This window comes from Bradysia coprophila, unplaced genomic scaffold, assembly GCF_014529535.1.
Source record: "Bradysia coprophila strain Holo2 unplaced genomic scaffold, BU_Bcop_v1 contig_476, whole genome shotgun sequence".
NCBI classification, from domain to species: domain Eukaryota; kingdom Metazoa; phylum Arthropoda; class Insecta; order Diptera; family Sciaridae; genus Bradysia; species Bradysia coprophila.
In genome coordinates this window covers 2,784,655-3,818,907 of record NW_023503727.1, presented here as the reverse complement: position 1 = coordinate 3,818,907, position 1,034,253 = coordinate 2,784,655, and the positions used below count along the sequence as shown (strand labels likewise).

Genomic DNA, 1,034,253 nt, shown 5'->3' with positions numbered 1-1,034,253 from the left:
ACGGAGTGGTCTTTTTAAGTGGAAACTATACTTTACAAACCCAAATATTGTCAGTTCGTACATAAGACTCTAATAAAAATTGGAGTTAACCAGAAATGGCATTAATTTACCAATTTGCAATTTCTCATTGAATAACCTTTTATTTCCTTCGACTCTTTATAAGAAAATTTCAAACTCATTACCATCGCGTGACTAGCGAATTGAAACTCTTCACGTTAGCGCGGTCCATATGAGATCGTGTGACTTTTTCATATAATTTATAATATCAGAAATTAGAATCAATTATATCAACCTTTTGGAGGAAGTAATAAATCCCATTTACAGCAATTTTTTTATCGACCTTTGTACATCCTATTCAACCTTTGGCTTCAGAACATCGACCGTCAACTACCTTGGTTTGCGTAAATGTCCATTACTTGACAAAGTAGTTGTTTAAGAGTTCGAGGATGAAGAAAGTGAAAGTAACTTGCTCCAATCCTCATAAATATCGATGAAGTTTGATCCTAAGAATTTATGGCTTGATCCTCAGAAAATTTTGGAATAAATTTTGATCTGAAACTTACGCGGTATTTGAAAATTTCGATGGTCAAGACCATTGTCTCTAAAGTTAAAATTGAAGATGCAGAGTTCCCACTCCTCCTAAAATTCATAAAATTCATAAAATGGACCAAATCCTCCTAAAATCTTCTAAAACTCCTAAAATTCCTAAAATGAGCTCACACTCTCGAAGAAATTTTTTAATAATACTGAAAAACTAAACACGGTAAAAACAGCAAAATTATGCGGCAATGAATTTGAACTTCTATATGAACCTGACTCAACTTGCGAAAACACTCCTTTCTTTGAGTCATGCAAATAGCGGTCCTGAACGTGGATTTAGCAAAAATAAATACATTATCGAGGATCGCAGTTTGTTAGAAGATGCGACTATCGTGTCACTTCGAACGTTTAAGGACACATTGAATAATATAAACGTCACTGACTTCCTAATGAATCGACGTATTTTCCAGATGTGCTCCAATGTACTTTACTTTTCTCGAACAACAAAAAGTCGAGAAGGTACTACTTCTTAAGAATAAAGAATCGGAAGAAAATCTCAATAAAAAACTTTCCGATATCGAGAAATCTCTCCAGATCCAATAGAAAAAAACTTTTTAGTGCACAAGAGCTGATAAATGATGGAAACAAAATTATGGTGAATCTTGTTAATTCGAAAGGCGCAGTCGACAAGAAAAACGTGATAAAGGATCAGTTGCTGGCTAGTCGAGACTGGCGTCAGAAAAGAGGAAATCATAAAAGTTTCAATTATTAAACTACATAAGGAAAAATATGTTTTGACAAAAAAAAAACTTTTTGTCAATTTTCTTAAACATTTTTAGTATTTTACGAAGTGTATGAGAAACAGAGAAACAGAGCAAAAATTCCTCCGGAAATTACTTATACCACCTTTCTCACATTTTAAAAAATTCCTCCTAAAATTACCTTCCAAATCTCCTAAAATACTCCTAAAATTGCATTTAAAATTTCCTAAAATTCCTAATTTTAGGAGCCTTCCTAAGCCGTGGGAACTCTGAATGGTTACCGAAATGACACTATATTCAATGTGGATCGTTAGAAATAGGTTATGTGATAACTCACTTTTTCCCTACTTTTTCGTTAAAATTCCAACTATTTTTAGCAACTATTTTCCCTAACATTACACACTTTTCGACTGTTTTACTTTAAATTTATCGTGGAATGTCTGTAAATGGTTAATCATGGTGTCGATTGGGTAAAATATTCTCTGTCGAAACGAATAAACGACGAATTCCGACGAATTTTGCTACGACCTACGTACGTTTGTATGTTGAAAGACAAACTTCTTACGCACATCAACCCCAAATCATTTCATAAACACTAATTTGACGTATCGCACGTACATTTTAAGCCGAAATTTCAAGTTATCGACAGATATGGGTGAAATATTGGTGAAAAATAAAACAAATCATAGCAAGACACTGTATTTAAAAATTGGCACCCGTGGTACAGTTGCACCCTAAAAATTTCTCACAAATATCACTTGAAGCAATAATTGTTGTAAATATATATCGAGGTTATAGTATTTGTGGTTGTCACCAATCTAGTGTTTCAACATATTTGATACTTTTACTGTTTTCCCGCACCTCCCCTGGCAGAAATAAATGGAAGAGCCCACACTAATATGGTCTTGTATAACAGAAAAACATTTTAAAAGTTCTTGGAAGAAGAGAGAACTAACAGACTCTATTATTATACTTTTAAACACGTGTGAATGGTATTATTGGTACATTTCGGCTTATGATCAAAGCTTTTTTTGCGAGTACATTCAGTATCTTATCTTGGCGAACATCTTACTTAAAACGCGGAACAGTTTTTGTATCTTTGTTTGTTTCAATTTTATTATCGAATGGAAGTCATTATTGCTCAGCTCATTATTTATCGAAACTTAGTTACACATAAATAAATACAATAGCTTCTGCTGTTGTATACACACACAGACTTAATGTAAATATTGAATTGTAGACGGACTATTTCATCTGTTAGCGACGGTGACAACAACAATAAGCAATGAACTCTGGCTATAGCGCTTGCTTATATTAGGAAAATGAGTATTAAATCTAGGGAATGTATCTTGGCAAGGGATTTGATATTGGCAAGATGCTTGTCGCCTGTCAAAGGTTAAAACACAGCACTGCTCCTTTACCTTGTATGAGTTACAATGTAAACAAGCCGGTAGCTTTCAAAGCCCCCAAATTTGACACGTGTCAATTTAGTGTTCATGCTAGAGCAGTGATGTGGTTAAAGTCATGCCTGGCTGTGTGATCTGGTTGTAGTTCGAGCTGAAGACTCACGGGGATAATAAATTGAATTTATTTTGAAATTTCTGTTATTACAGTTGACGTCATCAAAATTTCGACATGAATTTGCTTCACCTGTTTTTCACTGCAACTGGTCCACTGATGAGTAGTTTTGTAAGAATGAGTGTACCAGCAGAGAAACAGCTGCAGCAAATTCGTGTTTAAATTTCTCTGACGTCAACTGTAACCGAAATTTATTTGTTAATCGCGGCCCTTCTTTCCCTTAGGTATCATAATTAAAATACAACTCTCGTTGATTAATTTCGAAACTTCCACTTACATATTCCGATGACTAATCGGTATTTTTATCGTTAATTGATCAGATCAACTGAAAACACCTTTTTGTTGCAAGAATTTTCATTTAAAAAAAAGCAGAAAAAACTGAGTGAAAATAACAAAATCAATCGATTAATTATGGATACGTTAAGTCACGTTTTCTGCGATGGAATAAATTTGCCGCAAACAAATAAAGAAAATTGCTAAACTCATCTACGAAACTACGCAAGTGTATCGAATGAGAAAAACCGAAATCGATTGATATTGCGTATATGATTGAGATCGAGTGCGATAGAAAATCATCCCGCACAAAAAATTATATCATTTATATTCGTTGAGACAGTCTATTAAAATTTATATTGTTATCGTCAACCGGATCAAACAGCTGTTAATATTTGCGATTAAACTGACGCGCCTTAATCTACATAAAAAGTTACATTTCCAGTTTGTGGGGCAACAGTTTTTTTTTCTTTACCGAGACGACGAATCGTGTATTGATTGCATTGATTGTTTTGCTTCTGTTCAACAACATCTCTTCTATTATCGACATCAACGACACAAATAAAGCGACAATTTAAAACAGCGACGACACTAATCACACGAGAAGCCTTTTCAACCATTTGATCGGTTGAAATGAGAAATTTACCACTTTTTCACGTTGTTGAGTAATAGTAGATTACATTGGTTGCTGCGAAAGTAATTCATTACATGATGCAACAATTTTGTGGTAAAAGTAACGTCCCGAGTGTGCTTTTTGTGCAACAAGCTTTAGCTTAGATTCATAAACTTCACACTTGTCTTGTCGAAAAACCGTTGCTGAAAAACGGAATAGTGAATTCGTGAGTACTACAAGATTGTTTCCGAATTAATAGAGAGAAGCACATAGCTTGTATGAAGTTTGTAAAACAACATTTACGAAGTATGTTGCCAAGCGCAGCGGTCCCAAAGTGTCCTACTTTCCTACTTTGTCCTACTTTTTGGAAATTCGTCCTACCTGTCCTACTGTTCTGCGTAGGACGAGTTTGTTAAGCAAATTTATACTTTTTGGTGAATTCCATTGTCCATTCACATTTCTGTGGTAGATATGAAACAGTTTACTATTCACTGACAAAAGAGTTTCGAGAAACTCAGCTGTTGCAGGTAACTTTCTCCCCAGGTAATCTAAAATATATATAATAGCTGTCACAGCTGTAGCGCCCCATACAAAAAATACAGTTGCGGCAGATAATGTAGATTACCTGGAGACAGGAGAGTTTTTCGAAACTTTTTTTTCAGTGTAGAAAGAATAGACCTCGCGAGGAGAAGTCACATCATATCTTTTACAACTCATTGCAAAGCTCTTCCTCATCTCCTCCTCGAAATCTGGTAAATTGGGACAAGAGTTAGAATTTCTGGTCCACAAAATATTGCTCCCTCTCAAATACAGCTATGGGCTCAGATCAACAAGTTTTCGAAATGTGTCTAGCTTACTGTTCGAAATATAATGAAAAAATCGCCTTGGTGTGGTTAGACTCGATCGGTACAGTATAAAATTATCTACAAATTGTAGACTACAATATACAGCACGGTGTCACAACTCTTTCTTCAAAAACATCATAAATAAACTTATAAAATACTAGATTTTGCAGTGAACTTCGAACAGAAATTAGAGCGTGTCTCTGCCATTTGTGTCGGATTTTTAAAGTTGTTACTGGATGTAAAGTTTCAAATTTGCGATACTTTGTCGGTCTTTGGCTTCGCTGCTAGAGAGAGCATTAGCGTAACCGTTTCTGATACCAATATCTTCCAAAACCATGGCAAATCTCAAATATTTGAAGTTTTTAATCGAACTTTGGGTCTGTGAAAAATAAATGAATCTTCGGTTTTGACTATTTTGCTAACTATTTGACAAGAGTAACACTGCCTGAGTATTAGAATTTGATTTTCCAAACACCAATCAGCATAGAGAAGGCTTTCTTTAAAAACTTTATTTGTGGGCTGTTTTACAGAACGTAGTCGCTTTCATTTGTTTTGCTTTTGCAATAAGATAAGTGTAGTTGACTCAAATATAGCCGAAAAGTGAATGAGAAAACATTTTTCCTACGTGTCCTACCATAGGACACAAAATTTTGAGTGGGACCGCTTACTCAAATGTATATGCGTCCCTGTTCACGATATCGGATGACCACTTCTATTAACGTTGCAAGTATTTTAATTCAGTACCTACCCCATGCGAAAGTTGATTCTTCTTCTTCTTCTTTTTCAGCCTGTTTCTGTCCACTGCTGGACGTAGGCCTCCCCAATTCTCTTCAATTCCGAACGATTAGTTGCCACTTGTTGCCAATTTGCGCTTGTAATTCTCTTTATACAACGCACTTCAAGCAAAAGTGGTACTCTAAATAGGGTACTGAAACTTGACAGTGCTCCATACAAAATTTTACACTGTAAAAAGAGTGGGGATAAAATTTCATACAAAAAGTACTCTATTTGACAGCTGTCATTAATAGCACTTTTGCTTGAAGTGCGTTGCTTTATACCATTATTCCATCTCTCTGTTGGTCTACCGTGTTTTAGGTGGTCTCCAGTTCATGATCTTTTTGCTCCAACGTTCGTCCGTCCTTCTTGCTATATATCCCGCCCAGCCCCACTTTAAAGATGCTATTCTTTCCATGACATCAACGACTTTTGTTTGTTGTCGAATCCATCGATTTGTCATTCTATCTCTGAGCGTAATTCCAAACATACTCCGTTCCATGGCTCTTTGTGCCACTCTTAATTTATTTTCGGAAGCTTTTGTTAACGTTAACGTTTCCGCTCCATATGTAAGCACAGGAAGGACACACGTATCGAACACTTTACGTTTCAGACTATTGTTCATTTTGCTTTTGAAAATTAGCCTTAGTTTTCCGAGCGCTGCCCACGCAAGACCAATTCTACGTTTTATTTCTGCAGTTTGGTTGTCTAGACCAACTTCAATTTATGACCTAGGTACACATAGCTGTCGACTCGTTCAATGACAGTATCACCAATTTCACGGCAGAGTAAAATAAACCAGGCAGGAGCGGTTCATTTTCGAAACGTCAAATAAGGGACCTAATACACTGTACGAAAATGAACTCAAATGAACACTGACATAAGTTGAAAAAATTTATTCTAAAAAAATATAGGGCTACTAGATTATTCAGGTCCCTTGTCAAACGTCCACTCCTGCCTTGTTAACTTTACTCTGCCGTGCCAATTTTAATGTCGTCATCAATGTTTGTCATGATTTTCGTTTTCGACAAATTCATCTTGAGGCCGACTTTGTTTGCCTCCTCATTCAACTGTTGCAACTGTTTGCAACATAATTTGCGCCTGGTCTAAATCAGCTGCCATCAGTTGATTATCACAAATAAAATATTCTTCGTAGAATGGATCATTTTCGCAGTGGACAAACTACCATGTAGTGCAGTTGATAAGGACCATTTATACGAGAACGTTTACACTCGTACAAAAGCTGGGCTACCTCTCTAAAAGTTTATTTTTCTCATTGCAAAGCAGGTAAAATTATCATTAAGGAACCTACCGATAATTTTACCTACTTTACAATGAGAAAAGTTAACTTTTAGAGAGGTAGCCCAGCTTTTATACGAGTGTAAACGTTCTCGTATAAATGGTCCTTATCAACTACACTAATGTAATTCTCAACTGTCGCATGACTTTCTAGCTGGATATCTGGCTAATAACCAGACGTTATAGAGTTAAAGTTTAGTCATAGTCTTGAGTTTAACAAGTAAATAAACATTTCCTTTGTTCCATTTTTTTTTAAATTGACGTCAAAGTTTTCCGAAACTTTCGGTATCTTAACAATCGGTAATTGTTAAACATGATTAAAAGAGCAAAAAGGATATATACCCACGATCACACACTGCAAACAGTTTACCTTTTACATATTTGCCGTGTGATTAAGCTTAATATTTCACTCTTGAATTTTCACCGAAATTTATTTTACTAAAACAAACAAATTGAGATAATAAAAACCGTGTAAATTATTTCATATTCTTTACTGTGAAAATATTATTCTTCCATTTCAAACAGTATAATACCGTCATTCGGCACTTAACAATTTGTTATCTTTTATTTATAGACCTGAAAGATGACGGCCTTTGTGCTATTATTAGCACACTAAGTGTTAGTGGGTTTTTAAACTAAAGCTACAAACGAAGCCTTCAACCTACAATTCTGCTGCTGTTCTCCGTTCGGTTCAAAGCATAAAAGGTAAATGGTTTTTTAGATTCATTTTCTCCTTCTAATTTAAATGTGTGACAACTGTCGTAGATACAATCATTGATAAGTCGTAAGTTTAAATTAAAAATTACGATACCGAACATGACAAAAAACAAAAGAACAAATCTGTATTTATACCAAAAAACGAACAACATTTTCGTCTCGTCGATCGCCATTTCTATACTAAATTACAAATGATTTACCAATTGATTTCCACACTGTAGTACAAAAAGCTTTTTAAATTTTTATTAATAAAAGCAAAATGTTTATTTTCCATCGAAAAATCTTTATCTTCAGACATAATTTACAAATATAGATTCGAACAGGAACACGACACCATGAGTGTGCTTTTTCCTATTCTAAAAATCAAAACCATGTTAAACGTAAAGATCTCTGCACTTGTTTATCAAGCGAAAATTATCTTTCACTTTTGTTACAACAAAAAAAAAAAAACAAATTAATTAAAAAAAAATTTAACGAAAACACCTTTAGCAACATACACTACAGAAATGAATCACCTTGTTGATTTATCCAGTACTAGAACAATTGCAACATGCGAATTTTTCTCAGTTTCACTTAGCGGTTTACGGTGGCAAGACAAGATCCAAGCGGAATAATAAGACGAATTTTTTTTGTTTTTATTTAATTTAAAATTTAACTTCGTGAAGAAAGAGAAAAAAAAGCTCGCTACTCGCTACCGAATATATTGAATATTATTAACATCTGTGTGTACACAATACCTTAATTTTTGTATTCAACAACACGGTTAATCATTCGTTAAAAAACACTTTTGGTATAAACATTTAACAGGTAGTCAAAATACAAATTTTCTTTTCTTTTTTTTTCTTTGATTAAATGCGAGAAGTGACTTAAATGAAATAATCTGTTCGCTTAAAGCTATTACTAAACATAGTTTTGCGGTTTATTCGAGCAAATATTTATAATGAATGCGGTTCAACAGTTTAAAGATTATTTTTTTCTTCATTGAATTTAAACTTACGTGCTTGTGAGAAAAAAATAGTTTAAACTTTTAATTGTTTGTTTGTTTCCTCGGTTGATTGTGTGCAGTTTTTCTGAACCGAATTTATTGTTAAAAAGAGTGTAATTGGAATTGTGTTGCAAAGTTCTATATTTCATTCCAATGACAAATTAGTGAATCTGCAAATAGAAATATTCCACCTGTCGTAATCGGAATGGCTTTTTTTCGTCAATGATTTGTGCATATAATATCTGAGTAAGGCTATCGTCATCCATAAAATTATTCGAGAGCAAGAGACTTCATTTCCTGGCTGTCTATAAATTCAAATTAATTCATTTTGTTCCGTTTTATCTTTACGACAGTCTGGTGAATAATTCAAAGTTCAAAATCATGTTGCAAATGTTTCCAGTGGCCAGTTTATTCAATTAGGGTAAGCGTACCAATCCTCGGACAAGAAAAAGTCCTCGGACACCTATTGTTTCTTCATTCAACAACGTTTTTATGAATGAGATAATAATGAGGGTGGCCGACGACTTATTCTTGCCCGACGACTCATTCTTGTCCGAGGATTGGTACGCTTACCCTAATTGCAATTAAATCATAGACCGAGTTGAAAATCCGCTTCATACTACTTAAGAGTGATATCGCCAAATCTTCAGGTGATTGGGGAACAAACGGTCTCCGATTTTAATGAGTGATAGCTCGTTGGATTCGTCTTTCAATTCTAAGAAACACGTGTCTTTCACTTTTTCTAAAAAAAAATTGTTTTCTGTGAAAAAGGAAAAAATATGCATTTTGGCACCAACTTTTTTTCCAAGTCATCTGTGGGCTTGCAGCACAAAAGTACAGGGTTCATTTATATGTGGAACGATAGTGGGTGAGGCCAGCTACAACACTCCATACTCAGTTTCGTGGAACATCGAAGCTGCAGAGAAGGGGGACTCTCCGAACATTCACTATATTTCTAGTCATAACTCTCGTGGATCAACTAGCACCAAGTGGTGCGTATACTTTACCTGCAGGTCTTTCCAAGGCCGACAATCGTACAACATTACAACAATTTAAAATCATTTTTTCTTGAGTTATTGTCGAAAAACTGTTTTCGGTACCCTCTGACATGTCTTCACTTTTGAACGCTTTTCACAGAAAACCATTTTTTTTTAGAAAAAGTGAAAGATATGTGTTTATTAGACGAATCCAACGAGCTATCAACGCAGACCGCTTTGCTTATTCCCAAAGTTAAAAAAATCACCTGAAGATTTGGCGATATCGTTCTTAAAGAAGCATTTAATAGAAGGACAATAAACACAAAATTGAAATTTTATATTTTCCAAAAACAAAAAAAAATTCGAAACGATAAGCAAACTTACAGTCATACCTTAAGTAATGTAAATTTTCGTCGGCATTTCATATTAATACACCTCATTAATATGGTTTGATATACGACATACTGTCTCATTTAACTTGGTTTTATTAATGGCAGTGCTAAATACTCCGAAAAAAGCTGAAATTTATTCCATTAAAAAAAACCTGATCAAATAATCATAAACGGAAACGCTAATTGTTATACCAGCACTTAGTTTCAACAGTCAGTCACTAGAGGGAAAGTCAAAACCGAATTTTACTTTTATCTGTAGAGGATATCTTAAGAAATCACTCCTGGCTATGACCGAAATCACACGTTCCAGAGATGAACTCTTCATAAAATTAATCGATTTCGAAGAAAAATGAGAGGAAAATCAGTCGTCTCAATACTAACACGTGCTGTCACTTTACAATAATTGCCATAAGTTAGGAAATTCCGAAGAACGGGTTTTGTCTTAGTTTACGTCAAACATGATTTTATTTCCAGTAATCCGATACACATTATGATGTGTAACACAGACGTCGCAGTGAGAAAACGGTTAATAAAGACTGAATTGCATCAAATGTTAACAGAACAATTGAAATTTTATCTGCACAAATTTCTAACCGACACTTTGTCGTGTTTATAAAGGAAATCTACTGAATCGAAACTGAGATCACATATCAAAGTTACACGACCAGCACCCTTCGTACGAGCCTAAATGCTACCTAAAATCTAATTTTGCGCAAAATTATTCTTCATGTTTTTAAGTATTTTACATTTTTGAATGTCGCCGAACCCATATTTTGATACAAATGGTGTGTTAACGACGATATTAAAAATTAATGACTCATGTGTAACATCGCTACAGAGAATTGTCTAAAAATATCTATTTTTGTCAATTCGTGTTATATTTAACGTTTTCAAACTCAATAAAACAATTTTCACGAAGATTTTCATGAAATTTCAACTTGATTGACCATTGCTCAAAAATTAAAACGAGCCGTCAGAACAGTCGGAGCGTTTGCTGCGACTGAGCCCCGTACAACCCCGTACATCTATTGCGTACGTGACCCTAGTTCGTCCGTCGCCCTACTCTTACCGTAAGCCTACTGCGCCCGTAAACGTCGGTAAAGTAAAATTCTTATGAAATGTGTACGTCTTAAAAATTGCGCATAGCGCAATTACGAAGCCCCGTACGACGTACCTTTCAAATGTGACACAAATTTCGAATTGACCTAAAATTAAGTAAGTATCATTTTCACCGATTTATATTGATTTTACAAAAATCCAAAATGGCGGCCGACGGCCATTTTGTTAGGAGGTGGAAAGTAGTACGGCTGCTTTACATTCGTTAGTACCTTTCAAACAAAAAAAAAATTGAAATTCGGTCAAAGTTTACTCGAGATATTAACAGAAAACACCACCTTCACTGTACGGCCGAGTAGCCACATAAAAGCTCACTCCAAGAGACCTAGCTCGCGCTCCGGTGAATCGAATTTCATAAACTTTTTTTCCCTGATTGGTACGGTCAATACCTATCTAATAAAGCAAAATCCATCTAAATACGTTCAAATTTGGCCAACCTACAAGCAAAAACGGCTTGCCGCCCTGTACCTAGTTCACACCAAGGGGTCTAACTCACGAGTCGGTCATCCAATTTTCATAAACTTTTTTTTTGTCGATCGGTATTGTAAATACCTTTCATTTGACGTATCACTTACAAGTGTAGGGTAGATATCGTCGAAAAACAGTTAGGCACTTATTGGGCCCCAGCTCCGGAAGGGTCGACCCAAAATCGCCCATCTTCGAACTTAGCCTCACTATTTTGACTATCTTTCAGGGAAAAATTTTTTTTTGAAATCGGATTTGATTTACTCAAGATATCGACGTGACAGACGGACGGACGGACGGACGGACAAAATTTTTATTGCGGATTCGTTATCTATGAACATAGGCAAACACTTTGCCCTTACCGTCTGCTTCGAATTCCATCAATTACACACGGCATCGTAATCCTATAAGCCCCTTCGTACTTCGTACGGGGCTAAAAATCTATGAAACGCGCTACGGTTCGACGCAATCTTTAAGTGGACACAGTTTGTTTAATTTTGATTAATTTTTATGTGGCGATTCGAACACCATACTGACTTCTGTGTACATGCATACATTTACTGTAATGCAGTAAAGATTTATCGCAAATTAGTTGCACCTACAAATAACAATAAAATCGCTCAGAATGTCCGTCAGTGTTTTGAAAAATCGTGTGAGAGACTAAACAAATGAAACAGTAAATTGCCGGATGGGAGGGCGTCAGAAAAGCTAAATGGATTTGGTCAATAGTGGCGTTTATAGCGATTATAGTTGATAAAAGACATAGTAGACTTGTAGATGTAGACAAAGAGCTTTGATAATGAAGGGGATTGTAGAACTTACCTCTGTCTCTCATTCTGGAAACTTAACATTGGCTAAGAGAAAGGTCTTTCGAGTGCGTAGGAATATAGCTTTTCGAACAGCCCACCATTCATTGCCGAGTTGTACCAAGGTTAGACTAGTAGTCTAATAGACTACCCAAAACCTTATACTTAAGTGATCTGTCATAACCCAACGTTTTTTTCAGTGCTGCCATCTATATTAAACCCTCGAGAAATTCGAGAACATAATTTTAACCTGGCAGAGCGCGTCTTTCTTAGTTGTTAAGATTTGGTGGCAGCACTGAAAAAGCGTTACGTATTTTATGAATGATCCCTAAGCTAAAATCTACACACAGCAAGCGTAACTGTTGGGTAACAATTTTGCATTTATCCAGGGCTTATTCGGAACTTCAATTCTTTAGTCATTAAAAACTCTAAAAAATTCTAAAAATTCTTGAAAATTTCTAAAAATTCTTGGAAATTTCTAAAATTTCTAAAAAAATTCGTAAAGTTTGTTTGGCTGGTTGCTAGGAATCTCGCGCCGCTTCATTCACAATAATTAACATTTTGACACATTTTGTATAAGGAAGATGTCACTTTGTGAATTATTGTGAATGACGCGGCGCGAGATTCCTTAACACCGTTTGGCTTGAAATTTCTCTCCAGAACGTCCATTATAATCTGTTTAAAAAAAATCTAATTCAGAGACTCAATGTTACAATTCCAGTGTTCCCGAGAAACCATTATGAACAGCAACTGAAAAGCCATGGCTAAACTACACACCATGTATGCAGCAATTGTTATGCTCTTAGTCGGCGTAAAAATTCAATGTGCCAATTCCACAAATGCAACCCTCTTCTCACCACTAATCAATAACTCAACATCGCCCAATGCAAACCTAATTCTGCAAAATGACACCCAAAGTGGGACGGATGCGAATCTGGTAAAAGATGGGTCTCCGACCGTCGTCACATTAATACCCATTTCGAGTACAGTCCAACCAAATGTTGTGAATGAAACGACAACAATAGCCGACAATACTACTACAACGGAAAAAACGACGACTACAACGAAAAATCCACAAATGTTATTGATACCGCCAGCGGAAGTCAATGCTTCGATTGCACAGATGCACAATGCTCCAAGGAAAAAGGGACAGATAATTATTAGGTGAGTTTGTATAAAATTTCTGTCATTCTTACTGTAGCAGAGCTCGTACCGAAATCGGTACATTCTGATCGTATTTCAATTCACCTCGCTATAAATGCACAAAGTCAGCATCTGTTAAACAATCGCAAACCATAAAACACTTAATTGATGGAACGGTGCATTGTTATCAAACAAAATTGTATTTTATTGAAACGCATTGTTGCACATCATTTATTGTCATTAACACGATCATTCGTTTCAGACAATGAAATTTGTAGTTTTGGTTTGGTTTAACAATGTTTTATCAATCAAATAAAAAGAATTTGCTATTGATGTGAGGACTGAGATGCGGTGTGTTTGTTTAATTGAAATAACATTTTCTCAATTAAATTTTACTGAAACGGTGCCTTATCAATCGATTCGAATAGAAATCAGAAGTCTTTATGGAAACATTAATTTGATTTGACCACAGAAGAGACTCAATCGTGTACAGGTAGAAAAAAGCACCGGAAGAATGTTCTATCAATAAACGACAAGACCACAACACTAAAATTCAGAATAGTCTATTCTAACATTGCGAATATCTCTTTCCTTTTAACACTTACGATATAACACGAAAATGTGGACGTAACGCATTGTACTTAGACCTCGACTTAGACCTACTCACATTAGCCCAGGCGAAGTCGTATTGTCCATAATTCTCTTAATGGAACCTATACATAAAATGAAATGGTTAACGTTCGTTCGCTGTCTTGTGATCAATATTTTGATAATTATCTCGGTCATAACCTACATAAGACTTTATCACAATTACGGCGTAATTTGCAAACATATGTGCAGGTGGTATAAACGAATGAATTAATTCTTTGAACAAGGATGATAGGTTGAATAAATTTTTATGTTTTTTTTTCTTCATCGAAACATAAAGTTTAAAAATTGTTTAACTGGAAAAAACACAGGTTGAGTTAGACCACAGCACTGTTCCTAGCAAGAGCACTGAATTGACCAGTGTTAAATTTGGAGGCTTTAGTGATAAGAGCTAGCACTTAGGATTGCTTCATTGCTTGCATTGTATGTTTTCAGTCATACAACGAAATCAAAACAAAAGAAACGCAGTTCTCACTTCCTACATCAGCCTCCGAATATATTCTATGTTCATGCTAGTAGAGTGATTTGGTTAGAGTGTAAACCAAAAGTGAACCTCATCTTTCGCAAAAAATATTTCACAAAATTACCGGTTACAGGTAATTTTTCTCAACGCAATCCTTTGACAAAAATTCGTATGCATCATTTCAGTTATGGCAAAATTTCGAAACAAGATTTTTTACTCATATGACAATCTGATCCTCACCTTTTTTCCAAACGTCACTTTATGGCTTTAAGTCCTGTCAAAATACATTTGTGAAACTCAGCTTCTTCTTCTTTTTCTACTTCTTCTTCTTCTTGTTCTTCTACTTCTTCTACTTCTTCTTCTTCTACTTCTACTTCTACTTCTTCTTCTTCTTCTTCTTCTTCTTCTTCTTCTTCTTCTTCTTCTTCTTCTTCTTCTTCTTCTTCTTCTTCTTCATCTTCTTCTTCTTCTTCTTCTTCTTCTTAAGCCTGTTTGCATCCACTGCTGGATGTAGGCCTCCCCTAAATTTTTCCATGTTGTACGATCCATTGCCACTTGTTGCCAGTTTGTATGTCCATATGTACCTTTGAACTTTGATGTATTTCTTTATTCCGTTTGTCCGTCTCTCTGGTGGTCTTCGCACAGGTCTTGTTGTGGGGGGTCTCCAGTCCATGATGGCTTTGGTCCAACGGTCATCTGTCCTTCTTGCCATATGTCCTGCCCAACTACACTTTAGAGACGCAATTCTTTCCATGACATCAACTCAGCTTCATAATGTGCAAAATTTGCAAAGTTTAAATGTCTCCCTTACACAAATCGTTATATAAAACTCGGTGCAAAGAACTTTATTAGACAGACGACCTGCGGTCTCGAGTCACAATTTCATGTCTAGCGGCTAATAAAGTACTTTGCACTTTATGCCACCGAATGTGACAATACATATCTAGTTTGTCTTAAAAAAGCATTTATCGCCCAGTTACGTACAACGTTTTTCTCAATGAAAGCAACGGAAGTTTTACTTTTCGTCACTGATTTGAGATATAGTTATTTGTATACCGAGGAAACAAAATAGAAAATTCCATCAATGCAATAGTTGGAATTTTCTATTTCTTCCAGGGCACACCAATTTTCAAATGTTCGAGGTTTGATTTATCGCTTTTCTACACGAAACATAGAACATCAATTCACCATACCATTTTTGAAAACGTAGTGACAGTTCAAGTGAGAAAACTTCTATTATCAAGTGCTGCACTTTTCCAATTAGAAATGTCATTCGACGAATCGTCAACATAACGAAATTTTTTGATGGTATAAAATACGGTAAATCACACCACCGATATGATCTGTAACTGCCTTTAAACCATTTAAGTATTCTTCTTATCATCAACATCATTCATTAAATTTAATTGATTGTAGCCTTGTTGGAAAACAATTTCTACCTTCGATCTGCGACACCTTTTCGACGAACTAAATATTATTTTGATAAAAGTGAAATATTTTACGAATTTTATCGATCCGATTCTGTTATACATCCAAACCATTCATATGCATTTTCCAATACTTAGGACTATTCTCAGAATAGCAGAAACGATATTGATTCCGCATAAATTTAAGTGAGATAAAATCAACCCGGCATGAGCAATTCCTTCGGCAATTTAAACTAATTACGATTACTTTGCCAGATACATTATTTTAGAATCATTCGACGTAGAGATTAGAGACACCATCTAACATTAATGGTTCATATTCGTCGGCTCGGTTTTTTTCTTCTTGAAGATAAATAATGAAAATTCTCATGTAAGCCATGCGGAGATACATTATTGTGATTGTAAATCGATGTTAAACATAACGTACACTAATTTGTAAAATTAAATTGGAACTAACAATCGGTAACCAAATCTAGATTCTAAAAATACACCGCAGTTTTCGATTTCTACTTTTAACACTCCACCAGTCGTAAGCACACCTTTATTTTCTAATCAAGAACTGTGGTCTTTCCAATTACATGACTCAACAATTCTGAAGAGATTTTCATTCTGATAAAAATCCAGGGCCATAGTTAGTGAGGGTGGCGCAAACACACAAGGCAAAATGCAAAGTTGCAAACAAAGACTCATTTCCCGGGAGGGAAAAGGAGTAAACTATTGTATTAATGAAAGAACAATATGTGGCCAACTACTGGTACTTGTCCGGCCACATATCCCTTTTACTTTGTTTTTATATTTCTATTTTGATATGTAACATGCAACCTATCCTTCTTTTGGTTAAAAACATGCCGAGCACACTATCGCTTCGCTGGTCAGGGCGTCAGTCCTTCTTGCTACGACCCCGAAAGAAACGCATATCGTTTGAAAGTTTTCACAATGGAAACCCACATTTCATTGAACTTGATCATTTATGTCACAGAAATTGGCATGTTTCAACACTGAAAATTAAAATGCAATGTGCTACGACCCATACTGTGTAATATTGCACATTGCAAACCAGTTTATAATAATTGCTGAATTTATAGACATTGTGTCAATAGATATTTTGTTATTAATTGTGGATTAAAATTAATAGCCAATTGTTGTGGAACAGGGCGAAACCTGTGCAGATGTAGAACGTCGTGTAGTAGTGGCTTCAAGAAGATAAGCTAAAAAAAACCAACAGTCTGAAGACTGGTGGTGAATATTCATAGGATATTCTAACACAACATAATCGATTCTTTAAGTACTACATTTGTGATTGAAATAATAACGGCTGGGATATGATGAACAAATTTGAAAGTGATCAGCTCACAACATTTACAGCTTTTTTCATAAGACTGTACCCTGTGTGTTATACATTAAAAATCGATTAGAGACATTTACGCTGTTATAAAGATGGATGTTAGTAAATCTGTATCGACAACACCTAATTATTGTCAATAACAGAATAAATATTGCAAAAATTACCATACGTTTAATGTGCGATACCAATCTAAATTGACCTTAGAGAGTATCTAGAGTAAAATCACTTTTCAAGGTCAAGTTCAAAATTGAAAAATGCGAATTACCCTTTTAGAAACGGCTAGTCATCCGATTCTAGGTGAGATTCTAAGTGAGAACTTTGTGATAAAAGCAAGAGTTATTTACAAACCAATGAAGAACAAATGCCAAACACTTTACTGCCATTTTTGAAACAATTCGATCATCTGTTATTGACAATGACGCCAAAATCAGAGACGTGAGCTCTGGTTTAATGTTCTCTTATACATCAAAACGTATTGTAAGATTTAAGAAGTAAAAAATCTTTCATGAAACTTTAAACGGTACTTTAAACAAACGAAGTAACAGATTTGATCGTATGAAAGGCTAAATTAACTGATCAATAACCTGATGAGGTATGAGGGCAACGTTGTCCAGTCGGTTCTACAGTCGTAGGAGTATAATGAGGAGCAGGAGGAGTTTTTTGAGGAGCAGGAGGAGTTTTTTGAGGAGCAGGAGGAGTTTTTTGAGGAGCAGGAGGAGTTTTTTGAGGAGCAGGAGGAGTTTTTGAAGGAGCAGGAGGAGTATAATGAGGAGCAGGAGTAGTATTTGGAGGAGAAGGAGGAGTATAATGAGGAGCAGGAGTAGTATTTGGAGGAGCAGGAGGATTGAATGAGGAGCAGGAGGATTGAATGAGGAGCAAGGAGAGTGTATGAGGATCAGGAGGAGTGAAGGAAGAGCAGGAGGAGTGAATGAGAAGCAGGAGAAGCAGGAGGAGCAGGCGGAGTGAATGAGGAGTAGGAGGAGTGAATGATCAGCAGGAGAAGTTAAAGGGGAGCTGGAGTGAATGACGAGCGCAATCGGGTAGAGTATGATGAGAAACAGAAGAAATTTTATTAAATAAAGTTGAAGATTCCCAGGAAACTGAAGACACTGCAGTCGGTTCTACATAGATAATTACAAAAGTGAATTGTGATTTCCTTTCGGAGTTTAGCATCTCGTTCTTATTTTCAATTTCTGGATGCTGGATTAACCAGCAAAAATTGAGAACAAAGTAATTCACTTAACCTTACAAAAACATCTTGCGGCATGATACCGAAGGTACTTCACATATTTAAAACTAATATCGTCTGATCGAACTGCCATGAATCGGTATATTGATTGGCGTAATAACAGTGATCAATATCAAGAAATTAACCTTCTGCCGCACATAAAATTTTCTGTCTGCAATTCATTCATAAATATGTTTTCGAATTTACAAAAAAAAACATTTTTTTCTCACATTCTTATGTCCATTTAGAGTGACTGATTAATGAATGAATTTCAAAAACCCACTAAACATTTAGCTTTACATTCCTAAAACCTATACCTGAATTTCTTTCTATTTTTTCTAACATTTTGCTAATTATTAATCACGTGCACCGATGACTAGTCGTTTTTTTTGCATTATCCTCGACATTATATAATCTGATGACTTCCAATTAGAAACATATCTCCGATAATCTTTTGTTTATTCAACATGGCATTGTCGAAATGAATAAATTGAGACATTACACTCTCTAACAGCATTGCTCCATACGATTCCCGGAACATAAGTCACGTGGTTCGATAGTTTTTTTCTTCAGCATTAGCTGATTTGAAGTGATCGTACTTGATTTCGTCGACATTGGTCATTTACCTTTCAATTGCTATGGTCACTGTTGTTTATATTCACTAAAACTTTTCGGAAACGATGGTACAATGATCGTTGAAGATGGCTATAGTCATCATCGTTTGTTATTGAGAAAGACAACAAAACGATACCACGACCAAGATCACGACTTTTATTTGTTTCTTGTATGTTAACGGTGTTAACGGTGTTAACGGAGAGAAGTTTGGAAAATATTTCTTACGTTCGGTTTTTAGGTCAACCTGAGCGAATTTGCTTTTGTTTAATGTTTGACATTGTTCTTGAACCTCGCCTAATCATTATCTCCGTTAAAACTTTAAATCATACGGTTAGCATTTATCACCTCTGTAATTATCGAACTCCTCACTTTTTTAGAAGAATTTTGGGCATATTGAACCGATACAAAATCTATTACTTCACTACATTTAACAAAAATTTAATCAGCCATACTTCGTCGCTTCAGACGTTGTTTGTTGACATTGAGTAGATTCACTTCACATAATACGATAGAATTAACGATTTTCTATTATTTTAAGCTCTGAACCAGATTGTCCTTCCCTGCATGACGCAGACAGTTTATCACAAACGCAGCTTATTAAGCGACTGACTCATGGTATTAAACAATTATTGTAACTTTACATGCACATTTTACTAATGCTTTATCCTTCTCAGGATGCAGATACGATAGATTGGAAAGACCCATAAGTAAGTAGTTCTTTCAATGACACAATGTTTGAACATGAAATGTTGTAGTCCCGTACGAAGTTCCCGCGACTAATATTTCAACAAGTCCTTGGTAGACTAGACTATTATTCCAGTGCATTTAGTGAAATCGTTTACTCGAGGGCTTCGTACGCAGGGACTTGATCATATCAATTATGAATAACATTGTCCAGTATAAAAATTTGTATTTTTTTTATCGCTAGCATTCGGAGTAAATGGAACAAGACAAGTAAGTGATATGAATATGTAAAACGATAGACAACTTTCACATTGTATAGTTTATCGAATGTCACAGTAAACAAGCTATCTATCATTAATAAGTACCGGTTCAACCTTTTGCGGACGGTTATGTCATCTGTTATCAAGAAATCTTACAAAGGGGCTAAAAGCTCGAACTTATGGTCAACATAATGAAGTAAAAGATTTTGTCTTAAATCTGTTGACAATATTCAATCGGAAGATCAGTTCATTCTGGTAATATGATAGCCGTCTGTGAAGGGTTTACGATTTTATAAATTGTAAATTATTATAAATTCACTATAACTCCACCAGCCGATAAACATATGGACCCGAGCATACGTTTACTTCATGCAAAATTTAGAAGCTCACGATCTGGTAAGACATGCAACATGTTTACAACGAAACCACGTTACAGCGATGAACTAAAAATCTTTCTCTGTAGCAATTCAAACTGCATACACTGCTTCAGTTTCGTTATGTCGATCCTAGACTGGTGTTCAAGGAAGTAGCACCAAAGCGTAAAGAACCCATTATGGGCGAACAATCGTTAAGAGATGCTCTATGGGTGCCGCACATATTTTTGGCTAACGAACGTTCGTCAAGTATATTGGGTACAGCTGAGAAGGATGTTCTCACATCTATATCACCAGATGGAACGGTCATTATTTCGACCAGAATTCAAGCATCGTTGCATTGTTGGATGAACTTGCAAAAGTTTCCGTTCGACGAACAAACTTGCCATACCATTTTTGAAAGCTGTTAGTATATCTGGCTGGGCTAAATTACCCATTGTGTCACGATAACATTTCTTTATTTACAACAGGGATGTACAACACATCAGAACTGGTTTTACATTGGGAAACCAAGTCCCCTGTTACATTTGCCCCAGAACTCCATTTAACTGAATACGCTTTGCTCAATACGTGGACGAACGAGACAACAGTCAATGCTGATTTAAGTGATCTCCGACACGGAGCTTTTGGTACATTACACCGACGAAATGTTTCGTAGAGAAGCGACTCACTAATCAATTTCCAAATTGCAGCTGGTAACTACAGCTCCCTAAGCTTCTCGCTGCATTTGAGTCGTCAAATGGGATTTTATTTAATGGACTACTTCCTGCCGTCTATGATGATAGTCGCCATATCCTGGGTCTCATTCTGGTTGCAGGCTGATCAGTCAGCTCCCCGGATCATGTTAGGAACGAGCACTATGTTAACGTTTATCACTCTAGCCTCAGCCCAGGGAAAAACTTTACCGAAAGTCAGTTACATCAAAGTGTCGGAAGTTTGGTTCCTTGGGTGTACAGGATTCATTTTCGGAAGTTTAGTCGAGTTTGCCTTTGTCAATACGATCTGGCGGCGCAAGAAGAACGTCGAATTGAAGAAGGTATAGTGTGAAACTGACAGTGATAAATAAATGTTGACTCGTTGTCTGTGTGGTAAAATAGGTGAACAGCAAATACATTTTGAAGTCAACGCTGACTCCGAGACCGTCAAGAAAAGATATGTCTCCTGGTCTACAGAAATCTCGATCTTGTTCCAGTTTGGACGGATCCCAAAATGGACAGAACAGCTTCAATAACTACTTGACCGTTCACGTGAGTCTTTTCATTTTCAATTGGTCTGTTCCAATAAATTTCGAGAAAAAAATTTGGTTCGCAGAGCTTCCCGTCAAAAACCAACATTCCCACAATTACAACCACCAAAAGTTTAGACGATTTAATAACGGAAAATGGTAGTGTGGCAGTGAATATGGAACCGTCGTCCAGTTCGGCCACCCTTCATGTGCACGGACAGGAAGAATGTTATACACCGGAACCGAATGGAAAATCCGGTTGGACTACAATGACACCGCAAGAGATAGCTTACTGGATTGATCGCCGTTCTCGTTTCCTATTCCCCGGTGCATTTGTCGCGTTCAATGCCCTATTTTGGACGTTCGTCTACTGCATGTAGGGATAGCATTTTTTCCCTTCACGTCTTCTTGCCCCTTCGAAACTTTTAATTATTTATTTTTGAGTGATTTTAAGGACGTTTTTTTTAGTGATGTTACGTACTTTTCGCATTTTTCAATTAAAAATGTAGAACAAATTTAAGTTTTAAAAATGGCAGAACGAGAGAGAGAGATAGAGAACCCAATTTACGCAATCGATTTGGAGAATGTAAATCAGTTTGATTAAAAATTGTGATTTTTATGTTTGCATTCTCTGTAATTTCATTGGCAACGATACACATTCTACATTATTCCTTATAGTCAAGTGCGAGTTGTCCAAAAAAGCCGTTTCGCTCATATTGAATGTAAAAAGCGATTTTATGGTTGATTATCGTAGATGGATCGGCCAGTAACTCAAATCGCGATGTTGCCAAGCTGGGATCGGCCTGGTTTGGTCTAGGGGGCCGACGTTGCCTAACACTTCTTTTCGCTCTACGAAATTTTGATTTTTGAAAATTTATTTAAAAATATAAAATAAAATATTTTTGACATGGTTCCATGGGCGAAATTGTTTCTAAGGCTCGGAACGGGTCGGGTTCGGTCAGACCGGAACCCGAACCTGATCTTGACCCGAACCGGAACTAAGACTTCGGGTTCAACCCGAACTTGACCCGAACCTAAATTTTCGATTTCGGGTTCCAACCGAACCCGACCCGAACCCGCAGTTATTCAACCCGTACTTGACTCGAACCCGAATTTCCATTTCGGGTTTGACCCGAAGCTGACCTGAACCCGAGATCTTCAAATAAATCAGGTCCGGTTCGGGTTAACCCGAAATTTTTGGCATTTTTTAGTGTAAAATTTTCGGGTCACCCGAACCGGACCTGATCTATTTGAAAATTTCGGGTTCAGATCAGGTTCGGGTCAAACCCGAAATGGAAATTCGGGTTCGGGTCAAGTACGGGTTGAATAACTTCGGGTTCGGGTCGGGTTCGGTTTGAACCCGAAATCGAAAATTCTGGTTCGGGTCAAGTTCGGGTTGAACCCGAAGTCTTAGTTCCGGTTCGGGTCTAAGACCGGTTCGGGTCATAACCTGAACTGATCAGGTCAACCCAAACCCGTTCCGAGCCTTAATTGTTCCGAACGGTGTCTATTTTATGTTAAAAATAAAAAAACATTAATTCCTTTCAAAAAAGCATTTACCGGATTTTCCAGATTTGCACATTTTTTGTATTGATGGGCGCCATCTTGAATTACAGCGCCACCTGCACATTTTTTCAATCACTTATATTTTTCTCGTATGCAGAAAGGTTCAAGGAACACAAGATTTTTTCCCACTCAAGTCGGATCAAAATTCAATTTTATAGAGCCAAAAGAAGTTTTAGCTGACGGCGGCTCCCTGGCCCAAACCAGGTCGATCCCAGCTTGGCAACATTGCGATTCGGGTTCGTGGCCGACCCACCTACGATAATCAACCATAAAATCGCTTTTTACATTCAATATGAGCGAAAGGACAACTCGCACCAGACTATTAACAAACTTATCTTCATGGAGACAATAATCTCGTCTAAATGTAAAATTTCAGGATTCCCGTCATTTCAGATCAACCTAATAAAAGGCAAGAACGATAAGTTCTCGCTAGCAAAAACATTTGGTATTCAGACACTTTTTAAACAAGAGATGCAATAGTTTGGAACAATACCCTCTCTAGCAACCAAACTGCTTTTATTAAGGTGGTGAAAAAATCAAGTAGTCTTTGGAATTTACATGTACATTACAACGTTGTCAGTCAAAATGTAGAACAGTGTTTGTAGAATACAAAGAAATAAGGTGAGAATTTGACACAGAGAGCTGAGAGTTTGTTTGCTAGAGAGAGTATTGTTTGCAATGATCCTGCAAACCTCTTGCCGTTTGTCATATGTTAAATATATAGCATAGCCTAGCCAGCCATACACATTTACTCTGTTTACTTAAACTTTAAATCATTTTAGATTACCAGGATATAAACGATTTTAATTGTAAGGAACGTTTTACGCGTTACATTATATAATATATGAACTTTCTATTAAACTTTTTTTTTACGAATATAATCAGCCATTCGAATTTATTAAGTTGTAAACTATTCTGCTCAATAAAATATTATTTAATAATTATCTTACTAAGTAAAAACGAAAACAGATTTCAATTAATCATTTATTCTCTTGGACGTGTTCACGCAGTGGTGTAATGGATTTTCATATAATTATAATTGACATGCTACATGCGTCAAAAACCGTAGTTTTCATGTTTCAGACACTACTTTGGACGCCCTCATCATCTTTAATTCATTACATAACTCCTTGATGAAAATGAAAGGTCTAGTTTTTTGTATTTATTGACCTCGGCTTCGCCTCGCATCAACAAAATTCACACGAAAACTTTTCGTCTTCCTCGGGAGTTGCGGGAATCGTTAATAATTTTTACGTGTTACGGCATGTTTCATTTTCATTTACATTGCCTAATCACGTAAAGCATTGTACTTACGAGGTTCCAAGTTGTTATTTGACAAGTGGGGAATACAGCCCACAAAAAGTTTGCGTCAAAAAGTGGCAGATGATTCGGCTTTCTTCCGTTTGAATTCCATTTTTAGGAATAATTTTTAAAATTTTCCTTCCTCAACGCTTGTGACGCAAACTTTTTTATTATAATTTTCTTCCTAAAATTTTTCTGGTAAATTTTTGTTGATAAAACTTTCGCGTACTTTCCTCATCAGCTGCCATTTGTGACGCATACCTTTTTGCGTGTCGAACCTGTAAGCGTCACCTACACCGATATCAGTTCTTTTGTAAGTGGATAACAGGACTTGCGTCACACCTCCACTGTAAGTGGTTTTGGGCGATATCAGCTCTTTTGTAAGTTATGCTTTTTTAGAATTTGGTCGCAGATAATAGACAATCATATTGTGCAGTTTGAACGAAAATATTCTTCTTACATAGTTGTATAACTTTCTCTTTGATCTCTTTGATAAAAATAGAAAATTTGACGAAAATCGAAAATTTGACGCACTTAAAACGCTCATAGCTCCCAAATAGTCGACTTTTTAGGAAAACCATGAAACACGTGTCAAATGAAATCTGAAACTCTATAAATTTGTCTTTTAAACGAACTTTCTATCTGCCATATTTTCCGAGTTATAGGTCCCATAGCTCAATAGGTTAACACGCTCATAGCTCCGAAATTATAAGCTTTTATAAAAATTCCTTCAAATTAGTTTCTTAGAATTACGTCCTTAACATACCCTGAAAATTTCAGCCAAATTCACCGGTAAATTCAAAAGTTTCGTTGTAACAAAGTAACAAAGTAACAAAGGTTGGTAAAATTCATCAATTTCAAAATGTATGAAAATTAATTTCTTCATACAAATTTCTGCAAATTTCCAAGTTTTGAAATGTAATATCTCGGCCAAATCTTAACCTTATGAGGCGTGTGATAGCTCGTTGAACTCGTATGGACGCCCAGATTGCGAATAAAATACTTTGGGGGTAGTAGGAGCAAAGGGGGAAAAGTCAAAAAGTTCGTGTATATATGTTCCTCAGTCCTGCGGAAAAATTTTTGTCAAATTTTTCAGTGTGAACGGACTTGCGTCACGGCACTTCACTAACGTAGGGCCATGATGCCTGAAACACCCCACACACATAACAAATTATTTCCAAGTTAACAGAAACACTCTAAGTACCATTTTTCCCAATATATATCACTTTTATTAAAATCCAATATGGCCACCGGCAGCCATTTTGTTAGGAGACCGGAAATTCTACCGACGCTTTACATTCGTTAATACCTTTCAAACAAAAAAAAATCATGAAATTCGGTCAAAATTTACTCGAGATATTGACAAAATACTCCACGTTCACTGTTCGGCCGAGTAGCCAGATAAGAGCTCACTCCAAGAGACCTAGCTCACGCTCCGGAGAACATAATTTCAAAAAATTTCAAAAACTTTTTTTTCCCTGATTGGTACGGTCAATACCTATCTAATAAAGCTAAAACAGACGAAATATGTTGAAATGTGGCCGACCTACAAGCAAAAACTGCTTGCCTGTGCCTGTTTCACACCAAGGGGTCTAACTCACGAGTCGGTCATCCGATTTCCATAAACTTTTTTTTTGTCGATCGGTATTGTAAATACCTTCTATTTGACGTATCAGTTACAAGTGTAACGTTTGAATGTCCGGAGATATCTTCGAAAAACCGTAAAGCACTTATTACAGACGGACAGACGGACAGACGGACATTTTTTTTCACTGATTTGGCATCTCTAGACAACCACAATAGGTTTCCCCTTACTCAGGGAGTCCAATTCGACGTGTTACGGACGTATGCGTAAACGCATAAGACCCCAGTACTTCGTACGGGTCTAAAAAACACTTTTCGGTCATTTTTTGACCACTTTTGACTGTCACCGGCCCAGATATGGCACATTTGTCACATTTCTTAACATTTCAAAATTAACAATCAAATATGAAAGTTTGGACTGCACATTCTCCGTTAGATTAGCAACTACGTCAAAACCAAGGCTGTAAACCCAAAGTTTACAGCCTTGGTCAAAACGGACTTCACATTTGGAAAGTACATACCAAATATGCCCAGATGTGACCTAGATGTGACTTTCGGAGCTATATCGGAGGAAAATGTGCCAATCACATCAAGCGAAAAACGCAAATTTGACAAACATATGACCAGTATTATTATTGGGTCTATTACTTCTAACGATCAAAGTATTTTTAATCTGTTGATTTCAAATCTTGCACTTCAAGTTTTTTAACATACATTTTACTATATAAAGGACCATATTATCCAGAGCTTGTCATTATTTTTGTCGTCGATATCGATAACAGATGAATATGCGAAAGGTTAATAGAAGTTGAATCAGGAATTTTTGAGTGATTGTAATATCTCTTGCTCGCTAAGCTCGTGCGTAATGTACGTATACGTGTCTGGTGTATAACTTCCTTACCACACTTTATACGTGTCAGCCGTAATCTTTTTTATCAGTGTGGGCCATCTGTTTCATTAGCATCGAACTATTGTGCTAGGCAGCGCGTCTGAATGGTATTACGTCCACCCATATATTTACCTGTGCTAAACTTCTTGGGAAATATGTCTCAACTGTCATGCCAATGAAGTAATGTCTCATTTTTCGGAAGGGACGAGTATAATTATGACTGTTTATTTCACTCACGGACCAAATTTAATCGTTTTGCACCTCTGATTTATCTTCGTATTTCACTTTTTTTGGTTCCCGTACTGCGCAGAAATGTATAGGTTTGTTCCAAGTGACTGTAAACACGAAATTTGACTGGCCGAAAGAACACGATTTCATCCACAGAGCTCGGTTTTCATACAAATATTGATGAGGTTATGTCTCTATGGATGAAATTTGACAGTAGTTTGACAATTCGTATGCCCTTGAAACAGACCTATGGAAATCGATGAAAAGTTTTTTTGTTATGACCCAAAAAAGTGAAATACGAAGATAAATCAGAGGACCCGCCTGAAGTAGTTGCAAAAGAAGTTGCAAAATTCGTAAAAGGAAAATGTTTTTTGCGACAACTTTTGCAACTACTTCAAAAGGCTAAATCAGAGAGGTGCGAAACATTTTTGATTAAATTTGGTTCAGGCACACCGTGCACTGTTTAGCTTTTCACAATCATAATTACCACAGCACATGACCAAATTACTTCTTTTGTTGATATTCATTTACCGGTTTCTCGTCGCCGTCGAAACTGAGCCGCCTAAATGTATTTCACCTGTTCAAATCGTTTGATATTCGAGCTGTTACCATCTGGCAACTCGTTTGTAACGCAAACGCAAACACAAACACAAACGTAATTTTGTTGTGACATTTAATTCATTTGAAATTCGATTTTTTAAAAGTTGCAAAGCTCTTATGGATTCAATTTAGTATCGGTTTATTTCCATAAAAAACGGTCTTAGCAGTCGATTTGAAATTTCAACGTAATTTCGGTGCGACGAGCAATTATTGTAATATTACAATGAGTACGCCGAAAATTGTAAAAGGTGGAAAACATCATTCAAGAAAGGTGAGTACTTAACACATAAATGATCATTTTGTTGAAAACTTTCTCTGTTTTGGTGCTAACCAGCTGTAATAAAATCTGCCTCGTAATACTGTGCATAAGTGTGCAGTGCATGAATAATAAAGTATTGAGGTAAATAATTCAGCAAATATTGATGACTGTGGCAGATTTATTCCTTTCATAAAATACTTGTTCATCATTTGCATAAAATGTCACCGATTTTATATCATTTCAATCCACTCAGCACGGCTTGTCCGATGACCTTTTACGGAGGACAATAATCAGCGGTAAATTATAAGCGCTTGCCAGTGACTGAAGCTTTAGTTTCGATTATATCGATTGTTTCACGGCTGCCTAGAATTCTTCTCACTGAAGAACAGCAAATGTTTTGTTTGGTGCCTCAGCGGTTCAAACGATTTTATCTTCTTCCGTTATACGTTCAAAAGTATTCGATCATTGAGTGTTTTCAATGTAAATTGACAAACTTTGAGAGGGCGCCAAAAATCGAAATGGTACCGGATTTTCACGAAAGATGGCGCATTGGATAACTGTATCCTTAATCTTTAAAGGAAAAATATAAAAAATGTTTTCACCAAATATGAAATTTTTGAGAAATCCCAATTTTTGCAAAGGTCTGCATAGTCGGGGAACAAAGTTGTTCCCAGGCCATGCAGACCTTCGGGAAAATTCAAAATTCTCCAAATTTTCATATTTGGTGAAAATATTTTTTATATTTTTCCTTTAAAGATTAAGGATCAAGCTATCCAATGCGCCATCTTTCGTGAAAATCCGGTACCATTTCGATTTTTGGCGCCCTCTCAAAGTTTGTCAATTTACATTGAAAACACTCAATGATCGAATACTTTTGAATGGTAGAGTAAATGCGAAATGATAAACTTTCTCAACAATTTTTAGGAAAAGCGTAAGCACCATGAAAAGAGTCATCGAAAAGCTAAAGCAAGTGGCTCTGTATTCGTCACGTACTTGCTATACTTCTTTCATCTCGTGAAAGACTTTCTGCTCAATTTGTTCTGTAAATGGTACTGGACCAATCAGCCACTGTGTCCGCCTCTGACAAGGGAAGAGAATTTCTTAACTTTCAGCGCCATTGATTTGGCAAGGATGATCAGAACGAAAGAGCTATCTTCCTACAAATTGGTCGAAAGTTACATCAATCGCATGAACAAGGTAAACCAAACGAGAATCCCTTCCCAGTGTGATGATATTCCATTTGCTCATTTCTATGGCATTCGCAGATTAATCCAATTTTGAATGCGGTGGTTGATGGACCGTTTATGGAAGCCTTAAATGAGGCTAAGTCGATTGATACGAGAATCGAGAATGGATTAGTTACCGACGACGAGTTTAGGCAGAAACCATTCCTTGGCGTTCCTTTCACAACGAAAGACAGCACGGCCGTTAACGGTAAACTGCATACGCTGGGCTTACTATCAAGGAAAACTGTTCGTTCGAAAGAGGACGCGGAATGTATACGATTGGTCAAAGAGGCTGGTGGAATAATTCTCGCTACGAGTAACGTACCTGAAGTCAATAAATGGTAAGAGAGAAAGAGAAAGATTCGACTACAGGAGAACGTTTCAATAGATGTTTGTAACGCAGGCAAGAAACGAGAAATCTGTTGATTGGCCAAACAAACAATCCCTACGATGTTCGAAGAACGGTTGGCGGATCGTCCGGTGGTGAGGCTGCTTTAATCGCTTCCTGTGCGATACCATTCGGAATAGGTATTTCACCTTCTAAAACATTTCCGTCGGATGTGACTTACAACAAAATTGTATTCAAGGAACCGACATCGGTGGCTCGATTCGTATGCCTGCATTCTATTGTGGAATATTCGGTCACAAGCCAACAGTGGGCATAGTCAATACGAGAGGATGTACTTTCCGTACGGGAAAAGAACAGTCTACAATGGTTGTAGCCGGTCCTATGACCAGAAAGGCGTGTGATTTGTTGCCGTTGATGCAAGTACGACCCAGGCACAGAGAATTCGAGATCGACATATAGACATTGACCGAACCCTTATTTACAGATTTTAGTTGGACCGGAGACGTCCAAATCGTTGAAATTAAGCGAAAGAGTTGATCTCAAAAAATTGAGATACTTTTACATAAGGGAAAGCGGCGAGCTGCGATGCAGTTCCGTGGTGTCGGATCTGCAACGGGCAATGACAAAGTGAGTCCCATTCGATCGATAAAATTAGTTATTTTACGGCAACTAATTCCGCACTTCGTTTCTCTGCTCACAGGGTCGTTGACCACTTTAGCGAAGTGTCTGACGTGGAGCCAACGGTAGCAACTTTATCAAACATTGAATACACATCAAAGATGTGGCGATATTGGATGACCCAAGAGCCAGCCGACTTTAATCGGCTCCTTGGCAACGGAGTCAAACTCAACGGTTTCATGGAATTGATGAAAAAACTCATTGGCAAAGGTGAATTCACCATGGCCTCGATATACTCATTGATCGACGAGCATCTACCCAAGGAAAACGCCGACAAAATTAAAGAACTCACCAGAAAATGTGATGAAGAACTAACGGTAATTGAACGGGAACATTTTCACTTTGATTCACACTTTGATCACTGAAATACGTTTTCGTTTACAGAATCTACTGGGCGATGACGGCATTTTGTTCTATCATAGCGCGCCCATACCAGCGCCATTCCATTTCACACCGTTGATCAACGTATACAACTTCAGTTACTGGAGTCTGTTTAACGTTCTTCACGTACCTTGCACCCAGGTTCCGCTGGGACTGAACTCGGAAGGAGTTCCTTTGGGTATTCAAGTGGTTGCATCACGTAATCGGGATAAGGATTGCCTGGCTGTTGCTATGGAATTGGAGAGAGTCTTTGATGGATGGGTACCTCCATTTACAGTTGTGTAGAGGGAATAGCAAATTCTCTCATGTTTTTCTACTAATTTTGTTAATTTGGTATTATGACGATGGGTTCCCTTGGTGGTAGTATTGCAATTATATTAATTTCTAGATATAATTCTGACAATTGGCTGTTTAAAACATTTGAATAAAACCTATTTTTTGTACGTTGAGCCGATTTTTCAATTCGAGAATCATCATCAAATTCGTCCCTCAGTCCAATATTTTTTTGGCTTACAATTTTAGAACTAACACTCCTCCTGACACTCCTTCAACTCATAAAATTTCAAAAATCATCCTAGCATCCTAAAGGTCCTAACCTGAGGCTCTAGACTTAAAAAATAATTGCTCTATCCGACGCACCAGAACGCTTTTTTTTTCAAAAAAGAGCCAAGATTCTGCAAGAACAGGTAAGACACTTCTTAATTAATCACGAATGCGGTTGCATCAAAATTTCTCTGTGGCGCCAACTAGGTTTGAGAAAGTAATATGACGATTTTAACGTAACAAAAAAAATGTTTTTTTTTTCAAGTTGAATTTTCACACAATATTGTAATCCCAACAAAAATCTCTTCGAGAAAAGTGTGACGCAGTCTTTGAAGTACAATTTCTAAAATGAATGATATCGCTAGAGTTAACGCTTTCAGCTTCGTTACGCAAAAATTAAATTTTACACCCAATTTTAGTTCAAACAAGCTGGCTTAGTTTTTCTCATCATCTGCCAAATAATTTTTACCAAAAAAAATCTAGACTGTAAACAACCAAAATTTTACCAAAAAAATCTGCGTCGCATGTGGCAGATAAATTTTCTTGCTGGTCTGTTCCTGAACATTTGCCACTTTGCGACGCAGATTTTTTTGGTAAAACTTTGGTTGTTTCCAGTCAAAGTTTTTTTGGTAAAAATTATTTGGCAGATGATGAGAAAAACTAAGCCAGCTTGTTTGAACTAAAATTGGGTGTAAAATTTAATTTTTGCGTAACGAAGCTGAAAGCGTCAACTCTAGCGATATCATTCATTTTAGAAATTGTACTTCAAAGACTGCGTCACACTTTTCTCGAAGAGATTTTTGTTGGGATATCAGTCGTTTTAGAAGTTTTACAACACTGCTTTTTATAACACTTTATAACAGAAATTCGGAAATTTGGCGAAATTCGAAAATTTGACGAAAATCGAAAATTTGGCGAAATTCGAAAATTTGACGAAAATCGAAAATTTGACGAAATTCGAAAATTTGACGAAATTCGAAAATTTGACGAAATTCGAAAATTTGACGAAAATCAAAAATTTGACGAAATTCGAAAATTTGACGAAAATCGAAAATTTGACGAAATTCGAAAATTTGACGAAAATCAAAAATTTGGCGAAATTCGAAAATTTGACGAAAATCGAAAATTTGACGAAATTCGAAAATTTGACGAAATTCGAAAATTTGACGAAAATCGAAAATTTGACGAAGAAAGTAATTCTCTATCTGCCACCATTCAAGAAATATCTCTAAAACCCCAATTGACCCACCCATTTCCAACTTTCGACATTTTTCACAAATGCCCTTCTTTTGTACTCGTAAAACTCTGAGACTTTGCCGAAGAAAGTAACTCTCTATCTGCCACCATTCAAGAAATACCTCTAAAAACATAATTGACCCACCCATTTCCAACTTTCGACATTTTTCACATATGCCCCTCTGTTCTACTCGTAAAACTCTGAGACTTTGCCGAAGAGAGTAATTCTCTATCTCTCATAACCCAAAAAAATATTAGTCCTTTCATCCTACGCTCGAGTAGCTCAAAATTTGGTCACTCTAATCACTCTAGCTCAAACGAATCTGCCCCGATTTTTTTAATTATTTTTTTGTTCGAATCGTGTTACGAATATCTTTCATTTGATGGGTCGCACGCCTCTGTAGGTTTCAATACAGCTAAGCTACTGCCGAAAACGCGTTCCCGACCCTCGAAAACCACACTCAGAAACCACTTCGAGGCCAATAAAACAAAATTCTGGTTTTTCCTGGGGTAATGGCGTATCACAATTTCATTTTTATGCCCACCCTGAGGCTCCTGCAAAATTTCATGGAGATTGGCTGACTAGTTTCCGAGATCGACCGTCGATAGATAGACAGATAGACAGATAGATAGAAACATACAGAGTAAGTTGAAAGATTTTGATTGTTGGAAAAACGTTAATTTGGTGTATTTTCTATCAAAATGACCAACTTCAAAACGATGTATCTCCGGCAATTTTAAACCTACATAGTCGAGTGATAGCTCGTTTTGCTCGTATTTGAAGCGAAAATATGATAGAATAGGATTTGTGGTGATACAGGCCAAAGGAAAGAAACTTAAATTCTCGCCTATATATAGTTGCCGCGACTCAAAAAATTTTCTTCGTTCTTTTTTTGGAAGTTAGACTGCGTCAAGTCCTCCGCTAACGCTCCGGACATGATGAGTGCGTTTAACAAATTTGTGCTTTCGTGGGTGTCTTAACCTCCGCCTTCGTGAGTGTCTTAACCTGTTCTTTCAGAATCTATCTAAAATCAGTCTTAAATCACCAACCAAAAAACTCAAAAAATCCTCCTAAAATCCTAAATTCCTGAGATAGAAGGCATTTTAAACCAAGGTTCTGAAAGAACAGGTTAAGGCACTTACGAATGTGGTGGAAACAAAAAATTTCGACAATTCACGCCGGAAGTGCGGTCGACATTCAAGATGGCAAGTACGGAGCAAGGTTCTGAAAGAACAGGTTAAGACACATCTGAGTTGATCACGAAGGCGATGACACACAAATTTTGACAAATAGCCACTATTTATTGAACATACTCATAACAGAATGTTTGAAGTGTCAACTTGAAGAAAAAAAAATGGTTTTTATCAAGTTGACATTTCAAACAATATGTGATGAGTATGTTCAATAAATAGTATCTATTTGTCAAAATTCGTGTGTCAGCCGCCTTCGTGGGTGTCTTAACCTGTTCGTTCAGAACCTTGGTGAGGAGGTCTTGCTAATGTATCATCATTATCATACAATGAAGCGTTGAAATGTATTTTTCGGTTCACTTTTTCATCAAATCGTTCACTTAAAATTCAAATTTTAGGCACACTCACGGCGTGAATTTAGACATGTTTTGTACAACACACTTGTTGAGAGCAACCCGACTACTTACATTCACCCCCTAATGTAACACATAGATACATTGTAATTAGGATGAGAACTCTTTGAATAAAGTTCAGTTCTGATTGTAAACTCAATACGACAAATCGCTAATACTCCGCCATCAGGTTATGGGCCTAGCACGCTTCCACTGCGCCACTCTGCTGGCATATTTGTATCAAGTTGATATTTCAAACAATCTGTAATGAGGGTTAAAACATGTCTAAATGTCACAATTTGTTGAACCTTGTATTAAACCGTGGCAGCCCTGTAATTTCCAAGGTTCTGAAAGAACCAGGTTAAGACAGTTGATCACGATGGCGGTGAAACACAAATATTGATAATTTAGACGGGTTTTGTTAAACACACTCATTGCAGATTGTTTTAAATGTCAACTTTCTTCAAGTTTTCTCCAAGGTTCTGAAAGAATAGGTTAAGACAATCCTGAGTAGATCACGAAGGCGGTGACACACAATAGCGTCAACGGCTGCGAAGTTTATATGTAAAATGAAACTTAACAAAAACAAAATTCTGAATTTTCAACAAAAATATTTTCTTCAAATTGATTTCTCCCACTTCTTTATAAAATTTGGTGTCAACCGCCTTCGTGGTTGTCTTAACCTCCTGTTCTTTCAGAACTTTGGTTTTCTCTTCATACAATCTATAATGATTGTGTTTAACAAAAAATGTCTAAATTGTCAAAATTTGTGTTTCACCCACCTTCGTAAGTGTCTTAACTTGTTTTTTCAGAACCTTGGTAATTTCATCCTAATGAACTTTCAGTCAATGAAAGTCTAGAACAGGTATGGTCGATCGGCGAATTCGCCTTAAACGCACTCTCATTTTATGTCAAAATAATATGAAAATGAATGCGTTTAAGTACGAAAATCAAATTTTTATGTCCTCCGGGCGGACAATAGACCATACCTGTTTTACACTTTCATTGCTTTCAATGGGCTTCTGACAGGAAGAAACATTCTCATAATGAAAGTGTTACATTTTACAATCACTAAAGAGAAATAAAAAGTTCCAAGTGACAATTTCACAATTTGCGCAATTTTTTCAAAATCATCAATCGCATACATCGGACAATCCATTTTCGAAACATCCAATGCGCATGCACTCGTCCGAACAACATGAAGAAGAAAAAAAGTTCACACACAAATCGCACACACTCTCTCTCGATTCTCATTCAGTTTTTGCAGAAACGTCAAGTAGTTCGGTTTAAAAAGCACGTTGTTTCCTCCCGCGGCCAATAGATTTTTTTTGCACTGAAAAAAAAAACTTACCTAATAACCGAGAATCGATTCTGCTGAAAAATTGTTCGTCATAAATCCGGAATATCAATCAAAAAATAGTGAATTACAAAGACAGAAGCTATGGCAGAAAATGAGAATATAAGTTCAAGTGATATGCACTTCTTTGAAGGTGTTGAAAAATTATTGGAAATTTGGTTTGCTCCAACGAACCAGAAATCTGCTGATTTAAGGAAAATTCCAAGGTTAGTTCAAGTTTGACGTTTTTTGTTTCTTATTTCAAAAAGTGGTCCGTCCTGACAAATATCAATTTTTATCGGTAAAATGTTATGTTTTTTCAATTGAAAATTGTTACTAGGCAGAAACAGTTTCAATATTCTGTTGCATCATTTTTGTTCAACACGAAACCGGAAAAGCTCCGGAAAATGATCACTTTTGTAATTGTCGTAAAACGAAAGTGGGATAGACAACATTTCGATTTTGATTGGATTTTGTTATGAATCTTTTTATCATTTTTGTTTATCTAATTCAATTCAGAACGTTGTTTGACAACGGAAAGTTTTTTCCGAAAAAAAATTTATTTTCTTTTTCACCACTATACGACATAGCTCCATTAAAGTGAATTTCACTTTAATTGCTATTATTTATTACCTCCGATATGACACGTCATGTCTTAGGCCAACGCACTTCAAGCATGAGTGGTAAATAGGGTACTGAAAATTGACTTTAAAAAAACTATGAAAAACCATTTAATATTCCTCTATTTGGCAGCTGTCGACTATGACCAGTTTTGCTTGAAGTGCGTTGCTGAAACACACGAGCAATTTTGCGTTGATGGGATCGACACTAATTATTCTGCGTTTTCCATTGTACAGCCTGTGGTGAATATCGAATTACAATCGAAAACGCAGCATAATTGTCGATCCCATCAACGCAAAATTACTCGTGCGTTTTTCGCCTTAAGCTTTGATAAAATGAGCCCCCAATGAACTGAACTCCCATGGTGTGGTTAAATAGAGTTCAATTAAACATGTGGTCGTAAATTTGATATTTTTCGATATTTTTAGTCTGAGCAACGTTCCACAAATTTTTTTCATTTTCAACCGTGCAGTCAGTAGCTGATTTCAATCGATAGGGTTTTGATATGTACGATGATACAAATCAATTCTTCGTACATACCAATTTTGCTTAACCTGAGAAGAAAAGCTCAGGGGCGCAAATTGCAAGAACCGAATTTCCGTAATCAGAAAATCAAAAACAAGATTCCTTTTCACATTTATTGAATTTCAAGGAAACGTCCTTCGTAGAAACATCCTTTGGAACGACAAACAGAGCTACAGCTCTTCCCTTTCCCGCACATCACGTAAAGTGACGAAAAAGAACAAAGAAAAGCTGTCTCGACCTCGAGAACTAGCGGCGGTCACAGGTCAGAGCGGACTGACCATCTTCAGTTGCTTCCGCTAGCCTCTTACACAAGACAGCACCAAAACTTTCCATGAACAACTGCAGGATAGTTTGCATTGAGACATTGCCATCTGCTGATGGAAAATTTGGAAATGTGGAAAGCTGCTAAGAAATCAATTAAAGTCTGCTTTTTGACCATAGTTGTGAAACTCAGCGACACCTAAGTCTCACTCATAGTGATTGCTAGGGCGTACCGAATTTTTAGAATTTTAAGGGCCGCGATAGCCTGTGTGCGGAAAACGTAGATCATTGAAAACTAAGTCCAGGCATATGGTTGATGGATCCGAAGGTGCCCGGGAAGAAGTCCCACCGGACGACTTTAACTTTCAAATGGTCATAACTCGGAAAGTTGAGAGTATTTCTGAAAACAATGTTCTAGCAGGATGTAGAGCGTTAAAAACTCTACAAAACTGCCAAAGAAACCGATGGTCCAAAAGGTGTGTCTGTCGAGGTTTTCTAACATCGAAAGTTCGACATTTTCGTTTTTGACTTTTATTTCCTGAGAGACAAATTATTAAGTTTAGCTTTTGGCATGAGGTTGTAGAGGAGGTCGAGTACTACCAGTACACTAGGCATTGTCCCGGTCGGCGATCCATCCGAAACCACTTTTTCAACATTTATGAATGAACTTTTTAAGTGTACCCACGTCGCCCACGAAGCCAGTGCAGACAATGTAACCGGTGTTGCTTTTTTTGAAAGTTCAAGTCGTCCGGGGGGACTTCTTCCCGGGCACCTTCGGATCCATCAACCATATGCCTGGACTTAGTTTTCAATGATCTACGTTTTCCGCACACAGGCTATCGCGACCCTTTAAATTCTCAAAATGCGATACGCCCTAGTGATTGCTCCCAACCAAACTGCTTAATTTAGTTTTGCTGCTAGTCTCAGCTTTCCAACAATACCCCATTTGCTATTTTTATCGTCAACACTGCTGTTCTAGTGAGGTAGGTCCATCTACGACGAAATTTGAAGAATGACTTCATTCTCCATTCAACCACACGGCGAACGAAAGTGCAGACAGTAACAACAACAACTCATTATGAATTTGTTTAAATGTTCAAAAGAAACAAATGTGTTGCACCACAAAATGGTGACTCACTCGGAAAACAACAAAAATAGTAAAATATTTGGACTAAATTACATTAATGGTGTTGGACGATAGCCAATATTAAAGTTAGGGTGAGTCAGGCGATTACAGTAAAACCCAATTGCCTTTGCATTTTTAATGTTACCAAACATTCATTTGCATTTTTAATCACTATCTTTAAGTGATAAATCTTTTAAACAAAGGTTGACCAACAAACGGCAATAAAAGACCATAAAAGCAGTCATTGTGTACCTGGTCAAAGTTCGTTAATGTTTGATTGGTTTGGTCTGTTCGGTAATCGAAAAGTTACAGTCGGTTCCTTAACCTACACTTTTGGTCTTGACTAAACATTTATTGACGATTTGAATAGTTTGTGACACTGTCTAATGATACTGGTAAAATGTTGCCTCTCAGCATATATCGTCTCCAAATCGTTCTATTTAAATTCAAACTTACTACAAGGCATGATAATTTGCATAAACTTTAATTTTAATTTTTAATTAACCGCGTTTCTTATCTGCCAAAAGAAGCCGAATCTATAAATATTCTCAATCGTCGTCAGACCATTCAGATCTAATTATGTAATTTCTGGTATTCTCTTATCTACCACATTCATAGCGTTGACGAGATAAAGAGGCGAAACATTTCCATTTCATATTTAAACAAAATGTTTTCATCTTCAATGTCCAACAAATCAATTGATAAATCAGGGTTTTGGTCAGCGTTTTCAACATTTTTTTTTCTCTCTCACAAACTGTCCAATCGATCGCCCACAGAGTTTCAATTCGTCTAACGTTAGGTTTCTCTTATCAGCAATATTTGTACAAAAAATTTCCAACGTTTGCAACATTTCATTTCAACCGTATCAGCAAATTTATATATGTATGTCTCCAAGTCGGTTGTTTTCAACAACTGGATTTGTTTAGCTGATACAAATGAGAACACGAAAAATTTCTACAAAACGTGATTACAAATCGTTCTCGTTAACACATGTTTCGTATTATACTAATTTGCTATTATAACATTTTGTGTTGGGACAGCGGCAATGAACTGTTCATTAAAACGTGTATGTTATAAAAATGGTCGGTTTTCGGAAAATGTTCTTAGTTCAATATTTATATATATATATTTATCATGTCCGGAGCGATAGCGGAGGACTTGACGCAGTCTAACTTCCAAAAAAAGAACGAAGAATTTTTTTTGAGACGCGGCAACTATATATAGGCGAGAATTTAAGTTTCTTTCCTTTGGCCTGTATCACCACAAATACTATTCTATCTTATTCGCGCTTCAAATACGAGCAAAACGAGCTATCACTCGACTATGTAACTTTAAAATTGCCGGAGATACATCGTTTTGAAGTTGGTCATTTTGATAGAAAATGCACCAAATTAACGTTTTCCAAACAATCAAAATCTTTCAACTTACTCTGTATGTTTCTATCTATCTGTCTATCTATCGACGGTCGATCTCGGAAACTAGTCAGCCAATCTCCATGAAATTTTGCAGGAACCTCAGGGTGGGCATAAAAATGAAAATGTGATACGCCATTACCCCAGGAAAAAACCAGAATTTTGTTTTATTGGCCTCGAAGTGGTTTCTGAGTGTGGTTTTCGAGGGTCGGGAACGCGTTTTCGGCTGTAGCTTAGCTGTATTGAAACCTACAGAGGCGTGCGAGCCATCAAATGAAAGGTATTCGTAACACGATTCGAACAAAAAAATAATTAAAAAAATCGGGGCAGATTCGTTTGAGCTAGAGTGATTAGAGTGACCAAATTTTGAGCTACTCGAGCGTAGGATGAAAGGACTAATATTTTTTTGGGTTATGAGAGATAGAGAATTACTTTCTTCGACAAAGTCTCAGAGTTTTACGAGTAGAACAGAGGGGCATATGTGAAAAATGTCGAAAGTTGGAAATGGGTGGGTCAATTGGGGTTTTGGAGATATTTCTTGAATGGTGGCAGATAGAGAATTACTTTCTTCGTCAAATTTTCGATTTTCGTCAAATTTCGATTTTCGTCAAATTTTTGATTTTCGTCAAATTTTTGATTTTCGTCAAATTTTCGAATTTCGTCAAATTTTCGAATTTCGTCCAATTTCGTCAAATTTCGTCAAATTTTCGAATTTCGTCAAATTTCGTCAAATTTTTGAATTTCATCAAATTTTTGAATTTCATCAAATTTTCGAATTTCGTCAAATTTCGTCAAATTTCGTCAAATTTTCGAATTTCGTCAAATTTTCAAATTTCGTCAAATTTCGTCAAATTTTCGAATTTCGTCAAATTTTCGAATTTCGTCAAATTTTCCAATTTCGTCAAATTTTCAAATTTCGTCAAATTTTCAAATTTCGTCAAATTTTCAAATTTCGTCAAATTTTCGAATTTCGTCAAATTTTCGAATTTCGTCAAATTTTCAAATTTCGCCAAATTTTCGAATTTCGTCAAATTTTCGAATTTCGTCAAATTTTCAAATTTCGCCAAATTTCCGAATTTCTGTTATAAACTGTTATAAAAAGCAGTGCTCTAAAACTTCTAAAACGACTGATATCCCAACAAAAATCTCTTCGAGAAAAGTGTGACGCAGTCTTTGAAGTACAATTTCTAAAATGAATGATATCGCTAGAGTTGACGCTTTCAGCTTCGTTACGCAAAAATTAAATTTTACACCCAATTTTAGTTCAAACAAGCTGGCTTAGTTTTTCTCATCATCTGCCAAATAATTTTTACCAAAAAAAATTTGACTGGAATTTGACTTTGCGACGCAGATTTTTTTGGTAAAATTTTGGTTGATTCCAGTCAAATTTTTTTTGGTAAAAATTATTTGGCAGATGATGAGAAAAACTAAGCCAGCTTGTTTGAACTAAAATTGGGTGTAAAATTTAATTTAAAAAAAGTTTGTGTGGCTGGTGAAAGGTGATCAAAAACCGAAAACTTGCACTTTTCTTACAAAAATTTCTCCAGTTACACGAGCCGTACAGGGTCGTGTGGAGTGTCATTAGAAAGGTAATCACACGAGGTACACAAAACGTACATGGTCGTGTGGGGTATCATTTGAAAGGTAATTTAATGTGCTTTTGGGTCCAAATAGGGTCTTATGAAGTTTGGATGCATCTATGATGAAATATGTACACCTAAACATTTCAACTTGTATTTCATCGTAGATGCATCCAAACCACATAAGACCCTATTTGGCCCAAAAGCACATTAAATTACCTGTCAAATGATACCCCACACGACCATGTACGTTTTGTGTACCTCGAGAAATTTCAGTAAGAACAGTGTTGAAAACTTCAACTGCACATATTTCAGTGTCGATGAATTTTAAACCCAATAAGTCCCTATTCGGCTCAATAGTACTTGTGATTACCTTTCTAATGACACTCCACACGACCCTGTACGGCTTGTGTAACTGTAGAAATTTTTGTAAGAAAAGTGAAATTTTTAGGTTTTTGATCACCTTTCACCAGCCACACAAACTTCGAACAATTTTTGTGAAAGTTTTTGCGGCCGATTTCGGTAGGCTGTTTGTCAAAAGAATCCCTCGGAATAAATCCCAGGGATCATATCCCAGTCACAAAAAACCATAGAGTACTCGGACTCTCCATAAATCAGTTTCTAAAATGTTTCAGATCCTACTTTAGACATCTAATAACACCCAAACCTATCGTTAGTACTCTACTCTAACCTGTTCTAATCTTAAAACCGATCTTAATCTTCTGTCTAGATATTGTTCATCAATTCTTAGCCATTCTGTTAAGGTATTCTCTGGAATTGCAATGATTCTTCAGTAGGTCCATATCTTTCGAATCGAACTCATTAGGTCAATGAGCAGTTTGAGGACGGATACGAGTGACAATTGAGTACTTGTGTACATTTTGGCTGAATGTGGCGCTGTTGCAGTTTTCAGTATAACACTTCACGAAACGACCGTATTCAGCTGTGAAAATAAAGGTGTCGCTCTTGTAGTTTTCAGTAAGGACTAAGTATTGCTTGACATGGTCTATTGCAAATTTGCTATCTTCACTGAGTTCAGCTAGCTCAATACATGGACCCTTTGATCCGGGCGGTCACGATGGCTGTTTATAGGTGGATGCTCGCTTAACAAGTACAGAATTCTTCTTAGCCATAGTGTTCAAGAGTCCCTGTCTTAAGATAAGAAGCTTTCTTCATAATTCCCCAAAACCGGGTCTGTTGCTGGTTTGGTGATTGTTGCATATGGCAAAATTTTGGCATTTTGGAATTAGTATAAGATCTGTTCGAACATCTGTGTTTGCACATCGTACAATAAGTTAAGCTTTTCCATATAAAATTCAATTGAATTCCACAAATTGATTCAAAATGTCTGTTCGTCCGACAGTGTCGCAAATTATATAACAATTTCAATCGCATTCCAATTATCGATTTTAATTTTCTTCTCCGAAATGAGATCTGACGATTAATTTGTCGGAGCATAATAAGCGAAAATGTTCATTTTACTTTCACATCCTTCTACACGTTTTGAGTTATCCCAATTTTGTTGATGCCTGGAGCAATATATGTTTTATGATCATACGGCTGTGTGTAAATCGTGTAACATGCCAAAATATTTTATAAAACTTGATGTCTTTCCGACTTGTGTATACTTTATGTGTTGCAGAGTTGTTTCGTTTAAAATTTATTTTTAGCGAACAAAAATGTCAATTGAATTTTAGTAAGTTTGTCGTCGTATGCAACGTATATCGATAGCTACTGCTACAGCTATAACATTATTACAAGTACATTTATAGGACTTGGTGTCGGTAAATTGCAATTGGTATTGACAAAACGATCTTGACCTAGACTTTCGGTAATACATAGTTCATTAATGCAAATAGTTCGAAGAAGAACAAAAAAAAATTGTTTCTCGTCGCGCCAGATAGTAACTGACCTTCGTGTCGGAGTACCTAAAATGTTGGTACCACTCGATCTAGCATTGAATAACACGTTTATGGAAGAGTTTTATATTATCATCGAATTGGCAACTAAAGTTAAGGAAATGAGTTGGATATAGTGTTGGTCGTCATTTTGCCAATTAAAGCAGACAATATTCGGCCGAAAGAAGGAATGGAAAAGTTTGAAAATTTGAACATTTGTTATGACGTCACAGAGTCTACATGACATGTCTTTTTATCAAATGGGTCGACCACGTTGAAGTTAATTGCGGCTTGCCAACTTTCTGAACCCTGGACTTTACTTAAATAGTCGAGGAATGCCTCCAAATAAATTTATAAAAATCCAAAACTGAATTCTAGATTTTTAGAAATTTATTTGGAGGTATTCCACGACTATTTAAGTAAAGTAGACAATGTTCAAGACAACAATAGTTATTTCTTTATCGTTGGAAGAAAATAGAAAATTCCAAACAGAGCGATTTCTCCCAAACTTCGTACGATATGTCATTTTTCTCCACGAACCAAAAAAATATCAATTTGCCATACCACACAGTGACAGTTGAATGTAGAAAAGCTACATTTTCTCCACACGGGAGTGCTTCACTCGCTCACTAGAAATGTCATTCGACCATTCGTCAACACAACGACATTTTCTTAGGGACAATAAGGTAAATCATACCGCACATGTGAAAAACGAATAGTGATTTTCTCCCCTCAGCTGAAACTTCGGAAGCGTTTGTTGTGAAAAACGTTGTGTTCATCTCGGGGAAAAAATTAGAAATTACATTTTCTCTGTTGACTTGTGGCCCTCGCTACGCTCTCGACACTCTCAAAACGCAATTTCCAACTTTTTTCTCCTCGTTGAACAAATACCTGTTTCATACGTGCGGTGTGATTTACCCTCAATATTCCATGAGAAAATTGTGTTTTCTTGACGATTGGTCGAATGACATTTCTATTAAGAAAAGTGCAGCACTTTCTCCCCCGTGTAGGGAAAATAGAACTTTTCTCACTTATTGAAGTTTTCAAAAATGGTATGGCGAAGCAATGTTTTAGGTTCGTGGAGAAAAACGGTAAATCAAACCATGTAGATATGATAAATGTTGTGTTCACATGAAATACATTGTGTGGTATCGTTAGAAAGGTAGTCAGACCGTAATATCTATAAGATAAATTTTATAAGGTTTCAGAAGGGTGTATGAAGAAACTTCATGAATTTTTTTTTATGGACAAGGTGTTGGAAGTAACTCAGCAATCTCATAAATTTGTATATAATCAAGTAACCAAGTTCTATTTTGTTGTGTTAGAACTTTTCATTCGTTGAGAATCAGCAGCTCAATAAAGATTGGAGATATTTGGACGTTCCAACAGGTTATGGGCCCAGACAGGGAATAAGACAGTACAAAATAGAAGAACTAGAAAAATGGCTACAGAAACGAAGATAGCATTGACGAAATTGAATGGCAGCAACTATTTTAACTGGAGGTCTAAGATGGAGATGATGTTGATAGGAAAGGGTTTGTGGAAAGTGATCAAAGACGATAAACCGGACCCAGTTACTGTCGATTGGACTGAGAAAGACGAGAAGGCTCATTCACATATTGCATTGACCATAGAAGATGATCAAATTCAATACATAAGAACTTGTACAAGTGCAAAAGAAGCCTGGAATAAACTCAAGGAGTTTCATGAGAAAGATACACCTAACAGTCGGGTCGGGATGTGACCATGTGTAGCACATGTGGACGAGATGAACGAACTCTTCCAGAAATTATTAGCACTTGGGGACGAGTTCAAACCCGAATTCACCCTAAGTGCAACACTGATTGGTTCGTTGCCAGAGAGGTACAATTCCTTGGCGGCGATTCTGGAGTATTGTAATGAAGAACTCACTTCGAGCTTGGTTTGTTCAAAAATAATCGATGAGTATGAACGACGAAAGGAGCGGAACGTGATAAAGGAAGCTTCAGCATTAAAAAATTAAGTTCTTCAAGACATTCGAAAGATGGTGTTGCCTGTTTCTTTTGTGACAAGAAGGGACACTACAAACAAAATTGCGAGGAATATAAAGAGTGGATCGATAAGACGCAGTCTCGAAGCGACAGAGTGAAACTAGTCTACGAAGATGATTCCGATGTGGATTACGCTTTTTGAGAATAGTATAATTGAAGGACATACGGTAACAACAATGGCTATGATTTATGGAGTGATATTTGTGTAAATGAGGAAGGAATGATGAAAAAGAAGAAGAAGAAGAATATGTGAAGATGTGAGGCAACAGAATTTGAGCAAGTTAAGATGAAGAATTCGAGACGCAAAAGAATTTGAACCGAACAGTGGTACCAGAATTTGAGCGACATAAGAGTGATTTTGTGATGAATTTTATGTAGTGAGATCTGGACTTTAGTTAGGGTCATTGAGGAGGAGGTCATTTTTCAAACTTATGAACTTGTGGAGGAGTGTTGGAAGTAACTCAGCAATCTCATAAATTTGTATATAATCGAGTAACCAAGTTCTATTTTGTTGTGTTAGAACTTTTTATTCGTTGAGACTCAGCTCAATAAAGATCATTATTTTGTAATTGTCTCTTATTTCCTGGAAATATTTGGACGTTCCAACACAAGGAACACTTGCCATTCTATGCAATGTTGTTCTGAGTCCCCATTGGATTCCTGAAATCCAGGGCCTGAATCGATGTGCACTCTTCGTTTTTGGGTGCATTTCGGAAAAAACTTTCATTTCATTTCATTTCATTTATTTTTCATAATAATAAAACATAACAAGTGACCTGCGTAGCTCCAGTTTGTAAACAATTCTAAGGAGCTACTTTTTTGGTGGTGAGAAGTGTGAACTCTTCTACTCTATCACATCACAGTACCCTCGAAGATACTATTTTGACCCGATTTGAGTCGGTCAATATTGTCAAAAGATTCTGTATGTTGAGCTATTGAGCTGATTAATTTCGTAATAAATTTTCTGTCGGCTGAGGTTTCACGAAGTAACGAAGCCAGTCAGTTTATAATCGATTCTGAGTGTACCTTCACCGTACTTTGGGGCCGTTCATAAATTACGTAACGCAAATACCCGGGGGGGGGGTGTTGACCTGGCGTTACGGTCCATACATTTTTTTTTAAAGTTCCATACATGTTAGCGTTACAGACCCGGGGGGGGGGTCTGAAGATTATCAATTTTTGCGTTACGTAATTTATGAACGGCCCCTTTTCTCACTGTTCAATTAACATGATTGCCACCTCTGCTTGGCCTAACAGCGTAATGTTACTATATCTCGTTGAAATTGAAATTTCTGCCGCTAATGTCGAGGCTGTCACATCAATTTTTAAAATAAAACTTTGCGATAACACGTTCTAAAAATAGGAAAATATTTTTGTTGTTGTCGTACATCGGACATTCATTTCGACAGTTACACATATTTGCTTTGTCGTAAACATTTCAAAGTGCAATTGAAATGGATATACTTTCTACTCTGACACGAGATAAGAAATGTTTAATTTATAATTTTTTGAAGGAAAATTCTTTAGTTAATTCCAATGAACCTACTCCTTTTCAGATCAATGTGGGATGCACTGTTGAAATCAGTTCGATGTGAAATCATCAGCTTCACTAGGAATGAACAAATCGATGCATATGTTCTAAGGTAAGCATTTTTCTTCTGTTTATTTAATGTTAACCAGTAATCGGGACAAATGTTGGTCAACGGTCGTGTGTATAATTCTATGGAGCGCTTCCGGTAGCATGATACTGTAGTCATTTATTAAAAAAAAGAATCAATTTGTCAACTATCGCGGTTAAACAAGAAGATCGTATACTATTCCGACGTTTATCTCACGAGCGCCAAAGGTTAAACAGATTAATTTTTTTAATTTTCAATGTTTTTTTCTCTCTGAAAATGTATTCGTATAGCAACCACGTTTTTAGCTTAAGTTACTGACCTGTTCGTATAGCGCGAATTTTTGTCGGCAATTTGATTCAGTTGATTTGATAAGAATTGACTGTACTGACTGTGTGACCATGAACGAAAATTATTGTCTAGCACTTAAACGTTTGATAATTTGATTTATTGGCTACGATTAATTTGGAACTATTTCGACTGATTTTTATTATGGAAATCAGGCTAAATTAACGGTTCAGTGAAGCTACAACAAATTGGTTGATTTTTGGAAGCCACATAAAACTAAGTCACATTTTGAATAGTTCGACTTTAAATCCTCTAAGTAGTGCGATGAACGCGATTAACGTGTCATTGGCTCGTAGACTTTTGTAATAGGGCGTATCGAATTTTTAGAATTTTAAGGGCCGCGATAGCCTGTGTGCGGAAAACGTAGATCATTGAAAACTAATTCCAGGCATATGGTTGATGGATCCGAAGGTGCCCGGGAAGAAGTCCCCCCGGACGACTTTAACTTTCAAATGGTCATAACTCGGAAAGTTGAGAGTATTTCTGAAAACAATGTTCTAGCAGGATGTAGGGCGTTAAAAACTCTACAAAACTGCCAAAGAAACCGATGGTCCAAAAGGTGTGTCTGTCGAGGTTTTCTAACATCGAAAGTTCGACATTTTGGTTTTTGATTTTTATTTCCTGAGAGACAAATTATTAACTTTAGCTTTTGGCATGAGGTTGTAGAGGAGGTCGAGTACTACCAGTACACTAGGCATTGTCCCGGTCGGCGATCCATCCGAAACCACTTTTTCAACATTAATGAATGAACTTTTTAAGTGTACCCACGTCGCCCACGAAGCCAGTGCAGACACTGTAACCGGTGTTGCTGAGTCGAGGTAACCTTGGCCAGTAAGTGCGCATAATATTCCATAACAGTAGCTGAACTCTTTTACAAAATATTTGGGATCTCGATGTAGCACATTATATTGACACGGTGGTATACCACGAAGTTCAACCTTTTGTAAAAATATCGAAAAATGTGTATTTGCAACGAAATCGACTTCTTACTACTGTTCGTGGGTCAAATAACAAATTAAAACGATTATTTGTTGTTTTTCTCACAAATTTCACTTTCTCAGATTTTGTAGTACAAAATGTGCTACACCGACTCAGCAACACCGGTTACATTGTCTGCAATGGCTTCGTGGGCGACGTGGGTACACTTAAAAAGTTCATTCATTAATGTTGAAAAAGTGGTTTCGGATGGATCGCCGACCGGGACAATGCCTAGTGTACTGGTAGTACTCGACCTCCTCTACAACCTCATGCCAAAAGCTAAAGTTAATAATTTGTCTCTCAGGAAATAAAAGTCAAAAACCAAAATGTCAAACTTTCGATGTTAGAAAACCTCGACAGACACACCTTTTGGACCATCGGTTTCTTTGGCAGTTTTGTAGAGTTTTTAACGCTCTACATCCTGCTAGAACATTGTTTTCAAAAATACTCTTAACTTTCCGAGTTATGACCATTTGAAAGTTAAAGTCGTCCGGTGGGACTTCTTCCCGGGCACCTTCGGATCCATCAACCATATGCCTGGACTTAGTTTTCAATGATCTACGTTTTCCGCACACAGGCTATCGCGACCCTTAAAATTCTCAAAATTCGATACGCCCAATTTTGTAATCTTCTAATTTACCTGCGAATGTCATGATCCATTTTGATCTGGGATGGAAAAAATGACCTAAAAGAGGTTTTGCAGGTACCATGAAAATAGCAGGTTTTGCTGCTCTAAAAGACGAGAAAGAATATTTTGGTTTGAAAGCTTAATATGCAAGTCAGATTTAAAATATTTCTTGACCCATGTTATTGCAGCCCTTGCCTTCAGATCGGATTGTAATTACTCAATACCAAATAATGTATGCGATCTACTTAGTAGCATAAATAACTATTGGGACCTGTAGAAACCGATGTGAACTTGTTTCACCTGTTTTCATTCAGCTGGCATGTATACGAAAATACCTACGTGGATAAGTTACACGTGCTCAGACTAGCATAATCTTACTATATTTGTGTACCAGCTAAATCAAGTTGAAATTAGTTTGATGAGTAACAAATTATCGCTTGGATTATCTACGTGTCGATTTTTAAATAATTTTCGTGTTGATTGTATTGGGAAAATCATTTTGTCACAACTCTAAAGTGGCTCCCCAAGTCGCCTGCATCTTATATAAAGAACCTAGAGGGTTTATACACTACCGAAATGGTTGTAATAAAATGGATTTAAAAAAAAATTAATCGAATAAATAGCAGTCGAGAGAAATTTTTGGTATTGAGCGGAATCGTTAGATATTTTTGGAATGTTTGAATTTTCTGTGGAATATTTATGAAAAATGGAAGATTTAGAGGAATTTTCTGAAACAAATGGAATTTTTGTTAATGAGTGGAATTTTTGAAAATATTGGAAATTTTGTGGAATTGTTAGAATTTATGGAATTGGTACTTCTGGTACACAATTTTAGACAGCGTTTAATCCCTCGACTCGATGCTTTTTACTTTTTTTCATTTTTCAACTTTAGGTTTTTTAAGAGAATTGATAATTCCTTTGAAAAACTCCACGGGGGGTTATTAATTTCGTCAGTAAAATAAACCCCACACCAAATAATAATCGAAAATCAGATTTAAAAGGCACCGGTACTTAGCTTAAATTGTACCCTACATTTGTGTGCCTCATATTACATTTTTGATGATATTTTTCCATCAGAATACTTTTAGAAAAATGTACGACCGCAATTCCGACCACAAATGTGTTAGCTTTCAACAGAAGATACATTTGGTTGTAGTCGTTTGTCGTTTGACCAGCTCTGAGAAAAGTGAGCAATTTAATGAAAACTGTTACAACCAAATGTATTTTCTGTTGAAAGCTACCACAATCGTGGTCGGAATTGCGGTCGTACATTACATTTTTCAAAACGAAGTGGCTATTGGCACTTGGGTGCGAATAGTCTGTATGAAGGCTATTGTCACTTGGGTGCAAATAGTCTATGTGAAGGCTATTGGCACTTCGTTGAAGGTTATTAACATAAACTACATCAACATGCAGACTTTGATCCCTTTTACAAACTGTGACATTACAAACTGTAGAGCCCTTTTACAAACTGTCATAAAACAGACTGTGTATCCCTTTTACAAACTGTGACATTTTAGACTGTTGATCCCTTTTACAAACTGTGACATTTTAGACTGTTGATACCTTTTACTAGTATTTTACATTACTAGGGATAAAAAGATGAAAAGTAGAGTTTTCGTGTGAATTTTGTTGATCCGAGGCGAAGCCGAGGTCAATAAACACACGAAAACGAGACTTTTCATTTTTATCTCGAGTTATGTAATGGATTTTACATGCTGAGGGCGTCGAAAGTAGTGCTTGAAACATGAAAAGTACGGTTTTCGACGCATGTAGCATGTAAAAACTTTGACATTACAGACTGTTGATCCCTTTTACAAACTGTAGCATTACAAACTGTTGATACCTTTTACAAACTGTCATATACCTTCTACAAACTGTCATATAACAGACTGTGTATCCCGTTTACAAACTCTGACATTTTAGACTGTTGATCCCTTTTACAAACTTTGACATTACATACTGCTGATCCCTTTTACAAGCTGTCATATTACAGACTGTTGATCCCTTTTACAAACTGTCATACAACTGTCATATTTAAAAATGGATACTAATAAACGACCGATAAATTAATTCAAAACTACCGATAAAAAATAATAAATGACCGATAAATACGGTACCGATAGAAAATAATAAATTATCGATAGACAAATTCACAAGTACAGATAAAAATATTCAAACCTACCGATAACTTTTTACCGATAAAAAATGATAAAATACCGATAAATTAATAATTTTACGACTATTCATCGGTCAAATTCCATTTTCTATCGGTAGTTTATTACTTTCTATCGGTAGTTTATTAATTTCTATCGGTAGTTCATTATTTTCTATCGGTAGTTCATTGTTTTCTATCGGTAGTTCATTGTTTTCTATGGGTAGTTCATTATTTTCTATCGGTAGTTCATCACTGGGGCCTTTCTGTTGACTTTTCTTCGATTTCAAATGGAATTTATTTTACTGAGGGCCTTTCTGTTAGTTTTTTTCGATTTCCAATCAAAATTTTCCAACTGAGGCCTTTCTGTTATTTTTTTTTCGATTTCCAATCAGTAGGATTTCCAATATGTTCGCTAAAATGGGCTGCATTTGTTTGAACACTAAATGGTTGAATTTAAAAAAAGCCCTGCCGGGACTTCGCCGGCTGAGGCAAAAGGCCCTTCGGGAATCGCCCAAACGCCCAGTATGGCCAGTTCGGGCCTGGAAAAAATCTTGAGCACTAAAAATTTATGTTTGACCAATTGATAACAACAATTGACCATTAACATTAAGTATTATAAACTGCCGATAGAAAAAATTAAAGTACCGATAGAAAATGATGAATTACCGATGGAAAGTAATAAACTACCGATAGAAAATGATAAATGATCGATAAAACGACCAGTTTATCGGTACTTTAGTACTTTTTATCGGTAAAAAGTTATCGGTAGTTTTGAATATTTTTATCGGTACTTGGGAATTTCGCTATCGGTACTTTATTATTTTTTATCGGTACCGTGTTTATTATTTTTTATCGGTAGTTTTGAATTAATTTATCGGTAGAATATAATATTCCTTTAAAAATCGCCCTAATTTATGCTTCACAATTACCAAAAATTCATAACAATTTCCGAAGAAAATTCTAAATAATAAGCACTGAGGGTCCAGCAATAACATTGTCTAGATAGTTGATTGGTAGATTTGAAAGATAGACGTTGTATCAACCTATGCTTTACACAATTGAAGTACTAGATTTTATTGATTTTGTTGCAATCCGCTTGCCGTTTTCCAATAAGGTTAATACATTTATAAAAAGAATTATCCAAAAATAAACCCAATTTGTTTTGGTCACGGTCAGCCAACACCTGCATCGGTTCACATTTTCAGTAAATTGTTATACTTTGACATTGTCATTACATCCAACAAATTGTTTTAATTAAGCCGAGACATTGAACGAAAAATCAATATTCCAAATTTACCATGATTCTTGTTTCTTCTCGTCTGAATTTCTTTGGAGACTGTGATGGTGTTCGAACAAAGTAGCAGAAAATGCTTGGGAAAAAGGTAGTCGTTTCACTGAATACATTGTACGTTTTATCCGTTCATGTATTATGTTCGTTAAAATGTTACGTATCAACTTACATTCAAACAGATTTTGTATTTCGCATAATTTGCACAAAAAAATCAGGATTTTTCCACTCCTCCCACTCGGATGTGTATCATTCATTATACATACCATAATGTTATGTAATACTTCGTGTATACACGTATCATATATGCTTGCATATTATCTTCATTATGAACATGTTAATGTTAAGTTTCCACATTAACTGTATGCTCGCCAATGGAAAAGAAACCTCTTCGCACACAAAATTATGTTTTCATCGAGCCCAAAACGAAAAACTTGCAATATTTTAGCCCCATTTTGTTTACCAAGCATATAAATATATTGTGGTGGCCGTATGGTGTACTAAAGCTTTGCGAAGCGAAAAGCATAATGATTCGTGTGGTTTTTTTTGTGTGTGTTCTGTTCAGGCATAAACTATGTGAAGCAAGATATTTATATTGACTTTACTATTTTTGACCTTCAACTTGAATGTAGAAAAGTGCTTATGATCAATCGATAACAAAATGTATGTGAACTAAATGGGGGCTGTGAGAGCGATGACGACGCGACGTGGTGAAATTGTATATTTTTCTCGCTTTCACATAACACTATTGTGTTTAGGGTTAGCGAAAAAAAGATTAATTTAATGTAAGGCTGCTGAAAGACCACGAATTATTTGAAATAGTTAGGGGCAAAAATGTCGGTTTGCTGTTGATGTTCAGGAACACTTTGGGCTGAATTTTATTGAATATCTTAAATTATTACTGATATTGTATACGGAGTAGTATCATGGGAGCGATGGCATCATGTTGTTAAATACATGAATAATGAACACATCAACATACCGAGCGAATTGCAAGGTTATTGTAAAGGTCAGTTTTCGTTCCATTTCACATTCGTATACACCCAAAAATATTCCACTAAATCCTATCGTCGTCGATTAATCCTGGTAAACGGAACTGATGTTCACACGTATGACCAAAATAAATCAAACTTAAAATTGGATATGATTGAGTTTTGAAGTGCAAAATCGTTATGAGAAATCTATTTTTAAAAGTGTAAATATTTTGCATGCGCATACCGACTTTTGTTGACGCCATTAAAAACAAATGCGACATAGTCAGACACATGCTGGTGAAAAGTGAAGAACTCGCGAAATCTGACGATTTATGCGAATGCCAATTTTTGTTATTGAAAATAATTTTTTTTTTGTTTTGGTAACAACACCCCAGACACATGATATATTATTCGAGTCAGTGTACAACGATCCAAATGTTGATGTCATCCACGTCATCGACATTGCAATATAATTATATGTTGCTGGGTGCCTTTTCCATTTCATAATGAACGTTGGACATTAGTTGGGTATAGAAAATGATTGGGTCGAAGCGATTACATGCATTATTTAACCCTTCTGGGGATGTTCGACGTCTATAATTTTGTAGATTTAATTTTATAGTGGGGGTGGACACGAGGGTGTGACTGCTATTTTTATTTTATGGACTTTCTCTGATATTTTTCGTGAGTAAACAGATATAAACGGTGGGAAACTCATATTACAGATCAAAACTTCAAACTTCAACTCCTAAAAAATGAAAAATCAGTCAAAAACACTCAAAAGAGTAAAAGTGACGCAAGTCCCTGTGCATACTTCCAAAACAACTGATATCGCAGGATGTGACGCATTTTGCGCTTGTACGCAAAAACTGCAACAGGAAAAATTTGACCAGAGAAATTCTAGAAACAAAATTTTACCAAACAAAATTTTGCGTCACAAAGTGGCAGATGATTCGGATGTATTTGGACGTATTCTTGCCTATTTTAAAAAATTGCTTAAAAGTACTTTCCTCAACACTTGTGACGGTAAAATTTGTTTCTAGAATTTCTTTGGTCAAATTTTTCCTGTTACAGTTTTTGCGTACAAGCGCAGAATGCGTCACATCCAGCGATATCAGTTGTTTTGGAAGTATGCACAGGGACTTGCATCACTTTTACTCTTTTGAGTCTTTTTGACTTCTTTTGGAAGAATTAGTAGATTGAAAAATTTAAAAATTTGAAAAATTTGAAAAATTTAAAAAATTTGAAAAAAAATTGAAAAAATTTGAAAAATTTAAAAAAATTTGAAAAATTTGAAAAATTTGAAAAAATTTGAAAATTTTTAAAAATTTTAAAATTTTTTGAAAAATTTAAAAAATTTTGAAAAATTTAAAAAATTTTGAAAAATTTAAAAAAAAAATGAAAAATTTAAAAATTTTTGAAAAATTTAAAAAAATCTAAATTTGGGGAAAAAAAATTGAGGCGAGCAGAGCTTACCAAAAGCGAACAAATTTGTTCTACCATACCCATCCACACACACACACTTAAAGGTGTTCTTATATGGGAACTTCGAGGAGCCCTAGCTCCGAAACGAGGCCGGTTCCCCCCAAATTTTTTTTTCTGGAATGTCTTAGAATGACGACTAGAATCTACTCCCAAAATTTCAACAAAATCTAAAGAAGACTTTAGAAGATAGGAAACACGGACGGACGGACTAACAAAGTAACGTAGGATTTTTTCATTTCGTTTAAAGTACTGAAATTGACCAAAATGTATTGAAATGGGGCTTCTTGGAAGATTTTTTGCGTGGCCAAATTTTAAGCTGCAAGAACGTGTGATAGCTCATTGAACTCGTACGGACGCCTAGTTTTTTTTAATGGTAATTTGGAGTCATTTGTATTTGTGGAACTTCAATATTTGCTGTATATATGGTTCTACGACAAAAAAATTTTTTTGAAATTTTTTCTAGTAATAGGACTTGCGTCACGGGCGCTATGCTAACGCGCGCCCATGATTGTTTTCCCATCGGGCGTCGTGTTCGGAATTCCAACTTTTTAATTCATCACACTGAACATTCTCATTCGTAGAGACCTATGTACATACACCTATGTTTGCTGTCGTAGTTAGATTGGTCATTGTTAGATCAAATGGAAATGATTGTAATTAAAGCGCAGGCTGTAATTAGAAACGTAGAATTATTTGAAAACATTTTCACATTTTTCAAATATCTGACATGTGACATGTGCAACAGTAATGAATGTAGACCTCAATGTTTGCACATTGAACATATTTTGACGATTCTTTTTGATTATTTAGTTAATTACATCCTGTGATATATTGATTGTCGATAAATAAATGAATCAAACGATAATTTTGCTGATTCGCATTTTAGACAGTATTTTTGAATTGGGAGGAACAAGTTCTGAGAAGAGAATGGAAGATCCAAGGGTGGACTTTTCAAGTCGCATCGAGCGATTGTCTCTGTTTGATTCGATCTCAAAACAAATTAAGTGAAAGATTTCGTTTAAATCTGCTTGGATATACGCCAATGAAAGGATATAACAGAGTCAATAAAATTCATCCCGTTAGTTCATAATTCAAATTGAACAGTTAGAGAGTACCAGAGTACAGGAACAAACCGTTGAAATGCTCGCATTCGCCAAATTTTCACAAATATTTCTTCGTTTACTCATTCATTAAAATTCCGTGAGGCACTGTATGACCTGATGTACAGTGTCAATATGCCTTTGATTTCGCTAGGGTCGAAAATGGCTTATTTAATAAACACAACAAGTAACGACATAATAGTTGTGTCCGTTAGAATCAAAAGTCGGTCTTATCCATCTGTCAAAGTGACGTTTTAAACGTCAAACGAAAATAAATATGCAAAACGTTCGACTAGTCTTTTATTTTTCTTTAATTCTATTTCTTTATTAGAACTTTTGCATATTTTCTACGTTTGACGTTTAAAACGTCACTTTGACAGATAGATAAGGCCAACTTTGTTTCCAACAGACACAGTTATTTTACATGCTATATGCGTCGAAAACCGTACTTTTCATGTTTCAAGCACTTCTTTCGATGCCCTCAGCTCAGAATGTAATAGTAGATTACATACTTGTGCGGAAAATCAGTGTTTTGAAGAGTGTTGAGTTTGTATGCTGAGCCGAGGGCGAAATATAAAACCACACGACCACATAACTCGGACTAAATGAAAAGTCTCGTTTTCGTGTGTTTATTGACCTCAACTTCGCGTTGAATCAACAAAATTCACACGAAAACTCTATTTTTCATCTTTTTATCTTTTCATGTAAAATACTAAACCTAACGCATGCTGAAAGGATTTTTTTAGCGAACGAGAGGTTTCCAGCACGAGCTCAGCAATCGAATTCGCTAAAAAGCCTTTCAGCAAAAATTAGGAAAAACGTTTTTCCTAAACAACGTCGTAAATACGCAACGAAGACGCGATATTTTAACACTAGTTAGGAAACATTCATTACAAAACTCGGTATAAACATGAAAAGTCATGTTTTGTGTGATTGTTGATCCGTGGCGAAGCCGACTTCGAACGAAAATTCGACTTTTTACTCTTCAATTGTTAAATACAAATCATGTTCGAACGAGTAAAGTCAGTCGGTTGGGTTGTTAAAAGTTAAAAAGGTGCAGAATAGTCTGACAATTTTGATGTACATTTTTTCTTACACTTCGTATTTCGAAGAATGTAGACTTCTCTATTGCTATACCTCGGTGCAACAACCGTCGTATTTTACTTCATATGTAATATCCGTTATTTGTACTTGCATCTCACTCACAAAATTGTTACCTGCACACAGGCACTACCTGTTACACTAAATAATTTAAAGATCTTCTTCAGTACATTTGTCAAGATTTATTGTTATTTAAGTCTTTGGTTCTCAAAAGTCCAAGAAAACATTTTGTCGAAATGAGAACACTTTTCCGTTCTCAAAAGTCCAAGAAAATATTTTGTCGAAATGAGAACACTTTTCCGTTCTCAAAAGTCCAAGAAAATATTTTGTCGAAATGAGAACACTTTTCCGTTCTCAAAAGTCTAAGAAAATATTTTTGCCAAATGAGAACACATGCAAGTGAACGAAAAAATTTGTTGACCTCACCTAAGAAAGAAAGCTATTTCTCAAAAGAATCCAAAGAAGGCGTGTCCTGTTTGTTTGTGTTCAAAACTTTTAAAATGAAATTTATGCAAAAGAAGGAAAACAAATATGAATGTGCGATTTGTTGAATCAGCTACCCATACTGTACCGGGGTCTATTTTTAGGAATTTACCTCTTAAAAATTCCTCAAAATTAAACTCCTAGAAATAGACATACTAATTGACTTTAGTTTTGACGGCAGTGTTATTAATCTCCGTTTTGTTTCCTGTTTCTTTAAATTACAGCGAGAGCAGCATGTTTGTTTCTAAACGTCGATGGATTTTGAAAACATGCGGAACTACAACACCGTTACAATGCCTCGAGCCATTATTGGCTATGGCTGAGCAGATCGCTGGTTTTAGTGATGTTGAGGCTCTGTTTTACTCCCGTAAAAACTTCAAACGTCCTGATCTACAGGTGAGTGCGGAGAGTGTGGTCAATAATTTCATTCCAATATAATTTTCCGTCGTTGAACAGGTCTCTCCTCACCGTGGCTTCGAAGAAGAGGTAGCATTGTTGGACTCGTTTTTTGATGACGGTCGCGCCTATTGCTTAGGATCGGTAAGTATCGGAACGCTATGTGTGCACTGAATTACTTTTATTTAATGCAAAATCATCATTTTAAAAAGTTTCTTTATTGTAAAGGTTCTTAGGACCGAAAAAGCAATCGCCAATGCAAAGCCGCTCTTTCACTCCCCTCCTATCCAAAAAAAAAGTCCAAAACTCAATTACTGATACAATCCAAATATAACGAAATTTTTAGGTGAACCGTGACTGTTGGTATATGTATTCGTTGTGCCGCGGGGGAGGAGAAATGCAGCGACGTATTGAGGATATGAATGTTCAGTCAACCGAACCGGATCAAACAATTGAAATTTTGATGACTGAATTGGATCCGCAGATTATGAGCATTTTTACGAAAGAGGAGAGTGCTAATGCTAAAGATGCCACTGAGGTAAAAAAAAAAGACTTTTGACAATACCCGAAGCGGAGTCCGCTGTACATAAATTTTCCGTTTTTTTTTTTTGACAGAGATCTGGCATTCACAAGATTTTACCAGGAATGGTGATTGACGATTACTTGTTCGAACCGTGTGGATATTCGATGAATGGCGTTTCGAAGACAAATGTAAGTTAATTTTGATTAATTTCTGTTAATTGAATTGAAATAAATTTGAAATCAATTCTTCATGCTGCTCAGTTTGCTGGAGAATATTCCGAAGTAAGTGAACGAAAGTAGCGGAGCAATATGTTTGTGGTTTTTGCATGGACATTTTGTTTCAATGTTGTCACTTTCGTATGTGGAATTAGTTCTTCCATCGTTGCATGCGATCTTTGAATTAAATTCATTTCACATGAGATCATGGCATGTGGAATGAGTGTTGAAATCGCTTTACAACAGTGGGACCGATATAAGGCACGGAACAGGTCAGGTTTACCTGAACCTGACCTGAAAATACCTGAAACCTGATCTGACCTGAACCTAATTTGATAAATTTTGACCCGACCTGAAATGACCTGAAATCTGAAAAACCTGAATCTCGAAAACCTGAACTGACCTGACTTGACCTGATATCTTAGTTCTCTGGTACAGGTGTGTCAAATATAGTGTACAGCCCCAAAAGATTTCAACAGAAGATGGGAAAAGACCTGACGGTATGACTTTGATACCATGGAGTCATGGGAGATCACTCTTGTCCCGTGACTAACAAAGTTTAAAGCAAAATATCCCGAAATCGATTGATCGTTTCTTAGAGCATGTTTGGTTCATTCGAAAGTATATTATATAAAGCTCCATGTATGTCGCTCTAAGAAAAGCCGTACCGATTCCGAGCTATCTCAAGACCGTTCATCACGAGATAGATCATGGAATTAGCCATATGTGTCTTGAGTCATGGATAATTTTGTGAAAATTATAAGTCGTTAAAGAAACAATCGTCCGATCGTCCGGGGCTGACACAAGAAAGAAACAATTGCGAATGAGTGACCCTTAACATGATCAGTGGGAATGCATCTCGTCAGTAATGGTTTAAATTAAACATTGAACGCTGGCCCTGAAAGTCAAAATGACACAATGGTCGAATGCAAAAAGTAAAGTGAAGAAGAAGTCGTTACCAAAATTATTCCATGAAACCCAGTTTTAGAGTTATTAGGTTGGGACGATCCGTGAGGATCTCAAAACACAGATCTGTTGATCCTTTGTTACCTTTACCGGTCATCACGTAAATCATTGTAACTTTCCTGTTGCCGCAAGGAAGGAGCCCGTCTAGAACGTCAGGTCCTATTGCGGCAATTTCTGAAGGAGCTACCTCATAGTCTCCCAGCATCCTGCGACTTAGTTGAACAAATTTGGGGCAACCGGATATTATATGTGCACCAGTTTCGTTCTCTAGATCGCAGAAACATCTCGGAGTGCTCAATTTTTTCATGTGCCGAATCACCTTGCAATCACCTTGCTTCAGTGTCGTAGAAACAGATCAAACAGGTCAGGTCAGGTAAAATCAGGTTTGATAAAATCAGGTTCAGGTCAGGTCAGGTTTGTTTTTTTTACTTGACCTGACCTGACCTGATATTTCAGGTCAACCTTGTTTTTGACCGCGGTTGACCGAGGTCGACCTATTCCGAGCCTTAGACCGATACTTAAATAACTGTAAACTGTCTGGAAGATTGCCTTCTTCAGCTTGTCCAAAGACTAACGCTCTTCGATCGATTTAGCGCTAAGATTCCATCTACAAAATTCCCTCCACACCCTACAGTTCATGTTGCAAGAATTTGTGGGCTTTAGGGTTTCGATTTCCTATTTCACTTTCAATTTATCATGTCTGGACGCATTGAATCAATTTTTAGTCACTTACTGGCTACCTAACAGCCGGGAGATCTCTGAAGCGACAATCGCAATATTTTTTCCGTCCCGAGCTGCATGTAGAGTAAACGGCCCATGGAAAAAATTCTGAAAAAATTATTAAATTAACAAAATCTGGCTGACTTAAAGGAGTTTCCGAAGATTTTGTTCAATGTTTGAGTGAGAGACTTTTAAGTAAATTTTAGTCAATGACCAAGTCACTACCAACTCGATGTTCCTTCTCATAAATGCGATAAAATTAACATCTGCTTCTGCTTGCTATTAAGAGTGATATCGCCAAATCTTCAGATGATTTTTTTTAACTTTGGGAACAAGCGGTCTCCGATTTTAATGAGTGATAGCTCGTTGGATTCGTCTTTCAATTCTAGGAAACACGTATCGTTCACTTTTTCTTAAAAAAAAATTGTTTTCTGTGAAAAGCGTGGAAAACCGTTCGCTCCACCTTGATCATATCGTTTTTCCAAACTCCTATCACGTAGCAAATATTGGTCCGATTGAAAAACTAAATACTGTTCCGGAGTCCTGAGGAAAGAAGGAAAAAATCTGCATTTTGGCACCAACTTTTTTTCCAACACTTCTGTGGGCTTGCAGCACAAAAGTACTGGGTTCATTTATATGTGCAACGATAGTGGATGAGACCGGCTACAACATCCCATACTCAGTTTCGTGGAACATCGAAGCTGCAGAGAAGGCGGACTCTCCGAACATTCACTACATTTTTAGTCGTAACTCTCGTGGATCTACTCGCACCAAGCGGTGCGTATACTCTACCTTTAGGTCTTTGCAAGGCCGACATTCATACAACATTACAACAATTCAAAATCATTCTTTCTTGAGTTATTGTCGAAAAACTGTTTTCGGTACCCTCTGACATGTCTTCACTTTTGAGCGCTTTTCAAAGAAAACAAAATTTTTTAAGAAAAAGTTAAAAGATACGTGTTTCTTAGAATTGAAAGACGAATCCAACGAGCTATCACTCATTAAAATCGGAGAGCGCTTGTTCCCCAATCACCTGAAGATTTGGCGATATCACTCTTAATATGTCGAACCTCTCGTTACTTCAAGTGTTAAATCCCCGAATTTTTTGCTTTGATTGTATGTATGCCAATCGGACGATAATTGTAACTATTTCACTTTTAGGGATGCTACATGACAATCCATATCACACCGGAACCGGAATTCTCCTACGTCAGCTTTGAAAGCAACGTCGCCTCATCCAACTACAGCGACTTGATAGCTCGTGTAATCGAGACTTTCCAGCCGGGAAAGTTTGTCGTGACCATTTTTGCGAACAAGGTTTGTTTACTATCGACGACATAGCAAAGTTCATCCGACTATAACGACTATGGATGAACCTTGCCGTAGCTTACGTTTTTTTGTTATTGACCACACAACTAAATGTTCTTCAATTTCAGGCATCGCCATCGTTCAATGCTTCGCGCAATTTGGATTATGCATCGTCGATTCGCGATTGGAAACGTCGTGACATCCAGTACTGTCGCCTGGAATCGTACGATTTGACTTATGCGCACTACTGCAAATTCCCGAGCTGAGAATTACAGGTTATGCCCTCATCAGGGGCTAACAACGCCATCATCCCGTCTCATCTTCCGCCGCATAACTCCCATTCCAAATTTCATTCCACTTACTTCCGCTCCTATCCGTTACTGAACGTTTTATTCGCTCAATTAGCCAACATTTTACCGAATTTCCAGCCGACATTGTCCAATTTTCCATTTCCCACTATCACCACCAACGGCACCAATTATGCCACCCATCCAGCTGCTGCCAACAATAAAATCAATTCGAATTTCGTTGTTGCCCATTTGATAATGATGTTGATTTTACTGCAATTAATTCCATTCGTTCTCGTTTATTACATTGAAGAGTGCTCTCCACTCGTCCTGTTTTCGTGGTGGAGAAACAAAATTTCTTGAAACGCGATACCGTTTAGCGTTTGTTAACATAGTCTTAACAACATTCACAACCAATTTTCAAAAAAATTAATTTTTTGTTTGTTTTACCCAAAGAGAAACAAAGTTTTTTCCGCGAAATGCTGACCTCTTGAGTTTTTTATATGTTCGTTGTGTTGAACATATAAATTAGCAGTTACATAGTGAATACACACACACAGAGTTAGTATTTAAATTTAAAAAAAAAATAATTTTCTTTTTTTTTGTAATGTTTAAGTTGACGAAGAAAAAGTGCACATTTGAACTTTCAATGTACCGTAGCGGTTAGGAGACGATGACATTTTTCGTTTCATTTTTTTTAATTTTAATTTTTAAATTGATTATTGAATAACAATGCTAAAACAAGTGATGGTGGCCGAATGAGCCCTCCATAAATGACTACTTTCTACAATTCAACTATGATAAATCTATTATTCCGAATATATACCACCCAATCACCCATTTCCGTTTGTTTATTGGACCAATGTTAATAGCTATTGTAGCCAAGCCATTGTATACGTTGTCATTTATGGAAAGCTCATTCATTTTTTCAATCAAAAACATGACCTGAATTACAATACAGCACAACTTAATCGTTTACAGGCATGAGCGCCGACGGAGAAACCTCGGCGGCGGCTAGCCGAAAAAAATTTCTCGGCGGCGGCGAAAAAGTCGGCTTGAGCCGGCTTAAAACGGCTCGGCTGGAGGTTACTTTTAACTTTTTTTTCAAAATAAAAACGTTTCGATAAATTCATGGAAAATGAACTAGTAAGCATGAAGTGCAAGTGGAACTGGTCTTGTTACAAGCAAGTCTCTAAGTCTAAGGTTCACTAACGCGTCAAGTTTTATTGCCTCAAAACTTGAACTAAATGGAAAATCATGCTCCGGTACACTCATTTAACTCATTAAGAAAATGGTTTTCGAGAAGAAATCGAAAGCTCACGAAAATCAAGTAAAAATTGAAAAGAAAAAAAATCGAGAAAATTCGCAAAGATCGATAAAGTTTTCCCAAATTGGTGAATTAACTGATTGTGCGCCTTCGGCTCGTTCCGCAAAGGCCATACTTGCCAAAACAACAAACTTAGAAGCGAGGACGTAATATACCATTCTGGAGAATTCATGAAAATTCAAGAAAATTTTCAAAATTTTCTTAATTTTGAAAAAAAAATATTCAAAAAGTACTTGAGCTGCTTAGGATCAACAGGAATCTCGGTTTTCAAAATTATTTCACCCATTCACCTTTCGAAATCTTTATTTCATTTTCCAGCCGTTTCAAGCCGGCTTGAGCCGTGTTTTTGGCACCGGCTCGGCTGCGGCGCGGCTTGCTCAAAAATGGCTTGATCGGCGGCTTATTTTCGGCGGCGCTCATGCCTGATCGTTTAATCGTGTGTCTGTTATGAAATCCAAATATTGAATCAATGTGAGCAATAAAATGCAGACAGTGTCGATTGTGCAACAGACTTTTTTTGAATGTTTACTCAATATGCACGTCTTCACACCGTTGATTGAATGAGTGAACCGGTCAATTATCAATTTCTTTAATGTCTTGACAGTAGACTTTGCTTCAAATATTTGAAAAACCTCAATCAGAGCTGGACTGGATCGAAAGAGCCCTCGGGTGTTGTATGAATAAAATGTGTAAAAAGCACTTCATTGCCCTTTGTATACAAAAACCAATAAGCTCTTCGAGTATCGTCCGGATTCCCCTGGAGCCAGCCCAATTGTGGCCCCAATAACACACTCATAACTTATGGACACTTGCGGTCAATCAGTATCGTAAAGTTCGGATGCTTTCGAACCACAGTTTTTCAAATCTACCACTATTGCCCGTGAAGCACGTCTGTGTTTTTTTTTCTTCTAATAAAATTTGTTGTGTTATATTCTAACAGGGCCGGACTGGCTACCAAAAGAACCATCGGGCGAATTGGGTGAAAAAGGTTCGAAAGCACTTAAATAAACTTTTTTGGTCTGAGGAGCGTCAAAAAGCAAAAGGCGCATCGGGCATCGCCCGATCGCCCAGCACAGCCAGTCCGGGCCTGTATTCTAAACGTTCTACTGTTGAATGGTTATTCTGCTGAAGACTGTTATTTTGCGTCAAGCTTTCTCAACCGATTGAGAATGAATATTTCAATTATTAGGATTCGATCGAACAATTCGATCCGGAATTTATGTACCGAACGTTTGCGTCTACTTTAGGAAATAAGAACCAACCTTAAAAGCATTTTTTTTAAATTCGCTTCAGTACCGTTGATTGATTTGGTTGACATTTTTTGATGAATTAAGTTAGATTCCATTTTTAGTTGATTCGGATTGCGGAATTGTTGTCTGTGGAAACGAAAATGCTTCAATGACCAAGACTCAAAAATTCGTTCGTTGATCTTACAGCAATGATTTGATAAACTTATCTCTCGTCTTTTACAGTGTTACAGAATTATGGGAAGTGACTTTTTTAACGATTAAATTCCAATTGATGCATTCCATGCGATATCCTTGTTGTAATGTAAATATCGTCAAGATGGTAGTGCATGTGGAAATAATTATATTTTGATTGGATTGTAATGTAGATTCCTTATAATTCTGACACTTTGCACCATAAAACCACTGGACGAGACGAGCTACCGCAACTTTGTCTAAGAAACCGATTTTTTTTTGTATGAAGAGAGAAGATTTTCTCTGAACACAGTCGATTTCTAATCGGACATATTTTTGAGACATGGCTGTTGGACATTTTGTTTTTAAATTCTCAGAATCAATTTTTGCTATCGAGTCCATAGCTGGAGTCTCTTTAGCTGGAATTTATGGCAATATTATTTCCGCTAAAAGTTTTTCATTTTCCTTTTTTTTGTCAGTTGAGTTTGTGTTTTATCTAAATTTTACCCGAACAATTTCAAAGAAAAGAAACGGTGAAATTTATAAAAATAATCAAAGTGATAAAAAGATGAAGTGAAACTTAAAAATGTGGATATGAAAATGATTAATTAGTAATAAAACGAAGAAGCAAACAAACTATAAGAAGAAAATCTATTAAAAATATTATAATTATTCTAATACCAGCATTTATATATTAAAAACAAACAAACATAACAATTATCGTAGCGTTTTAACTGAATACAAAGGAAAAATAAAATTAAATTTTGATTATAGACGTTGAAACATACAGTCAACGAAATTAGCTTAGACACTCTGCTTTCCTTTACCTCGGATACCACAAGTTGCCAACCCACAAAATCCACTGCCGCATAATTTAAGTATTTTTAAAGACTTCGTACCATGACATGAACCCATGAACATTATATGGATTGTATAGGAACTCTGACCAACGAGCGCCATCTGGTTTTACGCGAACATCACAAGTTTGTAACGAAATCGAAAAATTTGATTGAATAAGGAAGAAACGAATTTTTGCTTGATATTTCATCAAATACAGTGTTTGACATTTCAAATGTCTCACTGTCAAATTTTTCTGAGAATTTCATTGTGTCATTCACAATGGCATTCTTTGAAAAAAATGACAGTGAGACATTTGAAATGTAAAAGCCTGAAAGCACACCAAATAAGAAACTCGTATATCGCGATCAGGCATTCTTAAAATATTAGAAATTTAAAAAAAATTTACGAAAAGAAAATAAAACTTTCCACCTTGCTTCCCACACAATTCCATGCTAAAATCACATCCACTCTGAACTTAGTCACATATGGTTTAACGAAGAAAATCGTCGTTAAAGTCGTCAAATCTTAACATGGATATTGTTTTTGAAACGTCAAATCACCAACCCGATATTTCGAAATTCAGACTTTATCCGGAAATGTGCTTCTTGGAATTTAACAATCAGCGGTTGCCTTAAAACTGAGGCTCGGAATCAGGTCAGGTCGACCTGAAACCTGAGTCAGGTCACATGAACCTGATTTGACCTGAAACCTGATCTTTTAAATTTTGACCTGACCTGAAAACCTGAAAACCTGATTGTGAAAAAACCTGAATTGACCTGGTCAATCTGAATGACCTGAAGAATAAATATGCAGAACGTGCAGTTCAGCTTTTTCACTATATTAAAAAAGCTGCATGTAAGACATCTGGTTTCAATTTTTGCCGCAAAAGTGATCTACTAAACGTATACTATATTGCAAGTAAAAGAATGTTGCTATGTAAGCTAGTTTCAATTGTAGATGTTGTCTCTTTTCAATAAATCTCATTGTGATAGGTTATAACACCTTGAACAATAAATTCTATCCCTCGATGTTACATCGAGGGATTATGAAACGTCTCATTTACGTTTGTAGCTTAATGAACTATTTCATCAAAAACTACGAGACGTCAGCTGAAGCAGTTTCAGCTCCTGACCCGCCACGAAAGAGAAAACACCACTGCAGAGAATATGGATGGCGAGGACGATGACCTCCGAAAGCACTCATGCTCAAACGATCGAAAACCACCAAAGCATCAACTGAATTCAACAAATACATCAATCGGCCATTATTTCACGAAGAAGTCGATCAGATTGAATTTTGGAAAGGAAATCAAAGAGACTTTCTGGATTAATGCCGATTGCAAGAGATTTCGTCCCAATTCAATTTGGGGTCTGGAACAAGATTTCACTAAAGGAGTGCACATCGTGACGCTCACTTGTGCATCGTTGCAGGAAAAAACAATCTCAGCGTTGATGAGCGTCAAGTTCTGCTACGAAGATTCAAAAGCTTAGTTCTTTAACATCTGACTAATCTTTACACATTAGCAAACTCACGCTTCAATTTTCTTGAATACATAGCTGAATTATAACTGAGGCTTCTTTTCCTGTTTTGATTTCGGTTGTTCTTTCACAATTTCATTCAACAATTTTGGCCATCCCAAAGATTGATTGCTCAAATTTTACATAACATTTAGAACTCACATAACAAATCTAGAGAAATCTTTTTTGTGGGTCAGTAAAGAGTAAAGAGGGAATGTCGATAAATTACTGTTTTATAGAGAAGATTTCGAATTTACGATCAGGTCATTCAGGTTGACCAGGTCATTTCAGTTTTTAAAAAAATCAGGTCAGGTCAGGTCAGGTCATTTTTTTCGGAGCAACCTGACCTGACCTGACCTGATTAGGTAAGCCAATTTCAGGTCACAGGTCAGGTTCGGTCGACCTGTTCCGAGCCTTACTTAAAACATACGTCAACGACACCGAAATGATGAAAAATGTATGATGGCAAATCAGGTTAACAGACAAAAATATTGTCGTTTGGTGTGATGCAAAAGAGATAACACAAAAATACCGACGGGGTAATCGTAAAAAACTATCGTGTGGAAACGCTTTTATTTATATGCGTCTTCGTTCCGTGTGAAAGAAAGTAACCACTTTAGTTAAGAGGTGTGTCACATTCCTTATTCAAGCATGATAACATTTCGTTACTAAAGATCATTTTCTCGGACGGTTGAAATTTCATACAAATGAACGAAACATTTCACGAAACTTAAGTGAAGTTACGTCTGAAATAACCGTAAGTTGAAGATGATCCATGGAAGTTTTTGATGCAGACAGGGTAAGAGATGGCATCGCGATACTGTATAGTCAGATTTCAGGTGGATTCTAGGTGTGGGTTGGATGAAAATTGAAAAGGAAAACCGGAGTTTCTAAGTTATTTTTGTCTGATGTAATTGAAAAATTTGATAAAATTAACAAAAATTAAAGAAATTAACAAAAATTAAAGAAATTAAAATTTGTGCTATACTAAGACTAAGACTTTAAAAGAAAAATTAAAAAGCAAAAAACTTTGAACTAAAAAAAATATTTTAAAGAAAAGAAAAATTTTATGATTGGGATTTTCCATTTAAAAAACGAATCGAATTGCAAAATTTAAAATTTGTAGAAAAAAAAAACTATTTTTATGAAAATACGAACTGTAAGTCTTATTGAACATTTGAATTTAGAAACTATTTCGGTTGTTACATAAAAAAAGATCTTTATTGCCAAGTTCAGATTTATTTACAAAAATTCTTCTTTTTTTAAATTTGATCTTTGATTTTACGTGCACAAAAAACAAGATATTTATAAAACTGAACCATTTTTCCATTGGTAAGAGTTAAAAGTGAATTTTTAGTGAAAATGATGAAAGTAAAAGAAAAACGTTAGACTCTAAATAAAGCAGTTTCCATATTTAGATTATATTTGATGTATGTACCTTTGAAAAACAAAACATAAAAAACACAACAAAAATTAACAAAATCGTATGAATTAATTGAATTAAGTAATCTCCAACGCATTACATTAAAACATGTAATTAATACAACTGAATATATAACGAGAAGATGTGTTACACGAAAGGGAAAGTAATTTTTGTAAGATGAAAACTAAACAGAACAAAAAACATAGAGAAAAAGCGGAACAGATTCTTTCAACTTAAAAAACAATGTTAAAAGTAAACTAAATAAAATAAACAAAAATTGGAAATAAAAATCGAGTTTTCTGTTCGAAATACCCTGTAGGAGCTAGCTCCTAGGCTAGCCTAGCCTTAACAACCACTTCTGCCGATACGAAAGGTGATTTAATGAAAAATCAACATTAAATTTAACCTGTCACAGACGTCAAGCGTATAAAAAGTTTTACTACTTATTTAAACTATTACTTCATTTGATCGAAGATTTTCAAAAATTGATTTCCGAAATCTTTTACAATACTTGTTTTGAACATCCTTTTTGCTATATTACGCCTCATAGAGCTTGTCGTTTATTATTGATTTCGTTGTCGATAACAGATGACAGCCGTATGTAACAAGTTAAAAGTAGGCATGGGCGATAATGATGATGATTATCGATAATTATCGACTTTTTTTATCGAAAATTATCAAAAAATATCGATAATCGATAATTATTGATAGATAATTATCAAGATATCGATAGTTCGATATATCGATATTTCGGTCCGAAAATTGGATATTTATCGATATATTCCGATATATCGATATATTATCACGAATTTTCAGATAAATATCAAAATATCGATATTTTGATAATTATCGAATTTCGATATTTTGATAATTATCGAATTTCGATATTTTGATAATTATCGATAATTTCTTTCGATTGATATTATCGATAATTTTGAACGTCTCCCATCCCAAGTTAAAAGACACTCAATGGTAGGGACGAACTATCGATAAATTTATTTACCGAATTTACTGGAATTTGCCGAACATTTGCCGAATTTATATTTAAATAAATTTTTGCCCTCTACCGAGATCGAGCGAAACTTAAATCTAGAGCGCTGTCATCCAACTATAATCCACTTTGACGTACTTTTTCGAATAAAGAGTCGGGCTACGTGACAAATTTAATTTCCCAACAAATGATTTTGATTTTTAAATTTCGTATCTCAAAAGACCGACTCGCTGATTTTTGCAGTTGTGACGATAACAATTTCCACAATCTATTATGGACTTTTTGAGTAGACGGATGGAAGTACTTGCATTGTGCAACAATTTCAATCGAAATAATTCTATTCGTTTCACATACCGAATCAAGTGAGTATTACCATAGTGTGACAGTTGGAATCAAAAGTAGATCTTTTCCATCTGTCAAAGTGACGTTTGAAAATAAATGGATGAAGTAGTCAAAAAATCGTTTATTTCTCACAAAGAATTAAAGGAAAAGTATTCGATTTTGAGACTACTTCGTTTATTCATTATCGTTTGACCTTCTTTTGATCACAACTGTCACAATAAATACCGAGGTGACTTGTACAAGAATAAAAATTAAGTTTATGGTTCCTCACCTGTTCGTCTCTAGTCGTACCAGGGCCTATTTTGAGGAATTTAATTTCCAAAAATTTCCAAAATTTCACTCAAATTCTTAAAATTTCCAAATTTTGTTTTCTGTTAGATCTCATTCCGAAGTAATCAGTTAAGCTCAAAAACATGAAAAACAGCTAAAAAAAGCAGTAGAAACAACATTTACAATGCATCCTGATGTGTTTTTAGATAAAATGACAAAAATGATGGAAAAATTTATTGATGTATTGATGTATTGTTATAGTAACAGTCATTTTGAGCCTAAATAAACTTCTGTATCAGTCACTTTCATGGGTTTTAGTGAAACAAAATGGGGTTTGAAACAGCCAGATACTGGAACTTCTCTTATTGGTGCAGCTCATTTATATCGAGAAGGGACCAAAATCCACGTACTCAATCCAAGAACACTTATTGAACATGGAAAAGCAGACCGTCTGATCACTAAAGTGCTCTTAGTGAAATGGTTTCGTCTTGTCACTCGTTTCATTTTTTGCGTGAATTGTTTTTCCTGTGGTCGTCGATTTTCAAAATCACTTCAATGCGGGAGTGAGAGTTTCGCGCGGTGCGAAATGTTACAATACTTCCCAACCTGTGTGGTCAACGATTAAAATTCTTTTTCAAAATTCGGCGCCAATTTTCATTGAACGTACTCAGAATCTAGTCTATCTACACGTCATTGGTCCCCTCCGTCAAATCAGAAGTTGTATTTGTGTGTGTGTGTGTGTGTGTGTGTGTGTGTTCATATGACCCAACGTCAGCTTATGCGTCACACTACCATCAGTTCATCAAAAAAATTCAGATAGTGTGGATGTAAAACGGATTTTGTGTTCTCGTTTTCTTCAATTTTATTTTTTACTTTTTGAATAATTTCTACTGAAAATTGATAGAGAAAAAATTCAACCATCTCGAGATAAGGAGGAGTTTTAGGACTCGTTTAATGTGAACGCAGCAACATTGTGTCCTTTTTTTATTATTCTTTATAAGTTTAAGTCAATTCGATTTGTGATAACCCAAGTTGTGAAAGTAAATATTAAGCGAAGAAAAAAAGGAAGAAAAAAAAAACGGGAAGTGATCCCATTGAATAGTCATTGTTTTTACTTAGTAAATTAATTATTTAAAATTGTGTTAGTCGTTGGTTGTAACAATTTTTTATTTTGGAGACTGAATCGTCAACACTTGGATTTTGATGAGTGCAATGGACATAAGCAAGGTAACATTTTCAATTCACATTTACAGTCCATTGAATTTCCTTTATTGTGTTACTATCCAACTGATTTTAATTCAATTATTTCACAATCAATAAGATCGATTTTCTGTTGAAACAAAAGAAAAGGAACAAAGTGCTACTTGCGTAGCACATACCTATACATTCGCTATAATATAAGCTACCTACATGCAATTTGCTATCACCCCTCTTCCGTAAAAATTATCAGTCGGTGTGTCAGTTGAATAATTGGAATCTTTGCATCAGTTTTTATCGCACTTATTTTTAATGAATTCCGATTCCTATAAAGTCTTTATCGCTTCGACATTAATCACTCACCTTCTCACACTGCCAATGTTTACACAATTATTTTCATTCCGTTGCAACAAAGTGTTACATTACTGTTGTAGAAGTGTTGGTAAAACGAATCGGACAGAAAAATTGGCACGAAAATCCCAACTTGCAGGTAGACCAGCCACAATATCAGCTGTCATCAAAAAATCAAACATTCAACGACCTTACATAACTTTGATGAATTATAATCGATTCGTAAATCGAAAAGAAGTTTGCCGTTTCGACGAAACCAAGACACTTTTACCAGCATATCAACAACAACTTTGACCGTATAACTCTAAGGTCACATAGCATCGGTTATGGTGAAACCATCTCTATAATCGATAGTAACGTCATTAAGCGATAAACTCTTGTTGAATCTTTGGTTGAATCTGTTGAAAATACTTAGATTAAAGGAAGTAACAGACACTCGGTATAATTGTCCAAGTCAAATCCTATCCGTCTGTGAAAGGTTAATTACGTGATCATTAACCTCTAACAATAGGCAAATGTCGTTGATATCAAGACCCAAGTTCACCACAGCCTTGGCGAATTATTTACCTAAAGAGATTGTACGTCTAAGAGTGACTTACGTACTGATACGATCCAGTAGTATATGTTTGATACCATATTAATCGCTCGTATACATACAAGCTTTGCAGACTGGTACGACCAGTAGAATTACAGTCTCATTACGATTTACCGATTCAGGTAAAATTGTAATTGTTACCTGCAGGTTGTAATAAAGTTGTAATTTGAGTACTGGTCGCAACACGCTTCTATACGTGTGTGTATGTGCTGTGCAAATTGATTATCATTCATAATTCATACTGCTGAAGCAATACTACTGTTTTGCTTCGTATCAGTAAATAAGTACATAAGTTCACTGTTATGTACTTTAGTCTGTACGGTCATGCAATTAAAAATGTTAATCGTGTTCACGTAGGTCATCAACATGTTCGTTAAACTTTTTAGGTCTTTTTTCCATAGGAAAAAAAGACCTATTGTGGGCACTTCATCTGTCCGTCCGTCCGTCCGTCCGTCCGTCTGTCTGTCCGTCTGTCCGTCCGTCTGTGTCACAAATAAAATGTGATTGATAAAAGTTAAAATTGCAATGCTACTATGAACAAACCAACACCAGGCAAATCAATTATTATTTGTTATCTGGTAACCGATCGCTCATAGCAGACATTGCAATTTGGTAGTTGTTGGTAGTTAGACCCCCAAACTATATAGCAGCAAAGATGTTTCTTACTCGAGAGACGCACACCGACTGACAAAATTATTCGGCCTGCTGGTCTATTTATAAATCAAGTATTTGGTAGTTGACTACCAAAGTGGTAGTTGACTACCAAAGGGGTAGTTGACTACCAAAGTGGTAGTTGACTACCAAAGTGGTAGTTGACTACCAAAGTGGTAGTTGAATGACTACCAAAGTGGTAGTTTACTGACTACCAAAGTGGTAGTTTACTGACTACCAAAGTGGTAGTTTACTGACTACCAAAGTGGTAGTTTACTGACTACCAAAGTGGTAGTTTACTGACTACCAAAGTGGTAGTTTACTGACTACCAAAGTGGTAGTTTACTGACTACCAAAGTGGTAGTTTACTGACTACCAAAGTGGTAGTTTACTGACTACCAAAGTGGTAGTTTACTGACTACCAAAGTGGTAGTTGACTACCAAAGTGGTAGTTGACTACCAAAGTGGTAGTTGACTACCAAAGTGGTAGTTGACTACCAAAGTGGTAGTTGACTACCAAAGTGGTAGTTGACTAATACGGATGTTGTAGATATGTTTACTGTTTGATAGCTGCACACCGACTGATGAAATTAATCGGCTTGCTTGCCTATTTATAATTCCAAAATTTGGTAGTTGAATACCAAAGTGGTACTTGAATGAGTACCAAGCTAGTAGTAAACAAAAATTGAAAAAAAAATGAAAAAAGACCTCACCAGGCTTCAGCCGGTCTATTCTTGTTTTTTTCGCATGGAATCGGCAAATTCAACACAGAAATCGTTTTTATTAAAAAAAACATTCCTGGTCATCGAAATGGTTTTTCCGTTTCAATTTATCGATAGAAGCGGTAATTAGAGCCGAAAATAATTGCAGAGAGCTCAAAAACTTAATGAATCGTGTTTCTCGATGGCAGCCCTTTTTTATCAATCATTTTCATTGAAAATACTCCGATTGCAATAACATTCCTCGGTGATCATGTGTTCATGAGGTGTTCATCTGAACGTCGTATTTTGTTTAACAATTTTGCATTTCCTTGCATTTTGAACAAACATTGCAAAAATTCCATATAAATACAAAACTGAATGCATGCATGACGAGCCACATTATTGAAATGTGATATTGAGTTTGGAATTTGAAGATATTCAATTCACATAACTACTACGACAGGTTAATGGCTGGTTAAACATGATATTTTCCATTTTTGCATTATTATTGAGTCGACGATATTGTTTCCATGACATTCGAAACGTTCGATTATAGTGGAAGAAGATGAAGAAGTTACACTGCGATTACAATCCAATTGAAGTTATCCATTCAACATTGTGGATTGTGGAATCCACATGCGATATATACGTAGATGACCTAACATTGGTGTGGAATGAATAAAAGCGAATTGGATCGTAACTGTGTCCTCCTATTTTTCTCCGACTGTATTTTATTTAAATCATCAGGGAAGTAATTTTGTGCACACAACTGTCATTATGTACATGCAAAGTCATTTCCGCAATGCTGATTCAACTTTAAATATTTTAATGAACGAAAGAATTAATTAAATTTTTTTTTTTATCGTATTCCCTTAGCTAAAACGCATCGGAAGTATTTCTGGAAAAGATTTGCTTCAAATTGCAATGGTATGGTGGGTGTGTGTTGTGGTTTCTTGTTGTAATTTTGTTTATAACCTTGACTGTTTCACGAAAACATCTTTCTATCACCTACACAACTCAGGCTTTTAGTGTTTTTTGTTTTACATAATTATGCGCAAGCAGTTTCATCCAGACATCAGTTAAAGTATTGTGCATTGTAAAGTTGCTATTAGAATTTTTCGGTATTTTTATCGTTGCGCTGTAGCAACGGACAATTACAGTACATACGAGGAAAGTCTGCAGGTGTGAGAAATTCCGAGTGTTATGATATAAATTTGGAATGTAGAGTGATTGCGCTGCCCTAAAGTCTTGTTTTGTACGGTCTCCAGTCCATTATGGTTCAACGTTCGTCTGTCATTCTTGCGTTATATCCTGCCCCATTCCACTTTAGAGACGCTATCATTTCCATGACATGCTAAATGCTAAAAGGGTCAAAGATTTGCTCAATATTGACCGGAATTGCATATTAGGGTAGTAGGTACTAATACAGGACATTGTGAGCTGTAATCGGCAGCTGAGAAAGCTAAGGCTCTCGGTGACTCCTAGATGATCCTGTGGATTAATAGAAGAAACTTGCATACACGTCAAGTGAATGCCCACAATTCTCTCAAACAAAGACGCAGGTTTCTGGGAAACTTCATGATGCAGCCTTGATAGGTTGACAGTTATTAACAAAAGTAGGCCTTTTCCATCTGTCAAAGTGACGTTTTAAACGTCAAACGATAATAAATATATGAAGTGGTCACAAAGTCGATTACTTTCCCCTTAATTCTATTAGAAAAATTGAATTGTGACTAATTCATATAATTACTTTTGTTTGACGTTTTAAAAGTCACTTTGACAGATTGAAAAGACCTACTTTCGATCCCAGATGTCATAATTACAATCCAATGTTCCCATGTAATCACTTTGTTCCATCTGTCAAAGTGACTTTTTAAACGTCAAACGATAATAAATATATAAAGTGGTCACAAAGTCGATTACTTTCCCCTTAATTCTATTAGAAAAATTGAATTGTGACTAATTCATATAATTACTTTTGTTTGACGTTTTAAAAGTCACTTTGACCGATTGAAAAGACCTACTTTCGATACCAAATGTCATAATTACAATCCAATGTTTCCATGTAATCACTTTGCTCCATCTGTCAAAGTGACTTTTTAAACGTCAAACGATAATAAATATACGAAGTGGTTACAAAGTTGACTACTTTTCTCTTAATTCTATTAGAAAAATAGAATTGTGACAAATTCATATAATTACTTTTGTTTGACGTTTTAAACGTCACTTTGACAGATTGAAAAGACCTACTTTCGATCCCAAATGTCATAATTACAATCCAACGTTCGCATGTAATCACTTTGTTCCATCTGTCAAAGTGACTTTTTAAACGTCAAACGATAATAAATATACGAAGTGGTTACAGAGTTGACTACTTTTCTCTTAATTCTATTAGAAAAATAGAATTGTGACTAATTCATATAATTACTTTTGTTTGACGTTTTAAACGTCACTTTGACAGAATGAAAAGACCTACTTTCGATCCCAAATGTCATAATTACAATCCAATGTTCCCATGTAATCACTTTGTTCTGGACGTAAATTTGAGCCGTACGTTACATGGAAGATATTTTACCTACTATTAATGCCAAAGCCTAACCTAAATTAACCAGCGAAATTAGTCTTCCTTTTATTTTGCATCCGCTTTCAAACTAGGTCACCACGGCACACTATCGGTATACCGATACGTTTGCATTTTATCGGTGCAGTCACAAGTTTAGCAAAGTTTTATTACACCCACACATCCGTGACCGCTAGCCGCTCGATAAGAAATGAAGAGCAACGGTATATCAGTTTATTGGTCGCTGATTACACATTGTTCGAATGCCGTAGACTTTGTAAAGTCAGATAATCTATCAACATGATAACACGGAGATAGCACAATGGATATGGCACCACGTTCCACTTATTGTTGTGCATATATACAAAGTAACAAAGTATATGAGTCGGAAAATTGATTAACTCTTTACATTTGAGTTCCAGAAATCAGATTATTGTTCTAATACTCTTTGCTTGGGTTAGGCATGTGATAAATTTAAGGCAGACAACAACACTACAGTTGATACAACCTTGAATTATTATTTTATTATTTTTTTATTGTGGATTTTGGAATGTGATTCAGATTGTTGTTGACATGCGAATACCGCTTTCAACATCCATAAAATATACCTGCGATGTGTTGCGTGTCAGAGAATGTCGAATTTAAAATATGAAAATATTGCGACGTTTACAATCGATCCGAATATTTGTTCCGCAACTACTGTTCCACAGAAATCTAATTCTCTAAAAAAACTTTTAAGTTCAAGATAAAACGCAATTGAAGTTTGAATGAATGAAAGTTCATATAAACAAGACATAGCAAAGTAGTACGGAAAATAATCTGAAATATGATTACAAACCAAACACATATCTAATGTACAAAAATAGATTTTTTTTTTCTGTAGCGTTCAAAGTACGTCAGTTGTGTAGGATACTGAAATAAGAAATTATTTACACTCTATGTACCGAAAACATTGTTTTTCATTGCGCTGAATGCTGTGGAAAAAACAGTAGTTTCGCTAAATGTAAATTTGATTAAAATGTAAACTTTTTCAATCAATTGCATCACTACCTACCAAAATAGAAAGTGGGATTAAAAGAGACGTGAGGGATTCTTTTGAAAAACAGCCTACCGAAATCGGACGCATTTTCTATTGGAATTTTTTATATGTGCCTAGAAAGGACTTCGACCCTAGAAGCCAAAACCACTTTCAAAAAAATTCTTCAAAGTTTGTGTGGCTGGTCAAAGGTGAGCAAAAACCGAAAAATTGCAATTTTCTTACAAAAATTGCTCCAGTTACACGAGCCGTACAGGGTCGTGTGGGGTGTCATTAGAAAGGTAATCACATGTACTATTGAGCCGAATAGGGTCTTATTGGGTTTAAAATTCATTCACACTGAAATATGTGCAGATAAAGTTTTTAACCGAAGACGTACACTGTTCTTACTGAAATTTCTCGAGGTACACAAAATGTACATGGTCGTGTGGGGTATCATTTGAAAGGTAATTTTATGTGCTTTTGAGCCAAATAGAGACTAATGTGGTTTGGATGCATCTATGATGAAATATGGACACTTAAACATTTCAACTTCTTTTTCATCGCATATGTATCCAAACCACATAAAACTCTATTTGGCTCAAAAGCTCATAAAATTACCTTTCAAATGATACCCCACACCACCATGTACATTTTGTGTACCTCGAGAAATTTCAGTAAGAACAGTGTACGTCTTCGGTTAAAAACTTTATCTGCACATATTTCAGTGTGAATGAATTTTAAACCCAATAAGACCCTATTCGGCTCAATAGTACATGTGATTACCTTTCTAATGACACCCCACACGACCCTGTACGGCTCGTGTAACTGGAGCAATTTTTGTAAGAAAAGTGCAAGTTTTCGGTTTTTGATCACCTTTCACCAGTCACAAAAGCTTCGAAGAATTTTTTTGAAAGTGGTTTTGGCTTCTAGGGTCGAAGTCCTTTCTAGGCACATATAAAAAATTCCAATAGAAAATGCGTCCGATTTCGGTAGGCTGTTTTTCAAAAGAATCCCTCCGTAGCTACGTGCGGTTGAATTAATTTCAACTGAGCATTTCGATGCACTTTTGATATTTTTCGATATTATTTGTCAGCTCGCAGCCCTGAACAAGGTTCCACAAAAATTTTTGATTTTCATCCGTATTTTCGGTGACAGTGGTGCATCGTCCATCCTGTCTACAGAGAGAGTGGAGGAAAACTGGTTGTAGTTGCAATCAATAGTGCCTGAAATTGTAATAACAGTTGTACAAAAATTCGGTACCATAAGTGCAAGGGAAGCCGGCAGAGACACGCTAAGTTTTGAAAAACATGATTTTCAAAGAGTCATAAAGACGGGGATACTTGAGGGATGAAGCTAATAAATAGTTCTAGCAGTAGAGCAACATTTCCTCTACCAATGACCAAAATATTATTTTTGGAGACCGTCTACGTAGAGCCCGACAGTAACTCAAAGGTTTTCCCTCATATTTGGCAAATATTGCGTGTTTCAAAGGCACCTGAAACACACTTATTAAAATTTTTTGTAATAAAAATGGTTAATTCTAAAATGCGGGAAGTCTCAGCTGTCTATTGACACCACACTTGCAATGACTCATGTCAACAGTGACGATATGTTGCGTTAAGTGAATTGTGTCCTTCTACGACGAAATGTGCTTGATTTCACTTGCTTCACTTGCACTAAGGGTACCAAATTTTAGAATTTCAGGCACTATCGATTGAAACCACAACCAGTTTTCCTCCACTCTCTCTGTAGACAGGATGGACGATGCACCACTGTCACCGAAAATACGGATGAAAATCAAAAAATTTTGTTCTGGGCTCCGAGCTGACTAATAATTTCGAAAAATATCAAAAGTGCATCGAAATGCTCAGTTAAAATTAATTCAACCGCACCGTGGTAGCCTCTACCGAAGACCTAAATTGTCAGAGAAAGGTCAAAATTCGCGATCCGACTAGAGGAGAATGTAACCCTATTATCTCTATTAAGTTACGTAAAATATAAGTCAAGTGAGCTTGATCGTGTCAGTCTTTTAATACAGAAAATGTTGCCTTGTTACTCATTTTGTTACGGTGGCAGACAAGAATGCTATTTCGCCACCGCTGATTTACAGAACAAATATTTTCTGAACCAATAGCGCTTTAGCTTCTGGTCGGGTATTACCCATTGAGTAATGATTTTTTAATAGATTGTTGGCACACAAGTTGAATAATTTCAATAAAATGGTGAGAATCTTAAAGCGTTGCATCTGACCGGTTTATTAAATACAATGATATGCAACCACAATTCAAATGAGCTGTAAACGATGGCATTTTACATTTTTAAAGTCGATCAGATTATCAGTGCTGCTTGGTGTTTATTTTTCACTCGTGGGTTGTCACACATGAAGTTGCGAAACTTTTCCTTCCTTACTCTACTCTTCCAAAACTTTCCGCAGAACTTCGTTCGATGACTAATGTGTAATTCTGTTTACTCTTAACTATTATCTTCTCATATTTCACTGAAACTGTTGGAACAAGAAGATAATACATTTGACGTTCCATTTTTGTTTTGCTAATTTACTTTTTTTTTAAACGTTGCTCGTAATGTCTAACTCGTGAACATATTTTGGTTCTGCATCAAGGTCTACACACTTTTAATTTGCATGTTTTAGATATACTACAATGGTGCTTTGAGTATGGAACGTTCGCATGATATTTGTTTAAAAATAAACTCCAAATATTAAGACTGTTATCAGGCATGAGCGTCGACGGAGTAACCTCGGCGGCGGCTAGCCGAAAAAAATTTCTCGGCGGCGGCGAAAAAATCGGCTTGAGCCGGCTTAAAACGGCTCGGCTGGAGGTTCCTTTTAACTTTTTTTCAAAAATAAAAACGTTTAGATAAATTCATGGAAAATGAACTAGTAAGCATGAAGTGCAAGTGGAACTGGTCTTGTTACAAGCAAGTCTCTAAGTCTAAGGTTCACTAACGCGTCAAGTTTTATTGCCTCAAAACTTGAACTAAATGGAAAATCATGCTCCGGTACACTCATTTAACTCATTAAGAAAATGGTTTTCGATAAGAAATCGAAAGCTCACGAAAATCAAGTAAAAATTGAAAAGAAAAAAAAATCGAGAAAATTCGCAAAGATCGATAAAGTTTTCTCAAATTTGTGAATTAACTGATTGTGCGCCTTCGGCTCGTTCCGCAAAGGTCATACCTGCCAAAACAACAAACTTAGAAGCGAGGACGTAATATACCATTCTGGAAAATTCTGGAAAATTCAAGAAAATTTTCAAAATTTTCTTAATTTTGTAAAAAAAATTCAAAAAGTACTTGAGCTGCTTAGGATCAACAGGAATCTCGGTTTTCAAAATTATTTCACCCATTCACCTTTCGAAATCTTTATTTCATTTTCCAGCCGTTTCAAGCCGGCTTGAGCCGTGTTTTTGGCACCGGCTCGGCTGCGGCGGCTGATTTTCGGCGGCGCTCATGCCTGACTGTTATGTCGATCGAAACAATGTCTCGTTTATTGATCTTTTTTAACAACACGCTCATCACGCTATCAATAGTCTGCAATACTATATATATCACGGAATGGAATCGAATTGATAAAAGGAATGCCATAAACTTGAATATTTCGTTTTTTGTTCTGAATTTTTCTTTTATATTCGAAAACTCACACATTTTGCCCTTTGTTAAAGCATTTCGGCTTTTCTTTGTAGCTAGGGCTGGGCTGCCCTAGTAGTGCTCTACTTTTTGCTTTGTAATATTTCGATATTTACAGTCAGAATTTATTACTAGGAAAGCAAAGTTGTTCTTTTTAACTCCACTAACATTTTTTGCTAAGACGTCGATATTTAAAAATTCCTCTATGAAGCAGAAATTTTGGTTGAACCAGTGCCGGTTATCATAAACTTACCGTTAGCGCCGGTTAAGAGGCACCGGCACTTTGGTGAAAAGCCTACTTTAGGGCGATTTTTAAATACTGGATTTTAGTTTACTTTTGATGATATCTTTCCACCAGAATCCTTTTTCAAAAATGTACGACCGCAATTCCGACCACGAATGTGTTAGCTTTCAACAGAAAATAGATTTGGTTGTAGCAGTTTGACCAGCTCTGAGAACAATGAGCAGTTTATGAAAATTTCGTTAAACTGCTCACTTTTCTCAGAGCTGGTCAAACGACTACAACCAAAACTAATTTTGATTTACAACAGATTCGTGGTCGGAATTGCGGTCGTATATTTTTGAAAAAGGATTCTGGTGGAAAGATATCATCAAAAATGAAATACGAGGCACACAAATGTAGGCTACAATTTTAGCTAAGTACCGGTGCCTCTTAAATCGAAGCTCCTAGGTAATAGGTTCCGAGCGTACGCTGAAATTGTAGCCTACATTTGTGCGTTTCGAAATTTTTGATCGCTGATATCTTTTTACGAGAGCCCTTTTTGAAAAATGTACGACCACATTTTCGAGTAAAATAATGTCAGCTTTGAATAAAAAATAAAATTTTCTGTGAAAGTTCCATGTGCTTTGAGAAAAGAGTACCTTTGATGCAAATTTGGGGCATCGGTACAGTTTTCTCAAAGCACATGGAACTTTCACAGAAAATTTTATTTTTTATTCAAAGCTGACATATTTTTACTCGAAAATGTGGTCGTACATTTTTCAAAAAGGGCTCTCGTAAAAAGATATCAGCGATCAAAAATTTCGAAACGCACAAATGTAGGCTACAATTTCAGCTCGGAACCTCTTAACAGAAGACTCTTTAGATGTCGACGACTCATGAAAAAAATAGTTCAACTTTGTCTTTGAACGTCATCTTGGGTTAAAATATCGAAATTTTACAAAATAAAAAATTGGATCTCGACCAGCCCAACCAAATTAGAAAATTGATTTGCTAAAATTTCTCCGATTTTTTTTGCGAATCAATTTTTAAAAAATAGGATGTGCTAGAACTTGCAATAGTAAGAATTGAAAGTGTAAGACCTTTTCGCACCACTTACAATAAACATTAAAATCTAGGAAATTTAGTCAAAATCCGTTTTTTCTTCTTTAATTTTGAAGTGCTTACCACTTTCTGTAATTGGCTATCGATTACTAAATATTTCTCACGCAAAAGATAGACTAGGTTATATTACTCGAGCTCTAAAATCGTTGCTGTTTTCATATCAATCGATATTCGTCTTGGAACAGGGGAAACAGTCATGCGTTGATTTGTCTATCGACTTTTCACCATCGATTACTGACCGATTCACCTCAAAACAATAAAATGATTGGAAAACGTGCCCTTCTTTGGCTAATGTTTTATTCATCGATTCAATTTTCTTTTTTATTATTTATAAACGCGAAAGTAGTGTCTGTTATTCCGACAGCAACGACAAAAATAAGTGGTGAACTCTTGTTAGTTTGGTTCTTAACATCAATTAAGTACGACTATTTCAACCTGTTTGACCCAGAACGTTATTCTAATGCTTTATTTCCTCTTACGCCGTTTAGGCTCCGTTTAGCTAAGCCACGACTCTTTTTTATTGTTTAAAGAGTAAAGGGAGTGCAAACGAAGCGAAAACGGCGTAAGAGGAAATCAAGCATTAGCAAAAGGTATGTCTCTAAAATGCGTAGAACTTTTTACATTTTCGTCAAATTTGCAAATTTTGTACGTACTAAACGAAAGACAAAACAAAAACAGCAAAGAGAGAGAGAGAGAGAGAAAATTAATTACGCCTTCGTATGCAACAATTCAAAACAAGTCGATTATGAACATCGTTTGTTTGCTCTCCTAAAAGCGAGATTTCTGTTGTCGCGTTATTTCAAGTGTTTTCGTATCATAAAGCGAAGAAAACTAATTTTTTCAATTTATGACACTCGCACTGCACCGCATCTTTTCAGCCAGCCAAAATTTGACTAAGGCCGTTCGTAGCTGCGGGTAAAAAGAAATTTGTTTGAGCTAGAGCTCTACGTTTGGTTATAACTTTTGATCAATAATGTCTCCAAACAGTGTGAAATGGAAGATGTGTGGGTCCGTCCAACGCACTTTGGGCATCAGTGGTACTTTAAATAGGGCACTGAAACTGGACATCGACAGTGTGTTACCCAAAAAAAGCCAGTTCATACAAAAAAGTACTCTATTTGGCGGCTGTCGACTATGATCACTTTTGCTTGAAGTGCGTTGGTCCGTCATTTCGTAATTGTTTTATGGGCGGCTGTATGTTTTGAAGTTAACACTGTCTTCTAAAAAAAACTGTGTTCATTTTGAGGCAAACCGTTGATAGTCTGATACAAGGGTCAGAAAACAATGGCTTCGTTCGCCAAAAATGTACTGAAAAAGAAAATTTGCTTTTCATTCCCAATCATGTATAATAACTGAAAATCTCGAAGAACGTATATCGATTGCATTGACAAAAATGACCCGAGTATTAAAAATAACTTGTATGGATGCTCTCACCTAATATTGAAACAAATGAAGTAACAGATTTTAAATCAAGTCAACACATTGAATGAAAGAAGTAACAGATTTAACGATTATAATCGAAATAAAATCACCTCCAGCGATATCAGTTGTTTTGGAAGTATGCACAGGGACTTGCGTCACCTTTACTCTTTCGAGTGTTTTTGACTGATATCAGTTCTTTTGGAAGAATTAGTAGATTGAAAAAATTTAAAAAATTTAAAAAATTTAAAAAATTTAAAAAATTTGAAAAATTTTGAAAATTTTGAAAAAATTTTGAAAAATTTTGAAAAATTTTGAAAAATGTTGAAAAATGTTGAAAAATTTTGAAAAATTTAAAAAAATTTAAAAAAAATTTTGAAAAATTTGAAAAGTTTTAAAAATTTTGAAAAATTTAAAAAATTTTAAAAAATGTAAAAAATTTAAAAAAAATTAAAAATTTAAAAATTTAAAAAAATACTAAATTTAGGAAAAAAAAATTGAGGCGAGCAGAGCTTACAAAATACCAAAAGCGAACAAATTTGTTCTACCATACCCATCCACACACACTTAAAGGTGTTCTTATATGGGGCCTATAAGGGAACTTCGAGGAGCCCTAGCTCCGAAACGAGGCCGGTTCCCCCCAAATTTTTTTTTCTGGAATGTCTTAGAATGACGACTAGAATCTACTCCCAAAATTTCAACAAAATCTAAAGAAGACTTTAGAAGATAGTAAACACGGACGGACTAACAAAGTAACGTAGGATTTTTAGACCCGTACGAAGTACTGGGGTCTTATAGGTTTACGCATACGTTTGTAACACGTCGAATTGGACTACCTGAGTAAGGGGAAACCGATTGTGGTTGTCTAGAGATGCCAAATCCGCGAAAAAAAAATGTCCGTCTGTCTGTCCGTCTGTCTGTCTGCACGATAACTTGAGTAAAACGCATCCGATTTTGAAAATTCTTTTTTTCCCCGTTTGGTAATGTCAAAAGACAGGCTAAGTTCGAAGATGAGTGATTTTGGATCGACCCCTCCCGAGCTGTGGCCCAATAAGTGCTTTACGGTTTTTCGAAGATATCTCCGGACATTTAAACGTTAAACTTGTAAGTGATACGTCAAATAAAAGGTATTTACAATACCGATCGACAAAAAAAAAGTTTATGGAAATCGGATGTCCGACTCGTTAGTTAGACCCCTTGGTGTGAAACAGGCACAGGGCGGGAAGCAGTAGCTTGTAGGTCGGTCAAATTTGAACATATTTCGTCTGTTTTCACTTTATTAGATAGGTATTGACCGTACCAATCAGGGAAAAAAAAGTTCATGAAATTATGTTCTCCGGAGCGTGAGCTAGGTCTCTTGGAGTGAGCTCTTATCTGGCTACTCGGCCGTACAGTGAACGTGGAGTATTTTGTCAATAACTCGAGTATATTTTGACCGAATTTCATGAATTTTTTTTTTGTTTGAAAGGTATTAACGAATGTAAAGCGTCGGTACTATTTCCGGTCTCCTAACAAAATGGCTGCCGGCGGCCATATTGGATTTTAGTAAAATTGAAATATCTTGGGAAAAATGGTACTTAGAGAGTTTCTGTTAACATGGAAATAATGTGTTAAGTGTGAGGGGTTTCAGGGATTCCATATATGGACATCTATATATACCTATATACAGCTATATTGAGCTATATACAGGCATATAGAGCTATATAATAGCATATTCCTCTGTGAAATGTTTATTTACAGTGAAATATAGGTAAATATAGCGGTATATAGCTGTTTAAATAGGAATTTATGAAATTTGACTTCGTACGGGGCTGTCTATATTGCCTCCGGCAATTTAGTTGTATATGATAACAAGGCAAAGAGTGGATAATGTAAGTGATTTTAAAGGGAGAATAGTTTTTCAGAAAATGAAGTAAGAGAAATGAAGAGTTTCACATTAAAGGCTTTTGATACGAATAGGTGTTTCGTACGGGTCGGCGTTAGTTATGTTTTCATTTCGTTTAAAGTACTGAAATTGACCAAAATGTATGAAAATGGGGCTTCTTAGAAGATTTTTTGCGTGGCCAAATTTTAAGCTGCAAGAACGTGTGATAGCTCGTTGAACTCGTACGGACGCCTATTTTTTTAATGGTAATTTGGAGTCATTTGTATTTGAATTGTAGAACTTCAATATTTGCTGTATATATGGTTCTGCAGTCTACGACAAAAAAAAAAATTTTGAAATTTTTTCTAGTAAAAGGACTTGCGTCACGGGCGCTATGCTAACGCGCGCCCATGATTGTCGTTCTTGAAAGAATTTGATAGTATCCACAACCTGTTGCGTTAGGGATAAGTTAACTTGTTACCACGACAGAGTGAAACCTAAAATTTAAAAAAAAATTACTCCGAAGATTTGTTGACAAATCAAATCCGATACCCCAATTAAATTCACGTCATTTACCACCTGAATTTGATCACGTACACATAGCAGCTATCATATTAATAAGTTCCGTGTTTGTATTGGACATGCGCCGTTCAAAATCGATTCGTTTTTTTCCTATATTTTTTTGACGTTTATAGAACATTTGCTTTAGTTCTGCAAAATCAATTGTCTGCTAGAACATCTGGTCGATCAACAATTGTTGTATTTGCATGAAAATTAGAAATATTTTTTGCTAACAAAATTCCAAAACAAACCAAATTCATTCTTTCCGGTAAAATTGGAACGAATTCAATGGTCAACATTCCCAAGTCTTAACGAACATTTTTCCTTTGTTGATAGGCATCCTCTAATTTGGAAGAGATGCGTGACATAGCCGCCAGACTCTGTCGTGATTTTTTGAACGGGGCGTGGAAAACCATTTCGGCTGAAGACATTCAACTCAAACGCATTAGGTAATTCGTTAGAATCGACGTGACTGCTCTGTGTGGTTCAACATTCAAAATGCTCGTCTGTTTCAGTGGAGGCTTATCGAATTTCCTGTATCATGTGAGTCTGCCCGACAATTTTGATAAAAATGAGAATCATCAGTCCAGCAGACCCAGCAATAAACGTCCACGAACAGATAGTTTCAATAATAACCATTTGCCTGAACCGAAAGAGGTAATGTGAACCAAGTCTCATTTTACGATCCAATTTTATTGAACGTTTGCTCATTGAAGGTACTTTTACGAATTTATGGTCAAATACACGGTGAGCAAGCCTTTGAAAGTATAATGACTGAGTCTGTTGTCTTTACCGTGCTCAGTGAACGTAATCTTGGACCAAAATTATATGGAATTTTTCCTGGCGGACGAATTGAACAGTACATACCGGTAGGTGGTACACTTTCTCATCCATTTACTAACCACAACGAATGACACAACGACAAAATTGTTACACACAGGCAAGACCATTATCAACCGGTGAGCTAAGCGACCCGAAAATCTCATGCAAAATCGCTGAGAAAATGGCGAAAATCCATAGCCTTAACGTACCCGTATCGAAGGAGCCCGAATGGCTCTGGAAGACCATGGAACGATGGCTGGTCAATGCCGAAACGATATTGGCCAATTTTACATCGTCGAATCCCATCGAAATGGAACATGCCGCAGCTATGAAACACATCGATTTTCGTAAGGAACTCGATTGGATCAAGGAAACCGTTGACAAGGAATCATTTCCGGTTGTATTTTCGCATAACGATCTACAGGAAGGGAATATTCTGTTTAAAGAAGGTATTACAAATTCAAGGGACAGCTCGCTGGAACAATTGAGGTAATTTCTCTGACATACGCCAGTTCAATTCATAACTTTGTCATTTTCAGTTGCTAAATACAAAATGTGTAAGAATATTGAGTCTGAGGAGCGATTTAGAGCTTCGAAGTTATTGTAAAAGTTGTTCGTTCAAGCGGAAAATTCGAAAACTCTTCATTTTGTCATACCATACCAATCGCAAGCAAAAAGTATTTTCGAAATTTTCGTAAATTTTTTTGTTTTTTTTTATTATTTTAACTGCACGTACAGCTTCACTTTAGGGACATTGAAAAGTAGTTCGTTACGTTTTAGTGTAACAAATCTACAAACACAGACACACACAGAAAGGCATTTATTACACCGTAGCATGCGGTTAAGTGTTCGATACGTTTGTAGTAGTCTTGTAGTAATGGTCGATATTAATTTTCAACTTTCAGCTCATACTTTGATGACTCAGCTGCTCTTGATTCGCATTTCGATGATGTTCTACTATCGCCAAACAGTTCGAACAGTTGCGATCATATCAACAACAATTCGTTGTCATCAACTTCTTCCAGGTTAGTCAATGGCGACTCAGGGCTTACTTTAGAGAATTAAAATTCTGAAAATTCCGAAAATTCTGAAAAAGTTCCGAAAAATTCTGAAAAAATTCCTAACAATTCCGAAATATTTTTTAGGAATTTTTTCAGAATTTTTCGGAACTTTTTCAGAATTTTCGGAATTTTCAGAATTTTAATTCTCTAAAGTAAGCCCTGTGGCGACTTCACCGAAAGAACGGCGTAGCTAAATTTCCGTGTCTCCCACTCTTATAGGAAACGATCTTATAGCGGCAACAACGACGACTGTGATCTAGAAAGTACTCGTGATTCAGTACTTAGCGGAAATTCCCAGACTTATTCAGATATCTGTGATCCCGACCTTATGATCATCGACTTTGAATATTGTGCGTACAATTTTCGTGGATTTGATTTGGCTAATCATTTCTTGGAATGGACCATTGACTATCGATGCAATGAGTATCCGTTTTTTTATCACAAGAAGAACCAGTATCCAACGGTTGAACAACAAGTAAGTATTCGATTCAGCTAACATAGTCAGTGAGATTCCCATCTCGTCGGGTTATAATTTACCTGAAGAGTTGTCGCACCGCTTACTGATTTATACTCCGATACTTCGATTGATGTAACTCCTTGACAGTTGCAACTCCTCGACAGTTTTAACTCCTTTGACAATTACAAATCCTCGGCAGTTGTTACTCTTCGATTGTTGTAACTCCTCGACAGTTAAAACTACTTGAAAGTTGTAACTCCTCGATTGTTGTAACTCCTCGAAAATTGCAACTTCTCAAAAGTTATAACTTCTCGACAGTTGTAACTCCTCGAAAGTTGTAACTCCTCGAAAATTGTAACTCCTTATCTATAGTTGTAACGCCTTGATTGTTATAACTATTCGAAGGATGTAACTCCTCGATTGTTATAACTCCTCGATTGTTATAACTCCTCGATTGTTATAACTCCTCGAAAATTGTAACTTCTCAAAAGTTATAACTCCTCGACAGTTGTGATTAGTCGACAGTTGTAACTCCTCGATTGTTGCAACTACTCGAAAGTTGTAACTCTTCGAAAGTTGTAACTCCTTGACAGTTATAATTCCTCTACTGTTGAACTTCATCGATATTTTTAAGAGTGATATCGCCAAAGCTTCAGGTGATTTTTTTAACTTTGGGAACAAGCGCTCTCCGATAGCTCGTTGGATTCGTCTTTCGATTCTAGAAAACTCGTATCTTTCACTTTTTCTAAAAAACAAGGCATCAGAACAGTCGGAGCGTTTGCTGCGACTTAGCCCCGTACAACCCGTAATCCTATTTCGTCCGCAACCATAATACGTCCGTAGCCCTAATAAGCCCGGAACCCTAATACGTCTACAGCCCTCTAATGCGTCTGTTACCAAAATGCAAGTCAAGTTGGACATGGTCAAATTTACTGAAAGTGTTCATTTTTAAAATTGCGCGTAGCGCAATTACGAAAGCCCGTACGAAGTACCTTTCTAATAAAACCAACAATTTACGACATTATTTTAGAAACCCAAAATTTTTTGCCAACTTTCCATTGGGTATTCAATTACCTCTCAAATAAAACAAAAATTAGCAAAATCGGATGATATTTACTCGATTTATGTGCAAAAAACACTTAGGGCCGAGTAGAGGCCTTAGTCCAAGGACCCAAATTTGAAACTTTTTTTGCCATCATTCTATTCGTCATTCAATTATCTCTCAAATAAAACAAAAACTAGCAAAATCGGATGAGATTTACTCGATTTATGTGCAAAAAACACTTAGGGCCGAGTAACGACCTTTGAGCCCTCCCAACAAGCCCTCGTTGCATCTTACCCAAAAACAATGTTGAGCAACTTTGTTCTACTCGTCAATACCTTTCATTTGATATATCACAAGCAGCTATTGCGTGCGTATTTCGGTAGATATCGTCAAAAGACTGAAAAACACCTATAGGGCCCTAGCTCTGGAGGGGCCGACCCTACCATGCCCATTTTCGAACTTGACCTTACTTTTGTCGATACCAATCGGGGAAAAAAAGAATTTTGAAAAAAGGTTGTGATTTGCTCAAGCTAGAGGGGTCACAGACGGACGGACGGACGGACGGACATTTTTTTTATTGCGGATTCGTCATCTATTAACATAACCAAATGCTTTGCCCTTAGTGTCTGCTTCCAATTCGACGTGTTACAAACGGCATATTAATCTTATAAGCCCCCAGTACTTCGTACGGGGCTAAAAATTGGTTTTCTGTGAAAAGCGTTCAAAAGTGAAGACATGTCAGAGGGTACCGAAAACAGTTTTTCGACTCAAGAAAAAATGATTTTAATTTGTTGTAATGTTGTACGAATGTCGGCCTTGGAAAGACCTACAGGTAGAATATACGCACCGCTTGGTTCGAGTAGATCCACGAGAGTTATGACTAAAAATGTAGTGAATGTTCGGAGAGTCCGCCTTCTCTGCAGCTTCGATGTTCCACGAAACTGAGTATGGGGTGTTGTAGCTGGCCTCACTATCGTTCCACATATAAATGAACCCAGTACTTTTGTGCTGCAAGCCCACAGAAGTGTTGGAAATAAAATTGGTGCCAAAATGCAGATTTTTTCCTTCTTTCCTCAGGACTCCGGAACAGTAATTAGTTTTTCAATCGGACCAATATCTGCTACGTGATAGGAGTCTGGAAAAACGATATGATCAAGTGGGAGCGAACGGTTTTCCAAACTCCTATCACGTAGCAAATGTTGGTCCGATTGAAAAACTAATTACTGTTCCGGACTCCTGAGGTCATGCGCTATACGCTAACACTTTCTTCTTCTTCTTCTTTAGCCTGTTTGTATCCACTGCTGGATGTAGGCCTCCCCTAAATTTTTCCATGTTGTACGATCCATTGCCACTTGTTGCCAGTTCGTGTGTCCATATGTACCTTTGATGTATTTCTTTATTCCGTTTGTCCATCTCTCTGGTGGTCTTCCGACAGGTCTTGTTGTGGGGGGTCTCCAGTCCATGATGGCTTTGGTCCAACGGTCATCTGTCCTTCTTGCAATATGTCCTGCCCAACTCCACTTTAGAGACGCAATTCTTTCCATGACATCAACGACTTTTGTTTGTTGGCGAATCCATTGGTTTGTCATTTTGTCTCTGAGTGTAATTCCAAGCATACTTCGTTCCATGGCTCTTTGTGCCACTCTCAACTTATTTTCAGATGCTTTGGTTAATGTTAACGTTTCTGCTCCATATGTCAACACTGGAAGGACACACCTATCGAAAACTTTCCGTTTTAGACTATTATTCATTTTGCTTTTGAAAATCAGGCTGAGTTTCCCGAAAGCTGCCCATCCAAGACCGATTCTACGCTTGATTTCTGCTGTTTGGTTGTCTAGACCTAATTTCAGTTTGTGGCCAAGGTATACATAGCTGTCGACTCTTTCAATAACTGTATCTCCAATTTTTATTTGTCAGTCGTCGTCAATGTTTGTCATGATTTTCGTTTTAGATAAGTTCATCTTGAGACCAACTTTGTTAGCCTCTTCATTTAACTCTTCTAACATGACTTGTGCTTGGTATAGATTTAGTGCGACTAGGACAATGTCATCTGCGAAACGGAGATGACTAAGGAATTCTCCTTTTATGTCAATTCCCTTTTTGCTCCAGTCTAATTTCTTGAAAACACTCTCCAGGACTGATGTGAACAGTTTCGGTGAGATGGTGTCACCCTGTCTTACACCCCGACCTAGCCTGAATTTCGTCGTGTTCTCATGAAGTTTAATACATGACGTAGCATTTTCGTACACATATTGGAGCACCTTGGAGTACCTTGAGTCCACTCTACATTCGTCCAATGAGTCCCATATCGACCATGTTTCAACTGAATCAAAAGCTTTTTCGAAGTCAATGAATATCAAGACTATGCTAATCTTGTATTCGTTGCATTTTTCAATCAACGTTCTCATCACTTGTAAATGATCGTTCGTGCTGAAACCTGATCTAAATCCACCTTGTTCGACTGGTTGGTAGAAGTCGAACTTTTTCGTGTTCCTTTTTGTGATGATTTTCATGAATAGCTTGTACAGTGTTGATAAAAGACTTATGGGCCGGTAATTTTCTAGCTTTGTTATGTCCCCTTTTTTGTGCAGTAATGTGATCTCTGCATTTTCCCATGCTTCCGGGATTTTTTCCCATTGGAGGCACTGATTGAACAAAGCCGTTATTGCACTTAATAGGGAGTCTCCACCTAGTTTAATGGCTTCGATGGGAACACCATCTTCACCAGGTGACTTTTTGTTTTTCATTTCGTTGACTGCAGCCTTTACTTCTTCAACAAGTATGTCAGGCAGATCTTCTGATCCTACGTTCCTAACGACTGGTCTGTCTTCTTCTGTCGTAGAATTCGGGTTGGGACGCTAACACTTTATTTGACTGAAATCCGCCAAGAAAAAATTGATAATTTTTCTCTTGATATCACTAACACTGGATCTGATATATTCGTGGCATAGCGACGCGTTTTTGTATTGATACCGTAAAAGAATAGTTGACGATAAAAAATGACTGCGATAGTACCGTTCCAGATGTTGTTCCAGCTGTAGATCCCCCGGAAATAAGGAAAAAATCTGCATTTTGGCACCAACTTTTTTTCCAACACTTCTGTGGGCTTGCAGCACAAAAGTACTGGGTTCCTTTATATGTGCAACGATAGTGGGTGAGGCCAGCTACAACACCCCATACTCAGCTCCGTGGTACATCGAAGCTGCAGAAAAGGCGGACTCTCCGAACATTCACTATATTTCTAGTCATAACTCTAGTGGATCAACTAGCACCAAGCGGTGCGTATACTCCACCTGTAGGTCTTTTCAAGGCCGACAATCGTACAACATTACAACAAATTAAAATAATTTTTTCTTGAGTTATTGTCGAAAAACTGTTTTCTGTACCCTCTGACATGTCTTCACTTTTGAACGTTTTTCACAGAAAACAAATTTTTTTTAGAAAAAGTAAAAGACACGTGTTTCCTAGAATTGAAAGACGAATCCAACGAGCTATCACTCATTAAAATCGGAGACCGCTTGTTCCCCAATCACCTGAAGATTTGGCGATATCACTCTTAAATCGAGTGCGGAATGTCGATAGTTTTATCCAAGCAGAAACTCAAACTTCTCAACTTCTCAAGCACCCAAATGATTTGTTGATTCCTTTCAGGAACGCTTCATAGCCAGTTACCTTATAGAATTAGCCTCAACAGTAACAGACTATCGTCCTTCGGCCGCTGAAATCGATGAACTGAAAGAAGAAGTGAGATGCTTCACGTTAGTGTCCCACTTTCTTTGGAGTCTATGGTCGATAGTGAACGTTCACCAGGAAATCGAATTCGGCTACTGGGTAATGATCCGACCGATACAAGTTATAATTCAAATTTTCAGCATTTGTTAATCCCCAAAAAAAATCCGACAATTGCAGGCGTACGGAGAATGCCGAATCAAGGAGTACTTCGCTGCGAAAGAGTTGTACAAACAGGCGAAAGGACTGGAACTGAAGCGCAAACATACTTTGGATGAAAGGCGGTAAATTGATCGGTCGGTGCTGAATGGGCTAAGCTGACTGTAAACTGATAAATTCAAAATCGTGACATTATAAAACCTAAAATAATAATGGAAATCGTTCCAACATGATTATATCGCAATAAAATGCCGCAAGACGATAGCCTTATTCGTATAGTAGTTTAACTAAAGAAATTTGTCGTCCAATGTGGATGATTAGTTAAATTGTTTTTCACCCCAATAATGTCATTAACATGCTGAGTAAATTAACAATGATCGGTCATTCAACTTAAAAAACAAAAACGAAAAAAAAATCGGAAACATTTTCTGTGTACTTAGTTCATCCGAATTTTTAATTAATTTTTTCTTAGTAAAACACCACTGCAGTCAAAACAATTTTATTTTATTTTATCTTTTAACTGGTTGTGTTAAGTTTTTACACAAGTGGCTTGTCATCAGTTATCGACAGGCGAGAGCAAACAAATCGTATAAAGTAAAATGAAAGATAACAAACACTACAGGAATGGTTGAATCACTTGCGGTTTTGGAAAAGGTTAAGAAATCGTCGCTTGTTTTCATCGTTGTCGATAACCGGTGACTGACCGTTTGGAAAGGGTTCTGTTAACCACTATTGACTTATAAATGAAGCTCAATAAAGTCTTTTGGAGACAAAACAAAATATTTTTGATTTTTCTATGATACAACACCAATTGATTACACGGTGCGGTAGAATGGAATTTAATTAACCAAAAAGTAAGCTTTGCATACGTATTATGGATATTATTGATCAGATTGGAACCCCGAACAAGAATCCACAAAAAAAATCAATCGTATAATTTGGTGCTGCGGGACCCGTGGCACCCAAGGAAGCAGAGAGCGGTGTTGGAAAAGTGATTGGGATGCTTGACAATAAAGACTGGACTTCTGCATACAATGGTACGAAGAACAATTAGTTCTCTGGATGCAAAAGAAGCGTGCGGACACTCGTTGAAGTTTAAAAATTTCGATTTTTGAAAAGAACGTGTCTGCCAGAAGTTAAGCGAAAAACATTTTCTAATTGGTACTACAGGCAGAGGTATATGCCATCTACTAACCATCAAATTTAGAAGAAAAGTATTCACGAATACCGCATTTTCTGTATACGTCCCATTAGTCACTTTGTTCCGCGATAGTTGAAATAATGATAATGAACGCCTAACTCGTCTGGATACGTCCGATTGATCACTTAGTTCCGCGAAAGTTGAAATAAGGATAAATGAACGCCTCACTCGTCTGGAAATTGTTTCCGCTACCAGTTCTTACGCAACACATTGTACAAGTATGAAGCGAAACGTTGACTATGCTGTATTCGGCGCAGAAGGTAAGTTCAAGAAACAGGACTTATACCAAAGTCAGCAAGTTTCTGTGATTCGTCCTGACTCCACATTTAAAAGTAAGCTGACTTAGGACTACAATCTGTTGCTGTCTGGTCTTTTTGATTTAACCTGTTACAGACGCAAGCTTATATGACCAGTATTATTGTCGGGTCTATTACTTCCATCGATCACAGTATTTTCAGTCGGCTGATTTCTAATCTTGTGCTTCAATTTTGATGAGGCGACATAACTACACGGTCAATATCGTCAGTAACGATATTATCGTTTTTTAGACGATAGTATCGTCTAAAAAACGATAGTATCGTTTTTTAGACGATACTATCGTCTAAAAAACGATATTATCGTCCAAAAAAATTTCATCCAGTACGATAATATCGTCTAAAATTATAAATTTTAAAATATTTTCAGGACGATATTATCGTTTTCTTGACGATATTATCGTTTAAAAAAACGATAATATCGTTTTTTTGGACGATACTATCGTTTTTTTGATGATACTATCGTCTAAAAAACGATATTATCGTTCAAAAAACGATAATATCGTTTTTTTGACGATAATATCGTCCTGGATGAAAATATCCGCTGGACGATATTATCGTTATTTTCTTTTTCTGAACAAATTTATCGTTATTTTGGACGATATTAGGTAACGTCAGATTTTTCGTCCATAAATGCCGAACCATAACGCTAACCCTAAATCCTGACCATAAAGGCAAATGTCAAACAATAAAGGCAAATGCAAAAATAATTAAATTTCGACTCGATGGATTCTGATCAAACAAAATGCCACTGTGTAGTGCATGATCTCAGGATTCCGACAAAGCCATTAGTTTTCCAATCGGACCAACATCTCCTGAGAGATAAGACTTTGAAAAAGTTAAAATTTTACACATTGATCACGTCATGATTTTAAAGGGTTATCGCTCGGCATATAGAAATCCGATTCAAAAACTAATTAGTTTTCCGGAGTCCTGAGATCACGCGCTACACACTGGCATTTTGTTTGATCAGAATCCGTCTAGTCGAAATTTAATTATTTTTGCATTTGCCTTTATCGTTTGACATTTGCCTTTATTGTCAGGATTTAGGGTTAGCGTTATGGTTCGGCATTTATGGACAAAAAATCTGACGTTACCTATTATCGTCCTGTGCGATAATATTTGGGACGATAATATCGTTTTTAATTAATTTATTTTTTTAAATTTGAGATGATAATATCGTCCTGGGCGATATTATCGTTCTGGATGGTTGTTGAAGACGAAACACAAAATCTTGTAGATAAACACGTTTTTATAGACGGCAAATATATATTAAAAATTGGTTCATTTGGTTCCGTAAATTTAAATTTTATAATAGAAAAATTACACAGACTAATTATGAGACGATGCGAGAAAAAAAATTAACTCCTAAGTTCCGACACCGTTCCGGCGCCCGGCTCGCATTGCGGCCCTCCGCTTCGCTCCGGGGCAATGGGCCGGCTCGCTCGGCGTGTTAAAACGCTTTTTATGTACAATCAAAGTTGGTATTCATTTCGTAAAAAGATGAATTATTTAGGGACGAACTGAACGCCTTTTTTAAACACTGATGTGTAGGTGATTTCCTCTGACAATTGTTTTTCGATATTTTGGAAGAGAATTCGGTTCTTGCTGCACCTCTGAGTAAAATTGAGTCCTGGACAATATTACCACCCAAAACTAAACGATAATATCGGCCTGGGCGATATTATCGTTTAAGAAAACGATAATATCGCCCAGGACGATATTATCGTTTTGAACGATATTATCGTACAGAAAACGAAAATATCCATTAGATTTTCTAGAACGGTAATATCGTCCAGAAAACGATAATATCGTTTTTTGAACGATAATATCGACAAGAAAACGATACTATCGTCCAGACAATATTTTAGAATTTTTCAATTTAGACGATATTATCGTCCTGGATGAAACTTTTTTGGGCGATAATATCGTTTTTTTGGACGATAGTATCGTCCAAACAAACGATAATATCGTTCCTGACGATATTGACGGTGTGGAAATGTCCCGCCACCTTCAATTTTTTACCATGCATTTTACTATGTAAATGACCATATTACCCAGAGCTTGTCATTATTTGAGTGGGTCGGTTCTTGAGCTAGCTTTTCGTAAATTTTAGATTCTGTATGCCTTCGACAGTATTTTTTTATTTTTACAGTCACTTTAAGCTCGTTGGAACGCGTTTGGCCTTATACGTTTCAGGTAAATCAATTGACATCAGCAGACACAATGTGGAAACTTACCGTTTCACAGATCGGTTAAAAATACCGATTATTGTGGTTTGTTCATCCATTTTCCTTAATATTATCTCCTAATCTATGCCTTCAATTGTAAAATTTCGCTTGCAGCCGTTTTTAAATCGTTGCAGCTCGTTGAGGCCTATGCATTTTATGCCACACAATTTACATTAGTCGACACAATATGGAAAATATTTCTGAAATTATTCGTAATACTACAACTCGGGTGAACTTTTCAATTTCTCTTTCCTACCTAAGGAGAGCCAAAATTATTTTGGCGATATATTTGCCGTCGGCGAGAGGTTAAAACGGAAGAAATTATGAAAAGCTGGAGTTTCGAAAGTTCTTGTACCAGTAGTCAATGTCGATTACAGATGTGGTGGGTTATAAATGCATCAACTGAGTCGTCACCTTGTCCGACAAACTTTCGATATATCCCTAGAAAACAACCCTTCCCTCAAATTTGTTTTATAAGATAAAAAACTGAAAATTTGAAGCAAAAAACATTAAAATTTATTGTTGTTACACTCTATAATTACGACAGAGAACATTTAACGATAATTAAGGGCATTGACAAACCTCAACGATTTGTTTCTTATTAGCAATCTTCACAGTCGTCGTCGTCTGCGGTATCAAAGCTCAGTTTATTCACTTTCTTAATCATTATAATTACTGGTCCACCGTCATGGTTCGGGCAGGAAGTCATTAAACCTTTAGGCTGCTCTACGAATTTACCTGAAGGTGACTCAATTGATGCTGCTTCGATCAAATATCGGTCCTCTATACGTGGCTGACCTGCTATTTTTGTGTCGATTGGCGAGGCAGATCTACGTTTTCGACCAGTTGACTCGGCAGCTTCAGAATTCGGTTCGACAGCTTCAGGTTGTTTTGGCACATCATCTTCCGGTTGTTTTGGCACATCTTCTTCCGGTTGTTTTGGCACATCATCTTCAGGTTGTTTTGCCACATCGCCTACAACATCACTTGGCTTTGGTATTAAATCTTCTGGATTGGTCTGTGAATCTCCGTTCAACGGTTTAGAGGCGAATTCATCGGCAGCGTCTTGCACTTGCTTGGTGTATGTGGCCACTTCTTTCTGAATTACATCCGATCTAATGGGCAATGAATCTGGTCGGATGGGCATTGAATCGACTGGAATCTTATCTGCAATTTCTTTCACTTCCTTGGTATAAGCAATCACATCTTTGTCATTTCCTTTGAACACGTCCGTTAGAGCGCCAGAAAAAGCGGACGCAAATTTTAACATAATATCAACACCGGGTATACTCGATTGCGGTTCTTGTTTCTTCGATAAAACAGTTTCAGAAATATGGTCCATCGGTGAGATCGGGGTACAATCGATCAGTCCTCCAACCAGAGCAACACAGGCCAATGTTACGCAAAACCACTTCATAGTGTTGCAAAATTATTGTTACCAACGATGAGACGACGAATCAGACGAATTTACCGTTTTTATTGAAATGCTCTATTCAACTGCAATCAACATCTCGATTGCGGGAAGCTTTTATAACGACATTGTTTTAATTAAAAGACACGATCGACCTGATAATATATGTGTCGAATTCTAAGTACGAGATTTAGATACTTTGGCGATAAAACGATTTGAATATCTAACAACAAAACAGTTAAAAATATACTCGGAAAAGATGTGATCAATCATATCATTAGCATTCTTTTCTAAATATTTCGAGCTGAATTGTTTATTTGTTAAAAAAAAACTGTTGATCTTTGCGTGCTTAACAGGCAATGGCTTGAACATTTTGTTATTGCTTAAGGCTCATTTCGACAATCATAACACTTAACAAATCGTACTCTTACTTCCACATTTAAAAAAAAAAATCTGTAAACAATGGCCGTGTATGCATAAAAATAAAATAAAAACTTTTGCGATTGATACTGATACACACAATTAGCGTATATCTCTTATCGATCCAAAATAGTGTAAATTTTTAACATTTGATGGTGTTTGAGTCAGCAAAATAACTGCAGAGCTGTTTGCAAAAATTGTTTTTTGCGCCTGACGATCATAATTCGACGCTTTTCGTCACTCACTCTAATGATGAAATGTGCGTTTTTTCGGTACTGCTCACACCAAGATGACTGCGTCCGAAAAAGTAACTTTTACGGCCGTTGATTGCGTCCGTAATGCTCAAAACAAACGAGGCATTGAAAACGTGTTTTGGTCCTAGTTAGACCCGTACGAAGTACTGGGGTCTTATAGGTTTACGCATACGTTTGTAACACGTCGAATTGGACTCCCTGAGTAAGGGGAAACCTATTGTGGTTGTATAGAGATGCCAAATCCGCGAAAAAAAATGTCCGTCCGTCTGTCCGTCTGTCTGTGGGTTCTCTAACTTGAGTAAAACGCATCCGATTTTAAAAATTCTTTTTTTCCTCGTTTGGTAATGTCAAAAGACACGCTAAGTTCGAAGATGGGTGATTTCGGATCGACCTCTCCGGAGCTGGGGCCCAATAAGTGCTTTACGGTTTTTCGAAGATATCTCCGGACATTTAAACGTTAAACTTGTAAGTGATACGTCAAATAGAAGGTATTTACAATACCGATCGACAAAAAAAAAGTGTATGAAAATCGGATGACCGACTCGTGAGTTAGACCCCTTGGTGTGGAACAGGCACAGGGCGGCAAGCAGTTTTTGCTTGTAGGTCGGCCACATTTCAACATATTTCGTCTGTTTTAGCTTTATTAGATAGGTATTGACCGTACCAATCAGGGAAATTTTTTTTTTTGAAATTATGTTCTCCGGAGCGTGAGCTAGGTCTCTTGGAGTGAGCTCTTATCTGGCTACTCGGCCGTACAGTGAACGTGGAGTATTTTGTCAATATCTCGAGTAAATTTTGACCGAATTTCATGAATTTTTTTTTGTTTGAAAGGTATTAACGAATGTAAAGCGTCGGTACTATTTCCGGTCTCCTAACAAAATGGCTGCCGGCGGCCATATTGGATTTTATTAAAAGTGATATAAAGTGGGAAAAATGATGCTTAGAGAGTTTCTGTTAACATGGAAATAATTTGTTATGTGTGTGGGGTTTCAGGGATTCCATATATGGACATCTATATATACCTATATACAGCTATATTGAGCTATATACAGGCATATAGAGCTATATAATAGCATATTTATCTGTGAAATGTTTATTTATAGTGAAATATAGGTAAATATAGCGGTATATAGCTGTTTAAATAGGAATTTATGAAATTTGACTTCGTACGGGGCTGTCTATATTGCCTCCGGCAATTTAATTGTATATGATAACAAGGCAAAGAGTGGATAATGTAAGTGATTTTAAAGGCTTTTGACACGAATAGGTGTTTCGTACGGGTCGGCGTTAGCTATGTTTTTCATTGACAGATGCAGCAGTCGCGATTTTGAATAGAAAAAGTTCTAATTTCATTTGACAGTTTCGAAAATTTCGTCATGAAAAATAGGACTAAAACACGTTTTCAATGTCTCGTTTGTTTTGAGCATAAAGGTAACTTTTTCGGACGCAAAAGATGTTTCTTAGAATTTCAAAGTAATTTCAACGTTTATTCTCGCAAATTTTGTTTACTTTTGGTAAATATTTATCGTGCAGTTGCTCAGTACTTTGATTTCCAGGTTATCATGGGCGCGCGTTAGCATAGCGCCCGTGACGCAAGTCCTATTACTAGAAAAAATTTCAAAAAAAAATTTGTCGTAGACTGCAGAACCATATATACAGCAAATATTGAAGTTCTACAATTCAAATCCAAATGACTCCAAATTAGCTTCAAAAAAAACTAGGCGTCCGTACGAGTTCAACGAGCTATCACACGTTCTTGTTGCTTAAAATTTGGCTACGCAATAAATCTTCCAAGAAGCCACTATCGCATACATTTTGGTCTATTACAGTACTTTAAACGAAATGAAAAAATCCTACGTTACTTTGTGGTTTGTCCGTCCGTCCGTCCGTCCGTGTTTCCAGTTAGAGCCTATCTCCTAAAGTCTTCTTTAGAATTTCTTGAAATTTTGGGAGTAGATTCTAGTCGTCATTCTAAGACATTCCAGAAAAAAAAATTTGGGGGAACGGGCCTCGTTTGGGAGCTAGCGCTCCTCGAAGTTTCCATATAAGTCCCACATAAGAACACCTTTAAGTGTGTGTGTGTGGATTTTTTGAGTGTGAAAATTTGAAAAAAAATTTTTAATGTTGGGCAGTAGGAAAAATTAAATTTGGTGTATGGTTGGGCAGCAGGAAAAATTTGGTCACTTTCGGTGAATGTTGGGCAGCGGGAAAAATTTGGTCACTTTCGGTGAATGTTGGGCAGCGGGAAAAATTTGGTCACTTTCGGTGAATGTTGGGCAGCGGGAAAAATTTGGTCACTTTTGGTGAATGTTGGGCAGCGGGAAAAATTTGATCACTTTTGGTGTATGTTGGGCAACGGGACGTATATACCGTTATATTGACGTATATATAGCTATATTCACCTATATATAGCTATATTGACCTATATATGGTTAGTATATGACTATATTGACCTATATATAGATATGTTGACCTATATAGGTAGTATATAGCTACATTCACATATATATAGTTAGTATGTAGCTATATTGACATATATAGTTACATTGACCTATATATAGTTATTATATAGCTATATTGACCTATATATAGTTAGTATATAGCTATATATATTGACCTATATAGTTAGTATATAGCTAAAAAAATTTTTTTTTAATTTTGAAAATTTTTCAAAATTTGAAAAAATTTTCAAAATTTTAAAAAATTTTCAAAAATTTCAAAAATTTTCAAAATTTTCAAATTTAACAAATTATTTAAATTTATCAAAATTTTCAAATTTTTCAATCTACTAATTCTTCCAAAAGAACTGATATCAGTCAAAAACACTCAAAAGAGTAAAAGTGACGCAAGTCCCTGTGCATACTTCCAAAACAACTGATATCGCTGGAGGTGACGCATTCTCCGCTTGTACGCAAAAACTGTAACAGCAAAAATTTGACCAAAGAAATTCTAGAAACAAAATTTTACCAAAAAAAATTTTGCGTCACAAGTGGCAGATGTTGAGGAAAGTACTTTTAAGAATTTTGTTAAAATAGGCAAGAATACGTCCTAATACGTCCGAATCATCTGCCACTTTGTGACGCAAAATTTTTTTTGGTAAAATTTTGTTTCTAGAATTTCTTTGGTCAAATTTTTGCTGTTACAGTTTTTGCGTACAAGCGGAGAATGCGTCACATCCAGCGATATCAGTTGTTTTGGAAGTTACTGTTCCGTTTCGATGACACAGGAATGTTCAAGCACGATGCAACCGTTTGCGACTGCGACTGAATAACTGTTACTGTATGATTCACTGAATCCAATTGGCCAGAAACCGAATTCCCAGCAGCAACGTCGACCGAATCCATTTGTCGAATCACCGAATTGAATGGACAATGGAGCAATTGCATGTACCGAACTGACCGTAGGAACTGTAATATCCGAATTGACTGGTGGAATTGCAATCGCCGAATTCACTCGTACACCGTCGACGTAATTGACTGGCTCAACTTCATCCATTTGTCCAACCACCGAATCGACTACAGCAGTGCCGACAGAAATTATGTTGCTCGCAGAAGATGTGGACGCATCACTTACATCAACTGAACTGACTGTTGATGTGGGTCGGATACCCAGGATAGGTCTTTTTTTTTCTTCTTTCATATGCATTTTTATTTCTTACAATTTCTAACAATTAAAATATAAATTTTAAGATTCATTGTTTACTACGGACGTGCCAATAGATGGTAGCAAAAAATTCTTCTTCATCATTGTTTTCGATGGTTTGCCTGAAGGTACTTAGATCTTTGCATGTTAATAGATGGTCTGATGTTTGTTCCGCTTGATTACACAATCCACATATTGGTGATTCTTTGTGTCCAGTTTTTCTTCTAAAATTTGCCACATAAATTTTGCGATTTACTGATTTGATGTTTTTTGGATTTATATTCTCCCATGTTTTATCGGTAGAATCATGTTGTTGTTTCGTTATCATTTCGTGTACAATCGTTCTTTGAATGTTTTGTTTCGCCTGGCTCCACTTCAGCAGCTCGACAGTTTGTGTGGCCTAGGGAACTTTTCTAATTGTTTTTTGTGCTACTTCGGTCTCACTTCTTCAGAAAGTCACAGTTTCTTTAAAATGTCACCGCTTCTTCGAAATCGTTCACTTCCTGACGAAACGACGAGAAGAAACGGCGACTTCCTGAAGAAACGATGAGAAGAAACGGTGAGTTCCTGAAAAAACGACAAGAAACTTCCGTCTCCGTTTCTTCAGGAACTTGTCATTTCTTATTAATTCACCGTTTCTTGTAGTCGTTTCTACAGAAAGTCGCCACTTTTTACAAAAAAACGGCGACATCCTGAAGAAACTGTGACTTCCTGAAGAAAAGACGAGAAGAAACGACGACATCCTGAAGAAACGGTGACTTCCTGAAGAAACAGTGACTTCCTGAAGAAACGTCGACTACTCGCCGTTTCTTCAGGAAGTCGCCGATACTCATGTCGTCGAAATTTCAGGACAATCAAAATATATGCATTGTATGTCAGTTTTAGTGTATCCATCGACGCTCCCCAAGTTGTACCAGGGAGTCGTTTTAATATCTTTAGACGATTTTCTGCTTTTTCACACACTTCATTAATATGTGAGTGGAACGTGAGTCTTTGATCCAGGATTAGAAACCCAAATTAAATCAATGTAAACATTACAAAGATAGTATAGATATGGAGAAATTCTAGATCGAAATTGGCAGGAAGGCCAATTTTAGCCGCGAACTATCCCCATTACCACGGGAAACCAGACATTTTTGAATTTAAATGGTTAAATACTATTAAAACTTCAGAAGAATATAAAAATGAAAATCATGAAAAAATATTGAAGTTTGAAGTGACGATCTTGTCATCTGGCAATTTGAATTTTAATTCCAATTTTAATCCCACGAGGAATTGGTTTCTTTGAAACAACGGTTCACAATAAGACACGTTGGGATTAAGAACAAATTGCAGCAGTGGTAAGATCGTAGACTGAAGTGCAGGAGGTCCCGGGTTCAAATTTCGTCAGGTAAATAAAAAAAATAATTTCTGATAAAAACATTTCTCATTCCAGATTCACAAAAAAGCTTCTTCTCATATCAGACGTTTAGATAAAAACTATAATATCACAATATCCGTAAAAATCGTTTTTTTTATTTATTTTTTCTGAAGTAAAAGTGGGAAGGGTTAGAATATTTTATTTTATTGCAATACAAATAACATTTAGATCAGATTACAATGAGTAAACTAGTAAACAAGCGTCAAACGTCAGGGCCTAAAAGATTAAATTTTAATTCCTCTAGGGATTACTCATTTGGGGATAAGTTCAAGTAATCCCTGAGGGGATTAAATTTAAATTCTAAAAAAGATTCGGTCGCGTACTGTTAATCCCAACAAGATTTAGATCTAGGTCCATATTTTTAGACCCGTACGAAGTACTGGGGTCTTATAGGTTTACGCATACGTTTGTAACACGTCGAATTGGACTCCCTGAGTAAGGGGAAACCTATTGTGGTTGTCTAGAGATGCCAAATCCGCGAAAAAAAAAATGTCCGTCTGTCCGTCTGTCCGTCTGTCTGTCTGCACGATAACTTGAGTAAAACGCATCCGATTTTGAAAATTCTTTTTTTTCCCGTTTGGTAATGTCAAAAGACAGGCTAAGTTCGAAGATGAGTGATTTTGGATCGACCCCTCCCGAGCTGTGGCCCAATAAGTGCTTTACGGTTTTTCGAAGATATCTCCAGGCGTTAAACGTTAACGTTAACGTTAACTTTAAACGTTAAACTTGTAAGTGATACGTCAAATAAAAGGTATTTACAATACCGATCGACAAAAGTTTGTGGAAATCGGATGACCGACTCGTGAGTTAGACCCCTTGGTGTGGAACAGGCACAGGACGGCAAGCAGTTTTTGCTTGTAGGTCGGCCACATTTGAACATATTTCGTCTGTTTTAGCTTTATTAGATAGGTATTGACCGTACCAATTTTATGAAATTATGTTCTCCGGAGCGTGAGCTAGGTCTCTTGGAGTGAGCTCTTATCTGGCTACTCGGAAGTACAGTGAACGTGGTGTATTTTGACAATATCTCGAGTAAATTTTGACGAATTTCGATGAATTTTTTTTTGTTTGAAAGGTATTAACGAATGTAAAGCGTCGGTACTATTTCCGGTCTCCTAACAAAATGGCTGCCGGCGGCCATATTGGATTTTAGTAAAATAGAAATATCTTGGGAAAAATGGTACTTAGAGTGTTTCTGTTAACATGGAAGTAATTTGTTATGTGTGTGGGGTGTTTCAGGCATTCCATATATGGACATCTATATATATCTATATTCACCTATATTGAGCTATATACAGGCAAAGGCAAAGAGTGGATAATGTAAGTGATTTTAAAGGGAGAATAGTTTTTCAGCAGAGAAGAAAATGAAGTAAGAGAAATGAAGAGTTTCACATTAAAGGCTTTTGATACGAATAGGTGTTTCGTACGGGTCGGCGTTAGCTATGTTTATCTGTGTGATAGAGCGTGGATTTGAGCATTACATCTCAATACTGTCAATGGTTGTCTCTGTCGTCAAGTCGGTCTTCTCTCAATTTATGTGAACAATATTTTGATGGACGAGTAAGGAGAACGATTCCCACAATCTGCTGTGGCTATCTAAGTCACCTGCATCTGTAAAAAACGGGTAAAATTTATGTTCTGAAATTTGCAAAATGTAGGCAATCTAGAGAGCTAAGACAGGTTTCGTATACCGATTTAAATCGCCCAATGTCGAAATACTCTCGAGGTGTTGATCTCGCATATTTTGTTCGATATCCTCATTCTATCAGTTATTTAAGTTCTTTGAGTTAAATTCAAAAAACGTCCGTAACGCTTCACCCCACGATAACTCGAGTAATTCCTAACAGATTTTCGAGATTCTTGTTTTGAATGATGTAGAATGAAACTCTTGAGGTCGAGCTCGGAGATGGATGGAGATGAAGTTTTGAGATGGACTAAACAAAACTTTATTTCTCTTCGATGTTCAGTGATACAGTAGGGAAATGTATATTACCTCCTATATGCTGCGAAAATTCATTTTTCATGCTTCGGGGCCGAAAATGAGGGCAATTTTTCGAATTTTCTCGGGTTTCCGGCCCTCTGCATGAAAACTCACATATGCACCTGTTTTGGACGATTGATTTAAGGCACTTTCGCTTGTAGACCTCACTTCATTCGGCCTACAATCCGCGAAATTGCCTAAAATCAATCGTCCAAAACAGGTACACAAATGGGGGCCGCAAAAGAAAAAATCACTTTCGCCGCACTTAAGAGGTGACATAAACTATATAATTGTGCGGAAATCATTGTTTTGAAGAGTGTGTAGTTTGTATGCTGAGCCGAAGGCGAGTATGTAAGACACTATTAGTACTACTAGTAATCTACGGAGCGTGAGCCGGTGCGGTGTTTCTGTTTGATTGTTTTTAGCCCCGTACGAAGTACTGGGGGCTTATAAGATTAATATGCCGTTTGTAACACGTCGAATTGGAAGCAGGCAGTAAGGGCAAAGCATTTGGTTATGTTCATAGATGACGAATCCGCAATAAAAAAAATGTCCGTCCGTCCGTCTGTGACCCCTCTAGCTAGAGTAAATCACAACCTTTTTTCAAAATTCTTTTTTTCCCCGATTGGTATCGACAAAAGTAAGGTCAAGTTCGAAAATGGGCATGGTAGGGTCGGCCCTTCCAGAGCTAGGGCCCTATAGGTGTTTTTCAGTCTTTCGACGATATCTACCGAAATACGCACGCAATAGCTGCTTGTGATATATCAAATGAAAGGTATTGACGAGTAGAACAAAGTTGCTGAACATTGTTTTTGGGTAAGATGCAACGTGGGCTTGTTGGGAGGGCTCAAAGGTCGTTACTCGGCCCTAAGTGTTTTTTGCACATAAATCGAGTAAATCTCATCCGATTTTGCTAGTTTTTGTTTCATTTGAGAGATAATTGGACACCATTTTGCAATAACCAAGTTTCTACCATTTAAAAAATGTCTTTTAAACATGGTTATTGCAAAATGCTGCCGAATTGAATGACGAATAGAATGATGGCAAAAAAAGTTTCAAATTTGGGCCCTTGCACTAAGGCCGCTACTCGGCCCTAAGTGCTTTTTGCACATAAATCGAGTAAATCTCAACCGATTTTGCTTGTTTTTGTTTCATTTGAGAGGTAATTGAATACCCAATGGAAAGTTGGCAAAAAATTTTGGGTTTCTAAAATAATGTCGTAAATTGATGGTTTTATTTGAAAGGTACTTCGTACGGGCTTTCGTAATTGCGCTATGCGCAATTTTAAAAATGAACACTCAGTAAATTTGATCATGCCCAACTTGACTTGCATTTTGGTAACATACGCATTAGAGGGTTGTAGACGTATTAGGGTTCCGGGCTTATTAGGGCTACGGACGTATAATGGTTGCGGACGAAATTGGATTACGGGTTGTACGGGGCTAAGTCGCAGCAAACGCTCCGACTGTTCTGATGCCTTGTTTAATATCATTCCATACAGTTGAATAACGATTCAGAAATTGGTTTTTCATAAAATTTTATACATATTTTTTATGCCATGGCGTGAAATCTGCTACTTTTGCCCGTGATAGCTGACTACAACGGCTCTCTACCAAAGAGAGCCTCTGATTTGAATGATTAACAATTGACTTTCCTTATTTTATTAAGAAAAATCCGTGACATTGTTTAATTCAACTAGCGTCCGAGCATTGCAAAAGAGATGTACGTGCATCGGAGAAAAGTGTCCGACTATTGGATTTTCATGTTCGGCCGGATGAAAGTGTTAATTAAAAATAATTCGGAAATTAATAGTTTAATTAGTGTAAATTCAACGGATCTTAATTAAAATTTGTGTCTTGAGGAAAATATAAACTATCCAAAATAACAGTTTGTATTTGTGTAATATAAGCAAAGTCGGAAAAAGAGTTGATCGTCCGAGGAATAGTACGCCTTAGTGAGAGAAACAGGTTTGCTAACAATTTAAATAAATTTTAGAATTGGTTGTTTTCTGATCAAACATATACAGATTTATCAGTCGAATAGCAGATTACCTTACGATGAGGTGTGAAGTAATTTTTGTTCGTTTTTTCATCTTTTTCATTATTTTTTTTTCTTGTTAGGACACTGAAGATAGTTTCGTTTCATTTGCTACTTACGTTAGTGTGTTCGTTCGACATGCATTGTGAATGGCAATATGAAGAACAAACATTTTGTTATCCTACAAATTTAAACATTACAAGTCCCGAGCAATTCGTTAGCAGTGTTAGCGGTAACACTACCGTACCACTGAAAGATGTTCCGGTTTTGTGGATTGAAGATCAAATATGCCACTACGTGCCTCATAATGTTTCGTCATTCATGCCTAATTTGGAGTGGTTGGCAATTGTAAAATCAGGTCTGAGAACGATAACGAAATTTGATCTTGGACAATTTAGAAAATTGACAGCACTTACTTCCTGGGGAAACCGGCTGGAATACATTGATGGTGATGTATTCTCACTAAATGACGAACTTACAGTCATAAATTTTAAGGACACTAATTTATTGATCATCAACGGACCCATACTGAAACCAGTGAAAAAGTTGTTCCGCGTTGCTCTTGATTTACCGTGTTTGAAACAACGATGTGACGTAACTAAACATTGCATGCCGGGATATATTTTGGAATTCAGCGAAAGGTGCGTATTTGATTCGCTTTATCCAGGATTCACGAAATACTTAACAAGGATGAAACATATAGCAGAAAGTTGTCGTCGACGAGGAAATTGTGAGAACACTACCAATTAAGAGTACGACAGTTAACTTATAAGATATTAGGTAACGTCAGATTTATCGCCGATAAATGCTGAACAAAATGCCAGAGAATAGTGCATGATCTCAGAACTCCGACAAAGCAATTAGTTTTTCAATTTTAAAATTTTACACTTTGATTACGTCATGTTTCATTAGTTAGTTCCATTGAAATAGTCATTTGTGTACCAGTGTACCTGTTTTGGACGATTGATTTTAGGCAATTTCGCGGACCGAACGAAGTGTGGTCTACAAGCGAAAGTGTCTTAAATCAACCGTCCCAAACAGGTACACATGTGAATTTTCATGCAAAGGGCAGAAAACCCGAGAAAATTTGAAAAATTGCCCTCATTTTCGGCCCCGAAGCATGAAAAACTTATTAGTTTTCCTGAGTCCTGAGATTACGCGCTACACACTGACATTTTGTTTGATCAGAATCCGGCCAGTCAAAATTTAATTATTTTTGCACTGGCCTTTATCGGCCTTTACTGGCCTTTACATTGTAGGCTTGAAAAAAAATAAATAAATAAAAAAGTTCTTGAATATTCAGTTTGACTGCCCGGGTAAAAATTTCAGTCTCAGTGAGACCGAAAAATACGTAGTCTCAAGGGTCTCATTTCGGTCTCATTGACTTTTTCAGTTTGCGAGAAGTCTCAATTTTAATTTATTTTATGTAAATGAATAAGAATGAACGAGAGAAGCTGAGTGGTCTCGTTTCGACTACTTTTCGAGAATGTTTGAGAATGAATGAGTAGTCTTTTTTGTTATTTATTTGTTAGGCGTGATGAGACTGTCCGAGTGGTCTCGGATTTAATACTTTCCGAGACTGGACAAGTGGTCTCTTTTCGAATAATTTTTCCTTACACTTTCCGAGACTGACCGAGTGGTCTCGTTTCGACTACTTTTCGAGAATGTTTGAGGATGAATGAGTAGTCTTTTTAGACTTTCATTTGTTAGACGTGATGAGGCTGTCCGAGTGGTCTCGGATTTAATACTACTAGTATTAAATCCGAGACTGACCGAGTAGTCTCATTTAAAAAAAAAAATATTCAAATTTTGAGAACGGAAAAGTGTTCTCATTTCGAGAAAATATTTTATTCGAATTTTGAGAACGGAAAAGTGTTCTCATTTCGAGAAAATATTTTCTTCCAATTTTGAGAACGGAAAAGTGTTCTCATTTCGAGAAAATATTTTATTCGAATTTTGAGAACGGAAAAGTGTTCTCATTTCGAGAAAATATTTTCTTCCAATTTTGAGAACGGAAAAGTGTTCTCATTTCGAGAAAGTATTTTATTCGAATTTTGAGAACGGAAAAGTGTTCTCATTTCGAGAAAATATTTTCTTCCAATTTTGAGAACGGAAAAGAGTTCTCAATTCGAGAAAATATTTTCTTCCAATTTTGAGAACGGAAAAGTGTTCTCATTTCGAGAAAGTATTTTATTCGAATTTTGAGAACGGAAAAGTGTTCTCATTTCGAGAAAATATTTTATTCGAATTTTGAGAACGGAAAAGTGTTCTCATTTCGAGAAAATATTTTCTTCCAATTTTGAGAACGGAAAAGTGTTCTCATTTCGAGAAAATATTTTCTTCCAATTTTGAGAACGGAAAAGAGTTCTCAATTCGAGAAAATATTTTCTTCCAATTTTGAGAACGGAAAAGTGTTCTCATTTCGAGAAAGTATTTTATTCGAATTTTGAGAACGGAAAAGTGTTCTCATTTCGAGAAAATATTTTCTTCCAATTTTGAGAACGGAAAAGAGTTCTCAATTCGAGAAAATATTTTCTTCCAATTTTGAGAACGGAAAAGAGTTCTCAATTCGAGAAAATATTTTCTTCCAATTTTGAGAACGGAAAAGTGTTCTCATTTCGAGAAAGTATTTTATTCGAATTTTGAGAACGGAAAAGTGTTCTCATTTCGAGAAAATATTTTATTCGAATTTTGAGAACGGAAAAGTGTTCTCATTTCGAGAAAATATTTTCTTCCAATTTTGAGAACGGAAAAGTGTTCTCATTTCGAGAAAATATTTTCTTCCAATTTTGAGAACGGAAAAGAGTTCTCAATTCGAGAAAATATTTTCTTCCAATTTTGAGAACGGAAAAGTGTTCTCATTTCGAGAAAGTATTTTATTCGAATTTTGAGAACGGAAAAGTGTTCTCATTTCGAGAAAATATTTTCTTCCAATTTTGAGAACGGAAAAGAGTTCTCAATTCGAGAAAATATTTTCTTTCAATTTTGAGAACGGAAAAGTGTTCTCATTTCGAGAAAGTATTTTATTCGAATTTTGAGAACGGAAAAGTGTTCTCATTTCGAGAAAATATTTTCTTCCAATTTTGAGAACGGAAAAGTGGTCTCATTTCGAGAAAATATTTTATTCGAATTTTGAGAACGGAAAAGTGTTCTCATTTTGAGAAAATATTTTCTTCCAATTTTGAGAACGGAAAAGTGTTCTCATTTCGAGAAAATATTTTCTTCCAATTTTGAGAACGGAAAAGTGTTCTCATTTCGAGAAAGTATTTTATTCGAATTTTGAGAACGGAAAAGTGTTCTCATTTCGAGAAAATATTTTCTTCCAATTTTGAGAACGGAAAAGTGTTCTCATTTCGAGAAAATATTTTCTTTCAATTTTGAGAACGGAAAAGTGTTCTCATTTCGACAAAATGTTTTCTTGGACTTTTGAGAACGGAAAAGTGTTATCATTTGGCAAAAATATTTTCTTAGACTTTTGAGAACGGAAAAGTGTTCTCATTTCGACAAAAAATTTTCTTGGACTTTTGAGAACGGAAAAGTGTTCTCATTTGGAAAAAATATTTTCTTGTACTTTTGAGAACGGAAAAGTGTTCTCATTTCGACAAAATGTTTTCTTGGATTTTTGAGAACCAAAAAGTGGTCTCATTTGGCAAAAATATTTTCTTAGACTTTTGAGAACGGAAAAGTGTTCTCATTTCGACAAAAAAATTTCTTGGACTTTTGAGAACGGAAAAGTGTTCTTATTTCGACAAAATATTTTCTTATTATTGATAGGTAGTTGGCACGACTGTATGATAAAGATGATATTATCAGTATTACCAGATAACATGTTAAAATCACCCGCCTAAACAAAATAAATTTAAAATGAATCTTTCGTTCGTAATTGTTCAAATTTTATGCCGCACATTCAAAATCTAATGTTATAAAATCGAGTTAAAGAGTTCAGGTTCTCGAAATGAGACCACTTTTCCGTTCTCAAAAGTCCAAGAAAATATTTTTGCCAAATGAGACCACTTTTTGGTTCTCAAAAGTCCAAGAAAACATTTTTTCCAAATGAGAACACTTTTCCGTTCTCAAAAGTCTAAGAAAATATTTTTGCCAAATGAGACCACTTTTTGGTTCTCAAAAGTCCAAGAAAACATTTTGTCGAAATGAGAACACTTTTCCGTTCTCAAAAGTCTAAGAAAATATTTTTGCCAAATGAGACCACTTTTTGGTTCTCAAAAGTCCAAGAAAACATTTTGTCGAAATGAGAACACTTTTCCGTTCTCAAAAGTCTAAGAAAATATTTTTGCCAAATGAGACCACTTTTTGGTTCTCAAAAGTCTAAGAAAATATTTTTGCCAAATGAGAACACTTTTCCGTTCTCAAAAGTCCAAGAAAACATTTTTTCCAAATGAGAACACTTTTCCGTTCTCAAAAGTCTAAGAATATATTTTTGCCAAATGAGACCACTTTTTGGTTCTCAAAAGTCCAAGAAAACATTTTGTCGAAATGAGAACACTTTTCCGTTCTCAAAAGTCTAAGAAAATATTTTTGCCAAATGAGACCACTTTTTGGTTCTCAAAAGTCTAAGAAAATATTTTTGCCAAATGAGAACACTTTTCCGTTCTCAAAAGTCCAAGAAAACATTTTTTCCAAATGAGAACACTTTTCCGTTCTCAAAAGTCTAAGAATATATTTTTGCCAAATGAGACCACTTTTTGGTTCTCAAAAGTCCAAGAAAACATTTTGTCGAAATGAGAACACTTTTCCGTTCTCAAAAGTCTAAGAAAATATTTTTGCCAAATGAGACCACTTTTTGGTTCTCAAAAGTCCAAGAAAACATTTTGTCGAAATGAGAACACTTTTTCGTTCTCAAAAGTCCAAGAAAATATTTTGTCGAAATGAGAACACTTTTCCGTTCTCAAAAGTCTAAGAAAATATTTTTGCCAAATAAGACCACTCTTCCAGTCTCGCACACCCGTAAATGTTAGCAAAGAGACCACTCGTTCAGTCTCGTTCATCCTCAAACATTCTCGGAAAATATTTGAAACGAGACTACTCGATCAGTCTCGGAAGGTGCAAAGAAAAATTATTCGAAAAGAGACCACTCGTTCAGTCTCGAAAAGTATTAAATCGGAGACCACTCGGTCAGCCTCATCACGTCTAACAAAAAAAAATCCGAAAAGACTTCTCGTTCATCGTCAAACATTCTCGGAAAATATTCGAAACGAGACTACTCGGTCAGTCTCGGAAGGTGCAAAGAAAAATTATTCGAAAAGAGACCACTCGTTTAGTCTCGGAAATTGTAACAACGGTTCAAAAATAAAACTGCCAATAGATATATCAGATTTAGCAGCAAGCGTAACGTCGTTGGTGGTCCGATCCGAAAGTTAAGCATCATTGGTCGCGGTTAGTACTTGGATGGGTGACCGCAAAATACATCACAAAATAAAAAAAAAGGTAAAAAAAATCAAAATATTACTAAACATTGTTACAATCATTTCAGTCAACTTCTTCTGTACAAATTGGATCTAGTGAATTGTAAGAGAAATGAAAAGTTGTGGCCATCTATGAACTCAACAGAGAAGTAACAAATGACAAAAAACGGGACAGAGAATATGAGACTCAAAAACAGTCTAACATACTCAAAATGTGAGACGTCTCAAAAAGAATAAAAAAAAACTCAAAATGTGAGACCTCTCAAAAAGAATAAAAAAACTCAAAATGTGAGACGTCTCAAAGAGAATAAAAAAAACTCAAAATGTGAGACGTCTCAAAGAGAATTAAAAAAAACTCAAAACGTGAGACGTCTCAGAGAGAATAAAAAAACTCAAAATGTGAGACGTCTCAGAGAGAATAAAAAAAACTCAAAATGTGAGACGTCTCAAAGAGAATAAAAAAAACTCAAAACGTGAGACGTCTCAAAGAGAATAAAAAAAACTCAAAATGTGAGACGTCTCAGAGAGAATAAAAAAACTCAAAATGTGAGACGTCTCAAAGAGAATAAAAAAAACTCAAAATGTGAGACCTCTCAAAAAGAATAAAAAAACTCAAAAAGTTAAAAAAAAACTCGAAATGTGAGACGTCTCAAACAGTCTTTTTTTAAAAATTATCATCAGACCACCGTCTCAAAAAGTCGAAATGAGACTGCTCATCTAGTCTCATACCGTCTCAGAAAGTGGAAATGAGACTACTCATCCAGTCTCATACCATCTCAGAAAGTGGAAATGAGACAACTCATCTAGTCTCATACCGTCTCAGAAAGTGGAAATGAGACTACTCATCCAGTCTCATACCATCTCAGAAAGTGGAAATGAGACAACTCATCCAGTCTCATACCGTCTCAAAAAGTCGAAATGAGACTACTCGTTCAGTCTCATACCATCTCAAAAAGACGAAATGAGACTACTCATCCAGTCTCATACCGTCTCAAAAAGTCGAAATAAGACTACTCGTTCAGTCTCATACCATCTCAAAAAGTCGAAATGAGACTACTCGTTCAGTCTCATACCGTCTCAAAAAGTCGAAATGAGACTACTCGTTCAGTCTCACACCGTCTCAAAAAGTCGAAATGAGACTACTCATCCGGTCTCATACCGTCTCCGAAAGTTGAAATGAGACTACTCTTTCAGTCTCATACCGTCTCCAAAAGTTGAAATGAGACTACTTATTCAGTCTCATACCGTCTCCGAAAGTTAAAATGAGACTACTCATTCAGTCTCATACCGTCTCGAAAAGTCGAAATGAGACTACTCATTCAGTCTCATACCGTCTCGAAAGGTCGAAACGAGACTACTCATTCAGTCTCACACCGTCTCGAAAAGCAGACTACTCTGTCAAACAAGTCTGAATGAGACTACTCGTCAGTCTCTCGAAGTTCAAAAAAATTATTCCAAATGAGACTTCTCTGTCAGTCTTCCAGATTCTCGAAAAATATTGAAAACGAGACTACTCTGACAATCTCATAAAGTCTCAAACATCTTTGAAAAATATTTAAAACGAGACTTCTCCACAGTTTCGGATGAATTATGATGAATTTCGGATGAATTATGAGAACTAAACCAGTCTCAAAGGTCAAAAAAGAGACGTCTCACCTCCATACAAAAAAGCTGTATCGAAAAGACGTCTCACGACCACTTTTTTTTTTACCCGGGTGCTCCACACTTTGGTTAGACCCGTACGAAGTACTGGGGTCTTATAGGTTTACGCATACGTTTGTAACACGTCGAATTGGGGAAACCTATTGTGGTTGTCTAGAGATGCCAAATCCGCGAAAAAAAAATGTCCGTCTGTCTGTCTGCACGATAACTTGAGTAAAACGCATCCGATTTTGAAAATTCTTTTTTTCCCCGTTTGGTAATGTCAAAAGACAGGCTAAGTTCGAAGATGAGTGATTTTGGATCGAACCCTCCCGAGCTGTGGCCCAATAAGTGCTTTACGGTTTTTCGAAGATATCTCCGGACATTTAAACGTTAAACTTGTAAGTGATACGTCAAATAAAAGGTATTTACAATACCGATCGACAAAAAAAAAGTTTATGGAAATCGGATGACCGACTTGTGAGTTAGACCCCTTGGTGTGGAACAGGCACAGGGCGGCAAGCAGTTTTTGCTTGTAGGTCGGCCACATTTGAACATATTTCGTCTGTTTTAGCTTTATTAGATAGGTATTGACCGTACCAATCAGGGAATTTTTTTTTTGAAATTATGTTCTCCGGAGCGTGAGCTAGGTCTCTTGGAGTGAGCTCTTATCTGGCTACTCGGAAGTACAGTGAACGTGGTGTATTTTGACAATATCTCGAGTAAATTTTGACCGAATTTCATGAATTTTTTGTTGCTTGAAAGGTATTAACGAATGTAAAGCGTCGGTACTATTTCCGGTCTCCTAACAAAATGGCTGCCGGCGGCCATATTGGATTTTAGTAAAATAGAAATATCTTGGGAAAAATGATACTTAGAGAGTTTCTGTTAACATGGAAATAATTTGTTATGTGGGTGGGGTTTCAGGGATTCCATATACGGACATCTATATATACCTATATACAGGCATATAGAGCTATATAATAGCATATTCATCTGTGAAATGTTTATTTATAGGAAAATATAGGTAAATATAGCGGTAAATAGCTGTTTAAATAGGAATTTATGAAATTTGTCTTCGTACGGGGCTGTCTATATTGCCTCCGGCAATTTAATTGTATATGATAACAAGGCAAAGAGTGGATAATGTAAGTGATTTTAAAGCGCAAATAACTTTTCAGTAGAGAATGAAGTAAAAGAAATGAAGAGTTTCACAGTAAAGGCTTTTGATACGAATAGGTGTTTCGTACGGGTCGGCGTTAGCTATGTTTTTATTGCATTATAAGAGGTCCATACCGCCAACTTAGTCTTCACTTTTGACACAATTCGGTAATTCGCATCAACTTTTAAATATAAGACCAAAGTGTTTTGTCGCATAGCGTAGAACAATTTTTATCCCCGTACGAAGTACTGTGACATTCGAAGCAGACGGAAACGGAAAGGGCAAATCATCTGCCTATGGTTATAGATGACGAATCCCCGTCCAATGGCTACTCGTATGACCTCTAGGACGAGGGTTTAGCTACTTCCTGCAACGGCCATTCGATTCTGGAACGAAGGGTTGGCTACCCCCGCTGAGAGTATGATCTACTCACCTCTAACACGAGGGGTTAGCTAAACACAGTTCAATGCTAACTTTCGACCGACAGCGTTTAAGGGTCACTGTGTTAACTCCTTGGACGAGCGTTTTACTATCCACAAACATATTTCATGAGAAGTTATAATTCGCAGTTGTAAATCTTGATTAAGACTTAATATGCGAGAAAAACACATATTCAATGTCTCTCACCTCAAAAGCTCCATCTATATTCAAGATCAACCTGAGAAAATTGTGTAACCACGTTTTTATCTTGCTTGGAAAGGTTACCCTAAAAGACTGAGATGAGGCAGTTGGCTAATGAGTTTTCTAATGACAAGATCAAGTTAATTACTTTCTAGTCTGTTTTGTATTGGGTGTGTCTAGTCAACTGAATCTATTTTTTTTTAAATCACCATAGAAACATTTAATTGAAAATCGTTTACTCATGAAATTGAAAACTTAATTAATCGCCGAATAAATTCCTCATCCGATTAAGCTTTAAGTAAAAACACCAGCCTCCAAAAAATAGACATCCATTCCATTCTTCACCAATCGGTTGCGAATTACTTTAGTTATCGTGTTAAACAAGCCGTCAGAACAGTCAGAGCGCTTGCTGATGCGTCCGTAACCCTAATTCGTCAGTGATCCTAATCCTTACGTAGCCCTAATACGTCCGTAATCCTAATACAGCTATAACACTTATGCGTCCGTTAGCATAATGCTTTAGTAACTCTATTGCTTAGTTGTCATTTTATTGCCCACGTAGCCCAAGGGCGGCATATGCAGTTTTACTGAAAGTATTCATCTTCAAAATTGCACATAGCGCAATTACGAAAGCCCGTACCTGTCAAATAAAACAACAATTTACGAAGTAATTTTAGGAACCCAAATTTGAAACTTTTTTATCACCACGTCCATATGCGTGATATATGGAATGCCTGAAACACCCCTCACACATAATCAATTACTTCTCTTTATTAGCAAAACTACTTCTCTGTAAATAGAAACTCTCTAAGTACCATTTTCCCCAAGAAATATCACTTTTGCTAAAATCCAATATGGTCACCGGCAGCCATTTTGTTGAAGACTGGAAGTAGTTCTGACGATTTACATTCGTTAATACCTTTCAAACCAAAAAAAAAAAAAATTAATGAAATTCGGTCAAAATTTACTCGAGACATTGACAAAAAACACCACGTTCACTGTACTGCTGAGTAGCCGGATATGAGCTCACTCCAAGAGACCTAGCTCACGCTCCGGTGAACCAAATTTCCAAAACTTTTTTTCCCTGATTGGTACGGTTGCATATCTAATAAAGCAAAACAGTAGGTCGGATACAAGCAAAAACTGCTTCGTGCCTGTACCTGGTTCACATCAAGGGCTCTAACTCACGAGTCGGTCATCCATTTTCTATAAACTTTTTTTTTTGTCGATTGGTATTGTAAATAGACAGACAGACAGACATTTTTAGCCCCGTACGAAGTACTGGGGGCTTATAAGATTAATATGCCGTTTGTAACACGTCGAATTGGAAGCAGACAGTAAGGGCAACGCATTTGGTTATGTTCATAGATGACGAATCCGCAATAAAAAAAATGTCCGTCCGTCCGTCCGTCTGTGACCCCTCTAGCTTGAGCAAATCACAACCTTTTTTCAAAATTCTTTTTTCCCCCGATTGGTATCGACAAAAGTATAGTCACGTTCGAAAATGGGCATGGTGGGGTCGGCCCTTCCAGAGCTAGGGCCCTATAGGTGTTTTTCAATCTTTCGACGATATCTACCGAATCACGCACGCAATAGCTGCTTGTGATATATCAAATGAAAGGTATTGACGAGTAGAACAAAGTTGCTGAACATTGTTTTTGTGTAGGATGCAACGCGAGCTTGTTGGGAGGGCTCAAAGGTCGTTACTCGGCCCTAAGTGTTTTTTGCACATAAATCGAGTAAATCTCATCCGATTTTGCTACATTTTGTTTTATTTGAGAGATAATTGAATGCCGAATAGAAAGTTGGCAAAAAATTTTGGGTTTCTAAAATAATATCGTGAATTGTTGGTTTTATTTGAGAGGTACTTCGTACGGGCTTTCGTAATTGCGCTATGCGCAATTTTAAAAATGAACACTTTCAGTAAATTTGATCATGCCCAACTTGACTTGCATTTTGGTAACAGACGCATTAGAGGGTTGTTGACGTATTAGGGTTCCGGGCGTATTACCGCTACGGACGTATTATGGTTACGGACGAAATAGGATTACGGGTCGTACGGGGCTAAGTCGCAGCAAACGCTCCGACTGTTCTGATGCCTTGTTTTATTGTGGTTTCGTCATTTATAATCATAGGCAAATGCTTTGCCCTTACCGTCTGCTTCGAATTCCACATGTTACAAACGGCATGGTGTTCTTATCTGCTCGCAGATGGTTGAACTTGACCGGAGGATTTCAATGCTTCATCGAATAAAAACAAGTTTTTGAAAATCGGTTGACATTTACTCAAGTTCATTTCCTCACATTTTTAATCGTAGTGAACGTGTTACGTACGGTGTATTTTCTGTTGTAAAACCCATGACCTACAGTCAAGGGAATTACTTTGACCGCTGGCCATGGCTAATGACGTAAGGTCTACTTAGCTATTAGCCTTATAGATACAGAATATAGATTGCCGAAATCTCTAACATTTTTGTTCCTCGGTTGCCCTCGAGTAGAGTTAGTAACAACTACAAAAAATTCATAAAAAATCAAGAAAAACCAGAAAAAATCAAATTTATTTAAATTTGTTAGTTAGCGAACTTGTTTTGCTACCTGAAACATTTTCGAACCATTATCAAGGCAAATTCTCAAGAGACTTTGTTGATTGTCTTCCTTACATTTTTCGTGGCATTAGAAATATCTCTGTTAATGTCATGTCCAATAAAACAACGAAACTTGCGCTAAAATAATAATATAAGCCTGTTCCAGTTCCTGTTACCATGGTTTTTATTTGAATTCTTCATTTGTTAACAATCATTTGCTTATTTTACTCAAAACGCCTGTTTTTAATTTAAATCATTTAAAAGCATTTATCATAAAAATTTAGAGGTTTTATGGATGGTCAAATTTATGAGTTTTTGTTTTGTCATCCTATTCAATATGCAAATGTGCGCTTTTAAAGTTAAAACAGTCTGACATTTTTCCTATGTCAGTCTGACAGAATTAAAAAAAAAACAAGATCTTTTTGATGGACGAACACGAAAGGTTGTTTAGCTAGCGGATCATAAATATTAATCAGTCTATTCATGACGCTCGTCCAGCTGACATCTCCACTAAAACATTCTCCCTCAACTATTGATAGTTAACTATTAATAGAGAGAATGTTTTAGCGGAGATGTTAACTAGTTGACCGTCACGACTTGACTGATTAAAATGTATGATCCGCTAGCCCCTACATTGTTCGACATTTGACAGTTGATTATTATGTGATTTCACAATTTTACCATAAATTTCGTAATTGAATTTATATAATAAGGACTACTGCGATTGTGGCGATTGTAATAGCAATTATACTCAGCTACGAAATGTGTGGAAATATTGCGAAAAATGTACTTTAGGAACGAGCGAGTCTATTGCCGCGTCAATCTCCTCTTGTTTTCATTTTAATACGATTTTCTCTTCAAGGAATAAGAGCTTACAGGTGAAGGATCACGGATAAATTTGTGATAATCCTAAGACTTTTGTTAATTTTTAGCCCCGTACGAAGTACAAAGGGGCTTATAGGATTACGATGCCGTGTGTAATTGATGGAATTCGAAGCAGACGGTAAGGGCAAAGTGTTTGCCTATGTTCATAGATGACGAATCTGCAATAAAAATTTTGTCTGTCCGTCTGTGCGTCTGTCACGTCGATATCTTGAGTAAATCAAATCCGATTTCAAATTTTTTTTTCCCTGAAAGATAGTCGAAATAGTGAGGCTAAGTTCGAAGATGGGCATATTCGGGTCGGCCCTTCGTGAGTTAGGGCCACCTAAGTGATTTAAGGTCTTTTGGTGATATTTATGGCAAAATAAACGATGGAAATGTAAATGACACGGCAAATGATAGGTATTGTCAATAGCAATCCAGGAAAAAAAAAGTTTTTTTTAAATCGGGTGAGTGGACCGTGAGTTAGGGCCTTAGAAGTGAAATGCTACTAGGCCCTATGTGTATTTTACATAGAACTCGAGTAAATTTCATTCGTTTTTCGTAATTTTTGTTTGATTTGGAAGGTAATCAAAGGCCGAATAGAATGTAGTTGAAAAAAAATTTAAATTTGGGTCCTCGGACTGAAGCCGATACTAGGCCCTTCAAAAAAATAAAATTTTAGGGCGATTTGAAATTTTTGTTTCATTTGAAAGGAACGTCGTACGGGGCTTCGTAATTGCGCTATGCGCAATTTGTAAGATGTACATATTCCATAATAATTTTACTTTAACTACATTAACCGGCGCAATAGGCTTACGGTCAAAGTAGGGTGACAGACGCACTAGGGTCACGTACGCAATAGATATACGGGTTTGTACGGGGCTCAGTCGCAGCAAACGCTCCCACTGTTCTGATGGCTCGTTTTTTTATAAACAGAGCCCTGAAGATGGTTTGATTCCAAACGACGGCTAGTTAAAAGGAAAGTTTGTATGAGGGCTCTGCGCCTGCGGCGAGATTTTCAAAACCAAAAACGTTAACAGCAAATAGTATTTTTATGCTATATAGAATAGCTTACGACGTGTCCTGAAAAATTCTGCTTTCATCACGAGTTACGAACTACGTTTTTTGTACCGTAACAACGCAATGACTTTGACGTCACTCAAATAGAGAACTGAACCGATCAAAGTTGGCTATTATTTTTAATACAATGGCTATCAAAAAATTTAAAAAAATAGTCAACAGGTGTGTGCTTGGCCTTCCAATTGAGTGATGTCAAAGTCAGCTTCGGTGCTTGACAGTGAGACGAAACACACAAACAGTAACAAATAAATCGCTCTAAAACAATTTCACTTTTACTTGGCACACTCGATTGCGGCTGAAAAAATATCTATGAAATTCCATTGTTGGCTTTGTTTAGCGGCCGACAAAGTTACCTTTAAGGATGCTGCATAAGCAGTAATTTGATCGAACTTTTGGATCGTAGGTGTATGCACTGCAGTGGCAAAAAACGTCGAATTATAATCGTAAGGCACAAAAACGAATTTTTTATTTACAAAATCATCATTTTTGTATACAAAATCATGGTACACAATGGACTTTTTATGTACGGATTCCGTACTACGGAATAGACTTATTTTGTACAAAAAGAATTAAATCGTTCCGAAGTTGCGCTTATCAATTAAAAAAGTTGTTGCAATGTCAGTCGAGATATGATTTCACCAAAACATTAAAGATGGGAGACTTCCTCAATTGTCTTCGACGGCTCGCATTGACTTGAAATTCTCAGTAATTCTTTGTAAATGTCTTCCTGAGCTTTGCACATGTCTACCTGGGCGGCGCGGAGCTCATACAGCTCTTGGTTGATTTTATCCATGTCATTCTGTTTTCGATCTTTCACAAAATCAAGAATTTTGTTGATGAATTTCTCGTCGAATGTTACAGGTTTCAATTCATTTTTCAAAAACCACCAATCGTCATAAAGACACTCAAAGTTAGAGACTTTTCCGGTTTTTTGCATTGGAATGGTAACGTTGTCTACAATCTGCATCCTTCGTTTAACTTTTACGAAGCTGTTTTTATTCGGTGTTATCATAATTGTGGTCAGTTTGGGGAACACATTGGCGTATGACACCTTGAGGAACGAGTGCAGGTTATCATAGCTGCGTATAGTAGAAATTCGTTTCTTTGTTTCGACAAATTCAGCCACTTCCATTATTCGATTGGTATCACTGATTGCCAGAGCGTTTAATAGATTCAACAAAACAATTGAAATCAACATCATGAATGCTACAAATAGAATTCCTTGAAAATGGTCGGTGCTCGTAATATGAACGACACTAAAATCCGCTAACATCATCCTAATAGTGGAAACTGTCGATGTGAAAGTATCTGAAAATCCATCAATATTGTCATCTATATTGATTTCGTTGGCGCTGAAGTGCGCTGAAGTTTCCGCTGAATTCAAGGCAAAAAAGCTCATGCCGAATGCCGAAATAAAAATTAGATACGGGGCAAAGGTTTTCAGGAATGTTCGACACACTTTGTTCAGTATTGCCATATGCAAAGACAATGAAAAAGCGGACACTTTGGAAAAGAGCTGAATGCTCTGAGCGGCCATTAATAGAATCATGATAACACACAATTGCTTGAAATCGTCATGTGAGTATTCTAATTTCCAATTTCCGATGAGAACGAAGAAAGAGGTAAGGATCAGCAAAATATCCAGCCAATTAATCGGCTTAAGAAAGTATTTCTTGTACGACATAGCGCACTGAACAACCTCGTAGCCTGCCATCAACGTGAGTCCAAAAATTCCGAACCAATAAGAAAACGCATGGGCGGCGAAATATTGTCGAAATCGCGTTTTCCATTCTTTAATTTCCAGATTTGAGTCCCATTGGCTAAGGATATTGGTAATTTTTTCGAAATGGTTGTCGTTGTAGGTGTCGTTGTATAAGCTACGTATTGCGTACCGGTTCTCGAATAGCAATTGAGTGATTGTAATGTTCGGGTCACTCACGTTCTCCGATCGAATATTGAAAACATACTGCAGATTTACCTTCATCCATATGTCATGAAATTCAATTGTGGTGTCGCAATATTCTTCGTCGTACCTAAATCTATTGGGCACATAGTGAAAATCCACGATGATGTAGCCCAAGAAAATCATGAAACCGAAATAGACCAGAAGGTTGAAATAAACGATGAAGTCGATCTTCCGCCACTTGAGCAGCACAAATGAAGCCATGACTGGATGTAAGATAACTTCTTTCAGCTTCGAATTTGCACAAATCAAATAAGCTGGTGTGATTTCCGGCTCATTTCTCTGCGGAGGCATCAAGAATTTGTAGTCAATGTAAATTTCACGGTCTCTGTCGTTGATGTCGCCGGAGCACTTCACGCATTCATCCAGGAACTCTTCAAGGGTGTCCTTTTTGATGTAAGTCAATACCGAGTCATAGCCAATATAGGCTCCACGTATCAGCAGCTCCTTCACAATGTCATCGCATTCGTGCTGGCAGGCGAGAAGCAGAGGCACTCGATTTTCAGAATCGGGCTGATTAATCACGTCCAACGTGCATCGTCGATCAGCGATAATTAGGTCGAAGGTTTTCTGGCGATCGACAGGATCAATGGCTTCGGAAGAAAATATTTGATGTAACAGATTCCTTTGCAGACTCGTCGACTGAAATGACACATTCATGTTGCTAAGTAGGACCTTCATGACTTCATAATGTCCGAACGTACAGGCCAAAAATGGCGGCGTCATTTTGAATTTGCCATTTTTTGAAATTCCATTGATGTCCGGACCAAGATCCATCAAAATGGCAACAGCTTCGGGTAAATTCTTAACGATTGCAGCTTCTAACAATTCCATGATCCCATCGTCAAGGTCTTTCGTGTCCCGTTTCCAGCGTTTAAGATTATCGACCAATTGTGTCTCATGCCAGTCGTCAAGATGCTGGACCATGTAGTTCGTGTCAACGGTAAAATCCATTTTCTTACTCATTCGGGCTGCCAATCCTCGTTCCTCCATCAACGTATGGATGTTTTTGCTATTGTGCGCATAATAGTCGATTTGTACGTTGTCGACGATGAAGGTTAACAAATTATTTTCAACGATCGGATTCTTCAACAGCAAATAAAAGGGCGTTTCTTGTTGTCCGTTCGGCAGATTCACGTTGCAACCGTTCACCAGCATGGCCATAATCATTTCCGAAAGTTCTGCGTAATTGTCTTCAGTTATGTTGTTACCCAACAGATGGAGGTAGTTGTTTCCTCCATCCGATTTTTCATTTATGATCGCTGAATATTGAGTGGCTACAAAATGATCGTCGCATAATGGTGTGAAGGACTCTTTATTCGGCTTCAATATTGCGATTAGGTTGTCAGCGCAGAGTGAACCAACGGCATGGCGTAGTGGATATATTCCATCAGGATTTTTCTTTTGGGATGATTGGAAAAAGAAATCGAATTTCAGTAGAATTTCATGTAACCCCAAAAGAGGAGGTTCAAATCCTCGGCAATGAAAAAAAATTTAATTTCAAATAAGTGTCCTAGCAGATGTACTCACTCAGGGAAAGCAATTTCCCACATTATCCTTAGTTTTAACAAAAAATGTTCTTAGGAAAATTCAAGAAAATCTAGGTAAATGTTTCCTAAAAATAGTCCCTGGATGTTCTAGACTCACCTTGTAAAAATCGCATCCATTGCAAACACATAGCTCGATGAGTTTCCTCGAATTCGGTATCGTTAGAACTTTCTCGAACGTTGACAGTCCATTGAAACATTTCAGCCTTGTATTCGGATTCAATATCAGCTCGTCCAGAATGTACTGAAACTGGTGCTCATTTCTCGACTCAATACACTCAATCAGAATGGTCTAAAGTGTAAATTTTAAGAATTTTTTCGTTTTGAAATTTTGATTTTATTTTCAAATTCGACAGAAAACATCACCTCAAAACGTTCGGTTTCAAAAACCATCTTCTCGCTTGGTTATCAAAACTATAACTAAAACTGCGAGATGAAATGTGGACGTCGCGTCGTTTTTCAATTTAGCATAACCGGATCGAATACCTGCCTGCAACATATTCTATATTTACATCACCAATATACAGAAACAGGAACACAATGAGAATGTGTATCTATAAATTAGATTTTATTAACCAAATAGTGGACCTGCTTAGACTCGTACATCTTACGAAATCGTTCTAACGATAATTGTAGTTTGTTTCTGATTCTAAATTGATTTAGGGCAATGAAAGTGTAAAATTACTTTCATTGATTTAGGGCACAATTTTTTCTTTGATTTTTCATTCGTAAACGAAAAGATAAGTTATAGAAAAAAGTTCAAATTTTTGGGTGACATTTGAATCCAAAATGGCGGAAAAAATTGGTGAAAGTCGAAAAATATTTTTAGCCCCGTACGAAGTACAAAGTGTAAAGTGGAAGTCGAACCCGGCGCGTATTTCAATGAACTTGTTTTATGAAGTTTAGATTTATCCACGCATTACCATGCTTACATTAATGCGGATGGCAAAGCCATGTCGTTGTTATTGGAGTGCCTTATGCATTAATATTTGATTTACAATCAGTTACACTTTTGCTCTTCAATAAACAACTTGTTATAACGAATAGATCGTTGCGTTTCTATTGCCGAAGGGAAACCTCAGCTTAATAGGCTATGGGCCCAGTAAAGTGAAATAACGCCCAAATAGTGTCGATAAGTAATTTTTCGGGATACGTGGAAGACTATTTAGGAAAAATAGTGCGTAAAAAAGAAAAAGAATCGAATTTTGTGGCGATTATTTCAAGGTCGGTGCTATAACAATTGTGCATTGTGTGTGAACTCATTGATTGATATGGAAGGACACGATTACGTAAAGGTCGAAAAATTAAATAAAAATGATGAGTGGCCGGCATGGAAGTTTGAAATTTGTGTTTTGTTGAAAGCAGCAGAGGTTATGGATGTAGTTTCTGGGAAATATGCGATACCATTGCGTACCTCAGCAACAACAGATGTTGAACACGAGGTGGCATTGTCTAAATGGCACAAAAGCGATAACAAAACACAACTAATAATAGTAACGGCACTTGGGAAGCAAGTGAAAATTCATGTATTGAACAGTGAGACTGCTGGTGCCATGTGGAAAAAGTTGGAATCGGTTTTTGAAAAGAAATCGCAATCAACCATTCATTACACAACACAAAAATTCTTCAATTTCACGAAAGATCACGAAAATTTTGAGCGTATTACCAGAGGAATTGCAGGGGCGCCGACTTCTAAGGACAAGCGAGGCTCGGGCACCACTACTCGAATGATGAGCACCACTACATCTTTCCAGTTTTACTTAAAAGAGCACCACTACTCCCAGATTCGCTTGTTGTATGAGCACCACTACTCCCAAACACAAGTCGGCGTCTCTGAGGAATTGAATCATTTTCCGAGTGCTTGGTAGTCGACGGCAGAGAATCTTAAAACGATTGATAATTTGACCGCGAGACTCATTACGGAAGAGGCTAGGTTGGCAATGCATCGTCAGAGTGCAGCCAATGATCACAGTGAAGCATTGGTGGCGAGGAATTTTCGGAAGAAAAATTTCAAAAATTCGAGTTCCAAACCGGGAAAGTGTCACGTGTGCAATAAATTAGGTCACTGGAAAAATGAATGTCCAACGAAGAAGCAAAAACCGGCTGAAAATCCGAAGAAAAATCAAAACGAAAAACCAAGAAATTCAGCCGATGCATGCGTAGCGATTCAACATGTGAAAACGATTGGAAAACCTGTTGCTCATTTAAGCCTTAGTGAGGCCATGGTGGCAACGAATGGAACAAAACCCGACGAATGGTATTTGGACTCGGGTGCGAGTGATCACATGAGTTACCGGAAGGATTGGTTTGCCGAATATGTCGAGTTCGATGAAGATTTACCGGTTCGAATTGGAAATGGTTCGTGCATCGTTGCGAAAGGTTTCGGAACGATCGACATTATGGCATACAACAACGAGCAGTGGTGTACAAGGCACTTGGTGGATGTGCTGTACGTTCCAGAAATACATTTGAATTTGTTCTCACAAGGAAAAGCTTTGGACAAAGATATGACGTTGACGTCCAACAAAGAGAAATGTCAATTTCTGCGTGATGGAAAAACAATTTTGGTCGGCGTTCGAGAATCGAATTTATTCAAATTGTTGTTCAACGTGGTTACCGAGGCGAAAAATTTTTCCGTGTCAAAAGAAACTACAGTTGAAGGTAACAGCGAGGACAGGCGCTGGGTTGCTCAGACTCAGACTCAGACTTTACATCTTGAGCTGGGGACCAGGCCCTGGTCCCAGTCAGGCTCTCTTAGAACAGTAAGGGAAAAGCATATCGCGTTTTCCTGTTACTCTTCGGCCATTCAAGCTGTCCAGATACTGTACTGGTTGTCTCTCGAGAATTCCCCAGGCCAGTCTAAGGTCTGCAGCGCTGGGCCGCCACTCAAGTTGCTAGATCTTATATACCTATGTATGTTACAGAGGTAACTAACAACAACTGCCGCCGCTCGGTCTAACAGTCGGACTAGCTACAAACGTCATCTTTCATCTAGTCAATATAGTCAGTCGAATTACCTCTATGGCCAGTGCACTTACTACACACTTAGCTACCCGCCATCCTCACGTTGCTTCCTTATCGCTGTCTGTTTCAATCTGCGCGGTCTGGTGACGTTCTTCCTGCATTTCCAATCAACCTCTGCACATTTCAACAAGCACTCATTTCCGTGTCAACAAGCACTCATAAAATTGATGAAAAACCGGTTCTTTGCTCTCGTCAGGGTGGGCAATGCCTACCTTTGCCCGTTAGTAGCTGCGGGCATGTCTTTCCCACAAATCTCTCCAACTTTCGCGCACGCAAAAGAAAACATCCTTCGCACACACATACGCACATCAGCCCGAACAGGCACTTTTCTTTTCCATCGTTCGTGACGTATTTTCGTGTCGTTGAGGTTTTCATCTGTACCGCTGGCGCATGACGTTCAGTGACCATAAAATCCACAGCCAAATTTTATTTTTGGTGACAAATCAAACGGATCGACGCTTTTTGGTAATGCCACATTGCTACATCCAAAGTCATCGAAAAATTCAGCCGCTGTCTCGTTTGTCTTGTATGCGTCATTCGCGTTCTCGATCGACATTCCATTCCACATAACGCCGGCACTCTTCCCGAATTGCATCCAACTACTATCCTGGGTAGGCATAGTATCCAATTGCAACAGAGTGACAAAATGCGAACACTGACAATGAACGTAGATTTACACAACACACCGATCTAACAACTTTTGCGTCTCCTAAAAGCAGAAATCTTCACTCCGGAACACTTCAAGACACTTTTCAGTCGAACATTATCAAACTACAGCAACAAAACGAAACAAACATCCGAAAAAATTAAACACAAACGGAGCACAGAAAAAAACACGTCCGTCCATCTTTCTCACAGCCTACTCGTATCGCGAGGACAGGCGCTGGGTTGCGAGTCAAAACTCAAAACACAAATCCTACGTCGTGACTGGAGGAAATGCCAATCACAAAGTTTCTCTGGCAATATGGCACGAGCGTCTTGGGCATCAGAACGTTGGATATGTCAAGCAATTTTTGAAGAAATTCAACATTGGTTACGATGGCAAAGACGAATTTTTTTGTGAATCCTGTGTGTATGGTAGGCATCACCGTTTACCGTTCTCCCGAAGTAACAACAGAGCTGGAAAAGTGGGTGAGCTTGTACATACGGACGTTTGTGGACCTATGCAAGAGAAATCAATTGTGTTGTTTAAAGATGATTTTTCGAATTTCCGCAAAGTCTATTTTCTGAAGGAAAAATCTGAAGTTTGTCGCCAAATTGAAAAGTATTTCAGTTTGGTAAAATCAGTTAATAGTACCGTTACAGTTATGCGATCAGACAATGGTCTTGAGTTCATCAATTTGAACGTTGGAAAATTGCTCGATGAACATGGAACAAGACATCAAAGAAGTGTGACGTACACTCCTCACCAAAATGGTCGTGCAGAGCGACATGCGAACGTTTGTGGAGTCAGCACGTTCAATGCTACACGCTAAGCAATTACCGATCAAGTTTTGGGCCGAGGCTGTCAATACGGCTGCATACGTTTTGAATTATTCTGGTCCAAGTCCGGTGGCAAACAAAACTCCATTCGAATTGTTCTTCAACAAGAAACCGTCCATTGAACATCTTCGTGTATTTGGCTCTGAAGTGTTTGTTCATGTACCAAAGGAGAAACGACGCAAATGGGACATAAAGGCAAAGAAAGGTATTTTTATTGGTTATTGTGACCAGAGATGGGCCCGTAATATTACCGTGTAATATTACCCGGTAATATTACGTAAAATTACGTAATATTACCCGAAGCTCGGTAATATTGGTAATTTAAAGCCTCGGTAATATTACGTAAGTTACGTAATATTACCAAAAATCAGTTAACATATTGTAAATTTTAATCATTTTCAACAAAAATTACTCGTTTTTAGCAAATTCAAGTGTATTTTATCGTATAATTTTGTTTTAGTTAGGCTTAGTTCAGCCTAGTTAAACAACTTGTTCAAAAACAGTCGAGTAGTATACACATTTGAATGAGCTTCAACCGAAATTGATAATTAAAAGAGCGTGGATTTTTACGATTTCTCTCAGAGTTGTCATTGAATGACGCCGTCGGCAACTCGGTCTTCTGTCACTTCATAAGAACACGGGCTTAGATCGAAAACTGAAATTTGTGAGCAAATGAAATTTCATTTCAAATTTCGTATCATAAAGGACCGAGTTTCCGGCACTGCCATCGTTGAATATTGTGGTAGCGACATACAATCTAGCGTGATAACGTAACACAAGTGCTTCCAAATCTTTCGACTCGTGTACCCCTTCTTCAACTAGCCGAATACGAGTTTGGTTATCTGAATAGTCGAAACAAACATTTGGAAACATCTACGCAAGAAGTAAGATTCCACATTCTTGTTCAGTCAAACTATACTTTACTCAACAAAGCTCAAAGTGAAGCATGTAATAGTAGTCTCCATGCTGCTAATGTAATTCATTCATTTACCTGTTGTCTTGTTCAGTAAAACTATACTATACTGAGGAAAGCTCAAAGTGACGCATGTAATAGTAGTTTACATTCCATGCTGAGAAAGTAATTCTTTTATGTGATAAAGGTGTTTTCCAGCAACAAGCTCCGGTTACTGTCTTTTTGACAAATGTAGAGTCAATCAAACAAGTTGCTCAAAAACACACGAGTGAGTTTCCGAGTATCACAAAGTTGTTTCATAAGCAATCAATTATGTAGCAGTATCGAAGGTACTGGTTTACCGTGTGACACATGCGAAAGTTGAGTTTCACGTAAAATTCACGAAAAATTAACAGAAAATAGTCCACCGTATAAAGGATAATTTTCGCAAAGGACATATTGCTGAATAATATTCAACTTTCGCATGATGTTACGCAATGTTACGTAATATTACCGACAATAAATAAATTACCGGTAATTTCCCATCTCTGATTGTGACGATACAAAAGGGTATCGCGTGTGGATTACTGAGGAGAGAAAGATTGAGGTGTCACGAGACATCATTTTTCGTGAAAATATGCAAAGCAATAATCCCATTATTTCAGTAACCAAAGAAAGTGGTGCGGAAAATTTTTCTGTTTTTGGTCCTGGACTTTTCGAGAACGAAAATTCAGTTGCCCAACAAAACGAGCAACCAGTGCCTATGCCAAATTCAGGTGGAGATCAAAACGAAAGTCATACCGAGCAGCCAATTGTGGTCGAGCCAGTTCAGAACGATGATTTTGAAGATGACGACATTTTCTTTGAAACTAGGTCGGATTCCGATGATGATTCAGGCAGCGATATCGGCAAAAATCGTCGAAATTTTATCTCACAACGTACAAGAGGACAAAGTCATTGGATCGAATCAATGGAAATTGGATATTGTTTCGTTTCGGAACAAGAACCGAAAAATTTCGAAATGGCTTTGGCGTCGGATGACAGCATCAAGTGGAAGGAGGCGATGGATGACGAATACAATTCGTTAATCGAGAACGAAACTTGGCAGTTTGTCGATTTGCCGAGAGGATGTAATCTTGTGGACAATAAATGGGTCTACAAAATCAAGGAGACTCCAACCGGTGACATTTAACGGTATAAAGCACAATTGGTCGTTCGTGGCTTCTCACAAGAGTACGGTGTGGACTATTTTCAAACGTACAGTCCAGTGGTACGTTATACATCAATTCGTACAATCGTTGCAATAGCTGCAGCAGAGAATTTGAAATTGGCTCAATTTGATGTGAAAACAGCGTTCCTTTATGGCGACCCATCTGAGGATATCTACATGAAGCAACCTGTTGGCTACGAGGATGGCACGTCAAAAGTGTGTAAACGTCGCAAGAGTTTATACGGATTGAAACAGGCGTCAAGAAATTGGAATGAAAAATTCACAAAATTCCTGCAATCGTATAATCTCAAGGCCAGCTCAGCAGATCCGTTGTGTGTTTACTGGGGGTGCGGAGAGGCGAATAATTCTGGGAATTTTCATCGACGATGGCATCATAGCGGCAACGTATGAGGAAGACATTACGAACCTCATAGATTACCTCACAAAGGAATTCAAAATTCGAGTCATGGAAGCGAAGAGCTTCGTTGGATTGAAAATCGATCGAAGTCAGTATGGTTCCATTCATTTGAAGCAGACATTGTACACAAAGAAAATATTGGAAAAGTGCAGAATGTCAGATGCCAAAAGTCTGTCAACACCAGCTGAAAACGTCGTTTCCACGTCAAATGAATTGGCTAAAAAATATCCATTCAGAGAGGCTATTGGTAGCCTAATGTTTTTGGCCGTTGGAACACGACCAGACATATCATTTGCCGTTGGTAAAGCTAGTCGTTCGTTAAGTCAACCGAGCGAAGCAGATGTGACAGCTGTCAAACGAATCTCGTACGAAGTACAAAGGGGCTTATAGGATTACGATGCCGTGTGTAATTGATGAAATTCGAAGCAGACGGTAAGGGCAAAGTGTTTGCCTATGTTCATAGATGACGAATCTGCAATAAAAATTTTGTCTGTCCGTCTGTCCGTCTGTCACGTCGATATCTTGAGTAAATCAAATCCGATTTCAAAAATTGAAAAAGTGAGGCTAAGTTCGAAGATGGGCATATTCGGGTCGGCCCTTCGTGAGTTAGGGCCACCTAAGTGATTTAAGGTCTTTTGGTGATATTTATGGCAAAATAAACGATGGACACGGCAAATGATAGGTATTGTCAATACCAATCCAGGAAAAAAAAGTTTTTTTAAATCGGGTGAGTGGACCGTGAGTTAGGGCCTTAGAAGTGAAATGCTACTAGGGCCCTATGTGTATTTTACATAGAACTCGAGTAAATTTCATTCGTTTTTCGTAATTTTTGTTTGATTTGGAAGGTAATCGAATGCCGAATAGAATGTTGTTGAAAAAAAATTAAATTTGGGTCCTCGGACTGAGGCCACTACTAGGGCCCTATGTGTATTTCACATATAACTATTGTGAAATTACTGTTGACAACCATCCTCCATTTGTTTTAATGGCTGCAAATTTACAACAGCTAAGGGGGTTGTTGACTAAATACAGTAGTTTCAAAGACGATGAAAACCTGCCATGGATTTTCGACTCGCAAAGAAGACTAGTCTACGACAATGCAACATTCATAAGTTTAGAGAACAGGAAATTTTTTGCGATGTCTTCTAAGTCACCTGCTGACTGGATATTACTCGATCACGAAATTATTGAACTCAACTATCAACAACTCGAAACACCGACAACTGAGAATTCCGATGAGACTTCTTTGATAAAGCTTGCATCGAAAACACTCCGTAAGTTTTCTAAACTTTTCTAATTCACGCCATAAGTGCGCCTTCCATTTCAAAACATAACGCATATCAGGACTTTTTAACTCATAGTTTTTGACATTAGTTACATGAAGTCAGCGGTATTTTGTTCAACTGCCAGTTAGAAAAATTTAAATTTTTGGTGGACTTATGGCGTGAATAGTTTTATTATTCACTATTTTAGTTTTTTTTTGTTGGATTTCCATTCTCATTTAGCTTCTTGTCTCCCACAAGATTTGGGAAGCTTTTTTGCAATTGTGTATACGTTAAACGATCTACTCAAAGCTATAATCCCTGACTATGCAAGGATTGTAACATTTTTTATTAGTCTTTTTTACTATATCTATTATTCGGCAAAGGTTGTCAAACAAATTTTCAAAAAAAGTAGATTTTATGGTTTTTTGAGTTTTTTGTTCTGCGTTACTTTTATTTCAGTTTTTACACTTATCGCACTTTTATTAAACGCTAAAATTGAATCGTATAAATTTATGTTGAAGGCATGCAACGCGACAATAAATTTAAACAACACAATGAATAACGATTAAATCAACAATTAGACGACGACGATAAAGTCGAAATAAAAATGAGTGGCCACAGTCAAACAATTCACTGAAAATAGTGAGAAAAATTTAGCGAAGAAGGAAAAACAAATGTGTGATAACTTGGGTTATATGCGACTGAAACGGATAAAAAAGGTGAAAATGTAAGAGGAACTTTACGATGGTCCGCCTGCCAATCGTTGTCTGTCCTTTTCGTTTGGACAAAACCATCATAAATTCACTCCTTCACACCGTCAAACAGAGGCAATCATTCAAACGGCAACGCTACTCCTCCGCTTGACAGTGGAAAAATGAATTGGACCGCTGAACGATTGTTCACTATCTACATCTCCACATCGATTCTACTACAAGCATTGACCGATCAGGAAGACAGTAACATGATGCGCACGGAAAAAGATGAGGATCGTTGGATTTAAAATTTTCACAAGCGTCAAAAACGAACTCGATTATTGAAACGAACGTGGAAGTCACAGAGCAGTTGCATAACTTGTGGCCGGCTTATAGTCATAGAAATTGTAAATCGATCATTAAATCGCCAGCATCGGCTAGAGTAACTGGCATCAAGGTGGTGAATCAATGGTCCTAGATTCCGAAACTGAAACCGTTGATTGTTCAAAGGTGAGTGACGATATTTTTGTGATTTCAATTCGACACTGGGGCGTATTAGTACCTCGTAAAACCACGGTTTCGAAGTCGGACGTATGCAGTAGCAGTATTGCTTCTGCTCAAGACGAAAAACGTTCGAGCGTTCAACAAAAAAATGAAACTGATATCAAATCGAGGTTGGACGGATGTGAAGTGCAAATGCACTCAAATCAATTTGATGGTCATTGTGTAGACCGTTGAGTAAGAATTGGAAAAGAAGTTCGTCTAGTGAAATATATCATTTCAGTAGTTTTAATATCGGGAAAAGCATGGTGAATAATTGAACATTTTTTATTTAAATCTTTTAAAAAAATTTCTATTTAAAATCGCTTGATAAGATTTTAGTGTAGAGAATTGAGTCGTACAACTTTACTATTGCATAGAAAAATAGGTCAGCATCCTCTTAAATTTTTTGTGTAACAGTAACTTATTAACCGTACGAAGAAACACCTTTGGATTTTTGGCTAAAACATGAAGAATCGATTTTTTTAATATCTTATACGAAGAGAAACGTAAAGGCGTTTGGTCGATCCTAGGGAATTCATCCTTTTACGAAATGTAACATAGAGGCGTTTTGCGCCATCCTAGGGAATTCCTCCTTTTACGAAGAGAAACGCAAAGGCGTTTGGTCGATCCTAGGAAATGAAACGTGAAGGCGTTTTGCTCGAAGTAAAAAAATCATATTAGATCGCCCCACATTTAGCGTTGCACTTTATAAAAGGAAAAAATCCTATGAGAGCGTTACATCAGCGATTACATTACATTTTGTAAAAGAGAAGAATCTTGTGTAGGGTTCCCATTCGTCCTCTTTTTAGAGGACATGTCCTCTTTTTTCGTCTCGTTCTTCTTTTTTACAAAAATTCTAAGAACATCACTTTTTTGATGAAAACGTCCTCTTTGTCCTCTCTTTTCAGGTCTTCTTCTTTTTTAAGTAAATTTAATACCTAAATCACGAAAAATTTTCGCTGCGCGGCATTACAGTCAAAGGCAGTCAATTTTCAGCATAAATTTGCTCTGTAACTAATAATCTTCTCTGTCAGAGAATCTCTAAAAGGTAATACAACAAACTCTTCACATCAAAAAAAAAAAAAAAATCGCTCGCTCCGTTCGCATTCTTTACATAATTCTTTCCTTACATTAAAACAAAAGTTAGTAATTTTACCAGAAAGAAAATAGTGTAGCGTTGTGTGAAATGCCAAAGATCACGCAATGATAAGGTAAAACGAATTCTGTATTCAGATAATATGGAGTGTGTGGTACCCCTCATGCCGAATGGCTGAAAATACGTTCCGCAAGTTGCTAGATCAGCAACATTCCGCGACGTTGAAATATTCGGAATCGTATGTCGTGGGAAATGTATGAAACGTCCACGAAATCGGAATCGAGGTTGGACGGATGTGAAGTGCTATTGCACTCGCATCAAAGTGCTGATCACACAAAAGTGTGCGGACTGTGGAATGTCGATCGTACCGAACGGTACGAACGATTGCTTTTGAGAAATGAAAAGAGTAGAGTTCTAGTCTGACTGTCAAAGAGGGATTCTTTTGAAAAACAGCCTACCGAAATCGGACGCATTTTCCAGTGGACTTTTTTTTATGTGCCTAGAAAGTACTTCGACCCTAGAAGCCAAGACCACTTTCAAAAAAATTCTTCGAAGCTTTTGTGACTGGTGAAAGGTGATCAAAAACCGAAAACTTGCACTTTTCTTACCAAAATTTCTCCGGATACACGAGCCGTACAGGGTCGTGTGGGGTGTCATTATAAAGGTAATCACATGTACTATTGAGCCGAATAGAGACTTATTCGGTTTAAAATTCATCGACACTGAAATATGTGCAGTTGAAGTTTTCAACCGAATACTTACACTGTTCTTACCAATATTTTCCCAGTTACACGAGCCGTACATGGTGGTGTGGGGTATCATTTGAAAGGTAATTCTATGTGCTTTTGGGCCAAATATGGTCTTATGGGGGTTTGAAAGCATCTACGATGAAATATGAGAAGTTGAAATGTTCAAGTGTCCATATTTCATCGCATATGCATCCAAACCCCATAAGACCCTATTTGGCCCAAAAGCACATAAAATTACCTTTGAAATGATACCCCATACCACCATGTACGGCTCGTGTAATTAGAGAAATATTGGTAAGAAAAGTGCAAGTTTTCTGTTAAAAACTTCAACTGCACATATTTCAGTGTGGATTAATTTTATAACCAATTAGTCTCTATTCGGCTCAATAGTACATGTGATTACCTTTCTAATGACACCCCACACGACCCTGTACGGCTCGTGTACCTGGAGAAATTTTGGTAAGAAAAGTGCAAATTTACGGCTTTCGATCACCTTTCACCAGCCATAAAAGCTTCGAAAAATTTTTTTGAGAGTGGTTTTGGCTTCTAGGGTCGAAGTCCTTTCTAGGTACCTATAAAAAGTTCCACTAGAAAACACGCCCGATTTCGGTAGGCTGTTTTTCAAAAGAATCCCTCAAAGCGAAAAGATCTAAAATCGGAAAAGAGTTTTCCTTGAGTGGCTCGGTCAAGTCTGTGAAATATAATCGTTTGAATATCAGTCAATAATATTAGTGATTTCACGTTCGAACCTTTTTGTAAATTACATAAACAAGTTGTTCAATAAATATAACATTTGCTGTGAGCAAAATATCGTGTTTCATCTCAAAGCTGGGATACGGGACACGACAATGGTGCCCCACGTTGGGCGTTTCATACATTTCCCACGACATACGATTCCGAATATTTCAACGTCGCGGAATGTCGCTGATCTAGCAACTTGCGGAACGTATTTTCAGCCATTCGGCATGAGGGGTACCACAAGTGGATGTTATCACTGAGAAAGAATCCAAAAGAATATCAGAACTATTTCAGTGCATATTGCTTAGAGCATTTTTGAATTTTTTGTTTTCAGCATGAACTGTGGTGTAAATTACACAATAGTTACACAAAGTGAATGTACAGTCGTTGTAATTCCGCGTCAGAAATTCACTTTTCGTCCTCTTTTTTGAATGTGAAGGCGTCCTCTTTTTGTCCTCTTTTTTGATGCCGAAATATCCTCTTTTTCAAAATTGAAAAATGGGAACCCTAATCTTGTGGGATCGTTCCATTAATTTACATTTCGCACGAATAAATTTAAAATTTTGCAAACAGCTGTGAAACCCGCAATAGATACACGGGTTTGTACGGGGCTCAGTCGCAGCAAACGCTCCGACTGTTCTGATGGCTCGTTTATGCGAAAACGTCTAAATTTACCTTAGAATGTTTCAGTGATTCTGATTATGCTGGTTGTCCAGTCACAAGACGATCAACCAGTGGCCATGTGTTCAATTTGGGTTCTGGAGCAATTTCTTGGTGCTCTCAACTCCAAAAATGTGTCGTTACATCAAGCACAGAAGCCGAATATGTGGCGGGTTCCCAATCCGTTAAAGAAATGCTCTGGCTCGAACGTCTCACTTCCGATTTGCACATTAAATGCGATTCAATTTGCTTGAACATGGACAATCAAAGTGCAATTCGCCCGGTGGAAAATTCCGAACCGCACGAGAGAACCAAACACGTCGATATCAAATATCACTTTATACGCGAAAAATTCAGGGAAGGGCTGTTCGAATTGAATTATGTTCCAACCGATGCCATGGTAGCGGACATCCTACCTAAGCGTCCTAACATCCTAACTTACCTAATAAATGTAACTAGCGTCGGTCATGTAGATCAAGATATTTTTACGAAGAACCGATAGCAAGCAGCGACTCAGCTTTGATATAAATATATTCAAACAACGAAAGCTCACTTAAATAATGCCGGCGAATTTATTTCGTCCCCAATTCCAATACAAATTCAACATCCGCCGCCAAAATCCCATCGGGTTTCCGTTGACATCTAATCGATTATGGTGCACTCTGGCGACTCTCTAAACTGAGCATTTTCGAGTCTTAAACGTTCGCATTCAGCTTCGGCTAACGACAATTGATTCTGGACCAACGATAGCTGTCTTTGATATTTCGCAACGACCGGTCCAATGGAATTCAACTCTTGTTTAATGGACACTTTTTCGCGAATAGTAGTCTCCACCGTCGATTCTAAGCCATTGATTCGATCCTGCAGCTGCTTTAAGCGACTTTCAAAATCAGCTTCGCGCCGTTCATCTAACAGACGGTCTGAAATAAAAGAATTTACAATTAATTTAAAAAGGTAAGAATCTGGGACACCGCCCTTACAAATTATTGTCATTTTGGTTTGTTGTTTGTTTTTAATATTGATATTGTTTGTTATTGTGATTATTGATTTTTGACAACTACTGTCAAAAGAAAGATGATGAAATAGGTTTGTTCCAAGTAACTGTAAACACGAACTTTGACAACCCGAACAACGACAATTTCATCCATAGCAACGTCGCTTACGTGATATTTCATACAAATCGACCAACGTCGCCTACGCGATTTACACAGAGGTATTATTGAGGTTATGGTTATATGGATGAAATTTGACAATTCATATGGCCTTGGAACAAACCTATATGTACACCTAAACATTTGAACTTCTATTTCATCGTACATGCATCCAAACCACATAAGACCCTATTTGGCCCAAAAGCACATTAAATTACCTGTCAAATGACACCCTACACGACCATGTACGTTTTGTGTACCTCGAGAAATTTCAGTAAGAAAAGTGTAAGTCTTCGGTTGAAAACTTCAACTGCACATATTTCAGTGTCGATGAATTTTAAACCCAATAAGTCCCTATTCGGCTCAATAGTACACGTGATTACCTTTCTAATGACACCCCACACGACCCTGTACGGCTCGTGTAACTGGAGAAATTTTTGTAAGAAAAGTGCAAGTTTTCGGTTTTTGATCACCTTTCACCAGCCACACAAACTTCGAAGAATTTTTTTGAAAGTTGTTTTGGCTTCTAGGGTCGAATACCTTTCTAGGCACATATAAAAAAGTCGACTGGAAAATGCGTCCGATTTCGGTAGGCTGTTTTTCAAAAGAATCCCTCACATATTCGACTGAAGATGGCATGTGTAGGGTGTGTAGCTAATAACCAGAACATTCAAAAATTCATTAATTTTTATCACGAATCACGACCCGTTTACTTTTATTAGTTTATTTATGTTAAGACGTCAAAAAATAGTCTCCTAACCATAGAAATGATAAGTTGGTACACCTATGCCGAGATAGAAGAGGACGTTGGTTGTTGGTTCCTATGGGAGAGAATTTCATACAAAATTGGTTCCATTCTCTCCCATTGAGAATGTACATACCAATTTATCATAATAATAATACGTAGTGACTATTCTTATAATACTAACACTATTCGTCCGTACGGGCGAATAGTATTCTTATAATACTAAGACTATTCGCCCGTACGGGCGAGTAATATTCCTATAATACTGACACTATTCGCCCGTTCGGACGAATAGTACTCTTATAATACTACGACTATTCGCCCGTACGAATTCTGTTTAAATTGCACCAGTTTGAGTTTCTGGGCCTTAGAATCATAATTCGACGTATTTCGTCACTGCACCTACGATCGAAAAGTGATTGCTAAGAAAAGCTGAAATTGTTGTAATGTTTTTGTTTTGTTTTTCGTCTCGTTATGATCCTTACGGCACAGAAAACGTAGTTCGAGACTTGTGACGAAAGCAAAATTTTTTCAGGACACGTCTTAAGCTTGTCCTAACGAAGCGAAGACGAAAAATACTATTTGCATACCAGAGTCTTCCCATGTCACTTTCCATGAATCTTTGGTGTCGAAGATGTGTCCGTGCACTTGCGTTGCTGTGGCGATAGACGGTTTCCGGAATTACAGCCGAGAGGTATGTTGGGAATCGACAGGACTTTTTGGTATTCTCTAGAAAAGCGTGTTGCCTTCTTACTTCTGGTGGTGCTTTATCACAGAGAGCGTAGAGCCATGGCAGAGGTTTGGATCCGACCGTACCAGTTACGATTCAATGGCTTCGTTGAGTTGTGTGTCTACTTTTTGTGTGTGTGCGCTGTTTATCCACGAGGAGCAGCAGTATTCATCGTATTCATTGTTTGTTGGCACGATGCGGATACACCCCAAGTGGTGCCGGTTAATTTGTTCAGCAAGTTTTTTCTTGTGCTGATTTTCTTCTTGTTTCAAAGTTAGCGAACGGTCGAGCGTGACTCCCAAATAGGCTGGATTGAATTCATGTTTTAGACACGAGACGTTGAACCAGATTCTTAGCTCTAAGGAGTCTGCGCGGTTGTTCAGGTGAAAGGCCGATGCGACGGTTTTCGATGCGTTTGGAATTAATCTCCACTTCCGGCAGTATTAAACGTAATTTACCATGTCTTCGTTCAATGTTTTGTTCAATTCTTGGAATTTTTTTGTGGTGGAACGCATATGCTTTGTCATCGTCGTACAAAAACTTGCGAAATTTGCGTGTGCAGTTTCGATGTAATTGGTGAGTGAAAGGACCTGGTCATCGCATCTATGTCCGGTACGGAAACCACCTTGGTCATCTAGCAGGATTTTTTCAATTTCCATTCGGCTGTACAGGACACGTTCCATTAATTTTAGCGTTTCAGGTTTTTCTTCGTTCTTGTTCGGTTTTAGAAGTGCCATTACTTTTGTTATTTTGAACGCTCGTGGTGGGATGTTCGTCTTGATTATGGTCGTGAAGAAGCCTGCAAGCTATGTTCTGCATCTAGGTCCAGAATTCTTCAGAAATTCTGGGTGGATCGAATCGGATCCACTAGCTCGTCCGTTTTTCATGATATTTAGAGCCTCGTCGTGGAGAAACATCTGGAGATTTCGCTACTCTTTGGTGTCTTTTTTCGGAAATCACGATTTTTTTGGTTATCCGGCTCAGGAAATCTCTGTCGTGCGGAGCTTTTAACGTTTGTACCAATTTTTGTGCGATTCTGTTCGGTTTCACTTTCGTTTTTTTTTTTCCGAGTCAAAGCTCATGCTATTCCGCTCGATCTGCATGTCCATGCTTTCAACTGTTTGAGTCAACTTTTTCTTCCTCGTTTCATCCAATTATTTTAGAAGCTCCTTAGCTGCTCCGGGACTTTAATTTTCCTTAACCTCATTGTGCATCAGTACAGACGGTTGCTCTCTTCGCACCAGCACCAGCACGGAATGTATTCCTTCCTATTAAAATTTCTTTTAAGCTATGTGTGCCTGTTACTTCTCTTTGATCGAAAAATATAGTAAAATCCAACTCATTCATTTGAATTCCTTCCTATATCTTCTGGGCACGTACTTTTTGGCTGTGGTGACGATCATGTTTGTAAACGGTGGCGATACATATATCATTTCGCTTAATTCAACTTTTTTTAAGTATAATTTTTTTCAAAGAAATTTGCCCGTACGGTCGATTAGCATTCTTATAATACTGAGACTATTCGTCCGTACGGTCGATTAGTATGCCTATAATACTAAAACTATTCGCACGTACGGACGAATAGTCTATTTATACTACTGACGCTATTCGCCCGTACGGGCGACTAGCATCTACCATAATAATAATTCGTTTATTTAGCCGTGGCTATTTTCATCTCATTTCGATACAATCATCTTTCCCTTCCATTTACAATTTCTTATCACTACATTTACTTATTTATCCATTCTTTTTATCATCACATTTTAACAGCTTTAACTTCTTTATTTATTTTCATTTAATTTAATTATCATCCTTCCCTCATTAGGCTCAAATACATTGGTTAGAGGAGTAAAGAAGATATGCACTATACAAACACTATATATCTTCTCTCCTCTAACCAATGTATTTGTGTATATGAACAAATGCCTCGCTCCCCATGCCTAAATTAATTTTTATAATTCTAAAAAAAAATACGGGTCCAATATTTTAGCCTTCCGGACCAGGAAAACCCATCTCCAGCTGAACTTTGGACCCCCCTGTGAAACAGAGCAGGCCTATTCCCTCATTTAATTTCGTTGGTCACAAATTCACTTAATTTTATTTCAAACCTTTTCGTTATTTTTTCACTTTTTATTTCAATTGGCATCTCGTTAAATTATTTCAGTCCAACGTACAACATCAAATTTCTTGTCTCTCTTTTGTTTACTGTTGGTAGTCTGAAATCGTTTCTGCCGCGTAGGTTTCTTCCATGTATCTCACCATTTTTCCTTGTCTGTTCCACCAGATATTCCGGTACCATTCCATTCTTGATTTTATGCACCAACTTCAACGTCTCGAACCATATTCTTTGCTTTACACTCATTATGGCCAATTTTTCAAGCATACTCTTTATACTGGTGTCTCTTCTGCATCGGAGGATTATTCGCAAAGCTTTGTTTTGTAGCTTTTGCATTTTGTCCATCTCCGCTTTGTTGGCTGTTAGTAGAAGTGACACACAGTAGTCAAAGTGTGGTGATATGATTGATTTATATACGCAAACTCTGGCTTTAAGTGTTAGATTCTTAGATATTCTGCTAAACACACCAACTTTCCTTGCCACTTTCTTACATAGATTCAGATTTCAGATTCACTTTATTGTCGATCATGATGCCAAGATATTTTATGCTGTTCACTGTTTCCAATCCGACACCATTTATCATCAAATTCACATGGTTGATTCCTCTTCCACCTTGAAGTTGCATCACTTTCGTCTTTTCCTCGTTTATTTTCAATTTGTTCGCCTTTAGCCAGTTTTCAATTCTTTTCAAATCGCTGCTAATCCTCCCTGTCATTTCCGCCATATCATTTCCATACACGTATAGCAATGTGTCGTCTGCAAACAGGTTCACCGTTGTCGCCACCAGAGCATCTGGCATGTCATTGATATACAATATGAAGAGGTAAGCTCCAATTACTGATCCTTGCGGTACACCAAGCTCATTCACCATTTCGCTGGAAGATTTTTCATTCACCACCGTGCGTTGTCTTCTGTTTTCCAGGTAGCTTCTGAACCATTTGACTGAGTTGGAATCGAATCCGAAAGCTGATAGTTTCTTCAAAAGCCTCTTCCTGTCAATTGTCTCAAACGCCCTTTTCATGTCATGTCATTGCTCTGCTCCTAAAGAAAGAAAAAACCTTCCCTCAAAATACAATCCTAATTCTTGGATTTGAAATATTTCTTTGTGTACATCAAAACAACGTACTCTATACTAAGAACTGACACATGAACCAATTTTATAAACTGTCATTTGGCCTCTTATTTTGCATGGAATGTTCGATCAAAATCCGTCGAGTGAAAATTTAATTATTTTCGGTCCTGTTATAAATTTGCCTTTATCATTGACATTTGCCATTACCGTACGGATTTAGCGTTAGTGTTTGTGTGTGGGATTTAGCGTTCAAAAATCTGACGCTCTCTAATATGACGGTCGATGCGCTCTCCGATTTTAATGAGTGATAGCTCGTTGGATTCGTCTTTCAATTCTAGGAAACACGTAACTTTCACTTTTTCAAAAAAAATGGTTTTCTGTGAAAAGCGTTCAAAAGTGAAGACATGTCAGAGGGTACCGAAAACCGTTTTTCGACAATAACTCAAGAAAAAATGATTTTAATTTGTTGTAATGTTGTACGAATGTCGGCCTTGGAAAGACCTACAGGTAGAATGTATGCACCGCTTGGTGCGAGCAGATCCACGAGAGTTATGACTAAAAATGTAGTGAATGTTCGGAGAGTCCGCCTTCTCTGCAGCTTCGATGTTCCACGAAACTGAGTATGGGGTGTTGTAGCTGGCCTCACTCACTATCGTTCGACATATAAATGAACCCAGTACTTTTGTGCAGCAAGCCCACAGAAGTGTTGGAAAAAAAGTTGGTGTCGTCGGCAAACATTACTAATTCAACTCCCGCTGTTGATTTTAATAAAATGCACAAGTCGTTCACGAAGCAATTGAATAACGTTGTGCTGGATATACCGCTCCTTGTGGGAGTCCTTTTCGAATTTGTTTATAAGACGGATATGTCCTGCAATTTTTCGTTTGTTGTTGATCGATGTATCGATATATTTCTCGGCCATGCTTTCGTTCATCCAACCGCTCCCAATTTCTTCGAAAAATACACTAAAAGCGACCACAGACGGTGTGTTATTCGACAGACACCAGTCTTTAAAATTTTTGTACGCTTTTTCGTAAATTGATGCTGATTTTTTAGGTAAAAGGTTCCGAATTACTATCTCAGCCTCCATCTCAATATCGAAAAAGTCGTCTTCGGTCTCGTATCCGCTCATTTTGCTTTTTTTGCAACACTAAATTATTTTGTGCCACCGAGAATTGAAATACGACTCTTTTCAGTACTCATTTTAGTGTTGTAAAGTGACTTATTTCAGCACCCGTTTGATGTGATATTACAACACTCAAAGCAGTGTTGATATGGAATTTGTATGAGTTGTTACAGCATTCGTTTTAGAAAATGCAAAGCAATGTGATCGATCAAATTTGAAGAGTGATTGTTTACCATGAAAATTATGATTTTTTGGGCATTTGTCTATTTCAATTCTCGGTTGGCACAAAGCATGATGTGTTACACGTATTGTAATGAGGTTTTTTCAGCACACGACCCAATTTTCCTTACTCGCTCCGCTCGTAAGGAAAACTTGGGTCTAGTGCTGAAAAAATCAACATTACAATACTTGTAACACAACATACTATTACGTAGCCTTGAGTCGACACTCAAAATTGAACTAGAATGTTCATGCGTCGTTTACGATTAATTGGTTTCTGTGCAACATTGATTTTTACATGACGGCCATTTTTATTTCCGTAGAGTGATTTTCATTTTTATTTATTTTTATTTAAATTTGTGTTTCGTCTCGTCTCATTATGATCGTCAGGCGCAAAAAACCTAGTTCGTAACTCGTGATGAAAGCAAAATTTTTCAGGACACGTCGTAAGCTTGTCCTAACGAGGCGAAGCTCGTAACTCGTATCACTCGTAACGAAAAACACTATTATTTCAACAGCGATTGCAAAACTAAAATAAAAGCAAAATAAAATGATCGAGTCTGGTTTTTGACAATTGAATTTCTGTAATTTGCTGTAATACAATTAGTCCAGTAGCCATAGAAGTGCCCGTGTCCATGAAAAGTGCACGGGATGTCTTGGGTGATTTGGACAGCTCTTGGTATCCTGAAAAAGAAAAGTTCGGGTGCCAAGCTGAAATCCTGTCCGTTTTCGGAGAAAAGGAGGGGGAGAAGTCTGGAGTGCACTTTTTCAGTTCAGTTCAGTTCAGTTTTCGTCGAACAGCGCGTTGAAAGATGAACAGATTTTTTCCAGCTTAATGTCGTTAGCTTCCTGCAAATTAGATCTACGGATTGCAGTAATAAAATATAGATCCGGACGCACTTTTAGAATAAAAATCAAAAATAAATAGAAAATTTACTTGTCCATGTGTATGCATTCACAATGGTCGCCATTTTTGACGGGGCATTTTTGTTGGGAATTATCGTTTTTGTCCAAAAAAGCTGGCGTCCTCTGAAGCCCCAAAACCGCGGAAACGCGAAAACCGCGAAATATCATGAACACACTTTTTCACAAAAAGTGTTTTCTCGACGTTTCAGAATATCCTCTATCCGAATCTGCAATAAAAAAAATTGACACAAAAACCGCGGAAACGCGAAAACGGCGAAAAATTTCGCGAATTTTGTGACCCCCAACACAACTTACATTTGAGAAAGAGATTTCCAAAACTTTCTCTATCAAAAGTTAATTTTTTGACCCGTTCCCACGCTACTTCGTTCTACCGAAGGTATTCTTATATATGGGGCTTACATGGGAACTTCGAGGAGCCCTAGCTCCCAAACGAGGCTCGTTCCCCTCAAATTTTTTTTGTGGAATGTCTTAGAATAACGACTAGAATCTACTCCCAAAATTTCAAGAAGTTCTAAAGAATACTTTAGGAGATAGGAAACACGGACGGATGGAACCACAAAGTAACGTAGGATTTTTAGACCCGTACGAAGTACTGGGGTCTTATAGGTTTACGCATACGTTTGTAACACGTCGAATTGGACTCCCTGAGTAAGGGGAAACCTATTGTGGTTGTCTAGAGATGCCAAATCCGCGAAAAAAAAATGTCCGTCTGTCCGTCTGTCCGTCTGTCTGTCTGCACGATAACTTGAGTAAAACGCATCCGATTTTGAAAATTCTTGTTTTTTCCGTTTGGTAATGTCAAAAGACAGGCTAAGTTCGAAGATGAGTGATTTTGGATCGACCCCTCCCGAGCTGTGGCTTAATAAGTGCTTTACGGTTTTTCGAAGATATCTCCGGACATTTAAACGTTAAACTTGTAAGTGATACGTCAAATAAAAGGTATTTACAATACCGATCGACAAAAAAAAAGTTTATGGAAATTGGATGACCGACTCGTGAGTTATACCCCTTTGTGTGAACTAGGTACAGGGCGGCAGCCGTTTTTGCTTGTAGGTCGGCCACATTTGAACATATTTCGTCTGTTTTAGCTTTATTAGATAGGTATTGACCGTACCAATCAGGGAAAAAAAATTTATGAAATTATGTTCTCCGGAGCGTGAGCTAGGTCTCTTGGAGTGAGCTCTTATCTGGCTACTCGGCCGTACAGTGAACGTGGTGTATTTTGACAATATCTCGAGTAAATTTTGACCGAATTTCATGAATTTTTTTTGTTTGAAAGGTATTGACGAATGTAAAGCGTCGGTACTATTTCCGGTCTCCTAACAAAATGGCTGCCGGCGGCCATATTGGATTTTAGTAAAATAGAAATATCTTGGGAAAAATGATACTTAGAGAGTTTCTGTTAACATGGAAATAATTGGTTATGTGTGTGGGGTGTTTCAGGCATTCCATATATGGACATCTATATATACCTATATACAGCTATATTGAGCTATATACAGGCATATAGAGCTATATAATAGCATATATTTATCTGTGAAATGTTTATTTATAGTGAAATATAGTTAAATATAGCGGTATATAGCTGTTTAAATAGGAATTTATGAAATTTGTCTTCGTACGGGGCTGTCTATATTGCCTCCGGCAATTTAGTTGTATATGATAACAAGGCAAAGAGTGGATAATGTAAGTGATTTTAAAGGGAGAATAGTTTTTCAGCAGAGAAGAAAATGAAGTAAGAGAAATGAAGAGTTTCACATTAAAGGCTTTTGATACGAATAGGTGTTTCGTACGGGTCGGCGTTAGCTATGTTTTCATTTCGTTTAAAGTACTAGATATAAGAGACCGAAATGTGTGGAAATAAGGCTTCTTGGAAGATTTATTGCGTGGCCAAATTTTAAGCTACAAGAAAGTGTGATAGCTCGTTGAACTCGTACGGACGTCTAGTCTGGCTAATTTGGAGTCATTTGGATTTGAACTGTAGAACTCCAATATTTTCTGTATGGTTCCGCAGTCTACAAAAAAAAATGAAATTTTTTCTAGTAATAGGACTTGCGTCACGGGCGCTATGCTAACGCGCGCCCATGGTTTATGGAACAGGAGCCACTTCGATACACAGATCCCAAATTATTCTTTCTCGAACTTATTGCGAGTGTTTGATGGGAATTGTGTCGGAAGAGAATGTTGGGCTGATACACATCATTGTCATATACAAAGAAATGCATTTTGGCATTCTGGCGTGCATATCAGGGGCTATTTAGTCGAATTAATTTGCCGAAATTCGCCAAAATTCGCCGAAATTCGTCGAAATTCGCCAAAATTCGCCAAAATTCTCCCAAATTAAAAAATTCAAATTTTGAAAATTTTCTTCCAAATTTATGTTTTTTGGAATATTTTGCTAGTTTTGTGATATAGCATAACAAAAATATGCAAGAATCTACCAAATTCACAAATATATGTAAAATTCACAAAATTAGGACATTTTTCATCGTTTGGCCAAAAAAAACCTTCATGGCTTCCCGGTTAAAAATAGATTTTTAGAATGTCTTGGCCAAAAATATGTAACTAAGTTCTACGATTCTTTGAAATTTCTTAAAATCATGTATAAATTCACAAAAATTCGCAAAAATTCGTCAAAGTTCGCCAAAATTCGTCAAAATTCGCCAAAATTCGTCAAATTCACCAAATTCGCCAAAATTCGCTAATAATTCAACTAAATAGCCCCTGGTGCATATTGATGACAACAAGCCGTCAGTTTACAGCGACGGTAACATACCAACGATGAAACATTAAATAAAACCAGCAGAAAATGTTCAATAAGTTTAATGCATTGAAAATATTGATTTACATGAATTGCTATAATGGATTGCAGCGGGAGAAGAATAGAATAGAATTAGATTGTATACATTTTTGTGACTTGGTACTTTTCTCCACTCGTATTAAGAAATTATATCAACTTTCCATAAAAAGCTATTACGACAATTCGTTGACGCCGACAACTGCACACATTCCTTATACCTCCGAAATATTCTGTTCAACGCGTTTTTCTCTACAGCAGAACAATAGTAATTGATGCCAGATTAGAATACCAAAGCCAAGCAACGTTGTGAAAATCCAATCACGTGATTGAAAGCGGGCGCAATAGTAATCAGAACATGTAGGCAAAATGTACACACATTGAGGGTGTAAAAGTACTACAAATAAAACACCAACCAAAATGACACACAGAGGAATAGTTGCACGCATTCCATCAAAGATGTTACGTTCCCCAAAAAGTTTTCTTGAATTGAATGCATTAAAGAACGTCATCAAAATGAAAACATTCGGAAAGTACCAGTATTCATCAAAAACTAGCTTAAAAACAAATGGAAGTGAAATCAATACAAGAAGTTGATAAATTGACTGAATGCAAACGTTTTTCCACATTGTCTTCGAAATTATCGATTCACTTCGTCCGTAAGATCGTTTCAGTGACAAATCGTTCGTAATTTTGTGTGTAAAAAATGCCGACACCAGTGCCATAATAGCCAGAAACCAATCAATCCCAAAAAACGTTATGGCTTCGCAGGGAAGCAAGAATGTACTAAGAATTTCAACCACAACAATTACCACTTTGGCACTCAAAGCAAATTGCACAAATTTAGCAATTGAATCATAGCAATTGCGACCCCACAGCACGGCCCGTACAATTCCATCTAATTTATCGTCGCTTAACACGACAGTGGATGCATCCTTTGCCACGCCGCCACCCAACTGGTTGAGCGTAATTCCAATGTCTGCCTTTTTCAATGCCAAAGCATCTCCATCACTGTTACCCACCATGGCCACAATTTCACCATTCCGTTTAAGGCCATCGATCAGGTTGTACTTATCGACAGGTGAAGCTCTGGCAATCACACGCAAATTAGGGCAGAGAGTGTTAAACAAATCTTGCTGAATGACACCATCCTTGTCACGAATGCAACGATTAAACTCTGTTGCATCCAAGGCTCCGTTATCTCCATCTGTTTCCGATATTCCACACTTTATCGCGACCGCGTTTGCAGTTTCGATGTCATCACCACTAATCATCCGAACCGTGATTCCCATTGATTTAAGACTCTTGATTGTGTCAGCAGCTTCGGGTCTTATCGGATCATCAATACCAAGTACGCCCAGAAATGTTAAATTTTGCACAACATTCACTTCGTCGTCCCAATTTGGTTCACAGTCTACATAAGGTTCGTGGACACCATCAGTTTTATCTGTAACAAAGTCACGGTATGCTAAGGTGATTGTTCTTAAACGTTTACGGGCTATTTGTTTTACAGCTTCATTTTGGAGATGGTCGCGCAAGTTATCCGTCATTTGTTCCATTTCGCCGTTTTGACCGACCAAAAAATTACATTTGCCAAGCACAACGTCAGACGCTCCCTTGATAAAGAGTCGATAACCGTTTCCACTGCTTATTGCAGTGCCCATGAATTTTCGATTTGAACTAAAGGGATAGACATGGAAGACTCGCTGGGTAGATACCGCATCTCGGATCGTTTGGACGTTTAGACCGACTTTGGGAACAAACTCCAATAGAGCACGTTCAGTGGAATTTCCAAATAGTGCCACGTTACCATCGGTATTGATGCGCGTGATTGATGGAGTGGATGAGTTTATGGAAATGTTTTCTGCTATCAACTTTAAGATGTCACTCGGAAGAGGTTGTTGGCTATTTTCAGTGGTCCATGTTTGCTGATGATCGCATATGTGAGAGAGTACAACTTCCATTTTATTCGCGGTCAACGTTCCCGTTTTATCGAAGCAAATCGACGAAACACTTCCCATCGTTTCACATTTGTCTAGACGACGTAAATGAATGTTCTCCTGGTAAAGCTTTACAAACGTTAGGAACAACGTAGTCGGAACTACTAAAAGGATACTCTCTGGTATTCCAGATAAAGAGAAACTGATGGAAACGACCAGTCCCCATATTGTGAATTGCAAATAATAGTTTGACCAAGATCTCGATTCAATAACAAATCTTGCTACTGAATGCCATACCATGAAAATAACGAAAACAATTCCACTAATGGCCAAGCAAACGTAAATAATTTTCCAAATTAATTTTCGAATCTTCTGTCGTAGAATACTTGATTCGTCGCTGAACGTGATTCGCTCACTTTCTCTTCTATCAATTTCTTTTCTTTTCCCATTCGTTGCTCGTTTTTCCATCATCCTAGTAATCTGTCCCTTACGCGTGTTCGCTCCCACAGCCGTCACCACCATAATTCCACTGCCGGCAATTACTTCACTGCCACAGAGTATCATTGCGTCGAGATGTTTACCTTTATTCGTATAACACGACATGCCATTTATAAACGATTCGTTCAACTTGAGACCGTCACTTTCAATTAGAATACCATCAGCTGGCACGACATTATTCTCATTTAGAATGCACACATCGCCCACAACAACATCATCAATGACTATGCTCGTTACAGTCGCATTCCGAATTACAGTCACTGTCTGCTTCGTCTGACTTCTAACATCGAAATAGCGTCGGTACTTACACACCATGAAATAATCAAACGCTACAGTCACGAAAAGTACCACCACTACATATAGCAATTTGTGAATTTCAAATAGAATCAAGGGCAGAATCAAAAACAGCGTCAGCAACGTCATGAGAAGTTTATCGCGGAAGACATCACCCAGTATTGTCCAAAGCGTTTCTCTAGCTTTCGTCGATGTAGAATTACTACCGAATGTGGCTCGTTGATTTTTTATTGAGTTTGTTATTCCTTGACTCGGAGATGTACCCAATTGTTCACAGATTCCTTCCACGCCACCTAGCTTGTTTATTTCGGCGACGCCTTCTTGACCACTGCATTCCATTAACTTGCATAAGTTGCTCAACGTTAGTCTGTAACATTCTCCCATGGTCACTAAAAACGTTCATTCGAATTTATAGATTTGTCGAAATTTTGATGAGAAGAAAAACTCACATTCGTTGTCTGTAAAGTGTGTGGAACTGCTTTGACCGGTAAAATTGATACTAACCGAAACCGTGTTTGTGTGGCATACTCTGACGAGTGATTCAATTCGAAACAACCCACAATGACGAACAATTAATTAGTCAGGATGGACAGGAATTCACAACTGTATCAATAGTAACAATCATACAAACAAAGGATTATGGAATATCTCAAATCGGTGTACTCTTACGAGCACTGCCGCCTTTTCCCTATGAACAGTTTGGGCAAGTGGCGCCCGGAAAAGGAAGACTGACCCCTAAATTGACAAGTACTGCTAGTGACACCAAAACAGTAAAAGGATTATGTGCTATAATTTAGGACAATTTAGAACTCAAAATGGTTCATGGTTAAAGGAACTTTCGCTAAGAACTGAATAGAAATGTCACAAAAACACTCTTGACTATCACACGGTTCTGTTTTCCTTTATTCATGTTCGAATGTTCTAATTATAGATTTTCGAGTTATATGAAAAAAAACAAGGCATCAGAACAGTCGGAGCGTTTGCTGCGACTTAGCCCCGTACGACCCGTAATCCTATTTCGTCCGTAACCATAATACGTCCGTAGCCGTAATACGCCCGGAACCCTAATACGTCTACAACCCTCTAATGCGTCTGTTACCAAAATGCAAGTCAAGTTGGGCATGATCAAATTTACTGAAAGTGTTCATTTTTAAAATTGCGCGTAGCGCAATTACGAAAGCCCGTACGAAGTACCTCTCAAATAAAACCAACAATTTACGACATTATTTTAGAAACCCAAAATTTTTTGCCAACTTTCCATTGGGTATTCAATTACCTCTCAAATAAAACAAAAATTAGCAAAATCGGTTGAGATTTACTCGATTTATGTGCAAAAAGCACTTAGGGCCGAGTAGCGGCCTTAGTCCAAGGGCGCAAATTTGAAACTTTTTTTGCCATCATTCTATTCGGCATTCAATTATCTCTCAAACGAAACAAAAACTAGCAAAATCGGATGAGATTTACTCGATTTATGTGCAAAAAAACACTTAGGGCCGAGTAGCGGCGTTAGTCCAAGGGCCCAAATTTGAAACTTTTTTTGCCACCATTCTATTCGGCATTCAATTATCTCTCAAATGAAAAAAAAAACTAGCAAAATCGGATGAGATTTACTCGATTTATGTGCAAAAAACACTTAGGGCCGAGTAGCGGCCTTAGTCCAAGGGACCAAATTTGAAACTTTTTTCGCCACGTTCTTTTCGGTATTCAATTATCTCTCAAACGAAACAAAAACTAGCAAAATCGGATGAGATTTACTCGATTTATGTGCAAAAAACACTTAGGGCCGAGTAGCGGCCTTAGTCCAAGGGACCAAATTTGAAACTTTTTTCGCCACGTTCTTTTCGGTATTCAATTATCTCTCAAACGAAACAAAAACTAGCAAAATCGGATGAGATTTACTCGATTTATGTGCAAAAAACACTTAGGGCCGAGTAGCGGCCTTAGTCCAAGGGACCAAATTTGAAACTTTTTTCGCCACGTTCTTTTCGGTATTCAAATACCTTCCATAAAAAACTAAATCTAGCAAAATCGGATGATATTTACTCGATTTATGTGCAAAAAACACTTAGGGCCGAGTAACGACCTTTGAGCCCTCCCAACGAGCCCGCGTTGCATCTTACGCAAAAACAATGTTCAGCAACTTTGTTCTACTCGATACCTTTAATTTGATATATCACAAGCAGCTATTGCGTGCGTATTTCGGTAGATATCGTCGAAAAAAACACCTATAGGGCTCTAGCTCTGGAAGGGCCGACCCTAACATGCCCATTTTCGAACTTGACCTTTCTTTTGTCGATACCAATCGGGGAAAAAAAGAATTTTGAAAAAAGGTTGTGATTTACTCAAGCTAGAGGGGTCCCTGACAGACGGACATTTTTTTTTATTGCGGATTCGTTATCTATGAACATAGACAAATGCTTTGCCCTTACCGTCTGCTTCCAATTCAACATGTTACAAACGGCATATTAATCTTATAAGCCCCCAGTACTTCGTACGGGGCTAAAAACATTTTTCTGTAATTCGTCTCAGCTTCTCTTATTCTTAAATCACTTAAAATACACGTAGTGCACAGACAAAAATATGGGATTAGAATTTTTAGGTCCGAGAGGATTACTTTAAAAAAGTAATATTTTCGGGATTAGATTTTTAATCTTCGCCAGAAATTGAAAAAATGTAATTCCATCAGGGATTAAAAGTAGGTCTAAACAATAATATTGGGGATTGAATGATGATACTAATGATGATGTTTGTAAAGATACTACCAGATTCAATAAATCATAAAATCAATGTAAACATTACAAAGATAGTATAGATATGGAGAAATTCTAGATCGAAATTGGCAGGAAGGCCAATTTTAGCCGTTAACTATCCCCATTACCACGGGAAACCAGACATTTTTGAATTTAAATGGTTAAATACTATTAAAACTTCAGAAGAATATAAAAATGAAAATCATGAAAAAATATTGAAGTTTGAAGTGACGATCTTGTCATCTGGCAATTTGAATTTTAATTCCAATTTTAATCCCACGAGGAATTAGTTTCTTTGAAACAACGGTTCACAATAAGACACGTTGGGATTAAGAACAAATTGCAGCAGTGGTAAGATCGTAGACTGAAGTGCAGGAGGTCCCGGGTTCAAATTTCGTCAGGTAAATAAAAAAAATAATTTCTGATAAAAACATTTCTCATTCCAGATTCACAAAAAAGCTTCTTCTCATATCAGACGTTTAGATAAAAACTATAATATCACAATATCCGTAAAAATCGTTTTTTTTATTTATTTTTTCTGAAGTAAAAGTGGGAAGGGTTAGAATATTTTATTTTATTGCATTACAAATAACATTTAGATCAGATGAAAATGAGTAAACTAGTAAACAAGCGTCAAACGTCAGGGCCTAAAAGATTAAAATTTAATTCCTCTAGGGATTACTCATTTGGGGATAAGTTCAAGTAATCCCTGAGGGGATTAAATTTAAATTCTAAAAAAGATTCGGTCGCGTACTGTTAATCCCAAAAAGATTTAGATCTAGGTCCATATTTTTATCTGTGTGATAGAGCGTGGATTTGAGCATTACATCTCAATACTGTCAATGGTTGTCTCTGTCGTCAAGTCGGTCTTCTCTCACTTTATGTGAACAATATTTTGATGGACGACGAGTTAGGAGAACGATTCCCACAATCTGTTGTGGCTATCTAAGTCACCTGCATCTGTAAAAAACGGGTAAAATTTATGTTCTGAAATTTGCAAAATGTAGGCAATCTAGAGAGCTAAGACAGGTTTCGTATACCGATTTAAATCGCCCAATGTCGAAATACTCTCGAGGTGTTGATCTCGCATATTTTGTTCGATATCCTCATTTTACCAGTTATTTAAGTTCTTTGAGTTAAATACAAAAAACGTCCGTTACGCTTGTCCCCACGATAACTCGAGTAATTCTTAACAGATTTTCGAGATTCTTGTTTTGAATGATGTAGAATGAAATTCTTGAGGTCGAGCTCGGAGATGGATGGAGATGAAGTTTTGAGATGGACTAAACAAAACTTTATTTCTCTTCGATATTCAGTGATACAGTAGGGAAATGTATATTACCTCCTATATGCTGCGAAAATTCTTTTTTCGCGCGGGCCGCAAAAGAAAAATTCGAGTTTGTATGCTGAGCCGAAGGCGAGTATGTAATCTACTATTAGTACTACTAGTAATCTACGGGGCGTGAGTCGGTGCGGTGTCAGTACTATTTCGGTTGCTAGGAATCTCGCGCCGCGTCATACACAATAATTCACATTTTGACACATTTTGTATAAGGAAAATGTCACTTTGTGAGTAATTGTGAATGACGCGGTCCGAGATTCCTTAACACCAAATGGTTCTTAGAGAGTTTCTGTTCACAAAGAAGCAATTGGTTATGTGTGGGAGGTTTCAGGCATCCCATATGTTGACATCTATATATATATATCTATATACAGCTATATTTAGTCTTGAGGAAAATATAAACTATCCAAAATAACAGTTTGTATTTGTGTAATATAAGCAAAGTCGGAAAAAGAGTTAATCGTCCGAGGAATAGTACGCCTTAGTGAGAGAAACAGGTTTGCTAACAATTTAAATAAATTTTAGAATTGGTTTTTCTCTGATCATATTCAGATTTATCAGTCGAATAGCAGATTACCTTACGATGAGGTGTGAAGTAATTTTTGTTCGGTTTTTCATCTTTTTCATTATTTTTTTTTTCTTGTTAGGACACTGAAGATAGTTTCGTTTCATTTGCTACTTACGTTAGTGTGTTCGTTCGACATGCATTGTGAATGGAAATATGGAGCTCAAACATTTTGTAAGCCTACAAATTTAAACATTACAAGTCCCAACCAATTCGTGAGCAGTGTTAGCGGTAACACTACCGTACCACTGAAAGATGTTCCGGTTTTGTGGATTAAACATCAAATATGCCACTACCTGCCTCATAATGTTTCGTCATTCATGCCTAATTTGGATTGGGTGGCAATTGTAGAATCAGGTCTGAGAACGATAACGAAATTTGATCTTGGACAATTTAGCAAATTGACAACACTTACTTCCTGGGGAAACCGGCTGGAATACATTGATGGTGATGTATTCTCACTAAATACCAATATTAAAGTCATAGATTGGCATGAAACTAATTTATTAATCATCAACGGACCCATACTGCAAAAACTGAATAATTTGTACCGCCTTAATCTTAATTTACCGTGTTTGAAACAACAATGTATTGTAACTAACCTTTGCATGCCGAAATATATTTCGGAATTCAGCAAAAAGTGCGAATTTGATTCGCTTTATCCAGGATTCACGAAATACTTAACAAAGATGAAACATATAGCAGAAAGTTGTCGTCGACGAGGAAATTGTGAGAACACTACCAATTAAGAGTACGACAGTTAACTTATAAGATATTATTTATTTATTTATTAAATAGGGCGTATGACTAGTTACTCAGTCATACTGCACTTAGGCCGCCTGTGGGCCCATTGTGCTCACCCTTTTGGAAAAATAAATTTATAAAAAGTTGGTGCCGACGTGCACTGCATATGTATTTAGAGCGGAAACTTTCCATACTACACGTATGTAGTTAAGAATATCCCTTCAGTGCACTATTTTGATGTTACCGTATGTTAATGGTGATGTTACCCAAGCAATTATACCTACAAATGTACAAATGCTCGGCATTGGCACCTGTAGTGGGTGTGTAGTAGTAATTACACAAACAAACGATTACGTGGAACGCTTACAAGCGAATATTCCTTCTGGAACTCCAATTGCCATTAACAAAGCTCGACTTGTTCTCTTTTACATAGCTCGACTAGAAATTCGTCGTGTAACAAATCCCGACAAGGCCTGATATGTTCAATTTCTACTTAGCTCGACTAGAGCCGTGAATTTTGTCGTGAGACAGGGCCCGACCAGGGCTTACGTTTTTTTTTTTTATTATTATTATTACATAGACCGACTAGGGACGTTTGTTACACAAAGCCCGACTAGGGTTTCGTTGCATAGCTCGACTAGAACTATTTTTTGTCGTGAGACAAAGCCCGACTTGGGCACGATGTAATTAATCGCTACAGCTCGATTAGAACTATTTCGCCGTGAGACGAAGCCCGACTGGGGCATCGTTTAATTCATTTCATAGCTCGATTAGAACTATTTATTGTCGTGAGACAGCTCACAGTGAATCTAGGTTATAAACCCGAGAGAACAAAAGTCGAAATGAAAACCGCATGACCACAAACAAAAGAACAATGAACTTCTTTGTACGCACCACTTTTATACAAAAGCAAACGAACATGATACATGAATACTTGTATAAAATCACAGCAAAAAAATAGACAAGCACAGGAAAACAAATCTAAATGGACTAATTATATTGTTGAATTACAATTATTGAATTACAAATTCACAAAATTAAAATTTTGTAGCGCAATGCAAGACGAAAACGCATTTTAGAGAGCGACGTAAAAACACGTCCGTTCTCCATGCCGTCTCTACTCTACAATAAATAAATAAATAATATTAGGTAACGTCAGATTTATCGCTGATAAATGCTGAACAAAATGCCAGAGAATAGTGCATGATCTCAGAACTCCAACAAAGCAATTAGTTTTTCAATTTTAAAATTTTACACTTTGATTACGTCATGTTTCATTAGTTAGTTCCATTGAAATAGTCATTTGTGTACCAGTGTACCTGTTTTGGACGATTGATTTTAGGCACTTTCGCTTGTAGACCACACTTGGTTCGGTCCGCGAAATTGCCTAAAATCAAACAGGTCCCAAACAGGTACACATGTGAATTTTCATGCAAAGGGCAGAAAACCCGAGAAAATTTGAAAAATTGCCCTCATTTTCGGCCCCGAAGCATGAAAAACTTATTAGTTTTCCTGAGTCCTGAGATTACGCGCTACACACTGACATGTTGTTTGATCAGAATCCGGCCAGTCAAAATTTAATTATTTTTGCACTGGCCTTTATCGTTTGATATTTGGCTTTACATTGTAAGCTTGAAAAAAAAAAGTTAAATAAAAAAAAGTTCTTGAATATTCAGTTTGACTGCTTCGGTTTTATTGCATTATAAGAGGTACCATACCGCCAACTTAGTCTTCACTTTTGACACAATTCGGTAATTCGCTAACTTACTTTTACTTTACCGGCGCTACAGCCACTTGTGGGCCTTGGCCTGGTCGAGAATCCGGTTCCAGCGTGCCCGGTCATTCGCTGCACTTTACCAACCTCTTATTCCCAGCGCCCGAAGATCTGATTCGACGCCATCTATCCATCGCATTTTAGGGCGTCCTACTCCTCTTCGCCCTTCTGGATCATTTCGGAATAACATTGAGGGGGCTCTGTTCCTGTCCATGCGTGTTACATGTCCTGCCCACCTCAACCGTTGGACTTTCACCACTGCCACAATATCCGGCTCGCCAAAATCACGTTTCAATTCAAAGTTGTATCGTCGCCGCCACCTTTCGCCTTCACGCATCGCTCCGAAAATAGTACGAAGGACCTTACGCTCGAACGTTAGGAGCAACTGTTCATCACTTCTCTTCACGGTCCAAGATTCGCATCCATAGATCAGAACTGGACGAATGAGCGTTTTGTAAACTTGGCACTTCGTTTTCTTCGATATCAACTTTGAGCGTAAATGTTTGATTATACCGTAATAGCATCTGCTTGCCGCCATGATTCGTCTTTGGATTTCAGGTGTATTATCGCCATCCGAACGAATCAGCGCTCCAAGGTAGATGAATTCTTCGACTACCTCGAGGTTGTACTCTCCAATGCTTATCACGTCCCCTTGTTGATTGGCAACCGTATTGGGCTCGGCCTTCATGTACTTGGTTTTCGATTCGTTGATCATCAAACCCATTCTCTCCGCTTGGATTTTCAGATTTGTGAAAGTGTCTACCGCTGCTGCATGTGTACGACTGGCAAGATCCAAGTTATCTGCAAAGCCCAGAACTTGAACTGATCCATTCACCAGTGTTTTGTTGGTTTGGATACCAGCACGTCTCATTGCGATTTCCAAAGCCAAATTGAAGAGCAGGCAAGACAGTGCGTCGCCCTGTTTCAGCCCTTCCCTTACAGCAAAAATGTCAGACAAGTCATTTTGCACCTTGACACGACATCTGGTGCCCTCCAATGTCGCTTTCACAAGACGAATCAGTTTTGTTTCGAAGCTCAGCTCCTTCATCGCAACATACAATTCCCTACGCTTGGTCCTATCGTAGGCTTGCTTGAAGTCGATGAAAAGATGGTAAGTCCGGACTTGAAATTCCCTGCCTTTTTGCAGAATCAGACGAAGCTTGAATATTTGGTCAGTTGTTGAGCGATCTCGTCTGAAGCCGCCTTGATAATCTCCAATGACTGCCTCAGCCCGTGGATTTAGTCTAACGAATAGCACTCGATCAAAAACCTTGTACGCCGTGTTAAGCAAAGCAATACCACGGTAGTTTTCGCAAATCATCCTGTCACCTTTCTTGTGCAGAGGTAAAATGGCACCCTCTAACCACTGATCCGGTAACGATTCGTTGTTCCATATTCGCTCGGCTAATTCATAAATCACCTTAGCCAATTCCTCACCACCCATTTTCAGCAGTTCCGCTGGTACATTATCCGGACCTGAAGCTTTGTTGTTTTTGAGTAAGGAGATTGCTGCTGAGACTTCCTCCAATGTTGGTGCTGACACGATACGACCGTCGTCGTTGAGAAAAGAATCATCGGTAGCATTGCCGTCTTCAACATCCCCGTTTAACAGAGCACTGAAATGTTCCTTGAATCGTTCCAGGACATCATGTTTTGCTGTAAGCAAAGTGCCGTCGACTGCTCTGCAGATAGTCATTCGAGTATTGAAGCCTCTTCTTTGGTTGTTTATTCGTTTGTAGAACTTCCGTGATTCGTTTGCACTACATAATCTTTCCAACTGAAGAAGCGTCCTTTCTTCAAGTTCCTTTTTCTTGCGCCGGTGCAAGCGCTTTTCCTCCCTCCTCAGATCTTTTTAGCGCTGATCCGCTTCCGTTTTCCGTTCTCTAGTTCTCGCCGATTCCTTCTCAATTCGTGCAGCATTTTTACGATCTGTAACATCAGCACATTCTGCGTCAAACCAGGTCTTAAAATCATTAGGCCTCTGATATCCTAAGGTGTCGATTGCTTCCTGCTTAATCACATCACTCACCGATAGCCATTCGGGAGGAGTGTCGCCTGGCTGAGCTTGTCGTAATTGTTGAAGCTTTGTACTAATGTTATCAGCAAACGTCTCCGCTATCCGTGTATCCTTTAATTTCTCCACCGCAAAACGCCTCACAGTTTCACTACGTCCATTATGAAACCGGGCTAGATGTGCTCTCAACGTTGACACAACCAGATAATGATCAGAGTCGACATTTGCTTTCCAACATGACTTGACGTCAATGACGTCGGTGAGGTGCCGCCCGCTAATCAGTAGATGGTCAATCTGATTTGCTGGCAAATTGTCATTGGGATGCTTCCAGGTAGCCAGGTGTCTGCTTTTATGTTTATGGAAAGTACTTTTCACAACCAGGTTCCTTTCGGCAGCGAAGAAAATCATACGCTGACCGTTCTCATTCGTATTTTCATGCAGACTGTACCTTCCTATTGTTGGTCTGTACACTTCCTCCTTGCCTACTTTGGCGTTGAAATCTCCTATAACGATTTTAATATCGTGTGCCGGTAATTCATCGTAGGCTCTTGCAAGCGCTTCATAATAATCGTCCTTATCACCCTCCACCGATTCATTATGAGGTGCGTGTACGTTTATCACGGAGTAGTTTTTGAAACGGCCTTTCAGACGTAACACGCATAGGCGCTCGTTGACCTTTCGAAAGTCCAGTACCAGATGTTCCTTTTTTGTGGCTACCATGAAGGCAGTACCAAGTACATGGTCTCGACTGTTGCTGCTATGAAATGTGGTATAGCCATTGAAGCGGGAAGTTTGTGCATTTTGATTGTAACCGCTCTCTTGAATAGCAGCAATGTCGACTTTGGCTTTCTTCAGTTCATTTGTCAGTTTCATCAATCCTCCTGGCCTGTAAGTCTGACATCTTACATTCCAGGATCCAATTCTCATGTCCTTTAGGCGTTTCCGGGTCGTTACCGAAAGCCTCGAGCAATCCGAATGAGGCTGTGTTGCTCCGCTTTCGCTTTTTTCTCTTCCTTTCGTTGCAATCGTTTTTCCACAATCGCTCGCAGTCATGTGTCTCAGAGCCAGGTCGCAAGCCTCGGCTCAAACCCCCTCTTCATCGGAGGACCAATTTGTTTTTGATGGTAATCCAACTGACTAGGATTGTGTATGCTGCCGTTGTCTCTTGCTGTTGAGATCTTCCGCCACCATACTAGGCCGCTATCCCATCTTGATAGTGCCCAGCTGTCTCCGGCCCTCTCTATACGTAGCGTTAAGATACTACCCGAAGACAGCCCCCCTCATCCTTATGCTAAGTGACCCACACTACTACATCAGGGTTGGTTACGTGATCGTTCATGGGGTTGCTCACTATAACAGGTGTCACCACGGGTAGGATAGGATGTAGGAGTTGGTGAACAGAGGCTATGGTACATAAGGAGTACTACGATGCGCGTGAAACACCCTTTGACACCCAACTTCGCATCAACTTTTAAATATAAGACCAAAGTTTTTCGACGCATAGCGCGCATAGCGTAAAACAGTTTTTATCCCCGTACGAAGTACAGTGACATTTGAAGCAGACGGAAACGGAATCCCCGTCCAATGGCTACTCGTCTGACCTCTAGGACGACGGTTTAGCTACTTCCTACATTCGATTCTGGAACGAAGGTTTGGCTACCCCCGCTGAGAGTATGATCTGCTCACCTCTAACACGAGGGGTTAGTTAAACACAGTTCAATGCTAACTTTCGATCGAGGAGTTTGACACACAGCGTTTAACGGTCACTGTGTTAACTCCTTGGACGAGCGTTTCACCCACAAACATATTTCATGATAAGTTGTAATTCGCAGTTGTAAATCTTAGAGGGATTCTTTTGAAAAACAGCCTACCGAAATCGGACGCATTTTCCAGTGGACTTTTTTCTATGTGCCTAGAAAGGTATTCGACACTAGAAGCCAAAACCACTTTCAAAAAAATTCTTCGAAGCTTTTGTGACTGGTGAAAGTAGATCAAAAACCGAAAACTTGCACTTTTCTTACCAAAATTTCTCGAGGTACACGAGCCGTACAGGGTCGTGTGGGGTGTCATTAGAAAGGTAATCACATGTACTATTGAGCCAAATAGAGATTCATTGGTTTTAAAATAAATCCACATTGAAATATGTGCAGTTGAAGTTTTCAACCGAAAACTTGCACTTTTCTTACCAATATTTCTCCAGTTACACGAGCCGTACATGGTGGTGTAGGGTATCATTTGAAAGGTAATTTTATGTGCTTTTGGGCCAAATAGGGTCTTATGGGGGTTTGAAAGCATCTACGATGAAATATGAGAAGTTTAAATGTTTAAGTGCCCATATTTCATCGCATATGCATCCAAACCCCATAAGACCTTATTTGGCCCAAAAGCACATACAATTACCTTTCTAGGTCCTTTGTAGGTACCTATAAAAAGTTACTGCTGAGAAGCCGGATATGAGCTCACTCCAAGGGACCTAGCTCACGCTCCGCTGAACCAAATTTCATAAACTTTTTTTCCCTTGATTGGTACGGTCAATGCCTATCTAATAAAGCGCAAACCAGTCGAGATCCGATCTACAAGCAAAAACTGCTTCGCGCCTGGACCTGGTTCACATCAAGGGCTCTAACTCACGAGTCAGTGATCCATTTTCTATAAACTTCTTTTTTGTCGATTGGTATTGTAAATACCGTTTATTTGACGTATCATTTACAAGTGTAGCGTGTTAATAAATGATGGAATTTGTTTATGTACTGTCCGTTTGACAAGAGGATCGCCACGGTTCAGCAGGGGGTTTTGAACATTTGTTTTTTACACGTTGGCACACGTGCTCTTGTCAGATTCAAGATTCTTTTTACGAAGGTTACGCTGATTATACTTTGTGAAAAAGGCCAATACCTTGCAAATATGTCACATCTTGGACAGAATTTGACACTGCAATATCTGCAACATGAAAAAACTAAATGTTCGAAACCCCCTGAAACCCCGTGCTTCCACCTACGTAATATACACAAACTAGGTGAGCCAATCTTAATTTATTGCCGTAGATATCTTTGAAAAACCCTGAAACACATATTGGGCCCCAGCTCAAGATGGGTCGAGCCAAATATGCAGATTTTCATATGGGGTCTCACCATTGTCATCATGTACGGAGCGATAGCGGAGGACTTGACGCAGTCTAATTTCCAAAAAAAGAACGAAGAAATTTTTTTGAGATGCGGCAAAGAGAGAATTCTATTTTCGCCAAAATGTATAATATCGTAACCAAATTATTTTTAAAATATTCTCACTTGAAATACAAAGAAAATGAGCTATCACACGCCTACCAAAGTGCTCGGGAACCGGAGCTATAGCGTTTTCCAAGTCGTCATTTTCAGTACAAACACATGAAAAATGACATTTCCAAACAATCAAATTCTTTCAACTTACTCTGTATGTTTCTGTCTATTTATCTATCTATCTCCATGAAACTTTACAGGAACCCTAGGCCATTAGAACTTAAGTTTCATTCATCATTATCCCAGGAAAAATCAGAATTTCGTGTAATTAATTAATTAATTTTCAGAACATTTTCTCTCATATAAAAAAGTACAGCCATTTTGTGATGATGTGTTGTGATTATTGTTGTGAAGTTGGTTGTAATTTGGTAGCAAAATTTAAAGTTTTTGAATATTACGGTTTACATGGTGGGAAATTAGAAAAATTTGGCTACTTTCGGGGTATGTTGGGCAGCTGGAAAAATTTGGTCACTTTCGGTGTATGTTGGGCAGCTGGAAAAATTTGATCACTTTTAGGTTATAAGTTGGGCAGCCGTCAAAATTTGTTCACTTTCAGGGTATAGGTTGGGCAGCCGTCAAAATTTGTTCGCTTTTGGGGTTTATATAACGGCCATTTGTATAGTTAGTACATATACCTATATATAGTTAGTATATAACTATAATGACGTATATTAAAATTATGGGTGAGAGTACCTAATGTAATCTCGATTTTTTCTTGATCGTGAGCAATTCAAATTCACATTCTTCAATTGACTTATTTATATGTAGGATATACAGTGAACGACATCTCAAATGTCTCACTGTCAAATTTTTCTGAGAATTTTATTGTGTCATTGCAAATTCACAATGACATTCTCTGAAAAAAAATGACAGTGAGACATTTGAGATGTCGTTCACTGCAGCTATATTTAGTTAGTTTATAGCTATATGGACCTATATACGTTACTATATAGCTATATGAACTTGTATATAGTTATTATATAGCTGTATGTACCTATATATAGTTCTTATGTAGCTAAATGGACATATATATATTTCGTATATAGCTATATGAACCTAAATATAGGTCCATATAGCTATATGGACCTACATATAGTTCCTTAATAGCTATAGTTAGTAAATTGCTGCATGGACCTATTTATAGTCAGTATGTAGCTATGTTGACAATTTTTTTCATCAACAATTTTTTAACCAAAATCTTTTTTAACCGCAAAGAGGGTCAAAACCCACTTTCAGACTTAGCTTCTAAAACGACTGATATCAAAAATTTACCAAAAAAAATTCGGCGTCGCATGTGGCAGATTAAAGTTCTCGTAGGTTTGTCCGTGAGCATCTGACACTTTGCGACGCAGAATTTTTTTTTGGTAAATTTTTTGTTGAAAATTTTTCAGTCAAAATTCTGTTCGTTCAAATTTTATCTGAAAAAATTGATTGTCGAATGGTTTGGAAAACTATGCCAGCTAATTTCAATTAATTGGCTGTGAAATTCAATTTTGCGTAACGACGCTGACAGCGTCACCTCTAGCGATATCACTTGTTTTAGAAGTTATCACACATATAGACTGTAGACTGCGTCCAACTTTGCTCTGAAAGAGTTTTCGTCGGGATTACCATTGTCAGGGAAAAAAATAATTTTTAAAATCGGTTGTGTTTTACTCAAGTTATCGTGAACACGGACAGACAGACAGACAGACAGACAGACAGACAGACTTTTTTTTATTGTGGATTCATTTATAATCATATGCAAATGCTTTGCCCTTACCGTCTGCTTCGAATTCCACGTGTTACAAACGGCATGGTGTTTTTATCTGCTCCCAGATGGTTGAACTTGACCTGAGGATTTCAATGCTTCATCGAATAAAAACAACTTTTTGAAAATCGGTTGGCATTTACTCAAGTTCATTTCCTCACATTTTTAATCGTAGTGAACGTGTTACGTACGGTGTATTTTCTGTTGTAAAACCTAAAACCCATGACCTACAGTCAAGGGAATTACTTTGACCGCTGGCCATGGCTAATGACGAAAGGTCTACTTAAGTATAGTTTCCACTTAAAAAGTGCACTCCGTTTAGCCTCCGTTTACACGACAGTTGTAAAATAGAACAAAGGAACTGTCACGTAAACGGAGTAAAAAATTTAAATAAATTCAATTTCCACTCCGTTTGCGTGAGTTCTTTTGTTCTATTTTACAACTGTCATGTAAACGGAGGCTAAACGGAGTGCTCTTTTTAAGTGGAAACTATACTTTGGCTATTAGCTTTATAGATACAGAATACAGAATGTAGATTTCCGAAATTTCTAACATTTTTGTTCCTCGGTTGCCCTCGAGTAGAGTTAGTAACAACTACCAAAAATTCATAAAAAATCAAAAAAAAAACAGAAAAAAACAAATTTATTTCAATTTGTTAGTTAGCGAACTTGTTTTGCTGCCTGATGCATTTTCGAACCATTATCAAGGCAAATTCTCAAGAGACTTTGTTGATTGTCTTCCTTCCATTTTTCGTGGCATTGGAAATATCTTTGTTAATGTCATGTCCAATAAATTTAGAGACAACGAAACTTGCGCTAAAATAATAATAATGCTAAAATCCTGTTCCTGTCACCATGATTTATATTTGAATTCTTCTTTTGTTAACAATCATTTGCTTATTTTACTCAAAACGCCTGTTTTTTTTTTAATTTAAATTATTTATCATAAAATATTAAGAGGTTTTAAGGATGGTCAAATTTATGAGTTTTTTTGTCATCCTATTCAATATGCAAATGTGTGCTTTTAAAGTTAAAACAGTCTGACATTTTTCCTTTGTCAGTCTGACAGAATTAAAAAAAAAACAAGATCTTTTTGATGGACGAACACGAAAGGTTAAGATGTTTTCGGTCTCGATAGTCGATACGATTTATTTCACAGACATTTAAAAAAAATTGTGTCAAAGCTGAAGTCAGAGTGAATTTAAGATTAGTTAAATGATGAGTATGGCTGAGAAGGATTCATTTCATTTTGCACACAAAAAGTCCGTTCTGTACTCACACAAAAAAAGATTTTTTACACACAATTGATGATTTTGTACAAGAATGGGATGGAAGAACAGGTTAAGACAACCACGGAGGCGGGTGCCACCAAAGATATTTCTTTGAAAATTCAGAATTTTGTTTTTGTTAAGCTGCATTTTTCATATAAACTTAGCAACTGTTGACGCAATTTATGTGTCGCCGCTTTCGTGATCAACTCAGAGTTGTCTTAACCTGTTCTTTCAGAATCTTGATCTTGTTTACAAAACATAAGCTAGAGCCTTTAATGTGAAACTCATCATATCTATCACTTGATTCTCTTCTCTGCTTGTTATCATGCATAAAGAAATTGCCGCAGGCAATATCGACAGCCCCGCACGAAGTCAAATTCCATAAATTCCTATTTAAACAGCTATACACCGCTATATTTACCAATATTTGACTATAAATAAACATTTTTCAGACAAATATAGCTAAAATTAGTTGTATATTAAACGTACTTCGTACGGGTCTAAAAATAAGATTTTTTGCGCCTGACGATCATAATTCGACGCTTTCCGTCACTCACTCTAATGATGAAATGTGCGTTTTTTCGGTACTGCTCACACCAAGATGGCCGCGTCCGAAAAAGTAACTTTTACGGCCGTTGATTGCGTCCGTAAAAGTAACTTTTTCGGACGCAAAAGATGATTCTTGGAATTTCAAAGTAATTTCAACGTTTATTCTCGCAAATTTTGTTTACTTTTGGTAAATATTTATCGTGCAGTTGCTCAGTACTTTGATTTCCAGGTTACTGTTCCGTTTCGGTGACACATGAATGTTCAAGCACGATGCAACCGTATGCGACTGCGACTGAATAACTGTTACTGTATGATTCACTGAATCCAATTGGCCAGTAACTGAATTCCCAGCAGCAACGTCGACCGAATCCATTCATCAACTGAACTGACTGCTGATGTGGGTCGGATACCCACACAGCAAAAAACTTAGGAAGAATTAGTTCCAAAATTTTCTTCGAAACAAATAGTTTCTAAAGTCTTCATACAAATTTGAGAATTTAGGAACTAAAAGTAGCCGAAATATGAGGCGGTTCAATATGCACATTCCATTCTACAAACAACGATACACTTCGATGATAACGATAAGATTTGCACAAAAATGAACTCAATCACTGATTTGCACAAAAAAATTGAACTCAATCACTGAACTCAATCAAACTTTAACAGAGTATTAGCTCTTCCCTCAAAGAGATTCAAATATCCAAGAATTACTACAAGAAATCAAAAAGAAGAAATCCATGTCGATCAAAATTGAACTGAAGCTACTTAAGAGAGGGATGGAAGGGTTAACTAAAACCATGGAAAATGTGAAAAAAGAAGTTAAATCAATAGCGGACAGTGCATCTTTCAAGAAATGGACTAAACATACCGATGACATTGCGATGAAATTCAAGATATTCTATTCCGAAGAAGCCAACAACTTGTACGATCGTTTTTATAAAATGGATGGAAAATTCGAACAACTGATTAGCGGCATCGAAAGGGACACAAATCTCATTAAGCACAACGTATCCACTCCACTCTCGAAGAAGAAACGAGAAAATTTATTAATGGAAGACTCATGGGTAGAAGAAAATTCATGGATAGAAGATGGAAAAAAATGAAGAAGAAAAAGACCAGTGATTCAGGATTCATCTCCAATGACTCAGGATTCATCTCAAATGACTCAGGACTAATTTCCAATAATTCTGAGCTTATCGATCCTGGACCAAATGATGATGGTAATGACAATACCAAAAACCGAACGTACGTCATAGTAGATGCAGTCGGGGAATTAGACGTATCTGGATTTAGCGAGATGTTAGAAAAAATGACAGGTGGAGATGAGTTGAACGAGAATTGGATGAGTTGAACGGAAATTGAGTGAGCCATGAACAGAGAAGTCGAACGAAAATTGAGTGAGCCATGAACAGAGAAGTCGATTTTTTCTACGTAAAAGTCAGGGATTTATAATTTCTAAAATTTGTTAACTACCGAAAAGAATTTGTGAACCACCGAATAAGTGAATAAATGTTGGACTGTTAAATCGGAGCGTTTGAAAGAGAAAACAATCGGAGCGTTTGAAAGAGAGAACATCAAGGACTCTGATAAGATGGATCAGGACGCTGATAGGATGGATCAGGTAGCAATTTTATTGATTACGAATTTTGAGTTCCTGTATATTGTCAATAAGAGAGTTCGTATCGTCGTGAGGAGAGTTCGGATTTCATTTGTGTGAATTTATCTCAAATTTCGTTTATTTTGAGTTTATTTGAGTTTGTTCAAAGTTAGCGTTTACTCCGTGCTGTATTGGGGATTTTTCTAAGCACTCTCAATTTCTATCACCTTCATCATCTGATGAAAAAGTTCCAAATTTATAAAATAGTCAACAACCTGTTCAACGTTGTAAATTTATGCTGTCTTGTAAAGGAGCCGGTGGAACAACTGATGATGGACAGTCCTATACTGTCCTAGGGCCAACACCGGACTCTGAGGCCGAAACAGTACTTCCGTTTCGATAGAAGTCTCTATCAAATTCACTGTACGTGATGGTCGGTTGAGGAGGGAAGAGCTAATACTCTGTTAAGGTTTGATTGAGTTCAGTGATTGAGTTAAATTTTTTTGTGCAAATCAGTGATTGAGTTCATTTTTGTGCAAATCTTATCGTTATCATCGAAGTGTATCGTTGTTTGTAGAATGGAACGTGCACGATATGTCCTGCAATTTTTCGTTTGTTGTTGATCGATGTCTCGATATATTTTTGGGCCACACTCCCAATTTCTTCGAAAAATACACTAAAAGCGTCTTTTCATCGACCACAGACGGTGTGTTATTCGACAGACACCAGTCTTTAAAATTTTTGTACGCTTTTTCGTAAATTGGTGCTGATTTTTTAGGTAAAAGGTTCCGAATTACTGTCTCAGCCTCCATCTCAATATCGAAAAAGTCGTCTTCGTTCTCGGATCCGCTCATTTTGCTTTTTTTTGCAACACTAAATTATTCCCTTGACTGTAAGTCATGGGTTTTACAAAAGAAAAGACACCGTACATACGTAACACGTTAACTATGATTAAAAATGTATGGAAATGTGATGAAAAAACGTTAAATGTTAAAATTTTGTGCCCTTTGTTAACACGACAACTCGAGTAAATCTAAACCGATTTTCAAAAATAGAGGACTAAACCGATCAAATGTCAAATGTCGAACAATGTAGGATCATACATTTTAATGAGTCAAGTCGTGACGCTCGTCCAGTTAACATCTACACTAAAACATTCTCCCTCAACTATTGATGGTTAACTATCAATAGTCGATAGTTGAGAGAGAATGTTTTCTCCCTCAACTATTAATAGTTAACTATCAATAGTCGATAGTTGAGAGAGAATGTTTTAGCGGAGATGTTAAGTAGACGACCGTCACGACTTGAATCATTAAAATGTATGATCCGCTAGCCCCTACATTGTTCGACATTTGACAGTTGATTATTATGTGATTTCACAATTTTACCATAAATTTCGTAATTGAATTTATATAATAAGGACTACTGCGATTGTGGCGATTGTAATAGCAATTACACTCAGCTAGGAAATCTGTGGAAATATTGCGAAAAATGTAGTTTAGGGACAAGCGAATCTATTGCTAACGCGCCTGCTGCGTCAATCTCCTCTTGTTTTTATTTTAATATGATTTCCTCTTCAAGAAATAAGAGCTAACAGGTGAAGGATCACGCGTAAAAAACAGAGCCCTGAAGATGGTTTGATTCCAAACGACGGCTAGTTAAAAGGAAAGTTTGTATGAGGGCTCTGCGCAGGCGTCCCACTTGTCCGAAATGTCCTAAATGTCCGAAATTTTACACACTTGTCCGAAATTGTCCGAAATGTCCGAAATGTCCGAAATTTTCTTTAAGATTTGATCAGAATTAAATATTGAAACTTATAAAAGCCTCTATATAAAAAAATCGCCTGCGGCGCTCTTCATAGTATTTTTAATTGTAGTTTGATTCTACCAATACTTTGTCCATATTAGGGACTCCCTAAGCTTTTATCTAATCGAATATTTCAATAAGAAGCTTTAACTCCCCTGCATCACATATTGGCTGACTCCAATATCTTTTTAAAGCATTTATTCAGTATGGGCAACACTGAACAATTTCAATTACATCAATAGAAGCGAGGATGCTTTCTAATTTTTGATGCAAAAGTAGGAAAGTATACATAAATTCCAACAGATTTTCTGGAAAATTCAAACCAATTACAAAGTCTGCGGCGCATCGAACATCTGGAATCAAACCTTCATCGTGATCATTAGGTAGATTGCGATTTTCACTTATCGTTTTAAGTTGACGTAGAAATCAGAAATTATAAGTAATATCTCCATACAAAGTATATGGAGAGTCAACTTTTAATTTTCAAGTTTTACGTTTTAACTTATAACGATAGCAATCTCCCCTATTATTGCTTCCATAAAATACATACGACTGATGTTTGAGAGGTCAGCGTATCAAGTGTAATGTTCGTATAAAATTTGAGGAGTGGAAACTATACCTAAGGGAATAAGAAATAAACCCGTCCCGTTTTAAACCTGGTTCTATTTATTCGTGAATATTTCAGGATCTCTATTCAGTTTTCTGATCAGTACGCTCTAGTTTTAAGAACTTCAACTTACGTATAACCTGCACGGTGAGCTTGAACAAACTTTTATTCGACCTCTCGTGCACATGAAATGTTTCAACGGAAATACTCTCAGGGGCATCCCCTGATGTCGGAAATGACTATCCGGAAAAACATTTAATGGGAAAATTTTGAGTTAGAGGGGTATAGATGGGTTTTCAGGTACCCTCGAACAGAAATCGCTACATGACTAATACTAAATGGACTTTAAATCATGTAACATCAATGAAATTGGAATCGACAATATATTAGCTTTCAATAGATACCATATACGCCATGTTCCGTACCACCTGAGTACGATCAATGATGTACTTAACTCGTTGAAGTACTTTTCTACCGCTTTTTTTTTAAATTATTCATGAAATAATACCTGGGTCGGTTTTAACTCCTTTTTTTTAGCCAGATCGAATTCCTAGTTTTTTTTTTGGCAGACTCCGTTCTGGAGGCAAGTACGGAAACTCGAACATTTTCACAAAAATCGCCGGTGCAAGCTTATATTGACGTTTGAAAAAAAAATTGTTTGTGCAATCGTAAATGTTTTCAAATGGTGAATTGCTGTAGGTAGGAATTCGGTCTGGTTAAAAAAAAGTTAAAATCGACCCAGCCTAGAGTATTATTTCATGAATATGAGTATTTACGTTGAAACATTTCATGTGCACGAGAGCTCGAATAAAAGTTTTTTCAAGCTCACCGTGCCTGATCATCTCATATAAAACCTTATTGTTTGTTGGTGGAATGGACTTACAGACTTTTTCTTTTACGATTTGTTTAAAATTGTCCGAAATATTTGCAGGAAATGTCCGAAATTTTTATAAAATTGTCCGAAATGTCCGAATTTCGGACAAGGCAAAATTTAGTGGGACGCCTGGCTCTGCGCCTGCGGCGAGATTTTCAAAACCAAAAACGTTAACAGCAAATATTATTTTTATGCTATATATAATAGCTTACGACGTATCCTAAAAAATTCTGCTTTCATCACGAGTTACGAACTACGTTTTTTTGTGCCGTAACAACGCACTACTGACTTTGACGTCACTCAAATAGTGGACTGAACCGATCAAAGTTGGCTATTATTTTTATCAAAAAAATTGAAAAAAATAGTCAACAGGTGTGTGTTTGGCCTTCCAATTGAGTGATGTCAAAGTCAGCTTCGGTGCTTGACAGTGAAGACAGTGAGACGGAACACACAAACAATAAGAGCTCGTTCAGAAACGATTTTTTCTTCACTGAGTTTCGTTCAGTTAACGATGACAGGTGTAACTGTGAGGTTAGATTTCTCACGATGTATTTTGGTCGTGAAATGTTACCCAAATGTCATGAAACTTCGGTGAAGTGAATTTACAATGGATGTGTTGTGGTCTGCGGATATAAATCATTTCGATTTCTGTGGACCATTTGATGATACGATATGCCAGCGACGACAGTTCACGAACAGAGATTTTCCGATGTCAAATCGATCTGACACCGACCTAACAGAACTTTTTCATAGAACGGATTTACATATAAACGGATGTTGTGCTAAAAGTAATCCTGTACGAGCTGGGGGCTGCAAGTAACCACAGTACAGACAGTATTTGCTGTATTTGCTATATTGCTGTCGAGTACATCAGAACCACCAAGTTCATGTTGCCGGCGAATGTGTTCGAAACGGAAGGGGAGCGTATTTGGGAAATCTTGGATACGCGCAATTATATACGAACAAGATATCTTCTCGTCGACTATTTGGATCATGCACTGGAAATGTTGCTCGGCTTTTTTCAGACGGGGAATAAGTACAGTTGGCCCGGTCTCATCGATCCGAAAGATTATTAGGACGCAATGACAGCGTGTCGGTACAGTGAAGGAAGTGAAGATCATGCCCAGGAAACCATTCAATACTATTACGAGGCATATGAGGAGACGCCTGATGCAATTCAGATGATCAAAGAAATGGTCGAACTGGATGGTCGATCTTAGAAAAGCGCACTGTAGACTGTGCGAAAATATTTTTTTCTGACTTTTCATTGCGTCGAATGAATTCTGAATGAGTGATGTACGTCATGGTCAAATAAATTTCTAAGAAACAAAATAGTTCTGTTGTCAGTTGTTTTTGGCACCTCCTTCCTCTTCATTTTGTATATAAGTTCCGTTCCCCTCCACTTTCGGTCTAGTAAGTTGGTCCGTTAAGGCAAGTTAAGGATGCAAGTGAGTATCACTGTAAAGTTGAGGTCCTCCACATTCATAATAAATAATAATTTAATCAAATAATTGCATTAGTGAGGTGGAGGTCACAGCCCTCGTCAAAGTTCACCTACGTTCCATCGATTCTGAGAAATTTTTCGGAAGTCATTCGGCCGTTTGTCATACAATTTTTTGAAATTAATATAGTCCCCGAGAATACTCGACCTCAGCTTTCCAACGAACCCATACACGCTCGTATCCTCGCCACCTTACGGAAATGAAATCCGGACTACGAAACCCCATTTTTCGACTTTTTCGGAAGATCAAAAAATCTTAGACTTGTTTTGGGGCCTAGGCACCAAGGCCTAACTAGGCATATATAAAGAAGTCCCAGAAAAAATAGCGCCGATTTCGGTCAGTCGAAATTCAAAAGAATCCCTCTGTGGGAATGTAAACATAAACAGAAAATTAACTCGTAACTTTCACTAACGTATCTGAACGGCAAACGTCAGACAACTGTTAGTGTAACATTAAACGAATCGTCAAATCTTCACTGAGTGAAGAAAAAATCGTTCCTGAACGAGCTCTAACAAATAAATCGCTCTAAAACAATTTCACTTTTACTTGGCACACTCGATTGCGGCTGAAATAGTTATTTATCTACCACGGTAGGTATGAAGGTATTTTTTCGCACTCGGGTCGACAATCGACATCTAGTGCGAAAAAATACCTTCATACCTACCGTGGTAGATACAACGTTTTTCGCAATTTCGGGCCATAATCACCTTTCCAATGCAAAACATGTCCTACATTTTGTTCCAAAATTCTTGTGTATACAGAAATTCGTTTGAACGATCAAGAAGGCTGTATTATGATACACATTGCTATGTGATGTAAAGAGACGCGTTGAATGAAATCGAGTAGTCAATGCTTAGTATATACGCTTCAACAATACGTTCGGTATAATTGTGTGACTCTATAGCCGAATGGCTATAGTCGCTGCTTTGTGTTCAAAAACCTTTTGGTGTCGGGGGTTCGATTTCTGGTCAATGCAAGATTTTTATTTATAAAAATTTAGCCTTCGTTGAAGGTAATAGGTTTGATATCGCACTGTTTCCAGAAATACAGTGAAATTAAATACCTTCAAAACGACATTAAATGGATGCATGGAAAGGTGATGATTATGGACCGGAATTGCGAAAAATATATATATGAAATTCCATTGTTGGCTTTGTTTAGCGGCCGACAAAGTTACTTTTAAGGATGCTGTATAAGCAGTAATTTGATCGAACTTTTGGATCGTAGGTGTACGCACTGCAGTGGCAAAAAACGTCGAATTATGATCGTAAGGCACAAAAACGAATTTTTTATTTACAAAATCATCATTTTTGTATACAAAATCGTGGTACACAACGGACTTTTTATGTTCCGAAGTTGCGCTTATCAATTAAAAAAGTTGTTGCAATGTAAGTCGAGATATGATTTCACCAAAACATTAAAGATGGGAGACTTCCTCAATTGTCTTCGACGGCTCGCATTGACTTGCAATTCTCAGTAATTCTTTGTAAATGTCTTCCTGAGCTTTGCACATGTCTACCTGGGCGGCTCGGACCTCATACAGCTCTTGGTTGATTTTATCCATGTCTTTTCGATCTTTCACAAAATCAAGAATTTTGTTGATGAATTTCTCGTCGAATGTTACAGGTTTCAATTCATTTTTCAAAAACCACCAATCGTCATAAAGACACTCAAAGTTAGAGACTTTTCCGGTTTTTTGCATTGGAATGGTAACGTTGTCTACAATCTGCATCCTTCGTTTAACTTTTACGAAGCTGTTTTTATTCGGGGTTATCATAATTGTGGTCAGTTTGGGGAACACATTGGCGTATGACACCTTGAGGAACGAGTGCAGGTTATCATAGCTGCGTATAGTAGAAATTCGTTTCTTTGTTTCGACAAATTCAGCCACTTCCATTATTCGATTGGTATCACTGATTGCCAGAGCGTTTAATAGATTCAACAAAACAATTGAAATCAACATCATGAATGCTACAAATAGAATTCCTTGAAAATGGTCGGCGCTCGTAATATGAACGACACTAAAATCCGCTAACATCATCCTAATAGTGGAAATTGTCGATGTGAAAGTATCTGAAAATCCTTCTTTATTGTCTTCTTTATTGTCTTCTTTATTGTCATCTATATTGTCATCTATATTGTCATCTATATTGAGTTTGTTGGCGCTGAAGTGCGCTGAAGTTTCCGCTGAATTCAAGGCAAAAAAGCTCATGCCGAATGCCGAAATAAAAATTAGATACGGGGCAAAGGTTTTCAGGAATGTTCGACACACTTTGTTCAGTATTGCCATATGCAAAGACAATGAAAAAGCGGACACTTTGGAAAAGAGCTGAATGCTCTGAGCGGCCATTAATAGAATCATGATAACACACAATTGCTTGAAATCGTCATGTGAGTATTCTAATTTCCAATTTCCGATGAGAACGAAGAAAGAGGTAAGGATCAGCAAAATATCCAGCCAATTAATCGGCTTAAGAAAGTATTTCTTGTACGACATAGCGCACTGAACAACCTCGTAGCCTGCCATCAACGTGAGTCCAAAAATTCCGAACCAATAAGAAAACGCATGGTCGGCGAAATATTGTCGCAATCCCGTTTTCAATTCATTAATTTCCAGATTTGAGTCCCATTGGCTAAGGATATTGGTAATTTTTTCGAAATTGTTGTCGTTGTAGGTGTCGTTGTATAAGCTACGTATTGCGTACCGGTTCTCGAATAGCAATTGAGTGATTGTAATGTTCGGGTCACTCACGTTCTCCGATCGAATATTGAAAACATACTTCAGATTTACCTTCATCCATATGTCATGAAATTCAATTGTGGTGTCGCAATATTCTTCGTCGTACTTAAATCTATTGGGCACATAGTGAAAGTTCACGATGATGTAGCCCAAGAAAATCATGAAACCGAAATAGACCAGAAGGTTGAAATAAACGATGAAGTCGATCTTCCGCCACTTGAGCAGCACAAATGAAGCCATGACTGGATGTAAGATAACTTCTTTCAGCTTCGAATTTGCACAAATCAAATAAGCTGATGTGATTTCCGGCTCATTTCTCTGCGGAGGCATCAAGAATTTGTAGTCAATGTAAATTTCACGGTCTCTGTCGTTGATGTCGCCGGAGCACTTCACGCATTCATCCAGGAACTCTTCAAGGGTGTCCTTTTTGATGTAAGTCAATACCGAGTCATAACCAATGTAGGCTCCACGTATCAGCAGCTCCTTCACAATGTCATCGCATTCATGCTGGCAGGCGAGAAGCAGAGGCACTCGATTTTCAGAATCGGGCTGATTAATCACGTCCAACGTGCATCGTCGATCAGCGATAATTAGGTCGAAGGTTTTCTGGCGATCGACAGGATCAATGGCTTCGGAAGAAATTATTTGATGTAACAGATTCCTTTGCAGACTCGTCGACTGAAATGACAACTTCTGGTTGCTAAGTAGGACCTTCAGGACTTGATAGTGTCCGAACATACAGGCCAAAAATGCCGGCGTCATTTTGAATTTGCCATTTTTTGAAATTCCATTGATGTCCGGACAAAGATCCATTACAATGGCAACAGCTTCGGGTAAATTCTTAACGATTGCAGCTTCTAACAATTCCATGATCCCATCGTCAAGGTCCTTCGTGTCCCGTTTCCAGCGTTTAAGATTATCGACCAATTGTGTCTCATGCCAGTCGTCAAGATGCTGGACCATGTAGTTCGTGTCAACGGTAAAATCCATTTTCTTACTCATTCGGGTTGCCAATCCTCGTTCCTCCATCAACATATGGATGTTTTTGCTATTGTGCGTATAATAGTCGATTCGTACGTTGTCGACGATGAAGGTTAACAAATTATTTTCAACGATCGGATTCTTCAACAGCAAATAAAAGGGCGTTTCTTGTTGTCCGTTCGGCAGATTCACGTTGCAACCGTTCACCAGCATGGCCATAATCATTTTCGAAAGTTCTGCGTAATTGCATTCAGTTATGTTGTTACCCAACAGATGGAGGTAGTTGTTTCCTCCATCCGATTTTTCATTTATGATCGCTGAATATTGAGTGGCTACAAAATGATCGTCGCATAATGGTGTGAAGGACTCTTTATTCGGCTTCAATATTGCGATTAGGTTGTCAGCGCAGAGTGAACCAACGGCATGGCGTAGTGGATATATTCCATCAGGATTTTTCTTTTGGGATGATTGGAAAAAGAAATCGAATTTCAGTAGAATTTCATGTAACCCCAAAAGATGAGGTTCAAATCCTCAGCAATGAAAAAAGATTTAATTTCAAATAAGTGTCCTAGCATATGTACTCACTCAGGGACATTTTTAGGGAAAGCAATTTCCCACATTATCCTTAGTTTTAACAAAAAATGTTCTTAGGAAAATTCAAGAAAATCTAGGAAAATGTGGGAAAATTCAAGAAAATATCGGAAAATGTTTCCCAAAAATAGTCCCTGGATGTTCTAGACTGTAGTAACTTGAATATATCACCTTGTAAAAATCGCATCCATTGCAAACGCATAGCTCGATGAGTTTCCTCGAATTCGGTATCGTTAGAACTTTCTCGAACGTTGACAGTCCGTTGAAACATTTCAGCCTTTTATTCGGATTCAATATCAGCTCGTCCAGAATGTACTGAAACTGGTGATCATTTCTCGACTCAATACACTCAATCAGAATGGTCTAAAGTGTAAATTTTAAGAATTTTTTCGTTTTGAAATTTTGATTTTATTTTGGATTTTATTCGACAGAAAACATCACCTCAAAACGTTCGGTTTCAAAAACCATCTTCTCGCTTGGTTATCAAAACTATAACTAAAACTGCGAGATGAAATGTGGACGTCGCGTCATTTTTAGACCCGTACGAAGTACTGGGGTCTTATAGGTTTACGCATACGTTTGTAACACGTCGAATTGGACTCCCTGAGTAAGGGGAAACCTATTGTGGTTGTCCAGAGATGCCAAATCAGCAAGAAAAAAAATGTCCGTCTGTCCGTCCGTCCGTCCGTCTGTCTGTCTGCACGATAACTTGAGTAAAACGCATCCGATTTTGAAAATTCTTTTTTTTCCCGTTTGGTAATGTCAAAAGACAGGCTAAGTTCGAAGATGAGTGATTTTGGATCGACCCCTCCTGAGCTGGGGCCCAATAAGTGCTTTACGGTTTTTCGAAGATATCTCCGGACATTTAAACGCTATACTCGTAAATGATACATCAAATAAAAGGTATTTACAATACCGATCGACAAAAAAAAAGTGTATGGAAATCGGATGACCGACTTGTGAGTTAGACCCCTTGGTGTGAAACAGGCACAGGGCGGCAAGCAGTTTTTGCTTGTAGGTCGGCCAAATTTGAACATATTTCGTTCGTTTTAGCTTTATTAGATAGGTATTGACCGTACCAATCAGAGAAAAAAAAAGTTCATGAAATTATGTTCTCCGGAGCGTGAGCTAGGTCTCTTGGAGTGAGCTCTTATCTGGCTACTCGGCCGTACAGTGAACGTGGAGTATTTTGTCAATATCTCGAGTAAATTTTGACCGAATTTCATGATTTTTTTTTTGTTTGAAAGGTATTAACGAATGTAAAGCGTCGGTACTATTTTCGGTTTCCTAACAAAATGGCTGCCGGCGGCCATATTGGATTTTATTAAAAGTGATATATCTTGGGAAAAATGGTATTTAGAGTGTTTCTGTTAACATGGAAATAAAGTGTTATGTGTGTGGGGTTTCAGGGATTCCATATACGGACATCTATATATACCTATATACAGCTATATTGAGCTATATACAGGCATATAGAGCTATATAATAGCATATATTCCTCTGTGAAATGTTTATTTACAGTGAAATATAGGTAAATGTAGCGGTATATAGCTGTTTAAATAGGAATTTATGAAATTTGACTTCGTACGGGGCTGTCTATATTGCCTCCGGAAATTTATTTGTATATGATAACAAGGCAAAGAGTGGATAATGTAAGTGATTTTAACGGCTTTTGACACGAATAGGTGTTTCGTACGGGTCGGCGTTAGCTATGTTTCAATTAAGCATCAAGCTTTTGCATGCATAACCGGATCGAATACCTGCAACATATTCTATATTTGCATCACCGATATACAGAAACAGGATCACAGTGAGAATTTGTATAAATTAGATTTTATTAACCAAATAGTGGACCTGCTTAGAATCGTAAATCTTACGGAATCGTTCTAACGATAATTGTAGATTGTTTGTGATTCTAAATTGATTTAGGGCAATGAAAGTGTAAAACTACTTTCATTGATTTAGGGCACATTTTTTTCTATGATTTTTCATTCGTAAACGAAAAGATAAGTTATAGAAAAAAGTTCAAATTTTTGGGTGACGTTTTTTACATTTGAATCCAAAATGGCGGAAAAAATTGGTGAAAGTCGAAAAATATTTTTAGCCCCGTACGAAGTGGAAGTCGAACAATGAACTTGTTTAACTTACCTAATAAATGTAACTAGCGTCGGTCATGTAGATCAAGATATTTTTACGAAAAACCGATAGCAAGCAGCGACTCAGCTTTGATATAAATAAATATATTCAAACAACGAAGGCTCACTTAAATAATGCGGCGAATTTATTTCATTCCCAATTCTAATACAAATTCAACATCCGCCGCCAAAATCCTGTGGTACCCCTCATGCCGAATGGCTGAAAATACGTTCCGCAAGTTGCTAGATCAGCGACATTCCGCGACGCTGAAATATTCGGAGTCGTATGTCGTGGGAAATGTATGAAACGTCCACGAAATCGGAATCGAGGTTGGACGGATGTGAAGTGCAATTGCACTCGCATCAAAGTGCTGATCACACAAAAGTGTGCAAAATTGTGGAATGTCGATCGTACCGAACGGTACGAACGATTGCTTCTGAAAAATGGAAAGAGTTTAGTTCTAGTTTGATTGTCAAAGCGAAAAGATCTAGGAATCGGAAAAGAGTTTACCTTGAGTGGATCGGTCAGGTCTGTGAAATATAATTGTTTGAATACAAGTCAATGATATTAGTGATTTCACGTTCGAACCTTTTGTTAATTACATAAACAAATTATTCAATAAATATAATATTTGCTGTGAGCAAGATATCGTGTTTCATCTCAAAACTGGGATACGGGATACGACAATCCCATCGGGTTTCCGTTGACATCTAATCGATTTTCGTGCACTCTGAGCGACTCACTAAACTGAGCATTTTCGAGTCTTAAACGTTCGCATTCAGCTTCGGCTAACGACAATTGATTCTGGACCAACGATAGCTGTCTTTGATATTTCGCAACGACCGGTCGAATGGAATTCAACCCTCGTTAAGTTGTCACTTTTTCGCGAATAGTAGCTTCCACCGTCGATTCTAAGCCATTGATTCGATCCTGCAGCTGCTTTAAGCGACTTTCAAAATCAGCTTCGCGCCGTTCATCTAACAGGCGGTCTGAAATAAAAGAATTTACAATTAATTTAAAAAGGTAAGAATCTGGGACACCGCCTTTACAAATTATTGTCATTTTGGTTTGTGGTTTGTTTTTAATATTGATATTGTTTGTTATTGTGATTTTTGACAACTTCTGTCAAAAGAAATATATTCGACTGAAGATGGCGACCCGTTTACTTTTATTAGTTTATTAGGTCTTTTTTCTTCTAGAAAAAATACCCTATTATGGCCGGTTTGTCTGTCTGTCTCTCCGTCTGTCTGTCTGTCCGTCTGTCTGTTCCACAAATTTGGTAGTTTTGGTAGCTCTCAGTCGGTAGTTAGTATTTTTGGTAGTTGGTAGTTGCGAGATGGATTGACATTCAAAATTGCAAAGCCACCATGAGCGTATCGACACCAGGCAAAGTTAAGTTAATAAGTATTTGTTATCTGATCACCGATAGCTCACAGTTAACATTGCAATTCGAAAATTTGGTAGTTGGTAGTTGGACTACCAAGGCTATAATTGACTTCCAAACGTAATTTTTGGGGAAGAGATGTTTACTATTCGAGAACTGCGCACCGACTGACGAAATTATTCTACACGCTCGACTATTTATAAATCGGAAATTTGGTAGTCGGTAGCTTTGGTAGTTGGTAGTTGGGAGATGGATTGACATTCAAAATTGCAAAGCCACCATGAGCATATCGACACCAGGCAAATAATAATTATTTGTTATCTGATCACCGATAGCTCACAGTTAACATTGCAATTCGAAAATGTGGTAGTTTTGGTAGGTCAAATAGTTGGTAGTTGGTAGTTCCAAACAGAAATTAGAAAAAAGACCTCACCAGGCTTTAGCCGGTCTATTCTTGTTTATGTTAGACGTCGAAAAATAGTCTCCTAACCATAAAAAATTATAAGTTGGTACACCTGTGCCGAGGTAGAAGAGGAACATGTGAATGACTTTTGGTTCCTATGGGAGAGAATGTGAGAATGTATACAAAATTGGTCCCATTGAGAATGTACATACCAACTTATCATTGCTCTGCTTCTAACGAAAGAAAAAACCTTCCCTCAAAATACAATCTTAATTCTTGGCATGATTCTTGGTATGGTCGTAGCACATATCCATTTTCTTGTCTGTTGATGCAATTTAACCTGTTACAGACGGCTGTCATCTGTTATCGACAACGACAGCAATAATAAACGACAAACTCTGCCAAATGAGGTCTTATATAGCAAAAATCGTGCTCAAAACAAAGCGTTAAAACAAATGAAGTAAAAGATTTCTGAAATCAATCTCTGAAAATCTTCGATCAAATAAAGTAATAGATCAGATAGTAAGACTGTTAATATGCTTGCCGTCTGTGACAGGTTAAGGTAACTGTACTTTTTTGTGTGCAAAAATTCTAATCTCAAGATTTGAAATATTTCTTTGTGTACATCAAAACAACGTACTCTAAGAACTGACACATGAACCAATTTTATAAACTGTCATTTGGCCTCTCATTTTGTATGGAATGTTCGATCAAAATCAGTCGAGTGAAAATTTAATTATTTTCGGTCCTGTTATAAATTTGCCTTTCTCATTGACATTTGCCATTACCGTACGGATTTAGCGTTAGCGTTTGTGTGTGGTATTTAGCGTTCAAAAATCTGACGCTCTCTAATATGTCGGTTGAAGCGCCCTAGCTCACAAATACATAGAGTTGGCAAACATGATTCCTATCTTTATCAGTAAAACAACACGAGGATTTTCCCATTTGAACAAACTTTCTCCTCGAGCGAACCTAAATCGAATTTGAGTGAGTCTGATCATATTGATTGATCTCCCTTTAATATTTTGACAGTCAAGCAAGGTAACTGACGCACTGCCACGGGAGCAAATAAGTTGGACGGTTTAATTAGTTGGAATGGTTAGTTACAACGCACTTCAAGCAACAAAATTTTACACTGCAAAAAGAGTGGGGATAAAATTTCATGCAAAATAGTACTCTATTTGGCAGCTGTCATTAATAGCACCTTTGCTTGAAGTGCATTGTATATTATCAATATTTGAAGGACGTTCTACGGATGGTTTCATTATTTGGAGGGATAATGTATGAGATAGGTTAAATAGCGTGATGGGTCACTCTTTATAAACAACAGCTTTAGCTGTACCTCGACTTCTTACGTTTACATTCATACACAATTAAAGGTCACAAACGCTGAAAACTTATACATTCGTTTCTGGCCAGATGGCCTGTAAAAACAAGCAAAAAATCAAATGATCAAATGTTCGGCTAATCTCCAGTCTCCTCTATTTCAAATACCTGCCAATAATTCGAACTGATAACCAAATATTATCAGACAATAAACGGATAATTTCTTTAAATTAGTACATTTTCTAACATTCATCTTGTAAAACGTAAATTAAAATGGACAGTGCCAAACATTCACTACCATTTGTGCGGCCGCAACATTTCAAAGACGTTCTACGGAAACAAAATTCCAATAAATCACCGGAGTGTTACAGAAGTGCTTTAGAAATATGGAAACAATTTGGAATCCAAGAGGAGGAGACCAGCGACAAAGACAGCACAGGTATTCCAAGCTGTAGCCGATATGGAAATAATTTCGAAGATGCGTGTTCTGGTGGTGATTTGATTCCTTTGGGGAATTTCACTTCCGTCGATAAGAACGATGCGAAAAGCTTATCTAAAGAAAATGTTGAGATAATGAGTGTGGTGAACGAGATAATAGACAACGAAAGAAAGTACATCGACAAGTTAAATTATGTGTACGAAAACTACTTGATGCAGTCGTATGGACTGGGTGAGGAAGTTCATGGTATGATTTTCGGAAATTTTCTAGAAATAAAGCGTTTCCATGAACAATCCCTTTACCCGGACTTACAAGCGTGCAACAAAGATTATGTCGAAATAATGAATTGTTTTTCGAGGCACATAGAGGTGAATTATCTCTATATTGTTTGAAGTGCTGTAAAAATTAGTGAAACTGAGTTCCATTTCAGGCTGGACATTTGTACATTTACATCGACTTTTTAGTGAATCAAAGCACATCGGAAACTCAAGTCCGTATTCCAGTTCACAAGCAACTTTTTGAGGTAACATTTCGGAATGAGGTTCACCAATACCCTCTCTAGCAAACAAACTTTGTTTTGACGCTGTCAAAATGCCACAGTATTCCTTTGTAGAAGCGTACACTGTTGACTAATTTCTAATTTTACACGTAAAACGCAAGGGCTACGTTGCTTTTTTACCATCATAATAAAGGTAGTTTTAGGTTGCTAGAGAGGGTATTATTAGTTTCACTATCATCGAGAATATACATATACGTGAACGATGGGCTTATTCTTGCAGAAAATACAGCTTCATATTGATGACAAACTGGGGTTATTAGCACATCTAACAGAACTCGTCCAACGTCTATTTAAATACAAGAATCTTATTGAAAGTGTTCTGCAAAAAGTATTCCGTTATCAACACGATTCGACAGCAATAGCAGAAGTTTTCAAAGCCGGAGGTGATTTACACAAGCTTATAAACACTTGCAATAAGACATTACATGTTGATATTGTTGACTTTAAGGTGCGAATTTTAATTATTAGCAACGCACTTCAAGCAAAAGTGCTTCGACTGACAGCTGCCAAATAGAGTATTCCAACAAAAATCTCTTCGAGAAAAGTGTGACGCAGTCTTTGAAGTACAATTTCTAAAATGAATGATATCGCTAGAGTTGACGCTTTCAGCTTCGTTACGCAAAAATTAAATTTTACAAACAATTAGTTCAAACAAGCTGGCTTAGTTTTTCTCATCATCTGCCAGCTTGTTTGAACTAAAATTGGGTGTAAAATTTAATTTTTGCGTAACGAAGCTGAAAGCGTCAACTCTAGCGATATCATTCATTTTAGAAATTGTACTTCAAAGACTGCGTCACACTTTTCTCGAAGAGATTTTTGTTGGGATGTCAGTCGTTTTAGAAGTTTTAGAACACTGCTTTTTATAACGGTTTATAACAGAAATTTGAAAATTTGTCGAAAATCGAAAATTTGACGAAATTGGAAAATTTGACGAAATTCGAAAATTTGACGAAATTTGAAAATGTAACGAAAATTGAAAATTTGACGAAAATAGAAAATTTGACGAAATCCGAAAATTCGACGAAAATCGAAAATTCGACGAAAATCGAAAATTCGACGAAAATCGAAAATTTGACGAAATTCGAAAATTTTGACGAAATTCGAAAATTTGACGAAATTTAACGAAAATCGAAAATTTGACGAAATTCGAAATTTTGCCGAAAATCGAAAATTTGACGAAATTTGACGAAAATCGAAAATTTGACGAAATTTAACGAAAATCGAAAATTTGACGAAATTTGAAAATTTGACGAAATTCGAAAATTTGACGAAGAAAGTAATTCTCTATCTGCCACCATTCAAGAAATATCTCCAAAACCCCAATTGACCCACCCATTTCCAACTTTCGACATTTTTCGCAAATGCCCTTCTTTTCTACTCGTAAAACTCTGAGACTTTGCCGAAGAAAGTAATTCTCTATCTCTCATAACCCAAAAAAATATTAGTCATTTCATCCTACGCTCGAGTAGCTCAAAATTTGGTCACTCTAATCACTCTAGCTCAAACGAATCTGACCCGATTAATTATTTTTTCGTTTGAATTGTGTTACGAATACCTTTCATTTGATGGGTCGCACGCCTCTGTAGGTTTCAATACAGCTAAGCTACAGCCGAAAACGCGTTCCCGACCCTCGAAAACCACACTCAGAAACCACTTCGAGGCCAATAAAACAAAATTCTGGTTTGTCCTGGGGTAATGGCGTATCACAATTTCATTTTTATGCCCACCCTGAGGTTCCTGCAAAATTTCATGGAGATTGGCTGACTAGTTTCCGAGATCGTCCGTCGATAGATAGACAGATAGACAGATAGAAACACACAGAGTGAGTTGAAAGATTTTGATTTTTTGGAAAACGTTAATTTGGTGCATTTTCTATCAAAATGACCAACTTCAAAACGATGTATCTCCGGTAATTTTAAAGCTACATAGTCGAGTGATAGCTCGTTTTGCTCGTATTTGAAGCGCGAATAAGATAGAATAGGATTTGTGGTGATACAGGCCAAAGGAAAGAATCTTAAATTCTCGCCTATATATAGTTGCCGCGGCTCAAAAAAATTTCTTCGTTATTTTTTTGGAAGTTAGACTGCGTCAAGTCCTCCGCTAACGCTCCGGACATGATTATTGATGAAAAAATGTTTTCAGATTTTTTTACAGTCTCAAAATTTGTTTGATACACTATCCAGTTTCAGTACTCTATTTATAGTAGCAGTCATGCTTGAAGTGTGTTGTTATTAGCATTCGTTCATTTTAAGTGGAAGTAAACTGATTTTCAGATCGACAGAACGAAGCAGGGAATTTTCTTAGCCCAACATGAACTAACCATCTTCGATTCTGACGTAGGCAGACGATACCAGGGAAAAATTTTTTTATTTCAAAATTGCGTGATTTGTACGGAATGTGTAGGCGGAAAATCGAATTATAAAGCCTGTTTCGAAAGAAAAACCGGTGAAGTCGAATGGATCGATAGCGGGAGGATCATTTTGAGTCAACAAAAAAATCATAAAATTGAAATTGGAGGCGATATACCACCTAAATTCAGCGACATTATAACAACCATCCTACGCGACAAAAACGATTCAAAGAAAACTCTGAGCATGGTTAACTTAGGACATGTTAGAGAAAGCGTTGCTGACATTATCGACGAAATGTTGGTCTACGAATCGGTGTTTATTAAACGATTGAAAAATGGCAACCGGACGTATTCGGAAGACTTCACCAGATTTGACGTTGGTGCGGATTCGATTGAGATGATTGGTGAATTATTTCGTAGTCTTCTAGAGATAAAAGACTTCCATGAGAACACATTTAGTTTGGAGAAATTCGCAAGCGATATAACGACAGTTGCTAACAATATTTCCGATTCCATTCAGGTAATCTGTGTTGAATTTTCCTTTCATTTTAAAGACTTATAAAAGAAGTTATTTCTCGCGTAGGGTGGCCACTTTAACATTTACATTTCGTATGCAGTAAGCCACACAAAAATCTGTTACGAACTTCGTAACGATAACAAATTGAAAGACTTATTCGAGGTTAAATTGGTTCTGGAGACATGAAAATCGTGTTGACATTGTTCCTTTCCCAACAGGCTAGGCAAACATACTATCAATACCATCAAACTATAGAAGAGTATCTATCATTGCCATTGAAATGTTTGAACCTCTACTTATCGTATATGGAACGTGCTGTAGCTGCACTGGAATCGGATGCTGCTAGCAAAGTCACAGATGAACTAGTCTCAGTTTCAACGGCAATAGAGACATTGAAAAACTTCTTAAACGTTATTCAAATGTGGATAGCAGACACCACCAAAAAGGTATTTTATATACACATGCACGAACTACTCTATAATAGCAGAAAACTAACGAAACCTGTACATATTCTCAGCTTGGCTCGATTCGAAAAATGCAAACAATAAAATGTGTCTTAGTCGGAAGTTCTGTTGGTAAAACTAGTCTCATTGTTTCTTATAAAAACAAAGACTTCGAGGCGGCTGAGGAATGGCCTATTCCGTTCGAGAAAATTGAAAAAACGGTTGTGATTGACGATGAACCATACACTTTACATTTAGTTGATACTGGTAGCCAAGAGGCCTATGATTGCTACAGACCATTTTCATATATAGATGCGGATGTATTCTTGGTATGTTATTCTGTGGTCCTACCTTACTCAGTGGATTACGTGATGGAAAAGGTAAAATGTGAACTGAATTGATGTGCAGCGATCATGATCGAATAATTTTTTTAGTGGCTGCCGGAGATACGGCATTTTTGTCCAAATAAACCGTTTTTGTTAGTCGGAACACAAATTGACCTGAGATTTGACAAGAAGATATTGAAGCTTTCACAAACGCCGAAATCAATAGAGGAAGGGGTAAAATTGGCTAAAAGATTAAAAGCAGTTAAATATGTTGAATGCTCCGCAAAGTTTAAGGTTTTACTCTGATCTGAACTAAAATACTAAATTTAAATCTAAAAATATTTCTCTTTACATTGCAGGACACAGTAAAATATGTATTTGACGAAGCAGTTCGTGCTACAGTTAAACCTTCTGAAAAGCCCAAATCGACTAGAAGATTTAAACTGTTTTGATTGGAAACAAAACAACAACAACAAGTTGCGAATTGGGATTAGGGGGTCGGAGTGTAGATTGCTCTTAAACTATTTTTAAAAAATTGAATATTTTTTGACAAACATTTTTATGAATTAAAGTACCTGAAAATGATCAATGCCTATTGATTACACTCTATTTTGTCTCAAAACAATTTACTTTAACTGGTACTTTTACTTACTTTCTTAGCAGCCTTTGTCAACCCAAGCAAGTTTTGGCTGACTACTAACTTCCTCCACTCGTTTCTGCCCTCGGCCAGATTTCTCCAAACCGCAACCCCCAATGATCTAGTATCATCGACTACACACTTTATCCATCTCTTCCGCGCCCTCTCGATCCTTCAAATTACCTGTCGAGGGATTTCTTGGCAGTTCGGTCATCATTCATCCTGCAACATTCCCGCCCATCGGAGCCTCGCTGATCTTACTGCAGCTGTGATAAAGTTCTTCCCAAAAATGTCGGACAATTCCATATTCGTTCGTCTGCTTCATGTACTGGTCCGACTGGTCCACATGGCGTGGGGTAATTTGGCACACGGTTCTAAAACAACGTATTTTTTAACTACGTAAAAAGTGGACTCGCACACGATTTTTCGATACCAAAATTTTGTAAAAGGAGTCATGAAGTCGATGACATGGCTAAAAAGCATTTGTAGCAATAAACTTGCGTGTGCGAGTTCACCTTTTACTTAATTTAAAAGTGCGTTCTTTTGCCAATGTGTGCCAGATTACCCGATATCATATCGATCTTACGATTCTTCTTTCGAAGCAGTTCAGTTCGGAGTTTTGTTGCACGGGATACAAGTGAGCTTTTGAACAGATGTTTCAATTTTGAACAGGCTCTACTTTTGCGATTGTATATATAACCGAATCAGATGTGCACGAAAGTCCGACACAAACGCCATCTCCTTCCTTCGTTAAAAACAAAAAACGGAATAGAAGTTCGGGCCATCTGTTGTGACTGAATAGTATGTTACATACCAAGGATCAAAAAGGTGTGCTTTAGACCACGGTGGTGAAAACGTCCTTGGTCTCCGCTTCGCGTCGCTCCATCCCTGGATGTTTTCACCACCTGGGTCTAAAACACACCTTTTTGATCCGTGGTATGTATACTATTTTTCTTCCTGGAGTATCAAAATCACATTCCGAACAAAACATAACAAAAAAATTCATCTGAACACACACTGTTTTGCGTCAGACGTTTTTGCTGTCATATTTTAAAAGTACATTAAAAGGGGACATTATAGAGGACATCATAAGCGACATTAAAGGTACATACGTCAAAATGTTGTTGATTAAATGTAAATAATTGCCAAAAAGCATATAAACATGTAAAATAGCAAATTAAATTGTGTTACGCAACATATTGTAGCAGTGCGGAAACAATCTGTACGAATTGAACAGTCACAAAAGTCTCAAAAAAATATGTATGCGTGCATACAACAACTTGACAACTTGACACATTTTCAGGAAGAAAAATATTTTATGATTCACGAGAAAATCATTATCAACCATTTAAAAAGAGATGTCATTGGCATCGAACTTATGAACTCATGAACTTAAGGCCGAGCGTCTGAATGGCATTACCTCCACACGATATTTACATTGGCTGTGACCTAGCAATTCTAATTCGAACTGAAAAATGAGTTCGTCTGAGAACCTGAAAAGGAAATAAGCGAAATCACTATTTCCTACGCTCCATACAAATTCTGACTTTAGACCATTCATGTATATTCACTGCAAATCCCCATTTAAAACTTAGCAACAATAACGGCTAATTCAGAATGACATCACAAAGGGACCTGACTAATTCACAATATTTCCCAGTAAAAAAAACTGAACTGTCATCGAATAGGCAAATGCCATTATTGAATATGAAGACGATAATTGATGCAGTACTGTGCCTATTAAATTGTATTTTCGTAAACAATCAATTCGGATCACGTAAATAAAGATTTGGATTTCGATGTTATCTTCTTAAATAGATTTACATGTTTCAATACACTGATTCCACTAACCCATTGTATTTACCGACCGCAATCTATTGATTCGCAGCACATTCTAAAGTTATCATTGTAATGGCATCGCTACCGGAGGTAATTTCTAATTTATTTTGAACAATCGGCCGACCCGGTGGAATGAGAAATTGGAACAGATGTCAATTTGTCGCGACATTGTTTTTGTGCGAATTAACCGGAGAATAATTAGAAGAACTTTTCTGTGTGCTTAGCTTCCTGTCAGTGTTTTGTGACTTATTAACTTACCACATTTCTAGATCAACCAGCAGCAACACATCACTGCTGTTAAGGCAGAGCAATGTTTATCCGATAAGACATTGTCAGTTTCGCCTGGTGTTGTCGTAAATGATGAAAGTCTTCCTCAAACCGGAGACTCGTCGTTTAACCTTGAACGTGATAATGACAACAGTGACGATAAACATGATGACACGAACACCCGGTTGGGGATCGAAGATGCGTCACCGAACGAAGAAAAAGAGGTCCGTCGATAAATTTGCAATTAATTTGGTACAAAGTGCAGCGACTTGTTCAACTCAATTTTAGATTTGCGTAAAGGTGGAGCCATCTGGATACGATATTTACCGAGACATAACCGATGAACAAAGAGACGCAGCTCGCAAAAACAATGAATGTTTCATTTGCAAAAAGCGATTCTCTCGGTTCTCAACGTTCAAAAGACACATGAAGCGACACACGGTATGTGCACCTTTAAGGTCACCACGCAATCAAAAACAAGAATAGACCGGCTATAAGCCTGGTGAGGTCTTTTTTCTTTCTCTCAATTTTCTCACTTCTCGAGATACCAACTACCAAATACGTGAGTTACAAATAGGCAAGCAGGAAGAATAGTTTCTTCAGTCGATATCCAGCTGTTGAACAGTAAACATCGCCACCATCGTTCTATCAGTTTCGTAGTCAACTACCAATTTTGTATTCAACTACCAAACTCAACTATTCAACAACCATTTTGGTATTCAACTACCAGTTTGGTAGTCAACTACCAGTTTGGTAGTCAACTACCAAATTATCGAATTATAAATAGACAAGCAGCCTAAATAATCTCATCAGTTGGTGTGCAGCTCTCAAACAGTTAACATCTCTACCACCTCTCTATCAGTATGGTAGTCAACTACCAAAAATTCAAGCTTTAAATAGTCAAGCAGGCAGAATAATTTTGTCAGTCGGTGCGCAGCTCTCGAATAGTAAATATCTCTGCCGAAAATTACGTTTGGTAGTCAATTATAGCCTTGGTAGTCCAACTACCAACTACCAAATTTTAGAATTGCAATGTTAACTGTGAGCAATCGGTGATCAGATAACAAATAATTATTATTTGCCTGGTGTTGATATGCTCATGGTGGATTTGCAGTTTTGAATGTCAATCCAGCTCGCAACTACCAGCTACCAACTACCAAATTTTCGATTTATAAATAGGCGAGCATGTAGAATAATTTCGTCAGTCGGTGCGTAGTTCTCGAATAGTAAACATCTCTTCCCCAAAAATTACGTTTGGTAGTCAATTATAGCCTTGGTAGTCCAACTACCAACTACCAAATTTTCGAATTGCAATGTTAACTGTGAGCTATCGGTGATCACATAACAAATAATTATTATTTGCCTGGTGTTGATATGCTCATGGTGGATTTGCAGTTTTGAATGTCAATCCAGCTCGCAACTACCAGCTACCAACTACCAAATTTTCGATTTATAAATAGGCGAGCATGTAGAATAATTTCGTCAGTCGGTGCGTAGTTCTCGAATAGTAAACATCTCTTCCCCAAAAATTACGTTTGGTAGTCAATTATAGCCTTGGTAGCCCAACTACCAACTACCAAATTTTCGAATTGCAATGTTAACTGTGAGCTATCGGTGATCACATAACAAATAATTATTATTTGCCTGGTGTTGATATGCTCATGGTGGATTTGCAGTTTTGAATGTCAATCCAGCTCGCAACTACCAGCTACCAACTACCAAATTTTCGATTTATAAATAGGCGAGCATGTAGAATAATTTCGTCAGTCGGTGCGTAGTTCTCGAATAGTAAACATCTCTTCCCCAAAAATTACGTTTGGTAGTCAATTATAGCCTTGGTAGTCCAACTACCAACTACCAAATTTTCGAATTGCAATGTTAACTGTGAGCTATCGGTGATCACATAACAAATAATTATTATTTGCCTGGTGTTGATATGCTCATGGTGAATTTGCAGTTTTGAATGTCAATCCAGCTCGCAACTACCAGCTACCAACTACCAAATTTTCGATTTATAAATAGGCGAGCATGTAGAATAATTTCGTCAGTCGGTGCGTAGTTCTCGAATAGTAAACATCTCTTCCCCAAAAATTACGTTTGGTAGTCAATTATAGCCTTGGTAGTCCAACTACCAACTACCAAATTTTAGAATTGCAATGTTAACTGTGAGCAATAGGTGATCAGATAACAAATAATTATTATTTGCCTGGTGTTGATATGCTCATGGTGGCTTTGCAGTTTTGAATGTCAATCCAGCTCGCAACTACCAGCTACCAACTACCAAATTTTCGATTTATAAATAGGCGAGCATGTAGAATAATTTCGTCAGTCGGTGCGTAGTTCTCGAATAGTAAACATCTCTTCCCCAAAAATTACGTTTGGTAGTCAATTATAGCCTTGGTAGTCCAACTACCAACTACCAAATTTTCGAATTGCAATGTTAACTGTGAGCTATCGGTGATCACATAACAAATAATTATTATTTGCCTGGTGTTGATATGCTCATGGTGGATTTGCAGTTTTGAATGTCAATCCAGCTCGCAACTACCAGCTACCAACTACCAAATTTTCGATTTATAAATAGGCGAGCATGTAGAATAATTTCGTCAGTCGGTGCGTAGTTCTCGAATAGTAAACATCTCTTCCCCAAAAATTACGTTTGGTAGTCAATTATAGCCTTGGTAGTCCAACTACCAACTACCAAATTTTAGAATTGCAATGTTAACTGTGAGCAATAGGTGATCAGATAACAAATAATTATTATTTGCCTGGTGTTGATATGCTCATGGTGGCTTTGCAGTTTTGAATGTCAATCCAGCTCGCAACTACCAGCTACCAACTACCAAATTTTCGATTTATAAATAGGCGAGCATGTAGAATAATTTCGTCAGTCGGTGCGTAGTTCTCGAATAGTAAACATCTCTTCCCCAAAAATTACGTTTGGTAGTCAATTATAGCCTTGGTAGTCCAACTACCAACTACCAAATTTTCGAATTGCAATGTTAACTGTGAGCTATCGGTGATCACATAACAAATAATTATTATTTGCCTGGTGTTGATATGCTCATGGTGGATTTGCAGTTTTGAATGTCAATCCAGCTCGCAACTACCAGCTACCAACTACCAAATTTTCGATTTATAAATAGGCGAGCATGTAGAATAATTTCGTCAGTCGGTGCGTAGTTCTCGAATAGTAAACATCTCTTCCCCAAAAATTACGTTTGGTAGTCAATTATAGCCTTGGTAGTCCAACTACCAACTACCAAATTTTAGAATTGCAATGTTAACTGTGAGCAATAGGTGATCAGATAACAAATAATTATTATTTGCCTGGTGTTGATATGCTCATGGTGGCTTTGCAATTTTGAATCAAGGCTGTTATCGTCTCATTTTTTATTTGTGACACAGACACATGGACGGACAGACAGACAAACAGACAGACAGACAAACAGACAGACAGACGGACAGATGAAGTGTCCACAATAGGGTTTTTTTCTAAAAGAAAAAAGACCTAAAAAGCATAACGGAGACAAAACGGAATGCTTTTTTTTTGACTGCGTGGGGACCTTTATTCTGAAAATGCAAATGCCAGCGATAATCAGTGCTTTCGCTGCTTTTCAGGGTGTGAAAAACTACAAGTGCCACATTTGTCATAAAGCTTTCGCCGAAGGAAGTTATTTGAAGGCCCACTTAATCACTCACAGCGGTGCTACACCATACGGTTGTAAAATATGTCTGAAACGGTTCACACAGTCTTCGAGCTTGCACAGCCATATGAAAATTCACACAGGTAAGGCGATTGTTTGCGGTGAGTCTCATCCACTTACACTTCCACTTTCGACTTCCACAAAGGTGAAAAACGGTACAAATGCGAGGTGTGTGCTAAGGCCTTTACGGAATCATCAACCCTGCGGAAGCATATGCTCGTACACAATCCCAATCCTCCGCAATTCCAGTGCGATGAATGTAGTCGCACATTCAATCGTAAAATTAACTTGAACGAACACATGAAGACCCATTATCGCAACAAGGGTGAACCGCTGGACGGAGACGACCTTCACGAGTGTATGGTTTGCTTGAAAGTCATCCGCAATGCGTCGAATTTCAAGAAGCACATGAAGATTCATACAGGTTTGTGGGTTCCGTTACGACCCCTACACGCAAAAAAAGGAAATTTCGGATGTACGTTCAAGACGTACAAAATCTACATTTTAGACGTACATTCTACGTACTAGACGTAGTGATGTACGCATAAAACGAAAAATGTACAGATAATACGTTAAATGTACTGATAACTCAACCATTGGTCTCATCGTCGAAATGTACGTTTTAGCCGTAGCATGATTTACGTTTAAGACGTAGGATGGTGTACATGTAAGACGTACAATAATATTATGTTTGGTGTTGATGTCAAAAGTTGTATCTGAATTGTTTCACAAATTATTTAAAAGAACAATTCGATTTAAATATTCATTTCAATTAATTGTTGTATTGTCGTATTGCTCGTTTGGTTTCTAAGCTGTTGGATTGCTTTGAAACGACCAATGTTTTAAAAAAATTCGACGTAAAGATGTAACGCGATTTTAACGTTCATTTTAATATTACCGCGGAAAATCAATTTCTTGCCAATAGAACCATGAGAGTTCATCCAAGAAAAAGAGGTTCTTATAATGCGTAGGAAATGGAATTCTATTATTTAATTTTATCACGCGTATTTAATTTTGAACTCTGGCCTTTGATGAGACCATTATACTTTCACAAGTTTCTGATCGGATTCGGAGTTGCCATTGCCAATCAACAAGCCCAAATCCGACATCTAAAAAAAGTGATGATTGAATTCCGACTTGACAAATGGATGCGTTGCGGCTAAAAAATCGGATCTATTTTTGATTAAAACCTTCAATCTCTTGGAGCCTCAAAAAATATAATTACTGCAACAACATCCGACCTTAACAACTCTAACTTACTCGAAAATTTCAGAACAAGAATAAATATTTGGATTCGGTCTCACCAGTCATTATATTGGCTTAAAAGTACTCAGATTTTCTAGCTCAATAGGTTTGTTCCAAATAACTGTAAACGCGAACTTTGACAACCCGAACCACGACGATTTCATCCATAGACGACATAACCTTGGCTTTTCGCTAAAATTTTAAGGCCCCGTATATATAGTGACAGCTCATTTTTCATGAGCAATTGTTTAGGTTCTGTTGTCTATGGATGAAATTTGACAATTCGTATGGCCTTGGAACAGATCTATAGCTACAATTGCATAATAAAATGTACAAATCTACCGAGAATCCTATGATCATGTGTTCTAGATGAACTGTACATTATATTTTTAAAGGAACATGTGGCGAAAATTTCATAAATTATCAATAATAATTATTTTTTAAAGTTTGAAAACTCGACTTCTTTTGGGAGCCTGAAATTTAATGTTTAATCATCAGAAAATATTTGCCTGAATGTTGCTAAACTCAACTCAATTTAAGTTTGCAATTAGTTAGCATTCTACAATTTTAATTGTTCCACAGCGTTCCACATGTTGTCAACAAAAGAAGCGTAAAGAGTGTCGTTTCACTCACAAACGTGTGGAATTGAAGAAGCGTAAAGGCAAACGCTACTTCTATGTGGTGGAACACGCGTGGAACAAATAAAACGAAAGAAACAAACGAAACCCACCAAAATTGCATTCTTATGATGAGATCAGTTTACTGCGTCTAAACTACATCCTTTTTCTACTATGTTTAAAAGGAAATGACAAACAAAAGAACTCTTCAAAGTAAACTGTTCGTAACTCAACAACTAGTTAGCTCAGTGCGAAAGTCACTGACTCAAGATCGAGAGGTCCCCAGTTCAATTCACGCCAGTGACAATGTTTTTTTTTTTTTCATTCGCGTTTGAGAAACCCAGCACTTTGTTTTATATAAAGTAATCGATCTCACATCTGTAAAGTGGGCAAAGGACGAAATATAGTAACATTATTTCTAGAAAAATTAAAAAAAAGCGAAATTTCCAATATACGTTTTATTCGTACATTGTACTGATAACTCAACCATTGGTCTCATCGTCGAAATGTACGTTTTATCCGTACGACTTTTTTTTTGCGTGTACATCAGTGTCAGCTGTATTCATTTATCGAGGTTTTTGCAGGCGAAAAAATGTACTCCTGTACCCTGTGCGATGCTAGATTCAATCAGTCCAATAGTCTGCGAGCACACATGTCGAATCACACGGGCCAGAAGGACTTTCAATGTCCCGTTTGTCAGAAGGAATTCAGTCTGTCCTATAACATGAAGAAACACATGCGGATACACAGTGGCGAGAAAAGGTGTGTACTAACTGCGTAATCGTCGGGCAGGGCTTACTTTGAAGAATTAAAACCAGGAAAAATTCCGAAAAAATTCAGATTTTTTTCGCGGAATTTTCTCCGAATTTTTCGAAATTAAAATTCTCTAAAATACGTCCTGTCGTCAACCCATCCATTGACTCAATATTTATCTCTCTTCTTAGATTTGTCTGTGAGGTATGCGAACGTGCCTTCACCGACTCTTCGACTCTGCGGAAGCATCGTTACACACATACAACGGAAAAGAATTTTCTGTGCGACATTTGCTCCAAGGCATTTTCCCAACAGACCAGCCTTCAATTACATCTTCGAATTCATTCAGGTAAAAGTGGTGACTGTCGCGGTCTCTGACACTTTGAGCTTCTCAATTAATTCGATTCATTCCAGGCGATAAACCGCACGTCTGCAAAGTGTGTTCGAAGAGTTTTCACGAAAGTTCGTCGTTGTCCAAACACATGAATCTTCATCTACCGGAGAAGCCTTTTCAATGCGAAATTTGTTCGAAGAAATTCTCGCAAAAGTACAGCCTTAAGAAGCACATGCGCACCCACGAAGATAATCGGTAGACGATTTTCGCTCCAGATTTTAGACGTAATTTTCATCGCAATCTCAATCTCTTTACAGTTCCGTGCAATGCGAATTCTGTCCGAAGACATTTATGGATGCGGCCACACTGAAAAAACATCAGCTGACGCATTTGGTCGGCAAAGAGTATTCCTGCGACATTTGTCCGAAAAAGTTTACCACCCAGAGCGGTCTGAAGACGCACTTAACGATCCACAATGGTGAAAAGAAGTACCAGTGCCAGGACTGTTTGAAGAAATTCACATTAGCCGGCAACTTAAAGACTCATATCGCCAAAATGCATTCGACCGATCGACCGCGATACGAATGCGAAAATTGTCCGAAATATTTCGTCAGCCAGGAGAAACTGGATGTCCATCAACAGTCAATGCATTGCGGCGAAAAGAAATTATTTCCCTGCGAGATTTGCCACAAAACGTTCACGCTGATGGGCAATTTGAAGAAGCACATGAAATTGCATGATATTGAAATATTGGAGACGTTGGAGATCAAGCCGGAAATACAGGACGATGGAGCTGAGGAATTGGCAGCGAATTTGTCGGCGAATATAATGAACATTACGCAAGTGATTAACATCATACCTTCGACGCTGTATCAACAATTGGATTTGAATAATGTCCAATTTTTACGATGAGAGGAAGAAAAACGTTTTCCCCATTTTCCACCAATAATACTTAGGTTAATACGATGCGGAAATAAATATATCAAAATGTTGATTGAGTAACCAATTGGCTTTCTCTCTATTTGTATACTCTAAACGAAAGCAGCAAGCTCCAACATTGGGCTGCTACTCGATTATCCGTTACTTACCTGTTACGGCAACATGTCTCGTAACTGTCTAACAACGACCACTGTCGCTCGATCGTATGGTCGGACTAACTACTAAATTGTCATTATAATTCAATCGACAAATACCACTTATAGTGGAGGTGTGACGCAAGTCCTTTTATCAACTTACAAAAGAGGTGATATCGGTGGGGGCATACAACTTCGACTCACAAAAAGAAAAGTAAAAACTTTAACGAAAAAATTCTAGAAAAAAATTAACACAAAAATGTTGCGTCACAGAATGACAGTCTTAGGATCCTAGGGAATTTTTTTTTTTTACATTTTTTTAGTTTGAACGGACTTGCGTCACGGCCCTTCACTAACGTAGGGCCATGATGTTCCTCAGTCCTACGGAACTTTTTTTTAGTGTGACCGGACTTGCGTCACGGCCTTTCACTAACGTAGGGCCATGATTTAATCACTTTCGGTGGTTCACTTCATTTTGAATCTTTCGTCAAGCTTTCGTCTGTCTACAATGTAACCGTTACATACCACTAGGTCAATGCAATAAAATCAGTTCGTACAGATTGAACATACCGTACATACGTCGATATGCCTTTCAGGCAGAGGCGCCGACTACGGTCTTGCCGCGAGGCTCGGGCAACACTATGACCAAATTAGTCGAGGCTGAGCAACACTATGACTCGACGACACAATAAATATCATTTTTACATCAAGAATGATTTAAACTGTAGAAGAAAACGCAATTCTCGTTGCGTGGCATTTCACTTTAAGAACAATTCCAACGTTAGCTTCACTACTTTCTCGGAATTCTACATAATTTAAAAGAAATCCTTCGGTTCCACACGATACCTCGACTAACATCTTTTTATCGCTGTTCTAGTTTTGTAAGAGTATGTTACAACATTAGGAAAGTAAGTGAGTCATTACATGACAAATTTGAATGTGTGTGTGAGTATATGTATTCAAGTGTGAATGTTTATGAAACAAGAGCGTTAGCAAAGTTTTTGAAGGACCGTATTGAAACGAACTTTATCTTCATCCGAATTTACACTGGCAGCACAATTAAGAAAAAAATCGCTCGCTACGCTCGCAATTATCTTTTATTCTTTACAAAGCTTATGGTTCTTATAAAGAAGTTTCGCCCAATGTTCAAAAGTGCCCAGGACACGGCTGTTTATCGATAATTAAATTTTACAAAAGCATCAATTAATAAAACATCAATTTTCGATCATACAAAAAAGCGACTTTTTTTGGGCAACACTATACGAAAAAAGAAGTCGGCGCCTCTGCTTTCAGCCTTTCACTGCACACGTAACCGCATCATGCTCATGCTTTAATGAACGACACCTAATTAGTTGATGTAGGTAAAAACATCTGTGAGAGAAGAACGCCTGTTATACTGATTATCTTAATCCGCATTCTGATTATCTTCAAGCGTTTCCAGCGAAGTTAATTATCTAATGAATATTTCCTTTTCAGCCGGATAACTGTAACATTGACACATTTATTATGAATTTTACCAAGTTTAATTTTACGTTTAGTGACCATTTCAAGTTCAAATTGAAGTTTTTTGTCGACTAAATTCATGAATGAAATTCAAGAACGTCGTTTTATTTAGCATCCCAAACATTTTCTTCATATTCTAAGCTATTGAAGTCGTTTTAGGATTTACTGCGATCTGCACGAAATCGTTGAGAGGCATTATGAACGCACTTCAAGCATGAGAGGTACTCTAAATAGGGTATTAAAACTTGACAGTGTGTCACACAACTGTAAAACACTGTAAAAAAACCAGGTGACGACCGAAAATCACGTGGAAACGAACAGTCATCAACGAAGCGAGGAAAGCCGAGAAACAATGGATCGGAGTCGAGGCACTCGCGCCGAACTATACTCCCTAGAGGAATAAGATGACAGATGATGACCAGTGATTGCGGGGACTTGCATCATGGACAACTTGAGCAGGCGTCCCACTAAATTTTGCTGTGTCCGAATTTCGGACATTTCGGACAAATGTTCAAAATTTCGGACATTTCGGACAAGTGGGACGCCTGAACTAGAGTAATCTTACCAATAAAATTTTATCTTTGCATTTTTTATAGATTGTACCAAAGGCTCTATACCAGGCAAAAGTTGACCGATTTTTAAACGTCGGATTCGTTCCTTACATCCGCCGTTTATACAATGACAACAAATGAATGAGGGTGATATGGATTTTTATTGTGCGCGAAATTTTTGAAAACGCAAATGATTTTTGTGGAATTTTTTTTATTTCTATTTTATTTAAGGTATTTCAGGTTTTAGGTATTTAGGGTGATAAAATATATATCTCTAAATACCTAAATCTGACTAAATTATTCTTTGATGCAAGAATTGGGAAGACAGACATACCTTTCATTTATGTACCGTAAGAATCAAATGAGCGATTATTATGTTTCATTCATGGTTCTGAAAGAACCAGGTTAAGAGGCACCGACACTTTGGTGAAAAGCCTACATTAGGGTGATTTTTAAATAGTGGATCTTAGTTTACTTTTGATGATATCTTTCCATCAGAATCCTTTTTCAAAAATGTACGACCGCAATTCCGACCACGAATGTGTTAGCTTTCAACAGAAAATAGATTTGGTTGTAGCAGTTTGACCAGCTGTGAGAACAATGAGCAGTTTATGAAAACTTTTCTTAGAGCTGGTCAAACGACTACAACCAAAACTAATTTCGATTTAAAGCTAGCACATTCGTGGTCGGAATTGCGGTCGTACATTTTTGAAAAATGATTCTGATGAAAAGATATCATCAAAAATGAAATACGAGGCACACAAATGTAGGCTACAGTTGTAGCTAAGTGCTGGTGCCTCTTAAGACAACTCTGAGTTGATCACGAAGGCGATGACACACAAATTGAGTTCAGTGGCTACGAAGTTTATATGAAAAAGGCAACGTAACAAAAACGAAATTCCGAATTTTCCTAAAAAAAACCTTCGTGGGTGTATTAAACCTGTTCTTTCAGAACCTTGGTTTCATTGACCTCTTCGCAGTTTCAGCTAATATATAATTTTGCTCATATATTCAGGTCTCTATTTCCCCTACGTTGCCTGTGAAGACAACACTAAATATTGCACCACAAGTCCACTAATGATGATTGTGCGTCAGTCGGTTTTTGTTATTTTATTCGTGCAAATGTATTAAATGTTCAAGGAAACCTTTCCCGCAACCCGCAACCCGCAACCCACTCAACTCAAGTAAAATTCCCGCTAAATTTTTAAACCAAGCAATCGAATGCTAGTACATTTCGTCTGTCAAATCGTTCCTTTTCTCACAAAAAAAATTCATGTGAGTGATGGATGTGCGCTAAGAGAGTGATAATTTCGTCTCTCTTGTCAACCTTTAATAAAAAAGGAAAAGAAATAGAAGAATTTTCTTTCTAGAATCTTTAATTTCCCTGTTAGACGCAATAGATTTAAATTAGAATCAAACACAAAATGAGCGCCGATTACTTGAGTCAACCTTTATCGTTTGCTGATGCTGGTGAGTAGAAACGACATTCTTATGCAATACCTTAACAAATTGTTTTCTGTTAACCTCAAAACACTTCCAGCTCCATCAACACCACGAAATACGCAGACTGTATCCCCATTGTCACCATACCTGAATTACGATCCCAGATACTTACAGGCGGCACAACCCGAATTCATTTTCCCCGAAGGGGCTGCAAAACAACGAGGCCGCTTTGAGCTGGCCTTCTCACAAATCGGTTCATCTGTGATGATTGGTGCAGCTATTGGTGGAACTGCTGGTAAGGCGAACATTAATTTTTATCGAATTTGAGCATTCCGTTTCACGTCGATGCTTCGTTAGGTTTTTACAATGGTGTCCGGGCGACCGCATTAGCACAGCAAACGGGGAAACTGAGGCGAACACAGTGAGTTTTGTCCGAATGAAGGTCCTTATGACTGTGTAAGCTAACTGATCGTTTTCTCCGTCGTCAGGTTGTTAAATCACATTATGAAACAGGGATCGTCCACAGCGAACACACTAGGTACATTGGCGGTCATGTACTCCGGTTTCGGCGTTTTGTTACAATGGGCTCGAGGGGAAGACGATGAAGTGAACACTTTGTTAGCTGGAACTGCCACAGGACTACTGTACAAATCGACAGGTAGGTCTGCAGTGAATTGAAAAAAAAAAGGTTTTTCGCGTCCTTGAAGTCACTTTGTGGTGTTACGTCGTCAGATTTTAATTTTCAATCTTAAGACCTATTTGATGGACAATTTTAGTTGGAAATTCTCCAGAGATCTATGTTGTTCATGTGGTGGACTAAATACTTATTGTGTGTTCGGGGGAACAATTAGCTTCAATGTCCCAAGTACAAAAAGTTTTCTTTTTCTTTCTATCGTGTTTATTATGACAAAAACTATTCGAAGGAGTTACACTGACAGTATACAGAGACACTGATGACGTCACTCATACCAACTGACGATTTTAATCCGAGCCAATCTTTATCTAAATTGCCAAATGGATCAACAAAATAATCGACGTATGTCGTCTAGCAATAGTCAGTGTTGACTATCATCCATTATCGATTTTTCGTCGTCAGCTTTTACGACTCGAGTTGACCTTGATGCTTGATATAACCGAAGAGGATCGCGATAACAAAATATTTTTTGTGTCGGTTTTTGTGAATAAATTCGACTGAAAATTGAATCTTCATGTTTCAGCTGGACTTCATCGATGTGCCATGGGCGGTGGCTTTGGATTAGGTATCGCAGCCCTGTACTGTCTGTACACAGTGACATCGGGTGGTGGGAAAATTAATTTTAATAAACCGTACATGTAGATGAAGTGATCATGTCGTCCGTTGTGATCGTGTATAAAAGATCGATAAAAACGAATCCAAAAATATTAAAAATTAATGAAAACAAAATGATGGGGAGAAACAAACACAAATTGTAGCCATTATACAAATCAGCTAGAGAAAAATAAAAAATTTCGAAAAAAATCGCAAATTTAAAAGAAAAATCGTTTTGTATTGATGCAGTGGAGACCAATCATGTGATGTGGTGTAACTATTCGTGAGGACTTTAAATGTACGACATTGTTATTAGCAATCGCCCACTCGTTACTTCCGTTTCTACGTGAACACAGTCTTCCAATTTCATTGATACAGAAAATATATGAAAGCACCATAGCACCAGTGGCAACGTATGGGTTAAAGGCATCAGCAATGACGCGCCGCAACAGGATTTCATTAACCAATATGGAACGGCAAATCCTACGAATCCTCTCCGATACAGCTAGTGACAAGCCCTCGATTGTACAACCAAGAGCGATAATGCGAAATAAAACGATAGTCAAGCGAGTCATGGTGCATCGCCTTCGTTATCACCGACATATTGAACGAAGACCAAACAACCACATTTTACGAGTGGCACGACGGTTCAAAATCAATCGGAAATTCAAAGTCGGCCGTCCATGCTTCATATGGGAAGATACACTGCGCCAAGAATCAATGAAAACAGGAACGAATCACTTACTTGATGCTATGGCCAACGATGAATTCAACATGAATGAAATAGAACAGGCCATATATGATGGAACAATCTCGGAAGAAGACGAGGAGAATCGATTCAGTTTGTATATATTATCGCATTGCTAATTAAACATTTACAATTCAGCAACAATCGTTGAAAATACTGTTGGTGAATCTATCAGAGGATCGGATAACTTATAATGTATTGGTGAATCTCTCAGGAGATCTTTTGAATGTGTACTCTGAACCTAAATGTTGTAGTTAGTCGGTCTGTACGCCAATTGAGGGTCAGCTCCTTGTGTGATTGTCCTTTTCCACTTACCTGGTTGGCCTAGCGTAATCTAGGATGCATAGTGATTGAAATACATCGCTCGCTGGGTATAGTGAAGTCGGAGTCGGAGTCGGAGTCGACATTGTTATTAGCAATTGAAGATGTAGGTAGTCTTTACAGTAGTGCGTGTGGATCTAAAAAAATTCTTTTTTCTAAATTAAAATTTTTTACGAAAACCGAGATGGCAACGACTGACTCTTATCCACCCCAAACCAAATTATTGCGAAAAAACTTGAACAAACGTCTCATTTGTTTCAACATACCAACCAAAACGAGTTTCAACCATTCGTCAAGGTGAACGAATGGTTGTTTGGGCAGGAATTTTCAACTCGAAAACATACGTAGAGTAGTTAGAAGATGATGAAGAAAACTAGGTGGATGCTTGCGAACTCGATGTTCCACAATCAGACATTTTGCGACAGCCAACGTAAATCGTTGACACAGGGAGCCCACTCCTCCTTGATTCCTTAAATCTCCTTGATTTTCAAAAGTCCTCCTGAAACCTCCTTAATCTCCTCAAACTCCTTATTTTTAGTTTTTTCACTTTAGATAAAACAAACCTTTTAATTCTGCCTGTGGAACAATCCATATGCAAAATCGTTCCTCGCTTACTTCACCAAAAGAAACTCATGAAACCTAAATAATTCAACAAATGAGATCGAGAGTGCTAAATATGTTGGAATTACGGTTCTATTCCATACCGGAATCTAACAATGAAACGACGAAATTCAATTTATCCAGTCATCTAAGTATGCATAGTTGATTTAACTCTGTGTCTTTGCACTCAAATTACATCGTCTTTGTATAAAGGACGTGTTTCATTTATTCTCATATTCGCCCCAGAACACAGAATTCTTACAAAATATCCCTTTATCCAGTAAAAGGTACTTGCAAAACCCTATTGTTTCAATTGTTCTTTTCATCTATTGTGTTGATGCCCTTAAGGGTATTTTCTGACAATAACGATCTGTTGAGGAACAAGATTTGAGACTCAAAACTTTAGATTCAAGAAAGAATCGCCGTTTTAGTTATTAGATTGATCCTTCCTTTATTCTTTCAAACTGTTGAAAATTTGATCTCAGTTAACTGGTCGTGCAACACTATTGCAAGAGAGAGGTTCACGCTCAATATTCTTCAGCAAGTTTTATTCTAAATAACCTCCATGCAAACTGCACACACACTCTACGGTGAATAATGATCGAGATATCCGTCAGCGTTTTTTGTATTTCATGCGTCAGGGACCACTGTCGTTTTTTAACGCTCAAAAAATTTGAATGTGTTGAGCTACATTTAATTTGCGTTTCGTTAAATGGTTCATTTATTTAGTTTCTAATTGAAATAGGGTAAACTACGTGAAGTGAATTCTGCGTTTCACTTTCACAATCATTTCTGAAAATGAGTTTTCATAGTTCAAACGCTGTAACATGTATTTACTTTTTGAGGGCAAAGTTCTGGTTAGTGAAAACGGGGCACAGACAAATATGTTGATGAAGATACCTTCAACAATCGAAATTTCGTTTGCTATTAATTGACATTCGTAGTCCTGTAAATTGAATGATTCTTAAAAAAAAACTTCATTCAGTGCACCGGGATGAAATTCAAGATCAAATTTGCTCTTTCCTACGCGCGATCTTGGTCGCGCGAGGTACAAAGCCCTTCTGAAATGGTTTCATCCTACCATTCTGCTGGTCGCTGGAAATTTTCTTTCATACGAGAAGCTACACCAGCCGAGAGGTTTCATTCCAATTTTTATAAATTGAAAATTTTCGATACACCAAAGGAGGTCAAAGGCCAAAAGAAGTAAATCCGAAGACATATCCACTCGCCGATCCAACACTGTCCCCGTAGAGTGTGTGTACAGTTTGTATGGAGGTTAGAACGCGTTAAAAAAATGTTGATAGCGGAGGTCGTTTGGTTTGGTCATCTAGTTGACTTATCCAATGCGTATTTATCCCTCAGCCATGGGAATGCTGATCCTGGGCGAGGATTTCGCGTAAATAAATTTGTGTTAAGCAATCGGGAACAACTCTTGTCTTTCTACGATAAATTGGAAGATTTTCCAATTACTCGAAAATTTTCAGACCTCTGCTCGTCGGCCCGTAAAAGATACATATAGATGTAGAAAAAGAGCGAAAGACGTTATTAGCAGAATCGAAACATAACGAGTCAGACAATCAAAGCTGGAATAGCAGAGGAGACTTTAAAGTTAAAAGTCGCCGAAAATTTAACTGATGATGGTAATAACACTTTGTCAGCTGTAGTTCGTACGTAAATTAGATAATCATCAAAGGCCAAGGCACATATGATTTTGAATGCAGGCAAGTAGCTAGGAGATAAAATCAAAAATATAAAACTTAAAAAAAGACAAAAAAGTTAAGTTACTAGGCTAAGTTTTGTATCTTTTTTTTTTAAATCTAACTACATGAACTCTGAAATCCTTACTGAAGGACCATACATATTTGTTTGAGAACCCGATGTTATGGGAATGTTAAATTAATCTCAAGGCCACAAATAAGAAATGTTTTCAATGTCGAAAGCCTTGCCATATTTAATGGCTACTAAAAACTTTGAATTGAAAGCAAGAGTAGAAAATAAGCAGAAAAAACTTTATCAAAAAACACGAAAAATTGAATAAATTTGCCCCACAATTTACACTTTGCTCTATTTCACGCACTTCAATATTTTAAATAATAACAATACAGCTGATTTCGTTGTTATACAACTCATCAGTGCACCTTTATCATCGATAATCATGTGCATATCAGCTGCCGTACTGTTTAAGACTGAACACAGATCTAAACATATTTTCTACTCTTGCGATAAATTCGCTTTCAATTCAAAGTTTTTAGTAAAACATTTCTTATTTGTGGCCTTGAGATTAATTTAACATTCCCATAACATCGGGTTCTCAAATTTTGTAAATTTAGGTCAATTTAACATCGAACTATTCCATCTTAGTTCAATTGATAGATACATATTTGTCTTTTATCATCTAGAGTAAAAAAAATTCTGGAAAATCTTTGAAAAATTCGGATAATATTTTCCAAAGAATATTTTTTGAGAAACACCAAAAAATCTACTTCATATATCCTTAACATGACTTTGGAAAGTCAACAAAATTTCGAATTCATCAAATTTAATCCAAAATCTCATATTTTAAAACTCCTGAAATGCTCCTTAAATTATCGAAATATCCTCCTTTATTCCTTAAAAAGGAGGCCGAATTATGAGTGGGCTCCCTGTTGACATCAAAATAATGATGAGCAGTGTGTTTGGGAAGAAGAATAAACCAATTTTTCTATCAAATCTTCTTTTTCCTGTTAGTTCCGTAGTTCGATAAAATTACTAATCTTTGACCATGACGACCACAATGAAATCGAGCTATAGTGTTAGAAGAAAGCATAGTAAAAATAAAACATTTTGAATCGAACATCACACACTCCATTCAACTTAGACGAACTGAGATTGGTAGGTTTATAATGTAATACGTCTGGAATCAACGCACTTCAAGCAAAAGTGATATTAATGACAGCTGCCAAATAGAGTACTATTTTGAATGAAATTTTATCACCACTCTTTTTACAGTGTAAAATTTTGTATGGAGCACTGTCAAGTTTCAGTACCCTATTAAGAGTACCACTTTTGCTTGAAGTGCGTTGCTGTCATTTTATTTGATTTTGCACAAAATTTAAATTTCTAACATCAACATCCCACACGACCCTGTACGGCTCGCGTAACTGGAGAAATTTTTGTAAGAAATGTGCAAGTTTTCGGTTTTTGATCACCTTTCACCAGCCACACAAACTTCGAAGAATTTTTTTGAAAGTGGTTTTGGCTTCTAGGGTCGAATACCTTTCTAGGCACATATAAAAAAGTCCACTGGAAAATGCGTCCGATTTCGTTAGGCTGTTTTTATAAAGAATCCCTCACTGAAACTTGACAGTATGTCACACACCTGTAAAAAGCGATGTCATTGAAAATATTACTCCCTTTAGCAGCTATTGCCTATGATCACTTTTGCTTACAGTGAAAAACTTATTCCACAATTAACTTAGTACAGTCAGAGACAGTGCAATTTTAGCATGAATTTACTTCAGATGTTTTTAAGCTGATCCATACATCCAATCAAAACTGTTCATACGGTTGAAACTTCTGCAAGCACTCGCGTGGTAGTCAGGGCCTATTATTTGTGAAATTTTTGCGAAATTTGTGAAACTTTGCGAAATTTGTGAAATTTTTGTGAAATTCGCGAAATTTTTGTGAAATTTGTGACATTTTATGAAATTTTGATAGAATCATACCAAAATCGGCGAATCTATTAAACGAGAAAAAATACAGTAAATGCAAAATGATCAATAGTAATTTAGAAAATAGTATTTAAATCTGAAAAATACCTATTTTGAGACACGTATGACGTGACGTATACTGAGCTTATTTGTGTTGTTGAAGGTTGACTAAGAAAGATAGATATTGATAATGCTTATGAAGCCAAATGAGCTTCCCATATAATCTAGCCCTGATATGGTCTGACTCACGAAACTTTGTTTCAATCGTTCCTGCTCTATGCGGAAGGCTTAAGACCAAACAAAAAAATTTATTATTGTAACAATTTTCCACAAATATTATCAACATTGCATACTGAAAAATATCTTCAAAATCTGCCCAAATATGCAATATTGTGGTGACATTGTTGTGACATATCCATTGTTCTCAAGACATATTGACAAGTACTTTTATCTAAGAAGCCGATCATTTCCAGGCACTTTTATTGGGTCACACCGATTTTTTCAACTTTACCGTTAGTTGTATTTTTCTTTGATATTAAATATTAATTGAGAGTTGACCGGTAGCCTCCGTTGCGGGAAAATTTGCATGTCCGAAAGCTGAAACTGTAGAACCGCGAGTTTCGCTCCAGAGAAAATATTGTTAAACTAATGAACAAGTCATGAAAACGGAAAAAATTCAGAATGTAAAGTGTCTTTACTCTCAAAGGCCTCGGAAAACGAGTTTTAACGCTAGTGTCCGTGAAGGAAAACGAGTTTACCAATGGGAAGTGAGGGCTACATGCGAAAATACCTAAAATCAATCGTCCAAAACAGCTGGGAAATTTTTATTTTGACTTGTGACATTACTCCCAACTAGTATGTAACCGACATTTTCGTGTGTCAAGCACATCCTTCGATTCCATTACATAACTCGAGATCAAAATGTAAAGTCTAGTTTTCGTGTGTCTCGGCTTCGCCTCGAATCAACCAAATCAGACAAAAAATCTACTTTTCATCGTTTCACGCAAAATCTTTTTTATTCAAAAAATAAGTTTGGCAGTTCATAAAATACTATTTCATCTGACTTCAACTTTGCTTATTCTGTTGGAATATGCACTTGATATAATTCTATCTAGTGATAGACAAGTAGTCTAAATGGATCACAAGGTCTAAGTGGCCTTAGTTAAGAGCAAAATGTTGTTAGTTACTTTTCAATAAACAGCCGAAAGGCAAAGTCGTGATTTATTGGAGGTCCGGATACAAGCTCTTATCCGAAATATCCTGAAGCCAGTCCATACCTTCCGACATATTCACCGTCGTATACACATAATACGAGTCTTATTTTATGTCTTCTGCTGTTCCCGAGGTTCATTGCGAAAGATTTGATTTTTTAATTCGTTTCGTGAAATTTTTGAAATTTTCACGAAATTTGTGAAATTTTTGTGAAATTTGATTTCACAAATTTCACAAATAATAGGCCCTGGGTAGTGGTAAAACCGTATCAAGAGCGAGGGGTGACTCACTTCCATTTAATCCATTAAATCCATTAAATCCATTTAATACCATTTAATCCATTTAATCTAGAAGTGAGTCTCCCCTCGATCAAGAGTTATAAATAGTTAATGTTTGTCTGGATCATCTGAAAAACAGCTGAAGCAAATTCATGCTGAAATTTCACTGTCTCTATTGTTTCTTTCCCTTTTACAAAGGGCAAGTGTATCATTGGATCTATTACTTCATTTTGTTATAAAATCTATTATTTCAATATTTTGCTGTATAAGATAGAATTAATTAGCGAGACCTCAACGGTAACTCTTGTCATCATTCTGGATAACAGACCAGCCTCTTGTTTAAGATTCGTAAATGTTCGTTGCAGCCAGTGGAATATTTCAAATTGTTGTATTGCGGTCAATGCAAACTGAACTTCTATGCTTTTTCAATAATGGGTTAATTGAAGGATTATAATTCCCGCCACCACATTCTTTAGAGTAATCCCAAAATAAGAATGGAAAACCCAAATTCATAATTCACAAAAACGTTTTATTGTCTCATTTAGAATGTGATATGTACCAGTGCCACTAGAAGCGATTGCGATTCGTTACTAATTAATGAATTAATTGGACGATTTTACTTTAGTTTTAATAGAACAGAAACAAAAAGTTGCGTTTTTTGTCGTTACTACAATTGAATGGTACTCGAATTTGGAATGATATGTGCTAAATATATTTTACTGGTTGAACACTTTCGTTATACGTTGGAAAGGCACAACAACATTTTGTCATATGTTACAATTAAAAATCTTAAAAAAAAATTAATTAATTTATAAAATTACGTTTCGTGCTTAATATGACGATCTGACTCACTTATTTAAGGCGGTGGAAACACGATTTTCGTTTTAAAAATCATCAACTTAGTGGGGCTCCCTAAACGCGTAGATTGCGACTCCTTCTGGCTTGAATAACATTTATAATGAAAATTCCCAGCCACAAGAAAACACCAACCCATGCTGTTATCAGCCCCAAAATCAAACACACCGCAGTGTTGATACGATCAATTCTTCTACGGTCAAATGACACGTCCGGATGTAAATAGTCCATAAAATCGAACACTGACGAGCAGGTTAATCGTCCGTGGATGGCCGCCACTAACGGACCACTCGCATGCACATACTTTACGATCTCGTTTCTGTACTGTCGACAGGACTGAAGAAATCCATCCAAATACATCGATGCATGGACTACGGCATAGATGAACATAATTATGGCAGCAACACTGGCTGGAATCCACCAGTATGGTGATATTTCGTTGTCTGTCATTTCCGTTTTTGCGGTCATGACGATAATGTCTGCGGATCTAAGAAGTTTATGGGAGTTAGTTGCTGGCTTTTCAGGTGCATTCATTCAGTGCAGCATATCGTACCTTTGTCTTACTGTATGCTGAGCGTATCGTCTTCTGCGCACTCCGAAACAAACTCTCCAAACATGATAGCACCCGAATATGATCGCTACGAAAATCGGCAGTAACAAACCGAATGTTGCCCAATGGCAGTAGCCAACATGACCACCGATAAAGTACGTTATCGTTGATAAGCCCTTCAGAATGCATCCACAATTCACTTCGTAGATGCTTGAGTAGCTCGATGACACACATGTATCCAAAACATATTTCCAATGGTTCCAAGCAACTGCTGTTGTGACGCTACAAATAAAGCCACAAGCCACAACCAGCGGATAGAATATTGCCAATAGTTTTTCGTGATTCATGTTCGATAATTGATCCGGAGAGGACTGATTTGATACTTTCGGGACCGTTTTAGCACAATGTTTTCTATTTTGTAAACATGATATTCGACACGAGCGATTTAAATTTCGTTACGATTCAATGGATGTAGGTGTGTTCCGAACGTCTACGATGCTATAAGTAAAGTCATTGCTTGACTTAAATTTTTACACAATGGCTGATCCATACACTCACAATAAGATAGCGTTCTATCACAACACCTTCATAAAGCATTCACAACTACCTGCAACGTATATACCTGCCAACCACTAATAACTACACATCGCATACACGCAACGTCGAACAATACAAGGTAAAGTTGCAGTGTATGTTGAGTGAAACGTCTTATGGTGAATCAAAAGAACGATTAAGTTAATGTGCGACTATAGTTGCTTTAAATGCATTTGTAGGAGAGAAAGGAACGCGTTACTTCGTCTATACATAGGAATTCTCTTAATACAAACCTTAGAATTGTTTCATCACATACGGTAAAGCGTTGCATAGGGATTTACACAAAATCTATTACTTCATCAGTTTCATCATATTTTCAGTTTGTTATAGAAAACTACATTACAGTCGGAACTCAACGGATATTTTCATCGTTGTTATGTTGTCTTTGACAGTGACTGGCCGCATCCAAAAAGGTACTCAAGCAACAGTTACTAAATCATCGGCAATGCTTCTCGTTGAAACTTATTTGTAATGAGAATTATATACATGTTTAGTCATCGGGCGTTGTTTGTATAGTTATTTCTTGCCTTATAGTCTGATGGAAACCTATACACTCATTCATATTAATAATGTTTTTAATTTCTAAGCAATTACTACGACTGCATGCTGTATGATGTGTACACTCTTATGCGCGAGAAATATTTCTTTACGGACGGTTATAATCATCTGTTAACAGCAACGACGACAAAAACTAATGAACCTTAGTTAATGCCTCTTAATTTTGCAAATTTGATGTTAAAACAAGATTTTATTGCAATCCTTAGGAATTAGTTAGTTGTAATGAAGTAGTAGATTCGATAACTACATATCCCAACAAAAATCTCTTCGAGAAAAGTGTGACGCAGTCTTTGAAGTACAATTTCTAAAATGAATGATATCGCTAGAGTTGACGCTTTCAGCTTCGTTACGCAAAAATTAAATTTTACACCCAATTTTAGTTCAAACAAGCTGGCTTAGATTTTCTCATCATCTGCCAAATAATTTTTACCAAAAAAAATTTAGACTGGAAACAACCAAAATTTTACCAAAAAAATCTGCGTCGCAAAGTGGCAAATGTTCAGGAACAGATCAGCAAGAAAATTTATCTGCCGCATGCGACGCAGATTTTTTTGGTAAAATTTTGGTCGTTTCCAGTCAAATTTTTTTTTGTAAAAATTATTTGGCAGATGATGAGAAAAACTAAGCCACCTTGTTTGAACTAAAATTGGGTGTAAAATTTAATTTTTGCGTAACGAAGCTGAAAGCGTCAACTCTAGCGATATCATTCATTTTAGAAATTGTATTTCAAAGACTGCGTCACACTTTTCTCGAAGAGATTTTTGTTGGAATATCAGTCGTTTTAGAAGTGTAGTCAACACTGCTTTTTATAACAGTTTACAGTTTTAATTCCAAAATTTTACGAAAATCGAAAATTTGACGAAATTTGAAAATTTGACGAAATTCGAAAATTTGTCGAAATTTGACGAAATTCGAAAATTTGACGAAATTCGAAAATTTGACGAAATTCGAAAATTTGACGAAATTCGAAAATTTGACGAAATTCGAAAATTTGACAAAATTTGAAAATTTGACGAAATTCGAAAATTTGACGAAATTCGAAAATTTGACGAAAAAAGTAATTCTCTATCTGCCACCATTCAAGAAATATCTCCAAAACCCCAATTGACCCACCCATTTCCAACTTTCGACATTTTTCGCAAATGCCCTTCTTTTCTACTCGTAAAACTCTGAGACTTTGCCGAAGAAAGTAACTCTCTATCTGCCACCATTCAAGAAATACCTCTAAAAACATAATTGACCCACCCATTTCCAACTTTCGACATTTTTCACATATGCCCCTCTGTTCTACTCGTAAAACTCTGAGACTTTGCCGAAGAAAGTAATTCTCTATCTTTCATAACCCAAAAAAATATTAGTCCTTTCATCCTACGCTCGAGTAGCTCAAAATTTGGTCACTCTAATCACTCTAGCTCAAACGAATCTGCCCCGATTTTTTAAATTATTTTTTTGTTCGAATCGTGTTACGAATACCTTTCATTTGATGGGTCGCACGCCTCTGTAGGTTTCAATACAGCTAAGCTACAGCCGAAAACGCGTTCCCGACCCTCGAAAACCACACTCAGAAACCACTTCGAGGCCAATAAAACAAAATTCTGGTTTTTCCTGGGGTAATGGTGTATCACATTTTCATTTTTATGCCCACCCTGAGGTTCCTGCAAAATTTCATGGAGATTGGCTGACTGGTTTCCGAGATCGTCCGTCGATAGATAGATAGACAGATAGATAGAAACATACAGAGTAAGTTGAAAGATTTTGATTGTTTGGAAAACGTTAATTTGGAGCATTTTCTATCAAAATGACCAACTTCAAAACGATTTATCTCCGGCAATTTTAAAGTTACATAGTCGAGTGATAGCTCGTTTTGCTCGTATTTGAAGCGCGAATAAGATAGAATAGGATTTGTGGTGATACAGGCCAGAGGAAAGAAACTTAAATTCTCACCTATATATAGTTGCCGCGTCTCAAAAAAATTTCTTCGTTCTTTTTTTGGAAGTTAGACTGCGTCAAGTCCTCCGCTAACGCTCCGGACATGATCTTCATGAATTGCTTGGCGTTTGTCACAGATATCAGAACGTTTTCATTTTTCATTTATGTTTACTCAGTTGTCGCTTGTAGCCTCGCTCTGGTCAGAATTGATAACCTACAGACAGCACGCATGTCAGCAGTATAACAGTTAGGTCTATTGCTTCTTTCACCATTCTTTCAAGACATTGATGATAAATCTTTTACTTCATTTAAAAATGACGGCAAGGCGAACATTTTTAAGAAACTTTATTTTACAATTTATGTTCGTCAACTCAGAATCAACACAAATTTATTAACTGAATGCAACTAAGGTATTGAATTTTTTGATTTAAAATTAAATTTCGGTGATTCTGAACTTTAAATCACTAACGGGAGCACTGATGAAACCAAATCTATATTTCAATGGTCCATAGTCGTATTCAATACGGTATTTCCTCAATAGTCTGGTGAGTAGCACATTCATTTCCATTTCGGCGAATCTCTTGCCAACGCAACTCCGACTACCGAACCCAAAAGGCAGATAAACGAACGGCGCTTTTTTATCAACTGGACAAGTGTTTGATGTCTCTTTTCGTAGCCACCGTTCCGGCAAAAATTCGTTCGGATTTTGGAAGTATTGACTGTCGTAATGCAGCAAAATGTTTGCCATAACTATGTCAGTCTGAATGAAAAAAGAGGAAAAAAAAGAATATTTTCTGGTCGAGTCTCCAATTCTATTCACTCACTCCCTTGGGTATTTTGTATCCTTTGATGACAATGTCTTTAACAGGCGCTCGTGTTGTACCTGGAATACAACAAGCGATCGTTATAGAAGAACGAGTTAAGAGCGCTCACCCCTTGGCAAATTTGTAGCCTACATTTAGGCGGAAAAATATTTGTTTTTTGATGATTTTTCTGAACTAAAATCTTTTTTTGAAAAAGTAAAACCATTAAAGCACGCAAAAATGTGTTACTTTTGAAAGAAAAATTGGCTTGTGAGTCATAATTTAACCCACTTGGAGAAACCTTTGCAAAACACATAAATTTACACATTTGCAAAGGTTCCTCCAAGTGGGATAATTTATCACCAACAAACCAATTTTTGCTTTAAAAGTAACACATTTCCGCTTGCTTTAATGGTTTTAATTTTTCAAAAAAAGATTTTGATTCAGAGAAATCATCAAAAAAACAAATATTTTTCCGCCTAAATGTAGGCTACAAATTTTCCAAGTGGTGAGCGCTCTTAACATTCTGTCGCCTTTCTGCAAAAATTTGTACCTGGAGCGATCGGTGCCATTCGCATTGCTTCTTTGATACAGGCGCGCAGATAAGGAACTGATTGAAAACTGGAAGGCATCAGTTTACCGTTTGCATCAACTGGTATTGCTTGTACTTCCTTTCGTAGTTTCTCCTGCTTCTCCGGATTCTTTGCTAAATAATACAAACAGTTTGTCGATGACGCCGATGTCTAAAATGCACAATTCTGTTTGACCTTAGAATATTTACATTTTACTGATACTCACTGTATCCACACCAGCTAAGAGCATATCCAAAGCCATTACGAGCGCAACATGTCGGTCAACTTTAAGTAGCTTTTCCAACACACTGGGCTCCCGATCTTCGTCACGTCGATTCGGATTTTTCTCTAGATTATCTATAGCTTTATCAACAAAGTGCACCAACGATCTGCGAAAGAAACTCTTCATTCACACGGGTTCCTAAAGTGGCATCTACCATCTTCACATACTCAGTCATATTGTCGAATACTTTGATGATCTGTTTATATTTCGGTGTCGCAATATATCGCCACAGGGAAGGTTGAACTTCCAATTGGTATGACAATACGAAGAAATCGTCAACGGATTTGATCAACTGAACTCCAAGATTGTTCACATCAGATTTGCTCGTCTCGAGCACATGCAAACGCTGATCCAGTGCAATCGATGAAATTGATTCCAATGCCCATTTGCTCAGTTCATACAGGAAATTCGACGGCATCTCATTTTTGTCATCACGCAACGTTTTCATCCGATCGCAAAATTCTATAGCAATCTCGTCAACATTCGGTATGTATGCGTTTACAGTGGCCGGCTTCAGCATAATTGGACTGACAATCGAGCGCATTTTATGCCATGCTTCACCTTGCTCGCTCAGCAGACCTCCCATATCCTTGAAAATGTCCGGACGAACTTCTTTGCGATAATGATCGAATGTTTGCATACCCCGTCGGTATGGCCAAATTCCTTCGTTGCGAAACAACAGTTCAAAATCGTTTGTATCGGCAACAATTACATTTTCCTTGTTGCCCAGAAATGTTGGAAACTTTGCGATTGGACCATACTCGTCCAGCACCCTTTTAAATAGGGTTTGTAAGTCGATGTTGTAGTACTTTCCTGAATGAAGGCAATTATAAATCGTCGGTGATAGTTAACAAGCAATTAAGGTGAAAACTATTGAAGTAATAGATTTTCTATCAATCGGGGGATAACGGAAGTTATGAACCAACAAGATTTCTGACTGTTAAAGGTCGCATGTTTGCATATAGTTAACACTTTTCAATGTTCAAACTAACCTGTTGCTTGAACAATTATCTCTTGTTAAAACGCTACTGGAGATATTTAAACAAACAACAAGGCATCAGAACAGTCGGAGCGTTTGCTGCGACTTAGCCCCGTACGACCCGTAATCCTATTTCGTCCGTAACCATAATACGTCCGTAGCCGTAATACGCCCGGAACCCTAATACGTCTACAACCCTCTAATGCGTCTGTTACCAAAATGCAAGTCAAGTTGGGCATGGTCAAATTTACTGAAAGTGTTCATTTTTAAAATTGCGCATAGCGCAATTACGAAAGCCCGTACGAAGTACCTCTCAAATAAAACCAACAATTCACGATAATATTTTATAAACCCAAATTTTTTTGCCAACTTTCCATTGGGTATTCAATTACCTCTCAAATAAAACAAAAACTAGCAAAATCGGTTGAGATTTACTCGATTTATGTGCAAAAAGCACTTAGGGCCGAGTAGCGGCCTTAGTCCAAGGGCCCAAATTTGAAACTTTTTTTGCCATCATTCTATTCGGCATTCAATTATCTCTCAAATGAAACAAGAACTAGCAAAATCGGATGAGATTTACTCGATTTATGTGCAAAAAACACTTAGGGCCGAGTAGCGGCCTTAGTGCAATGGCCCAAATTTGAAACTTTTTTGCCATCATTCTATTCGGCATTCAATTATCTCTCAAATGAAACAAAATCTAGCAAAATCGGATGAGATTTACTCGATTTATGTGCAAAAAACACTTAGGGCCGAGTAGCGGCCTTAGTCCAAGGGCCCAAATTTGAAACTTTTTTTGCCATCATTCTATTCGGTATTCAATTATCTCTCAAATGAAACAAAATCTAGCAAAATCGGATGAGATTTGCTCGATTTATGTGCAAAAAACACTTAGGGCCGAGTAGCGGCCTTAGTCCAAGGGCCCAAATTTGAAACTTTTTTTGCTATAATTCTATTCGGCATTCCATTATCTCTCAAATGAAACAAAAACTAGCAAAATCGGATGAGATTTTCTCAATTTATGTGCAAAAAACACTTAGGGCCGAGTAGCGGCCTTAGTCCAAGGGCCCAAATTTGAAACTTTTTTTGCTATAATTCTATTCGGTATTCAATTATCTCTCAAATGAAACAAAATCTAGCAAAATCGGATGAGATTTACTCGATTTATGTGCAAAAAACACTTAGGGCCGAGTAACGACCTTTAAGCCCTCCCAACAAGCCCGCGTTGCATCTTACCCAAAAACAATGTTCAGCAACTTTGTTCTACTCGTCAATACCTTTCATTTGATATATTACAAGCAGCTATTGCGTGCGTAGTTCGGTAGATATCGTCGAAAGACTGAAAAACACCTATAGGGCCCTAGCTCTGGAAGGGCCGACCCCACCATGCCCATTTTCGAACTTGACCTTACTTTTGTCGATACCAATCGGGGAAAAAAAGAATTTTGAAAAAAGGTTGTGATTTGCTCAAGCTAGAGGGGTCACGGACGGACGGACGGACGGACATTTTTTTTAATGCGGATTCGTCATCTATGAACATAACCAAATGCTTTGCCCTTACTGTCTGCTTCCAATTCGACGTGTTACAAACGGCATATTAATCTTATAAGCCCCCAGTACTTCGTACGGGGCTAAAAACACCTTGGATGAAAAGAGACTTGTTTAGACATTGATTTTAATTGCTAACAAATCCATCCCAATAACTATTCCGGATTCGAAATTGTATAAATACAAAAGCATTAAAACACTCACCTCCGGGAAATGAGTTTCGAATTAATTGCAAAATACCTGGACCGGGAACTGATTCGTATGGTTTTGCATTTTCCCATTCCGAGCATTTTTCATTTTCATTCTGAAAATCAATTTAGACTGAATTTTCAGTATCCGAAATATAATTTACAATGAAAAAAATACCTCCGATTGTGATGCGTTAGTAAATTTTCGAAGACAGTGTAAATAAACGAAGTTCTTACTTCTTATCGGGTTTTTGAATGAATTGTTTGACACTTTCCACATTATTCACAACAGACTATAACTTAACAACAACCGATGACCCAGACGAAAGAAGTTGAACTTGAATGTGTTGCACATCGTGAGAAAAAACACACCGGCAACGTATTAGTATTTTGTGAATGATTTGCACATGCGCATTCGCTTGAATCAATTTGATGAATGATAAAACTTTTAAAGAATATCATGAATCGTCTGTTATAGATAGCGTCTGTTATAGAATAAACGACGAGTCTTGTGATGAGGTTTAGTTATACAGTCGAAATGTATGATAAAAACTAATGAAGTTATAGATTTTGAATCAATCTTCTGATCAAAATATTCAAAGGCCAAGAGAGAAATGAACAACAAAAAAATGTAGAAACAGTGGGTTTCAGTTAAGAGGTTTTAGGTATGAAAGCGAAGGGAAATATAGAGACTTAGTTATCAGAATATGTCTCGAAGCGGTCAAAGTCCCATATATTTGCGGAAATTAGGAACACCGTCTAGAATTTTCTCTTAGGTGGTTACAAGGACAACGCCAACTATTTCTATCAGCTCATTCATCCATGCCATATCTGATCTTAAAATCTTAAAGTTCGATCTTGTGTCCTATGTGTATCGAAAATAAACACTAAATGAACGGGGCCTCAACATTGCTTACTTTAATTATAAAAAATATCCCGGCAAAAACTCTTTCAGAGCAAAGTTGGACGCAGTCTACAGTCTATATGCGTGAGAACTTCTAAAACAAGTGATATCACTAGGGGTGACGTTGTCAACGTCGTTACGCAAAATTAAATTTCACAACCTAGTTTTCCAAACCATTCGACAATCAGTTTTTTCAGAAAAATTTTCAACAAAAAAATTACCAAAAAAAATTCCATCTTCAAATTTCAAATCACATAGCTATATAGTTACTGTATATAGGTCCATATAGGTATATACTAACAATATATAGAACCAATATAGCTATATACTAACTAAATATAGGTCCATATAGCTATATACTAACTAAATATAGTTGTATCCTACATATATATACGTCAATTGAAGAATGTGAATTTGAATTGCTCACGATCAAGAAAAAATCGAGATTACATTAGGTACTTCCACCCATAATTTTAATATACGTCAATATAGCTATATACTAACTATATATAGGTATATGTATTAACTATACAAATGGCCGTTATATAAACCCCAAAAGTGGAAAAAATTTGATGGCTGCTCAATCTATACCCTGAAAGTGACCAAATTTTGACGGCTGTCCAACCTATACCCTAAAAGTGACCAAAATTTTCCAGCTGCCCAACATACACCGAAAGTGACCAAATTTTTCCAGCTGCCCAACATACACCGAAAGTCGCCAAATTTTTCTAATTTCCCACCATGTAAACCGTAATATTCAAAAACTTTAGATTTTGCTACCAAATTACAACCAACTTCACAGCAATAATCACAACACATCATCACAACCGAGATCACAACATTACCATCACAAAATGGCTGTACATTTTTATATGAAAGAAATTGTTTTGAAAATTAATTAATTAATTCCACAAAATTCTCATTTTTCCTGGGATAATGATGAATGAAACTTAAGTTCTAATGGCCTGACTAAGGTCTCTGCAAAGTTTCATAGAGATTGGCTGACTACTTTCCGAGATAGCCCGTCGATAGATAGATAGATCCCAACAAAAATCTCTTCGAGAAAAGTGTGACGCAGTCTTTGAAGTACAATTTCTAAAATGAATGATATCGCTAGAGTTGACGCTTTCAGCTTCGTTAGGCAAAAATTAAATTTTACACCCAATTTTAGTTCAAACAAGGTGGCTTAGTTTTTCTCATCATCTGCCAAATAATTTTTACCAAAAAAAAATTTGACTGGAAACAACCAAAATTTTACCAAAAAAATCTGCGTCGCATGTGGCAGATAAATTTTCTTGCTGGTCTGTTCCTGAACATTTGCCACTTTGCGACGCAGATTTTTTTGGTAAAATTTTGGTTGTTTCCAGTCAATTTTTTTTTTGGTAAAAATTATTTGGCAGATGATGAGAAAAACTAAGCCAGCTTGTTTGAACTAAAATTGGGTGTAAAATTTAATTTTTGCGTAACGAAGCTGAAAGCGTCAACTCTAGCGATATCATTCATTTTAGAAATTGTATTTCAAAGACTGCGTCACACTTTTCTCGAAGAGATTTTTGTTGGGATATCAGTCGTTTTAGAAGTTTTAGAACACTGCTTTTTATAACAATTTATAACAGAAACTCGGAAATCTGGCAAAATTTGAAAATTTGGCGAAAATCGAAAATTTGACGAAATTTAACGAAAATTTGACGAAATTTAACAAAAATCGAAAATTTGACGAAAATCGAAAATTTGACGAAATTCCAAAATCTGACGAAATTCAGAAAATTTGACGAAATTCGAAAATTTGACGAAGAAAGTAATTCTCTATCTGCCACCATTCAAGAAATATCTCCAAAACCCCAATTGACCCACCCATTTCCAACTTTCGACATTTTTCGCAAATGCCCTTCTTTTCTACTCGTAAAACTCTGAGACTTTGCCGAAGAAAGTAATTCTCTATCTCTCATAACCCAAAAAAATATTAGTCCTTTCATCCTACGCTCGAGTAGCTCAAAATTTGGTCACTCTAATCACTCTAGCTCAAACGAATCTAATTTTTCTTTTGTTCGAATTGTGTTACGAATACCTTTCATTTGATGGGTCGCACGCCTCTGTAGGTTTCAATACAGCTAAGCTACAGCCGAAAACGCGTTCCCGACCCTCGAAAACCACACTCAGAAACCACTTCGAGGCCAATAAAACAAAATTCTGGTTTTTCCTGGGGTAATGGCGTATCACATTTTCATTTTTATGCCCACCCTGAGGTTCCTGCAAAATTTCATGGAGATTGGCTGACTAGTTTCCGAGATCGACCGTCGATAGATAGATAGAAACATACAGAGTAAGTTGAAAGATTTTGATTGTTTGGGAAAAGTCAATTTGGTGTATTTTGTATGAAAAGTGACCAATTTCAAAACGATGTATCTCCGGCAATTTTGAACCTACATAGTCTAGTGATAGCTCGTTTTGTTCGTATTTAAAGCGAGAATTTTATGATTTAGTGATGATATAGAAACTGAAATGTTCGGCTATACATAGTTGACGCGTCTCAAAAAATTTTCTTCGTTCTTTTTTTGGGAGTTAGACTGCGTCAAAACCTCCGCTATCTCGCTCCGGACATGATTTTCTGAATTTTTCGGAATTTTCAGAAATAAGATTCCCAAAAATAAGCTCTAGGCTCACCCTGGCAAAGTTAGATGTTGCCATAGGCGTATGTGTAATAAAAGATTTTGTATTGAATAGGCAGACGTATCACACGTTGAATCTACTACATATTTTGTTTGAATTATTTCATTGATCCGTTTGACACGACATCTTCTACTTCATTTGTTTCACCGTTCAAAAAATCTCTTTAACTGGTGTACGGCTCTCAAAATGATTATTTTCGTCAGCCTCAAAATGACGTGTCTTTTCGTCGGAGGGAATCAGCTCTGCAAAATCAAAGTCCAATGTTTTCCATGCAATAATAATAATAATAATTTAATTTAGCTAAATCAATTATCTAATTAGTATAATTATAATTCTCGTGTGAGTAGGACCAAAATGATCAATAGATTTGAACTTAAAGTCTAAAGAGGAGAGAAATAACAATTACAAAATCACCATAATCTTACTAAATAATATTCTAATGTTAGTATAAATCCTTTTCAATTTATCCCGCGCCAATTAACTAATTAACTTCCAAATTATTCTAAACGTTATTCATACAAAAGAGAAGTGTTCCAGCTTAATAATAGAGTTAAATCCTTGAAGAATTTTTTTTTTTGTATAAATAAATCGTTTTTCACAATGATTTTCCCTAAATTAATAAATGTTAGTCAAATGGTTGTCGGGCTTCGTATTACCGACGATTCGATTTTCTTTTCTTATTTTTTTTTCCTTTTTTGCTTTATGCATTTTGTGTTAGTTTTATGCTTTAAAATACAATTTCAATGATTACAAATTTCAATTTCTTCTTAAATTAGTAGATAATTTCCTAAAATTATTTTTTTTGTTTTCTTTTATCACAATAAATTACTCCCATCTACCCAGCAATGCTTAATTTAAATTTTTTTTTTTTTTTTCACTTTTCATCTTTGGTTAATGTGTTGGTGTGATCGGTGTGCACTTTTTAAATCAATTGATCGTTTCCCTTCTATGCGTTAAATTTGAATCTTCCCTCTCGTGACAAACGTGCCATCATCGTAGGCGTATCAAGCTTTGGTAGAAACGGAAACGTTTTCAATTCGGGAATCGGAATGTTCAGCTGTTGAATGATTTGGAAATGTTTTAGGGCTGATAGTCATATCTCATTATACGAAAAAACCGAGGCAAAAACGACAGGGAATGTTCTACAGGAATTTTGAGAATTTTCAGTTGTTTTATGGAATTTTTAAGAATTTCATGAACTTGCGGCGGTTCATTATTCATTCAGCACATTGCATGTTCACCACCCGCACTCTTCTCAGTGATTGCATTATATCGAGTCATCATTCCATCCGTAGCGGTCAAACGGTGTGATTCATTTTATCAATAAATTTCTTGAAAATTTCTACAGTCAGAGGCAGTGAAATTTCAGCATAACTCAAAACCATTTATATGGTTGCAGCTGCTACACACTACACGCGTGGTAGTGATAGTGGTTTTGATTCTTTGTGTGGATCGGCTGAAAAAAGTGAAAATGTCGCTGCCTCTAACTGTATACAAACAGATAAATTTTTACATTGTTCACCCGTGTAAGCAAGTATTCGCACATTCACATTTGTTTGTACGAGTGGATCAGCTGAAAAACAGCTGAGACAAAATACATCAGAGGGATTCTTTTGAAAAACATCCTACCGAAATCGGACGCATTTTCTATTGGAATTTTTTAAATGTGCCCATGTGCTCGATCCAAAACCGAAAACATGCACTTTTCTTACAAACATTTCTCCAGTTTCGAGAAATTTCCGTTCCTTTCAAATAAAACAAAAATTTCAAATAGCCCTAAAATTTTAATTTATTGAGTATAAATGCACATAGGGCCTAGTATCGGCGTCAGTCCGAGGATCCAAATTTAATTTTTTTTTCAACTACATTCTATTCGGTGTTCGATTATCTTCCAAATGAAACAAAAATTACGAAAAACGGATGAAATTTGCTCGAGTTCTATGTAAAATACACATAGGGCCCTAGTAGCGGCCTTAGTCCAAGGACCCAAATTTAAAATTTTTTTCAACTACATTCTATTCGGCCTTTGATTACCTTTCAAATGAAACAAAAATTACGAAAAACGGATGAAATTTGCTCGAGTTATATATAAAATACACATAGGGCCCTAGTAGTGGCCTTAGTCCGAGGACCCAAATTTAAAATTTTTTTCAACTACATTCTATTCGGCCTTTGATTACCTTCCAAATGAAACAAAAATTACGAAAAACGGATGAAATTTGCTCGAGTTATATGTAAAATACACATAGGGCCCTAGTAGCGGCCTTAGGCCAAGGACCCAAATTTAATTTTTTTTCAACTACATTCTATTCGGCCTTTGATTACCTTCCAAATGAAACAAAAATTACGAAAAACGGATGAAATTTGCTCGAGTTATATGTAAAATGCACATAGGGCCCTAGTAGTGGCCTTAGTCCAAGGACCCAAATTTTTTTTTTTCAACTACATTCTATTCGGCCTTTGATTACCTTCCAAATCAAACAAAAATTACGAAAAACGGATGAAATTTACTTGAGTTCTATGTAAAATACACATAGGGCCCTAGTAGCATTTCACTTCTAAGGCCCTAACTCACGGTCCACTCACCCGATTTTAAAAAACTTTTTTTTTCCTGGATTGGTATTGACATACCTATCATTTGCCGGGTCATTTACATTTCCATCGTTTATTTTGCCATAAATATCACCAAAAGACCTTAAATCACTTAGGTGGCCCTAAATCACGAAGGGCCGACCCGAATATGCCCATCTTCGAACTTAGCCTCACTATTTTGACTATCTTTCAAGGAAAAAAAAAATTTTGAAATCGGATTTGATTTACTCAAGATATCGACGTGACAGACAGACGGACAGACGGCCCAAATTTTTATTGCGGATTCGTCATCTATGAACATAGGCAAACACTTTGCCCTTACCGTTTGCTTCGAATTCCATCAATTACACACGGCATCGTAATCCTATAAGCCCCTTCGTACTTCGTACGGGGCTAAAAATTCCAATAGAAAATGCGGCCGATTTCGGTTTGCTGTTTTTCAGAAGAAGTCCTCTCACTTATTTCAAAGTTCCCGGCGGTAATCCTTCAAAATTCCAAATTTAATACTTCAAATTCTCAAAATTTCTAAATTTCGAAATTTTAAATTATTTTCAGGAATTTCCAATCAGTTAGTTTCAGTTCGTCGAAGTTAGATCTTGTTACAGGCGGAACAAAATAAAAGATTTCGTATTGAAACGGCAAACATATCGCGACCAATTCGTTAAATTTACTACGTCGTTTGTTTGAAATATTTCGTTGATGTGTTTGACATGACATCTTTTACTTCACTTGTTTCATCGTTTATTTGACTATTTATAAGAGAATGCTACGTCGATAGCAGGCAACGTAGGATAACAGATACCATCTACCGAGAAAAAAATTACTTTTCAACTTACCGGTTCATTCGATCCTTGAGGACTGCTGCGCCAAATCGGGTCCAACCAGAACGGAATAGACTGTCAATGGAAGGAAATTGAAGGTTAATTTTTGCTTTGACATTTGGTAGATAGGTTGAAGATGGCCGTACGCTTTGAACCGGAGTATCCGGTTTCGGTGGTGCCAGATAATGGGACAGTAGGTTCTGAGTGGATATTTTATTGTTAATTATTTCTTCGATGTCATCCAAATGACTGGCTGGAAGCTGATCGTGTGTGCGCTTCAACGAGTATTTCTTCCTCATTTTTAAATTCTGTGGCGATGCGTTCGACTGGACTTCGTTGCCTGCGAACGAAATAAAACGACGGTTCAGGTTTATCACCGGTCGAAGATGCATGCTAACCAACCGTAGTAGTTGACGTTCTCTTTCTCTAAGCCCATGGTCGAATTGTTCGGAATCATTTCGTTATTGTTGGTGCGCATGAACTTTAATGGCATTTCGGAATAGCTTCCACGAACACAAGGTTGAAAATTTGAGGTTCGTCCAATCTCTCCGAGTGGGACGCGCGGATTGCTTCCGAACGAACTGTTTGCACTTTTACCATTCTGGCTATCGCTGCGGTTGGCTGATAAGGGAATGGTTGTGTTTAGTGTCGACTGGAAAGATCTCTTGATCGGCACCTTGAAACTTCGGTTGTGATCGATGTTGGGGTGTTTTTCACTGGCGACTGTAAAACAGAAACCAAATTTGAGGGGAATGACCATCAAGAGTGAGTCGACAAGGTGAAACTTACAAACACTCGATTTGTTCAAAGTAATTTCACTTCTGTCACCCCATTCACTGGTACCATCAGGTGAATGAATGACGAACATGTCTCCGAACGATTCGATAATTGCCTTCAAATCGGGATACCCTGGACAAAACGACAAACAAGTTTTTGATTAAGTCTGTCGATTGGTCAATCGTTCACCTCAAAATGTTAAAATTAATGAAGTAAAAGATTTCTCGTAACAAAAGCGAAATTTCGATTACCGATTTCAAAGCACGCATTGGTCAGGTTGATCTTCGTGTTAATTTTCGTCTTCAGTTCGCCGACCGTCATCGAAGGTCCCAATTTCAGTGTGTTAATGATTGACATCAGGAAAACCGCTAACTTCGACAGACTCACAACGTGCGCGTTGTTTTCAATCTGGATGTCGATCAAATGATTCATTGACTCGATGAAACTGTCGTTCATCTCTTCGCCGAATTTCTCGAAATACGTGTTAATGAGGTGGCTCAGGGTGACATACTTCTTGCCCAACAAATCCGTGGTCATACTCTCCAGCAACAAAACGATTACGTGGCTTTTAAACTTGTAATTATTGTCATCATGGTGGCATATGATGTAGTTCTCCTCGTTCTGGACGATCAGCTGAACGAAGAAAAGTTTTTTTCCAATCAACTTCTGGTAGAAGGTCGATAAAATCGTACGTCAGTCAGTAACGTCTGCTTACCTCGACGAACGGCAGTGCCTTAATTCCATTCCAGATGTCCAGCGAACCAAGCGTTTCCGGTTTTATCTGATAGCCAAACTTCTTCTTATGCAGCGCCAACACTTTGGAAACGTTTATGAATGTGAAGCTATTGCCGGTGATCTGTTCAGTTATATCGCGCAATTGCTCAGAGAAAATACGTTGTGCCACTTTCGGACACAGGTAGATCTTACGGTCTTCATCATTGAAGATTTCGATCTAAATGCAGAGGAATAAGGAAATTCGAAAATTCGGTTAGCTGGACCTTTTCAGCGAAACTTTACCCGTCAGAGACTTACCTTCACTATTCCCTGTAGGCATTCCATCATGTCAGCCAGCTTGGTGTGCCCGTAATCGTTCAAGCGAAGTTGATAGGTGAAATGGTAGTGATAGTTGCAGGAGAACTTTTCGTAAGCGATCGTGTACTGCGGCGATCTCTTCAACAGTTCAATAGTTTCAGCAGCAAACTGGGATGTTTTTCGACCTTCGGCATTGGGTGTCCGCTTCTTCGGAAGTGAGATCAACATATCGTCAGAATTGGACAATGGTTCGACGGATATGATGGCAACATTTTTCGACAGTTCTTCCACCGCATCTTTCAGGTAACAGATGCCGAAATCGGTGATCTCGAAATGCTTCTGGCTGGACGACAGGATTTTCGGTATGTTCAACAAACGAATCGATTTGCTGTTGGTGGTCCGGAGGACTTTGATCAGCTCAGCTGCCAGCCGACGCATTTGACGCTTATGGGTTAGTGTAATCAAACGGTTTTCTCCTTCGCCAAGCACCTGCACGGTCAACGGTATTGCGTCGAACAAATCAATCAATTTCACAAAACCATAATCGGCTACGCGACACTGCCGGTTGAATGTATTGTGATACGTGGGAATGAACCGTGCAAATTTCATTGTCGACTTGGGACACGTTTGCAACAGTTCGTAGACATCGTTGGAAAACTGGCCGTATGCGTCGGACAGGCTGGAATTTTTTGCATACTGTCCCTTCGCGTTGAATGTGTCGTCCGACAATTTCTTGTTCTCGCTATGATCCGTGACCCAATTCAAAACTTTGATGCCGAACTTGTTGGTGGTGATCTGAATTTCGTTGACACAGCTCAACAAATGTTCAAAATTGACGCCTTTGTCGTTCGGAACGATGTTACAAGCCAACTCACTTTGGATGCAGTGGATCAAACTGGCGACGGGAATATTTTTCGAGTGTTTTTGCGTGAGCGCAAATATAACCGACCGAACGTCGGCCACACTCATCCATACGTTCGGCAACGGTTCGATTTCTTGTTCGGCCCATCCACGGTGTCCCTTCTTGAAGTGAATGCTGCAATACGGAACACTTTGCAGCAGACAATCGTTCAATTCACCGCGTTCGATCAATTGACTCAATTCCGGGCGAAGGCAAACGAATTTCTCATTGGCACTATCGGATATCGTGCAGATATCGCTCATAGCACACAGATTGCCGACGCTGATCGATGTCTTAAACCGGGACTGAAACAATTCACGAAACTTGTACATGGACAGACGATAGTTCGGAATGTCCTTCAATAAGCCAGCTACTTGACATTTCAATGTTGACGGGTCCAGCGACGAACAATCCTTCGTATATGAGACGCAGATCCTCTTATGACCGACCTTCTTACGGTGTAAATACGATACCACCTGTTTGGCGTCTTCCATTGATGGCAAACAAATTTTAGCGACAACTCCCTCGAATGTAAACGACAAAATTGGTGCAATCGATTGCAGCTTGCCGATTAAAAATTTCTTCAAAGATGTCTGTTCGTACGTTGTATCCAAATTGCTCAGTTGCAGTGTAACGGTCCCGTTGCCGCTCAATTTTTCCCGATGCATATTCGATAATGTGCTGCTGTTAAACGACCAGCTCATATTGGTTGTATCGTTTTCTGGCAACGTACACGATATTCCACTGTCATTAAAATTGGCCGTGGAATTTAGCATGGTTGATTCATGCCTTCCACTGAATGGTGTCGATCGCTCAACGAAAGTAGCATTTGGATTGTATGGAGCGGGTATTTGTCCAGTATTAAAATACGTCGTGCCAGCGTGCTGAATTCCAGTCCCGTATATCGGATCGCTTTGCTGTAAGGATGACTGTCTCGGAGTAGAACGGTACACGTAATGAGATGACGGCATTTCGGGTCTGATTGAACGCTGATAGTTCATATTTGGTGTAAACATGTGATCACTGCAATAGGAAAAGAAAGGTTTGTGTGAGTTGAGTTAGGTTGCGTATGAAACAGGTCCGAATAACGTTACTTCAATCCAGAGAAATGGTAACAGATGGCGCTGCACCGACCTTGTCGACTGGGCGGATGCAACACCATCTGTTATCATTTCTTGAAATTAAAGTAAGTCGAAATTAACAGTGATATCGCCAAATCTTCAGGTGATTTTTTTAACTTTGGAAAGAAGCGGTCTCCGATTTTAATGAGTAATAGCTCGTTGGATTCGTCTTTCAATTCTGGGAAACACATATCTTTCACTTTTTCTTAAAAAAAATTGTTTTCTTTGAAAAGCGCTCAAAAGTGAAGACATGTCAGAGGGTACCGAAAACAGTTTTTCGGCAATAACTCAAGAAAAAATTATTTTAAATGGTTGTAATGTTGTACGATTGTCGGCCTTGAAAAGACCTACAGGTGGAGTATACGCACCGCTTGGTGCTAGTTGATCCACTAGAGTTATGACTAGAAATATAGTGAATGTTCGGAGAGTCCGCCTTCTCTGCAGCTTCGATGTACCATGGAACTGAGTATGGGGTGTTGTAGGTGGCCTCACCCACTATCGTTGCACATATAAATGAATCCAGTACTTTTGGGCTGTAAGCCTACAGAAGTCTTGAAAAAAAAGTTGGTGCCAAAATGTAGATTGTTTCCTTCTTTCTCAGGGCCCAACTGCCAGAACGCCCAGAACAGCGTCTGGAACGGTTCTACGTGAGTAATTTTGTATCGTCTGCTATTCCCTTACCGTATACGCTTCACTTTGACTCGAATATAGGTCGTTACAACATATCCAGTGTTAGTAATTCAATATTTGGACCAATATTTGCTACGCGACAGGAGTTTGGAAAAACGATACGATCAAGTGGGAGCAAACGGTTTTCCAAACTCCTGTCACGTAGCAAATATTGGTCCAATTGAAAAACTAATTACTGTTCCGTAGTTCTGAAGTCATTTGCTATACGCTAACACTTTATTTGACTAAAATCCTCGGAGAAAACTTTAATGATTTTTCTCTTGATATTACTAATAGTGGATCTGATATATTCGCGACATAGCGAAGCGTTTTTCTATTGATAAGGTGAAAGAATAGTAGACAATAAAAAATTATTGAAGAAGTACCGTTCCAGATGCTCTTCTGGCAGTTGGGCCCTCAGAAAGAAGGAAACAATCTACATTTTGGCACCAACTTTTTTTTCAAGACTTCTGTAGGCTTGCAGCCCAAAAGAACTGGGTTCATTTATATGTGCAACGATAGTGGGTGAGGCCAGCTACAACACCCCATACTCAGTTCCGTGGTACATCGAAGCTGCAGAGAAGGCGGACTCTCCGAACATTCACTATATTTCTAGTCATAACTCCAGTGCCGGAATGGCCCTATGGGCGTTCGGGCGATTCCCGAAGGGCCTTTTGATTTTTGTATGAAGAAATGGCAACGAATGGTCTTTTGAAAAATTTCTTCATACAACGCCCGAAGGGCTTTTTTGAGCCAGTCCGGCACTGCATAACTCTACTGGATCAACTAGCACCAAGCGATGCGTATACTCTACCTGTAGGTCTTTTCAAGGCCGACAATCGTACAACATTATAACAATTAAAAATCATTTTTTCTTCAGTTATTGCCGAAAAACTGTTTTCGGTACCCTCTGGCATGTCTTCACTTTTGAGCACTTTTCACAGAAAACAAATATTTTTAAGAAAAAGTGAAAGACACGTGTTTCCTAGAATTGAAAGACGAATCCAACGAGCTATCACTCATTAAAATCGGAGACCGCTTGTTTCCCAATCACCTGAAGATTTGGCGATATCACTCTTAATTGGACTTTTCTTAGAACATCTCAGAATCTTCTGCCTTCGGTCCTCTAATAGATGAGATAACGTTACACGAACGTTGCTCTAAGAAACGTTTTATGGATTTCGAGCCTATTCAAAACGAATTTCGTTAATCACGGGACAGATCATGGTATTTTCCATATGTGGTATAAGCAGAGAGTAAAGGAATTGCGGATGGGGTAAGATTCGGAAGATTTAAAAAAAATGAATTTTAGTCAGATACATGTAGCACTGCACGAGGGTGAAACAGTTTTGTAATCGACAATAATTGAGTAAGGGCTAAGGTAATCGTTCAAAAAAAATGTTTTTATGACCCGGTAACGGTACACATCGCGCCTAAAATCCTATACCGATAAGGCTAATCCGTTAGGTGTTGAATTCAATTTTTCTTTCACTAAATCATTTGTTATCGACGTGAACGACAAAAATAAGTGTTAACCACCGGATAAGCCCACATTAAATAACAAAATTTGTGATAAAACAAAGGGTAGCAGTATGTTCCAAAGCACCTGGCGTTGCATTAAACAATAGAAGTAACAGATTTAATCGTTTCGTTTGGATACGCTTGCCTTCCAGAAGGGTCAACGACCTTCCTCTGCCACAAAAGAAGAAGTTTTGAAGATTCTTATTGTCAGGAGTCACGAATAAGGACGATACCAATTTAGATGCGGAAGGTATATTGATCAGGAAAATTCAAAAAGGTCTAAAATTAGGAAAAGCGAATAATTCAACATCTCTCCGAAATCGTTCAATTTGTCCGTAAAATAGCGAAACGTAAATGTTGAACTGAGAACACGTCTTATCAGAACCACTGGACAATCGATTTTCTTAAAGTTTTATTTCGAAGAATATTACCGAAAAGTATCCTGAAGAGTGGCGCCAAATTAATAAAAACTTTTAATTAAATGAAATCCCGTCCACCATTCACTATCAAGTTATCTTACTGATCTCTGCGCAACTTTTAGCGCCAACTTTTCTTTTTGTGTTGATAACGTAACAAAAGAAACAACGGATTTTCAATCATCTGCTAGAACGGTTAATGGTATAGATATGGTCAAAGACCTGCTGGTCATGAAATCGAAATAGTTTTTTCGATGACGAAATCAATTTTTCCGAAACAATCTAACGAAACTCGGCTCTGGAATTCAACAAATTGTGGATTCAACGTTATTGTTTCAAGTTTTTGTAAAATCGAGGCGATAAACGAACATCAAATTCCAACAAATTTATTGAAATCATTTGAATCGGAGCACAACGGAAAATAGATTTCATTTCGGTCATAACAGGATAAAACGGCTAAAAACTCACTCAAAATATTGCGAAGGCATTCGATCAGCCATTTTTCTCGGATTCGATACAACAATAACTCACAGTTATTAAAAATGCGGATTAAATTAATGGCAGCACACACTTTGGGAAGCAAAAAATAATATATTTATAAGAAAGACACAATTAACACAAACTTTCCGTATTATAGTTAAATTGAATTAAAATAATATTTCCAACATAGAACAGCAAAAAAATGTAAGTTAAACTTGAGAAATCCGGAACGATAGAATGCACTAAATGTCTCAAGCCTCTCGCTGTTGGAGACGGTATGAATCGAAGCTCTCTGTAATATTGTCCTAAATGTGATAAAATGAAACGAGCCGGGAACGGCACATACACACGTGATGTCATCTGTTATCGACTGGACACAACGAAAATTAAGCGATCGTTTTCGGCTTATATGTGGAATTATAGCAAAATTTAATGTTAAAGCTTCGCAAGCAAGATTTTAGAAGATTCATAAGTATGTCATTGATGCACATTTTTTTATGGGCTCAAGGCATGAGTTAGAGACATAGCACTGCTCCTAGCACGAACTCTCGGTAAGTAGCACGACAGAGTAAAGTAAACCAGGCAGGAGCAGACGACGAAAATACATTCAAAGAAGGGACCTAAATCCCGGTGAGGCGACATAACTACACGGTCAATATCGTCAGGAACGATATTATCGTTTTTTAGACGATAGTATCGTCTAAAAAACGATAGTATCGTCCAAAAAATTTCATCCAGGACGATAATATAGTCTAAAATTATAAATTTTAAAATATTTTCAGGACGATATTATCGTTTTCTTGACGATATTATCGTTTAAAAAAACGATAATATCGTTTTTAAACGATAATATGGTTTTTTTGAACGATACTATCGTTTTTTTGATGATACTATCGTCTAAAAAACGATATTATCGTTCAAAAAACGATGATATCGTCCTGGATGAAAATATCCGCTGGACGATATTATCGTTCTGGATGGTTGTTGAAGACGAAACACAAAATCTTGTAGATAAACACCTTTTTATAGACGGCAAATATATATTAAAAATTGGTTCATTTGGTTCCGTAAATTTAAATTTTATATAGAAAAATTACACAGACTAATTATGAGACGATGCGAGAAAAAAAAATTAACTCCTAAGTTCCGACACCGTTCCGGCGCCCGGCTCGCATTGTGGCCCTCCGCTTCGCTCCGGGGCAATGGGCCGGATCGCTCGGCGTGTTAAAACGCTTTTTATGTACAATCTAAGTTGGTATTCATTTCGTAAAAAGATGAATTATTTAGGGACGAACTAAACGCCTTTTTTAAACACTGATGTGTAGGTGATTTCCTCTGACAATTGTTTTTTGATATTTTGGAAGAGAATTCGGTTCTTGCTGCACCTCTGAGTAAAATTGAGTCCTGGACAATATTACCACCCAAAACTAAACGATAATATCGTCCTGGGCGATATTATCGTTTTTTTAAACGATAGTATCGTCCTGGACGATATTATCGTTTAAAAAAACGATAATATCGCCCAGGACGATATTATCGTTTTGGACGATATTATCGTACAGAAAACGAAAATATCCATTAGATTTTCTAGAACGGTAATATCGTCCAGAAAAGGATAATATCGTTTTTTGAACGATAATATCGACAAGAAAACGATACTATCGTCCAGACAATATTTTAGAATTTTTCAATTTAGACGATATTATCGTCCTAGATGAAAATTTTTTGGGCGATAATATCGTTTTTTTGGACGATAGTATCGTCTAAAAAACGATAATATCGTTTTTGAGACGATACTATCGTCTAAAAACGATATTATCGTTTTTTAGACGATAGTATCGTTTTTTAGACGATAGTATCGTTTTTTAGACGATAGTATCGTTTTTTAGACGATAGTATCGTTTTTTAGACGATAGTATCGTCCAAAAAAACGATAATATCGTTCCTGACGATATTGACGGTGTGGAAATGTCCCGCCACCTAAATCCCGTTTCATCGTTTACGTATTCGTTTCATTCATTTGTATTAGTAAGCGTCCGTGTAAGTAGCAATGATGTAAATTGAAAACGAAAACATTTTTTGTAAACTAAATTTGAACATGAGATTGATGCCAATCAAGTGAGGCGTTTCTGGACTTTCACATAGTTTCATTACTAAAAGGGATTCAAAATAGTTATTTACGTGTCTGGGACAATTTCGCTTGTTGTAGAGCGTGCCGAGGGCAATGTGAAATTGTCAGAAATCAGAGCACTGCTTCTAGCATGAATGTAGAAAATATTTGAAGGCTGATGAAATCAAAGTAGGCACTGCATTTCTTTTGTAAAAATAGAGTACCTGTTTTCGATGTATGATTTAAAACATACAATACAAACAATCCGAAGCTGCAGCTCTTATCATTAAAGCCTCCAAATTTGAGACTTGTCAATTCAGTGTTCATGCTAGGAGCAGTGCTGTACAGAAATGAATTGTTTAAGACAGATTTAAACGCAACAAAGCATAGCACTGAACCTCTGATACATCTCCAAATGAGAATGGACTTTTTTACCTTTTCGTCTTAAGAAAGACGTACAGGGGCTTAGAGGGTCTACGGATTATCTGCGCAAGGAATGAAATTTTGTCCATCAATCCACCGTTCATTCAAATGGTATATCTAAATATTCAGACGAAATATTCAAATTCTCATTGCGAGATGTATCAGAGGTTTAGATGCTATGAACGAAGCAAAGGGACGAAAACTAAAGTAAATTTTGAAAAATCTTCCGTTTTCGTAGCACGAAAATTGCAGATTTTACGGACCAGTGCTTATTTTTGGTAATTTTATTTCCGAAAAATTTGGGAAACCGTTCCGGAAAGTCATGGTACAGAGCTCAGAAAGTCATTGGCTCAGTTTGACTCTCGGCTCCTTATAAAATCACAAAGTCATTGTACAGCATTTTTCAAAGTAATTTTTCCTCGGTTTCCAATAACAAGCCCACCTCTGGTCTATTTCGTAAGGAGCTGCAATAAAGCTTAATTACAGGAATACGATTATAGGGAGAAAGGAGAGAGTTCATTGTGAGTTCATTGAGAGAGTGAATTCATCATGAATTTGCTTCAGCTATTTTTCAGTTGATCTGCACATTGAATCAAAACGGTTTGTCTTTGTTTATACGGCTGATGCGTCTACACGCACGCGCGTGGTAGTGGTAAAACCGTATAAAAAGGCGTATAAACAGTTTTGATTGTTTGTGAGGAACAGCTGAAGCAAATGCATGCTGAAATGTCACTGCCTCTAACTGTAACGATGGATTTATGGATAGATTTTTGTTTGTATTTTTCAATTTTTTTGAAGATTGTTTGCTTCTCGTATGGGTTGAGGTTTCAGATTTTATTAATTTTCAGAAAAGATGTCTTTGATGTTTGGCTTTGACATATTAACTATCTAGTCTTGAAATTGAAGTCGGTGTACCTGTAATTTTATACATACTGTTCTAACATAATGAAATTTGCAACTGTCCGATTTTTCACCAATAGCTTTGTAATTGCTATTTTCATAAGCCGAGGCGAAGCGGAGGTTGACAGCACATCGTATGAGCAAAATTCCAGTTCAGACACTAGTTACGAACAAGTTTTTATGTATTGGGATCCAAATTTTTACGAACGTCAATTCTACTTGATCTTTATCGACTACTGCACCAGTCCCGTCTGTAACAAGATAACTACCTACCTTTCAAAGACAGTAAGTGTTTCATGTGGTAATCTGTTTCAGACGGCAAGCATTTCACCAATCAGAGCTTATTCAAAAATAATATCAATTCTTAAGTTGAAATTCGTCCAGTCCGGTGGTTCAGATCGTCGAACGCTTGCTTCATACCTTTCATACGCTACGGTCTCGGGTTCAAATCTCATTTGGGCGCGTATAACAAAAATTTTATTTCCAAATTTTAATCAGATTTCTCATACCTTGCATTCTTCATTTTCTAAAATTAGTCTAACAAGTAAGCGGGCGTGACGCAAGTCCACTACCAAAAATGTTTTAATTTTTTTTTTGAGGACGGCGGAGCATATTTACAGAAATTTTTTGACTTCTCCCCCTTAACTCCAACGACCCCCAAACTAGGATATCTGGATTCTAGGAATCCATACGAGTTCAACGAGATATCACACGTTACTGCAGCTTCAAAATTGGCTGAGATATTCAACATCGAAATATTGATGTTTGTGTGAAAATAAGCAAAATGCCGTTTTTTCAGATAACTGAAATCGCCCACGTTAGAGTTAGTTCCTATGGAAAAGTGGATCCAGCAACTCCTAAACGTTTCTATAGATTTTCCTGAAATTTTGGTTATAGGCATGTCTTGGGTGTGTGTGAGTTGTATATTTTGTTGCATGATATGGATGATATAATGTGGTGAATGGTGTGTGTTGTTGTGGGATGTGTTTCTTGTTGGGAATTGTTGGGATCATTAAGTATTAACTTCCACTAGGTCGGGTCCTAAATTTTGGGATGACAGATGATTTCTCTAACACTTCCTAACTTCCATCGGATTTTTCGATGGATTTGGGTTATTTTCGACATGAGGGAGATGTTCCAATGTTGGTTCCTAAATTTTGGGATGAAAGGTGATTCCTCTGGCACTACCTAACTTCCATCGGAATTTTTGATGGATTTGGGTTATTTTCGACATGAGTGAGATGTTCCAATGTTGGTTCCTAAATTTTGGGATGACAGGTGATTCCTCTGGCACTACCTAACTTCCATCGGATTTTTTGATGGATTTGGGTTATTTTCGACATGAGTGAGATGTTCCAATGTTGGTTCCTAAATTTTGGGATGACAGGTGATTCCTCTGGCACTACCTAACTTCCATCGGAATTCTTGATGAATTTGGGTTATTTTCGACATGAGTGAGATGTTCCAATGTTGATTCCTAAATTTTGGGATGAAAGGTAATTCCTCTGGCACTACCTAACTTCCATCGGAATTCTTGATGAATTTGGGTTATTTTCGACATGAGTGAGATGTTCCAATGTTGGTTCCTAAGTTTTGGGATGACAGGTGATTCCTCTGGCACTACCTAACTTCCATCGGAATTTTTGATGAATTTGGGTTATTTTCGACATGAGTGAGATGTTCCAATGTTGGTTCCTAAATTTTGGGATGACTGATGATTCCTCTGGCACTACCTAACTTCCATCGGAATTTTTGATGAATTTGGGTTATTTTCGACATGAGTGAGATGTTCCAATGTTGGTTCCTAAATTTTGGGATGACTGATGATTCCTCTGGCACTTCCTAACTTCCATCGGATTTTTCGATGGATTTGTGTTATTTTCAATATAAGTGAGGTGTACCAAGATTGGTTTCTAGATTTTGGGATTCAGACTGATTTCTCCGGAATTTGCAATTTCCATATAGTTTTTTGATGTTGTCGAAATGACATACTTACAGAAGTAGTAATATCAGTCAAGAAGCCCTTAAAGGGTAAATGTGACGCAAGTCCTTTATTTTTTGACTGATTTTAGAATTTTAGAAGTTTTCAAGAATTAATGCTCAAAATTTCTTTAAATATAAATTTAATTAAAAACTCTTAAAATTCATAGGGCTTCTAAAGAATTCTTAAATTTATGAATTTTTAGAAAAAATCTTTAAAACTTGAAAATTCCTTAGAATTCTCCAGAAATATTCGTCACCAAAACAACCGACTCTAGTTACTTTCCGCTACTTCCTTGGCTGCAATCAATGTAATTATTTTCAGCAATAAAGACATTAAAATACACAAAAAATTTTGCTTCGCAAGATTGAATTTATCAGACTTCATCACTTTTATATTTTCGTTGATAACAGAGAGATAACGTTTGTAGAAGGTAAATAGCAGTAAGGCCATAAAACTGAATACAACGGGCCAATTTATTTTCTTTTAACATTTCAACCTAAACTTGTTTCGAGTTTGGTTTTCACCTGGCGTTTCATTCAAAATATTTTTCATTTTTTTCTTAAATACTAATTTACTTGCCATATGAATGGGCATTAGACTACGATCCATCGCTTGACTTGCCACGTTCATCATGGTAACAACTTTTGACTATGTGCCACATCCGCCGATACACTGTTTCGAAGTCGGCACCGTGGTTAATGAGAAAAAACAGACGTGTGCCGAAAAGTCTACGAAACTCAACAAAATCTATGGTTTCATTATGCGGTTGTTCAATCACTTTCCAAAGTTCCGTGAAATTAGGATTATTCTCTATAACGTACATAACCCATTGGACCATTCTATCAATCAGTTCGATGGGCTCCTTTTTGCCAAACTGAATTTTCTCTGTGACGATTCCCGTCATAAAAATATCTTCCTGCTGGCAGACCGGACCGCGATAGGATCTCGAAATTTCGTCGGCTATTTTCCGCACAACAGTCATTGGGGTAATGTAGCCGACACCAGCACAATGCTTTGGAGCTATGTCGTTTGGATATTCTTCTGGCGAAACATAATACGGGCTCGTTTCGGTTCGATTTAGCATCTCATTGAAGTGGACCGCACACCAGATATTCAGCGGTATTTTCTGCGGCCACAAGCCCAATTCTTCTGTGAGTTTGAAAATGTTCACCATAACATCGTCATCCGTTTTCACCACAATATCAGCCTCATGACAATATGATACCAACCAATCATACGCCATTATTGACTTACGACTCAGATTTCTGTAAGTGTCAACAAAATCACCAATGATAAGGTCACCAAACTGAGCCCTTTCTGTCTCCAATTCGGTGATATCAGTCTCTGACGCGTCTGGTGCGTCCTGACTGCCCAACATAAAAACTACGGCTACGATTCGTACATCGTTGAGAATTTTAACTGAGCCGTACGTCTCACGGATCAGTTTTCTTTGCAAGAAATTGCGACGACTTGAAATCACCACAATTACTACCGTATGGCTGTAGCCGCTATTAGCCATCGATGATGATAGCTTGGTGGAACATAAATTCTCGTTGTTGTGAATTAGTATTGTTTTTGGACGGCGCTGTTGAATCAGTAGTGGATACACCAACATTAACACGAGTGTCTGAGGGAGAAATTTCATGAAATGCAATTAAAATTGCTGAGCGACAAAAAGTGATATTACTACAATCAAAATAGCAGGAATGTTCCATCGTTTCCGTGATATTTTAACCAAACGTCGATACATTTTCCTAGATTCAGGTTCTCGTTCGCCAAACGTTATCTAACTGAAACACCGATGATCAAATGATAATAAATTGATTCCATCAGAGATCATCAATGCGCACTGCTGTATCGTTTGTCTGAGCAACGTTTTACACTTAAACGATATCCATCAACATAACATTAGAACACATCAAACGCGTACAAAATAAACAACACACAACAACTGATATCCGCTCAAGCTTGTATACAAATGAAATCTAAACGCCCCGAACTTAAAATTAAATTTCCAATGAACGTTGATTGCAGCTTTTTTCCGAATTCAAGGAAAGACCCGACGAGTACTGTCGTTTTCGGTTTCCGTTTACTTAATGTACATACATGAAATAGCTATTTTCATAACAAGGTAGTAAATGGGGATGTTTTGCGCACTAGATGTGAGTTTGCCGATACGAGCGAAGCGAGTTCGGCAAAACATCGTGTGCGCAAAACCCCCATTTACTACCGTGTTATGAACAAGGTTTTATCTACTGTAATGTCAAAATACACATAAAATGTTTGTTTTTTAAACATTTTACATCCACCATAGAATGACTTATTTCGAGTGGGTATTATGTTACGCTAAAATTACACATAAATGTCTGATTAGTCAAGGAGGCGACCAACTTTGAATTTTATTATTGAGCCGTCATTTCTTATACGACTGCTGCTGAACACGCTGAAAATTTAAAGAATGAGCGATTTAGAGGATTCCGAAATTGAAAATCTGGCGAATGCAGCTCTATCAACAGTTGTGCCTGCAAAATCAAAACGTGCTTACGAGGCCGCATACAAAACATTTAAAGATTGGTGTGGAGAAAAAAAATGCCAAACTACAAGCGAAAAGGTCATGCTGGCATATTTCCAGATCAAATCGGAGCATTACAAACCGAATACTTTGTGGTGCGAATACTCGAAGCTAAGAACGATGATCCACTTGAATGAACGTATTGATATTTCAACGTTTCTGCCATTAATTGGTTTTCTGAAATGACTCAGCAAAGGATACAAGCCGAAGAAATCAAAGCCGTTCGAGGGAGACGTCATCGATCGATTCTTTCGCGATGCAGATGATGAAAATTTCCTGTTGATGAAGGTAATGCGACACTCATTGTGATGACATATTTCCTCTGTTCTGATGCATTTCATTGATTTTCAGACTGCGTTAATCGTTGGAGTCGCTGGTGCATGCAGACGTTGTGAGTTAACCAATCTGACGGTTAACGACGTAAAGGATTTGGGTGACATTATGGTCGTTGATGTGAATGCCACGAAGACATACGTTGATCGACAATTCGTGATAAATGAAGGAGTTGTGGAAAATGTCAATTTGATTGAGATCATACGTAAATACTTAGAACTGCGGAGCCGTATAACGACCACAGATCGATTTTTCCTTGGGTACCGTAAGGGAAAATGCGTCGCCCAACCGGTAGGCATCAACACCATTGGTGCGATACCGTCAAAAATTGCAAAATTTTTGGGTTACCAGGACCATGAATTGTATACGGGACATTGTTTTCGAAGGACGTCAGCTTCACGATTAGTTGAAGCGGGTGCATGCACAATCGCATTAAAACAGCATGGTGGATGGGAGTCGTCGAACGTCGCCGAATCATATATGGTGTCTTCACTTAATAATAAACGGAAAATTGATGATGGAATTTTTGGTAAAAGATTTTGTCCATCTACCGGAATTACGCCACGCGAACCTACTGAACCAAACGTGGTTGCATCCACAAATGTCGTGCCAGTATCGACAGCTCCATCATCGAATACAACAGGAACATTAAATACGAATGACATCCCTGTACAGTCAAGCAGCAGTTCAACTATTTCCATCGCCTCAGCAAATGTCGTGCCAGTATCGACAGCTCCATCATCGAATACAACAGGAACATTAAATACGAATGACATCCCTGTACAGTCAAGCAGCAGTTCAACTATTTCCATCGCCTCAGCAAATGTCGTGCCGGTATCGACACTTCCAACATTAGATGCAACAGGAGCATTAAATACTGCTGTAAATGCTGCTGCACAGTCAAGCAGCAGTTCAACTGCTTCCATGGCCGATGCATATGTGCGAACAGTCGTTCATTCCCAAGAAATAAGAGTTGCTAGCGCTCAGAGTGCCGAAGGTCATCAAGCGGTTGCAAATCGTCCATCTGAAGAGGGCAATGAGTTTTGGCAGATGTTCATTCGCAGTGCATCCGGTTTTAATATGAACAATTGTAATGTCAATTTTAACATTGGTGGCAACAACGGTGGCAACAAATAAAGTACCCAATCATGTTCATGTGGGAATTTTTTCAATATATGTAACCGACTGAACTGAGCATTTTCTTTACATTTCATTTGACATTAGATTGACCGCAAGAAATCACTGACAAAAAGCGTGCTTAAATCGAAAAATATCGAAATTTTCGGCGCGTAAATTTAAATTAGTAATTTCCGTGTGCAAATACGACCCATTAAGCTACTGAAACAGGGGTACCAATTATGAATATTTTGACATTACAGTAGATAAAATCGAACTCAAACCTCGTCTCGCCTGAATAGTCCGGGAGCTTTGGTGACTCCATTCTTTCAAAAGTTTTGAATATTTTATTATTCTCTCTTGTCGACTCGAATGAACCTTTTGGAAACGGCAAGCGTATCACATTATCATCAATGAAATCTTTTGGTCAAATTTGTGTCCAGTGCTTGATACAAAATCTTTTACTTCATTTGTTCTGCCATTGATTTGCATTAAAACAGTAGACAATTACTTACCTTTGTCGTTGACAGATGAGCCTGAAAGTATGAGCCTGAAAGTATAATAACTTATGCTCTATCGCACTAAAGCCCTTCATATTGGTTATTGAAAAGTTGTTACCATTCAATTCAACGATGCGATAAGGAAATTCAATTGATTGTTGATAAATGTGTGTGGATCTAATTCACTAATTAATGGAAGTAATTAACGAGAGAGCATTTACCGATAGTTGCTACATCTATAACACTTTTTATCAATCGCTTGCGATACACGTTTATAGACGCATGTCCAGATCTCCCACTGGACTGGACAGATTTCAAGTTTGGGAATTTTTTGACAAATGATTGAGAGAATTAAACGGTTTTACGGAAAAATGTCGACAATAAATTGTAACGAAAAACTGTCACTTTCGTTTTCGCGGACAAGATCGAGAAGATCGATTTGAACGCAGTTTCAGTTGCGTTTTGACGTTAACCCTTCCATGAACCTCATAATATGTTCAATTTTGATTTGACCTTAATTTACCTGAAGGTCAAATTCACCCGATAATCGCCAATTTTTGTTGTCGCTGTTGCTAGCACATGAAACATAAAATAGAAGATATGGGATGCCTGCAACCAACACAACAGGAAACCTATATACAACACATTGTTTTATGTTATTTTTTAATTTGTTTTCTATTTTTATCACCGAACTGGATTACGGTGGTTCCATTCTAATATTGTGCGAATTTGAGTTATCACTTTGATGATTTCATATTTGCGATCGTTTACGGATGGCGCTGCTTTCTACTAGTGACGAGCAATGTGAGCTTTGGTTCTTTTTGAGTCTTACATATAAATGTAAATTTGATGGGTTTTTTTACTATGTTAGATACTTATTCTTCGTGTAGAAGTGCTGTGTGTCACATTGCCGTTGAACTTCTCTGTCTGTAACATCTAAGTGACAACTTTTTTCTTTCGTTACTGTCCAAAAGATTTTGAAGTCTGAACACTACACGAATAAAAAAATATTCTGGAAATTTCACCTGTAGCAACTGTAGTTTTTGTATCAGGCGCAACAGTTGTGACAGGTATTGCAGATTACCGGCTACAAGGGAAATTTTCAAATCTTGCTGAATTTATTTGTTTGTCATATGTACATTAGGGTCATTAGGGTGTGTCAAATTTTCGAAAACGTCAAGCTGGGTTTCAAGACAAAGGCCCACCTAGTCCGACTCAACAATTGAACTCTAGGAAAAAAATATTTATTTCTGCCACTCATCATCATAATGTGCAAAATTTGTAAACTTTAGATGTCTCTGTGGCATGAATCTTGGTGCAAAGTACTTAACTATGCTCACGATGTGTATTATGACACACAGTCTGCGGTCTCGTGTCATAATTACACATCTAGAGCCTAATAAAGTACTTCGCACTCGATGTCATCATGGCCCTACGTTAGTGAAGAACCGTAACGCAAGTCCGTTCACACTAAAAAATTAGAAAAAAAATCCTTAGGACTGAGGAACACAACTTTTTGGACATTTTCCCCCTCCGCTCATACTGCTCCTCACTTATTTTATTCGTAAACTGGGCGTCCATTCGAGTTCAACCATTCAACGAGCTGTAACACGCCACATGAGGTTAATAAGATTTGGCCTAGATAGTAAATTTGTAGAAATTTGTATGAAGAAATGGATTTTCATACATTTTGAAATTGATGAATTTTACCAACCTTTGTTACTTTCATCATTCTTGGTTTTATTGTCTACTAAAAATGTCGACACTTATAGTTCCGTTCAGTTATCACATAGTCTCGTCAATTCAAAATCAAAAAATTCAAAATTTCCAAAGAGTCAAAAATTTAAATCAGGCAATCCATCACAAGGCTTCCGGCTCGGTCGTTCAATGTCACATTACTTCTCAACCTGTCTTCCTTATCATCTAATATCACAGCGTTTCCAGGTCAGTCCAGTTCCTTTTTATTTTTCTAGTCTTCTATTATCACAGTGCATCGAGTTCTCTAAACGCTTCATCTGGCAACTTCACAACTTCTCGTCACTTTGTCACTTTGTTACAAAGAAACTTTTAAATTTACCAGTGGATTTTGGCTGAAATTTTCAGGATATGTCAAGTCAAGGACGTCATTCTAAGAAACTAATTTGAAGGAATTTTCATAAAAGCCGAGATAAAAGCTTATAATTTCGAAGCCATTAGCGTTTGAAGCTATTGAGCTATGAGACCTATAACTCAGATAATGTGGCAGATAGAGTTTCACGTTCTAGTCGACATGTGTTTCATGGTTTTTCAAAAAAAAAGTCGCTACTTTTATTGCATTATACCAAATTCTAAAAAAAACCTTCTTACAAAACAACTGATATCGCCCAAAACCACTTACAGTGGAGGTGTGACGCAAGTCCTTTTATCTACTTAAAAAATACTGGTATCGGTGAAGGTGACGCTTACAGCTTCGACCGAGGCTTCGACTCGCAAAAAGAAAAGCTACTGAAAAAATTCTAAAAAAAAAATAACCAAAAAATGTTTGCGTCACAAGTTGCAGATGTTGAGGTGTTGAGATGTTAAAAAATTTTTTAAAATACGTCTTGAAACAAAGGAAAAACCGAATCACTTGCCACTTGCGACGCAATTTTTTTTTATTTTTTTTTTTATTTTTTTTGCGATCCGAAGCTGTAAGCGTCACTCCCACCGATATCAGTACTTTTGTAAGTGGATAAAGGGACTTGCGTCACACCTCCACTGTAATTGGTGTTGGGCGATAAATAACTGTTTCCTATTTGCTATTCTGTACGAAAAATACAAAAGTAATTGAGATGTCGAAGTAACCGGAAGTGATTTCTTTTCGTATTTGTTGGAATTCCGAGTTTCATGATGACTTGAAACGGTTTGTTGCGTTGAAGGTGGATAATGTTTTGGTGGGAGATATCAAATGGCTGTATGAAGACCATGTGAAGCTATGGTCTGCCAAAATCTACTAAGCCCCGGTATTTGTTGGTTTGTTTGGCATGGTTCTATATATAGGCAAGACTAACCGTTGTTTAAAATAAAAAGTTTTTTCTTTACATTTAAGAGTGATATCGCCAAATCTTCAGGTGATTGGGGAACAAGCGCTCTCCGATTTTAATGAGTGATAGCTCGTTGGATTCGTCTTTCAATTCTAGGAAACACTTGTCTTTCACTTTTTCTTAAAAAAAATTGTTTTCGGTGAAAAGCGTTCAAAAGTGAAGACATGTCAGAGGGTACCGAAAACAGTTTTTCGACAATAACTCAATAAAAAATGATTTTAAATTGTTGTAATGTTGTACGAATGACGGCCTTGGAAAGACCTACAGGTAGAGTATACGCACCGCTTGGTGGGAGTAGATCCACGAGAGTTACGATTAAAAATGTAGTGAATGTTCGGAGAGTCCGCCTTCTCTGCAGCTTCGATGTTCCACGGAACTGAGTATGGGAAGTTGTGGCTGGCCTCACCCACTATCGTTCCACATATAAATGAACCCAGTACTTTTGGGCTTCAAGCCCACAGAAGTGTTGGAAAAAAAGTTGGTGCCAAATGCAGATTTTTTCCTTCTTTCCTCAGGACTCCGGAACAGTAATTAGTTTTTCAATCGGACCAATATCTGCTACGTGATAGGAGTCTGGAAAAACGATACGATCAAGTGGGAGCGAACGGTTTTCCAAACTCCTATCACGTAGCAAATATTGGTCCGATTGAAAAACTAATTACTGTTCCGGAGTCCTGAGGTCATTTGCTATACGCTAACACTTTATTTGACTAAAATCCTGCGAGAAAAATTTGATAATTTTTCTCTTGATATTACTAACACTGCATCTGATATATTCGTGGCATAGCGACGCGTTTTTGTATTGATAACGTAAAAGAATAGTTGGCGATAAAAAATGGATTATATTAAACCGGGAGATAAAAAAATCAAAAAGGGAAATATTTTTGGAGATAAAAAATTCACAGTTGGAGATATGAAATTCATAAAAGGAGTTAAAAACAATTAATATAGGAGATATAAAAATCAAATTTCGAGATAGAAAATACAATCTTGGAGATAATAATTTCGTTTTGGAGATAAATATTTAAATTTTGGAAATAATTAAAATAGTAAAAGAGATAAATTAATTGAAAATGAAGTTAAAAAACATAAAAGAGGAGATAATATATATTAAAATGGAAATATTTAATTTAAAAAGGGAGATACCGAAATTAATAAAATGGAGATAAAATAAATTCAAAGTGGAGATATAAAATTCAAAAAATGGAGATAAAAAAATTAGAAATGGAAGTAAAAATCGAAGATAAAAAATTCGAAATTGCAGATAAATATTTAACGCGTTTACAATTGTGGAGCGGTTTGACAGATGGAAAGTTGGTTTCTTCGGCAAAGTTGTTGTCTGAAAGTGACCACACCACAGTGTACGCTTCTATGTAATAGTGACCACCCCCTCGATTTTTTTTAACTTTTTGTGTGAAGCAGATGGAAAGTTGGTCTCTTCGGCAAAGTTGTTCGGTATTGAAACAGTGGTTGTGGTATGGGGTGTAGAAGGGTACGGGTTTCACTAAATTGATGGTTTTCAACAAAGAGAAATGGAAAAATGTGTACGTGAATCGGAAAAATGTCTACGGGGAACGAGGTGTTTTTCGATAATAGGTGTTTAACACGCCGAGCGAACCGGCCCATTGCCCCGGAGCGAAGCGAAGGGCGGCAATGCGAGCCGGGCGCCGGAACGGTGTCGGTAACTTAGGTGTTAATTTTTTTTCTCTCGCTTCGTCTAATAATTAGTCTGTGTAACTCATTGCAAATAAAAAGCGTTTTAACACGCCGAGCGATCCGGCCCATTGCCCCGGAGCGCAGCGGAGAGCCGCAATGCGAGCCGGGCGCCGGAACGGTGTCGGTAACGGATGCAGACTAGTTATTGAAGAGTTGTAAGGTTGCAACTTCATTTCAGCTGCGGTCTGTTTTCTAGTTTTCGAACTCAAGGAAGATAAAATAGTTACAAATGTGAGTCGTTGTTCAAAATCCAGATACAAACCCTTGTGAATGGGTTAACACAATTCACCTTAATATCCATCTTAAGATATATAGTTCCACTGTTCTAACTCAAGTAAACAACTTGAAGCGCTGCAGGCTAATTTTTTAAGATTTTTCGATTTACCACTCATGTGTGCTAGATTCGTCTCTAATGATAACGATCTTCAACTTTTTTTTTACAAAAACGAAAAAAGAAAAAAAAGTAAGATTTTGCGGTGAGGGTCAAACTTTAAAAGTTTAGGTTTTTTATAAAGTCGAACAACTATTACTAAAACCAATACTTTAAGGTATAGATTCTTAGAAATTTTATATTGTATCAATACAGTTAGAGACAATGCAATTTCAGGATGAATTTGCTTCAGCTGTTTTTAAGCTAATCCAATATAAAAACAAAACTGTTTATAGGTTTCTTTCATCGTACAGTAAAAACCCAATGAAAGTATACTCAATAGGTGGGTAAATCCACGTATTTTGTGACAGTGATTCACAACACTTTCACTTTCACAACATCACCACTGTATTGTAGCGATAGCGCTCTACAATATCCATTTTCACATTTGGTAACATGACTTACGGTGTGTTTTTTCGCATCTTCTTTGGTGCATATTCGTACATTGAAAAGAGACAAAATTCTGTTTTGGTAACATGACTTACGCTGGAATTTCCCAGGTATGGTCTAATGTCAAAATTTCTATGGAGTGTAGGAAATAGCAATTTCATATAAACAAACTCACCTTTCAATGATTTTAATTGAGAGGTGAATTTTTTAGATAAAATCGCTATTTCCACCGGATTGTATGGACATTGGAAAGACTGACTCGAAGGAGTGACGAGAGCAATTTCCTCAATCTATTTTACATCATGAAAACTAAAAAGGTGTTTCATAAAAAGAGGCCCTAGAAACCAAAATGGTCCAGGGCGCTGAATATGCTGGATGCGGCACTGTGCCTGCCACTACAATTTTGCACAATTAGAGCGCTTGCTATGAAAACTGACTCAAGTTTCAAAAATTTGTATGCACATTACATGACGTAATAAAATTGAAAAATTGAGATAATTTTCACTAAATTTTGGAATTAAAAAAATTAATTTTGGAAATAAATAAAATAAAAAAGATGATAAAAAACTAAATTCTGAAAATGAAAAATTTAGTTTTGGAGATAAATGAATATATTTTACAGATAAAAAATTTAATTTTGAAGATAAATATATATTAAAATGAAAATTTTAAATTAAAAATTGGAGATAACGATATTACAAAAATGGAGATAAAAAATAATTAAAATGAAGATATTAAATTCAAAAAAGGAGACGGTATGACTCCAAATTTAATTTTATTATCTCCTGTTTTTAATTATTTATCTGCAATTTCAAATATTTTATCTTCGACTTTTAATTTTATACCTCCATTTCTGTTTTTTATATCTCCTTTTTTGATTTTTATATCTCCCGTTTATTACTATCCATAAAAAATGACTGCCATAGTACCGTTCCAGATGCTGTTCCAGCTGTAGAGCCACCGGAAAGAAGGAAAAAATCTGCATTTGGACACCAACTTTTTTTTCCAACACTTCTGTAGGTGCTGGGTTCACTTATATGTGGAACGATAGTGGGTGAGGCCAGCTACAACACCCCATACTCAGTTTCGTGGAACATCGAAGCTGCAGAGAAGGCGAACATTCACTACATTTTTAGTCGTAACTCTCGTGGATCTACTCGCACCAAGCGGTGCGTATACTCTTCCTGTTGGTCTTTCCAAGGGCGACATTCATACAACATTACAACAATTTAAAATCATTTTTTCTTGAGTTATTGCCGAAAAACTGTTTTCGGTACCCTCTGACATGTCTTCACTTTTGAGCGCTTTTCAAAGAAAACAATTTTTTTTAAGAAAAAGTAAAAGACAAGTGTTTCCTAGAATTGAAAGACGAATCCAACGAGCTATCACTCATTAAAATCGGAGACCGCTTGTTCCCAAAGTTAAAAAAATCACCTGAAGATTTGGCGATATCACTCTTAAATTTTCTAGAGGCGGTTTAGGTGGGTCCTGAAACTCAGCTTGACGTGTTCGAAAATCTGACAAGCTCTAAAGGACATGGATCGACTCATTCGGACCAGAGTTGCATTGAATTTATGTTAATATGAAAATGGATTAAGTTCTCCCAAATACGCTCTCAAATGTTGTTTAGTGCACGGGCTGCCATCGAGTATGTCCGCTGCATTAGCCATCATAATTTTGCCAGATTTGATGAAAAAGGCGGACGAGACGTTCACTATTTTGACTTAATTTGTGTTTTATTCTTTGTATATATTATGTACATGAAACAACTCTTATAAAAAGCTTCAGTATTTAAAATCTAATTTTTCTTTCTTTCTCGATTTGAGGTAAAAAAAAAACAAACAAACAATTTGTAGTTGAAACACGTTTCCTTATCAATGGCTGTGCTAAATGCTGTGTTGGGCAGAAATTAGTTAACGGTATAATTATTCGTAAAAAAAAAGAAATTCGGAAAACACTTTGTTTGATGTCCGGAAAGCGCGACTGTTGTCAGCATAAGTTAAGATTAATTTTCAGGTATTTATACAAAAACGAAACAATTCACTTCATCATCGATCTTCATCTATCTTTTGTCTTAAAAATGTTCCTGTCTCTCCCCATCCCAATCAACATATTAGAAAACAAATGTCCAACCACTCCCTCTTTCCTCCTTACCAAAACGGGCACCATCCTATATAACATTGACATAAATTTTCATTATTTGTTGCCTGCTGTATCAGTAAATCGACCTGCCGTTGAACGGTTATCTCATCTTTCGTATTGAAATCGTTGCCAGTCAGTTTCTGCTTCACTCGATCAACAATCATGCGCGCCTTCTTGTTCGTCACCTCAGTGGGATTGTTCACCGTATCGCTGCCATTTTCCCCAGTTTCATCGATTTTCGGCGGCACAACATTCACCATTTGATTGGCGTTGTTCATAATTAGCGAATAGATAGCCTCGTCGTTCAAACTATTTTCCAAGCTTCCAATGCCATCGTTCGTCTTCGATCGGTGCAGTTTGTCGGTGGTGTCGAGCAGACGCCAATTCAGCAACGGATCATAGACGAACGCTTCCAGTACAGCCATTAAGCTGTCCTTGTTTCGTCGCAGCACTGACATTACACTCTCGCAAGTTCGGCGGTACGTTCCATCGATGCCGGTCACTTCCATGGCTTTGATCAGCATTCGCGTCAAACGGAACGGAATTTTCTCGGGGAATTTCTCCCGAGTCATAGCCACTTCAAAGCAGTCGCCGAAATCAATGTGTAAAATTTTCCCGCTCAGCCGATCCAACATCAAATTGGATGGATGACGATCGCCCAGTCCGAGTATGTAACCGACCATGGACATTACTGCCAACGAACGGGTATAATTGGTTCGTCGATCGAACCAAACTTCGGACGACGGACTCTTAAGCCACAGTAATTTCGCCAGATCATCGCCGGTCGACTTTTCCAGTGCGTATTCAAACACCTCGACCTTTTGCATCAGGGTCAGATGGTCGTAGTCGGGTGCCATTCGGATCATAATGCGATGCTCGACATTCAGCACCGTCTTGCGTTTTTCGCGATAGTCACGAATCAGTGTATGAAGTGTGTCACAGTGCGGCACCCAACCGATTAGCCCGGAATTCGTGCTCAGTGGAATGACCGCATAACGTTGAATGGTTAAATTTCGACGGAACGTGTCCGGATCGTTGAGCAGCAGTGTGTTCACCAAACCAAACAGTTGCATGACACGTTCGTCTTGACGGAGATCCTCATGGCCTTTCAGCAGGAACATGTAGTCTTTACCATTGTTTCCATAAATGCAGAGCTTGCGCGGCCGTTGCTTCGATGTGATGACCTGGAATGAAAAAAGAACCCGGGGAGTGTGAAGTTCCAGTCGAAACGCCGCTGTTGATGTTGAAAAACGTTACCTGCAAATTGGCATGAATGCTTTTGATGCTGATCAATTCTTGGCCTGGTGTGTAGCTGCCTGGTACGGCTAATTCTAAATCCTTACAAGCTAGCAATTTTGGACTGACATATTGCAGTTCCAGTGAAGTTAACTGTGGTAGTTGACGTGAAATTCGTCTGAACACATGGTAGTACAAGTCCCAGGCTTGGTTTAGGTCGCGAATATTTTCGGACGCCTGCAGAATTTACGGAAAATGTTAAAATACTGAAACGGTCCAGCGATCAACGATCAACCGTTTTGCCTGGACGGCTGTTAAGAATTTCCTTACCTTATAATGTTGACACCACTCCAACGCTTCGGTCAAATCTCTTCCGTACGCCTGATAAAATGATGTTTCTTTCAATGTTTGCGGACCACGTTCCAACATCGCGTGCAACGGTTCCAGAGTGGCAAACATTCCCTTAATATTCCGTTCACCGAAATACAATCTCGACGCCTCCTCGAGTCCCTCGTGCCATTGTTCATGCCAAAGGATAGCTACACGAATCAGCTCATCGCTGCACATTACTGCCTGTTCGACCAGTGTGGGTGAGTGGTCGCTCATCGAACCGAGAATCCGGTGAGCGGCTTTTTTGCGTGAAATCGAAGCTGACTTAGAGGCAACCGTTAGCGGGTAAACTAATGCCTGCGGATGACTCTTTCCAATATCAATCAACAGCTGATGGATCAACTGGCCGACCAAACTACGATGTGTGTCGATGCGAGCAATCAGCTGTGGAATTACTTGTAGCCAGGTGTTGATCGGTATGATCTTCATTCCTTCGACTAATGCATCAAACACTTCCGGATATTGCCCGTAGTCAAACCAGAGAGTCAAAAGACGTAGTGTGTCTTGCAACGAATTGCCTTGCAACAGATTGATTGATCGGAAAAAACCTTCGACTGCCGGTACGGCATACTGAGCGATTACGAATTTCTCTTTTTGTGCGTCCCACGTTTCTTCGTTGCCCGGCTGCTGATTGATCTTGTCTTGCGTAAGGTGTTTTTTCGCTTGAACAACCTTAAAGTTCATAAAAGCCCATGAGTGCCACGCTTTGTACCAATTCGGATCGTGTTTCGTTGCTTTCTCATAACAACCTAAAATGCCTTTGATCGACTGATCGGTGATTCCTTGAACTTTGTTCTGCCACAGACCCAGTCTCATGTAGCATCTCGACAACAGACGTCGATTTTCGTCCTTCATTTCCTCCGACAAGCAAATGTTTTGCATCGTCAACGTGTTGAGAAATTCGTCCAGTTGCTTGTAGGCTAATTCGTGCTCGCCTGCTACCCACAAATGTTTCGTGTACGCAAATGTCACTTGAGGCTTGTTGACCGGCAGCGGAAGTTCCGGATGCAACGAGGGATCGGTTCCCAAGAGCATCACCAACGTTTTTTCGGAAATGTTCAGAGAGCCACTCTTGCGACAAAGCGAAGCGTATTTTAGCCAGGTGTGCACGTCTTCGTGAGGACTCACTACCAATGAATGCACTTGAATGATTCGTCTCCAGTCTTCAACTAACCGCTGGCCCCCTTGCAGCCGTTTCCACCACATGCTACGGATGGTTTCTCGTCGTTCGGGAATGAGTTTGTATTGTATCACCTCTTCCAATTCTGCCAACATTTGTACGCACACCATGGCTCCATATGCGCGCTCATACGATTCACCAGCCATTGACGTCAATTCGGTGTCCAATAAATCTCTTGTCTCGTCGATAAGCCGTTGTGCATTTTCAAAATCACCGTTGTGCACACAAAGAACAGCACGATAGAAGGAACCGTCTTGCGTTTCTTCTGGGATAAATGACACGTATTCCTGCATCTGTTGCCAATCCTGCTGGCCCCACGCAGACACAGCAGCTAATCGTCCAGCACATTCTTTGTTGGTGATTCTATCCCACGAATCCTTTGACACCTGACTCAATTCCGACCATTCACCCAACGCCTCCAAGCATCGCATATATCCGAGTCTTGAGTCGATGTCATCCTGATTGGCATCCAATTTCTCTTTGTACAGACACAATGCCTTCTCGTAGCGATGCAGTTTCTCGTACCATCGAATTTGGACCTGCAATTAAATGAACGAAAATTGTCAGAACAGAGCCGAACCGAACAGTTCCGGTAAGTCAGGTACTTGGGTTGCATCCGTTTCGTATAATTGAGCCATTGCAAGTAGTGCCTCGGCTGCTTCTTTTTGCTGCAATTTATTGTTGACTAAAATGAGTGAGTCGAAGATGTTGGCGCGGATATTGACGTCGTGGTAATTGTGGAATTCTTCTTCCTTGTAATGAAGAGCTTTGGCATAACTGAAAGGACAATGGTTCCATTAGCGAAACAATAATTTTATTGGCACAGCGTTGTTGTACTTACGCACGACATTCCATGGCTCTTCCTCCCAACAATTTAAAGTCAATTGGTAGTGGATCCTTGTCGCAATGTTCCATAAATTCTGCCAAATTCAATATAGCCTGAGTGATCTCCGGCATATCTTGCACTTGCAGGGCTTGCTCTAAACTGTTGGCCAACTCTTTTTTCATATTAGCAGAGAGTTCTGTCCAGCAAGACACAAACGCTGCGTTGAATAAATCTCTCAGCAGCTTCGGATAGTTTTGAGCCAGTGTACGACAGGATCGCAACGCAGGACTTTGACTCTCCTTCAACAGTCCAATGCTCAGCCGTCTTAGCCACTCCAACCAATCGTCTTTGGAAACTCGTCTAGCTGCTTGCCATGCCAACTGTAAATCCGATGCGGACACATTCAGCTTTTTGATCGTGTTCATATCGCTGCAGCTTAAGGCACCGTCACGATTCTTAAACTTGGCTTGACGCATACGAAACTCATCTTCAATGCACTGTGTCGTGTTGCTCTTGATTTTCGGCAGCAGTTTGTCGTATTCCGCACACGATATTCGATGTTTGGTAATGACGCGTTGCACTAGCGGAATGAAAACGACGTACTTTTTACCCAACTGTACGACCAGCGAGCACAGCGTTTGCATGGCACATATCCGTAGGTCGGCGTTCAAGTCAAGGCATCGCACCAGCGGATGAATGATACGGGACGAATAGTCGGTAAAGTCCAAAATTGTTGCCAACGTGCCGACGGTTTCTAGAGCAGCCACTGACACGGCGTGTGTTAATTCGGATGGATCGAACAGCTTGACAATCGGCGGCAGAATCAAGTGCAGATACTCGTCCAAATTGTTGCCGAACCGTTGCAGTGCTTGCAACAGTTTTATGGTCACGGTTCGGTCCCTCGATGTGTCGTGCGTCAGAACGCGCAGCATTTGGGGCATCAGTTGCGACAAATAAATTTTGAATTCGCATCCCAATGCGATGGCAATTTTTTCCATCAAATTGATCAGCGTCCCTTGCAGCGGAGTGTTGACCGTCCAAAATTCTTTGATCAATTTGAATATGTCGTCCATGTAAGCGATGATGTGTTGCCGCACGATCTCGATCAGAATGGACAAGTGTTGGAAGAGGAATTCACGAAGGGTCATGTCGGCCGTGCGAACGTTTGATAAGAAGTTCGGCAGTACCTGCGACAGATATGGTACACACTTGATGCCAAGACTTTTGAATATGAATGTAACCGCCTGCACAACGCTGGTATGATGCTGGGACAGCGTCTGATCGCGAAGAATTCGCATCAGTGTCGAAATGGCTATGGCTGGATAGTATTCCTCCAGGTTGTTGTTCATGTTCACAAGCATTTCCGCTGTCGATAAGTCCAAATGTTCGTCGTTCCGTAAATCGGACACCGATATCAGCACCGTATCCTTTTGACTGTCAATCAGGCCCTTGTTGATTTTGTGCTTGTATGGATCTGAAAGGTGGAGATATCGCAATTAAAATGACCTAATCCGCCAGCGTGGCACCGACAAATATTTACCTAAGGCTCCAAGTAGTCCCAGAACCCGAATGGTTTCTCTACGGATCGATCGCTGTTGTTCCGTTTTCAAAAAGTTGATCAGAATGTCGATCAAAAACGGATATTTGTGGTATGGTGACACAGCCTTGCCAGTTGCACTGACCAGTTGTCCGAGCGTCCACAATGCAACACCTCGTTTGTCCGGTGAGCCAGCGTCGGCTAACATTTCCAACAAAATCTCCAATAATTCGTCCGCCCAACGTTCCATTTCGTTGCTACCGCCATTCACTTCAGCCAAGTCACCGATCGCTCGCAACACATTCAATATCACACCGGGATTGGATTCGGGCTCTTTCAGTTTGGGCACAAGAATTGTCAATATTGGTCGCATGTACGACGAAATCAACCGCGGCGTATTCACTATCAAATGGTCAAGCATTCGTGCACTTTGCTCTTTGTTGCGGCTCATGCCGGAGTGTTCTAGTTCGGTAAGTAGATTCACCAATGTTTTTCGCATGCTCGGCATTACATACGCCGGATTTATCGATGTCAAACGTCCGATGGTTATGATTGCCAGCTCACGAATTTCAAACACTTCGTCGTTCAATGTTACCAGCAGTGCACACAACGACTCCGGTTGGGCCAAATGATCGTCAAAGGATGAATCGTCTAGTGAACGGAGCACACGTAATCGGACATTGGGATCTACATCTGTGATACCAACCACTAGCAGTCGTTCGAGTACATGAGCAATGGTATCTTTCAATGTTGGAGAAACAGCACTTTCCTCGGTCACATCGGTTTGCAATGCAATTTTCAACAGTCTACTACAAGTCTGCACCGCCTCCAATCGTATCTCCTGTTGCTCGCTCGCCACAAAATAATCGGAACAGCGCTGCACAAACTCCAACAAACTTTGACCGTCGAAATTAAAGGAGCCGAGGGTTTTCAACGCTAGCACAATGGTCTGAACATCTTGATTCGGTCCCGAATTGATGAGCACCTGCGACAACATTTTCAACAATCCGTCCGATATCTGACGTCTAACGACGGGCACATTTTCAGCCAATTCTCTGAAACATATCGTCAGAGCTGGACTCAGTCCGGTCGATATCATCGATTCCAGTGTGTCGGTAATCTCTTGTGATATTCCACTCTTTACTGCATGTCCCAACAATGTGATGCACATGAAAACCGATGGATCGACGGTTGTTTTCCGCTTTACAGCATCTTTGGGAGGCAGAGCGGACTTAATGATTTCCACAATGCTCGGTAGGTATTTCTTGATGTCATTCTCAACGGCCACAGCTAGGAATCCGAGTGTAACAAACGCTAGGTTCCGATCCTTCTCCTTTCCCTTCAGGGTCGTTAGCAGAAAGTTGACCGTAATCTTCAGATAGTTCTTCACGAAAATGTCTTTACTTAGGGCGGCTAGTCTCGGCAAAATGGAGTACAATGTTTGTTGGACATGCGTCGACTTAGAAACGCGTTGGTCCAACACTTTGGCGCAAATGTCTTCGTAATTGTCCAGCAGAATCTGACGACACACGGTCGACTCGGTCAAACTGCTCAACGATTTACTGCTTTCGATGTCGTACAGAGAGGTGGTCTGAACATTTTGATGCGAATGCAATTTCTCGATGAACGGCGCCTTGAATCTCGGTAAAATGGTCGTGAAGTCCTCGTACATCGGCCTCTTCGGTTCGGGTTCGAGGAATCGCAACGACGAATATCGACGCTCCCACACGACATTGGCACAGCGAAACAGTTCATCCAGTACGATCAATGCGCCGTGAATGCGATCATCTTTGGTAACACCTTTCTCTTTGATTGGCACCTCACCGAAGCACACGATTGCCTCTTCGTAGCATTGTTTGTACCACAGAATTTGCGGTTTATTCAGCTGCTTGGCACTTTCTCTTTGCGAGGTCACCACAAGAGCAGCACGCAGGGCCTGACCGGCCCCATCTCGAATAATTGGCTTCGGATCACGAATTGCGTTGAAGATGTGCTCGAAGAATCCGGAAACTTGCTGATAAAAATACGTCGGCATCGCAACAGCCAACTCACGTAGTACCAATACGGCAGCGTGTCGTCGGCCCTGTAATTATGCAAATTGTGTCAGAACACCATGGTTCCAGTTGAGAAACAGTAATCAGCACCCACCTCGTTTCGCTCTTCCGATAACCATTCAAATGCACGTTTGGTCTCGAATTCAAAAGTTTCAGCACCTTTGGAACCGGGTAGGAGCAATAGCTTGACCAACGTTTTTGCAGCCAGTTCCATCACCGACACATCATTTGACGGAAGTAAATTCCTCAAATTATTCAAATATCTCGAAATTCGGGTCGTCGTGTTTACGACGTCACCGCTGATTAGGCATTCTGAACAGGACACAATCAGAGTTCAATCAAAACAAATCGAAAATTTAGAAGAAATTGCTTACTTATGGCAAGAACTCCTCCCTTCTTTTCGTATGCATCCGGACTGGAGACCATGTCAAAGATGTGATGGTTGAAGGCATCAAAGAACTGAACAAGCTCTTCGTCAGGCATTTCCCGCAGTTCGGTTTTCACGTACAAAAACAACTTTTGAGCTGCTTTGTTTTGCTCATCCCTGTAGCGAGATTTCAGCCCACTTACAAATGGTGCAACCGCCGACGACATGTTGACTGGCGGTTGAGTGCTTCTCTGGCGTTACAGTTTAATCCAAATCAAGCAGTTCGAATGAGAATAACAAAACCTCCCGATTGGGTTTTCACTTTTGAGGTTAAACACCAAATTGTAAAGTCACCATGGAGTTCATCGTTTATGTATTAACACTTTGCTGATTGTTTTCTTAGCATCTTTGTTTGTCAATTTTAGATAATTCGCGGTAGATTGAACAAGAATCAAATTTTTAAAAAAACTGGTTAGCTCGAGAAGTCCGCTTCAAAATTTTCTTTCACAAAAAAAAATGGCGGAGGATGTCATAAGCGTCAAATGTTTTGACATTTGATGGTGACATTTGATATGAGCGATATGAGCGACTCTTTCGGTGCAAAAAATATTTATTTTAGAAACTTGAACGCAATTTTATTTGAACTACAGATTAAGAGGCCTGGATGCTGAAACTTAAGTCTATACATTTGGGCGTTTCTTATCGTATTTCCTCTGATATCTTTAAAAGCAATGTACCCTTTGCAAAATTGTGGCCTACATTTAGGCGGGAAAATATTAGTTTTCTGATGATTTCTCTGAACAAAAATCTATTTTTGAAAAAGTAAAACCATTAAAGTAAGCAAAAATGTGTTACTTTAAAAGGAAAAATTGGTTTGGTGATAACTTATCCAACTCGGAGAAACCTTTGCAGATTGTGTAAGTGTATGTATGTAAGTAACTTTTTTCAAAAAACGATTTCGGTTCATAGAAATCATAAAAAATAAAAGGTAAATGATGGAGAGTTGACCTAAATTGACAAGACCAAACTTTCAACTTGAATTTCTCATCGATTTTGGAACTATGTTACATGGAACCACTTTCATTTTAAAGATTTATCTTTTGTTTACTTAATTAACATAAATTTTATTAATTATTGAAGATTTCGTTTAACAAAGTTAATTAATTTATAAAAATACAGAGTTAACCTACGTGAACCGTGAGTTGTCGATTTCATATAAATTCAATAAATCGTGAATTGTCCTATATACAAACGTCAGAAGACAACTCGCTGTTTATTGGATGGTAAGTTGACCGATCATTTTTTCTTCATACAAATTTACACGGACAACTTAAGATCACTTTTCCACTAGGTCAACTCTCCATCATTTACCTAACATTTTTCCGTCAAAATGTAGGTACAAATTACAAAATCTTTCTTTCCAAAAACATCTCGTACCTGCACACAGTTGCCTTTACTCACATTCATAAAACTCGTCAGTGCTCGTATCAGGCGTGTCTACGGTTAAATCAATGATATATGTCGTCCGTTTTCCTTTATGCTTAGTTTCCTCTTACCAGTACTCCGTGTGAGAGACAAAATTGCATTTTTTCAATTTTTCCTTTGTTTATTTGACAGAGAGCCGTGAGAGAGCTCTCTCACCGAATACTTTTTGTTGAGTGGAATGGACACTTTATACTGTGAATAGATGTAATAGTGCTGATAGAGTGTTATGATGAAAGAGAAAGCAATATTTTGACAAGTACCCCAAGACAACTTATCATAGACTGGTCTTCGGTCCTCTCGCTCTCAACGTCTCAACTCTCAACGTAACATGTTGAAAGAGAAAGCAATATTTTGACAAGTACCCCAAGGCAAGTTATAATTAACTAGTCTTCGGTTCTCTCGCTCTGATCATAACAGTCTATGAGGTAGAGGTAAAAGTGGGCGACATCTTCCGACAAAAAAAAGCAAAGATCATTTTACTGTCAAAATGTATAAACAAATCAGACAAAAACCTCTTAAAAGAGGATGGGTGACGCAGGTCCTTTACTAACAAAAGTATTGATATCAGAAAGGCTGACGCTCAAGGCTCCGATACGCAAAAATTCAACTTTAACACCAATTCTTTATATTAAAAAAATTGCGTCACAATCCGGAAGTGTAAGTGCAGTGCAACACTTTCACCGACCATCAAAACAAGTCCTGGTCCATTTACTGAGGTTAGCACTTCTAGAACCAATGAACCAACTTTAGTTATTTTTCCGCCCTAATCGATATGTGGTACTCGTTAAAATTCCGTCCGAATAGCTGAGTAAACAGTTTAGTATCTGGATGAGTTAAGTATATTCAGGGCATTATCTTCCCACACTGCCAGCGGATATAAACAACCAATTTTCTAGTGGGATTCCTATATTATGTTCATTACTCATATTTCCAGCCTCAAATCAAATCAAACTGGCTTAAACGATCATAAAGAAATATTTTTATTCGCTTTTTGTATGATGATGTGCGGAAAAATAGGTAAATTTGTGAAATCGACTTACATTTGAGACTTCTTTTCCACAAAACAGGGCTTATTATTGGAAATTTTTTAAGAATTTTTTAAAAAATTTTAAGAATTTTTGAGAATTTTAGGAATTTTTAGGAATTTTTTAAGAATTTGGTTGATTTTAGCTGTAAAATCGAACAATTCAAAATTCAATTTTATCGCATGAAGTTGTGTCTGATACGATTTCGACTGATGAAGTCGCCTCTGATTGTCAAAGCGACAAAAAACCATTAATTAATGTGAAGAAAGTTATTTTGAGTTCGAAACTAGGCCCCACCTCGCTTGTCTGACTAAGTTTTCCAATAATTGCAGTCCCAGTTTTCTTACCATTTTTGAATAAGCTTGTGTTTTTAAGAACACAAAACTATATTCAGATGAAAAAGCGATACAATAATGGTCTATTTGCCACATCATTGATTGTGTATCTCTTTTACTTTCACTGGCCGTTTAGAAAACTCAAAATTAATTTAATTTTCTGAATAAACAAAGAGAGCTCTGAGTTGAAGGTTCAGCAAGCGATGTTTTACACCCAATAAATATGAGTCTACTAAAAAGCACTGGAAAGGTGGCATATTTCTTACCTACCTCGTGAATTACTGCCCTCGCTTCGCTCTGGTCGCAATATTTACATTCGTTCAAATGTTCCCTTTCATAAGTTTATAAGCATGTGAAAAATTCTTTTAAGAATATAATTTCATGCAAAAATTGTCTTAGATTCCAGATTACTAGTCCAATAAAAATCCAATCTTCGAACTTCACTACCCACTAGTCGGAACCACCAGAAAATATTTAATGTCATGTAAATCCATGCCTAAACTTACTTTCAAAACTCACTTTTCTGAACTACGACCGAATGAAGTTTTATAAGACCCATGTACCTCCAAACCACAGACTACCTAAACCTTTATCTCTATAAACAATATGGACAGCAATTCGTATCATATAATTAAATTTCGTCTTTTAGTGATTTCATGTGTATTTTATGTAATCTCAATTTCTAGAGCATAATAACTACAGTGAACGACATCTCAAATGTCTCACTGTCAAATTTTTCTGAGAATTTTATTGTGTCATTGCAAATTCACAATGACATTCTCTGAAAAAAATGACAGTGAGACATTTGAGATGTCGTTCACTGTACTAAACCAACCAAAAAAAAATTTCGTGGCAATAAAACGAAAAAAGTTGTGTATAGAATTACTCCCATCTCACTACTTCAATATTGCCCATCTACGAACTTAACGTCATGATTTTCATTCTCCATCGATTAAAACCAAAATTTTGAAAATCGGTAAAGAATTACTTGAGTTATCGCGGAAGCAAGCGTACGGACGTTTTCTGTATTTAACGTTTTATGCCAATGTAGAACATTTTCAAAATATCATATTGAACTTAGCGTTACGTACATTAAGGTTATTTTCTGTCATAAAACCCTGACTTTCATATTAAATGCAAAATATTTTTGAATTTTTTTAAAGAATTTTTTAAGAATTTTTTAAGAATTTTTTAAGAATTTTTTAAGAATTTTAAGAATTTTTAAGAATTTTTAAGAATTTTAAGAATTTTTTAAGAATTTTTAAGAATTTTGAGAAATTTTAGAATTTTTTAAGAATTTTTAGAATTTTGAGAACTGAAATTCCCAATAATAAGCCCTGCCACAAAAACCAATTAAAATATATAATTCTTGGGTATAAATCAATAAAATCTCATTTATAGCCAATTTCAGTTCATTTTCAGCAATATTGTAGAACAAAACATCCGAAAAATTTGTATGAAATTTTCTTCTAGTCGGCCATTTTTCGGTGTGCAAACAAATTTTCGGCATGTGACAAAAATTTTTGTTTGTGAAAAAAAGTTATGACATGCTGCTTATAAAATGTTCAGAATAGTCCAAAGATGTTTTTAAGCCACTTTCCGCAAATATTTGGTCATACGGACTTTCGATATGACGGTTTAAAGTCAAAAACTTTTTTCACGGAGGTCGATTTTTTCATGAAATTTTGACTTTGAAGAGTCTTTTCTGGCGGGCATAATTTTTTTTTCTTGTGTTTAAGTGGTTTTAGATACTTTGGAGTATCTAGAATGAGGTAAAAATAAATTTGAAACAAAAAATTTCGAAACTCGGATTTTGGTAGAACAACCAAAAAATGCTTGCACTTAACCTCAATTTTTTCGGTTTTTATCACTTTTCTCAAAATGCTCAAGTGAGATCGAGTGGGACTTTTGGGATGTTGTAGAGGTCCCTAAGGACAACCGAATCCCGAAAAGATTAGCTTGTTACTAATTTTTGCAAGCTCAAAATCTAATGTGCCCATACTGCGCACTATACTATAATATCATACGACATTGAGCTGTAGTTTTACAACGTCACGGATATTTTCCATGGAAAGTAAAAACACCTGGGGTATTAAAAGATACAAAATTTAAATTTAAAATAAAAGAATAATTTTCGCTAATTTTTCCTGTGGTATATAAATACATAGTTGTCAACAATACTAAATATTCATTGAGACTTGTATACTTAGCATAAAGATAAAAATAAATAAAATTTGCAATAAATGATCTACAGTATAAAAGCACCATGCAAGCTATATTTGAAGCATAAGCACAAGTTTTATTTCGTTGATCGCAGTGTTACAGAGAAGAAGACGAAAATGACGAAAATAACTTCACTCCTTTTTTTGCTGGTCCTTGTTATTGCAACCGCTGTAACTGTATTTGCTGACGGTATGTAATTTCAATTTGAAATTTATAAAACGAAATTGAAAAAAAAAACTTATTTCCAATCAATAAATAGATGGAGCAGAACATCATCGCGAAAAACGTCGTTCACCACGTAAATACTGATTTGATTGAAGAAGTCCAGCTCAAAGAAACTTGCCTCGTTAATTTATCTTTTTTTAATCCTTATTTACAGCTGGTTTATTTTGTTGGACCCCTATGATGGACTATTGCTGTGGTAATAGCAGTAAGTGAACTCATTTTTGTCATCTATACATGTAGAACCGGATTTGTTTCGTGAACGATATGCAATGTGCATCCCGGTTGAGTCTGATCTGATTCTAATTTATTCTCCTTTCCAATTCTTTTTATTCAGGGGGATATCCATGTCTTGATAATATGAGAGATATGTGTTGCTAACATTCCGCTGGCACCAGCTCGACACCAGTACTACATTATTTGAGCTACTGCAGACATAAATAAAGTTTCAATAAAAAACAATATTTAAAAAATATTTTTTTGGTTTATTCTTTATCCTTTAGTGGACTGAATGTAAAATTATGCATTTTTATCACTGCACCAAAAGTTCCATTTCAATAGCACTTAACCTGTCACATTCATCTGTTATCGATAACGACCACAATAATAATGACAAGCTCTGGGTAGTATGACCTATTATGTAGTAAAATGGATGTTAAAAAAATTGAAGTACAAGATTGAAAATACTTTGATCATTGTTTTGTGACTGATAACTTCCCTGTTCACTGGCATCTGTTGCTGATGATGCATTGAAGCTAATAACCATTTAAAAAGACAAATGAGAATTGGCGAAATCATGGAAAAGAAACGGAAGAATCTTATACGTTTCACTAGTGTCTTCTTGCGAGATGTCATACAATTTCTCGAAAATTCAAGTCATGTTTTCATTCACCACTTCTACCATTTCCCTTGCCCTTGCTTTTCAATTTTTTTTTCTTTTTGTTTGCCGCATTTATCAGACTCAGTTTCCTAAGTTTATTTTATTTTTATAAGTTTTGATGCATTTGACTGGGGGGAAGCCGCATCCAAGTCGGTGCTTCTTGAACGTTTGCGCGTTGCAGTCAAATTCTCTTCAAATGAGACATATCGGAATTCAAGCAGATAATTGGAACAGTCAATTATCAATGAAAGTAAATAGATAGGTATGGCCAAACGTTCAAATTTGTTCTAGCCGGAGCACATACGGATTTGCATGGCGCCACCTCAAACGAACTCATTTCTAGTGGAAATTTGCACTAGAAATGTGTTCGTTTGAGGGGGCGCCATGCAAATTCGTATGTGCTCCGACTTGTATGGACTGGCCATACCTACTTATCTTCTTTCATTGTCAATTATTCCAGCAAGAATTGCTGAACAATCCGTCGTTTTGCGACGTAAAATAGCAGATACGGCCTTCATTTCAGATGCGGTACGAAAAACTGGCTTCAAGTAGGTGAAACAGTCTAGGAGTGCATTAAAAGGTGCTAAACGTATCGAGGAATTAGTTGTGCCTGAATCCAATACGGACACGATTATATTACAAATCTGCATTGCTACGTCTTTCAACAGCGGAGCACTGTTTTGGCATGTGTAGGCTAAAATACACACGAATCAATTAGTGAAGATTTGTCCGCTGTTTTTCTTACGAATAGCATTCAACACAGCTTCTGAACACGTTTCAGCATTTCCAGATATCGAAAGATTCTTCATCATCAGATCGATGGCAACCTTCTGTATAGGTCTCTTCCAAGGCCGTTCAAAATGTCAATCGTCATCCACAGAGAAGCCAACACAACCTCACTTTGAAGTTTTACCGAACAAATTTGTCAACGTAACACCACTTAATTTTTCGTCAAGTAGTCCTTAACCTCAATCTGCGTTCAATTTACTGATTTTTATATGAAAATCGTTCGTTCAATTCATTCGATATTTTTCGACATGTCTGACAGTTGGGATCGTGTCTGACGTTTACAAGGTCATGAAAATGATTTTTCCTGTTGCTCTGTTTTTAAATTAGAATTGTGAAAGCTTTTGATTTAAAAAAAATTAAAACAAGGCATCAGAACAGTCGGAGCGTTTGCTGCGACTTAGCCCCGTACAACCCGTAATCCTATTTCGTCCGCAACCATAATACGTCCGTAGCCCTAATAAGCCCGGAACCCTAATACGTCTACAACCCTCTAATAATGAGTCTGTTACCAAAATGCAAGTCAAGTTGGGCATTATTGTCAAATTTACTGAAACTGTTCATTTTTTAAATTGCGCATAGCGCAATTACGAAAGCCCGTACGAAGTACCTCTCAAATAAAACCAACAATTTACGACATTATTTTAGAAACCCAAAATTTTTTGCCAACTTTCTATTGGGTATTCAATTACCTCTCAAATAAAACAAAAATTAGCAAACTCGGATGATATTTATTCGATTTATGTGCAAAAAACACTTAGGGCCGAGTAGCGGCCTTAGACCAAGAGCCCAAATTTAAAACTTTTTTTGCTATAATTCTATTCGGCATTCCATTATCTCTCAAATGAAACAAAAACTAGCAAAATCGGATGAGATTTACTCGATTTATGTGCAAAAAACACTTAGGGCCGAGTAGCGGCCTTAGTCCAAGGGCCCAAATTTTAAACTTTTTTCGCCACGTTTTTTGCGGTATTCAATTACCTTCCATAAAAAACTAAATCTAGCAAAATCGGATGAGATTTACTCGATTTATGTGCAAAACACACTTAGGGCCGAGGAACCACCTTTGAGCCCTCCCAACAAGCCCACGTTGCATCTTACCCAAAAACAATGTTCAGCAACTTTGTTCTACTCGTCAAAACCTTTCATTTGGTATGTCACACGCAGCTATTGCGTGCGTATTTCGGTAGATATTGTCGAAAGACTGAAAAACACCTATAGGGCCCTAGCTCTGGAGGGGCCGACCCTACCATGCCCATTTTCGAACTTGACCTTACTTTTGTCGATACCAATCGGGGAAAAAAAAGAATTTTGAAAAAAGGTTGTGATTTACTCAAGCTAGAGGGGTCACGGACGGACGGACGGACGGACATTTTTTTTATTGCGGATTCGTCATCTATGAACATAACCAAATGCTTTGACCTTACTGTCTGCTTCCAATTCGACGTGTTACAAACGGCATATTAATCTTATAAGCCCCCAGTACTTCGTACGGGGCTAAAAATGTCTTCACCTCATGTGCAAAGTGTGTTTGCCAAAATACAGTGGATAAGTCGGTCCATTTGTGTACTTTAACCATTTAATTCTTGCGACGAAAATTATGTGTGTTTGTTTACATTAGATGAAACCATCTGATTGATGTTGACATTTGACATTTGACTGTTTCGCGCGTGCACAAAATATTTTTTGTTTGACAAACTTCAACGCAATTTTATATGAACTAGGTGGCATGGATGCTGAAACTAAAGTCTACATTTGGACGTTTCTCATCGTTTTTCCTCTGATATCTTTTAGGAAAAATCATTTTTGAAAAGTGTAATATACCAATAACCACCACAAATGTGCTAGCTTTCAATACAAAATAGATTTTGTTGTAGTATAGCTCAAAGTCCATAAATACGGAAGATAATGGATCAGAGAAAATATGGATCCCGACTTTCAGTTGATTCATTTTTGTTGCCATTGTCATATTTTCTTGTCATGAATGTTGCGCCTGTTTAGTTTGTAAGAAATCTTTGGAATCGAATTCACCTCACCACTAGGCACTAGCTGCAACTTCATACAAACATATTCAATATGATGCAACGTAACACCTGAAAGGGGGTAGGGTAATCTCGCACACCACACAAATTCATGGTGTGCGAGATTCACCTCTAAGTGATGAATCTCGCACAGTCATGACTTTTCGTTACATGTCGTAAAAGGACGCATACTATGATCGCGTGTGCGAGATTCCCCGACACCCCTGAAAGTACGGATCCGTGCATAACTGCAGAGCCTTTTATAAGCATTTTTGACTGGGGTGGAAATTATTTTAGGGGCCCTATTTCTTTTAGCAAAGGGGCCCGTTTTAGACGCGTCGATTTTTAACCTGGTTGCTACGTGAAATATTTAGATTTTGAAAAACATGAAAATTGTGCTTTTAAGCGCCGAAGGCGAAATTTTTCCGTCATATGCGTGGTCATACTAAATTGATATAAAAAATTGACATTTCTCTACCTAGGTGAAATAATAGCAGTGAAAAAGTGCTATTATTTCGCCGTAGATAAAATAGCGTATTCACCTCTGTCCACATGTTTGTTTAAACACTTGGGGTTATAACATTCGCCTTCGGCTCATGCAATAACTCCTCAAGTGTCTAAACAAACATGAGGACAAAGGTGAATAATCTACTATTAAGAATGATATAGATTTCTTCCAAGCAACGGTTAAGCCGAACAAAATGAACAGAACACGAACTGATGTCACCCATAGAACCCTCGATAGAACCATAACCACAACTTATTTTTCTTTGTTATTTTGACAATTACATTGTTAATAGTGTTGAGGTTATGGCTCTATGGATGACGGTTTGACATTTCATTTCACCTTGGAAAAAACCTATCGCCAAAACTTCAACCAATTTCGGTGAAAATCGGGTACAATGGTTCGGCGATCCGGGCTCGTTTGAATCGTCTTTCAATTCTAAGAAATAGGTATTTTTTACTTTTCGTGTTAGTTTCCCATTTTCAGAGTGAACACGTGAAAAGTAGTAACATGTCAAGGGGTCGCGAAAACAGTTTCTTTGCGATAGCTCGAGATAGAAATGTTTCTAAAAGTTGAAATGTTGTAGGAAAATAGGTCTCTGGTAAACCTTTATTAAAAGTATAATCATCGGTAAGCGCCGCAGCCCGTTCTAGACTTTTGACTCAAAATATGGTAAACGTTTGGACATTCCTGCTGGCTTATCCATGGAAGTGTAGCTCGACTTGGCCTCTGTCGTTCCTAATATAATACACTCCAAATAAATTGTGGTGCAAGTCAAAAATGTAGTCGAAGTAAAATTTCTGACCAGTAAACCCATATTTTTCAGTGCTTTCAACTTATTTTTGGTCGTGAAACAGGAGTAAAGCGATGAAAATGTAAGGCCCAAAACGGTCCGATCCCATCATTGGCCTTGAAAATGTAGCTTTCGTCCTACTTCGTAGAAGGTGGAAAACCCACGGCAGAGTAAAAGTAAACCTGGCAGGAGCGGTTCATTATTGAAACGTCAAATGATGGACTTAATACACTGTATGAAAATGAACTCAAATGAACACTGACATAAATTGAAAAATTTAATTCGCAAAAAACATACGGCTACTAGATTATTCAGGTCCCTAGTCAAACAAGCGCTCCTGCGCGCTCCTGCCTGGGTTACTTTTACTCTGCCGTGGGAAAACCTCATTAAATTGACTTTATAAAATGAACAGAACCGTTCGCCATTCATTTGCAGTCAATAAATGATCACTCAAGTTGTACTTTGTACTTCCCAAGAGGTCACAACCGTTCCCAACTATGAAAAATGCACGTAAAATCGAATTTTTTCAAAAAAAATATTTTTTTTTCTGTGGAGATTAGTGAAGATCTTAGACCATATTTTTCCAAACACACAGATCTGTATCAGAAAAGCGTTCTACATCAATAAAAAATAGATGTTAAAAACTTACTAAGTTAATTGCGATTATTTTCCGGTTCTGAATCAGATTATCTATCGATGAACACATCATAACAGCTCTCAAAAGCACAGAAGTACCTAATACTGAAATAAAATTCTAGAATTTATGCCGCGCAGCGAGACTTTTTTTCACAAAATATGGTCCTTGAGCAAATTTTATGATAGATGCTATACAGCACTCTCATTACAATTTTTGTATGGAGGATTTGTAAAAAGTGGGGTGCACTGGGGTGGATTTATAAAAAGTGGGGTGGAACGATGTGGGACTGGGGTGGATTTTTCCTCCGAGCTTGTATGTTATAAAAGGCCCTGCATAACTGTGCATTTGCGATACCTTCAGTGTTTCTATACTTTGGTAACAGTTGGTAAAGTATTTAAATTCTGAAGGTAATGCAGATGCGCATCCCTACTTTAAGGTGATGTAGCATCATCTTGAATTTGTTTGCATCATGTTGCAGCAAAACTCTCTCCAAAACATTACGGTGGTAAAGAATTCTGTGAATATTTGCAGACCCACCTCCTCAAATGTCCTAAAACCCCTAAAATTTCAAAAAATACTCCTAAAATCTCTTAAACATAAGTTTTCTGTAGAAAAATGCTTTTTGCTAACTTTGGGCGAGACTTTGGGTGACTACAATTTTTCTGGACAGATCAATTTCCGAACCTGAAAAATCCCTTGCCTGAACCTCACTTCGGCGCACCTTTTGACTCTCGTAAAAAGTCAACGAATCCACTGTTTTTATAGCAAAAAAGACCAAACCGACTGAGCGACATTATTTCAAGAAGAATATTTTCTCGTCGAACTGTCATCGGCGGTGCTTTGTTTATTTACATTTTTTACACACTGAGAATTGTTCCACACATTTTGTAACATCCTGATAATGTTTGTGAGATAACGTCCGAAAAATGGATGACGAGGACAGTGATGATATTTACATGGAGATGGAGACTGACGATGTGGTCATTGAAGAAGTTGAAACGGAAGACTTACTGGAAAACGAGATATCGCAATTTCGGGTCGTTACACCCGACGAAGGTACCTGCGATCCAAACCTAACACGATCATCGGTTATTGCGTCTACATCATCGTACACCGCACAGCCAATTCTTCCCGAACACGAAGAGATTCTCATCAAAAAGCTCATCAACGGCGAAATCGATTTCTCCGATTACAATGCACAGATGGGCGTTCTGGACGATATGATCATTGACGAAACGGATGAAATAGTCGAAGAGGAAATCGAAGTGCCAGAAGAACCGGTGACCGCAACAGCATCCTCAAATTCGAGCAATGATTTCACCAACGAACTGTTTCAATCGCGCCGTGATGCGTTCCGTGGCAATTTGACGGGTCGCTCAGTGAACAAAGAGGGTAAAGTGACACGACGTCGGTGTATGTTACCACCGGCATTGCAGGTAAACTTTCGAATTCGCCTTTTGATTCAGAGTTTCGATTGAAGTTCACATTTGCGTTGACAGGGACTGATGGGTGAAGCGAATCTCTGTTATGCCCGCGGTCAGACTGCGTTGGCCGAAAAACTTTGCTTTGAAATCATTCGACAGGTTCCGCTGAACCATGAACCGTTCTTAACGTTGGCTCAGATACACGAAAACAATGTCGAGAAGTACATGCAATTCTCGTTGATTGCGGCCCATTTAAATCCCAGCGACATGGACCAATGGATTCGCATAGCCCAATTGGCTATCGAACAGGGTAACGATTACTGATTCTCGCAGAACGGTTTGACCAGAATTTCATTTCCCATTTTTTGTAGGAAATGTGAAGCAAGCAATCAACTGCTATGCCAAGGCCAGTAAATTCCATCCGCGGAATTTAGAGCTACGACTTCGTCGCATTGAACTGCTAGAATCAATCGGCGAAGATAAATTAGCGTTCCGATGTACGTTCAGTATGCTGTCGGTGATACCGCCCGAATCGGGAGACTTTCTGATGGAACGTGCCAAGTATGTTGCGAAAAAGTTTGTCGAGGAGAATAAAATGCAGAAGGCGCTGTCTGCACTGAACTGTGCGTACGACAAAATACCGAATCAGTTCAAATTGGAGGACCTTCACATGTACCTGGAACTGCTGATATCGACTGGATCGTACAAGACAGTGCTAGACGTTCTATGCGTTCACGCCGGTCTCAATATTGTGATCAACGAAGATGCTGCCGCTACGGATATGTACATCACCATGTGCGACATTCCCGATTCGATCAACTTGGACTTTCGGTCGAAGCTGATTGTCAGTATGGTGCATTTGCGTGCCTTCCATTTGTTCGACTACCTCTTCGATAACATCACCAAATTCATCGATGTGGAAGAGGCGGGCGACTGTTATTTGGACATCGCTGAAGCGTTAATGAAAGAGGAAAAATATCGCGAGGCGTTGAGGTTGCTGATTCCGTTGGTCAAAAGTCAAAATTATAGTTTGGCAGCGGTGTGGCTACGGCACGCAGAATGTTACCGCGTAATCAATCAAATTGACGAAGCAATCGAATCGTATCAGCAAGTGGTGAAATTGGCTCCGCAACACTTCGATGCTCGGTTGACGTTGTCGGCCCTGTTGAAGAAGCAGGGGAAATATGCAGCCGCTATGACCGTTCTGGAACAGGATCTGGAAAATGAAATCATCGATCCGTGCGTGCTGTACGAACGGTGTTTTATGCTCAAAGAAACGGGTAACATGGACCAGTACGTTGACGTCAGTTTTTTCCTGCTCTCACGGAATGCGATTAAATTACGGAACAGCGACGAGATGACCATCGCGGCATCAATTGTCAAAATGTCCAACAAAGTGGCGATGATCAAGGAGCATCGAGTGAACAACTCGGAACCGGTTGACGATACAGACGTACCGGAATTCATTAAGTCGGACAACGAACCAGCATTGGAAAACGAATGGAACTTGTTCAACGACATCATTAGCATCTGCTACGAGCAGAAGCGGTTTCTACTGATGCAGAGGATCGTTTTGACGATGCACACATCGAGGCGATTCTATGCGGCCTATTCACGGGAATTGGATTTCCTAGCTGTCCTATCGTCGATCTACACACGTGACAGTAATTTGTCGTACGTGCTTGGTAAGGAGATGTTGAACAAGCACATGGACATACCCCGTGCATGGAACCTATTCAATGTCGTGCTACAATTTTCAATTGACATCCGGTACAGTCGATATTTGCTACGACTGTTTCGGCGCGTCGAATTGCTTCATATAACACCGGCAATGATTCGAGCCAATTACTTCCTGTTGTCCGGCTCGTACAAATACGCCATCAACGATTACATGTGCATTTTCGAGAAGACCAAATCTCCACTGCTCGCACTACTCATTGCCATCACCTACTCACACTTGGGCCAACAGAAATTCATCGAGAAGAAGCATGCAATCATCGCCCATTCACTGTCTTATTCGTCGAAATATCAGGAACTGCGCGAAGATGTCGCACCGCATGAGGTCCATTACAATTTGGGACGATTGCATCATCATTTGGGCATCAATCACATCGCCGTTCATCATTACAACAAAGTGCTCGGCTACTCGTCGGAGTTGATCGACAAGAACCGGGAATATCTCGATCTGAAGAAGGAGGCCGCCTTCAATTTGCACTTAATTTATAAGAAAAGTGGAAATTTGTATTTGGCCAGGAAGTGTTTGTACGATTACATTGTTGTGTGAGCGGATGGGCTTTTGCGTTTCGTTGACCTGATGATCACATTTCACTCGTTACGGACAGACCCTTGGACTCTTCATAATTATACGGGCAATATACGCTTGCCATCTGCAAAAAGTCCAGTCGTCTTTTGGGTAAAATTTTATTCGAGTTTCTATCAAGGAACGCTCAGTAAAAGCCATGCTAAAATTTACATCCTATTTACAACAATGATCTCGACTAGTTCCAACACAGGGGTTTGCGATCAAATAAATTCCAATGCTCCAATGTCCGTTTCATCTATATTTGCAGTCATTTCTGCTGTTGAACTCTGCCAAAGCCGTAATATATCTGTCATCTTTCAGCTTATCGTCGATTCGTGACTTCGACCTGTATATGACGAATTTGTACAGCGAAAGCACCCCTTTCAATGTGATGGTTCTAGCCCTTCTGATTCCATGCATTGCTGGCAAAACGATTCCGGGAAGGTTTTTCGAGCGTTCACTGAATTTAATCCAAGCGAATTCGCCTAGTCGCCAGTCCTCATCGTCCTGAAAACGTACACAAAAAACCGAAGTCAACAATTTGCGTCTAACCGTACAGGCATGAGCGCCGCCGAAAATAAGCCGCCGATCAAGCCGCCGCCGGCCATTTTTGAGCAAGCCGCGCCGCAGCCGAGCCGGTGCCAAAAACACGGCTCAAGCCGGCTTGAAACGGCTGGAAAATGAAATAAAGATTTCGAAAGGTGAATGGGTGAAATAATTTTGAAAACCGAGATTCCTGTTGATCCTAAGCAGCTCAAGTACTTTTTGAATTTTTAGCCCCGTACGAAGTACAAAGGGGCTTATAGGATTACGATGCCGTATGTAATTGATGGAATTCGAAGCAGACGGTAAGGGCAAAGTGTTTGCCTATGTTCATAGATGACGAATCTGCAATAAAAATTTTGTCTGTCCGTCTGTCCGTCTGTCACGTCGATATCTTGAGTAAATCAAATCCGATTTCAAAATTTTTTTTTCCCTGAAAGATAGTCGAAATAGTGAGGCTAAGTTCGAAGATGGGCATATTCGGGTCGGCCCTTCGTGAGTTAGGGCCACCTAAGTGATTTAAGGTCTTTTGGTGATATTTATGGCAAAATAAACGATGGAAATGTAAATGACACGGCAAATGATAGGTATTGTCAATACCAATCCAGGAAAAAAAGTTTTTTAAAATCGGGTGAGTGGACCGTGAGTTGGGGCCTTAGAAGGGAAATGCTACTAGGGCCCTATGTGTACTTCACATATAACTCGAGTAAATTTCATCCGTTTTTCGTAATTTTTGTTTCATTTGGAAGGTAATCAAAGGTCGAATAGAATGTTGTTGAAAAAAAATAAATTTGGGTCCTTGGACTAAGGCCACTACTAGGGCCCTATGTGTATTTTACATATAACTCGAGCAAATTTCATCCGTTTTTCGTATTTTTTGTTTCATTTGGGAGGTAATCAAAGACCGAATAGAATGTAGTTGAAAAAAAATTTAAATTTGGGTCCTCGGACTGAGGCCGATACTAGGGCCCTATGTGTATTTTACATATAACTCGAGCAAATTTCATCCGTTTTTCGTAATTTTTGTTTCATTTGGGAGGTAATCAAAGGCCGAATAGAATGTAGTTGAAAAAAAAATTAAATTTGGGTCCTCGGACTGAGGCCGATACTAGGGCCCTATGTGTATTTTACATATAACTCAAGCAAATTTCATCCGTTTTTCGTAATTTTTGTTTGATTTGGAAGGTAATCGAATGCCGAATAGAATGTTGTTGAAAAAAAAAATAAATTTGGGTCCTTGGCCTAAGGCCGCTACTAGGGCCCTATGTGTATTTCACATATAACTCGAGCAAATTTCATCCGTTTTTCGTAATTTTTGTTTCATTTGGGAGGTAATCAAAGGCCGAATAGAATGTAGTTGAAAAAAAATTTAAATTTGGGTTCTCGGACTGAGGCTTTTTTTTTCGGCTAGCCGCCGCCGAGGTTTCTCCGTCGGCGCTCATGCCTGTAACCGTAGCTCTCTTTACCTCCAAGAACGATCACTCAAATGTGAGACATCCAATTGGGAGTCTATTTTACATGTTATAGTGCTACTAATGCTCGGAACGAGTTGGACTCGATCTGACCGGAATCTATTTTCGACTAGATCCTGAACTAAGTTTTTAGGTTAAACCCGAACCCGATCTGATCAAACCTACAAATTTCAGGTTCGGGTCAGGTTCGAGTCAAAATTGAAGGTAAAAGTCCGGGTTCGGGTCAAAACTGACAGTAAAGTTCGAGCCGAACCAAAAATGTTAGTTCAGACTCATGTCGAAATCACGTTCAGATCAACTTGAATTGAAAACAGTCAACCCGAAACCGATCCGAGTCTTAGGGGTCTATTGCTCCCACACTCCCTGCTAAATGTCTTACCTCGGTAGACTCTGTCTTCAAATTTCTCGTTCTTTGCAATATATTCTCGAACAATTTTCGAATTGCTTCTGTCGCCCTCTTCGACGCCGCGCGTTCTGATCTTCGTATCGTGCTTTCCAACGAAGGTTTCTTTGCCGGAGAACGACGTGAAACTGTAGCTTTATTGCTGCTTGTAACTGGCGCCTTATAGTCTGCTATTGCTGTCTTAGGGATAAACTTAGGTCCTTCACTCATTTCTTCCAGTGTATCGTCTTGTTCGTAGCCGGCCATTGATGACTGATAAGTTTCCTGTTCACTGGCATCTGTTGCTGATGATGCATTGAAGCCGTTGCAGCTAATAAACCATTTAAAAAGACAAATGAGAATTGGCGAAATCATGGAAAAGAAACGGAAGAATCTTATACATTTCACTAGTGTCTTCTTGAGAGATGTTGTCATACGATGCGTTCGACATATTATCATCATCATCATCATCATCATCAGTGATCTCTTTCTTGATACGTTTTGCTATTTGAATCAACAGTTTGTTGGTTTTTTTTAATTTCTTCGTGAGATCTTCTCTCATGAGTGTTAAATTCACAGCATATATGACTCTGGAACCAATTTCTTCATTATTCAGCCAACGGTCGATCGTTTTAATTCCTTTCTCAAGTATTTTCTTAATCTCTCTTAATTCTTCAAATTTAGACATTTTAGCACTGGGCATTTTTTTGCTTCTTTACTAGACACGACCGACACGACACAAAACCAAGAGAAGTGGACGAATAAAATTGACAAAATTGTTTTGAAACTCGAAATAATTTTCTGGAATCTTATTTCGCCTTCGGTGTTTCCCTCTTAAATAATCATTTTCGTATTTGAATTGCGTGGATATACCAAATAGTAGTTGGTAATAATGTTAGTTATTAAACAAAAATGTGAGGAGAGCACACAGCAACGGTAAAATGGCTACTAATTTCATTAGCTTGACAATCGACAAACATGTCAACCGGTTGAATGGGACCAGAGACCATAGCACTGCTACTAGCATCAGCAAAAAAATATCTGTTGGCTGACATAGGCTCTGCATTTCTTTCATACAGGCAGGAGTTTCGCTTCCTTTGTGTATGAGTCAGAGAGATGATTATTATGTCGACTGGGACGTTGTTTCGATGGATAGACGAAACATGTCTAATGATAATTGGGTTATAGTGGACCTGCTTAGGCAAAAAATCGTGCAACTTAGAAAATCGTTATAACGATGATTGTAGGTTGTTCCGTATCGATTCCTGATTCTAAATTGATGTGCGGCCATGACGGCAGCTCAATGTTTCTCTGGTGAGCGGCCGTTATGTCCCTTTTTTTCTATGATTTTTCATTCGTAAGCGAGAAGAGATATCAATCCACTCCCAAAGGATAAGTTATAGAGAAAAGTCTAAAAAAAAATTTTATGAAATTTATTTTTTGACATTTGAATCCAAAATGGCGGAAAAAAATGGTCAAAGTCGAAAAATATTTTTTTCTCAAAGGAAAATCTCTGAATTGTGGACTTTTTGGATTATAAAACTGGTCAGATCCTAAAATTTAACCATTATCATCTGGATATTCAGGATTATTGAAAGTCATCTTAACAATCCCGTAAGTTCAATCGATATCCTAAGAAACCTCAAAATTCTAGAACTGGGAAGACGGTAGACCATGTTGTATGGATGAATTTTGAGAACCAAAATACTACCATCTCATTAACAACAGAAGACCAGAAGGAAACCCAGAAAAACTTGACAAATCCTTCAAATTACTCAAATTCTGGAACTGATAGCATGGTATACCATGTAAGGTAGTGGAACTTTAGGAACTAACATAATATAACCTCAACAATCCTAAAAGTCCAGAAGGGAACCCAATAAAACCTCAGATATCCTTCATAATACTTACGTTCTAGAGCTGGGAACATATTGTGCATATGCAGTGACATAATTTTTGGAACTGACCCACTACCACCTCAACAGTTCAATAAATCCTGAAGAGAATCCAAAAAAAACTCAGAGATCCTTCCAAATCCTTAAATTCTAGAACAGGGAGCATGTTTCCGTGAAAATATGAAACTCGGTTACGTCTTGAGTTACTAAAATTTATAGAAAATACAACTTTAGGTCGATTGTCATGGAAATACGTGTGATTATTTACTCTAAATAAATAATAATTTCGATGTATTTTTACATGAAGAACAGGTGGTGACTTCACTGTAACGGACATATCTCCGGAACGAGCTGCCCGATTTCAATAAATAAAAAACGGTTTCAGCGATTTTCATTTGAGAAAAAAATATTTTTCGACTTTGACACGGCAGAGTAAAAGTAAACCTGGCAGGAGCGGTTCATTATTGAAACGTCAAATGAGGGACCTAATACACTGTATGAAAATGAACTCAAATGAACACTGACATAAGTTGAAAAATTTAATTCGCAAAAAACATAGGGCTACTAGATTATTCAGGTCCCTAGTCAAACAAACGCTCCTGCCTGGGTTACTTTTACTCTGCCGTGACTTTGACCAAGTTTTTACGCCATTTTGTATTCAAATGTAAAAAAATAAATTTCGCCAAAAAAAAATTTAGAGTTTTCTCTTTAACTTATCCGGTGGAAGTGGAATGATATCTCTTCTCGCATACGAATGAAAAATCATAGAAAAAAAGGGACCAGAGAACCATTGAGCTGCCGTCTCGGCTCCACATCAATTTAGAATCAGGAATCGATCCGAAACAACCTACAATCATCGTTATAACGATTTTCTAAGATGCACGATGTCTGCCATACGAACAGTGCTATGATGAGACTAATGAGACCAGTGAACATTGGACGATTCGTTTTAGTTATTTTCGTAACTGTTGCGTACAGCAGATATTAGGCAAGTGCGAAGTGCCTCAAAACAACCGTCCACAACAGATGCGTCTACAACTTTTCATGTAAGTAGCCGAAACCCAGAAGAAAATTTCTGCAAAATCCCCGTTTTCGGCCCCGACACATGAAACATTCTCTCAGAAACCTAAAATCTTTCTTGAAATACCTTCCTCAGCCACTTCACTAGTAGATTATTGAACAAGCTATTCCCGGTGTGTTTGGGACTATTTTGTTCTCTCAACGAATCGAACACAGAAGAATGACATGAATGCAACAGTGATTTCTATGTGTAAATATCTGAGCCTAACTTTAGGCGGAGATATAATTAGCTCCAGAAGAAACCCTAAAGGCTTGCTAACCTATAGGCATGGTTCGGAATTAACTATGGTTACGCACACAAATGTCCTACTCCTACTAGTGTATATTAAAGTTGTGACTAATAGTGTACCTAGAGCTAGACTTGTTGAGATGGTGTATGGCTGTATCGGGAGATAGAAAATGTATAGTGTTTGCTGTCGAAGAGGGTCCACTAAGTATACCTCAACCTCATACATGAAAAGTTCTTAAGAGTCAATTCGCCAAAACTTCGAACAGCTTATAAGGAATTGGGATTCAAGCCGACGGCGATCCAAACGAGCTATGGCTCAAATGAATCGTCGTTCAATTCTGATAATATCGTGGAACAACTTTTTTTCCATAAAAAATTTTGTTGGGCTATTCTCACTTCAGCTCGATTTACTATTTTCAAAAAATTGATAAGGTAACATTTTGGAATTTTGATTCAATTTGGCAGTTTGGCCTCTACAAAAAAGATCTATGGCTCATCTTCTGACTGTATCACGATAGTTTTACTGACTATTATCTCGTAAAACTATAATTAATAAAATTCGCTCGTAAAAACATTATTTGGGGAACTTTAAAGTTCGAAGATTTTCCAAAATGTGATCGGTTGAGATACATTGTGAAAAATCAACTCCATTTCTATCTGGGACGGTGAGTATGGTCGAGTGGGGTGTCAATGGATAGGGTGAGAAGTAAGCTACAAAACTCCGGGTTAGAGCTTCCTGCTACTAGCTTTCCCAACCGCTCAGAGCCCTTTAAAAATTTCGGTTTTTTCGAGGCTTTTCACTTGTTGTGGCGGCTGGGTGGGTCGAACATCGGCATTTGTTGGTCAATAATATTCAGCTCATCGACCTTCATAAACGTACACAATTTGACATTATAGATCAGTGTCAAATAGCGGTTTCTTCTCTCAAAAAGTGTCAAATGAGTTGTCAATTTCACAAAGCTAACCTCAAAAGATGTTTCGTTCACAGAGCCGCCCCTTGAAATGTATGAAAATTTGTGTGGCATCTCACCATCCAATACGTTTTTTGTTCGATTTGAGGTTAGCTTTGTGAAAATGACAACTTATTTGACAGCTCAAACGACATTGACAATGATCTATTCACATCTCGCATGTTCGAGTAATTGATAAAAAACGATTTTCGCGACCACTTCAGAGAAAATTTTTCTAAGGGCCATGACAGCCCAACAAAAAATTTTCGGGAAAAAAGTTTTTCCACGATATTATCAGAATTGAACGACGATTCATTTGAGTCATAGCTCATTTCGATCGCTGTCGGCTTGAATCCCGACTGTTCGAAGTTTTGGCGAATGGACTCTTAACAGATGCTAATTTGTCTCAGTTATAGCATTTGGCATTGTGGGAATAGACATGTATTGCCGGGAACAAGTGAATTTATCGTTGACAGCATAGATGACTGATAAAATCACGGCAGAGTAAAATAAACCAGGCAGGAGCGGTGGGAGCGGTTCATTTTCGAAACGTCAAATAAGGGACCTAATACACTGTACGAAAATGAACTCAAATGAACACTGACATAAATTGAAAAAATTTATTCGCAAAAAATATAGGGCTACTAGATTATTCAGGTCCCTAGTCAAATCAGCGCTCCTGCCTGGTTAACTTTACTCTGTCGTGATAAAATCAATTTTTTTCTTTCCACTAATCCATTTATTAAAATCTTTTCAGAAACGGCAAGCGTAGCCGCAACAAAGTCATTAAATCTGTTACTTCATTTCTTTTATCCAAGGGCTTGATACCACTTCAACCAAAGCACCTAGCAGGGTAATAGAGGTTTTTACACGTCAAATAGATTAGTATTTTGATACCAATAATACCATTAGTAGCTTTAATGGTGGCTGCTAATGGTATTATTGGTATCAAAATACTAATCTATTTGACGTGTAAAAACCTCTATTACCCTGCTAGGTGCTTTGCTTCAACATACAATCTGTTTTCTGTTGTCAACACAAAGTTCGTACAAAGTTAGGTTTCATCATTCCGTTTCGGATTGAAACCCGGAAGGATGTTAACAATTTCCTCGTCAGCCAAACCCAAACGAACGACCTGGTTTTTCGAACACCATTCGTACTCGTGCGGCCAAATATTCTCCTCGATGAGTCGCATCATAGTGCTGTCGAAATAAACGTGTATCGAAGTGGCATTAGTCATGTTCGAGCGAATTTTATAGAGCTGCACAAAGTCAATCGTGAACTGATTGTATCCGTCATTTTCATTCCAATTCACGTAGTCATTTTCGTACAAATAGAGAATCTTCAATCTGTACAAATGTTCAACGAACGCCATCAAATCGCCGAAATAAATGTCCTCACATTGCACCAGATAAATCTCTTCCAGGCGTGTGAGTTGATTCGAAAGAATTTTGAAAAAATCCTCAAATAATCGAAGCGGCGCAATTAGCTTCAGTATCTTCAAATTTGTCAACCGCATCATCGAATTGCACAGAGTCACATTCAGACAAATGTCGGACGCACCAAAGCATTCGAGACTATTCTTATTCGCCAGATCATTTACAAACGATTCAATTGAAATTTCGTCCGTATTGAATTCCAATCGTTTCAGATGTTTCAGTCGCAATAACGATTCCAGGTCAGATGAGAATGTCTGCGAAAATGTGTCCAATTCAATGCACAATTCTTCAATGGTGCTGATCGATTCAACGAATATTGGCAAAAGGAATGTCGGAGCTGGTGACACACGATTCAGATATTTGAATCGTTTGATGTTTCGTTTGTTTTGAAAGAAATTGATCAACACTTCCGGTTCGAGGTCGCTCTGGTAGTCGTTCTGAATGAATAGACTTTCGAGGGGAGCGTTCTCATTGACCAGAAGATAGTGTTGGTCGGATCTGTTGAGAAAGCCACAATTTCGTTGAACCAAGGTAGTGACGTTCTGGCAATGGCTGAGTAATTCGTCGACATTCCCGCAACATCGAACCATTTCGATTTTGTTCAGATTTTTGAGTACTCTGAAAAGAGAGAGAGAAAGTTGCAAATGACCCAATAGGATAGACACCTCAGGATGACTGTCCGAGTTAAAGGTCTATCATTTCACTAATTTTGCATTCGTACCCATACTGTGTGGAACGGAATCCAGACAAGTACACGCTATGCAAACGTAATATTTTCAATTTATCACTACAAAGGCGTCCGATTAATTCACCAATGTACGTACTGTCGTCCACCCTATCACACTGCTCATTTAAATCATTCATATCACTGTAACGGCGCGGTGAATCGATGACCAAATTTCGAACGAAACGTCCGACGTTCTCTAATATGTCGCGTAATTTACAACCATCAGTGCCTTCAATTACAACCTCTCGCTCTTTCACTTCATAAACAGTGTGAAAGTAATAATTCGTCAACTGGTGCAATCTTTGATTCGTCCGTTTCAATGCACACAGATCTTCGGCCGATAAATATTTGAATATTTCCAACAGACAATCGTCATTTAAGTCGTTGAATGCAGTGAGAGTTTTCATCGTTTCTTATTAAAAATGAAAATGAAAATTCCTTTTCTTCACAATGCGCAGCGTATAAATAGGAAAATTATGTTGCCAGAAAGTCACGATCGGAACTGAATATAACAACAGTGATTGGAACGTTATGAGATCGTACGGTTTCGTCGACATGCGCACATATTATTTTACGATCTTGTTATACTGGACCGTTCTACAACGTTTATGGGAGTTAATATTCACGGCTGTGTGCGTGTAAGAAAATCGTGGAAAACTTTCATCAACTGAAATCGGTATTAAAGGCACAAGTACCTTGAATATAATATCGCTTTCAAATTTCACATTTTCTTCATTTACTCACTGCATCCCAGGGAGAGGGAAATGAGTTTTAACGCTCATCTCGGGAGCTTAGTATGAAAAATACCTGAAGTAATTGTATTTTGCCTTGTGTGGCTCGGGCTGCATGTCATCGTATGTCTTTCACATCCACAATATCAACGAGAATGCGAAAAAAATTCGTAGAAAATGTAAATATATATAAAAAACAGTCAAAATACCCTTAAAGGGTAAATGTAACGCAAGTCCTTTATCTTACTTACAAAATAACTGATATCGCTGAGGGTCGTACGCAAAATTTTTATCCACAAAAAATTTACCCAAATAATTTGTGAAAGAAAATTGGAACATCTCACTTATATCGAAAATAACCCAAATCCATCAAAAAATCCGATGGAAGTTAGGTAGTGCCAGAGGAATGACCTGTCATCCCAAAATTTAGGAACCAACCTTGGAACACCTCACTCATGTCGAAAATAACCCAAATCCATCAAAAAATCCGATGGAAGTTAGGTAGTGCCAGAGGAATCATCTGTCATCCCAAAATTGGGAACCAACCTTGGAACACCTCACTCATGTCCAAAATAACCCAAATCCATCAAAAAATCCGATGGAAGTTAGGAAGTGCCAGAGGAATCATCTGTCATCCCAAAATTTAGGAACCAACCTTGAAACACCTCACTCATGTCGAAAATAACCCAAATCCATCAAAAAGTCCGATGGAAGTTAGGAAGTGCCAGAGGAATCATCTGTCATCTCAAAATTTAAGAACCAACCTTGGAACACATCACTCATGTCGAAAATAACCCAAATCTGTCGAAAAATCCGATGAAAGTTAGGAAGTGCCAGAGGAATCATCTGTCATCCCAAAATTTGGGAACCAACCTTGGAACACCTCACTCATGTGCAAAATAACCCAAATCCATCAAAAAATCCGATGGAAGTTAGGAAGTGCCAGAGGAAACATCTGTCATCTCAAAATTTAGGAACCAACCTTGGAACACCTCACTCATGTCGAAAATAACCTAAATCCATCAAAAAGTCCGATGGAAGTTAGGAAGTGCCAGAGGAATCATCTGTCATCTCAAAATTTAAGAACCAACCTTGGAACACCTCACTCATGTCGAAAATAACCCAAATCTGTCGAAAAATCCGATGAAAGTTAGGAAGTGCCAGAGGAATCATCTGTCATCCCAAAGTTTGGGAACCAACCTTGGAACACCTCACTAATGTCGAAAATAACCCAAATCAATCAAAAAATCCGATGGAAGTTAGGAAGTGCCAGAGGAAACATCTGTCATCTCAAAATTTAGGAACAAACCTTGGAACACCTAACTCATGTCGAAAATAACCCAAATCTGTCGAAAAATCCGATGGAAGTTAGGAAGTGCCAGAGGAATCATCTGTCATCCCAAAATTTGGGAACCAACCTTGGAACACCTCACTCATGTGCAAAATAACCCAAATCCATCAAAAAATCCGATGGAAGTTAGGAAGTGCCAGAGGAATCATCTGTCATCCCAAAATTTAGGAACCAACCTTGAAACACCTCACTCATGTCGAAAATAACCTAAATCCATCAAAAAGTCCGATGGAAGTTAGGAAGTGCCAGAGGAATCATCTGTCATCTCAAAATTTAAGAACCAACCTTGGAACACCTCACTCATGTCGAAAATAACCCAAATCTGTCGAAAAATCCGATGAAAGTTAGGAAGTGCCAGAGGAATCATCTGTCATCCCAAAGTTTGGGAACCAACCTTGGAACACCTCACTCATGTCGAAAATAACCCAAATCTGTCGAAAAATCCGATAAAAGTTTGTAAGTGCCAGAGGAATCATCTGTCATCCCAAAAATTGGGAACCAACCTTGAAACACCTCACTCATGTCGAAAATAACCCAAATCCATCAAAAAGTCCGATGGAAGTTAGGAAGTGCCAGAGGAATGACCTGTCATCCCAAAATTTAGGAAACAACCTTGGAACACCTCACTCATGTCGAAAATAACCCAAATCTGTCGAAAAATCCGATGGAAGTTAGGAAGTGCCAGAGGAATCATCTGTCACTCCAAAATTTGGGAACCAACCTTGGAACACCTCACTCATGTCGAAAATAACCCAAATCTGTCGAAAAATCCGATGGAAGTTAGGAAGTGCCAGAGGAATCATCTGTCATCCCAAAATTTGGGAACCAACCTTGGAACACCTCACTCATGTGCAAAATAACCCAAATCCATCAAAAAATCCGATGGAAGTTAGGAAGTGCCAGAGGAATCATCTGTCATCCCAAAATTTAGGAACCAACCTTGAAACACCTCACTCATGTCGAAAATAACCTAAATCCATCAAAAAGTCCGATGGAAGTTAGGAAGTGCCAGAGGAATCATCTGTCATCTCAAAATTTAGGAACCAACCTTGGAACACCTCACTCATGTCGAAAATAACCCAAATCTGTCGAAAAATCCGATGGAAGTTAGGAAGTGCCAGAGGAATCATCTGTCATCCCAAAATTTGGGAACCAACCTTGGAACACCTCACTCATTTCGAAAATAATTAAAATCCATCAAAGAAACCGATGGAGTTGCTGGATCCACTTTTCCATAGGAACTAACTAATTAACGTAGGCGATTTCAGTTATCTGAAAAAATGAAATTTTGCTTATTATCATAAAAACATCAATATTTCGAAGTTCAATATCTCGGCCAATTTTGAAGCAGCAGTAACGTGTGATAGCTCGTTGAAATTTTTTGTTAAACTATTTTTGGTAGTGGACTCAGAGATGAGCCGGTTATCCGAAAAGCCGGAATATTCCGGTTTGGTTTGAACCGAACCAAAAACTCCAGTTCGGTTTAAACCAAACCGAATATTCCGGTTCGGTTCAAACCGAACCGAAAACTCCGGTTTTCCCGTAAAACAATATGAAATTAACCCAGGCTCGTCAAAATTGATTGATTTGAATATAAACTCACTGAAAATAAGTAAACGGAGCAATTGTATGCGAATTGTCTTGAAATCAGAAAATATCTCTAAATGATTTCTCAGCTTTTACATGAAGTACTTTTTGTTGAGTGTAAACCATACTTAAGTGTACCCTTAAACTCTCTCATCTCTGGCCCTTTTCATTTACTTATCACTAGCCCTACACTGAATCAACAAGTCGACATCCGAATATATATATTAATAACTTGACATTGGATGCATGTTTTGCTATAATGGTGTTCGGAATAACATATTAATCTCTATTATGCCACTAAGTGGTCGTCAGTAACGTATGCTTCAAGGTAACGCGTCTAAAACATCGCACAAAGATAAACAAAAAAGATAAATTTAACTTTTTGAAATTTTAAAATATTTTTTTTTTCTTTTCCTTTTCACATATGGCATCAGACATAATCGTCCCACCAGTGAAATAACTGTTTATGAAATTGAAAATCCAACGAAAATTCAGTATTTCAGTTCCACGCGAACCGTTCGACTGTGTAGTGACGGCGTTTAGTTTCCAGTGATAGTTTTAGTGATTTTAGTGCGAGCAATCGTCGAAAGGATAAAAATCTAACGAGGAAGTAAATCGACCGCCACAATGGTTTACGATTTTGAAGTCTATCGTCCATCAAATTATTCACGATTGTATTCGTATTATTACCCGGTATGCTAATCAATTCCATCGACGAGACCATTTTGAATGAATGAATTTTCTAACTTTTTTTCTGTTACGTAAAAGAAAACAATCGAAATTCTTTAGATGCTTGGTCAATTGTGTCTCGAATTTAATTTTGTTTTTCTTAAATTCCGTGACATTTTATGTGACTCGTTGTGTAAGTTTTCTTTTATTGCCTTCATATCCGTCGCCAATATTCTTGGAATTTTTTTCGACCTTCGCTTTTCAAACATAACGCTAATGAATGAAAAAGGATGTAGACACTTCGCCAATGATAAAATACTTCAGTTTCAGATGAATTCGTCTTTGGTGACGTAATATGGAGGTTCAATGAAACTATAACTGAGAAGTAAATAGTGTTACACAACATAAAGCCACAGTCCAGTTTTAGCTTTCTGGATTGAGGACCGAACTCTTTTGTTTGAAATTTAAACTAATGAAGTAAAAGATTTTGCATAAAATCTTGGTCAGAATGCTTTGTTCAGAAAAGGAATGAGTTTATCGTGGTGGAAAAATGAATTGAGTGAGACCTCGTTCTGTCTTCCAGTAATAAAGGTTCTGACTATCCTCCAAAGTACAAAGATGGGTGCGAGCGATGAACGACGAAAATTTGTAAGAACTACTTCGTTCATAGAAAAAAAGTCAAGCCCTTCAGTCACCGCTCGAATACCCACAGGGTATTTTCGTTGTTCGCCTATGTTCTACAAACATCTGACTTAACCAAATTTATCTGGACCGAATAAGGCTCGGAACGGGTCGGGTTCGGTCAGACCGGAACCCGAACTTGATTTAACCCGAACCTGAAAAATTATTTCCAGTTCAACCCGAACTTGACCCGAACTTGAATTTTCGATTTCGGGTTTAACCCGAACCCGACCTGAACCCGAAATTGTTCAACCCGAATTTGACCTGAACCTGAATTTTCAATTTCGAGTTCGACCCGAACCTGAACTGAACCCGAAATTTTAAATTTAATCAGGTCGGGTTCGGGTAACCCGAAATTTGTGACTTTTTTTAGTGTAATAAACGCTCAAAATTTCGGGTTACCCGAACCCGACCTGATTAAATTTAAAATTTCGGGTTCAGTTCAGGTTCGGGTCGAACTCGAAATTGAAAATTCAGGTTCAGGTCAAATTCGGGTTGAACAATTTCGGGTTCAGGTCAGGTTCGGGTTAAACCCGAAATCGAAAATTCAAGTTCGGGTCAAGTTCGGGTTGAACCCGAAATAATTTTTCAGGTTCGGGTCATAAATCCGGTTCAGGTCAGACCTGAACTAAAACAGGTCAACCCGAACCCGTTCCGAGCCTTAGGACCGAATGCAATCGCTAACTTAACATTTTCCTCATTTTCCTCACACAGACAACTACCAGCTACTATAGTTCGTACGAAAGACCGTCGAACGTCTCAAGATACTATGTAAGTGCTACAAAAAAATGATTTCCGAGTTTCCAGTCAAAAATAACCTGATTATCCAATAGAAACCATACTGGTCCTACAATCCATACAGTTCTTATTCTTATCGCACCGCGTCGAGTTATGGATATCGTCCATCATACAGATATGAATATTCGTACGGTCTTCCCTACCACTACACTTACAGAGACGTGAGTTTAAAAAATTCCATTTTTTTAAGAAAAAAAAATATTTTTATTTGCCATTCTGGTAGGTAAATCCAAAATTGCCATCACTTGCGGCAATCATGGCTAACGATGATATCGAACGTGCCAAGCGGTCAATTCGTGCCAAATCGCTCGAACTGGATACTTACAATTTCGGTCGTTCTAGCAGTGTATCGCGCTTCGTGCGTGAAACAAGTTTGGAACCGAGCTACAGATATTAGGTTTGTAGTTCGCCGGGAAAGCCACCTTTGCTACATCTGGTGCATATTTGTTTTTTGGTGAGTTTAATCACGTGAATATCGGCTATTTGTTGATTCAAACTGTTTTACGTAGATCGCCAAATCACCGAACCTTTGATCGATGCCTACAGGATTTCTCTTTCGAAAATGGAACTATTTTGTAAACTCAATTTTATTTCGACGCCAGTGCAACTCAAATATAGAAATTTCATGCTACAAACAGTGTCAGTAGTTTTATTAGACATCAGCGGAAATTAATGGGAAGATTTTTTTGATTAATTACCATGTCGAGAATCCAAAAGTTAGTAAGACTTGAGCAGAAAAAAAAAGTTGGCACCGAAAATCTCCTCCAAACCGAACTATAATTTAACATTTTTACGATTCGGCTAATAAGTTGATCTGCCTGATTTTATAATTCAAACGGACTTCAATTTAATGACGCACTCGCCACCTCCGTAAAGCAATATTGAAGAATATTGTAAACTGCGAGAAAAATAAATTTGTAATTCGGTCGTTTGCACATAATTTATCGTCCGTTCCACACTCCACCGGCAGAACGAAACTATTCTTTCCGAACGCGTTTTTCACACATTCGATAACGATCGTTGCTGTGACTGGTTTTTGCGAAAATTTCAACAAATGAAATGGAAAATTTGAAAAAAAAAATATTTTCTGTTTTCTGTTTATGTCTATGATCAATTTTAAAAATAAACTTTTGTTGCGAGATTTATCTTTCGGACGATTATACAACATTGTATGGTACTGTTAGAGCGAAAACGGTTCAATTGTCTTTGCATTTTTATATCTAGATATCAACATTCCGATACCGATACAGCATTTATAAAAGCGACGATGACGATAGTTGCTTGATACTGTGGGAGAAAACAAACACGTCCCATTTTCAACGATTAATGTTATTCGTTCAATATGCGAATTTTCTTACTTTGTCCTTAAGTTGATATTCAGGATTGGTAAGGTCTTAAATATCGGTACCCAAATCCGATAGTGCAGGTTGAATACCCGGAGCAGAATTATGTTCGTTTGTGACAGTTTGATTGTGGCTTTTGCTCCCTTGAGAAGTACGAACAGAAGATGATTTGATTTATTTCTTCTGGTTCTTCGTACATCATCGAGTTTGGATAGTGTGAACTATCTAAAATAAAGGCTGTTTCGTCGTCAGACATTATTCGGGTGAAGTATATTCATTTTACAAGAATTATTACAAGAAGTGGCATTGCGTGGTCAAGTTCATATATTTAGACCCGTACGAAGTACTGGGGTCTTATAGGTTTACGCATACGTTTGTAACACGTCGAATTGGACTCCCTGAGTAAAGGGAAACCTATTGTGGTTGTCTAGGGATGCCAAATCAGTGAAAAAAAAATGTCCGTCTGTCCGTCTGTCCGTCTGTCTGCACGATAACTTGAGTAAAACGCAACCGATTTTGAAAATTCTTTTTTTTCCGTTTGGTAATGTCAAAAGACAGGCTAAGTTCGAAGATGAGTGATTTTGGATCGACCCTTCCCGAGCTGTGGCCCAATAAGTGCTTTACGGTTTTTCGAAGATATCTCCGGACATTCAAACGTTTCACTTGTTAGTGATACGTCAAATAAAAGGTATTTACAATACCGATCGACAAAAAAAAAGTTTATGGAAATCGGATGACAGACTCGTGAGTTAGACCCCTTGGTGTGAAACAGGCACAGGGCGGCAAGCAGTTTTTGCTTGTAGGTCGGCCACATTTCAACATATTTCGTCTGTTTTAGCTTTATTAGATAGGTATTGACCGTACTAATCAGGGAAAAAAAGTTTATGAAATTTGGTTCACCGGAGCGTGAGTTAGGTCTCTTGGAGTGAGCTCTTATCTGGCTACTCGGCCGTACAGTGAACGTGGAGTATTTTGTCAATATCTCGAGTAAATTTTGACCGAATTTCATGATTTTTTTTTGTTTGAAAGGTATTAACGAATGTAAAGCGTCGGTAAAATTTCCGGTCTCCTAACAAAATGGCTGCCGGTGGCCATATTGGATTTTAATAAAAGTGATATATATTGGGAAAAATGGTACTTAGAGTGTTTCTGTTAACATGGAAATAATTTGTTATGTGTGTGGGGTGTTTCAGGCATTCCATATATGGACATCTATATATATCTATATTCACCTATATTGAGCTATATACAGGCATATAGAGCTATATAATAGCATATTCATCTGTGAAATGTTTTTTTTATAGTGAAATATAGGTAAATATAGCGGTATATAGCTGTTTAAATAGGAATTTATGAAAGTTGACTTCGTACGGGGCTGTCTATATTGCCTCCGGCAATTTATTTGTATATGCTAACAAGGCAAAGAAAGATAATGTAAGGGATTTTAAAGGGCGAATAGCTTTTCAGTAGAGAATGAAGTAAAAGAAATGAAGAGTTTCACAGTAAAGGCTTTTGATACGAATAGGTGTTTCGTACGGGTCGGCGTTAGCTATGTTTTTATATCGTTTTTAATAATAAACTTTGTGAGAAAATGAACAGTTAAATGCAGAAAGCGGGCATGTCGCATTAGCAAATTGTATGAAATTAAATATTTTTGCACCTTTTTTACAAGCTACACTTTGAAAGTTTGGAATTACAGTGAACCCCAACAAAATTCGTGACGCAGTTTTGCTCAGTTGTTTTTCAGCTGGTCCACTCATACAACTTTACGACCTTATACGTTTGAAAGTACAATAGTCATACCAGCCCGTGGTTGTTGTCAAACCGTATAAACACGAAGAAGATAGTGAGGCTGTTTGAGTGGACCAGCTGAAAAAACAGTTGAAGCAAATTGCGTTACAAAAGAAACAAATATGTCCTTGTGCTGCCAATGGTTTGATTATGATGCTTATAATTCGCTAACGTGATACAGGGAGAGCAAAGTGATATATCGACACGTTTTCTAGTTTGGGTGTTGTTATGGTTTGCAATTGATTCCACAAGAATTTTGTTCGCTTGTTTGCTCGTTCACTTGTTAAAAAATCTAGATTTGCATTTGTTAAACAAATTTTGTGTGGAGTCATTTAATTATTTGAATACTTTTTCTGGACCTGGGCCATTCGCAGATTGCGCTAACGTTTAAGGGATAGGGACTGTCTGTCAAAATTATCCATTTTTTACATTTTCTCCAAATGCAGGGCACGCAATTCATTATGATGTGTCTTTAGTTTTGTGAGTGGCCAACACCCTCTACATGCAGCAACCTAACTACATTCATTGAGGTGGTAAAAGTGCAACGTAGCCTTTGCATTTTACAAGTAAAATTATAAATTAGTCAACAGTGTATACACTGCCAAAAAAGTTTCGAAAAACTCACCTGTAGCAGGTAACTTTGTCTCCAGATAATTTACATTATCTGCCGCAGCTGTATTTTTTGTATGGGGCGCTACAGCTGTGGCAGCTGTTGTAGATTACCTGGAGACAAAATTCCCTGCAACAGCTGAGTTTTTCAAAACTTTTTTGTCAGTGTAATTCTACAAACAAAGTGGTAATTTGACAGCGTCAAAACGAAATTTGTTTGCTAGAGAGGGTATTAAAGTGGCCTCTTATTTAACAAGGATCGTAGTCAAAGTTAAGTTTAAACAAGCCGGAAGTATTTTTTTTTTATTAATTTATTCATAAGTAATACATTACTTACACATTTTATGTATTTCATCTTCTCCTTCATCATTTTTGTTTTTAATAATTTCCCCAATTATAGAAAATGTAAAACATAGTTTTCTTTAGGTCAACATTATACATCAGACATAGAATCATAATTACAAATAAATTAATTTTGATGTTTGGGGAGTGTACTACAAAATTCATTTTTTTCCGCTCTCTATCACTTAACTATAGGTTTTCTTTACAATTTTTTTTCTTCTTCTTTTTATTATTAAACTCGTTTTTTGTTTAATGTTTTCTAATGTTTAGTAGGATTCTAAAAATTGAAGAAAATGAATCTTCGATTTTTCTTGTCACCGATATTTTGTATCGTGGAAGGTTTTTCTTTTTGTTTTGTTTAATATTGTAACTATACTTCCCCCATTTTGTAAACAAAATGAAATGCAACAAAAATCAAAAGGAACAGTTTGAAACAAAAAATTGTTTTTTTTTTAATTTTTAATTTTTTTTTGTCTTTAATTTTTCATTACAAATATTTTCTGCTTTTTCTTGTTTATTTTTTCATAATTTATTGTGAACTAAACTAAGTTTTTTTTTTCATTCTTAACTTTTATAACGACATATAATCATTAGATTTTTCATTTTTCTTTCATTATTTACAAAGTGATTTGGTTATTTTCTGTTTCATTTTACATTTTTATATTTTTTTTAAAAATGTATCTTCCCGCTATTATTACTGTCAATAATAACCAAGTTATTCTCTTCCTCTTCATCTTTTCATTCTTTCCTTTATTTCTATATTTACAAAATTTATTTCTTTTCCATTTTCTTTATTTCTTTTTCTTTAAATTAGTAAAAATCTATGTGCTATCTCTCATTCGAATGATGATTCATTCAATTCATTTTTCTTAGTCATTGTAATTTAAATGTTTCTGGGAGTATTATGTAAACTGTCATGAGTTAAGCAAATTAAATTAAACTTCAAATAACGGGAAGAGTAAATCAATCTAGTCTTAGAAATGTGGCTCTTTTCAATGTTTTTTTGTTGCACAAACAAAACGACGGTAAAAGATTTGAATAGTTTAAGTCTTTTTTGTCTCAGTGGAAAAATAGGATTTGTCACGGCATGACCCTAGGGTCTTTCTTTTCGTGAATGTTTCCAACATTATGTATAAATGGAAGCTCGTCCAGATGTCAAAGATCAGAGTTCTGAGTTCGAAGATTCTCAGTTTTTTTTACTGTTGACAGAAAGAAGTAAAGGATTAAAAGGATTTAGATACACTGATAGTAATTTACGGTCCTGAGGATGAGCCGAGAGAGAAAATACTCTTGAAGTTGTAAGTATGTACGAAAATGGAAACCAAAGATTTTTTGCTTGGAAAACTGATTGGTAAATTCGATTGGTAAAATTGAGATTATTGTGGAGGATGTGAGTGAGATAGTAGATTTTTTAGATTTCGTTAAAAAAATGTTCTTCCATCAACAAAAAATGAAAACATTTTTTCCATTTTAGCCTAAAGGTAAATTTAAAAAAGAATATTGCTTCAAGTAGAGTTTGCATTTTTTATTATTTTCATTTTTGAATTGTGTTCATCTTTGCTGGTTTTCTGGTAGAAGATGTTGTTCACTTTTTGTTTGCTTTTACAATGCGTTTGTTTCTTGTTTTGTTTAATCAAAGGTGTGGTTTAAAAAATGCAAAAATATCACTTTTATTATGCACAACAGCTCATATATAAATATTTTATTTTTATGTTTTTAATCTTAATTTTAAAACTTTTTTTCATTTTTCATTTACAATTTTTTTTTTGTTTTTATTTTTCATTTTTTTTAATTTAATTTTTTTATTTATGGATTTTATGTACACAACAACACAAGAGATGTATGTTCTGTAGAAATGTGTGATTTTTAATCGATTTTCGGTTGATTTTTTTCTTTGTTATAAATTGATAGACAGCATTGTAAAAATGATAAAGATTGCCATTGTAAAAGCTGCCACAGTTTTGGAGAACAGAAAAAAAAACTAGGATTTCGATGAAGCAAATAGATTTCAAATTAATTTAAATGCAGAAAGGGGACACGCCCAATTAGTGAATTATAATGAAAAATGAAATTTCATTGATTCATCTTTGTTTCATATAGTTTGTTGATACATCTGAAGAAAAAACATCGTCAGCTGACAAGGAATGACGATAAATAAATTAAATTTCATTTTTCTTATAATTCCCTAAGTGTTCACGTCTCCTTTCCGCATTTATATCATAGTTCCTAGACTTGAAGTGAATCTGTGGCATATCGATTGCAGAATGACGTTCAAATCATAGTCCGTTATTAGTATAATTCTACAATAATTTTTGTTGTTTTTCTCTAATTGTCTGCTCTTATCTACTCATGATATTTTATCGGATAAAGTTTCTTTCCTCTGTTTTATTTCATAAAATATTTTCTTTTCTGTAAATTTATTTTCTGTTCGTTATTGTGACTGGTTTCGGTTTATCCTTTTCTATCATTACACAATATTTTTTAATATATTTATAATGTCGGTAGTTATAATATCATAATCACTCTCTCTGTGTGTTTGTTTTTTTTTACATTACACTTACGTTTTCATCGTTAGATTTTCCCTTTTTTTCTAGTAGTTTTTCTTTCCATTTTGTTGTTGTTGTTATTAGATTAGAATTATACAAATATACCCTGTTGAAGCCAAGGAGTGTGATAAAATGTTGTGAACGAATAGAAAATGAAAATGAAGTGAAATGGAGCGTTATAATATGTTCCATGTTTAAATTGATTAGAAAATGAGAAACATTTGGTTTTTTTCCATTAAAATGCAATTATCGTTTTGTTGAGTCAGAAGGTTTTTTGATCCGTTTCGGATAGTCAGTCCATCGGTTGTTATTTAACTTTTAAGTCTCATTTCGCGAAAAAACCTTTTTTTTCGCCCGGACCAATGAAAAACCTTCTTTCTGCCCGAAACAAACTATTGTAGCGTAAATTGGTGATTATGTTGCTTAGTACGATATTTTATGGGTTTATTTTGTATGGCAAATTAACAAAACGAAATCTTTTAATTAGTTGAAGCAGTCATTGGGTGGAATACCAGCGATTTTGAGCATAAAATCAGAAACAAAAAAAATGTAAAATCTGATATTCGATTGAACGAGTATTTTATCGATTGCAGCATGAGCATTATATGAACTTTAAAATACGAACGATTAAATGAGACGGCATCTTTGTGATAAGCGGGGCCAATTTTTAGGAATTTGTACTTCCATTAAAGTCTTAAAAAAATTCTTAAAATTCCTAAATTTGAAATAATGGATTTTTTAAGGATTTAATTGCGAAAAATATGGCCCTGGTGGTATGATAAGTAGGCCGATTCGATTCTGTGACTTTGGGATTCGAAGATGTGTGAATTGTTAATTCACAAAAATTGTTGGAGAAGACACTCAAGTGGAACATCGTTAAAATACGAAAGCTTTCCTACAAGAGTCATTTGAAATTTTGTAATCGATTTTGCGGGTTTTGTGACTTCACTGAGACAAGTACATTAAATTAGTCTAATAGTACGAATAAGCGAGATGAAATGAAGATACAAATTCCGGCATAAATTAGGATTAAACTTTGTTCGTTGTCACTAGGGATCAGGGTCTCTTTTTAGGAATTTAACTCTTACAGTGAACGACATCTCAAATGTCTCACTGTCAAATTTTTCTGAGAATTTTATTGTGTCATTGCAAATTCACAATGACATTCTCTGAAAAAAATGACAGTGAGACATTTGAGATGTCGTTCACTGTAAATTCCCTTAATTTGTAAATCCAGAAACGGAATTTTTTAAAGGATTTTTTAAGAAATCAATTCCTAAAAATAGGTTGTGATCACGATCCATAAAGGAGCATCACGCAACACCAGGAAAATTCATGAAAATCTTCGGAATTTTTAATAATTTTACGGAATTTTTAAGAATTAAATTCCAAAAAATATGCCCTGCGTGACACACGTCCACCATTTTTCAAGTGTCACATTATTCATCGTTCGTTTGGTTACTTATGGCAGTAAAATTGATGAAATAAATGCAATTTTCCCTAAAAAAAATTAGTTGTTAAATGAAAAAGGGTACCAAGAAGGACGCACCAAATAAATGAAATGAAATTTTCTCGAAGCAAAAATCAGCTGTGCAAAATTATGATTTTTTTTTGTTTTGTTATTTTGGCTATGTTAATAAACTCTTCTATAGGCCTATCATGATTGCATAACAAACTACATCTCCATTTCTATTTTATTTAATTTTTTTTATGAGTTTTTCTTTCTCCGCCTTAATTTGTAAAATGAATAACTTTTTTGTTTAATTTGTTTTTAAATTTTACTTTTGTTTTACCATTCCTGTTCTTAAGATTTAAATCTATTTTTCTTTTACTTTATGTACAAGTTTATTAGGTGAAATTGTTTTTATTTTATTTTGTTGTTGTCATTTTCCCACTTTTTTATTTTTAACTTTTGTGTGATGATGATGTCACAACAGTCATCGGTCATTTTCCATTTTTATTTCTGTTTGAATTCACATTTCGATATTTTTTTTTATCTTTTCTTTCGATTTTCTTTATTATTTTTTTTTTCTCTATAACTTTAGTCGACTAGTTCAATGGCACTGTTGCACAACACAACATTATTATAGTTTCGTGATTAAAATTTTTTGTTTTTCTTTCTCTCTTTAAAATTTTTTTATTTTATTTTTCGAGTGAAATACAAACGTTTCATGTATTCTTAAGAAATACCTGTATTCGGTGTGACATAATGGCGTGTAGATATTTATGGCGGAAATGATGAAATGTGTCCAGCCAATTGAAAAATAAGAAGTTTTTAGACTTTCCATTGCCTTCATTTGTTGATTTGATGGGAAAAAGAAAACACTTAGAGAGATTCGCACAAAGTTTTTGTTTGTTGTTTTGTCAGTTTGTTCACAAGAAACCACAAAATGGAATTATTTTTTATAAAAATATTTTTTTTCAAATTTTTTTCAATTTTTAAATGTCTTGTGGTTGTAATGTCTGAGATTGTTTAATGTACACTATTGATTTTGATGCTCATTTTTTACTGTTAAACTTTAATTTCCAATGAAACATTATTCGTTTATCGTCCACATACTTTTCACATAATTCTAGGTGAGACTCTTGCTCTCTCATTTTGCATGATTTCAATTTTTTTTTGTTTTTAATTTAATTTTTTTTAATTTAATTTATTTATAATAATTTCTATTAAAATATACAATATAGTCCGATTACTTTATCACAATTCCATTTATTAACTTAATTTCTCTTTAATTTTAATTTTCTTCTGTTTAGTTTATAATATCCCTTCCTCCTCCTCCTCCTCCTCCTCCTCCTCCTCCTCCTCCTCCTCCTCCTCCATCATGTGCAATTAAATTTTTGTTCACAAAAACGTTTTTACCTTCAATAAAACTCTAATTTTCACGACTGATGCCGATGCGTTCGATGAACACCACCGCTCTTCCGTCGCTTACGTTTCGAATCCCTCTGAAATGCCACATTGCCCGGATCGTCGGCCAACTGTGGATATTTGTGTATGCTATGGATATCGATGCCGATCCAACCGTCCACATCGCCGTGCGATATCAGCTCCTCTTTCTCCTCTTCCGACCAATCGCCACGACCCTGAAAACCGGCACCGACCAATTGCTTCTCCAATTCCCATGCCCGTTCGACGGCGCGCTTATGCGCATGCTTCAGTATGCGATGCCGTTCCTGATCCGGATCGACACCATATTTCACTATGACCACAGCGTCTGGACCGTGTAATCGTAATTCTTTGCCGCCGCTGGCACCATGGTCGGCAATTTCGTGGGTGGAGATGTTAAACATTCCGCCCAAACGTTTCAGTTCCTCTGTGTCGTCGCGCAGTTTCAGTACGTTGTCTTTGACAAAGTAGAAGACGTCCTGGTCATGGATGCTGAAATGCAAGTCTAGGAAGAATGAATTGTTGAACACCGACGATACTACGTCTTGCACAACGCTGTTCGATCCGTCCACAACACTGACCAGTGCTCGGCCACTGATGCGAGATATTAGCACACCCTCTCCGAAAACACCTCGACGATATGCAACTCGGGGCAGTAAGTTTCGGGTTTTCGGTTCCATTTTCAACAGCGGTTTCGGTACGAATCCGAAGTCCGAGAATTTCTCGTCAATCTTTTCAACGATACATTGCAGTCCGGACATTACACCGAAATCTGGTGCTAACAATGACGAAATGATTGTTGCTTGCGGAACGTAAACTCGGTCTTTGGTGTACTTGGAGCCTTGCATTTTCTTCAAATCATAGCCGAACAGTTTCAACCAGGAATCCAGATCGGTCATGTATCTCATGGCACCCTTGTTGTTGATTGGATCATTATTGTGGAATCGATAAATGAATACGTCGGTAGGGAAGTTCATTGCCATCAATGGTTCCCACAACGGCGTCATCCACTGTCCAACAGTTGCGTCATACAGGCGTTTCTCAGTGTAAATCAATTGAGTGTGAGGATCCAAAATACCGCCATGGAAGTCAATCGGAATGAAGAAATCGGGATTCGTGTCCTTTATGATCCGGCCGAACGGTGTACGTCTCACTTCTTTCACGATATTTCCGCTGACATCGAAGAACGCCAACGGTGAACCATTCTGATCGGTAGCAACATAGAACCGTTGATCGGCCGTTTCGATTGCCACCAGCAAATCTCTTTCGTCGTACAGGAAGCGATAAGTTCGACCGATTTTCGGGAAGTGAACGTGTGACACTAAATCCGGTGTCATTGGATTGGCATAGTAGTACTGTGTTACGTTGCCTTTCTCATCATACCATGCCACCAAACGGGCTCGATCGTCATAGAAATACCACGTTTGGAATTTGTCCCGTTCGAAGGCGTGAATCAGTTGTCTGCGATTGTTGTAACGGTACTTCTGTTCACCTCGTCGTACCACATAACCGCGAGCATCATAACTGTTGAACTCAACATCACCAATGTGAATGACCCGGTCACCGGTGTCGTATCCCAAATTGGTCTTGTCGCCGTGAGCAAGGATTCCCACAATGTTGCCATTCTCATCGGGAACGTATTTCCAATTGTTCGTTCCGACCACTTCCATTACATGTCCATCCGCATTGTAATTGACTTTATCAACGGACGTTTGCCGTCCAATGGTCGTTTTGTAGGTTTTGATGCGATTCCTCAAATCGTAATCCAATTCCAACCGGAACACGTCCATCGTCTTGATGTTGATCAGAACACTTTTGACGCGACCGTGCTCATCAAAATCGGAAATGGCGAAAAATTGCTTCGATGCGTCCTGAACAACGGTTCGATTGGCAGCGTTTCGCATTATTTTCAAATCGCTGACTCCTTCCAGTACGCCCAAGTTCTGGCTGTACTTGTACCGCAATATGGGCAAATCCTTTTCGTCAATGTCCATTTCGATGCCATTCAAACGAGCGTTGCCATCGTACTGGTATTTGAATTGTGCCGATGCCAGAGAGCTCTTCGATCCGAACTTGAGCTTTTCATCCTTCAATATTCCCGCATGATACTTGAATTCACGTCGTAGCTCGAAACCGGGTTCCATAACTTCGACTGCCTTTATCAAACTGGTGCTTTCCTGGTACGTGTAATGCGTTGATGATAGTCCAGCCAAAATGGTTTCCAGGCGACCAGCTGCATCATACACATAGGCCACCTTACCGGATTGATGTGGATGGATCTTAGCGAGAATTTGTCCTTCATCGTTGTACAGTATTTCGAATGGATGGCGATTGATCGGTGAGAAGTATTGGTACTTGAAGAAACCGAGCGACGTTTGCAACGAGAACGAGTGAATGTGTCCTCGTGGCGTGGTTAGCGACTGCAAAGCACCAGCATCATCATACTGCAGCAAGTAATCGCTTCGTCGTGGTGTGGTCACCTTCAATGGCAAACTGGTCACACTGTCCTTGAACGAATAAACGATGGACGAGCCATCACCATATTTGATCTCGTTCAAACGACCACTGCGATCGAAGGTGTAGTCTTCTTTGAGTGTTCCCCATTTCCACGATGTCAGTCGACCGAAACGATCGTATTCCAAATCGACCTCAGCATATTCACCGGATTGAGGCTTAAACGATACCGGCCGGGCAGTTCGGTCGTATGTGACATTGAGAAGTTCAACTTTCTCTTCCACAAATATGACCACCGATTGAGTCTCACGTTCATATTCCAATGTCAGCACATTTTCACCGTTGATACGCAATTTACGGCCGACCGATGTGACCGGTCGTTGACCTTTACCTTTTCCTTGTTGCTGTCGTCGCAAGAAGTATCTCCATTCGAAACGATTGGCCAGGTCACCGCCAATTTCAACGCGTTGCTTAGCAGGAACCGGATAACTTTCTCCGAGTAATGGATCGATTTCCGACAGCAAACTGTAGGGGATCGCTTCCATACCGACAGAATGACCCCATGGCGTAACACTAGTAGTGCCACCGTCGGCTTGTACGGTAGTTCTGGTTTCAGCTTGACCATTGCGAACCACGACACTCGATCCTTGGATCAACATCGAAATTTCCTTCTGCGAATTCTCAGTCACTTTGATCATTGCACCCTTTACGCTCAGATCGAAGGATAAATCGATGACGCGACCGGTTGGAGTCACTGCCGATGTAAGACGACCAAATTCGTCGTAATTGTACACATAAGATCTACCGGTTGAGTCCAATTTGGTTTTCAACAATCCGGTTGGTCCGTGATATTCGAACGTAACATTGTAATTGTCCGGTGTGCTGAGCTCGTGGAGCATTTTCATCCGGGTCATACGCAGTTTACACTTTTGTCCTTTCGTATTTTCAATCGAATTCACCTGCGATGTGTAGTCTCTCAACAGGAATACTTTGTTGCCGGCAGCATCGGTTACGGTACTCAATTTACCATTCGATGTGTTCACATTGTAGGTGAACAAGTAGCTCGTTTCGCCAGTCATGATGTTCTTGGTGGCAATATGCTGACCGAATCGGTTGAACACGTAGATCTCTTGACTATCTGGAGCGAAGATTTCGTATTCACGAGACAAAGACGCTTCTGGTATGCTTGACATTACACTACGGATGCGGTAGTTGGCTTGATCAGCAATGTGTACATGTCCATCTGGTGTTACAGCCAATGCTGATATCGTGTTAAACTTGGCGCTGATTGCCAGATAATGATCTGCTTCGTAGCAGTCACAACCTCTTTCCAGGCAATTACATTTCGATTCGGCACCAGCAAACGACGTCACTTTTCCATCGGTTCCAATAACTCGAATGCGATTGATTCGCTGCGAATCACTTTCAGCAACGTATAAGTCACCCATCGGACCGAAACTAATGCTCTGAGGTCGAACAAGTGTGGCATGAGCTGCTAAGTCACTATCATAACTTGTACTAGCTGTGGCACAATGCAACGGACGGCCAGCGATAACACGAACTCTGCCATCGGGTGCCATTCGCAATATCATATGATCGTCAATGATGTGCAGGGTATCGTCCAGTGGATTAACAGCCAATTCGGTTGGCCAACGTAGGTGCATTTCTTCGAGCTTCAACGTTCCCTCACATGGAACTGGTTTCCAATGTGATTTGTGCATGTGATTGCCAATCAATGTCGTAACAATGCCGTCACGATCGACCATTCGAATGTTTGTACCGTCAGCGAAGTATAATGTGTTATCGGATGAGACAGCAATGCCTTTTGGATATGCTAGTTTGGCATCCCTAGCCAACGCTCCGTCACCACAATGAGCTTCATCACCTGGCAAGCAACGTTCACCGGAGCCAACTAAAAAGGAATTAAGAAAATTGTTCAAGCAAGCGCGGCCAATGTGACAGAGTTAAAACTGAATCTGAAATCGAACTTACCAATTGGTTCCCAGTTCCGTTCCGGATCAGAGAAGTCGTTATGATTCTTCACCTTGATAATTTGATGGGATTCCGGATCGGAGATGTAGATAGTTCCATCCAGTGGACTTAGTGCCATGTGATAACGGTAAGATACTCGTGTCGCATTCAACATAACAACAGTCTTAACGGTGCCGTCAGTCATAATACGACGGATGTAATTGAAGTCTCCAACATATAAACTACCATCGGGACCAGCAGCGAGTGCAACTGGAGCAAGCAGTCTTTGTTTAGCCGCGATTCCATCGCAATCGGTACATTCAAGTGGACGTTGATGACCATCACCCATTGTTGTTAAAATAACTCGTGGCTTGTGCTTCAGATAGATGTTGGATCCATCGCCTTTCTGAAGAATTCCTTCGTGGAAATTGTAGCGATGATGAACATCCAGATTCCAACCGCCCACTTCAGATATAGTCATGTCGTGTCCACTTAGTTTCGTGGTTTGTACATCCCAAATAATGTCCTTGCAGTCGCTGTATTGGTAACCAACTTTTACAACAGCCGTGGTTACTCCGTATACCCTTTGACGGTAGATGTTCAAGCGATTCCAAGCATAAGTGAACTTAATACCCGGATCTGCTTCAAATGTTCGCTCGAAAAGAATGCCTTCAATCGTAATTCGCAAGTGAATCAATGCCAGAGATAGAGGAACCACTTCCGGTGTTAATTGTAACTTAATTGTGGACAAATAACCAGCTGCCCGCGAACTATGATATACCAAGTTGAGACCAGTGCCAGGTATCTGAAGTGATTCTTGAACGACTTGTGATTCCGCCAAAATGGCACTACGATCTGGACAGGCACCTTGGAAGCCATGTTTCCACGAAGCCAACACAACCGGTTTCATCAAATCGTAATCGTGCGAGAAACATGTATGCGGTGCCAATGCCAACGATTTATCTTCCGACGAGGACATAATTACAGTGTCGATGATAACAACCTCGTTCCACGGTACTTGAACGATGATCGACTGTGGTCGAAATGGTGAACGACCGAATTGTAATGTGACCGCGCCACCACCGTTGACCATAAGATCGAACCATCCGTCGTCACGTGTTATTGTAAAGCCTTCCAATGGTGTCGTTGTGGAAACGCGAACTCCGACCAGGCCCATGTTGAGTGTGGTAACGACACGACCGCGGATCACTGCCGACCGGCTATTTGAGCGGGGAAAGAAGTAAAACGGTTAGCTGAACACAAAAATGATTTTTTGGATTTTTTGTTTTTCAATTTTACAAAGAATGTCCAGCACATGTTGAAACTGATTGAGTTGTCCATCGCGATTGATTGATTGATTTTAGTGGAAATTTTGAAACAAATTTGGCGTCCGACAAAATTAATCAATTTCAAGATGTGGGACTGTCTACGAGTAAATTTTGCGATAATAAATTGAATTATAGTGTAAAAGGCTTTCTATAAAAATAAAACGATTCGAAGAAAAATTGATTTGCCGGTCACATTACAAACAGGTTGAAGTAAATTGTACCGATGAACCTTGTCGCTGATTAAATAGCCACAACTCGCACTGATGGAAAATCCCGCTGGATAATTAATTTTTTTGTTTGAAGCTTTAATTGGCAGGTATTTACATGTCAAGGAATAAAAGTCCTAAAATCCATTTTTCGTGTGAAACTAGTTGACCCGAGGCGAAGCCGAGCTCTGTAATAGATTTTACTTTACTAGTGAGGGAATGTGGCACACTGAGAAAAAAGATTACGTCGGAAACGTATAAAGTGTGGTAAGGAAGTTATACGCCAGACACGTATGCGTGCTAACGTACGACACGTATTGTTATACATACGTCTTGTATAAAATACGAGTGGCATGTTTCTTACCGTAGTCATCGTATATTATACAGTGGCTATGTATGGAAATACGTGTCGTGTGTAAGTACGCATACGTGACCGGTGTATAACTACCTTACCACACTTTATACGTGTCTGACGTAATCTTTCTTCTCAGTGCAGTTTTCCTCGCTCGTAAAGTAAAACGCCATACTGTACACGTGAAGGAATTTGATCTCTCGTATAGAGAGTAAAAGTATCCGAGGGCGTCAGTAATCTCCTATTACAGATGTCATTTTCCAATCCAATTTTTTCCCTAGTGCTGCAATAATGAATACAACTTCTTCGTATCCGATCTCGAAAAATTGCTGGTGCAAGAACTATGTATTCATTTGAAGCCTTTGGATCTGTTGTGCGAATTCTTGATTCAATTGTGGGATTTACCTAGTCGCCTAGGGATCCCGGTTGAGCCCCCATGTGGGATTTACCTAGTCGCCTAGTTCCTAATAAAATGTCGAGTAATACCGACACTCTACCAAAAAAAAGGCATTTTATTATACTCAAAGGGATCCCTAGGCGACTAGGTAAATCCCACACAATTAAGGCCAACACACACTAGCATCTAGTGGTAGTTGGGAATATGACATTTCTATTGTTTAAATCAGCTAAAATCGGATAAAACCGGTTTTAACAATAGAAATATCATATTCCCAACTACCACTAGATGCTAGTGTGTGTTGACCTTTAAAGCCCGTAGAATCTATGTCAAGTGGGACAATTTACTAGTTCCATTGAGAGAATGGAAGAAATTTCGCAATTTGGAACCAAGTAGAGCTGCTATCCATCATAATAAATAGAAAGAAATTCTGTTCGTGGTTCATCTAATGAAAAGTCGTTTCTGACCTCGATTATTCTGTATGATTTCTGAATACGGTGGATCGAACGCAGGGGCTATTATTAGGCAAGGGCGATAATGAAAATGATTATCGATAATTATCAATTATCGATAATCGATAATTATCGACTTTTTTTATCGAAAATTATCAAAAAAATATCGATAATCGATAATTATTGATATTTTGATAATTATCAAGATATCGTTAATTCGATATTTCGGTCCGATATATTCCGATATATCGGTATATTATCATGAATTTTCAGATAAATATCAAAATATCGATATTTTGATAATTATCGAATTTCGATATTTTGATAATTATCGATAATTATTAAATTATCGATAACGATATGATTAATCGATTATCGATAATTTCTTTCGATTGATATTATCGATAATTTTGAACGCCTCCCATCCCTAGCTATTATTGGTCCTTTTATTATTTATCAAATTTACTGAAATTTATCGAATATTTACTGAATTTATCGAAATAGGCCCTGATCGATCCTATTAATTTGATAAATATGATAGACTAATCGTTCAATCATATCAGTACGTTAACGTTAAGAACTGTCCTCAGAAACAGGTCATGTAATACCTACTTCACCGATTGAACTTTAAGGATAATACCAACGTCCGCATCTTCGTTCTGAATATAAAAATTTGCACGAAAATATTTTTGAAATTAATTAGCCATTTTCCATTCATGAAAAACGACAATATTGTCGGTATACAATTTAAAAATATTTGTACGTTCTGTGCCGGCAAACAATTTAACGTTCCTCTTAGCATTTTCATTAAAATCTAAAAAAAAATAAAATAAAAACAAAATAAGAAGAAGATAAAACTGCATAAATATCACTGGTCCGTTTTTTTGCAATGATATTTGCTTTTTGCAGGAACTTCATTAAAATTGTGAAGATTTTTTTATTTGTTTAAAAAATGAAATCCAAAAAATAAAGGAGAAAACAATAAACGAAAAATGTAAAAATAAAATGGACAGAAAAATCGTAAACTTATAAAACAACAGACGTAACAGACAAAAACTCCGGTTTCACAATAGACAAAACGAATACAATTTCAGGATGGTGGTATACATCTAAGGATCATGCGCAATGTATATATTTAACACAAAAAAAAAATGGAAAACTTTTCTATAAATATTATACGAAATATAGAAAACACACGGAATAATAAAAAATTTGTTTAAAAATAAAACATAAAAAACGAAAGATAAAAAAAAACGGTAAAATAAAACAGGAAATTAAAATTACAGAAAAATTAAATTAAAAAATAGTTTTGCACACAGACACACAAAATGAAAAGCTAATTCTACGAAAGCTCTGAGATATACAGAAAAAAATATACTTTTGTTGTTACATGGAAAAGCTATAATTTTCTTATGTGTCAATATGGGGGGACTGTACATTGAAATGTTCTTTTTTTTCTGCTTGTTTTTTTGTTAACATTTTTTCCTTTTTTTAATTGTAATTTCGAACAGATAAACTGCACAAATAACAGAATTCCTCCAGTTAAATATATATTTTTTTTACCATATTCTCGTGCGCACTAAACTGTACCGCCATATGGACGGACAGGGTACAACAAATTGTCATGAAGAATTTTAATTTTATTTTTTGTATTTTTTAAATTACGTCCATGACAATATACAAAACGGCTCTAATGCACTTTCGATAAATAAGAGAGAGAGAGTGTGTGAATGAAACAAAAATGTGTATGGAAACTCTCACGTTGTTGCATTCAACAATACTTTATCAACAGATCGTGTGCAGAGGTTTTTCTATTAAACTGGTGGAAATTTGTTTAAACTTTTTTTTTTTGTTCTTTTGCTTCGTCTTCTTTCTCCGTCCTAAATATATAAAAAAAAATCTTTCCCTTCTTTTAATTTTATGTGTGATAATTTATTTTTACTTGCAAATTATTAAAAGTTCTGCAATTCTTTTATGGTTTTATATAATTTGCTCGTAAATTAAATTTGTTTTAACAAGTTTATGGAAGGATAATTTTTTCTTCTTCTTCTTCTTCTGTGCGCTTTACTGCTTCTTTTTCTTCTAACGTCTTGTATTTTATACATAGGAAATAAACTTTGGTTAAGTTTGAGTGCAGATAGGGTTCGCGGATATTTTCTTCTTCTCTTTTTATTTATATTTTGGTTAAGTAGTTTTATTTTTCCCGAAGAAAAATTTACTTAAGAGAAAAACAACTTTTCCTTTCGAGTGATCGTCTATACTCGGTATATGGCTGTGTAAAGTGCACTTTAACTTCCATCGAAGAAAAACAATTCGGCGAAATAAATGCGTTCAGTTAATGAAAATGTTCAAAAATTTTCCACAGAAAATTGATTCAATTAACAGAAAGGGGTGATGGATGTGGGGAGGATGGCAGTACATTTGCAGAAAATTTTCGATTGCAATTTTGTCAATAAACGTGTTTACCGTACTATGCTGAAATTTAGTTTGCGTTTGAGCGGTAAAATTATCCATTTTCGTTCTTGGTATCAATTGTCAATCAAGAGAAACATCAGATTTCTTCCAAGATCGTTTAGTTTTCGGTAAAGAAAAATGTGACTGTTTGGGGTCAGCTTACACTAAGAGCAGTCTGAAGTGCGTATTTTTGTGAATTTTAATTCTGAAAATTTCCGATAAAATTCTGAAAATATTTTTTTGGAATTTTTCAAAACTTTTCCGGATTTTTCACAATTAAAATCCCCAACAATAAGCCCTGCCAGTCTGTGCTAATTTGAATGAACACTGTTCATCATAGAATAACTTACCAGGGCCGTATCTAGATGGGGCGCAGGGGGCGGCGCCCCTCCTAGAGAAGTCATTTTTTCATTTTTTTTTAAATTTTTCCCATACAAAATAATTTTTTTGGACCTTGCGCCCCCCTAGCGCACTCGGATTTTGAAGTCTGGCTACGGCCTTGTAACTTACATAAAGTTAAATTATTAATACAAAATTAAGAGCAATTTTTTGTAAATTTGTAGTCTACATTTAGGCGGAAAATATTCGTTTTTTGATGATTTCTCTGAACCAATTTTTTTTTTTAATTAAAACCATTAAAGCACGCAAGAATGTGATACTTTTAAAGGAAACATTGGTTTGTGAATCAGAACTTAATCCACTTGGAGAAATCTGTGCAGATTACATAAATTTACACAATCTGCAAAGGTTTCTCCAAGTGTTCTAAGTTATATGACAACCCGATTTTTCATTTAAAAGTAACACATTCTTCCGTGCTTCAATGGTTTTACTTTTCCAAAAAAATATTTTGATTCAGAGAAATCATCAAAAAACGAATATTTTCCGCCTAAATGTAGACTACAAATTTGCAAAGGGTCCGTTGCTCTTAAAGGGAGTTCGTTGCACAGGCAACTTGAAATCATATTGAAAATATTTAATTTTAACGCCTAAATACAGGCAAGATTTCAGCATATTACTGATAGACCATCAGTGATAGTTTTTGATGTTTCTTCGACTGGAACATTTAAGCGAATTGTACCAAAGTTGCAATGTCAACGAAAATAGATTGCGAATGGACCAAAATTAAAAATATCTAAAGTATGCACACTACTATGTTTCGCCCTCATAAAATGACTATGAACAAAAGCTGTTATTTAGTTGTTAGTATGAGTTGTTAGTAGAGTTATATTTTTCGTCTGTGTCTTGTCCAAAAAAGCGCGTGTTTCAATATTGATACCTAACGGGTGTTCTACGTAAAATAAAAGGTCTCTCCCTAATTACATCCCCAGTTTTATCCAATGGCTCAACTACTGACAAATACGCGGCTGCAGTGTTTCAGTATTTTGAACATCCATTATTCAGTAGCCTTGAAATTGATAATTTTCTAACTACAGTAAACCGTAGCAGTGAATTTTCATTTTCGCCAACCTCGATTCCCCGCAACATCGGTCGCAATGTACCAAAAAAAAACTATTTATTTATCGGACAGCGAGGGTAAATTAAACTGCAGTGCTTTACATTGCAAATAAAGTATTTTGCAATTCCATCGTTTACATAAGCTTGAATTATTCGATAAAGCAAAACACTCTACACGAGCGCGCACATAATTCTTTAATCATAAGTAGTTTCGCCACTGAATAAAACACCTCTATTATGGCCCGGTTAATGGAGAATCCCCTCGCGGATATAAAATTTGCACTTTAACTACGGAAAATCTTTTTTTTTTAGCTACATTACATTTCAAATTTTAATACCGTACTGTGTCATGGCTTTCGGTGTGTTTTTTTTATTAAGCTTACCTTGCATTGAAATAATTCCAAAATACGCTGCTCGACCAAGTCAGAGGAAAAGAGAGTATTTTTTTAAAAAAAGAAAAGCAAGAAAAAGGATCGTGTTAGAATTAATTTGCATTTGGTTGTTGTTTTTATAGTTATTGTTATGGCTATGATTTAAGATTTTACTCGGATTTAGCACAAAATATGTATACGGAACACGAAAAAAAAAATTTGAGAAAAACAATAAGAAGAAGAAACTAACGAAAAATGAGAGAGAGAGAGAGATTGTGCAGAATCAATTACCAATTTTTTTTTACTTGTTTTCTAAGAAATTATGTTAAGAAGTTGTAATGAATGTTGGAAATTATGTTACAAGAAAAAAGAAAATCAAAATAAAATGTGAGAGAAGAGAAATAAAAACTAAACTTTTTTCTGTGTAGGAAAAGTACGAAAAAAAATGAATTTTCTTGGCAAAGTGTTTTTTCTTTCGTTGTTACTGATATTAAGTGCTAAAATTTCGCGCACCTTGAAAATGCGAACAGAGAAGAAAAATAATAAATTTATTGTCAAATATTACATATTATGAGATGCAATGCAGCAGCAGCAAACAGCAATCTAACTTTTATTCTCTAGCATTTTCGTTTCGAAAAATTTGTAAATTCTTTTTTTCGCGTTTTATCAAAAGTTTTTTTTTTTCATTTTGTAAAGGTAAATTGAATTCGGAAATTGAAGGAAATGTTTCACATTTTTCGTCACGATTTTTTTCGTTGTTGTTTTGTTATTATTATTAGTAATTTTAGTTGTGTGTATTATTGTTGCATAAATTAATTTAAATATTTTACATGACGTTGAACAATGAAACAGAAATACATTTTTGATTTATTTTCGCATGGTTGTGCTTTTTGGTGCATAATGAATTGATTGATTTTTCATTTTGGAAATTGGAAAATGAGCGAACGCCAATGATTTTCATGATTACAAAATGGTTTTCGACAGATACTACAGTCACATTGTCAGAGATGTTACCCTCTCGCAGCCGACTATTTTCATCTTTTTACAACGAAATGAGCAAATTTCGACCATCTGATATGAATGTTAAAACTAAAATGAAGTGAAAGGTTTTGTCACAATGGACACTGGATAATATGTTCAACAAAAGAAGTAACAGATTCATTGATTAAGAGCGCTCACCACTCGGCAATTTTCTAGCCTACATTTGTGCCCAAAAATATTCGTTTTTTGATGATTTCTCTGAATCAAAATCTTTTTCTGAAAAAGTAAAATCATTAAGGCATTCAAAAATGTGTTACTTTTAAGGGAAAAATTGGTTTGTGGTCTTGGAGAAACCTTTTCAAAACACATAAATTTACACATTTGCAAAGGATTCTCCAAGTGGAATAAGTTATCATCCACAAACCAATTTTTCTCTTAAAAGTATCACATTTTTGCATGCTTTAATGGTCTTACTTTTTCAAAAAAAAAGATTTTGGTTCAGATAAATCATCAATAAAACGAATATTTTTGCGCACAAATGTAGGCTAGAAAATTGCCAAGGGGTGAGTGCTCTTAAGAAGTGATACGCTTTCTGTTTTTTTGCAAAAAGTTAATTCAAAACAACTTTCAATGACGTTATTTTCAGTTTGAACACATATTTACTTGAACACCTAATAGTGTCGCCCTCTTTGCAATCTCTTTGTTCCCCACATTAACATCTGTGTAATAGTCCGAAGATACGAATATATGCAAGAAAGTAGACTAATAACAGATCAATGTAAGATGGCACCACTTTTAGCTGTTCATAGCTGTAAGAAATGCAAAGGTTCCAATGACTTCCAAAACAACTGGTGCAATGCTTGCACTGCAAACTCCGCAGGTATATATTAAATGCGAGGACATTAAGGGTGTGTTCAATGCAGAAGATACTGTAACAGTAATCCGAAAGGTAATTTTTAAAATGCAAAGAAGTACAGTGAACGACATCTCAAATGTCTCACTGTCATTTTTTTCAGAGAATGTCATTGTGAATTTGCAATGACACAATAAAATTCTCAGAAAAATTTGACATTGATACATTTGAGATGTCGTTCACTGTAAGACGATGCATTTTTAGAACAATCAGAATTTACTGACTTTTAAACAAAGAATCTTTGTCAATAAAGAAGAGCTCACTTTGAAACGCTGAACTCAGTATCTTATGACATTCGACGTCAATAGCAGAATGACCAAATGAAGTAATAGTTATTTATCTACCAAGGTAGGTATGAAGGTATTTTTTCGCACTAGATGTCGATTGTCGATCTGAGGCGAAGCCGAGGTCGACAAGACGTCGTGTGCGAAAAAATACCGGCATACCTACCGTGGTAGATACAACGTTTTTCGCAATTTCGGGCCATAATCACCTTTCCAATGCAAAACATGTCTTACATTTTGTTCCAAAATTCTTGTGTATACAGAAATTCATTTGAACGATCAAGAAGGCTGCATTATGATACACAATGCTATGTGATGTAAAGAGACGCGTTGAATGAAATCGAGTAGTCAATGCTTAGTATATACGCTTCAACAATACGTTCGGTATAATTGTGTGACTCTATAGCCGAATGGCTATAGTCGCTGCTTTGTGTTCAAAAACCTTTTGGTGTCGGGGGTTCGATTTCTGGTCAATGCAAGATTTTTATTTATAAAAATTTAGCCTTCGTTGAAGGTAATAGGTTCTTGAGCGTGCGAAAAAAATTTGATATCGCACTGCGTGCGAAAAAAAGTTAATATCGCACTGTGTCCAGAAATACAGTGAAATAAATACCTTCAAAACGACATTAAATGGATGCATGGAAAGGTGATGATTATGGACCGGAATTGCGAAAAATATTTTGTATCAACCAGTAGGACTTCCTATTTCTTAAATTTGAATTACGAGTGTGGTCGGTTGGTAATTGAAAAAAATGATTCAGCTCATTTTGAACGGAAATTTAATTGGTTTTTATTTTGAGCACACAAAATAAATTATTAAATGAAAATGATTACTGCTACCATGTGTGTGCTTGTTGACAAAATGAATTTTCCGAACGGCAACATTATTTTATTTAATTAGTTCAATCAATTCAAAAACCCTACATTTCTCTTTCACTATTCAACATTATTTTTTTGACGATTAATTGAATTATTTTATTTTTGTTAAAATTGATGCGAATTCATTTAAATTCTTTCGTTGTGTTTTTTTTTGTTCTGTTTTTGTTTCGTCCATCGGCAGATAATCAGTTTAAACCATGTAAATCGAATTAATATTACGCTAATTAGTTTCAAAAAAAGAAATTATTTTGTCGGATTTTTTTTTGTCTCTCTGCGATAATTTTAACAAAAATAAAATAATTTTTCGACTTTCCACCATTTTATGTATAAATTTCGTGTGTTTTTCGTTCTCCTCAACATTATAATACCCTTTTCAGCTCGAATATTTTGACTGTGTGTACAAACTTGATATTTCATTTAATATGGAAAAATATTATGCAGAACATTTAAAACAGATGGAAATCAGCATATGTATAGGAATATGAAATAACACGGGGGCACAACAAATTTCCTCGGGAAGGAAATAAATTAAAACACAAAATGTCGGTTTGGCATTGTATATAAATATAGAATGATGATGACACAATTTTTTTTTTTAAATATTTTTGGTTTTTGGGTGTTTGATCTTTATGTATACGAAGAGAATTATTTACAGATAAAAGATTTTCGATTTCTTTCTTTTTTCTTTCTTTTTTTTTCGTTTAAGGTAAACACACAAACGAACCAAAAAAATGCATTTTTAAAATGGATTTTCTTCCTTTCCAATTCAGTATTTTGATTCAAAATCGATATTTTCTTGGTCAATAAATTTTGTTGTTGCTGCACATTTGAATCAATGCGTTGGATATCGTGTTGAAGATTAGCTTTGACTAATTGTGTTAGAATCATTGTTGTAAAAGATTTTGGACTTTGAATATTTTTAAATTTAGATTGAAGTTTCCAATTTGCTCTGACAGCCGACCACCGGAAACTTGGGTCACCTACGAAGGTCAAGTATTTTTTCCAAACTTTTTTCATTTTATTATGATATCTACACAGTCCACAAATAGTAGAAAAAACGGGACGAAAATATCTTAAGGTTTGTGTAAGTGTAGGTGGGAGAGACTGGACTACTACAAAATTTTCGTTTTTTGATTTGTTGTTCCTGAAGTTGTCCCAGATCATAGTCTGAAAAATATTTTTTTTGTGGGTCTATGGCTCAGTATAATCGGCCACCCCTAATATATAAGAGTCATATCGCCAAGACTTCAGGTGATTGGGGAACAAGCGGTCTCCGATTTTAATGAGTGATAGCTCGTTGGATTCGTCTTTCAATTCTAGGAAACACGTATCTTTCACTTTTTCTTAAAAAAAATTGTTTTCTGTGAAAAGCGCTCAAAAGTGAAGACATGTCAGAGGGTACCGAAAACAGTTTTTCGACAATAACTCAAGAAAAAATTATTTTAAATTGTTGTAATGTTGTACGAATGTCGGCCTTGGAAAGACCTACAGATAGAGTATACGCACTGCTTGGTGCGTGCTTATCCACGAGAGTTATGACTAGAAATATAGTGAATGTTCAAAGAGTCCGCCTTCTCTGCAGCTTCGATGTTCCGCGGAACTGAGTATGGGGTGTTGTAGCTGGCCTCACCCACTATCGTTGCACATATAAGTGAACCCAGTACTTTAGGGCTGCAAGCCTACAGAAGTGTTGGAAAAAAAGTTGGTGCCAAAATGCAGATTTTTTCCTTCTTTCTGAGTGCTCTTCAGCTGGAACAGCATCTGGAACGGTACTACGGCAGTCATTTTTTATCGTCTACTATTCTTTCACCTTATCAATAGAAAAACGCTTCGCTATGCCACGAATATATCAGATCAGATCCAGTGTTAGTAATATCAAGAGAAAAATTATCAAATTTTTCTCGGAGGATTTTAGTCAAATAAAGTGTTAGCGTATAGCAAATGACCTCAGGAGTCCGGAACAGTAATTACTTTTTCAATTGGACCAATATTTGCTACGAGACAGGAGTTTGGAAAAACGATACGATCAAGTGGGAGCAAACGGTTTTCCAAACTCCTGTCACGTAGCAAATATTGGTCAAATTGAAAAACTAATTACTGTTCCGTAGTCCTGAGGTCATTTGCTATATGTTAGCGTATTTATTTGACTAAAATCCTCCGAGAAAAATTTGATAATTTTTCTCTTGATATTACTAACACTGGATCTGATATATTCGCGACATAGCGAAGCGTTTTTCTATTGATAAGGTGAAAGAATAGTAGACAATAAAAAATGATTGCCGTAGTACCGTTCCAGATGCTGTTCCAGCTGTAGAGCACTCAGAAAGAAGGAAAAAATCTGCATTTTGGCACCAACTTTTTTTCCGACACTTCTGTAGGCTTGCAGCCCTAAAGTACTGGGTTCATTTATATGTGCAACGATAGTGGGTGAGGCCAACTACAACACCCCATACTCAGATCCGCGGAACAACGAAGCTGCAGAGAAGGAGTACTCTCCGAACATTCACTATATTTCTAGTCATAACTCTCGTGGATAAGCACGCACCAAGCAGTGCGTATACTCTATCTGTAGATCTTTCCAAGGCCGGCATTCGTACAACATTACAACAATTTAAAATAATTTTTTCTTGAGTTATTGTCGAAAAACTGTTTTCGGTACCCTCTGACATGTGATCACTTTTGAACACTTTTCACAGAAAACAATTTTTTTTTAGAAAAAGTGAAAGATACATGTTTCCTAGAATTGAAAGACGAATCCAACGAGCTATCACTCATTAAAATCGGAGACCGCTTGTTCCCCAATCACCTGAAGTCTTGGCGATATGACTCATAAGATCTACATAAAATGTCTGAAGTCTTTTGAGTCTAGCAAACAGTAATCGGGATCGGTTCGTAAAATTATGGTCGCCATTTCTGGTGTCTACAGAAAAGTCAGACGCAAAAATCGACAACTGAAAATAATTTTCTAGCATAATGGCCATAGTGATGAAGCGGTTGAGAGTAACCCGATCAATAAATAAACGTTCCGGTGCGTGAAAATCACTCACTGTAGAAAACTAATTTGTTTAAAATTTATTATTTCGATTAAATGCTTTCAAATGCAAACAATTACATCAATTATTCACAGCCAATTAATTCGGCGAATCGTTAATACCGAACGAAATAATTTAAACAATTGAATGGCGGATCCTAGAAGTCGGAAAAAACAAAATTCGTTTCGATGTTTGCTTGAAAAATTGCACTGTGCGTTAAATCATCCAGAAATGTTCACACTTATGAGATAATCAGATTCACTTCTGAGAATGTCTTCGACGTAACACTTTATCCAGCGCATGACGTCAAATGTTTCAGCAAAATTTCTTCTTTGAAAATGTTTTTGGACAAATAAATGAAGAAAAAAATTCGCTTCAAGCTCTTACCTCTCATTAAACGTTTCCAATTTTGCGTAATTCTGCAGACTTCCTTCGTCAATCAGGAATTTCATTCGTTCAAAGAACGAAGCGGTTATTGCAGGTGGTTGTTTTCGCAGCAGCACATCAATGGGCTTCGGTGCACTTACACACAATTGGCTGGTACGGCATACATGGTTCAGACAACATTCCGGGTCCTCACAATCGACTAACCCGTCTGTCGATAAATTTTTCGATAAAAATTGAAAATTTCGCAAATTCATTAAGTTCATCAGTGCGCTCAGTGGTTACCTTTGTCATTATCTTTATTATCACCACAATTCTGTTCCAATGCCACGGCACAGTCCGTGCCGTCCCAACCATCATAACATCTACATTCCCACAATCCGTCACCGCTAACACGGCATTGGCCATGATTCGAACATCCCGATGGACAACCTTCCATCGTACAATGTTTTCCATTCCAGCCGGTGACACACAGACATGTACCATTCTTACACTGTCCATGTTCATTGCACCGGGTGTCACATAGTTTTGTGTTGCAATATTCGCCACCCCATCCAACATCACACTGACACGATTCGCCTACACATCGACCATGTTGCCCGCAATCGAGATCGCATAATTCTACGAGAGTAGAAGTTAAAAAATGGAAACGAGGTCGTTGTGAAGGGATTTTTCTTTATTCACCTTTCGAACAATCATCACCGCTCCATTTCGGCTCGCAATTACAAGTTTGGGTATCCAAATCGAATGTACCATGACCGGTACAGTCTGGTAAACATTGTAATGCATCTTGGTCCATTGTAGCGCAGTCTAATCCCTTCCAGCCTTTCTTGCATATGCATGCACCATCGGCACAGAAACCGTGACCAGAACAAGTGGGGTGTGGACAATCAACTGAATGAAAACAATTTTTTTTTTGTAAATTTATTTTTGTTGGGATGAATGTTGCTTAGAGGTCAAGTAAAACATGAAAATGAAACGAAACAATTGAAATATTTCACTGACTGAAGAGAAGATGAATCCGGTGCTAGGCGAAAGATCACCGAAACTAAGGGAACCTTTCACAATTTCTGTGAGATATTTTGAGCCCGTCTGATAAAATTTTCTATGGAAAGTCAGACTGCCACCTATAGGAAAAGTACAGCTGTAGCAGTCACTGTAGAATGTAGATTATCTGGAGACAAAGTTACACAAAACCTGTGAGATTTGCAGCTCTCTTTTTGGCAATGTAGAGAACTCTAAGATTTCTACAATTTGTGAATAACGTCAATATGATTTAGCCTGATATGAACACTCCAAAACTGTGTTGACTCATTAAAAGTGTTTATGTCCTATACACATGAAAACAGGCAACGTATGGCAATATGTTCATCAAATCTACTACTTCTTTTGAGGGTTTCTTTTGAAAAACAGCCTACCGAAATCGGACGCATTTTCTATTGGAATTTTTTTATACGTGCTTAGAAAGAACTTCGACCCTAGAAGCCAAAACCACTTTCAAAAAAATTCTTCGAAGTTTGTGTGGCTGAGCAAAAACCGAAAAATTGCAATTTTCTAACAAAATTTTCTACAGTTACACGAGCCGTACAGGGTCGTGTGGGGTGTCATTAGAAAGGTAATCACATGTACTATTGAGCCGAATAGGGACTTATTGGTTTTAAAATTCATCCACACTAAAATACGTGCAGGTTAAGTTTTCAACCGAAGACTTACACTGTTGTTACAAAAATTTCTCGAGGTACACAAAATGGCCTAAAAGCACATAAAATTACCTTTCAAATGATACCCCACACGACCATGTACATTAGGGCGTATCGAATTTTGAGAATTTTATGATATCGCGGTTGATGGATCCGAAGGTGCCCGGGAAGAAGTCCCCCCGGACGACTTTAACTTTCAAATGGTCATAACTCGGAAAGTTAAGAGTATTTTTGAAAACAATGTTCTAGCAGGATGTAGAGCGTTAAAAACTCTACAAAACTGCCAAAGAAACCGATGGTCCAAAAGGTGTGTCTGTCGAGGTTTTCTAACATCGAAAGTTCGACATTTTGGTTTTTGACTTTTATTTCCTGAGAGATAAATTATTAACTTTAGCTTTTGGCATGAGGTTGTAGAGGAGGTCGAGTACTACCAGTACACTAGGCATTGTCCCGGTCGGCGATCCATCCGAAATCACTTTTTCAACATTAATGAATGAACTTTTTAAGTGTACCCACGTCGCCCACGAAGCCAGTGCAGACACTGTAACCGGTGTTGCTGAGTCGAGGTAACCTTGGCCAGTAAGTGCACATAATATTCCATAACAGTAGCTGAACTCTTTTACAAAATATTTAAGAATTCGGTGTAGCACATTCTCAAAATTCTCAAAATTCGATACGCCCTAATGTACATTTTGTGTACCTCGAGAAATTTCAGTAAGAACAGGGTAAGTCTTCGGTTGAAAACTTCAACTGCACACATTAAATGTGTCACATTTCAGTGTCGATGAATTTTAAACCCGGTAAGACCCTATTTGGCTCATGACATTACCTTTCTAATCACACCCCACACGACCCTGTACGGCTCGTGTAACTGTAGAAAATTGCAATTTTTCGGTTTTTGCTCACCTTCTAGGGTCGAAGTCCTTTCTAGGCACATATAAAAAAGTCCACTGGAAAATGCGTCCGATTTCGGTAGGCTGTTTTTCAAAAGAATCCCTCTTTGTTTAAAGATTCACTTAGTGTATGAAATGAAATCTACTACTTCTTCAGTTTTATTGAACGTTTTCAGAGAACTATGTCAGAGCTCATCACTTATTTCGGTCATTGTTGTGGCTAAAAAATGACTAGCTAGAACTCTACAAAGTAACTTCACTGCACTTCGTTACTCAGCAATTCTATCTTTTCAATTTAACTGCCAAATGAAATGTTAATCTGCATTTCAGTTTGATTCAAATACACCAGAGCATACCCTAAGTCACCTCTAAAAGTATATCGTGGGAGTTTTATGCACGAGCATAGCAAAATCATAATCCGACGATGGAATAATATCCGGGAGAAATGTGAGAAAATTTTAATTTCGCATCGCGCCCAATTTGATTAAATTAGAACCATTTTACGACATTAATTATGTTTTTAGTAGAATAAAATAATTTTTATTAATGTACATATTACGTGCATGGTCGGGTAGCTCGTGTACAGAGATAGAGAGGAATGAAGTTTGGAGCGGAGCCGAGTATTTGGTTAAAAAGTGTGGGTGGCAAAAAATTTATATTTTCTAATTTCCAGGAAACTCTACAGCCACACAAATGCATAATTTATAAAAATTATTGTTTTTTATTCACTGTTTACTAAAAAAGCATATCGTATACGCATACAAAAAAAAAACGATAAAGCGACAAACGCTAATGTCGGTTACACCATGAATATTTTAAATATTTTCTAATCAAATATTTACATTGGAAGGAACAGTAAAAAAATAAATTCATGATATGGAAAACGCGCTGAAATAAAATTGTTTGGCAAAAATAAAGTAAAAAGGAAATTTAAAATGTTTTCATCGAAAAATTATGAATTTACCTTCTTCACAGAATTTTCCCTTATATCCCCGTACACATTGACATTTTCCACTAACGCAGTGACCGTGACCGTTGCAGTCTGGTACTTCACATTCGTCATGTCGTAATGAGCACTCTTTCCCCTTCCAGCCGGGATTGCATTGACATTCACCATTTATGTACTCGCCGTGTTGCGAACAGAGAACAGGACAAACACCTAAACGTAATTATGTTTTTTTTTAAATGATGCGTTATGTTTATGATGTCCGTTTAGGGATGAGCTTTCTGTTTTTTCCGTTTCTCCGCACTTCGTTCAATTTAAGAGATGAAAATTGTGGGGTGGTCGTTATTTTGCGACAATCAGGGCCGATTATTGGTAGATTTATTCACCGAATTTGCTGAATTTTATCGAATATTTAACGAAATTTACCAAATCTTACCGAAATTTACAGAATTTATGGTTCGGTAAATCATGGTAAATTTTCGGTAAATTCGGTAAATAAATTTACCAATAATAGGCCCTGCCGACAATCCAACTTACATCAACTTATAATGAAAAAAACCAAGCCTTTCCAATCATGGTAAATTTTCGGTAAATTCGGTAAATAAATTTACCAATAATAGGCCCTCCCGACAATCCAACTTACATCAACTTATAATGAAAAAAACCAAGCCTTTCCAATCATGGTAAATTTTCGGTAAATTCGGTAAATAAATTTACCAATAATAGGCCCTGCCGACAATCCAACTTACATCAACTTATAATGAAAAAAACCAAGCCTTTCCAATCATGGTAAATTTTCGGTAAATTCGGTAAATAAATTTACCAATAATAGGCCCTGCCGACAATCCAACTTACATCAACTTATGATGAAAAAAACCAAGCCTTTCCAATCATGGTAAATTTTCGGTAAATTCGGTAAATAAATTTACCAATAATAGGCCCTGCCGACAATCCAACTTACATCAACTTATAATGAAAAAAACCAAGCCTTTCCAATCATGGTAAATTTTCGGTAAATTCGGTAAATAAATTTACCAATAATAGGCCCTGCCGACAATCCAACTTACATCAACTTATAATGAAAAAACCAAGCCTTTCCAAAACAAAACAACGTTTCAATCGAAAACACTTACTTTCACTGCAATCATCTCCACCGAATCCCGGATTGCACTGACAATGTCCCAACAAACATTGACCGTTACCCGAACAACCGTTCGGACAATTTTGTGTCATATCAGCAGCAACAGATGCATAAAAAGTGACCTCTTGTTCATCACCATCATCGTTGTACAATGAAACAAACCAATGTCCTGGTTCCATGTATCTGGTCACTTCTCGACTAACCGATGGTTGCTGTAACGAAGGTCGTGTTACAAAAATCAAAGTTGCTTGTACATGAGGGACAAATGCTGTCCTTGCTTATATCGTCGCATTTTCTTTTCGTTTTTCCTCCGAAACAAAAAACACTTACATGTGTCGATGATCTGGTCGGTCTCGCATTGAAACCACTTAAAACCTCTTTGAAATGGTACTGGGTATGGGTGGGCAGTGCATTTCGTCTGGCATACACACCAATCGATGCTCCCCTCGGGATATTATAGTCAAATTTCACATAAGCTGGTTCCGATTGATAAAACTGTATGTTCCAGTAACTGTAGGGTGGTATTTGCTTTGACAGTTTCTTTTGACCCAATGCGATTTGCTGAAATGTTGTTCCATCTGGTGGAAAACTACGTGCTGGGAATGTTCGAGCTCCTGTTTAACGTGTACACATTTTTGAATAAAATATATATTTTAGCTTTTCGGATAAATAATCGAATTTTACTTCATCAATTAAGTTTATTTCGTGTCTAATGCTATATGTATGCATATATATGGGATATATACATAAGTATATGGTATACAATGGTACAGTTTTGTGTGTCAGAGAGTGGTACCTCGGTATACATTTTTGGGTTGAGTGTGATATATATACATAAATATGGTGAGATGTGAGGTGGGAGAGAATGCATGGATTATATACATAACAATCACATTGTAAATGGTGTAGTGGAGACGAAATGAAAATGTTTAATGGGGTGAACGAAAGCAGAAATTACTTATTTATACAAAGCGCAAAGGGTGAAAAGTTTTTTTTCTTCTTTATTATTATTCCCGTTTAATGGGGATAATATAAAGGTATTAAGAGGATATATTTTTAAGGATCGCTAAGAATCTACTTTACATTTGTACGTACATACAACACAAGTATTAAGTTGTATGTTGTGTCGCCTTCTATCTAGATGTATATACTTATATACTATGGCATACTATGGCCCCGGTAATAATGTAAAAGGTGGAATATAAGTTTGTTCTGTTAATTTCAAAGTCAGTTGATTGGGAAAATTGTGCAAAAGTGAGTCCAAATGGTAAAGGTATTCCGTTTCGACGATTGCCGGAGTCGGAAGAAGGAAAAATGTATTTAAATAAAATCGAAAACTTTTTGCCCAAACAAGAGAAAGTCTATTTGTGTGGAAATAAATGATAAGAAATGAATGCGAAATGGGGAAAAAAGACTATTAATTTCGACGAAGCCGGGAGAGAGACAGGAACGAGTGTGTATAATATAGACGAGGTTGTAAATGAATAAAGTTTGATGAATGCAGTTTCATTATTATATTGGAATGGAAACGGCGCACACAGAGAGTAGAAGCACAGGAAAAAAAAAGTTTCGCTTTTGCCATTTCAATGGTGTTGTGGCACTCTGGGGGATTCAGCATCAGATCATCGTGTGCTCTTTCGCTTCTAGCCAATTAATTGAAGAAGTTTTTGATCAATAAAATAAAATTATGTTATTTATCACGTAATCATGACTGAGGGTTGGTTGATTCTATACCCCGAATTGCTGTGCCGCGCAGATATTATGTAGCGGCATCGTCTTTTAATGATTGTTTCTGATTATCAATATTTTCCGTTTCCCTGATATAATTAACAGATTTTGTTCAACTTATACTTCTTCTTATCTTATGGCCGAGATTGCGGTAATGCGCTATCCCGTTCGAATGGATATGGCGCGGAGGGAGTATCGTTTCATGTTTGGAAAACTCTTTGCTAAGTATTGGCAATAAAATCAAAGTGCAGATTAGATTTTATGAATTTATTTTCCACTACAAATTTTCACGTAAAGAACACAAATAACAGGGAACGTGAAAGACAATTCAGTAGAAGAGGGAGGGAGTGACGTAGGTAGCATAGAACTCGTCAGATAGTTCAGAATACACATAACATTATCTGAAAGCAGAGAAGATTTTATGAAAAAAAAAATCAAAAATTTTCCTAAATTTTCCTTTTTTTCCCAAATTTTCCTAAAAAATTTTCCAATTTTATAGTGAGACTTGAGTCCAAGGCTGACATCTGGTAGCTTTGGAACAAAGTCCTTTGTATGGAATGAAAAATTCTGGAAGCTATATCTCGGGCCAGGAGGCTTGGACTCATACAATTTTTTGTCTGTATTTGCCTAGCACTAGTAGCTATCGATTGAGTATAGTGAGACATGAGTCCAAGGCTGACATCTGGTAGCTCTGGAACAAAATCCTTTGCATGGGATGAAAAATTCTAGAAGCTATATCTGGGGCCAGGAGTCTTGGACTCATTCAATTTTTTGGCAGTATTTGCCTAGCACTAGTAGCTATCGATTGAGTATAGTGAGACATGAGTCCAAGGCTGACATCTGGTAGGTCTGGAACAAAATCCTTTGTATGGGATGAAAAATTCTAGAAGCTATATCTCGGGCCAGGAGGCTTGGACTCATATAATTTTTTGTCAGCATTTACCTAGTGCTAGTAGCTATCGATTGAGCATAGTGAGACATGGGTCCAGGGCTGACTTCTGGTAGCTCTGGAACAAAGTCCTTTGTATGGAATAAAAAATTCTAGAAGCTATATCTCGGGCCAGTAGTCTTGGACCCATGAGGTATTTTGGATTTTGAAGTCTAAATTTACAAGCTTTCAAAATATTATAAGAAGACGTCGATCCGAGACTTCCTTCTCATCCAAAACCAATAAAAGTAATTGGTACAATCAATGAGCCCAGATAAATACTATTCCACAATTACCGTACTTCATGTAAGAACGATTTAGCTCACATGAATTGTCACGAGCTGATGTGTGAGAGGGCCCGTGTTCGATCCCAGAGATGTGCGGTTTTTTATTTCAGAAATTCAACTCTCTCTAGAGAGAGCTTAGAATGCGTTCACTTTTCATGTGCTGGTTTCTCTCATGTGCTGGCGTACCAGTAATATTTAAACATAGAATTTCCTTCCAAACAAAAACAGACATTTCGTTACCAAATCTGCATAGAATGGTGGTAGGAAGGGGAATAGAATAACAATTTTCACTTTGAATTGTTTAGTGAATGCTGCGGTATTTATAGCGTATTACAGTCAGATTAGTGCCCGTTGTAACAATAGCTAATGGACTCAAAATTAAAAATCAACAGAGAAAAAATGTTTCCATGACTTCCGGATTTCATAATAAAAATAACAATTTCCCTCAAACACGCAACAACAGTTAGACGATGGAGAGGAGACGACGAAAAAAAATAATCAAACTTCATCGCATAAATACAGTCTCTGGTACACCGGTTTTAGTATCTCACAAAACATTCTTAAAATCTTTTAGCACATAACAAGAAAAAATTCCAACGAAGGTATAAATACACATTTTGCCAGTAAACGAAAGAGGGAAGAAAAAAAAAATTTAAATTTCCCTAATCCCATCTTAGCTCACTTATACAGCCTTCATGAAACACATAGAGAAAACTTTACCATTTTCCGTACATAATTCAGTAGGAATTCTTAAACTTTTCCTGTTAACTGGGTGCAATTTTAATGCTTTTTATGTTCTTCTCAATGTTATATAAAACGAAGGAAATTATAATTTATGGGCTCATTTGGTGTGCAGAGAATCCTCCTTTCTCATTACTAATGCCGTGCCAAAAAAAAATAAGAAGAAGAAGAAGAAGCAGAAAGAAAAACCATCCACGAAGAGGCTAGAAACGAAAAGCTACTTTCTCGTTGAGAACATAGCAAAAATTCAAACCGTTTCGTGTGACTATTTAATGGGCATACGAAAAGGCAGACATGTACACGTGCTTTGTATACGTTCCCAAGGATTGAGCTTGGATGGTTGGTTTTTATGATTATAAAAGAGAAAAAAGAATCATGTTCACGCGTACAAGTCATTCACATAACGAATCGCCATGACCGATACATATATTACACGTACAGTTAATGTAGTTCGGGAACGGAATTTCTTGCAAAAAACCGATCGAAATGGAACCGGAAAATAATCGAGCCTAAATTATGATTACCAATATCCATCACTGAAATGTCGGATGTACGTGAATTGGTAACGATGGACTGAAGTCCTGAATTATTTACTCGAATCCTTCCGAATATGTAACGGAGTAGTGGACACGACATTGTCTGATTCATCGGTTACAAGAAGAAATTTACTTTAATCGTAGGTACGGCAAGCCTCAAGGGTGGCCACAAGAATCATTTCCGGTTTAAAAATTGTTAATTGTAGTTTTCATGATCGATTATGCTTAAAATGAATGCGGTTAGTTGGCTGGAAACGTGCTATGGTTAAAGAATGTTTTAGTCGCCCGGCATATTTGTTAATATTTTGTTGGTTATTCAAGCACAAGCCAAATAAGCGTCTCAATCTCTCACCTTCTAAAATTAGAATTGTCGGAATGTCTCTACTTTCTAAACAAGATCGTTCTTCTTCTGTTACCGTCTCATCAGTTGTGGTCGATGAGAATGCATCACTTGTCGTGCTCGCTTCCGTATCAGACACATCAGATGTGTCACTTAAAGTGGTAGTAGTTGATTCCTCAACCCCATGAACCTCCTCGTCTACACCGCTAAAATTGCGACAAAATTGGTCGCAATTGCACAGGCATGGTGGCACTGGTGGTGGTTCCATTGGACATGCATGAGATGTGTCCAAAATCGGCGCGTATTTTTTGGGCAAAATTTCTTCGGAATCAGTACCTGATTGAAGAGTCTTTGGTTGATAATCTGGACCAGCAGGAACAGACACATGTAGTGTATAAACTGCGTGATTTTCAGTGCCTGATCCGTTGTCCGTTGCAATAGATACATTTACTAAAATGCGTTTTGTGGATGGTGCTTCATGCGGCAAATCATTTCTATTGATGCTGTTAATGTCATGCACTTCATAGCGTATACGGTCTGGATTGTGAGTATCGATGAACGGAAATTGGTCGACATCATTAGCGTTAGAGTCAAATTTTTGTTTTTTGTTCGAGTCTAATGTGTGAATCTCTATCTCTTCATCGGCATTCTGGTACATCGTATCGGCACCGATCGGTCTGTCCAGTCCAACAAAGTTTATATCCCCATGACCGTACGATACGAGCGCCGGAGAATCATTTTGTAATATAGCATCGTCTTCAGATGCATCAACCACTTCCGTAGCACTTCCATCGTACTCTGATCCAGCCAACTCAACGGCAAAGTCAGTTGTTAATTCCAAATTCGCATCCTCAACATTAGTATCACTCAAACGAAGCTCATTGTTAGTGGCATGTGTTACAATATCAAAGGACACCCCATTCTCATTGCCCACCAGAAGCATGCTGTCAATGTCTTCGGTCGTGTTAGTCATTAGAAATTCTTCCACACCACTACTACCATTGATACGATTAACAAAACCACCGTCACTACTTTCACCTTCATCAATTTTCCCATCATTATCGAATTCCACAAAATTGCTGTTTGATTCAAGAGGTGATAATGTAAAAGGAGACGAAGACGAAATAGAAGAAGATAAATTGGGTACATTGCTATCAAATGGTGTAGAACTAGCATGCAAACTAAAATCAATGGAATTAGTTGGGGTGGACGAAGTGGTGACAAAAGAAGACGACGACGATGAGGCGGAGGTGGTGGTGGATGTTTGAAAAGAATCGGATTTGTCATTGCCGGGGTGGTGGACGTTTAAATCGATTATGTGACGACGATATCGTTTCAACCTAGTTAAACGGGTAGATGTCAATGTTCGTTTACCTCCAGTGGATTGACTGGTCGTTGACAGTGTCGACGAGGACGATGGCGATGATTGGGAAGCGGACGTTGATGATGTTGCAGCTGGTTTCGGTCGTATTGATGCTGATTTATCCGTTTCGGCTATGGTACTTTTAGCGGCTGATATTTCAGAGCCTTCATCGACTAGAACATTGCATGGGTTTGATTCGTATGAAAATCGGAGGACGTTGGAGCCTGGAAATTGTGAAAAGAAAATTCGTTAGATTTCATTGATACGAAGTTATTCAGTGTCTTATTCTTCTGATAATTGTCAGTCGGAAAGGGAATAGTAGATTGATATGCCAGGGTAGTAATTTGATATCTCGTATCCAGACTAAAGGCTTCAGCACGAGGTACTTTTACTCATCGTGATACGAAATGCTAGTTTACTCTACGAACGAGGGTAAAGGATTTACTTTAGTGAGGAAAATTCCACATTACCTCCCTACCAAGCCAAATATTACTTACCACCTGACGGTCAAGTCCTACTTTTGGAATTTTTTCTGGAAATTTTTTAAAAAATTTCCAAAAAATTTCCAAAAAATTTCCACAAACTGCTAACATTTAAAAACCGAATCTTTCCAAAATTTCGAACGGTTTTGGCAACTCGTGAACTCAGCCTTGCGTTTTAGCTGACTCTCACTTATTTTGTTTTATTCTTGACACTATACGTCAACAATCAAACAAAATCATTGAGAGCCGGCTAAAACACAAGGCTGAGCTCAAAAGTTTCCAAAACCGTTCGAAATGATCGAAAAATTCGGTTTTTGAATGTTCGCAGTTTTTGGAATTTTTTGGCAATTTTTTTTTGGAAATTTTGGTAAAAATTTCCAAAAAAAAATCCAAAAATAGGCCCTGACCTGACACATGCGAAAGTTGACCATTAAATAGCAATTTGCCGCCCCTGAAAATGATCCATTACTTGTGGACTATTTTTGGTTAATTTATTTCATTTTAATTTGACAATATCAACTTTAGTAAGAGACCGGCAGTAAATCAGAATACGTTGGGTGCTGGTACAGAGTTCATTACTTCGGACTTTGTGACACTCGTAAAGTTACTCGGGTGTTTTTGAGCAACTTTTTCAGCAATTGTTTTTCAATAAGTGTAGTTGTATACCTCGTCTTCGGCTCGGATACACAAATTTTACACTTAAATTACTACAGGCCTCTCACTTGTCCGAAATGTCTGAAATGTCCGAAATGTCCGAAATGTCCGGAATTTTACATATTTGTCCGAAATTGTCCGAAATGTCCGAAATTTTCTTCAAGATCTGACCGGATTTAAATATTGAAACTTATGAAAGACTCTACAGACTCTAAAAGACTCGCTTCATACATTTTTCAATTATAATTTCCGTGTACCAATTCTTTGTCTTAAAATTTATATCAACATAGATGAGGGAGTAAATTAATTTTACGTACATATGTACATATGTACAACCCTTTGAATTATTTGAATTAAGATTCGTCCATCAGTCAACAACAGTCATTCGCTAATTAAATAAGTGTTTTACTAAAAACGATTTTAATTTGATTAAATCGTTACTGAATTTGTTAAGGGCAGATTCCGCCAATAACGGTCTGTTGCGTTACAATTTTTAAGACTGAAAACTCTAGTTTCAAGAAAAAATCGTAGTTTCAGGCATTAGACTGATCCTTCCTCTATTGCCTCAAAGTGTTAAAAATTTGATCTGAGGTAACTGGTCATACAAAACTATTGCAATTGGCGGAGGTCTGCATTGCCAACAACGGATTTGTTCCATAGTTTTTCACGCTCTATCGTCTCCAGCAAGTTTTTTTTTTCGTTCACCATAGAAACTCAGGCGTCGCTGATGGACGATTTTACAGATTTTAAAATTTACCATCAGCGAACCGGCGAGCCGCCCTTAACTTAAACTACTTTCATTTCACTCGTCACAATCCGAGCCTACACATAGATATTTTAATAATCGATGAGATAGACACGCTCTCCTGGTTTCTTCAGGATAACTTTAACTTCTGAAGACAGTCAAATTCAAAAAACTCTGCATCCCATATTGACAAATTTTTAAAGATTTTGTATTCAGTAAGGGAATTATCGATATTGTCGAATTTTTTAAGTTACTTGGAACTAAATAGAAAATTTTCCTGTCTGTGGCGTATCAAGCTTCGAAAAGTAAAAATACGACTGATGTTTTGAAGGTCGACGTATTAGGCATCCAGCACAAATTTGAAGTGCGAACAATAGTACATTACTAAACCAGTGTATAGTATGGCGTTTTACTTTACGAGCGAGGGAAAGGGTTTTCACTAGTGAGAGAAAGGCTACATTCCCTCACTAGTAAAGTAATAAATATTATGCACGTATGACAAAGCGGTCGAGGCTTGCCGAGACGGCTTGTCATACGTGCATATTCTTTTTTATCGCCTAAGCGAAAACGAGACAACAAGATATGCGAATGATACTTTGACAATTTACAGAAGTATAATGTTTGTTTATATATCCTAGGTGAATAATTTTTTCGAGGAATCACACCGCGTATGCGATAAAATACATTTCTAAGCATTAGTACAAAATTTTTGGAATTGAAGTCGTCTGCGGTAAAAAAGTATGTTGCCTGGAAGTTCAACTAGTTTTATTTGAAGAAAGCCGTTCTAAAACTTTTTCTTTCTTTTTTAAATATTTTCAGCCAGGTTTCAGTTAACCCTCAAATTTAACAATACTTTTAGTAAAACATTTTTCAAGTCCTATATACCAGTTAATGATCAATTCATGTCGCGTCAAAATATACTCCAAAAAAATTTTTGAGTTTAGAATTTGTCACCAAATTCTGCTGATATAAAACGTTGAAATTTGGTGAGGGAATGATTTTAAATATCTCACAGATGTTCTGCTGAGGATGATTGTGATGTTCTAGCAATCGAAATATATACAGAGTTTTGTGAGATAGAATAAATGTCTTTTGTTTTATTTCACTTAACAAAGTGAGTTCAAAAAACAGTGGAAAAAACAGAAAGAAAGAAGAGTTTGCACATATGTTTAAACGTGAACAAATGAAAGTTTTTTCAAACCTTCATAAGCCACACATATGCGACTATGGTTGATTCTTCTATAGATACGAAGTGCAATGTATCTACATTTGTTGAATTTTCAACCACCAGATGACTAAGTCATCATTTATATGTGTGGCTTATGAAGGTTTGAAAAAACTTTCATTTGTTCACGTTTAAACATATGTGCAAACTCTTCTTGGTTTCGCCCAAGTGTGGGGGCTTTTGGTAAAGAAACCACCGGACTGGCCACGAGTTAGAAAAGTTTGATGATGAGTTGAAACTTCATTTCAACTATGATTCACTAAACTTTTTCGTGTGCAAATCGGTATAGTGTTCTTAGAGCACTGTATCGAGTACCACTGTCGCCATGGCCGGATGAGAAATGGTATTTTTGAACTGCATATTAATGCAAAACGTCGAAAGACGTATTTAAATTTTCTCTCAGATCGAAACAGTGGTCGAATGTCTTATGTCAGAAAGAAACGATATCTCACAGACTATTCCTATTGCGATTCTTTAGTGAAAACTAGAAAATATTTGTCCGAAATTTTTTCTGGAAATGTCCGAAATTATATACAAATTGTCCGAAATGTCCGAAATGTCCGAATTTCGGACAGGGCAAAATTTAGTGGGAGGCCTGAATTACTTTTACCGAAGCTTATTGCTCAAAGCCAAACGAGTGAGTTTGCTTTTATCACTAAATTGTTATCTCATGCAAGGAATTATATTCGCAGCATCCAATGTAACCTACTACTACGTCGAGCCTTTTCTGTCTATCTACCGTAATGTAAACGATGGAATTACTGTTAAATATAACACAAGCTGTTCGAGTGCACATAAAGTGAATGCGAATTCATTTGCACCTCATAAATGTAACGGCGGCGGGAAATCATTTTTTTTTGCATATCAGTCGATAAAGACTGAAATCATTTCCATGAAAATAAATGCGGAAAATGTACTTTCTGTGTGTGTTTGTCATGTTTCAGACGAAATGCCGTTCCGACAGAAAATTTATTACAAATCTGTAAGAGTGTGAAATCCGTAAATAACAAGCGAACAAAGCCAACAACAAAATTTCCATATTCCTAATGACCGTTTCGTGTCGAAGAAACATAACTCTGCTAAACAACAAACAAATACACAAAATAAAAATAATAAATTTTCGCCTAACCAATTTTATTATATCTGAGGCGGGAGTTAAAATGAAGAGAGAGCCGAAAAAAAAGTAAAGAAAATAAAATAGAAAAACACTTTTTATATGCTGTGTGTGTCTGCTGTTACATTTCCACCACACCGAATCATTACGTAGCACCAATAAACTATAACTTTTTATAGACGCAAAAGGAGAACAGGCACAAAAAAAAACGAAATCTTCCACCCCATCGTGCTTATTATTCAAAAACATTATTATCGACTTTCAAGTAACAATGCCTGTAGGAGTAGGTATACACTCCGATGGAATATTATTTTAAACAATATTCAACTACCCGGTAATGTAGTCTAATGTGCAACACACCGAAATAGGTTTCATTCTTTGGGGCTAGGATATATATATATTCACCAAAAAGGGCCCACATATACGATGTAAATGAGAGTGTGTGTACTGCCACACTGCATAGTCGAAAGAATAGTAAAATCGGAATAGTTACCTGCAACAAAGATAAGCACAGACAACAGCACCACGCTCAGCAGGATTACTACAATGGCCGTGCATTTCCATGTACATTTTGCGGCTAACCCTTTCCGGAAGTTCAGCGGCGCTGAATAATGGGATGGTGCTCCACACATTGCACTGCGTGGCGGTAGCACCGGTCCCGTATAATTTCTATCGTAACTTTTTAGTGTGTCTTTCGTGGGCGTCGAACAGGCCGATCCACTTTTGTAGTCGATCGGTGATCCTTTGTTTATATCTGAAACGAAACGATGGGGAAAAAATTAGATTCAAATTTTTGGAACGAAAATTGATTTTGAAATTTATTTTTTTTTCGGATTTATAAATACTTTGGAGACAAAACTGTAAACACCAACACGACCAACAACAACAACGCAACCCTTTATTTGTCATGATCAATGTTCATTCTTTATACTTTGCATTGTTTAATATAGGGGTTATTATGCACAGACGAAAGAGATAAATTTATCTTAATGTCAAGATGAGGCTTATGAATTGAGAAACAATCCCCTATTTAGTGTGACATAATACAAGCATTGTGCATTATGGCGCAACAGCATTTTATAAAATCTAAAATTGTTATTGTGGGTGCGCTTTTCCGTATAACAGCTATACGTGCATTTTCAATCATACCCTACCGTTAGAACCATCGCAACCAACTTTTTATAAAGTGTATGAGATTTAAACCCATTACATTTTGACGTTATCACGCGCATTACTAAAAAGTTGTTACATTTTTAACATTGCTCACTCTATTAACACGTCATCTGACATTGTATTTGTCATTCGGAATGCTCGCACGACCAAATCGGATAGTCGACATTTCATTTAAATAAAATCTTTCCAGATTAATTGTAGACATTATGAATATTGGAAGGAGTACTCCTCTAGAATGCATAAAAAACTTAGTGCAAAAGAGATGGAAGATTTTGTGAGAGAATTTCATACGTTTACTCTCTCCAAACCTTGCATCTCTTTTGTACTAACACATTGAAATTAATTGCGGCTTGCCAACTTTCGGCACCCTGGACTTTACTTAAATAGTCGAGGAATGCCTCCAAATAAATTTCTAAAAATCCAAAACTGAATTCTAGATTTTTAGAAATTTATTTGGAGGTATTCCTCGACTATTTAAGTAAAGTCCAGGGTGACGAAAGTTGACAAGCCGCAATTATTTTGAATGTGCTAAGGTTTTTATGTGTTCTAGGGCAGAATAATGACATTTCTGAAACTATAATTCTTTGCACGATTCGTAAACCACCATGTCTAGTTCACAGCAGGCATGAGCGCCGACGGAGAAACCTCGGCGGCGGCTAGCCGAAAAAATTTTCTCGGCGGCGGCGAAAAAGTCGGCTTGAAAGTGTAAAACAGGTATGGTCTATTGTCCGCCCGGAGGACATAAAAATTTTATTTTCGTACTTAAACGCACTCATTTTCATATTATTTTGACATAAAATGTGAGTGCGTTTAAGACGAATTCGTCGATCGACCATACCTGTTCTAGACTTTCATTGGCTTAAAACGGCTCGGCTGGAGGTTCCTTTTAACTTTTTTTCAAAATAACAACGTTTAGATAAATTCATGGAAAATGAACTAGTAAGCATGAAAATGAAATTGTACGGAAAGCGAAAATGTAGGTAGATTAGGTTGTTCAAAGTGCAAGTGGAACTGGTCTTCTTACAAGCAAGTCTCTAAGTCTAAAGTTCACTAACACGTCAAGTTTTATTGCCTCAAAACTTGAACTAAATGGAAAATCATGCTCCGGTACACTCATTTAACTCATTAAGAAAATGGTTTTCGATAAGAAATCGAAAGCTCACGAAAATCAAGTAAAAATTGAAAAGAAAAAAAAATCGAGAAAATTCGCAAAGATCGATAAAGTTTTCTCAAATTTGTGAATTAACTGATTGTGCGCCTTCGGCTCGTTCCGCAAAGGTCATACTTGCCAAAACAACAAACTTAGAAGCGAGGACGTAATATACCATTCTGGAAAATTCATGAAAATTCAAGAAAATTTTCAAAATTTTCTTAATTTTGAAAAAAAAAATTCAAAATGTACTTGAGCTGCTTAGGATCAACAGGAATCTCAGTTTTCAAAATTATTTCACCCATTCACCTTTCGAAATCTTTATTTCATTTTCCAGCCGTTTCAAGCCGGCTTGAGCCGTGTTTTTGGCACCGGCTCGGCTGCGGAGCGGCTTGCTCAAAAATGGACGGCGGCGGCTTGATCGGCGGCTTATTTTCGGCGGTGCTCATGCCTGGTTCACAGTAAAAGCCGAACCTTTTTCAGCAACGTCGCCCTGGGACTTCTCCTTGTTTCAATTCAATAACTTCTGCTTGTGTCAGAATTATCCACTCTTGCAATTGCATCCGAGAAAATCTGTCTTTTTCTTCTAAATTTCAAACTGTTTTTCCAAACGTTTCCGCAATTAGAACAACCCCCATCCACCGAACTTAGCAATGTGCAAACATATAAATATTGAACCAAAACCCCAACATCTTATAATATGGATTTTGTACTTGTTTTGTACAGAGAGCGAACCTAATAATAACAACCATCCACACTCACACTCTTCCCATAAATTTATTTAAAATATATGACAATCACAGTTACATGAGAAAATTGGGGTTGGAAAAGTTGCTCTACATTGGATGACGTAAAGTTTTCTCGTTTGTTTTCAATGACAATTAATTTTACTTTTGAGTGACTTAATTGCAATAATAACACAGCATTCATTTTATACATGGGGATTGAATGAATGAATGTGTTTATGGTGCAGATGAAATATGTATATACATACACACACACGCCGCCATATATATATATTCTCTATATTGAAATTTCTATATGTATAATGTCAGGATGATCCGAAAAGTGTGCATTTGATTGTACTTTGTGTCCCTTCAGGGCAACTTAAATTATATGTATGGAATATATGTATTTCGAGTCTGTTTTACTGGAGCGTTATAATTCAATGAGATGGAGCTAACGATTGTAATGTTTGCCGTACCATGCATTGAAAATATCAATCATTTTGTGATTAATTGAGGGTGGTAAATTTATTAAGTTGTAATTTATGGAAAATTTAGCTCAATCTGAATATGTATACACCGATAAAGTCGTCAAGTTTTCCACGACTTAATTATTCCTGGAGTTGGAAAATAATTTCTGGAATTAATGAGAAATATGCTGAGCTTTTCGTTTAAATAATTTCATCGGGTGTTCAAAGCGAGTGAATTTTTTACAGCTTCATCGTGGTTAATCCGTTGTAGCTTTACAGTACTTCAATTCTAAAGTGAAATTTTATGCAGCGAGTTTCTCGACAAATCTCACGGATATAAACAGTGGTTCGTATTTGGTCGTCGAAATCGGAAAATCATTCAACAAAACCTCAGTTCTTTATAAAAAATAATTTTAAACAAGCAGAGAGATGGAATCTGCTACTTCTAATGTTTAAACAGTCACTAAACGTTTTAAAGTTTGAAGTTTTGAAAAATCTACTCCTTCAATACTTTTACCACACATTTTGCTACATAAAGACAAACCTATCGAGTCAGGCATGAGCGCCGACGGAGAAACCTCGGCGGCGGCTAGCCGAAAAAAATTTCTCGGCGGCGGCGAAAAAGTCGGCTTGAGCCGGCTTAAAACGGCTCGGCTGGAGGTTCCTTTTAACTTTTTTTCGAAATAAAAACGTTTCGATAAATTCATGGAAAATGAACTAGTAAGCATGAAAATAAATTGTACGGAAAGCGAAAATGTAGGTAGATTAGGTTGTTCAAAGTGCAAGTGGAACTGGTCTTGTTACAAGCAAGTCTCTAAGTCTAAGGTTCACTAACACGTCAAGTTTTATTGCCTCAAAACTTGAACTAAATGGAAAATCATGCTCCGGTACACTCATTTAACTCATTAAGAAAATGGTTTTCGAGAAGAAATCGAAAGCTCACGAAAATCAAGTAAAAATTGAAAAGAAAAAAAATCGAGAAAATTCGCATCGATCGATAAAGTTTTCTCAAATTTGTGAATTAACTGATTGTGCGCCTTCGGCTCGTTCCGCAAAGGTCATACCTGCCAAAACAACAAACTTAGAAGCGAGGACGTAATATACCATTCTGGAAAATTCATGAAAATTCAAGAAACTTGAGCTGCTTAGGATCAACAGGAATCTCGGTTTTCAAAATTATTTCACCCATTCACCTTTCGAAATCTTTATTTCATTTTCCAGCCGTTTCAAGCCGGCTTGAACCGTGTTTTTGACACCGGCTCGGCTGCGGCGCGGCTTGCTCAAAAATAGCCGGCGGCGGCATGATCGGCGGCTTATTTTCGGCGGCGCTCATGCCTGATCGAGATCTTGTCAATGATTTTCGTCGCCGTTGTCGATAACAGATGGCTAAATCGCTAGTTATTTCCAACATTCCATTCAACAATATTCACCGAATTTCGCTAAGTTTTATACGAAATTTCTATAAATTTCACTTAATTTATCTCAATTGCACTAAATTTCGTAAAATTTCTTTAAATTTCATTTATTCATCAAAAACGTTTTCTAATGTTAGGACCTGATTGTCGATTCAATTTGTAGCAGTTAGAATATACAATTTGGTATGAGTAGATTAAAGCTCAAATATTCATCAAAACCTGACAATTAAGCAAAGTTTACAACTGCTGTTCAGAGTTCTGTGCCACACACACAACAAATCGAAAGAAAAGTGAACAAACGGAAAATAATTTATTTATAAAATTCCGCACCACACCAAAGCCAAGGCACCAAGCATTAAATGATAGAAAATTGAAAATAAAAATGTTGAACCCCAATAATAATTTCCTTGAAAATTGACACAAATCCCCACATAAAAATCGATTTCCCCGATGGTTTATATTTTTTTCGGGTTTTTCTTTAGCTTTTTCGAATTGTAAGTATATTTTTCATCCACAAGAGATTGACCATAAAATATAAATGAGGCGTATTGTTGCACGACGAAATATGTTTTCATGTCGGAATTTGCCATGAGGAACGCATGAGGAACATCATCATATTATTGTATGAAACAAACCGAAAGAGAGAAAAAAAATTAATCAACTTAAATCCGCCTTCACGATCTTATGTACACTATATTGTATATATAGATGTATATGTACTGCCTCGCCATATATAAAATATATATTGAAAACCATAAATATTTATTCAACGTTAAATAAACACGCAACGAAAAATCAATATTAACTTCATAAATATATTCCTTTGCTTTTTATTTCATTTAGCAAAGAAAAGAATCGAAAAGATGCAGAAAAATTCTGAACCCCGAAATACAAAACCCGCTCGCTCTCCTCTCACTCTCTCGTGTTCATTTTTATACATCATGTATGCAAGATTCCTTTGCGAACTTCATAAATATTTGAGTTACAGCTTCCACAATATATTCATTCATTTCTCGCATTCAGCCCAAATGTTCCCCGAAATGAATCGATAAAAATTCGTATTTTTTATTGATGGTAAAAAGTCATCTCATAACCGTTTTTCAAGTCACTATCAATCGTTTTGATGCTGTTCCGTGTTTGTGTACCATATGTACTGGAGGAAAATGAGAGAAGAGAGATGAAAAAAAAATCGAATTCAGCGGCAATTTTGTATGAGATCTCATATCTAATCGATCCAAGAGATCGAATCGTACGCTCTCTCTGTACGGAAAGGACCGGGACTTCGTTACTATCAATTTTGTTAACATAACAAATGCGCGGACAAATCGCTCAGATGGGTTAAAAATCCCGAAAGAGTAGAGAGCTCGTGCTTCGTATCCGGCCAACAATAAACTCGATTCAATTATTGCAAATTGACCAACTCAGAGCGATTGTAATCAATGTTTAGGATAGATGCAATCATCACTTAGATCTTCTATGCTATTAAGTGCCCATTCCACTCAAAAAAAGTACTCCGTGAGAGAGCCGTTAGAGCGCCGAGAGAGCAAGCTGTCAAATAAACAAAGAAAAATTGAAAAATTTTGTCTCTCACACGGAGTACTTTTTTTGGTAAGAGGAAACTAAGCATTAAATATAACGATAATGACTTAAGTCATTTTCCGGTACTTATTCCATTAAGTTTTCGCCATGAAAAAACGCAATCTAATTGAACGATTGCTTTTGTAAATTGTTTAATAAATGTTCTTTCAACGATCAAGGAAGGTAAATGTCTTCAAAAAGTGTTTAAGTTTCTGCACAGAGCATCTCTTCGTGATAATTCTTGATAATTCTTAAAAATTCTGAAAATTATTAAATTTGAGAACATTAGGAATTTTAAGAAAATTCAAGAATTAATTTCCAAAAATTATTTAAATTCGGAAAAATTCTTAAATCTATGAATTTTAGACTTTTAAGAATTGATTTCTTAGAAACTCTGAAAATCCGAAAAATTCTAAAAATATTTAAAAATTCTTAAAATATTAAAAATTTCCGTTGAGACAAATCATTTTAAGACTTTATATGTAGGAAATAACTAGCGAGCTGTTATCTAGCCATCTGTTATCTAGCCATCTGTTATCTAGCCATCTGTTATCTAGCCATCTGTTATCTAGCCATCTGTTATCTAGCCATCTGTTATCTAGCCATCTGTTATCTAGCCATCTGTTATCTAGCCATCTGTTATCTAGCCATCTGTTATCTAGCCATCTGTTATCTAGCCATCTGTTATCTAGCCATCTGTTATCTAGCCATCTGTTATCTAGCCATCTGTTATCTAGCCATCTGTTATCTAGCCATCTGTTATCTAGCCATCTGTTATCTAGCCATCTGTTATCTAGCCATCTGTTATCTAGCCATCTGTTATCTAGCCATCTGTTATCTAGCCATCTGTTATCTAGCCATCTGTTATCTAGCCATCTGTTATCTAGCCATCTGTTATCTAGCCATCTGTTATCTAGCCATCTGTTATCTAGCCATCTGTTATCTAGCCATCTGTTATCTAGCCATCTGTTATCTAGCCATCTGTTATCTAGCCATCTGTTATCTAGCCATCTGTTATCTAGCCATCTCATCTGTTATCTAGCCATCTGTTTATCTTTATCTAGCCATCTGTTATCTAGCCATCTGTTATCTAGCCATCTGTTATCTAGCCATCTGTTATCTAGCCATCTGTTATCTAGCCATCTGTTATCTAGCCATCTGTTATCTAGCCATCTGTTATCTAGCCATCTGTTATCTAGCCATCTGTTATCTAGCCATCTGTTATCTAGCCATCTGTTATCTAGCCATCTGTTATCTAGCCATCTGTCATCGACACCGACGACGAAATTGACAAGATCTCAATAGGTTTGTCTTTATGTAGCAAAATGCATGGTAAAACTAATGAAGGAGTAGATTTTTTACATCAAACTTTTAGTGACTCTTGAAACATGAGAAGTAACAGATTTCCCCCCTCTGCTTGATTATTTTTTATAAAGAATTAACAATCGAGTACATATGTACTCGATTATACATAACAAGTCGTATCAGCAACAAATAATTATTTAAAAATTAGTCTAGCACAAAATTTGAATGTACGAACGGGTTGTTAAATTTCAAAGCCGACATTACACAAACATTATGGAAGCCGTTAAAACAAATCATTAAAGACTTTAATCGGCATTAGGATCACGTATAATACTTAGTGTTGTATTCTCAAAAAAAAAAAAAAATTAACGAAACAGTCAAACATTCAAACAGGCTCTCCGAAAGCACTTTTTCATACTCAATGAACCATCAAAACCGTGAAAACATCGGCACAAAGATGAAATTATGAACCAACACCCAAATCTACTTGATACTTTTGGTGTGTATTATATACATGAATGTTATACAGCAGATGAATAATAAAAAAAAATCGTTTAAAACACAACTAAATAATAAAACAATTTTCATTCAACGAAATACGACTCTCATTGTCTGTTAAAAATCTAATTAAAGCGTGAACATTTTTTGTTGGTTATACCTTTAATAAGAACATATGAATTTGTATCCACATTACATCCGAGACGAGTGTAACCGACAAGAGAGAGAGAGAGAGAGACGAATAAAAAAAACACATTTCAAAATCGATCTCAATTTTCAGTCTGAAAGTATCCCATGGTGTTACAAAACAGTTTAGATTAAAAAAAATTATATTTTATTTCACGTATTATTAATAACACCATGTATAACATGCTCCAAACTGAATATCATCACACCGAGTGATAAAATTATAAAAATTTTCAAAAGCATAATTCTGGATTTAAAATAAAAAAATTTTAATTCGATTTTTTTTTAAACCGAAAAAGAAGAAAACAAAAATTACAAAATCGGTGAAAAAAGAATTATTTTCAATTCCATTCCGATTTATCGAACAAAATATTAATCAAAATTTGTTATTGTTACAAAATATACAAAAATTTTCCCACATCTTTACCAGATGGAATTAAACGATTTACTCGAAAAAATATGTCTTAACACGGCTCCCCTTGAAGTACATGCTCTAAATAGTAATTGGAAAAATTGATTTTTTTTTTCGTCTTCTTAAGATAAACACAGAATTAACACGGCCCATATTGGAATAATAATTTGTCGAAAAGGAGAAATTTAGAAATGATATTTTGAATGTGGGATATGTTTGTTACACTTTTTTTTTGGGAGAAAAGCGGATGTTAAATTACGCTCACATTGCTTTCTCGTGCACTAAAACGTTAATTATGTTAAACAACAACAAAAAAACGACATTGTTTATTCAAGTCGTTCCGATTAGTTAACATGTTAACATGGGTATGGTTTAGATGGATGTATTTACTTGAATATGAAAATACATAATTTATCTGCTAAAATAAATATTTTCTTTTCTGTATGCATCAATTCATCCCTAATAACAATCTATGATGCGTTCATTTAGATCGTTTCTTTTTTCAATTATTTTTTAAAAAAAGAAACCAGATTTCCAATGGTGATGATAGTCATTACATACAATACATATTCCTATCAGTCAATCACTGTACAAACTGAATCTGTTCTGTATTCTGAGGACAATGTACGAACCGTGGTTCGATTTCAATTGTTTGAGCCAAGGGTCGGACTGACTAACAAAATGTGACGGGTGTAATGTGACGGGTGTTGAAAGCTCAGATTAAGTAAAAAAACTACAATTAACCTGTTGCAGACGGCTGACATCTGTTATCGACAGTAAAAATAAACGACAAGTTCTGAATAATGACGTCTTATATAGCAAAAAGCATGTTCAAGACAAATGAAGTAAAAGATTTCTGAAATCAATCTGTGAAAATTTTCGATCAAATGAAGTGATAGTTTGGATAGTAAAACTGTTAATATGCTTGATGTGTGTGACAGGTTAGGAAATTCTGCGCGAAAAGTTAAGAACAGCAATAGGTGTTCCTATTTCACCATATGGTCAGTGTAAACTTGGGTTGAGGTGTTGACAGATTTACTAAGAGATTTAACATCTTAGCAACGGCGAGAATATTGCCATGTAATCATCAAATCTATTACTTTCTTTGTTCAACGTTCGCCGGGATTTTGAAAAAAAAAAATCTTTTACTTCATTTGTTTGAACGTGATATTGTGGCTATATAAGACGACGTTAACCTGTATCGCTTATTTTTTATCAATGCTGTCGATGACTGTGATTTAATAAATCTAAAAAAGCATGAGAAACTTTAATTTTCATTAATGCTTATCAATATCAATTTAATTACGACCACTCCTTGATGTTGAAAGCAACAACTTTAGAAATTTAATATGAAACACAAAGAAATCAAAAACCATTTTGCTAATTTTAAGCGAAAAGAGAAAAGTCTCATTCAGCTAATCAACACAACAAGATTTTTATAATTTTCTCTTCGTTTTCAGTTTATATGTGCACGGAAAGTACGTTTTATTTAATGTTCTTTGAACGATTTTTTTCTTTTGTTTATATTCAATGCGTCAATACCCGAAGCACATAAAAAGGGGTTTGAAGTTCGAAATGGAAGAGGTAGAACGAAGTTCGATTCGATTTAATTGTTATAAAAGTTCGATTTTACTCAATAAAAGCAGTGAAATTCTATGAAAATGCAATCGTATTATCTAACAAGGAAATAAATGTTCCGCAGTAAATCTATTGAAACAGGATATGACGAGGAATGCATTTTACAACATTTTCGAATTCCATTCGCTTTGCACGGATAAAATTATTTTTCGCTTGCATTCGTTCATTCAATTTGCAATTACCATCATATAATGCATCATCGATTACGTAATGCACTTGAAATTACAATAACAAAAGTCGAACATAATACGAAAATATGAAGTAACTGCTAACTAGCGCTGGTGCATGGTAGACATCTTCTTTTCTTCCATTATATATTTACCATACACAACAAAGATGGCGTACACACAATTCCCTATCTTTCCGACTGAATTGCTTTTGATTATGTTACGTCGTACTCTGTAATTTTTATGGAAATAAATATCGTTTAAGTTGGCAAAGAAAGAAATCATGTGCTTTGATTGTTAGCATTTTTCAAATAAACATTTCGTTATGGGTTGAATGCCAATAACTGTATTGAGCTTGTAATTTTACGTCTTTATTTCGAAATAACTTATCAATAAAAAACAACGCTCGCTTTGTAATTTACGAATATCATGTTTAATATTCAGCGATGTTCGATCGAAAGGCATTGTGAAAAGATGATAGTCGATGGAGTTTTTATTTTTATTTAAATGAAATTTACGATTTACGAGGGGCGAATGAACTATAAAATCCTTTGTCAATCGAAGAAAAAAAGGGGAAAAAACTGGAAATTTAATTTGGAGGAAGTTGGTTGTAGAGCGTAGCGAGCACCACAAGCCATACAAGGAAATGAAATTTCCTTTTTTCCAGAGGTCAAAACTTCATTTTTACTACAAAGGCCACTGAAATTTCAGTTGAGGTCAGAAAATCACTATTTTCTCACCTGCGGTATGAAAAAGCTTAAGAAAATTCTTTGAATATTTAAAAAATTCTTGAATTGATTGAAAACGGTAAAGAAAATCCTCAGAAAATCATTGAATCCTCAGAGGAGTTTCCATTGCCAAATTGAAGTGTACAAGACTGTTGGTATCAAAATTCGGTCTTTTCCATCTGTCAAAAGTGACGTTTTAAACGTCAAGTACAAAGTTTTGAAAAAATGGTCAAAATTGTTGGTGTGCTTGAATTGAATCATAAGTACAATAGAATTAATAAAAAATCGGTGATTGAGTAACCTTTTCGTAAATTTAGACTTTTGACGTTTAAAACGTCACCTTTGACAGATGGAAAAGACCGACTTTTGATCCCAAAAGTCTCCGCCTCAGGTTTTTATGTCGGAGAACAGTTCTTTGACAATTTATTAGAAATGGATTAGTTTGATTTGATTTGTTCACAGACCTCACTAGCAGCCTGTTTTACGGCCAATCAGTACAATTTGGACCACCCACTTAACGTAACTTCCTAACCACGCCTTGAAGTATGCAGACAAGTTAGGTGTTTAATTGATATTTCGCCTAAATGTAGGCTAGTTATGTGCACACAAAATAAATTGTATTTTTCATACGAGTCATTTAGTATGTACATCGTTACAGTCGCAGAAAACACACTGCAACTACTCAAATTATGAAGCCATTTGGAATTGTCTGACACAGGAATCGAATAAAAATCGGACCGAAAAAATGTTCAGATTACAAAACCACCCAAATTAAAATGAATTCCAAAGTCAACGGATTTAATCCCGAACTGTAATTCAATGTACCTAAACGGGACAGTGTAATCACGATACACAAAATCGTTACAACATTTCCGATGCAGCGAAATATGTTTTACAATGCAGTATTTGTTGTGGTGTATTATTTGCTATAAATTCTTTTGTCCATTAGGTCACCGAAACAATCCTCAAAATATCGATATGGCATAGTAATATGGTGGTGGGTAAGTGTATATATATAATAAATATTGTCTCTGTCTGGTGACCCGATGTCTATGCATTGCATAGTTCATATATATATGTTAATAAATAAATCCAACTTGGGACACGTATGTATAAATGTTTCAGGTTAACCGAAATGTAATAAAATCGATGTGGCTAACATTTATATACTGTGCATCATAAACTGATCGGTTTACCTAACCACAAATTCAAATTCAAATTATTGTTACATTTACATGTCCATCAAATTAACAGACAATTATCGCATGCAATCAATTAAATTAACAATTACATCTCATCCTGAATTGGTCCGAGGTATAAATATTATTGCTATCTTTCGCAATAAATGTATGTGCATCGTTTTGTCTATATAACCAGTGTATATATACACATACTGTTCTCTTTGTGCTCGGGACCATCAGAGGTGTGCGTAGCATTAATAGATTTATTATGGGACACACACATAATAGTATCGGAGATAATATATAGAGTCAGATGAGGGTATTCAGGTTAGAATTTATAAATGTGCTGCAAATTAGCTAATTTCAAGATGTGTTATGTATACGACTCTGGTGAATAGTTGACATCGTTGGGGAAATATTAAGCAATTATTGTGACTAATTTAATAATCATATTCGGTCTAACATAGAATTCACGATAACGGAACTACGTCGCAATTGTAGAACTATGTGAGTCTGCCGACCGGGTGTTTTTACGTTGACTAACTACGATGGATCATTAGGAGAGGCGTCTGAACGGATGCAGCTTATCGAGAAGCTGATGTATCAGCATCAGCAGGGACTAAAATAAGGATTTTTTTCGGTGTAGCCAGATCTTGTCAGGGGCCCATATTTTTGCTTTGAAGGGGCCAAATCTAAATCTGTCTATTTTTAGTTAAGGCTCGGATCGGGTTCGGGTTGACCTGTTTAAGTTCAGGTTCGACCTGAACCTGCTCTTCACCTGAACATGAAATTACCATTTCGGGTTCGACCCGAACCTGACCTGAACCTGAATTGGTTCGACCTGAATCTGACCTGAACCTGAATTTCTCATTTCGGGTTCGACCCGAACCTGACCTGAACCTGAAGTTTTTATTTCAGGTTAACCCGAACTAACCTGTTTTGACCTGAACTTAAAGCAACTCAATGAATCTGACCGAAAATACGGCGGTATGAACCGTGGTAAAAACTACGTTTTTTGCAATTCTGAAGAGAAATCAACCATTCCTATACAAACCATTAAAATATGCATGTTTTAATCAAAATACACAATTCAAATATGGCATAGGCAAGGCATACAATCGCAATGAAAAACTCAATAGCAAATTCCACTTCATTTACACCAAATTCATTGTTTGTATCTTAAAATGTTATAAACATTTTGTCGCACTGTTTTTCGGTGCAAGAAAACGTTTCTTGCACTCCTTTTAGCTGTGAAAAAAGTGAAATTATACGACACTTAAATCACGCAAATAATGGCTAATTTCAGTCACAGAGATGCAAAAACAAGCTTTTCGCAACAAGTGACGAAAAGTAGGACTTTCCGTTGCATTTATTGCGAAAAACGTTGTATAAAACTCGATGATAAATGCTTTTTTAGGCACACTATGTGTATTGTCACACTCGGCCTACGCCATCGAGTGACAATCTACATATCTAGTGCCTGAAAAAGGATTTATCACTCGGTTGTATAAATAACTATTTCTAATTGTATACAAGGCTTTCTTTCTAACGCATATTTTCAGGGAATTAAATTTGACGTTAACTCTGTCATAGTATATGCGTGAATATTTGTGATTGTAGCTGTTGTATACAGGGAAGGGTGTAAACAAGGTTGTATCAACGCTATTTTTACTGGCCGCACTAGATGTTTAGATTGTTACTCGAGGCCGCAGGCATGCATCGCATTGCCTTATAAAGCTTTTATCACCGAGTTGCAACGAAATTTCAACTTTTCGTCACTGAGTTGAGACGAGTAACTTATATAACAATTAACAATAAGATAATAGTATTTTCGTGCCAAGACAGGCCTTACGAGCGAAGTGAACGAAAAATCATTTCAAAATATTTAGCATTTCAGTTTCAAACACTTTTATTTGTCGCATAATTAAGTGTCCCATAATTTAATGTTAGACATGGATGTCCATTCGTTTCAATCGACGCTCAATTCTAAAAAAATGTATTTAAATTAACGTAATACAAAATTAGGAATCAGTTCAGGTCAAAACAGGTCAGGTTCGGGTCCAACCCGAAATAACAAATCAGGTTCAGGTCAAGTTCAGGTCGAACCAATTCAGGTTCAGGTAAGGTTCGGGTCGAACCCGAAATTGAAATTTCAGGTTCAGGTCAGATTCGGGTCGAACCTGAAATCATAATTCAGGTTCGGGTCAAAAACAGGTTCGGGTTCCGGTCAGACCGAACCCGACCCGTTCCGAGCCTTATTTTTAGTGACAGACAGATTAGACAGATTTTCATAAGTCGCACTTTTCAGGTCCTAGGTATGATTTTTTTTAATACTTAGTTTTGATGATACAAAAACAGTAAACTGCACAACTCTTAAAGTATAAGTGAATCTCTGATTCGAGCAAATAATTATTTAGGTATATAAAAACGTTTAAAGGAAAAATGCGATGCAGGCGAAATTTAGTAGTTTTAATTCTTCGGGTTCTGGTGAAGACGTTTCTTTCGGCGCAGCGGGAAGAACTGACCGGGAAATATCTAGATAAATCTGCAAACTTGAAGTTAGAATTTTGGCGTGGTAATTCAAACTTTAGAAGTCTTGACCGCTAATGGTGTGGCATTTTACGTCAGAACTCAAAAAATTTAACGAATGATTCGGTTTTCGTCTTTAAATTTATTTTTATTTTATCCTTAAATTTTCTTGACGCAAGTTTTGTTGGTAGTTGCATTGGTTCAATTGTTGAGTTCAGTCGAAGCATTAATTGCATGGTGATTAGAGCCATATGGGGAGGTCAAATGCTGTAAATATACTCCTCAGTTAGAAAAACGGTTTCACCATAAATACAGTGAAATTTCTGTGGTGGCAAATGTCGACGGCAGTGTCGCCACTTTGAGGGGCACTGTCGCCAATTGCCTATACACTTGTTCCTTACTTTAGTCCCTGAGCATCAGGGTATATTATCGGTAAATATGTATACCGGATTTAATGAAGTTTATCTAAATTTCGGTAAATTTTTGGTAAATTTTTGGTAAATTTTTGGTAAATTTTCAGTAAATTTTTGGTAAATTTTCGGTAAATTTTCGGTAAATTTTCAGTAAATTTTCAGTAAATTTTCAGTAAATTTTCAGTAAATTTTCAGTAGATTTTCAGTAAATTTTCGGTAAATTTTCAGTAAATTTTCGGTAAATTTTCGGTAAATTTTCGGTCATTAGCAGAGGCGTCTGAACGGATGCAGCTTATAGAGAATCTGATATATCAGCATCAGGGCCTATTATCGGTAAATATGTATACCGGATTTAATGAAGTTTATCTAAATTTCGGTAAATTTTGGTAGATTTTGGTAAATTTTCGGTAAATTTTTCGGTAAATTTTCGGTAAATTTTCGGTAAATTTTCGGTAAATTTTCAGTAAATTTTCAGTAAATTTTCAGTAAATTTTCGGTAAATTTTCGGTCATTAGCAGAGGCGTCTGAACGGATGCAGCTTATCGAGAAGCTGATATATCAGCATCAGGGCCTATTATCGGTAAATATGTATACCGGATTTAACGAAGTTTACCTTAATTTCGGTAAATTTTGGTAGATTTTTGGTAAATTTTTGGTAAATTTTCAGTAAATTTTCGGTAAATTTTCGGTAAATATGTCAATAATATGGACTGATTTCGCAACCCACAGCGACTATTTCGGGAAATCATTTTACTATTTTTCCCTAAATTTACATTTTCCAAAAAAAAATGATAAAAATATGGAAAATCTTTGGAAAATGTTGGAAAATTAAAGGAAATATGAAAAAATGTTTTCTCAGAAAATCGTCCCTGGGTATCGGTAACTTGTAATATGTTTTCTGTTCAACAAATTTATGGAACAAAAAATTCTGCACGAGCTCGTAAATGCATCGAATGTAACGAATTAACAGCAGTCATGAATCACCATTAATCATAATCCAAAAGATAGAGAAATATCTACGCAACAGCACATTTTCTCTTCAAGACGATTAAGGCACAATTCAAATTTCATTCGATAATAATGTTGAAATTGAGTAAAAAAAAGTTGATTAATTTAAATTGGCACCAGCATTCTTTAAACTCATCATATCAAAACCATTTACGATTTTTTTTTGAAAAGATAGAGAGAGAGACACAGTAGAAAAAAAAGACCGAAACCATCAAATCGTTTTTCTTCACATAATAGAAAAATTTACATTTTGTGTACCACTAAAAACGGAAGGCTCATCATCATTTTGAATATATGTTTCGTAAACATATATATATATGCACAGACAATCACCCAGTATAATTTCAAAACGTTCACATTTAATATTACAAAACAAAACATGAATAATATTCGGTTATTATGATATGATGTGTGTGGTGTGTGCGCTTCAATCATCATCGTATACATAAAAATTTCATGAACGGAGTGGAAGAACAAAAAAAAAGAAGAATTACATTCAAACACACAAGAACAATAATTTATGATAATATTTGTCGTTAATTGCTAAGTCGTTGTTCGGGTATATTTAATATTATTAAAAATAATGTTTTTTCTGTTGGTGTTGTCATTGTTTTAAGAAGTTATTTCGGAGTTAATTTATTCATTTCTATTTTTCATTTTTACTGTAATTTACATGGTCTTGTGTGGCATTTTTTTTTTGTTGTATTCACTTCTATTTCACGATTTTTTTTTCTGTTTATTCAAGGGAAAGTCAAGGAATGTTTTTTTCTATATTTTCGTTGTTTTCGTTAAATTATGATCATATACATAATCGCGTATAATATGGGCAACATTAATGATTTGATTATTATCAGATAGATAGATGTATGTTCGTGCTATAATGGGGATCAATTGCTCGGGTGCACGCAATTGCATAATATAGTTAAAGTTTCGGTTGTGTGTTTTTTTTTTCTTCCTCTCTCTCACCCGAATTCCACTACAATTTCTCAGGGTATATTTGAATTGGAGGAAAAGTTTTATTCGGAACAATTGTATTGTTTTAACGAATTCCTGGTATTTTATTATGTTTGCCAATTGAAAAACTTATACTTGAAAGTTAGACATACTTTTCATAAATTAGACTATGGCAATTTATATAAATTGTGAATTTGGTTGCAAAATTTTACTTGATAACGATTGAGCGCCACGGTGTGTGTGTGTGTGTTTATCTGCTTTTCAATTTACAAGAAACCGTTTCGGGGTATTCTGAACTGATTGTGTTATTGAAAATTGAAGTATTGAATTGTGAACGGCTCAGATTTATTTGCCAATTTGTACCTTCAATACAGTTTCGTGTGCAGGGCTTATTTTAGAGAATTTTAATTCTGAAAATTACGAAAATTCTGAAAAAATTCCGAAAAAGTTCCGAAAAATTCTGAAATAATTTTTCGGAATTTTTCAGAACTTTTTCGGAATTTTTTCAGAATTTTCGTAATTTTCAGAATTAAAATTCTCTAAAATAAGCCCTGTTCGTGTGTACCCAGAGTGGATACATCTGCAGAGTACATTTTACTTCCCTCGATTCAGTGAACATATATTCAGAGCTATACTTCAAAACCATATCGGATGATCATCATTTATTTTACCTTTTAATGATACCATCCGTCTAACAATAGCGTGTACAACATCTGATCCTCATTTAAAATCAAATTTAAACTTTGCCATTATTGCGTTCCGCCTAAACAGTTTTTTTTCCCTCTTGTTGCAACAACATTTCATTCTGCATTCATATCCACATGTGACACTTTTCAAGAATACATTTCCAACGTTAAAAATGATTCAAATTGCAATGAAGTAAAAAAAAAAATGAAATTGCGCGCATTACATACAGGATATATTTGTGTGCATTTTCTTCCCAATCTGTTATGTCAATTATTATGACTATCCGATGGTAAAATGTATGTATACCCCCCATACGAATCTCCGTATATTATTATACATTTCATATGGCTCGTTAAATAGTGTTATAAAATGTAACGAATAATGATAGCGCTTTGGGGTGTGAAAAATGCTATTCAAAAAATAGAGAGAGAGAAAAAAAGAAATTATAGTACAAGTTACTCCCCGTTTTATTGTATGCATGGAGTTGAACACAAAACACAATTTTTGCAGAATAAATTTGGTTAATTTAGTGGCTGTTTTCATTATACATTTTTTTCGTAATTATATGTAAAATGGATCGAAATTGAAAAGAATTATTCAAAAATGTAATTGGTTTTGTTATTGTACGATATGAATTGCAATTGAGTGAGAGCAGAAAAAAAGGGAGTAATTGGAACGTTCACTATGTTCGTTCACTAATGATTTACATGATTTGCAGCAACATTTTAAAGTTGCACGCTTAAAGCTTGCCTACCTAATACAACGATTGGCGAGATTAGTAGCACGTCAAACCATCTGTTATCTTTAACGTTGACAAAAATAAGCGATGAATTTCTGGTAATTTATATTTTCTAGCAAAAAAACTTGTATTAAAACAATTGAAGTAAAAGATTTTGTATAAAACTTTGGAGGCTGAATGTTTATATCCTGTGATAGGCTTGACGTTTGTGAAAAGTTGCGTCCAAAAAGGTCACCTTTCAAAAGAGATTCCATGGATATTCTAAAAATTTATAATTTCCAATAACAATTCGAAGAAAATTCGAAGAAAATTCGAAGAAAATTCGAAGAAAATTCGAAGAAAATTCGAAGAAAATTCGAAGAATAAAGTAGAATTTTATGAATCTTTTAAGATAAAAACATCTTGAATTGAATCTATTGATTTGTTGACATTTTAGAAACGGCAAATATACATCATTAAATCTATTACTTCATTTGATTAAAGTATCGAAAAGTTATTCATACAAATTCTTGTACTTCATTTGTTGTAGCATTCCTTTTTAACTATAAAAACATGATTATTCGTAGATCATCACTTAGTTTATCGTTGTTGTCGATAGCAAATGATGAGCTTGTTTAAATTGTAATCGAGTTGCTTGAGCAAAATGTTGAATCCAGAGGCAAAAGGCTACCAGCCGATTGCATAAATTCTGCTCCGGTCTCTCTATTAGTTATACGATTATACTGGTATGATATTCTCGCCAGCTCGAAAGCGCCAGTAGGACTACTTTTGAGAAACAAACACCTTATTTAGGGCATGTTGTCCGTTCAAGCTCTGTATTTGTTCTGCTTTATTTGATGGTTTAACATCGTATTTATAGGCCAATGCAGTGCCTTTGATATCATTTTTAATTCAATTGCACCCTTTGATCAATTTTATTTTGTAGTGTGAAAACACTCGCTCGGGATTGAACACAAAAATTATGGAAATTCGACCATAAATCGAAATAGTTCACAGTGAAGTAAAATGTTCCACGATACCCAATTTTCTTGAAATTTCAACCTGTTCCGTTCGTCGAATAAACATCTCAACAGAAAATTATTTTGTTGTTAATAATTGAAAACCGTTTAGCACGTTCAACATTCCAACGACAACACAAACGTCTGCACTTAACATTCAAATATTAAAAAACAACCTCCGCTTCACCATAAGATTCAACAACCCAGTGTTATAAAGCGTAATGTAATCATATAAAGTAATCTCTTTACGAACTCCAATTGTAACAATATACCATGTTAACACAGAAAATCAACACAGAAATGTAGACTGTGCTCCAGAGCTACTGCTATGTAGCGTAGCTGGCTGGGCTGGCAAATAAGAAAATGAAGAAGTTGGGGGGAGATTCGTTCTTAATTTTGAATGATGATATTGCTTTTTAATTAGTCTGAGGAACTCTTTTTGATAAAGGATCGCACAAAGAAGTATAATAAAGTCTAAACATAGCATTGGTGTTGTTTGTGACTTTTTAATAGAATTTGTGGTCTTTTAATGAAATACTCTGTTTGATAAATCAATGGCGTTGAGTGAGAAGAGGGTTTCATTATTTGTAAACGACTAGACTAGACAGTTGGATTATCGTATCGTTGCTTTTAATTTGAACCCGAGACGACGGAATATTTTTTTTTAATTGCGTTTATCAATGACAAAATCGAATGTGAAGCATGTTAATGCGACATTCTAATTCAATATTCTGTAGATTTGAGAGGCATACGCCGAGACATAATGGATGATAGTGATGGCGCTGATATCTGTTCACTATCTGGATATTTCATCAGCCTGATGTGTAAATGTAAGAAATTTCCGTTCCTTCAACAGATCTTCAGTTGATGAAAAGAACGGAATGTATGCAGAAGTAAAGGAGTTCGTATGTAATGCCTTTAAGTGTGATTTAAAGCTTATGCTTATCAATTTTGTATAATCCAATTTACGCACAAATTTTTCGCGAAAATCCAATAAAATGCGAAATATAAATGTCAGAAACGTATGTGGCGTATAGAAATATAAATAAATCGTTTTTTTGCCTTGGTGAAACGGAATAAAATACCGCCACCACCACCTCCACCACCACCGCCACCACCACCGCCACCACCACCTCCACCACCATTATAATATCATAAACGGAATTCTCAAGGCATCTTCGCTCGTCTCCACCTTGTGGAATACTTGAATACTTTACACGGAGCTATGCCAAAAGCATATATTGTGATTGCGCCTTACATGTACGGTTCTTTATTTAAGGTACACACCGTATATGTAACTGGATGTATGGCATGGTTGTCGGCGCGCTGGAATTTATACCATTCGCTACTAACATTCGCTACGTTGCAAGCCGGAAAAGTATGGGTCGCTATGAGAGCATAGCATTGCCGAAACAGATTATGTTGTTGTCAGGTTCAGATCTTGAAATGAAGCAATTTCGAAAAGCACTGAATGCTGAATCACACATGGCCTTGTGGACAAACAAAAAAATGTGTCACTTTTACGTACACTGTTAGGTCACACATATCTTTTGCACTCCACTCGGTGTGATTATCCAACAGCGTTGGGAAACATGATAATGTACTTGAGAATTACATTTTTGGGGTTAGCCACGCTAAAAAAATGACAGCATCACTGAAAGAGGGTGGATGTGGATATGGAATTTCTGTTGTTTTTTTTTCGGGTGTGGAATGCGATTACCTTTTCTCTTATCTTTATTTATTTTAAACGGATGAACTTTGCGTATATGTTTGTCGAACAATGTCATGCAAATATAACTTCCAGAGAGTCGAACAGTGAGGGAGAAAACGAAAAACCTTGTGTTAACAGAAGGCATGGAAAAGGATTTTTTTTTGGTTCAACATAATAAACCATTTCATCACTTGATCGAAGTCAGGATTATGCTACGGGATTATTATACCCCCGTAAACCTAATCACACAAATTGATTTTGATCAAAGCATTATGGGGCCCTGTTACATACCATATATTGATATATTTATCCCGATGCCTTGCATTACAGAAGACAAACAAAATCACCGTCCCACACCATTGGAAAAGGGAACAATAAATATTTTACGACTAAATTCAATAAATAATCAGCAATATTCGCGTATTTTATGTTCCATTTTCGCCAATATAATTTTTTTTCCACACTTTTTTTTCTGTGTGTTGCTAGAATTTTATTTTGTGTAACAAAGATTACAATCTTCTGTTCTTGTTGGCGTAAATATAAACCATATATACCAGCTACACGTATTATATACTACGTACGTACATAAATGTAGTGTTATACACACGCATTGTATTTGTATAACTTTAAGATGAAGCGTTCCGGTGCCGTATAAAAAAAAAAACTTACCCTTGACTGGCACATTATTTATATATAGAGAGGCACACAGAAAATGTGCTTGATTGAGGGTTAACATAAATATTACGCAATATTGCTGAGAAATACATAAATATTTTTATTTTATTTATAATGGAAACGCATGCGCCCATAAAACATTTTCCTCTTGTTCTTTCAATTTATAATATTTTAATCAGTGCGGGAAAGTGGTCCCAACAATCATTTCCATCGTTCGATATGTATTTGCAGTTCGAAATTCCGTTTTTTTTTTAATCCAAACATTCAAAAGCCAAACATACTATAAGACACGTAGTGCAGCCACGATGAAAGCAATAAAAAGTTTTTTTTTTATTTTTAAATAATTTATTGAAAAAAGGGATTATGCAATTCAGTATAACGAATGTATTAAGAGTATAGTCTGTTTACGGTGGCGAAACGTGTGTGCGATTAACAAGTAGCGCATATATATGGTATTTATAAACAAGAACGAATGGTATGTTTCGACATTAACAGGGTTCCATAATAAACGATGTGCAATGTGCATGTGCATTTGATTCGCCCTTCATAAATTTTTGCAGTTTTAATCGCATTACGAATAAAATATTTCTACATCGGGTGTTGGAGGGGAGCTCTTCTGCAGTTTATAGAAATGCGCGCATATGTGCACTCGCTATCAATTGATGTTAAATTGCTTTTAGCGCATTAGATAAATTAATTAGCAGAACAGGAATTTATTCCGCGCACATTTAAAGTGTCAAATGAATAGAATGGTCGTAACTGCTGTGCTACTGTTTCTGTTGTATATAATAAACAGAAACTTAACGTTAATTGATATTGATCCAATCTTGGAATCCTATCAATATCCTTACAAATGTTAATTCAAAAACTCGTATAGGCACAATTTGTTTACCCCTTGGCCTGTTACGGGCAGCTATTCATCTGTTATCTACAACGACGCCAACAGCAATTGATGAGTTATGCCTAATGCAGTCATATATAGCAATGTTTGATGTTTGAACAAATGAAGTAGCAGATTTTGCATAAATTTTTTGAAAATATTCGATGATTGGAAGTCACAGATTCGACCATTTTACTGATGATATGCTTGCCGTCTGTCGTCTGTGACAGGTTAATTGACCCAAACGGAGGATGGAACATATCAAATCTGTTTAAAATCATCTGGTTATACGAGTTTTCACCATTGTTTGAAGTAGAATTTGTAAGGTTTAAGTTTTTCTAGACTTTAGTGCCATGGACTAATTTTGAGAAAATTTTAAAGTAAATTTGAGAAAATTTGGAAAATTTGGGAAAATTGAAAAAAATTGGGAAAATTTAAAAAATTTGGGAAAATTTTTGAGAAAATTTTTGGAATTTTATTTCTTAAAAATTGAAAAAATTTGGGAAAATTTGGAAAAATTGAAAAAATTTAGGAATTAAAAAAAAATTGGAAAATTTTTGAGAAAATTATTTTGGGAAAATTGAGAAAATTTAGGAAATTTTTTGAGAAAATTGAAAAGTTTTGAGAAAATTGAAAAAACGTTTTCTCAAAATTAGTCCCTGCTTTAGTCAGAAGTATCTAGATGATCCTGTGCACCCCAAAATTGTAAACAAAAAAAAAATTAGTTTACAACGTTAATTAGAGACAAAGTTCGTTCCAATTGGCACTCTCAAAATTTCAAAACCAACTGACATAAATAACCTCTCACAAATCGAATTATTTATGTATAGCATTACCTTTGCAGGCGGATCGCAATCATTTAGCAAAATGATAAAGGAATGCTGAATTAACCCTTCGAATCGTTATTCACATTCAATTAAAATAAGACAAGACAATAGTTCACTGTTGGAGATAATGTATGTGCAAATATAACATTGACGAGAACATCAAACAGTACAATGGAAAATAATTCTTGTCTTTACATCCAAGCGGAGCATCCACCCAATCAAATAATTTAATTTAGCATTACATCGTCAATTGAACGACTGTAATAAATGGTAACCATGCATGCTTGGGCAAATGCGTTATAATTCAAAACATATTTATCATACGCGCTTAAATGTCCATTTCGACTTGTGTATAATTTATGTTTTAAATGTGTGTGCAACGTACCATCCAATTAAAATATTGACTGTCAATCAAATATAAATAAATTTAATTGTCAAAGAAAATGCGAATATTTCAACAAATGAACGCAAAAAAAAATGGCACACGAACAAACAAACAAATAATTCATGACTTTGTCAGCCAATTTAATTAATTCCAATTAAAGTTGGATAACCGCATCGATTATGCTGTATGGTTGTCTCTTGTCCGTTCAACCATATTATTGGGAAAATAGATTCGATTGTTACTTTATTATTCAATAGACGAAATGTCATTATATATATGATTATGGAATGTCGCATTACTGTACAGATCCAAGAAATGGATAGGATCTATGAACGAAAACATTTCTCAGAATTTTTCTGTTTTTGTTTGGCTTCGATCTGTGTGTTGCTTAGTGGCTTCGATATTGTTTCGTCCATAAATAATGTTCCATTGCATCTGATTTCCTTTTGTCTTTTAGTTTGCTAGAATAAGCTGATTTGATTCGTTAGAACTACACAAACTTTCGAAATGTGTTTCTTTTTACTTTCCGTGCCCATTGCCCATTTTAGCCAATCGTTTCTATAACAACACCTTCCTCAAAAGTTCCCATTCATCAAGAGTTACAACTCCTCGATGGCTCCAATTTTTTTAGAGCTACCCATTACCAATAGTTACCCTTTCCTAAGAATTAGCCTTTCTTGAAACTTACCCTTTTACTAGAGTTGCTCTTTCCAGAGATTTGCCCTTTCACAAAATTTGCCCTTTCCTAAGAGTTACCCTTTCCAGATAGTTACCATTTATCTATAGTTGTCCTTTACAGAAAGTTGTACCTTACCAAGAGTTGTCCGTTTCATAGAGTTGCCCTTTTCCCAAAATTAGCCTTTTTGAAAGTTATTCTTTTCCAGAGATTTACCCTTTCACAAAATTTGTCCTTTCCTGAGAGTTACCCTTTCCAGATAGTTACCGTTTACTAAGAATTAGTCTTTCTCCCATTTCCAATAGTTACCCTTTACTAAGAATTAGCCTTTCTTGAAACTTACCCTTTTACTAGAGTTGCCCTTTCCAGATATTTACCCTTTCACAAAATTTTCCCTTTCCTGAGAGTTACCCTTTCCAGATAGTTACCATTTCTCGATAGTTGCCCTTTACAGAAAGTTGTACCTTACCAAGAGTTTTCCGTTCCATAAAGTTGCCCTTTCCCAAAAATTAGCCTTTTTAAAAGTTATTCTTTTACAGATATTTACCCTTTCACAAAATTTGTCCTTTCCTGAGAGTTACCTTTTCCAGATAGTTACCGTTTACTAAGAATTAGTCTTTCTCCCATTCCCAATAGTTACCCTTTACTAAGAATTAGCCTTTCTTGAAACTTACCCTTTTACTAGAGTTGCCCTTTCCAGATATTTACCCTTTCACAAAATTTTCCCTTTCCTGAGAGTTACCCTTTCCAGATAGTTACCATTTATCTATAGTTGTCCTTTACAGAAAGTTGTACCTTACCAAGAGTTGTCCGTTCCATAGAGTTGCCCTTTCCAAAAAATTAGCCTTTTTAAAAGTTATTCTTTTCCAGAGATTTACACTTTCACAAAATTTGTCCTTTCCTGAGAGTTACCCTTTCCTGATAGTTACCCTTTCCTGATAGTTACCCTTTCCAGATAGTTACCCTTTCCTAAGAATTAGCTTTTCTCCAAAGTTACTCTTTTCCTAGAGTTGTCCTTTCCATAGAGTTGCTCTTTCCCAAGACTTGCCCTTTTCTGAGAGTTACCCTTTCCAGAAAGTTACCATTTCTCGATAGTTGCCCTTTCCAGAAAGTTGTACCTTCTCAAGAGTTATCACCTATGCTTTAGGATTATGAGTTACAAGTCCCCGACACTACAACAGATTGTAATTTACGGAGTTATTATCTATCAGAACCTTCCTGTGAAGTCACTATATTTGATTCAATTACATCTCTCTAATGATCACGAAAAGTTAGGTTGTTCGAATTGTCCTTTAAATTTTCAAATCTTATAAGCGAAACAATATTGGTAATTTTGTCTACAAACACACCTTTAATTAAGCAACAAATGTTGTTAGAACCAGGCTATATAAATACAGACGAATCAATTCTCACCTATGAATCTGTGAAATTTCATTAGACAAACATCAAGATTTTATTTACCATAGGGCTGGGTGAAGAAAATTCAAAACGTTTGGAATATTTACGTACACAAAAAAATTTGGCAATTAAAATAGCATTTCGTAGCTAAATTGTTATGCAGAATATGCAGTAAATCTTCGGTTTTACATGAAAACATGAGTGCAGATAAAAAAGAAGAAAATTAAATTTACCGTCCGCATTTTAGATTCCGTTAAATTCTCAATTATTACGAGAAAATTGTTCTTAGTTTTAGTTCCGGTAGTAATTTCTTTTATTGCTAGATGTAGATGGTTTTTAGGGGTTGTTAAGGGTCCTTCCCTTCCATTCAATTAGTTGAAATGTGAAACAGTTTGATTAAGTCCGTTGTGTTCGATTGCAGGGTTTCGAGTTCTTTGTCTCACGGAAATTGTTCCCCAATTACTTTCAATAATTTATCGATTATCCATCGAACAAAATTTTAAAGCATAAATTATGCAAAATGCACGACAAATCCACAATGAAATTTGTTTCATTAAAATTTTACAGCTAAAAACCAAATCATAAAACATGGCCTAAATATGGCCATAACGTGAAATTATGTTCAATTTGCATAAATTATTCAGAGCTTTTTGGTCTATCCTGTGCACTTGCAATAATCGCATGTTTATGTTACATAATACTGAGACAGATATATCATGCATGCCGAGTGTGTATCTTTACGTACATATATACGGTTTTCCCATCCATATTTATAACATACCGATATACTGAACATACGTTCATACTGTTCACCATATTATAATATATATCTTATGAAGAAACACCCTGAATTTATATTATGTACAGTACATCCGGAATTATAATCATTTCCATAGAAAGATTTCCACCCGTTCTAACCGTATGCTGCACGGTATATATGTATGATCTCAATATAGGTGGAAAGGTAGGAACATTTCGTAGAGGATAATTCAATTTGGTGCCTCCGATAAAAAAAAAACTGAATCGTCGCCGTTTAATTTCACTGCTTTTTATACAAGAAAATGGCATAAAAGATCTGGCATATACCAGCACCAGTGGAGGACTATAAAATGGTCGTATTTCAACATCAAATGGAATGATAAAATTATAAATCATAGACAAATTTTGTTAAATAAATGCCAGAAATCAGATCAGATTGTCAGAAATACGCACCGACTAGAGATGAGCGGTTTGAGATATTTTTTTTTTGGAAAACCCGCCTAATCTCAACTGGGTTTTAGTTTATGTAATCGGAACCCAACCAGAAAATTTTATAGCTCGTTTAAAGCTTTCGTCGAATTACAGTTTATTCACCTTAAGAAAAAAAAAACAAAATTTCCTAGTTTTTGATATTTTGGCGCGAAATTTGAATTCTTTAAAGCGTTTTCAAATTTTGCGCCAAAATATCATAAACTGGAAACACTTAATTGACAGGTCATGTGGGAAAGGTTTATTTAAAATTGAATTGCAAGATAAGATGTTTCACAGTGAAAAACATCTCATTCTGTCACTTTTTATGAAACTTTGAATGATTTCGTTCGCGTCGGGCTTTAGTTAGGAAAACCCGACCAGACCCGAATTTTATATTCGAAAACTAATCCGAAGCCAACCCGAACATTTTACAACCCGCTCATCCTGCGCATCTCTTGCACTAACAGAAAACGAATATGACTTCTCATCTTTCGTTTTTTTCTGTATTAACATTGATGATTTCATTCACCTCGAAAAGAATACTTCATACTCCTAGCAGCCCGTATCGGTAATATTTCTTAAAGCGAAAGGAAAAACCGTCCAGACTTAAATTATATCGTCTGCACAATAATATCACGTGGAAAATAATGCTATAGACCATTTTTTGGGGAACCCACATCAAATAAATACGCGAGCAGAAGCAAAACCTTGCCATAAACCAATGAAAAGATTTTATTTTATTTATTTTGTAAAATAAATCAACATCCACGTACGGTCCTCCTATTTCTATATAATACACCAAAGCCATATTAATGTCTAATTACGTTGAAATTAATTAATTTATGGCTTGATACTTCAGGAAAACTGTTTAACTGGAGTTGTAATGTCTCGTCGGTGGGTAATGTGTTCACGCTCTCGAGTTGTTGTATTATTATTACATTATGGATGATGATGACAGAAGTTAACGACAGCAAAAATAAGAAAATGCTTTCGTGAACATTCACATACAGAGGAGCACCGTATCTGGTGAATTTATACCCGGGGAAATATGTGTATGGAGTGTAGTGGTAAGAAAATGTTGGTTGAATAGAGATTTACTTTCCACAATGATTTGAAATTAAAATGAACAGAAGAGAGAGAGAGGAAACTTTATATTGACAATGCTACTGGGCTGTGGTGGTATGAGTATTTTCATTTTACGATGGGAATATTTTCATCACCAAATGCGTGAGCCTTAAAACCTCTTAACGGAATAGAATTTAATGATTAGAATTTGTAGACAAAATTAGTCGAAACGTCTCCTAGAGATTAACCGTCTGTTATCGACGACGTTTAAACTAATGATGTAATAGATTTTGTTTAAAACTCTAGAAATTGACTAGTAGATTTATTGATACGTTTTGACGTTTGTGAGTCTGTGAGACATATTTTAAAATGTAAGAGTGAGCTTAAAAGTTAACTTTTATGGAATAGCTGAAGATGACTTACTTAAATTTCCACTTGGAATGTATACGTTTCCTGATGGAGTACGAACTAAGCAAGACGGTTCGAAATCGGCACCCAAATCGGAAGGGTTACCTATCAAACAAAGACAATTCGTTAGTGAATATGTGAGTCCTCATGGTGTTAAGGAACCTCGCGCCGCGTCATTCACAATAATTCACAAAGTGACATCGGGGTAGGGTAATCTCGCACACCACACAAATTCATGGTGTGCGAGATTCACCTCTAAGTGGTGAATCTCGCACAGTCATGACTTTTCGTTACATGTCGTAAAAGGACGCATACTATGATCGCGTGTGCGAGATTCCCCGACACCGTGACATCTTCCTTATACAAAATGTGTCAAAATGTGTCAAAATGTTAATTATTGTGAATGACGCGGCGCGAGATTCCTAGCAACCGTCCCCATCACGACCAAAACCAAAATTCCAAAACCTTACCGGTTAATCTTCCATTCATGCGACTCATTGTTGGATTTCGCGGAGGTACATCTGGTGGTGCCGAAGGCGGGACTCCGTCAAGGAGACAGCCTGTGAAAAGAACAAAACAAAAACGTAAATTAATTTAAAAGGAACAAATCATTTTAACGATCAATCATGTTGCGATAATTATAAGCGAAACAAATTTTATTTGAAATTAAAATGTGGTCTAAATTAGAACTCGTCAAAAGTGGCATTTAATGTGACGGTTTTTATTAATCTTTTAATATTTTCTGGTTCATAATTGTCTGCATGTAAGGATACGTTTTAATTTTACCGCACGAATATTTCTAAATATATACACGTGAGTTTTCCAAAACTGACAACACTGCCAGAACTCATCAGTCTACCACATACAATGTGTAATTGTATACGGCACATATAAGTATATTTACGAGTCGTATATTTAAACATGTCGACAATCTCTGGTAAATATCATTCTTACTGGAAAAGAAGTTTTTTTTTCTCTTGGAAATTCGAAAAAAAAAGAAAATTTTACGCACGCTACGGAATTTCCATTGCATTCAAAATAACTTCTCCGGGATATGAATAGAATTTTTGTTTCAGTTTTAATAACTAAAATGCGGGCACTTTTCAATTTGAGAATGAAAAAGACCTAATGGAATTTATGTAAGTTTCGTTTAATTGATTGCTTCAAGTATAAGAAGTAAGGAAAGAAATAAAAATTTAAAAAAAAAACTTTGAAAAATGTATAATTTCCAACCGTAAAGTGGGATATTAAAAAAAAAAATTTGTTAAATTTACATAAAATAATTATAAACTTCTGTGATGTCTATGGTAAGCTACTAGCATATAATCATTCTCATTAATAAATTGTTTGTAAAATAACAACCAAAAAAGAAAGAAAGAAACCGAAACCAAAGTCGTAACAATAAAACGCTTAAAACAATTGCAGGAATTCTACTTTGCACACGAGAGAGTAGTGTATATATATATGTTGTGTGTAGCGTACCATCAAAACATTAAATTGTAAATGTAGTATCATGCATAACTCGTATTATGGAAACCCTTTGGGGAATTATTTTTGAAACAAAAATAAAAGAAACATTTCCACGAGAGCAGTCTTTGCTGGAGATTATGAACTTGTGTACAAGTGGGTGCTATCAAATCACAACATTGAGAGGGATAGAGAAAGAGAGATAGATTCGTTAGGTGCATTTTCACGAAGTTGTTTGCAAAGAAACGTGAAAGATTATTTGGAATTAAAATTATTTTATTGAATTAAAAATGGGACGGTCGTAAGCTATACGACTCATAACTGTTTCTTCTAGTGAATCGTTTTGATATTTTCTACGTGAATGACCATGATAATGTGATCAATTGATTCCATTGAACGAGTAAATATTTTGATGATTAATTAGAGCCTAATAAACACTTTTCCAATGGACATGGACACATGCAGACCACGCACCCACTGTTTCATTTTTTTTTATGTAAACTAACAAACAGCTAATCGGCAATTTCTACAAATTTCCTCGCATAAACGAGGGCTGAGCTTCTATTTATTTTGTCACTGCAAAAACTTAGTTATAACGTCCGTGCGTCATGGTGGTAAATATGAAATTATAATAATAGCGTCATGCTGAGCAAGTTTCTGTAATTAGTCATATTTTTCGCCACATTAATTTCAAATCATTTCATGAAACAATTAAGAAAAACTTTGCGAAAAAAAAGCAAACTATTTTCACAACGAACATTTAAAATAGGTAAAAAAAAAAATAAAGTTCGCTCGTTCCTACCACACCCCTCCCGGCAACAATAATTTTTCATCATATATATTTGTGCATATCATGCGGAATTGATAGGAAAACAAAATTAAAAGCCCAACCCACCCACGCATAACGCTATTACAGTAATTAAACAACCTTTTTGTTGTTATATATGTGTGTATGCTTATTCGTTTACCTCTTTTTCCCCGTCTTTTTAATTTTTTTACTTCTATTAATAAATTCCCTTTCCGGATGAGCTAACAGAATTAAATAATAAAATATAAATAAACAATAACAATAATAAACACAACCGCACCAGAGAGTAAGTGGAGTATAGATATATATATTTGTTATGATTGTAGATATATATATATACGTACACGCCGAGCGAACAATATACAATTTATTGAAATTACAATGCACCTTCTTCGCATATTGCTTTCTTGTGTTGTAGCGAGTGCCCTATCATTAAAGACGCCGAATGAATTTTAAAATGAAGAAATTCCACTCTTTTTTATATTAAAAATATGATAAAAAAAAACCGAACTGCACAAAACAAAACCAACCAGCACAACAACAATAATAATGATAATTTATTGAAGGAAAAAAAAAACCTGTAAACAATAAAAATAATAATAGAAATATAAAACTAAAAATAAAATACGTCAAAGAAAAGACCAACAACTCTCCATCGAGGATAAAACAATTGAATTGCATCGGTTTTAGATATTCACTTCAATATTTTTTTTTCCTCCATTTCTTTAATAGAATGGGAATTCTTCGGAGCACATAGAAAATCGAATAGGAGATGAACAAAACCAAAAAAAAGAAGAGAAAAAACCAAGACAACAGAAAAAAAAAAATTAAATAAAAATGAATTGGTAAGATATAAGCGCATCTTGCGGATCGTAACTGAAAGAAAATATTTATTTGAAGGAACAACAACAACAAAAAGTTTCACGAATGATAAAATTGATGTCCCGACATAGGGGCGTCTCTTTGTCCTTTTTTTTGTGAGTTTGTGAATGCCACGTGGTTTTAGAATTTAAACGAAAGTTGGTCGGAAAATTATTTATTGGAAAGGAAGGCATAAGACTCTTATTGTCGTTGAACTTTATTACATTCCCTGTAGATCTACTACAAGCTCTTGAAGAATTGACGGTATTGTGGAGGAAATATGAACGGTAATTACAGACTTACTAATACAATATTACTTTCAACGGGCGGATGCTTTTGGTAGAGGATTCAATTTATGACGAAGAGTAAAAGCAATTTTGTTAAATGTGATCTTTATTGAACTACTGATTCAAACCGAATGAACAAAGCATTTAGGATTGCACCAGAGCTTATTTGGTTGTTAACTAAATCTGATGAGAATGCTACTTCCTCACTTCTTCTTATTCTAAAAAATTACACTAATTAAAAGAATCCTTCAGAAAAACTACAAAAAATGGATCAAACTATGTCTCCTTCCACTTATTCATATTCTTCCCATTTTTCTGCGCATCATAACTTCTTCCGTCGAATTCTTCTTCTCCTTTTGTCCGTCTTCTTCTGTTTCTTCTCCCCATCGTCGTCTTTACTTTTGTTTTGCTCAAATATTTTTGTTTCTTTTCGCTTCTTTCGTCCATTAAATTTGTCCAATCTTTCTTTGTCCTTTCTCATTCTTGTCGTCATCATTTTCTTCTTTCTGGTCTCTATTCCCAATCCGTTTTCATGCCGATTTTCAAAGTAATTCAATTCACTTAATCCACAAATATTCAACTAGTATTCTCCACTGCCTTAATTTCCAAACTGGGCCCATAACCTGTTACAGGTTAACCAGTTTTATAAAATGTGAACATACTTGATTGTATTGTCTTAATTAGAATTTATGAGAATGATACGATTACATTAATTCGACAGATTCTCATCTTAGAAGAAATGGGTCGTAGAAAACTTTCATAAGCTCTTTCGTGCACTACTCCAGATATTATTGGCTTTTTCCCTTTTCTCGTCACTCTTTCGATATTTATCGAATACTTTGTGTCCAATTATTATTTCTAGATGCCTCCTTCGTAAGAGCTAACAGAATTTAACAGTGTCACTGTAGTGATAGTAAGCAACCTCAGCCCAGAATCAGTATAGTGAAAGTAACTAATTTCCTTTTACTTCTTAGACACGTTTTTCTAGCTGAGTGTGCAAAATTTTCGGTACCTTTGAATTGCAAATTGTTAATTTAGTTCACAGTTTTGCATTGTAAGTTTTGCCTTTATTTGCACCCTTAACATTCATTTCAAAAACAAAACCGAAAAAAATTAAATAAATAAATTACTGAACACTACCGCATCCCACACATTATAATAAGTACACAACACATCCCCGCCATTAAAAATGGCATGTGTATATTGTATTAGGAGCGAATAGAAACAACCGCTTCGTTTTAAAATTTTACTCTACGCCGAATTTTGTTTGTGAAAATAAAAACATCCCAAGAAAATGAAAATTGTTGTTTTCACAGATGCTTGAATTTCTTGGTATGGAAGAATGGCAGTACGGTTAACTGAAAAGATAACTCGCATATAAGTAGAGAATGAACCACATTTTTACTGTGTTTGTTCTATGCTAACAACTCATCATATATACCATCGGTACATTATTGTACGATGCATATATACTATGCAGATACATGAACGGCATATTATATATGTACATAAAACGGTGGTGGTATAAGACGAAACACGAAGGGATGTAAATTATGATAAGTGTACTATATTATGAATTTGAAGTTTGAAAGCTACGGTTTTGAATTTTATTGGAAGAAATATGAGAAAAAGGATATACGAAGTGCATGTGTTCGATGTTATATGATATAATATGTTGTTATCCAACAGTATATATAGTTATATCATTTCAGTGGAGGGTATACATATAACACGGGTACGAGATGAGAGATGAATGTAAGAAAGGAAAGGCAAAAAAAAATTCTGACATTTTTTTCATTGAGTTTGAGTAGCATCCATGAATCTTATTTTGCGTTGTGTACGTTGAAAACATCTTGACTATAAAAATATCTTGTGAAAGATAAATATCTAAAAGAAACAGAGTTCTGTTATGAAATTCTATGAAAGCCATCAATAACGAACGAACGAACGGTATGTTGTCTTCGATTATTTTTGTAAAATTAGAATGCAAAATTATTTGTTCGATAATTACATATTCCTGAGTGTGGTAAATAATCAATGCGGAATTTAAAAGAAAATGTCTAAAGTACTTTTTACAAGAAGCAGATGTGCCAAGAGCCATAAAGGTCCTGCATTTTGATCAAGAAAAACCAATGTTTACTCGTCAATAAATTCGTTCATTGGTCAAACTTCTAAACTTACATTGGTACCCAGTATCAGAGTCTAAAAGTTTTACTCTTCGCACACAGCAAGTATGCCACCATCATCGAATCTACTACTTCACTATAAAATATTGTTAGAGAATCTTCTACTTCATTAGTTTTAACAAACAATTTCCAATAAAATATAATATTAGTCAGAGTTCATCGCTTATTTTCCTTGTTAGTCTCGTTAACAGCTGAAAAGTAGTGTAATCTAGTATCAGCCTGTACTGTACTTGACTATAAAATCTAGATTCAATTTTCAGAGCTGACTACTAACGTCTCTGCATTGACTCATACAATTTCCAATGAAGATAACGACCGAATCATTGTGCAGAAGACGAATATGATTTCTGTTTCTTGTATGGAAGAACTAGATTATGGACGGGTCCGTGCATACAATAAAAAAGAGCATGTCCGATAGGGCGTATCGAATTTTTAGAATTATAGGGGCCGCGATAGCCTGTGTGCGGAAAACGTAGATCATTGAAAACTAATTCCAGGCATATGGTTGATGGATCCGAAGGTGCCCGGGAAGAAGTCCCACCGGACGACTTTAACGTTCAAATGGTCATAACTCGGAAAGTTAAGAGTATTTTTGAAAACAATGTTCTAGCAGGATGTAGAGCGTTAAAAACTCTACAAAACTGCCAAAGAAACCGATGGTCCAAAAGGTGTGTCTGTCGAGGTTTTCTAACATCGAAAGTTCGACATTTTGGTTTTTGACTTTTATTTCCTGAGAGACAAATTATTAAGTTTAGCTTTTGGCATGAGGTTGTAGAGGAGGTCGAGTACTACCAGTACACTAGGCATTGTCCCGGTCGGCGATCCATCCGAAACCACTTTTTCAACATTTTTGAATGGGCTTTTTAAGTGTACCCACGTCGCCCACGAAGCCAGTGCAGACACTGTAACCGGTGTTGCTGAGTCGAGGTAACCTTGGCCAGTAAGTGCACATAATATTCCATAACAGTAGCTGAACTCTTTTACAGACACACCTTTTGGACCATCGGTTTCTTTGGCAGTTTTGTAGAGTTTTTAACGCTCTACATCCTGCTAGAACATTGTTTTCAAAAATACTCTTAACTTTCCGAGTTATGACCATTTGAAAGTTAAAGTCGTCCGGTGGGACTTCTTCCCGGGCACCTTCGGATCCATCAACCATATGCCTGGACTTAGTTTTCAATGATCTACGTTTTCCGCACACAGGCTATCGCGACCCTAAAAATTCTCAAAATTCGATACGCCCTAATGTCCGATGAACTTCCGTTGATAGTTCTGGAATGTTTGACGATTTGCATGAGTCTTTCTTTAACATTTGAAATTCCTTGCCATTGATCTTCTACATACACAACAAATCCCTACTTCGATGTTTAGTAAATTTGTTTTTTGATTCTTATTCCGTATATAATCTTCGAATGATTGTAAATAGCAGTAGTGTGACAATGGAATCATGTTACAGTAGTATGCGAAAAGTCAAGGGATTGGGAATATTTACAGAATAAGAATATGAGTCAAAGAAGGTCATACATGTTATGCTAATAGAGAATTACGAGGTTGGTTTGTGTGTATGAGACTCACTTTTTATTACAAAATGTTGCTTAATATAGGAAAAAAAAACAGTCAAGCGCTAGAGACATGTTTACAAATATGTTGAATGTACAAAATAATCCAAAAAAAAGGTAATACCATTCCGAAAAAAATCAAAATAAATTACTTCATGGTCTAAATCTACGTGTTACAAGAAGGTTTTTTCTTTTCTTTCCTTTCCACTTCTTTATTTTTTACAACACACACTTTAAGTCGCAAGATAAATGATTTAAATTTTTAGCTTTGTCACCCTTTTTGATGAAATTGTGTTGATAATGAAAAATATATGGAATTAATGTTTTTCTTTACGTTGGGTTCTTTTTCTATGTGTTTTGGCTAGTTGGTCGTTATATATATACATAAAAAAAATGTTGGCTTCCTATAGTTGGGTGGATATACAGCATGGTCAAAATGGAAAAAGAGTGAAGAAAATGGAATAGGGACAAGTTTTTTTTATTATTCTCTATCATCAAACTAAATGATGTAATCTAATAGTTAAAGTTAAAGTTGTTTTTTTCTTGTCGTTTCTTATGTACCTACAGTAACCTCTAAGAAATTGTTTAAAGAGATGCCATATCGGGTGCTGGTGATTATTTAAATAGAGCTACCGGTTCGGTTGTTATTTTTAATTAATTAACAACTTAAAGAAATTTGATTTTTGATTAATGATTAAATGAGTTGAGTGTGTGTGTCGGATATTTGTTTTTCAAAGGTAAAACAGATTTTTTTTCGTATTTAAAAATTTATGTAAATGTTTTCGGATAGATATTCGAATAAAATATTTTTTTTTTTTTAAATTTCTTCGTTCGATTACGAACCAATCTCACATGTCATGCATTTCATGGAAAACCGAAACATTATTTATAAATTGTTTGGATGTACGTAGTTGTTGTGTGTAGGCAACAAAATGTTCAATCAATTTGACGATGATAAATTCAATTCTAATAGGTGTTTGACAATGATCATGAATTCTCTATACCACAACGTAAGATATCGAATGAACAAAACAACCGAGAGTCAAAAAAAGAAAAAGAAATCGTTTGAAAGAAAGAAAGAATAAATTCTAAAATTTCAACTCTCGTGGTTAATATTTCATCTCGTCGTTTAGCTAACAGGTTCGATACATTATTAAATATAATAATGGTTATTGGCTTTATCGTTATGTTATATACGTATAAGTCCTAAAAATACACCAATATCCACTATAACAAATTGAAAGATGAAAAAACCGACTGAGTAATTCAATATCGACTATTGAACCTTTTATACATACAATCAATAAACGATATGTGCGAGATGAAATGATGATGAATAAAAAAAGAAAAACTTTAAATCCATCATTAAGGCGGGAATTTATGACATTTTAAGTTGTAAAAATCGGCGCGGCATATTTAAGGTGAAATTTATGAAACATTAAGAAATAGCATCAACAACAACAACAACAATTTTAAATCCAAAAAACCTAATCAAAAATCAATATCTAAATGGTCGCGCACATATCTCAAGAAATTTCGACCGCGTACGAACAAGAGAAGTTAATAGAAATAATACGTTTTTATGTAATCACCAAAAATTACTGTCTTCTCGAATGGCGAACAATAGAAAAGCTTTTTTCTTTCCGATTCGTTTTTTTTTCTTCATCTTTTTTTTCGTATTTTTATTATTCTGTTGATGATTATTTGACGGGCATTTTGAGTGGATTATCGAAATTACATATGTGCTTTATGACCATGTATGGTTTATGATTTTCAGCTTATATTTCCCAGTCTTTTGTTGTCGTCAAGACGGACATAATCGGTAGCTAAGTGAATTTTTATTGTAAAGTAAATTGCGTTACCAGGAATAAGAGCGTTGTTTGTTTTGAACAAACAATAACAATTAAAACTTACAACTTAAGTGGTTTTGGTTACATTGGAAGTTTTGGTTAGATTAGTAGTTTTGGTTCTCAAATAGAGTTTTCCTATCAAAATGTTCTGCTGAGCCTCCGGAGATATGAGATAGATTAAGTCATCGGTTATCGATAGCGAAGACTAAAAAAGCGGTCAGTTCTAGCTGTAGGGGTCTTATATACAAAAACGTCATGTTACAACTAATGAAGTAGAAGATTTTCATATTAATCTGTTACATACGGCTGTCATCTGTTATCGACAACGACAGCAATAATAAACGACAAGCTCTGACTAAAGAAGTCTTATATAGTAAAAAGCATGTTCAAAACAAATGAAGTAAAAGATTTCTGAAATCAATCTAGGAAAATCTTCGCTCAAATGAAGTAATAGATCAGATAGTAAAACTTTACTATGCTTGCCGTCTGTGACAGGTTAATCTGTCCGAGTGTTGAAGCTAGAAATGTTTTTCCAGAACACGAAACAATTTCGATAGTGTTTCAGTTAATGACACACACTTTTTCTACTGCTCTGACTTCATTCCATTGACATTTTTTTTGATCAAACGAAGTAATAGATTCGATAGTGTGAAGGTTGAACAAGACAAATTTTTTGTTAGAACAGAATGCTGGAAATCGCAAGTAGATGTACCAGTCAAAACAATGGAACGGAAGTGTAGTTTTACGTTTAAATGAGTGAAGTCGTAGTTTACTAACGAGAGTCTGTTTTCCCCAGGTTGGTGGTTGCCATAGAGGACATTTTAAAAACCTCAATAGTTCAATGGTTTAGACGAAAAATAGTTTCAAAGCCAGCTTTTTAGCTTGCAATGTTAAATAAATCTACGTCAAAAAAGTGCCTCGAAATGTAAGTGGTGCTCATTGGAGGCGTATCAACAATTCACATTAAGATGTTACGAACCACACCATACAATGTTTGGTTGTTCTACAAACATCTGTACCATATATAGGCTCGATAATGACTTCATTTACCAGTACCGGCTAACATCCTATTAGTTTAATAAAAACGAAAGAACCAACGAACTAATAAATATAATTGCGGTGTAAAATAGAAAAAAACAAAGAGAAAAAAGTTCATTTAAAATTTACGTTTGGTTAACTCCAAACTAAACAACAAAAATTATATGTTTCGGCATCGGTTGTCCATTATAAACAAACTAATAATAAAGAAAACAAAACGAAGATAGTAGGACCGCCTTTTAACAAAACAAAATTTTTTTTTCTCTGAATTTGTGAAAACATATGATCTTGAGTCATTTTGGAAATTAGAAAATAAAAACGACGTGACACAGCACATTCTTCATAACATCTCCATCATGTCACTTTAAAATAAACTTTTCATCTTCTCTTGTATTATAACGTCAAGATCGCCAAACACTTATTGATGTTCTTGAATTGTTTGACTTAGATTACAGAAAAGACGTCTCTCGTTTTATCGCCAATGTAAACACAACCACCGATATGGGAAAGTCAAATTCTCAGACATCGAAGACACGACACTGCACATAAACATGAAAAATATAAAATATTTTGTCCGTACATCCTCAATTCAAACACCTTTCGGTGAAATATTAAAAATTTTTGTCGAAAATTGTTTCAAAACTGTCGTACCACTGGGGGATTTATGATAACAGAGTAACATTTAGAGAAAATATTTTTAAATGTTGATATTATTCGGAAATGAACCTTTTTTTCCAAGTCGTTTCATCACGAATGAATTAGTTCTGGCTCATATTTTATTCCAGTTGCGTTTGACTTAATATATCTCTTGGGATGGATTCTAAGAATAAAATGGTCATTTATTTTCATCGCTTTTTTTCCCGTTCTATATTGGATTTTGAATGAATTTTTATTATTCTATACCATTTAGGCAGGGCCGTTAAGGTTTTACGCATGTGCGATGTGATTTCATTATGGCTTTTTTTTTGTTAATTTGTTAAATGCAAATGGTATTTAGAGGCAATTATTTATTTGAGACAATTTATGTCATGCGTAACGCTTTAAAATTCATTGGAAAAGTTTGTTGAATCATTTGAATGCGAACAGAAGAAGTTATACAGATAATTAAGTGATCTTATAACCTTTATTTCGAATACAAAGCGAATCAGCATATAATCAACAAGTCAGTCACATCTTTCGTTTGAAATGTTGCCTACATACAAATCATCCAAAATCTAGTACTTCATTAGAATTGAACATACTGTTTGTATATAACAGAACAGCAGTGCCAATATTCGTGAAAATATTTTCACGAATTTTCTCAAATTTCTCAAATTTTCGTGAAAAGTTTTTTGTGAAAATTTGAGAAAATCGCGAAAATTTGAGAAAATTCGTGAAAATATTTTCGCGAATAAAGGCACTGCAGAACAGTTATCAAAGCTGCTCGATCATTTTCAGCGTCGATGTCGAAAACAGATGACTGGACGTTTCTAAGAAATTACGTCATCAAAGGACGTATTGGACGGGTCAATTATCATTTATTTTCCATTGAAATAACTTATTTTTAATGCAGAAAAAAAATATTTTTCTTACGGCACTTAAGTCCTTTGTAAAGAATTCTGATAAACAAATGAAGTAAAAGATTTTGAGCGTCACCTGTCGACATCTTAAGCAAAAGATGTGTTTAATTAAGATACGCTTATGGTTTGTAAAATGATGAAAATTATAGAAGAATGTGACGGCCTAGAAGATACCACACGGCAAGCATTTCATACAAGATAGCTCTAAAAAATGTGTTAAGAAAAGCAATAATTTCGTCGGTGTAGCTGTTGTAGATAAAATTCTCGATAGGTTTTCTTTATCTTTGAAATCTTTGTGAAGTGTATTGACGGACCCGCTATTCTCAATGTATAAACCTCTAAATCCAAAAGACAATTTTTACAATTTTGACAAAATAGTTTCGTTAAAATAGCCACTGTTCTTTTGGGTCAAGGTTTTACACAAGAAGAGCAAACATGCGTTGAACAGGAAATTAGTAATGGTCCGATGAAGAATTCATTTTTTTTTCTGGTCCAACTCTTCCGCACGATTGCCTTAAATACACATTACATACTTGAGGACTTTTTCTCAGTTCTCTTTTTTTATGAAATGAAATTTCAATTGATAAGTAAATATGTAAATAATGCAACCATCCACTGGAAACGTTCTTATTTCATCTTAAATCAACAAACATAGAAGAGAGAAAAAATCATCTTCAGATAAATGTTTTTTTCCTCAACAATTATTTGGTCACGTTTTTCCACATACCAATTCAACAAGTCGTTTTTTTTTCGGTACACAACGTATTATATACATCACACACACCAAACATTTAATTTTTATTCACCAAAAAGTAAATATTATAGCAGCAAGAGAAAAGAACCTCTATGTCATTTTATAAATTTGAATTCCACACAAAATTCTGTGCACGGTTCAAAATTAAAGTAAAAAAAAAAAATTGTTTGAGTTTTTTCTGTCTCTCTTCTTTTTATTTTTCATCGGAAGTGCCGTTGTATAATACAAAAAAATTGTAACCAAAAAATTTACTTTGTGGTACCAGTGTAACAAATGTATCAAGTTCATCCAAAGTTCAGCAAAGTATTTCAAATGTTATTGGATATTCTTCCAAGTATCTTATGTCGATTAACGTGTAAAAGGTGACAGGTGATATCACGTAATGCCTTTATATCAATCCATTTAGAGAACAGTAAATCAAGGAAAAGTTAATTTCGTACGCTCTTGCCCATATAATACACGAATTCCTTAAGAGTACGTATTTAAAAGTGTGCGGTGAGATTGAAAAATTTTAAGTGGTAAATCGGTGCGGTGACATAAGTGGTTGTTATGTCGAAATAACTATGCGTGACAGCTAGGAGTTACATCAACTTTAGTTCTTTGTGATTACATCCATGACGATGGATTTTGGTGGCGGGACATTTCCACACCGTCAATATCGTCAGGAACGATATTATCGTTTTTTTGGACGATACTATCGTCCAAAAAAACGATATTATCGCCCAAAAAATTTTCATCCAGGACGATAATATCGTCTAAATTGAAAAATTCTAAAATATTGTCTGGACGATAGTATCGTTTTCTTGTCGATATTATCGTTCAAAAAACAATATTATCGTTTTCTGGACGATATTACCGTTCTAGAAAATCTAATGGATATTTTCGTTTTCTGTACGATAATATCGTCCAAAACGATAATATCGTCCTGGGCGATATTATCGTTTTTTTAAACGATAGTATCGTCCTGGACGATATTATCGTTTAAGAAAACGATAATATCGCCCAGGACGATATTATCGTTTAGTTTTGGGTGATAATATTGTCCAAAACTCAATTTTACTCATTGGTGCAGCAAGAACCGAATTCTCTTCCAAAATATCGAAAAACAATTGTCAGAGTAAATCACCTACACATCAGTGTTTAAAAAAGGCGTTTAGTTCGTCCCTAAATAATTCATCTTTTTACGAAATGAATACCAACTTTGATTGTACATAAAAAGCGTTTTAACACGCCGAGCGATCCGGCCCATTGCCCCGGAGCGAAGCGGAGGGCCGCAATGCGAGCCGGGCGCCGGAACGGTGTCGAAACTTAGGAGTTAATTTTTTTTTTCTCGCATCGTCTCATAATTAGTCTGTGTAATTTTTCTATATAAAATTTAAATTTACGGAACCAAATGAACCAATTTTTAATATGTATTTGCCGTCTATAAAAAGGTGTTTATCTACAAGATTTTGTGTTTCGTCTTCAACAACCATCCAGAACGATAATATCGCCCAGGACGATATTATCGTCTCAAATTTAAAAAAATTAATTAATTAAAAACGATATTATCGTCCCAAAAATTATCGCCCAGGACGATAATATCGTCCAAAATAACGATAAATTTGTTCAGAAAAAGAAAATAACGATAATATCGTCCAGCGGATATTTTCATCCAGAACGATATTATCGTCAAAAAAACGATATTATCGTCTTTTGAACGATAATATCGTTTTTTAGACGATATTATCATCAAAAAAAAACGATAGTATCGTCCAAAAAACGATATTATCGTTTTTTTAAACGATAATATCGTCCTGAAAATATTTTAAAATTTATAATTTTAGACGATATTATCGTCCTGGATGAATTTTTTTGGACGATAATATCGTTTTTTAGACATAGTATCGTCTAAAAAACGATACTATCGTTTTTTAGACGATACTATCGTCTAAAAAACGATAATATCGTTCCTGACGATATTGACCGTCTAGTTATGTCGCCTCATGGATGGATTTTGCCTTCCTACCTTGATGTCTTTGAAATCTGTGAATTGCAGACACAGAACTAATTTCCTCCTCTCAGCCTGTGATAAATGTGATAAAATGTCGCCAAGTGAATCAAAAGCATTTGTTTGAATGTGTACGAGAATTTAAACCCTCGTGTTGTTTCCACAACTGGACTTGACACTCGTTAAATCTGGACAGCATCTCAATCAATAAGACTCGGACATCAAAATTTTAGTTTTTTTTCAAACAGCTTCAATTTCCTATTGACAAAATGCGTGAATATTATTTCAGTCGTTCCGCAAACATTTACACTCCCCCCTTCAAACACATGCTGTAATGACTACCTTATCCCTGTTCTATTAATAAGAAACTGTTTTCCTCACCAACACGTCTAAGATGACTCCCTGAAGGATTTCCTCAGAATTGAATGGGCAGAATCTTGGACAGAAACATTTACACTCTCACACAAATCACATTTACTGGACAATGATCCTTAAGACCGCCTAACAAGTATTATGACTTCCATAAAATAATAAAAAAGAGAACATGACATTGCTAAACTTCTTACACGCTTAATTGCCCTGTGAAAGCACCCATAAATATTTCGTTGAAATTATTACATGTTTTTCCATTTATATGTGCACAATAAACTGCATACGATGTGTTCGTCGTTCCTTTTTTTTCATTATGAATGCAAAATATTTACAATAATTTATATAGCAACAAGGCAACGTAAGATATGATTTTAACAATGAAATATAACACACGAAAAAGGGCTTCTTTAAGGTTAAAATCTGCACGTTCTTAGAATTCGGTTAGACAAATAGTGCACTTGGTGAAAAGAGTGGTGAAAGGACAGCGCATTAAAATGGACAATGCCTTACGGTGGTGGTGGTGGTGGTGGTGATGGTGATGGTGGTGGTGGTGGTGGTGGTGGTGGTGGTGGTGGTGGTGATGGTGGTGGCGTTCTTTTTTTTTGTTCCCTGTTGTCCGACCTCAATATTTATTTTGCATTGTATGGATATTGCCGAGAATTCAATTTATTTTTTAAAAGACTTCTCATCGTATAAAAATGTCCTAAATTTAATTTATAAGGAACGACAAATCATGATAATAAATTAGAAAATTTTAAACCGCTTTTGATGGCGCATAAATGGTGTCCCTCGTGGTCGATGTGCTGGCACTGGATAGTGCCATTTATTATTTAAAATATCTTTAAAATGCTTTTCGGATTTATTATAGTAACCTCTCAACTTTAAATTGATTTACTCGGTTTATGTCTTATCTGTTTTTGACTTGCACTTATATTTAACAACGATTTAGGTCAATCGAATGGAATTGATTGTGACTTATTGTCTATTTTCTTGACTTATTTCATAAGTGTAAGTGCTACAAGCCGAATACGTCAGTCAATTTAAATAAATTGTCACCATGAAGCTAACCCAAACTCTTAAAATTTTCCTCTGATATGTCAATTCCACAGACTATAGTAATCAACCAAACCGAATAAAATCTGATTTATTTCCACTGCAACCCATCGCAAAAAAAAATCCAATCAACAATCAAAACGCAACACAATTCTTATTTGTCGTTAATCTGCGCCACAACGTTTTTTCTACCTCCGTTGCAATTGTAGTTTCCAACCCCCTTCCTCTAACAAAGTAATTATTTTTTCCGATTAATCTTTAAACTACCGTATTCAAGTCTAAAATAGCAAAAATCTAATTATAGCACGGTATAATACGCGTAAATATTATGCACAATCCACCAAACATATATATACGCTGCGAACAAATCCGTCAATATAACATCAACCCAAGGGACTATGAAAAATCTGTTAACGAAAAAAGTGAAGAATACAAACAGGGAGCTGGTTACATCTCTTCAAAAGTAAAAAAAAACTTATCGCAGATTGCCATTGTACCTTTGGAGAAGAGTACGGAAAAAAATTGTATTAAAACAGGCTGTATTGGTTACACTCCCTTGTTGTATTTTTGTTGTCCTCATAAATATCCCAAAAACGTTTTTTCAACGTCCACACAACATTGTAAAATATAATTAGGTTGTTGACAATGAAATTGTAAGTAAAACGCAAACTAGCTAATAATAAAAGCGTCACCCTTCTGATACATAACACATAACAATAAATTTAATACAAACTGAAAGGTTTTTCCCCTAACCTTGGACTCGATTCGAGAGAAACAGAAAAAAAAACCCTTTTTTTTACAGAACCAGCAGAGGTTCGTGTGTTACAACAAGCATATTATTATACAGTGTGTGCTATTACATCAACTACGAGGGATACTAATATCGAACCATCAGAGTTGAAATAAAGTACCTCGCTGCAGGATCAGCACTTTTGTATGAAATAAAATGTAAAGCAACACGAATGATACACACCAAGAAAAAAACTATTTAAATTTCCCTCGTGCTCTATTATGTAATATAAAACTGGGTTGAAATGGTGGATGGATGCAAACGATATTTCTTCGTCGACCGACGTCATATGGCAATATTTATGCCACTGAACATAAAATAACTGTAATAAGTCTTCTCGAATGATGAAAGTTTTTGAAATTCATTTTTATTAGCTAGGAACGAAAGTCGTTCTGCCACTTCATCATTGTATGCATTAATAATTAACCATTTTATAATTGTACATCATAATACACATTGCAACTGATGTGGAAGATGCTTCCGGATTGTAGAGATAAATTTGTAATTTCTTTTTACAATTTTTTTCCGCCGCAATTATCAAAATAAGTCATGAAGTTATGATGCACTTATTGCCGGTGGTACAATTTCTTCTGGTTTGTTTTAAAAATAGAAAATACAGTTGAATGGAATCAGTAAGGCTCGGAACGGGTCGGGTTCGGTCAGACCGGAACCCGAACTTGATTTAACCCGAACCTGAAAAATTATTTCGGGTTCAACCCGAACTTGACCCGAACTTGAATGTTCGATTTCGGGTTTAACCCGAACCCGACCTGAACCCGAAATTGTTCAACCCGAATGTGACCTGAACCTGAATTTTCAATTTCGAGTTCGACCCGAACCTGAACTGAACCCGAAATTTTAAATTTAATCAGGTCGGGTTCGGATAACCCGAAATTTTTGACTTTTTTTAGTGTAATGAACGCTCAAAATTTCGGGTTATCCGAACCCGACCTGATTAAATTTAAAATTTCGGGTTCAGTTCAGGTTCGGGTCGAACTCGAAATTGAAAATTCAGGTTCAGGTCACATTCGGGTTGAACAATTTCGGGTTCAGGTCGGGTTCGGGTTAAACCCGAAATCGAAAATTCAAGTTCGGGTCAAGTTCGGGTTGAACCCGAAATATATTTTCAGGTTCGGGTTAAATCAAGTTCGGGTCAACCTGAACTAAAACAGGTCAACCCGAACCCGTTCCGAGCCTTAGGAATCAGATGGTTGGAAATTTTTCTTTACTGTAGTTGCAAACGAAAAGAAACATTTAGGTAGCCAGTTACGTAAAGTATAGTTTCCACTTAAAAAGAGCACTCCGTTTAGCCTCCGTTTACATGACAGTTGTAAAATAGAACAAAGGAACTGTCACGTAACAGGAGTAAAAAATTGAAATAAATTCAATTTCCACTCCGTTTGCGTGACAGTTCTTTTGTTCTATTTTACAACTGTCATGTAGACGGAGGCTAAACTGAGTGCTCTTTTTAAGTGGAAATTATACTTAAATATCTCAGACAAAATAGACTAAATGACTCACTCTCAATTTCAAAAGTAGACAACTCTCTCTCTCTCCTAATAAACTGTAAATTAACTTGTCATGTCGGTGGGCCTAAGATCCATCATTACCAAGACACTATGCTCTCTCAAATAAACGTCTATTTCACATCCATTGTTCTGTGATAAATAAATCATTACATCCTCCCATCGATGCTAACACGCCTTCAATTTCTTATCAAACACACAACAACACTCGGCGTTACCGTTAGTTACTGTAACACCCGACACAATCGAACGCCAAAGTCAATTATTAGCCCAACACAAAACTGAAAATGTTCTAAAAAAAAAGATTTAATTAAACGATAATTCTTGTACCAAATCCCCTCATCAACAAAAGGATTATTTCCTCTAATACATCTTAATCCGAAATTTGGACTAAACTGTCAATATTCATTATTATTATCTTTCACAATCAATTTTCTTTTGTGTACAAGAGATCCTGGGTGTGTGTGTGTGGGTCTGCGTGTACTTGTCTAGCACGCTAGAAGGATTTTGAGGAAAATTATAATCCTGAAGATGAGTTAAGAGTGGTATGTAGTTTGTATAATGTGCTGTACGTCGTAAGTAATCGAAAAGTTTTTACGTATATTGTACTAGAAGAGAGGTCGCCGTGACATTGTCTTTTTGAGAATGTTATTAAGTCAGTTGAACTGTTTAATTTGGTTTTGGTTTATTGTATTACACTTTGTGTAATGAACTAAGTGTATAATAGCGAAAACTTTTCGTCTTTTTCGTCGATAAGACAGATTGAAATGTCAATGGATACAGTATCAGTATCCATCTCGTCAACTTGACTGCTTCTTATCGATTAGAATGGATGGTACAACTGTTTCCAAATTTTTATATAAAAACTGCTGTTTGCTGATGTTGACTTAGAAGGAAGAAGAAGGAAAAAATCATCCATTATATGAAAATGAACACATAATATATATAAAAAAGGGGTTTCGTTTGGTGCGTCGTTGTACGTTGAATATTTATTTTAGTTTTGTTAGCTGTCAATCCATTTTCTAACAATCTGTCTTGTTTTAAAACGCATTTTTATGTTGTTGTTTTTGTTCACCATAGGAGGGCCCCATAATTTTTATGTTCAGGGTTTTTATAGTCTCACTAAAATGTTATTGTAAATCATACTTAGACTGGGCATATCAAAATGGTTTCAAGTCTGCGTTGATGTTTTCGTTTTTCTTCCTATAAATTCCGTTCCATTTTTACACACCGAAAGTCATCTAAATTTATTTCGGTTTTTAATTGTTCTCATGGATTTTATTTATTTAGTGGCTACACTTCAGACTAAACAAAATGTTTGTTTGGTTTTTACAGTTACAGACAGTTGGCGAAGGACTTAAAGGCTGATCGTCGTAATTCAAAAATTATACAGCCAATTAATTCGAATGAGTTTTTAATTACGAAGTTACTGTACGCATGAGATCATTAAATTTGTTAGGGATGTTAGAGCTGAGTAAATAATGTGCGATCTATTATAGTACATTACTGCTATAAGGCTGTATATAAGAGACGTGTACGTACACGAGCGCTTGCGCGAGTATTAGTACGAGTCTCTTATACAGCCTTATATCAGTGAGGTAATTTATCGCAGTAGGCAAACATCTCTTTTTCTAGTGATATAATTTTGCTTGCAAAACCTTTAGGGTAAATTTGTTTACTCTTATGTACGTCGTGTATATAGCGCACAATACACACCCAACCCACTGTATGCGATAAAATACTTTTGAAACCTAGGTAGGACCCGTCCAATATGAAAAATACTATTCGTACCACGGACTAAAAGTCTTTTTTAGCGAATTCGATTGCAGACCTCGCCTTCGGCTCTGTCTGGAAACGTCTCACATGCTAAAAAAGACTTTTAGTCCTAGGTACGAAATGTACTATTTCGGCTCGTTCGAAACAATGTATATTGTCAACGCAACGTGGAGTAACGTATGCATTTCTATGAGGTGCGATGCGCTTCTATGCATTTTCATATAAACTTCAAAGGCGTCGCGGAACCTCTAAACATTGTTTGTCACTTCTGATGATTTGAAAAAATAATGAAATCGACATGCAGTTAATAATGCCACGGAATACAACGACCAAAATAAATTTAAGGCTGCAACAACTTCCTTATGTAACAAAATGAATGTTTTAACAATTGAAGTAATAGACATTTTATTAAACTTTAGACGATACTTTAAACAAAAGAAGTAGTAGATTCAGATCTGTACAGCGAAAGAGATTCAATGATTATATCGTGATACAATTGTCTACTGTAACAGGTTAGTCATTTACACAATAAGTAGCTGGAAAAGCTCAGCTTCATGTGTTCAACAAAGACGGTATTGGCACTCATGGCCAATAAAATCTGTTTCAATCGATGTTTCAATAGTTCCATGAAATTTGCATTGTAAATGTGACTGCCGCTGTCGTTTTTTTCCGTCTTCATAAAAGTTAATTTTTCCTCTACGTTAAACCGTTGTAAACAAAATGTCGAGTTATAGCTCACTGTAAGCGAAGTAAAACAAGAAACTGTACGACTGCAAATAATGACACATTGTAGCTGAGTGTCACATAAAATTTTATTTGTTTTTTTGTAAAAATTACTGAAAATAATATCGATCCTTGACTTTGGAAACATAAAAGGGACGAAAGTCTTAAGTAAGCTAACCGGCAAAACCTTTAAAACAAACTGAAAAAGAGAAATGTTTTCCAGGCACATTACAGTTGTATAATAAAATCGTAAAAATTCTATTAGAAATGTCGAAAGGGAAAAAAGAGCAATAAAAATTATGAGACTAATTTAAAAGGCTATCTAAACATAAAATATTATTTTATTTGTTTGTTTAAGTTCATCAATAAAATATGAGGAATAATATTTTCTTTACGTTTTTTTATAGTTTTTTATTGAAGTCCTCTTAATATAGACATTATTACTGGTAATCGGATGATTTAATATTTTCTTCGTCGGTTTTTTTTTTGTTCGTCCCATTTTTATTGCGATGTTAAATTGTTAAAAGTTATGCTTTTCCGATGATATTTTCTCTTCCGAAATTTAATCGGTTAAATCGACGTTTATTGTGCAAGTTTTTTTATTATTATTATTGTTAACAAACATGGAATATGGTCAGGACGTTACTTTGTCCATTATAATGACAAAAGTTCTATCAAAGATTTGAAATGATTTACTGAAGATTTTCGTAAATAAAAATCACTAAAAAGTGGTCAACAAAAATACAACATTTGCCCACAGACATTCTAAAGGGGGACGAAACGAAGGGACGTTATTATTGTCCAGCTTTTTGATTGACTTTTACGCTAACGACAAACTTTTCAATAAATATCCACCATTCGGCAAATTGTATTGGAAAAACCCTCTGTACAACGTCTGGGTTGAGTGATTTTAATTTTTCATTTCATATATGTATGTGATGTCCCAGTCAACGCGTCTTTCACATCCCGTATCAATCGTACAGAAGTCAAACATCCGTTTCGGGGAGTAAAGTGGACGGGGATTTTCAATTTATTTAAAATTAAGTCTCGGACATGGATAATGAATGTTTGTAAATTGAAATGCAATTTCGCTGTTAAAGGGTGCATAACGGTCATTACGAAACCGACTTTTGATCTAAGGCAAGCAAACGGGGCTCTATAATTAATCCTACCCGCAGAACAGAAAATTCTTTCATTTTTCTCCAGCTGGTGAAACTATGTTTGGGCAACAAAAAAATCTTTAACATAAATTCCAATGACAAACGCAATTGTGTTGCTCAAAGGATGATAACAAAAAAAAGAAAGAAATGATCAATGTACTAACCACCACGACCACATGACGTATCCTTAAAAAGTTGATTTTTTGTTGTATCCTTACCTGCAAAGATAAAAGAAGAATGAGATTAATAAAAATGGTTAAAATTGTGTTCTGTTCATGGAACAATCGTCTGTTCGAGGAGAATACATAAGCTCATTTAGATATATATAAGAAAGAAAACCTTTGTAGCTTGTCATATCATCATTGTCTTTGTCGAAAAGTCATCATAATAATACGAAAGTAGAAAATCTTCTTAGCGTAATTGCGTCGGTGTTCTTGGCCCGAAGGATTTGTACATGCATATACGACCGGAGAAACGAATGGTCTTATCTAATTACATTTCCCTTTTGAATGAGATTGCCAAAAAAAAAACAAATCTTCCCATAAAATGCGTTTGATATACGACAGTTAATAAAAACGAAGACATGAAGTTGAGCAAGCTAATAATCAAATTAATAAAAAATAGAAATGAAAAACATTTAGTTCTTGCTAAAATATAATAGAAGTACCCTGGTTGGTATGTATGCCAGCACAGCCGAAACGGAAATGAGCAATTATAATTTTAATTCTGTCGTTTTGTATTGAAAATAATTTTTTTGTTTCTCTTTTTTTTGTTTCGTTGTTTAATTATTGTCAATGTTCTTTCCAAAATAAAAAGACGTATTCTAGTCACGACGGATACATTTTATGCATATCAACAGCAGAGCAGCAGTTTAGATATATTATATATAAAACACACAGAAGCAAAATTGTGAAAATATAATTTTTTTTTTCTCCCAACGAAAAGTTTTATTTACTCTGAACTGGTGGATTGTGTATACGTACCGATCGTACATTCACATTGCTAGATTACATTTATCATTTATGAGTGACGATGAACTTTTTCGAATAAAAAAGTCCAGCCATGAATAGTGATTAAAGCGTGCAATATTCTAACATACAATTTCGGTGGAGATGGCGGTATGTGTACACTCACAAAACATATGAACTATTATACAGAGAGAGACACAACGAAAATTTTTTAACCGCAAAACGGTTTTATAATTGAAATGCGTGGATTGAAATTGATTGTTTGATTAAAAGCACACCACTGACTTCAGTACAAAGCCCATTTTGGACAGAAAATTCGTTACAGTTTCACAACGCATATTAAACGATCCACGGGCATTGTTTACGAGCCAATAGTTTAATTCAAATGGTTGGATTTTTTTCGGTGTCAAGTCAACAGATCGGTTTTTTTTTGGTGTATTTCTATGAATAAATCAAATCAAATTGTTATTTAATTTAAAGAGATAGAGAGAGAGAGAGAGAGATAAAAAATCGTAACAAGAAAGAATGGTGCTTAACACACCAGGCATGAGCGCCGCCGAAAATAAGCCGCCGATCAAGCCGCCGCCGGCCATTTTTGAGCAAGCCACGCCGCAGCCGAGCCGGTGCCAAAAACACGGCTCAAGCCGGCTTGAAACGGCTGGAAAATGAAATAAAGATTTCGAAAGGTGAATGGGTGAAATAATTTTGAAAACCGAGATACCTGTTGATCCTAAGCAGCTCAAGTACTTTTTGATTTTTTTTTTTGAAAATTTTCTTGAATTTTCATGAATTTTCCAGAATGGTATATTACGTCCTCGCTTCTAAGTTTGTTGTTTTGGCAGGTATGACCTTTGCGGAACGAGCCGAAGGCGCACAATCAGTTAATTCACAAATTTGAGAAAACTTTATCGATCTTTGCGAATTTTCTCGATTTTTTTTTCTTTTCAATTTTTACTTGATTTTCGTGAGCTTTCGATTTCTTATCGAAAACCATTTTCTTAATGAGTTAAATGAGTGTACTGGAGCATGATTTTCCATTTAGTTCACGTTTTGAGGCAATAAAACTTGACGTGTTAGTGAACCTTAGACTTAGAGACTTGCTTGTAACAAGACCAGTTCCACTTGCACTTTGAACAACCTAATCTACCTACATTTTCGCTTTCCGTACAATTTCATTTTCATGCTTACTAGTTCATTTTCCATGAATTTATCTAAACGTTTTTATTTTGAAAAAAAGTTAAAAGGAACCTCCAGCCGAGCCATTTTAAGCCGGCTCAAGCCGACTTTTTCGCCGCCGCCGAGAAATTTTTTTCGGCTAGCCGCCGCCGAGGTTTCTCCGTCGGCGCTCATGCCTGTAACACACTCGAAACGTGAATGAAGTTTTAAGAAATGGATGGAGAGAAAAAAAATATTTAAGAAATTTTTTAAATTAAGTCAAGTTGTTCAGCAGCATAGCGTGATCTCTTTAGTTGATTTAACTGTCTCTTTGATATTTTAATTTAATTTCATTTGATTTAAGATTTGTTTATAGAAATAATATGGGGCATACAGACGTATATAAGTATCAATATCAGTTGTGGAAATCTTTTCGAGATATTTATACTGACGTTTCTAGGTTCCATAAGTGAATGTTAGGCAAGACCAGACGTTAGGATGGTTCATAATCGAAAACTTTTTTTGGCTAGTATAATTTGAGGTCATTTTTGAGTGTGTCACGTTAGCGAGGTACAGTGGACAGGGCGACTATACTCGTATTTTCATAACCCCAAATATTCGTAACTTGGGACCTGCCTGTAGAAAATGACATAAAAACAGTCAAGTTACGAACGTATGAGAATTGAGGCCGAGAATTAATTTTTCCTGCTCCTATTGCTTAGATTTATCAGGGTGGGACGATCACCTAGGTGATCTTGAAACACAGATCTTGTGATCCTTTGTTTCCTTCCCGGTCATCATTTAAATCAAGACAACCTTCCGGTCGCCGCCAGGAATCTGTCCAAAGTGGCAGGTCCCAGGGCGACAACTTCGGAGGGTTGTACGACGTAATCTCCAAGGAGCCTGCGTCTTAGTTGAAGAAATTTAGGACATTCACAAATGACGTGTATGCCCGTTTCTTCTTCTAATCCGCAGGAGCACCAAGGAGTCGCCGAGAGCCTTAGCTTATTGAGGTGCCGATTCAGCCCGCAGTGTCCAGTAGTTGCTCCTATTGCTTAATAAATTCTAATATTTCATTGCCTCCCGTTCACTCAATTGCCCAATGTCTGAAGTGACAGTTTTTGCATGACATTCCTTATGAATGACTTCTTGCTACACAACATACATATCATTTGGTTCAATGATTAAAATGTCATCCAATCTTCAGTCCTAAAATTTTATCAGTGTTGACTCAAATCAAACACAATAATTACCCTTGACACACAGACGCTCGACCCCTGCGACCCCTGCTGCGAATACAATGCTCAATTTGATTTCGAGAATATTTTCTTAAAAAAATAACGAGTAGACCGAAAAGTTGATTTTAATTTTATTTCCTGTCATTCTACCAGTTCTTTTCTTCGTCTTGCATCTACATTTTGCTACCCTCGCTCAACCACAAACACACACATTAAGTGCAGGTATAATTTCATCCACTTCTTATCGTTTCGACAAATACCGATCTGTCTATTTTTCTATCGTCTTGTTGAATGTGTATGGAAAAGTTGAGAGAGGAATAAAAAAAAAACATTTTTCAAAGGCACAATATAGAAGCCGAATTATGTAATCTTTTCTTTAGTCTTTTTATTTGTTAAAAGCATAAAATATATTGGCGCAGAATAGTTGTCTATTCTCCTGTACGTCACACAATCACATTTCACATCACACAAAACCAGAGTGCATTTTAAATTATTTTTTTCTTTCTTTCTTCTTTCATTCCCATTTTTCTTAAACAGAAAAGAGGATGGTTCATCGTCGTTTTTTTATTATTTCTTCAATTCTTGCTCTTTCACTGTGGCATGGATTCGACTAAGTGGATTTTCAGTTGTTTGTATTTTTCTGCCTGTCTGATTATGAATAATATGTGTCGCATAGTACTTAGATCGAGTATATGGATAGCTATTAAAGATGTGAACGAAAGAAAACACGAAATGAATTTCAAAATTACAAATTCTATGCATGGCACATCTGCTATTTAATGTTAAAATAATAGAGCAAAAAAAAAGTTTTCATTTTTTGTCGAACTTATATTATAACGTAATGTTGGTGTTACGAAAGGTACCCACTTTGATATGTTACATATGCATCTGCAATGAAAAACGATTTAGAAATCCGAATATTTGAACAGATATTGTAACAAGCATTGCAGGGTCTAATGTTTGTGAAATGTTTGCAAAATTTTGACGAAATTTGGTGAAAATTGGTTAAACTTGACGAAATTCGGTAAAAATGCAAAAATCGTAGTTTCACGTCTCAATAGACAGATTTGAGACCGTTAGACTTACATTTTTATCTGGGTTTGACGAAATTTGTGAAAGACGAAATTTGTGAAATTTGTGAAATTTGACGAAATTTGACAAAATTTGTGAAATTTGACGAAATTTGACGAAATTGGTGAAATCTGACAAAATTGGTGAAATTTGACGAAATTTGTGAAATTTGACAAAATTGGTGAAATCTGACAAAATTTGTGAAATTTGACGAAATTGGTGAAATCTGACAAAATTGGTGAAATTTGACGAAATTTGTGAAATCTGACAAAATCTGACGAAATTTGACAAAATTTGACGAAATTTGACGAAATTTGACGAAATTTGACGAAATTGGTGAAATCTGACAAAATTGGTGAAGTTTGACGGAATTTGTGAAATTTGACGAAATTTGTGAAATTTAACGAAATTTGACGAAATTTGTGAAATTCGACAAAATGTGTGAAATTTGACGGAATTTGTGAAATTTGACGGAATTTGTGAAATTTGACAAAATTGGTGAAATCTGACAAAATTTGTGAAATTTGACGAAATTTGACAAAATTTGTGAAATTTGACGAAATTGGTGAAATCTGACAAAATTTGTGAAATTTGACGAAATTTGACAAAATTTGTGAAATTTGACGAAATTTGACGAAATTGGTGAAATCTGACAAAATTGGTGAAATTTGACAAAATTTGTGAAATTTGACGAAATTTGTGAAATTTAACGAAATTTGTGAAATTCGACGAAATGTGTGAAATTTGACGGAATTTGTGAAATTTGACGGAATTTGTGAAATTTGACGAAATTTGTGCAATTTGACGAAACTTTCCGAAATTTGTGAAATTAATTTTCTCAAATTTCACAAATAATAGGCCCTGGCACATAATAGGATGGTTCTTACAACATCAAAAAAACTATGTTTAGACGAAAAGTTTCTGGATTAAAAACCTTGAGCTGAATGTTCACTGTTCACGGATAATCCATTTAACGATGTCTGTTAGTTCAACATAAAACGTCACCTTTTGTACACAGAAAATTTACTTGACTATAGATCGAAAGACGCTTAGGTTCTAAACATAAAAAACTTTCGATTTAGAGTGGATCCATCAAAACGGTAATACATTTTATCAACACCCACGGCACGTCAACGGTGTCTTAATTAAGCTTTCTAATCTATCGTCGAGCGACAAAACGAATTCGAAAAAATAATGTTGGAAAAACTAACGAACATAGCCAAATACAATCTCATTAGACACTCTTCGAGACATAATTAATATAAATTGATCATGTTTTTCAAAAATAGCTTCCTAATATGTCTATCGTTAAATATGATCTTCATGATATTATAACGTCGAAACACAAAAGATTATGAACCGAACGTATATCAATCAATAATTAACATTTTATCTTATTTTCTGAAATGCATTCAAATACTTTATACCTATAATGGGCTACGTAAAGTCAAAGTTTTTTCCACCAACAACAGTGCATTACTATACCTATTCATATACACGTATCTATAAACAAACCATAGGCATTGGGGGTATACTCATTTATAAAATGTAACAAGAAATCAAGATTAAATAAAACAGTCACATTCTCTACTTAAAACCGCCTCCACACAGTTTCTTATTGTGTACATTTTAGTTTTGTAAAGGAGATAAAATTAAAATTAAAAACTTTTCTCTTGTCTATTCTCCACATCTAAAATTAATACAAAAACTTTGTCTATATCGTTAAGCTTAACACCGCTGAGATGGTTTGCGACGAGCATTTACGTATTTCTATATACGAATGCATAATGTTTCAAAAACACAAGCAGATGAATCATTTAGCTGTACCATATATACGTATGAATGTATATACGTTGCTTGCACCACAGCATTTTCTTAATTGATTCTATTAGCATGTCAATACATAAAATTGTCAAGACATTCTCCTCGCCTCGATACACAGTTACAATAATGGTTTAAATGAACGAAATTTGTAAAATGGTGTTCTATGCGGTATGCTGAATTTGAATATTTTAAGACGAATATACATTCTCTGTCAAGACAGAATGGTACGTCGAGGATGTATTGCGCCATTTCGATAAATCAATTGCTAAAGGATTCGGGTAATCGAATTAAAATTAGTAGAGCCGGCTAATTGAATGTAATCAGGAAGGGATCGTAAAACTTTAATATAACCACTCAGGGATATGCGAAACTTCGCAATCCTGAAAAGACATAGCGTATAACTATATCGCTTGATTCAACATTTGTATTTATTTGAGTGACCACTTGTAACCACCGTATCGTCAAGTGACAACCACTACAGCCTTCGACTCTCGTCTCTGATGTGGATTAGTGATGATTTTGATTAAAACACAACATAAAGACAATGAATGGTAACTGTAATTAACTAAAATTACCATCTTAAGAATAACCATCGTAACGTTACATTATTTACATCAGAGTTATTAATTTTAATTACACGAAAAAAAAACCATAAAAGAAAAAAAAAATTGGAGAAGAATCTTTCTCTCACTTTAGACAAGGAAATATGGATGTATGACTAGGAAGAATCCAAAAAAAATGTTTAATGAATGTTATTAGAGTACCAATCAACACAATGAGTAGGCAAAATCTAAATTAATATTAACAACGAAGTGAAGAAAAAATAAATTTTTATTTTAAATATTCCACTACAAAACAGCCATGAGCTATGGGTAATAATGAACACGAATTATTTACGGTATTACCATACATTATTAGACATCATGCATGCACATTAGATTATTTTGATTTGTTTTTTTTTTCTTCTTCGTTCTCTCGCTCAGTTTACCACAAATCAATTAAACAAATAATTAACCTTTATTTAGATACGAGAACGATCGGATAGCAAGATATTGACCTAATTTTCTGTTTCATTTTTTTGTTTAGTAAATTGAAAAGAAACCGTTTTATACATTGGGTGCGTAAAATTTGCTGAAACTAAATGCGTTATGAGAACTAAAAATATTTTTAGTTTTTTTTTGGTTTTCGTGATCATATCACTGTAGAGTAGGTTGGCGGTTGTTACACAACGTTTGGTCAATTAATCTACAATAGTTCTTAAAACCGCTTTTGTTTAAAGTTTAGTGTAGTTTCAGTTTTAACTTTCTCATGAACTCAATGACAATTTTTAAGCGATACTATGGGATTTGAGGGTTATATATGATTCCCTATTCGACGAGCTCGGTCAATATTTTTTTGTTTCTCTTTCTTTCGGAATACTGACTGATAAAGAATGCTGACTTCTTGAAGACAAAGTTGATTTACAGTTTCAAATATTTTATATGTTGTCGACAGCGAAGACAACATTATACGTTGAGCTATTCCTTGTAAAATACACCAAAATATTTGGTAAAACTGTTGAAGTAAAAGATTTCGAATCGATCTATTGAAAATACTTTGATCAAAGGAAGTACTAGAATCGGTGGAATCGCTAAATACTTTGGTGAAAAACGACATTTCATCTTAGAATTCGAATCTAAAGAGTGAAAATCAAAGAAATATTTTTCGAATGGTGAAGGAGGAATGTTCTGGCAATTCCATCGCACCCTTTGTAGCAATTTGCAGAGTATCATAATACAAACTTGCTTCTTTTTAGACCCGTACGAAGTACTGGGGTCTTATGCGTTTACGCATACGTCCGTAACACGTCGAATTGGACTCCCTGAGTAAGGGGAAACCTATTGTGGTTGTCTAGAGATGCCAAATCAGTGGGAAAAAAAATGTCCGTCTGTCCGTCTGCACGATAACTTGAGAAAAACGCATCCGATTTTGAAAATTCTTTTTTTTCCCGTTTGGTAATGTCAAAAGACAGGCTAAGTTCGAAGATGAGTGATTTTGGATCGACCCTTCCCGAGCTGTGGCCCAATAAGTGCTTTACGGTTTTTCGAAGATATCTCCGGACATTCAAACGTTACACTTGTAACTGATACGTCAAATAAAAGGTATTTACAATACCGATCGACAAAAAAAAAGTTTATGGAAATCGGATGGCCGACTCGTGAGTTAGACCCCTTGGTGTGAAACAGGCACAGGGCGGCAAGCAGTTTTTGCTTGTAGGTCGGCCAAATTTGAACATATTTCGTTCGTTAGATAGGTATTGACCGTACCAATCAGGGAAAAAAAAGTTTTTGAAATTATGTTCTCCGGAGCGTGAGCTAGGTCTCTTGGAGTGAGCTCTTATCTGGCTACTCGGCCGTACAGTGAACGTGGAGTATTTTGTCAATATCTCGAGTAAATTTGACCGAATTTCATGATTTTTTTTTTGTTTGAAAGGTATTAACGAATGTAAAGCGTCGGTACTATTTCCGGTCTCCTAACAAAATGGCTGCCGGTGGCCATATTGGATTTTATTAAAAGTGATATATCTTGGGAAAAATGGTACTTAGAGTGTTTCTGTTAACATGGAAATAATTTGTTATGTGTGTGGGGTGTTTCAGGCATTCCATATATGGACATCTATATATATATCTATATTCACCTATATTGAGCTATATAATAGCATATTCATCTGTGAAATGTTTATTTATAGTTAAATATAGCGGTATATAGCTGTTTAAATAGGAATTTATGAAAGTTGACTTCGTACGGGGCTGTCTATATTGCCTCCGACAATTTATTTGTAAATGATAACAAAGCAAGAGTGGATAATGTAAGTGATTTTAAAGGGCGAATAGCTTTTCAGTAGAGAATGAAGTAAAAGAAATGAAGAGTTTCACAGTAAAGGCTTTTGATACGAATAGGTGTTTCGTACGGGTCGGCGTTAGCTATGTTTTTAGTTAAAATATCGCTTAGTGCTAAATCTTTTACTTCACTTGTTTTGTCATATGAAATCACATTAAGCGAAAACGTAAGAAATTCTTCTCAAATTATAAAAGTAACAAAAATCCAAACAAAGATCGAAATGCCTCAACACATTCACGGGTCATTTTAATCCAAATTTTAAAATAACGAAATGAGAATCATGTAAAGAAAAAACAAAACAATAAAGCGAATGCCACAACGAAATTAAATTAAAATCACCCAGAAATTATGAAATTATCTAATAATAATCTCATCATCATTGAATAAAAACACGGAAAAGAGTTATAAAATTAAGTTATTAAATGTACACAAACTATAAAAATTCTCCGTTCTTACGATTGAGTTCTTTTCCAACATTCCTTTTTTGCTCGGTAAAATGTATAACACATTAAATGGCTCTGAGAACCGAAAAAAAAAACTAAAAAGACGAACCGTCCAGAACCAACGAACAAATCGAAAACGACTTCATAACACAAAACAACATGTAATTATTTTCGAATCACCAAATCATAATAAAAAAACTAACATTCTCACCTCTAGAGTGGTTGGAGTCAACGAATTATGGAAAATAAAATTACAAAAAAAAAATCACCAGAACAGCATTATCGAGGCAATAAACTATCATTTTGATTGATGAGAATTATATTATTAGAAGATAATATGAAATTATTGGAAATTATGTTACGTTTTTGACGTAACGATCTGAGAAGATTTGTTGGATGGAAAGTGCACTCTAAAATTGATTAACTTGTTAAAACATCTGATTAAATAGAACGTTTTGTATTCCCCAAATATGAATCAGATTTCATCTGTTGTAGATAGTGGCAATGAAAATAAGTAATGAGATCTGACTAACGTATCTTTAATGGCAAAATGATGATTTTAACAAATGAAGTAAAAGATTTTCATATATGGATGCGATGGGTATGGATAACAGACAGCGGCAATAAAAGTAAGGAATGAGATCTGGCTAAAGGCTAACTGATCTTCTATAGCTAAATAATTGTTGAAACAAATGAAGTAAAAGATTTTCCAGGGACTATTTTGATAAACATATTTTCCAATATTTTTCCAATTTTTCCTTAATTTCGTTTTTCATTTTGGGAAAACAGCGATATATGAGAAAAAGTGGGAAAATGTAGGAAAAATAGCGAAAACAAATGAAAATGTTATACTCAAAATCGTCCATGGAAGTAACAGATTAACTATGCAGCATCTATCGTTCCATTTTCAATCGACACGTGAAAAATCTTTTACTTCATTTGTTACAACAATCGTTGATAAAATCGCTGTCTGTGAATAAGGTTAACCATTTCCAAATCAAATAGTCTACAAAAATGCAACGTTTATGCATAAAACTGATGGTAATGTGCGATTAGATGTGTATACATAGACCATTAAAACGTTTGCTTAAACTTTGTCACGATTATCACCTGACATTTCAATTAAAACCTGCGTTTCATTATTTTTTAGCTTAGTACCTCCAGCAACACGTAAAGGTTAAAATATCAATTTAACAGATAAAATACCAAGGACCGAACCGAAATATAAATTGTTTTTTTTTAGAGCTCACCAGAACGGGAAATTGCTATGTATTGCTACAAAATAGAGAAGGAAAATAAAACGTTGAAAAAAATGTTCCTTTACACTTTAAATGTGTATGGTCGCGTCTAGTTGACGATCCAAAACCACATAACCAACGTTGTCGTCAACGTTGGAAAGAAATAATTAATTACACAATTGTTGAAAATGAAAAGCGATAAAATCTTTACGACTCTTACATTTCTTAGACCTAACAGTCTGAAAAGCAAAAATAGTTTTCAACATTTCGTTGCTTCGTAACTGGAATATATATATATTTTATACGGCAAAACGAAGCAGCATAAATGATTAGCCATACTAATGCATAAGGTACTTATTAACATAAATTCAATTATATCATTAACTCTATTTATAATTCAAGTAGAAAATTGTCAAATAAACTATAAACTCCATTCAATACGAGAAAGAGAGAAGATATCTTTCCCATTCGATCTGCACGCATACTGGAAATTACAGTTCAACCGACAGATAAAAACAAATATTACACAAAGAAAATGAAGAATTCCGAAGAAAGACGATACCGACACTAATCAGCTAAAAGTCATCTTTTTTTCTTCAAACTCATAAAAAGACATAACCTTCACCATCATAATAACGGTAATAGAAAACACATATTTTTGTTGTTACGTTCATTTATAGTATCGTTTAGCATTTATGGCCATACCTTTCAGTTTAAATACAATTTTATTGGGTCTTCTGTCTCTCTTTTCAAATTGGTTGCATATCGTCTTTTCAAACTATTGACTATTCAACACGTTTAAACTGAGTTTTTTTTCTCTTCTTTTTCTTCATTATTTGGAAGTTATGCCAAGTGAATTTCCGATCCTTTATTGCGAATAAAATCGAAGAAAAAAAAAAAAAATTTTGGCCCCAAGGTTTTCGTGTGGTTTGTTCACTTCATGAAGTAATTTCACGATTATAATAATTTTGTTTGAACATTCACCGAACATTCGGTCACTTTATGTATGACTCGACAACATTAATACTGTAATGCACCTGAAGATCAATATATTATATTTTGTGTATCCGTGTCCAATTGAATCGAAATTAAAACCAGCCATCCTTGTGCTATCACAAGATGTACTTTGTAACAAAACAAAACCAAAAAAAAAAATTATTTTACTCGAAATGAAGACAGAGCAGAAAAAAAAAACACCGACAAATTCCTCGTACACGGCTCTTTCCAAACCAATAATGGCATACATTTAATGTAATAATCATTTATCATTATTTGTTACATTACGTTTATGGATGGCCTTGTATTAGACCCTTTTGTACGAAAAAAAACACATTTTTTTCCTCTCCTTTATACTCCGAAAATGGAATGATCAATCACAGAGTCTGTACCTATGGTATATCTGCAACATGACATTTTCCTATGTTTAATGGCTATACACACATGATCGCGTCAATTGTTGATTATTGTTCCATAAATATTATTTCTCTTGACTGTTTTGTCAGACAAGTTTTTCACACACACCGAAAAAAAAACAACAACGACTCTACTTCCATTTCTATTGTTCTCCGGGTGTTGCCATTATTTATAACGTTGAGTAATATGTCGGTGCCCATGTTGTTACAATTGGGATGCAGTTTTCACCATCATAACTTCGAAATGCTTCATAATATCGCTGTACATTTATAACGAATGAATATCTCCCATATTTTCTGCAATACACAACACACATCGGCGCTGGCACATTAAATGAAATATCAATTTTATATTTGTAATATAAAAGGTTCACAGTGAGAGAGAGAGAGGAGACTGTGTGTTTATGATTGTACTGAATACTGGATGTCGTGGTGTATTAACATGTTACATTACGGGGTATTTTGGGTATTTCGGGTTGGTAAAATGTGTCACAAGACAAATGATTGAGTACCGGAGCTTTTCATTAGAGCTACTTTTATAAAAAGAATTTTTGTTAAAATGTGTTAATTTATATGCAGTGTATGCAGGCAAGGATTTTTAATATCGGCTCGACACCGAATGTGTAATGTATATTGTGTTGCCTGTGTGGTGCATTAATTTTGAAAATACAGGAAAATGCACATTTTATGCTAATGTGAAACCGAAGAACGAAGTCTCTCCAATATAGAGCAACATCTGCTGCAGTACATTTGACAAAGTAGTAAGGGTTAGTGGGGCTTCGCATTGTTTGTGAAATCTCCGATATTAATTGTTCGTTTAGGGTAAGTCACTGCATATAAATTCGTATAAGTGAGTCCCTCAGAAATAACATCGTCTAATTAATGCCTTGGGTTGCACACTCTTACACAATAGTATCAAATTCGGTGTTCAAATTAAAATGAATCGTTCGCTGTGATTGCCTTTAGCGACTACAGAAATCCGGTGTGGGGGGTTGTGCAATTGCTGCAATTAAGCGTTATTAATCTTAGGAAGTCAATGCTGTAGAACGGAGAAAACCCTAGGAACGTTTGAAGCAAGTGTAGCAAGTGTTGCACTTAATGAGGATAAAGAGATGCGAGGAGGACAACATTTGTAATATGTAAAAAAATCTTGTTCGCATAATTAGTAGTAGTCACCGTAGGTTTTACAATAGCACATACATACAGCCAGGGCTTTATAATGTTTTTTTTAACGAATTAACCTAAATTTACCGAATTAATGTTTCGGTAAGCTTTGGTAAATTTCGGTAAATCTTGGTAAATGTTGGTAGATTTCGGTAAATTTTGGTAAATGTTGGTAGATTTCGGTAAATTTTGTAAAATTTTGGTAAATTTCGGTAAATGTTGGTAAATTTTGTAAAATTTTGGTAAATTTCGGTAAATGTTGGTAAATGTTGGTAAATGTTGGTAAATTTTGGTAAATTTTGGTAAATTTCGGTAAATTTTGGTAAATGTTGGTAGATTTCGGTAAATTTTGTAAAATTTCAGTAAATTTTGGTAAATGTCGGTAAATTTTGGTAGATTTCGGTAAATTTTGGTAAATTTTGTAAAATTTCGGTAAATGTTGGTAAATAGTGGTAAATTTTGTAAAATTTTGGTAAATTTTGGTAAATATTGGTAAATTTTGTAAAATTTCGGTAAATTTCAGTAAATTTTGGTAAATGTTGGTAGATTTCTGTAAATTTTGTAAAATTTCGGTAAATTTCGATAAATTTTGGTAAATGGTGTGGTAAATTATGTAAAATTTTGGTAAATTTCGGTAAATTTCGGTAAATTTCGGTAAATTTCGGTAAATTTCGGTAAATGTTGTTAAATATACCCTGCGACCTCTTGCGATAATAGTTTTGTCAGAATCAAATTTAAATCTACATCAATAGGTGCAAATTATTTCCAGAAAGTCTCTGCACGCAAAATCACCTACCGCCTGTTTTAACTGTTTTTTGTGAACGAAACAGAACATTTCCATCGAATCCCCCCGTTGCGCAAATGAGTGCACACCTAGCTGAAACAAATTGCCATCTATATTGATCTTAATTTGAGACAATATCTACAATCACCTGGAACACCTGAATCCATTACAGTGTTTGCAGTTAACAATTTTTGATAAATTCTGACCATTTGAAAACTAATTTAATTTCCAATATAAAATGCAGCTAGACTTAACTCTTAATATTTAACAATTACTGGAACTGTGTGCACATTACAAATAAAATTTCGGAATTTCGTACGTACACAGCTCTTGTAATTTATTTAATTGCTATAAATGCACCTGGTGTGTGTGTGCATTGCTTATATACATTCCACCATATAGCTTTATGAACCAGCGCTATGAGTTAGTGACCGAATGCTCATCTATCATAAGTTCTAATCTTAATTAAAAATCGCAAGAGTTCGATTATAAAACAGTACGTGTGCGTGTACAAACAACTGTTCCGTCCAATTAAGCCGTACTAAAGGCACATTAATTTCTAAATAACAAAATGTGTGTGCATAACAACAACATTTTACAAATTCATATTAAACTGAATTCAATATTTTAATCATTTATTTGTACTAATCATTTTTCACAAAACGTATGTGAGAACAAAACGTATGCACCTCATAAAATTGTTAACTTTTCATTATTAAATATGAAGAACATGAAGAGAATTGGTGTACACAGAGAGACGAGGAAGAAAAAAAATGAAAGACTCAACAACCACGAAACACCTTACAAGCGTTTTAGTTTGTTTTTTAATAAATTCTATCCAATAGCCGGATAAAAACAGAATATTCTATGTTCACATTCAAACACACACACACAATTCATTTAGCCATTTACCATCCGTAAAGTTAACCTTTGAAAGATTGGTATCTTGCTGTGTTCTTTTTTCAGTTTCAGAAAAATATTATTTATAATGTTGGTTGGTTGGAGTGTGGAATATAATCTTTTTTCAGTGAAATGGAGAGAACAGAAAAAGAGAATTAATTTCTCGAATGTTTTGTGTAATAGAAAACAACCAAAAATTTATTCCACTGTTAATAGGATCATTTTGACGTGATAAAATATTATTTTTGGTTTTCTTCGTTTTTGGTTTAAAAATATGGATATTTTAACATTGTTGTGGGTTCTGGCTTTTTTTTCCTCTCCTCTGGTTGGTTGCCTTGCCGTATCTTAAATCTAATTTATTTTTCCATTGTTGCGTTATTGTTTAATCAAAAAGAATGAATTTTCGTTGATTGTTTACGTTAAATATGCACTTTGGGCTTGAATTTCGATATGGGTATAGAACGGTATAAAGGCGAGATATGGTTGCATAATAATATACGAAAATGAGTTAAAAAAAACAGCGTAAGGAAACTATATCTCGCTTTAATATATACCAAACGGTAACATGATATCTGATGATGTTGTTTGCATTCAAGATGGGTTTCCATTTTCACTTTACACCACTTCGATTTGCATCACAAATGAGTCGATCCGCATGCAACGAAAGTAGGTGAAACTATTTTCGGAAATCACAGCACCAATGCGATTTTAACTTGCCAACATTTATTTTGGTTATTGAATTTTGATTGAGAGGCTGTCTGCGAGAATTTTGATAGTGAAAACGATTTGGTGGATTTCAGCGGTCAAACTACATTGTAAACGAAAATCGATTGAATTGAACAAATTAAATTGCTAAATGCTTAGCACAAGTTAAGCACCAAATGTTCGATAAATTGTTCTCAACGACTGGATCGACAGAATTCTTTATACCCATTTTGAACCCCAGGTATATGGTTGATGGATCCGAAGGTGCCCGGGAAGAAGTCCCACCGGACGACTTTAACTTTCAAATGGTCATAACTCGGAAAGTTGAGAGTATTTCTGAAAACAATGTTCTAGCAGGATGTAGAGCGTTAAAAACTCTACAAAACTGCCAAAGAAACCGATGGTCCGAAAGGTGTGTCTGTCGAGGTTTTCTAACATCGAAAGTTCGACATTTTCGTTTTTGACTTTTATTTCCTGAGAGACAAATTATTAAGTTTAGCTTTTGGCATGAGGTTGTAGAGGAGGTCGAGTACTACCAGTACACTAGGCATTGTCCCGGTCGGCGATCCATCCGAAACCACTTTTTCAACATTTTTGAATGGACTTTTTAAGTGTACCCACGTCGCCCACGAAGCCATTGCAGACAATGTAACCGGTGTTGCTGAGTCGAGGTAACCTTGGCCAGTAAGTGCACATAATATTCCATAACAGTAGCTGAACTCTTTTACAAAATATTTGGGATCTCGATGTAGCACATTATATTGACACGGTATACCACGAAGTTCAACCTTTTGTAAAAATATCGAAAAATGTGTATTTGCAACGAAATCGACTTCTTACTACTGTTCGTGGGTCAAATAACTAATTAAAACGATTATTTGTTGTTTTTCTCACAAATTTCACTTTCTCAGATTTTGTAGTACAAAATGTGCTACACCGACTCAGCAACACCGGTTACATTGTCTGCAATGGCTTCGTGGGCGACGTGGGTACACTTAAAAAGTCCATTCAAAAATGTTGAAAAGGTGGTTTCGGATGGATCGCCGACCGGGACAATGCCTAGTGTACTGGTAGTACTCGACCTCCTCTACAACCTCATGCCAAAAGCTAAACTTAATAATTTGTCTCTCAGGAAATAAAAGTCAAAAACGAAAATGTCGAACTTTCGATGTTAGAAAACCTCGACAGACACACCTTTTGGACCATCGGTTGCTAGAACATTGTTTTCAAAAATACTCTTAACTTTCCGAGTTACGACCATTTGAAAGTTAAAGTCGTCCGGGGGGACTTCTTCCCGGGCACCTTCGGATCCATCAACCATATGCCTGGAATTAGTTTTCAATGATCTACGCTTTCCGCACACAGGCTATCGCGACCCTTAAAATTCTCAAAATTCGATACGCCCTAGTGTTCACTTATATAGCAAGATATATGTTAAAATAATTGAAGTAATAGATTGTGTTTTGGACAATACAAAATAGCTGAAGCAACAAAATACGAGACAGATTTATGTATGCTATGGCAAGATGTTAAAATTAATGAAGTAATAGATTTTGCATCAAACACGAGATAATAGCTAAAGCCAAAGGAGTGACAGATAATCCATACATAATCCACTTTGATAAGCTTACCGTTTGTTAAAGATGATAATATCGATGTCGTAGCATGTATTCAAATCATACCAAGTGAAAGCTCAATAAGTTTTATGAATAATAAAAAACTCGGCAACACACATTTCTTGATGCTTTTTTACATCATTCGTCTAAGAATGTTACTCTGTCTTATGTGTACTGTCTAGGCAATGCCAAAAAGTCGAAACCCTAATTGTGTCTGTCAAAATGTTAACATTTTCACGACACTTCATTACGTATTCCACTGGTATTAGCACAAAACCACCATGCAATGACGCATTCCTATTCCCATAATTTCAAGGTGGAGTATCCGACGAAATTGACATGAATGTCAAGATGTCATAATTGAAAATATGGAATCGTATTTAAATAAAAATGTGATTCATGATTCGGAGCGATTGGAATTTTGCAATCAATTTATAAGTCTTTCGATGTGTTTCACTGCGATGTGTTTTTTCGCCGAAATAAATTTCAATTTTTTTTTTTGCTCACTGGATTTTATTCTCGGTTAATTTAATTAAGTTTTTATTGAAAATTATTGATTCAGTAATGCGTTAAGGTGGGCCAATTGATTGAATTATATTTTTTGTTGGATCCAATAACCTGATCTTTAATGAAATTCTTTGAATGAATTTTTTTTTTGCCTAATCGCAGTCAACAGTCTACAATTTCATCTTATAAGTTCTAATTGTAATACATATGGCAGATTTACATCTTATTACATACAAGCCACAAAACGATTATATTTTGTTATTGAGCACGATTCCAAAACATGAATTAACTTTGTGCACTTTAAATGTATGTACATTTACCGGGAATCGTTGATGAATTTCACCACATTTCAATTCTTTCAATATTAAACATAACAATGGATTCGATGTTATATGCACACATGAACTTGATGAAAGTCATAATAACATGTCTAAGATGCGAGAGAAGTGAAGAATGTTGTACGAAACGAAACTAATTTTAATATTTTATATCTCGAATAACCAATCATTTCCAACGGTAAAATTCATTTTCATCAAATTAAGAACAAATTCGAGCCTAATTAGACATACATTCTAACAGAGAATTGGTTGTTAATATCTATATATGCTGCCAAATTAATACTTGAAAAACTGTTCAAATTGCAACCTCTGAACTCGACTATTCATTATAAAACACAGCACCGCGTTGAGAAAATTTTTTTTCTTTCCATTTTTTGTTTGCTTCTTTCATCGAATAGAACATGTAAACAATTTCTATTTCCATTAAATCACCACCAATTCGTAAATAATATAAGCACTCGACTGTACGTGGTTATGACTTTGAACTTAGACATGGAAAAAATTATGTTCGACAACGAGAGAGAGAGAAAAAAAAACTGAAGATTTGTATGACCGTTTGCTGTTGTTGTAATGGATGTATATTTTGATCGTAATCGAACAATCAATTTTCACACACGGTTCTATCTCTCTGCAGGTCGTGACATACTTAACGCCTTATTAGATCGTATTTTCGAATGATTGACCTACACAAACGGCTGAAAGGCCGAAGATATTAATTACAAATGGGAAATATAGAAATAATTGAAGCAATGCCAATTCGAATCTTAGCGGTAAGTAAATTGGGTTTTAATTTTGAAACGGGTTTCGAGGTCAGAAAGATGATGCTGGGGCATTTTTTTCATTGGAAAACGTGAGGATCTGTTTTTGTGTTAGAAAAGCTCAGACCTTTTGATTGAGGCCTAAAACCAACTCATTGTTGCTTATGGAACTGGACTGAAAATCAATATAAATCTGTTATCGACAACTATGACCAAAATATATTCGACAAAGTGTGGTTAGCATTCTCTTCTATACCAAAATGAATTGCAAAGCAAACGAAGTAATAGATTTAGTAAACAACTCCAAAAACTGATTTAACCAGACGGCAAGCATATTAATAGTTTTACTATCTGATCTATTACTTCATTTGATCGAAGATTTTCATACATTTCAGAAATCTTTTACTTCATTTGTTTTGAACATGCTTTTTGCTATATACGACCTCTTTAGTCCGAGCTAGTCATTTATTATTACTGTCGTAGTCGATAACAGATGACCGCCGTTTGTAACAGGTTAAGAACTGAAGTAACAGATTTTATGAGTATACAATGCAAAAGACTAATTCTTCCATTAAAAGTACTTCTACAAAGTACAAATTAAGTCAATTACATTGCATGGGCCAATTTTTTGGAAAATTGACTTGCCAAAATTTGGAAAGTTTTAGTAAATTTTTAAATGCAATTTCTGGAAATTTTTAGCAAATTTGGCAACTCAGTTTTCCAAAAAAATAGGCCCTGGCACATTGTTCACTTAAATGAAAGAGTCCCTGATAACAAAGGAATATTATTATCATCTAAACCTCTCAAAACGAAGAGAAATCCATTATCTTTCCACCAAATAAGCAACGATGGGTGGTAATCTAAAGTGATTCCATCAAAAACTCTGATAACGTGAATTGTAGAGAAAAAAGAGGTGAAAATGTTATTGTGTAGGTGGCATAAAAACGTGTGGCTTTTATCGGGAAAAATCTTCAAACAATTATTCAATAATGAATTCAAATGTCTAAATTGAAATATCACACAGGATTGTGTCACATTCAAAATACCAACTTCATACTAAATGGTACATATATATTATACTATATTATACACCAGCCGGAGCGTTCGCGTCAATTGAATTGTTTTGTATATTGTATATGAGAGATGTAAGATACATGCTATTCTCGTTACAATACAATTTTATTATTAATAAAAGAAAGAACGAAAAAACCTTTTAACAATATATTTTACAATAATTATTGTTTAAACAATTTAAAAGCTATTATAAGAAATGTTTGATACTTAATAATGCATCATAATCTCGAATAGAAATCCACGTGCACCGTGTGCTTTACGCGGTGTAATGTACCAATAAATCGTGAGTGCACGTACAAAATATTAATAAGTAAAATCCCATTCTCCTCCAGATATATCTATAGACGGTTTTTTTCCGTCTTTACCACAGAAGAAAAAGAATGCTTTTTATACACTAGACATCCGCATATTGTATACGTACACATATATATATATATGTGGCGCATTAAACAGATTATATACTTCTTTTATTATATTATTATTAATAATAATAAATACTTTTATAAGAATAACCTTCGGAGTCAAAAGGAAACAATTGAATGGTGTGTTTATTATACATATACATCCATACGATAGATAAAATAATAATAAAAAAAAATGTAAAAAAAAAATAGTTGAGATTTTGAGTGCCGATGTGTACACAGCGTATTTTACGAATAATAAATTGAACAAAACGGCGAACAGAATGCTAGAGATAGAGAATATTGTATATTGTGTATGATACGGAGGAGAGAAAAAAAAAGCCACAAGTTAATTGATCTTTCAACTCAAAGATTGATCGTTTTGACTGAAATTCGTTGCTTTTTTTCATTATGAGATTTTAAGTAGGTAGTTTAGTGTGTAATGATATTAATCAATTTCATCAAACCCATTAGGTTTCAGGCATTTTCATTTTATGCCTTGAACGTCAATAAATTTCATAAATTTGTTAAATTATTAAATGCACTTTAATATTTCAATGAATTTAGGCCATTGAACGATATTTTGGTGTGATTTTTCGGACAAGTATGCAAGAAAGATGTGGGAGAGAAAATAAATGTTTCAGAGACGAACATTAACTTCTTAAGATATATTTGCAAAGAATTTCTCAATTTCCTATGAATGTAAATGTTGGGAGACATCTGTTATCGGCAACATCACCAACAAAATTAATGGATGAGGTCTACATGGTCTGTGCTTTTATAGCAAAACGTATGTTAATACTAATGAAGTACAAGATTTGCTATTAGCCAAGTACAAGATTTGTTATCAGTAATTTAGCGATATTGTCAACAAAAGATGTAACAGATTTATTGACTGGATTAGGAAGCTTGAGAGCTCACATTTCAACTAGCAAAACTAGAAAGACATTTATGTTGCGTTAATTTGTTTTTGATTTTGTGTTTAGTTTTTTCAGACTTTTTATTGGCAAATTCAATTCGCATAAGTAAAAATTCTATCGTATGGCTTATGGCAGGGCCTACTTTTTGGAAACTAATTTCTTGAATTTCTCGAAATTTCTCGAATTCGAGAAATTCGAGAAACTTCAAGAAATTTGAGAAATTACAGTGGGTTCATTTTAGTTCGGAACATATTTGAAATTTTTGAGAGTTCTAAAAGTCATCGATGTTCCCAGTCAATAAAGCGTTTCCAGGTTATGATATTTTGGCACAAAATTTGAAAATCCCATTGCGAATTCAAATTTCGCGCCAAAATATCATGGATTGGATTGGATTGGATTAGATGGGAAGGGGGTTAGCCCAGCACCTAAGCCTCTAGTGGGCCTGTTGTGCTATTGCACAAGTCACTTAATCATATGAATTGTGATTTTTCATCATATCTCTTCGGACTCAGATAGCTCACAAATCGACCGTGTAAACGTCCCATACGTTGTGAATTCTCTAAGCCAGGAGTAGTATGCGAAGACCACAACCATCACTAATGACTCATGCATTTTCCCAATGAGCGACTAGACGATCATAGATGGCGCTTATTCTACAGTTTGTTGTATATTGTGAATTGTGTCATTGACATTATGTCAATATGGCGTGATTGTTGCGAAGAAATCGAATATTGGATTTCTTTGAAATTTGCGACTTTGTTACGGTCGTACAGCCATTAGATAACTAATAGCGAGTGCTTAATCACCAAGTGATTAGAATAAAACCAGGCAAGCATTTTTGCACCGGGAGTCGAACCCGGGACCTCTTGGGTATGAGTCCTATGCTCTACCGATTCAGCTACCTGGACTATATATTACGTAAAATTTCATAGACCGGGAAGAACTTAATTGACTGGGAACCTCGATGACTTTTAAAACTCTGATAAATCTGAAATTGTTCTTTCTAAAGATGAACACACTGTAGTTTCTTGAAATTTCTTGAATTTCTCGAAGTTTCTCGAATTTCTTGAATTTTCTGGAATTTCTTGAAATTTCTTGAATTCGAGAAATTCAAGAAACTTTGAGAAATTCAAGAAATATTTCTCGAAATTTCTTGAATTTCTCGAAGTTTCTTGAATTTCTCAAAGTTTCTTGAATTTCTCGAATTCAAGAAATTTCAAGAAATTCCAGAAAATTCAAGAAATTCGAGAAACTTCGAGAAATTCAAGAAATTTCTTGAATTTCTCAAAGTTTCTTGAATTTCTCGATTTTCTCTAAAAGTTTCTAAAAAGTAGGCCCTGGCTTATGGCATCAAGTTAGTTTGTGTCTCAGAAACCTAACCCAGTCAATAAATCTGTTACATCTTTTGTTGACAATATCACCAAATGCCTAATGTCAAATCTTGTACTTCATTAGTGTTAATATACGTTTTTACGTAAGTTCTTTACAAAATTTCTGCTATTTTGAGAAGCTCTTCATTCGACTCTTAAACTTATTGACAGACGTTTACTGTTTTCTGTTTGTAGAGGAATATTACTTAGGAATATTACTTTCCAGACAAGTATGGTCTTGCTCATCACACCAAATCCAGATTCTCCAACAAAACTTATTTTAATGAGTAATTAAAAATGTGTTTTCCTCTTGCGCATAATAATCTGCAACATTCTATCAAAATCAAAAATTAATTTAAAAATCGCCACAAAGTTCCTCGTTTTAAAAAAGAATTGATTCGAAAAAAATGTAACTAAATCAAATCCATAATTTATGATTCATAAATGTCGGGCACACCTCAAGCTACCCATTAAAGCGTAATTTATTACAATTTTGTAGAAAATATAACAATTTGCGCTATAATGTGATCGCCATCAGAACAGAAGACGAAGAAAAACGAAAAGGAAAAATATTTTCTTTTTTTTTCTTTCTTTTATCCATCTACGTCTTACGCTATATTATTATATCTTCTCCGATGATCCTAACGTATTACAATATAGTATATGCGATATGCAATATGATTATTTGGCTAAATTTGTTTTTACCTGCCACTCTGACCCCACGTATTATATGCCTTAATATAGATCAGAAAATTTCGGGGTTTTTTTTCTCTCTCGTACACTCAAAACAGATATAATCAAAACCAATTAACTTTTATATCCCAAACTAACCAAATATAAAAATGTACGCATCTACTTACTATATTGAACATAATATATATATATATATATATATATGTGGGGCATGGTGAATAAAAGCTAAGTCCTGAATGAAAGCAAACGAAATCCCGTAGTATGACTCTCCGAATATTTATATTTCGTATACATTGTATCATCATAGTCGGTGGGTTTATATATTATAACATAGGCTTCTTGATTGTGCATATATACCACATGTATATGAAATAGTTTCTCTGGTGTATACAGAAAGGGAACTCACGTACAATTTTATTTTGTACATCAAACACTGGAAATGATTCTTTACTTTTGGATCGGTAAATTACGTTATATACAAAGTGAAAATGTACATTACATATACACTGGATGTGTTGTTGTTGTTACCTTTAAAAACGTTCAACATCCTATATTACTATAAAGGAAGAAAATGTGTAATGCACAATATGGATAGAGAGAATAGAGGCAAAAAAAAACGTTCACTTCACATTTTTTACCCCACTCCTCCAGTCATTTATACGTCTATATACATATAAAAAAGTTGAGTCTAGCAAAAGACCAAAGAGTAGGTATTTATACACAATAATAATAAAACATGAACCCCGAAGCTATATAATTCGTAATGTTTCATAGAAATCACTTAAAGTGGTTTTTAGTCGAGATTCTTGTATGTGATTTTTATCAAAAATCTAGTTTTATGTTTATAGCTTTTTGTTTATTGTTTTTTATTTGAATGAAAATAAGACAGAATGAAAAAAAAAACTTTAAGGAGAAATATTTCAACACACATAGTTATTCACATCATGGGTGGACAGGGTGCTTGTCAAAGAGTATTTAAAGAAAAAAATTGATTCGTAATGTGGGCTGATTGTAAATTCTATAGTTTAGTATGGGGTGCCACTATGAAAATATTTGAGGAATGAATCTCAAATCAAGAACAATTTGACGACCAAATTTTCTCAGAAGAGTTTCCTAAGAATTCTTTAAAATATTGAAAGAAATTCTGAATCGTTCAAACAACCCAAATAGACAATTCAAAAAACTAATTCTAAAATTCTACCTAAAATTCCGGTCTAAACCACGGTTGGTTTGAAACGAGATTAAATAGGGACCGCCGACCAAACCCCTGAGCCGTTTCTGAGAACCAGTGGATGCGACTACCACAAGCAGTCAGGTACAGCCTGAGCACATATTTTAATTGGGATCGGTAGAGGGAACAATTCTAAGATATACCGTGTAAAAATTATTTCTTTCGATCATCTGCTCTCGGAGCAACAACAGTTGAAAGTCGAAATTTCCCCATTTTCGAAGAGTAATATATCCCTGATAAAGTGACCAAGACAGCCAGTTAAGATTGATTCTAGACGCGGTTAGTAAGCTCTTTCGAATGGCGAAAAAAAAAATTGAAAAAGTTCTTTTATGTTACATTTTCAGAGAAGTTACTTTTTCCGCTACCCTCGGTGAAATTCAGTCACTTCTGTACCCTTCTGGAAGCTTTATTTCAAACTTATTTGTCGCTTATATTGTAGCCTGAAGAATAAGCTTTTCAACGATACCAAACATGCCATACTTGATCCACAACAAGTACTGTTGATGATTCAGTTTTTCAATCGAAGTCACTCTACTCGCAAATCTGGAGCACTCGAAAACGAAATTATTAAATTTCAAGATTTTTTTGAAAAAAAGTAAACTTTAATGACTTTCTGAGTCGGTATATCAATATACATAAGTAAAAGTCATGTAATAGTGAAATTTAATAATTTCGTTTTCGAGGGCTCCAGATTTGCGAGTAGAGTGACTTCGATTGAAAAACTGAATCATCAACAGTACTTGTTGTGGATCAAGTATGGCATGTTTGGCATCGTTGAAAAGCCTATTCTTCAGGCTACAATATAGGCAACAAATTAGTTTGAAATAAGGCTACCAGAAGGGAACAGAAGTGGACAAATTTCACCGAGGGTAGCGGAAAAAGTAACTTCTCTGAAAATGTAACATAAAAGAACTTTTTCAAAAAACTTTCTTCGCCATTCGAAAGAGCTTACTAACCGCGTCTAGAATCATTCTTAACTGGCTGTCTTGGTCACTTTGTCAGGGATATATTACTCTTCGAAAATGGGGAAATTTCGACTTTCAACTGTTGTTGCTCCGAGAGCAGATGATCGAAAGAAATAATTTTTACACGGTATATCTTAGAATTGTTCCCTCTACCGATCCCAATTAAAATATGTGCTCAGGCTGTACCTGACTGCTTGTGGTAGTCGCATCCACTGGTTCTCAGTAACGGCTCAGGGGTTTGGGCTAATTTTTTCCTGTGTGAAGTTCTCGTCCATCACTTATTTTAAATATGAAAAAAAATTATTGGTGGTCGGCGGTCCATATTTAATCTCGTTTCAAACCAACCGTGTAAACTGAAACACCTGGAAAACTCAATTTGAGCCTTTAGTAACAAGTAAAGTATCATTTAGAAACGGAATGTCATCTGTTATCGACGACAATGATAACATTAAGCGAATAACTCTGTTCAATGTTCCCTTCTATAGGAAAACGTATTTTTAAACAAATGAAGTAATAGATTTTTCATATAAAACGTTTTCAACAAAACATTAGATAGATTTAAATCATTTCCGAATCATTGCTAATAGTTTACAAAAAGTAGTTCTGCAAATGTAAGGCAGAAACACCCTGTAAAAGCAGATAGAATGGAAGTATACACGTACTATCCTAAGTATGACTATATAGAATAATTGGATTGCATGTTATCATATCAAAGAATCTTTTTTTATTTATACATTTTCACGAAAACGACATATATATTCGGCATGAAACTACATAACAAACTAACTAAATAGCAACAACAACAACAACAACACCAACAATTGTGAACCAATATAGAAGTTGATTTCCTCAAACAAAACTAGATTGTTTTTAAGACGACAACGTCGACGTCGGTCTTGTCGTTAACGCTTTTGGGATTTTATAGTTTTCATCAAGTACACAAAATATCAACACTGCAGAGTGTGTTATAGCATCGAGTCAGATATATTTATATTATGCAACATAAAATACTTGAAGAGCATTTTATAAGATAAATCTTTTGTAGTTTTTCGGTTCTCTTCTGTTCGTTCTGCGTTTTTTTTTTCTTCTTTTCTTTCTTTCTTCGGAAAGCTTTCCAAAATAATGTGTGGGTGTTAAATTATTTTGTCACGATAGAATTGGGTTTATGGTTCAAAAATGACCGACAAAACGGAAAAGTATTAACATTTTGGCCATAAAAATGTACAAAAAACTGGATTTACAAATGAAATATAGAAAATCTATGGCACAATATTTTTCGGTTAGACACCAGTATTGTGTTGGGGACATTACAAATAAGTATCGTGCAATGGAAAAGTTTTTCTTTCAACAAATAAAATCAAAACGAAAATGATCATTATCAGATAATGGTCAACTCGGACGAAGATGAGGACGAAGAAAAAGAGAAAAAAAAAATCATCTCAGCTCGGCTTCCTCCCCCATCCGAGATTAACATTGGATAAAGGATTTTCCTACTTTAATAGGTAACTCATAAAAAAAGGGAAAACTTTCTTCCACGCACAATTATAAGATTTTTCGTTGTGATAACCAGAGACATTAAATGCAATTTATGGATAGTTAGTTAAGTTACTCTATCTACGTAACAGTTTATGTGCCCGCTCATATAAAACTGAAATGACCATAAAAACTGTCTGAATATAAGTGCCTCACATTGCCACGACGGGCGGATAATCATGTTATGGGATCACATTTAATTCGTCTTTGGCAATTTGTGTATCATTCCATTTTCGCTGGTGCTTTCTTAAGAAATTCGATTTTTTTTTCTGTTTTGTTTTCGTTAGATATAATTTTTGGAACGATGGATGTTTAGATTTGTGGTGGAAAATCAAAATGTTCAACTGACAAGCTGGATTTTTATTTCTTTTTAATGGTTGGCTTATATCGAATTTAAGTGCCATCCACCCCTTTATTTATGTATAAGGGGTGGACGGTTTCGTTGAAAGGGAAGAGCTATATTTTTCGCATCGGCGAGACGATAAGATCAGTCCCAGTCGGATTACTTAGGTGTATATTATCAAAACATGTTGAGAATTCCGTAAGAGCCTCTGTGGATATAAAATCCTACATGCATTCGGTGTAGCAAAATATTGAATTTCTTAATGTGAAATAAATCGCGTTTGGAAAATTATTTTGTGGATATGGAAGACGGAGGAGGTCAAGAACCTTATGATTGATGTCTGCAAAAAAAATGGTTGTAATACTTGAAATTACAACTGTAGGAATCAGCGATCGCATAAATGAATGATGTTAATTTACTGCACGCCAAAGTGCATCACGGTTAAAATCACTTAAATTGATGAAGTTAAGATTCGCTTGCTTAATGTGCTGCAAATTTGTTCTTTGAATGATAAATGATTTTTTGGGTAAATATTTGCAGAACATTGTTAATGAACCGCGTAAATGAACTGAGGAAATAAATGGTTACGTAACCGAATCTGTTATTAAATCGGGTGAAAAAAAATGAAAATTTGGGAGATTTTCAAACGGATTGCGTAATGGCATACCTGAAGGTCTGCCTTTTTATGCTACTCCTACAATAATTTACTTTACAGTAGCAATAAAATGTTTTATTTCCCTTGTCGGTTCCTTGCCGAACGCAATAATAATTTTGTTTCTTTTTTTATCTTTCTAAGATAAATATTGTTAAACATTTGCCTCACCGAACACGAATTCAACGTGAATAATACCCCAGACCATAGGCTAATAAAAGAAAAATTATTACACAAAATTTAAATCATCAAATTCATTGTACAGCTTTTCTGAACAACAAACTTTTATGTATTCTCCTGTGTACCGATTTATCTTAAAATCGTCGTTGATGTTACTTATTCATGAACGTAATAATTCTAAAAATCGAAAAGGCTTGGCCTTGTAGTAAAACAGTTATAAAACAAATTCTAACAACGTCTCTTAACATCGGTGGTATACTATGCAAACACAAATGGTTTTTTTTCTCTCCCGTCTCTTCTCCGTCTTTTCGTTAAGGTATCCCATAAAGAAAACGTAAGAATTTTCATATATTATTATAACAACCCATATGAAAGTCTCGACGATTAATTTAATATCATCTTTTATGATTTATAAACAAATGTTTAACCTAAACATAGTGTTTAAGTTGTATCGTTTGAGTGAGGCCAGGTCGGTTTTTGGTTGCGCTCTTCATATAAATACACATATTTCTATATGTACGTGTGTGTGCTCTGTGTTTTCGTTTTTTTTTTTTGATTTTTCGCTGATTAGGTGTGTATATGCTTTTAATGACGGAGAATACGAAAAGGATATGAGTGAGTGAATAAATAGGTTTCGTTTTGTAAGAAATCTGTCAGATTTTGGCGTGATATTTGGGCAATTAAGTTTAATGGATTCTTGGCAGCAAAGGGTAATAATTATCTCCTCAAACTGTTTCCCTTTTTTTCTGTTCGTAAAATATTTGGTTCGGTTGCTCATTAATTCCTTTTCTGTTTCGTTTTTTTTTTCGTTAAGATACTTAAATGATAAATGTTTCGGTTGGTTGGGTGATCAAAACAACGTCAAAAAAATGTAATTAGAGGTATTCAAATCAAATAGTTACTGTGAGTTGTTATAAAGCGATGGTCTGATATGTACAACTATCCAATTAAATGATTAAGCCATTCATTACAGCAGCTACTGTTCCGTAAATGCAGTATACGACGAGCGAATTTTTGCATTTCCTAGAAACGATCTTGTAGACGTGGTAACAAAAAAATTAGCAATGAGGTCTGTCTTGTGTTGACTTGTGTACCAGTCTGATGAAGTTGCAAAAGTCGTCGCAGAATTCTTAAAAGGTTGCAACTACTTCGAAAGGCTTATGTAGTAAAATTAATGTTACAACAAATGAAGTAATAGATTTCGTAACAGATATTTTTATCCGAAGAAGTCAGGTTCACTAGTTTCACGAGATGTTACATCTCATTACATCTAGGCTAGACAAATATTTATTGAGATCAAAATACCATTCAACAGTAAACTTTCGTTAAACTTTCGTTAAACTTTCGTTAAACTTTCGTTAAACTTTCGTTAAACTTTCGTTAAACTTTCGTTAAACTTTCGTTAAACTTTCGTTAAACTTTCGTTAAACTTTCGTTAAACTTTCGTTAAACTTTCGTTAAACTTTCGTTAAACTTTCGTTAAACTTTCGTTAAACTTTCGTTAAACTTTCGTTAAACTTTCGTTAAACTTTCGTTAAACTTTCGTTAAACTTTCGGTTAACTTTTGTTGAATTTCCGGTTAACTAATCGTGAACAAATGATGATTTAAACTAACTAATTATGAAAGTACTTAAAGTAATTATTAGTACATCACGCAAAACAAATGATAATGAAAAATCTAATGAAAAACTAAAACAAAACAAAAAAATAGGAAAAAAACCAATATTCACCTCTTCCTCGAACAACTCCACATAGTACTCCATTATCACGACATTCCATCGTCGTATCATATTCGTATGAATTCATATTGCACTCATACATTTAAATTTTTTTTATTTTTTTCTTCAAATTTTGCTTTCAACTTATTCAGAAATGTAATAAAAAAAGGGCAAATGAACGCAAATAACAAAACACCACTTCAAAACATTTGAATCATTTTATTCTCCAACCAGAGAGATTTATCACATTCTCCGTCTTCCAAAATTTTATTTCATTTTTTCATTGCTTCGGTTTACATGGTGACACATTTTGATACCACATTTTAGGTTGTAGATTTTAAATTTCTTATGCAATGCGATTCAAAAACAAAAACACATATTCCACATGGTCGTCGCCAGTGATTCTGCTGGAACACTCGTTATCAGCTACTTTGACTTACTAATTATTCACTAACGAGAAAAAAACAAAATAAATTTTAAACTTTAAGAACTTTGATAACACTATCTACAGTGTGGTTAACTGTTGATGTGTAAGTTCTTTTGTAGAATTATGTTGTTTTTTTTCTCTTATGCTCTGATATGAACGAACAGTTGCACAATTTTTTGTTGTTAAGTGAAAAAAGGATATCCTACATCCGGAACGTTTTATTTTCATTTCGTTTAAGTTTTAAAAGAATTATTTGTTTCATTATCAACACGGAATTTCAATCGATGCATTTACTATTTGTGTGTGGCTTCATTAAATTATTGTTTTATGGTGCTAGAAGTGTTGTTCGATGAATAATTTTATTGTATTCGACATTATCAAAATAGACAGAGAGAAGATTTAGGGTAATTTTATTGAAAGAACCTCGAAAAAAGAAGAAAACGTTTTCGCTACGGGTGGCCCCTTTTATTCGATTCAATATCGTTCTCTGTTTTGTTTTTTTTTCTCGTTGGTCGAGCCATTTTTGAGTTGTATGTTTTCGGTCAGTAGATTTATTTCAGGGATACAAATATTACGGCTGTGATGCAATATATTATATTCAAATAGGGCCTATTATTGGTATGATTTACCGAAATTTCCCTGATCTGTATTTGATAAATTTTGTAAATTTTCGTTAAATTTACGGTAAGTTTTCGTTAAATTTAAGGTAAATTTCCAATAAATTTTCGGTAAATTTTCGGTAAATTTCCAATAAATTTCCGTTAAACTTTCGTTAAACTTTCGTTTAAACTTTCGTTAAACTTTCGTTTAAACTTTCGTTAAACTTTCGTTAAACTTTCGTTAAACTTTCGTTAAACTTTCGTTAAACTTTCGTTAAACTTTCGTTAAACTTTCGTTAAACTTTCGTTAAACTTTCGTTAAACTTTCGTTAAACTTTCGTTAAACTTTCGTTAAACTTTCGTTAAACTTTCGTTAAACTTTCGTTTCGTTAAACTTTCGTTAAACTTTCGTTAAACTTTCGTTAAACTTTCGTTAAACTTTCGTTAAACTTTCGTTAAACTTTCGTTAAACTTTCGTTAAACTTTCGTTAAACTTTCGTTAAACTTTCGTTAAACTTTCGTTAAACTTTCGTTAAACTTTCGTTAAACTTTCGTTAAACTTTCGTTAAACTTTCGTTAAACTTTCGTTAAACTTTCGTTAAACTTTCGTTAAACTTTCGTTAAACTTTCGTTAAACTTTCGTTAAACGTTCGTTAAACTTTCGTTAAACTTTCGTTAAACTTTCGTTAAACTTTCGTTAAATTTACATTAAACTTTCGTTAAATTTCCGTTAAATTTCCATTAAAGTTTCGTTAAATTTCCTGTTACCTTTCGGTAAATTTTCGTTAAATTTCCCTGTATTCAAAAGAGACTTCAATAAGACGACCGTTCTTCGAAAGGAATTGTTAGAATGACTAAATAGACATAACACTTCACGTCCAACTATAAAAACAAGTAATGGCAATTGGTTGGAGTGTATAATACAATCAGTGGTTTAAGCTAAACAAAACACTTTAGCAATGCAGGTAATTAACTGTCTTTGAACTAACATTACAGCTGACAAAATAATAAACAACTATCCCGATTGTTGTGTGTGTCATCTTGTTCCTCCAACAAACACTTACAGGTTCAATAAAAAAAATCTTAATTTAATGTGTTGTTTGTTTAATACTCATCTCATTAAGTGAAATGGAATGTATAAAAATAAAAGCACACACTCCGATAAATAATTATATTCATTCCTGGGCAAGACAAGATGCTACAACTGAGGACACACACAATAATATTTATGGTGAATCAATGAACATTAAAACACATTTTTATCGCCTTTATTTTCGGGGAGAGAAACAAAAAAATATTTTTCATTTAGTTAATTGGACCTGATGGACTATAATACGATAACAGAACAAGCACACACAATATTTATTACCCAGCCTATATTATCGACGGTGATTTTAATGAGGTGGTTTTGCTTTGAGGAATGGGCGATGGATAATAAAATTTTTGTGTATTTTCAGATTTTTGTAGGATTTTTTTTTCGCTCACTCGCTTAGTCGTGTCCACGAAAATTGGATGATATTATCACTCCAGAGATACTTTTGTTTTATTTGGCAAATTCAGAGTTATGTTCAAGTTAATATAATTAGGTTGTTAATGTATTCGGGTCGAATGGAGGGTCGACTTCGCTACACAATAATTGTCAAAACAAAATTTCGGTTTCGTTTTTTTTTTCTTCTGTTCTTTGGGGTGATAAAACTCTTCACTTAGGCGCAATTTTTCGAGTCTCATTTGACTGTCTCTATAATTAGTACTCCAGTCATGGAAACGATAATGAAAAACCCTTAAAATCAAGCAGTTAAATGGCTCATAACGACTTTCGGACAATCATTAATAATAAAGAAAATTCTCCCATGACAACAAGTCTCCCATCCATCTCTTCGATCTCCGTGCCCACTCATTAATGAATTATACTGATTTTGTAATCCCTAAGAGTATTATACGTTTGATTTGTATACTGTTGGCAAATCGTACCATGTATCATATTCAGCAACACCCAGCGAAATGAGAAATGAACGAGCAAAAAAAAAAAGCCGAAAGAAAATGAAGGGAAAAAATATTCAAAACCCTGAACCAAATTCCATTATTACATTAACGAAAACGATAATGTAAGCAAATTTTCGACTTAAAAATCAATAACCGATTTGGTTGTTCATGAGCTGCTGCTGGTACTTATGTGTATAATAGAAAATTCATCTTTTGAGAAACCCCATACAATCAATAAATTACGGCTTTTCCAACAATGTAATTAAATCTCGAAATTTGGTAGCAGAAAAAAAAATCTTTTTTTTTTCTCGGGCTCTCTGGCAAAATGACGAGAAGTGGAAAAAGTAACTCCCCCCGATTTTTTTTTCAGTTGTTCGATGATCTGACATTCAATATAATTTATGGGAATGAGCAGTTTGAATGAAACACGATTTTATTAAATGCTTTTGAACGTTAGAATGTATTGTAGAAGAACAGAAATGATTCTCTGTTGTCTGAATGAAAATTCATAAGTAGGAGTATGCGAACTATGCTGGTTAAAACTTTACTTGTATACACCATCAAGCGTCTGTTATGTTAATTACTACTGTGCTTGTATACTAAGTAAAAATGTTCGTTGTCAGAATGATATTTCGCACAAGAATAATAAAAATGCTTGTAGCAGTCCGATAAACATTAAACATTTTACAAAGTTCAGATAATAGACTAATTCTATAACTTTCTGCTTTCCAAGTTATTTTATATTATTTATATATAAAATAGAAAACAAAGTAAATTGAACTTTCCAGCAAAAGATCCAAACATTTAACGGTCAACATAATCAACCTCAAAAGGTTAAACAAATAAATATATTCTTCCATCTCATCTGTAGCACTTACTCTGGTATATATATATATATAAGTATACAAAAAGCGAACAAAATACAAAAGAAAACTTGTGTGTACGAGAGACCAAAGTTAAGTACATTTTAAGTTGATACAAAACTGGTCGATGAAGAGACTTATTAGTCTTATAACACAAATATAGTCAAAGTAAATACGAAAAAGACAAGACAATTGATCCATCGCACATAAACAAATAATTACATTTTTCAGTTCATTTTACCATATAGACAGGGCATTATACAACGTTATTATTTGTGCTGCAATGCAGAAAAACTCTACAACTTGTTATTACTAAATAATAAGTGCTGTTTGTGTGGTCTGGGGCTTGTGTATTCTATGTGTTATATTCTGTAGTGCATTTATATACACACTGTACGTATGGTTTCGGATATTTTTGTTGTGCGGATGGATAAAATGCAAGAAAAGTAAATGAAAAATAATAATATATAAAGGCAATATGGATTGGATGGATGGATGGAACTGAATTGGATGGTTTTTTCATTAATAATATTTTTATGAAATACAGAAAAAACTGAATAGCAATCGACTCTTTGATGGATTGCAAACGCATATTATGGGATATAATGTTAACATACGTACAGATGGTTGAACATAATGAAATAAAACATTTTTTTTTTGTTTCATTTCAACATACAACTGGTTTGTCGCAACACCATTTCTACTATTTAATTCTGATTGTGAATCAACTCTTCGGAAACAAAGGCTACAAACAACAACAAATTGAATTTATCCGGAAAATTTATCTGAATTTAAAATAAAAATTTAATCTGAACCGATACGTTCGGTTATGTCTTGTCTTGCTCAATTAATTTATGGACAGATGATGCGAATATTCTTGGCTTAATAAATATCTCGCTAGACGAATGTATGGGGAATATTCCGTTTGCAATAAGCACATTCGTTTGGAATGAGTGTAATTTAGTTTATGTTTATTTTATTATCCCAATGGATTATTAAGAAATAAATCATAATTTCAATCGTCTTCAATTGACCTCAATATGCATAGTATACGTAAAAGTAAATTCGTTTTTTATTTATCGTAATGTTTTGGCTCTAATAAAACATTTCGGTGAATAGGATAATTAATTTAATTAATAAAATAAATTTTAATTAAAAATGATTGAGCCATTCGAACGATGGATTGGCTGTGGAAACGAAATTGCGAATTGTTATTCAACGGTTTTAACGGATTTCAAATTGGATTGACCTTCAGTGTTGAAAGGAAAACAAAAAAGAAAGATGCGAAACGTAAAGTTTCACTTTATCTATTACGGTCAGGCAAACTCAAAAGTCACTAACATTGTATTCCGATATTTATCATTAGTGTCACTGGTAAGACTTTTTTTTATCATTTGAAGTACTACAGAACAAATAGAGACCAAATGATAGACAGATATGTGAAATTTGGTATAAATACTCGGTCTTTTCGATCTGTCAAAGTGACGTTTCAAACGTCAAACGAAATAAAAGTATTTGAAGTTGCGTCGGTTCGATTCTTCTCAGTCAGCACTTTCTATATTCACCACCCGCATAACTTAATACAACTCGACGGAAATTGCTTTATATTCTTTCATTCCGTCGCGTACGATCAATCGAACAAGTCATATATCGTAAGCAAATTTAATTGAATAAATTTATTGTTAAGGTTTCATCCTTTCGTTTCATTTACGGAGTTCTACTCCGCAAAGTGATCCAAAAATCTTTGATGGTTTCTTAATTCTGAATTGAGGAAAAATAATTGATTTTGTGACTCGGACTACTTCAAACATTTTTCTTCGTTTGACGTTTAAAACGTCACTTTGACAGATGGAAAATTTCTCATATGTAACAGTTGGAATCAAAAGTCGGTCTATTCCATCTGTCAAAGTGACGTTTTAAACGTCAAACCAAACATTTTTGGCCAAATAATCACAAAATCGGTAATTTTTCTATAAGTCTATTTCACTTATAGAATTGAGTAAAAATAAACGACTTCTTAACTATTTGGCATAAAAATATTGGTTTGACGTTTAAAACGTCACTTTGACAGATGGAATATATTTGATCCCAACTGTCACATATGTAAGCGTATGTTCAAGGCAGTGACTACTTTTACTAAAATATCTTCCAATGTTTTCATAAATTTTCCGACATTTTCCAGAATTTTTCAACTTTTTTTTAAATAAATTTTCCCAAAAATTGAAAATGAAGAAAAATAGTCCTTGGTTAGACCAACATGTAAACTCAGCTTATACAAACGATACATAAGGGTCTACCCAAAAAGGTGGTCCACAAGATGTCGGAGTCTCGCTAAGTGTGAAATAACTATTAAAGTATTGAAGACGAAAGAGAATAACGAACCAAATTCCTGAAAATCAGTATCACTTTGACTGACTGTGGATTCCTTTTCGCTTTTCAAATCAATAGATCCTCGATACGTCTAATAAACATTTTACGTCTAATAAACATTTGCTTTCGCCTGAACAGACATTTTTAAGTTATTAGCATTCTGGGAAAAGATTCAAACTCCAAAATGATTAGGCGTACGTTTCGGATTCTTTTTTTTTTTATACAAACGAGAACGAAGGAAACAAGACGCTCTACCATACGATGAAACTGAAACAATTAAACTCGAAAATCAAAATAAACATTTTCCAGAAATAAGAAATTTATTTTTTTTGAAAGAAAAACGCTTCGCTTATTGAATGTAAAACGAATACCCAGCTGTATTCACCTGATTGAATATGGAATGCATACACATTATATTCCGAACTAACGAGATGAATGAAACGGAATAATAATGGGCATATGGTTCTTTTTTAGTCCATATAGCCGGAGTATTTTAATAAATTAACCATTCATGTGCCTTGTTATCTATTAAATATTTTATTCCGAAAACAACCTTAACATACCGTACTCTCTGACTCCATTATAACTTAAGATCATTTATGGTATCATTACGCCTGGAATAAATGTATATTATAAAAGTAAACTAACTCACTTCAAACGGTCTCTCTGCTTCACATGACCATTATAAACATAAATGTAGATACACCACAGCAGCGTACACAAAATGCAGCATTCACATTTATGCCCATATTAAAAACGACACAACCGACGACTCTCTTCAGTTTATATATATATATATATATATATATATATGTACGGTGTGTACAATCATGGTTATATGGACTATGGAATGGAGTTGTATGTTAATTCATGGCGAATAAAATAAAAGCCATTTGTATGGTGGAATGATACACAAATGTACAAAACGTAATCCTTATATGGAACACATTCCGACCATATGAAAGAAGAAAAGCAGAAGAAGAAGAAGAAGAAAACAATTTTATGCCACCAATTTCGAAAAATAAATAAATTATCTATGCTGTACCTTCTCAGTGCTCGAGCTCTTCGAATGTTAACAATGTCTTTCGTATATTTATCGTGGTTAATGCACAGAGAGAAGGAAACAACAACGAAAATTGTATTAACAAACAACAAGTTTCGTTTCGATTTTGGTTAGTCTATAATCGAATATCATCAATTTTTGTTGTTGTGCAGAAACGCAATTCAAGGAATGAACGAAATGAGAGAATCAAAAACAAAATAATTTTCTATTGTCGGAAAGGAGATTTTTTATTCTGATATCAAAATAAGGAATCTTTTAAATAAAATAAATTTAAAAAAAAACGCGCTCCGAACCGACCAACCAATGCGTATACAATAATTCATTATACAAACACAAATCCCTAAAAAGTGGGTTACGAAATGACTTCGTGATGTAGAAATCGATTATAAATCACTTTATTCGCTGGAATCGTTTCGGACCGACAATATTAACTGTCTGATGATATTTCATTTAAAATTTCTTATTAAAAACGGTCAATCACGCAAACTGATTTGCATGCTTAATTTGTCCAGGTATCGGTTGAAATGGAAATTAATTTCTATTTCAAGCTGGCCGAAGAAAATACCCTAATCTAGGCTCATTATTTCATCCCTTTTATGCACAAACGAACTGACAATTCGGGGACAATGTGTCTGGTTTGGGTTTTTTTTGTTATCTTTCCTCTTCGTGGTAGGATGGACCATAGATTATGGATTTTCGTGAAATTTTATCGAACTGCAACACAATGATTTGTTGGCTTGTATCAAAATAGTATGTTAAAACTAATGAAGTAATAGATTTCGTACTCAATAAGGAATTAGTTAGAGTTAACTGATTTGTTTCAACTGTGCAGTGCAGCAATACGCTTAGCGTTTCTAAAGGATTAATGTTTGTTTAAAGGAATTGCTGCAAAAAAGCGCAGATTACAATGACCAACAGATCGAGTGAACGATCAACTGTTATCTGTAGATAGTTCTTTCATCTGTTAACGATAATGGCGGCAAAAGTAAGGGATAAGCTCTGCGGAGGGTTCTTTTATATTTGGAAAAGAATTTTGAAACTAATGAAGTACTAGATTTTCAAATCGAATATTATGCTGCGCTTTAAACAAAAGAAGTAAAAGATGTAACGATTATACCTGTAAGCATATCATTAAAATTTTAATAGAATCTGGAATTCTAATCGAATTTCATTGAAACGAAGTCTATCTCTAAAACAGGTGGCGGGACATTTCGACACCGTCAATATCGTCAGGAACGATATTATCGTTTTTTTGGACGATACTATCATCTAAAAAACGATACTATCGTCTTAAAAACGATAATATCGTTTTTAGACGATAGTATCGTCCAAAAAAACGATAAATTTGTTCAGAAAAAGAAAATAACGATAATATCGTCCAGCGGATATTTTCATCCAGGACGATATTATCGTCAAAAAAACGATATTATCGTTTTTTGAACGATAATATCGTTTTTTAGACGATAGTATCATCAAAAAAACGATAGTATCGTTCAAAAAAACGATAGTATCGTCCAAGAAAACGATAATATCGTCCTGAAAATATTTTAAAATTTATAATTTTAGACGATATTATCGTCCTGGATGAAATTTTTTTAGACGATATTATCGTTTTTTAGACGATAGTATCGTCTAAAAAACGATACTATCGTTTTTTGGACGATACTATCGTCTAAAAAACGATAATATCGTTCCTGACGATATTGACCGTGTAGTTATGTCGCCTCACCTCTAAAACAACTGCTCGTGTATTTTACACTTAAAACCTTTTGGTAGGCTAAGCATCCGTCTGAATGCTGAACTAATCAAATAAATTCATCAAATAAGACATAATGCCGCTTAAATCCCAGAGAGTTGGCAACCGAAATGATTCATCCTAATGCCCCGTCAAACCGAAACCCAAATAAAGTTTGAAATCATTAATTTTTCATTCCGCAAATTTCACAAATTAAAATTTCGAACACAGTCCTTTCCTGCGTAATAATTTGACCTTTTTCAATTAATTATTCACACAAAATTTGAGACGATTTTATTTTGTTGTTTGGTCACCGACCGAACAAAAAAATGTCTCTGAAACAAAGGAATATAATGTATGACCCCAGCCAGGGGGAAAAAAGAGATTTTTTTTTGTGGAATGTATTATAGTTCGAAAAGCATTCGATATCCTTGAAATGTTAGTAGCAAAAAAAAAACCAACAAAAATATTCGATATCATAGCAAAATGCTCGCATTGATTAATTTCATTTTAAAAATTGAATTGAAATTATTATAAAGTACAAAATGTGTCCATGATTTTTCGTAAAAATAAATTACGGTGGTTAACGAACAAAAAGTGTGAAATAAATTGCGACAATTTAAATATTTTTAGTTTTACTTTTTTTCCCATTAATATTATGACACGTACACGTTTCGTACGATGCAATTATAATGATTTCAAATTATGCTTTTTTTTCGCTGCTCTACACAACAATTAACTTTATTAATTTATTGATACACGTCGTTTTGTCCGTATAAAAATATAAAATACCCGCCGCCAATCTCTTAAATAAATTCATTCTCGCGCTTTAATGCGATTGTAGGTGGTTAATTATGGCAAGGTGATTGAAATCAAATTACCCGAACATGTATACAGAACATTACACAAAACAAAAAACCAATTTTCTGTTTGTTTTGATTTTGCTGTTTAAAATATCGCTTTTGTAACGATCTGAATTGTGAGCGAACGATTTGTAAGACAACAAAAAAATTGTCTTTAATGTGACAACTTTTGGTCAGCATGGGGCAATTGAAATGAGATTGTTTTCGATGTTATTTTCATGATTTTTTTTTTATTCTTATTCTTTTGGATATCAGATCACATATCCATACTAATCAAGCCATTGATAGGTGGTCATAAACACAACCAAAAAAAAAACGGCCAATATTTCTTTACGAAGGTTAAATTTTGTGAGACAGTTATGATATGTCGACTGTTATTATTTAAGGTGCCCGTTACGAGTTTCATAGACGAATGCTTGGAATAATAATGACCAAAAAATTCCGATCGAAATTTGAGTTTAATGAACAAAACTTTCGACCAATTTTTTTTTTGCCTCCATTTTGAAGGACAGCTCTAAGGGGAAGCAATATTGAAGGCTGTCATGACATAAAAACAAACAACTCGTACCAACTCACACAACACTTCAGATGGTCAAGATAAAAAAACGTATGAACATTCAGTTTGTGTAGTCTGTAGATCATAATTGTCTTTGAAGTCGAAAGACATCAATTGAATCGATGCCAAATGCTTGGAAATTTATTTCGTAACGAATTCAACTTACAGACCGAGAATGCGTTGTAAACGAATGTCAACAAATTTGCGGAATTCAGTTTAATAGGAGATAGATTAAGTTAGTTGAACAGAGGCAATGATAACAATGCAAACAATAGTTAAATGGTCTGTTCACGATATAAGCAGTATTCTGATGAGAACACCATTCACAAACGACAGATCATCTGTTATCGACAACATCGACAATAATAAACGCTAAGCTCTGGCTGATATCCGTTTAAATACCGAAATGTGGGATAGAACATATGAAGTACAAGATGTCGGAAAATAAAAAATAATTTAATCAATCGAAGTAATAGATTTTACGGTCATAGGATTGATACCATTGGCTTTCGGTTATAATTTAAACTGAAAAACAAATGTGAACCATATCATGAGAATCTATTAACAATTTACAGAATATTGCAGCAATTGACTGCCTTATGGCTCACAGCGATTATACAGTTCATACGTGATTCATTTGGCACAGAAGGTGAGAAGACTGGAAAATAGTTTTCGCGAATGGTAATTTTCTGTGAAAAATCATTTTTATAAACCATAAGAATCGCGAGCAGGGCTTACCGCCTCTCGCTAACGAATCACCTGCCCTAATTAACAATTCAAACATTCATTACACATTTTTGCCCAGTTTCCACATCAAATTATGCGCTTCATGTTTATGTACCTATTTTATGAATCCATGGCTCATACACTCCGGGAATCGGCGAGTGTGTGTGTCGGTATGCGTATTATAATCCCAATAATGTGTGTTTATCCAATTAAATCGTTTTAACTTTTCAACAAATTAATTCATGAGAAATAACAAACAACAAAACACAACAATCCACACCATTTGCAATATAAACAAAAATATTAAACACCCGTGTGTTGTCTGGATATATACGTGTGTGGAAAAAGCTTTTTTTCGTATCATAAATGCATGGACATATTATATTTATGAAAATTCACCGTTGATAAATTGTTAATAAACGAAACAAATAATTAGAACGAAACTTTTTGAATGCCGGAAAACTCTTGGTGGATTTTCCACTTTATATTTTTTAAACGAAAATTCGAAATCGTTTCAGGAATTTCCTTTTATCACAAAACGGAAAACTCTTTTCACTTACGCAATTTTAAACGCTACCAAACAACATCAATCATTTTCCGCTTTTTTTTCGTTACTTTTCCAAAAAATGATAAATTTCCACAAAAATGTTCAAAAACTGCATAAATTTACGAATGACGAAAAAAAAAACTAACAAATTTTTCCGGCGCGGATTTATATGTTTTCTTCGAAATATTTCTCGTTTTCAAATAATTTTTTTACTGTTTTCAGTCTTGCTAAGACAGCCGTAGGACAAGAACTTTTTTTTGTTTTGTTTATGTTCGAATATAATATTCAAAAATTTCAACCCGTATAACACGTATTAACATCTCAACGCACAATTAAACATGTTCTTTCGCCTATATCCTTAAACTCATTTCGTTTACGATTTTTTTTTAATATTTCGTTCCCTGTACAATGTCTCAAGAAAATCATATGAAATTTTCATTTGTCTTATTTTATACCGAAAGACCGAATTGCCATCACGAACGGAGGCTGAAAACAAACTGAAAACAGTTGAGTCAAGCACACAACAGCAGGGTCGACTTTAGCATGGTTCGTTTTACACATATTCAATCTTTTTCTCTGAACCGTGAGCTGTTTTATTAGAATACTTTCAATGGTTTCATGTATAGAGACGTATACGTATATAGATATACATGAACTTCATGTCTGTATTAATACACACACAACACTTGCAACACTTCATTCGGATAATGTTCGTCGTCGGGTTTTAATATACAGATCTATATGGTTGTGTGCTCTATGCGAAGAGAGAGGATATATACCGAAAAAAAAAAATGAAAATTCAAAGTATATTCCGAGTTCTTAACGCATTCGCTGTGTAATTTTTACCGAGCGAAATTGAATTTTCACTGTGGACGAAGGAACGATAAGAAGAAAAAAATGTCTGGATTATATTTGGTCGGTTTCGTTACTTTATTTTGATATTACATTTGTATTGGTTTGGTAGTAGCACGAAAAAGATTGAGTTTAAATGAAATAATGAATGGGAAAATCGGATACACACTGATACTTCTCATTTATAGTCGACGTTTCGTGTGTGCATCCACACAGAGAAATGTGTTTGTGAAGGAATGAAAATGTGAGCCAATGTTGGGGGGATGAAAGATGCAAAAGAGCATTATCCTAACGTTGAAAATGTACTTCAATGAAACGGGATTTACATTAAGTAATATGTGTAGTGTAACATGTAACAGCTCATACATGAATAAGGAGGCAAAAAGAAAAAAACAAAAATAATGTTTTTGAAGTGTAAGTAGTTGTTGTATCGAGATATGATGGTGTAGTTCGGATATATGTTGGGGAATTATGTCGAGGAGAACCCCGTTTTCTTCTTTACTAATCACTTACAGTCAAAAGAAACGAATTTTAATTAAAACAAATTAAACTTTTAATTGGCCCATAAAATGCGCTTCCCAATTTGATGATCTCGTGATGGTAACACATTTTTATCGTAAATTTTTCCAGCGATTTAAAATATGAAAATAATCAAGCAAAAGCAGCTGAGAGTGTTATTGGTAGGAGACAAATTTATTTTTTCCTTCAATAAATCCAGCTGATGGATTTTCACAGTACACAGAGTGGCAGACACTTTTTGTATCCGTAAAAAGCATTTTCTTTTCGAGATTATTTTCGAAAAATAAAATCGAAGAAATTTTCACACCGCTTTTTAACACCCTCATATTGATTTGAAATTGATATTTTGCTCAATTTATGGATGATATGACAGAATGATAGAGTTAAGGTTAGAAAAAAGGACGATCCGACTAATGGTCCTTTTATTATATTTTATCGATTGATCGAGTCTGTATTGATTCTTTAAAATCTGTAATTTATGCATAGAAATCCCAACAAAAATCTCTTCGAGAAAAGTGTGACGCAGTCTTTGAAATACAATTTCTAAAATGAATGATATCGCTAGAGTTGACGCTTTCAGCTTCGTTACGCAAAAATTAAATTTTACGCCCAATTTTAGTTCAAACAAGCTGGCTTAGGTTTTCTCATCATCTGCCAAATAATTTTTACCAAAAAAAATTTAGACTGGAAACAACCAAAATTTTACCAAAAAAATCTGCGTCGCAAAGTGGCAGATGTTCAGGAACCAGCAAGAAAATTTATCTGCCACATGCGACGCAGATTTTTTTGGTAAAATTTTGGTTGTTTCCAGTCAAATTTTTTTTTGGTAAAAATTATTTGGCAGATGATGAGAAAACCTAAGCCAGCTTGTTTGAACTAAAATTGGGTGTAAAATTTAATTTTTGCGTAACGAAGCTGAAAGCGTCAACTCTAGCGATATCATTCATTTTAGAAATTGTACTTCAAAGACTGCGTCACACTTTTCTCGAAGAGATTTTTGTTGGGATATCAGTCGTTTTAGAAGTGTAGTCAACACTGCTTTTTATAACAGTTTACAGTTTTAATTCAAAAATTTTACGAAAATCGAAAATTTGACGAAATTTGAAAATTTGACGAAATTCGAAAAGTTGACGAAATTCGAAAATTTGACGAAATTTGACGAAATTGAAAATTTGACGAAATTGAAAATTTGACGAAATTGAAAATTTGACGAAAATCGAAAATTTGACGAAAATCGAAAATTTGACGAAAATCGAAAATTTGACGAAATTCCAAAATCTGACGAAATTCAGAAAATTTGACGCGTTCCCGACCCTCGAAAACCACACTCAGAAACCACTTCGAGGCCAATAAAACAAAATTTTGGTTTTTCCTGGGGTAATGGCGTATCACATTTTCATTTTTATGCCCACCCTGAGGTTCCTGCAAAATTTCATGGAGATTGGCTGACTAGTTTCCGAGATCGACCGTCGATAGATAGACAGATAGATAGACAGATAGAAACATACAGAGTAAGTTGAAAGATTTCGATTGTTTGGAAAACGTTAATTTGGTGCATTTTCTATCAAAATGACCAACTTCAAAACGATGTATCTCCGGCAATTTTAAAGTTACATAGTCGAGTGATAGCTCGTTTTGCTCGTATTTGAAGCGCGAATAAGATAGAATAGGATTTGTGGTGATACAGGCCAAAGGAAAGAATCTTAAATTCTCACCTATATATAGTTGCCGCGTCTCAAACAAATTTCTTCGTTCTTTTTTGGAAGTTAGACTGCGTCAAGTCCTCCGCTTTCGCTCCGGACATGATCTGTATGTGCCTTGCGTTCGTTTACCATATCATTCGATAGTATTAGAGAACATTTCGTGCGAAAATCATTGGGACATATGCGAAAGTACATCTGCATCTCTCTATATTGAACAAAACAATTTCGAGTGTTCGTTATGTGCAAATCTAAGCAAATCTAAAGGAAAACTTTTTTCTAGATTTTTTTCTCGCATGGAAAACTTTTTGTTTTCCAAACTATATAGAAAAACTTTTCGTTTTTCTTTAACAATTCTTAACATAGTGCAATATTTAATACGACATACAATGCCGGTGAAAAGAAGACGACTCGAAATCTTTCTTCTTTTTTTTTGTTCTTTACTCCTTCCCATTCAAACAACAGAACATTGTCTGCATATGGTTGTTTGATTTGTTTCAGATTCTCCATACAATATTTTCTGTTTTGAATTTAATTTAAAATGAAAATATATGCGTTCCTCGGATTCTACTGTTGTGTTTTTTATATTTGTTTTTGTTGGAAAACATATATTACAACACACAGTGGAAAGACGAAAAAAAATCATTTTTGTCTGGTAGGAAAATTTGTATTTGATGAACCGAGGGATTGAAAGCGAAATTAAATTGTCATTACGCAATGCAGATCGTACACTGATTGTATGGGAGGAAAAGTTTTACGGCACGGGAAAATGCAGTTAACTCATTCCTATATCTCGAATTTACATTCGGAAAGTCTACAAGAATTCGTTTTAACTATTCGACAATGTGAATGACGAAAAACTTTCCTTTTTAATGTTCCATTCAATCGACGAGGAGAGGAATTTGATGAGACCGGATTTATACCGAAATATCAAAGAGTTTTCCAATGGATTATCACAAATGTGTTTACAATGCGTCGCCACAAAAAATTTTAGCTTCTCATGTCTGTCTCCTTAATCCAATTCGATTTTACGTTGACGGTGCATTCGACATGGTATTCGATTGGAAAGGTATGTAAAGATTAAATTCGCGGCCACTGTTCGAATTCGCAGCGATACATCCATATACAAAACACGCCAGGTTCAACATTTATTTCAGCCATAGAATGGTGCGGATATTATCAATATCCTCATTAGTATATACCGCAATATCGAAATGGAAAGGGGTTGCATGTATGACATGCCGAGAATAGACAGGTGGTATAATGCTTCTTAGGTGACAAAGTGAATTGTATCGCATATATCTGTCCGCTGTCAACGCACTAAGTACAATGTCTGTTTCGATATTAAATTATGCTAAAAGCTGAAAACTGCTTGGCACATCATTATTGACTATAATATAACGATAACGTTTGTGTTTGTGTATTAAATGTGGATATAAAGTGGTTGCAAATCAAATTTATGCAATTAGGTTAGCTTTATGTACTTTAATGTTCGAAGATTATTGAGTTGAGCAAGGAGTTGCATCGGATTTTTAATAAGTTTCATGTTTTTCTACCTCTAAACGATCGTTTTACCATCACAGCCTGATGTTATCCTATCCAACAAATAGCACCGGACTACTATACAAGTCTATTACTTCTTTTGATCAAATGATTTTCGAGTGATATCAACTTCAAATCTTGTACTTCATTAGTTTGAACGAACATATTTTTATAGAAATCACATGCGACACAGTCATCCGTTTTTATTTTGTTGTCGTTGGCGATGACATATGACTTTATCGCGAATAATCATTTTTGATTTCAATTCTCGATTTATACAAAAAGAAAACGAAAATTTCTGGTAAAAGTGACCATCGGGAAGTTTGATTACCCACTCTCATATGAATTTAGTTTTCTTGGTAACATCAAACGGTATTCGGGCACAATAACCCCACCAAAATAACGAATTGTAGTAATAACTAATGTCAAAAAATTATTGGAAAAATGACGAGATAACCAGTATATCGACAAAATTCGAGGATATCGACTATATTCGAGTTTATCGATAGTATTCGAGTCTATCGACTATATTCGAGGATATCGACTATATTCGAGGATATGACTATATTCTAGTGTATCGACAGAATTCGAGGATAACGACTATATTCGAGGATAACGACTATATTCGATTATGTCGACTATATTCGAGTCTATCGACTATATTCGAGAATATCGACTATATTCGAGGATATCGACTATGTTCTATTATATCGACTATATTCGAGGATATCGACTATATTCGAGGATATCGACTAAATTCGAGGATATCGACTATATTCGAGGATATCGACTATATTCGAGGATATCGACTATATTCGAGGATATTGCCTATATTCGAGGATATCGACTATATTCGAGGATATCGACTATATTCGATTATATCGACTATATTCGAGGATATCGACTATATTCGAGGATATCGACTATATTCGAGGATATTGCCTATATTCGAGGATATCGACTATATTCGAGGATATCGACTATATTCGAGGATATCGACTATATTCGAGGATATCGACTATATTCGATTATATCGACTATATTCGAGAATATCGGCTATATTCGAGGATATCAACTATATTCGATTATATCGACTATATTCGAGGATATCGACTATATTCGAGGATATGACTATATTCTAGTGTATCGACAGAATTCGAGGATAACGACTATATTCGAGGATAACGACTATATTCGATTATATCGACTATATTCGAGTCTATCGACTATATTCGAGAATATCGACTATATTCGAGGATATCGACTATGTTCTATTATATCGACTATATTCGAGGATATCGACTATATTCGAGGATATCGACTAAATTCGAGGATATCGACTATATTCGAGGATATTGCCTATATTCGAGGATATCGACTATATTCGAGGATATCGACTATATTCGAGGATATCGACTATATTCGAGGATATCGACTATATTCGATTATATCGACTATATTCGAGAATATCGACTATATTCGAGGATATCGACTATATTCGATTATATCGACTATATTCGAGGATATCGACTATATTCGAGGATATCGACTATATTCGAGGATATCGACTATATTCGATTATATCGACTATATTCGAGGATATCGACTATATTCGATTATATCGACTATATTCGAGAATATCGACTATATTCGAGGATATCGACTATGTTCTATTATATCGACTATATTCGAGGATATCGACTATATTCGAGGATATCGACTATGTTCTATTATATCGACTATATTCGAGGATAACGACTATATTCGAGGATATCGACTATATTCGAGGATAACGACTATATACGAGTTCGACTGTAATTGGAAGATATAAAAATTGTGGCTAGAACTTGCCCAGAATTCAATAAGTACAACATCGCAAATGCAAATACAATTATTATTTTTAGGAAAGTTAGCGCCGCAGGCCGTGAAGAAATAATTTTGTTGATTCGAGGCGAAGCCGAGGTCAGTAAACGCATGGAAACGAGACTTTTCACCTTTTTATCCCTTGTAATGTACAATTACACGCAGTGGGCGTCGGTGTTTCATAAAATTTGATGAAAAGAAAGATTTTCGACCCGCAAGCAAGTCTATTTGGACAATTGACACTGTACAGATATGCGTACGCTTGAAATGGTCTCGATTTTTAACAGTGTAGATTCAGCATCTGAATGGTGAAAAGACAGTAAAACACAAAATTTCTAACATTTACCTTAGCCAGATATTGTTTGTGAAAATTCAGTCAAAGTGTTTGTCGCTCTTACCTGAAAAAGATAGAGAAAAAAATCGGTATTAGTGACAGAATTTCATGGTAGAATTGAAAAATGGAATGAGATAAGACATTTTGTCGAGTGAATACGTTGTTGAGCTGATGATAGTAAAACTCGTTCTCACTTAATCGATATAGCGTGAGAAAACCGATAAATATTTTAACTTAATCTTCTGTATGCGCACACACAAGACGATCGATCAAACAAAACCCATTTTTTTCAGTTATCACACATAATCTCTAATTGCTCCAGCAGAGTATTTTGTTTCTCTCGTGTAACAGTTCAATGTTTCAAACATTGTAACATACACTCAGTGTTGAATAATTCTGCTTTGTAAATCAAAATATAAAAAAAAAGATTCTTCCAACTCTCATAATCCATTTTCAAATAATTTTTTTTTTCGACTTTTTACAAACAAACTTTCATTAAAAATTCATTCTTAGCGTCACGAACTGGTGTATCACATAATATTAATATATAAATTCTGGAATGCATTTTCCATCGCACTTCATGAACAATTTTCGAATGTAGAGAAATAACGACTCTCTAAACTAATTAAAGAATCAAAGTATTTACAATTCCTTTTGATTCTTATTTGGATGAATGGATTAACGAAGATTGATACGAAATATAGTGCCTCTCTTTTCGCTTGGATTTTATCACAAAAACGAATATAACGAGAAACCCGTCGTCTGTCTATAAACCAACCATCAGCCGTACATATCGCATTTGGAATATGTGTATTATTCTAGCTTCTTCTCATCAGAAAATACATTTTGATGGAAGTGTACGGAGAGAAGTGAATGCACACATGGATTGAAGTGCATCACGACTGAATTGAATATAACTCATAAAACAAACAAATCGAAAAATGCTTTGTCATGAAGATGTAACAATTAATTATTTTCATGTTTCAAGTTGCTGAACGTTCCATATGCCTGTTCCATACAGGCATCGGAGTGCTGTAAATTGAAATTGGAAAATAGAATTTCATCGGAATATTTTCGGAATCTTTTTGATGCTAATTAAGAACGACGCTAATTTGTAGTTGGACCGATCTAACTGATAGGTGCTAGCTGAAATGTCAATCAGAATATTTAAATTACAAGCACCGAGGTTACTGATATTTTTCCAAGAAAAACAAAGTGTTTTCCTTGCACAAAATTTTTCTACTACTTCTTGTGATCGAAGTGTTTTCAAAAGATAGATGCGAAATCTTTTACTTCATTTGTTTTGGCAGACATTATTCTATATAAGATCACCACAATCCAAAGCTTATCGTTTAGATTTGTTGTCTAGGTCTGTCTATAACAGATGACAGAGTTTAACTGGGCGAAAAGACCCCTTTCAACCAATCTTTCCGCGGGAATCGAGCCTGCTTTCTTTCGATCTTTTGATCGTAGTGTTTCCACATGCGTCACGGTAATAGGTGATAGGGTATCTGGTCACAGATGATCAAATAGAAGCGGGAACGTAGACTCAAGACTTTTGTATAAAGCAATGTACTGTGATTTTCATGTAGTTGGTACCAACTTGTTGAACATATTGGTAAATTGAGGTACTTTTAACGCTCAAGCAGAAATTATTAGCGCTCGTTAACTAACACTGATAATATTTTAAATGAGTTCGTGGGGTCAAAAGTAGGTCTATTCATCCGTCAAAGTGACGTTTTAAACGTCAAACATTAAAAACTCTGTAAAACGGTCGGTTATTTCGTTAATATTTCCTTATTTTTTTAAAAATCCAGTTAGTGAAAAACAATTTAAGAAAAATCAACGAAATTACTGACTACTTAAAAGATTTCTTATGTTTGACGTTTAAAACGTCACTTTGACAGATGTAATAGACCTACTTTTGATCCCAACGGACTCAAATATTAGAGCCGATAGAAGTATTTGACTTAAATTAGCACTTGACAGAAAATGTGAACAGGGTCTAGAGCCAGAGCGTATTCATAAAATTCCTCAAAATTCTGAACAAATTCCTAAATTTAATAATTTAGAATGTAGGAATTTGCTGAGAATTTTTAGGAATTTTATGGAACTTTTAGAATTTAATTCCTAAAAACAGGCGCTGTCTAAAACCGAGCCCATAATTCGGATTTTTTTAAATTTTCAGAAGTTTTTTTAGAATTCTTAGGAATTTTGGGATTGAATTCTGAAAATCCTTAAAAATTCCTAAAACTGTAAGAATTTTAATACAGTGAACGACATCTCAAATGTCTCACTGTCATTTTTTTCAGAGAATGTCATTGTGAATTTGCAATGACACGATAAAATTCTCAGAAAAATTTGACAGTGAGACATTTGAGATGTCGTTCACTGTAATTTTTGAGAATTTATTATTCAAAGATCTAAAATTAGTAATTTTCTGAATTTTTAGGAATTGAAATTTCTAACAGTAAGCCCTTATCTAGAATACACATTTCTACAGTCTTTCAATCCTTCAATCAGCAACAACCAAAGGCAAAGGCTCTAACGACAGAAAACTTAAAACCAAAGCAAAAATCTTAGACATGGAATGGAATCGTAGACCCACATTTTCTGCAAAACTGTATAACTCATCGTAAGCGTGTAAAATATTCCAATAAAAAAGCCAATAAATTATTCGAATACATAATAAAAGAAACCTACACCAGCTGCGACCCTGCTCAAACCGAAATGTCTCGTATAAAAATATCCATGAACTTGATTGTCGATCGATTTTACGTTGTTCAAACAGAAACTTCAAACGAAATCAATAAATTCAACAAATTACCACTGATCTATCCTCTTCTTTTCATTCACTACTCATTTTAATAAACTCTTTTGAATAAATTAATTATAATTATAATCCGATTTTGGTGTAGTATAAATACAGTGAGAGAGAGGAGATAAAAAAAAACTTATTATAATAGCAGCCATAGACATCTGTCTAATGGCAAATGGGAACATCCATAGCCGCTATAAAGCTTATTATAAAAAAGTCAAAGACTAAATGAGATTATATTACTCAATATTATGATGGGTATTAAAAAACATACGAGCCGAGTTATGTACATATAAAAATGTGTTGGATATGGCTTTGATATTGGCCTGAAGATATTTTTATGATTAAAAAATGATGAACCTTATACCATATACATACAACACACATTAATGTGATATACAAATGTGAAAAGAAATATATTTTGCCGATTTATTTTGTTACAACAAACCACTAAGCCCTCGCCATGTGGTGCTTGTTGAATTATATATTTTTTTAAAAAGAATAAATTCATTTGAATAAAACCTTAAGTCATTTCCACCAGAATTTGAGAAGATATTTTCGATGAAATTGTTATTATTAATTAGAAATTAGCTGAGCTCGGTCTTCTTTTTTGCCATAATTACAAGTGTGATTTATTCATTAAAATATTTGAAATTGCGTATACCACAATTTGATTGAGTAAACTGTGTTAGGCAAAAGGAATTTTCAGCAACTGTGCTGCGAAAACTGAACTTTTTCATGCGTGATTTGGGTGGCGATCGAAGGGTATTTTTTTCTCTGTTTTTCTATATTTTACTTTTCACCACTAGTGATGAAATGGATTTACTTTACACCACTAGTGATGAAATGGATTTACTTTTCACCACTAGTGATGAAATGGATTTACTTTACAACACTAGTGATGAAATGGATTTACTTTACACCACTAGTGATGAAATGGATTTACTTTACACCACTAGGTATGAAATGGATTTACTTTACACCACTAGTGATGAAATGGATTTACTTTACAACACTAGTGATGAAATGGATTTACTTTACACCACTAGTGATGAAATGGATTTACTTTACACCACTAGGTATGAAATGGATTTACTTTTCACCACTAGTGATGAAATGGATTTACTTTACAACACTAGTGATGAAATGGATTTACTTTACACCACTAGTGATGAAATGGATTTACTTTACACCACTAGGTATGAAATGGATTTACTTTACACCACTAGTGATGAAATGGATTTACTTTACACCACTAGTGATGAAATGGATTTACTTTACACCACTAGTGATGAAATGGATTTACTTTACACCACTAGGTATGAAATGGATTTACTTTACACCACTAGTGATGAAATGGATTTACTTTTCACCACTAGTGATGAAATGGATTTACTTTACAACACTAGTGATGAAATGGATTTACTTTACACCACTAGTGATGAAATGGATTTACTTTACACCACTAGGTATGAAATGGATTTACTTTACACCACTAGTGATGAAATGGATTTACTTTTCACCACTAGTGATGAAATGGATTTACTTTACAACACTAGTGATGAAATGGATTTACTTTTCACCACTAGTGATGAAATGGATTTACTTTTCACCATTAGTGATGAAATGGATTTACTTTACACCACTAGTGATGAAATGGATTTACTTTTCACCACTAGTGATGAAATGGATTTACTTTACAACACTAGTGATGAAATGGATTTACTTTTCACCACTAGTGATGAAATGGATTTACTTTTCACCATTAGTGATGAAATGGATTTACTTTACATCACTAGTGATGAAATGGATTTACTTTTCACCACTAGTGATGAAATGGATCTACTTTACAACACTAGTGATGAAATGGATTTACTTTTCACCACTAGTGATGAAATGGATTTACTTTACAACACTAGTGATGAAATGGATTTACTTTACACCACTAGTGATGAAATGGATTTACTTTACACCACTAGGTATGAAATGGATTTACTTTTCACCACTAGTGATGAAATGGATTTACTTTACAACACTAGTGATGAAATGGATTTACTTTACACCACTAGGTATGAAATGGATTTACTTTACACCACTAGTGATGAAATGGATTTACTTTTCACCACTAGTGATGAAATGGATTTACTTTACAACACTAGTGATGAAATGGATTTACTTTTCACCACTAGTGATGAAATGGATTTACTTTTCACCATTAGTGATGAAATGGATTTACTTTACACCACTAGTGATGAAATGGATTTACTTTTCACCACTAGTGATGAAATGGATTTACTTTACAACACTAGTGATGAAATGGATTTACTTTTCACCACTAGTGATGAAATGGATTTACTTTTCACCATTAGTGATGAAATGGATTTACTTTACATCACTAGTGATGAAATGGATTTACTTTTCACCACTAGTGATGAAATGGATCTACTTTACAACACTAGTGATGAAATGGATTTACTTTTCACCACTAGTGATGAAATGGATTTACTTTACACCACTAGGTATGAAATGGATTTACTTTTCACCACTAGTGATGAAATGGATTTACTTTACAACACTAGTGATGAAATGGATTTACTTTACACCACTAGTGATGAAATGGATTTACTTTACACCACTAGGTATGAAATGGATTTACTTTACACCACTAGTGATGAAATGGATTTACTTTTCACCACTAGTGATGAAATGGATTTACTTTACAACACTAGTGATGAAATGGATTTACTTTACACCACTAGTGATGAAATGGATTTACTTTACACCACTAGGTATGAAATGGATTTACTTTTCACCACTAGTGATGAAATGGATTTACTTTACAACACTAGTGATGAAATGGATTTACTTTTCACCACTAGTGATGAAATGGATTTACTTTACAACACTAGTGATGAAATGGATTTACTTTACACCACTAGTGATGAAATGGATTTACTTTACACCACTAGGTATGAAATGGATTTACTTTACACCACTAGTGATGAAATGGATTTACTTTTCACCACTAGTGATGAAATGGATTTACTTTACAACACTAGTGATGAAATGGATTTACTTTACACCACTAGTGATGAAATGGATTTACTTTACACCACTAGGTATGAAATGGATTTACTTTACACCACTAGTGATGAAATGGATTTACTTTTCACCACTAGTGATGAAATGGATTTACTTTACAACACTAGTGATGAAATGGATTTACTTTTCACCACTAGTGATGAAATGGATTTACTTTTCACCATTAGTGATGAAATGGATTTACTTTACATCACTAGTGATGAAATGGATTTACTTTTCACCACTAGTGATGAAATGGATCTACTTTACACCACTCCTTCTGAACCATTAACCGTAAATAAAAATTCTGCCCTGACCAAATTTCGAACCCCTGACACGAAAACCCAATATGCTTAACGAGCAACTCTAACCATTCGGCTATTGAGATATATAATCGCAGTTAGCCAATATTAAAAGCGTACGAAAATGCAGTCAAGATTCTTCATACAGAATTTCAATCATACGGTAGAATGTATGTTAAAGGTAGAGGTATTGTTTGCATTTCAAAAGTTCATTTTTCGCAGCTGGTTGCAGAAAACGTTGTATGCAACACGTTGCGAAAGTGTTAGTTTTTGTCACACTTTGTGGTTCGCAACTAGCTGTTCAAATTACTATTATAGCATCCTGATGTTGATGAAGATTTCTTTTTGATATGCTACTGCTAATTCTCTCAGGGCCTTGTAAATTGCCCGAATTTTTTGCTAGGCACGTAGTTCGTTGTTAATATTTTTTGTTAAAAGAACCATCAACCATATGTGGCTGTAATTGTTTTGCCTGGTAGTGACCTAATATTTACGGACTCGTTCATTTGTGTCAGAAATAAAAGGTTTGTAAAATGTTTCTCTTCATGGTGGTAATCAAAGATTTCAAGCAAAAAAAAAAAACGTTTTTCTCAGGAACTGGTTGAAATTCACAAACAAAACAATTTTTCGTTTTGTTTGTTCACCGTCTTCTCTTCGTAAATAGTGTCTATTCTTCCGTGAAAATGAGAACTATAAGAACTCCCTTCGAAAAGAAATCCGATCTTCGGTTATTTTCATTATTTATTTTCTTCCCTTATTGATTACGTCGTATACATATACACAACCGTTTCAAGTATTATATGCCGACGCATCGATAAGTTGTTAAAATTCAAATTTACGATTGCAATCAGTTTTAAATATTGTGTAAACATTGTTGCGAAATGCATTGTTGTAATCGATTTTGTAAATCTAAGGGAACGGTGTACACAACGAACTTTTTGTCAATAGAGTTGTTTTTTTTGTGAAAGAGAGAGCACATAATCTCCATCGCTACTTTATTGGAATGTATTGTTGGTTCCGTGCAGTAATTTCAGGTAGGATTTTTATTGAAGCGAAACGTTTTCATAGAAATTTAATTCGAAATGTGATTCGATTTGTATCATAAAATGGGATCGGCACTTTTGCATAAGATAAGTGTCCCCGCTTTCAGTGAGAATATATTTCATATTTTGCTGTGCAATTACCTCAGGCATTTCTTCATTTGGTATGCAAATTTAGTTTTGCATGGAATATACAAAACATTAACGACATAAGACCCCTCATATCGTTTTAAAGTAGGCTCAGCTCTTCAAAAAAGCACTAATAATTAGTGACAGTTGGGATCAAGAGTCTGTCTATTTCATCTGTCAAAGTGACGTTTTAAACGTCAAACTAAAAATTTTATGCCAAATATAGCTACGAAGACGCATATTTTTACTAAATTCTATCAATGGAATTGACTTTTAGAAAAATAAACGATTTTGTGTTTATTTGGATACAAATTTTTGGTTTGACGTTTAAAACGCCACTTTGACAGATGGAATAGACCGACTTTTGATCCCAACTGTCACTTGGCAGTCGTTATTTTGAACTTTCTATACATGTCAGCAGGGAGGTAAAAAATCACCTTAAAGTCATTACATCACTAGTTTCGTAATGGCCTAGAGCTCACAGAATGTAAAATCCATAACAAAACTCTCTAAAAAATGAAAGATCTTCATGTGTTTATTGGCCTCGGCTTCGCCTCAGATTAACAAATTTCACACGAAAACTGGACTTTTCAACATTTTATCGCTTTTGTGATGTAAATGACTATTTTTCGTGAATTTTTATTGGTATTTTCAATAAATGCGCCAGACCAAGAAACCGCGATATCAGAAAATGTATCAGGTGTCGCTAATCCGACATTCCGTCCACTAGTATGTAAAAAGTGTTTTTTTAAATCAAAACTTTGTAACAAAGGCCTTAATTGCAGAATATGTTAGAAAAATTGCCGAAAAAGACCATCAGAATTTATTGATACCTTTGTACTATCCCATTATCAGCGTCAGCGCGACACAATGTATTCTAACAAAATTACAATTTATCTGACCGTGGGTGTCAACATTAGATTTTCTATGAAATTTCTACCAAACTAAGCATCGAAACAACCAAATAACAATAATTAAATTTTATATCGTAATTTGATTTTCGACCAAAAAATTTCTTTTTTTCTCTACTTCTAGCACTCGTATACTCGTTCTGCTTTTTGCATTATCAAATTTCTCTTCATCTTCATCATTTTCATTCATTAAGAAAACATACCTCAAGGGCAAATACGTTATTTTCCCGACACCTTTCCCTTTTAATTAAATGCGGAGTCTACGATGGTTACGAATTTCTATTTCTACATAAAACGCTAACCGAAATATAGAACGAATAATGAACAGTGGAGAGGAAAACAACCAAAACGAACAGAGAATATTAGATAGAAAACGATTGCTGCGGGTGTTGTGTATTGTTTTTGGTTGGTTATGTTTTATAACACAAAATACACCAAAATATGATGTTATATGAATGGTTGTGTGATAACGATTTTATTTTGGAGGATGGCGGTGGCGTGTATGGTGATTGAATTCTTGTATATATATAAATGGTAAACCCCCTCAGTACACAACATACAGCTATATGTGTTGTTACACAACGTATGTAGGGAAAAACACTTTTGTTTTCAGGCGCTGGACCACGACACGTTCGTATTGCGAGTAGAGTGTGTGTTCCCGATGCTACAAGCGATTATTTACGACAGTATTCAGAGACTATGGCAAAACATAAATGAGCAATAATATCATAAACGGATAGGACATCAGAAAAAGTGATAATAAAATGGATGAACAAAAATGTTAAGGAAAATATTAATATTAGCTTAAGACAAAAAGGATATGGTCATATTGGTTAGGCTATATTATAGTTGGGTTATATTGGGGTAAAGGCATTATACTTTTAATGTGAAATGGCAATAAAGAAGGCTCGTTTGTCTTTTCTTCTTGTTATGTCGTTTTGTTTTTGCTGGTGTTTCCTCCGCTTGCCTCTGTTGTTGTACGGTGGTGTTGAGCAGAATCGCATTTGTGTATTCCTAGGGCACTTCCGCATAACAATGCTGGGTATATCCATTATGGCGTGTAATAAACGTAACAATGAAATATTGTCAGGATCACTGATAGAATGGGAATGGGCCGTAATGTGTACGATTTCCGGTGATTGGGTACATTTTATTCATACGGAAAATAATTTAATGTTGGAATATGAAGTCGAAAAATTGGCGCTATTGTTCAAAATGTAATTATTCTCTCAGAACGTTTGCGAAACGGCTAGTTGGAAAATGTGTGACAAAACAAATGAAGTAAAAGATTTTTCTCATTAAAAAATTTGTGAAATAATTTAAACAAAAGACGTAGTAGACTTAATGACAGGGCTTATTATTGGGAATTTCAATTCTCAAAATTCTAAAAATTCTCAAAAATTCCTAAAAATTCTGAAAATTCTTAAAAAATTCTTAAAATTCTTAAAAATTCTCAAAATCTCCTAAAAATTCTTAAAAAATTCTTAAAAAATTCTTTAAAAATTCTTAAAAATTCTTAAAAATTTCTTAAAAAATTCTTAAAAATTCTTAAAAATTCTCAAAAATTCTCAAAAAGTCCTAAAAATTCTTAAAAATTCCTAAAAATTCTTAAAAAATTCTTAAAAAATTCTTAAAAATTCTTAAAAATTCTTAAAAAAATTCTTAAAAAATTCACAATAATAAGCCCTGCTTAATGATTGAATCGCGACATGATAGCAACCATAAGCAATAACTATAAGGTTAATACAACATTTAAATTGAATCAAACGGTTGGTCCGACATTACAATAATTTGCGAATGTTTTGATGTTTTTCCCTCAAAATTAATTTCAACAATTTTTTTGTTTTGCTCTGGAGAATGCTCGATTTGAGTACAGCAATGTAAAAACACAATCAGCCCTTCCATCCATGTTTTGCCGCACATTCGATCAACAATTTCCATCGACAAAATATCAATTAAAACAAACAATAAAAAAAAACAGAATCCCCGGTACCCGTTGATTGAATAATTTTGCGTATTTTGCGCGAAAAGCATTTATTCAATTAATTGCATACATACATTGAATAATGTGAAATCAAATTATTTCAGTCGCTGTCTCTCTCTCCCCACCCGATTTCGTCTAATTATCAATTCCATAATAATTGTTTGAATTATCATTTTGTGCTTACTAAACTTTAATTCAATTATTTAATTATTTCTGTGAATTGAAGACGATGTTCCCAATCATAATCCCATCTCTATACCGTATACCAACACTTTAATACGAAAATTTTGCCTCGTTAATCCGTTCATGGTGTAGAAGAAGAGACCATCAATTGTCTCGTAAATGTCGATAATTTATATTAAAATGCTTCTGGGTGCATTTTGAATACATTCATGTAAAGTTTGTAGGAGTTTGTGGAGCGCTCTAAGAGACTGATTGAATAAATTAGATTTCGGACAGAGAGGCATTAGTTAGTCAGTTTCTATGCCTTTTTTTTCCCATTTAGAAATTTATGTGGATAATTGGATAAAAAGGAAAATGTTGTCTTTTAATTGGATGATTTCATTCTATACGCTGTTTTGGTATTCTGTTTGGGTACGCACCAATTTTTGTTGTTGTTCTTTTCTTTATTATTATTTCGAATGTACTGTAACTGTAATTAGAATAAATTGAGTTTATTATTATTATCAAATATCCAATTCCATATTCTAGAACAATCCCTCATTATAGAAATTCCTTTTCCATTCTTTTTTTGATATCACTTTTCCTTGAACCAATCTTGAATAATAATTTCATTTTTTCGGTACATTCAATTGATATATTGAAACATGACGGTTTTAAATCTCTGTGTATTGGAATTCGGATTTTATGTTATATTCGGAATAAAAACCGAATCGCAACACAAATTAAATATTAGTTCCGTATCATGGTGAATTATATTTGGTGAACGAAAAATAATAAAAATTATTTTGTTTAGAAACAATTTCCATATAATTGATATGACCTCAAATTGCATCAATTTTATTGCATTACGCGTCATGGTCCATTATCTTCGTTCTCAAATATTAAATTATTTGATCGGAGCACGGTGATGTACGTGCTTTAATGTACATTCTACGAATAAACCTCGGTTCATTTTATATTGAATCATCTCTTGTACACTCAGGTATAACAATTCTCATAATTTTTACGAAAAATATTAGTCAACCATAGATACCAGTAACTGATGGGGATTCTTGCGTAGTTGAAAGGAACTTACCGACAACATCTTTTATTTCAATTCAAGGTGTTGCACGGAAATGTTATTAAATTAAGTTATTTTATTCGTTGCACCCCCGAAAACTCGTCAATGACAGTACGGGTTTCGCGAAATAGTAGGTTACATTGGATGCTGTTAAAGTAATTCAATTCGTGAGGTAATGATTTTGTGAAAAAGCAAACACACGAGCTTCAATATCTGTATTTTCCGAAGCAAGTTTGTGAAGTAAAACACAAACGAGTGGGTTCGAGCTTGTCATAAAATTGTTTCCGAATTAATGAATTACGTAGCACTCACATGAGAAAGTCGAATTTGACATAAAACTTCACGAAAAATGAACCGAAAATATTCCATGTGTAATGGATCATTTTCGCATGGGGCATACTGCTATGTAGTGTTCAATTTTCGCATGGGGTAGGTAGTAAAATGTATTACGTTATTATTCTTCTATTATTTGTTACACCAAACGGCCACCAAATAAACGCTTATATATCCCTAAAACGCATGTTCAATCTTATGAAGTAACAGATTTCGTGTAGAAATTATTAAAACAAACATTTGGTGCAATCGATTGTTTGTTGTTTCACCTTTGCTGTTTGGAAAAAAGGTAGATTGATGCTATGCTGAGTAAGACGAAAAATATTAGTCAACCATAGATACCAGTAACTGATGGGGATTCTTGCGTAGTTGAAAGGAACTTACCGACAACATCTTTCATTTCAATTTCAATTCAAGGTGTTGCACGGAAATGTTATTAAATTAAGTTATTTTATTCCTTGCACCCCCGAAAACTTGTCAATGATAGTACGGGTTTCACGAAATAGTAGGTTACATTGGATGCTGTTAAAGTAATTCATTGTGTGAGGTAATGATTTTGTGAAAAAAGCAAACACACGAGCTTCGACAGTATTTTCGACAAGTTTAGATTTTTGTATATCCGAGCCGAGACTACACTTGTCGAAAAACGGTTACCGAAGGAAGTTGCTAAGACACGTGTTGGTTCGAGTTTGTCATAAAATTGTTTCCGAATCACATGAGAAAGTCGAATTTGTCATAAAAATTTACGAAAAATGAACCGAAAATATTCCATGTGTAATGGATCATTTTCGCATGCGGCATACTGCTATGTAATGTTCACTTTTCGCATGGGTGAGGTAGTAAAATGTATTATTATTCTTCTATTATTTGTTACAGCAAACGGCCACCAAATAAACGCTGAGCATTGGCTAGTGTTCACTTATATATCCCTAAGATTTAGATTTAATCAGTTAGGGTGATCATTTCTGATCAATGCACACAGATCATGGGATCCTTTGTGCTACCCTGTCATCATGAAAATCTTGAAGCCCTTTTCAGGACCTCATCTCCTTCTCCCTGATTGCCTTACGCTCTACACGAATCACTCCAGGCGAGCAAACTGATCCCTATGATTAGGTACCAAAATGATAGCTAATCCTTAGGGCAGAAAGCAAAGAGTGACTGGCGTCAACCTCGTTTCATTAGACTGTAAATTCTAGAAAGCCACTGGAGGACAGCTGTGTCTCACCCCTTAGGCCTTACACTAATGACAGCGAGTAAGGCAACATTGTCGCCCGAATCACAGTCCTTGTCCATTGGGATTGATAAAGCCTGTGATTTACATTCCGCTCGATATTAACCTGGTCCAGTCTCATATTTTATAAGACCAGCCCGTTCGAACGTAAGCTTTCTCTGCAGTGGGCCAATATGAAAGCCGAGCCAGGCAGAAGCGTCACTCAGCAGCGCACCACCAAAAGGTCAACCGCCAAACTTTACCACTATTTAGCCCAAAAAGCCCTTACTTCCAAATTAGACTGACGGACGAGCCACCTTTGAGACGAGGACCAATCGGTGCAAAAAGCGAAATGACAGCGTTTCCAGACGATGCACACCACTGAATAGCACAACGACCCCGACACGGCGACCATATCGTCCCTTTGCAAAGAGTTTTGCACGACATGGAATACATTACTCGAATATAAATTCAGAGAGATGTACCCTGATCAAGTGTACGTTGTCTTTGCGAGGAATCAAAATAAAAAGCCGGGAAAAACTAGCATCTTTCAGCGGCATAACACCACCAATCCATCCGTCGACCTTGTCCACTCTATAGCCCGAAAGCCTAAGCTCTATGAATAGTCCGGATCATTTTACGCATATAGAAGCAAAATAGGACCCAGCCACATCAGTGAGTAAACTTTTAGACCATGAACCAGCCGGAGAGCTAAAGCTGGCGAGTGAGGCAAAGCAACTAAGAGTCCTGGCAGTGACACACCACTGAGAAGAGTACCAATCTCGCCAAGCCTTCCTAATGTCTCCTCGCAAAGAAATTCCGCTCACAGCGTCCAAAAATTCACCGAAGTATGTTCTCGAAATATTCGTCCGTGAATTTCTGTTGGTTCCAGCTGTCACTATTTTTTCGACGGTACGCGTACACATTGTGAGGTTATGACGAGCACCGTATCATTAGCCGCACGAAAACGTTGGTTTATTGGATATTATGCGAGAACTCCAACTTTACCGGCGACCATGGCACTTCATAACCGAGATTTAGCCAACAGAAACGTTTTTCTGGTCAGTTCTGACTACAAAAAGTATAATTAATTTCAGACACAGAAACAAAACACTTGTTGACGTTTGCAGTGTTGCCAGCTGAGCTCCCTAAAACGCATGTTCAATCTAATGAAGTAACAGATTTCGTGTAGAAATTATTAAAACAAAACATTTGGTGTAAGCGATATTGTTTGTTGTTTCGCCTTTGCTGTTTTGGAAAAAAGGTAGATTGATGCTATGCTGAGTAAGACAAAGTATTCGTGCACATTTTTCGAACACATCCTTCGAAACATCTGACTTTTCATAAAATCTTGATCTCCGCCACAAGCATCTTATGTGACTGTTAAAGTTGAAGTGATTGATGAAGGGTTATGAACATACCACCGAATGTATGAGAATTAAAACTAATTTCGCCTATTTTTAAACTCACATATGGATATGTCGTCGTGCCAAACAAAGTATATGCAAAAATCCTCATATCATCCCAATTTTTTCTTCTTTTTTCCAAAATAAAATCGCACGACAATTTAATATAAAAAATAATTTATTTTTCAAAATTACCGGAGTCTATTCGATGTATAAACGCAAAAAAAAACGAGCCGTCAGAACAGTCGGAGCGTTTGCTGCGACTGAGCCCCGTACAAACCCGTACATCTATTGCGTACGTGACCCTAGTTCCTCCCGTCGCCCTACTCTTACCGTAAACCTATTGCGCCCGTAAACGTCGGTAAAGTAAAATTCTTATGAAATGTGTACGTCTTAAAAATTGCGCATAGCGCAATTACGAAGCCCCGTACGACGTTCCTTTTAAATGTAACACAAATTTCGAATTGACCTAAAATTTTAATTTATTGAGTATAAATACACATAGGGCCTAGTATCGGCCTCAGTCCGAGGATCCAAATTTAATTTTTTTTTCAACAACATTCTATTCGGTGTTCGATTATCTTTCAAATGAAACAAAAATTACGAAAAACGGATGAAATTTACTCGAGTTGTATGTAAAAAACGCATAGGGCCCTAGTAGCGGCCTTAGTCCGAGGACCCAAATTTAATTTTTTTTTCAACAACATTCTATTCGGCCTTTGATTACCTTCCAAATGACACAAAAATTACGAAAAACGAATGAAATTTACTCGAGTTCAGTGTAAAATACACATAGGGCCCTAGTAGTGGCCTTAGTCCAAGGACCCAAATTTAATTTTTTTTCAACAACATTCTATTCGGCCTTTGATTACCTTCCAAATGAAACAAGCTATATGTAAAATACACATAGGGCCCCAGTAGCGGCCTTAGTCCAAGGACCCAAATTTATTTATTTTTTTCAACAACATTCTATTCGGCCTTCGATTAGCTTCTAAATTAAACAAAAATTACGAAAAACGAATGAAATTTACTCGAGTTGTATGTAAAATACGCATAGGGCCCTAGTAGCGGCCTTAGTCCGAGGACCCAAATTTAATTTTTTTTTTCAACAACATTCTATTCGGCTTTTGATAACCTTCCAAATGACACAAAAATTACGAAAAACGAATGAAATTTACTTGAGTTCTACGTAAAATACACATAGGGCCCTAGTAGCTTTTCACTTCTAAGGCCCTAACTCACGGTCCACTCACCCGATTTTATAAAACTTTTTTTTTCCTGGATTGGTATTGACAATACCTATCATTTGCCGTGTCATTTACATTTCCTTCGTTTATTTTGCCATAAATATCACCAAAAGACCTTAAATCACTTAGGTTGCCCTAACTCACGAAGGGCCGACCCGAATATGCCCATCTTCGAACTTAGCCTCACAATTTTGACTATCTTTCAGGGAAAAAAAAAATTTTTGAAATCGGATTTGATTTACTCAAGATATCGACGTGACGGACAGACGGACAGACGGACAGACGGACAGACGGACAGACGGCCCAAATTTTTATTGCGGATTCGTTATCTATGAACATAGGCAAACACTTTGCCCTTACCGTCTGCTTCGAATTCCATCAATTACACACGGCATCGTAATCCTATAAGCCCCTTCGTACTTCGTACGGGGCTAAAAATGTTTTCGACAATCAAGCTGACACTCATTTGTGTATATATGATATTACGAGTGGAGCTAGGAATAAACATCGCAAATTTAGAGCATTTGCAAAAACCACATCGTTTTTCATATGTAACATGTTTAATTTGAGTAATTAATCAAAGTGTGGGCCGTGACATTTGTTCGGACAATTTTTTTTTATATATCCAGAGCAACGTACACGTTGTGTGCTTCGGGAGAGGTGTATTATATGTGGAGTTTATTCAAACTCTATGCCTGGGTGTTATAGAAAATAGGTAAATAATGTGGTGGATGATGACTTTGTAAATATAGTATTTTTTTCACTCGGTATGTATGTGTGTGCCCCATAGCATTTTCGAGCATTTTTTTGGTTGACTGCCCATTTCGGAATGTTGTTGCATTTTAATGAATTTTTTTTACGACAAAATAATTTACCTGTGCACCGTTTATTCGAATGAATTCACAACATTTATCTTTTGTTAACGTATATTTGTGTCGACATCCAACAAGTTTTATTTCTTAAACATACGACCGGATATTATCTAAATCAATTGTTTTTTATTGCTATTTGCTTCAGTGTACGAAGACCACTTTTTTTTTTAATTTAAACGAAACTATTTTGTTGACAAAACAAAAACTTAATTTAAATTATATTTGTAGACTCGTACAAGGTATCGCGAGTTTTAGTTTCAGACAGAGAAAAAGATTCCGTTCGAACTAGAAACCCCATGCCTTTTCGCCAGTGAAAGTTTTTATAACGAAATCAAACAGTAGGTTACAATCATCACATTTTGCTAAGACATGAACCTCCTACATCAACTCCGTTTCGACTAATATCATAAGACAAACCACCATCGTTCCTTCCCAGCATTCCACAATATTGCCAATGTCAAATAAACTTATGCCTCGTTTTGGACTTGTTTCTTTTTCTCGTTTTAAATGTGTTTCGCGCTATTTTTTCTTGGATAACGATGCGGTAATCCGAAAATTATTTCCAGACATCGAACGAAAACATGAAGAAAGGCCGGTACAGTGAAATGTACCAATTCGAATGAAACCAAATTCCAAACACCGTGTGTGTGTTTTTGGAAGAACATTTATTTATGCTCAAATTGTAACTGAAAATTAGATTAAATGTCATGCTCGGTTAATTGAATATTTAGGTTTCGAATTAACTAACATGCATAAATGTCTCGTATAGATATTTTATAGGATCTCATGTTCTATAATATTATTGAAATAATATGTAAATTTCGAATAATTCTCTGTTCGGCCTTTAACGTATGCATATGTGTGTATTGAATAAGTTAGTGATTCTAATAGACAAATGGATGACCGGGACATTATTGGTTAGGGTATTGGTTAGGGAACAGTCTTTATGTGCGACCGGTACACATTAATTTATGTAGTAAGACAACAAAGGGTTAGCTTCTTAGAATTACAGTTTGATGTTACAGCAAATAGCGTACAGCTTTGGGACATAGAACAAAAAATAAAGCATTAAGCCGATTCAGAAAATCATCTGTTATCGCTAGCGGAATGTATGTTAAGACGAATGAGGTAATAGATTTTGTGCTAACCATTATGTGATGTTTTAAACAATTGAAGTAATAGAATTAATGCGAATAGAAGAATAGAACTAATGCGAATGAAGTAATAGATTTTGTGTCAAACACTAGGCGTTGCTTTAAACAAATGAAGTACCAGAATTAATCTTAATGTTGCGATACGTTTGGCGTTTATTAAAGGTTGGAAAAATAACTCAATAGCAGATCGGTACAGAAACAAAACAGAGTAGGACGACAAACATTTTGTGAATTTTGTTTTTATTAAGTTCGACTTTACATATAAGCTTCGCAGCCGTTGACGTAATTGTGTGTCACCGCCTTCGTGATCAACTCAGAGTTGTCTCAACCTGTTCTTTCAGTACCTTGCGTGAAAAGGCCCTTTTCGTTCCTTTTGTGGATCATTGATAAATGACGTTCACTTTTTTCAATGTTGTCAGCAGCTTTAAATCATTAAAGTCGTTACGTATGCGTTCTGGAAAGTCCAACGTGTGTTCTATTTGTCTAGTTATTAATGATTTAATTCTGCTGGCAGCACTGAAAAAAGCTGTTGTTATTGATGAGTGAAATCTTTTGGAATTGAAAAAACCACGATAAGAGTTAGTTCATACCTTTTGGAAACTAAAAATCATCTAGGCGTAGATTCCCGTAGCGTTTGTAACGCTAAGAATTCTTAACTTGACAGTTGCATGCAGGGCCTACTTTTTAGAAACTTTTAGAGAAAATCGAGAAATTCAAGAAACTTTGAGAAATTCAAGAAATTTCGAGAAATATTTCTTGAATTTCTCAAAGTTTCTTGAATTTCTCGAATTCGATAAATTTCAAGAAATTCCAGAAAATTCAAGAAATTCGGGAAACTTCGAGAAATTCAAGAAATTTCAAGAAACTAATTTCTCGAGTTTCTTGAAGTTTCTCGAATTTCTCGAATTCGAGAAATTTTAAGAAATTCGAGAAAATTCGAGAAATTTCAAGAAATTCAAGAAATTAGTTTCCAAAAAGTAGGCCCTGGTTGCATGTATAAAATCCCATAAGAACTGTCAAGTTACAAATTCTTAAATTTACGATTGTTTCAAGAAACGACGCCCTGCTATTGGCTATGAACGATGAGCTCTTAATACTGTTAATACTGTTATGTTACTACATCAAACACTGACAATTATTTAAACACCAGAAGTAATAAACCATCAAACTTCTCAGCATATTCTCTCAAGAACGAGACTGACTCCTTCTCCACATTTAATAATCTCTTCAAAAAAAAACTTCTCGCATCCGAACCAAGATCCGTTTAAGGATATTGACGGATATTAAATGTAAATCCGGAGCGAACTATTATTGCTTCGTACTTTTTCCTGTTAAAATTTAATTTAACGTTGAAAAGTAAATGTTTTCCCAAAGTACAGGTATTGCGTTGATTGTTACAAATCGCATGAAACGTAGATGGTACAAGCATCTCCGATTGTCGATATAATTGATCACAAAGGTGCAGGAGTTCTGCATCATGGATATGCCTTCGGGGTTAAAATGAATTTCGCTTAAATGCAATTACACGAGTTGGGCTCTTTATTCTTGAATAATATTATGATTTTATCGAGGGGTTTCTTGTTGTAAGTGGGAGTATCGGAGTGTATGGGAAGTGTATGGGACATGGGAATTATCGTATCTTCATTTTATTTAAAAAAAAAAGAAAAAAAAGAAATTTGTTAGACAGGACATGTACATCTAGGTCTAGCGATTTAACGAAGATTAGTTCATCTATTTGGAATCATATCAAACATTCACGATTCGTCATACCGGCTTTTTCCATATTCAAAAAATCTCGGCTGTTTCTCCACAGGTCAAAACCATGAATCAGACAAGTTGAATGCCTAGCATTGCAAAAGAAAATAAAATTATCGTCGTGTTGATACGTCTCTATTCCATGCACAGTAAAACATTTAGCGAATAAATTGTTTTATATCGTCGATTATAAATGCATATTCATTACCTACGGCGAAAATTGATTTCTGTGCGCCTCTTTTTTCGTATTAATTTTTTTCCTCTTCACATTTTCAAGATCTTTAGTTCATTTTGCACATTTTTCATAACTTTTGCCTCGTCTGATTGTGTATAGTGCAGAAATACAGAAAATAATAAAACTGAAAAATAATTTCGAAAATTAAAAAACGATATTCTCATCATCATACGGAGAGATACACTTCATCGTCCATATAACAAACCAGCTCATGAACATCATCATCATATTCTGCAAAGGAAAAAAAAGCATCGCTTGGTACAAGTTGAATTTTAATGTTGTTTTATAATGATTTGGTAATGGAAACAACATTAAATTTCTCATATCAGCACTATGTAAGTACGTAGAGTGTGTGTGCATTGAAAACACAGTCATTGATTGCGAAAAGGATTTTTGTAAATGCCTAAGTGTACCCATTTTGGTAATGGATTTTCGTATGTGAAAAGGTTGTGTTATATGTGTCGTAGTCGTATACATTTCATATACAATTCCATATACATGGTAGTATAATAGCAAAGGAACGAGTGGTGTTTTGTATAAAGTGGGTGCATGGAGATAAATGGATTTGTAAACAACATTTTCAAATATTTTGTTAATTTATTGTATTTATTCGTTTTTGTTGAAATTGAAAGCGAGTACACATTTTATATCCATCCACGAAAAACGAGGAGGACGATTTATTTATAGAGTGACCGTACAGTTAATCCAATGTGGAAAATGGAGATAGATTTATGAGTGCGGCATACCATTAACAATTAAATGTCTTTTAATGTAAATAGATATTTTAAAACTGAAATCGTTTTGCTTTTGGGTAAACGAGAAAACGATTACAAACACACGACATCGAAAGGCTGAGATTTTTCCGATATTTTGTCTTTTGGTCACTCCTCTAACAACTAAGACGAAGAATGTTAGTAAATTGTTGTGAACATTTTGCGAATGAAATGGAATTAAGAGTTAAGTGTCTACATGTGATGTGATGTCAGAGGGTGGTTAGAACACTTTTTTAGCAATAACTTGAGGAAGGAGTAACACAAAAAGTTGAAACTTTGTAGGATTATTGGCCTATCCACGGCCGACCGTTTGAACCCAAACTAGATTTTTTTGAGAAAAAATGGCAGTCACCCCCTCGCTAGAATTGAACGACGAATCGAATGAGCTATAACTCAATATTATCGGCGCGAGCTTGTTTTCCAAGTGGCTGAGAAATTGGCGAATTGACTCTTTATGAAGTAAGCTGTGGTCCCCACAAGGACTCATAAACAGAAGTGCCAGAAGAAATATTTGTCTTAGGAAAGATGTCATAAGTTTCAAACCGTATAGCCCGGAGTCGATCTGTAAGGGCAGAAGAACTAACATTTTTAAGAACTAACTTAGTCATCTATTGATAACGACCCACCGACGACTAATATAAGCGCGTCGCTCTGAATGGGAATTATTTACTAGGGCGTATCGAATTTTGCAAACTTTAAGGACCGCGATAGCCTGTGTGCGGAAAACGTATATCATCGAAAACTGTGTCCGGGCATGTGGCTGATGAATCCGATGGAGCCATGGAAGAAGTCCTCCGGGCGGCTTTAAGTTTCCGATGGTCATAATTCGGAAAGTTGAGAGTATTTTTGAAAACAATGTTCTAGCGGGATGTAGAGCTTTGAAAACTCTACAAATCTACCGAAGAAACCTATGGCACATGAATTGAAAAACTATACTACGAACTTCAACTTTTCGTAAATATATCGAAAAAAATGTGTATTTGCAACGAAATCGACTTCTTACTACTATTAGTGGGTGAAATAACTAATTAAATCGATTATTTCTCGTTTTTCTCATAAATTCAATTTATTCAGATTTTGTAGTACAAAGTGTGCCACATCGAAATCACAGATATTTTGTGAAAAAGTTCTGCTACTGTCGTGGAGTATTATGCATACTTACTGGCCAAGGTGTCCTCGACTCACCAGTACCGGTTGCAGTGTCTGCACTTGATTCGTGGGCGACGTGGCCACTCTTAAAAATTCCAATTAAAAAGGTTAAAAAAGTGATTTCAAGTGTATAATGGATCGGGACATGTCTAGTGTACTGGAAGTGCTCGACCTCCTCTACCACCTCATACCACAGGCTAAAAAAAATCATTTGTCTCTCAGGAAATATAAGTCAAAAACCAAAAGGTCACATTTTCGATGTTAGGCAATCTTGGCAATGGCACCTTTTGAACCATAGGTTTCTTCGGTAGATTTGTAGAGTTTTCAAAGCTCTACATCCCGCTAGAACATTGTTTTCAAAAATACTCTCAACTTTCCGAATTATGACCATCGGAAACTTAAAGCCGCCCGGGGGACTTCTTCCATGGCTCCATCGGATTCATCAACCACATGCCCGGACACAGTTTTCGATGATCTACGTTTTCCGCACACAGGCTATCACGGTCCTTAAAATTTGCAAAATTCGATACGCCCTATTATTTACTGATAAAGACGTGTTAAATCTAAAGAAACGACGGCATCGTTTTGAAAAGTAAACATGGAATTTTAAGATTTCTGACTGTGCGTTTCCTATCTATCTACATTTTGAACGGGGACGAACAGGGCAATAGGGCACATTGTGTGAAAGGAGGAATCTATCTGCAAGATAATGAACAAAGCAAAACAACATTCTCTGATGCTAAAAAGTGCAGCTCTTCCGAACAGTGATTCACATTGTTAATAAAAGGCCTATGACAAAAGGTAAATCAAAGCGATAAAGAAGACATAATCTCTGTAGAATTTATTTTGAACCCTAAATATTACATGAACTATCCATTGTGCTACGACCCCATACCAAAAAAAAAAAATCAAAGGAAAAACGAGAAACACACAATTGGACGATGATTCATAAGCGATAAATGTTGACTTCAACATATCGAATATTCAGAGTAAATTATGTGATTTTAAAAGACCTCGATCTTTTATTTCCATTCTGTCATCAATACAAGAAGTCTCGTGCTGTGTTTACTTGATTTCATTATATGCTGAACATACACACAGCCTTCTGGTGGCTGGCTTTTACATATATTAAATTATAACATTGTTTTCCTTTTCGTTTTTTTTTCCTTCATATTATTTTATCCACCAAAGTGAAATATATATAATTCACATGGCAATATCGTAGCCGAAAAACTTGTTGAAAAAATTATTTGTAGGAAAGCATTTTTATGTAAATTAACAATATTTTTGTAAGATATATATACAGCGTGCGTATGGTCGAGGTTAAAAAAAAAATCGGTTTCTCTGTTTGCTCACATCCACCATGTTAAATAGGGTGAACGAATTTCGTGAAATGGAACACGGAAAAAAACATAATTCGAGAGAGAGAGGAGAAAATAAAATATATTTTTTTTTTCGGTTGCCCTGGAAAGTCATCTGTTTTTGGAATAATTTGTGTTGTAATAAAAATGCAATTTACTTTATTGTTTCAATTTTTCACATGCCATTGTTTCGGAAATTGTTCCATAATTATTACAAATAATGAAATTTCCATTTTAAAATATTTTTTTTTCCCGAAATTAGGATTCGCTCAAGGGTTAAACTTTTCAAATTGATGGGAAAAATAGTAAACTGGAAAATAATTGCTTGGCTAACCAGAGTGAAAATGCATATACACACACTGAAAATGGTTTCGAAAAAATAAAATGGAATAATCCCAAAGTCTATTTATCTTTACTATATGTATACAAGCCTTTGATGAGTGTACAATACAAAATTCTCAGTGGTGAATTTCATTAATATTATTTTACTATAGTGAGTCATGCCATTTACAGTCATTTTTAGTCATTCCATATGACTCAAATTTATTCTGCAATATTCATTGTGTCGGTGCAAATATTTAATTGATAGTCATTTACATGATACATCCGTCGAAAACCGTACTTTTCATGTTTCAAGCACTACTTTCAACACCATCAGTACGTAAAATCCATTACATTACTTGGGTCGAAAATGAAAAGTCTAATTTTCGTGCGTTTATTGACCTCGGCTTCGCCTCGGGTCAAAAAAATTCACACGAAAACTCTACTTTTCATCTTTTTATTCCTTATTACGTAATAGTATATTACGTACTTGCTTGTAAGTTTGTTGTTGTTTTGGTAAGTGTGAGCTTTGTGGAGCCGAAGACGATTGAATTAATCAGCCAAAACAATAACTAACAAGAAAATACGTCACTTGGGAAGTAAAGTGAAAACTCAATACTATGTTTGAATTATTGAGGATCCGAGGCGAAGCCGAGTTCAATAATCACACGTAAACATGACTTTCCATTTTACTCTCGAGTTATGTATTGAATTCACAAACTTTCACGTAACGAACGATTTTCGACCCGCGGGCATGGAGTCAATTGTACAGTCATGAACACCCAAAGTACCGTCGCGTTTATAATAATAATCAGGCTTAACAACCCACGAAGGGTTTGAGATCCTTTCATTACCGAAATATTTTTACTGTGCCAGTGGTAAGCTGTGCGGCAAACGTAAGTTACATTCATTTCACAGGAATGAAATTAGCAGGAGTAGAATAACGGCATCTCCCAACATTGTCTTGACCGGTAAGACGTTTGACCAGCAGAGAAATGATAAGGTTGGTACGCCTGTGGCGAGATAGAAGGAGCATGTCGAAAAAATTGGCACCTCTCTTGAGAGAATTCGTATGTAATTCTCTCCCATACCGTACACAATTTTTAGTCGCCACATTTTCAAACCCTCGCACTGACAACTTAATAATTCAATGTGAGTCCTCGGTTAACACACTCTGCTATTGAGCTGCCGTCGCGTTAGCGATTTCTTAATTGTTTAGTCCAGTGTTTGCTCCGGCTGCTAGGAATTTCGCGCCGCGTCATTCACAATAATTGACAAAATGACACATTTTGTATAAGGAAAATGTAACTTTGTAGGATATTGTGAATGACACGGCGCGAAATTCCTCAACACCTTTGCTCCACACATTTATATCGTCTACATTGGCTGCTAGGAATCTCGCGCCGCGTCATTCACAATAATTCACATTTTGACACATTTTGTATAAGGAAAATGTAACTTTGTAGGATATTGTGAATGACACGGCGCGAAATTCCTCAACACCTTTGCTCCACACATTTATATCGTCTACATTGGCTGCTAGGAATCTCGCGCCGCGTCATTCACAATAATTCACATTTTGACACATTTTGTATAAGGAAAATGTAACTTTGTAGGATATTGTGAATGACACGGCGCGAAACTCCTCAACACCTTTGCTCCACACATTTATATCGTCTACATTGGCTGCTAGGAATCTCGCGCCGCGTCATTCACAATAATTCACATTTTGACACATTTTGTATAAGGACTTGTCACTTTGTGAGTTATTGTGAATGACGCGGCGCGAGATTCCCTAACACCTCTACATTAGTCAATTTGTGGAACAAAATGAACAAAGAGCGATGGGTAGAAAGAAAGGACGTCACACTCACTGTATTTTCTAGAATTTTTCTTTTTATTTGGGAAATCAGCGATCTCAGAGCTCCATATTTACCCTTTTACAAAAAATTTGTTTGCCAGCTCGAGGGAACATTTCTTTTCCTCGAAGATTTAGCTAATATACGTTCAATGCGGCATCGTAATCATACCCTAAATAGCAGATAGAAAGAGTTTTCTTCCCGTCGTAAACTTGGTACATATTCAATGCTCTCAGGTATAGATTGCGGATTGAACGTAGAACTTCGTCGAATCTTGACTTGTTCCGATGCTAACAATAACCATTTCGACAAAAGGAGGAAAAAAAATCTTTTCCGCAAAAAAGACCATTCATTCAATGTACCATGATAACGAGGGTTTATTTTACATTTTTGCCAAATATTTTTTCAATAACTTCACGATTAGTATTGTATTGTGTGACAGCACAAAAAAAACCCTCATTTTTGTGCAGAATAAAATTCACTTTTATCCTCTTTACAATTTATCCAACACACAACAAAAATTTTTTTTTCCGAAAACATAACATTTTGTGTTAAATAAACGAACATTTCGACCCGAAAAGTGTACACAAAAGAAAATGAAATTATACTTTAAAATAGAAATCAAGTGGAAATAATGTACAAATTGCATTTACATACAGAAAATTTCTATTTTTTTTTGCTGCTGTGAAAACTTTTTTAACGCTCCATAGCAACACTGTGGATGGTTAAGTTATCCGGGAATGTTGAATTGGGTATAAAATTCAAAATTCATCCATATTACCATAACATTACCTTCAATATCACCATTCCTCTATGCCACTAAACACAATTACGATACAATTCACATCAAACTCCGAAGTTGTGTTGCGCGCCCATTTTGTAAGCCGTACGATAAAATAGGATGCAATGATTCGTACCCGAAGCAAAATTACAACCATTCAGTTCTCATTGAATTGGATCGGTTGGTGGACTGACTTTAATTAACCGGAAAACAATTAAAATGTTCTTCTGCGCTGCTGACTATCTGTCCAATTCCCATTTTACATTCGCTTAAAAAAAATGAAAAGAAAATAAAAACGAAAAAGAGGAAAGCCTGCAACGAGTTGACTTTGTCAATATTAGAACTCGCAAGTTTCATCAACAAAATTTTTAGAATGGTCAACACATGAATCGCGATCTCTTAATTCAAATAAATGCCTCACAAATGCCTTATAGTATTTTAACAATCGGAAAGGGTATCACACGCATTCATTAAATCTGTTACAGACGGCTGTCATCTGTTATAGACAACGACATCAATAATAAACGACCAATGAAAGTGTAAAACAGGTACGGTCTATTGTCCGCCCGGAGGACATAAAAATTTGATTTTCGTACTTAAACGCACTCATTTTCATATTATTTTGACATAAAATGTGAGTGCGTTTAAGACGAATTCGCCGATCGACAATACCTGTTCTAGACTTTCATTGATAAACGACATCAATAATAAACGACAAGATTTATCTAATGAGGTATTATATAGCAAAAATTATGTTCGAAACAATTGAAGTAATAGATTTCTGAAATCAATATTTGAAAATCTTCGATCAAATGAAGTAATAGATCAGATATAGAAAAACTGTTAATATGCTTGCCGTCTGTGACAGGTTAAATCTGTTACTTCTCTTTGATATTTGTAACTTAATCTTCTACTTCATTAATTTTTACAAACTTTATCTATACATAAGCGACATCTAGTAGCCGTTATTTCTTATTTTTGTCAGCATCGTCGATAACAGATGGGTAGAAAATTTTAGAATTTTTTTTTACAATTTTCTGAGTTTTCACGCAACGACAGTCTTTGGTTTGTGTTTACTATGCGCCCTTGTGTCTTAATGGACCAACTAGTGAATCAACTGTACTTCAACAAAGAGAAGTCTGTAGTCCAGCCCAGCACAAAATGCTTAGCAAATTTACGAGACTTGCATCCGTCCCATGTGCAAAGAAAAATCAAACATGAAAAATGTACATCATCACCGCGCGCTTTTTAAACAGAAGTCAAAAGTCAGATTAAAATTGTTCGGTTTTTTTGTTTATTTCATTTCGTGTGCGTCTCTAAGTGAAACTGAACATTGCTCATAGCACATGAAAATTGTTATTGGATATGAAGATGAAGCACTGAAATGCAGATGCAAAGGGAAATCCACTTAGCAATTATTTTTCAAGAGCGAAATGAAAGAAGAGGTTTTTTATAATCGATTTCATCGTGTGTGGGTTTTTATTAGATATTTTTTTTGTTAATTGGGGACACGAACTTTATCTTTAAATTGCCATTACCAGCTTGATGCGGTATAAATGCTACTTGAATTCTTTTTTGTGGTTAAAATTCAGAAGATGCAACTGCAGATGTGGTGGCTGGAAGAAAGTTAATTTTCTTTTCATCTTTTACGTTTTTATGCTTCAATAAAATTGGAATAACAAGCAGCAGAGAGGAGTTGAATTGGTTTATTTTAAGGAGACTCTTGGAATTCTTTTTTTTTATTAAAACCAACACGACTCTGTCTCCATCAACACAAGCCACAAAAAAAAAACGAATTAAAAAATTGTTTCCTTCGACTGACAATTATTACAAGAGTCACAACTTACAAACCGCGATATCCAGCTATGCCCAAATTTTCTGACTGAAGCAAATTCTTACCTGAAAAAAAATTAGAAAATTCGAACATTAATAAAAGGCTCAAAATAGCGATCAGCGACGAAAAGTAAGGACCCTCGAACCCATTCCTAAAATAGGTAGACATGACATATTAATACAAACTAAACCACAAACAAATGATGAATTCACAGTAGCTAATTAGAGGCAACACAAGTACAAATAATGCTCCACTCGAAATTCTAAATAGTTTCCGACATTTTTATAATTTATGTCTCGATATCAATCACTGAAGTTCGGGAGGGTGTAACGCAATAAATTGTTGTACGTAAAAATTAAAAAGTAGGAAAAATGGAGGGGTGCTCTAACTCTAACATGTGTGTCGGTAAGATTTAATTAACCAAAAATTTTTGTTTACATTTTTTCTCAAACGGTTACAGACACTACAGTGGATTCAGATGCTGTTGTTCGTTCGTTGGAAATTTTGTCGAGAATAGGTTCGTTCAATACCCTCTCTAGCAACCAAACTTCGTTTTGACGCAGTCAAAATGACACCTTATTTTGACAAATGTGACACTGACTTTTTCTCGCAATAGAGTTGCCGGTGCCGCGCTCTTTTTTAAAGCAATATTAACGTCACACGAAAAAGACAAACTTTAAACTTTATTTCATTTTTGCACACCAAAATAACGGAACAACACACCAAAAAACACGTCACAATCACAAATTATTCATTTTCGAACGCCGAAATTGTTAATCAAGACGTAATATTTTCAACACAAAAAATGAAATCGCTGCTCATACTTCATTTAATTTATTTTTAAAAGTGTAAAATTTTCTATGACAGAATACACTGTAAAGTTTTACCACCTTAATTTTCCTAGTTTGGTTGCTAGAGAGGGTATTGGTTCGTTCCAAATAACTGTTAACAAGAACTTTGACAACACGAACGACGACGATTTCATCCACAGAGACGTCACTTTTTAAATTTTTTTGTTAAAATTTGAAAGTTGAGGTTAAGTTGCCTTTGGAATGGATGAAATCTGACATTTCAAAATGACCTTGTAAACCTATGAGAGTTTAGAAGAAGTACCAGTTACCAGTAAATTACCGAGTGCGTTAATTTAGATACAGGTGCTATTTACCGAAAATTTACCGAAGTCGGTAAATGCAATTTCCATGACTCATTAATTGCCAAATTGGCAGGTAGATGGCGTTCCGTGAAAAATTGCATTTTAAAACGATTTTCGATCCATTAGAATCACAAAGACAAAATATTTACCAGAAAAAGTTGGAAAAAAATTGAAAAGCGATTGAACCGTACATATAAAGTACGAATGTAGAAAAACGTAATTCGATCATTCTGTCAATATTCTGAATCAAAATGTAAATCAAAAATATTTCAGCAATATAGACAATCCCTTTGATTCGATTCATAAAAATATGTATGCTTCTTCTCCATCACCAAAGACACATAAATATCGAGCGAAAAAAAAGAACATTTCTCATTTATTCTAGTTTCGGTGCTGTTTATCATCTAGAAAATTTCCATTCAATTTATATAGTTGTCCAACGACCTCTTGGTTTTCATAGTCAATTTATCATAACATTTTATCTTAAAGCATAAAGTTTTCTTTTACGATTGCTGGATGTGAGTTTTTCCCAAACAAACGACACGACACTCTGAATATCACAACTTTTCTTTTTTTTTATATTTTTATAAATTTTCTTCTATTATGATATGCCACCATAAACAAAACATTTATTTTGGACTAAACACACACGTAAAAAATAAATAAATAACCTCGAGAAAATGAGAAAAATCGGGTATAAATCTTCATTCGCGACTCCGACTCATTGTTATAACTTTGTTCGAATTGTTTTCATTTAGAAAACCAAAATAAATAAATAAATTATCACACTCGAAAGACGAATAAATAAACACAACGAACTATAACTAGTGAGAAGATAGAGGGCGAAAGAACAAGAGAGAGAGAGAGAAAATTGCCATCCCACAATAGTTATTACAACATAACTATACTACTGAACTTAGGCTCGACAAACTTCATATCGGCGAAAGAACAACAATTTGTCAAAACTATTTTTTTTTAAAGTCTGGTGGTGTGTCATTTATTGAACCATTTTGCAATAAAACATAATTCACATGTCGTTCGAATGTGTCTCAGACGGTATAACGGCCGATTCATTTTATTTATTTATTTTTTTCATTTTCGTTTTGAAAACGAATTTCGTTTGGAATTTAAGAGGTCGGAAGAAATGTGTTTGACATCGACGATTTCTGATTGAATTTTGATGTTTGTGTCAGATAAACACGTTAGGTCATGTTGTCGTTTTTAACTTTCAGAAATGACTAGTCATCTGTTATCGACAACGATTACAGACATAAACGATGAGCTCAGTTAGGTGTTCACTTCTATATAGTGTTAAAAGAGAATGTCAAAAAAGAGTGTTCACCCATCGATCTCAGTTAAATTAACTGGTTTGTTCCTAGTTAACTGGACTTTTACATACCATTTTTGACGTATCACCCATCGAAACCAGTTAAGCAACTGGTCATTTTTCTCTATTTAACGCTCTTTTAACACTGTATAGCAAAAGACTAAGGACGGTTTAATTAGAGAAGTAAAAGATTTTGTATTAAGCCCAAGGCGATAATGTAAACATTTGAAGTAACAGATTTACGTGTGTCATCTTGACTTTCAAGTTAATTTTCCCGCTTTTCTGAAGTTGGTGTTGGAGGTATCACTTGATAATAACATAGGTCTAGTAGTCGAAATGAATTAGACGATCAAGTAACCCTAGTTAAGAAGAAAATTGCTTTTAGTCACTTCTCAATAAACACTGGAAGTGCAAAGTTGTGTTTCATTGGGAGTCCAGATATCTAACGATATCTGACCATTATCAACCTCTGCCAACAGGTTATGGGCCCAGCTAGAGGTCTGTTTGAACGATAATCGATAATGGTGCATGTGAGACCAGTTGTTGTCCTGAGCCTGATGGTGCAAAAGAATTGAGCAAAAGAGGCAAAATATTTGAGCACTGGCGAGATTGTGTACATCAAAGGAAGTCAGACTGGTAGCGGCGGAATGGTGCAAAAGAATTGAGGAGGCTAGAGAAAAGCCAGAGGCAAAACATTTGAGCATTGACAAGTCCTATTATGGAGAAGAATCTTATGTGAACATGGCGGTCAGGCTAAGCGACAAAATTGTCGTTCGTTCACAAAGGTTCAATTGCGGAAAAGAATTTGGTGCAGTCATGGCGATGATGTCGAGTCAGGAATAAAAGCAGTTGGTAATTCAGGCTAATTGTTCGCAATGGTGACAATGCGTGACCCAATCAATCGATGGGGAAGACATTCATGATACGACACTGTCGACGGTAAAAATTGATGGCAAATGTGATCATCTACAATTGAGTGGGAGAGTACTGTGTTACAATTGAAGATAATCGATGTGAACATGGCGGTGAGGCTAAGCGACAGTGCGGTCGTGGGTTCACAAGAGTTTCATTATATGGGAGAATTTGGCGTGTACATTGCAGTTCGATGAAATCCGTGGTATAATCGATCGATAGTGAAATCATACGCTATCAAATACAATTCGATAGCGAAACCGCAATGGCTAATTGACAAAATCTAGTGGTATTTCAACTGAGTGGGAGAATATTGTAATTTAAGATGGTCGATTGGTATGGAAGTGTTCGAGCTGGAGATTGAAAACGATCGGGGTCAATGAATGTGGATCGTTTCAATACTGTTTCAGTGAGAGTATTCAAATTGAAGATAACAGATTGAAACTGTTGACTATGTTATTATCAATTGAGTGGGAGTGTTGGAGGTATCACTTGATAATAACATAGGTCTAGTAGTCGAAATGAATTAGACGATCAAGTAACCCTAGTTAAGAAGAAAATTGCTTTTAGTCACTTCTCAATAAACACTGGAAGTGCAAAGTTGTGTTTCATTGGGAGTCCAGATATCTGACCATTATCAACCTCTGCCAACAGTTGGAAAGCAAAATTGTTATCTATTTACCGAAAAACAAAAGACGATTCAACGAAACAAGTAAAAGATTTGGAATGGAACACAAGGAGATAATGTTAACATTAGAAGTACCAGATTGATTTATTTAGATATATTCTTTGCCGTCACAGAAAGATTAAATAAAACGAAACGTGTGTGACTGTGATCATGATAACAAACGATTAAAAAGACAGCAGCGGTTTTCTGATTCCAGCATCCGATGTTTAACAATCTTGTAGATCTCTCGTATTGACAATTTAACACTTCAGAAAAATGAAATCATTTTTTGTCGTTGCTAACATTCCATTTAAACTCTCTGTGATTTCGTATATAAGAATCGCAATGACGATCGATATATCACATCGATCCGTTTTATATCGCCCCAACAAGAATTCCAACTTCCAAGGCGGACTTGTAGCCTGTCTTTTATATAAAATTGCACACACAAAAAAATGTGTTTTTCGTTGTAATTAATTAATGGACATGAACGTGGGTACAACGGTTTTTGCTAGTAGTTGAACATTCACAAGAAATCCAAGTGAAGAATACTAAATGGTTATGCGTTATTCATCACTTCAAGAGAAACATGCAACGAACAGAACAGCTAATATGACTATAAGCCAAATGCAGAAAATAAAATAAAATCGAATTACAAGAGATTTGTTGGGTCTTATGGTCGAATTGTAAGACCTTGAAACTTTGTATTGGATAATTCTCGGCTATAAGCGCATTTCGTTAAAGAGTTGTGCACAACAACAACAAAACCAATGGCCATAGATACAAGCGTGCACACATAACATCATGCATATTTAATGAATGCGTACTCAAAACACGATGATGAATTTAACACACAAAAAAAAGGAATGAGAAGAAGAAAGAATTAAAACGAACAGATCGCAGCAACAACAGTTGAAAAAAAAAGTGAACAAAAAAAGGGCGATCCTCTTAAAAGGGTGCCCACCTACGGTTTCCATATCATAAGTACCGATCTTCGAAAAACAATAACACAGAGGGAACAGGTAGAAACGACTATGTTATTGAATATTTTGTTCGCTCTGTGGTGATGTTCCACAGCTATTCGATTTCAACATTTTTCATGTTGTTTTTCGGTGCAAACAAATACTTGGAATTAATGAAGAAAAAAAATTATTATATTTTATTGACCACAAGAAGGCTTCAAGAAAAAAAAAACTTTTTTTTTTGGTCACATTTGATATCGGCAGACGGACGATTTTTTTAATTCTCGAAAGTATTTGGGGTATTGCTTCGTATCGAATTGCTTACAAATTACAAAAAGGTTTGAGATAGATCAACATTAACGTCGCTTTCGATTATTAATAACGGTGAATGACGATTCAGAACCAAGACAAAAGTGCTAGCAGAAATTGGGCTTTGATTTTGGTATTTAAACGAGCCACTAGAACAGTCGGAGCGTTTGCTGCGACTGAGCCCCGTACAAACCCGTATATCTATTGCGTACGTGACCCTAGTGCGTCTGTCACTCTACTTTGACCGTAAGCCTATTGCACGTGACCCTAGTGCGTCTATCACCCTTCTTTGACCGTAAGCCTATTGCGCCGGTTAATGTAGTTAAAGTAAAGTTATTATGTAATGTGTGCATCTTACAAATTGCGCATGTCGCAATTACGAAGCCCCGTACGACGTTCTGTTGAGAGCAACCCGACTACTTATGTTCACCGCCTAATGTAACACGTAGATACATTGTAATTAGGATGAGAACTCTGCCATCACTACTACTCTGCCATCACGTTCCTTTCAAATGAAACAAAAATTTCAAATCGCCCTAAAGATTTTATTTTTTTGAAGGGCCTAGTATCGGCCTCAGTCCGAGGACCCAAATTTAAAATTTTTTTCGACCACATTCTATTCGGCCTTTGATTACCTTCCAAATCAAACAAAAATTACGAAAAACGAATGAAATTTACTCGAGTTGTATGTAAAATACACATAGGGCCCTAGTAGCGGCCTTAATCCGAGGACCCAAATTAATTTTTTTTTCAACAACATTCTATTCGGCTTTTGATTACCTTCCAAATGAAACAAAAATTACGAAAAACGAATGAAATTTACTCGAGTTGTATGTAAAATACACATAGGGCCCTAGTAGCGGCCTTAATCCGAGGACCCAAATTAATTTTTTTTTCAACAACATTCTATTCGGCCTTTGATTACCTTCCAAATGAAACAAAAATTACGAAAAACGAATGAAATTTACTCGAGTTCTATGTAAAATACACATAGGGCCCTAGTAGCGGCCTTAGTCCAAGGACCCAAATTTAATTTTTTTTTCAACAACATTCTATTCGGTGTTCGATTGTCTTTCAAATGAAACAAAAATTACGAAGAACCTATGAAATTTGCTCGAGTTATATGTAAAATACACATAGGGCCCTAGTAGCGGCCTTAGGCCAAGGACCCAAATTTAACTTTTTTTCAACAACATTCTATTCAGCCTTCGATTACCTTGCAAATCAAACAAAAATTACGAAAAACGAATGAAATTTACTCGAGTTATATGTAAAATACACATAGGGCCCTAGTAGCATTTCACTTCTAAGGCCCTAACTCACGGTCCACTCACCCGATTTTAAAAAACTTTTTTTTTCTGGATTGGTATTGACAATACCTATCATTTGCATTACATTTCCATCGTTTGTTTTGCCACAAATATCACCAAAAGACCTTAAATCACTTAGGTGGCTCTAACTCACGAAGGGCCGACCCGAATATGCCCATCTTCGAACTTAGCCTCACTATTTCGACTATCTTTCAGGGGAATTTTTTTTTTTGAAATCCGATTTGATTTACTCAAGATACCGACGTGACGGACAGACGGATAGACCTACAGACGGACAGACGGACAGACAAAATTTTTATTGCAGATTCGTCATCTATGAACATAGGCAAACACTTTGCCCTTACCGTCTGCTTCGAATTCCATCAATTACACACGGCATCGTAATCCTATAAGCCCCTTTGTACTTCGTACGGGGCTAAAAATTCAAATCAATGGCGCTAGAGAGTGAAGATTGGTGTCATTTATTACGACAGTAAAGTTACAGTGCGAAAAGTTTAAAGTGTAATTTTCGCGTTGTCAACACTATGGTTCGGGATCGTAGCTGAGAAGTGTAGTCAGGGATACCGGAAGAACCAAAAATGAAAAAGGAATAGAAAATAACGCACAACAAGCTGTGGTACAGCCATCTAGCGCCCAATAGCAACAATCGTTTCTGAGCAATTTTGTTCGCTAACTGAGGCGATTAATAATTAAAAGTCCTAGAAGATAAGACAGGCGGAAAGACAGGTAATAAATTCAAATTTAAACAGTTTTGTTTTAGTTGAATGTAGAATGAAGATGCAACTACCTGCCACGGAAATAAAGTTTCGTTTTGTCGATTTGTTATCAAAAGGAATTAAATTTGAAAAATGTCTGAATACTGAAAGACTGTCAAAGTATTGACAGCCAACATGGTATCGAATGTTGTTCCTTGGCATTACAACACTGTGCCAGCCATGAAATCTTTTATCAGAAAACTTAATTCATTTTTAAGAGGGGGCCCTCTCTAACTTTATTTCCCATAAAATTTAATGATTTTTCGTTGATACAGCGCGGCAAAGCATAAAAAGATACATTACAACGGAGCTTATTATGCCTAGCGGAGGACTTTTAGTTTATTTTTAATAAAATTCAAAAATTGATCGCTCCCTCTACGCCTGTTCATTATAAATATGAAAACTCTCTTTCTCCACTAACTTCCCATTTTTTTTTCTTTTAAATAAAAAATGAATAAGTGAAAGGTACATACGATGCCAATACTAAATACAAATTAAATCTGTATAGACGTATCACATCCCTCTCTGTTCCATTCATTCGTTCCCTGTTCGTTTCTTTTGTTTATTTAAAAAGAAGGAACGGTGGGTGGATATGGAGAATTAAGTTGACTTGGTCAATTCAATGGAAAGCTGCGAGTTCAGCAGGAGTGCATCCAGTCACCGCATACGGCATACTCTCGTCAAGGACTCCACCTTATTAATAAAGTCGGACCGTTATGAAAAGAAAAAGACTTCGGAGACTTACCCATAGTATGAGTCTTAAGAGTACATACGTGTGCTACAAACCATTATAACTTTGAGCTAAACTACTGTATTACTTCGTCGTCCTTTATAGTCAGGCAACTGTCTACATATACCTCAAAGGATCAGAATATTCAGTTTGTTATAGACAAGCAAAACTCAGCGTATAACCAACGGTGTGTTCTCATCCTAATTTACTTTATAAGAGATTATTATCACAACCATTACAGCCAACAACCGAAAACCATTTAATTTAATTAATTTTAATTTAACATTATCTACTCCAGTACATCGTTTTGAATGGAGTGCGTTTATGCAAACACATGCTTTTACTAAATGGAGACTTATAGTTATACGTGTAAATGCAAACGTTTACGCATGTATGTCCGTAGTCCGTTGTTGAAGTTACATACACGTTGTTATCCCTACTACATACACGCAGTTTATAGGGTCGTTTTCATAGAAAATGGAAATGACTCGTACGGCAGAGATAATGGCTACGGCACGTTGCCTAATACATAAATTTTGGTATTTCGAAAATGGTTTACCTAAGCTATGAATTCCTTAAATAAATAGTGCTATATGGCCTGGTCCACACACATATGGAATTCTGAAGTGTTTTGAGAATATTTGAGATTTGGGTTAGGGGTGTTTTCGTCAAGTGCAGAAAAAGAAAACAAATAAAATTTCCATTTTGAATGTATCGCGTTTACGATTCGGTTGGGCTGAAGTGATTAAACTAATCCTCGGCAAAATGAATTCGAATGGCGGTGTATTATGTCGCTGGTGGTTATTCGGTTCGCAATAATTTCGTTGGATTATAGCGGCGTCATTACGATGGGGTTGGCGTCATTATAAATTTCAAAGTAAATTGAGGGACACACAAACAACGAGTTCATAAAATGACCTGTGATACATGTAATAGTGTAGTCGATAACGCAAATTCTGTTAAGGAACGTTTACCGAGCGAGTTCCGGCAAACGAGTGATTGAAGGTTGTTGGGTACATCGAAGAAACAATTTTCTGAAGAAGAGACAAAAAATTCCTCCTCGTCCTTCCCCTCCCCACCCCTTCAAAGTTTAAATGCAGAGGTGTCTTTGTCGAATTATTGTCAGGGCTGTTTGAAACGGAGAGATACGTGTGATAGCTCATTTTAAAGGTAAAGGTTCAAAGTTTTTTTTGGCGCAGTTAGATTTTCCGAATTTTCCAAATCGTCGACTTTTCTTCAAGTTAATGTTTTAAATTTAAGGTTAAAGTTAAATAATTTCTTAAATATGTTCCGAAGTAAAAATTTTTTTTTTGGTAATATAGTTCTCTGTGTCATTTGCTACAATTTTGCCGAAGAAAGTATAATTGTATTTTGCAAAGTGTAGGCGCCACATTGATTTTTCATGAAAAAATTCCATGGTTTCGCATAGGATTTTTAGACCGGTTTTTTGGTCAAATTTTTTTTTTGATTTTATTGTTTAGATTGCTTTGAAATCGTAAGAAATACATAGAAACACAAAATTTACGTCTTTAAACATGTTTAAAACGTCATTTTTGTCCATTTTTCAATAACATTTTTCGATTTCCTTTTTTTTTACTTCGGAACATATTTAAGAAATTATTTAACTTTAAACTTAAATTTAAAACATTAATTTGAAGAAAAGTCGGAAAAGTCTTAAACGATTTGGAAAATTTGGAAAATCTAACTGCGCCAAAAAAAACTTTGAACCTTTACCTTTAAAATGAGCTATCACACGTATCTCTCCGTTTCACACAGCCCTGTCAATAATTCGACAAAGACACCTCTACATTTAAGCTTTGAAGGGGTGGGGAGGGGAAGGACGAGGAGGAATTTTTTGTCTCTTCTTCAGAAAATTATTTTTTCGATGTACCCAACAACCTCCAATCACTCGTTTGCCGGAACTCGCTCGGTAAACGTTCATTGCGTTATCGACTACACTATAATCATGATTATGGAATGAGAAGCATACGGCCAGCGGCGCTGCGGTGGATAGCAGTCACGTCTAATGATGATTTTTATCAGATATCATAAACTCGGTGTCTAAATTTTTCGAATTTTATATTCATGTGCTAAACAATCGTCACAATGAACAATGAGCCCGAGCAAGATAATGCTGAACAATTGATGATTAAAACTTAGTCATAAATGAGAATTTGAAATCACACCGTGTGTAATAAGGATGATAGCAAGCAAACCCTTTCCGAACATGTAATTGCATAAACAACCTATTTGCATATGGTAGAGAACGCACTCATGGATGTATGTTTGGTTTTATTTCGTTTACGCAATGTTCAAAACAATTTTCGTTTTAATGTTAATGGGAAGAACAAATTCTAATAGCATCCAGGGAACCATGTACGCATTTATATGGAAACGTATACAAAAGCGACAGAGATGATACTATTTGGTGTGCCGGTTTAAACGAAATAGATAGGTAGTACAGTCAAAGCTGAAAAGATATTAAACCAACAGAATAATTCAAATAAATACACGTTTCGGGTGCGTGGTATACCGTATACTGCTGGTGTTACTCTTTAAATATTATTGTTATTTTATTACTATCAGGTATACATACGGTATACACACATAGGTTTGAATACATTTAACGTAAAATGTTTGGGAGTTACATATGTGAAAGGATGATAGCACTTTACCGCATTGATCCAACATAAGACACATCACATCTCCCACGTAAACTTTTTAACGATGAAAAAGTCAACAATACACACATCACTCAGCCTCTTACAACTGCCTATATAATATACGAAATATTTATGGATGGATGTATATACGTACATATATACGGCCCATCAACATGTAAGCCCATAAAACAATAACATTTTATCCTTCATCTAGATGAATGTATAGACAGACATAGACACATAAATTTCGAGTAGCGCTCATTCACATTTGTTTGCTTTATTATTGAAGATTTCTACTTTAAAAGTGCAAACAATCTACTTCGGGTATAATTGCCATGTATTTGTATATTATAAAATTCATTTCGAGTTTTAAATGAACTTTTTGATTGACTTTTGATGAAATCGCAACGATTATTTGCTACAGTGGTTTAATGGGGCTGTAGCCGTACTCAAGATATCTGCTTCGGTTTTTCAGTAATGTCCATTTAACCTGTCACTTATTCATCTGTTATCAATAACGACGACAAAAATAATGACAAGCTCTTGGTAACATGGTCGTTTATATAGCAAAATACATGTTAAAAAAATTGAAGTACAAGATTTGAAATCAACCGAATAAAAATACTTTGATCGATGGAGGTAATACACCCGATAATAATACTGGGCCGTCTGTAACAGGTTAACGTTCAAGTAGAAATTGTTATGATTAGACAGAGAATACCGAAGGCCAGTTAAATAGAACTTGCTTCGGGGTACTTGTCATTGACCAATAATTTCGTTCTAAATTTTGACATTTTTTGACAATTTTGACAGGTTAAAGTTACTGGTCCGAATTATATTTCATCATAGAAGTCTATAGATTTATGAAGGAGAGCGAAGATCAGTTAAATTTAACTGGATTTGGGGTAATGTCAAAAATTATGCATGGCACTGTCAAGCACCGAAACTGACTTTGACTTCACTCGAATAGAGGGCTGGCTATCAAAAAATTAAACAGAAAAGCCAACTCAATGTTATATTGGCCTTCTAACTGGATGCTGTCGAAGCCAGCTTCTGTGCATGACGGTGCTTCCAATTTATTAATTTTTGACATTTACCCCAAGTCCAGTTAAATTGAACTGAGCTGTGAAGTCCGAATTGAACCTGTCACATACGGCTAATAATCTGTTATCGATAACGACGACAAAAATAATGACAGGCTCTGGGTAATATGGTCCTTTATATAGTAAATTGCATGTTAAAGAAATTGAAGTACAAGATTTAAAATCAACAGATTAAAAATACTTTGATCGATGGAGGTAATACATCCGATAATAATACTGGGCCGTCTGTAACAGGTTAACGTTTAAGTAGAAATTGTTATGATTAGACAGAGAATACCGAAGGCCAGTTAAATATAACTTGCTTCGGGGTACTTGTCATTGACCAATAATTTCGTTCTAAATTTTGACATTTTTTTACAATTTTGACAGGTTAAAGTTACTGGTCCGAATTATATTTCATCATAAAAGTCTATCTAGATTGTTGAAGGAGAGCGAAGATAAGTTAAATTGAACTGGATTTGGGGTAATGTCAAAAATTATGCATGACACTCTCAAGCACCGAAACTGACTTTGACTTCACTCGAATAGAGAGCTGGCTATCAAAAAATTAAACAGAATAGCCAACTCAATGTTATATTGGCCTTCTAACTGGATGCTGTCGAAGCCAGCTTCGGTGCATGACGGTGCTTCCCATTTAATAATTTTTGACATTTCCCCCAAGTCCAGTTAAATTGAACTGATCTTCGCTGTGAAGTCCGTATTTAACCTGTCCCATACGGCTAATAATCTGTTATCGATAACGACGACAAAAATAATGACAGGCTCTGGGTAATATGGTCCTTTATATAGTAAAGTACATGTTAAAAATTTGAAGTACAAGATTTGAAATCAACCGATTAAAAATACTTTGATCGATGGAGGTAATACACCCGATAATAATACTGGGCCGTCTGTAACAGGTTAACATTTAAGTAGAAACTGTTATGATTAGACAGAGAATACCGAAGACCAGTTAAATAAAACTTGCTTCGGGGTACTTGTCATTGACCAATAATTTCGTTCTAAATTTTGACATTTTTTTACAATTTTGACAGGTTAAAGTTACTGGTCCGAATTATATTTCATCATAAAAGTCTATCTAGATTGTTGAAGGAGAGCGTAGATCAGTTAAATTGAACTGGATTTGGGGTAATGTCAAAAATTATGCATGGCACTCTCAAGCGCCGAAAGTGACTTTGACTTCACTCAAATAGAGGGCTGGCTATCAAAAAATTAAACAGAAAAGCCAACTCAATGTTATATTGGCCTTCTAACTGGATGCTGTCGAAGCCAGCTTCTGTGCATGACGGTGCTTCCAATTTATTAATTTTTGACATTTCCCCCAAGTCCAGTTAAATTGAACTGAGCTGTGAAGTCCGAATTGAACCTGTCACATACGGCTAATAATCTGTTATCGATAACGACGACAAAAATAATGACAGGCTCTGGGTAATATGGTCCTTTATATGGTAAAATGCATGTTAAAAAAATTGAAGTACAAGATTTGAAATCAACCGATTAAAAATTCTTTGATCGATGGAGGTAATACACCCGATAATAATACTGGGCCGTCTGTAACAGGTTAACGTTTAAGTAGAAACTGTTATGATTAGACAGAGAATACCGAAGGCCAGTTAAATATAACTTGCTTCGGGGTACTTGTCATTGACCAATAATTTCGTTCTAAATTTTGACATTTTTTTACAATTTTGACAGGTTAAAGTTACTGGTCCGAATTATATTTCATCATAAAAGTCTATCTAGATTGTTGAAGGAGAGCGAAGATCAGTTAAATTTAACTGGATTTGGGGTAATGTCAAAAATTATGCATGGTACTGTCAAGCACCGAAACTGACTTTGACTTCAGTCAAATAGAGGGCTGGCTATCAAAAAATTAGACAGAATAGCCAACGTTGCCAATGTTATATCCGCCTTCTAACTGGGATGTGTCAAAACCAGCTTTTGTGGATGACTGTGCTTCCCATTTATTAATTTTTGACATTACACCCAAGTCCAGTTAAATTGAACTCTTCTTCGCTGTGAAGTCCGAATCTAACCTGTCCCATACGGCTAATAATCTGTTATCGATAACGACGACAAAAATAATGACAGGCTCTGGGTAATATGGTCCTTTATACAGTAAAATACATGTTAAAAAATTGAAGTACAAGATTTGAAATCAACCGATTAAAAATATTCTGATCGATTGAAGTAATAGACCCGATAAGAATACTGATCATATGTTTTCCGTCTGTAACAGGTTAAAGTTCCAATTTTCGATACACAAATTTCGTAGGTGTTTCTTCTCTCATGTTGACATTGCCCTCACGGCCAGTTACGTTTAACTAAGTTAAAATTACTGGTCCGAGTTTTTATTTTTGCTTATAGAGTCTTGACGGAGAGCGAAGACCAGTATTTAACTGACCTGTGGGAGAGTAAGCCCAGTTTAAATTTGTATGTATTCCTATAAGTGTAACTGAGTCAAAATATCTCTTATACATAACAGTGTAATCTGGTCAAGGGACTCATAAAACACCAGATGACCACACGACCAACAAGAATGTTTATTTGCTAAATTATGATTTGAATTTCATTCTCGTTTCAACTCATATTATTATGGGGGGAAAATCGGAACGATTGTCAAAAATCATTGAGCATTATTTCACTGAACAATAGCTAAACGTAAAAAGATAAGAAATGAAAATACGAACACATAACCGCCATTCAAATGCGGACTTTGTTGGTCAATTAACTTGTCATTTCCTTTTTTTTAAAACAATACTGCAAGCAATGCAATCATACATTTTTCTGCAGATTTAATTGGATTGGTTACCGAAGAAACAAGAAAACGAACAGGGAAAAAAAGAAGAGTAGAAAACAGAACTGAAGCGCGCACAAAAACAACAGACATATTCGAAAATATATTTCATTCTTTTATTCATCGCAATCACATCGTAATCTGATTGAACATTTTTTTTAGTCAATTTTAAATCTGTGACTAATTGTTTGGGTATGCAAATCCAAAAAATATTAATTGAGACAAGAAAGATTAAAAGAATTTATGATTTTTTCAAATTACAGTTTTTTTTTTGGGTCTGCCTCGCGGTACTTTTGAATGTCAGATTAAAAATGGTTTTCAATTACTTTTAAAATGCCATATCCGTTCATTTTTGCTAGATGGCATGAATTTTTGGCTATAAATTTTATTTGGCATTCTTTAATGGTGTTGATTTGATGGTAATTTACTCGGATCGATTCGGACAGATTGAAACAATGAACGTAGATCACAGGCAGCAAGGTTAATGTTCTTGGGATCAATCAATTCAAATTTGTCATGATCGTAGGATTAACGTAAAATTGAACTCATATTGCTGGAGTGTGGTTCTTTGTGGTGTGTGAAGTTGGTTGGAAAGACCGTTAGGGATTGCATTTAAATTGATTGTATGTTCTCAAAATTGTCGTTGTCGTGTCTGGAAGTACAATTGTTTTGAAACTAATTGCGAACGGTTTCCAGAACAGTTTTGATCTGTGAGATGATAATACCATCTTCCGATGCTTTGCATCATCAGTCTTCAACATCTTCTAACTTCAACATAGTATGTCATATCATTTTGCATGAAAAAGTCTAGCGAATCATAAATAAAATGAAAGTAAATATTCATATATTAGTTATTAGGGTATCATCAGACATGCCATCACTCATGCAGATGTCTGTGGTGTAGCAACCACAAATCTGGATATAAGCCAACAAAGTATCAGCGTTGTGCAATAACAAATGAAGTATGAAAACTTCAAATGTTCACACTGGTACATGTCCTACACCTCATCTTTTTGCTATAGTTGGAATTTCGAAGTCACTTTAGTAATTGAAACATGTAAATCTAGGCGAAGAATCATCTGACTTGTGTTTCTTTGCTTTAAAGACCGTATTTAGACTAGGTTAAATTTGGAAATGTTAACTTTCTAGATTTACCTCCATTCTCTCTCTCTCTCTCTCTCTAGGGTAACACCACTCCTACACCAACAATAGAATTTGATCCGTTTACAACAGCTCTGACAGACGTTGTATTATACCAAAATGTTTGTCAAAACATTTGAAGTAAAAGATTTTGTCGAAAATAATTAGATCGTTTGAAGTAGATAACAGACTCGTTAATTTCTATTTGTGATGATAATTCTAGATATTGAAAGCTCTTCATAATGCTTAGAATGAAAAGGTTTATTCAATGCATCCGCAACATGAAGTTATACGACAATATTAACAGCATGAGCACCGTGATCATTGTTTGATTCACAAATATAAATTTATTGAATAGTCAGCACCTGCATTAAATTCCATAACAAACATTCACGAGAAAATTGTTCCCATAGGATAACAAAAACGAACTTAATGAATTTTGAAGAGTATATCCATACACGATTCACGCCCATTTTTTTTTCCCGTCAGCTAATTGACTCAGCACTCAAAGTTCATGTCAAAGTAATAGATTTTGTTCCAAAGAAAATATTTAATGCACTTCCCTTTTTATGTTCACAATGTGTTGCACTTATGGTGAACATCATATCTTATGTAATTCTTCTCTTCAAATTTCTGATTTGTTCGGTCTGTTCTCTTGTTGGCTAACATTTAGAATAACATGATTTGAATCAACCAGAAAAATCGTTGTGAACGAGAGTCATATTTTCTCTACCACTTTTTGTTATTTATCACTTAAATACTTAGGTTATCAATTCAATATTGTTGAATGAATTTTTACAGTTTTTTTTTTGTTCGTTCGTTTCATTTGAAATTATTTTTATCGCCGGTTGACTATACTGGATATGTTTATTTAAATTGATATGACTCTTTTTGGGTGGTTTTTTTTCTGTCTAATTTTTTTTTTAATTTTCGATAGAAAACATATTGAAGTTGATAAACATCAGTTTATGCGTTCCGCCTGTTTAAAATTTCTTTGAACATGTTTTGTGTCATGTTATTGAATGGAATATCCTTGGTGTATCGTGTGACTATTTAATTTTTAATGAAATAATAGAAAAGTTGATGATTCACTGCACTCCATTGTTCCTTTGATAACTTGAATTTTTATCGCGGAAAGATTTAATTTTTTTTAAATTATTTTTTAATCACGAAATGTGATTAAACTAGGGCGAGAACTAGGGTGTGCAGAAAAAAAAATCTGGTTTTTCCGAAGAGGTTTCAAGAAATTTGTATAAAAAACGGAATTATTAGACCCAACAATATTGTATTCATTTAGAAGGGATGGCTCAGTATCAGTTGTTACGTACTAGCCTTCCACCAAAATGATCCGGATTTGATTCCAGTGTCAAATAATTCCACAAGGAATTTTTCTAGCGATTATATCACATTGGTAACGTCCTAAAGTTCACTCAAGCTTCATTAATTTGGGTAGTTGCAGTGTGTTGGTGGCTGCAAAGATGTATCACACTGAATGACTCGAATGACGTAACCCAAATACAATTTGTGGGGCTAGGGAAAAATCTCCGAGTGTATTATCGTCGGGGACGATAATATCGTTTTTGAAACGATAATATCGTCGCTGTGACGATATTATCGTTTTCTGTAACAATATTATCGTCCGAGCGACGATAATATCGTATTAGACGACAATAATATCGTTTTCCGGACGACAATATCGTTTTCTGTAACAATATTATCGTCCGTGCAACGATATTATCGTCCGAGCGACGATAATATCGTATTTGACGACAATATTATCGTTTTCCGGACGATAATATCGTTTTATGTAACGATATTATCGTCCGTGCAACGATATTATCGCTCATGAAACGATATTATCGTCCGAGCGACGATAATATCGTATTAGACGACAATAATATCGTATTAGACGACAATAATATCGTTTTCCGCACGATAATATCGTTTTTTGCAACAATATTATCGTCACTGCAACGATATTATCGCCCATGAAACGATATTATCGCCCATGAAACGATATTATCGCCGATTGAAACGATATTATTGTTTTTGCGACGATAATATCGTTTCATGCAACAATATTATCGTTTCTGCAGTGATAATATCACCCGTGAAACGATATTATCGTCCATGAAACGATATTATCGCCGATTGAAACGATATTATTGTTTTTGCGACGATACTATCATTTTATGCAACGATATTATCGTTTCTGCAGTGATAATATCACCCGTGAAACGATATTATCGCCGATTGAAACGATATTATTGTTTTTGATACGATATTATCGTATCAGACGACAATAATATCGTTTTCCGGACGATAATATCGTTTTCTGAAACAATAATATCGTCCTAGCAACGATATTATCGCCGCTGCAACGATAATACACTCGGAGATTTTTCCCGTCACCCAATTTGTGTTCATATGCGTAGCCTACGTTTAGGCGAGATATAAATTAGCGCCTAACTTTCCTCTGTGAGCATACTTTGAGGCGTGTTTCGGAAGTCACGTTAAGCCGCTACACAGACAAAAAAAATCAAATCGCATTCCCTTTATAAGCTGAAATATTTTTGAAAGCATTAGACGAGGTATCAGAGCTTTTAAAAACGTCTGCCGGTTTGTTATCGAAAACGACGGCAAAAATGACGAAACAGCTGTGCTAATGTTGACTTATATACCCGAGCAAAATTGAAAGGTTTTAATTTCTCAGAGTAAACATATTGGCAAAACTAATGAAGTAAAAGATTTATTTTGAATCATTGGAAAATACAAGAATGAAAGTTTCAAATTCGGTGATCCAGTTACCATTTGACAGGAAGTCGGTCAACACATATATGAAATAAGTATGGTAAAGTTGGAAAGCTTGAAGCGGACGAGCGTTCCAAGTAATATATCTTATCGTAGACTGCCGCTCAATCAGTAACGCCTATAGGCTGAAGCAACTGACTCACTTGTGATGTAAAGCTTTATTAATTAGATGGTAGCTGGTACGATCTTTGACATTAAATGTTGTTATTACTAGTCACTGCGAGAGGCATGGTATAAAAGCGGATTTTTAAAGAATTCTATTGGATCATTAAACAAAGCTAATATCTACTCACAAAAATCATTCCACCCTACCGCACAATGCAATTATTGTGTAATGGGAAAAGCTTTCAACCCATCCACCATTCAACACATCCCACATTTGAAAATCTTTTTTTTTCAGAAATTCTGCAATTCATTAAATTTAATTGTGAACATCAAGTAGTATACGCAAATTAAATGTAAATTTCATGGAAATTTTCGCATTGAAAAAAGGTGGAGATAAAGGCCCTTGTTTCCGAAAAGGTTTTATACGGCGAAGAAAAAAACATTAAAATCTTTTGTTTCCGAAAAATTAAACCTTTAATCCGAAAACAATTCCGCCGTCCTTTCAATCAACCATGCTTTAAGTGTTATATTACCCCGAGTGTCTTAGCGTAATAAATGATAAAAGCGACACATTTCGATTTCCAGAATTTTTGGTTCCAGCAGTGTCAGTGCTATTCTCTGGTGTATACACATTGACTCCGTAGCCATGGTGTACGCCAGCTCCACTTCCCCATAAATTTTACATAGTTATTTCGTCATACCCATCATAAAATACATTCATGGCCACGTTCAGCTGAGGACCTTTATTCGAGACACTCTCTGAAACGAACCACACCACACCATACAGAGCAACAGAACGTTTACACATAAATTGACTAACTTAATGGTTGATTTTATTGAATCATTTAACTAAATTGTTGGAAAAACTGCAGTATGTGGACCCGATTAGCAGAATACGCCGGATTTTTTTTTATATCAAAATTTAATGCTTCATTTCAAAGCCAACAGCACCACCATTCTATGTGTGTAGAGAATGGCATAGGTGGGTATACACATAATGCATTCAATGACTATTAATTTGAACAATAAATTTAGCGGAAAAATGGGGAAAAGCGTTAAGTGCAATGGCTCTCGGTTTGGGAATGCCAGTGTGTGTATGCTGTTTTAATCAGAGAGTCGGTCGCACCAATTTAACATGGGAAGGGTTTCGAATGACCAAACCCCTCGTTACGCTCTCGGTTAATGAACATTTGGGTGCATATAATGTTAAATCACTTAGAATTAAATTAAAATTCACTTGGCACTTAAGTTTTATGGGTTCACCTACAAGTGCATATAAATACGGTGTGTGTTTGGTAAGTCGCATGGTGATACCACATCAGCGATAAAATCAATGTTTGTTGTTATTCGACGTGCTTACATCGTACGAGTAAATGTTTGGAATTAAAAATAAATTTTCCATTCGCTCAGCCATGGTTAGTTGTTGCATACATATGGGGCTTTTTAGTTCGAACTGAAAATGGGTGAAAGCTTTGTTCAGGTTTACAATGCCTTCTCAAAAGTTTATTTTAACGTTTCATTGGCAATACTGTCGAAGATAGAACGTTAAACAGCTTTTATCGAACTGTGTTGGCTGCCAGGTGCGTTTATTTCGAATTCACTTGAAGCCCCTACTTCGGCCAATATATAAGTTAAACGCCAATCAATGAAATAAATTAATGCGAACCACCATTTGAACGTAACGTTTGAAATGTACGAGTCCGACCTAACACCAATCAATTGAAATTTGTTCGACCATTCCATCTATATTGATGATATGTTTGCCAAATGGGTCAATTCCGAACTTTGACGCTTGCATCTAAATGCATTTGTATTTAAAATGTTATGCAACGATTTTAACATGGTTACGAATTTCGAAAACGAACCATATTCTGAAGAACCATCAAAGTGTACCGGTCAACACAGAGCCTTGTGAATAAACAAATACGTATAAACGGATACAGCATGAACGTTGCAGTAATATTGCAAAAGCATCCATCTCTCATTGACCATTCAAACCTTGGTTTAATGGACTTACTCTCCATCCACTTTAATATGCTTTATGTGCAACATATCATCCCTTTTTTGTAAACCGTATACGAAATAAATGTTTTTCATGTGTGGATGTATATACGTATAGTATACGTATGTGCTCATAACATTAAATCTACGAGACTGGACCGCTGGTATGTATTGTGTACATAAAGACCATTCACTCACATGCTCATTGATGCCTTAACTTTTTGGCCCCTTTCCTCCTATATTCAGTTGCTGTGTAATAAATTAAAATTGATGGCATGGATATTGATTGTACTGGAAAGTGTGTGGCATCGAATACGGTTCAGCCGTCCATGTATAGAGAGAATGTGTGCTTTTCGGACGATACATGGTGAATGAAGATTTGCACAACAAATAGATCAAACCATCGTGCCGGGTATTATAAAACGAATCGAGATTTTGGTTTTCGCCACACCAGATAGTAGAGTTTATATTGTGAGTTCCGGGGGAAGATAAGGTATAATGTCGGGTCTGGTGGAAACAAAATTCATGACGCAATGACTTCTCAATTAAAAAGTGTTTTTGTAATTAAGATTCTGAACATGAATGGAAAGTCACTACTATTTGAAATGCGTGTGTGTTTCGAGAACATGGAACACGTAATGAGACTAAGGTTCCTCCCTATCAACTTCCTTTTTTATTCACTGTCACCAAAATTGCTAAAAATTGATAAACTTCTCTACCGAATGACTTAGCGAATAATCTGCGAAGTAGTTCTCAAACACCCTTCGAAACTAAGCAAACGTATTATCCACTCTATAGACACTGACAACTGGCGATCGGGCCCTGCTTATCTGCTATCATACTGTTATGGACGATAAAAACACATTCGAAAAATGAAGTAAAAGAATTCTTGAAAATGAAGTAATAGATCCGATAGTAAAACTGTTGTCCTGCCTGCCGTATGTAAAAGGTTAAGCGGTAGTAAACGAATATTTATTGCTGATTCAATGTCACCATCATTAAAGAATAGTAATGACAGATGATTCCTCTGACACTACCTAACTTCCATCGGATTTTTGATGGATTTGGGTTATTTTCGACATGAGTGGTGTTCCAAAGTTGGTTCCTAAATTTTGGGATGACAGATGATTCCTCTGGCACTTCCTAACTTCCATCAGATTTTTGATCGATTTGGGTTATATTCGACATTAGCGAGTTGTTCCAAGGTTGGCTCCTAAATTTTGGGATGACAGATGATTCCTCTGGCACTACCTAACTTCCATCGGATTTTTTGATGGATTTGGGTTATTTTCGACATGAGTGAGGTGTTCCAAGGTTGGTTCCTAAATTTTGGGATGACTGATGATTCCTCTGGCATTTCCTACCTTCCATCGGATTTTTTGATGGATTTAGGTTATATTCGACATTAGCGAGTTGTTCCAAGGTTGGCTCCTGAATTTTGGGATGACAGATGATTTCTCTGGCACTACCTAACTTCCATTGGATTTTTTGATGGATTTGGGTTATTTTCGACATGAGTGAGGTGTTCCAAGGTTGGTTCCTAAATTTTGGGATGACTGATGATTCCTCTGGCATTTCCTACCTTCCATCGGATTTTTTTATGGATTTAGGTTATATTCGACATTAGCGAGTTGTTCCAAGGTTGGTTCCTGAACTTTGGGATGACAGATGATTTCTCTGGCACTACCTAACTTCCATCGGATTTTTGATGGATTTCGGTTATTTTCGACATGAGTGAGGTGTTCCAAGGTTGGTTCCTAAATTTTGGGATGACAGATGATTCCTCTGGCACTTAATAACTTCCATCGGATTTTTTGATGGATTTGGGTTATTTTCGACATGAGTGAGGTGTTCCAAGGTTGGTTCCTAAATTTTGGGATGACAGATGATTCCTCTGGCACTTAATAACTTCCATCGGATTTTTTGATGGAATTCGGTTATTTTCGACATGAGTGAGGTGTTCCAAGGTTGGTTCCTAAATTTTGCGATGACATATGATTCCTCTGGGACTTCCTAACTTCTATCGGATTTTTGATGGAATTGGATTATTTTCGACATGAGTGAGGTGTTCCAAGATTGGTTTCTAGATTTTCGGATTCAGACTGATTTCTCTAGAATTTTTTAATTTCCATAAGGTTTTTTGATGTTGTCGAAATGTTGAGGAATGTATTGTTAGGAAAATGGTTGAAAAATGTACTGAAAGGATTTAAACGAAAGAAAACCGAATCATCTGCCACTTGTGACGCAAATTTCTTGTTGTAAAATTTTCTTTCACAAATTTTTTGTGTCAATTTTTTGTTGATAAAACTTTTGGGTACGACGCACAATGCGTCACCCTAAGCGATATCAGTTATTTTGTAAGTAAGGTAAAGGACTTGCGTCACATTTACTCTTTAAGGGTTTTTTGACTGATAGTAAGGTATTTGACCAAGAGTTGGGGGAATCGAAATATTTTCAATTTCAAAATGTTCTATCGTCATCGGATGTGATGACGTTAATAGAGATATTCGATCATCAAACAGGAAATTCGATTTATTCGATTATCTAGATATGTCATCACTTGATTATTACGTATTAAAAGTCGACTTGTAAGTTCAATTTTTCTTAGACAAGGTGGTTGTAAGTCTGGTTTTTTAGGGTCATTCTCCAAATCATTCAAATTTGGAAACAAAAATATGAGAATAAGGAAAATGCGACAGTTTTAAGTTCGGATTCGGAACGTTCGTTTGCAATTTATTATAAACTTTAACTGAGATTTTAGTATTTATAACCTGAATAAATTCAAACTTTTATGATCCGTATCCGATATAAATCGATTGCTTCATAACATCTCATTTATAACGCAAGTTTTTCGGTAACTAAAAATCCAATTCAAACTTTTTATTTTGCTATTTTGCTTACTCAACTTTCTAATACTAAATGATTTTTCAAATTTTCATTTTTTTTTGTTATAATTTTCAGTTAGAAAAGTTCATTTTCACCAAGGGTATAATTTCCCATTTAAAAGCATAATTAGAAGAAAAAAGTTTTTTTTTCACAATTTCTATGTGCACTCAAATCAAAATTCGCGCTCACGTAATTTTACATTTTATAATAAAACTATGTTTGAGTTCGAGAGGATGCCGCTATATAATAATGCATGCATGTACGGATGTAGACGGTACTCGAAAAAGGAAAAACTTTCTACTCTAGCATGAGCATTATTATATGTATAAGGTAGCATTGGTTCAAATTTATAGGAAATTTAAATAAAAATTCATTTCAATTCGCTTAATAAGATACGTGCAGCATGTATTTTAAGCATAAACCTTTTCATTGAATAAAACATTGCAGTTCACTGAATTATTGTTTTTTTTTTTAACTCCTTCTCTCTCTCTCTCTCTTCTTCTGGTGTTCGATTTAATTCGATTTTGTGTACATTTATCCTGTGCTTGCAAATAGTACTTTGGCTGAATGATTGAATCAACTTCACGGATTACAGATTTTTTTCGTCTATAAGAGGTAATTATGTTTGCTGAAATGCATTTTAATTATTGGCATTAAATATGGCAGAGGAAAAGTTGAACTATATGACCATAGAATGTGAAAACAAGGTACAACTGTACTCAAAAATGGTCTGCGCATTTTTCAACGAAACAACGGAAGTACAAAATAGAAAGCATTCAGTAGACTACTCATTTGTTAGCGACACCGATAACAGAAATAAGCGGTGAGTATTAGCTCAGTGCTGTTTTATTTAAGCATGTTACAATTAGTGAAGTACCAGATTTCGAAAAATAATTTTAACAACTGAAGTAACAGATTTAATCTTTGTATCATACAATCAAACATTATCAAGTATTTATATGATAAAGCGTAACGACTCCGAACATTCCGACACCAATGATGACGATACAAACTAAGCAATATTAACGAAGAATCATATAACACAATAATACGTCTCGTCGATGTGTGTCGCTTGATGAATAATTTCAGGTACACTTTGCTAAATGAGTGAAACGATTTTCCATTTGAAAATTTCAATTTTCTTTATGGTTTCAATGCACAGAACAATGCCGCCTATAGTTTCATTTATATTTTGTGCACAAGCAGCGCACACACCATCCACGATACAACCTCTCTGCTGTAATGTTCGTCGTAGTTTTACGATAATACAACACACCATTCTGATTATGCACACTTAACATATGTAGTGTTTATGGTGTTGTGTTTATTTATTTCGACAATAATTTTGATTTATTCGAAGTAAATGCGTTTGATATTAAATTGCTGAAGTAGATTTACCCGAGGTAGAGATCAGCAACATGTACGCATATATATGCGGGAATTTCCACCTATTAACTAGGCCCCACCTATTGGGTGGGTCAGGTCCCTTGACTGGCTTTTTTCTATAATTCCAGTCTTAGTTTTCTAACCATTTTTAAATGAGATCACAAAATTAAAGTCACATGAAAAGGTGATGTCTCTTTTATTCAGAAAACAGCAGTCATCACATGCTTCATTTTACTCATATTTATTTAATTTCCTGAAGAAACAAAAAGAGCTATGAGTTGCTGGCCCAGCGAGCGATGTTTTGCTATTTTGCTCTATTACGAGTCTTTTTTATTGTCTCCTAAAAAGCGCTATGAGTGTCAAATAACAGAAAACATACAAAGCATACGCTATGAGTGGAAGATCCAGCGAGGTACGTTTAAGACCTAATATGAGTCTCCTATATAGTCTACTAAAAGTGTATTTCCCGCCTATCTCTTGAAAAAATATAACTCGTGTGAATTACGGCCCTCGCTTCGCTCTGGCCGCAAAGTTCACACTCGTTCAAACATTTTACGAACGAAAAAAATTCTTTTAAGAATACAGAATTCAACCAAAAATTGTCGTCTATCCCAGATTACTAGTCCAATTAAATTCCAATGTTCGAGTTTAACCACTTGAATTACGCTACTGGTCGAAATTGATTTTTCATACCTCTTGAATTACTCGAGCTATCGGTTTCTCAAGCAAACAAGCAAAAACTCTTTTGGGAAGTACTTCTTAATTGTTAGACCAGAAATCCAGAATTTCACAACTCGTCAAATAAGAAATTTTTCTGGAAATCCGTTGCAAAAATGTCGTCGTATAACAAGTTATGTTTACAATTACTCCAAACTCACTACTCCAATATCATTCTCTGTCAATTAAAACAAAAAATTTGAAAATCTGGTAAAAATTACTCAAGTTATCGCGCAGTAACAAGAGAACGCGTCTATGTAGAATTTCTCCCATCTCGTTGTTCGAACATTATCCATCTGCAAACTCAGCCTCAAGAGTTTCAATCTTCGTCGATTAAAACAAAATCTTTGAAAATCGGATAAGAATTATGGAAGTTATCGCGGTAACAAGTATAAAAATCTCTTGAGAATTACTCCCATCTCATTACTCCAATATTGCCCATCTACGAACTTAACCTCATGATTTTCATTCTCCGTCGATTAAAACCAAAATTTTGCAAATCGGTAAAGAATTACTCGAGTTATCGAGTCCACAAGTGTACGGACGTTTTCAGTATTTAACGTTTTTTGCCAATGTAGAACATTTTCAAAATATCAAAGTGAACTTAGCGTTACGGACATTTAAGGGTATTTTCTTTCATAAGACCCTGACTTTCAGTCAAGGGAATTAATTTTAAAGTATATGAGAGACTAGACTGAGTGTGACATGAACTGTCTTCGGAAATGATTTACGTGCTGTTGTTGGTTTAAAAGACTTTTCTGGAGTGTTAAAAGTAGGCAGATTTATGATTACATATAATTTTGAAAAAATGAACAAAGAAATTGGGAGATGATGCTATCTTAGCGTTAATTACTTTGGTGTTGCTTCTAAAATTCGTAAAAAGTGGGCGAATGAATTCTTTGAATTTGTTCATTATGTTCGTGCTCAGATCGAAAGTGGATGAGTATATTTACGTCAGTAAAAGAAACTTAACTTACATTTTATGCACAAGGAAAGTTGTTGTTAGAAATGTTTGAAGAGTACGTACCTGGAAAGAAAGAAAATGAACATGAGAATTATATGTCTTTTTCACCAATTTTCAATCAGTAACATAATCGGTAAATTTTAGATAAATTTAGTTAACTTTTGGTAACTTTTTAGTAAATTTTGGTATTTTTCGGTAAGTTTTGGTAAATTTCTGGTAAACTTCAAAAAATTTGTGTAAATTTTAGGTGAATTTCGGTACTTTTTCGATAAACTTTTGAGTTTCTGTAAATGTTTGTAAAATGTTTGGTAAATTTCAGTAAATTTCGGTATATTTTAATAAATTTCAAATTTTGGTAAATGTTTGGTAAATGTTCGGTAAATGTTTGGTAAATGTTTGGTAATTTCGGTAGATTTAAAAAAAATCAAATTTTGGTAAGTTTCGGCAACTGTTTGGTAAATTTCGGTAGATTTTAATAAATTTCAAATTTTGGTAAATGTTTGGTAAATGTTCGGTAAATGTTCGGTAAATGTTTGGTAAATTTCGGTAGATTTAAAAAAAATTCATATTTTGGTAAGTTTCGGCAAATGTTTGGTAAATTTCGGTAGATTTTAATAAATTTCAAATTTTGGTAAGTTTCTGTAAATGTTTTGTAAATTTCAGACTTTTTAATAAATTTCAAATTTTGGTAAGTTTTGCTAAACGTTTGGTAAATGTTCGGTAAATGTTTGGTAAATGTTTGTAAAATGATTGGTAAATTTCAGTAAATTTCAGTAGATTTTAATAAATTTCAAATTTTGGTAAATGTTTGGTAATTCGTTAAAGGTTCGGTAAATGTTCGGTGAATATTTGGTAAATGCTCGGTAAATGTTTGGTAAATGTTCGGTAAATATTTGGTAAATGTTTGGCAAATGTTTGGTAAATTTCAGTAAATTTCGGAAAATTTTAATAAATTTCAAATTTTGGTAAGTTTCGGTAAATGTTTGTTAAATGTTTGATCAGTAGATTTTAATAAATTTCAATAAATTTGGTACCAATAATAGGCCTTACTTCGTAGGCAACAATATTAGTTTTGTGCACAACTATTTGGGTTCCTGGAATATGGAACACACCTCCGCTGGCTCATTCTTTCCCGTCACTGGAAAAAAAAACAATGTTGAAATGTGACGTCTTTTGTCAACGATTCCAACATTGCATTAACATTATTTGAAGAACACCAATGAAGGCGCTCTTTTTTGAACACAGTGATCTAATGCCCTATGCCACCATCACCAAACTGAACCTCTCTCTGTTTCCTCTAATTTGTCAATTCTGTTACCTCTAAGCAAACTAATATGACAACAATCAATGAAAATAAATAATTTCTAATAGCAAACTCCTTCAGCCCCATAATTTAATTTAATTGAATTCATAATTGGTGCCGGTGCACCGGAGATAAGCAAATTCATAATCAATATTAATTAATGCTGCAGCTCTACAGCACTAAACACTTTTGAATTATTGGCACGAAATCCGCTTTAATCATTCCTAAATGTTTGACCAATTGATTGCGCATAAATTTGTTTATTTATATAAAGACCCGAACGAGTGAAAAATTAATGCATGGGCGAGCTGGGCGAGTTCCAGCTTTGTGTATATATGTATCGCATTTAATGTTCGAATTATTTTGCGCACGAAATGGACAAAGTAAAATTTATATTCGAACTAAACATCTCAATTAAATGCGACACCCATGCATCATAAATTCGTTTCACAATAAAAATAAGAAAAAAAATAGAAAACTGTGAATCCTATCTGTATTCGCACCATAATGAAAAGAATTTATATAAAATGCACACTCGGAACTTAGAAGATCGTAGTCTCGAGAAATGATACAATAATTGCCCGCAGAATATCTTATTCCATTGCACTTATGCACAGTGTGCGTGGGCTCGTGCATCTACTCTCAATTACTATTATTATTTATTTATGTTCTCATGATAATAAAAAAATACGAACAACAACCAACCAAGCAACTATTTTGAGGTTATTTTACATTTATAAAATTAACAAAACACAAAAAGTATTATAACCAACAATTTGTGTGTGTGTGAGAGATGCATCACTTTAAGTTGCATATCTAAACAGTGAAATTTAAACAAACTGCGCGATTTTTAAGGTGTGGGCGAAGTGGGATGCAAAACTTTGTTTAAAGCGGTTTTTATGTGCGAATTTTATTCGTTTCGAGTTTTTGTTCGTCAGTAAAATTCTGTCGAGACGCAACGTTCGAAATGTTCGAAATGCAGTTGTTTGTGGGAAGAAAAGGAATTTGCTTCCACACTTCTCAGAAAAATGAAAAAAAAAGCCACTCGAACCACACACGATGATTAAGTACATTTTCTACGGATATAGAAAATGTGTCACATGTCCGAAAATAGTAATACCAATGGCGAGCTTTTTGTTGTTGTTGCTGAAAATATTCGGTTTTTCTAGGGGGGTAACTATCACAGAATGACTCTGACCATTACTGCTGGTGACACGAAAAGTTAATTTCCTGCTTCAATATCAACATCACACCAATAACTATTGTTACAATCAACGGAACCCATTTTATATAAATACACGACCAAATCAACAGATTCGTGAATTTCGTCAGACACGTTCAGCGTAGGTATAAAATGCAATGATTGTATTCGCGATTGATGGTAAAATGTTACCTTAACATTTTATTGTAGGTAGGGAAATAACACTCTGAACAGATTATGGGCTTTTTCTTTTGCGATATGTTCTCTGGAATCGAATGTAATATAAAATGGAAAATCGGATGTGTAAGTTCTGTAAGTAACCCCAGATACACGTATAAGTGTATATAAAATTGAACATGGAATATATATCAGAAAGCCATAAACCAAAGTTGTATATTTGCATTGCGACGCGACATTATTGGTAAATAAAAATCTCTAAATTGATGTTTTGTGTCTTTTTATTTTTAGTTTTATTTCCCTGGCCTTTTTTTTCCGTTCGTTCTTTCTTCTCTCTGTCGCATTTTGTGTGTTAACCATATATAAATTATTGATGTGTTATGCAAATTAAATGTGAGCTCTAGTTTTATTTATATTTGTGAAGCCCGTGCGAGGCACAACGGTCCTATAGGTTTACGATCACATTGATCGCATGGCGATGAAGGGTGAACAATCTGGCAAAATCGGGTAACTAAATCTCGAGCAAACTTTAACAGACCTTTATGATTTCTGATGAGCTAGCAAGTTTGGTGATTAGTCGAAATTTCATTTCATCTATGATTCGCTAGACTTGTACGTGAACAAATTGGTATAGTGTTCTAACAGAAATTTATCACGTCTGCAATTCAGTGTTGCCAGACCTGACTGTAACTCGAGAAGTACACATCTTCGGAAGTTTTTGAAATATTTTATTTGAAAATCATTCACACTGAAAACGGGTTGTTAAATTTATGTTCTGCCCTTTATTTCGGGAGTGGTTTTTAAGGGGTCAGCACCTCAGAAATTTAAGTTTATGTAGATATTATAGATTTAAGACCTGCATGGCAACACTGAACTGCAGACTTTCGTTATTGATCTCCTATTAGAGATTTGTTAAAGGGGAAATTTTTGGCTAAATGTTGGGTTTGTTTCACGTGATCCATCCATATGGGTACATCTATATTTACACTTTTACAGATAGTAGATTGAGTAATTTATCCTAACTATATTTGAGGAGAGTTATGCACTAACCGTCACAAAAAGACATTTTCCCAAATAAAATTTTTTCGGTTGATGCATATCTCTCCTCATTTAGCTTTGTAAGGCTTTCTTATATTTAACTAAATATGGTACTATCAAGCGCTGCATACACAGTCAGTCAATATAACTCTAACATTGGATGGGCCCTTGCTTCAAACAATTTTAATGGGAGTTAATACAAAGAGAAGTATAAATGGAGAGATTTATAGATGCAGTGTAGTTTCAAAGATACAGGACTTTTATAGACAACTAACTATTGTGTACTGTACATCCTTCGTACGGGTCCCTTTTAATGGTTTTTATACCCGTTCTGCTTTCTGTTTTTTTTTAGCAATATTTGCGTGAAATTGTTCACAAAAAAAAGGAGAAGAATTTAATGCCCCGGCGTAATAAATAAAACGAACGTTTTCATTGTAGCGCAATATTATGCACACACGAAAAAAAAAACGCACAGAGGAATATATGAGGTTTTAATAATGGCTATACGATTGGTGTGTATTTATCAAAGGGTGATGCGCTACCAGTCCTTCTACCACTTTAACATCCATAGTTTACATTTGCTTTTATTATAAAAATTCACAATTTGCGATTTTAAACGTTTTTTTTTATTGTTGGTTTTTTTGTTTTTCAAAATAGAAACGATTTAACCATGCATAGTTCACAGAACATTGACCAAAGTGAGAGAGCGCAATTTTATTTCCATTCTATAAAATGTAATTTTCATTTTAAATAAAATTTAAAAACAAAAAAATTCGAATTAAATGCGTGAACAGAAAACACATCATTCATTGAATATGGTCACTCGAAATGTAATATCCGAGTTACATGGAACAAAACTTTGGACATTTAAATTTTAAATTAATTGCTGTTTACCTCCGTTTGTTACAAAGAAATCCATAAAAATGTTGTCCATAAATTTACATTTATATTATTGCTCGTCTGTACATCAACCAAATTACAAATCATTCATGAATGAATTTTAAACCGAATTTTTTAGTTTAATTTTTTTCCTGTTGTTTTCGTGTTTTCATATGTTTCAATTTTTTTTTTAACATTCAAAGCCAAAGAAATATGTTTTTTTTTGTTGTGTCTGTTGTTATCGTCTGACCGATGCATAAACGGTTTGCAATTAATTTAACTGGGCAAAAACCAATTAAGGTTTTACTCGTCTGTGCGACCGCAACAAATAAAACAATATCACAAATTCATCCATCCAATATCCATAAATTTAAAAAAAAAGAGGTAAAAATAACATAAATATAAATTTATGATTTATAGCCAACTATATAAAATGTCTTCATATTTCAGAAGGATATCTCGGGTATCTCGGCCTGTTACAAAGGTACGCTGAACAGAAGCGTACACTGAAAGTAATTTGGGGATGTTAGCAGAGTCAAAGAATAAATAAGCAATTGTCTGTCAAGCGACTAATGAAATCTGAAACGAAAGTAGCGCAAAGCTCAGACTTTTCTTGAAGCATCTTAGATTCTACTATTAATTCCGACGTCTAACAGATGAAGAAGTAATCCACACTTGCTTTAACATCTGCTGTTGATAGAGACGACAAGAATAAGCGACGAGAACTGAAAAGTCCTTTCTTATACGTAATAAAATGTTGTTTAACTAACGAAGTAAAAGATTTTGAATTAAAAATATCGACATTTTAACGAAGGAAGTAATAGATTTATGGATTATTATTGCGTCAAGACTTGTATTTCAACAATGTTAAAGCGATACTTGTTCGTCAAGGATGGTCATAGAATACGGCAAATGGTTGCATCAGGTCATATTAATACAGAGTGAAATATAATATTTTACATGCTACATGCGTCGAAAACCGTACTTTTCAGGTTTTAAGCACTACTTTAGACGCCCTCAGCATGTAAAATCCATTACATAACTCGGGATAAAAGTGAAAAGTCTCGTTTTCATGTGTTTATTGACCTCGGCTTCGCCTCGAATCAACAAAATTCACACGAAAACTCTACTTTTCATCTTTTTATCCCTAGTCATGTAAAATACTATTAAAACTGACCAAGTAGAAGATTATGTATCGATCAGATAGTTATACTGATGATATGCTTACAGTTTGTGGTGTAACCAACGTACTAGAATTAAAAGCATCATAAATCGCAGGTGTATTGGAGTCATTCGACATATCTTCTTGAAATCACACGTCTGTGTGTGAATGAATAAACGGCTAATTTTCTTCACACTGTTTTTTAAGCTCTTTTTCCCTTCCAACTGACAGCGCCTAGAATGCGTAGCTTCTCATCGTGTCACCGCATTTTCTACTTGTGTAAAGTTTGAGCATATTTAATGTTTGCAAAATAAAATATTTATTCGAATCTATTCAAAACATAAGAATTTGGCACACAATTTTCTCAGATATTAAAAAAACCAAAACTAAATCCACCGAATTCCATCAACCTTGAACAAAACATATAAATCAAACTCCAGAAACGAACAACAGAAAATAAAATAACGAAAAAACAAACCAACAACAACAGCAAAACATAAAATAAAACAAGAACACGAGTTGATCTGTAATTAAAAATCATTTATCAAGTGGAGAATATAATAAATATAAAAAACAAAAAAAAATGAAGAAAGAAAAGAAATGAATAAAAATTACCCGACTATAAGACACTTGGCGTATTTTGATGCTAATGTTTGATATATTCAAAATAAGAAATGTAAAATGTAAATGTGTACCCACCCTAATCAAAAAACCTTTTTTTTTTCTTGTAACATAGACAACAAACTTAGAAAATATTTCGATTTTTATTAACCCATCGCAAATGGACGATGCTATTGAAGCGGAAATAGCCAACATATCATCACGCAGTCTTTTTATTTGTGACATTCTTATGAGTCGTAAATTTGTATCAGTTCGATCAACTGAAAATTATTAATATCGATGACGATCAAATTGTTAGTCGAATGGCATTAACGCTCTCTTTTAATGTCGGATTTTTCTGCGAATTTTTGTAAGGTTCATATACTTATCTGACGTCATTGTGTTACCGTTTTTGAAAATTAAATCCACGCCATTAGTCGTATAAAGTTATACGTCAGAGAGAGCTTTTTTCTCCTTTGTTACGATCTGTCAGTTTTTCTATTTTGCGATTTAGTATGGAAATGAAAACAAAAATTGAGATATCTTTGCTGTTTTAAGTGGTTTCTCATATTTTTTTGGACCAAAATGTTTTAAAATGTGTTTGGAATCGATTGGCATTAACATATTGTGTGAAAATATTTTTTTCTATTTTATTATTTTGTTAATGTCAATCGATTCCAAACACACTTTAAAACATTTTGGTCCAAAAAAGGATGAAAAACCACTTAAAACAGCAAAGATATCTCAATTTTAGTTTTCATTTCCATACTAAATCGCAAAATAGAAAAACTGACAGATCGTAACAAAGGAGAAAAAAGCTCTCTCTGACGTATAAATTTATACGACTAATGGCGTGGATTGAACAAGAATTTTACATACGCCATACTAAGAGAGTTTAGCCAATTGATGCGTCATCACATGGGAACGATATTCGACATAAGGAAGCTCCTTAGAATTGTAACGCATACTGGAGCTACGCTGTGTGTTTAATGTTAGAAGTTTTTTCTTGGAAATAAATGAAATTGAAATTGAAATTGAAACGCTGTTTGGAAATTATAGCTCGAATGTAAGAGACCTTGCCTCTGCTGAAACTTCGGGTGACTTATGGTGCTCGCTGCGCTCTGCCAAACAACACCCAAGAAATGCAATTTCCAACTTTTCTTCCCTCGTTAAACAAATAATTATTGATTGCCTGCGGCCAGAAAATGCGAAATTCCTGTTTTTGGCGAGACTAGGAATGACGCATTTTCTGGACACACCCAAAATAGGTAATTCTTAAGCTTTACTAAACTTCTTTCGTAACCCGTTTGACAATAAGAAAGATTCATTACAACCGAATTAAAGCAGGTTATGGGCTCGAAAAACTCATAAAAAAACTTAGTGCAAAAGAGACGTCATTTTGTGAGAGAATTTTATACGTTTACCCTCTCAAAATAGTGCATCTCTTTTGCACTAAGTTTTTTTTTTGTTATGAGCCCATAACCTGTTCTAATTGGGTTTTCATGAATCTTTCTTATTTTTATAAGCCCTGCATTCTCAAATATCAACATTTTAACGATGGGAGCTATTGTATCATTTATTATCGCGTCCAACCCTGAATAGATACTCATGGTCGAACTGTTGATTTATGTTCACTGATTCAGTTATTTTTATTAAAATTTATCTGCTTCGACTTTCACACAAAATATACAAAAAAAGCAGCAGCGTTATCTCGCAGTCAATAACATCTAAAAAAGAGCGCTTATTCAAAATATTTTATGAAATCGTTTAAAATTTAATAAAAGAAAACGATTTGAATGTGTCACTGCTACGCTACAGTTGCTCTTTAATACGGTATATACAATATAGTATACCAGGCGACAATAGCGAAACCATAAAAAATGGTGTTACCCTTGCTCATTCAAAAACATTATTAAAGGAAAATTATTTTTATTATGCTCATAAATTATGTATCATGTTTTTTATATGTTTCATTTTGCATATGCAAAAAGAGGAATTTTTTTTTATTTTAGTTTTTATTTTTACAATTTATTTACAACCAACGAAACTGAGATTTATTAGCGTTCGATTGGATGTAATTTTGAGTATTTATTTGAGTAATAACGTTCTGCGTTCGCGGTATGACATATGACACTAAATTTGAAACATGTAAAAATATACAAAAGAATAAAAAATATGAAAAAAAATAAAATATTTTTTCTATATAAAAGTGTCTATGAATGTAAAAAGCCACAAACATATCCATGTGTAAAGTTATACAGCCGAAGAGCCAACCACAAAATAATGTCATAAATCTTATTTTATGAACATAATATGAATTTATTGCATCGAATCGACTATTATATGACTAATTACTAGAGTCCAATAAATTTTGTTATTTTCTTTCGGTATCTGATTTTGGTTGTGCGCTGGGTTCATTTTAGCCGATTTTCGGTTTGTGCGGTATCGGAATTGCTATTTGATATTATTTTCATTTAATATATATTCGGTTGCTGATTCAATAGATTTTTTTTTCTCTCTCTCGTTCTGCCGATAGGATAATTTATTGAGAACTTATGAATATTTGATTTGATATTTAGATGTTGTGCTGTTCTGAGTGATTCAAACGATTAATTTTATGCATAATGTTGTCTAGTTGAAAAAAATATTTGTAAGAAATATGATCAGGTTGTTTCGATAAATGTTGGGTGGCATTTCGGTTTGTTTACGATGATATATGAATTTCCCAGTTCATAGACAAAATGATATTATTTGTCTGTTGAAATTTCTTCGAAAAAAATCATTGATTCCGAAGATAGATAATCGAACGGTATTCGGATCTGAGGGGTTAAAGATATTCGTAGGTTCGCAAAATTTAATTTTCTACGATTTCGCTACATTCGAATTAAAATTTGGAAATGGCATATATTTTCTCGGGCAGTATTTTTAATGCTTTTGGCAGTAGACAAAAAAAAAACAAACTTTTCCATAAGAATAAAGAACAAAATAAAAACCGAGGGACTCTCAAATATGTTCTACATTTTGTATCAGCTGTTTTTCAGGTGATCCACTCGTGCGAACTGAAGTAAACTTATGTCATTAAACGGTCCTTTACCGCAAATAAACCCGTATAAACAAGCGTAAACACTTTTGTCTGTATGAGTGGATCAGCTAAAACAAAATGCGTCACTAACATTAGAGTCGCCGATTGGAAATAGTTATTTATACAACCGAGTGATAAATGATTTTTTAGGCATTAGATGTGTAGATTGTCACTCGAGGCCGCAGGCCGAGTGAGACAATACACATCGTGTGTCTAGAAAAGTATTTATCAGCGAGTTGTATACAACGTTTTTCGCAATAAAGGCAATGGAAAGTCCTACTTTTCGTCACTTGTCGCGAAAAAGTAATTGAAAACTTTAAAAATTCGAAGATTTTCACACACATTTTCAGAATGTCTGTGAAGTATCTGCGAAAAAAACCTGCGAGTTTCAAACTTTCGAAAAATATTTCCTCGGACAAAAACGTTTTCTTTACATATTGTGTATGGAAAAATAGTACATTTCGTACCTAGGACTAAAAGTCTTTTTTAGCGTGTGAGAAGTTTCCAGACAGAGCCGAAGGGGAATCGGATCCTAGGTATGAAATAGTTTTTACATGTCCCTGTTGTTGTATTTTAGCAAAAACATAATTTTCCTTTTACAAAATCTAACAGGAAAGCTTCTGTCAATACTCTAGCAAACAAACATTTATTAAGGTGGTGAAAGTCCTCTGGAATTTACATGAAAATTACAGCGCAGTCAGTCAAAATGTGAAATAGTGTTTGTAGAATACAAAGAAATAAGGTGTGAATTTGACATAGGGTGCTGAGAGCTTGTTTGCTAGAGAGAGTATCGTTTCTGTACAAGAGAATATACGTTGAAGGTTTGAAATTCGAAGGTTTGTTTCTTTAGAACAATTTTTTTGCAGAATCGCATCAATTAAAAATAGTAAAACACAAATGAAAAATTTCGATCATGGGTCATTGGCAGTAAAATTTACTATTTTCTGTCAAAAAAGTTTAGGTGACGTCAATGTTATATGTCACATGTTTTCGACCAGCGACGACCAAAACAAGCGAACATATATCGAAATAAGTGTTTCAACTAATGAAGTAATAGATTTTATGTGAATCTGTCGACAACAGGTATATGATTGAAATAAGTAACAGAGTCTAGCAACAAGTTCTTGGGCAATTTGAATATTATTAAGACATAAACGCACAAGAAAGAGCAACCAACTGAGCAAAAAAAAACACATTTTTACCATCATTTATACGGCAAAAAAAAACGATAACTTTTCCAAGAAATTATTTCTGTAATTTAATATGTTTTTAAAATATTATTACCTCATCACTGATCTCTTCGCGTATTGCTTTAATTTAAAAAAGAAGAAATCTTTAATGCTGTAGGATCTCAAGCAATCAAAGCATCACAACTACTGTACGATTTTGAGTATTTTAGCACTTTAATGTAGAGAAGGAAAAAATCATTTTATTTGATATTATATGAATAACACGTCGGTTGCGTCGGTAAGATATGGATTATATATACAAACGAAGGTGGTATGCGCTTACATACAGAATTGTAGTTTTGAAGCAGCAGCAGCGGCAATAACAACAAAAAACAAATGATGCAAAAAGAAAATAAAACTTCAAAACTGTTGAATGTAATTTTATTCATTTCTTTCTCTCTCTCCACTCGCTTCAAATCATAAAGTTGGCAATTTAAATTTAATTTTGTGTGTTATGACAATTTTATTCGATTCATAAATAATTTTTTTGTTATTAAACTTATATACGTTTGGGTCTTACTAATCGGAGGTAATAAATTTCTGAAAAATAAATTATTTAACTTAATAGCTACATAAGCAAAAACAACATCATTGGCAAGTCGATGGTGGTATTCGACCGGAATATATTTGCCGAACGATTATTGTGAGTTAACTAAAAAATTCGAAAACCGCGGCGAAACATTATTGAGAATTAAAATTTGCGCAAAATCGCCGCAGCCAATGACAGACGAGATTTGTTCAATTCTCTCATACCTCTCTCGTTCGGTTAGTGTCACATTATAGAAAAGTCAAAATAAAAAATCTCGATTCAACACGTTGCTTTAAGTTTGCGTAATTATAAATAATGGCTGGTGAAAACGAATCAAAGTTTTTCTTTTTTGCTCACATCTTAAACCGTGAGTTTGTCGGCCAAAAAGCGCTAAACGAGGATATTGAAATGATTGTGACAGGTGAAAGCATCGACGAAATTTTAGATCATTTATGGTCAGCGTCGGTTCAGTACATCAAACGCGAAGTACTTGTGGTTGGTCAAAACTTTAATTGGGCAGTCAATGAAAAACCAGAACGTTCCGAGGTCGAAAAGTTCCTCGTACTGCAAGAGCAAACCGGCAAGAAAGCAGCAGTGCAAGTTACGCAGATCAATTTGGAGTACATGAGAAAGATTCGAGGAAAGCATGTCAACGTTTTCGTTTACGCCTATGGGAAAGTGATTTGCAACAAGGCGATGCACAAGGAGTTTTCGTCGAAGTTGTTAATACCGGAGAAGCGCGATAGATCGAATGCCGACAGCACAATGTCAGTGATGGAAATGGTTGCCCAGCTGAAACAAATCCACAGCACGCACTATTCGGGAAACCATTCAAGTTGGATGATGTGGGCCAACTATATTCAGTGTGCGCCACCAGCTGAGTCACGCGAACGACTACTAAACGAATGTCCACCTGCACATTTGATTGCTCTTTTCCGCTCGGTACCATTTACGGAAAATGAACGCATGCAAAGCGCCCGAAATGGCCTCCAAATAACCGACAACATGATTGATGGTTTCTGGAGTCAATTAAAATTGTTGCGTGATGACTTCGATACGATGAGACAATCATTTTTGCGAGCAATGGAAGTAATGGAATGGCGAATCAAGGGAATGGAAGATGTGGTGGAGAGTAACCATAGATTGGTCGTTGCTATGACCAATACTTTGCATCCACAAGAGAATGAGGTAAGTGAGCGACAGGAAAGTCTCATCATGGACTGCGATGATGTCGACCACTCTAATTAAACACTAATTCGGCATCGATAAACGTTCATAAAACTTCACTCCGACACAATGTCTGTAATTTAATCGTTTAATTATATGTATTCTCCAATAAAAGAACTTGAAAACATAAAAAATGCAGCGATTGTCTCATTAAAGCCCGAAGAGAGTAGGATCTTGCGTTTGGGCAACGCTTGGGTCGAATCTTCCACTAGCTACGTATCCACAGGATTTGAAAATTGATGTGCAATTGAAGTTCGACATTTTCTTAAATTCTGCGTTCACTGCAAACTCCATGTTCTCGGTTGACTTCGCAAACGTTTTTTTCAGGTGCTTCTTGACAATCCCAAACACAATCTCAATAGGATTGAAAAACGGGCAGTATGGTGGCAAGAATATGGGAATTATGCCAATTGATCGAAGGTATCGAATAATGGGTGCATGGCAATGGATTTTGGCGCCGTCCATGATCCACACACTATGATTACCGGGATAAACATAACATATTCCACCCAGTGCGAAGTTCTTGCAGCAATCGAAAAATTTCTGTCTCGAAAATGTTCCTTCCGTTTGATACGTTTCTATGATGCCAGACTGTCCTAAAAAACACAGCAAAGACATTCTCGGCTTACGATTAAACTCTCCGCGAAACACCAGTTTTTTACCAATTGCACCATATCCCTTCGACCGAATTAAACCACGATTGTCCACAGAAACTTCGTCTAAGAAAACCAGATTAGTGTAATGCCATTCAATGGAATTCATTTCGTAAAAGAATTTCTCAATCTCCTGATCCTTTATTTGAATGGCCCGAATCTCCAATGTCTTCCAGGTGAATTTGTTTGCGTGCAGAAGTTTACAAATGTATGATGCCGAAATGGTCACACCGAAATTCCGTTGAAATTTATGTTTTGCTTCTTCCAAGTACAAGATTGGACATTTCCGGTAAAGATTGAGCAGCCATTCAAGTTTTTCATCATCGATTTTCAGTGGTTCTCGGATCGTTGACTTTCTGCACACTGTTCCGCTTGTCTCGTACCGCACAATCCAGTTGTTGATAGTTGTGGGGTCTTTGCAATAAATTTTCGCGATTTTCGATTTGTTGTGCCCCAGAAAACAGTGCATGATATTTCACATCATCTGAGGCATGTTTGTTGCGAACGTTTTGCAAAATTAGAGCCATGATTGAGAAAAGTTAACTTAAATCGACAGGCCAGACTTCCAACAAATGATGCGCTGTTATACACATATACTACGTTTTGTGCTATACTCTGATGACAAATACTTATTCTGATTGCTTTGCTAAAATAATCAAAATCATAATCCCTAATTATTAGTTTATCAACATGGGCTAAACAGGCATTCTCTCATCCGGTTAGTAATGAGTCTCCTATCGACAATTCAGAATAATAATGTAGAAAATTGTCGCACTTTGGATCCTCTATTGCATAAAACGTTGTATGAATCTATAGTGCAAAATCTTTCATTAGGCATACGATGTGGGTTGTAACAGTCGACCACAATTACACATCTCACTCCTAAGAAAATACTTCGCAGTCGATTTCATTAATAACACCAAGACCAAGGAAACCAATTAAATTACTGAATAAGGATTACATACATTTGTGGACAGAAAATGCTTTTACTACTGTAACAAGCATAAGATTGTGTCGAGCTCATAAATATCCAGCGTAAAAAATCTAGGGTACCAACCTTTCATAAACTAAAGTACCAATATAAAGAGCGGAATGCGTTTTTAACGCATTTCCACTGTAGTTGCCAGACAGTGCATAAAGTATGACCAGAAAAGCAAAACTTTGATTCATTCTCACTAGCCATATGTGCATTGTCTTTCAAACAATAACACGAAATTTTTTGTATTAAAAACATAAACAAAAGTTGATGAGAGAGAAAAAATTTCGCCACTTCTGATTGGTCGACGGCAATAGTCAGTTCTCATAAATAATCTCCACCAAACTCGAAATTTTGGGTAAACTCACAATATGATCTAACTTTTAAACTTTAATTTTGTTCCCAATTAACATCACTGACGGAACTGATAAAAAGAGTTCCAAGTGTGATGCGTTAATTTGTCGCCCATGTCACACGCAAACAGAACATCTGCATCTATGTACACAAAAACCATATTTTTTAATGATAATTGCGGTGGCGAAAAGTGATTTTGATGGGATTGGTATTTAAATTTAACTTTCTTAGACAAACCCATTGAATAATATTTTCCATGTAAATGAGCATGTGCTGGTAAAAATGAGTCGTTGAATGATTTAGAACGAAAATCGCTTTCATGGGTATTCTTAAAAGTATTTCGAAAAAGTTTTCTAACAAAAAAAAAAAGATTTTTAACAACACTCAAGACAGTCTGACGATAATAGAAAAAAGAAAAAAAAAATTGGAAAAAAGAGTTTTTACATTTGTTGGTCGCTTTGTGTGTATCGTCGCCATAATAATGCTAGCGTATTTTTGATGGTTTATATTCCCAGTGAAGAGTGATTGTTCGAAATAAATTAAACGACCCGTCAAAAGGTTAAAAGGATTAATTTTGGGTGTATGCGATGCGGTTTGAATTTTTACGTTCGTGTTATATACATAAGCCCACTTTTCGCTGGATATTCTTTTCATTTCGATGTTCACTCGGTTGGAGAATCGCTTGAAGTTTTATTTTTGGAATGTTTTTAGAGAAACATTTACCATTTTTATGGGCTTGAATAGAGGGGGAATCGTTAGATTTCTGAAGGCAAACGAAAAAAAAACTAATGGCTTGTCACTCATCACAATTATTTACTTTAATGTAAAAATGTTCATTATATTACGGTTCCCAAATCGTATGTCATATCTGAAATGCTTTATTGTGCGAGAAAACACTTCAGATTTGTGTTGGAAAAAAGATAAATAACTTGGCTTGGTGGATAAAGTGAACAGAAATGATTTGAAATGACATTGCAGGCCATTAAAATGGAAAACTAATAAAAAATCAGTAAGGAAAATTGGTTCCTTTGAAACATTTCAGGGAGAGTAGACTTAGTTTCAACATCTACCCTACACGAATTTTCAGATTGAAATACCAATTCTAGTCTGAAATTGAAAGACCAACCATAACTGTCGGAGAGGCGACATAACTACACGGTCAATATCGTCCAAAAAAACGATATTATCGTCCAAAAAATTTTCATCCAGGACGATAATATCGTCTAAAATTATAAATTCTAAAATATTTTCAGGACGATATTATCGTTTTCTTGACGATGATACTATCGTCTAAAAAACGATATTATCGTTCAAAAAACGAATTTTAGACGATAATATCGTCCTGGATGAAAATATCGGCTGGACGATATTATCGTTATTTTCTATTTCTGAACAATTTTATCGCTATTGTGGACGATATTATCGTCCTGGGCGATAATTTTTGGGACGATAATATCGTTTTTAATTATTTTTTTTTAATTTGAGACGATAATATCGTCCAGGATGATAATATCGTTTTTAATTTATTTAAAATAAAAATTCTAGACGATAATATCGTCCTGGGCGATATTATCGTTCTGGATGGTTTTTGAAGACGAAACACAAAATTGAACAAAAATGTGTGGGGAAAATGTGGAATATCTTAGCTCAACTCAAGAATTTTCTTGAGATTGAGTTGAGAATTCAATCTCAACTCAACTTGTGATTGTGGTAATTTTGAGTATACCAACCATAGGGAAGTAATCCTTTTACGAAATTTGATTGTACATAAAAGCGTTTTAACACGCCGAGCGATCCAGCCCATTGCTCCAGAACGGAGCGGAGGGCCGCAATGCGAGCCGGACGCCGGAACGGTGTCGGAACTTAGGAGTTAATTTTTTTTCTCGCGTCGTCTCATAATTAGTCTCTGTAATTTTTCTATATAAAATTTAAAATTACAGAACCAAATTATAGACGGCAAATATATATTAAAAATTGGTTCATTTGGTTCCGTAAATTTAAATTTTATATAGAAAAATTACAGAGACTAATTATGAGACGACGCGAGAAAAAAAAAATTAACTCCTAAGTTCCAACACCGTTCCGGCGCCCGGCTTGCATTGCGGCCCTCCGCTTCGCTCCAGGGCAATGGGCTCGCTCGGCGTGTTAAAACGCTTTTTATGTACAATCAAAGTTGGTATTCATTACGTAAAAAGATAAATTATTTAGGGACGAACTAAACGCCTTTTTTAAACACTGATGTGTAGGTGATTTCCTCTGAAAATTGTTTTTCGATATTTTGGAAGAGAATTCGGTTCTTGTTGCACCTCTGAGTAAAATTGAGTCCTGGACAATATTACCACCCAAAACTAAACGATAATATCGTCCTGGGCGATATTATCGTTTTTTTAAACGACAGTATCGTCCTGGACGATATTATTGTTTAAGAAAAACGATAATATCGCCCAGAACGATATTATCGTTTTGGACGATATTATCGTACAGAAAACGAAAATATCCATTAGATTTTCTAGAACGGTAATATCGTCCAGAAAACGATAATATCGTTTTTTGAACGATAATATCGACAAGAAAACGATACTATCGTCCAGACAATATTTTAGAATTTTTCCATTTAGACGATATTATCGTCCTGGATGAAAATTTTTTGGGCGATAATATCGTTTTTTTGGACAATACTATCGTCTAAAAACGATATTGTCGTTTTTTAGACGATAGTATCGTTTTTTAGACGATAGTATCGTCCAAAAAAAACGATAATATCGTTCCTCACGATATTGACGGTGTGGAAATGTCCCGCCACCTAACTGTCGACAAATAAAAATGCTTTTCTTTGAAATAACAACCCCCCTGAGGTTCGTGCATTGATTTGGGTACTTTTAGTGATAGTATGATTGGATTGATTGCACTAGGTTCGCTCTAAGAAACATATCGGGAAGAAATCATTGAATTTACTAATTTTTTTGCTTAATGTGCCTGAAACAGATTTACACACGCAATCTTTTACTTCATTTGTTTAATAATTCTTCTATATAAAAAAAGACGTAGCAAGAATTCATCGCTAATTCTTGTCGTCTTTGTGGGTAGCAGATGAATATATAGGTCGGGTTTTCTAATATAGCCTCGAAATTTCTTTGTCGTACTGAAGAGTGGTAATTTTGTAATGATTAGCAGGGCTCGGTTGGTTTGGCGAATCCTGAAACTATGACATCAAATTAACAGTCTGTTGGGAATCAATCGATTAAATAACAAACTAAGGAAGACGAAAATCCAAATCAGTTTCGTGATTTATCTGAGTCGTTGTACAATTGGAAATCAAAATATGCCAAAACTGCTTATCATGACTGTTGGAGAGCAAACGGTATCTTAAAGTTCGCGTCTACCAAAGTGATAACTAGCAAGTTATCAGCTCCCGGCTTATCGTTTTATTCCAACTCAGAGATGCAACGATGTTTTGTCGTCGCTTCGGTGTTTGATAAGTCCGTTGGTATATACTCGTTGAAGATAACAAGTTTTTCAAATTAATTTACACGTCAGGTATTATTTGCAGTTACAGTGTTGGGAATCCACGTATACACACAGTGAATCATGGTGGTCGCGAAAAAATTAGCCATCTCTGTTGCTACAGTCCTATGCATTGTACTGTCACACTAATGAAATTGACGATAAACGTAAAACTTACACTAAAATGCGAAAATTCTCTACTGATAGATATTCCAAATCACAAACATCGCACAGGCTATTTCCTACGATGACTTTCTGCAGAGCATAGACGATGCTGTGGCAAGTGAAATGAAAAGTGACGGGTTTAAAGCGTCAAAGTTACCAGCCGAAGTTCTACAACTACTGAAGGAAGAACTGTTCGAGAATCGAGTGCTTAAGAAATTTGCAGACACTTCAAAGGCCGAATTGACAAAGGTACAGTAGAATAGCATCGGTTTTCAATTGAAGTAGAAGAGCTACCTGGTGTTGTAAGTTTGTGATTAATTGCAACTCTGATACTTTCCTGTTAGCTACTCATCGCAGACATGAAGTCTCGCAAAGAGTATTACAAAACGAACAAAAAGATCTTCAAATCTTTCATTATAAAAGCCATGGAAGCAGATTTGAAGAACTACCCGGACGAAGACTCTGGCCTGAATGCCGCTGATATTCGCTTTCTCTCACTAATGACCACAGAGGCTGTAGATGATATTATCGAAGAAGTAATCGTCAAGAAAAACGCTCCCCAAGACAACAATTGGAATGTGTTCACATTATTGGATACGTTTAGAACCGTGTACTATTACTGCAAGTATCCGCAAGAAATGGCTCCACTGCTAACCGATCGAATGCATGTCGCAGTTAAGGATTGGTTGGATTCAACGGCTACGTGGGGCTCGTGGGGATTTGAAAATGCGGCTGGTGATGGAAGTGAAGGTATTAGCGATTTGAAGCTTGAATTGTAATAAACGTTTTGCGGCGATATTTGTTGATAGATTCTAATGGTAAGGTGATGCGTAACGAGTGTTCAATATTTTATAACGTTTTGTCGTAAATAAAAAGATAACTTGTGGATGCACATCGTTGTTTAAGTGTGAAATCGGTAATGTTTATTGATCAGCATTATAGTTAGGCCTTAAAAATCTGTTGAAAAATATTTAGAAGACAGCCCCAACCTACCTAAAGAAATGAATAACTCTCAGGTAATGAGGCATGGTAAGAAGCTTTGAAGCTTAGACAATCGAAACTTTAAATAAGAATGGCACTCAGAGTTTTCCTGATTTTCCGATTCCTTACTTCTTTATTGCCTTCACCAAACGTGACTCCATTTTCATAAAATACTCTTACGGGAACTGTGAACCATAATCCACTCAATTTCAAGTTATTACATTCGACATGCATATTGTGCATTGCGTAATTGCAATTGTTTGAAAACGAAATGATTTGAAAGTAGAAACTCTAACAAATCATATTTCCATAAGGGGTGTGGGTCCCCTGGGAGCGAAGCAGGAGAAACAATTAAGCACCCGTTCAGCTTTTATTGTCTCCATTCCAAATGCTACACAACATTTTTCGTTCATATGGCTAAAGTATTGAATTTCTTTTGGCTCCAAAGTGCTTACAAACTATTCGGTTTTACAATCGTCGTTACATTGTTATTGTTAGAAAATTAAAACGATAAAAAAAACGGCAATAAAAGTACACCATATGAACCGCGTGTGTTGGTTAAAAAACAATAAAATTTTGTTGAAATAATTTATTGAGAAGTCATTAATACTGTTAATGGTGCGTTAGGCGTGCGTACACACATGTATATACTGTACCGAACCTAACCATTTTCCGTTTCAACACCATTTGGTCGAAACTACTATATATCTACCGCAATTGCAATTTACACCCACTCAGGGCCGGACTGGCTCGAAAAATCCCATGGGGCTGTGTATGAAAGAATTTGTGAAAATACCATCATTGCACATCATTTACATAGAAACCAAAAGATGGCGGGACATTTCCACACCGTCAATATCGTCAGGAACGATATTATCGTTTTTTTGGACGATACTATCGTCTAAAAAACGATAATATCATTTTTGAGACGATACTATCGTCTAAAAACGATATTATCGCTCAAAAAATTTTCATCCAGGACGATAATATAGTCTAAATTGAAAAATTCTAAAATATTGTCTGGACGATAGTATCGTTTTATTGTCGATATTATCGTTCAAAAAACGATATTATCGTTTTCTGGACGATATTACCGTTCTAGAAAATCTAATGGATATTTTCGTTTTCTGTACGATAATATCGTCCAAAACGATAATATCGACCAGGACGATACTATCGTTTAAAAAACGATAATATCGCCCAGGATGGGTCCAGGATGGACCATGGGTGGTAATATTGTCCAGGACTCAATTTTACTCAGAGGTGCAGCAAGAACCGAATTCTCTTCCAAAATATCGAAAAACAATTGTCAGAGGAAATCACCTACACATCAGTGTTTAAAAAAGGCGTTTAGTTCGTCCCTAAATAATTCATTTTTTTACGAAATGAATACCAACTTTGATTGTACATAAAAAGCGTTTTAACACGCCGAGCGATCTGGCCCATTGCCCCGGAGCGAAGCGGAGGGCCACAATGCGAGCCGGGCGCCGGAACGGTGTCGGAACTTAGGAGTTAATTTTTTTTCTCGCATCGTCTCATAATTTTTTTTTTTTTTTTTTTTTTTAATTCTAATGAATAAACAATAACTTCATTCAATTTATTAAAGGAAAATGCGCAAAAAAAGACTGCTCACAATAATGACGCAGCCAGTAAAAAAGCGATCTTTTCTAAAATTCTCATAATTAGTCTGTGTAATTTTTCTATATAAAATTTAAATTTACGGAACCAAATGAACCAATTTTTAATATATATTTGCCGTCTATAAAAAGGTGTTTATCTACAAGATTTTGTGTTTCGTCTTCAACAACCATCCAGAACGATAATATCGCCCAGGACGATATTATCGTCTAGAATTTTTATTTTAAATAAATTAAAAACGATATTATCGTCCTGGACGATATTATCGTCTCAAATTCAAAAAAATAAATTAATTAAAAACGATATTATCGTCCCAAAAATTATCGACCAGGACGATAATATCGTCCAAAATACGCGATAAATTTGTTCAGAAAAAGAAAATAACGATAATATCGTCCAGCTGATATTTTCATCCAGGATGATATTATCGTCAAAAAAAACGATATTATCGTTTTTTGAACGATAATATCGTTTTTTACACGATAGTATCATCAAAAAAACGATAGTATCGTCCAAAAAAACGATATTATAGTTTAAAAACGTTTTTTTTAAACGATAATATCGTCAAGAAAACGATAATATCGTCCTGAAAATATTTTAAAATTTATAATTTTAGACGATATTATCGTCCTGGATGAAATTTTTTTAGACGATATTATCGTTTTTTTGACGATTGTATCGTCTAAAAAACGATACTATCGTTTTTTGGACGATACTATCGTCTAAAAACGATACTATCGTCCAAAAAACGATACTATCCTTTTCTAGACGATACTATCGTCTAAAAAACGATAATATCGTTCCTGACGATATTGACCGTGTAGTTATGTCGCCTCATCAAATCAAAAAGCTCTCAGGTATCGCCCAAATTACCGTAGGACCAGGCCGGTCCTGTATCCAGTAGTATACGTAATGCGAGAGAAAATATTTATTTTGTTTTCGTTTCATATTTTTGGATTTTGAAAAATTAATTCTTGATGTGTGTAAACTCCAAACGCACTTTTCACACTTTCGTCAACACATCATAATGTTTCTTAATGGGATATGATAATATAAAAGATGTAACAATCATTTAAAAGGATTTCGAGAGAGAGAGAGTTGAAATATGACTGTTAGAACGAAAATAGCATTTTGAGCGGAACGATCTTAAACTCAGCAAACACTTCACGATGTGTTAAAGTTTATCGAACGAAAATTTCTGAGAAAATTGTCTGTCATGCTCGTAACGAACATGTGATGCAAATACGATGAATTCAGTTGCTTCTTTATGTAAAAGAAAAATACAAAAAAATCCACAGTCGAGAGGTCATTGATAACAATACGAAGCAGTGAAATGGATTCAAATTTTTACTGACTTCTAAATACGGTAAGTGAGCATCTGAAGTGTGGATAATTGAAACTTTTGTTGGGAAATTCAAAGTGTTCGCGAAACAGTTCGAAAAGTCTTCGGGCTATTACTTGGAAATTTATAACTCAAGTCTTGCATCACTATTGATTGTAAAATTTATCCCCACGGACCAAGATGCACTTTTCTTGTATAACAACAAGTTTTTCGCAAATGTACAACACATTTTGAATGGATCGAACAACTCTGTGTAACACGAAACGTTAATGTCCAAACATCCAAACAGAATATAGAAACAGACGGCACACAAACAAACAATGTTTCCGAAAAATTTATGTGAAATCATTAGAAAACTTTTCTCCAAAAAATTATTGAAATTCTACAGCAAATCACTGACACTCCCTCCCTACAGCCTGTTATTTTTAGTTGCTTTTTTATATTAAAATAAAAGTCGCATTGCTCACATATTCTGATTAAAATTCTTGCTTTCCATGGCAAGACAAAAAAAAAGTTAATTAAACGGAATTTAGAGAAAATGAAATGCTAAGAAGTCACAGTCGTAATGATTTATGGATGTTTTGGGTAGCGCCTTTTTATTTTCTAACTTTAATAAAGTGTTTTATATATCGCAAGATATGTCCAAATGTTTAGGTTTTTTGTTTCGGTAACATTTTTAATAGGACATTTCCGGCACAATTTTTTCGAAATAAATTCAAACGATTTATCGTTCAACATGCTAACAGTGCAAAAATAAACATCCATAAAATATTCTTAAGTGCCCGAATGCATTTAGAAGATAGTTTTTGATGGGTCATCTTACATTACAATAAAACAAAAACAAAAAACGTTTCACGAAAAATCATTAAACGAGTGGCAATAAAAACGAATTTCATAATTTCTCGTTGACACATTTATTCAAAACAAGCGACGTCTCATTTATCACAACCATACCTTTTACGAATGAGTAGAGAGACGGGGAAAAAAAAAGTTATCATAAAACTGATTTATGTTCAACTTTATGCAACATTATACTATAACTAACATCTTTAGAATAAATTAAAGGCTCGTTTCAGACTATTTAAGAAATATTTTTTTTTTCTTTGGAAAAAAAATCCTTTTGTTTGGCGGCGGCATTGGTTATTGTTTGGAAAGAAAACAAAATTACTACTCGTGAATACACCAATATTCAATAAAAATTCATGTAAGAGACGCAACAAGATGATAAAAAAACATAGCTAACGCCGACCCGTACGGAACACCTATTCGTATCAAAAGCCTTTAATGTGAAACTCTTCATTTCTCTTACTTCATTCTCTACTGAAAAGCTATTCTTCCTTTTAAATCACTTACATTATCCACTCTTTGCCTTGTTATCATATACAACTAAATTGCCAGAGGCAATATAGACAGCCCCGTACGAAGACAAATTTCATAAATTCCTATTTAAACAGCTATATACCGCTATATTTAACTATATTTCACTATAAATAAACATTTCACAGATAAATATATGCTATTATATAGCTCTATATGCCTGTACATAGCTCAATATAGCTGTATATAGGTATATATAGATGTCCATATATGGAATCCCTGAAACCCCACACACATAACAAATTATTTCCATGTTAACAGAAACTCTCTACGTATCATTTTTCCCAAGATATTTCTATTTTACTAAAATCCAATATGGCCGCCGGCAGCCATTTTGTTAGGAGACCGGAAATAGTACCGACGCTTTACATTCGTTAATACCTTTCAAACAAAAAAAAATTCATGAAATTCGGTCAAAATTTACTCGAGATATTGTCAAAATACACCACGTTCACTGTACTTCCGAGTAGCCAGATAAGAGCTCACTCCAAGAGACCTAGCTCACGCTCCGGAGAACATAATTTCATGAACTTTTTTTTCCCTGATTGGTACGGTCAATACCTATCTAATAAAGTAAATGTGGCCGACCTACAAGCAAAAACTGCTTGCCGCCCTGTGCCTGTTCCACACCAAGGGGTCTAACTCACGAGTCGGTCATCCGATTTCCATAAACTTTTTTTTTTGTCGATCGGTATTGTAAATACCTTTTATTTGACGTATCACGTACAAGTTTAACGTTTAAATGTCCGGAGATATCTTCGAAAAACCGTAAAGCACTTATTGGGCCACAGCTCGGGAAGGGTCGATCCAAAATCACTCATCTTCGAACTTGGCCTGTCTTTTGACATTACCAAACGGGAAAAAAAAGAATTTTCAAAATCGGATGCGTTTTACTCAAGTTATCGTGCAGACGGACAGACGGACAGACGGACATTTTTTTCCCCACTGATTTGGCATCTCTAGACAACCACAATAGGTTTCCCCTTACTCAGGGAGTCCAATTCGACGTGTTACGGATGTATGCGTAAACGCATAAGACCCCAGTACTTCGTACGGGTCTGAAAACACGAGGAAAATTGTAGTGGGGCCTAGTTATACTTTCGTTGTAGTAGAGGAAATACAGATTTTCCAGAAAGCTGTATATGTAGTCATAATCTCAGAGGGGGTGAGTCAATTAAACGCTTTTTATATTTTAAATTGCACTGAATATTTATTTAATCACCTAACCGGTTTCATTAGCTACGCTAACATCTTCAGAGGCTGATAACTGACAGCCATAAAATTGCACGGTGTACCGCAAACTACGCAACATGCGTAAACGTGTTGAATTAATCATAATTATCTGTTATCGATAGCAATGACAAAAATAAGCAAAAACCATCGGTTGATGTGGTCTTATCAAGTGAAAAGTATGTTAAAATGAAATGAAGTAAAAGATTTTGTATCAAACAGTACATGTGATATTTTGAACAAAAGAAGTAACGGATCCAATGATTTGATTATGTTGACAAGAAATGACAAGAGTTTTTCTCAAACGTTAACCTTTCGTAATGGAATTTCATTCTGGGACTTCACCCAAGAGCTGACAAAGTAAATACAAAGTATTTTTCCCAACTCAGTGAATCAAATGATTAACTTTCTTCTTTGAAGAAAAACATTGTTTGCAACTGACTGATAAGTAACTATATCTCAACTCAGTGACGGAAAGTAAAACTTATGCTCAGAATCTTTTACTTCACCTTACAACGAACGATGTATTTCCGAAGGAGAATAAGAGCTAAAAACAATGAATCAACGACTTTAGAAGCCATTCAACGATTGTTGAAGCTTGGTAAATAATTTCTCCTTCACTGTTTGAACTAAAAGTCTCGAGTCGAAACATCCGCACAGACCAGACTAATTTTGCAAAAGGCAATTTAATGCATTTGATGAAAAAAAGAGCTGAATAAAACTTAATAAATGCCCATAAATTGAGGATTTTGGTTACTTTGTGTTTACGATCATCGAATGATCGTATTATTCGAGTAATCGCGCAGAATTATTATTGTTTTGCTGGTTTTGCACTTTAATCTGTACGTATTTGGACGTAGTACGTAGTTTTTATGTAGGTATTTTATGACTCCAATATAAATAGCAATAAATTATTACCGACCACCTTCAATGGGAAATTACGTTGTATACACAACTTACAACATTTCGCATCTCTGATAGAGCCAATGGACAAGGGACTAGAATTCACAGAAGTAATTTATAAAAAGTTAATATCTTGGTGTGCGAGAAAAAAAAAAGAATTCGATTAGTTTGGTCAGAGTGTTACAGCGATCCGATAAGTGTATAACGCCTCGGATAACCCTGGTATTTAACCCATCTTGATGTGGGTTCATATATAGAGTACAATAATCAATAATATGTTTAGAATAATCATCGATTTGAGTGGAGGAATCGGCTATATTTGAGCTCGACAATTATGAACATTGAAAGGATTTACACAAAAAAATAATTTTGTTCAAAGAAAAGATATTTGGAATTCAATTATTCTCGAAAATGTTCCAGCTGACGATGAATGAGATTTGTACAAAGCTCTCCTCATCATCATCATAATCATCGTCTACACCGACACCATAATAATAACAATTATCGTAACATTTATTTAAAATGAATCGTAAGACGATTAAAACTCACAAAATTCGAAAATCTTCATGAAAGTAATCAATCCGTATTCCCCGGTTATAATGTGAAAAGAGAAACTTTTCCGTTGAAACCAGCATTTTATGAAAGGGATGATAATAAAATGAGGAAAAAAAATTTAAAGACAAAAAACGTAAAAAGCCTGAAAAACGACGACACGCAATTGTAACATAAAATAATCATATTCAAAGTTTTGCCACCGAAGAAACGGTTTTTCCCCAGCATAAAAGCGCCTCCGACCGAAAAATGCCTTTTCTTTTCTCCTCACACTTGGTATATAATGTTTGAGATACTTATTTATACTTATTTTAATCATCTTAAAGGATAATTAAATTCAAATCATTTCTTAATGAAAATATTCCTACTTTAAATAATACATAAAGTTGTACGCTAAAGGAATTCGACTGCATGATTCACACAAAGGAAAATGACACTCGCGTTTTCCTTCATTATTTTCTCTTAATGGAAATGTATAGAACATTTTATACCCGAGCTCCATACCGAAAGAGAGTATTTATAATAACCCAACGGAAAATCCTGTTCAACGAAATGGGAAAAAAAAGGAGTGAGATAACCAGACAGAGCAAGGATCTCAATATCATTTTCATCACCGAAAGGCACATAATCGTCGCCATCATTGCCTACTTAGAGTTATAAATTTATGCACGAAATATGGGTAATTGTTCGGTTGACTAAGTCTTCTGTGAAGTACCAGGCGACAAAATATTATTTTTTCGTGTTCGAGTTTTCCATTATATGTTCACTGAAGCCTAAACAAAAAACTATGACCTGACTCATTACCGTAACAAGGGGAAGTGATTTTTCGACGAGTATAATTCCCGTCCGTCCTGTGATGCCTAGGGATACAAAAAATTGGTTTACCTAATTTGAACAGTGACAGAGGGAGGCGGAATTATCGCCATCCAAATTGGAAGAATTTGAACGACTAAAACGTAACGTTACATAACGTTTAAATTATCAGTGTGTTCATTGGTTGGAGTCGATCTGCAGTGTCTACACATGTTATAATTCATACCACTTCAGTACTTGTTAATTTAAGCGAACAACCGATGGTAAACGCGACACATAAACCACTTTAGAAATTACAGCTTATCGGCGAATGGGAAACACGGAAAAGTTATAGTCAGCGCTGTAGTCATTTTTTTCTGCATTGAAATGTTTTGTGAAAACTTTCATATGGAAATCTCGGTTAACAAAAGGCGGAAGTTTTAAGGACTTTAATTATCAAATCTTAAATATAGATTATGTTAAGCCTTAGTTCATCGGGTGTGTATTATCTTGTTGTAATGTGTACACGATTAGTGAAGAGATGTATATCCTAGATAGAGGAAGGGTTATAGTTGCACATATCGCACTTTTGTGAGGTATACAATCACAATGACAACGGAAGTGGCAAAAGATCAACAGATTGTTCATTTGTTATCGATGCCGACGATGAAATAAGCAATGAACTGTAGAAGTATAAGCAAAATGTATGATAAAATGAATGAACAATGGAAGTAGTAGATTTCGGGATTGCATATGTCAATTCGAAACAATTCAGGTGTGCAGAACGTTATGAATTGACTTTCAAAACACACCGTTAAAGATAATCATTTTCCATCATACAACACACTTCTTTACTTCTATGACAAACAATAATTTCTATGGACAAGAGGAAATAACATTTGATTACCCATGATCAGACGTAACAGGTAACAAGAGTTTTTAGCCCCGTACGAAGTACAAAGGGGCTTATAGGATTACGATGCCGTGTGTAATTGATGGAATTCGAAGCAGACGGTAAGGGCAAAGTGTTTGCCTATGGTGTTTGCCTATGTTCATAGATGACGAATCTGCAATAAAAATTTTGTCTGTCCGTCTGTCCGTCTGTCCGTCTGTCACGTCGATATCTTGAGTAAATCAAATCCGATTTCAAAAATTTTCCCTGAAAGATAGTCAAAATAGTGAGGCTAAGTTCGAAGATGGGCATATTCGGGTCGGCCCTTCGTGAGTTAGGGCCACCTAAGTGATTTAAGGTCTTTTGGTGATATTTATGGCAAAATAAACGATGGAAATGTAAATGACACGGCAAATGGTAGGTATTGTCAATACCAATCCAGGAAAAAAAAGTTTTTTTAAATAGGGTGAGTGGACCGTGAGTTAGGGCCTTAGAAGTGAAATGCTACTAGGATCCTATGTGTATTTTACATAGAACTCGAGTAAATTTCATCCGTTTTTCTTAATTTTTGTTTGATTTGGAAGGTAATCGAATGCCGAATAGAATGTTGTTGAAAAAAAATTAAATTTGGGTCCTTGGTCTAAGGCCGCTACTAGGGCCCTATGTGTATTTCACATATAACTCGAGTAAATTTCATCCGTTTTTCGTAATTTTTGTTCGATTTGGAAGGTAATCGAATGCCGAATAGAATGTTGTTGAAAAAAAAAATAAATTTGGGTCCTTGGCCTAAGGCCACTACTAGGGCCCTATGTGTATTTTACATATAACTCGAGTAAATTTCATCCGTTTTTCGTAATTTTTGTTTCATTTGGAAGGTAATCAAAGGCCGAATAGAATGTTGTTGAAAAAAAATTAAATTTGGGTCCTTGGACTAAGGCCGCTACTAGGGCCCTATGTGTATTTTACATATAACTCGAGTAAATTTCATCCGTTTTTCGTAATTTTTGTTTCATTTGGAAGGTAATCAAAGGCCGAATAGAATGTTGTTGAAAAAAAATTAAATTTGGGTCCTTGGACTAAGGCCGCTACTAGGGCCCTATGTGTATTTTACATATAACTCGAGTAAATTTCATCCGTTTTTCGTAATTTTTGTTTCATTTGGAAGGTAATCAAAGGCCGAATAGAATGTTGTTGAAAAAAAATTAAATTTGGGTCCTTGGACTAAGGCCACTACTAGGGCCCTATGTGTATTTTACATATAACTCGAGCAAATTTCATGCGTTTTTCGTAATTTTTGTTTCATTTGGGAGGTAATCAAAGGCCGAATAGAATTTAGTTGAAAAAAATTGTAAATTTGGGTCCTCGGACTAAGGCCGATACTAGGCCCTTCAATAAATTAAAATTTTAGGGCGATTTGAAATTTTTGTTTCATTTGAAAGGAACGTCGTACGGGGCTTCGTAATGCGCTATGCGCAATTTGTAAGATGTACATATTACATAATAATTTTACTTTAACTACATTAACCGGCGCAGTGGGCTTACGGTCAAACTAGGGTGGCAGACGCACTAGGGTCACGTACGCAATAGATATACGGGTTTGTACGGGGCTCAGTCGCAGCAAACGCTCCGACTGTTCTGATGGCTCGTTTTTTGCGACTTACCATTACTTTCGAGCTTTAAAGTAAATGAAAATTTGGTTGATTTCGCTTACCTGAAAAAGAAAACAAAAATGTTATTAGGAGGTGTAAAGGTTGTGAAAAGGTTTTAAAAAAAATAATTTAGATTTTGAAACAACGATGGCTTTAGGTTTCGAATCGGCCATCAAGTGCAAAGACAACTAACATCCACTTTCCAATAAATATACGAAAGTGTCCTGTTTAAATTGACTTCATGTCCGGATCATAATAAACTTTCCGTAATACAGTTCGTAAAAATGCAACAAACGTATCAGAAAATTGAATCTCTTCACTTTTGTTCCTCGCATGGGTGTAATTATTAACTAGATACATCAATCTTATAGCCTTAAATGCTATTAAACGGCCATTACACAAAACTGTCAAGAAGACATAATTATTTAATGATCTGAGCAAATATATTGAAACTGTTTCATCCGCCGGAACGTATATCACCATTTGAGGCTGGTATATCCCATCGACCATATCTCTTTCTCTCCCTCCGTCCGAAGTAAAAGAAAATGTAACACCAGTTTTCATTATGAATCCACATCGAAAAACACCGCACACATAAGAAAACTAACTGTGGTGCCATTGCAGAAATTTCCCTTTTCTTTTTCGTAATTTATAATGATTTTCAACTCAGTCTTGACTCTTATATCATTATGTATCTTATAGTTTTTATGGTGGCTTTGGTGCTTTGTACTTCACTTCTTGTGTGGAAAATAGAAAGATGGGAAAATTCCAAAACCAAACTCTCATCAGTATGGAGTATCCCCAAATGGATGGAAGAGGGAATTTTGCTCTTATACATAATATGTTTTGTGTGTAAGACAGTGTATACACAGATATAAGATCTTTTGTGTAAATATTTTGTTCGGTTGTATGTAGTAGCATGTTATAATGTGTTGTTCGAAAAGAAAAGAATGTGTGGCAAGTATAATAAGAAAGACTTACTCGGTAAAACATTGTTTTATAAATTTATAATAATAGAAGTAGTCGATTACCACAGCTCTATGGTATACGTATATTATACGGACATTTCAGAATATACTGTGCTGCAAGCTAGAGCAATTTAATCGCAAAATTGGCCAGTACTGATAACAAACAGTATAGCCGTATAACAATATACATGTATTAAGGGAGCGTAGGGAGCATATATTGGATGAACTAATCCGATATCGAGTCGCTTTTAATAAAATGTAATTTAGAATGTGCTACAGGACTGAATAGATATACTTACAACAAAATAGTCTAATGACTGGCATACATCGATAGAATTTGTATCAGACCTAAGGGCTATCACAAATGAAGTAAGAGATTTAATGACTTTGTCGTTTTTAAAAGCTTTTCATGAAGATTTTTCCATAGATCCGACTTTATTATGCGGCATACACATTCCTAGTTAAAGAAAATCGGCCCGGATCGAATCCAACCGATTTTACAGTGCCTTCGGGTTTCAAAAATTTCCGGGTTGGGTTTTGGTCCGGTCCGGGTCCGGTTTTTAATGTAATTTCAATCAAATGTGAAGTTGAAAAATTGTTTAGAAACTCGTTTCTGTAGGAACATACGTGTTCCACAATGTCTAGTTGCTAGACTCTAGCACCACATATTTGTCAGATTTGTATCGTCATCGCCAACTTTTTAGAGTGATATCGCCAAATCTTCAGGTGATTGGGGAACAAGCGGTCTCCGATTTTAATGAGTGATAGCTCGTTGGATTCGTCTTTCAATTCTAGGAAACACATATCTTTCACTTTTTCTAAAAAAAAAATTGGTTTTCTGTGAAAAGCGCTCAAAAGTGAAGTCATGTCAGAGGGTACCGAAAACAGTTTTTCGACAATAACTCAAAAAAAAAAATATTTTAAATTGTTGTAATGTTGTACGAATGTCGGCCTTGGAAAGACCTACAGGTAGAGTATACGCACCGCTTGGTGCGAGTAGATCCACGAAACAATTTTTTTTTATAGAAAAAGTGAAAGATACGTGTTTCCTAGAATTGAAAGACGAATCCAACGAGCTATCACTCATTAAAATCGGAGACCGCTTGTTCCCCAATCACCTGAAGATTTGGCGATATCACTCTTAATAGTGTATTATTGCCGTTTGAAGGGAACATCGGGGCTTACCGAGATTTCCCCATAAATAAAAAACCAAAATCAATTTTATCGGGTCAGGTTGGTACTCAGCTTCATCAGGTTTTAACAATTCAATTCGGTTTAGTTTGTTGGTATCGGATATTGAAAAATTAATTCAGGCTGGGTTGAGGTCGGGTCGTGTAACAAAAATCCTGAACCCGGTCATCTCTAATGCAACCAAAATGCATCAAATTATTTCAGCGCTTACGATTACTGCCGATCAGTTGATCGGTTAATATTGGACACGACCGCTGGCACGACCTTACGTCTTATTTTTTTTTCTCGTAGAGACTATAAGTCTGGATTTGAATAATTAAAACGTTACTTTCAGTCTCTAATTTATGGAAGCTCATAAAATTGTGTCCCTTTCATCGTATCCATTCCCAAACGAAGTCACATCATCACCGCAACATAAGCCATATATACACACAGCACGACCATATTTTACGAAATAATATATTCCTTCAGGAACTACATTAATTTTCCTGTTAATATAGAAATGTTACTTTTAATGTCATTTTCCATCCTCATATTATACGGTACTTGTACACAAAGTTTTTCTTATGAAATTTTCTTCTTGTTTTTTTTGTGTGTTGATTTCGTTTTTGCTTTGAATAAATGTCTTTATTTCGTCTCCTCTGTATATATAATGTGTACAAAGAATAAGGGTATTATAAACATTTCAACCCGAAAAACTTCTTTAAGACATTTTCCTATTTCGAAGAACTGTCACGGGTCAAGTTTTATATTTCCGCATAATAAATCTAAATGTTGTTTTTCTTTGTATTTCGAATTCATTTCGCCACACCAGCTCAGTCGGTCGTCAGTCGCAATATACACATCCATATATACTGTATGATCGAGCAGTGTATATATTCAGTTATACAAGAAATGGGGGGGTGTACGTACAGTACAGCGTGTATGGTATGTCTATGACAAGGCGTTCGCATATTTCTTATTATTCAGTTTTTGGCGACGTACTGAGTCCTTTAGCATTTTCCTTTGTTTTCAATAGCACTGTGTCCTTTTGTGATTATTAGTCGTGTATAACAAACTCAAATTTAACTTTAAGCACCAGTGTGCTGTGCACACCATTTGGTATTCTTTAGTCGCAAAACTTTACATTATTATGAGGTAGAGATGGATAAAGAGAGAAAAATCATTTAATTGTACAATTTTCCGTTCAAATTGTATTGTCAACACTTGTAAAAGTTTATTCGGATAAAATAATTGGATCAGTAAACAAGGAGTTAGTTCAAGTAAGTAATTAGTCTACAGCCGCGATAAATGGAGCCTTTCATTTTCGTGCAATAGGCTCAATATAGACACGGATATGAGTTATGAATTGTAAGAGAAGGTATCGAAGTCGTTCCAGAACACCAAAGCGTAAGAAGATTCAATTTTTTTAAAGTTTTAAAACCTGTTTTTCTAACTTTCATATTCTGCAAAGCGTGAAGACTGAAGAGAATAAGTAAATAATACACGGCACGAAATTCAATTTAGTTGTTTCTTCTACTTGAAGAATGTCCATGTGAATAGTCCTTTTTTTAAAATTCAAACAAATCAAGTACCGAGCTACTTTTTAAATAAGGCTCGGAACGGGTCGGGTTCGGTCAGACCGGAACCCGAACTTGATTTAACCCGAACCTGAAAAATTATTTCGGGTTCAACCCGAACTTGACCCGAACTTGAATTTTCGATTTCGGGTTTAGCCCGAACCTGACCTGAACCCGAAATTGTTCAACCCGAATTTGACCTGAACCTGAATTTTCAATTTCGTGTTCGACCCGAACCTGAACTGAACCCGAAATTTTAAATTTAATCAGGTCGGGTTCGGGTAACACGAAATTTCTGACTTTTTTAGTGTAATAAACGCTGAAAATTTCGGGTTACCCGAACCCGACCTGATTAAATTTAAAATTTCGGGTTCAGTTCAGGTTCGGGTCGAACTCGAAATTGAAAATTCAGGTTCAGGTCAAATTCGGGTTGAACAATTTCGGGTTCAGGTCAGGTTTGGGTTAAACCCGAAATCGAAAATTCAAGTTCGGGTCAAGTTCGGGTTGAACCCGAAATAATTTTTCAGGTTCGGGTCATGAATCCGGTTCAGGTCAACCTGAACTAAAACAGGTCAACCCGAACCCGTTCCGAGCCTTATTTTTAAACATTTAAAAGTGGTATCGGACGCATTTTCCAGTAGACTTTTTATATGTGCCTAGAAAGGTATTCGACCCTAGAAGACAAAACCACTTTCAAAAAAATTCTTCGAAGCTTTTGTGACTGGTGAAAGGCGATCAAAAACCGAAAACTTGCACTTTTCTTACAGAAATTTCTCCAGTTACGCGAGCCGTACAGGGTCGTGTGGGATGTCATTAGAAAGGTAATCACACGTACTATTGAGCCGAATAGGAACTTATTGTGTGAAAAATTCATCGACACTGAAATATGTGCAGTTAAAGTTTTCAAACGAACAGGGGCGGATTAAGGTTTTCAGCGCCACTGGCAAACGCAATTTAAGCGCCAATATATGAATTTCATGTAACAATGTGGTACTAACGAAAATTGCTGCTCGTTTAAGACGTGCATTCCGGAGACTATTGAAATGGATGATAGTGTTACGATAGAAGTGGAAGAAATGTAATTGCGAGCGCAGCGAGCAAGAAATTTTCAAAAATAAGGTATCACTACACAAATTCTGATACCATAAAAAAATGCTATTTTGATTATTGGCATGGCACTGACTGCTGGTGTGAGTTAAAAGTTACAAATTTTAGTTTATGAAGACCACATCACAATTCGTAGTTTTTACGCTAACTCAATGGTCGAGCTTTTTTAACCTGATTTACGCTCTTGTGTGTAAAAGGCAAATGAACATCAGCTCAGCAATTCATTCTGAACTAGTTCAAGTGATCGAATAGGCGCTGTTTTCTCGTTTTGTGACACTTTCCATGATGTGAAGAACTATAGTTCTAAATGTTTCATTTTAGACTTCACCATTCATGTTTCCTCGCAAAATAATTCCTTTTTTTAAATGTTTGGACTGAATACTATGACATACGAATTGAATTTTTCACTTTTAACCCGTGGACTCCTGCTATCGTCAAAAATAAAAATTAAAAACTACGTGTGTACTGTGCTTTATGTGATTAGGCATCCGCAAACTGTCTATAGGTTTGTGACAGATTACGAGCGCCGCAGGCAAATTTTTTTTTAATTTCAGTTCGAAACTAATAAACAATTTCTCTTCAGACAATAATTGTCCATTCTGTGGCTGAGCTCAGCGCCAACTGTTTCCAGCGCCATGGGCACGGTACCGAATTTCCCATAGGGTAATCCGCCACTGCAAACGACGACTTACAATGTTCTTACTGAAACTTCTCGAGGTACACAAAACGTACATGGTCGTGTAGGGTATCATTTGATAATTTTTTGGTAATTTTGGTAATTTAATGTGCTTTTGGGCCAAATAGGGTCCTATGACGTTTGGATGAACACACAAACTTCGAAGAATTTTTTTGAAATTTGTTTTGGCTTCTAGGGTCGAATACCTTTCTAGGCACATATAAAAAAGTCCACTGGAAAATGCGTCCGATTTCGGTAGGCTGTTTTTCAAAAGAATCCCTATGCAAACTCAAAATCTTTTACTTCATTTGTTCAACCATACATTTTTCTATATGAAACTTAACTTAGCACCTTAACCGTAGGTCATTGCCAACTTTTGCCATTACTATTGATAACACATGATCGTCGGACAGTGACAGATCCAAGTTTCATTGAAGTTTCCAAGGTAAATATAGTGAGGAGATAATGCCATATATAACCGAATCAGATGTGCAATGGCGCGAAAGTTCAATACAAACGCCATCTCATCCGTTCGTTGAAAGCAAAAAATGGAATAGAAAGTCGGGCCATCTGTTGTGAGATAGCGAAAATATTTTTGTGAAATACAAGTAAATCGTAGTCAACCATTTTAAAAAAAGATGTCATTGGCATCGAACTTATGTGTGCTAGGCCGCGCATCTGAATGGCATTACCTCCTCACTATATTTACCTTGGAAGTTTCATCGAAGTTTGATCGTAGTTAGGTCTTGACGCAAAAAAGTGAATTTTTTCAGAAGTCTTTATGTACAGTTTGTTCATGTCATTTTTACTCAGTTTTAGATATGTCAGAGTTTTAAATGTACCCAGTCAATTAAGTTCTTCCCAAATTATGAATTTTTGGCGCAAAATTTAAAATTTCTATCGCGAATTCAAATATTGCGCAATTTGGGAAGAACTTAATTGACTGGGTACATTTAAAACTCTGACATATCGACAATCTTTAGAAACTGTGTAAAAATGAAATGAACAAACTGTAAAAAATTAAATTATCTAAAACTTGTTCTGAGTTGAAGTGAATTATAATGTTAAAAAAAAACAACTAAAATTCTATTGTTTCGGCTATGAAACACAACGTTGCAATTAAAAAGAGCATGATATATGATCGTTATAAATCTCTTGCAAGTACATTGGTGCCCAGATTTACTAAAAAAAAGAATAGAAAAAAATTTACAAAACCATTATCGTCATAATAGATACATGTTTCCTTCCATACAATGCAGCCAGAGATACATCGAGTTTCTTCTCTCAAACTCCTTTAACGTAAATCTGTTATAAATTTACATTTTTTTACCTCGGATCGCGGCAATACACATCGTCTGTGTTATTATACATTGTTATTGTTATTATTATCACAACCTAAACTCCGCGTCCATAACCAACTATAATTTAATTAAAATTAACGACCATAAAATGCATATGCGCCTCAAATACATGCAATAAAAACTCATTGCTAATGCAATGGATCTAGAAAGAAAGAAGCGAAACAAAAAAATTGAAACTTTTCAATGCACCTTGTGAGAAAAAAAAAATTTCATTGTTTAACTTCATCACAACATTTCTTCCAAAGCTTTTTTTATGATGCAATGGATTTTTCTTTTCTCTCTTTTTCCCTCCCATATTCTTTTTTCTTTGTGTATAAAGAACATCTATGCCAACATAAATTATGCATTCAAAACATTGCAACAATATAAAACGTCTTTGCCAACAACTATTTGAGAAACGGCAAAAAAAAAAAAAATTGCACACGAGGAACGGTGCTGCCCACCACCCACCCACATTGTAAAAAGGTATTAAGGTACTAAAAATCTACAACAAAGTTCCATCGGTGTATGGTATAAATACGTTTTCCGTTTGTGGATTGTCAGAACGTGCACATATATATTGATGCAAAGCATAGTTTCCCCAAGCATATGTGAAAAGGATACTATTTTATCATATTGTTGTGACTTTATGTGTGAATGGCATGGAAAATTAAAATGCATAAAAAGTTCGTAAACGTTCATAAACATTGTCTGTCTAACTTCTAACATAACCTTTTTAGTTTCGTTGCAGTATTTAACAAACAACACGAAAAAAAAAGTCAAGATTTTTAAAGCCACCACCCCAAGTTAACTAGCGTCTAACGAAATGTCTATATGTCTGTCCTATTTATGTGGACGTTACACAGTTCACATAGCAATTGCATATCCAAAGCACATATGTTATAAACTGAAGCATTATTGCCCGTGGCGACTATTGTTGACCCAGAACGCTCCGTTGAAGTCCTCAATGGCTAAACCCTTATGCATTTCGCGTTCATTAGTCACACAATATGCCAAAACATTTGCGATAATTTTCGTTCAACTCTTGAACAAACATGAAGTGTACAAATGCTGACACAAATCCACAAGCACACATTGGGCTAGCCAAAATAAAAATAAAAAAAACTTTTGTCTTGTTAGGCAAAATATTGAAACCGCAAAACACAAATAGAATTTTGCATAAAATCCCACTTTAAGTGATGTTGGTTTTTATAACCAAAGCAATGCAAACCCACCTACAACACAGCTATATATCGTAGCCATACCACACACAGATATGTATGTACATAATATGCATAATGACCATCAGTTCATCATTCCATTGTACATAAATATTTGCAATCAGCCTTTTTGTTCGAAAATCGCAGTTCACAACAATGGAAAAGCAAAGTATTTTCCATAATATTACCTGCTATTATCCCCCTTGAATAAGTTGAATTGATAGAGAAAATGACTGACCTTAGACACGCAACAAACATAATGTGTGGTTCATTAAGTGTTATGTCCCAAACGAAAATTTGTTTTTCGTATTATAGAAATGTAACAATAAAGAGAGTCATGTGGATATGTGAGCGCAAATAACGATGTAACGGAAGAGAAACCATGTCTATTCAATTTGCAACTACTTCCAGCTATTTGTTAAAATTACGCAACAGTTTAGCTAAGGACAATTTAATTTTCTGTGTTAATTGGAATGTTAATTTGACTTTATGCGGATGGATGGTACGGTGTGTTGCGACGACGACGTCGGCTATTAGTTTTACGAGTGGTAATAATTTTTGCGTTCGTTATTACGAAAGGGAACACCATTTGACTGTTCTAGCTAACAGTGAATGTAAAGTACCAGTATGGTCTAATGTCACTGCAGAGAACATAACTATTTTGAAAATGGACTCAAACGCACTCATTTTCATATTATTTTGACATAAATAATGAATGCGTTCAAGATAAATCTACTTTACATTCAATACAAGTTATGACTGTGGCAAATGAAAGTGTAAACCAGGTATGGTAAATTGTCCGCCCGGAGGACAAAAAAAAAATTGATTTTCGTACTTAAACGCACTCATTTTCATATTATTTTGACATAAAATGTGAGTGCGTTTAAGACGAATTCGCCAATACCATACCTGTTCTAGACTTTCATTGCCAGTATGGTCTAATGTCACTGCAGAGGACATAACTATTTTGAAAATGGACTCAAACGCACTCATTTTCATATTATTTTGACATAAATAATGAATGCGTTCAAGATAAATCTACTTTACATTCAATACAAGCTATGACTGTGGCCAATGAAAGTGTAAACCAGGTATGGTCTATTGTCCGCCCGGAGGACATAAAAATTACTCAAACGCACTCATATTCATATTATTTTGACATAAAATGTGAGTGCGTTTAAGACGAATTCGCCAATCGACCATACCTGTTGTCTACTTTCATTGACTGTGGCGAAATTGATATATGCTATAGTGATCGTGAATAGGGCGTATCGAATTTTGCAAATTTCAAGGACCGCGATAGCCTGTGTGCGGAAAACGTAGATCATTGAAAACTGTGTCCGGGCATATGGTTGATGAATCCGATGGAGCCATGGAAGAAGTCCCCCCGGGCGGCTTTAAGTTTCCGATGGTCATAATTCGGAAAGTTGAGAGTATTTTTGAAAACATTGTTCTAGCGGGATGTAGAGCTTTGAAAACTCTACAAATCTACCGAAGAAACCTTTGGTCCAAAAGGTGCCATTGCCAAGATTGCCTAACATCGAAAATGTGACCTTTTGGTTTTTGACTTATATTTCCTGAGAGACAAATGATTTTTTTTAGCCTGTGGTATGAGGTGGTAGAGGAGGTCGAGCACTTCCAGTACACTAGGCATGTCCCGATCCATTATACACTTGAAATCATTTTTTTAACCTTTTTAATTGGAATTTTTAAGAGTGGCCACGTCGCCCACGAAGCAAGTGCAGACACTGCAACCGGTGCTGTTGAGTCGAGGACACCTTGGCCAGTAAGTATGCATAATACTCCACGACAGTAGCTGAACTTTTTCACAAAATATCTGTGATTTCGATGTGTGGTATTATAAGAACGGTAAAAGCTGAGAAACAAAAACTCCTGCAGAACAAAGAAAACATGAAGTTGATTGAAATCATCGCCGATAAGTAGTTAAGAGCCAATTCTTTCCGTTAATGGATTTTTTTCCTTACCACTTTACTGGATGTGTTAACGACTGATTCGATGTTCAATCGGATTGGACACAATAAATATCGACCTTTTAGCACACCACTCTGGAAAGTACACATTGTGGCAGCTGAACAATGAATTCTCTGCCTACCAAAATGATTTTTTTTTTTAACTTTTGAGTAGATTTTCCATTTGTCTTTCGATTGCTGTGCATTTCAATTTATTCACACAGAAAAACCAATGCCAAATCAAATACGCTTCCACTGCAATACTCTACGGATAGTCTACGCGTATGTATTCAATACAGTTTTGACTCCCTATATTCAACTCTTCATCTCACATTTCTTAAACATCAGACCAGAGAATTTCATTGTTTTCCAATGTGGTAACCGAAGAATCTGTCTTCATGTATAACTACACCATGTTCCATAACATAGTTTCATATAATATGAATGTTACATAGCCAGCCCGACAGTGAATGGAGATTTCGACTTACTACACGTATATCGGATACATATGGCTTGGGAAGAAACTTTACTTTAACCGAAAATTTATGTAGTGGGAGATGGCAACGGATTTTTCTTTTCCTCCTCAAAATCGCATATTCGACCAGTTTATCGTTTTATATACTTGATCGATTATTATTTATTTCCGCATTGAAATGCTCTATGTGTCTACACAGAAAAGCTTTATGTATATATATACACATCCATCGTGGAGCATATCATATTTTCCCAAAGATTTTGAGGCTTCTTCTCCTCGTCTTCTACTTTTTTTTTCGACAAAATTATATTAATTTAGCATTCTATCGGCAATATGATGGTTGCGGCTATAAAATATGGACTCAGCAAATTTTATCATCAGGACTTTTCTTGTGTGTTTGAGCGAAGATATAAAATATTAAAAATAAAAAAAAAGAAGGAAGAAAGTTGTGCGAGGGGAGATTTTAAAGTACACATAAAGTTGTATAATGGCTCACAATGAATAAAGTGGAATCAAAATATTTACACAAAGTTAGTGCTTTTTCGGTTATCCAACATCATATTACGTTTATTATAACAAGATTGATGCAATATTTGAAATTGTTATTAAGTTGATTAAAGAGAGTTTTCTGTTTGTTTGGCGTTTTCTTTTCATGATGTTTGAATGCGATATGAAGATAATGCATTTTGTGAGTTAATTTTTTTTTGTGTGGTGCTGTTGTTGCGATTCTCGTTCTTCGTCTCTTAAAAACGCTGTAAGACATTACACAGAACATGGAGCAAAAATGAGGTTTGTTGGATTTCGTTAATTTTATTTGCTTCATTCAATATTTATTTGGCTGAAACTTGTAGTAACGACTTGTTGTCAAACAACAACTCCGAACAATGCGAAAGAAAAACTTTTCAGATAATAATTAATCAAAAGCCATTGTGAAACAAAATATTTTCTGTTCTTCTTTCGTCGGATTGCTCTCAAATTGCATTTCTGGAGATGGCAGAGGTGAGTTAAGGACAAACTTGAAAATGATTGAGTTATTAACGATATTATCTTAGGATAAGACTTGAAGGAAATTGAATTTTAGCACAATATAAAACTCAATTTATAGATTATGTTGTGCTGTTGGGAATGATGATTAGAAGTTGTTTGAAATTGCTATTCACACATTGTGCGAATAGTCGCTTTATAAGACTTAAGCCATTCGCACATTGTACAATACCTTGTAACAATCTAAATTGTAGTAATCCCACTCTACTAGTCCATTACTGAACATCTATATCAGTCAAAAACAATCAAAAGAGTAAAAGTGACGCAAGTCCCTTGGCATTCTTCCAAAACAACTGATATCGCTGGATGTGACGCATTCTGCGCTTGTACGCAAAAACTGTAACAGGAAAAATTTGACCAAAGAAATTCTAGAAACAAAATTTTACCAAAAAAATTTTGCGTCACAAAGTGGCAGATAATTCGGACGTATTCTTGCCTATTTTAAAAAATTTCTTAAAAGTACTTTCCTCAACATCTGCCACTTGTGACGCAAAATTTTTTTGGTAAAATTTTGTTTCTATAATTTCTTTGGTCAAATTTTTCCTGTTACAGTTTTTGCGTACAAGCGCAGAATGCGTCACATCCAGCGATATCAGTTGTTTTGGAAGAATGCAAAGGGACTTGCGTCACTTTTACTCTTTTGAGTGTTTTTGACTGATATCAGTTCTTTTGGAAGAATTAGTAGATTGAAAAATTTAAAAAACTTTGAAAATCTAAAAAAATTTAAAAAAAATTGAAAAAATTGAAAAATTTTGAAAAAATTGAAAAATTTTGAAAAAAATTGAAAAATTTTGAAAAAAATTGAAAAATTTTGAAAAAAATTGAAAAATTTTGAAAAAATTGAAAAAATTTGAAAAATTTTGAAAAAACTTGAATAAATTTAAAAATTTTGAAAAGTTTTGAAAAAATTTGAAAAATTTAAAAAATTTTGAAAAATTAAAAAAAAATTTAAAAATTTAAAAAATTTTGAAAAATTTAAAAAATTTTGAAAAATTTAAAAAATTTTGAAAAATTTAAAAAATTTTGAAAAATTTAAAAAATTTTGAAAAATTTAAAAAATTTTGCAAAATTAAAAAAATTTTGAAAATTTAAAAAAATTTTGAAAAATTTAAAAAATTATAAATTTAGGAAAAAAAATTGAGGCGAGCAGAGCTTACCAAAAGCGAACAAATTTGTTCTACCATACCCGAGGCCGGTTCCCCCCAAATTTTTTTTTCTGGAATGTCTTAGAATGACGACTAGAATCTACTCCCAAAATTTCAACAAAATCTAAAGAAGACTTTAGAAGATAGGAAACACGGACGGACGGACGGACGGACTAACAAAGTAACGTAGGATTTTTTCATTTCGTTTAAAGTACTGAAATTGACCAAAATGTATGGAAATGGGGCTTCTTGGAAGATTTTTTGCGTGGCCAAATTTTAAGCTGCAAGAACGTGTGATAGCTCGTTGAACTCGTACGAACGCCTAGTTTTTTTAATGGTAATTTGGAGTCATTTGTATTTGAATTGTGGAACTTCAATATTTGCTGTATATATGGTTCTGCAGTCTACGACAAAAAAATTTTTTTGAAATTTTTTCTAGTAATAGGACTTGCGTCACGGGCGCTATGCTAACGCGCGCCCATGATTTCGCTCTGAATAAATCCATCAAACGATACAGGCTTTAACATTTCAAATGTCTCACTGTCATTTTTTTCAAAGAATGTCATTGTGAATTCGCAATGACACAATGAAATTCTCAGAAACATTTGACAGTGAGACATTTGAAATGTTAAAGACTGTATGGATGAGTCGAATTCTAAAAGAAGAATTAATCATCTGTTATCAACAGCAATGAAAAAATAAACGATTACCTCCGGTAAATGTGGTCTTATTATAGTGACAGGTATGTTGCGACGAATGAAGTAGTAGATTTTGCATCAAACACTGGCTGATAATTTGAACAAAAGAAGTAACAGATTCAATGATTATATCGCTAATACGCATTTTACTTATTTAGCCTGTGAATTAAAGTCCTTAATTTGCTGTAATGTCTTAGACCAAGTTTGAATTAGTTTAGAAACGACCAGTTATTTGTTATCGACAAAGGCATCAAATATACCACATTAAGACGAGACGAAGTGATTTCTCAAATCAATGAAGTAAGAGATTATGGTGTAAAGCACTAGATGATACATTAAAAACAAAATGATTAGCAGATTATATCGCTCTAAATCAACAAATGTGTTGAGTGATTCTATAAATTGTTCAATATGTTATGCATGCATTACGTAATGAAGTATTCATACAGAAAGACGTCAGGACAATTTATTCAGAAAACAAAGGTCTGAAATTTATTCTAAAACTATACCAATGAATGATGCAGAGTTGAACAATCATTGACAAACTATTAAAACGAATACAAAAAGAGAGCGCTATTAAACCGAGTAATCCCTCCACGTCTGCTACGAAATAAAAACATCAAGAGCAACGACTCATATTCGACAACGGGCTACCGATTACCAGACAAATTACATACTTAAATTTGGTAGTTAACGAAACTTTTTGTTTAAAAAAAGTGATTAATTATGTGGGTCGGGCAACTACACGATGTGGACCTCTGGAAGGAAGTTTTAAATTTAATAAAAAAGCTTTTCACGCTCGAGTTCGCATCAGAAAAACCCACCAATTTATTTACCTTTTCCCTTTGACTCAACTATGCAATAAATAAAAAGTTTTCTTTTTTTTCTGCACAGAATTTCAACGAACAAAAAGAATCTCTGTATTTAACCAGCATGCCAAGCAAAGGCACATACAAAAAAAAAATGAAAAACGAAAATGACAAACGAAATAAACGAATCCTGCTCAGACATCAAACAAAACTATACCTTCATTTCTTCATTTTCCACACTCGCAAACAACCGACACAACAACAACAACAACCAGCACACAACGTTCGCTTAGAAAACACAAAAAACAAAAGAAATCCCACAAATAGAATTATTGTTCAATACATTCTGCCCATAAATCCCATTCAATATCCAGAATCTACACGTAAAAAAGTATCCATCGACTCCCCCCTATTTCGCCCTTAGAATTGAAACCATTCTTTTTAACCGGTCATCGTTACGTATACCATTTTCCCATCATTCTCTTTTCCACTACACAACGACATCAATTTTCATCTCAATCAAAAGATGTCTCGGAAAACTTTTTAAGTCATTTTTTCCTGCTGGAAACCCAACCCGAAAAAAGTCGTCTAAAATAGATTTAATCAAACTCCTTTCTATTTTTTTCCCCCGTAGCCCGGCGTCCAGAGAAGAAGTAACTTTTTTAAAGTTTCTGGTATGAGTTATGTGTCTTTGTTTTTCAGTTTTGATTGTCTCTTCTCGTTCTGGTGTATGAGAATATCGTTTATTTAGCCGTTGTATTGGAAAGATATTTTTTTTTGCTTCCCTCGCATCTATTCTCCTTTTATTGTGGCAAATCGCTATATGTGTGGCTTACCGAATGCTTCACAGCGTTTCGAATGATCAAAAGGGTTTTAGTGCAAGGAACCAAAATATAATTATAAGAACGCCAAATAAATAGCTACAGAACCCGCAGTTATCTGATCAACTCTTATAAAATAAATGCCAGAGAAACTTCATAGATGTTAGGAGAAGGGAAAAAAAATGTTTTAAGAGCGAAAGAAACATGGTATATTCATGTGTTTTTGTACATCGTAAAGATAGTAACAAATGTCTTGAAGAGTCCACTTGAGACAAAGATTTTCATTTTTTTTTTCTTCGTCGTTTCGTTTTTCCAAAAAGCATTTTTCAATTTATTTTCTTTCTAAACTGTGCATAAAAGTTTTTCGTATGATTGCAGGAGAATAAAAAAAAAGTTATTTTGGTTATTGAGCTATAATATGGATGTTGTAAGTATCGGCAGCTGAGAGTATGAGGTGTGTACATAAAATTGCAGTTATTATTGCCGTATGCAGTAGTTTTATGGTTAAGTATTTTTCTTCGGATAGAAATATGTTTGTGGTTGCAGGATGGAACATTAAGAGAAAGTTTGCAAAATAGGCAATGAAAATAGTTCCGGATATATAAGTTTTGATAGAGAACTGAATGTGTTCTTTAGCCAACTCTTGTAAAACTAATAAAATTGACGATTGATTTGTAATCTTCTGGATAATTGAGGTCGCAGCATTTTTGTTGCAATATCATTTACGAGGAACGGAAGCGAGCAAGACATAAAGCCTGTCCAGTTGAAGATAGATCTATTTTGAATGAAAACAATCAGTTTGTTTCAGCTACGAAATCTCTATTTTTCAAGTAATTGGTCAATTTTATGTCACAAGAGCCGAAAGTCTTACAATATAATAGGGTTATAGGGGATAGTTGTGTAGTCAAATAACCAAATGAAGCACAGTAACTTTCACTTCGATGAAATTCTCAAACATTACGTTTCATGCTAAATCTGTTACTTTTTGTTTATACTTTTTGCCTAGAGTTTGATAGAAAATCTTGTACTTCATTTGTTTTAACATGGTTACTATAAAAGACCAGCCTAGACGTTTATGAAAGGTTGTGGTGAGATCTTTCATAAATTGTTAGGCTGGTCTTTCATTATAATATGCATGTTAAAACAAATGAAGTACAAGATTTTGTATCAAACACAACGTTTGATACAATATTGCACTATTGTCTTTCGAAACAGATAGGGTAGGAAGAAAATACCAATTGTGACCACCTTCACAACACAATAAATGTTCGGTAGGGCGTATCGAATTTTGCAAATTTTAAGGACCGCGATAGCCTGTGTGCGGAAAACGTATATCATCGAAAACTGTGTCCGGGCATGTGGTTGATGGATCCAATGGAGCCTTGGAAGAAGTCCCCCCGGGCGACTTTAAGTTTCCGAAGGTCATAATTCGGAAAGTTGATAGTATTTTTGAAAACAATGTTCTAGCGGAATGTAAAGCTTTGAAAACTCTACAAAACTACCGAAGAAACCGATGGTACAAAAGGTGTCACTGCCAAGATTGCCTAACATCGAAAATGTGACCTTTTGGTTTTTGACTTATATTTCCTGAGAGACAAATGATTTTGTTTAGCCTGTGGTATGAGATGGTAGAGGAGGTCGAGCACTACCAGTACACTAGGCATGTCCCGATCGGATATACTCTTGAAATCACTTTTATAACATTTGTGAATGGAATTTTTAAGAGTGGCCACGTCGCCCACGAAGCAAGTGCAGACACTGCAACCGGTACTGGTGAGTCGAGGACACCTTGGCCAGTAAGTATGCATAATACTCCATGACAGTAGCTGAACTCTTTCACAAAATATTTGTTATTTCGATGTGGCACATGAATTGAAAAACTATACTACGAACTTCAATTTTTCGTAAATATATCGAAAAATATGTATAATCTGTGTATTTGCAACGAAATCGATTCGTGGGTGAAATAACTAATTAAATCGATTATTTCTCGTTTTTCTCATAAATTCAATTTATTCAGATTTTGTAGTCCAAAGTGTGCCACATCGAAATCACAGATATTTTGTGAAAAAGTTCAGCTACTGTCGTGGAGTATTATGCATACTTACTGGCCAAGGTGTCCTCGACTCAACAGCACCGGTTTTAGTGTCTGCACTTGCTTCGTGGGCGACGTGGCCACTCTTAAAAATTCCAAATAAAAAGTTTAAAAAAGTGATTTCAAGTGTATAATGGATCGGGACATGCCTAGTGTACTGGAAGTGCTCGACCTCCTCTACCACCTCATACCACAGGCTAAAAAAATAATTTGTCTCTCAGGAAATATAAGTCAAAAACCAAAAGGTCACATTTTCGATGTTAGGCAATCTTGGCAATGGCATCTTTTGGACCATAGGTTTCTTCGGTAGATTTGTAGAGTTTTCAAAGCTCTACATCCCGCTAGAACATTGTTTTCAAAAATACTCTCAACTTTCCGAATTATGACCATCGGAAACTTAAAGCCGCCCGGGGGGGCTTCTTCCATGGCTCCATCGGATTCATCAACCACATGCCCGGACACAGTTTTCGATGATCTACGTTTTCCGCACACAGGCTATCGCGGTCCTTAAAATTTGCAAAATTCGATACGCCCTAATGTTCGGGCCGTGCCGCCAAAATTATTCAAATTGAATTTAGAAAAGGGCTGGTTTCTATTTCTGATATTGTGCCCTTAGAGTGTTCCTAAACAGAAACCGGATGTAAAGAGAAACCGAACACGAACGACAATTTCATTTAACAAAAATAATCAAAATCTCATCATGTCATTCTCATTACTCTCATTACCTCACAGTGAGCTCGAATGCTTCGAGAAATAGTTTGATGGAAAAATGATAAAATAAATGACGTGTTGCAGGGCAATTATAAGCGAAGACAAGAAGTATTATCATGCAGAATATTAAATCTGAAAATTGTCTATCGTAAATAAAAGATAGTTGAACGTTTTCATTTGCATTACGTTATAATATTCTGTGCTTACTAAAATTTCCAACCAATAAATTGCTCCAACTATACGTTAAGTCCTTGTACACAATGTCGCCGACGAAATATTTATTACCCGTATAGTCCCTTGACACCGATTATATGGAGAAGCAACGTATCTATCCATATGATATACACTATATGGATTTTACATAGTCATATAATGCATGCATATATAGCAGTGTCTCTCTGTAAGAAGGATTACACACTCTTAAATTCATCCCAGGACATAATATAAACGCGACGAAATATGATTATGTGAAAGATGATATCATATATCGCATATCATATACATAAATGTGCAGATAATTTCATTTTTATCTAATCTGAAGTGAAGAATGGCCTCTTGTGTAGTTTAATTTATATTTAAAGTGAGTTTTAACACACTCTTGCGCTATATTATTTTGCATATTAATCTGAAAACATATTCATTTCGATGTAAACGGATTTTTACGTTGCGACAATTTATTCACGGATACATATAGAGGGATGAGTTCCCGTACATCCTTGGAGACGTGCAGTTTGTTTGACTTAATTTCAAGTCCGTGATTTAAAGATATATCGATCACAAAATAGGCTGTTCCATCGAGGGATTGATAGGATGGGGACTTTACAGAGTAGAAGTGGGTCTTGAACTTGAAAATGGAGAGATGACTTAGAACTTCCAATTTATTTGTGAACATAAAGGCAACACACGAAATTTGTTATTTCTGGTGTAAACATTTCTGGCTGCCTGAACCATCATGACAGGTTCAGGTCAGGTTCAGGTCAAATCCAAAAGAAAACGTTCAAGTTCGAGTGAGATTCTTGTTGAGTCGAACCAATTGAGACTCAGGTCCGGTACAGATTGAACCCAAAATCGAAAATTTCAGGTTCAGATCAACCTCGGGTCAAACCTGAAATTTCAGTTCAGATACGGGCTGAAATCCGGTTCGGCTCAACCTGAATTGAAGCAGGTCGACCCGAACCCGATGCTGACTTTAGACCACATTCTTAATCAACGAAGAAACATGAGAAAATAATGATTTAATGATGAACCAAAAAATTACGTCTGACATGTATCAACCACCTCCGACAGCACCATTCATAATACAAATAGAAGAAAAAATTGTGCGGAACACTTTATGACTTAAACGAAAGCTGTTAAAGTGCGTCGACTGTAACGTTAAAATAAGATTTGGTGCCAAACCACACAACGTTAATTCACTAGAGTTTACATGGCCAAAATGTAACCGTTTTCATTGCCGCTCTAATTAACGTTGTATTTTGATAGAAGATTTATTTCGGATTATAAGCAATCTCATTTTTATGGTTCGTTTACATATTATGGATCATACCAAGATTTATTACCCCCAAAAAAAAAATAATGTTTACACCTCCGCTTACATTCATAAAACAAACTAATTAAAATGTCCTATACGAAAATGGAACTTTTTTTTTTATTCCATTTTTTTATGGATCACAAAAAATTCCTATTTTATTCTCGTCATAATATACCTCCTCCATGTATATATTGTTGTACCCCCATCCATTTACCCATATATCATATTATAGGAATGGATCGTTTGCAATCTAGAGGATATTATTTCTTTCATATATAATACGTTAAATGGAGGTATACGACCATGTTCACGATTGAACTATAAAAATGTTTTTCTTTTTGCTCTCAGTTATCATATTTTTTTGTTCTGCTGTTCTCGGTGTGTGTGTCTATATTGGCCCCCAAGGATTTTCCACAAATTGATTCGATTAGACGGTATGCCAATTGGGTGTTGTAAAAATAGAATAACACACACACACCACCCGGTATGGTTCTTTTTTGAAAGCGCAGCAGAAGTATATTGGTTTTGTTTTCGGGTAGAATGAAAAATGGCTATAATGCGTTTCGAAGGTGAACGAAATAACCTGCAAAATATCTCGAGAAAACATTGATTTTGGCCGTAAATGGTTTCGGTGTACAAAAAAAAAGAGAAGTTCATTGACAGAGTAATCACCAATTTATTACAGTATGGCTTTATTGGGCTTGAGTTCGGGTTGACACGAATCAGATAGCAACGGATATGGTTGGATAAGTTCATACACGATCCAAAGGATTTTTTAGCCCCGTACGAAGTACGAAGGGGCTTATAGGATTACGATGCCGTGTGTAATTGATGGAATTCGAAGCAGACGGTAAGGGCAAAGTGTTTGCCTATGTTCATAGATAACGAATCCGCAATAAAAATTTTGTCCGTCCGTCCGTCCGTCTGTCACGTCGATATCTTGAGTAAATCAAATCCGATTTCAAAAAAAAAAAAATTTCCTGAAAGATAGTCAAAATAGTGAGGCTAAGTTCGAAGATGGGCGATTTTGGGTCGACCCTTCCGGAGCTGGGGCCCAATAAGTGCCTAACTGTTTCTCGACGATATCTCCAGACATTTAAGCACTACACTTGTAAGTGATACGTCAAATGAAAGGTATTTACAATACCGATCGACAAAAAAAAAGTTTATGAAAATTGGATGACCGACTCGTGAGTTAGACCCCTTGGTGTGAACTAGGTACAGGGCGGCAAGCCGTTTTTGCTTGTAGGTTGGCCAAATTTGAACGAATTTAGATGGATTTTGCTTTATTAGATAGGTATTGATCGTACCAATCAGGGGAAAAAAGTTTATGAAATTCGATTCACCGGAGCGTGAGCTAGGTCTCTTGGAGTGAGCTTATATGTGGCTACTCGGCCGTACAGTAAAGGTGGTGTTTTTTGTTAATATCTCGAGTAAACTTTGACCGAATTTCATTTTTTTTTGTTTGAAAGGTACTAACGAATGTAAAGCAGCCGTACTACTTTCCACCTCCTAACAAAATGGCCGTCGGCCGCCATTTTGGATTTTTGTAAAAACAATAGAAATCGGTGAAAATGATACTTAATTTTAGGTCAATTCGAAATTTGTGTTACATTTGAAAGGAACGTCGTACGGGGCTTCGTAATTGCGCTATTTTTAAGACGTACACATTTCATAAGAATTTTACTTTACCGACGTTTACGGACGCAGTAGGCTTACGGTAAGAGTAGGGCGACGGACGAACTAGGGTCACGTACGCAATAGATGTACGGGTTTGTACGGGGCTCAGTCGCAGCAAACGCTCCGACTGTTCTGACGGCTCGTTGTTTTTGATTTAGTGTAATCATAAGAAAAGTACATTGGATCGATAATTATACTCAGACGTGTACTTAAATGTATCGCTTAAAAAATTAATTTAGATCGGGGTGTGTACATTTTCCATTAGATTATGGTATAATGTGGAAGCAAATGAACGAAGTATATAATTTCAAATTCGAAACGAATAGTCGAAAATCACGAAATTAACGAATCGAATTTAGCATAAGTAATGAATAAGCGAACGTATCGGTTAAATTTATTGTAAAATGTAAATCAAGGTTTTTTTTTTGGCAATTAAAATTCCCTCATTAGCGTCCTATTAACTTCAACCATACACCTTTTTTTATAAAACCGATCACGTTACTCTCATTTCCATTTTATCAGAATTATTCTCTTCGTGATTCAAACCCATAAATTATCCGGTTAATTTTTTAATCATTCTTTCATGCAATATTTAAACATCCATTTCCACAAGGTTTACACTACATCCCTCCGAATAAATCCTTTCCACCGAAATCATTCCCCGTCCATCGAACGAACGAACGAACGAACAAAAATCTCCATTGTATTAAAGAAGAAAAAAACCCCTATACAAAGAAGCACACCCACTCATCGACAACCCACCTCATCGACAAAGATATAAATTCAAAAGAGAGCGCACAAGAATAAAAAAAAAAATTCAAAATTAAATTCCACTTCACCACAGAGGAACATCGAAAGCCCACCTTTACAATAAACGAATTTTCAAACTAAATCGAAGATTTACACCGACTATCAATCTTAGATTAAATGATTCTCATTTCGGAAAAAAGGGGGGGTTTTTTAAGCTATTATATTCGAATGGAAAGAAAATTAAAGAAATTTCAAATTCCACAGTGTTCCTTTTCTTTTTCTATTTATTTTTTTCCTTCTTTCTTTTTGCTTCTACCGCTTCGATGATATATGTTTTGTGTATACATTCGTACATCTTAAGAAATACATTTCATTTGATCTAAAATATAAAAAGTCTATTGTGAAAAAGGGATGTTATATTATTTGGGATTGAGGAGAGGGTCGTTTTGAAACAGGCTCGATCTACTCAAATTATTCAATGTAAATACCCTTATTGGTTTCTTGATAAAATATATATAGAGAAATTGAGGATTATTGATTGCTCTTTATCCAGTTCGTTTAAATAGTAAGGATTTTCCAAACGAAAAAAAAAACCGGATGCGGTGGTATTGGTATCCTGTTTCTCGAGACCGTAGATATACATATTCGAGCGATAACTAACTGGGGATTTCGTTTTTCAATTATAACATACATTTTTGGCAATAAATTTGAAAACGATGCGTAAGCTCAAACGGGCGTAAGTCGAAGAGGATCTAATCTCATAATTGTAGAACATTTTTTCTTCATGCTCCAATCAGTCATCTTTTATTGTTACGGCTTTTACGGCTACTTCAACCTTTTCGAAGTAAAACGGAAAAACGTTATTTTATGTAAAAAGTGGTTCTACAGTGAGTATGTGTCTTAAATACGCAGCTTTTTCCTAAAATTAATTTTGTCACAAAAATAACACCCGCACTTCACCGCATCAAAACATGACTGAGGCGGTTTGTACGAAAGAAGAAATTTGTTTGAGCTGCTCGATAGCTTTAGAACTATATGTTTGACCACATTTTCGATCAACAGAATGTCCTAAAACAGTGTAAAATCGCTGACCATTTCGTAATTTTTTTTTGTAGGTGACTCTACGTTTCGAAGCAGGGACTAAACTAAGGAACATCGCAGGTGGGAATTTGCCCACCTGTGCCCCTCTAATTCCCACATGCGAATCTAAATTTACCCACAAGAAAAATTATAATTATCTGACAATAATGAGAAGAATCTAATTTTAATAAAAGTTTTGCCTGCGGCGCATTGAACGTATCTGAAAAATGATAATGGCTGATAAAGCTCCGTAAAAGATGCAAACCTAGCAAAATCTGGCTCTTATTCCTTAAAAACAACGGAGATATCAACATTTGAATGTGAATTCCTGTACACAAATTTGATATATCGGATTCGACCTCTTTTTTATGCAGCGCTCCAACCATACCACTAAACCCTTGGATTGCAGCTTTCAAATAGGGGAATGATATTTACACTAACAGTAGTATTTAGTATTTTGATATAAATATTTAGTAGATGTCTATAGCGTAGTAGATTTCATCGACTCCACTTGTTTGTTTCTTTTAAGCATAAGAAAAAAGACGAAGATGATGTTGAAGCTAATAACTTTTTGAAAGTATTTTTCAAAGGAAAATTATGAGATCGATTCGGAAATCTTAAAGTTGAAAATAGAATACTGAAGGAATAAGACCTTTTAATTTGATTTTTTCGAACCTGTCTATGAACTGAACCACAGGAATTTGATTCTTCGTCGAACAAAAAAAATGTTTTGAGAAATCGGTTAAGGGTCATTCAAATAGTGCGCACGCTAAAAACATGAGACAAAACATCCAAATCGCATACAAAAAAGATGTTTTGTCTCACGTTTTTAGCGTGCGCACTATTTGAATGACCCCAAGAATTACTCATGGACATTTTGAGTGATTTTTCGAATAAGACCCAGGAGAGGGATTACGGCATCAGTTCTCTTTTCTCAATTCTATCAAAACTCTACTGTTAGAGAACGATTCACTACTTCACTGAAATATGTCGCAACAAAGCCAATGTCAACCGAAAAATAATTAATTTTTTACTGGACGCACTGAAGGACTCTGCAGCAGTAATCAGTTTTTCAATCGGCCCTATATCGGCCTGGCGATAAGAGTCTGACGAATGGATGAAATGACAGCAAACTTTTTTTAAATTCTTATCGCCAAGCATATAGCTGCGATATAGGGCCGATTAAAAAACTGATTACTGTGCCAGAGTCCTGAGGTCATGGGCTTTACGATGGCATTTTATTTGACTGAATTCCGTTGAGTAAAAAATTAATTATTTTTCTGTTGACATTGGCCTTGTTGCTGCGACATCTTTCAGTGAAGTAGTGAATCGTTATCTATCAGTAGAGTTTCGATAGAATTGAGAAAGAGAACTGATTCCGCAATCCCTCTCCAGACTTACGGTCATGATATTACTTTGGCATAAAAAATTGTTACTTTGGCGCCCAAGATTTCGTTTTTAGGCGCCCCGTTGAAAAGTTTCCCACCTGCACAGAAATCCTTATTTTAGTCCCTGTTTCGAAGTTTAGACTAACTTCAAAAAAACTTGGAGGCACAAAATCATGTCTTTGCGTTGATAAAAAATAACTTGTCTGGATGCTCTAATAACCTATGTTGATACGGTCGTGCTAGTGTTGCTGGCGAAGTTATTACGCTAAATACCTAGCTATTAACATCGATAGTGCGATGTGGTTCAATGGTTTTTCCCACATATTCTACGCCTCTGTTTTAAATAGGTTGACGATGATAATCGAAGTATTTTGTGATAGTTTAAAAGAAACAAACATTTCGAATGGAGCTTAATGAATTAAATTTCATTTTTCTTATAATTCTCTAATGCATTTAACTTTTCATATTTGAAGACCGAAGATTGTAAGCTTGAGGGCTTGTAGTATTGAAATCATCATTTCACTTATAATTCGCTAGTCGTAGTTTAACCAAAGATTGTTTATACATGAAACGCTGTCTCAGTTTCATTGTCAGCTGGAAAATCATGATCGGGGCGGGTCGATTTTCCGACACTCAACACAATATAGAAAAAGTTTGTAGAAGAAACTATATGAAAATTTTCACCTTTCCAGTCGCGCGACACAATTTTTATTTCGATATTATTCGCTAAAATTGAACAGCTGATTTCATAAACGTCATTCATAAATGTCAATCAGCTGATCATATTTAGCGAATTATGAGGAAATGAAAATTGTCTCACGCGACTCGAAACGTGAAAATTTTCATATACAGCTAGCTCAGAATAGTTAGAAATATTCATGCGACTCTCTGTTTTTCTTAATTCCACACGTTCCTTACGTTTCATATGTTAGTATTATTTGGGATATACTCGGATTTACCGCTTATACGCGCACACGTAGAACTAGCGTAATGTGCACAGAGTGTGTGTGTGCAATATATTGATAGAAGTGTGGAATAGTTGGAACTTAAAAAATCCACCAAACGCATGCATTTCTTGCTATCTAATCTGCGATTACTGTAGTTTCTTCTACAAACTTTTTCTATATTGTGTTGAGTGTCGGAAAATCGAGCCGATCCTGGAAAACCCGATCATGATTTTCCGGCTGGCACGGTCATATCCAATTGAATGACTTGGGTTGAGCGTCATTAAGATACAGATTGTCTCTCAAAATCTGGGCTGGTTGTTCCAGTAGATCGCCATGAAGAATAAAAACGGATCGGAAACGGAAACGGAAAACGGAAAATTCTACCAATGCATCTGTTATCATCGACTACCAAAATAAATGATTAGCAATAGCTGACGTTCTCTTATGTAGGAATTACATTTTTCATTTCAGTGAAGTAATAGATTTTACTTCAATCTTGAACTTGAACAAAAGATGTAAAAGATTTATTGATTATACTAGTGATACGATTACCGTCAAGTCCGAATGAAGCTTCCACCTAGGTTTCCTTAGAGATTTATATTCTCATTTTTACTGTGTAGCGTATGATAGATAAGCAACAGTGATGAAAAAAAGAAAACAAAATTAAGAACTTTAACCCAAAAAATTTCGCCATAGGAATTTCATTTTAATGAGAAACGTCGACGCTCTCAAAAACCACGGGTAAAAGTAAGGGAAAAAATTAAACCAAATTTTTCTGCACAAAGTAATTTGCATAAAATACATTTTCCATAGAAACGGGGCGCATACAGTACGCCTCTGAAATTATGCAATTAAATTCAATTTGAATTCGTTAGAAAATTCGTTCGACAATGAGTTAAAACTTTTTTTTTTGTTTTAAAACTACATTACAATAAACGGTATGAGTATAGCATACATTTCGGTTTGTATAATTTTCATCTGAACATTTTGCCGCATCATGGCATATAATGAAAGAAGACCAACCGGGGAAAAAAAAATAATGTTCGTAACACGTTGTATTAACTATATTGGACACCCGAACAATTAGCCACAAATTAGTAATTTTTCGAATAAATGTAACTGAAAATGTTCGTTCAAAAAAAAGTTCGGATTTTGTTTTCTATACTTGTTGAATATCAAACAATAATGCAGTCTTATTGCTCATTAGCCATCGTGAGAAACACAAAGCGATTATGATTAATTTCGGAATAAAATCCGTTCTCGAAATTTCATTCACTGTTTTATACCCCGCCGAAATACACAGATTTATAATTGCGTCAGCTTCAGTTCTTTTCTCTGAAAATGCGGTAATATTCGTACGTCCGAACCACTAGAAAATAGAAGAAGGTCTGCAAAAATCACCTTTTATGGCTACACTATTTATGTTGACATGTTGACAGGCAGACAAGTCATTAAAATTTCAGTAAAATCAGATGTCAACTCCGTGCTTATTACCGTTCGGGCGTTTCATTTTATTTATCAGGAGGAAACCTTTTTCTTCTGATAAAAAAATAAAATAAATTTTTCCCAGTGAGTGTAGTAGTTACAATAAATAAAATTTTATTCGAGTGACAAAGGCGTTATACTATACATTATAGAAATGGTGCAAAAGGTTGTTTTTTTTCTTTCTTTCTTCCATTTCTTGTTAGAGAACGTAATCTAAATTTATAGGAGTGGTGTGCAAAGGTACCGCTGAAAGTAAAAAGATGATATAATGATATCAACATCCTCAGAAAGGTTTATTGTTATTCAGACCCCGAAATTCAGGATGAAAAGGGTATAAGTGTTTTTGATGCCAATTTTATTTTTTATTCTTTCGAATGAAATGCTAACGGTTCCTTTTCCATAACAAAACAGATTTATCTTCGAATAATATTTGGGGTGCGGGATGATGGAAAAAATTTCGTCTCTAACTTATGTCATTTTGGTGTATGTTCGGTAAGTCGACAAGGATTAATCCTTTCGATAAGGTTAGGTTAGACGAAATTGCCAAACACTGTATCCACAGCAACAAAGCATAAATAAACTACTTAAATGGCATTGCTTACTTACGTTGCAAGTAACGTGTTTCACGGACCGTAAACACATCTTCAATATAATTATTGAGTCTAGAATCTACTACTTCATTTGATCTAAGTTTTTTCTGCAGATTGATTCAAAATCTTTTACCACATTTGTTTTAACTTACATTCGGCTATAAAAGACCATATTAGTCAGAGTTCATCGTAAATTTTCGATGTTGCGATCAATAACAAATGACGTATCATTTTCGGCATTTCCCGTACAATTTAATTCTCTAAATTCCCAAAATTCCCAAAAATTCCCAAAATTTCCCTACAGTGAACGACATCTCAAATGTCTCACTGTCATTTTTTTCAGAGAATGTCATTGTGAACTTGCAATGACACAATAAAATTCTCAGAAAAATTTAACAGTGAGACATTTGAGATGTCGTTCACTGTAAATTCCCAAAAATTAACAAAAATTCCCTAAATTCCCAAAAATACCCTAAAATTCCCAAAAATTCCCCAAAAAAAACAACAAATATTTCAGAACATATTGAATATAATATATTCAGTAAATTGAGCTTAAGCGGCATATCGCCAAAACTGGAGGTGATGGTGATAGGGGAACAAGTGGTCTCCGATTTTAATGAGTGATAGATTCGTCTTCAATTCTAGAGAATCGTATCTTTCATTTTTTTCGAACATTTTTTTAAATTTTCGGTTAAAGTGTTCAAAGGTGAAAGCATGTCAGAGGGTACCGAAAACCCGTTTTCGGCTATAACTCAAAAATAATTATTTTAAGAGCAGTCTACACTCCGACCTTCTATGAAAAACATTTTCGATGATAACTTCTTATTAGAATATTTTTTGAAAAAAGTGGTTTCATCGTTTGGTGCCACAACATATAAAGTTTCGATAAACCGCGAGCCTTTTTTTATAAAAGTTTAGTTTTGTAATAAAAACTTTTTATATTTTTTTATAGAAATTAATTAAAAAAATCTCTGCCATGATGAACTCACGTACGGAAACTCTAAAGAATCGAAATGGGATATTAGGTATCTGTCAGCTGATAGGAATATTTTGTTTGTTAGTGTTGGTTTTTTGGTTATCTCGGTGATCACAATTAAAACAAACTGTCAACAAATAAAACATCCCAATTTGTTAAGTCACGAAATTGTTTTTTTTTTCAAGCGCGAGATTTTTTGAAAATTGGAGCGGCTTTCTAAACTGAAATTAAAAATTTCAAATTCCACTTTTCCAATATCAATATACATTTTCAGTGTGTTTTTGATGTGTTCATTGAAATAAAAATAATATGGACTAACGCTCGCGGTTTATTGTCAAGATTGATGCAGTCTACGCCGAGAAAACTCAAAAGTCCAAAAAAATATCACAAAAAACACAAATTTTAGGAGTTTTGAGTTTTTTCTCAGTACACTACATCAATCTGGACAATTCCAGTGGCTATCGAAACCTTATATGTTCTGGCACCAAACGATGAGGCCACTTTTTTCAAAAATAATCCGAATAAAAAGTTATCATCAAAAATGTATTTCATAGGGGGTCGGAGTGTAGATTGCTCTTAAATTATTGTAGTGTTGTACTAATGTCGGCTTTGGAGAGACCTACAAGTAGAGTATACGCCCTGGCTGGTGCGAGACCATCGACAAGAATTATATCCTTCAGAGCATAATATTTGGGAACCAATTTTCAAAAGTTCACTAAAATTCCAAAAAAAATCCCATTTTTTTTCTTTGCTTGTTCATAGTTTTTAAAGGTTTTTGAACTTTTCCTGATCTTTTACGAGCATTTAATTATAAAAATGCAACGAAAAGAAATTTTTTGGGAATTTTAGGGAATTTTTGGGAATTAATTCCCAAAAATTCCCAAAAATTCCCTAAATTTCCAAAAATTCCCAAAAATTCCCAAAAATTCCCTAAATTCCCAAAAATTCCCAAAAATTCCCTAAATTCCCAAAAATTCTCAAAAATGATTCCCAAATATTAGGCTCTGGTCCTAAATAGCGCAGTTACTGGTGTGATTGTGGATGTAATGGATGTAATGTTGGGGAACAAATTTTTTTTCTTCGGAAAATGGAAAATTACCGACCTATCATGAAAGAACTTTTGTCTGGAGGAGTCGAAGTGGAGTCGGTAACAACATGGAATAAAGAAATTTTTTTAAGAACTTAAGGCGCACGGAGTCATTTATTTCGACACAAGAACCTGGACATTTTTCAGAACTTAAGGCACTCTTTGCGTATCGTTGAAATGAGTGAAATATAGAAAGTTGGGGTAATGGAATGAACTCATAATATCAATTCAGTTCAACATCCATGTTAATTCAAACGGTCAGTCAAGTCACCTTTTACAACATACAAATATTACGCCAAGTATGTGTGGTGTGGTGTGCATTGAACATAAATTTTAATTAACAAGAATTACAATTGATAATAAATCAACGTGAAACATTACCGTCCAAACAATATAACATACATATGTTATGTGTAGTAATTCTTGTTCGTAGATAAAATTGGACATTGTTGTCCAGTCGTTTCCAACCATTAAAATACATCGAGATACGAAACATAATGTGCGCTGGGTTCTTTATACACCCGATATAACGACACAAAAAGACCGCTTCATTACTATAGATTTTGAATAAATTTTGAACAATATCCCAACGAAGCGTATACACCATTATTATGTGGAAATATATATATAGATGTAACTAGTTGGAATGCATTTATGGTCTACGTAGATATTATATAAGTACACACAATATATCCATGCCAAACCTAAAGTTTTCTTCCATCTCCGCAATATAAATTTTATAATACCTAAATAAACCAAAGTCATTATGTGGCCTCAATTACCATATACATTCAATTTGCTATTTTGCATATGAAAAGACCTTAGGATTCTCGTTCCCAAAACGAAACTTATATCGTATTTGAATAGAGTCGCGTGGCTAATCTGAAGTAATAATACAAGGAACAATATAAATTGTCGCCCTTTTAATCGTGTTTCCCTGGAAAGTTTATCTATTACAGAGTTTCATTTCCACACTATTCGGACTGTACATATATATATATATGGGCAACATGCCGTTGCGTGTGTGTGGATGTATGTAAATCTGTATTTTCTAAAATCTAAAATTCAGAGCTCTTTGCATTCATTTTATCTAAAGCCCGTCCGACACCTATAGAATTCTGCTATCTATTATTTTAACAATAAAAAGGTGAATGTAAATCTATGCCTCTCCACACTGTACAGTTTTAACTATACGAACTCGTACACGTAGTTCGGGTGTAAATAGTCTTACTTATAGGTGCTTGCAATCAAAAGAGAAAAATCACTGTTATTTCTTTGTTAATTTAGAAAATCCATGAAAGGGAGATAAATTGTACATGACACAAAAAAAAACTGGGTTGGGCTTAAGTGAATACAAAAATTATTCATATCAGATAAGTATTACCTACCTATGTTACGAGCAGCAGTATACTGGTAGACAATGACAATTTTTATTATTTAAGGAAACCCGAAATGGAACCGAATTAATTTTCAATCTTTACTTATAATTTGAATTTACAATTTTTTTCTTTAATAATTCAAGTACATCTGTGGAACTATAAGATCCCACAATTTCAATCCAATCAGGGCCTATTATTTGGGAATCGATTTTGGGAATATTTGTGAATTTTGGGAATATTTGTGAATTTTGGGAATATTTGGGAATATTTGGGAACATTTGGGAATATTTGGGGATTAATTCCCAAATAATTACTTCTTTTGAATATATTATCCCAAAATGTTTGGTTTCTATTTTGTACTGTTATCAATAAAGCTTTATAAATCGTGTTTAAATACCATTGACATTTAATCTCATCCATCAGAAGTTTATTTTCGATGTTCACAAATGACTTAGAAATAACCAGTGGCATTACAGCAGGTATTTTCTATCGTTAAAACTTTTACACATCGTCTACTTCCCAAATATTCCCAAAATTCACAAATATTCACAAATATTCCCAAATATTCTCAAAAATTCCCAAATATTCCCAAATATTCCCAAAATTTTATTTAAGTCTACGTCCACCTGGTCTTAAATTTTTGTGAATATTTGGGAATATTTGGGAATATTTGGGAATATTTAAGAATATTTGGGAATATTTAGGAATTTTGGGAATATTTCGGAATATTTGGGAATATTTCGGAATATTTGGGAATATTTGGGAATATTTGGGAATTTTTGAGAATATTTGGGAATATTTCGGAATATTTGGGAATATTTGTGAATATTTGGGAATATTTGTGAATATTTGGGAATATTTGTGAATTTTGGGAATATTTCGGAATATTTGGGAATATTTCGGAATATTTGGGAATATTTGGGAATATTTGGGAATTTTTGAGAATATTTGGGAATATTTGGGAATATTTGGGAATATTTCGGAATATTTGGGAATATTTGTGAATATTTGGGAATATTTGTGAATATTTTTGGGAATATTTGTGAATATTTGGGAATTTTAGGAATATTTGGGAATTTTAGGAATATTTCGGAATATTTGGGAATATTTGGGAATTTTAGGAATTTTGGGAATATTTCGGAATATTTGGGAATATTTCGGAATATTTGGGAATATTTGGGAATATTTGTGAATATTTGGGAATTTTAGGAATATTTGGGAATATTTGGGAATATTTCGGAATATTTGGGAATGTTTGTGAATATTTGGGAATATTTGTGAATATTTGGGAATTTTAGGAATATTTGGGAATATTTGGGAATATTTCGGAATATCTAGGAATATTTGTGAATATTTGTGAATATTTGGGAATATTTGTGAATATTTGGGAATATTTGGGAATATTTCGGAATATTTGGGAATATTTGGGAATTTTGGGAATATTTGGGAATTAATTCCCAAATAATAGGCCCTGAATCCAATCCAATCGTGCTATATATTGGTGCATCGTTCACGATTTGCAAGCGAAATTGACGTCACATGCGTACGTTACGTATAGGAATGTTTAGCTCACATGTGAAGTAAACTTGAGAGAAAATTAACAGGACTGCAACTGTAGGGTCTTGCCAATCTTTTCCTGCAGGACAGGTACATGTACACATAGTGCATCCAATACAGTAGGGATGGCTCAGTGGCTACGTACTACAATATGATTCGGGTTCGATTCCCGAGTCAGACAATTACACATAGAACTCTACTAGCTGTTACCATTGGTAAAGTCGCAAAGTTCACTCAAGCTTCATAATTTGGGTAATATGAGTGTGCTTGGTGACTGCAACGATGAACACACTGAATGACTCTTATGACGTAGCCCAAATACAACTTATTTGAGTGTAACTATCTACCAGCCTACATTTAGGCGAGCTATGTAGTACCTAACTTTCCTAAGAGATCTTCACGGGGTGGCTTGGAAGTTAAGCTGGCTGAACTTGTTATTGGCCGTAAAGGGATGTTAGAGAGGTCTACCGAACAAACAATAGTGTGACATGAAATCAACGTTTCGGATAACCGGATAACAGTACTACTGAGTAGCGTATACTTTGTAGATAGATGAAAAATTGAGTCGATAGAGCAATATGTCTTTTTGTGTAGCTTTTTGTCATTAATTTGTAGCGTTCCTTCAAATGTGGTCGGGCACATTTTCTTCTCTTTTTTCTGTCGTGTTCCGTTGTATAGGAATACGAGCCCTATCGAAAGAGTAAAAGGAAAGACAAAATAGGACTCGCATTTGATATGCTTACCCTATGTACATGATTTTCGTTACAGGCTGGTAGAGTTGACAGGAGGAGAAATTGGAGATTCTTAACCGTGACGTCACTCCAGGAACTCGTTCAGGAACTAAAAATTCGTTACCCAAAGTGAAGATTTTGACATATTTTATCAAGGGGGTAATCACTAGTAAATCAGTAAATCAAGTAAATCACGGTAAATCACAAAAAATTTTGAAAAATTTTTGAAAAATTTTTAATTGTCACTGGATTACATTTCGAAGTATCGTGGCCGTAAACATATAGGATAAATTTCATGAACTAATACAAATTGAAGTAAATAGATTCAAATTTAGTAGAAACTTCATTTTTGATTTACTTGATTTACTGTGATTTACTGTGATTTACCGTGATTTACCGTGATTTACTGAGCTAGTAAATCAGTGATTACCCCTCGTATTTTATATGAAAGAAGTGTCAAAATCCTCACCAGTGAAACTTAACGAAGAGTTGCTGAACGAGCTCCAGGAGTGCGTACAGTAATTCTTCGTTAAGTTCACCGTGAAAAATTCTACAGGTCGACCCATATACTTTACATGGGTAGACTTGTCAAAATTCACAGGTTAAACTTAACGAAGAATTACTGTACGAGCTCCAGGTGAGTATTTATTTGGGCAGTCATTTGTAACTTCGAAACGCATTCCATATTTTTAGTATAAATAAATGAATTCGCAGTGAAGATCACTGCACTGGTTACATTGTACAATTTAGTCTGGTGGATCACATCGTTCTGCGTTTAACCCATCAGCCGTAAACGTACACCTACAACTACAAAAGAAAACTTTTGATACATCAACAATTGATAGATTTTCCTGATTGCAATCAGTATGATTGCAAAAAAAGGAGTCTTAATTGCGACATATATACAAACGAAAGGATTTTGAAAGGAAATCAACGAACCAACATATCATCACTACACAGTTGAAAACACCATTCCGAACGATATTATTATTTCTCGTTATTTCTGTTTATACAATCGACCAGTGTTCGTTCTGAATGCTCCTCTCGGAATACCCATGGGACGAAAATGATTGTATTGTTGTTGAATGGTCTGGTAAAGCCGAAGATGAACAATGAAAAGTTTACAATTATATTCGAGAATATGTGTTATGGATGTGTTGTGCTCCTTTTACACTATCATAAATGGGTTGGTTATTCTGTTCTTTACAACAGCGGGAGAATATGGTACCCGAATGTGTGTAAAAACAAATATATGGTCATGTCGAAGAAATGTTCATCCTTGGAGAGATAAAGTTTGTTTCGTTAAAGATTAAAGTTTTCGCTGATTTGGTAACATTGTTTGTTTTCAATGAAATGCGAACGTACTGGGTTGCGATTTTATTTAGATTTGCTATTGAAATTGAAACAAGTGGTCGAATATTCACAGGAGAGATGCGGCTGGAAAGGGACATTTGAATAATGTTCGGCAATCGAATCGAATTTTTGTGGATATATTCTGGAAGGGAATGTGGACGACGTCAGGAAAGTAACATCGAGTAAAATAATAACCGAGAGTTTCTCCATGTAAATATCATGTTTGCTTGCAATCAAATCAAAAGATTGAGATTAAACACAGCTTAACGAACAACTATGTGAGGTTACGTTTAAAGGTACAGTTATTTGTACCAATGAAAGTCTAGAACAGGTATGGTCGATCGGCGAATTCGTCTTAAACGCACTCACATTTTATGTCAAAATAATATGAAAATGAGTGCGTTTAAGTACGAAAATCAAATTTTTATGTCCTCCGGGCGGACAATAGACCCTACCTGTTTTACACTTTCATTGATTTGCACACAATATATAGAATCAACTATCTGACCGTTGATCATAATTTCGCATTTTCATTTTACTCACAACCCATTTCGATGGAATTTTACAGCTGTTGTTTCAGCACGAGAAAAATTGCCGCTTTAAAAACGTTTCGTCCTTGGATTTTTGCACAACCATACCCGCAAACGAAAAATCGTTTCAAATATTAAAATTAGCGGATGTCACGCTGTGAGATATATGAAACTTTGCTGTTCCGGTGAATTGCAGGAAAAAAAAACTGTCGGTTGAAAATGTGTTCGTTGAAATTTGACGGGGTAGGTGAATGAATATCAGTTTAAAGGTTCAGCAAACAAAAAAAAAATGGAGAGGAAAACATTTTCTATTGTGTTACGCAGGTATACATAACCGAGTACGGCGAGGCGTACGAATAGAAGTGGATAAAGTGCTTAAGGGTCTTTTCCACGGGTTTTTTTATGTGCAGTTTTATGTTGTGTTATTTGAAAGCCGTAGTCAGACTATATACGCTGGTGAAGGAGGCTTGTGACGAAATTGCATTAAAACGAAATCGAGATTTTATGACAAATTTATAATTAAATATTAGGCTAAGATCGGTAGGGGTTGGAATTGAACTCATTCACATGGATAGAGAGTATATTATGAAATCCTATTATGAAAATGTTATGCTGACTAAAGGGGATGTTTGCACTCTTTTTCTTGCCGAATCATCGTAAGAGTTTTAAAGAGATTTAAGTACTTTAAGTGCTGAACTAATGGATAATTTCAACCAGGGATGAAATTCAATTTAAAATTCGCTAATACGAATATTTACCGCCGTAATTAGGATTATGCTTAAATATCTTCGCCGGAAAATAAGGTATAATTTTGTGTGACGGATTTGATTGTTAGTGTTGATCATAAAGAATAATTTCAGTAATGGTTCAACTGTGTTGTTAACTGGAATCACTTGCAAATAAGTAAATCTTTGATCAAATGAATTAAAACTATTGCGGCGGTTCATTTAATCAGGGTTCGTAAACTCACTACCTGCATACCTTCACAGAACGATTTCATTGTATCAATTCATTCCATTCTGGTCGGTCGATCGCGTCAGTCGACATTCACAATAAATACAGTCCTTAAATACATTTAGTTAGAATGTAATAAATCCTGCGTTCCATTTCTTATATTCTGTAATATTACTAACAACATAGCACCTTTAAGAACTGGCATCTGTTATTATCAATCATCTGTTATTATCAGGAACGACAAAAATCAGCTACGATCTCCGTCAGTTGTGTATAACAATATGACATAGTGTGGTAAAACGACTGAAGTAATAGATTTTACTAAAAAATCTCACGGCACCAAAACTTTACCTCAATTAGTAAAATGCCTTTATTGGCAATAAGGCTTCGCCTCGATCGATAAATTTCACGAAAAGAAGAACCATTTCCGTCATTTACCTCATTGGTTATTAATGTACTATTAGGCGATAAACAAAAGAAGTATCAGCTTCAGATGTTGTATGTCAAAATGCATGAGGCTTCGAAAACGTTTTTCGATCCAAATACTCTTTGTTGTAGTTTCGTTAAGCTTCAAAGAACAAAGGAAATTTTGGTCGAAACACGTTTTCGATGCCTCGGGTGTTTTGGGCTCAACACCTGCCGTTTGTAAAAAGTAATTTACTGACATTCCGAGCGTAAAATTTTATTTCATTTTAATTATTCCAAATGGAAATTCCATAACTTGCCAAATGTGTTGCAAATCATAAATTAATTGCAACTGTGAATTTTCATACCTTCGGAGCGTTTAATGAAATTCACTGAATTCGACCGCAAATATTATTATTTCAGTATGCAAATGATCGAAAACTTTGCATCGGAAAATGTTGGGCAAAAATTTCCTTTCACAATCTCTGATAATATTCAGCGGCAAATGCCTGGCCGGTATAATATATTGCATTAAACGCTTTAAAGATAATCTGCTCGTATTAGCCGTCGAAAGATGAGAAATCGTGCAACAGACATTAGACACCATATAGGCTTATCTATCCACCATAATCGCGAGAAAAGGGAGTCGATTATTTTCACTTAAGAGGACATTTAATTGAATTTAATAATAGAATGTCTGACGAAGTAAAAAATTTTAAATGAGGGATGCGACGGACACCAAGGCTATGTTATGGTAAACTGAACGTGGAAATTTAATGATTCAACTTTAAATGACGAAAAAAAAACAAAAGAAAAGAAAAATACTGTGGCAAGTGAAATGGAAAATGGTTGGTGTCTAATGTATTATGTTTTATGTAGAGTAATGTGTCGTTGAAGGTACAATTTACAAACTTTTTTTTTTGGCGTTAAAATGTTTTGCACAAATTATAAATCTCTAGGCTTTTCTGCTATACATCTAAAGCATCGGCATATATTTTCTTTGTAGGCGCGAATAAGGTGTATACATCGCTCTCCCTTTCTCGGCAATATTTTTTTTTTTCGTCGGTGAGGGTGGTACAGAATTTATGGAGCAGATTAATGCATTAATTTTCTACGTGAGCGTGATAGGGGATGTTATTAAATTTCGGAGAAACACCAAAATTTACTTGCGATGCTGAGTGAAATGTCGCATAAAATTTCAAAAGAAATGATTTTCGCGTAAAGTAAGAATATTTTTAGCCGAATCACCTCAATTATTATGGTTTCCTTGCCTTTGACGAACGGAAAATTAATGGGATGTGTGTACAGTATGTATATGCTTTCTTCGACTCCCCCCGACTTGTAAACATATCTTCAAAATAACTCGCTTGTAGATGCTCCGACAAAAATTATACATTTAATTACATGACACATTACAAATCACAATCATTATTCAAAATTCGCAGCGCGTTATTATAATTCAACAATGTAAGCAAACAATGGAAAATAATTATTTTCTTTTCGGGCTTTCCTTTGTACAATATAATAAACGTTTGCTCCGTTTGATCGGTCTGAATGTAACCTACAATTTATTATGTATCCTCTTCTAAGGGTTCGGTTAATTGTTTGTTTTAATATTGCCAAGTCAAAAGTCATCGACAAAATGAATATAAATTGTTAATGTGGCTATGTGTGTGGAGCATGGACTGAATGGATGGGTGTTTCATTGGAAAATATCATGGAATTTATCTTCCAGTTGTCTGTGTGTTTTCGAAACAATTAATGAATTTTAAGAAATTTTATTTTTCATTTCACTAATGCCTTGCCACCGCGATAAATGGATTCCTTCTGTGTGAAGAGAGACCGTATACACTCTGAAGGGTTCGTTCAACTGGAACATTATTCACTTCGGATAACTTAGACCAGACATGTATACACTGAGTGGAAATTTATTCGATTACAGAGTCACATCATTTGTAACGATGGGTGCTCGCAACAAAGGGAAATAAAATCATCTTTGCGAAGATATGCAACAAACGAATCAAATTTATCACTGAAACGTAATTTGTCAATCACGAAATCTCGTACACATTTCTGATATATCGTCGATTGGACGTTTTCTAAGTAGAAATGACTTTAAATTTAAACCAATCTTATCTTGATTGGGTTTTTCCATACAACTTTTAAACACAAGGCATGCGGATGCCGATAAATGAATCTGTTACTTCTCTACATAAAGTAAAGTATCTTCCAAGGTATATAGTGGGGAGGTAATGTCCTTTTCATAAAAAACAAAAAATTTAATAGAAACTCGGCCCATCTGTATTGAGATAGGCACAACATTTTGTGTGAACACAAGTAAATTACCATCTCAAAAATCAGTCTGTATGGCATTACCTCCCCAACAATATCTACCTTGGTATGTTCCAGTAATTTCAAAATCTTTTACTTCGTTAGTTTGAATCTACATCTTGCTATATAAGATAGTACTTGCTAGAATCCACCAGCACTTAATCTTTCGTCGATGTTGATAGCAGATGACTAGCCTTTTCTAAAAAAAAATCTGAATTTTCTTGGCTTCTGAAGAACTTTACCGTTAGGATGAAACGTAACAAACTGACGAAATTGAAAAACAGGGACAGGAGGGATAGGGGGTTTAAGACCGAGACACTTGAAAGATTTGACATCTTTCACTTGTGGTGATTCAGCTAATGAATTGCTTAAAGCTGTGTCTTCCTTGATAGATATTATTAGATCAGGTCTAGTGCAAAAGGATGTTTTGAAGGTTTTCTTTGGTGCATCGTTAACTGCTCTTAATAAAGGAGAGAACGATGTAAGACCAATTGCTGTAGGTTTAGTTTGGAGACGTGTTGCAGGGAAGATTTCAAATTATAAGATTAGGGAACAGTTGGTGAGGAAACTGAAACCTTTTCAGTTTGGATTCGGAATTAAAGGGGGAGCTGAAGCTTTAGTTCACGCTGTGCGTGAATTTTGTAAGACTAGGCATGATAAGCCGATGGCTCTTGTTAAGTTTGACTTTGAGAATGCATTTAATATGCTTTTTAGGAAGTTTATGTTAGAAGAGGTAAAAGATGTTTGCCCAGAGTTGTTTCCCTTGCTACAGCAAGCATATCGACTTGTTTCAAATCTGTATTTCGCCGATAATCCTTTGTTGTCTCAAAGAGGCTATCAGCAGGGAGACCCATTAGGTCCTACAGGTTTCTGTATAGGTATAATGCGAATGACGCATTCCCTTTTGTCGCGATTTAATGGCTGGTATTTGGACGATGGTACTATAGGTGATGAATTATCAACTGTCTTAGTTGATATTCAGAAAGTATTATCGTTTTATGACGTTTCAGGACTACGCCTGAATACGAAGAAATGTGAGGTTTTCTTTATAAATGCGACCCCTGATGAAGAAGCGCATATGTACGCTGAAATATCAGCTTTGTTACCAGGTATTAAGAAGGTTGATGAATCTTCTTTAGAGTTGTTAGGTACGCCAATCTTTGAGACAGGTTTAAAGAGGATGTTTTCTTCTAAGACCGAATCAGTTAAGTTGATGTGTGACCGACTTAAACTGATGGATGTCCATCCTGCTTTGTGTGTTTTCAGGAAGTCGTTGAGTGGTTGTAGATTTAATTACTTGATGCGTACTTCTAGAGCCTACTTGTTACCCGATCATCTTAGATCTGTTGATGAGATGTTTCGGTCGACATTGGAGGCTATTACGAATGTGAGATTAGAAGGTTTGTCGTGGGATCAGGCATCTCTTCCTTTGTCTTATGGTGGTATAGGTATTAGGAGAGTTGAGGATTTGGCAATACCGGCCTATTTATCATCTGTTTATTCATCGTCAGAATTGTGTGATGTCATACTCCAAAAGTTTAACTTAAAAATAATTAATGATCAGATTTTACAATTAATCGATGAAATTCCACGCAATTTTGTTCCAGAAACCGATACGCTTAAAAAAGAACAAAGGAATTGGGATCTTCCGAAGATCAAACATCAATTCGATGAGTTGTTTGAAAATGGTGATCTTAGGACTCGTGCACGATTACTTGCGTCATCAACTAAAGAATCTTCAAAGTGGCTGCAAGTGATCCCATCGAGTCAATTGGGATTGTTATTGGATAACAACTCTGCCAGAATTGCTGTTGGACTTAGAGTAGGTTCAAAATTATGTGAGGAACACAAATGTATTTGCGGTAAAATGGTAGAAAGAGATGGTTTACATGGTCTATCTTGCGCTAAATGCGCAGAAGGAAAATTTGCTAGACATGATACTATGAATAACATCTTCGCTCATGCTTTCTCTAGTGCAGGTGTCCCAAATATTATACAGCCCCCAGGTGTGTCAAGAGATGATGGTAAAAGACCAGACGGCATGACGTTGATACCGTGGAGTCATGGTAAATCACTCTTGTGGGATGTGACTGTGAGGGATACTATGGCTGCTTCTTATATTAATGATTCTTCAAAGAAAGCTCGCACAATAGCAGACAAAGCTGAGAGACATAAGCATAACCATTATATTTCTCTAAAACAAAATTATTTACTAACACCACTCGCTTTCGAGACGCTAGGTTGTATGGGCCCAGAAACAAAGAAATTCATAGACAAATTGGGTTCTTTAATGAAAAAAGCAACTGGTGAAGCTAAATCGAAAGATTATCTTTTACAAAGATTATCAATCGCGATACAACGTGGAAATGCCGCTTGCATTTTGGGAACATTAGGGAAGAAGAAAATTGATGATTTTTATTTATTGTAAATTTTTTTTTTTATATGAAAAGATCGATTTTTTACTGGCTGCGCCACTATTGTGAGCAGTCTTTTTTGTCGCATCAATATAAATAAATAAATATAAATCGGTCAGGTCTGTCAGAAAAACAAATGCAATATTCAAAAACCGTGAATTTAGCCATTCATTCACACCATGTCCGCATTCATAGCTCAGATACTCGCCGATGATAACGCTATCTTTGAAAATTTGTTTATTTTCGTTTATCGTTCGTGAATTCGAATTCTTTTGTTTTTAATTGACGTAACAATCTTGATGGAACCTATCAATAGATATTAGAAATGGTATGCTCACTGGCACCATTCAACTTGTACAAATTGTAATCTCAACAGTCCTTGAGAGATGCACAGTTCAATCTTTTACTGATATGATTAAGCATTGTTTTACTTCTTAACACCTGAACATTCGAAAGTTATTCAGTCAGTGTCTACACTGCAGACCCGAGAACAGCTCCCCAACATGGGATTAAAATTACCTTTGTCGCTATTTTTGTTAGCGTGTTTGTTAAGCTACGGTGTAGCTCAAACCATCATTGCTACAACCCCGCCATTCGTTGCCCAATTATACGTTCCCAATGTGAGATTGACGTTTTTTTATGCAACATCAGTTAGTTAACAACCATTTTGATAGATAACCCGTCCCCGATCGTTGCTACTCGATTTGGCTGGTGATGTCTTGGTGACAAGTAATACCCAGAGCAGAATTACTGCCATTAGGTAAATGGTAATCAAGACAGATTCTTGGTTAATTTTCAGAATTATTTTAACGACAGGGAAACAAACAACGGAAATGGAACCGTTACAGTTACAACAAGAGTTATTGTTGACGGTGCTGGTCTGGGCTTAAATCACGGAATTGCATTCTTTGGCGGATTTCTGTACGCATCGAATCCGACAACAGTGTTCCGTTGGCCGTACACACCCGGATCATTTCAATTGATCAATCAAAATACTCGGCAAACCGTTGTCCAAGGTATTCCCAGCGTTCAAGGACATACCACCCGAACGCTTGCGTTTGATCGCCAAGGAAGATTGTACATTGCCATTGGCACACAAACGAATGCCACTCCGTCGCCGCATCGATCACGAATCTTGAGATTCAACAATTTGGGTAATCAATTTTTGCCGATTCCATTCGGAAATGGTGAAGTTTTTGCTCATGGTTGCCGAAACACCGTCGGTCTTGGATTTAATGCCAATGATGTTTTGTTCGGCGTTGACATGGGAGCTGATATGGTAATGGATTGAATGATCGCAATGCCACAAGCAAAATTTTAATTAATTGTTTTAAAGCTTAATCGACCGGATGTTGGAGCGATCTGGGGAGACAATCCTGGAGACGGTAAATCAATTAGTAATTTTCTATGAGATACAAAAGACTGACCTAAAAATTCCGTTCCATAGAAATGAACAGACATGCATTGCCCACAAACAGACATTTCGGATGTAAGTCATCTCTATTAGTCGCTCAATCACTCGTCATGTATTTAATCAATTTTATGTTTTACAGTTCCTGATTGCTGGTTTGTAAATGAAATCAGTTCGGTGTAATCACTAGCCCTTTACTTCGCCTAAAAGTATTCTAAATTGATTGTGGTTACGCCTAATGAGAGATAGAATGTTCATGAAACAATTAAAATTGTGAATTGTAAATTTAGGTCAGTCTATCGTCTACCTGGTCAGCCTCAAAGCTCACAGTTCGCTTGGCCATTTGCCGGTGTAAATTTGGCCGCTATGGATACATGGTGCCGTAACCCAGCCAATGTAAGAATTTTTGCTAACGTTTCATTCAACAAAATATTCAACGGATTCTCTATCTTCCTTTACAGAATGTCCCTCCAGTCTTAACTTTGTGAGTAAAGGAGGAATTGATCCGACCGTTGAACGGTTTTTTTTCCTCTTAATTTCTAAACAATTTCCTTCAGCCCTGCTCACGCCTCACCCATGTCAATTGACTTCTATGACGGAGCGAATTGCGGTGTAAACGGAGGTTTCCCGTGCGCTTCTGTCGACGAGGCCTTCGTCACATTCAGAGGGTAAGAGTAAAGGTGAAATTTGAGTAGTTCGTTTGATGGGAAATGTTTTCTTCTTCATTCAAGATCGTGGCATCCAGGTATTCCCCATGGTTACAAGGTCACCTGGTATCGATTCAACAGGCAAGACAGAATTTAATATCAAACGAAATGAATTTAAAAACAAATCTTTTTAACGAAACAGAGCCACGGAAACACCAACCGGTGAAGCTATCGACGTTCTATTCTCGCCAGTTGCTGTGAACAGCTGTAACACATGCTTAAGACCGGCTGGCGCTGCCTTCAACAGAAATGGTCATTTACTTGTTAGTGCTGATACTACTAATCAAATATTCAGAGTTGCACACAACACGGTATTGCCAACGATTATCAATGTCACGTCGTAAAGTGTTTGTTGACTGAATAAAGATAACAAATTGCATGATTGTAAGTCGGGGATGAGTTTTTAATCTATCAGGCGATTCGAAATATCAAAGTGGCTGGAACGCCATACTCTCTCAAAGTGAAAGAAAATTTATCGTTAGCTGACAGACCGTACTACCGATGAATGAACATCACATAATAGCATATATTGAGGTCAATCAAACGACCCTCTGCATTTGATTTTCCTATTTCGTAATCATCTGCAATCAAAACCAGTCCAGGTTTTCCTCGTCCTCTTTCTGGTTGTAACATACACATTTACACCAAAAATTGAGTTCTCGTTAAGACATTCTACGTGTTAACATTGTTATTCGTTTCCAATCTATCGTTCAACAACAATAGACCCGCTCTCCCATTGCGTGTGTGTATAATCATCATCATAGAACGGCTGGCATGCCACAATGTATGGGTGGAGGCTTTAGAAAATGTAGAAAGCTCTGCCACCCACTGTGCTTGATTTGGAGTCATGCTAAGAAACTGGGGTCTAAGTTTTATTCTTTTTTCCCCATTTCTTACAGTGGAAAATACGTTTTTGCGATAGATATAAATAGGGCCACCTTTGGCCACATCCAACCGGGCAAATAATGGGTCGAAATAGATAACAATCGGAAGTTTAATTATTCTAAAATGTTGGTAATAAAACATTTAATTTACGTATTAGTGTTGGTATATATACATAAAGACGTACAATGTATACAATGTAATTCGTCGGAAATTATACGGATTATGGGGAATACTAATTCGACTGTTTCAGGTAATTTTGAAGAGTTTGTGTGAAAGTCACAAATCTGTAACTTTCATTGGGTAAACTAGTCTTATTTCCTGTTCGCAGAATCTATTACTTCATTAGTTTTACCATAAATTTTGAGAAGTGTGGCACTTCAAATCAACTGTAGCCTTAATTCGATCCTTATAATTTTACAGTGCAACGAACTCAATGTAGGGATGTGAAAGTGTAATATGAAGCTTTGTAGGAAAGAAGAACATGAATCGGTGGCGGGACATTTCCACACCGTCAATATCGTCAGGAACGATATTATCGTTTTTTTGGACGATACTATCGTCTAAAAAACGATACTATCGTCTAAAAAATGATACTATCGTCTAAAAAACGATACTATCGTCTAAAAAACGATAATATCGTTTTTAGACGATAGTATCGTCCAAAAAAACGATAATATCGATACTAAGAAAACGATAATATCGTCCTGAAAATATTTTAAAATTTATAATTTTAGACGATATTATCGTCCTGGATGAAATTTTTTTGGACGATAGTATCGTTTTTTAGACGATAGTATCGTCTAAAAAACGATACTATCGTTTTTTAGACGATACTATCGTCTAAAAAACGATACTATCGTTCCTGACGATATTGACCGTGTAGTTATGTCGCCTCATCACATGAATTAATCAACTGGAAATAAAATACGTTCGGTAATGAGCCATTTTTTTCCAATTTCTTGCTTGGTTATGACTTCACTTCATTCCTTTGAGCGGCTAAATCTTTACATTTATCAATTTGTCGATGGGATTTTCTTCCACCCAAAAACAACCCTAAATTATTACAACGTCAAATGTGCCAGACAAATTTTTTTTTTCTTACGTAACACTTCCTTGATCTCTCATCGAATATATATCTTCAAAAAAATTTGCTTTAATAAAAGAACACCCTCGTTGCCATCATAAGTAGATGAAAAATACATACATTTCCTTCAAACATATCTACATTTTTATTTAGGTTAAAAGAAGGAAGAAGGAAGAAAGAAAAAAAATTTACATACAAATTTACACATTGATATGAAAAACAGTCGTGCTAGGTACACACATCTATTTACTCTCCATCATATATTTGGGATATATCTTATTCATACAGGAGCAAAGGAACAGCGAACATTTTCATACATATTTCTTATGTCGTGTGTGGTGCTCGAAGATCGTTACTGATGCACATCAGTTATTTTTAACGAAAATGGAGTGCCATAAATAACCAACTCAGAGATACCCTCAACTTGAGTAGATGATCGGCGAATTTTCTCAAATGGTAAAATCACGAAAACAGATTATTGACAACTGTATCGCGATAAAATCATTAAAACAATGAGCCTCTAGTCTCAAGTAAAACACGATAACGATTGAAAAGCTTTATATTAGCAGTAAACAAATGAAGTAAAAGATTTTGCACCAAACACTTTGCGATACTTACAACTAAGTAACAACTGAGACAAGTATCAAAACACGATAACGAGTGAATTTTATAATTGATTGGAACAGCTTTATCTTACACAGTAAACAAATGAAGTAAAAGACTTTTCATGAAACACTTGGCGATACTTTCAACTAAATAACAACGGACGCAGGCACGCAAGTAAAACACGATAACGATTGAAAAGCTTTATATTAGGAGTAAACAAATGAAGTAAAAGATTTTGTATCCAACACTTGGTAATACTTACAACTAAGTAACATCTGACCCAAGTCTCAAAATACGATAATGAGTGAAATTTATAATTTATTGGAACAGCTTTATCTTACACATTAAACAAATGAAGTAAAAGACTTTTCATGAAACACTTGGCGATACTTTCAACTAAATAACAACGGACGCAGGCACGCAAGTAAAACACGATAATAATTGAAAATTATAATCAATAGGAACATAGTAAACAAATGAAGTAAAAGATTTTGCTTCAAAGTTTGAAGTTCAAACATTTGGCGATACTTTCAACTATAAATAAGAACGGCCAATGCTGAATTTTTGGCGTACAATCTCCCTTACAATTAGTGTAGAATTTCACGATTAATTGTTCCGTTCCGTAAGTGTCACAATGGACCATTCAAATTTTCGAACAAAGTGAAAATGAAACTCAATTTTTCGCATGATACACGGAAATGAGACAAAATACCAAGCTGTACGAAAGAAATTTTGGGACTAGCGTAATATTCAGTCGTATAAATTGTTTAAAGACTAAATTTGGTTATAATAGGATTCTGATACAGGCCTGCATCAATATTCAATGAACATTTTCCAGTAAAAAGGCAACAGAACTTACCGGCTTTGCTCTGTGTTCAATGGGTGCATTAAAAGATGTTTTTTTTTATATTCAGTATTTACATGCATAAATATTTTCCTTTAAAGAGGATAATGCTAGGTGTTACTCTCGACATGGTATTATAGTTACTCAGTCAGAATTTTCACTTGTTTTTTTTTCTGTCGTGGAAAAAGTTTCAAAATGGAATAGCGAAAAAAAAAATGTCCATTTATTATGCATAAGTGTGTGAGAATACGCAGTAGTCGTCACATTTCAATGAGACTGTAAATTCACATTCCGAACCAGCAACGGGGGGATGTTTTGATATGTGCATAAAATGGATGCTATTTGCAGTTGATATGGAGAGAAAAAAACGTGTAATAATGCGAAGCTAAGCATAATCTGAGAAGGATTTTGCTCGTACGATGTATGCTTTCAGAAAGGCTTAGAACGGAAAGCGAACTGATTTGGGTCCATTCAAATTGTAATAAAATTTTTCTTAACAAGTTTTAAGCCACTTAGTGATAGTGTGAAGAAGAAAAATGTTTTTATTCAAAAGGCATGTAAATATTTAGCAGGAGAATACGAAACGAAACGACGAACAAATGAATGAATAACAAGATGTTTTTAGTTAAAAGTTTGGAGGGTCTCCTGGAACGTTGACCATTTCACACCAATTTGCGAAAAATGATCCATTACATGAAGACTTATTTCGGATCATTTTGTTCTATGTGAAGATCAAATTTTACATGGGGCAGGAAGTAAACCAGAATACATTGGATGTTGCTACGTACTTCTATACTTCCGCTACTCGTAAAGTCATTTGTGTGTCTTTGAGCACTTGCTCCGAGCGTTTCTTTTGAAAAAATATCTGACGAAATCGGGCTAAATTCATTGGTACACTATCCATGTATGTTTGGTGTCATTAGAAAGCTAAGACCAGTAGCAATTGGGGAAAACAGATTTTTGTTGTTTTTGTGGCTTTTCGGATGCACAGGAAACGTCAGAAGCTCGCCTAAATAATCAAACTCTTACCCATACTTTACACTGCTCGTAACTCGTCACGGGTGCATTTTACCCAATTATAAAACTAGACCTCATAAGACCTTGTACGTGTCGTGTTGCCGTAGAAATTTCCATAAGAAAAGTCCATGTTTTGTCTCTAGTGACAAATACCTATCTAGGCACATATAAAAAAGTCCACTGGAAAACGCGTCAGGTTGTTTTTCAAAAAAATCCCTATCCGGCAACTGTTTCTTCCAAACCTCATCCAGAATTTCACCATTGAGTTCAAGAAATTGGGACTGCAAGGTTTGAACATGCGAATTTTTGGAACTTTAATCAATAGAAAGTCATGTAAAATGGTTGTCACAACGACCGGGACTATAATATAGAATTCGCAGGTTCAAGTTCGCAGCTACGTCACAGACATCATCGAATCAAACAATCAATCACTCTGCATTTTTAGTCATATGTTAGCGACAAAGACGACAGCAATAATCTCCGTGGAAACAAAGTTGGCCTTATCCATCTGTCAAAGTGACGTTTTAAACGTCAAACGTAGAAATTATGCAAAACACTTGGATTTTTTTAAAAATAATTCTTCAGTTCTAATACAGAAATAGAATTAAAGAAAAACAAAAGATTATACGAACGTTTTGCATATTTATTTCCGTTTGACGTTTAAAACGTCACTTTGACAGATGGGTACGACCAACTTTTGATTGTAACTGACACATATATATAGTGTTTCCTTACATATAGCAAAACGTGTACGTGAAAACTTAGTGAAGTAAAGGATTTTTTCATCAAAGTAAAGTCGACACTTCAAAGAAAGTAACAGATTAAATGACTGTTATACGCCTGCCGTTTTCGAAAAGTTTAGGGTGCTAAATACATTACTCTTCCTTTCTAAACAAATTAAAATCTTCAACAACAAACGAATCCCCAATTGCAAAAAAGTCTGATTAAAATTTCGGTAAAAGCTTCATTCAGAAATAGAACTTGAACCGACTAATAAAGACTTTAAATGCCGTGCGAATGCTTTTTTTTTCTCGTCTCATTTTCATCTAAATCTAAATTGAATCGACAGTCTAATGATCAGAAACGGTTTCTTTTCTTTCGAATTTTGTTCAATTAATAGGAGGCACTAACCGAAAAATCCGGTATTTTGTTTCGGCTGGATTTTTTTTTGTTTGTTTCTCTTTTTCTTTGTTCTGTTCCATGAACCCATGCCACACTTTTAAATTCAAATACAAATTTCAATGTGAATGCTTCAAAAACTCATTAAAACAATATTATACAAAATCTGAATAGAGATCCATTCAAATTGTTTAAGGTGACAAATTTCGAAATTGTGTTGAATGTAGTCCGTTAGCATTCGGTGGAAATGGAGGTAAAGTTTTTCCATGCAATTTTTGAATCAAAGTTTTCCGCGGGAAATAGAAGCCCGGAGACACTAATTTTACGTTACTTGTGTAATTGAATAAAATGTGAAATCTGTGCTTCCTGAACAATGCCACTTGTTTCTTAAAAATATGTAGTAATTATGGAGGAACAGAGACGCCGACTTGTGTTTGGGAGTAGTGGTGCCCATACAACAAGCGAATCTGGGAGTAGTGGTGCTCTTTCAAGTAAAACTGGAAATATATAGTGGTGCTCATCATTCGAGTAGTGGTGCCCGAGCCTCGCTTGTCCTTAGAAGTCGGCGCCCCTGTGGAGGAACAGGGCTAACGACATAGATTGAAAACGTTTATTGGAGCATCACTTAGTGTGATTAATCAGAACATCAAGTCGGCAAATAAAAAATTGGGAATTGTAGCCATTGCTCTACTACTTCATTTTGGAGGACTAATATTGATAGGAAGTTTCGATGTATTTTCGATGCAAATCAAAAACCTATGCCTGTGCCGTCCCAACATATTCCGACTAAATCGTGTGATTTGGTTTTGTAACGAATATTGGATACGGCTTTTCAAGAGTAAATATAAATTAAATGACTTGCCTCACCCCTTCTATTTGCGTACATATACACGCAATTTCAAAGGGTTTCTTTTTTTTGTCCCGAGAGATAATAAAACTTTCGGCGAAAAGCTGATTAAAATGTTTCGGATTTGCACACTCAAAAAGACAAAAGTGTAGAGAGACAGAGTTTTTGTTGCCATTCTGTAAATGTCATCTGGCTTGTTTGTGTAGAGAGTCTATTGATGGGATACGTTCCGTGTACAATTGCGAACCCATTAAATTAGTGACCAGATTTTCGATTTTTTTTTTTAAACATTTCACATCAAGGGAAAAATAAAGCCCTCGACGAGAGCGGTATTGTAGAAAAATTCGTGGAGTTGATTGCGACAAAAATGAAACCAGTTTTTCGCCTCTTTTTCATTCCATTTTACTCTGCAAGTCTTTGCGTTCGACTATGGTAAGTAAATGACTCCTCTCAGTTACACCTGCATATAGCTTTTGTTGGATCGTTCAATAAAAATATCCAAAAGGAAAAACGTCTCATCATTTTTTTTATCAACAATAATTGGATTTTCATCTGGGTATTATTGAAAAGATTATTTCTTGCAAAAAAAAAAAAAAAATTGAAAATTTCTCTTCATCTCTCGATTTTTTTTTTATTGCCAACGTGACACATGACATCTTCAAGTTCAATAGATTGAGGCAATTCCGTATTATATACAATAATATAGACGAAGGTATCGGTGTGGTGTGATTGTGGATAATTCTTGTGATTCGTCTTTGTCGTCTAACAGATGAGGCGGTACACACAAACCGAAACCGTCGTTGGTAGAGAGTATTTTCATTTATTTTTTTTTCATTTTTTTTTCTTGCTTGCTTTTCTTCACTTTGGTGTTTAAATGAGGCACGAAAATGGGAAAATGCGTGACATTTTTCTGCTTAAGAGATATATAATTTGTGGAAAAACATATTATTGAAACGATTGAATTGTGGCTGGGTGTGGAAAAGGTGAAATCGGAAAAAGAATAATTATTTCAAGGGGAAAAAGTGTTTCAGTCGACTTGGTTATTGATGATTGATTTGATGTGGAAAATTTATGCTTTTGTAGAGGATTAAATTGAAATGTTTTGCGATTTTTTTTTTTACCTTTTACAATCGAATATATTGCTACACACAGCCCAAAAAAAAAAGTTAAAATATTCTCCTGGAGCATTCGGTATAATGTCGTTTTGGTGATGTTTGCTTACCTGGAAAGAAGAGAACATTTTTCAATTAATATCAATTTTAATGCTACAATGACGATATATTTTCAAGATTAAAATTTTCGCGAACGATTTATTGAAATGTTTCTTAAGTTCTTCTACTTGGCTACGTCGATTTATTTGAGTGTGGTGATATTCATATTCGGAGTAGAATTTCGAACAGATTTGTGTATACAGTGTTCAAAGAGCGTAAAAGAGAGAAAAATGACCAGTTGATTAACTGGTTTCGATGGGTGATACGTCAACAATTGTATGTAAAAGTCCAGTTAACTAGGAACAAACCAGTTAATTTAACTGAGCTCGATGGGTGAACACTCTTTTTGACATTCTCTTTTAACACTATATAGCAGGGCCTACTTTTTGGAAACTAATTTCTTGAATTTCTCGAATTTTCTGGAAATTCTTAAAATTTCTCGAATTCGAGAAAATCAAGAAACTTCAAGAAACTCTATAAATTAGTTTCTTGAAATTTCTTGAATTTCTCGAAGTTTCTCGAATTTCTTGAATTTTCTGGAATTTCTTGAATTTTCTGGAATTTCTTGAAATTTCTCGAATTCGAGAAAATCAAGAAACTTTGAGAAATTCAAGAAATATTTCTTGAAGTTTCTTGAATTTCTCGAAGTTTCTTGAATTTCTCAAAGTTTCTTGATTTTCTCGATTTTCTCTAAAAGTTTCTAAAAAGTAGGCCCTGCTATATAGAGTAACTGCAGAGAGCAAAAGATAATAGGCAATTCAATCAAACAACGCCTTACAGTAGAGGGTTTGAGTCAATAAGATGACTTTTGCCTTACGTGAGAGAAATTTCCTGTTATTTGCTATCCAGTGTTAAAAGAGCGTAAAAACAGGGGAAAAGACCAGTTAATTCAACTGATCTCGATGGATGATATGTCAAAATTTCGACTCTCTTTTAACACTGTATTGCCTTATTCATTCATTCCATTCGAACTCAACAGGACCGACTACTTCAGAGCCATCTGTTGGGTCCTTATCGCAAACACTTCTGATGTAAAAGAAAATGTAGAATTATGTGTCATTATTTGCGGATGTAACTTGCAGTGTATGTACCCCTCTTGGCATTAAGGTGATAACTGTCAAGTTAAAAATTCTTAAATTCTCGAGAATTGGCACCATCTGTACAGTGGTATTGGCTTAAAAAGTTATAAATTTACATGTTTTCAATTCGCAGAAATAATCATTTAAAAGCAACTCTTCAACTGACACCAAACACGATTTTTACAATTTTCGATATTAAGCACATCCAAACACACATTTAATTAATTAAACTGATATTTAACGCACTTATCCATCAAATTGCGGAATTAGTTTGTTAAACATCACTTTTTATAATCTATAATAAATAAACAAAAATGCGAACTGGTTGATAGAAGCCATTCTCTCTATTAAACCGTATTTGCAAAAACTGATACCTAGTAAATATAGGAAAATGGCTGCTGTCAACCAGTTCGGATTTTTGTTTATTTATTGTAAATAGTAAAAATTGACTCTTTAACAGACTAATTCCACAATTTGATGTAAAAATACGTTTAATGTCAGCTTCATTAATTAACTGGGTTTTTCGGTGTGTTATTCTATCAAAAAATTTGAACTTTATCGTGTTTGGTATCAGGTGAATAGTTGTTATTAAAATGATTATTTCTGCGAATTGAAGACATATTTTACCAATTTATTTCTGTAATATGACAGTAAAAGAATAAGACAACAGGTGGCTCTGTAGTACGTAGTCTGCTCTCTTAATCTTGTAAGTAAAGTGCCCATTCCACTCAAAAAAAGTACTCCGTGAGAGAGCCGTGAGAGAGCAATCTGTCAAATAAACAAAGAAAAATTGAAAAAATTCAATTTTGTCTCTCACACGGCATAATGCTTAGTTTCCTCTTACCAAAAAAGTACTCCGTGTGAGAGACAAAATTGAATTTTTTCAATTTTTTCTTTGTTTATTTGACAACTTGCTCTCTCACGGGTCTCTCACGGAGTACTTTCTGTTGAGTGGAGTGGACACTTAACAGACAGTGTTAACTGAGAGTAGTGATTGATCGAGGTTTGAAGGCAAGAAAATTCGTGTATTCTCTCAAACCAAAAAAAAGACAATTCTTTTTCAACTTCTCTCAACTAACCCAAAAAAGTGTAGTGTAAGAACAAATGAAGTACGAGATGTCATAAACTGAATACATCAAAATTTTTCATTGTCGTGTTGGTTCGGTTAGAGTTTGGTGAGATGGTGCTTTTAATAATGTTCTGATTTTAAAGAAATGCTTTTCATCTATCATATCTTAACATCACATTGATGGAAACTATCCGTTAATATATTCAATCATTTCAATCATAACGAGGCGATATTCTCGCCATTTTTTAAACAGATTGATTATAATCGAACCAATCTACGTTTTCTATAATACTGGCAACATTCACGGATCTGAAAGAACAGACATTGAGGCACAAACATCTGTGTTGATCATGAAGAATTTTCTGTGGCTCTACATCGACTTAGAGGAGAACTATACTAAAAATCGTGAACTGAAGACCGACTGAACTGTTAAAATTACGGTGTCAGCCACCTTCAGTTTTTCGTCCTATTCTTTCAGAACTTTGGAAATATTTTGTAAAATACTTACCAAAAGCTTAATTTCATAGAGTATAGGACGTCGGAGATCTTACAAATTTAGAGACCACGAAACAGGTGGCGGGACATTTCCACATCGTCAATATCGTCAGTAACGTTTTTTGGACGATAGTATCGTCTCAAAATCGATATTATCGTTTTTTAGACGATACTATCGTCCAAAAAAACGATATTATCGCCCAAAAAATTTTCATCCAGGACGATAATATCGTCTAAATTGAAAAATTCTAAAATATTGTCTGGACGATAGTATCGTTTTCTTGTCGATATTATCGTTCAAAAAACGATATTATCGTTTTCTGGACGATATTACCGTTCTAGAAAATCTAATGGATATTTTCGTTTTCTATACGATAATATCGTCCAAAACGATAATATCGTCCTGGGCGATATTATCGTTTTCTTAAACGATAATATCGTCCAGGACGATACTATCGTTTAAAAAAACGATAATATCGCCCAGGACGATATTATCGTACAGAAAGCGAAAATATCCATTAGATTTTCTAGAACGGTAATATCGTCCAGAAAACGATAATATCGTTTTTTGAACGATAATATCGACAAGAAAACGATACTATCGTCCAGACAATATTTTAGAATTTTTCAATTTAGACGATATTATCGTCCTGGATGAAAATTTTTTGGACGATAATATCATTTTTTTGGACGATAGTATCGTCTAAAAAACGATAATATCGATTTTGAGACGATACTATCGTCCAAAAAACGATATTATCGTTTTTTTTGGACGATACTATCGTCTAAAAACGATATTATCGTTTTTTAGACGATAGTATCGTTCCTGACGATATTGACCGTGTAGTTATGTCGCCTCATCCACGAAACAACAAGGAGAGTAGCCGTAAAGCCGCGAAAAAATATTTTTATTTGGTGAAATTAACGATTTCCGCAACTCTCGGGATAGGCAATGCGCAGATTGCCCGTTAGAAATTACGGCACTGCAACAAACACTAAAATGTACCATCACAATAACCGTTATTCAAATAAAAAAAACTGAAAACTAATAAAAGAGAATTCTACAAATTAACTCCAATATACTTGCAGAGCCTTTGAACTTCCGCAAAATTACATTCGGAGAATGTGTTTAATGAATTATTCCATCATGTGCATTCACATAAAACGACGAAATCGACACCAAATAACCAAAATTCATGAACATAATATTTCCGGTACTGAGTGTGAATCCACATTTTGTTTATATGTTCGAACGTTTTATTATTTAAAAGCACAAATTTTACCTGCAAAATAATGGAAAGACAACACCCCTTCGTATGGTTGACATCAAGCATTATTTTAGAACACACTTGGGCTGTTGGTGCCAGTGCAAAGGACAAAGAAGTGAAGGTGTGAAGGTATGTTATATAGAGGACATCGTATTAAAGTACTGCGATGGACATATGTCGAACGAACATTCCAATCTTTTTTTAAGTGGAAGGAAGTTCATGTTACTTGTAACATTTTTGAGCAAATTGGAAGGATGGTTGCGGGACCAATATGAGTCACTTGAGTCACTTGTCATCGGGAAGTAGAAGTCCTTAAGTGTTCTGAATCTGCACGAGTTGCAAATCATTTACTTAGTCCACACAGTGATCATCTCTTCTTCCTTACACCATTGTTAAGAGTGATATCGCCAAATCTTCAGGTGATTGGGGAACAAGCGGTCTCCGATTTTAATGATTGATAGCTCGTTGGATTCGTCTTTCAATTCTAGGAAACACGTATCTTTCATTTTTTTGATAAAAAATTGTTTTCTGTGAAAAGCGCTCAAAAGTGAAGACATGTCAGAAGGTACCGAAAACAGTTTTTCGACAATAACTCAAGAAAAAATTATTATTAATTGTTGTAATGTTGTATGAATGTCGGCCTTGTAAAGACCTACAGGTAGAGTATACGCACCGCTTAGTGCGAGTAGATCCACGAGAGTTACGACTAAAAATATAGTGAATGTTCGGAGAGTCCGCCTTCTCTGCAGCTTCGATGTTCCTCGGAACTGAGTATGGGGTGTTCTAGCTGGCCTCACCCACTATCGTTGCACATAAAAATGAACCCAGTACTTTTGGGCTGCAAGCCCACAGAAGTGTTGGAAAAAAAGTTGGTGCCAAAATGCAGGTTTTCTCCTTCTTTCCTCCTTTTAATGGTTCATTCACCTCTGATATCTACATTTCCCTGCGAGATTTTCTTTTTACAATCGGCAAAGGCCAATCATTTTTGCGCTCATGGTTTCCTCAGTTGCCTTCAACAAATATTGGGGGATTACCTTACCAATTTTCAAAAAGTTTCGATTGTTAACATTCAATATCTAGAGCAAATAAACCAGCGAATATAAACGCACATTTACCATATCAGATATCATAAGAGCAAAGGAAAAATTGCCATTAAAAGTCTAGCATTTCTTTTTGCAATATTGTTTGATGTCATCGATAACGCACATACAGCGTAATCTAATCCTATGCTGTAACATATTGTAGGTACGTTAAAATGAAGAGAGAAAGAAAAAAAAACCGTCTCCATACGTTCTGATCCTCAAATAAAATAATGGCTCAGCCATCCTCGTCTATTAATCCCTTGAAAACATTAAGATGACTATCTTTATACAGTTCACATACGTCAAATGGGACATTTAAGAAATGTTGTTTTTTTTTCTTTCATCTCTTGTTTTGCTAACACACATCCCTGGCACACTCAGGTCCAACAACAATTCTCTATACACGACACTCACATATATCCAAAATGGGTTTAATGTCAAAATGGATGTTTGTTCTTTTTATTATTCTGGACTTTGCTTTCACATTGATATAAATATGCATTCAGGACTCAACATTCAACATAACAGAATGATTTGGTGGCCGATAAGAAACTAAAAACCTTCTCTTATCCTTGCAATGCACACACAATGGCTGTGTATGGAATATTATTGTGAAAGGCGATGTGTATTATATGTACCAACAATGAATAAATAAGACAACTCAATTGTTTATTCAAAATGAATTGTGTGCCAGCATTTATTATCCAGAGTGATTTGAATTTGAATCTGTGTGTGTGTGTGTGTGTGGATGTGAGTTCGCATACATATTTTATATCCCATATGGCCGTAAGTGATAAAAATCTTATCTAAATTGAGCAAATATGGTTTGGACTGAATGGGAATGCTATTAAATCATTAAATAGCAATAAAATCATAGGGATGTATGTCTTGGGCTTTGTACGAATTATCTAAGACAAATAGCGCTTTTGCTAAGTACAGTAGGTCTGAACCGAGAAAGCTATCGATTTAATGAACGAAAATTGATTGAACAGTTAACGGTTAGTAGTCCTTTATTGACAATAGCAGTAGCAAAATGTATGTTAAATATGTTGAAGTAGTAGATTTCGTAACGAGAAAGCCGAGATTATACCGTGATGCGTTTGCTGTTCGTAATGTTAAGGTTAAACGAGCCATCAGAACAGTCGGAGCGTTTGCTGCGACTGAGCCCCGTACAAACCCGTATATCTATTGCGTACGTGACCCTAGTGCGTCTGTCACCCTACTTTGACCGTAAGCCTATTGCGCCGGTTAATGTAGTTAAAGTAAAATTATTATGTAATGTGTACATCTTATAAATTGCGCATAGCGCAATTACGAAGCCCCGTACGACGTTCCTTTCAAATAAAACAAAAATTTCAAATAGCCCTAAAATTTTAATTTATTGAGTATAAATACACATAGGGCCTAGTATCGGCCTCAGTCCGAGGATCCAAATTTAATTTTTTTTTTCCAACTACATTCGGCCTTTGATTACCTTCCAAATGAAACAAAAATTACGAAAAACGGATGAAATTTGCTCGAGTTATATGTAAAATACACATAGGGCCCTAGTAGCGGCCTTAGTCCAAGGACCCAAATTTTGTTTTTTTTCAACAACATTCTATTTGGTATTCGATTATCTTTCAAATGAAACAAAAATTACGAAAAACGGATGAAATTTCCTCGAGTTATATGTAAAATACACATAGGGCCCTAGTAGTGGCCTTAGTCCAAGGACCCAAATTTAATTTTTTTTCAACTACATTCTATTCGGCATTCGATTACCTTCCAAATCAAACAAAAATTACGAAAAACGGATGAAATTTACTCGAGTTATATGTGAAATACACATAGAGCCCTCGTAGCATTTCACTTCTAAGGCCCTAACTCACGGTCCACTCACCCGATTTTAAAAAACTTTTTTTTCCTGGATTGGTTTTGACAATACCTATCATTTGCCGTGTCATTTACATTTCCATCGTTTATTTTGCCATAAATATCACCAAAAGACCTTAAATCACTTAGGTGGCCCTAACTCACGAAGGGCCGACCCGAATATGCCCATCTTCGAACTTAGCCTCACTATTTTGACTATCTTTCAGGGATTTTTTTTTTTTTGAAATCGGATTTGATTTACTCAAGATATCGACGTGACGGACAGACGGACAGACGGCCCAAATTTTTATTGCGGATTCGTCATCTATGAACATAGGCAAACACTTTGCCCTTACCGTCTGCTTCGAATTCCATCAATTACACACGGCATCGTAATCCTATAAGCCCCTTCGTACTTCGTACGGGGCTAAAAACTCTCCATTCCGATTTCACGTTCACAAGTATCTTTTTAAAACAAATCCCAATTTCTTCCCAATCCCATTTTTATCACTACCGTGTGATCGTAATGTGAAGTGAGTGATGCAGCGAAAATACTTATTTGCAACTTATTTGCAATGGAATGCACTTTTTACATCAAAATTCATACGGAAACAATCTTCTCTTTTTCGTGGTTTTCTTACAAACATATTTGATTCGAATGACAGAAGCAATGTAAGCAATTCCAATAAATAATGCAATCTAGTGGGATGTCACCAATACTGTGGTACACGGAAAAGGAATCCATTTGAATAAGTTTGTTTTCCCAGGCCACCCTGGCAAAAGACAAGACAGATTCTGTCAATGTAGGATAACTACGACTATGTTTAAAACAGCTACCAGCGAAAATAAGCCATGATCTCTTGATCGAACATAGCAAAATATATGTTAAAATTGATGAAGTAATAGATTCTGTTACAAATACTTAAATAATAGAGTCAGAGATTCGATGTTTACTTTGAATTGCTTACATAGCCAGAGAGCATTGGAAGACATTACCACAAGAGAGCCTAGCTGCATGAAGCACAGCTGGTAAAACATGCTGATAAAGTCCTTAACAGAAACATTAGCAATTATAAACACGACTGTTCAGAAATAATTAATCGAATTGAAAGACATGTTGAAAGAAACGCTAAAAGAAATCTGTAAATCAATGAAAGTGTAAAACAGGTATGGTCTATTGTCCGCCCGGAGGACATAAAAGTTTGATTTTCGTACTTAAACGCACTCATTTTTATATTATTTTGACATAAAATGTGAGTGCGTTTAAGACGAATTCGGCCATCGACCATACCTGTTCTCTACTTTCATTGCTGTAAATGAGAGTAAGTTACTCAATATCCAGTCGTCAACACAACTCAGTTTTGATTTTTTATTTCGTGTTCGTCTGTGCAAATTTCCTTATCACAAAAGTCTTCCAAAACTGACACAGTCTCACTCTCCCCTCACTGCTACGTTTGTGATATTTCGTCTAAAAAGTGAAAAAAAAAAGTTCAAAAAGGAAAAATACTTGATTCCACAATCTTCAATAGCTTGTATTGAACGTTGGAAAAAAGATTTTTTTTTCTTCGTCGAACCCGGTGCCTCTTTGGATAATGGAAAAATGTGTTGTTGGTTTTATTTTGAGTATTATGGCATGAATTCGAGATGGAAGTGAAGTAGAGCAAATATTTTTCTTTTATTTTTGCTTCATGTTATTGTTGCAGATGATATGTGATATGTATAATGGTAGGAAGGATGACAAAAAAAAAGAAGGAGGAAGAAGTCGGTTGGATTCAATTGAACTGTTTTAATGGGAACATTTTTAAGCACACATTATCGGATGATGTGACAAATGTGCCAAGTAGATTTTAAGTGGACAAGTGCAGAAATTGGTAAAAAATAAGAGTCCTTTAGAAGCTTGGCAATGTCGTCAAATATTTTCCAATTAAGATCGTTAAATCGAAAACTAATATCTGAACTATTTTCATTCTTTAAATAGTCCAAACGAACTAAAGCTATGCACTTTGTATTCAAAACTATTGACAACTCTGAGCCAACATTTATACCGTCCAATAAAATTCTTAACAAAATAACTTTAATTTTCCACATTGAGCAATAAGTGCCGTCTATGGGAAAATATATCCATTTCGATGAAGTAAAATTCGTTCAAACATTTTCAACAACATTAAACATCGTACTCATAAGATATGATCAAAAACCTGTATCGATTCCCCGTACATTTTACCAAGTTTTCGGATTTAAAAGTAAATTTCATATATAGTTGTGCCATGTCATTGCATTAAAACGTATAATGTTAAGTATGAATTTGACATTTTTCCTAAAAATTTTCATTTCTATTATATTAGCAAGATTTCTTGCTCTTATTCATATTTATGCCACACAGAGGAAAAGTTTTCTCTGTCTGTCATTGAAAGCACACACACAAAAAAAATAATCGATACTTCTTTCCATTCTTCCAAATTTTTTATTTTTTCGTTATAAAAAGTGTCTTTTTTCGACTGAATTTTTCAAATCATTTTTTGGCGAATTCAATTTATATATACATAGAGTGAGGAGATTTAGGTCAGCCATTGAACAAACATACTTTCTGGACAAAGCCACAAAACAAGTTATGGAAGAAACGAGATAGAAAAACGAGAAAGAAATTATAAATTGCTGCATAAGCAAGACTTTTTTGTTCGGCAAGTGATTTTTATGGGATTGGATCGGTATTTACGAATATAGAATGAAAAATATACTTTTTGGCAAGTGACAATAGATATTTTTAATGTCAGGACATTAAACCTTAATAAGGGTATTCCAAGTCTCCACTTTATACTCGGGTATATTGTGTGTAACCAGTAGTCGTCTTCTATAATTCTCTTGACTGTAAGTCATGGGTTTTACAAAAGAAAATACACCGTACGTAACACGTTCACTATGATTAAAAAATTAGGGCGTATCGAATTTTTAGAATTTTAAGGGCCGCGATAGCCTGTGTGCGGAAAACGTAGATCATTGAAAACTAATTCCAGGCATATGGTTGATGGATCCGAAGGTGCCCGGGAGGAAGTCCCCCCTGACGACTTTAACTTTCAAATGGTCATAACTCGGAAAGTTGAGAGTATTTCTGAAAACAATGTTCTAGCAGGATGTAGAGCGTTAAAAACTCTACAAAACTGCCAAAGAAACCGATGGTCCAAAAGGTGTGTCTGTCGAGGTTTTCTAACATCGAAAGTTCGACATTTTGGTTTTTGACTTTTATTTCCTGAGACACAAATTATTAAGTTTAGCTTTTGGCATGAGGTTGTAGAGGAGGTCGAGTACTACCAGTACACTAGGCATTGTCCCGGTCGGCGATCCATCCGAAACCCCTTTTTCAACATTTTTGAATGGACCTTTTAAGTGTACCCACGTCGCCCACGAAGCCAGTATATTCCATAACAGTAGCTGAACTCCTTTACAAAATATTTAAGAATTCGGTGTAGCGCATTTTGTACTACAAAATCTGAGAAAGTGAAATTTGTGAGAAAAACAACAAATAATCGTTTTAATTAGTTATTTGACCCACGAACAGTAGTAAGAAGTCGATTTCGTTGCAAATACACATTTTTCGATATTTTTACAAAAGGTTGAACTTCGTGGTATACCGTGTCAATATAATGTGCTACATCGAGATCCCAAATATTTTGTAAAAGAGTTCAGCTACTGTTATGGAATATTATGTGCACTTACTGGCCAAGGTTACCTCGACTCAGCAACACCGGTTACAGTGTCTGCACTGGCTTCGTGGGCGACGTGGGTACACTTAAAAAGTTCAATCATTAATGTTGAAAAAGTGGTTTCGGATGGATCGCCGACCGGGACAATGCCTAGTGTACTGGTAGTACTCGACCTCCTCTACAACCTCATGCCAAAAGCTAAAGTTAATAATTTGTCTCTCAGGAAATAAAAGTCAAAAACGAAAATGTCGAACTTTCGATGTTAGAAAACCTCGACAGACACACCTTTTGGACCATCGGTTTCTTTGGCAGTTTTGTAGAGTTTTTAACGCTCTACATCCTGCTAGAACATTGTTTTCAGAAATACTCTCAACTTTCCGAGTTATGACCATTTGAAAGTTAAAGTCGTCCGGGGGGACTTCTTCCTGGGCACCTTCGGATCCATCAACCATATGCCTGGAATTAGTTTTCAATGATCTACGTTTTCCGCACACAGGCTATCGCGGCCCTTAAAATTCTAAAAATTCGATACGCCCTATTAAAAATGTATGGAAATGTGATGAAAAAATGTTAAATGTTAAAATTTTGTGCCCTTTGTTAGCACGATAACTTGAGTCAATCTCAACCGATTTTCAAAAACATTTTTTTAATCGACGAAGTATTGAAATCTTCAGGTCAAGTTCTAAAATGGGCGGTATCGGTTCAACCATCTGGTGGTAGTTCTCGAAAGAAGCCTTTTCTGCCCTTTGTTAATACGATAACTGGAGAAAAGTTCAACTGATTTAAAAAAAATGTTTGGTGGAGAATGGAATTAATTCCTGAGGTTAGGTTCTAAGATAGATTATGTTGGTCTAACGAACAAGCTGATGTTGCTAACAGAATTTTTGTATCTATTTCAATAGTATTTTTCTTGATATGTGACTTTTCCTTGTAAACAAAACCAAATAATTAGAAAAAAAATTAACGAGTGTGAAGTTTGCAGTCAGAGCGAAGCGAGAGATAATCAAATAGACACATTTTGTTGAACACATTCATTACAGTCTGTTTGCATTGTCAACTTGAAGAAATTTTTTTTTTTATCAGGTTGACATTTCCAACAATCTGTAATGAGTCTGTTCAATAAACAGCACCTGCGTGTCACCGCCTTAGTGATCAACTCAGAAGTGTCTTAACCTGTTCTTTCAGAACCTTGCGAAAATGGGTGATCATCAATGAGAGATTTATTAGACCGTTCCAGTAGTTCTTCTTCTAAATGCGTATTTGTATTTCATTGAAATAAATCAATAAATCATTGCCAATAAAAATACTCTTGAGAAGCTCAGACAAACAGTGAAGGGATCTGACCCACCCAACAGGTGGGACCTAGTTGATACACTCGAAATACTGGATATACTCAAGTATAAAGTCAAGACTAGGAATACCCCTAATATTTTGTGATGACAGAGAGTTAGAGAAGAATAAAATAAACTGGGAAATATTGAGAAAGTTTTTAGGGCGACGCGACGGTCTGAACGTTTCAACTAAATAAATGCCGTGCACCGATACCTTTAGCTGCACTATTCAACTTTGGACGGGATGGATTATTATATCGCATTGGTAAAATCCCAAAGTTTACTCAAGCTCCATAATAGGGTAGCTCCAGTGTTTGGTGGCTGCAACGATGTACACACTGAAGGACTTACTTAACTCAAATACGATTGATGTGTGTGCATAGGTCTAGTCTAGATTTAGGTGGGACATCAATTAAACGCCTAACTTTTTGCAGAACGTATTTCCACACTTCGAGGATTCGTTCGAAAGTTACGTTTGAGCTCGTTGAGAAACTCTTCGTTAAGTTTCACTTGTGAGGATTTTGACACTTCTTTCATATAAAATATGTCAAAATCTTCACTTTGGCCAACGAATTTTTAGTTTCTGAACGAGTTCTTTAGTTAGCCGTCCATACTAAACTTGTTTTTGACATATATAACTAGCCTACATTTAGGCAAAAACGTACTTGAATACTTCAAGGCAGGCATGAGCGCCGACGGAGAAACCTCGGCGGCGGCTAGCCGAAAAAAATTTCTCGGCGGCGGCGAAAAAATCGGCTTGAGCCGGCTTAAAACGGCTCGGCTGGAGGTTCCTTTTAACTTTTTTTCAAAATAAAAACGTTTAGATAAATTCATGGAAAATGAACTAGTAAGCATGAAAATGAAATTGTACGGAAAGCGAAAATGTAGGTAGATTAGGTTGTTCAAAGTAGAAGTGGAACTGGTCTTGTTACAAGCAAGTCTCTAAGTCTAAGGTTCACTAACACGTCAAGTTTTATTGCCTCAAAACTTGAACTAAATGGAAAATCATGCTCCGGTACACTCATTTAACTCATTAAGAAAATGGTTTTCGAGAAGAAATCGAAAGCTCACAAAAATCAAGTAAAAATTGAAAAGAAAAAAAAATCGAGAAAATTCGCAAAGATCGATAAAGTTTTCTCAAATTTGTGAATTAACTGATTGTGCGCCTTCGGCTCGTTCCGCAAAGGTCATACTTGCCAAAACAACAAACTTAGAAGCGAGGACGTAATATACCATTCTAGAAAATTCATGAAAATTCAAGAAAATTTTCAAAATTTTCTTAATTTTGAAAAAAAAAATTCAAAATGTACTTGAGCTGCTTAGGATCAACAGGAATCTCGGTTTTCAAAATTATTTCACCCATTCACCTTTCGAAATCTTTATTTCATTTTCCAGCCGTTTCAAGCCGGCTTGAGCCGTGTTTTTGGCACCGGCTCGGCTGCGGCTTATTTTCGGCGGCGCTCATGCCTGCTTCAAGGCGCTGTTCGGATGTCAACTTGTTATTGGCTGTAAAAGAAACTGAACCAAATGTAGCTTCTGTATGAGATACCATCACAAGTAGAAACATAAAATGAAATTCGAGTATCCAATCACATGCGAATAGTAATGCTTTTGAAAGGTCACAACCTTTAATTACAACCTCATTACAGATCTCAATTCGAGATTCAAATGATAGACTTTCGTATATGTTTAAAAGGTCGGTTTGTCGGCAAAGGTATACGGTCAACGTCCAGCTACTTGAAAATATAATCCTACAGCGTCCCCAAATTGAAATAATTGCACAACAAACTCTAGAGGCCACACATTTCAGCAATCCATTAGACATAACAAAATTACCAAAACATTCCCAGAAACCTGGCGATCCGTTCGCCATATTATACACAACAAAATCAAGACCTACAAAAATTATTCAAATTTTCCAACATACAGCCCGATAAAATGTTCGTTTTATAAATCCGGCAAAACTCCTTTGTGCATTGAAGGAAAAGTTCCATTAAATGGATTTACATATCGTTTGTACTTTTCTGCGGTCTATATGCTTTTTGCATCATTTTCAAATTTTCAATTATCCTCTATGCCTTATATTCGGGAAAATCATTCGCAGCAGTCCATATAAATATTACAAACATAATAATATGTAGATGAAATGGAATCCTTTCCCTCAACTTTACTACTTTTCTGTACTATAAACTTGTTCCTTTTCGGCTTTTATGTTAAATAAATAAGCCTCGACAGATTATCCACCACTCATTCCATATTTTATTTTATTCAAAACTGTAAATGAAAATGTGCGACAAAATAGAAACTGTCTATCTTTGCATTATAGATTTCGTATAGTTGTAACGTCAACGATAATATATCTAGACAAAAACCAACAGCAACAACCGAGACGAAGAAAAATGAATGGAAATGCCGAGGTTTTTTTATAGATATATATATTCCTGTTCTCTCTATGTCTCAATTCTCTGTCTTATATCTGGTGTATACGAGAATATTTCCTGTTTTAAATTACATAGAGAACATCGCTGGGAAAAACGGAGGATCAACCGAATCCTTAGCAGTAATTTAAATTTAGATGAATCATCTCAAAGTTGCTTTGACTTTTGTTCATTTATTTCCATCTCTAAAATAATTTCGCTTTGTTGTGAAAATGCTGCATGCAGAACCGGGGGATTTGTCGTTCGTATTAAACGTATTGAAAAATATATGAAATGACGAAATGTATAATTGCGAATCGAGATTATTTCTTGGAATAAAGTGAAAAGCTCCCCGGACCCGGAATCCGGATTTACGTGGACCGATTGTCTGCACCGATAAATTCGTGAAATATATGTATGAAATATGTACGTCATCACTTAAAATTATATTTTATTGCAATCGGCTTGCCAGAAAAACCTTCATTTCATATTATCTCTATAAATTAATTCAAATCCGAAAAACCATTCACATCATAAACCTTTTAATCCCTTTTTAATCAACCATTCATTTCGGACAAAAACCAAATCCCACTCCCAAATAACATGTTTAAATTTAATTTAATCCATATATCATGAATATATTCCTCTACACCCTGGCACCATATACTCCAAAAAGTTCCTTGGCTGTGTGGCATTTTGGCGATGGCGAGGTATAATAATATCAACCGAAAAACATTGTACTTGTACACCACTGATATATGTTTGTGAAGACACATTGCAGTGTATAATACTCGTACAACCACACAAACCGTTTTATCATACTGCGATACGAATGATATTTTCCAATTGGAGAGGCAACATAGCACAAAACGCAACCCTTTTTCGACCATTCTCCAGCTATGGTGTGTATTATAATGCACACACTTCACAAAATATATAATTTATATTATAGACTCGAAACTTACCCTCTATCAACTGCAAATAATCGTAATAATAATAAATTGTGTTCTATACCGCAATAAAATCATTATCCATATTATACATCTCACATCGGCATAAACCACAAAATTCAAGTCGAATACGAATACGAAAAGAAAAAAAATTTCGACCGAACAGAAATTGGAAGCGAATATGTGGCCTTTGACCATCAAATGAGTCTTAGGAATTAGTTTTTTGGACATACCACATGAGATATCGTGATTAAGTTACCCTTTTTAATAGCGTATTAATGCCTATTTCATAGGACACAGCAGGACAGAAAAATTTTTATTATATTTTTCTATTGTTAACGAGATTGACAGGGTTACTGGAAAAGATAACGAAAATAGGATGACCAGTGACCAGTCAAAACTCGAAAATGGAGAGTTCTACATTATATTCCTTGCGGATACCAGTGTCATCTGTTATCAACAGCGTGAGACAAGGATAGGCCATGAACTTTGCCCAGTGTTGTCTTAAATAGCAAAATGTGTTTTGCAACTATTGAAGTACAAGATTTCGTCTGTTGAAAATAATTTCAACGTCAGAACAGACAAATTGAATGATCAGACGTAAAGAGATTCAACGCAACAACACACACTCTACGGAATAACGGTTGTGTAAAAATGTGTCGTAAGTTGCGGAACTAGATTCAGAAACCTTTCGTGTATTATGTGATCCAATCAGTCAGGGAGTGCACAAAATTCACTCAGTTTTTTTAACGTTGCAGATTGGCAACGGACCATTTAAGTATAATATGACATGTAGCTTCAGACAAACGTCACAAACAAGAACTCTCGCTGGAGCGCTAAGGCTCGGAACGGGTCGGGTTCGGTCAGACCGGAACCCGAACTTGATTTAACCCGAACCTGAAAAATTATTTCGGGTTCAACCCGAACTTGACCCGAACTTGATCCGAACTTGAATTTTCGATTTCGGGTTTAACCCGAACCTGACCTGAACCCGAAATTGTTCAACCCGAATTTGACCTGAACCTGAATTTTCAATTTCGAGTTCGACCCGAACCTGAACTGAACCCGAAATTTTAAATTTAATCAGATCGGGTTCGGGTAACCCGAAATTTCTGACTTTTTTAGTGTAATAAACGCTCAAAATTTCGGGTTACCCGAACCCGACCTGATTAAATTTAAAATTTCGGGTTCAGTTCAGGTTCGGGTCGAACTCGAAATTGAAAATTCAGGTTCAGGTCAAATTCGGGTTGGAATCGAAAATTCAAGCTCGGGTCAAGTTCGGGTTGAACCCGAAATAATTTTTCAGGTTCGGGTCATGAATCCGGTTCAGGTCAATCTGAACTAAAACAGGTCAACCCGAACCCGTTCTGAGCCTATATATGGGACTCCGTTAAAGAGCTATTTCAGCTGTTTTTCAGCTGATCCACCCATACAAACAAAAGAGCAAATTCAACTGGATTGATATTGTGAGTGTGTGTGTAGTTTGAATTCAATACTGTGATGAGCCTGCCGTTTTTATTAAAGTTTAATGCAAAGCGCTGTACGACAAACTGTGCCAAGTAGTATGTCAGAAAACATCGCAAAACTATCGCAAAAGAATTACAGTTTCTGTTCGCTTAAATCAAATTGATGGTCTTTGAACTAAGACCAGAAGAAGAGACAACAAACGAAAATAATGAGCAAAGGTTGAACGAAATCGTGTCATAAACTAACGACAACCTTACTAAAATGTAATGCCAACAAAAAAAAACGATAGAATCTTGACGGTGCACCCTGTGCTCTGCACACACAAGCCGTACAAGATAAATGGCAAAATTGTACGAAAAAAGCCAAACCCTTTTTGTAGTGGATGACCTGTCAATAAAATTTTCCTCATCCATCTTTTTCTTTATCTCTCACTAATAAATAATCGATTTGTTAAAGGATTCGTCTAATATCCTGTGCTTGGTTTGGTATGTGGTGACTATAATAAAGTATTATATTATTGTGGAATAGCAGACGAGATATAGGTGCGGGCGCTCCCCGTGCTAACGATTTTATATCAGCAGTGAAAGTTATTATTATTATTAAATGGATGGATATAAGAAAATTTGTGTATTACGAGCACTGTGTGTGTCTGCATGGTGCGGCGAAAATATAAAATGAAAGTTATTTCTGAGTACGAGAGCTCGTGTATGTACCACCAACCTTACAATGGGAATTCTATCATAAACCTCAAATACTCCACCCACAAAATATGCTATCAGAATATTGTCACTGAAGTGTAATGGTTTCGGTTATCTTATTATTACAGGGGAATCATTATTTTTTTGTGTGTGTGTGTGCAAAGGATTTTCGTTAGCTGGATTTTATGTTCGGTGGGAGTTCAGATTAAATTGCAAAAATGAAATACTTTGAACTTTTTGATGTCATTTGATGGAAAAGTTTAACTTAATTAAGAAACATTGTGCATGGGAGTGTTGATGAACATTCAAGAAGAAAAACGATTAGTTAGGATTGCGGATTGACAGTATTGCCAAAAGGTATTTTTTAGTCGTCTTACAATGTATGGACAGGTAAATAATGCTAAAAAAGACTTTGTCATGAGTTAATCGGGAACTTATTACGTTTTGAACACTTCTGAGCCTGACCACTGAATGTTGTACAAGTAACCAGACCCAAAACTGAACCGCATTTTATAAGGATCCAAATTCCGACAGGGTCCAAGTCTATTTTAGAGAAAAAGTTTCTCTAATAGATCAGTGTCAAATAGCGGTTTCTTCTCTCAAAAAGTGTCAAATGAGTTGTCAATTTCACAAAGCTAACCTCAAAAGATGTTTCGTTCACAGAGCCGCCCCTTGAAATGTATGAAAATTTGTGCGGCGTCTCACCATCCAATACTTTTTTTGTTCGATTTGAGGTTAGCTTTGTGAAAATGACAACTTATTTGACAGCTCAAACGACATTGACAATGATCTATTTCGCTCATAAATTTTCGTGCAGTTGCAGTAGATCTAACAAAATTTAGATTAATCTGACATCATAATAAAGCTCCGGTCCGGTAAGCTTTAAATCAAAGGTATCGACCAAATGTAAATTCTCAGGAGTTGCGGGAATTATCAACATTTAATACAAATGTCGCGTGCACGTAAATTATTCGATTGATTTATTGATTCAACTTTTGGCACATTGTAATTACGAAAATTAAACTTTCTCGTTAGCTGCCCTTTTTACTTACTATTTTTCCAACGCTGAGAAAACAGAAACTAAAACCTAATCAACGGCAGTTGATTCGTGAAAAAAATGGAAAATCGCGACGACGGATCGTGAGTTTAGTTGCTGTTTTCTTAGGGCTCGACAAAAAAGTACGTAAAAAAAGCAGAAAAGACGCAAAAGTCCAATTTTTTTAAATCAAAATGTTCGAGCTGAATCAGTAAATCAACCGAACACGGCCTTATTAACTTCCCAAAATTGGTGAAATTCTTGTAAATTTGAGCGAATACCTTGTAAATAGACAAAGTTTCTCTAAATTTCAACAAAATTTGTCTTACATAGGCTTCTGATTCACACTGGAAACTTCTTTAAAACCCTATAAGTCCAGATGGTCTTGGACTCTCCAAAATCAAAAAATAGACCAAACCAAAAAAATTATTATCGCAGTCAGTCATCAAGCGAGACTTTAACCTTTTATTACCACCAAGCGTATCGTGGTGTAACTAACAAATCTGCTACTTCTTTTGTTTAAGGTAGGTAAGGAATAGCGTTTGATACTAAATCTTTTACTTAGTTTACTTAGTTTTACCACATTTTTTGCAATATAAGACAACAACCCAGAGCTTAATTTTGTCGTCGGTGTCCATAACATATTACTAACCGTTTTGAGTAGGTAAAGTTCCCTTAAGTTTTTGCATTATTTGCTCCGTCTTTAATCATCTTTTGCTACCTCCACCACCTAGATAAGATTTAAAAAAAAAACTTATTTTCTACCTAGCAGCAGCGAGCGGAGAAATAGCAATACAGAAGGTTACATAAACCTTCCACAAAAGTGGACCGAAGATTACAATAGACGAGACCTTTATGAACCCATTCATTCATCAAACGAAATGGCTCCCACATACTACAGGTGCCGATGGTTAGAAAACTCGTTTAAAAACAAAAATAGAAATAATTAGCAAAAAAGACCATCAATTCACTGGTATATTGAAACCAGCTATGCCAAATAATGCCTCTTGTTGCAAAAGTTTATTGCAGCTGAGTTTCAAAATAAATCTACAAAAGAACCATTTTCGGACGATATTCGACAGTAATTTTCCAGAAATTGCCATTTGATTGTTCGATCCAGATATTTAAATGTTTTAAAATGAAAAAACTTTTTTTTTTCGGTGTTCCCACCATCCAACACAAATTTTCCGAACGGTATACTATTTGCAATTTGCGCATTCAAAATCACCATATGTGCGATGCCGCTTCAAATTGATGAAGGCAATGTGTCTGTCCACACAAGTGTGCATAAATCCAAAATAATTTCAATTCAAAAAGTTTTCAATTGAAAGGTGCATTTAGTTTTCCTTTTCGGCATTTAATTTACTAAATCCTTACATGTTTTCTGCCATTCCGTTCGAATGTTCATCTATGGTAGGAAGCTACAACACCAGATTCACATATATATACAATATATCTGGTGGAGATTGTACAATGGAACGGTCGAATGGCTGCATAATCACAGCTTTATTCATTCATAGACATACAGTGATAAATATTCAAACTCATTTCAATGGGAATATTTCGAATGAGTCAAAGAGGAGAGAGTGAGCGGGGGTGTGGGGTTTTAATTATTTCCATATGGTGAACGGAAAAGTTTTCCTTATTCTCCAATTTTACTCTGAATACAAATTTCTATATGCACACGTATTTCGAATGTGTATTGACAATAAATGTAGGGTATTGGACAAAGGGACGCAAAAAAAAAAATTAAAATGATATGTGAACCAATATGGATTCGACTTTCTTGCCAGATCAGACTTTTTCAATTGACAAAAGTTGTCCCATAAAATTGGATTTTTCTTTCTTTGTACGTTTCCATTCCATTCGGCTTATCGAACTTTATCTACCTAACTAGATAATGTTTGTTAAATGTTATTGAAGCATAAATATGTCTGATCTTCCAACCTTCCATTATCACAAATATATCCAAATTCAATAAAGTCGAACCTTTTCGAGGCTATTCCTGCGAAAATTTTAATGTGTTATGCTGGTGATTTCTATCGGAAGTAAAAGACAACACATACCGTCCAACAGGCTTTTTGTCTAACTGACTGAATGACATTGTATTACCAACGAACATTTACATGTGACACAGAGAGACGTTATCGGTAATTAATCCAAGACGCAACCTAATAACCGATTCAATCAGATGTCATTATTGTGGACAACAACCTGATGAAGCGAATTATTTGTGTTGCGGTTGAGTTTCGAACCCACAACTGGCAATTCAATAATTCAATTCTTAGAGTAATCATACGGTCAGTGTTTCTCTAAAGTTTGAAAGGGATTTAATGTATGAATAAAGTAGAACGTATACAAGAAGGTGGAATTAATAGGAATTCCAGATTTACATTCCTAAAAATTCTTCAAATTTTCAAAAGTTCTAAAATTTTTAGGATTTTTTTGATTTTTTTGAAATTCCTTAAAACTCCTAAAAATTTTTTTTTTAAATTTAATAAAATTCTTAAGAATTATCGAATAAGAAGCCATTGAAAACATTTAAACGAAGTGATTTGGTCAAAAATTCCGGAAATCGTTCTGAGTTTATGGATAGATTTTATGGGTAGGCCATCACTGAACACTTTAATTATTTTTCTCCGAAAAACTCTTAAATTAATGAGATTTTTTATCCTTTTTTATGCCTCTAATGAAAGAACTTCAATTAATAGCAAAAGATAAGGAAAATAGGGTGCTACATTAAAAAAATATCTGAATTGTCATGGTTTCCTCGTTCTATGTTTATGGGATACATGTACACAGTAGGGCGTATCGAATTTTGAGAATTTTAAGGGTCGCGATAGCCTGTGTGCGGAAAACGTAGATCATTGAAAACTAAGTCCAGGCATATGGTTGATGGATCCGAAGGTGCCCGGGAAGAAGTCCCCCCGGACGACTTTAACTTTCAAATGGTCATAGCTCGGAAAGTTAAGAGTATTTTTGAAAACAATGTTCTAGCAGGATGTAGAGCGTTAAAAACTCTACAAAACTGCCAAAGAAACCGATGGTCCAAAAGGTGTGTCTGTCGAGGTTTTCTAACCGAATTCTTAAATATTTTGTAAAAGAGTTCAGCTACTGTTATGGAATATTATGTGCACTTACTGGCCAAGGTTACCTCGACTCAGCAACACCGGTTACATTGTCTGCACTGGCTTCGTGGGCGACGTGGGTACACTTAAAAAGTCCATTCAAAAATGTTGAAAAAGTGGTTTCGGATGGATCGCCGACCGGGACAATGCCTAGTGTATTGGTAGTACTCGACCTCCTCTACAACCTCATGCCAAAAGCTAAAGTTAATAATTTGTCTCTCAGGAAATAAAAGTCAAAAACCAAAATGTCGAACTTTCGATGTTAGAAAACCTCGACAGACACACCTTTTGGACCATCGGTTTCTTTGGCAGTTTTGTAGAGTTTTTAACGCCCTACATCCTGCTAGAACATTGTTTTCAGAAATACTCTCAACTTTCCGAGTTATGACCATTTGAAAGTTAAAGTCGTCCGGGGGGACTTCTTCCCGGGCACCTTCGGATCCATCAACCATATGCCTGGAATTAGTTTTCAATGATCTACGTTTTCCGCACACAGGCTATCGCGACCCTTAAAATTCGATACGCCCTTGTACACAGTGCACATGTACGCATACATTTCATCAAAAATATTGATAATGAATTTACGTTTTTACCGAACATAGCTTTGTTTACTAAACTCTTTAAATTCGATTAAAACTAGAAACCAACAAAAGGAGAGAAAATGCTGACAAAACGTTGATAAGCATCTACTGGATTCCCAAGATTATTGAATTAATCCGAGAATTAATTCGTCTTTACATTGGGATGGATTTTTTGTAGTTACAGAAAAAAGGTGGAAGAACTTTTGAATCCATAGTCGAAAATTTATGCTTCAGTTCAAATACTTATCTCGTTTGAAAAGAATTTCTTGTGTCTTGTTGCCGTGTTCAATTATATGATTAGTGAGAAGAGATTTCCAAATGGATTGATTTGTAATTAAGGTGCGAAAATGAGTTCGACTGGAAGTAATGTGTTGTGAAAGAAGGCTTTGTTCTTATAAATTAGTTCTATATCTCATTCATCATCATCTTATTATTGGTGGAAATCGGAAATTGGTAAATTGGTAAAATACTATCTGCTGGAACGTAACAATTTCATATAAATGGTTCAATGGGCTTTCCTCTTCTATCTACTTTTTTTTCTCTACTATGCTTCAGCTTCTCTGTTATTTAGTTTTGTGATTGTGATTTTATCGGAAAATGTGAGAAGAATTTCATTTTATTTTCTTTGTCGAATGAGTATATACTCGACTGGACAGGGATGCAGGTGAAACGAAATTGTTTCGTATTTTTTTTGGATTTTAACTTCGAATAAAAAAAAATCTTGTCGTGATTGATTGTTAATCGAAATTACACACAGCAATTTCTTTGTCAATATGTCACAGCATCGAGAGAGAGAGAAGAAAAAAATCGTTTACAATTGAAAAACACATTTTCCGTCATGACAACTTCATACATCGACAGAATGTTGAGGTGTATCATTCAAAAACATCAAGTAAAATGAAATGTTTTACAAATGTTTTACAAACGTTTTCCAGTTATTTAATTGAAGAAACACTAGGCCCCATCTCTTGGGTTGGTCAGGTAACTTGACTGAGTTAATTTTTCAGTATTCGTTTTCTTACCATTTTTAAATGAGCTGGAAAAGTGTTTTTAAGATCACAAAGATATGATCAGAGTTAAAAGCGGAGCAAAAATGGCCTATTTGCTACATCATTAATTGGACATTCCTGCTAAACTGTTCGTTTAGAAAACACCAGCCATGCTTTATTTTACTCAAATTTAATTTAATTTTCTGAATCAACATAGAGAGTTATGAGTTGAAGGTTCAGCGAGCAATGCTTTAATACTAAAATAGAAGTCTCCTATATTGTCTACTAAAAAGCGATGAATAAATGAAATTCGTGTGAATTACGGCTCTCGCTTCGCTCTGATCGCAAATTCCACACTCGTTCAAATTTTCAATTTTGGAAGCCCTTTTAGCAAATAATTATCAAACAATAGAACAATTTTGAATATTGGTTGAAACCTATTAAAGTTATCGAAAAACGTTAGTGTAGACTCTCGTTGTTCCATGATTATGCATCTACGAACTCAACTTCCAGGACAGGCATGAGCGCCGACGGAGAAACCTCGGCGGCGAATAGCCGAAAAAAATTTCTCGGCGGCGGCGAAAAAGTCGGCTTGAGCCGGCTTAAAACGGCTCGGCTGGAGGTTCCTTTTAACTCTTTTTCAAAATAAAAACGTTTTGATAAATTCATGGAAAATGAACTAGTAAGCATGAAAATGAAATTGTACGGAAAGCGAAAATGTAGGTAGATTAGGTTGTTCAAAGTGCAAGTGGAACTGGTCTTGTTACAAGCAAGTCTCTAAGTCTAAGGTTCACTAACACGTCAAGTTTTATTGCCTCAAAACTTGAACAAAATGGAAAATCATGCTCCGGTACACTCATTTAACTCAGTAAGAAAATGGTTTTCGATAAGAAATCGAAAGCTCACAAAAATCAAGTAAAAATTGAAAAGAAAAAAAAAATCGAGAAAATTCGCAAAGATCGATAAAGTTTTCTCAAATTTGTGAATTAACTGATTGTGCGCCTTCGGCTCGTTCCGCAAAGGTCATAATTGCCAAAACAACAAACTTAGAAGCGAGGACGTAATATACCATTCTGGAAAATTCATGAAAATTCAAGAAAATTTTCAAAATTTTCTTAATTTTGAAAAAAAAATAATCAAAAAGTACTTGAGCTGCTTAGGATCAACAGGAATCTCGGTTTTCAAAATTATTTCACCCATTCACCTTTCGAAATCTTTATTTCATTTTCCAGCCGTTTCAAGCCGGCTTGAGCCTTGTTTTTGGCACCGGCTCGGCTGCGGCGCGGCTTGCTCAAAAATGGCCGGCGGCGGCTTAATCGGCGGCTTAATCGGCGGCTTATTTTCGGCGGCGCTCATGCCTGTTCCAGGACTATATTCTTTGTCGATTACAGGAAAAATTTAGAAAATCTTTAGAAAACAAACTACTCAAGTTATCATGGTAATAAGACTCTGACTTCCAGTCAAGGGAAAAATCAATTGAGTTACAAACAAAAAATTTTTTATATTTTTTATCGATGGAGAACCTAATTATAAGACACTTGGTCTCGTATCATATGACAAAAAAAGTTAAAACTTTTTTTATAAATCATTTTGAAAGTCGCTGAAAACACGAAAATTCGAATCGAAATACAAAAATTTTTGATGACATACTGTATTTCTATTCGAATTTTCGTGTTTTTAGTGACTTTCAAAATGATTTATAAAAAAATTTTTAACTTTTTTTGGCATATGATACGAGACAAAGTGTCTTATAATTAGGTTCTCCATCGATAAAAAATAAAAAATAAATTTGTTTGGAACTTAATTGTAAAGAAGAAAAATCAATTTTCAGCTAACGAACAGAACGAAGCGGGCGGTAAGATGCAAACATTACTCAAAGAACTTCATGACTAATTTTGAGATGATGTATGATTTATAACACGGACCCATAGCTACCCAAACTTTCTCGTAATCTCCGTCATAAAATAAATTATTGCCGTATTTACATGGCAAGAAACTATATAAATTTCTCGCAATTCGAAAACCGAATTTGACGTCAAGGATTTTGAATCCATATACAAAATAATTTGTATGGAAAAGCAGAATTAGTTTATCCCTTATCCGATTTTAAGTAAAATCTGTTTCAGTTTTACCTTTCGTTTCATTTATACGACTGAATTTAATGGATAATAAAATTTTCGTTATTGAAATACACCATCAGACATTAGCTGCTGGATGTCGAGAACATGTGCGAACTGTATAACATCGTTGAAACGAAAAGTAAAATTAAAGTTCCATGTATGTTACATCCACTTCCGTCACTTCCTTCTTCTTTTTTCCATCGAGATGTCGATACACATATAAATACGGAAGAGAAAATTCATTGATTTTAGGTTGCATGGAGTGCAGATATTCTCTGTGTGTGGTTGTTTGATACATGAATACGTATGTATATTGTTGAAAGTTTTCCGTTTTGAAAATTGCGTCACGTCAGTTTATGATAAGTTTTCAATGCTCTTGCTGTGTGTGCATGAATGAGGTGGAAGTTGATTTTCGTTTTACTTTTTAGCAAAGTTCGTGTTGCATGGGTTTTTATGAGATTGGTGGTAGTGATTTCCTGTTCTTTATAACAAATTCTTTTTTTTTCCTGTTACCGTATAATTCACGAGGCACTGATTTCGTTTAAATTTAATATGAAAATGTTGGATAACGTATTTGTAGCCGAGCAAACGGGTTATTACCTTCAATTACATTAAAAGTTTAATTAAATCTTGTTAAGAGCAATTTAAATTTATTTCCTAGCTGATATTTCGAATCGTTTCTGAAGAAACTTTAACGGTTACATGGTTACATGATGGCGGGTAAAAATCAAAGACACAATTACTAAATACTTGAAAGCGTTTCACCTGGATCTAAAAGTGAAACGAGAGCTTTTTTGCGTAAATCTGTAAAGGAGGCACCATTTTGATTTTAAATTAAAAAAATCTAATTCCCTAGAATCTTTTACTCGTCAATCATCCTTCAACTTCAAAGTTTCAACCAGCCCGAGCCCACCCATATAAACGATAGATTAGATGTTTGAACTTTCAAAGATGGCAAACATATGTTCAACAGATTGAATAGAAATCTTCTACTTCATCTGAAACATTTAACGAAACTAAGGCGATGTTACGTTTGAAAGTATACACCATGTTCATTATAACGGTACTCGTCCACGTAACTCCACTTAAGTTTTCGTTAATTTCTTCTTAACCTCAATTGATTTGAGGTTTATCTCCGTGCAGAGCATTTCGATAATTCAGTATTGAATGGATTCAGAGCTCTTACAGTAATTCTTCGTTAAGTTTAACAAGTTAATTTTGACAAGTCGGCCCATAACCTGTCAAAATTTTCACAGTGAACTTCACCGGACATTATTGTACGCCTCGCTGTACGCTCTCTCAGTAATGGATATGATCAAACACGCATCATCATACTTCGTAATAGAAAGAGAACACGCGCAATTATCGAGATTTCGTGACTCTCGAGATTTCGTGACTATCTTCGAGATTTCGTAAGTCTCTAGATTTCGTATCGAGATTTCGTAAGTCTCGAGATTTCGTAAGTCTCGAAATTTCGTAAGTCTTGAGATTTCGTAAGTCTTGAGACTTCGTAAGTCTCCAGATTTCGTAAGTCTCGAAACTTCGTAAGTCTCGAGATTTCGTAAGTCTCAAGTCTCGATATTTCATAAGTCTTGAGATTTCGCAAGTCTTGAGATTTGGTAAGTCTTGAGATTTGATAAGTCTCGAGATTTCATAAGTCTCGAGATTTCGTAAGTCTCAAGTCTCGATATTTCATAAGTCTTGAGATTTCGTAAGTCTTGAGATTTCGTAAGTCTTGAGATTTGGTACGTCTCGAGATTTGGTAATTCATGTGAAAGTTTCCTCGGACACCAAATTTTTTTTCTCGATACGATTACTATGAAAACAATTGCGACCCAGCCAGACAAAACCCTTGACCGTTACTATGAAGTAGATACCGCTACTTAATAATAGAGTGATATAAAAGTTAAAATAACATCGATGAACGAAACGCACCATCCACTTGAAAGGGAAAAACAAAAATTCGAAAAATTATGTTCGTTAATCCTAATCCACACATTGTTCCCGATGTTTTTTTTGATTTGGAAAATTGTTCAGATTTTTGATGGCCCTCTTTCCGCTTCATTTTTTTCATGCCGAGCTGGAGCTACAATACAAAATCTACAAAATATTTAGTTTCAAAGCAATTTAGAACAATGTCCGCAATTTATTTATGGACCATTCAACTAGGATTTCCCCGATTGTGAATTGTGTGATGTGTACAGTACAGATTTCTCTCTAGACATTTATTGTTCTCTTGGCATACTATTTATATATCCATACCGTGAGTCTCGAGCTACGATTTTTAGTTTTTTTTATTTTGGTTCACCAAATTACAATACTTAATCCCATTCATACTGAATGTAGACATAAATGGAAAAACGTGGAAAAATAAAATAAAAATTTATTTTTTTCAATTCACATGGGAAAAATTTGAAATTGGAATGGAATGTGATTTATTTGTTCCCTTTTTTTTCGATGTATACCGAAACGAATGAACTTTTTTTTTTGTTTTTAAACTGCGTGTGGAGCTAAAGTTTAAGAAGGGTGGCGGTTGAACGAAAAATTCTTCACATAAAATTCAAAGCAAAGGTGGAAAATGTGAATTTATTGATGTTTGTGCAAATCCTCTATAAAGCTAATTCAATGCAGGACTACGGTTCTTTTTTTCTCTCTCCAACCCCGTTTGTTTGCCTTGTTTTATGTACCTTGGATCATATGGTAGGGAGTTTGAAAACCGCCATCCTAAGCTATTAAATAAATAAATTCCGTCGTTATAGGTATCTCCAGTGTACATATAGACAGCAAGTTGAATTCAATAAAAATATTTGGGAAAATCTGACTAGTTTTTGGTAGACGGAATGTGTTGGAACAAGTGTGTATACCAAGGAGATTTGATAAGGTGCTTGGTTTATTTTTCGTTATCTGAACGTCATTGAGCTACTTAAACGTACGAATGATTCAGTTTCGGATTAAGAGTGTAGATGAACATACTTCAATGATAAAATCAGTTGCAGAGATAATGTTGAGACACATTACACACTCAGTTGGAAGTATGTACATTGGAAGGTAAGTTGTTCGATTAATATACGAAGGCTGACACGACACATATCGCTGAATTTTCTGCTTCATCTACGGATAATAAATTCGAATTTAATTGGTCTATTGTGAACGACAGGCGATATCGCACCATACCAATCGAATCTATTGCTTCTTTTGTTACAAATATCACCAAATTTGTTTGCAAAATCTTTTACTTCAATTGTTAAAACATATCTTTTGATATAAAAGATATCGTTATTCAAAGGTCAGTGCTTGTATTCTTGTTGTCGATAACAGATGACTAGCTGTTCCATTACCATCGTTTGTTAAATCTATCACAGATAGGTCTTAAGGCTATATGTAGTCTTTATATCCGATTAGGAGTGCTAACACTACACAGAATGTATTATCAAATTGATAACTCGGACATTGCTTTTCAAATGGATTACACATTCCGGAGACGGATCTTCTCAGCAATAACAGCAATATTCGATATCATTTTGTTCCGAAATTTTCGAGTACATTTCAAAGTGCTTGTGATAAAGAACGAAGGCAATCGATTTTTGATATTTACAATCAATTTCAAATCAAAAGATAAATTGTTCACATAATAACCGTGTATATAAGGCAATTGGGTCGTCATAACAGAACATAGTTTTACTGTAACAACATGAAAGTAGAAATCGCTCTCATTGTTTTCGGGCTCGCCACTGTGTTCGCCAACCCATTAGCAAAAGTTGAAGACGGAGTTTGGAAAGATCTTGAAAGGTCTGAGTTTATCAACGTCAAGGTTACATTTAAGAAAGCCGATACCACAGCCGCTTACGACCGCTTCTATTCGCTGAAACTTAATTCACGAGAAGCTATATTGAATACTCAACACGCTATCCTAAAAGACCATGCTGATGTAGTCCAATCCGATGTAATCTCCATGTTAAAAAAGGCAGTTGGCAAAAGACATTATGTCGATCAACTATGGATCTCCGCGGAACTCATTGTACGCGATGTGGACAGAGAAACTATAGAAAAACTGAGACACCATCCAGATGTTGCATCGCTCATAGCTGAAGAGTTTATTCACTTGGAAGAAACTGAAGAAGGTGCAAGTTTCGACATCAGAGATGACAATAACACCATTTTGAATCAGTGGGGTGTTGTAAATGTTGGCGCTCCTGAAGTTTGGTCCAGAACCCAGGGTCAAAATGTTGTCATTGGAAACATCGACACTGGTGCTCGTCACACTCATGCAATGTTAGCTCCAACTTATCGTGGAAATGATGCTGGAGAAACACACGATTATAATTGGCGTGCACCGACAGGAAATGCTGCAGCTCCTTCTGACACAAATGGTCATGGAACTCATTGCATCGGAACCCATTCCGGCACACAAGGAATCGGTGTTGCACCACAATCGCGATGGATTGCGTGTCGAGGCTGTGCGACTTCTGCCTGTTCTCGTTTCGATCTTGAATCGTGTGGCAATTTTATGGCCTGTCCTACGAACACGGCCGGTAGCAATGCAAACTGTGCCAGAGCTCCACATATTGTCAACAACAGTTGGGGCGGCGCTGGTGGTCAAACATGGTATAATGCTGTTCTCACTGCATGGAGAAATGGTGGAATTAACGGTGTTTTTGCTATCGGTAATTCTGGAACGGCATGTGGTACAGCTGGATCTCCTGGAGATCAACCACTTGCCTTCGGCGTCGGATCCATCACAAGCACAAACGCATTGTCGACATTTTCTGGTGTGGGACCTGGTCCAGCTGGTGCTATCAAACCGAATGCTGCTGCTCCAGGTACAAGCGTTGCATCTGCGTCCCATTTGAACGATACAGGTTTGCGTACATTATCGGGTACTAGCATGGCGTCACCACACGCTGCTGGAGTGCTCGCCTTAGTTAGATCTGCCAGACCTGGCTTAACAGCTGCACAGTCTGAATCTGCCGTAACTGGAGGAGCTCTGGCTCACACTTCTGCTGGTAGAACGTGTGGAGGACTGCCCGAAGGTGCCAGACCAAACAATCACGTTGGACATGGACGCATCAGCGCTGTCAATTCAGCTTAACTTACGTAATTTATAATTTTAGTCAATAATTCAAATAAAAATTAAGAAAATATCTTTTCGCCTTTCGAACGACTTGTAAATAACGAAGTTTAGCAAGCATCTGGCAATTCGTGATTTCCTCTCGTTTAGAGATTATTCCAATGAAAAATATAAATTTTCCGCTTCGTGATAAACTTTATAAAATCGATAGAACTTTCAGTGCACATAATTTAAACATCTCATCACAAAACCCAGAGAGGCAGAGAAAGAGAGAGAGAGACTCACACAAAAAAAATCCACGTTCACAGAACGTAATTAATGAGACCGGGTAAGTTGATGAATGGCTGATTAATTGATGGAACGAAGCATTTTGGATATTCTCCGGTTATGTGTGAAATTTACATGCAACCCTCCAGCATTATAATTTTGTTTACGAATTGGTGGGGGGCTGGAACAGAAATGTTTATCGTTGTCAAAGGTTAAAAGTGCTTGGTTCGGTTTTTCAGGTATTTGGATTTTGTTGATGACTCATTATGCGATGGTCTGGTGAGGTTAATTGAAAATAAAAATCGATTTCAGTCAAAGGATTTTTTTTCTCTATGTGTGAGTGTGTGCTGTAAACTTTGTGTGATTAACGATCCGCCTAAAATATCATTTTTTTGTGGTGTTTCATTCGAACAACTCCGAGACGTATTGCATTGGTAAACATTTTACCTCCCATAAAATACTTAGTTAAAGCTTAGTTTGATCTTCAGCTTCGCGAAACGGTGGCAAAGAACAAACTATAAATTCAAAAATGTATTTGAGCTTGGATAATGTGAAAATATCTCACGTTTCATCTTCTTTTCTTCTTTCGTTGTTTATGTGCATGTTTGCCTTCTGGCATGTTGCTAAAATTTATTGCTAGTTGTTTGTTCGCAAAGATTGTTTTCTCTGCACAATCGTTTTCACCATTCTGGCTTCTCAAGAGCGAATAGGTTTTCTTTTCGCCGTTCCCTTTTTTTCCCCTTCCACATACACTTCTTTCGACTGCTATTTCTGCTGTTTGTTATTGGAATAGTAGTTTTATAGTAACATCAAACGAGTTGTGATATTTGTATGGAGAAACGAACGCGATCATGTGAAAAATTTTAGTGCATTACATTGATGAAGTAGCATTTCGGATTAGCCCATAGAATACCGACCGAACGGAGTGTCGGAGAAAAACATACAAGTTTTTGCTTTCTTTAAAGTTTAATTTTGTGGAAATGAGAAATGATTTTCGGTGGAAAAAGGAGGTTTATAATGCGATTATTTATGATGATTTGACTACTTTTTGTATGTTTTCACTTCATTCTACGTGGAGGGTTCATTTTACATTGCATGTCAGGAATATTCGGCAATTTCATTGAAATATTACAAATTCGAGGTTGTTCGATAATTTATTTCCTTTATGGAAATTTATTGGTTGTAACGTGAATTTAAGTGTTCGCCGAAGATATTCGAACGGTAATTCATGTTCAACAGGGACTTGCATTCTTCTTCTTCGTTTTTTCGAGAGAATATTCCAGGGGATAGTTTTTACGCAACGTAATCAATTAAACATTAAGAGCATAACAATGGAATGAAAGACCAGTAACAATGAACTAAAATTACATCAGCACTTTGTTACTTGATTGTTTGTACAGATGGATGTGTTTCCGGTTGATAGAAAAAAATGTGTTGAATGCATGCGAATACATGCAACTCACGGGGTTTTTATCTTATCGGAAAATTGCAGTAAGATTACCACGAAATTACAGTATGTACGTGCGAATTCGTATACAGAGACAGTTTTTTGTGTATAAGGATGAATGTTTCGTCGAGACGAAGTCGCATTTGCACACATAAATATATTGCTACACATCGTTCAAGGTTAAACTTAAATGTAAAGAAGTAGAATGAGAATAGAAAAGAAGCCGATACGCAATACACAGCCGAACGAATTGATGGTTCGATGTGTTACACACACACACATACAGACTAATCGTTGATACGGAGAGTTATCTCCGCTTCGTCAAATTTCTATCGTTGAGAATAACACGTACAAACACAAAGAATGTCCGTTATTAAGCAAAACATTGTTGCAATCCCTAGACCTGTTTACAAGGTCTGCTGAGAGAGAACTAAAAAAGTGTAGTTTCCGAGGGGTGACTCACTTCTAGATTAAATGGATTTAATGGATTTAATGGATTAAATGGAATAAAAATTGGATTAAATGGATTAAATAGGAAAAAACTTAATTTTACCAAATACATTAAAAGTCTTAAAAATTGTTGATTTTGATTGAACGACGTACTACAACTCATACTAGAACGTTAAAAAGCGTAAAATTCCGCTTTTAGAAGTTTTTAGTGTAAAGTGGAATAAATGGAACCATTTTTACCAAAAAAAATTTCTATACCTAACGAGTATTTAAACGCCATGGAGATCGTGCAGATCTAATTTTCGTAATTAGTTTACAAATTTTATAGGTGGGTAGCCCTATTATTTCGGTAAAACTAATTTTTTTTTTGGATTAAATGGATTAAATGGATTTAATGGATTAAATGGAAGTGAGTCACCCCTCGGTAGTTTCCGATAACTTTTGACGCATGATATTCAGTTTTTTTATGGTGTGGCGAGTGGAATTTTTTTTAGTAAAATTTGTCAAATTCGCTGAAACTCGACAAAATATTCACTGAAATTCGTCAAAATTTAATGAAATTTGCCAAACACAAAGAATGTCCACTATTAAGCAAAACATTGTTGCCATCCCTAGACCTGTTTACGTTTACAAGGTCTGCTGAGAGAGAACTAAACAAGTGTGGTTTCCGCTAACTTTTGACGCATGATATTCAGTTGTTTCATGGTGTGGCGAGTGGATTTTTTTTTTTAGTAAAATTTGTCAAATTCGCTGAAACTCGACAAAATATTCGCTGAAATTCGTCAAAATTTAATGAAATTTGCCAAACACAAAGAATGTCCACTATTAAGCAAAACATTGTTGCCATCCCTAGACCTGTTTACGTTTACAAGGTCTGCTGAGAGAGAACTAAACAAGTGTGGTTTCCGATAACTTTTGACGCATGATATTCAGTTGTTTCATGGTGTGGCGAGTGGATTTTTTTTTTAGTAAAATTTGTCAAATTCGCTGAAACTCGACAAAATATTCACTGAAATTCGTCAAAATTTAATGAAATTTGCCAAACACAAAGAATGTCCACTATTAAGCAAAACATTGTTGCCATCCCTAGACCTGTTTACGTTTACAAGATCTGCTGAAAGAGAACTAAACAAGTGTGGTTTCCGATAGCTTTTGACGCATGATATTCAGTGTTTTCATGGTGTGGCGACTGAAATTTTGTTTAAGGAAAATTTGTCAAATTCGCTGAAACTCCAACAAATATTCGCAGAAATTCGTCAAAATTTGATGAAATTTGCCAAAATTTACTGCAACTCGCCAAGTTCATGAATCATCTGATTTTCGACCACTTTTGGCAAATTATGGAAAATCAATTCCCTAAAAATAGTCCCTCTTGTACACAAATCATTTTCTCTAGAAATCAGCGAGCATCAGCATCGTCAACATAAAACAAATATTTTCTTGTTCATATCCAGACTTCCTGTTAACAATTCAGTGTTTGATTGGCATTATACACAAATTACTGATTTATAATCTCCAACCCCGGCGACGATATGCCCATTATATTCAACGATATTCGCGGTGGAAAATAAGAAGAAGAACTGAACAAGAATATTACCAAACACTTTTTTTTTCGACGTTGCGTGTGCATCCGTCTTACTTATTCAACGGAGGGAACAAAAAACGGAATCTGAAAATTTCTATAAGAAAAAAACCTGCCAATAAATTTCACTTTTCTTTTCGCAATTTTCCTCTTCTTTACTTTCCTTTATGTACAAAGTAAATACATACATTAAAGTCATAACATCAGAAATTTAAGTGTTTTACGAAGAGAAAAAAAAAACGTGGAAGAAAGAACGAGCGAACCTTTTTTTTCCCTTTACCATCCTTTGAATATACAGAAGAGAAACGAAAGCGAAAAAAAAACAACAACCAGAAACCGTTCGTTAGACGTTGTGAGTTAGGTATTGATTTCTAGATTTTACAGAAATAAATTTCCAATATTCCAATAATGCCTGACAGGGTAAAAGCTTATACTCCGAAGAAAAGAAGCAAAGAAAAAAAAAATCGAGTCGTAAAAAGGGGTATAATGTGTTGTGTGTATTATAATATGCATGCACATTATTTGAACATTGAAAAACTCTGTGTGCTTTTGGATCGGTTGATTGTATAATGTATAAGGTATATGCTCTCCTACTGGTATATGGTACCCGAACTGTCTATATACATTATTTTGGGTTACTGGATGTCTATCTCCACTCCACATATATATCTCCATCGACATCTGCATGTACGTACATACACCGTGTACATGATACAGATAGATAGATATAGCACACCGAGCATAACATAATACGGCTACATGCCAAATGGTTGGTAACTTAGTTAAAGACAAACTGATTTTCAATATCCCATATAAAATTCGATAGTATCAGTTTTTTACTCGATCAAATGTATTTGTGAGTGCTGTGAACCGTCTATGTATTTAAAATGCGGATGTTTTTTCGGGGATATTTTGTGTATAGGAAAAAAGGCTAAATTTAAAATTGAAGGGGAGCATCGAAACAGCCCATCCTGACATGATAAATGAAGTGGTCGGTTTTTGTTAACTTTATAAAATGTATAAAATCTATTCCAAACATACACACGAGAGCATATACACACAGCACACAAACAGTATCTCTCTGTATAGATGTATGATTGTTTATAGTCCCGAAATTTATGCCTCTCATATCAAGCCCTGTGCCTGTACGTACGTACGTCTCGGTGTGACGTATTCCGACTATCTACTAAATCTGTGTATATATACCAAACATAAGCAATCGTATTATATTCTACTTGATGCAGAGATCTATACCGGAATCGGGAACAACATTTTGTTGGGAAAGGGATATTATGGAATAAAACATGATATTTTATAATGAATGGTAATGTAGGTTGAAGTTGTACTTTATTTTATATGTTTTAGAACGGCCCTTTAAATAATAATTTCAAAATTTCACCATGACAAACGGGAGTGAGAGGGCGAACGGGGGAAAATATGTGGCTGTGGCAGAAATCAAAGAAATAATGTAATTTTGTTTATTAAAAGGAAATCATAATAAATAAATAAAAAAATTTGTACCGAGTCATCGTTTTAATTACGTTGATTTGGGAACGCTAAACGCGTATCAAGCATAGAGTGTGTGTTGTAAATAAATAGACGAAGGAAGAAAAAAAAATATAAAAACTCGATTTTTAATGTGTTGCCTGTAAAAATCTATGAGTAAATGAAATTTAACATTTGAGCAAACATTTTTGATGAATTCATACAACCGACCGTGTCGAATATTGTGTCGGAGTCTAGTTCAAATATTAGACACAAATTTCTAATTAACATTTTTACCGATTTGGTTAATCGGTTTATTTGAACGAAAAATCAAGCAGAACGAATTTCACACGCATGGTAAGGGCGCAGTTTTTTTTTATGATCCAAGTAAACATTTCGGGACAGCAAGGAACGATGTGCTATTACAACAGGAAAAGAGGTAGGAGGTAGCATGCGTATGGTGGCACAAGGTTAAGCGATGAAGTCTGGCTTGCCTTCTATTACACAACAAACGTTGTATTAGAAAAGTGAAGTACAAGAATTTCAGTAGAAAATATTTTAAACAATAGAAGTAACAGATTCATTGATTAGACCTTGATACTGAGGTTGCTTAAAATTTTGCCTGACCTCTAATTTACAGAAACCTGATAATTTACGATTTTCTGACGTTTTTTATGAAAATACTGGAGATCACTGTATCGCAGAAAAGAGCTCGAAGGGCTTAGCTTGATTTCAATTTTTTATCATAAATCAATTTTGAGATTTTAGCAGAACAAAACTTGTCATTTGTGAGGTTTGGACAATCCTACTTGATACACTTGATGCTTGATTTAAGAAAATTCTGAAAGTACATGTGAAGTTGAGGCATGGATTTTGTTTCAGTTGGTCCACTAATACAGAATAACATATCTTTAGATTAGAGAGCTTACCTGCCATAAGCTCAACAGCTCTTCTTTTCCAAAAAGGATTTGATCGAGATTACCGCTCAATCAGCGGGTAGAACTACCTTTTTATGCCGGTGTTCATGCACCAACATTACCAAAGGTGAGGCCAGAGCCCATCTCAACCCTTACTGCACTTTCCCCGGGAGCAGTACCCCAGCGCATAAAGCGCAATTGAACCGACAGCCACCCCGTTTCAGCCAAGGATAGGCTCCTCAACCATCGCTGGGCCCGATACCGAGAGTTTCTCTGGTTCTCGGGGGGCTTCCAGCTCCCGTGGTACCGATACAAACCCTCGGGTAGGGTATGTGGTTGGTATGACCACTTCGGATGGAATCATGAACTCCCAGCTCCGATCGACTTGCATCAAATTCCGCGGGGCTGCAACGCCCCGAGGGAACTTCGTGGAATAGGCCGGGACTGCTCGGTCCACTAATACAAACAAAAGGGCCCACACTTGTTTTATAGTTACACGTGTGGTAGTGGTAAAACCGTATAAGTAATTTTGTTTGTATGAATGGATCAGCTGACAAACTGCTGACTCATGTCTAAATTTCACTGACGTTCCCTGTAATTCCCTAAAATTATGAATATTATTGAATACATCTTTAAATCACCGTTGACCATGCTTTTGGCCTGTTAAGTGAAATCAGTCTGAAACTCCTCTGACCGCTTGCTTAGCGCGTCTCGCTACATTCACCATTTTTTCCCCTCTCTGTCTCTACTGTTCTCGGTCTATACATTTGGTATGGAAATGACAAGAAATTAATCTTTTAATTGGATTTATTCAAATGGAATCTAATTATCCTTCGTAAAAATGGTTGGGGTGTACACCTCATTCATAACACATACGAAAACCGACACTGATGACAAATTAAACATTTTTTCTTCTTCTCCATTCAACTTAAATATTCGTGCCTGAAATAAAATTTTAATTTAAAAATCCTTTATCCCGTTTCTATTTTTGAATGATTAAATACCCACTACCCAGTGTGCTAAGAACTAAACGAATAATTTTCCGTTGTAATTGAGGATAAAGTCCTTCGCCACTTAAAACTCTTCCATAAATTCTTAAATCTCAGTTTCGCGAACGTTTTCCCCATATTCAACTCCTTGATGCAGACTTTCGTTCACATCGGACCGAAGACGTTCCATTTCTATCATGCAGACAATATCTATAGAATGTTTGTAAAACTAAAAAGCATAAATTTCTACTCCGAAAAACGAAAATGGAAATGATGGAGTGCTAAATAAATGCGGGAAGTCGAAAAGTTCATTTCCGTTTTACGGAGAGTGAGTAAATTTTCTCGATAACGCCCGAATATTTAAATGTTAATAGCTAAAAGTCTTAACGGAGAAATGCTTGGGTGAAGAGAGATGAATTTGTTGGGAAAATTTCTTTCCCGAAAAAGGAATTAATTAAAAACAATTGACCTAAATTTTCGCGTTAATGATATTTCGATAGATCTTTTTATGAATATTTTGTAGATATGGTTAGACGAAAAGTGAGTTGTTTTATTGTTTTTTTTTTTGTTGTACTTTTTTTTTACCCTCCACCACCACACTTTGGGTAATTCTCGTCCGCCAATATATATACACAATAACGAGCCATATATATATCGGTAGTGAAGCTCATTTCAATGGAAGCTGTTAAATATTTGGATATTCGCAATATTTTGAATTAATGAATGGGTGCGCGCGATGGGTCTCTGTCATGGTATGAGAATTTGATATTAAAATGTCACTAGGGTGTGAATATTTTGATGTAGATATTAGATATGGCTGTATATCGTTTGCGTTTATTTCATTTTTTTTTCTGCGGGACCATTTAAATAAAATATGGAATGTAATTAACACCAATAGATGATATATGCAAATGATTCAAATTGATATTCGGTGTTATTTAGAGAAATTAAATTTTATTGTAGCGACCGGAATGATGTGTTGAAAGTTAATAAATAAAGGCAACATTTAGCTTCAAGTACATTAAAGCTGACACTCGGTCGTTTTAATGGAACAGCAAACACGTAAACATTTTGCTTATAGGAAGCTTTTACAATTTAAAAAAAATTAATGTATTTGTCACATCAAATGATTCCGTAGCAGCGACGGCCATTATGTTGTCTGTTTTTTTTTTAAATACTAACAGCACTTTAAGGCCAATAGGAGAATGATGTTTAGAAACTAAGAAGAAACGTAATAGAGTTTTTCCATATTTTAGTACATTCTGTCATAAAATTACTGCTGTCACTGCGCTTATTTTTATGTGAACCAACTTCATATGGTGACATTTGTTCTGTAATGACAAATGTGAAATTGGTTCACATGAAAATAAGCCGCACAGAATGAAGTACTATGAAAAAAATGTGGCGCCTCTACAGGCCAACCCACTTGTCCCACACCTAGAAAAAGAAACTTCAGACAATACTCCGCGTATGTGTAAAATTCGTCGAAACGGTATGATATACATCATTGACATATATGATACATGGACAATGTTTTCTATACGTGGGACACGTTGACAACGTAGTTACGTATTTCGATTGTCAGATTTGAACATTCATGTGCTACGTATTGTAGTGATGTACGTGGAATGTGAATAACTTACGGGTGGGACGGAAATTAAATTAAATTATGTTTAACGTATATAGTGGATGTTGGTCTTAAACATTGAATTTGGATCAGATTTATTTATATTTCTTAACACGAAGAAGATCAACTACAAAATTGTTTTTTTAGTAAATTAGAGAAATCTCGACAAAATAATTTCATTTTTTGTGAAGTAGTTTTATTTCGTAATCATATCAGAAAGTTGTTTAAGTTGGAATTATCTGAAATTGATTATAAGCATTTTGATAATCTAACTATCTTGCTATCAAGTTGACTTAAATTCAATTATGTTAAAAAACGACATACAATTATTTATGTGCGATACTTTATGACGTTCTATGCATAACTTATATGCCACACACGTATATGGCTTTTAAAGTACGCTTCAACAATAAGAAATGTCAACCAACACTACTGTACTGCAACATTAGAAAGATCGTTGGCTCATGATCCAGTGGTCCCCGGTTCAATTCCCAAAGTAGTCAATTTTTAATTTGAGATATTTGTTACCAATAGCTGCTAAAATACATAATAACTACTATAAGCTGCTAATATGGTGTCTACCGTAGATGAATTCAATAAAATTCATATTTTTAAATCTTTGTGGAAGAGAAATACTTCTTGCACGTATTATATTCGAGCCGGTTGTATAACTACCTTACCACACTTTTTAACAGGGGGCACGAATGATATACGCTAAGCACGAAGGAAATTTCGCTCAGTGCATAACAAGTGCAGTCAGGACCACCGGTTTAACGTGACTTCCGAATTACGCCTCGAAGTATGCAAATATTTCACAATTTTAACGAACTTTGGGGAATTTTAAGGACTACTTAGAATTTTGGGGGAATTTAGAAAATTTTAGGAATTAGTTTCTAATTATGGGCTTTACCTGTCGGAATATTTCTTTGATTAATTTTCGGTGAATGATATTGAGTTCATGGAATTAGAAACAAATTTTTTTTTTGATTATTTGACTCTCCACATTTTCTGTTTTATTCTTCCATTCAGATTCACAGATTCTTCCATTCGATTGCCATAATTGCAGCCTTTTAAAGTCATTGAATAATGTTACCTCTTATATTGGAATATCTTTGCGAAATTTCGTTTGGTTTCTTTTTTTCTTTAAATTATATTTTTTGAATACTTTTTCCGAGAAATCCACATCGAAACATTTTCTTTCAATGCATAACTGTATCAAGTAACATGCAGATCTAAGTTTTAATTCAACCAATTTGTTAAGTAAAAATGTCTGCTACGTGCATTTCAACAAATTCTTTTTTTTTTCCATAAAAAGAAAAAATCAAGAAAAACTCTCAATGATCGTTGAAGTTTTTCCTTTCATAATGTTAAAGCAGTAAAAGGCACTTGAAAATGTACTAGAAGAATTAAGGGCACAACAATTCCAATACGGAAATTAAATCAGGGAAATATTCGAATACATATTTTTTTTTACATTCAACAATCTTTACTTACTTTCAATTCAACCGATATAATTGCTTGCATGCACATCTTTGTACAAAATTGGATGAAAGAAGTTCAATAAGTTTTTTTTTGTTGTGAAGTAAAGAAAATAATAATTTCAAAGTTGAAGAGGGAAGAGCTGTTGTAACGAAAAAAAAAGAACTAAGAAGACGAAAGATAGGACGCCCGATTTTATCTCTGATATAAAACTATTCATTTGCATGCAAAGCGCACCCCTATAAAAAAAACTGTTTAAACTCAAACTCTTCCATATACGAACTGGCAACAAAGAATTTAATATTGTTTCTGGTGCGGGAAACGTCTTTGCCTCGAAACGCAATCCATACACCATTAAAAAGTATATGGGTTCGGTTATTATGACCGAACATAACCCTTTTCTCAACCACACATAGCCCATAAATTAACCGAAGAACTACTTGTTCCTTTTGCGTCTAAGCAATACCCACTATTCTTAGTACATGTTTTTACTTTGGCGAAATATATATCCTCACAAATGTACTTAATTTTTGCTGTAAATCATTTTTCGTAGAGACATTTTCAAGTACTGTAAATCCTGCAGAAAATATAATACCTCGGTCTAACAGAACGTGTACACACACAAAGTCTTTTACAAAGTCTCTCTAGCAAAACGATATTACGAAATTTCAGTCGGGAAAAAGAGGAGTGACTATACCGCACATTATATGAATGTGTATATGGAACGAAATTCCGTTTTTTTTTATTATGGCTGGTTAGGATTTTAAACTCTTCGTTTTAATTTGTTTTGTAGTTTTTTTTTCGGTTAGTTGAAAGTTTTACTTCACAATTTTTCCGCTTCCCTGACTTTTAACCCTTTTAATATTTGGTTTTCATTTTGAAGAACGAGAAAAAGTATTAAATTTTATGGTGATGTAATTTGAATATAAGAAGCAAACATACTCAATAATGCATACGCTTCCCTGATTCTCTTATAAATATGGAGTGAAAATATAATTAAATTTTACGACAGAAGAAGTGACTGAGTTGAAATCAAATTAAAGGCAGCGCGACGGCAGCGTATGTGATAAAAGCTTGAGCTTCTCAAACACAACTGACGGTATGGTTCAGTGGCTGCGTACTGGCCTTCCACCAAAATGATCCCGTGTCACACAACATTTTTCTGGCGATTGGTAACGTCCTAAAGTTCACTCAAATAACTTCAGTCAAGTTTCATAATTTGGGTAGTTGGCAGTGTGCTTGCTGGCTGTAACGATGAATTCGGGTTCATAATATGAGCGTCATCCGTCTAATCTATATTTAGGCGAGATATCAATTAGCACCTAACTTTCCTAAGAGATTATTGGATACTTCGAGACACTTATTTGTGAAACTTGACAAAATTAATAAAATTTTACGAAATTTGTGAAATTTTACGAAATTTGTGAAATTTTACGAAATTTGTGAAATTTTACGAAATTTGTGAAATTTTACGAAATTTGTGAAATTTTACGAAATTTGTGAAATTTTACGAATTAGACGTTTGTGAAATTTGACTAAATATGTAAAATTTGACTGAATTTTGTGAAATTAGGCGAAACTTGGTGAAATTTGACGAAATTTGTGAAATTACGAAAATTGGTGAAGCTTGACAAAATTTAGTGAAATCCCTGGTAAAAATAAAAGTCTCAGAAGTTCGAATACCATTATAGTCACGTCTGGAAAGACATGACTTTGAAACCGTGGCACTTTCATGTTAACCTAGGATTTGAAACTATAAGAAATCTGTGAATTTCGAAAATTTTAAAAATATTAGGCCCGTCGTGCAGACATCACTTGTTAGTAAAGGGCCGAAAGTTCCTTAAACGAACCAAATCAAAACTAAAAATTAAAATACAAATAGCTCGTCCAAGCTCGTTGAAGATATAATCAATTATTTTATCAATTACACATCACGCTGAAGCTCAACCACGGTAATGAATAAACACGTCTTTGGGTGCATGACATAACCTCATTAATTGATGAACTAAATATTATTATCCTGATGAGCGCAAACAATCAATCCTTTCGGGACGTGAACTGTGCTACAAGTAAGCCAGTTGGAATTACAGTCAGATCAGATCATATAAATTCGAATGGATAGTCCTGTCAGGTATAAATGTCAGTCAGATACATACGCTCCACATATGAAAGATCCGCTTGGAAATCTCGAACAGACAATAAATCGTTAAGTGTGCCACAAAATGTGTAAGTCACAATAAATATGCGAAACTCAAGAGCATAAATTGCCAATGGCATATTGCAGCGAATATCTAGGCTACAGAGAACTGCGACCAAAACCACCACGCCTTGCCTGGTACGGATCTACGGCACGGGTGTATTATATTAGCTGTATGTGTTGTATGTATGTACGTATGTAAGTATAAATCTGGCATGAGTACTCTGATGTATACCCAGCTCTCAAACTGACTTGTCATGTTGTTATTATGTAGTACCATTAAGTTCAGTTTATATGTATAGCTACACCTAATGTAAACAATAAAATCTAAATATTTGCAACAGTCTGGGAATATTGAGAATGAATATGGATCAGAGTGTATTTTACCGTATACACGCCGGGTTATGATGGTTATATTATAATGTAATGTTACGTACAATCAAATGGTTTGGCACTTGAAGAAGAAGATGGTTTAAATATAAATGTGCGAGCTATTTATGTGCTGGGAATATGGAAAAAGTGTTAGGCTAATTGAGTGCTTAAAGTAGGTCGTCCAAATATGCGATTTATTTCTAATTAAAATTGTGCACACTCGCACGCTACATTTCGAATGGGGCACCATCGGAAGACGTCGAATAAATAAACTTTGTAAAATTAAATTTTCAACTTTTCGTTTTGATTAAATGGAAAACTGTTTAGCTTGGTATTTGGTTTCGGTTTTAGAACTGGAATATTCCTTCCATTTTTTTTTGGGAAGTGAAAATATTTGTGCCGACATGGAATTCAGTTTGCAGAATGCCATTTCAAAGTGAGGACGGAATCAATAAAAATTAATTTACAGTCATGATCTTCATGTGTAGCTTCAAAAGAGCTTTCGTTTAAGCCGAATTTTAATTTTAAACGCGAAACAGAATCACTGTTAAAATATTTACGAACTGAAGCCCTTCCAAAATTGAGATAAATTTGCAGGAATATTTTTGTGTGATGTTGAGCAAACGTAATTGAAAGGGTACTATGTAAACTTTGAAATGAACGAATATGCTTGCGATATTACACATGCTGAACGGTCCTGCATTTTTGATAAAATCACACTTTTCCAACGGTGTGCTACCAACAACGAATAACATAACAGCAAACTGCCTTGATATCATTGTTTAAACAAGTGAAGTACAAGATTTTGTATCAAAACCTGGAAAATAATATTAACAAAAAAAGTAACAGATTTGGTGACATTTGCAAATGAATTGCGCTCTCAAGTACCATTCCAATAAAGCTTTTAGCTGAAACACAAACTTAGACAGATGTAAAATCACTGTTACGAACCATTATTCCCGGACACTAATTCTCGCGTTGTAGACATAATTGAAGATCTTACCTGAAAGAAGAAAAAGAAAAAAATGGTTAACTTACCGGAACTCTAATGATTTGATTGTAATTTAAAGTGAAAATTTTCCAGCACCCTAAATTTTATTACACACGTTCTCGTTTCATCAAAATAGCTAAGCTCCAGTCGTTGAATCTCCCTTTCCACAGTAATACAATAAAATAAAACCGTGACACTTATAATTACAAATTATTTCTAAATCATTAAATTTTCACAGCTTATTCCCTGTTCCAGCATTTTACCCAACGACTACATCTTATACAAACATTATATCCTCTCACACACACACAGCTTCAAAGTCAAGCACCACGCAGAGACAATGAAAATATAAAAAAAAATGAGAAAAGAAAAGCACGCAGTCCACTGAAAAATGTTTAACAAAGCTGCCTCTGTATAGTCGCAGCGGAACCGGATGCCGTCCGAACCGGAAGTGACACGTTACGATTGACGGATGGGCAACTCTAATGACGCTATTTTACTCTCAATGGTAATGCCGTGTATATATGTGCTGTGTGCTGGGTGTTAACAGTAACATACGTAATAACGGCATTTACAGCAATTTAACGTTTTATTTCACAACGAAATCATGGATTTGAATGGAAATAGATGACCGTGTAGAAGAGAATGATATAAATTAGGAGCATTTCAGTGAAATATTTTTTTGATTTTCTGCCAGAAGATTTGAATGATAAACAAGTTTGTATTGTGGGCTATGTTTACCATGAATGACAACACGCAAATCAGGTTTGAATATAATATAACGAAGAGCCGCAACAGCGATCAGAACTAATTTTTTGGCTACATGCGATTCGAAAACCCTACGAACATTCTCTTCTTACGCAACACAGAAACATCCATCATCACATCAAAAATCAATTACTCTTCATGCTCGTGGATGTACATCGTGGATGGACGCATTTGTCATAAATTTGCAATATGCATACACCGATGTTAACCCGTCACATACTATTCATGTGTTATCCATAACGTCAACAAAAATAATGACAAGCTCTGGGTAATGTAGTCATTTATCATGTTAAAAAAAAGTGAAGTACAAGATTTGAAATCAATAGATTAAAAATACTTTGAACGATCGAAGTAATAGACCTGATAATACTGGTCATCGAGTCGCTGGTCATATGCTTGCTGTCTATAACAGGTTAAGAAGCATAAAAATAATAGCAGTTGCAGACACTTTGGCAGCAGCGACAAAACTGAAACTTCTCACAGTTTTCAAATTAAAAACCCCACGTTGTCACAACATAACTTATGTTACATAAAACGGGAAAACTACATCGAAATAACGAATAACAGAGATTTTTAGACCCGTACGAAGTACTGGGGTCTTATAGGTTTACGCATACGTTTGTAACACGTCGAATTGGACTCCCTGAGTAAGGGGAAACCTATTGTGGTTGTCCAGAGATGCCAAATCAGCAAGAAAAAAAAATGTCCGTCTGTCCGTCCGTCCGTCCGTCTGTCTGTCTGCACGATAACTTGAGTAAAACGCATTCGATTTTGAAAATTCTTTTTTTCCCCGTTTGGCAATGTCAAAAGACAGGCTAAGTTCGAAGATGAGTGATTTTGGATCGACCCCTCCCGAGCTGTGGCCCAATAAGTGCTTTACGGTTTTTCGAAGATATCTCCGGACATTCAAACGTTACACTTGTAACTGATACGTCAAATAAAAGGTATTTACAATACCGATCGACAAAAAAAAAGTTTATGGAAATCGGATGACCGACTCGTGAGTTAGACCCCTTGGTGTGAAACAGGCACAGGGCGGCAAGCAGTTTTTGCTTGTAGGTCGGCCAAATTTGAACATATTTCGTTCGTTTTAGCTTTATTAGATATGTATTGACCGTACCAATCAGGGAAAAAAAAGTTTATGAAATTATGTTCTCCGGAGCGTGAGCTAGGTCTCTTGGAGTGAGCTCTTATCTGGCTACTCGGCCGTACAGTGAACGTGGAGTATTTTGTCAATATCTCGAGTAAATTTTGACCGAATTTCATGAATTTTTTTTTGTTTGAAAGGTATTAACAAATGTAAAGCGTCGGTACTATTTTCGGTCTCCTAACAAAATGGCTGCCGGCGGCCATATTGGATTTTATTAAAAGTGATATAAAGTGGGGAAAATGATGCTTAGAGAGTTTCTGTTAACATGGAAATAATGTGTTAAGTGTGAGGGGTTTCAGGGATTCCATATATGGACATCTATATATACCTATATACAGCTATATTGAGCTATATACAGGCATATAGAGCTATATAATAGCATATTCCTCTGTGAAATGTTTATTTACAGTGAAATATAGGTAAATATAGCGGTATATAGCTGTTTAAATAGGAATTTATGAAGGATGACTTCGTACGAGGCTGTCTATATTGCCTCCTGCAATTTATTTGTGTATGATAACTGATAACAAGGAAAAGAGTAGATAATGCAAGTGATTTAAAAGGAAGAATAGTTTTTCAGCAGAGAAGAAAATGAAGTAAGAGAAATGAAGAGTTTCACATTAAAGGCTTTTGATACGAATAGGTGTTTCGTACGGGTCGGCGTTAGCTATGTTTATTATAAAATTCTTGCGGATAAATTAAGCTGCATTCATAACTCCAGTGATACACTTTTCTCTCACATTTAACTGGCAAATTAAACAAAAACGTAAAAACAAAACAATGATCGCGATGCCCACGAATTTCTTAAGCTCTTTTGTAAATGGGAACAATTGAAAGTTAACCATTGTACAATTGTTCACAACCGAATATAGAAATTAAACAAACGCATTTGTCGATCTTTTTGATTCAAAATAGTAACTCAAATTAATCATCAACTTCGACTATCGCTCCGCAGAATAGTCATCATAGTAAATACCTAAAAGCGGGATTATTAGACTATACTAAATCACGATCCATGTACTTATCGCCACATCAGTGGGAATAATCAAGGTAGGTAGGATACAATAAATTATAATTTTTTCGTTACCCCACACCATTCATTCGTATTATATTTATACGTGTACACGGAGGAAAAGTACTGAAACTTTCATGACGAGCACGATTTCACATTTTATAACTTGCCGAGGCAAAAAAAAAATACCCTCGAAAATGTTATTGCTACACATGGATTATATAGCCGACGAAGTGATATATCTGGAACCCAGAAAGACATAAAAAATACATTCAACCATAGATTACGTCGTTGTGATAATTTTTTGATATTTTTTTTTTCCTTTCCTTTCCTTTTTATTTTCTTCATACAACGCAAAATTGTTGATTGACATATCTAGAGCGATAATCTACACCTACAAAACAAACCACCCTGCGGTGGTTATATTCTCTCTCTATATATATATTTTACCAGTTCCGTTCCATCTGCATATAAATTCAACAAAAATAACATTAAATCGTTTTCGGAACATTAAATGTCAGTGCGTGCAGTCATTACGTTCGAGGTGGGCCCCCCCCCCGAAACGAACTCATTCTACCCGCGCTACTGGTGTGACTTTGATATTCTCTTTAGCTTCTTCAAAGTATAAATAATTCGGAAGCATTACATATGCGGAAAATTCAGTGATATGTACAAACCATACAATATGGTGTAATGTAGCCGAGACCTTTCTAGACTGATAATAGATGGCCTCATAAATCATCTTGTCCGAAAGAATAGCTAAAAGGATACATTACCTAACGCAGCCTATTTATTTTATAAAAAAAAAATATTCCCAGACACTTAGTGGGACAGGGCCGTTGTATGTTTATAACTAACGCAATCTTGTGATATTATTTCGGTTAGTAGTCCAGTGTGAAGACTTTTTTTTGGGGAAAAAAAACTAAACCACAGTTCTTTACGGACGTTCAGAGCATCCTCGCCAGCTGTTATGTATTGTAATAATTGCGAAACAGATGTTATGAATAGCGACAACAAAAATGAACGACGAGCTGCACCTGATGCGGTCATATATAGCAAAATTTCTGATTAAACCTCGATTAAAACAAACAAACGGAGTAAACGCTTTTGCAGGAATCTGTTTAAAATGCTTTTCATATCAACGATGTGATTAACCATATGAGTCCGTTGGGATCAAAAGTATAGTAGTAGGTCTATTTCATCTGTCAAAGTGACGTTAAAACGTCAAACATTAGAAACTCTGTAAAACGGTCGGTAATTTCGTTAATTCTTCCTTATTTTTTTTAAAAATTCAGTTATTGTGAAAAACAATTTAAGAAAAATCAACGAAATTACTGACTACTTAAAAGATTTCTTGTGTTTGACGTTTAAAACGTCACTTTGACAGATGGAATAGACCTACTTTTGATCCCAACGGACTCAATATATTCTCCACTCAAAAGGCAATGAATGACGTTTTGTTGACACCTTGTCTGATGGCAATTCGGTGGAGAAAATGTCTATTTTCACGCCTCTCATTTTCGCAGAGGAGAAAATATAGATTTTCTCACCCGAACTGTCAGCTTGATTGTTGTTTTGAAAAATTTATATTTTTGTATCATGAAGAACGGTTAATCACACTTTGCACGTATAAAACATTGTGTTTACCGATGGAAGAAAATAGAAAATTTAACCTGTTACAGACGGCAATAGGGATGGGCGATATTGATATTGATAATCGATAATTATCGATTATCGATAATCGATTATCGATAAATTTTTTTATCGAAAATTATCAAAAATAATATCGATAATCGATAATAATTGATATTTCCATAATTATCAAAATATCGATATCTCGATAATTATCAAAATATCGATATTTTGATAATTATCGAAAAATCGATATTTTGATAGCTACTTTAATATGAATATTTAGATAAATCAATACAAATGCATGCAGTTTTCAGCTGTAAATCTTCCATCTTTCCATTAGGATGATGAAAAATTAGACAGAGATCTCGAAAAGTTGCTTAGAACAGTTTTCAATTTCTTCACAGTAACATAACTTTATGAGTATCAATTATTTTCAGAAATATCAAAATTTGATAATTATCGATATATCGATATTTTGATAATTATCGATATATCGATATTTTGATAATTATCAAATTATCGATAATTCGATAATTATCGATAATTATCAAATTATCGATAACGATATGATATATCAGTTATCGATAAATTGTTTTGATTGATATTATCGATAATATAAAAGGTCTCCCATCCCTAGACGGCAAGCAAATGACCAGTATTATAATCTGGTTTATTAATTCCATCGATCAAAGTATGTTGTTTTCAAATCTTGTACTTCAATTTTTTTAACATGCATTTTACTATAACAGATGAATAGCCGTATGTGACCACCGGTTAAACTCGCTCTTGTTGAAATTTCCCATTTTCTTCGTATTTTGATCAAACGAAGTAACAGACTCACGCACTTAATGTTATGCAGCTAAAAATACATATGTCGACTGGACTAAAAGTCATCTGTGGTGTAAGAAGTGTGGGTTATGGCTATTATAAGTGGGGTAACGTTTTCTAGGCATTCTTTTTTTCGGTGTTTTTCTTTCTCTTACTTGCATTCGGGGAATTGCCATTTTAATACAAATCTTCCATGAAAAATTGGAAATGTGAATACCTTCGTCGAATGCTAAGATTATGCTCTGCGAGACTGGCGAAGAAACAGTATAAGGATTTAAATCTAAACTTGGATGAGATAGGTAAAAGAAATAACTTTTCACTGAAGTGATATAAATATTTTCGGTTTATAATGTTGATGTGGCAGGATATGTGTTGCAAATGTATATATGGGGGGGTAGAGCAACCCAGAGAAATTACCATAAGAAAGTTCTTTCGATGGATGTGAATGTTCGCCCGATGATATATGAATGGCAGAATTATATGAATGTGAGTATGTGTGGCATTACCACTTTTTGAGATCAAGGCGATGGCTGAAGGGTGGGAGATTGAAACGTTTTTGATGTTATAGCTAGCTACGGTGTTGTAATTTATAGAAATGCAAAGTGGAAACATTTTTTGACATATAGAAATGATACATGTATGGCTTGCGGTGGTAAGGGTTTGTTGTGGCACGGTCGGGATACAGTAAATAAAACAAATAGCAATCTAACAGCAAACCATCATATACGTGCGATTCGTTAACGAACATCCATAAATTCATATTTTAAGTTATTTGCATATTTGTTCGCTGTGAGATAGAGGGAGGAGCAGTGTCTGTTGGTTAGTTAAGTGAACTCTCGTTAAGGATTTTATGTTTCTAATTTGTGGGTCGGTATGGAAACGAATCACATCGTTATGCATTTGTCGCATGTGGCTGATTAAATTTAAAAATTGTTTTACATAAAAAAGGGGTTTTGTGGTTTTGCATTCGGATCGGGATGTACGTACGGGTATTTCGATTTATTTACGTAAAGCTTTTAATTGTTTACTTAAATTGTTTGCATATTTAATTCAATCCTTTTCCTTCCAAACATTAATTAATCCTGCTGCTGGTTGTTACACCTTTCAATTAGAAGTTTCATTTTTTTTGCTGATTCAACTTGAGACGACAAAAATTGGCGAGAAGCGTTAACTAGTGTGTTTGTATAAGAAACTGCATGTTAAGACTATTAATGCTCGTCTGTCCGCTTAACGGTCGTAAAAATTAGGGTCGCTAAAATTCTTGAAAATTCGTAAAAATTCCTTCTGAGACTTGAAATTACGAATAATATGCCCTGGACCCTAACCCTGGTAAAAGGTTCACTTTAATGATTCTCAATAAAATTATTTCCGAAGAATGATTCAAGATATTTTTTAATCTTTTGCCTAATCTGTAACCAACATGTCTCAGAATATTTAGGAAGCATGCATAGGCGATAACTGATTACAGAGGTCAACATGAGTCAGTTAAATTCTAGTTTTTGCAGATAAGTTTTAAATCGGTTGGTTGTTCAGTTGGTTAGTTAATTTTAAAATTTCGGTGAGTTAAGAACTGAGAATACAGAAATGGTGCTATTCAAGTATATTGTCATCATTGCCATAGCTTCAGTTCCATTTTGTCAGTCAAAGCAAACCGAAACAGCAACCAATCTGTAAGGAAATGTTATTTCGATTACAGAAGCTTTAAAATTTACTAAAAAGCCCTTCTTATAGGAATTCCGACAGTAACGTCCAGAAAATTTTTGATATACTGGCTGCGCAGGACGAGGTATGGAAATTGTTTCGACAAAATCGATTTCCGATTTGAAAAATTTAATTTTACAGAAACTTAATCGGTTACATACGCTGATGCTACAAAATGACGTCATTCCGAAATGTGCACAATTTATAATTAGGGAAAAGATAAACTTAGCTACCAAATGCTGGAGGGGACTACTGACTGAAATAAAGCTCTATGATCAATCCGTTGCCACCGAAATCAAATTGTTGGGACAATTAATTGCAGATGCTTACGGCGGGGAAAGAGACCGAATTCTTACGATTATAGAAATTATTAAAAATAATGTTGAAAGAGGCAGTGAATTAGCCAATAGCGCATACGATACTTTGCTGAACGAAATGGACTCTTATGGTCAGCTTTACTTGAAGGGTAACAAGGCCGATAATGGTGTAGGAAGCGGTTTGACCGATAACACATATCGTGTGCTGAACAAGATCGAAGAAGCAGAGGGTGCTTCATCGCCGATTTTCACTCAAAAGTTGCCAAGCGCCGTAAACAGTATTTTGAAGGGAAAAGAAATTTTTATTCGAAATTCAGTGACAAAAGGTTATCTCCACGCATCCCATGCCTATTCAACGTATGTAATTCTGGGTGATCTTAACGGAACAGATACTCGCTACATTTGGAAATTAAGTCCAGTGGTCGACCAGTGGGAGATCAAGAATCGAGAATTGTTTCACCTCACAAACACATTTGAGAATAAAGTCTTAGCAGTTGGTGGCAGATCGGTGATGCTGGCTGACGCAACTGACGATACATTGAAGAGTACATGGGCAATGTTTTACATTCAACTAGTTCAAGGTACAAGCGGTGAGGAGGTGGCATTTCAATGCAGTTATTGGGGAATAAAAACATTAGCTTGGAATGAAGACGATGTTGAGGATAAATTTTTGAAGTTAGAGCATCAGGAAAACGTGCAACCATTAGCAGTTTGGTTGTTGCAACCAGTAAAATAGAAGCTTTTTTAGTTGTAAAAAGACGAAGTCTGGCAGCACTGCTGTCGAGGCTAGGTAGTCGCAAAACTTTGACAACTACTTTCTCACTACTTCAGCTAAAGTGGCAAAAGTAGTTGCAAAAGTGTGACGCAAAGATTGTTTTGCGATTACTTTTGCCACTACTTCCTCTTTTTAGCCCATGTTCTGAAGTAGTTGTTAAAAAAACGTATCTAACCTTCAATCTAGCCTTGGCTGCAGTGTTGCCAGACTTCGTTTTTAGCCCCGTACGAAGTACAAAGGGGCTTATAGGATTACGATGCCGTGTGTAATTGATGGAATTCGAAGCAGACGGTAAGGGCAAAGTGTTTGCCTATGTTCATAGATGACGAATCTGCAATAAAAATTTTGTCTGTCCGTCTGTCCGTCTGTCACGTCGATATCTTGAGTAAATCAAATCCGATTTCAAAAATTTTTTTTCCCCTGAAAGATAGTCGAAAAAGTGAGGCTAAGTTCGAAGATGGGCATATTCGGGTCGGCCCTTCGTGAGTTAGGGCCACCTAAGTGATTTAAGGTCTTTTGGTGATATTTATGGCAAAATAAACGATGGAAATGTAAATGAAAAAAAAGTTTTTTAAAATCGGGTGAGTGGACCGTGAGTTAGGGCCTTAGAAGTGAAATGCTACTAGGGCCCTATGTGTATTTTACATAGAACTCGAGTAAATTTCATTCGTTTTTCGTAATTTTTGTTTGATTTGGAAGGTAATCGAATGCCGAATATAATGTTGTTGAAAAAAAATTAAATTTGGGTCCTTGGCCTAAGGCCGCTACTAGGGCCCTATGTGTATTTTACATATAACTCGAGCAAATTTCATCCGTTTTTCGTAATTTTTGTTTCATTTGGGAGGTAATCAAAGGCCGAATAGAATGTAGTTGAAAAAAAAAAAATAAATTTGGGTCCTTGGACTAAGGCCACTACTAGGGCCCTATGTGTATTTTACATAGAACTCGAGTAAATTTCATTCGTTTTTCGTAATTTTTGTTTGATTTGGAAGGTAATCGAATGCCGAATAGAATGTTGTTGAAAAAAAAAAATAAATTTGGGTCCTCGGACTGAGGCCGATACTAGGGCCCTATGTGTATTTTACATATAACTCGAGCAAATTTCATCCGTTTTTCGTAATTTTTGTTTCATTTGGGAGGTAATCAAAGGCCGAATAGAATGTAGTTGAAAAAAAAAAAAAATTTGGGTCCTTGGACTAAGGCCACTACTAGGGCCCTATGTGTATTTTACATAGAACTCGAGTAAATTTCATTCGTTTTTCGTAATTTTTGTTTGATTTGGAAGGTAATCGAATGCCGAATAGAATGTTGTTGAAAAAAAATTAAATTTGGGTCCTTGGCCTAAGGCCGCTACTAGGGCCCTATGTGTATTTTACATAGAACTCGAGTAAATTTCATTCGTTTTTCGTAATTTTTGTTTCATTTGGAAGGTAATCGAATGCCGAATAGAATGTTGTTGAAAAAAAAAATTAAATTTGGGTCCTCGGACTGAGGCCGATACTAGGGCCCTATGTGTATTTTACATATAACTCGAGCAAATTTCATCCGTTTTTCGTAATTTTTGTTTCATTTGGGAGGTAATCAAAGGCCGAATAGAATGTAGTTGAAAAAAAAAAATAAATTTGGGTCCTTGGACTAAGGCCACTACTAGGGCCCTATGTGTATTTTACATAGAACTCGAGTAAATTTCATTCGTTTTTCGTAATTTTTGTTTGATTTGGAAGGTAATCGAATGCCGAATAGAATGTTGTTGAAAAAAAATTAAATTTGGGTCCTTGGCCTAAGGCCGCTACTAGGGCCCTATGTGTATTTTACATAGAACTCGAGTAAATTTCATTCGTTTTTCGTAATTTTTGTTTCATTTGGAAGGTAATCGAATGCCGAATAGAATGTTGTTGAAAAAAAAATTAAATTTGGGTCCTCGGACTGAGGCCGATACTAGGGCCCTATGTGTATTTTACATATAACTCGAGCAAATTTCATCCGTTTTTCGTAATTTTTGTTTCATTTGGAAGGTAATCAAAGGCCGAATAGAATTTAGTTGAAAAAAATTTTAAATTTGGGTCCTCGGACTGAGGCCGATACTAGGCCCTTCAAAAAAATAAAATTTTAGGGCGATTTGAAATTTTTGTTTCATTTGAAAGGAACGTCGTACGGGGCTTCGTAATTGCGCTGTGCGCAATTTGTAAGATGTACATATTACATAATAATTTTACTTTAACTACATTAACCGGCGCAATAGGCTTACGGTCAAAGTAGGGTGACAGACGCACTAGGGTCACGTACGCAATAGATATACGGGTTTGTACGGGGCTCAGTCGCAGCAAACGCTCCGACTGTTCTGATGGCTCGTTTTACAACTTCTTCAATTGGTATCAAAATAAACGACATTTTTCTTTGATTGTAAGACTTTTTGGAACTAACACACGCACCTACACACACAAAAACTTAAATTCCACAAATTCCCTACCAAAGGCCATGTAACGAAACATGCTACACACAGCTCTTGATTACAATTAAAGTTAAAATATTTTACCAAACTTGAAAACGGCTATATTATTAACTCGTCGGTATTCAAATAGAAAACCATTTAATTAAGAACAATAACAAATATTGAACTCCATTCAAAATCAACGTTCTCTTGCAATTTTCAATTTCATCAGCGGGAAAATGTAAATTTCTGTTTGCCATTTTATACACATGACAGAATTTGAATTTGAGAGATTTGCTATAAAGTGACGGATATATTTATGGGTAAGGTATAGGTAGATTTTGTCGTGCTTTTTACAGTGGAAAATTTCAAATATATTCGAGAATGATTTTCCTATTGTTTTTCCGTGCAAATTGTGTATGATTTAAACCAATGAATGCACAAGTTTCTTTCAATATTATAAAGGTGGCCCCTCACATCTCTTTAATATAAAGTTTTTGAGCATTGAGTAAATCTATTTTCCCCGCACTCATATCGTATAGCTAAATTCAATATATATGTATATCCGAACAGCATAATACGATATATGGCAATAACCTACATGTAACCGTATATTTTGCACAGTTTTCTCTGAATAAATATCCGGTTTTCTTAATGAATTTATAGGGCTGTTTCACTGTTCAACGAAAATATATTGCAAAATAGAAATTTTCCATGTTACTATGTGCGATATGCTAGTAGTCTATAATACGTCAATATCACACGGTCTGTGAGAGTTTTCTCTGTAATTATACCTTTTGTGTGTAAACACACGCTTTAGCTATATTCCCAAAGTTAAGTTTACTCTAATGATAGTAAATAAGGATTGTGTATGGTATGTGTACCTTTCAATCCATGTATACGTTTAAGTACTCATATAACATTTCACGTGTATGGGAGTTTTTGTGAAAACACTCTTTGGCTAGGAAAATTATATAGAAAATGTTGAATGAATTGAGAAGCGGAAAATTATACTCCAAAATACACAACCCTCCCCTGCCATATACATAGACATATCCCTGCGACACATATGGTACTTAATTTAATTAATTCTATGCTTTTGGTGGCAGTTTTGCTATGGTTACTCTTTGGCAATGTAGTCATGTGTAAGTTTTCGTGATTTTTACTTTTGTGACGTAAAAGAGCATAAGCTTCGATATATTTAATGAAATAAACAAGACATGAACTCGATGTTGGTAGTTCTCTGTATGATACTTCAGTGCTTCCGTTAATTATCCCCTGTTTTCCAACATACACTTTCGGTGTGTATCTCGGTTTATTATAGACTTGTGACATCAGACGAAAGTGAAGTGAACAGTTTCGTTTCAGTTATATTTATAATAAATTAATGGTTGAGGGCGTTTCGGTAGTTAGTAGGTTAATTTTCATTACGATAAGTTTCACTCAATGTCGCTTCACTTGACGAACATTTATTGCAATGATTGATTGAACATGGAAACAGCATTCGAATGCTGATACTGCTGTAATACTATTCAACTGTTTGGGTAAAACTGGATAAAGTTTAAAGGGCCAGTCATCAATAGCCACCAACTGTTGGAATTGCTACCAATGAATTCTCTGTTGCTACCCATCAACAACCCATCATGGACCTCATGCAACCATGTGAGATTTGACTGCTCACCCAGTTAGCCAGTGACCATCTCCTCAGACGAAACGATGCCATATTAACCGCCATACTTGGAGTTTACTGCCAGCACAGTGCGACTGCCTCCTCAGACGAAACGACATACTAACCGCCATACTTGGAATTTTCCTCCGCCACCGGTCTTGTAGCATAGCTACATTCGCTTGCACTTAACAGTGCCACAACTTTCCACAGATCGCATACCAACCACAATTCAATCGTACAGTGACACCCCTTCCAGTGCAAACTGGCGCTGCAGATTAATTGACACAGTTCAATGTGTCTGGGCCCATAACCTGTTGGAATTTCACGGATTCCAATCCGGACTTCTAATAAAACTAAGATGTTCACACTTTGAACGTTTATTAGAGAGTGACTTGTTCTATGAACAAAGCATCGTATTTATACCTAATTCTAAGTCTACTACGTTGATATCCATTTCATTAGGCTACTATTTTAGTGTGTCTTCTCGAGTGTTCGACTTGAACGAGTTATATTAATTGTATAACTCCAACACCAACACCGCCACCAATAACAACGCCAAAAAATAATCGATAAGCTCTGGCTGATGATTTCTTATTATGGCAAAATGAATGTTAAAACAAATGAAGTACTAGATTCGTTAAACAGAAGTAGTGAAATGGCTTTCAATTGCGGTTCTTTGTTGACGTTTCATCAATTGTGAGCAAAGCATTGATCTCTCATTGATTTCAGACCAATCCTACCCCCCTGATATCACGATTTTATCAGTCGCAAGGTTGCCTCTTTGCAAGGCACTAATTCATCGTTACGTCGAACCTTCGTCATGAAAGACTAACGAGACATGGTTCACACAGTTTTCGACTGTTGCAATACGACAATATAACACAAGATGTTCGTTGGTAAAAATTACTTTGCGACGTGCAAAGTTGTGCACACACATCACTTAAAGAGGCATATTGAATTCCTGGAACACTACAAAATTAGATAAGAATTCTCTTTGCTTAGATTTCACATTGAAATGTTCTATGTAATATCGTCTGGTTGAACTGACGTTGAACATAATCGTGATAAAAGCCCCATTTACGTTGCTCCCCAAGGAATGACAATAATGATGACCAATTGCTACTTCACTTGTATTTTACATAAGTGGGTTAATTGGAAACTCAACTCAAATTATTGACATTATTGTGCACGAGGATCATTCGAAAAATTACGTTTTTATTGATTTGGCAGCCACAAGCAGTTGAGTTGTTTATTCACTCAGTTGATTTTGTACGTTTACATAGACAGACATTTTTCCGCATGTAAGTGAATTTTGTGCTTAACAAAAATGCTTTGTTAAATCTATTTCCGGTCAGTCCATTTGAATAGTCGTCTAAAGAACACGGCCATCCATAATATACGAATATGAACTCGTCTATGCATATTTCGGTATAATAAGAAAACTGAAAAGTTTATTTCAACTTGAATGAAGCATTTGATTTCGCAATAATATTCCATAAATGTGAAAGAGCTATTGTACACAATCTTTCTAAATTGAATAGAAAAACATAAATTTCCATTGGCAGAGTGAATGTGTATACCAAATAGAATAAAATACAAAATTGTGTATACACAACACACATCCATGTACAACCCATAATTCTAAGGGGAGAGAGAGGGCACAAGAAGACGAAAAAAAAATATAACAAGAATTCTATGAAGTGACGATTGTTGAATAAAAGGGGACACTTAAAATACCTCCCATTTACATTATCCTTATGTATTTTATGAAATATCAACAAAATCTTCCGAATGAAGAGAAGAAGGAAGCAAAAAAAAAAGTCGTTCTCTACGACAAAAATGTTTTGTTTGAGTAAATAGAAAAGGATATGTGCTAATATTGAAGCCTAAATAGTTATATATATTCGTCTTCCCATCCGAAAAAATTGTATACAACTGCAATGAAAACGTATCCACTCAACTCAAATAATAGAGTTGGGAACAATTTCCGGTGTACATTTTTATCTGACATTTTCCTTTTGACGCAAAACTCACTCTCATATGGTGTGGGACGCAAGTTTATAATTACCCTATTCGGCTGAATTCACTTTAATTTCAGTCATTCCATGAGAGGGGAAATAATTGCGTCCTTTTAAGAGACTAACTTTTATTTAAAAAAAATGTGCAGGTTTGGGAGAGGAAAGTGAAATGTTGGAAGAATAATGCGGAAATGTATTTGCCGTTTTAGGTGTAATGATCCTTCTATAAATGGCGAGCATATTGTCGTATTAAATCTAGTACTTCATTTGTTTCAAGTGAAATGTAGTGTTTGAAATCAAGTCGCTTACTTCTTTAGTTTAACTTTATTTAATGCTATACAAGGAAGTACTGGCCAGAGCAAACAACCTACAATTATTAAGGTAATAAGGACGTCTGCTACTTCGTTCACATTGTGTTTTATTAAGAAGAAGAATTTCTCAGACTGGTTTTGCCGTCTAATTCAATTTCGGAGAATTTAATTGCTAGAGAGAGAATTCCCAGGGGTGATCGCTAATTGTCATCGTTTTCGATAACAGATGATTAGTCGTTTCTTAAGGCCCGTCATTGGGAAATGACAGGACAATTTCCCGAAAATGTATGTAAAATTTTATCACAAAAATTCACCGAAAAAACTCAAAGAAACTCACCTCTTATGCCTTCCATTGTATTCGGGCATAGTCTCTTTAGGTCGCAAGGGCATATTTGAACACTAAACACTTTTTACTTTTTACTCAAAAAGTTTTTTTTTGTCGCGACAAAAACACAGAAAATATTTCGACACAACCGTGACACTTCGCTATTATAAGTACTAGAATGAATGTACGCTGTGTTCACTTCGGCGGTAAAATATTTTCTTTCAAAAAGGACACATTAAGGACATCCTCGATTCAGTGTTGCCAGACAGGGATATAACTAAAAAAATATGCACTTTGAGAAGACAAATTTATGCTCAAACTCTATTTAGAAAATGTGTTTGGGGGTCGATCATACATTTCTCACCTTAGAAATACATACTAATGGAAGATCTACGATTTTAAACCCGTATGGCAACACTGAATTGCTGACGTCCTTAAGTCCTTATCTATGTCCACTTCAATCTTTTGTTGAACAACAGATAAGACATGTTAGAAACATAAGGGAATTACCCTTAAAATATGTCCTGTATTGAGGGGAGAGTCAAATTAATTCATTTTTTTGGATAAACTGTGCACACAAAAGATAACCAAATGGCTTACAATAGTGAATAACAAAATCTGAATATGGATGAACACGGGAGAGACACAATGATTTTCTCTCGACGATAAGAACAAGCTCTCAACTATTAACATAACGGCTTTATCTCGTTCAAAACAACGAAAATACACCCAAAAATACTTAAACCCACATTTATCTTATTCAAATAAAAACCGTTCATGACCGAACGCATTTCATTCTCCATTCATCGATAACGAAAATATCCAAATGAAATCCTCAGCTCTTTGGCCATAATAATACGCAAAATCAATATTAAAATATATTATCGCGATGATCCTTTATTTGAAAGGTCAAACTACACTCGACAACCGCATCAGATTTTAACCAATTTAAAACTCCATATTCACACGCAAACATTATTTAATCGAACACGAACGAATCAGCAACAACAACAACAAAAAATCCCATACCAAAAGCCCCCCATTCCATTCTTATGTGTACAGAGTCATTCCGAAACGACAAGTCAATTTTCACAGATTATTGTTATATAACATACACCATTATCTCTCTCTCCGGATTTTGTATTTTATTGTACGTTATTTTAATTTCATTTTGTTTGTTTAATTTTTTTTTTGTTCTTCTTCGCATAAAAAATGCCATGTGTAGAGGTATCCTCTCCAGTACGAAAAATCGCGTGCAAACTTACCATAAACATATTAAATACGTCAAAATGTGTATACCCGTACACAATGAACTAAAATGTAAGGCTCGAAACATGTTATTTTGTAACATCGCTTCGATGCTACGGAACCATCACGTTTCGAGAGAAGTAAAAAAAAAAACAACATGAAATTAAGTTTTATCTTAACGTACGGATCTAGCTCTCTTCGTTTCGTATGCCTCTTCGGGACCTTTCTTTTTGCGTAAATATTTTTGATTCTTTCAATGTTTGCGCCATTATTTATTCACGTGGGGGCACATCGCTTAAAAACTTATAATCGGTTTACGAAAAACTTAATTATACAACCGGGGCCATATAATGAAATTAAGTAAATTAACGAAATAAAGTTCGGTAAAAGACATTAGAGAAGTGCGTTAATTGACCGAGTTTCTTTTTTGGGGACACGACGAATGAGACTCGTTGCTAAATGTGTTTCTCCTTCTATCATTTCCATCTTATCAGTCACACACACCCATCACACCTTATATATCGATAAATTGAAAATGAACAAAAGAAGAAATTGGAAAATAAATTCGTAGCTTCACGAGGATTTCATTGGAATTTTTGAACCAGGACAACCTTATCCCATTAATACACACAGCCATTAAAATGGCAAACGAACAAGTTCCTTTTGTCCTTACGAAAAAAAAACTAATTTGCCTCTGTTTCAACTTATTCATTAACGGAGGGCAATTTAAAATTGCTTTTTCGATTTTATTTCGATTTAATGAATTTTGTGCCGAATTGCAGAAGCTTTATTTTGATTTTCCGTTGTTTAAATTATTGAATTCTGTTTTGATAAAAGTTTTTGTTTTTTGTTCCATTTGGAAATCATTCGGGGATGTTATATGCGGCTGAAGGTTTTTTGTATTTCTCTTTTTTGTTGATTGGACAAATGAGAGCAACTGGGTCAGTGTTTCGACATGATGGCTTGTATTAGGGTTTTTTTTACGTATCCAGCCGATGTAAATAATCGAGTTTGAATGTGGAATAGTTAAACGTTTTGTATGAAATTATATGGGTCCTGGGTCTCTTTGATGATAATTTAGGCTGTTAGATGCAAAAATAGAAGCAGAAAAAAACGTGGAAATAGTCATCTGTAATCGACGAAAATGTCAAGAGTGAGTGATAACCTCAGATTAGTATACTCTCCAGATCAGTTTCAGGTTGAACCTGAAACCGAAATATTTAGTTCATATCTAGTAGTTTAAGGCTTAGGTTGATCGCAATTTTCCGTGCAAATTTTCAGTGTAAATTTTCAGGTAAGCCCGAACCAGACGTGAAATTGTGAAACCTGATTTAAATCAGGTTCGGTGCAGGCTGCACTTGATATCTTAAGCTGTGAATCAGGTACTAATTTATAGAAATTTTCAGGGAAAATTACGGAAAAAATAGTAAAATTAAGAAAAACTTACAAAATTATTCGATTGACCTGTTATCAGCTATCATCTGTCATCGATAACAACTGCAGGAGTAAACAGCAAGCTTTAAGTAATACGAATTTACAAGCAAAACATATGTTAAATAAAATGAAGTAAAAGATTTTACTTTACTAGTGAGGTAATGTGGCCTTTCCCTCACTAGTGAAGACCCTTTCCCTCGCTCGTAAAGTAAAACGCCATACTTTACACGTGAAATAATTTGATATCTCGTATCCAGATGAGTAAAAGTATCCGAGGGCTGGTATAGTAATGTACTATATCAATCTCTTGAAAAGAAGTACTTAGATCAAATGAAGTAATAGATGAGGGATTCTTTTGAAAAACAGCCTACCGAAAATGGACGCATTTTCCAGTGGACTTTTTTATATGTGCCTAGAAAGGTATTCGACCCTATAAGTCAAAACCACTTTCAAAAAAATTCTTCGGAGTTTGTGTGGCTGGTGAAAGGTGATCAAAAACCGAAAACTTGCACTTTTCTTACATAAATTTCTCCAGTTACGCGAACCATAAAGGGGCTTGTGGGGTGTCATTAGAAAGGTAATCACATGCACTATTGACCCGAATAGGGACTTATTGGGTTTAAAATTCATCGACACTGAAATATGTGCAGTTGAAGTTTTCAACCGAAGACTTACACTGTTCTTACTGAAATTTCTCGAGGTACACAAAACGAACATGGTCGTGTGGGGTATCATTTGAAAGGTAATTTAATGTGCTTTTGGGCCAAATAGGGTCTTATGGGGTTCGGATGCATCTGTGATGAAATATGTACACCTAAACATTCCAACTTCTATTTCATCGCATATGCATCCAAACCACATGAGTCACTATTTGGCCCAAAAGCACATAAAATTACCTTTAAAATGTTACTCCACACGACCCTGTACGTTTTGTGTACCTCGAGAAATTTCAGTGAGAACAGTGTAAGTCTTCGGTTGAAAATTTCAACTGCACATATTTCAGTATTAATGAATTTTAAACCCAATAAGTCCCTACTCGGCTCAATAGTACATGTGATTACCTTTCTAATGACACCCCACACGACACGGCTCGCGTAACTGGAGAAATTTTTGTAAGAAATGTGCAAGTTTTCAGTTTTTGATCACCTTTCACCAGCCACACAAACTCCAAAGAATTTTTTTGAAAGTGGTTTTGGCTTCTAGGGTCGAATACCTTACTGGGCACATATAAAAAAGTCCACTGGAAAATGCCTCCGATTTCGGTCTTCTGTTTTTCAAAAGAATCTCTCAGATAGGATTGTAAAACTGCTGACATACTTGCCGCCTCTAAACGGTTAAGAAAAATAAGTAAAATAAAAAAAAGGAAAATCGGAAAAATTTAGTCTATAGGTTTAGGTCAGCTCAAACTGAACCTCACCGAAATAGTAAATTGTATATGTGTACTGTAATAACGAAGTAATAGATTCTCTATAAAACAATAAGCGATGGAGCATCATATTTTATGATTATAATGGCGATATCGTTATAGTTAATCCTTGTGATGTTACTTTGTCACTAACGGTACATTGCATTCGTGTCGTGATTCTACGAAATAATTCAATTAAACTTGTCAATCTGTGCGTACGATTGGTGAAATAGCCAATACCAAAAAAAAGATAGCCCAGAATTTCAGTTCAATTCCATGCCAATTATGATATGACTTGATGCCATTTAAATTCAATCAAATCGTTTCGGCATCAAATAATTACGAAACACTCACGCATCTCATTCACAAGAGCCGCCTGTGTGTATGCACACACAAAATATAATTCTATACCGAAATATTGTACATTTCCTCCGCACATATTATATTCGCTTTCAAAGTTCAATGCAATATTAGTCATTCATGAAACACGTCCATAAATGTGCGGTCTCTGTGTTCGAACCACCAAATTATGTATCAATCATTTAGAAACAATTCAAAATTTTGACCAATACACAATGCACCTATGTGATTATTATTGTTCACTTCACCCGTAATATTACAAGTAACTACGTGATTAGAATTAAGAGTTGATATGCTGACAAGTTGACAGCAAATTGTTTGCAAAATGACTCATATTCAATGTGACATGGCTCTTTTTGTTGAATGCACATTACACAATTTCGGTGCATGCCACACACATGAGTTTCGTGTATCGAATAGATTTATGGGTTACGACAATAGTTTCAATATTTTCCGATTTTTGTGTGTTTTTTTCGGATAAAATTTCAAGTGAAAATTGTTATTCCGAAAACAGACCGTTCGTCATAAATCATTTTGTCGTATGGTAATTTTTGTGAAACTTTTACATTTTGTTATGGAAATTGCTGAAAGTGATTTTGTAATCGAGATGCGAACGATTAACCTATTGTGCTATCGGTCATCTCTCTCCTAAAATTCGCGATTTGTTTTTTACATTTGCTTCTCATAATCAACAGATTTGTTCACAATCAAAGTGGTTGAATGACTCCTGCCGGAGCAACTACTCCCCCGTGCCAGTCACATCTCACTCGATACCGAACTGCCGTCTCCCGACACATAATGAACTTTAGCTTAGCAAACGAAATTGACCACATTATTCGATTAGGTTGACCCGTTCCACGGCGGCAAACGAAGGTAAAAATAGATAATTCTAACTAATTTTACCATTGAAATTTTCCGTGCACACAGAACTCATTTATTTGTGGCTTTCATTATGCCATTCAGCAATCAGAACAAACATTTTTCTATAATGTTTGTATTTGTTGTTCGTGCACAACATCCATCCAACAATATTGTATTGTTGTCCCTAAAATCGTGGGGATAAATTCATCGAATATGCTTCATATCGAAAGCTTTTATTCATAAAATTGTTAGTATATTCTGTCGAATAGTTTGTTTTTGGCATATATATGTATCCTATTATATGGATATGTATACTACGCGGATGGAGTGTATTTATTCGATAGTATCTCTACACACTGCGTCACACACATCATCAGCATCGACAAAACAAACAGTATAACATGTAATATTATTTGGAAATGTATCCATCGAATATTTGTTTACTTTTTACTCTTCTCTCGGTTTTTTTTTTTATTCGAAATAATATTATCGTGGCACTGGATCGTACATAATTATTGTTAAAGCAAAATTGCAAAATCCAAACGGATGTAATGTTCACAATTAAAACTGAACTATTTTCCTGCAGTTCGCTAAAATAAAATTAAAATAGAATCCGACTGAATCCGACTGAATGAGAAATGAAAATGTGTTTTTCTGTGACGCTTTTATGTTGTTGTTGGATGGCTGATATAATATGCAAACTAACAAAAGTTTCAGACCAGAAAAAAAAAACGAGAGTTGTGTACACTGGAACGCTTCGGGGTTCAGACTATCAATGTAGTAGATCAACGTTATAAAACCCAGCCGGGGTAGAGAGGTATATTCTTACATCGTGACTTTATTTCTATTGTAATTACAGCGATGAAAAAAAAAGTGCTTCCTCGTTATGTGGATTCGGGAACAAAAGCCCAGCAACATACATAGTTAATACGCCCCGTATGGCAGTTCCTTTGAACATAAAAATAATACTCTCCCTGCATCATGATATACACACATTATTTTTGACGGTAAGAATGGTAAGAGCACACTTTGGCTTTCTGGCATCATGAAGTTAATCTTGTGTAAGTATGAAAAAATTATGATTTTTTTCTCTTTCCGTTTTATTTAATTAAAAAACAAAATGCGGTGCCTTGGACATGTTTCATGTGTGTTTCGTCACACAGCACGCGAGCAAAGATGTACACAATTTCTTCTACATTTAACCTTTTAGAGACGGCAATAATATCACCAGTTCTATAATCGAATCTATTACTTCATTTGATCTAAGTATTTTCAATAGATTAATAAATCTTTTACTTCACTTTTTTTGAACATATTTTTTGCTATATAAGATCACATTACTCAAAGATTACTGTTTATTCTTTCAGTTGTTTTCGATAACAGATGATAGCTGTCCGTAACAGGTTTGACTTATTGTTAAGAGGAATTTTTAGGTTGGCAAAGTATTTTGATTGTTTAGTGTCAGATAAGGTCGAACAAAACAGCGTATTTGTCAATCTAATCCATTGCAATAATCCAACAAAAATTAGTTTAATTAAGACATTTATCGTGCAAGCGTCTCTATCCAACAACATTGATCATTTCCTTTACCGAATACATATTTAAAATGCTTTCAGGTTTCAATTAAAAACAGAAACAAATTACTCCCTACGGTCACCATTCATTGCGTTCATCAAGAGTCCGCTAAACTACAGTTAATGTGTGTGGAACCCTCTCTCGTAGGTTCATTATTGAATTAGTTAAATACAGTCCTTTGCACATATTCAGCCAATTGAATCAATTTAAAAAACGCTTTCATGTATTTTATTTAATATTTAGCGTGCGTACATCGTTGCCAGACATGCAAATACTGGTTGAACCGTTCGAAAAACGTTACCGATTTTGCGACAACCAGCAATTTTCCTTTTTTCACTCGTTTTTTGTTGTTGTAAAGTTCCATTTTTTTTTTCACGTTGCATTATTAATATCCATGCATGTTGAGCTTCCATTTAACATACGCGTTATACGTACATACAGAGTATCAGCATTTGAGTAAAGTGCGTTAATTACCATTATGGACGGTGGCCGAGTTTCAAAGTGAATCGTTTCATGTTTGTGACAAAAATGAAATCAATGTTACACAAAAACGGACCGACGAGATCTCAGCAGAGCTGCTTTTTAAATTGACTTTAACGTAGACACTCAAAGTGACATGGGTTAGTGGTAGTACCCAGTCTTTGAAAATTATTAATGAATCCCTTTTGGCACTGGATCCAGCCATTTGGGTAGTAGAAAGTATTATGTGAATAACAAACTTTGACCTGAAACATTTTTAAACAGACTGTGGTGAGGAGACCAGATACCTAATACCAAGCAGTCTAAACGAATTAATCTAAAGCCATTGAAAAAGGCAGTTGGCACCCGGCTGAATTAGTTGCAAAAGAAGCTGTATTTGTAAGAGGAAAATGTTTCTTCAACGGTTTTTGCACCTACTTCAAAAGGCTAGGGCTTTCTGTGTAATTTCTACAGCCTTGAAAGCTTGATAGGAAACTTCAGTCGGCCTGTAGAGGTGCCACAAATACTTCAATACTTCATTCTATGCGCTCAATTTCGTATTGATATAACTTCACTTTGATAAAATGATTATGACATAGCAGTGAAGTTGGTTCACAAAAATTAGATCGCTGACATTAAGTAATTTTATGACGAAATCTAATACAAATGTACGAAAAGCTGTTACAGTTTAGCTTTAGTTTCCAAACAGCATTTCGCTTTATGAATTTAACAGTTGTGCAAGTTGAATAATGAACTTAAGACACATGCTAAACACATAATGTTTCTCGTACAAGAATAATTTTCATAATTTTTATACTTCACTAAAGAGTGACATAAATGAATGATACTTCTATCAACATTAATCATATCAAAATAAACCAATCTACAGATGACTGGTTGGTGGAAAGAGCCTTGCGGGACAATGATAAGGCTTACTGTAAATAAATGTGTTTTGCACCAAAAACTTTGTCGAATTATAACATGAAATGATACAGAAATTCTTATTTCAATTAAACACTTCGACGGCGAAACGAAAATAGTAGTAACAAAGGTTTTTGTCGCTCTAACTGTATAATTGTTAAATCTGTTACTTCTTTTGTTGAGAACATTTCAAAATCTTTTATCTCACTAGTGTTCTATAAAAGAGCACAATTCTGAGCTGATTGATCATTTTAGTTGTCGCTATCGACAACAGATGAGTAGCTGTTTTAAATCGAGTCGACTTAGATTCGTTTAGATTTTTGACGACAGGATATGATTAAGGGATGAAACTTTCCGACCTAAATTTTTTTTTTTGGTGTTTTGAACAGGTAAAAACCGGTTTAGGTGTTTTTAACATTGGTTAAAAATGCGCTGCTTCAAAGGGTAGTTTAAGCTAGAGAGGTGCAGTGTTCAAGTGACGGCAAGGGCATGATAGATTGTAAATATCATTTGTGTCTATGTAATACATTTGTCCACTTCCCAATTATAGGACTTGTATCATGTCTCTAAAAGACAAAAAGCTTGACTTACAAATGAAACCACATTTTTATTCACGATTATTGGCGAGCGAAACAAAAATGTTGTACTACGAAACACCATAAATGAAAAAGTTTCTTTCACGTCCATACAGACATGTAAAGCTCATACATTCAAACGATTAACTGTCGAAAAGTTTAGCAATAAATAACAAAATTATTGACAACAATAAATATAATTCGCCGGTTATACGAAGAAAAATCCCGTTTTTATATTTTGCACCATAATTTATGGATTTATGGTTGGTTAAGTTGACGCGCTCCACACATATTCACGCATTCGTTCAATGCCTTTTTCCCGATTCAAATCAAACCACCAGTTAAAGGTAATGGCAGCGCGTTTCGATAGAGGAAAAAAAAAATTATTTATAGCAAAGTTTGATGCACTAGATTAACTTTCTGCAAACTTCAGTTTACTTTTATTTAACAAGGAAATGTCTTTATTGGTATAGGGTAAATAATAGTTTTGGGAAATCAGATTGAGAATGTTTCATGCACTGCCGTTATGAAGGTACGTGTATAGGATTACAATAATAATAATAACCGAATGGAGAGAAAAATGAGGGATCAAAATATGTGACTCATAAAATTTATTACGCCGAAATGTTGTGGGTAAACGGCGAAAATCGAAACAATAAAGAGAGCATCGTTCCAATGACGAAACAACAACACCAAAGTCAAGCTCTTCGTTTAAACTATAGTACAGAAGATTCCAGCGGCAAACAACAAAATTTTGTTTCAGACAAAATATATTTATTGATTCTTTGGAGGTTTCTCTGCCATGTTTAGAGAAAAATCTGGTGAACTCTTGTATACGCTATTATGGTGTTACTTCATTCGTATACTAAACGGAATCGAAAGTGGAAATGTTTCTCTTCTGTCTATAGAATAACATGGCACACACACACACAATATTTACGTCCACAAAATTTATTCAAGCGATTTATTTTACTACCCTTTTTTGTGTGAGCATTGTCTGGAGAAGTATGCAAGAACGTGTACGAATAAATTGTATCACTGAAATGTTGAACCGAAGAAAAAATTTCGACGCGGAGCCATTCTGTCAGTGGGGTTAGAGAGTTTTATTTTTTAGGTATTTCAATCGATGCAAAGCAGAACAAATTTTAATCAGAATTTGCGTTTAGTCAAGGCGACGGGGTATGTAGACGAAAGCTTTATTTATTTTGTTTGATTAAGTGCCGTTTTTCTTCGTAGCTGAAATTGGTCTCGTCTGGGTGGAATAGAAATATAAATAGAGCTTTGCGTTATACAAATTAGGTAGAGAATCAAGGTCAACGCCAACATTAGTCAATAAGATCCAATTGTAGTTGTGAAGCGATTTTAGAAAGGTAAAAGATAGGAGATGGTTCTACTGTTGATAGATGTTATTCTCGCAACATTCTCGCGACATTGGAAACTTGAGCGAAAAGACTTCGAAACTTCTATAGATAGTTGGTGCAATGTATCTTTATCTTTACCACAGACTGGCCTGTAAAGCAATTACTGGAGCATGGCACTCGACGCCTACAGTAGCTTTAGAAGCACTCCTTGATTTAACACCTCTACATATAATGGTAAAATCAGAAGCGCTGTTAGTACTAAGCAGACTATCACGAAACTCAGCCGTCAAATTTAGAGATGCTGGTCACGCAGCTATCTGGTTTAGGTCGAAAACGATCCCCAGTCTAGCCACCATTCATTCAAAAACAGACTACATCACACCGACGTACAGATTTGAGAGAAGCTTTGAAATAGCTATTCCTGAAAGATCGCAGTGGAATGATAAAATGCTCCCACTCATCAACAATACAAATTTCTATACAGATGGTTCTCTTATGAACGACGCTGCTGGCGCAGGAGTATCATGCGAAACACTAAATGTAGAACTATCAATCCCCCTAGGGATTAACTGCTCAATATATCTAGCTGACGTAGCAGCAATAATAAAATGTTGTGAAGAAATTACAAAAAAGGGAATTGAAGATCATGATGTCTCAATATACACAGACAGTCAAGCTGCAATAAAAGCTTTAAGAACACCTAAAATCGATTCAGCCCTAACGCTAAAATGCTGGTAATCACTAGAATATCTCTCACACTTAAATAGAGTAAATCTTACTTGGGTTCCGGGACATTCGGATATTGCAGGAAATGAAATAGCTGACAGGTTGGCTAAACAAGGAGCACTCATGACAGTTGATCCGCTTCCAGAGCCACTTATAGGTATCCCAACCTCTATCATCAAGCACAAAATAAATGAATACAGGCATCATAGATTCTTTGATTACTGGAGAAATCATGAAGGATGTAGACAATCAAAGAGTAATATCCCACTACGTAAAAACCACACAAAGTTTTTAGTCAATCTGAGCAGAACTAGACTTAAGGTATATACAAGAGTAATGACGGGACATTTTGACTTTAACAAACACCTTACGAACATCGGAAAAAGACATGTGATCTATGTGGGGAACACATTGATTCAGCCGACCACTACTTATGCCAATGTCCAGCATTCATTTCTTCAAGATTTAAATACCTGGGCAACTTTACAATAAAAATCGGCACAATCAAAACGTTACACCCCAGGGATATCCTAAACTACATCTGTAGTACAGGTAGATTCCAACAAAAATACGGAGTGTAGCACACTGGCATAACTTATAACATGGGTAGCACAATGGGCCCACTGGCGGCCTAAGTGCATGTTTACTTAAGCAATTAAGGAGACGCCCTATTTAATAATAATAATAATAATAACAGACTGGCCACGAGTTAGCAAGCTTCATTTCAACTATGATTCGCTAGACTTGTTCGTGAGAATTGTATCAAGTAGTACTGTCCTGATGTCCTGATGAGAAATGGTATTTTTGAAGCAAAACGTCGAAAGACGCAGATCGAAAGTGGTCAAATGTCTAGCTTATTTACTGCTTTTCATCATAAACCTTTTCCTAAATCCTAATTGGCCAGAAACATCTTTCATTTTACTATTTGTGTGAAAATGAAATTCTTGCATGAGCAAGATTAAACATTACCTGGGAGATGTTTCCCTCCACCCATTCCGTCAAGAAATGTACAAGATATCCATCCATTCACTTTCACGAACTTCTCGACCGAACCACAAAACTGAATTTGTTTCTCATCCTTCCAACCCATCACATCATATATATCACACAAGTCTACCTTATTATTATCAGAAGATCACTCGAAAATTACATGAAAAAAAAGTCTGCCGACAGCACAACACACATTTTTCTCATATTTTTCCTCTGCTTTTTTTTTATTCTTCATCCGTTATTTGTGTCCTCTCATGTAACAGCTACTTCACTTTCAGTATAATATTCCTTCTGTCTTTTCCCAAAACGCTAAAATACACGAAATTGTGCCCAAGGGAATGTCCGATTTATATGACTTCCGTCACTCAAAAATTTGTTGGAAAAAAAAGATGTCATAAAGACGAGACATGATGACTTCTGGGTTTTCCACATACATTTAAAAGAGCGTATCGGGCACAGCATCATCAAATAAGTCTCATAACCATCTCGTGTAAATGTATAAACTGTGTGACGGATAAGTTTTCAAAAAGATTTTTGAATTTATTTTTTTTCTTCTGCTGTCGTTCTTTGCTTCTTTTGCCTCTTCTTTTTTTTACTTTTACTTTGATTCGAGTCGAAAGGGATTTGTTTTTGTTTCGTTTTCCGTAAAGTTGTTAATGTTATTAACGAGATTTACGTATTTTTTTACCACACTTTTAAAGTTTATGGTTTCGATGTGTGGTTTTATAGTAAATATTTTCACAGATGGTGTTGTTAATAGCACCAGAAACAGCGAAAAACAAAATGTTAAATTATTGTTGTGAGGTTCGGAAACTGTAATTAATTGCTTAATTCCAGCAGATGGAATTTTCGAGGAAGTTAAATGAAGAAAAAAAATAGAGACGAAGTACGATTTACTCTTTCGCATTTTACATGAAAAGAGTTATCGCCAATTAGACAGGCAATTTAAGTTTGTGGAAACTACTAGATGAACTAAATGATTGGTGGTTCGCTGTTTAAATGCATGAATAGATTTGACGTTTATTACTTTAACTAACTACAGTAGCAAAAGTCGAAAGTTTTGTAGTTGAGTGTTGTAAGTGCTTAAGGGGGCATGTCGAGAAATGTGTCGTTTTTTATAAACTTTCCAAAAATGACTTAAAAGTCGAGAAAAACATCTGCCTGAGTTTCTTAAAATGTAAATGAGCTCACAAAACCCTAAAGCTTCTTCCATAGATACTTCGCACTTAACAAACGGCTAGCGTATCTAACGGCAATCTATTACTTCCTTTGTTTACAGTATCGTCTTGTTTATTTCTCCTTTAACCATTCAGAAACTGTTAACGTATCGTATTACAATCATTACTTCCTTTACAGTTTATCAGAAAATCTTTTACTTCATTTGTTTAAACGTTCGTTTTTACACTATAGGGCCATCGCTTATTTTTGTATTTGCTGTGTATAACAAGTGACTAGTCGTCTGAGACAATAATGCAAGTTTAATTAGACAACAATGACAGCTAATTGGGTTCTTTGGAAAGGTTTGATATAATCTGGTGTTGGAACCCATAACTTGTATAATGTCACCGTTGCATTCTGCCTGTATTGATTTTCGTGGCTACAGTTGCTGCCATTGAGTCATCAGGCTCGAAACAATATCGGTTCCGATATGTAGAAAACGTAGCTAACATTTGTACTTGTTCCATCCAAATCAATTGAATTTGTTTGTAGTTTCCTCCAGTAGTTCCATACAGGAAAAGTTTGGCGCATCTTTAGACCCGTACGAAGTACTGGGGTCTTATGCGTTTACGCATACGTCCGTAACACGTCGAATTGGACTCCCTGAGTAAGGGGAAACCTATTGTGGTTGTCTAGAGATGCCAAATCAGTGAAAAAAAAAATGTCCGTCTGTCCGTCTGTCCGTCTGTCCGTCTATCCCTCTGCACGATAACTTGAGTAAAACGCATCCGATTTTGAAAATTCTTTTTTTTCCCGTTTGGTAATGTCAAAAGACAGGCTAAGTTCGAAGATGAGTGATGTTGGATCAACCCTTCCCGAGCTGTGGCCCAATAAGTGCTTTACGGTTTTTCGAAGATATCTCCGGACATTCAAACGTTAAACTTGTAAGTGATACGTCAAATAAAAGGTATTTACAATACCGATCGACAAAAAAAAAGTTTATGGAAATCGGATGACCGACTCGTGAGTTAGACCCCTTGGTGTGGAACAGGCACAGGGCGGCAAGCAGTTTTTGCTTGTAGGTCGGCCACATTTCAACATATTTCGTCTGTTTTAGCTTTATTAGATGGGTATTGACCGTACCAATCAGGGAAAAAGTTTTTGAAATTATGTTCTCCGGAGCGTGAGCTAGGTCTCTTGGAGTGAGCTCTTATCTGGCTACTCGGCCGTACAGTGAACGTGGAGTATTTTGTCAATATCTCGAGTAAATTTTGACCGAATTTCATGAATTTTTTTTTTGTTTGAAACGTATTAACGAATGTAAAGCGTCGGTAAAATTTCCGGTCTCCTAACAAAATGGCTGCCGGTGGCCATATTGGATTTTAATAAAAGTGATATATCTTGGGAAAAATGGTACTTAGAGTGTGTATATGCTAACAAGGCAAAGAAAGATAATGTAAGTGATTTTAATGGGCGAATAGCTTTTCAGTAGAGAATGAAGTAAAAGAAATGAAGAGTTTCACAGTAAAGGCTTTTGATACGAATAGGTGTTTCGTACGGGTCGGCGTTAGCTATGTTTTTATTGATGTTCGAATCAAAGATATTTGTGTCATTTTCCATGTGTTGCATGAACTTCAGGTTATGTTGCTGGACGGTTATATTAATACACTTGGGTTGGTATTTTACTTAGACGTTATTATAAGTACTTGATGGTGAGACATATTGAGGAAACACATAAGATGGGTCAATGAGCTCAAACAGGCACAAGGGTTTTTTGACTGGAGTGCATAGTGAACAAAAGTTCAAATAGAAAAATGTCCAGGGATTCATAGAAAGCTATTGAAAATTGTTAAAGAAACATTACCCCCATTAGAAATGTCACTCACTTGGCAACTGAATTAACAGAATTCGTTCCTGAAATGATACTTCAGAAGAAAAAAAAATCAATTCCAATTCGTTGAAACTATTTTTTTCTTGGAAAGCAACATTGAAAAATCATACTCCACACACAGCCAAGAAAAAGAAACTAATCCCCAATAACCATTTAAATAAAATATCTGAAAAGAACTTCTTATTATGAAAATTTCTTTTCTGGTCAAATTTATTACCAGCATTTTATTTTCATAATACTAGCAATGGTTCAACATAGACGAAAAAAAAAATGGAAAGAATATGCGGCAACAGCAGTCTAGGAACTTTCGCATTTACAAAATATTAAGGATATGAATATCATCTCATGAAACATTCTTTCACCCAACTTATAGATGGAAAACTCTCTTTTCTCTCCATGTGAATGTTTATGTTTGTATAGTGCCATGGAAGGAAAAAGAAAGAAAAAAAAAGAACGGAATAGTGCACATTTCAACCCTTGTCAGGCGAATAATATCAATTTTTATAAATATTCAAACAGATTTTTTTCTCTTCTCCTTCTATTCCTTGTAATGTTTTGTATATTAGACACATTTATTATATATGATCAGTTCTATGGGACGAGACGGCTTCTCGAACACCGACACACGAACAGGAACCAAAAAAATCCCATATGCACGAAACCTATAGATAAATCATATAAGGAAAAGTTTAAGCCATTTTTTATGCGCTTTCATCACACTGCGATGGCATTATAATACCTATACACAACAGTGGGAAAAAAGTATTCAAAGAAAATGAAAATCTAAATAAATGATATTGTACGTCAACACAAATGCTTTTCCTCCAATAACCACCTTGTTGTGTTAAGAAAAGAATTTATCATCACCACACCGATTTTTATTCCTATAAACTAGGCCCCACCTCTTGGGTGGGTCAGGTCCCTTGACTGGCTTTTTTTATTTCTATAATTCCAGCCTTAGTTTTCTAACCATTTTTAAATGAGGTGGTGTTTTTGAGATCACAAAATTAAAGTCACATGAAAAGGTGATGTCTCTTATTCAGAAAACAGCAGTCATCACATGCTTCATTTTACTCATATTTATTTAATTTCCTGAAGAAACAAAAAGAGCTATGAGTTGAAGGTCCAGCGAGCGATGTCTTACTCCTAAGTTGAGTCTCCTATATACTCTACTAAAAGCGCTGAATAGGTGGCGCATTTCTTGCTTACCTCTTGAAAAAAAAACTCATGTGAATTACGGCTCTGGCAAAATTCACACTCGTGCAAACACTTTAGGAACGAAAAATTTCTTTTAAGAACGCGATTTCACGCAAAAATTGTCGTATATCGCAGATTACCAGTCCAATAAAGTCCAATGTTCGAATTTAACCACATGAATTACGATACTGGTCGAAAACACTTAATATTTTCGAATCTGCGATTTTCGAAGCCTCTGAGAATTACTCGAGTTATCGTGTTATCAAGCAAGCAAGATTGTTCTAGACTTCTAGATTGTTCGACCAGAAATCCAGATTCACTTACTCGTCGAATAATTTTTTTTTCTGGAAATCCGTTGCAAAAATGTCGCGGTAACAAGTTGTGTTTACAATTATACTCCAACCTCACTACTCCAATATCATTCTCTGTCAATTAAAACAAAAAATTTGAAAATCGGGTAAAAATTACTCAAGTTATCGCGCGGTAACAAGAGAAAGCGTCTGTGTAGAATTTCTCCCATCTCGTTGTTCGAACATTATCCATCTGCAAACTCAGCCTCAAGATTTTCAATCTTCGTCGATTAAGACAAAATCCTTGAAAATCGGATAAGAATTATGGAAGTTATCGCGGTAACAAGTAAAAAAATCTCTTGAGAATTACTCCCATCTCATTATCCCAATATTGCCCATCTACGAACTTAACCTCATGATTTTCATTCTCCGTCGATTAAAACCAAAATTTTGCAAATCGGTAAAGAATTACTCGAGCTATCGAGTCCACAAGGAAAAGCGTCTGTGTAGAATTTCTCCCATTTCGTTGTTCGAACATTATCCATCTGCAAACTCAGCCTCAAGATTTTCAATCTTCGTCGAATAACACAACAAATTTGAAAATCTGATAAGAATTAGGGAAGTTATCGCGGTAACAAGGAATAAAATTCTCTTGAGAATTACTCCCATCTCATTATCCCAATATTGCCCATCTACGAACTTAACCTCATGATTTTCATTCTCCGTCGATTAAAACCAAAATTTTGCAAATCGGTAAAGAATTACTCGAGCTATCGAGTCCACAAGTGTACGGACGTTTTCTGTATTTAACGTTTTTTGCCAATGTAGAACATTTTCAAAATATCAAAGTGAACTTAGCGTTACGGACATTTAAGGGTATTTTCTTTCATAAGACCCTGACTTTCAGTCAAGGGAATTATTATTTTTTTTTCCTTCTTCATTCCTTTCTTTCCTGGTTTATCGATGTGGACCAGAGCAGGAATATATTTATTTGTTGTCGGGAGAAATAAAAATAACAAAAAAAAAATTGTAGGGGCTATTCACAGGCAACCGTACACACTGAGTGTTGTATAACACGGCAAAAAAAAGAAGCGAAGATAGAAGATATGTGTGTTGTAATAGAAATGGTCATAAAGAAAACATTGAAAAATACATAAATTTAGATTTATGCGAGCTTAAATTCGGTTATACGAATAGTAGGTGGTTATTTGTGTGCTTCTCGTTTGGTTATGGGATCAATGGATGAAATTGATTATGATAAATTGAATTCGGATCTGGAAAAATAAAAAAAAATAAATTATGAAGACCGACGGAACGGAACCTTTTACATCAAATTCATAATTGAATAATTTCGATTACAATGGGAATCAGATGGAATTGCAAAGTTTCGCCATGCGAATGTTTTATAAAAAAAGATTGACCAAAATATTTATCGACATCAGTTACATCTGACTTTTTCGACATACAATCATTGTACAATGAATCAAACGAATCATTTCAAACAATGAATCTGAACCCTTAACATTTAATTGTAGATTTAATTGTAGAAATTTGCTTTCTATCGGAACAGACTCGAAACCAGAGCCTAATATTTGGAAATCGTTTTTGAGAATTTTGGGGAATTTAGGGAATTTTTGGGAATTTTTGGGAATTTTTGGGAATTTTAGGGAATTAATTTCCTAAAATTCCCAAAAATTCCCAAAAATTCCCTAAATTCCCCAAAATTCTCAAAAACGATTCCCAAATATTAGGCTCAGGAAAAGTTCAAAAACCTTTAAAAACTATGAACAAGCAAAAAAAAATTGGATTTTTTTTGAAATTTTAGTGAACTTTTGAAAATTGGTTCCCAAATATTATGCTCTGAAGGATATAATTCTCGTCGATGTACTCGCACCAGCCAGGGCGTATACTCTACTTGTAGGTCTCTCCAAAGCCGACATTAGTACAACACCACAATAATTTAAGAGCAATCTACACTCCGACCCGCTATGAAATACATTTTTGATGATAACTTTTTATTCGAATTATTTTTGAAAAAAGTGGCCTCATCGTTTGGTGCCAGAGAACATATAAGGTTTCGATAGCCACTGGAATTGTCCAGATTGATGTAGTGTACTGAGAAAAGACTCAAAACTCCTAAAATTTGTGTTTTTTGTGATATTTTTTTGGACTTTTGAGTTTTCTCGGCGTAGATTGCATCAATCTTGACAATAAACCGCGAGCCCTAGTCCATATTATTTTTATTTCAATGAACACATCAAAAACACACTGAAAATGTATATCGATATTGGAAAAGTGGAATTTGAAATTTTTAATTTCAGTTTAAAAAGCCGCTCCAATTTTCAAAAAATCTCGCGCTTGAAAAAAAAAAACAATTTCGTGACTTAACAAATTGGGATGTTTTATTTGTTGACAGTTTGTTTTAATTGTGATCACCGAGATAACCAAAAAACCAACACTAACAAACAAAATATTCCTATCAGCTGACAGATACCTAATATCCCATTCCGATTCTTTAGAGTTTCCGTACGTGAGTTCATCATGGCAGTGATTTTTTTAAATTAAATTCTATAAAAAATTATAAAAAGTGTTTATAACAAAAATAAACTTTTATTAAAAAAGGCTCGCGGTTTATTCTGGTGGCTATCGAAACTTTATATGTTGTGGCACCAAACGATGAAACCAATTTTTTCAAAAAATATTCTAATAAGAAGCTATCATCGAAAATGTTTTTCATAGAAGGTCGGAGTGTAGATTGCTCTTAAAATAATTATTCCCTTGACTGAAAGTCAGGGTCTTATGAAAGAAAATACCCTTAAATGTCCGTAACGCTAAGTTCACTTTGATATTTTGAAAATGTTCTACATTGGCAAAAAACGTTAAATACAGAAAACGTCCGTACACTTGTGGACTCGATAACTCGAGCAATTCTTTACCGATTTGCAAAATATTGGTTTTAATCGACGGAGAATGAAAATCATGAGGTTAAGTTCGTAGATGGGCAATATTGGAGTAATGAGATGGGAGTAATTCTCAAGAGATTTTTTTACTTGTTACCGCGATAACTTCCATAATTCTTATCCGATTTTCAAAGATTTTGTCTTAATCGACGAAGATTGAAAATCTTGAGGCTGAGTTTGCAGATGGATAATATTCGAACAACAAGATGGGAGAAATTCTACACAGGCGCTTTCTCTTGTTACCGCGCGATAACTTGAGTAATTTTTACCCGATTTTCAAATTTTTTGTTTTAATTGACAGAGAATGATATTGGAGTAGTGAGTTTGGAGTAATTGTAAATATAACTTGTTATACCACGACATTTTTGCAACGGATTTCCAGAAAAATTTCTAATTTGACGATTTGTGAAATTCTGGATTTCTGGTCTAACAATTAAGAAGTACTTCCCAAAAGAGTTTTTGCTTGCTTGCTTGAGAAACTGATAGCTCTAGTAATTCTCAGAGGCTTCAAAAATCAATTTCGACCAGTAGCGTAATTCATGTGGTTAAACTCGAACATTGGAATTTAATCGGACTAGTAATCTGGGATATACGACAATTTTCGCGTGAAATCCGTATTCTTAAAAAGAATTTTTTTCGATCCTAAAATGTTTGAACGAGTGTGAACTTTGCGGCCAGAGCGAAGCGAGGGCCGTAATTCACACGAGTTTTATTTTTTCAAGAGGTAGGCAGGAAATACGCCACCTTTTCAGCGCTTTTAGAAGACTATATAGGAGACTCATATTAGGAGTAAAACGTACGTCGCTAGACCTTCCACTCATTGCGCTTTTTAGGAGACAATATTCAATCGTTGTAAATATTGTTTGTTTGTATTCTTCTCAGTGTATGTATAACATACTCAAAAATGCCTCTCCTGATCACATCGTGTTATAATTTCCTATTTTCCGTGTTTAAGGCTTATGAATATTTGAACGAGTGTGAACTTTGCGACCAGAGCGAAGCGAGGGCCGTAATTCACACGAGTTTAATTTATTCAAGAGGAAGGCAAGAAATATGCCATTTTAAAAGAGTTTTTAAGTACTCATACTTATTGGATGTAAAACATCGCTCGCTGAACCTTCGATTCACGCAGCTCTGAAGAAAATTAAATAAATTTTGAGTTTTCTAAACACCCAGTGAAAATAAAAGAGATACTCAATTAATGATGTAGCAAAGAGACTAAGAGACCATTCTTGTTTCGCTTTTTCATCTGACTATAATTTTGTGTTTTTCAAAACAACAGCTTTTTTAAAAATGGTAAGACAACTGAGACTGGAATTATTGAAAGTATTGATAGTCAGTCAAGGGAAATGACCCACCCAAGTGGTGGGGCCTAGTTTTTGAGTTATAGCCGAAAAAGGGTTTTCGGTACCCTCTGACATGCTTTCACCTTTGAACACTTTAACCGAAAATTTAAAAAAATGTTCGAAAAAATGAAAGACACGATTCTCTAGAATTGAAGACGAATCTATCACTCATTAAAATCGGAGACCACTTGTTCCCCTATCACCATCACCTCCAGTTTTGGCGATATGCTGCTTAAGCTCAATTTACTGAATATATTATATTCAATATGTTCTGAAATATTTGTTGTTTTTTTTGGGAATTTTAGGGAATTTTAGGGAATTTTAGGTAATTTTTGGGAATTTAGAGAATTTTTGGGAATTTTTGGGAATTTAGGGAATTTTTGGGAATTTAGAGAATTAATTCCCAAATATTAGGCTCTGCTCGAAACAGTTTGTTTTGACCTTTTGAAGTCAGTTTCAGGTAACCTCGCTTCAGGTTAAACCTGACCTGATTCCGAGCCTCATCTATTACTATTCTTGTAAAAGAGTCAACCGAAGTGTACAGATTTCACCAAGAGTAGAGGAAAAATAATTCTTCAATAATTTCTTTGCAAAAATGGGAATAAATTTTGCATTACCATCAGTCTTTCATGTGTCATCGACATCGACGATTAAAATAAGCGATGATCTCTGGTCAATGTTGTCTTATAGCTAAAATGGTGCTGTAACTAACGAATTAACAGATCTGGTATGTGATACATTAAACAAAAGAAGTAGCAGATTTAATAGATTGAAAATTAATTAATATATGAGCCAATAGGCCAATCTTACTGTCAACAACATGTTACAACAGGGAAAAATGTTATGATCACGTGCAAAAACATTCATTAAAAGAGCTGAATACATGAAGCAAATATTTCAATTTTTTTTACTGCCTAACCTTTTAACATTTTTGCACGCAATTAATTGGATTATTTTTCCTATTTTATTTAAGTGGATTGTTATGATAAAAATCATCAAAATTTATGACTACAAGACAATGTTAATGGATTAAATTTTTATGGCAAAATTTGTTAATATAAATATGCGTCAGCACCGTTTTATGACGAGAAACCGGTTGAAGACACTTGACATAGACGAAAAATAAAATTTGTAGTTATAGAGTATAGGTGAAGGTCTAGACATATATACGAGGAATCAATGTCGATATGGAATAGAACATCAAAAGGAAGCGTTTCCAACTAATTGTTTTGATAGAAGAAGACGAAGAAGAAGAAGAAAAGAATGAATTATTTGCAGTGATCCAACAATTCATATTTATCGAGCATACATTCTGACCAAAAATGAATTTTGTCCACTTCCTCCACGGGAAATGAGTCATTACTTCATTGACTTGAGCGGTAGAACTCATTTCCCGGTGTCTTGGCGAGTAAAATGACTTTTATAATTTTTTGAAACTTACTATTCTGCCATGCGTGGTTGCATCACTCGTCTTCGGCTCGAGTTGCTAAGTCTCCACTTGGCAAACTAGAGAGTTCCTAACAAGGACATAATTAACCATACGAAGATTTTGTCATTCGAATTTCTGTATTCATATTGCTGGAAAAAAACAACTGGGAACGCCTTTCCGCAATGAAAGACTTTGTCAATAAAGGTGTAAAGGAAAACAGGTACACACAGAGAGACAAAATAATCGAAAACCAATAAAAACCGTTCAAATTAAATTCAATTCGCACGAAAATTGCATTTTTCCTTCTGCCTCCACACATACGATTCTTTTATCACATTGTCATTGTCATCCAGATTGTATGCAATCACATTTATACGCTTCTGTTTGTTCTTAGGAAAACTTTTTTTTTTGTTGTTTCTCTCTATCATCCAGCTCAAGTAAATTTTCTACCATATTGAAAATGTGCGTGCATCAACCCACGACTCACACACCAGGCAAGAAAATACAATTTGAGGGAATAGAAGAAAAAACGAGTTGAACGTAGATCAGTTGATGACTTTCGTATAAAAGTGTTTTTAAAGATAAATATAACGAGTATGTGATTGTCTCAAATACACCTATACCCATCTCCTTACATTTTTTTCGATTATTCTTGGATGAATGGTTAAATATACAGAAAATTTCGTGTGTGGTTTTCATTGACGATGAGATGAAATATAAACGTTTCGAATGAATATCCTTTTATTCGAGAAATTTTTTTTTTTACTTCCTTTTCTCATTCTTTCTCTCATTTTTATTTCACCGTGTAACGTATACATCTGATGATCAAAAGGAAAATCGAAAAGTTTATGGAATATGAAAGCATTTTATTGGAAATGTAAGATATAAACCCAATGCAAAGCTAAAGGAAACATTTATACCACTGCAAATATAATTTCAACCTCGAACTTCTGGGATGTATGAGGTTCAAACTTATAGCTGAATATACGCTAGATATGGAAAAAAAATATATCGAAGTGGAGTATGGCACAAAAAAAAAAGAGAAAACTCTGAGAAAGACTCGCATCATCATCATAAGACTTGTTTGAAGATTTTGCTATTCGGATCTTCTTCTTCTTCTTCTTCGTTTTTTTTCTCTATATTTTTTTGTATTCTCTTCCTTCTTATGCCTTTCTGGTTTACCTTCCTTTTTGCATCGAGAAACCCATTCTTATGTCACTTGGGGATGTGTTGAAAATCTAATATCCAGAAGAAAATGTAAAATATTCATGTGATAAAGTTTATCGATACTTACATTTGTGTATATGAGTACTTATACACAATATATTCGTACGATATTGAAATGAAATTGGTTATGCGGGAGTTGGATTGGAATATCTTGTGTATGAAAGAATATATATGAGATGAGATGTACGTTTCGAAACGAAGAAGATGTGATGTGACGAGCTTAGAAGAAGGGAAAAAAAATTAAGAAAAATATTCGAGAGAAAACGTAAATATCGTTTCAGGTTGCCTGGAAGGATTTTTCTTATGTTGTGCCTTTAGGCAGGAGCAAATTGTTTAAATCCTTTCAATAACTGAGGTGCATTAACTAGGTCAGACAAATTTAGGTAAATTTTTTTCTCTCAGACAGCGTGTCGATTTATGCGTCCTAATCTTGAATTCATACTATAACAGTGGTGTTTGAAGAAAGTCAGAATATGGAACTTGGAAGCTCTCAACGAATTTCAATTTGTACTAATGGTGGATTCGTTGGGAAGCTACATCCTTTCTTTTTTGAAATTGAAGAGTGCAAATTATGAGAAATCAAATTGAAATTTGGAAATAACATTTTTGTTGTACGCGCCCTAATGAGATTCGAACCCGAGACCTCTTGCGTATGAAGCAAGCGGTCAACGATCTGAACCACCAGACTGAACAAAAATTTTATTTCCAATTTCCAACCGTCCTTTGCAACCGACTCATAATACCTTCAACACATGCAAGTATTGATGAATCACTTCATTCGACTACTCACAGTATGTGTGCCACATATCGTTATAATTGGGCCGATTGATAGCACAATCTTCAGTTAATTTGTATCGTCGTATCGAATCTAGAACAAAGGACGGTTCGAAATTGGAAATAAAATTTTTGTTCAGTCCGGTGGTTCAGATCATTGATCGCTTGCTTCATACGCAAGAGGTTTCGGGTTCGAATCTCATTAGAGCGCGTGCAACAAAAATTTTATTTCCAAATTTCAATTTGATTTCTCTTACTTTGCACTCTTCAATTTCACAAAATTAGTCTAACGGTCGGTGTGTCCGAAGCAATACAACATCCAAAATGTTTCCGCATAACGAAATGTTCCGGAGAAAGCTTACATATGATTCAATGAGAAATTTATCGTCGTTTTTTTTTTAAACAAAATCTGAGCCAATATGTGAGTCCGTTGGGATCAAAAGTAGGTCTATTACATCTGTCAAAGTGACGTTTTAAACGTCAAACATTAGAAACTATGTTAAACGGTCGGTAATTTCGTTAATTCTTCTTTATTTTTTAAAAAATCCAGTAAATGAAAAACAATTTAAGAAAAATCAACGAAATTACTGACTTCTTAAAATATTTCTTATGTTTGACGTTCAAAACGTCACTTTGACAGATGGAATAAACCTACTTTTGATCCCAACGGACTCATGTAATCTTCGTCATATGCTACGACTAGTCATCTGTTATCGGCACCGACGATAAAAATAAATGATGATCTCCGCTTGTGCTCTCTTATTCATAAGAAAATTTACGTCATCACTTATGAAGTAAAAGATGCCGCATCAAACATTAGGTCGTTGGTCGTACTTTAAACAATAGAAGGAGTAGATGTTTGGCTTGTAAGATTGACATTTTACTATTTGAACTTTTTACATTCAATTTAAAACGTAAAATGTTCCCATCGTCATTCCACCCTAAAAGTGAATGGAACGAAAATTTCTTCCCTGCGATGCTGAAAGGCACCGGCTGAATTAGGATAAATTGCTATTCAAGGTACTTGTCAATTTTTTTTTTTGCTGCGAGTACAATTTTCATTTTCTTTAGGAACTTTTGCCTCGACAAAATGTCAGAAATGTTGGGGAGTTTATGTCAATCAGAAATTCTTCTCTTTTTTTTTGCAGCGCTATATTCATTTTGTGTGTACAAGTGTATGTGAATGTGTTTAGAAAGTGTTGGCATCTTATCGCTGAGGAGAGAGAGAGAAATTACATTATTTTCCGTTAGGTTATGTGCGGAAAACCCAATAATATGTTTTTTATATGTGATTTATTAAAATCATCTGTTTGTACTTCATTTTTGATATATTTATACGTAAAGTATATGGAATTGAATCAAAAAAAAAAGTTTATTTTTACTCAAATATATATTGGGGGATTAGAGAAAATATGCACGCTCCATATATCCGCACGCAAAAAAAAAAATGTGAAATGGAAATGTTACAAATTGTTGATAAATTTATTTTCATTTTCTTCTACTTCTGGAAAATGAAATTTAATAAATCGCATTTCAAAATGGCTGGATCTGAACATCGTTTCACACAAAATTAGATTTTCGATAATACTTTTTCCCCTTCGACAAAACCGATTTTTCACATGCATCTGATTTCGGAGGCTTTGCAATCATTTCGACGGAATACATATTTTTTTGGGTAAGTTATTTACGACTTCCACATAGAATCAGTTACAACTGAAGGGATTACACGAATCAAATCAATCACAAATTGACTCTAATTGGTGGTTGAGAAGGCCACAACAATTGTGACAGAAAAGCAAACAAGTGAGGTTCAATTTAAGTCAGAGGCGCAGTTGGTCATTTTCCTCATGAGGGGCAAAATTTTCTTCAGAACTTCCAATGGAAGGTCAGATTAATTTTCTAAACTTCACCTAACCAAAGTCAGTGTTAAACTGCGGTTTAGGTCGCAACTCTGCAACGGAATGCTAAAAATGACCATAAACTCTCTCTTGGGGTCATGTGCTCCCTCAAGACTTTCTACACTAGGCGCCAGTGGTGAATATTACGTGGATCAATTTTTAATTTTTTAATTTTTTTTAATTATTAATTTTTAATCGCGAGGACTCTGTGAGTATAATTATTGAATGACACGTGATATCCAACCGATATCCTGTGTATCGGACGATATTATTGTATTACTAAAGCCTCAAGTAAAGAATTTGTATACACTATGGACATAGGACATTGGCCTTTTGTAATGAAAAATTCAAAATCTGAATTAATGAGCACCAAGTCTTAAAAAAATGTGTTACAGTCAAGTCAAAATGTAATTTGTACACATTTCACATCACTCAATGACCGCTACTTATACCGCATTATCCATGGAATCCAGGACGTTTTGACCATGAATTGAAAGGCATGGACTTCGATACAGATACTTTTAATGGGATTGGATGTTGAGCTTAGTGTTCAAATTAGTTTTTAACTTGACTGTAACATTAGTCGCTTGAATATTCAAATTCTACCCCTTCATTTAAAACATTCATTTTTGTAGGTCGAGTAATATAATTTCCTTCATTTTTTTCAATTGTAAATACATTTCTGAGTGGCAGACTCCTCAGTTATAATGATGTGAGAAATACACAAACGGTCTTGTGAACCGAACCATATTATTGACGAGTCATACAAAACATTTAACTTAAACATCAATACCCATTCACAGTTTCATTATTTATGCCACGTTACGAATTATTGATTGAAAGTAAAATAGACACACAGCTAATTAGATGTGACAAAAGAATAGACGGAAAATTGAGAACAGCATGACGTTCTTCCCGCCTTTTTACGTACAGGGTAATTCGAAGCATTGTGCTGAAATAATTAAGTTATTTCACTACGACAAGGACGGCAGGAACGGTTAACGCCTAGTGATCTGTTATCGACAACAACGACCAACAAATACAAGCGATGAGCTCCGATCGTTTTATTTTATACAGAAAAGCGAATGTTAAAACTAATGAAGTAAAAGATTTCGTTTGGAACACTCAATACCTTGTACAAGAGAGGTAATGATAATATTGCGTTACGTCTGTCCAACTCCACTAGGTGTTAGAATAATTGAGTTATTTCAGTAAGACGACCTACACAATTGAAACTTTTAACGCTTAGTGATCTGTTATCGACAAAAAAGACAAACAAATACAAGGGATGAGCTCAGATCGTTTTATTTTATACAGAAAAGCGAATGTTAAAACTAATGAAGTAAAAGATTTTGTTTCAAACACTCTGCAAAACCTTGAACAAATGAAGTAACAGATTTCAAAGCGAATTTCTTAAATTCGAACAGCACTAAACATAGAAAATTGTACTGAGCTACCTCCCTGCGAGACACTTTGATGATATTTCACTTTGCAGTGACACCTTGTATGTGTGGAAAACAACGCGGCGACTATCAATGTGAATTAATATAAAAAAGCAAAACGATTAGGCTTCCAATTACAGCATGATTATAACGTGTGCGATGTGTAGTGCTTTCTATATCCAACATCAAAGTTCTAATTTCAGAATTTTGTAACAAAATCGATGTGACCGAAACCACATGTGCTAAGGTTTTGTGTAACATGAGGTACCTTGTCCATATGTTATATCATAATTCATTGTATCTAACGATAGGTATAGTGTGGCAGTTACTATTTGATACCATGTTTATGTTGTGTACCGTCTTTAGAAGAACGGGGGGGTTTGTTTTTTCACCCTAATTTCACTCTCAACTCCTGAAAGCACACATATATGTATAACACAAACAGTACTCTTGACGTATACACATTCGCATGTGATATGATTTTAATGCATTAAACACATTATACAAACGTATAGATATACATATATTTGGATAAATCCTTGCCTCCGGCAACTAGTTTACCCATGTCAGTGTTTGGAACTTTTGGATAAAGCCAGCCGTATCACAATTCTGACACATTTGGTACTATATGTGTTTTTATGCAAATAGCCGCAGAGATTTTCTCTGTATGTTTTGTATACTAAATATTATAATTCGTTACAATATGTGGAGTTTGTGGAGCCACACCACGTGTATGATGTTTATAATATGAATGGCAATCATGAAGCTAGAATAACAGAGACCATTGTACGGAATAATAAAAACAAGAATCACTTCTTGGTTACGTAATGCATAAGACAAATGTGCCGTAGCCTAAATGTTAAAGGGTTACAATGTAAAGGTGTAAAATGCTGCACAAAGAAAAAAAACTTTTAGAAATTTTGATAAACTCATGACTCCTCCTCTGGTTAAAAATGATTGTACCAGAAACCTGACCGAAAATTCACATTTTGAAAATATTTTTGTCTGAAGAATAAGACGTTCTGTCGAAAGTTTAGATCAGGACTTCGAGGCCATCTGAAAATTTAAGTATCTGTGAACCCCAAAATGTATAGGCTAATGAAATAGTTGATAGTGTTGACATTTTTGACCGGTCAATAGTAATAGACGAGTTGTCAAAGTCAAAACAATTTGTGATTTTGTGGCAAATTCGATTAGGAAGTTCAATTTAGAATATCATGAGCAATAACCGATTATGTGTTCTGTTAGCTACAGAGGCGATAAAACAAGCGAAATGCAATAAAATATTCGGTCTTAAATAGTAGATTTTACATTTAACCAAATGAAGTAAAAGATTTTTTCAATCTGTTGAGTAAACATATACCAAAACAAGTAACAGATTTGATACTATTGTTGCGATTGTGCGATTGTTGGGATCAAAAGTCGGTCTAGGAATTTTTGTTATGGCCCAGGAGAAAATGTGCTAAATTTCTGACAGTACATTGTTGGAAATACTCCACATCTGTCATAGTGACGTTTTAAACGTCAAACAAATACCAATGGGCTAATTAGTCAACAACCTGTTATGATCGGAGCGAGAAAACCGAAGACTAGTTATTATAACTTGCCTTGGGGTACTTGTCAAAGTATTTGCTTCTCTTTCAACGTGGTACGTTGAGAGCAAGATGACATAAGACCAGTTTATTTTAACTTGCCTTGGGGTCATTGTCAAAATATGTTCTTCTCTTTCATCATAACACTCTATTCAAATATTTTTTTTGTCTGACGTTTAAAACGTCACTTTTACAGATGGAATAGACCGTTTTTTGATCCCATTTGTCAACGTTTGTCGTCTGTACCGGGTTTCTAATTCAAACGATATCGATTCGGTAGGACGTTGTGTGCAATGAGTAAATGAGGAAAATTTAGATCGACCCTTGGAGGCCATGATTATGCCATCTAAAGCGATCAACAAATCAGATAATTATATATGCCATCTAGGCACAGTTGATGTCAGAAGTGGCATTCTATTTTATTCGGCCATCGAAGCTCCAAAACTTCGTTAAAAAAACAATTCCACGGTCATCCATCCAACGCTTAAAACGGACTGAACAAACAACAATCGATTTGCCTAAACGATGTAACATTTTAATAATAACGATAATGCACTGAATGCACGACAAATTACACTAATTAGTGATATTTATTGCAATTCATATACTCTGAATCCTGAACATTAACCAAACTGTGCCAAAACAAATTCAATGCAATATTACATGTTTATACACAGAGAAAATGGGTAAAACTTTATATATAATTTCACTCGTAAAATCCGAAAATGTGCATGGTGTGCAAAGTTATATAAAGTATTCAAGCATTCTCCTCACACCAATCACCCCGTCTCTCCTCTCTTGCTCTCTCTATCTCTCTCTCTCTCACACTATACATTCCACCCTTTTCTAGGTATACGAATTCGAATTTAGTTTCTGCATTTTCACATCTAATCCCCCACCCCCATCGGTATGCATTTGTTATAGAGCAAATGCCATAATGTGCAATGAGTGTAGTCACATATAAATCGAATGAAAATATGTACAACTTCAGCCATTAATATATTATTGAATATTTTATATCCTCAGAGCCATTAATTAAGTTTAGATTTTGCTATAAATTTTATGTCATTCGGATCTTTTACACTTTTATACGATTACTATATACGCTTTTTGCTCCGCATCTTTCAAACATAAATTGCATTTTCCACCCTCTGCATCGATCCAGCACTCCAGCAAGAACTTAGCAAAAAGTTAGTTTTTACTGCGAAGCGTTGTGGTGCGAAAAAAAACCCTCAAAAACTGAGTTTTCTTTCAATTTTATTTTTAATTATGTAATGGGAAATGGTGCAACTTCGTGTGTACATGAACATGTGTGTCATTGAGTGGTGGTTGCAAAGAAAATAAAAAAGAATTTGCAGCCCAAGTGATGTGCATTGTTGTTTGATTTTGTCATAAAGTGTATACCATAAATAAATCCGATCTTGTGGCCCAGCACTATCTTTTATGCATGTCCTAATTCAGTCATTTATTCGCTTCGATAATTACATCGAACGATAATAAAACTCGTAGCTCAACTTGTGCACTGGGGGTAGTTACATTCTTATCTGTAAACTATGGCAGAATTGAAATTTAGAACAAAATAAAATAGCATCGTGCTTGGCAAGCTGCTGCTAAGCTTCTACATTTTCGCGTAAAACAATTTTCCGAGTTAAAAAAAAAGCTAAATGCAGGAAAATGTGTTTTCCAACAGGAAAATTTGCATATTATAGAAGCGCTGGCTGTACTAAAATATGATTTCAAAAAAAAGCACCCAAAGGTCCCTTTCGGATGGATCGAATTTATACGACATATACACATACACACACCCAGGAAAAGTGAGTAGGGGGGTGGTTAGCGGAAAAGCTGGATAGTGTTTTTTATTCGAGAATATAAATTTTTGTTGGGTTCAAAATTTATAATATTTAAATATGCAAGTAATGAACGCAAATTGGATTTATTCGATGTAATCATTAATCATAAAATGTACTTTGAGCATAGTCAGCATTCAGTGCTACTATGTGGTGTCTGTTTTAAGTATAAAACATCACTGCCACACACAACCTATAGTTACATAGTCAACAAAGTTAATAAATATATGTATATAAGTATATTCCCATACTGTACGTTACGTATTGTGCCGTATTGTATACATGCTTTCTACTCATGTAATTTTTAATGCATAGCTTTGCTTTTAGATTAATTAATCAATTGCTGTTATACGTACGATACATGGAGAGAACATGCTATGGAAAACATACAAAACGTGCTATAGGATGGCCTTTCTGTGTAGATATACGATTCGCATACGTGGTTTGATATTAATGCTCAGGGAATTCAACAGAAAGGTTCAATAGATAGGGTTAATTGTACAATAAATAAACAGATTTTGTTTACTTTAATGCATTGGATTCGCTGAAATCAGCCGTATGTAACACACACACACACATATATATAGATATGGTTTGATGGATTGCACATTTTGTTAATTAAAAACGAGAAATAAGTTGTAATCATAGGCGATTTCTTTAACTTTTTTTACTTCAATTCAAAGGAGGATCTTCGTATAAATCAACGTCAATTTTAATCGACAATTGCATGGAAATATCTGCAATCATTCGATTTTCAATTGAGCCACACCACGCATAATATTCTTAATTAAAGGCACCACAGCACACAAAGTTAAAGGTTAAATGCAATCTGAAAAATTGCAATTTTTTTAAGTGGAAAAAATGCTGTGGATCTGATCAATTAATATTTTGCTGCAGAATTAACGATTACCGATTACCATGTCATCGTTTACCAACAAACAATTTTACAGTTACCCAGTAAAATATAGAAATTACATTTCAATTGATTTGTTTCACTAAAACGTAAAACTAATGCATCGCTGTTCCAAAAGCTATGTGTACCTCAAAATGTGTAAACTAATGAAGTAGTAACACTCTCAGTTGATAGTTTGGCTGCCATTCAATACTAATAGGTGAGTTCTCTAAGTCAAAACAATAAGGAAATAGTCAAGATGCACTTACATTCCTTGCGTTTTCACAAACTTTCACAATTTCTGTGAATCTTAAAAATCGCAAAAACTCATTAAAGCTCGAGAAAATTCGTGAAATTTTGTGAAAACTCGTTCGTCATTACGACATTAAGAGCAATAATCCATTGTGTAATCTATTATCTACAGCGACGATAGAACTAGGCCCCACCTCTTGGGTGGGTCAGGTCCCTTGACTGGCTTTTTTTTCTTTCTATAATTCCAGTCTTAGTTTTCCAGCCATTTTTAAATAAGGTGGTGTTTTTGAGATCACAAAATTAAAGTCACACGAAAAGGTGATGTCTCTTTTATTAAGAAAACATCAGTCATCACATGCTTCATTTTACTCATATTTATTTAATTTCCTGAAGAAACAAAAAGAGCTATGAGTTGTAGGTCCAGCGAGCGATGTCTTACTCCTAATATGAGTCTCCTCTACTAAAAGCGCTGAACAGGTGGCGCATTTCTTGCCTGTGAAAAAAAACTCATGTGGATTACGGCCCTCGCTTCGCTCTGGCAAAGGTCACACTCGTGCAAACACTTTAGGAACGAAAAAAAATTGTCGTATATCGCAGATTACCAGTCCAATAAAGTCCAATGTTCGAATTTAACCTCAGGAATTACGATACTGGTCGAAAACACTTCATATTTTCAAATCTGCAATTTTTGAAGCCTCTGAGAATTACTCGAGTTATCGTGTTATCAAGCAAGCAAGATTGTTTTAGACTTCTAGATTGTTCGACCAGAAATCCAGATTCACTTACTCGTCGAATAAGAAATTTTTCTGGAAATCCGTTGCAAAAATGTCGTAACAAGTTGTGTTTACAATTCCAATTACTCCAACCTCACTACTGCAATATTAACCATCTACAAAAATTACTTAAGTTATCACGATAACAAGGAAAAGCGTCTGAGTATAATTTCTCCCATATCTTGTAAAAACGATCACAAAATTATAGTTTTACTCTTTACTCTTTTACTCCATTACGAGTCGTTTATATTGTCTTCTAAAAAGCACTATGAATGGAAGGTCCAGCGAGGTACGTTTAACTCCTAATATGAGTCTACTAAAAGCGCTGAAAAGGCGGCGTATTTCTTGCCCACCTCTTGAAAAAATAAAACTCGTGTGAATTACGGCCCTCGCTTCGCTCTGGCCGCAAAGTTCACACTCGTTCAAACATTTTAGGAACGAAAAAAATTCTTTTAAGAATACGATTTCACCCAAAAATTGTCGTATATCCCAGATTACTAGTCCAATTAAATTCCAATGTTCGAGTTTAACCACATGAATTTCGCTACTGGTCGAAATTGATTTTTGAAGCCTCTGAGAATTACACGAGCTATCGGTTTCTCAAGCAAGCAAGCAAAAACTCTTTTGGGAAGTACTTCTAAACTGTTAGACCAGAAAACCAGAATTTCACTACTCGTCAAATAAGAAATTTTTCTGGAAATCCGTTGCAAAAATGTCGTGGTATAACAAGTTATCTTTACAATTACTCCAAACTCACTACTCCAATATGTCATTATCTGTCAATTAAAACAAAAAATTTGAAAATCGGGTAAAAATTACTCAAGTTATCGCGCGGTAACAAGAAAAAGCGTCTGTGTAGAATATCTCCCATCTCGTTGTTCGAATATTATCCATCAGCAAACTCAGCCTCAAGAGTTTCAATCTTCGTCGATTAAGACAAAATCTTTGAAAATCGGATAAGAATTATGGAAGTTATCGCGGTAACAAGTAAAAAACTCTCTTGAGAATTACTCCCAACTCATTACTCCAATATTGCCCATCCACGAACTTAACCTCATGATTTTCATTCTCCGTCGATCAAAACCAAAATTTTGAAAATCGGTAAAGAATTACTCGAGTTATCGAGTCCACAAGGAAAAGCGTCTGCGAAGAATTTCTCCCATCTCGTTGTTCTAACATTATCCATCTGCAAACTCAGCCTCAAGAATTTCAATCTTCGTCGAATTACACAAAAAATTTGAAAATCTTATAAGAATTACGGAAGTTATCGCGGTAACAAGGAATAAAATTCTCTTGAGAATTACAAATTACTCCCATCTCATTACCCCAATATTGCCCATCTACGAACTTAACCTCATGATTTTCATTCTCCATCGATTAAAACCAAAATTTTGCAAATCGGTAAAGAATTACTCGAGTTATCGAGTCCACAAGTGTACGGACGTTTTCTGTATTTAACGTTTTTTGCCAATGTAGAACATTTTCAAAATATCAAAGTGAACTTAGCGTTACGGACATTTAAGGGTATTTTCTTTCATAAGACCCTGACTTTCAGTCAAGGGAATAACCCAAATTCCATAAAATATTCAGGCTTAAATTTTATGTTTAAACAAATGAAGTAAAAGATTTTGTTTCATTCTTTTGAGTAAACATATACCAAAACAAGTAAAACATTCAATAATGTTGATGTATTTGTCGTCTGTAAAAGGTTTCGATGTTAAACCAAGTTATGTAACCAATTAAAAAAAACAGTTTTAATTTGGCTAAGAAAATCAATTAATCAAAACATTGCATCTGGGACACTAGTAATGTTCAACTGATTTGTAACTATGTATCGACGAAAAGCTGCCTTTATACGCCCTAAAGAATAGCGGAAAATTTGTGTTGCATTTACGAGGGTAAGAGGAACATCTGTATTTGCCAATGCGATCTTATTACACAAAAATGAATTTTAAAACTAATGAAGTTAAAGATTTTGGTTTCAGATAGTAGACAACACATTGAACAAAATACCACACAAACTTCCTCGTTAAGTAATGAGGCGCATACAAGTCAAGTTAAACCTCCTGAAAAAAAAGACACGCTTGAATGTCTTTCATAACGGCTAATCATCTGTTATCGACATTAACTACATAAATAAGCATCAATAACCGGCCAACGCGATTTATTTATAGAAAAATGCAGATTTAAACAATTGAAGTAAAAGATTTTGTTTCATTCTTTTGAGAAATCATATACCAAAAGAAGTAACAGATTCGATCCTTTTGATATGTTTGTCGTCTGTAAAAGATTTCTTTTTCAAACGAAATGGATTCACACACATACAACGAAAACTACTGGCTTTTTTTCCCTTCCGATTTTTTCGCCGAAAGGACATTAAGTTATGTAACCGAGTAAAGAAAAACATCTTCAATTCGGCTAAGAAAATCAATTAATCAAAACATTGCATCTAGGACACCAGTGATGTTCAACTGATTTGTAATTATATATCGACGATAAACGAAAATTAGTTTATTGTTAATGGCGTATTCATGTCAAAAACGGAGAGGAAGACGAAGAAGCAACCAAAAAAAAAAACATTAGATGTGTAAACAATTAGCACTTCCGTCAAGCAAATCTATCTATTTTTAGTGGAAAAAAGGAAGCAAAAAAAATTGGTATAAGAAGTGATATTACCACACGTTAACGAAGATTATTTCAGTGATGTATTGATTTCTGTTTTTAGGCTCGTTCCATTATTTTTAGAGTATTATTAACGCATATATTGTGTTGTATGGTGTATATAGCTATTGCTTACAGAGAAAATATATTGTTTCATAATAAAGAATTAATGGTACGGATTTATTTTCCTATTCCTATCCGGCCGAGATCTATTCGCGTTTTTTTTTCTTCTCCAATTTGTATTTTTCTTTGGTTTCTGATTTCACAGATTGGATATCAATAAAACAGGGTCGAACTCACAGAAGCCAGAAATTTCATTTATTTTCTTCTCTCTGGCGTTAAACAGTTTCTCCTCTCATTTCACATATTTAGAACAATCGATAAAATATAGCACAGAGCAGACTTGATGACAAATGAGATAGAAACGTGATTCGCTTATTCACTACAGCTCTCAACAAAACTCTTCTGCCCTGGGATCTGAACGCCGGGTTGATGATTTACTTAACATTCATGTTTCAAATCTTGAGGAAATAAAAGAAGAAAGAAAAAAAAAACTCGTCGAATTACGTGCCTGGATAACTTTTAATGTTCTCTCGCTCTATAGTTTAGCTAACGAATGAACCATTCTGAGTAGATCTAACGTAAATTTAAGTGCTGTGAACTGTTGGTTGGAAAAACTTACATAAAACCAAATTGCAAGAAGCTCTAAAACGTACGGAGACAATTTAAAAAAAAAGTATTGGTACGCTTTTGTCCCACACCCATCTCCCTAAAGAATGTCCTTAGCCAGAAATTGATTCCAGCCAATTAATGATTCCTTACATCTCTGACCCATTCATACATTGTCGTTAATTATCCTTTTTAAACAGTAAGAGTATCGCGGTATAATCACTAAGTCTAGCACTTAAGTTGTATAAACTATCGCCTATTGTTTCTTATAAAATCTTGTACTTCATTTGAATTAACATTTATTTTAATAAATTAGACCAAACTAACCGTAGGTCATGAGTTATTGCTTTCGTTGCTGTCACAGATGATTAGCCTTTCGTTTATATTCGTCTCTACAAAACCTCACTGAAATATGTTTCAATTCAATTCAAATCTGCAATCACCCTTATTTCGCCTGTTTATTACAGTGATTTTCCACAATTTGTTGGAAACAAAGTGAATATTTCCAACCAAAACCGACTCATCGTAACAGAAAGGTCATTAACTTTGAATGTAGAAATTTTCCAATCCATCCAATACATGAATCTATGCATGAATTCAAAAATAACATACGTGTTCACAATCACAAATTTTCCTTTTCCACAATTCAATTTCAGCTCATCAATTATGCTCACCTCTGAAAGCATAAATTTCAAACAAAAAAAAATCGCAACGAATTCATTTCTATACACTCATACATTCGGTGCGCCCACACACCCGCACATCATATCACACACGAGTACATAAATAGTTTTTTAACGTTTTGGGGTTAGAAATTTATGTTTTCTCTACAGGTGAGAAGAAAACCCCATTTTCTACCCTGGGAGACTCATAGTGTACAAAGGAAAAGAGAAGATTGAATGAACTTTAGTTTAGGAAAGCTTTTGTTGTACCACTCGGAAGCATGAAAATTGATGTAAAATTTCATGTTCTAATTCGAGTGATTTTCGATCCTAGCTACTCTGACCCACCCCCTCGACACTTCGACAAAAAATATTTGTGAATAGTGTCACTCCCTTGCTCTGACCCCACTTTCGCCCTTATTGTATTTTGTCTATCTTCTACCCTCGGTTAGCAAATACCTATTCCTTACTGACTGGAATAGAAAAAGAATTGAATAGAAACAATTGCTTACAATGCACAAAATTACACAAAAACCTATAATACAACATAATACGTAAAGTGAAAATCTTTCTATGGCACAGTGTTATGATGAATAATAGAAAATGAGAAAACGACTGGTGATAAAGCATAAATTTTCTCTGAAACAAGAGAAGTGGCGACGAGGTTGATTTAAGCATTTTACGTTCTAATGTTCCGTATATTTATCTACATACATGGTATATGCACGTATGAATCTGCCATATCATTCGTATATCAACACACATATATTATATCACCATATTATAGATAATACACGACAACGTATTCGTAATGTGTAACGACATGATGGAACCCGTTGGATCGTTCCAATTTATGTATAGTTTCCTAATTGTGTTTCAATGTTCAATGTTTTGATGGTAAACTCTATTTATATATTATGTCATTTCCACCCTCATTCTCGTTGTGTAATTTATTTTGAAATTCGTGTTTGATAAGAATAGCGAAAATAGCGAAAGAAAAGGAGGAAAGCAAAAAAAAAAAGAAAAAATTTAGCAGACGCTCCCCGATATTGAATATCGACTTCATATACCATAAAATGTGTGAATATATGATAGTTGGCATAAGGGAAAATGGAGCACTGATTAGTATTGGGATTGAAGAATTGTGTTGTTGAACAAGCTGATTATATGGGCTTTGTGAATTGGATAATTTCGAATGAATCACAATCGAGAACAATGGCAATATGGGAGCAGGGGAGAGAGGCAACAAAAAAACAACAGTGGACGATGATTGAACAAAAGAAAAAGATTTGAAGGTAAATTATAGATCAGAATACACCAGTGTGCAATGCAGACTGTTAAATGTTTGGGTACATATGGAAAAAGGTGTCAGCACAAAAACGGAATGTTTTTTTGTGATTCGTTAAAAGAATGGGCGCTAATTGAAGATCTGTACGTTAACCGCAGTCATGCTGACTGAATGAACAGAAAAGAATGAAATTGGAATGAAAATATGGTTGATGCGTTTTATATTACGATTCTTTTATGTTTTTTTCTTACACAATTCTGATGATTAGTTTCTTTGTTTTAATTTGGATTTTTTTTTATTCTTGTGTTTCATTCATTGTAAATTAAGGGAAACTTATGTTGACTCGTATACGCATCAACACTTAACAAGGAAGTTTGCGACTTCTTTTGTTCAATGTGTTGCATGAAACCAAAATCTTTTACTTCATTCGTTTGACCATGCATTTTTCTATAAAAAGATCGCGTTGGCCGGTGATCGACGCTTATTTTTGTAGTTAATATCGATAACAGATGATTAGAGATTAGCCATTTATTATAGCGTAAGCGTGTTCCTCTTTTACTTTGGATTTTTTATGTGTTTTATTCATTAAGTAGATCTTGACTTGTATGCGCATCACCACTCAAAGAGGAAATCTGTGACTTCTTTTGTTCAACGTGTTGCCTAGTGTTTTTGAAACCAAGATCTTTTACTTCATTCGTTTGACCACGAATTTTTCTATAAAACGATCGAGTTAGCTGGTGATCGACGCTTATTTTTGTATTTTCTATCGACTACAGATGATCAGTGTCAGAAGAATGTTTCTCAAATTCGTCCTATCCTCTCAAATGCTTCGTTAAACTACAGTTTGTTCATTTCATTTTTACACAGTTTCTAAAGATTGTCGATATGTCAGAGTTTTAAATGTACCCAGTCAATTAAGTTCTTCCCAAATTATGAATTTTTGGCGCAAAATTTAAAATTTTTATCTCGAATTCAAATATTGCGCAATTTGGGAAGAACTTAATTGACTGGGTACATTAAAAACTCTGACATATCGACAATCTTTAGAAACTGTGTAAAAATGAAATGAACAAACTGTAATTTCTTTAGACCCTTGTTGATCAAAAACCTTAACCTTTACCGGTGTTTTTCTTTGACACGGGTCTCAATAAACCAATAAAACAAGGGGCCGATATAACAAACTTCCGGCAAGCTAATACTGTTTTTATACGCGCTGAGGAAAAGCGGACAATTTTTGTCGGAGATATCCTAGTCATCTACGAGGGTGGGATAACCAACTGGATTTCAGAAAAACTCTAATGAGAGTTTATAAAAGTTGCGGGAAACGTTAAGAGGGATTCTTTTGAAAAACAGCCTACCGAAATCGGACGCATTTTCCAGTGGACTTTTTTATATGTGCCTAGAAAGGACCTCGACCATAGAAGCCAAAACCACTTTTTAAAAAAATTCTTCGAAGCTTGTGTGGCTGGTGAAAGGTGATCAAAAACCGAAAACTTGCACTTTTCTTACAAAAATTTCTCCAGTTACACGAGTCGTACAGGGTCGTGTGGGGTGTCATTAGAATCTCATGTACTATTGAGCCGAATAGGGACTTGATGGTTTTAAAATTCATCGACACTGAAATGTGTGCAGTTGAAGTTTTCAACAGAAGACTTACACTGTTCTTACAGAAATTTCTCGAAGTACACAAAACGTACATGGTCGTGTGGGGTATCATTTGAAAGGTAATTTTATGTACTTTTGGGCGAAATTGGGTCTTGAGTGGTTTGGATGCATCTACGATGAAATAGAAGATTAAATGTTTGAGTACCCATATTTCATCGTAGATGCATCTAAACCTCATAAGACCCTGTTTGGCCCAAAAGCACATAAAATTACCTTTCAAATGATACCCCACACGACCATGTACGTTTTGTGTACCTCGAGAAATTTCAGTAAGAACAGTGTAAGTCTTCGGTTGAAATCTTCAACTGCACATATTTCAGTGTCGATGAATTTTAAACACAATAAGTCTCTATTCGGCTCAATAATACATGTGATTACCTTTCTAATGACACCCCACACGACCCTGTACGGCTCGCGTAACTGGACAAATTTTTGTAAGAAATTTGGAAGTTTTCGGTTTTTGGTCACCTTTCACCACCCACACAAACTTCGAAGAATTTTTTTGAAAGTGGTTTTGGCTTCTAGGGTCGAATACCTTTCTGGGCACGTATAGAAAAGTCCACCGGAAAATGCATCCGATTTCGGTAGGCTGTTTTTCAAAAGAATCCCTCTAATTACGGTCATAGTAATTTTGTATTATGATTCAGTGTAAATCAATCCGAGTAAAGTCGTTGACATGGGTTCATGTTACTCAATTACCATCCTTGGATGAATTAACATTGACTGAAAATACACAATTACTATGACAATAATTGGCGATTCCCGCACCTCTTTGCAACACGTTCAATTTGAACTAGTCACTGAGCTCTCAAAGTTTCTTTTAGTCCAAAATATTTCCTAAATTAAGTTGCTAGCATGAATTTTATGAAGCAAACAGCTCCGGATATCCAATTAAGATCAGACAAATATTTTTCCGATTCTTCCTTCCGATTTTCAGTTAATAATAACTGTTCGATCCGACGTTATACGTCGTGACAATATGTCCATAAAACTTTTCGAAACACTATCTCATGCCCAGTGGACGGTGGAATGTTTGTTGTTTTTTTTTTAACAACAAATTATTATCCCATATCCATATGCCAATAAATTTTAGTAATAAAAAAAAGGCAGATAACACCAATAACATCGTTTCTCATTAATTCGCATGAAACCCCCGGAAACATAAATAAAAATTACACACCCAATGAGTTATCTAGAAAATTGTATCACATCATTTTGAAACCAGAAAAATCCGTTGCTATAAATTTCGTTTAAAAACATTTTTTTTTGTGCTGTTCTGCTAAATGACATTGTATACCTCCCCCGTCTCTACGCTTATATGTGCCGCCTAATAATACTGTTGTTGTTTCAAGTTAAGGCCGAAGGCAACATTTTTTTTTCTGTGTGTACGACACTCTGACAGAGTTAAATTTGTCAAAAGGATTTAAAAGACTGAAGGTGTTCTTCCGCGGGATAAAATAAACATGGGGAGAGAGGAGGAAAAAGCTGAACGCTGAAGCGCGAACAAAAAATATAACAAAAATGAAAAGAAATGAAAATGTGTACGAGAATTGACGAGAGAATGATATCGAAATATTATACATTGTGAGGTTAACAGGCAAAAAAAATGTTTTTAAAAAAATGATAGAAGACAGATACCTTTAGCGGTTTTTCTTGTGAAAAATGTTGGGAAGAATTTTCTTTTCTTTTTTTTTTTTTGGTATAACATGCTTTGCCATAACATTTTGCAAACGAAAATTGTCTCGTGTCGCAATATTATTTTAGTTGAATTACTAAAATGTTAAATTTACGAAAAGTTCATCTCAATTTTATGTAAATGGTTAACAATCTTACCGGATAATTTCCATGGTACAAACTTCTATGGCTTCGAAAATATTCAGAATTATAATTTGTTTTTTATCTGCCTCTGTAAATCAACTAAAAATTACCATTTTCTTGCAATCCAATTTGCGGCTTCATTATAAATAATACTTTTATCTTAGTCACAAAGATCTATTTTTCTTCTCATTTTTTACTTTCGCCATGCATAATCCCTCTCTGGTAACCTGCACACACACACCCAGTATCCCATGTTTCATATAAGTGAGTTATAAAACAAATCTACGAGGAAGGAGGAGGAGAGGGAAAAAAATTGTCAAAGAAATGTTTTTTATCAAATTACGAAATTTAAACACACGTTTGTTCAAACATATGAAATCTGCAGGTACAAAAAAAATAAGCTCCAGTGATTTTGTCAAGATAAAAAACAAACCGTATAAAACAGCCAGCAAATGCTGTAATGGGTCCACCTATAAAAAAAACGAACCGGCTCACCTATCCCACATTGCCATAATATGGAAACAAATATACCCTCATCTAAAATATGTAAAAAAAAAGAAAAGAAAATATGCGGTGGTGTGAATTCGGTTGAAAGATCTTAATGAAAGACATCTACTCCAATTTGGTATTGTGTTCACTTTCTACCATTTCTTTTTCCTTTTTATAACTTGAAAGGTATACTACAGAAAAAAGAGCGTTTGAACTTTAAATATTTTCATGTTTAAAAATACTTTACATCGGCTTGGGCAGGGCTATCAGAATATTATTCAACTTAAAGGTGTGTTCAGGTCAATTCGAAAAGCTTTATGACTACAGTAACTCCCAATATTATAAATCATTTTCGGTAACTTTACTATTCATGCCGTTAGTGCGGTCGAAATTCAAAATCTTTCTCACGCAGCGTCATTTTCATACAAGGAAGCGTTGAAATGTATTTTTCGGTTCACTTTTTCATCGACTCGTTCACTTGAAATTTCGTAAATGACATTGACTTTACAGGCGGCATAACCGTCAGCATAAACTTTGAGTCTATTACTTCTTCAGAGCTGTACTAACGTTGGGGTCGCTATGTATCTAAGGCATAGACATGTTTTCCAACAATCACTAAAGGTTACTTCCCAGAGTGAGAATTACACTGGCCACGACTCACGAGTGATGAAGTTCAGTGTTGAATCGAAATTGCATTTCATTTCGATTATGATTCACTAGATGTTTCCGTGTGCAAAATGGTATAGTGTTCTCAGAGAAATTCACTTGTGTCACTGTTGCCATGGCCTGATGAGAAATGCGGAGAAATGCTATTTTTGAACTGCATATGAATGCAAAACGTCGACAGACATATTTAATTTTCTCTCAAACCGTCAGCATAAACTTTGAGTCTATTACTTCTTCAGAGCTGTATTAACGTTGGGGTCGCTATGGTTCTAAGGCATAGACATGTTTTCCAGCAATCACTGAAGGTTACTTCCCAAAGTGTGCATTACACTGGCCACGACTCACTAGTGATGAAGTATAGTGTTGAATCGAAATTTCATTTCATTTCAATTATAATTCACTAGATGTTTCCGTGTGCAAAATGGTAAAGTGTTCTCAGAGAAATTCACTTGTGTTACTGTTGCCATGGCCTGATGAGAAATGCGGAGAAATGCTATTTTTGAACTACATATGAATGCAAAACGTCGACAGACATATTTAATTTTCTCTCAAACCGTCAGCATAAACTTTGAATCTATTACTTCTTCAGAGCTGTATTAACGTTGGGATCGCTATGGTTCTAAGGCATAGACATGTTTTCCAGCAATCACTAAAGGTTACTTCCCAAAGTGAGCACCACACTGGCCACGACTCACGAGTGATGAACTTCAGTGTTGAATCGAAATTGCATTTCATTTCAATTATAATTCACTAGATGTTTCCGTGTGCAAAATGGTATAGTGTTCTCAGAGAAATTCACTTGTGTCACTGTTGCCATGGCCTGATGAGAAATGCGGAGAAATGCTATTTTTGAACTGCATATGAATGCAAATCGTCGACAGACATATTTAATTTTCTCTCAAACTGTCAGCATAAACTTTGAGTCTATTACTTCTTCAGAGCTGTATTAACGTTGGGGTCGCTATGGTTCTAAGGCATAGAAATGTTTTCCAGCAATCACTAAAGGTTACTTCCCAAAGTGAGCACCACACTGGCCACGACTCACGAGTGATGAAGTTTAGTGTTGAATCGAAATTTCATTTCATTTCAATTATAATTCACTAGATGTTTCCGTGTGCAAAATGGTATAGTGTTCTCAGAGAAATTCACTTGTGTGTGGCCTGATGAGAAATGCGGAGAAATGCTATTTTTGAGCTACATTTGAATGCGAAACGTCGACAGACATATTTAATTTTCTCTCAAACTGTCAGCATAAACTTTGAGTCTATTACTTCTTCAGAGCTGTATTAACGTTGGGGTCGCTATGTATCTAAGGCATAGACATGTTTTCCAGCAATCACTAAAGGTTACTTCCCAAAGTGAGCACCACACTGGCCACGACTCACGAGTGATGAACTTCAGTGTTGAATCGATATTGCATTTCATTTCAATTATAATTCACTAGATGTTTCCGTGTGCAAAATGGTATAGTGTTCTCAGAGAAATTCACTTCTGTCACTGTTGCCATGACGTGATGACAAATGCTATTTTTGAACTGCATTTGAATGCGAAACGTTGACAGGCATATTTAACCTGTCACAGACGGCAAGCATATTAACAGTTTTACTATTCAAACTATTACTTCATTTGATCGAAGATTTATAGAGATTGGTTTCAGAAATCTTGTACTTCATTTGTTTTAAACATGATTTTTGCTATATAAGACCTCAGCAGTCAGAGATTGTCGTTTATTCTTGCTGTAATTGTCGATAACAGATGACAGCCGTCTTGAACAGCTTAATTTTCTCTCAGTTCGAAACAGTGATCGAACTGCCTTAATTTACTTCATTCATCAGAACGTGTGAGAATCTCGTTTTTAGAGAGGAACTGGGATGTAAATGTTCCCACTAAAAATATTGTCAGTAATGGAATTTGTCGAGAGGTCGGAATGTCTTTTAAGAATCGCCACATTCATCTATCGTTCAGCTAACTTATCACAAAAATGTACGGTGTAGATAAAAGAGAATCAATTGAGAACTGCAATTCAATTGATTTCAATGGATTTACGCACAAATAGTTTTCTGTTAATTTGCTGCAAGAGCACATACAGTCAAGTCGACGAAAACCGAAACCAATTCCATCACGACAATCCAATTTGGTGACATTCTAAAAGCCTAACTCATCCAAATTTGTCAAAATCGTTCAGTGGAAGCAACAAAAAAAAAATTGTGCATTTAAATGATTCTGTTTCTCCCCGCTCTCGCATGAAATACGAGGCAAAGGGAATGTTACGTATATGGCGTCGGGCGCATAAAATGAAATAATGCTAAGACATCTGTAATTCTATACCATGTTATATCAATTCCACCAACTTAAATAAATTACCGAAAGCTTGTTAAGCTGCTTCCTTTTCAGCTGTATAATATTATGTGCTTGCTTTGCCGATATCTTTACATGTCGAGTGGAACTTTTGCGCTTCAGTGATGAAGGGAACTACGTCGAAATGAGGATGAGTTAGTAATATACGTCGTTCGGGGTTGGAACATTGAGCACACTTTAAGAACGTGTAGTTGTATAACCTTGGTGGAAAATATAGAAAACATTTCGGAGTTATATAATAAACATAAACTTTATTGCTGATACGCTAAGTTTTAGTCATGGAATGGATGAATGTTGTAAATGAAAATTGTTTACATAAATTTATTAATGGTTAAATGTGCAACGGGCGAGAGATGACTCAGTGCCTCGAAAAGTCCTTTTTTCTGCAATGTAATATGAACTATATCATGGGTTTGGGTACGAGAGAGAAAATCCAAACGTAATATTTATATAAAGTTGACGTAATCAATTTAAAGTTTTTTCTATTTATCTTAGACATTTTCTTTAAATTTGATTATTTTTCCCTTGTACCAAGTATTATGTCGCTAAGGTTGAATTTATATAGACTTTCAGATAAAATATCGCTACCTCCGAACGAGAATGTACCTTCTCCTCCGTGTACAACTATAAATGTAGAATCAGATTTTTTTTTTCTTCTGCTTCTTGTTGTAATGTCTCAGCAATATAAATTCTATGTCGTTACTCTTCAGAATGTGCGCATATCTTCAGGAACTTTTTTATACTTCTTCAACAATCTTTTTTTATACTCGGAAAAAAATTAAATTAGTTCTACTTCTTCAAAAGTTTTGTAAATATTTCCGATAGAGAGAAAAAAAAAACTTTTTTTTTTCACTTTGATAAATGGTTTTTTGTCTTGGCAATGGATTGAAGGATGAATGGTGTATTGTGGGGGGTGGGGGGGTTAATTAAGAAATAAAATGGAATTGACAGGATTGTATGGTGTGGTTGGATATTTTTTTTTCGGTTCGGAAATAAACTTAAATCAGGATTTATGGGATTATACGTGTTTATATGCAGATTGTAGATATATTTTCCATTAGGCGAGATAAGTTAATTTTGTTGGAAGAAAAAGATTGAAATTAATGAAGTATTGAATAAAACATCAGGGAAAAATTCAAATTTTACCGAAAGTTGCGGCTGTAAGCTGTTAAGGTATGTTAATATTTTCTTACAAATTTGTCCTAGAAAAATCAAAATCAACGAAATAAGCATGGTAACTCGCTACTTTATTTTAAAATGCAATTATTCACTGGCAAAAAAAGCAATAAGACAATTGCAAAGTGAAATAAAATTCTTTTCATGTTTGAGGTGTGATTACCCTTATTTTCTCCACTCGAAAAGTCATGAAAAAATGATGTTTTGTGAATGTTATGTCTGATGACAGTTCGGGAAGAAAATGCCCATTTTATCCCCTCTAGTTTTGACAGAGGAGAAAATAGACATGTTTTCCCCCGAACTGTCCACTTAGAGTAACTACGCCTCGCATATACGGCCAACGAAAATGGGAAATTCCCAATCGAGCAAAATTTCCCACTTGGTGGAGTTTCCTATTTTCTTCACTCGGTACTTTCATTCTATCGACTTTGTTTTAGTTTAAGTCTACGAATTCCTATTCCGAATAGTTCTAATAAGAGCTTTTTAGTTCCAATTTTTGTACTTTTTATGCATTAGGATCAGACGCCGATTTTTGTAATTTGATTGTCTTAAGACAACACTTACGACCACTAAAGGTTGAAAATGGTACAAATCCTCGTATCTACTTACAAAATAACTTTTATCGCTGAGGGTGACGGATTATGTGACTGACCCACAACTCACTAGGTGAATGCACGTGTTGACATCTGCTATCCACAAATACGACAAAAATAACAGATGGCTACAGTTTAAGTAGCAAAATATGTGTTGATGGAACAAATGAAGTAGTAGACTTTGCATAAGTTTAAATTAAAGAAGTAAAAGATTCGCTGATCAAATTACGGTGTTCATGTAGTCATTTGTAAAAACGTGCGTTTATCGTGCGTCTAAAAAGGCATTTATCAGATATAGCGTAGCTGTACATCATTTGAAAATTTAAGATTTGTTGCACATTGGAGCGAGCGTCGAATATTTCTTCTTTTAAATGTTAATTTTAAATGCGAACAATTTTCTGATTTAATTATTAAAAATATTTGTCCACTTGGTCCATATCGCAGGTTCATACGTTTTTATGAATTAAAATTAAATTTGAACGAAGTGCATTAATTCCCGAGTGTCAAATAATATTGCAGATTCCATTTAATATATAAAAAGGAGGAAGAATCTGGCTACATTTTAAGGTAAAAGCACTCAAGTATTAGCATTAAATTATTTGAAATTCATATTAATAAAGAATATATAATGTGAGCACACAGGCCCCTATATAATATGCGCAGCACATAACATTTATCTCGTTGTATACCAATTTATAATCATCAGATGAATTATTCAAATTTCGTTTTAAAAATAACATATTTGAGGTGTACTTTCTTTGAAGTGGTTACACTTGGTTTGCGATTGCTTAAAATTTGTATATCTGCTGTTTGAATCATTTTTTTTGGTTTACGGATAGCCGGATTTGTTTGAATTTTCCTCGGAATTTTCCGTTGTTCTTGGTTAAATGAACTTTTTACATTCGAAGCCGATTTTTAATGTAGCTGATTGCGAAATGAAAATTTTTGCTAATTCAACAATAAGACATAGCTTTTCCTCCATTTACTTAGTATGAATAAGGTTCGCCGTGATTAGATCTGCCGTGACAATTAGATATCTTTACTTGCGACCATTACTGTTCATTAAAGGGTTTATTCTCCGACAACTTATTGTTGGACAATGGTATCATCAATGTTGCATTTAAACATCCATATTTTTAATTAAGGGTAGTGTTGTTATGCTCATTTCTGTGCAGAACGCGCACGGTGGTCATCCATCTTGCTCGCAAGTAAAACTATCTACTGCTCACTTAACAATTTGATAGTTGAGAATTTCCCTCAATAAAGTGTGACTGATTGGTCTACGCCATTTTTCGAAACGGTGAAAATAGCAAGCGTAACACGTCATAATCATTAGATCTGTTACTTCTCATCTTTAAAATCTCTTACTTCATTTGCGTAACACAAACTAAATTAAATTTACAGATTGAAGATGTATCTATGCAAAGAATGCATTCCTTCTTATTGATACGCCGACTTTGGTTATCCTCGTGGGGGCAAAATTATTTTTCCAATGTTAGAAATCTATTTTGGTAGTTCCTCCTCAATGAAATGTTAAAAGTGCAGTACATGAGCTCTCACCTCTTAAACTTTCTTTGAAATTGTGACGATCAAAAGTCGGTCTATTCAATATGTCAAAATGACGTTTGAAACGTCAAAAATGCCCTAATCCGCTGTTTTTACTAGAAATATTTGTTTTTTGATTCTTTAATCACGGATGAATCTAACTTAATAGAAATACACTTCACACTCCTCACCACGTATCGATCCGCAGATTCATGGTAGCAAGCAAACCATTTTAAAATTTCGGTAAATAATTTAAAATTCAAACCAAAAATTTAAGCAAAAGTTGTATCTGAGCGAGGATAGAGAGAGAACAGAAAAAAAACGAGGAATAAAAACAGGAAAATACTAAAAGCATTAGTGATAGAAAAGCCAAAAAATATATTCAAAATGTCTACCTCAACATCAACATAACATTAAGAGCGAAGTAAAAAAAAATCTGGGATAATTTTATCATATTATACTTATGTATGTTTAATGTAGATAATGTGCGGGAATTGAGAATATGTTTCATATAAAATATTGCGACAGAAGAAATAAACTTTTTAATAAAATTACCAACAAACATTGAATTTGCATTGAAAAGTTGCAAGTTTAAGTTTTCCGTCCTCCAGATCATATATGATGACTGTGTGTAATGTGTACATTTCGATAGAGAGATATAAAGGTAAATAAAAAGTATTTGCATAATTTTCGGAGTGAACTTGTCGAAAAATATTACACTAAGGAGTTTTCTGTAACAACTCTCTGCTGCAATAAACTCTCGTTATATGCGATTCTTTTCAATTTTCCTCAATTTATATGATTAAAAGTAAACAAATGAAGCACAATAATAAAGTTCTGCACAAATTAAGGGTAATTGTAGTTGATTTCGGTTAAAGTTTTTACCTTTGCAGTCGAATTCAACAGACATCATCGAATTATAAAATAATGAACGTTTTGCTCGTTACATCATGACTTATAAAGTTGACAGAGATAGATGTAAAGTAGAGTAAAATCTTAGATGGATGCCGCAAGTGGGGGTGTTAGAAGAAACAATTCCTTGTAGGAAAGAAATTAGTGGTCCCAATTATGTAATGTTTTTTCTGTTAGCGGGAAGCGGGAGGTAAATCAAAAATGGATAAAGTTCAATTTCCTTCTAAAAATAAATGGATCGATAGCACTGTCTATGATTGATTGGGAATGGTAGGTTCCATTGGATGCTGAAAAAGTAATTCATTGCATGAGGTAACAATTTTGTGATAATACCAAACTCTCAAGTGTATTTTTGAGCAATAAGCTTCTGTAACTGTCTTTTAGACAAGTTTAGAGTTTGTACATCCGAGTTGGACTACGCTTGTCAAAACACAGTTACCGAAGGAAGTTAGTCGACAATAAGAGAGCGAGTTTACGCGTATCACAAAATTGTTTCCGAATTAATGAATTACGTGACAGCAACCAATTCCAATGGCTGCCACATGCGAAATCGATCATTTTCTCAGGGGGCGAACTGCTGTTTAATGTTCAATTTACGCATGGGTCAGACAATAAATTCGTATACTGAACATACCAAAAAACGTTTTCGGTACATTTTGATAAATTGAGGTAATTATTGGTAATTTTTCCACATCTTACACGAAAAATCTGGAAGTAGGTACGCAACTATTCTTTTGAACAATCGAAGCAAGTAAAACGCGCCAACCAACAATATTGAATATTTCATTATACCTCGTTGTAGTTATCTCACTAAACGATTTCTTTTTACGTTTTAGAAATTGAAAATCGAAAGAATTCTTATTTTTTGAGCTGTGGATTGCACAGTTCGGTTAACATATAAAAGCTTTTTAAAATCCAACATTGACCATATAGTCCTCGTCGCATATCCAGAACATAAAAATGCGACAAATGGGATCAGAAGTCGATCTATTCCATCTGTCAAAGTGACGTTTCAAACGTCAAACAAATATCAATATGCGAAGTGGCCGTTGATGTTTCTTTACTGAACTAATCTCATCATAAGAATGTAATTCTGGTGGGTTTTCCACGTATTCAACCACATAGAAGTAGCGTTTGTCTTTACGTTTCTTCAATTCCACACGTACGTGCGAGTGAAACGACACTCTTTACGCTTCTTTTGTTGGCAACATGTAGAACGATGTGGAACAAATAAAACTGTAGAATTCTAACCAATTACAAACTTTAATTGAGTTGAGCTTAGAAGAATGTTGGAAAAATAAAAGAATCTACGACTTACTATTGTCATGTATCGCGTGACGTTTAAAACGTCACTTTGACAGATGAAATAGACAGACTTTTGATCGCAACAGTCACAAATCTAAATCTTCAGTTGTTAATCGAAATATAATGTTATCGATACGGCAAACATTAACAGAGATTTTGACAGTTTTCTCCGAGACTGTTATAGTGTCTTCTTATCGCATTCATAAGATTGGTAGGAGGTCACAATGTGAAAATATTTCGTTTCATAAACTCGTCCTATTATTGGGTCTTATCCTGCAATATTTACAAGGCGCATAAATTAGTTGGTAGATTCAAAATTTATTTGAAACGAGACTACTAACATTTAATTATGAACTTCTGGCCGGGTTGGTTCGGGAAGTCTTGTGTTCAATTTTTAATATTTTCCGTGAAAGACTTTCCAGATCTTTCATCGCACTCTGACAATATTACGGAATGATCGTGAAAGTCTTGATAGAAACGCTATTGTTTGCGATCTTTGGTGTAAATAGATCAGTTAAAAAAACAAAAAACAAACAAAACAAAAACGAAATCATAGAATGAGTAATACCAAAGTATTCAAATAAAAGGAAAAGTTTTTTTTGTATTTTGTGTAGATCATTCAACTCATGCCCTAGCTAGACAAAACATATCATTGGTTTGACAATCACAATTCGTATAGAGACGATGGTTAGACATTCCAATCTAGTACAAATGACAGAAAATTTAATTAAAAATATCGCGAACGTTTACATACAAACTAAAGAAAAATTTGGTTTTCAGCTTCGTACAAGACAAATTGTAAAATTTTGGACGATTGAAAATTTTTTGTGTTTTTGAAAAATATTGAAAATCTGGCGCCACAGTGGAAAGCTATACAATTGGGTGCCAAATTGCCATAAAAATTTTCAAACTGAATCAATTTGTTGTTTTATATGTAATAATACTAACTCTAAGGTGGTTAAGGTTTGGTTTCTTTTTTTTTTTGTTTATTTTCATCTTGCACTAAAAATGTCAGCCAAAAATACACACAAACATCACGAAAATGTTTCTATAGCAATGGGCCGTGCTTTAAAGTTTTGTATAATTGAAAACATCAAACTTACATGAGTTTTACATTTAGAGAGAATCTTCACGTCTCATCACCTTTTCATGTAAATGCAAACTATTTAATTGGAACACTCATCACTCTCTGCCTCCCCATCATTTCCATTTTATTTATAAACTACGACTGTATTATATGAATGTTAACATGTTTCAGTTTTAAGGTAAGTTTCGGGTTTTTGATTTGTTTCATTTGTTTACTTTTATTTTTCATATAAATGAGTAAATGTAATGCCACGTATTTTTGCAATGACAGGTTTCTGCTTGTTCAAAATGTAACGGTGATTTTTCTCAATATAAAATGGGTTACAATTTTGATATAACGTTTGATTTGGTTGTGTCTTAATTTCATATTATCGTTTTGTTTGTAAAAAAAATTTGATTAGCTTAAGAGGACTGGTGCTCAAGCAAGCCTCAGTTTTGGACGGTTTCAATCGGACTAAATCCCACATACACCAAAACCCGTTCAAAACTAACGCCCACAATGAGCCGCTAAAATTGGGATTTTATTTTTGCAAAAAAAATGTTTTTGTTTTACTTTTCATTATTTGTTGCTCTCAACAAAATATCGCAAATCCTGAAAATTAATTGGTTTTTTTTTTTGATTATTTAGTTCAACAATATGGTTTTTGTTTCTAGGATTCGTTCATATTCATACACGTTTAAAGTTGCTTATACATTTAATTATCATAGCAAGTAACTAGTTTAATGCAAATTCAATCATTTCGGTTAAATAAATGTAACAAAAAAAAAATCACAACGGAAAATTCGTAAAGCTTTTTTATCCTATTTATTAATTCTATTAAGCCATTCACTGCATTAGCGCATAAAATAGTAAAGTTTTTTGTTTGTTGTTTAAATAAAAAAGTAAAATCGAAACAAACTCTGTTGGGAAAAATGTAATGAAATATTTTAGGAAATATTCAACTAAAAACGGAAAGAAAATTAAGTCTAAACTAAATAATGTTTTATGTTTCTCGTCTCTAAGCTTACGCTCAGTCATTATGATATTTTCAACTCGCTATTGGTCGACTTATTCATGTTTAAGATATTTAGACTTTCACTAAATGTGGCAAATTAGATAAAAAGTCTGTGTATTCCATCTTTCCATGTGACGTTTTAAACGTCAAACAAAAATAAATATACGAAGTGATCGTTGATTTCACTAGAGTGTTATGATCAGAGCGAGAAAATCGAAGACCAGTTAATTATAACTAGTCTTGTGGTACTTGTCAAAAGTTTTCCCTCTCTCTCATCATAATACTCTCTACACTAGATAAAAGATATTTAGACTTTTGCTAAATGTGTCAAATTAGATAAAAAGTCTGTGTGTTACATCTGTCAATATGACGTATTAAACGTCAAACAAAAATTAATATACGAAGCAGGGCCTATTATGTATAATTAATTTGCAAAATTTGCAAAAATTCACAGAAATTCACAAAAATTTGCACAAATTTACGCTTCATTTTCAGCACATTTTGCAAGTCTTTGCGTTCTTTTGTCTGTTTTAGTACAATTTAAAGTGAAGAAAGCAATTAATTTGACTTCGAAGGTGTGTAGAAGTTATTTTTTGAAAAATTTGGCAAATTTGAGGAGAATTTTGTGGGAATTTTTGCAAATTTAATTCTACATAATAGGCCCTGATACGAAGTGATCGTTGATTTCACTAGAGTGTTATGATCAGAGCGAGAAAATCGAAGACCAGTTAATTATAACTTGTCTTGTAGTACTTGTCAAAGTATTTGCTTCTATTTCAACATGTTATGTTGTGAGTGAGAAGACCGAAGACCAGTTTATTATAACCTGCCTTGTGGTATACAGTGTTCCAAAACGTTACTGCCACATTCATAAATCTATTTTTGACATCAGTACGTCACTTTGCGACCCCTTTATGTCCGGAATTACCCTACAGTAACAGTAGACTTTCGAAAAACCAAGAAAAAATTTTGTTGGTTTTTTGGGTTTTAGAGCCCATTTTCCCCGTGAGGGTTTTGTAAATTTTCCTTGTTAAATATAAAAATCCTAAGGACGTTGCAATTTGCATTGAGACACCTCAAGCATACACCTTATGGTATTTTCTATGTTCCCGAACCAACCTGCTCACCAATCGCTGTAAAACAGATCTCTTATTCCACATTTTCATCAATAACCAAAAAAATTCAAAAAAGCCTCATGAAATAAAATCGTTGTCTTTAACATTTCTGCAGTAGTAAGTGAAGGCGAGAGGCAGGGGAACATAGAAAATACCATAAGAAGTGTGCTTGAGGTGTCTCAATGCAAGTTGCAACGTCCTTAAGATTTTTATATTTAACAAGGAAAATTTACAAACCCCTCACGGGGAAATGGGCTCCAAAACCCAAAAAACCAAGAATTTTTTTTTTTGGTTTTTCGAAAGTCTACTGTTACTGTAGGGTAATTCGGTACATAAAGGGGTCGCAAAGTGACGTATTGATGTCAAAAATAGATTTATGAATGTGGCAGTAACGTTTTGGAACACTGTGTGGTACTTGTCAAAAGTTTTCCCTCACTCTCATCATAATACTCTCTACACTAGATAAAAGATATTTAGACTTTTCCTAAATGTGTCAAATTAGATAAAAAGTCTGTGTGTTCCATCTGTCAATGTGACGTTTTAAACGTCAAATAAAAATAAATATGTGAAGTGGTCGTTGATTTCACTAGACACTAGAAGAATTGAAGGAAGAAAAAGCGAATTTATGGCTAACTAGCATATGTAGATTCGTTTGACATTCAAAACGTCACTTTGACAGATAGAAAAAGCTATGGCTTGATTATGTTCAAACCACAGTTATTAAAAGTATAGTTTGTGCAGAATCAGCAACAGCTGAACTTCACCAGCTGATCAACAAACACACTTTACTTGAATAATATACAATCAAAACACATTTACTACAGTCATACGTGTTATGTGCGCACATAAATGACCTTAACGTATGTATGCACTGTATCTAGCTTGCCTTTGAAATGTTTAATTGTTTTCGATGCAAAGGTCTTTGTCGACCAGCTGGAGATGTTCAGCTGTTGCTGATTCTGCACAAACTTAACGTTTAATAACTGTAGCATGTTAAATATATCTACTGGAAATGGTACGAATTTGAATGTAATTTTTATTTATTTTCCATACACAGGCCCATTTCTAACAAGAATTGTTTAAAAATGGCGTCTAATAAGGGAATAGTCAGGTCTGGTCCTTTTAATTTTTTGTATGAATTAAGTACAATGAAAGGGTTGTTACAAATAGAATACAACGCCCGAAGGGATTTTCGAGCCAAATTACATTGAATGCATATCCGAACTGAAGGCAGTTGTTAAAGTTACTCAAAAACTCCTGAATGAGTGTGATAGTCTGACAAAGAAATTCACGTCAAATGGAACGGAAATATTTATTGGATTCTTTCCGCAGAGGGTAGACAATAAAATCAATCTCAATTGTTTTCCACAAACATTATTTGTCAAAGTAGCTTAAAAAACTGTCACAGCTGACATACTAATTATCGAATCTATTACTACTTATGTTAAAGAAGATCTTGTGCTTAATTAGTTGAAACAGATATTCTGCTATATAAGACCATGACGATGATGAGTCTTTTCTTTCTTGTCGCAGTCGCTAACAGATGAAACAACTGTCTGTATATGTAGATTGTAGAAGATTTACCCGATTTTTAATCATAATTTATCAAAATGTTTATTTTCCTTTTTATTTCATTAAGAAATTCTAAATGTCGAATGATTTCATCAAAATTTAAAGCGACCAAGTCAAGTACATAACTTGAAGCCCAGCTATGAACCGTATTAAGTAAATTTCTCTCTGTCCTGAATCAGCTAAAAATAACTTCCACCATGTTAAATACATGCCACCATCTGTTTTCCAATACAAAAAAAAAACATGGACAAAAAACAAGTTTAAATATCCTTAACATATTAAACGAAAAAGCATACAAATATCTTTATTAATATTTTAATAATTTTAACATTTTCCTATTTTTTTTTTGTCTCATGTCCGTTGCCGAGAGTTTGTACATTTTGCTGTTGTATTTTTATGAAAAATATGTTCAGTGAAAGAAATATAGAGAAAAAAAAAGTTCCATGGAACATTTTGGTCGGGTGCAGAGGAAAAAAAAAATTATTTCTCCTTTACTGGACTTGGTCGCGTATATTGTCTAGACACGTTGTGTGCAACGTTATGAAAATCATAAATCCTATTCAGCCACTGGTGCTGCAGGCAGATATCATGTACTCCATATAGACTGAGAGATATATATCTGCGTTTCCAACTCGTATGAATACGAGATATTTCTTCCTTTTTTTTGTGTGTGAACAAACTGGCAAGATCTATGTACAAACTTACAATATTGTTTAAATACCGCCAGTTCTTCGCTTTCGGATTTTCCAACCTCCACACGATATGGAGTGAAAATAATATGTAGATGGAAAGGTAAGGCGCTGTATAATCGAAATTCTATACCGTATACCCTACACACTGCATGTTACATAAATGCATTGAGAATTGTAATACATGAGAAATATGGAAAATTTATAATTTTTACTGTGATTCAAATGTATAAATACATAATAACGCTGGATCGCATTACATAGTACGAACAATATGCTACAAGAGTCTAGTCCGTTGTACATCCTTCCTCCTAACCCCCCAACTGGTGGCACAAAATTATAAAATGTACGAGTTTCACTTGCGATTTTCGAAAAAGTGACATTTTTCATTTTGTTCGAAAAAAAAAGAAGTTTTTTTTTTCGTGTGTCATATAAAGGCGAGAGAGCTTGAAGCACAGTGAACATACATAGAAACATATTAAATTATACATACATGAATATAAAGTGGAGTATGGAGAGAAGTGCGACACACGGCATGTTTCATAAAGATGAAAAATTATGCAACTTGTTGATTGTTCGACTCTTATGTTCTATGAATTATTGCGTTTCACTTCCGTTTTTTTTTTTGTATTAATGATTTATGAAAGGGTTGACGATGACCAATGGAATATGGTTGCGGTGTTCTACTTTTGTTGGTTCTCTTTTGAATATTAACACAGCGCTACAATTATGGCATATTTTGCTATGTCACCCTTGTCTATTACTGGATGGAAATGTGAAAATTTCGTTCGTTGGTTCAAAGGTACGTGGTGGGAGATTTAAAGAAACGCTTGACCACTTACGACAGATATTTAGGGTGATCGTAATGGCATGTAGTTATTATTTTAACTGAAATGGATTCAATTTTGGAATTAAAGGATAATCCTATTCTGTCCTACCTTGAAACCAGCTGAACTTATTGCGCTTGACCGAATATTATTGACTGACACATTTCGAATGACCATTTAATCATTAAATCTAGTACTTCTATTGTTTACAGTTTTCCTGATGATTGGAACAGAAAATCTTTTACTTCACTAGATTGAACAGATATTTTGCCATAATAAGAGGAACACACATACCAGAAATGATCGCTTGGCCAGCAATTTCTACAATCAGTAGCTTCTAAAGAACTGATGTTAGTAATAAAGTAGACTTAAACGTCAGAAAATAATTGAGTGAATTAGAGAATGTATAGTCGTAGCGTCAATCGTTACTCTAGGTCCCACCTTATAGATGGATAAGGTCCCTTAACTGATGAAATTATAAAAAGTCGTCGAAAAATTCTTTTAGCGTAATTTCAAGACTCTATTCTCTTAATTGAGACCAGATAATCCATAAAACCAAACGTGCTGCAATGGGTTTAAAACGACTATAACAAGAAACAATAAAACTGAAGGCATTGGGCGAACAGCGACATTTTCAACTCTATTATGAAACAGAAACTTCATTGTGCCTACTGACACCTCAGGAAGTGGGGCTCTCGTTGGAGGTAATCATCTCATCAATCGGAACATTATTCGTCGATTCGAACAACGTTTTTGAAAAATTTAGTTTCTATGAATGCCAAATATTGTAAGATCCGTTCAAATGCTGACGAAAATAAATAACGTTTTGAAAATCGGTTTAGAATTATTCAAGTTATCTTACCATGAAGCGTTACAGACACTCATTTCTGTTTTTCTGTTTTTTTTTTGCTAACACTTCATACATTTCACAAAATCGATCATAGTGAACGTAATGAACGTAAGAAGACGAATTTTCTGACGTAAGACCCTTGACTTGTCAAGGGAACAATTTACGAGCTTCCCACCGACAGTGGATTGTCTTTCTATTAAGTAGCGAAATCTAACATTCGATTTATTTGAACATAAAACTGTCATTTCGATTAAAAATGAGATCACGAAACTTTTCTATTGGGTGAGGTGAGACCTAGCCAAACTTTCTTATTCGATTGTAAGACGATTGCGCATTCATGCGACGATGCATGTAGAAAATTTGCATGTAAATTTGCACCGAATTAATGTCAAAATAACTTTTATTAATAAAATCGACTTTATTAAGTAAGGGAGTTAGAGAGAAACTTTTACACGTTACTCTATACAGATTTTATTAAGACTTTATGACTAGTTTGCCAGATATAGAGAAGATTATGGATAATAGTTAAATTTGATTCAACAGCAAATTTACAACCACTTTAATTTCTTGTTAACGTGATTTTGTCTGGAAATGGTTATAGTAATTACCATTCGCATAGCAATTCATGACATGATTTTTTGCTGCAAAAAAAAAGAAATTTAATGACTTCTTCACGTAACATTAAAAATGGAAATGCTATACGATGACGGTGCTGGCAATTATTATACGATGAATTATTTAAATTAAAAGAATAAATTGTTAATTGTAATGGCTGGTGGATATTAATTTTAAAGCTCTAATTAAAAAGCGTTCGTTCTCGGGTATTTAAACGAAGAATAAAAGAATTCAACGAAAAAAAAGAAGAATGAAATTAAATGCACTCTAAAGGCGTAGGTACAATGATTTGTATATTGCAGATGGCGATTAAATTTTTACTGAAACGTTGACAAGGCAAAGATTAAAAAAAATTGTTTTAATTGAATTGTATGCATGAAGTACAGAACCGCTAAGCTTCTTTCCATATCCCATAATCGTTTCAGCAAAAATATACATTTTGAGAATTTACTTTTTCATTGGATTCATTCATTATACGTATCAGTGAGCCAATAGTATCTTATGCATCAAGTTTTGATATGTTAATTTTTACAGCACTCGCTGCGCTCGTACAGAAAATTTAGCACATGGGCTGAAAATACATCAATTCAAAACTTGGTGTGCAGGATGCTTTCTGCAATTTGCAGACTGCAAACCGTTTCGCGTCTTATCTACTTTTCAATCAGTCCGGAAAAATCTAACATATCCACACTCAAGTGAGTTACAAAATATGTCGTATTGTGACACTCGATGGCAGAAAAGTTCTTTGTCGCATTACGTTGTGGAACAAGTAAATATGTGGAAAGTCAAAACCATAAAAACCTTAGTTCATCTTTCTTTACTTTGCCTCATTACCATAATGACATTTCCCTTTTGAACTTTCGTCATTGTTTTGTTGTCAAGTCATATATGGAGAAATTGTTGAGTCATATAAGTGTACACGCTGGATATTCAAATCATCGCAGTTGAGTGAAGACGTTAAGTCATATAGAAAGGTCCAAAATTGTTTGAAAGTTGAGTAAAAAGGTCTTTAAAAAGGTTGAGTCTTTATTGTTCCGTTCGTGTAGAAATCATGGCGAGGAAAGTTCTAACATTTTCATTCCAGATCACCATTGAATGAAATTTTGATTTTTTTTTTTTTGAGATATTGAAAATATGTTTTAGGAAAACTGACTCAACGAGCCACTGTACAATATCGAATCATTATGCCAGCGAAATTCGAAAAAAAAGTGAAATGAAACTGCTTACCCTAACTTAGAAATTTCACTTTTTTTTTGATAAAACGAGCGCAAGAAAATTTACCATACCCAACGTATATGTTTCCGTTTTACAAATAAGCACAAATTTTATTGATTCCTTGAAAAGTAGGAATAGTTTGCACGAGAAGGCATACATATAATACGTGATTGTAGACGGCAAGACTCCACTCATTACCGATGTATTTATGTTAAGTAACATTAGTTCGTTTAACAAATTTAAATTGATAAGAAATGATGTATGCAAAGGTATGGTAATTAGAGCCATGAACAGGGTTGAATGTGGTTGTACAGATAGTGGCTTAGCGAGGCTAGTAAAATGAATATTCTCAACAAATGTGGAGAAAGTAAAGTTTTCTCGTGAAATGGCGATTTGTTTGAGAATAATTTCGGACAATTAAAATAAAATCCCTTGACTCAAAGTCAGGGTCTACCGAAATTAGTGCACTAAGGCATTTTTGAAACTTCATTGCCTGTAACAATTTTTGATAAAGGCTGGACACTATGATAAGTCGACAACCTACCGGCCGAGTTTGTTTTTAGCCCCGTACGAAGTACAAAGCGGCTTATAGGATTACGATGCCGTGTGTAATTGATGGAATTCGAAGCAGACGGTAAGGGCAAAGTGTTTGCCAATGTTCATAGATGACGAATCCGCAATAAAAATTTTGTCTGTCCGTCTGTCCGTCACGTCGATATCTTGAGTAAATCAAATCCGATTTCAAAATTTTTTTTCCCTGAAAGATAGTCAAAATAGTGAGGCTAAGTTCGAAGATGGGCATATTTAGGTCGGCCCTTCGTGAGTTAGGGCCGCCTAAGTGCTTTAAGGTCTTTTGGGGATATTTACGGCAAAAAAAACGATGGAAATGTAAATGAAACGGCAAAAGATAGGTAATGTTGATACCGATCCAGGAAATTTTTTTTTATTAAAATCGGGTGAATGGCCCGTGAGTTAGGGCCCTAGAAGTGAAAGGCTACTCGGCCCTAAGTGTATTTTGCATATAACTCGAGTAAATTTCATCCTTTTTTCGTGATTTTTGTTTCATTTGAAAGGTAATCGAAGTCCGAATATAATGTGGCGAAGAACGTTTTAAATTTGGGTCCTTGGACTGAGGCCGCTCCTCGGCCCTAAGTGCATTTTGCATATAAATCGAGTAAATCTCATCCAATTTTGCTAATTTTTGTCTTATATGAAAGGTAATTGAATACCGAATAGAATGTGGTGAGAAAAATGTTTGAAAATTAGGTCCTTGGACTGAGGCCGCTCCTCGAGTAAATTTCATCCGTTTTTCCTAATTTTTGTTTCATTTGAAAGGTAATCGAACACCAAATAGAATGTTGTTGGAAAAAAAATTAAATTTGGGTCCTTGGACTAAGCCCGCTACACGGCCCTAAGTGTATTTTGCATATATCTCGAGTAAATTTCGTCCGATTTTCCTAATTTTTGTTTCATTTGGAAGGTAATCGAAGGCCGAATATAATGATGTTGAAAAAAAATTTAATTTGGGTCGTTGGACTAAGGCCGTAACTAGGCCTTAGGCCTCTCAATAAATTAAAATTTTAGGTCAACTTGAAATTTGTGTTACATTTGAAAGGAACATCGTACGGGGCTTCGTAATTGCGCTATGCGCAATTTGTAAGATGTACACATTTCATAATAATTTGACTTCAACTAGGGTGACAGACGCACTAGGGTCACGTGCGCAATAGATGTACGGGTTCGTACGGGGCTCAGTCGCAGCAAACGCTCCGACTGTTCTGACGGCTCGTTTTGTTTGATGTAGCTTGTGTTTAAAAAATTAAAAAGTTTTGCGCTGAGAAGTTAAGGGACATGACTCGCGAGAACATTTAAGACAGATTAGTTATCGACAATAATTATTAGCAATGAACTCGAGCCCGTGATATTTGAAATAGGACAGTAAATAACTAACACAACTAACGAAGTAATAGATTTAATAGCAAACATTGAATTGTTTTTTTAGAGAAGTAATAAACTTGGTGATTGTAATGTGATACGTTTATCGTATGTCGTATAAAGTTAAGAAGTTAACGGCTTACTCGTTATGTCAATATATGAAATTGCCTTCCGTTTAAAGACCTAATTTAGATGATTACCCAGCCGCATAAATCAGTATGAGGAGGCAATCAAATTTATTGTTTGAATCCATTTCCTGCAACAACTTCATAATCGATACGAAAACTTCGTTTAAAATTATTTTCACGTTCGACAATATCTTGGAAAGAGTAGGTATTGGAAAATCTTGTACATCTTACGAATAAAATATTTACCCGAATAAACAGGTAGTAGCCTCCGTATACGGTCCACATGACGGCACATACATATAACTTGTCTTCTCTATACAACATTTCGAATATAAAATCTAACCCTCATACTGTCCCACATCCGAAAATGGTGTCCCATTTGCTCTATCTGCTTTTGGCCTAGATTGTCCCTTTAAATGCATAAAATATCTATTCGTGACACATCCAACAACATTTATTATGTATAAATGATAGCCGATGTTGTAGATTCTTTTATAGTAAATGTTCTTCGTTCAGATGCCATCCATTCCACACAGTCCCGAACCGTGTACAGACGACATGCATCAGACGTGCATTGAAAGACAAAAATCTCATCGACCGCGTGACATTACGGATACGTATTGAGAAAAACGAAGAGGGGTTACGAGTCGTATTGCTGCAACGTTTGCTGCAGCAATATAACAATAACAGCGAGCCAACCTCCCCAACAAAAAAAGTAGAAAAGAATATTTTACGGGCGTCCAATGCTTTAAATGGACAAAAAGTCAAACCTCTATAGAATGTTTTTTTGAGTTATTTCCCTGGATGCTACAATTTATCTTAAACTTCAGTTGTACAAGAATGCGAATGGGAAAGGCCATTGCAATATTGGCTTGTTCTTGGTTTCGTTCTTCTACTTTTACCTTATTGCAAATAAATCGGCGATTGTGTTTATTGTGTGTTTCTGAGTTGGAACCATGAAACTTACTTTTCCCCATTTTCTCGTTTTGTAAGCCCCACGAATGTAATGATGGATATGTTGATGCACAATGTTATACGTTAAGTTTCTATTATATTATACGTTTGCTGCGATAACTTTTCTCATTTTTTTTTTCTTCATCTTCGTCTTCATTCCATCGCATTACCAAACGTTTTGTATTTTGGCAATTCTTCTGAAAGTCTTTGTTTGATCACTTTTTCGTTTGTGGGTGAGTCTCAGACTTTGATACATTCGGTGCGATAGAAAATGTCATAGAAGTCGCTTACCTGTAACAAATAGACAAGAAAAAAAAGATTAATTTCATGGAATCAATATAAATTATTGAGGAAAACCAAAGGAATATATCTTGAGATTAGGTACGTGTAATGCAAGCAGACGTCTAACCATTACACAAATTTAATGTACCGCAAATTTACTGAATTATGGCGGTAATAATTTGTTTGCCACACATGAGGGGGTTGGGAATGTGAGTTCGTATATCAGTATATATATAATGTTCGTATGATGGAGAGGTAGATGATCGTACATATAAAGGAAAATAAAAAAGAAATTGCCAGACGAGATTATAGGCAAAACAACATCGTTGGAATTACAGACCAGGCATGAGCGCCGCCGAAAATAAGCGCCGTTCAAGCCGCCGCCGGCCATTTTTGAGCAAGCCGCGCCGCAGCCAAGCCGGTGCCAAAAACATGGCTCAAGCCGGCTTGAAACGGCTGGAAAATGAAATAAAGATTTCGAAAGGTGAATGGGTGAAATAATTTTGAAAACCGAGATTCCTGTTGATCCTAAGCAGCTCAAGTACTTTTTGATTATTTTTTTTCAAAATTAAGAAAATTTTGAAAATTTTCTTGAATTTTCATGAATTTTCCAGAATGGTATATTACGTCCTCGCTTCTAAGTTTGTTGTTTTGGCAAGTATGACCTTTGCGGAACGAGCCGAAGGCGCACAATCAGTTAATTCACAAATTTGAGAAAACTTTATCGATCTTTGCGAATTTTCTCGATTTTTTTTTCTTTTCAATTTTTACTTGATTTTCGTGAGCTTTCGATTTCTTCTCGAAAACCATTTTCTTAATGAGTTAAATGAGTGTACCGGAGCATGATTTTCCATTTAGTTCAAGTTTTGAGGCAATAAAACTAGACGTGTTAGTGAACCTTAGACTTAGAGACTTGCTTGTAACAAGACCAGTTCCACTTGCACTTTGAACAACCTAATCTACATACATTTTCGCTTTCCGTACAATTTCATTTTCATGCTTACTAGTTCATTTTCCATGAATTTATCTAAACGTTTTTATTTCGAAAAAAAGTTAAAAGGAACCTCCAGCCGAGTCGTTTTAAGCCGGCTCAAGCCGATTTTTTCGCCGCCGCGGAGAAATTTTTTTTCGGCTAGCCGCCGCCGAGGTTTCTCCGTCGGCGCTCATGCCTGTTACAGACTTTATATTTTCTGTCAATTATGTGGACCCGCACAACCCGTGGTAGTGATATCGAGGATAATGACTGTTATCAAAATGTTTCTCTTTTAAATTAACCAAACGAGACTGTTTACAGTAGTCTGTCATTCAGCTCTTATGGGACATTAGAACCATTTTGCGAGAAAATATTTATCCTTCGCACACAAAAATATTCCAACAGCGTTTGCTATACTGCGACACTGCGTATAGAGTAGTTTCGCTAATAACTTGTTCCCATATCCATTGGATCCAATGTTATGCGTAACATCAAACGCAAAACCATTATATCAAACGTACCACGCTCAGTTTATCTTACAGCCGAATAATATCATTAAAATAGTGTTCTTATTGAAACGAACCGAATTCCCCAAAGTCAAAGGGCAATACCCACACTTGTACACAGTATAACATCTCTTAACGATATTACCATGCAGAGACTACCCATTTACAATGCACTGAAATTCAGTGTTTATGTAGACTTATTGGCGTATCGTTATTTATCGATTTGTTTACTTGTGGTTTTGTGGCTCGAAGGAAATTGCTGTTTCGTTTCGAAGAACGGAAATCTTTGTTGATTCTTCAAATTATGTTGTGTAATTTGCATATTTTAGGGTTGGAAACAGTAAGTTCTCTTCGATCTTTTTTTTTATTATTAAAGTTTAGATTAATGTAAGTTGTGTTTGAATTGGGCATGTCTGACATCGACTGGGAAACCCATACCAGAAACGGTGGAAAAGAATTGGGAAATCTGCTGATCTCTGCATTATCGTTAGAAATTGTCCAAACAAAAACGATTTAAAGATTTCTTTTTCGTCTTTAGTTCTCAAAACTGATGGTAGGCCATTTTTAGTTTGATATCTCTTTCTCACATTGATTAGCAATCCCAACAAAAATCTCTTCGAGAAAAGTGTGACGCAGTCTATGAAGTACAACTTCTAAAATGAATGATATCGCTAGAGTTGACGCTTTCAGCTTCGTTACGCAAAAATTAAATTTTACACCCAATTAGTTCAAACAAGCTGGCTTAGTTTTTCTCATCATCTGCCAAATAATTTTTACAAAAAAAATTTAGACTGGAAACTACCAAAATTTTACCAAAAAAATCTGCGTCGCATGTGGCAGATAAATTTTCTTGCTGGTATGTTCCTGAACATTTGCCACTTTGCGACGCAGATTTTTTTGTAAAATTTTGGTTGTTTCCAGTCAAATTTTTTTTGGACAGTTTATAACAGAAATTTGAAAATTTGACGAAATTCGAAAATTGACGAAAATCGAAAATTTGACGAAATTCGAAAATTTGACGAAATTCGAAAATTTGACGAAATTCGAAAATTTCACGAAATTCGAAAATTTCACGAAATTTGAAAATTTGCCGAAAATCGAAAATTTGCCGAAAATCGAAAATTTTAACGAAATTCGAAAATTTGACGAAAATAAAAAATTTGACAAAAATAGAAAATTTGGCGAAATACGAAAATTTGACGAAAATCGAAAATTGGACGAAATTCGAAAATTTGACGAAGAAAGTAATTCTCTATCTGCCACCATTCAAGAAATATCTCCAAAACCCCAATTGACCCACCCATTTCCAACTTTCGACATTTTTCACATATGCCCCTCTGTTCTACTCGTAAAACTCTGAGACTTTGCCGAAGAAAGTAACTCTCTATCTGCCACCATTCACAAAATAACTCTAAAACCCTAATTGACACACCCATTTCCAACTTTCGACATTTTTCACATATGCCCCTCTGTTCTACTCGTAAAACTCTGAGACTTTGCCGAAGAAAGTAACTCTCTATCTCTCATAATCGCAAAAATATTAGTCCTTTCATCCTACGCTCGAGTAGCTCAAAATTTGGTCACTCTAATCACTCTAGCTCAAACGAATCTGCCCCGATTTTTTAAATTATTTTTTTGTTCGAATCGTGTTACGAATACCTTTCATTTGATGGGTCGCACGCCTCTGTAGGTTTCAACACAGCTAAGCTACAGCCGAAAACGCGTTCCCGACCCTCGACAACCACACTCAGAAACCACTTCGAGGCCAATAAAACAAAATTCTGTTTTTTCCTGTGGTAATGGCGTATCACATTTTCATTTTTATGTCCACCCTGAGGTTCTTGCAAAATTTCATGGAGATTGGCTGACTAGTTTCCGAGATCGACCGTCGATAGATAGATAGAAACATACAGAGTAAGTTGAAAGATTTTGATTGTTTGGGAAAAGTCAATTTGGTGTATTTTGTATGAAAAGTGACCAATTTCAAAACGATGTATCTCCGGCAATTTTAAACATACATAGTCGAGTGATAGCTTGTTTTGCTCGTATTTGAAGCGAGAATATGAAAGAATATGTTTTGTGGTGATATAAACCAAAGGGTAGAAACTGAAATGTTCGGCTATATATAGTTGCCGCGTCTCAAAAAATTTTCTTCGTTCTTTTTTTGGAAGTTAGACTGCGTCAAGTCCTCCGCTATCGCTCCGGACATGATTCACATCCCTAAATGTAAATCTAAAATAACGAAAGCTGGACTATGGATCTTCTCTACTCTAGTCACGACCTAACTTGTGAAAAATGTTTGAGTCTTTGTCTGGAAATCTGTTTATGGTACTTTGCAACAACTGCGCTTGACGAAATTTGGTTCTTGTCCTTTCGAAACGTAACAAGCCAAAGTAAAATCAGACTTCCCATCTGTTATCGACAATGAAAACGACAAAAAAAAACTTTAGCTTCGGATTTCATTCCCTTGTATACCAAAATTTATGTTCACATTAATGAAGTAAAAGATTGTTCACAACGCAGGCTGAAACTCGGGAAAAAAGTAGAAAATTCCTCGCTACGCCCTGGCCAGAAACAATTCCCTCGAAATGAAACTTACAAATTTTTCTTCCCTAGGTTGACAAATAACTGGAACAATCGAAAATTGTATAAACAACAGAAGTAGCAGATTTATAGTTTCAACAGCGCTATACCGTTTGATGAACACTTAGCTAAATGTTGTTGGATCTTGGCTTCATTTACTTTTAAAGAACGATTATCAAACACTACCCTTCCATTTCAAATAACTATGTATGCCATACAGTGTATGGTATCGCTTCTAACTCTTCGAAAGTAATTTAATTAGTAACTCCGGTACTGTTGATTCTTGATTGTTGTTTCTTCATTAAGGAATTATCGATCGAATTTCGCATCTTTAGAGTTTCGTTTTATGCGTCTCTTGGTAACCGGTCCGAAAAGCAACTTCTACGTTTTCAATTGTGTACACACTTGTCTGTTACACTCAACTAAGTAAGTCTTAATATTGCATTGCATCACCACAATATTTGTGTTAGTCCTGTTCGGTTGTATGGTGTACACAAGAAGCAAGAGAATGAATTCAGTCTCAGCACACACAACTATGAATTCGTTTTAAATTATTTATAAAATGAAAAGTCTTGAGGCAATGCATCATTGATACAAATCCAAGAAAATTCTTGTTTTTCGTATAAAGCTCATATACGAAATATCACATGTTTGTTTCATATGTATATTAGAGAGACTGTATATGGGATGTTGTGTACGTACACCATATATATACGTTTATGTGTAGTGTGCGGAACAAAATTTTGAAATAAGTACGAAAATTTCAAGCGAGTTCGTAAGTAGAGCTCGTAATTTATATTTTACAGACTTTTAATGTAAATAAAAGCAACAACTTTTGTATTAAATTATAAAAAGGAATGAAATTTTCGCATAAATTTTCTTTCGCAAAACTAATTATATGTACCCAACAAGCGACAGTTCCATTACGTTTCTGAAAGGAACATATTGATTTAAATGAGTTCGCACTTTTGCAATTCCTTGCGAAAGAATTGCGAAAACGACGAAAATTATGATTCCATTTCCATGCCTGTACACACAACAAATACTACTGTTTTGCTGACATCACCGTTGAAAAATTGAAAATTTGTGCAGCTCTAAACGTAGTGGTGACGTGATTTACAGGGGTACGCATGCAGACTAAAACAATCATTTTACTACATGGCCCATGCGAAAGTTGACCATTACATATCAATTTGCCCCCTGCGAAAATGATCCATTAGATGTGGACCACTTTTGTTTTTTTCCTATGTGTAAACCAACTTACGCATGGGACAGGTAGTAAACCAGAATACATTGGATGCAATTACGTACTTCATTACGTCGCCTTCAGCTCATATACACAAATGCTACACTTGACAGTTACCGAAGCTTTTTGCTCAAAAACAAGTTTGCTTTTATCAGAAATTTGTTACTTCACGTAATGGATTACTTCCGCAGCATCCAACGCAATCTACTATTCTCCACTCAGTGACGAAAACTTTCGTTGTCCTGATAGGACCCCTGATTGAGAAAAACGTTTGATACAACTCGATGGTAAATGCTGCTTTAGGCACACGAGGTGTGTTCCCACACTTGACCTGCGGCCTTGAGCACAATCTACACATCTAATGGATAAAGAAGCATTTTGGTGACATAAAAACCTTTTACTGGACCAAGAAATAATCGTTTATCTTACTACTACATAAGCATGGCAAATCCAGTGTGAAAGTACTCAACAATTGAAAAATATGCGGAACAGACTGTGTTAGAAATTCTACTGCCACCATCTAATGAAGCATTCAATCTCTTGTGAGTAATGTACGCTAGCCTGCGTCAAAGCTTCTTGGTTTGATCAAAGATCGAGTTAAATGTCTTTTACGTCTGTGACATACATTTTTAAGGAACGGCTGTTGTATCTGCTATCTGAAAGATCGACAAAAATAAATTATATGTTCAGGCTTCTGTTCCATTTTATGGTGAAATCATTGTTAAAATAAGTGAAGTAGTAGATTTCATATCAACCACTGAGAAGTACTTTCTTCAAAAGTAGTAACAGAATTAACGATCAATGCGTGATTTCCGTTTTTAAAAATTTATGCGAAATGCCAATTTCTAAGACAACAGCATAGCATAACTGGTTCAATTCTACTTGCACACAACGAGATTCATTTCCATATTTACTGCAAGTCTATCTTTAAAATCGGTTAGGTCTGCGATTCATTTGTAATTGGCGTATCAAATCTATTCCAACTCTAATGCACAACCTATAAAATGAGCAAAAAAAAACGTATCTCGATTTTCAATCTTTTTCACCGACGGAAAACTAATTTAGAGTTTTCTGTCAATTGAAATACCACGGTGGACATAAATGTTCAGTAAAAATCTCTGTGAAACAATAGATTGTAAAAGTCAGTTCAACCGTTAGCCGGACATATATGTATGTAGGACGAATAAAAAATCAATCATCAGAACATACAATATAACATAGAGCGAACAGAAAACCAAAATAGTTTATTATCACGGGATTAAATATGTTTGAAGTAATTGAACGGCCTAGTTCGATGTCATGTGAAACAATAAACTGGAACGGTACTAATATCTGGACTAGATCGGTAGTGTTTAATGAAAAACTATACCGTCCACGCTATGCAAACATTTGGATGCATTCATCGTGGCATATGGCATTTCGTTAGTTATTTCAACACGAAAACGAAAAAAAAAATTGGACAAAATGACGAAATTTTGCCGTATGGTTTACGGTACATGTAATACGTGGGCACATTGATTCGGCGAGTATTAACATCACAGATTCTCGACATAGCTCTTGTGTGTTACATAGTCGTGGTAGAGGTAGTCAGATATGGTCAAAAATATTCAACTTATTTGTGTGGCGGAACGGGAAATTACCTTCAAATGTGTTATTGACACAACTGCGACAAAACTAAATGATGAACTATGGCAACCATCTCTTCTAATAAAGCAAATTGTATGTGAAAACTAATGAAGTAAAAGATTTTGAATCAAGAAATAAAGAAAAAGTTATTCAACTGAAGTAATAGATTCATGCAATGCTGCCATGATAAGAGATAAAAGAAGTAAAAGTCTAAATAATCTACAATTACTTTTATCGGAACACTTCATACTACAAGTGTTGTCAAAGGATCTAGAGCCCTGCACTATGGTGAAGAAAAAACGCTGAAACCGCACCGATCTACGTACTTTCCATTCACCTATCGAGTGCTTGCTGCATCACAATACATTATTTGTCACTAATTCGAGCATTAATTCAAACAATCAAACGCAATATTTCAATTTAATAAACACTCATTGATTTACTGAAATTGGAATGAATGTCAAATTTAGATTATACCACAATATTATACTCAGCTTCACATACCGTAACCGACGTTGAAGTGAGCATCTTATATCGGTATTTATAGCAGGACACAGAATTATTCATCATACAAAATATAACGTATTTTATATCTGTCCAGTGTAGAAACTCCTAGCACCTAAAATTATACAAAATCCTTCCAAACTCTAAGCCGTTGCCAAAACATCTAAACATTGTTTTATACAGTTGGTGTATAGATGTTATTCAGAAACGCTGTACGGGATTTTCGGTGTACATTCGTACATTCATGGCCACGTAATACATACAATAAGGATTTCTCTACTAGTTGGTTAATCAGATCAGAATGCAAGGATGCGTGAAAAGGCCATCTACGGTTGGCTGGATTATGGTTGAATTTTGCAAACCTCAGAAATTTATCTTTCGCTTTTGAAATGATACAAACGTCCAATTTGTGTATTGAAAATGTTTATCCAATTTTTGGTTAAACAGAGAAATTTTAGGCATCAGAGGAGATTTACGACGCTATATGGATGTACGGGGTGGCCATATATGTGTTAAGACTTATGTCTATAAGGAAAAAGGACATTTTATAGACAATTCCAAGGGTTCATTTTTGTTGGTATTTGCTGTTTTTCTCTTGGTCATTAATTGTGTTAAATATTGAGACATCAGAAAAGTTTTCGTTATTTTATGATCTCGGCTGTGTATGTGAACGGAATATTTCGAATTTGCCTAATTGGATGGCAGAGCAAACAGAATAATGTCATAAATGTGTTGAGAGGACGGCAGAGCCACTCATTTCATTAGACAAAATTTGATTTTATCTGATCCAATCAATGGCGTATACACACACACATGAGTTTAGCATTCAATTCAGTCATGCCGATCTTATAGCTGGTAATAACTTTCTGCTTTATTTTTCACCTCCATATATTTTCATCGGAAAATTTAACTCACTGTGACTTTGACGGTCGTATGGTATATGGTTCTAATACATCCATAATACTTTTCCATAACAACCCAAACAAATTTTCCCATAATTACTTGCCAAAAATTGCGTGCTAAGCCATATTTGATTTATGGATCATCTTATAACACGCATAGCTGGAAAATCTGAAATCGGTCTCAGTTGACTAAGCCCTATGTCATACAGAAAATGATATTATATGAACATTATAATGCCATCGTTATAATACATTAAATACAAAACTGCTATGTAAGAATACACGTTACATATCACCAGACGTGGTGGTGGCATATATGCGGATTCGATGTGTTGTTCGCTTACAAGATGTGACACCGAAATGATAGATGATCAAGTTTATTACGAAGTATATTATGCTCGGCTCATATCATATAGACAATGTTATACGTAACGTAGCTAAAGCTAGGTTTCATTATGTATGGCTGTAGATCTGAAACGACGACCTGACATTAAATGTCAGTTTAATGCTGAATTAGGTAGTTTTTAAATGACAAAATCAAGTTTTATTACAACACTAGTAGCTGTGAATTTATAGCTATATAGTACGGTGTACACGGCTAAGCTTAAAGCAACGCGCAACGGTGGATGCATGTTGTATTGTTGCTTTTATTGTTTTAAATAAATTTGTATTTTCAATTCTCGAGGAAAGTTTTATTCGTTTTTATTAAAAACCAACGATTCAGAATGACCACAAATGGTTTCGTATCAACTTTGAACTTAAAATTAGCATTTTTGTCAGTCGTAGGACATTTTGACTACTGTTTTAATATGAGAGAATTAACTGAATCTTTCGACGTTTCGCATTCAATATGATTTATAGTTCAAAAATACGATTTCTCAACAGACCATGGGCGAACACTATATCAATTTTCACATGAACAGTTCTAGTGAATCATAATTGAAATGATATATAATTCAACGTGACGAATCTTTGGTGAACTATCGTTTAAAAATACAATATTTAAACTGGCCATGGTGAACACTATACCATTTTACACACGAACAAGTCTATCGAATCATAAAGTTGAATTCGCAGTCATCCGTTTTGTCTCCGTCTTCACTCCGTTTTATATCAGTATCAAATAGTTAAGAAGTCGCCTATTTTTCCTCAATTCTATCAGTGAAAGAGACTTATAGAAAAATAAACGATTTTGTAATTATTTGGCTAAAAAATTTTGGTTTGACGTTTAAAACGTCACTTTGACAGATGGAATAGACCGACTTTTGATCCCAACTGTCACATGTTCAGCTCTTATGTCCCGTCGAGAAGGTCAGAACGTTTACCGAGCGGGCTGGGCAAATCGAGTGATTGGAGATTGTTAGGGGCATCGAAAAAATAGGTTCTAGAAGAAGAGACAAAATTTTCGGCCGCTCTCGGCTCTGCCTCGCCTCTTTAAAGTTCAAGTGCAGAGGTGTCTTTGTCGAGTGATTTCTCCGGCTTTATATCACGCAGAATACCTACTCAAATGAAAGGTAAAAGTCCGAAGTTTATTTTGACACGACAAAGTTTCCACGATTTTTCGATTTTCCTAGAGATTTCTCAGTTTTTCTTAAAAGTTGACCATAATTTTTAAGTTTAAAGTTAAATATTTTTTAAACTTTAATTTTTAGAGTAAAACTTTGTTCACCAGAAATGTTCTACGTTTCATTCTGCACAATTTAAAAAAAAATCTGATTTTCTAACTTTTTTGGCTGCGAATCTACATGTAATTTTCCACCCATTTTCGTCGACTATTTTTCATATACAGACACATGCTTTTTGCGTTATTTGCGGTGTTCTGTGCGTCAGAGAGTGGCGTGTGATAGCTCTCAAATTAAAGGTTATGTCGAGTTATGTTCAGCATGTCAGAAAATTTCCAGTTTTCCTATTTTCATACGAATTTTCCGAGATTTCCCTAAAATTTAGTACAAATATGAATATTTTGCTTGAAAATCAAATATTTTCAACCAGAGTTTTCTGATTATTCTCATTTCGAAGGTGAATTAAGGCCAAATATGACAAGTGTTCAATTGGGACAAAATTTCCAACAAAATGGCTGACATACGCCATATTGGATTTCATTAAAAATCAAAATATTTTACACAAAATACTTAGTTTTGGAACGAAAACGCACTACAACATTTGATTTTTTTCGCAAATTGTCGTAGCGACCTTTTCCACATTTATTCTGACATAGGTATCCAGTAGATCGTCTCCTCTGTAAAACATTGTAATGACCAGCAAACCAATTCAGCTTTTTTTATTGGAATATAAGAAACTTTTTTTTGAATTTTCACAAGCAAAAACTGTACCTTCTGTACTGTACGTTCTTGGATCATCGTATCAGTACCACTGTCACCATGACCTAATAAGTCTTAATAATAAGAATTATTTCCACGTTATACATTGACCTATAATTATAAGTGAAAATCGTAATCTATGATAATGATAAGTTTTACGGTTGTATTAAGTTAAAGGTTTCTATGCTAAGGGTCGCAAGATTACGATCATTAAACGATTTTTTTTGTGTGCTAGTCGTTTTCTTTTCGAACTATTTAATTATTTCATCCATCAAAATAAACAGCTCTTAATACGTACGTGAATAAATGCTAAATCATCTCATATGTTTAACTAAACACAAAATTCATTGTAATGTGACACGATAAATATTGCTCCTTCGTCCATATCATACACCATTTATTCAACACATACACACACACATATCCAAACAAGGAACTTAAAAGATAAGAAACACCCTAAACGGTTATCAAAAAGATACATCGCGCGTAGGATTATCGTAATAGTCACATAAATGTTATACAACGTTTTTTTTTCCTTTACTTTCAATGCGATACTAAACCATCACGTTATGTCTCCTACGACGAATAACCCGAGAGAGAAAAAAGAAACTCAAGGAACTTTCTCGTAAATTTCCTAAAGTGACATATTTACATACATGCCGTAATCAATGCGTATATTATAAAGGACCACACGCATAATGGTTTCCTTGTTCGGATGACGTAATATTCCGGGCATTTTCGTTTACAGACAGTTTGTTTGTTTTGTAACAGACTATGGTTATGAGTTGATGGATGTGAACAGTTTCTCGTTTTGTGTGAATACATAACCAAATGAACACTTCGTCTCGGAAACCATACTTTCGACAGCTACGACAACAATATATGTCTGGTGGCTATTCTTAAATAGCAAAACAATTGTTAAAACAGCAAGGTGATAATTTAAACAAAAGAAGTAGCAGATTCGCACATCAGATAGTAACCAGTCCTTTGAAAATCTTGTTTGTGGACACATATAATTCAGCAATTGAAGGGTGTCGTAGATGGTGATAATTTAAACAAAAGAAGTAGCAGATTCGCACATCAGATAGTAACCAGTCCTTTGAAAATCTTGTTCGTGGACACATATAGTTGAGCACTTGAAGGTTGTCGTAGATGGTGATAATTTAAACAAAAGAAGTAGCAGATTCGCACATCAGATAGTAACCAGTCCTTTGAAAATCTTGTTCGTGGACACATATAGTTGAGCAATTGAAGGTTGTCGTAGATGGTGATAATTTAAACAAAAGAAGTAGCAGATTCGCACATCAGATAGTAACCAGTCCTTTGAAAATCTTGTTCGTGGACACATATAATTGAGCAATTGAAGGGTGTCGTAGATGGTGATAATTTAAACAAAAGAAGTAGCAGATTCGCACATCAGATAGTAACCAGTCCTTTGAAAATCTTGTTCGTGGACACATATAGTTGAGCAATTGAAGGTTGTCGTAGATGGTGATAATTTAAACAAAAGAAGTAGCAGATTCGCACATCAGATAGAAACTAGTCCTTTGAAAATCTTGTTCGTGGACACATATAATTGAGCAATTGAAGGGTGTCGTAGAAAACATTTAAACATTTTAAATTGATATTTAAACACAACAAGTGATAAATGGTTTGAATTTCTATGAACTACTCGTTTTTGTCACTTACAAATCTTTCATAAGATCCGTACTGAAGACACCCTACGTCTTACATGTCGAAATTCGTTAATGGAAGCTTTTGTAGTGCACATTTTCAATTCGTATGACTGATGTTAAAGGCAAATTCTATCGTAATTCTATTGGAGGTGCTACAATTCGAAAATGTGTGCAAAATCCATTTTCGCAAATTTGAATATTTTACCCAATTTATCCGTAATGAAATTTGAGAATTTCTCTGCGCTCGACAAAGTGTTATTCATTCTAAACAAAATCAGTGACATACAAAAACGCACAATCCACTTTTTTTTTACGTACAATTCCGCACCTGCTTATGTGTTGATGAGTGTATGAGTAGTATGCAAAGCTTGTACCGAAGGAAATTTATTGGATGTACAAAGGGAACGATATGCAAAATGTGTAACATTAGTCACCGAATGTCTAAGCGTAAAAATATATTTTTAAAAAAAAATGAGAAAAGAAAGATCACCCCTCTTCAAAGCACTTAACCCAGAACAAAAAGCACTTACAAACAAAACAGATAAAATATATTTACCATAAAATTTTCACTTATTCAACTAATCTCTAAAAATCAAATAAAAAAGCGGCAAGAAAAGCTTCCCATCGCCCTGGTAGTTTCCTATCCATATACCATACCACTCTGTGTGCAATGTGGGCTCGTGTTTATCTACTATACAGAGATGCCGTCATACACTATGATTCCGAACGATTTTGCTGTGTGCGCGCTTCGTACATATATACACTTTACCCAAGTTCTGGTTTGTGAATAGAATGTGGGAAACGAACACATTAAATCTTTTGAGCTTTTCTTTTCATGGAAATGAAATAAACATGAAGGCATTTTACTCTGACAAAATTTTCAATGTTTTGAAAATACAGAAAAAGAAATCTCTTTCGAGATGTTAAAGAATTCCGAAAGGAAAGTAGATACAGTGTGCTTGTGCAAAAATATTGTTAACACAAGTGCATTGTAATAGGCTGGAACGATTCTGATTTCAAAGAATCGTTTGGCCGGTGAACGGCACTTTTTCCGAACAGTGTATTGCACGACTTTCTTTAATTTCAGGACTTTGCAGCATATGTCGTTTTCATGGGGGTGAAATGTTTTTGGATGGTGGAAAATACACATCTGCGGGATGGTTTATTAAGTATGTCACGCGTGCGAAAGAGATGCAAGATAGGGATAAAAATGTGATAGAAAGAGATGCGAATAGTCGTCACGCGTGACACACTTTATGAATGATTCATGTACTGTAAAGGTTAGCTATCCCTGGATATTGTCAAATTTAACCGTTCTATCCAGCTTTATCCTTTTCAAAGTAAAACAAATCTTCAGCAGACAATTTTCAGTGATAATATGCCCGTGACGGAATCGTTCCACCCTAAAATAAATTCTCTGTTTAAATTTTCAGTTACTTAGAATTCGCTAAAAGTCTAAATTATTGAAGTGTTTTCTGTGTGGCTCGTTTTTTTCTGAAAAATAGAATAAGCCACCGCTATTCGATGGAAAGATTCGGCGGCATAATGCCAACAAATTCATTTCATGTCCACTTTTCCATTGAATTTTCCAAATGCAACTCCACGACAATATTCAAAACAGTTGAATGTTTGAACGACATTAAAATCATTATTATTGTTATTGCAATTTAAATTACATGACTAAGGATTACACAAACATGTTTGCGATGTTTCATTATTTTCTCTCTCTCTTTTTTTGGCTCTCATTAGGCGGCTACATCCATAACAAGTAAACTTAATGTTCGACCCAATTTGTGTACTGAAATGAATGACAGTCTGCTTTTTGAAAATGTCGTTAGTACAAAGTTGTAAATGGGTTGTTGTATTTGGACTATGGTAGAATGGGCAGAGCTTTTAGTCATTTAAGAGTTCGAGGGTCGAACCAACTGCACTTTGATAATTGTGTACTAGGGTGTAGCGTTTTGCAGCATTTTTTTATTTTTTTAAGGCCAGTGGGTAGGCTTGATGCAGAATGGTCCATTGATCCATAGTGAGAGCAGATCTGCCGACTGTGTTGGAACAAATTTTTAAAGTGTATATGATAACTACTCGTAGAGACTGTGTCTTCAATTTGGCACAGTTCAAAATTTAAAAAAGTTCGACTCGGCGATGAAAAATTACAAAAAGTGTTCCCGACCATGACTTTTCCAGAAATTTTTTTGTAGTTAAAGCTTTCTAAAATCTGTAACTGGAAAGTAAAATAGTCGTGTCGTAACTCATTTAACAGGTAACTTCAAGACCTTTCAAACGAATATAGACACGACGTAAAGTTTTACCGGGTTGCAGATTCATTGACCTTCTAATGTGTTGAAAATGGTACGAGAAAACTCAATTTTTTTTATTTTTCCTAGAATTTATGCAAAACCGGTTCCAGATTCTTCTTAGTATTGTTGGCGTGAGCAATGCAGCAATCCTACAGAAAAATGAGCAATGTAAGGAGAAATTTGACAAAAAAATGTCATATTGATGATTTTTCGATCATAAAGTTACGACAGTTAAGTTGGCCCAAACGTCGGCTATTTCTCCCCAGAATTGCTGCATTGTTGCCGGTAAAACTTTACGTCGAGTCTATATTCGTTTGAAAGCTCCTAAAATTCCCGTTAAAATGAGCTACGACACGACTATTTTGCTTCCCAGTCACAGATTTTAGAAAGCTTTAACTCCAAAAAATTTCTGGAAAAGTCATGGTCGGGAACACTTTTTGTAATTTTTCATTGGTGAGCCGAATTTTTTAAAATTTTAAAGTATGCCAAATTGAAGCCACAGTCTCTACGAGTAGTTATCATATACACTTTACAAATTTGTTCCAACACAGTCGGCATAACTGCTTTCACTATGGCTCTGTGACCAAAAATTCGGTTTTCAGAGGTACGCATGGGAGCTTCGAACTTTAAATTTTTTTTTGTTATTTTCGTGATCAGTGGACCATTCTGCATCGAGCCTACCCGCAGGCCTTAAAAAAATAAAAAAAAGACTGCAAAAAACGCTACACCCTATTGTGTACGCGATGCTGCAAAAAGGATACCAAGTAGCATGTTTAAAGGTAGGAGTAAGATATGTGTGTGCGATTTAGGATAATTTAACTGATTCCGAAAGGAGCCTAAACTACAGCTGAGAACCTTTAAAATATAAAACTTTCAAGATTCCATATTGAAGTCTATATTTAGTGGGTAGGATATAGATAGGAGCAACGAGTGCGATAGCGAATTCCACCAAGTCAAAACTACTATACATCTGTTATTGACAATACTAACGGAAATGAGCGAACGTACTGCTTTTTTATATGGTGCAGTGAATGTTACGACTAATGAAGTAATAGATTTTGCATAATATTTTGCCTTATTGAACAAAAGAAGTAGAAGATTATACGGCGTTTGCACAAGCTGTCACGTGAAGTATTAACTTCATTTCTGTTTGCGTCTCAAACTTTGAGAAGCAATAGTTTGAATTAGAAATTAGTCCATTTAGGAATTGGCTTGGAGAATGCTTGGGACAATACATTGAGAAGCAATAGAGTTTGAATACAAAATGTTCGTCCCTCTCGCCACAAGCACCTCGAATTCATCGATGCACATGGAATACCGAAATTTCCGGAATTTCCATTCCTCATTGTCGAATTAAACAAATTGAAGAAGAGAAAGGCGCGCAAAAAAAAAACAAATTCTCATGTCTTCCTCTAAAAATTGTGTATTCATGAAATTCACCGTGGCGCACAAGTAAACCATAAATCATGTTATCGCGTGAAACTCAATATTCTTTTCATAAAATAAGCAACTAATGATCCAAAACAAAATGCGGAAAGAATGGTTGCGGCTCTCCCTATTGAATATACCGGAATATATAAACAAATCTAAGGCAGATTTTTTGACAAATGAGATGCCACACCTAAAATAAGCCACCCTTTCGATGTTGTAAAACATTATAAACATACATTTCCCACTCATTTTTTTAATTGTAACTAAACAACGGCAAATGTGTAGGAAACGTGGAAATATTCGATTTTATTTTCAGTGTTGGGCCGCCAAAAAAAAGCTCTCTCCACTTCCTATTCTATTCTTTTGTATATTTTAAGATATTCAAGCAAGCATTCAACCGCATTCACAGCCATATCATCAACAAGCCAAAGCCAAATACAATTAAATAAATCTGTTTAATACGTCTCATGTTTTTATACTTCAGAAACGACAAGAATAACGATTCTTCTACCACCCCATACCAGACAAATTCTTTCTTTTTTATTGGTTTTTTTTGCACTAAGCGAACAAAAAGAAAAACAAAAAAAAATTCAAGGAAATCTAGCAAAAGGAAAATCCAAATGGAAAAAATGAGGAAGAGAATTTTCTCTTACTTTGCATATAATTTATCTCAAGCCTTTTGCGATTCTTTGAACCGCTCACTTATTTACATAGACAGACCATTAATATTGCCCCTATAGAAAAATGGGTGCGTATCGTCAACCCGAAATAAAGAACGAAAAAAAAAAATGAGGAAAAAAAATCCAGAAAATATCGAATGGGGTAGTAGCAAATATTTCCCCATTTTTTGGCTTTGGCAAAGAATTATTATCGTTAGAATAATGTGATAGATGTTTCTCTTGGTTTTTCGGTTTGAAGCACCGAAAAACGAACGGAAAAAAAAACTTTGACAAAGAATTGAGTTTGTTTGATAAATTTTGTGTCATTAGCGGTTGTTAGAATTGTTAATTTAATTAATTGATGAATTATTGCTTTGAATATTTTATTTATTTTTCTTTGTCTGCGACCAATCCATTATTACGGGGTTGAATTAAGTAATTAACAATGAAAAATGGATTTAAGTTGGTAATCTATGGATCTGTTGACAACTCTCGTTCGTTTGCTAATCGGTCAGATTGTTTGAAAAGAATAGAAAAACCACAGCAGATCATAGGCAATGCCAGTCGAGTCAAAATTTTAATCAATTTTCACAAGTGGTTCGGTAACGACCTCAATGGCCCTTAGTTTGTATTTGTAGATTGTGCAAATAATAAGAGAAATCTTTGTCTTTCGCTCTAAACAAGTCTTGTGGTCTTGAAGAAAATGGGATGGACTTCAGTCTCTATGAAGTGGATGTACGTTTGATATTCAGTATAAAGGAGACGGTGGAAAAGAAGATGAGAGCTATTAATTAGGGACAGTCCAAAAACGTCCAACACGAAAGAGGTAGTCTGACAAGGTGGGATACGCAAAGGTATAAGTATTGCAAAACTTGTAACAAATAGGGTACAAACCTTGTACAAACAAATCATACGAATGACGCAACCTATTCACAGTGAATTCTGTGTACAAATATCGGAGCAGTGCTGAACTTTTTTTTTTCTTCAAAAAACACCTTTATTGGTATGAATAGTACATATAGTACAATCTTAGCTTGACGTTAATTTATTACTACTGATGAAGTGTACTAATTTCTTTACGAATGCATCGAAATTAGTAAAACGTGAGCGGGTTGACGATCCATTGACTGGGCCCAAATGAAGTGTTCGGATTCCTCATTACGTTAATTTGTGTGGTTTGAGTCGGTTCAGCCTCCTTACTTCGCTTGTGATGTCGAGCAGGAGAATGGCTTCTATGTTGGTGTGGTTTAACAGCCTCGTTTCGTGCTTGATGGCATATTCTCGAATTACTTCGGCTACCCATTTTATTTCTAGATCTCTGTGTATTTCTTTGTTCGTCACAAAACGGTATGCGTTGGTGATCATTCGTAGAAATTTGTTTTGGCATGTTTGGATGACTTCGATGTTTGATTTTTTAGCGCAGCCCCAGAGTGCTGCACCGTACATCCAGATCGGTGCTAATATTGATTTGTAGATCAATCTCTTGCAATACAGGTTCAGTTGTGAGTTGTATCCAACTAGCCAGTACATTTGTCTTGATTTCAGTTTAATTTGTTGAGCTTTCTGTTTCACATGATGTTTCCAGTTTAATTTGTTGTCCAAATTTAGTCCCAGATATTTTGCTGACTCTGCCTGTGGAACTGGATTTCCATTTAGGAAGATGCGGAGATTGCTATTTATGTGACGCAATGCGAAAGTGACGTGATTAGATTTTGACTCATTGAGTTTTATTTTCCAATCGATGGTCCACTGATTTATTTTATCCAATGATTCTTGCAGTTTTTTAACAGCCTCACTATGAGATGAATCCGTTGCCATAATCGCTGTGTCATCAGCGAATGTGCCAATGAAAGAGTTCTCTGAGACGGGTATGTCGGCAGTGTATATCGTGTATAGGAGAGGAGCTAGTACGCTTCCTTGTGGTACACCTGCCATGATTGGATAGTAGTTGGAACAAGTTTCTTCGTCTTTCACTCGGAATTTCCTTTCCGACATATATGATTCAAGCAATTTACAGTAGTTTTCTGGAAGTATTTTGCTCAATTTGTAAATGAGTCCTTCGTGCCATACTTTATCAAATGCCTGTGATACATCTAGAAATGCTGCTGGGCAGTATTCCTTATTTTCGAACGCTCGTTCAATTGTAGTAGTCAATCTATGAATTTGCTCTATTGTTGAATGTTTGTTTCTAAACCCAAATTGGAAATCAGGGATTTTCACAAGAAGTTTTATACGTTTGATCAGTAGTTTCTCGAAAATTTTTGAGATTGTTGGTAGGAGTGAAATTGGTCTATACGATGTAACTTTCTCAGCTGGCTTGTCGGGTTTTCTCAACATGATTACTTGTGCAATCTTGAAGCTCCCTGGTACACACTTCAATTTTAGACAGGCGTTGAAAATATATGTGATCATATACATGGCTTGTTTTGGCAGTTCTTTGAATACACCTGGAGCAATCTCATCTACTCCTGGTGCCTTTTTTTTGTTTAGCTTGTCAATTTCCGTTGCGATTTCATGCGGAGTTATTTTCTTAATTTTTTTGTATGGTTGATATAATTTTGTTGTATCAACGTTCGATTGTATCTCGTTGGGTTGAAACACTTCTGCTAGGTATTTTGCAAAATCGCTTGAACTTTCTTGTAGCTTTCCATAATGAATAATCATTTTCCTTACCCGATCCCAAATTACTCAGGTATTTGTCTAAACATTTTTGTTTATGCAGTTTTATGAGTTTGTTGACTTTGTTGCTAATGTGGTTGAAGTAATTTTTGTCATTCCGATTTCTGGTTCTATGCCAGTATCTCCGTGCTTTCCTTCTTTCTTTGATTAAGTCTCTTATCTCGGCTGGATAATTTACTTCTTGAATGGGTTTTGGTTTTAGTTTCGGAGTTGATTTTCTTGCTGCATCTTTTCACACTGAAGATCAACTTCCTGTTTTGTTTCTAGGCTGACGTTTAAGTTTATTGACTCTTCCACTAATTTCCTGAAGAAGTTCCAATCTGTGTATTTATTAGTGAGATTTTCCTTTTTGTTTTTTAGTACAACTGATGCATTGAGGGTCAATAGAACCGGCGTGTGAACTGGCTCAAAAAAGCCCTTCAGGTGTTTTATGTAGAAATTTTTTAAATGGTACTTCTTTGCTATTTTTTCATACAGAAGGCCATTCGGGAATCGCCCGAACGCCCATATGGCCAGTTCGGCAATGTATCGGAGTCTAACTTTAGGCGGAGAGTACTAAAAGTACTAAAAGGAATCCTCAAGGCTTGCTAACCTATAGGCGAATCCCGCATACACGGGTCTGTTCTGAATGTCCATGGTGGCTGTATTGGGAGCTAGAAGATGTATCGTATGTTCTGCCGAAGACTGTTCAGTAAGATTACAGCAAACATGGGTGAGAAGTTCTTCTCTTCCAATTTGCATCAGCTTCGACTGTAAGAGTAGATATGTATTGTGGATGAGGTGTAAGAAGGTTGGCCTCAGTGTTCAGTTGCAACTAACTCACAATCAAAACCAATCAACTAAGGGTCAAAAATACTGAAAATTGATGTGACGTATCTCACAATTCGATCACATCATTTCGATTAATAAATCAGTGGGAATCTGAAACTTTGCGCTAATTTCGTGTACCGCTAAAATTGCGATACTTTCCGATATCACATCGATGCCAATTATTTGTTCACTATAAGATTAGCCAAAATTGTGCTATTAATATTATTCCTAATCCTCTGGCAAACAAAATATTGGCACTGGAACGATTTGGCTCCATGCGAACCATGTTTACCGCACATTATCACAGCTATATTTTCATATATGTGGAAACCCCCATCACAAATCCACCGAAAAATGAAAACAGCCAAACAATTGCCTCTAACCTAATATACACATAAAACCAATACAAGTCCCACACATCGAGTACTTTTCGTGAATGGATGGTTATACAACATTTATCAATATGCTCGCATGTTCTCCACATATAAAGTACCCGATTTCGCAGAGATGTAGATATAGACTGACCTCCTACACAGAAAATTGGATGTTTGGAAATTAGTAAAATCGTACATGCCCATGCCACAAAACTCCAGCAATGTAGCACCCAATGTATAGTGTCCTGTACAATAAATATCTAATATGATGGCATAGCTCTGTGTATATGATGATATACGTGTGTGTTTGGATCTTCGGTAGATATATTAATATAATGCTGTGATGCGACCGAATTGAGCTGTTTTATTCAGCGACTGTAAAATCGATGATTGGGAGATATATTCGAAATGATTATCACGTTGCTGCCATTCGCACAGAAAAATCCCCTATTTCAGTACACAAAACTCATCCAGCTTCATGTGTATATTGATGTTTTATTGATGTGTTTTTTTCCCGTTCGTTCTGTATCGATATTATTTCTGTTGAGGATTGGGTACAGAAGCATGAGCTGTGGCTGCGGAATCTTTTATATACATAGCTAAACGTGGAGAGGATTTGACACACACTCACAATAAAATATTGAACTTCTGAGCTGGAGCTGCCCTTAATCTAAATCGGTATTTGGCTAAAAGATTATAAATTTACAAACCGGAACACATCGGGAAACTATACCACCATGAAGTGACGTAGCACATTTTTCATTGCAATTTAGATAGTGTAAACGAACGATTTTTTGTGCTTTAGTATCGCATGGTATTAACTGATTGAACTGGAACTGGAGTGATGTATGTGCGCCGTTTGATTGGTATATTTAGATTGAAAACAGTAACATGGTCTGTACACTGTACAGATTTGTCGTAATCTCACACAAATCGAAAAGATGAAAGTATAATTACCAAAAAACAAGGCATTAGAACAGTCGGAGCGTTTGCTGCGACTTAGACCCGTACGACCCGTAATCCTATTTCGTCCGTAACCATAATACGTTCGTAGCCGTAATACGCCCGGAACCCTAATACGTCTACAACCCTCTAATGCGTCTGTTACCAAAATGCAAGTCAAGTTGGGCATGGTCAAATTTACTGAGTGTTCATTTTTAAAATTGCGCATAGCGCAATTACGAAAGCCCGTACGAAGTACCTCTCAAATAAAACCAACAATTTACGACATTATTTTAGAAACCCAAAATTTTTTGCCAACTTTCCATTGGGTATTCAATTATCTCTCAAATGAAACAAAAACTAAGCAAAATCGGATGAGATTTACTCGATTTATGTGCAAAAAACACTTAGGGGCCGAGTAGCGGGCTTAGACCAAGGGCCCAAATTTAAAACTTTTTTTGCCACCATTCTATTCGGCATTCAATTATCTCTCAAATGAAACAAAAACTAGCAAAATCGGATGAGATTTACTCGATTTATGTGCAAAAAACACTTAGGGCCGAGTAGCGGCCTTAGTCCAAGGGCCCAAATTTGAAACTTTTTTCGCCATCATTCTATTCGGCATTCAATTATCTCTCAAATGAAACAAAAACTAGCAAAATCGGATGAGATTTACTCGATTTATGTGCAAAAAACACTTAGGGCCGAGTAGTGGCCTTAGTCCAAGGACCCAAATTTAAAACTTTTTTCGCCATCATTCTATTCGGCATTCAATTATCTCTCAAATGAAACAAAAACTAGCAAAATCGGATGAGATTTACTCGATTTATGTGCAAAAAACACTTAGGGCCGAGTAGCGGCCTTAGTCCAAGGGCCCAAATTTGAAACTTTTTTCGCCATCATTCTATTCGGCATTCAATTATCTCTCAAATGAAACAAAAACTAGCAAAATCGGATGAGATTTACTCGATTTATGTGCAAAAAACACTTAGGGCCGAGTAGCGGCCTTAGTCCAAGGGCCCAAATTTGAAACTTTTTTTGCCATCATTCTATTCGGCATTCAATTATCTCTCAAATTAAACTAAATCTAGCAAAATCGGATGAGATTTACTCGATTTATGTGCAAAAAACACTTAGGGCCGAGTAGCGGCCTTAGTCCAAGGGCCCAAATTTGAAACTTTTTTCGCCATTATTCTATTCGGCATTCAATTATCTCTCAAATGAAACAAAAACTAGCAAAATCGGATGAGATTTACTCGATTTATGTGCAAAAAACACTTAGGGGCCGAGTAGCGGGCTTAGACCAAGGGCCCAAATTTAAAACTTTTTTTGCCACCATTCTATTCGGCATTCAATTATCTCTCAAATGAAACAAAAACTAGCAAAATCGGATGAGATTTACTCGATTTATGTGCAAAAAACACTTAGGGCCGAGTAGCGGCCTTAGTCCAAGGGCCCAAATTTGAAACTTTTTTCGCCATCATTCTATTCGGCATTCAATTATCTCTCAAATGAAACAAAAACTAGCAAAATCGGATGAGATTTACTCGATTTATGTGCAAAAAACACTTAGGGCCGAGTAGTGGCCTTAGTCCAAGGGCCCAAATTTGAAACTTTTTTCGCCATCATTCTATTCGGCATTCAATTATCTCTCAAATGAAACAAAAACTGGCAAAATCGGATGAGATTTACTCGATTTATGTGCAAAAAACACTTAGGGCCGAGTAGCGGCCTTAGTCCAAGGGCCCAAATTTGAAACTTTTTTCGCCATCATTCTATTCGGCATTCAATTATCTCTCAAATGAAACAAAAACTAGCAAAATCGGATGAGATTTACTCGATTTATGTGCAAAAAACACTTAGGGCCGAGTAGCGGCCTTAGTCCAAGGGCCCAAATTTGAAACTTTTTTTGCCATCATTCTATTCGGCATTCAATTATCTCTCAAATTAAACTAAATCTAGCAAAATCGGATGAGATTTACTCGATTTATGTGCAAAAAACACTTAGGGGCCGAGTAGCGGGCTTAGACCAAGGGCCCAAATTTAAAACTTTTTTTGCCACCATTCTATTCGGCATTCAATTATCTCTCAAATGAAACAAAAACTAGCAAAATCGGATGAGATTTACTCGATTTATGTGCAAAAAACACTTAGGGCCGAGTAGCGGCCTTAGTCCAAGGGCCCAAATTTGAAACTTTTTTCGCCATCATTCTATTCGGCATTCAATTATCTCTCAAATGAAACAAAAACTAGCAAAATCGGATGAGATTTACTCGATTTATGTGCAAAAAACACTTAGGGCCGAGTAGTGGCCTTAGTCCAAGGGCCCAAATTTGAAACTTTTTTCGCCATCATTCTATTCGGCATTCAATTATCTCTCAAATGAAACAAAAACTGGCAAAATCGGATGAGATTTACTCGATTTATGTGCAAAAAACACTTAGGGCCGAGTAGCGGCCTTAGTCCAAGGGCCCAAATTTGAAACTTTTTTTGCCACCATTCTATTCGGCATTCAATTATCTCTCAAATGAAACAAAAACTAGCAAAATCGGATGAGATTTACTCGATTTATGTGCAAAAAACACTTAGGGCCGAGTAGTGGCCTTAGTCCAAGGGCCCAAATTTGAAACTTTTTTCGCCATCATTCTATTCGGCATTCAATTATCTCTCAAATGAAACAAAAACTGGCAAAATCGGATGAGATTTACTCGATTTATGTGCAAAAAACACTTAGGGGCCGAGTAGCGGGCTTAGACCAAGGGCCCAAATTTAAAACTTTTTTTGCCACCATTCTATTCGGCATTCAATTATCTCTCAAATGAAACAAAAACTAGCAAAATCGGATGAGATTTACTCGATTTATGTGCAAAAAACACTTAGGGCCGAGTAGTGGCCTTAGTCCAAGGGCCCAAATTTGAAACTTTTTTCGCCATCATTCTATTCGGCATTCAATTATCTCTCAAATGAAACAAAAACTGGCAAAATCGGATGAGATTTACTCGATTTATGTGCAAAAAACACTTAGGGCCGAGTAGCGGCCTTAGTCCAAGGGCCCAAATTTGAAACTTTTTTCGCCATCATTCTATTCGGCATTCAATTATCTCTCAAATGAAACAAAAACTAGCAAAATCGGATGAGATTTACTCGATTTATGTGCAAAAAACACTTAGGGCCGAGTAGCGGCCTTAGTCCAAGGGCCCAAATTTGAAACTTTTTTTGCCATCATTCTATTCGGCATTCAATTATCTCTCAAATTAAACTAAATCTAGCAAAATCGGATGAGATTTACTCGATTTATGTGCAAAAAACACTTAGGGGCCGAGTAGCGGGCTTAGACCAAGGGCCCAAATTTAAAACTTTTTTTGCCACCATTCTATTCGGCATTCAATTATCTCTCAAATGAAACAAAAACTAGCAAAATCGGATGAGATTTACTCGATTTATGTGCAAAAAACACTTAGGGGCCGAGTAGCGGGCTTAGACCAAGGGCCCAAATTTGAAACTTTTTTTGCCATCATTCTATTCGGCATTCAATTATCTCTCAAATGAAACAAAAACTAGCAAAATCGGATGAGATTTACTCGATTTATGTGCAAAAAACACTTAGGGGCCGAGTAGCGGGCTTAGACCAAGGGCCCAAATTTAAAACTTTTTTTGCCACCATTCTATTCGGCATTCAATTATCTCTCAAATGAAACAAAAACTAGCAAAATCGGATGAGATTTACTCGATTTATGTGCAAAAAACACTTAGGGCCGAGTAGCGGCCTTAGTCCAAGGGCCCAAATTTGAAACTTTTTTCGCCATCATTCTATTCGGCATTCAATTATCTCTCAAATGAAACAAAAACTAGCAAAATCGGATGAGATTTACTCGATTTATGTGCAAAAAACACTTAGGGCCGAGTAGTGGCCTTAGTCCAAGGGCCCAAATTTGAAACTTTTTTCGCCATCATTCTATTCGGCATTCAATTATCTCTCAAATGAAACAAAAACTGGCAAAATCGGATGAGATTTACTCGATTTATGTGCAAAAAACACTTAGGGCCGAGTAGCGGCCTTAGTCCAAGGGCCCAAATTTGAAACTTTTTTCGCCATCATTCTATTCGGCATTCAATTATCTCTCAAATGAAACAAAAACTAGCAAAATCGGATGAGATTTACTCGATTTATGTGCAAAAAACACTTAGGGCCGAGTAGCGGCCTTAGTCCAAGGGCCCAAATTTGAAACTTTTTTCGCCATTATTCTATTCGGCATTCAATTATCTCTCAAATGAAACAAAAACTAGCAAAATCGGATGAGATTTACTCGATTTATGTGCAAAAAACACTTAGGGCCGAGTAGCGGCCTTAGTCCAAGGGCCCAAATTTGAAACTTTTTTCGCCATTATTCTATTCGGCATTCAGTTATCTCTCAAATGAAACAAAAACTAGCAAAATCGGATGAGATTTACTCGATTTATGTGCAAAAAACACTTAGGGCCGAGTAACGACCTTTGAGCCCTCCCAACAAGCCCACGTTGCATCTTACCCAAAAACAATGTTCAGCAACTTTGTTCTACTCGTCAATACCTTTCATTTGATATATCACAAGCAGCTATTGCGTGCGTATTTCGGTAGATATCGTCGAAAGACTGAAAAACACCTATAGGGCCCTAGCTCTGGAAGGGTCGACCCTACCATGTCCATTTTCGAACTTGACCTTACTTTTGTCGATATCAATCGGGGAAAAAAAGAATTTTGAAAAAAGGTTGTGATTTACTCAAGCTAGAGGGGTCACGGACAGACGGACAGACAGACGGACAGACGGACATTTTTTTTATTGCGGATTCGTTATCTATGAACATAGACAAATGCTTTTCCCTTACCGTCTGCTTCCAATTCAAAATGTTACAAACGGCATATTAATCTTATAAGCCCCCAGTACTTCGTACGGGGCTAAAAACAACTCTGATTACAAAGGGTGAATTGATGCTGGAACCTCGTTCCTGTCGAGGTCGTAGTACATATTTCCAATTAGTTTAGTCGATCAGTCGATAAACTTAAAAATGAGAGTCAACTTTCAAGAAGAACTGAAAAAACTCTAGGAAAATTGGAAAATCGCGGAAAATTTTTCAAACCAAGCCGGAGAAATCACTCGACAAAGTCACCTCTGCTCTTGAACTTTAAAGACGCGAGGCGGAGCCGAGAGCGGCCGAAAATTTTGTCTCTTCTTCTAGAACCTATTTTTTCAATGCCCCCCAACAATCTCCAATCACTCGATTTGCCCAACCCCCAAACGTTTCCATAGGACAAATCCCTTATCGACTAAATCTCCACTTACCTTCTAACTCTGTATTACAATGCAATGCTTACCTGAAAAATAAGAAGAAAGAAATTATTAGAAAAATCGACGGTGAACAAAGCAGTATACAAAACAGTTGTCTAAATAATAACCTGCTCGAAATGACTATGGATGTTAAAGCCAATGAATTCGTTTATCATGGGTAAAAATTTACCCGAATATCTCCAATCCGTTGCCACTATTTATTTTACGAGCATCGAGCGTTATTATGTTTCTGAGTAAGGCAATAAGGATATTCTCTACGGCACGTACAGCGTACATACATTAACCATATATATTTGAAAAGTTTCTTTTAATTACGTTAACACCTGCACATAATCCGTAAATATTATTATTGGGTCAATATTGACACAGAAACTTTATACGTTCCAGGCAATGAACAAGCAGTAGTTGCACCCTTGAATTTTCAATTTATTTGAATTAGAAACAATTATCGTATGTATACGACGGGCATTGTGTTCACGGCACCACTAACCGAAACTATATTAATTTTGGATTTACATATGAATGACTTTTTATACAAAATGATTTCCATTAATGCCGTAAAAATTGCTGTAATATTCAGTATTTAATCAAGGGTCGAAATCAAATCACCTTTGATTACCATATAAAGTTCAGAGCTTTACGGAATGAAATGCAAATGAGTCAGGGAAAAAGGTGTTAGCCGTAACGATGTCAAGAATGAGAGATTTAATACTAAAGGACGAGTGAAATTTGAAAACAAAAAAATTTATTGAAAGACATGTCGCACTAGATAAATTAAGAAAATTTGATTTGTTAGAATTATCTTTCAATAAATAATTTCAATTTTATTGTGGCGAAAATTCCTTCATTTTCAGAAGAAACTATTTACACCCGGATGCTAATAGCGCATAGTACACTAATTGCACCCGGGTGTTTTAAAAGGTGGGGTGCGAGTAGTGTAATAACACTATGTAGAAATATGCAGGTGTTTCTATATCACCCAAAACTGCTTACAGTGAGACGCAAGTCCCTTTATCCACTTACCAAAGTGCTGATATCGGTGGGGTGTCGCTAACAGCTTCGACTTGCAAAAAGATAAGCAAACATTTTACAGACAAGATTCTAGAAAAAAAAATTACCAAAAAAATTTTGCATCACAAAGTGGCAAGATGATTCGGCTTTTTTACGTGTTTCCTTTGTTTCGTATTTTTCTCTATTTCAACAATTTTTTTAATAGTACTTTCCTCAACATCTGCCTCCGTTCCTCATTCCTACGGAATTTTTTTTTCACATTTTTTAGTATGAACAGACTTGCGTCACGGTACTTCACTAACGTAGTGCCATGACTATATTAGAAACAAACATTCACATGTACTTGTGTGAGCGTTCGAAGTTTCGTTTTTCGTTCGTTCTTGCACAACACTCGTACGTGTTTTGGTTAAGTATTGTAACACCTGACCACATGTCCAGCATGTGACTGCATGGCTAGTGATGAAGCGGCATTAAAGTTTAATTTCATTTTACTAATGATTCGCTAGACTTGTACATGCAAACGAGTATGACTAGTTACTTGTCGTTAGTTGTTCCGTTAACACTGTCGCCATGGCCTGACGAGATGTTGGCAAAAACAATACTTTAAAACTTATAAGGAAGATTTAAGTTGATTCTGAGTTGATTCGGTTGTTAAACCAGTTTGTACAAAATAGATATTAAAGTTGCTCCCGAAGAGGCACTCAATTGTGGTGACAGTTTGTACGAGGAATATTCATTCAAATTAGTGGAAATAGTGTATCCACACTATTTGCACCGGGGTGCAAAAAGTGTTTCAAAGAGTGCGGTGCAAATAGTGTAAAATACACTATTTGGAAAAAGTTACGTAAAACTATTTGCACTAAATTGTTGAGCCAGTTTGTACAAGCAAGAAAGACACTAGTTGCTTCTGTCGAAACACCGAATTGTTAGACCAGTTTATACAAGAAGTATTGAAGGTACTTCCGACGAAACACTCAATCGTTAGGACAGTTTGTATAAGGTAGATTCGATCTGCTTCTGTGTCTTGCTTGCACAAGGAAAAATGAACTGTTGCAAGACTATATTGGTGCAAATGGTGTTTGATAGACTATTTGCACCGGGGTGCAAAAAGAATTTTTTTAAACTATTTGCTTTAAGGCCCGTCATTGGGAAATGACAGGACAGTTTCCCGAAAATGTATGGAAAATTTTATCACAAAAATTCACCGAAAAAATTCGCAGAAACTCACCTCTAATGCTTTCCATTGTATTCGGGCATAGTCTCTTATGGTCGCCAAGGCATATTTGAACACTAAAACACTTTTTACTCGATGCAAAAACAAAAAGTTTTTTTTGTTTTTGTCGCGACAAAAACACAGAAAATATTTCGACACAACTGTGACACTCCGCTACTATAAGTACTGGAATGAATGTTTGCTGTGTTCACTTCGGCGGTAAAATATTTTCTTTCAAAAAAGTGTTGGACATTTAAAAACAATCATCAAACGGTTGACAAAGGGTAGCGTATACATTTAATAATGTTCATCGACCATTTTTTAAAGCTTTACGAGAGCTCAGCGGACATTCTCTGAACGGTGGGAGAGCATTTATTAAAAACTTAGCCTCTCGTAAGACTGCGCTGAGCGTAAATAAATGTTCGTTCCTCTTTAGTAAGCTAAGAAGACTTCGCGAACTCTAATTATGCCACCTCTTTGAATCAAAATATCGGCTGAGTTCTAATAATTCTCCGCTGAGCTCTAATAATTCTCCGCTAGGCTTCAGGAAGTGTCCTTTGGGCCTAAGCAAGTTGCAGGAAGGCTTAATGTAGCGAATCGGACGCTCGGCGGAGATCTGCCAGAGCTAAGTGGAGTCTTATTAAATCATAGCAACAATTATTAAGCATCCGCTGTTGCTTATTTAGTGTTCGCTTAGCTTCATTGCCTTACTACAACGTGCTAAGGTCTGACGGACTCTTACTGAAGCCTAGCGGAGAATTATTAGAGCTCATTAGAGGTTTGTCAAAGCTCAGCGGAGAATTATTAGAGCTCAGCGGAGGTTTGTTAAAGCTCAGCGGAGAATTATTCGACCTCAGCCGATATTTTTGTTCAAAGAGGTGGCATAATTAGACTCAGCGAAGTCTTGTTAGCTTACTAAAGAAGTGGGAGAGGTTACAATTTTAAGAAATGTCTACCATCGTTGAAGTGTCGGACACTTTTTTGAATGAAAATATTTTACCGCCGAAGTGAACACAGCAAACATTCATTCTAGTCCTTATAATAGCGGAGTGTCACAGTTGTGTCGAAATATTTTCTGTGTTTTTGTCGCGACAAAACAAAAAACAAAATTTTGTTTTTGCATCGAGTAAAAAGTGTTTTAGTGTTCAAATATGCCTTGGGGACCTAAAGAGACGGTGCACGAATACAATGGAAAGCATCATGGGTGAGTTTCTTTGAATCTTTTCGGTGAATTTTTGTGATAAAATTTTCCATACATTTTCGGGAAACTGTCCTGTCATTTCCCAATGACGGGCCTTAAGATACACATAGTGACTTCGAACAATTTACGATTTTCAATAAATGAGTGGACCTAGAGTTATCTATTGTATTTGCGCAGCATCCTACTCCGACGGGGCCAATATTTTCTAATGACCTTGACAAACAAACGATTTATTCATGTTAAAATGTATACCTACGGTAACCTCGAATCAATATAAAAAAGAGCAAATCCTCTTAAATAACAGGCAGTCACTTTCGCAAAAAGATATCACAACAAAAATGTGCAAACAAATAAAAATAATTGCAAAAATAGAAAAACAAATAACTCAGAGTTCCCATCGAATATATTTGTTCATAAACAGAAACTTGGTCAACTAGCGCATTCATATATTATTGTACTTATATATGGCATGCAGTATTACAGAAAATTTATCATTTTATTGAATAACCCAAAAACGATTCATATCCACAAGCACAGCGAATGTTCGAAATTCGTTTTAAAAGAATTATGTGAAAATTACGATTTAATCTATCAAAATGATCGTTTTTATTCATGTTGACTGCACTTTCTATTATATCAAAAACTAAAACAAATTGAATAAATGGCGAACATCATATGGTGATGTATTTATATATGCATGCACCGACACATAAAAACTGCCATTTCAATCTCTGTATATTATTATTGTTCAAAGCATATAAAATATTCGTTTAGTTGGATAACATTTCAACATTTGAACCCGGCTGTCTACTGTGCGGTTAGATATATCTTCGTTCTATGCATATCCGATCGCAAGACCTAAATTCGCACAACCAATAATCACTTTTTGTTCAAATTTAATGTACTAGAAAATGTGCGAGCAAAGTTGGTATATCTCTATATTCAACTTTTATTGCTCATACACTTGGCTTTATCCACACACAAATATAATAAGCAATTCACGCAGCTGCTAATCGGACCGGTCACTCGAACGAAAGTCGATTTAAAATTCACTCATTTCCGAATTAATTTCATTGAACGATATATTTATCGATAATCTTAACGATAATAATCACCACAACCGTTCAACCGTCAAAGATTCATCTCAAATGAATACAATTGATAAGACCATCTGCTCGAAATATCAATTCAATTTAACTCATTATGACATGACATGTTGATTGGGTATGATTTGAATATTGATTGTGGTGGTACTGTGTATTTATGAACAGATCAATCATTCCTTAAGAGACACAGTATGGGTTAATGCAAAAAATTGTTGGTTTTTTTTCCTGACTTACGAATTGAAATTAATTTTAATTTCCATCCTAGTTTGATTCAAATGTACAGGTAAAGTGTTATTGATGGACAGACAGTGTGTCTATAGAGAAACTTTTGAAAATGAAGTGATTCTTGAACAATTTCAATTGTTAGGAGTACTGTGGCCAGCACTTCGTATGAGACGTGTAAGAAATGCAGTTGTTGTCAACAAGACTTCAAAATCCTTCCAGGTCTGATTGAACATTTGACGTGGTGGCTCAGTGGTTACGTATGCTAGCTTTCCACCAAAATGATCTGGGAGACGATTTCACATGGAATGTTTCGCGTCATTATATCGCATTGTCAATGACAATGTCCCAAAGTTCCTGAGAGTAATTATACCTAGAGAGGAAATTTCGAACAAAATTACGTAAAATACGTGGTCCCAACATGAAATACGAAATGTTTATTGGTATGTGTGTGTGCCCTCTTAATTAAGAGGGCAAATTGAACTATCAAAAGCGAGATATAGCGTCAGCGTATACATGTATTGGTGTAACAGTATACGAAATGTGTATCTTATACAAACTGATGTTGGGACCACATTTCTCGTACAAATTTCCTCTCTAGTTATAATTACTCTAAGCAAAGTTCAGTCAAGCTTCATAATTTGGGTTGTTGCAGTGAGTTTCGATAGTGAGAAACCCGAAGACCATTTAATTACATCTTGCCTTGGTGGACTTGTAAAAGTATTTGCTTCTCTTTCAACATCATGTAAGTGAGAAGACCGAAGACCAGTTTATTATAACTTGCCTTGGCGTACTTGTCAAAATATTTCTGTTTCTTTCATCATACCACTATATGCGAATTACAGTATGTTCACCTTTAGAAAACACAATTTTAGATTTTAAATCAGAGTTTTAAAAGTCATGGACGTTCGTTTCCCCTCAATTAATTCACAGAATATTTGCGCAAAATTTGAATTCGCTAAGGGATTTTCAAATTGTGTGCCAAAATATCATAACCTGGAAACACTTTATTAACTGAGAACATCGATGACTTTTAAAGCTCTAAAAGTACCAGCCGTCATATTAGCAACTCTCTGCTAAAAAATATCAAATATTTTCAGAACTAAGAAAAGCCTAGTGTGACGTTTAAAACGTCACTTTAACAGATGTAATAGACTTTCGATTCAAACCGTCACATATATAGCCTATATTCAGGCGAGATATCTATTAAGCACTAAACTTTATCCAAAGATTATTTGTATTTCGCCATCAAAGTGGCTCAGAAATCACGTTAACCTGGTGGTCTACAGACTGAATTTGTTATCGGCCGTAAAAGTCTGCTATTGATGAGGTCTCTAAAATAAAGGAACAAGCAAATAAACACCAGTGAAGTCACTCACATACGAAACGCGTGTGACTAATAGTGTGTCTTATGTATCACACATAGGAATCTGTGTACCCCCTTCGTTTGGCGTGCCGTGCGTAGTTTTAACGAGAATATGCGGGTAGAATCTATTTTCAAATTAAAAGCACTAGAAAAGCGATTCACAATATATTCAAATTCTTTTTAAGAAATTTGACGTATCATTATACATCATGGGAGATCGTAGATATAGCTAAGAATGTTAAAGCGTTTTGGCTTTATGATTTATGGATCTTTTTTTTTGGGAGAGAATTTGCATAAATTGAAATTATATTATCCCTGATGTATAAAATAAATCTTGAATCCCCTCGTAAAATACAATATACCCGAACGTAATGACACGACTTCTGACTGATACTCATATTAATATGCAGATTTTCTCTGCTAGCTGGCTAAATGTTCTAGAAATGTATGTATAATACGTACAAGTACCGTGACATTGGAATGGAATCATATATCAACGATAGTGAAAAGTTACAATCAAATCAAAATTCTTTTTACGATTTGTATCCTTGTGCATTGTTCGTTGGATGTGTGTGTGTTTCAATTTAACTGACGAATTACTCTGTTTCCTCGTGTGTATAAGTAAATAAAGCGAACTATCAAAAATGTTTACTAGAAATATGCGAGTAAATTGTAGAGGTTAGCTATAAACCTCCTGCGGTACATATATGTACTGGAATACGTAAAAACATGCTGTTATTCTGGATGTGTACAAGTACATAGAAATAAAACGATATTATAACTTTGCTATTTTAATATGGCGCTTGTGCACTTTATTGTTTCAACTTTTATTTACAACCACTCATCGCCATATTGTATGTTTTATTGTATACAGACAATTTTCCTCCACATAATACTCATAATAAATACAAACTTTTAATAGTTTCCATCCATTGCTGCTGCTCTGTTTTCCCTCTCTTTTTTTTTGTTGGAAATATTAAAACAATGAAACCATAAAATGTTTTATTTCCTTCGAATATCCCGCATGGATTGGGAAATTATTTGTTATACTTTTCGTGTTGTTTAAATTTGATACTCAGGGAATACTCGGTAAAATGATCGATAATTAATCGGATGACCGTCGAGACACGTAATTATTGTTTTATTTTTTTATTATTTTGTTCCCGAACATTTTTGCAATATTTCGATGCAGATGGATGTATCTTTGACTTCGACTGAAAAGTTCGAATCGAAATCGAATAGCAGAAATTAAAAATTATTTCGTAATTCCAATAAGGTGCCACAAATTTGATCAACTTTCCGCAATTCCTCCAACACTGTGCTGTGTGAAGAAGCTCTTTTGGTAAAAATGTATTTTTAGCATTGAATTTCATAGAGGTGGAACGTGTTTCCTAACGATATTAAGTTCGGCAATGGCATTTCTTCTCGATAAACGATAAGAAATTGATTCAAAATTTGATTTATTTCTGCAATTCACCACTCCCACCCAATACACTATATACTCATTTAACTTAATACAACTCCATTTTCTTCGAAAATAAAGCACAAAATAATCGTTTATAAATGGAGTTCATAAATTTCTATCATTTCGGTAGCAAAATTAATTTACGACTCTTGTTTTATGTGTGTTACATAGTGTTATTTTCTCTGTTTCCTTCGAATGTTGCTCGGTTATGCGTAGAGTTATCCTATTTGGGATGAAACATAAAACATTTGGGAATACAAAACATCGAATGAATGCATGAATGAATGAAATAATTTATATTAGTTACATGTACACACACTATACGTTTACGTATAAATATAGTATAATACAAGATAGTAGTACACATTCTACACGGATCTCATATTCTTTTGTGTATGTGTGTGTGTGGAGTGGAAGATAGACGTAAAGAGAAATGGAAAATTTATTATTATTCGGTATTGATTTCGCGACTTCTAACGTAGACTTTTATTGAGGAAAAAAGGTTGAGCATTTATTCAAATCAATAAATCTTGATTTTTCGTTGGAATTATTGTCATGACTCGTGACAGTTGGTAAAGTATCTTTCTTTATTTAAACCAGAGGACAAAAAAAACTAATTCACAATACAGATAGCAGAAAAAGTAAGATAGATTGAGCATGACATGTACATTGTACGTACATCGAGCCAATTTTATTAAATTTAATCAATTCTCTTCTACCTACTCAGTTAAAGAACGGAAAGTGTTACATATTAACACGTCTGAATGTTAATTAATATTAAACCGTAAATCTACTACTTCTTTTGATAAGGAATCGCTTATTAGAACTTGGAAAATCTTTTACTTTGTTAGTGTTTCACCGTACGTTTTGCTATATAAGAGAAGAATACCAGGGCTCATATAGCTTATTTTTACCGTTGATGTCAATAACAGATGTAATTTGAGAGAATCGTAATATGTCGTTAAAGTGATAAATGTAGTAAAGGGAGTAAACTGCCCTCGGATGAGGTGTCACTATAGAAGTTTTAAGGCTCGTCATTGGGAAATGACAGGACAGTTTCCCGAAAATGTATGGAAAATTTTATCAAAAAAATTCACCGAAAAGATTCAAAGAAACTCACCCATGATGCTTTCCATTGTATTCGTGCACCGTCTCTTTATGTCCCCAAGGCATATTTCAACACTAAAACACTTTTTACTCGATGAAAAAACAAAAAGTTTTTTTTTGTTTTGTCGGGACAAAAACACAGAAAATATTTCGACACAATTGTGACACTCCGCTATTATAAGGACTAGAATGAATGTTTGCTGTGTTCACTTCGGCGGTAAAATATTTTCATTCAAAAAAGTGTCCGACCCTTCAACGATGGTAGACATTTATTAAAATTGTAACCCCTCCCACTTCTTTAGTAAGCTAACAAGACTTCGCTGAGTCTAATTATGCCACCTCTTTGAACAAAAATATCGGCTGAGGTCGAATAATTCTCCGCTGAGCTTTAACAAACCTCCGCTGAGCTCAAATAATTCTCCGCTGAACTTTGACAAACCTCTAATGAGCTCTAATAATTCTCCGCTAGGCTTCAGTAAGAGTCCGTCAGACCTTAGCACGTTGTAGTAAGGCAATGAAGCTAAGCGAACACTCAATAGGCTTCAGCGGATACCTAATAATTGTTGCTATGATTTAATAAGACTCCACTTAGCTTTGGCAGATCTCCGCTGAATGTCCGATTCGCTCCATTAAGCCTTCCTGCAACTTGCTTAGGCCTAACGGACACTTCCTGAAGCCTAGCGGAGAATTGTTAGAGCTCAGCGGAGAATTACTAGAACTCAGCCGATATTTTTATTCAAAGAGGTGGCATAATTAGACTTCGCGAAGTCTTCTTAGCTTACTAAAGAGGAACGAACATTTATTTACGCTCAGCGCAGTCTTACGAGAGGCTAAATTTTTAATAAATGCTCTCCCATCGTTCAGAGAATGTCCGCTGAGCTCTCGCAAAGCTTTAAAAAAATGGTCGATGAACATTATTAAATGTATACGCTACCCTTTGTCAACCGTTTAATGATTGTTTTTAAATGTCCGACACTTTTTTGAATGAAAATATTTTACCGCCGAAGTGAACACAGCAAACATTCATTCTAGTCCTTATAATAGCGGAGTGTCACAGTTGTGTCGAAATATTTTCTGTGTTTTTGTCGCGACAAAACAAAAAAAAAACTTTTTGTTTTTGCATCGAGTAAAAAGTGTTTTAGTGTTCAAATATGCCTTGGCGATCTAAAGAGACTATGCCCGAATACAATGTAAAGCATAAGAGGTGAGTTTCTTTGAATCTTTTCGGTGAATTTTTGTGATAAAATTTTCCATACATTTTCGGGAAACTGTCCTGTCATTTCCCTATGACGGACCTTAAAGAGATAAATGTAGTAAAGGGAGTAAACTGCCCTCGGATGAGGTGTCACTATAGAAGTTTTAAGTAAAAAAGGCAACGGCGGATTGGAATTTTTGACCGTATGACCAGTCCGAGCCTGGAGACAAGATCTTACTGAACGAAAAATTCTGAAATTTTCGAAATTTTGTCAGAACTTTTAAGAAATTTTGATAATTTTCAGAATTAAATTTCCCACAAATAAGCCTTGTGCAAAACTGATACTTTCGTGACTGCAACTCTAAGACAACAATTTTGGTTGGACAAAAGGTTTAATCCTTATGTACAATTACCGGACCGGTATTGAAGATACAAATTAATCCCATTTAATAATCATTTCAAATACCTAGCCGATAAATTTCGTTCGCACTAGGAAACACTTAAAACCCCCTCTGCGTCATAAATTGCGTTCACCTTGTCAAATTTTGTTGATTATCATCAAACCATCGCATCCAAACGACCTCCCAATTTATGTAAAAGAAATTATTTTTTGAGAATTTGAAGTGTGGGTCGACTAAAAGGTTCCGTCATTCGAACGCCGTGTACGAATCGAAAGACCAAACATTGTGTCGAATTCCTTTTCGTATTTATGTGGAGTGCAGCATTCGAAATGATGATGGGACATGGTTGGTAATAAAGTGAAATGAATGTCGCTTGTCATTGAACATTACGAATGTTGAACGTATACAGCTAAACTGCATCTTTGGAATATTATTCATTTTTTTTTCGGCTTCTTTGTTTGTATTATACGAATCAACACACTGGGTTAATTGCCAGTTGAAGTGATCTTTATTAAGATACAGATCTTGATAAATTTTAAATACCTATTCGGTTAGTCAATAAATAAAATTCAGTTGACTTGTATTCGTTACATTCTTGTTCATTCTCTTAACTTTCATCTCATCGGGTGTCTCTGTTGTATGAATATCGGTGGAAAGCATTTTATTAAGCTCACTCATCTAGAGCCTAATAGAGTACTTTGCAGTCGATGTCATAAATAAGCATTATCTATATCCCCCATTCCGCTGAACGAAGGACAAGGCAAGGACAAAAATATGACTGAAAACACTATCGTTCTCGATAAATCGATAAAGTTCGTTGTAACTCTTTCAAATACATTTCTCAACCTTTTATGAACGAAAAACGTATTGCGATAGAATGGTTAAATCTGCTACTTCTTTTGTTAAAAGATGTTTTCGTAGTTTAGGACAAAATCTTTTACTTCATTGGTTCAAACGTATAATTTGCTATGTAAAAGAACAACGACCAGAGCTTATCGCTTATTTGGTTCGTCGTCGTCTATAACAGATAACCGTTTCGAAATGGTTAGATCACTGATTCACGGCCCTCTTCACACAAACTAATTTCGGTTCCTCAACATTACAAATAGTTTTCGAATATTACCACCTAATATCCAATACCAGCGGAAAAAAAAAGATGAACGCTCCGCATCTCAGTCACAATGATGCATAACAAAAAAACCGAAACTTTCGTTCAAATTGTTCAAAGAATTTTTTTTTCCTTTAATCAAATAATTGAATTTATTAACGACGATATGTACGGCATTCAGATTTGGATATGATTGATTCTAATACGACAAGAAGAGGAAGAAAAACTTCTTCTTTTTTTTGCGAAATAAAATTATCAATTTCTTTTGAAGTGGCTGGCAATCTAGGTAAGAAATTATTCGATTTTCCTGATTTTTCCTTATTCTTTTCAACAGGTTCTGATTATTAACGAAATAATTCAGTTGTATGTATACCTAGCTGGTTACGGTATGCGTAAATTGTGTTACTGAACAGGGCTTACTTTAGAGAATTTTAATTCTGAAAATTCCGAAAATTCTGAAAAAATTCCGAAAAAGTTCCGAAAAATTCTGAAATAATTTTTCGGAATTTTTCAGAACTTTTTCGGAATTTTTTCAGAATTTTCGGAATTTTCAGAATTAAAATTCTCTAAAATAAGCCCTGTTACTGAAACACCAGAAAATCGGTGGTCGATAGATTTTTCGTTTTTTTTTATCCGAAGAATTTTTACTTTCAATAATTTGTAGAAAATCGTCGAAATGATTCATGTTAATGCAAATTACATTTTTGTATCACCAAGTGCGAGTTTTTCGTTGATTGAGCATCAAATGTCTATTTGTAGCGAGATTTGTAGCCGGCAGGTTAGACTGTCACGTATTGAAGAGTGAAAAGAATAAAAAAATAAATAATTGAAACCATCGTGGGGGATAAATGAGACAAGAGAATCGTCTGAAGTATTCATAACATTGTCGGATTATGCACTGCACACGTTCTGTTTGCATAGAAAAGTCGTTATTTGACTTAATATCATCGTCTGTTCTATTTAGTGAACCATCTACTTAACTAACTGCTGTGTGTCACTTGATCCTATTTTCATTTCAACATTTAAAAAAAAAATATTTTTTCCATCTCTCTGAATTCTGTGAGGTAAAAATGCATTTTTTCTGAAATAATTCATCTCTTCAAATAAATGAGTTTTGAATGCTAACGGATGTCAAATGTTATGTTTAATTTATTTTTAAAGATCTTTTATGAACCATTTATTTTTGGGTTAAATGTTTTTCTTCTTATCCTACACCATATGTGTTAGTATTTACGGTTAATTGATGCTATCTCCGGATGATTTTTTTTTTTTCTTTCTTAAATGTTGGTATAGAAGGAAGCATATTGACATAGTGTTTCTGAGCGTATTTTGCTTTTTAATTAATAACATGCAGACTGTGTGATTAGCTTCATATGGGTGAGGTGGGTTGTTTCTCATTGATAGCTGTTATTTTCAACGACAACAACATTTAACGATTAGTTTTGACTAGCTTCTTTGACTTCGTTACTGACGTGCTATACTTAGTTACAAACCATAGATTCAACAAATGAAGTAGCAGATTCAATAATTAGCTTGATGTTATCAAAACGTCTCAGAAAAAGAAATATAATTAAAAAAATCATTTTGCTTGGTTATATTAGGACATTAGGAAGGAGTTGACGACACTTGTATATATTTACATATTTATCAAGATCTCTGACTGTTGGATGATATACAAAATTATCACATTGTAATCTGCATGGGGTGCATGGGTCAGAAATCTTACAAGTGTTCTCTGAACTTTAATGTTCTTCCAAATGGACATAAAATTGATCCCCAATGTATGAATTTAGTGCCGAAAAATATAAAGTATTCTCCCATAATCAGTGCCGCCACTCGCTGTTCCAGCTGTAGAGCCCCCGGAAAGAAGGAAAACATCTGCATTTTGGCACCAACTTTTTTTCCAAGACTTCTGTAGGTTTGCAGCACAAAAGTACTGGGTTCATTTATATGTGGGACTATAGTAGGCAGAGCCTGATATTTGGGAATTAATTCTCTAAATTCCCAAAATTCCCAAAAATTCTCAAAAATTCCCAACAATTCACTAAATTCCCAAAAATTCCCAAAAAATCCCAAAAATTCCCAAAAATTCCCTAAATTCCCAAAAATTTCCAAAAATTCCCAAAAATTCCCAAAAATTCCCTAAATTCCCAAAAATTCTCAAAAACGATTCCCAAATATTAGGCTCTGATAGTAGGTGAGGCCACCTACAACACCCCATACTCAGTTTCGTGGAACATTGAAGCTGCAGAGAAGGCGGACTCTCCGAACATTCACTACCTTTTTAGTCATAACTCTCGTGGATCAACTCGCACCGAGCGGTGCGTATACTCTACCTGTAGGTCTTTCCAAGGCCGACAATCGTACAACATTACAACAATTTAAAATAATTTTTTCTTGAGTTATTGCCGAAAAACCCTCTGACTGACATGTCTTCACTTTTGAGCGCTTTTCACAGAAAACAATTTTTTTAAAGAAAAAGTGAAAGATACGTGTTTCCTAGAATTGAAAGACAAATCCAACGAGCTATCACTCATTAAAATCGGAGACCGCTTGTTCCCCAATCACCCGAAGATTTGGCGATATCACTCTTAATTTGAAGCAGCTAATCCGAGTCAATTTTAAATTAATATTTTTTTTTTAAATAGTCGTCTGTATTTGTGTACTATCGGAGCTTGATGCTACAATTATTATTGACGTAATCATCCAAAATAGACTGTGTCATTTGTTACCCCACAATATATAGACGACAAGAACGATTTTGCTTTGTTGTGTTTACGTTTGAAAATTGGCATTCTGCCACACACAAAAAAAAAGCAAAATTATTAAATTCAAACGAGACTCGGGCTTATCATCTTTTCTGGAGCACATTTTCATGTTGACAACATAAATACGAGAAAGATAGGAATCGAATACTTTGCAGTGGATATTAAATGTTGATTTATGAAATAATATTTCGTTTGAAAATGGCAAATGGCATTTCTGTTTCGATTTTTTTTCTTCATATTTTTAATATCGAAAACTGGAGGAGATTTTTTCGTTGCTGTTTTTGTTCTGTTGCCTTCTTCATTCTTCCAGTTTCTGCCTAAATAAAGCACATGTTTCATTTTGCTACATTGTTAAACATGACAATCTATTGCTTTCAATAATGTGCAAACGTCTCTTAAATAATATATTGTCTAGTTGTGCGATATTATGTGTGTAATGCAGTATATGATTGTACTTCATGTTTGAAAATATGTAATCAAGAAACAATCAGAGATTTATTCGCGCAAACCATATGGTACCTCGCATGTAATATTATGTAATACAAAATGCACATACAAAACCATTGTGCACATACCCATGTTCCACATTATTATTTATTTACGTTTCGGAATATTAAATTCGCAATGTTTACCCACATATGGAGTGATGAAGTTTGTACGCCGTACATACACACCCATACATACATAAGAGTGTATCATGGCTCATGGGTAGGATCGTGGAATATAAAAAAAAAATCACAATTCTCTATGCAGTTTCATTCATGTTATACGGTAGAGGTTCACGTACTACATACACATTGTATTATGCATAACACGACTTAAAACAAGTCTACACAAAAAAAAGTAAAGAATTTGGAAAATGAAATGATACCTGAGGAGCAGTGGCCAAATATTTACCTGAGTTGATTAGAATGTTTAAATTAGATTCAGAAGAGGATGGGGGCTTCTATCGTCGGCACCTTGTCGGAGTGTTAAGAGTGTTTCTTACGGTAAATATTTTTAGTACTTTGGGTTACGGTTACGCTTTCAATTTAATTCAATTACTTCAATTCTCGGGTGAGCTGGGACCATGCACAGGACGTTTAGCATAAATATATTCGGAATCGGGAAAATTGTACGGAGTGACGGTTGGTTGGTTTGACTGTGAGGTAGTTACTTTAATCGCTACTGTGCACTGAGACCATCCTTTGTTGGGCTCATTTTTGTTGTACTTTTCTTCAACCGTTGTTCGTCTATTATCCTTACACCTAGTCGTGTATCTTAGTTAGACTCACTCATTCACACAATCACATGCTTTCCATTCATGCAATCGCTGTATTGGAATTCCATAATCAACCTTGTCATACAAGTGTTTAACATTCATCTGTTATCGACAACGGCGGTAAAAGTAGACTATGAGCTCTGCACAGTGTTCTCTTATTATAGCAAATTTGATGTTAAAACAAATGAAGTAAAAGATTTTGCATCAAACAGTACTTTGAATAAAAAAAGTAGAAGAAGTGACCACACTTATAGTTACTGTTGGTTCCTCAGATTTGCAGGGCAGAAAATACACCAGGGGGATACAAAATATATGAGACTTTATTGCAGAAACGTACATTCCAATAGAATATGATAATCAGACTGACCAGTATACTAGATTAGTGAGTTAATTGGATTAGACTTGTGAACCAGATTAGTTCACTTGAACACACCCCTTAATCCAATTAGTTCACACCCCCTTAATGCAATAATTTTAGCGATTCCTTCAGTCCAATGCAACTTCTGTTCAACGTAATGATGTCAGTCACTTCTTCGAACTGTCCAATAAATTTCCTCTCTCTCCATATTTCATTTACTCTCCGATCTAACTAACTTCCAGATCATAATTCCTTTTCCGATCTAACTTCCAGATCATAATTCCCTTCTCCGGTCTAACTTCCAGATCAAACTTCCGCTTCCGATCTAACTTCCAGATCATACTTCCCGATTCAAATTCCGAATCGCATTTCCATATTCGTATTCCATGTTCATTGTCCGTGTTCATTGCCGTTGTCCGTATCCGATGTCAATTCCTCTTCTTCCATGTTCTTTTGAAATTATAATTCCTACTGCCATTTTCATATGTTGCTTTTCGTACGGACACCACTCCCAACACCACTCTCTCCCAACACCACTAATACCGTAGTCGCTCTCCAAATTTCTTATTCCACGTTAAATTTCCGCGTCTCAATTCCACGTTTGTTTTCCATAATATTATCCAACTCCAGTGCCATTTTCGTCCTTAACTCTTCTATGCATTCAGTTCAGCCATGATCGCTTCGGTTTCCACTATCAATTCTACCATGTTGACTTCGGTTTACATCACCAATTCGTTTCTGCCATGATTCACTTCTGCAACTTTCCGTTTTGATAATTTTCTATTCCGATCACATTCCTCCCTGCGCTACAACGTGTCCTCTGGGCCCATAACCTGTTGGTTTCTCAGATTTGCAGGGCAGTAAATACACCAGGGGGATACAAAATATATGAGACTTTATTGCAGAAACGTTCATTCCTATAGAATATGATAATCAGACTGACCAGTATACTAGATTAGTGAGTTAATTGGATTAGACTTGTGAACTAGATACTCTGACTGTTTTGAAGAAGTTTAATCCATCTTCCACGTGTTGCAAATCTTTACCATTTTTGTGTTAATTATTTTTCTCCGACAGTAACATCCACATGTCAGGTAAATTACATGTGAAATTACATTCACCGAACAGCATTTCGTTTCACTTAATTATCCATCCCATATATACACATTCCGACAATCTACCATATAAAACTCTCAACAGTTAACCATAGATCAATGAATATTTAACACCATTCTGGTAGTAGCGTAAAAACCACATAATTTATCCACCTCATTAGCTTTTTATTAACTTCTTAAACATTCAGATGAGCGTTCAGTATCAAATTATAATTTATTCTGTTAATTTTGTTGTGTGCTGAATTATTTATTGAAGTAAAACGTTGCTCATTATGAATTAAATAAACTTTTTTTTTCCGCTCGCAATTTTTGGTTTTTTAAAACCAGCAGAAACATGACTCTCATCAACATTTTTTGTTGTTTTATTCTTCAGTTTTCGGTTGTGGTAATTTCTTTTTTCTTTTTTCGCATTCATAATTCTGCGGCATTAACATTGCAAGATTTTATTTTATCGGAAAAATGAAGAACAATTTGTCCACTTTGTCATTCCTTCACCCTCCTCGAATAAAAAAAATTCGGTTTTTTTTGTCGAATTTCAAACCAAATCAATCCATTTAACCTGACCAATTACGATAACTTGTCACATCGAATTAATGTGTACCTCACATGCTGTGGCAGTTTGTTTGAGAAAAATGTCAATGAATCATTTAATACAAGAAAAAGAAACAGTCGGGACGGAGTATTATAATGAATGCGGCGCGGCAGATGTATATTTAACACAAATATTCAAACCACAAAAGTCTTTAGTGTTTAAAAAAGCGGAAATTAACGCATAAATCGATCAAATATTACGTTGATCATCATCAGAGATGCATCTTGAATTTGTAATATTTAATATCAAGCCTCATTTGTAGACGAATTGTCAGCAGGAGGTCTTTGTTGTAACGAATACCTGTTTGTACATATGAAACAGTCAGAAACGAATCAGAAGAAAAATTATTTATTTCAAGTCAATGACTGGCACCTAAAAAATCAATAATCTACTCTCCGTAAGAGATAAGCGAACGTCAGTTTTTATCCATTCTACTAGTTCCCTGACCGAAATTATGAGAAATACTGACCAAAGGAAACGAACGTTGCATCGTACAATGAGAATGCAATTTAAACAAAGGAGCACTTAGCGGTGGATGGGAGAAGTGTTAATTCTTAGTGATGAATAGAGATGTGCGGGCCGCCCGAAAATGTTTTTATCCGGCCCGACCGGGCCAGGGCCGGCCGGGCTTCAAATCTGTCGGGCCGAGCTTGGACCGGACCTAAAAAATAAAATTTTTGGCCCGATTTTCAAAGTTTCGCGCACTTTTTTATATGAAATTTGCTTTTGGGCCGCCCGAAAATGTCGGCCCGTCCGAGTTTTTATCCGGCCCGATCGGGCTTGGGCCGGACGGGCTATAAATACGTCGGGCCAGTTCGGGCCGGGTTTAAAAAAAAATTGGTAACAGGAGCTACAGCAGTCTACAAAAATTCTTTCGATCAAAAACACTCAACTGCAAGCTTAAGTCTGAACTGTACATAACGCTGTGCTGAACGACCAGTTGTATCATATGACTCGGAAGCTTGGCTCATGACACAACGGTCAACATTTGGAGGAGTAAATGTTGACGGACACTGGCAAAGAAGATTGAATCATGAGCTGTACCAGCTTCACAGGGAGCCACATATAGTCAAATGCATCAAAATCAATCAGCTAAGATGGCTAGGGCATGTGCAAAGGATGGAGGAACAGCTAAGCTAAAATCCCGATGGAAACAGCAAACAGACAAAAGCAAGAGCAAAAAGGCGGCAATTGGGTCGGATCTGAAAGCACTAAGAGTAACCGATTCGAGATCGTTGGTCCGGAATAGGTCCGATTGAAGTAAGATGCTGGAGGACACCAAAACCAATAGTGGGTTGTAGATCCCACTCTGATTAAAAAAACTCCATCCCAAACCACAAAATAAACGAGCCGTCAGAACAGTCAGAGCGTTTGCTGCGACTGAGCCCCGTACAAACCCGTACATCTATTGCGTACGTGACCCTAGTTCGTCCGTCGCCCTACTCTTACCGTAAGCCTACTGCGCCCGTGTACGTCTTAAAAATTGCGCATAGCGCAATTACGAAGCCCCGTACGACGTTCCTTTCAAATGTAACACAAATTTCGAATTGACCTAAAATTAAGTATCATTTTCACCGATTTCTATTGTTTTTACAAAAATCCAAAATGGCGGCCGACGGCCATTTTGTTAGGAGGTGGAAAGTAGTACGGCTGCTATACATTCGTTAGTACCTTTCAAACAAAAAAAAAATTGAAATTCGGTCAAAGTTTACTCGAGATATTAACAAAAAACACCACCTTCACTGTACGGCCGAGTAGCCACATATAAGCTCACTCCAAGAGACCTAGCTCACGCTCCGGTGAATCGAATTCCATGAACTTTTTTTTCCCTGATTGGTACGGTCAATACCTATCTAATAAAGCAAAATCCATCTAAATACATTCAAATTTGGCCAACCTACAAGCAAAAACGGCTTGCCGCCCTGTACCTAGTTCACACCAAGGGGTCTAACTCACGAGTCGGTCATCCAATTTTCATAAACTTTTTTTTTGTCGATCCGTATTGTAAATACCTTTCATTTGACGTATCACTTACAAGTGTAGTGCTTAAATGTCTGGAGATATCGTCGAAAAACAGTTAGGCACTTATTGAGCCCCAGCTCCGGAAGGGTCGACCCAAAATCGTCCATCTTCGAACTTAGCCTCACTATTTTGACTATCTTTCAGGGAAAGAAAAATTTTTGAAATCGGATTTGATTTACTCAGACAGACGGACAGACGGACGGACGGACAAAATTTTTATTGCGGATTCGTTATCTATGAACATAGGCAAACACTTTGCCCTTACCGTCTGCTTCGAATTCCATCAATTACACACGGCATCGTAATCCTATAAGCCCCTTCGTACTTCGTACGGGGCTAAAAAAGGAAAATTTTGCAACGAAACCCTCTCGTACCTACACCGTCCTCACTTTTTATTTCAATATTACAAATGAATAGTCACCAGTCACCATTATTAGCCGTACTTTCTGCTTCAATAAAAAAGAATGATAAATTCGTCTTGTGCCATCAACTCAACCTTATCCCGTGTTTGACATTTCACTTGTTCGGTTATTGGAACAATAAACAATATATCAATTGGTACATGAAGTAGGGCAACAACAACAACAAAAAAATGATTGATGTGCCGAAAAAGTACGACCAGCAGTCTGTAATTTCTATACACCCAAAACATAAACTGTTTTCCTTTCAAATGAAAAATCAAATTACATTAAAATCAATCCCATGGTGACTGCACACCCTAACCCTTGAACACTAATAGATAGATAGCCAAGCAAAAGCCAAAACAACACAACAGTAACGACACATACAAAAAAATGAAAGAATAAAATATTTCAACTCACCCAACGAAATGTATATATATATATATATGTACAGACGGAGAGGAGAGACGGGAGAAAAAAGCACCCGAAAACAAAAAAAACCCGTGCATACGGGGGACAATTTCATAACAACCGACACCAGCGGAATAGCGGGCGTTCGTGTTTTAATTTCACGGACCAAATATTCTTCGATGTGGTAGATTAAAAGTTTTTTGCTCGAAAAAAAAAAAATTGAGCGACCAGAAAAAATTGCCATGCCAATCCCTTTTTGCTGTTGAGAACCGACAGAAAAAATTTAAATCTCTCAATCTTTTTAATTGCTATTTTATTCATTAGCATATACATGCGAGTTTAAGTGAGTAATTGACTGAACAATGATTTTGTGAGGGTATGTGTATACAGACAGACCCTGGATGGATGCTACGGTGATGGCATACGTACGGCGTAGTGATAAAATCTCATGATTTAATCATAAATTCTAATGGATATATTTATACTCACTTTCGGCGAATATAAGCTGGAATTATCATTCCCACCTGAATGTCTAATGCTTTCATATATCATCAATATTGCAAACCTCTTCTCTTAAAATTTTCTCAACACTTAAATCCATAAAGTGTCAAACAAATCTTAAACAATTTATTTACATTTAAATGTCAATCAAACAAATCATCCTTTTCCTTTGAGATGTCGTTTGTTAATTTCTTGTCACGTGCGTACGCGTGTTTTATTACACTCGCGCGCCTTCACAGCTCGAAAATCTATTCTATTGACGATGTGGCATAGATGATAAATATATATTTTAGCGTTTCTCTTTCTCGCTGTATTTATATCGGAACGCATTTCGCATAAAAAATATAAATAATTCCGTCGACGTTTTGTTGGTTTTTCATTGGCACCATCGCGTATAACATAAAATACGATTCTGGAAAAAATTATGCCGAAAATAACAACCGAGCATAATTCCTTCGTAATCTATTCGAAACTTCTATTCTCCGTTTTCGGCGTAAGATACTATACAAAAAGTTAAGTTACTTGTGTGTATTTTAGGAGTGTGTATAGAGAGAGTGCGGTATCATTCATCCAAATCAATACTTTATATATCCTCACGAATATTCTTCAATTTCCCTTATGAATATTTAAATAGATTTTGTGTGTATCCTCCACCATCCATCCCCAATATTGCTGTAAGCAAAAGCATTTAAAATTATTCTTTGGTATGACAAAACACTTTTGTGAAAGTAACACAACTCTTGGTGTTTGTATTGACACAAATCATAACGACTGGCTGCTATCCGATTAGGCGATAATGTGATTGGTTTCGTGATATTTCGACTAATTGCTCTTTTTTTTCGGGTGTTTGTTCCACGTTGGATTTCCACGGGACTAGGTGACTTCAAATCTTCAGACATGAACTTTGCATGCAGTTGGGGAGCAAAGCATTTAACATTTTAGTTTATGCTAAATTAACTGCTAGTCATTACCCACGACGACAAAAATATAGTGGATATTGGTCTGGTGCTCTTATCTGTAACTTTAACCCAATGAAGTAATAGATTTTGTCTAACTCATCAGATGAATCTGAATTCATGTGTTTATTTATAAGAGGAAGACTAAAACGAGATAAATTTGACTTTAATAAAAGATTGAATTTACGTCTTTTAAGAGTCAATTCGCCAATTTCTCAGCCACTTGGAAAACAAGCTCGCGCCGATATTATGGAGTTATAGCTCATTCGATTCGTCGTTGAATTCTAGCGGGGGGTGTCTGCCATTTTTTCTCAAAAAAAATCCAGTTTGGCTGTATTGTGTCTACATGTGATGTGATGTCAGAGTGTGGTCAGAACACTGTTTTAGCAATAACTTGAGGAAGGAGTAACACAAAAAGTGGAAACTTTGTAGGATTGTTGGCCTATCCACGGCCGACTGTTTGAGCCCACTTTGACTTCCGCACGCACCATAGTTTGTATTTGTATTTGTATTTGACCATACTTTGACTGATGGTGGCCATGGGTGGTGCGTGCAAAAGTCAGAGTGGGCTCAAACGGTCGGCCGTGGATAGGCCAACAATCCTACAAAGTTTCAACTTTTGTGTTACTCCTTCCTCAAGTTATTGCTAAAAAGTGTTCTGACCACCCTCTGACATCACATCACATGTAGACACATTACACCCAGACCGGATTTTTTAGAGAAAAAATGGCAGACACCACCTCGCTAGAATTGAACGACGAATCGAATGAGCTATAACTCAATAATATCGGCGATATCTTGTTTCAGAAATTGAAAATTTGGCTGACGAATTGGCGAATTGACTCTTAAACTACATTAAGTTCGCTTGAAACTGGGAGTTACAGAAAATGGACGAAATTGCACATCATTTAATAAAAACTCTGGTCTGGGCAGTGTTTGGTTATTTAGCAAAAAATTATGTCAAAACCAATGAAGTAAAAGATTCTTCTTACTAACGAATATAGTTCGTTAATGCTCTAGCGTCATCTTTCACTAACATAATGTTTTTAAGGTTTCAACGAAATTAAATTAATTAGAAACGACCGTGTCCTCATTTTTAAACGTCGTTTATGAATGACATTGCAGGCTGATTGTAGTTTTTAGTGAGACGCTGAGAAAGCATACGAACCTGTGTGTGAAAGGATTTAAATTATTACTTGTTGTATATACCACGAGGGGGAAACTACGCGAGCAAATGCCGCGACAGGTGCTATTTGCTATTGGTGACCAATAGAAGGAAATAGTGCGCCAATAGGAGCAAAAAGTACCCCATTTGATGCGCCAATAGACGTCAATGGAAATAGGTTGGACAGAGCTTGCTCGCATTGCTTCTCCCTTGGCAAACCATTCAACTTATAGTGGAATTGATTTTGTGATTTTGTTGAATAAAAATCCTAATCTCAATACTGTGTGTCAGTCTACCCGTCACATGCTAATCTCACCCAAAATTAATTTGAATAATTCTAGTAAAAAAAATCGGATTTACATTTTCACCTATCGGCGAGAATGTATAGTGTGTGTGCCAAACCTTTCTATGACAATCAATTTCAGTCAAATTGATTTATTTCATATTTTTCTTCGAAATTTTTATTCATATTCCATTAGTCTTTCTCTTTATCAAAATTTGCAAAGTGTCACGATGTTCAACATTGTACGTACCGGCAGAGATTTTTTTTCCCTTTCTTTTTCATCATCACATTCTAATAAAAACTAAAAAAAAATCTCCGTCGAAATTGGAAAACATATTCAAAAACATTGCTTTTTCTGCTCTTTGTGTGTACATAACACACATATGCTAATCTTTCTTCATGGCATCTCATCCCTTTTTTATTTTTCCTCCCTGTCCTCTTTATAACCATGTGTGTATTGTATTCGATTGTGCACGTAGACAAGATCTGATTGATCGAATTTGAATACATCAGAATTTCGGTGAATAGAAAATCTTTTACGCTTTTGAATTGAATCTGCGTTTTTTTTCTCCCTTCTATCACATGAATTTGTATGCCCACCGTGTTTTCTACATGTACGAGTTCGGTATTTTTGTATCCATACATATGTGAACACCTTTTTCTATAGGAAGGAATAATTTGCGATTTAACAAAAAAAAAAACTTTGATTGGAATGAGGATGGAGAGACTATAACCTGTTTTTAACTTGTACCTGTTATTTACTTCGAACAATGTAGAAGGTGGAAAACTTTCAAGTTCTCAATGACTCCTGTTTAACAAAGTGAAACTCTAAAATTTACTTGAATTGATCAGATTCAGAGCCTGAATCAATCTGATATTTTGATCAACAAAGAATGTGATGATGTGTAAGACGGGGATGGATGTACATTACGATGCAAAAGACTCGATTCCTAATGCGAAGAACAAAAGGAATTTTAAGTGAAATTTCGCAATAGGTGTGCTAGTGCGCTATACATAAATCCACAGTAATTAGTAAATCAAAGCACGATGTCGCGTCAAACAACATACATATATCTCGAGGGATCTAAGATGCAGGCAGTGTGTGGGTGGGAGACTCTTTTCTTTCGACAACTATTTTAAAAAGACGTTGTACGTACATTGAATGTGAACATAAGTTTATTTCCGTAAACCGAGAGTAAATACCGCGACAACGGCAAACGAATTTAATCAAGGAACGTACTGAAAGAAATCGGTAATGGAAATCTATCAAAGTCATTCGGAAGATATGCTTTTAGAGGTAAGAAATAAAATAAAATACGGGGCCGTTCACACTAACTGTATGACATCCGTATGTGCTTTGTAGATTGTTTTTGCTATATAACATATCTCCGCTTTCATCCCAACATACATACAAACAGCCATATAGACACATCTTTTGTACAAATCAATTCAAAAAGAAAGCTCCGATACGACACAACTGAAAATAGTTTCGAAGTAGAAAACTACATAACAAAGAATTTTCAATGCCTTTTGCAACTGTCTTATCTCATATCCAATTTTTTTCTTCTTCTTCTTCTCTTCATTCTTCCTCATCAAATAAAAATACAGTTTAGTTGGTACACATTGCATTACACAAAAACATTGTACACTCGGCATATATAAGATGTACACATATAAAATGAATGTTAGGTATGAAGTTACTTCGACTCGACAATATTTTATAAAGGACACAACAGAATAACTACAAAGAAATTGGAAGCGTATAATAAAGTCTGAACAAAATGGTGAGTTAAACTGAACGTTGTGGAATGAGATGTTTTAGAGAAATTTTACTCAAAATACACGTTGCTTCATGCATTTATCATCTATTCAGCCAGAAGTTTATAGGGTAGCAATAAAAGTTACGACAAACAAAAATGACCCGAAGAAAATATATTCTCATTGCCGAGAATCTAAACTTATTGTTAAAACGTTGAATTGACATTTCATTGACAACACTAGGCAACAATTTGAAAAACTTTTGGATTCGCCCTGGTATTCGCATCCGTTGATCCCAATGGTGTCTGTGGTTCGGCTGCAGCCGCTTCACAAATAGAATTAAAAAATAGATGCCCGTTGTCCCGTTCACATTACTTTTTTTGTGAAGCGGTTGCAGGAGAACCACATACTTCATTGGGACCCACGGAAGCATGCTTTGTACGCAGGACAATGTGACATATCCAACGCACTATATCACCTGAGCAAAAAAAAATATTTCCTAGTTAATTCGATGTTTCCATTTCATCGCAGATTCTTTTACTTCATTTGTTTTAACAACATTTGACTATATTAGATCTAATTGCACTGTACCAGGACCTAGAGAAATTCAAGAAACTTTGAGAAATTCAAGAAACTTCGAGAAATTCAAGAAATTTCGAGAAATATTTCTTGAATTTCTCAAAGTTTCTTGAATTTCTCGAATTCGAGAAATTTCAAGAAATTCGAGAAAATTCGAGAAATTTCAAGAAATTCAAGAAATTAGTTTCCAAAAAGTAGGCCCTACTGTACATCGCATATTTTTGCCATTGCTCTCTATAACAGATGATTTACCGTTGTTCATTACATTTCAATAATATTTAAGTTGTCAATTTACGTTGACGTAGAATAAAAAATGGTGACTGTCAGCCACAGTTTCACCCTGTTCGTAAAAGTTGAATCCAACTCGATACCCAAGCTAAATAGACTATAGTACACAAGTAGTGCTTTTGTAATGAAATGCAATAAAATAAGAGTTAAGGACTCAAAAAATAAAAACAAAAATAGATTTTCTGCGCTCGTAATTCTCTTTTGTTGATGGTAATTCTTGTAGAATGGTATTTTAAATTCAATAATTTTTTTTTATTACTTTTCAATTGTAGCGCTCGCCCGTTTCGTTTCGTTTTTTTGTTTTGTTGTTGTTCGTCTTCTGTTTTATTTTTCGTGAATGTAGGTCAGTTGGAAAATCGTTACGATTGTGAAATTACGAGGTGGATTTCTTCAACAATAAAAATTTATAAATATTTATGTTGGTAGAAATCTCACCGAAGGAACTTTTAATTCGTCCACCTGGTTGGTTGTCATGGCATATTTATTCGAAGCTTTAAGTTTAAAATGCACGGAACTATTATAGAAACGAGACAAATTATGAGAACGTACCCGCCTGTAATCAGCTGTAATCAATAAATCTGGTAATAAATCGCCCCAAAAATAAACAATTTTAATATAATGACTGTAAGTTCTTTAGTAAGCCATTGACTGACATCCAAAACAAAAAAAAATCTTTTACTTCATTTTGTTTAACGTTAGATCAATTCTTTTTTTTTGTATAGTCGTCAATAACAGATGGTCTCTGCAACTTGTCAAATATTGTTCTTCTTGTCTAGGCGATTCTTTCAACGTTTCCACAATCCTATCAATAGGTCTGATCATATTTTCAGCCACTTTGCAGCTGGTTTTAGTTCTTAAAAAATACCATGGAACCAGACTCGCCGCATTAAATAGATTGAAGTCCGAAACTACGATACTATACATAGAATCACGTTAAAACAACGATGCAAATACCCACTCTATATGATATTTAAATTGCTGTACAAAAATATTACGTTTCGGTTTCAACCACCTACATGATTTATAAACGTAAATAGGTAACTTGAAACGATTTGAATTATTTATGATATCGTTGCTGGCACAATCATTAATATTTTAATACTCATGCTACAATAGCAGCATTTATATTTGTAATTTACTAATTTTAATGCCAACAAAGTAATACACTTATAAAGTCAATGGGTTAATTGAAACTGTTGGGATCAAACGTCGGCCTTTTCCATCTGTCAAAGTGACGTTTTAAACGTCAAACTAAAAAATTATGCAAATTGGTCTCTAGGTCGTTGATTTGTTGTCGTCAAATTTTCTTCAATTATTTTGCTGAAGTAGAAAAATAAAGAAAAGCTAACGACCCTGGGACCAATTCGAATAATTTTTTAGTTTGACGTTTAAAACGTCACTTTGACAGATGGAAAAGACCTACTTTTGATCCCAACAGTTTCAATTAACAGTGTACGACTGATGAATATTTACGATTTATGTGAATCAACAGAAGTTTACTGGAACGAAACGAATTGTCACTGGCATCAATACGATTAACGCTTCCCGAACCCTCACAATTTTGCATCGGATACATCGCGACCATTGATACTAATCGGAATAAACACATTTCAGTGGAATTTCTTATAACTTTTGACACATTATCACGGATACTTACAGTCCATGGAATTTAAATTAGTTTAAATCAAAGCGAAATGGGAAAAAAATAAAACTCAAATCCAGTAGAAAAATTGCTATTAAATTTAATAAAATATTCCTTATACCACAACCATTTTCCATGGCAGAGTGGAGGAAGATCAAATTTCATAAATATTTCAGCTCTAATCAAATTATACTTCCCAGAATGGCGCGCGCAAAAAGAAACAAATTCAAGTGAAAAAGTTTTGCGGAAAATAGGATGAAAATATTGTTTGGTGTTTCTTTTCTTTCTTCTCTATCTCGTAGTGTTGCGGTGCATAGATTTTGATTTATAGGTCGGTGGACCAGAGAAAATAACATTGAAATGGCTGGGGTGGTAAAACTTAGTTTTTTTGGACTTGGCAACGGATTCTTTGACTTAACTAATTCGTACTGTGGTCAAAGTTTAGCGATGTGGTAACCTATCTCCGACAGATACTTTTTTTTTTGTTTAGTCCGTTGAATCAGAAATGTCTCATAATTTCTGTTGTCGACAACAATAAGAATCAATGAGCTTTAGTTTGCGTATTGCGTTCTTTTATTGAGCATAATGTTTGTTGAAGCCATTGATGTAATAGATTTAATATAAAAATAAAAGAAAAGTTCCTTGAAACAAAAGAAGTAATAGATTTGTCAAGATTGATTGTTTGTTCTGAAAGTAACAATCTGGGCGTAGATCCTCATGCTGTTCGTAATTTTAATAATTCGTATAACTTGTTAGTTGCATGTATAAAATCCCATAAGAACTGTCAAGTTACGAGTTGTCAAAGTTACGAATGTTTTGAGGATCGGCGCCCCCTGTATTTATGAAATATACGAGACGTCTCATCTGTATAGGAGACGAAGCAAAAAGAAATCAATTTCTCCCGAAAAGATTAAATTGGATTATTCAACATTTAACTTTTCGGAAAACAAGACATTGCCTGTTGAGCCACCCTACACAATGGCAGCTATATTTCCCAAATAAAATCCATGAAAGTCCGACTTGCTTCCAGTTAGTTTTTCACGAAAGATTTTTTTTTTATTTATTTAGTCTCTCGAACCATCTTCTTCGTCTGCTTCTTCCCATTGAAATTTCCCAGTTTCATTAATATTTAATATACATAATTCGTATGGTATTATATTCAGTTTACTGAACCACCACAACATCAAATATTTAAATTATCGAAATAAATTTATGCAAATCACAGTTTGTTAATTGAAATTAAATGAAAAAGTTTTTCTTTTCACTCTGTTTTATTCTCTAAATTTTTTTTCCCTGTTATCTTCCCTTCTGTATCCTCTTTTGTGTGCTGGCATTATTCAGGATAAAGATTTCTGGTGGCTGGAGACAGATAAATGTATCCAGAACACCTTGATGGGCATGGGAAAATATTATTTTATGTTCCACAACCAACAAGCGGCTTTGTCAATCGTTTAATGAGGAAAATAATAACTGAATGCCGTTGTTGTTACTGGTATAGCAAAAATTTTCCATCTCGTACGTTTCTTTTTTACCCCTCAATTCTTTTGCTGCAGACTTTCGCTGAATGTATATATATCGGCTATGTGTATACATATTCATTCCATGAGAAATGTTATATTAATTTAAGGCAACAGCAAAATAAAACGAAATTCCGAGAAAAAGAAAATCCAATACACTTTTGGTCCATTGCGATAAGGAAGAACATTTTCGTCTTCTTCTTTTTTGCGGGTATTATGTTTTTTCAATTGAGTTTCGAATTGCCTCATTATAATAATTTTTGATCATTTTTCGTTTGAGAAAGCTCATTTAGATATATTGAAGAGATATAAATATCTTGGGTGAAATAATAAATTGATTTTACTTAGCTCTTTCTTTCCTACTTATAGAGCATCTAGAAATATTTGTGTGCGTAGGTTCGGTTAAGAAAGTACAATGAATTTTTCCGATATTTTGAATGTTATTATTAACCGAAAACATTATTAACGAGCTGATGTATGTCGGTACTTTCAGCGAACAAATGGTAATAAGTGATACTCCGTTTGGTGGGAGTCATATTCATGAATTATTATCATCTTGAAAGTACGACTTTCGATGGAATACATGCCAATTGACAATAATCGAAAAATCTTAAGAGAATTCTCACGTATGTTCACGTTTTCAAGAAGGTTTATGTAGGAAATTGTCTACCAATTGAAAAGTAAATTCATTTTACTCACAAAGTCCTTAGGAAATGCGTCATTACTTTGTTGACATAATCGTTAAAACTCATTCCACGGGGGCTTAGTGAGTAAAAAAACTTACGTAATTATTTGGAATTATTTGTATTTTGCTTTTTTTTGCATCACTCGGCAAGCATTCGGCAAAACAAAAAGTTTGAAACAAGGAGATACTATTAAATCAACGGCGTTTTGAGAAAACAATAGATTTCAAAAAAGGAGTGGTGTCGCATATAATATTTAATGGGATGTTCACTAGGGCGTATCGAATTTTGAGAATTTTAAGGGTCGCGATAGCCTGTGTGCGGAAAACGTAGATCATTGAAAACTAAGTCCAGGCATATGGTTGATGGATCCGAAGGTGCCCGGGAAGAAGTCCCACCGGACGACTTTAACTTTCAAATGGTCATAACTCGGAAAGTTAAGAGTATTTTTGAAAACAATGTTCTAGCGGAATGTAGAGCGTTAAAAACTCTACAAAACTGCCAAAGAAACCGATGGTCCAAAAGGTGTGTCTGTCGAGGTTTTCTAACATCGAAAGTTCGACATTTTCGTTTTTGACTTTTATTTCCTGAGAGACAGATTATTAAGTTTAGCTTTTGACATGAGGTTGTAGAGGAGGTCGAGTACTACCAGTACACTAGGCATTGTCCCGGTCGGCGATCCATCCGAAACCACTTTTTCAACATTTTTGAATGGTCTTTTTAAGTGTACCCACGTCGCCCACGAAGCCAGTGCAGACACTGTAACCGGTGTTGCTGAGTCGAGGTAACCTTGGCCAGTAAGTGCACATAATATTCCATAACAGTAGCTGAACTCTTTTACAAAATATTTAAGAATTCGGTTTCTTTGGCAGTTTTGTAGAGTTTTTAACGCTCTACATCCTGCTAGAACATTGTTTTCAGAAATACTCTCAACTTTCCGAGTTATGACCATTTGAAAGTAAAAGTCGTCCGGGGGGACTTCTTCCCGGGCACCTTCGGATCCATCAACCATATGCCTGGAATTAGTTTTCAATGATCTACGTTTTCCGCACACAGGCTATCGCGGCCCTTAAAATTCTAAAAATTCGATACGCCCTAATGTTCACGTCAAGCATATCATGGTAAGCGGGTATATCTAACTAACGTATGACACGTATCTGACTTGAACATTTGGTTGAGGTTTATTTTTATCTTCGATCAGTTTATTGATTTTCCACATTTTTGATACAATTTTTTTTTTGTTAAGTCATCAACCGGGGCGGGTACAAGATATACAGTACTTCGAAAAAGTGGACATGAAAAGTGTCCAATTTTACATAACTTATTCTATGAACAGAAAGTCAATTGAATCTGGTACTTCGTTTGATGCAAGCAATCATTTGTAGCATAATCTTTTACTTCATTAGTTTGGTCATAGATTTCGCTATATATTAGGCCACATCATACAAAAATCATCACTTATTTTTGTCGACATTTACGGTAACAGATGACAAAAAAGCAGAGACTATTGAATTAATTTTGAAAATTGAAATTTAAGAAATTCTGGAAAATTTTGCAAAATTGAGAAAAACTTGAAAATTGAAGAAAATTAAAGAAAATTGTGAAAATCCCTGCGAAAAAGGCTGAAGAATTGTAAGGCAATCTCTCGTATGTTGTGTTTACCAAAACATTTCGCTGCACCTTTGAAGGGCGGAAATATTTTTTTTCAATTAGCTGAATAAATAATGAACAAAAAACAGGGAATCAAATTAAATAACAAAAAAATTAAATGAAATAAAACAGGTGATGCTCGACCCATTTGTTTCTATTTATATTATGTTCGTATCTCTGGGGCATTCGAACCGTTTGACAAGAAAAAAAAAACTAACAAACAAACAAAAACTTAACAAAATATATTATATCATCATGTCGTTATCGTTCATTTGGTGTTAGTGTTTAATGGACACTGCAATTTCACCTATAATTACATTAAACAGTGACCAATGGTTCGAATTAGATTTTTTTTTACTCAATTACATGTAAACTGTGCAGCAGTTTCCATTTGCTTCACTTATTTTCCTTATCTTCCCATCATAAGAACTTGACTATTCGGTGTACACACATAAGTAATGTTACCAGAGTGACATTGATTAATACGGAAAGCATAATATGACAACGTTGTAGATTAATGGAAATCGACATAAAACAGACTCACTTAAACAAAAATACGAAAACAAAAAAACATTTATTACTTAATAAGCAAAACAGAAGAGAACTTCGAATATGTGTCGTTGTAACGAACCCTTTCTCGCAGATATATGATTTTAACCCCTCCGTCTTGATACTATTTAAACGATAAATCATTGACAACAAGTCACACAGTACAACAACAACAATAACAAAAAATGGAGATATTTAAGTGAATTATGTTCAATAAAAGTTCCTTTTTTTATAAATTAATTAAATGAAAACCGAACTGGTTATTATAGACGCTTCTCATGCTTCTTCAGCACGCTATTCTACGTTATCGTTTTTTACGATGTTTTCAATTATTTTTTTCTCTCTCTCTCTCTCTCTTCAACCTTATGAACATGTTTTGATTTATTGAACACAATAACAATGGACTTTTTAATTAGCTTTGTGTCGCTTTAGTATTGTTTTCAAGTTATGGATTCTTAATAAGTTCATAGGATAATATACTTAACAAGGACAATCATACGGATGAGATAGGTTCGTTTACTGTTAGAAGTTTTTAAATTGTTATTCTGTTGTTATTCTGGCAACAATAGAGGGCGGAACTCGGGTAAATTTTATCTTTTATCGATAATTAACAGAGAGATGATATGACAGCTGGGGACACCAAGTAACAAGGAAACAAGAAAAATGTAAATACTTCACAGCAACACTGGAAAAAGCTCCGTTTTACCTTTCATTATTCGTTCGAATCTCCACAAACTTCAACATTTTTCCATTTTTGTTCAAAATGTTTTCGGGCTATCTGATAGAGTTTCCCAGCCGAGATATATCATCTCAATGACAATGAGAGATGCGCTCTGGATGATGTTCGCTTGTACGACAAAATGAATGATAAACCAATGAGTTAAAAGATTTTGTATCAAACACTGTATGAGACACTTTAAACAAATGAAGTAATAGATTTAATGTTGCATTTGCTTAAATCCTTGCGAAAATAAGGGACAAAATATTTAAATTTGGAACACCAGGCTCTTTAGTCAAATATTAAAATTTTCAAATCTTAAGTTAAACTGAAGCTGCTGTCCTGACGACATTTCTACACATTTGATTCGCATATGATTCCACTAATCGTCAAACATGTACAATAACCGAACAAAATCCATACAATTATTACAGTAAACAGTAATTTTGATTCAACATGCATGCACTGCACACCCAGTTCACACACAATGGTGATATAATTATTGGAATGTTCTGATCGTAATTTATTTCCATTAACCTCCACTATATCGAAGCTTATCAATGAAACGTGTAATAATCGAGTACATAGAACAGATAGAATACAACCCTCGGGAGTGTATTATGCTTTAATAACTGATTAGGATTCTTTTACATGCCAGTACAGAGATAATAATTATTGTAATCAAACGTTTACATAAAAGTCAAATAAAACATGAATGGGGAAAATTCGTATTTTCGGTGGTAGCTCTTCCGCATATATTTTATTAATATCCCATACATAATGAACCCGGTAAATTAGCGTAATTATTACGCAAATTAATGGTATAATTTAATCAAATCAAATCGAATAAATATTTGATGAGAGAACGAGAAATAATAAATAACGATTTAAAGGTTGTTAACGCGATGGGAATTGATTGATATTACTTTTTTTGTATACGTTGTGTAGATGTGGAATTTTGCTTTCTCGAATTTATTTATTCATTATTTTGTTACAATATGCGATCACGAATATTTATCATCACGCTATACTGCTATTGATTTGATGCCTTTTCCATATAGAACGGAACAAATGTTTTTTTTCTGTCGTTTCTCTATTTATTTGACTTGAAATTTACTTAAATGTATTTTTTGTCAGTTGTTTTACGTGATAACGAACTATTGAAATATTCGAAATATTATTTAAATGGATAATGATTGGAAAATCTGATAATTAAAATATTATAAATCAAAAACACAAATATAAATCACACAAAGAACTTTTTATTCGAACAGAAAAAAAATGATTGTGTACCGGCTTGGCAATTAAACCGAAATGGACCTATTGAATTATTTAGTGTATCGCATGTACCCGTACATGCATTATTTTTGGAATTTATTGAATTATAATAAACAATTTACGTTCAAAATTCGACGATATATTTATTTTGTCATGTCATGTCAGCTTGGTAACTAAATTCAGATTTTTTTTTTGTAGTTTTCACCAAGTTTAGTTTTAAAATCAGACAAATCGAGTGAGAGCTTTTCAGTTTGATTATGGGTTATTATAACAGTAGGAGCGGTTACAAATTAATTTATACTACAGTGAGGGAAAAGTGAAATTCGACATGTTTTCTAAGGTGGGAGTTGTTGTGGTTTGTAGTTGATTCCACAAGAATTTCGTTGAACAAATGAAAATCTAGATTTTTATTTTCTGAATATTGGTTAGGCAAGCGCTCACAACAAGAATGAAATACAAAAATAAAAAATTTAAATTTTCATTTGTTATCCCTGTAATTTTTACCGAACGATATTTGTTTCAAAATAAATTCCGATTATCGCAATAACAGAACATTTCAAAAAGTGGTATCATCTGTTATCCACATCAATGACCAAAATAAGTGTTTGGCTTCGGTCTACGAGATCTTATTTTAACATAAAATAAATGCGCGTTGTAACAAATGAAGTAAAAGATTTTGTATGCAACACTTCACGGTACGTTAAACGAAAGAAGTAATAGACGTACATTAAATACCATTTTGTAATAACCAAGTTTCTACCATTTAAAAAATGTCTTTAAACATGGCTATTGCAAAATGTTATAAAGACCAACAGAAATAAGTGAGATGCTAAGTTCTATTGGTTTTTATTCTTTACCCTTCCTTTTAGCAAATATTTCAAAAATACAAAATGCTAATTTCAATGAGGGTACAACTAATAGGATAGAACATCCAGGAGAGGTTATTTTTAATCGACAAAAAGCATGATTCTACCCGAAAAATTGTTCTACGATGTATCTCCAAAAAATCCAGTTTTTTTGTAAGTTAGTCTACACTTCTCATAAAAACAAGGCATCAGAACAGTCGGAGCGTTTGCTGCGACTTAGCCCCGTACAACCCGTAATCCTATTTCGTCCGCAACCATAATACGTCCGTAGCCCTAATAAGCCCGGAACCCTAATACGTTTACAACCCTCTAATGCGTCTGTTACCAAAATGCAAGTCAAGTTGGGCATTTTCAAATTTACTGAAACTGTTCATTTTTAAAATTGCGCATAGCGCAATTACGAAAGCCCGTACGAAGTACCTCTCAAATAAAACCAACAATTTACGATATTATTTTAGAAACCCAAAATTTTTTGCCAACTTTCCATTGGGTATTCAATTACCTCTCAAATGAAACAAAAACTAGCAAAATCGGATGAGATTTACTCGATTTATGTGCAAAAAACACTTAGGGCCGAGTAGCGGCCTTAGTCCAAGGGCCCAAATTTGAAACTTTTTTCGCCACGTTCTTTTCAGTATTCAATTACCTTCCATAAAAAACTAAATCTAGCAAAATCGGATGAGATTTACTCGATTTATGTGCAAAAAACACTTAGGGCCGAGTAGCGGCCTTAGTCCAAGGGCCCAAATTTGAAACTTTTTTCGCCATCATTCTATTCGGCATTCAATTATCTCTCAAATGAAACAAAAACTAGCAAAATCGGATGAGATTTACTCGATTTATGTGCAAAAAACACTTAGGGCCGAGTAGCGGCCTTAGTCCAAGGGCCCTAATTTGAAACTTTTTTCGTCACGTTCTTTTCGGTATTCAATTACCTTCCATAAAAAACTAAAACTAGCAAAATCGGATGAGATTTACTCGATTTATGTGCAAAAAACACTTAGGGCCGAGTAACGACCTTTGAGCCCTCCCAACAAGCCCACGTTGCATCTTACCCAAAAACAATGTTCAGCAACTTTGTTCTACTCGTCAATACCTTTCATTTGATATATCACAAGCAGCTATTGCGTGCGTATTTCGGTAGATATCGTCGAAAGACTGAAAAACACCTATAGGGCCCTAGCTCTGGAGGGGCCGACCCTACCATGCCCATTTTCGAACTTGACCTTACTTTTGTCGATACCAATCGGGGAAAAAAAGAATTTTGAAAAAAGCTTGTGATTTACTCAAGCTAGAGGGGTCACGGACGGACGGACGGACGGACGGACGGACGGACGGACGGACGGACATTTTTTTTATTGCGGATTCGTCATCTATTAACATAACCAAATGCTTTGCCCTTACTGTCTGCTTCCAATTCGACGTGTTACAAACGGCATATTAATCTTATAAGCCCCCAGTACTTCGTACGGGGCTAAAAATTACGAAATGGCGGACCCATACATTTTTCTACACGGTTTTACGCTGTTTTAAGACATTCTATTGATCAAAAATTAGCCAAATATACAGTTCTAGCTACCGCGCAGCTCAAATAATTTTTTCTTATCGCGGCTACTAAGGGTTCATTCGAGTTTTGACTGGAGTTTTGAGCACCTACTAAAATACAGTCCAGTGCGGGTTTAAAATTAATTTGATAGAAGTGTCTTAATATATTTTACATGCTACATGCGTCGAAAACCGTACTTTTCATGTTTCAAGCGCTACTTTCGACGCCCTCAGCATGGAATATATATTATGTACTTGTTGCCAAGATTGTTATTTTGACGTGTAGGACATTATTGCCAGAGCCGAAGGCGTGGGCAGTAATGCCTACACGTCAAAATAACAGTCTGGCAATAGGTGCATACCATATTTTATCTGTCGAGAACAGATATATCGAGATAAGTAAAAACTCCCTAGGGAGATAAGCTCGAGATTATCGTTCTAGATAGATAATATATATTACCGACGAAGTGAACACAGCAAACATTCATTCTAGTACTTATAGTAGCGGAGTGTCACGGTTGTGTCGAAATATTTTCTGTGTTTTTGTCGCGACAAAAAAAAACTTTTTGTTTTTGCATCGAGTAAAAAGTGTTTAGTGTTCAAATATGCCTTGGCGACCTAAAGAGACTATGCCCGAATACAATTGAAAGCATAAGAGGTGAGTTTCTTTGAATTTTTTCGGTGAATTTTTGTGATAAAATTTTCCGTACATCTTCGGGAAACTGTTCTGTCATTTGCCAATGACGGGCCTTAAGAAATTATTTTCAAAAATACGACTTACTGACAATATCCGCTGACACATCGTTATCGTTCTGATGTATACTTACAGCTGATTATAAAGTTTATAACAAAGAAAGTTTAATTTCTACTAAAACAAAAAAAAAAATACTTTCCTAAATACAGTAGATTTCCCCTTACTTTAATTCGATATGTTTGAGTTTGTTCTAGCTTTTTCAGCCAAACTTTCGATACTTTATCAAAATTGGGTTAGCTTTTACGGAGGATTAGACATGTGGTCGTAACACAAACGATGAGACGTGTCTAAACCGACTACTGTACCGTCTATGTATACTATTAATAGAATTACGAACGACAGTTCACAACGTATATATAGGTACACACAACATACAATAAAGAAACTGAAGAAAATATTATTATCGAACTACACCAGTCAATACATAAATACACACTTCCTTGCTGTTCCACGTTGTTTAACAATGTATATGCCAATATTATTATTGAATAACCAAACACCGCGGAAGACATGTGGAGTAATGTACTTTCAATCACTATTTCACTCCTCGACACCATCCTGTTGTATATTTATATATATATTGATTTCAACATGTATAAATGATTAGTGTTTGTATAATATAACAACACACCAGGATCTATCTATATAGAAACATTATTTATGAATAGATTGCGTGATATTTGTCGATTTGCTGATTCGCACGATTTTTGTGTATGAAAATGTAATATTGAAAATGTGAAAATAGCTTTACATATTACACAGTGCATAGTGCTATGGTGCTATATGTAGGACTATTGGATTGAACGTGTTTTAATACTAAAAGAATATCAATATGATGACATAAATCATGGATATGGTGGGTGTTTTATATTTTTTCCATTTGTTGTTGTTGTTGTTTGTAATTGATTTTTATGCGTGAAACTATTTTTAAGAATGAACACGGACGTAGTCATTCCATTGGTCGTAAGGATAAAATGTTCGTTATGTTTACAAAAAAAGGGCAGAAGAACGATACTTTGTATTATGATTATGAATGAACACATCATTGGTGTATAGCTGGTAGATCAGGACTCATTTTTGGGAATTTTGGAAAATTATATTTTTCGGAATTTTTTGAGAATAAAAATTTAAGAAAATAGGCCTTTTGGTAGACAACAGACAAATTAATCTGAAATGATTTCTTCAGATATCTTCGTCTTCTTCACAGTCTACACTCTAAAACTATTTTCTTATGTCTACAAAGTACGGCTGCCTTATGAAAACGAATTTTATGTTTTATCATTTACAATAGGGCGTCTCGAATTTTGAGAATTTTAAGGGTCGCGATAGCCTGTGTGGTTGATGGTTGATGGATGCGAAGGTGCCCGGGAAGAAGTCCCACCGGACGACTTTAACTTTCAAATGGTCATAACTCGGAAAGTTAAGAGTATTTTTGAAAACAATGTTCTAGCAGGATGTAGAGCGTTAAAAACTCTACAAAACTGCCAAAGAAACCGATGGTCCAAAAGGTGTGTCTGTCGAGGTTTTCTAACATCGAAAGTTCGACATTTTGGTTATTGACTTTTATTTCCTGAGAGACAAATTATTAACTTTAGCTTTTGGCATGAGGTTGTAGAGGAGGTCGAGTACTACCAGTACACTAGGCATTGTCCCGGTCGGCGATCCATCCGAAACCACTTTTTCAACATTTTTGAATGGACTTTTTAAGTGTACCCACGTCGCCCACGAAGCCATTGCAGACAATGTAACCGGTGTTGCTGAGTCGAGGTAACCTTGGCATAACAGTAGCTGAACTCTTTTACAAAATATTTGGGATCTCGATGTTGCACATTTTGTACTACAAAATCTGAGAAAGTGAAATTTGTGAGAAAAACAACAAATAATCGTTTTAATTAGTTATTTGACCCACGAACAGTAGTAAGAAGTCGATTTCGTTGCAAATACACATTTTTCGATATTTTTACAAAAGGTTGAACTTCGTGGTATACCGTGTCAATACAATGTGCTACATCGAGATCCCAAATATTTTGTAAAAGAGTTCAGCTACTGTTATGGAATATTATGTGCACTTACTGGCCAAGGTTACCTCGACTCAGCAACACCGGTTACAGTGTCTGCACTGGCTTCGTGGGCGACGTGGGTACACTTAAAAAGTCCATTCATTAATGTTGAAAAAGTGGTTTCGGATGGATCGCCGACCGGAACAATGCCTAGTGTACTGGTAGTACTCGACCTCCTCTACAACCTCATGCCAAAAGCTAAAGTTAATAATTTGTCTCTCAGGAAATAAAAGTCAAAAACGAAAATGTCGAACTTTCGATGTTAGAAAACCTCGACAGACACACCTTTTGGACCATCGGTTTCTTTGGCAGTTTTGTAGAGTTTTTAACGCTCTACATCCTGCTAGAACATTGTTTTCAGAAATACTCTCAACTTTCCGAGTTATGACCATTTGAAAGTTAAAGTCGTCCGTGGGGACTTCTTCCCGGGCACCTTCGGATCCATCAACCATATGTCTGGAATTAGTTTATCAATGATCTACGCTTTCCGCACACAGGCTATCGCGGCCCTTAAAATTCTAAAAATTCGATACGCCCTAATTTACAATGACAAGATAGATCATCACTTATTATTGGGAATTTTTATTCTGAAAATTCAGACAAAGTTTCAAAAATATCCGTTAAATAGTTTCAGATTTCCTTCAGAATTTTCCTGATATTTCAGAATTCAAAAAACCCCTGAGGTAGACAACAGAGAAAAATGATGTCCAGCGTTACCTTCGTCTTCACAGCCTAGTCTACACTCTAAAACTATTTTCTGATTCTTACAGTGTACAGCTGCCTTAAACACTTAACATTCCTGTCTAAATCCATAATCTAAGTGAAAAAATAGCAAAACTGCAAACTAAACACTTTCAATATTGACCAGTAAATATGGGGGGATGCATAAATGAACGAAGGGTCTGCTAACACATCCCTAGGGGTACTTCACATTTATTGTTTCATCTATTCATTCAATGGCATCTTCATCCGTTTCGAATGTTCGAAAAGTGTTCCATTCGTAAATGGAGATAAAATTGTCTACCATGAAAATGATAGGCAAAACACTGTGAACAATTCACATGCAAATACATCCTCTGTTCTACGGAGTTACACGGAGTTTGTGTATATATACACAGAGAAGACACAGTCGTATAATTTAATCTTCTGAAAATATTTGTACAAAAAATTTGCCCTTTTCAAACAATCAAATAAGTAAAATGAGTAACATCTACATAACAAAACGGAAGCTAAAACTTCTGTGATGCCTGTGCGCTTTCTCTCACTAGCACCTAATCTTAATTCAAAAATCAAATCATGAAAATATTCTTTAACACGTCACTGAATTCAGAAATTTTCGGTGTGTTAGCATTTTCACTGTGTGATGCGAAATTCACATTTCGAGAAAAGCAAACCAAACCAAACTTTATGTTTACAATAATTTCTGTATAAAGGAGCCTTAAATGGGAAGAGTCTATACTTGAAACTATTTTCGCATAGAGACACGACGTATTACATCGTATAAAGAAAATTATAAATTTTATTACGTAATTTGAAAATCTCCACTTTATATTTAGATACATATAGAAAGAGAAAGAGAAAGAGAGAGAGATAGAGAGAGAGTGAGATGTACATTTCGTTATACAATGGAGGCTATATATTATATGTTTATAGTGGAGTAAGATAGACATTATATTATTCAGACGTTAAACTAATTTTGTGGCAATTTCAAAAGTCCTGTAGGCAAAATTTCAAACTAACACTTTTGCTTTGTAATAAAGTTTACTCTTGCTCTGCAACATTGCATTCTCCATCTCCCAATAAAATATTGTTGTGTGGCCTGGCCCTTTTCCCCCAAAATGGCATTAACATATCTATATTCATGTGTAACAGCACAGATAGAGATATGTATGTATACGGTATACATGCGAGAAGTGTTGTGTTTTTTCTCCTCATACCTAACTTACTGCTATATGTAATAGAAAATAAAGTTGCACATAAATATAAGTTGGCGCAGAAAGTTTTGTTCTGAAACAAGCTCTTGTCCCAAATATATTTATGGATGGGCTAACAATCTTATGGAAATATTGGTATGGGAATTTTGTAATATTTCCTGTGTGTGCAAATGTGCTCTCTCGTCGTTACTTTTTCATAATTTTTTTTTTCCTTTTTTCCTTTTCGGTGGGAACGACAAAATTGCATATTTTCATTTTGCCTACGATTCGGAATAACGGATGAAACTTGGGATTTTTTTTTCTCTCGCATATTTTTCTGAAGGCTATGTGAAAAGTTTGGTAATATTTTTAAATGATGTTTAAGTACACATTGAGAGATAAAAAGAATCGAAAATTGATTTGTGTGTTTCGTTTATTTTATTTTTTTTTTGCTACTGCTGCTTCTTCTTCCTTTCACTGGCGAATTATGTGGAAATTTTAATAATTTTTCTCATTGATTTTGATGACATTCATGAAATTTGTAATTTTTTCTTTTAAAAGTCAAACAACTTATTGAAATAAAATATTTATTATTGAAGACGAAGACAAGAAGCAAATAGAAGAAGGGTAATTTTTTTTTGTCGGTTAGAGATTTGATTTTCTTTTATATTTACTCACATGTAATCAAATATCGTTTTCTTTCAACTTTTGTGTGTACTTTACTTCCCGATCAAATCACATAATTAATATAATCCCCATTGGAACGAAACATTTTTGGGGGTAGATTTGCGGTTGGGAAAACATTTTCAGTTGACAATTTTTCTTTCTTTCACACATAGTCGTCAGCACTTTACCGTTATATTTCTCAATGTTGACCAATATCCCACAAAATCTAACTGTAATTCTGAAATTATTAACCAATAATTAAACAAAAATAAGTTTCACAAGAACAACAAGAAAAGTCAAAGAAAAGTAGTGAGACAGGTTAGTAGAGGCAAACTTAAGGTTAACAAAGATTACAACCACCCAAAGTACTGCTCTTCTTATCAATTGCAATCTTTAAAAGATTATCTTTTCCAGTTAAGTTTTGAGGATTTGTTCTTTCGAGGGGCGGATAGGCTATAAACTCCTTTTTAAAAAATTTAAAACTCAAAGTAATTCCTCAAAAAATGACCAGAAAACTAAAAATTGAAAATCTTTAAAAATATATGAAAATCCTTGAATCAACCTAACATTATCAGGGCAACACAAAATTTTGAATTAATTATTAGGGTTTATTATTAGGAATCTTTTTTGGAATTCTTAAGAACTTTAAGAATTTTGTTTTCAATTTTTAAAATATTTTAATAATTTAAACAAATTTTTAAGAATTTTGAGGTATCTTAAAACTAAATTCTTTAAAATTTATAAATTAAGAGCGATTGACCCTTTGCAAATTGTAGCCTACATTTAGGAGGAAAGATATTGGTTTTTTGATGATTTTCTTGCACCAAAATCGTTTTTTGAAAAGGTAAAACCATTAAAGCACGCAAGAATCTGTTACTTTAAAAGGTGAAATTGGTTTGTGGGTGATAACCTATACCACTTGGAGAACCTTTAACAGATTGTGTAAATTTATGTAATCTGCACGGGTTTCTCCAAACAGCTTAAGTTATGATTCACAAACCAATTTTTAATTTAAAATTAACACGTTTTTGCGCACTTTATGGCTTTACTTTTTCAAAAAAAATATTTTGGTTCAGAAAAATCATGAAAAAAAGAATATTTTCCGCCAAAATGTAGGCTACGCAAAGGGTTACTCTTAAGAATTTGTGTGAATTGATGCTTGAAAATTTTAGAATTTTCATAATTTTTATGAATTTTTAAGATTTAAAAATTGAAATTCTGAAAAATACGTCCTAAACATTAGTGAGAATCTCAGAAAATCCTTAGAAAATCATTGACAATACTCAAACCATTCTTTTGGAAAATCCTGTTGGAGTTGCACAATTGATATAACTCGTTCAAGTCGAACACTCGAGGAGAATGATATCAACGTAGTAATAAACGTTCAAAGTGTGAACATCTTAGTTTTATTAGAAGTCCGGATTGGAATCCGTGAAATTCCAACAAATCCTTTGTCAACGAAGTTTATAAAATTCCGACCTCATCTTTGGCAAATTTGTTTTCGACATATCACGATTCACGATCAAACATCCGATTACCTGTGCATGATCTGATCATGTATTGTAGATTTCACAACTAAAAGGGGAAGACAAATGTTTGTTGCGGCAGTCTTGCCTTAGAGCGATACGAGAGTAATGAGGGTGGCCCTGGCTTAAGACGACTAAGATTTGGTGTCAAAATGAATGTACTGACTCCACAAAAAGAATTGATTGGAAGGTTATCGTATTTGTAACTTTTGTCCCGAAACAAACACCCCTTTCCGGTGTTTGTAATTAAAGGATGTAGATGGGTGTACTGTACATAGTTTTTCTTTTATTATCCAAATTCATTTAAAATTTCTTATGCATAAAAGGGTTGGAATGAATTACAACTTGAATTGTATAATCAAACACAAGTTTTTTTTTTACTCTGGTAGCTGGATTATGTTTTAACTTTTCGATTATTTACCCTAATCCAAACATCTAAATCGTACAACCTTGACATAAAACCCGTATATTTACAAAACCAAACCTCATTTGCGTTTTAGAGCCCATAAATAAACACTGACCTCTAATGCGGTCGGTTTTATTCATGTAGAGTCAAACATACCTTTTTCGTCCATTCAAAACTAGCACCAGTTTTGTGCGAACAAATGTATAGAAAACAAAACTAATGTACATACAGAGGAGCCCAGAACATGCTGTTTTATATTATGTACGATGTTACGTCCATGTCCATACAATACATGAGAAGTGGTAGAAACTCTTTTAATTTCAATTACTCGAATGTTTTGGTAGATATCCTAAATGTATTTACCTACGTATCATAAGGTCACAATCTACAATATTTGATTAGTGTGTTTGCGTGATGCATAAAATAAATTTTTAGGTGAAAATTTCCAAACACTTTACCATTCGAGGGACCTGAGTTAGTTCAAACATAAAGGATTTTATTCATTCGAAAAAGGATTCGACTTGAATACGATATGTATACGAAAACTATATGCAAATAGTATGGTGTGTCCGAGAATGTAATATCTCGATTGGGCATATTTGCTCACTGGTCACCAGATTATTAACGCATTGAAATTGTAATGAATTATACAGTTTACATGAATTACATTTCGTTTTGTGTATGACTGTTAATAAGATTAAATTTGGCGGCGGTCGTTTGACTTTCGTTCGTTAATTTAATGACAAATTTGGTTGTAAAATATAGAAGCTTAGTGGACACGAAACGCTATGCTGAATTTGGTTACAGTTCTGAATTTTACTGTTGATTTGTCATATGAGTCGGTGTTTGAATTCTGAAAACAATTGCACCGGCAATATTATTAATTATGGAAATTATCGACGAGTTCAATAGTTTCCACAGCTACGAATGTGAATCGAGTTTTAAGCATTAGTCCAATTTTTTTTTTAACGAGCGGAGCGAGTGTTGCACACGATGCTTTCTGCAAACCGAGTTTCACAATCTACTCATTAGACAGAACGTTTAGTTTACACATTCGAGTGGTCGGACCTAATAGTTAATATATTAGTTCCTACACTCGAGGTCTAAGGTTCAGATCCAGTGACGGATTTTCATTTCTAAGAATATTTCAAATTGTAACTATTTCAAGAAAACAGACGAAAACAGTGAGGAAATGTAAAACCAGTGCGGAAAAACTTACATTTTCGCACTCATGTGAGTTACAAAATATGTCGTATTGTGACACTCAGTTGCAGAAACTTTTTTTTTTGGTATTGGTGTGTTAGATCGAGCTCAGCGAAACACAGCTCCATTCGTCCATATCAACCTTGGCTTTGTCCTGATGTTTTTGAACTCACAGTCCATGCCACGGTTGGTTTGAAACGAGATTAAATAGGGACCGCCGACCACCAATAATTTTTTTTCATATTTATAATAAGTGATGGACAAGAACATCACACAGGAAAAAATTAGCCCGAACCCCTGAGCCGTTTCTGAGAACCAGTGGATGCACTACCACAAGCAGTCAGACACAGCCTGATCACAAATTTTAATGGGGATCGGTAGAGGGAACTATTCTAATATCTTCTGTGTAAAAAATATTGCTTTCGGTCATTTGCTCTCGGAGCAATAACTGTTGAAAGTCAAAATTTCACCGTTTTCGAAGAGTAATATATCACTGACAAAGTGACCGACCCAGCCAGTTAAGATTGATTCTAGACGCGGTTAGTAAGCTCTTTCGAATGGCGAAAAAAAAATTTAGAAAATGTTCTTTTAAGTTACATTTTCAGAGAAGTTAATTTTTCCGCTACCCTCGGTGAAATTTGGCCACTTCTGTACCTTTCTGGTAGCCTTGTTTCAAACTTATTTGCCCCTAATATTATAGCCTGAGGAATAAGCTTTTCAAAGATACCAAACATGCCATACTTGATCCACAACCGGTACTGTTGATGATTCAGTTTTCAATCGAAGTCAGTCTACTCGAAAATCTGGAGCCTCGAAAACGAAATTATTAAATTTAAAGATTTTTTTGAAAAGAAGTGGACTTTAATGACTCTCTGAGTCAGTACCATACATATAATTGAGTAAAAGACATTCAATTGTAATATTATCTTGAAATTTAATAATTTCGTTTTCGAGGGCTTCAGATTTGCGAGTAGAGTGACTTCGATTGAAAAACTGAATCATCAACAGCACTTGTTGTGGATCAAGTATGGCATGTTTGGTATCGTTGAAAAGCTTATTCCTCAGGCTACAATATCAGCGAAAAATAAGATTGAAATAAGGCTACCAGAAGGGAACAGAAGTGACCGAATTTCACCGAGGGTAGCGGAAAAAGTAAGTTCTCTGAAAATGTAACATAGAAGAATATTTTCAATTTTTTTTTTCGTCATTCCAAAGAGCTTACTAACCGCGTCTAGAATCAATCTTAACTGGCTGGGTCGGTCACTTTGTCAGTGATATATTACTCTTCGAAAACGGTGAAATTTTGACTTTCAACAGTTATTGCTCCGAGAGCAAATGACCGAAAGCAATATTTTTTACACAGAAGATATTAGAATAGTTCCCTCTACCGATCCCCATTAAAATTTGTGATCAGGCTGTGTCTGACTGCTTGTGGTAGCGCATCCACTGGTTCTCAGAAACGGCTCAGGGGTTCGGGCTAATTTTTTCCTGTGTGATGTTCTTGTCCATCACTCATTATAAATATGAAAAAAAAATATTGGTGGTCGGCGGTCCCTATTTAATCTCGTTTCAAACCAACCGTGATGCCTCTCCTGTTGCACAAACAACCAATCTCATTATATTTTTTAGTTGGAAGGAGCAGCAGTGGGAGATAGGGGTCATATTTTGAGAATTATTTACGTTAGATTACCCGGACCGAAAAGTCAATCCGCACGAGATTTTTTTCCACTACACGTTGTAGTGTTTATTTGCCGGTCCTTTTTTGTAACTTGAGACTTAATTCGATATTTCAATTCTCTTTCATTGTATTTCATTCAATCAGACAGAAGAGATTTCTTTTTTATTTGAATGAAAGATATATTTGATTTTGACTATTTGTTATCTTAGCTTAAACAACATAATAAATTGAAATAAATTTGACATAATTTCATCCCATGCGGCATTTTGTCATATAATGCACGTTGATAATAAAGAGCCGAATTTGGCCCTAAGAGTCAGTCATGTTGTATTATTAGAGGGAGAATTATAAGAAAACAAGTAAATTCACGTGGATGACACGTGCCAATCCAATGATTGAAAATGAGAGGGGTGTTGTTTTCCCCGGTATGTTGTGTGCCGGATTCGCACAAAAAAGAAATTGTACTAAGATTGGTCGCTTGTGTCTACGGAATATGTAGGTAAGAAAGTGAAATTAGACCAAAAATTAATCTGATTAGAGAAAATGATTATTTTTTTTCTTCTACTTCGACTAATTGGTGTCGAGTAGATTTGAAACAAGAAGAAGAAGAAAAAAATAATCGCCAAACAACTCATCGGTCGTTTTCATCTCATTAAAAACTTTTTCTTCCGAATTTTATTTTCTTTCGTTTTATTTAATTAAAAGGTAAAAAAAAAGTTTTATGAAAACTCCGGAAAAAAAAACTTTGAAACAAAACAAATTTTCACCGAATCCATAATATTTAATCAAGTCTGAAATCAACCCATTTTGCTGTCAATTAAATATTTTTACGTCTTAACGTCATCCGATGAATTGGTAGGGTAGACCGTAAAATAAATATGCCGAAAAATATAATAATAAACTCAATATTATATATATAGATTTGAGCATGTCCAAACACACAAAAACCCCTTTACCCAACTGTGTATTTATTTCATCCCGGACGACGAGTTGTATGATGAGTGAAGGGAGTACAGACAAATTAATATTAATCTTTGCACGAAGATATTAGTAAAAGTATATATCATAGCGAATAAACAGCTTTTATCTCTCCCTTTTTTTATGATATATTAGCAAAGCCATCAAATTATTTATAAAAATCCCCTAATTAATCAGACCAAATCAACCATCTCAATGGATTTAAGAACTTCGGGTAAATATAATCGTCTAGGTGGAAACCATATCTATGCACAGGGTGTCGAAACAATCGGAGAAACTAATTGAGGTGGTCGGAACCAATCGGTTTGTTAAATTAAATAAGAAAAGAGACACTTTCTATTACCAGAATCAATACCCTTTTTATTAGTAATATTATCAAATCATCTGTTATCGGTAATGGCCGACAAAAATAAGCGGCAACCTCTGAGTAATGTGTTCTTTTATAGTAAAGCTCATGTTAAACCAAATGAAGTACAAGATTTTACTTTAAACTATTTTTACTATAGAATATATGAAGTACTAGATTTCTTTATCGAGATACATATACTGTTTCGAAAAGAATATCATGCACCCTGTACTACATCGTGTTGTCGTATTAAATTTCGTTATTCGTATAATAATACCATTGATGATACTTCCATCACATGGTGCTTTAAATAGTCTTCGTCCATAAAATTATTGATTCCCCCCAATGGTTACAGAAATAAACGGAATTTTTGCGGTTGAAATGGATCTTATGCAACCAATGTCTCATTAAAAGATTTGAAATTAAATATTACTCCAAATTAACGTCTTTTAATCATACAGCAGAGAAGTTGGAGCACATTAAAATGACTGGCAAAATGTAACGTTCAAGTCATGTTTTCTTCTCATAACCCTGCTCTGGTGTAACCACTTTTTTGTTTATCGTGTAGCGTCACTGTTTTTATTTTATGTAAATAAAGAATGATTTCAATTTCATTTAAATGATTTGCAGAATAATCTCTTTCCGCAGAGAAATGATCTATAGTCGTAGTGAAGGTAGATGTATACTTCAAACAACAACAACAAATTACATTATTCCGTAATGATAAAAATGTTTAAAAGTTATGCAAATTGTACTTATAATATACCGCGTCTGAAAGCCCTCTCAATAAACCAAAAGCAAACAATGAAGACATTAAATGTAATGACGATTTATTTTTTGATATTTTTCCTGTGTCATTTATTTATACCATCAAGTGGATTTTAAGATTCCAACGACTCCAATAATAATAATTTCTTTTATTTTTATTATTATTTTAACAATTACAATCAACAACCGAACCATGTTTGTCTTGTTCTTGTCTTTAAAACGTTTCATTCAACAGAAGAATAAAAAACAATAACAACACCAACAACAATCGATAAAAAAACATTGCATAAGACCGACGCACTATTATTATACATATGACTTCTCCTCATTCGGTCTCGGTTCCAACTTATGTGAGTATTTATAAAGAAAATAACAATATAAACGAATGATATTCAATTAAATTTCCAAAATATTATTTATGGTTTGTGGGTCTTTTGTTATGAATAGTAATCGATTCATTATAACCATTGGTAATATTAATGTCCGTACGTGTTGAGTTGTGCGTTACATAAGCCTTTTCTTTACAAAATATTATACAATTCATATCTCTTGTCGACTAGACGGTATGTATATAAATTAACATTTCAACAGATTAATAAATGGAAATAAATTTTCGGTTAAGGTGACTTATTAGTATCGGGGCCTATTAAGAACTGTGTTTAATTTCTGTTGTTAGGATTCGAGAAATTTAATGTTAATTCAAGGTTTCATTCCATGAGAAATTAATGTACTGGAAACGAATGTTGATTTGATCGGTTAAGTTGTTATTGATATGCCTGGTAATTATCTGCGGTAATTACAGCTGTGAGTGTTGGAATTTAGAAATACACGAAATTGGTATTATTTGTAAACAAAATTGGAATATCGTTTTCTGTTGAAGGACAGACCTATTTACCGGTAAATTAACTATATAAGTAAAGTAGAAAAGAGACCATTCTGGAGTGCATTCTGTATATCATTATTTGATTATAGGGCCTATTATTTGTTAAATTTAACGAAATTTAACGAAATTTGTGAAATTTAACGAAATTTGTGAAATTTAACGAAATTTGTGAAATTTATCGAAAATTTTGAAATTTAACGAAATTTGTGAAATTTAACGAAATTTGTGAAATTTATCGAAAATTTTGAAATTTAACGAAATTTGTGAAATTTAAGGAAATTTATGAAATTTAACGAAATTTGTGAAATTTAACGAAATTTGTGAAATTTAACGAAATTTGTGAAATTTAACGAAATTTTACAGATAATCGGCCCTGATTGATTATACGATTGACATAAAGTTAAAATTAAGTCGTATATCGGGACATTGATAAATGTTCAGAGTGAATGCGAATACGAAATACTTGATACTAGCTGATGGGATATCCATTTTGCGATTACTTTCCTTGTCCTTGTTTTATATCCAGTAAGTTTTTTTTTCAATCATGACTAAGCAAACAAAAAGTAATCTGTATAATACATCTGCTATCAGCAACGGCGACAACAACGGCGACAAAAAATTATACGGCTAATGGTCCATTATATAGTCAAGTTCATGTTAAAACTAATGAAGTACAAGATTATGAATCAAACATTAAGCGAAACAAACGAAGTCATAGATTCAATGATTACATAGCGATAAGTTACCGATTTGTAAAATGTTATATAACAATGCGAACAGCTCTCCATCCACCTAAATAAGATCTATTATTTCGAACATATTGTTCAACATTCGTCTGACTCAAGATAATAATAACTGTGTTAATAACAGACACAGTCTAACCCATTTTGACTGCATTTAAGTACAACCGAGCATGTTAAATTGATAATACTAAAATAAAAGTTCTCAAAAGAAAAATTGATTTTACATAAGCCACACGTGAGCTAGATTCTAATCAATGAATTTATGGCTGAAATCGAAATAATAAATTCGTTTTTTCATTTTCACATTACAAAGCAGACAATGAGACGATATTATTTCTCGTGAACGTAACGACACTCTCCAACTGTACTATACCCGACCAACCTCTAAAATTACGCATGCTGTGCGACAATAACTATGTCATCGCATACGTTCGGTTATTTTTAGTTATCGAATTACAAAGGACCTTTTTTTATACCCTCATCGCGATATATATGTATCCCGCCTGTTTATCCATTGTTTTGTTTTGTTACATATTATAAAGACCGTACACACACACACTCCATACAATATATGAGTGTGATGATAACAGAAAGTAATATTTTTTTATCGTAAAAAATGATTTTGGTCAAAATTGAATAATGCATTAACCGAAACCCGAAATATACTTTTGTTGTTTTCCGTGTAGGAATATGGAGTAAAATATGATGCAAGAACATAGGGTGGTCGGTTAATATGTACCGAAAAAAAACATTGAAAATGATTAATGATTTATATTCGCTCATTTGGAATTTGAATAGATATGTTTAATGGATGAACCCGAGATATGAATTAATTGTCCGTTGTTGTAGTAATATATTTATCGTGAGTCTGTGGCTTCCTTTCTACAGCTATTAGACTGTAACAAAAAGATGAGGAATGCATTTATGATTCATATTCTCCTCAAAGTAATGTTAAAATCTTAATGCATTTCGAGAACACAGTAATTTGTCATTTAAATGTAAACTAAAGATTTTTCTGAAATGAAATTATTTGGACGAAGAATAACATTACCCTTCTAAAAACGGCAAGTACATTGTGATAAAGTCATCAAATCTCTTACTTCTGTTGTTCAAAGTATCGTCTGTTGATACGAAATCTATTACTTCATCAGTTTTAACATTCATTTTACTATATTACCCATATTGACCGTAGTTCAACTCATTCTTTATCGTTGATCGCTAACAGATGATTGTATTGGAGGATGACTAAATCCGTGGAGAATCCCCAGTATTGAAATAAAGTTCTTTTTGGAGTTACGACTTGTTCGTAGAACTGTTTTATTCAGAATGAAAAACATTTTATATTACAAACTTCAGTTAGGTTACTTGATCCTATGATCGACTACTATAATTTAGAACTGATGCCAAAACAGTAACTCTTAGTCTTTGACTCCTATAGATTGTTCGCGTCGACTTCTCTTTTGTTGGAACATCAATTCTCAGCGATGACTGTTAGTTTGTCTTATAAACATTTCAAATGTAATGTGTGCTAATAATTTAATTGTATCCCGCGCAATTAAATTATTAGTACACAACAGACCAATGAGCACAATTCTAGCACTCGGCGTACTAATTCTACTTATTCTATCTTAATGAGTGGCGTATTAAAATATTAAAAGTTCAGCGATCCTGCGAATAGCATTTGCATTTAAGATAGGATTATTGGGTCGATTTAGACATAAAAAGGCTTATCGAATCCGGTATTTCACATTTGAAACTCACATTTTAAAGACAAGCTTCGTTTCGAGTAACATTGAAAGGCACACCGTCACTAGAATACTTAAACTGGTCTCCCTCGCTAGAAACGGTAGAGTGAAACGATGATAAAATTGACTTTCGTTACATTCCATATTCCAATGAATTCTATTGCTTTAACATTGACTCTAAGATATACGAAAGGTTTTGCATCGATCAACGAAGAATAGTTTAAACAACAGAAGGAATAGATTCAACGAATATTTACCGTTTATACGCTAACAGTAGGGCGTATCGAATTTTGCAAATTTTAAGGACCGCGATAGCCTGTGTGCGGAAAACGTAGATCATCGAAAACTGTGTCCGGGCATGTGGTTGATGAATCCGATGGAGCCATGGAAGAAGTCCCCCGGGCGGCTTTAAGTTTCCGATGGTCATAATTCGGAAAGTTGAGAGTATTTTTGAAAACAATGTTCTAGCGGGATGTAGAGCTTTGAAAACTCTACAAATCTACCGAAGAAACCTATGGTCCAAAAGGTGCCATTGCCAAGATTGCCTAACATCGAAAATGTGACCTTTTGGTTTTTGACTTATATTTCCTGAGAGACAAATGATTTTTTTTAGCCTGTGGTATGAGGTGGTAGAGGAGGTCGAGCACTTCCAGTACACTAGGCATGTCCCGATCCATTATACACTTGAAATCACTTTTTTAACCTTTTTAATTGGAATTTTTAAGAGTGGCCACGTCGCCCACGAAGCAAGTGCAGACACTGCAACCGGTGCTGTACTACAAAATCTGAATAAATTGAATTTATGAGAAAAACGAGAAATAATCGATTTAATTAGTTATTTCACCCACGAATAGTAGTAAGAAGTCGATTTCGTTGCAAATACACAGATTATACATATTTTTCGATATATTTACGAAAAATTGAAGTTCGTAGTATACTTTTTCAATTCATGTGCCACATCGAAATAACAAATATTTTGTGAAAGAGTTCAGCTACTGTCATGGAATATTATGCATATTTACTGGCCAAGGTGTCCTCGACTCACCAGTACCGGTTGCAGTGTCTGCACTTGCTTCGTGGGCGACGTGGCCACTCTTAAAAATTCCATTCACAAATGTCATAAAAGTGATTTCAAGAGTATATCCGATCGGGACATGCCTAGTGTACTGGTAGTGCTCGACCTCCTCTACCATCTCATACCACAGGCTAAACAAAATCATTTGTCTCTCAGGAAATATAAGTCAAAAACCAAAAGGTCACATTTTCGATGTTAGGCAATCTTGGCAGTGACACCTTTTGGACCATCGGTTTCTTCGGTAGTTTTGTAGAGTTTTCAAAGCTCTACATTCCGCTAGAACATTGTTTTCAAAAATACTATCAACTTTCCGAATTATGACCTTCGGAAACTTAAAGTCGCCCGGGGGGACTTCTTCCATGGCTCCATTGGATACATCAACCACATGCCCGGACACAGTTTTCGATGATATACGTTTTCCGTACACAGGCTATCGCGGTCCTTAAAATTTGCAAAATTCGATACGCCCTAGCTAACAGTTTGTGGAATGTTTTGATTTATAAATATTTCTATCACAACTTACCACAAAATCGATTTTTTTCTAAAGTGAAACATTTTGCACATACCTGAAACAGAAATAAAAAAATTTGTTGAATTTTTTGGGATTGTTAAAAAAATATTTATTTTAGTACAGGAACTAGCGCTTTATTCGCCAAATTCGCGGATTAATCAATTAGTATTCAGTGCCGAAAATGGTTTACCAGTCGACACCATTTTTATTCACAATTTATAATTTACAATGCAAAAAACTGGTTGTGAAATTCTCATTAAAATGGGATAATCAAACCGCATACTTTCACATAAATCAACGGCTTAGCATTAAACCACCATTAGGACCAAAACACTCTCAATCTTAATCTCATTTCGTTTTTTAAACATTCAAAGTAACGAAAATAATTTAACGCATAATTTGTTACGCTAAATGCATAAAATTTGATGCAAGACTAAGCACATGCCAAGTTCACAGAGCATCATCATCTGTTAAGACTTTTCCGACACATTGACAAGGAGTTTAATGTAAAGGAAACCAGAAACGGCAGATCATAGAGATCAATTATAAAATTTGAAAAAATAAAAAAAAAAAATCGAAAAATACGAGAAAATGTATCCGACATTAGATTTTACTATGAAAACACAAAAGAAACTGCGAAGGAATAGACGGAAGAAAAAAAAATTGTATCATCAGTCGGGGGTTGTTCCTGCTACAACAGTATGAGGGTGATAAATGACGTATAATCAAAAACATACTCTATTAAAGTGTATGTGCAGAGAGGAGCTCGGATATGGTTCGATTTATACGTGTGCACATATATGCATACAGCCCAAGAGATAAAATGGGGAAAAAAATGTTGTTATAATGGCGTAAAGTGTTTATACAATGAGTTTCGGCGTGGAGGGTAAGATATTGTACGTATAGAATACATGTACGTAACATCGACACCGTACCTCTATGTTTGAACTTGGTACGAATAAATTGAAAGTGAGGCTAGACTTTATTGTATTATGTTTGCCTTCATTATTCATTAAATGCAAATATCGATGAGTTTGATGATTAATTGATCTGAAGCGCTCATGCAATTTATTTACATTTTTTTAACCATCATATTGTGGAGACGTAGTGATTTTGAAAAATCTCATTATATTAGTTGTATTCGTCGTATTATATACGTTTCGAATTTAATCGGATGAGGGTGAACGGGGAGCGACGACGACGATACACTCAATGCGATGTACACAGAAGAATACACTTGTGTTACACTTGCTAATATTCACTGAAGGACGAAAACGGAAATTGGAATTAGTTAAATGAGTCTGTTTCATGTAATGCATTTCAATGAATCAACTTAACGGAATAAAACATGGGTTTTTCAGGATGAATATTTGTATCAGGTGCAAATGGTTTTAAAGGGTGCCGACACAGAACATTTTTAGTTAGTTGATTGAAATTTGTGCTCCCTGGTTTTACCTAACTTTTACGCTATTTGTTCGTATTGGAGGGGTTGGGAACTATTCATAAAAAACGTCAAATATTTGCAAATTGGAGAAAAATTTGAAGGTATCCCAAAATTTGAACAGTTCGTGGAAATTTGGGGGCCAATCAACTCAATTTGTTCTATGTCTATAGGGACTTCTAGCACCTGAGGTCGAAAGAGTACATTTCATCTCATTTATTCACTTAAGGGGATCCATGGGAAGGGGAAAACCAACACCATGCTCTGTTTGTTGAAGTTTCCTCTGATATGTCTCTCGTCTAAGACGATTTTCTTTTCGTCACATAGATGGATTTCTAGTCCGTTGCCAGATCGCAACATTAAAAAAATCCAAGAAATAATTTCAATCTGTTGTTACCTAAGACTGTAGCTAATCTACAACGTTAAAAGTACTGAGAATAGATTCATTGGTGTGTTTAGAACATACAGGAATTGCCAGTGAAATTTAAACATTTTCTTCCGCTGTTTTTCAGCTGGTCCACCCGTAAAAATTAAACTGCTCATACGCCTTTATATGGTTTTACCCGTATTCCTGTTCTTAGACGCATTTTAGCACTTTTGTTTGAATGACTGGATCAGCTGAAGTAACTTTATGTCTAAATTTCACTGACGTTTCCTGTAAATGTCATAAATATTCATTTCTTCTGTTTGTCTCGAAAACTTTGATCTATTCAATGATTTGAGTCTGATACTCCCTTTGTGGATACAACATCTTTTACTTCATTTATTTCAACAACTTGTTGCTATGTAAACGAACTCCAAAAAGAACTAGTCGTTCATTTCTTCATGTGACAAAATCTTCCATTCCCCAAACCTATCCTCTAACAGTCCTAAAGACGACCGTTTCGGCCCGCTAGTCTCAATGATGATCACAGTTCTTCTCTATAATTCCAAGGCGAATTATAAAGTGAAACAAACTTCTTAGGGGCCATCGTCAGGGACGTTAAAAAGTGTAGATCATTGAGACCGTATGCGTTCGACGGTTTTTCAGGTGGGACACTAATGACACTCTTATCACTTACCACTTAAAACAGAAACATTACAACTAAATGAAAACGTACCTTACGCTCTGCAGCCATAATCAAGCAAACCAACAAAATAGTTTTCGGCGACGTAAGAAAATCTCTCCGGCGACTTAAGAAAACCTCTTCAAAGACAAACGAAAAGACAAAGCCAAAGGACACTGGGTCGAACACAAAAAAATTTTAAGGGCTGTCTAAGTTCAGAACAACTAAAGTGAAACGGTAGACCAAACTAAAGTAGATAATCAAAGAGGAATGGCATCGGCAGGTAATCAGAGAGAAACGGCATCGGCAGGTAATCATAGAGACGAATGGCACCGGCAGGTAATCAGATAAAAATGACAAAGACAATGGCAGGTAATCAGAACGAAAAGGCAGGTAATCAGAGGGCAGTTAATCATAGAGAAACGGCATGTAATCAGAACGAAAAGGCAGATGAGAAACGGCATGTAATCAGAACGAAAAGGCAGATGAGAAACGGCATGTAATCAGAACGAAAAGGCAGATAACCAGAGGACAGGTAATCAGAGTGAAATGACAGGTATTCAGAGGGAAATGACAAGTATTCAGAGGGAAATGGCAGGCAATCAGAGAGGCATATACTCCTTTTGTGGACACAACATCTTTTACTTCATTTTTTTCAACAACCTGTTGCTATGTAAACAAGCTCCAAAAAGAACTCGGCGTTCATTTCTATTGTCGTTGTCGACAACAAAGTATTGAGCCGGAGTATACAGTCCATTATTATTAATTAAAATATTCCTAACAACTTTGAACGCTTCAAACTGTTCAATAATTGCAAATTTAGCATATTGATCAATTATAAATAAATGAAAAATAGAAATTTTAAAAATTCTCGAAAACTTTATGAAACAATTTACCAACTATAATCCTCAACAACAAACTTATTTGAAAATAATTAAATTTTTGATTAAATTACACAGAATAAACTGCTTCAGGCTCAACAATTCTCGCTGCTATAATTTTACATCAGACAATATTACATAATGTATCCCTTAAACTACTCTAATTACGTAACTAACGAGGTCAATGGTGAAAATTGATTCAAACTATGGGCGAAATTATCGTAATTTTCTCTTAAATAATAGACGACGGTTGTATTCACAACGAAATATAAGGTTTTGGGTTAGAATTTATATTTGTATATATATCGACTACAAAACGACAACATGTCTGACTGAAGAAACAACACCAATAATAATGTAAACGGATAATATATCGCACTCTTGCCCTCATCCTATTATTACGGAAAATTTCACCCCCACCCGGGAGAATATGCCACCCAAAACATATTGTAATACATTACGCTTATGTAGCATGAATTTATCTCTAATTTGTCTGAAATACATAAATTATTCATATCCGAAATTGGTCTATTGATTAGGACTTTGATATTACAAAAGCATGCATATTATATATACCGCCGCGCATATATTGAATGTATAACACACACAGCCCCGCAAAATTTCACAAAAGCCTTCAAATTTTCTGGCCAATTAAACACTATCGCAGTCACAACTTTTCTCTTTTATGTTCGATTCGGATCCTTGAATTCATCATCATCAGCGTGATTGTTTGAAATTGGTAATTTAAAATTATTTCGAATTAGAATTCCAAATCAAATCGTCTATGTAGACCATTTTTTGAAGCGTGCGGTACATGGAAAGAGGCACCACACACATGATGATTGTATTTTATTGAATTTCAGAACACGGATACGTTGATAAACGGAACCTCAATTCCAATCAGACATATGCCATACGCTGTATTGTTCAGTCATCTTAGAATTTTCTTGTAGGTACTCCACTACATTAAACTTGAAAAATATCCTCGCTGAGACGTATGTATGCACAGGGTGTTCAGTGTCCTTAAAGCTTCGCGGCTTTTATAAGAAGAAATTTGTAAAGGGATATCAATGAGTTCTGGTGCACTGGTTTGTTTTTTCTGAGGTATACTGTTATGGAAGCATCTGAAGGAGATGGTCGGCTTGGAATAATTTTCTAAAATTTATTTTTGAGTAGAGTGGACAGTTGACCAATTTTTTTTTCTTCAAATTTTAAGAAAAATTTGGCTTAGCCGAGCTATAATTTGAAGCTTAGATGCAGCCGATAGCTGACACCTTCAAAAGATGATTCCTCGAATTAATATCTAATTGTTTGTTAAAGACCTCGCTGAAGACATTTAAGCTCTATAACGTCTTTCTCACCAGCGGCGGCGGCTAGCCGAAAAAAAAAATCTCGGCGGCGGCGAAAAAGTCGGCTTGAGCCGGCTTAAAACGGCTCGGCTGGAGGTTCCTTTTAACTTTTTTTTTAAATAAAAACGTTTAGATAAATTCATGGAAAATGAACTAGTAAGCATGAAAATGAAATTGTACGGAAAGCGAAAATGTAGGTAGATTAGGTTGTTCAAAGTGCAAGTGGAACTGGTCTTGTTACAAGCAAGTCTCTAAGTCTAAGGTTCACTAACACGTCAAGTTTTATTGCCTCAAAACTTGAACTAAATGGAAAATCATGCTCAAGTACACTCATTTAACTCATTAAGATAATGGTTTTCGAGAAGAAATCGAAAGCTCACAAAAATCAAGTAAAAATTGAAAAGAAAAAAAATCGAGAAAATTCGCAAAGATCGATAAAGTTTTCTCAAATTTGTGAATTAACTGATTGTGCGCTTTCGGCTCGTTCCGCAAAGGTCATACTTGCCAAAACAACAAACTTAGAAGCGAGGACGTAATATACCATTCTGGAAAATTCATGAAAATTCAAGATAATTTTCAAAATTTTCTTAATTTTGTAAAAAAAATTCAAAAAGTACTTGAGCTGCTTAGGATCAACAGGAATCTCCGTTTTCAAAATTATTTCACCCATTCACCTTTCGAAATCTTTATTTCATTTTCAAGCCGGCTTGAGCCGTGTTTTTGGCACCGGCTCGGCTGCGGCGCGGCTTGCTCAAAAATGGCCGGCGGCGGCTTAATCGGCGGCTTATTTTCGGCGGCGCTCATGCCTGTTTCTCACCCCAAGTGGAGGCTTTAGTTGATTAGAAAAACGCTCGGCTCTCCATTATGTTATTGAGGCGGTCGAAGACGTTTTTCTCTGATGGAATTCAATAGATTTTGTCGATTTATGATACAATGAATAGGGATCATTCATAAATTACGTAACGCTTGTCAGTGCTGTCATCAAAATTGAATCCTAAATAAATCGAGAAATATGCGCTCTGTGAAGGTAAAACAATTTCCCATTTAGGGGGGTATATTGAGGGGTTATAACATAGTTTTCACTTCGCAGGTTCGAATTATTTAGAATTTAATTTTGATGACAGCACTGAAAAGGCTATACGTAATTTATGAATGATCCCTTGTTGTAATTTATATTCAACTGTAAGGTCATCTGAATGATTTTGCATATTACAGCAGAGTAGTGAATCGATAATGACTCTGATTTATCAAAATTGTGAATTAAAATAACAAAATTGATCGTAATCCTGAACGCGATGGATTTTGTCGTTTTTTTTTAAATTAAATTTATCGCTTAAAATATTTTACAGCCACCGCTGGCTGCTGGCTGTAAAATATTTTCTACATTTTAGTCCTGTCGTATCATGTCAATTTTAAATAAAATTATGAAAACATTAAGCGCACCCTATCAGACATGTCGTCATAATAGTTGTTTTGCATTAAATTTGCAAAATATGTCATAAACCAAAATTCATAACTGCTTCATTTGAAGAGTTCGTTGTGTTTAAGTTGTATATTGGATGGGCTTTTGAAATATAATTTATTACTAAATGTTGGATGGAAGAAAACGCAACGTATAGAACAAAATATAAACTTTGGTTGGCTGATCAAAGGAATTCGGATTTTCTTTGAGCATACCACATATACATCGGTGTATATATGTGTATCCTATCCAATGGTACATCTACAATATTATACACATTTTCCCATTGAATAATGTCCATGCAGAAAGGATGTCAAAATGTGAAGTGGTTTAAGTGAAATATTTTGTATATTGAGTTTATAGATTGGGAATTATGTTGATGATGATGGGAAATGGTATGTTCGTTCGTTTTATATTTAAAGGCAATAAATATGGAGATGATGGCAATAGCATAAGAGAGAATTTAGTGAAATTTTCCGTTCATAAGTTGTCGTGTTATTTAGAATGAGTTATGCCAAGCGTAAAATATTAACGAGAAAGAAAATCAATTAAACTTTCAAGAAAATCAATTTCAGTCATTGATGTTTTAAATGGTTGGTGGAAAAGGTATACAAAAATGGTTCAGGCTATTAGGTTAATGAAGGTTCGAAATGAACGTTCTCGGCAGAACAGAATTTTAAAATTTAAAATTTTTCTTTCTTTGCAAATTTTATTTTCGATTATTAGTGCTGGCTATGAAAATGAAATGATATTGTTGATTGAGTTATTAATTGTGTATAACTGTCGTATAGAACTCCGGATCCGATTTCAACCGTTTCATAAAAGAAATTAAACCGAATATGATCTTTTCCATCCAGGTATTTTACAAATTGGTATTTTGAGCGTTCTACATTTTGCAGCTTTTTTAGACGATGAATGAGGAGGTGTCAAAAGTTAGTCGAACTTTTTTTTGTGGAAACTTTTTAATGAGATATCAACAATCATGTACATCATACGGATGAAAATGTATCGGTAGAAACTAGACACATTTATTTCCGACATAAGCCCACTTCTTTTTATACACTCAGACGACAGTGCCCCTGTCATTTTCCCTCATATTTTATCTACATTTCTGACGTAGTAGATCTATTTACCTGCTCTTTGGTCGAATGGACGTTGTGACCTATCATACCATTATTGGTCCGAGAGTACTTTGGTTTTGCGACACAAATTTTAGAGATGTAGAGCAAGACCCTGATTGAACCAGGGACTCTTTTCGAGGAAACGTTTTCCTATTTTCTCTAAAGTTTTCCAATTTTTTTTGCAACCTTTTAGAAACGGCTTGCCATCTGTTAGCGACGACGATTACAAACTAAAATGGTGAAATATGTTTTGAGTTCTCTTATATAGCAAAACATTTGCTGAAACTAATGAAGTAAAAGATTTGGCATCAAATATTGTACTGTGCATTCTCTCTAAAATTTGGAGTGCGAATATTATTGCGCCATAAGAAATCCAATTATTATCGCACTCCAATTAATAAGTGAAATCTTAAATTTGGGGAAAAATGTGAGAAAATATAAGGAAATTTGGGAAAATATTGAAAACAATTTTTACAAAAATAATCCCTGCGTATACTTCAACCCGGTACACCCATATATCAAGTGGCAGAATTTTTTTTCGAAAAATAGATCAGCTAGTTGAATATCGACGTTGCAAAATATGAAGTTTATGTCAACGGGTGTCTAAGCTTTCTAAGCTTACAGGTGTTTTACCAGCTGGTCCATTCATACAGTGCTAGTGTTGAAACGGGTTTCACAGTCATAAGCACGCGAATGGTATCACTAACCCCGTATAGTAACGTATGAGCAGTGAGCAAACATAAACTCAAATTGCACGACAAACTGTGGACTCAAACCACATATCGTAGACACAAAGTCGGTTGACATTAACTGTAGATTGGAGTCAAATATTCTATTTTTTTCATGCTGCTTGAATTTGTAAATGAAGTTCAAAGAATGCACGTACTACAACTTGTAATAACAGCAACATCTAGACTGCCCGACGCCCGTGCCAGTGGCAATCTAATGTCAAACGTGCTACAAAAGAACCGATTATAGTAGCTCCAAAAACCTCAAATGATTTCTCACAAATGTACCATCGTCTTCTCTAGCCGTTGAAGCAATGCAAAAACTTTCCCGTAATTGATTACAGATTCAATCAAATCAGACGACAACGAAATAAAAGAATCCCTAAGTGCATGTCTTCATTGATTGTGCAATCAAAATAAAAGTTTCGTTAAAGCTCATACCCGGAACACAATGTGTATATATGTTGCGGACCAGAAATAAGCAAAATTAATTGAACTCCATTATATGACATAATTTTTGTGAGGATGAAGATCCCAAAACACATTCAACCATGAAGACAATGAAAAATCCACTTTACCCGCCCATCTCATTTCAATTAAAAATCGCCCGTTACAAACTTCGTTTTTTTTTGCTTTTTCCTTTTTTTTCCCACCCAAATACTATAAACAACAGAAAAGCATACCACTTTGCATAAATTTTAGCACCAACTTTCACATGCATATTTATCATATATATACGTATACAAGGGATGTAGCGTGGAAAAAAAAAGTCTTCACCGATTGTTCGGTATAAACAAATTTATCCCATCTATCCTTCGGTGAAGTAAGAAAAAGAATATTTAAAAACAAGAAAAAAAAAACTTTCTTCGTTTCGAGCTCGCAAATTGACGTTAGTACATTGTTAGCAGAATGGAGAAAAAAAAAGTGAAACAGAAAAGAAATTGAAGAGACCCACTACCAGTTGGTAGCGCAAAAAAAATTAAGCAAAATAAAGAAACGAAGAAAAAATCAGTTTAACAAACAAATTTTTAAGAAAGTGTGAATTTCAGAGTAATCTTGTTATTTCTTAATTTATTCAAGCTATAAATTATACACACAAAAAAACATGCACAATCTTATTTTGCCAGGTATAACACACCACCAACAGCGATATTTTTAATCCACCTTTTCTCTTTCTGAAAAACATACATTATATCGTTCCAATGCCGGTTGTTACGTACACTCAACTCTCATGTACATATATCTATGGAAAGAGAGAATGGATATTATATCTATCCATCCATGGTGTATGCATATATACATATATCGACCAAGGCACAACCCAAATAATAAAATAAAAAGAGCTTTACCTTTACTCATACATCTATGCTTTATTCGTCTTTTAACTTTGTGATTAAGCTTTTTTTTTGTTGTTGTTGTTACTCTCCTACTTTTATATTCACAGTAACACATATATGATTGTAACATGTACCAAGACTACACAGAAATAGGGTGCAGACTAATGGGAAAAATAAATTGACGCGATATATACACTTACCTAAACAACCGGCTTAGGCTTAGGTGGGATATATACATACGTACATACGGAAATAAAAAAGTTTTTTACAAGAAAGAAAGAAAAAAAAACTTTTCCTTGTTTCGTGGGGTTGTTATGTTTATAAATGCAGAATGAGATTGGGTGGAAAATAATGAGGTGTTTTATTGGAAATTGTGATTATAGAACTTGATTAGTTTTTTAGAGACGTTATTTCGCTTCCCTTATGAGGCGAGCCCTGTGTATACACCATGTACCATATACATACATTTATACATGATCTGTTATTCCCTTGACTGAAAGTCAGGGTCTTACCCCAGAAAATACCGAAATATGTGGGTGACAAAAAAGTTCACTATGATTGAAAATGTATGAAATGGTATGAAAAACGTTAAATGTGGGTGACAAAAAATCGTTGAAGGCACGATAACTTGAGTAATTCTCAAGCAATTTGGATGAATCTTTTTTTTAAATATGTGGAATTAAAATCTCGAGGCTAAGTTCGAAGATGGGCAATGTGGGACGAAGGATCTGGAAGCTATCCAGGAAAAACAGGATTTTACACTGTTGATTATAGCCTCAATCGAAAAAGATTACTTTGATGAAATTTGATTTGGTTGCGTAGTGTGTGTAAATCGTATAAGTATGTTTTCGATAATGTGCATGAAACAAGTAAAAAGAAAAATTTCGTCAGTACATGCCCAGCCTCTAGCCGGTAAACATCTCTTGTTAGTGAACTGCTAACAAATCTGATAGTTGACTATCAAATTTGATAGTTGACTTACAACTTGATAGTTGACTATCAAATTTGATAGTTGACTAACAACTTGATAGTTAACTATCAAATTTGATAGTTGACTAACAACTTGATAGTTGACTATCAAATTTGATAGTTGACTATCAAATTTGATAGTTGACTAACAACTTGATAGTTGACTAACAACTTGATAGTTGACTATCAAAATTGATAGTTGACTATCAAATTTGATAGTTGACTATCAAATTTGATAGTTGACTATCAAATTTGATAGTTGACTATCAAATTTGATAGTTGACTAACAAATTTAATGCGTCTACTATACCAAAGAAAGATGTTTTTTACTCAATGTCTTACGGCAGAAAAATGCCTGCTATCAAATGAGCACACTATGATTAAAAAGTGTAGGAAATTTTATGTTAAATGTAACCGACATTCTTTGTAGGCAATATAAGATAAGTCATTCTCAACTAATTTCTAAATATTTTTTTTAAATTCATTATTCCAACAATCAAACAAAATATTTTACAACTCCCATACGAGTGTGAAGTTTGCGGCCAGAGCAAAGCGAGGGCCGTAATTCTCACGAGTCGTGATAATTTTATAGAAAAATTCAATTTTACCGATAAAAAATAATAAATTACCGATAGAAATGTGGTACATGTCGCTGGCACCTCTTCAGTAAATCAGTAAAAAAAGGCTTTCCTTCACACTTTGTCGATTTTGGAAATATAAAGCAATGGCGGTTCGTTCCTAGGGACTCCATCCTTCAACGAAATGTAATGAGAAGGCGTTCTGTTCGCTCCTAGGGAATTCATCCTTCTACGAAATGTAATGCAAAGGCGTTCTGTTCGTTCCTAGAGAATTCATCCTTTTACAAAACTTAACGAGAAGGCGTTTTGTTCGTTCCTAGGGAATTCATCCTTCTACGAAATGTAACTTAGAGACGTTTCGTCAATTCTTCACTTTTGTCGCTTTCTGAATCGACAAAAGTGAAGAAACGACAAAAAAAATTAAATTAATTTATCGGTCGTTTATTACCATCCAAATTTTATTCACGATTGAAGGTTTTGTAAATTTAGTAAGTACCGGGGGACTTCCTTTTTTGTACAAAACTGTAAGAGAAGAACATCTATCGCGTTTTTTATTTTTTACCAAAGTAAAAGAGTCCTCTCATCGTTCCACATTCGTAAAACTTCGCATCTACTCTGATTAAATTTGACAAAATGGCAATCAAACAGAATAATAGATAGCTCATACGAGTGGGAATTCACACGAGTCTCATTTTTTTTACGATTTGTGGTTGATTGAAAATCTTGCTGCAAATTTATAAGAAAAATGAGAACTCAAAGATCATTCGGTCTTACGTTCGAAGGTTTATTTGAAGAACTTTTTCTGTCAAATTTTGTTGTCATGTATAGAGTAATCGATACATTAAATGTAGGTATTTGTATCAGTGATGCTTCGGAAGTTCAACAATGAAATTGATCAAAAATATATTGAAAAAATTGTCAGTCAAGGGACCTGACCCGCCCAAAAGGTGGGACCTAGTATTTATAAGTAGAAATAATAAAAAAAAAAGTTTTGTACGACAAAAAAAAACGGAAACAAAGACGCAAGCATATCCCATCTACAGTCTCAGCCTTTTTCGCATAAAGACTTTTCTCTCATAGACATTATTTTTTTGTCTCGTGCATTAGATGGTTCAAATCTTAAGCTTAAATTGAAGTCAACTTTGACAACAGAAAGAATAAAGAAATAAAAAGAAAGAAGGAAAAAAAAATTGATAAGAAAAGTTCATGTTATTATCTCTTGACTTGTTTGTTTGTTGTTTTTTTTTTCCTTCTTCGGTCCCCCTTTCTTTGAACATCTCTTTCATAATGAAATTAGGGTTTATGTTTATTACCAGTCTTAATTATTTGTATTATTAGGTGAGCACTTTTGCCCCGAAAAGAAACGGCAAAAAGTGGGAAATGGACCCTGTGTAAAATGTTCAAAAAGGAACGCGTTACATTTCGTCCATAAATTTTTATTTGGACAAATTAATTGTATTTGGGACGAAGTAATCGTAAATTTGAAATTATCTCGGTTGTTTTGTACACCATTTCGAAACAAAAGCAAGTTATTTTCAACTTCTAAATCAAATTCGGATGACTATTTTCTGTTGAACTAGTCAGTCTTAGGGGTGGATTCGAACAAATGTTGGTAATGATTGGTATCTAAAGACTTTGGCTTTTTAAAGAGAATGGTAATACAGTAAAATTTATAAATCCATCCACACCTCATTTACCAAAATCTACTGAATATTCGCTTAATTTATCGATACACAAATTCGGTAAATTTAAATAAATTTCGGTAAAATTCTGTAGATTTTGGTAAATAGGCGTTGCTTCAGTGTCTCATTTATTTACCGACACCAGAGTAAACGATAAGTTCTTTGATAGTGTCACAAATCTAATTATTAAATTGGATTCTACGTAGAAACGATCCTTCAAGAACGCACCGCATTGTCTTATTTTGGCATCTGTTACCTACACCGACAACAGAATTAAACAATGAGCTCCAAATGAGTGTTCTACTATTTAGCTTAGCAATTGTTATCACAAATGAAGTAAAAGATTATGCATCAAGCCACTAAAAATGAGCCTAAACAATTGAAGTACTAGATGTTATTGAGTCATTTCATCAACATAATTATTGGTAAGGCGAATAAAATGCAATAAGAAATAGACAGTAAGAGGCTACAACAAACAGATAAGGATTCTTACAGAATATTAAACACTGTCTGACAAAAATCTACCTCATCCCATTCTTCTTGCTCTTTCGACTTCATAAACAAGTGATCACAATTATTTTTAATTTGATTAACTTTTTTTTAAATTTTAAATGAGCCCACTCACCAGAGCTCAAATTAATTTTTTTTTTTAATTTAAAACACTGAAGTATATAACGAGAATATTCAGCAGACTGAATGTAATAAGTAACGACTGCGATGGTAGCCACTTTTCTTAGTTAAATGTAAAAATATGCTAAACGAATAACAGCGAGAAACGAACAACTTCAAACACTATAACCGAAAAACCGAAAGTCAACTACGACCACATCATACATGACAAGACGTAATGTGTCAACTAAAAGTTGAAATACAATGCCTAAGCTGCTGAAATGTACAAACTTTTTCTAAATATGCAAATGAATCAACAATATAAAGTTTCTCGCGCAAACTTTTGAAACCACACACCAGCTACCATTGCGAAATTACATTATGACACATCTTTCTCCAGTTCCTTTAATGTTAGGGAATTTCACCGAAAATTTTGTGCAAAGCAAACGAAAATCATAATTTCCACTTTTCGCGTTTTCGTAATTCCCATACCATTTTGCATACACATCCCATCGAACCATATGCTACATTGAAAAATGTTTACCTTATTTCATGCCATTTCTGTCTATTTCGTGTATAACTTCGTACATTCATACGAACTGCATATATCTCTATAAAATACACAAAATTTTCGGAAAATATAATTTCGAAATAAAGTCAAGTCTCAGTGATTGTCTTTTTATGCAATTGCCACGTTAGCACTTCATGCGCTTATATTTTGTAAAGTACATAGACAAGACAACAAAACAATTTCGTGTGATATCTCCTCGTCACGGTCCCTTTGCTTTTGCACATATCAGGCCACATTAACACCCGTACAATATAAAGGGACTTCGGGAATTCGCTCAGCAATCGAATCAGAAAAAAGGTTGTGCACGGTTCAGTTTGATTGAACAACACAAAATCGGTGCTGATTGAGTACATGAATCGCTTTGATCAACATGAAATATCACTTTTTAAACGGTTGTAGTAAGGTTTATATAGGAAAGTCAGCAATTTACGCAGCATTTGGCAAACGGTAGTGTAATTTCAACATTAAATCTACTACTTTTTTTGTTTAAAGTATTGATAAGTGTTTTGTATCAAATCTTCTACTTCAACAGTTTTAACATATTTCTAGCTAGAGACCTTTACCAATTCACTTACTATATTATTGCTAGTCGTACTCGTCGTTGACAATAATATAATTTGGGATCGTCATTGTTCGGGCTTTTGGGATTGCCAGCGACAATTTCACTTATACCATATTTTTCTCCGACAATACATACTGTAAGTACCTTGGCTGTTGGCTGAGTGTGTATATAATAATTTCCTTTTCAAATGTTTTGTATGTGCTATATATGGGTATGGAATCTCTTTAATAGAAGAGCCCAATTTTATGTATAGTTTGTCGCACAATACAATATTTTCCTACATATAATGACTATCGAATTGAAGTCTTCATTGTGGAAAAATTTCTGAAATTCTCCATCACGAGAAAAATGCTTTAGAAGAACATGAGAGTGTCGGAGCGAGAGAGAGAGAGAGAAAGAGAGACAGCGTATACAGAGAAAATTTTTGGAAATAGAAACGTTACTTATGTTTGCATGTATACTTTCGGGAAAATAGAAATGTTCAGCTGCTGTTGGTGTATGTATATATTCTTATGGTGCTTACGTATACAAAATCGTATGCAAAATATGTATATGAATGTAGGATATGCAAAATTGTTTAGTGGAAAATTGATATGGAAATTCGCTGGGATGGGAAAATTGTCGTTTTTGATTGCTATTTCACGGTTCTTATTTAATTTTCTATCGTCTGTACCCTTGTTTTCGTGTAATATAACTGAATGTATCTTACCATTTTGAATTGTATAAAGAGTGTGTTTGTACGTAATTATGCATTATATTCAGCATCAGCTAGACAACAAAATATATTTAGCGCAGAATTTTGTGAGCTAAGCTTGTGGTTTCTGATGACAGAAAATTAGAATGATTACACATTGTGTTTGATAAACGTAATTTCAATTAAATTTGATGCTAATTTATTTTGTCATTTCGTCGATTGGAAAATATATTCGCTGCTTAATTGTTTGTCCCACACGTTCCGACTGAAAGGGATCGGTAAAACATTTGTCGGAGGAATTTCTGCGTAATTATTTGTCTCACACTTGTATCATATAACTTAAGAAATTGGGTCTTACGGAATGGGATAATTAAATTTGTTTATTACTAGATCAGTAATTGTGGATTTACGTTTTTTGTTGAAAACTATTAATTTTGTAATGGTTATAAGAGGGTTACAGCCCGAAATCGGATATAAGGGATCACACGCAATACCAAATTTCAAGTTGCAAAAAATTACGTAAGTTCACTGACTAAGTCCCTGGTGAGTTTTATACCCAGGGACTATTTTTTCGACGCCATTTTTCCACATTTTCCTAGATTTTATTAAAATTTTGTAAAATTTTGCAAAGTGTAGGAAAATATAAGAAAATGTTTTTCCAAAAACAGTCCTGAGGGATTCCTTTGAAAAACAGCCTACTGAAATCGGACGCATTTTCCAGTGGACCTTTTTTATATGTGCCTAGAAAGGTATTCGACCCTTGAAGCCAAAACCACTTTCCAAAACATAGCTAACGCCGACCCGTACGAAACACCTATTCGTTGCCTTTGCCTTGTTAGCATATACAAATAAATTGCCGGAGGCAATATAGACAGCCCCGTACGAAGTCAACTTTCATAAATTCCTATTTAAACAGCTATATACCGCTATATTTACCTATATTTTCCTATAAATAAACATTTCATAGAGGAATATATGCTATTATATAGCTCTATATGCCTGTATATAGCTCAATATAGCTGTATATAGGTATATATAGATGTCCATATATGGAATCCCTGAAACCCCTCACACTTAACACATTATTTCTATGTTAACAGAAACTCTCTAAGCATCATTTTCCCCAATTTATATCACTTTTAATAAAATCCAACATGGCCGCCGGCAGCCATTTTGTTAGGAGACTGGAAATTTTACCGACGCTTTACATTCGTTAATACCTTTCAAACAAAAAAAAATTCATGAAATTCGGTCAAAATTTACTCGAGATATTGACAAAATACTCCACGTTCACTGTACGGCCGAGTAGCCAGATAAGAGCTCACTCCAAGAGACCTAGCTCACGCTCCGGAGAACATAATTTCAAAACTTTTTTTTTCCTGATTGGTACGGTCAATACCTATCTAATAAAGCTAAAACGAACGAAATATGTTCAAATGTGGCCGACCTACAAGCAAAAACTGCTTGCCGCCCTGTGCCTGTTTCACACCAAGGGGTCTAACTCACGAGTCGGTCATCCGATTTCCATAAACTTTTTTTTGTCGATCGGTATTGTAAATACCTTTTATTTGACGTATCACTTACAAGTTTAACGTTTAAATGTCCGGAGATATCTTCGAAAAACCGTAAAGCACTTATTGGGCCACAGCTCGGGAAGGGTCGATCCAAAATCACTCATCTTCGAACTTAGCCTGTCTTTTGACATTACCAAACGGGAAAAAAAAGAATTTTCAAAATCGGATGCGTTTTACTCAAGTTATCGTGCAGACGGACAGACGGACAGACGGAATTTTTTTTTTCACTGATTTGGCATCTCTAGACAACCACAATAGGTTTCCCCTTACTCAGGGAGTCCAATTCGACGTGTTACGGGCGTATGCGTAAACGCATAAGACCATTAAGCACATTAAATTACCCCAAATGATACCCCACTCGACCATGTACGTTTTGTGTACTTCGAGAAATTTCAGTAAGAACAGTGTAAGTCTTCGGTTGAAAACTTCAACTGCACATATTTCAGTGTCAATGAATTTTAACTCCAACAAGTCCCTATTCGGCTCAGTAGTACATGTAATTACCTTTCCAAATAGTACGGCTCGTGTAACTGGAGAAATTTTTGTAAGAAAAGTGCAAGTTTTCGGTATTTGATCACCTTTCACCAGCCACACAAACTTCGAAGAATTTTTTTGAAAGTGGTTTTGGCTTCTAGGGTCGAATACCTTTCTAGGCACATCTAAAAAGTCCACTGGAAAATGCGCCCGATTTCGGTAGGCTGTTTTTCAAAAGAATCCCTCTCCTTCGTTTCAACGCTTCTGTCGATGAAGTAATGACTCATTTTCTGTGGTTGCAGTGATTGATGGTTCGTAAAAATGGTATTCATCAATGGTGTCGTCTCTCCTATCATCGTACTGTCTTATACAGTAAAATGTATGTTGGAACAAATGAAGTAAAAGATTTATTTTCAAAAAATTGACTAAATTTTGAACAAAGGAAGTAATAGATTAAATTGATGTATCGTGACCCGCTTCTGTCTTACACAGTAAAATGTAGGTTAGAACAAATGAATTAAAAGATTTCGTATCAAACAATTGGTGAAACTTTAATTGGTTATATATCGCGATCCGCTTCGTAAAGGTTCAAAATCGTAACATGTTACTGCATATCAGAAAGGAATAACGGAAAATGTTACTACATTTTTGTGCCACCCACTTCATGCAACACCCGCACTAGTCCTAGACCTTTCAAGACTGAACACACTAAAAGATGTGAAACACATAAAAAAATAAAATAAAACGAAAAACACATCGCCTGGAATATCAAAATAAAAAGAAAAACAATTGGAAAGCGTAACACACATATAAAAGTATATAAATACGAGCTGACTGGCAAACAATGGGTGGAAAATAATCGACTTTAAAATTGAAAATAAAATAGAAAATGTTACCAAACCGTTTTTCTTCAGTGCTTCAGTTAAACTGCACTAAATTGAAATTTAAGTCTTAGTGAAAATTATCAAGGCTGCAATATCGGGTGTAAAGCGAGAAAATAGAGTTCGGATGTTGTATGTTCTATGTATACGGGTATAGAGGAGCTGAGTGTATTTTTCTTCCAAGATTTTTGTGGAGGGTTTTTCTTTTCCTTCTTTCTTCATTATTATTTTTTCAACAAATCAGCAAGGCGTAGTGGATTGAGATAGAACACTTTAAATCACCTCTTGTTTGTGAAGATTTCTCATGTTGATTGAACACTACTTTCTGCTCGTAAGAATTTATTGATGTTTTTCCGGTAGAGACATTAAAAACAGACGAATTAAACACATGCAGTTATGGGATGGTCATAGTAGATAGATATACATCTGGTAATAATGGTTGATTAGTGTACGGGAAATATAAGGTTCAATCAACCTTTCAAATAATTTTCGAATCAGATATGATGATTCCCGTTGCAAAAATTGGATAGGTAGGTTGTCCTGGTCAAAGTATCACCAAACAATCAAGGTTAACATTATTATGCGTTTTCTCAATGCTCAAAAGTTATAGGGCAAAGGGCTGTGAAATGTAATCACTTAAAATATTTTCTCCCCATTTGTCCCATGGGTCGAACGGCATAACGTTCTATTGAACATTGATGTTTCCATTTATTATTCACAAAACCGAAACTTTTTTTTTTTGATTTTTTAGTTGAACGAATGACCACAAAGTTGGTGCGTGTGTAAGGAGAATATATAATTCGCATCATTTCCTGGGGAAAAAGAACCGTTTGAGGAATGTCGTTGATTTTTTTTCTTCTTCTTTAACTAAATTCCAAGTATATTCCCATACGGTGCCATGTACCTTACCTCATCGAATGTCTTCAATTCTAATTCCGTGTGTGCAACTGGGAATTTTACCCATCGAAATAAGTCATGTGTCCTGATATTTTGGGTTGAATATCATTTCTTTCCGTTTGGAATTACATTTTTCTCTTACTTTGTCGTCGTTCTGCAATACACACACAGGCACACACACGGTGTGTTGTGAGTGAAAAAATTTTTTCCTTTTCTTAACCTTTTTTTCTGGTTTATCGTACGTAAGAATAAGAAAATCAAATAAAATTGTGGATTTTGTATACCTGACGCAGGAACAAAAATTGATTTAAGTAAAATATCGGTTTTTATTTCGTGAGCATAATGATGAGGTGCCTGGTGTAGTGTGTGTGTATATATACATTTTAGATACATTTGTGCTGCGGCAAATAGATTTTTTTTTCTTCGCTCTACCTTCATTCGGTAAAATGAGACGAAAATTGAAGGTTTCATTTGATTTAGAAGTTAGGTTGAAGGGAAAATGCGAAAATGAATAATTTATAATATTTGGTTTTAGGGTAAACTTTGGCAGCGAAAATAAAATTTTCCTTTTCGATTTTCTGATTCAACTTTAGTTGTTCATGACGCGAGGTATGCGTGGAAAAATCGTTCGTTTGTTCTATGCAGACTGTTAAATTCTTGCTACGAATCGACGAATTCTGCATCGAATTTCGGCCACAACTAAAATTTACTTTTCATCATCTTGCTGAAGCATTTCTGGAATTGAATGTTATCCCATTTGGTACGGATCCAAAAAAAAAATAGCATCCGACAGTCCAATGTGAGTAACTGCATGAAAATTACATTTTAAATGAACTTTTTGATGGAAATTACTACTGCCTATACAACTAAAACTTAATGAGAAACGTCTCGTTAAAATGCTTTTCACAAAAATGCATCTAGGTCAAGAGATACTTTTCATTCGAATGAAACGCTTCTAGAAATCTCGATAATGCACCGAGTGTTTTTTTTCTTCTCTTTTTCTTCGTCGTCCTGCTGGAAATTTAAAATAAAAGAAACGAAACCCATTATTGCGGGCCCTTTGTATTTTTGCATCTTGTGCATAAAGCGTCTAACTAAGATATACCTAAATTGAAAGGTAAATTATTTTGCTTTCGTTTTACCAGTTTCCAACATTTTGTCACAAGAAAATGCATGTACCTGACCTACATATTAGGACTTGCATCTGTGATATTTTATGGAGTGTCGTAGTTCTTAAAGTTCTCCAAGAAATAATTTCCACTCAGAAGTCTTGAATAATCCATCGGTTTAATGATGGAAATGAGATGGTAGCATTTCACCAGCATGCTTCGTTAAATAGAATCAAATATTTCCTAATTGAATAAACAATGGCGAGTTACAACCAATTTATTGCGGATGGATGGAGCAATATCTGTAATACATATGCAATATCTGAAGACTTTCCATAAGTATTTCATGTAGGCAATAAGTCTTTTGATTGAATAATATTTAAATGTTAGTATGAAATCTATTACTTCATCTGTTTTAACAAACATTTTGTTGTCGTTTAATTACACATGATTAGCTATTTCTAAGAGAATAAATAAAAAACTAAATTTTTGTTCGCAGACGGCACACTAGTCTAATACCCACCCCCGCTCAACGTGGTTAATATTTAAATATAATTTTAACGATAATTTATGGCAAACATAAAACCTCTTGCGATTACTTTATGTAATTCGGGCTAAAACTTCAAAATAATTATATTTCAATGTTCATCCATTTCAATTTTGTGGTCATTCTACAACGAACAACACATCAAAGAAGCGCCTTCCACCGAAATGATTAATTAAATTTTCGTTTTATGGGTTTTATGGAAAACTCGATTTTTAAATGTTTGATTAATAAATTCGGGAGCTTTTTCCCCTGACATCGGTTCAACGAATGAGTGATTAGCGATGTAGCAGGACGTGTAAATTGAAGGAATTTATAAGGACTATATGTGCAACATGCACATCACACACTTTGTATATAAATTTTAACTCTTGTTCACCGAATACAATATTCTAAGTGGAACAGAGAAATGATAACAGATGGCGTTGCTGCTGCCTCACCGCAGCACCATCTGTTTTAACTTCTCTGAATTGGAAAGTATTTTGCCAGACTACAGTTGGTAAAAGTAATCAATTGAGTGTTTCCAGCCAATGATATTTTGAATGCGACTTAGCGAAAACAAATTTCACGCCAGAATATCATAGACCGGGAACGTCGCTAACTTTTAAAACAATCTTAAATTGTGTTGTCTTAAGGTGAACACACTGTAGTACGCGAGAGCAACCATTCTAAATCGAAATGGAAAGACGATACCTTCACGGTTTCATAATGTAATTTCCCACACTATTTCCTTGTCATGTCTAATTCCACTACATAATTCAGAAGAAACATTGGTCCGTAACAGCATCGGCTACGATACTGGTGTTTACAGCAAAAAATATAAATAAAAGGATTGAATCGGTTGTGCTGTACTTGGCTAGACTAGGCTGCAGCACAGTTGCATAATGTAATATTACTTGAAATCATGTTCTTTTCCATTCATTAATTTAACATGATTCACCGTATTACGTTCACATAAAACCTACGTAGGATCAATGTAGTGTACAGTGTAACGGTCGTTTTGCTCTTACACTTTTCTATTTACCTTTGACTTTCATTTTATATTTCTAAATCCACCGAAAATTCTCTATTTGTGTTCAGATAGAATGATACATAGAGTCTAGTCAAAGTTAGCTCTCCGGTCTTTTTACCATCCGATATGCATTCCGAATACATATAAATTTCACCTTCAAATCGGAGAGTTACGAGAAAAAAATAAGTTTTCGATGTAAAAGAAATTGAAAATATTTTTCATTCTCCCAAATCCTTTTTGTGACAGACAATTTTTCGATTTTAATAAATTGATTTTATGGCTGTGCCGTTTTGATTAAATTCATTTTATTCGTCGATAAAATTGGAGCAATTTGATGTTAACCCAGTTGTTAATGGGAATATTGAAAGCGATTACTCAATCGGTGAAGGGGGAGTGATGATGGACAATTTGGAGGTTTGTTGCCCAAGCCGAAGGCATAAAAATAAATATCGATTTCTTAAGCAAGTACGTCATCAACTTACACGCCGAAGTGATCTGTAAGTATTATTATTTTCAGTAATGATGCCATGTGATAGTAGATTACGTCCTTACATAAGGCAAAATACAAAGTTCCAAACAATCACGTCGGCTTTGTAAAGACAGTGTATTAGTCATTTGTGTACCTGATTTGCACGATTGATTTTAGGCAATTTCGCGAGGACGAACGGAGTGAGGCTTACAAGCGAAAGTACCTAAAGTCAATCGTGCAAATCAGGTACACATGTGAGTTTTCATGCAAAGGGCCGAAAACTCGAGAAAATAATCAAAAATTTCCCTCATTTTCGGCCCGAAGCATGAAAAATATGATGTGTAGAGGTATCACAGCGAAATATGCCAAGAAAAGAAGTTGATATTTTTAATAAGCTAGTTCGGTACTATCGAATGATCGCTCGAAAGTCATTGTAGGTATATGTAGGTACATTAGTCGGGGTGCTTAGAGTTCCTAATTATTTAACGAGATCTCGCTTTAAAAATTCTGTGTAAAGTTCCAACAACTGTAAGTAGGATAACAGTGAGAATGAGAGACCAACAATGTATTCCATTCTGGTCAATAGATTTAGTCATTTCAATTCATTTGAGAAGAGGTTGGTTCTGTTTTGAAAACATGAATACAAGTTTCTACTTCTTCACAAGACTAGATAACGTTCGTTCACAATAACACAACACACTCTACGTCGTAGAGTGTGTGTTGTTTGTGTATCGACGTTATTTCCACACGACAAAATCAATCTTCCTGGAATTTTAACGCTGGACATGAACGCTATTAAGTTTGTTATGAGCGGTATGAGCGTGAGGGATATGAGCGTCAACAACAAGTCAATTAATATTTTAGGTTCCTTTGATTAGCCCATCGATTTTCGAACACTGTAAACAGAAAACCCCATCTCTGGGACGGTCCATAGCACTGCTTCTAGTACGAACACTCATTTTTTCAACGTCAAAAAGGACTTCAAACCAAGAAATCATGTCTTCTTTCTTTACGAGAAAATTCAAGGCTTATTTTGATTGCTAAGCCTCCGAATGTTTCTTATGTTCATGCTAGAAGCATAGCTGTACCAAGTTTCAAATTACAATGTTTCAAAACTGAGAGCAGATATATGCGGCTCTGATGTTAAATCTGTTTCTTATAAACGTATGTCACATGAAAAACTACTTAGCTATCATCATTTCGTTCATTTGAAAATAATGAAACAACCTGCTGAGAAGCGAGTTGTTCATAAACTGTTTAGTAAAGTAAAATTAACTTAAATTCTTCTAGAATTTCTCGTTGCCATGGATTGTCATTAAACGTATGAGAAAGTTGCACTGCTGAATGTGTTAATATCTTTCTTATCGTTTATTACTTCCATATTCCATATAACGTGCTTCAGTAAGCCATGTGTGATTTAATTATTTACCATTTTCTAGTCTAAAATTTTCACCAATTTCGACAAACTTTTGTTTATCGAGTCAAACACCGCACGAATTTCTAACTAACCTACATTTTCACTATACGTTCACATAATAAAACTTGAAATAATGTCTCATTGTTTGGAAGTTTGGCTATTAATTAGTTTTAGTATTACAGTGTCCTATATAGCGCATATAATATTGTCCATTCCATCTGATTAACCTGTCTTTTATACAAAACCTGTTTGACGTATTTATCGTACGTATTATGAATAACGAAATTTTAATGGCAAACTTGCTGTTACACAGATGCTTGATAATTACTCATAAAATCCATAGTTCGATACTTCGTCAGTGGAAAGATTATATGGATTTACTTATTGTACGGATTTACCGAGTATACGTAAAGTGAAATGCAAAATGTGATACAAATGAAATTAATTTGTATGTGTTAAGACTGAGAGGATTCGCTTGCTGTTAAGAGAATAGATACTTAATTATGTAAATGAATTTGACTAGTTTCGCATTAAAATGTTCGTCGTTATTTGTAGTAATAAGTCGTTCCGACCGGAAAAGGAAAGCAACTGTATGCGGTTCATCTATTAGCGAGAATCATTTCCAGTTTTGATGAGGCCCACGAGTCCTTTCATAACTATCAAAGATTCACTCATCACGGGACCTCGAGATTTCCTAGCTTTCACGGAATCATGGTTATTAGGATGGAGACCTAACAAATTAAATCTCACAACCTTCTAACTCTCACGGACTTATAACTCTTACGAACTTCTCACTCTTACAGATTTCTTACTCTTACATACTACTATCTCTATAAACTTCAAACTTTCACAGAACTCAAACTCTCACAGAACTCAAACTCTCACAGTCTTCCATCTCTCACAGTCTTCCATCTCTCACAGTCTTCCATCTATCACAGTCTTCCATCTCTCACAGTCTTCCATCTCTCACAGTCTTCTATCTCTCACAGTCTTCCATCTCTCACAGTCTTCCATCTCTCACAGTCTTCCATGTCCCACAGTCTTCCATGTCTCACAGTCTTCCATCTCTCACAGTCTTCCATCTCTCACAGTCTTCCATCTCTCACAGTCTTCCATCTCTCACAGTCTTCCATCTCTCACAGTCTTCCATCTCTCACAGTCTTCCATCTCTCACAGTCTTCCATCTCTCACAGTCTTCCATCTCTCACAGTCTTCCATCTCTCACAGTCTTCCATCTCTCACAGTCTTCCATCTCTCACAGTCTTCCATCTCTCACAGTCTTCCATCTCTCACAGTCTTCCATCTCTCACAGTCTTCCATCTCTCACAGTCTTCTATCTCTCACAGTCTTCCATCTCTCACAGGCTTCTAACTCTCACATTTTTTAACTCTTACAGCCTTCAATTTATCACAGACCTCAAACTCTCACAGAACTATCGGATTCTCTAATTTTCAAGGTACTCTCCAGTGAATTTTTCGACGCCACTCTTCTTCACAAGAACGTTGATATAAACTTAGCATTTTTCATTTATCTTCTATCTGTTTCGTAACAGGTTATACGTTCTTCATCCAACAAAGAAAAATATTCTGACTTTCCCTCTCTACACACCATACTCAATAACAATTTGTTTGTTGGGTGCTTTTTTATGCCTATTTGGCATATTAAAAATGATAGATTAACTGCTTGGTCTGCATATTTTTATAATTGGAAAAATTCGTTCTGATTTTATACACTTTCTTTACGATGCTTAAGTAGCTTTACGTAGGGTGGATTAATAAGATTTTTTTATCAAACGACAAACTGAATATCTTTGCTTATTTTGGTGACAATTTACTTAATAGGCGGTTTATTTTCAGAGAATCTCTTACGACAAACGACACATTTTAGTCTTAGGCAAACTGCTGGTGTAACCAACGTTCAACATGAACTTTTACTGTATCCAATACTGAGCAACAGAGTCGACAAATCAAGCTGAAGCTCATACCCCAGCCTAGTGTTCCCTTTCAGAGTTCGTATGTTTAAACTTATGAAGTCAGTGATTTGTATCAAACGCTTGCAGAATCTTTAGATTTAGAACTTAACCTAAATGGCCATCTCTCGCTACCACCATCCAACCCATTCATTTCTTTCAATTTCAAACAAATTTCGAATGAACGAGCTTTTGTTTGATTTAAATCAACTGCAATTAATTTCAGTAAACAGCATCCACCCACTCGTTTAAATGCACAGGAAATCTTGATAAATCTACAATCTAATCTAAACAATAAACCAAGCAAAACCGAAACCCAGCCAGGAATACATTCAAGTAACATTTTACGAATGTCAAAAGCGGTTCTTCACCACAAACAGCCATTCAGTCATTTGAGGGTTATAAAAATAACTATAAATGACAGCATAAGACACCTATTTATTGTGCAACCCCCCATGATACATTAGCCCCCTTCAATTCATTGCAGCTTTGTACATTTGCACATAATTTGTGTGTTCGTTCTGCACATTCCCACACAAGCAATTTACTTAGCTTTTCCATGTATGTTGTTTTAACACTCTTCGGCTTTAACCCTCGAGTCATTTCATCCATCCATGCATTGAACATGAAAAACAGCATGTCGTGTCGCCTATTTCAAAACAGATCCTCATCGAAATTCAATATATTGGTGTAAATGCATCAAAGTATAACAACACCTTTTACAACAAGTCAAAAGAGGTTGGGGGAGTTTGAAAACGGTAGAAAAAAAGAATCATTTTATTGTACACACAATCCTCTTCAACGAAAATAAGAAGAGAGAGAGAGAGCAAAAAAAAAACGTAAAACGAAAATCCTCATCATCCCCTGTTACAACATACATATATTTAAGTCACACAATAGTCCTAATCACCTGCACACAAGATAGACTTACTCTATGCTAAATGGGCATACATGCATATATATATACAACAACCGAGTGTATATATGGCTGCATGTAGATATGTTCCTTTTATTGTATATATACTCGTTTATGTTGTTGGTTCCAATTCAACACACACAATATAACCCCCTCATTCCATCCAATTTATAACCATAAAGAAATCGTCCTGTGCATTATTGTATTCCTCCGTCTCTTACACTTGCCTCAACGTAAGTATAACACAAACACCACATTGAAATGGCGAAAGAAACTCGGATATGTATGTTTCTGAAGGGTAACTAGCAGATATCCCACCCGTCCCCAAATCTAGCCTCACATCAAATATAAACCCAATGTATTTTCGTTTTAGCTAGAAAAGGGGATTTGCAGATAGTTTCTTATTCTTAAGATATATGTCACTCACTTTCGATGAATTTTGTACACGTTTCTTTTCTGCAATGGAGAGAAGCATAAAAAAACCACCCGAACGGCACAAAATTTGTTTTGTCTACTTTTCCATATTTTCCCCGATGTGATCTTGTGCGAAATGAAATCAGAGGAAATAAGTAGTTTATAGTGAATCCAATTTGAATGCAGCAATGAAATAAATGCAAAAGTAGAAGCGGCATGAAACATCCGTGCAAAATTTGTCATTAGACGGTTATCAATTACTCGGTTGGATAATTTAAACGAATGCTGAGACAAATAACTGACAAATGTGAATGGTGCAGGGACTGGTGGTGGTGCAGTGTAATATACTTCTAGACACATACGTACTGCGCATATAACCACTAAAAAGAGACATTTCTGATGACAGGTCGGGGTAGAAAATGTCTATTTTCTCGTCTCTTGTTTTGGCAGTCAAGAAAATACAGATTTTCTCCCCGAGCTATCACCTTCGTTTTCGTTTTGAAAAATGGTGTCACCTCTGGAAGAAATTAGGAAATTCTAACAATGGTGATATTAGAGGTGTGAAAAAGATAAATTCAACGTCGATTGGCTTAATATGACATGTCAAAATTCGGCTTTGGGAATTTGTTTGTCGAAATTTTTTCTTACGGTACTTTTCACTGTAGCGTAATTGTAGCGTAAATCTACCTTTTTTTCAGACCTGTAATGTAATAAGCCATTCTCGACCAGGGCTTACTTTAGAGAATTTTAATTCTGAAAATTCCGAAAATTCTGAAAAAATTCCGAAAAAGTTCTGAAAAATTCCGAAAAATTATTTCAGAATTTTTCGGAATTTTTTCAGAATTTTCGGAATTTTTTCAGAATTTTCGGAATTTTCAGAATTAAAATTCTCTAAAGTAAGCCCTGTTCTCGACCCAAGAGAAATCAAAAACATGTGAATAACTATTGCATCAAACATTTGGCGATAAACAATAGAAGCAATAGATTTGATGATTTATATGGTCAGAATGTTGCAGTTTGGGAGAAAAAGGTTAATTTTGTCTTGTCCAGGATACATTGAAGATATTCCAAAATGTACTTTTGTATCAAAGAAACAACATTCGAAATGTTTAAATGTCCCCCTTGTCCGATGCTCAATATTTATCTTCACCACACAAAAAGATGAATTGGAAGGCAGATGCAGCATATGCCATATCATGCACACAGAGATTATACTCCATTTAGTTTACGTGGTTTAAATGATGCATAAGAAACGTCTCTTTAGTTTTCCGATAACAAGTCCTAAAATCCAAATTTATTATTAAAACTTTGAGTTTAATCTAATTAATTAACTATGCGATAACGAACATAATGTTGTTAGATTCCAAACAAGAAATTTATCTCGAAAACAACATTATAATAAAATCGTACACGCGGAGGCGTGATTTAGATCAATGTAGTTCGTTTTCAAAAAGATGACGATGACATGTCGGCAGATACGTTAATCTCTTTCAACTAAAAGCACAGATTAATGAGGAATTAATAACAGAAGAGAACTGGAAAATGGTTGTATGTATGGAATGGATATAATGAGAATAGCGCTGTATGTACGATGCTGTGTGTATTATTCATAGACAGTGTGTTGCGTTTCGATTTATCTAACATAATATTTGTTAATGACATTTATGATCTTGTTTTCAATATAATTATACCAAATTAGATGTGTAATAATTTTGGGGATTAATGGTGAGAAATCCCCTTTGAAATCGGAACATTTAATGCGTCAAAATACCTTCAACATAAGATGATTAAAGGTGTGGTGGCTTAGTGAAATTTCTGCGCTTACCTGAAAAAGAAGAAAAATATTGAAATTAATCGACGGATAAAGAAGCTAAAAATGTTTTCTTAAATAATTTTGTTTTTTCGTGAAAATCATAAGCTCCGATAAATTTGAACGAATAAACCTTTCTGGCACCAAATAATTAAGTAAGGCAACATTCGAGCCAGTCAGAATGACTTGGTCTTGGGATGTTGACTGAAAAGTATCATTCATCGATGATAACATTTCCAAATAATCGATATAAATCAAATGTTTTATCAATAATTGATAAATGTCAATAATAAATAAATGTCGACAATCTATAAATGTCGATGATAGATAAAATTGTCGATTATCGATAAATGTCGACAATCGATAAATGTCGATGATAGATAAAATTGTCGATTATCGATAAATGTCGATTATCGATAAATGCCGATAATCGATAAATGTCGATAATCGATAAATGTCGATAATCGATAAATGTCGACAATCGATGAATGTCGACAATAAATAAATGTCGACAATCGATAAATGTCGATGATAGATACAATTGTCGATTATCGATAAATGTCGACAATCGATAAATGTCGACAATCGATAAATGTCGACAATAGATAAATGTCGACAATCGATAAATGCCGACAATCGTTAATGGCCGATAATCGATAAATGTCGACAATCAATAATTGTCGACAATCGATAAATGTCGACAATCAGTAAATGATCGATATTTTATCAATCGAATGAATTACTATCGAACATTACTGTTGTCTATCCTTGTTCTCTTGTGTGGCTTAACCCCAAAATAAGCTACTCCTAACACTGTTTCGATTACGACTTTTTACATGTCTAATAATGTCTCGCCTAATGATGAATCGATCTTTAATTTAACAGAATTTCATCCATCCATGTCTTTCCATATCAGATTTAGGTCACATAAATCCAAACTAATTTGAGAAGGTAGTCAAGCATGCAAAACAGAAACAAGCAAATTAAGCAAACACTTCCTACGAAATTCTAAATTTATTTAATTTTGTGATTTCACTTTGAAATGCATCAATGTCGGTCCCGGTCACCAAAACTACAAGCGTGTACCATATGAAAATGTTGTTCCCCATTGCTGAATGCAGTTACCGCATTTGTATGTAAACACGAGCAACAACATTCGGTGCACCCGAAAATATCGTCACAGCTAAGATTTATAGGACGATGGTTAAATATGTGACCGTCGTAACAGCATGTTTTAATGCCATGAAAGTGCAATAGGAAAACTCAGCATTGACACATAAAATACAAATATGTTCAACGTCGACGCGTTTGATAATCTTAACAAAATGTTTATTGTTTTGTTTGTCACTTGAATGCAGTGTGGAAATTTGTAGCGTATTTTAACAGACCGCACCGACGAAAAGAGGCAACAGAGTTTCTCTGTGTGCTTGCACGCAAAAGTTCATTCCGAAAAACATGTTCATGTTTTATAAAATGGAGTTTCTAATATTTCGGATGGGGAAAACTGTAAAACCGAATTTTAGTTGGCTCTTTGGTTAAAACCGCAGTGGAACTCGCTATACATAAAATATAGCAGCGGAATAACAACAGAAAATTCAGAATGGTGTTTTGTATAGATTCAAGTAACGGCGGAAGAAGTAAATCAAAACAATATGTTACAGACAACACCATGAGCTTCAAATGATTCGGTTCCTGTACATTGTTACACATTTAATTTATACTGTACGCGCGTTGCAGTCAGAAAATATTACAATCGAATTGAAATCTACCCGCAAAAACAAGGCACGGAGAGAGACCGAGCCAAATTAAAGATTTCAATTTTAATTGAATTTTTTCTTTTGAGTAAAACCATTTTTCTTCTCCGAATATTTAGTTAATTTATTCGAACCAGCCAGCGCATCCCGCTATAATCAAATCATTGAATCTTTGATTTCTGTTGGTTAAACATTTTTGTGATGTGTCTGATTTGACTGCATAGCACGGGAGCACACAAAGAAATAGAGTTGATGAAAAAAGTGGCATTTTCTAACAAAGATGAATTAGAGTTGCCCTCCAAAAGGAGTTGCAAATGAAGTGGTTTCACTTCACTGAATAGCAACCATATTTCAAAAAAAAATTGAACAGTGTTTTCGTGTGACGGAACCTAGAGCCAGGTAAGGTTTGTGCGGTTTACTTGATACTACAGAAACAGTTAATCATCTGTTATCAACAGAAATTATGGATAATGAGCGAAGGAATGCAATTAACGCAGTCTTATGTAGTAAAATGATTGGTTGAACAAAGGAAGTAATAGATTTGCTGAATTTGCTGCGATACAATTTTTGTTTCTAAAAGTTTAATCGAATACTAAATACTGAAAGGTACCTTTATCCAACTAGTGAATTATAAGAAAAATGAAATTTGATTCTCTTTTATTCCCAATAGGCTGACAAAATAGCTTCAATTGACATCGTCAGACTGTTCGAATCGAAATTTCAATTTTCTTATAATTCTTTTCAGCATGAACATAAGAAATATTTGGAGGCTGATGAAGTCACAGTAGGTCCTGCGATTTTTTCGTAAAGATAGATGACTTGTTTTCGTTGTATGAGTTAAAACACACAATACAATCAATCTTAAGGCCCGTCATTGGGAAATGACAGAACAGTTTCCCGAAAATGTATGGAAAATTTTATCACAAAAATTCACAGAAAAAATTCAAAGAAACTCACCTCACCTCTGGAAAGCATTGTATTCGGGCATAGTCTCTTTAGGTCGCCAAGGCATATTTGAACACTAAAACACTTTTTACTCGATGCAAAAACAAAGTTTTTTTTTGTTTTGTCGCGACAAAAACACAGAAAATATTTCGACACAACTGTGACACTCCGCTACTATAAGTACTGGAATGAATGTTTGCTGTGTTCACTTCGGCGGTAAAATATTTTCATTCAAAAAAGTGTCGGACATTTAAAAACAATCATCAAACGGTTGGCAAAGGGTAGCGTATACATTTAATAATGTTCATCGACCATTTTCTAAAGCTTTACGAGAGCTCAGCGGACATTCTCTCAACGATGGGAGAGCATTTATTAAAAATTTAGCCTCTCGTAAGACTGCGCTGAGCGTAAATAAATGTTCGTTCCTCTTTAGACTTCGCGAAGTCTAATTATGCCACCTCTTTGAATAAAAATATCGGCTGAGGTCGAATAATTCTTCGCTGAGCTTAACCAAACCTCCGCTGAGCTCTAATAATTCTCCGCTAGGCTTCAGGAAGTGTCCGTTAGGCCTAAGCAAGTTGCAGGAAGGCTTAATGGAGCGAACCGGACACTCAGCGGAGATCTGCCAAAGCTAAGTGGAGTCTTATTAAATCAAAGCAAACATTTACTAGGTATCCGCTGATGCTTATTGAGTGTTCGCTTAGCTTCATTGCCTTACTACAACGTGCTAAGGTCTGACGGACTCTTACTGAAGCCTAGCGGAGAATTATTAGAACTCATAAGAGGCTTGTCAAAGCTCAGCGGAGAATTATTAGAGCTCAGCAGAGGTTTGTTAAAGCTCAGCGGAGAATTATTCGACCTCAGCCGATATTTTTGTTCGAAGAGGTGGCATAATTAGACTCAGCGAAGTCTTGTTAGCTTACTAAAGAAGTGGGAGAGGTTACAATTTTAATAAATGTCTACCATCGTTGAAGTGTCGGACACTTTTTTGAATGAAAATATTTTACCGCCGAAGTGAACACAGCAAACATTCATTCTAGTCCTTATAATAGCGGAGTGTCACAGTTGTGTCGAAATATTTTCTGTGTTTTTGTCGCGACAAAACAAAAAACAAAATTTTGATTTTGCATCGAGTAAAAAGTGTTTTAGTGTTTGAATATGCCTTGGGGACATAAAGAGACGGTGCACGAATACAATGGAAAGCATCATGGGTGAGTTTCTTTGAATCTTTTCGGTGAATTTTTGTGATAAAATTTTACATACATTTTCGGGAAACTGTCCTGTCATTTCCCAATGACGGGCCTTAAGCGGTAGAACTCATCACAAAAGCCTCCAAATTGGACATTTGTCAAAGTAGTGTTCATGCTAGGAGCAGTGCGTTGTTTTCAGCTATTTTGACGTTTGGATAAGTGTTCTACTCGAAATCTAATAGCTGCGCGTCGTATTTTCCATCAGTTAAGTAAACAATCAACATTTTTGTTAATCATCTAGTTCGAAATTGAGCAAACATTAATTAAACGATATCTATTGATTGGGAACGGGGGTAAAAAACTGAAATAATTATTGTCTCCCAATTATAAAGTCATTTTGCTATTGAATAATCAGCATTAAACATCGTTTAACGGCAAACATGCCGGTTAATTACATAAAATAAATATTAAATTAATTAATTAATGAATGAATCAATACCTTATTAGGCGCCTGACATGTTCGCTTTGTTTGCCGTATCAATACACAACAATTTGAATAGTTTATTGTTGGCTTAAGCCCGTCCGAAAATTGCGGCCACAGCACAACGTTTCTGGATTTTTTTTTTCATTTCCAAATTTATTTATTTTAATTTATAATTGAACTTTTTCAGCAAAAATTGCATGAGATGTGCCTTGCGCAACATACACACAGTTTAGTTTTTGTACAAATTTTTCACAGTAAAACATTTTATATAAAATGCAGATGAGTGCAAATATTCAATTTAAAAAATTAAAAGCAATTAATTGCGTTGTTTGTTGGTACACTGTGATGTTGCGGTGCACTGGTGTGTGTGTGTGTATGTATCGCTATCCTCCGGTTCTCGTAACAAGCAAATGAATGCTTGGCTTTGTTCGCTCGGTGCAATAAAATTATGTACATGAATGGTAAATATGCCGTTCGAGTCATTTAAGGAAATTGACTTTATGTTGCTGTAACACCCACATTCAAGTCAAATGTTGTGAACGATATTTAATTGTACAAACGTTTCGTTAATCGGTGTAGTATTGTGTGGAATTAATGTTATTTGTATTTATTTGTACGGTTGTACACAGAACACTCTTTTGCGAAACTTATGTGTAATGTACGAGGAAATGTATTTTCGTACATGATTCTCAGACACTATAGAGATGGTATTCTGTTAAACTGTTACAGATGGCAAACATGTAATTAGTGATTTTATCGAATCTGTTACTTTCGATTTAAACGGGTCGATACAAAATCTAGTACTTCATTAGCTTTAACAAACAGTTTGATATATAAATCCACTGTACCCAGAAGTCATTGCTTATTTATGTGGTAGTTGTCGACAGCAGATGGTTCAATTCAGCTAGTCAAACTTTTTACACTGTCAGACTGTAGATCTTGCTGTAGATACTGTAGACCGGAATCGGTTCGGGTAGTTTTTACCTCAAAGAAGGAACAAAAATGGCATAATCATATATATGCAGATAAATCGACATACATTCAGGTCAAGTAATTACTTATAACACTGGTATTTCGTCCGTAGAGAGATATTTTGTTATTAAAACCGAATACCTTTAATAGCCACGATTTGTAACGAATACTCCTTTGTATTATTACCATACAATGACTAATTTATAATGTCTTGTGTGTCCCAATCGTGAAAGAAATTTCTATTAGACTCCATGTCACCACACACCCCCAAAAGCTCTATGTTTTATAAATGTAGTTCTGTCGCAGTTAAATGACGTATTCTATTTTCATATGTAGACAGATAGCCCATTATAGCATTGACTTATGAAAAATAAATGGACAAGGTAACAACCAACAATGTGATTTGATAGTACCCTGATAATTTAACACACACTAAAATGACTGAAATTAACGCATACCGCATTGTAATAGGGCAGGTATGATGTTTTGATATCATTAATGAAAAATCCATAGAATGAATGGCTTGGTTATGTTAAGGACAATACTGCGGGTCATTCTAAAGAAAATGTTGTTAATATTGTCGTCGTCAGCAGTTAGGAAGGTTATACTTGATAATGGGGTATACGTTTCGATTTGTGATATCGTGGAATCTGCGCTTCATGTAGAATCTATTACTTCAATATTTTTAACGTACATTCTGTTAAATAGGGCGTATCGAATTTTGCAAATTTTAAGGACCGCGATAGCCTGTGTGCGGAAAACGTAGATCATCGAAGACTGTGTCCGGGCATGTGGTTGATGAATCCGATGGAGCCATGGAAGAAGTCCCCCCGGGCGGCTTTAAGTTTCCGATGGTCATAATTCGGAAAGTTGAGAGTATTTTTGAAAACAATGTTCTAGCGGGATGTAGAGCTTTGGAAACTCTACAAATCTACCGAAGAAACCTATGGTTCAAAAGGTGCCATTGCCAAGATTGCCTAACATCGAAAATGTGACCTTTTGGTTTTTGACTTATATTTCCTGAGAGACAAATGATTTTTTTTAGCCTGTGGTATGAGGTGGTAGAGGAGGTCGAGCACTTCCAGTACACTAGGCATGTCCCGATCCATTATACACTTGAAATCACTTTTTTAACCTTTTTAATTGGAATTTTTAAGAGTGGCCACGTCGCCCACGAAGCAAGTGCAGACACTGCAACCGGTGCTGTACTACAAAATCTGAATAAATTGAATTTATGAGAAAAACGAGAAATAATCGATTTAATTAGTTATTTCACCCACGAATAGTAGTAAGAAGTCGATTTCGTTGCAAATACACAGATTATACATATTTTTCGATATATTTACGAAAAATTGAAGTTCGTAGTATAGTTTTTCAATTCATGTGTCACATCGAAATAACAAATATTTTGTGAAAGAGTTCAGCTACTGTCATGGAATATTATGCATACTTACTGGCCAAGGTGTCCTCGACTCACCAGTACTGGTTGCAGTGTCTGCACTTGCTTCGTGGGCGACGTGGCCACTCTTAAAAATTCCATTCACAAATGTTATAAAAGTGATTTCAAGAGTATATCCGATCGGGACATGCCTAGTGTAGTGCTCGACCTCCTCTACCATCTCATACCACAGGCTAAACAAAATCATTTGTCTCTCAGGAAATATAAGTCAAAAACCAAAAGGTCACATTTTCGATGTTAGGCAATCTTGGCAGTGACACCTTTTGGACCATCGGTTTCTTCGGTAGTTTTGTAGAGTTTTCAAAGCTCTACATTCCGCTAGAACATTGTTTTCAAAAATACTATCAACTTTCCGAATTATGACCTTCGGAAACTTAAAGTCGCCCGGGGGGACTTCTTCCATGGCTCCATTGGATCCATCAACCACGAGACCTCATGAATGGCATTACAGTTTACTTAAAAAAGGTGTTGAGACCGTCTATCCGTTTTCATTTAAATTTATGTTTTAAGGAAATAAACCATGCATTGCGTTAGTGCACGACTACGAAGTACAAAAAAAGAACGGTATTGTTGCTGTTGTCATCGGAATATTTTCACGCGTATAGGTAAAGATAAATGCCATCAAAAGTGAACAATACCATGCGAAACAAAAAACTAAATTGCACAAACGAAACATTATAAACCTGAACCGGGAATACACTTTACAATCGCATTGAACCGCATTCCAATCAGTCCTTATAAGTTCTGTTGCGGAACAATAGTAATGGCATTGAGCTGAAGCAAGCGAACCTATTTTTGTATCTCGAATAGCACACCATGCAAGTATGAACTAAAAGGTCCAACCTATAAAACACATTGTACGGAGTGTATCACAATTGTCTGCCAAACCGATATTGTAAAATTGTATGAGAGTGGATCTGGTGCATATATTCGTAACATGCTTATACAATTGATCTTGTAAAACTATTTCTTTTACTTTTGCCTTATTATAATGTGCATTAGAGGTTGTCTGACGGGATTACTTTATATAGTAGAGATAATACAATCAACAATAAATCTAGTCCCCAACGGACGAAGAATATTTAAAGACAACCCATGAAAAATAAAATTAAAAGAAAAGAGAAGAAAGAGAAGAAAAAAAAAACCGTCCAAACGACACACAGCGAATATTGCTCGAGTTCGGTGTATCGCCGGGATACCATAATATAACATTCAACATTATAATACGCGATGGAAACATAAAATGTGCATAAAAGCAATTGACTTTTAAATTATGCTTTCGTAATAGAGAATGATGAGCGAAAATCGTGTAGAGATGTAAAATTGTAAGATGTGTATAAAACGTCGGATGAAGGATTCTAACGATGTATATCCATCCACCATATATATATATATAAACGCATAAGAAGTATCGTTGTATTGCTGGAGATAATGTGAAACGATATTAGATATGGAGGAAGTTATCTACAGCGGAACAGCGAACAAGAAAAAGATATTCATGAGAATAAGCCATGTAAAAGGTTTTTATGAAGAAAGAAGATGTATGCTCGCACATAGTTTAGATTAGCTTTGACAATTTCTCTTAATAATATTGTTATATGTTCGAGCAACGTAAGTAACATGGAGGATAAAGAATACGTTGACTTGGGGTCTGGTTTGACATACATTTTTCCTCTTTTTTCTTCTTAGAATGTCAAAAAAAAAAATTACCTTTTAGTGAAACGGTACAAACAATTTCCTCCAGTCGATCACAGTTTAGAACTATGAATTATTCGCTGTATTTGTTCGGTAAAATCCGGATGTTGTTGATTGGGATTGGGAGATAGTATGCTGAAATTTTTGTTTGTCAGCTCGTCTTAACCGAACATCCGATAGAGGATGATCTGCTATTTCAACTCAACATTTTGTCAGGTAATTTTATGATTCAATTGCTTGATTTTGAAAGACTTCGACGCATAATACTTTGGCTTTCAATATTTATAGTGAAGGGGCGTCTGTTATATCTCCATGATTTTATCAATTAAATGTACCATGAGCTAGACTACGTTGCACCCAAATAAATAATCCGTTTCTTATACCAGACTACCCTTCTTATTACATTATCCATTCGGCACAATTATTGCGATCATTCTGTCGCATCGCAAATTTCTGAACAAACCCAGCATTCTTGCCGATTGTACATTTTTCCATGATATTTTTTCTCGGTGACATGATTCGAATCGGAATGGACCATATACACATGCATTACACATGGAGAGCTGTGAGATTATACCTTCGTATCATGACGGGATATACCAACTCGACCGAATAAACCAAAATAAATATAGTTGACAATGGTTGACAAAACATGCAACCGAATTTCAATTATTGTTTGTTTTTTTTGGGAAGCAATGAATGCAATGGATTAACTGAAGGGTAATTTGAAAATTAGTTTTTTTTTGCGAATATTCAATAGTTTTTACAGTTCATTGGCTGTAAGCTTATTTGCTCTAAATGTTTTATTACATTCAATTTGAAAATAAAACTGCAAGACGATATAGAGGGCATCTGGTCCATATATATACAGTAATACAGCTGATTTTAAGGTCGGAATAAAATCGTTGAATTTTTATTTATGTTTCTTAACCTTTCGCTTTATCGATCTTAGCACTTACCTGGGGATGGTAAGACAAAAATGTTAATTGTCAATCTTAACGGCTGTAATATGATCTGTTAGCGACAACGACGACGAAAAAATGTTGACTACCAGCATGTGTTATTTTATAGCACAGCATTATGTTTAAACAAATGAAGTAAAAGATTTTGTTTCGAACACTAGGACGAAACATACAAAAGAAGTAACAGATTTCATGATTGTGTGTCACACGCTAAGATAAGTAAATATTTGGTAGACGAATTTAAAGGTTACAATTTAGGACAATATTTCGGCTTAACGGAAGTGAAGAAGAAATGAGTCATTTTCCGGTGGTGCAGTGAGTAATGGTAGATTACGTCCTTTTTTCGGAACTTTTTCTTTTGCCAAGTGTTTCGTTTCCAGCTCGAGCCGAAGACGAGCTCAGCTGAATTTTCGGTAGCCTTTGTTGTGAAAAACGTTGTATTGACCTCGGGGAAAAAAAGAGAAAATTTCATTTTCTCGAGAACGGCGAAATGAAATTTAAAACTTTTAATTCCCTGTTTCATGCGTGCGACCAGAGATGGGAAATTACCGGTAATTTATTTCTTGTCGGTAATATTACGTAATATTACGGTAATAATACGTAATATTACGGTAATATTACGTAATATTACGGTAATATTACGTAATATTACGGTAATATTACGTAACATTGGGTAATATTACCGAAATCTTAAATTACCAATATTACCGTTGTTTTGGTAATATTACGTAATTTACCAATACAAAATAGTAAAAATTAGTTATTTTACTACCAGACTCATACAAAAGTTGAATATTACATAGCAATAGCCCTTTGCGAAAATGATCTTTACACGGTGGACGATTTTCTGTTCATTTTTCGTGATTTTATGGGAAGCTCAACTTTCGCAGTCTGCTTTACCGCCTGACACATGCGAAAGTTGAGCTTTGCGAGATATTGATACATAATTAATTGCTTATGTTTGTTAACCAAAATAATTGGTACGTTTCTTGATCGTGGCAATGAGAAATTACTGGTTGAAAGTTACTCAATTTATCGATCCAATTGCTTATGAAACAAGTGATACTCGCAAACTCACTCGTGTGGTTTTGAGCAACTTGCTTGAGCGATTCTACACTTGTCAAAAAGACAGTAACCGAAGCTTGTTGCTCAAAAACGCCTTTATCACAAAATGAATTACTATTACATGCTTCACTTTTAGCCTTGGTTTTACTGAACAAGGCAAAAGGTAATGTGAAGTCTTACTTCTTGCGTAGATGTTTCCAAATGTTTGTTTCGACTATTCGGATTATCAAACGCATATTCGGCTAGTTATAGAAGGGGTCCACGAGTCGAAACAAACATTTGGAAGCACTTATGTTACATTATCACCCTACATATATGCCTATTAATTATCAATTGCTGTTAAAGCACATTCGAATGTGTATATTAGTCGACTGTTTTTAAACAAGTTGTGTAACTAGGTTGACAATAAAAATAAATGGCTGTAGGCCAACTTCCCAAGAACAAAATTATACGGTAAAATATACTTGAATCTGCTAAAAACGTGTATTTTTTGTTGAAAAAGATTAAAATTTACAAAATGTTGACTGATTTTCGGTAATATTACGTAACTTACGTAATATTACCGAGGCTTTAAATTACCAATGTTACCGAGCTTTGTGTAATATTACGTAATTTTACGTAATATTACCGGGTAATAACACGGTAATATTACGGGCCCATCTCTGCGTGCGACACGAAAATTCTTATTTTGTCCACTCAAATGCGGTGATGATGTTTTCTTCTAAACATTATAATTGACAATTTAGGTGAGAAAAATAATCAATTTGTCACAGTGAGAAAAGAGAGCGGTCAGAAAATAAACATTTCGACTGAATTGTCAAATACTCTCAAATGATTTAAAAAGACTTCGTTGATTGGTTTAAATACATTTTTTGTGTTTTACTCTACAAAAAACGTTCTACGGCAATTTGTCGTAAGAGTCACTCTTCTTGGATTATATCTAGATTACTCCCCACAGTAAACTATAGATATGATTTTAAAGACACTACTGCTGAAGTAAAATAGTGATATCCCAAGGTTCATAGTCTTAGTCTACTTTCGAACCAGGATTATCGGTAATTAACGCGAAAATTGGAAATTTATTGATACTTTTGTGTGAGAAAAGTAGATTTAAATTTTTGAATCCCTAGCTACCAACCGAATTCTGCAACAAATTTTTCGATTATAAAAAAATTCAATCCATTAAAATGTTGATCTCATCTCATTCGTCGAGATCTTTGTCTGCACCACAACTTTGTTTCTTTATAAAACGATACACGAAGATACAAGTAGACTGAATTTCATTTAATTTTTTTTTTTCCATTTTATTATTATTTCTATCATAATAAGAATGAAAAATGTTAACTTACTCATCTAACTCTTTATAATATGCCCACGTACACACGGTCTACGGGTATCATAATTACGCTCACCTCATATATTACACCCCACCCATTCATGCCATATTATGTCATATATAAAGCTTAAGACAATTTCCTATGAACATTATCAACACTCTTGATTGCGTTGGTATAATCGCCCCAATAAATTATGATTAAGTTAATGGAGATCGTTTCGAAGCCTTTTTAATATTTTTCGTATGTATACGGAGTTGATATAAGTTGTGCAAAAAAAAAAAAAAAATAGAAAAGAAGACGAAGAAACCGCTCAGGTATACATTTTCTGACTTCTTGGGCAAGCAAATATTCTCAACTCGTGTTACAAGTCGCATCAGAGCCATAGAAAACTAATTTCAAAGTTAAGATATGATCGTCGTAATACGGTTTTCGGATTAATAGATTTGCTCATTTTTGATTATTTCACTGAATGAAAATGGTAAAAATGTGTATCCCATACAACTATATCAAACTGTGCGACAGTACACTGATAAAAAAATTTACGTCCAGTATGTATGAAATGGCTGGCAGACAGCTTCATTTCTGCCTTACGTCGGATATGTATATTCCAACGTCTGACATGTATATCCAACGTCTGACATGTATATCGTACATGTCCGACGTATAGTCATACGTACTGCTCGTGACTATTCGTGTCACTCGTATGTTTGTACGTCGAACATGTACGATATACTTGCCAGACGTTGGAATATACATATCCGAAGTAAGGCAGAAATGAAGCTGTCTGCCAGCCATTTCATACATACTGGATGTATGTTGACGAAATTTTTTTATCAGTGTATTAGAAGATCCGGTCGCAACAGGGCCTATTTTTGGGAATTTTAATTCTGAAAATTCCGAAAAAATTCCGAAAAAATTCGAAAAGTAATTTCGGAAATTTTCGGAAATTCTCCGATTTTTTTCAGAATTTTTCGGAATTTTTTCACAATTCAAATTTCCAAAAATAAGCCCTGGCTCGCATTTTATAGAATTATTTCTTCCAGTTCTTCGAATCTGTTAAATTTTCGTAAATGGACGAATCTTATAGCGATGTAATTAGTAAATCTAATCCTTCTTTTGTTGAATGTATCGCATAATTTATGACACAAAATCTTTTACTTCTTTAGTTTAAGCAAACGTCTTGCTACATAAGACCCAGTTGTCCGAAGATCATGGCTTATTTCTGTCGTTGCTGTCGATAACACATGTTTAAGCCCACTGCAAAATTGTGTTTTTTAGTCTTAACAGTAATCGTTCGATTATAATGACTTAATTAACTAGATAATAACCCAATGCAATATTGATATCTTACTTCAAACTACACGAATACGATGTGTTTGATCCAATATCGGTCAGTTTAATAAATTGCACTGTAATTGCGAGACCCATATATGGCCATTGTATAGCAAATCGGTTCCTTTGAGCATACAAAAACTGGATTTTTTTCACTCCCTATAAACGGTCTGTGTCAACGTACTATAGCCAGATCTTTATGTGAAATTATGGGTTTATTCATTGTACATTTGTATCGGACCTTGATTCGATCAAATCGAACCTTTTTGTGCCAATCTATTAATAATCTCTTCGTTACGAAGAAGGTGGTTTCGGCATTTTATGGTGCTTGGCTGTTTAATCGTCTTAACGAGGCAGTAATTAAATTGACAACAAAATATTTTATTAAAAACATATTGGCATGCTGTCATTTCTATAGAAGGATGTATGGGATTGAGTACAACATTGTTTCGCCTAGTTTAAATGTATCTCGGTAAATGAATGTTGCATCGGAAACGGGTGTGATATTTACGAGATGAAGTGATAAGCAGAACAAATGTCTTAAAGGTTCAATCGATTCAATGGAAAAATCAAAAAGTAATTTAGATTAACTGCCAATACTAAATAATCCAGGAAGTAAACCCCGTCAATGTCTTCCAAAAACAGACTCACACAAAGAACAAATATTTAATCGCACCGTTCGTACAGAACACGTACACACTTCCATACCATTAATATCGTAATCAACATCTCTGTATCACAAATATGTACATTAACCAAATAATCCTTCGGGCATATCTTATCTCTGGCATTGCACAATACAACACTCTCCGATATTCATAAAACATAAATATTTTGTTAAATGAAAACAGGGCTTTTGTTCGACAGAGCAGATGGCAAAGATGGATGATTATTAAAGTGGAGACATAATATTAAGTCTCGCCACCATCATCTCCGAAAATTATAACATCAAATAACATCAATGTTGAAACAAATTGAACGTTTGGTCGTCGCGCGCGTATTACATAAATAAATATTAAATTGAAATGTTTGTTTATGTTTTAGTCAGTCAATTCACAAGTAAATATTTGGAATGGTTTTTATAAATATTAAATTTATGCTCTTCATCGTCGTCGTCGTAGACGTGTGTTGGTGGCTTCATCGATTTATTGTTTTGAGGTTTCATATTATCGGTGTTGTGTTGGTCAGTGTTTCTGTTGTTATGATGTTTAATATATTGATGTACATCTGTTCATTGGGACAAGCAGTGTTCGACAATAAGGTAAGTGAACTGTGCGAGTCATGAGAAATTATTATTGGATTATATTAGCGAATAACATAGAAGGGCTACGGAAAGTGGATCGATTTTTAACCTTTGCTATCGTCTTAGAGCAATGGAGTCTTAATAGTACCCTCCACGAAACATGACCTTTTTAGAACCGATTTTGAATCGGTTATCGACTACCGATCAAAAAATGATTGTAGTACCGTAGTACCGTTCCAGACGTTGTTCTGGCAGTTGGGCACTCAGAAAGAAGGAAAAAATCTACATTTTGGCATCAACTTTTTTTCTAAGACTTCTGTAGGTTTGCAGCACAAAAGTACTGGGTTCATTTATATGTGGGACGATAGTAGGTGAGGCCAGCTACAACACCCCATACTCAGTTCCGCGGAACATCGAAGCTGCAGAGAAGGCGAACTCTCCGAATATTCACTATATTTCTAGTCATAACTCTCGTGGATCAACTAGCACCAAGCGGTGCGTATACTCTACCTGTAGGTCTTTCCAAGGCCGACAATCGTACAACATTACAACAATTTAAAATATTTTTAGACCCGTACGAAGTACTGGGGTCTTATAGGTTTACGCATACGTTTGTAACACGTCGAATTGGACTCCCTGAGTAAGGGGAAACCTATTGTGGTTGTCTAGAGATGCCAAATCCGCGAAAAAAAAATGTCTGTCTGTCCGTCTGTCCGTCTGTCTGTCTGCACGATAACTTGAGTAAAACGCATCCGATTTTGAAAATTCTTTTTTTTCCCGTTTGTTAATGTCAAAAGACAGGCTAAGTTCGAAGATGAGTGATTTTGGATCGACCCCTCCCGAGCTGTGGCCCAATAAGTGCTTTACGGTTTTTCGAAGATATCTCCGGACATTTAAACGTTAAACTTGTAAGTGATACGTCAAATAAAAGGTATTTACAATACCGATCGACAAAAAAAAAGTTTATGGAAATCGGATGACCGACTCGTGAGTTAGACTCCTTGGTGTGGAACAGGCACAGGGCGTCAAGCAGTTTTTGCTTGTAGGTCGGCCACATTCAGGGGCTATTTAGTCGAATTAATTTGCCGAAATTCGCCAAAATTCGCCGAAATTCGTCGAAATTCGCCAAAATTCTCCCAAATTAAAAAATTCAAATTTTGAAAATTTTCTTCCAAATTTATGTTTTTTGGAATATTTTGCTAGTTTTGTGATATAGCATAACAAAAATATGCAAGAATCTACCAAATTCACAAATATATGTAAAATTCACAAAATTAGGACATTTTTCATCGTTTGGCCAAAAAAAACCTTCGTGGCTTCCCGGTTAAAAATAGATTTTTAGAATGTCTTGGCCAAAAATATGTAACTAAGTTCTACGATTCTTTGAAATTTCTTAAAATCATGTATAAATTCACAAAAATTCGCAAAAATTCGCCAAAATTCGCCAAAATTCGTCAAATTCGCCAAATTCGCCAAAATTCGCTAATAATTCAACTAAATAGCCCCTGCACATTTGAACATATTTCGTCTGTTTTAGCTTTATTAGATAGGTATTGACCGTACCAATCAGGGAAACAAAAAATTATGAAATTATGTTCTCCGGAGCGTGAGCTAGGTCTCTTGGAGTGAGCTTTTATCTGGCTACTCGGAAGTACAGTGAACGTGGAGTATTTTGTCAATATCTCGAGTAAATTTTGACCGAATTTCATGATATTTTTTTTGGTTGAAAGGTATTAACGAATGTAAAGCGTCGGTATTATTTCCGGTCTCCTAACAAAATGGCTGCCGGCGGCCATATTGGATTTTAGTAAAACGATATAAAGTGCGAAAAATGATGCTTAGAGAGTTTCTGTTAACATGGAAATAATGTGTTAAGTGTGAGGGGTTTCAGGGATTCCATATATGGACACCTATATACAGCTATATTGAGCTATATTGAGCTATATACAGGCATATAGAGCTATATAATAGCATATTCCTCTGTGAAATGTTTATTTACAGTGAAATATAGGTAAATATAGCGGTATATAGCTGTTTAAATAGGAATTTATGAAATTTGACTTCGTACGGGGCTGTCTTTATTGCCTCCGGCAATTTAATTGTATATGATAACAAGGCAAAGAGTGGATAATGTAAGTGATTTTAAAGGGAGAATAGTTTTTCAGCAGAGAAGAAAATGAAGTAAGAGAAATGAAGAGTTTCACATTAAAGGCTTTTGATACGAATAGGTGTTTCGTACGGGTCGGCGTTAGCTATGTTTTTCTTGAGGTATTGCCGAAAAACTGTTTTCGGTACCCTCTGACATGTCTTCACTTTTGACCGCTTTTCAAAGAAAACAAATTTTTTTAAAGAAAAAGTGAAAGATACGTGTTTTTTTTAGAATTGTAATACGAATCCAACGAGCTATCACTCATCAATATCGAAGACCGCTTGTTCCCCAATCACCTGAAGATTTGGCGATATCACTCTTAACGTGATCCAGTATTGGTATTTGATGAATAATAACTTAGAATAAAAATGCTACGTCTTTTAATAACACCCAAGATATGACGAAGAACCCGAAAAATGGGAATGCGGTTTGATTTGTCAAACCTGAAAGGAAATGTTCAGATTCGGGTCGATAATGTAGTGCTAGGCAGAATGTAGGTATTTTGTGGCTATTAATATAATACAAACGCGTATCCAATTACGCGTAATGTAATCGCCATTAAATTGTTCCATTCGCCCGATATGAGCCGAAGAACCGACGAAAAGCATTCATGTTATTAAAACTTAAAAATACATTGACGGAAACCGTTAAGTATGCTTTTTATTACATCCCATTTGGTGCTCTGTGAAAACATCTTACTTAACCATCCGTATCCAAACGTTTCCCTATCGCACATTGTTCCGAGTGGCACAGCACCACCTTCGGAACAGTTGTGCCGTTTAAGACGCATAAATACGCAATTCGTTTTCATTTATCAAGGTACAAATATAAATTATATTTTTTTTCGGTGTGTTTCAAATGGCTTCTTATATCCAGCAATTTTAGCACTTTTTTGGTGCTGAAGAAAATGTACCAACAATAAAAATGTTATTTTTATGAAACCGGGAACGGCGCACAACAACAGCAACAATAATCGCAAAGTATGGTACCGAATGGATGGGGGGGATATATCGCTTTACCTCACTTTTACATTTATGTCTTCAAAAATTTTAAATGCTTGTTAGGTTTAACACAATTGGAGCGCTAAAGTATACCTAAAACTGTAACACAGAACACATAGAACACACAGAAGACTGTTACGTTTCATGCTCATAAAAACTTAAGAATGAACGCAGAACATTACAGGGCTAAGGTACCATTATATTAATATCGTAAAAGGCAAAAATAACCAAGAGACCATACATCAAATTAATGTGGCTGGTAGTTGACTGTTTCTTTCTACCGAGTCTACGCTTTTTTTTGTTGTTTTGTATCAATGCTATTACACACCGAGAAGTTTCATACGCGTTCTTCTATGTAATGCAAAGATACGGACAAGCGACTTAAATCAGCAAACGACCATTTCTTAGCAGAAAATGCTCATGTTGGATGTTTGTGTATTATATCATGCCTATCACACAAAGAATATGGTGCGTTTTGTCGGTAAATTGTCTACATTGTGCAATCGTATTGGAGGTATAGTAAAATACGGTTGCCGTTTTGTTTGTTAAGCCGTTTGGATTTGTTGGGTAATATTTTCTTTCCTCTCCTGTCTCAACCAACGTTTGCCTTTTAATTCGGACAGTTAAATATATTACAATGAACAATGGATATTTTTTATCCGCAAATGATGACAAAGGAGACCATCAATTATCCGGCATAACATGCAAAATGGTTACAGATCTGTTTTTATTTGTATTTATATGAACAATGTTCTTCAAGGGCCTGTATGGCAGTTCGAATAGAGTTGAGTGAATTTTGAACCAAGTCAATTGTAGTGTAGGCTAACATTGACGCATATCCAGTGGTCTTTATCTTTCCGGTTGACTGTCGATCAGAGCAATTGTACGAACATGATCATTAGACGAATAAAAATATTAATCGATAACGCAGGGCCGAAAATTTACCGAATTTACTGAAATTTACCGAATAATTGCTTCGATAGATTCGGTAAATTTTGGTAAAACAAACTTACCAATTTACTGGGCCCTGCGAGGACGATAGGATTAATTGAGGACGATAGGATCCAATTAATTTTGACTTGACTTGATTTGATCTACTCAAGATTTCAACAATAGGAAATAGAAAATGAAAGTTTTTGTGGAGTTCTATCTGGAAATGATTTCTGCGATTCCAAACGATTCCTCGAACAGAAGTTGAGGACTGAAATCGTTAAATTGATTTGTCGTGGTTTTCTGACGTTTTCAGGTTTCCGATTTTCAGATGGATCGGTTCTCGCGTTTTTACCTTCATTTTCAGATTTTCGGAATTTTCCCGTTTTCAGATACTTTGTACACTACTCTGCACCACACATATGAACCACACTACTCTTGTATGTCACTTAACTCTCGTTACATACCTTGTTCTAAGTGAAGGATGTACCTTCATTACAAATGTCTTAGATGCAGGTACAAGTGCGGACATTGACGAAGTCGAAAATCGACTATCAAAAGCCGGAAAGAACGATGGCAAAGAACGATTCAAGAGTCGGATCAAATTTTCACTTCCTGTCGGTCTGTTAGCTCGAGGAAATTCAGAATAGTCACCTTTGCCAAAGGACAATTTCAAAGTCTGACGATATTTTCAATTTTCCATTGTATTTCGATCAATATGCCAGGCGCGCAGAGTTCTATTTCGGTCGTATGGGGCAAAATTTTGGTAAACAAAAGAAATAAAAAAAACCGTATGGGGCAACGTATGGGGCGACATGAAGTCGTATGGGGCATCTGCCCAATTCGCCCATAGGAAGTCGGCGCGCCTGCAATATGCTTCAACCGTGCTTCAATCGAGTAAACAAAATGTTATGTTCGTTTGCTGAGAATTCAGTATTCCTGCTTGGTACGAATGAGTTCCAGATTCTGGAAGCATACCATTTTCTACCGGATTTGAAGTCGGACCTAGAGTTCTGGATCAATTTTTCGATTTCTGTGTTCCAATGAACGAACGGATGGATGAGTGAATCGGCTGTTTTCTGTGATGATGTAGAGTGCTAGTGACTGTTTTTGCTGAATGTTTTGACTCTTGTCTGCCACGCTTCGGGTTTTTTCGAAGTGGCATTACTGTCATGCCCAAACTTTCCATCAGATGATGGCATTTGTCTATGTAAATTTTCAAATATTTATTCAACCGAAAATTTACTGCTGTCTTGTATAAGAGGCTAGCAGAAACAACTGAAGATAGTCAGTCCACTCTGAATTTTGGACCGCCGCTAGTTCTCGAGGTCGAAACAGCCTTATTCTACTCAGTTCATTCACTAAACGTGAGCCCAGGGAAAGGGAAAAGCGTTGGTTTTGTTTGTGAAATCATCTTCTGTTGCATTTAGTCCGTTGCTAAATCGCAACGTCAAAAGATTTGGCAATAAATGCCCTTTCGATAGATTCGGTAAAATTTGGTAAAACAAATTTACTGGGCCCTGCGAGGGCGATGGATGCTCCAATTAATTTTTAATATCTCTTAGTCACCTGTTATCGAAAGCGTTGATGAGAATAAGCAACGTCATTTGCCTGGGTGTCTAATTATGTAGCAAAAAGTGTGTTAAAACAATTGAAGTAAAAGATTTTGTATTAAAACGTAGTCGATACTTTAAACAAACGAAGTAGAAGATTCAATGACTGTATCGGAATACGTTATCCATTTGTGAGCGATTAAAAATTCAATACACTCGCAATGCTAACAACCGAACAACTAAACTCATCCTCGCTCACTCATATCCCATCCGACTTGCTGAAGGAACATTTTCACCGAAAACTATTGTCTTTAAAATGTTTTTAAATTCCAGACGGTGAATGATAGAAAAACGTTGAACATAAACGTAAAAAGTTTTTCTTTTTCTTTCCGATTTTCGTTTTTTTTGTTCAAAACAAATTTGCGTGATTGCAGCCATTTTAAACGAATGCTGCGCGACGAAAATTTTTGAGACTGTTCCCAGTAGAGAGAAAATTCATATTTTACATAGGCCGCACGTTTTGAATTACAATTGCGAGCAAACAACCACAACAGTGCTAACAACAAGAGTACTATAAAACTGTAAAACGTTGAGTTGAAATGTTGAAATATTTACTCGATGTTCGGTATTTTCGTACGCTTGCAGTTAGTGTTGCATGAGGATGGATAAGTGTGTATATGTATAAAGCAGTGTACGTACATGCCGGTTTTTGTATGAAAGCACTAAATGTAAGACCTAACAACAATACAATATTTTCCTCATATTTTATGCACAAGCCTGTTTAAGCTTTTATACTATACGCCACCCAGGAAAACATTTTCTGCCCGAGTTGTTGCATTATTCACTTGATGAACAAAAGTTTTGGATTTTATTTGATTTTTTCTCCCTATTTTTGTTTTAATTAAATGCATAACTTTCCACTTTTACAATCATTTTTTAACTGCACGATTTTCGTGAACTATTTCAATAGATATTTATGGTCGGAACAGTTCTTGAGTTTCATGTTCTATGAAATTTAAAAGTATATTGCGGCTTGTGGTAACATGTGCTCAAGTAAAGTTCTAAATGAACAATATTCCACAACTTTATCGTTCTATGAATTATTTACGCTAGTTTAACGTGAAAAGTAAGTGGATATTACTGGATGAAATATACATCAAGCTGTACCTTATGTGCCTCTTTCAAGGCTTCCATTCTCAGTTCAATTTGATATACAGCAAACAACTGGCAATATGAGGATTCCAAGAATCTCTGCTAATTAATCATAAACAAGCGAATGAACTCAATGAATTTCATATCCAATTCGAAATGCTGTAACCAAGCTAACAATCATGTCTTCTTAAATAATGAATAACACCCATCTTTTACCGGTAATAATTGCCATCTCCTCCATATGGGTTCTGTCACATTCTAAATGTGACACCCACATTAATATTATGCAATACATTAGTTCCGGTCGTTTATTTTTGGACTGTTTTGCGATTCATTTACCTGCCCATAAACGGTAATGACAAGTTAGCTAGTATTAAGTGTCACACAGTGCAATTCTGAATGTAATTTAATTAATCGATTTAGGTATGATGCCGTTGCTCTTTAATATGTTAACCCATTCATCGCACGGGTATAATAATTAATCTCGAGTGTGGGTGAGGTGAGGTATCCACAACATACATACATATATATATATATATGAATTGCGATCAATCTCATTTTATTGAGGTCGTTAATTCGGTATGTTATCAAGTCGTTCCTGTCGACGTTTAAGTACAGCTAACATTATTATCCAGACATTAGCATTCAAGCGATGTGAATAAAATTAAATTTTTGTGTGGAATGTCAACCTCACCTTCTAATTCTAACTTGTATAATGCATGGACGGTTGGCAAGTTATAAGAACCAGAGCATCCGAAACAACATAACTACGTCACAATAGACTCAAAATAAATCGATGTTACCTTGTAGAACAAATGACTTAAATTGAATGGAAAAGGACAAAAAATAGATTTTTCGATAAAAACCCTCAACGAAGAGTGTTGTGTAGCAAACTATAGGACACATATCCAAACATACGAGTTGTTCGTAAAAAGTAGTATACTGAATCGCCTGCAGCATTCAAATTAAGTTGATGTAACGTGGTAATCGTTTTGCTGGAATAACTACTTTGCCAGGTATACTACATTGTCGAGAAGAATGTCGTTTACGAGAAATTGGATTAGAAAGACTATTGGATGCTTTTGGTTATTTTGTTGGTGGCTCATTCTTTTTGCTAATGGAAGTTCAACAGTAACGGTTATACTTGAGCTTGAATTCAAACCGAAATTTTTCCAGAAAGAATGCAGCCAAAAGCGCTCTATATGTCCAAAAAGCTCTATAATCGTCGTAGATGTATGTAGTCAAGAGATTGAAACTGCATGAAATAACTTTAATTAACTTCGGGCATGTTGAATGAGTTTTTATTGACAGAATTGCTGTTTATTCAGTTCCCGGACCTATTATGGAGAATTTTTGTTACTGAAAACTGCAGCAATTTACCAAAATCTACCCAAAAATTAGTAATGTTCGGTAAGGTTCAGAAAATGTTTGGTAGATTTTGCGTAAATTTCAATAATTTTCGGTTAATTTTCGGTAAATTTCAGTAACGTCTCTGTGAATTTTCTGTAAATTTTCGGTAAATTTCTTTAAATTTTCCGTAAATTTCAGTAAATTTCAGTTAAAATTCGACAATTTTCAGTCATTTCAATAAATAAAATGTCCTAATCTGTTCTATGAGAGTTCTGTTTGAAATTTAGTAGTTTCAACAGATGTGGAGCATTGAATATCCAACACAAGACCAACAAGAATAGACCGGCTGAAGCCTGGTGAGGTCTTTTTTCATTTTTTTTTTCAATTTCTGTTTACTACTAGCTTGGTACTCATTCAAGTACCACTTTGGTATTCAACTACCAAATTTTGGAATTATAAATAGGCAAGCAAGCCGATTAATTTCATCAGTCGGTGTGCAGCTATCAAACAGTAAACATATCTACAACATCCGTATTAGTCAACTACCACGTTGGTAGTCAACTACCACTTTGGTAGTCAACTACCACTTTGGTAGTCAACTACCACTTTGGTAGTGAACTACCACTTTGGTAGTCAACTACCACTTTGGTAGTCAACTACCACTTTGATAGTCAACTACCACTTTGGTAGTCAACTACCACTTGGGTATTCAACTACCAAAGTGGTAGTCAACTACCACTTTGGTAGTCAACTACGACTTTGGTAGTCAACTACCACTTTGGTAGTCAACTACCACTTTGGTAGTCAACTACGACTTTGGTAGTCAACTACCACTTTGGTAGTCAACTACCACTTTGGTAGTCAACTACCACTTTGGTAGTCAACTACCACTTTGGTAGTCAACTACCACTTTGGTAGTCAATTACCACTTTGGTAGTCAACTACCACTTTGGTAGTCAACTACCACTTTGGTAGTCAACTACCACTTTGGTAGTCAACTACCACTTTGGTAGTCAACTACCAAATACTCGATTTATAAATAGACCAGCAGGCCGAATAATTTCGTCAGTCGGTGTGCGTCTCTCGAGTAAGAAACATCTTTGCTACTAAATATTTTTGGGGTCCAACTACCAACAACTACCTAACTTTCAAATGGGAATGTCTGCTATGAGCGATCGGTTACCAGACAACAAATAACAATTGATTTGCCTGGTGTTGGTTTGCTCATAGTAGCATTGCAATTCTAACTTTTATCAATCACATTTGATTTGTGACACAGACGGACGGACGGACGGACGGATGAAGTGTCCACAAAAGGTCTTTTTTTCCTATGGAAAAAAGACCTAAAAAATGCTTCATACCCCTCTTCTATATAGAAAAATAGTCCAAATAGTTCGAAATGTGGGTTCCAAGAGTATGTGACCTACGTGGATACATCAAGTAACTCCTCATATTAGTTGATATGCAGTAAATAATGAATAACCACATGAAAAACCTCAAAAAAAACGATAAAATTTCGTCGGTTTGGGGTGGACTTTCATTAAAGTCGCTCCAACCCTCTGCAGTGAAACTTATCCAAGAATGTTTTTCCATAGCATGGTACTACTGAGGCTAGGCTATCTTGCCATACATACCATGTTATGGACTTGTGTCACAAAATAAATTTCACCAAACATAGTACTACGTTTTACTCGCAATAGTTCAACGAATCGAATGAGATATAACTCATTAATATCCGTGACCCCTTGTCTCAAAGCTGTTCGATGATTTCGCGATATCACTCTTAAGCTTTCCAAGACGCAAAACATATAAACTGCACCAAGACCCAGCCTAATTCGAAGCAAAATCTTTTACTTCATTAGTTTCGAACATACATTAACGATTGTAATAGAAATTGTAATAGTCATAGATTCAAGTAATATTCAAATATTATTTTACTACAAGTACTAAGCACACATCACTAACATTTAACTATTATAACCGTAACTTGTTCCGCCAAAACACCCCCCTACAAGAAAGTGTATAAAAAGAATGTTTGCCAGTAAAAATATCTCAACATTTTCCCTCATGCCAAAGAATAACATTATAATAACGACAAAATGGGGATGACTTTAATGAGAGAGCCACATCCCTATGTCAAAGTAGTTAACTGTAATATATTCTTATCCACCTTCGTACGAAACTCAGCGTCGTCGACGACGTCGACGATCCCCTTTGAGCTGTTTTACTAACTTTATATAACAACATACAAGCCCTGAATATATCTGTCCCGTAGAAAAAATATAAATGTAATATTTTCAACGCAAGCTACACGGATGTGCGAAGTGTATAATGGCACAAGGAGTATAGAGGTGCAATAAAAGGAAAGATTTAATTTAGAAGGAAAATTGCTTTTTAAATAAAATTTTGCTTTTTCTCTAACTTGATTAATTTTATTGTTATTATTATTGCAACCGTTCATCGCATAACATGCGATATAAATTATGTTTTTGCAAAAGTTTACATTGGATACAGATATAGACACTTGAATTAATGAATATAAAATATGGGTGCGTTGGATCGGATAGGCGTTTTTAGACGACACCATTTCTTAATTAAGTTTTGTAAATGGACTTTTTTTTGAGACCTAAACGCGTTTTCAGCCTTGTCTTATCGTTAGTGATAACAACATTATTGGCCCTTGATGGAAAAAGTTTGCTTTTGTAAATAATTTTTAATTTCTCGCGTAAGTGGAAAATATTACGGGAATTAGTGCTAAGCACAGCGCATCGCGATATAATCATCAAATCTGTTACAACTTTTGTTCAAAGCATCACCTGTTTTTAGCCCCGTACGAAGTACTGGGGGCTTATAAGATTAATATGCCGTTTGTAACACGTCGAATTGGAAGCAGACAGTAAGGGCAAAGCATTTGGTTATGTTCATAGATGACGAATCCGCAATAAAAAAAATGTCCGTCCGTCCGTCCGTCCGTCCGTCTGTGACCCCTCTAGCTTGAGTAGATCACAACCTTTTTTCAAAATTCTTTTTTTCCCCGATTGGTATCGACAAAAGTAAGGTCAAGTTCGAAAAAGGGGATGGTAGGGTCGGCCCCTCCAGAGCTAGGGCCCAAAAGGTGTTTTTCAGTCTTTCGACGATATCTACCGAAATACGCACGCAATGGCTGCTTGTGATATATCAAATGAAAGGTATTGACGAGTAGAACAAAGTTGCTGAACATTGTTTTTGGGTAAGATGCAACGTGGGCTTGTTGGGAGGGCTCAAAGGTCGTTACTCGGCCCTAAGTGTTTTTTGCACATAAATCGAGTAAATCTCATCCGATTTTGCTAGTTTTTGTTTCATTTGAGAGATAATTGAATGCCGAATAGAATGATGGCAAAAAAAAGTTTCAAATTTGGGCCCTTGGACTAAGGCCGCTACTCGGCCCTAAGTGTTTTTTGCACATAAATCGAGTAAATCTCATCCGATTTTGCTAGTTTTTGTTTCATTTGAGAGATAATTGAATACCCAATGGAAAGTTGGCAAAAAAAGTTTCAAATTTGGGCCCTTGGACTAAGGCCGCTACTCGGCCCTAAGTGTTTTTTGCACATAAATCGAGTAAATCTCATCCGATTTTGCTAGTTTTTGTTTCATTTGAGAGATAATTGAATGCCGAATAGAATGGTGGCAAAAAAAGTTTCAAATTTGGGCCCTTGCACTAAGGCCGCTACTCGGCCCTAAGTGCTCTTTGCACATAAATCGAGTAAATCTCATCCGATTTTGCTAGTTTTTGTTTCATTTGAGAGATAATTGAATACCCAATGGAAAGTTGGCAAAAAAAGTTTCAAATTTGGGCCCTTGCACTAAGGCCGCTACTCGGCCCTAAGTGCTCTTTGCACATAAATCGAGTAAATCTCAACCGATTTTGCTAGTTTTTGTTTCATTTGAGAGATAATTGAATGCCGAATAGAATGGTGGCAAAAAAAGTTTCAAATTTGGGCCCTTGGACTAAGGCCGCTACTCGGCCCTAAGTGTTTTTTGCACATAAATCGAGTAAATCTCATCCGATTTTGCTAGTTTTTGTTTCATTTGAGAGATAATTGAATACCCAATGGAAAGTTGGCAAAAAAAGTTTCAAATTTGGGCCCTTGGACTAAGGCCGCTACTCGGCCCTAAGTGTTTTTTGCACATAAATCGAGTAAATCTCATCCGATTTTGCTAGTTTTTGTTTCATTTGAGAGATAATTGAATACCCAATGGAAAGTTGGCAAAAAAAGTTTCAAATTTGGGCCCTTGGACTAAGGCCGCTACTCGGCCCTAAGTGTTTTTTGCACATAAATCGAGTAAATCTCATCCGATTTTGCTAGTTTTTGTTTCATTTGAGAGATAATTGAATACCCAATGGAAAGTTGGCAAAAAAAGTTTCAAATTTGGGCCCTTGGACTAAGGCCGCTACTCGGCCCTAAGTGTTTTTTGCACATAAATCGAGTAAATCTCATCCGATTTTGCTAGTTTTTGTTTCATTTGAGAGATAATTGAATACCCAATGGAAAGTTGGCAAAAAAAGTTTCAAATTTGGGCCCTTGCACTAAGGCCGCTACTCGGCCCTAAGTGCTCTTTGCACATAAATCGAGTAAATCTCAACCGATTTTGCTAGTTTTTGTTTCATTTGAGAGGTAATTGAATACCCAATGGAAAGTTGGCAAAAAATTTTGGGTTTCTAAAATAATGTCGTAAATTGTTGGTTTTATTTGAGAGGTACTTCGTACGGGCTTTCGTAATTGCGCCATGCGCAATTTTAAAAATGAACACTTTCAGTAAAGTTGACCATGCCCAACTTGACTTGCATTTTGGTAACAGACGCATTAGAGGGATGTAGATGTATTAGGGTTCCGGGCTTATTAGGGCTACGGACGTATTATGGTTGCGGACGAAATAGGATTACGGGTTGTACGGGGCTAAATCGCAGCAAACGCTCCGACTGTTCTGATGCCTTGTTTTCATACGTAATCTATTACTTCATTAATTGTAACAAACACTCTACTACGAAAACGACATTGAAAATGAAGGTCGTCGTTTACTATTGCCGTTGCTGTTGATACCAGATGCTGAACTGTTTCTGAAATGATATGAAACACTACTCCGTTTTTGTAGAAAAAACTACCCAAATTTTCGGAAAAATCTCTTTGACAATGTTTTAATGGAAAAGTAAACGAGAAATATTTGAACATGTTTCAATCACCAACTTAATGGTTAGCTTCCACGAAAATCCTACAAAAAATTTTATGAAAATAGAGTTGTTGGGATCTTCTTCTTGGAAGGCTTCAAAAGAAGTTCCATGAAACAAAAACAGACATGAGCTAACAGGCAATAGATTTGCGCTTATATATGTTTGGGATATAACGTTCGTACATTTAATTCCACTTACAGTGAAGCACTAGGGTCTAATGTTTTCTTCGAAGTTCAATAAATCATTTCTCTGATTTTTATAAATCAGCCATTTGTAATGTCATGAAATCGGCAAATAACAAGAATCTATCTCACGCCTGAGCACCTTTATCAATGTGAAATGAGACTTTCTCGAGACCCGTGCTCACAAACTTGCTCAATATCGATTCGTGAAGACCTGCACCCCAATAGGTGCCAATCCCCACCAAAGATGTAAATGTGTTCGTTTAATCAGTGTAATTTCAAAGTAAATAAATAAACAAAATCATTGGTTCTGCAAACACAAAAGTCATAACAGTTTTTCCCTGATCTGTGTTGATAAGTGCTTTAAATCATAGAAACTCGATACACAAACCTTACTCTGAATATAAAGGATCAAAATACGCTTCGGTACAGATGAATATATAAATGTATATCTTCTGGCTGCAAAGAAATGTGTATGGAAAAGGAAGGCGAAAAAAAACACACACTTTTATTGGGACACTCCACAGGGAGTTGCAGCTCACGCGTGATGTGATAGACCTGCAGGGGTTGTTCAGCTTGGCGGAGTTTTATATTTATGCGAAACAGAGTATCAGAACACAATTTACGCTTTTACGTGAATATAATGCTGAAATTGTACAATACCTTGGGTGATTGTTGTTTCATTTTTATTTTTATTTCTCATCTTAGCTTACAATCTTGTTGTGAGACGTTTCTTCTTCGTTCTTTCGTCACAGAATTATGTGATATTTATCTATGATGGCGTTGAAAAGTTGACCAGTTTTATTACACCTACCTCAAAAGATTAAGTGTTTTTCTGGGACAAAGCTTTTTGCTCGTTTAATGTTTTCTTCAGAAATGTGATACAGTGTCGTTTTGCGAAATATTTAAGTCAAACCATGTTAAGGCTCAGCTTATTTCGCATGACAATCGAAAATTTCCCATTTACGAAAACAGTGGAGTGGAAAAAAAGACAGACTTAGTTTGGAGGGAGTTTTTTTTCGGATTTTTTCAGGGCCGTAGCTATAAATATAGAACTAAATGCACTAGAAAAATGCGAATGCGAATTAATGGTAGTGGTTTTCAAACAATAACGTGAATATCTAAGAGTATTTTGGTCTTAAAGGCCCGTCATTGGGAAATGACAGGACAGTTCACCGAAAATGTATGGAAAATTTTATCACAAAAATTCACCGAAAAAATTCAAAGAAACTCACCTCTCATGCTTTCCATTGTATTCGTGCACCGTCTCTTTATGTCCCCAAGGCATATTTTAACGCTAAACACTTTTTACTCGATGCAAAAACAAAAAGTTTTTTTTGTTTTGTCGCGACAAAAACACAGAAAATATTTCGACACAACTGTGACACTCCGCTACTATAAGTACTAGAATGAATGTACGCTGTGTTCACTTCGGCGGTAAAATATTTTCATTCAAAAAAGTGTCCGACACTTCAACGATGGTAGACATTTATCAAAATTGTAACCTCTCCCACTTCTTTAGTAAGCTAACAAGAATTCGCTGAGTCTAATTATGCCACCTCTTCGAACAAAAATATCGGCTGAGGTCGAATAATTCTCCGCTGAGCTTTAACAAACCTCCGCTGAGCTCTAATAATTCTCCGCTGAGCTTTGACAAACCTCTAATGAGTTCTAATAATTCTCCGCTAGGCTTCAGTAAGAGTCTCTCAGACCTTAGCACATATTAGTAAGGCAATGAAGCTAAGCGAACACTCAATAAGCATCAATGGATGCCTAATAATTGTTGCTATGATTTAATAAGACTCCACTTAGCTTTGACAGATCTCCGCTGAGTGTCCGATTAGCTCCATTAAGCCTTCCTGAAACTTCCTTAGGCCTAACGGACACTTCCTGAAGCCTAGCGGAGAGTTATTAGAGCTCAGCGAAGAATTATTAGAACTCAGCCGATATTTTTATTCAAAGAGGTGGCATAATTAGACTTCGCGAAGTCTTCTTAGCTTACTAAAGAGGAACGAACATTTATTTACGCTCAGCGCAGTCTTACGAGAGGCTAAATTTTTAATAAATGCTCTCCCATCGTTGAGAGAATGTTCGCTGAGCTCTCGTAAAGCTTTAAAAAATGGTCGGTGAGCATTATTAAATGTATACGCTACCCTTTGTCAACCGTTTGATGATTGTTTTTAAATGTCCGACACTTTTTTGAATGAAAATATTTTACCGCCGAAGTGAACACAGCAAACATTGATTCTAGTACTTATAGTAGCGGAGTGTCACAGTTGTGTCGAAATATTTTTTGTGTTTTTGTCGCGACAAAACAAAAAAAAACTTTTTGTTTTTGCATCGAGTAAAAAGTGTGTTAGTGTTCAAATATGCCTTGGCGACCTAAAGAGACTATGCCCGAATACAAAGCATAAGAGGTGAGTTTCTTTGAATTTTTTCGGTGAATTTTTGTGATAAAATTTTCCATACATTTTCGGGAAACTGTCCTGTCATTTCCCAATGACGGGCCTTAATTGCGTAGATTTCCTCCAAATATTATGTCAGTTGAGTTGAAACGAAATGTTGCAGAACAGAAGACAAAAGAAGCTTGCAATCGCATGGTAAAATCAAATCGATGAAGTACTAGATTTCTTATATATTTCTAAATTTTTTCAGGCTGAACCGAAGTCAAGGGCTGCAATACCACTAGTCAAAATAACAAGTTTGAAAAACGTGGAGCCACTGAGAAATGAAATTAAGGCAAATGTTATCACGTAATGAATCATTTCGGAGGGGTGCAGCGAGTAAAGTATATTCCTTTGCTTGTGACAAATCTAATCGTTCAACTAATAGTAAACTCACGAACGATCCATCTTATTAAATTTAATTAAATTAAATGAGCCATGTCTGGTTTCCTGCGATTGGTTTCTAGCTGAGGTATTGTAAAATGCTTTTGTCTCAAAGCGATGAAAAACAGATAGAAAAACACGTTCGGTATGTTAGAATAGGTAACATACCCTGCATACGTTTCGTTGAAGAACATTCTCCCACAGAGTTCATTAAGCTATTCACCGTACAACGAAAACAGTTCAAAAAATTCTTCCAATAAACTGGGAATATTTAGCGCTCATCGTTTACCTTTTGTTTTAAAGGCATTTTCAATATTCTACATGCACATTCAGAAGCGATCAAATTATTTTGATTCCAACTGACTATGAACCAAATAATGCGCGCTTAATTAATGTTCAATACCCGATAAAGGCATCGCGTTTCATTGTACGTTTCACAATTTCCGCACACACAAATGCTCGCATCGCCGTTCTTTTCTATAGATATCGGATAATGAGTTTGTCGACGAAAATATTATTATTAATTTCATATCACGATCACCTTTTATAAGTCGAAAAAGTTATTAGAGATGACACGCTCTCATCATCATCATATATTCCAATTTTAGCATCGCTATAACATTCGAAACGCAAGCATCTATAATAATAATCATTCACATCGATTAATAATCTATAAAAATAATTCCAGTTTTGGAATCCATTTTATTACACATAAATTCCTTCACACATCGGATTTAATTTAATCTCATTATCATAAATTATTGAGCCTTTAACTACATTATGCGATATATTTATAAATGTAAATGGTATAAAGGTATATTTTGTACTCAGATTATAAACTATTACACGTGATTACAGTTGCGTGTATACCAACCATATTAATTACAATTTAAAAATAAAAGTTACTCGCCATATGGGAAACAATAAAAAAATGAAAAGGAAATAAAATTTTTTGAATTTTCCGCATAGCACTGTCAGGTAATGTTTTTAACATACGAGAAAATTGAAAGAAAATGGTTTGATAACCACCTCTGCGTACGAGTGCTAATGTCAGAGCAACAAAAATGATTTTTTTTTTATATGATTGCTCGGGGATATTAAGCAAATTTATTGCAATAAAATGGGGATTGACTGAGAGTCGAGCTTTTTAATTGAAAAAAATATTTCGTGGGCATTTGCCGTTTTCTGAGCTAAACATTTTATTGGCTTTTCGTGGTGCCAGTGTGTGTTATTTTAGCAAATAAATATTTTATTGTTTATGAACAGGTTTTACAGTTCTGCACTTCACACATTTTCTTTAAGTGGAAATTGAAATGACTTTCGTTCTACTACAAAAAGCTATATTCGAGTAAAAGGCTGGGTATTGTCGTTGTGCATGCAACTGTTGTTAGGCTAAGGCTGTACAGAAGAGTAAGTTACTCAATTTTTTGTGGAAATAAAAAACCGGCTACAACTAAACATGTCAAGACAACAGTTAAAGCTGTCTTTTTTGCACTAAAGATCCTTCCAATAGAAACTTGGAGGAGGAGGTCTGCATAGTAGGCAGTCGCACCGAGTGTCTGATGACAGTTCAGATGTGAAATTTTGTTATTCTCTCAACTCTGTTTTGGCAATAAGAGTTTTGACATGCTTTCGTTTTCCCTAGGGTCGAAAGTGGCTTATTACATTCCTTGGGAGATTGATTTAGGTTTCAAAAGCATGTAAAGTCCATTACAAAACTCGGAATAAAATGGAAAGTCTCGTTTTCGTGTGTTTATTGCCCTCGGACCGACTTCAATTCAATTTTCATCCGGGAGGAATAATAACATCGGAAAACGATATCTTTTAACTTGACACCAGCCAGCTCCAATGTGAAGGTTCGCAAGCTGTTTCATCTAACGAGATAATGTTTTGTGAATAATACAAAAAATTATTCACTACCATGGCGACAGTAGCTGGATGAGGACTAGTCTGCCACGCCAGGTCATAATCATATAAGTGTAATAGTTCAGCGAATCGTAAGAAAATGGAAATGCGGTTCAATTGTGTGTATCATTGCGACGGTAATCATGTGTAATCATCGATAGTATCGACAACAATCAGGAATGATTATATATAATGTGGTTATTATAGTAAAATTAATAGTTAAACAAATGAAGTAAAAGATTTTGCTTTAACCACTGGGTATACTTTTAACAACAGAAGTGAAAGATTTAATGATTATATCGCGATATGTTTGCTTAAGTTTCTTAAGAATCAAATAGTGTAATAAAGAAATCGGAATGATGAGTAATAGACTCGGAACGTGACCCAAGCATATTTGAAGATTTGCCGAAAATATTTATTCTAAAATTTGATTAGAATCGTTGATGAATTTCTTATCTATGTAATCAGCTGATCCGTAGCTTCATTACTAAGTACTAAACTAGTACATTATCAGCTTGTCGTTTGTTAAAGGCTTAGATACGTCTCCCAAATGTCATAATCAGCTCTCATTTATCCACTTGACAATAACATGACTTTTCCTTTCAAATACTCGTCCGTAATTACCATTCCCATACGTTACATGTGTGGACAAGCTGAACGGTATTCAAAGAGAAACAAACTTGTAAGTTTCCACCCTCCAGTTAACCGGACAATGGCAAATATCCATTTCAGCCCAACAATTACCATTTTAATACACTCAATTCCCGGAAAGCATACGGTACCTTTTCTTAGTCAGTTTCTGTTTTACTCTTAGCTACACCTTTGTCATGATAACTCCTTTACAGTTAATAGTGGAGACCCCTTAACGCAGCAGATACAAGGATTTCTCTTTTTAATTTATATCTGGAACTGTCACATACAGTGAATAGCCTGTTTCCACACAATGTTTTTCCGTATTCCCTGTATTTTGCAAGTAGAAAACCATTGCCAACTGTCAAAACAATATCTTTTCTTCCTTTCCATAATATCTAAATCCAGCGGAAAGCACATAAAACTAAAAGGAACACGAAAAGTAGAAAAAGTGTTTCGCATTTTCTTTTGTCTTGTTGATAGATGTTGTGTAATATAAGATGAGAATAAAACTTCTTAGTCTTCCTTCTGTTTCTGTTTTTTTTTGTGTGTGTGTTCTATCCCCTCTGTTTCGGTGATAATAATATGGTTGAGCCTATAAAAGTTCAATTTATGTTACATCTTTGAGTAATGTACGATTTATGTAACACACTTATCATTTATACATTAATAGTTCGGGCAACCCATCCATTGTCTCGTGATACGTTTTGCGTATTCAGTATTCAAGTGTGAAAAAACCTCGTCGAAAGACATTAAATTGTCAATTAAACAAAGACGGTAATGCGTGGTCGATTGATAAATTGTCGAATGCAATGTTGTCGAGAAGTATAGGGTTCGGAAAATTGTCAGACAATTGCTCTTTTTCTATAGATAGGATACCAATTGAGTGGTGGCGTAGAACACCATTTCAAATTCAAGTATCGAACCATATGTTTGGTACTTTGATATTGAAATTGTTTAATTCGAAGTGAATCGAAAATTATGGTAATTTCGACAAAACTGCACTAGTGCGGGAAAGGTGGCGGGACATTTCCACACCGTCAATGTCGTCAGGAACGATATTATCGTTTTTTAGACGATACTATCGTCTAAAAAACGATAATATCGTTTTTAGACGATAGTATCGTCCAAAAAAACGATATTATCGTCCAAAAAATTTTCAACCAGGACGATAATATCGTCTAAATTGGAAAATTCTAAAATATTGTTTGGACGATAGTATCGTTTTCTAGACGATATTACCGTTCTAGAAAATCTAATGGATATTATCGTTTTCTTAAATGATAATATCGTCCAGCACGATACTATCGTTTAAAAAAACGATAATATCGCCCAGGACGATATTATCGTTTAGTTTTGGGTGGTAATATTGTCCAGGACTCAATTTTACTCAGAGGTGCAGCAAGAACCGAATTCTCATATTATCGTTTAAAGACAATAGTATCGTTTTTTTAAACGATAATATCGTCCAGAAAACGATAATATCGTCCTGAAAATATTTTAGAATTTATAATTTTAGACGATATTATCGTCCTGGATGAAAATTTTTGGGGCGATAATATCGTTTTTTTGGACGATAGTATCGTCTAAAAAACGATAGTATCGTTTTCTAGACGATACTATCGTCCAAAAAAACGATAATATCGTTTCTGACGATATTGACCGTGTAGTTATGTCGCCCCTCCGCGGCAAAGACCTGTATGAAAATTTGATATTTCGATATAACCCCGGGAGATACATATCCAATTGATTGATTAACTATTTGTAGGAGCGAACCAGAGGAGCTTTATTTTTCGTTAATTAAAGAGAAAGAAGGTGTTTCCTGCAAAATCTTTTCAATAGCTTAACCAGTCATTTTGATATAAATAAGGGACTCCTACCAAGACGTTATTGCTTATTTTGGCCTGGGGCACAAGGATCTGAAATATTTCCTAGGTGTGGTGGTAGATAATGACAAAATACTAGAGTATGTTGGTAGTTTCCTGGTTCAGTGTGTGAAACAATTACAATTAACCTATTACAGACAAGCAAGCAATTTTATCGGATCTACTACTTCTTTTAATGAAACAATTTATTACAATCGAATAATTTCAAAATTATTACTCGCTCCGCTCGTAAGGAAAACTTGGGTCTAGTGCTGAGAAAATCAACATTACAACACTTGTAATACAACATACTATTAAATGACAACTCATCAGCAATTAATAAAGTTGTACGAGGAATTGTCGTCAATAATTTATTTATAAATCGTTGTGTGTCGTCCAATTTTTGTGTATAATAATGATTTATTCAGTCGTACAACATAATATAAATGTATGCAGCGATAGAGTACACCATAATGAAATAACCGAACATGGCTATGGTATACCTTCTGAACACTAAAAACAAAATAATGTGCAACTCAACTACCGTTTGTGTATTATATTTAAATCGAGGAGGAACAAAAAAAAGCGAAATAAAATTAAAACACTCATGTCACAATAATTAATAATCCCATTATCATCGGCTTTTTAATCGCATTAAATAAATCTCCCCGTGCATACATGAACATGCAATTTGATAAATTGACTTCATTAAACATTCAGCTGAAAATTATTTTATTTCGTTTCGTATTTATAATGCTGCTTAATACCCCGTCCGTCCTTATAAAACCTTATAACATGTTGGGCCGCGGCGGACAGTTTAGATTAGGTTATGTGATGGATTTAGCAATAAGAAATCTAAACAAAACTTTGCAATAAAATGTGTCGCGTCTTTGAAAATCTTTTATTTCCATTTCTCTTCGTTTGGTTGAATTAAATTTGACGTTAATTTGTGACTTGGGTTCAGCTAATTCGGAGAAATCGTCTTCAACACCGTAATGTCGTGCAACATTTGGTTGGTGTGTTGCCGACTACAATCCGGTGAAGGATAAAGTCAAAAATGAAATGATTGAAAAAGATTTAGTTGACGTTTTGACAGGAAGGAGAAGGACCAAAATTAATAGGTCGGAATAGATTAGGTTTACCCAAAAATACCTAAACCTATTTTGACTTGAAGATAAATCAGTTGGATAGTTTGGTATCAGATCGTTCCACTATTTACATCGTCTGTCCACTAATTTTACTCCTAGTTTTAGCCCAACTGTATTTCTGAAGGCTGGGAGAAACTTCTGTATAATGATTCGAATGGATTCAAATGGATTTGAGCATTCGAAGATGACTACAGTTGACTTCGTATAGTTATGAAATCTACTACTTCTATTGACCTAGGAATTTTGGACTGGATGAAACAAAATATTTTACTTCAATAACATAACATGTTGCTATATAAGCTACACCAGCAGGCATACCATATTGCTAGTTTTGTTATCGCTGTCGATAACAGATGATATAAATTCCATGTCAAATACATTGATGACCTCAGTTCGTATTTACTGTTGGAAAGGATACAAACTGAGATTAAACGAAGTAAAAGTTCGTGTAGATTGTATGGTTCAGGTGTTGCTTTGAGAGTGCAGCTGTCTACATAGTCAACTCCTTCGAATACCAAAAAAAGAAAACGGAGTAGAAAGATCGACAATAACCTCTACCACTTACATCAAAGTCAAGTGTCGTGCGTGCCTCTGCAACTTTTCGAGTAGGTTTACCGGAATTAACTAAAGCTGACACGTTCAATTGGATTTAATCAAACCAATTCGTCGATATTGGGCAATCGAATGCCATTAATAAATTGAATGATATACGTACACCAGTGGCACATACACATTACCCACAAATCTATATAGATGATTTATCCAACTTAAAATATTGCTTAATAAACGGAAATCAACCTCAAACGTACAAAAGATTAATTAATATAATAAATCTAAATTTGGTATTATAATTTTCCATGCAAAGTTTTCCCATTATATAGCGCTACTACACCGAAATATAAACGATATTCGTTTCAACCACACACCGAAATATTTTCCACCCACACATACATCCATACGTACAGCACGCACACATCGTGCTTTAATGCTTATCGATGATACCAGTGAATACCAGCACACCAGAAGTATTTATATATAAATTTGGGACAAAAATGAACATTACATCAGACACACATATGATGAGAAAGTCAATGAATTTTGGAAAGCATGACAATTTACAGATATATTTTGCTTACCTTCTGAACTATCAATTGCATAGTACATTTATCCTATGGTAAACAGCTGGTGTCTTCGCTATACACACAATTGTATTTATGATGATGATTATTCGAACTGATCCAAGCACACACTTAAACTGGGTAAAGTATTTCAAACATGAAAATATTTGAAATCCTTTAAATTTTTCAGTACTTTTCTCCGCTGAACGATACAACTTCAATCACTTTGGCAAAAAAACACACACGTCAATGAAACGTTTATTGTATACAATCGAAAATGAATGAGAGAGCTGGGGAAGAGAAAATGTTACGGAAATTTTCACGTTTCCCTTAAAGTTTTGGTTGTCTGTTAAAGATATTTTAATATTTTCATCTAAGTTTTCACTTGTATTTTTTGGTTTGAAGATTACGCGGTTTTTTTTTCGAAAAATAAATCGAACAAATTTATTTTCGTACAATAAAAGTTCTCATTTATTTTTTGGCAGACTGCTTGTCTCACGAAAAGCTTTACGCATGAAAAAAAAAATATTTTACGAGAGGATAACTACATTACACGATCCCAGAAGGTTTTTTTTTCGGTCGAAGAAGGGTGCAGATTTTTTTTACAAATAAACCGAGAACATCGTGAATCTGTGCCTCTCATCCATGACTTTGAATTGGAACCATTTCTGATAGGTGACCAGCCCAGGGTTGATGATGGGAAATCTTTGATCTTTTTTTGTTTGTTTGTTAAATTTTACCAACTACCAGCAACACAATTCTCTCAACTATCAAATATTTACATCAAAATATTTTTACTGACGACGCGAAATTTTCACTTCCTTTCACAACGACTTTATAGAAGGGCGAACGGCCATCGACTGATGTTTTGAAATGCGTACAACTTAAATTTCACCTTTCGCTATTTTGTTGGTGGCTCATATTTTCGTATGCTGAACATATCCAGAATAGTTACACACAGTCGTGTTCCTGAACATCGTCATGTAATCGTATCTGTTCTATCGCTGTTGTGGACCTGCGCCAATGCAGCCCGTGACAGAGCGCTTGACTATGTTCTCAATGTGGATTTTGGTAGCGAAAAAGATTTCTGCGTGCGCTTTACATGTTCGTATTGGAATGAGAGGGTTGACTGGTGGGACGGGGTGGTTTTTTCGGTTTTGGTTTATATGTTTGCCAATGTGTGTATATTTATGCTGTAATGTGGAGTGCGAATATGCAGTATTTTGCAGTAGTAGTGGTAGTTTTGTAGTGGATTTTGTAGTGCTACACATACACAGTGTGCTTTTTCGGCATGTGAGATCGAGAGGATGAAGTGGGTGGTAAAATTGACTGGTATATATATGGAAAGCGCGGCACTGATGTTATTCGCTTTGTGTATGCGGTGGTGTGAGGGTGAAGAAAGGTTTTCTTTGATTCTAGTAAGGGGTTAATGGCTTGTGCTGGAATGCGCCTTGGGACCTAGGTCTGTGGGCTACTATTGATGCTTGCCATTGCTGTTATTTCGCCACCGATACTCTTTGCTAGTGTAAATTCTTTTACACTTAATAGTGCATACGAAACATGTTTATAGGTGCCTGATATACGGAGTGCACGTTCCTTTTTTTATTAATTTCTTTTGAACGGAATTTATTGTTCGCAATGGTTGTTACTAGTGTTGCCGTCAGTACTGTTATAAACCTTAACGTGTCATCTTTCATTGACACTGACGCTAGAAAATAGCAAGGCGTACAAACAATCGAAGTAACAGATTTGTTTGTTTTGTTATTTAAAAGGTTGATTGCAGAACGTAACACTTTTAAAATCATGTCCGGAGCGATAGCGGAGGACTTGACGCAGTCTAACTTCCAAAAAAAGAACGAAGAAAATTTTTTGAGACGCGGCAACTATATATAGGCGAGAATTTCAGTTTCTACCCTTTGGTTTATATCACCACAAAACATATTCTATCATATTCTCGCTTCAAATACGAGCAAAACGAGCTATCACTCGACTATGTAACTTTAAAATTGCCGGAGATACATCGTTTTGAAGTTGGTCATTTTGATAGAAAATGCACCAAATTAACGTTTTCCAAACAATCAAAATCTTTTGTTTCTATCTATCTGTCTGTCTATCTATCGACGGTCGATCTTCGGAAACTAGTCAGCCGATCTCCATGAAATTTTGCAGGAACCTCAGGGTGGGCATAAAAATGAAAATGTGATACGCCATTACCCCAGGAAAAACCAGAATTTTGTTTTATTGGCCTCGAAGTGGTTTCTGAGTGTGGTTTTCGAGGGTCGGGAACGCGTTTTCGGCTGTAGCTTAGCTGTATTGAAACCTACAGAGGCGTGCGACCCATCAAAACAAAGGTATTCGTAACACGATTCGAACAAAAAATTAATAAAAAAAATCGGGGCAGATTCGTTTGAGCTAGAGTGATTAGAGTGACCAAATTTTGAGCTACTCGAGCGTAGGATGAAAGGACTAATATTTTTTTGGGTTATGAGAGATAGAGAATTACTTTCTTCGGCAAAGTCTCAGAGTTTTACGAGTAGAACAGAGGGGCATATGTGAAAAATGTCGAAAGTTGGAAATGGGTGGGTCAATTGGGGTTTTGGAGATATTTCTTGAATGGTGGCAGATAGAGAATTACTTTCGTCAAATTTTCGATTTTCGTCAAATTTTCTGAATTTCGTCAGATTTCGTCAAATTTTCGAATTTCGTCAAATTTTCGAATTTCGTAAAATTTTTGAATTAAAACTGTAAACTGTTATAAAAAGCAGTGTTGACTACACTTCTAAAACGACTGATATCCCAACAAAAATCTCTTCGAGAAAAGTGTGACGCAGTCTTTGAAATACAATTTCTAAAATGAATGATATCGCTAGAGTTGACGCCGAACCATATAAGACCCTATATGGCCCAAAAGTACATGCAATTACCTTTCATATGATACCCCACACGACCATGTACGTTTTGTGTACCTCGACAAATTTCAGTAAGAACAGTGTAAGTCTCCGGTTGAAATCTTCAACTGCACATGTTTCAGTGTGGATGAATTTTAAACCCAATAAGACCCTATTCGGCTCAATAGTGCATGTGATTAGCTTTCTAATGACACCACACACGACCCTGTACGGTTCGTGTAACTGGAGAAATTTTTGTAAGAAAAGTGCAAGTTTTCGGTTTTTGATCACCTTTTACCAGCCACACAAGCTTCGAAGAATTTTTTTGAAATTGATTTTGGCTTCTAGGGTCGAAGTCCTTTCTAGGTACATACAGAAAATTCCACTAGAAAATGCGTCCGATTTCGGTAGGCTGTTTTTCAAGAGAATCCCTCTTCTTGAACTTCGCATCAATAGTGGAATAATTACAAAACCATTTTCAATTTCAAAGTCGATCACCACGTACCCCGTACTATATAGACTGAAACGAGTATCGATGACTTTGATTCATTAAGCGGTTCCTGTTTGTCACAAAAAATGACAACCTTTTCATTTTCAACTCGTTGGAGACTCTGACTCTGACTATATATACACCCAGTCCCAACTGACACATTTTCCGGATAATGTAAAGTTAAATCAAAATATGTTCATCTTTTCAGAAAACTATTTTTCAGCTCATTCCAATATGGTGATATGCCAATATTCTTAATAAATTGTCCCAATCGTTTCGTTATTCAAACATATGCCAATGAAGAAAATATAAAAAAATAACATAAACCGTTGAAAATATTCCTACCCAATATAGGTCATATTCAGTTTTCCAATATTATACTATACACGTGGTATTATACACTGAGAGGAGCGAGGCAACAAAAAAAAAGAGATTGCATCACACATTTTCCTGAAAATTTATTATTATCGAGACCCTCATAACTTTCCCAATATGTTGAGCCATATTATAGTTATATTTTATGTACTTGTAACATGAACGCTAGGGATCACATCGCTTATGTATGGATATTACGAGGGAACAGATACGGATGACTTAGAAGAACATATTTGCAATGTTTTCAGAAATTCAAACTAATATTGACCAAAAGTGCTTTTCATTCTTCGGCTGTTCGTTTTTTTTTTGTTCCAATAAGGGAAACAAAACCGTTACAGTCATCATAACTTTTGGGTCTATGACCCACCGATTCATATGCTAAGTTAAGTTTTCGTTTAAAATTAAAATGTCCCCCGTCAATATATATGTTAAAAAGGTCGCAAATTTAAATTCACATCGCCTTAACTCTGTAATAACATACAAGCAATGTGTAAACGAGTGCTGAGAAGAAGAAGAAAAAAATTCGGATTGAATGTTTTAATGCAAGAATCGTTGCGATAACAAAACTTAAACGATGTTAAAACTTGAACTTAAGGTTGCAACAACGACATGTTCAGATGAATATGTAAGTAAGATTGTGCATGGCACAATGGCACATCGATAAAAAATGGGACTTTTCGGTTGACCGTGACCATTCAGAGCATTAGAAAACTGTAAACTAGGGCATTGAATGGTTTATTTTCATAGAGCGACGAAGCATTTATTTAACTTTAAGGTCGAACCATACATTCAGTAAACTTAAATTGATTTGGGAATTTATAAGAATAGTTTCGAAAGTGATCAATTATGAAAAAGACAGAGAGAACTGAACAGTTGCGCTTTTAATTATGAAATTCTAATTTGTTCTCAGGAAATTAAAGGGGACGAAAGTCAGGCCTCGTGTAGCGTCCAAATTGGAACACTTCAAAACATTCGAACAAATTTAGGACAAAATAAAATGCAACCAACGCGCAAATGGCTTCCGCTGCTTTCAAAAAGCTCTTTATGTTTTCGCAGAAATCAAACTTTGCAAGAGTATTGGAAACACTTCAGTTAATCCATATGTTCCCATCCATCAACATATAGGATGGTTTTACAGCGAATGGTTTCTGTAGTGGTTTCTGCCACTGTACTGTTGCGATCTGTATTAAATACATTTTCCGACGTTTTGCATTAATGTGCAGTTCAAAAATACCATTTTCTCATCAGGCAAAGAGGTGACCAACATCTACGGCAAGTAGGTCATTTTTATGAAAATATGGTGGCGGGACATTTCCACACCGTCAATATCGTCAGGAACGATATTATCGTTTTTTTGGACGATACTATCGTCTAAAAAAACGATACTATCGTCTAAAAAACGATACTATCGTCCAAAAAAACGATATTATCGCCCAAAAAATTTTCATCCAGGACGATAACATCGTCTAAATTCAAAAATTCTAAAATATTGTCTGGACGATAGTATCGTTTTATTGTCGATATTATCGTTCAAAAAACGATATTATCGTTTTCTGGACGATATTACCGTTCTAGAAAATCTAATGGATATTTTCGTTTTCTGTACGATAATATCGTCCAAAACGATAATATCGTCCTGGGCGATATTATCGTTTTTTAAACGATAATATCGTCCAGGACGATACTATCGTTTAAAAAACGATAATATGGCCCAAGACGATATTATCGTTTAGTTTTGGGTGGTAACATTGTCCAGGACTCAATTTTACTCAGAGGTGCAGCAAGAACCGAATTCTCTTCCAAAATATCGAAAAACAATTGTCAGCGGAAATCACCTACACATCAGTGTTTAAAAAAGGCGTTTAGTTCGTCCCTAAATAATTCATCTTTTTACGAAATGAATACCAACTTTGATTGTACATAAAAAGCGTTTTAACACGCCGAGCGATCCGGCCCATTGCCCCGGAGCGAAGCGGAGGGCCGCAATGCGAGCCGGGCGCCGGAACGGTGTTGGAACTTAGGAGTTAATTTTTTTTTCTCGCTTCGTCTCATAATTAGTCAATTATCTACAAGATTTTGTGTTTCGTCTTCAACAACCATCCAGAACGATAATATCGCCCAGGACGATATTATCGTCTAGAATTTTTATTTTAAATAAATTAAAAACGATATTATCGTCCCAAAAATTATCGACCAGGACGATAATATCGTCCAAAATAACGATAAATTTGTTCAGAAAAAGAAAATAACGATAATATCGCCCAGCTGATATTTTCATCCAGGACGATATTATCGTTTTTTGAACGATAATATCGTTTTTTAGACGATAGTATCATCAAAAAAACGATAGTATCGTCCAAAAAAACGATATTATCGTGTTTTTAAACGATAATATCGTCAAGAAAACGATAATATCGTCAAGAAAACGATAATATCGTCCTGAAAATATTTTAAAATTTATAATTTTAGACGATATTATCGTCATGGATGAAATTTTTAGGACGATAATATCGTTTTTTAGACGATAGTATCGTCTAAAAAACGATACTATCGTCTAAAAAACGATAATATCGTTCACGATATTGACCGTGTAGTTATGTCGCCTCATCTGAAAATATCTAGCGAATCACAAATAAAATGAAATTAAACGAGAACTAGTCTGCACCAAGTTAAAATGTAATGGATCGTGACTTCTCGAGAAGTTGCATTGTTTCAACTATAATCTAAAAAATCTGTTATTGACAGCATCGACTTTTTTTTTTTCGACAATAAAAATAAATGACGAACGACTGAAATGGTCTTTTATTGTAAAATGATTGGTTAAACAAATGAAGAAATAGATTTTTCTTAGTTCAAACAATTGAAGTAAAAGATTTCGAGCGGCATAAGCTTGTCGTTTGGTCGTTTCTAAATAGTGCAGTTGATAAGGACCCATTTATACGAGAACGTTTACACTCGTATAAAAGCTGGGCTACCTCTCTAAAAGTTTATTTTTCTCATTGCAATGCAGGTAAAATTATCATTAAGGAACCTACTGATAATTTTACCTACTTTACAATGAGAAAAGTTAACTTTTAGAGAGGTAGCCCAGCTTTTATACGAGTGTAAACGTTCCGGTATAAATGGTCCTTATCAACTACACTAAAATGGTTAAAACTGTGCCATTTGCAAAGTCCGTTGTGTACACGTTCATATCTAAAAATTTAGGTATTTTGGGCCTGTGGGAGGTCTGTCACAGGTAATTTAAATTAGATAGACACGGAAAAACTAAATAATTGAAAATTCAACGAACATTATCTTCGTCAGTCTCTGACAATCCATTCCAACCTAATTTTAGTTAACGTAATTAGAAACATTATTTATTCAGTAATTGGATGTTTTCACTTCAACACATCTACACACTACGGTTTTAATGTTCACCGAACACCGACAGTGGATATAAATTTACAATAATTTTGTACAATCACTGTCACACAAATTACATTTTTCCTATGACTGTAGCTCCGATATTCCGTTTAAAAAATGGACCCTCGAATGGACCTCATCGCTAGAGGAATGATAAAGAAATTTTTTTTTTTCGTTTTGAGATGACATTTAAGAATATTCGGAATTATATTTGACTCACCAACAAATTGTGTCTGGGTTTGATAGTCTGCCATTTATTTCCGAACGAACGAAAATCTGGGCGCCAGGATTTAATACATTACGATTCCTCGTAAAGATAACAAACAAAGTCTTCATACAAATATCAAATAAATTAAGTAAATTTACTTCGCATACACAGAGTCATGTATTAGCTACACATCAACAATATATCTCTATACCCAAAATAATCAAGAAATCCAAGAAATCAGAAATCACCATGATTTATACATCAATTGATAGAGAGTAGAATTACAGAATGCCAATCAATCAATCCTCGGTACTTCGGGTGACTTGAACAAACAACCCTAACTATCTGATGGAAAAAACACTATACCAAATGCTCCAAAAATTGCAACCAAACTGATGAACCATTTTCAGCGGAGGAGTATGTGAAACAAACAAATGACTTTGTGGGTTTTTCGCATAAAACCACATAGATGCAACGACATTTTAAGTCAATAAAAATGAATATATGAATCACATTCGCACAGTGTAGACGCATTTAACTTTCAACCCCTTAAAACATTCTACCCATTTCAATTTTGATGTTTTGTGTTCTGTTTAATTTTTCTTTAAAGGACAATATGTTGACTTTATAATGAATTATCGTCCCATGAACAATTTATGGTTTGTTGTTGGCTTTTTTTTAGACTAGTGTTTGTACCCTTCGAGATCGGGGATCAACGTTTTATCATTCAAATTGTGTATATGAGGAGCGCACGTACGATAAAAGGACTGCGTGCATTAGTTCAAGGTTGTAACATAACATTTATAACATTTTAAAAAGCCCTTTGCTGTAACAATATTAACAAACAGATTTACTTCTGCATCTTTAGAAGAATCTCCCTACAGTTATAACATGAAGAGATACGTAATATCTGATCTCTTATCGACGACAATCAGTCTCATCTGTCTCATAGTGAAATTTATGTTAAAACTAATGAAGTAATAGATTTTGTGAGTGTCTTGTAGCAATACTTTAAACAAAAGAAGTAATAGATTATTTAAACGTTCTACGGCCACACATTTATCATTTCTCAAAGATTTATTTTGATATTGAGTACTGCAGAACAACTATCAACCAAAAAATTGTTCCTAGTGCAAAATGAAATTTTCCTTCCGGTAGAGCTACGGTTGCTACAGTAAACGATTCTACTTCACCATCTCTAACTGATAATGAAATTGTAAGTGTTGTCTTGGCAATTCTTACGGGTTTCAATTATTACCTCAGTGCAATTATGCCTCCAATTGCATGTGGACGGTAGTAGAATGTATGTAAATGTTTGATGCCAGATCTTTTTCGTAAAATGTGAAACCCTATCTTCCCACTTGACATTATTTATAAATAATGGCATTTAATTTCTTTAAGTGTGTTAAATACCCTTTTTCGGGTCGTCCATCTCTTGTACGGAACATTTTCAGTACAACACAACCGAATCGTTTTATTAATGTGATCTAAGTTTTCAGAAAAGGTATGATAATGGCAATTGAGGGGGGAGGGTTTGAGGCTGTTTTTTAGATGTGTCCAAACAAATGCATTGTTATAAGTGAAGGATTGGTTTAATTTCGTTTGAATGAATGTTTGTAACTTGGAAAAGGTATCACACTGAGCAACATTTTACGTTCGTACATTATACATCCGTTGATACCGGATTAAGTATAATGTGTTTAGTTTTAACCCTTATTTAAGATTTGGGCTTTTTCCTTTTTATCAATGTTAACAAGGGACAATAATAAGTTAAACTGTTCGCTTTCATTTAATTAACGATTTGATGCTCACAAAGAGAATGGTCATTTGTTCTTGAATGATTCTGATGTGATTAAGTGGCATCGATTGTTTCGACTTGAATTGGTGCAAAGAATGTTTCGATTGCGTTTTGTTTGGAACTGGAACAAAAATGGCTGTGCTAATGACCGTAGTACATAGTCTTTTTGCATGACAACTTCGATTTCAAGCTAAAAATGTAAATTGAGAAGCGATTTTGCTCCATGATATGAAAAGTTGAGAGTAACAAGGGCAATTTGAAATATACAAACTACAATAACACAAACTACTAGGCTTAGTCATGTTCCCTGAGCGATTATCCACAATTTGTCATTTCAATATATTTAACGTAGAAATTTCCTTCGATAACATTTGCGATTGCGTCGTACAAAAAACGATTTTATTCAAACAACTAAATGCAAGGAGGGGATGTGTCGCACTAGCGAATTATGAGAAAAATGAAAGTTGTGTTTTTTACCGTTGTCGGCACACATACACTAATCAATAATTCCAAACACATTCTACTTACATCTCGTATTTAAGGCCCGTCATTGGGAAATGACAGGACAGTTTCCCGAAAATGTATGGAAAATTTTATCACAAAAATTCACCGAAAAAATTCAAAGAAACTCACCTCTTATGCTTTCCATTGTATTCGGGCATAGTCTCTTTAGGTCGCCAAGGCATATTTGAACACTAAAACACTTTTTACTCGATGCAAAAACAAAAAGTTTTTTTTTGGTTTTGTCGCGACAAAACACAGAAAATATTTCGACACAACTGTGACACTCCGCTACTATAAGTACTAGAATAAATGTTTGCTGTGTTCACTTCGGCGGTAAAATATCTTCATTAAAAAAAATGTCGGACATATTATAAAAATCATGAAACAGTTGACAAAGGGTAGCGTATACATTTAATAATGCTCATCGACCATTTTTTAAAGCTTTACGAGAGCTCAGTGAACATTCTTTCAACGATGGGAGAGAGCATTTATTAAAAATTTAGCCTCTCGTAAGACTGCGCTGAGCGTAAATAAATGTTCCTTCCTCTTTAGTAAGCTAAGAAGACTTCGCGAAGTCTAATTATGCCACCTCTTTGAATAAAAATATCGGCTGAGGTCGAATAATTCTCCGCTGAGCTTTAACAAACCTCCGCTGAGCTCTAATAATTCTCCGCATAATTAGACTCAGCGAAGTCTTGTTAGCTTACTAAAGAAGTGGGAGAGGTTACAATTTTAATAAATGTCTACCATCGTTGAAGTGTCGGACACTTTTTTGAATGAAAATATTTTACCGCCGAAGTGAACACAGCAAACATTCATTCTAGTACTTATAGTAGCGGAGTGTCACAGTTGTGTCGAAATATTTTCTGTGTTTTTGTCGCGACAAAACAAAAAAAAAACTTTTTGCTTTTGCATCCAGTAAAGAGTGTTTAATGTTCAAATATGCCTTGGCGATCTAAAGAAACTATGCTCGATTCAATGGAATTGAATTGAATTTCTTTGAATTTTTTCGGTAAATTTTTTAGATAAAATTTTCCATACATTTTCGGGAAACTGTCCTGTCATTTCCCAATAACAGGCCTTAACGGAGAAATTTCCTTCGACAACATTTGCGATTGAGTCGTACAAAAAACGATTTTATTTGAATAACTAAATGTAAGGAGGGAATGTGTCGCACTAGCGAATTATGAGAAAAATGAAAGTTGCGTTTTTTACCGTTGTCGGCACACATACACTAATCAATAATTCCAAACACATTCTACTTACATCTCGTATTTAACAAGGAGGCAAAAATTATTAAATTTTCATTTTTCTTATAATTTGCTCTAATGGGACACGTCCCTTTTGTGTATTTAATTATTCACTAATCTTTTGCATTTTCCAGTAATGGTAACACTGAAAATTATATTAAAGAAGAGAACAGATCTACTGATTATGTCAGTCTCTCATGCCGGATGGCAAAAGTTTCGTTGAACAAAATCAAAGTAGAATACATTACAAAACGTACAGCAACAATGAAATAAGTTGCAAATTGTTTTCAACCAAAAACACCCCTGATAGGTACGACATTTAAAGCGAATAATCTGGAAATAATAGCTCAATTAATAACAAAATGAGCAAACGTTGCGGATAGTCTGTGAGTGTAGCACATCTACACAATTTTTTAATCCCAAACTTCGGGTACAATATAATGTGATAATATTCAGATCCACATCCATATACGGTCCTAAAAACGAAACTAATTTTTTCTTCTATCGCACACCACTTTTTTTTTTAATTAGTTCGTTAATTTTGATTCTCCTTTTAAAAGCAATTAACTTCATAAACGAAAGATTAAATAACGAAAATACTTTACACTTGGCTGCTTTCATCTGAGAACTTTATGTGCGTAATTTATGCCAGAAACGGTTCTTATATTCGCAACAAGCTTCTCCACAAAATTGAAAATTTAATATAATACACAAAATTATTTTATTATTTATGTTTATATAGCATATTATGTATATGTGGATAGTATAATATACATGTATAAGATGTGTGCTAAGTTGAAGAGGAGAGTTCCACTTCAGTAGAAAATATATTTTGTTATAAGGTTTTCTATATGGAGAGGATTGAAAATTAGCACATTGGAATTTCAATTTTAATTCCGAAATTATTGTCTACTTGTCTGTAAGTAAAATTTAACTGAATATATGTGGTGGTTATGAGACCGAGAGGGGTTGTTCAAATTGATTATTTCGAGATTGTATTTATAGAATGTTAATATTCTATTCGGTCGGTTATTATGTTGACTTTAGTGTCTTGATTGAAGTAGAAATATTTGGCGATTGATTTTTTTTTTGTGGGCTTACTCCGAAAGTTTAGGCTGCAGTTTGATACGTGATATGGAAAGTGGAAGGCCACAGAACTTGTTTCTAACTTAAGATTCGTTTTTGTTGATTTTATACGAAAAACGAAAGTTATATGACGATGTAATCCCTGAATCAGTTTACTTCTGTTTTCTGAAGGATTTTCTGGGGCATCGGGGAATCTGGCACACACGATCATAGTATGCGTCCTTTTACTACATGTAACGAACAGTCATGACTGTGCCAGATTCGCCTCCTAGGAGGCGAATCTGGCACATAATCAATTTGTATGGTGTGCCAGATTACCTCACGCCTTTTCTGGTGCTTCCAACTCTAATAATTGTTGAAACATTCATGACTACAACAGTAGCTACATTTCATGAGAAATGAGTAGTCGTACTCCTCAGTGGCAATACGCTTTGCTCAATGCGGAGATAAGGCTCAAGGGAGATAAGGCAATGTGGTATCGTGATATTTATCTGAAGAAAATATGACGCTACCTCATTGCCCCAAATTTTGTTTTGTTGCTTTGTTCAGTAGTTTATGCACCTCTGTCCAAAATGATCATTTTGAGTATTTGAAGTGATGTACTGAGCAGAAGGCGTGGGACGCTATTTGATTACGCCTTCGGTTTGTGATACAATCCCCATTAGCTTTGTTTCAATTTACCCCGTTAGCCATTGTACACTGGTTGATTCGTAAAACATATTATTAGAGCTGATGTCAGTCAAATTTAGACATGACCTTACTATTTCCTAATCAATTTGCAGGATTTTTTCTTAGAAGTAAATCCATGAGATGTACAATGCATGGGAGGCCACAATTACTTTCTTGGTTTTTAGTCATGCAACAACGGTACAGGACGGTTTTTATATAATCTCACTATTGATTTAGTTCTTTAGAACCACGCTGTAGTTGTTTAATCTGTTACTTCGTTTGTTAAAGTATTTCCCAGAGTGTGATGTTGAATCATGACGCAAGTTCACTACCAAAAATGTTTTACCAAATTTTTTTTGAGGACGGCGGAGCATATTTACAGCAATTTTTTGACTTCTCCCTCTTAACTCCAACGACCCCCAAACTAGGATATCTGGAATCTATGAATCCATTCGAGTTCAACGAGCAATCACGCGTTACTGCAGCTTCGAAATTGGCCAAGATATTGAACTTCGAAATATTGATGTTTGTATGAAAATAAGGAAAATCTCGAATTTTCAGATAACTCAAATTGCCTACGTTAGTTAGTTAGTTCCTATGGAAAAGTGGATCCAGCAACTCCTAAACGTTTCTATAGATTTTCCTGTGGTGAATGGTGTGTGTTGTTTTGGTATGTATTTCTTGTTGGGAATTGTTAGGATCATTAAGTATTAACTTCCACTAGGTCGGTTCCTAAATTTTGGGATGACAGGTGATTCCTCTGGCACTTCCTAACTTCCATCGGATTTTTCGATGGATTTAGGTTATTTTCGACATTAGTGAGGTGTTCCAAAGTTGGTTCCTAATTTTTGGGATGACATATGATTCCTCTGGCACTTCCTAACTTCCATCAGATTTTTTGATGGATTTGGGTTATTTTCGACATGAGTGAAGTGTTCCAAGGTTGGTTCCTAAATTTTGGGATGACAGATGATCCCTCTGGGAATTCCTAACTTCCATCGGATTTTTCGATGGATTTGGGTTATTTTCAATATAAGTGAGGTGTACCAAGATTGGTTTCTAGATTTTGGGATTCAGACTGATTTCTCTAGCACTTTTTAATTTACATAAGGTTTTTTGATGTTGTCGAAATGACATACTTACAAAAGTGGTGATATCAGTCAAAAAACTGTTGATGAACGTATTGTTAGGAAAATGGTTGAAAAATGTACTGAAAGAATTTAAACGAAATAAAACCGAATCATCTGCCACTTGTGACGCAAATTTCTTGTTGTAAAATTTTCTTTCACACATTTTTTGAGTCAATTTTTTGTTGATAAAACTTTTGCGTACGACGCACAATGCGCCACCCTCAGCGATATCAGTTATTTTGTAAGTAAGATAAAGGACTTGTGTCACATTTACCCTTTAAGTTTTACTTCACAGGTTTTCACATACATGATTTAATTGTTGTCGTCGTAAGAAGATTACAAGCAGATTTAATAAAATCGATAAAATTTCGGCACCGATGATGTCCTGACTATATTTCAGAACAACAGAGTCAAAATATGATTATTTTCCCGTTATTTTATTTCCATTCACTCTAAAGAATAAAATGAATTTTCGTGCATTTATCTCGCATAAAGTTTAAATTTTCTGGAAAAATATCCAATTTTATTTTATGCTCATATAGTACGGAGCAGATAATGCACATATACCGAAAATAAATGTTGTCTTTGATATAATCTAACGGTGATCAAATAGTCCGAAAAGAGGAAGTACTATACACATAAAACCAATCGCTTTAAACTTTTCTTCCCTCTTTCCCAAAGACATTTTTTTTTCTCGTCTCTCTACCCTTTAAGCATACGATATACGAAAATGGAGTGAATCAATATTTCCCATAAGCTTTTGGCTGTACAGATATTTTTCTGGCATGTAAATATAAAAAAGCTTTTCGGAAAAAGTCTTTTGTTTATGGTGAATTGTTGTATTTTTATACGCCGTATCATCTATTACCAGTAAAAAAAAAGAAGAAACGGGAAGATAGAAAACTTTTCCGGGAATATTGAGAGTATTATCTTTAAGTCTAGAGCGTCTTTTATACTTCAATCGAATGTGCATAAGTGCAGCAAAGAAAACTTTTGCTCCTTTTTCTCATATGGCTATATTTTGGTTCTTCTCTGACATTGGGCGCATCGGATTCGGTATAGACATAGATAATCCCGAAAAATTTTCGATACTTTTTCCGAAAAATATTTCTTTGAATAAGATTTTAAGGAAATTGAAATTGAAAGTTGAAAAAGCGGCTCCATTTACTGGGATAAAAGGATATTGGACTTTATAAAAATTGGGATCGGGGAGAAAAAAAAACCTTTTCAATGGACAAAAAATTAACTTTATTTTCGGTCGATGTTCATATTTTTCCTCTCTTTTGGCGTAGACAAGAATTATTTCATCAGGAAAAAAGTCGTCTGTCCATCGGATTGATTAATGCGATTGATTCGAATTTTCCGTCTCTTTTCCGCTCACTCCGATGAATACATGTTTCTGGCTGGAAGGTATGCACAACGAAAAGTTTTAAATTATTCACAGTCTTACAATTTACTGACTACGAACTCTGAAATTGACACGAATGGTCTGAATAACATGTAAAGATGTGCGAAAAAGTGTAAAGTGAATGAATAATTTATTTAAAATATTGCCGCTCTACATCCCCCGTTTACGTATACGTATAGTTTCTGTGATGTATACAATTTCACTGTTAAGAAAAACTCAACTTTTATAATTAGAAAAAAAAAAGCTTTGGCTGCATCTTCCCTTTTTTATTTCTCATCCACTAGTCAAGGTATATATGCTTCCAACAAAAACACTTCAAACTCAACAATTTTCCTATGAATAAAAATGTTTTCACGTATGCGCTACGTTACAGCTAATGAATACATAGTTTTTTTTTGTTCACTTCCTTTAACAGCACATTTTCATCTTAAAAAAAGAAAATGAAAAAAAAAGAAAATTTTAATGCAAATGCAAATGAATAGACTTCTTCTCATCATATGGAAATAAACTGCAAAAATATGGATGGTTAAGGGCGACTCGATGGTATACGATATATCTGTCGTCGTCGTCGTCGTTTTTTTTTTCTTTTCTCATTTTTAGTTTGTAGGCCTCAATTTTTATGCGAAAACATGCAATGTTGAATTTTCTTTTCATAATCCATTCAAACCTGAATCCAGAAATGTTGTTGCAATTTGTAATATTCAGCGCTAAAGTACCCAGGAGCAATGTATTTCTGTTGTACAGAGTGTGTGTATTATATTATATCCTATGTGTGTGCTATGCTATGAAAAGGAATCGTATACACATTCACCAGAAACACTTGAGACAAATTTGATGGTGCATCCACTTATACCATATGTGTGCTGCTTTTTAGAAAGTTTCTTTTTCTCATTTTACGGATTCCAATTGCTTACACGTCGTCGTCGTCGTATAGTCGTCGTCGCTATGGAACATTAGTACAATGTGAGCTTCGTAATAGTCTAATAATTTTCGGTATGAATTTTAGCAAATAGGATGATAATTTACAGGGGATTGAAGGTGGTCTTTACAATGGATGAAATACACTTCAACACGTACAAGAGCCAAAGGAAAACGACCGCAAAAACAAAGCAATTCGATTCGGTCATAAAATACATTGTAAGGAAAGGATATACAGGAATGCGAGTTGTATTTTAATAGAAAATCAGTCTAAGTGAATTGTTTGTCTATTTTTGTCGAGATAACAGTGAGGTTATATTGTGGCTTAAGGTGGAAGCCTCTTGATAATTAATTGGGTTGTTGCAGTCGCTTGCATATGGATTTTCCACTTTAACTAGTGATTCAAGAAAACGTTGTGTTGCTTGTTTCGATCAATTCGTTATTGGAAATACCTTAGTTGTTGTTGAACAGCAGTAGGGTGGTCCCAGTTTGTATGAACATTTTTGGGAGCTCACTTTATTGGCGATTCTGAAAGCACTTGATGAGAAACGAAGATGGACACAAAAAAATTTGAAGAAAGTCCGCTTATTGAGTCAGAGCAGATTGAGGAAAGAGAAATGTGAAAATTTGTCAGTTATCGGTCAGTAAAAGACTTTAACAATTTTAATTTATACAAAAATTAGAACTAGAAATTGAAATAAAAAACACCTTTTGGCAGTGCCTACATTCGCGAAAATAATTTCACAAATTTTCTCAAATTTTCACGATTTTCTTAAATTTTCACAAAAACACTTTTTGCGAAAATTCTGGAAAATTTGAGAAAATCGTGAAAATTTGAGAAGATTTGTGAAAATATTTTTGCGAACATAGGCACTGCCTAATTCGAACCTAAGTAAGATTGTCAGACCATGCTTTGACTATGGAGTCGAGCGTTCTGATGATACGTCTACCGGGACTAGCAACAGGTGACTTACATTATTTGAATTTCAACATTTACATTGCCACTAAAGTTCGACTCATAGTCAAAACATGGTCTGACAATGAGCTTTTTCCGATTAATACTTCTAAGAAAAAATTAGACAAATGAGATATTTTCTTCGAAAATTTGGTGTCGTCCGTGAAATTTGAACAAACCCTGAGCGACGGTTCTGTATCAAATTAATTGCAATCAACCAAAGCCAAGAGCTTCCAAATGATATCATACTGACTATTGGACAGGGGTTGGTGATTATGCCCCATTCATCGTGATGTCGGGCAAAAAATGCATTTTCCTTAGTGTTTGACTCCCGATGGCAATGCTATGCCATTTCAGAAGAAGAAAATTAAAATTATTGCGAGCCTAAGACTAAGAAATCCAACAAAGTGTTTTTTGGACCACCCTAATGAGCAGATAATCGAACTCGAATGTAAAGGGAACCAATTGATCGAAACACGCAACCCAAAGAAATGTTCGCAATTGAACATTCTTTGTTAACAAAGTGCATGCAAAATGTTCTTCGAGCTGAGATAGAGCACTGACTACTGTTCCCTTCTATAGCAAACAAATGATACAATTTATTGTTAAGGCCCGTCATTGGGAAATGACAGTACAGTCTCCCGAAAATGTATGTAAAATTTTATCACAAAAATTCACCGAAAAAATTCAAAGAAACTCACCTCTTATGCTTTCCATTGTATTCGGGCATAGTCTCTTTAGGTCGCCAAGGCATATTTGAACACTTTTTACTCGGTGCAAAAACAAAAAGTTTTTCTTTGTTTTGTCGCGACAAAAACACAGAAAATATTTCGACACAACTGTGACACTCCGCTACTATAAGTACTAGAATGAATGTTTGCTGTGTTCACTTCGGCGGTAAAATATTTTCATTCAAAAAAGTGTCGGACATTTAAAAACAATCATCAAACGGTTGGCAAAGGGTAGCGTATACATTTAATAATGCTCATCGACCATTTTTTAAAGCTTTACGAGAGCTCAGCGGACATTCTCTCAACGATGGGAGAGCATTTATTAAAAATTTAGCCTCTCGTAAGACTGCGCTGAGCGTAAATAAATGTTCGTTTCTCTTTAGTAAGCTAAGAAGTTTTCGGGAAGTCTAATTATGCCACCTCTTTGAATAAAAATATCGGCTGAGGTCGAATAATTCTCCGCTGAATTCTAATAATTCTCCGCTAGGCTTCAGGAAGTGTCCGTTAGGCCTAAGCAAGTTGCAGGAAGGTTTAATGGAGCGAATCGGACACTCAGCGGAGATCTGCCAAAGCTAAGTGGAGTCTTATTAAATCATAGCAAGAATTATTAGGTATCCGCTGATGCTTATTGAGTGTTCGCTTAGCTTCATTGCCTTACTACAACGTGCTAAGGTCTGACGGACTCTTACTGAAGCCTAGCGGAGAATTATTAGAACTCATTAGAGGTTTGTCAAAGCTCAGCGGAGAATTATTAGAGCTCAGCAGAGGTTTGTTAAAGCTCAGCGGAGAATTATTCGACCTCAGCCGATATTTTTGTTCGAAGAGGTGGCATAATTAGACTCAGCGAAGTCTTGTTAGCTTACTAAAGAAGTGGGACAGGTTACAATTTTAATAAATGTCTACCATCGTTGAAGTGTCGGACACTTTTTTGAATGAAAATATTTTACCGCCGAAGTGAACACAGCATTCACACATTCACAGCATTCACACATTCATTCTAGTCCTTATAATAGCGGAGTGTCACAGTTGTGTCGAAATATTTTCTGTGTTTTTGTCGCGACAAAACAAAAAACAAAATTTTGGTTTTGCATCGAGTAAAAAGTGTTTTAGTGTTTAAATCTGCCTTGGGGACATAAAGAGACGGTGCACGAATACAATGGAAAGCATAAGAGGTGAGTTTCTTTGAATCTTTTCGGTGAATTTTTGTGATAAAATTTTCCATACATTTTCGGGAAACTGTCCTGTCATTTCCCAATGACGGGCATTAAAGTAACAAATCTCTTGTCAACCACTTGACGATACTTTAAACATAAGAGGTAGTAGATTTAATGTCTATGTTGCAATCAACTTAACGCAAACTAAAGTTATTATGTGCTTCTCGTTCTGCAGTTTATTCATTCCACATCAATGTTTTCAGAAGGAGAAACGGAAAGAGAGTCATTGCACTCACTCGTAGGTGTGGAATGGAATAAATGGAAAGACAAACGCTAGTGTTATGTGGAACGAATAAAACGATGAAAAGTAGAAACTTATCTTGAGTTAAGTTTTCGCCAGCTCTTCGAAACCATCTTGTGGCACAAATGTGCTGTATTTAAATGAGTGGATTGTGCATCTTCCTTCAGTTAACGAATTTAAATATATATATCTGCAGATAATCACATAGCATTGCAGGACAAAGTGGAGCTACTAGTCGAATGAGTGACTTAGCTGAGTTCTAGGAAAATAGATACACACAAGTCAAATTAGGCGCGCATTTACTACCGCTAGCATACGTTATCGCTAGATGTTTTATTAGCGTAAGATACGAACACCAAGCTCTCGCTCTGCACTCTGCTATTGATGTAATAAAACAAAACGATGATGCTGCAAAAAAACAACTTTTACTGCGGCTGATAATACTTATCTACTGAAGATATTGTTTATGCCAACGAGAAACGTTATGAAACGACTACGACCGCTTTATCAGTCAAACATTAGCAATTGAAAAGTCTCGTTGAAATCAATCAAGACTTTCCGCTCTTTTTCTTATAAAATTACAAAAGAAAGTCAATTTAATGACTTCGTTTCCATTAGAATTTGAGGACAATATTGTCCACAGGTCAGATTCGAATGTGTTTGACGATGAACAATCGCTTGGTCATCTAATGATAAAAAGATTAACGGATGCTGGAAATCGGGTCATGATAATTAATGGCTTAACTGGCGAAAAACTGACCGCGAATCAATTAGTTACGAGGAGTTTTGTAGTTGCCAAAGCACTGTTAGCCGCAGGTATCAAACCTGGAGATGTTGTGTCAGTTGTTAGCGAGAATAGATTCGAATTTCCGTACATTTTGTTTGCATCGATCTTTCTGAATTGTACTTGTGCGCCAATCAACGCTACATACAGTGAGAAGGAGTTAAATCATGCGTTCAACCTGTCGAAGCCCAAGTTCATTTTTGCCAGTAACGCTACCATCGACAGCGTTCATAGAGTTGCTAGGTCCTTGAGTTATGTGAAGAGGTTGATTCTTATCGATAACGAACCATCTCAGTCGTGGCAAGGTTTGACTGTTTGGAGAGAGTTCACCGATCCGAATCGTTTGCTCAAAGTAAATTTTAGTCCACAGGCCATAGACAAGTCGAAGTCGATTTGTTTAATTTTATGCAGTAGCGGAACGACTGGATTGCCGGTAAAATAAGTCACAATTTTAACCTACTGAGTCTGATCATTTGTCTTCCTTTCAAGAAAGGTGTTCAGCTTAGCCAACAAAATTTCATCGTCGCCATCCGAAACCGACAATTACTGATATCAGGCGGAGTAGAACACGAAGTCCTTCTAGGTCTTTTGCCACTCTTCCATGTTTATGGCTGTGAGGTGTTGATTTCAGTGATGACAACCGTAACCGGAACGATCATTTTGTTGCCCAAATTTGAGGAGCAAACATTTCTCAGCTGCATCGAAAAGTATCGTTGTACAACATTGTGTCTGGTTCCACCTTTGATGGTTTTTCTGTCGAAAAGTGACAATGTCGACAAATATGATTTGAGCAGCGTCACAATCATTTACAGTGGGGCGGCACCACTTTCAAAAGAAACTGAAGAAGCTGTCATGAATCGTCTGCGCAATCCAAATGTCGTCATTAAGAATACGTATGGAATGTCCGAGCTCACAAGTGCTGTTCTATCGCAAAAGAACGTAAAAAAACCGGGAAGTGTGGGTGAACTGAACTTGGGGGTTTATGCTAAAGTAATCGATGAAACTGGCCATTCTCTGGGTCCTAATAAGCCCGGTGAGCTATGCTTTAAAGGAAGTCGTGTGATGGCGGGTTACATTGGTGATAAACAAGCAACTAGTGCACTTATTGATGAAGAAGGCTGGCTTCACACTGGCGATATTGGATATTACGATGAAGACCTTCAGTTCTATGTAGTTGATAGAATTAAAGAGTTGATTAAGTGGAATGGATTTCAGGTGCCACCAGCAGGTTTGTCAAACATGGATTTTTAAGTTGAGATTAAAATTCATTTATCAGTTGTCCGTACTTAGAACTTGAGGCCACTCTCCTCACTCATCCAAAAATCAAGGATTGTGGAGTGATCGGGAAGCCGGACGAAAAGGTTGGCGAAGTGCCCGTAGCATTTGTCGTTAAATTGGACAACAGTTTAACCGAAAAGGAAGTAATAGATTTCGCAGACAAGGATGCGTCTCCAGCAAAGAAACTTAGAGGTGGTGTGATTTTTGTGGACGAGATCCCGAAGAATCCGTCCGGGAAAATACTGCGACGGCAACTTCGAGATCACCTTTCGAAGTTACTGTTAAAGTCGAAGCTTTGATATACTGATTGGAATTGTTGCGCCATTGTTTTAACCCTTAGGAGACGTGTTGTTTTAATACAACAATTTCAAAAAATTTTGTACTGAAATACAACAAAAATGCAACAATGCAACACTTTTGGTCTACCGTTAGTAATCATTAGGGCGTATCGAATTTTGCAAATTTTAAGGACCGCGATAGCCTGTGTGCGGAAAACGTAAATCATCGAAAACTGTGTCCGGGCATGTGGTTGATGGATCCAATGGAGCCATGGAAGAAGTCCCCCCGGGCGACTTTAAGTTTCCGAAGGTCATAATTCGGAAAGTTGATAGTATTTTTGAAAACAATGTTCTAGCGGAATGTAGAGCTTTGAAAACTCTACAAAACTACCGAAGAAACCGATGGTCCAAAAGGTGTCACTGCCAAGATTGCCTAACATCGAAAATGTGACCTTTTGGTTTTTGACTTATATTTCCTGAGAGACAAATGATTTTGTTTAGCCTGTGGTATGAGATGGTAGACGAGGTCGAGCACTACCAGTACACTAGGCATGTCCCGATCGGATATACTCTTGAAATCACTTTTATAACATTTGTGAATAGAATTTTTAAGAGTGGCCACGTCGCCCACGAAGCAAGTGCAGACACTGCAACCGGTACTGGTGAGTCGAGGACACCTTGGCCAGTAAGTATGCATAATATTCCATGACAGTAGCTGAACTCTTTCACAAAATATTTGTTATTTCAGCCTAGTGTACTGGAAGTGCTCGACCTCCTCTACCACCTCATACCACAGGCTAAAAAAAATCATTTGTCTCTCAGGAAATATAAGTCAAAAACCAAAAGGTCACATTTTCGATGTTAGGCAATCTTGGCAATGGCACCTTTTGGACCATAGGTTTCTTCGGTAGATTTGTTTCAAAAATACTCTCAACTTTCCGAATTATGACCATCGGAAACTTAAAGCCGCCCGGGGGGACTTCTTCCATGGCTCCATCGGATTCATCAACCACATGCCCGGACACAGTTTTCGATGATCTACGTTTTCCGCACATAGGCTATCGCGGTCCTTAAAATTTGCAAGATTCGATACGCCCTTCGATAGATAACTAAGTGTTCAGTTCGTCCTTGTGTCCACTAATGGTAACATTAAAATGGGTGAAGGGTTTTTTTGGTCGCATTCCATCAGTTTCAAACGATTTAAGTTAATGAAAGTGTTAGGCAATTTGTCCAGATGTAAAATGGTTGTTAATGAACTGCTGCCTTTCACAATATAGTCATTAGACGTTTTTTTTTGTGTGTTCTAAATATCATTTACCACATCGACCACATCGTTTTGAATTGTTACACGATGTAAATTCTATTAACCACGACTTTATTCACAAAGTTCTCCTCGCCACACCTATGTATAATTTAATCCATTTCGTTCAACCGCAAATTCCGCTCCAATTTAAAATTATATTTCCAGTTTTACACAATTGTCCAACATACGACTATGTGCCAAAATGAATTTAACCTACATAATTCTCACCCATTCCGTGTCCGAACGCCACCTCTCACATTCAAAATAAATTCTAACAACATTCGTTGTACGCTCATATCATCTATCTATAGATGCATACGTACATGTGTGCAACGTATCGCAATACATATTTTATCTGTCCGTGTGTAATACATAATACAAATGGCCAGTTATACAAAATTTTCGAAAATATATCACAGAGAAACTGCATAAGCAGAAAGGATATCTATATCTATGCCCATACACACAAAACATATATCCTCGCACACGAAAATCGTTAAGCATTCCATCTACACATAACCTCCCATCATACGTAAGAGTTTAAACCAATCAAATTAAATCCATTTGCGGCAATGAATCACCTCGTCTAAACCAGACATTACCAAAATCCTAAACCGCAAAACTCTTATGGGCAATGGTTTTGTTACTTATTTAGGAGTTTCTCGAATTGATTTTTAGTGTGAAGTTAAATCACTTTGCATAGATTTATAAATTGAGGAGGGTGAACGAGTCGTTCAGTTATCAATTAAGTATACACAACACACACATATCTACCATTCGGAATCGAAGTGTCCCTCATCACTTACACAATTCGACATCGTATTGTGTATGCCGAAAGTTCTCTTAAATTTGTGCGACACAAATCGTGATTCTTTCAATTGGTTGCATGTTATACGACAACATTGAAAAGGAATGCCATGGTCATTTGTGTTTCCGAAAAGAAAATCGAGGGATAATTTTTAAGAGGAATGTGCACGCTCGGTGTTTATATTTGTTTTAGCAGCTGCAGGAGTAGTATAGAAGCCAAATTCTCTCAACACTTTCCACTGTGCAAATTTTCATTCAATCTCAGGTTCATCAGAGTTTTCCGATGACAAAGACAAAATCAGTGAAGTTATTACATTAGCCCGTCATTAAGTTCTATATCGCGACGCGAATATGCATGTGCACAAATTTGCATTGCACACTCTTTAGTAACACGAAGAATATCCATATTAAAAGCAAGAAAAGCTCTTTAATTGCACACAAAGCTCGTACAATAATATTATTGCAGAAAAAAACCGCTCTCGAAAAGAGTCGTGATGCAACTCACCCCACCTATGTTAAGCTTTCAAATCAACGAATATGTGCTGGATGTGGTTCGTATGCTATTTCAAGTGGAAAATGAGAGAAATCACAGAAAACAAGAAGAACAGCTTAGATACGAAAGTGGGATTTTTTACGTGTGCAAAACAGTGATGTGGATTTACATGCTTGCGGGTCGAAAATCGCTCATTTTATTCATGAACTAATTTACTAATTTCATTAACTCTACACAACCGATCATTTTCATGACCTTGTAAACGTCAGACACGATCCCACCTGTCAAACATATCGAAAAATATCGAATGAATTGAACGAACGATTTTCATATAAAAATCAGTAAATTGAACGCAGTTAACGTCAATTGATTGAGGTTAAGGACTACTTGACGAAAAATTAAGTGAGGTTACGTTGACAAGTACCGTAAAATGAAAATTATCTACATTGACAAGTAAAATCCATTACATTCCTCGCATGAAAGAGGAAAAGTCATGTTTACGTGTGATTATTGACCTCGGCTTTCTTCCGGATGAACAAAATCATCAAAGCCTTGACTTTTCCCTTTACCTACCTAGTTATATGTCAAACGAACGAGACAAAAAATGACTCTATGTCAAAATTCAGTTCACGTCAGGTAATATCATAAAGACAAACCCGATCTGACTTGAACCTGTTTTATTTAAACCTGACAGGTTACCTGAAAACCTGTCCTGACAGGTCGAGCCTGATGATTATCTTCAGGTTTCAGGTTAATTCAGATGAGGGTGAAATTGATTAAATTCGGATCATGTCAAAACAGGTCCAGGTAGCTCAATCCGTAGAGCATAGGACTCATACCCAAGAGGTCTCGGGTTCGACTCCCGGTGCAAAAATGCTTGCCTGGTTTTATTCTAATCACTTGGTGATTAAGCACTCGCTATTAGTTATCTAATGGCTGTACGACCGTAACAAAGTCGCAAATTTCAAAGAAATCCAATATTCGATTTCTTCGCAACAATCACGCCATATTGACATAATGTCAATGACACAATTCACAATATACAACAGACTGTAGGATAAGCGCCATCTATGATCGACTAGTCGCTCATTGGGAAAATGCATGAGTCATTAGTGATGGTTGTGGTCTTCGCATACCACTCGTGGCTTAGAGAATTCACAACGTATGGAACTATCTGAGTCGGGAGAGATATGATGAAAAATCACAATTCATATGATCAAGTGACTTGTGCAATAGCACAACAGGCCCACTAGAGGCTTTTTTGCTGGGCTAACCACCTTCCCATCCAAATCCAATCCAATCCATGTCAAAACAGGTTTCAGGTAACTCAGGTTAGCTTCAGGTAAAATCTGACCTGTTTCGAGTCATCATAGCAAGTGTGCTATTAGCTGAATGTGTACAAAATCTAAGAAGTAAAGAATAAAGATCTCTATCAATCTATTGCAAATATTAAGTAATTCATCAAAAGAAGTAATAGATTCGACAATATGATGTGGTGAGCATACCGTCTGAAAAAGGTTTAAAACGGACTACAAAATAAGAATTTTTTCGTAACTTTTATGATCGAAGAGCCAACAGCAGTACTTCATGGGTCATACAGTAGATTAAGGTTAGCTCGTTCGGTATGTGTTTTTTAAGTAGGTGGAAAAAAGTGGTTTTGGTGGAATTTGAAATTTAATTTTTCTATGTTGCACACATTACAATGTCAAATATATGTCCAAGGCGTCCAAGGCCTTTAATTTGTACCAGTTGTGGCAACGTGCAAAAAATAAAAACCGACTCGAAACCAGTGGCGATCCACTTGTCAAATTCCATAGATTATTGTTGTACAACTACTGAGCGTCACTTTGATTAGCCAATGTCTGCAAGGATTTGCATCACACCTGTATCTATTAAGAGCATTTTTTCTTCCATGCGATAATATTATTATTATTGCAGTCGAAAGCGCGATTTGCCTATGTTTTTTAAGTACACTACTTGATGTCTTGATGTGAATTTATCATTTTTATTATACGATGGGATTTCGTATGGACCTCAAATGTTTATTGTGTTTGCTAAAGTTGACTTTTTTCGATGCGTGCCAACATTAAATAAATCTACAGTCCTGTACGTGTTATCATTTACAAAGATTTATACCCTTTTTCAGAGTACTTACTTTTCTTCGTCTTCGTTTCGGTCTACTTATAATAATAAGAGACTGTAGACAGCATTTGTTGTTGTTGTTGTTGTTGGTGGTGTTGCTATGTATGGTCCCGGACATCATAAGAGATAAACAAGGAATCATATTACATATACATTATTACAGTGTAAGGCTACGGTTATAGCGGAAAATGTGAAATGAGCATCAAGATTGTAAACGTTGAAAAGGAAAATAAATAAAACTTCTTTATGGATGATGACAATTTATATTAAGATGCACATTATGTGAAGTGGGTGACGTTGAATTGTGTCTTTTTCTTTGTAATGAGAGGTGATATCGCTGCACTTGCACTGACTTTTAAATTATGGGTTTGGTACGGTGGTCCTAGGTGTGAACACATTTTTATTGTTAAGTGCAGTAAACAGGTAGAGAAGAAAATGCGGAACAACATTAAAATACACGAATATGTGAGATGTGAGGACGGATGTGTCATCTGTTATCGACGGAGAAAGCAACGTCATCATGGAGGGAATAGAGAAATGTGTCATATGTTATCAACGTCGACAACAAAAGTAAGTGATGACCGTGGAGTTATGAACGATTAAGTAGTAAAGAGTTCGCTAGAACTAATGAAGTAAAAGATTGAGTATCAATCGACTGACAAAAGAAGTAACAGATTCACCACGACATGTTGTCGTTCAAGTAAGCAGGTGAAAAATATATTATGCTTTTAGACGCACAGATTCCGTACAAGCATCAAAAATACTTTGCTAGATTAAAATCTAAATCAAAGACAATCAACGGAAAATGCAGTAGTCTGTCAATAATGTATGGTACATTTAATATATCCTTCCAGTTTACAGATTCAGTCTCAATATATAAATGGACCATCTGAAGCATTGACCGTATCAATCAATAGAAAATCATATTGAATGAATTTGCCATCATAATATACAAAATGCAATGGGATAGTTCAACCCCCATGTATTATGATGAAACGACATTGAATTTCTCTATTCATTTCTATATTTTATGTTAGCTAGATGTATGATAGTGATATACACATAGGTCCATACGTATACCATATTGTGTGCACACTAGAGGTAGATAAAATTTCTACTGGCAATCGGGAAAATTGAAAATGCATTTTGTAATATAATAAACGAAATAAATATTAGATTGATTTCATAAATAATAATTGAATCGATGTATTAATAGAAATGTTAATGCGATTAACTTTTGCGACTTTCCAAATTACAATAGGGGAAATTACATCGTATATAGATTATGCGAGTGTGTAGCTATGACTATGGCTCATCGCATGATTCTACTTTATTATTATGTTATTGAAAAGGATATTTGATATAAAAAAAATAAGACAGCCATTGCATTAAATCGATTATATAGATTCGGAAGCTAGTGAGACAATTTTCCAACGAATTTATTGTTTAGTGTTCATTTACTCTGTTTTAATGATTTATGTTTGAGATTCATATTAGGACTCTTCAGCGCTGTTATTCGTTGTTGTGTTAAGAGTAATCGACGCTTCGCTGGAAAGCCTACATTCGGGCGTTTATGAAAAACTTCTGGGTTAAGTTATCAACCGCAAACCAATATTTCCCTTAAAAGTAACACATTTTTGCATGCTTTAATGGTTTTACTTCTTCAAAAAAAGGTTTTGATTCAGAAAAACGAATATTTTTGCGCACAAATGTAGGCTAAAAATTTGCCAAGGGGTGAGCGCTCTTAACAAAATCTTTCAAACACAGCTATTTTTTCAGAGCTGGAAGATAAAAATTTCAATTACAATTTTAGGTCCGTTTGAAATTACTTTCATTTTGTTAGGGACGGTTGGGGATTAAAGAACGTACTTTAATCCCACTGGCATTTTTTTTTCGCTTTTTGAACTTTGTCAAAAACCATTTCGAAAATAAAGAAAGAGCATTAGATACACAAAAAAAATGTTTGAAGATTCTCGACTGGTGTGTTATAGGTCCCGGTGTTTAAACATTAATCATTTCACATAAATAGCCCATTCACAATGTCGACAACCTCGATAAATGGAATGACTAAATTCTGAATAAAATTCAAAGGATGAAAAATTTGCTTAGACTTCATTTATGACAGGGTTGTGGAACCTGTGTGGAATCTATTCTTGTGCACATCTAACTTGACAAAAATACAAAATTTAGATTTTCGTCCCAGAAGTTGACGATTTTGTGAAGTGTCTTATAGAAATAGACTTTGTATGATTGTGTAAAGTACATTGAACTAGGTGTTGCTTTTACTGGTAAGTTCTTTCATCCGTCATTTACCGTTTACATATTTTAGAAAAGCAACTGTAACTTCATCAAATAAGGACAAAATGTATATTTAAGAGTGCTCACCCCTTGGCAAATTTCTAGCCTACATTTGTGCGCAAAAATATTCGTTTTTTGATGATTTTTCTGAACCAAAATCTCTTTTTGAAAAGGTAAAACCATTAAAGCATGCAGAAATGTGTTACTTTTAAGAGAAAAATTGGTTTGTGGATGATAACTTATTCCACTTGGAGAAACCTTTGCAAGTGTTAAGTTAAGTTATCGACCACAAACCAATTTTTCCCTTAAAAGTAACACATTTTTGCATGCTTTAATGGTTTTACCTTTTCAAAAAGAGATTTTGGTTCAGAGAAATCATCTAAAAACGAATATTTTTGAGCACAAATGTAGGCTACAAAATTGCCAAGGGGTGAGCGCTCTTAAGCAAATGATCTTAAGGGCACTGAAGCTTACCTAAAAAGTCTACATTAGGGCAATCTTCAAATCATAAAAATCCTTTTCTAAAAATTCTAGACGATAACAGCCACCACTAATGTGTTTTCTTTCAAATAAAACAGGTTTGTTTGTGTCATTTTGGCTAGATCTGAGAAAACTGAGCAGTTTATGAAAATTTCGTTAAACTGTGGACTTTTCTTAAAGCCAGTCAAGCTGTTACAACCAAGTCTGACAAATTTTTGGTTTGACAAAAGTCGTGCATTTTTCAAAGAGAATTCTGGTGAAAAGATATCGCCGAAAATAAAATCCGAAACACACAAATGTAGGCTACACTTTCTTTTCCTCTTAAAAATCGGGTTCCTCAAACACTTGAAAGTAGCTTTAACGAAAGAAGTACCAAATTTTTGAGTCATTTACCATGTACACTTGCAGCTTGTAAAGGTCAATTGGAAATTTGGGAGCGAGCTGATCACTTGATGATAGTATGATGCTAGCGAAAAATGAACAAAAGACTATAAAAACAGAAGATTGATGTTTATTTTGACTCGATCACCGGGTTAGTGAAGTATTAAACAACATTTCACCTTAGATTATTTATCGTTCGACCACTCCATTGTGAAGAACCACCCACCATATTTGCTTACATTGTTCGGTGTAACTTTTGACACGAATGCTGTTATAACAGTAAAGTGTGTACTGCTTGCAGTGGGATTGTTTTACTTCTGCTCCGTGGTACACTGTACACAATGTGTAACTGCATAGATTTTAAATGGAAATTTATCAAAACAAAACGAAACAAAAGTTGAATGAAAACAGCTACTGGGGCAAATTTTAAATAAACGTTCATCCAGGATAATTAAATCGTTCCAGCAGCATCAACGAAAATTATGTACAACAAAAATGTCCCGTTTTTAAATTAATGAAATTTTATGCGAAAATTATTAGCCACGATATTTAATTCCATTTAAAAAGCCAGAAATTGCTAATAAATCTCTCTGTGTCTCTCTGTCTCTCTCTCTCTCTCACACAAAACTGGGAAACGGAAAGAAGGGACCAGAATATAAATAAGCGAAATGCTCATACGTAAAAATTCAACACCTTCTTGCATTTTATGTATATATCTATTATACAGAACACATTACAATAGAATCACCGAGATCCCAGACCCCAACAGCCAAGCAGAAAGAAAACAGTTGAAACATAGTAATTTCACAATAATACACATTGCCTTTTCGAAATTAATTATGTTGATTTACGGTTTGTAAATGCTTTTTCTTGGGGAAAATAACATTGCAGCAAAATCTTGCGACAATTATTTCACTTCGTTTAATTTTCTAACGTATTTATGTAAGTAGTTAATAACTGTTTTTGTTTAATAGTGAAGATTAGAGGTGTACCTCGCACGTATTGTAACAAGTATATAAACGAGCAATTTATCTGATGATAACATTAATAGAATTGCTGTGAGTGCAGAGCACATATAGGACTGTAGTAATCGGAATTTTTATGCCAAACAATGAATTTCATTAACACTCCAGCAGAATACTTTTCTTTCTGCTTCGGTATTCCATGAAAATTGATTACTTCGGCTCACTCCACTTAATGAGCAAATTTTTATATGCGCTTCGTTTTCATACTCACACAATTCAGATTGATGTATAACATGATCCTTCAGTCAGGGTCGAAATCTTACAATTTTGACATTGTATGACCTCAGTGCAACATATGGCTGAATCAAGTGGTAAACATTAAACCCGATGAAAGTGTAAAACAGGTATGGTCTATCACCCGCCCGGAGGACATAAAAATTTGATTTCCGCCATGAAACGCACTCATTTTCATATTATTTTGACACAAATTGTGAGTGCGTTTAAGATGAATTTTTCGATTGGCCATACCTGTTATGTACTTTCATTGATTAAACCAGTCCATAAAATTAATATGTCTCAGTAGCCGGGGGCAATATAGAGGTCGATTTTAAAGAAGGAATAAATTGTATAAGTGGTACATACCCAATACTGTAGGGGTTACTCAAGAAGTGGTAGGGTGACGCTGAAGCTAATTTTCTCCCAGAAATGGTATTAGCACCATGACATTATCAAAAATGACAGCGTTATCTTTCGAGTCTAACGCAAAACTCCCCCACAAGACATGGCATATTTTTGGTAATTTAATTCCGTAAAATTCCTAAGAATTCTCAAAATTTATTTAGAGGATTTTTTGGAATTTTGAATTCGTCAATTCGTCAGCCAAATTTTCAATTTCTGAAACAAGCTATCGCCGATATTATTGAGTTATAGCTCATTCAATTCGTCGTTCAATTCTAGCGAGGGGGTGTCTGCCATTTTTTCTCAAAAAAATCCAGTTTTTATGTAATGTGTCTCCATGAGATGTGATGTCAGAGGGTGGTCAGAACACTTTTTTAGCAATAACTTGAGGAAGGAGTAACAAAAAAATTTGAACATTACATGTAGACACATTACACCCAAACTGGATATTTTTGAGAAAAAATGACAGACACCCCCTCGCTAGAATTGAACGACGAATCGAATGAGCTAACCAGCTAAATAACCAGGTATGGCCGATTCTTCAAAATCAATGAAAGTCTAGAACAGGTATGGTCGTTCGGCGAATTCGTCTTAAACGCACACATTTTATGTCAAAATAATATGAAAATGAGTTCGTTTAAGTACGAAAATCAAATTTTTATGTCCTCCGGGCGAACAAGTACCTGTTTTACACTTTCATTGTTCAAAATCGGTCGATTTATCCCGAACGCAGTCATTGTTTGTGTCAAAATAATATGAAAATGAGTGTGTTTGCATCCGTTTTCAACATTGTTATGTCCTCCGCGGTGACATTACACCATACCTGGTAGCAGGCATGAGCGCCGCCGAAAATAAGCCGCCGATCAAGCCGCCGCCGGCCATTTTTGAGCAAGCCGCGCCGCAGCCGAGCCGGTGCCAAAAACACGGCTCAAGCCGGCTTGAAACGGCTGGAAAATGAAATAAAGATTTCGAAAGGTGAATGGGTGAAATAATTTTGAAAACCGAGATTCCTGTTGATCCTAAGCAGCTCAAGTACTTTTTGAATTTTTTTTACAAAATTAAGAAAATTTTGAAAATTTTCTTGAATTTTCATGAATTTTCCAGAATGGTATATTACGTCCTCGCTTCTAAGTTTGTTGTTTTGGCAAGTATGACCTTTGCGGAACGAGCCGAAGGCGCACAATCAGTTAATTCACAAATTTGAGAAAACTTTATCGATCTTTGCGAATTTTCTCGATTTTTTTTTCTTTTCAATTTTTACTTGATTTTCGTGAGCTTTCGATTTCTTATCGAAAACCATTTTCTTAATGAGTTAAATGAGTGTACCGGAGCATGATTTTCCATTTAGTTCAAGTTTTGAGGCAATAAAACTTGACGTGTTAGTGAACCTTACACTTAGAGACTTGCTTGTAACAAGACCAGCTCCACTTGCACTTTGAACAACTTAATCTACCTACATTTTCGCTTTCCGTACAATTTCATTTTCATGCTTACTAGTTCATTTTCCATGAATTTATCTAAACGTTTTTATTTTGAAAAAAAGTTAAAAGGAACCTCCAGAAATTTTTTTCGGCTAGCCGCCGCCGAGGTTTCTCCGTCGGCGCTCATGCCTGCCTGGTAGATTACATTCATTGGAAAACGTCACTCGCGGACTATATGCAACTCATTTGGAAAAAGCCCACAAATCAAAAATGTTCAAACAAAAATCCGAAAAGCACTTCCGGAATCGTCCTAATTCAAAGTTCGGGCCTGTCCCCATCGGCTTTTCTTCGAATAATTTAACCCTCAAATGAGACATTCATTTCCAACCCACTAAAGATTGCAAAACTAATAAATTATAACCCAAGACTTACGTTCCAAGTTTGCATTGCGTAACTGGTTGAAAATATGTTGCGCTACATCTAATATTTCATGTAAACGTAAAGTGATAGAATCGAATTTGTGCATCTGAAATGAATGAAAAAGGGTGAATGCAGCTCCACACCGAAAAAGAAGGTTCGGTTACATGTCCACAAGCACACCACAAACCATTTACCCTTCCTCGTGTGTACTCGAATGGTCCGTTGTCAAAGTGTAACGTTAACTGTCCTAGGCCAATTGATACAATAAACTTATTGCCCTTTACCCTTACGACATTTATGGACATCCCCGAACCTATATTCCAACCTTCTATACATAGTGCTGCCACAGTAATTACCTACAGATTAGACGCTGTCATTTGAGACAACTCAAGTCAGCCACTAAAAATCGCTGCGAAATATTTCTGCTTGCAAAAATTTGCAGCATAAACGTTCTCCGACGTAAAGTCAGCCGAACACATTTGGTGATATGGTCAAAAGTTCAATTAATGCCTACAATACATGTAACATGCACATTGTTATGCATAAAAGATTTGTTCGATGTGTCCAAAATATAGAGTTTAAGCTGCCAAGAGATAAGTAGGATTTTGATTCAGTTTCTGCAATTTCGTTCAAACTAACTTGCAATGGACAATTACACGCACTGCACATGCAATGCGGTCAACGTAGCATACTACACAATTTCAATACTAGCGTTGACCTTACAGAAAATTGCACCCAATAGGTTTATGATTGCATTATGAACTCCCATATATGGAACGGTTTGTTAAATGCAAGTATCAGCAAAGTTCAGTAGATATAATAATATGTTTGGTATAAGAACCAAAATGCAACCGAACATAGGATGGTTGAGTGGAATACAAAGATTCAAGGAGTTCTGGTTATGCTATGTAATTACGTTTTGAAGTAAAGCTCTTTATAATAATATTGTGTATGTGCCACATGTTATTCTACCTGCACATTTCTTCTTAACTAAATTGTTGAGAAGAGGGTTACGAGAAAATAATGTTTGTGACTCGGAACTCTGGCATTGTAAATTAAAATTATTATTTCACCGGTGTGCTGGGATAACTAACAAAATTTTAAGATGAGATTTTCCGTTCGGTCGGTTGATTGTTAAATAGAATTTGCACTGATGCCCGTAAATGAATATAGAAATTCATAAAATTTACTTTGTATTTATGTATGTGAATCAACTCACCGTTACTAACAAGTTGTGTTATGTCCCTGGGTGCAGCTTCGGTATCGGTTAATGTAGCATCCGAACCATTGCCCGATGACGGTGTATCACTTAATCCTCCAGTCGGCTTATACGTTATTGGATGCGGATACGATGGTGTGTATGGACGCTTGTAGATGCCTCGATGATGAGGACTTTCTTCGGCTTCGGAACTACTGATCGAATATGACGGGTAAAGACGACTTTTGCCTGAAAATAGAAGGAGACATGGAAGATGTCAGTTGCTAATGTCAATCTGAGCAAATTTGCTGTTCTACGGTGACAGCATACTCTTGTTAATATAATCTTTAATTCTGCTAGGAGCACCGATAACAGCACTGTCGTTTGAAGCAGCTTTCAATAAAAAGCCCCAGGTGCTGGAATTGTGTTTTTTAAGCGGCTAACAGAACATGACAGCTATCTAAACTGTTTGTCGGTCCCGAAACTGGTTATACTGGCTTTCCTGCTATAGATCATCTATAAGATACGGTACTTTCAACCGTAACCTCACTTTAGTTTCGTTCGTCCATTCATTTGCATTAGAAATTGTTAACCTGGATGGCATTTCAACTCGAAGATTATCCATTCATTTAATGTGCCTTGATTTTGAAACATTGGCTAATGTAGAAGTCGAATTTAGTACAAAAATGGCAGCATTGCGAAAATAAAATATGAAAATTTGACCCAGCACTGTGGGGTTGACCACTTTTTAGACCCGTACGAAGTACTGGGGTCTTATAGGTTTACGCATACGTTTGTAACACGTCGAATTGGACTCCCTGAGTAAGGGGAAACCTATTGTGGTTGTCTAGAGATGCCAAATCCGCGAGAAAAAAAATGTCCGTCTGTCCGTCTGTCTGTCTGTCTGTCTGCACGATAACTTGAGTAAAACGCATCCGATTTTGAAAATTCTTTTTTTTCCCGTTTGGTAATGTCAAAAGACAGGCTAAGTTCGAAGATGAGTGATTTTGGATCGACGACTCCCGAGCTGTGGCCCAATAAGTGCTTTACGGTTTTTCGAAGATATCTCCGGACATTTAAACGTTAAACTTGTAAGTGATACGTCAAATAAAAGGTATTTACAATACCGATCAACAAAAAAAAAGTTTATGGAAATCGGATGACCGACTCGTGAGTTAGACCCCTTGGTGTGAAACAGGCACAGGGCGGCAAGCAGATTTTGCTTGTAGGTCGGCCACATTTCAACATATTTCGTCTGTTTTAGCTTTATTAGATAGGTATTGACCGTACCAATCAGGGAAAAAAAACTTTATGAAATTATGTTCTCCGGAGCGTGAGCTAGGTCTCTTGGAGTGAGCTCTTATCTGGCTACTCGAAAGTACAGTGAACGTGGTGTATTTTGACAATATCTCGAGTAAATTTTGACCGAATTTCATGAATTTTTTTTTGTTTGAAAGGTATTAACGAATGTAAAGCGTCGGTACTATTTCCGGTTTCCTAACAAAATGGCTGCCGGCGGCCATATTGGATTTTAGTAAAATAGAAATATCTTGGGAAAAATGATACTTAGAGAGTTTCTGTTAACATGGAAATAATTTGTTATGTGTGTGGGGTGTTTCAGGCATTCCATATATGGACATCTATATATATCTATATTCACCTATATTGAGCTATATACAGGCATATAGAGCTATATAATAGCATATTTATCTGTGAAATGTTTATTTACAGTGAAATATAGGTAAATATAGCGGTATATAGCTGTTTAAATAGGAATTTATGAAATTTGACTTCGTACGGGGCTGTCTATATTGCCTCCGGCAATTTAGTTGTATATGATAACAAGGCAAAGAGTGGATAATGTAAGTGATTTAAAAGGAAGAATAGTTTTTCAGCAGAGAAGAAAATGAAGTAAGAGAAATGAAGAGTTTCACATTAAAGGCTTTTGATACGAATAGGTGTTTCGTACGGGTCGGCGTTAGCTATGTTTTATTAGAAGTTCGTGAACATACGGAAAATTATATATAAGAAATGATAGATTTGCACTAAAATTCAAACTAAAAAAACTACTTGTCACCCAACCGTACCAAAACAATTTTAGCAGACAGCAGGGCAGAAAGCATTCAATTGGACCCACTCATTTCTACAGATTTTTATGTATTTATACTTAAAAAGACATTTTCTTAAATAAAAAGTGGGGATGCTCTTGGATTAAAACTGTGAGACATCCTACGATGTAAAGTAACACCACATCTCATCAGGCCATGGCGACAGTGGCACAGAGATGAATAACTTCTATGAAGTAAGTCATACCTTTTTGCATGTATAGGTCTAGTGAATCATAAATAAAATGACAGTAAACTTTCATATAATTTTATCACCCGATTGATGACACATGCGCGTCTAGTGGTGTAGTGAAAGTTATCATTGAAAAACACTGTCTCGACTGTTATAAAAATATCGTTTTTCAATTTTTTCGAACAGTTTATAACAGTTGAAAGGGTTTTTTCCTTGTAGTGGAGGTTCAAACTGAATTTTTTGTGCATTTGATGACAAAGGCGCGAAAATTGCAACATCGATGAAGATTGAAATTCTGAACATTTTTAAAATAGTATGCCCAAAATTTCCGCCCCAACTGCTTGCTCCGCTGACCCCCCCTTCAAAGTTTTCGATGTGGAGGTAACCTTGATGAATTTCTGTGAAGCGGATATTGAAGCCACATAGATCATATGGGGCTCAAATAAAAGCTGAAGGTTCAAAGTTTTTTTTAGTTGAAAAAAATTTCCCAACTTTTCCGTTCTTTCCACAGTTTTTCCAATTTTCCGAAAAATTGAAATTTTAAATTTAAGGTTAAAGTTAAAAGATTTTTAAAATTTGTTCTAAAAGTTATTTTTTTTCTTGTAAACAATAATACAATCGAAATTCCAGACTTTTTCCCATACAAACCATATTTCGAATTTCGCACATGGAGCACCATGTTGAATTTTCATCGAAAATTTTTACCCTTTTTGCATGGCAATTTTTTTCCGCCAAAATTTTTTTTTTGATTGTTAATCTGATATTTGGTGGGTTTGCTTAGAATGATCTAAAAACAAAAAAAAACCACTTTTTCGATTTAAAAAAAAATTATTTAGATCTCAAAATCTGCTAAAATACGCAAATTTCCCACAGTTAGCGAACTTTGCCGAGCACTCCAACGCCTATAAAGGACTCAGACATTAAAAGATTACTTGTATCGCAAAGTTGTGATCCTCAGCTTTCAAGTGTTACCAAACACTCCACCTTTTTTATAAAAAATGTATGACCTATCATGTGAGACATGTGGTGCGACCCTATTTCAAGCGAATTTCAAAATATTTGGGAGGTTCAATCTTTATAGATGGTGCAATTTTCACGCCTTTGTCATCAAATGCACAATAAAATGACCTTTTGTATGAAGATGGACCTCCACTATTGATAACTTTCTTAACTTCAAAGAGCTTACATGGCTTATCGTTACGAATTAATCCGCAAAAATTCGCTAAAATTTCACAAAAAATTCGCAGTTTCTTCTGCCAAGAAAGTGTTGCTAAAAATGCAAAAAAAAACTCATATTGACAACTGTCGGATGTAATCCGAACCACTATATCGCTGTGAATCGCGATATTTTCTGTATTGGCGAATGTGCGGAATCTTTTGTGTTCATTAATCAGGGCGGCATGTGACTTACTTTTCTCACTAATTCTGACTGTTTTTGAAAGAAGCGAAAGTGACTTACTTTTTCTTGATTTTTTTACTTTTCTCACTATTTCCAACTATTTCGGACAAAACTATAGATAATCGGAACAATTTCTTATTCCAACTTAATATTTATTAAAAAAAAGACGTCAAAAAATGTGCAAAGATTTCGTGTTTGATATGAACGTCAAGTTTCGCCGATTTTCGAGATTTTTTTGAAAGGTAGTAAAATCCCTGGGAGATGCCTGTTTTGCCTGTTTTTTACTAGTTTTTTGATCTCTGGATATTTCTGCTCAAAAATCGTGTGTGATATGTCAAATTAAATGTATTGACGAGACGAATATTTAATTTTTATGAAAATCAGGTCTGTCGTGTTTTGCAGTAGTATGCTATATGTCAAATATGACAAAATCTAGTTTGTAAGCAGTAGCTATTGGTGAAAAATCAAGAAAAACTGAATATTTTCCTATTTTTCCTGTTTTCCCGCATCTCCCTGTGTATAATAAGCATTGGAAGCAGAAATTCAACCGTTCAGAACCTTGCTCCAAACGCTCGTTTTACGCCAATGACAGTTTCCAGAAGTAGTCATAAGTAAAAATACCGCCATTACGTAATAACAACGGCAGAGTAAAATAAACCAGGCAGGAGCGGTTCATTTTCGAAACGTCAAATAAGGGACCTAATACACTGGATGAAAATGAACTTAAATGAACACTGACATAAATTGAAAAATTTTATTCGCAAAAAATATAGGGCTACTAGATTATTCAAGTCCCTTATCAAATCAGCGCTCCTGCCTGGTTAACTTTACTCTGTCGTGGTAATAACACTTTGTCATGGCTTTGTCTCAACAAATCATACACGAATTTCGTGTTCCTTTTTCAAGATTTTTAATTCTCCCTCACGTTTCGAACAAGGGCTAAATTTTACGTTTCTTTTTCTTACTAGAAAGTGAAAGTATGTGCTTCAAATTGACGATTTAGAGTTGGCTTTTTTCACTATTCGGTCACTTTTCTAAATCAATTTATAGTGAAAATACCAACTATATTTGGCAACTTGATCACTTTTTTTTACTATTTTCTTAAGAAAAACCACATGCCGCCCTGATTATTTCCACCAATTTTACAAAGATTTGCAAATTAACAAAAAATTTGAAAATTAGAAAAAAATTACAAATTAGTAAATTCTCCAAAAAATTCATCCAAAAAATAGGCTCTGGCACGAAATACATCGTTGTACATCGGTACCTAAGCTAAGGTACCCTGGCAGAAAAGTATGGTTTTCTTAAGCAGTCCCACGCGAAAGATTTAGAATTTGTATGCAAATCTTTCATAGCACATCCCTTTATGATTCCCAATAGTAATTTCCCATGTTCACGAACTTTTCATAAAAAAGTTGTTCAGTCCTACCATGCCAGCTTACAATACACTGCTAAAGACACCTTACACTACACTGCTAAAGACACCTACCAACCTCAACCTGGAACTATTAATTGATCGGCATTGGTAAATTAAGCGATGTAGCAAAATCAAATGAATCTTTATAGACAAAAATAGTAGAGAGAAGGGCCAATACCGCAAAGACAAATCCTGCAAAAATTTTCAGATCCCGATTAGCGGATATTTATTTATGTGTTAAATTCATTGCCGCATGTGACCAATGAAAATGCATTTAACTACCGTATTCAATCTAAATTGTTCCATAAAAAAAACCGAAAAAACGGAAAAAAACATAAACATCAACTTTATGTATTAACGATTGTGAGATAATCCCAATTTCATAGATATTTATTATGTGTTCATTATCCCATTTTAAATAGGTTATCAAAGCAAAGTATAAATTGTGCTACAAATACGCGCGTAACAACAAAAAAGGTACTACGGACCGTCATGGCAAAATAATGCAATTTGCAACGAATTGGTGTACATTTAATCAATAAATCGATTAAAATGGTTGTGTGGTACCACAAATCCAATTAACCATTTATAATGTACCCGCCGGTTTTTGGGGTAGAATAAATTCATTTTATATGAACGTCGTCGGCGCGCGCGATATATATCTGTGTATATGCATAATATTCCATTTATATTTTATAAAATGTTATTTTATATTATTAACGATTCTATGCAACATAAACGCAGCAAATTTGTATCATGACGGTACATTTTACATGTTTATTTTAAACAGGAAAAACGTTCATTAGCTTTGAATAAAGTTAAATTTGTTAGTTTCGACTATATCACTCGCTATTATCGTCAACGTACGATATAATTGTGTACATGTACGTACATACAACGATTGACTATTAAATTTAACTGAAAAAATATATTTAAACGAATACGTGGGGGGTAAATTTGTTAAATATTTAGACTGTTTCCGTTCGATTGCACGTCAGCCCAATGTCATTTTCTGTGCTGCATGAGGTTACGATATCTTACTACCATGGCGGATTGAATATCGGAAAAATTTTACTCAGTGTGTCCCCGGAAAATGAGTCATTACTTCATTGAGCGTTAAAACTTATTTTCGCGCCATTTACATTGTCGTAACACGTAATCGTAGATTACAGCAGAGACCATGTAAATAGCCGATTACATTAAGCGCAAAGTTTGCGGGCTCCAGCGAAGCGAGACCCGTAATTGCGCTAAATGTAATTAAGTCATTTACTTTTCACATGGCCTCTTCTTTATTGTGCTTTAACGTAAGGCAATCAGCCGTTGAAAACCACAACAATAAAATTTTAGTTATTCCCCAAAATTTTCTTTCAAATCAACGAAATTTTTGAAGGCGACAGCCGTTATAATTTTATACTGAGCATTACGAGCGATTCTTTTGAAAAACAGCCTACCGAAATCGGGCGCATTTTCCAGTGGACTTTTTAGATGTGCCTAGAAAGGTATTCGACCCTAGAAGCCAAAACCACTTTCAAAAAAAATTCTTCGAAGTTTGTGTGGCTGGTGAAAGGTGATCAAAAACCGAAAACTTGCACGTTTCTTACAAAAATTTCTCCGGTTACACGAGCCGTACAGGGTCGTGTGGGGTGTCATTAGAAAGGTAATCACAAGTACTATTCTAGGAACATATAAAAAAGTCCACTGGAAAATGCGTCCGATTTCGGTAGGCTGTTTTTCAAAAGAATCCCTCTCTACAGTTTACCAGATTTTGTAATATTACCTAGCGTAAATTACCTACTGTAAATATAATGCTAAAATTATATCTAACACACTCTCTGAATTTTTGCATTAAAAAAACTTTCAAACAAAATAAATTTAAAAAAAATGGAGCAACCATTCACTGCTACAAAAAAAAAATTCAAGAAAATTACAATAATCAACCTATTCACTGTTCATCGTAAACTTCAATTCTATTCAAATGTAAAAATATACTCTACGAACAACTCATTCACTGTTCGGTGATAACAACAAGGCAAGCATGTACTTCCAACTAAAACGGGCTACCTCTCCGTGTATTTTGTGCTACAAAACAATCACTTGACTTTTCAGCCCGATCAACTGCTTGATCTCCATTTGTCTTCACTCTGCAATCTTTGGCGAAGTGTCCAAGTTCTCCGCACTTATGACAACGGAATTTGGTTACGCCATGCATTTTGGGACGTTTCGATTTGGTGAACAACGCATCACCACCATCATTGTTGTCTGGGTTTAATCGCGGCTCTTGGAGCAATAAAGTCGCCACGCCATCAATTGTTAATTTCGTTGACGAGTTCTCGATTGCCATTACCAATGGCTTGCACTCTTCAGGTAGACCAGCCAACATAAGCGACGCAACTAGTTCATCGTCCAACTTAAGCCCCGTCCGTTTCACTTTCGATGACGTCATCATGATTCGGTTGATGTAATCTTCCACCGAAGCACAATTTTCCAACGTCAATTGCACCAGCTGCTTCAGCAGCTCTACTTTCCGACAAAGTCCACTATCTTCGAAAGGACCCTGGAGATTATCCCAAGCAGCTTTGGCTGATTCTGTATCGATTATGTATGACAGCACCGTCTCATCAACCAACAAATTCAATTCGGACCATGCCTTAAGATCATTCTCTTTGTCTTTTTCTTCAGGCAATTTCTGTGTGTGTTTCTACAATCCTTTGATGTGTAGATACGATTTCGCGTACACCTTCCAAGTGTCGTAATTCTGTCGACCCAGCAACTTCTTTACGGACCGATTCGTGTCTTCACTCGACATGTTAACCAAATACTCGAACACTAACCTCAAAACTTTATCCGGATATTTTCGTAATAAATTTAAATAATCCGACCGGAAAACAACTTTGAGAGTGTTCTACTGCTTCTTATCTTCACTAGCAATACTTTATTTCGTCGATTTCGTGCTGATAACGTGTTGATTTTAGTTTTATAAGAGCAGCGAAATAAAAATGCGTCAGACACAATTGAATGCTATGACAAGAAGAATTTATTTGATCTTCTTTATTTCTTATGCAATTACAATAATGACACTAACTAGGTCGCCCATATACACTGTAAATATAATGCTAAAACTATATCCAACACAAGGCAACCAACAAATAGATTCTTCGACTTTCGTATCAACTCGAGCTATGTTACTAGCTTGAGATCTTGAAATTAGTCCCAAAAGTTCGAATTAAATTTTTCTATATTTTAAAAAACATGTTACGTGTTAACTCCAATCAAAATGTTATGTACGAACTTTGATCATACCACGAGGGTGTAATAAATTAACATCCACCCCATACACAAAAATATGCCAGCAAACATTCATCAAAAACTAAATTATCTGTACATATGTTTAAATCATTTACCACCTTCTTAATATTGCTACACGCAAAAAAGAACTCGTAAGGTCATCAAAAAATGCCCAAATGTTCGAACAATGCAACGAAAGACGGAAAATAACTCGAAAATACTTTTAGCAAACACATAAAAATCTCCGGCATAAATATAATAAAAAAAACGAAACAATAAAATGGACCCTTCGAATGTTGTACACCGCACATTTTATCCCGTAAAATAAGAGAGAGAGAAAAAACCCATGTTAACGAAGAATAAAACATTTTGTAAATCAAATATTTAATGATTTGTATACCACCCTAATCAATATTATGTGAAAAAAAATGTCGTTATTTGTTTTGCGGGGGTCGTCCACTGTGCCATTGTAATTGGTTCGCATTACACTAGGCATATTTATATATGCTGGGCATGGACTGGAAATATACGATGAATGACCCGAGTATAACTCAGATTACATTTTCGGATACGCAAGTAAAGTAACTGCATAATAAAGAGGACGAGAGACGAAAAAAAAAAATTAATGAAGTCATCAAATACAAATATTCCTTCGTTAGACTCGTACTGTGCACGTGTTTTTATTAATTTTATTGGGCGGAAATTCATTTGAGCTGCATCTGGTATAGTGTGTGGAGAAAGTGTGTTACAGTTACGCCTTACTCTGAACCTTTTATTTATTTATGAATATTTTGCCAATTTACTGTTCTACAGATAGTGCCACGCAAATGGATGTGAGTCTATGCAAAAATGTAAAATAAAGTGCAATTTGAGAAACCATAAGTCGCACAAATCATTCAACATTTAAAATTAATTCTCTTACAGCTAACTGCATCAGTCCATAGAGTTTGAAGCAGTCCATGCTATGAAGTTCTTTAAATACTGAGCAGGGATTATGTATGATACAATGGTCACGATAATGTAGGAAATTAAACTCGCGACTTTATTATACCATTACAATGGGTTATTTGGGAACAGTCTCGCTGATAATAATATAATAAGGACATTCCAAGAGTCGACTTTATACTCAAGTATATCTCTTATATCGAGTATAAATGACAGCTGTCAACAGGAAAACAAATAAATTTCGAATCGACGGATTTTCGTTAAGGCCAGTTCATGGTCGTATACATCTAAAATGTGTGAAGAGTCATGAACTTGTCTTAAACAAAATGCCAGTGTGGAGCGCACGATGTCAGGCCTATTATTGATCGATTTATTTACCGAATTTACTGAAACTTACCAAAATCTGTCGACATTTACAAAAATGTAATAATTCGGTATTTTTGGCCACATCATGCTGCATTCTACATTTTTCTCTATTAGGCCAAAAATGTGCCAACATGGCTTCACGGTTGAAAGTCGATTTTAAGAATATTTAGGCCAAAAGCTGACATTTAAGTGGTAAGGTTATTTACCAAAATTTAGTAAAATTTACTGAAAATTACCTAAATTTAATTTTCGGTAAATTTTCGTGAATGTTGGTAAATTTTGGTAAATTTCGGTAAGCTTTGATAAACTTCGGTAGAGTTTGGTAAATTGCAATATACTCGGTAAATAAATTTGCCAATAATTGCCTTGCCTGAGATAGGGCTCTGCAAACTGACATTTTGATTGACAATTGTTGACAGTTGGCACTTATACGACTGATACGTGTGATTCCTTTGAAAAACAGAATCTTTGGACATTTTTTTATATGCTCAATAAGGAATTCGACCCCCCACACGACCCTGTACGGTTCGTGTAGCTGGAGAAATTTCTGTAAGAAAAGTCCATGTTTTCAGTTTTCGATCACCTCCCACCAGCCATACAAGCTTCGAAGAATATTTTTGAAAGTGGTTTTAGGTTCTAGAGACCAATACCAATCTAGGCACATATGAAAAAGTCCATTGGAAAATGCGTCCGATTTCAAGATTCTGTTTTTCAAAAGAATCCCTCTACTCGATGTAGTGGATACTCTCAATATAGTCGAGATTTGGAATACCCTTAATGCAAAATTCATTCAAATAATCTATTTTAGACAACTTGGTCTACACAATAAAATTACACAGAATCTTTGTGGGAGCTTGCAAGACGATACACTATGTCATCTACCTCCCTCCCTCATTTACCATAGACTTATATGCAACCTCCGCTTTCTGTTGGATTTTGTAAAATCGGCTTGGTAAACAACATTTCACTACGAATCCACCACCCGAACTGAGAAGAGGGTAAATTTTCTCCTCGCAACATAAGCTCTTTTACCTTCGGATTGTTACAAAAATTATGTGAGTTGTCAACAAAGATGAAATTATTTGTCAGTAGGAGAGGATTTGCACTCAGATCGATTTTTCTTTTTTTTACTGAAAAACTAGGTCTGTGATTGGCCGTTAATTGTAAATTAATTAAACTGCACATCACTATCAAATGGATCACATCTGCTTCTGCTATATGCTGCCCATTACACCAAATGCTGTTCGGGAAGAAAATTGAATTTCGAATGGTGGAAAAATGTTTTCGATAAGCCTCACAGACTCTTTACCAATTTAATTGACGTACAAATCATGGCTAAAGCTGCCTCTGGGCGGTTATTACAGATATTATTTTTCGTGCAATTATTTCCTATATTCGGGGTTGGAATATGGGAAGCTTTAACGTCTACACCCTCAAATGTAATACAAATTTTCACTCGGTGCAATATATTTTAACAGAGTAATCATTTCGTATGTTTATCACGTATTGACTTGTATACGACAATTGTATTTCTGTTGTGTATTTAGTCTGGAAATTTGTTAAATTCAACTATTTATTTATGTACTTAACTTACATATTTCATGGAAACCTCTCCACATAAATATGACTACAAAACGTATACATGTTTTCCGATGACTTTATTTATTTTTCTGGCACGAAGCGCTGAATAAACTAACCTTTTTTGCATTCGGTAAATTTAAGGAAGTCAAGCGAGGATTACAAAAGTGCAGAGAATACAATGCAATTTTTAATTCGGATAAGTTTCGCTGTGTTCACTATGACAATGGGAAAATGGTATTGTCTTGAGCCACATCGTAAATCGGATAACATTTGTTAATGAGACTGCTCGCTGAACAATTGATATTTAGCTTTAAAAATAATACTCGTCCTGGACACAGCCTACCTACATCATTGATGCTAGACGTGGTGGGCAAACATGGATCATTTAAAAAGATTTTCTGAGGAAGCTATTGCGATCCCTTAAACTTTGCGTCGATACTCATCACTCGTAAACATTCCTTTTCGATAGAAATTTCAAAGTAACAGGGTCGTTTAGTCTGCATTACATAGGACGATTAAATTAAACTCACAAATTAATCTTTTACACACGGCAGGCATATCAACAGAATATAGTTAAATCTGCTACTTCTTTTGTATGGAACAGATACAAAATCTACTACTTCATTAGTTTGAGTATTCGTTTTATTATTAATGTGACTTATCAAGAGCTATTTATTCAATTTTGGTATCGTTATCGACATCAGATGAATAACCGTTTTTAAAATAAGTATCTATGAGCGTTGTGAAGAAAGAAAACTAAGAGAAATCTGAAAACGAACGATCAATTTTGCATTGCAATTATCCTTTATTTTCGATTGTTTAGCACATGCTACAAATAGAGCATTACAATAGAAAACGGTGAGTAGTTGTCGATCCCAGCAACGCAAAATTGCCCGTGTGTTTTCAGCTTAAATGATTCCAGCATTGTTTGTTTGAAAACTCTATACCGAAAATGACAATACGTAGGAAGCTGCGGTTTTCTTACACTTGAAGTCTTATTACCCGGAAGTGGTCAGGTATCCTTTGACTTCAACCTATTTCTTGACTCAGAAGAACCTGAGAATATCTTAATCTGAACTGACCTGACCGGAAATCTGAAAATTAGAAAAGTTCAGGTAAATCGAGTCAGATTTCAGGTATATCTGGGATTTTTTCAGGTATACCTGAAATCTGTTGCCTGTACTTTTGTTGATTTTCATAATTCAGATAAATTCAGATCAGGCAAAAATTTTCAGTTTCAATTCTAATACGATTCAGATAATAAGCTTCTGGTTTCAGGTAAACCATATGTCGAAAATATTATGAAGAGTTTGGTGAGTGATTTCACTCTAAGAAAATAGCAAATCAAGTATGCAATTGAATTGAAAACAATCATGATACCCGTGATTCGGGGTATAAATACAGGGCAATTGTACAGAATAGATTCAGAATAAACACAACTACTGAACGGGCAACATGCCCTAAGTAACGAGTTTTTCTCAAATAGATGTACTGGCACATGCGTGTTGGGGAGAATATCCCTCCAGTACAAGTAGAACCATCGATGCAGCGACCGACCGACGAATTTAGAAGAATGTAAAATTCTTAACACCATACTTAATTTTTGTCCATGACTTTCTTTAGATCGACTTTTCACTATAGAGCCAGCCACGATAGAAAATTTTGTGTTACATAGTGAAGAAGGTAGATCATGCAGTCTACTACTCATTTCAACCTGAAAATAGATTCAAAAACTCCATTACCCGAAATGATAATTTTTGGCGCCATATTTCGGATAAGGATGACGTACATCTAAATATGGTTTTTTCTCATAAAGGCCAACTGGAATATGGAAAGAAAAGTTCAACTTCCTGTAACACAGTACGTATATTATATGATAACTTTGTCGTATCAATATATATATATATACAAATGGGGTGGGAGACAGGTATAATTTTCTCGCACACGATATCTATCACAAGGTATAAGTTTTATTATTTAAGAAGACAATTAATCACTGATAAGACATAATACGTCGTTTTCTATCTTCCAATTATATGTGTAAAATACACACTCATTCCCCACTAAATCAAACATATTATTCAAAATTTATAGGTGCGATTCCTATGATTTTCTATAGAAAATTTTGTTTGTATGTAATATCAGCGAATTTCCAGGCAAGAAAGTTTAATTTATAAGTGAGACGTTTTGTTTTATCTGAAATCTTTTAAATGGAAATGTGATACGGAGGCATTGAATGGGAATGAGTTGCTTAAACGGCGCTTCAGTTTTCCAGTTCGGAATGATAAAGATTTTTCGAAGTGGAAAATGGTTAATGTAAGAGAGTGAGTGTGTATACAGAGTATTAAGTGTATATATATGTTGCCGCCAAGGAGAAAATTTGGTTGATATGGTAGCTATATTGTGCTGTGTACTTAGACGAAAATGCCATATTGAATTGGGTGAAAATGAATTTTTTATGGAAAACTTGAGTGAGGTTAAAGTGCACTTTTCTCCTTAACGAAACGACGACACAATGTGTTTTTGTTTAAATATTTCACAACAAACCAAGTGCATACACCAAGTATAAATACACAAACTTTTCTGATCCGGCAATATTTGTAAAATAGCAGCATCATATTAAATATGAATTGCACAGAAAAGCTAATAATTTCTCTCGAAAGGTAAACACTGTCACAGCTTACACGAAGCATTTAATGTTCAATATAGAACTGAAAATTACTCGCTGCATCGAGTACGTTTTCTGATACATGAGAGACAAATTCATAAACGTGCACTTATTGTTCTCATGCATAGACTTCATAAAAAAACGTAATGAAAACAGAATTGATGAGTCGATCGAGCAATTTACTTTAATAAATTACAGCGGACGACTCCCAATTTTGTGCACTATTTCGATTCAGCTGTTTAACCAACTGGTCCATGTGAACAAAGTCAGTTAATGCTATATAATCAGGAGTAGATAAAAATGGCAACAGTCGTTTGTTTATTAACAATACAACTAAAGAGAGTCTTATGTGCGTCGAATATGTCACTAACATCTTTCTGTCATTTTGCCTAAAGTTGACCATCAAGAGTTGTCTATGTAATGTTAACAGATAATCGAATCATCAAAACACAGTTAAAGCGAATGAGAAGTTCGATGACATTTAATCGAATCATCGGAATCCGAAGGAACTAGGAAAGCGAATGAGAAGTTCGATGGCATTGAATGCCATGGACATAAAGAGACTAGAAGGTAGATTCAAAACAAAATTTTGAATTCTATTCAGATATCGTTTTATGAAGTTATTCTGCTTAAGAACGATGGACCTTTCGCAAATTTTTAGCCTACCATTTAGGCGGAAAAATATTCGTTTTCTGATGATTTTTATGAACCAAAATCTTTTATTTTGTAAATGTGAAGCACTTAAAAATGTGTCACTTTCAAAGAGAAATTTGGCGTGATCAGATTTTGGTCTATCGCTCTTAAATTAGAAAAAAAGTTACCCACGTCTCATGCGAAAGAATACCTTTTCACAGAAAATTATTTTTTAGATTCATATTTTACGCCAGATCGACGTTACCTTCTACTCTTTTTATATACATGGCATAGAATGTCAGCCAACACATATATGGGTAACTCCAGGGTTAGTTGTGTTACAAATTTCGTCATTTCTGAGGCATAACAAATCAGTCTATAAATTTTCTAATAGTCAGGAGATCAAGTGCTTTCATGCCAACAAGAATTGGAATTTTTAGCCTGCGAAGTGTGAGTTGTGTGATCGAAGAAGTCGGTGTTACACGTTTGTGACTTTTTGAAATATTTTCACCAAATGTTAACTGATTTCTGTAAACTTTTTTTTCCCCTGAAAGCAATGTTCATGACGCGCAGTTTAAGCCCAATATGAGGTTGGTAGCCCATTTGTGGGAGATATGTCTATAAAAGTGATATTTTTCGGTGGTCATTAATAGCCAGAAATATTATTTTTTTCGAAATTGGTGGTTTGGATCACAGAAAATGTTGCTTTGGATCAAAACCGGTTAAAAAAATTGTTACAAAATTTTTCGAGATAACCTCGACGAGTCAAAATTCGAGGATGACACTTATTACCACTGGGACGCTGATTTCACCTACTTCACTCGCCCAACTAACCTGAGTTATTTTTCTCGTGAGGTCATATGCTTAAGCTTTCGAATGACACCGATCTTCAGTTTTTATATGAAAAAATGTAATTTTGGCAATGTTTGGATCGAGGTGATTTCACCTTACTTTGAAGCAGAATAAACCAAAAATCTTCTAAAAATTTAATTTCGTGTCATATGGTGCAATTGTGGAATTATAGCGTTCACGTCTACAGGAAAACAAATTTACAAAAATCATTTGAGAATTATTGAGAATATATTGGAAAGTCAAATACAAATAAACACTTTTTGATCATATCTCCGCGAGACGTTATGCCAATGACCTCATATTGTTGTCAAACCACGCGTCTTGTCAATAGCTTTGAGCAAGAAAAAGTTTAGTAAAATCGGTTCAGGTTTCGTGAATAAAACTACCACCGACCTAATATGTGGCTTAAACGACGCGTCTGGTCAACAGCTTTCAAGGAAAAAAAAAAGTTTATTGAAATCGGTTTTCATTTGGTGAAAATATTTCGAAAAGTCTCAAATTAGCTGGAATTACCCATTTACAACTTTGTTTGTTTATATGGACCAGCTGGTCAAACAGGTGAATCGAAATAGTGCACAAAATTGATAGTCGTCCACTGTATGTTGCCTGCAAAAAAAAGAACGCATCACAGGAGAAAGAGAGCCTGAAAGCTTCAACTAACTCTAACTATGAATATGTAAACACAACTATACGTAGAAGTTACTCAAATTTATATAAACTTTTTACCGTTTCATTAGAAAAAAAAACTCATTTTGCTTGCATTGCTCACAGTTTGTTAATGATATAGGAAAGTATTTCAATATAATTTGAAAATGTTGCATTTGCATTCGTTAAAAGAAAAGCTAACTATAAGTCTCAAGTGAACATCTAGAAAAGTCAACATTACGACCCCCTCTCTGTTTATTTGTATCCAAAAACTGACAAGAATTATTATTTCTGACAAACAAGCAAATTACAAGTAGAAGCAAGCCCAACAACAATGCATGTACACAATGGGAAACATTATTTTCGTTTTGCTACAAAAACATGTAAACTTTCCAGCTAATAGAATTTACATTATACAACCGAAATGAATATGCCAATTGAAAGGAAAAAGCTGGATGTTGTACAAATTCTCCTTAAAAAATATCTTTTGAAAGAGCTCTGGTTGTGGTATAATTGGTAATAGACTCATGTTAATTCGGCGGGTTTTTTTTCTGGTGGTGACGCCGACGGGTAATTTTTGTATTCAAAAACGTGAGGTAAAGTTAAGTTTATTTCACGGAGCCGAAACTTCACCTCAAGTTTTTGAATAAAATACCTTACTTTGTAATGGGGCAAATGATAGAAATGATACTTCTTGCGTGTTTACCGACATCAGCTACGTCTTGATCGATCAATTTTCCTCAAGAAATACCATTTCCATCATTCGCCCCATTGGTAAGGAATGTACTAATTTGATACCAGTGTAACACTCTCTTGTCTATTACTCGTCACACTCGCGTTTGTGTAACATACACTCGAGATATTAATGCTGGCCATAGTCACCGGTATCATAATATATACTATTGTCGTGTACATGGACAGTGGACACGTTTACCGAACTTTTGCCCCACTATGTATACGAATTTGTGTACTGCCAATCTAAGTATTTCGGTTATCGTTGGTTAAACGTATTGTGGACAGCTTGAAGAGTATATAGATAAGTAAAAGAATTTGTTTAAACTCAACTTACACTTTAGGTGGAATCTGGCAACACTATTAACAAAGAACACATTACGTCAAAAATTTATGATTTTTGCTTTTTCATAGAAAATCGACGTCATCGGAAGTGCCAATATGATTTGAGTGGCAGATATGATTCGGTTTTTTTCCATTTTTTTTTCAGGACGTATTTTTCCCTATTTTAACAATTGTCACTTGTGACGCAATTTGGCTCAAAAGGACTTGCGTCACACCTCCACTGTAAGTGGTTTTGGACGATATCTGTTCTTTTGAAGAAGATTTTTAGGAGAATTTGGTATAACGAAATAAAAACATTGACTTTTTCGAAAAACCCTGAAACAAGTGTCGACTAAAATCCAAAACTCTATAACTCTCTGCAGTCACGTGTGGTCTTAAACGAGGAATTTACGATGTTCGTTTCGATCGATTTTTTTAATCGACTTCTTCGATGGTTGGTCCAGCACCACCAGCGCCTGGAGCAGGTCCACCAGCACCTGGCATACCACCTGGGAAACCGCCTGGCATTCCACCGGGAGCACCACCAGCTCCTTTGAAACGTAAAGCCCTGCGGAAAAATTTTATTTCAAATGTTCTTGTGTGAACAGACTTGCGCCACGGCCCTTCACTTACATAGGGCTTGGGAACCTAAAGTAAAAATGTCCTTGTGACGTAAAATTAAATTACTGGATGACTGCAGACCTAGTTAGTGCCATTATTGTAATTGCATAAGAAATAAAGAAGCTCAAATAAATTCTTCTTGTCATAGCATTCAATTGTGTCTGACGCATTTTTATTTCGCTGCTCTTATAAAACTAAAATCAACACCTTGTCATCTGTTATCGACAACGACGACAAAACAAGCAATTTACTCTGGTCTACGTAGCATTAAATAACAAAATGTACGTTTCAACTAATGAGGTAATAGATCTGCTGCCACAGAAACTGTTGTCCCATTGAAACTGAATCTGAAACTGCTGCCCTCACGGTGCGGTTGAATGAATTTTAATTGAGCATTTGGACGCACTTTTGATATTTTTGGATATTATTGGTCACCTCGGAACAAGGTTCTAGAAATTTTTTTTATTTTCATCCGTACCATCGGTGGCAGTGGAATTGATAACTTAAATTTAAAAAAAAATTGTCGTAGAACGACTCTTGTCACTTATCCATGGAACAGAGCGGCAAAGGAAAAACTTTGAGCTACTGTCGCTCCACGTAGACGCTCTTCAAAAATAATTTTTAGGATTTTGGTAGAGGTGCTTTTGAAAATCACGTTTTTTAAGCTTTAGCGTGTCTTTACCAGCTTCTTTTGTTCTTATGGGATGTTGGAAGTCGAGGATTCGCGTAGCAGGATGAACAAAATAGTTTTAAAATGAAACCAAAATTGACTTTATTGGCAAGGAAATAATTTAGAGGTTTAGTCCTGAAGAAATAGTAACAGAATGAAAAGTTACTGAGTTAAAACTGAATTAAAATGAATTAACAAGATTACTTTGGTATTTCCAACACTCCTCCTTAATCTTGTAACCTTCTCCTCCTCAATCGTAAGAAAAATTATACAAAACGCGATTTTCCAACTTCGATTGTTGATTTCCAACCAATCCAGTTGTACGTCCATCACGCCTACCGACCTTCGGCTAGGCCTTTGATATCATTGTCTGCCGACGTTCGGCTTGAAATCCATTCATCCTTTGGAGTGAATCCTTATGTGACTACCTCCGCAGGCAAATCACACCATGATTCGAAGTTTACCGCCACCACTCTATGATGCACAAAACCAGTGCATCCACGTAACTGGTACTGCCTTTACCGCGAAACCAATGTAACTGGTACTGGCGTTACCGCGAAACCAATTTAATTTCTTCACGACATCCACATTTAACTATGCTTCGTTTCTGCCCACAATTTCCACATGAACCAATTGCTTCGTTTCTCCGTTTGTCGACTCTGCTTGAATTTCCACAATTATTACACATAAAAGATTGCTTCGTTTCTCTGTACGCCTATTGATTCTGTACTGCTCCGACTATTATCAAATTTCACAATAAAACCAAAATTCGTCATTTGTTCTCATGATAACTGGGCCCATAACCTGTTGGAAGTGGAGGATTCGCGTAGCAGGATGAACAAAATAGTTTCAAAATGAAACCAAAATTTACTTTATTGACGAGGAAATAACTTAGATGTTTAGTCCTGAAGAAATAGTAACAGAATGAACAATTTCATTTTGTCAACCAAGTAACTAGATTGATTGCGGGATTACTGTGACTTCCAACATGGGACCCAATTTTTGTATGTACCATCGTTATTAGAATTCCAACCGCTACCGATTGTAATTCCATCCAGTTTTCAATAATTATCCTTGTATACTGGATGGGCCTATGTTCCACTGCCACCGATGGTACGGATGAATGAAAATCAAAATTTTTTGTGGAAACTTGTTTATGGCTCCGAGGTGGCTAAATAGTCAAGAATATCAAAACTGCATCCAAATGTTCAATTAAAATTCATTCAACCTAACGTGCCTATAGAAACGGTTGTCCTAATGCTCCATAGAAACTGTTGCTCCATAAAAAATTTAGCCATAGACAATGTTACCACAGCAAAAATTCTTTTGAATAACGTTGAAGAGTAAAGGATAGTAACAGATTCTCGAGAGATACATGACCTCGAAAATTATGAGCTTCTTATCACCAAGTTATTCCAAGTAATAACTTGACCCTTGATTACAATAAAATGAGACTCGTGAAGATTACTTTCTCACATCATTAAAATTGGCGGTTGGATCTGCTTTTACTTGTACATCAATTGATATCGTAAATTGACCGAAGAAAATTAACCGAAAAATGAACCCTTGTCATCTCGACCATTCGTTGATTTATTTCAACAAAATGAATTTTAAGGCCGAAGTCTTCCACACAAAAAACCGGTTTACATCAAAATTTCTTTTTTTCGATGACACATCGATGCTCATGTCCCGACAAAGGAAAAGGGCTTCCGGCGTTCCATTATAAAAAAACGAAACTTAAAAAAAATAATTTCTTGCATTTAAGCGAAAAAATACTTTGATAAAAATAAAATGCTTCATATTGTATCGAAGAAGATATTATACCGTCACACAGCATATATACGTGTAAGCGCTCCTCCATTTATACCGAATGTACCTTTATATATAAGAAAGACAAACAATTTGAAAGCATTACGGCTTTATAGCCCATAAACAATTTCTCTATGTGATCCAATTTAATACACGTTGTCGACTTGTATAACCTTCTTGCAACTTAAATATACCATCCACCAGTCAGATACGAATACACCGTACGAAGAAAAACCAATTTTTCCATTCTTGAAGTTTGCAATTTGCAACAAGGAATGAGATTCTTTTTTTTATTAGATATTATGTGTTTGCGTATAAAAGGCCAAAAAAAAGGGGTGGATGGATGCCAGACTTATATCCGAGAAAAGTTTGGAAATTTTCTTTTTCGGTGCTCTTTGTGCATATGATAACTTTGTTATGGGAATCGGTCCCTCAAAAAACGATTATTTTTTATAAGGTAAAGCAATAGCGTCATGCATAAATTCGGGGTGAGTGAATCCAGTCAAGAAAAAGGCGAAAACTCGATGTTTAGAGAGCGAAATATTATTGAATATCTGCGACAAAGTATTACCGGAAATTATTATTGTGTCCGAAGCCAACATTACCACCAAAAGAGTTTTCTTCAAGTGTAAAATCGAACAAAGAAATCAGAAATGTGAAAACAATAGATAAAAAACACGATTTCAGCATCATCAGCCTCGGGTTCAGCTTAATCTTCCAGTATTAAGAACTTTTAAGTCAGGTAAAACAAGTATATAGCTGCAGCACCAACACTGAGTGAGTTTCGCTTATTCGAACAGTAAACAGATTAGACGATCTTTAATCATTTACAAGCTGGAAGTGTATCGTCATATAATCAGGCAATCTATTACTTCATTTGTTTAACGTATCGCCTGGTGGATTTAGTGTTTTATACTACTACCTATGACAAATATTTAAAAAAAAATCATGAGCCAGAACTTATCGCTTTAGTTTGACTAAAAGTTTATCAAAACTTGGCTTCTTAGCTTGCAACTTTATTATGGAACCGGCAAGGAATAAAAGATTGCCTTTTAATTATTTTTAACTGAGAAACTCGTTGAACATCAAGAGTTCACTTAGTGAACTTCACTACCACGGCAAGTTTAAAGAAAAGACAAAAAAATTCCGTTTATTTAGTGAACGTTTGTTGACTCCCCCCTTGACTGACTATGTCACGTTTAGTAAATCTCATTCCTCCATCCGTATGGACGTCCTTTATGGATGGCACCCCAGACAACTTAACTTCAAATTTGAATAGTCTTAAAATTACAGTCCTTAAAGCAACAAACCAATAATCATAAAATAAATAATTAAGATCCCATCTCCATGTAAGATGGTAAAACTTTCTAACAGCTCACGTACATTTTATACATTCTTTTAGTTCGATATGAAAAAGAATTTTTGTGGAGATAAAGAAAAAGTTTTTCGTTGGGAAAGTGTATTATATACGACAATATATCGGTGTTTAAGTATCATCTCCCTCATAAATATCATATCCATAAAATGATTATTCCGTTAAATTTAAAAAAATCTTATGCAGTGTGGTATGATGTAGCAGTCATAACAATTTTTATGTTGGTCCTTAAAATAAATAAAAAAAAATCTTTTTCAAGTGGTTTGCAATTTTTGCTGTTGTTTTACGAACGCCAAAAGGTTGCATTTTTACAGCATTGCGTGTAGGTACCGTGCTAAAACAATGTTATTTACAAAGAAACTGTGTGGAGACCGCTTCTTAAGCTGTATGAAACATCTTCAGTTTTTATGAATAAGTAAAACAAAAATTCTTGACAAGTCTTCCACCTGCATTGAAGATCTCACAGTTTGTTCATCTTGAGAAAAATCAATTTTAGATTCATTAGAGTCATCGACGTACCCAGTTAATCAAGTCTTCGCATATGATATTTTGTTGCAAAATTAATGAAGCGTATTCAAATTTTGCGCTAAAATAACCTAAACTTGAAAAACCCAATTGAGTTACAAACAATTTTTATTTTTATTTTTTATCGATGGAGAACCTAATTATAAGACACTCTGTCTCGTATCATATGCCAAAAAAAGTTAAAACTTTTTTTATAAATCATTTTGAAAGTCACTAAAAACACGAAAATTCGAATAGAAATACAGTATGTCATCAAAAATTTTTGTATTTCGATTCGAATTTTCGTGTTTTCAGTGACTTTCAAAATGATTTATAAAAAAAGTTTTAACTTTTTTTTCATGTGTCGGGGCCGAAAATGAGGGAGTTTCGAGATTTTTCTCGGGTTTTCGACCCCTTACATGAAATTTTTTTTGAGTATCTGTTTTGGACGTTTGATTTTAGGCACTTTCGCATGTAGCCCTCACTTCGTTCGGGCTACAACTCGCGAAATTGCCTAAAATCAAACGTCCAAAACAGATACACAAATAACTATTTTTTGATACCAACATTGAAAAATGATACTTTCGCCCCGCATATGAGGGGCGAAAGTAAAAAAATGCATCCCACGGGGAGAAAGTACTTAACGAAGAGCGAACGCAACTGAACGAACAGCGAAAGTGACTGACGTCACAGAAAATGAGAGAAATGAGTCGAGTTGTCAACAAAATCCGCTCATATTATGCAGAATACTTTGATCAAAATTGTAAAACACTGTGCGCCAGTGTTCTTATTGAAATTAGCATACAAAGTTGATACTTTTTGTTACTGAATGATTTGTTAGTTATATCTTAATTTTTGTGTGTGTTATTGTTGTGATGGCTAAATTACTAAATTTTTCATATACCAGGGGGCTGCCGCCCCCTGGACCCCCGCATTTTCTGGCTAAATGCCTTTTTATTTCAACATTTTGTTGCGATGTTTGCGATACGTACCAATTTTCAATGTTGGTATCAAAAAAAATAGTATGAACGACTCGGGGCAAAAGTAAAAAAATTCAACCTGTGCGATTGAGGCCCTTGCCTTCGGCGCGGGCATCAACTCTCGCACACGGTTGAATTTTTTTACTTTCGCCCCTTGTCATTCAATGTACTATTGGCATATGATACGAGACAAAGTGTCTTATAATTAGGTTCTCCATCGATAAAAAAAAAAAAAAAAATTTGTTTGTAACTCAATTGGCTGGGAATTGTATGTGACCAGCTGGTGCAAAATACCGTATGCACACCAGTTCGGTTTAGCGATTGTATATTTATTCAAAGCGAAAAAAACGACTGATCGCACACAAACATGTTCAGTTTAGTAACACCTTAATCTGTTAACATCTGTTATCGACAAAACTGACATCAAATAGCGATAAGCTAGTGTCATATCCTTTTATGTAGTAAAATATATGTTAAAATTATTGAAGTACCAGATTTTGTATCAAATATAAACCCACCCAGAGGATTAAATGTTTTTAGTATCTAGATTTAGGTGAAAGCCATTAATAATACTAAATGCTACATCTAGTGGCTCAAAGGCTAATATATGCAAATCTGTCACGGAATTGAACTATTTCTTGTCTTTGTGTAATATCACCTGAAAGCCGGTATCCGTAATATCTCTGGTCCGCTGAGGTTTTGCACTACCTTCAGTGTCTATATACTTTGGTTGAGATGTGGCAAATAAAACGTTGTACGAATCGTAGGATCGAAGGTATATTATCGCACACGAGTGTTCTAGTCTTCTAGACAATAACCGAATAATAGACCATGTCAATCAACTTTAACTGATGACGACATTTTAAAGGTCAACAATAGTGGACAACATGCACATATTCAAAAAAGAGCATTTTCGCCAAAAAATCGTTTTTTTAAATCAACGGTCAACATGATTTCAGTTCTGTGGTGTCACTTACAACTAACTTCACAACAAACATGTTAAGAATTTGTGTTTACCTGAATCGCAACATATTTTTGTATGTTTTCTTCACATTTTACCGACTGAATTAGCACGAAACATATTGCAGGGAAATTGCACATAAAATTAAGGAATTGAACACTGAATTGCACGATCGACACCAAATTACTTTTAAAACTGAGATTTTCACAACACCCACAATGTTTGATCAGATTGATTTGTCTATAAAATTATTTCGGAAATTTAGTCCTAAATTCTGTTTAAGACACTAGAATAAGCACATTCGGAACTATTTTCTGGACGAAATTTACACTGAATCACTTCGTTCTACGAGAAATACTACACATTTTCGACACAAACTTGTTTGAGATTAAAAAACTACTGTGGCGATTTGACATTTCATCAAAACAAAATTCAGTGAATCAGTCAAAACTGGGTGAACTGAGTGAACAATAGGTTTGTTCCAAATAACTGTAAGAGTCAAACCACATCGAAACTTTTTGTCGTGAAGTGACAGTTTTGACATTGACATTTTTGACGTTGTCATTTTTGCCATCTGAAAAATTTCGTCATAACCTCAATTTAAAACGTGAACTGAACACAAAACTTGTCTTAAAATAATTAATTTTGAATAATATTACAGTATTATCGTAAATATTACAATAAGGATACGATAACACTGTAATATTATTCAAAATTAATTGTTTAAAGACAAGTTTTATGTTCAGTTCACGTTTTCAATTGAGGTTATGACAAAAATTTTCAGATGTCAATAATGACAACGTCAAAAATGTCAATGTCAAAACTGTCACTTCACGACAAAAAGTTTCGATGTGGTTTGATTCTAAACCCGATCTTTGACAACACGAACGCCGACGATTTCATCCACAGAGATGAACATAACCAAAACGTCAACAAATTTCTTTGTAAATTTTTCGTTAAAATTTTCGTCAACCTGAAAGTTGAGGTTAAGTTGCCTTCTGTGGATGAAACTTGACATTTCAAAATGACCTTGCAACAAACCTATACTACTGTAATTGTAAAGTGGCAAACTTAGGACCTTATGTGGAATTTGAGTGGAAAATGGCGCAAATCACATATTTCAGGAATTTATAAAAAGTGAAAAATCTTTCCGGTTTCAAGTTTTATCGTCAAAAGACGAGATACGGGTATCTTTATTTTCAATTTGTAGCTACTTTATGCAAAAAAAAAAAAATTGAGAGAAAAAATCATGTTTGCATAGTCTATTGAAGATGTAGTGTAAAGCCATTCGATTTTTTTTTAAATTTCCACGAATTATTTGCCCTGAAAATACGACGACATGGGCTACGACCACTTTCTGAAGACACGGCGAGTCCTGACAAAAGACGAGAAGTCGAAGTTTCTGGCCGCTTCTTCAGGAAGTTAACTTCATTTTTTTTGTTGTAAAAGGAATATTTCATTTACAGAATGTTGAGACAACTTCCTGAATTAGCGGTGAGTTCCTAAAGAAGCTTTGACTACTCGCCTCTCGACTACCCACCATCGAAAGTTGAAACATTTAGAAAGGACTTCTTTCTGACCTCTTTCCGTCAATCGGATTTACGATTCAACGGTCCCCTTGATTCACAATTTCTCTTCTCAATGGACGTAATAAAATGAAAACACTTTTGAAGAGAAAAATTACGAAAGTAAAATTTTCATTTCATAATGCAGTGAATATTCCTCAGCTTAATCTTTCCGAACCATCCATATCCTAAAACAATTCAATGAAATTTAATGTAAACCGCTATGCGCTATCGTTCATGTCGGTTCCCTCTACATAATCCAAGCAAATAATACTCTGGAGATATACGGTGTGCAACTCCAATACACCCGTCTACGTATATTTCACAATATTTTTTTGTTTTTAAATATTAAACAGCTTCAGGTGGAATCATAGTATATACGTTAAAGATTTCGTGTTATCTGAAAATAAGGGTAATTTATTGGAAAAATTAAAAGTCATTTGGAGACAAGGAAGGAAAACTGTAATCGGTCTCAAGTATTTTATTATTATTTTTTGCTCGACTAATGGAGAAAATCTGTTTTTGTTGTGCATAAATCAAGCGATTTGAATACACCGATTAAATATACATTAAGAATATCAAAAATCTGAACATTGCGATCAAATAGTTTTGTTTATTTAATGTTAAAAGCTTCTACCGTCTAACCTGATTGCCATTGCACCGATAGCCGGATATAATAAGTTTTAAATTTCATTATTAATTTATTGCTATCTATTTACCTACCTATACCCTGTATCACGATGCTACTTCATTCACTTTACATCTTTGTAGCGACGTTACATGAACTAGACAGAATAGGAGCATACAATGGTCCGAAATTGTCGTGAATCAATTTAAGGAAAAGATTTTATGTGGTCAGAAGAGTGGAGGGCATGACATGAGGATGTACATTTATAAGTGGACATTCCTGATATCGAAAACGTAGGTCAGCAGCCGTAAATATGCATTTTTTGATAAAATCTTTTCCATGTTCGTAGATCTTCGAAAATTTACACTTGAAACGTACATTCATCATATCACTACCTATGCATGTTTGATGTCGTTAGAAAGCTGAGGCCAATATTAATCAGGGAAAACCATTTTTCCATGTTTCTGTAGGCATGGGCGATAATGAAAATGATTATCGATAATTATCAATTATCGATAATCGATAATTATCGACTTTTTTTATCGAAAATTATCAAAAAAATATCGATAATCGATAATTATTGATATTTTGATAATTATCAAGATATCGATAATTCGATATATCGATATTTCGGTCCGAAAATCCGATATTTATCGATATATTCCTATATATCGGTATATTATCATGAATTTTCAGATAAATATCAAAATATCGATATTTTGATAATTATCGAATTTCGATATTTTGATAATTATCGATAATTATTAAATTATCGATAACGATATGATTAATCGATTATCGATAATTTCTTTCGATTGATATTATCGATAATTTTGAACGCCTCCCATCCCTATGTTTCTGTTGCTTTTCGGTTACAGAGGAACCGTCACGATTTCGCCGAAATAGCCAAATTTGTACACCTATTTTCAACTGTCCATATCTCAACGAAAGTGAATTTTTAACCCAATAAGACCCCATCTGAAAGTACTCGATATTACCTTTCCAACGACACCCTGCAGGAATATGTGGCTTTCATGAATCATGTATAGAAAGAACTCCATAACAAAAGTGTGTTCTCGATTTTTGATCATCTCCAACTATCCACACAAGCATCGAGGAATCTTTCAAAATGTTCGTGTTAAAATGTGGTAATTTCTCTATCTAAATTTCTGGGTGTTAGGGAATCTCGCGCCGCGTCATTCACAATAATTCACAAAGTGACATCTTCCTTATACAAAATGTGTCATGTGAATTATTGTGAATGACGCGGCGCGAGATTCCTAGCAACAAAATTTCTGTACAAATTCTTATTTGTGTCCCTGAGAAACCAAGGCTCATGCTAGGGACAACCAAATCAGGACGAATGAAGATTCAGAAGTTAAAGAAACCAGAAGTTTTGGTGTTCTATTACATTCGCGTAGTCGGTTGGCCTGTAGAGGCGCCACATTTTTTTATGGTATTTCATTCTTACTGGACTATTTTTTTGTGAAACAACTTCACATTGATTCATTCCTATGAAATGTCACAGCAGTGAACTTGGTTTACATGAAAATAAGCGCAGTGACATGTCATGACAGGAGTAATTTTATGACAGAATGTACTAAAATATGGGAAAACTCTATTACATTTCTTCTTAGTTTCTAAACATCATTCTCCTATAGCAAATGACATATTGTAACAGATGAAGTAAAAGATTTTGCATCAAACACATGACGATAATTTTAACAAAAGAAGTAACAGATTTAATGATCATATAGCGATCCGCAATTCTACAGCAAAATCTTACATTAGACCACAATTTAACTCTGCATCTGTTTGACGACCATTATTGTGCGAATCTATTGTACGGTTTATTCGGATACGATCCACACGTATCTATTGTATTCGGATTCGATCCACACATTTCACACTTGAACCAACTATTCCATCGATTTTTGAAGAATACGTAACCTGCTTTTAGCTATTAAATTGCAGACGTTTGAGGCTTCTTGCGTTTCTTTTAATGTTTGTTCGACAGCTTAATGTATTTTCTTTTTCAGCAGGTGAATTGTTTTTTGCCTGCAAATCGTTTCGTCTGGGAAATGTTTTGTTGAACTTTCGGGCCAAAGTATCAAAGGTTATCAAGACGATAATCTACTATATATATATATTCAGTACGACGTTGTACGAGTATATGGAGTATAATTCCTCACAGTTTCAAAAAAAAACATAAAGTCTGCTGTCTCTGATGCTACAGATGCTACATCAATTTGGACCACTCTACCTAAAATCCCTATGTTTTCGAATATTGAAATCGATTAGGTATAAACTCAAAATGGATGAATTAAGCTCGAATTGGTGTGAATGTACATTAATTTATGTTAATCCTATAATAAACAATGTACAAACGACAATCCTAGTATATACGGATTGGGAATGCAGTCATGCAGGATTGCAGTGTGTCCAGTTGAAGATATGCTGTTCGGATATTATTCCTCTCTGTTGTTGTATTCGATACCATGTTATTTCAGATTTTGCTGAAATGATTGGTTACGGTATGTCGTAAGGATTGTGTAATGTATTTTGTAAAGGGCTAACGCTGTTTCAAACCGGTCGTATTATGTAGTAGACTTGCAACAATTAATTTCGAGGCTCATCAAATCAAATTGAAATGGGAGAGCCGTTTCCATTAAACATTTTTTTTTCTTCTTTCTTTTTTGCGTTGTATACATCGCAACTGATGTCTGATGGTGTCCTCCTGTTGATGTATTTTTTAATCGTTCTTTTTAATTGAATTCACTTTATAACAACTCCGGGCTCGACCGGGAGGCCTCGACTAAAGCTAATAATTTTAAATTAGCATCGCATAAAAAACAGTAATTTCAAAATGGTTGTACGCAGGGCCTATTATTTCACAAATTTCACAAAAATTTCACAAATTTCACAAAGTTTCACAAATTTCGCAAAAGTTTCGCAAATTTCGTAAAATTTCACAAATTTCGCAAAAATTTCGCAAATTTCGCAAAATTTCAAAAATTTCGTGAAATTTCACAAATTTCACAAAACGAATTTAAAAATCAAATCTTCCGCAATGAACGTCGAGAACAGCAGAAGACATAAAATAAGACTCGTATTATGTGTATACGACGGTGAATATGTTGGAAAGTATGGACTGGCTTCAGGATATTTCGGATAAGAGCTTGTATCCGGACCTCCAATAAATCACGACTTTGCCTTTCGGCTGTTTATTGAAAAGTGACTAACAACATTTTGCTCTTAACTAAGGCCACTTAGACCTTGTGATCCATGTAGACTGCTTGTCTATCACTAGATAGAATTATATCAAGTGCATATTCCAACAGACTAAGCAAAGTTGAAGTCAGATGAAATAGTATTTTTTATGCCAAAATTCAAATCGTGTGATTGCCGCCCTTGCCTGCGGCGCGGGCTGCAAACTTCACACGTTTGAATTTTTTTACTTTCGCCCCTTGTTATGCAAAATACTATTATGAACTGCCAAACTTATTTTTTGAATAACAAAGAATTTGCGAGAAACGATGAAAAGTAGATTTTTTGTCTGAGTTGGTTGATTCGGGGCGAAGCCGAGATACACGAAAACTAGACTTTACATTTTTATCTTAATGGAATGGAAGGATGTGATTGACACACGAAAATGTCGGTTTTTGACGCATGACATGGCATTGCATTACATGCTAGTTGGGAGTAATCTCACAAGTCAAAATAAAAATTTCCCAGCTAGCATGTAAATATAACTTTTTATACTCTTCATGTGTCGGGCCGAAAATGAAAGTTTTCGACCCCTTACATGAAAAATTGTTTGTGCATCTGTTTTGGACGATTGATCTCAGGCATTTAGCAACTACATTCCTCTTATTTGCATAGATCATTCCAAATTTCAAATAAAATCGAAACTTGAGGACCAATTAATATTTAATATCAAAGAAAAATGCAACTAACGGTAAAGTTGAAAAAATCGGTGTGTCAATAGTGATTTTCGACTATTTCCTAACCCAATAAAAGTGTCTGGAAATGATCGGCTTCTTAGATAAAAGCACTTGTCAATATGTCTTGAGAACAAGGGATATGTGCAATGTCACCACAATATTGCATATTTGGGCAGATTTTGAAGATATTTTTCAGTATGCAATTGTTGATAATATTTGTGGAAAATTGTTACAAGAATACATTTTTTAGGTCGGTCTTAAGCCTTCCGCATAGAGCAGGAACGATTGAAACAAAGTTTCGTGAGTCAGACCATATCGGGGCTAGATTATATGGGAGGCTCATTTGGCTACATGGGCACTTTCAATATCTATCTCTTCCTTAGTCAACCTTTAACAACACAAATAAGCCCAGTACACTTCATACGAGTCTCAAAATAGTTATTTTTCAGATTTAAATACTATTTTCTAAATTACTATTGATCATTTTGCATTTACTGTATTTTTTTCTCGTTAAATAGACTCGCCGATTTTGGGCTGATTTCATAAAATTTCGCGAATTTCACAAAAATTTCGCGAATTTCACAAAAATTTCACAAATTTCGCAAAAATTTCGCAAATTTCACAAATTTCACAAATTTCGCAAAAATTTCACGAATTTCGCAAAAATTTCACAAATTTCGCAAAGTTTCACAAATTTCGCTAAAATTTCGCAAATTTCGTACAATTTCACAAATTTCGCAAAAATTTCACAAATAATAGGCCCTGGTTGTACGTCAAATCATTGCGAGATCATGCTGGCTGTAATAGCCTCATTTCCAGGTAGAGATAAATGTACGATCGAAGAGTATAATGTTCGTCGAGTTTCTTTTTTTCTTCATCTTGTACTACTTCACAAGAACGAAAATAAAAATTGTTAAGAATCAGAAAAGGCATTTATTTTCGTCTATTCCCCAGACGCCAATTCAATTCTAATTGCTATTCCTAAATGTTGTTATAAAAACGGAAAATTTGTAATTTCCTTGGATTGTAAAAGTTTAATATCTGGAGATGTTACCATGTTACCTAGTGCTAGGCGTAAGAATAGAATTCATATATTAAAAACGAAGTGGGTTTCACTTCCACACAACTCGTGTGTATATAAATTCGTAAAAGTGGCATATTCCTTTTCTCACAAAACCTTCCAATAAAATTTTATTGGAAAATGTGTTAATTTGAACAGCAAAGTGAGTTTATATTTCTCCTTCCTTCATAATTTTTGCTTGTTAGACAGTTGAAAGGAACAACTTGAAATTAACTCGTGCTCGGAAAGTATTTTTATTTTTTAAATTAATTTCCTATTATAGACGGGATCGTGCATTAAATATATATAATATTACGGTTCTGGCGGATTTACACATATATTTCAAATCAGAAATTATTGATAAAACAAAGGAAAAATTAAATTTTGTTGCGTGACTCCACTCAAAAAGTTTCATGTTTTTTTTCCCCCCGCTGAAGAACGGTTTGCCATAGTATGATGAATGAATTTTGCTGTTGTGGCTCATTTCAGGTTTTTTTTACATGTCCTCTTATGTTGGCAAATTAACATTTTTGCTATTCGAGTTTACATAAGCGCAAAATGAACAATGCCAATAGAGTGAATCGATGGATGCCTTTTTCACGAAATTACGATTTTTATGTTGCAAACCCGTGCCATCATTTTAGAACTGGCAAGCAAAAGGACGAAGAAAAGAAATCTCGTTCGGGCTCTACAGTTTTCTTTAAACGTTCATGTTTTAATGAAGTAGTAGATTTTAGGCGACAGTTGCTTAGCATTCGATTCAACCACATATAATTGATGACTTAGTCATCTGGTGGTTGAAAATTCAACAAATGTAGATACATTGCACTTCGTATCTATAGAAGAATCAACCATAGTCGCATATGTGTGGCTTATGAAGGTTTGAAAAAACTTTCATTTGTTCACGTTTAAACGTATGTGCAAACTCTTCTTGGTTTCGCCCAAGTGTGGGGGCTTTTGGTAAAGAAACCACAGGACTGGCCACGAGTTAGAAAAGTTTGAGGATGAGTTGAAACTTCATTTCAACTATGATTCACTAAACTTTTTCGTGTGCAAATCGGTATAGTGTTCTTAGAGCACTGTATCGAGTACCACTGTCGCCATGGCCTGATGAGAAATGGTATTTTTGAACTGCATATTAATGCAAAACGTCGAAAGACGTATTTAAATTTTCTCTCAGATCGAAACAGTGGTCGAATGTCTTATGTTCGACAGTTTCAACAAAAGAAGTAACAGATTATAACTAAACTTACGGCTTGTTAATGGTTAAGTTCATGTTACGTAAACATTTTTATTGCGTGCCCCATGTGAAAGTTGACCATTACAAGAAGGTTTTGCCACTATGAAAATGATGACTATTTTTGGTTCATTTTACGTGAATTCCTTTGTGATAATCGACTTTTGTATGGGTCAGGTAATGCACCAGAATACATTGGACGCAGCAACGTAATTTATTTGGTTTTTTTTGACAAATGTACTGGTATACCTAGTCTTCGGCCCGGATGTACAAACTCAATGCCTGTCGAAAAGACAGTTACCGAAGCTTGCCGCTCAAAGAACACTCTCCTGTGTTTGCTAGGTTCACAAAATTGTTATCTCATGAAATTAATTACTTTCAGTCATTAGACCGAAGATTCATGACGATCCACCCTAGTTCTCAGTCAAATGAAAACGTTATCTCAGATTTTAACCAAGGATGTTCGTGAGTTAAGAATGTTATCATGAAAATACTTTGAGCGTAAGAATTACTTCTGCTCGATACTATAGCTTCTCGTGATGCGGTAGAAGTTGGCTTTTCAGCCCACACCTCAACTTGGGAAAATAAGTTATGATTTGTGTGTGTGATCTGTGGATCAAAACATTTTCTTTTAGAATGTCACAGGGACATACGTTGAAATCACATTTCGAACAGCAAAGAAATCAATTTCCTTCGAAAAATGAAATGTTAAAGTTGTCCGGGTGAAATTATCAATCATAAGACACGTATAAACAGTTGTGTGTATTTTTGGACTTACAACAGCCTGATAACCACATATCGCACAAAGTCACGAGTCATTCGAATCCAATTCGAAGCTAAATAGAATTAGATTTACTGGCGTTTACATCGTTTGCTTTAAAAAGGGTCAACACTTTATAATAGACAGGAAAATCTATCTGCTGGTACAATGGTTTACATAAAACAAACATTTAAGACACCCCCAAAAGTAGCAAAAGGGTCAACTACAATTTAGTTATGGGCACTGTTTGTGTGTGTGCAATAATTTTAATATTAAGTTGGTGGAAGTATATGATGGTTAATAAGGACTCCGTTCAATATGCCTGAGCGTATACATTCGGCTGTTGTATGAATGTATAAGTACACGTAGAGAGAGTATGATTTTTCGGGAGAAAGGTCCTTTTCGCAGCATAATTTGAATGTTTATGTTTAAACAGTTGTCATAAATTTAATTCCTTTTGTATACATTTTAGGAAAGACGTTTTAATTTAATTAAAATTAAGCAACTTCTTTATTGCATTAAAATGTATACGTCAAATATATTTCGGTTATATTTATAGTCTCTGCTTCGCAAGGAAAGTTAATATTAGGAGTGTGTTCTATGTTATATGGATGGATGGTATATACGTATGGCAGAAACTTTGGGTATATTAAAACTAAGAAGGGGATTTTATTACGATATTATAGAGTATAATATATTTTCACAGGAATTTATCATTTTCTCTAAGGTAAAATTATTGAGAACACTTTTCCGTCTTATGTGAAAATGAAAGGGGTTAATTGCGAACGTTTTCATCGTGGAAAAGTTTCCCATTTTACAAAATGCACTTCGTTACTGGGGGGATAAAAATCGTCAAATTGTAGGTGTAAATACTACAAATACTTTTGGGTTATTTATGATGGTACATTGTTGATACGTTCATTTGATTTGAATGATGTCGTCACGATATGAAAACTGTTTTTGCCGATTTTGTTTGCAAATAAAGTTGAAATTTTTGTTTGAAAACTCTTAGTTGGGAACACTGACAGAGTTACCCTGCCCGAGTGAAGGCGAAGAACAACAACGTTCTTGTGGTATTTCATAGCTGGACTCCTCAGCTATTCACTACAGTTAGCAGCAATGTCTTCTGTTCCCAACTGACCGAAATATCTGTCAACATTGTGAGCAATTTCATGCTACTACCCCAAAAATCAAAAATCAGCCTAGAAATGAATTTTTAAATTTTTTTTTGCTGTTTCGGATTCCTTGGTCAATTCTGAGTACAGCCTGGGGCCAGGCCTTTTAAAATAAAAACAAAATGAAAATACGACCCACCCTACTCGTCAGCAAGATTAGATTAATATAATTGCGAAACATTTTTATAGTTCAAATATTTCTACGGAAGTTCTTGGCTCCAGTCTTTTTGAGTTTAGTTTGTTATGTCTCATTACAGCGTTACCTTCATTACATTCTGATAACTTTACGAAATTCAACAGAATTTTATGAGAGAACAAAAGAACTTCTAGTAACTTCTGTTTTGCAGAATTCTGAGAATGTAATTAAGGTAATTGTGGAACGAGCATTTTACAAATAGACCAAATGACTGACTTCAGCGTAATCTTCATTCCAATTTGTTAATTCCCTTGACTGAAAGTCAGGGTCTTATGAAAGAAAATACCCTTAAATGTCCGTAACGCTAAGTTCACTTTGATATTTTGAAAATGTTCTACATTGGCAAAAAACGTTAAATACAGAAAACGTCCGTACACTTGTGGACTCGATCGATAACTCAAGTAATTCGTTACCGATTTGCAAAATTTTGGTTTTAATCGATGGAGAATGAAAATCATGAGGTTAAGTTAGTAGATGGGCAATATTGGGATAATGAGATGGGGGTAATTCTCAAGAGAATTTTATTCCTTGTAACCGCGATAACTTCCGTAATTCTTATCCGATTTTCAAATTTTTTGTATTATTCAACGAAGATTGAAACTCTTGAGGCTGAGTTTGCAGATGGATAATGTTCGAACAACGATATGGGAGAAATTCTACACAGACGCTTTCTCTTGTTACCGCGCGATAACTTGAGTAATTTTTACCCGATTTTCAATTTTTTTGTTTTAATTGACAGAGAATGACATATTGGAGTAGTGAGTTTGGAGTAATTGTAAAGATAACTTGTTATACCACGACATTTTTGCAACGGATTTCCAGAAAAATTTCTTATCTGACGAGTTGTGAAATTCTGGATTTCTGGTCTAACAATTAAGAAGTACTTCCCAAAAGAGTTTTTGCTTGCTTGCTTACCGATAGCTCGAGTAATTCTCAGAGGCTTCAAAAATCAATTTCGACCAGTAGCATAACTCATGTGGTTAAACTCGAACATTGGAATTTAATTGGACTAGTAATCTGGGATATACGACAATTTTTGCGTGAAATCCGTATTCTTAAAAGAATTTTTTTCGTTCCTAAAATGTTTGAACGAGTGTGAACTTTGCGGCCAGAGCGAAGCGAGGGCCGTAATTCACACGAGTTTTATTTTTTCAAGAGGTAGGCAGGAAATACGCCAATTTTAGTAGACTATATAGGAGACTCATATTAGCTGTTAAACGTACCTCGCTGGACCTTCCACTCATAGCGCATGTTTTGTATGTTTTCTGTTATTTGACACTCATAGCGCTTTTTAGGAGACAATATAAAAGACTCGTAATATAGTAAAATAGTAAAACATCGCTCGCTGGGCCAGCAACTCATAGCTCTTTTTTTTCTGCAGAAAATTAAATTAAATTTGAGTAAAATGAAGCATGTGATGGCTGCTGTTTTCTAAATAAAAGATACATTGATGTTTCATGTGAATATAATTTTGTGATCGTTGTTACAAGATATGGGAGAAATTATACTCAGACGCTGATCCTTGTTATCGTGATAACTTAAGTAATTTTTACCCGATTTTAAGTTCGTAGATGGATAATATTGGAGTAGTGAGGTTCCAGAAAAAATTCGACGAGTAAGTGAATCTGGATTTCTGGTTGAACAATCTAGAAGTCTAGAACAATCTTGCTTGCTTGATAACACGATAACTCGAGAAATTCTCAGAGGCTTCAAAAATCGCAGATTTGAAAATATTAAGTGTTTTCGACCAGTATCGTAATTCATGTGGTTAAATTCGAACATTGGACTTTATTGGACTGGTAATCTGCGATATACGACAATTTTTGCGTGAAATCGTGTTCTTAAAAGAAATTTTTTCGTTCCTAAAGTGTTTGCACGAGTGTGAATTTTGCCAGAGCGAAGCGAGGGCCGTAATTCACATGAGTTATTTTTTTTTCAAGAGGTAGGCAAGAAATGCGCCACCTGTTCAGCGCTTTTAGTAGACTATATAGGAGACTCATATTAGGAGTAAGACATCGCTCGCTGGACCTTCAACTCATAGCTCTTTTTGTTTCTTCAGGAAATTAAATAAATATAAGTAAAGTGAAGCATGTGATGACTGCTGTTTTCTGAATAAAAGAGACATCACCTTTTCGTGTGACTTTAATTTTGTGATCTCAAAAACACTACCTCATTTAAAAATGGTTAGAAAACTAAGACTGGAATTATAGAAGAAAAAAAAACAGTCAAGGGACCTGACCCACCCAAGAGGTGAGTCTTTAGAAAACAAATCGTTTAAATTTATCTGAGTTTGTCAGCGACGTATCCCAATTAGATTCTTCCTAGTTTATTATATTTCGGCGCCAAATTTAAATTTAATAAAGCGTATTCAAATTTTGCGCCAAAATATCATAAATTGGAAACACTTAATAGACTGGGAACACCGATGACTTTTGAAACTGTACCAACTATACATTCTCAGAACTTTACCAAGTTAAACAGAATTTTAGAAGAGAGCAACTGAACTTCTGAGAACTTCTGTTTAATTTTCCCAATGAAAGTGTAAAACAGGTATGGTCTATTGTTCGCCCGGAGGACATACAAATTTGATTTCCGTACTTAAACGCACTCATTTTCATATTATTTTGACATAAAATGTGAGTGTGTTTAAGACGAATTCGCCGATCGACCATACCTGTTCTAGACTTTCATTGAATTTTCCAACATTCTGAGAATATAGAAAGTAATATTGGAATGAGTTTTACCTAGAAGCGACTTTTAGCAACAACTATTTTAATAAAAGTATGCTTGAATCTGAAAACAATAAATGAATCGGTCAACTAAAGGTATCAACTTCTTCGCTTCTTGCCACTAGTCACCATAAAACGTCGTCCATTAACCTGTTACAGACGGCAAGCGTAGGACCAGTATTATTATCGGGTCTATTACTTCCATCGATCAAAGTATTGTTAATCTGTTGATCTTGTACTTCAACTTTTTAACATGCAATAAACGGCAATATTAACCAGAGCTTGTCAATTTTTTTGTCGTCGTTATCGATATAATAGATGAATAGCCGTATGTGGCAGGTATTTTGACAATTGATATTTTTACTTATTTCGATCGATTGATGGAAAATCTTTTACTTCATTAGTTTTAACAGACGTTTTGCTACGAAAGACCACATCAGCCGGAGTTAATTGCTAATTGTGTCGCCTATGTGAACAAATGAGATGGTTTAACAGATTTTGCGACTGTTTGCGATCATCACACAAAACTAGGCGCATTGTAACTAAAACATTTGAAACTTGTGCACAAATTATTATTGAAAACTTTGAATGTCCTGAAGCAATATTCCGTTTTAAATAAATTATGCAGGTGCAGATCTTGTACATAGAACGAAGCATGTTTTATGCTCTATTTGCACATCAGTCACTGCATAAATGAATTTCTATTTGCAATCATTTCAACTTCCGTGTAATGTTAGAACGAACATCTATTTCCGCAATCATAAACACCTTTCTGAATCAGAACTACAGCATAATCTTGTCACATGACTCCAAATTTGCTTATATTCAAAGTCTGTTTCCTGACACAAGTTTCATTCCAATTTTTCCAGCATTTTTTTTTCTCGTCTTCTTCTTCTTCTTCTTCCTTTTTTTTATTTATATTTTCTCTTATACTCTTTACCTTACTTTACTACAACGTTAATGGCAACATATAAATCATTTTTACATAAAACTTTTTTCAAGCAAAATTTCGAAGCGAGTAGATTGACATACACACATGGAATTCGTACAAATAAAACGACTGATATTCATTGCCAATTCACCCGAAATAACGAACTCGATATCACAAAGAAATGTAATGTATGATTTATGCAAACAGTTTTGCTTTTGCCCCTATGAAATACTTTCGATTTTTACTAAATTCACGGGGAATTGTTTTCTGCTCGAAATCGATAAAATATTTTCGACTTTGAAGAGCGCTCTTCGAATGGAATCTGAAATCTACTCGTGAATAGTATTATTGAGACGTCCATCGTTTATTTCATTAGAAGTAGGAGATTATCATTCTCTTAAATCACCAGCATTCTGATTTTCAGATATCACAATCGGACATTTTACTCTGATAAAAACAAGTCACTAAAAGTAAGATACGTGCAAAGGCTCTATACCAGGCAAAAGTTGACCGATTTTCAAACGTCGGATTCGTTCCTTACATCCGCCGTTTATACAATGACAACAAATGAATGAGGGTGATATGGATTTTTATTGTGCGCGAAATTTGTGAAAACGCAAATGATTTTTGTGGATTTTTTTTTATTTTTATTTTTAGACCCGTACGAAGTACTGGGGTCTTATAGGTTTACGCATACGTTTGTAACACGTCGAATTGGACTCCCTGAGTAAGGGGAAACCTATTGTGGTTGTCTAGAGATGCCAAATCCGCGAAAAAAAAATGTCCGTCTGTCCGTAACTTGAGTAAAACGCATCCGATTTTGAAAATTCTTTTTTTTCCCGTTTGGTAATGTCAAAAGACAGGCTAAGTTCGAAGATGAGTGATTTTGGATCGACCCCTCCCGAGCTGTGGCCCAATAAGTGCTTTACGGTTTTTCGAAGATATCTCCGGACATTTAAACGTTAAACTTGTTAGTGATACGTCAAATAAAAGGTATTTACAATACCGATCGACAAAAAAAAAGTTTATGGAAATCGGATGACCGACTCGTGAGTTAGACCCCTTGGTGTGGAACAGGCACAGGGCGGCAAGCAGTTTTTGCTTGTAGGTCGGCCACATTTGAACATATTTCGTCTGTTTTAGCTTTATTAGATAGGTATTGACCGTACCAATCAGGGAAAAAAAAGTTTATGAAATTATGTTCTCCGGAGCGTGAGCTAGGTCTCTTTGAGTGAACTCTTATCTGGCTACTCGGAAGTACAGTGAACGTGGTGTATTTTGACAATATCTCGAGTAAATTTTGACCGAATTTCATGAATTTTTTTTTGTTTGAAAGGTATTAACGAATGTAAAGCGTCGGTACTATTTCCGGTCTCCTAACAAAATGGCTGCCGGCGGCCATATTGGATTTTAGTAAAATAGAAATATCTTGAGAAAAATGATACTTAGAGAGTTTCTGTAAACATGGAAGTAATTTGTTATGTGTGTGGGGTTTCAGGGATTCCATATACGGACATCTATATATACCTATATACAGCTATATTGAGCTATATACAGGCATATAGAGCTATATAGTAGCGTATATTTATCTGTGAAATGTTTATTTATAGTGAAATATAGTTAAATATAGCTGTTTAAATAGGAATTTATGAAAGTTGACTTCGTACGGGGCTGTCTATATTGCCTCCGGCAATTTAATTGTATATGATAACAAGGCAAAGAGTGGATAATGTAAGTGATTTTAAAGGGAGAATAGTTTTTCAGCAGAGAAGAAAATGAAGTAAGAGAAATGAAGAGTTTCACATTAAAGGCTTTTGATACGAATAGGTGTTTCGTACGGGTCGGCGTATCACTTACAAGTTTAACGTTTAAATGTCCGGAGATATCTTCGAAAAACCGTAAAGCACTTATTGGGCCACAGCTCGGGAGGGGTCGATCCAAAATCACTCATCTTCGAACTTAGCCTGTCTTTTGACATTACCAAACGGGAAAAAAAAGAATTTTCAAAATCGGATGCGTTTTACTCAAGTTATCGTGCAGACAGACAGACGGACAGACGGACAGACGGACAGACGGACTTTTTTTTCACGGATTTGGCATCTCTAGACAACCACAATAGGTTTCCCCTTACTCAGGGAGTCCAATTCGACGTGTTACAAACGTATGCGTAAATCTATAAGACCCCAGTACTTCGTACGGGTCTAATAAAAAAATTTCCACACAAATCATTTGCGCTTTCAAAAATTTCGCGCACAATAAAAATCCAGATCACCCTCATTCATTTGTTGTCATTGTATAAACGGCGGATGTAAGGAACGAATCCAACGTTTAAAAATCGGTCAACTTTTGCCTGGTATAGAGCCTTTGATACGTGTCATGTCATTGTCAAGTGCAGTGCAAATGCTGGTGCGTTGTTTTCTCTAATTTTCAGTGATCTACATCTACTTCAATCACCAACTTTATTTCGCTAATTCATATAAATTCCTTTATAATTCTAGGCTAAAATTTCTAGCATTCAAGCACAACAGTTCAAGAAACTAAGGCTCAGAATAGGTCGACCTCGGTTAATCGCGGTCAAAAATAAGGTTGACATGAAATATCAGGTCAAGTAAAAAAAACAAACATGACCTGACCTGAACCTAATTTTATCAAACCTGATTTTACCTGACCTGACCTGTTTGATCTGTTTCTACAACACTGAAGAAATATCCTTAGGTTTTGTAATAGAAGCTTAAAAGCAGAGTAATTGGGTTACACTGGCCATTATAGGGTGATTCGGCACATGAACAAGTTGAGCACTCCGAGATGTTCCTGCGATCTAGAGAACGAAACGGGTGCACATATAATATCCGGTTGCCCCAAATTTGTTCAACTAAGTCGCAATAGGACCTGACGTTCCAGACGGGCTCCTTCCTAGCGGCAACAGGAAAGTTACAATGATATACGTGATGACCGGTAAAGGTAACAAAGGATCAACAGATATGTGTTTTGAGATCCTCACGGATCGTCCCAACCTAATAAATCTAAAATTGGGTTTCATGGAATAATTTTGGTAACGACTTCTTCTTCACTTTACTTTTTGCATACCGCATACGACCATTGTGTCATTGTGACTTTCGGGGCCAGCGTTAAATGTTTAATTTAAACCATTACTGACGAGATGCATTCCCACTGATCATGTTAAGGGTAACTCATTCGCAATTTTTTCTTTCTTGTGTTAGTCCCGGACGATGGTTTCTTTAATGTGCAACGTGCGTCAGATATGTTCACTCTTGATTTTGGTAACGACTTATAATTTTATCGAAATTATCCATGACTCAAGACACATATGACTAATTCCATGATCTATCTCGTGATGAACGGTCTTGAAATAGCTCGGAATCGGTAGGGCTTTTCTTAGAACGACATACATGGAACTTTATATGATATACTGATATACTAGTGAACCGCTTTCGAATGAACCAAACATGCTCTAAGAAACGATCAATCGATTTCGGGATATTTTGCTTTAAGCTTTGTTAATCACGGGACAAGAGTGATATCCCATGACTCCATGGTATCAAAGTAATACCGTCAGGTCTTTTCCCATCATCTCTTGAAGTCTCTGGAGGCTGTGCACTATATTTGGAACAACTGTACTAGAGATATAAAATATCAGGTCAGGTCAGGTCAGGTTTTCGAGATTCTTGTTTTTCAGGTTTCAGGTCATTTCAAGTCGGGTCAAAATCTATCAAATCAGGTTCAGGTCAGATCAGGTTTCAGGTATTTTCAGGTCAGGTTCAGGTAAACCTGACCTGTTCAGAACCTTACAAGAAACTAAGAGTAGTTGAAGTTTAATGGTGACATTAATTCCCATCTGAAAATGTTTCGAGTCTAATACTTCATTTCCTCAGAATTTTCAAGAAATGAATCTTGTACTTCATTTGCTTCAACTTACATATTGTTACATAAGACAATGTAAGCCAAAGCAACGCTTATTTTTGTCGTTACTGTCTATAACAGATGACCACAACTGAATTATGGCTACCATATCTTTCTTGTAACTTCACGTTTTTAATGGCCTCCTCGTATGACAATCACATTCTCATTTTTTGACTATTGACAGATTGTAAGAGTATCAGCATTATTGGATCTATTACTTCATTTGATCTAAGAATTTACCAGAGATTGATTTAAAATCTTTAACTTCATTTTATTTGTCGTTTATCCCTGAAATTATTATCGAAAACAGACGACAGCCTCGACCAATGTTTTTCGATCTATTTTTTTAACTCTTCGTGTGGCTTCAATACCTTCATTTTGACACCAATTTGGTTGCTCTACTCTCGTAACTAGTCCTACAGTATAATACGTGGAAGACCACCGACTCAGTCCCTAGCTTCGAGAAACAGTAAAACCTGATTTATTCAAAGAAGTTGAAAAAACAATTTTCTTTTTACCGGAAAAGTAAAACATTTTACGTAATTTATTGCCAGAAATTGAACCGCCTTCAGAAGGTGTTAAAAAATGGTAATTTTGGGCCTTTAGACGTTGAAAATGTATATATGCGAAAACAACACAAAACATTTCAACCTTTTCGGTTCACATAAAAATTGATTTCATTATGACCTTTTTTTATAATTCTATTCGACCCTCCAACAACGAGACTCAGACACACAATTCATTTCATACATTTCGTACAACATACATAAGTGTAATGGATATTTATATTCAAAGCCATTTATCGACAGCAGAGAGAAAAAAGTATTTCACTTATTTTCGCATATGTCTGTCATATTCGTATGTGGCTTATCGCAACCGAAACTTGAATGCTTGAATTGGCTGTGGTTGCGTCTAAGTGGTTCATCGTGTCATCCGTAAAACCCTAAAGATAGGATTATGTTTCCAAGGACCGAAGTTTGCACTTTCGGTTATTGTGTTTTGTGGGTGATTTATATGTATTTACCGATTTGGAGGGTTGCAAAGATATTTCAAAGTGTCTATAATGGTTTTGCATAGCTTCACTGTGCTTTATACTTGTCAATAAGATATTAAGTTTACAATTAAATTTGAAAACTTCGCTATTTCTCGCTATCGCCTTCCGTTTCAGCAAGCGGGTATTTTCAGCTGTTGAAAGTGATTGTGCCTCTACTCTACATAAAATTTTGTTACAATTTTTCTGGAAAAAATTTAGAGGATTTAGAGGATACAAAAAGCTTGGAAGCGAAAAAACAATCATCGAACTGCGAGTCTATCGAAATCAATCGAGTCTACTACTTCAAATGATCTAAATACTTCGCCATCAGTAAAATCCCAACAAAAATCTCTTCGAGAAAAGTGTGACGCAGTCTTTGAAGTACAATTTCTAAAATGAATGATATCGCTAGAGTTGACGCTTTCAGCTTCGTTACGCAAAAATTAAATTTTACACCCAATTTTAGTTCAAACAAGCTGGCTTAGTTTTTCTCATCATCTGCCAAATAATTGTTACCAAAAAAAAATTGACTGGAAACAACCAAAATTTTACCAAAAAAATCTGCGTCGCATGTGGCAGATAAATTTTCTTGCTGGTCTGTTCCTGAACATTTGCCACTTTGCGACGCAGATTTTTTTGGTAAAATTTTGGTTGTTTCCAGTCAAATTTTTTTTGGTAAAAATTATTTGGCAGATGATGAGAAAAACTAAGCCAGCTTGTTTGAACTAAAATTGCGTAACGAAGCTGAAAGCGTCAACTCTAGCGATATCATTCATTTTAGAAATTGTACTTCAAAGACTGCGTCACACTTTTCTCGAAGAGATTTTTGTTGGGATATCAGTCGTTTTAGAAGTTTTAGAACACTGCTTTTTATAACAGTTTATAACAGAAATTCGGAAATTTGGCGAAATTTGAAAATTTGACGAAAATCGAAAATTTGACGAAATTCGAAAATTTGACGAAAATCGAAAATTTGCGAAATTCGAAATTTGACGAAAATTGAAAATTTGACGAAAATCAAAAATTTGACGAAATTCGAAAATTTGACGAAAATCGAAAATTTGACGAAATTCGAAAATTTGACTAAAATCGAAAATTTGACGAAATTCGAAAATTTAACGAAAATCGAAAATTTGACGAAATTCGAAAGACGAAAATCGAAAATTTGACGAAGAAAGTAATTCTCTATCTGCCACCATTCAAGAAATATCTCCAAAACCCCAATTGACCCACCCATTTCCAACTTTCGACATATTTCACAAATGCCCTTCTTTTCTACTCGTAAAACTCTGAGACTTTGCCGAAGAAAGTAACTCTCTATCTGCCACCATTCAAGAAATACCTCTAAAAACATAATTGACCCACCCATTTCCAACTTTCGACATTTTTTACATATGCCCCTCTGTTCTACTCGTAAAACTCTGAGACTTTGCCGAAGAAAGTACGCTCGAGTAGCTCAAAATTTGGTCACTCTAATCACTCTAGCTCAAACGAATCTGCCCCGATTTTTTAAATTATTTTTTTGTTCGAATCGTGTACTAATACCTTTCATTTGCTGGGTCGCACGCCTCTGTAGGTTTCAATACAGCTTAGCTACAGCCGAAAACGCGTTCCCGACCCTCGAAAACCACACTCAGAAACCACTTCCTGCAAAATTTCATGGAGATTGGCTGACTAGTTTCCGAGATCGACCGTCGATAAATAGACAGATAGACAGAAACATACAGAGTAAGTTGAAAGATTTTGATTGTTTGGAAAACGTTAATTTGGAGCATTTTCTATCAAAATGACCAACTTCAAAACGATGTATCCCCGGCAATTTTAAAGTTACATAGTCGAGTGATAGCTCGTTTTGCTCGTATTTGAAGCGCGAATAAGATAGAATAGGATTTGTGGTGATACAGGCCAAAGGAAAGAAACTTAAATTCTCGCCTATGTATAGTTGCCGCGTCTCAAAAAAATTATTCGTTCTTTTTTTGGAAGTTAGACTGCGTCAAGTCCTCCGCTATCGCTCCGGACATGATGTTATACCAACCAAGCACCAGAACAGATTAATGGTCATTTGACCCCAACATTAAAAGCTTAATTCATATGACTATACTTCTGACCACTGCTTCGAGCAGACCTCTTATTTAAATTCTGTTCTGGTGCTTGGTTTGCATTGCGTTGGTTATACGAATTTGCGAGTGTTACGATTGTTTCGCTAATTGAGAGTGCACATGTGAATGGTCTTCTTCACTTACTAATTTGTAGATGAAGAAGGTGGTACGTACAAGGTAGTTGTATCGATAAATTGAGAGAATCGAAACAAAATCATCAGAACGTTTCTCGACGCAACACAAACAAGCAAACAAAGAGCATTGTTTACCATTCCTTCAACTGTGTGTATTGAATGCAGTTTTCCCAAACATAATGCTGAATTTTCCATCGCAAAACGTACCCAAAAACGTGTACAGAAGCCGAACATATGGCTTTATCAAATTACAAAATGCTCTTGAATTCATTCATGTTGCGTCGTTGATAGGTTAAATGTATGAACGAAAATTTGTCGCCCGACAACCGCCGTGATTGACACACAACAATTAGTTATTCTCTGCTAACAATCATTAATTATGGATCCGGGACAAAAGGCTATATATGACGAAATTTGTCTTGTTTATAATGAAAAGTAATTTATGTTTGTTTTGATGGGAATATTATTGCTTTTGAATTGGACCGTTGTTGATGTCCTTTGATCTGTTAAAAGAACGAGGGAATTTTGTAATGTGTGGCATTTTCATTTCAATCGCAATATATGAATGTAATGTGGCCTGCCTACGTAGGTGAGGGGGAATTCTGGATATGTACGCGACTAAAATTAATTTGAATTGAAATTAAACAGACTCAAGAGTAGTTCATCGGGAGTGTTGGTTCTAGTGTCAAGGACCGAATCGCATTTATTTTGAGCTAGTCAGGAAATATTGCGACTTAACCGATCATTCAATAAAATGTTGTTGCTCATCGTTATGAGGCTTTTTTAGCGAAGCACGAGAACGAGCCGGACTATAGCAACATACCATGACATACTTCCATTGTGGTTAACCTTATCCTTTCCTGTACAATTCGAAATTAATTTGCAGAAGTAATAGTTAAAGAAACTCTCAGTCACGGACTATAGTGGGAAAAACAACCAGTCAAAATCAGTCTGATGACTGGATGCTGAACCTTACCCATGGCGAGTGATTCAATTATATCTAATATCGACCACCCCATTATTTCAACGTATTATCGCTCTGTAGATATTGGTTCGATTGAAAAACTAAATACTCTGCCGGTGACCTGAGGTCATGCAATTCAAATTTAATTATTTTCTGCTGCAGCGCTGCGAAAAGTCAACTTTCTCATGCCTGATTTGGGTGACGAATGCACGGTCTTATTTTCGGTGGATTACTGGTTGTTTTACTTTTCATCACAAGTAACGAAAAGTAACTACATTTCGACACTAACATGCAGCTAAGTAAATATCATCTGCTGAACCATTGGAATCGTTTTAAAAATGTCAACTCAACCGAACCGAATTCATTGCACAGATTTGCTAACTAAACGAGCCGTCAGAACAGTCGGAGCGTTTACTGCGACTGAGCCCCGTAGGAACCCGTACATCTATTGCGCACGTGACCCTAGTGCGTCTGTCACCCTAGTTGAAGTCAAATTATTATGAAATGTGTACATCTTGCAAATTGCGCATAGCGCAATTACGAAGCCCCGTACGACGTTCTTTTCAAATGAAACAAAAATTTCAAATCGCCCTAAAATTTTAATTTGTTGAGAGGCCTAAGGCCTAGTTACGGCCTTAGTCCAACGACCCAAATTTAATTTTTTTTTTCCAACAACATTCTATTTGGTGTTCGATTACCTTTCAAATGAAAAATTTTTTAGAAAAATCGGATCAAATTTCCTCGAGTTATATGCAAAACACACTTAGGGCCGTGGAGAGGTCCAAGGACCCAAATTTTAAATTTTTTTTTCAACAACATTCTATTCGATGTTCAATTACCTTCCAAATGAAACAAAAATTAGGAAAATCGGATGAAATTTACTCGAGTTATATGTAAAATACACTTAGGGCCGAGGAGCGGCTTTAGTCCAAGGACCCAAATTTAATTTTTTTTCAACAACATTCTATTCCTCGTTCGATTACTTTTCAAATGAAACAAAAATTAGGAAAATCGGATCAAATTTACTCGAGTTATATGTAAAATACACTTAGGGCCGAGGAGCGGCCTCAGTCCAAGGACCCAAATTTAAAACGTTCTTCGCCACATTATATTCGGGCTTCGATTACCTTTCAAATGAAACAAAAATCACGAAAAAAGGATGAAATTTACTCGAGTTATATGCAAAATACACTAAGGGCCGAGTAGCCTTTCACTTCTAGGGCCCTAACTCACGGGCCATTCACCCGATTTTAATAAACTTTTTTTCCTGGATCGGTATCAACATTACCTATCTTTTGCCGTTTCATTTACATTTCCAACGTTTTTTTTGCCGTAAATATCCCCAAAAGACCTTAAAGCACTTAGGCGGCCCTAACTCACGAAGGGCCGACCCAAATATGCCCATCTTCGAACTTAGCCTCACTATTTCGACTATCTTTCAGGGAAAAACAAATTTTTGAAATCGGATTTGATTTACTCAAGATATCGACGTGACAGACGGACAGACAAAATTTTTATTGCGGATTCGTTATCTATGAACATAGGCAAACACTTTGCCCTTACCGTCTGCTTCGAATTCCATCAATTACACACGGCATCGTAATCCTATAAGCCCCTTTGTACTTCGTACGGGGCTAATTACTCAAAAAAATAACAAATTTTCACCAAAATTGTGCGAATTGATACACAAGCAACGTCATACTAAATTTTCCTATTTGATAACATCGCATCAAGTGACGACAATAACACCATATCCCAACTAGTTGCATAAATAACTATTTCAGTTGACAGTTGTCAAACATATGACATGACATATGACACATACAAGAATATACTTAGTATATATCAACTTCGTGAATTCCCTTATTGTAATCTGTGATCTGTACTTCAATAATCACAAAATGTGTTAGTGTTCCATCCACACTGATAAAGAAATTATCAAACCTCTACTGATATAGTCTTATAGAGTTTTCTCTACCGGTAATTACCTTAATCAGTAGATAAGAGCTATTTCATCAAAAAACGATGTAATAACAGGAAAAATCGCAGTTGAATTAGACCATCACAGAGTGTAGCAATCGCAGTTTACTTATCAAAGAGTGTAGCAGGAAGTGAGTCGCGTAAAAGTAAAAGATGGCAAAAATTAGGGCATTTAGTAACGAAATTAAAATTTGATGCAGATTGTATTGATCGTTGGTATGGAGGTCGATGGGTACTGGGATTTAGAAGGTTCTACCGTAGTGATCAAACGTGGTCAAATTATTGGTGGCAATGGACCACATTATGATTACTGTCGATATTTAGGACAATTTACAAACGGAAAGGCCTCTGTACGTGGTGGACCATTTACGAAATGGAGCGAGAATACTAGACAGGAATGGGTATACGTTAAAAATGTTATAGTTGTTGACGGCGGGAAACACCTTTGGCGACGACGCCAATAAACTTTGATTTTATAAAAGTTCATTGCATTTTTGATACTTTGGATGTTGTTGTTTGGAAGTTAGTAACACCCATCTAACTATTACTTCGAAATTACGTTCTGAGTTAAAGTTCCCTCTAGGGAAAAATTCGCCCATTTAGGAGCTATAAGCGTTTTAGTTGTAAGCTATTTGGTTCAAACAACGTTGTTCAAATGCAAACTTGTTAGAGTTTTGGATTCTAGTCGACGTGTTTATCAGGGTTTTTCCACAAAATTAGCTCATTTGGGAGCTATGAGCTGTTAGATTATGCATTTGATATAATTATATTGAGTGGTTTGGTCAAGTAGTCCTAATGATTCGTAAGGACTTAGTGGCCTCAGTTATAAGAAAATGTATGAAAAGCAGGCGTCCCACTTGTCCGAAATGTTCGAAATGTCCGAAATTTTACACATTTGTCCGAAATTGTCCGAAATGTCCGAAATTTTCTTCAAGATTTGACCGGAATGACATATTGAAATTTATAAAACCGTCTATACAAAAAAAAATCGCCTGCGGCGCGCTACACAAACTTTTAATTGTACTTTCAATATTTTCCAATATTTTCTACCGAACTTTTCATCGCAATGAATATTTGAATAAATATTTTGCATCAATTTCTGAAAACAGTCACATTGAGAAAACCCTGCTCCTGCATCAAATTTTGGCTGACTTTTTTAATTTTAAAAGTTGTCAAACTACTAAATACATCTAAAATTCTACCAAGTTCTTGATTTTAGAAACTACTTCTTTTTTGAAATCTTTTCCTTGACGTTTTAAGTACGAGACATACTTTCTTTTACAATGAGAAAATTTCTAGATCTAAATAAGTTTTGCTCGCTTCGCTCGTACTTGTTATTTCACATTTTTTTCAGTGACTAATAAGTGACTTCCTTAAGAGGAACCGGTACTTTGCTGAAAAGCATACATTTGGGCGATTTTTAAATACTGAAATTTAGTTTACTTTTGATGATATCTTTCCACGAGAATCCTTTTTCAAAAATGTACGACCGCAATTCCGACCACGAATGTGTTAGCTTTCAACAGAAACAGAATCTGAGAACAATGAGCTGTTTATGAAAATTTCGTTAAACTGCTCACTTTTTTCAGAGCTGGTCAAACGACTACAACCAAAACTAATTTTTATTTAAAGCTAACTAATTCGTGGTCAGAATTGCGGTCGTACATTTTTCAAAAAGGACCGGTGCCTCTTAATAATTTTTGACTAAACGAAGCAAACTCTTGCGAAAAATTTCGGAGAAAATATGTTTTGATCAAAGAATTGAAAATCGTACATAAAATACGCTTTATGCTTTCGGCAGAAACTATTATCATCCCGGTATGACGGGCTTTTTCATGTTTTCCCCGAAGCTCCTTTTGGTAGCCAGTTCGGCACTGGACAATCTTGAATATGTTCGGCCAGGCTTCAGTTAATTAAAGAATTTAACACTAACTTTTGTAGAAAGCTGTTAGATTTCGGGTCCCCTATTCTGGTCTCACGTTGAGAAAATCTTCTACTTTAAAAAAAACTTCAGCAAATTTTCTGTATATCCTCCTCATTTCATTTAAAACCTTGTTTTTTGTTGATTGAATGGTTTCAAATGACTTGAGAGCACCTTGGTTTGCGATTTTTTAGTGAAATTTTTCTGAAAAATTGTCCGAAATGTCCGAATTTCGGACAAGGCAAAATTTAGTGGGAGGCCTGATGAAAAGTCACTATCCAATAAACAGCCGAAAGGTAAAGTCGCGTTTCATTGGAAGTCCGGATAAAGGACTTATCCGTAACATCCTGCAGCCAGTCCACATAATCCAACATGAGCGTATTCGATTTTTACAAAATAACTGATATCGCCCAAAAACCTCTTACAGTGGAAGTGTGACGCAAGTCCTTTTGTTGACTTACAAAAGAAGTGAAATCAGTCGAGGTGGCGCTCAAGATTATTTTAACCCTTCAGACATATCAGGAGTATCAAATCTGCTACTTATTTTGATCAGCGTATATCCAACAGATTAACGCAAAATCTTTTACTTCATTGGTTTCGTCAAACATTTTCGTATATAGGACGACGTTACACAGATCTCGTTGCTTATTTTGTCACTGGTTTCGATAACAGATGAGAGCAAAAGAATTATACGTATCACGCAACGCAGAACCGTTTCTGGTCGATTCTCAAAATCATTCGGTTTCAGTTGAAGAGCAACCCAACCACATTAAATGTCTCTGCATGAAAAACGGCAAATAAAAATGTATCTTCCTCTGCCCTGCCAGTTAACTTATTTTTATTACATTTTTGGGGTATGATAAATAGACACGTTAGTAGCAAAAAATTATGCAGATACATCAACTAATTTAATAGAAAAATTTATTCATCCCAACCACGTTTTCACGAGCCACACAATTTTCTTTCAACTGCACCGACATATATTTTCACACGTCATATTTAGCCCTAGAGATTACAATTTAATATTATCTTCCATATATGCTCAAGACATATATTTTATGTGCAGTATGTGTGTGTGTGTTAGCACCTCGAACCCCTCATATCGTGTGTTCGTTCATGATATTTGGCAATAAACAAATTTCATTATTAGATTCGGTAGTTCGAGAAACTGTGCACTGCAAGACGAAAATGTGTTTCTTAATTGGACATAGAGCACAATACCAATCAATTGAATCAAATTTTTGCTGCACACATTTAGTTAGCACCTAATAATTTGTTGTTACATCCCGTCCAATTAAATCGAAATCCTAGATTCGTTGAACGTTGGGTTTGATTTTTTTCTGACAGCATTTGACATTTCAACAGCAATAGGTGGTTGTAAAAAAGCGTTTCGTCAACAATATTATGGAAACATTTTTTTGTTTGGAACACAAGCATTGTGTTGGAAACATTATGTGGTCTTCAAAATTGGACAGGGACAGTTCGAATAAATATAATCATCACAGTCGTCGATGAATGCCATGAACGTAAATTTGTACTGAAGAATGTTGATATTAGACGAATGACGATTGTGTTATTGGCTATTTCTTATTTATATACGTTGTACAGACGGCAAAAATATTGTTTGTTTGTTTAACTTCAAGAAAATAACGAGATATGATCCGATCATACATTAACCATTCTCGAAACAGAATTCCAAATTGAATTTGATGAATTGACGACTTTAAAAGGATAGAAAAGTTACGTAGAATCGTAGGTTTCAACCAATCACTCGTATAAATCTAAAATCTAACATATGAGACTCACCATAGCCACACAGCCGGATCTTTGAAAATGTATGTTCATTTTTATTCTCAACACTTTAACCAAGGCAGCTGCATTTTCCGACTAGAAAAGATTTGCAAGAGATAACTACCGGCGACTAATCATCTCATTTTATTTAGACAACGTCTTCGCGCTTCTTATTCCCTTGACTGAAAGTCAAGGGTCTTACGCCAGAAAATACCATAAAATGTTTGTAACAATGTGGGAAATGTGATGAAAAACGTAATTGTTTGTAGTTTGTAACCTATTTTTTTTGTCACCACGACAACTTGAGTAATTCTTAAGGTAACGAGTAATTTCGCGCCGCGCGAGATTACACATATTATAGTGGAATTTCGAGCCCATACATTTTTCAATGGCTAACTTGATTTAGAGAATTTTTACGAGTACCTGGCGATAAATTGGCGGTAGATTCAGTTGAGTATCAGGCACATAAATTTTGGAGATGCGAATTTTATTCTAACACCCTAGAGCTTTGTATCAGGGATACCGGTATCCCGACATAGAAAGTGTGGATTTTCCTTTTACAAAACGTTAGGATACCGGTATCCCAACTGAGATACACGTATTTGTATCAAGGATACCGGTATCCCGACATAGAAAGTGTGGATTTTCCTTTTACAAAACGTTAGAATCCCGGTATCCCAACTGAGATACACGTATTTGTATCAAGGATACCGGTATCCCGACATAGAAAGTGTGGATTTTCCTTTTACAAAACGTTAGAATACCGGTATCCCAACTGAGATACACGTATTATTTATCAACGATACCGGTATCCCGACATAGAACGTGTGGATTTTCCAACTGAGATACACATATTTTGCATCAAGGATACCGGTGTCCTTACTCAGAAAAAGTGGATTTTCCTTTTACAAAATGTTAGGATGCCTGCATCGCAACTGAGACGTTGCGAGATTCCTACCAGCAAGAAATTCATTATGGGCGCTTACACTAATAAAGTAGGAATTTCGCGTGGAATCGACGAGGAACGGGACTCCTGAGGCTAAGTTCGAAGATGGGCAACTTATTGTCATATTAGACAAATTAATTTATCATAAAACTATGCTGTCGTCATGAGTCGGTTGTCTGGACGATATTATCGTTCTCTGGACGATATTGCCGTTCAAAAAACGATAATATCGTCCAAAAGACGATAAAGACGATCTAAAAAAATTCATGTTTATTTTCGTTTTCTGTACGATAATATCGTCCAGGGCGATGTTATCGTCTAACAAAACGATAATATCGTCCAACTAAACTTTGAAATTGAATTGAAATTTTTATCCAAATCAGAGTAATTTTCCTTTTAAGAATTGTTTGGGCGCTAATATCGATCTGTATCGTCCAGTACCTAGTAGCACCTAAGGAAGACTATTTGCACGACGCGTAAATAGCACCCAAGAGGTCCTTTTGCAAGACGGGCAGATAGCAGCGGCCTAAAATAAACTTCATAATTGTGCGGAAAATCGTTGTTTTGACTCGTGTGGTTGTATACTTCGCATTCGGCTCAGCATACAAACTTTACACTCTTCAAAACCACGATTTTCCGCACAAGTATGTAATCAGTAATCTACTATTTCCTTTTCATTAGAATACGCAAAATACGATTTTTACAGAAAAGAATTCGTCAAGAACGCGAAGCTTTTGATAACCGGAAAAACACTTTTGCCTGTTCCCTTCAATGACAACGTTCACAGAGAAGTTAATAGGTTTCTTTCATCGTACGGTAAAAACGAATTTTGACAGGCCGGAAACAACCGACCGTCATCCACAGAAGCAAACATAACCCCATCTTAAACAAATTTGTTCGCGAAAACTTCAAAGTGAGGTTGTGTTCTCTGTGGATGACGATTGACATTTCGAACGGCCTTGGAAGAAGTCTACACTTCTTACCAAACGAACATATAGGTTTGTTACAAATAACTGTAAATCCGAACTATGACAACACGAACGCCGACGATTTCATCCACAGAGATGAAAGTTGAGGTTACGTTGCCTTTTGTGGATGAAATTTGATTTTTTTTTAGATTTTTTTGGAGCCCAAAAGACCTCCAGTGCCATTGCTCATGGTGCTACTAGTGCAATAACATAAATGATGAAACTGTTTCATTGCGTAAAACGTTGAACATAATTGAAATATTTCATCGCACGGTGACTTTTGAAATTTAAATAAATCTAAAATTGTGTTTTTTTAAAGTGAACGAACTGTAAGTAACTATTTTCTCGTTCTCGTTTTATTGAGTTCACTTTTCCTAGAGTAATCTTGTCGTCCCGGCTGATCCGTACCAGCTAAAAACAGCGGTAACCTTTATGTGTACACCAGTTTGTTGCTTGACTTTATTTTCTCTAATACCTGCCTGTGCGCACATAGTGCTATTACATTTAATATCTGCAATTTACCATCAAGCTAGAAACATTACACAGCTCCAACTTCGATAACTACGTCAATTGGTACACGTTAATGGAACTATTTAAGTTGAATGACTGCCCATATTATTGTTGTACGTGGATATTTTCCATAAAATTGCTTTCAAGGAGAAATTCATAAGCAAACTGAATAAATACAAAATTTAATTTGAAATAACATGCACCAATGTATTCCAAAGGCAATTCAGTTGTTGTGACGTGGTAATCTCTTCTTTTTTTAATATTCAGACATAGCACTTCGACTCTATAACTCCTTGTCGTCGTCGATGTGAACAAAAGTCATTAAACCTGTTATAGACGGCAAGCAGTATTATAATCGGGTATATTTCTTCCATCGATCAAAGTATTTTAAATATGTTGTTTTCAAATCTTGTACTTCAATTTTTTTAGGATACTAATAAACGACCGATATTTTAATTCAACTTTACCGATAAAAAATAATAAAGGACCGATAAAACCCAGTACCGATAGAATATTATAAAGTACCGATAGCGATATTGATTAGTACCGATAAAAATATTCAAAAGTACCGATAACTTTTTACCGATAAAAAGTTGTAAAATACCGTTAAATTTGTCATTTTATAACATTTTAAAATGATTGACCGATAGAAAATAATAAACTACCGATAGAAAATAATAAATTACCATTAAAATGTTATGAAATGACAAATTTAACGGTAGTTTATAACTTTTTAAAAAGTTATCGGTACTTTTGAATATTTTTATCGGTACTAATCAATATGGCTATCGGTACTTTATAATATTCTATCGGTACTGTGTTTTATCGGTCCTTCATTATTTTTTAACGGTAAAGTTTATTTCTTTTATCGGTCGAATATATTATCCCATTTTTTTAACATGCATTTTACCATATAAAGGACCATATTAACCAGAGCTTGTCATTATTTTTGTCGTCGCTATCGATAACAGATGAATAGCCGCATGTGACACGTTAAGTTTGGTTTCTTTGAAATGGATTTCTGATTAAATTACAAAGTAAAAACAACAACACCCGAACCTAACGAGTCCGAAAATAATCTGAATATTGCACCAATTGATGTATCAATATTTGTATTCGTCTAGTAAACATCTTACAAATCAACTCCATACATAAACCGCACAAACATGGAATTGCCCTTCGTAAACAGTTTTCCATCAATGACATCATTCAATTGCAACTCACGTTCCACGAAAGTCTTCCATCCCTAATTTTATTCTACCGATCTTTTTCCCATGCCAAAGGTGCATATCGTTCCTATGGGCAATGCAGTGAATTACACAACATCCAGAAAAACTATTAAGTATGTGAATATAAGAAGAGAAAATAAAGGAGAGAAAAAATGCCCACCCGAAAATCAGTCCAGAATCCACCCCAAAAATAAACTTCACTCTACCATCCCATCCCATTCCATCGGTTAATGTGACTGGCATTTGAGTTATTTGCCTTATTGGGGTTTATGGATTCAACCCAAAGATATAATAGTAAATCTTAAAAGTACGGTATCATTGGGTATGTGTGTGTTTGTGTGCATCACATTTTTATTAACTTTTCACAACCGGGAAGTGTAGAGGTGTGCGCCGATCTTAAAATAGTCGGCGGCGGTGCGCCGACTGGTAAGGAATCGGCGGCGGCGCGCCGGGAGAAATTTATAGTCGGCGGCGGTGCGCCGATCGGCGCGCCGATAAATTTACAAAAAAATCTAAATTTTTCGAAAATAATGCAAAAACACTGAATTCTTACTGTCTTGCGATCTGAAGTATCAACCACTTATACAAGGGGAATCAACTGAGACGTATCTCACCTTTTATATTTTGAATGTACAATAACTGACCTATTATTTTAAAAACATCTAATTTAATGAATCCAAGAATGATTAGTGAGTTTGCGTAAATGACATATAAGTTAACTTATCAGTTGGAAATTTTAAGTCACATCTTCATACTAGATGTTCTGCAGGTTTCTTATTTCCAACTATAATGTATGCCATTTACGCAAACTCACTACTATTATCTTTCAATTTATGCAATACCCGTTCCTGTTGCCTTTAGTCAACGCACTTCTGTTATGTGATGCTACGATGGGTTTATTCGAAGTAGCTTTTCACTGAAATGTCCTTTCCCATCAGTAGATGGCAAAACGTTTTCATGCAAACTTTACAATACCAGTTCAAGTCAAACGTTTGCTGCTGTCTTGTGAAGGGTGTTCTTAGAGCAACTGACGATGGCCAGACCACGCTGGCCTGGGACCGCTATTAACACCTGAGGTCGAAACAGCGATTTTTCTCTTGAATCACTCACAATTTGGAGGGAAGAGCTGAAGTAGCTCTGTTTGTTTTTATTGTTTTCTCTCGTTTTTTCTTATTTGCTCTCATTTTTCTGTTGTAATCAGGCTGTTGTTGTGTTTGTTTTTGTTGTTGGTGTTAATTTAATTAAGTTAGGGAACGAGGAGCGAGAAGTGCGTTGCTTTAGTCCATCTTCGATGTAGGAGTGAGATCGTAGTAGAAGGTTTTCGCAAATAAGAGATTCAGATAAACTTAAATTTATAAGTAATAAGCGTAATAAGTGTATAGACTACGCCAAAATGATTTTTTCCCAAATTTTTTACATAAAGCAGCTAAAAATTGAAAATAAAGATACCCGTATCTCGTCTTTTGACGAAAAAACTTGAAACCGAAAAGATTTTCCACTTTATAAATTCCTGAAACATGTGATTTGCGCCATTTTCCACCCAAATTCCATATAAGGTCTTAAGTTTGCCACTTTACAATTACATTAGTATCACACAGTTTTGACTGATTCACTGAATTTTGTTCTCTTTCTTCTTCCTCTTATCTGCATCAACAGATAATAAGAGAAACGTCGTCTGCCGCCTGCCGTCTGCCACGCTTCATTCCATTGCATAGAAAATAGAGTAACGTACCCAAGGGTTCACGGTAAGTGAGGATACAGAAAATACAAATGCTGTTTCGACCTCGGGTATCGATGGTGATCCCCAGTTGTATCCATCGATACCCTTCCCAAGACAGCAGCAAACTTTTTCTTTGGACTAGTATTTAAAAATTTGCATAAAACACTTGCCATCTACTGATGGAAATAGGATACGTTATAGAAAGCTACTTCGAAGATAACCCTATCGTAGCATCAGAAACAAAATCACTGTCGTACAGTGCATGCAGGTAAGAAGAAAAACCCAAAGTTTTTACAATTTTTTTTTAACCAAAAACTCATTTCTACGCATATAGAAACCTGACTTATAAATTAAGAGAGATAAACATTTGCTAAAACCTTGTACTCAGGCACACACTTTTGTATAGATTTTTCAATTTAAGTTTATATTGCCGCCCATTAAAATGGCTGAAAGCACTAAACGTATAAAATTTCGGCGCGACGAAAATACAATCGGCGGCGGCGGCGGCGTGAGCTATTATTTTTCGGCGGCGGCGCGCCGAAAATATAGCAAAAAATCGGCGGCGCGCCGGCGTAAAATCGGCGGTGCACACCTCTAGGGAAGTGTATCGCAATTCATTCAATAAATCTGTTAAAAATTTGTTACAAAATCTATTACTTCAGGATTTTGAACATTAGCTATTGACGTAGAAACGTGAATCTCTTTTTTTCATTTCATACGATAACAGATGACTAGCAGTTTCTAAAATCAATCCATTCGTTTCGAAAGATATAGTAGACCTTAGAAGTCGTCCATTCAGGGCCGAACTGGCTCAAAAAAGTTCTTCGCGCGTTGAGAATGAAGAAAATTTGTGAAAAGCCTTTTACTGCCTTCAAAAAACTAAAAAGCCCAGGACGATGTCCATAGGGCTAGTGCGGGCCTGCATCCGCTTTATATAGCTCCTATCGCTTAATAAACATAACGTCATGTACTGCTATGTTATTTATGCATTTATGCAAACTTCTTCATCTACAAAGTTCATTATTTCGGAATATTTAATAATGTATTGTCTTTAACGTGAAGCCGGTAAGATCACTTAAACAAAAAAGGAAAGCCACCGAATACGGGAAAGATCTTTACATTGATAAAACAATTGAGAAGATAATTAACCGCAACCGCTAAATCAAATATGTAATTATAAGCTCCTTATCGGCAAAACGCCAATGTACCAAACTTTCTACATCGTCTATTAAACGAACGAAGTCGGAGGAAAAAATGTGGAGCTACAATACACAAAACATATCAAAAGAAAAAAGAATGTAACTTTCGAACAAAAAAAATCTTGACAAAAAGTTTCTTTTCTTCCCTTTTTTTTGTAATAGAAAATGACTGGTTGAAGGATAAACGGTGCAGAAGAGAAAATAAATTTTTATTTATAAGAAATTGCATGGAAAGAGACGGGAGAAAAAAAGAATGTTAAACTATCAAAGTCATTTATAGTTTATGATACACTTTTTGTTCAAGATTCGAAAAATATATTTTTTTTCCCTTAAATTGATTAGCTCATTAGTTCGAAATGACGTTGTCGTTGCAGAAATGAAAGGAGTTTGCGAAAGTGCGAAGAAAGGTCAACAAAATAATGGTTGACTCATTAAAAGAGAACAGAGACTGTCAGTCGCATGTATACGAATAAGCTAATCGGCCGGTCGATATTTTTTGATTGAAATAGATTTTACAGTGTTGTCTGTTACACATTTCCCAATAGGATACACTCATATGAGGTGGGTCGTATTTTACTTTTATATGCTTCCTACTGCGGGACGAAAGAAAAAAATGTAAACCCACGGGCCAAAAGTGACAGATATGTAAGCCCACGCGGCGAAAGCTTCGCTTTCGCCCCTTCGGCTTACAATTTTCTGTCACTTTCGGCCCTTGGGCTTACATTTTTGAACTTTCGTCCCCAGTAGGCAGCATATAAAACTTAATACGTAACTCTTTCGGCCTCCTCAATCGATACGTAAATAACTATTGTTTTCATTTTAAAATGCCGGACTCCAGGCGGTAAGAAGGAACTCAAATCAGCGCCACGTTTTCATAAAACATAATGCTTTTACAGACGGCTGTCATCTGTTATCGACAACGACACCAATAATAAACGATGAGGGCTGACTAATAAGGTCTTACATTATAGCAAAATGCATGTTCAAAACAAATGAAGTAAAAGATTTCTGAAATCAATCTCGGAAAATCTTCGATTAAATGAAGTAATAGATCAGATAGTTCTATTGTCCGCCCGGAGGGCATAAAAATTTGATTTTTGTACTTAAACGCACTCATTTTCATATTATTTTGACATAAAATGTGAAAGCGTTTAAGACAATTAGCTGATCGACCATACCTGTTCTAGACTTTCATTGAGCACATCCACTGTTCACACTTTCCCTGATAGGAAGATTTTATTTATTGGTTTTCTTCGTCGGTAGCATTGCGGTGATTCCACCAAATGCAACACTGCACAGATTTACAGCGCCGCACTTTACAATCTCCGCAGTACAAAATGTGTGGCTATGTTCAGTTTTAAATGACATTTGCATTGCGGAGAGGTCTTTGATTAGACAAATTTTGTCCAAAATTGACTTTTCCAGTGCCTACTGGTGCAAATTTAAACCTGTCACGATTTAATCCTTGAATCTGTTACTTCTTTTAACTATTGCTACTGACACAAAATCTTTTACTTCATTAGTTTTAGCAATCATTTTGCCATATAAGACAACATTATCTAAATTCATCGTTTTGTCATCGTCTCTAACAAGTGTTCCAGTGAATCTAGTGAATCTTCTGATTTAGGCGATTTGAAGTCTATAAAGCTCTGACCTCGGTAGTTATTAATATAATGCATTGGGTACAAAAACAATAGAATTTAACTTCGAATACTAATAAACGACCGATAAATTAATTCAAAACTACCGATAAAAAATAATAAATGACCGATAAATACGGTACCGTATCAGAATTTTCCAATTGAGGCCTTTCTCTTAATTTTTTCGATTTCCAATCAAAATGTTTTCGATTTCCAATCGTAATTTTTCCACTGAGGCCTTTCTGTTAACTTTTTTCAATTTCCAATCAAAATTTTTCCTCCTGAGGCCTTTCTGTAAATTTTTTTTGATTTCAAATGGAAATTTTTTCACTGTAGCATTTCTGTTGATTTTTCTTCGATTTCCAATGGAAATTTTTTTACTGAGGGCCTTTCTGTTAGTTTTTTTCGATTTCCAATGGAAATTTTTCTACTGAGGGCCTTTCTGTTAGTTTTTTTCGATTTCCAATCAAAATTTTCCAACTGTTTTCTGTTAATTTTTTGATTTCCAATCAAAATGTTTCTACTGAGGCATTTCTGTTATTTTTTTTTTTCGATTTCCAATCAGTAGGATTTACAATAAGTTCGCTAAAATGGGCTGCATTTGTTTGAACACTAAATGGTTGAAATTTAAAAAAGCCCTGCCGGGACTTCGCCAGACTGAGGCAAAAGGCCCTTCGGGAATCGCCCGAACGCCCAGTATGGCCAGTTCGGGCCTGGACGGGGAGCCTCACGACATTTACGACATTTATAAATTGGTTTTTGTTGTGTTTTCATTTCTCTATTATTACTTCCGTTATTTTTTTTCTATTTTGTTTTTTATTGTCTAAAAAATCTTGAGCACTAAAAATTTATGTTTGACCAATCGATAACAACAATTGACCATTAACATTAAGTATTATAATCTGCCGATAGAAAAAATTAAAGTACCGATAGAAAATGATGAACTACTGATACAAAATAATGAACTACCGATAAAAAATAATTAATGATCGATAGAAAGTATTAAACTACCGATAGAAAATAATGAATTACCAATGGAAAGTAATAAACTACCGATAGAAAATGATAAATGATCGATAAAACGACCAGTTTATCGGTACTTTAGTACTTTTTATCGGTAAAAAGTTATCGGTAGTTTTGAATATTTTTATCGGTACTTTATTATTTTTTATCGGTACCGTGTTTATCGGTCATTTATTATTTTTTATCGGTAGTTTTGAATTAATTTATCGGTAGAATATAATATCCCTTTAACTTCTAACTGATTCGGTCGACCGCGAATACGACACATAGATCAGTGCCTGATTTTAGGACCTTAAAGGGCGGTCAGTGACATTTTTGCAGTCACCTTAAATATTTCATGAAATTAGAAAGGAAATGGGGTAATTTTGTTCGAGTTTATTTTATCTGGAGATATTTCATCTCAAATGAGATTACAAGGATTGCAAGGCGAAGACAATAATACTTCGTTACCATTAGTAGGTCTGAGCCACGAAAACAAACCATATTTCTGACTGTGAGAGTTAGCAAATTTAACAGTTACACTTCTAACAACATAAATCTCAGTTGATTCTGACAAACGTTTCAATTCCCAACACTAAAATTAAGATATCTAGAGAATTCTCTAATGAGGGTCCAGGTAGCTCAATCGGTAGAGCATAGGACTCATACCCAAGAGGTCCCGGGTTCGACTCCCGGTGCAAAAATGCTTGCCTGGTTTTATTCTAATCACTTGGTGATTAAGCACTCGCTATTAGTTATCTAATGGCTGTACGACCGTAACAAAGTCGCAAATTTCAAAGAAATCCAATATTCGATTTCTTCGCAACAATCACGCCATATTGACATAATGTCAATGACACAATTCACAATATACAACACACTGTAGGATAAGCGCCATCTATGATCGACTAATCGCTCATTGGGAAAATGCATGAGTCATTAGTGATGGTTGTGGTCTTCGCATACCACTCGTGGCTTAGAGAATTCACAACGTATGGAACTATCTGAGTCCGGAGAGATATGATGAAAAATCACAATTCATATGATCAAGTGACTTGTGCAATAGCACAACAGGCCCACTAGAGGCTTTTTTGCTGGGCTAACCACCTTCCCATCTAATCCAATCCAATTCCCCAATGATACAATCATCCGAAAATGCAATCCCCTAGACATTTACTTAATAAATCACCACACTAAAAGTTGAGAACCACAGCGCCAATTTAATTTTGGTATTCATTAATATTTACAGAGAAGGAAACATGAATGAAAATAATTCTTTTGATCCGTTTTGAATCTGTTTGTCAATTAATTTTTTTTTTAAATCCGTATTTTAACTGAAGTTAGATGCAATCTGTAGTTGTAAGCGTTATTTATACGGAAGGAAATTATCTGTGAGAGTACTTAAGAAAAGTTAAAAAAAAAAATGTATTTTAATCTATTCCTCCAAGATCCATATGGTAAACCTGCAATGAAATTTCTTAAAATTATCGAAGCGATTTACAAGGAGATATTCTGTAAAATGTCATGCACTTTGTGCACATCTTTCAAGGCAAAACGTTTTATCGCAAAGTTTTTTTTTTTCCTTTCCATTTTTATTTTTCTTATGCCTTTTTCGTTTTATCCGAAAAGGACGGGGGCTGTTATAGGACTACGGTACAGCGGATATATACCATGGTGCGCTTTTTATGAATTTATTGTGGAATATTAAATTATATGAATGAGAGATGTCTTTCTTGATATGTCAAGCATATGATTTTAATTTCACAAGAGTTACCCTCTGTTATGTTGTTCTATAAAAAAAAAAGATATACATTTTGGTAGGGTGGATCAAATGCACATTGTACCGTACTTGCTGACATTTTCAGTCGAAAATAAAAATCAAATTTGCGATTCTCGTCAATAGAGGGAAAAAAAACGTATCTGAACTTCAACGGTTTCAGATGCAATAAATACATTAGTATGTGCCATCCCTGCAAAATCGACGGAAAAAAGTCATTCCATTCCTGTCTAACATTACGATTCGTGTATATCCCACAATTTAATGTGTATGTATACCTAACACAGCAGTTATACACATAAAAGGATTTGCGAATAAATGCGGTATTGGAATCAAATGTGAAATAATGAAAATTCTTAATCGCATCTCGATTCATTCGAGTGACTTTCTGATCCACGAAAATTAATTTAATGTCACTACTTTGTAACAACTGCCACACTTGTCTGTTTTTGTATATTAATATCTTGTGAGGCGATATTGAAATGTATTTTTTTGTGTGTTCGTTCGTTTGGGGGTTAAATGTTAAAGTGATTTTTGTTTGCACTGTAAATATGAAATCAACAGCATCTGACAATAATTTTTTCCTCTATCTCTCTCGATACACATTACGGATCTAAGAAATTATATTTATACAAAGTGAACAGATTGTGCAAACAATTTTTAACGTTTTAATGGGAGATTGGGAGGATTTGTTGAAAGATAATATTTTTCGCTTATTGTCAAACGTGACTAGGGAAAACGGAAACGGTTAAGGATTGGAGACATTTGATTTTATATTTTCAATTAAAATTATTGAGTCTCTTTGTCAAATTTGTGCACCGCTCCCTAAAATTGTCTAAGACCTTTAAAGAACAGATTGTACACATCTACATTGAATCCTAGATCTATTATGCCTTTTGTTTGAAGTAACACCACAAATTCTTTTACTTCATTTGTTTTAACATAGATTTGGTTATATAATGAGTGAGTATCCACGGTTCATTACTTATTTTTAGAGTCGTTGTCAATGACAGATTAACAGCCATTTATAGATATCGATTCTGATCTATATGCTGCTTTTCCTTTTTGAGATATCACTCACAGCCTTTTACGGCCAACAATAAGTTCAGTCTAGACAACGGCTAAATGTAGCATAACTTTTATTTAGTTGCAGTCAAGCTCACACTGCAACTACCCAAATTATGAAGCTTGAGTGAACTTGAGCACTGGAGGACGCTACCAATGCGATATAATCGCTAGAAAAATTCCATCTGGAATCGTCTGACACGAGAATCGAACCCGGATCATTTCGATGGAAGGCTAGTACGTATGATACCATCCGTTATGTTAGTTCTACCCTTATTAACATTTTAGACGACAAGCACATGTAATTAGTATGATTAACATAACTATGCTCTCGAAAAGGTCGTATTTGTTCACCTTGAATATGTTAAGCACTTCGTGTGTTAACAAGGTTAACAACCACAACGTACTGATGACTGATGAAAATTTTCGCTCATCACCACGACAATACATCATGGAAAAATCCTACCTCATAGGTGTTTGCCGACAATATACATACAACGAGCTCTGGAGTTACGTAAGGCAGTAGGAAAGATAAGTAAACTACAAAAAGTGCGTGACGTATTTTATGAACAGTCCCTTCTATAAGTTAAGTTTTTTCACAATATAATACTAGTTATTTATTAGGGTGTAGCGGTTTTGACAAAATGTCTCAGTTCTACTAAGGCTCAGCCGGAAATCCACTCAGCTGGTCCATCTGATCATTTTATGAAAGAAAAAAAAGTTTCAAACTTTAATTTTGTGCTGCCGCCAGATCGATTTTTGTAAATTTCGTCGTTTTCGGTCCACGTCACATAAATAGATTTTTTACGGTGGGCTCAGTGTACATAAAAAGTTGGGTCCACATGGTAATCTAATCTCCAGACTTCACAGATTATTTCACAAAAAAGATCAAGAGTCTAAAAAATATTTTTTGAGTTCGTGACTGATTGTCAAAGTTCCCGATGGTGATTTTGAGACTTTAATCTCGCTACAAAATTTGATGAAAATGTGCAAAAATGTAAATTATACGTTAAATATGCTAAATGGGCCGCGGTGAGTCAAACACAACATCTGATTTGAATTGGGATATCTAAATTTGATATTTATCTGACAAAAAGTTGCAAATCAATAATTTTTTAGCTTAGAATGTATTCCCAGGTTCTGACAATACGAAACCTTTAATTTTAAACGTTTTCTAAGCGTTAAATAATTTTAAATTTGAAAATGTAACGAGACGTACTCACTGGCAATAGAACCTGTCAACAGTACGTAAATGAGCTTAGATAACGTTTAAAATTAAAGGTTTCGTATTGTCAGAACCTGGGAATACATTCTAAGCTAAAAAATTATTGATTTGATGTAATCCGACTTTCGTCGCCAATATTACATGTACCAAAATATACCAAAATCACAACTTTTTGTCAGATAAATCCCAAATTTAGGTGTCCCAAATCAAATCAGATGTTGTATTTGACTCACCGCAGTCCATTTAGTATATTTAAAGTTTAATTTACATTTTTGCACATTTTCATCAAATTTTGTGGCGAGATTAAAGTCTCAAAATCACCAACTTTGACAATCAGTCATGAACTCAAAAAATATTTTTTAGACTTGATCTTTTTTGTGAAATAATCTGTGAAGTCTGGAGATTAGATTACCATGTGGACCCAACTTTTTATGTACACTGAGCCCACCGTAAAACATCTATTTATGTGACGTGGACCGAAAACGACGAAATTTACAAAAATCGATCTGGCGGCAGCACAAAATTAAAGTTTGAAACTTTTTTTTCTTTCATAAAATGATCAGATGGACCAGCTGAGTGGATTTCCGGCTGAGCCTTAGTAGAACTGAGACATTTTGTCAAAACCGCTACACCCTATTATTTATGCCTCCGAATGCTTTTCTAGGCACCAGATGTCGAGGCCGCAGTCCAACTGTGACAATACACATCGGGTGCCTAAAATAGTATATTATGTCACTAGGATCAAAAAGGTGCCTTTTCGACCCTACCAAGAATGGAAACAAAACTGTGAAAGAAGTGACACAACTGGGAACGAAAAAGTGAGCAAAAAGTTGTTGTTTTGGCTCTCTATCTGCTGAGAAAATTTAGATATGTTTGACAATATGATTAAATTTTGAGCTGAAATTATAACGAATGTCAGTTTTGATGAGCGAACATGGATGCAATGTTCACTACCGATCAAGAAAGGTGGTCTTGGACTAATATTAACGCCGGATATAGCTTCATCAGCATTTATATCTTCGATGCATGCGACGGAACGTTTGCGACTTCAAATAATGCCATCGAGCATTCAGAAATCTTGGTCTATTCCAATTATGGAAAGAATCTGGATTATGGTTGAGCGCTTTACCTTCAACATCTCTTGGTCTATGCCTCGATAACGACACCTTAAGAATTTCGGTTGCTCTACGAATCGGAATTTCATTTTATTTTGATTTCATTTATTTCAGTTTCAAAATTACAAATACAAAAACATCTCCGTAGCTCTAGTGTGACGAAGTCAATTCGAAAGAGCTACGAAAAGTCACCCCCATAAATGCATCTGCGGCAAAGACGTTGATCCTTATGGCTATCATGGGTTGAGCTGTATAAAAGCATCAGCCCGACATCTGAGACATCATTCTTTGAACGAAACACTTAGAAGAGGTATAGTTTCTGCAGGAGTTCCAGCAATTTTGGAACCACCTGGAGTCGCACGTGAAGGTGGAAAACATCCTGACGGACTCACCTTGATACCATGGTCTGCTGGAAAATGTTTGCTATGGGACGCAACTTGCCGAGACACAGTTGCAAAATCGTATTTGATGAACAGTTCAAGACATGTTGGTTGGGTGGCAAAAACGGCAGAGGATAAAAAGATCACGCTGTATAAGTCTTTAATTGGCCAATATCTCTTTGTTCCTTTCGGTTTTGAAACGCTAGGTCCATGAGATCCTCATGCAAAGCAATTTGTTTCCGAATTAGGCAAGAGACTCTCGAATGTCACTAACAAGAAGAGAGCTACGCTGTTCCTTCGGCAAAGACTATCCATAGACATTCAACGCGGAAATCCAGCTTCTGTGCTCGGAACATTGCCGTCAACCCAAGCATTGGATGAGGTTTATTATCTTCTTTCAAATGAGAATAAAAAGCGACGGGTTATGTTTTCCCCTGATTCTCCTGAATCAGGCCAGTCTCCATGGTTCTGACCTGACCTGACACAATCAAGCCTGGTGCCTTTGCACACGACCAGAAGGATATGAACGTTGGAACTTTGGTAGCACAAAGCGTTACCGACAGAACCACCTGTTGATCCTCCAAGTTATATAATGGACGTGAGTCCAAAAATAACAGCGCTGGCCGCAACTTGACATGTACAACTTAAAACTAACAACAACCACCGTCGCTCGACTTGTGGCCGGACTAGCTACTAAATTTGTCTCAATATAGTTGAACATAGTCTTCATTGAAATTACCTGTAATCAGAGGACCTGATTTACCTGAGTCAGTTGCATCTATTCATTCAAGTTAGTACCTTGTTTGCCCATTGTCGTCATAATAAAATATGCAAAAAAGTGAAGATCGTAGCTATTGCCAGCATTGATTCCAATATTTAAACCATTCCATTCATCCACCCAAATTCATTGATATTCATGTACAGCTCGTAGAGGAAATTAACAGTTTTGATGTAGACTCGCTCTCAAATTCATTTTTGTATCTCTTATCCGCCAAAAAAAGCTTCCAACCGTCCAAAGATCATTCTAGTCCAATCGGGGATCCACACAATGGATCCCCATCGTAAGTGGCAGTGGGGAGATGAACCAACTGCTCGAGCTCAAAATAACTGGTAGTGCTTGAAATTTCGCCTATGCATTTTTGAGTGGGATACGGAGCAAAGCCAAGACGGGGCAACCATCTCTCGCAATCTTCAAACATAGCTTCCCGTGCATCAATGCATCACAATTTTTGACTTAAGTAATCCTCAACTACGGTATCGCGATCTTCAAGTCTTTTATGACGCCAGACAGAAAATTAGTCTCAAAACAAAGAGCCACTTCGTGCAAATTTCACTGTTAAGCAAGGCGCATCCGTCCAAGATACTTTCGAGACGGTTTAATTAATATTTAGTGATAATTAGACGATTTTATTTTGATTTTAAATTTAGTTTCAAGGAGCAAAAATTTACGAGACCATCCACACTCACAGCCTACTAAAGGCCAGTCTCCATGGTTCTGGATAAATAGAGTAGGGTAATTTTTGATAAAAATAGTAGCCACTCCATGGGTGGAATTGGTGTCATGTACAGATAAAAATTTAGGATTAATTTTAAAATAAAGCAAATTTTCCCAATAATAGCAACGGAAGTATTACTTTTCGCATGACTTTTCGTCGCTTAGTTGAGAAAAAAAATAGTTTCGAAATAAGTTGTGAGGATTTTCCTGCCTAAAATGTAGTCGAATATTTGGCATATACCAAAAGACACATTTGCATTTCTCTTTCTTCGTCTAAATAAATAAAAAGAAAAACAATTTTGACTGGTCCCTGCCAACAAAATAACCTCATTAATTATCCGAGATAACATACCTTTTATATTAATATGCCAAAATTCAAGAGAAAATACACCAAATCTGATTACAGCACCCTAGCCAATTCCATCGCATATATACATTTTCTCATTAATTTATTTATGACGTCTGTGCCATATCAAAGATATGACATTAATTTTGCACCAATACCTCACCACCATCATTCTGCACGGTTATTATACTCGTTTACAAACTCCAACCAGAAAGTCGAATCGTAAACATGGCATAATAGGTACACTGAATATTTGGCATTTATGGCAATATAACTCGCACATGTGTCTCTACTGCTTATTATATATATCTAACACGTACAAAATACACTTTGAATTAAGATGATTGTAGATTTTCTTCCACCAAGATGTAACTTGTCTTATGTAGCATTATGGTGTGCTATGTAATCATAATAATGAATTCGCGTGCTCTCTTTATTCCAGAATGGTTTACTGTAAGAGGCATAACTAAAACTACCCTCTTATTAGAAGAAATTAAAAGAAAACACCGCAGAGTTCATTCATATAAATGAGTTTGGTACTAAGTGAGCGAATGAGCTCGATATAGATATGTCGGCAAGCTATAGCCATTTTTGATAGCAAATCAATTGCTTTCTGTCCGACAGAAGATTGTATGTATAATACCCACAGATTGTGCACCCGGATTCAATAATTTAATTAGATCGAAAAGGAAACTTTAGAAAAAAAAAGGAAAGAAAAGATTTTCATATGCATTTCCATTACGAATGGAATGAGTTGCCCGAGTATCCAACACACGCACAGCAAATTACAACGAAAAATAAATTTTATTCTAATTAAAGTCAAGAAAATTTCTTTCTTTTTTTCCCCATTGCTGTGAGAATGGTGCAGTATTAACCAGTAACTTTCTTTCTTTTCTTCGGATTTTTTTTTTTTTTACTTTGGCTTGCTTTTGCTCTATCGGAAACGCATGGTGAATATCAAATGAGAACCAACTTTATTATTGTTCTCCATGGGACGATGGTGTACATAAACTATATTTTATACACCACCTCCTATCTATGGATGTAATGCTGAGAATTGTGGCGAAACGGGGGGGAAAAAGCACACCTTTGAATATACATATAGGTACAAGAAAAAAACGTATGTCTGAACATTGAATAGTCGGTGCGACAATTATTAAATGCTCCGAAAAATATTGGTAGTTGTAACTCCTATTTAATTGGAAAGTTTAATGAAACTCATTAGAAGCTGTAATTATGTTTCATTCTTTGGTTTCGGTAAAAATGTTGTTATGAGTGCTAAGCACAGTCGTGTTATTGAATGTAAATGAATAACCAGCCAATTGTGCAGCAATATCGTCACAAACAATGTTGTTACTGTAATGTTCAGAATATGATGTCGATACAGTATATACTGGTTACATGATGATAATGCGGAATCTGACTCTATCGAGTGCATATTAGCTTTAAAACCGTTTCGTCCTTTCAGCAGACGGCAAGGATGTATTAATATCATAATTATCGAGTTTTTGTAACATATCATGATCTTTGTCTTTGGTACCTGGCTGTACGGATGAGGCGACATAACTACACGGTCAATATCGTCAGGAACGATATTATCGTTTTTTAGACGATAGTATCGTCTAAAGAACGATAGTATCGTCTAAAGAACGATAGTATCGTTTTTTAGACGATAGTATCGTTTTTTAGACGATAGTATCGTTTTTTAGACGATAGTATCGTTTTTTAGACGATAGTATCGTTTTTTAGACGATAGTATCGTTTTTTAGACGATAGTATCGTTTTTTAGACGATAGTATCGTCCAAAAAACGATAGTATCGTTTTTTAGACGATACTATCGTCTAAAAAACGATATTGTCGTCCAAAAAAATTTCATCCAGGACGATAATATCGTCTAAAATTATAAATTTTAAAATATTTTCAGGACGATATCATCGTTTTCTTGACGATATTATCGTTTAAAAAACGATAATATCGTTTTTTTGGACGATACTATCGTTTTTTTGATGATACTATCGTCTAAAAAACGATATTATCGTTCAAAAAACGATAATATCGTTTTTTTGACGATAATATCGTCCTGTATGAAAATATCCGCTGGACGATATTATCGTTATTTTCTTTTTCTGAACAAATTTATCGTTATTTTGGACGATATTATCGTCCTGGGCGATAATTTTTGGGACGATAATATCGTTCTGGACGATAGTGTCGTCCAAAACGATAATATCGTTTTTAATTAATTTATTTTTTTAAATTTGAGACGATAATATCGTCCAGGACGATAATATCGTTTTTAATTTATTTAAAATAAAAATTCTAGACGATAATATCGTCCTGGGCGATATTATCGTTCTGGATGGTTGTTGAAGACGAAACACAAAATCTTGTAGATAAACACCTTTTTATAGACGGCAAAAATATATTAAAAATTGGTTCATTTGGTTCCGTAAATTTAAATTTTATATAGAATAATTACACAGACTAATTATGAGACGATGCGAGAAAAAAAAATTAACTCCTAAGTTCCGACACCGTTCCGGCGCCCGGCTCGCATTGCGGCCCTCCGCTTCGCTCCGGGGCAATGGGCCGGATCGCTCGGCGTGTTAAAACGCTTTTTATGTACAATCTAAGTTGGTATTCATTTCGTAAAAAGATGAATTATTTAGGGACGAACTAAGCGCCTTTTTTAAACACTGATGTGTAGGTGATTTTCTCTGACAATTGTTTTTTGATATTTTGGAAGAGAATTCGGTTCTTGCTGCACCTCTGTGTAAAATTGAGTCCTGGACAATATTACCACCCAAAACTAAACGGTAATATCGTTTTTTGGACGATACACGATACTATCGTCTAAAAACGATATTATCGGTTTTTAGACGATATTATCGTTTTTTAGACGATAGCATCGTCCAAAAAAACGATAATATCGTTCCTGACGATATTGACGGTGTGGAAATGTCCCGCCACCGTAGTGTGCTCGTGGATATGTAATTTGAAATGAAAAATTTGTGCACGGGTGGGAGACGAACCCACTTGCTACTTGGGCACATTCACATACGGATGGATATTAATCTGTTATCAGTAATGACCAAAAAAAATAATGACAAGCTCTGGTTACATGTTACATGTTAAGAAAATTGAAGTACAAGATTTGAAATCAACAAATTAAAAATACTTTGATCGATGGAAGTAATAGACGCGATACTGGTCATATGCTTGCTGTCTGTAACGGTAAGGCCCATCATAGGGAAATGACAGGACAGTTTCCCTAAAATGTATGGAAAATTTTATCACAAAAATTCACCGAAAAAATTCAAAGAAACTCGCCTCTTATGCTTTCCATTGTATTCGGGCATAGTCTCTTTAGGTCGCCAAGGCATATTTGAATTTTTTCGGTGAATTTTTGTGATAAAATTTTCCATAGATTTTCGGGAAACTGTCCTATCATTTCCCAATGACGGGCCTTAAGGGCATATTTTTTTGAATTGGTACTTTAGAGCCTCGGCAATTCTTCGCTATCAAAATTTTTTCTCCGCCTATAACGGATTTGTTCCACAGTTTATCCGGCTCTTTCCAACCCCAAAAGTTTTGGATGTCCTCCCACACAACTCGGCGGTTCGCTGATGGTAAATTTTCAAAATCTGTAACATCGTCTATCAGCGGACGCCTGAGTTTCTATCGTGAACGAATAAAACTTGCTGGAGACGATAGAGCGTGAAAAACTATGGAACAAATCCGTTATTGGCGGAGAAAAAATTTTGATAGCGGAGATCGCCGTAGAATATGGGTTTGAAAATGCAGACCTCCGCCAACTGCAATAGTTTTGTATGACCAGTTACCTCAGATCAAATTTTTAACACTTTGTGTTTTTGAAACTACGATTTTTTCTTGAAACTAGAGTTTTCAGTCTTAAAAATTGTAACGCAACAGACCGTCATTGGCGGAATCTGCCCTTAAGTAATTTCAATGGCATATATGAAAGACTGAAGGAGTTCCATATTGGTGGGATAAAAGAATCTGTGCTGGTACTAGCTGACTTTGAGCTAGTTGCACGTCAAAATTGTGTTAGACGTAGGTGTAGCGTTGCACTGTAGCGCTGTAAACGCTTCACCGTCTCACACAATTTTGACATGCAACCAGCTCAAAAGCAGTGTTACCAAAACCAAACACAAGTTCTTTTGTCCTGCGTTTTTCTTCCACATGTCGTATATATCTCGCCTTCATAAATGGGACAGCAGAAGGTATAAACAAGTCTCATTCGTTTTATCATCCTTTCCGACCGATTTTATACTCTACATACTCCCACGATGGGCTTGATTTATGAATATCTGCGAACCAATTTTTCGCCGAACGACATACATGCAAGTAGAATGGTGATTTAAGTGGAATAGATTTCATCTGTAGACACGATAGACAGTCAGCATCCAACAGAAAAGTTAGACTGTACTAAATTACCCAATTTTAAGCTCAATTAAACGGGTTGAACGCATTTTGTCAATTGAGAAAATTGTGCACTGCACAGCCAGAAAATTTGGCTGGTGTGGAATTTACACCCTCTAAAAAATAAATCACCTGGTTCTGATGAGGTTGCTAAATTCATTATTCATACGTGTGCTACAGGTACATTATATAGTAACATCACTCTATTGCATTCACTTTGCATATTAGATTTGCTCACACCATCGCCGAAACATCAATTCATATAAAATCCATTCGATCTCAAGTTTTCATGCAAATGAACGACTATACGCTTATGTAGCTGTTCTGCGAGGCTGTATGATAATACGTAGCTGTGAAAAAAAGCCCCAGGCTCAAACATTTATGACTGTATGGATTTGTATGCTTTGCATCATTATATACACATACACCCGACGATATATCCGTCGTTCATATAAATATTTTTTTGATGAAGTTACATCTAATTTGTATAAATTTCAGTTTGCCGGATACTTTCTGTACAACTAAATTGTCATCCCATTCAGAAACAAGAAAATGATTTCGTATCCCGATCTGGGGATTATATAATAGCCTTAACCTGACATTTGCATTTCAATTTGTATTTATTGATGGGAACATCTGAGGGTTCCTTTTTTGGGGGGGCGAGTCGAATGGTGGTAAGAAGACCAGAATTTTTAGTGATTCTGGTCGGGTTGCGAACTTTATAACAAGAGTCGGAAATAGGAGAACGTTTTGCAATTTTTTTAGTACTAGATTTAGCGTAATCAACGCACTTCAAGCATGAGTGATCATAGTGATCAGCCACAGAAAGCACTCTATCTTACATGGGTGAGGCGACATAACTACACGGTCAATATCGTCAGGAACGATATTATCGTTTTTTAGACGATAGTATCGTCTAAAAAACGATAGTATCGTTTTTTGGACGATAGTATCGTTTTTTAGACGATAGTATCGTCCAAAAACGATAGTTTCGTTTTTTAGACGATACTATCGTCTAAAATACGATAATATCGTCTAAAAAAATTTCATCCAGGACGATAATATCGTCTAAAATTATAAATTTTAAAATATTTTCAGGACGATATTATCGTTTTCTTGACGATATTATCGTTTAAAAAAACGATAATATCGTTTTTAAACGATAATATCATTTTTTTGGACGATACTATCGTTTTTTTGGACGATACTATCGTTTTTTTGATGATACTATCGTCTAAAAAACGATATTATCGTTCAAAAAACGATAATATCGTTTTTTTGACGATAATATCGTCCTGGATGAAAATATCCGCTGGACGATATTATCGTTATTTTCTTTTTCTGAACAAATTTATCGTTTTTTTGGACGATATTATCGTCCTGGTCGATAATTTTTGAGACGATAATATCGTTTTTAATTTATTTAAAATAAAAATTCTAGACGATAATATCGTCCTGGGTGATATTATCGTTCTGGATGGTTGTTGAAGACGAAACACAAAATCTTGTAGATAAACACCTTTTTATAGACGGCAAATATATATTAAAAATTGGTTCATTTGGTTCCGTAAAATTAAATTTTATAATAGAAAAATTACACAGACTAATTATGAGACGATGCGAGAAAAAAAAAATTAACTCCTAAGTTCCGACACCGTTCCGGCGCCCGGCTCGCATTGCGGCCCTCCGCTTCGCTCCGGGGCAATGGGCCGGATCGCTCGGCGTGTTAAAACGCTTTTTATGTACAATCTAAGTTGGTATTCATTTCGTAAAAAGATAAATTATTTAGGGACGAACTAAACGCCTTTTTTAAACACTGATGTGTAGGTGATTTCCTCTGACAATTGTTTTTTGATATTTTGGAAGAGAATTCGGTTCTTGCTGCACCTCTGAGTAAAATTAAGTCCTGGACAATATTACCACCCAAAACTAAACGATAATATCGTCCTGGGCGATATTATCGTTTTTTTAAACGATAGTATCGTGCTGGACGATATTATCATTTAAGAAAACGATAATATCGCCCAGGACGATATTATCGTTTTGGACGATATTATCGTACAGAAAACGAAAATATCCATTAGATTTTCTAGAACGGTAATATCGTCCAGAAAACGATAGTATCGTTTTCTGAACGATAATATCGTCCAGAAAACGATACTATCGTCTAGACAATATTTTAGAATTTTCCAATTTAGACGATATTATCGTCCTGGATGAAAATTTTTTGGACGATAATATCGTTTTTTTGGACGATAGTATCGCCTAAAAAACGATAATATCGTTTTTTAGACGATACTATCGTCCAAAAAACGATATTATCGTTTTTTTGGACGATACTATCGTCTAAAAACGATATTATCGTTTTTTAGACGATAGTATCGTTTTTTAGATGATAGTATCGTCCAAAAAAACGATAATATCGTTCCTGACGATATTGACGGTGTCGAAATGTCCCGCCACCATGAAAATGATTTTACAGTGTTTTACGTTTGTGTGATACATTATCCAGTTTCAGTACTCTATCTAGAGTACTACTAATGCTTGAAGTGCGTTGGCGTAATACAAAAGTCGAGACATATTTTACGCCAATTTACAAGGGACATCACTAGATTTGCTCGGAAAACACTTGAAAGATTTCTGATCTATGCTTTATAAACTTGTTCCTACTCGATTTTAAGCAGTTTCGCTGTTGTTCTCATTTTAAACTAATTTGTACGATGTATCAAGTTACATCAAATTGAAGCGCTAACTGTGTAATGTACTAAACTGGAGGTAGTTAAAGTAAATTAGAAGTTTAACACTTACCAAACTTCGGTAAGTTAAAGTAATCGATTGATGTGTGTGAAGTTAATTGTTCGTATTAAAATCTATGATTTAATCATTGTGATGCGGCTAGATCCGATTGATTCGAATAATTGCACCAGTGATATGATATTTTTACCGAGACAAGCGTAGCACTTTCTCTCCCTTCCCTTGGGGAGAGAATAGAGATTTGGTCACTTGAACTGTCACGTTGCTTATGTTTTCAAAAATATGGTGAACTGTGGTTTATTTCGTCGGAAGAACCGGCAAATCACACATAGCATATATGAAAAACGTTGTGTTCACCTCTGAGAGAAAATAGAAACTTCCAACTCGAACAAATAACTTTTGGCTATAACTAGTTAGCGTCGGCACGTAGCTTTATCATACTCGTTACAAACGTTACAAACGTTACAAAATTGCAAAATTTTGCCTGATCCGTTATTTCCATTGATTCAACATAGTCTTAAATAGATTGGCGGAAAATCTTTTACTTCAATTGTTTAAAATAAATTTGTCTATAAAAGTCACACTAGCCGGTCTTCAATCGCTGATTTTTGTCGTCAGTGTTGATAACAGATGCAGACGTGAAAGTAAATTCTGACAAAATCGACACCATAGATTTGTTCCAAGTAACTGTAAACACGAATTTTGACTAGCCGAACAAACACGATTTCATCCACAGAGATCGGTTTTCATACACATATTGATGAGGTTATGCACGGCAGAGTAAAATAAACCAGGCAGGAGCGGTTCATTTTCGAAACGTCAAATAAGGGACCTAATACACTGGATGAAAATGAACTCAAATGAACACTGACATAAATTGAAAAAATTTATTCGCAAAAAATATAGGGCTACTAGATTGTTCAGGTCTCTTGTCAAACGTCCACTCCTGCCTGGTTAACTTTACTCTGCCGTGGGTTATGTCTCTATGGATGAAATTTGACAATTTCAGTGAAAGAATAGTACATTACGTCCTTGTTTGGAGACTTTTATTTTGCCGAAGGCAAGTGCTATAATCCTTTGTGGCAAACTAACAATATCCAAACGATTGCGTAAGGTATTTTACTTGCGAAGCCCTTCGAAAATGAAAATTATCTCAAGTGTCAATGCGGTGTGTCCCTTGCGGGAGTTGTGAGAGATGGCGAATTCGCACCAAGAAAACAGTGAATGAACAATATTCAGATAAATTTTGAAATTATTCGTCTAAGCCAAATAATTTGTTTTCCTTGACTCTATCTTCTATCATAATCTTTTGACAAAGTCAACAGATTGTTGTATCAAGATCCTCATATCGCATAGTTTCGTACGATAAGAATTTTCTTACAGATAAGTATACGGATCTGTCTTAACTTTTATCTGCAGTTCTATTCTATTCCCACCACACGTAGGCATGGGCGATAATGATAATGATTTTATCGATAATTGTCAATTATCGATAATCGATAATTATCGACTTTTTTTATCGAAAATTATCAAAAAAATATCGATAATCGATAATTATTGATATTTTGATAATTATCAAGATATCGATAATTCGATATATCGATATTTCGGTCCGAAAATCCGATATTTATCGATATATTCCTATATATCGGTATATTATCATGAATTTTCAGATAAATATCAAAATATCGATATTTTGATAATTATCGATAATTATTAAATTATCGATAACGATATGATTAATCGATTATCGATCATTTATTTCGATTGATATTATCGATAATTTTGAACGCCTCCCATCCCTAACCACACGCAATCGAAGGCTGTATACTTTGGGGAGGTCAGACGCAGATGCAGATACGCGGGTTACACACCACGTTTCATACAAAAAATTCGACACGCCATGCAAATTCAATTTTGGTGAATTTGTTTGTATGGAAAAGGTGTGTTCCCGCTTATCTAATAAAAAGGCGATCTGAGTGACCTTCCAAAAGTATAAAGCTTTGTTATAATCGAAATACAGTTTTGCCATTCACATGCCCAAAGTTACTTTAAATCGTGCAAAATAGACTGTTTTCTTCGTGTCAATTCACGAATTAAAGTAACTTTAAGCATGTGAATGGCAAAACTGTATTTGTGTTGAAAATTTTGTATCGTACGAAACTATGCGCCTAATCGGTTGGCCTGTGGAGGCGCCACATTTTTTTTATAGTACTTCAATCTCACTGGACTACTTTTTTGTGTAACAACTTCACATTGGCTCATTCCCATGAAATGTCACAGCAGTGAAGTTTGTTCATGAAAAAATAATTCAGTAACAGCAGACTTTTGATGAAGAAAAGTACTAAATTGTTATAGATTTTACCTTTATTTTCTAAACTACATTTTCCTATTGATACAACAATCTGTTGTCTTCGTCAAAATAATATGGTAGAGTCAAGAAAAACTCATTATTCCCTTGACTGTGAGTCATGGGTTTTACAAAAGAAAATACACAATACGTAACACGTTCACTATGATTATGAAAATGTATGGAAATGTGATGAAAAAACGTTAAATATTAAAATTTTGTGCTCTTTGATAACACCGATTTTCAAAAACGTTTTTTTAATCGACGAAGTATTGAAATCCCCAGGTCAAGTTCGAACATGGGTGGTATAGGTTCAACCATCTGGTGGTAGTTCTCGAAGGAAGCCTTTTCTGCTCTTTGTTAACACGACAACTGGAGTAATTCTCAACCGATTTAAAAAAAAAATGTTTGGTGGAGAATGGAATTAATTCCTGAGGTTAGGTTCTAAGATAGATTATGTTGGTCTAATGAACAAGCTGATGTTGCTGAAAGAATTTTTGTATCTATTTCAATAGTGCTTTTCTTGTTATGTCATGTAATGTCACTTTGCCTTGTAAACAAAACCGAATAAATAGAACAAAAATTAACGAGTGTGAAGTTTACGGCCAGAGCGAAGCGAGGGCCACAAATCACACCAGTTTAAGTTTCATTGAAAACATGTGTCTTTTTGACAAATAGATACATTTTGTTGAACACATTCATTACAGTTTGTTTGAAATGTCAACTTGAAGAAAAAAAATAGTTTTTATCAGGTTGACATTTCCAACAATCTGTAATGAGTCTGTTCAATAAAAAGCATCTGCGTGTCACCGAGTTAGTGATCAACTCAGAAGTGTATCAACCTGTTCTTTCAGAATATTGCGAAAATGGGTGGTATCGGTTCAACCATCTGGGAGTAGTTCTCAAAAGAAGAAGAAGACGAATAATTTCAAAATTGATCTGAACATTGTTCTTTCAGTGTTTTCTTGGTGAAAATTCGCCTTTTCCCGCAACTCCCAGGGTGCTGAAAGTAAAATTATATCAAAGCTAAATTGTAGTGTATGAACTTGCGACTCTTGAACACAATGGTACAATTGGTCTAAAAATTAATTTAGTTTTAATTATTCATTCTCTACCAATGAGGGAACTAGAAAAGAGATCGTATTATGGTACAATTATTGTCATTGAGTGTCAATATACTTAAAGCGTTTCATACGAGGGGAGTGACAGAAGATGAAACCTAACCTGATTTCATTTATGACAAAGTCAAATTAGTTTCGTCAGCTTTTCCGTAACAAAATTTTATTGGTTTTATTTTTTGATGACAAGAATAGTATTTCATTTATAAATGTGTTGTGTATTGATGAGCACATTATATGATGATATGGTTGATGGAAATTTATTTAGACGTAACATCAAATATATATATTTTGTCTAAATCTAAAAGTGAAACGTATTACACATATAGGCACATAGAGGCATATCTGAATATATATATATTCATTCACACATAATAAAAGATAAATTATTATACAACGTTCTAAAACCCGAAAACCCATCGGTTTATACATTTTGTTATGGGTAATATATATAGAGAGAGTGAGAGATATAGATACATATACATCGAGAATATAATAAGGAAACATTATACAACATTTAGAAAATTAATTTCGGTACACGTGAAAGTTATCTTTGAAGATTTTAATTATACAAGATTTTGTGGAAATTTGGTTTTCATAATAACATTTTGGGAATGAAGGAAGATATTACGATTAAGTTTGTGTCAGCATTGTTAGCGAAGGAAAGTTTAACGTTTTCCACAAATAACACATTTGTGGCATAGCGCATATTATATAGGAATATTTTGCGAAATGATTTTTTTTCTCTTCACCCGGCTCACTCTATCTAGCTATCTATACGTATCTCTTCAGTCCCGGAACGAATCGAAGTTTAGTTGCAAAAGTTTTGACGTATTTTTGTTTAGTTTGTACATTTCGTCGAAACGCCTTAGCATCGCATTTAATTCCTTTACCGAACGATGTAATGCAATCAATATAACGATTGTACGAATTCGATAGATTATACAAAACTGACGAGACACTTTATCAAAGATTCGGAACCCTTTTGGACGTAAAGTTTCAACGATAAAATACGAATAACCCGCCTCGCAGTTATAAATCTGAAAATTGTGTCCGTTGTATGCTATGAATCACATTCCGGAAAATTTGAAATTTTTTCCATTATTTTAATTACCAAAATTTATTTTAAATGAGTTCCCAATTGTTGATTACAGCCCGTTCTGCTACATAAAATATATTTTTTCCAAAATTAATTCGAAATGATGCACATGATAATTTAACTAATGGGCTCCGGTAAAATGTTTCCATCATCACAACATGTGGAATTGAATTGTAATTGTTCATCAAACCATTTACAATTGTGTACAAATCGAATTCGAATATATTCGAAGATTAACTGAAACTAATCCATTAATGGCAATGTTGAGACGTCAATCAGATCGTTATTACACTTGTATGTTACACTTGTGTGAGACGTAGAGGAGTTTAGTAAATCCATTGACTCTGATGAAGGGATTCAACTTGATACAAAAAAAAGACCGAGAGCCGTAGGTGTTGGTGCATCTTAAAAACAAATCTGTCGACTCTGTCATCCTGATCAAACAATTTGAAATCGCGACTAATGTGTTGAAGGAAAATTTTAAACATTTACAACAACAACTATTAGAAAATTGACTGAAGAAATCAGAAAAATTCAAGTACGGTGCTACAACGGCCCGAAAATATTAATAAATTGATTGTACCAACGCACTTCAAGCAAACGTGCTTCGAGTGACAGCTGCTAAATAACTATTTTGTGTGAAAAATTCTTCCAGATTTTTTTACAGTGCAAAAATTTGTTTGATACACTGTCCCGTTTCAGTACTCTATTTAGAGTACCATTCATGCTTGAATTGCGTTGATTGTACCCATTAAGACGTTTAAAATCCACAAATAATCTAAAGACCGAAACTGGAAAGCGGTTACGAGATTATTTAATAGTAGACAGCAACTCACCTTCAGTTCGTATGCCTCAAACAAGTATTGTTCATTTACTACATGCCCCAGGCGAAAGTTGACCATTACATTGCAATGGGATATTATATTTGACCGATAAATTAATTCAAAACTACCGATAAAAATCAATAAATGACCGATAAACTCGCTACCGATAAAAAATAATAAATTACCGATAGCGAAATTCACAAGTACCAATGAAAATATTCAAAACTACCGATAACTTTTTACCGATAAAAAGTACTAAAATACCGATAAACTGGTCGTTTTATCGATCATTTATCATTTTATATCGGTAGTTTAGTACGTTCTATCGATCATTCATTATTTTCTATCGGTAGTTTATTACTTTCTATCGGTAGTTCATTATTTTCTATCGGCAGCTCATTATTTTCTATCTGTAATTCATAATTTTCTATCGGTACTTTAATTTTTTCTATCGGCAGTTTATAATACTTAACGTTAATGGTCAATTGTTGTTTTCGATCGGAAAACTGTGGAAAAATAAGGGTCTCATACTCAAGCGTTTTAGGGAGCTAGAGGTGTTCCAAGGTTGGTTCCTAAATTTTGGGATGACAGCTGATTCCTCTGGTACTTCCTAACTTCCATCGGATTTTTTTATGGATTCGGGTTATTTTCGACATGAGTGAGGTGTTACAAGGTTGGTTCATAAATTTTGGGATGACAGCTGATTCCTCTGGCACTTCCTAACTTCCATCGGATTTTTTTATGGATTCGGGATATTTTCGACATTAGTGAGGTGTTCCAAAGTTGGTTCCTAAATTTTGGGATGACATATGATTCCTCTGGCACTTCCTAACTTCCATCGGATTTTTCGATAGATTTGGGTTATTTTCGACATGAGTGAGGTGCTCCAAGGTTGGTTCCTAAATTTTGGGACGACAGGTGATTCCTCTGGCACTACCTAACTTCCATCGGATTTTTTGACGGATTTGGGTTATTTTCGACATGAGTGAGGTGTTCCAAGGTTGGTTCATAAATTTTGGGATGACAGCTGACTCCTCTGGCACTTCCTAACTTCCATCGGATTTTTTTATGGATTCGGGATATTTTCGACATTAGTGAGGTGTTTCAAAGTTGGTTCCTAAATTTTGGGACGACAGATGATTCCTCTGGCAATTCTTAATTTCCGCATGGTTTTCCCATGTATTAGGGTTATTTTCGATCTAAGTGAGGTGTTCCAAGATTGGTTTCTAGATTTTGTGACTCAGACTTTTGATGTTGTCGAGATGACATACTTACAAAAGAGGTGATATCAGTCAAAAAAAAAACCCTAAAGGGTAAATGTGACGCAAGTCCTTTATCTTACTTACAAAATAACTGATATCGATGAGGGTGACGCATTGTGCGCCGTACGCAAAAGTTTTATCAACAAAAAATTGGCACAAAAAATGTGTGATAGAAAATTTTACAAAAAGAAGTTTGCGTTACAAGTGGCAGATGTTGAGAAACCTATTGTTAGGGAAATAGTTAAAAAATGTACTGAAAAAATTTAAACGGAAGAAAACCGAATCATCTGCCACTTGTGACGCAAACTTCTTTTGTAAAATTTTCTTTCTCAAATTTTTTGTGTCAATTTTTTGTTGATAAAACTTTTGCGTACGGCGCACAATGATATCAGTAATTTTGTGAGCAAGATAAAGGACTTGCGTCACATTTACCCTTTAGGGGTTTTTTGACTGATAATAAACTAAAGATAGAAAATAATGAATCACCGATAAAAAGTAATGAATGATAGATAGAAAATAATGAATTACCGATAGAAAGTAATAAACTACCGATAGTAAATGATAAATGATCGATAAAACGACCAGTTTATCGGTACTTTAGTACTTTTTATCGGTAAAAAGTTATCGGTAGTTTTGAATATTTTTATCGGTACTTGTGAATTTGTCTATCGATCATTTATTATTTTCTATCGGTACCGTATTTATCGGTCATTTATTATATTTTATCGGTAGTTTTGAATTAATTTATCGGTCGTTTATTAGTATCCCATCGCAATTTGCCACCTGCGAAAATGATCCATTCCATGTGGACGATTTTCGGTGTCATGTGAAATTCAACTTTCTCATTTGGTCGGCAGTATACCAGAATACATTGGATGCTGCTGCATAATTCATTAATTTTAACAATTTCGTGAAACTCAAAAACTCCATCGTGTATTTTTGATCAACTCGCCATCGGCTCGGATGTACTAACTCTCTAATTGTCGAAAAGACAGTTACCGAAGCTTGTTGCTTAAAAACTCACTTGTGAGTGTACTTTTACCACAAAATTACTACCTCACGTAATGAACTACTTTTGAAGCAACCACTGTACTACTAATACTACATAATATATGAATAGTACACAATGTTGGTGGTCTAAAGTAAAAATTAATCGACGGAGCTACCATCTAATGATACTGCTCCAATCTATTGAAAAGGCTAAGATTAAAGGAAGTAAAAGCCATAATTGCATTACTCGATGTATACTGTACATGGCTTTCTCAGTGAAAAGTTAAATTATAAAAGACTAAAGTGCCATACACTGGCCAAATATTTAAATTTCATCAGAGCCCCGAACAACAATAACAATTTCACAATTTCAATAATTCACGCCATTCCACCCTTTTCCAAAAATACCAAATTGCTGCTTATGGACACACGTCGTACAGTCCAGTGTGATAACATATAAAGTAAATTGGCTGAAAATAGTTCTGAGCACTTGTTTCGGAAGTAGTGGGCACGGGGACGATGATTGTTTCTATTATTTTTCCGTAATAAGTTAAACTCTTTGAGCAATCATACATCATAAGCATCAACAACCACCCTTTCCCTTGTTGAGCCATATCCGTAATAATTTTTGGAAAATATTTTCACCAAAAACTTTCTTCCCGAACGAACAAACCTCCGTTTCATATACGTCCATATGGTAAAATAAAATTCACAAAGCAAACACGACAAAACCCGCAAAATGTGTATATAAATACAACGGCGGGTGTATTATACTATAATAGACGGTACAGTACCGAAGCACATCTTCACATTATATGGAGGATACCAAAAATACGAACATTACATTCAAAATCCCATCACGTTCAAAACAAAAACATATTTGCTTTTCTCAATCTAAAATGTATGACAATAATAAAACGTATATCAAGATTACGTACCGTCAAAGTTTATTAAATTATCCATTAACGTATTGTTTTTGACTTTTCTGGTTTGATTTAGAGAGATATTTCGTTTAAGATTACAACGTTTTCGGGATGCGGAGGATTCGTTTTTCGTTTTTTTTCTCCTACTTTTTCGGTTTCGGTTTCTTTTTTTTTATTTTATTGCTGATGAGATCGATTGATTACGAGTAAATGGAGGGCAACATTATTATTACAAAAATAATAGAGGGGTCACTTTACAATCTATGACGGTAATTTATGTTTGTATCGATCCGAGCCAATCAAAAGTTGCTCGCCTGAATAAATAACATGTTCCGAAAGCACGACTTAAATTGCTATCTCATTAGTTACCGACAAAGCGACAAGCTAAATATATGTAAAAACAAATGAAGTACCAGATTTGGTATCTATCAATTAGAAATTAAAAAAGTTGATCAAAAGAAGTAATAGATTCGTTTTCAGACAGGCGAGGCTACATTTTCAGAATGATCATTCAATAAACACCGACCTTACTTCGATACCATATGACTTCTCTGAGCAGGGACTATTTTTGGGAAAACATTTTTTTAAAGTGTTTCTGAAAGGAAAATATGGAAAAATTTAGGAAATGTTGGAAAAAATCGGTGAATTTTGGAACATTTAGAAAGTGTTGGAACATTTAGGAAATTTTGGAAAATTTAGGAAACATTGGGAAATGTGAAAAATTTAGGATAATGACTTCCTAAAAATAGTCTATGATCCAATGGGAATGTGGCTCTGAGGAGTGTAAAAATGATATGTTGAGCTTCAGACTAATATGAAATTTGTGTTAAAACTAATCCCAACAAAAATCTCTTCGAGAAAATTGTGACGCAGTCTTTGAAGTACAATTTCTAAAATGAATGATATCGCTAGAGTTGACGCTTTCAGTTTCGTTACGCAAAAATTAAATTTTACACCCAATTTTAGTTGAAACAAGCTGGCCTAGTTTTTCTCATCATCTGCCAAATAATTTTTACCAAAAAAAATTGACTGGAAACAACCAAAATTTTACCAAAAAAAACCTGCGTCGCAAAGTGGCAGATGTTCAGGAACAGACTAGCAAGAAAATTTATCTGCCACATGCGACGCAGATTTTTTTGGTAAAATTTTGGTCGTTTCCAGTCAAATTTTTTTTTGGTCATTTTAAAAATTGTACTTCAAAGACTGCGTCACAATTTTCTCGAAGAGATTTTTGTTGGGATATCAGTCGTTTTTGAAGTGCTTTTTAGAACAAAATTCGAAAATTTAACGAAATTCGAAAATTTAACGAAATTCGAAAATTTGACGAAATTCGAAAATTTAACGAAAATCGAAAATTTGACGAAAATCGAAAATTTGACGAAAATCGAAAATTTAACGAAAATCGAAAATTTGACGAAAATCGAAAATTTGACAGAAATTGAAAATCGAAAATTTGACGAAAATTCAAATTTGACGAAATTCGAAAATTTGACGAAATTCGAAAAATTGACGAAATTTGAAAATTTGAAAACCCATTTCCAATTTTTGACATTTTTGCATATGCCCCTCTGTTCTACTCGTAAAACTCTGAGACTTTGCCGAAGAAAGTAACTCTCTATCTGCCACCATTCACAAAATAACTCTAAAACCCTAATTGACCCACCCATTTCTAACTTTCGACATTTTTCACATATGCCCCTCTGCTCTACTCGTAAAACTCTGAGACTTTGCCGAAGAAAGTAACTCTTTATCTTTCATAACCCAAAAAAATATTAGTCCTTTCATCCTACGCTCGAGTAGCTCAAAATTTGGTCACTCTAATCACTCTAGCTCAAACGAATCTGAAATAGCTCAAACGATTTTTTTAATTATTTTTTTTGTTCGAATCGTGTTACGAATACCTTTCATTTGATGGGTCGCACGTCTCTGTAGGTTTCAATACAGCTAAGCTACAGCCGAAAACGCGTTCCCGACCCTCGAAAACCACACTCAGAAACCACTTCGAGGCCAATAAAACAAAATGCTGGTTTTTCCTGGGGTAATGGCGTATCACATTTTCATTTTTATGTCCACCCTGAGGTTCTTGCAAAATTTCATGGAGATTAGCTGACTAGTTTCCGAGATCGACCGTCGATAGATAGATAGAAACATACAGAGTAAGTTGAAAGATTTTGATTGTTTGGAAAACGTCAATTTGGTGCATTTTGTATGAAAAGTGACCAATTTCAAAACGATGTATCTCCGGCAATTTTAAACCTACATAGTCGAGTGATAGCTCATTTTGTTCGTATTTGAAGCGAGAATATGAAAGAATATGTTTTGTGGTGATATAAACCAAAGGGTAGAAACTTAAATTCTCGCCTATGTATAGTTGCCGCGTCTCAAAAAAAAGTTCTTCGTTCTTTTTTTGGAAGTTAGACTGCGTCAAGTCCTCCGCTATCGCTCCGGACATGATGGAGTAAAAGATTGTGTATATGTTGGAAACATCAGATTTTTGTAATTTTTGCAAACAAATTAAAAACGCATTACGGTTGAAACACGGGGGTATAACTACCAATAAAAAAAATAGTTTGAATTTCAATGCGCCTACATGGATCGCCGTGCACATTTTGACAGCATACTGAAGTTGGCTTCAAATTAAAATTAATTTTAAATCAAGCGGGTATTTTGAAAAATTAATATCTAGACTGGTTTAGTTTTTTGTCTCCATTTTACATGTGATCTAGTATTCACTTAACACTATCGAAGTTCGACACTTAAAATTTTCATCGATTTGAAACAATCAAGGTAAAATTTTATTTCATTGCATAAAAACCGTGTTATTTTGGTGCTTATCTTTAGATGGTCAAATGTGTTGTTCCAACGTGTGGTAAAACTTACGGTGGTTTTCATAGCTTTCCGACCGATAGGATAACTTTCCAAAGGTGGATAGGAGCTACAAAAGCGTTTGAAGTCAATAACAAAAAGAATGCGCCACACTCATATTATAAGGTGTGCAAAAGACATTTTGAAGCAGCGGACTACACATCAGGAGCAAGAAAATATCTAAAGAAGCGTGCTGTTCCGAGTGTTGAGATACCAAATACGAATTCATTTGTTGATGAGCACAATTATTGCTATGATGGTAGCATGGCAATGTCAACAATGTGCCTCCCTCATAACAGAAAAGTAAAAAAAAAAATATGTTATGACCGTTATTACAAACAATTATTTTATGTTTGTAGAAGATTGAAGTGGTTTCAATTGAAACGTTTCCACCTGGATATTTTGATTTGAATGCGCTTAGGATGAAAAAAGAAACGGCTTTAGACGATACGACGACGAAAATGGTGACTGATACAATTCCATTCGATATTGATTCGGACTGTCCAAACGATAATGTTGGCATGGAAAATGTTGAACGAATCAAAACAAAGATGGAGGGAAGAATCGAGGAAACATCAGCAACAGTTACAATTCGCCGTGAAGATTATGTTTCTTTGAAGAGAAAACTGCGCTACACACGAACACAATTGCGGATAGTTAAAAACAAGATAAAGGGTAAACAAAAAATCACGAGAAGCCCTCTGTTTGACCACATTATGAAGAATTTGAATTCCGATCAAATCAGTTTCTTGCAATTGTTATTGAAAAATGATGGTCACAACGGGCGGGGTCGAAGATATTCTTTTTCGGAAAAGTCTTTAGCTCTTGCATGGTACAAACAGAGCCCAAAATCTTACAATTTCGTATCAACGATATTTCCGTTACCGACCTATTCGGTTCTATGCATGCATTCAGCGAAAATTCTCTTTGAGGCCGGACTAAATAAAAATCTATTAAAGTTCATCAAGGATACGGTAGCCAATATGTCAGAGAGAGAGCGATTATGTATACTTAGCTGGGATGAAATCAGCCTCAAAACTCATTTGGAGTATTTACCAACTAAACAGTACATCGACGGATTTTTGGATTTAGGAAGTACAAGATCTGAAAAATTTGCAAATCACGCTCTGACCTTCATGATACGAGGAGTTGAAAAATCTTACAAACAGCCGGTTTCCTACTTCTTGACGAATGCTGATATTGGCGCAAAGGAATTGTCTGAATTGATCGAATTGGTTATTAAAGCAATATTAAATACAGGTTTGTGGAGAAACCACTTCTGTGACTATTTTTAACGTCCTTTTGTTCTACTTTTATTTGTATAGGTTTAATAATAATTGCTTCGGTGTGCGATCAAGTCGCTACAAATGCTGCAGCTGTAAATCGACTTATAAACCGAAGTGGTGTCACCGTTGATCACCGTATGAATCTTAAAGGAGCTGTATCTATCAATCATTTTACACGCAAAGTCAAGAAACCGCTGCCAAAACCATCAAAGGCTGAGCTGCTCTCTTACAAAGTAGAGGACCGTACAATTATTCATATTTTCGACCCTCCACACATCATAAAAGGAATTCGAAACAATCTTTTAACCAAAAACCTCAAGCATTTCGTTAAAAGTGATAGAGCCGTAAATTGTAAAAGAAAACGTGTGGCCACTTGGGACGATATAGCCGAGTTTCATGGTTTTAATAAAACTGGCTCGGTTCGTTTAGTGGAAAAAATTACTGACGAGCATATCAATCCAGTCAAAAGGAAAATGAACGTGAAATTGGCGGCACAAGTGTTTAGCAAGACAATGGGACAGAGTAAAAAGAAAGAAGTAAAAAGAAAGAAAAGCAAAATAATCATGGACTAGCGAAAAAAAGTGATGTTACTGGCACAGCAGATATTCTTGTTTTCTTCAACGACGTATTCGATAGCCTCAACGGTGGTACAAAAACAGAAAATGATGTGAAAGGAGCAATAAGCGTCGACAGTAATCATGAAAATTTCTGGGAATATGCTGTAACTATGCTTAAAAAAATGGATTTCATATTCAAAGCCGGTGATAATGTTGGTCAAGCAAGCAAAAAATGCAAGATTCTTGATCGATTGGTTTCAACAATACGCGGGTTTCAAGAAATAAAAAAGACACTGTTACAATACGACATTATGTCCTTTTCACCACGAAGATTTAATCAGGATGGTCTGGAAAATTTCTTTGGTCTAATTCGAAGTGTATGCCACATCGCTGTTGCACCATCAACACGCCAGTTCAAAACTGCATTTGCAACTATAATAGTCACAGGTCTCGTTAAAAGACATTCGCTGAAGTCAAATTGCGAGCAAGACTTTGATTCGGGTCTCCTACAAAACGTTCACAAATTTTTTGCTGCCAATCAAAATTCGGATGGTTCAAGTGAGGGCTGCCGAAATCAGAACGGTCAAAGGTATTTAGAAAAAAATGATGACGAAGAACTCACACACGATCCAGACGATTCAATTTGCTCTTTAAAAGACGAAACTCTATCTCATGTTGCAAGCGTCATTTATGCAAAATTTATTAAAGGAGTTAAATGCATCCAATGCAAGACCGATCTGCAATCAAAGAAATTGGGAATGTTTCATCCATCATCTACGTCTGTATCACGAGTTCAAGCAATCATAACAAAAGTCGAAAAAGTTATACCGAAAATTTGCTTTGAGATGAATTTTAAATCCAAACTGCTTGCCATTGTTGAGATGGACGATGCTCTAGGATGCCCAATTCATAACACTCAAAATTCATCGCGTTTCGATTCAATTGCGCTCGATTACATTATTTCAATTTTTACTAAACACGTAAATGAAGTTCTGACCGAAAAAATTTTAGTGCCTACTAATGAGTTCGATATGATACAAAAGAATGCGTTGGAGTATCGCCAAAAAAGAAAAGGAATTGGTAAATACATACCTAAAAATACAAGCGCAATCAAAAAACGTCAAAAATAAATTTCTTTAAAATATTGTTCCATTTTTGTAAATACGAATCCCAAATTTGTTGTTGAATAAACCAACTTTTTGTCCTTCAAATATGTAATGCGTTATTATTGAACAATGTGTATAAAACGAGTTAGTATCCGCATGCATTTCAATACACATTGTTTCGAGGTCGGCTCAGTATGTATCTATTAGCTATAGAGACCGATTTTCGGAATTGAGTATTTACAATAAATTGACCATGTTATTTGTAATGATTGTCGTTCGTTTTAACATTTGTTTTTTGTTTTTAATTTAAAGGCAGTAGTTTGACCAGGATGATCGAGAAAATAACTTTGGTCTAATGTTGCTGTTTTTGCAGTTATAATAGTCACAAGTCTTTTAAAAGACATAAAAGCATTCTCACTTACAATGAAATTGAAATATAAAATGAAATTTGATATGCGTGCTCCCTTTTATACTACTTTTTTATGTTTTAATATCTGATGGTCTAGCGTAATTTAGATCTATGTTCTGATATTTGTTGTTCAAGAGTAAAAAATACCACAAAATTAATTTAGAAGCTGATTTCACGTGTCTTTAATAAGATTTTGTATTTCGGATGAACTTTAAAAGACCCGCCTATTTTAAAATTATTTTTAATTTGAAACTAACTTCAGGATTCTGTCAAAATATGCACGGACATCCAAGTAGGCGCATTGAAATTCGAACTAGAATTTTTGATTGTAGTTATACCCCCGTGGGTTGAAAGCAATTTACTGTACGTTTTAAAGACGCATTCCTCCATACACTAAAAATCCATTGCTGGTGTCAGTTTATGGGGATCAGATACATCAAACGCATTTAACCAATTGATCCACCGCATCCAGTGAACGGAACTGTAATTACGGAGCGAAGAATAGCAAAGATCAACTTAAATGTCGATTAAATTTTCAAGAATATGTAACCTGAGGTTGGTGTTACAGTAGTCGGCACAACTGTTGAAGTTGAAATGCATCTGCAGTCTTGCAGACGGCCGTTTGGTACACAAGTCGATCGGTCAATAAATTCACCGTTAAAGCAGAACAGATCAGCGCAAATACAACTACACGATCCACCTACACCATCTGGAAAACATTGGCCTGCCCACGTATCAGTGATGGCTATTGGATCGTTCCGACATGAATAACAAGGATCACCTGAGGTAGTTTTGTACAAAAATATTAATTTTCGAAACTGACGTTGATTTGTAACATTTTCATTAATTACTTGTAGTTGGATCAGTGAACGATATACTGTGAGCCAGCGTTGATGTTTCTGTAGATGAATTGAACATCAATATTGTAGGAATTACAATTAAATGATAGTGTCTTTAACAAAGACACCACAACGTTCTCACCAAGGTTATCAGCCCTGTGGTCTCTACCGGGATTATTCCTCTCCACATGCATGGCAATTGAGCCTACAAAGGAATAATTTATTCCCTGAAATTCAAAGGAATTACAAAATTGCGAACCTGCAAGCAGCAGCGTAAAAACAAATAATTTCATTTTGAAATACGAGCTAACTGTGCTGTGAATACGAACGAAAGCAATGTCTTATCGAAAATGTGTGGTTGTTTTTTTTAACAGTCAACGTTTTTATAGATCAAAAAAAATGATAAAATTTTAATTAGTCAATTTTGTGTGCTCGACGTCTCAGTCAGTTCCTTTCCTGTGTAATAAAAATGATGAGTAAACTTGTTATTAATCAATTTTTTCGCAATTTCGGGACATAATCTTTCCGCGCCTAACATTGAAAGTTACATTGAAGATTTCTATTTCTTTGGTCATATATTTCCAGGCATACAGCGTTTCTTCCAATAATGAGAACAACTGTTCTGAATTGATACTATTACAGGTTAACAAGAATAGACCGGCTAAAGCCTGGTGAGGTCTTTTTTCTAATTTTTGTTTGGAACTACCAACTACCAACTATTTGACCTACCAAAACTACCACATTTTCGAATTGCAATGTTAACTGTGAACTATCGGTTATCAGATAATTATTATTTGCCTGGTTTTGATATGCTCATGGTGGCTTTGCAATTTTGAATGTCAATCCAGCTCACAACTACCAAAACTACCGACTACCAAATTTTCGATTTATAAATAGGCGAGCAGTTAGAATAACTTCGTCAGTCGGTGCGTAGTTCTCGAATAGTAAACATCTCTTCCCCAAAAATTACGTTTGGTAGTCAATTATAGCCTTGGTAGTCGAACTACCAACTACCAAATTTTCGAATTGCAATGTTAACTGTGAGCTATCGGTGATAAGATAACAAATAATTATTATTTGCCTGGTGTCGATATGCTCATGGTGGCTTTGCAATTTTGAATGTTAATCCAGCTCGAAACTACCAACTACCAAAGCTACCGACTACCAAATTTCCGATTTATAAATAGCCGAGCATGTAGAATAATTTCGTCAGTCGGTGCGTAGTTCTCGAATAGTAAACATCTCTTCCCTAAAAACTACGTTTGGTAGTGAATCATAGCCTTGGTAGTCCAACTACCAACTACCAAATTTTCGATTGCAATGTTAACTGTGAGCTATCGGTGATCAGATAACAAATAATTATTATTTGCCTGGTGTCGATATGCTCATGGTGGCTTTGCAATTTTGAATGTTAATCCAGCTCGAAACTACCAACTACCAAAGCTACCGACTACCAAATTTCCGATTTATAAATAGCCGAGCATGTAGAATAATTTCGTCAGTCGGTGCGTAGTTCTCGAATAGTAAACATCTCTTCCCTAAAAACTACGTTTGGTAGTGAATCATAGCCTTGGTAGTCCAACTACCAACTACCAAATTTTCGATTGCAATGTTAACTGTGAGCTATCGGTGATCAGATAACAAATAATTATTATTTGCCTGGTGTCGATATGCTCATGGTGGCTTTGCAATTTTGAATGTTAATCCAGCTCGAAACTACCAACTACCAAAGCTACCGACTACCAAATTTCCGATTTATAAATAGCCGAGCATGTAGAATAATTTCGTCAGTCGGTGCGTAGTTCTCGAATAGTAAACATCTCTTCCCTAAAAACTACGTTTGGTAGTGAATCATAGCCTTGGTAGTCCAACTACCAACTACCAAATTTTCGAATTGCAATGTTAACTGTGAGCTATCGGTGATCAGATAACAAATAATTATTATTTGCCTGATGTCGATATGCTCATGGTGGCTTTGCAATTTTGAATGTTAATCCAGCTCGAAACTACCAACTACCAAAAATACCAGCTACCGACTGAGAGCTACCAAAACTACCAAATTTGTGGAACAGACAGACGGACAGACAGACAGACAGACAGACAGACAGACAGACAGACAGACAGACAGACAGACAGACAGACAGACAAACCGGCCATAATAGGGTATTTTTTCTAGAAGAAAAAAGACCTAAAAATTCGATTCAGACCTCGCCACCGGCTCGTCCTGGGAATCCTCTTATTCACTAAAAATCAATTTTACTGCACAAACTTCCAAAGTAACCTACCAGCAAAACAAAATTTGACAGACCAGAGTAAGCTAATATTTATCTCCCCAGGGTCACTGTTTTCAGATATGGTAGATGAATCTCCCTAGACAATGACTTCATTTTGCAGCGAGATTCATCTATCCAAAATTGAAATTATGAACCCAGACGGACTTGTGACAGTTGGATTAAAAGTCGATCTATTCCATCTGTCATAGTGACGTTTTTAACGCCAAACAAATATAAAAATGATAAATGGTCGTAAAATCTCCACTTTGTGACCACTTCCTATATTCATTTTCGTTTGGCATTTGAAACGTCACTTTGACAGGTGGAATATACCGACTTTTGAACGCAACTGTCACACTTGTTAGATAAATAGCTTTTTATCGCATGAAGTTTATTGTTCGTATCTTGTTTGTGTAACCTGTTTTAATTAGTATCATAGCCATTAAAAACAACAATATTATCAATAGTACAGGAGGCGTAAAACGTAGCGATTGTGTCAAGTTTAAAGATCCGAGTCGCTGCTAAAAAGTGTGAATTTTTACGATAACTGAATTATGATTTGTGCGACATCTATTTACCTCTCCATTGACATTATACCAATAGAATACGGCAATGTACTACACCAAAGTTCTATTCTATTGAATGGACTTGTAAAACTTTGGTATAATCAAAAGCGTCCCTTCGACAATCTCTTATATTACAACCGAAAATAATGATGATTAAGTTGGCTTTTATTGGCAGTATTTGATACTTTTCGCATTTTCTGTCAGCAAATTTATATGAATAACTTCGTAATTGCACAATTGAGAAATTATAATTCTCTACGTACTGGCAGAATGATAGGTATGTCCCCGAAAAGTATCCAATATAACTACATAATAATACGAAAGAAATGGTTACACGAAACATTCACATAAAAATACGTCAACTCAGCTAAATTCAAAAGATTATGTCGAGGATGGTACATTTATACTTTCATAAATTGTTGTTTATCCAATTTTCAGCTGAACGACAAGAAGAAAATCGTCTGTCTCTGTGTGTGTGTGTGTTAGCTGTACATTGTGAGTACGCCACATCATGTCGTATACCTCGAATACACATTCAATTTATTTATGTGTACATTCTGGATATAATTTGTGATCCAACTATAAAGACAGGCAAACGTATAGGACTAGAAACTCGTTAAATATGCCATCCAAACCGACATTAAGAAAAAAAAAACGTTTTAATATGCGACATAATAACTTACTTGAACTGAAGTATGAACAATGAACATAAATCTAATGTTATTACATCACTTACGCACAAGCCATAAAAAACCAAGACAAAAGGTTTCGGAGCAAAAGGAATTCGAACAAGTACAACACTCCAGTTTGATGCTAACGTCTTACGTGAAACTAATAATTCATTTAAGATGTATTAGATGTACTTGAAAAAGGGTTATTAACGAGGTGTTGCTGATAATTCCAGACTTATGTGTGTGAGAGACATTTTGTTAATATGGATTTAGTTTGGAATCCCAAACTAAATCTCTTCGAGAAAAGTGTGACGCAGTCTTTGAAATACAATTTCTAAAATGAATGATATCGCTAGAGTTGATGCTTTCAGCTTCGTTACGCAAAAATTAAATTTTACACCCAATTTTAGTTCAAACAAGCTGGCTTAGTTTTTCTCATCATCTGCCAAATAATTTTTACAAAAAAAAATTTGACTGGAAACAACCAAAATTTTACCAAAAAAATCTGCGTCGCATGTGGCAGATACATTTTCTTGCTGGTCTGTTCCTGAACATTTGCCACTTTGCGACGCAGATTTTTTTGGTAAAATTTTGGTTGTTTCCAGTCAAATTTTTTTTGGTAAAAATTATTTGGCAGATGATGAGAAAAACTAAGCCAGCTTGTTTGAACTAAAATTGGGTGTAAAATGTAATTCTTGCGTAACGAAGCTGAAAGCGTCAACTCTAGCGATATCATTCATTTTAGAAATTGTACTTCAAAGACTGCGTCACACTTTTCTCGAAGAGATTTTTGTTGGGATATCAGTCGTTTTAGAAGTTTTAGAACACTGCTTTTTATAACAGTTTATAACAGAAATTCGAAAATTTGACGAAAATCGAAAATTTAACGAAATTCGAAAATTTGACGAAAATCGAAAATTTGACGAAAATCGAAAATTCGACGAAAATCGAAAATTTGACGAAAATCGAAAATTTGACGAAATTCGAAAATTTGACGAAAATCGAAAATTTGACGAAAATCGAAAATTTGACGAAAATTGAAAATTTGATGAAAATTGAAAATTTGACGAAATTCGAAAATTTGACGAAATTCGATAATTTGACAAAATTCGATAATTTGACGAAATTCGAAAATTTGACGAAATTTTATTTGACGAAATTTGATTTGACGAAATTCGAAAATTTGACAAAAATCGAAAATTTGACAAAAATCGAAAATTTGACAAAAATCGAAAATTTGACGAAATTCGAAAATTTGACGAAATTTGATTTGACGAAATTCGAAAATTTGACGAAGAAAGTAATTCTCTATCTGCCACCATTCAAGTAATATCTCCAAAACCCCAATTGACCCACATATTTCCAACTTTCGACATTTTTCACATATGCCCCTCTGTTCTACTCGTAAAACTCTGAGACTTTGGCGAAGAAAGTAACTCTCTATCTTTCAAAAAAATATTAGTCCTTTCATCCTACGCTCGAGTAGCTCAAAATTTGGTCACTCTAATCACTCTAGCTCAAACGAATCTGCCCCGATTTTTTTAATTATTTTTTTGTTCGAATCGTGTTACGAATACCTTTCATTTGATGGGTCGCACGCCTCTGTAGGTTTCAATACAGCTCAGCTACAGCTGCGCTATATATAGTTGCCGCGTCTCAAAAAATTTTATTCGTTCTTTTTTTGGAAGTTAGACTGCGTCAAGTCCATGATTCATTATCAATTTTGGTGGAGGAAATTATGTTGTTTATGTTGCATGGCAACCGTACTCTTACTAACGTTTAGACATGTGTTTCCGACCAAAATAGAGTGATCACTTCTGCCTGAAGTTCTCTTATAATAGCAAATTGTATAAATAAACAAATGAAGTAAAAGACTTTGTACTGAACACCATAAACAAACGAAATAAACGATTATTGTGTCAACGACCAGGCAAAACTTTGAACAAATGAAGTAATAGATTTCCGCAGATTTAATGATTAAAATTAGAATAAATGATGGAATTTGTTTATGTACTGTCCGTTTGACAAGAGGATCGCCACGGTTCAGCAGGGGGTTTTGAACATTTGTTTTTTACACGTTGGCACACGTGCTCTTGTCAGATTCAAGATTCTTTTTACGAAGGTTACGCTGATTATACTTTGTGAAAAAGGCCAATACCTTGCAAATATGTCACATCTTGGACAGAATTTGACACTGCAATATCTGCAACATGAAAAAACTAAATGTTCGAAACCCCCTGAAACCCCGTGTTTCCACCTACGTAATATACACAAACTAGGTGAGCCAATCTTAATTTATTGGTTTGCTTGCTTTTTTTGGCTCGGAAAGTTCTTTTGTACGTCATTGTTATCAATGACACTATACTCCCATCAGAACTAAAAATTCCAAATTCGAATTCGATTAGACAACATCGACATTGAAGTATGATAAGCCTAGCTCTAGTCTACACAATCTAATGAGAATTAACATGCAATGTATTGACACCACACTAATGTAATTTTCAAATTTGCACCGCCATCACTGCCATACATTACACAGTTTCTGCTACACAAGTCTCGGTTTCTCGCAAATATTCGAAGATAAATAGCATTTCATTTAAACGAAGCAACGACTATTCTGTATACTACCTACCCAAAACCAGAAGCCATAAAATATTTACAGATGTCAGAGTACAAGTACATAACAATAGACCAACGAATATATGGTAATGGGGTATGTTAAGCGCGTTTTCAGTTTCGAGAGTCTTTATTTACCGTACGATACGTTTTAATGAATACATAAAATGGAAGAAGTTTAAATTCCTGCTCAGTCTATTGAGTATCATATCGCTTGTAGTGTCTGAAGACGGAACGATCAGAAAATTGGGTGAAAATATCGGTTTTGTTAATGAAAGTAAATCGACGTATCATAAACCTTTGCTAATTATTTAACGTAAAATAAGCCCCGGTCTAAGAGGATTTATGAAAAAGACTCGTGTTGAAAAGATCGTCGTAAATAACTGTGTTCATTTCTCTCATTGCTGGTGTTTCTTTGCGAGAACGTATTGAAGCTCTCAGAAATCTAGTAAATAATCATAACTGATGATGTGAGTGATGAGCGCTGTTACCTTCTGTTCCAGAAACATGTAAAAGCTCGGCCGGCTACGGTTGATAGCACTAGTGCCTAACTTTCAAATGAGTCATTTAAGTTACATTTTAAAATCCCTAATCGGGTCCAAAGTTAGCGATCTTTCCTGGTCGTTTGGGGAAACGTACAAAGTATGCGCTGGACAGGAAAAAAATTCTTTAAAACGCCTTTTGATTTAAAAAAAGCGAAAAATATTAATTATTTCTCGAGTTTTTTGTTTTACACTAAAACCGGTTCTTTACCAGTATTATCGGTTCATTACAGCTGGGAAAATTTTGTTAGGAAACATTCGCCCCTCTACAACCTACAACCACTTTTGTTTCTATAATTTATTTGTTGGTTTTGAGACCGTTCTAACAGCCTTTTACAGCCAATAACAAGTTCAGTCTGGACCACCGGCTTTACGTGACTTCCGAACCACGCCTCGAAGTATGTAATTACTCTCTGAGGAAAGTTAGGTGCGAAATTGATATCTCGCCTTAATGTAGGCTAGACATATGTACACAAATTCATCGTATTTGGGTTACGTCATACGATTCATTCAGTGTGTACATCGTTGCAGCCACCAAACACACCGCAACTACCCAAATTATGAAGCTTGAGTGAACTAAGGACGTTACCAATGCGATATAATCGCTAGAAAAATTCCATGCGGAATTTGTCTGTCACGGGAATCGAACCCGGATCATTTTGGTGGAAGGCTAGTACGTAACCACTGAGCCATCCCGTCACTCATAGGCCTTCATGTCCAGTCCAATGTCCAAAGCTCGTCATTTTGATTTTCCAAGGAGTCCTGCTCTAATCAGAAGTGCAGTACGATCCACATGCGCACAGCTTATCATCACCTTATATTCATTTTTGATAAATCAAATATAAGTTTTGTTTGACGATATTATGGGACGTCGCACCATTAAGTCTTCGAAGCAACAGACCACCCAAAGGTAGTCAAAACCTGCTTCGAAGCGATTTTTTTTTTGAAATTATTTCTGATCCGTATTTAGATCATCTGTTATCGATAACGACGACAAGAATACTGGACGAATACTGACTAGTGCTTTGTTATAAAACGAATTGTGATGATAATAACATCGAAGTAATAGACTTCGATATTAAACACGAGACGAAGTACAAGATTTTGTTGTGATGCGCTTGCCGTTTCTTTCTATAAGGAAGGTTATAGATAGATGATTCTAGAAAGAAATAATGATTGTATTTGCACAAAGAGGGTGGCAAACTGCTTTTCGACAAATTGAATAAAGTCTTATTTGACTAGGTGAACCTATCAGCCTATAACAAATTCCACCCATGGAGTGGCTTCTATACTTAACAAAAATTTCCCTATTCTATTTATCCAGAACCATGGAAACTGGCAAGAGAAACAGGAGAAAGGCTTAACTAGAAACTTAACTAAGAGAAACTGGCTAACAAATTAATCAACCGTTCGAATTCATTTTCCCTAAACGTTCCCATAACACAAGCTGCATTCGAGCGCTGTAAAGCAATACCTATTCTTTGCTTCAAGTAAGTTTTAGACCTTCCTTCACCAGTCCTTTCACAGATCAAATTGCCTAGGATATCCACGAAACGAATAGCTTCCTCACACCAAGGACCGAGTGTCTCTACTGCGAACGGTAAAATGAAAAAACCTTGATCCGAAAGCTCTTTATAACGGTTTAGCTTGACGTCTGCTGCTTTTCTTGCCACTGAACCAGCCTTTTTTGAACTAAGACGCAGGTATGACGGCGCTAAGGTGTCAGAACATGTCGCATCCCAGACCAACAGTTGACCATTACACCATGGTATCAATGTGACTCCGTCCACTCTTTTCTTATCATCTCTGAACATACCAGGTGGTTCTCTCATCGATGGAAAATTCGCTGTTTTAAGTGAACGATGTATTATATTGTTAAATTCAGAATGACGAGGAATTCTGCCTGCACTATAAAGACAACTTAACCCATGGGTTCCATCTTCACTCACAAACTCACCACACACACGCTTGTGACGACTACAAATACCTGTACCAACTCTCAATGCGATCGAAATTCGAAACGTGTTATTATCAAGTAACGTACCAATTGATTTCGATGGGAGGGCTGTCAATCAAGAATTCGATTCCTTTACTGTTGATGCTAAGAATCTTGCTTTATCTAACTGAGAATCGAAACTTAAAGAATCAATTTTTTGAAAAATTAGCAAGTTATCCCATGATCTTTGGCTCGACATATGGATAGGAATTTCATCAGAATGAGTCAACCACTTCTCCAAAGCACGACTGTAGTCGGATATCATTGTCTCATCTGATAATTGTGGGTACATCGAAGTGACGAGATTGATAACCGAATGAACCGAGCTTATGAATGATGGTAAACAAATTTCTAATACTTTTCTAATTCCAAGGCCTCCATTTTTGATCGGTAACGAAACGACTGACCATTTTTGATCGTTAAACTTCGAATTACAAATCCATTGCACGTTTCATATCTTCATCCAAACTTCTAAGGAGGTGTTCGTGTTTGAAATAAGCTGTCGTCAGTGACGGACTGGCTCAAAAAAGCCCTTCGGGCGTTGTATGGAGAAATTTTTCAAAAAGCCCTTCGTCGTCATTTATCCATACAAAAATCAAAAGGCACTTCGGGAATCCCCCGAACGCCCATAGGGCCAGTCCGGCACTGGCTGTCGTTCGTAATAAATAAGTTAATTTAGGAATTCCAAAGCAATTTTTTAAAAGATAGAATGCCATGTGATGATTCAACTGTTTAAGTCTTTCGAACAAGATTTTCATTTGGTTGTGCATCTTGATGAAAATTCTCTCCTCGGCTTCTTCCGTAATTGCAGCACCCAATAATTCGAGGCCGTCTGATATTACTCTGATACCTGGAGAAAGATAATCGAATTTTTTCGTTATACCTTCGTCCTCCATTCCACAGTAGAAAATTTCGCATTTTGCTGGATTTATTTCTAGACCAATCTTTCTACACTCTTATATACTAACAGGAGCCCAGCCATTATATCTGTTACTCGGGCTGTTAACAAACAAATGCTCGGCAATACGCAATAGAGAAAGGTACTGCTCATCAGATGACTACCAGTTTCTCAAAGTTTAAGACCGCACATTTTCAGTCTCCTCTTTTCAGTTGTCTGGTTGAAATTCACAGGATGTTTCAACGAAAAACCGGTTATGATCTTGTAAACTATAAACGGCATCGTTATCTTTCACGTTCGCACACATCAAAACGCGATACCTTTAAAGTTTATTCGATCCAGACGATTTCCACACGAAACACGCTGGAAAACGGTAAATTTTCAAGTTTGTACCAATTCATCTCAATAAATTTAATTTGATTTAATTAAAACTCGCACACATACACACACCTTTGCAGAGTTGTTGATACATGTTTTGTCGCATTGAGAAGAGTGTTCGCTGTACATTGTGGTAGTACACGTTCGTACGTACACATTTTTGTGAAGGTGCTAGCACTTTATGTTACTTCTTCGAAGGAACTGTCCTGAAATATGCTGCCTAAGCATAGTGTGTGTTGGGTATAATATTAATCGACGACTTGTACGTTAATGTTAAAGTTACAAATTTCGATGCTTTTACATGGATTTGTTCTATGTGGATACGTATATCCTCACAGCGAATTAGCATATATTAAAGCAGCACACAAAATTGTATTATATAAATTATATTAATCACATTCAGAGGCCAAAAGCTGTGATGTCAGTTATATCATGTTTATTAATCCCTTGAACATAATCATGTATTCTGGAATCGCAGCACCAACACTCAACTCTAATTACAAATTGAAATATGGAAATGTTCCAATTATTCAATTTCAGTTTCGGTACCAGTTACCTTCATTGCTTTTACAATGTGTATAAATGCGAACGTATACGCAATAATATGTTGTGGTTATTGAAATTGTTAATGCTCATTCAATGTGAATGTGAAGGGAGATCTGACCACCGAAAATACATTTTCCATACACATACCGATTCTCCGGTATATCTATGTGGACGTGTACAATTGTACAGTTGGGTGGTTGGTGTAACATTGTCGAAGAACGGGCATTGTTCAAGAAATTGTTCGCTATCTTATTGTCAATTCTTAATCGTAAAATACAAGTGGATAAATTAGCACAACGTTCCATTACTGCTCTTGCATACACGGAAGTGTGCTCTGCTCATACAGTTGCAGTCAGTTGATCACTATAATATAGAAAAATTGAGTTACATCACAGACAAACTATAGACGAAGCATGTCTGTCCCGGGCAGTATCTACCTACATGGCTTGTATCCCCCGAATTCGGAGATCATTATTCCATTAGAGGGGTTCTTTTGAAAAGCATCCTGCATAAACCTTAACCACTTGCCAGCCACAAAAAAAAAACCTTCGATGCTTGTGTGGTTAGTGAGAGGTGATCGAAAACTTGCACAATTCTTAAGGAAATTTCTCAAGGTGCATGAAACGTACAGTTTCGTGCGAAGTGTCATTGGAAGGGTAATTACATGTTGGGTTTAAAATTCATCTTCACAGAGTTCCGAGCAGTTGAACATATTGGTAACTATTTTACAATTTCGGAGAAATTTCAGTGGTTCCCGTACATCCGGAACGCAACCGAAATGTCACGGAAACATGACCCTGACTGCTACTGGTCTCAGCTTTCCAACACGGAAAAAACACAAAATGTCGATGTACGTTTGAGTCGTTCACGTTTTACGTGTGGGTCGCAAATGCTACGTCTCGTACGTAGTATGTACATCGAAGTCGTAAAATTCTACGTCTACATCGTACAATAAACGGCTGAGTGAACCATTGGTTTTGTCCTCACTCAACTACAATGTACAAAACCAATGGTTCACTCAGTCGTTTATTGTACGATTTAGACGTAAAATTTCACGACTTCGATGTACATACTACGTAGGAGATGTAGTATTTGCGACTCACACGTAAATCGTGATCGAATCAGACGTACATCGACATTTTGTGTTTTTTCCGTGAATAATACTCGATGAATGTGCCTTTCCCTACTCAAATAATTTGTTGCACTGGAAAAATGTAAACAAAAAATTATTATTTTTCGCGGCAATTTCAGCTGTTGATTCACTTTTTCGAAATGTTTCGTTTGCGTTCCGGATGCAGAAGAACCATTCATAGTTCGTCGAAATAGTTAAATATTGAACCGCTCAGAACTCAGTGAGAATGAACTTTCAACCCAATAAAACCCTATTTGCCCCGAAAAGACATGCAATTATCTTTCCAATGACACCCCGCCTAATACGTTTCATGTGCCCGGAGAAATTTCCATAAGAAAAGTACACGTTTTCGGTATTCGATCACAACTCCCTAACCACACAAGCCATTACTGCTCTTGCATACACGGAAGTGTGCTCTGCTCATACAGTTGCATTCAGTTGATCACTATAATATAGAAAAATTGCGTTACATCACAGACAAACTATAGACGAAGCATATCTGTCCCGGGCAGTATCTACCTACATGGCTTGTATCCCCCAAATTCGGAGATCATTATTCCATTAGAGGGGTTCCTTTGAAAAACATGGGACATGGGACATATTTTCCAGTGGATTTCTTTAGTGTCATTGGAAGCCTAAACCACTTGCCAGCCACACAAAAAACCTTCGATGCTTGTGTGGTTAGTGGGAGGTGATCGAAAACATGAACAATTCTTAAGGAAATTTCTCAAGGTACATGAAACGTACAGTTTCGTGCGAAGTGTCATTGGAAAGGTAATTACATGTTGGGTTTAAAATTCATCTTCACAGAGTTCCGAGCAGTTGAATGAAATTTCAGTGGTTCCCGTACATCCAGAACGCAACCGAAATGTCACGGAAACATGACCCTGACTGGGCTAAATTGCAGTTTATAGTACAAACCTCGATTTGGGCAAAATTTGGTGGGATTGATAGAGGGAGGTACCCTGATGACAAAACAACAAGAATTGGGGCGCGGAAGCCCCTCCCCTAGACCCCGGGATCCTCCAAAGTTCTCACATTTTTTTCAAATTTTCGCGCTTTTTTTGGACTAAATTAATGGAGACAGATCCCCTTATGATAAAACAACAAGAAGTGGGACGCAGAAACCCTCTCGAAGCGCTAAGGCACTACAAAGTTTTCATATTTTTTAAAATTTTCGCGCTTTTTAGACGAAATCAATACTAGATGACCCTCTCACACAACAGCACAACTTTATGTTCCTTGTACGAAATGCCGACGACTACATAGCACCTACACAAACAATTAACTTTACTTTTGTGAGTCCTGATCCGGAATTCGTTTCTGCGTCTCGATTCTTATTGCTTTGTCGTCAGGGTCAAGGTCTCTATTAATTTCGTCAAAAAAAAAAAATTGTAAAAAATTTGAAAACTTTGGAGGGCCTTGGCGTTTCGGAGAGGGGCTTCCGCGCCCCAATTCTTGTTGTTTTGTCATCAGTGGGCCTCTACCTATCGATCCTACCCACTTTCGCCCCAATCGGGGTTTGTACTATAAACTGCAATTTTGCCCCCTGACTGCTACTGGTCTCAGTTTTCCAATAACACTCGATGAATGTGCCTTTCCCTACTCAAATAATTTGTTGCACTGGAAAAATGTAAACAAAAAATTATTATTTTTCGCGGCAATTTCAGCTATTGATTCAATTTTTCGAAATGTTTCCGTTGCGTTCCGGATGCAGAAGAACCATTCATAGTTCGTCGGAATAGTCAAATATTTAACCGCTCAGAACTCAGTGAGAATGAACTTTAAACCCAACAAAACCATATTTGCCCCAAAAAGACATGCAATTATCTTTCCAATGACATCACCCCGCCTTATACGTTTCATGTGCCCGCTTTTCGGTATTCGATCACAACTCCCTAACCAGACAAGCCTTGACAATTTTTTTTTAGATGTGTTGTGGCTTCTAGGGACTAATACCAATCTTGGGACACATAAAAAAATCCACTGGAAAATAAGGTTGTTTCTTTAAGAGAATCTCTCCGATCATTTTGTAACCCTCTGACTAAAAGGACACACAGTCTCCATGAATTGGGTTGCATTTTTTAACGGCTTTTCAATCTACTTTATTCCACAATCCACATCCGCCTACAACGCTACTACAAGTAAATGTAATCGAAACGTAAACATCACATAAAGTATGGATTGGATTGAATAGGCACGAAAAAGGCGGGTTTAGTTGTGGTATTTGTACTTAATTTGATAAAACAAAAAAATTGATGAGATTACGATACGAAACTGATTAACCTTCCTACCAAAAACGTTGATCGGAAAATGCAAAACGAACCCTCCAAATTTATTCTCATGGCTGGGATTCCATAGATTATGCCAAAAGGAAATTTAAATATTTCTCACCATCATTTTCTGCAAACTAACAATCCAACACAAAAGATTAAAGGTTTACATTATAAGTACAGCCAAATCTTAATTAAACAAATAAATCGAGATAATTTTCCGTCGAAGGGTCTTGCCTGTCACATTAAAATGTGTTTGTACACACATTGTTGTGTAGATTGGTTTAAGTAGAATGCAAACAAAATGTAATAATAAATTCATTCACACACAAATACACACAGGCCGGAATAGATATTCATTCGTATCGTAGGCTCATATTAATATTGTTTTTAGTTGTGCGATGGTGGTATATGGAAGGGTGGTTCGAAGAGGGAGGTAATTAAAATTTCATGGCATACCGAAAACATAGGAGAAGTGAAATATTAAAGGAATTTTAAAACGGGTTAATTTCAATAACATTAAAGTAGTTGGGTGTAATATAGTGAACAAAAGCGACAGCGAAGCCAATTCATAAATTGTACGTTCTCGTTTTGGGTTTGATCGTAAATTACATCCATTTTCATACCTCATCTCCGACGGTTATTGATATTTACAATAATCTGATGAATGGAACCCATTGTAATAGTCGCAACTTTTATACGCACTATCATAAAACACTACCCGTTCTTTGCAGGGTTTATTTTTGGGAGAATGTTTTCCCATTTTTTCTACTTTTTCCCTACATTTTACCAATTTTCCCATATTTTTCGGGAATATTAAAATAGAGTGGGAAAATACAGAAAAAATGGTGAAATATGTGGAAACGGTTTCCTAAAAATATCCCTGATACTTTGACAAATAGGCAATTGCACTCGAGGGATTTTTTTCTGCAATAATATCTTTTAAAAATATCTCTAAGCAGTGCTCAGTCACTCCTAGGCATGTTCACTGAAAAATATCATCAATCGATGATAAAATTTTCAAATAATCGATACTATATCAATCGAATGTTTTATCGATAATCGATAAATATCCACTGAAAATCGAATATTGCCGATTATCAGTCGTTATGTACCGAATATCAGGCGATATTTATCGATTTTCAGTCGATATTTATCGATTATCGATAAAACATTCGATTGATATTGATTTTCTGAAAATATCGATAATCGATTCCAGGGAAATAATCGATATTTTATCAATCGAATGAATTATCGAACATGCCTAGCCACTCCACCATTATTTCATAAAATTGGTTCCACTTCGATGGAAATATTGGTAAATTGAATTATTTTTAACGCTCAACTAAAAAGTGCTTGTATTTCAAAGACTGCGTCACACTTTTCTCGAAGAGATTTTTGTTGGGATATCAGTCGTTTTAGAAGTGTAGTCAACACTGCTTTTTATAACAGTTTACAGTTTTAATTCAAAAATTTTACGAAAATCGAAAATTTAACGAAATTTGAAAATTTGACGAAATTCGACGAAATTCGAAAATTTGACGAAATTTGACGAAATTCGAAAATTTGACGAAATTTGACGAAATTCGAAAATTTGACGAAATTCGAAAATTTGACGAAATTCGAAAATGTGACGAAATTCGAAAATTTGACAAAATTTGATGAAATTTGACGAAATTTGATGAAATTTGACGAAATTTGACGAAATTCGAAAATTTGACGAAATTCGAAAATTTGACGAAATTCGAAAATTTGACGAAATTCGAAAATTTGACGAAATTCGAAAATTTGACGAAAATCGAAAATTTGACGAAACTAATTCTCTATCTGTCACCATTCAAGAAATACCTCTAAAACCCTAATTGACCCACCCATTTCCAACTTTCGACATTTTTTACATATGCCCCTCTGTTCTCTCAAAATTTGGTCACTCTAATCACTCTAGCTCAAACGAATCTGCCCCGATTTTTTTAATTATTTTTTTGTTCGAATCGTGTTACGAATACCTTTCATTTGATGGGTCGCACGCCTCTGTAGGTTTCAATACAGCTAAGCTACAGCCGAAAACGCGTTCCCGACCCTCGAAAACCACACTCAGAAACCACTTCGAGGCCAATAAAACAAAATTCTGGTTTTTCCTGGGGTAATGGCGTATCACATTTTCATTTTTATGCCCACCCTGAGGTTCCTGCAAAATTTCATGAAGATTGGCTGACTAGTTTCCGAGATCGACCGTCGATAGATAGACAGATAGACAGATAGACAGATAGACAGATAGATAGAAACATACAGAGTAAGTTGAAAGATTTTGATTGTTTGGAAAACGTTAATTTGGTGCATTTTCTATCAAAATGACCAACTTCAAAACGATGTATCTCCGGCAATTTTAAAGTTACATATAGTCGAGTGATAGCTCGTTTTGCTCGTATTTGAAGCGCGAATAAGATATAATAGGATTTGTGGTGATACAGGCCAAAGGAAAGAAACTTAAATTCTCGCCTATTAATAGTTGCCGCGTCTCAAAAAAATTTCTTCGTTCTTTTTTTGGAAGTTAGACTGCGTCAAGTCCTCCGCTATCGCTCCGGACATGATTACTTAAAACAGGCCCTGTTTCTGGGTATTTTTTTTTCTCATGAAAAAATTTTCTAGATTTCAAATGATTTTCTTTTCACCGACAAAGGATTTTCTATGAATTATCCCCTCAATATAGAATATGGGTTCCAAAATGCAGACCTCCGCCAATTACCTCAGATCGAATTTTTAACACTTTGAGGCAATAGAGGAAAGATCAGAAAATAGAGTATTTAGTCTTAAAAATTGTAACTCTAGAGAGCGTTATTGGCAGAATCTGCCCTTAGGTGAGTAAAGTATACGACAGTAAAGTATATAAACCAATAAAAGTATTGCAAATCTGAAATTCGGGTGAATTCGGATGCAACGCAATTTTTCTGCACTTACGATTTAAATAGAATTATCTTTTTCGTTGTTTTACTGGTTGTTGTACAATTCATTGACTAAAAGTTGTATCTGACCAATAGAATTGTTGCAGTCTAGAATTACTTGTCCAACATTCATGTTATTATATTGATCCTATAGAAATCGTTCGCGCTACACTGACGCTGCATTTAAGTTGGGTTCAGTATTACTTGTGATCCGCTGCAGTATATAGATACTTTGTATTACAGACATGTTTATGTCTTTGCGTCTCACGGTTGCCAATAATCCATTCAACAAGGAACTAGCCATCTACTTGTCTGAAGTTTAACTACATTTTCCAACATCGGACCCGTATGTTTTACAGATCCCACGTGAACGATGTTATTACATTACAATTTTACTACATGGTTTATACCTTGAATAGACTTGTTGTCAAACTCGCTTTGCTGTTGAGACTTTAAGAAAAACGGACGAAAAAATTAATAATGAAAAATCACACACTCAAAATTGAAAATTTTCTTTTCCAAAAATTTCTTCATTTAACACACTGACTCCTCCAATTGTGAAATAAACACATCATTTTCTTCGATGACTTTATCAAATTTCTATCAATTGCACATTTCAGGCTTTTCTTTCCATTTCTCCCGCACCACACACATTATATCTCATCCACACACAAAAAAAAGTTGGTTTTAGTGAAGGATTTCTGTGTTTAATGTAGCAAATTATTGAATTGATTCGTATGGATTACAGTCAAGTTTTACTTCATATTAGGTATATTGATTTGAACGAATACAATGAAAAATAAATTATATGAGAAGGGTGCGCGTTTAGTTATACCCATCATCCCATATGTGCTTGTAATGGATAAAGGATGAAAGAAATAAAAATTCAAGTCATCATATCAGATATTGATATCGTGTGTGTTGGGGCTAAAGGAACGAAGAGGAGTCTTCCCATACATACGTATTATGCCATAATGTGCACGAATAGCGTTGCTACAGGAGGATAAGATAAAAGTTTAAATTTGTGTTTCTTTTTTCTTTTAATAGAGCCTATTCTTTATATTTATTGCCATGCTCTAATCTATGTTATTGCTCAATGGATATAAAATAGAAAAAATGGATGATTTTCTATGGGACAAAGATATATAATTTATTAATCAACCTTTTTTTGGTTCAATTTTCTTCTTCTTTTTTTTATCTTTCATCCGGTCACCATATGATTTTGCTGTGTACAACGTGGATGATTTCATTCATATAATTTTTTCTTCGTTCCGAGAAAGAATATGGTACGTGATCCATTGTATATCGGAGTCCCCTGTATGCATTGAACCATACAAGTTAGAGTTGGACCCAAAAACTTCCTATAATATCCATCTGATCAAAAATGATAATGACTTTCGTGATTGACCAAAATAGACTTACAGAATGTAAAAAAGGATTTTACTGATTATGAATCTGCCTTGCTTTAAGAGCTTTATCTGGAAAGAAAAGGTTAAGCAAAATAAAACAGGAAAGGCATTAGTTTTACTTTATTTCTTTCTTGCCCGTTGATCATCAGGCCATTGAGGCTGTGGCGAAAAGGTAACCTACAACAACAATGATGGTAGTCCTACTTTTATGCATGTACGTATTTGGCGAATTATAACGAAAATGAAATAAGAATTTTACATCGTGCTACCATCAAATACGATAATACATGCGGCAGAGGCCACAAAGTTCTTGATCTTAGTCTACAACATTTAAGATTAAGAGCGCTCACCCCTTGGAAAATTTGTAGCCCACATTTAGGCGGAAAATATTTGTTTTTTGATGATTTCTCTGAACCAAAATTTTTTTTTTTGAAAAAGTAAAACCATTAAAGCAAGCAAAAATGTGTTACTTTTAAAGCAAAAATTGGTTTGTGGGTGATAAATTATCCCACTTGGAGGAACCTTTGCAAATGTGTAAATTTATGTGTTAAAGGTTTCTCCAAGTGGGTTAAATTATGACTTACAAGCCAATTTTTCTTTCAAAAGTAACACATTTTTGAGTGCTTTAATGGTTTTACTTAAAAAAAGAAGATTTTGGTTCAGAGAAATCATCAAAGAACAAACATTTTCCGCCTAAATGTAGGCTACAAATTTGCCAAGGGGTGAGCGCTTTTAAATACGGTAATCATGCAACTAGGATGGGCTGTCATTAAACTAACTGATTGATCTAACAGAATCTAAGAAATTAGACGAACCAAAAAAATGGGCGAGCTTTAATAGGTGCTTTGCTGAAAAGCATACATTAGGGCGATTTTTAAATACTGGATTTTAGTTTACTTTTGATGATATCTATCCATCAGAATCCTTTTTGAAAAATGTACGACCGCGATTCCGATTACGAATGTGGTAGCTTTCAACAGAAAATTCATTTGGTTGTGGAAGTTGGACCGGCTCTGAGAAACGTGATTCGTTAAACTGCTCACTTTTCTCAGGGCTGGTCAAACGACTACAACCAAATGTACATTTTTCAAAAGGATTCTGATGAAAAGGCATCATCAAAAATGAAATATGAGGCACACAAATGTAGGCTACAATTTTAGCTAAGTACCGGTGCCTCTTAAGCACTAATAATATGAAAAATATCAGAATTCGCTAAGCTCTCTCCCACCACATTCACGAACACGTTCCAAGTGCCATCGCAAGCGTAAAAAATTGTTCCGAAAAAAATTAATCGAAAATCAGTTTCGCACTTACTTACACTGGAATGATTCTCTGATTGCGACTGGATAACGGAAAGAAAATATTTTCCACTATGTCGTCCACTTCATACATTTTTCAATTTCTTATTACACAGACACTTCGAGCGCCACTATTATATTGGAATAGGGGAAAAAAGGAATAAGAAGAAGCATTGACTAAACACCCCATCGAAATAATACCATTTTTATTTGTATGCATGAACTAGAGATGAAACTATATTTGAGTGAATCAAGCGTAAGAATCAATTTGAAAAAGTTGGTAATTTTTGAAGAATGAAGATCTGCTTGGCACACAACTACATTTTTTTTTACATTCTCCAATTTAATGAATGGTGAAACGTGAACGGAAATTTTAAATAGCTTTTTTATGGTGAAATGCTTTGTTTCGTTTGTAGATTTATGATTGTTACTATTTTGTTTGAGAACATTAGATACTTTGAAAGGAAAGACTGCATTTTCAATAATGCTACATAGCGTTGGGCGAATGAAGCGGAATTTAAATTGTTACCGTGAGGGTAATTTTGGCAACAAAAAAACAAGAAATGAAAATTGTTTTAGGGATTAATCGAATTAAAAGTTGATATAATTTCGTTCGTCGATTCAAATTATTGAAGTTTAGTCAATACCAATGAGAGAAAAGTTACTGGAATAAATTATTTGGACAGACTTCGTGAATGATACATCGATTAACAAGTAGATAACATAATTCTCGTACTGATCATTTCATCTGTTACAGATACTGTCGGACTTCTGTGCCAAAATGCACGTTAAAACGATTGAAGTAAAAGATTTGCTGTCAATAATAATCGATAATTTAAACAAAAGAAGTAGCAGATTTAATACTTTTTTTGACGATACGCTTGCCAAGAGTAAGATAATGTCATTAAGTGCTTAAATAGTGAGCGAAGCAAGCTATTAAATTTATTGAGAATTCATGTGCATTAGCCTCGAGAATGAGTAGACTTGTCAAACACCATTTCAAGGAGATATTGAGAAGGTGTTGTCTTTTTGCATCATCTCGGGTTTGCCTTTGAATACAAACAAGTGTGAGGTGTTTTTTGTTAACGCTTCTGCTGAGGATGAGGCTCGTCTAAGATTGAGTCGATTAGTTTGATGTGCGATCGTTTGAAGTTTGTTCATCCTGCTTTGTGTATTTTTAGGAAGTCCTTGATTAGCTGCATGTTTAATTATCTCTTGCGCTCTTGTAGATCTTTCTTATTGTTAGATAAACTGAAAGCTGTAGACGAGATCTTCTACACTCGAAGTTATTACTAATACGAAGATGGATGGGTTTTCGTGGGATCAGGCTTCACTGCCTTTATCCTTTGGGGGATGGGTATTAGGAAAGTAGAGGATTTGGCATTGCCAGCATATTTGTCTTCTGTATATTCATCATCCAATCTGTCAGACGAATTACTTGAAAAATTCAATTTACAATTGACGACATTTTACGTTTGATGGAGGAAATTCCTCAAGATTTTATTCCAGATAATGATGCCCATAAGAAAGTGCAAAAGAATTGGCACCTACCGAGGATCGAAAATAAATTTTCGGAAATGTTTGTTTCTAGTGAGCCAACTGCTCGTGCTCGACTGCTTGCGTCACACAGTGTTCCAAAACGTTACTGCCACATTCATAAATCTATTTTTGACATCAGTACGTCACTTTGTGACCCCTTTATGTCCGGAATTACCCTACAGTAACAGTAGACTTTCGAAAAACCAAGAAAAATTTTTGTTGGTTTTTTGGGTTTTGGAGCCCATTTTCCCCGTGAGGGGTTTGTAAATTTTCCATGTTAAATATAAAAATCCTAAGGACGTTGCAACTTGCATTGAGACACCTCAAGCATACTCCTTATGGTATTTTCTATGTTCCCCTGCCCCTCGCCTTCACTTACTACTGCAGAAATGTTAGAGACAACGATTTTATTTCATGAGGCTTTTTTGAATTTTTTTGGTTATTGATGAAAATGTGGAATAAGAGATCTGTTTTACAGCGATTGGTGAGCAGGTAGGTTCGGGAACATAGAAAATACCATAAGGAGTATGCTTGAGGTGTCTCAATGCAAGTTGCAACGTCCTTAGGATTTTTATATTTAACATGGAAAATTTACAAACCCCTCACGGGGAAAATGGGCTCCAAAACCCAAAAAACCAACAAAAATTTTTCTTGGTTTTTCGAAAGTCTACTGTTACTGTAGGGTAATTCCGGACATAAAGGGGTCGCAAAGTGACGTACTGATGTCAAAAATAGATTTATGAATGTGGCAGTAACGTTTTGGAACACTGTGCGTCATCTACCAAAGAATCTTCAAAGTGGCTGCAAGTAGTTCCATCGAGTCAGTTAGGCTTATTATTAGATAACAATTCTGCACGAATTGCTGTTGGTCTTCGTCTAGGAGGATGGATTCCTGGACATGATGAAGTTAACAACATCTTTTGTCATGCATTTTCTTCTGCAGGGTTTCCGAATTTAGTTACGCCTCCGGGAATTTTTAGAAATGACGGGAAAAGACCGGATGGTATGACTCTAATTTCATGGAGTCACGGTAGGCCTATTTTGTGGGATGTAACCATTAGAGACACCCAAGCCCCTTCTTATGTTTATCAGTCATCCAAAAAAGCTGGTTCGATTGCTGATAATGTCGAAAGATTTAAGCACAATCATTACATTTGTTAAAAAGATAATTATTTATTCACACCTATTGCTTTTGAATCACTAGGTAGCATGGGTCCTGAGACATTTATAAAGAAATTGGGATTAATAATGCAAAAGGCTTCTGGGGAACCGCGCTCTATGGACTACCTGCTACAGAAGGTTTCAATTGCGATTCAACGAAGAAATTCTAGTTGCATTTTAGGGACCATGGGGGGACGTAATAGAATTGATGATTTTTATTTATTGTAAATCCCAACAAAAATCTCTTCGAGAAAAGTGTGACGCAGTCTTTGAAGTACAATTTCTAAAATGAATGATATCGCTAGAGTTGACGCTTTCAGCTTCGTTACGCAAAAATTAAATTTTACACCCAATTTTAGTTCAAACAAGCTGGCTTAGTTTTTCTCATCATCTGCCAAATAATTTTTACCAAAAAAAAATTTAGACTGGAAACAACCAAAATTTTACCAAAAAAAACTGCGTCGCATGTGGCGATCTAGCGATCTAGCGATATCATTCATTTTAGAAATTGTACTTCAAAGACTGCGTCACACTTTTCTCGAAGAGATTTTTGTTTGGATATCAGTCGTTTTAGAAGTTTTAGAACACTGCTTTTTATAACAGTTTATAACAGAAATTCGGAAATTTGGCAAAATTTGAAAATTTGACGAAAATCGAAAATTTGTCGAAAATCGAAAATTTGTCGAAAATCGAAAATTTGTCGAAAATCGAAAATTTGACGAAATTCGAAAATTTGACGAAATTCGAAAATTCGACGAAATTCGAAAATTCGACGAAAATCGAAAATTTGACGAAAATCGAAAATTTGACGAAAATCGAAAATTTGACGAAAATCGAAAATTTGACGAAATTCGAAAATTCGACGAAATTCGAAAATTCGACGAAATTCGAAAATTCGACGAAATTCGAAAATTTGACGAAAATCGGAAATTTGACGAAAATCGAAAATTTGACGAAAATCGAATGAGACCTTGCCGAAGAAAGTAATTCTCTATCTCTCATAATCGCAAAAATATTAGTCCTTTCATCCTACGCTCGAGTAGCTCAAAATTTGGTCACTCTAATCACTCTAGCTCAAACGAATCTGACCCGATTTTTTTATTTATTTTTTTGTTCGAATCGTGTTACGAATACCTTTCATTTGATGGGTCGCACGCCTCTTTAGGTTTCAATACAGCTAAGCTACAGCCGAAAACGCGTTCCCGACCCTCGAAAACCACACTCAGAAACCACTTCGAGGCCAATAAAACAAAATTCTGGTTTTTCCTGGGGTAATGACGTATCACAATTTCATTTGTATGCCCACCCTGAGGTTCCTGCAAAATTTCATGGAGATTGGCTGACTAGTTTCCGAGATCGTCCGTCGATAGATAGACAGATAGATAGATAGAAACATACAGAGTAAGTTGAAAGATTTTGATTGTTTGGGAAAAGTCAATTTGGTGCATTTTGTATGAAAAGTGACCAATTTCAAAACGATGTATCTCCGGTAATTTTAAAGCTACATGGTCGAGTGATAGCTCGTTTTGCTCGTATTTGAAGCGCGAATAAGATAGAATAGGATTTGTGGTGATACAGGCCAAAGGAAAGAAACTTAAATTCTCGCCTATATATAGTTGCCGCGTCTCAAAAAAATTCTTCGTTCTTTTTTTGGAAGTTAGACTACGTCAAGTCCTCCGCTAACGCTCTGGACATGATATTTGTTTTTTTTTGAAAAGATCGTTTTTTTACCGGTAGCGCTTTGCAGCCTTTTTTTCGCTTTTAATAAAGAAAATGAATCATCTACCAGAAAGGCAAGTTGAATACCAATAATCAATGCGAGTCTTATTCAAATACATATTTATTCGAACGTTCATTCTCGTTGTTATGCCATATACGCCCGCACAAAATTGAAATTAAACGCCGATAAAGTTCATCCAAAAAAAGGGACAAAACAATCCTTTCCGAAAAGAGCACAATAATCAAACTACACGTTCAGATCCAGTCATCTATCTCCCATCAAACATTATTCAATTTATGCAAATCGACGAAATTACCTTTTCTTCTTATTATTCATCTTCTATATTCAGCCATAAAGTACAAAAAAAAAGTATTCTACCGAAACGATATATGGAGGAAAAAACCATTCTGAAATATGAAACCCTCCCGAAAATGAAAAGTCTACAATAAATTTGTTCGAAAACTGTTTTCAAATTACATTTCCATTTAAAAACCACAAATTATTCAAATTATCCCATATTCTCCTCTTGTTTTTTTTTTCTTCTTCTCTCGTTGGAACGAAGAGAAGAAACAAAAAATGAATTTTATATGAACCGTCATATTTAGAATGAATTTTCCTTCGTATTCACATTCACAATACCAAAGATCCCAATGATTTTAGCATTCCAATTCTTTTTTTTTTATTCTTTATTTTTATTCGCAACGGAAGAAATAAAATAAACCTCCATGTAACTGTGAACAATTATCGGGGATACTATGTACGAATCCACACCCAGCATTTTGTGTATGAATATCTATATCACACATTCTATGGCTGATTCGAAATTCACTGAATGATCTTTGGTGCCAGAATTACTCCCCGGAGAATTCAATTTATATATCCGAACGCGTTGTATTTTAGTTTTACATAGGTACAATGTATACAGTGACGGTAGAGTGATACCACTGTATGCATTGGTTGGAAGATGATAAAGATTCAGGTGTAGGTGTACGTTGTGAACGGGGAGCTTTCGTTATAGAAATGTTTAATGTATTATGGAAAATGTTTTATTTTCGAAATTATTTTATTCTGATGGATTCAACCGTTATCGACAATGACGAAACGAATAAGAGGTGATCTATAAATAATGAGGGCTTATATAGCAAAAACTATGGTAAAATCGATGTAAGTTAGAGTGGTTGCATCGATTGGTTTGATGTACTTAAACCAAAAGAAGTAAAAGATTCGACAGACGTCGGACAAAAATTTTTTGCGTGAGAACTTCCTCCTGTGTGTTTCCTTCGCTTTTTAACACATTTCCATTCCATACACACTGGCAATATAGGAAAACTCAATTTTATATAAGTTCGGTGTTGCAATGTAAAATTACCATAGCCTTCTTAAAATTAGACTTCGAAAACTCTTTAAATTTCTTAAAATTCTTACAAATTCTGTAGAATACTTCAAAATTGGTAAAAGTTCTAAAATTTAGGAATTTTTGAGAATTAAAAGAATTTCAAAGACGTAAGTCTAAAAATTGCTGATAATTCTTTGAAATTACATATGTTTAACGAGCCCATCTCACTCAGTGTTGATATTTTTCTGCACATGTAATTATGTTTGGACCATCTTAGTTATAGAATCGGAAAATAACGTCTTTTGCCTTTCCTAACGTTTTTGTCACATGACTGTCTACTGGCTGTTTGTCTTGTTAAAAAATGCTTGTAAATGTAAATGCTTGTTTAAAAAAAATTGAAGTACAAGATTTGAAATAAACCAAAAATACTTTGATCGATGGAGATATGATAAGAATTTTTTTTCCGAAAAACCGGATACCGAGAAACCAACTTGGTACAGCGCAGTGTTAAGAAATAATAAAAAGGAGAAAAGTAGCGAGAAAGCGATTAGAAATCGGGAAATGATCAGAAATCGGGAAATGAACAGAAATCTGAAAAGGACCAGAAGTCGGGAAATCACTATAAATGTGGAATCATCAGAAATTGGGAAATGACAAAAAAATCCGGAAATGACTAGAAATCTGGAATTGACTAGAAACGTGGAAATGACGTGAAATCGGGAAATCGGGGATCAGTCCTTGCAATAGAGAATGAAAATTGATTGAAAAACTTGAAAATCTTAAAAATAGCGCCACAAGTGGGAAACGAACAGGAATTATGAGTTAAAATTATTAGCAGTTAGCTGGTGCATACAAGAAGAAGCGAATAGAGATATTTTGTAGGAAAATAGAAAAAAAAGTCTTGTCAATAATTGTGATAGTGATAGTAATAGTGATCAAACGAAAATTTTCGCTCGCTTCGCTCGCAATTCCAGGTCTAATAAAATCTTGAATCAATTTCCTTCATTTTGAAAACGTTGCTTCAGTCAATATACGCATTCCTCAGTACTCCCGTCTTTTCATAGGAACATAGTTCAAACATCTAGACATTTACAACATTTTTTTCCCTCGCTCCGCTCGCGCTATTTTTTTGTACTTTTCTTTCGCTTCATCCACAAACTTTTTCGCTCATTCCGCTCCCTCCTTTCTGATGAAATGAAGAACAACCTTGTTTTTCAACATTATCGAAAAATTATGATGAAAATGCTATATGTGTTCATGTTCAACAGCCTTAGATTATTTATGCATGTAAAGTCGAAGCATTATAATTTGATCGATTCTATTCATTTTTAAATAATTGTAGTTTTTCAAGAAATCATTTCGAAAACATTACAGTATAAAAGCTTACACATGCGCATTAGAGCTGTTTACTCGCGGTATACCTGCGGGTAATCCGTTCAAATGCACGTGTCTAAGCTTTTATACTATAATGTTTTCGAAATGATTTCTTCGAAAACTACAATTATTTAAAAATGAATTAAATGAGTAGAATCGATCAAATTATAATGCTGCGACTTTACATTGCTTCCGTAAGATTGAACATTCTTTACCGGGAGGTCCCAGCATTTTTAACGGTAAATCGCAATATTATTACCGGGAAAGTTGGTTGAATTTTAGTGTTATACCTGTAAAAATCGGGAAATCGGATTTGGATACAGGAAAAAACATTATTTGCACACGCTGTTGGTACGGATGTGCCACAGGCGTACCAACTTATCATTTCTCTGTAAAAGGCTCGATTTCAAATTTTCAAATTTAACCTGCTACAGTCTTACGTAGCAGGTTAAATTTGAAAATTTTAGGAATTTTAATTATTTTCAACAAGTCTTATGCCAGAAAATACCCTAAAATGTTAGTAACCATACAGTGTATGAAAAATTATCAAAACTTTAAATGTTTGAAATATTTTTTTTTTGTCACGACGATAACTTGAGTAATTCTTAACCGATTTTGATCGTATTTTTTTTTAATCGACGAGGAATGAAATTCCTGAGGTTAAGTTCGAAGATGAGCCATGTCGGGATAAGGTTCTGGAAACTATTCCAGAAAAACATGATTTTATTGATAATTTTAATTGTTGATAATTGTAATTGATAATACAGTGCTGATAATTGATATTTTGATAATTTAATGTGTTGTGGTGATATTATTATATAAAATGTAACTGTAATAACTGATAATTGGTAATAATAATATTGTCCCCTTGGCTGAAAGTCAAGGGTCTTACGCCAGAAAATACCATAAAATGTTTGTAACCTAACAATGTATGAAATGTGAAGGAAAACGTAATTGTTTGTTACCTATTTTTTTTTGTAATCACGATAACTTGATTAATTCATAACCGATTTTTATGATTTTTTTTAATCGACGAGGAATGGGATTCCTGAGGTTAATTTCAAAAACTATTCCAGAAAAACAGGATTTTACTCTGTTGATAATTGATAATACATGTTAATTGAAAATTAATATTGATAATTTAATGTGTTGTGACATTTTATGAAATGTTATGAGAAACGTAATTGTTTGTAATCTATTTGTCACGACTTGAGATGACTTGAGTCATTCTTAACCGATTTTAATAAAATTTGTTTTAATCGACGAGGAATGGAATTCAAAGATGGGCCATGTCGGGCCTAAGGATCTGAAAGCTATTCCAGAAAAATTCATTTTACGCTGCTTATAATTGATAATTGATAATTATTGGTAATTGATAATTCCCTTCACTGAAATGTTTGTAACCACACAAAGATAGTTGGAAGATAGGTCATGTGGGCTTAAGTATCTGGAAACTATTCCAGAAAAACAGGATTTTACTCTGTTGACAATTGATAATTTAATGTCTTATTCCCTTGACTGGCAGAAAATAGTGAAAAATTCTGGTTCCTAAAATTATACATCTGACATTTGGAAGGTTAAGTTCGACGATAAGCTATGTGTGATCAACGCTTCGGAAGTTACCCCAAAAAATAGAAATGCAATGTAATAAATGAACAATATCATTGATATTCGATTATTGGTATTTGATAATTGATAGTTGATTTTTATATTTGATAATTAACAAGCAGCATATATCTATACAGTGAGTATATGGTATTACAAAAGTCAAGCAATTCTAATATTAGACAACTGACCAGCGTGAAGTTTGCGGCCCGAGCGAAGCGAGGGTCGTAATTCACACGAGTTTCGGTATCGTATTGCAATATTAGACAGCTCGGACAAGCGAGAAGTTTGCGATTAGACCAAACCTAATATTAGACAACTCTGACGAGTGTGAAGTTTGCGGCCCGAGCGAAGCGAGGGTCGTAATTCACACGAGTTGCGGTATCGTATTGCAATATTAGACATCTCGGACGAGCGAGCAGTTTGCGGCAAAGTATCAAGCAGAGTAATAGAAAAAAAATAAAGCAGTTAATTTTGGCGGTGTCAAATGTCATTTTGATTTGGTAAGATTTTTACACTCGTAAAATTGCGATGAGAGCCAACGTATATTTGAAAAATAGGCACGAACGTTCTTTCAATGAAAATGTGATCACTGAAAAAGGCTTTAAAACACAATAGAATTTCATTGTGTCTTTATCGGATGCGCTTCTTTGTCACGTTGTAGACGATTAATCTGATATGAGATGAAAAAATCAGTTAAAATAAATTAAGATATTTATAATAGAGTAAAATTATCAGTCAAGGGACCCGACCCGCCCAACAGGTGGGACCTAGTTCTCAAAAATCTTTTAAAATTCCTGAATATTCCTAAAATTTATGAATTTTAACGAAATTTTAAAATTTAATTCTTAAAATTCCTGAAAATACTTGAAAATTTATAACATTTCTAAGAATTCCGTTAAAAATTCCGAATAACAGGCCCTGATTGGCAAATGATCAATTTAAAGTTGCTGTCGTCTGTAAATCTCAATTTTAACTTCGAAATATCTTCTCTAAATAAAATCAAATCAAAATTCCCAGCAAAAGCAATAGTTAGAGTCGTAAAACGAGGCTCGTAACATTTTTCCACTCGACCTAGTGGATTTTTGTATACTACAATAGATACAATGGACTATGAATATTGCTTACGTCCTTCACTGCACTTCCACACATCTATTAATATTATTTTTAATAATTGCAACATATACATCCCGTTCGCTCGTTCAACACAAAGCGAATATTACATTTTATTGCTCCCAAATGCTAGTAGCGAGAAATGTTGCGATTGCTTTGCACTTTACACCCGCCGATGTGTTATCGTATGAAAGTTACAAAAAACGTATCCAACTACCGTTGATTGGTATACACTATGAAATAACACATGGAATGAAAAGAAATAACTAAAAGTTTTCCAAAAGCTGAGTCAATTGTTCGGAAGCATTTTTACGTTCATATGGTATTTCTATGAGAAAAGTTTTAATAAACATTGCAAAATATTTGTTTTAATTTATCGTAAAGTTTTCTTCTTTTTTTATTTTGGTAACGTGAAATGAACAGAAAGGTGAGAATTGACTTTGAATGATTTTTTTTTTCCTTTCTTTCGTTTTCTTCTCATTAAATTTGTTTGGTTTCGGCATAAAAGCTTTACCTGCTGAGAATACTTACAAGTGTGGAGAATAAAGTTTTCTTTTTTGTCTTGTGTAATAAAGAGATTTTATATGGAAAAGACGGTAAGGGTATGTGCTGTATGTGATTTAGGCAAAGTGGTATTTCTCTTTAAACTTAGCTGAATTGAGTTCCACAATAGAATAGCTTAAACGAGCTTATAGCTCTCAGCTTTTAAGCATACTCTTTCCAACAAGTTGTACTATTAACAAAGGATTCTGCAGCACATTAAACAAATAGTCTCAACCAAAACAAGGGATATGTCGTTGTAAACGCAGTCCTATAATGATAGCTTTTTATGTCGCAAAGCTCGAAAAATAAGGACATGCATTGAGCTTGCAGCAAATTCATCAATCACGCATCGACAACACACATCCACGTTGCCGATATATTACACTTGAACATCATCGCGTAGTAGCGAGTGTTTAGCGAGAGTGAAGACTAGTTCATTTTAACTTGTCTCAGGATCACACGTCAAACATTCATGAATGAAAAATGAAATTGATGTTGGAAGTTGTGGATTAGATGCAGGATATTACGGACTTATACGCGGACTTCCAATAAAACACAACTTTGCCTTTCGACTGATTATTGAAAAGATACAATTTGCATCTTAACTGTGGTTACTTAATCCTCATATTCATTCGGATTACATCTCTGAAGGTGGCGGGACATTTCCACACCGTCAATATCGTCAGGAACGATATTATCGTTTTTTTGGACGATACTATCGTCTAAAAAACGATACTATCGTCTAAAAAACGATAATATCGTTTTTAGACGATAGTATCGTCCAAAAAAACGATAATATCGTTTTTTGGACGATAGTATCGTCTCAAAAACGATATTATCGTTTTTTAGACGATAGTATCGTCCAAAAAAACGATATTATCGCTCAAAAAATTTTCATCCAGGACGATAATATCGTCTAAATTGAAAAATTCTAAAATATTGTCTGGACGATAGTATCGTTTTCTTGTCGATATTATCGTTCAAAAAACGATATTATCGTTTTCTGGACGATATTACCGTTCTAGAAAATCTAATGGATATTTTCGTTTTCTGTACGATAATATCGTCCAAAACGATAATATCGTCCTGGGCGATATTATCGTTTTCTTAAACGATAATATCGTCCAGGACGATACTATCGTTTAAAAAAACGATAATATCGCCCAGGGTGGTAATATTGTCCAGGACTCAATTTTACTCAGAGGTGCAGCAAGAACCGAATTCTCTTCCAAAATATCGAAAAACAATTGTCAGAGGAAATCACCTACACATTAGTGTTTAAAAAAGGCGTTTAGTTCGTCCCTAAATAATTCATCTTTTTACGAAATGAATACCAACTTTGATTGTACATAAAAAGCGTTTTAACACGCCGAGCGATCCGGCCCATTGCCCCGGAGCGAAGCGTAGGGCCGCAATGCGAGCCGGGCGCCGGAACGGTGTCGGAACTTAGGAGTTAATTTTTTTTTTCTCGCATCGTCTCATAATTAGTCTGTGTAATTTTTCTATATAAAATTTAAATTTACGGAACCAAATGAACCAATTTTTAATATATATTTGCCGTCTATAAAAAGGTCTTTGTCTACAAGATTTTGTGTTTCGTCTTCAACAACCATCCAGAACGATAATATCGCCCAGGACGATAATATCGCCCAGGACGATAATATCGCCCAGGACGATATTATCGTCTAGAATTTTTATTTTAAATAAATTAAAAACGATATTATCGTCCCAAAAATTATCGCCCAGGACGATAATATCGTCCAAAATAACGATAAATTTGTTCAGAAAAAGAAAATAACGATAATATCGTCCAGCGGATATTTTCATCCAGGACGATATTATCGTCAAAAAAAACGATATTATCGTCTTTTGAACGATAATATCGTTTTTTAGACGATAGTATCATCAAAAAAACGATAGTATCGTCCGAAAAAACAATATTATCGTTTAAAAACGATATTATCGTTTTTTTAAACGATTATATCGTCAAGAAAACGATAATATCGTCCTGAAAATATTTTAAAATTTATAATTTTAGACGATATTATCGTTCTGAATGAAATTTTTTTGGACGATAGTATCGTCTAAAAAACGATACTATCGTTTTTTGGACGATACCATCGTCTAAAAAACGATACTATCGTCCAAAAAACGATACTATCGTCCAAAAAACGATACTATCGTTTTTTAGACGATACTATCGTCTAAAAAACGATAATATCGTTCCTGACGATATTGACCGTGTAGTTATGTCGCCTCATCATCTCTGAATTATCAAGTAGAATTATAGCAAGTGCATATTCCAACAATTGATTCACTCTCTGTTTATACAAATAAATTACATTTGTTTACGATTTCTCTCATTTTGACTTGTGACCAGATCGACAGATAACTCTATCGCTAAACATTTTGTAGTGGTATACGAGTGTTGACAAAGAGACATTTCGGATCAGTTGAACGTAACTGGTCTTGAGAGCAATGTCAAAATGAGAGAAGAAACACAAATATACAATTTGAACAGAGTGTTTAAGGAGAATGAACACCAGTTGAATATAATTAATCTCGTAGTCAGTTGTAAAGAATTCATGACAATTAAAATTGAGAGCCGAGTTCTGTTTCCGAACAAACTGTTAACGATTTTCTCTCTCTCTCTCTCATTTTGACGATTGCCCCAGATCAGAAATAAAATGGCTTTCATTGAACACTCTATTCCCATTCATTTTCATTTATACATTTTTGACATTCCCTCAAGCCAAGTTAAAATTTAACTGATCTTTGCTATCCGTTAACAGTCCATTGGCGAATCTGTCATATTGCAAATTCACCGAATATTTCCCTGAAAATGTAGACCGCTTCCAAGGACCTGTGGAAAATTTTACCTGTTCAGAGACATTCCCAAATGGAATATTATGTTCCGAATATAAACAAGTGGCTGGGCACTTGATATGTAATGTCTCTCATCACAACAAAGTGAGGTCCTCGTTTGCGAACAGAATAATCGTCCTGAACGTTGTCGATACAGAAATTTATTAACAATAACCATTAAATGCAAGTTTAAGATCGAATTTGTGGGCTGAATCTAAGATTACATACAACGATGACCTCGATATTCGGACAAAGGCTGTACCATTATAATGCACGTATATGTACATAAAATGATGGTTAGTGAATCAACCTCATGTATACGATAAACAGGGATACGATGATTGTCCTCTGCTATTGTGTTTTATTTAATAAAATATTCTGTGTTATACGCCATGTACCGGAATGGGTAAGTAATGTTGGAGAGAAATTGTATATTATATGGTCGAATGTATATATGCATACCATACACAGGACAACAAGGTTGTTGATACCATGAAGGTATACGATACAATGGGTTTGACGAACATAACATTTTAATTATATTAAAGTAAATGGAACATTGTGATAAGTTATATTAGGTTTTGTTTTGTAAGAAAGGGCAGAGACCAAAATTAGCCAGGGTGCAGAATGGTATAATGTGGCATTTTCATATGTATTATGCGATATTTTGGATATAAATACATAAACAATGTAATTACAGAATGTAAACTGATTAGCTCGGGGTATTTTGAAAATCGTCCGGAACCCATATCACTACAGCTACAGCTTTTTCTGATTAAATCTGACTTTCTGAACCTGTGTACAAATTGGTATTTGTTTAGTTTAAAAAAACCTACTGACAACGATAGCAATCGTGTAATGACAAGATCAAACTATCAATGTATCGCCATGCAGATGCAGGATCGGATTTATACGAATGCTTGTGTTCAAATGGAAGTTTTTACTGAAATTACGGCTGAATTTTTTTCAATTTTTTCTTTGTTTATTTGACAGCTCGCTCTCTCACAGCTCTCTCACGAAGTACCTTTTGTTGAGTGGAGTGGACACTTAAGTACTCCGCGAGCGATCTGTCAAATAAACAAAGAAAAAATTTAAAAAATTCAATTTTGTCTCTCACACGGAGTACTTTTTAGCCCCGTACGAAGTACAAAGGGGCTTATGGGATTACGATGCCGTGTGTAATTGATGGAATTCGAAGCAGACGGTAAGGGCAAAATGTTTGCCTATGTTCAAAGATGACGAATCTGCAATAAAAATTTTGTCTGTCCGTCTGTCCATCTGTCCGTCTGTCCGTCTGTCACGTCGATATCTATAGTAAATCAAAACCGATTTCAAAATTTTTTTTTCCCTGAAAGATAGTCGAAATAGTGAGGCTAAGTTCGAAGATGGGCATATTCGGGTCGGCCCTTCGTGAGTTGGGGCCACCTAAGTGATTTAAGGTCATTTGGTGATATTTATGGCAAAATAAACGATGGAAATGTAAATGACACGGCAAATGATAGGTATTGTCAATACCAATCCAGGAAAAAAAGTTTTTTAAAATCGGGTGAGTGGACCGTGAGTTAGGGCCTTAGAAGTGAAAAGCTACTAGGGCCCTATGTGTATTTTACATAGAACTCGAGTAAATTTCATCCGTTTTTCGTAATTTTTGTTTCATTTGGAAGGTAATCGAACGCCGAATAGAATGTTGTTGAAAAAAAAATTAAATTTGGGTCCTCGGACTAAGGCCGCTACTAGGGCCCTATGCGTATTTTACATACAAATTTCATCCGTTTTTCGTAATTTTTGTTTCATTTGGAAGGTAATCGAACGCCGAATAGAATGTTGTTGAAAAAAAAAAAATTTGGGTCCTTGGACTAAGGCCGCTACTAGGGCCCCTATGTGTATTTTACATATAACTCGAGCAAATTTCATCCGTTTTTCGTATTTTTTGTTTCATTTGGAAGGTAATCAAAGGCCGAATAGAATGTAGTTGAAAAAAAAGGATCCTCGGACTGAGGCCGATACTAGGCCCTTCAAAAAAATAAAATTTTAGGGATATTTGAAATTTTTGTTTCACTTGAAAGGAACGTCGTACGGGGCTTCGTAATTGCGCTATGCGCAATTTCTAAGATGTACACATTACATACTAATTTTACTTTAACTACTTTAACCGGCGCATAGGCTTACGGTCAAAGTAGGGTGACAGACGCACTAGGGTCACGTACGCAATAGATATACGGGTTTGTACGGGGCTCAGTCGCAGCAAACGCTCCGACTGTTCTGATGGCTCGTTTTTCATTTGGAAGGTAATCAAAGGCCGAATAGAATGTAGTTGAAAAAAAATTTGAATTTGGGTCCTCGGACTGAGGCCGATACTAGGCCCTTCAAAAAAATAAAATTTTAGGGCGATTTGAAATTTTTGTTTCATTTGAAAGGAACGTCGTACGGGGCTTCGTAATTGCGCTATGCGCAATTTCTAAGATGTACACATTACATAATAATTTTACTTTAACTACTTTAACCGGCGCATAGGCTTACGGTCAAAGTAGGGTGACAGACGCACTAGGGTCACGTACGCAATAGATATACGGGTTTGTACGGGGCTCAGTCGCAGCAAATGCTCCGACTGTTCTGATGGCTCGTTTCGTAAGAGGAAACTAAGCATTAAGAGAGATGATAATATGGCAATTCTAGCATCGCTTCGACGGAGAGATGACAATATGGTGTCTGGTCCAAGTCGCCATATTATCGTCTATCTGCTGAATTTTGTTTAGTTGGCGCAAAATTTAAAAAAGAAATGCTGCACCAATTCGCGGTACATAACACCAATAATAAAACAAAATAATCCTTACCTTGTGAGTAGTTCATTCTTCGGTTCTGGGAAACGTACTGTGACTGTTGCAGTGTCTGAAACAATAAATTAAGAAATTATTCCAACAATGCATCAATATATTACTTCACGCATTTGCCCATTCAAACAGTGAAAACTTCAATCTATTTTGCTTTAATAGCATTAATGCTATTTGCAACTGTGTGGACATTAAGCATAACGGTCGTCATTAAAACAAAATGCATGTTCCGAGAGTGAAATGAAGTTGAAAACCTCAATGGATTTGCGAAAATCGCCTGCAACTGTATGTCAACCATGCTACCGAACAACATAATGACCATGCGTATTTTCCGTGCAGAGATGTATATATATGTAGTTACCACCGTGTGGACAAATTATTCAAATTGACGGTATCGATTACTCGTGTCAACGTGAGCATAATTTGAATCATAAATCAAAAAATGTCGAATGAAGCAATCCCTTTAAAGGTAAATGTTCTGTCGAATTGATTACATGTGCAAAAGGTACATAATGTTTCTGATATATATCTATTCTGTACATCCCTAACACACGTATCATTCAAAAGCCGAGCTTGTAATGTTTTTCATGGAGCAATAAATGGAATGTCGAACTGTAACCGAAGTGTTATGCATCACGATCAAATGAATACTCTTATGATTTAAAAAAAACAACGACGGTGCTATCGTCATACTCCTGATCCTGACATCTCTTCAAGCATTGCCTGTAGAGCTTCATTCAAAATAGTTTACTTCATGTGTTTCGGTCATTTTGATTACCTAAGCCAATGCTCAATCTAATACTTCCGATTAAAGGAACATCTCGAGTTTGAATCTTTCACTTAGTTTGTTTTAACATACGAGAGTAAGTAAGTAAGTAAGAACACAGCAACTAGTCGTTTCCAAAAAAGATTAAGGTAACGATGGTTGCGAATGGTTCTTTTTAATTTGTTATCAAGTCAAGCCAACTTGAATCTGAACCGAAATGTATGCGAAAATTTCCTTTTTGTCCACCCTAATGCGTTAAGATGACAAAAAAATGACTTATTTTCTTAATGGAAAATTCAGTGGAGAAAATGTTTATTTTCTGGCACCTTCTGTGAAACAAGAAAACACACAACTTTCCCAAAACGCACATTATATGAGAAGCGTTGTGCTCACCGCGGGAAAAATAGTAATCTCCAAGTTGATTACAACCATCGATTCGCTGCAGACCACTCTCTTAGAGCATACTTCACTTTCACAGTAAACGTCGCTCTTGTTGGAATTTTATATTTTGGCCACTTGGTAAACAAATAACAATTTTTCGCTAAAAGAGATGAGATCAACGATTCTTTTAAAGTTATCTCAATTTTAAGACATGCGGTAGAGATTCTTTTGAAAAACAGCCTACCGAAATTGGGCTCACATTTTCCTGTGGCCTACTTTATTTATGTACCTTGAACGGTGTTGATCCTATGAAGCCAAAATCAATTTCAAAAAAATTTCTCGACGCTTGGGTGGCTAGTAAGGGGTGATACGAAACGAAACCGAAAAGATGCACTTGTCTTATGGAAATACAAGGGCGTGTGGAGCGTCTTTAGAAATATACATTCAGGGTAAACAATGTCTTATTGGGTTTAGAATTCATTCATATTGAAATTGGAAAAATGGGTAAAAGTTTGCTATTTCGGTGAAGTTCTAATAGTTGCACTGTATCCGAAACGCAACTGAAACGTCAAGAACAATTTCGCTAATGGTCTTAGCTGTACAATGACACAAAACATGCATATTTGGTTTCAATGTCCAACTTACACCAGCTACAGTACCTACATTCAGAATTATTCAAAATATTACTTTTGCATCGAACTCTCTGTTCTCTTCCTTTTAGACAACCATTTATTAGTACATTACTTAACAATGGGGCGAATGGTGGAAATTGTACTTCTTGTGTGAAATTTGCCGATCGAGGCGCAGCCGAGGTCGGTAAACACACAGAAGAAGTACCATTTCCATCATTTGCCCCATTGCCAAGTAAGGTATTTTACGTGCTACATGCCGCGAAAACCGTACTTTTCATGTTTTGAGCACTTCTTTCGATGCCCTCAGCATGTAAAATCCATTACATAACTGGTGATAAAAATGAAAAGTCTCGTTTTCGTGTGTCTCGGCTTCGCCTCGGATCAACAAGATTCACACGAAAACTCTACTTTTCATCGTTTTATCCCTAGTCATGTAAAATACTATTATTCAAAAACTTGAGCTAAAGTTTACGTAACTGCTTCCAAATTTTTATTGGTAAGAGGGAAGTTTATAGCCCGAGCCGAAGGCAAGAGCTAAAATCCCACGTGCCAAAATAAAAATTTGGAAGCAGTTAGGTGCTATATTTTACCTGTATGTGCGAGAGCCCTCCCTAAAATCATATAGGTAATGTCGACATTACCGAACTAGCAGATAAAATTATTCCCTTGACTGTATGTCATGGGTTTTACAGAAACAAATACACCGTAGGTAACACGTTCACTATGATTAAAAATGTATGGAAATGTGTTCAACCGAATTTCAAAAACTTTTTTTTATTCGCTGAAGCATTGAAATCCTCAGGTCAAGTTCGAAAATGGGCGGTATCGGTTCAACGGAAGGAGTACTCAGAAAAAGCCTTATCTGCTCTTTGTTCACACCGTCGCTGGGGTTATTTTTTGAGGTTAGGTTTCAAGATACATTATATTGGTCTAACGATGTAGCCGCTGTTGCTGAACGAATTTTCAATAATTGTTTCTTGTTATTTTATTTTGTCTTGTTACAGTTTGTTCAAAAATGAAATGCACAGTTTTTAGTATTTCGAGACAGTTGACAATTTCAATCTGTCAGATAGTAAAGGATGCGTTTAATTAACCGGCGCATTAACAAATTTGAAATTTGAATGGTTTTTTCCACAGCTACAGATTTTTGCATGTTAAGTTTCTTACATTTTTTGCAAATAGCATTTTAATCGTAGGAAACTTAGATTTCGTCAGAAGAATTCGCGGACGGAAAAATGTAAATTTATTTTGAGTCTGAGTATTGTTCTACATCTATAATTTCTCTTAGATCGTGTCTTTATTCAAAGAAATCGATGGTGTTGTACAGCGGCTAACTGTTAAAACCCAGCCACTATTGAGAATTTTAAATAAATCGAAACAATCCAATCCACAATACATTCCATAACTTTTAACAGTTGTCAAAAATACTATAGCTGCATATATTAGCGACTCTTTTTCAAATACCGAATAAATTTGCTTCATGTCAAGTTCAATTTTTGCATTGATCAACTAGTTTTGGTGATCTTTCTAGTAATTATTACGCATTACATGGGAATCATAGAGTTGAATTAACCTATAATTAACACAAATTTAATAGTTGCTTTTGTTAAATATTCAATGCACAAAACTTATTCTACAAAACCAGTCCACTGAGCCAACATACATGTTCTATTGAAATTTCAATTGTCAAAATGACATCGAAGCCATTGATTTATGATGACGAGAAGGTACATTCATCTCTCAGAAATTTTACTTTTTCATTTCTTTTATTGTTTTGTTTATTTTTTTGTGTTCTTACGAAATCCTTTTCATTATTCATGATAACTCAAACTAAATACAAAAACATAAAAAGTAATGAAAAAGTAAAATTTCTGCGAGATGAATGTTCCTTCTCGGCATCATAAATCAATGGCTTCGATGTCATTTTGACAATTGCCATTTCAATAGAAATGTATGTTGGGCGAATGAACTGGTTTTGTAGAATAAGTTTTGTGCATTGAATAACAAAAGCAACTATTAAATGTGTGTAAAGTAGAATTTAATTCAACTCTATTCCCATGTAGTGCGTAATAATTACTAGAATGATCACTGAAACTAATTGATATATGCAAAAATTGATCTATTCGCCTAGTCGGTTGGACTGTAGAGGAGCCTCATTTTTTTATAATTGTTGACAATTTTTTTTTCCCTGATGCTTATTCGTGTTTCCAATATCGTCACTTCAAGTGCTGATAAAACTTCTTGTAAAAAATTTGCTAAATGTATGAAGCAGACGGTCTTTCTACAGATTTGAGTATTCAAAGACCATCGATTTGTTTGAATAGAAACACGATCTAAGAGAAATCATAGATGTAGAACAATACTCAGACTCAAAATAAATTTATATTTTTCCGTCCGCGAATTCTTCCTACGAAATCTAAGTTTCCTACGATTAAAATGCTATTTGCAAAAAATGTAAGAAACTTAACATGCAAAAATCTGTAGCTGTGGAAAAAATCATTCAAATTTCAAATCTTTTAATGCACCGGGTAATTAAACGCATCCTTTACTATCTGACAGATCGCCATTTTGAAATGTCTCGAAATACTAAAAACTGTGCATTTCATTTTTGAACAAACAGTAACAAAAGCGATTAAACCACAAAAAAATTAACGAGTGTGAAGTTCAGACGAGTTTAATTCATCATTTTTTAGACAAAAACGGTCTAATATGAGCATAAAACCAGACCAGTAACAGAAAATAAAATTGTGATTGTGAATTAAAAATTAATATCGTTTTGTAACTTCCAGAAGATTTTCAATAAAACTAAACAGAATTATATTATTAATGAGAAATTTAGACCGTTCTAGTATAGTCCTTATTAATCAACCAATAAATCATTACCAATAAAAAATCTATTAAAAAGCTCAGGTTCAGACAGTCAAGGAATCTGACCCACCCAACAGGTGCGACCTAGTAATTTTCGTCAATAAATAGAATAAAAAAATGTCTAGTAAAAACTGAGCATAAATTGTATAAAACACTGCGTGTGTGGTCTCTCCATCTAAAATCGCTAAAGGACAAATTGAAAGTAAATTACGAATTTTTTTTTCGCAAAAAAAGTTTTCCTTTTGTATCGTTTTTGCAATATATAACCGTAAGTAAAAGGAAAAATACAAGGCAACAAACACGTTCTTTTCAGGCCACCGCTGTATACGTATATAAATACACACCAACCCATGCATATTTATTATCCCACATAAAAGGTAAATGTAATAATTTAAAATTAAATTTAGTATATGCAAAAAGGGGTGTTAATAAAGTTTGTATGGAAAATGCTTTTGTTTGCGACACAACAACAGTTTGTTTAATAATGGAGAAAGAGAAGTGCCACATTTGAATGTTTAATTGCAACAACTCTGTTGTAATACACAAATCGCTCGTATGTTTTGTATAATTGCAGCCTGTTTTCCACTAAAATAATTTCTCGTTATTCGGCGAGGGTGATTTTTTATTTTCGTATTTATTATTTTTAAACTACGACAGGGTTGAATTTAGATAACGAAAAGTTAATTCTTTTCTGGTATTCCGTTTTTTTTTGTGTACATATTCTGTTCACTTTCGATTTAGAAGTCGGTGTTTTGTGTACACATTTTGAGCAGCGTATACACTTGGTTATTTGTGGTGAATTCAAAGAAAATTTTTCAACATTTTTTTTTCCTAGGAAATAAAGAAGAAGAAAAAACCAACGGCGATTACATGGAAATACAACGTTTCTTGTTACTATTGCAATAACAATATATCATTCAGTACTGTCAAAGGATATGAAATTGGTAAAAAGTCGTATAAATAACCGAAAGGACTTTAAAAGAGGTATGTGTGTGTACGGGAAATGTGAAATATATATATTCAGAAAATCACATTCTCAACCCGTCAACCAACTATCAGAACAAGCAATTTTACTTTTTGTCATAACTTTTAAGCCGATTATTTACAAACATTCTCCATCTATTCCATACATGGCATTAGAGAAGAGCATTATACAAAAAAAAGTGTTCGATAACTGCAACTGTACAAATGGAACTGGAAAAGTAAAGTTTACTTTGCCAATTTTCCGAATTCGAATTGTATTCGTGTTCACTACTTTCCCGGCGAATTTCTCTGAAATTTGAGTTTCCTTTCGTTAGTTTCCTATTGTAATTGCCAACCATATACCATCCATACATGTAAAACGAACGTATGGAAAGTGTTGCAGCAGAATTAATACGACATAAGTTTTTGAAATGGCAAACTTTGCCTCATCTTCCATAATTGCTTCAAACAAATGAAATGCCACAACTAAACGACTATAGGTATCCCGAATTTTAAGAAAACTTACCGCCATACACTGGCGTCGTCGTCTAAAAACGGGAATAAATCTTAGACAGTCAATTGTCAAGTCATTCAACGAAAAATTATTGAAAAACCAGAAATTTGTGCGGTTGATAATGTTTAAAGAAAAGGTCATGTATGAACCTCCAGTCGAGTAAAGAGAGGAGTATTCGAACACAATTACGTTGGCTAGGCACAAAGTGTCTTCGTTCCACATGTGAAAGAAAAACACGCTTTCATTCTCAATTATACGTATATGTGGCCGTATGTATACATTGTGTAACATTCGGTGCATGTGTAGACGGGGGAAAATATCAAATTCCTTAAAAGTTTTCAACGTATTATGTTTTTGACATTTTCTTATATTCCCATTTTTAACGGAAGATTTGTGGACGATGCAGAATTTTTTAATATTTCGTGTGACGGAGAAAAAAATCTTATTAGCTGTGGATACAAGGGAAAAATGAATAGAAAGCTGTGTGTAGTACAGGATGTGAGATTGAAATTCTGTCAAACGGAAATGGAAAACATTGAAATATTACTTTGCTTAACATTTCGCAATACGAAAATGAAATTGGTGGACTCATCCTAGGTGTACTACAATTAGTGTAGATTAAATGGAAAGGCTTTAAATTATGGTCGTCCTCACGAAGGAGTAGATTTTTTTGCCAGATTTAACCCTAGCTACACTTAGCTACGCGAAGAATACCTAAGGGATCATTCATAAATTACGTATTTCAGTGCTGCCATCAAAATTAAATTTTAAATAACTCGAGAAATACACACTCTGCGATTTTTAAATTGACAAGTTTCCCTTAAGGGATCATTCATAAGTTACGTATTTCAGTGCTGCCATCAAAATTAAATTTTAAATAACTCGAGAAATACACACTCTGCGACTTTTGAGTTGACAAGTTTCCCTTAAGGGATCATTCATAAGTTACGTATTTCAGTGATGTCATCAAAATTAAATTTTAAATAACTCGAGAAATACACACTCTGCGACTTTTGAATTGACAAGTTTCCCTTATGAGATTATTCATAAGTTACGTATTTCAGTGCTGCCATCAAAATTAAATTTTAAATAACTCGAGAAATACACACTCTGCGACTTTTGAATTGACAAGTTTCCCTTACGGGATGATTCATAAGTTATGTATTTCAGTGATGTCATCAAAATTAAATTTTAAATAACTCGAGAAATACACACTCTGCGACTTTTGAATTGACAAGTTTCCCTTACGGGATGATTCATAAGTTACGTATTTCAGTGATGTCATCAAAATTAAATTTTAAATAACTCGAGAAATACACACTCTGCGACTTTTGAATTGACAAGTTTCCCTTAAGGGATCATTCATAAGTTACGTATTTCAGTGCTGCCATCAAAATTAAATTTTAAATAACTCGAGAAATACACACTCTGCGACTTTTGAATTGACAAGTTTCCCTTATGAGATTATTCATAAGTTACGTATTTCAGTGCTGCCATCAAAATTAAATTTTAAATAACTCGAGAAATACACACTCTGCGACTTTTGAATTGACAAGTTTCCCTTACGGGATGATTCATAAGTTATGTATTTCAGTGATGTCATCAAAATTAAATTTTAAATAACTCGAGAAATACACACTCTGCGACTTTTGAATTGACAAGTTTCCCTTATGAGATTATTCATAAGTTACGTATTTCAGTGCTGCCATCAAAATTAAATTTTAAATAACTCGAGAAATACACACTCTGCGACTTTTGAATTGACAAGTTTCCCTTACGGGATGATTCATAAGTTATGTATTTCAGTGATGTCATCAAAATTAAATTTTAAATAACTCGAGAAATACACACTCTGCGACTTTTGAATTGACAAGTTTCCCTTACGGGATGATTCATAAGTTACGTATTTCAGTGATGTCATCAAAATTAAATTTTAAATAACTCGAGAAATACACACTCTGCGACTTTTGAATTGACAAGTTTCCCTTAAGGGATGATTCATAAGTTACGTATTTCAGTGATGTCATCAAAATTAAATTTTAAATAACTCGAGAAATACACACTCTGCGACTTTTGAGTTGACAAGTTTCCCTTAAGGGATCATTCATAAGTTACGTATTTCAGTGATGTCATCAAAATTAAATTTTAAATAACTCGAGAAATACACACTCTGCGACTTTTGAATTGACAAGTTTCCCTTATGGGATTATTCATAAGTTACGTATTTCAGTGCTGCCATCAAAATTAAATTTTAAATAACTCGAGAAATACACACTCTGCGACTTTTGAATTGACAAGTTTCCCTTACGGGATGATTCATAAGTTACGTATTTCAGTGATGTCATCAAAATTAAATTTTAAATAACTCGAGAAATACACACTCTGCGACTTTTGAGTTGACAAGTTTCCCTTAAGGGATCATTCATAAGTTACGTATTTCAGTGCTGCCATCAAAATTAAATTTTAAATAACTCGAGAAATACACACTCTGCGACTTTTGAGTTGACAAGTTTCCCTTAAGGGATCATTCATAAGTTACGTATTTCAGTGATGTCATCAAAATTAAATTTTAAATAACTCGAGAAATACACACTCTGCGACTTTTGAATTGACAAGTTTCCCTTATGAGATTATTCATAAGTTACGTATTTCAGTGCTGCCATCAAAATTAAATTTTAAATAACTCGAGAAATACACACTCTGCGACTTTTGAATTGACAAGTTTCCCTTACGGGATGATTCATAAGTTATGTATTTCAGTGATGTCATCAAAATTAAATTTTAAATAACTTGAGAAATACACACTCTGCGACTTTTGAATTGACAAGTTTCCCTTACGGGATGATTCATAAGTTACGTATTTCAGTGATGTCATCAAAATTAAATTTTAAATAACTCGAGAAATACACACTCTGCGACTTTTGAATTGACAAGTTTCCCTTACGGGATGATTCATAAGTTACGTATTTCAGTGATGTCATCAAAATTAAATTTTAAATAACTCGAGAAATACATACTCTGCGACTTTTGAATTGACAAGTTTCCCTTATAAGATTATTCATAAGTTACGTATTTCAGTGATGTCATCAAAATTAAATTTTAAATAACTCGAGAAATACATACTCTGCAACTTTTGAATTGACAAGTTTCCCTTAAGGGATCATTCATAAGTAACGTATTTCAGTGCTGCCATCAAAATTAAATTTTAAATAACTCGAGAAATACACACTCTGCGACTTTTGAGTTGACAAGTTTCCCTTAAGGGATCATTCATAAGTTACGTATTTCAGTGATGTCATCAAAATTAAATTTTAAATAACTCGAGAAATACACACTCTGCGACTTTTGAATTGACAAGTTTCCCTTATGAGATTATTCATAAGTTACGTATTTCAGTGCTGCCATCAAAATTAAATTTTAAATAACTCGAGAAATACACACTCTGCGACTTTTGAATTGACAAGTTTCCCTTACGGGATGATTCATAAGTTATGTATTTCAGTGATGTCATCAAAATTAAATTTTAAATAACTCGAGAAATACACACTCTGCGACTTTTGAATTGACAAGTTTCCCTTATGAGATTATTCATAAGTTACGTATTTCAGTGCTGCCATCAAAATTAAATTTTAAATAACTCGAGAAATACACACTCTGCGACTTTTGAATTGACAAGTTTCCCTTAAGGGATCATTCATATAAGTTACGTATTTCAGTGCTGTCATCAAAATTAAATTTTAAATAACTCGAGAAATACACACTCTGCGACTTTTGAATTGACAAGTTTCCCTTAAGGGATCATTCATAAGTTACGTATTTCAGTGCTGCCATCAAAATTAAATTTTAAATAACTCGAGAAATACACACTCTGCGACTTTTGAATTGACAAGTTTCCCTTACGGGATGATTCATAAGTTACGTATTTCAGTGATGTCATCAAAATTAAATTTTAAATAACTCGAGAAATACACACTCTGCGACTTTTGAATTGGCAAGTTTCCCTTAAGAGATCATTCATAAGTTACGTATTTCAGTGCTGCCATCAAAATTAAATTTTAAATAACTCGATAAATACACACTCTGCGACTTTTGAATTGACAAGTTTCCCTTAAGGGATCATTCATAAGTTACGTATTTCAGTGATGTCATCAAAATTAAATTTTAAATAACTCGAGAAATACACACTCTGCGACTTTTGAATTGACAAGTTTCCCTTACGGGATGATTCATAAGTTACGTATTTCAGTGATGTCATCAAAATTAAATTTTAAATAACTCGAGAAATACATACTCTGCGACTTTTGAATTGACAAGTTTCCCTTATAAGATTATTCATAAGTTACGTATTTCAGTGCTGCCATCAAAATTAAATTTTAAATAACTCGAGAAATACACACTCTGCGACTTTTGAATTGACAAGTTTCCCTTACGGGATGATTCATAAGTTATGTATTTCAGTGATGTCATCAAAATTAAATTTTAAATAACTTGAGAAATACACACTCTGCGACTTTTGAATTGACAAGTTTCCCTTACGGGATGATTCATAAGTTACGTATTTCAGTGATGTCATCAAAATTAAATTTTAAATAACTCGAGAAATACATACTCTGCGACTTTTGAATTGACAAGTTTCCCTTATAAGATTATTCATAAGTTACGTATTTCAGTGATGTCATCAAAATTAAATTTTAAATAACTCGAGAAATACATACTCTGCAACTTTTGAATTGACAAGTTTCCCTTAAGGGATCATTCATAAGTAACGTATTTCAGTGCTGCCATCAAAATTAAATTTTAAATAACTCGAGAAATACACACTCTGCGACTTTTGAGTTGACAAGTTTCCCTTAAGGGATCATTCATAAGTTACGTATTTCAGTGATGTCATCAAAATTAAATTTTAAATAACTCGAGAAATACACACTCTGCGACTTTTGAATTGACAAGTTTCCCTTATGAGATTATTCATAAGTTACGTATTTCAGTGCTGCCATCAAAATTAAATTTTAAATAACTCGAGAAATACACACTCTGCGACTTTTGAATTGACAAGTTTCCCTTACGGGATGATTCATAAGTTATGTATTTCAGTGATGTCATCAAAATTAAATTTTAAATAACTCGAGAAATACACACTCTGCGACTTTTGAATTGACAAGTTTCCCTTATGAGATTATTCATAAGTTACGTATTTCAGTGCTGCCATCAAAATTAAATTTTAAATAACTCGAGAAATACACACTCTGCGACTTTTGAATTGACAAGTTTCCCTTATGAGATTATTCATAAGTTACGTATTTCAGTGCTGCCATCAAAATTAAATTTTAAATAACTCGAGAAATACACACTCTGCGACTTTTGAATTGACAAGTTTCCCTTACGGGATGATTCATAAGTTACGTATTTCAGTGATGTCATCAAAATTAAATTTTAAATAACTCGAGAAATACACACTCTGCGACTTTTGAATTGACAAGTTTCCCTTAAGGGATCATTCATATAAGTTACGTATTTCAGTGCTGTCATCAAAATTAAATTTTAAATAACTCGAGAAATACACACTCTGCGACTTTTGAATTGACAAGTTTCCCTTAAGGGATCATTCATAAGTTACGTATTTCAGTGCTGCCATCAAAATTAAATTTTAAATAACTCGAGAAATACACACTCTGCGACTTTTGAATTGACAAGTTTCCCTTACGGGATGATTCATAAGTTACGTATTTCAGTGATGTCATCAAAATTAAATTTTAAATAACTCGAGAAATACACACTCTGCGACTTTTGAATTGGCAAGTTTCCCTTAAGAGATCATTCATAAGTTACGTATTTCAGTGCTGCCATCAAAATTAAATTTTAAATAACTCGATAAATACACACTCTGCGACTTTTGAATTGACAAGTTTCCCTTAAGGGATCATTCATAAGTTACGTATTTCAGTGATGTCATCAAAATTAAATTTTAAATAACTCGAGAAATACACACTCTGCAACTTTTGAATTGACAAGTTTCCCTTATGAGATTATTCATAAGTTACGTATTTCAGTGCTGCCATCAAAATTAAATTTTAAATAACTCGAGAAATACACACTCTGCGACTTTTGAATTGACAAGTTTCCCTTAAGGGATCATTCATAAGTTACGTATTTCAGTGCTGCCAGCAAAATTAAATTTTAAATAACTCGAGAAATACACACTCTGCGACTTTTGAATTGACAAGTTTCCCTTAAGGGATCATTCATAAGTTACGTATTTCAGTGCTGCCATCAAAATTAAATTTTAAATAACTCGAGAAATACACACTCTGCGACTTTTGAATTGACAAGTTTCCCTTAAGGGATCATTCATAAGTTACGTATTTCAGTGCTGCCATCAAAATTAAATTTTAAATAACTCGAGAAATACACACTCTGCGACTTTTGAATTGACAAGTTTCCCTTATGAGATTATTCATAAGTTACGTATTTCAGTGCTGCCATCAAAATTAAATTTTAAATAACTCGAGAAATACACACTCTGCGACTTTTGAATTGACAAGTTTCCCTTACGGGATGATTCATAAGTTACGTATTTCAGTGATGTCATCAAAATTAAATTTTAAATAACTCGAGAAATACATACTCTGCGACTTTTGAATTGACAAGTTTCCCTTATAAGATTATTCATAAGTTACGTATTTCAGTGATGTCATCAAAATTAAATTTTAAATAACTCGAGAAATACACACTCTGCGACTTTTGAATTGGCAAGTTTCCCTTAAGAGATCATTCATAAGTTACGTATTTCAGTGCTGCCATCAAAATTAAATTTTAAATAACTCGATAAATACACACTCTGCGACTTTTGAATTGACAAGTTTCCCTTAAGGGATCATTCATAAGTTACGTATTTCAGTGATGTCATCAAAATTAAATTTTAAATAACTCGAGAAATACACACTCTGCAACTTTTGAATTGACAAGTTTCCCTTATGAGATTATTCATAAGTTACGTATTTCAGTGCTGCCATCAAAATTAAATTTTAAATAACTCGATAAATACACACTCTGCGACTTTTGAATTGACAAGTTTCCCTTAAGGGATCATTCATAAGTTACGTATTTCAGTGATGTCATCAAAATTAAATTTTAAATAACTCGAGAAATACACACTCTGCAACTTTTGAATTGACAAGTTTCCCTTATGAGATTATTCATAAGTTACGTATTTCAGTGCTGCCATCAAAATTAAATTTTAAATAACTCGAGAAATACACACTCTGCGACTTTTGAATTGACAAGTTTCCCTTAAGGGATCATTCATAAGTTACGTATTTCAGTGCTGCCATCAAAATTAAATTTTAAATAACTCGAGAAATACACACTCTGCGACTTTTGAATTGACAAGTTTCCCTTAAGGGATCATTCATAAGTTACGTATTTCAGTGATGTCATCAAAATTAAATTTTAAATAACTCGAGAAATACACACTCTGCGACTTTTGAATTGACAAGTTTCCCTTATGAGATTATTCATAAGTTACGTATTTCAGTGCTGCCATCAAAATTAAATTTTAAATAACTCGAGAAATACACACTCTGCGACTTTTGAATTGACAAGTTTCCCTTACGGGATGATTCATAAGTTACGTATTTCAGTGATGTCATCAAAATTAAATTTTAAATAACTCGAGAAATACATACTCTGCGACTTTTGAATTGACAAGTTTCCCTTATAAGATTATTCATAAGTTACGTATTTCAGTGATGTCATCAAAATTAAATTTTAAATAACTCGAGAAATACATACTCTGCAACTTTTGAATTGACAAGTTTCCCTTAAGGGATCATTCATAAGTAACGTATTTCAGTGCTGCCATCAAAATTAAATTTTAAATAACTCGAGAAATACACACTCTGCGATTTTTAAATTGACAAGTTTCCCTTAAGGGATCATTCATAAGTTACGTATTTCAGTGCTGCCATCAAAATTAAATTTTAAATAACTCGAGAAATACACACTCTGCGACTTTTGAGTTGACAAGTTTCCCTTACGGGATGATTCATAAGTTACGTATTTCAGTGATGTCATCAAAATTAAATTTTAAATAACTCGAGAAATACACACTCTGCGACTTTTGAATTGACAAGTTTCCCTTACGGGATGATTCATAAGTTACGTATTTCAGTGATGTCATCAAAATTAAATTTTAAATAACTCGAGAAATACACACTCTGCGACTTTTGAATTGACAAGTTTCCCTTATGAGATTATTCATAAGTTACGTATTTCAGTGCTGCCATCAAAATTAAATTTTAAATAACTCGAGAAATACACACTCTGCGACTTTTGAATTGACAAGTTTCCCTTAAGGGATCATTCATAAGTTACGTATTTCAGTGCTGCCATCAAAATTAAATTTTAAATAACTCGAGAAATACACACTCTGCGACTTTTGAATTGACAAGTTTCCCTTATGGGATTATTCATAAGTTACGTATTTCAGTGCTGCCATCAAAATTAAATTTTAAATAACTCGAGAAATACACACTCTGCGACTTTTGAATTGACAAGTTTCCCTTACGGGATGATTCATAAGTTACGTATTTCAGTGATGTCATCAAAATTAAATTTTAAATAACTCGAGAAATACACACTCTGCGACTTTTGAGTTGACAAGTTTCCCTTAAGGGATCATTCATAAGTTACGTATTTCAGTGCTGCCATCAAAATTAAATTTTAAATAACTCGATAAATACACACTCTGCGACTTTTGAATTGACAAGTTTCCCTTAAGGGATCATTCATATAAGTTACGTATTTCAGTGCTGTCATCAAAATTAAATTTTAAATAACTCGAGAAATACACACTCTGCGACTTTTGAATTGGCAAGTTTCCCTTAAGAGATCATTCATAAGTTACGTATTTCAGTGCTGCCATCAAAATTAAATTTTAAATAACTCGAGAAATACACACTCTGCGACTTTTGAATTGACAAGTTTCCCTTATGGGATTATTCATAAGTTACGTATTTCAGTGCTGCCATCAAAATTAAATTTTAAATAACTCGAGAAATACACACACTGCGACTTTTGAATTGACAAGTTTCCCTTAAGGGATCATTCATATAAGTTACGTATTTCAGTGCTGTCATCAAAATTAAATTTTAAATAACTCGAGAAATACACACTCTGCGACTTTTGAATTGACAAGTTTCCCTTAAGGGATCATTCATAAGTTACGTATTTCAGTGCTGCCATCAAAATTAAATTTTAAATAACTCGAGAAATACACACTCTGCGACTTTTGAATTGACAAGTTTCCCTTATGGGATTATTCATAAGTTACGTATTTCAGTGCTGCCATCAAAATTAAATTTTAAATAACTCGAGAAATACACACTCTGCGACTTTTGAATTGACAAGTTTCCCTTACGGGATGCTTCATAAGTTACGTATTTCAGTGATGTCATCAAAATTAAATTTTAAATAACTCGAGAAATACACACTCTGCGACTTTTGAATTGACAAGTTTCCCTTAAGGGATCATTCATATAAGTTACGTATTTCAGTGCTGTCATCAAAATTAAATTTTAAATAACTCGAGAAATACACACTCTGCGACTTTTGAATTGACAAGTTTCCCTTAAGGGATCATTCATAAGTTACGTATTTCAGTGCTGCCATCAAAATTAAATTTTAAATAACTCGAGAAATACACACTCTGCGACTTTTGAATTGACAAGTTTCCCTTATGGGATTATTCATAAGTTACGTATTTCAGTGCTGCCATCAAAATTAAATTTTAAATAACTCGAGAAATACACACTCTGCGACTTTTGAATTGACAAGTTTCCCTTACGGGATGATTCATAAGTTACGTATTTCAGTGATGTCATCAAAATTAAATTTTAAATAACTCGAGAAATACACACTCTGCGACTTTTGAATTGACAAGTTTCCCTTATGAGATTATTCATAAGTTATGTATTTCAGTGATGTCATCAAAATTAAATTTTAAATAACTCGAGAAATACACACTCTGCGACTTTTGAATTGACAAGTTTCCCTTAAGGGATCATTCATAAGTTACGTATTTCAGTGCTGCCATCAAAATTAAATTTTAAATAACTCGAGAAATACACACTCTGCGACTTTTGAATTGACAAGTTTCCCTTATGGGATTATTCATAAGTTACGTATTTCAGTGCTGCCATCAAAATTAAATTTTAAATAACTCGAGAAATACACACTCTGCGACTTTTGAATTGACAAGTTTCCCTTACGGGATGATTCATAAGTTACGTATTTCAGTGATGTCATCAAAATTAAATTTTAAATAACTCGAGAAATACACACTCTGCGACTTTTGAGTTGACAAGTTTCCCTTAAGGGATCATTCATAAGTTACGTATTTCAGTGCTGCCATCAAAATTAAATTTTAAATAACTCGATAAATACACACTCTGCGACTTTTGAATTGACAAGTTTCCCTTAAGGGATCATTCATATAAGTTACGTATTTCAGTGCTGTCATCAAAATTAAATTTTAAATAACTCGAGAAATACACACTCTGCGACTTTTGAATTGACAAGTTTCCCTTACGGGATGATTCATAAGTTATGTATTTCAGTGATGTCATCAAAATTAAATTTTAAATAACTCGAGAAATACACACTCTGCGACTTTTGAATTGACAAGTTTCCCTTACGGGATGATTCATAAGTTACGTATTTCAGTGATGTCATCAAAATTAAATTTTAAATAACTCGAGAAATACACACTCTGCGACTTTTGAATTGACAAGTTTGCCTTAAGAGATCATTCATAAGTTACGTATTTCAGTGCTGCCATCAAAATTAAATTTTAAATAACTCGAGAAATACACACTCTGCGACTTTTGAATTGACAAGTTTCCCTTAAGGGATCATTCATATAAGTTACGTATTTCAGTGCTGTCATCAAAATTAAATTTTAAATAACTCGAGAAATACACACTCTGCGACTTTTGAATTGACAAGTTTCCCTTAAGGGATCATTCATAAGTTACGTATTTCAGTGCTGCCATCAAAATTAAATTTTAAATAACTCGAGAAATACACACTCTGCGACTTTTGAATTGACAAGTTTCCCTTATGGGATTATTCATAAGTTACGTATTTCAGTGCTGCCATCAAAATTAAATTTTAAATAACTCGAGAAATACACACACTGCGACTTTTGAATTGACAAGTTTCCCTTAAGGGATCATTCATATAAGTTACGTATTTCAGTGCTGTCATCAAAATTAAATTTTAAATAACTCGAGAAATACACACTCTGCGACTTTTGAGTTGACAAGTTTCCCTTAAGGGATCATTCATAAGTTACGTATTTCAGTGCTGCCATCAAAATTAAATTTTAAATAACTCGATAAATACACACTCTGCGACTTTTGAATTGACAAGTTTCCCTTAAGGGATCATTCATATAAGTTACGTATTTCAGTGCTGTCATCAAAATTAAATTTTAAATAACTCGAGAAATACACACTCTGCGACTTTTGAATTGACAAGTTTCCCTTACGGGATGATTCATAAGTTATGTATTTCAGTGATGTCATCAAAATTAAATTTTAAATAACTCGAGAAATACACACTCTGCGACTTTTGAATTGACAAGTTTCCCTTACGGGATGATTCATAAGTTACGTATTTCAGTGATGTCATCAAAATTAAATTTTAAATAACTCGAGAAATACACACTCTGCGACTTTTGAATTGGCAAGTTTGCCTTAAGAGATCATTCATAAGTTACGTATTTCAGTGCTGCCATCAAAATTAAATTTTAAATAACTCGAGAAATACACACTCTGCGACTTTTGAATTGACAAGTTTCCCTTAAGGGATCATTCATATAAGTTACGTATTTCAGTGCTGTCATCAAAATTAAATTTTAAATAACTCGAGAAATACACACTCTGCGACTTTTGAATTGACAAGTTTCCCTTAAGGGATCATTCATAAGTTACGTATTTCAGTGCTGCCATCAAAATTAAATTTTAAATAACTCGAGAAATACACACTCTGCGACTTTTGAATTGACAAGTTTCCCTTATGGGATTATTCATAAGTTACGTATTTCAGTGCTGCCATCAAAATTAAATTTTAAATAACTCGAGAAATACACACACTGCGACTTTTGAATTGACAAGTTTCCCTTAAGGGATCATTCATATAAGTTACGTATTTCAGTGCTGTCATCAAAATTAAATTTTAAATAACTCGAGAAATACACACTCTGCGACTTTTGAATTGACAAGTTTCCCTTAAGGGATCATTCATAAGTTACGTATTTCAGTGCTGCCATCAAAATTAAATTTTAAATAACTCGAGAAATACACACTCTGCGACTTTTGAATTGACAAGTTTCCCTTACGGGATGATTCATAAGTTACGTATTTCAGTGCTGCCATCAAAATTAAATTTTAAATAACTCGAGAAATACACACTCTGCGACTTTTGAATTGGCAAGTTTGCCTTAAGAGATCATTCATAAGTTACGTATTTCAGTGCTGCCATCAAAATTAAATTTTAAATAACTCGAGAAATACACACTCTGCGACTTTTGAATTGACAAGTTTCCCTTAAGGGATCATTCATATAAGTTACGTATTTCAGTGCTGTCATCAAAATTAAATTTTAAATAACTCGAGAAATACACACTCTGCGACTTTTGAATTGACAAGTTTCCCTTAAGGGATCATTCATAAGTTACGTATTTCAGTGCTGCCATCAAAATTAAATTTTAAATAACTCGAGAAATACACACTCTGCGACTTTTGAATTGACAAGTTTCCCTTATGGGATTATTCATAAGTTACGTATTTCAGTGCTGCCATCAAAATTAAATTTTAAATAACTCGAGAAATACACACACTGCGACTTTTGAATTGACAAGTTTCCCTTAAGGGATCATTCATATAAGTTACGTATTTCAGTGCTGTCATCAAAATTAAATTTTAAATAACTCGAGAAATACACACTCTGCGACTTTTGAATTGACAAGTTTCCCTTAAGGGATCATTCATAAGTTACGTATTTCAGTGCTGCCATCAAAATTAAATTTTAAATAACTCGAGAAATACACACTCTGCGACTTTTGAATTGACAAGTTTCCCTTATGGGATTATTCATAAGTTACGTATTTCAGTGCTGCCATCAAAATTAAATTTTAAATAACTCGAGAAATACACACACTGCGACTTTTGAATTGACAAGTTTCCCTTAAGGGATCATTCATATAAGTTACGTATTTCAGTGCTGTCATCAAAATTAAATTTTAAATAACTCGAGAAATACACACTCTGCGACTTTTGAATTGACAAGTTTCCCTTATGGGATTATTCATAAGTTACGTATTTCAGTGCTGCCATCAAAATTAAATTTTAAATAACTCGAGAAATACACACTCTGCGACTTTTGAATTGACAAGTTTCCCTTATGGGATTATTCATAAGTTACGTATTTCAGTGCTGCCATCAAAATTAAATTTTAAATAACTCGAGAAATACACACACTGCGACTTTTGAATTGACAAGTTTCCCTTAAGGGATCATTCATATAAGTTACGTATTTCAGTGCTGTCATCAAAATTAAATTTTAAATAACTCGAGAAATACACACTCTGCGACTTTTGAATTGACAAGTTTCCCTTAAGGGATCATTCATAAGTTACGTATTTCAGTGCTGCCATCAAAATTAAATTTTAAATAACTCGAGAAATACACACTCTGCGACTTTTGAATTGACAAGTTTCCCTTATGGGATTATTCATAAGTTACGTATTTCAGTGCTGCCATCAAAATTAAATTTTAAATAACTCGAGAAATACACACACTGCGACTTTTGAATTGACAAGTTTCCCTTAAGGGATCATTCATATAAGTTACGTATTTCAGTGCTGTCATCAAAATTAAATTTTAAATAACTCGAGAAATACACACTCTGCGACTTTTGAATTGACAAGTTTCCCTTATGGGATTATTCATAAGTTACGTATTTCAGTGCTGCCATCAAAATTAAATTTTAAATAACTCGAGAAATACACACTCTGCGACTTTTGAATTGACAAGTTTCCCTTACGGGATGATTCATAAGTTACGTATTTCAGTGATGTCATCAAAATTAAATTTTAAATAACTCGAGAAATACACACTCTGCGACTTTTGAATTGACAAGTTTCCCTTAAGGGATCATTCATATAAGTTACGTATTTCAGTGCTGTCATCAAAATTAAATTTTAAATAACTCGAGAAATACACACTCTGCGACTTTTGAATTGACAAGTTTCCCTTAAGGGATCATTCATAAGTTACGTATTTCAGTGCTGCCATCAAAATTAAATTTTAAATAACTCGAGAAATACACACTCTGCGACTTTTGAATTGACAAGTTTCCCTTATGGGATTATTCATAAGTTACGTATTTCAGTGCTGCCATCAAAATTAAATTTTAAATAACTCGAGAAATACACACTCTGCGACTTTTGAATTGACAAGTTTCCCTTACGGGATGATTCATAAGTTACGTATTTCAGTGATGTCATCAAAATTAAATTTTAAATAACTCGAGAAATACACACTCTGCGACTTTTGAATTGACAAGTTTCCCTTAAGGGATCATTCATATAAGTTACGTATTTCAGTGCTGTCATCAAAATTAAATTTTAAATAACTCGAGAAATACACACTCTGCGACTTTTGAATTGACAAGTTTCCCTTAAGGGATCATTCATAAGTTACGTATTTCAGTGCTGCCATCAAAATTAAATTTTAAATAACTCGAGAAATACACACTCTGCGACTTTTGAATTGACAAGTTTCCCTTATGGGATTATTCATAAGTTACGTATTTCAGTGCTGCCATCAAAATTAAATTTTAAATAACTCGAGAAATACACACTCTGCGACTTTTGAATTGGCAAGTTTCCCTTAAGGGATCATTCATAAGTTACGTATTCCAGTCTGTCATCAAAAGTCGCAGAGTTATTCAAAATTTAATTTTGATGACAGCACTGAAAGAACGATAGATAAACTATGAATGATCTATGATCTACACACCTTGGTTTAGAATTGCCATTGTGTTTAACAGTGTTGTTTAATCATCAGTTTCTTTATCTATAACATTTTTAACGACTCAGACTGTTTTTATTAGATTTTCTCGTTGTTTTGTTACTTCCCAGTACCGCAATAAACCCTTTACTAAATTAAACAAAGTTGATCAAGAAAAATCAACAAATTAAAATGTTTCTCTACAGTGCCTCCCTACCAGAGTGGAGCGGGAACTCGTACAAAACTCTAATGTAATTCATACTAGATACATCGTAATGAAATTCCGTACATTCATTGTATGTCCTGTCCGTATATTATTCTAGTTCTAATTACAGAAAATCAAGAATACTTCGTACACCAGGCAAACTAAACTTTTGGCAAAAATATGGTCGACAAAAGAGCCACAAAAACTGAGCAATAAAAATAAATTTTGTGCCACACACACATTGTATGCAATATACGAAGTGGCTGTAAAGTGTGTGTTTATAATAAAGGTATACATATGAATTTTAGAAACCAAATGCCTGGCGATGAATGTAGTATAAAGTTAGATATAAACTGACGACGTTACCAGCGCTGATAATTGTATGAAAAGGCATTGTTTTGTGTGATGGCATTCGGAGGAACTTAACAATTCTAAATGCACATGAGAATTGTAAATCAAAGGAAAAAGACGGCATAGAGTCCAAACTCATTATGTGGATAAATTTTCTGTAAATTGCTTAACGTAGCACACATTAATAATGAAGTTCAGCAATAAACTGGTACTTAAGTAACCAACAATTCTCAAAGTCTTTTGGAAATCACAGCGAACAAAAACTCATTTTTATTTCTATGATTAAATGGATTTAAATGTTCCTATTACGTAAGTGGCCAGCGTATCGCCTTCGTTGTAAATCTGTTAAATTTATCGTTGAAAGTATTAGTCCAGGTCTTACAGACGGTTTTTCTGGTTTCCTCCTAGTTTTTTCTTGTGAAATGACCCGCTATTACTTTATCAATTCATCAATAGAATTCAGAAGGGAACCAGAAAAATAGTCTGAATTCCCTGCAGTTCTCTAGTTCTAGGATATGAAGCCCTCACTGGACCTTGAAGATGTCACTTATTTTTGGGAACTGACCTCTAGAAACTTGGCGAAAGGCTAATTTTTAGGCGAAAAAATTACCAAAAATTTAAGAAATGTCTAGTGCCTAGAACAAGGACGGGGTAGGAACGTCAGTATTCGACATTACTTTAGATGAGTTACTCTAAAAACAATCACAAAAATAATTCGAGAAGTACTCGAATCGAATGCAGCTTTAGATCGAAATGACACCTCGAATGACACCTCATTTATGCAAAATGGATTGGAGATTAGGGCGTATCGAATTTTAAGAATTTTAAGGGTCGCGATAGCCTGTGTGCGGAAAACGTAGATCATTGAAAACTAAGTCCAGGCATATGGTTGATGGATCTGAAAAGAGTTCAGCTACTGTTATGGAATATTATGTGCACTTACTGGCCAAGGTTACCTCGACTCAGCAACACCGGTTACATTGTCTGCAATGGCTTCGTGGGCGACGTGGGTACACTTAAAAAGTCCATTCAAAAATGTTGAAAAAGTGGTTTCGGATGGATCGCCGACCGGGACAATGCCTAGTGTACTGGTAGTACTCGACCTCCTCTACAACCTCATGCCAAAAGCTAAAGTTAATAATTTGTCTCTCAGGAAATAAAAGTCAAAAACCAAAATGTCGAACTTTCGATGTTAGAAAACCTCGACAGACACACCTTTTGGACCATCGGTTTCTTTGGCAGTTTTGTAGAGTTTTTAACGCTCTACATCCTGCTAGAACATTGTTTTCAAAAATACTCTTAACTTTCCGAGTTATGACCATTTGAAAGTTAAAGTCGTCCGGTGGGACTTCTTCCCGGGCACCTTCGGATCCATCAACCATATGACTGGAATTAGTTTTCAATGATCTACGTTTTCCGCACACAGGCTATCGCGGCCCTTAAAATTCTAAAAATTCGATACGCCCTATTGGAGATGGCCAAGGAAAATGACTTCAAAGTTGATGAATTTTCCAGAACTTTTTTTTGTGAAAACCCTAATACCGACTTCATTCCGAATCCTCAAAAAAAGATCTCTCATTGTAATGGACCTTACTTTCCGGAAGAGAAGATTTTTTTTTAAAATCCATTGTAGTTTCGCGGATATGTCGACTTTGAAGGTTTTTAAATAAAAAATAGTTTTCCAATTTTCCATTTTCCGGAAAAAACTGTTTGACTACAACATGAAACAAAGATAATTCTTAACCACTGTTACAGGCGGCATCAATCATATGACCAGTATTATTATCTGGTCCAATACTCTCTCTATCATCCAAACTCTCTCAAAAAATTGATTTAGGGGGGAAAATAAGTTTGAGAAATGCTGATTCTTAATATGGCTTAAAAACAACACCAACAACACGAGCGAACAAAGTAGCAGTGATTCATAAACGTATTTACCACCTTAATAATTGTAGTTTGGTTGCTAAGAGAGAGTGTTGTCTGGTCTATTATTTCCATTGATAAACGTATTTTCAATCGGCCGATTTCAAATCTTGTACTTCATTTTTTTAACATGGCATTTTACTATATAAATGACAATATTACCCAGAGCTTGCCAATATTTTTGTTGTTCTCATAGTGCGAAAGGAAAAGCACATCAGAACGATGTGTAAGCTCATACACAACCGACCTGTAAACAAGTCAAATGCTCATGTATGAGTAGTTTGATTCTTCTACAGACACGATGTGCAATGTGTCTGCATTTGTTGAATTTGTTAAACCAAACAGATGAACCGATCATCATTAAATTGGTTAACATAGAATGCTAAATGCACTCATCACATCAACAACGAATCCATGCCATTAGACAGGCATAATGTCGTACGAAATCGAGGTACGTTTGGCCACTGTTTCGATCTGTGAGAAATTTAAATATGTCTGTCGACATGTTGCATTAATATGCAGTTCAAAAATACCATTTCTCATCAGGCCATGGCGACAGTGGCAAAGAAATGACCAAACTACGAGAGGTAGTCATAACTTTATACACGCTATTTTTCAGTGAATCATTAGCTAAATGAAGAAATAAAATTCTCCAAAACGCCTCATCACTAAAAAACTTACACTCCACGTTTACACATCGTTCTGATGTGCTTTTCCTTTCGCAGTATGTGCTGCTCTGTAGTGGCTATAGCTACAGTACTCCAGCACGTGGAGTGTAAGTTTTTTAGTGATGAGGCGTTTTGGAGAATTTTACTTCTTCATTTAGCTAATGATTCACTGAAAAATAGCGTGTATAAAGTTATGACTACCTCTCGTAGTTTGGTCATTTCTTTGCCACTGTCGCCATGGCCTGATGAGAAATGATATTTTTGAACTGCATATTAATGCAACATGTCGAAAGACGTATTTAAATTTCTCACAGATCGAAACAGTGGCCAAACGTACCTCGATGTTCTAATAGATAACAGACGAATAGCCGTATGTGACATGACGTTTACAAGTACAAGTCTTATAGCAATTTCAAGCGCCGACCAATTATCGACTGCGGCGACATTGACGATTTGGCCGGAGCAGTAAATGGTGGTGGAGAATGACAAACTAACTCCTAACATGGTATAGCTTTTTTGATGAAGTTATGTAAAACTTTCAAAAATATGGAGATGCCAGACCGGTAACTTACTTAATTAATCAACAACAATCACTAACATCCACCGTATGTTCAACCGTACAGGTCTTAGTGATTCTTGCGAGTATTCACCCTTTTTTCTACATCAAACAGTGGATTTGTAAAACTAATGAAACATCCCTATTAATCAATCAATTTCAAAATCTAAAATTGAAACAGAATCACATTTGCGATATTATCGACAGATGCCATTTTACAGCGCGCAATAGAACGAATACCATTCGTTGTTCCCATATACATGTGCATGGTAATCTTTCCCAGAATTTATTTCAAATTATAAGGAATACATCACGTGCCGTGTGTGGATCAACAACATACATTCTATCCACTCTGCAACTGCAATGCACCACCTCAATATAAACTAAATCGCACAATGCAAGCAACGAATGACTTCACAGAAAATGTTATGTATAAAAACGGTTTGGCCAACGATATCTGAGCAAAAGCCGAAGAGTAAATACGGAAAAATGTGGAGAGTGTCGAGGACAGAAGAAAAACAAAAAACGTAACGTGAGCAAAGAGAAAATGACTAACGTTTAATTTAATGACTACCGTAGAGTCTGTCAGATTAGTCTATACTCCACCAACAGTCCGACATTAAAAATTTGTTTGGAATAGAAAAGAGTTATCCCATCGATATATATCATGTATTCACACTCCATTTTCCGATATAATATTTTAAGCTTCCACAATCAATTGAATCTCTAACTGTCTATGATGCGATGGAAAAGTGAAACGGCTGGCTATGGTGGCTGGATGGCTGATATCTGATTATATTCAAAATAGAACACAGTCATAGTGCCACACCGAATTATGCTCTCGCGCCATAATCTCCATAACGAAATATACTCCACCCAAAATTGGCATAGAACTGACTGGGTAGGGTATAGGAATTGAGTAGAGAAAGAGAGAGCATGGGTTAACTGACCTGCGGCCAGTTATTGTACACTATGGCACAATTGATGTAGAGTCAGATTACGAGAAATTAAGATGTCAGTTTGATGTGCATTGTGCATATATTTTGTTAAAATTGTTAGTGTTGCTGTTAAGTGGGTATATTCGTATGCAGAATATTGTGAACTATATTGGAAGGATAGGGTACATATATGCATGCATATAACTGCTCGCATTAACGGAAATTTATTGAAAGTGATTTGAAATTTATTTACGTGGTCTTTCGGCTGCACTAAATAGATGTTGGTTCCGTTAATACCTTCAGATGCTTTATATGTGTACTTTCTGAAGCTGAACTCGAATCAGAAAATCAAAAAGATAAAAAGAAACAACTTAACGCAGACGCTCACAAATTTCTGTCTATTTATCTTTTGTAGCTTGTTAATTTATTGCGATTGCGATTCGTTTTGTTAGTTAATGTTTCTAAACTAACGTTTTTGATCCAGACGAAACTTTCTCCTCTCGCTGTCTGTATGTGCACCTCATCATTAGTTAAATAAATAACTAAGCACACCCCAGCCACCATCAGCATCATTATCGACAGAGACACATTCTGCCACTGTTTTGTATTGACAAACTGAATTAAGCTTTAATTTTATTTAAAAGCTCACAACATTTTAGTTGTTTACTGAACCGTCGTTTTCACTTTTAAGTGTGTTTGATTTATACGCACTGGTTAAAAATTTCGTATGATGGTTTACTATATGTACCAACGCTTATGGCGTTTTAGTCTCGATTAACAAATATTTTTGGTATCAATCGATAAAATATTTTTATTGGAAATTGGTAGAGCTGCAATTTTTTTGCTGCAACAGTGGAATCGGTAAAAATATCCACATCGAATGTGGTCTATTCTATGAACGCAATTACAGTTTTTAAAGTTTTGTGCAAAATAGTACATTTTGTTACGAATGATGAAACGTTGAATTTGAGGCGGAGCCGAGTAGGACAAGCTTACGACGTGTACCGGAAAATTCAGCTTCTATCACGAGCCACAAACGACTATTTTTGTGCTTGAAAACTGAAACTGAGACGAAACCACAACACCATTAACATAGAAATCACTCTACAGCTATTTCAACAACAAAGCATGCACACTTGGTAGCGGCCGGAAAAATATATATGAAAATCCATGTTCGACCGGAGAGAGCGTCCGAGAAAGTACTTTCTTGGCCGCAAATACCTCCTCTCTCAGAAGTACAGAAAAAGCGAACTTTTCGATCGTAGAATGCATGTCGAAATCCGACGAACTTCAAGTACAAAGAAGTATGTTAAAATGTCACATACGGCTATTCACCTGTTATCGATAACGACGACAATAATAATGACAAGCTCTGGTTCATGTCGTTCTTTTTATATATAGTAAAATGCATGTTAAAAAATGAAGTACAAGATTCGAAATCAACCGATTAAAAATATTTTGATCGATAGAAGTAGTAGACACCCCGATAATAATACTGGTCAAATGCTTGTCGTCTGTAACAGGTAAAAACATATGACGTAAAAAACGAGCCGTCAGAACAGTCGGAGCGTTTGCTGCGACTGAGCCCCGTACAAACCCGTACATCTATTGCGTACGTGACCCTAGTTCGTCCGTCGCCCTACTCTTACCGTAAGCCTACTGCGCCCGTAAACGTCGGTAAAGTAAAATTCTTATGAAATGTGTACGTCTTAAAAATTGCGCATAGCGCAATTACGAAGCCCCGTACGACGTTCCTTTCAAATGTAACACAAATTTCGAATTGACCTAAAATTAAGTAAGTATCATTTTCACCGATTTATATTGATTTTACAAAAATCCAAAATGGCGGCCGACGGCCATTTTGTTAGGAGGTGGAAAGTAGTACGGCTGCTTTACATTCGTTAGTATTTTTCAAACAAAAAAAAATTTGAAATTCGGTCAAAGTTTACTCGAGATATTAACAAAAAACACCACCTTCACTGTACGGCCGAGTAGCCACATATAAGCTCACTCCAAGAGACCTAGCTCACGCTCCGGTGAATCGAATTTCATAAACTTTTTTTTCCCTGATTGGTACGGTCAATAAAGCAACATCCATCTAAATACGTTCAAATTTGGCCAACCTACAAGCAAAAACGGCTTGCCGCCCTGTACCTAGTTCACACCAAGGGGTCTAACTCACGAGTCGGTCATCCAATTTTCATAAACTTTTTTTTGTCGATCGGTATTGTAAATACCTTTCATTTGACGTATCACTTACAAGTGTAGTGCTTAAATGTCTGGAGATATCGTCGAAAAACAGTTAGGCACTTATTGAGCCCCAGCTCCGGAAGGGTCGACCCAAAATCACTCATCTTCGAACTTAGCCTCACTATTTTGACTATCTTTCAGGGAAAAAAAATTTTTGAAATCGGATTTGATTTACTCAAGATATCGACGTGACGGACAGACGGACAGACGGACAGAAGGACAGACGGACAGACAAAATTTGTATTGCGGATTCGTCATCTATGAACATAGGCAAACACTTTGCCCTTACCGTCTGCTTCGAATTCCATCAATTACACACGGCATCGTAATCCTATGAGCCCCTTCGTACTTCGTACGGGGCTAAAAATAGTAATTTCTGATCTGATGTGTATTTCCGTAAATTTATGAGACATATGTGGTTGGTTGGGTTAAGTCATACGCTTGCACTAGGCTCGGAGTTCTGCGGAGAAAAATATCATTGAGGCCATTTATTTCGACGATCTATGTGCACATCTTTAACATTTGTAGAAGCTCCGTTTAGTTTATTTTCAGGCAACCAAAACACTACTAATGGGACAAGTAGGTTGGCCTGTAGAGGCGCGACATTTTTTCTCATAGTACTTCATTCTCTGCGGCTTTCTTCTTAGTTTCTAAGCATCATTTATATAGACATCCTGTTTGGAATGTACAGCACAAATTTAATAGATTCTAGTACAATTCTATTCCATTTGTAGTGCATTTCGTCATAAAATTACTAATGTCAGCGCTCTATCTGAAATCAGCTCACCTGAAAATAGAACACAAAGAACGAAGTACCAAAAACAATTGTAGCGTCTCTACAGGCCAACCGAGGTAATAATAATGTATAATAATATATGATACAAGACTATCTTTTTGAACCACTAATAGATAGTTGTCCCAAAAAACTTTCCAAAACATACCTCTCACGAAGTGAACACGTTTTACCATTTTCTTTATATTTTGAGTCCCATTTAACATTACCTTCCAAAGGCTAAAAAAAGATTTGATAAAGGAAATAATTCCAGACATATTGAAAAAGGTCACACATAACGTGGAATATCCCATATAACTTTAAATCGACGATAAACACCTATAAAATAGCCTAGAGCACTGTTAAAGCCATATAACTTTACTGACAGTTGTTAAATTTGCATTCAGTAAAAAAGCAAAAACAGTGCCGCATGTAGTATATTCAATGCCCTGGACCATTCAGGTCTCCAGCGTCCATTTTTCTGAGCCAGTATACGCAAGTTTTTCTGTGCTAAAAAATTGTCTTTTTCTTTTACCCTCGATCATATTCCAGCGCCTTGTACCATGCTCCAATTGGTCTCTATGAGGATGCGACACTGTACTTTAGAATGGTACTGTTAATGAGAATCAACAATTTCATACACAGGCTTTGCAACATGTTTTCGAATTACGTTGAAATTATCGGTTTCTATAATTCTCTCTCCGCACTGGGTGCAAACAGTAGTAGCAATATTGTTGAGGATGCTATTTGCAACCAGTATTATTGTGGATGCTTTCAGGTGTTTCGTTCGTTCCTGCTGTATCCCTTTACGAATAGTATAAGATAGGCTTTGGAATGTAAAAATAAGGAAGAAGAGGCTGTTCGCCTCGCTGCTCGCACAGTGCCACATAAATATTAGGGTGGGTCGTATTTTCATTTTGTTTTTATTTTAAAAAGGCCTGGCCCCAGGCTGTACTCAGAATTGACCAAGGAATCCGAAACAGCAAAAAAAAAAATTTTTTATTCATTTTTCCCTTGCCTCTAGACTGATTTTTGGGGTAGTAGCATGAAATTGCACACAATGTTGACAGATATCTCGGGCAGTTGGGAACAGAAGACATTGCTGCTAACTGTAGTGAATAGCTGAGGAGTCCAGCTTTGAAATACCATAAGAACGTTGTTTATCTTCGCCTTCAATCGGGCAGGGTAACTCTGTCAGTGTTCCCAACTAAGACTTTTCGACCAAAAATTTCAACTTTATTTGCAAACAAAATCGACAAATCGCGACATAATACATCGTGTGAGGTATGTCTGAACAGGTAATCTAATAGAGAATCCATTGCAGAGAAGTTTTTTTGACTTTTTCATTCTACCAAAAAATTGCCAACTTTTGGCTTCAAAAACAAAGCTCCTGTGAGTTTTTTCAACTTGTTTTCAAAAAACGTCTCTGCAATGGATTCTCTATGAGATTACCTGTTCAGACATACCTCACACGATGTATTATGTCGTGATTTGCCGATTTTATTTGCAAATAAAGTTGAAATTTTTTGTCGAAAAGTCTTACTCGGGAACACTGACAGAGTTACCCTCCCCGAGTGAAGCTGAAGAACAACAACGTTCTTATGGTATTTCATAGCTGGACACCTCAGCTATTCACTACAGTTAGCAGCAATGTCTTCTGTTCCCAACTGCCCGAGATATCTGTCAACATTGTGTGCAATTTCATGCTACTACCCCAAAAATCAAAAATCAGCCTAGCAAGGGAAAAATTAATTTTTGAAATTTTTAGACCCGTACGAAGTACTGGGGTCTTATAGGTTTACGCATACGTTTGTAACACGTCGAATTGGACTCCCTGAGTAAGGGGAAACCTATTGTGGTTGTCTAGAGATGCCAAATCCGTGAAAAAGAAAATGTCCGTCTGTCTGTCCGTCTGTCTGTCTGCACGATAACTTGAGTAAAACGCATCCGATTTTGAAAATTCGTTTTTTTCCCGTTTGGTAATGTCAAAAGACAGGCTAAGTTCGAAGATGAGTGATTTTGGATCGACCCCTCCCGAGCTGTGGCCCAATAAGTGCTTTACGGTTTTTCGAAGATATCTCCGGACATTTAAACGTTAAACTTGTAAGTGATACGTCAAATGAAAGGTATTTACAATACCGATCGACAAAAAAAAAGTTTATGGAAATCGGATGACCGACTCGTGAGATAGACCTCTTGGTGTGGAACAGGCACAGGGCGGCAAGCAGTTTTTGCTTGTAGGTCGGCCACATTTGAACATATTTCGTTCGTTTTAGCTTTATTAGATAGGTATTGACCGTACCAATCAGGAAAAAAAAGTTTTGAAATTATGTTCTCCGGAGCGTCAGCTAGGTCTCTTGGAGTGAACTCTTATCTGGCTACTCGGAAGTACAGTGAACGTGGTGTATTTTGACAATATCTCAAGTAAATTTTGACCGAATTTCATGATTTTTTTTTGTTTGAAAGGTATTAACGAATGTAAAGCGTCGGTACTATTTCCGGTCTCCTAACAAAATGGCTGCCGGCGGCCATATTGGATTTTATTAAAAGTGATATAAAGTGGGAAAAATGATGCTTAGAGAGTTTCTGTTAACATGGAAATAATGTGTTAAGTGTGAGGGGTTTCAGGGATTCCATATACGGACATCTATATATATCTATATTCACCTATATTGAGCTATATACAGGCATAGAGAGCTATATAATAGCATATTCCTCTGTGAAATGTTTATTTATAGTGAAATATAGGTAAATATAGCGGTATATAGCTGTTTAAATAGGAATTTATGAAATTTGTCTTCGTACGGGGCTGTCTATATTGCCTCCGGCAATTTAGTTGTATATGATAACAAGGCAAAGAGTGGATAATGTAAGTGATTTTAAAGGGAGAATAGTTTTTCAGCAGAGAAGAAAATGAAGTAAGAGAAATGAAGAGTTTCACAGTAAAGGCTTTTGATACGAATAGGTGTTTCGTACGGGTCGGCGTTAGCTATGTTTTTTTTGCTGTTTCGGATTCCTTGGTCAATTCTGAGTACAGCCTGGGGCCAGGCCTTTTAAAATAAAAACAAAATGAAAATACGACCCACCCTAATAAATATGGACACTGTTTGCACCCGGATGCAGTATAATAAATGCAATGTGTGCAGTGTGCATGTTATCGGGTTACTTTGCTCAGCATAAGAATTAGGAAACAGTATTTAAGTCTCCAATTCTTGGAATTTCGTTTCTTGTTTGCACTGATTTCGAAACATTATTTTGCTGTTCCAAACCAACATACTGTCGTTGGAAAAATCGAAGAATGTTTAACGTCTTCCAATCATTTTGTTTCCTTTTGCCATGTCTGCACGTAATACCGTATTCACTGATTTTTTCTTTACGGTGACTTAAATATGCATAGCTCTGATTGATTTGTCTTGCTGATTCCTTGAAAAAAGTGGCACGTTCTGAGAAATAGAAATTATTTTCTCTCTTTAACTTTGTTTGTGCTGTAAACCGATGGAAATGTTGTCGTTGACGTTATTTAAAATGTATGTAAGGCCATCATCGCTGTGTCACAATAATTTGATCATAAATGTCTTCATCAATACGGACTCTTTCAATCAATATCCGGTGAGGAATGCACTATCGAATATGTCGTTAGCTTCGGAATCATTTGTTCTTCTTCTCATTCTAAAAACAATTAGGGAAATTTATCTTCAAATTTTAATTCAACTCGAGAAAACAAACTTTTTTCCCTGCGAAAATAAATTTTATCTTAGAAAATTCGAGTCAGTCAATTAATTCAGTTCTACATGATCCATTAACCATCAAAATGATCTCGTTTTCGTATACCAAACGTAACGTAAATTATACACCAAAACACCATTAATTTCCGTTCACTAAGCCTTACATTCTCTCTTACAACGTACGTATAACCATCGTCTCGTATTTATATATATAGACTTATATGTTTCGGCACGAAATGATAGTACCAGCGCCAGCTTTTTGCAACAAACCAAGTTGAAAATCACAACACCAAAGAAGGAAAAGAATTGAGAAAATACAATAAAAGATTCAAGGAAAAATCGTTTACAATTCGTTTGTAATTATTTCCGGTAATTACTAAGGGAAAAGCGTCGAAGAATAGTCGCTTTGAGAAATCACTGATAAACACTATCATTTATCTTGAGCTGTGTGAACGAAAACCATTTCGATTTTGGTTTAATAAGTCGAAGAATTAATTGTAAAATGCGTAGGATAAATAATTACATTCGAAACGGTGAGGTTACGTACGGATGAGTTTCGTCTCTTTGATGTGTTTCACGTGCCTCTCTCTATCTATACATATATTTCGCATCGGATCTCGTCGGAACAACGGATAACTAAAATAAATAATTTAATTGAATTGAAAGTCTGAATAAAAGTGCTCATCTAATGGCACAAAATTTATTTCGTAGAAACAAGAAGAAGTTGTGTAGCACTTCAAACACTGGTAATTTTATTAGAGAAAACTAATGGACCTTGAAGACATTGAAGTCTTTGCTGAATTTATTCTGGAGCATTGACTACAGCATTTAAACTTTAGCATCTAATTTAACTGAATATTTGTATCTCTAATCCACTACTGATCTGGAACATGAGTTATTTACAAACGGCAAGTTTGTCACAGTAATTCTTTTAACTCAGTTGTTGAAGTGTTTGAAGCAGAATCTTTTACTTCGATTGTTCTAACATACCTATCATACATATCTTACCGATCTTATCCTATCTGTTCTTGTTGTCTAAAACCTGAGCCTGGTGTACATATAAGCATGTTATGGAATTCAGGATTTACCTGCATGAAGATTTACCTGGATGTAAGACGCCTAACGACTTCCTGCTGAAAACTGGAAGATTTTAGTGACAATAGAAAGAGTAAGGGTTGAAGAGGAGAACAAAGGATCTGCCTTCGACCAATTTGTCATGTCAGAACGACTATCAGAACATCAGAACGACTCGCCATCGCTGTCGATAACAGATTACTTAGTAGACCGTTTTAATTGTAATACAAATCTATTTATCAGACGGAGTAGAAATTATGATGAATTATGTCAGGGCCTATTATTTGGGAATTAATTCCCAAAATTCACAAATATTCCCAAAAATTCCCAAATATTCCCAAATATTCCCAAATATTCCCAAATATTCCCAAAAATTCCCAAATATTCATAAAAATTCCCAAATATTCCCAAATATTCTCAAATATTCCCAAAATCGATTCCCAAATAATAGGCCCTGATTATGTGTGCAATCTTTAGGAAAGTAGTGGTATGGGAATGTTAGATTTCCGAACAAATCAACATTAAAAGATCTCATTAATTTGCTTCCTAAGGGTTAACAAATGACAATCTAGATTTTCCTTTTCTGGTTTTTTGCTGGATACAGTCTGGTGACTAGGTTTGAAATGTCACAACATTCAAATCTAATTCCTAATAATCTGTTAGCCGGACTGTGTCGACAGAATGAAGAATTGTTGACGTATTTACTAGCAAAAGATATTGTCGGAGTCTGTTCACAAATTTTTTTTCTTTATTTTTAAAAGCGACAAAAAGGCTGCAATGCGCAACCAGTAAAAAACGATCTTTTCAAAAAACAAACTGTACAATAAATAAAAATCATCAATTCTACTACGTGCGAAAGTCCCCAAAATGCAAATGTCGGAGTCATTGAAGTCATTATGTCAAACTATGTGCTGTTAATACCAACAGAACTGTCAGACATTAGTGGAATGTACCATTTAGCTATGCGATTCTATTAACAAAAATGAATCTATTCAATGTGTTGGAACACAAACGTGCGAAGCGAACGAAAGTACAATGTTAGGGTGAAATCACGACACTTCACATTATTACCGAAGTTATGTGTAATAGTTTACTCGCTGGTACCTCCGATAAGGGGCATTTATCAATCTATTACTTCTTTTGTTTACGCTACATTCTAGTCACTCAATCTTTTACTTCAGTAATTGTGAAAGAAACCTAGATAAATATAAGAACACCATAGCGATACGTTCATTTGCATACTTTTTCGTCTCTGTCGATAACAGATGGCGTAGTCGCGAAATAAAGATTTTGATTGGGTATGCGCTGGTTCGGGATGCTCCCGGGACACTCCCTGGAATCCCTCACTGGTTGTCGACGTATTTGATGTTACACTCAAAACTTGGAAATTTTTACAAAACGGGAAGTTTTACACTTTTTTACTTCTGGGGTATGGGAGACGTTCAATATTATCGATATTATCGAATAATTTTCAAAAATTGATTTTAATTTTTGCGTACTATTTGTATTAAATATTTAAATTTTAACTCAACTCAATTTAAGTTTGCAGTTGGCTAGCATTCTACAGTGTTAATTGTTTTACATCGTTCTACATGTTGTGAACAAAAGAAGAGTAAAGAGTGTCGTTTCACTCACACGTACGTGTGGAATAAAACGAAAGAAACAAACTAAAGAAACAAACGAAACCCACCAAAACTGTATTCTTATGATGAGATCAGTTTAAGTCCTGAAAGAATTGCATTTGTAAAGTATTTTGATTGATTTATCGAAATATCGATATTTTGATAATTATCGATAATTTTTTGATTAATTTTCGATAGAAAAAATTATTATCGATAATCGATAATTGTCGACAATCAAAATCATTATCGTCCATCCCTAATTTTGATGGTACAGAGAGAAAGTTCGCTCGAAGGCTTGAAAATTAGTTTGTTCAATTGTATCGATCAGAGATTCTTTATCAAGCAATTCATCAATATTGTGCTTCTTCTTCATGTTACAACATTCAAACCTGAATCTAATTCACAAAAAGCTCTAATTCACAATGTTCATTTACAAAATTAAAATCTTCGATCACATCGAATTTAGCGGAGAATAGGGATGGGAGACGTTCAAAATTATCGATAATATCAATCGAAAGAAATTATCGATAATTGATTAATCATATCGTTATCGATAATTTAATAATTATCGATAATTATCAAAATATCGATATTTTGATATTTGTCTGAAAATTCATGACAATATACCGATATATCGGAATATATCGGTAAATATCGGATTTTCGGACCGAAATATCGATATATCGAATTATCGATATCTTGATAATTATCAAAATATCAATAATTATCGATTATCGATATTTTTTTGATAATTTTCGATAAAAAAAGTCGATAATTATCGATTATCGATAATCGATAAATATTGACAATCATTATCATTATCGCCCATGCCTAGCGGAGAATCAAGCAAAAGTGATCATAGTCGACAGCTGCCAAATAGAGCACTATTTTTTGCAGTGTTTTACAGTTGTTCGGCACACTATCAAGTTTAAGTCCCCTCTTTAGAGTACCACTCATGCTTGGAGTGCGTTGATGTAATCGTTTTTTACAGTAAATCGACAAACGCATTTTTAGTGTGTTTCATGTAAAAAATTTTTCGAATCTCTCCATCGTTCCCAACCACCTATCCCTAATCGAAACTTCCCTAAAGACTACCGTTTCAGCCCGCTATGCCCGATCTCGACAGTTCATCTCTATTTTATCATAAAATAGAGTGAAAACAAACTCTTTTCAGGGGTCATCGTCAGGATCGTCGTAGAGTGTAGATCATTAAAACCGTATGCGTTCTACGGTTATTGAGCGGAAGACTAAAAGAAACAAAAGAGTCAACGGGCACTAAGTTGAAACCGATACAAATTAAGAGCAGATAAATGTTGGCAGACAAAGGTGGGCAGATAAGGGTGAGTAACCATTCAGATAAGTGCAGATCAGCGCGGGTAACCTATTCAGATATGGACAGATAAGAGCTGGTAACTATTCAGATAAGGGCATACAAAAGTGTAGCGCTAGATCTCAGGAGTCCGGTCACGCAATTAGTTTTTCAATCAGACAAATATCCACCGAGCGATAGGACTTCGAAATCGTGATGTGATCAATACGTAAAAAACACTTTTTCAAAAGTCTTATCGCTCGGTAGATATTTGTCCAATAGAAAAACAGTTATGTGACGTCAAGTTTCAGTACCCTACTTAGAGTACCACTCATGCTTGAAGTGCGTTGTGTGAATTCGTGAACGGTTAAAACTTGGCATGACAGACAAATTGTCAAAAAAAAATCTTACCTCAACACCATGCTCTAGTTGAAGCGTAGATCGAATGCAATTGTTCAAGATGCTCTTCACAAAAAAGTTTCTTTTTCTTATTCTCTGTTCAACACTATATGCAATTCACACCATATTATATACCCCATATGTATGATCAACACTTTACTCAGAGTCTTAATAATAGTTCCCTCCTTACTTTTGTCATAAAAACGAATATGTACGGTTCTTGGATAAATTCTATGATATGGTACAGAGGAGGTGCGAATAAATTATCGACTTGTTGATTTATAAATTATGGCTGTGCCGGTTTATGTTCTACGGATTCGGGTTGTTGTCTTTTTTATTCGGCGGTCTGGTTATCATAAAAAATTATTTATTTTCACTTATAATTCAATAAATTTTCGGTTGATTATTTTGTATGCATTATATGTGGTTAAAAGTTAAAATATTGATTTGGTTTTTATATGGTAATCACAACCTGTTAGGTGAAGCGAGCTTTTTTTTTGAGACTCTTTGATTATATATTTTGTTTGTTTGAAAGAAAATTACGATTTGATTAAAATGGGTTTGTTTAGTGGTAGGACTTTTTGTGTTTAAACTTACTGTTGTTATTATGCTACAAATTCTAATTTATCTCGGTAATTGTTTTGATTATTGGTTGTTACTTTATCAATTAAGGTTAAAATGTTATTTATATTACACACACCAGCTACAACATTAAATCGATAAAAATATTTTTATTTCTCCAAATGTTTTTCTTTGAAATTATTTTGCCCTTTCAGTTTATGTACAAATTCTCGAAATCATTTCTGTTCTGTAAAAATTCTCTCCGTTCCTTTGTTGTTTGTATTAAATCAAACGAATTTCCATGTAACTGTTTTTGTGCCAGTTTTTCAGTCCCATTCAGTTTTCCTTATAATATTTCCTTTACCCCGGATACGTCTATTCACGTTCGCTGGTCGCGACAAACTGTCTGTAACAAGCATCCTCCACAACAGATTTCTGTTTATCTTTTCCATGGGTATGCCACGGCAAGAAAAAAGAGACTCAACGAGTTCATATACCCGATAATGGTTCTGGCACATCTCTGGATGAAAACGTTATATTGTTCAGCTAGATTTTATGGCTCTACGTTGCCATACGGGATATTTTTGTTGTTGTTGGTGGTGTTGTAAGCGACAGAGAGAAAGAGAGAGAGAATGTTACGACAGAGAGTAAAAATGTAATCATAGAGAATGTGGCAGCTTATCACGGACCAATCCGCACAGTTATTTTCCATGGGGATTTGTTGCATTACGTATAAAACAGGCATATCTTGCTTGGAGAAAATCATTGAGTTGCTAAAATGGTATTTATGACAATATTTATGCAATGTGTTTGGTGTATATATGGATGGAGATAAATAAATTCGACAATTTTGGAGCATATAATCGAGATGAAATCATGCAATTTCTAGGTAGGAAAGTTGAGTTTTCTTTAATTTAAAAATTTTATTAGACAGCGCCAACAAATAACATTTTTAAGCTGCAATTTTATTGTTTTAAATCGAAGGGTAGTTTTCAGAGACAGACCTTAACAGCTTTAGTGGATTGACAATCTTGCTGACTGTTCGAATAATAGTAGAACTGTAAGACGTGTACAGAGCAGTGGTCAGTTGTCATTTGCCATTGTTTTAAGACCTAAACTATAAAATCATGTCCGGAGCGATAGCGGAAGACTTGACGCAGTCTAACTTTCAAAAAAAGAACGAAGAAAATTTTTTGAGACGCAGCAACTATATATAGCCGAACATTTCAGTTTCTACCCTTTGGTTTATATCACCACAAAACTTATTCTTTCATATTATCGCTTCAAATACGAGCAAAACGGGCTATCACTCGACTATGTAGGTTTGAAATTGCCGGAGATACATCGTTTTGAAATTGGTCACTTTTCATACTAAATACACCAAATTGACTTTTTCAAAACAATCAAAATCTTTCAACTTACTCTGTATGTTTCTATCTATCTATCTATCTATCTATCGACGGTCGATCTCGGAAACCAGTCAGCCAATCTCCATGAAATTTTGCAGGAGTCTCAGGGTGGGCATAAAAATGAATATGTGATACGCCATTACCCCAGGAAAAACAAGAATTTTGTTTTATTGGCCTCGAAGTGGTTTCTGAGTGTGGTTTTCGAGGGTCGGGAACGCGTTTTCGGCTGTAGCTAAGCTGTATTGAAACCTACAGAGGCGTGCGACCCATCAAATGAAAGGTATTCGTAACACGATTCGAACAAAAAAATAATTTAAAAAATCGTGGCAGATTCGTTTGAGCTAGAGTGATTAGAGTGACGACCAAATTTTGAGCTACTCGAGCGTAGGATGAAAGGACTAATATTTTTGCGATTATGAGAGATAGAGAGTTACTTTCTTCGGCAAAGTCTCAGAGGTTTACGAGTAGAACAGAGGGGCATATGTGAAAAATCTCGAAAGTTTGAAATGGGTGGGTCAATTGGGGTTTTGGAGATATTTCTTGAATGGTGGCAGATAGAGAATTACTTTCTCCGTCAAATTTTCAAATTTCGTCCAATTTTCGAATTTCGTCAAATTTTCGAATTTTGTCAAATTTTCGAATTTCGTCAAATTTTCGATTTTCGCCAAATTTTCGAATTTTGTCAAATTTTCGAATTTCGTCAAAGAATTTCGTCAAATTTTCGATTTTCGCCAAATTTTCGAATTTCTGAATTTCTGTTATAAACTGTTATAAACTGTTATAAAAAGCAGTGTTCTAAAACTTCTAAAAAGACTGATATCCCAACATTTTTGTTGGGATCCTTTATTGTCATCTTTATGAAATTGAAAGTTGCGTTTTACTTATTTGCAACAGTTCTTGTACACTCGCGGAATTTTGAAAACCGACACATTTTATGTTTCTGTGTTTTACTTGAGTTTCTGATTTCTCCATATAAAAATACATGCAAAATTCACAAAAAACCAGTAAAACACAAAACAGAAAATGTGTCGGTTTTCAAAATTCCGCGAGTGTAAGAGTAATGGAACTAGGTTCAAAATCATAATGAGATTGTTTCTTGCGTGAATTGTGACATCATTAGTTTTGATAATCTCGTTGACCAATATGAGGCACATTAACCAGAGCTATTAATAATATACAGTAGTATCAGTCACGAGGGGGAAACCACTGGCCAAAAGGGTAACAAATCAATTTCTAATTCCTTTCAATTCCTTCAATATCCGGATTAATTTCTAATTGCCGGGTTAATTCCCTTTCGGTGGATTTTCCCTTTGATTACTATTGTTTCCTATTAACCTGTCACATACGGCTATTCAGTTGTTATCGATAACGACGACAAAAATAATGACAAGCTCTTTGTAATCAACAGATTGAAAATATTTTGATCGATTGAAGTAATAGACCCGACAATAATACTGGTCATATGCTTGCCATATGTAACAGGTTAATTTCTAATAATTCCACTGTTCAATTCATTGGTTACTTTTTAGAAACAATTTTCTAAAAAAATTTCTTTAGTTTTCCTAATATCGATAATTTTCGAAGATTTCCTTCTTTAAAGAAAACGAACGAAAATCGTCAAAATTACTGCAGTTTCGTAGTTGCCGAAAGGAAATGAAAGGAAACAAACTGAATGAACTGAATTTTACAAACCAAATAGCCAAGACCGGAAACCAGTCTTTCTTTTTTGCATTGATTTAGTTCTTTCGTTCATCATACTTATCCGTGTTTCCTTTCATTTAAGTTCAATTTCTCGTATTTCCAGTCAATTCCTTGCAATCCTATTAATTACCGGATGCTACGGCAATTCCTTCGAGGGTGTGTAATCAATTACCCCCTCAATCAGTTAATTATAGTATAAAACAGATATGACCGATTGGCTGATACATCTGCAACTCACAACACAATCTACGCCAAAATAATATGATTAGATGAATCAAGAAACGCGACGTATCAAATCAGCGAATTATAATTAAAATGAAATTTCATTGATTTAGCTTTTCATTTCATTTTTCTTATGATTCGCTAATGCAACATGTCCCGTTTCTGCATTTAACTATTTTCAGAGTTCCCACGGCTTAGGAAGGCTCCTAAAATTAGGAATTTTAGGAAATTTTAAAGGCAATTTTAGGAGTATTTTAGGAGATTTG

At 35.5% G+C, this 1,034,253-nt stretch overlaps 26 protein-coding genes and 11 long non-coding RNA genes across 51 annotated transcripts; 18 read left to right on the top strand and 19 right to left on the bottom strand.

Annotated features, from left to right (window-relative positions):
* The first annotated feature begins 7,958 nt into the window (after nucleotides 1–7,958).
* On the top strand, nucleotides 7,959–22,495 carry LOC119082760 (pH-sensitive chloride channel 2-like). Of its 3 annotated transcripts, none has more exons than XM_037192346.1 (12): nucleotides 7,959–8,207; nucleotides 12,863–13,305; nucleotides 19,549–19,625; nucleotides 19,685–19,717; nucleotides 19,939–19,964; nucleotides 20,288–20,350; nucleotides 20,418–20,733; nucleotides 20,799–20,957; nucleotides 21,021–21,364; nucleotides 21,426–21,575; nucleotides 21,640–21,932; nucleotides 22,093–22,495. In XM_037192346.1, coding segments are annotated over exons 2-12 (1,866 nt in total). In that variant the 5' UTR covers nucleotides 7,959–8,207; nucleotides 12,863–12,901; the 3' UTR covers nucleotides 22,094–22,495. The 3 variants fall into 3 exon arrangements, with proteins under 3 accessions (XP_037048241.1, XP_037048240.1, XP_037048239.1); XM_037192345.1 differs by having other exon boundaries at nucleotides 7,960–8,207; nucleotides 21,640–21,936; XM_037192344.1 differs by lacking the exon at nucleotides 22,093–22,495 and having other exon boundaries at nucleotides 7,960–8,207; nucleotides 21,640–22,076.
* Nucleotides 22,496–27,788: 5,293 nt separating this feature from the next.
* Nucleotides 27,789–31,036, top strand: LOC119082755 (fatty-acid amide hydrolase 2-A). The gene is made up of 8 exons (XM_037192337.1): nucleotides 27,789–27,993; nucleotides 28,906–29,178; nucleotides 29,247–29,548; nucleotides 29,611–29,735; nucleotides 29,795–29,976; nucleotides 30,041–30,183; nucleotides 30,257–30,551; nucleotides 30,619–31,036. The coding sequence occupies exons 1-8, from the start codon at nucleotides 27,946–27,948 to the stop codon at nucleotides 30,898–30,900; spliced, it is 1,650 nt and encodes a 549-aa protein (XP_037048232.1). The 5' UTR covers nucleotides 27,789–27,945; the 3' UTR covers nucleotides 30,901–31,036.
* LOC119082758 lies at nucleotides 28,467–55,547 on the bottom strand. The gene is made up of 4 exons (XR_005088707.1): nucleotides 55,537–55,547; nucleotides 50,748–50,753; nucleotides 50,004–50,013; nucleotides 28,467–28,886 (listed from the first exon to the last, which is right to left on the bottom strand). It is a non-coding gene; the product is annotated as an uncharacterized LOC119082758 (long non-coding RNA).
* On the top strand, nucleotides 35,223–62,017 carry LOC119082757 (S-adenosylmethionine decarboxylase proenzyme). 2 transcript variants are annotated; one of them, XM_037192342.1, is made up of 9 exons: nucleotides 35,223–35,540; nucleotides 46,323–46,409; nucleotides 57,150–57,321; nucleotides 57,382–57,465; nucleotides 57,668–57,859; nucleotides 57,937–58,032; nucleotides 58,105–58,125; nucleotides 60,907–61,062; nucleotides 61,182–62,017. In XM_037192342.1, the coding sequence occupies exons 1-9, from the start codon at nucleotides 35,419–35,421 to the stop codon at nucleotides 61,317–61,319; spliced, it is 1,068 nt and encodes a 355-aa protein (XP_037048237.1). In that variant the 5' UTR covers nucleotides 35,223–35,418; the 3' UTR covers nucleotides 61,320–62,017. The 2 variants fall into 2 exon arrangements, with proteins under 2 accessions (XP_037048237.1, XP_037048238.1); XM_037192343.1 differs by lacking the exon at nucleotides 58,105–58,125 and having other exon boundaries at nucleotides 35,224–35,540.
* An 8,243-nt stretch (nucleotides 62,018–70,260) lies between these two features.
* LOC119082756 (choline/ethanolamine kinase) lies at nucleotides 70,261–93,422 on the top strand. 3 transcript variants are annotated; one of them, XM_037192338.1, is made up of 10 exons: nucleotides 70,261–70,698; nucleotides 73,843–73,893; nucleotides 85,715–85,827; nucleotides 85,894–86,035; nucleotides 86,095–86,247; nucleotides 86,319–86,689; nucleotides 87,106–87,225; nucleotides 87,481–87,736; nucleotides 92,415–92,594; nucleotides 92,673–93,422. In XM_037192338.1, the coding sequence occupies exons 1-10, from the start codon at nucleotides 70,675–70,677 to the stop codon at nucleotides 92,778–92,780; spliced, it is 1,518 nt and encodes a 505-aa protein (XP_037048233.1). In that variant the 5' UTR covers nucleotides 70,261–70,674; the 3' UTR covers nucleotides 92,781–93,422. The 3 variants fall into 3 exon arrangements, with proteins under 3 accessions (XP_037048233.1, XP_037048234.1, XP_037048235.1); XM_037192339.1 differs by lacking the exon at nucleotides 73,843–73,893 and having other exon boundaries at nucleotides 92,673–92,932; XM_037192340.1 differs by lacking the exons at nucleotides 70,261–70,698; nucleotides 73,843–73,893 and adding an exon at nucleotides 85,555–85,646 and having other exon boundaries at nucleotides 92,673–92,932.
* On the bottom strand, nucleotides 87,698–88,317 carry LOC119082759. The gene is made up of 2 exons (XR_005088708.1): nucleotides 88,285–88,317; nucleotides 87,698–87,831 (listed from the first exon to the last, which is right to left on the bottom strand). It is a non-coding gene; the product is annotated as an uncharacterized LOC119082759 (long non-coding RNA).
* Nucleotides 93,423–121,430: 28,008 nt separating the features above from the next.
* Nucleotides 121,431–124,889, bottom strand: LOC119082752 (transient receptor potential cation channel protein painless-like). The gene is made up of 3 exons (XM_037192335.1): nucleotides 124,814–124,889; nucleotides 124,548–124,739; nucleotides 121,431–124,301 (listed from the first exon to the last, which is right to left on the bottom strand). The coding sequence occupies exons 1-3, from the start codon at nucleotides 124,838–124,840 to the stop codon at nucleotides 121,584–121,586; spliced, it is 2,937 nt and encodes a 978-aa protein (XP_037048230.1). The 5' UTR covers nucleotides 124,841–124,889; the 3' UTR covers nucleotides 121,431–121,583.
* A 7,536-nt stretch (nucleotides 124,890–132,425) lies between these two features.
* On the top strand, nucleotides 132,426–154,542 carry LOC119082754. The gene is made up of 4 exons (XR_005088706.1): nucleotides 132,426–132,747; nucleotides 133,260–133,349; nucleotides 154,358–154,363; nucleotides 154,532–154,542. It is a non-coding gene; the product is annotated as an uncharacterized LOC119082754 (long non-coding RNA).
* Nucleotides 148,119–151,451, bottom strand: LOC119082753 (plasma membrane calcium-transporting ATPase 3-like). The gene is made up of 2 exons (XM_037192336.1): nucleotides 151,281–151,451; nucleotides 148,119–151,220 (listed from the first exon to the last, which is right to left on the bottom strand). The coding sequence occupies exon 2, from the start codon at nucleotides 151,213–151,215 to the stop codon at nucleotides 148,315–148,317; it is 2,901 nt and encodes a 966-aa protein (XP_037048231.1). The 5' UTR covers nucleotides 151,216–151,220; nucleotides 151,281–151,451; the 3' UTR covers nucleotides 148,119–148,314.
* A 5,316-nt stretch (nucleotides 154,543–159,858) lies between the features above and the next one.
* Nucleotides 159,859–160,947, bottom strand: LOC119082539 (craniofacial development protein 2-like). The gene has a single exon (XM_037192050.1). The coding sequence runs from the start codon at nucleotides 160,945–160,947 to the stop codon at nucleotides 159,859–159,861; it is 1,089 nt and encodes a 362-aa protein (XP_037047945.1).
* Nucleotides 160,948–174,520: 13,573 nt separating this feature from the next.
* LOC119082751 (transient receptor potential cation channel protein painless-like) lies at nucleotides 174,521–178,062 on the bottom strand. Its single transcript, XM_037192334.1, has 3 exons — nucleotides 178,004–178,062; nucleotides 177,734–177,925; nucleotides 174,521–177,427 (listed from the first exon to the last, which is right to left on the bottom strand). Exons 1-3 carry the CDS (start codon nucleotides 178,028–178,030, stop codon nucleotides 174,668–174,670), a joined length of 2,979 nt encoding a protein of 992 aa, XP_037048229.1. The 5' UTR covers nucleotides 178,031–178,062; the 3' UTR covers nucleotides 174,521–174,667.
* Nucleotides 178,063–186,755: 8,693 nt separating this feature from the next.
* LOC119082750 (cell division control protein 42 homolog) lies at nucleotides 186,756–188,016 on the top strand. The gene is made up of 5 exons (XM_037192332.1): nucleotides 186,756–186,838; nucleotides 186,895–187,122; nucleotides 187,194–187,499; nucleotides 187,554–187,739; nucleotides 187,805–188,016. The coding sequence occupies exons 2-5, from the start codon at nucleotides 186,982–186,984 to the stop codon at nucleotides 187,895–187,897; spliced, it is 726 nt and encodes a 241-aa protein (XP_037048227.1). The 5' UTR covers nucleotides 186,756–186,838; nucleotides 186,895–186,981; the 3' UTR covers nucleotides 187,898–188,016.
* A 1,745-nt stretch (nucleotides 188,017–189,761) lies between these two features.
* LOC119082749 (zinc finger protein 883-like) lies at nucleotides 189,762–197,844 on the top strand. Its single transcript, XM_037192331.1, has 10 exons — nucleotides 189,762–189,859; nucleotides 189,971–190,011; nucleotides 190,191–190,412; nucleotides 190,477–190,629; nucleotides 193,810–193,978; nucleotides 194,041–194,319; nucleotides 196,342–196,519; nucleotides 196,702–196,859; nucleotides 196,925–197,099; nucleotides 197,162–197,844. Exons 1-10 carry the CDS (start codon nucleotides 189,775–189,777, stop codon nucleotides 197,754–197,756), a joined length of 2,055 nt encoding a protein of 684 aa, XP_037048226.1. The 5' UTR covers nucleotides 189,762–189,774; the 3' UTR covers nucleotides 197,757–197,844.
* A 3,395-nt stretch (nucleotides 197,845–201,239) lies between these two features.
* On the top strand, nucleotides 201,240–202,926 carry LOC119082748 (mitochondrial import inner membrane translocase subunit Tim23). The gene is made up of 5 exons (XM_037192330.1): nucleotides 201,240–201,441; nucleotides 201,512–201,709; nucleotides 201,772–201,835; nucleotides 201,903–202,072; nucleotides 202,632–202,926. Exons 1-5 carry the CDS (start codon nucleotides 201,396–201,398, stop codon nucleotides 202,748–202,750), a joined length of 597 nt encoding a protein of 198 aa, XP_037048225.1. The 5' UTR covers nucleotides 201,240–201,395; the 3' UTR covers nucleotides 202,751–202,926.
* A 7,132-nt stretch (nucleotides 202,927–210,058) lies between these two features.
* LOC119082746 lies at nucleotides 210,059–211,509 on the bottom strand. Its single transcript, XM_037192329.1, has 2 exons — nucleotides 210,959–211,509; nucleotides 210,059–210,892 (listed from the first exon to the last, which is right to left on the bottom strand). The coding sequence occupies exons 1-2, from the start codon at nucleotides 211,300–211,302 to the stop codon at nucleotides 210,463–210,465; spliced, it is 774 nt and encodes a 257-aa protein (XP_037048224.1). The 5' UTR covers nucleotides 211,303–211,509; the 3' UTR covers nucleotides 210,059–210,462.
* A 2,865-nt stretch (nucleotides 211,510–214,374) lies between these two features.
* Nucleotides 214,375–218,763, bottom strand: LOC119082744 (cytochrome P450 CYP12A2-like). 2 transcript variants are annotated; one of them, XM_037192326.1, is made up of 7 exons: nucleotides 218,588–218,763; nucleotides 218,426–218,525; nucleotides 215,862–216,507; nucleotides 215,638–215,800; nucleotides 215,393–215,582; nucleotides 214,861–214,919; nucleotides 214,375–214,796 (listed from the first exon to the last, which is right to left on the bottom strand). In XM_037192326.1, exons 1-7 carry the CDS (start codon nucleotides 218,687–218,689, stop codon nucleotides 214,470–214,472), a joined length of 1,587 nt encoding a protein of 528 aa, XP_037048221.1. In that variant the 5' UTR covers nucleotides 218,690–218,763; the 3' UTR covers nucleotides 214,375–214,469. The 2 variants fall into 2 exon arrangements, with proteins under 2 accessions (XP_037048221.1, XP_037048220.1); XM_037192325.1 differs by having other exon boundaries at nucleotides 214,861–214,926; nucleotides 215,400–215,582; nucleotides 218,588–218,762.
* A 3,562-nt stretch (nucleotides 218,764–222,325) lies between these two features.
* LOC119082743 (meiosis regulator and mRNA stability factor 1) lies at nucleotides 222,326–232,633 on the bottom strand. The gene is made up of 9 exons (XM_037192324.1): nucleotides 232,302–232,633; nucleotides 227,206–229,129; nucleotides 226,889–227,125; nucleotides 226,425–226,806; nucleotides 226,186–226,305; nucleotides 225,799–226,119; nucleotides 225,543–225,736; nucleotides 225,412–225,471; nucleotides 222,326–223,040 (listed from the first exon to the last, which is right to left on the bottom strand). The coding sequence occupies exons 1-9, from the start codon at nucleotides 232,331–232,333 to the stop codon at nucleotides 222,930–222,932; spliced, it is 3,381 nt and encodes a 1,126-aa protein (XP_037048219.1). The 5' UTR covers nucleotides 232,334–232,633; the 3' UTR covers nucleotides 222,326–222,929.
* Nucleotides 232,634–238,252: 5,619 nt separating this feature from the next.
* Nucleotides 238,253–239,796, bottom strand: LOC119082745 (beta-1,3-galactosyltransferase 5-like). Of its 2 annotated transcripts, none has more exons than XM_037192327.1 (2): nucleotides 239,418–239,796; nucleotides 238,253–239,357 (listed from the first exon to the last, which is right to left on the bottom strand). In XM_037192327.1, the coding sequence occupies exons 1-2, from the start codon at nucleotides 239,478–239,480 to the stop codon at nucleotides 238,329–238,331; spliced, it is 1,092 nt and encodes a 363-aa protein (XP_037048222.1). In that variant the 5' UTR covers nucleotides 239,481–239,796; the 3' UTR covers nucleotides 238,253–238,328. The 2 variants fall into 2 exon arrangements, with proteins under 2 accessions (XP_037048222.1, XP_037048223.1); XM_037192328.1 differs by having other exon boundaries at nucleotides 239,421–239,796.
* Nucleotides 239,797–248,970: 9,174 nt separating this feature from the next.
* Nucleotides 248,971–266,413, top strand: LOC119082742. The gene is made up of 3 exons (XR_005088705.1): nucleotides 248,971–249,115; nucleotides 249,557–249,558; nucleotides 266,403–266,413. It is a non-coding gene; the product is annotated as an uncharacterized LOC119082742 (long non-coding RNA).
* Nucleotides 249,560–258,098, bottom strand: LOC119082741 (serine/threonine-protein kinase Tor). The gene is made up of 8 exons (XM_037192323.1): nucleotides 257,589–258,098; nucleotides 257,309–257,526; nucleotides 255,164–257,243; nucleotides 253,639–255,097; nucleotides 253,403–253,574; nucleotides 251,558–253,336; nucleotides 251,249–251,464; nucleotides 249,560–251,175 (listed from the first exon to the last, which is right to left on the bottom strand). Exons 1-8 carry the CDS (start codon nucleotides 257,806–257,808, stop codon nucleotides 250,000–250,002), a joined length of 7,320 nt encoding a protein of 2,439 aa, XP_037048218.1. The 5' UTR covers nucleotides 257,809–258,098; the 3' UTR covers nucleotides 249,560–249,999.
* Nucleotides 266,414–269,290: 2,877 nt separating the features above from the next.
* LOC119082739 (general transcription factor 3C polypeptide 3) lies at nucleotides 269,291–272,206 on the top strand. Its single transcript, XM_037192319.1, has 3 exons — nucleotides 269,291–269,929; nucleotides 269,993–270,227; nucleotides 270,289–272,206. Exons 1-3 carry the CDS (start codon nucleotides 269,420–269,422, stop codon nucleotides 272,199–272,201), a joined length of 2,658 nt encoding a protein of 885 aa, XP_037048214.1. The 5' UTR covers nucleotides 269,291–269,419; the 3' UTR covers nucleotides 272,202–272,206.
* Nucleotides 272,207–272,320: 114 nt separating this feature from the next.
* Nucleotides 272,321–275,603, bottom strand: LOC119082740. Of its 2 annotated transcripts, XM_037192321.1 has the most exons (4): nucleotides 275,018–275,603; nucleotides 274,844–274,947; nucleotides 274,614–274,810; nucleotides 272,321–272,726 (listed from the first exon to the last, which is right to left on the bottom strand). In XM_037192321.1, exons 1-4 carry the CDS (start codon nucleotides 275,317–275,319, stop codon nucleotides 272,472–272,474), a joined length of 858 nt encoding a protein of 285 aa, XP_037048216.1. In that variant the 5' UTR covers nucleotides 275,320–275,603; the 3' UTR covers nucleotides 272,321–272,471. The 2 variants fall into 2 exon arrangements, with proteins under 2 accessions (XP_037048216.1, XP_037048215.1); XM_037192320.1 differs by having other exon boundaries at nucleotides 274,614–274,947; nucleotides 275,018–275,602.
* Nucleotides 275,604–279,743: 4,140 nt separating this feature from the next.
* LOC119082737 lies at nucleotides 279,744–281,438 on the bottom strand. Its single transcript, XM_037192318.1, has 2 exons — nucleotides 280,931–281,438; nucleotides 279,744–280,827 (listed from the first exon to the last, which is right to left on the bottom strand). Exons 1-2 carry the CDS (start codon nucleotides 281,341–281,343, stop codon nucleotides 279,825–279,827), a joined length of 1,416 nt encoding a protein of 471 aa, XP_037048213.1. The 5' UTR covers nucleotides 281,344–281,438; the 3' UTR covers nucleotides 279,744–279,824.
* Nucleotides 281,439–284,425: 2,987 nt separating this feature from the next.
* LOC119082736 lies at nucleotides 284,426–284,643 on the top strand. The gene is made up of 2 exons (XR_005088704.1): nucleotides 284,426–284,465; nucleotides 284,496–284,643. It is a non-coding gene; the product is annotated as an uncharacterized LOC119082736 (long non-coding RNA).
* Nucleotides 284,644–285,087: 444 nt separating this feature from the next.
* On the top strand, nucleotides 285,088–287,391 carry LOC119082727. The gene is made up of 5 exons (XM_037192313.1): nucleotides 285,088–285,298; nucleotides 286,670–286,726; nucleotides 286,789–286,914; nucleotides 286,977–287,205; nucleotides 287,262–287,391. Exons 1-4 carry the CDS (start codon nucleotides 285,233–285,235, stop codon nucleotides 287,148–287,150), a joined length of 423 nt encoding a protein of 140 aa, XP_037048208.1. The 5' UTR covers nucleotides 285,088–285,232; the 3' UTR covers nucleotides 287,151–287,205; nucleotides 287,262–287,391.
* Nucleotides 287,392–295,732: 8,341 nt separating this feature from the next.
* On the bottom strand, nucleotides 295,733–832,564 carry LOC119082722 (teneurin-m). 7 transcript variants are annotated; one of them, XM_037192305.1, is made up of 16 exons: nucleotides 421,805–422,276; nucleotides 410,072–410,509; nucleotides 358,690–358,779; nucleotides 358,235–358,324; nucleotides 329,504–329,764; nucleotides 324,802–325,014; nucleotides 319,198–319,481; nucleotides 318,860–319,079; nucleotides 317,745–317,939; nucleotides 314,872–315,081; nucleotides 314,473–314,808; nucleotides 314,191–314,398; nucleotides 307,727–307,753; nucleotides 300,721–301,919; nucleotides 296,194–300,640; nucleotides 295,733–296,154 (listed from the first exon to the last, which is right to left on the bottom strand). In XM_037192305.1, the coding sequence occupies exons 2-15, from the start codon at nucleotides 410,160–410,162 to the stop codon at nucleotides 296,268–296,270; spliced, it is 7,797 nt and encodes a 2,598-aa protein (XP_037048200.1). In that variant the 5' UTR covers nucleotides 410,163–410,509; nucleotides 421,805–422,276; the 3' UTR covers nucleotides 295,733–296,154; nucleotides 296,194–296,267. The 7 variants fall into 7 exon arrangements, with proteins under 7 accessions (XP_037048200.1, XP_037048201.1, XP_037048202.1 ...); XM_037192306.1 differs by having other exon boundaries at nucleotides 410,072–410,466; XM_037192307.1 differs by lacking the exons at nucleotides 410,072–410,509; nucleotides 421,805–422,276 and adding an exon at nucleotides 831,724–832,564.
* LOC119082733 lies at nucleotides 312,171–327,982 on the top strand. The gene is made up of 3 exons (XR_005088701.1): nucleotides 312,171–312,181; nucleotides 316,603–316,612; nucleotides 327,828–327,982. It is a non-coding gene; the product is annotated as an uncharacterized LOC119082733 (long non-coding RNA).
* LOC119082726 lies at nucleotides 501,006–501,998 on the top strand. Its single transcript, XM_037192312.1, has 3 exons — nucleotides 501,006–501,170; nucleotides 501,243–501,449; nucleotides 501,545–501,998. Exons 1-3 carry the CDS (start codon nucleotides 501,120–501,122, stop codon nucleotides 501,977–501,979), a joined length of 693 nt encoding a protein of 230 aa, XP_037048207.1. The 5' UTR covers nucleotides 501,006–501,119; the 3' UTR covers nucleotides 501,980–501,998.
* Nucleotides 514,020–518,060, bottom strand: LOC119082735. The gene is made up of 3 exons (XR_005088703.1): nucleotides 518,004–518,060; nucleotides 515,525–515,529; nucleotides 514,020–514,030 (listed from the first exon to the last, which is right to left on the bottom strand). It is a non-coding gene; the product is annotated as an uncharacterized LOC119082735 (long non-coding RNA).
* On the top strand, nucleotides 522,736–541,524 carry LOC119082732. Its single transcript, XR_005088700.1, has 3 exons — nucleotides 522,736–522,758; nucleotides 527,940–527,945; nucleotides 541,222–541,524. It is a non-coding gene; the product is annotated as an uncharacterized LOC119082732 (long non-coding RNA).
* Nucleotides 553,952–556,050, top strand: LOC119082723 (uncharacterized protein BB_0024-like). The gene is made up of 11 exons (XM_037192310.1): nucleotides 553,952–554,173; nucleotides 554,228–554,313; nucleotides 554,370–554,832; nucleotides 554,890–554,938; nucleotides 555,001–555,042; nucleotides 555,107–555,119; nucleotides 555,255–555,360; nucleotides 555,426–555,448; nucleotides 555,522–555,632; nucleotides 555,696–555,752; nucleotides 555,814–556,050. The coding sequence occupies exons 1-11, from the start codon at nucleotides 554,057–554,059 to the stop codon at nucleotides 556,013–556,015; spliced, it is 1,269 nt and encodes a 422-aa protein (XP_037048205.1). The 5' UTR covers nucleotides 553,952–554,056; the 3' UTR covers nucleotides 556,016–556,050.
* LOC119082724 lies at nucleotides 614,331–615,655 on the top strand. The gene is made up of 3 exons (XM_037192311.1): nucleotides 614,331–614,483; nucleotides 614,545–614,599; nucleotides 614,656–615,655. The coding sequence occupies exons 1-3, from the start codon at nucleotides 614,398–614,400 to the stop codon at nucleotides 615,565–615,567; spliced, it is 1,053 nt and encodes a 350-aa protein (XP_037048206.1). The 5' UTR covers nucleotides 614,331–614,397; the 3' UTR covers nucleotides 615,568–615,655.
* A 19,123-nt stretch (nucleotides 832,565–851,687) lies between the features above and the next one.
* On the top strand, nucleotides 851,688–853,458 carry LOC119082729 (4-coumarate--CoA ligase 1-like). The gene is made up of 3 exons (XM_037192316.1): nucleotides 851,688–852,192; nucleotides 852,249–852,987; nucleotides 853,050–853,458. Exons 1-3 carry the CDS (start codon nucleotides 851,701–851,703, stop codon nucleotides 853,334–853,336), a joined length of 1,518 nt encoding a protein of 505 aa, XP_037048211.1. The 5' UTR covers nucleotides 851,688–851,700; the 3' UTR covers nucleotides 853,337–853,458.
* Nucleotides 853,459–955,317: 101,859 nt separating this feature from the next.
* On the bottom strand, nucleotides 955,318–956,123 carry LOC119082731. The gene is made up of 3 exons (XR_005088699.1): nucleotides 955,952–956,123; nucleotides 955,746–955,860; nucleotides 955,318–955,688 (listed from the first exon to the last, which is right to left on the bottom strand). It is a non-coding gene; the product is annotated as an uncharacterized LOC119082731 (long non-coding RNA).
* Nucleotides 956,124–957,032: 909 nt separating this feature from the next.
* On the bottom strand, nucleotides 957,033–957,840 carry LOC119082728. The gene is made up of 5 exons (XM_037192314.1): nucleotides 957,737–957,840; nucleotides 957,620–957,682; nucleotides 957,490–957,537; nucleotides 957,189–957,419; nucleotides 957,033–957,119 (listed from the first exon to the last, which is right to left on the bottom strand). The coding sequence occupies exons 1-5, from the start codon at nucleotides 957,768–957,770 to the stop codon at nucleotides 957,085–957,087; spliced, it is 411 nt and encodes a 136-aa protein (XP_037048209.1). The 5' UTR covers nucleotides 957,771–957,840; the 3' UTR covers nucleotides 957,033–957,084.
* Nucleotides 957,841–996,494: 38,654 nt separating this feature from the next.
* LOC119082730 lies at nucleotides 996,495–1,016,192 on the bottom strand. Its single transcript, XR_005088698.1, has 3 exons — nucleotides 1,016,156–1,016,192; nucleotides 999,776–999,779; nucleotides 996,495–996,676 (listed from the first exon to the last, which is right to left on the bottom strand). It is a non-coding gene; the product is annotated as an uncharacterized LOC119082730 (long non-coding RNA).
* A 512-nt stretch (nucleotides 1,016,193–1,016,704) lies between these two features.
* LOC119082734 lies at nucleotides 1,016,705–1,032,438 on the bottom strand. Its single transcript, XR_005088702.1, has 3 exons — nucleotides 1,032,428–1,032,438; nucleotides 1,031,055–1,031,061; nucleotides 1,016,705–1,016,838 (listed from the first exon to the last, which is right to left on the bottom strand). It is a non-coding gene; the product is annotated as an uncharacterized LOC119082734 (long non-coding RNA).
* Between the last annotated feature and the right edge of the window lie 1,815 nt (nucleotides 1,032,439–1,034,253).

Excerpts from the sequence above, each read along its gene's own strand:
- LOC119082744 (XM_037192326.1), bottom strand. The coding sequence starts at position 218,689 with ATGTGGAAAGTGTCAAACAATTCATTCAAAAACCCGATAAGAAGTAAG. Across the intron at positions 218,526-218,587 it reads CTAACGCATCACAATCGGAG|AATGAAAATGAAAAATGCTC; the intron begins GTATTTTTTTCA and ends ATTGATTTTCAG. Across the intron at positions 214,920-215,392 it reads AATGGCACCGATCGCTCCAG|GTACAACACGAGCGCCTGTT; the intron begins GTACAAATTTTT and ends GTTGTATTCCAG.
- LOC119082739 (XM_037192319.1), top strand. The coding sequence starts at position 269,420 with ATGGATGACGAGGACAGTGATGATATTTACATGGAGATGGAGACTGAC. Across the intron at positions 269,930-269,992 it reads TGTTACCACCGGCATTGCAG|GGACTGATGGGTGAAGCGAA; the intron begins GTAAACTTTCGA and ends TTGCGTTGACAG. Across the intron at positions 270,228-270,288 it reads CCAATTGGCTATCGAACAGG|GAAATGTGAAGCAAGCAATC; the intron begins GTAACGATTACT and ends CATTTTTTGTAG.
- LOC119082753 (XM_037192336.1), bottom strand. The coding sequence starts at position 151,215 with ATGGGAGAATGTTACAGACTAACGTTGAGCAACTTATGCAAGTTAATG.
- LOC119082752 (XM_037192335.1), bottom strand. The coding sequence starts at position 124,840 with ATGGTTTTTGAAACCGAACGTTTTGAG. Across the intron at positions 124,740-124,813 it reads TTGAAACCGAACGTTTTGAG|ACCATTCTGATTGAGTGTAT; the intron begins GTGATGTTTTCT and ends TTTACACTTTAG. Across the intron at positions 124,302-124,547 it reads ATGGATGCGATTTTTACAAG|AAAAATCCTGATGGAATATA; the intron begins GTGAGTCTAGAA and ends TCATCCCAAAAG.
- LOC119082729 (XM_037192316.1), top strand. The coding sequence starts at position 851,701 with ATGATAATTAATGGCTTAACTGGCGAAAAACTGACCGCGAATCAATTA. Across the intron at positions 852,193-852,248 it reads GCGGAACGACTGGATTGCCG|AAAGGTGTTCAGCTTAGCCA; the intron begins GTAAAATAAGTC and ends CTTCCTTTCAAG. Across the intron at positions 852,988-853,049 it reads ATTTCAGGTGCCACCAGCAG|AACTTGAGGCCACTCTCCTC; the intron begins GTTTGTCAAACA and ends GTCCGTACTTAG.
- LOC119082728 (XM_037192314.1), bottom strand. The coding sequence starts at position 957,770 with ATGAAATTATTTGTTTTTACGCTGCTGCTTGCAG. Across the intron at positions 957,683-957,736 it reads TTTTACGCTGCTGCTTGCAG|GCTCAATTGCCATGCATGTG; the intron begins GTTCGCAATTTT and ends ATTCCTTTGTAG. Across the intron at positions 957,538-957,619 it reads CCACAGGGCTGATAACCTTG|AAACATCAACGCTGGCTCAC; the intron begins GTGAGAACGTTG and ends ATTCATCTACAG.
- LOC119082760 (XM_037192346.1), top strand. The coding sequence starts at position 12,902 with ATGGCTAAACTACACACCATGTATGCAGCAATTGTTATGCTCTTAGTC. Across the intron at positions 20,734-20,798 it reads CCATACCATTTTTGAAAGCT|GGATGTACAACACATCAGAA; the intron begins GTTAGTATATCT and ends TATTTACAACAG. Across the intron at positions 21,365-21,425 it reads AGAACGTCGAATTGAAGAAG|GTGAACAGCAAATACATTTT; the intron begins GTATAGTGTGAA and ends GTGGTAAAATAG.
- LOC119082756 (XM_037192338.1), top strand. The coding sequence starts at position 70,675 with ATGAGTGCAATGGACATAAGCAAG. Across the intron at positions 73,894-85,714 it reads ATTTGCTTCAAATTGCAATG|GCATCCTCTAATTTGGAAGA; the intron begins GTATGGTGGGTG and ends CTTTGTTGATAG. Across the intron at positions 86,248-86,318 it reads GAATTGAACAGTACATACCG|GCAAGACCATTATCAACCGG; the intron begins GTAGGTGGTACA and ends TGTTACACACAG.
- LOC119082755 (XM_037192337.1), top strand. The coding sequence starts at position 27,946 with ATGAGTACGCCGAAAATTGTAAAAGGTGGAAAACATCATTCAAGAAAG. Across the intron at positions 29,549-29,610 it reads GTACCTGAAGTCAATAAATG|GCAAGAAACGAGAAATCTGT; the intron begins GTAAGAGAGAAA and ends TTTGTAACGCAG. Across the intron at positions 30,184-30,256 it reads CTGCAACGGGCAATGACAAA|GGTCGTTGACCACTTTAGCG; the intron begins GTGAGTCCCATT and ends CTCTGCTCACAG.
- LOC119082746 (XM_037192329.1), bottom strand. The coding sequence starts at position 211,302 with ATGAATCACGAAAAACTATTGGCAATATTCTATCCGCTGGTTGTGGCT. Across the intron at positions 210,893-210,958 it reads CAGCATACAGTAAGACAAAG|ATCCGCAGACATTATCGTCA; the intron begins GTACGATATGCT and ends TAAACTTCTTAG.
- LOC119082757 (XM_037192342.1), top strand. The coding sequence starts at position 35,419 with ATGGCAGAAAATGAGAATATAAGTTCAAGTGATATGCACTTCTTTGAA. Across the intron at positions 46,410-57,149 it reads ATCGATGCATATGTTCTAAG|CGAGAGCAGCATGTTTGTTT; the intron begins GTAAGCATTTTT and ends TTTAAATTACAG. Across the intron at positions 58,033-58,104 it reads ATGGCGTTTCGAAGACAAAT|TTTGCTGGAGAATATTCCGA; the intron begins GTAAGTTAATTT and ends CATGCTGCTCAG.
- LOC119082737 (XM_037192318.1), bottom strand. The coding sequence starts at position 281,343 with ATGAAAACTCTCACTGCATTCAACGACTTAAATGACGATTGTCTGTTG. Across the intron at positions 280,828-280,930 it reads TTCCGTTCCACACAGTATGG|AGTACTCAAAAATCTGAACA; the intron begins GTACGAATGCAA and ends CTCTCTTTTCAG.
- LOC119082722 (XM_037192303.1), bottom strand. The coding sequence starts at position 324,400 with ATGACTAACACGACCGAAGACATTGACAGCATGCTTCTGGTGGGCAAT. Across the intron at positions 319,080-319,197 it reads CGACCAGATCATCGACACAT|CAACCATCGGTTAGTCGAGA; the intron begins GTAAGTGTTTTT and ends CCTTCGTTACAG. Across the intron at positions 315,082-317,744 it reads GGGAAAATTCTGTGAAGAAG|TTGATTGTCCACACCCCACT; the intron begins GTAAATTCATAA and ends GTTTTCATTCAG.
- LOC119082749 (XM_037192331.1), top strand. The coding sequence starts at position 189,775 with ATGCCATTATTGAATATGAAGACGATAATTGATGCAGTACTGTGCCTA. Across the intron at positions 194,320-196,341 it reads GCACATGAAGATTCATACAG|GCGAAAAAATGTACTCCTGT; the intron begins GTTTGTGGGTTC and ends AGGTTTTTGCAG. Across the intron at positions 196,860-196,924 it reads ACATCTTCGAATTCATTCAG|GCGATAAACCGCACGTCTGC; the intron begins GTAAAAGTGGTG and ends GATTCATTCCAG.
- LOC119082743 (XM_037192324.1), bottom strand. The coding sequence starts at position 232,333 with ATGGCTGATCGAATGCCTTCGCAATATTTTGA. Across the intron at positions 226,306-226,424 it reads CAATGCGTGCTTTGAAATCG|GGTATCCCGATTTGAAGGCA; the intron begins GTAATCGAAATT and ends CGTTTTGTCCAG. Across the intron at positions 225,472-225,542 it reads CGGATACTCCGGTTCAAAGC|TCTATTCCGTTCTGGTTGGA; the intron begins GTACGGCCATCT and ends TTCCATTGACAG.
- LOC119082740 (XM_037192320.1), bottom strand. The coding sequence starts at position 275,319 with ATGCCCAGTGCTAAAATGTCTAAATTTGAAGAATTAAGAGAGATTAAG. Across the intron at positions 274,948-275,017 it reads CAAGAAGACACTAGTGAAAT|CTGCAACGGCTTCAATGCAT; the intron begins GTATAAGATTCT and ends ATGGTTTATTAG. Across the intron at positions 272,727-274,613 it reads TGAAGACAGAGTCTACCGAG|GACGATGAGGACTGGCGACT; the intron begins GTAAGACATTTA and ends GTACGTTTTCAG.
- LOC119082750 (XM_037192332.1), top strand. The coding sequence starts at position 186,982 with ATGGAACGTGCTGTAGCTGCACTGGAATCGGATGCTGCTAGCAAAGTC. Across the intron at positions 187,123-187,193 it reads TAGCAGACACCACCAAAAAG|CTTGGCTCGATTCGAAAAAT; the intron begins GTATTTTATATA and ends ACATATTCTCAG. Across the intron at positions 187,740-187,804 it reads AATGCTCCGCAAAGTTTAAG|GACACAGTAAAATATGTATT; the intron begins GTTTTACTCTGA and ends TTTACATTGCAG.
- LOC119082539 (XM_037192050.1), bottom strand. The coding sequence starts at position 160,947 with ATGAGAATTGGATCCTGGAATGTAAGATGTCAGACTTACAGGCCAGGA.
- LOC119082726 (XM_037192312.1), top strand. The coding sequence starts at position 501,120 with ATGGTGGTCGCGAAAAAATTAGCCATCTCTGTTGCTACAGTCCTATGC. Across the intron at positions 501,171-501,242 it reads TTGCTACAGTCCTATGCATT|ATATTCCAAATCACAAACAT; the intron begins GTACTGTCACAC and ends CTCTACTGATAG. Across the intron at positions 501,450-501,544 it reads CAAAGGCCGAATTGACAAAG|CTACTCATCGCAGACATGAA; the intron begins GTACAGTAGAAT and ends CTTTCCTGTTAG.
- LOC119082745 (XM_037192327.1), bottom strand. The coding sequence starts at position 239,480 with ATGTATCGACGTTTGGTTAAAATATCACGGAAACGATGGAACATTCCT. Across the intron at positions 239,358-239,417 it reads TTCCTGCTATTTTGATTGTA|ACACTCGTGTTAATGTTGGT; the intron begins GTAATATCACTT and ends TTTCTCCCTCAG.
- LOC119082723 (XM_037192310.1), top strand. The coding sequence starts at position 554,057 with ATGGGATTAAAATTACCTTTGTCGCTATTTTTGTTAGCGTGTTTGTTA. Across the intron at positions 554,833-554,889 it reads TTGACATGGGAGCTGATATG|CTTAATCGACCGGATGTTGG; the intron begins GTAATGGATTGA and ends ATTGTTTTAAAG. Across the intron at positions 554,939-555,000 it reads GGGAGACAATCCTGGAGACG|AAATGAACAGACATGCATTG; the intron begins GTAAATCAATTA and ends TCCGTTCCATAG.
- LOC119082724 (XM_037192311.1), top strand. The coding sequence starts at position 614,398 with ATGGTGCTATTCAAGTATATTGTCATCATTGCCATAGCTTCAGTTCCA. Across the intron at positions 614,484-614,544 it reads ACCGAAACAGCAACCAATCT|GAATTCCGACAGTAACGTCC; the intron begins GTAAGGAAATGT and ends CCCTTCTTATAG. Across the intron at positions 614,600-614,655 it reads TACTGGCTGCGCAGGACGAG|AAACTTAATCGGTTACATAC; the intron begins GTATGGAAATTG and ends TTAATTTTACAG.
- LOC119082741 (XM_037192323.1), bottom strand. The coding sequence starts at position 257,808 with ATGTCGTCGGCGGTTGCACCATTTGTAAGTGGGCTGAAATCTCGCTAC. Across the intron at positions 253,337-253,402 it reads ACGAAACGGATGCAACCCAA|GTCCAAATTCGATGGTACGA; the intron begins GTACCTGACTTA and ends ATTTAATTGCAG. Across the intron at positions 251,176-251,248 it reads GCATTCATGCCAATTTGCAG|GTCATCACATCGAAGCAACG; the intron begins GTAACGTTTTTC and ends TTTTCATTCCAG.
- LOC119082751 (XM_037192334.1), bottom strand. The coding sequence starts at position 178,030 with ATGGTTTTTGAAACCGAACGTTTTGAG. Across the intron at positions 177,926-178,003 it reads TTGAAACCGAACGTTTTGAG|ACCATTCTGATTGAGTGTAT; the intron begins GTGATGTTTTCT and ends TTTACACTTTAG. Across the intron at positions 177,428-177,733 it reads ATGGATGCGATTTTTACAAG|AAAAATCCTGATGGAATATA; the intron begins GTGATATATTCA and ends TCATCCCAAAAG.
- LOC119082748 (XM_037192330.1), top strand. The coding sequence starts at position 201,396 with ATGAGCGCCGATTACTTGAGTCAACCTTTATCGTTTGCTGATGCTG. Across the intron at positions 201,442-201,511 it reads TTTATCGTTTGCTGATGCTG|CTCCATCAACACCACGAAAT; the intron begins GTGAGTAGAAAC and ends AAACACTTCCAG. Across the intron at positions 201,710-201,771 it reads AGCTATTGGTGGAACTGCTG|GTTTTTACAATGGTGTCCGG; the intron begins GTAAGGCGAACA and ends ATGCTTCGTTAG.
- LOC119082727 (XM_037192313.1), top strand. The coding sequence starts at position 285,233 with ATGGTTTACGATTTTGAAGTCTATCGTCCATCAAATTATTCACGATTG. Across the intron at positions 285,299-286,669 it reads TGTATTCGTATTATTACCCG|ACAACTACCAGCTACTATAG; the intron begins GTATGCTAATCA and ends TTCCTCACACAG. Across the intron at positions 286,727-286,788 it reads CGAACGTCTCAAGATACTAT|AAACCATACTGGTCCTACAA; the intron begins GTAAGTGCTACA and ends ATTATCCAATAG.